Genomic DNA, 963571 nt, shown 5'->3' with positions numbered 1-963571 from the left:
GCTCATAAACTTTGCATCAGGAAAACAAGAGAGCAATAACTTTAAATTCTAAAATACGCAGCTGGAGAGCAGGAGAAGGTGCAATGACATAAAGGAAAAAGAATTCAGCCTTTAGATGATCCAAGGAGAAGACAAAGATACCACTTGTCAAAAGAAGCAACTCACACTTAGAAGTGACAAGCAAACTATATGAACCTCCAAGATAGAAAGATTAAGGTTTAATATAACATGGTCATTATAGATAAAGCATAAGCTCAGACTGGGTGAAAGGTAAAGAAGGCAATTAGGGATAAGCTTCAGTCATTTAATTTTTAAGGTACCAATAAATGTCCGTGTTTATACCACCAGATAAGCAAAATATACAACCTTTTTCTTCAGTCATTAGTCTTCTAGGTGGTGATGAAATGATGAGGACAACACAAACACCTAGTCCCCAGGCTGAGAAAATCCCCAATCCGGCCGGGAACCGAACCTGGGACCCCGGGACCCAGAGGCAGCAACACTAGCCACTAGGCCACGAGCTCCGGACATTCCCTTCTTGTGCTAACCTCTTCATCACAGAGTAGCACTTGCACCCTACCTCTTCCATTATTTGTTGCAAGTATTCCAATCTCGGTCTTTCCTTAGAGTTTTTACCCGATAAGACTCCCTCTAGTACCATGGAAGTTTTTCCCTTATGTCTTAACACTTGTCCTATCATCGTATCCCTTCTTCTTGCTAGTATTCTCCATATGCTCCTTTCTTCACCAGTTCCACAGAGAAGTTCTTCATTCCTAATCTTAACAGTTCACCTAATTTTCAACATTCTTATATAGGACAACTTTTCAAACACTTCAATTCTCTTCTGTTCTGGTTTTCTCAAAGTCCATGATTCACAATGCTGTGCTCAAATGGTCATTCTAAGAAATTCCTTTTCACCCCACCCAGTAAGTCTCCTCTGACATGGGGTTCTGGGAGACTTTTCCAAATTCTACGCCTTTTCCTAAATCTCACCCATCCTTTACCTTCACCCTTCTTCCTTCTCCTTCGACCCTTCTACCACAAGGGTTCATTGGCTCCAAAAGCTTGTGAATTTTAATACCTTCTGTATGTGTGTTCTTCTGTCACCACTTGTTAAGTAGATTTTTTATCTATCCAGTCATGTTATATTTTCACATGTTATATTTTCAGAGCATGCAGTTAGTTAGTTATGAGTTCCATACTTCAGCTAAACATTTCTTTCATCAAAATTATATGGAACAAGACAGTTTATAGGTGTACATGAAACTTGAGTAGTGTTAAAACTGATAAAGACATTTTTTAGCCCCACTCAAGTCACAACACTTACAAACTAGTTTCTTTCTTTATCTCTAGAAACAAGAAAGTCTAGGTTGGAAAATCTCTGTTATTTACAGGAAATGAAGTGTTTTGCCCTTTTGGGGCATCATCAGATTGGTCTATAGGTGAAGAATGACAATTGTCAAGCACGTGAAGATTAAAATGGGGAAATGTAGTTAATATATTAACACAAAAGAGGTAAAATTCCAGACTGAGCAGCCATCTCCACAATTAAGCATAACTGTGAACTTATGTAAAAATTGATGTGGAAAACCAACAATTGTCCATTAATGACCACACATAGCATTAACATAAAATTTTATAAGGGAGCATTGTCCTATCATCTTGGGATGAATAAAAGCATTACAGAACCTGGAATACAATGCCAATATTTTATCTTAATGCTATATGTGGTCATTAATGGATGACTGTTGGCTTTCCACATTAATTGTCACATAAGTTCACAGTTATGATTAATTGTAGAGATGGCTGCACAGCCTGGAACTTTGCCTCTTTTGGGTCTTCTATATTAAATCCATTTGTATTCCAATCTCTGCCTTTCCATAGAGTTTTTACCTGATAAGACTCCCTCTAGTAGCATGGAAGTTTTTCCCCGATGTCTTAACACGTGTCCTGTTATCCTATCCCTTCTTCTTGCTAGTATTCTCCATATGTTCCTTTCATCACCAGTTCTACAGAAAAGTTCTTCATTCCTAATCTCACCAGTTCACCTAATTTTCAACATTCTTGTATAGTACAACTTCTCAAACACTTCAATTCTCTTCTGTTCTGGTTTTCTCAAAGTTTGTGATTCGCAATGCTGTCCTCAAATGGACATTCTAAGAAATTCCTTCCTAAAATTAAGGACTCTATTTGATATTAGCAGACTTATTTTGGCAAGAAAGCCCTCTTTGGCTGTGCTAGTCTGCTTTTTTATGTCCTCTTTGCTTCGTCTATCATGCTATTTTGTTCCCAAGATAGAAGAATTCCTTAACCTTGCCTCTTTTGTGGTCACCAATTTTGATCTCTAGTTTATAGTTACATCATTTAACCTAATCATTAATTTTGTCTTTCTCAGTTTCCTCTTAATCCATATTCTGTACTCATTGGACTGTTCATTCCATTTTGACATTCACTGAGGATAGCAATGTCATCAGTGAATCTTATCGCTGATATCCTTCGGCCCTGAATTTTAATCCCATTTTTGAAACTTTCTTTTATTTTTATTTCTCTCATTGCTCCTTCAGTGTATAGTTTGAACAGTAGGGGTAAAAGACTGCAGCCATGTCTTACACCCTTTTCAATACAAGCACTTTGTTCTCAGTCATCCAATCTTATTGTTCCTTCTTGGTTCTTGTAAAACTGTGTGTTACCGATTTTTCCATATAGCTCATTCCTATTCTTCTCAGAATTTTGAACATCTCATCCCACTTTACATTGTCAGACTCTTTTTCCATGTCGACAAATCCTATAAGTCCTATAAGTGTATCTTGAATTTTCTTCAGTCTTCCTTCCATTATCAACTTATAATACCCCTTCCCCAAATTAATTGCAATAATGTACTAATTCTCTCTTGAACAAATGTGTACTGTACCAGGTGACTGTGCAAATAAAAAAAGGAAAAAAAGAGAATATTATAAATGTTTGTGATGTTAATTGCAGATTTTTCCTAACAAAAATCTTGAAGATTCTCTGAAAATAATAACAATAATAATAATTATTATTATTGTATCTCCAGCAATATAGATTTGCTGGAGGAAGAATTCTTCTTCTGAATCTCGGCGATGTCAATTCCGGGACTCCACAGTTGCGGCGATCGATGATTTAGTATTGATGGTTCTGCACAATCTCAAAGAAAAACAGGAGGGGAATGAAAATGGTAGCAGATCCTTAACTGTTGTTGTGAGAATAAATCCACGTATGGGCTACTGAATGTTACTTTTGAGAAAAGATGGCAATGTCGCTTGTCACTGGTTTTGATCTGTGTTATTCTAAACTCGATGCAGGCTCTTGAAATTATTTTCGCCACAGGATGTAAATCTTGCTGGTAAAACTTAAACATAGATAATGTCCAATGTGAAGTGTCAAGTTTTAAAAGAATGTATTACCTTTCCCAATTTTGTTGTCTTTGATGATGATTATATTCGCCGTTTATTCATCATGATGAGCTCTTTAGAATTACAATAGTTTTTAATCCTTCCATCCATAGATCCATAGAAACTCAACATTAAAGTCACAGTTCTGATTGCAATGGCAGACTAACCCTTTCATACAACAATATATACCTCTCGCTCCTCCCGCAAGGAAGATGACACACAACAACAACAACAAATTAGAATTTCAAGGCACGTTTTTCAAGTAAGTACCATTTTGAAATTAAAAAAAAAAAAAAAAAAAGACGTGCTAAGATATCTCAATAATTTTATTTTTATATGAAAGCCTGTACCTTAATCTACTTTTCTACATAATTTCCGTCAATATTGAGGCACTTGTCATAACGTTGTACCAGTTTTTGAATACCCTCCTCATAGAAGTCTGCCACCTAACTTGTTAACCACTGCATCACTACTGTTTTGACTTCATCACCGACTTGAAGACGCTGACCGCCCATGTGTTTCTTCAAGTGCAGGAACAGATGGTAGTCACTGGGTGCAAGATCGGGGCTGTACGGAGGATGATCTAGAGTTTCCCATCGAAAAAACATGATGAGATCTTTGGTCTGATTCACCACATGCAGACGACCATTGTCTTGCAGCAAAACGATGCCCTTGCTCAACTTCCGTGGACTGGTGCTTTCATTCTGGTGTGACGTAGGCCACCCACATTTCATCACCCGTAACAATTCGGCTTAAGAAATCATCACCATTGTCTTTGTATTGCACAAGAAAAGTCAATGCACTGTCTAAACGTTTGGTTTTGTGCACATCCGTCAATATTTTCGGTACCCAACGTGTGCACAATTTTTGGTAATTCAAGTGCTCAGTCACAATGCCACACAAAACACTACGAGAAACATTAGGAAAGTCATCCCGCAAGGAGGAAATTGTAAAGCGTCTGTTTTCTCTCACCTTATCATCCACTTCCTGCACCAAATTTTCATTAACAACCAAAGGACGCCCACTCCGTTGTTCATCATGCACATTTGTGCGGCCATTTTTAAATGCTTTCACCCACTTTCTTACCATTCCATCACTCATAATGTTTTCTCCGTAAACTGCACAGATCTCACAATGAATATCGATCGCTTTTAGGCCTTAAGCACTAAGAAATCTTATAACAGCCCTTACTTGACAGTTGGCGGGACTCAAGATTATTGGAGGCATCTTAAACACTCAGTACACAAAGTAAACAAGGAAGAATCAGACTGTAATGGCATTAGTGCGTAGATTAAGGTACAGGCCTTCATGTAAAAATAAAATTATTGAGATATCTTAGCACGTCTTTTTTTAATTTCAAAATGGCACTTACTCAAAAAACATGCCTCATACATCCAAGTCAGTTAACAAAGCCAGAGATACAATGTACAACAGTCTCTTTTTAGCACCGCTGCTGCCACTCGCAGCCACTATATCTTTGAGTGTTAATATTACCATCTTATTTTTTAACATATAAAACAATGTATACCTTTTTTAGTCTGTCCAGATCAGATGTAAAAAGAAACAATTATGCTTTACACTTCAAAACATATGTGAAGTAAACATTTGGCCATTACCAGCTTTTAACAAAAATAAAAAACATTTCCATCCCATTGACACTTTCACCACTTTTGCATGTGTCATACGACAGAGAATACAATGAAATATCAAATTCTCTCGACATGATACTAAAAAGTGCAACGTGAAAATTGCCTCTCTGGTGTCTTTATCTTTCCTTACTCCAAATAGGCTGTCATCTAACAGATCCTCAATTTTAACAAGAATGTAAAAAGACAGATTGCTACTTACCATAAAGAAGATGTGTTAAGTTGCAGACAGACATAATTAAAAGACACTTACATAAGATTACGGTCACAGCCTTCATCAGCAAAAGACACACACACACGCGATTCATACATGCAAGCAAGCATACCTCATGCAGACAACCACCAACTCCAGCATCTTGACTGGAATGCTGGAATTGGCGGTCATGTGTGCATGATGTGTGCTTACTTGTTTGTATGAATAATGAGTGTCTATCTTTTACCAATAGAGGCTGAAGCTTCCTGTAAGTGTCTTTTAACTGTGCCTGTCTGGAACTTAATATGCCTTATTTAAGGTAAGTAGCAATCTGTCTTTTCCTACATTGTTGATATTCCTACCTGGAGTTTCCATTGTTCGAGGTCCTCAAGTTTCTTTTCCATTCTTCTGTATATTATTCTGGTCAGCAGCTTCGATGCATGAGCTGTTAAACTGACTGTAAGATGGTTCTTTCACTTAACTGTCCTGTCTTTGGGAATGTACGAATGATATTTTTCTGAAAGTCTGATGGCATGTCTTAACTCATATAGATTCTACACACCAATTTGAATGACATTTGGTTGCCATTTTCCATAATGATTTTACAAATTCTGAAGGTCTGTTATCTACCCCTTCTTCCTTATTTGATCACTAATCTTCTACAGCTCTGTTAAACTCTGACTCTAATACTGGATCCTCTATGTCTTTCATATTCTTCCAGTATGAAGTCATCAGCACCAAAAAGATATTATTCAACACTCTCATCCAGGCTACTGAGCAACACTTCATTCCACAAAAGTGAAGCTTTTGACCAGTCAAAAGTGCTGTCGTGCAAGTTCCCAACCTCATACAGCACATAGAGGATGGATTCAAAACTGACAAATCACAGGAGTAGCTTTCATTGTCCCCACTGCTGCTTAAGACACAGTGAACCATCATATACAGTTACAGAATTTGTACTCATGAAGAACTCCGAGCTTACCAGACTGATGTCAACCTTGCTACAAAATTGCAGGTTTTTTGCTGATTTTTATCGTCAACAAAATAAATGGAAAATACAAAAAAAGGATTGCCCCCAAGGAAGCATGTTCCCATTATTGTTCAATAGTTACACTAATGAGCAACTCTCCATAACAACACAAGAAGTTTTATCTATGTAGACAACCTTGAACTAGCTTGCCAGAGTGCAACCTTCGAAGAGGTCGAACTCACCCTTGATAGAGCGTTGAAGGAACTTGGCACATATTAAAAGGCTAACCGCTGACAGCCAAACCCATCAAAATACCATCTTTTTGCTTCCCACCTCAGGAACAGAAGATTTCAAGGAAATTACATGTCTCCTGGAATGGAACCCTCTTGGAACATTCTTCCATTCCTAAATACCTAGGGGTTACACTGGATCACTCCCTTACTTTTAGAACACACTGCTCCAACATCAAGGACAAATCAATACCAGAAATAACACTCTGAGGAAACTAAAAGGTACAAAGTGGGGTGCCAAATCACAAGTCCTTAGAACCACAGCATTGGGCTCTGTGGTATGTTGCTCTAGGAAATGTATCCCCTGTGTGGTATAGGCTAACCCACACCAAGACAGTGGAACCTGGCTTCAACAGAGTTTGCAGTTTAATCATGAGATGCTCGAAACCTAATCCTGTTGAAAAGATATATTGTCTGCTGTCATTGTGCCTCTAAGTATTCATGGAGAAATCACTGCTGATCAAGAATCACCGAAGGTTGAGAATGTTGAAGCCCACTCACTGTTTGGCCGTCAAAAGTATCAACCTGAGCTGAAATAAATTAAAAGTTTCCTTCATGCATAAAAGCCTTTGGAAGTACTTCCAGCATGGATATATGTGTGAAGAGGAGGCAGACAGATTTAGGGCATCTGGAACCTCTTCCACCTAAGCTTACACAAAAAATGCCAACATTAGCCGAATACACGCTTTCTGAAACATTGAGCCACAAAACAGCAGTCACACACCATGGCTGGTTGACACAGCCACAAACTGTGGACATACTATGCAACAAATGACAGCTGTGCACTGAAGCAGGATACATCTTCCCCCCACTGTTACTAAGCATGCGACAAGTGCAAGCCAGTCTGAGCACTCACTTCACTTTGGGCAGCCAACAATTTTTATTAATAGTGAAAGTTTTGGGTGTCATGTGACAAGTGAGCTTATACTGCAGGCGTGTCTCTTCTTGAGACATGAATTAAGCAATGTGCAGTGATGTCTGGGATAAGCATTTTTGAAGCCATGAGCTGCTGAATGTTATGATGTGGTGTGTGGAAGCTCTCTCTCTGTGTTGACAATATTTATAGCAGGCGATAGATTCTTATCTCTTGCTGTGATAGAAATAATGCACAGAAATAAAGTGGTTCTGAAACAATGCGCTACAATGACATTCATATTCACACATCATGATTTCAATGAATACGAAATCCGAAATTTAATTGAATTAAGGCCACAGCACAAGGTCGAATAACAAATAGTTCACTGTGTAATGGCTACTGCAGCACCACAGCTGTGGTAGCACTAATCATGAAAACGTACGAATTATATCGACCCGGCAGTATTATAGGGCTCTGGCCTCAAAAGATGGATACTCTCTCTGTCGGCCATATTTCTTCTAGACAATGCCAACTTATTTAAAGCAGTTTAATCTTAAGCAACACATAAAGAAATATTATGGATTTCCCTTCAGTCCTCAAACCACATTCTCCCTGAAATAAGTGTTTTAAGGTTTAGGAATTTACAGCTTTCGTAACACGAGGTTGCAAAAATTAAAATATGTTTCATGTAAACAATACAAAAGTCTGATACTTAAAAACCATTCAAAAGCCAAGATTGCACAAAATATTTTTTTATTCAAGACAACTGGTTTCAACAGTTAGCTGTCACGTTCAGGTCTTAAAGATTTTTTTGTAACAAAACACGTTCATTTTACACTGAATCTTATGCACAAGGTGTCAAGTGGATAAAACTCAGCACATGTTTTGTTAGAAAAAAATGTTAAAGACCTGAACATGACACCTAAGACTGTTGAAACTGGTTGTCTTGAATAAAAAAAAAAATATTTTGCGCGATCTTGGCTTTGAATGGTTTTTAACAACTAGAACAGTTAGCTCTTCAGTACTCTCATAATGAGAAAATTCAAACAAAAGTTTGATTTCGATTAAATTCACACTGCATAATGGTCAGATACTAAAAATTTTTAATGCTAATGTCACCAAAATTTTAACATTGACCTTCCACATAATCTTGTTGAAATCCTTGTACATTAGAAAAAAAAGCAGACTTTCTCTGTGTTGAACAGGGCATTATTAACTATTCATAAATCTCATTTAAACAAATTACAATTTCATGAAAATGATAGTTGCTCCTCACCATACATTGAGTTGCAGACAGGCAGAACAAAAAAACTCTCAGACAAAGCTTTCGGCCAAACACCCCTTCATCAGAACAGACAAAACACACACACACACACACACACACACACACACACACGACCACCGTCTCTGGCTGGCAACGCCACACTTGGCAGCCAAAGACTGTGATCCTATGTGTGTGTATTGCATTTGTGCTAGTGTGTGTGTGTGTGTGTGTGTGTGTGTGTGTGTGTGTGTGTGTGTGTTGTCTATTCTGATGAATGCCTGTTTGGCCAAAACCTTCGTTTGACATTCTTTTTGTTGTGCCTATCTGCGACTCAGCATCTGCACTATAAGGTGAGTAGTAACTATTCTTTTCATAATATTGTTATTATTCCATCCTGTTTTTTCCATTGTTTGATTTAAATAAATTACTTAGACTCCTGTGTAGAAAAATGAATACGAATTTTATAAAGATGTTATATTACACAATTACTGTAGTCCACAAACATAATTTCTTTAAGAAGAGATATACAGGTATTTGTATTATCAGTTGTGTGAATGTTATTTTGGGCAATCTTCTCAATAAAACAGAAATTGCACTAATGCTAGATGTTGTGGAAGACCTGTATGACAGTCACAGTTCACAGACATTTTTTTAATGAAGGCCACCCAACAACAGGTATGCACTGTCCTGTGAAAGAGCCACAGGTATTTCAGGACGTGCATCATAGACATACCTGTGATAGAAAAATATGTGAGATAAAGTAGCAGTCTGTGATTTATCAACCGTCCCTATACCTAGCTGCGCATCAGCGAAAATGGAGGTACACTATATGATCAAAAGTATCCAGACATCCCCAAAAACATGTTTTCCATATTAGGTCGATTGTGCTGCCTTCTACTGTCAGGTACTCCATATCATTGATCTCAGTAGTTCTTAGACATCATGAGAGAGCAGAATGGGGCGCTCTGCGGAACTCATGGACTTTGAACATGGTCAGGTGGTGGGGTGTCACTTGTGTCATATGTCTGTACATGTTATTTCCACACTCCTAAACATACGGATCAGTTGGAATGAAAGTAAATCTAATCTAATCTTAGATCCACTGTTTCTGATGTGAAAATGTGAAGGGACAAATACGGCACAAAAGCGTAAAAGACTGACCTCGTTTGTTGACTGACAGAGACCGCCGACAGTTGAAGCTGGTTGTAATGTGTAATAGGCAGACACCTATCCAGACCATAACACAGGAATTCCAAACAGCATCAGGATTCACTGCAAGTACTATGACACTTAGGAAGGAGGTGAGAAAACTTGGATTTCATGGTCGAGTGGCTGCTCATAAGCCACACATCACGCGGGTAAATGCCAAACAATGCCTCGCTTGCTATAAGGAGCGTAAACATTGGACGACTTAAAAGTGGACAACCATTATGTGGAGTGACAAATCACTGTACACAATATGGTGATCCAATGGCAGGGTGTGGCTTTGGCAAATGCCCAGTGAACATCATCTGCCAGCACGCGTAGTGCCAACAGTAAAATTCGGAGATTGTGGTGTTATGGTATGGTCCTTATTGTTTTGCATGGCACTCTCACAGCACAGGCCTACATTGATGTTTTAAGCACCTTCTTGCTTCACACTGTTGAAGAGCAATTAGGGGATGGTGACTGCTTCTTTCAACACAATTGAGCACCTGTTCATAATGTATGGCCTGTGGCAGAGTGGTTACACGACAATAACATCCCTGTAATGGACTGGCCTGCACAGAGCCCTGAGCTGAATCCTATGGAACACCTTTGGGAAGTTTTGGAATGCCGATTTCGTGACAGGCCTCACTGACTGACATCGATACCTCTCCTCAGTGCAGCATTCCGTGAAGAATGGGCTTCCATTCCCCAAGAAGCCTTCCAGCTCCTGATTGAATGTATGCCTGCGAGAGTGGAAGCTGTCATCATGGTTAAGGGCGGACCAACACCATACTGAATTCCAGCATTACCAATGGAGGGCACCTAAAACTTTTAAGTCACTTTCAGTCAGGTGTCCGGATACTTTTCCTCACATAGTGTATGTTATTGTAGGTTTGATTTTAATTCTTTTCTTTCATTTGCAGCCAGGGTGTATTTGTCTCCAGCTAATTCAATGGACTAAAATATTGGGAGATATCTCAGTCATCCTCCAACAAATGATGAGGAAAAGCTGAGAGCCTTAAAGGAGCCTCGGACCCCATGGGGTACTTTCAAGTTTCCAGTCACTGGCATGAAGAACCTTTCTTTTCAGCAACATTGAGCTACCAGGCATTCATGACTTGTGTGTTCAAATGTCATGCTGGGAGCATTCTGCAGGGGAGCATTCTGCAAAACAGATGTTTTACTTGGAAAAATTATAGGGTGATAGTCGTCATCAAGAACTTGAGCCTTTGGTAGTACACTGCTTACTAACTGGAAGAAGGGTTTAAAGAGCTTTGATCACCCATCTTAATTGCACAAATGATCAAAAATATTTGTTGCTGTATATTGAATTCCTTTCTGAGCCACTGGGAGCTTTAATAATGGGTAATATAAAGGTCATTCTGCCCTCTAATGTTGTAGGTATGAATATTGCTATTCTTCTCATTCTGTCACAGATTATTATGATTAATTTCTTTAATGGATATATGTATTATGATGGTGCAGTTAAAATGCCCACCTCCTTGAAGAGAGATCTATATGACGACCAAGATTGAACGGACAGAATCGTTGACCTAATGTAACAAGAAGTGTGATTCATCCAAGCAGATGGCTCACTCCCCTTGATCCACAATCCAATCTTGATGATACTGTGCTCGCTGCAACAATAATTAAAGTGTCGTTGGTTTAACAGGGTAACACAAGTGTCATCTGCTGTGGAGCCCCATGTTCAACAATGTGCAGTGAATGGTGTTCCCCAAAACAGTTGTGCCTGCATCCCATTTGAAGTAATCAATAACAAGTTGACAAGTGCCAGCAGTCAACATTTGACTGACGAATGGAGGGGAGAATTCAACAGAACTATATCACAATGTGCCAGCAGGGTCAGCAGTAAGCAGGGTTGGCACTTGTGTAACAGTTCCATCAGATCCTTGTACCCAAAAGGTGTAGTAGCTTTGTAAAAAAAATGAGAAATTTGATAACCATTTTGCAAGGAACAGTGGTACCTGATCTTAAAACTTCCTGCATATTAGTTTAGCATTCAGTTTCACTGTTGGATTCTGGATAATTAAGTGCTGTGAGAAGGTGAGTGATCCTTTGCTATTCACAAATGGTACAAAAAATCTCCGTGGTGCATTGTGGACCACACTGTTCATCAAAATAACTTCGAGCAGACCTTTGGAGACAAAAATTTGAAAACAGTCTTGATCATTGTGTCTAAAGTTGTGAAGCCTACATGGCATGCATATGGGAAGAAAAATCAATCCGCGAAGTACAAGTATGTGCTATTTCCACGGTTGAGTAGGTGTAGGCCGAGGAGGAAAAACTGTTGCCAGCACCATTTGGTTGAATGTGCAGGTTATGCAAGAGAAATCATTTGAGATCTGAGTCAATGGGTGGCCAGTAGACGTGACAGCAGGCCAATGTTGTCATGCAACCAAATTTCCAACAGCCAAGTTATTAACGAGATAAAATACAGTGATGTAACTTAAGATGGATTTGTATTGGATGAGAGTTGAAGTTAGTGAAGAATAATTCCTTGATTGACAGGTGGACGGCAACAAAAGGAAAAGAAACAAGGGTTTGCCTGAGGCAACATTTCTTTAGGTCAACCTTTCCTTATTTCCTTATCCAACGAGTCATTTTGCATAATACTACATATTTCACAGTTTCAGAGGTGACTACAGTCAGAAGTTCTTAGATGGAGGTGGCGCAGTGGTTAGACACTGGACTTGCATTCGGGAGGACGACGGTTCAATCCCTCGTCCGGCCATCCTGATTTAGGTTTTCCGTGATTTCCCCAAATCATTCCAGGCAAATGCCGGGATGGTTCCTCTGAAAGGGCACGGCCGACTTCCTTCCCTAATCCGATGAGACCGATGACCATGCTGTCTGGTCTCCTTCCCCAACCAACCATCTTAGATGGAATCAACTGAAGATTAACTGTTGTAATCTAAGGAGAAACATAGTACTTCCTGCTGGTCAAAGGTGGGGGTCAGGACTTACGGGAAATATAGGGAGGATTGGTTTTGGTGTAGTGAACATTAGATTTGCAACATATCTGAAAATCAGTATTTACAGAAAAAGGGAACTCAAATTTTCATGAGTTATGCTGTTTATTCTGGAAGAATACTGCAAGGGCTAATAAAATCAACAAAGACTTATAGTCAGTTACTATCTGGAATTGTATCTAAGAGAGATACAATTTCTGGACTGCATAAATCACAGCTGATGACATTTTCTCAATGTGTGACTAATTGCCTTGTGCTGGATTTAATATTTTTAGAAGTATACCATTAGCCTCTCCCCCCCCCCCTTTTTCTTTAAAGCCACTGACAATGCAAAATCCAACTCCCAGAGAGAAAAATGCCACTCATATTCCTCCCTGTCAGTAGAATGGAAATGCCAGGCAATCCTGTCTTGTGTCACACAATAGCGATTGGAAGCCAGATCTTGGCTATAATTGGCTTTAAATTTCTTATAAGATTCAGCCAACATCTGAACTACACCTTCTGGCAACATTAAGAGGTGTCCCTGTTCTCGTACAGCTGCTATTGGCAGGCAGGAGTTCCACTTGGAAATCATCCTAATCATTTCCCATACTTTACTTGTGAGTATGAATTTGCTGCTGAATTTCAGGGACTCTCACAAAGACCTCTTAATATCCTCTTGAATTATTATCCTTGCCACCTGACAGTGCTTTCAGTGTGTGCCAATTACTTGACTCATGGGGCAGCAAGTGGTGATGTCTCTCCATAGTGTGCTGTATGCACTAAGAAGAGAAAGGGGCATGTCGGTTCAGCAATATGCTGTTTGAGGTTCTCGCCAAAAAAGGGGCCATGGGGCTGTAAGCAGACAAAGCACACCATGACGTCTTCATCATGACAGCCACTGCTTGTAATGTTTGGTTAAGGGCACAGGCGAGCGACCAGTGGAGTGTGTCCTTGGGGAACACTCCAGTAACATCATCTTTCCTGTAGAGGTGAGGGCTTCCAAGCATAAGTGCACCTGTATTTTTAAGATGAATCTCTCGGAGACATTGTCAGAAAGGTCTGGCTGGTACAAGCAGTCTCAGTTCCTCCAAATGGGCTGTTTATCTACTCACATTCCACTCAAGAATGGAAGCCATTTTAGCATTGTGGTTTTAACTTATTCCTTCCTTGTGCTATTATGATGAGGCACTGGTAGGGTGAGGAGGATGGAGTGGCTGTCTGGGTCTGACAATGAGGCATCTATGATGTGTCAATGTAACATCTACTGGCACCTGGGACAGCTTTTGATCTGAAACCTGTGCACCTAGCTACTTTTCCTTTCAAGCTTGAAGGAAAAAGAAGATGCTGAGAGGCCTTCTGTTTCCCCCTTCACCCATCCACAGCATTGCTCATCTTGTGTTGTGGCTATCTTGGGTGCTGCACATTACTCTGTTTACTTTGGCAGAAACAAGTGTCAATGGTAGGTACTCTTTCACTGCATGTAATATGCATCATAACATTTGACCAGGTGACAGGTTGCCTTTCTACATTTCCTACAAGTCACTTCACCTCTGCAGCTCAGTGTTATGTGACCAAATTGATGACATTTGTAACATCTCATAGGGTTAGATATGTAAGGTCTGACCCAAAGTTAGAGGAACCCTGCCCTGATGTGCTCAGGAAGTGGTGGAGAATTGAAAGTCACAAAGCAAGTGGAGATCCTCCATATCTCTCTATTATTTCTACATGTTCTTTGTACAACATCAAATATTCCCCGTGACACCCATTCTTGTTTCAGTTTCAAGATATTCATGTCCGTAATACCACAGCATGTGATCACACCTTTGATTGAGTTGAGGGAGTTGTGCATCTCAACAACTATTTCATATTTATATTCTTCCAATTTTTTAGACTTCCTTAGAAGTCCCACTTGCTTTGACTTGTTAGTTCCAACCACCAAGGAACATTTCATAATCTTTTAATAGATTTTAAGGTACTAGCATGTCACTCTCCTTACCCTTGATCACCAGAAACACATTCTGTTTTATGTCTTCTTGAGCTCCATTACTTAATACAACCAGATCGTCAGGAAGACTAATCTCCCACAGTTTTCTGAAGAGTGGGTGTAAATACTTCCAGAGCCCATTACATTGGGAGTGTTTTTGTGTAATTTATTTGCCATGATGTTTCCATGAGGGGCTAGGTATAAGAAGGTTCACCCAGATAGAGCCCCACTCACCCAAGTATGCTTTATACAACAGAGGTGTGACAGGTGACCCAGAGGTTGCCTGCTAATGACTCTTCTGCCTCAACAGCCAAGTAAGCATCTCTCTTATCAGGGAACAACACACCATGAGACAGATTTTTCATAGACTTTTTACCATCCTCGTGATCCGGGAAGTTAAGCCAAGATCACCATTCCTTATGATGCACAGTGTTTCACCATGGCATCACACAGTGGTCACTGAAGTATTCTCAGATCTTATAGTTACGGAAGACTGACAGCACTCACCAGTCCCCAACTCAGGAAATCCAGAATCACCAAACTATTAATATATTAACTAAGCTCCCTGAAATATCCACCATTTACCTTGACACAATGACTTTCCCATTTGCATAAGTCTAAATGCTTTTGTTAAATCTTGTAAGGATCTACTTTTCCCCATCTTCTCATTTAGTCATGCAAGCATGTTACACACAAAAGATTATACTGAATTTTCTGGTGATCCCTCTTTCCTGAAACCAAAGTGTAAGTATGAAAACAAATTTTATTTATTGTAGTGTATTAAAACTGTTTAAATGCAGCCTTCTCAAAAACTGTCAAAAACACTTGTAATAAAGATATGCCTACAGTTATCTACATTCTCTCTTTTTTCTCTTATGTTATTGTAATAACAAAGTAACAAGCACTGTCATCTCTCAAAAACTCAAATGTCCCTGAGACACATACTGTGCCAGTCAGTTTGTACAACATTTATAAAAGGTACACTCTTCATAAATTACTTGATATTACATCAGAGTCATGTATTCAAACTTCAAAGATTTAATAATTGATTTAAACTACTATCTGTTTGTGCCCAATACCTGCAACTGACATAATTGTTCTGGAACATCAGCTTCTGAGAATTCTGCATAGTTTCCCGTACCAATGAAATTTATGTTTAATTTATTAACTATTGACAAGGAGGCTGACACCATGTTACTATGACACACTTCCCAAAAGGCATCTTAAACAAACAGGTACACAGCAACTGTGTTTTGCATTCCTCTGTAAACTGTTTCACAGCACATGCATAACAGAACTAATTATGCTAACATGCAGCTTACAGAAGCACCCAAGGACCCACAACGAGACTTTTTAATAAAGGTCTCTCAGTTGACAAATGAGAACAAACATCTTACAAAACCTGGTTTAATATTTGGGAGCAATCGAACAAGTGCAATAATGTATTGTTTGCAACTTCAACTTTCATAGTCTATCCAATAACCACCACACACACACACACACACACACACACACACACACACACACACACACACAGACAGAGAGAGAGAGAGAGAGAGAGAGAGAGAGAGAGAGAGACTTGAACACTAGCTTCTACAACTATGGCTTTCTGAATAGTAGTAGTTTTTCTTCTTATTCTTTTCTGCGGTCTCTCTCTTGATTTGGGCTCCTGGATGACTTTCTTGCCAACTGTTGTAAAGCCCTGTTTCCTCCAAATCTTTCCTCTTTGCTGAATGAAGGAATCCGTTCTGAAAAATAATGCTAGCTTATAGTCATGTCATATTCTGCTCTAATATGATTTGCAGTTTATCTATATTACTAACCAGTATTTAGATCCATACAGAAGTACTGCCACATGTAGTACCTATAGCTCATGTCAAGCAAGTCACATTCACCATGCACCACCTAACCATGCCTGCACCTCTTTCACATTATGGCCTTACATGTTTATCTTCAAGCTTTCCTGTTTCAATTTACTCCTGAGTTACAGAGCTGGCTAACACTACCAGCACTCCGCATTAACAGTCAAAACATACAAAAGTCAACCACAATGGGAGGGGCATGTCAGTTCTCATAATCCTCATGTTTCCCTTTTTTCTATAGTTGCCAACAAGAAGATTTTATTTGGTCCTTGACAGTTAACACGTTCTTAACACAGTGATACTCATACTGTAACAGCTGTCTAAGTGACATGACTACACACTGGTTACCATGACTGACATGGTGTATGTGGCAACATCTCATGTGGCTCACTCAGTTGCCACCAGTACATTTTGCTCATGTTAAACAACACAACTGCAGCTTCTACTTCAGCACAGTATTTTTAAATTACAATGGTTTGTGAGTAGGTATGAAAGCAAATAGATTGATTGGCCACAATCTTCCAATTTCTGCAGACTGAGAGCTACACAGAAAATGTGATGTTGAGGAAGCATGCAGGAATGGTGGAGTGGAAAAATTCCATATTTGCCACAGCAACAGTCATTTTCACTGCACCCAAGCATAACTGATACAACCTAATTAACAAAAAAATGTAAGATGCCACACAATTTCCATTCCTTGTTGTATTTCTCAGGGCCATCTCCATGTGGTTTTAGTATGTAATTCAAGCAGTTGCAGTCTAAATGGTTGCACAGTTTTTCAATAGGACACGTCAATTAGAGAGCACTAGGTCAGATGGACAGCTCTACTGAAGGACAGTGGATGCTGGTTTCTTGAAGGAACTATCTATGTTTGGGAAATCACATAAAATATAAATTTATGTTGGCTGGATGGAGAGAAGAATTCACTATTTCCAAAGATGAGTCTAATGTCCTACCTATCACACCATCTCACTCAAGATGGTTGTATTTATAAACAGACTGAGATAATGAAACATAAAAAAAGGAGAGTTCTATTTCAGTCTGATCATGAGAAACTTGGATCTTATATCATTTCAATGTTTTTTTAATCTTCTTTTTTCTTAGGCAAGGCCATATTATACATCCCAGTGGTATTATCAAATGTAGTGCCTACAAACAGACCATTTCAGCTGGACTGACTATGTGGACCATTCACTACCACTGCACCCAATTATTCTACTCCCTACTCAGTTTGATGTACGTATATCCAGCAACTTAATAATGTGAATACCCATTCTGTTTCTTTCACTTCTTGAAAATATGTAACAGAATATAAAAGAAGTCATTTCTGCTGTTAGTACATCAGATCACAAGAGGCAAATTTAATCCTCTTTCATTCTTTGAAATCCAATATATAGTTTAGAAGAAAATACATAATTTTGAACATAAGATTTATCTGTTTTGAACATCAAACCAATTGCTGAAATTTGTCAAAACTGCCACTTCCATCTGATGGGCCTCTCTAAATTGATAAAGTTAAGAAAGTCTAATTACAAAATCCAATTAAAACACTGGATTACTTTAAAACTGATACTAATCATACCAGGCTGTACGTAGTTGGAGTGGCACAACTGGAAGAAAAAGGATGCGGATTATAAGGATGATTCACCAGTTAATTATGGTAACAGCCTGCTTTTGTTTCTGCCAGAAAGAAAAGATGAATATCTCAAATTGAATAAATTTATAATACAGGAAATTCAAGTAATAAGATTGTTGTATAATAGCTATCCACTGAAATATTAAGTTTCCAATTGCTGGTGCAAGGACTTTTTGACTTACCAAAGAGATTCTTTAGGAAATGCAAATAAGCAATTTCAAATCTTATTCGGTCCTCAGAAATTGTAAATCAACTTCATCTTCGAGTTTACACCATAGAAAAAGTCCACTGGTGTCAAGTCAGGCAAACAATGTAAGCCAAATGATAATCACTTCACATCCTGTCCAGTGACCATGAAGGAGCAGGATGGGCACTTTTGTAGCCACAGGTAAGGACATTTTCACATCCACAAGTGAGTCATAAGCTGGGAACCCATTGTGCTAGTACTACATACAGCTATGCACTTCAGGTGGAGCTTCCTTAAAGACCCTGTAGCACTTCAGTAAGAAATTGTGTGTGCATGTGCCTCGATATGGTTTCTTCCATGAAATTAGGAACACAATATCAAAATAATCCTTCAACGAGCATTCAGACTCCATTACCTATGTGTTCAATCTGTCTTAGCGAGAGCAGATTCTCAGCAGCCCAATAATGCAATATTTCTTACATTCACCTTTCTATTACTTGTTAAGACTGCTACATCAGTACAGAGATTTCTTTGAGGATGGAATGTATTATTCTAATGTTGTAACAGAACCAAGCAACAAAAATCCATGTGTGTTCTGCTGTTCTGTTGGATAATCTGCTGGTGAAGTCATGCGAGACATATGGAATCAGTTTTGCAAGCAAAATGTGAACAATGCTGAACTGACTTATCAAAGAGGCATTTGCACTTTATCTAATGCTTAACTGTGGTTTATGAGCATTAGCAGCCATAATGTCTTTCATTCATTCCATTTTTTGCACACTTGCCCCTCACCCTTTGCGTAACATTTCAGTGTCACTCTAACAAAAAAATTTTGCAGGTTCACTTGATTGTCACAATTGCTGGACACTATTTGATATTCATAATAGATAAATCTCAAGTTCTTAACATAATTTTTTCCAGAATTGCCCATTTGATTTAAGAGAGTATAACAAGATATGTTTTATGTACAACTTATGCATTCTCATCTTGTTCCTTCTATATTTTTTCTCAAAGAGTACAATATCTACTCCAATTTCTCATGACCTGTGAAAGAACTTTTTTTGTGCAACCTGTATTCCAGCATCACAGTGGTGCAACAATCCATTTCTTCCTTATCTGACTGGTGTATTTCCGTATTATAGTAAGAAAACGTGAACTTCAGCATAACGTATCAATCAAACTTTGATGTTTCAAAGTAATAAAACCTCATTCTTGGAACTGTAATTTCTCCAAAACTGCTTATCAGATTTGAAAGAGTGTAACACGATTGAAATTGTCTCTCTGAGATATATTATACTAGCAGCAGAAGTTACAACAACTCCATTTGAGAAAGTGATGTTGATTTGATATCTTTATAATTAAAATGGTTATGACAAGACACAACACATCATTTAGTGAGGATATTCTTACAATTAATCTGGGTGTACATTGAATTATGATACCTTAGATGATTCTCGAAGTATTTAAGGTGAACAGTTTAGCTGAAACACCCTGTAACCCTTTATATAAAATAAATGGTTGTTCACCATTATGATAAGAGTGTTTAGATTTGCGCAGACACTATGGAACAAAATTATTTCAGTTGGCCCATAAGACTTGAATAAATTTTATTGAATTTATACTGTTTTTCAAAGTGAGATATTTACTATTTTCAAGATTACCTTCTCAAAAAGATAACCTTTATAAACATTTTGTACTTTTTTTCAATTAATTATCTCTCTTCTTTCACAAAATGTTGTCACAAATTTTGTTAGATGTGTTTATAGTTTAAATGAAACATAATCTTACACAGAGGGGTGTAATGTGGAAAGAAACCAAGAAGAAACAATGAATAGAAACAACAATTCATTTGCAATGTACTTGTCACACTACTTTCCTCTGTAATTTATACACCTCAACATATCAATGGTTAAAAATAAAGTACATAGCTCTTGGTTACAAAGAGTCAATTAAAAATCCCACAAAACTGAAATGCTTACAATGTGAAGGGTGGGGATGTCGTGGCAGTGGGAGTTGTGGAATGCCCAATCATATTTTGCACTTTGTTCCCTGTTGCACCTAAGCCGACATATTCTGAAGAACGGACTGCAGCTAAACTTACTGAGGAAGTTACATCTAAAGATCAGATGTGGTAAATGGAGTGAAAAGGGCACAACTAGAATCTCAAATTTTTCCATACTCTGTCACAGCAACAAAAGCAGAATAACTCATGCTGACTCTTTAATTTCTTATAGAATTTACGGGAAAGTATTCATGGTTGTCTCAGCTTTCTATATGGAATTATATATAAATAATTTTCCAGATGCGGGGAAGGATGCATGACAAGTTTCATGCCTCAAAGTGAAGAAGTTTTGTCTTTATTTTTAATACACTGTCATTCTGACCAGTTTGTTTATACCTTAAAGTGACATGCTTAGGTGGTCCAATTCTGACCATACAAAGAAATTAATTATTTTATAACAGCTTACTTTATACATTTTTTGTCTGTCAGTTTAATAAAGCTGTTTGCATTTCTTTCTTTATGACCATACTTCATAATTTTTCAAACCGTCAATTAGACTGCATCATTCAATGCATTTCTTCTCAAAAGTCTGCAATGCTACTTTAATGGGCATCAAACCATTGTTTTCCTCAACAACAGAGTAATCTAGAACTGAATATCTTATATAATAATCTCAGACTAATGTCGGGGCTTATTTTACTCATTATAGTAGCAATCTTCGAAATATATTTTATAGTGTGCTTCTCTGATTTGCACTGGATAGTGGTCCCACAGTTTAAGAGAAGCAACCATATCAATGGCAGGGCTCCAAAGAAAAATACATTTTCTTTCTCTGAGGTAAGAACAGTTAGCACTTCATCAGTCTTCCATTATTCCCATCCACATTACTGATCTGTAGTGCAATGGGGATTGCAAGAAATACTATTTTTCCTGTATTTTTGGACTCATCCTATTTCTAAAAGCTCAGTACAATGTTAAAGAAGGTTAATAAATATTTATGTTACATGTATGTGTTGCAGACCAAATTGCAGAGTCCAATGATGAATGTTCATCCACAATCATCTATGGTACTCAAAAAGTGCTTTAAGAAGTTTTACTTAAGTACTGTTGAAATATAAGAAATAATTAACAAAAGGGAATTTTAGCACTGTGTAAGCATAATATAACATTTATAGCATCAGTTCACTTTTGGGAACATAATCATTCCTATTCAATAAACAAGATAAAACACTCCAAATATATGACATGTATTGATTTAATGCAAATGGTTGCACTTAATCATTTCAACTGTAATAAATTAGCATTTTTACTACATAAAAATATGTTTTCCGGTTCATAAATCTCAGACATTAAATATTTTTTCCAAAATGTTGTATAAGTGAAACCCACTATGCAGATTTGTGCACAAATACAATCTTGCTTTCTATATTTTGTCAAGGACATAAATAAACTCTAAAACAAAATAGAAGTCCATTTTTACACTAATACTTTGCAAAATACACACAATTTGTCACTGATAAAAAATAAAACTGCATCAAAATATACAATTTCACACGCAACAAGCTTAAGAATGAAGTTTTTTTGTCTTGCAAAAATAGTTTCATTCAGCTTCCCTGAAATTACTTTACTGTCTTATGTGTCTTTGTTTATAATTAAATCACTAATCTACAGTCAACAGAGCAAGAACTAATAGAGAAGGCAGACAAGTAACAATATGTATGTTTTATAAAAACAAGAACAGTACTTTCAATTAATAAAAGTATTTCAGTTAAATATTCATATTGCTTATCCTCTTTAGAGACTGTAACAATCTATTTCATATATGAATTGGTACATGAACCAGAAGTTCAGATCTTTTTGTAAATGTTTCACTGCACATCTCACATGTATATTCAACTTTCATATCTCCATCTTCATCACTATCAGACAACATACCCGCATTTGAGACAAGTTCAAAAATTGACTGCTTTGGTTCTTTTATATCATTTGTAGTTTTCAAATTGTTTCTAACAACTTTTTCACAACTGGCATCAGCCTTCGTTGCATTTGGAAACCTAGCTACTTCTAACTTTGCCATTTTCACATTGTGATAACTAACATTTTTTGTCCTTGGTCTCCCTTTCATTGACTCTGGAGTTTTGCTCACAGCAGAGTCACCAGCTGCCTTCAAACTGACAGCTTTAAGGGCTGCCAGTGTGCTGAGATTCACATTCTTAGTTCGTGGTCGCGGCCGGGCTTCACCCGCGGGTCGTGTACTCTTCAGAAAACCTCCAGAGACTGAGCTAGAAATTCCAGATTTTGCATTTGCACTATCAGTTTTTGTACTATTCACTCCACTGCATTTACCTTTGGACTTACTTAATCTTTTACTGGTGTCACTCTTCATATCACTGGTAACAATTGAATTGAAATTCTGCACAACTGAATCTAGATTATCAGCAACTGACTGAAGATTATTCGCAGTATGAGTCCCTACATCAGATGCTGTTGTACCAGAACCAGATTTTGGTTTAATTTTATACTTGCGTTTAATAATTTTATGTTTCACATCATCAGAATCATCTTCACTTTTGTCTACAGAATCCATTCTATCACTTCCAAATGAAAATAAATTGAACTCATGGACACTAAACTTACGTCTTCGTTTGTACTTTCTTGGACCAAGTTTTGGTAAACGGTGTTTTGCAGTGTTTTCATCACTATGTTTTATTAAATGTGCACATAAATCTTCAGAACAATCAAAGGATGCAGCACACACTTTGCAAACAAAATGAGGCCCACTGCTTGAGCTGGGCATCATTTCAGGACCAGAGTGATGAGATCGGATGTGTTCACGAAGAACAACCTAGAAGCAAAAATGTTTTAAAATTAATATATGCAATTTGAAAATAAACATTAATTGAGTTATAACAAGTATAATTTGGCAAGGACAACCAAATAATGCCTGTTATAAAACAGCTGCTGCAGAAAATGATCATCTAAACAAATGTGTTACAGTTATGGAGCTTGAGTTTTATAACACGGTGAAAGAATGCTTAATATGACTCCACTTTTACCTCCCACTAATGTAAAATCAGAATAATTGTAACTGGAAGGAAGATACAGAGATGGAATGTTAAATTACACATTATTTAGAAATAATGAGATGACTCATTGAAAGGCAGAAATGCTGTGTCACGACAGGTTCACAAACAAAAGGTATGGAGCTTAGCTGTGCTAGCTTTCAGAATGAAATTCCCTTCTCAAGCTGAAGGAGAAGCATGCACACATACGCACAAACATGCACAAACAAGCATACGCACAAACACGCCCATGTGTGCATGCACATGGACGCACACAAGCATGGACACGCGCACAACTAGCTGACACGTATTGGACGGGGGTAATGGGAAAGGGATGGTGTACACACTATCCCCCCCCCCCCCCCCAACCTGACCCTACACACACACACACACACACACACACACCTACCAGTCTCCCTTCATCCAGGTCTTTCCTGGCCCGTGGTGAGTATACTGGAGTCAATTGGAGGTGCAGGGTAGGGTAGGGTGGGGTGGAGGGAAGGGTTGAGGGGTGAGGGATAAAGAGAGGCAGGGAAGGGGTTGGGAAGGGGTTAAGCATCTAGCGACTTGTCAGGAAGTGGGGACCAATCTGTGGGCTAGTTAGGGGTGCAGGTAGAGGGGGCAGGTGGTAGACGGTTGAGCACATGATTTCACAGACTACGGTGTGAGATGGCAGCACACAACTAGCTGACACGTATTGGACGGGGGTAATGGGAAAGGGATGGTGTACACGCTATCCCCCCCCCCCCCCAACCTGCCCCTCCACACACACACACACACACACACACACACACACACACACACACTATTGGGTGGGCAGTCGGGGGGGGGGGGGGGGACAGCAAGTTACCTTATGTTTGGACCAGGAAAGTTACGGGAGCAAAGGATGTGTTGTAAGGATAGTTCCCATCTGCGCAGCTCAGAAAAGCTGGTAGTGGTATGGAGGATGTAGATGGTGCAGCCACTGAAAACTTGCATGTTGTGCCATTAGGTGGTCTGCCTTGTTTTTGGCAACAGTTTGACAGGCCATTCATTCTGGTGACAGCTGGTTGGTTGTCATACCAATGTTAAACACTATGCAGTGCTTGCAGCAGAGCTGGTATACAACAAGGCTACTTTCACAGGTGGCCTGGCCTCTGATGGGGAATGCTAAACCTGTGACAGGACTGGAGTAAGAGGTGCTAGGTAGGTAGGTAGGTAGGTAGGTAGGTAGATAGATTAGGTCCTGCATCTGGGTCTTCCACAGGAGTACGATCCCTGTGGCAAGGGATTGGGGGTGGCATTCGTACAGGGTGGACTACAATGTTGTGGAGGTTGTGTGGGTGGCGGAACATGACTTTGGGAGGGGATGGAAGGATCTTGGGTAGGATGTCCCTCATTTCAGGGCATGATGATAGATAATCAAAGCCCTGACAAAGGACATGGTTCAGTCGTTCCAGTCCCGGGTGGTATTGGGTGCGGCTCTCCACCATCCCCAAACCTTTACCTGCCATGACCCCACTCGTCATTGTAGATGCAACCTCCTTATAGACCAACATCCCTCATACCCATGGTCTTGCCGTGGCTGAACACTACCTCTCCTAACGCTCTGCAGATTCCAAACCCACCACTTCATTCTTTGTATATCTAACCAATTACATCCTAACCCATAACTACTTCACATTTGAAGGGAAGGTATACAACCAAATTTGTGGCACAGCCATGGGCCCCCACGTGGCACCCTCCTATGCCAACCTCATCATGGGCTACCTAGCGAAAAAATTCCTAGCTTCCCAAAACCCCAAACTCCTTGTCTGGTTCTGGTTTATTGGTGACATCTTTATAATCTGTACCCAAGTCCAGGACATCTTATCCTCATTCCTCCACAATCTCAAACCTTCTCTCCCATCCACTTCACCTGGTCCTCCTCAAGCCATCGTGTCACCTTCCTGGATGTCGATCTCCTCTCAGATGGGTCCATCTACACCTCAGTCCACATAAAACCCACCAATCTCCAACAGTACCTGCACTTTGACAGCTGCTACCTCTTTCACACCAAAAAATCTCTCCCATACACCCTGGCTACCCATGTCAGATGCATCTGCAGTGATGAGAACCCTCTCGTGCAGTATGCTCAAGGCCTCACAAAGGCCTTCACAGACAGGCAATACCCCCCAGTCCTAACACACAAACATATCTCTCTTACCATATCCCCCACACATGCCTGATCCTCATGTCCACACCAAGAACCAACTACAAAGAAGTGCCTCTCTTGTCACCCAATACCGCCCGGGACTGGAACAGCTGAATCACATCCTTCATCAGGGCTTTGATTATCTATCATCATGCCCTGAAATGAGTGACATCCTATCAAAATACTTCCATCCCCTCCCAAAGTGATGTTCCGCTGCCCACCCAACCTCCACAACATCCTAGTCCATCCCTGTATCACTCCCACCCACAATACCCTGCCACAGGTATCATACAATTGTGGAAGACCAAGATGCAAGACCTGCCTATCCACCCACCCAGTACCTCCTACTCCAGTCCCATCACAGGCTTATCCTACCCCGTCAGATGCCGGGCCACCTGTGAAAGCATCCATGTTATATACCAGCTCTGCTGCAACCACTGCATAGTGTTTAACATTGGTATGACAACCAACCATCTGTCAACAATAATGAATGGCCACTGCCAAACTGTTGCCAAAAACAAGGTGGGCCACCCAGTGGCACAACATGCAGCAGAGCACAAATGCGAGATTTCAATGGCTGCTTCTTCTTCACAACCCTTGCCATCTGGATCCTCCCCACCAGCTGTGCAGATGGGAACCATACTTACAGCACAACCTTCACTCCCATAACCTCCCCGGCCTAAACCTTAGGTAACTCGCTGCCCTCCCCCCCCCCCCCCCCCACTGGCCACCCAATAGTGTGTGTGTGTGTGTGTGTGTGTGTGTGTGTGTGTGTGTGTGTGTGGTGCATGCACACCATCCCTTTCCCATTACCCCCAGCCAATATGTGTCAGCTAGTTGTGTGCTGCCATCTCAGTCTGTGAAATCGCATCAGTGTCAGTTGCCTGCCACCTACCCCCTCTACCTGCATCCCCAGCTATCCCACAGATGGCTCCCCACTCTTCCACGAGTGCTAGACACTTCCCCCCAATCCCCTCCCTGTCTTCCACCTGCCTCCCTCCATCCCTCACCCCACCCCACCCCACCCCACCCCACCCCATCCCGGTACACTCGCTAGGGCCAGGAAAGAGCTGGCAATCAAATGAGCACAACGTAGGAGACAGACGTGTGTGTGTGTGTGTGTGTGTGTGTGTGTGTGTGTTTCTCCTTCAGCTTGAGAAAGGAATTTCATTCTGCAAGCTAGCACAGCAAAGATCTGTACCTTTTGTATGTGTATCTGTCTATGACTCAGTGCTTCTGCCTTTCGGTGAGTCATCTCTTTATTCCTAAATAATTCGTTATTCTCGACCAGAAATGTTAAATTACTTGACCCGAGTTTGTGAAGCAAGCACTTAACAGGTGCAACCTATGAATAATGCACAAAAAAATCTCCATAAAATAAAACACAATCTGAAGTGACTAAAAAAACACCTGCAAAACAAATTATGTCATTCTACTTGCAGAAGGGAAGCCTTTTCTTTTTAATCTTCCCCAATTTAACACACTATCTTTGCTGAGGAAGGAACTAAAAGCTAAGATAGTATACATACTTTTATACGTGTCTGTCAGTAATATCTACAGTTCTCCTGAAAGTAACTACTGAGCAGCAATTATGTCTTACACATTTAGAATTTACTTCTGCTACTTCATTTACACATATTTTCTCAATGGAGTTTTGAAAAAATGTAAGAAGCAATTGGACTGTGATTGGAAAGGCACATTCATAAAACCACAAAATAAAAATTATTTAATTTATCTAAAATAAAGGAATGAAATGTTACTCTGCACATTGAAAATCATTTAAGTGTATTCACTCAATGGAAGTTTATACATAATATGCAATACCTGTTAACTGTAAAACAATGGTTAGTCTGCTTCCAGATGAAACTCTGAATATCAAATGGTGTCATTCTTGAGAAGACAGAAGAGATTTTTTGGAGGGATATACTAATTGCAACAATAAACAGCTATTAACAAGTAAGAATACAAATCAATAAAGATCCAGAAGGAAAATTAAAAAAAAAATGGAGAAATGGGATATGTGGGAGATGGTAGTCCCTACAGGAAGAGGATGAGAAGAATAAGACGCATCAGGTACATATTGTATGACTCCTCTCCACAGTTGTAGCCACTAATGCACTACTGTGAAACTGAATGATGGAGATGGCTCAATCTCCAGTGGTATATCCTTTGCCTATCTCTACCTGGCAAGCGATTAGAGATGGTGACATGCATTTAACAATCACTAAATGCCGTGTCAGTGTCCTGGGTTGAATCACAAACTTCTCAGCAATGTGCCGAGGACTGAGGGGGAGATGTCCTATTTTTTCTTTCCTTTTCATACTCATTTTTAACACTTTACTATAAATGCACTCATCACAGTTATCTACATGAAACACATTTCACACTTCACTTAGAACTGAAAGCAATGTCACGGCACACCATACGCACTAGGACCTTGCTAAGAATGCACTGTAACAATTCTATCCCAACCCCAAAGTTCAGCACCAACAAGGGAAACTCCCCATTGCACCCCTATCAGTTTAGTGTCAAAATGGGCATGCAATTAATCCATGAAGTGAAACAGAGACAGCAAATGGTCCAAGTTAAAGATGTGCAACACTGAGCATATTACAAGGATGACGGTGTTGTGGTTGCGTGGTCACGATGTTGGACTGCAAAGTGGAAGATCCAGGTTAAAATCTCCGTTGTGTTTGTTTTCATTCACAATTCCATTAGTTTTACAGTCCATTAGCAAATTTTTGCTCTCCTTTACCCCTCTTTTCTTCAAAATTATATCATAAGCCATTATCCTTTGACTGAAATTTGCTGTATCTATATGCCTAATCCAATCTGCTCCACCATCTGGCCTCAAATGGGCTCCTGAGCGACCAACTGATCAGTGTCATCCTCAGTCAATGGCATCATCTGCATGCGGTATAGATGGGTGTAGGATCAGCCATCATTTTCTCAACTGCTGTCAAGTTTGCGGACTTTAGAGCCTTCTCATTCAAGAATGTCCTCAACTCGCATCACCAGGCTGAGTGGACCCTGGCCCAGTCCTCCCATAAAGGAAAAATCCTTGGACAACCAGAAATTGAACCGCACATGGCTGTCAGGAACGTTGACCACTCACCTAAGGATGCGGACTCTAGTCCAATTACAGCACCTTTATTCAACCACCAACCAATGGATCAACACCTTTAACACAAACAGTAGTGGCTATTTGTATGAAGCCATCAAAGTACTACAATTTACTGCAAAAGATAATTCACTTCTTGCTGTTTGGTCTTCAGCTTGAGAACTGGTTTGATTCAGCTCTTCTATCTTTAGCAAGTCTCCTTGTGTCTAAATAACTACTGCAATCAAGGCAGATCTCTTGCTACAATTTTTACCACTCCAACATTTCCCTCCATAACAATTTTGTATTGACTACACAATTTCTTTTTAGTCTAGTTTCAGAACCTTTATTTTTACTTAGCTACCTAGGTTTCGAGATACAAGCCCATTTTTGCATACTAGGGAATGGGCTTATCACCCAAAACACTGGTCGTACAGTAATAATAAAGTTTGTGGAACGAGGCCAAAAAAGTGTTTCATTTAGTTAACACAACAAACCGTGCTTCACCAAGAGCACACAGTTGTATCAGTTAAAATGGTTAACTATTTATTGCTGTCTCAGAATGTATACCACCAACCTATGCCTTCAGGTCAAGCTATGACCAATTCCTTTTACCCCAATTTGATTCTGTACCTCTTCATTAGTTATCTGACCTACCCATCTAATCTCCATAACTTTTCTGTGACATCATTTTCAGAAATATTCTCTTTCTATCTGTAATGAGTATAGTATGCCGTTCACTTCAATATCAGGCCACATTCCCATCAAGCACTTACAGAAAATACATCTTAACATTTGCACTTATATTAGATACTAAAAATTTTCCCTTTTTCAAATTTGTTCTTGTTACTGAAAGAGGGCATTTTACGTTAATTTTTACTTCGGCCAAGGTCAGTTATTCTGCTGACCCAAACATCAGAGCCATTCTACTACCTTTAGTGCCACATTTCTTCTATCAGTATCACCAAATTTAACTAGACTACATCCCTTTACCTTCATTTTAACTATGTATCTGTTCATATAATAACCTCTTTTCAAAACACAATTCATTTCATCAGCTGTTCGTCCAACTCCTTTGCAAAGTCATCGGCAAACCTTAGAGTTGTTATTTCTTCCTTTTCCAAATTTCTCCCAGGTTTCCTTCAATGTTTTCTCATTGTATAGACTGAATAACAGGGAGGATAGGATACACCCCATTTTGGATTTTCAGGCTTTCTCAGATGTCATATTGGAAATACAATTCTTTTGTTTGCCACCAGATAACATTATGGAGGGTCCTGCAACAGTTCAACATTTTCAGGTAGTCAAAGAGGTTACTGCTACAAGATGCGACAGGTGATAACTATGTGGCAGCATCAAATTTTTTGAAGCCATGAGCATGAATCAAGCACGTGTGGAAAAACATTTAATGTTGCATGAAAATAGTACTCATAGTGCCACCTGCTGAGGGCCAAAGAGAGATCATATTCATGTATGACGTGGGCCACGTCTGTGCTGCTGGAAATCGCTGTGGCTGCAAGTTAAATTAAAACTCTGATTTTGTGCTGCACCAGACCCACAAAGCACATTACAGAGTTTTAATTCAGCTTTTAGCCACAGCAATGCTTAGCAATAAAGGCATTGTCCAATGTGGAGGTGCCAAAGAGCCCTCTTTGCCTCCTGGCAGGAGCTGCTACAAGCGCTATTTTCATCCAACTGAAAGAACTTTTCAAAGCATGCAAGATTCCTGCCTGTGGCCCTAATAAATGTGGATGCTACCACACAAATATCAAAATATCAGCAGTCACATCTTGCAGTAATAACTTCTGTAACCACTATATGATCTTGAACAACTGTTTTGATGAAATACTGTGGGACTTAATGCAATGTTAACTGATAACCTGAGAAATGTATTTACATGATAAATCATGTTTTATTCCCTCCTCAACTACTGCCTTCTTTACACATCCCTCAAGTTTTCTAACTGCGGTCTGGTTACTGTACAAGTTGTAGATTTTCATTTGCTCCCTTTATTTTAACCATGATAACTCAAGAATTTCAAAGAGTGGATTTCAGTCAACATTATCAACATTTTTTTTTAAATCAATTCCATAAACGAAAGTCTGACTTTTTAAATGTAACTTCTAAGTCAGTATTACACTGCATCTTCTTATGTTTTCTCCAGAACCAAATAATCTTCTCATAGGTTGGCTTCTATTAATTGCTCCAATCTTCTATAGATAAAACATGTTATTATTTTGCGACTATAATTTATTAAACTGGCACACTTGTCAGTTCCTACCTTATATTATGTTATATTCTTCTGGAAGTCTGAGGGGGTGTAAAGTGTCTCGTATATCCTACAAACCAGATGAAACAGTTTTGTTATGGATGGTTCACCACAGACTTTAATAATACCGAGGGAATCTCATCTACTGCAGCTGCCTTGTTTCAAATTATTTCTTTCAGTATCCTTTCAAATTCTTCCAACAATATCGCCTCCCCCATCTCCTCTTCTTCCATTTCCTCTTCCTTTTTCATAATACTGTCTTAAAGTTTCTTTGCCTTATATAGCCCTTCTATATACTCCTCCCACATTTCATCCCTCCATTCTTTGCATAGCCTTGGCTTTCAATCTGAGCTTTAGATGTTCATACAACTGCTTTTCTTTCCTCCAAAGGTTTAATTTTCCCCCTACCCATGGCATCCACAGTTCCCAGTCATGAATGCTTCTGTGGCTCTGCATTCCCTCACTTACCAATTTTTATTTGCAATTTTCCTCTTTCCATTAACCTCATTTTTTTATGTCTGTATTCTCTATTGCCCAATTCATTCCCTGCATTTTTTTATATTTTCTCATTTCATCAGTTAAATTAAATATATTTTTATTCAAATGAAGGTTTCTACTGGGCTCTGTCTTTTTGCTTATTTGTTCCTCCGCTGCCTTCAGTATTCCTTCTATCAAAGCAACCCATTCATTTTCTTTTATATTTCTTTCTACCAACTCAAAACAGCTGTCACTAAATGCTCCCCCTTGTGATTCTCAGTAACCTATGGCTCTTTTATCCATGTCAACACCTCCTTAATTTTTTACATTTCTGCGATTTATTTAATTTTAATCTACAGTTCATAAATAAATAATTATGAACAGTCTACATCTGCTCCTCAAAATGTTTTGCAGTAATGAAACCTCTATCTTACCATTATGTAATCTATCTGTAACATGCCAGTATCTCCACATCTATTCCATGTATACAACTAGCATTGCTACAATCAGTCCATGTTTTCCTTCTACTTTCCCTTCTCTTCCTTTCCCTATTATCGAATTAAATTTTTAATTCCCTTGTCATATTGAATAACTTCTATTACCTCATCACACATTTTTTTTTTCAATCTCTTCATCATCTGTGGAGCTAGTGGGCATATATACTTATATTGCGGTAGTGGGGTCTTGGCATGGTTAGACAAAAGTAAGTCCAATTTCTACAAGTTAATGGGAGACACTCGCATCCACTGCCTGAAGGTTATTTAAATTTGTGCATGATAACCTCAAATGAAAAAATTTCAAGGTTAAAGTATTCTAAACGGACTTACACCCTTTTGATCAAATAAATTTAGAAATGCTGCCTCTAACAAAACTTGGTTCTTTCCAGTTTTTGTATGTTTTAGCCCCAAGAAGAGCAATATATTTTCTAAACGTTGTTGTTGTTGTTGTTCTTGTTGTGGTCTTCAGTCCAGAGACTGGTTTGATGCAGCTCTCCATGCTACTCTATCCTGTGCAAGCTTCTTCATCTCCCAGTACCTACTGCGACCTACATCCTTCTGAATCTGCTTAGTGTATTCATCTCTTGGTCTCCCTCTACGATTTTTACCCTCCACACTGCCCTCCAATAATAAACTGGTGATCCCTTGATGCCTCAGAACATGTCCTACCAACCGATCCCTTCTTCTGGTCAGGTTGTGCCACAAACTTCTCTTCTCCCCAATCCTATTCAATACTTCCTCATTAGTTATGTGATCTACCCATCTAATCTTCAGCATTCTTCTGTAGCACCACATTTTGAAAGCTTCTATTCTCTTCTGGTCCACACTGTTTATCATCCATGTTTCACTTCCATACAAGGCTATACTCCATACAAATACTTTCAGAAAAAGACTTCCTGACAGTTAAATCTATACTCGATGTTAACAAATTTCTCTTCTTCAGAAACGCTTTCCTTGTCTTGTCATTGTCAGTCTACATTTTATATCCTCTCTACTTTGACCATCATCAGTTATTTTACTCCCCAAATAGCAAAACTCGTCTACTAATTTAAGTGTCTCATTTCCTAATCTAATTCCCTCAGCATCGCCTGATTTAATTCAATTACATTCCATTATGCTCATTTTGCTTTTGTTTATGTCCGTCTTATATCCTCCTTTCTAGACTCTGTCCATTCCGTTCAACTGTCGTCGGCAAACCTCAAAGTTTCTATTTCTTTTCCATGGATTTTAATTCCCACTCCAAATTTTTCTTTTGTTTCTTTTACTGCTTGCTCAATATAGAGATTGAATAACATTGGGGATAGGCTACAGCCCTTTCTCACTCCCTTCCCAACCACTGCTTCCCTTTAAAGCCCCTCAACTCTTATAATTGCCACCTGGTTTCTGTAAAAATTGTAAATAGCCTTTCGCTCCCTGTATTTGACCCCTGCCACCTTCAGAATGTGGGAGAGAGTTATTCCAGTTGACAGTGTCAATAGCTTTCTCTATGTCTACAAATGCTAGAAATGTAGGTTTGCCTTTCCTTAATCTATCTTCTAAGATAAGTCATAGGGTCAGTATTGCCTCTCATGTTCCAACATTTCTACGGAATCCAAACTGATCTTCCCTGAGGTCAGCTTTTAGCAGTTTTTCCATTCGTCTGTAAAGAATGTAAATGTTTCTGAATATATCTTCCATAAATAATAAAAAATCAATGGAAAATCTAAAATGGAATGTAACAATATTATGAAAAGGGCAATTGCTACTCAGCAACTACCCTTTTCATAATACTGATAAATAATATTACTACTACTACTACTACTACTACTAATAATAATAATAATAATAGTCTTCATCTTATAATGTGTAACTCTTCTGCGTTTCATCAATAAGCAACTGAATTTTGTTTTGATATTGATTAGTCTTCTTTGCCTCTCTATGGCTAAAACTCTATATCTCACAGACAATTATGCAGATTTCTAATCCATCAGCATTATACTTAAGACAATGGTCAATGCAAAGTTTCTCTTAGGTTGTGTTACAGGGCAAATAGTAAATACAAGTCTAAACAACATAATAAGTTGTATCCTTCTTCACCAACAACTTTTATTAAAATCAGACCTTCAAAAACACTTACCCTGACAGTAATAGGGGCACACAGAGATTATTATGATCCTCAACCATGTTGTAAAAAGCAGTTTTCATTTTAACCAATCACTCGAAGAAACGAAAGAAGTAAAAAGTGACAAATAAAATCCTGTGACTGACAGAGGATTGAACCTGTGGTTCTCTGGAACTGTAGTCTGGCACTTAATCACTGATAATTAAGAATTTCTAAGCAACTTTGCTACACAATGAAATACATTTCCTTAACAATCTCAACAACTAAACTTGATTTTTCTTGTGTGGTTCCCCCCCCCCCCCTCCCCCTTCCACGTCAAGTTCCGTAGGACCAAACTGAGGAGCAAATCTCCAAGGTCATGGAATGTGTCAGTACATAAAATGAAAACATGAAAGTAATTATCATAAACTACAGGCTCCGCCTTGTCGATTTCGCCACGTCCCTCTCTCCATTGTCATGCTCTTCAGTTCTTCATACGATTTTATCCCCATATCTTCTTTGATGTTATTAAAATATGTTGCTCTTGGCCTGCCTCTTGGTTTTTCCCTAAGACTTTTCCTTCAAATATATTCTTTAGGAACTGGTTGTGTCTCATTATGTGCCCTATCTTTTTTGATTTTCTTCTTTCTATATAATTTAGCAGCATTCTGTTCTCATTCACTTCGCTTAACACCTGTTCATTACTTTTTCTATCTACCTAACTTGTTTTCATCATTCTTCTCCATATCCATATTTCCATTGCTTCTAGTCTCTTTTTCTCTGCCTTTCCCAGAGTCCACACTTCACATCCGTATGTTAAGACACTCCAGACAAAAGTTTTGGCAAACTTTTTCCTACTTTCTAGGCTTATATGATTGTCTGTTAGTAAATTCCTTTTATTTTGGAAAGCTTGCTTTGCCAAGGCTATTCTTCTCTTTATATCTGTGGTACATTTATTGTCATCAGTGATTGTGCTCCCCAAATAACAGAAGTTCTCAACCTGCTCTAGAACATCATCTTCTAGTTTAATATTAACTTTACCATTTTCTTTTGTCTTCCCTACTACCATAGTTTTTGTTTTCTTCTTATTTATTTTTGAATTAAATTCTCTTAGGATTTTGGCAAATTTTAGCAACATAAACTCAATTTCCTTTACTGAGTCTGCAAGTAATAACATATCATCTGCAAAAAGGATACAGTGTATTTGTTCCCCATTAATTTTAATTCCTTTGGTTATTCTTTTCAATTTTTCAATGGCTTTTTCAACAAATAAGTTGAACAAATATGGTGATAATGGGCATCCTTGCCTTACTCCCCTCCTTATTTTTGCTTTCTTCTTCACACCATTCACTTTATCTCTGCTTCTTGCCTTTTATACAGGTTCCAGATTAATCTTCTGTCCTCCTATAAAGGTCAAGTAGGTTTCCCTTTTAACTCCAATTCGTCTTTCTAATACCATCCTCAGAGCTAGTATTGCCTCTCTAGTTCCTTTTCCGGATCTGAAACCAAATTGGTCTTCTCCTAGGTTTGCCTCAATTTTCTTTTTTATTTGATTTTTTTAAATTACGTTTAACATTATTTTGGAAGGGTAGGATAGTAAGGAGATAGTTCTATAGTTCTCACAGTCCAGCGCATTTCCTTTTTTTGGGATTATTACTATTTCGCTGTAAAGCAAATCTGTAGGTGATTCTTTTCCATCTTCATAGTTACTCTTTAATAAGTTTATATAATTACTCTTTTGTTGATTCTTCAATTTCTTTCATACTTCTGCTGGGATGTTGTCTGTGCCTGTTGCTTTGCCATTACTTAGATCATTAAAGGCACTGTTGAATTCCTCTTTAGATACAGGTGGCCCCTTTAATGTTGATATCCACACTGCTCTCTTCTTCCAGAATTTCCCCCTCATTAGCAATATCTTCTCCTTCATATAGTTCCTCAATAAACTCTTTCCATCTTTCGCATACATCCTCTAATTCAAAAAGTAGGTCACCGTGTCTATTATTGACCATATTTGTTTTTGTTCTTGGCTTTATCTGCATTGATTTAATTTTAGAGTAGGCTCTATCAATTTGACCTCCACTTAGATCTTGTTGAATTTCCTTATATTTGTCGTGCATCCACTTTTCTTTTTCAAATCTACATTTCTGTGTAATTGCATTTTTTACTCTTTTGTACTTATCGAAATCTTTTTTCGTCGGCCTGTTTCGTTCTTCAGTAAGGTCTAGTATTTCCTTGGTGATCCATGGTTTCCTCGGTTCTAGTTTCCTTAATCCTACTAGTTCTTTAGCAGCTACTTCTGCAGTCTCTGTGAATCCTTCCCATCCTTTCCTGTTACCTATCAGGTTGTTGGTCAATTCTTTTATGTCTGCAGCTACTTGCTTTTCATTAAGTTTTTATACAAACCATCTGTGTTGGTTGGTTCTTTTACATTTCTTAAATCTGCTACTATAGTCTGTTATCACTAGAACATGGGTCACTGTCTATATCATATCCAGGGTATGAGTGGCTAGACTTTATTTGATTCATAAATTTCTTCTTGACTAGGATATAATCTATCTGATACCTTTTGCCATCTGCTGGACTTTTCCATGTATGTCTTTTTCTCTAGGGCATTTCAAAACATGTGTTGGTGACTATCACCTCATACTGTTCAAAGAAATCTAGCAACCTTTCTCCTCTGGCATTCATTTTTCCTAGCTTGAACTTGCCATTCCATAATCCTTTTTTATCTTCACCAATCGATGCACTGAAATCACCAATTATGATAAGATTGTCCTTTTCTTTAACCAGTTTCATTAAGTCATCAATTTGCTCATATACTACTACTACTTCCTCATCCTTGCTATTTGTTGTTGGTAAGTAAACTGCAATTATACACAAATTCATCATTATTCTATCACTGCAGTAGTGTGTGTTCAACACGTTGTTCTTCCATTTTCCTCTCAAAATTATAGCGATGCCATTTCTTCCTGTTCAAGCACTACCACTGTGAATAAAAGTAATAACAGAGAAAAATAGAATGTTTATGAACCCGAAAAAAGTCAATCCATGAGTTTAAGTAAATGCAATCAACAATACAACAAGAATCAGCTTACTTTTTCAAGGAACTCCTCGACAGAATAGAAGGAGTGACCCATGAGGAAACTCTTCAGTTTAGATTTGATGATGATGATGTTTGGTTTGTGGAGTGCTCAACTGCGCGGTTATCAGTGCCTGTACAAATTCCCAACCTTTGCTCAGTCCAATTTCAACACATTCATGAATGATAATGAAATGATGAGGACAACACAAACACCCAGTCATCTCGAGGCAGGTGAAAATCCCTGACCCCACCAGAAATTGAACCCGGGACCCAGTGCTCGGGAATCGAGAACGCGACCGTGAGACCACAAGCTGTGGTCAGTTTAGATTTAAAAGCGCGTGGATTACTGTTAAGATTTTTGAATTCGAGTGATAGCTTATTGAAAATGGATGCACCAGTATACTGCACACCTTTCTGCACACGAGTTAAGGAAGTCTGATCCAAAAGCAGGTTTGATTTCTGCCGAGTATTAACTGAATGAAAGCTGCTTATTCTCGGGAATAAGCTAATATTATTAACCAGAAATTACAGTAAGGAATATATTTATTGAGAGGCCAATGTCAAAATACCCAGACTCGTGAACAGGGGGTGACAAGAAGTTTGTGAACTCACACCACTTATTGCCCGAACCGCCCATTTCTGAGCCAAAAATATCCTTTTAGAATGGAAACAGTTCCCCAAAATATAATACCATGCAACATAAGCAAATGAAAATACTAATTTCCATGTCGAACGATCGCTCAATTCAGATACCATTTGAATAGTAAAAATGGCACCACAGAGTCTTTGAACAAGATCCTGAACATGGACTTTACACGACAGTTTACTATCTATCTGAACACCTAGAAATTTGAACTGGTCAGTTTCACTAATCATATGCCCATTCTGTGAAATTAAAACGTCAGGTTTTGTTCAATTGTGTGTTAGAAACTGTAAAAACTGAGTCTTACTGTGATTTAGCATTAGTTCATTTTCTATAATCCATGAGCTTAGGTCATGGAGCCAATGTTGCACACAACATGCTTTACTACCAAGCTAGTATCATCAGTCAAACAGAAATATTTTAGAGCTACCCATAATACTAGAGGGCATATCATATAAATGGAGTGTTCAAAAAGTCTCTCCACAGTGCCATATGATTGTTAGCTATGCATGCCATATGATAGTTTGCCTGCCTGGGTTACTCCCCTTCAAGTGGATATTCTGTACCCATTCATAGGAGAACTTGTGTTAAGTTAAATACTGAACAGTTATTTTCAACAAGATGGTGCCACCGCGCATACAGCTCGTGTTTCAATTTCACTGCTTGCTGATGTTTTTGGTGATTGCATAATTTCACAGGGACTTTGGCCTCCATGATTGCCTGATCTACCACCACCTGACTTTTTCTTCTAGGGTGCAGTGAAAGAAACTGTCTATAAAAACCGTCCAAAATCCATCGATGAATTGTAAACTGCAATATCCACATTCACTGCTTCTGTTACAGAAGAAATGTTACGGCTTGTGTCGGGAAACATGATTAGATGCATTGAATTGCGTATTCAACAACAGGGGGGGGACACTTTCAACATTTAATGTGAAAATTTGTAAGTAAAAACGAATATTCAATAAATTAATAACTTGTATTACACCGAGTTTCATTTCGGTACACTCACTGGGGCATATGGCACTGCGGAGAGACTTTTTGAGCACCCCGTATAAATAAGGAACAGGAGTGGCGCCAGCACTGATCCCTAGGGCACCCCCCACTTGACCGTACCCCACTCAGGCCCCATATCACAGCCTTTCTCTTTTGCTGTCTGTTGCTAAAGTAAAGGGTGAACCAATTGTGAGCTACTCCTCATACTCCGTAATGGTCCAACTTCTGGAGCAATATTTTGTGATCAACACAATCAAATGCCCCAGTTAAATCAAAAAATATGCCTAGCATTCGAAACCTTTTGTTTAACCCATCCAGTATCTCACAGAGAAAATAGAATATAGAATTTTCAGTTGTTAAGCGACTTCTAAAGCCGAACTGTACATTTGATAGCAAAACGTGTGATATAAAATGATCAATTATCCTTACATACACAGCCTTTTCAATACCTTTAGCAAACACTGATGGCATAGAAATTGGACTAAAATTGTCTACATTATCCCTTTCTCCATTTTTATAAAGCAGCTTTACTACTGAGTTCAGGAAACTGACCATTCCTAAAGGAAAAATTACAAATATTGCTAAATACAGGGCTAACAGCGCAGCACAGTACTTTAATATTCTGCAAGGCACTCCATCATAACCATGAGAGTCCTTCATCTTCAGTGATTTAATAACTGACTCAATCTCTCCCTCGTCTGTGTCACAGAGGAGTATTTCAGAGATCAATCTCAGAAAGGCATTTGCCAAGAGAGTTATAGGATTCCCTGTAGAAGCTAAATTTTTATTTAATTCACAAACAATGCTCACAAAATGATTATTAAATACTGTAAATATATCTGATTTATCAGTAACAGAAATATTTTTACTACGAACTGACTTTATATCGTCGACCTTGTACTGCTGCCCAGTCACTTCCTTCACAAGTGACCATATGGTTTTGATTTTATCCTATGAATTAGCTATTCTATTTACATACCACATACTCTTTGCCTTCCTAATAACATTTTGAAGCACCTTACAATACTGTTTGTAATGGACTACTGCAGCTCAATTGTGACTACTTCTAACATAATCATCACGATTTCCTTCCAGCGAGCCGGGTAGGAACTTTGTGAACGATATGCCTCCATTGGTTTCTGTCCTAGTATAGCTTTTCCCTCTCCACTACATCCAATGTTACTCCTCTCCTTTTGAGATCTTCCTTAACCTGGTCTGTCCATCTCTTTCTAGGCAGCCCAATTGTTCTTCTTCCTGGTACCTCCATCTCCAAATACTGGCATGGAGTTCGAGTCGGTTGCATTTGCTTCACATGACCGAACCAGTTCAATCTCAAAGCACTCATCCTCTCCTCTGTAGTCAATGTCACCTGCAGGTCTCTCCTTATATAATCATTCCTGACTCTGTCTCTCCTAGTTTTTTGTAGAGCGGACCTAAGGAACTTCATTTCACATGCTTGTATTAGACTCTCTTCTCTCTTATTTATGACACAGGCCTCTACTTCTAACATTTTGATATAATTCCCACTTTGTTCTATATCAGGGCTTAACAACTGGCCGGTTTTGAGCGCGAGTACTCGCGTCTGCTCAGGCACGTGCTCGCGAGCAGGTGCAAGGTCGCGGAGTAGGGACGGAGGGGAGGGAGGGGAAATGCGCGCACACGTATGAATAGGACCACACAGCGTGCCTATTGAATTCGCGCCAACTGTGTAACGTTAAAAGTACTACGATCAGCTCTAACAGTCACTTCGCTGGTTAAGAATCAGGTCAAGTCGCCGTTGTGTAACCCCCAGTGGGAGGAATTGTATCTGTTTACAGAAAAAGATGGTATTGCAAAATGTTTAGTATGTCACAAAACACTGAATTCTTTTAGGAAATTTAATTTGCAGCGACATTATATGTCGTACCACACGAAAGACTACAGAAATGGAAAATGTGATGGACCAGATCCTGCATAGGAAGTTATTAAACTTAAAAGGAAGCTATCCGAAGAAGATCTGGATGACGAAGAAAAATCAACTGAGGCAGCTCTCAGAGTGAGCTACAAAATTGCTTTGTTTTTAGCAAAATCCCTGCGTCCCTTCACTGATGGCGATTTAATAAAAGATGTTTGGTAGTTGCAGCGGAACATTTGTGCCCATCTCAAGTTGAACAGTTTCGGATTGTGCCATTATCTGACATGACCGTTATGCGTTGCATACAGGACATGGCAGACGACGTCCAGAGCCAGCTTGCAAATATCTATAAAGATTTTATGGCGTATTCTCTAGCTCTGGACGAAAGTGTTGATATCACTGGAACAGTGCAGATTGCCATACTTATTAGAGGTGTTAATAGAGATCTTCAGGTGAGGAAGGGGCTCCTCGATGTAGTAGCCATGAAGAAGACTACAACCGGAGGTGATATTTTAAGTAGTGTTGAAGAAAGTGTTGAAAATATAGGATTGTCGTGGAATTCTTTAGTTTCAGTGTCTACAGACGGTGCACCAGCGATGACAGGGAAAAAATTAGGTTTCGTCTCTCTGTTGAAGGAGAAAATGCAAAAACTGACTGTGCCGAATGAAATAAGGGGCGTTCACTGTGTGATCCACCAGGAAAACTTATGTGCAAAGAGTATCACCCTAAAAAATGTGATGAGTGTTGTTGTTCGTACAACCAATTATATAAGGAAGCATGGGCTACAACACAGACAATTTAAAAGCTTTCTTGAGGATGTAGAAAGCCAGTATGGTAGCCTGCCTTATTACAGCGAGGTCCGCTAGCTTAGTCGTGGCGAATTATTAATTCGAATTTTTGCCTATTAGATGTTCATGGAAATAAATAACATGTGTGTTCCTGAATTGAAAGAGCCTTCATGGAAATGTGGTCTCGCGTTCTTAGCAGATTTAACTAGCCATCTGAATGCTTTGAACATTTCACTACAAGGTAAATATCTGCTAATTACTCATTTCATAGATCGAATACGAGCTTTTAAAATGAAATTGACACTTTGGGTGAGTCAGCTGGAAACAGGAAATCTAGCTCATTTTCCTAAATTATCATCCATGCAAGATGTTCACAAAGACTGTGAATGTTATTCACATAGTTTAGTTGTCCTTAAGGAAGAATTTGATCAATGCTTTCAAGATCTGACAGCACTAGACAGTGATTCTGAGCTGTTCTCATCTCCATATTCAGCGAATATTGAAGAGATTCGTCCTGAGCTGCAACTAGAAATTATTGACCTGCAGTGTGACAGAGAATACAGAGACAAATTTCAGAACAAGAAAAACATTTTGGAATTTTACAGACACTTCCCTCAGGATAGATTTCCTCATTTGCACAAACTGGCGGCTACAATAATATCAATGTTTGGTTCCATGTATGTTTGTGAATAACTGTTCTCTGCAATGAAATGTAACAAGACGTGCCTGAGAAACCCATTGCCTGATCGAAATTTAAACTGCACACTGCGCCTACAATCCACAAGAACAATTACTCCGAACATAGACGCAATTGTAAAGGGCAAAAAGTACAAGATAACAGAGAATCCCACAATTCAGTGACACCTTTTATTGTGTAACAGTCCACAAATTAATACGAATGTAGAGGCATACACTAAGCTAATAAAATTATGTGGCACGTGTACATTCTCCTTTATTTGTTTCATTTGTCACAGTAATAATTCGTGAGTGATATCCCTGCAGGTGGCCGCGGATTTACATTGGCTGGCGGCAGCTGTTGTGTGCCCCACGTGACTCTCCCCACTCTCCGCTCTGGTCCGGTAGTGGGGGTAGTGTGCTCGCGCTGCTCCGTGCTCACGCCTTGCTGCTCACAGCTTGCTCCGCGAGCACGTATGTTGTGAAGCCCTGTTCTATATGATATCCTTATCCCACTAGTCAGGCAACCGGGCTGCCTATTACTGCTAGTACCCCGTTTAGAACGTTCTAATGGAAAGCAACTCCCAAAGAGCATGAGAAATGTGTTAAGGAAAGCATTATATTTATCATCTACGTTATCGGCACTATAAACATCCTGCCAATCTTCCTTGACAAGGTTTAGAAAACTCTCTATTGCTGTTGGATTAACTTTCCTGCATAGTTTGTAATTACATGTGATATTTGTTTGAGTACAAAAGTCTTTTAGTGTTAAAATTTGTGCATCATGGTCTGAAAGGCCATATTAAACAGAAAGCCCATCTAGTAATGAAGAACGAATAAAATTATTGTCTATGTCTGTGCTACCGTTCCCCTGCACCCTAGTTGGAAAAAAAAACACAGTCTTCATCAGATCATATGAATTTAGGAGATCTACCAACATCCTTTTTCTTGCACCACCATACTCAAAATTTATATTGAAGTCACCACATGTAACTAATTTCTGGTACTTCATACAAAGTGAATCTAGAGCCCTCTCTAGCTTGAGCAGAAATGCTGTAAGTCAAAGTTAGGGGACCTATAAACAACAACAATTAGAAGTTTAGTTTCACTAAATAAAATTGCCTCTGCACGACATTCAAATATCTGTTTAGTGCAGTGCCGTAATACGTCTATGGACTCAAATGGAATACTGCTTTTTACATACATAGCCACTCCCCCACCCTGCAAGGAACTCCTTGAAAAACAGCCAGCTAATCTGTATCCTGGTAAAGGAAGCCTCTGAATTGTCAAATTATTTAAGTGGTACTCCGACATACCAATAATTTCAGTCAACATCTATAAGCACTTCACTAACTTTATCTCTAATACCTCTTATATTTTGATGAAATACGCTAATTCCTTCTCTACTTGGAAACATGATACCCTCTGAAGCTGAGCCCTTAGTTAGAGGGACTTCCTTTAAGCAGGTATACCTATCAGTTGACTTCAATCTAAAAGAGGTGCAGCTCTAACACCAACTACTACAGGAATTTTTCCATGAGTGATTTCACCACCACCCACTCATTGTCACCTATAAACTTAGCTTGCCTCCCCTTCCCACACCTATTGAGGTGCAGGCCATGTCTAGTGAAACCTGATCTGCTGATAGTCACAACTGGCACCACTGAAATGAGATCCATGCCCTCTGCCATCAGAGCCCTCTTCATCCCCATGTTAACATGCCTAACAGCCACATTAAGATGAGGCTGATCATGACGCTGAAACAATTGCACGAAATGCCCATTAGTGCCACCAGTTTGAGTAGCTATGTTTACCAGGTCACCACCAGCATCATATTCCCCGTCCCTATCAAGACTGTTCCCTGCTCCACCCACTATAACTACCTGATGCTCATTTGTACAATTCCTACTTAACTCCTTATGCTTTCAGTCACCTGAGCCAACCCTGCACTAGGCTTCACAATACTGGTGACCTGGTACTCACTCCCCAACATTTCTTGCAACTGCTGGTCCACACCTCTGCCGTGGGAACTGCCTAACAGCAGAACCTTCTTCTTTCTGTTAGACTTTGCAACTGACCTAGGCCTCCTAACTGCTGAGGACTGCTGCATTTTCCCTACATCCACAGCTACAAGAGGCTCCTCTCCACTCAACTCTGACAGTTGGTCAAATCTATTGCATATACGCAAAGTATAACTGTCTGAATACCTCCTCCTCCTAGCTGCCTTTTGGCCAACTGCCAGTTCACATTCCCCACCACCCTTCACCCTCCCCACCCCAACTAGTGCCTCCTTTGTGAATTGTAACTACACCTGAAGGGCACAGGTCTTATGCTCCTGCTCCTGTATCAACTTATTTCTACTACAGATTAAGCATTTCCAGGAGAGGATCTCACTAGAATGCCCACTGGCTTCCCCACTGCATTCCCCCCAATAAAAATCAATGAAAATACTTTGAACAAATCCCACACCGTAATCCACTACTCACAAACCTATGACAAGCCCACACTTCTCACTCATGGTAAAATTTTAGAGTTACTAAAAAGAAAATTATATGTCTACGTTACCTAAGATCAGTTACACCAGTATAACTATTTATAGAACTAACAATAGTGGTCTCGAAATTCTCTGTCTACTAAGAAAGCAACTACTTGTATTAATACTACTACACTACAGCTAATATCAATACCAACAAAACTTCACAAAATTATTAGCTAAAACCAAAAATTCAAGCAGCCACTGGAACACTCAACAAAGTAAAACACTGAATGAAAATTTTACTGAAACATTTCACTTGAAACAATAAGAAATGTCAGCTGAAAACTAAAGCACGAGATTTACTAAATGACTTCAACACACCGATATGCTACACCATAAGTTCAAAAACCATTATGTATGTCTCAATCAAATCAAAACATGCTATCTGAATCCTTAACCAAATCTGCAAAGCACAATTTGTTCCTTAGTATCTGCTTACCAAATAAAGCAGATCTCTGTCTCTTAAACATAAGGTCCTACTCCCATGCACAGTCAGTGATCCTCATTCACAATGTGACAAAATGATATCATAATTCTGTGCAGAGTGAATGCAGAGTTGGTAAGATGGCATATGAAACTAACTATTATGATCTTGTTCTCAAATAAATATTCTTGCAAACTTGTTCTTAAATTCTGATTAGTAGGTCATTAAAAATCTGAGATAATCTCACCATCTTCTGTCTGTCATGTATATTGTTGGTATATTGGGCAGAGAGATAATGCCACTTCATTTCATTTTGGTTAATAGTATCAAACCAATTTTCAGTGACAAAAGCAGTACCATTATGTACAATTCAAGTTATGAAATTTCTGTTTGCTTCCATCACCACCACCACCACCATCATCAATGTATTAATTTACACAAACTGAGTGCTACATTACCAAACTGAAGGCACAGTGATAGATGGGTGTCATCAGTGTTGCAAACTGATACCTACCTAACTTATTAACACTGCCATTATCTTATACAAGGAAAAGCTTTCCGGAAATCTAGAAATACGGAATCAACTTGAGATCCCGACAATAGCGGCCATTACTTCGTGTGAATAAAGAGCTAGCTGCGTTGCACAAGAACGATGTTTTCTGAAACCATGCTGATTGCGTATCAATAGATTGTTCCCTTCGAGGTGATTCGTAATGTTTGAATACAGTATATGCTCCAAAACCCTACTGCAAACTGACGTCAATGATACAGGTCTGTAGTTCGATGGATTATTCCTACTACCCTTCTTAAACACTGGTGCGACCCGCGCAATTTTCCAATGTGCAGGTACAGATCTATCAGTCAGCGAGCAGTTGTATATGATTGCTAAGTAGGGAGCTATTGTATCAGCGTAATCTGAAAGGAACATAATCGGTATGCAATCTGGAACTGAAGACTTGCCTGCATCAAGCGATTTGAGTTGCTTCACAACCCCTAAGGTATATACTTCTAAGAAACTCATGCTACCGGCTGTTCGTGTTTTAAATTCTGGAATATTTCATTCGTCTTCCCTGGCGAAGGAATTTCGGAAAACTGCATTCAATAACTCCGCTTTAGCGGCACAGTCGTCGGTAACAATACCATCGGCACTGCGCAGCGAAGGTATTGACTGATCTTGCCGCTTGTGTACTTTACATACGACCAGAATTTCTTCGGATTTTCTACCAAATTTCGAGACAATGTTTCTTTGTGGAACCTATTAAAGGCATCTGGCATTGAAGTCCGTGCCAAATTTCGCGCGTCTGTAAATTTTAGCCAATCTTCGGGAATTCGCGTTCTTCTGAACTTCGCATGCTTTTCCGTTGCCTAAGGATTTGAGTAGTGACTGGAGATCCTGCTGGATTACTGGGAAGTAGGTGGAAGTATATGACAGCTGACAGAGTCCTACCACCAGGTAATCCTTGCGGTTCAAAACAACAGTGGTGAAACCTTTGTCTGCAGGTAGGATTACAAGGTCGGTATCAGTTTTTAGATGGTAGACTGCAGTACTTTCTGCGGATGTAAGGTTAGTTTGCATTTTGAGGGATTTGGGGAATGATGGTGAGGCAAGGTTCGATGTTAAGAAACTCTGGAAAGTTAACGGGGGGCGGGGGGCGGGGGGCGGGGGGGGGGGGGTTGGAGGCAGTGGGAGTGGATCATAGTTGGATAGAGGAGTGAACTGAGTTAGGCAAGGTTCAATATTGGTCTTTGGTTGAGTCCGACTGGTTGGGTTTGTGGTGAAAAAGTGTTTCCACGGTAGGGACTGGGAGAAGGAGAAGAGGTCTTCAACAAGTACTGCATGATTGAATTTGGGAGTGAGGCAAAAGGTGAGGCCTTTGGAAAGGACTGATACTTCTGTGGGACTAAGGCTTCTGGAGGAAAGGTTCATGACTGCGTTGCGGGTCTGTTTAGGTTCTGGGTTCTGTGTGGTGGTGGGAGGGAGTTTGGAGGGTGGGGTAAGTGTAGTAGGTCTGTGAGACAGGGTTTGTCAGCTATGAGGGGACGTGGGGGAGGTTTGGAGGTTGTTGTAAAGGTGGTGGACAGTGGCACACTGAGGTAGGAATAGGAAGTGAGCAGGATGGAGAGCTTTTTGAGGTGGCATTGTGCACGTTACTCAAGTTCCTGAGTTTCAGTATGTGTTATGGGTTCCAGAAATTTGGGGTTACATAGCAGGAGAATTTTGCGGATGGAGAGAAGGACTGCAAGGAGGATCGGGTGTGGTTGATATGGTTTTGTAGGACTATGGTGGTGAGGGCTAAGGATTGGCGGAATCTGAACAGGTGGAGGTAATTGTGGAAGGAGGGGTGGCAACCAGAGATTTAGAAGCTAAGCTGCAACCACTGTGCTGCATTCTATGTAGTCATGACAACCAACAAGCTATCCGTCCCCATGAATGGCCACCGACAAACTGTGGTCAATAAACAAGTGGACCACCCTGTTGCTGAACATGCTGCCAAACATGATATCCCTCATCCCAATGACTGCTTCACAGCCTGTGACCTACGGATCCTTCCCACCAACACCAGCTTTTCTTAATTGCGCAGGTGGGAACTTTCCCTGCAATATATCCTATGTTCCCATTACCATCCTGGTCTCAACCTTCATTAGCCACTGTCCTCACCCATCCAGCTCCTTCCCTGTTCCCATTCCAGCACTACACAGCTGTCATTTCACCGCCACACCCAGTCTTTTTAATTTCTCTCCTTTCCGCTACCTTCTCCCCCCCCCCCCCCCCTCCCCACACACACACACATTCTCTCCAGAGCCCTCTGTCTAAACTGCAGCACTTCACTGTCCGCCACCCCCACCATACTATCCCTCCCTCTCCCTCTCCCCGCCCCAGCCTCCACCTTACCCCCACCTAGTCGCCGCTCCCATCATGAACTGGTGCTGCTGCTCACAGTGTGTGCAAGTTGCATTTGCATTTGCGCGCGCGCTCGCAAATGCAAACACGCGCGCGTGTGTGTGTGTGTGTGTGTGTGTGTGTGTGTGTGTTGCTGACAAAGGCCTTAATGGCCAAAAGCTATAATTGTGTGAATCTTTTTGTTGTGCCTATCGCGACTCAGCATCTCTGCTATATGGTGAGTAGCAACTTTCCTTCTCTAATATTGTTACATTCCATCCTGGATTTTCCATTGTTCAACATAAATGTCTGATATTCTGAGCTTGAAATTATTCTAAATGGCTAGCCATCAAAGAGTTGATTTTTAAATGGGAGTCAAATGCTCTGTGATTTAAGAAATTCAATGTACATTCTCGCACATAGTTCAACTTGTGTAAAAGAAAATTTACTTAGACAGTAATGCTTTTCAAACCACCATTCACAATATTTTTCCACAACCTGTCAGAAACACGTTTGTTTGAGCAGTTGCCAGAGAGTTCCAGATAACAGGCACCACTGCACTTGCGCAGCTACGGTGATGCAGGAAGCCTGTATGTTCTTGCATGTAAAACATTAAAAGATCTTAAATTACGCCATAAAAGAAAAAACAACATCAGAGGACACTTCAAGACCATTGGAATTTCGTGAGCCATACTAAAATGTGCGCATTTAAAGTGCATACTTAAAGTGCACATTATTATGTCCAGATTACCAATGAAGTAGGCCTCAACCTGATATTAAGCTTTTCACCGTGGTTTTCGGAATGTAAATTTTCTTGGAGTACCAGTACTGTATTAATTCATGTTTGTTTCTTCATTATGGCATAATGCCATACATACTAGAAGATGAAAATGTGCACTTGAAATGCAGTGGAACAGTTGAAACTAGCCAAAAGTGTGGAATTAAACACTCCGTTTCAAATACATTGACTGCCTCAGTGGAAAAGATTAATAAAAGGCAAATTTCTTTAGTAAACCAACAAAAATAACTTCATTGATCTGCAAGGCGATTAATGCTCGACTGTCAGAAAGGTGGAAATAAAATAAAATCTGAAACTAATAACATATTATAGCTTTCCATAATTACATGAATGTATTTTAATTCACTTGATAGCTCCTGGCCACAGAAATCTGTTTTGTTCTCATTTGATATGAGAAGAGGAAACAGCAAAATCATTAAATGTAAATACGGGTCATCTGGAGAATACACACTTCCCCACTATAACTCAGACTGCTTTGCACGTCAGCCCTGGATCTATGATATTTCTAAACCGGGCAACACTAGATAGTGCCCTCCCCCTTCCCCCCTTGAGATAGGATGTCAAAAATACTTTAAAAAATTGAATTTTCAAAAATATGTTCATTTTGTAACGCACATCTTTCTGAAGAGTCTGATAAATAAAACGTGTTCAAGGAAATGTAAGACATGTTATTTGGTCTTAAGTGTGCCAAAGTGTAGTGCCACGCCTCTTCACGGGATTATTTGTATTTGGGAGAACAAGAACTCTTCAGGTAATTTGCACTCTTTATTGCCTTGCTGTTCTGTGTGACATAAAGTTAAATATAGGATACGTTTAACCAATAAAGACAAGCAAGACAGTACACATTTCTTCAATCCTTAGCTCCTATCATTTTTTTTTCTCTCTACAGCTTTAAATGGCATGCTTTCCTTTCGGTGAAAGAATCTATTACTCATCACAGTTCGTCAAGCATTTTGCTACATGAAAAATTGAGATGTCGTCTAACATTGCAAAAGCTGTTAAAACAAATAGTATCCAAGACTGGTGTGGTTTCTCAATCTGATTGTGTCTATTTTGTCACTGTCTGCTACATAAAACAAAATATGTCTTCCTAATATTGCAGCAATTGTAACACACACCAAATAAATGAGACTGTTTTGGCACAAATGGTCATTTTTATAACACAACAGAATGTAATTCACATAGACCAACATAAAATGCCTCCTAGGCCTGCTACAAGCAAAAAGCTTTATCTTAGGAAATAGTTCCACATTTCATTCATATGCTCCAGTTTCTCGAACATATGATAAAAAGCAGTATTATGAAGTTTTTACATAAATTTGGAATCGTCATATTCTTCCATAACTTGTGTGATGTCTCCGTTTCTTCTTCTTCCCTGTTCTAACAAACAATCTTGTCATCACTAATTCTGGAATTATTGCTGCCATTGTCAAAACTTATTCGCCCGTTAACTTCACTAACACTACCAGAATCATCAGTTTAATTATACCATGACTATTCTCTGGTTAGTTCGTACAACACGTTTTCCGCACTACTTCCAGAATAGAACTTAATCGGCTGCTAGCCAGGTACTGTACAATTGGCCCTTACTAGCGCAGCGATCTGGCCAAAAATTTTCTGTCAAAATTTTATTTTCTTAGATACACCAAGAAGATAATACATAATCTTTCTTACCTATTATTTCTGTTAGTTGTTTATATACACTCTGGTAGTCTGAATCTGTGGATTTCACTAGTAATTATAACAATGCTGATCATTCACATACCCAATCAACCACATAATCAGACAGCGACTGGCGTTCACTCATTCGGCTTTACTCCACTCAGCTTGTATAGCACCATCCCCTATTGCCTGCAGGAAAGTTTATTTCTAGATGTGACGAGGGTCCCCCTGACAGAGACATCACATACACTATGCATGCATTCAAAAATCAACTTATGATTCATTCAGAAATCAACTTAGTGTGTTCAAAAATCAACAGTCAACAGGGATGTGTTAAAAAATCAACAGGGATGTGTTCAAAAATCAACAGGGATGTGTTCAAAAATCAACAGGGATGTGTTCAGAAACCAACAGGGATGTGTTCAAAAACCAACAGGGATGTGTTTCAAAATCATATGTGTGAGTAATCGATAAACGAACGTGCGCTGGATGCTAGGCGCTTCGTGAAACAAGGTTTGTTCTCTTCAAGAATAGGAAATTGGTGACCCCCACCCCCACCCCCACCCCCCCGAAATTGTCACCCGGGCCAGATACATTGGTTTACCCCCCACTCCTAGATCTGGGCCTGCTGCACATGCGTGAATCTGGCAGCTTGGGTGCGGCAGTAAAAATTTTCCTAGTTGCATCTAACTGCTTGCTGCGACTGCTTACACAGCCAACAGCCACATTTCTATAGCCAATAGTGGGAGAAGATACTACTCGTACGTGACTCAACTGCACGTATAAACAGTTGTGACATTATGTTCATTGGAGGCAATTTGTCATTATGAAGCATAGCATAGTCTTCCTAAGGTCTTTGACACATTTTGCTGTTGGCAGACACTTGTATGAGCACTTTGTTGCTGTATATGGCACACTTCCTTTGCAATTTAAGCTGTATTTTCGTTGTTTCTTTTTTCTCTCTCTTTCATGTTTTATTGCTGCAATATTACTCTGCAGTTGCGGGATACAGTAATATCCCTTGTTAGAGTATCAGTTCTTACCAGTCAAAATCACAAAAATTCAACTGAAAACTAAAAGAATGAAAAATTCCCATAATTCTAAAAAATTCCCAGGCTTTTCCTGGTTTTCTCCCAGATGAAAAAAATTCCCAGGTTTTTCCCAGTTGTCCCAGGTCGTATACACCCAGCTAGTGAGGTAACATTACATTCTTCTTCACTTTCTTAGCCACTAAACTCAATGTCAAACTCAGGATCATTATAGCTATCCTTTTTTGAAAGCATTGCCTAAACAACAATACAGATGTCTGAAAGCATGTGTTTTGTTGTCAAGTATCCAAAGCTGCACACACTAAACACAATATCTAGTGGCAACCACATCAATCAAAACACAACAGCCAAGCTACAAATGTAGTACCAGATGCTCTCTGGTGACTGAACACATAAGAACCAGCACTGAAACGGATATAAGTGGGGTTTTATTTTTTCAAGGGTCTGTTCTGAAGTTGCCCAAATATACTCAGAATTTTAAGTTTATGTCAAAATAATAAAAATGAGATAAGTCAGGGTTTTAAGTTAAGGGATTCAGAGTGCCAATCACTGACATAGGGCCATTTATCAACTAGCTGTTTCAGACTACCTTATACAGCAGAGTCTGCTGAAATGTTGTGGTAAACACAAGTTTGCTTGCCCTTAATTTATTAAGACGGTAGTACACCATTAAACTGATCAATCTTTGATGACTTGGATACAACATAGCAGTCAGCATTGACGTGTGAAGTTTTGCATTTACCACAAGCAGTGTTCAGAAAGCATGCAAACAGATTTTAAGCTTTTACAGTTTCATGAATATGGCCAACCTTCCTCGCTTCCCTCCCATCAATGACTCAAAAGCCAAATATATCTCTTTGTATTCAGGTAAATCACTTCCTTTACCAATTTCAGTAGTAACTTAAATGACCAAGCAGCATATCAGGCCCTCCCACACATCTACTCTTCTAGTGTACATCAAAGTATATATAACACAGCCTACAGGTAAACAACTGAGTAGATTTTCATAATAAAATGACTCAAGAATCCATCTTCGTGATGTCTCTATAACTTTTCAATCACCTGGAAATAAGAGCACTCAAATTATGATAATTAAGCCTTACCCTTTGATTAAACGCTCGTGGACAAATTGGACATGCATAAGGCTTTTCTCCAGTGTGTATCCTTTCATGCTTCCTGAGAGTTCCCCCATCCGCAAAAGCTTTCCAACAGTACCTACATCCATATGGACGTTCTCCAGTGTGTATTCTGGCATGAATTTGCTGACTACTACGAGAACCAAAAGTTTTTCCACACTGTAAACAAGCAAACTGACGTCCTGAACTGTCTCGGTTATGGCTGTGACGATGATTGATGAGTGCACGACCATCTGGAAATTCTTCACCACATTCTTCACAAGCAACTGCTTTATCACGGTGTGACACCATATGCCTAAAACAAATATGAAATGTAAGCTTACACACATCACTAAGCTGCAAATGGCATTAACATATTTCAGCACATTAAACTATTTCATACACAGTGCCTATACACATTGTTTGTCTGCAAGAAACTGGAAATGAAGAACGTCATAAAGTAAATCAACACTGTCTCGACAATAGCAACTTTACACACTGAAACGGGAAATCACAATTACAAACAACTGTTCTTGAGTTATGTTACGAGTGAATGAAACTTACAGCAAAACATAAATAATGTATTAAAATCAGTAAATTTTTATCACTGACAAAAGGGGAAAAAAAGGTTTTAGATCAATATTTTTCTAGTCAATAACATAAGATGAGAAGAGGAAAAAATGGAATATTGCAGAAAGTTGGAAAATTGCTACATATTTTATGAAGGAATCAGTCACTTTAATGAAATATCATGTTCACATGAGAGGAATGCAAGCACGTGGTTCAGCGACAAGCTCTTTCCACTTGCCCACAGTTTGCGTGTGTGATGTAGTGGAACATGTTGCTATAAAGCATAGCAACATATCACTTCCCTTTTACTACACCGATGTAAGATGTACGCATGAAAAATTTAACTTTCATTAGCAGTGCCATAAAGAGCATCTACTGTGCCCAGGTTTGTTAGAATTCATGGGTAGATATGAGAAACAAAATGTGGGCACACTGCAGAAAGCGATGACGGATGTGTAATTTGGACTGGTCAATGACGGGTCACTTCCACTTTGAAGGCATATTTTGGGAGTGCGAAGGCCTCCAAAGAAGAATGTTGTTATATAGACCCTATGCTGTTCTCTCTCAAGTTAAATACAAACTTATGGTTTTGGTCAAGCACTGAAGCATCATGTATGAACATGTTGTCTGAAAAGCTTTGTTAATCAGCAATTGTGAGTTGATAACTTATTTGAATACAGAAGAATTACAGAAACGGTGTTTTGTGATTTCGTAGTGAGTTGTTTAAATGTGGAAGCTCTTTTATAGGTTTCTCTCCATTGCAATTGGAAAAGAAGTCAGTGGTCAAATACTTGGCATTGCATAATAACATCAAGAGTAAATGACATGATGAGCGGGAAATTCAGAAAAGAAGGCAACTGTTATTACAATGAAAGAGTAAAAGCTTGGCATCTTGCAATATATTGATCACTTAAAATCAATCCACAACAAGAAAAACACCTCATGTGTTGTCCTAAGAGAAGGGTACAGATGAGACGAAGTAAAATAAGAGAGCTATAACAAGAAATTAAAATTATAATTTTACAAAAAATGGGAAGATGTACAACATTGTCTAGGGTGATTGAAGTAAAAAAGCTACCAAGAACTGTATTGAAAATATAAACATTGTAACAGTACAAATGACAGCAACATTATTCAAACTAAAAGGACTGTGACTGTAATTAAACCCAAACAGTTTAGATTGGCATGATCTTTAACAAAAGGAATACCAGCTGGCCATAGCAACAAGGTCAACAATGACTTTATTCACATACTGGAGTACATTCTCGGCACGTAAATCACAAGACGACAAGCAGACTACAGAGATTTTTGAAACGCAGTTTCAATAACAAAGTGTGCTGTAACGGCATCCGATGGCAACACTCCATTGCTTTGCACTTAGCAGCATTAAAGCTGAATACGAAGTGGCTACACAGCCCAAGACTGCACAACTCACATGACAGCAAGCGACAGGGTGCTACAGCAGCTGGTTCGGCAGATTATGTGAACTGTACAGTGTACCAAGTCCAGAATTTGTGTATATTTATTTAATACGAAATAACTGACTGTGAATGACATTGACTAATACTGGGTGTAAATATGTTGATAGACAATGGAGGTTTTTAGTGTGATATAAGCTTTAAGTTGGATGGTAATTTAGATTACATGCATATCGCTACCAGAAGTATGGATAGTACAGCTGCAAAATAATAAACAATTAGATGATTTAACCACAAAAATAGGTAAAATTTCCAAATTAGAGGCAACTTTAGCCAAATTATCTAAGGAGTTTGAAACAAAAATAGTCGAGCATGATGATATAATTAGACAAGAAGTGAAAATACAGTTTAAAAATGTAAATGATAAGATGATGACAGAGAAATCACCTTCGAGCAATTATGAAACTATATGCAATCCAGTCTCAGAGATTCAAGATAGGGTAGAAAACTTATTGAAATTGCTAGCAATCCAAATACTTTAACTGATTTAGAGTAGCTTCTAGAAGAAATGGTAGTGCAAAAAGTACATGAAAAAGGAGATAACAACAGTGAGTTACAGAAAGTATGGAAAGAATTAGATGATGCTAAACAGGTACTTAGAAGCAAAACAGCTACTTCTAACAAAGGGATTATTGATAAGAATATTTTCTCAATCTATACCTCAGAAATGGGATGAAGGGAAAAAAAATTGCACTAGGGCATTTACTAGCTGATGCAGTGGAATGGGGAACAGCTCATTCAGAAGAATTTAAATGTTCAGAAGATTTTCAGGAAAAATATGAGAACATGTTGGTCCACTAGTTTGCAAGAAAAATCGACACTATAGTTATCAGATCTTAAGAACTATAATAGTCCATGGGGTACTTTAAGAAGTATATCACATCACATCTGACTAAGTCTAAGTGTTTAGATAACCCACCAGATGTAAAACATTTGGTTCAGGTACTGGTAAGGAGACTACTTTATTTCGCACATAAAGAGATATTATACATCTGGTGGACCACTGTAGAAAAATTATTGACATTTGTAGAAGGTTTGGATACCCTGAATGAAGAATGAAGCGATTTTAATCATGCAAAAAAATTGGAATACACAAAATGGATATACAGAAAATGAGGCACAACTCTACACATATAAATTTTCCTGGAAAAAAGAGAGTAGATAGGAGACCAAATAAAGATCACAATAGAATGAGAAATAATAGCGAAAGAAATATTCACTGGTTTCTGTAACCAGTGACCCAAGCACCACTGACAATGAGGTAAAGCAGAATGTATCCTATGACAAGCAAAGTACAGATACAAATAATTATTCAATAATAGTTTTGGAAAATGGGCAGCATCCTGGGATGTGAGCCAAGATCCAGGATGAAACAAAACTACTGTTGACCCATACACTGAAAAATTAATTGCATTCTCTCATACAATACCTACAAGAGAATGGCTATTACAAGAAGATAACACAGAAGAGGAAGAGCAATTAAAACCAATAATCAACAGAATAGTATAAATGTAGGTGTTTATATACACTCAGGAAGCGAAGCAAAATTTCATTAATTTCACAAGAATACCTGCACACTCTTAAAAATAAGAACAAATGAGCCACATTATCGACGACAGGAGTATATATCATAGGAACAGTGGGTAGTACAGGAAAGCAAATTAAAGAGGAAATTCGGCTGCCATTAGAGGTATGTGATGCTGAATTTACGCAGATTCTGTTAGTAGTACCCAATATGAACCTACAGATATTGTTAGGCCTAGATTGGTTATTAAAATATAAAGTAAAACTTGATTTGATGATGAAGTGTTATACTGGACCAACGAAGGCTCTAATCACATTACTCTGTTTAAAATAAATAAGTTATTAACTAATAAGAATTTATTATGTTGCCACTGCTCAGTTAGTGAATGAAAAAGAAGTAACAGAAAATCTGGAAAGGTATCAGGAAAAAATAAAGATTAAATCTCAAGAATCTAATGTATTAACTACAGAGTAACAACACAATTAATTTGTATATGAGGGTGTACAACCTTCTACTTGTAGTAAAGAAACAGTGGAAGGAGTGTGATTAATGTTAGATGCACAGACTTTAAATAAACATTTACAGAGAGAAAGAGACAGACCTGTACCTGTTGATGATATGTTAATGAAATCTGAAGAAGGAAGGTATTTTAGTTCAGTTGATTTGACTGATGGGTACTGGCAGATTAAATTACACAAATATTCATTAAAATATACTATGTTCCCTTTCAATCGAAAGTTTTATCCATTTAAAATATTACCCTTTTCATTAAATACACCAGTATCAGTGTTCCCACGAGCACAAGATGATGCAATAGGCAATGAATTGCTGCAAGAATTAATAATTTATGAAGACGATATATTAATAGTATCCAGGACGTGGGAAGAACATTGTGTATTATTGCATAAAATTCTAGAAAAGTTTCAGGTAAAGGGTATCACAATTACATTAGCAAAATTGCATTTAGGAAGGGAAGAACTAAGATTTCTAGAACACTTAGTAAGAACGAAGGGAATAGGACCAGATCTCAAAAGAACAGAGGTCATCACAATCTGTCCGGAACAACAAAATGTAAAACAATTATGCTCTTTTCTATGATTAGCTGGATTCTACTGTCACTATATACAAGGCCAATCCATGAACAATCCCGGATTATTGTCATTACTGAAACAAATAACAAAATGCATATGGGATGAAGGAGCACCCAAATCATTCCCTGATATTAAGCAGGCATTGGTAAATGCATCAATTTTGCAACATCTGGTAATGCAGGAAGTCTTTAAGTTAGCAACTGATGCTTCTGAATATAGTATTTCGAGTGAACTGTTTCATGGTGGATGAAATCCTGAGTTAGAAGATCATAGAACAATAGTATTTGCTAGCAGAAGTCTTGATACACATAAACTAAATTATACAGTGACAGAAAAGGAATTATCAGCTAAATGGAGTATAAAAAAGTTTGATATGCTCATTTGGGGGTCCAAGATCAGAATCTATTTGGATGACCAAGTGTTATCTTTCCTTACTGAAAGCAAGTTATTGCAAAACAGATCAGTAAGATGGGAATTATTCCTACAGGAATACCAAATAGAAATTAAATACATAAAGGGTTCAGAAAATACAGAACGAGATGCATTATCATGACTATCTTTAGGTATGAATGACATAATAAGAACTACAGGACAATGAATAATATTCAGTATTAACTTCTTGACAATAAATTATATGAATGATGAGGTAAGAAGGTTAGCATTAAGAATGGATCAAGATAAATGAACAGATATATATTTTAGGGAAAAGCTACAAAAATGCGAAAAAATGATGATGATGATGATAGAAGATAAATCTATTTGAACGATAAAGGAAAAGCATAGCAAAAGCTGAAATGCTGAACTCCTTTTCAAATGTTCCTTTACAAGGGAATACCCATGACAATTGCCCAGTTTAATCCTCGTACCACTGAAAAGATGAATGAAACAAGTATTAAGGTCAGAGTTAGTGGGAAACAGCTGAAATTGTTAAAATTGAACAAAGCTCCCGGACCTGATGGAATCCCTGTCAGCTTCTATATTGGATCTGCAGCCAAGTTAGCTGCTCTTCTAACTATAATCTGAATAGACCCCTGGAACAAAAAACCATGCCCAGTTCTTGGAAAAAAGACACAGGTCACAACCATCTACAAGAAGGGTAGCTGGTGTGATCCACAAAATTATTGTCCAATATCCTTGACATCGATTTGTCGTAGAATCTTAGAACATATTCTGAGCTCAAACATAATGAGGTTTCTGGAACAGAATGACCTCCTTAACGCCGACCAGTATGGATTTCGAAAACATAAATAATGTAAAACACAACTCAACTCACACTTTTCTCACATGGTATGCAGAAAGCTTTGGATCAAGGCAATCAGATAGAGGTTGTATTTCTTGATTTCTGAAAAGCATTTAACACTGTGCTACACCTATACTATTGTCAAAAGCAAGATCATATGAGGTATCAAGTGAAATTTGTGACTGGATTGAGGACTTTTTGTTAGCGAGGATGCAACAAGTTATCTTGGATGGAGACTCACTGTCAGATGTAAAAGTAAATTTGGTTATGCCTCAGGGAAGTATATTAGAACGTGTGCTGTTCATGTTATATATTAATGATCTTGCACACAATATTAATAGTAAAATTAGGCTTTCTGCTGATGATGCAATTATCTATAATGAAGTACGATCTGCAAAAAGCTGCATAAATATTCAATCAGATCTTGATAAGATTTCAAAGTGGTGCACAGAGGTTAGCAATTTGCTTTCAATGTTGAGAAATGTGAAACTGTGCACTTCACAAAACGAAACAATGTAATATTCTATGACTGTAACATCAATGAGTCACTATTGGAATTGGTGAACTCAAACAAATGCCGGGGTGTAACACTTTGTAAGGATATGAAATGGAATGATCAAAGTGGGTAAAGCAGGTGGTAGACTTCAGTTTATTGGCAGAATACTAAGGAAGTGCAACCAATCTACAAAGGAGATTGCTTACAAATCACTCGTGCGATCAGTTCTAGAATATTGCTCATGTATATAGGACCCATACCAGATAGGACTAACGGGGGATATTGAACGTATACAGAGAAGGGCAGCACGAATGGGCACAGGTTTGTTAATCCATGGGTGAGTGTCACATAGATAATGAAGAGAGCTCCATTGGCAGACTATTGAAGACAGATGTAAACTATCCTGGGAAAGTATGTTAGCAAAGTTTAACCAGTTTTAAATGATGACTCTAGGAATATACTACAATCCCCTACGTATTGCTCACATAGAGGTCATGAGGGCAATATTACAATAATTACTGCATGCACAGAGGCATTCAAACAATCATTCTTCCCATACTTCATACTTAAATGGAACAGTAAGAAAACCTAATAACTGGTACAATGGGATGTACCCTCTGCCATGCATGCACCTCATGGTGGTTTACAGATTATTGATGTAAACGTATATATCTTTGTCCGAGTGGAATTTTGGTTAATATATGCATAAAATTATATCCTATAAAGAAGGCAACCATGGACATTGAAATAAACTTCTTGCAAGAATATTTTATATATATAGGAAAACCAAAAACATTATTGACTGACAATAGATCATAGTTTACGAGTTCCAGTTCTAAAGAATTTTTAGCTTGGGAAGGAGTTAAACATGTATGTATATCGAAATACCACCTTCAATTGAACCCTTGTGAGAGGATTATGATGAAAACTGGTCGTTTATTTAGAACACATTGCTCATACAAACATACAACTTGGGTTCAGATGGTTCCGGAGTTCCAAGTAATATTGAACAAACTACCTGATATGTCAACAGGATTGTCCCCTGTCAAAGTATTATATAAGTACTTTTTCAGAGAACCTCTGCTAAAGTTATTTAAATGGCCATCATTATGAAATATAGATTCTGAGGAAGTTAATAAGATAGTAAATGATAATTTGAATAGGCAGGCAGAAATAAGAGAACACAAATACAATGAAAGCGCACAAATACCATCATTTAATATACTGATTTTTTAGTACTAATAAATGAGTATCGTCAGAGTTCAAATATAAAGAAACAGATGAGGAAGTTTTTCCAAAATATGCTGGACCTTTCAAGATAACAGGGATATCAAAAAATGGTTCAAATGGCTCTGAGCACTATGGGACTCAACTGCTGTGGTCATAAGTCCCCTAGAACTTAGAACTACTTAAACCTAACTAACCTAAGGACAGCACACAACACCCAGCCATCACGAGGCAGAGAAAATCCCTGACCCCGCCGGGAATCGAACCCGGGAACCCGGGCGTGGGAAGCGAGAACGCTACCGCACGACCACGAGATGCGGGCCAGGGATATCACATTCCAAAGCAGTTCTATGACTGATCCCAAAACAGGACGTGAAAAAGGACATAACACTGATACAATAAAAATGGTTAAGTCTGCAGGATAGCCTGTCCTCTTTGCAGATAGGCACAGTGACGACTGCCAGGCTCCAAGTCAATTACTTTATTTTCTTTCCACCTTAGTTTCCTATGACGCAATTTCTTCCTCTTTAACTATTCTGTTGTCTTTTAACTTTCTCCTATTATCTTAAAGAATTTTTGCCAACATGAGGGTTATTTTTAAAAAGTTACAGATATACCTGTATTTCGAGTATGTAAGTATAGCATAATCTTCGTAAGTCACTGCAGGGAGGTAAAGATTCACTTTAATAACTGAAGAAAATACTAGAGTACAATCAAATTAGGTGTTTATTTCTACAATCTTTATATAAATGATCTAAATACTTTTATAAATTTTGTACATGGGATTTCATACTTTTTCCTTCCACATAAACAATAGGTTGGATTTTATATATGTTTTATAGGGAAGTTTAACTACTGGAATGAGTAACATATTTTTCTAAGTACAGTAGCATACATCATACATTGGGTATATATAGAATGGCCAAGTACCCAGATGGTTGTTAAGATCCACAAAGGTGACTTGACAAAGACATTAGGACAAATGACAACAACTAAATGACGAATAACGTGTGGCTACCAGATCTCTACTGGCTATCCATAGGGGTCGGTTAGGATCAGTTTTTGGGATCTGCGATGGTGGAACTGTGATAATCTGTTCTGTAGGGAATGATCACCATCTTCTCCTTCCAGCATAACAGTCCGCTGAATTACAGGCCCATACCACTAATGACAATCTGCAGTAGGGTTTTGGAGCATATACTGCGTTTGAACATTAAGAATTATCACGAAGAAAATGATTTATTGACACACAGCCAGTACACTTTCAGAAAATATTGTTCTTGTGAAACACAACTAGCTCTTTATACACATGAAGTAACGAGTGCTATCGACAGAGGCCGTTAAACTGATTCCATATTTTTAGATTTCCAGGTGGCTTTCGATACTGTTCCTCACCTTCTAACTAAACTGCGTGCCTATGGAATATCGCCTCATTTGTGCAACTGGATTCGTAATTTCCTGTCAGAAAGGTCACAGTTCGTTAGTAATAGATGGATAGTCATCGAGTAAAATAGAAATAATATTTGGCATTCCCCAAGGAAGTGCTATAGGCCCTCTATCGTTCCTGCTCTATATTAAGGACATAGGAGACAATCTGAGTAGCCCTCTTAGATTGTTTGCAGATGGTGCTGTCATTGACCATCTTGTAAAGCCATCAAATGATAAAAACAAATTGTAAAATGATTGAGATAAGATATATGTATAGTGCAAAAAGTGGCAGTTGACCCTGAACAAAGAAAAGTGTGAAGTTACTCACATGAGTACTAAAAAAAAACAAAAAAGTCCGCTAAATTTCGATTAAGCGATAAGTCACACAAATCTGAAGGCTGTAAATTCAACTAAATACTTAGGGATTACAATTACAAATAACCTAAATTGGAACAATCACATAGATAATGTTGTAGGTAGAGCAAACCAAAGACTGTGATTCATTGGCAGAATACTTAGAAGGTGCAAAATGCCTACTAAAGAGACTGCTTACACCATGCTTGTCTGCCCTACTCTGGAGTACTGCTGTGCGGTGTCGGATTCGCATTAGGTGGGACTGTCGGATGACATCAAAAAAGTTCAAAGGGTAGCTCATTTTGTATTATCGTGAAATGGAGGAGATAGTGCCACAGAGATGATAGGTAAATTGGAGTGGCAATCATTAAAATAAAGGCGTTTTTCATTGTGACGGGATCTTCTCATGAAATTTCAATCACCAGTTTTATCCTCCGATTGCGAAAACATTCTGTATGTGCCCACTAACATACGGAGAAATGATCATCACAATAAAATAAAAGAAATCAGGGCTTGCACAGAAAACTGTAATTGCTCATTTTTCCCATGCACTGTTCGAGAGTGGAACAGTAGAGAGACAGCTTGAAGGTGGTTCACTGGACCCTCTGTCAGGCACTTTATAGTGAGTAGCAGAGTAATTACACAGATGTACATGTAGACAGTCAAGAACCTTAGTAGCAGGGAAACCTTCGGTGGGGGGTGGAAGGGGAATCTGTCTTTGGTGTCTATCATCCTTTTTTCTCAATCTTAACAAACTTATTCATATACTTTCTTTCCTTTCTTCTCCATCAGGAGTACCAGTCCTATCCTCTCTCTTTTCATATGCATTTGTTACAATCACAGTAACCCTTCTCTTATCCACACCATATCAGTGACATCATCTAAATGAATGGGGGAAGGGGGTGGGGGGGAGGGGGGGGGGGGCAGGCTGTAGGACAGGAGGAGGTACAGTTAAGAAATTACAAACTGACATACTAATATATGCAAAGTTATTCAGAGACACTTACATAACACATAAATAATAACAAGTTGAGAAACAGCAGTGATAAAAGAAAAGAAGGAAGTAAGAACCCATGGGTAAGATCACTATGCTGACGAGAAATTTTCATACTAGAAATGGTAAAAACCATAAGGTCAGAGACAAGGCACATGATTATAAGCATGAAGGTGGAGTGTATCCACATTTGTAGAGAGGTAGGAGGATAAGAGGGTAGTTTTACCTAGGAAAAAGGGAACCTATACCAGGCGTCAGATGAATCCAAACAAGAAAGGACCTGAACCAATTTGGTAGGAATGAGAAGGTAGGTTTACCTACGAAAGGGGGAACCTATACCTAAGGTCAGGTGGATCCAATGAAGTAAGGACCTGATCTGTTTACACACACACACACACACACACACACACACACACACAATGAAGGAACACTTACCTTGCGACAGCAATAAAGCTTGTTCTATTGTATTTTTCCACAGACTTAGATGACAATGCAGTGCATATAAAAATACAAAACTAAGAAAGTAAACTAAATGAAAATAGGGAAATAGTCTTCAAAATAGTTAAAGCATGTGGTCTTACTGGGGCTAGATTGATTCTTTAGACTTTCCCTTCTTAAATACATGTTGCACAAGAACAATTCTGAGATTTGTAAATGTAAAAAGATAAGGGAAAATTTAGCATCTCATGGTAACTGAACAAACCTTGTTATTAAAATAATGATCATAAGCAAGTATAGTGTGAAAGTGAAACAGAAACTTCCTCGTTTAATTTAGTTTAATTTTACGATCTTTCTGAAATACAAAGACAGAAATCTGTACATTATCAGAAATCAAATGGGTTGACTAATGTAAGAAAATTGATAACAATTGTATGCATCAGTTTGATGCTAAAAGGAATGCACTGAATTTAGGTCACATGAGATCTCAATATAAAAGTTAAATTAATATATAGATTGCTTATAAGATAAGTCAAACTGTCTCTAGTTGTGTAAGTTATTCCACATAACATCTTGCATCTTAGTGGGGGAATCTGTAGTGGTACATGATGCTGTAAGGCATAGCAACATGTCTCACTTTCCTTTCACTGGACCGATGAAAGATGTACATGTGAAAATGTGACTTTAATTAGTGGTAGCATAAATAGAAACTATTGTGCTCCAGTTTGTTGGAACTTAGGGCAGATATGAGAAAGAAAAATGCGGGCACAGTGCAGAAAGTGACAAAGGATGTGTCATTTGGACTGACCAGTGAGGGTTCACTTGCACTTTGCAGGTGTGCTTTGGGGGTGCAGTGAGCTCCAAAGAAGAAAGGGGCCCGATAACAAAGGTCAAGCACTAAAGAGAAGTGAATGCCGTTATACAGACACTTTGCTAAACTACCTCAAGTTAAGTACGAAATTACGGTTGTGGTCAAGCACAGAAGCATCATGTATGAACATGTTGCCTGAAAAGCTTTGTTAATTATCAGTTGCTTTGAGTCGATAACTTATTTGCATATAGAAGAATTACAGAAATCATGTTTTGTAATTTCATAGTGAGTTGTTTAAATGTGGCAGCTCTTTTATAGCCCTTGCCCCTCTGCAATCAGAAAAGAAGTCAGCGGTCAAATATGTGGTACCGTGTAGAAGGACCATAACATCAAAAGAAACAAGACAATAACTAGGAAATTTGGAAAAGAAAGTAACTGTTATTACAGGGAAAGAGTAAAGACTTGGCATCTCGCAATATATTGATCACTTGAAATCAAAGCACAACAAGAAAAACACCACAGAGTGTGTGTGTGTGGTGTGTGTGTGTGTGTGTGTGTGTGTGTGTGTGTGAGAGAGAGAGAGAGAGAGAGAGAGAGAGAGAGAGAGAGAGAGAGAGAGAGATGTTAATGCTGAAATTCACTATCATGTGTACGCACCACCACAAAAGTTATCTCTTGGAGGTACTGAAGTATTAAGGCATGATCCACTTGTGGTCCAAATTGAGCTATATCAGGGAGTTGGGAGGAAGTGGGTGGATGTTGAAAGAAGCTGACAGAATATGTGTTGCACACAACTCACTCGTTCAGTTAAGGACCAATAGTTCAAATGGCTCTGAGCACTATGGGACTTAACGTCTGAGGTCATCAGTCCCCTAGAACTTAGAACTACTTAAACCTAAGTAACCTAAGGACATCACACACATCCATGTCCAAGGCAGGATTCGAACCTGCAACCGTAGCGGTCGCACGGTTCCAGACTGTAACGCCTAGAACCGCTCGGCTACCCCGGCCGGCAGTTAAGGACAAAATTTTTACATGACCAAGTAGTGAATTACAAAATTTGCCCGGAAAGGGAGTAAATAATTTCACGGCTGTTTGCGACATGCCTAGCACAGAATATGGAATATATCAAAATTGTCTACTGCAATACGTCTCTATAAACAACATTCTGAGACTTCTTGTTCTGTGTATATATGGAGATATTTCTGGCTCTTGATAAATGTGAGCAGCCAATGCAGAGGTGTCTGTGTGAAAACGTGGTGTGCTCAGATGAATACCTGCCACTCTTATCGTTTGTCTTTGGCTCTTATCTACAGTGATCAATGCCACTTTCGAAGGGCACTGCAAGCTTTTGAACTGTAAAGATAAGTTCATTGGAATAATAGCAATCCACGATATCAACACCATCTCACGTTTGGCTCTGCAGATGATGATGGTGGTAAACAAGATATGCCTTCACAGCTCTACAATGCATAACCTGGTGCCAGTGCACAATCCTGATACATCCCTGTTACTCTTCAGTATGACTAGCATACCAACCTTCAATTCCAACTTGTGGGATGGCACCCCCAACAGCTCTAATAAGCATAAAAACTCTACTACATGGTATGTATTAGTGTCATCTCTTATCATCACTGTATCAGTTGATGCTTCGGCATGAAGGAGTAATAAACACACTAACTTGATGCAGAATGAAAAGAAGCAATTTATAGTTTGGTGCAGTGAAAATTTGACAATATTAGAACACGCAACAATGTTATCTTTCCTCAAGTGTGCCTGTTACCTGTGGATACGACTGCATATCAAAAAGCAAATCCAGCCTCACTAAAAGCCTGTCATGATCTACATCTAAAGTCTGTCTGTCATACAGCATTTAAATGACACTATTGTGAGTCTTCAAGCATCTCAGAAGCTATAAAATATGTTCAGTGGCTAAAACGCAAAGAGCTTGAATGGTAGTATTAATTAAACACTTTGAGTATTGTATAAGCATTACATTGAATTATAATATGTAAGGCATATCAAACAATACAAGCATTTCCACAAATATGGTAAAGTTCAGAAGTGAAAGTGTAAATAGTTTTTGTAAGAGTAATTATTGTTCCACATTTCGTTTTATATTCCTAAAATCAATAAATATCTTGTACTACACACTTTTAAAAGTGGCCTTTGTGTTAATTTAGCGTATAAGCTAATTCCATTCCAAATTTCTTCCAAATCTGTCCAGCCATAACATACTCACACTCAAACTTTCGCATTTATTATATGGAATTAAAACCACTTGGTCTGACTCCACAACAGTCAGTCATTTGATTCCTGCGCTTTACTCTATCAGAGGGAAAATAAAGCATCCACATATTTTTAACTTTGGTACTTTCCTTTTTCATCGAGATTCACACACATTTCCAAAAAAATATCGGGTTCATCACACAGGAGATTATCAGATTAATTAAGATCTACATACAAAATTCTTCACAGCTAGAAATTCCAGTTTTGAAGTACCTAAACAATATACATGACAATATGCGAATATACCCAGCCACAAACAACAAAATCGTAATGAAATAGTTTCAAAACTATGCTAATTGTGAAAAAATAAACATACCAAACACTGTGGTAATTTCACATAATTCCCCAATTCAGTTACAGTTGCCACCTATTTCTGTAAAATGACAGTATGGCTTTGTCCACAACGTTATAAATGGTATTCAAGTAACTTCATCATTAAGCGTCAATGTTTTTAAAGCCCTGCAACCTTTTAAACACATTAAAATTCAATCCAATCTGGAAAAAACACTACCCTACTATTGTTCTGAGAGAGCTTTGATGCCACTTTCCTGTACCCGAAAATTTCCTTCTTCCCACGCAAAAACTGTGTGACCACATTCACTCAGCAACAGCAACAAAAGAAAAACATTTAGGTTTTCTTAGGAGAGTGTGAAAGCCGGCGTTATTTGAATATCACCAGCCACTTTCTTGGCTGGCATTAATTGTCAAACCCTTGCCCAGAGCAAAGTTCCAAATTAATGGAAAATGGCACAGGTGACTGGATCACTGGTTTGCTGCAGAATTCTTTAACAAATTCTCAGTTTGAACGGAAATAAATTTCCTTGAGGCAGAAAATCTTCTGTCCACCGATCAGCACAGATTTAGAAAACACTGTTCATATGAAACTCAGATTGCCCTTTTCTTGCACAATATCCTGAGAACCATGAATGAAAGGCTACAGGCAGATTCCATACTCCTAGATTTCTGGAAAGAGTTTGACACAGTGTGCCACTGTAAAAGATAAAAGCATACTGTATAGGTTCCCAGATATGTGAGTGAACCGAAGACTTCGTAAGTAAAACAACCTAGTACACTGTCCTTGATGATGAGCGTTCATCAGAGATAGGGGTATCATCAGGAGTGCCCCGGGGATGTTTGATAGGACTGCTCTTACTCTCTGTATACACAAATGATATGATGGACAGGGTGATCAGCAATCTGTAGCTGTTTGCTGATGACACTGTGGTGTATAGGAAGGTGTCATCGCTGGTTGCATGTAGCAAGATGGAAGATGAATAAAACAAAATTTCTAGTTGGTGTGATAAATGGCAAATGTGTAGGAAAAATAATACCCCAGTGTTCGAATACAGAATTGGACGTGTGCTGCTTGACACACTCACGTAAATCAAATATCCAAGCATAATGTTGCAAAGCAAAATGAAGTTTAACAGGCACGTAAGGAGGAGAGTAGCAGGGAAGGCGAATGGTTGATTTTGATTCATTGGGAGAATTTTAGGAAAGTGTGATTCACTTGTAGTGGAGACTGCTTATAGTGCATCCCATTCTCGAGTACAGTACTGCTAGAGTGTTTGGAATCCCCGCCAAGTCGGGTTACAGGAAGACACTGAAGTAATTCAGAGGCAGGCTGCTAGATTTGTTACAGGTTGATTCAATCAGCATGTGAGTATTGTGAAGGTACTCCATGAACTCAAATGGAAATCTCTGGAGGGAAAGCAATGTTCTTTTCACAAAACACCACTGAGAAAGTTTAGAGAACTGGCATTTGAAGTTGACTACAGAACAGTTCTACTGATGCCAAAGTGCATTTTGCATAACAACTTTCTGAAGAGACCTCATATACCATGCACGGAAAAACCAGTGCCGAGGCAACTGTGGTGCACCACAGGCCATAGATGGCGGTGGCAAACAACGACCTCGGAGATGTGTATGGGCAAATAGACGTGCCACTGTTGAGAAACTGACCACCTAGATGAACCAAGTAGTTACCAACAGTGTCTCCTCAATGATTGTTCAGCGAACATTGCTGCATATGAGTGTCTGCAGCAGTCACCTGGTTCAGCCAGCTATGCTAACTGCTGTCCATCGGTGACAAAGGCTGGAATTTGTATGCCAGTACCGCAATTGGAAATCCACAGAGTGGCAACTGGTGGCCTTTCAAGATGAATCTAGTTTTATGCTCCAATAGATAGAAAGTAAATACATGCAACAATCATCAGAAGAGTCCGGGCTGGAGGAGGGAGCTTTATGGCCTAGGGATCTCATATTTCTGGGAAGTGCAATGGATCAACACAAGCATTCATCTATCCTTGGGTACCTTGTCCACCCTTATATACAGTCTGTTTTCCTCAGCATGGTTATATCTACCAGCAGGACAATGTAAAGTGGCACACAGTTCACAGTGTACATGCATGGTTTGAAGAGCAGGATATGCTTACTGTAATCCCCTGGTCCTCAAACTCCCCGGATTTAATCCCAATTGAGAATCTTTGGAACCACCTCAATCAGGCCGTTCGTGCCATGGTTCCTCAACCAGAAATCTAGTACAGCTGGCTATGGTACTGGAGTCGACATGACTCCACATCACTATCAGTACCTTCCAGAACATCACTGACTCCTCCTGCACGTCTTGTAGCGGTCTTCACTGCAAAAGGTGGTTATTCAGGCTTTCGATAGGTAGTCATATTAATGTACTTGGACTATGTAATAAGCACTACAACTATGCTGATGAACACACGAATCAGAGAAGGCTGTTAAATTCGATAGGGCATTGTCATGTCATCTTGGCAAACTGAATAATCTGGCAAGACATTGGTCCTGTAGGCAGATGCATATTGGTTGTATGAATGACATAAAAAACAGCACGTGTGAAACATGAAAGGTCTCTACTTTTGATCGTTGCCAGAATAATGGGATTCAGAAACATGGTAGACTAGCTCTGAAAGTGTGAGGCACTAGACTTTGCATAGTACATTATTTCAATGGACTGCAGTGAGCACTTTTAGTTTTGATAAAATCATGATACGGCTGTTGCAGTCCACATCAAATGGGCAATGGAAGTCACAGTCAACTAATTCATACTGTCACATCAAATGTCATATATGAGTACCTGTGTTAACTGTGCCTGATAATTTCAAAGAGATTTGTGTGGGTACAAGGGCACTGAAGCAGTTGTTAATACATGTAAATAGTTGATTGTTTACATGATAATTTAATTGGATAGATAAAAAATCTACTCACCAAGCTGCATCAAAAATTCAACCCTTCTGCCTGAAGAAGGAGCCACGGGCTTCGAAAGCTTGCCTAATTACAACCCTCTTTTATGTGTGTTCTGCCACTGCTTGGTGAGCAGATTTTTTTAATCTACATAATAAAATTATTTTGTCAAAAGTGATTGTGTTGATCGCTTACATGCCATGAAAGAGGCTCCCAGTTGTGTTTGCCATATTTCCCAGGCAAACAAATCAGAGACCTGTTGCCAGATGGTTCCCACCTACAGGTACTCTGCTGGAGGTCTGTTATGCACTGCACCATTACATCTATACCAAACTGCCTCGGTAGTCTTCAATGAAACCTATGGTGCACACAAGGGTACTAGCCTGCCCCTCCTCCCTCCTGCTCCCAAGGTCACCCGACATCAATCTTTTTGAGCACTTCTGGGCATCTGAGAACGCAGTCTATAGGAATGCATACACCTTAGATCTTGCTTCAGCAAATGTTCTTGAGTTGTAGAGATTTGCAGAGCAGTCAAGTACGTTGTAAACTGGTTTCATTCTTTTTACCCTTCCCAGAAGATGTCGAGACACATAGAGTGCCGTCCACATTGACAAGTGATTTGTAAATAAGCATTTGCCGACGGCGACGAAAGCAACGTTTACGCATCATTGTAAGAAGCAGTGCCTCAGTGGCTATTCATTCAAACCGAGTGAATGCGCTAGCCAGAACAGTGTGATATTTATAGCATCAGTCAGAAGGACCACTCGCCTTCACCCACAAGTGAACGCTACAATCAGAATTTATCTTAAAACGTCTACGACAAGACAAAGACAAACTCTGGTGTGGAAAAAGGTAGGAACCCTCACTAGCAATGATAATCTCAGAAACAGGTATTGTACGGTAAGCTAAGATCTCCCAAGTTGGATGGCTAACTGTAGCTTTCGTTGCCTGTAACAATGCAGGTAGACCAGGTTTGGAATCCTTTGAAACTAGGTAGATCTTAGCTTACCGTACAATACCTGTTTCTGAGATTATTATTGCGAGTGAGGGTTCCTACCTTTTTCCGCACGGGAGTTTGTCTTTGTCTTGTCGTAGACGTTGTAAGATAAATTCTGATTGTAGCGTTCACTTATGGGTGAAGGCGAGTGGTCCTTCTTCTTTGGAAGATTGTCGCATTGTGGGTGATTGTACTTTATATAATCATTGAAAGTAGTAGTTCTCAACAAACGGCCCTTTTAAGGGCCACAAATACTACACATTGATCTTGCCAAAAGTCGAGAAGTGATTCTTCTTAGTGTTGTAGCTTCTTGGGGCACTCTGGGATGCTCTCTGGGTTTCTCTGGGATGCTCAATAGATGTCGAGCACAGTCTGTGATTGGCTGACGTGTTTTTGGCGCGCGATTCAAATTGGACTGAGCAACAAGCTACCTAGTATTACTAGGAGCGTGTTGCTGGAAAATTCACTTCCGGTGCGATAGCGGGAGCTGATAAAGAGTCCACATCCGCTGCGTGCGCCAGGACTGATGCTATAAATAGCACACTGTTCTGTCTAGCGCATTCACTCGGTTTGAGTGAATAGCCACTGAGGCACTGCTTCTTACAATGATGCGTAAACATTGCTTTCGTCGCCGTCGGCGAATGCTTATTTACAAATCTCTTGTCAATGTGGACGGCACTCTAGGTGTCTCAACATCTTCTGGGAAGGGTAAAAAGAATAAACGAGAGGAGTTGGTAAAACTACTCAGTTTGTTCTTATTCATGGACCTACTTTATTTTGTGGTGTGAGGTTAAATTTTTCTTTAATGAAAGTTTCTTCTTCCTCTAGTTTGGGTAACGGGTGGCTAACTGTAGCTTTCGTTGCTTGTAACAATGCAGGTAGAGCAGGTTTAAAATCCTTTGAAACTAGGGAGATCTTAGCTTACCGTACAATAACTGTTTCTGAGATTATCATTGCTACATCTACATCTACATCTAAATCTATACTCCGCGAGCCACCTTACGGTGTGTGGCGGAGGGTACTTATTGTACCACTATCTGATCCCCCCTTCCCTGTTCCATTCATGAATTGTGCGTGGGAAGAACGACTGCTTGTAAGTCTCCGTATTTGCTCTAATTTCTCGGATCTTTTCGTTGTGATCATTACGCGAGATATATGTGGGCGGTAGTAATATGTTGCCCATCTCTTCCCGGAATGTGCTCTCTTGTAATTTCGATAATAAACCTCTCCGTATTGCGTAACGCCTTTCTTGAAGTGTCCGCCACTGGAGCTTGTTCAGCATCTCCGTAACGCTCTCGCGCTGACTAAATGTCCCCATGACAAATCACGCTGCTTTTCGCTGGATCATGTCTATCTCTTCTATTAATCCAACCTGGTAAGGGTCCCATACTGATGAGCAATACTCAAGAATCGGACGAACAAGCGTTTTCTAAGCTACTTCTTTCGTCGATGAGTCACATTTTCTTAGAATTCTTCCTATGAATCTCAACCTGGCGCCTGCTTTTCCCACTATTTGTTTTATGTGATCATTCCACTTCAGATCGCTCCAGATAGTAACTCCTAAGTATTTTACGGTCGTTACCGCTTCCAATGATTTACCACCTATGGCATAATCGTACTGGAATGGATTTCTGCCCCTATGTATGCGCATTATATTACATTTATCTACGTTTAGGGAAAGCTGCCAGCTGTCGCACCATGCATTAATCCTCTGCAGGTCTTCCTGGAGTACGTACGAGTCTTCTGATGTTGCTACTTTCTTGTAGACAACCGTGTCATCTGCAAATAGCCTCACGGAGCTACCGATGTTGTCAACTAAGTCATTTATGTATATTGTAAACAATAAAGGTCCTATCACGCTTCCTTGCGGTACTCCCGAAATTACCTCTACATCTGCAGATTTTGAACCGTTAAGAATGACATGTTGTGTTCTTTCTTCTAGGAAATCCTGAATCCAATCACAAACCTGGTCCGATATTCCGTAAGCTCGTATTTTTTTCACTAAACGTAAGTGCGGAACCGTATCAAATGCCTTCCTGAAGTCCAGGAATACGGCATCAATCTGCTCGCCAGTGTCTACGGCACTGTGAATTTCTTGGGCAAATAGGGCGAGCTGAGTTTCACATGATCTCTGTTTGCGGAATCCATGTTGGTTATGATGAAGGAGATTTGTATTATCTAAGAACGTCATAATACGAGAACACAAAACATGTTCCATTATTCTACAACAGATTGACGTAAGCGAAATAGGCCTATAATTATTCGCATCTGATTTATGACCCTTCTTGAAAATGGGAACGACCTGCGCTTTCTTCCAGTCGCTAGGTACTTTACGTTCTTCCAGCGATCTACGATAAATTGCTGATAGAAAGGGGGCAAGTTCTTTAGCATAATCACTGTAGAATCTTAAGGGTATCTCGTCTGGTCCGGATGCTTTTCCGCTACTAAGTGATAGCAGTTGTTTTTCAATTCCGATATCGTTTATTTCAATATTTTCCATTTTGGCGTCCATGCGACGGCTGAAGTCAGGGACCGTGTTACGATTTTCCGCAGTGAAACAGTTTCGGAACACTGAATTCAGTATTTCTGCCTTTCTTCGGTCGTCCTCTGTTTCGGTGCCATCGTGGTCAACGAGTGACTGAATAGGGGATTTAGATCCGCTTACCGATTTTACATATGACCAAAACTTTTTAGGGTTCTTGTTTAGATTGTTTGCCAATGTTTTATGTTCGAATTCGTTGAATGCTTCTCTCATTGCTCTCTTTACGCTCTTTTTCGCTTCGTTCAGCTTTTCCTTATCAGCTATGATTCGACTACTCTTAAACCTATGATGAAGCTTTCTTTGTTTCCGTAGTACCTTTCGTACCTGATTGTTATACCACAGTGGATCTTTCCCCTCGCTTTGGACCTTAGTCGGTACGAACTTATCTAAGGCGTACTGGACGATGTTTCTGAATTTTTTCCATTTTTGTTCCACATCCTCTTCCTCAGAAATGAACGTTTGATGGTGGTCACTCAGATATTCTGCGATTTGTGCCCTATCACTCTTGTTAAGCAAATATATTTTCCTTCCTTTCTTGGCATTTCTTATTACACTTGTAGTCATTGATGCAACCACTGACTTATGATCACTGATACCCTCTTCTACATTCACGGAGTCGAAAAGTTCCGGTCTATTTGTTGCTATGAGGTCTAAAACGTTAGCTTCACGAGTTGGTTCTCTAACTATCTGCTCGAAGTAATTCTCGGACAAGGCAGTCAGGATAATGTCACAAGAGTCTCTGTCCCTGGCTCCAGTTCTGATTGTGTGACTATCCCATTCTATACCTGGTAGATTGAAGTCTCCCCCTATTACAATAGTATGATCACGAAACTTCTTCACGACGTTCTGCAGGTTCTCTCTGAGGCGCTCAACTACTACGGTTGCTGATGCAGGTGGTCTATAGAAGCATCCGACTATCATATCTGACCCACCTTTGATACTTAGCTTAACCCAGATTATTTCACATTCGCATTCGCTAATAACTTCACTGGATATTATTGAATTCTTTACTGCTATAAATACTCCTCCACCATTGGCGTTTATCCTATCCTTGCAGTATATATTCCATTCTGTGTCTAGAATTTCGTTACTGTTCACTTCCGGTTTTAACCAACTTTCCGTTCCTAATACTATATGCGCACTATTTCCTTCAATAAGAGATACTAATTCAGGAACCTTGCCCTGGATACTCCTGCAGTTTACCAATATTACGTTAACTTTTCCTGTTTTTGGTCTCTGAGGACGGACGTTCTTTATCAACGATGATAATGTCCTCTCTGGTAAGCCGTCAGGTATTTTATCGTTTCGCCCAAGGGGGGGTCCCTCTAACCTAAAAAACCCCCGTGTGCACGCCACACGTACTCTGCTACCCTAGTAGCTGCTTCCGGTGTGTAGTGCACGCCTGACCTGTCTAGGGGGGCCCTACAGTTCTCCACCCAATAACGGAGGTCGATGAATTTGCAACCATTATAGTCGCAGAGTCGTCTGAGCCTCTGGTTTAGACCCTCCACACGGCTCCAAACCAGAGGACCGCGATCGACTCTGGGCACTATGCTGCAGATATTAAGCTCAGCTTGCACTCCGCGTGCGATGCTGGTTGTCTTCACCAAATCAGCCAGCCGCCGGAAGGAACCAAGGATGGCCTCAGAACCCAAGCGGCAGGCGTCATTCGTTCCGACATGTGCTACTATCTGCAGCCGGTCACACCCAGTGCGTTCAATAGCTGCCGGAAGGGCCTCCTCCACATTACGGACGAGGCCCCCCGGCAAGCACACCGAGTGCACACTGGCATTCTTCCCCGACCTACCCGCTATTTTCCTGAGGGGCTCCATAACCCGCCTAACGTTGGAGCTCCCTATAACTAATAGGCCCGCCCTCTGTGACTGTCGGGACCTTGCCGGAGAATCGGCCACTGGCCCAACAGGCGAGGCATCCTGTGGTGGCTCGGAAACGATGTCATCACCACTAGGAAGCACCCCGTACCTGTTGGAAAGGGGTAAGGCAGCTGCCACGCGGCCAGATCCCACCTTCGCCTTTCGGCCAGGCACGCGCGAGCCCACCACTGTCCGCCATTCACCCTGGAGTGATGGCTGACCGGTAAGATGCTCACTGCTGGAAGACGCAGCGACATCAGGGGCTCCATGTGATTCCAAGGCCACCGAAGTAGGCATAGGTCTCACCACAGTTGCCCCAACGCCACTACGAGCCGACGCCTGCGCCTCGAGCTCGATGAGCCTAACAGACAAAGCCTCCACCTGCCCCCGAAGAGTGGCCAATTCTCCTTGCGTCCGCTCACAACAACCACAGTCCCTACACATGACTATGTTTACCCTACCCTATACGGTGACAAATTCCCAAGATAATCTTCTGATGAGCTACTCTGATAATCAAGAAACACTCACTGAAATACGAGACGCGAAAACTACGCTAGGTTTTCCCAGAAAAACTATTTAAAAGCTAAGGGCAGCAAATAAATACAAAAACGCTTTATACAAACACTACTCGCTGCTGCTGGTGCTCTCGCTCTGGCTGTCACAAGACAACTGCTGATTCAAGTGACTAGTGGCTAACGGCCGCGAAACAAACAAAAGACGGTTTTAGGGCGCTTTCTGTTCTAAACGATCAAGAAAACACTAAGAAATCTAACACGAAAACTACGTAAAGTTTTATCAAGAACTGTTAGTTACTATGCAGAGCAGATAAACACAAATAGAATCCCTTCCTTAGTGGAAGGTCGTAAACAAAATGCAAAATAAACGCTTTATACAAACAGTACTCGCTGCTGCTGGTGCTCTCGCTCTGGCTGTCACAAGACTGGGTTCCTACCTTTTTCCGCACGGGAGTTTGTCTTGTCTTGTCGTAGACGTTGTAAGATAAATTCTGATTGTAGCGTTCTACTACTCAATTTGTTCTTATTAATGGACCTACTTTATTTTGTGGTGCAAGGTTAAATTTTTCTTTAATGAAAGTATCTTCTTCCTCTAGTTTGGGTAACGGGTGGCTAACTGTTGCTTTCGTTGCTAGTAACAATGCAGGTAGATCAGGTTTGGAATCCTTTGAAACTAGGTAGATCTTAGCTTACCGTACTATACCTGTTTCTGAGATTATCATTGCTAGTGAGGGTTCCTACCTTTTTCCGCACGGGAGTTTGTCTTTGTCTTGTCGTAGACGTTGTAAGATAAATTCTGATTGTAGCGTTCACTTATGGGTGAAGGGAGTGGTCCTTCTTCTTTGGAAGATTGTCGCATTGTGGGTGATTGTACTTTATATAATCATTGAAAGTAGTAGTTCTCAACAAACGGCCCTTTTAAGGGCCACAAATACTACACATTGATCTTGCCAAAAGCAGAGAAGCGATTCTTCTTAGCGTTGTAGCTCCCTGGGGCACTCTGGGATGCTCTCTGGGTTTCACTGGGATGCTCAATAGATGTCGAGCACAATCTGTGATTGGCTGACGTGTTTTTGGCGCGCGATTCAAATTGGTCTGAGCAAAACGTAAACATTACTTTCGCCGCCGTCGGCGAATGCTTATTTACAAATCACTTGTCAATGTGGACGGCACTCTAGGTGTCTCGACATCTTCTGGGAAGGGTAAAAAGAATGAAGCTAGAGGAGTTGGTATAACTACTCAGTTTGTTCTTATTCATGGACCTACTTTATTTTGTGGTGCGAGGTTAAATATTTTCTTTAATGAAAGTTTCTTCTTCCTCTAGTTTGGGTAACGGATGGCTAACTGTAGCTTACGTTGCTTGTAACAATGCAGGTAGACCAGGTTTAGAATCCTTTGAAACTAGGGAAATATTAGCTTACCGTACTATACCTGTTTCTGAGATTATCATTGCTAGTGAGGGTTCCTACCTTTTTCCGCACGGGAGTTTGTCTTTGTCTTGTCGTAGATGTTGTAAGATAAATTCTGATTGTAGCGTTCACTTATGGGTGAAGGCGAGTGGTCCTTCTTCTTTGGAAGATTGTCGCATTGTGGGTGGTTGTACCTTATATAATCTTTGAGAGTAGTAGTTCTCAACAAACGGCTCTTTTAAGGGCCATAAATACTACACATTGATCTTGCCAAAAGCCGAGAAGTGATTCTTCTTGGTGTTGTAGCTCTCTGGGGCACTCTGGGATGCTCTCTGGGCACTCTGCGTAAACGTTGCTTTAGTCGCCGTCGGCGAATGCTTATTTACAAATCACTTGTCAATGTGGACGGCACTCTAGGTGTCTCGACATCTTCTGGGAAGGGTAAAAAGAATGAAACGGTAAGTGAGGTCTCCTTCTCAGGGTAGACTTGTTGTTGAGCCTCAATAGATGTCGAGCACAGTCTGTGATTGGCTGACATGTTTTTGGGGAGCAATTCAAATTGGTCTGAGCAACACGCTACCTAGTATTACTAGGAGCGTGTTGCTGGAAAATTCACTTCCGGTGCGATAGCGGGAGCTGATAAGAGTCCACATCCAATGCGTGCGCCAGGACTGATACTATAAATAGCACACTGTTCTGTCTAGCGCATTCACTCGGTTTGAGTGAATAGCCACTGAGGCGAAGGGGAAAAAGAACGAAACGAGAGGAGTTGGTAAAACTACTCAATTTGTTCTTATTAATGGACCTGGTGCGAGGTTAAATTTTTCTTTAATGAAAGTATCTTCTTCCTCTAGTCTGGGTAACGGGTGGCTAACTGTAGCTTTCGTTGGTTGTAACAATGCAGGTAGAGCAGGTTTGGAATCCTTTGAACTAGAGTTGGTAAAACTACTCAGTTTGTTCGTATTCATGGACCTACTTTATTTTGTGGTGCAAGGTTAAACTTTTCTTTAATGAAAGTTTCTTCTTCCTCTAGTTTGGGTAACGGATGGCTAACTGTAGCTTTCGTTGCTTGTAACAGTGCAGGTAGACCAGGTTTGGAATCCTTTGAAACTAGGGAAATCTTAGCTTACCGTACTATACCTGTTTCTGAGATTATCATTGCTAGTGAGGGTTCGTACCTTTTTCCGCACGGGAGTTTATCTTTGTCTTGTCGTAGACGTTGTAAGATAAATTCTGATTGTAGCGTTCACTTATGGGTGAAGGCAAGTGATCCTTCTTCTTTGGAAGATTGTCGCATTGTGGGTGATTGTACTTTATATAATCACTGAAAGTAGTAGTTCTCAACAAACGGCCCTTTTAAGGGCCGCAAATACTACACATTGGTCTTGCCAAAAGCCGAGAAGCGATTTTTCTTAGTGTTGTAGCTCCCTGGGGCACTCTGGGATGCTCTCTGGGTTTCTCTGGGATGGTCAATAGATGTCGAGCACAGTCTGTGATTGGCTGATCTGTTTTTGGCGCGCGATTCAAATTGGTCTGAGCAGATCATAGTACTAATAACAGATTCAGGGAAAGAACTAATGCAAATATCTGAAGCTGTAAATAAAGCATCAGAGAAAATACATTTAAAAATAAACAGCAATAAAATGATAATTAAGCTTATGAAGAAATATAAAATTTAAATGATAAGACTCATCAATGAGATAGGAAGTAAAAATTTCACTATACAAGCAGATTCATTCATACAAATTCACATATGGGGAAAGGAAGATTACAGGCCTCTTCCTTGTTAGAGTGAAATGAATCCACCCCTATTTCTAACTTCGTGATGGGCCTGGAAATTTGGAACTGGGCTCATGGGCGATGTTACATTGTAAAAGTATGGTGTCATGGTCTATGCTACCTGCTCGGGCGTTACTTTCGGAACTCCACAGCCCCAGACAGTCTTTTCCCAGATATCTTCCTGATCAGTTCTCATACTACAGCAGCAGAAGTTGACTGATTAATGGACTTCAGAAACTCATGCCATGATCGCTTCTTACTCTCCTTCACAGCCTGCCAGGTTTTTGCTCTTGCTATATGAAAGGCTCCCAGGTTATCTGCTGATTGACTGTGCTTCAAATTTCGCAGTGTTGTCCACCTGTCCTGTCCTACACAACAGAACTGATTGTTCCGCCAAAGAACAGGTTGCCTCCTGCTGATGGCCTAAGGATTTTGGTACAGTTTCATCAGCGGCACAATGGATCAGATTAGTCACGTGGGCCACACAATCTCGGATGCTGTCTCAATGCTTAAGTATGGCCAAGTGGTTGCATAGTGTCCAACAGTCTGCCTTGAAGAGCATGCGCTTGGGTGGTTCCCCATCTGGCTCTGTCCCTTTTATAAGACAGAAATAGGAAAGTGGTTGCTTGAGTGGAGGTCATCTACCACTTCCCACTGGACACAATCTAGGAGATCAGGACAGCAAACTGTCAGATCAATGGCAGAGAATGACCCTGTTACAGTGCAAAAATATGTCATTGTCCCTGTATTGAGAAGGCACATGGTTTGAGAGCTTAATATATTTTAATCACACAACCCCTTAGACAGGTGGAGTTGCAGCCCCAACTGTGACAATGTTGTCATGTGTATCACAATCTTTTCCAACATCAGGCATTCTGTACATATTGTTTCGCGATTGTGCTGGCGTTAGCGCAAGATCATTAGTGCCATGGAGTGTGAATACCCTTAACAGTGAAATGTAGTCCTATTATTCCACATAGCCCTTGCAGAAAGATAACTGATTCTGTTAATGCACAAGAGCCAACACTCCACTTTCTATGCCAATTATGGCAGTATAGATGCTTTGAAATGGAGGAAAAGAGCAAGTTGAGTTTTGCAAGATCCATGTTTGTGAAATTCATAACATTGATACAATTGTGCTACCTTAACAAAATGTAGACTGGAGTTCTACATTGTGGCAATAAAGTATGGAAGATTTGTCGCACATTCTTACAGCATATAGTACCAGACAAAATTAGAAAAAAATTCTACACTCACACACACACACACACACACACACACACACACAAGCGCATAGAGAGACAAACTTTTCTTGAGTTATGGGCCACTTTACATGTGTCAAGAAGGAACAGTACTTACTGTCATGGGCTATTTTGTTTTTGCACTTAATCCTCTGACTATGATGCTGCTGTCAAATGTAAAATTTACCACTGACTCCTGGCATTCTATACATATTGTTTTGAGATTTTGCTGGTTTTAGCACAAGATCAGCAGTGTCATGGAAAATGGAAAATAACATTAACTGTGAAATGTAGTCCTATTATTCCACACTTACCTTGCAGGAAGACAACAAATTCTGTAAATGCATGAGGCAGCACTCTATTTTATATGCCACATCCAGCAGTATCAGACAAAAATGTTTAATGAGCAATGGACTGGTCACATATGTCTGGCAGCATAGCTACCCTGCCCACATGACCATAAATCCCTTGGATTTATGGTTTTGTACACATTCAAAAGCATTGGAATATTATACTCCCATTGACAACTCGGACATCTTATAGGAACTCGTTTCCCACACAGATGACCAAATCCAAGGGCAGCCAGATGTATCCACATAAGTTCGTCATTCTCTGAGAAGCAGATATGAAGGATGTGTAAGAATGATTGGTAACCACTTTGCACACCCCTTTTAGTGTCACCTGACACATGGCTATCATAGGACAGAATAGTTAATCTCTAGTTTATATCCACTGTTTTACTTGTGATTAAAAATATAGATTGTACTGTTTTCCTACATTATTTATCATTCAAATTATGGAGGATGTAAGGTGCAAGTGTTACCCTGGGATGATGTGGTTGGCAAAAGAAAGGTGTTAATGGCAGGCACCATCAAACCAGTCAGGAGACTGTTGGAGGGTTGGGGGGGTGGGAGGGTGGAAAGTCACAATAATTTACAAATATTGGATTTTATACTTGGTGTTGCTTGTAAAATGATTGTTGCATTGAATCGAATGGTTGGATACATGGAAGTCTCTGGTGACCATAGTCCAGCCATGTTACATAAATCATATAATAAAAGAATTTTTTAATGTCCTGTATAAGTTGTTGTCGTTGTGGTCTTCAGTCCTGAGACTGGTTTGATGCAGCTCTCCATGCTACTCTATCCTGTGCAAGCTTCATCATCTCCCAGTACCTACTGCGACCTACATCCTTCTGAATCTGCTTAGTGTATTCATCTCTTGGTCTCCCTCTACGATTTTTACCCTCCACACTGCCCTCCAATAATAAACTGGTGATCCCTTGATGCCTCAGAACATGTCCTACCAACCGATCCCTTCTTCTGGTCAGGTTGTGCCACAAACTTCTCTTCTCCCCAATCCTATTCAATACTTCCTCATTAGTTATGTGATCTACCCATCTAATCTTCAGCATTCTTCTGTAGCACCACATTTCGAAAGCTTCTATTCTCTTCTTGTCCAAACTATTTATTGTCCATGTTTCACTTCCATACATGGCTACACTCCATACAAATACTTTCAGAAATGACTTCCTGACACTTAAATCTGTACTCGATATTAACAAATTTCTGTTCTTCAGAAATGCTTTCCTTGCCATTGCCAGTCTACATTTTATATCCTCTCTACTTCGACCATCATCAGTTATTTTGCTCCCCAAATAGCAAAACTCCTTCACTACTTTAAGTGTCTCATTTCCTAATCTAATTCCCTCAGCATCACCCAACTTAATCCGACTACATTCCATTATCCTCGTTTTGCTTTTGTTGATGTTCATCTTATATCCACCTTTCAAGACACTGTCCATTCCGTTCTACTGCTCTTCCAAGTCCTTTCCTGTCTCTGACAGAATTACAATGTCATCGGCGAACCTCAAAGTTTTTATTTCTTCTCCATGGATTTTGATACCTACTCCGAAATTTTCTTTTGTTTCCTTTACTGCTTGCTCAATATACAGATTGAATAACATCGGGGAGAGGCTACAACCCTGTCTCACTCCCTTCCCAACCACTGCTTCCATTTCATGCCCCTCGAGTCTTATAACTGCAATCTGGTTTCTGTACAAATTGTAAATAGCCTTTCGCTCCCTGTATTTTACCCCTGACACCTTTAGAATTTGAAAGAGAGTATTCCAGTCAACATTGTCAAAAGCTTTCTCTAAGTCTACAAATGCTATAAATGTAGGTTTGCCTTTCCTTATTCTTTCTTCTAAGATAAGTCATAAGGTCAGTATTGCCTCACGCGTTCCAGTATTTCTACCGAATCCAAACTGATCTTCCCTAAGGTCGGCTTCTACTAGTTTTTCCATTCGTCTGTAAAGAATTCGTGTTAGTATTTTGCAGCTGTGGCTTATTAAACTGATTGTTCGGTAATTTTCACATCTGTCAACACCTGCTTTCTTTGGGATTGGAATTATTGTATTCTTCCTGAAGTCTGAACGTATTTCGCCTGTCTCATATGTCTTGCTTACCAGATGGTAGAGTTTTGTCAGGACTGGCTCTCACAAGGTTGTCAGTAGTTCCAATGGAATGTTGTCTACTCCGGGGGCCTTGTTTCAACTCAAGTCTTTCAGTGCTCTGTCAAACTCTTCACGCAGTATCGTATCTCCCATTTCATCTTCATCTACATCCTCTTCCATTTCCATAATATTGTCTCCAAGTACATCGCCCTTGTATAGACCCTCTATATACTCCTTCCACCTTTCTGCTTTCCCTTCTTTGCTTAGAACTGGGTTTCCATCTGAGCTCTTGATGTTCATACAAGTGGTTCTCTTATCTCCAAAGGTCTCTTTAATTTTCCTGTAGGCAGTATCTATCTTACCCCTGGTGAGATAAGCCTCTACATCCTTACATTTGTCCTCTAGCCATCCCTGCTTAGCCATTTTGCACTTCCTATCAATCTCATTTTTGAGACGTTTGTATTCCTTTTTGCCTGCTTCATTTACTGCATTTTTATATTTTCTCCTTTCATCAATTAAATTCAATATATCTTCTGCTACCCAAGGATTTCTACTAGCCCTCATCTTTTTACCTACTTGATCCTCTGCTGCCTTCACTACTTCATCCCTCAAAGCTACCCATTCTTCTTCTACTGTATTTCTTTCCCCCAGTCCTGTCAATTGTTCCCTTATACTCTCCCTGAAACTCTGTACAACCTCTGGTTTAGTTAGTTTATCCAGGTCCCATCTCTTTAAATTCCCACCTTTTTGCAGTTTCTTCAGTTTTAATCTACAGGTCATAACCAATAGATTGTGGTCAGAGTCCACATCTGCACCTGGAAATGTGTTACAATTTAAAACCTGGTTCCTAAATCTCTGTCTAACCATTATATAATCTATCTGATACCTTTTAGTATCTCCAGGGTTCTTCCATGTATACAACCTTCTTTCATGATTCTTAAACCAAGTGTTAGCTATGATTAAGTTGTGTTCTGCACAAAATTCTACCAGGCGGCTTCCTCTTTCATTTCTTAGCCCCAATCCATATTCACCTACTATGTTTCCTTCTCTCCCTTTTCCTACACTCGAATTCCAGTCACCCACGACTATTAAATTTCTGTCTCCCTTAACTATCTGAATAATTTCTTTTATTTCATCATACATTTCTTCAATTTCTTCGTCATCTGCAGAGATAGTTGGCATATAAACTTGTACTACTGTAGTAGGTGTGGGCTTCGTATCTATCTTGGCCACAATAATGCGTTCACTATGCTGTTTGTAGTAGCTTACCCGCATTCCTATTTTCCTATTCATTATTAAACCTACTCCTGCATTACCCCTATTTGATTTTGTGTTTATAATCCTGTAGTCACCTGACCAGAAGTCTAGTTCCTCCTGCCACCGAACTTCACTAATTCCCACTATATCTAACTTTAACCTACCCATTTCCCTTTTTAAATTTTCTAACCTACCTGCCCGAATAAGTGATCTGACATTCCACGCTCCGATCCGTAGAACGCCAGTTTTCTTTCTCCTGATAACGACATCCTCTTGAGTAGTCCCCGCCCGGAGATCCGAATGGGGGACTATTTTACCTCCGGACTATTTTACCCAAGAGGACGCCATCATTTAATCATACAGTAAAGCTGCATGCCCCCGGGAAAAATTACGGCCGTAGTTTCCCCTTGCTTTCAGCCGTTCGCAGTACCCGCACAGCAAGACCGTTTTGGTTATTGTTACAAGGCCAGATCAGTCAATCATCCAGACTGTTGCCCCTGCAACTACTGAAAAGGCTGCTGCCCCTCTTCAGGAACCACACGTTTGTCTGGCCTCTCAACAGATACCCCTCCGTTGTGGTTGCACCTACGGTACGGCTATCTGTATCGCTGAGGCATGCAAGCCTCCCCTCCAACGGCAAGGTCCATGATTCATGGTATAAGTATCAACGCTCAATGACCTCATCCATATTGCCTGTGTTTCTGAACTTGTCAACAACTACAAAAATTCATTCACTCAAGCAGTATACAGGAAAGCTTAGTTGCTTATTAGAAAGTATGACTTTCATTATATGTTAGAGTCAACAAGATAAAATATGATGATTTTTGTATCATGGATTTTGAGTGTGTGAAACAGTTATCTGTGTTTCGGCAACATGTCGGGCAAAAGGCATCAAAAACAGAAAGAGTTACTTATCATTTCTTAAAGCAATGATGATTTCTCACACACATATTTGGATCAATACATGCTCATGACTTGAAGAGAGCTTATTTAATACTGAATCTCAATAAAGAACATTTTTCAATCCTAGAAATATCTCTTACACTGCAAGCAGTTGACCAGGGAGCAACTTTACATCAAATTCATTGTTTAAAAGGAATTAAAAACAACATAAAAGTGATGGTAATAACGTAGCTAATATCGTATACAAACATGTAGAGAAGTCCCATATAGAGACCATCTCACTATTTGCTAGACCTTACCTGTCACCTCTCAACACGTCAGAAAGTAAATCATGTAACTGACAGTGTTTTCAAATACCAAAAAATATCACATAAATAAATACAAACTAACACTAATTGTACAAATTTTAATATTAATTTAATATTAATAAGTTCCCTTCAGAATATATTATATATCACATTTGAAAACTAGCCTCAATGTCTTCATGACAATACATAAGCTTTACAAATGGTATCCAGAATATTATGAAACCATGAAAACCACCAAGCTGACATTAATGGGGAACTGTTCAAAGGTGAAATTTAAGGTGGAACTCTCCAAGCAATTTAATATTAAAGCAGGGGGTCAAAAAGTGTGAGGCACTGTCCCCAGTTATCTTCAACTGTGTTTTGGAGAAAATTATCTTTGAATGGGAAAAAGAACTGGATAAGATAGCGATGCTCAATCATGTACGCATTACAGGATCCAGAAGTGGTATCAATATCAACTACATTGCATTTTTGGCTATCTTAGAATCCTGTCTACGAACACTTAATACAGCTGCAAATCAAACACATGAAAATAGTTAGCAGAAAAAGCTTAACTCCAAAATTTCTTCACAGGTGTGAGAGGACAAAAGGACATATGGCAAACATCAAAGCAGCTCTTCATCAGCTGCAGGCAGCACATGTTAAATGATAGAAAGAGATGAAAGCCTTAAATACCCTGGGCCCCTCATACAACTGAAAATTAGCAAAGGAGAAGCATACAATACACGCAATTCAAAGAAACATGCTTTATAGAGAAAAGCCATTTCATGGCGAGCTAAATTAAGACACTACAACATATCGAGTAAAACACTGTGTCTATATGTTGATGAACATCTCCAAATGACAGGACGTCAAATCTAAGACAGGCTGAGAAATTCAGGAGAAGTATCGTCTACAAGATAATGGGTCTAAAGATCCCATGGACAGACAGTGTGACAGTGTACATTATAAGGAAATGAAGAACTGTAGCCAAAAAATACAATTAAAAAAAAGACTAAAATTTTACAGACAGCTATTTAAGATGGATTGGCACAGGCTGATTTTTAAGATACTTAACAGCAGAACAGAATCTTCCGACAAATTAAGACCAGAAAAACTATAGGTTAGTGATCGGCAGCTTTAAAGACTTCCTCAGTGAACAGACACTAAATGGGATGGAGACAGAAAAGAAAACAGGCTCCCACAGAAAGAATGCAAATATTTTGGCTAGCAAAGAAGGCTACCAGAAATGTGTAATTGTAATGTAACATGGTCTTTAATGTCTGCTAATTAAAATATGAACTACAACTACATTAGTGTAAGATATGATTACTCTGTTAACACTGCAGTCTTATTTCTTCTGATTTCACAAAAGTATTAATAAGTTAGTTCTGAAAAAGGTTTCTGAAACAACTAATTGTTATTGTGTTGTGGGATGTACATCACATTCATCAATCATTCCCTTCATGTAAATAAAAGATGAAACTGGTCCACCCATGTTAGATCCAAATTATATATGACCTAATACCAATTAGAAAGTAACAAATTCTAGTGCCCTCTGACCTACCTTTTCAGACGAGATCGGCTGTGGAAACGTTTTGAACACTTCTGACAAGCAAAGCTTCTCTCTGCAGAGTGAACCCACGAATGTTTCTGCAGTGATCGTCTGTCCCTGCACGTTTTTCCACAAAGGGTGCAGGCATTTGGAGGAATAGTTCTAGCATGCCTACGCTTTACATGGGTTGCTACAGATGCAGAATCTGCAAAGCATTCTCCACAAAGCATGCACCGATGTGGTTGGTAACGACCATGAGTTTCCATATGTGTCAACATGTCAGTACGACTATTGAAGTTCTGACCACATTCTTCACAATGATGGAATCCTTCATCATAGCTCTGTTCATCTTTGATATGAAGTCTGGAAAATAATAATAAAAAACAATACTATGGAGAGTAATAACAATAAGAATTCTTAGTTCACTCACTGTCACATATCATTTTATTAAGACCAGGATAAAGAAAACAGGACCTGTAAATATTTTACCGTTAGTGTGCGCAGAAACTAGGAAACACAAAGCAAAATGAACCAAGGCAATAGACGAAAAAGAAAAAAATAGATCTAGGTTATAAAAAAATGTTTAATTGTGCTAGCTTCATTCTAGGAAAAAAGAAAGGAAGAATAGATTTTAAAGTTGTGTCAACAAGGTCATTAGATGAAAACTGAAATTATGTCTAGGAGAAGTTCATGCTGATTCATCATTTTTTAAACATATATTTACTGTCTGAAAAAAAAATCACAAAATAACTGTAACTATTAATCATATTTTAGTTGCTCAAAACAATTAACTTCAGCTGTATTAATATATCAAAAGCTGTACATACCAGTATATTGTGGCATGTGATGCTAAAATTAAAGTTAAATAACAGGCTTAGAAAATTATACAAATGGTATGGAAGAAGTTGAGAGTGATCAAAGGAAATTTAGAATAGAGCAGTTTTTTTAACTAAAGTTAATATCTGTAGGAGGTTCGAAGAAAGAAAGTATAAAGAATATAAATGCCTTGTCAGAAAAGGAGAAAGAAAAATATTAGTGCAAAATTAAGAAATTCTGGGAGAGTGGGGGGGGGGGGGGGGGGGGGAGCCAATCAGCAACTTAACAGTTCTTAGCAGTCAATAGAAAGCCAAATTAATAAACATAAGCTTGGGAACTCATTATATTTTAACAACTTACACAACCAGAAGCAGATATTTTTGCATTTCAAATTACACACTACAAGAAAAAAAGTGACTAAGTGAAACATATTATACCACTGACTGGAAATCAGTCACCTTCAAGTATGGTGATATATTCAGAGAGCAAACAACAGGAATGTAAAGGGTGGGTTTTAAGCTAACAATGAGTGTCCGCAGGAAACTTCTTGGATAAAGACAATAAAAATAATACACTTAGCTTAAAAACAATGCAACAGATACCAGAATAGCAACAATGTTTTTTGCTAGCTATAGAATTTGATGATGGTGACAACAATAATGATGATGATGATGATGATGATGATGATGATGATTTCCACTAACACTACAGAAAGAAATTACTTTTAAAAAGAATAACTCATTGTAGTGATTTTCGAAAATAAGGAAATCTCATATCAACTTAGATTAAGTGAAATTTGAACCAGTCTCCTCCAGACACAAAGTCTACTGTGTCATCTAGCAAGTTGTGTGTAAGAAGGGAACACTGTTAGATAAAATTGTAATGTAAGGCAGCCACATGTAACGAATGGGCAGGAAACTAATAACGAAGTACGTTAAATAAAGATATTAGGCAGTCAGAAAAAAATACATTTGTTACTAATACTAAAATAAAGATGGGAAGGCAGAACATTAGGATTTAACATGAAGGGGTCATTGCAGGCAGAGCATAAGTTCAAGTTAAGAAAGATTGGTAAGGAAATTGTTCACGCACTTTTCAAAGACGCATTCCAGCATTTACCTTAAATTATTTAGGAAACTCACTAAAATGAAAATCTGGGCAGCTGAACAAGGATCTGAACTGCCATTTTCCTAATAAGTCCAGTGTTTGTTACTGCACACTCTGTACAATCTTATACAGGACAATTATAAAGTCCATGAAACGGTAAAAGCATATTATGGTGTTGGCGGCTGTTACATTGCACGCAGCATTGTTGGTAACAACTTTGACAATGAATGACAAAATATGCCAAATCCTGAGTCTACTGGAGGTAGCGGATCAAAATGCTTGTCCACAATCTTCTATGGTTCGAACATAAAATTTGCTGGCATTTTGGTCCACTAGGTTAGAGTTTAACCACACTGTTGCAATTTTTGGCAAAATCGAAAATACAAGTAGGTTATTGCAATGATGAACAGGCACCTTGGGCTATAGTACACATTGACCTATAATGGCAATCTTATTTTCATGCTGATGATTGTTGACTTTGTCAATTCACAAGCAAACTGCCACATTCCAACCTAATCTAGGCCTCCATCTGCATTAGAGGTTAGTCTGTCAGCATATCTAATTTTCTTCCATTGAAATTAGACATTACCTGTAATGGTGCCAGTGGCAGGAGGACAAACTCTAGTGTCAACAACTTTGTGACGTCACATACCCCCCTTGCTAGCTACACAATTACAGATAATGAGGTCTGTTTTAAATTTGACAACATATTTATGCAATCATTTCTGATACATGAATGAACAGCTCTTGGCAGTCTTATGTGTCATATCAACATGTACTTTAAAATTCTACATATGTACATTCTTTTTTCCCTTTTCTACATATCATAAATTCAGTATCAAATTTGATTAGTATTCATCAATGTATATATGAAGAGTAAATTCAAAGACTTGTATTTATACAGCTGTTTTCGCATTTAAAAAAAAAAAATTCACCTCATTTTATGATTTTGATAGTTTATATGCAACACTGTGCACGACCAACTAAGTTCTCCACCCGGCATAACAATAAAATTAAATTGGAGATCATAATGCCATGCAGCAATAGTTTCAGATCCATTTTTTGTTCTTAGCGCTCTATATCTCACATAGGTGTGCATTCACTATTTCAGCACCTTAGGCTTCACACATATGGATGACGTTTTTTAAATACGGACCATGATAAGTCTGAATGGCACGAATTAACATTTCACATACTTAGAAGAAGCAGTTGTACTGCCTTTGATTATGACAGTATTATATACATCTTAATGCCTACAGAGTAGGCTGATGGCAAACAGGGCTGATCATTTACCTTTACATATACTGGGGTTTGCATTCCTTAGAAACCATATTAGATGCACCAAGTACAGCAAGAACATTTCTTTAACAACGGTATCAGTTAGTAACTGTAACAGACAAATCTCTAGTTGATTCCTCATCAATTAGAAAATGCCATACTGAGTAGAATTTTCAACCAATATTACCAATGCTGTGACATATTCCTACAGAAATTGTTTACTACACAGTCCAGTTACATTAATGTAACCACTGCCTATGTGCAATAACCACACACAGATGACAGGTGGCAGCACCTGCATTGAAGGGTGTATAAAGCACGTCGGGGGAACATGGAACACAGTGCAGTCATTATTATGATGCAGGAGAGGAGCATCTGACATCCAAAAGGGCATGATCCCTGGCTTACAGGCCAAGGGTGGAAGCATTTTTGAAATGGCTAAGTTTGTAAACTGTTTGTGTGCAGCTGTGACTTAAATATACTGTACATGGCAAAATGTCACTCTCTAAAACGGGTGCTGAGGCAACTGTGGTGCACCACAGGTCACAAATAACAGAGCTGAATGACAGCTATGGAGATGTGTAAGGGTGAATAGACATGCAACTTTTGAACAACAGACCACCCAGATGAGCCCAAGGGCTGCCAACAGTGTTTCCTCATCGAGCGTTCAGCAAACACTGGGCCTCTGCAGCAGGCACCTGATTCATGCACTCATGCTGCGTGCTGTTCATTGGCGGCAAAGGCTGGAATTTGCATACCATTACCACAACCGGATGTCGCCTGAATGGTGGCAGGTGGCTTTTTCAGATGAATCATTTTTTATACGCCATCAGGCCGATAAACATTGGCATACACAGTGTGAAATGTCTGAAAGCAAACACCCTGCAACAACTGTCGAAAGAACCCAGGCCAGAGGGCATTTCCTGGGTGACCCTGTTATTCTGGAAGGCACAATGGATCAACACAAGAATGCGTCTATCATTGTGGACCATGCCCACCCATACACACTGTTTCTTTTTCCTCGGCATGATGGCATCTAGCAGCTGGACAATACAATGTGTCACACAGTTTGCAGTGGACACGCATGGTTCAAATAACACTAGGATGAGTTTATTTTACTCTCCTGGGCACCAAACTCCACAGATTTAACCCCAATCGAGCATCTGTGGGACCATCTTTATCAGCCTCTTCATGCCACGGATCCGCAACTGAGAAACCTAGCGCAACTGAGAACAGTACTGGAATCGGCATGGCTCCAAATCCCTGTCGATTCCTTCCAGAACCTCGCTGACACTCCTCTTGCACGTCTCACAGCGGTCCACCCCGAAAGAGGTGGTTATTTGGGCTTCTGACAGATGGTAACATTAATATGACTGGATTGTGTATATCTATATATTAGCCTGAACAGGAAATATATCCTCCCATTAATGCAATAACCTTCCAACCAGGTACCCTGTGTCCTCTACAGGAATTGACTAAATTATCTATTTCTATTAGTTTTTATGTTGCTGGACATTCCATACAGATAAGATGTAGCAACCATTCATTTTTCAAAAATATAAAGTTTTTTGTGCTCCATTGCAGTGTTAGTTGAAGTTTTGAACATTCTGCATTGAGACCCTAACAGGAAGTCCTAATGCTCTATGATTTAGGTATAGTATATATGGTTTGTATAAATTATTTTGGAAAATATGTTGGTTACACTCTCAGGAAGGTGGGAATTTATCTCTCTTCTTGTGCTTTCGGTTAACAACAGTTTGGATGTTGCCACAACAAAATATCTAAATAAAATTGCATTTTACATTCAACGGGTCTTGAACTGTTCTGCATATTTCCATACACAATAAATAACACTTACACTCAAGGAAAATGTAGAAAAAGCATACACCATCTATGAGTGCATAGTTTATCCTCACTCCCCTCCCTCATAAAAAGCACGGGAGAACACAGTGACATACCTTATTTGAACAAGAAGATACTTTTCACCTAACACTTTTAGTGCAATACATATCCTGTCCTAAGAAGCTTAAAACTGAAGACCATTCATAAGTTTTATTAGAATAGACCTTACCCAGATTAATCTATGCATAAGCATATTTAATTGCAAACCATTGCTAAATATATTCCTGTAAAGTAACCCAATATAAAAATTACATAAAATGTTACTACTTGAAAACTTAATCAACAATCAAGTTAAGTATTAGCAGTCACTGGTTACGACAGAGGAGCTACTTCTATAGTATTATTATCATCATCTTTCTTTCTTTCTTTCTTTTCTCAGACGTTATGTCTGGTCAAAAATGGAAAGTGACACGGACCTTGATCAAGCGTGACTTCCTTTTAACTGTACGGTATATGTTACATTGCATTTAGGAACTTTGGGGTAATTGAACATGTATCAATAATTACATATTTCGAATATAATAGAGGGAAACATTCCACGTGGGAAAAATATATCTAAAAACAAAGATGATGTGACTTACCAAACGAAAGTGCTGGCAGGTCGATAGACACACAAACATATACACAAAATTCAAGCTTTTGCAACCAACGGTTGCTTCGTCAGGAAAGAGGGAAGGAGAGGGAAAGACGAAAGGATGTGGGTTTTAAGGGAGAGGGTAAGGAGTCATTCCAATCCCGGGAGCGGAAAGACTTACCTTAGGGGGGAAAAAGGACAGGTATACACTCGCGCACACACACGCACGCACACACACACACACACACACACACACACACACAAGCACATATTTGTAAAGGCTTTGTAAAGGCTCTGTAGAGCTGTAGAGCTGCTGCCGTACCCATCCATCTGCTTGACACAATTTGAAACGAGACTCATTCGACGAGGCAACATGTTTCCAGTCATCAACAGTCTAATGTCAGTGTTGACTGGCCCAGGCGAGGCGTAAAGCTTTGGTTGGTTGGTTGGTTGGTTGGTTGGTTGGTTTGTTTAAAAGAGGGGAGGGAGGGACCAAACTGCTAGGTCATTGCTCCCTCATTCAGATCAAAATAATTCCACAAGGGTAGGAGTAAAATAATCGAGACAAACAAAACACAGCTGGAAGAAAGAAGAAAACCACAAGAATGACAGAAGGGCAACAAACTCTAAAATGGACAAAATCGGACAAGGAAACCACAGAGAGATGCAAGAAACATGTAGAAGAGATCAAAACAAGAGAGCAGATTACCACTGCTGGCTGACCATGAGAATAAAAATAAGCCAGCCAATCTGCAACACATTAAAACCTCCACCTAAAAGCACTAAGGTGGAGGACACAGAGGGACAAATGACATGTGCTAAAACTTGATAAAATGATAAAACCCACCCTCACGCATAAAACATAAAACTAAAGCTGCTGTTGAGGCACTGTCGCCCAACACCAAAGGCAGGGTGCTGGGAAAGTTAAAAGTCCGTCCCAGAGCAGCAGAAAGTGGGCAGTCCAGCAAGAGGGGGACGACCGTCATTTATGAGCCACAGCGACACCGAGGTGGGTCCTTGCGACGTAGGAGGTAACCACGCGTTAGCCACATATGGCCAATGTGGAGCCGGCAGAGGATAACAGATTCCTTGTGGGAGGACCGCATGGAAGACTTCCACACATTCATTGTCTTCTTAATGACACACAGTTTGTTGTGCACACTGTTATGCCATTCTGTCTCCCAAAGCCAAAAAACCCTACGGCATAAGACATAAGGCAGATCAGTTTCGGAGATGTCCATCTACAGAAGCAGTTTCTGCGTACCCTGTTTGGCCAGCCTAGCGGCAAGTTTGTTGCCTGGGATTCCAATGTGTGCTGGGGTCCACAGAAACACCACTGAACGACGAGACCATTCCAGGGCATTAATGGACTCCTGAATGGACATTACCAAAGGATGGCGAACGTAGCACTGGTCGATAGCTTGTAGGCTGCTCAAGGAGTCAGTACACAGGAGAAATGACTCGCCAGGGCATGAGTGGACGCACTCAAGAGCACAAGATATGTGGAAACACACTGCAGCCATCTGGCAAGGAGTGCTGTTCAATAAGTCCTCCATGAACATAGGCAAAGCCTACGTGACCATCAGTCATCGATCCATCGGTGTAAACCACTTCATGGCCCTGGTACATGTCGAGAATCGAGAGGAAGTGATAGCAGAGAGCCACAGGGTTAAGGGAGTCCTTAGGGCCATGCAAAAGGTCCAGAAGAATCTGTGGCCTAGGTGTACACCATGGAGAGATGGTTATGGGAAGGACTCTAGTTCCAACAGAAGGGATCAGACGCAAACTGCAATCGTAAGCCCTGACCTGGGCCGCTATTGTGGGAGATGGACCACCGTGGTTGGTAAAAGGAGACGGTAATTCGGATGCGCAGGAGAACTACGAACGTGTGCAATGTAACTGGCAAGCAGTTGTGCACAGCTAACCTTCAATGGAGGGACTCCGTCCTCCACCAGTACACTGGTCACCTGACTCGTTCTAAAAGCTCCCGTCGCTAGAAAAATACCAGTGGTGCACTGGGTCGAGTAAACACAACACTGAGGGTGCAGCCGAACCGTAAACCAGACTCCCATAGTCAAGGCAGATTTGAACAAGGGCTCTGTAGAGCTGCTCCAGCAGCGTAGAGCAATCTGCACCCCAGTTGGTGTTGCTCAACCATCAAAGGGCATTGAGGTCCTGCCAGCACTTCCACTTAAGCTGACAAAGGTGAGATAGCCAAGTCAATCAGGCATCGAAAACCAGTCCTAAGAATCGATATGTCTGCACTAAAGTGAGTGGATTGTCATTAAGGTAAAGTTATGGTTCTGGATGAACGGTGTGACGCTGACAGAAATGCCTGACACATGACTTTGCAGCTGAAAACTGGAAGCCGTGGGCTAGAGCCCACGATTGCGCCTTGTGAATGGCTCCCTGTAGGTGCCGCTCAGCAACACCAGTACTGGAGGAGCAGTACGAAATGCACAAGTCATCCACATACAGAGAAGGTGAGACCGATGGCACTACAGCTGCTGCTAGACCATTAATAGCCACTAAAAATAGAGACACACTCAATATGGAGCCCTGCAGAACACTATTCTCCTGAATACGGGGAGGCACCGACTTGGACACGGAAAGTACAGAGCGACAAGAAGTTCTGGATAAAAATCGGGAGCAGGCCCCGGAGACCCCACTCAAACAATGTGGCAAGGATATGACATCGCCAGGTAATGTTGCATGCTTTATGTAAGTAAAGAAAGACGGCAACCAGATGTTGATGCCTGGAAAAGGCTGTTCGGATGGCAGGCTTGAGGAACACAAGATTATCAATGGTAGGGCAATCTAACATGGGGCCAGTAGGCCACATGACTCCAGGACCCAACCCAGCTGCCGACATTCCAGCAGCTTACAAAGAAAGTTAGTGAGGCTGATGGGCCGGTAGCTATCCACGTCAAGCGGGTTTTGACCAGGTTTGTGCACTGGAAAGATGGTGCTCTCCCGCGATCGTGATGGAAAGGCACCATCGCACCAGGTCCGGTTGAAGATAACGAGTAGGTGTTGCTTGTAGTCAGATGAGAGATGTTTAATCTCTGACTGTGGATCCAATCTGGCCCAGGAGCTGTGTCGGGGAAATGTGCAAGGGCTCTGAGGAGCTCCCACTCTGTAAATGGGGTGTTATAGGGTTAACTGTGGTGCGTAGTGAATGAGAGGACTTTCCTTTCCATCTGCCATTTGAGGGTGTGAAAGGCTGGGGGGAATACTCCAACACAGAGGTTCGAGCATAGTGCTCAGCAAAGTGATCGGCAGTCGTGCTTGCATCAGTAGATAACAGGTCATTGATGTTAATGCCAGGGACACCTGTTGGGGTCAGGTAGCCAAAAAGACGTCTGATCTTCATCCACACTTGGGAAGGTGACGTATGGCACCCAATGGTCACACGTACCTCTCCCAACACTCCTGTTTCTGTCATTTCATAAGCTGGCGAACGGGGGCACAGAGCCGCTTACAGGCTATTAGGTGCTCTAGGGAAGGGTGCCGCTTATGTCGCTGTAGAGCTTGCCCAAGCTCTTTAATTGCCTCAGTGAGTTCCAGCGACCACCAAGGGACAGTCTTTCACAGGGGGCACCCTAAAGAACGATGGATCGTATTTTCCGCCGCAAAAACGATCATTGCAGTGACCTGCTCAAAGACAACATTGGTGGCACCATGTGGGGGAGATTCAGCGGTGACAACAGCACAGTAACTATGAGGTGTTGTAGAACTCATACAATCAACATCATTGAACTGCACAGCAAGTGCAACAGATGCCTGTGTTTATTATGCGACAGATGAACTGCAATCGGTTGAAGCCTTTGCTCATCTCACACAAAATAAAAATTAAAAAAAAAAAAAAAAAAAAAAAAAATCAACAAGCACCAAATCCTAGGGGATGAAAATATTAACTATGTGACATACTAGTCCATTAACGACATCTAGTCGATTAATCAAAACATAGTCAAATTAGACATTACTGCTACAGCTCAGTCTGTCAGCATAACTTTTTCCATTCACGTAATAATTATGAAAATCAGTAACCAACCTTGAACCTCACATTAGACAAATCAGTAAAAGTTATTCTGGAGCTCTCCATACAGAAACTAAATGTAATCAACTTGTATTTTCTGTCAGAAGTCATTAGTTTCTGTGTCTCCCATTGGCTACTGCATATCATCACCAAATTTGTTATGACTAATGTCAAAGAAATGCCAACACCAGCACTCTATACAAGATCCACTGACACAGTAAGTGCACTTTAGCCTCATGCCCCATGGAACATTTAAAAAAATTAGTACACACAAATAGCCAACAACAACATAATAAATCATACAGTTTTGAAAGACAAACTCTCACTTTTTCCCCCCCTTTTTTCCAGCCTTCATAAGACTGCGTACATTTAACCAGTTGTCCAGTTCTTTCATACCCATCTCAGCATGTCGCAAGTGAGAGTTAGAACAGTTGCTGTGATGTGGTGTTGCAATTCTTCAAGATTCTGAGGTAGAGTTGGAACATAAATGCTACCCTCAACGAAACCCCACACAAAAAGATCGCAAGGCATCAAGTCCGGCAACTGTGGTATCCACTAGAGCAGTGCCCAGTCAGCGACCACAACACAGCTTGTCCAGCAATGTGACACACTGTTGGCTGATGGATATTCAATTCTGCACTAGGTCGGTAGGGACTTTGGGCGATTTCACAACATTGCTTCCCTCACACTGTCCAGCCCCTCCAGCCGCAGCACTCCCAACCATTCCAAACACTTTGCATTGCATGAATCACTTGAAGTTCTTCTACCACTTCACTATGCTGTTGTAAACTGGTGGTGTCTTGTGAAACTTGCTATAGAAAACTCTTTGCACATGAACTACTGACTGATAATGGACAAATTCTAACATCAAAATGTTTCCTCTGCCCAATTCTCTGCCCTTTCAAGCGTCTTTGGTTGACACCACATTCAACAAAAACTTGAAAGTGTGTATTTTACGTGTAGTACCATATGTTCATTGTGGTTAGCCATTTTAAACTATTTCAAGGACTTATTACAATGCATAATGTTCATTTGACAGGTCTTGGCTTGTAAAATGGGGAATTTGTACTGACACACAGCCATACAATTTTCTGGCCTTGAATTTACAGTGACAAATGGTCAAACATGTAGCTGTAATACAGGTAAATATATTTAAAAACAAACAAAAATTTTTTAAAGAAAACATTGTATTTTGAGACCTACCTTTGATGCCTCCTGAGCAAATCCTGACGCTGAAATTTCAATCCACATACATCACAACGGAATTCACTATACCTCTCCACAAAGGCACTAGAGGCTTCATATTTTCCAGGATGTTTTGCTTTGGAATGGTCACGGAGAAGATTTACATCCCAAAACATTTCACCACAGGTGTTACATTCAAAAGGACTATCGCCAGCGTGGATCCTCACATGAGAGCCAAGCGCCTTCTCTCGAGCAAAACCAACACCACAATGTTGGCACACATAAGGCCTCGTTTCATCAACAACAGGCCAGCGTGGTGCAGGTGGATCTTGATCTTCATTTTCTGATTGTTGTGTGGAATCTAACGAATACGAGGAAACATTCTGCTTTAACAATTTCACATCCTCTTCCACATAACTGTGAGCAGAAATGTTCACACTATTCTCATTAGCATATTTTCTTCTACCAGAATAGCTGTTGTAATTTCGTTGTTTTAAGCCTTTGCCACTTAGCGTGCGTCCTCTATTCCCTCTATTTACATGATTATTTTTCCTCTTTCTCATCTGATTCTTTTTCCGGCGACTCCTAGCTGTACCTTCATTTTGAGAATAACTCATTCTACCAACCCACTCACTTTCATTATCTACCTCAATCTCAACTTCCTCTTCATGGACATCATCTTCCTCTTCATCCTCATCATCCTCCTCCTCTTCATCCACTTCTTCTTCTTCACCTTCATCATCATCTTCTTCTTCTGCTTCCTCTTCCTCTTCATCAGTTAGCACATCCCTGCCAGGTGCATATGCATGTATTTTCATGTGATTTATAAGATCACACTTGCGACGATATCTAGCGCCACACATATTGCAGCCATGAGGCCTATCAGTCTGATGAGCCACCATATGGTTCATTAGATTGGCCTTCTTTCGAAAACGGCGGCTACAAAAATCACAAGGATATGGCCTAGCAGCTAAGTATGAGTCCTGATCCTGGGGTAGAGGAATTTCAACATCTTCTGTCTCGTATTTCAAAGTGTAGGAGAATTTCACCTCGTCAACATTATCGCTGTAAATAAGCATACAACAATTTCAACATTAACCTTGGTTAAAAATTTTCAAAATAGTTGGTTCTAAGGTAAAATAAATACTCAATTAAGTCTTTACCTCTCCTCAGTTGGGACAACAACATCGCCCCATGTTTCACAAACAACTTCTTCTTCCTGAATATCAAGAAATCCCTGATCTGGAAATTCATACTGAACAACTTCGATATCTGGCTGCGTCACAACATTGATGTTTGGTTCAGGAACACTATTCTGAGAAAATGTGGCACCATTGTTCTGAGTGTAAAGCAAACAATCACTTGGTATGCCACAAATTACTTCTCCTTCACAGCTTCCAGGCACAGTAGCTTCCATGCCTTCTCTCCAAGCTCTATGTGCTGCTGGTATTCCAGATAGCTCACCCACAGGATCAGTCATCATCTGTTTGCAGAGCACAGCAATGACTTGGCTGTTACCACATAAAATTAAACATTTCAATTGTAAGAATTTCTTTAATTCATTCACATGCGCTACAATAACAAAAACTACAAATATAACAAAGACTATAACAGTTTACACTGTGACTTAGTTTTGAACGCACTCAGCTAAGCAATCAAAGAAATAACAGTAAGAAATGTACAGCAATGGTTCAGTTTAGTGAAGTTAGTTGCCACACACACACACACACACACACACACACACACACACACACACACAAATAGTCTGCCAATGGGGTGAGCCATAAACATAATCATCATCTCCAGCACTGACAGTTATATAGGGTGTAAAACAACTGACTTTTTCATCTCAAATAACTTTTGAGCTTATGAAATATAGTATGAACAGAGAATGAAAAAATCTTGTACTCACTATGCTGTCGCAAGTGAAAACACACATAAAACATACAGAAACATGTAAACTTCTGGAACTGGTGGCTCCTTCTTCTGGCAGAAACGTTAAATGGAAAGGAAGACTGACAAATAAAAAGGGCTGGCAAGTTTTTCCTTCATGCCTCTAGCTTTCACTTCAACCGTTCTGCCAGAAGAAGGTGCACTTATGAAAGAGGTATGTCATCTCTTCCCACTTAAAAGAGTAGTGAGCATGGGGCTACGAAGAAAATAACAACACGTATTGGCAACTTCATTAATCACGGATATACGAACATTACTTTATCACTTTAGCTGTCATGGAGACAAGGTGTTGGTTACACTTTACTGGAAATAATACACAAATGTTAACTGTTGTCCAGTTTATTGATGACTGCTCAAAAATTTGCAGATGCAATTTCACAGTCACTGTGTTACCGTAGAGCTCTAGGCTAAAAATGTACAATCTGAATACAATGGAACAGACATCAATCTTGGAGAAGAAATTCCTTGTGAAGGATAAATGGCTTTTTTAAGATCCCTGTGTGCACATATTTTTGGAACTGATGAAACCAGACCACAGAATTGATTCAACATCCTCCCTTTCAACGTCAGGTGCCAGTCACGATATGCGTAACACAGTTTTTGACATCACTTGCCGTCTCACAGCAGCAAACACAAGTATAAGCTTGCCTCCTCACTTTCTGGTTTTCTGGCATGTGAAGTATGATCTTACCATCCCCAGCAGTTTCCTAAGCGAAAGTTCCAACTGATATTGCACATTGCCATGTGTTGATTCATAAACATCATCATCATCATCATCATCATCATCATCATCATTTAGGACTGATTATGCCTTTCAGCGTTCAGTCTGGAGCAAAGCCCCCCTTATACAGTTCCTCCACGATCCCCTATTCAGTGCTAGCATTGGTGCCTCTTCTGATGTTAAACCTATTACTTCAAAATCATTCTTAACCGAATCCAGGTACCTTCTCCTCGGTCTGCCCCGACTCCTCCTACCCTCTACTGCTGAATCCATGAGTCTCTTGGGTAACCTTGCTTCTCCCATGCGTGTAACATGACCCCACCATCTAAGCCTGTTCGCCCTGACTGCTACATCTATAGAGTTCATTCCCAGTTTTTCTTTGATTTCCGAATTGTGGACACCCTCCTGCCATTGTTCCCATCTACAAGTACCTGCAATCATCCTAGCTACTTTCATATCCGTAACCTCAGCCTTGTTGATAAGGTAACCTGAATCCACCCAGCTTTCGCTCCCATACAACAAAGTTGGTCGAAAGATTGAACGGTGCACAGATAACTTAGTCTTGGTACTGACTTCCTTCTTGCAGAAGAGAGTAGATTGTAGCTCAGCGCTCACTGCATTAGCTTTGCTACACCTCGCTTCCAGTTCTTTCGCTATGTTGCCATCCTGTGAGAATATGCATCCTAAGTACTTGAAACTGTCCACCTGTTCTAACTTTGTTCCTCCTATTTGGCACTCAATCCATTTATATTTCATTCCCATTGACATTACTTTCGTTTTGGAGATGCTAATCTTCATACCACAGTCCTTACATTTCTGATCTAGCTCTGAAATATTACTTTGCAAACTTTCAATCGAATCTGCCATCACAACTAAGTCATCCGCATATGCAAGACTGTTTATTTTGTGTTCACATATCTTAATCTCACCCAGCCAGTCTATTGTTTTCAACATATGATCCATAAATAATATGAACAACAGTGGAGACATGTTGCAGCCTTGTCTTACCCCTGAAACTACTCTGAACCATGAACTCAATTTACCGTCAACTCTAACTGCTGCCTGACTATCCATGTAAAGACCTTTAATTGCTTGCAAAAGTTTGCCTCCTATTCCATAATCTTGTAGAACAGACAATAACTTCCTCCTAGGAACCCGGTCATATGCCTTTTCTAGATCTATAAAGCATAGATACGATACCCTGTTCCACTCATAGCACTTCTCCATTATTTGCCGTAAGCTAAAGATCTGGTCCTGACAACCTCTAAGAGGCCTAAACCCACACTGATTTTCATCCAATTGGTCCTCAACTAATACTCGCACTTTCCTTTCAACAATACCTGAGAAGATTTTACCCACAACGCTGATTAAAGAGATACCTCTGTAGTTGTTACAATCTTTTCTGTTTCCATGTTTAAAGATTGGTGTGATTACTGCTTTTGCCCAGTCTGATGGAACCTGTCCCGACTCCCAGGCCATTTCAATTATCCTGAGTAGCCATTTAAGACCTGACATTCCACTGTATTTGATGAGTTCCGACTTAATTTCATCCACCCCAGCCGCTTTATTGTTCTGCAATCTATTGACCATTTTTTCCACTTCCTCAAATGTGATCCTATTTCCATCATCATTCCTATCCCATTCTACCTCGACATCTGAAACATTACTGATCGCATTTTCACCTACATTGAGCAACTCTTCAAAATATTCCCTCCGTCTGCCCATGGTATCCACAGGATTCACCAGCAGTTTTCCTGACCTGTCCAAAATACTTGTCATTTCCTTCTTACCTCCCTTTCGAAGACTGCTAATTACACTCCAGAATGGTTTTCCAGCAGCTTGACCCATAGTCTCCAACCTGTTTCCAAAGTCTTCCCACGATTTCTTCTTGGATGCTGCAATTATCTGTTTGGCTTTGTTTCTTTCTTCAACATAACTTTCTCTGTCTACCTGGGTTCTGGTATGTAGCCATTTTTGATACGCCTTCTTTTTCCTTTTACAGGCTGCCTTGACTGTTTCATTCCACCAAGCTGTTTGCTTCATTCTACTTTTACACACTACTGTTCCAAGACATTCTTTAGTCACTTCTAGTACTGTGTCCCTGTACCTTGTCCATTCCTTTTCCAATGACTGTAATTGACTACATTCAACTAACTGGTACCTTTCTGAGATTGCTGTTATGTACTTGTGCCTGATTTCCTTATCCTGAAGTTTCTCCACTCTTATCCTCCTACATATGGACCTGACCTCCTGACATTATCTGAAAAGTCGTATAATTTAATTTTTGGAGACAAACATACTCACAAAAGTATGTTTTTTTTATGATTTTTTACTCCAAGGAACCACGTAATTGTTTGTTTCCTGTAACATTAACTTTCAATAGTATTTCTTTGCCAAGAACTTACTTGTACAACTTTTCCAATAATGTTACTTTTGTGTCAATAACAAAGAATACATCCTTGCAGCAGCTTTTGTTGATGAACAATAACGTTCTTCAAATACCGAAAAGCTTCCCCCACCCTCCTACTTCCTCCACTTACTTTTGCTGAAGGTAGTAAAGTATGGCAGTTGCTTTGTCTTTGAGTCTAATAGAGTTCAGATTTGTGCATCTGAATGAACACTGGGCTTAAACAAACATTTTAAGAAATATTTTCAAAACAACTAAGCACGTAAACTTTTGGCCAGCAAGCCTTTTCTGAAATAGACAACGCACACGCATGCAGACATGCATGCACACGCACACGCACACACAAATGCAGCTACACGCATGACTACTGTGTCTGACTGCCGACGACAGCCAGACACAGTTGACATGTGTGCGTGAGCTGTTTGCGTGAATGTGTGTGTGTGTATACTGTCTATTTCAGAAAAAGGCCTTGAGGCTGAAATCTTACATGATTAGTAGTGTTTTTGTTCTGCCTGTGTGCAACTCAATACCTCCACTATAGGGTGAGTAGTAATCTATCCTTTTCATAATATTGTCATTATTCCATCCTGGATTTTCCAATGTTTAAGAAATATTTTCTAAGGATGTTATCAGTTGAATGCTAAAGTTATGATTATATTAGACACAACTGTGGAATTTCTTGACAGGGTTTTCCAGTAACATCAGCACTTTAAAAAAAGGAATAAATGGGCATAAAAATTATTCAAAAAACAAAATGCATGTACAGAACTAACAATGATGTCGAACAGCAGACATTTTACACTCTTAACGTTTGGCAATATAAGCATTATGAACTTCAGTCTTTGGCGATGAGTACTTATGTAGACAACAGGTTATAAAGTTGGGTCATTTTTTTCTGAAACATTCTGTAGTAGATAATATTTACTGACATCTGATAAATCTGGCAACAAATGTGCACATTCCAAAACAATGACACTATCAAGATTAAATTGTACATCTAGAAATTAATTATTTTTGCAAGTGTACTGTACAGATAGTTTTTAGTGAATGATATGCAATATTGTGTGAACCCTTTCACAGATGACAGGTCTTTATGAGGGACATTCTTGCCACCCACCCACCCCCAACCACCCCCCTCCCCACCCCCACCCCTGCATTCCATTGACAACTGATACTTGAAATGTAGGGGGTATAGTAAACAAAATACTTTTATGTAAGTTTTGTAAAAGTGCTTTTGAACTCCATCTATATTACCCCTCATCAAGATCAGCCTGACTAAATTAGTAGATTCACTGCACACCTGCTGCCCCATCCCAACAAACATCTCCCTCTTTTTGTTATGTAATTTATGGATAGTTAGCAATTAACATTAAATTTGTAACTTTATCTGCATTTATTTATAGTGACATTAACAGAAAGATTTTCTCCCTTGCAAATCAGGTTAAGTAATCACACTGAAAACTAAACACTACAATTACAATATTTTGTCTCCTTATATTTTCACAATTATTTTTGGAAATTGGTGAGAAGTTCAACATTGGCCACAAGTCACTGGCTCTCACAATCTGATTTTAGCCAGTTTGTCCCCACAGCCCTTTCCTAACTTTTCCATGAGCAATGAAGGAAATAAGAAGTGATGTAACTGAAGCAGGTGCTCAGGCAGCAGTAGATATTCTTCTATATGTCACGTCTCTGTGTGTGACTGTAGCAGCTTGGGAATTGGGGAAATAAACAAGGCTCATTGCTTGTGTAGGATTTGCTGTAGAGATAGGAAGACAGTGGAACAGGAGGAGAAGATTGCTGCCCTTAAGGCGGAACTAGATAAAGCGAAACAAGATCTGTAAAGGTTAAGGGGGGAGAAGGGAAAAAGAGAGGTTTTAGAAGAAATAGGAATAGGACATCCTCAGACAGTGTGGTTGTGAATGTGGAAAACAGGTTTGATCTGTTGTCACAGTTGGAAACTGGTGAGTCACAAATAGATGTACGATTAGACAGAACACAACAAACTTTCAAAAAGTGTTTAAAAGTAAGTAGTCAGAAAAAGCTGTGAAGAAGAAGGAAGTTTTGGTTTTAGGTAGTTCACATGGTACAGGTCAACTGTTGTAGGATGAACTAGGGTCAGGTTACAAGGTCACAAGCTTTTTTAAACCTAGTGCAAGTCTGGATAAGGCAATAGAGGATGTAGGTTCACTTTGTAAAGACTTCACAAAGGAAGACACTATGGTAGAAGTGGGTGGGTGGGTGGGTGGGTGGGGGGGGGGGGGAGGAGGGGGAAGGGGAGGGATCAGCATAGATAGGAACCCTAATTATTCAATTGAGAGTGACCTGGTAAAGATAGCTTCAGCGACAAGACATACTGGTATTGGGCTTGTGTCTGTTCTGAGGCGCCATGACTGGACTCATTTAAACTCTTCTGTTAGAAGAGTTAATTTAGAGGTGGAACAGCTGCTTGGATCAGATACAGGGTCTCATATCGGTGTGGTTCATGTTGACTATCAGCAAGTGGGACTATACTAGGCATGGCCTTCACCTCAACAGGAAAGGGAAGGGAAAACTGTCTGGGATAATAGCAAATAACTTAAGGGGGGCACTGTCACAAGTGGTAAAGTACCAGTGGTTACAAGAGACAGAGCAGCAGTTCTTTTTACGGCAGGGAGGGCAGAAACAAAAGATGATCAGAGACAAGCTGAAAATGACATTCGCATTGATAAAACAGGCAAATTTTAATGTACACAATTCATAGAGACAGCCTCTGATTGAAACTAAAGATACCCAAAAATTGGCAGGAAAATTAGGTTCATCCAGTTGTATTCCATCAGAATATCCGAGGACTAAGGGATAAGCTTAATGAGTTGCTTATTTGTGTTGAAGAATTAGAGTTGAGCAAACCAGTTGATATAATCTGCCTCTCTGAACGTCATATGATCACTGGTACAGATATATTAAATGTTACAGAATTCAAGTTAGCTTCTTATTTCTGTAGAGAAAATATGGAGAAAGGAGGAGTTGCCATATTTGTAGGAAACTGCTTTGATTTCAAGAATATTGATATTAATAAATTTTGCTCAGAGCAGAACCTAGAAGCTTGTGCAACAGAAGTAGTATTTCATAATAAGTCCTTTATAATAGTAGGTATTTTAACCTCTTCATAAAAAATATGGAAGCTCTGCTGTCCCATCTCAAAGTAAAAAACAAGGAAATAGTGGTTGTTGGGGATTTTAATGTGGATTTATTGAAAAGCTCTGTCAGTGAACAATTATTGAAGTCAGTAACACTATCATTCAATTCAGTTCCTACTGTGAACTTTGCTACTAGGATATGTAAATGCTCTGAAACTGCTATTGATAATATCTTTGTAGACAAATCTAGGGAAAAAAGTCATATCACGAAACCAATAGTAAATGGACTATCTGATCATGACATGCAGCATCTTATGTTAAATGTTGAAACTTGTCAGGCCAAAAAAATCTATTAAATCTGAGTGCAGGAGGGTAACAAATAAGTCAAAAATTGAGAAATTCAGGAAATTGCTCACAGACACGGACTGGATAGATGTTTACAATATGTCTGACTCAAATGGAAAATACAAAGCACTCATTAATAAAATTGCCTCCACTTTTGAAAATTGTTTTCCCCTAAAGGTAACTCAAATCACACTGAAGTCAAAAAATAAACTGTGGATTACACAAGGAATAACGATATCATGTAGGACAAAAAGGAGATTGTATATACTATCTAGGAACAGCTCCGATGTTAGAATTGTAATAATGTATTACAAAGAATACTGCAAAACATTGAAGCTTGATATTCAGAAATCGAAGCAGCTTTATTATGAGAAAAAGATAATTAAATAAGGTAACAAAATAAAAACTGTATGGGATATTGTGAAGACAGAGACAGGTGGGGCCAAAAAGGAAGGGAAACAGATAGTTCTAAAAATAAATGAGACTATGTTAACAAGTACACGTAATGTTGCAAACCTCTTAAACAAGTACTTCATTTCTGTTACTGGCAGCTGGGGTTATCAGGGTCGGTGAACTGAGCAATGGAGTACCTGAAACCAGTCTTTAAAAATAACTTCAGTAAAATGGAAATGACACTCGTGACTCCCAAAGAAGTAGCATCCATCATAACATCCTTAAAATCTAAGTATTCCAGTGGGTATGATAACAGATCAACAAAGTTAATCAAAGAGTGCTCATGTGAGTTGAGTTCTATCTTAAGTTATTTGTGTAATCAATCTCTTATCAGTGGAATTTTTCCAGACTGGCTAAAATATGGTGAAGTTAAGCCTCTTTACAAGAAGAGGGATAAACAGATACCATCAAATTATCAACCAATTTCACTTTTGATGGCTTTCTCAAAAATATTTGAAAAGGTTGTGTTCAAGCGTCTCCTTAAGCATCTGACTGCAAATAATATATCATCCAAGTCACAGTTTCGATTTCTGAAGGGTTCTGGTATAGAGAAAGCTATTTATACTTATAGTGAGAATGTACTTAATTCATTAGATAATAAATTAGAGGCTACTGGCATTTTCTGTGACCTGTCAAAAGCCTTTGACTGTCTGAACCAAAGCATTTTCTTATGTAAATTAGAATATTATGGTGTCACCGGTAATGCTGTGAAATAGTTTGAGTCTTATCTATCTAACAGGAAACAAAGGGTGTCATTGTGAAATACCTGTGCAGTAAGCAGTCAGTCTTCATCTGACTGGGAATTAATTACATGTGGTGTTCCTCAAGGTTCCATCTTGTGTCTGTTGCTTTTTCTTGTGTACATTAATGACCTCTCATTTGTGACATTGTAAGATGCTAAGTCTGTTTTGTTTGCAGATGATACAAACATTGCAATAAGCAGCAGGGCAAGTACAGGTTTAGAAATAGCTGCTAATCAAATTTTCACTGACATTAATAAGTGGTTTAAAGTTAATTCACTGTCATTAAACTTTGAAAAGACCCACTATATGCAGTTCTGAACCTGTAAGAAATTTCCTTCCAGCATGAATATAACACATGAAAACAGGCAGATCGAAGAGGCTGAAAGTGTTAAATTTCTGGTATTACAACATCATCATCATCATCATCATCATCATCATCATCATCATTTAGGACTGATTATGCCTTTCAGCATTCAGTCTGGAGCATAGCCCCCCTTATACAGTTCCTCCACGATCCCCTATTCAGTGCTAACATTGGTGCCTCTTCTGATGTTAAACCTATTACTTCAAAATCATTCTTAACCGAATCCAGGTACCTTCTCCTCGGTCTGCCCCGACTCCTCCTACCCTCTACTGCTGAATCCATGAGTCTCTTGGGTAACCTTGCTTCTCCCATGCGTGTAACATGACCCCACCATCTAAGCCTGTTCGCCCTGACTGCTACATCTATAGAGTTCATTCCCAGTTTTTCTTTGATTTCCGAATTGTGGACACCCTCCTGCCATTGTTCCCATCTACAAGTACCTGCAATCATCCTAGCTACTTTCATATCCGTAACCTCAGCCTTGTTGATAAGGTAACCTGAATCCACCCAGCTTTCGCTCCCATACAACAAAGTTGGTCGAAAGATTGAACGGTGCACAGATAACTTAGTCTTGGTACTGACTTCCTTCTTGCAGAAGAGAGTAGATTGTAGCTCAGCGCTCACTGCATTAGCTTTGCTACACCTCGCTTCCAGTTCTTTCGCTATGTTGCCATCCTGTGAGAATATGCATCCTAAGTACTTGAAACTGTCCACCTGTTCTAACTTTGTTCCTCCTATTTGGCACTCAATCCATTTATATTTCATTCCCATTGACATTACTTTCGTTTTGGAGATGCTAATCTTCATACCACAGTCCTTACATTTCTGATCTAGCTCTGAAATATTACTTTGCAAACTTTCAATCGAATCTGCCATCACAACTAAGTCATCCGCATATGCAAGACTGTTTATTTTGTGTTCACATATCTTAATCTCACCCAGCCAGTCTATTGTTTTCAACATATGATCCATAAATAATATGAACAACAGTGGAGACATGTTGCAGCCTTGTCTTACCCCTGAAACTACTCTGAACCATGAACTCAATTTACCGTCAACTCTAACTGCTGCCTGACTATCCATGTAAAGACCTTTAATTGCTTGCAAAAGTTTGCCTCCTATTCCATAATCTTGTAGAACAGACAATAACTTCCTCCTAGGAACCCGGTCATATGCCTTTTCTAGATCTATAAAGCATAGATACGATACCCTGTTCCACTCATAGCACTTCTCCATTATTTGCCGTAAGCTAAAGATCTGGTCCTGACAACCTCTAAGAGGCCTAAACCCACACTGATTTTCATCCAATTGGTCCTCAACTAATACTCGCACTTTCCTTTCAACAATACCTGAGAAGATTTTACCCACAACGCTGATTAAAGAGATACCTCTGTAGTTGTTACAATCTTTTCTGTTTCCATGTTTAAAGATTGGTGTGATTACTGCTTTTGCCCAGTCTGATGGAACCTGTCCCGACTCCCAGGCCATTTCAATTATCCTGAGTAGCCATTTAAGACCTGACATTCCACTGTATTTGATGAGTTCCGACTTAATTTCATCCACCCCAGCCGCTTTATTGTTCTGCAATCTATTGACCATTTTTTCCACTTCCTCAAATGTGATCCTATTTCCATCATCATTCCTATCCCATTCTACCTCGACATCTGAAACATTACTGATCGCATTTTCACCTACATTGAGCAACTCTTCAAAATATTCCCTCCGTCTGCCCATGGTATCCACAGGATTCACCAGCAGTTTTCCTGACCTGTCCAAAATACTTGTCATTTCCTTCTTACCTCCCTTTCGAAGACTGCTAATTACACTCCAGAATGGTTTTCCAGCAGCTTGACCCATAGTCTCCAACCTGTTTCCAAAGTCTTCCCACGATTTCTTCTTGGATGCTGCAATTATCTGTTTGGCTTTGTTTCTTTCTTCAACATAACTTTCTCTGTCTACCTGGGTTCTGGTATGTAGCCATTTTTGATACGCCTTCTTTTTCCTTTTACAGGCTGCCTTGACTGTTTCATTCCACCAAGCTGTTTGCTTCATTCTACTTTTACACACTACTGTTCCAAGACATTCTTTAGTCACTTCTAGTACTGTGTCCCTGTACCTTGTCCATTCCTTTTCCAATGACTGTAATTGACTACATTCAACTAACTGGTACCTTTCTGAGATTGCTGTTATGTACTTGTGCCTGATTTCCTTATCCTGAAGTTTCTCCACTCTTATCCTCCTACATATGGACCTGACCTCCTGCACTTTCGGCCTCACAATCCCAATTTCACTGCAGATTAAATAATGATCAGTGTCATCAAAGAATCCCCTGAATACACGTGTGTCCCTCACAGCCTTCCTGAATTCCTGATCTGTTATTATATAGTCAATGACAGATCTGGTTCCCCTGCCTTCCCAAGTATACCGGTGAATGTTCTTATGTTTAAAAAAGGAGTTTGTGATTACTAAGCCCATACTGGCACAGAAATCCAAGAGTTGTTTCCCGTTCCTGTTGGCCTCCATATCCTCTCCAAATTTACCCATAACCTTTTCATACCCTTCTGTTCGATTTACAACTCGATAAAAAATTCAGTTGGAAAAGGTATACCACAGAATTGCTTAAGCAAACAAGTCTGTATTTGCTGTGAGAATGATGTCAGATGTAGGATATATAAATATAAAAAAACTTGCATACTTTGCTTACTTTCATTCTATTATGTCATTCTGGATCATATTCTGGGGAAACTCATCAAACTGAACAAAAGTTTTTAGGGTGCAAAAGTGTGCGATAAGAATCATTTGTGGTGTAAATTCAAGAACATCTTGTAGAAACCTGTTCGAATAACTTTGTATTCTAACCACTGCTTCTCAGTACATTTATTCCTTAATGAAATTTGTTGCAATTAATACATCTCTATTTACAACCAATAGCTCAGTACATAATATCAGTACTAGGAATAAGAACAATCTACGTAAACACCTAAACTCAGGTACCTTGGTCCAAAAAGGGGTACAATACTCAGGAACACACATTTTCAATAAATTGCCAGCAACCATTAAAAACTTGGTTTGAGATAAAGCATAGTTTAAACAGAGTTTGAAAGACTTTTTGATAGGCAACTCCTTCTACTCCACAGATGAATATCTTAACAGAGATTGTTAAGCCAGCTTAAGCAAAAATATCTCTTAGATTTCAGTTTTGAGAACACTTGGTCACAACAGTCAAGATTAGGTATTTTATTTATGATAAATTTATTAATAGTGCATAACAGTGTTTCATTCTGACAGTGTGTTAATTCTGTAAATATTAGCTGTTCCAGTTTACTGCATTGTATTAACCTGTTTCGACTATCTCCTGACAAATGATCATGGCAGTAAGTACTCTATTCAAATGTTTTACATTTTTATTTTATACTTTCTGACATTTTCCACACCCACGAGAATCATCTAATTTTTTGAGTCTATGGAATGAAAACTGAATCTAATCTAATTTGGAAGAAGACAAATTGAGCATTTGCAAAAGTTACAGAGAAAATTTTATATTCACGATTGTATTTTAAATGTTACTACATAATTATAGTTTCTTTTTGTTACATAACAGTCATTTCATAGTTGGTTCTATCATCCTTAATCTGCACTAAACGAATAGCGGCAAAACACGATGGTGCAATCATTGTACAGGACATCAAAAAAATGGTTCAAATGGCTCTGAGCACTATGGGACTTAACATCTATGGTCATCAGTCCCCTAGAACTTAGAACTACTTAAACCTAACTAATCTAAGGACATCACACAACACCCAGTCATCACGAGGCAGAGAAAATCCCTGACCCTGCCAGGAATCAAACCCGGGAACCCGGGCGCGGGAAGCGAGAACGCTACCGCACAACCACGAGCTGCGGATGTACAGGACATCGGCTCACTGAGTGTCTGCTGCTGCTTCGTCTGCCTAAGGCTTCACTTATAGATTTATAATTTTTCTTTAAAGTGGTTCCCTAATAACCTCACAGACCAACCAAGGAAAACATCTGTAGCACTATGGCAATAGATCTCGCAACCCAGGTTATCCATATGACACACAGAATCACCATACAGCCATACTATTTTATACATATTGCACAAAAACAATGCTGGAGATCCGGCAACTGGAGAAAATGTCAGCTACAAAATTAGCAATATGCCACCACTCAAAATTTCTCTGATGTGCACAGCTAAAGTGGTACAACACAGAAAATTTACACTCTCTGATAATTGTAAGTAAGAAACTTTTTTTAATTACTTTAAGATTTTTGCAGTTCTGAGAAAAGGCAATGAGATAATGACTGGTAGGTGTAAAACTTGGTGGGCAACACTGCTTATTTCAGCAGTGTTTCTAAGTTAATAATCTGATCCTTTCGACACACACACACAGAGAGAGAGTGAGAACTGAAGACACTTGGGAGATGCCTGGATGACATCTGACAAAAAGGAGTACCATTCAATTAATTGGAACAGTGTGTAAATGTCAAATTTCTTATGATATATTCATTTGACCATTTTAGTGACAAAGCAAGGAAAAAATTTTACTTTGCATGTGGTACCTGCTTTGACATATTGCTAAGCTGAAGAAAAGAGATTGTTACACACTTGGCTATAAAAAGACTGATGCACAAAGTCTACAACTCCCACCATCTTACATCAGTGAAAGATCTTGCTGAGAACCAGAGAAAATCCTCGTCCTATGTAAAATCGCTAAGTGGGTCGAAGGCTTCTATTCAGCCAATTGTCACCAGCCTACTGAGGCAACAAAAGGAAGTGAAATAGAAATTAAAGTTCATGTTCAAAAATTACTCGCACAGGCAAATGTCGTGAAGGCTCTTAAATTTCACATTTAAATGTGACAAGTTGGTTGAGGATTGGCAAATCCAATGAATCTAAACCTGAAACATGATTGCCATCATGAACTGATGAGTAGTGTAGCCCATGATGTGCGTTTGTCATTGCAATAACCTTCTCGTATATCTTATTTCCAATTTTGCTGAAATTTCTGACAACATAACCTAACATAACAAAGTACCAACTAACTTAATTAACGAATCATAGGAAATTACAAATGAGCATTCTGATAGGCTACTGACAACCAACTATGATCCTTCACATTTACTTCCCACTGCACCAACATTTACTAACAGAAGCATGCAACAGAAAGCCAGGTAGGCCTACACCAGGAGATCACTTTTACCAAAAATATAGGGAACTGGCATTTGCAGTTGAATGCAGAACAATTCTACTGCCACCAATGTACATTTTACGCAAAGATTACAAAAACGAGACAGGAGAAATTAGGGCTACAGAGGCATATATCACTCACTTTTCCCTTGCTCCATTTGTGAGGGAACAGGAAAGGAAATGACCACTGGTGGCACAAGCTATCCTCTCTGCTATACACTTTGTGGCGTCTTGTTGTGTGTTACATAGACGTAGATGTATGAAAGTATAATATGTGTATTTAACTTGAAAATTTAATAAATGACACTGACATCACACGAATATGTTGACATCAAGGTGATAAGCAGTACATTATCTACTTCGGAATAAGAATTTTTTTCAGCCCGGTCCTTACTCCTTACCCACATTTCTCAAACTAAGTAAAGCAGGTACAGACAACTTCACGCTATGAAGTAACACTGTTTGAGTTTCAATTAACCAATATTCATCTTATTTAAACCTACCATGAAATGCCCCACATGTGGCATGGGTGCTATGGAATACACAGATGGAAATTATGGTGCAGAAGCATCAATCATTCCACATTGCCTGTCACTCCATCAGCAGGAGAAGAGTAAGCTGAAACATCCATATATTTTATTAATTGCAAAAACTTTAATTAATTAATTAATTAACAACATATGCAACAATTAAATTAGAGCAATTAAAATCAGTTATGTCAATAATGTTTCCCACTAGCATAGTCATCACAAATGCCAATAGGTGTTTCTTGTTCATACTTCTAGTCTTTAGCTGACTTATGATGATGATGGGTTTTGCCATATATTTGGCCATTAGTGCTCTTACTAACAGATGATATGATGAGTGAGATTAAAAAATCAAATTAAGATCAAAATAAGATTAGTTTAAATTTTGTATCTGAAACTTTAATGTTGTTTCCAGAAACTCATGCATCTGCACACTAAGACAAAACTTTAGCATCTTTTGAAAAATAAATAAAATTAAACAAATGAAGAGCAACATATTTTTAAATTAGTAAAGTGGAATAATAAGCTGTTGTCCACTCAGTCAAAGTTAATGAATGCAGAGAGTGGTCATAATGAACTACTCTCCCTATCTGAAAAAAATTCAGGAAGGTGCACTGTCTGGTACAAATCTTTCAATGCTACCACACATATCTCATAGTTAGTTAAAAAGACTGCATGTCCTCGAATCAGAAGTATGGCTACTGTGAGTTTCACATTCTGACAACATCAGGGGCATTAGAGATGGAGTGCTAGCTCAGCAAGATGAGCACTGGTGAGGAAGCAGCTATGCTCTTTTTGTTGCAACCATCCTAGCACTCCACTTATAGAAAACATATTATGAGCCAATATAAACTCCATCTTCCTCAGATATGACAGTATTACTTTATTTTTATCAATGTACTTTATTTTAACCAATGCCCCATTCTGTTTGGTGACGGCCTCTCCCTAGTTAGAAAACAATCAATACACTGGCTGTCAAGCACACATGTATGACTGAACCTGAGAACTTGATAGCCAGTGTATTGCTTACCACTGATCAAGACATATTGCTTTAGTGCTGGAAACATATGTTCATTGTTTTACATATTTTGACTTTGATCAAGTATTCTTTGGATGTAAAGATATGAATGACATGTGATGTTGTGACTGTAATTTTTCTTCCGTGATGATGGTCAATGACCAAAACAGGTCATAACAAATAAGTATTACAAGACAGCATTGTATCATGCATTTTCCCAAGTCTCTATATGCTGTCGCTCGGAGGGGGGGGGGGGGGGGGGGGGGCATGTTCTTCATAACACAACAGTAAGGCATGGCTTTAAGTGGGCCACAATCTTCAATGGAAGACTAGCTGCTGTGGAGATGGCTAAGGTTTCAACAGAGTTCACGAAGCCCAAGAAAGCTTTACATCTTTATCTTGTTTATGCAAGAAGAAGAGTGTGTCCTGGACAAACTTTTCTACTACGTACATTTTTTAAATGGTCTGAAAAACATTCTGCAAATTGTAACAGATAAAGAAAGTCAATCAGCACACCCAATTCAATGGCTGAGTTTAAGAGGATCGCATAAATCTCAGCAACAAAAACACTAACTTTTGTGTCATCATAGTGTTTGCTTGAACGCCAATGATGTTCAGGTGACTGATTAGAACAGTTAAAAGGGGCCAAACAAGGCGATCATCGGTAACTTCTTCCTTTAATAATACTAGCCAACAGTGAGAATGTAACTGGGATGGAATAAATGTTTGTTAACTATATATCAATCACACTGATAACGAAAACGAAAACATATACTTGATTTAGCTCTCCTCCCAAGGGGAATGCATTTAATTATAATTATATTTTATTAGCATTTTTTGTCAATCCCTTCCCATATAGGCTGCGAAATCCCAAGAATGATAGACAGTGAGATGAAGTTTCAGGCAACAACAGCTGTGTGTATTTTGTCGCTATTTTTAGCCAGGGCTCATAGCAACAAGGGGATGGAAAATAGGGAGGAGTGGAGCAATTATGCCATATACACTCCTGGAAATGGAAAAAAGAACACATTGACACCGGTGTGTCAGACCCACCATACTTGCTCCGGACACTGCGAGAGGGCTGTACAAGCAATGATCACACGCACGGCACAGCGGACACACCAGGAACCGCGGTGTTGGCCGTCGAATGGCACTAGCTGCGCAGCATTTGTGCACCGCCGCCGTCAGTGTCAGCCAGTTTGCCGTGGCATACGGAGCTCCATCGCAGTCTTTAACACTGGTAGCATGCCGCGACAGCATGGACGTGAACCGTATGTGCAGTTGACGGACTTTGAGCGAGGGCGTATAGTGGGCATGCGGGAGGCCGGGTGGACGTACCGCCAAATTGCTCAACACGTGGGGCGTGAGGTCTCCACAGTACATCGATGTTGTCGCCAGTGGTCGGCGGAAGGTGCACGTGCCCGTCGACCTGGGACCTGACCGCAGCGACGCACGGATGCACGCCAAGACCGTAGGATCTTACGCAGTGCCGTAGGGGACCGCACCGCCACTTCCCAGCAAATTAGGGACACTGTTGCTCCTGGGGTATCGGCGAGGACCATTCGCAACCGTCTCCATGAAGCTGGGCTACGGTCCCGCACACCGTTAGGCCGTCTTCCGCTCACGCCCCAACATCGTGCAGCCCGCCTCCAGTGGTGTCGCGACAGGTGTGAATGGAGGGACGAATGGAGACGTGTCGTCTTCAGCGATGAGAGTCGCTTCTGCCTTGATACCAATGATGGTCGTATGTGTGTTTGGCGCCGTGCAGGTGAGCGCCACAATCAGGACTGCATACGACCGAGGCACACAGGGCCAACACCCGGCATCATGGTGTGGGGAGCGATCTCCTACAGTGGCCGTACACCACTGGTGATCGTCGAGGGGACACTGAATAGTGCACGGTACATCCAAACCGTCATCGAACCCATCGTTCTACTATTCCTAGACCGGCAAGGGAACTTGCTGTTCCAACAGGACAATGCACGTCCGCATGTATCCCGTGCCACCCAACGTGCTCTAGAAGGTGTAAGTCAACTACCCTGGCCAGCAAGATCTCCGGATCTGTCCCCCATTGAGCATGTTTGGGACTGGATGAAGCGTCGTCTCACGCGGTCTGCACGTCCAGCACAAACGCTGGTCCAACTGAGGCGCCAGGTGGAAATGGCATGGTAAGCCGTTCCACAGGACTACATCCAGCATCTCTACGATCGTCTCCATGGGAGAATAGCAGCCTGCATTGCTGCGAAAGGTGGATATACACTGTACTAGTGCCGACATTGTGCATGCTCTGTTGCCTGTGTCTATGTGCCTGTGGTTCTGTCAGTGTGATCATGTGATGTATCTGACCCCAGGAATGTGTCAATAAAGTTTCCCCTTCCTGGGACAATGAATTCACGGTGTTATTATTTCAATTTCCAGGAGTGTATTAGGAGGGCGTACAGACTGTACTTTGGCAGTGAAATCTGGGACCAGGACAAGCCCTGGGCTCCCCATGTCTGTTGCATGTCTTGCGTCTCGAGTCTTCATTAGACCAGGGCCTCGCAGAGACAGATTGCTTATTCCTGTCTCGCCTTATTGTGATGGTGCTGTGAGGGCAGTAGTGAAACTAGTGCTGCACCATCACCGTCAAAACAGTGTTCTTTCAGAAATACCAATTTCGTTTGTAATGATGAGTGTACAGAGGTTCACAAAATAACACAGTGAGAAGTTAATGACCTAGTAAAAAATCTGGAAGTACCGAAAGGTAATGCTAAACTGTTGGCATCGAGACTACAACAGTGGATGAAGACAGTAAATGTGACTGTGTTCCGTACCTACCATATGCCACTCCTTCCATTTTTTGAAAGTGAAAATAACTTGGTATTTTGTAGTGATGTACAGACTAATGGCACCTATGGGCACTGACTATAAAAGTATACAGTGGAGGTTGTTCATTGACTCCTCCAAACTAAGTCTGAAGTGTGTGCTACTGCACAATGGCAAAATGTTATCATCGATTCCAACTAGGTATGCACCTTATTGTGAAAGAAACATATGATAAACTGAAACAATTGTTATTGTGATTGAACTATGAGAAGTTTAAATGGCAGACTTCCAGGGACCTGAAAATCATAGGCATATTACTTGGGCTCCAACACAGCTATACCAAATCCTGTTGTTTCTTGTGCCTCTGGGATAGCCGCACTAAAGCAGCTCATTATAAGGAGAAAGACTGGCTTAGAGTCAATCACTTGAACCAGGATCTCACTATTTTATGTGTGAAGCACTCGTTGAATCCTAGAACACATTTCCCGCTGCTCTTCATATAAAATTAGGCCTAATGAAAAACTTCGTTAAATCCAAGGACAAAATGGGGAAGCATTTCTCTATTTGCATGAGAAATTTCCAAGTCTTTGTGAGGAGAAAATAAAAGAGGGGATTTTCATGGGTTCCTACATATGGAAACTGTACAAAGATGAGCTTTTCAACACAATCATGGCAAGTGATGAAAACTTAGCTTGTGAAGCCTTTGTTAATAAACTTTCTAAGAAACAAGATGGGAGAAAACTATCTTGTGGCAAATCATCTGCACTGCTACAACAGACTGGGGTGCAACATGTCCTTTAAGTTAGATTTCCTACAGTCCCACTTGGACTTCTTTCTGATAAACACAGAGAACACTTCCACCAGCAAATTTCAGACGTGGAAATGAGATTCAAGGGAAAGTGGAATCCATCAATGTTAGCCTATTACTGCTGGACACTAACTTGAGAATCATCTGCAGAAAGCTACAAATGCCAGACAAAACAGTTGTGCCTTGAGTGACCTTCCTCCAAGGGATAACACCAAGATAAATTTATGCATAAGCCTACAGATGCAATTACGTGAAGTTAATAAACTTCAAAACAAGAACTGATCTTGCATTTTCATTAACATTTTCATTATCATCACACCAAAAAACACAAAGATTAGCTGTTGTCATGCCAGTTACAGTAAAAAAGTAAAATTCTGTTGGCTAATATAATCATAGTCTACAGGATTCCATTAGGAGGAAATAGTGGACAGCCGATTTCATATTTTGTGGTATCATCTGATGCAAAGATGAAGAAGTAAAATGAAGGAAAAATAACCATCAAAAGTAATGAGATACAGCGAGGTCTGGGAGATGGTACCAGACGATAATACTCTGAGTTCCCCCCTCCCCCTTTCCATTTTCCAGGACTTATCACGCTACTGCTACTGCTGCTGTTGTTGTCATCATCTTCTTCTTCTTTAATTCAAAGACTGATTTGATGCAGCCTCCATGCTAGTCTATCCTGTGCAAGTCTCTTCATCTCTGCATAAAGACTGCAACCTGCATCCATTTGAGGCTCAATACTGCAGCCAAGTCTTAGTCTCCCTGTACAATTTTTACCACCAACAATTCCCTCCATTACCAAACTGATGATTCCTTGATGTCTTGGCATATGTCCTATTCAACTGATCCATTCTTTTACTGAAATTGTGTTCAATTTCTTTTCTCCCCAGTTCGTTTCAGTACCTCCTCCTCAATTATTCAATCCAGCCACCTAATTTTCATTATTCTTTTGTATCAACACATTTCAAAAGCTTCTATCATATTCTTGTCTGAACAAAAGCTTCTATTATCTTCTTGTCTGAAATGTTTATTGTCCATGGTTCACTTCCATACAAGGCTATACTCCACACAACCTCTAGAAAAGCCTTCCCTCACTTAAATTTATATCTGATATAAACAAATTTCTCATTTTCAAAAACATTTTTCCTGCTATAGCCAATCCACATTTTGTATCCTTCCTGCTTTGACCATCATTAGTTATTTGCTGCCCAAATAGCAAACCCCATCTGTTATTTTTAGTGTCTTATTCCCTAACCTAATTCCCTCAATATGGCCTGATTTAATCCATGTATACAGTATTAAACTTGTTCAGGTATAGGATTATTTTAGTTCCATGGCACGACACCATTCATGTTACTTAAAATTTGATGGGAAATTTGTTTATGTGATCAGTTCATGAAATTTATCAAATTTGTGTTGTGCAATTTCATAGTTTAACTCGTGCATTTTCTGATTCTGCAACATAGTGGTCAGGTACAGATAACTGCCATGAACTTGGAAGAAATCAGGCCCACATCTCGTCTGGCCATCCAATTTCTGATTACATCCATAAAAAGTAGTAAAATACAAGAAGTTGGGTGAGGTTCACCATATTATAACAGCCAGAGGGTGAAAGGAGCCTACCTTGTGGTGGAAGATCAGCTTCCACATGCGACTGGCGGCCCCCACCCCCAAAAATCCAGTCACGGTCGAATGGAAGTAGAAGGCTCAAGTCACAGACCCCCAGAATGTGTGAAGCCTTTGAAATCACTGACCTTTGAAGATTCAGCATAGATGAGTTTTGAATGACAAATTCTCTAAGAACTACATCACCAGAACTGCATAGCATGGTTTTCTCAATGGAAAACTGGAAGCCATGGATCAAGGCTTCCGATTTCTCTTTCCTTACAGCATCCAGTAACTGGTATTCAAGATGTAGTCTATAGTTGGTATTTAGCAATACAGATGGTTGAAGAACTGTGTGAATATAAAAGTCAGTGGCCTACATGGATGGTGAGATCATAGACCCGACAGCTTCTGTGAAACTGTTCACTGAAAACAGTCTCTTGTGTATGGAGGGTACTCTAGGATGCAAATGCAAAAACAACTGGAGACAGAGAATATCGCTGATAAAGATACGAAAGCAGCCTCTGAAATACCATTCATACAGCATAGTAAGGACATAATAATGATATGAGATGTCACACGTCTTTCTTAAATTAAAGAAGAGAGTAATAAGGTATTGGCAAGATGGAAGATTTTAATGGATTCTAAGAGAATTAAGTGGTCAGTTATGGACCAGGTCTCCATAAATTTGGACTGTGTTTTGGACAGAAATACACAGATCATGCAGTATTAGCTGGAGGCAGCTTTAACTTACCGAGTATAGACTGTAATGTCACTGAATTCACTACAGGTGATATGGACAGTCAGTCTTGTATTTTTGAACACGTTTTCTGAAAATTGCCTTGAAGAACTAGTTAAGAGAACCAACACGAAGTGGAAATACTTTCTTCCTTGTAACTACAAATAGACCTGAGCTTATCGACAGTGTCAGTATAGAGAGAAGGACTAGTGACCACAACATGATAGTAATGATGATTATTAATGTTAATAAATCCATTGAGAAGGCTATGAGAGTATTTGTGCTAGAAAAGACAGATAAGCTGTTGTTAGCATCCCATTTAAGACAATGAATCGGTATCATTTAGTTGCAATATGATGAAAATAGAGAATTTACGGGCAAAGTTTAAACTGATTGTAAATCACACTTTGGGGATCTGTATGTCTAGTAAGTGGATTAAAGATGGAAAAGAACCTCTGTGGTTTAATGATCAAATTTGGAAAATGCTAAGGAAGCAGAGACTGTTGCACTTTCAATTCAAAAAAGGACATGCAAATGTGGACACACAAAAATTAGTAGAAATCCTTGTGTCCGAAAGACGATCAATGTGCAAAGCACATAACAACTTCCATAGTGAAAGATCTTGCTGAGCACCTAAGAAAACTCTAGTCACACATAAAATCACTAAGCAGGTCATAGGTTTCTATCCAGTTACTCGTCTACCATTCTGAGGTGGCAATACAAAACAGCAAAAGGAAAGCTGAAGTTTTAAATTTCACATTTAAGAAATCATTCTCACAGGAGAGTCATACAAACATTCCGTCGTTTGACTGCAACACAGGCTCCTGCTTGGTGGACGTACAAACAGGCATCCATGGCATAGAGAAGCAACTGAAAGAATTGACAGCATACAAGTCACCAGGTCCAGATGGAATCCTGTTACAGAAAGACTCTGCAGCATTAGCCCATCACTTAGCTTGCATTTATCACAAATCTCTCACAAACCCTAAAGTCCCAAGTGACTGGAAAAAAACACAGGTGACTCCTGCATATAAAAAAGGTAAAACAACAGACCCACTTAATTACAGAACAGTATTCTTAACAGAAAAGCTTCTGTCCACAAATCGGCATTGATTTAGAAACCATTACACGCGTGAAACTTGGCTAGTCCTTTCTCTTATGTTATCCTACAAACCAAGGATGGAGGGCAACAGGCATATTCCATAATCCTATATTTCCAGAAAGTGTTTGACACAGTGTCCCACAGCAGACTGTTGACAAAGCACAGAGCATAAGTATTAGATTTCCAGATGTATGAGCGTCTCGAAGACTTTTTAAGTAGTGGAATCCACTACATTGTCCTCTGTGGCGATTGTTCATCAGAGACAAGGGTATCATCAGGAGTGTCCCATGGAAGTATGATAGGACTATTCTTTTTCTCTTCATACATAAATGATCTAATGGACATGGTGAGCAATTATTTACAACTGTTTGCTGATGACACTATGATGAACAAGGTGGTGTCATCATTTCTAATTGCTATGATGAATGGCAGCTTGCTCTAAATGTAGAAAAATGTAAGTTAATGTGCATGAGTAGGGAAAAAACAATCCTGTAACGTTTGAATACAGCATTCGAAGTGTGCTGGCTAACATAGTCACGTCAATCAAATATCTAGGTATAATGTCGCAAAACAATATGGTACGGAATGACCAGATTAGGCTGGTAGTATGGAAGGTGAATGGGTGACTTCATTTTATTTAGAGAATTTTGGAATAGTGTAGCTCATTTATAAAGCAGACTGAGTACAGAATGCTAGTGTGATCCACTCTCGAATATTGCTCACGTGTTTGGATCCCAACCAGATTATATTAAAGGAGGAAATCGAAGCAATTCAGAGGCATACTACTACATTTGTTACCAGCAGGTTCAATCATCATGCAAGTACCACAGAGATGCTTCGTGGAATCAAATGGAAATCTCTAGAGAGAGAAGACGATACTCGTTTTGTGACGCACTATTGCAGAAAATTAGAGAACTGGCATTTGAGGCTGACTGCAGACCGATTCTACTGCAGCCAATGTACATTTTATGCAAGGACCACAAAGATAAGAGAAATTAGGGCTCACACGGAGACTTGTAGATAGTCATTTTTCCCTACTACTAGTGGCGCATGATACCCTCTGCCACACACGGTATAGGGGTTTGCAGAGTATGGATGTAGATGTAGACAAAAGATGTCTTATCTCAAGAGAGCAACCCATCCACCAATGCACCATTCACTCAACTAACTTTCACAGAACACTCGTACAGCTGATGGACCACATATGCATTTTTACCCAGTTTCAAGACTGGGACAATTGAGCTTTACTTAAATTATGTAAGGAAATCATCCTCACATTAGATACGATAAAACACTACACAAATGTGGTGTCGGTAATCAAAGAATATACCTTGTAACATTTAACTGAGGTTTCTGTCAAGTGCCCATCCCCTTCTCATGTAGAAGAAGCGGAGCACTGAGGAATTTCCAGTCACTAAAAGGATCATTACATGGTTCCAAACATTGTGTAAAGAAGGGCAGGTTGTTATCCCCATGGCAGATTTTGTGTGGACAGGAGATGGTTTCATAGCTGTGAGACGCAGGCGATTGAGTGAAGTGTACTGCAAAGTGTTCTACAATAACAGTTGGGTCAGTATGAACACTGCCATGTAAAAGGATAACAGGAATACACTAATTAGCCAATACCTGTGAAGAAGGAGCATGGATCTCTATGGTACAGACATAACTTTCTCAACATTTCTTCTTGTGTTTTATGAGATAGTGCACCCACACATTATACCTTGCACCCACACATTATACCTTTTAAAAGGTAATGTTTTTAATTGGCAGGTACCACCTACGTTGTTCAAATGCAACTTGTGATCTTTGGTTGCCTTGGTGATTTATTGTGTCCATTATCAATGAAGGAAGATGAGGGTTTCATATCCTGTCGATTCCAAGGTCATTAGAGACAGACCACAGGAGCAGAATGTGTCAAGGATGGAGAAGGAAATCTGCCACACCTTTCCTAAGAAAACATCCCATATTCATCTGGAGCTCTTTAGGGAGATTGTGGAAAACCTAAATCTGGATGACTGGACACGTATTTGAACCATCATCCTCCTGAATGTGAGTCCAGTGTGCCAACCACTACACCTCTCATTCGGCCTGTGTCCATTATGGGACTGGTTTCCAATGAAGTATTCCCAAGGAACTGGGATCACTAACTGTGCTGCTTTTAATACTGTAGTAATTGTATCCTGTGTTATGTTATCCACATTCTCCAGTGAAGTAGCATCAGATGGAAGCAAGGTAATCAGCTTTCTTAAGGACCCATTGTGACGGGCGTTCATTCTGGTAATGGCATGGGAGAGACATGCCAATCAGTAAAAGATCACTTTTGCAGTGGTTTCCATGTAGCTCAGCTGGATTGAATGTAGGAGGCGGGAGTTACAGATCGTGAGATTTACGGCACATTAAAATAAGCTGGAGAACTGAGTTCATTTGTTTCATTATACTGCCTAGGTCAGATAATCTAACAATGGTTCACAATTGGCTGTGGGTGTTGAAATCACCTGGGAGAAGGAAAGGCAGAGGTAGCTGGTGGATCAGGTTAACCATCTCTTGATATGTCACCTGCCTACCTTGAGAGAGATAGACAACATACAGAGGGTGCTATTCCCTTCACAAACAGATATATTCAGATCTTCAGGACCCGACACTGAGGGAAATGTGAATGTCTTCACACCAGGGGTTTAGTCACAGTGTTAGCAAAATTTGTTGTAAATTGAAATGAATGCAGTCATTCGAATTTTTCTTTATTTCTGTACATTTCTTTCCTCCTCTAAAATGGGATACTTTGAAATGGGATACTTTGAAAACCAAGGGGAATGTTGCTCTCCACAACTTATACGAGGGTTATTCACAACCGATACAAAAAAGTTACATGTTTGCACCTGTTACTGTTCTTCAAGGTAGTCACCAGTATTGTATAGAATCCATTGCCAGTGATGTGGAAGGCTTAGCATACTGTTAGCAGAGCCTGTTCCGTTGATGGTGCAAATGGAGTAGTCTAAAGTTATGGTTATTCTCGTGTACGACTATGATGGTGTTATCCTAATGCATTATGTTCCTCCATGGCAGACCGTCAATGCACAGTATTAATGTTTGTTTTTAGAGCATCACCTGCGACCAGCTTTGCGAAAGAAGCGGCTACAATTTCTGCGCAACCCACTCTTCATTTTGCAAGACAAAGTGCAGGCACATAGAGTGCGAGCTGTGGCTGCTCTGTTCGGTCGATGGGACTCTGAAGTACTGTACCATCCACCATACTCAACGTACTTAAGTGACTTAAGTCCTTGGGACTTTGATTTGATCCCAAAGATGAAGGAACCACTTCGTGGAATTTGCTTCAGAACTGTTCCACAGATTCTACAGGTAGTAGATTCGCACCATCAACAGAACAGACTCTGCTAACGGTATATTATTACGCCTTCCACATCGTTGGCAACGGGTTCTACACAACACTGGTGACTACTTTGAAGGACAGTAACATGTGCAAACACATAACTCTTTAGTATCGGTTGTGAATAAATAGTTGCCACTATTTAAGTTCCAACACACGTACACGTTAGTGGTGGGATGCATGGAGTGTTCTGCTGCAGTAGCCATCCACGTCCACAGATGAGTCCATTTGTGCAGTGTGAAGACATATGCCCATGATGCAAATACTTAAAAGGGAGGGAGTGCAACTTTACATTACCTTTACCTTTTCAGATAGTATGTCCCTCTTGAAAGCCAAAATACAAGCATCAGTATACACTCTGATTCCTTTTGGCCCAAACTGACTATGATATTGCAGGGCCTGTGTTGTTACAAATAAGATTACAATGTTCCTTTGGACTTGTAAGGATGTCTGAAGGAACATCATATCACTCTTCTTAACAACACAGTCACTACAATATCATATTTATCCATGGATACTAGGCAGAAAATTTCAATTAAAATATCCTCCATTGTAAGGGAATTATGTAAAGTGTGTACAAGATCAGATTGTGAGACAAGAACAACGACATACTGAAGTTTGGGTCTGGCCATCGGTTGTGCATGCCGAAGTGGTTAATGTGATCACCTACGTAAAGTGGAAAATCTAGGTTGAAGTCCCGGTCTGACACAAATTTTCACTGTCGTCATTGCCTTATACAGCTGATGGTTGTTCACATTTGCAACTGTGAATACATTTCATGTACAAATTGAATATGGTGGACAAGAACGACACTTTGTTGTTCCAGGTTTTAATGCAGTTCTCTCGTCTGTAAAGTCAAGTTGTGATGGAAAATAAACACACTGGATTATGTTGAGACATTTGTGGATCAGGATGGAGATGACACTGTGTTTTTCACAGGAGAGCACTGCCTGCGATTGAGTCAGTGATCACTGTTTTAATCAGGAATGAGCACCATCATACACTCCTGGAAATTGAAATAAGAACACCGTGAATTCATTGTCCCAGGAAGGGGAAACTATATTGACACATTCCTGGGGTCAGATACATCACATGATCACACTGACAGAACCACAGGCACATAGACACAGACAACAGAGCATGCACAATGTCGGCACTAGTACAGTGTATATCCACCTTTCGCAGCAATGCAGGCTGCTATTCCCCCATGGAGACGATCGTAGAGATGCTGGATGTAGTCCTGTGGAACGGCTTGCCATGCCATTTCCACCTGGCGCCTCAGTTGGACCAGCGTTTGTGCTGGACGTGCAGACCGCGTGAGACGACACTTCATCCAGTCCCAAACATGCTCAATGGGGGACAGATCCGGAGATCTTGCTGGCCAGGGTAGTTGACTTACACCTTCTAGAGCACGTTGGGTGGCACGGGATACATGCGGACATGCATTGTCCTGTTGGAACAGCAAGTTCCCTTGCCGGTCTAGGAATGGTAGAACGATGGGTTCGATGACGGTTTGGATGTACCGTGCACTATTCAGTGTCCCCTCGACGATCACCAGTGGTGTACGGCCAGTGTAGGAGATCGCTCCCCACACCATGATGCCGGGTGTTGGCCCTGTGTGCCTCGGTCGTATGCAGTCCTGATTGTGGCGCTCACCTGCACGGCGCCAAACACGCATACGACCATCATTGGCACCAAGGCAGAAGCGACTCTCATCGCTGAAGACGACACGTCTCCATTCGTCCCTCCATTCACGCCTGTCGCGACACCACTGGAGGCGGGCTGCACGATGTTGGGGCGCGAGCGGAAGGCGGCCTAACGGTGTGCGGGACCATAGCCCAGCTTCATGGAGACGGTTGCGAATGGTCCTCGCCGATACCCCAGGAGCAACAGTGTCCCTAATTTGCTGGGAAGTGGCGGTGCGGTCCCCTACGGCACTCCGTAGGATCCTACGGTCTTGGCGTGCATCCGTGCGTCGTTGCGGTCCGGTCCCACGTCGATGGGCACGTGCACCTTCCGCCGACCACTGGCGACAACATCGATGTACTGTGGAGACCTCACGCCCCACGTGTTGAGCAATTCGGCGGTACGTCCACCCGGCCTCCCGCATGCCCACTATACGCCCTCGCTCAAAGTCTGTCAACTGCACATACGGTTCACGTCCACGCTGTCGCGGCATGCTACCAGTGTTAAAGACTGCGATGGAGCTCCGTATGCCACGGCAAACTGGCTGACACTGACGGCGGCGGTGCACAAATGCTGCGCAGCTAGCGCCATTCGCCGGCCAACACCGCGGTTCCTGGTGTGTCCGCTGTGCCGTGCGTGTGATCATTGCTTGTACAGCCCTCTCGCAGTGTCCGGAGCAAGTATGGTGGGTCTGACACACCGGTGTCAATGTGTTCTTTTTTCCATTTCCAGGAGTGTATTTTGTTAATAGTTACTTCCCCAAACTTTACTAAAAAATGCTGAAGAAAAAATTACAGTTTTGTGTCCAAACAGAATTCAGCATCAGTTCAGGTACAGACTAGGTACTTAGGGGGATATTTCTTACCATTTCTTTCAAATCTACTTTTCTCGCATGGTCTGGCCATGGAAGAGAAAGTCTGTGTGTCATACATTCCTGCATTGATACACTCTGTTCTGTCTGGTGAGAATATTTTGGTCTTACAGTTACCAGTGTGAGAAAGTCTGGTCCTTTTCACTGCAGATCATCTGCAATGGTACCACCCTCTCCGTTCAGAGATTTTACCATGTGGGGCACCTAGCCACAGAAACAGCTGTGTGGCATGGTAACTGTTTAACTGTTGCCCAAGAGTCCTTGTGCCCCTGACTCTGCAGGCATATTCTCCTTGGCATGTATGGGGAGTTTCCAGCTCTGGCACTAACAGTGCACTTCCTGAGCTGCCAGGGGGCTGCAACTGTATGGATATATGACAATCCCCCTCCCCTTCCCCCACAAAAGATTGGCTGTCATGTTCGATTTTGTGAACAACAGCTGATTCAGACAGAACTGCACAGTGGGTGGAATGTGAACACACTGGGGAAGTTTCCCAACATTACTGAAAAATTTAGAGGTAGGGAGGTCTAATCCAGAGAGGGGAACAATCATGGGGTAACTGAAGTGAACAAAGAAAATAAAATCTGGAAAAAGTAAAGTTGGCAACCAAATCTATACCACAGATTGGTCACGGGAAAAGAAACAGTCAGAGACTAGGATTGCAGCACTGGAATCAGGAAAAATGGTTAGCTGCTTTAACATTGTAGAAATATCTTAATGACTGCTATATTGTTTTTTACTATAAATTGTTTCAACTTTGTTGCTCATTAGCAGTTGAGTAATGATAGTGGGCAACACAGATTTTGTTGGTGACATAACTTTGAAGCCATAGTGCACACTGAAAATATTCTATCATATGGTTCGACGTGACTCACTAACTTTGGTGTAGATGTCACTGCTACAGATTGTCCCAAAAGCCCTTTTGCTAGTTTGATCCACGCATGGCGTTCTTCTACAGTAAGGAAGTTCATGCAGGCCCAGAGATGGTGCACCCATAGACTAGTTGGAACTAAACAATCAATCTGTAAAATGTAGTAGAAAGAAAGCTGTCTGGACCCCAACCCTTCCACAGAGGCAATTTAAGACGTCTAATACTTCCAGAGTTCTTATTTTAGGACTCCGCTATTATGGTAACCATGTTATCCTTACATCAAAAATGAGACCTAGAAACTACACTGAAATATTAAAATGATAAACTGTGGTAATAAAATATAGTTTTCGTGCTGTAAAATTAAGACAGACACAACTGCAATGGACAGACATAATTTTATCTGTAGACAATGAAAAACCTGTTTCTGAAGTGCCTCCTTTGATTGTGATTGCGAGACTGCGAAAGGGGCAGTGTCACAAAATCTTCTGCAATCAGAGAACATTTCACTGGGCTCTTCCCTGCATGAACAAGCCTCTACCCCCACAACTCAAAGGCCACAAAGTTCCCTACAGATAGTTCGGACTGCGTAAATCACAATATCCTTTTAAGTAAATTAGAATTTTATGGTGTAACAGGAAATGCTGCAAAATGGTTCATATCTTAGATCTCTGGCAGGAAACAAAGGGTATTATTAGGAAAAAGACATGCATTAAGCTATCAGGCATCATCCAACTGGGAACTAATTACATGTGGGGTCTCACAAGGTTCCATCTTAGGGCCTTTACTTTTTCTTGTGTATATCAATGACCTTTCATCAGTAAATTTACCAGATGCCAAGTTTGTTTTGTATGCCAATGATACAATTTTTGCAATAAATATCAAATCAAGTACAGTATTAAAAAGATCAGCTAATAAAATATTTGTGGACATTAATCACTGGTTCCTAGCCAATTCTTTGTCACTAAACTTTGAAAAAACACACTACATGCAGTTCAGAACTTGTAAGGGGTGTCCCACGAGTATATGCCTAACATACGATGACAAGCAGATAGAAGAAGTGGACAGTGTTAAATTCTTGGGTACAGCTTGATGATAAATTCAACTGGCAGGAGCACAACACAGAACTGCTGAAGCGTCTTAACAAATTTCTATTTGCAATGTGAATTGTGTCAGACATAGGGAATATAAAAATGAAAAAGCTGGCAAACTATGCTTACTTTCACTCCATAATGTCATATGGAATTTTTTGGCGGGTTGTTCACCAAGCCAAGCTAAAGTTTTTTGGGCACAAAAGCGTGCAATAAGAGTTATATGTGGTGTAAACTCAAGAGCACCCAGCAGAGGCCTATTTAGGGAACTAGGGATACTATCTACTGCTTTCCAATATATTTATCCCTTGATGAAATTTGTCATTAAAAATAGATCACTTTTTCAAACCAAAAGCTCAATTCATGGAATCAATACTAGAAATAAGAATAATCTTCACAAGGATTTAAAGTCACTTATTCTTGTACAAAAAGGTGTGCATTATTCAGGAACACACCTTTTCAATAACTTGCCAGCAGCATAAAAAGCTTAAACAACCAATGAAATTAAGTTTAAGAGAAGCCTAAAGGATTTACTGGTGACCAATTCCTTGTACTCCATTGATGAATTTCTCAGTAGAACCAACTGGTGTGTGTGTGTGTGTGTGTGTGTGTGTGTGTAAGTACAATAAAACTCCTGCATCATTTCAGTGCAGTTCAAAATGGTTCACATGGCTCTGAGCACTATGGGACTTAACATCTGAGGTCATCAGTCCCATAGAACTTAGAACTACTTAAACCTAACTAACCTAAGGACATCACAAACATCCATGCCGGAGTGAGGATTCGAACCTGTGACCGCAGCAGTCGCACCTAGAACCACTCGGCCATCGCGGCCGGCTTCAGTGAGGTAATGTGTTCATTGTAAATAGGTATTGTAGTAGTTCTATTAAATGTTTATTACTGTATAAATAATTTTTTTTAAATTTTAAATTCAGTGCATTAATGCGATTTTAGTAAATGAGTGTTTGTAAAATGATTCTGTCATATAGTGTTGATTAAAAAAAATGATGGTCATTCCACTTAGAACCTGTGGAAGGTACATCAGCTTATTTGTTTCAATTGTAAATATTTGTCATGTATTATTGTTTTTCTGACATGTTTTATGTCCTGGAGGACCTCCTCACTATGGATCAATTAGAATGAAAGTAAATCTAATCTAATCCAAAAAAAACTGTAACCTGACACCCCCACCTGTCACTGATTACAGTGACATTTGTTGTTCTATCAGGTAGCAGGTCTTTGGTATGGAAGCTTCAGTGGTGTGGTGGATCATATCTTGAATGTAATCCATCCCATTTTTGACATTGTTACTATATTCAAACCATGCTGGGTTAAACATACAATGCACTGTTTGTTAGTTATATGTTGTATAGATCATTTGAACAATTCTTTTATCAAAATAATATGGAATTAATCAGTTTATAGGACATGTATAAATGATTAGTGATTAATGTGGACATTATTTTTTAGTCATACTCATGCAAGTACACTTAAAATCATGCAAGTACACTTAAAAACAAAATTGATAATTTTTAAATAGAAATTTGTCCATGGAATAGAAGTAGTAGTCCAGGAGAAATGATTTTAGGTCGGATTTAAAACTTGCTTTGCTGCCTATCAGACGTTTTACATTATTGGGCACATTGTCAAAAACTCTTGTTGATGCATGCTGAACTCATTTGAGTCACCAACAGCTTTAACAATGGGTAATAAAGCTCGTTTTCCCCTCTAGTGTTGTAGGTATGGACATCACTGTTCTTCTCAAATTGTGACGGATTATTTATTATGAATTTCATTAGCAAACATATATGCTGTGCATTTACAAAGTTTAGATCCTTGAAGAAGTATCTACTCATACAAGACATCTGTGAGTGAATACCAGATATTCTTATGGCTTGCTTTTGTGCAATTAATACTTCCTTACTAAGTGGTGAGATAACCCACAAAATTATTGCGTAACACATTATTGAGTGGGAATATGCAAAGCATGTCAGGTAAATTCGCTTGTTTCCAAGAGTAGACATTATACAAAGGGCAAAATTAGGTGAACTTAATTGTTTGAGAAGCTTAGTAATACATACACTCAAAAATTTACAGCACTCTGCCTTATTTCTTGACTTCCGGTTTACATGCTACATCAATTGTTGGTATGACCATTTCTTGTACAGAACTGAATATAGAATGTTTATCAAAATTTAAAGAGAGTCCATTTTCAGAGAGTCCCAGCAAAATTATTCCTTAAGACATTACCACATGGAAATATGCATATTAAAAATCTCTCCTGATGCTTTCTCTTCATTGCCATTTGTTTTAACACAATTATTGTCGGTAAAAATTACCAATTCTGCTTCTAGAATGTAGTGTGGTAGCTCATTCACATATATAAGGAGTAGGAGCATACCCCAAATAAAACCCTGTGACTCTCCCTTTATGGTTTCTCCTCAGTCATTAAAATTCTCTGCCCTTAAAACACTGTTTGGATTATTCAGCAGAACTTTTTGCATTCTGTTCATTAAGTACAGTCCAAAACAGTTGTGAGTAAAGCTATCAATTCCACAAAACTTAAGGTTTTCTAAAAGTGTACCCCACATGATTTCCACAATCAAAGGCTTTGAAAAGATCACCAAAACTGCCAACTGGCAATGTTTTATTATTTAAGATTTGTAATATTTTGTGAGTGAATGTAAAAATAGCACTCTCAGTTGAGCAACTCTAATGGAATCTTGATTGTTACACATGCTAAGTAAATTGTTTCTGCTTAAATGAGAGTCTCTATGAACCCGGTGCCCATGGAGTCATTACAGCCCAGGTAAACAATGCAGAAAAGTTTGTTAAAGAACACACAAACAAAAGACTCCTTCCTGGAACAAGTTTTTACAAGAACCATTTGTGGTAAAGTTTTTATTATCATTTGATCACCACAAGCCCTTAATTGGACAGATGGCCAAGCCCTTAATTAGAGAGATGGCCCCAATAAATGACAAAGTTAAAGTCTACTATGTTCACTTTGGAGTTGAAAAATTAGAACACAGAGTAATGGTGACAGCCAATATCAAAGTCCACTGCAGTCTTCAGTCTAGAGGCCACATCTGGATGATGCCTCAGGTAATCAACAATGGTTCCATGTTGAGGCCGCAACTGGCGGTAGCACAGTGTTGGAGATTCTAATGATTTCCTTCACCAGAGCTCTGATTGACAAAACACTACTGTGGGCAGTATCTGACCCAGAGGACTCGAAAGAATGAAATGGTCTGGCACAGCACAACGCAGGTTGTTTTTTCCACTATGACTGGGATGGCCCGACTTTCAGGGATTGCAATCAAAATGCTCTCATCTTGCAGGCATTGGAGTTCTTTAGCTTACCCAGTCTGCAAAAAGAACATTGCACACTTTCAAGAAGCTCAGCAAAGAACTCCAAAGCCTGCAAGATGAGGGCATTTTGATTGCAGTCCCTGAGAGTCAGTGGGCCATCCCAGTCATAATGGAAAAAACAACCTGCGTTGTGCTGTGCCAGACCATTTCATTCTTTCCAGTCCTCTGGGCCAGATGCTGCCCACAGTACTGTTCAGTCAATCATAGCTCTAGTTAAGGAAATCATTAGGATCTCCAACACTTTGCTACCACCAGTTGCGGCCACAACATGGAGCCATTGTTGATTACCTGAGGCATCACCAGGATGTGGCCTCTAGACTGAAGACTGCAGTGGAACAACAGCTGACAGCTGGGCCGAGGCTGTGGAATGCTGGTCGTCCCCATTGCGTTGGCCTGCTGTCAGAGTTGTGTGGTACACCTGGTGCAGGTAGTGGATGAAGTAAGAGAGTAGAGGGCTTCACATATACCTGGCAACTATAATCTGCCCCACCCAGTTGTGTTTTGCTTTGTTTGGCGGTTCAATCTGTTCTGGACAGTTCTATTGTCTCATGGCAAAATTTGATATCAAAATTGTTACAATATTACTTCAGGATGGGCAAGACTTTGGGCAGTTATATGGAAAGAATACAAACAAGGAATGCATGGAACAAAGTTTGCAAGATCGAAGGTTTTGAACAAATGTGTGACATAGACAGAGATGATTGCTGGAAACATGAATCATTATTTTTTACATTAAATACATAATTTTTCTTATAATCAGTAGCACATTAAGTATTAGATAATTGCCATTTTACAGAGCCCTCGGCTGTCATAAAATAAATAATCATCATTTCTTGTACCCTATTGGCAGAAATTTCCCCTTGTGTGCATTTACTTCATGTTATACTTTCAGGTCCATTTGCAGACTGGTGATAATAGAACACTCTTTCAGCAACTGCTAATTGGTGTCCAGAGAATGGTCATAGAAGGTGTTAATGCTGCCCAATTTTTTTAAAATTTTAACTATTTTTTCCACTCACTTTAATGTAATTGCCAACATTTGTACAGCTGGATACTTCAAGTGAAGGATGAGTAGCAGCATTAAATGGAACTCTTCATTCATGCATGGAGATCACCAAATGCTCATAAACTCATCCAAAAATAATTAAAACTTATCTCCATCGTCCCTAAATTCCTCAAAAAGAACAAAAAATTCACCTACTTTATCACTTCCTATATCGAATCCATGGATCCAATGTACCCTCCTCCACCCTCTTCTTCTTCTTCTTCTTCTTCTTCTTCTTCTTCTACACTACTACTGTTCTGCAAACGCTGTACTACACAAACCACACTAATAACTGGTCATGCTCCATTTGCAGTCTGAGGGAAATTGAAGATAGACAAGCCATGGACAGACAGCACAGTGAGATATAGATCTCGTATCAGTACAGCAAGAATGTCAGATTGTCATCAGCTGGGTTGATGTGTTGTAAGACATAGATGGTCGGATACTATTAGCAGAGTCATGGAATTCCAAACCCGAGGTGTTGAAAAGGTCTAAACTGAGAATGTTTGTGGCTCCCATTGTAGCAAACACATGGATGCGTGCAGTGAAGGCAGTTGCCTAGAACTGGATCCGAGCATAAAACTGGCTGTCAACTCAAAGAAACAACCTGGCTGGTGCAGTGTAGTGCTGGCGTATTTACTCTGGCTGCGCCAGGATACAGCCGGATCAATTTGTGGCCATATAACCCCACAGAAGCAATCAGGTCCACATAGCCAGTGACCTATGTTGGCACTCACACTGCCACCTATCAGCCCAGAACATGTGTGAGGTCCTCTGGCTGTCATCTGCATGTATGCCCCCAGGGCTTTGCTGGGTTGGTCACTCGTGATGCCAGTATGAGAGGGGCTCCTAGCAGAGTGTACATATCAAAATTATTTGAATACATTATTTTTTCAAATATTTTTTTTAAAAGATGTAAGTAAGAAATCAGACAATAACTATTTGACTCTTTTTTATCACCTTTCTTATGACACAGTTAAAAAAATAGCATATTTCAATCTACTTGGAGAGAAAAAAAAAAAACAAAAAAAACATACTGTGCCTGAGATGTGTTATATAATCACTAAGGACATTACATATTAAGTAACAATAACTTTTCAGAATTCTGTTTGATACTCCATCAACAACATATGAGCTTTTGTTTTTTAGATTTTTAACAAATTTATTAATTTCAGCAAAGGACACTGGTGATACTTCTAGTTACTTAAAGTTTTGTGGAATGATATTTTTAATATATTCTCTTGCTTCTGGAAGTAAACTATTTAATTCTATTTTTGCTGTTACATTTAGAAAGTGACTGTAAAAAATACTCTCAACTTGTGAATTATCAGTCACAACATTGTCATTTAGTTTTAGTATAATGTTACCTTGTACACTGACTGGCTGTCCTGTCTCCCATATTACAATATTCCGCAGATGCCTAGTTTTTATCTTATTGTTTGTGTTATTAATTTCTGTTAGGAAATTTGTACTTCTTGACATTTTAATTACCTTCCTTAAAATATTACCATATTTTTTGTAGTATGCATTTAATGTCGAGTCTTGACTTATTCTGGCCTTTATATAAATTTCTCTCTTCTCCGTAAGTGAGCTTTTAATGCCTGCAGTTATCCACAGTTTACTTGTATTTTAATGAATCTTCTAGATAATTTTTTAGAAAAGCAACTTTCAGATACTGAGACTAATTTTCTATGGAATAAGTTGAAATTGACATTAGCATCTCTTTCTATATATACCTGATCCTATACCACCTCTACTGTTTTAACTTACTCTTAATATGTTCTATTATGTTATTATTAACTAGTCTAATTGTTTTATGTGAACCTGCCTACAGTAGTGAGGCATTATATTGTTTATTTCCATTAATCATTCATCATGATCACTTACTCTATTAACAATGGGGTACACATTAGTTGTTTCAGCCTAAGCACTGTTAATAAAAATATTATCAGTGAGTGTAAGTCCTATCCAAGTTAGAAAATTGAGTACGGAAATTTGACTGAAATGTCAAATTACTGATTCTAGTTTTTTTCCTGATCATATCCTTTAGGAAATCTACATGAAAATCTCCACTTGCTATTGTTTCTTTTTGTCTGACAGGCAGCACAATAATGCATCTAGGTTTCTTATAAATTGCTGGCAGTTTTCTAGAGGGGTTATGCAGACTTTTACAATGACCAGAGAAGTATTCTGCAGTAACAACTCACAAGCACATGCTCGTAGGATGTGATCTACACAAAACTATTTGTTTCAATTTTTTTTATTTTATGTACAACTTTCATAAATCTTGCAATTCATCCTTTTTCCATGTTAACTCTACGCAAAAATTATGCTAATCTATAACACTTGATATTTGACTTTTCCATCCCTGTAGTTAACTGGTGTTCCAAGGCACACAAATCATCTGTACTTCAGAATTATCTATGACTTCAAGGTGAACAAGAAACTCACCAACCTTCTTTTGCAGCCACTTAAGTTTTTGATGAAAGAAATAAATTTTTCTCGAAACTGTTATGTGTGTTATGAACATGTACAGTTCTAATTTCTTTCAATATTGTCTGTCTAACCTAAAAGATGTACCGTCTCTGACTCCAGTCCCCCTCTGAATCTAATAATCACAGGGCTTTTGTCCTGTGTGCTCGTAACCCCCTTACACTTACTGCAAGATGCTCAGCTAATCTTTCCTTCCCCTCCTATTCAGATGAAGGCCACGATTCACGTATCCCCATCTCCCAACTGTGACAACAAGCACTGCACGGATGTGAGACTTTGTTTCACTCCAAAGCAATCCACTCAGATCTTCAAGAGCTGGCCATGGCACTACAAAACCTCCACAAACTCTTCATGATTGTATGCTGTTGCTGCTCCTATTTCTTCCAGGTAACCTTTAATACTATATTCTACGTTGTTAGCCCAGCTGTTTCCTGCTCCTCCTACTGTACGTATCAGATCCTCTCCATCAAGATCTCTGTATAAGGCTCTGCATCCATTTCAGCTGCTTCTTTCATAACCTTGGGAAAGTGTGTCCAGATTGAGAAGTGGTAAGTACAGTGAAGATAGGTGTCCATCAATATCTGCAAGAGCGGGTGAACAAAATGAAAGGTCAATGGTTGGAAGGTGGGCAGAAACAAACCCTCTAGCTCAGCTGAAACAGGTTCAACATCTGTTCAAATAACAGGCATCTTCTGATAAAATATGAGGTTCTCAAGAACTCATCCCTTTGGTAGGTAGAGGTGGAACCCCAAAGCACATTGTGTGCATCATAACACCCCTACAAGGAAATATCTCTGAAGGAGTTGCTTGATTAGAGCTGTGAGAGCATCTTCTTTAAGTGACCAATTAGCTATGCCTAAGCTGTGCATACAATTTTCAGCAATGTATGCAAGCTACTGTCTGCAAGTTTAAGGTGAGTGAGACGGGTGATGCGTGGTGTATATAAGATGTTACCCAAAAGTTCGCAGAATGTATGTTTAACTTCCGAAGTCTAGCCATTACAATGGAACACCACCAGGTGGTACCTCCCACATCCTTTGAGAGCCAGTACCAAGGGCAGCTTTGTGCTAGATGGTTACATTTTACTCATTGTGTGCATTTTCCCATTGGAACCTGTTGCACAAAAATGATGCCGCTGTTCCGAATACAGTACTGGAAGATTGTAGGTGGTTATATGCAATGTCATAGGGGGCATGTCAGACGATTTTATCTGACAAACTGCACACCCAAGGGATTACCTCAAAGTGTGTGCCATGAATTGTCAGCGACAAGCAGAAACAGCATTGCATGCAAGTCTGCTGAGAATTTCAAGGAAGGCTTGACAGAGAACCAGATTTTCTTCTTACATTTATTACCAGTGATGAAAGCTGGGTTTACGGGTATGATCGTAAAACTAAGTAACAATGGAACAACCCATCATCACCCCATCACAAGGAAGCCAGCAAGTGAAGACTAATGTGAAATACATGTTCATATGTTTCTTCAAAAGGGAAGGAATTGCCAATATGGAGCTTGAACCTCTTTGTTAGTCTGGCATTTCTACCATGATGTCATGAGGGAAAATGTCAGAAGAAATCACTTAGAAAAATGGCGCACAGGCAATTGGTTCCTCCATTATGATAATGCATTGATAACCCAGGAGTTTCTGGCAAAAAAACAAAATGACAGTTGAAACTTCCTGGCAAATTAAAACTGTGTGCCCGACCGAGACTCGAACTCGGGACCTTTGCCTTTCGCGGGCAAGTGCTCTACCAACTGAGCTACCGAAGCACGACTCACGACCGGTACTCACAGCTTTACTTCTGCCAGTACCTCGTCTCCTACCTTCCAAACTTTACAGAAGCTCTCCTGCGAACCTTGCAGAACTAGCACTCCTGAAACAAAGGATATTGCGGAGACATGGCTTAGCCACAGCCTGGGGGATGTTTTCAGAATGAGATTTTCACTCTGCAGCGGAGTGTGCGCTGATATGAAACTTCCTGGCAGATTAAAACTGTGTGCCCGACCGAGACTCGAACTCGGGACCTTTGCCTTTCGCGGGCAAGTGCTCTACCAACTGAGCTACCGAAGCACGACTCACGACCGGTACTCAGTTGGTAGAGCACTTGCCCGCGAAAGGCAAAGGTCCCGAGTTCGAGTCTCGGTCGGGCACACAGTTTTAATCTGCCAGGAAGTTTCATATCAGCGCACACTCCGCTGCAGAGTGAAAATCTCATTCTGGAAACATCCCCCAGGCTGTGGCTAAGCCATGTCTCCGCAATATCCTTTCTTTCAGGAGTGCTAGTTCTGCAAGGTTCGCAGGAGAGCTTCTGTAAAGTTTGGAAGGTAGGAGACGAGGTACTGGCAGAAGTAAAGCTGTGAGTACCGGTCGTGAGTCGTGCTTCGGTAGCTCAGTTGGTAGAGCACTTGCCCGCGAAAGGCAAAGGTCCCGAGTTCGAGTCTCGGTCGGGCACACAGTTTTAATCTGCCAGGAAGTTTCATATCAGCGCACACTCCGCTGCAGAGTGAAAATCTCATTCTGGAAACATCCCCCAGGCTGTGGTTAAGCCATGTCTCCACAATATCCTTTCTTTCAGGAGTGCTAGTTCTGCAAGGTTCGCAGGAGAGCTTCTGTAAAGTTTGGAAGGTAGGAGACGAGGTACTGGCAGAAGTAAAGCTGTGAGTACCGGTCGTGAGTCGTGCTTCGGTAGCTCAGTTGGTAGAGCACTTGCCCGCGAAAGGCAAAGGTCCCGAGTTCGAGTCTCGGTCGGGCACACAGTTTTAATCTGCCAGGAAGTTTCATATCAGCGCACACTCCGCTGCAGAGTGAAAATCTCATTCTGGAAACATCCCCCAGGCTGTGGCTAAGCCATGTCTCCGCAATATCCTTTCTTTCAGGAGTGCTAGTTCTGCAAGGTTCGCAGGAGAGCTTCTGTAAAGTTTGGAAGGTAGGAGACGAGGTACTGGCAGAAGTAAAGCTGTGAGTACCGGTCGTGAGTCGTGCTTCGGTAGCTCAGTTGGTAGAGCACTTGCCCGCGAAAGGCAAAGGTCCCGAGTTCGAGTCTCGGTCGGGCACACAGTTTTAATCTGCCAGGAAGTTTCATATCAGCGCACACTCCGCTGCAGAGTGAAAATCTCATTCTGGAAACATCCCCCAGGCTGTGGCTAAGCCATGTCTCCGCAATATCCTTTGTTTCAGGAGTGCTAGTTCTGCAAGGTTCGCAGGAGAGCTTCTGTAAAGTTTGGAAGGTAGGAGACGAGGTACTGGCAGAAGTAAAGCTGTGAGTACCGGTCGTGAGTCGTGCTTCGGTAGCTCAGTTGGTAGAGCACTTGCCCGCGAAAGGCAAAGGTCCCGAGTTCGAGTCTCGGTCGGGCACACAGTTTTAATCTGCCAGGAAGTTTCATATCAGCGCACACTCCGCTGCAGAGTGAAAATCTCATTCTGGAAACATCCCCCAGGCTGTGGCTAAGCCATGTCTCCGCAATATCCTTTCTTTCAGGAGTGCTAGTTCTGCAAGGTTCGCAGGAGAGCTTCTGTAAAGTTTGGAAGGTAGGAGACGAGGTACTGGCAGAAGTAAAGCTGTGAGTACCAGTCGTGAGTCGTGCTTCGGTAGCTCAGTTGGTAGAGCACTTGCCCGCGAAAGGCAAAGGTCCCGAGTTCGAGTCTCGGTCGGGCACACAGTTTTAATCTGCCAGGAAGTTTCATATCAGCGCACACTCCGCTGCAGAGTGAAAATCTCATTCTGGAAACATCCCCCAGGCTGTGGCTAAGCCATGTCTCCGCAATATCCTTTGTTTCAGGAGTGCTAGTTCTGCAAGGTTCGCAGGAGAGCTTCTGTAAAGTTTGGAAGGTAGGAGACGAGGTACTGGCAGAAGTAAAGCTGTGAGTACCGGTCGTGAGTCGTGCTTCGGTAGCTCAGTTGGTAGAGCACTTGCCCGCGAAAGGCAAAGGTCCCGAGTTCGAGTCTCGGTCGGGCACACAGTTTTAATCTGCCAGGAAGTTTCATATCAGCGCACACTCCGCTGCAGAGTGAAAATCTCATTCTGGAAACATCCCCCAGGCTGTGGCTAAGCCATGTCTCCGCAATATCCTTTGTTTCAGGAGTGCTATTTCTGCAAGGTTCGCAGGAGAGCTTCTGTAAAGTTTGGAAGGTAGGAGACGAGGTACTGGCAGAAGTAAAGCTGTGAGTACAGGTCGTGAGTCGTGCTTCGGTAGCTCAGTTGGTAGAGCACTTGCCCGCGAAAGGCAAAGGTCCCGAGTTCGAGTCTCGGTCGGGCACACAGTTTTAATCTGCCAGGAAGTTTCATATCAGCGCACACTCCGCTGCAGAGTGAAAATCTCATTCTGAAAATGACAGTTATTTCTCATCCATCGTACTCAGCCGACTTGGCACCAAGAAACTTTTTTCTGTTCCCCAGAATGAAACTCAAGTTAAAAGGCTGAAGATTTCATACCATTGGGGAGATTCCAGCAGAATGGCAAGTGATAGTAAACTGCACCACAAAAAAATGAGTTCCAAGCAGTTTTCAGTTCATGGAAAAACTGCTGGGAGCAGTGTATACACCCCCAATATGATTACTTTTAAGGTAATTGTTGTGAACAGGAGCTAAGTAAATTGTAATTTTATTTATCTGTGTACTATGTGAACTTCTGGGTAGCCTCTCACATTATTTGTTATGATAATGTCACAACTCCTTCAGATCTGTCACAGATAAGGTTAGTGGTTTCTTCTGTGGCAAATGTTTGAATTTCTTCATGTAAGTTCTAAAACCATTTACATTTCATTGTAGTATGGGGCCCATTAATCAAAGTGAGTTGTCTTCTCCCCTGTTGTTCTTTTTTGGTGATGTGCTCCTGAGAGGCAGAGTGAGACAAGGGATAGGTGATATTTGGGCTTGAAGGTCTTTTAGCAAAGCCATTATAAAGCACAATACATTCATCTTTATCATTTGAATTTAAAAAAGTTTCTGATCAGCTGTTTTTTTTTTTCCAATCCTCTTTTAAGTTGCTGCAGCCCTTGTTCTATGTTCTTGTTGAAATGTCATAAGTACAGAGATGCTCACTTTATTTTGATAACACAGACAGCAAAAACAGTGAATTCCATATGTTTAAAGTTTGAGATGTGTACCACTGCACAGGAAGTGGCACACTTGACAACTAGTGCTGCTGAAAATCCCCATCTTGAAGGAACACTGCTGCGTTATCTTTCCATCAGCACAAAAACAACAGTCTCTGTTCTAAGATGGAAATGGTTCTGAACAATTGAAGTATATTCACAGAATGTAGAATGCCACAACAGCCTTGTGTGCTGTTTGGCCATATCTCCTGCAAGTATCAAACCATTGTTTATGACCATACTATAATGCACTTTCGCTATTTAAAGTATCCGGTATTTGCAATATATAGCCATAATTTCAGATAAATGCATCCACCCAAAATATGTATGGCCAATATAGCAGATTTAAATATTAAAATAAAGTCTCTTGTTTTCTCTGAAATGTCGCCCTCCCCACCCCAAGGTAAGATAAGTGAAACATCTATTTTCCCTCTTTCTGTATCTACAGCATCTACAAGCATGTTGCATCATTTCCCAGTCTCTGTATGGATAACCATACAGTTTTAACTATAACATTGAAAACATGTTACATAGTTATTTTTGTTTTGTTTTGCAGGTACATGTCTCAGTAGACACGGAAATCCCTGCACCACAGTACCATAGCACACCACTAGAGGGACCAAAAAAGAGCAAATCCCAATGATAAACTTGAGCATCATGTCATAATTAGTTTTTTGTATTTGACAGGAACAACTCTACATAAATTCATGCCAAGCTGGTGGAGGCATATGCCAAAAATGCACCATAATATTACACAGTGGTCAAGTGGCACAGATGTTTCCCTTATGATCAAACAAGTCTGAATGACGAAGACCAAAGTAGCAGACAATCTCTGTGTAGAACCAGAAAATGTAAGATAAGTGGAAGCTCTGTGCTTTGAGGACTGGTATAGCACAATCTAGGTAATGGTGGGAAAAGTGAAAACGAGTCACAGAACAATTTGCAACATCTCACGCATTTGGAACATCACAAAAGCCACCATTCACTGTAAGCCATGACTGGTTACACTCACTCAAAAAGTGTACCAAACTGGGACAGCCATAGAAATGTTACAGATACATCAGGCCAATCCAGATGACTTCTTTAGATGCTTATTCATCATGGATGAGTGCTGTGTGTACCACAATGATTTGAGACAAAAAATGAAAACAATCAGCAGAAATATGTGGATTCACCATTATCAACAAAGGTGAAGACCCAATAGTCACTGTGAAATGTGTTGCTGAAGGTTTTTGGGACTGGTAAGGTGTGATACTAACAGATTATTCTCATAAGGGTCAAAGCATTACAGAACACTGCCGAAATCTCCTGACAAGGACATTGGAAGTTGTCAGGATTATGAATTGTGGGAAGTGGACCAAGCGGTGTTTTTGCTCCTAAACGGAGCAGCTCATGCTGCACAGGACACAGACCCACATGCTGCTTCTTTGGGCTATCACATTTTACCCCATCCACTGCACTCTCCCGGCATGGGATCCAATAACTACCCTGTTTTTCCTTGGATGAAGAAAGCATTAAATGGCAGGCATTTACAGAATGATGACAAGGTGATTTTCAAGTGAGATAATTCCATGAAAAGCCAAATGAAGACTTCTACAGCCAATGTCTCTTCTCAAGTCACCTTTCCCTGAGAAAAAACATGCTGTACTGGAGGTTTATTGAGCAAAAAAGGACTAACATCATTACCAAGCTTCATGGCCAGACCTTGGATTTTCTTATACCTTGTTAAGTCCACTTGTTACTGCCTGCAGACCGTCATGTATGTAAAGGAGTGTCAATTTCTAAGTGTAGCATCTTCTCAACATATGAAAAGACATTCGAACAAACTACACCCTAGTATTTAAACAAACTTTTATACTAGCAGAAGATGTGAGTGATACATAGAGGGATTGTAGTATACTCCCACAGTCATAATACAAAGCTGTTTCTTGAAACTCGACGGGTTAACTAAGCCGCAAAGTCAGTACTGAACCTGACAGGGGTACTATCAGGCCCTGGAGCATTATTCAGTTTTAAAAGTTTCAGCTGTTTCTTAACACCATTGACACTAATATTTATTTCACTCGACTTTTCAAAAGTGCAAGGATTAAATTGAGACAATTCTCCTGTGTTTTCGTTTGTAAAGGAAAGTTTGAAAACAGAGCTAAGCATTTCAGACTTTTCTTTGCTACTCTCAATTGCAGTTCCTGTCTCATTTGCTAGGGACTAGACAGTAATTTTGATGCCACTAACAGCCTTGACATATGGCCAAAATTTCTTTAGATTTTGTGAAATATCATTTCACAATATTCTGCTATGGTAGTCATTGAAGGCATCATGCATTGCTCTCTCGACAGGCAACAATGTTTCATTCAGAATCTTTCTATCTATAGTCTTATGCTTTCGTTTACACCTATTATGCAGTAGTCTCTGTTTCTTTAGACATTATTTTACAGTGACTGTATGCCACAGACGATCCCTCGCATTATGGACTATTCTACTGGGTATCACCCAGTGTATGGTCAACTAACCTTTTAAACTTGGGCCATAGTTTCTCTACATGCTCCTGCTCTGTGATGAAAGTTTCAAGTTCCTCATTCAGACATAAAACTACTGCAGCTCCTGCAACAAGATCTAAGATTGTTGCAGAATGTCACAGGGCTCTGGTGAAGCTAGAGGGAAGCAATAGTGTAAACCAAGTGTGGGTCCCTGGCCACTCAGGGATCGGTGGCAATGAACAAGACGACAGATTGGCCAGGATGGGGGCACAGGCTCCATTCATTGGACCGGAACCTGTCCTGATGATAACGAAGTCTATGATCAAACTAGAACTCCAGAACTGGCTTAGTAGACAGCACATAGAATACTGGATCAAGGTCTACAAACAAAAACATGGTAAGGTAATGATGCCAAAGGATGTGTTTTAAAAGAAGCTCTATAACCCTGGGCTTGAATAGGAAAGAGATTAAACTCATGGTGGACTGATGACCAGCCATGGTAATTTCAAAAACACACCTACAAACAATGAGTATAACAGAAGAAGACCATAAATGTAGGATCTGTGATGAGAGTGAAGAAACTCCATCACACCTAATCTTCGAATGCATGGCATTAGAGAGCAAGAGACACAGAAATTTCGTGACAACTAGACCTGAAGAAATTGTGTCTAACAAAGAAATGGTAAAGGGACTCCTTGCACCATTTAAGGGCTTTGGTTGGCTTTACTAGATATACAGGGAGCAATACTGTACAATGAACTCAGTTTCAGTGCAGGCAGTGGCAGGTTAGACCAAAGCTGTTTTAGCTTCTCTGCCAAAATCAAATCAACGATTGGGGAACTTGCATACAAGTAAAATGAGGTTCTCTCTGAATTCTTGGCTACATCAGGAGACAAGCCTGGTGGGAGATTGAAGGATGAAATTGCCATTTTTTGCCCTCCCCCTGATACTGAGCCACGCCCAATTTCTTCAATTTCTATCTTGGTAGATTTGAGTTTCTTGTCTATTGTGACAAATACATCACCTCCCTTTCATATTAGCTTATTTTTTTGATATATGCTAAAATTTTCCGCAAAAATCTCACTGCTATAAATTTCAGGTTTCAACCAGCTTTCAGTACCTAGTATTATGTGAGCTTCAGTGCTTCCCAAGATCACTTCGAACTCAGCCACTTTCTTGTCAATGCTTCAGCAGTTAACCACTTGGATTTTAATACTGTCACCTGTGGGAGGCATTTCTTTTGAGATTAGACTGATACTTCTCGCTTTCTTACAGCTACCATTATCTGGATTGAATGAAGAGTTACATAATCTAAAAAACTTTTGTGTGCATCCCACACACAGTCATCTACCTGGGCAGCAGCCTCTCATGTGTAATGCACACCATACAGTTATCAACCCTATGCTGCCAGTCCAGGAAGCCAAGCCTAGCCTAACCTGTCAGAGAAACTTTAAAGTCACTGATTCAGTCCTTCTGTTTGACTCAGAACCAAGGGGAGACAATCAGTTCTGGGGCCAATGCTGTGCACAAGGGTGTTCTTCTCTGCCAGTCAGTCACTGGAATGATTCAAGTATGACCTCTGTGACCAGATGACAGGCATCATTCATTCCAACGTGTGTCATGATTTGCAGTTGGTTGCAGCCTGTTCCCTCAATGGCTGCTGGAATAACCCCTTCAATAAGCTGAACGTGCCCCCAGACACACACACTGGGTGCACCAGGTGTCCTTTCCTATCCCCTGCTGCCATTCCTCCAAGGGGTAACATCGTTCTCCGTACATTTGAATTGCCAATGATTAATAGACCCCTAATTCGTACCCTTTTGTATTTGCTTCCTCTTGACACTGGACTAAACAGGTTTCCCCAAAATAGGTAAAGGTAGTCCCACTGGCTCAGTTTCAGTTTCAGTGAAAGACTGCACCTTGAACTTATTGGTTAGAGGAATCGGTATAACACCCTGTGTCCTCCCTGGCCCCCATCCATCCTGTACAGGATGCGTAGCTCTACCATTGAAACGCCACTCACAGTCAAGTGCCAAGTAATGACAGGCCCATACTTTCTGTAACGGAGACAGGATCCACAGGAGATGGTAATACTTGAGGTACCTCTGGTACCAGTACCACAGGTACGTGCCTCTCAAGAGCTCTTCCAACAAACCAATCTGCAGTAGCTGCCAATCGTTAGACAATTTCCAGCTGCTTACGAATGTCAATCAACTCATTTCATATCTGACAACAGCATCCACAGTAGAGGACAATATTAGAATAATTACAGCACACACAGAGACATTCAAACTATCATTATTCCTGCACTCCTTACTTGAATGGATTGGGAAGAAGTTCTAATAACTGGTACAATGGGACATACCCTCTGTCATACAATTCACAGTAGTTTGCAGAGTGTACATGTAGATTAGTCTAGATGTCTGGCCTCTTTAGTTTCCCTGTCTGGATGAGTGTTGATGCCTACCAGGGGTAAACTTATGCAACTGGATGATTGGAATTTTTTATTTAAATTTTCTGTTTCCTATCCTCAAACAGCCACGAAACTAGTCAATCTAACCACAACCCGATATATCTAGGGAAGTGTGCTATGACTGGGATGCAGCAGGTTCACCAAAGATTGCCTGTCAATGACTGTTTTGCCCATCCACCCTGTCAGTTTTTATAGTGTTTGTACAATCATTGCAATCTGGATGATTGTGCTAAGATTCCTGCTCTCTGCAAAACAAGAAGCTCTACTATTAAGTCTAATTGAGATTGCTGATAGCATGCCTAGATCAAACAATTATGGAGCACTGAGGATGCCAACCACCTCCAAAGCCTGGGACCCTGGAATACTCCAAATCAGAACTCAACAACTGAAGACCAATTTTCCCAACGTGCTTCGTACTTGCAACAATCCGGAGACACATGTGACTTACAGAATGTTACAGAAGTCTACAGGTAGCCCATCATGTCTAAGAGTAATTTTAAATTTGTCTTTAAAAATATTTTGAATGGCTGATTTATTTGCCACAGAAGGATTGTCACCTCAGTAGAAGTTTTTTGTTTCCCGAACTACTAACACTGAATCTACCTACCATCCCCACCCCCTGTGCACACTATGTGTGTGGGTAATTAGGAGTTTGAGGGAGGAATCACATGATAGCTGCTCGCCACTACTCCGGATTGGTGGTGCAGGGTGCGAATTCTCTCAGCTAGGTGGAGTGTGTTTCCTTCCTCACTCCTACGTGGACACAGGTCCAATATTTTTCAACGATGATCACCTCTCGGTCCTGCCAAGACTGGACGGAGGCCTAGAAGATTGTCCTGGACATGAATAATTATACCCCATAAGGATATGAACCTGTATTGAGAAATGGATACAGTATTAGAGGGAAAAGTGGGGTGATGGTTCCAAACTAAGTAAAACATACACACATCAAAAAAAGTTTTGCATTACCTCGGTTCCGAGAGTTCTGGAACCTGTACAGAAAATTGGAATAGAGATCTGCATAAACATCATTTCCACCCTTTTTATTGCTCATGAAAGCCGCACAATGATTGTTGTATCACCATGACCTTCAGTGATGGCGGTCCAGATTGCTGTACACACTGGTACCTCTAATACTCAGTAGCACATCCTCTTGCATTGACGCACGCCTGTATTCGTCATGGCGTACTATCCACAAGTTCATCAAGGCATTGTTGGTCCAGACTGTCCCACTCCTTAACGGCAATTCGGCGTAGATCCCTCAGAGTAGTTGGTGGATCACGTCGTGTATAAATAGCCCTTTTCAATCTATCCCAGACATGCCCATCTGTACCGCGCTGCATGGTGTCGTGGTTACAAAGATGGACCTCGCCATGGACGTTGGGAGTGAAGTTGCGCATCATGCAGCCTATTGCACACAGTCTGAGTCATAACACGTCCTGTGGCTGCACAAAAAGCGTTATTCAACATGGTGGTGATGCTGTCAGGGTTCCTCCAAGCCATAGCCAGTAGGTAGCGGTCATCCACTGCAGTAGTAGCCCTTGGGCAGCCTGAAAGAAGCCTGTCATCGACAGGTCCTGTTTCTCTGTATCTCCTCCATGTCCGAACAACATTGTTTTGGTTCACTCCAAGACGCCTGGACACATCCGTTGTTGAGAGGCCTTCCTGGCACAAAGTAACAATGCAGACACAATTGAACAGTGGTATTGTCCATCTAGGCACGGTTGTACTACAGATGACACGAGCTGTGTACCTCCTTCCTGGTGGAATGAATGGAACTGATCTGCTGTTGGAACCCCTCCATCTAATAGGCCCTGCTCATCGGTCATTTACATCTTTGGGCAGGTTTAGTGACATCTCTGAACAATCAATGGGGCTGTGTCTGTGATACAATATCCACAGTCAATGTCTATCTTCAGGAGTTCTGGGAACTGGGGTGATGCAAAACTTTTTTTTGTGTGTGTATAATGGAAGCAAGATACAAGTGAGCTTGGATGAGGAAATAAAGTACAAGGTGAAGTGTAAAGATGGGATGGGAGCTTGAGGGTGGAACTGACAGGGAACGGAGATACATGTCCAGAACCTAGACTAGAGGAGATTAAGATCAGGGGCTCAGTAAATAGCAGATGTACTGGAGGGATAGTTTCCACCTGCAGGCCAGAATAACCGATTTTGGGTGAGGAGGGGGACATGACAATTCAGAGGAAGTCAACGTTGTGATGAGCAATCCCTTCCATTACTGGCTGGTATGGTTGTCTGCTGATCCTAGTTGGGCAGTGGCCATGTACAAGTAGCTGTGGAGTGGTTACAATTAAGTTGGTAGATGAAACAACTGCTTTCATAGCACCTGCCTATGGTGAAGTAGGATGTGTCAGTAACAGCTCTGAAATGATCTCATACTTGTGACCTGCACATACATATGACCCATAGGGCATGCGGTTAGAACAAGGAGTATCATAGGGATGGACAAGTAAATTCCTTAGGGTGTTTGGATAGGAAACTGCGAATTTGAGGGTACAAAGAACACTGAGGGCGACATTATTCATTAAAAATATAAAGAGAAACAGTTGAAGAGTGTGACTCAGTTCTTCCAGTCCTGGGCAATAATGTGTCATGAAATTTAGTTCCTTTAAAAAACAGCGTGAACTATAAATTTGTGGTATTTAATCATTTCTTTTTATTCATTTCAAAACTGGACATTTGTGTCAGTGAGGAAATGTTGTAACATATGTAGACAGTACTGAAATGAAATATAATAAATGAAAATGGAAATTTTATATGCAACAATGAAAATAACACTAAAAATAATATTAATAACAATAGCAATAATAATGATACGTATAGCATTAGAACATTTTTCCTTATCTTCAGGCCCCAAACACAATATCCAACTATTTACCCCCCCCCCCCCCCAGACAAAATTATTACTTGGAAGTACCAAACATTAAAAGATGTGTAAGTATCATTTTAAATTGTGTGGCTGTCAACCTCGCTTCAGACTGCAAGCCTTCAGTGTTGATCTATTTTGACTTGTTTCAGTTAGCCATTCCAACAATTATCAGAGGCTTAAATAAAATATTTTCATGATGGCAGTAATTAAATACAGTAAAATTTCTTTTTGTTTTATTTACATTTGTGTTAGTGACTAACACTGACTGAAGCTTTAAATATGAACAAATGCCCAATCCATCAAGTGGCAAGCATCCTAGAACAACAAACATTATGTTTAACACAGTGTACCTTAAGCAGCCAACCAAATTACAATGCATCAGTGAAAAGACGCAAAAACACAAGTTCATCTTGGTGATTTTTTAATGTGGCATCATGGGTCATAAGCATATATTACTCAAGTGCCAGATTTAAAAATTAGAGTCTAGTGAACAATGCAAGCCATCAGTATATTCTTTGAAGTGTGACACGATATATCACGTACTTAGGTCAGCAGTGTTTTTTGTTTGTATGCTCGAGTTGTAGATATTGATTACGTGCTTTTTCACAGTATGTGGTTTAGTTCTTCTGGATTGTGGCTTACATCATGCTGTTTATTAGATCTTTATCGGTCTAGTGAAGACTGAACCATTGAGGATGATGTTTGTTTTGCTAATACTTTTGTGTTGTTAGTGATATCATCCATAAGTTGTTTCCTAAGATTTGTACCTCTGCCATGTTAACAACATCACTGGTCCATCAGCGCACTATCAGGTGGTCTACTAATGGTTGTGAAAAAATTCTATCATTATAAAAACCTTGTGGGCATGGATACAATCAAATCCAAACTATCAACAAAGGATATCTACTTCCTTTGTAGACATACTCATCTGCACTAATTTCTTCATGTACCCACACCTGTCCATGTATTGATCTGCGGGCAAACTTTTGCAGATTATGTTGTGGAAAACATTGGCTTTATTTCACAAGAAATGGCACAGGCAAAGATCATTATTGAAAAATGGGAATGACTGATGATATCTGAATCTACCAGGTGAAGCATATCTGGGTAAAGAACATCCTGAATTTGTGTTGTATTTGTATGTCTTTACTCACCCCATAAACCATGACTTGCTTCACAGTTTGTACAAACTAACAAGGGAAGATGCCCCCCCCCCTTCCCCCCAGTCTGAATACTCTAAAAGAAGATTCTATTAATGGAAGAATTTTGCAAACCTGGAGCTCATGTCCCAGAGATTACATGAAAGCCACCACACACACTTTCTTGACTATGGCCTAATTCGTTTATGCCCCAAAATGTTGGTTGTAGTAACAAAGGTCTAGGTTCAGTTGAAAAGTGACAATTTGGTCGTCAGTTGACTAAGTCAATGAACGTTACAGAGAAATAAAGGTGGTGGTGATAAAATAACAGCAGTGCAACCTAACATTTATGTTTGCGGCATATCAAAAAATGCAAGGTGGGGACCAAAACATAACATACACCACCATGCAAATGTGTGAGCAAGCCATATCAAAGCTAAATAAAACATACATTAAAACGAATAAAAATATTATATTTTTAACCATAAATATCATAACATTCAAATAAGTCTGCACAGGAGTGTCACACAGTTAGTTTGTTCCTTAGTTGACAAACCATGCATAAGAGTTTTTTCCTCGCCAATGCACACAGGAAGAGTTGTAATGTCTCAGTATTTGAGAAACACTTCTGGCAAGTTACACTGCTACCACTTAGGAGTGAAATTCGATGAGGCATTGCAATGGAGTAAAATAAATATCACAAATTAGTCCCTGAATACAGATTCCATATACTTAAATCTTCACACAATGGGCTATCCATTAAACTGAAATATTAAAATAAATAAACATTCCAGCATTACTCCTTAATTTTAATTAATACAGTCGTACAAATGTCATGTTCCCTGACATTACCTATAAAGGAAAAAAAGTTTCAAAGTCACTATTTTTATTTCGTATTCATAATTTCTTCAAACGTTAATATTTTGATCCAATACAGAAGAATAAGACTCAAGATCATACACATATTCTATAGGCCTTAGCACCTAAACTAAGACAAAAAATTTAAGTTACCAGAATACTACACGGGAAATTTAACAACCAAGAGCTTGCGAATTAATACGTATGGGAAAAGAAAGAAAACATTAAATTAGGTTGCAGTATCTGTTCATGAATACAGATCATCTCTTAACACAAGCACAGTGGATTCCAATTTACGCTTCAAAACGGTGATTATTTATGAAAAATACAATAACTGACAAATCTGTGGATTTGTGGGTTAAAAAACACAAATCTACTTTACCATGAGGCAACGTGGCCCTCTATCAATCAATAAAAAACATGTACAACTACCGGAGAAACGAAACAATTTGAGGTTATATTATCGTCAACAAAGTACAATAAACACTAGAAAGCTTTGATGACACACTTGAAACAAAGCCGCAATAACCCGAGTACGTTAATATGAATCGATAGGATCAACTTACAGCTCTAGAACTTCGACAACACTTATATGTTGTATGTCTGCGTTATTATCACTACAGTAGTACGTAGTTGTCGACCGCAATAATTTTGAATTAGGATGAAGATCACTTGCCTGCATTAAGTTTTCTCCATTTCCTTGCCGCTTTTGGTGTCTCCCACCTGTGTGCGGCATCTAGAAATATTTTGATTCAAAATACACAAACCTAACCAAATTTTCCCAATAATAGAAACTTTCGACTGTTTACAGATACATCGTTCAAGTTTTGGTGTCTTCAATGGTTGGTGCTACTGAGTCACAGATTCTACAATGAACAGAAGGAAAGTTTCAAAATAACAATCTTGAGAGCGTGTTACACATCGCTACTTCAATTTGACGCTCTCAAAATTTTCTGCTATTAAGTTGGAGTACGTAAAATGAAAATATTGAGGTTAAAGTATCGCCAGTCAAGTCTGTTGCCTTTTCCAATCTTCTAAGCTTAGATATGTCACTGTTCAGTGTTAAGACTTCAGTTTCATGTGTTTAAAAAACTGCATAAAAATTAAGATCGAAAAATAACTCAGAAATATGTTAGAGGGTATGATAAAGTATGAGCGTATGTATATTAGTTTTTATCCTTGATTCTCCTGGCGAATATCTGTGAAAATAGCTCAACTGCGTGCAATGCATAGACTCGCAAAAAAATATTATAACTCCTGTGTGTGCGATACACACGTTTCCTCCGTTGTACAGACCAATGTCAACTTTCAGCGTTATCTCGGATTACATACTGCAGTACAAGACAGGCTAGAAGGATCAGGAATATTCAATGTCATTATTTGACATTAAACGGCAAATTTTAAGTATTGCAGTGGCATGTTGGCCACAGTGAGCAGAGATCTTTTCGTAAAAAAAACGCGGTAAAGAAATTTGCACCAAAGATCACATGGCCTACCTGTTTGTAGACAACGTCCATGAGATCGACGAAAGACTATAATGTCGATAGGTGAGCTATGTGTAAGTAAGTCCTATTGAAGGACTTACATATTTCTGCATTGGAATCTATTAACGAGGCAAATGATTGTTTCAGCAATAATATAGATGAAGATTTAAGATCCTAGCATTTATTTCTATGTGCAGTACGAGTAAAATGAACCAAATTGTATCTTAAAACATGGAAACAATTCTACATCTTCTACATTGCAAAAAGCTTTGTTGACCATGGAAAATTCGAATACTGGAACTATACCATAGATATGATCTGGTAAACTACTTGTAAGAAGAATGAGATTTCACTCTGCAGCGGAGTGTGCGCTTCCTGGCAGATTAAAACAGTGTGCCGGGCCGAGACTCGAACTCGGGACCTTTGCCTTTCGTGGGCAAGTGCTCTAATAACTGAGCTACCCAACCACGACTCACGCCGCGTCCTCACAGCTTTACTTCTGCCAGTACCTCGTCTCCTACCTTCCAAACTTTACAGAAGCTCTCCTGCGAAGCTTGCAGAACTACCGCTCCTGAAAGAAAGGATAATGCGGAGAGATGGCTTAGCCATAGCCTGGGGGACGTTTCCAGAATGAGATTTTCACTCTGCAGCGGAGTGTGCGCTGATATGAAACTTCCTGGCAGATTAAAGCTGTGTGCCGGACCGAGACTCGAACTCGGGACCTTGGCCTTTCGCAGGCAAGTGCTCTACCAACTGAGCTAATCAAGCACGACTCATGGCCCGTCCTCACAGCTTTACTTCTGCCAGTACCTCGTCTCCTACCTTCTAAACTTTACAGAAGCTCTCCTGCGAACCTTGCAGAACTAGCACTCCTGAAAGAAAGGATGATGCGGAGACATGGCTTAGCCACAACCTAGGGGACGTTTCCAGAATGCGATTTTCACTCTGCAGCGGAGTGTGCGCTGATATTAAACCTCCTGACAGATTAAAAATGTGAGACAGACCGAGACTCGAACTCGGGACCTTTGCCTTTACTTTTAAGTAGATCAGGAAGTAGAGCACTCCAAAATGAAACCAACGAAAACAATGTATCACAATACCAGTTTGACTAATTTCCCTAATAACTATAGGTTATACGGGAATTCTTATATTGTATTTATCCACATGAACTATCCGCTCTTATTTAACAAATAACATTTATTTGTATTCGCATAAGACCAAAAAGAAATGACAGGAAACAACTATAACAATGCCAAGTGCGGTAGTAAAATCAGCGACGCGCTTGCTCACTCATTGTAGGGAAGTGGCTTAGTGATGTCGCCACATCAGACCCACTTACTATGTTTGAAACAGGGTTTCTCCAGTATATGGGGAACTTGCACTATTGTGGGAGAGTAAGGAGAGCACTACAACGGTGAACGCGGTCTTACAGTGCTTTTTCATTTTCGAATTATGACTTCCACTTGCAATTACCCTCTGGGGTACAGGGTATGGCGAAAGGAGCTGTGACGTTTTTCCAGGTGACAGTGCAAGAACACACTCTGGTCTCCAGGTCTGACAGGGTTCGTAGGCTGTATGCTCCTAACTCTGGTCATGAGTTGGTGTACAAATTGTGTACATATCTCGTGGACAACAGGCTGTGCAGATACTGGCGTGATTAATTCTACCAGAGCCCTCAGCTTCTCACTGTAGACCAACTGTGTGGGAGAGTATTGTATGGTATACCACAATTTCTCCTAAGTGATATTAAAAGGTAGTCTGTGGATAAAGAAAGAATAGTGCTTTTTTGAGTGCGATTTGTGAAATCTATCTGTTTTAGAAGGAAACCAGGGAACTCTCTTTCTTGTAGTTACAGAAAGTATTTTCATTCACAACGAAGCTTCTGGAACTCTGTTAAATGATCATGTTATATCTCAGCTGACAAATGAAAAAACTGATCTTCATGTTTCTTACTTCTATATTCGTATGTTTTGCCGCTGTGATCTCTTCGAAACAGGATGTAATTTTGTAACCTCCTGGTCTGCTGGCCAATAATAATGTCATTAATTGCTCATAGTCATATTAATCATTTTTAATTTATGATCCTTTCTCGTCTCCATGTTACACAAGTGAATTATTTTGTGTTTTGAGAATTTTTCAGGAACTGAATGAGAGGAGTTGGAAGCAGCTTGTTCGGTACCATAAGGAAACTACTTGTGTCCCTTCATTAACAGTTCTCTATTTGAAACTAGAAATCCCCCTAAGATTTGTTTGCTGATCATCCATCACTGAACAATAATGCCAGCCTACACACTTTCTAGCTTGGTAAATCGCAGATACAATAATTTTAAACAATGGTGAACCTAAGTTTCGATGCCCTCCTCTTTCACTGTTGTTCTTAATCTGAGTAGGAATGGGGACCATACTTTGGACCCTAATGATGAGCTGCACATTAAGACAGTTTTGAGCATGCAGTGAAATCATTCTACCATTCCATTGCTGGCTGGGTGGATGCGGAGATGGTTGCAGCCACGCAGCTATGCAGCTATGCATGGCTGACTTTCAGATTGGCTCCAGCAATCTGTAGTTATGTCTTACAGAACGCCAACCTGATTTCACGAGTGCGCTCATGAACTAGCTCAGCTGATCTGTCATGTATTGCGACGATTTCTGGCCATCTGGTAAAACAATAAATGGCTGTGAGGAAATAATCTTGGTCACAGTGTTTGTTATCAGCCCTACAATGTACACATGTATGTGCAAAAAGCTTGATAGTGTTGTCAGGAAGTGAGCAATAGGTAATTTTAAGTCACCTCAGTGTTCGTCTCAAAACTAATGTTTATCTACTGTTTATGTATAGTGTCCACATACCTATTATTCAGTGCTTTCAATCTCTTCTATTGCACTTCCAGTGAACAAAATGTCTCCTTGCTAATTAATTCCTAAAATTACACTTCATACAGTTTACGAATTTACAAAAAAGGCTCCTGGGATTACATTTTGTCTAATGGCAAAGTCAGAGCCTTGGCTGTCAACTAATCTCGCGACATATTCCTTTGCTCCTCATTTCATCATGGATTTCTTTGCAAATGGACTGCATATTTCTAGAATTGCATCGTTTTCGAGAGATTCAATCTATGGTTGATGTACAGTGAGGTGACAAAAGTCATGGGATATGTGCATTGGTAGAGCTGTCAATTGTAATCAGGTGATCCATGTGAAAAGGTGTCTGACATGATTGTGCCTGCATGCCGGGAATTAACAGACTTTGAACACAGAATGGCAGTTGGAGCTAGACACGTGGGAGCGTGGGACATTCAATTATGGAAATCGTTAGGGAATCAATATTTCGAGATCCACAGTGTCAAGAGTGTGCCGAGAATGTCAAATTTCAGGCATTACCTCTCACCACGGACATTTCAATGACAGACAGAAAGAAAGCAAATTTTAAGAGAGGTCAGAACTGAGACAAACCTTCAGTTTGAGAAAGAAATCAAAAAACATAATTCCAGCTTATTACATCAGCATAAACAGCCATTGGTTAAGAATTTTCAACTGTCAGCAGATATTTTAACTCCACCCAATTTTAACTCAGTCAATGTGAAATGTCAGCTATCTTTATTGCATCAAAATATTCGAGGACTGATAAATAAAGTTAATGAATTAACTATCTGCATAGATGAATTAGAGTCTTCAAACCCAGCTGACATAATCTGCCTCTCTGAACATCATGTGACCACTGGTATAGAACTTTTAAGTGTTACAGGGTTTAGGTTAGCATCTCATTTTTGTGGATCAGAAATGGAGAAAGGAGGAGTTGCCACATTCATCAGGAACTGTCATAAAGTTAAGAACATAGATATTCATAAATTTTGCCTAGAACAGCATATGGAAGCATGTGCAACAGAATTAGATTTTCACAAAAAAGCTTTCGTAATATTAAGTGTATATCGAGCACCTGCAGGTAACTTTAATCTGTTTGTAAACCACCTTGAAGCTGCACTGGCCCATTTAACAACCAAAAACAAAGAAATAGTGGTTGCTGGTGATTTCAATGTAGATTTCCTTAAAGACTCTCCCAATAAGAACTTATTTGAGTTAGTAACCCTATCATTCAACTTAATTCCCACAGTAAAGTTCCCCACTAGGATAGCCACTTGCTCGCAAACAACCATTGATAATATCTTTATAGAAAAGTCCAATGAACAAAATTATATTACAAAACCAGTAGTCAATGGCCTCTCAGACAATGACATGCAGTTCCTTCTGTTAAATGTTAATACTGAACAGGATATAAAATCTGTTAAATCTGAGCTTAAGAGGGTAATCAGTAAGCCAAAAATTGATTATTTTAGGACACTCCTCAGAGACATTCACTGGACTGATGTTTACAGTGCTCATGGCATGAATGAAAAATATAACATTTTTGCTAATAAAGTGCTTACCTTATTCGAACACTGCTTTCCCCCAAAACTTACCAAGGTTAGAGCAAAGTCTACAAAGAAGCCATGGATTACTCGAGGAATAGGGGTATCTTGTAAAACAAAAAGAAAACTGTATCTGTCAATCCGAAACATTTCCAATGTTGATGCTATAGCACATTATAAGAAATACTGCAAAATATTAAAGACTGTAATACGGATGTCAAAGCAAATATATTACAAGGAAAAGATAGTCATATCAGATAACAAAATAAAGACAATATGGGATATAGTGAAGGAGGAGACCGGTAGAACCAGACATGAAGAGGAACAAATAGCATTAAGAGTAAATGATACATTGGTGACAGATGTGTATAGTGTTGCAGAACTTTTTAACAAACATTTTATAACTGTTACTGAAAAGATGGGGTTGTCAGGTTCAGTAGATGCTGCTATGGATTACCTTTGACCAGAAATTTCAAGTAACTTCCATAATGTGAATTTGAGCCTCACTACCTCAACAGAAATAATGTCAATCATAAAATCTTTAAAATCAAAAACATCTAGTGGGTATGATGAAATATCAACAAAGTTAATTAAAGAATCTGATTCTGAGCTAAGTAACATATTAAGCTATCTGTGTAACCAGTCGTTTATCAGTGGAATATTTCCTGAATGGCTGAAATATGCTGAAGTTAAGCCACTGTTTAAGAAGGGAGATAAAGAAATAGCATCAAATTTCTGTCCAATTTCACTGTTGCCAGCATTCTCAAAAATTTTCGAAAAAGTAATGTACAGTCGTCTTTATAACCATCTTATCTCAAATAACATACTGTCAAAGTCACAGTTTGGATTTCTAAAAGGTTCTGATATTGAGAAGGCTATCTACACTTACAGTGAAAATGTGCTTAATTCATTAGACAATAAATTGCAGCCAACTGGTATATTTTGTGATCTGTCAAAGGCATTTGACTGTGTAAATCACAATATCCTTTTAAGTAAACTAGAATATTATAGTGTAGCAGGAAATGCTGCAAAATGGTTCAAATCTTAGATCTCTGGCAGGAAACAAAGGGTGTTATTAGGAAAGAGACATGTATCAAGCTATCAGGCATCATCCAACTGGAAACTAATTACATGTGGGGTCCCACAAGGTTCCATTTTGGGGCCCTTACTTTTTCTTGTGTATATCAATGACCTTTCATCAGTAACATTACCAGAGGCCAAGTTTGTTTTGTTTGCCGATGATACAAACATTGCAATAAATAGCAAATCAAGTGTAGTCTTAGAAAGATCAGCCAATAAAATATTTGTGGACATTAATCACTGGTTCCTAGCCAATTCTTTGTCACTAAACTTTGAAAAAAACACACTACATGCAGTTCAGAACTTGTAAGGGGTGTCCCAAGAGTATATGTCTAACATACGATGACAAGAAGATAGAAGAAGTGGACAGTGTTAAATTCTTGGGATTACAGCTTGATAATAAATTCAACTGGTAGGAGCACACCACAGAACTGCTGAAGCGTCTTAACAAATCTCTGTTTGCAATGCGAATTTTGTCAGACATAGGGGATATAAAAATGAAAAAGCTGGCAAACTATGCTTACTTTCACTCCATATAAGAATTATATGTGGTGTGAACTCAAGAACATCCTGCAGAAGCCTGTTTAGGGAACTAGGGATACTAACTACAGCTTCCCAATATATTTATTCCTTAATGAAATTTGCCATTAAAAATATATCACTTTTTCAAACCAACAGCTCAATTCATGGAATCAATACTAGAAATAAGAATAATCTTCACAAGGATTTAAAGTCACTTAGTCTTGTACAAAAAGGTGTGCATTATTCAGGAAGACACATTTTCAATAACTTGCCAGCAGCCATAAAAAGCTTAACAACCAATGAAATTCAGTTTAAGAGAAGCCTAAAGGATTTATTGGTGGCCAACTCCTTCTACTCCATTGATGAATTTCTTAGTAAAACCAACTGATTTGCATATAAGTACAACGTAACTTCTGCACAATTTCAGTGCAGTAATGTGTTCACTGAAAATTTGTGTGTGTGTGTGTGTGTGTGTGTGTGTGTGTAAGTATAATCTAACTTCTGCACCATTCCAGTGCAGTAATGTGTTCATTGTAAATAAGCATTACAGTAGTTGTATTACATGTTTATTACCTTATAAATAAATAAAAAACTTTTTTATTTTAAATTCAGTGCATTAGTATTTGTAAAATGACTCTTAGTGTTCATTAAAAAATGACGATCATTCCACTTGGGACCTGTGGAATGGTACATTAGCTTATTTGTTTTAGTTGTAAATATTTGTCATGTATTGTTGTTTTTCTGACATGTTCCACATCCTGGAGGACCTCCTCACTACGGATCAATTGGAATGAAAGTAAATCTAATCTAATCTAAACTTATCGACCGAGAGGAGTGGCATTAATGTAGAGTTGTAAGTGCTAACAAAGAAGCAACACTGCATGAAAAAACCACATAAATCAATGTGGGACGTACGACGAACGTATCCGGTAGGACAGTGCAGCGAAATTTGACGTTAATGGACTCTGGCAGCAGAGGACTGCAGCACCTCCCCCGTGCTCGTGACAATATTGGTTGGACCCTAGGGGACTGGAAAATTGTGTTCTGTTTAGCTGCATCTTGATTTCAATTCGTTAGGGTTAATAGTAGGTTTCGAGTGTGGATTAGACCTCACAAAGCTATGAACCCACGTTGTCAATAAGGCAGTGTGCAGGCTGGTGATGGCTACATATTGGTGTGGGCTGTGTTTACATGAAATAGGCTGGGTCCTCTGTACCAACTGCACCGATTATTGGGTGGAAATGGTTATGTTCAGCCACCTGTTAACCATTTTCAGCCATTCATGGACTTCATGTTACCAAACAATGATGGCAACGTACGTCACCGAGCCGCAGCTGTTCACAACTAGTAAGAAAAACGTTCTGCACAATTAGAGAAATTGATTGGGCCACCCAGACTGGCCGAGATGGGACATAATCAAGACGTCAATTCATGCCCAAATCCTGTACCGGCTACACTTTCGCAATTATGGACGGCTGTAGAGGCAGCAGGGCTCAGTATTTCTGCAGGGGACTGCCAACAACTTGTGCAGGCCATGCCACGTCGAGTTGATACACTATGTCTGGCAAAAGGAGGTCTGACACGACATTAGGAGGTATCCCCTGACTTTTATCTCCTGAATGTATCTTAACTTCTCTCTAATTATGTTGTCAAGTATTTGTTAGAACAGAAAGTTGGCTGTCCTGACTTCTGGTCGGCGTTAAATACGTGGTGTGCTGTGATTCGATGATTGTTTATCGTGTTGATATGCTCTGTGGTCTGGCACTGGTGACTGTTATTCCTGTTAAAGTGTCATGGATAAGGAGTAACAGATTATTACTCTTGTAAGACGTCACTGTTTCGTCGCATCGTGTCTACCATCGCTGAAGATCATTTTATAGCGGATGATGTGAATATACCACAGTTTTTGAGCAGTAATCGGACATGAATTTCGTAAACAATTTCTATTTGCACCTTTGGGAACATATAAATGGACTGTGTCAGACAGAATTAATGTTGTGTTTGGTGTCCATGGTAGTAATTTCAAACTCATAAAGTTACAACTGTAGCGTGATAAACTTGCTAGCTGGAGTATGTTTAAGGACTGTTGGATGGCATTAAATCACCGTCACCATTTTCGCATTACATGTTCTGCGGTACAACCTTCTGTGCATATGTATGATTCTCAAGAAAGATAACGTCATAATTCAATGAATAGTACCACCATATGTCAGAACTAAGCCTGTTCTGTGAATTTGAAGTTATAGTAGAAATGTAAAATGTCCGGTGTGAAGTATCGAGGTGATTGATACAACTGAAGGTCTATTGCTAACTCTAGTCGGCTGTACATTTTTGGAAAGCGTTTTATGCCCTTACTGGAGACAGAATAACAATAACATGTATTCCTTATCTTTCAACCGAACAAGAGCTTGTTTAATCGATGTAACACAGAATCACAAATGAAAAAGTAGTGGGCCAACACAGAAAAACTCAATGTTGAGTTCCAAGATAACATGAGCCAAATACAGAATGTTTATTACAGAATTATGAATGAATTGATGAGTTCCTAGCAAATACAGTAAGACTGCGATAATCCGGTAGACCCAACAGTCCAGCGCGCATCAGAGATTTACCCGTATTTTTAATTTGGAGCAATTGCCAATGCAGTCAGACGCCTTCGACAACTATCGCAACCGTTCGGGGCAGTCAGTAACAATTGTCTGCCTCACTGAGTGATTATTCTCGCCAAGATTAGCCAGTTTCATTGTTAGCTTTATGCTAGGATCAACGATTCTTATTTCACTAGACCCAAATTTACATGACAGTACTTACATTTGTATCTGTGCTGTGTGGTTTTGTTTAATATTAATTTAATAAAGTCATTGTACTGTATCAATATTTAGCTCCTTGTATGGCTGTCAAATACACTACACCACAGTAAAAAGTTCTAATTTACATACCATGAATATGTTATGCTTTTGTAGCAAAACTGCACCTAAAATGGCAGTACGCAAACATATGATGCTGACAATCCAATAAAAAACAGAGCATCGTATGAAAATTGGAAAAAGGTGAAAACCAAAACAATATTATGAGTGAATTTAATATCACATCTTCAACTATACTAAAAAGCGAAAACAACAGATAGAAAAATTGATGTCACAACCTACTTCAGTTAAAAGTCTAGCTCTCTCCTGTTACTTGTTTTTGTATGTTGAATCTATAGGTTTTGGTTATATCCCATTTTTAAACCAAGTTTTTAAAAATGATCTTGATAATCTGGCTTATCTGCTAATCTGGCATTGACAGATCATTGTGCATGCTGGATTATCAGGTTCCTACAGTTTCATGTTGTTCTTAAATGTGGGGGGCTAACTCTGTTCTTTCACAAACCTCGTTGGTGTCGCTTTCAATACATAATTTGTTGATTTCACCATAAAATTGACTTGAAAATTCAATGACTTTCTGTATGTATGGCGCCTGACACTGCTTATAAATCCTATGAAGGTGGCTGATGTTAAGTATGTACTGTAAAGATTCTGTGTCATGATGGAAAATTTGGATGGCTGTGCCATCTGGCCATGAATGGCCAGTGGAGCTGCATGTGCTGGCCTGCAGGTCACTGTCGATATGCAGAAACATGGAGCATGGCCAACGAGCATGAATCATGTGCGATGCTACGCGGTAAGTTGAGCTTTCACACATCATTCCCGTAACCCTCTGCTTACATAGTCGAGGCATAGCGTTCATACTCCTTCCACCAGATGGAACCAGCAACCTATGCTGTGCCAGTGGGCTATGCTACAGTCATCTGCCATCAGTTGGCTTTGCACTCTTTTGGTGGTGGCAGTTCAGTTTTTCGTCTTTAAAAACGATGTACAAGTATGGTTCAGACCCTTACTCTCATAGAAAATATCATACTTTCCTGTCATAAGTATTAGTTGCAATTTGGTTGGTGTGATTCAGCTTGTAAATATGTAATAGTATGCTTCATTCTCAAATGTTAATGCTACATGGCTTCCACATATAAGTCGGCGTGCTTGACAGTTCTGAGGTGTCTGATTATCTTACTACCACCGTTTGCTCCTTCCATATTTGTGTGATGAAATTTATAAGCGTAGTCCTTGAATCTACCTCTTCTTCTCCTTCAGAGCCTGTGTACAAGTATCCAACATCAGGAGGACGAATGTGCATCTCTTGATTTTTCGGTTTTCATCCAGAATGTATGTATGTGTGCTTCTCACTAGCCGTCCTAGCATTCCCATCTCACTCCTGCTGAGTATACCTGACTGGAGCAACTTCCTTGTGTTCTCACTAGTAACCATCCTGACTCATTTGCTATTGAGCAGACTCAGCTGGAGCCACTGAAGTGCTCCTCAGTCCTGGCATTCCTTTCTCAGTCCCACTTCTATTACTCCTTACCTGCTGTTTGGGTTAAAGTAGAAGTAATTTTGCCTTGGGATCCCTCATGGCTTACACTCCACAGCGAGCCCTGTGGCCCTGTCCTCTGACATCAGCAGTGGTGTGCAGTGACAGGACTCATAGCAGCTTTGGACAACCTTCTTGATCACCAACTTCATGACTGCATGAAGGGGACCTCTCCTTGGTCTGGTATTTGCTTGTTTAAACAAAGATGAATTGTTACTATACTACCCCCTGCAGTTTTTTAAACATAGCTCATGCAAAGTTAAACTTAGGACAAGGGGGCTTGTTCCCAGCCTGGTATTTGCACGTTTAAACGAAGATAAGTTGTTATGATCCTACTCCCTGCTGTTACTCCCTACTCCCTACTGTTTTAAACGTAGAACATGTGGAGTGCAACTTAGGACAAAGTGTATGGCTACAGCAATAGCCTCTACTTTGCATGAGGTAATTGAATTAATGTATGCATTTGACATCTCTGTGCATGGAACTGTCACTGGTGCGCCTCCAGGTCGCGTTAGAGGAACTGGAGTTAGAAGCAGTATGCAGGAATTCTATAAGTAACTATACACCTCTGAGTGAAAGTCTTTCGCTCCTGGTGTGATGTTAAAGACATAAAGTGGAAAAAAGCAAACTTAGAGTTAGGAGATGCAGTGGATATACATCTCAGACGGAAAACATGTCAGCAGACAGGCTTGGATCTGCTGACAAAACTCTGATGTCATGGAGGCCATCCCAGTATTCAGGGTCTTGGATTTCATACCTAGTATTCCAGCTCAGGCACCTTGTATTGTCATATTTAATTCTGATGTCATATCAAAATGTATTTGGTTCTTAATAGTTCAAATACCTTATTCTCCCCCCCCCCCCATGAACCATGGACCTTGCCGTTGGTGGGGAGGCTTGCGTGCCTCAGCGATACAGATAGCCGTACCGTAGGTACAACCACAACGGAGGGGTATCTGTTGAGAGGCCAGACAAACGTGTGGTTCCTGAACAGGGGCAGCAGCCTTTTCAGCAGTTGCAAGGGCAACAGTCTACATCTACATCTACATCTACATCCATACTCCGCAAGCCACCTGACGGTGTGTGGCGGAGGGTACCTTCAGTACCTCTACCGGTTCTCCCTTCTATTCCAGTCTCGTATTGTTCGTGGAAAGAAGGATTGTCGGTATCCCTCTGTGTGGGCTCTAATCTCTCTGATTTTATCCTCATGGTCTCTTCGCGAGATATACGTAGGAGGGAGCAATATACTGCTTGACTCTTCGGTGAAGGTATGTTCTCGAAACTTTGACAAAAGCCCGTACCGAGCTACTGAGCGTCTCTCCTGCAGTGTCTTCCACTGGAGTTTATCTATCATCTCCGTAACGCTTTCGCGATTACTAAATGATCCTGTAACGAAGCGCGCTGCTCTCCGTTGGATCTTCTCTATGTCTTGTATCAACCCTATCTGGTACGGATCCCACACTGCTGAGCAGTATTCAAGCAGTGGGCGAACAAGCGTACTGTAACCTACTTCCTTTGTTTTCGGATTGCATTTCCTTAGGATTCTTCCAATGAATCTCAGTCTGGCATCTGCTTTACCGACAATCAACATTATATGATCATTCCATTTTAAATCACTCCTAATGCGTACTCCCAGATAATTTATGGTATTAACTGCTTCCAGTTGCTGACCTGCTATTTTGTAGCTAAATGATAAAGGATCTATCTTTCTGTGTATTCGCAGCACATTACACTTGTCTACATTGAGATTCAGTTGCCATTCCCTGCACCATGCGTCAATTCGCTGCAGATCCTCCTGCATTTCAGTACAATTTTCCATTGTTACAACCTCTCGATACACCACAGCATCATCTGCAAAAAGCCTCAGTGAACCTCCGATGTCATCCACCAGGTCATTTATGTATATTGCGAACAGCAACGGTCCTATGACACTCCCCTGCGGCACACCTGAAATTACTCTTACTTCGGAAGACTTCTCTCCATTGAGAATAACATGCTGCGTCCTGTTATCTAGGAACTCCTCAATCCAATCACACAATTGGTCTGATAGTCCATATGCTCTTACTTTGTTCAATAAACGACTGTGGGGAACTGTATCGAACGCCTTGCGGAAGTCAAGAAACACGGCATCTACCTGTGAACCCGTGTCTATGGCCCTCTGAGTCTCGTGGACGAATAGCGCGAGCTGGGTTTCACATGACCGTCTTTTTCGAAACCCATGCTGATTCCTACAGAGTAGATTTCTAGTCTCCAGAAAAGTCATTATACTCGAACACAATACGTGTTCCAAAATTCTACAACTGATCGACGTTAGAGATATAGGTCTATAGTTCTGCACATCTGTTCGACGTCCCTTCTTGAAAACGGGGATGACCTGTGCCCTTTTCCAATCCATTGGAACGCTACGCTCTTCTAGAGACCTACGGTACACCGCTGCAAGAAGGGGGGCAAGTTCCTTCGCGTACTCTGTGTAAAATTGAACTGGTATCCCATCAGGTCCAGAGGCCTTTCCTCTTTTGAGCGATTTTAATTGTTTCTCTATCCCTCTGTCGTCTATTTCGATATCTACCATTTTGTCATCTGTGCGACAATCTAGAGAAGGAACTACAGTGCAATCTTCCTCTGTGAAACAACTTTGGAAAAAGACATTTAGTATCTCGGCCTTTAGTCTGTCATCCTCTGTTTCAGTGCCATTTTGGTCACAGAGTGTCTGGACATTTTGTTTTGATCCACCTACCGGTTTGACATAAGACCAAAATTTCTTAGGATTTTCTGCCAAGTCAGTACATAGAATTTTACTTTCGAATTCATTGAACGCCTCTCGCATAGCTCTCTTCACACTACATTTCGCTTCGCGTAATTTTTGTTTGTCTGCAAGGCTTTGGCTATGTTTTATGTTTGCTGTGAAGTTCCCTTTGCTTCTGCAGCAGTTTTCTAACTCGGTTGTTGAACCACGGTGGCTCTTTTCCATCTCTTACGATCTTGCTTGGCACATACTCATCTAACGCATATTGTACGATGGTTTTGAACTTTGTCCACTGATCCTCAACACTATCAGTACTTGAGACAAAACTTTTGTGTTGAGCCAACAGGTACTCTGAAATCTGCTTTTTGTCACTTTTTCTAAACAGAAAAATCTTCCTACCCTTTTTAATATTCCTATTTACGGCTGAAATCATCGATGCCGTAACCGCTTTATGATCACTGATTCCCTGTTCTGCGTTAACTTTTTCAAATAGTTCGGGTCTGTTTGTCACCAGAAGGTCTAATATGTTATTGCCACGAGTCGGTTCTCTGTTTAACTGCTCAAGGTAGTCTGGATGATTGACTGATCTGGCCTTGTAACAATAACCAAAACGGCCTTGCTGTGCTGGTACTGCGAACGGCTGAAAGCAAGGGGAAACTATGGCCGTAATTTTTCCCGAGGGCATGCAGCTTTACTGTATGATTAAATGATGATGGTGTCCTCTTGGGTAAAATATTCCAGAGGTAAAATAGTCCCGCATTCGGATCTCCGGGCGGGGACTACTCAAGAGGATGTCATTATCAGGAGAAAGAAAACTGGCGTTCTACTAATCGGAGCGTGGAATGTCAGATCCCTTAGTCGGGCAGGTAGGTTAGAAAATTTAAAAAGGGAAATGGATAGGTTAAAGTTAGATATAGTGGGAATTAGTGAAGTTTGGTGGCAGGAGGAACAAGACTTCTGGTCAGGCGAATACAGGGTTATAAATACAAAGTCAAATAGGGGTAATGCAGGAGTAGGTTTAATAATGAATAGGAAAATAGGAATGCGGGTAAGCTACTTTAAACAGCATAGTAAACGCATTATTGTGGCCAAGATAGACACAAAGCCCACACCTACTACAGTAGTACAAGCTTATATGCCAACTAGCTCTGCAGATGACGAAGAAATTGAAGAAATGTATGAGGAAATAAAAGAAATTATTCAGATAGTGAAGGGAGACGAAAATTTAATAGTCATGGGTGACTGGAATTCGAGTGTAGGAAAAGGGAGAGAAGGAAACGTAGTAGGTGAATATGGATTGGGGCTAAGAAATGAAAGAGGAAGCCGCCTGGTAGAATTTTGCGCAGAGCACAACTTAATCGTAGCTAACACTTGGTTTAAGAATCATGAAAGACGGTTGTACGCATGGAAGAACCCTGGAGATACTAAAAGGTATCAGATAGATTATATAATGGTTAGACAGAGATTTAGGAACCAGGTTTTAAATTGTAAGACATTTCCAGGTGCAGATGTGGACTCTGACCACAATCTATTGGTTATGACCTGTAGATTAAAACTGAAGAAACTGCAAAAAGGTGGGAATTTAAAGAGATGGGTTCTGGATAAACTGAAAGAACCAGAGGTTGTACAGAGTTTCAGGGAGAGCATAAGGGAACAATTGACAGGAATGGAGGAAAGAAATACAGTAGAAGAAGAATGGGTATCTTTGAGGGATGAAGTAGTGAAAGCAGGTAAAAAGACAAGGGCTAGTAGAAATCCTTGGGTAACAGAAGAAATATTGAATTTAATTGATGAAAGGAGAAAATATAAAAATGCAGTAAATGAAGCAGGGAAAAAGGAATACAAACGTCTCAAAAATGATATCGACAGGAAGTGCAAAATGGCTAAGCAGGGATGGCTAGAGGACAAATGTAAGGATGTAGAGGCTTATCTCACGAGGGGTAAGATAGATACTGCCTACAGGAAAATTAAAGAGACCTTTGGAGATAAGAGAACCACTTGTATGAACATCAAGAGCTCAGATGGAAACCCAGTTGTAAGCAAAGAAGGGAAAGCAGAAAGGTGGAAGGAGTATATAGAGGGTCTATACAAGGGCGATGTACTTGAGGACAATATTATGGAAATGGAAGAGGATGTAGATCAAGATGAAATGGGAGATACGATAATGCGTGAAGAGTTTGACAGAGCACTGAAAGACCTGAGTCGAAACAAGGCCCCCCGGAGTAGACGACATTCCATTGGAACTACTGACGGCCTTGGGAGAGCCAGTCCTGACAAAACTCTACCATCTGGTGAGCAAGATGTATGAAACAGGCGAAATACCCTCAGACTTCAAGAAGAATATAATAATTCCAATCCCAAAGAAAGCAGGTGCTGACAGATGTGAAAATTACCGAACAATCAGTTTAATAAGCCACAGCTGCAAAATACTAACACGAATTCTTTACAGACGAATGGAAAAACTAGTAGAAGCCGACCTCGGGGAAGATCAGTTTGGATTACATAGAAATACTGGCCCCCCATGAACCATGGACCTTGCCGTTGGTGGGGAGGCTTGCGTGCCTCAGCGATACAGATGGCTGTTGAGAGGCCAGACAAACATGTGGTTCCTGAAGAGGGGCAGCAGCCTTTTCAGTAGTTGCAGGGGCAACAGTCTGGATGATTGACTGATCTGGCCTTGTAACATTAACCAAAACGGCCTTGCTGTGCTGGTACTGCGAACGGCTGAAAGCAAGGGGAAACTACGGCCGTAATTTTTCCCGAGGACATGCAGCTCTACTGTATGATTAAATGATGATGACGTCCTCTTGGGTAAAATATTCCGGAGGTAAAATAGTCCCCCATTCGGATCTCCGGGCGGGGACTACTCAGGAGGACGTCGTTATCAGGAGAAAGAAAACTGGTGTTCTACGGATCGGAGCGTGGAATGTCAGATCCCTTAATCGGGCAGGTAGGTTAGAAAATTTAAAAAGGGAAATGGATAGGTTAAAGTTAGATATAGTGGGAATTAGTGAAGTTCGGTGGCAGGAGGAACAAGACTTTTGGTCAGGTGATTACAGGGTTATAAATACAAAATCAAATAGGGGTAATGCAGGAGTAGGTTTAATAATGAATAAAAAAATAGGAGTGCGGGTTAGCTACTACAAACAGCATAGTGAACGCATTATTGTGGCCAAGATAGACACAAAGCCCATGCCTACTACAGTAGTACAAGTTTATATGCCAACTACCTCTGCAGATGATGAAGAAATAGATGAAATGTATGACGAGATAAAAGAAATTATTCAGGTAGTGAAGGGAGACGAAAATTTAATAGTCATGGGTGACTGGAATTCGTCAGTAGGAAAAGGGAGAGAAGGAAACATAGTAGGTGAATATGGATTGGGGGGAAGGAATGAAAGAGGAAGCCGCCTTGTAGAATTTTGCACAGAGCATAACTTAATCATAGCCAACACTTGGTTCAAGAATCATAAAAGAAGGTTGTATACCTGGAAGAATCCTGGAGATACTAAAAGGTATCAGATAGATTATATAATGGTAAGACAGAGATTTAGGAACCAGGTTTTAAATTGTAAGACATTTCCTGGGGCAGATGTGGATTCTGACCACAATCTATTGGTTATGAACTGCAGATTGAAACTGAAGAAACTGCAAAAAGGTGGGAATTTAAGGAGATGGGACCTGGATAAACTGAAAGAACCAGAGGTCGTAGAGAGTTTCAGGGAGAGCATAAGGGAACAATTGACAGGAATGGGGGAAAGAAATACAGTAGAAGAAGTATGGGTAGCTCTGAGGGATGAAGTAGTGAAGGCAGCAGAGGATCAAGTAGGTAAAAAGACGAGGGCTAATAGAAATCCTTGGGTAACAGAAGAAATATTGAATTTAATTGATGAAAGGAGAAAATATAAAAATGCAGTAAATGAAGCAGGCAAAAAGGAATACAAACGTCTCAAAAATGATATCGACAGGAAGTGCAAAATGGCTAAGCAGGGATGGCTAGAGGACAAATGTAAGGATGTAGAGGCTTATCTCACGAGGGGTAAGATAGATACTGCCTACAGGAAAATTAAAGAGACCTTTGGAGATAAGAGAACCACTTGTATGAACATCAAGAGCTCAGATGGAAACCCAGTTGTAAGCAAAGAAGGGAAAGCAGAAAGGTGGAAGGAGTATATAAAGGGTCTATACAAGGGCGATGTACTTCAGGACAATATTATGGAAATGGAAGAGGATGTAGATCAAGATGAAATGGGAGATACGATAATGCGTGAAGAGTTTGACAGAGCACTGAAAGACCTGAGTCGAAACAAGGCCCCCCGGAGTAGACGACATTCCATTGGAACTACTGACGGCCTTGGGAGAGCCAGTCCTGACAAAACTCTACCATCTGGTGAGCAAGATGTATGAAACAGGCGAAATACCCTCAGACTTCAAGAAGAATATAATAATTCCAATCCCAAAGAAAGCAGGTGCTGACAGATGTGAAAATTACCGAACAATCAGTTTAATAAGCCACAGCTGCAAAATACTAACACGAATTCTTTACAGACGAATGGAAAAACTAGTAGAAGCCGACCTCGGGGAAGATCAGTTTGGATTACATAGAAATACTGGCCCCCCATGAACCATGGACCTTGCCGTTGGTGGGGAGGCTTGCGTGCCTCAGCGATACAGATGGCTGTTGAGAGGCCAGACAAACATGTGGTTCCTGAAGAGGGGCAGCAGCCTTTTCAGTAGTTGCAGGGGCAACAGACTGGATGATTGACTGATCTGGCCTTGTAACATTAACCAAAATGGCCTTGCTGTGCTGGTACTGCGAACGGCTGAAAGCAAGGGGAAACTACGGCCGTAATTTTTCCCGAGGACATGCAGCTCTACTGTATGATTAAATGATGATGACGTCCTCTTGGGTAAAATATTCCGGAGGTAAAATAGTCCCCCATTCGGATCTCCGGGCGGGGACTACTCAGGAGGACGTCGTTATCAGGAGAAAGAAAACTGGTGTTCTACGGATCGGAGCGTGGAATGTCAGATCCCTTAATCGGGCAGGTAGGTTAGAAAATTTAAAAAGGGAAATGGTTAGGTTAAAGTTAGATATAGTGGGAATTAGTGAAGTTCGGTGGCAGGAGGAACAAGACTTTTGGTCAGGTGATTACAGGGTTATAAATACAAAATCAAATAGGGGTAATGCAGGAGTAGGTTTAATAATGAATAAAAAAATAGGAGTGCGGGTTAGCTACTACAAACAGCATAGTGAACGCATTATTGTGGCCAAGATAGACACAAAGCCCATGCCTACTACAGTAGTACAAGTTTATATGCCAACTACCTCTGCAGATGATGAAGAAATAGATGAAATGTATGACGAGATAAAAGAAATTATTCAGGTAGTGAAGGGAGACGAAAATTTAATAGTCATGGGTGACTGGAATTCGTCAGTAGGAAAAGGGAGAGAAGGAAACATAGTAGGTGAATATGGATTGGGGGGAAGGAATGAAAGAGGAAGCCGCCTTGTAGAATTTTGCACAGAGCATAACTTAATCATAGCCAACACTTGGTTCAAGAATCATAAAAGAAGGTTGTATACCTGGAAGAATCCTGGAGATACTAAAAGGTATCAGATAGATTATATAATGGTAAGACAGAGATTTAGGAACCAGGTTTTAAATTGTAAGACATTTCCTGGGGCAGATGTGGATTCTGACCACAATCTATTGGTTATGAACTGCAGATTGAAACTGAAGAAACTGCAAAAAGGTGGGAATTTAAGGAGATGGGACCTGGATAAACTGAAAGAACCAGAGGTCGTAGAGAGTTTCAGGGAGAGCATAAGGGAACAATTGACAGGAATGGGGGAAAGAAATACAGTAGAAGAAGTATGGGTAGCTCTGAGGGATGAAGTAGTGAAGGCAGCAGAGGATCAAGTAGGTAAAAAGACGAGGGCTAATAGAAATCCTTGGGTAACAGAAGAAATATTGAATTTAATTGATGAAAGGAGAAAATATAAAAATGCAGTAAATGAAGCAGGCAAAAAGGAATACAAACGTCTCAAAAATGATATCGACAGGAAGTGCAAAATGGCTAAGCAGGGATGGCTAGAGGACAAATGTAAGGATGTAGAGGCTTGTCTCACTAGGGGTAAGATAGATACTGCCTACAGGAAAATTAAAGAGACCTTTGGAGAGAAGAGAACCACTTGTATGAATATCAAGAGCTCAGATGGCAACCCAGTTCTAAGCAAAGAAGGGAAGGCAGAAAGGTGGAAGGAGTATATAGAGGGTTTATACAAGGGCGATGTACTTGAGGACAATATTATGGAAATGGAAGAGGATGTAGATGAAGACGAAATGGGAGATAAGATACTGCGTGAAGAGTTTGACAGAGCACTGAAAGACCTGAGTCGAAACAAGGCCCCGGGAGTAGACAACATTCCATTTGAACTACTGATGGCCTCGGGAGAGTCAGTCATGGAAAAACTCTACCATCTGGTGAGCACGATGTATGAGACAGGCGAAATACCCTCAGACTTCAAGAAGAATATAATAATTCCAATCCCAAAGAAAGCAGGTGTTGACAGATGTGAAAATTACCGAACGATCAGTTTAATAAGTCACAGCTGCAAAATACTAACGCGAATTCTTTACAGACGAATGGAAAAACTGGTAGAAGCCGACCTCGGGGAAGATCAGTTTGGATTCCGTAGAAATGTGGAACACGTGAGGCAATACTGACCTTACGACTTATCTTAGAAGAAAGATTAAGAAAAGGCAAACGTACGTTTCTAGCATTTGTAGACTTAGAGAAAGCTTTTGACAATGTTAACTGGAATACTCTCTTTCAAATTCTGAAGGTGGCAGGGGTAAAATACAGGGAGCGAAAGGCTATTTACAGTTTGTATAGAAACCAGATGGCAGTTATAAGAGTCGAGGGGCATGAAAGGGAAGCAGTGGTTGGGAAAGGAGTGAGACAGGGTTGTAGCCTATCCCCGATGTTATTCAATCTGTATATTGAGCAAGCAGTAAAGGAAACAAAAGAAAAATTCGGAGTAGGTATTAAAATTCATGGAGAAAAAGTAAAAACTTTGAGGTTCGCCGATGACATTGTAATTCTGTCAGAGACAGCAAAGGACTTGGAAGAGCAGTTGAACGGAATGGACAGTGTCTTGAAAGGAGGATATAAGATGAACATCAACAAAAGCAAAACGAGGATAATGGAATGTAGTCAAATTAAGTCGGGTGATGCTGAGGGAATTAGATTAGGAAATGAGACACTTAAAGTAGTAAAGGAGTTCTGCTATTTAGGGAGTAAAATAACCGATGATGGTCGAAGTAGAGAGGATATAAAATGTAGACTGGCAATGGCAAGGAAAGCGTTTCTCAAGAAGAGGAATTTGTTAACATCGAGTATAGATTTAAGTCTCAGAAAGTCGTTTCTGAAAGTATTTGTATGGAGTGTAGCCATGTATGGAAGTGAAACATGGACGATAACTAGTTTGGACAAGAAGAGAATAGAAGCTTTCGAAATGTGGTGCTACAGAAGAATGCTGAAGATAAGGTGGGTAGATCACGTAACTAATGAGGAGGTATTGAGTAGGATTGGGGAGAAGAGAAGTTTGTGGCACAACTTGACTAGAAAAAGGGATCGGTTGGTAGGACATGTTTTGAGGCATCAAGGGATCACAAATTTAGCATTGGAGGGCAGTGTGGAGGGTAAAAATCGTAGAGGGAGACCAAGAGATGAATACACTAAGCAGATTCAGAAGGATGTAGGTTGCAGTAGATACTGGGAGATGAAGAAGCTTGCACAGGATAGAGTAGCATGGAGAGCTGCATCAAACCAGTCTCAGGACTGAAGACCACAACAACAGAAATACTGGAACACGTGAGGCAATACTGACCTTACGACTTATCTTAGAAGAAAGATTAAGGAAAGGCAAACCTACGTTTCTAGAATTTGTAGACTTAGAGAAAGCTTTTGACAATGTTGACTGGAACACTCTCTTTCAAATTCTGAAGGTGGCAGGGGTAAAATACAATGAGCGAAAGGCTATTTACAATTTGTACAGAAACCAGGTGGCAGTTATAAGAGTCGAGGGACATGAAAGGGAAGCAGTGGTTGGGAAGGGAGTAAGACAAGGTTGTAGCCTATCCCCGATGTTATTCAATCTGTATATTGAACAAGCAGTAAAGGAAACATAAGAAAGATTCGGAGTAGGTATTAAGGTCCATGGAGAAGAAATAAAAACTTTGAGGTTCGCCGATGACATTGTAATTCTGTCAGAGACAGCAAAGGAGTTGGAAGAGCAGTTGAATGGAATGGATGGTGTCTTGAAGGGAGGATATAAGATGAACATCAACAAAAGCAAAACGAGGATAATGGAATGTAGTCGAATTAAGTCGGGTGATGTTGAGGGTATTAGATTAGGAAATGAGACACTTAAAGTAATAAAGGAGTTTTGCTATTTGGGGAGCAAAATAACTGATGATGGTCGAAGTAGAGAGGATATAAAATGTAGACTGGCAAAGGCAAGGAAAGCGTTTCTGAAGAAGAGGAATTTGGTAACATCGAGTATAGATTTAAGTGTCAGGAAGTCATTTCTGAAAGTATTTGTATGGAGTGTAGCCATGTATGGAAGTGAAACATGGACGGTAAATAGTTTGGACAAGAAGAGAATAGAAGCTTTCGAAATGTGGTGCTACAGAAGAATGCTGAAGATTAGATGGGTAAATCACATAACTAATGAGGAGGTATTGAATAGGATTGGGGAGAAGAGAAGTTTGTGGCACAACTTTACCAGAAGAAGGGATTGGTTGGTAGGACATGTTCTGAGGCATCAAGGGATCACCAATTTAGTATTGGAGGGCAGCATGGAGGGTAAAAATCGTAGGGGGAGGCCAAGAGATGAATACACTAAGCAGATTCAGAAGGATGTTGGTTGCAGTAAGTACTGGGAGATGAAGAAGCTTGCACAGGATAGAGTAGCATGGAGAGCTGCATCAAACCAGTCTCAGGACTGAAGACCACAACAGCAACAACAACCTTATTAGCTAGTGAAACCACATAAATATTGCTACTGATGCTTGTAAAACTGATTTACAGACAATCCAGATAGCTAATTAACAATAAATACGCCTTCCACAAACATACATTTAAACAAACAACTTACTATGTCTGAAGGTTTCTTTCCATTTCTTTGTGAAACACTACAAATGCTTGACAACACAAAAATAAATTCTACTTACTAATCAATTTGATTCAACCCACAGTACGTTTTAGGTCGCAGCCATATTTGCAATCTGTTTCATTATAAAATATTAAATATCGCACCAGTATGCGTAAAAATCCACTTTGTAAATGTAGCAGAGGACAAGTAATTTAGTACGCTTATGTAGTGCAATTCAGAATGCTGTTTCACTGTTTCAATTAATCTTTCATCAATTATTGTAAATTTTAACAAAAGAAATAACAAAATGATTTATAACAAATCTGTACAATAATAACAAACAACCGATATCAATCACAAAAACCATAACGAAACGAAATATGAAGATCTGTACATGACCACATATCACAAACAAATGAGGCCAGGGGTCATGTGAGTAACAATGGACAAACAACGTCAGCTGCCAACACTTTCTTCCTGAGATACCTTGACAGTGCTATGATGTGATATGACATGACGGGGCAACCAGTGTGGGTGCTCCCATTTTAAATGCATATTTTGGTGGAACATAAAATGATGTGACAGACAGTGTGAATTGGCCTTAATGGTGCTCTTCATTAGATCTTTCTCCGAAAATTTGAAAACTGCAGTTTCGTTAACTACCTCAGCTGTATTAATATTTCTGTGCTATTTGGCACCAAAATTTTCTATAATTTTTAAATATAAAATACAGCGCTCTCGTTTAAAGCGTTTTCGACAGAAAATGAAAGTGAGATGAATAGGTGCATGATAAGTGAGGTTTGTTTCCCACTCCACTTACTGCTCTATCAAATACTTTGAAGCACTCTATGTTAAACAGTTTCACTCTAGTCCTCATTTGCCAGAAATGGGCAAAAATCGGAAGTCTCTGGTCAAATAGTATCCATATTTGCTACCACGCTTGCTCACAAACATTTAAGATCTCGTAATTCCGTAGCAAAAAGATCCATTGCTAAAGTGAACTAGCTGTGTAGGCTTCAGCTGTATGAACCAAGCGCATTGTTGACATTTAACCTATATGACAACTGTTAGGTCGAAATGATTTCTTTATGATGCTGTTGTTGTTGTGGTCTTCAGTCCAGAGACTGGTTTGATGCAGCTCTCCATGCTCCTCTATCCTGTGCAAGGCTCTTCATCTCCGAATAACTACTGCAACCTACATCCTTCTGAATCTGCTTATTGTATTCATCTCTTGGTCTTCCTCTACGATTTTTACTCTCCATGCTTCCCCCCAATACTAAATTAGTAATACCTTGATGCGTCAGGACATGTCCTACCAAACGATCCCTTCTTCTAGTCAAGTTGTGTCAAAAATTCCTCTTCTCCCCAATTCTATTCAGTGCCTCCTCATTTGTTACGTGATCCACCGATCTAATCTTCATCATTCTTCTGTAGCACCACTTTTCGAAAGCTTCTGTTCTCTTCTTTTCCAAACTATTTACCGTCCATGTTTCACTTCCATACATGGCTACACTCCATACAAATACTTTCAGAAAAGATCTCCTGACACTTAAATCTATACTCGATGTTAACAAATTTCTCTTCTTCAGAAACAGTTTCCTTGCCATTGCCAGTCTACACTTAATATCCTCTCTACTTCGGCCATCATCAGTTATTTTGCTCCCCGAATAGCACAACTCATTTACTACTTTAAGTGTCTCATTTCCTAATCTAATTCCCTCAGCATCACCATTATCTTCGTTCTGCTTTCGTTGATGTTCATCTTATATCCCTCTTTCAAGACACTGCCCATTCGGTTCAGCTGCTCTCCAGGCCCTTTGCTGTCTCTGACAGAACTATAATGTCTTTGGCAAACCTCAAAGTTTTTATTTCTTCGCCATGGCTTTTAATTCCTACTCCAAATAGTCTGTAATTGTTTTCCCAATTCGTTTGTAAAGAATTCGTTTTAGTATTTTGCAACCATGAGTTATTCAACTGATAGTTCGGTAATTTTCACACCTGTCAACGCCTGTTTTCTTTGGGATTGGAATTATTATATTTTTCTTGAAGTCTGAGGGTATTTCGCTTATCTCATACATCTTGCTCACCAGATGGAAGAGTTTTATCGTGGCTGTCTCTTCCATGGCTATCAGTAGTTGTAACGTAATGTTGTCTACTCCTGGGACCTTGCTTCGACATAGATCTTTCAATGCTCTCTGAAATTCTTCACACAGTATCAGATCTCCCATTTCACCTTCATCCACATCCACTTCCATTTCCATAATATTGCCCTCAAGTACATCGCCCTTACATAGACCCTCTATATACTCCTTCCATCTTTCCGCTCTCTCTTCCTTGCTGATGCCACTTCAACGAAATGAGACTCTGACAACACGAGCATTTACAGTTTCAGGCTGAGGGAAAGGCTTCTTCTCACAGGCAAAAGACAGGAACACATATGGTAGGAGAACCCATGTACTTTTCGTGGTTAATTCTTAAAGTGTCATTTTTGGACAGTTTTAATTCCCCTGTGTGGTTGGTAGGGGCCTATCTCGCCGTGGCCTCAGTACGGCCCTGCATTTACTCTGTACAATGTTATGGATATGAGCAAAAATGTAGCAGAATATGAGCAATATAAGTACAATACAGTTCAGAGAGTGCAATACACACAAGATGTTGTAATTAAGAACACACTGGGATGAAACTAGCTTTTAGATTTTAACATATACTAAAGCGCTATATTTCTACCCAATAATAGCCACATAGTCGAAATTGTAATACTGGGTCTTAGAAATAAATAATTTTACAGCCGAAAGGTGACCACAATGTCATTTTCAAAATTTTACATTATTGTGAACTCCAACTATGAAAAGTTAATGTTAGTTTTTGACTGAGATTTCTCGATGTTGCAGAAACCTTTCAGTTTCCAGGTATGTGCTTTACTGCTAGATTACAGGGCCCACCTATAAATAATAAATGAAAAATATTGTCATCTAAATAGCGTATTTCGTGTTAAAAATATGGATTATCACGCCATATTTCCACAAATTCGGACCACTTGGAGTGCTACTGTCGTCCTCTGTTCCATGTCATAACACAGGCCTTGCACAGGTTATATTTTGTTGTTCCGTGGCTATAGCTTGCTAGAAGGCGTACAAAATGACGGCCTTCCATAAATATCGGCAAATTACCGTCAGTAAATTGCCTTCTATGCGAAAAAAATGATAAACGTGCCAGAACATATGTAGTGATACATAACCGGTATTATTCAGGTTGCTTCATGGAAGCAAAATTAGGTAAACATTTGTGTGACTGTGGAACTGACAAGGGAATGGTCCAGTCCAACATGCCGAATCCTACACAGAAATTTTACATACAGGAAGAATACACCGAAAGAAATGCAATGTCCAAGATTCAGCAGCTAAGGCACTCTGCAGGTAGTTAAGAAAGACGTTGAAGTTCGTCATTTTGCCGCATGAAGAACTGCTTGCAACGCTGGTTTGTACAACCCTTCCTGCCTATTGTGCAAAGTATGCTGACAAGCAGACATAGCTGTGAAAACAAAACGTAGTGCTGCGTAGCGCGAAGTCTAAAGTGCACACAGCCGAGTTTTAAGTACTTAAACCGTACCATAAATGTTCCAAATTATTAAATTTTTGAATAACTTACAGTTCATATCGACAGCTAAACTATTGCAAATGTAACTGATACGTAAGTGACCAGCAGAAGAAAGAAATTTAAGGCAATGAGTATATGGCGTTACACTACAGAGGACATGCATTGGTAGGGACTTTTAATTTATTCATATGAAACATTTAATAAAAACTCCTGTAGCACAGTTCTTACGAATAATTTTTAATAGTTTATATTCTACCAACATAGAAATATTTACGTGCTTATTCCCTGTAGTCACCACCAAAGAGTGAAGAGTCTATCCGAATACGAAAAAAAAGGATAAAGAATAAATTAACGCATTCAGGCACTTCACAGTAATTTCTAGTTCTATTGAGACTGATGTGGTTACTGTTCCGCTGATAAACTGAAATGACAAAGAGCTATTGGAATTATATTGTCCAACAATTTTCTCAGAAATGCTTTACACTGTCGAAAAATTCCTTTGTCGAGAGCCTAAGCCGCACTATCAGGTGGAATCCAAACTGTATTAATAGTAGTTTTATCGTTCTCCTAAAGGCTGGGGTGTCATTATGTCCAAGCCAAGAGCTCAACAAAAGCAATGAATTATTTTCTGCAACCAGTGAGAAGATGTTTCAGATGTACTACGGAAAATTATTCTCTTTATTTTTCCAGGTTTTTCTACATTGATTGCAAGATTTTCGCAACTGAAGAGCTCTTTTCTTTTAAAAAAAATTTTTGGCCCTATTTGCCATTGCTGTGGAAATAGTAATCCATTGATACTTATCACTGGAATTGTTGTACACAGATGTGCCAGAGTGTTTATCGACTAAACAAGTGATTCTGCTTTTTTTTACGCCTGAAATGATAAAGTGAGGTTTGCATGCTGTTCTTGCACTAAACCTGATTTGTTGACGCCATACACAGCATTTTAGGGGATAAGAAGAAGCTTCATCTTCATGTCACCTACGATTTTTTCTACAGTAGTACCTATTAAAGGTATCTCCTCTATTATATGAATGCATGGTATGTGTTCTTTCCCATATGTCTGAAAGAACAAACACTACATGGAATCCACAGATGTGATACATATTATGTACATAGAAAGTGGAGGGGGTGTAAAGTAAAGGAAAGGGAAGGAACTGATGATATCAGCACCAACGAGACTTCATGCGGAATCAATGGCGATGAGTGAAAGTGTGTGCGGGATTGGGAATCGAACCTTGGATCTCCCACTTAGTGAGCAGTTGCATTAACCACTGTGTCCCCCCGGACGCAATGGTTACTGTGAATGCATGCACTATCTCAGCACACTCCGCAACTGACTCACATTCCCATTTAGCGCCATATATCCACAGTCCCTGTCCATATCCTCCATGCTTGCTAATTTTTAGATTCCTGCACAAGGTTATATGTAAATGTGCATATGTACAACCGTGGACTGATTGACCACTGTGGTGAATCAATTATATGAATGCATAATGTCTGTTATTTTCGACACCGCACATTAATTAAATTGATTCACCTCGATGGGCAACAAATCTACAACCTTCACTGCAGATATACATTTATCTCTGACCTTCTGTGGGAATTTAAAAATTAGCAAGCGTGAAGAACATGTACAGGGACTGCAGATAGGTGATGCTAGGTGGGAATGAGAGTCAGGCGGGTAACGTGTCAAGATGATCTGTGCACTTGCAATACACATTGTGTATGGGTGGCACAATGGTTAACAGAGTTGTCCCTAGTAAGCAGATGATCCCAGATTTGATTCTCAGTCCGGCTCGTATTTTCACTCATTGCCGCTGATTCCGCATAAAACCCGAATGCAGCAGATACCATCAGTTCCTTTCCTTTCTCCCCCCCCCCCCCCCCATCATCAATTTACATAAATCTCCCATGCATCAGCTGATGAAAACTTCGTAATTTTGCTACTTCTCTTACCATATAATTTCCTGATTCCATTTAACCAGGCCAGAGTAGCCTGGATATCAATAATGTTCATCTCATTTGAATTCAAAGGAAACAGTCTTGTAAATCTCCCGCAATAATGGTCCATTGACTCTCATAAGCATTTTCAAATCTTTCTGTTAAGGTTCGTTACTGTTAAGGTTCGTGTAAGTAGCTGCCAGACAACTTGACGCGCAGACGCAGAGCTGAAATCGCGTATAAGCAGCGCCTCTTCCGGCTTTGGCTACTTGGAGTGTGGCCGTTTTGTGTATAAGCACTAAGCAGTGAGAACAAGCAGCCAGAATCTACCCGGAAAAATTTTTCTGGTCCTGCCACGGTGCGAGATTCGCGGACGCTTATAGCTGCCTGAGCTAGAGTGGTATACACTTCATGTGATTTGTGTCTTGCTTGTGGCGCGTTTTTCAATCTTTTCGAAGCTATTACAGGTCCTGCGTTCGGCCATTTCGCGTTTACACTTCAGTGTTAATAGTAAGGAAAGCATATCAGATGTTTATCCACTGCTATACGTGGGAATCTAATCAGAAATGGGACGAGAAGTGTTTAAGGAATGAAAAGACAAAGATTTCTATGTCGTCGCAGCTGCGCATGCGCACTAGAGCTTTTTTCCCCCAACAGTTTGGCAGTTGCTTAAATGAACCTTTAAACTCTGGATCCTGCTAAAAAAAATGCCATTAGCAAGCATATACGAAGAAAATTAATCCACTCTTATGTTCATTGTTAACACTGGGCAACACTTCAAAGGCAACTGCTAATTATTATGGATATTAAATGAGTTGCAAATTCTAGTAAATAGTAACTGCGAAAATTGTGTCATAGAAACTATCAACGGAAGTTGAAATTTACTTTCGCTTTGTGCCGTTTTCCAATATATGTGCCATCAACCAACGCTATGTGCCAGTGCCGTTGAGCATATACTGCCTGCCAGAACTGAGGTAGAGGTGTACATATATCCAGCCCTTGTCGAGCTAAGAATTTAGCAATTTTCGACATTTTTAAGAAAGTACTTGTAGTGTTTCTTAGCAGCCTAACTTTTGACCTTGTGTTTCCTTCGATGTATTCCTCCAGTAAAAATTTCAGGGCAGATTTCGACATGTTGGACGTTCCCTTGTTAGTGCAATGTTTGTGAAGGATGCTTATGAAATGTGAAGTGCTGTTCTGGAATTAATTGTGAAATATTAACATCAATATGACGTAAGTGAAGCCAGACAGTTCGCCGCAATGATGAAAAGTTTGGTTCACCATGTGGACATATCACAGAAAGTGTAGATGAAGCCGAAGAAATTCTTATACACTCTTTTTTCAATACGAAGAATATCGGGGTTTCGTTAATGAATAAATACGATGTTCTAAATGCAGAAATGTGGAAAGAAAATGTCAGTGCTGCAGGTAACAGTTCAGGAAGTTTATTGATAAAAAATATGCCACTGGAATCTCGTTACTATCACATACTGGTAGAAATAAAAATCACGTTAGCACACTATATGACAAAACAGAATATAACACGGAAATGCAAACAGTACTATATACCGAAGGGCCAAAGAAAATGGTATAGTCATGCATATTCAAATACAAATGGTTCAAATGGCTCTGAGCACTATGTGACTTAAATTCTGAGGTCATCAGCCCCCTAGAACGTAGAACTACTTAAACCTAACTAACCTAAGGACATCACACACATCCATGCCCAAGGCAGGATTCGAACCTGCGACCGTAGCGGTCGCGCGGTTCCAGACTGTAGCGCCTAGAACCGCTCGGCCACTACGGCCGGCATATTCACATACAGAGATATGTAAACAGGCAGAATACTTCACTGCGGTTGGCAACGCGTATATAAGACGACAAGTGTTTGGCACAGTTGTTAGATCGGTTACTGCTGCTACAATGGCTGGTTATCAAGATTTAATTGAGTTTGAACGGGATGTTATGGGTGGTGCACGAGTGATGGGACACAGCATCTCCGAGGTAACGTTGAAGTGGAGATTTTCCTGTATGACCATTTCAGTAGTGTACTGTGAATATCAGGAATCCGGTAAAACATCAAATCTCCAACATCGCGGTGGACGGAAAAAGATCCTGCAAGAACGGAACCAATGGCTACCTGAAGAGACAGTTCGCCGCAATGATGAAAAGTTTGGTTCACCATGTGGACATATCACAGAAAGTGTAGATGAAGCCGAAGAAATTCTTATACACTCTTTTTTCAATACGAAGAATATCGGGGTTTCGTTAATGAATAAATACGATGTTCTAAATGCAGAAATGTGGAAAGAAAATGTCAGTGCTGCAGGTAACAGTTCAGGAAGTTTATTGATAAAAAATATGCCACTGGAATCTCGTTACTATCACATACTGGTAGAAATAACAGTTGCGTAACAGAAGTGCAACCCTTCCGCAAATTGCTGCAGATTTCAGTGCTGGGCCATCAAAAAGTGTCAGCGTGCAAACCATTTAATGAAACATCATCAATATGGGCTTTCGGAGCCTTGATGACTGTCCGACACAAAGCTTTATGCCTCACCTGTGCCTGTCAGCACAACAGGACTGTTGATGCTACTTCTACTACTATGACTGGAAACATGTTGCCTGGTTGGACGAGTCTTGTTTCAAATTGTATCGAACAGATGGACGTGTATGGGTATGGAGACAACCTCATGAATCCATGAACCCTGCATGTCAGCAGGGAGCTGTTCAAGCTAGTGAAGGCTCTGTAATGGCGTGGAGTGTGTGCAGTTGGAGTGATATGGGACCCCTGATACATCAAGATATGACAGTAACATGACACGTATGTAAGTATCCTGTCTGATCACCTGGATCCATTCATGTCCATTGTGAATTCAGGCGGACTTGGGCAATTCCAGCTGGCAGTGTGACATCCAGCACGTCCAGAATTGATACAGAGTGGTCCCACGAACATTCTTCAGAGTTTAAACACTTCTGCTGGCCACCAAACTCCACAGACATGAACATTATTGGGCATATCTGGGATGCCTTGCAACGTGCTTTTCAGAAGAGATCTCCACCACCTTGTACTGTTACGAATTTATGGTCACTGCTGCAGGATTCATGGTGTCAGTTCCTTCCAGCACTACTTTAGACATTAGTCAAGCCCATGCCACGTCATGTTGCGTCACTTCTGCGTGCTTGCAGGTGTGTGTGTCTAACAGGATACCAGACATGTCGGTAGCTAGTTTGTCACCATGACTGGTTGACACACACACACACACACACACACACACACACACACACACACACACACGCATGTACACATGGATAAAATTTCTAAAATTGTTGCCACACAGTGAGCAGGAAACCTTTAAAATGACACTCATTCACTCACTGCCAACTTACATGTGTAGACCCACCCAATCACTCTACCTCACACGCCTTAATGCAATGTAGAAGACCGAAAGGTGCTTTACATGGAATTAAAACAGAAGTAAACCACAGAAGAGCTTAGAGAAATACACATTGAAATGTTACTGACTGACCACTTATGAAAAAAAAAAAAAAAAAAAAAAAAAAAAAAAAAAAAAAAAAAAAAACAGGGGCGAGCCAATTATCCTCGTAACTCATTAAGAACACCTCCCTATAACTTTAGGAAACAAGTTTGACACATCACAAAACCGAAAAACTCTAACTACATTCGTTTCAGTGTCACCTAAAATAGAGGGAAGATTGCCAGCAAATCTGAAGCAGCTGCTCTCTGGTCTGACAATAAAACACAGTCCAGTGAAATGTAGCGCCCAGTGATCTATAGGCCATAAGCACCGCACGTTGGAGGGCCCTCTCACTGTAGCAAGAAGCCATGCATCATAAGCATGTGGTCTATGTGAAGACAAAGGAGGACCTCATCTAGTCTTTATGGCTGAAAGGAAGTATGCCATGGACCCATAGTGGGCTTTACTAGACACAGCTTATTATCAGTCCTTTCCAGCCACTCGTCTTCCCCAGGTCCTCTGTCACCGTAAGCTGAAGGCATGCTTCAGCAACCTTCCTGGCAGTGGAACATTGTGTGTTACAGGGAATGGGGGTTTCGACTTGACTACCCAGATTGCGAGGATGGTAGAAACTACTATTAAAAAAAAAAAAAAAAAAAAAAAAAAGCCCTCAGTCTCAAGATGTGCTGCACACAGAAAAAGTAGGCCACAGTCAAACAAGAGTCCTCTTTGTAGCCAGTCCTCCTGATTCTGGACTTGTGCACAGTGATGACACCTACACTAACAAAACACAAGTTGAAAGAGGGGAGTTTTGAGAAGTGTTCACCCTTCTGTATCCAAAGGGGCTTAGAGGAAATCTGTGGCTCTTAAGAGTCAGCCAAGAGCTTGTGCAATTGGGCATTGCTGGTGGAAACTTCTGATTCCCAGCAAGCAGTTAACCTCCAAAAAGCTACATGTCTTGGGGAGTATGCAATAGAGACAGAACTACATGACACCTTGAACTACAAGAAAGGTGTTGTGACTTGCAGGGATCTCGTTGACATTACCAGAGAAGAATTGAAAAATGAATGGGCTCAAGAAGGTATAAATATAATGAAAAGAGTGGATGGCAATCTAGTGAATTCGGACTCTTTATAATTTCTTTCAACAACATGAAACTTCCAGAGCACGTCAAGGCAGGTTTCCTTCGCCTCAGCATGCAGTCTTTAAGTGCAAGACTTTGGGGACACTACTGTCAGATTTAAGGGAGAAGCCACTTGTGGCAGATGTGGAAAGACTGCCCATGAAGGAGTTGGTTGTTCATCTCCTGTGAAGTGTGTAAACTGCTCTGGGGAACACCCTGTCTGGAGTAGGGATTACAGTGTCTTTCTTGAAGGAAGGAAGATACGAGTGATCATAACCACAAAGCATATCTTGCCTGGTGACACTAAAATGATCTGTAATCCCTTTCAGCCTCCTATGTTTGCTACCTTCTTTGTGTCTGTTCTTAAACAGCCAATCCCGAAAACTGATGTTGCTACATGAATGGAGATTGCCAGTATCTGCTGCACTCACTTTGAAGCCCATGCCTTCACCCAGAACATCAGACAAGGCCGTGGCCTAAAAGAGGTACAGAGTCTATTATAACACAGTTTACAAGAGTTGTTCTTGCAGTACTGTACAAAGGTGATAATGTAACTGGCATCATCTTGGATCTGTCAAGAGCTTTTGACACTGCTGACCACATAATCCTACTGCATAAACTAGAAATGTTAGGTGTAAGATGTATGGGATTGGTTATTAATCCCTTTAATATAATGCAGAACATGGTGAATAACATACTCACTATTAAAATATCATGTGTGACATGCACAGTAACCAACAAAATAGCCAGGGCTAGAAGTTGAGGCTGCAATAATATCCATATTTGCATTGGTGATGACACAATATCAATTAATGTTGCCACATCAGCTGCCCCCTTTTTTTGAAGAGCTGAAGTCCATGTCATGCTGAAGCAATGATTTGAAATGACACATACCTCACTTTCTTCTTCCCTCGCTGAGGAAGTTTTGTTTTTGGAGTGTTGACTGGCTGTGATGTGGCTGGCTGCATGGTCAGAACACATATGGACCCTTTCTTGGAGACTTGCATTAGCAGCATACGAAGAGTGTAGTGACAATGCCAGTTTTTCTATTGCCTGCTGTCACTTCCGCATATGATCTTATGCAGACCAAGCAAGCAGCTAACCATTGGCAAGAATGCTTGATCTGCTGAATTTGGTGAGCATCTTAATGAGGCGCCCTCATCATGAAACCAGGAGCATCTTTTACCTGTGGCAACATGCACTTCACTATCCTAACAGTGTATGCACGAACTAGTATGGTATTGGGAGGAAGTGGCTTCTGCAGAGCTCTGAGGCATTTGTTGTTTGTCTGGTGCCTGTGAATACAGTGACTGGAGTGCCGAGAGTGAGGAGTGCTCCATACGGGCTTCAGGTGTTCAAATAGTATGATGTCCTGCTTGCTGTTCTTGTAGATGATGAATATGTTTCTTCTCTCAGAATTGCCCTAACAGACCCAGAGTAGGGGAGTAAGAGAGCAGGCCAGATGAAATCATCTTTCAGCCACATGAATTGACTGCTTTGTATGTCCTTATTGATGTCATGCCTAGATGAATTAAGTGGGCTGTGACATCACATGTTTGAACTCGTTTGTTGTATGAAATTTTTAGAAACCTCTGATGATGGTGACACTAGTGACACAGGTGTAATGAGTTTGACGGGCACTCGTAGCTGCTTCCTGTGTGCCATCTGTGAGGGTCAACAGTGAATATCTTCTTTAATTGCCATGCATAACCCCAGCAGTGCCAACAGCACTGCATCAATTCACAATGACTCAGAACAACTTAAAGCCGCCTTTAAAGCACATTGCTTTCATTCTACCATCTTGCTGCTAGTAGGAAGATACCTGGTAGTGTGAATGTGTGTGGCGACACACTGCTGGAGCAGTTCTTCAAACAACTGCCCTTCAAACTGTCATATCCCGTCAGTTGTACTCATTTGTGGTATGCCAAACCTTGCAAACTAAGACTGCACTAACGTTAAGGCCACTAATTCAGCAGAGATGTCAGAAATGTGTACCACTTCTGAGCAACTTGTCAAATGGACAACAATTGTTAAAAGGCAGTAATATCCACCAGTGCTACCATGTCTATATGAATGTGGGTGAATCTTGCTATTGGTGTGAGAAAGCACTCAACTCGTGTGAACACGTGCCTAACCACTTTGCTGCATTTCAACTCCTGCATGTTCGTGCCCAGGCACAACAGTCTCTCTGCATGCCTGGCCAAACTGCTTTTGTAGCTACCAGCCTGGCAGAGGCTCTGATAGCAGGATGAGCAAGGTTGTGGTAGGCATAAAACATTTTACACCATCAGATTTCAAGGATGAACAGCTGCCATCTTCCTCAAGTCATGTGCAGTACTAGCTGGAAGTAACTTTAACCTACTGAGTGGAGATTGGGACATCTATGGATTCATTGCAGGTGGTACAGACAGACAGTCTTGTGAAGTACTTTTGAACAAGTTTTCTGGAAACTGTCTTGAGCCGATAGTGAGGCAATCTGCATGCAATGGAAATATCTTGTAGCTACACACAGGCCAGACTTTATTAGTAATGTCAGTTTAGACATGGGGATTAGTGATCATGATGTCATCATAGTAACTGTCATTACAAAAGTTAATGAATCAGTCAAGAAGGCTAGGAGCGTGTTTCTGCTAAAGAAATCATCGCACTTAGACAGTGAATTCACATCACTTAGTTCCAGTAAGAAGGGCATGGAGGAATTTTGGGCAAAGTTTAAATAGATTGTAAATCATGGCCTGGAGAACTACATGCCTAGTAAGTGGATTAATAGTCCAGTAGGGTTAAACCTAAAAATCAGACAAATCAGAAATAATTGCTACAAAAGGTTTTAATGTTTTAATGGCTTCATTTGTAGCCCAATATGACAATCCTAAGTTTTCCCCCTCTGTGGAGTTGTGGAAAAATGGTGGGGGGCAAAAATATACCCAAAAAAGGGGTATTTTTTCGGTTTTGTGATTATGACTCACAATATCGAAAACATAATGGAATTAAAAATTGTAGGGCATGAAATTCTGCATTTAATGAGACCATCCGCATATTTTTTAGACCACCCGTTTCCATGCTACTGCTATTCAAAATTGGACCAATTTTACACGTTCATGAAAAATTTTCATTTTAACTTCTGTTTTTTGGTAATATCGTTGAAACTAACCCATTTATCAGTAAAGTGGTTCATACAAATAATATAGAGGAATAAATTCAGCGTTTGATGAGACCAAAAGTGAAGTGGACCACCTGTTTCTGTACGGCTAAGTTTGTAATTTCATTGCTATGCATGTAAGGTACTTCACATTTACAAATCTAGGTCTCTAGATCAGTTTTATGCAGAGAACTCAAAAACAACATTATCATGAGTAAAGATTGAAAAAAAAAATTAAGAAACTGTTCAAAGTCAGGGGTAAATTCCGTAACAAGAAATTTAAGGTCAACTTTGGCCATCCCTTATTAAATGGCAAAGCCTTTTTGCACCTTGTTATTCTGCCTTTGTGTATATGTTCTGTCTGGCCAGCCAGTGTAATAATGACAAAAGTGTATCTTCTGTAATTCCTAAGGTAATTGTTCAGAAAGTTACCTTCAAAAACTCAGAACCCTACATTTGACCAAATTTTGAGGCAAATATATTTATATAAGTCACCTCTGATTTTAATTTAAAATGCACCATTTGGAAGAGCAGCTTTTGCTTTACTAGAATATTGTGCATAATGTGAGTGTGCAGTTACCAGGTGGCAGCATCCTGCATCCGCCCACTAGGCGACACAGTTTATCGCTCTCTAGTGGTTCCTGGCACCACCTGTGGACAAAAGGGTAGGTGTGACCCAGGTAAGAGGTTTTTCTGGCCGGGTCTCGCTGGTACCCACCTTTCTTCCAGGGTGGATGCAGTTATTTACCCATAGAGAACGACACACCATGTGGCAATAAGTGCCAGTGTTTCGCTCGACTCACTACCTCAGAGCAACAAGTTGATGCGAGGGATGCTAGAGTTCAGTGTGACAATGCAGACCTTCAGAAATTTATTGTGTGGTTTCAATCTCATCATCCTTTTCCTGTTCCTAAATTTGTTATGTCCATCAGCACAGGAAATGTCGGGTATGACTCAATGAACTGTCACAGAGCCCTTGAAATGGGCAATCCTCAATGCTCACCCTAGTTGGTCAAACCTTTGACAACGTCAAGTTTGTCTGAAAGAAAAGAGTGATGAGTATACAGGAATTTAAATCTAAGGTGACCATATTCTACTGAATAGCACTTCTCAAGAAATCTGACAAACAGCTTAAAGAATTCTTCCAATATGAGCAGACACCCTATCCTCTCTCTCTGTTCGATGCATCTGGAATGAGGAAGACCCCCAAGTCAGTGTTATATGACTTGTTCACACCACTGAATGATGTAAGCCTGGAAGAAGCAGCATTTGTCATCGATGGTGGATTCCTTCTCCACTGGGTTGCATGGAAGAATGGTGAAACATTCCAGTTAATGCTAACCAAATATGTTGAACATTTAAAAAGACACTACAGTGGACAGGTGTGACAGGTGTGGTGTTCAATGGCTACCCAGATGACCTGCCCACCAAGAGCATCAAATATGCTGAGTGCCTCCACCGAAGCAAAAGACACGCTACTCCTGAGGTCATCTTTAGCAAGTTAACAATGGTGACTATGACTCAGGAGCACTTCCTTTCCAATGACAGAAATAAAGCACCTCTCATTAGCTTGCTTATTTCAAGGCTTGAAGATGAAGGCTTCTCAGTAAAGCAAGCTAATGAAGATGCAGACCACTTAATTGTTGCCACAGCACTTGAGGTACCACAGGAACATGAGAAGGTTGTGGTTGTTGGTGAGGATACGGACCTTCTCATCATGCTCAATGTCGTAGTCACACCATCAGCAAATATATATTTCTTGAAACCTGGAAGAGGAAAGCCCTCATCAAATGTATTTGGCGCCAGCAATTTCAAACTGGCAAAGAACATCAGAAGGCCACTCATATCTCTCCATGCCATAAGTGGATGTGGCACAACTTAAGCACTCTTTGGTCAGGGCAGGAAGAAGGTGGTCAATCTACTGGTCAAATATAAATGTCTTCTGGAAGATATCAAACCTTTCTTAGAGCATGACACTCAAGCTGGAGCTATTGTCGAAGCTGGCCTCCGATTTTAACAACCCTCTATGGAGGTATAGCAGGAGACACTTTAGACAAATTGTGATTCGACCTGTTTTTCAAAGCTATTGTGAAATCCAGATTCACCCTAGTATCGCTTCCACCAATGTCAGAAGCAGCTCGCCAGCATTGCTTGGGGACCTACTTACAATTAAAAATGTGGATAAGACACCAGATGGATCCACTCCATTAATTTGTGTCAACTGCTAGGGGAACTCATGCACTAACTCCCTACAACCAGATGAAACTGACGAACCAGAAGTTGACGAAGATCTGGACTGTATATATGAGGTGACAAAAATTACTGACTTTGAGGAGCCGAGTGATGGGGGGTCGGACTCGGAAATTACAGTCTTTGAGGAGCCGAGTGGTGCAATGACAGTCAAACGTCGACATATGAGAAATTTGTGTACATACCTACATTTACCCTTTTCACCTCATACATTTATGTAAATTTTGTAATTACGAAATATAATAACCACTACTTAATTTCAAGGAGTGTCACTCTCTTCATGCCTCCTTCATATCAGTTGAATGGGTATCACTATACTATATCAAGGGTTAAGAATGGAGACCACGTATCTGACAAAAGATAAATTGTACAGGGGAGCTAAAAAACATAACTTTTTAATAAAAATTATGATTGTTTGATTTTTTTTATTTTGAGCATAATCATTTATTACTTTAAGGTTGTGCATTGTCTTTCTTTGCATCATTTTATTATAACATACACTTTTTTCACTTACAAATTTTTTTGAGCCAGAACTTCTTCTGATATCTGTCAGATATGAGGTCTCAGTTCTTAACCCTCGATATATGAAAAGCTTTTCAATGTTATTTTTCAAATTTTACAAAATTTTAATATTTTATTCTATTACTATATTAAATAAGTACAAGACAATGGGTTGCTATAGTTCTGTGTTTAAAAGAGTTTACCTAAAAATTACTGAAGAACTCCATTTGAAATTGTCTTCATTGATGATGAGAAATGGTCCAACGTTAATGAGGAGCTGTACACAAATGGGTGGGCCAATAAATTCACTTTTGGTTTCATCGAATACAGAATTTATTTCTCCATATCTTTTTTATGAACACATTATTGATAGGTGGGTTAGTTTCAATGATATTACCAAAAAACAGAGGTTAAAATGAAAATTTTTCATGAACATGTAAAATTGGTCCAATTTTGAAGAGCACTAGTATGGAAACAGGCGGTCCAAGAAATGTGTGGCTGGTCTCATTCAATGCAGAATTTCATGCCCTACAATTTTTAATTCCACTATGTTTTCAATATTGTGAGTCATTTACGAGATATAACCACAAAACAGAAAAAATATCCCTTTTTCGGGTACATTTTTGCCCTCCCACCACTTTTCCACAACTCCGCCATGGGGGAAAACCTAGGATACTCATACCAGGACACAAACGAAGGCATTAAAACAATAAAACCTTTTGTAGAAATTATTTCCGATTTGAATGCTAATTCTGCTGGACTATAAGGACAGCAGAATTTGGAAAATGCTGAGGAAGCAAAGGCTGTCACACTCTTGTTGCAAAAGAGAACACGCAAATGACAACAGGTAAAGGTTGGTAGAGATACATGTGTCTATGAAAAGATCAGGCTGAGAACCTAAGAAAATTCTGGGCCTATGTAAAATCACTATGTGGGTTTAAGGCTTCCACCCAGTCACTCCAATGTGGCAGCTAAAAATAGTAAAAGAAAAGCCAAAATTTTAAATTTCACATTTAAGAACTTGTTTGTGCAGTAGGATCACACAAACATGCCACCATTTGACCATCAAATAGACTGCCTTACAGATGACATAGTAATAAATGCCCTCGCATAGAAAATGAATAAGTTGCCAGGTCTGGATGGAATACCAGTTCAGTTTTACAAAGAGTACTCTACAGCATTGGCCCCTTACTTATCTTGCAAATCTCTAGCCCAGCACAAGTGACTGGAAGTGATAAGAAGGAATGGACCTACATGGTTACAGACCAGTATCCCTAACATTGGTTTGCTGCTGTGTCCTTGAACATATTCACAGTTAAAATATAATAAATTTTCTTGAACTGAGAAGCTAATTTCCATTAACCAGCATATTTTTTGAAAGTATCACTCATGTGAAACTCAGCTTTCCATTTTCTAACATGATATACTTCAAGCTATGGATGAAGAGGAACAGGAAGTCCCATATTTCTGGATTTCCAGAAATGATTTGTCACAGTTCCCACTGCAGATTGTTAACAAAGGTACGAGTATGTGGAATAGCATCCCTGGTATGTGAGAGGCTTGAAGTCTCCTTAAGTAATGGAACCCAGTATGTTATCCGCGATGGTGAGTGTTCGTCAGAGACAAGGGTATCAGGAGTGTTCCAGGGAAGTGCGACTGAACTGCTATTATTTTCTAAATATATAAATTATCTGGCAGATAGGTTGGCAACAATCTGGAATTGTTTGCTGCTGCTGCTGCTGCTGTTGTGCTGTGGTGAAGATGGTGTTGAAGATGAATGACTGCATGATGATACAGGATGACCTAGACAAAATTTGTAGTTGGCATGATGAATGGCAGCTAGTTCTAAATGTAGAAAAATGTAAGTTAATGTGGATGAGTAGGAAAAACAAATTTGTAATGTTTGGATACAGTATTAGTAGTGTCCTGCTCAGCACAGTCGTGTCATTTAGAAATCTGAGTGTAATGTTGCAAAGTGATATAAAATGGAATCAGCATTTGAGGATTATGTTAGGGATGGTGAATGGTCAACTTCGGTTTATTGGAAGAATTTTGGGAGAGTGTGTTTCATCTGCGAAGAAGACTGCACATAGGATGTTATTTCGACCTTTTCTTGAGTACTGCTCAAGTGTTTTGGATCTGTACCAGGTCTCATTAAAGGAAGACATCCACAATTCCAAGGTGGGCTGCTAGATTTGTTACCAGTAGGTTCAAACAACATGCAAATATTATGGAGACACTTCAGGAATTCAAATGAGGATCCTTGAAGGGAAGGCAATGTTCCTATCAATGAAAACCATTGAGTAAATTTAGAGAACTGGCATTTGAAGCTGACTGGAGAGCAATTCTACTGTCACCAACATCACATGAAGACCACAAACGTAACAAGAAATTAGGGCTCATATGGAGGCATATAGACAGTCATTTTTGCCTCATTTTATTTATGAGTGGAACAGTTAAGGAAATGATCAGTAGTGGTGCAGGGTACCCTCCACTTCAAACTGTATGTGGCTTGCAAAGTATGTATGTAGATGTAAATGTAGATATCGCACCAAATTCCCTGTTGTGTGCCATGAAGTGGCACATTCTCAAGTTTTAAAGCTGTAGACTCGCAATTTTTGAAGCCACATTGAAGAAAAGCATGATCTTCCTGTTTCCTGTCCATTTCATCCAAATTAATGGCATTCAAACTAGCACAAGTGGAGGAAAGACTGTCCACTACATCATAGTCTTTGTGTGACATATGTTTTACACTGGCTGTAAATTGCACTATGAACTCAACCTGTCTGCATTGGCAGGTGAGTTGAGATCTGTCACTTGTTGAAAAATCGTCAGTGATTTGTGTTCTGTGAATATCGTGAAGTACTGACTTCTGATGGACGATCTGAAATGCTTGACAACCAGGTATATGGGTATATGGCGAATAGTTCTCTGTCAATTACATTCCAATTCTGTTTCTGCTTGGACAGATTTTCCAAGAAGAACACAAGTGATTACCATCTGCTTGTCACATATTGCGCCAAAGCAGTGCTGACTGCCGCCTGGCTAGCATCTGCCATCTGTGTTATGGGAGCACCTAAAGTAGTGTGAGCCAGTAAGGTACCTTTAGACAGTGCCATTTTTAAATCATGAAAGGTTGCTTCAGCGTCTGTTGTCCATGGTTCTTTTCCACTGCCGGATGAGTTTTTTCCGTTTAGCAATTTGCTGAGTGGTTCTTGCACCATAGCCAAATGCAGCCTACAGTAGTTCAGCATTCCTATGAACCTGCATAATCCTTTGAACTTAGGAGAGAACAGCATCTGCTAAATAGCCTCCACCCTCTTGCCCTCTTGGAGAGGGGGTGAGGGGGGGGGGGAGTGTGGATGCTTCATTTTGAGACCACATACCTTAAGCAAATCACATTCTTTTTTGCAATAAAGCAATAAATGTGTCTCTGTTAATTAGAATGTTGTACTCTTCGAAAAGTTGAAATAGCATTCACAAGTCTTCTGTAATGGTGTTCAATAAGTAATGCAACACTTTCTTTTCTGAAAGCAGGTTAGTTTTATTCATGATTCCAAAACACCATCTTACGCCCCACTCTTTCAGTTACAAAATCCTATTTTTCAATACAATCTCCATTCAATGTGATGGCCTTACACTACCTTACTGGGAAGCCCTTTATGCCTGCATGATACTACTTTACTGGTTGATGTTAGACCCAATGTCTTGCTACATGAATGATCTGCCCTCATCCACTTATTGCCCTTCGCAGAGTGCACCGTTCTTTGGGCCAAACAGATGGAAGTCAGAAGATGTAAGGTCTGGGCTGTAGGGTGGATGAGGAAGAACAGTACAATAAGTTTGGTGAGTTCCTCTTGGGTGTGCAGACTTGTGTGAGGCCTTTTGTTGTCATGTATAAGGAGAAGTTTCTTTCCATGTTTGAGGTGACAAACACACTGAAGACATTTCTTCAATTTCCTGAGGGTAGCACAATACACTTCAGAGTTTATCATTGCACCATGAGGGAGGACATGAAACAGAATAACCCCTTTGAAATCCCAGATGACTGTCACCATGAATTTATCAGCTGAGGGAGTGCTTTGACATTTTTCTTCGGAGAAGAGGTGGTGTCACCTCAGCCCATGGATTACCATTTTGTTTCGTTATCTGTGACAATATCTGAGAAAAAATTGTCATGATCAGCCTTGCACCATGCAGGCAATTCTGCACAAATGGTCTTTCATTGCTCTGTATGGTCTTCTGGTAGGCTGTGAGGAACCCAGCAGGTACACACCTTTGAGTACCCCAAATGATGGATGAGTGTATCAGCACTACCAACAGAGGCATCCAGTTGAGCAGTGAGGTGTTTGATTGTGATCCATCAATCGTCTTGAACGAGAATGTCCACATGCTCCAGTATTGCAGGTGTCACAGCTGTGTGAAGCCGGCCAATTTTGTTCGCTGCTAGGTCTCTGCAGACATTTGGCAAGTGCCTGTAAATACCTGTGATGCCCTGGTTTCCCACCAAAAGAAACTCAGTGACAGCTCTCTGCTTGGAACACATCTTCATTACAGACATCATTTTGAAGACTACACATAACACTGTGACCTACTGGAACTTTACGAAACTATAGTGACTGAAGCAGGAATATATCATGATGTCCTGCAACAAATTCTGCGTTTTTTTCAACTGAAACTGGCCGAAAAAAAAGTGTTGTATCACTTATTGAATGGCTCTTATGTATGTTGCTGCCTTGTCTCGGAGAACACTAAAATGTTGACCACATAACTGAAAATAAATGATAGATCTCTAAGCACATTGCACATCAAGTGTTGCCACCTTTGTGCTGCATTTCTGAAAATGAAAGCCACAGATGTAAACTCAAACAAACTCAAAGTGACAAACTGTCTTATGCCTGCCTGCCATGGCCATTGGAATTTATGAAAATGTCTTTGCACTATCAGAGTCACTGAAGAAATGGGTACCTGCCACATTACTGTTGAAATCTGCTACATTAGGTACAGGATATCTATCGGTAACAGGGCAGACATTTAAAGCCCTGTAATCTCTGCGGAACCCCCAAGATCCACCCTTTTTTCATACTACATGTAGCTCTCATGTGCAAGAGCAGCTTGATCTAATTATGGCACTTTCTATCAGCATCTTGTCGAAGTCTGCTTGTGCAGCAAGAAGCTTATCTGGAGGCAGTTGGTGAAGATACATAACAAGAGGTTGTCCTGGCCTAGTCCAAATTTGATTCTCTGTAGAATGACAATGTTCCTTTGTCCACCACAACAGGGTCATTGAGCAAGGGAAATTCCTGCAGTAACTCTTGAAAACGGCTGTCATCAAATGCTGGTGTGATCTTAATGGTCTGCACACTCAAATTCCTATTTTGTTGCTCATGCAGACCATTTTTGCAGCACCGATGTTGCAACTCCTGCATAACACTTTCCAGTTCCTTAGTGGAAGCAGACAACTTTGATCAAATGGACATGTTTTCCTTGTATAGTTCTTTGGCTTCTGGTGAATGGTATGTGTTCCTCCAATGTGAGAGCTCCTTTGCATAATATTCAGGTAAGGCATGTTTGAATATACAGGATACCAAGTTCTTCTCGCATAATGTACACATTGAATCAGGTGCAGTAACAAGTCTTGTTGAAGTGACACAGTTTCTGTAAGATGCCCGGAGATCTTCATGCAATGCAGAATGACCCCATAAAATATAATCTGACATGCTTGGAAGACAAACGAGAAGAGGATACCACAGAAGTTGTGTGCTCTGAATGGCAGTTTGTACAATCTGGTATTAGCTAATACTGTTCAAGGAAATTAGTGTCAATAATAGGACCACCCATGTTGACCCCCACAAAAGTCCACATAAGGCAGAATCCATCATTCAATTGCAAACCAACTTCTTCGCCACATATATGAATTTGTCATGTTGCCACTGTCAGTAGGGCCTGTGAAGTTTCGGCAGGGCACTCATTCATGCCCTTAAAGTACACCTAATTTTGCACCTGGTGCTGATGAAGAATTGTTCTTCTGACTGCAGATCTTGCATGAAAGGTGAAACAAATGTTGGCAGATGAGGATCTATTAATTGTTGGCAATTCAACTGTATGACGAATGATGGTACCCCTTAGGGAAATGGCAGCAAGGGACAGGAAAGTGCAGATGTGTCATTGCTCATCCACTTGACTGTGAGTGGCATGTAAATGGTAGATTTAGGCATCCTGTTCAGGACAGACAGAGAACAGGAAGGATTCAGTGTGTTGTTCTGATCACCGTATCCAACATGTTTGAGGTGTTGCCTATCACTGAAACTGAAGCTGAGCCAGTGGGACTCACTTCTCCTGTTTTGGCGAAACCTGTTTTGTCCAGTGTCAAGAAGAGGCAAATGCAAAGGGTAGCGGTCTAATGATCACTGGCAGTTCAAACATAACAGCTAATGATGGCACCCCTTACAGAAATGGCAGCAACGGACAGGGAAGGACCCCAGATGCATTCAGTGTGTATGTCTGTGGCCTCATTCAACATGTTCAAGAGGCTATTCCAGCAACCATTTAGGGAACAGGGTACAACCAACTCAGATTGTGGGGCACATTGGAACAAATGGTACCTGTCATCTGGGCTCCCAGGTCATACGTGGGTCATTCCAGTGACTGGCAGAGAAGGTTGAGCATATCTGCCTTGCATGGAGTTTCAACAAAGCTCACAACTTGCAGTATTGTCCCCAGAGCTGATCGTGACCCTATGGTTATGAGCCAAGTGGGGGACTGAACCAGAGGCTTCAAATGTTCTGTGACAAGCTAGGCTGTGACTTCCTGGACTTGCCCCTAAATGGGTCAACTTGCAACACATGTTAAAAGTTGCTACTCAGGTAGCTGACTGTGTGTGGGGCACACTCAAGTGCTTTCTTAGATTAGGCAACTCTCCAACCAATCCAGATAATGATAGCTGTAGGAAACCCAGATGTATCAGTGTAAGACCAAACAAAATGCTTCTCATAAGTGAGAATGTTAAAAATACAAATGGTTAACTGCTGAAGCATGTGCAACAAAGTGCCAGTGTTTGAAGTCCCCCTGAAAAGCAGTGAAGCTCACATAATACTAGGTACAGAAAGCTGATTGAAACCTGAAATTGATAGCAGTGAGCTTTTTGGGGAAAATTTAAGTGTATATTGAAAGGACAGGCTAATGGGAAGTGGAGGCAGTATTTGTCGCAGTAGACAAGAAACTCAAATCCACCAAGATAGAGATCGAAGCTGCATGTGAGATTGTTTGGGCAAGACTCATCATGGTGGGTATGAAAAGATAATTGGATCTTCTATCACCCACCAGACTCATCTCCTGATGTAACTGAAAACTACAATTTATTTGTACGTAAGTTCCCCAGTCATAATGTAATTGTAGTAACACTGTTCATGTTACGTCGCACTTCACTTAGCATAGACCGGGACTGTGTCCTAGGCCTGCCCGATGTTGACTGACTGCGCTCCGCCTGTGCTGCCGGAGTTGTTGTTCTTGTTCTTGTTGTTACGCCGGCAGAGGGCGCATCCGAATTCTCGCGTGCCCTCTGGTGGACGGGACTCTACTTGCGGCAACTACCGTCCATGACGCGCCGTGCCAATGTGCGCCTCCCGCGATCTTTCTGGTGGCTACTACACTCCTCCTCCTTCGGGGGGTGAAGCCACTGTGATCCACTGCGTCGGAAGGTGGAGCGTCGGGCAGGAGCGATGACCTCCACATACATGGGATGGCCGGAGTCGAGGGAATCTGCCAACCCTCGAGCCGGAACCTTCGAATACGGCTGGAAGTGACCCACACGAAGAGGCCCCCGTCGTCCCTCAACCGGAGCCCGGGACAGAACGGGCGACAAGCTGTCGAACTCTGGATCCTGTTCCACCTCAGGAGGGGCAAGACCCAGTGGCGGGGACGAAGGGGAAGGGACGACCACAGGGGAACTAGCCCCCTGCGAAACCGGGCCGGCGAGGGGGGCCGGCTCTCGCTGGGGCAGCTCGAATGACGGCGATGCCGGTGCTGGAGCCACTGGAGGCTGCCAAGGCTGAGAACCATCACAGTGCGGCAGAGTCACAGCGGGGAGAGGAGGTAACGTCCCCTGTGAAACCAATACCGGTGCCGGCAATGGGGAAGCCGGTGTCCGAGAGGTCGGAGGGTGGGTGCCCGAACGTGGACGTAGCTGATTTTGGTGACGACGTACCACCCGATCCCCCACCTGCAAGGTATAGAGCCGGCGGCCATGGCGGTGCAGGACCACCGCCGGTATCCAACGTGGATTGCGACCAAACCCACGGGCCCAGACTGACATACCCAGTGGAAAGCCAGGTACTCCGTTTTGGGAAGACTGGCGAGGACCAGGCTGGAGGAGGTGCAGCAGAGTCCTAGGTTGATGCCCATGGAGGAGCTCTGCAGGGCTGCGGTCTCCCATTGGTGTGGTCCGGTATGCCGTCAAGAAAAACGTCAATGCTTCCTCTGCAGGAAATTCGTGCACATACTTTTTCATCTGCATCTTAAAGGTGCGCACCATGCGCTCAGCTTCCCCATTCGATTGTGGATGAAAGGGGGGAGAGCAAACGTGCCGAATACCGAAGCGCCTACAAAAATCCTGGAAGGTCTGCGAAAGAAACTGCGGTCCATTGTCTGAGACCAGGGTGATTGGCAGACCTTCCACAGAAAAGATTTTTGCTAGTGCCTGGATTGCAACTTCTGAAGTGGTTGAGGAGCAGCGAACCACATATGGGAATCGGGAATAAGCATCAATGACAATGAGCCAAAAGCCATTGAGAAACGGCCCCGCAAAATCGATGTGAACACGTTCCCACGCCTGGGTTGCCGGCGGCCATGAAGAGAACGCTGCCCTGGGAGATGCTTGTTGGCTCGCACACTGGGAACAGGCGGCCACCAAGTGCTCAATTTCTCTGTCAATACCGGGCCAGTACACATGTCTGCGAGCCAAGGTTTTAGTACGGGAAACACCCCAGTGCCCCGCATGGAATAACTTGAGGACCTCCCGTCGTAAACTTGCAGGAACAACCACGCGAGGAGCTGTATCATCGGTAGCCAGAAGGAGAACTCCTTCCAAGACCGAGACGCGGTCTCGTAGAAGAAAATAATTACGAAGAGGGTCCGAGGCCCGGCCCGGAGGGCGGGACGACCACCCCTGCTGAATGAGGCGAACTACTTGCCGGAGAACCGGGTCAGCCGCCGTTTCCCTGGCGACTCGAGAACTAGTGATCGGGAAGCCATCAACAGCTTGGCGGGACGCCACATCCAAATGAAAACACATAATCTCCTCTCGATCAAATGTAGGGTCCGGGCCCACTGGAAGACGGGAAAGAGCGTCGTCGTTGGCATGCTGGCCTGTAGGGCGAAAACGAATGTCATAATGGTACTTAGAGAGGAACAAGGCCCAGCGCTGTAGTCTGTGGGCCGCCCTATCCGGAATCTGAGAGGCGGGGCCAAATAACGATATTAACGGCTTATGGTCAGTGATTAACTGAAACTTCGTGCCATACAAGAAAGGGTGAAACTTGGTAACAGCGTAGACAATGGCCAAAGCCTCTTTTTCCACCTGGGAGTAATGGGCCTGCGCGGGACTAAGCGTTTTCGACGCAAACGCCAGTGGTTGCTCGGAACCATCTGCGTTGCGATGGGCCAGGACCGCCCCCACCCCATACTGTGAAGCATCCGTAGCCAGGACCAACAGCTTATGGGGATCAAAAGTAGCCAAACAAGGGGCTGACGTGAGGAGGCCCTTCAACGAGGTGAACGCTCGCTCGCATGCAGGCGACCAATCAAAAGGAACACCCTTGTGCAGAAGGCAGTACAGGGGGTGGGCTATAGTGGAAGCCCTGGGAATGAACTGGTGGTAATAGGCTATCTTGCCTAAAAAAGCTTGTAACTCCTTCAGCGATGTGGGCCGAGGAAGGTTGACGATACCTTGGACCAAACTTCCTAGTGGCTGGATGCCATGCCGAGAGATGGTGTAGCCCACATACTCAATGGACGGTTGGAAGAAGGTTGACTTCTGCAGGTTGCAACGCAAGCCCACAGACCTGAATTTGAGAAAGAGGGTGCAAAGATTGTGCAAGTGGTCCGTCGTGCTGCGGTCCGTGACAATTATGTCATCCAGGTAATTAATACAATGAGGGATTGTCGACGTGACATGCTCAAGATAACGCTGGAATATCGCCGGGGCACTGGATATTCCAAAAGCCAACCGCTGGTATTGGTAAAGGCCAAATGGGGTGTTGACGACTGCCAGCCGTTTGGAGTCCTCATCAAGTGGTATCTGATGATAAGCCTCTGACAGATCGATTTTCGAAAAATAGTGGCCTCCCGCCACGGCGGAGAACAATTCATCAGCACGAGGCAAAGGATAGGTGTCCACCACCAATTGGGAATTAATGGTGGCCTTAAAATCGCCACAAAGACGTAATTTTCCCGAGGGCTTCTTGACAATAACGAGGGGCGAAGCCCACTCACTGGAAGAAATGGGAAGAACGACCCCTAGGGCTGTCAGCCGGTCTAGCTCTTCCTTTACCTGAGGGCGGAGAGCCAAGGGGATCTGCCTCGCGCGTAGAAAACGCCTTCAACGTTAAGTGAGCTTCAAAATCGGAAACACGCCCCAGGCCCTCCTCAAAAATATCTGGAAAGTCTGAGATCAAAGATTTCAATGAGTGATAGGGAACGTCTTCGGAGACCAACTGTATGGTGTCAGCGATAGAAAAACCGAAAGCTTGAAAGGCATCCAGGCCAAAAAGGTTATCGGAGCTCGCATCACTGACAACAATAAAAGTAATAGGCCGAGTGACTGATTTGTAAGTCACGTCGGTAGTGAATTGACCCAGTAGGGGAATGAACTGTTTACCATAACCGCGTAGACGCCGGTAAACGGGCGCCAACGGGGGCGATCCAAGGTCGGAATACGTTTGTGCATTCAACAACGAAACTGCCGCGCCCGTATCGACTTGCAGTTGTAACCGGCGCGACCGAACTGACACCTCGATAAAGAGTTTGTGTGCCGATGCGTTGGGAGCCTGGCCCGATGAAACTTCCTGAATGTCAACGTCCACGTCCTCTGTACTTGCTTCCTCCGATTCTTTTGAGGCTGAGCGGCAAACTTTAGCAATGTGACCGTTTTTATTACATTTGCGACAAACGGCCCAACGCTGGGGGCACTTCGACCGATCGTGATGTATATAGCACAACGCACAGGACGGCAACAGGGGCCGGCGGCCGGAATTCTGTTTACGCGCTGCGCGGGAACGGCCGGATTGTACCGCTCGCACGTCGTCCACCCCGGACACAGTGGACGCGGCCGCGCCGCCCTGAACCTCCGCAACGTCGCACCACGCTTCCAGCTGTTGACCTGCTGCGTGAGAGACTTCATACGATTGAGCAATGGACAGGACTTCTTTGAGGGAAGGGTCTTCTAACTGCAGGGCCCGTTGCCGGACCTCCCTATCAGGGGCCGAATGAACAATGACGTCGCGTACCATAACATGGGCATACGACTCCCGCGACTGCTCCGTGACAAAATGACACTTGCGACTAAGACCGTGCAGGGTTGCGGCCCACGCCCGGTAAGACTGATGGGTCTGTTTCTTGCATTGATAGAACTCGACCCTAGCCGCCACAACATGCGTGCGGCGGCGATAATATGAAGACAGCAATGAACACAATGCGTCAAAAGACAAGGACGAGGGTTCCTGCAACGGCGCTAGCTGCCGCAAAACTTGATACAGCGAGGGAGATATCCAAGACAAGAAGAGAGCACGACATACCTCCGCATCGGCAACATGAAACGCCTGGAAATGCTGCCGAAGGCGATGTTCATATGCGTCCCAATCCTCCGCCGTCTCGTCATACGGGGGAAAGGGAGGAGGGAACGGCGCCGGAGCAGACGGCGTGGAGAGCAACGCCGGAAGCACTTGTTTCATGGTGGCCATGAGCTCCGTCTACTGCACAACCAAAACCCGCACCAAATCCTCCATGCCGTGGAGAAACTGCGAAACCGGAACAACGACGCAACACGCGGAAGAACGACCCTACTCGTCGCGGCGATAATATGAAGACAGCAATGAACACAATGCGTCAAAAGACAAGGACGAGGGTTCCTGCAACGGCGCTAGCTGCCGCAAAACTTGATACAGCGAGGGAGATATCCAAGACAAGAAGAGAGCACGACATACCTCCGCATCGGCAACATGAAACGCCTGGAAATGCTGCCGAAGGCGATGTTCATATGCGTCCCAATCCTCCGCCGTCTCGTCATACGGGGGAAAGGGAGGAGGGAATGGCGCCGGAGCAGACGGCGTGGAGAGCAACGCCGGAAGCACTTGTTTCATGGTGGCCATGAGCTCCGTCTACTGCGCAACCAAAACCCGCACCAAATCCTCCATGCCGTGGAGAAACTGCGAAACCGGAACAACGACGCAACACGCGAAAGAACGACCCTACTCGTCGCCAATTGTGTAGTAACACTGTTCACATCACGTCGCACTTCACTTAGCGTAGACCGGGACTGTGTCCTAGGCCTGCCCGATGTTGACTGACTGCGCTCCGCCTGTGCTGCCGGAGTTGTTGTTCTTGTTCTTGTTGTTACGCCGGCAGAGGGCGCATCCGAATTCTCGCGTGCCCTCTGGTGGACGGGACTCTACTTGCGGCAACTACCGTCCATGACGCGCCGTGCCAATGTGCGCCTCCCGCGATCTTTCTGGTGGCTACTACACTCCTCCTCCTTCGGGGGGTGAAGCCACTGTGATCCACTGCGTCGGAAGGTGGAGCGTCGGGCAGGAGCGATGACCTCCACATACATGGGATGGCCGGAGTCGAGGGAATCTGCCAACCCTCGAGCCGGAACCTTCGAATACGGCTGGAAGTGACCCACACGAAGAGGCCCCCGTCGTCCCTCAACCGGAGCCCGGGACAGAACGGGCGACAAGCTGTCGAACTCTGGATCCTGTTCCACCTCAGGAGGGGCAAGACCCAGTGGCGGGGACGAAGGGGAAGGGACGACCACAGGGGAACTAGCCCCCTGCGAAACCGGGCCGGCGAGGGGGGCCGGCTCTCGCTGGGGCAGCTCGAATGACGGCGATGCCGGTGCTGGAGCCACTGGAGGCTGCCAAGGCTGAGAACCATCACAGTGCGGCAGAGTCACAGCGGGGAGAGGAGGTAACGTCCCCTGTGAAACCAATACCGGTGCCGGCAATGGGGAAGCCGGTGTCCGAGAGGTCGGAGGGTGGGTGCCCGAACGTGGACGTAGCTGATTTTGGTGACGACGTACCACCCGATCCCCCACCTGCAAGGTATAGAGCCGGCGGCCATGGCGGTGCAGGACCACCGCCGGTATCCAACGTGGATTGCGACCAAACCCACGGGCCCAGACTGACATACCCAGTGGAAAGCCAGGTACTCCGTTTTGGGAAGACTGGCGAGGACCAGGCTGGAGGAGGTGCAGCAGAGTCCTAGGTTGATGCCCATGGAGGAGCTCTGCAGGGCTGCGGTCTCCCATTGGTGTGGTCCGGTATGCCGTCAAGAAAAACGTCAATGCTTCCTCTGCAGGAAATTCGTGCACATACTTTTTCATCTGCATCTTAAAGGTGCGCACCATGCGCTCAGCTTCCCCATTCGATTGTGGATGGAAGGGGGGAGAGCAAACGTGCCGAATACCGAAGCGCCTACAAAAATCCTGGAAGGTCTGCGAAAGAAACTGCGGTCCATTGTCTGAGACCAGGGTGATTGGCAGACCTTCCACAGAAAAGATTTTTGCTAGTGCCTGGATTGCAACTTCTGAAGTGGTTGAGGAGCAGCGAACCACATATGGGAATCGGGAATAAGCATCAATGACAATGAGCCAAAAGCCATTGAGAAACGGCCCCGCAAAATCGATGTGAACACGTTCCCACGCCTGGGTTGCCGGCGGCCATGAAGAGAACGCTGCCCTGGGAGATGCTTGTTGGCTCGCACACTGGGAACAGGCGGCCACCAAGTGCTCAATTTCTCTGTCAATACCGGGCCAGTACACATGTCTGCGAGCCAAGGTTTTAGTACGGGAAACACCCCAGTGCCCCGCATGGAATAACTTGAGGACCTCCCGTCGTAAACTTGCAGGAACAACCACGCGAGGAGCTGTATCATCGGTAGCCAGAAGGAGAACTCCTTCCAAGACCGAGACGCGGTCTCGTAGAAGAAAATAATTACGAAGAGGGTCCGAGGCCCGGCCCGGAGGGCGGGACGACCACCCCTGCTGAATGAGGCGAACTACTTGCCGGAGAACCGGGTCAGCCGCCGTTTCCCTGGCGACTCGAGAACTAGTGATCGGGAAGCCATCAACAGCTTGGCGGGACGCCACATCCAAATGAAAACACATAATCTCCTCTCGATCAAATGTAGGGTCCGGGCCCACTGGAAGACGGGAAAGAGCGTCGTCGTTGGCATGCTGGCCTGTAGGGCGAAAACGAATGTCATAATGGTACTTAGAGAGGAACAAGGCCCAGCGCTGTAGTCTGTGGGCCGCCCTATCCGGAATCTGAGAGGCGGGGCCAAATAACGATATTAACGGCTTATGGTCAGTGATTAACTGAAACTTCGTGCCATACAAGAAAGGGTGAAACTTGGTAACAGCGTAGACAATGGCCAAAGCCTCTTTTTCCACCTGGGAGTAATGGGCCTGCGCGGGACTAAGCGTTTTCGACGCAAACGCCAGTGGTTGCTCGGAACCATCTGCGTTGCGATGGGCCAGGACCGCCCCCACCCCATACTGTGAAGCATCCGTAGCCAGGACCAACAGCTTATGGGGATCAAAAGTAGCCAAACAAGGGGCTGACGTGAGGAGGCCCTTCAACGAGGTGAACGCTCGCTCGCATGCAGGCGACCAATCAAAAGGAACACCCTTGTGCAGAAGGCAGTACAGGGGGTGGGCTATAGTGGAAGCCCTGGGAATGAACTGGTGGTAATAGGCTATCTTGCCTAAAAAAGCTTGTAACTCCTTCAGCGATGTGGGCCGAGGAAGGTTGACGATACCTTGGACCAAACTTCCTAGTGGCTGGATGCCATGCCGAGAGATGGTGTAGCCCACATACTCAATGGACGGTTGGAAGAAGGTTGACTTCTGCAGGTTGCAACGCAAGCCCACAGACCTGAATTTGAGAAAGAGGGTGCAAAGATTGTGCAAGTGGTCCGTCGTGCTGCGGTCCGTGACAATTATGTCATCCAGGTAATTAATACAATGAGGGATTGTCGACGTGACATGCTCAAGATAACGCTGGAATATCGCCGGGGCACTGGATATTCCAAAAGCCAACCGCTGGTATTGGTAAAGGCCAAATGGGGTGTTGACGACTGCCAGCCGTTTGGAGTCCTCATCAAGTGGTATCTGATGATAAGCCTCTGACAGATCGATTTTCGAAAAATAGTGGCCTCCCGCCACGGCGGAGAACAATTCATCAGCACGAGGCAAAGGATAGGTGTCCACCACCAATTGGGAATTAATGGTGGCCTTAAAATCGCCACAAAGACGTAATTTTCCCGAGGGCTTCTTGACAATAACGAGGGGCGAAGCCCACTCACTGGAAGAAATGGGAAGAACGACCCCTAGGGCTGTCAGCCGGTCTAGCTCTTCCTTTACCTGAGGGCGGAGAGCCAAGGGGATCTGCCTCGCGCGTAGAAAACGCCTTCAACGTTAAGTGAGCTTCAAAATCGGAAACACGCCCCAGGCCCTCCTCAAAAATATCTGGAAAGTCTGAGATCAAAGATTTCAATGAGTGATAGGGAACGTCTTCGGAGACCAACTGTATGGTGTCAGCGATAGAAAAACCGAAAGCTTGAAAGGCATCCAGGCCAAAAAGGTTATCGGAGCTCGCATCACTGACAACAATAAAAGTAATAGGCCGAGTGACTGATTTGTAAGTCACGTCGGTAGTGAATTGACCCAGTAGGGGAATGAACTGTTTACCATAACCGCGTAGACGCCGGTAAACGGGCGCCAACGGGGGCGATCCAAGGTCGGAATACGTTTGTGCATTCAACAACGAAACTGCCGCGCCCGTATCGACTTGCAGTTGTAACCGGCGCGACCGAACTGACACCTCGATAAAGAGTTTGTGTGCCGATGCGTTGGGAGCCTGGCCCGATGAAACTTCCTGAATGTCAACGTCCACGTCCTCTGTACTTGCTTCCTCCGATTCTTTTGAGGCTGAGCGGCAAACTTTAGCAATGTGACCGTTTTTATTACATTTGCGACAAACGGCCCAACGCTGGGGGCACTTCGACCGATCGTGATGTATATAGCACAACGCACAGGACGGCAACAGGGGCCGGCGGCCGGAATTCTGTTTACGCGCTGCGCGGGAACGGCCGGATTGTACCGCTCGCACGTTGTCCACCCCGGACACAGTGGACGCGGCCGCGCCGCCCTGAACCTCCGCAACGTCGCACCACGCTTCCAGCTGTTGACCTGCTGCGTGAGAGACTTCATACGATTGAGCAATGGACAGGACTTCTTTGAGGGAAGGGTCTTCTAACTGCAGGGCCCGTTGCCGGACCTCCCTATCAGGGGCCGAATGAACAATGACGTCGCGTACCATAACATGGGCATACGACTCCCGCGACTGCTCCGTGACAAAATGACACTTGCGACTAAGACCGTGCAGGGTTGCGGCCCACGCCCGGTAAGACTGATGGGTCTGTTTCTTGCATTGATAGAACTCGACCCTAGCCGCCACAACATGCGTGCGGCGGCGATAATATGAAGACAGCAATGAACACAATGCGTCAAAAGACAAGGACGAGGGTTCCTGCAACGGCGCTAGCTGCCGCAAAACTTGATACAGCGAGGGAGATATCCAAGACAAGAAGAGAGCACGACATACCTCCGCATCGGCAACATGAAACGCCTGGAAATGCTGCCGAAGGCGATGTTCATATGCGTCCCAATCCTCCGCCGTCTCGTCATACGGGGGAAAGGGAGGAGGGAACGGCGCCGGAGCAGACGGCGTGGAGAGCAACGCCGGAAGCACTTGTTTCATGGTGGCCATGAGCTCCGTCTACTGCACAACCAAAACCCGCACCAAATCCTCCATGCCGTGGAGAAACTGCGAAACCGGAACAACGACGCAACACGCGGAAGAACGACCCTACTCGTCGCGGCGATAATATGAAGACAGCAATGAACACAATGCGTCAAAAGACAAGGACGAGGGTTCCTGCAACGGCGCTAGCTGCCGCAAAACTTGATACAGCGAGGGAGATATCCAAGACAAGAAGAGAGCACGACATACCTCCGCATCGGCAACATGAAACGCCTGGAAATGCTGCCGAAGGCGATGTTCATATGCGTCCCAATCCTCCGCCGTCTCGTCATACGGGGGAAAGGGAGGAGGGAATGGCGCCGGAGCAGACGGCGTGGAGAGCAACGCCGGAAGCACTTGTTTCATGGTGGCCATGAGCTCCGTCTACTGCGCAACCAAAACCCGCACCAAATCCTCCATGCCGTGGAGAAACTGCGAAACCGGAACAACGACGCAACACGCGAAAGAACGACCCTACTCGTCGCCAATTGTGTAGTAACACTGTTCACATCACGTCGCACTTCACTTAGCGTAGACCGGGACTGTGTCCTAGGCCTGCCCGATGTTGACTGACTGCGCTCCGCCTGTGCTGCCGGAGTTGTTGTTCTTGTTCTTGTTGTTACGCCGGCAGAGGGCGCATCCGAATTCTCGCGTGCCCTCTGGTGGACGGGACTCTACTTGCGGCAACTACCGTCCATGACGCGCCGTGCCAATGTGCGCCTCCCGCGATCTTTCTGGTGGCTACTACAGTAATCATTGGTGGAGACTTTAATCATACAACAATGAAATGGCGAAATTACAGTTTTGTTAGTGGTGGGTGTGATAAGATATCTTGTGAAACACTAAATGCTTTCTCTGAAAACTACCTAGAACAGATTGTAAGGAACCCCACTTATGCTGGAAATATATTGGATCTAATTTAAACACATAGACCTGACCTCTTTGAGGATGTCCACATCAAGACTGGTATCAGTAACCATGGCATTTTGTGGCAACAGTGATTACCAGAATACAAAGGACATCTAAAAAAGCAGAAAGCTATACATGTTCAGTAAACTAGATAAAAAATTGGTAATGTCATATCTCAATGAGCAACTTGAAACTTTTAGCACATGGCTGGAGCATGTAGAGAAGCTATGGCTCAAGTTGAAAAGAATTGTTGACCAAGCACTGTATGGATATGAACTCAGTAGAAAAGTCCATAATGGGAGGGAACCTCCGTGGTATACAATAAATTAAAGAAACTTCTAAAGAAATAGTGATTACTGCATAATAGGTGTAAAACAAAGCATATGGCTATACATAGAGAGATGCTGAATGAAATGTGTTTGGCCGCCAAGAGAGCAATGCTTGATTCCTTCAATGACTACCACAGCAGAATATTGTCAAATGATATCTCGCAGAACCTAAAGAAATTCTGGTCAAATGTAAGGGCTGTTTCTGGCACCAACATTAGTATCCAGTGCCTAGCGAATGATACAGGAACTGAAACTGAGAGTAGCAAAGCAAAAGCTGAAACACTTAACTCTATTTTCAAATGTTGCTTTACAAAGATAAACCTAGGAGAATTGCCTCAATGTAATCCTTGTGCCACTGAAAACATGAATGAAATACGTATTAGTGGCGGTGGTGTTGAGAAACAGCTGAAATAATTAAAACTGAACAAAGTTCCAGGACCTGACTGAATCCCTATCAGATTCTTCTATACTGAATTAGCAGCTTAGTTAGCCACTCTTCTAACTATAATCTACTGTAGGTCCCTCAAATAAAAAACTGTGACCAATTCTTGGAAAAAAGCACAGATCACACCTGTCTACAAGAAGAGTAGTATAAGTGTTCCACAAAGTACCACCCAATATCCTTGACACTGATTTGTTCTAAAATCTTAGAACACATTCTGAGCTCAAACATAATGAAGTATCTTGAACAGAATGACCTCCTCAATGCCAACCAGCATGGATTCCATAAATATCGATCAAGTTAAAACTGATTTGCACTTTTCTCACATGACATAGTGAAAGTTTGGGATCAAGGCAGTCAGGTAGACACAATATTTCTTGATTTCCAAAAAGCATTTGACTCAGTTCCACACATATGTTTATTGCCAAAAGTATGACCACATGGGGTTCCAAGTGAAATTTGTGACTGAACTGACAACTTTATGGTAGGGAGGACACAGCATGTTATCTTGGATTGAGAGTCATAGTCAGATGTAGAAGTAACTTTAGTTGTGCCCCTGGAAAGTGTGTTGGGACACTTGCTGTTTTTGTGTTGTATATTAATGACATTGCAGACAATACTAATAGTAACCTCACATTTTATGCAGATGATGCAGTTATCAACGATGAAGTACTGTCCGAAAGAAGCTGCATAAATATTCAGTCAGTCTTAGGTATGATCTCAAAGTGGTGCAAAGACTGGCAACTTACTTTAAATGTTCAGAAATGTAAAATTGTGCCCTACACAAAATGAAAACAAAAACATAGTATCCTATTACTTTAACATCAGTGAGTCACTGTTGAAATCAGCCAACTCATACAGATATGTGGGTGAAACACTTTGGAGGGATATGAAATGGAATGATCACACAGGTTCAGTTGTTGGTAAAACATGTAGTGGATTTTAGTTTATTGGTAGAGTATGGGGGAACTGTTATCAGTCCACAAAGGATACAGCTTACAAATCACTCATGTGACCAGTTCAGGAATACTGCTCAAGTGTGTGGAGAGCCATACCAAATAGGACTAATAGGGGATTTAAATGTATACAGAGGACAGTGTGAATGGTCACAGGCTTGTTTGATCTGTGGGAGAATGTCATGGAGATACTGAAGGAACTAAACTGGCAGACTCTTGAAGATAGGTGTAAACTATCTGGAGAAAATCTCTTTACAGAGTTTCAAGAACTGGCTTTAAATGATGACTCTAGGAATATACTACAACACTCTATGGTATATATTGCTCACATAGGGATCAAGAGGATAATATTAGAACAATTACTGCATACATGGAGGCATTCAGATAACATTCTTCTTGTGCTCCATACATGAGTGGAACAGGAAGAAACCCTAATAACTGCTACAATAGGAAGTGCCCTCTACCATGCACTTCACAGTGGTTTGCAGAGTATGGCATATGCATAGATGCAGATATAGACTACATCATTTGCACAATTCCTGTTATGGTTGTGATTCTCTCGAGCACGTGCACCCTGTAGCACTCATCATCAAAGTTTAGATACTGACATGGCCTTGTACATTGTCTAGCTGCATTTCCAAAACACTTATGGTACCAACAAAATTTGAATGTATCACTCTTATTAGGGCTACTTCTGAAACTACATATTTTTTTGAAGTGCAGCTGCCCTTCGTGTTTCTCCATCTGTGACGGAGCCTTGCTAAATCTTTGGTGAGACACCTCAAAGAGGACGCTATGTTCACCAGCTGCTGCTGTGAAAAGGCTATGAACATTCCATCACATGCGACATCAGTGTGTGCGCGGACATGCAGATGCCCAGGCAGCTGACCAGTACCTTGTTAACTGACACACACATACACATGCACGTGATGCACGCACGCGCATTCGCATACACACACACACAAGCATACGCATGCACACACACACAGACAACACACACACAGACACACACTTTCATCACTTAATGCAGTCGCATCTGCTTTACATGCTAAATCAGTCAGTGGCAGTTCAGAAAAATTAGAAATAATTAGCACTGGCCAGCGACCTATGTAGCAAGAAGATACATAAAGACTGTTCAGATTACTGTTCTATGCCAGATAATATACATAGCAACTGCAAGATTTGTGACTGGAAGTCATCTGCACACATTCTGCTCACTATAGTTATGTGCAAGAGTGAGTCTGTTGCAGAATACAGTGCTACAATAAAGCCTCTTTCAGTACAGTATAGCATTGGTCTTAAGGTGCATGGTCAATCTGTCCAATGACATGTAAGTACACTATCACCGTAAACTTGTCTGAATCATCATTAGTACCATATTACCTAAAGATAGCTTCCACTTGTGTGAACCACAGCTTCAGTTTGGTGGGTCAGAATGCAGGAAGTTTTACACTGGTGATTCTCAGTCAGCAACTAACAAAATGCTGATTATTTTTAATTACAGGAAAAGAAGGAGGAACAATGTTGGTGAAAGCTCTTCTTGTCTCACTGCTGTGTTTTCACCAGGTGTGTCCATTGATCATTCCCTGGTTCGTAATAAAATGCACTCAGAAACGGAATGTAACATCATGAAAACCATTGAACCCTGAGTCACCACCATGGAGTTGGTTATTCCTTCCCCCTAATATAACACACAGCATGATGAGTAATACAAAACACAAATTTATTGCATTCAAGTATACATGCTCACTACTGCAATATCATTAAGTGTCATATGCATAATAGACAACAACATAACACCTGAGTCTGCAATAATTTTCACACTCGTGCTGATGATGATATGATCCCTATTTATATTGTCACAGAGATATGGCAAACAAGTGGTCTGAGTCTTATCTAGAAAAATGGAGTGCACTGAGTTGAAATTTCATATTCTTGAAGACGATTACTAGTAAAACACATATCTGGCTCAAATTATATTAAATAGGAGTATCCCAGGGGAGTGTATTGGGCCTTATCCTCTTCCTGATCTATTAATGGTGTCCTACAGGGTGTCAAAAATGGAGCAAAAATACTGTCTGTGAACACAGATCACAGATGAAACACCAACACAACTGACAAAAAAAAGGCAATGATGCTCTCAAAGATGTCCATAAATAGAAACTGGACAATAAAGTAACACTAAATGTAAATAAAACAAACTGTATGAACTTCTGACTGAATAAAAAACACAATTGTGCTAGACTAAAGGTCTATAATACTGTATTAGAATGTGTAAATTAGACCAAATTCCTGGGGATGAATGTAGACTGTAATTTGAAATAGACAGAACACATGAAGGTTTTGGCAAATAGAGTATATATAGCTTGTTATGCCCTTGAAAGACCTGAGTCGAAACAAGGCACCTGGAGCAGACAACATTCCATTAGAACTACTGACAGCCTTGGGAGAGCCAGTCCTGACAAAACTCTACCATCTGGTGAGCAAGATGTATGAGACAGGCGAAATACCCTCAGACTTGAAGAAGAATATAATAATTCCAATCCCAAAGAAAGCAGGTGTTGACAGATGTGAAAATTACTGAACTATCAATTTAATAAGTCACAGCTGCAAAATACTAACGTGAATTCTTTACAGACGAATGGAAAAACTGATAGAAGCTGACCTCGGGGAAGATCAGTTTGGATTCCATAGAAATGTTGGAACATGTGAGGCAATACTGACCCTATGACTTATCTTAGAAGAAAGATTAAGGAAAGGCAAACCTACATTTCTAGCATTTGTAGACTTAGAGAAAGCTTTTGACAATGTTGATTGGAATACTCTCTTTCAAATTCTGAAGGTGGCAGGGGTAAAATACAGGGAGCGAAAGGCTATTTACAATTTGTACAGAAAGCAGATGGCAGTTATAAGAGTCGAGGGGTATGAAAGGGAAGCAGTGGTTGGGAAGGGAGTGAGACAGGGTTGTAGCCTATCCCCGATGTTATTCAATCTGTATATTGAGCAAGCAATAAAGGAAACAAAAGAAAAGTTTGGAGTAGGAATTAAAATCCATGGAGAAGAAATAAAAACTTTGAGGTTCGCCGATGACATTGTAATTCTGTCAGAGATAGAAAAGGACTTTGAAGAGCAGTTGAATGGAATGGACAGTGTCTTGAAAGGAGGGTATAAGATGAACATCAACAAAAGCAAAACGAGGATAATGGAATGTAGTCTAATTAAGTTGGGTGATGCTGAGGGAATTAGATTAGGAAATGAGACACTTAAAGTAGTAAAGGAGTTTTGCTATTTGGGGAGCCAAATAACTGATGATGGTCGAAGTAGAGAGGATATAAAATGTAGACTGGCAATGGCAAGGAAAGCATTTCTGAAGAAGAAAAATTTGTTTACATCGAGTGTAGATTTAAGTGTCAGGAAGTCGTTTCTGAAAGTATTTGTATGGAGTGTAGCCATGTATGGAAGTGAAACGTTGACAATAAATAGTTTAGACAAGAAGAGAATAGAAGCTTTAGAAATGTGGTGCTACAGAAGAATGCTGAAGATTAGATGGGTAGATCACATAACTAATGAGGAGGTATTGAATAGAATTGGGGAGAAGAGGAGCTTGTGGCACAACTTGACTAGAAGAAGGGATCGGTTGGTAGGACATGTTCTGAGACATCGAGGGATCACCAATTTAGTATTGGAGAGCAGCGTGGAGGGTAAAAATCGTAGAGGGAGACCAAGAGATGAATACACTAAGCAGATTCAGAAGGATGTAGGTTGCAGTAGGTACTGGGAGATGAAGAAGCTTGCACAGGATAGAGTAGCATGGAGAGCTGCATCAAACCAGTCTCAGGACTGAAGACCACAACAACAACAACAACAACATGTCCTTCGAATCCTTGCTCCAGTTGTTAACATTTCATGCCTCAAAGTGGCCTATTTTGAAAGTGTAGGGGAGAGTTTTGTACCTTGGTACATTTTTCAGACTTTCACCTCTAGCCACTCTATAACATGAGTTTAATATATTTTCTTATTCCAATTTCTTCATTGTTTGTGTGCTGCAATCTTTTTCTGAAATTACAAAAATAACTTTGGAAAATTAAGGATTCTCTAAATGTAGAACATGTTTCAAGGTACAGCATTGTCATCTACCTACAAGTTAATATTTGATTGAAATTTAGAAATGCTGAAATAAAAAACAAATCTGGTTAATACTGTAATTGATATCATAATCTATGTGTTACATTTTCATTCTACAACACACGAATACTAGTAAATGAAATCAAATTAAGCAGAATATTATCAAAAGACATTATGACATAGAAGTTATTGGAAACTAACACAAATTTTGTTTTTCAAACAGGTAAAATTGTTAAGACATTAAATAAATCAGTTCATTTGCAAATATCACATATCCAAACATAAAATACCTTCCTGTTTTTTCAAGCTACAAGATGGAACTCAATCAATGAAGAATGGCTTAACTGTCCTTGGGTTATATAAATAGTTCTAAACAGATATAACATTTTACTCGCCACAAAATTCCGTACCTGAAGAATTAACAGTATATTCCAAATAGCTTTAATTTATTATACAGCTCATAAATTGTAGAACTCAAAATATTTCACATATACTGTGAAAATCACAGCCTCTCATCTAACAACAAAAACTGTAGAAAATGGTGAAAACTGCTTATGGTGGCCTCTAATGTGCATTTCTTCATGTGATTCTAAAATCAGTCACTAGACTGAAGAACCAAAAAAAAAAAAAAAAAAATATCACGTTTTCGTAAGTACACTATCCTGTAGATACAAACCTCTTCCCTTCATTCAGTCTTCAGTTATGTTGGGGAATAAGTGTTTGAAACGTACAGACTGTGTTCAAGGTACTGAAAAGGTCTTTGTGAACAGTGACAAACAGCATCAGTAGGCCCTATTGTATCGAGTTAACTAAAATGCTAGCTATTCTGACTGTCTCGTGTAAATACATATTTCATAATACAATGTATGTTTTTTTTAAAAAATTCACCCCTATACCATGAACAGCTTAATACACAAGCACTGAACTACAAATGAATCATTATGTACATCTAAACAGAAAAAACACAAAAAATATATTATACTCTGGACTAAAACTGCTGCAGGAAATTAAATATGTAAATGACACGAGCACCTTGAACCAAAGGCTTAACAAACATTCAGTTATTATACTGTAAATGAGTATTTACAATAGCTCTCAACAGCCAAATAATTATCTTTAAATTGTAATATATAACATTATTTCCATAAATACATATTATGTAACAGTAAATGACATAACTGAAAAAGCTATAGGACAAAATATAAGAACTACAAAAAATATACGATATTATATATGTTATTTAATAAGAAAGAGTGTATCAACCACTCATGACATCCATACAATGTACATTGTACCACAGATGAATGAATGAATGAATCGGTCAATCAATCAACCAATCTTGATATAATCAGTAGTCTTTCTAGTGGTGGCACTGATGGAGCCATATGTTTTGTGCTGTTGTCAGATCCTTGTGATCCTGTAGTATTCAAATGGAGTTATTTCTGTCAACGCACCATATTTATTGGGTAGGTCTGCACGTTCATTGTGTGAGTAGCCCCTGCAATAAATTTGTATCTCATGGTTATGATAGCGCCTTATACAAAGGATGCAGATAAAGTCACCATGATCTTGTCTCCATGACATATGATCATCATCCAATAAAGGATCATCATCCTCGACTTCATATGTGAGGTCTACCTAACAACATAGAATTTAGTATGGGTCAAGTTAGCATTATAATAATTTTTTCCTGATGTACTGGCCTTCTGAAACTTCCTGGCAGATTAAAACCGTGTGCTGTACCGAGACTCAAACTCAGGACCTTTGCCTATCACAGGCAAGATCTCTACCATCTGAGCTACCCAAGCACATCTCACATCTCATCCTCACATCTACACTTCCACCAGTACCTTGTCTCCTACCTTCCCAACTTCACAGAAGGTCCCGAGTTCGAGTCTTGGTCTGCCACACAGTTTTAATCTGACAGGAAGTTTCATATCAGTGCACACTCTGCTGCAGAGTGAAAATTTCATTCTGCTGGCCTTCTGTACAAAATCTGTACTATAATTGAGATGATGTAAGAAGATCCCTGGCAGCTTGCAGCACTGTTGTCAGCTTTCAACTATGAAGAACTAATGGCTGCAGGTGAAAACAGTAGTCATCACAGAGCTGTGACAACACTGAGGTGTTGCCATAGAGATGTTTACAAAATCAGGTTATGCTTTTGGTTAAGATAGTCCCACGAAGCTGCCACACCCAGCCATTTGCAGATATCAGGGATCAACTTACACTGACTCAACTATAGATTGCCTAGACTGTAGATTATAGGTGACATCTTGCATTATACCATGCACCAACATTATCATGGGTGTCCGAGGTGTGTATGTGTGCCGGCTGACATGTTTCTTCAATTATGACAGTTATCAGTCTGATGTAACTATTTTGAGTTTTGTCAAGTTGAAACTCGAACAAAGCATCCATTGTTGCTTCAGCCTTTGTTCATGTATTACAAAGAATGGCTTGAAATCTCTAGCATCTTGGTTTGCTGTATTTTATCCAAATGTCACAACAGGCAGTTTCATATCCCAGTCTCTGTGGTTCATCTCAACATACATCAAGCACATATCTGCTAACATTTTATTAAAAACTATCAGTAACGCCATTTGCCTGTGGGTGGAAGGCAGTTATCATCCTGTGGGTGATACTGAATCATGAAATTACTTCTGATACCAGTCCTGATCAAAACTAATTTGCACAATCATAGATCACTCTCATGCACCATGTCTCAAAATTATATCTTTTATAAGCAATCTGAAAGTTTTTGGAGCTTTGGCAGTCAGTAAAACCACTTTTGCCAGCATATTAGTAACACTGTAGGTGCCCACTATTATCTAATTGTCGACATATGAGACCTCTCAGAGTGGTCATTTTGAACCATTGAAATTGAGCAACTGTTATCAGAATTGGTACCAAATGTCCTGGGGTTAATTGAAATGCATACTGCCATTGTTGGCATTCCCTGGAGTGGCTTACATAATGTTTGACAGATCAGTAGACATCTGACCAATGATACCTGCATGTAAACAACTGACTAACTAATTCTGATCCTCTGAATGGTGTTGAAAAATCCCGGATAACTTAATGTTGGAGCATCATGAAAACACTTCTCTATGGTAGGCTGTAAATGACCTGAGATGACAGGAAACCCTTTGCCTCCTGTTAGGTAGTAATTTCATTTACTCAATGTTTAATCTGATAATATGGATTCTCTTATGACAGCTTCTTTCTTCTCTAAGGATTCCATGGTCCTCAGCAGATCTTTCCTTTGTTCAGCTGCAGTGTTGTTAGTATAGCGAGGATTAGGAGATTACCAGCCCTGTAAAATTCCCCCAATGCATTCTACGAAAGATAGTCAGCATCAGTGTTTGAATCCATTTTTTGTGTTACTATGTCATATTTCTGAAGTTTCAATCCCATCTTGCCAGTCATCCTGATGGATCCTTCAGTGTTGTCACCCAGCGTGAGGAATGGTCATCATTCACAACAGTGAATGGTCTGTAGTATATAAGTATAGTGTACAAGTACACACAAGGTACTCCTTGTTAGTAGTAAAATAATTTTTCTCAGACTTGAATGGAGCTCTTTAGACATTCAGAATCTCCTTGGATTTGCCTATAACTGCCTCTAAACTATATCCAGTAGCATCTGTGTGAAATTTCATCTCGAGATTCTCATCAAAAGTGCCAGAACTGTGACATCTTATGGATACAGAAAGGTTTTTCTTGCTCCTCTTTCCAAGAAAATTTGGCTTCTCTTTTACCTTACAACTGAAACCCACTGTGAAGTATATTTAGCCTATCAGAAGCATGTTCTGAGAGAGCCTATCACATTAAGTGAGAAGGAATCGGAAATCTGTGATGGCCCTAACTTTTTCTAGATCATGGCAGATTCTGTTTTGTTAACTAGATGCTCCAAGGTTCTTATTTCTTTGGCAGCTAAGAGACACAGTCTCAGTTCATGTGAAGGTCAGTGTTGTAGACACATGACAGCATAATTGTCACGTGGCTTAATTGTTCTTCATTTGTCTTTGAGGAAACAATAATATCACACAGGTGGCAAAGACATGTTATCCATTTAAGATGTGAAAGAGGTTTCCCAGCATGTGTTCAAAGGTGGCTGGAGCACTGTGTAGATCAAAAGGCACAACTGAAGTCTTAGAGAACATCAAGTGTTATGAAACCAGTCTTTTTCTGTCAGTTTCATCTGTCTCCATCTGCCAGTAGCCTATCTGCATATCCATGGTTGAGAAACACTTCATTCTCTTCAAACACTCAAAGATGTTATCAATTTATGACAATATGTAGAGCCTATACATACATTTTAGTTATTTTGCTAAGCTGTCAGTAATAGAAATAGAGCTACCATGTTCCCTCTTTCTTTTTTACAAGGACCAGAGGAGAATACCAAGGACTCTCTGGCAGCTGAATGATATTATCTCACAGCATATTCTCCACTTACTTCAGAATTATCTGTCACTGACACATGCTGGAATGATCTCCAGCGTTGATATGGTGTTTCACATTGGTTGTTTGGTTTACCTTGCATCTACTCCATACTTGAATGTGCACAGAAATTGACATAGAAGTTTTTCCTTGGTCAGTCCATGGCCTATTGGGGCCTATATAGTAAATTCTTCTGCTAAGATGTTGATGACAGCAGTGCAGTATGATGTTTCATCAATGATGCTGAGATGATCTTACGGGGTTGATTTGGGATGAGCTGCAGCTGATGATGGCAGTTGGTGAGCCAGAGCTCTTCTTGCCCACTTGTGATAACTATGATCATTGCCATGATAGAGATTTGTTTTGTGAGACTCAGTACCATATTGCACTCGATTAGATATTCACAACTCAACTGAACATTCAGGAAGTTACCTAGACTGTCTCATTCTATGCTTCTCACCAAAACTATGAAATACTGTATCAAAAGATTGAAAATTTGAGGAGAATATTACCAAACCAACTGAAAACAGAACAAAACATGGTCATGCATAATCTTTTTAATTTATGTATAAAACACAAGCGTTTTACATAGGGTACAATTATCATATCTGATCAGATGACTTACTTAGTAACACTTTCGGAAATAGGTATGAAAATTTTATAGAGCGCAGGATATAAACATCAAAACGCTCACAATAATGTCCTTTCATGCTCCTAAACTCTTATTAGATTGGATTAGAATCAGTTTTCATTCTACAGACCCAGAAATGAGATGATTCTCATGGGCGTGGAACATGTCAGAAAGTATAACATAAAAATGTAGAACATTTGAGTATAATACTCAGTTCCCTGATTGTTTGTCAAGAGATTGTCAAGATATGTGAATACATTACAGTAAACTACAGCTGCTAATATTTTCAGAGTTAATACACTGTCAGAATGAAACATAGTTATGCAGTTTTAATTAATTTATCATACACACAATACCTAATCTTGACTTGCGGCCAAGCGCTGTCAAAGCTGAAATCTAACAGACATTTTTACTTAAGCTAGTCTAACAGTCCCTCTCAAGACATTCACCTGGAGAGTAGAAGGAATTGCCTACCAAAAAGTCTTTGAAACTCTGCTTAAACTGTGCTATCTTTGAAACCAAGTTTTAATGGTTGCTGGCAATTTGTTGAAAATGTGTATTCCTGAATAGTGGACCCCTTTTTGAACCAAGGTAAGTGATTATAGGTCTTTATGGAGATTGATCTTATTCCTCATATTGATACTATGAATTGAGCTATTGGTTGGAAACAGAGACATATTAACCGCAAAAAATTTCATTAAGGAATAGATATACTGTGAAGCAGTGATTAGAATACAAAGATCCTCGAACAGGTTTCTACATCATCATCATCATCATCATCATCATTTAAGACTGATTATGCCTTTCAGCGTTCAGTCTGGAGCATAGCCCCCCTTATACAGTTCCTCCATGATCCCCTATTCAGTGCTAACATTGGTGCCTCTTCTGATGTTAAACCTATTACTTCAAAATCATTCTTAACCAAATCCAGGTACCTTCTCCTCGGTCTGCCCCAACTCCTCCTACTCTCTACTGCTGAATCCATGAGTCTCTTGGGTAACCTTGCTTCTCCCATGCGTGTAACATGACCCCACCATCTAAGCCTGTTCGCCCTGACTGCTACATCTATAGAGTTCATTCTCAGTTTTTCTTTGATTTCCTCATTGTGGACACCCTCCTGCCATTGTTCCCATCTACTAGTACCTGCAATCATCCTAGCTACTTTCATATCCGTAACCTCAACCTTGTTGATAAGGTAACCTGAATCCACACAGCTTTCGCTCCCATACAACAAAGTTGGTCGAAAGATTGAACGGTGCACAGATAACTTAGTCTTGGTACTGACTTCCTTCTTGCAGAAGAGAGTAGATCGTAGCTGAGCGCTCACTGCATTAGCTTTGCTACACCTCGCTTCCAGTTCTTTCACTATGTTGCCATCCTGTGAGGATATGCATCCTAAGTACTTGAAACCGTCCACCTGTTCGAACTTTGTTCCTCCTATTTGACACTCAATCCGTTTATATTTCTTTCCCACTGCCGTTACTTTCGTTTTGGAGATGCTAATCTTCATACCATAGTCCTTACATTTCTGATCTAGCTTTGAAATATTACTTTGCAAACTTTCAATCGAATCTGCCATCACAACTAAGTCATCCACATATGCAAGACTGCTTATTTTGTGTTCACATATCTTAATCTCGCCCAGCCAGTCTATTGTTTTCAACATATGATCCATAAATAATATGAACAACAGTGGAGACAGGTTGCAGCCTTGTCTTACCCCTGAAACTACTCTGAACCATGAACTCAATTTACCGTCAACTCTAACTGCTGCCTGACTATCCATGTAAAGACCTTTAATTGCTTGCAAAAGTTTGCCTCCTATTCCATAATCTTGTAGAACAGACAATAACTTCCTCCTAGGAACCTGGTCATATGCCTTTTCTAGATCTATAAAGCATAGATACAATTCCCTGTTCCACTCATAACACTTCTCCATTATTTGCCGTAAGCTAAAGATCTGGTCCTGACAACCTCTAAGAGGCCTAAACCCACACTGATTTTCATCCAATTGGTCCTCAACTAATACTCGCACTTTCCTTTCAACAATACCTGAGAAGATTTTACCCACAACGCTGATTAAAGAGATACCTCTGTAGTTGTTACAATCTTTTCTGTTTCCATGTTTAAAGATTGGTGTGATTACTGCCTTTGTCCAGTCTGATGGAACCTGTCCCGACTCCCAGGCCATTTCAATTATCCTGTGTAACCATTTAAGACCTGACATTCCACTGTATTTGATGAGTTCCGACTTAATTTCATCCACCCCAGCCGCTTTATTGCACTGCAATCTATTGACCATTTTTTCCACTTCCTCAAATGTGATCCTAATTCCATCATCATTCCTATCCCATTCTACCTCGAAATCTGAAACATTACTGATCGCATTTTCACCTACATTGAGCAACTCTTCAAAATATTCCCTCCATCTGCCCAAGGCATCCACAGGATTCACCAGCAGTTTTGCTGACCTGTCCAAAATACTTGTCATTTCCTTCTTCCACATGATTTTCTTTAATTTACACCACAAATGAGTCGTACTACATGCTTTTGTACACTAAAAACTTTTGCTTGGTTTGAAGAATTACCCCAGAATACGATCCTCTGTGACATAATAGAATGAAAGTATTCAAGTTTTTTTTATATTTATATCTCCAATATCTGACATCATTCACACTGCAAATACAGACTTGTTTAAGCACTTCAGCAATTCTGTGGTATGCCCCCTTCCCAAATGAATTTGAGTTGTAATCTCAGAAATTTGACACTGTCAAATGTAATTAATTCCCAGTCAGATGAAGACAGACTTCTTACTCCACAAGTATTTTGCAACGGCATCCTTTGTTTCCTGTTAATTAGGTAAGACTCGAATCATTTTGCAGCACTGCCAATGACATCATAATATTCTAATTTACATAGTAGAAAGGCTTTTGACAGATCACAGAAAATGCCAGTAGCCTCCAATTTGTTATCTAAAGAATTAAGTATATTCTCACTGTATGTGTAAATAGACTTCTCAATACTAGAACCTCTAAGGAAACCAAACTGTGACTTGGACAATATACTACTTTCAGTCAGATGCTTAACAAGATGCTTGAACACAACCTTTTCAAATATCTTTGAAAAAGCCAGCAAAAGTGAAATTGGTTGACAGTTTGACAGTATCTCTTTACCCCCATTCTTGCAAAAAGGCTCAATTTCAGCATATTTTAGCGAGTCTGCAAATGTTCTGCTGATAAGAGATTGAGTACACAGATCACTTAAGACAGAAATCAACTAACATAAACAATCTTTGATTAACTTCATTGAGACATTATCATAACAATTACAATAGACTGATTTTAAGGATTCTACGATTTAAGCTACTACATTGGGAGAAATGAGTGTCATTTCCATTTGCTGAAGTTATTTGTAGAGACTGGTCTCAGATATTCCAGCTGCCAGAAACAGAAACAAAGAACTTGTTTAAGAGGTTTGCAACACTACATTCACTTGTTACTAAAATCTCATTTATTTTTTAGTGCTGTCTGTTCCGCTTCCTTTCTGACCCCACCTGTCTCTGTCTTCACTATATTCCATATAGATTTTATTGAGGCCCAGTATAATTATCTTTTTCTCATAATGAAGCTGCTTAGATTTCTGAATTACTTGCTTCAGTATTTTTCAGTACTCTTTGTAATACATACAATGCTAACATCAGAACTGTTCTTAGGTAGTAGACACAGTTTCCTTTTTGTCCCACATGATATCTTTATTCCTTATACAATCCATGATTTGTTTTTAGATTACTGTTTCATTTAAGTTACCCTTAGGGGAAAACAATTTTCAAATGAGGAAATAACTCTATTAATGAATGCTTTGTTCTTTCCGTCTGAGTCAGAAGTATTGTAAACATCTCTCCAGTTCATGTCTTTGAGCAATCTCCTAAAATTTTCAGTTTTTGACTGATTTGTTACTCTCCTGTATGCAGGTTTAACAGATTTTATATCCTGACAAGTTTCAACATTTAACATGCTGCATCTCATGATCAGATGGCCCATTTACTGTTGGTTTTGTGATATGACTTTTTTTACCTTGATTTTTCTACAAAGATGTTATCATCAGCAGTCTCAGAGCATTTATGTACCCTAGTTGCAAAGTTCAGAGCAGGAATTAAATTTAATGACAGTGTTACCCATTGCAATAATTATACACTGACAGAGCTTTTCAATGTTGTTGTTGTTGTGGTCTTCAGTCCTGAGACTGGTTTGATGCAGCTCTCCATGCTACTCTATCCTCTGCAAGCTTCTTCATCTCCCTGTACCTACTGCAGCCTACATCCTTCTGAATCTGCTTAGTGTATTCATCTCTTGGTCTTCCTCTACGATTTTTACCCTCCACGCTGCCCTCCAATACTAAGTTGGTGATCCCTCGATGTCTCAGAACATGTCCTACCAACCTATCCCTTCTTCTAGTCAAGTTGTGCCACAAGCTCCTCTTCTCCCCAATTCTATTCAATACCTCCTCATTAGTTATGTGATCTACCCATCTAATCTTCAGCATTCTTCTGTAGCACCACATTTCGAAAGCTTCTATTCTCTTCTTGTCTAAACTATTTATTGTCAACGTTTCACTTCTATACATGGCTACACTCCATACAAATACCTTCAGAAACGACTTCCTGACACTTAAATCTACACTCGACGTAAACAAATTTTTCTTCTTCAGAAACGCTTTCCTTGCCATTGCCAGTCTACATTTTATATCCTCTCTACTTCGACCATCATCAGTTATTTTGCTCCCCAAATAGCAAAATTCCTTTACTACTTTAAGTGTCTCATTTCCTAATCTAATTCCCTCAGCATCACCCGACTTAATTCGACTACATTCCATTATCCTTGTTTTGCTTTTGTTGATGTTCATCTTATACCCTCCTTTCAAGACACTGTCCATTCCGTTCAACTGCTCTTACAAGTCCTTTGCTGTCTCTGACAGAATTACAATGTCATCGGCGAACCTCAAAGTTTTTATTTCTCCTCCATGGATCTTAATACCTACTCCAAATTTTTCTTTTGTTTCCTGTACTGCTTGCTCAATATACAGATTGAATAACATCAGGGAGAGGCTACAATCCTGTCTCACTCCTTTCCCAACCGCTGCTTCCCTTTCATGCCCCTCAACTCTTATAACTGCCATCTGGTTTCTGTACAAATTACCCCTGCCGCCTTTAGAATTTGAAAGAGAGTATTCCAGTCAACATTGTCAAAAGCTTTCTGTAAGTCTACAAATGCTAGAAACATAGGTTTGCCTTTCCTTAATCTTTCTTCTAAGATAAGTCGTAAGGTCAGTATAGCCTCTGAGTTCCAACATTTCTATGAAATCCAAACTGATCTTCCCTGAGGTCAGCTTCTACCAGTTTTTCCATTCATCTGTAAAGAATTCGCGTTAGTATTTTGCAGCTGTGACTTATTAAACTGATAGTTCAGTAATTTTCACATCTGTCAACACCTGCTTTCTTTGGGATTGGAATTATTGTATTCTTCCTGAAGTCTGAAGGTATTTCGCCTGTCTCATATGTCTTGCTTACCAGATGGCAGAGTTTATGTTGTCTACTCCCGGGGCCTTGTTTCGACTCAGGTCTTTCAGTGCTCTGTACTCTTCATGCAGCATCGTATCTCCCATTTCATCTTCATCTACATCCTCTTCCATTTCCATAATATTTTCCTCAAGTACATCGCCCTTGTGTAGACCCTCTATACACTCCTTCCACCTTTCTGCTTTCCCTTCTTTGCTTAGAACTGGGTTTCCATCTGAGCTCTTGATATTCATACAAGTGGCTCTCTTTTCTCCAAATGTCTCTTTAATTTTCCTGTAGGCAGTATCTATCTTACCCCTAGTGAGATAAGCCTCTACATCCTTATACTTGTCCTCTAGCCATCCCTGCTTAGCCATTTTGCACTTCCTTTCGATCTCATTTTTTACACGTTTGTATTCCTTTTTGTCTGCTTCAGTTACTGCATTTTTATATTTTCTCCTTTCATCAATTAAATTCAATATTTCTTCTGTTACCCAAGGATTACTACTAGCCCTTGTCTTTTTACCTACTTGATCCTCTGCTGCCTTCACTACTTCATCCCTCAGAGCTACCTATTCTTCTTCTACTGTATTTCTTTCCTCCATTCCTGTCAATTGTTCCCTTATGCTCTCCCTGAAACTCTGTACAACCTCTGGTTTAGTCAGTTTATCCAGGTCCCATCTCCTTAAATTCCCATCTTTTTGCAGTTTCTTCAGTTTTAATCTACAGATCAAAACCAATAGATTGTGGTCAGAGTCCACATCTGCCCCTGGAAATGTCTTACAATTTAAAACCTGGTTCCTAAATCTCTGTCTTACAATTATATAATCTATCTGATACCTTTTAGTATCTCCAGGATTCTTCCAATTATACAACCTTCTTTTATGATTCTTGAACCAAGTGTTAGCTATGATTAAGTTATGCTCTGTGCAAAATTCTACCAGACGGCTTCCTCTTTCATTTCTTATCCCCAATCCATATTCACTTACTATGTTTCCTTCTCTCCCTTTTCCTACTCTCGAATTCCAGTCACCCATGACTATTAAATTTTCATTTCCCTTCACTACCTCAATAATTTCTTTTATTTCATCATACATTTCATCAATTTCTTCATCATCTGCTGATCTAGTTGGCATATAAACTTGTACTACTGTAGTAGGCATGGGCTTTGTATCTATCATGGCCACAATAATGCGTTCACTATGCTGTTTGTAGTAGCTTACCTGCACTCCTATTTTTTTATTCATTATTAAACCTACTCCAGCATTACCCCTGTTTGATTTTATATTTGTAATCCTGTATTCACCTGACCAAAAGTCTTGTTCCTCCTGCCACCAAACTTCACTAATTCCCACTATATCTAAGTTTAACCTATCCATTTCCCTTTTTAAATTTTCTAACCTTCCCTGTCTGATTAAGGGATCCAACATTCCACGCTCCGATCCGTAGAACGCCAGTTTCCTTTCTCCTGATAACGCCGTCCTCCTGAGTAGTACCCGCCCGGAGATCCAAATGTGGGACTATTTTACCTCTGGAATATTTTACCCAAGAGGACGCCATCATCATTTAGCCATACAGTAAAGCTGCATGTCCTCGGGAAAAATTATGGCTGTAGTTTCCCCTTGCCTTCAGCCGTTCGCAGTACCAGCACAGCAAGACCAAGTTGGTTAGTGTTACAAGGCCAGATCAGTCAATCATCTAGACTGTTGCCCCTGCAACAACTGAAAAGGCTGCTGCCCCTCTTCAGGAACCACATGTTTGTCTGGCCTCTCAGCAGATACCCCTCTGTTGTGGTTGCACCTACGGTACGGCCATCTGTATCGCTAAGGCATGCAAGCCTCCCCACCAACAGCAAGGTCCATGGTTCATGGGGAGGGGGGGGGGGGGGGGGGGGGGGGGGGGAGAGTTTTTCAATAAATCCACATTAAAATCACCAACAACCACTATTTCCTTGTTTTTTACTGATATCAGACAACAGAGCTTCCATATGTTTTATGAAGATGTTTAAGTTTCCTGCAGGTGCTCTACATATACTTACTACTATAAAGAACTTATTGTGAAATACTATTGCGGATGCACAGGCTTTTAAGTGCTGCTCTGAGCAAAATTTATAAATATCAATATTCTTGAAATTAAAACAGTTCCTGACAAATGTTGCAACTCCTCCTTTTTTTCTACAGAAGTAAAAAGCTAACTTAAACCATGTAAGATTTAACATATCTATACGAGTGGTCACATGATGTTCAGAGGGGCAGATTATATCAACTGGTTTTCTCTACGTTAATTCTTCAACACAAATAAGCAACTCATTAAGCTTAAGCTCACTCCTCAATAACTAATTTTGTGCCTTGGCTGGATTACAACTGGACAGACTTAATTTTTCTGTCAATTTCTGAACATCTCCAGCTGCAATTAGGGGCTGTTTGCATTAATTGTGTATATTAAAATTTGCTTTCTGGCTGGCTGTTTTATCAATGTGGTGTAATGAACAACACAAGGGTACGACAATCTGTCTTTTACTGGCATCTATGGGGCCAGAGATGTTGAACTATCACAGCCAAAGAGCTTCCTGTGCTACAGCAGAGGGACACAGATGTCCTGAAAGATGTAGTTCATGAATTCAGTTCCATGCTGTTTTATAACAGTAGAAAGGGGATGGGACTTTTAAATCGTGGGTAAGGGAAGGGTTATGATGGTAGGATAAGTGAGTCTTCAGTGGTAAAAAAAGGCCAAGAGCAGCTGTTGTTGTGTAAAATTATTAGAGCAGCTTCATTAATCTGGAGACCTAATCTTCCACTTGTGATGCCTGTAAGAATTCTCATCCAAGGATATCATCAGGTTTGTATTTGACTAAAGCGACATGTTCTAAAGATTTTTTATGTTATTGACAGGTATTTCCACAACACAGGTTCCTTACAGATGGGCATAATTTCCATTTGCAACATCCAGCACAATGGCTTTTGGATTTCTGAACATGATCTTCTTCAGCAGGCTCCAATAAGCTGGCAATGTCACAAAATTGACTTATGCATGGATAAGTTGATATTGATGATGACAATAGAAGCAAATTCCCAACAGCTTTTCAACCTATGTCCACAGAGGATTTTCTTCTGTAGTGACCCCACCTGCAAAAGTTTTCTCTTTATAAAGGGAAGGGAATGACTCAAGCACATGGCAGAGTAACCTCTATCAAGAAATGGCAATGGGCTTTGTCAAGCAGATTGACTGTAGTTAGTTGCAGTTGCATGGTGTGCATAGAATTGCCCTTCCATTTGATTTCTTGCAGGATAATAGTTGTGAATCACTCTTCTTCATTCTTTACAGTAGCACATGTCCTTGGTTTCTGCTCAGTGGTTGAATCAGAGAGGGAGCTAGTTGCATCTGAATCATCAAGAAGTTTTCATGCTGTCTGATGGTTGTAGCGTAAATCTAGGGTTTCTGATTCCATTCCTCAATGTTTGTGTGGTCTATGGAGTTTGACACTAATGACAGATGAGCTACTTCTTCAATTGATATTATTACTTCTTCCTGGCTGGGTTGGGTTGTGATGTACCTACTTCTGGCCATGTGGGTTAGCTATAAACAAATATCATAAACATTTGTATCTCTTCTCTCACTATTTGTCATATTAGGGATGTGAGGTCATGATGGTCTTCTATGACTGCCATTGGTGCAAAATTCAAAAACCTTTTGGTGTACTCTTTTTTGGTGCATTCCCTTGATATGCTGATTCCATTTATTGAAGTTCAGCATTGTGGTGACGTCCTTTGAAAGGTGTTGTTGCTAGACACCCCTGTCATGCCCTTCATTACATGTGAAACTTTGTTAAGTTCCATTATATTCTGGTTCACTTGTTGTATTTAATGACACAGTTGAATCCTTGCAGCTATTTTGTCGGATTCTGGCTACTGGCTCCCAATAATACTACTGCCTCTGCCTCACGAGTTCTTTTGTATCCATTTGCACCTTAACAATGGAGTCTGTAAGTGGTCATCAGACTTGTTTGCTCAAGAGCTTGTATGAACATATGGGGTAGCATCTTGGGCCACCTATGTATCAATCTTGTTATTAATTAGTAACCTACATAAATTAGTATGTTGTGAGCCTCCACATACTAGCTATACTGTTCATTAAAAGTCAGGAAGCACCATTTGGAACAGTTCATCTCAATTGTCATCTCCTTTATATTGCTAACAACTTCATCAGTCTGTCACTTGTGACACTTTAGTAGCCGGGTGAAGTGTTGTTGACCTTACAACTCACGGAATTGTATTACAATGCCTATAATTAATTTAATGTCCCTTGCTATGAATAAGTACTGCATCTGAAGATGACTGTCTCTACAATACACATTCATGAATCTGTGCTACTTACATGGCAAAATTTATACCATAGCAGCAGATTAGTGTGAGTTGTGCACACTAATGAGATGTCAGTACTGGAAGGCAAAAAATAAAACATTCCCCTCTCGGATACTCTAACCTCACAGTGGCCATGCTTACTCCTCTGATCCTGTGGTAAGTGGCCACTGGCCAACTTTACATAGGTCTCTGCCGAATGCACCTACATAAATTATACACAAGTACATTTTAAAATTTTACTATTTCTGTAACTATTTTTGTTTGTTACTGAGCATGAAAACTACACTCTTAAGAAGTGCTTATCATTAGCTGATTTTTGGATTATGCTGTTAGTTGCTAGATGCATATTATTATAAAATACATCTGAGAACCACTGCCACATTAATACTTCATTTAGTCCTCATGTCACTTGTGGGCCACAGTGTGATGACCACTGCTGTAAGAGAACCATACTTTTTGTACGTAGACTCTTGGCAGTAAAGGATATGGCTTTCCATAACTTCACTGGACCCATGACACTGTCGATGTCCAAGACACCCATCATCTTCAATGAACTACATCATGTAGAATTCAAGATCAATACATGTTACAGGAGCAGGTTAGTAAAAGAGAGCTAACACTGCTGAAAGTGCACGTCATAGCAAGAACAAACTCAATTTATGGAACATAGTACTTTACAGAGCAACATGTAAAACACAGGTTGTGCATAGCACTGAATACATTGAATAGACAACAGTAACACAGCATAAAGGATAGCCCAAGCAATCTTTTGCAATTACTTAAATAATACTGTTTTCTTGGCAGCTCACCAGAGTGCCCCAGGGGATTGACCCAGATGGCTTCTATAAGCGGGCCATTAAAATTGCTACACTAAGAATAAATGCAGATAATAAATGGGTATTCATTGGACAAATACAGGACTATTACAAATGATTGAAGCGATTTCATAAATTCACCGTAGCTCCATTCATTGACATATAGTCACGGCACACTACAGATACGTAGAAAAACTCATAAAGTTTTGTTCGGCTGAAGCCGCATTTCAAGTTTCTGCTGTCAGAGCGCTCGAGAGCGCAGTGAGACAAAATGGTGACAGGAGCCGAGAAAGCGTATGTCGTGCTTGAAATGCACTCACATCAGTCAGTCTTAACAGTGCAACGACACTTCAGGACGAAGTTCAACAAAGATCCACCAACTGCTAACTACATTCGGCGATGGTATGCGCAGTTTAAAGCTTCTGAATGCCTCTGTAAGTGGAAATCAACGGGTCGACCTGCAGTGAGCGAAGAAACGGTTGAACACATGCGGGCAAGTTTCATGCATAGCCCGCACAAAATTGGCTCATGCCAGAACTGGAGACCAACAGCGCTGACTTCATCTTTCAACAGGATGGTGCTCCACCGCACTTCCATCATGATGTTCGGCATTTCTTAAACAGGAGATTGGAAAACCGATGGATCGGTCGTGGTGGAGATCATGATCAGCAATTCATGTCATGGCCTCCACGCTCTCCCGACTTAACCCCATGCGATTTCTTTCTGTGGGGTTATGTGAAAGATTCAGTGTTTAAACCTCCTCTACCAAGAAACGTGCCAGAACTGCGAGCTCGCATCAACGATGCTTTCGAACTCATTGATGGGGACATGCTGCACCGAGTGTGGGAGGAACTTCATTATCGGCTTGATGTCTGCCGAATCACTAAAGGGGCACATATCGAACATTTGTGAATGCCTAAAAAAACTTTTTGAGTTTTTGTATGTGTGTGCAAAGCATTGTGAAAATATCTCAAATATTAAAGTTATTGTAGAGCTGTGAATTCGCTTCAATCATTTGTAATAACCCTGTATATTATATTAAAAGTGACGTGATTACATTTTCACACAATTTGGGTGCATAGATCCTGAGAAATCAGTACCCATAACAACCACCTCTGACCATAATAATGACCTTGATATGCCTGGGCATTGAGTCAAACAGAGCTTGGATGGCGTGTACAGGTACAACTGCCCATGCAGCTTCAACATGATACCACAGTTCAGCAAGAGTAGTGACTGGCGTATTGTGATGAGCCAGTTCCTCAGCCACCATTGACCAGACGTTTTCAATTGGTGAGAGATCTGGAGAATGTGCTGGTCAGGTCAGCAGTCGAACATTTTCAGTATCCAGAAAGGCTCATACAGGACCTGCAACATGTGGTTGTGCATTATCCTGCTGAAATGTAGGGCTTCGCAGAAATCGAATTAAGGGTAGAGCCACGGGTCGTAAAACATCTGAAATGTAACGTCCACTGTTCAAAGTGCCGTCAATGCAAACAAGAGGTGACCGAGACGTGTAACCAATGGCACCCCATACCATCACACCGGGTGATACGCCAGTATGATGATGACAAATACATGCTTCCAATGTGCGTTCACCGCAATGTCGCCAAACCGGATGCGACCATCATGATGCTGTAAGCAGAACCTGGATTCATCCGAAAAAATGACGTTTTGCCATTTGTGCACCCAGGTTCGTCGTTGAGTACACCATCGCAGGCACTCCTGTCTGTGATGCAGCATCAAGGGTAACTGCAGCCATGGTCTCCAAGCTGATAGTCCATGCTGCTGCAAAAATATCATCAAACTGTTCGTGCAGATGATTGTTGTCTTGCAAACATCCCCATCTGTTGACTCAGGGATCGAGACGTAGCTGTACAATCTGTTACAGCCATGCGGATAAGATGCCTGTCATCTTGACTGTTAGTGAGTGATACGAGGCTGTAGGGATCAAGCATGGCATTCCATATTACCCTCCTGAACCCACTGATTCCATATTCTGCTAACAGTCATTGGATCTCGACCAAGAGCAGCAATGTCGCGATATGATAAACCGCTATCACGATAGGCGAAGTCAGAAATGTGATGGTACGCATTTCTCCTCCTTACATGAGGCATCACAACAACGTTTCACCAGGCAACGCCAGTCAACTGCTGTTTGTGTATGAAAAATCGTTGGAAACTTTCCTCATGTCAACATGTTGTAGGTGTCGCCACTGGCACCAACCTTGTGTGAATGCTCTGAAAAGCTAATCATTTGCATATCACAGCATCTTCTTCCTGTCAGTTAAATTTCACGTCTGTAGCACATCATCTTCATGGTGTAGCAATTTTAATTGCCAGTAGTGTATATGGATGCATGATCTCTGAAACCGCGTGCGCCGTGAGTGAAGGTACATCAGTCCTTCCTTCTACGGGATGGGATAACCACATATGTACATAAAAACACTAGGCACAGAAAAATTGCATAGTACAGAAAAATTGCACTGTTACTGAAAAAAAGCATTGGTACTGAAAAAGCACTGGTACCAAAAAAGTACTGGTACTGTGAAAAAAAAAAAAAAGCACTGATCTCGCAAGGCACTGAGATTATGAGTCACTGAAGACACTAATGACTGTGCTGACACTCATTTCATCGCCTGATGACAGTGACTGTTGCAGCGTATGGTGGCTAGTAGGGGCGGAAGTGATGAGGGGATGATTTGGCATGATATCCCCCCCCACTCATGAGAGGCCACAGAGCAGGACTGGGGACAGTGTCTCCATAACAACATCCTGTTGAGGTCTGCGGTATTGCAAATGATGGCTGCACAGGACCCAGCAACAGAGGCAGTGGTGGCTGCTGTGTCAGGTGGAGCAGGGGCTGCACTGGAGATGGCAGTTGAGCAGTGGGGGCTGAAGCAGGAACCCCAGACAGTGATCTGCCAGGCAGCAACCCCCCACTGCGGTGCAAACCTGATCATCTGTGAAACAGAACAGGCATCGGCAATGGTGGGGGCAGGGGAGATGGTGGGCCCTCCAAAACAGGCCCCACAGTGTGCAGCCGGAACTGGTCAAAGTGACAGGACATCTGCCTGCCAGGAGTATGGATGATGCACAGGCTCTGGCCTGCAGCGCTTGATGACAGCAGAAACCCAGGTCAGCCAGCAGTCGAAACCATGAGCCCAAACATGCGCATCTGACCATCACCACCCTCTTGTAGCCCCAAGTCAATTGATTAATTCTGAAGTAAATTCATAATTTGGACATCTGGTCACATTTTCACAGCACTTAGCACACTGAGACAGTGACACACCACAGAGAGAGGTGGCAATGGTAGAATTTGTATCAATAGTTTTCATAATAATCATCTTTTGTTCTACTTCTTTGTTGTAAGTTGTAGGCTCATAGTCTATTCTGAAATGCAACTTTTTATGTAGGTCTAGTGGGTGCTTGGCTACATTTTGTTAAATAATAATATGAAAATTGGTGAACTTTCTGTTATTGAGTAGATATATTTTCAGTCATTTCACTTCACAATACAAATTAACATCAACCACCATGTTAATACACAAAGATTTATCTCTAACAACATGTGGCAGAGAAAATACTATCATATATCAATTTATTTGTGGAAAATCATCTTTGAAACATTCATTTAAAAAATAAAGTACAAATAATTTTTATCACTGCTTATAATCATCATTGTAATTACATAAAGTGTTTAATATATATGCTGACATTTATACAGTCATTTCATATGATCCAAGATTGGTTAGTACATTTATCTCATTATAACCTATTTTATTGCAGCATCCAGCCAGAACTGTCATGGAGCTGGTGATGCCAGCAGACACGGCATCAGATGAAGCAGGTGAAGGAGGGCTGGCATCCATGTAGCAGCTCTGCTGGTTTCTAGACCCTCACTGGACTGAAACAGTACAAACTCAAAAAAATGGTCCAAAGCAGCTTCAGGGGACCTGCCAGATACGTACTTCTGCATCTGAGTTTTAAACACCCGAACTATGTGTTTGGCCTCATCATTAGATTGAGGATGAAACAGGGGACCAGTGAGATGGCGAACCTGGCAAGAAGGTGCAAATTCTCAAGAAACAAATTGGGGGCCATTATCGGTAACCACGGTTTACGGAAGTCCCTCCTGTACAATAATCTTAGACAGGGTTGAACTGCCACAGTTGGTGGATGGACAATGCGCCATGTAGGGAAACTTGAAATGGGCATCCAACCCAATGAGCCAATACTGATTTTTGGAAGGTCCCAGCAAAATCAACATGTAGACACTCCCACTGACACTGCGGCATCGGCCAGGGGGAAAATAATGCCTGTGGTGCTGCCTATAGCTGAACACAATGAGTACAAGCAGTTATGAGTCATGCAATGCCCCATCTACGATGACAAATACACATGCCGGTGGGTGCGAGAGGTATCCCAATGACAGACATGCAGAAGCCACAGCACATTACAGTGTAAAAGAAGTGGGAATCACAACCCAAGGTGCAGCATACTCCATAGCTAGCAAAAGAACCCCATCAAACACAGAAAGGTGGGATAGAGGGAGAAGTAATTACACAAGAGATCCGAGACATGGCTCGAGGGTTTTTTCGGCCAACTGTGCTGCACAAAAGAGAGTATAACGATACAGCCTTCCCCAAGAATCATAAGAAATGTCTGGTACTGCCCTTTTTTTTATATGCATCTGGTTAGTTATCGGACGAGTCAGTGCTTCCTAGGGACTTGTATGTGTGCCTTTATATATAGCATTCTGTCAAATTTGCGAAAACACTTGATATTCATTGTGAAAGCATATAGAATGTTCTGGAAGGACGTATATTACCATGATTGTCAGGGGATTGTTGTCGTTAACAAAATTATGTACAGGTGCTGAGTTAGATGTTTAATCAAGAAATTGAAGTGTTAAATATCTGGCGGCAAACATTAAGAGGCTGTGGAAATGTTGGCATAAGTGGTTGGCACCTCTAATTACCATAATTGTAGTTGATTCATGGGTTGACACAGAGAACATCATTATCTTGAGAAACGGCTCAAAAGTTATTACCAAGCGATGTATTTTCATTTGTTATCTATTTTTATGTCCTCCTCTGTAATTAATATCCTTTGTAATTACATTTCTAATTAACTCTACAATTGTTTACATCACACAACTTTCCTATTTTCAGAATTTGAGGCCTTATTTGTAAATTTTACATAAGTAGTCAGATAAAACACGATATTTGTACTGTCACTGAATGTTAGTAACCAAATCCAAACTGTAATTAATTACAAGAGACATTATTGTAATTAATGTTCAGATTGATTTTCATATTTAAAACTAGTGATGATAATATAAAAATAATGTCAATTAATATTGTATTTTAAATCTTATTCAGCTGTAACATCAGTTTCCTTACATTTTGTAAATTTTATTTGTAACATCAAAATTGTACAAAATTAATAATGGGTTATTTTGAAATTTATTGTTAAAATTCTATATAAAGCAAAGCAGGATGGTGTGAGAGTTAGCTGTTGAGTTGTTGTTTTGTCAATCAGTCAAAGAGATCTGTGAAGTATGTCAGTCGGTGTTTTGTTAACATGACAAGTATGCAGTTCCGATGTCAATAAATTTTGTGAAGCTGGAAGCTTATATCTTTTCATCAAATGAACTCCAGGCAATAGAAAGTTAAGTTAAATGTAACGATGCTAGAGGAACATTATAAGAGGACTGTACTAAATACAGGATCTGCAACAATGGCCAATGCTATCATGGCACTAGTGATGGGAAAACCATTGATCACATTCTGTTTCTCAGTATCTAAATACAAACAAAGCAATATGTTCTAATTGAATGCTGGGTCCAGCCCGATTGGAAGGCAAGATAAGGCATCAATGTTGGTGTGTTGTGTCATCAGCCAGTAGTGGATCTGATAATTATAACAAGAGAGACAGACAGCCCACCACTACAAACGAAGCAGCCAATTTTCAGCACAGAAACCAAAGTGCTGAAAAGAGCAACCAACAGTTTGTGAGTCATGATTAAATGGAACTTAGAATCATACTAGAAGATGCGAAATTTCATGAGGGCAAACACAGTCACTAAAGTGTCCTTTTCAATCTGAAAATACCACTGTGGAGCAAGAGTTAAAGTCTTAAAAGTATAAGCAATTTGCTGTTCAGACCTTTCTGTGTATTTGTATGCCAACACCATGCCAAGACTGTGCTGAGAGGCATTTGTAGCCAACACGACATGCTGACCCAGCTGAAAAGCAGCCAGACATGGGGCAGAGTGAAGTTAAGATTTAAGCAAAGTGAATGCTTGGACACAAGCTGGATACAAGAAAAAAGGCAAATTTTTATGCAAAAGCATGCGCAGGGGCTGAGAAACTGTGGATGTGCCTGGCAAAAACTTATGGTAGCACACAAATTTACCTAGAAACGACTGCAGTTCCTTAATGGAGGTCAGCTGCAGCAAAGCCAAAATTGCATCAACAGCGTGATGCAATGGCTTGACCACTGTGCGAGAAACCTCAAAACCTAGATACTTATTTGAAGGCTGAAAAAATGAGATTTGACAAGATTGCACTTGAAACCTGCAGACTGCAAAACAGAAAACAATGATTAGAGATTTCTGATGTGATCTTTGGTGGAAGAACATGAAACAATGATATTGTCAAGGTAATTGATGAAGATGGGCACAGAGGCTGTCAGTTGTTCTGAAAGTGCTGAAAAACAGTGGGCATGCTATCAACACCAAAAGGCAAACATTGGTATTGGTACAGGTCGAAAGGTGTATTGACAATGAGAAGGTGACTAGTGGCCTCATCCAAGGGGAGCAGGAGATATGCTTCTGACAAATCAATCTTAAAAAAGTAGTGGCTGCCTGGTAATTTTGCAAGCAACTCATCATGGCAGGGCATACGATATGTATCTATTATGGACTGTGTGTTAATCGTGATACTGAAGTCACCACAAAGGCGAAGCTTACCCATCAGTTCTTATCAATAGTTCAATCAATGGAAGAGATAGGCCAAATGACACTGAGCAAAGTCAAACAGTGTAATTCGACCTTGACAGAGTTGCAAAACATGACAGGCACTTGCCTAGTCCAGAAAAAAAGAGAGTGGGTGGAGTCTTTCATAGTAATGTGGGCCCAAAAACTGGTAGCACAACCTAGCCCAGGGGAGAACAGAGATGAAAACTCAGAGTAGAGAGACTCCAGTTGATGATTCAGAACTTACTCTGACACTAAATTTACATCAGCAATGAAAAAACTGAGAGACAGGAGCAGAGAACTAACCTAGGATTGGAATCTGCTGTTTATTGTAGCTAACCAACTTCCATGAAACCTGTGTGAAGGGAGGGAAGCTCAAGTCCATGTACATTTGTATGTTTACTAAAGTCACTACAGCTCTTGTGTCCACTTGCCTTTTTTGACAGTTCATTAAACACATGCAAATCAATAAACAATTTGTTCAGGGAGACAGTCAATGTAGAGATACAGTTTATGTCAATTATTACTACTGTGTCCACCCTGTCTGAAGAGGAGTTACACACCAATGCAATGTGGGCTTTCGTTTGACACTTGTTGCAAACCGCCCAACACGTAGAGCGTACAACATGCTTGTGTTGGATGAAGTGGTACGGTCAAGATGGAAGGGGGCCTTGTGGCCACTGCTGTGACTCAGTGTGTTGCTGCTGTGGTCATAACCGAAGTTGCCCCAAGCAACACTGAGTCAAAAGCTGTCTGCTGCAGTGGCTTCCTTGCCATCCTGAACACTTGCAGCGTGCCTAACAGTGGTTGACTGAGCAACTTCCGATGCTTTCCCCAAGCAGCAATCTGATCACCTGTGGTCTGTGACACTTCAAAGGACTGTGCTATATTGAGCACATCTGTAAGCACTGGATTCTCACACTGAAGTGGTTTTTTGCAGACTTCCCTATCCATGGCTAGATGAATAATAATATCACGCAACGTGTGATCAGTATAGGATTTGTGATGGGTACCAGTGACAAATTTATAACAATGGCTCAACTCTTGTAATTCTGCAGCCCAGACTTTGTACGATTGGTTTGACCATTTCTGACAATGGTAAAATTCCACATGCATTGCAATGACATGTGTTCTGTTCCAGTAATAGTTTGAGAGAAAAGCTTCTCTCAACCTATTACATTACATCAAATGATAAGCTTGCTGGTTCTTGTAAAGGTACAAGTTGGTGCAACAACTGATAAATGCACAGTAAAAGCTAGGAAAGAAAGAAAGCCCTACACAGGTTTGCATCGATCACACAAGAAACCTGGAAATATTGGCATAGCCATGTCTCATAGGAGTCCCAATCTTCAGCCAATTCATCATATGCCAGAAAGGGCAACTGTTGCACTGACGAGAGATTAACCTGGCGTGAATGTTCAGATAACATTTGACTGAGAGTGGTCATGTGAGCTGCTGTTGTTCCACTGCTGTTGTTCCATGAAAGCTCGTTGCTGGGCAATGAGAAGTTGGAGTGTTTCTCCCCTCAAGATGTTTTTCAGGTGACTTAGCACTGACACTAACACATGGAGAAAATGTAACCCTCACTTGTCACCAAGTTTGTTATAGCAAGAACAAACATGATTTACGGAGAAAGCAGTATTACAGCATAATGAATAGGCCAAGGACTCATTTGCGATCACTTGAATAATACTGTTTCCTTGGTGGCTCACCAGAGCGTGCCAGGGGGCCAACCCAGTTGACCTCTATAAGCAGGCCTGTGAACTGTATGGACATGTGACTTGTGAAATGGAAAGCATCATGAGTGAAGGTACATCAGTGCATTTATCAAGTGCACATAAAACTACTCACAAATCGGAAGCAACTGCTTCAGCTTATAGTATTCCTATTTATACATATATAGAATGTTCTAGCAAATACCACTATTCCATACACACAGGGAAAAAACATAAATTAGTTACAAACTATGGCATGCACACACTTTATTCAACAAGTAAATGTCACTACTGTTATTCTAATTTAGGTTATGATATGTTCAATATACCTGCAATTATTAGCGATGATGTAGGGCAGATGAATAGTGAAATTCTGTACGACTCACTGAAATGTCAGAACATTGATGCTGTTCATCATCTCCTGAATGTCTGTTTTCAGCTCAGCAGTGGTTTTGGGGTTATTGCTGTACACATTCTCTTTAATACAGCCCCACAAAAAGGAGTTGCATGTGTTCAGATTTTAAGAATGGCGGCCAATCGAGGTCCACGCCAGTGGGTTCTGAGTACCCCAGATCCAGAATGCAGTCCCAAAAATGCTCCTCCAGGACATCAAACACTCTTCTGTTTCGATGGGGTCGACCTCCATCTTGCATGAACCACATCTTGTCGAAATCAGGGTGACTTTGGGTAACGGGAATGAAATCATCTTCCAGAACCTTCACGTGCTGTTCGGTAGTCACCGTACCATCAAGGAATATTGCACTGTTTATTCCGTGACTGGACATTGCACACCACATAGTCACCCATTGAGGGTGAAGAACTTCTTAACCATGAAAGGCAGTTTCTCAGTCCCCCAAATGTGCCAATTTTGCTTATTGATGAACCCATCCAAATAAAAGTGGGCTTTGTCGCTAAACCAAACCAGACAGTACATATTAATTTCCATCATGCCTCACGGCCAACAGTGCAGTTTGAATGTCCTAACGCAAACCGTTCAGAAGTTATATTGACTTTATTTCAAATAGTTCAATAATTGTATGTAAATCCCTTATGCCATAATGTTAAGTGGTAAAATATTGCAAGTGGCAGGAATTAAATCAGTGGTGAATATATTGACAGATAACAGCTATAACTGCTATATAACCATGCACAATGCTCAACATACTGCAATATGAAGAGATATTTGAATTTATTTCACTGAATTAGATAAAAGAGGCATTGTTGTTGTTGTGGTCTTCAGTCCTGAGACTGGTTTGATGCAGCTCTCCATGCTACTCTATCCTGTGCAAGCTTCTTCATCTCCCAGTACCTACTGCACCTACATCCTTCTGAATCTGCTTAGTGTATTCATCTCTTGGTCTCCATATACAATTTTTACCCTCCACACTGCCCTCCAAAACTAAATTGGAAAAAAATGGAAATGTTGTGTGGCTAGGGCCTCCCATCAGGTAGACCGTTCGCCTGGTACAGGTCTTTCGATTTGACGGCACTTCGGCGACCTGCATGTTGATGGGGATGAAATGATGATGATTAGGACAACACAACACCCAGTCCCTGAGCGGAGAAAAACTCCGACCCAGCCGGGAATCGAACCCGGGCCCTTAGGATTGACAGTCTGTCACGCTGACCACTCAGCTACTGGGGCGGACACTAAATTGGTGATCCTTTTATGCCTTAGAACATGTCCTACCAACCGATTCCCTTCTTCTAGTCAAGCTGTGCCACAAACTCCTCTTCTCCCAATTCTATTCAATACCTCCTCATTAGTTATGTGATCTACCCATCTAATCTTCAGCATTCTTTTGTAGCATCACATTCCTAAAGCTTCTATTCTCTTCTTGTCCAAACTATTTATTGTCCATGTTTCACTTCCATAAATGGCTACACTCCATACAAATACTTTCAGAAATGACTTCCTGACACTTACATCTAGACTCAATGTTAACAAATTTCTCTTCTTCAGAAACAGTTTCCTTGCCATTGCCAGTCTACATTTTATATCCTCTCTACTTCAACCATCATCAGTTATTTTGCTCCCCAAATAGCAAAACTCCTTCACTACTTTAAGTGTCTCATTTCCTAATCTAATTCCCTCAGCATCACCCGACTTAATCCGACTACATTCCATTATCCTCATTCTGCATTTGTTAATGTTCATCTTATGTGCTTCTTTCAAGACACTGTCCATTCTGTTCAACTGCTCTTCCAAGTCCTTTGCTGTCTCTGACAGAATTACAGTGTCATCGGTGAACCTCAAAGTTTTTATTTCTTCTCCATGGATTTTAATACCTACTACAAATTTTTCTTTTGGTTCCTTTACTGCTTGCTCAATATACAGATTTAATAACATCAGGGATAGGCTACAACCCTGTCTCACTCCCTTCCCAACCACTGCTTCCATTTCATGCCCCTCGACTCTTATAACTGCAATCTGGTTTCTGTACAAATTGTAAATAGCCTTTCGCTCCCTGTATTTTACCCCTGTCACCTTCAGAATTTGAAAGAGAGTATTCCAGTCAACATTGTCAAAAGCTTTCTCTAAGTCTACAAATGTTAGAAATGAAGGTTTGCCTTTCCTTAATCTATCTTCTAATATAAGTGTAGGGTCAGTATTGCCTCACGTGTTCCAATATTTCAACGGAATCCAAACTGATCTTCCCTGAGGTCAGCTTCTACCAGTTTTTCCATTTGTCTATAAAGAATTCGTGTTAGTATTTTGCAGCTGTGACTTATTAAACTGATAGTTCGGTAATTTTCACATCTGTCAACACCTGCTTTCTTTGGGATTGGAATTATTATATTCTTCGTGAAGTCTGAGAGTATTTTGCCTGTCTCATACATCTTGCTCACCAGATGGTAGAGTTTTGTCAGGACTGGCTCTCTCAAGGCTGTCAGTAGTTCTAATGGAATGTTGTCTACTCCTGGGGCCTTGTTTCGACTTAGGTCTTTCAGTGCTCTGTCAGACTCTTCATGCAGTATCATATCTCCCATTTCATCTCCATCTACATTCTCTTCCATTTCTATAATTTTGTCCTCAAGAACATCGCCCTTGTATAGACCCTCGATATACTCCTTCCACCTTTCTGCTTTCTCTTCTTTGCTTAGAATTGGGTTTCCAACTGAGCTCTTGATATTCATAGAAGTGATTCTCTTTTCTTCAAAGGTATCTTTAATTTTCCTGTAGGCAGTATCTATCTTACCCCTAGTGAGATAAACCTCTGCATCCTTACATTTGTCCTCTAGCCATCCCTGCTTAGTCATTTGGCACTTCCTGTTGATCTCAGTTTTGAAACGTTTGTATTCCTTTTTGCCTGCTTCATTTACTGCATTTTTGTATTTTTTCCTTTCATCAATTAAATCCAATATTTCTTCTGTTACCCAAGGATTTCTACTAGCCCTCGTCTTTTTACCTACTTGATCCTCTGCTGCTTTCACTACTTCATCCCTCAAAGATACCCATTCTTCTTCTACTGTATTTCTTTCCCCCATTCCTGTCAATTGTTCCCTTAAGGTCTCCCTGAAACTCTGTACAACCTCTGGTTCTTTCAGTGCATCCAGGTCCCATCTCCTTAAATTCCCACCTTTTTGCAGTTTCTTCAGTTTTAATCTACAGTTCATAACCAATAGATTGTGGTCAGAGTCCACATCTGCACCTGGAAATGTCTTACAATTTAAAACCTGGTTCCTAAATCTCTGTCTTACAATTATATAATCTATCTGATACCTTCTAGTATCTCCAGGCTTCTTCCATGTATACAACCTTCTTTCATGATTCCTGAACCAAGTGTTAGCTATGATTAAGTTATGCTCTGTGCAAAATTCTACCAGGCGGTTTCCTCTTTCATTTCTTACCCCCAATCCATATTCACCTACTACGTTTTCTTCTCTTCCTTTTCCTACCATCGAATTCCAGTCACCCATGACTATTAAATTTTCATCTCCCTTCACTAACTGAATAATTTCTTTTATCTCACCATACATTTCATCGAGGCGTAACACACTCTATTTCAGCAAGATTTTAAAGTCTTTGTTCATCATTGCTCATTTACAAAATCATTTGTGATTAATTATAGAGATTGAAGGTTACACTTTGAATGTTACATTGTCATGTAGAGGGGAGAGAAAGGATAGCTTATCTTTGACATGCTTTTCAGCAAAGTTCTGAAACACCAATATGTCACTTGCTACTTGTTAAAATGAATATATGGGGATTTCGTGTAAGAGATAACATTAGACACAAAGTTCCCAAGATCAACTCCCAGTCCAGTACACACTTTTAATTTGCCCAGAAGTTTCAGATCAGTGCACAATCTGCTGCAGTGTGAAAATTCATTGTGGAAACAACAACTCAGGCAATGGCTAAATCACGATTCTGCAATATTCTTTCTTTGAGAAGTGCTAATCTCACAAGGAATGCAGTAGAACTTCTGTGAACTTTGAAAGATAGGAGACAAGGTACTGGTGGAAGAAAAGGTATAATGGTGGGCCATGAGTTGCGCTTGGATAGCTCGATCGGTAGAACACTTGCTTGTGAAAGACAAAGGCTCCAAGCTCGAATTCCAGTCTGGCACAAAGTTTTAATGTGCCAAGAAGTTTCACATCAGAGGCAAATTGAAAACATTCCAAGATACAGATTAGTAAAAGAGGCCCATCCACAGAATAAACTCCCCAAAAATCAGTGATAAATTACCTTCTTTGACTTGGATTGTATCTTTAGAAATACGTCATAATTAGGAAATACATTCTATCACATAACTTCCAAAGTACAGCCTTCTACTAGAAATAAGATGTTTTAGCTTATGTGCTATGTAAGTTTATTTTAGTGAGGCGGATGAAATGTAAAATACAGTTTTTCACCGATAACAGGCCACTATATGTGCTATACCTATTATTTGATTTAATTATCATGGAATCTATCTTAGATATGAAAAGATGTTACAATTCTCATTTGAAACCTAGAGCACCAGTGACAATAAAATATTTTTATGAAATTTCACCACATTGCATTGCAACTAAAGCTCCTCTCTCCTCTCTACATGTGCTATTACCTTAGCTGTTACACTCCCCCCCTCCTCCTCGCTGTTTTTCATCTTCACTTCTTCACATCAAGAGCTGTGGCCTCACCCATTACATTCATTACATTTAATGTTGATTTCAGTTTTATAATTTAATTAACACATATATGTTATGGAATTAACCATTCAATTTCATCCATTGCAGCAAAAATTAAGGAACTTTTGGTAGCATAATTCTAGAATTGTATAGAAAATTAAAAACCTTCAGCACCTTCATCAAGAACAGATTTTTAAAATTCTAATAATTTTTTTTTAAGTTAACAGAATGATTCATTTAGAAATCAGTGGAGTTGTGATCATGCATATATAAATTTTGCATGAACCAATGTTAGTGCTTTTTAAACATGTTTTCCAATACAACTTACTACAAGTATATTATGCAATGCCTAAAAGCTGTTTCCTGAATTCCCATAGTAAGAGGCTTCAAGTGCCAAAAGGAAATGCATACATGTCTGAAGATGGAGAACATTTGTAGGCACAGGCAGCAACTCTCTTGGTATTCTGTTTTTTGAATGATGCCAGTATAATTCGGCCCTCTACAGCAAAAAGGAACTTTTTGTTTCTGGTTGCAGTATTCAAATATTCATAATCCATTCTAGATAACACCAAGTATACATTGGAACTGAGAAGGCCTATTTCAGTCTATTGCAACTTCAGTGCCCACCAATGGGCAGCCGTGTAGCCAGAGCACAGGGTGGAAAGAGCGGGCAAATAGCTGAAGTACAGACAGTCAGGTACCTGGGCCCCAGCCTTTGCGGCTGCAGTGCACCAGTGGAGTGAACAAGAACAGGAGTGGACAAGTGGCTCACACGTGCACAGAGCATGTGCAAAAGGGCTGCCTAGTGGCTAGTCAACACTAACCATGTCTTTCCTAGGTTGAGCTAAGGTGCACCCAAGGCAGCACTGAAACAGTCTGGAGTATTTTTTGGTCCTTTGACTGGCTACAAAATTCTCTTAAAAATTAAATAAATTTTTACTTTATAACACTGCAGGAACTTCAAATATAATGTGGTATCGGAATATGTATACATTTTCTTACTTTACTGTGTTCAAGGGTATGGTATACATTTCTGGAACAATACAGCTTATGTTTCAGAGTTAAAAAAATCTAGCAAAAACAAAAATCAAGAATACACACAAAATAAAAGCCTCAGATGTGTATTTTTGAGCAAATTTCAATTATATTTGTAATATTTATTTATATACAAAGACTACTCATATTTATTAAGAAATACTGAACAATTAATGCTAGCTTTTTTGTGTATGCAAGAATCCTGATACTGTGCAAGTATCTTCATCTCTGCATAACTAATGCAACCTATGACTGCCTTTCTTCAGTCTGTGTTCTAAGACCAGTTGACTGGCTTGCGTTTTTGTACACTTCTCTGTAACCCAGACAGATATCTCCCAGGTTGGTATCTACCATCTTTCCACTCTTCTGTAGTAATCTGTGTCAGTATTTTTCAACCATGACATATTAAAGTGATTAGTCAGTAATATTACTACCTGTCAGCATCTTCGTTCTTTGAATTTTGAGTTATTACACTGTTCTTGAATTTGGAGATTATTTCACCTGTCTCATGTATCATGGATGCAAGGTGATCATGTTTTGTCTGATGATAATATTTGTAGGGGAATGTTGTGTACTCCAGGGATCTTATTTAGAGATACACTATGTGATCAGAACTATCTGGATACCTGACTGAAAATGATTTACATGTTCGTGGCGCCCTCCATCAGTAATGCTGGAATTCAGTATGGTGTTAGCCCACCCTTAGCCTTGATGACAGCTTCCACTCTCACAGACATACGTTTAATCAGTTGCTGGAAGGTTTCTTGGGGAATGGCAGCCCATTCTTCACGGAGTGCTGCACTGAGGAGAAGTGTTGATGTCAGTCGATGAGGCCTGGCATGAAGTTGGCATTCCAAAACATTCCCAAAGGTGTTCTATAGGATTCAGGTCAGGACTCTGTGCAGGCCAGTCCAATACAGGGATGTTATTGTCGTGTAACCACTCCACCACAGGCAGTGCATCATGAACAGGTGTTCGATCATATCGAAAGATGCAATTGCCATCTCCAAATTGCTCTTCAACAGTGAGAAGCAAGAAGGTGCTTAAAATATCAGTATAGGCCTGTGCTGTGATAGTGCTCTGCAAAACAACAAGGGGTGCAAGCCCCCTCCATGAAAAACATGACCACATCATAACACCACTGCCTCCAAATTTTGCTGTTGGCACTACACACACTGGCAGCTGACAGTCACCGGGCATTCACCATGCCCACACCCTGCCATCGGATCGCCACATTGAGTACTGTGATTCATCACTTCACACAATGTTTTTCCACTGTTCAATCATCTAATGTTTACGCTCCTTACACCAAGCGAGGCATTGTTTGTCATTTACCGGCATGCTGTGAGGCTTATGAGCAGCCGCCTGAACAAATCCAAGTTTTCTCACCTCCCACCTATCTGTCATGGTACTTGCAATGGATCCTGATGCAGTTTGGAATTCCTGTGTGATGGTCTGGATAGATGTCTGCCTATTACACATTACGACCCTCTTCAACTGTCGGCGGTCTCTATTAGTCAACAGACGAGGTCGGTCTGTATGCTTTTGTGCTGTACGTGTCCCTTCACGTTTCCACTTCACTATCACATCAGAAACAGTGGACCCAGGGAGCTCACATGCATATCATCACTGTCTCTGACCACCAGGGTTGGACTACGAGTAACAGCACATGATGGGAGAAGCAGTCTGGATTGTAGGGGTAAGGAAGAGATTGAGACGTGGAGAGGGGAGGATAGCAGGAAAGGGGTGGGGGCAGAAAGTGCTGCCTGTGGGAGCATACAGAGGGTGTGGGGATAGGGTAGGCAAATTAGGGACAGTTGGGAGGTTAGACGAGGGGTGAGGGGAGACAGCAGGGCTGGGAAGGGAATGGAAAAGGAGAAAAGTAGGGAGACTGTCACTGCATTGGTGGAATGGAAGACTGTGTAGTGCAGGAGTGGGAGCAGACAGATGATAGTTGGGTGAAGGACAGTGACTAATAAAGTTTGAGGCCAGAGGTGTTATGGGAACATAAGGTATATTGCACGGAGAGTTCCCATCAGCACAGTTCAGAAAAGCTGGTGTTGGTGGGAAGGATCCAGATAGTACAGGCTGTAAAGCAGTCACTGAAGTGAAGAGTTTTGTGTTGGGCATTGTGCTCAGCAACTAGGTGGTCCAGCTGTCTCTTGGCCACAGTTTGTCGGTGACCATTCATGTGGACAGACAACATATTGATTGTAATGCTCACATAGAATGCAGCACAGTGGCTGCAGCTTAGCTCGTAGCTCACATGACTGATTTCACATGTAGCCCTGCCTTTGATGGGATAAGTGATGCTTATGACTGAGCTGGAGTAGGCAGAGATGGGAGGATGTAAAGGACAGGTCTTGCATCTATGTCTATTACAGGGATATTGTCCATGAGGAATGGGGTTGGGAGCAGGAGTGGAGCAGGGATGGACGAGGATGTCGCGTAGGTTCAGTGAGTCGTGGAATATCACTGTAAGAGGGATGGGAAGGATAGTGGATAGGATATTCCTCATTTCAGGACATGGTGAGAGGTAGTCTAAATGCTGATGGAGAATGTGATGTTGCTCCTGGATGACACCGAGCCATGAGGGAAATGCTCCTTTGTGGTCGAACGGTGAGACTTTGGGTGGTGGGGGGTGACTAGACAGACAAAGCACAGGAGACCTGTTTCCATACAAGGTTATAAGGGTACTTACAGTCTGTGAAGGCCTCAGTGAGACATTAGATATATTTGGAGAGGAACTGCTAATTACTACAGATGCAATGGCCACTACAGATGCTAGACTGTAGGGAAGGGACTTCTTGGTTTGGAATGGATGGTAGCTGTTAAGTGGAGATATTGCTGGTGGTTGGTAGGTTTGATATGGAAGGAGGTACTGGTATAGCTATCTTTGAAGTGGAGGTCAAAATTGAGGAAGGAGGTCTGTTGGGTCGAGCAGGACTAGGTGAACTGAATGGGGGAGAAAGTGTTGAGATTCTGGAGGAATGTGGATAAGGTGTCCTCACCTGCGATCCATATCACGAAGGTGTCATCAATGAATCTGAACCAGGTGAGGAGTGTGGGATTCTGGTTGGTTAGGAAACATTCCTGTAGATGGCCAATGAATAGGTTGGCATAGGATGGCGCCATGTGGGTTCCCATTGCTGTACCACAGATCTGTTTGTAGGTAATATCTTCGAAGCTGAAATTATTGGGGGTAAGGAAATAATTGCTCATGGTGACCAGGAAGGACATTGGAAGTTTGGAATTCATTGGGTGTTGAAAAACTTGTATTCAATAGCGATCGGCAAGGCCTTGGGCATTAGTGATGTCAGTGCAAAGAGAAGTAGCATTAATACTGATGAGCAGGGCACCAAGTGGTAAATGAACACAAACTGCGGAGAGTCAGTGGAAGATATGGTTCGTGTCTTTTATATATTGTCATAGATTGCAGGTAATAGGTAGAAGGTGTTGGTGCATGAGAGCAGAGATTCTCTCTCTGAGGGCACAGTAATCAGCCACAATGGGGCATCCTGGGTTGTTGGGTATATGGACATTAGGGAATGTGTGGAAGGTAGGTGTGCAGGGAGCTTAGAGGTGAGGGGGGAGAGAGAGAGAGACTAACGGAAGAGGTTATCGGATGGACCTATGGATATCAGGAGAGACTGGAGATTCTGTTGGATTTCTGGAATGAGATGTCTGTGGCAGGATTTGTAGGTGGACAAATCTGACAGCTGGTGGAATCCTTTCACCACATAATCCCTGCAGTTCACAACCACAGAGGTGGAGCCTTTATTAGCAGGTAGTATTATATGATTAGGATCAGTTTTCAGGTTATTTGTGGTTCTTCCTGTGGATGCAAGGTTAGCTTGCATGTTGAGGAATTTGGGGAATGATGTTGAGCAAAGTCTGAGATTAAGAAATTATGGGATGTTAAGAAGGGGTGATTGGGGCTGTGAGGGTGGATCACGGTTAGAAGGAGGAACTAACCTACTCAGGCAGGGTTCAACATTGGTCTAGGGTTGAGTCTGATTGATAGAGTTGCTGGTGAAAAAATGTTTCCACTGTAGGGACTGGGAGAAGGAGAAAAGGCCTTTAGTAAGTCCAATATGGTTGAATTTGGGGTGCGGGGTAAAAAGTAAGATCTTTGGAAAGGACTGATACTTATGTGGGACTAAGGCTTTTGGAGGAAAAGTTCATGACTGTGATTCAGGTCTGATTAGGTTCTAGATTCTGTATGGTGATGGGAGGGAGTTTCTGAGGATGTGGTAAATGTAGTAGGTCTGTCTGTGAGGCAGGGTTCATCACCTATGAGGGATGTGGGGAAGATTTGGAGGTTGTTGTGGAGGTGGTGGATAATGGTAGTCCAAGGCAGGCATAGCAGGTTAACAGATTGGAGAGTTTTTTAATGTGGCATTGCCTATGCTGCTCTAGTTCTTGGAGGCAAGAGTTTCAGTGTGAGAGATGGAATACAGGAATTTGCGATAGCAGAGCAGAATAATTTTGCATATGGAGAGGAGATATTGCTAATAGGTTTGGATGTGATTTACATAGTTTTGCAGGACTGGGTTGAGGGGTAAGGACTGGCAGAAACTGAACAGGTGGAGGTCGCTGTGGAAGGAATGTTGGCAACTGAAAATGAGTAGTTTGATGGTAAGGCCATTTGGAGGGTTGGGTTGGGGGTGGGGTGGGGGGTGTTGGGGGAGGGACGGGCATCATGTGAGCCAGGCAATGATGCAGGAACACCATGTGGGACTGGGTTCTGGTTATGGATAAGGAAATGTTACTGTACTGGCTCAGAAGGAAGGAAAAAGCATATGTGATAAAATGCATAAAATGCATAAAAATGTGCAAATTGTGTAGAAATACATGTGAAAAAGCTTACAAAAATACATCTTGCTTGTTTTTGGTGAACTTTTTGCACATAATTCTATGTAATTTTTGTGTGTATACACGTTTTATCCTCCACCACAGACTCTTGCGCCTTCCATCTGAGTCAATGTAGTAAAGTTTCCTTATCCCTAGCCAGAACCTAGTCCCACATACTGTTCTTAGAGTGTTGCCTACATCATGGAATCCCCCCTCCCCCAAATGGCCTTACCTTCAAATTATCCGTTTCCAGCTGCAACCCCTATTCCACAATGACCCCCATCTGCTCAGATTACACCAGTACTGCAAAACTGCATAAATCAGGCCCAAACCTCATTGCAATACCTCCTCTCCGTATGTAAAATTATCCTGCTCCGCTATCCCAAATTCCTGTATTCCATCTCCTACATAGAAACTCTTTCCCTCCAGGAACAGGAGCAGCATGGACAACACCACTTTAAAAAAGTCTCCAACCTCTTCACCTCCTACACCCACCTTGGACTACTGTTATCCACCACCTTCACAACAGCCACCAAACCTCCCCCACATACCCTCATAGGTGTCAACCCTACCTCACAGACAGACCTACTACATTTACCACACCCTCAGAAACTCCCACCCACTACCATACAGAATCTAGAACCTACACAGACCCAAAACACAGTCATAAAAGTTTCCTCCAAAAGCCTTAGTCCCACAGAAGTATTGGTTCTTTCCTAAGGCCTTACCTCTTGCCCGACTCCCAAATTCAATCATTCTGGACTTATTAAAGACCTTCTTTCCTTAGCCCAGTCCGTACAGTAGAAACACTTTCCCCACCAACCATACCAATCAGACTCAACTCAAAAACAGTGTTGAACCCTGCCTGACTCAGTTCACTTCTTCATCCAACTGAGATCCACCCCCCCACTGCCCCAAATCACCACTCTCCCCCCTCTCAACATTCCACAATTTCTTAACCTCAAACTTTACCTCACCATCATTCCCCAAATTCTTCAACATGAAGGTCAACTTTACATCCCCAGAAAGAACCACAATGCACCACCTAAAAACTGACCCTGATCATATAATCTTACCTGCTGACAAAGATTCCACCACTATGGTTGTGAACTACAGGAATTACCTGGTCAAAGGACTCCACCATCTATCATATTCATCCACCTACAAACTCTGCCACAGTGACTGCATTCCAGAAATCCAACAGGATCGCCAGTCTCTCCTCAAATTCTTAGGCTCATCCGAGAATCTCAATGACCCAAGGAACCTATGCAGTATCCTTGTTCATCCCTATTCCACCCTTGCTCCTGACCCCTTGCCTCATGGCTTACATCCTTGTAATAGACCTAGATGCAAGATTTGTCCCATACATCCTCCCATCATCACCTACTCCAGTCCTGTCATGAGCATCACCTATCCCATTAAATGCAGGGCTACCTGTGGAGTCAGTCAAGTGAGCTACAGGTTAGGCTGCAACCACTGTGCTGCATTCTATGTGAGCATGACAATCAATATGTTGTCTGTCCACATGAATGACCACCGACAAACTGTGGCCAAGAGACAGCTGGACCACCTATTTTCTGAGCACACTGCCCAACACAACATTCTTCACTTCAGTGACTGGTTTACAGCCTGTGCTACCTGGATCCTTCCCGCTAACACCAGCTTTTCAGAACTGTGCAGATGGGAACTCTCCCTCCAGTATACCCTATCCCCATAACATCTCTGGCCTCAAACTTCGCTAGTCACTGTATTTCACCTTGCAGATAGACAGCAAGCTAAACGGAAGGGGCTGCTCACTAAATTCTGAAATACGATCTTCACTGAGGATGTAGAGCACATATTATTACCACCAACTTGCAAATCACGCAACGATCACCATACAAAGATAAGAGAAATTAGAGCTCACACTGAGGCGTTCAGCCAGTCGCTTTTCCCTCGCACGATCCACGAGTGGAACAGAGAGGGGGAAATATGACTATGGTGCGAGTTATACCCTCTGCCACACCCTGCTTGGTGGCTAGAGGAGTATGTATGTAGATGTAGCTAATCCCTGCTTGCTCCCACTCTAGCAACATAAAGCCCTCTGTGTCAGTAATAACCCAGAGTCTCCCTACATTTCTCCTTTTCCGCTCCCGCCCTCCCTCTTTCCCTCCCCCCACCACCCGCTGCCCACCGTCTAAATTCCCAACCCCACCTAATTGCCCTACAATATCGCTACAACCCTCTGTATGCTCCTAAAGGCAGCACTTTTCATCCCCCATCCCTTCCCTGCTATCACTTCCTCTCCCTGCCTCAGTCTCCTCTTTATCCACACCACCCAGATTGTTTCTCCCATCATGTGCCATTGCTTACAGTCTGGCCTCAACAGCCAGAGACAGCAGTCATATGTGTGCGAGTTGTGCTTATGTAAATATGTGTGTGTTGTCTACTTTAAAAGAAGGCCTTTCGGCCAAAAGCTCACTTGTTTAGCAGTCTTTTTGTTGTGCATATCTGCAACTCAACATCTCAATTATATGGTGAGTAGCCTTCTATATATTACTAACAATTTCTACATTCCCTTCTTGATTAGTACTGACTTCTCATTTGAGTTCTTGATATCTGTACAAATGTTCTGCTTTTCTTCAAAACTGTCTTTGATTTTCTCTACGTGATGCCTACCTTTCGTATAGTCATTTGTGCTTCTGCAGCTCTGATTTTCTTCTCTGGTCATACCTACTTGCAATTTCCACTTTTTCCAATCTCATTTTTGTATATCTACATCCCCTTTTGCCAGATTCATTTGCCGCATTTTTAAATTGTCTGATTTTTGTGGATTCAGTTCAATATACTGTATGTTATACAAGGTTTTCTATTGAGAATGCATTCTTGCCTGTTGATACTCTGATGTTTTAGCTATTTCATCTCACAAATCTGCCCATTAGTTTTACTATTGTATTATTTTCCACTATTTCAGTCAATCATTGCCTAATACATGATCTGAAGCTGCCCTAAACAGGTTGTTTTTTTTTTCAATCATTCAGGTATCGGCTCCTTTTTTCAACTATCTGCTTTTTCTTTATTTTTATTTTGCAGTTCATCACCAATACATTATGGTCAGAGCCCACATCTAACAACGAAAATCTTTTACAGTTTAAAATCTGGCTTCAAAATCTCTCTCCTACTATTTTGCATCTCTCTGAAGCCTTTCATTTTCTCCAGGTCTCTCCTACTTATGCAAGCTTCTTTCATTGTTCTTGAACTACGTATTTGCAATGATTAAATTGTACTGTGTACAAAATTCTACCAGCATATTCCCTGTTCATTTCTTTCCTTAAGTTTACAGCCTCCGATAGTTCCCCCTTGTCTTTTTTCTCCACTGTCAAATGCCAGTCCCATATCACAATTAAATATTCATCATTGTTAATAATCTGAAGAATTTCTTTCATCTCATCATATGTTATCTGAATGTCTTCATCATCTGCAGAATTATCAGGCATATAAATTTGTACAGTTGCTGTGGAAGTTGCCTTTATGTATATCATGGCTATGATAACGCATTTACTATGCTGTTCATTGTAGCCTACCTGCATTTACATCTTGTTATTCATTATCAGATATTCCCCTGCATTTCTCCAGTTTCGTTTTATGTTGATAGCCCAGTATTCAGCCAACTGACATAATTATGCGGAAAAAAGAATTTCTGCACAAATCAAGTGAAATGCAGGGTGTCATAGAGTGAAACAACATATCACACCACAAAGTTTAAGTCAGTCTGCCTAAAATTCAGAAATTTGAACCTTAACTGTAAATTTATCAGCCCAATGATATGTTCACAAAAGTCTTCCAGTAATGAGCTCAATAAATTATACTTTTATAATTTGTTACCTATTCCTGTTATGTACATCATTTTGTCAGCTAAAACAGAAAATCTAACAGCAGCAGTTACTACATCAATTTAAATATTCTGCAAATTTTAGTAACTCATAGAACAATATTTGTCATTGTTGATGGGAGGCTTCAAATGGATATTTGATTCAAGATTTCCTTCCTTCATTGGTACGTTACCAAAAATTTTATAAATTTCCAGTATAGGAGGGATCATAGATATTTATTTATGAAATAACAATGTCAGTCTATGGTATAATATTCAATTTATTGCACTATCTATTTTGACCTGCAGATATTATCAAGGAATTTTGAATCATCTTAATGTGTGAACTAAAACTGGAGGATCAATGACTCAAATACACTGCCAGAAAAAAATTAGTACATCCCGTTAGAAGTTTCCAGTTCATTCGAGATTTATTGTTGCAACAGTGCATATGGGGTACATGAAATGATCACATTTACATATAAATAGCACATGTGGTTCTGAGGTACCAGGTATTGACCCATGCTGAAACACCCATATTAGAAGGTAGTGTGTCCTCCATGGACAGCAACACAGGTGCTGAGACTGGCACCCAATCAATCACAAACATACCAGTCACTTCTTGTCCGATCATATCCCAGATGTGCTCAATTGGAGACAAGTCTCGAGATCTTGCTGTCCAGGAAAATTGCCACACATATTGCAGAGCACATTGAGTTTCACAGGCAGTGTGTGGGCAGGCATTATCCTGTTGGAGCAACACATCACCTCCCAATGCGAGAAGAGCAAAAGAATGGGTCTAACAACATGGTGCACATGCCAAATGCAGGTAAGTGTTTCCTCCAGAAACACCAAAGATGACTGAGAGTTGTAGTTTATTGCACCCCAGACTATAAGACACGGGGTCTTGGATGAATGTACTCTATGAGACAGTGCTCATTGGGATTACGTCGTACATGCACGCAACCATCACTTGCATGCAGGAAGAATCTGCTTTCATCACTGAAGACCCACAGCACATCTTCTGTGTGATCCTCTGACAGCACCAGTCAAGCCATGCATGTCGATGCTGTGGCATGAGTGGAGGATGAGCTAGAGGTGTGCATGATCATAGTCCCATTGTTAATAACTGGTTTGCAACAGTTCATGTTGACATGTCTGTGGTTATAAACCCTTTAATTTGTGCTGCCAAAGCTACAGGATCTGCTACTGATGCCCTTACAATATGACAGTTCTGGCAGGCATCTATGCTGCATGGATGTTTAGAACCTCATCTACAGGTGTGAGACTGTTCACGAGACCACTGATACCAGCATCATTGCACAACTGATGAAGCATGTCCAAGACTTGTGAAATTGTCTGAAAGGACCATCCCACCACTCAGAAGGCCATAATTTGACCCCTTTCATACTCACTCTGTTGGCTGTAGGAAGCACGAGTGCATCTCAGTGACCTGCTTGATTCGCACAATTGCAAAATGCTGAGACTTCTGACTGTGAGCTGTCCCTATTGAAGGATAGACACTGATCACATTCTGGTAGCTATGCCACTATGCTACTATTGGTGGACAATGTTGAAACCATTATCAGTACATCTGCTAACTGTCAGGTAGCATATGCCGCCATTAGATCAAAATAGATGTTGTCTTTCCAGGTTTACAAATTTTTTTCTGGTGTTGTATTTATGAACAACACACATATCTGCAACATGTGCTGAGCAACTTTAAAACTGCTTGACAATGACAAAATAGTATCGCAGTGGCCTCTAAGCTGTCAGTTCGTTAGGGCCCCTGATGATGGCAACATAGTCACTTGCTGAAATATTATGTCCATTGGACACTGACATCTGTCCAGTCAAACACGAATTATTTTGTCATGACTTATGTTGGGAGAAAGTGAAAAATCAAATCACTTGATAATCTCCTTAGGTTACAACTGATAGTGGAATAAATTGAATCTCAAACTCATTTGAGAAATACAATGTGACTGTGGCACTAAATACAGCCAAAATTTTGAAAATAAAATATTGTTGACATGGTTTTGCCCTTATTTTCTTCTATGATGCTATGAAAAGTTCTGTTTTTCAACAAAGTATATATGGAACTGTTTAGCTTCTGCTGTTGCTGTCATGAGAAGGAAGAAACTTCTTGAATTAACAGCAACACTTGAGAACAAAATTTACTTTTGTACTGCACTTGCAGCATGTTACACAAAACTGCTCACCAGCTAAGCATTCCCCTTGAGGTGCACTGGTCTTGCTGCTTCATCATCATTTTGAAGTACTTATTTTCATATTTTAAGAAATATATGAAAATTCTGGCTATATTCCAAAAGAGTGCAAGTGCCCCTTCTTGCTCTCCACTTAGGTCCCTTGGCTTAAGTAAAGTCCTTGTACTTTGAATCTCTACTTTTCAGGTATCCATACACAATTATGATGTGGTTACAGTATGTAACACAAATATTTCCATATGGTAAGTGTAGTGCACATGTAATTATCTAAATATTATGAAAATATTGCAGATTGACATGATGCATAATAAACTGTGACAAAATAAAGAGTTAGTATTAGTAAGTCTTAACAACTGTAATGACTGCAAAACATTGCCTTTATAAGAGCATTTCTGTTCTACTTGGCAGGAACAGAAAAGCTGTTTGTTGACTCATGCTCATCAAAGGCATTGGCAGAGATTGTGAAGAACTTAGCATCACTTAGTTAATTATCAGTTGTAATGATAAACTGAATGGAATATCATCAGATTTCATTTATAATATTGTACAAAATGTTAACTTCATAATTTTAACCCAAAACTCTTGTAATAATACAGAGGACAACTGTAAGGCAAATAACAAAATGCTACTATAATTGACAATAATACCTTAAAATTTTAAAAAGCTTTAATATCCAAGCATGAACACATGCAGATTAAAATAATTCCTAAAATGAATTATTTTTCACAGAATGAAAGATATATAACTGGCTTTCTGGTTAAATAAATCTTTATTACTTTGAACAGAACTCTTGATCTTTGTTTTTGATGTATTAGTGGATAACAGTATTGTCTTCTGAAAGTATATTTGCACCAACATTCTACCAGTAGTTTTGTTTCATAGATGTGTATATCACAGTCTTTTCTACAGTTTTTGATATGCAAACATTGCTATGTTTTAATCTTACCTACCAGTAGATATTTTGTATGCTGCAAATAATGAAAATGAAAACAGGGGAACATTTTTAATATCATATTTAAGAAACTTCAAAGCTTTCATTAAACAAATGAGAATACTGTACATGCTCATCAGCTTCGAAAATAATCTACTGTAAATAAACTACAAATTAATGTTTCAAAATGTATGTTAGAGCTTCCTGATTATAAATGAGCACACACTTTCTGTTGCTGTTAGTGAAATTAGCATGTTTGGATAAACCATATTGTTGTGGATTTTCACCATGACCAAGATGAGCGCCATGCAGCCAGTCTTAGAGAGCAGCACAAGAAGCAGTCTGTCCATAGGCGATAATATCATCACCATGGGGGTCAGATATAGGTGCGGTAGTATTTTGATGGGCAGCTCAACAAAGTTTGGACACTAGTACTGCTATGTGAAATGATGCCAGCTAAAGTCAGAAAGTACTAGTCATTACACATTAACTTTACATTCAGTACAGTAAGTTATTGCTATTGGAGCACAATTTTTGTGCCAATGTATTTGGCCCCTAGAAGGAATGGGACCAATATGCCAGTGCTTAATAGACCTATTGGATAATCTAACACTGTCAATGGGACACTCTTAATAGGAGTAGAGTTTATGGGGGAGAGTGAGCTGATGGGGTTTAATTGGCCCAGTAGGAATATAGGTGGATACTGCTTGAGCCAAAGTATCTTCAAGGAAGGGTGCAGTGAATAGTGTGTCATCAGGGGTTTGCAGTTTATTGTGTGATTTTTGATATGTATATAAATGAAGTCCCAGGAGCCATTTCAGTTGGCATGAGAAGAATCTTGAAAGAATTTTTTGAGGGGATGGGGGAGGTGTTGTGCTTTGGGCATTATGTTGTCTTGGGTCTGGTGCAGGGAATTGGGAGACGGATGGGGAGGTGATCACTTTCAGTTTGATTAGGGACATAAAAAGTGATGCATCTAACAAGATTAAGTGGGACAAGGGTGACAATGAGGGGGGGGGGGGGGGGTAGAATTTAGGTAGGATATACTGGAGTAATGGAACTGGTCTATTGGAGTAAGGGAGCCTGATCATCTAGTAGGGTGTTAATAAACTGACAGGACTGAACAGATGAGGCAGTAGTGGCTATTGATGTTAAGATCGACAGCAATCCAATAGTGGAGTAGGTCTGGTACAAAACAGCAGTAGATGTTGGCACAGGTTGCAGTTAGATTCTTCAAGTACCAGTAAATGGTAAGGATTAGGTGCCCTGAGAGATAATTGAATAAAGGTTGAGTAAGAAGAATATCCCTGAGGTGTCCAGTTGCTACCCATGAATGTCTGTGGGGTTTAGGATGACATATTGATTGTGTAATGTAGTTGTAGGAACGTTTCATTAAGGATAAATGCTTGGATGTCATGTTCAGACTGGATGTGGATGAAATGGTTTTTGCTGGAGTTGACAGACAAATATTATGGAATAGAATATTGTGCTGTCTTCATATCATGGTCTGTTAGGTGATGAAGTAGGGCTGGAAAAAGGTTTTAAACTATATTTTTGATGTAGTTGAAAAGGAAGCGGCTTTGGTTTTGGGATTAGATGATTTGGACATTAATATGGAACTGTTAAGGTTCTTGTTGGAGGATATGTGCAGGTTCAAAGGGTTAGTAGTTCTCGATACAAGTGGCAATAGAATGGGTAATGTGTTTAGCAGTTATGGTGGTACAGAAGGAGTTGTTGGGATGAAGGGTTGTGCCAGTGGGACAGATGGGGAAAATAAGTTTAAGTTTCGTGGTTGGTGGCTTTGCTTTATATTTATGGAAGTGTGTGGATTGAGACTGGTTACAGATTTTGTGGTGGGTGGGAGTATAAGTTTTTTTATGCAGACAGTTTGGTTTTCAATGGGGACAGGGCTGGGGCTTTCTGACATTTCGCTTCAATGGTCGTTGCACTGCAGCATTTTATGACATCTGTAGGCGATTGGATGGGATTTGGATAGTTCTGACACCAGTGGTTGGCAACTCGTGGACCAAAGAATGCGAAACCATTTCACGAGGCCTACAGGAATGTTACCGTTTCGGTCATTATATAGAGTACAAAACTTGCAGAGATCTGATGTATTTCGTGCAAGGAAAAAATAATTCAAAACAGTTAGCTAGAAGCAGGGTCCAATAGTCGAGATGCGATCTGTACATTTTGATGTTAACTGTTACGTCGCATTTTCATTTCAGAACTGCCTTGTAGCTGCTGCTAAACCACCTTCCTGCTTGTGATACGCTTGACGTGAATAGCTCTACGGCAGTCACCTTTCGCCGAGGCCTTGTTAAAAATAATCTTTAACACCTGAGCAAGTGACGCGAAAACAGTTTACACATTTAACAAAAAAAATTCTACAGCCAGTGCAGATTATTTATCTCAAAACATCTCTGAATACTGTGTTGCCTTAGAATATCAGTTTTGCCTTGGCTTTCTCAGGGGTGGGCCTTCTATACGTCGTCGCTTGTCATGCAGCACACCGTGTTAGACGCGTAGGATCGTGACAACTTCCACAGTACCGCACTGCAACAATGTGGATCGTGGATGGAAGACGAAGACGAGAGGGCTGAAAAACAGCGCACTGCGCAGACAATAAAGACAACGATAAAAACAGAACCAGTAGCGTACGAAATTAAGAACTGAGAACTGAACGCAATAGCATAGCTGAAGCCTAAAGTGTTCCACAACTGGAATGGTGCGAAATTTTTACCCTGGGCGTTGGGATTTGTGGAATGAAACAAGACATTTTAGCAATATCTCATTATGTAGTAACTCAGAAACACGAAATTTGTATTCGAACAAAACATGAGCTACGAAAGAGAAAGTGCAGTTTTTTGTAGTAATTTGAAAAAATATATCTTTCTTATACCAAAGAAGTTCATCGATTGCTTCTGATGTTAGGAGTTCGCCAGTAGATAGCGCCAAGTTCAAGCTGTTAGCTGAGTTTGGCATGTAAAGAATGGCGTCTGGTTGTTTGTTTTATGTGATGTTTTAGTTTGTGTGGGCGGCTTGTTGACGTTGAGGCGTCAGTTCTTAGCAATAATAATAATAATGAAATGGCTTGACGATCACTGTGTTTCGAACTAATAGGAAAAGTTTTTAATACGCCCTCCCTTACGAGTGCCCTATATATTTTATGGTGATTGCCTGTTACGTATTTTACCAGCGATAGCTATGTCCCAGCAGTCTGAAGCTAAAAAACATGTTTGCGTTCTTTGTAATACAAAGCTCGATACAAAGGAAGAGCTGCAGGAACATTTTCGGTAAAGTTCGTCGATGTTAAACGTTTGCTAACAAATTATAAATTTGTGCTATCAATTTTTTTTCTTTCCAGGAAACACGCAAATAAAGAAATTGATAACAGAGGCCGTCCTTGTAAGCAGCTACAACCAGCTGCAAAGACAACAAAACAGCCAGTTCCAAATCGTGCCAGCGCGACAAAGCCATCTGGAAAATCAGATGAAATAATTTGTGATGTGTGTGGGCAAGAATTCGAAAATGTCACCATTGCCATTCAGCATAAGTTCCGGAAACATCCTGAAAGTGCAGCTAAGCACTTCTGTCCATATTGTGGCATGCAGTTTCCTCTTAAAATAAACCGTGACAAACATCTTTCCGACCATCCAGATAAGAAGCCTGAGAAGATGTTTCCGTGTGAAGATTGTGGCGTTGTTTTCTACAATGAAGAAGCTCAGTCCTACCACGTGAAGTCGACGCACAAGAGGTACGTTTACGTTCATGTTTGCTGTACAATAATATCAATATGAAACTGTTCGCAATTTTTGTGAGTGCGATGGTTAAACAGGGATGCCCCCAACAGGTGTCTTAAGAAGTGTTTGTTTAGGAAGAGTGAGTGTTAGGGCCACTGAATTGACATTACACTTAGTATTGCAAACAATGTTTTGTTTTAGTTTAAAATTTGTGTATAGTTTGGTAGTTTCGCTATGCAGCAAATGGTTGCTTGTATCTGTACATGTATGCCTTACAAGTGGCTGAGTCATACTTGACATACATTCCACTTATGACATAGGCCTCAGTATGTTTATACCCCTGTTAGACATGAAGTATGATGATTTTTAACTGTTCACTTGCTCAGTGTATTGTAACATTTTGTCATCTTTTCTGTGAAGTTACTGTAGCAACGTCAACCAATACAGTGGAGTTTGGTTATCTGCAGAAATCTCATTCCACAAGCACTAAGTGGCTATATGGGGTCAAATTAATGTAGCCAAGCCAAATTTTGGCTTCGTCTCATGATGTGATAATGTGACATGTGACATAGTATTTACACAAAGAGAAAGGGAACAGAAAACTTAATATTTCTTTTGCGCCTTCATGAGATTTTGTAATGTGGGCTACACTGACAGACTGATTTGTAGTGTAGACCAAGGTGTAGGCCAACATTGGAAATTAACAATCTGGTTATTGGTTGGTGGAGCCCGTGAATGTGAACGTATGAAATCCTAAATGTCATTGCACACTGATCTGTAATGTGGCGCACAGTGTAATAATAATAATAATAAAAGCTTTATTCGACATCGAATGGTACACTGCGCATGTACAAAGAAACAGTAATGATTAAAGTTATTTGCACACTACACAAGACACATTCCTCTGAATATGTCGTTAATTTACAACAAAATTACAATAAGATGTTTACTGATTTCTATTCACATAATTTCACAAAGCATTTGTTGTTCTTCATATAAGTATGGTAGTCTTCTAATGTGTAGAAAGGGTGTTTTACTAAAATTTTCTTAAGCTGATGTTTCAGTTTAATTGTAGGAAGAGCCATGACTGCACTAGGCAGTGTATTAGCTAATTTTATACATGCGTACTGAGGCCCCATTTCGTAAAGTGCTGTTCTGTGGCTGCCAATGTAAAGTCTTTCTTTATTTCTAGTATTGTACTGGTGGAAATGTGAATAAGTTTTTGGGTGCAGTCTTTTCACAAGCAATATGGCTTTTAGAATGTATGTGTTTATAACAGTTAACACCTCTGTTTTTGGAAACAAGTTGCGACAAGATTCCCTATATTTTGCTCCACAGATTATTCTTACACCCCTTTTTTGAAGAATGAATAGCTTATCTAGATTAGATTTGGTTGTTGCCCCCCCCCCAAATTTCAATACCATAGTTCAAGTGAGAGGAGAAAAGAGCATGGTATGCAGTCTATAGGACTATGGTGTCTCTACAGCACTTGCTAATAGTACTGATTGCAAATATATTTTTTGACAACTTAGTTGCTAGGGAGTCAATATGTGTGTCCCATTTCAGGTTGCTTGGGATTGTTACGCCAAGGAATTTTACACTAGACTCTTTCTTTACCTATTTGTTGTCCATGTATAATTTAATTTCATTATTCAAACTACTTTTGTTAAACTCCATCAAACATGTTTTACTGGTGCTTACATTTAAGTGGCTTTCATTAAAAACACTGAACAATTTCTTTTGTCACATTATTACACTCGGCCTCTAGTCCATTACATGATTCCTTTTTACATACAATGGACGTGTCATCGGCATACAGAACAATTTTGGAATTTATAGTACAGTATTTAATATCATTTACATAGATCAAGAACAGAAGGGGGCCCAACACCGAGCCCTGGGGCATGCCATATTTTATGCAAGTGATCTCTGATTTGTAAACACCACTTTCCGTTTTAAGTAGAACAAACTGTTTTCTATTGCTCATATAACACTTTATTAGGTCATAAGCAGCACCTCTAATGCCCATGTTCCATAGTCTCTAATGCCCATGGTATTTAGGTTGAAAGGCGATAGGCCTACTTTGGTTTTGAATTAGTGAAGTGGTATTAAATAGTTAAGGTAATGCCCCAAGGTTTCAGACAGCACAAAGCCTGCCATGTAGGGCCTCCTAAGTGAACCTTGTAGTCGTGTTGCTGTTTCTGGTGGATTCTTATATACATATGTAGACCTACAGCAAAATTCCAATCTTTAACAATCTCAATACTGTTTTGATTGGTATGACCTACAGAGATGAAGCAGAAAATGCAAGCTTCTGCAGTTGCTGAGAATTTACAAATGTTAACTCTTGCTCCAGAAATTGGGTTGATTGAACATTATGCTTTTGTATTTTCAGTTTCAACCGGAGTAGTCAAAAGGTTATAGGCCCTGAAAGCTTATCCAGCAAGCCTGTGCGTGTCTCAGCAGTGCCTGGAAAGAGGAAGGGGAGGATGATAAATTTAGGTGTAACTGAAATGCATTAAGTGGATATTTATATTTAAGACAATTGATTAACAAATAAAACTTTTTGCAAAGTTACATTTGGCGTTGATAAGAACATCTTCTTAGTTGTTAGGCCATGTCATATTCCTCGTAAAACTAATCAATGCCTGACATTTTGAGCCCTCTACTGGGTTGCTCTTCAGGACTTCAAATGTCCCAGGATGACTGAGAACCATTGAAAGAGAGCATTTTGTTTACTTATAAATGATTATTTTATCACACTTTCTCAGAGTAGTGGAGTTGTTAGGTAAAAGTCTTCAGACTGCTATTAGTGGACCATTACCACTGTATAAATACTGAGTGCAGATACTGAAGGAGTGAGGAAATCCAAAATTGTGTTGAATTGCCTCTGTTGTTTCCTTGTAATTGTTTATGTTCCTTGCTCGGTGTTGCTGAGTGTCTGTTTCACTTCTGTGATACTTGATAGTCTCAAAGACAGAATGTTTTAGCTGTTATATCTACTAAAATTGTACTTATTCTTCTATATTTCGAGTGCTTTATGCAGTTCCCTTTCATAAATATTACTTTCTCTGGCTAGCACAAGTATATTCATAAAATCCATAACCTGGTCACATTCTACTTGGTGCTCTGCTATCGCTGGTTTTACATTTTTTCCTAGACGTGTGGTATTCATGCTCTTTAATGCATCTGTTATTAGCCTTCCAGTTTCGCTGATATAGGGCCTATATATGGACCTACTGCACCACTATCCATGCCACTTTATATACTTCCACACTGAGTGTGGTTGTGGTAAAGTATCTCTTGGCAAAACTGGAAGACTATTGCAAGAGTTTGTTAAAGAGCACAAACACCACGCGTGTCTAAGACAAAATGTAAAATCAATAGTAGCAGAACACCAAGGATAATGTGCCCACATTATCAGTTTTAAGAACATACACATGGTAGTCAGAAGAAGTAACACTTATAGAAGGAAAATCTGTGAAGCAGTCAAAATATTGAAGACCAAGTACAGTTTCAATAGAGATTATGTCTGCCTGCAGGCTTCTGTCTCTGTGGCTGCCATCTGTTATGGAAGTAAACTCCCAGCCATGACAAGATTCCCAGGAAACAACCAAATGGAACAGTAATAATAATAATAATAATAATAATCCCCTCTCTTTCACTATCTGCTCCCTGTATTTACACAATGATGATGGCCCCGCCAAGATAACTCATAAATCTGAGAATTGCTTTTTATTTAAAATAGTACATTAAAAGCACAAGGCTACAAGGAACAGCCAACTACATTTATTTTTTTAAATAGCAACCAAATCATATTGCCAACAATGCATACCAGTACCAGCTGTGGTCGCACTTTAAAAGTTGCAAAAACTGCTTTTGTTTACTACAATCTGTTTCTCTAAATCTCAACACACTCCCTTTAACAAAACAATAGTTGCTATCTCACAAAACATATGCAACCATGTACCTGAAAATACACATGCTAAACAAACAACAGATTTCAACTAAACATCAACTTTTTTCAGCATTTTGAAAGAGATACTTTGATGAAGTCTAGTTAGAATGTCACCAAGTTGTTTTGAGCCAGACAGTATTGTATGTTGAACCAGCCATTATTGAGTTCATCACTGATGAAATGATACTTCGTGTCACTGTGTTTGCTGTTGTACATTTACCCTGAATTTGTCATTGCTGTTGCACTGTAGCCATCTACGCAAAGTGTCATGTTCATGTTTTTATACAGAAATTCTTCTAGGCACTATTCTTTAAAACATTCAGCCTTTGGCAACACAGAACAGCAGATAGGCCTATGTATTCTGCTTCAATAGTACATGGTGCAACCACACACTGTTCCTCACTGCACCAAGTGATTGGAACATTAGTGTCCAAAAATATATATCCTGTAATGCTTTTTCTATCTTTCTTGTCACCTATGAAATCTGTATCACTGTAGGCCACTATTTCTTGTTATTGTTTTTCTGATGAGTGGAATATTCCACTCCTGTTGTTGAATTCATGTATCTTAAAGTTCTCTTCAGATATTGGGTGTTTGTGTGGTTTGGATTACTCATTGATCTGGGTTCATAGTTCACTGCATAAGCGAGATCCAATCTTGTTTTTCTTTTCAAATACAATAAACTGCCTATCACTTCACAATATGGAAAGTATGTCTTTGCAGCATTGACTGCTTTAGTTTCTCCTTGAGATGAAATTGGAGTTGTTACAGGTTTTGAATTTTCTGGTCTGTGCCTTTTCACCACTTCTTTAGCATATTTTACTTGATTAATATAGATACCTTTTTTTTAGTTCTTGTCATAGACACATTGTTGCTTCTTCATCATTTGTAATGTCAGCATTTTCCTTCAGCTCTTGCAAGAGATTTTCCATTTGGCAGATTTCTCCCAACAAAATCCCATCGTTTGCATGTACAGCAAGATACACTTTCTTCTCAGTACCTGATTTGTAAAGACATTGGTCAGATATCAGTTGAACGAGTATTTTTTCAGTCCACCATCAGTAAACGCTGTTTTGACCTCAGATGTTGTAATTATCAATTTTTCCTGTGCAGAAAGTGCAACTAGGAATCCCAGGAAATTATTTTGTATAGCAGTATGAAAAAAGCTTTAAAATCCAGTGTTTTTGATCCTGTTGACACCCTCTTGCAACTAGTGTAGCTTTGTACTTTCCATTATCCTTTTTCTCAAAAATCCATTTTCTGGCTTCAGTTGCCTGAGACTACAGTCGTGTGTGTGAGTTGCGTTTGTGTGTGTGTGTGTGTGTGTGTGTGTGTGTGTGTGTGTGTGTGTGTGTGTGTTTTGTTGACAAAGGCCATTGGCCAAAAGCTGCAAGTGTGAAAATCTTTTGTTGTGCCTATCTGCGATTCAGTATATGGTGAGTAGCAACTTGCCTTCTCATAATATTGTTACTGATTTCTAATTTCTTTTAATCTGTTATTTCTTCTTGTAGGCCACAGCATTCAATGTAACCCATATTTATTCTTTATTTTTCTTCATTTTACCTTCTTCTGATTGAAGTTTTGCTTTTAGGTTTTCCAACATTTGCTCTTTCATGCTAGTAGAATCTCAAGCACTTCCAAAATGTTTATATTTATCACGCAGCTTCATTGTTGTTCTTGTGATAAATGCTGTTTCATCAGTGTTCTGGCGCAGGTGGTTCAATCTGAAAGCTAGGGTTTACGCTTTAGCAATATTGGGTATCATATATGTAATTCTGTCATGTTCAAAGTTGTAGAACTCTCCAAGTAATAGCATCTTCTGTTGGCCTGTATTCTTTGGATATATCTGTGTAAGTGTTTAGACATTTCATAGATAAGGACGTATTTTTTAACTTTTATGTGTACGGTTCTCAAAACATAATATTTTGCAAGCATCTCTCTTTGTTCCCACTCATTGTTTTTGCCCCCCTGGGTTTCTTAATATTGTTGGTAATAAAATAACTGAGGCCCTTTGCCATGAACATCAGATTTATTTCCATATCCCATAACGGAAAGCTTTCACCATAATTTAATTTCAACATGTTGTTTAATGTTACATCTGCCAATGAAGTCATCTTTCGACATATGATACACAGAAAGAAGCACTGTCTTTTTACACTTTTTTTTACTTTCCCAGATTTCCCACACTACTGGGCCACAACCTGCCAAGTTCACTTGTAAATCTGGGAATCGTCTTTTATTTAAAATAATACATTTTAAAGCAACCAGCTCATATAGCCAACAATGCATACCAGTACCAACTGTGACCACACATTTACAGGGACATGTTGCTTTTGTTTACTACGATCTTCTTTCTCTAACTCTCAATAGGCCCACCAGTAGCAGCCTGAAGATTTTTCTTAGTAACTCCTCTTGTCCAAAAAAGCATGAGGAAAAAACCTATTATAAATGAATGAAACTCTGTCTTTTGGCAGTGTTTAGCCATTCAGGGACACCAGGGGAATCCTGAAGAACTTGCTTGCTGACCTTGCTGTAAATATTCAGAAATGTAAAATTATGCACTTCACAAAAAGGAAACCTTGTAGTATCCCATGATTATAATATCAGTGAGTCACAGTTGGAATTGGCCAACTCATACAAATACCTGGATGTCACACTTAGTAGGGATACGAGATGGAATGATGATCACATGGCCTCAGTTGTGGGTAAAGCAGGTAGTAGCCTGTGGTTTATTGGTACAATACTGGGAAAGTGCAATCAGTCTACAAAGGAGATTGGTTGCAAATCACTCATGTGACTGGTTCTAGAATATTGCTACAGTGTGTGGACCCATATGAAATAGGACTGACGGGATATTGAATGTATACAGAGAAGGCAACATGAATGGTCACAGAATTGTTTGATCCATGGGAACGTGTCGGAGTTACTGTAGGAATGAATTGGCAGACTGTTGAAGATAGATGTAAACTGTCCGAAGAAAGTCTGTTAACAAAGTCTCAACAACATGCTTTAAATGATGACTAGGGATATAGTACAGTTCCCTTTGTATTGCTCATATAAGGATTGTGAGGATAAGTTCAGAATAACCACTGCATGCTCAGAAGCATTCAGGCAATCATTCTTCTTGCACTCCATACGTGAATGGAATGGGAAGAAAGTAGATGTAGAAGATACCATTGAGCACAGAAGTACTTTGATTTGCTTATGCAAAATCCACTTTTTAAAATGATTGTTTGCAAATGTTTGTCAGTGATACTTTGTAGTTTTTTTATAAACATTATGCATAAGGTCTCCAAAACAAATAACTGCAAATGTTTGTCAGTGATACTTTGTAGTTTTTTTATAAACATTATGCATAAGGTCTCCAAAACAAATAACTCTTCCCGTACAAGGAAATCTGGTTTTTCTAATAAAAATACAGATAAAGAAAGAAAATCAGAGGTGATAATACACTCCTGGAAATTGAAATAAGAACACCGTGAATTCATTGTCCCAGGAAGGGGAAACTTTATTGACACATTCCTGGGGTCAGATACATCACATGATCACACTGACAGAACCACAGGCACATAGACACAGGCAACAGAGCATGCACAATGTCGGCACTAGTACAGTGTATATCCACCTTTCGCAGCAATGCAGGCTGCTATTCTCCCATGGAGACGATCGTAGAGATGCTGGATGTAGTCCTGTGGAACGGCTTGCCATGCCATTTCCACCTGGCGCCTCAGTTGGACCAGCGTTCGTGCTGGACGTGCAGACCGCGTGAGACGACGCTTCATCCAGTCCCAAACGTGCTCAATGGGGGACAGATCCGGTGATCTTGCTGGCCAGGGTAGTTGACTTACACCTTCTAGAGCACGTTGGGTGGCATGGGATACATGCGGACGTGCATTGTCCTGTTGGAACAGCAAGTTCCCTTGCCGGTCTAGGAATGGTAGAACGATGGGTTCGATGACGGTTTGGATGTACCGTACACTATTCAGTGTCCCCTCGACGATCACCAGTGGTGTACGGCCAGTGTAGGAGATCGCTCCCCACACCATGATGCCGGGTGTTGGCCCTGTGTGCCTCGGTCGTATGCAGTCCTGATTGTGGCGCTCACCTGCACGGCGCCAAACGCGCATACGACCATCATTGGCACCAAGGCAGAAGCGACTCTCATCGCTGAAGACGACACGTCTCCATTCGTCCCTCCATTCACGCCTGTCGCGACACCACTGGAGGCGGGCTACACGATGTTGGGGCGTGAGCGGAAGACGGCTTAACGGTGTGCGGGACCGTAGCCCAGCTTCATGGAGACGGTTGCGAATGGTCCTCGCCGATACCCCAGGAGCAACAGTGTCCCTAATTTGCTGGGAAGTGGCGGTGCGGTCCCCTACGGCACTGCGTAGGATCCTACGGTCTTGGCGTGCATCCGTGCGTCGCTGCGGTCCGGTCCCAGGTCGACGGGCACGTGTACCTTCCGCTGTCCACTGGCGACAACATCGATGTACTGTGGAGACCTCACGCCCCACGTGTTGAGCAATTCGGCGGTACGTCCACCCGGCCTCCCGCATGCCCACTATACGCCCTCGCTCAAAGTCCGTCAACTGCACATACGGTTCATGTCCACGCTGTCGCGGCATGCTACCAGTGTTAAAGACTGCGATGGAGCTCCGTATGCCATGGCAAACTGGCTGACACTGACGGCGGCGGTGCACAAATGCTGCGCAGGTAGTGCCATTCGACGGCCAACACCGCGGTTCCTGGTGTGTCCGCTGTGCCGTGCGTGTGATTATTGCTTGTACAGCCCTCTCGCAGTGTCCGGAGCAAGTATGGTGGGTCTGACACACCGGTGTCAATGTGTTCTTTTTTCCATTTCCAGGAGTGTATTTGGCAGTATGAGGTCAAAATCTGCGAAACTTTGGGATTAACTGAAGCATTCACTTCTGCTTCGCAAACTCGCAGCCAAACTGTCACCATCAGACTTTACCTAGACCTCTGGCTATGCTATGGCTCAGTTCGTCACCACAACCTACGTTCTAAAAAATAATATAGATATAAAACACTGTTATTACTGTTCTGTTCTCTCTCTCTTTGTGCTCATATGGCATCACACTCCCAGTTTTCATTACATCACAGTACAAAGCCAACATGCAGTATTCGTAGGTTCAGTCAGCCTGCCATGGAAATGCCGTATTGTAAATTTCTGGCATTTTAGAGGAGAAATGCCAAGATATGACAAACTGGAGTTCATCCTTTGTACAATTGCCATTTGATTATCAGTACATGAAGTCTCTGAAGAGAGCAACAAAGAAGCAGATTCTTTTGTAAAACTCATTCCATCATGTTTGAAACAACTTTTGGCCTGGGAAAAATCCACATTTTGTGAATTTTTAAACTTTGCTACCCTTACTTCACCAAAAGCTGTTAAGCCTTCTTTAGTGACATGATTTAATGTTGCAAAATGACTGCATTATCTTTTGCAAGGGATAAAATGTAGTGTAAAAGCAATTATGGTGTACCACAGCTTTTGTATTGAGTATTGCTTTTGGTGTTTGTTGATGTGATGAATGATGGGAAGTGAACACAAAAAATTGAGAGTTGGTTGCCGGTAGCCAATCAGAATGCTCGTTTGTATTTTCCTATGATTGGGAAATAAAGTTATTTTATACTTTGTTGCATTAGATTAGAATTTAACCACTTCTTTGGAATTTTAAGTGGAATTTGAAATGAGACATACAAGTTGACTATTTTAGTGATGAACATATGTCATGGGATACACTACACGTCAATCTATGATGGCAATCTGACATTCGTGTTGAAATTCGTTGGCTTCGCCAAAGCACAACCAAATTGTGACACTCCAACATAACATAGGCCTCAGGCTTTGCTACCGACCAGCCTGTCAGTGTGCCCTGTTTTCTCCCATTCACATTTGTTGGGTTCACCAGCTGGCAACCAAATGGTCATATTTCCACATGACCTCAGGCTACACTACAAGTCAGTGTGTCAGCACATCTAGTATTTTTCCCCATCTCCATGTCAAAAACAAATCAATTCACATAGTCTGCTGAGAGAAATCGTTAGATTCAGTGATTCTCATTTGCTACTGTGTACTATCATCTGATTGTCCATGATGAGTTGAAACAAATTGCTAATGTAATTGTGTAGGCTTCCACGGCCAGAGTCAGTCGACAAAAGAGTTTTCTGGGTATGGTTTTTTACTCCAGCAGCCGTAGTTTTATACTTTATGATACGGTGCCATACCCAGAAAACATTTATGTGAAATTGCTAATAGTAGCACATAACTTGGTATTTTGGTACACTCTAAGTGCACTTTAGCCAAATCTAGTGACTAAATGATGGGAGCAGACCACTGAAACTGCTTGAGCAGTCTTTTTTTTTTCATGAAGATGGAATTTATTCAGCGACTTGGGTGCTTTTATTGAGTTACTGAGACAGCCCCAGGGGCAGAGTCAACATGGAGGTCTGTCTGTCTTACAAAAAATAAATTCTGATTAGACACTCATGTGCTACAATATTCTTGATAACAGATTGACTATTCAGAATGAGATTTTCACTCTGCAATGTAGTGTGCGCTGATATGAAACTTCCTGGCAGATTAAAACTGTGTGCCCGACCGAGACTCAAACTCGGGACCTTTCCTTTCGCGGGCAAGTGCTCTACCAATTGAGCTACCGAAGCACGACTCACGCCGGGTCCTCACAGCTTTACTTCTGCCAGTATCTCGTCTCCTACCTTCCAAACTTTACAGAAGCTCTCCTGCGAACCTTGCAGAACTAGCACTCCTGAAAGAAAGGATACTGCGGAGACATGGCTTAGCCACAGCCTGGGGGATGTTTCCAGAATGAGATTTTCACTCTGCAGTGGAGTGTGCGCTGATATGAAACTTCCTGGCAGATTAAAACTGTGTGTGAACTCGGGTAAAGCTGTGAGGACTGGGCGTGAGTCGTGCTTCGGTAGCTCAGATGGTAGAGCACTTGCCCGCGAAAGGCAAAGGTCCCAAGTTCGAGTCTCGGTCGGGCACACAGTTTTAATCTGCCAGGAAGTTTCATATCAGCGCACACTCCGCTGCAGAGTGAAAATCTTATTCTGGAAACATCCCCCAGGCTGTGGCTAAGCCATGTCTCCGCAGTATCCCTTCTTCCAGGAGTGCTAGTTCTGCAAGGTTCGCAGGAGAGCTTCTGTAAAGTTTGGAAGGTAGGAGACGAGATACTGGCAGAAGTAAAGCTGTGAGGACCGGGCGTGAATCGTGCTTTGGTAGCTCAGATGGTAAAGCACTTGCCCGCGAAAGGCAAAGGTTCCGAGTTCCAGTCTTGGTCGGGCACTCAGTTTTAATCTGCCAGGAAGTTTCATATCAGCGCACACTCCGCTGCAGAGTGAAAATCTCATTCTGGAAACATCCCCCACGCTGTGGCTAAGCCATGTCTCCGCAGTATCCTTTCTTTCAGGAGTGCTAGTTCTGCAAGGTTTGCAGGAGAGCTTCTGTAAAGTTTGGAAGGTAGGAGACGAGATACTGGCAGAAGTAAAGCTCTGAGGACCGGGCGTGAGTCGTGCTTCGGTAGCTCATATGGTAGAGCACTTGCCCGCGAAAGGCAAAGGTCCCAAGTTTGAGTCTCGGTCGGGCACACAGTTTTAATCTGCCAGGAAGTTTCAACTTGACTATTGTCATAACCCAACATAGGTTGTAACATACTTCAGAAGCTCGTGCTCAGATCAGAGGTGAAGCGGGATTTTCGGTCATTTGTTTCTTGGTACGCAAGTGGCTGCATACAGTAGTGAAACAGCACTGGGATGTAGCTGAGTTTTTTCAGGTCTCTGTGGCTGGAAACAATAGAGAGTGACTCAGATGTTAGGCTAAAGATGTAGATATGGAGATGATAGGAGAAATGAAACTCTGGGTTGGGCATACTGGTCTGCTTTTTACTGCTTCTTCATATGTTAGCAAGGGACATGCAGAAGAGCACAGGCACTGGTCTTATTAGAACTTAGATGAGGCTTATTAGTTTCTGCTGTTAATTACCAGAACAAATGGCTATCCTCACCTATAACTTAGTTAAGAACTGGGTATACACAGTGATGTATGGTACTACAAACCATGAACTGTGGAGGTGCCGGATTCTTTTGTCCTAATTTAACCCTTTAGTTTCAAGTACTCATCACAATGTAGTTGACTTGCAGAGATGTAGACAGATGTACGATGGATGCCAATAACCCTAGTCCAGAGGTAGTTATGGATACGCTTTGCAGGTCCTCCTTAGTGCACGAAGTTAACTGAGTCTGACTGCACACTTACGTAGCATCTGCTGTAGGCTCATTCTTCTGAGGCTGGAACTCTGCTGATCACTGGAGTCTTGAACTCTCAAACTCTGCCTTGTTCAATCATTATATATTATATTTGGGGCTGTTTACTTATAAATAATATGTAATTGCATTGCTTTTTACGTCCAGTTTGCAGTCTGCGCTTGTGAGATCAGCCATTTCTCAATGTATATGACCTCATAATGGACTTTTTGTTCAAATGTGTGTGAAATCTTATGGGACTTAACTGGTAAGGTCATCAGTCCCTAAGTTTATACACTACTTAACCTAAATTATCCTAAGGACAAACACACACAGCCATGCCCGAGGGAGGACTCGAACCTCCGCCGGGATCAGCCACACAGTTCCATAATGGACTGATGAAAACAGCTTGCACTGTGCACATCTACCTAAGCTACAATATTTACAGCTAACAAGCTAACATTAGCCCAGAGTGGATCGGGGTCCTTTGGTTTGGAGCCGAGTGGAGGGTCTCAGCCAGAGGCTTCGTCTTGGCTGCAGATTTCTAGACTTGCGCTATTGGGTGGGGAATTGTAGGGTGCCCCTAGATAGGTCAGGGGTGCACTACACAAAGGAAGTGGCTACTCGGGTAGCAGAGTACTTGTGGCGTGCACATGGCGGATTTTAGGTTAGGCAGTAGTGCGAGGTGTCCTGATGAACACTCACCAGTCGACGTGGAGGCAGGGAAATCAGGACACGCACAGTATAAAGACACTTCAGCTATCAAGATATTAGCAGTAAATTTTCACAGTGTTCGGAATAAAGTTCCTGAATTTACTGCCCTCCAGGAAGCGTGTGGCGCACAAATTATTCTCGAGACAGAGAACTGGCTGGATCCTGAGATAGGAAGTTATGAAATATTTAGTGAGGGTTGGTACGTGTATCAGAAAGAAAAAATTAGATACAGTAGGAGGTGGTGTCTTCATTGCAGTTGACAAAAATATTGTGTCTACTGAGGTCGAAGTAGTGTGTGATTGTGAAGTTATCTGCACACGTTTAACAGGGCTAGGGGAAATAAAGTTAATTGTGAGGTGTTATTACCGGCCACCAGGTTCCACCGTGACAGTTCTGGAGTCATTCTAAGGGAGTCTACATTCTGTATTGCAGAAGTACCCAGATCATGCTATTTTAGTCGGAGGCGACTTCAACCTACATAGTATAGATGGGATGTCTATGGATTCATTACAGGTGGTGCAGACAAGTCGTTGTGTGAATTACTTTTGAACACATTATCCGAAAACTGTCTTGAGAAGCCAAATCGACAGCCAACGCGTAATGGAAATATTTTAGATCTGGTAGCCACGAACAGACCAGACCTCATCGACTGTGTCAATGTAGTGACAGGGATTAGTGATCATGACGTTGTCATTACTATGGTTACGAAAGTTAAAAAGTCGGTCAAGAAGGCTAGGAGAGTATTCTTACTAGAAAGAGCAGATAAGCAGTTGTTGGCATCGCACTTAGTAAATGAATCGACTTCATTTACTTCTGGTACGATGGACATGGAAGAATTATGGGCAAATTTTAAACGCATTGTAAATCATGCATTGGACAAGTATGTGCCGAAAAAGTGGGTTACGGACAGAAAAGACCCACCGTGGTTCAACAGCGCAATTCGGAGAATGCTCAGGAAGCAAAGGCAGTTGCACTCACGGCACAAGAAAGATCGGGAGAATGAGGACAGGCAAAAGTTAGTAGAGATTCGTGCTGCTGTAAAAAGAGCGGTGCGCGAAGCATTCAACCACTACCACCATCATACCTTAGCAAAAGATCTTGCTGAAAACCCAAAGAAATTCTTGTCTTACGTAAAATCAGTAAGCGGGTCGAAGGCTTCCATCCAGTCACTCACTGATCAGTCTGGCCTGGCAGTGGAAGACAGCAAAACGAAAGCTGAAATTTTAAATTTAGCATTTGAGAAATCTTTTACGCAGGAGGATCGTACAAACATACCGCCGTTCGAGTCTCGTACAGATTCCCATATGGAGGACATACTGATAGACATCCCTGGGGTTGTGAAGCAGCTGAATGGGTTGAAAATAAATAAATCACCAGGTCCTGACAGGATTCCAATTTGGTTTTACAGAGAGTACTCTACTGCATTGGCTCCTTACTTAGCGTGCATTTATCACGAATCTCTTGTCCAATGTAAAGTCCTGAGTGACTGGAAAAAAGTGCTGGTGACGCCTGTATATAAGAAGGGTAGAAGGACGGATCCTCAAAATTACAGACCAATATCCTTAACATCGGTTTGTTGCGGGATTCTCGAACATATTCTCTTTTGTGGCAGCATTCGTAGCGACAAACACTTCGCTGTAGAAACGGCTTACGAAATCACCGCCACACTTTTAATAGCGGGCCGACCGGTCCGCTGGAACAGTGAACAGAAAGATGAAAACCCAAACACTCTGATTAAATAAAAGTCGGTACTTATCTTTATTAACGAAGATACAGAAACACAGTAATGAACTCCGTGTCTACAGAAATCTGTCTAGTTCGAGTCGGAGCGGCTAGGTCAGCGTCGGCTGACGACAAACAACAACTCTGCTGCGATGAACACACAACTGACTAGCAAGTACACAAATCGGTGGCGAGTATACAACTGAGCGGCAAATACAGAACTGTGCTAGCGCTCACGACTCCAGCGCTTAAGAAGCCAGAAGCCAGCGGTGGCGCGCGCAGACTTGCGGCGATTTCCTGTATCGCTGGTGCTGCTTATGCGGACGGCGTCCGGACTTTGATGCTGCCAACCTTTTGGCAGCGGGCTCGGTTGGCATTACTGGCTAGGATATAACATTCTCAGTTCGAATATAATGAATTTCCTTGAGACTGAGAAGTTGCTGTCCATGCATCAGCACGGCTTTAGAAAGCTTCGCTCCTGCGAAACGCAACTTGCCCTTTTGTCACATGATATCTTGCGAACCATGGATGAAGCATATCAGACGGATGCCATATTCCTTGACTTCCGGAAAGCGTTTGACTCGGTGTCCCACTGCAGACTCCTAACTAAGGTACGAGCATATGGGATTGGTTCCCAAATATGTGAGTGGCTCGAAGACTTCTTAAGTAATAGAACCCAGTACGTTGTTCTCAATGGTGAGTGTTCATCGGAGGTGAGGGTATCATCTGGAGTGCCCCAGGGAAGTGTGGTGGGTCTGCTGTTGTTTTCTATCTACATAAATGATCTTTTGGATAGAGTGGATAGCAATGTGCGGCTGTTTGCTGATGATGCTGTGACATACGGGAAGGTGTTGTCGTTGATTGACTGTAGGAGGATACAAGATGACTTGGACGGGATTTGTGATTTGTGTAAAGAATGGCAACTAACTCTAAATATAGATAAATGTAAATTAATGCAGATGAATAGGAAAAAGAATCCTGTAATGTTTGAATACTCCATTAGAAGTGTAGTGCTTGACACAGTCACATCGATTAAATATTTGGGCGTAACATTGCAGAGCGATATGAAGTGGGACAAGCACGTAATGGCAGTTGTGGGGAAGGCAGATAGTCGTCTTCGCTTCATTGGTAGAATTTTGGGAAGATGTGGTTCATCTGTAAAGGAGACTGCTTATAAAACACTAATATGACCTATTCTTGAGTACTGCTCGAGTGTTTGGGATCCCTATCAGGTCGGATTGAGGGAGGACATAGAAGCAATTCAGAGGCGGGCTGCTAGATTTGTTACTGGTAGGTTTGATCATCACGTGAGTGTTACGGAAATGCTTCAGAAACTCGGGTGGGAGTCTCTGGAGTAAAGGAGGTGTTCTTTTCATGAATCGCTACTGAGGAACCAGCATTTGAGGCTGACTGCAGTACAATTTTACTGCCAACAACTTACATTTTGCTGAAAGACCACAACGATAAGATAAGAGAGATTAGGGCTCGTACAGAGGCATATAGGCAGTCATTTTTCCCTCATTCTGTTTGGAAGTGGAACAGGGAGAGAAGATGCTAGTTGTGGTACGAGGTACCCTCCGCAACGCACCGTATGGTGGATTGCGGAGTATGTATGTAGATGTATATTTGGATGATTTTTCTTTCTGGCAACCCCATGATTCAGTCATTACATGTCCCTAATTGGGGGAAGATTCACCCTTGAATCTTAGACGTTAATTTTACACTTCTTTCTTATACAAGTTACATTGGAGTGTACATATAGATAAATAAATAAATAAATACATGGGTTTCTCTTTTTTATGTGTAAATATACATAAGTAAATTTTTCCACTGAAAACGTTAACACATCCATGGAACACAAACTTGTATCACATCATCTTTATTCTTCTTTATTATTCTGTGATCTCATGTATCCAGTGACAAAGCATTGGGATTATGGGTAATTTCACTTAGGGGGTGAACTTCTTTAGAGATTTTTCCATGGGATGGATCACAGTTCACACAGTCATGTTCACAACACCTCTTTTCTTTCCCTTTCTGCACTGAATGCTGCTCTTCTTTCCACTTTCCACAGTGGATGCTGTATCTGACGTGTATAAGCATCACTCTTGTGGTTATGAGGATTGAGGTGGTCACTAACAAACAAACCGAAACATATGTTTTTCAGTTGGCGCTCTCAGTTACATCTACTTTTTTGTGTAATTCTAAGTTTTTTTCTAATTCATACATCTGAACTCCCAACTTTTACATTTCTTTCTGGTACCTTCCTTCTTTGCCCTCTCCTCCTGATTTCTAATAGAGGCAAAAGCGACCGGAGTTCACACAGTCTCTCTCACCTGTACCTTCTGAATTCCTAAGCCTGACACCCTCTTTAATCAGTTTTAAGATATGATTTAACCTATTCTTTCTCATTTATGTTTTAGGACATATCAATTTGAATTTATCACAATCTCCCATGTCTAAAATTTGATAGACTACTTTAATGTGTTCGCGTGCAGTGTTATGAACTTTTTACTCATTAATTTGAGTACTGTATTTGGTCTAAAAGTCCTTACAATACAGAAAGTTCCTCTCTGTGGCTTTTTTAACTTGTTTGACCGCCCTTTTATCATACTTAAGTCACGTAATAATACCTTGTCTCCTGCCTTGAATTCTTGGGGGTTTTACATGCAATTATAATACTCCTTATTATTCTCTTTACATTCCTTATTAAAACTCCTTGCCATCTGATCCATCTGGCGCTACCCTTCCTTTAGTTCCCTTATGTGGTGATCGTAATTCTATTGTGCTGTGGCTGGATCCTGCTGTAGGATCACGAGTATGTTCCATTTTCTCCCGAAAAAAACTAAAATGACATGAAACCAATTAATGAATGTGTTGTGGTGTTATATACAAAAGTGACAAAATGAGTATTCCGTAATGCCAAATTATTCTTTGTACTAAGACTTGTGCTATTGTGTCAACATCATGTTGTGCTACAGGCTGTGCTACAAAAATTTCATGAGGACATTGTTAAACCTTAGGATGCATCTGTATCCTTTTTCTTATACTTTAAGTGATCTGACTATGTCAATATCGTAATGAGTGAATGACTGATCAGGTATTTCGGTCAGCAGTAAGGGCATATTCTCCTTATTCTGTGTAATCATGTTCTTCTGGCAACTCTCGCAACTTTCCACTCGTACCTGTGCATTATCTATACCTTATAATACGATTGTGTGTGCGGCTGATTCCTTAGTGTCCACCAATTGGCAAATCATGAAATTGCTTCAGACTGGCTCACTTCTCCACTTCACTAATCACTGGTTGCTGGTCATCTTGTTGTTCTTCACTGACTTCTTCCATGTTCCTAACGACTGCAGCTGGGTCTTCTGGTATCCGTGACAATCCATCTGTTCCTGTGTTTTGTGATCCCTCTTTCTATATTTTCATAGAGTCGTATTCTACCAGTTTTATCTTGAATTTCATTCATCTTGATGGTGGATCAGTTGTATGTGCCAACCATTTCAAGGGTTTGTAGTCAGTACATTCAATGAATTGTCTTCTGTAGATCATATTATATTCTTTCCCGGTGCAGTTCAGCAAAAGCTGCTGGCAAACCCTGTCTTAATTCTACTTTTTCCAGTATGGCATTGAAAATGCTTGCTAGCTTTCATTGTAATTATGAGCTGCTTCGTAAAATCGGGATACTGTAAGATAAGGGAGCTAACAATTTTTTCTTTTAATTCCTGGGTAGCTGCATCCTGCTGAGTCAACTACTCATAATTTGCTCCTTTTTTTCAGTAATTCATGTAATGTTTCGCTGTCTGACTGAAGTCCATGATAATGATGATAAAATGACATGATTCCTAACAAGCTCTGGAATCGCTTTGTGGTGCTGGGTCTTGGATATTCTTTTATCATGATCATCTTTTATGGTATGGGTTTTAATCCTTCTGTCATAATTATATGCCCAAAGTAAGTTACTGCTTGCTGCAGTCTCGTAATTCTTTGGTAGGAGACTGTGACTTATTCTCGACTTCTTCTTCGTGCCTCACTCCTGCTGTGCGCTAAAAAGCACTGCTCTACCTGTACCTTATATACCTTAAAAGCTCAAGCCGATTCATCCTAAGATGGAGCTTGCTGGTTAGAGAAAATTCTGTCTTCCATACTCTAAGGCTGCACCTACATTGCATCCGGAAGTTATCCGGTCCGGTGAAGGGCGATAAACGCGCCCCGGCATCATCCGACGTGAATGCCTACACGCGGTCCGAGCCGATCCAGCATCTGCACGCACCTGTCGCACATGGGCAGGAAGAGATTACACTGACCGTCAACCAAATGCACTGTCATTCATGAGTTTCCGCACTGGACTCAGTTACATACTACAGGTCAGCAGTTGCAGTTGTTGAGAAGCTATCACGAATGATTTGGATGATGATTTTTTTGTGTTGGCTGCTGCTAGACAAGAACAACTAGGAAAAGGACTTGGGTTCATCATTTTAATGAGGACGGATCTGCAGGGGAATTTTTTGCAACTTGTCAGTCACTGTGAAATTTTCCAGTAAAGTTCAAAGAACTTCAATGTTTATAGAAACGTTTGACTATATACTTGAAGGCATAAGAGATGATATAATGGCCATTCCAACTTCAGGGAATGTATAACTTGCTATCACAGTCAGGTAAATCAACGTTAAAAACAGCTGATAGCTTTTGTCATTTTGAGTGGCATAACTAGTCAAATAATATTAGAATATTATAAACAAATTTTGGCATCAGTTACAATAAAATATATTTATTAACATAAGCATATATTTATTAACATTTTTCAAAGTAATATTAGGTAATATTAGCAAATAAGCAACTGTTAACAAGTATTTATCTTTGATCTGAAAATCACAATGAAACAATTGTTTGGTTTAAGACTTACAAATATCAACGTTGAATGTGATGAGGAAAATTGTGGAAAATAAACGTCTAATGTATACATTAAAACATATTAACAGTACGTTAGGGACAGCCCGTTAAAGTGAACTGCCATCAGGTTTTTGGGCAGGAGGACACATTTGAACTACGCTCACAAAGAAAGACAAATCTTGGGCATAATTAAATGCAGTTGGTGATGGGTAAGGTGATGGTTGCAACGATGGTAAAGGACATCCAGTGTGTGTCTGTATAAAACTTGACGATCTCTCATCATATTTGAAGTTGTGAGCTTCTAAGGCTTTGGTGATGTCCCTCCAAGATTTTTGTACGCAGTCTCATTTTCTCCAGTTGATCCAGTTGCTTGACTGATGGCAATAAACTCAGGAAGAAGGAGTAGTCGTCATCATCCTGATATTTATGTTTTCGAGAAACGTGTTGCTCAAATATGTCAATCTTTCTTTTCTCAATGTCCAGTGCCTGTGAATCATAATCATAATTTTTTTAGATGACGTTTTGGTCTGCTTCTGTCTGCTTTCACAGAAGAAGACATAGAAGCAGACACCTCTTGTTCTTCTGAAGAGAGACACATTTCACCGTCATTTGTACTTTTCACACTTGCTGTGGTGGGACTTCGATCACATGGAGAATGCTCATTCTCTTTCTCTGTGGCAGGCAAGTTTCCTGAGCTGGGACCAGAGGTTATAATGTCTTTCAAAAACAGTATGATTTTTAAATAGGGCCATTTATCGGATGCAGTAGCTTCCTGACCGCTCTTGGAGCCAAGTTGTGTTTTCCATTTTATTTTTTTATTTTATTTTTTTCCCCTAAAAGTGTCTCCTAAGTTCTGCCATGCTGTCCGAGCCTGTTGACCTGAAAAAGGAAACATAAATCTCACAAAATCAGAACAGAAGGCGTACTCCGTTCTTGGAACAAATGTTTCAGATATTTAGCAACAGAGATATCTTTTTGGTCCTCGTGTCTAACATTTTGACTGAGTAATTATACAGTAGACAAGTATGTGTTGGCTGTTGTGGATGAGATATTGAGGAATTTCTGTGGGTGACATCTACTCGTTCTTGATCCGAAAATTTTTTAAGAAATAGCGATAGGATTCCACAAGCAGTGGAATTTTGTTCATGCAGTTGGATGCATTGCTGGCAGGCATATCCAAATTAAATGTCCAAAACAAAGTGGAACTACATTTTTTAAATACAAAAAGTTTATGTCAATAGTTTTACAAGATATGTTTACAATAGAAGGAAACATTCCATGAAGGAAAAATATATTTAAAAACAAAGATGATGTGACTTACCAAATGAAAGTGCTGGCAGGTCGACAGACACACAAACAAACACAAACATACACACAAAATCCAAGCTTTCGCAACCAACGGTTGCCTCGTCAGGAAAGAGGGAAGGAGAAGGAAAGACAAAAGGATATGGGTTTTAAGGGAGAGGGTAAGGAGTCATTCCAATCCCGGGAGCGGAAAGACTTACCTTAGGGGGAAAAAAGGACAGGTATACACTCGCACACACACACATATCCATCCACACATACACAGACACAAGCAGACACTTCTGCTTGTGTCTGTGTATGTGTGGATGGATATGTGTGTGTGTGCGAGTGTATACCTGTCCTTTTTTCCCCCTAAGGTAAGTCTTTCCGCTCCCGGGATTGGAATGACTCCTTACCCTCTCCCTTAAAACCCATATCCTTTTGTCTTTCCTTCTCCTTCCCTCTTTCCTGACGAGGCAACCGTTGGTTGCGAAAGCTTGGATTTTGTGTGTATGTTTGTGTTTGTTTGTGTGTCTGTCGACCTGCCAGCACTTTCATTTGGTAAGTCACATCATCTTTGTTTTTAAATATGTTTTACAAGATATGGCGGACTACCATTGTCTATTCATTTTTATAGATATGGGAGGTTATGGAAAACAGAGTGATGGAGGAACTTCTACTTCGTCTGCATTCTTGGAGAACTGTCATGCTACGCTACCGCAACCTTTACTTGTCAAAGGAATTACTACAGATATGCCGTTTGTGTTGCTTGGACATGATGCATATCCTTTGAAAACTTATCTAATGAAATCTTATTCCAAATGACATCTCTCACATGAAGAAAAAGTTTTCAGTTACAGGCTATCGAGGGCTAGAAGATGTGTGGAGTGTGATTTTGGTATCATGACTTTCAAGTGGCGTTCACTGGGAAAATATATTGAAACAGAACCTGGCAAAGCGGAGAAGATAGTGAAATATATATGCTTACTGCATAACATAATTATTGACCTTGAAGGTGGTGACTTCTTCAACAATGCAAATTTAGAGTAAGTGCATCACCACGTCAAGCAAGTGATTCATCAAGAACGTTCAATAGACTGTCACAACAGGCTCAAATTATCAGAAACAAATTCAAGTCATACTTCAGTGGGATTGGCGCTGTTCCACAGCAAAACAAATACATCGAATAATGTTTTAGCAATTAAAAACTTATTTCTTTTTAACAGTTTGATAAAACGATATCTGTTAAAACTGATATAATTGAAATTGGTACTGTTTTGTCATAACATCAGTGATTTGAAAGCAAGCATTAAAACTGTTGTTGTTGTGGTCTTCAGTCCTGAGACTGGTTTGATGCAGCTCTCCATGCTACTCTATCCTGTGCAAGCTTCATCATCTCCCAGTACCTACTGCAACCTACATCCTTCTGAATCTGCTTAGTGTATTCATCTCTTGGTCTCCCCCTACGATTTTTACCCTCGACGCTGCCCTCCAATACTAAATTGGTGATCCCTTGATGCCTCAGAACATGTCCTACCAACCGATCCCTTCTTCTGGTCAAATTGTGCCACAAACTTCTCTTCTCCCCAATCCTATTCAATACTTCCTCATTAGTTATGTGATCTACCCATCTAATTTTCAGCATTCTTCTGTAGCACCACATTTCGAAAGCTTCTATTCTCTTCTTGTCCAAACTATTTACCGTCCATGTTTCACTTCCATACATGGCTACACTCCATACAAATACTTTCAGAAATGACTTCCTGACACTTAAATCAATACTCGATGTTAACAAATTTCTCTTCTTCAGAAACGCTTTCCTTGCCATTGCCAGTCTACATTTTGTATCCTCTCTACTTCGACCATTATCAGTTATTTTGCTCCCCAAATAGCAAAACTCCTTTACTACTTTAAGTGTCTCATTTCCTAATCTAATACCCTCAACATCACCCGACTTAATTCGACTACATTCCATTATCCTCGTTTTGCTTTTGTTGATGTTCATCTTATATCCTCCCTTCAAGACACCATCCATTCTGTTCAACTGCTCTTTCAAGTCCTTTGCTGTGTCTAACAGAATTACAATGTCATCGGCGAACCTCAAAGTTTTTATATCTTCTCCATGGATTTTAATACCTACTACGAATTTTTCTTTTGTTTCCTTTACTGCTTGCTCAATGTATAGATTGAATAACATCGGGGAGAGGCTACAACCCTCTCTTACTCCCTTCCCAACCACTGCTTCCCTTTCATGTCCCTCGACTCTTATAACTGCCATCTGGTTTCTGTACAAATTGTAAATAGCCTTTCGCTCCCTGTATTTTACCCCTGCCGCCTTTAGAATTTGAGAGTATTCCAGTCAACATTGTCAAAAGCTTTCTCTAGGTCTACAAATGCTAAAAATGTAGGTTTGCCTTTCCTTAATCTTTCTTCTAAGATAAGTCGTAAGGTCAGTATTGCCTCACGTGTTCCAGTATTTCTACGGAATCCAAACTGATCTTCCCCGAGGTCAGCTTCTACTAGTTTTTCCATTCGTCTGTAAAGAATTCGTGTTAGTATTTTGCAGCTGTGGCTTATTAAACTGATTGTTCGGTAATTTTCACATCTGTCAACACCTGCTTTCTTTGGGATTGGAATTATTATATTCTTCTTGAAGTCTGAGGGTATTTCGCATGTTTCATACATCTTGCTCACCGGATGGTAGAGTTTTGTCAGGACTGGCTCTCCCAAGGCCGTCAGTAGTTCCAATGGAATGTTGTCTACTCCGGGGGTCTTGTTTCGACTCAGGTCTTTCAGTGCTCTGTCAAACTCTTCACGCAGTATCGTATCTCCCATTTCATCTTCATCTACATCCTCTTCCATTTCCATAATATTGTCCTCAAGTACATCGCCCTTGTATAGACCCTCTATATACTTCTTCCACCTTTCTGCTTTCCCTTCTTTGCTTAGAACTGGGATTCCATCTGAGCCCTTGATATTCATACAAGTGGTTCTCTTCTCTCCAAAGATCTCTCTAATTTTCCTGTAGGCAGTATCTATCCTACCCCTAGTGAGATAAACCTCTGCATCCTTACATTTGTCCTCTAGCCACCCCTCCTTAGCCATTTTGCACTTCCTGTTGATCTCAGTTTTGAGACGTTTGTATTCCTTTTTGCCTGATTCATTTACTGCATTTTTATATTTTCTCCTTTCATCAATTAAATTCAATATTTCTTCTGTTACCCAAGGATTTCTACTAGCCCTCGTCTTTTTACCTACTTGATCCTCTGCTGCCTTCACTACTTCATCCCTCAAAGCTACCCATTCTTCCTCTACTGTATTTCTTTCCCCCGTTCCTGTCAATTGTGCCCTTATGCTCTCCCTGAAACTCTGTACAACCTCTGGTTCTTTCAGTTTATCCAGAACCCACCTCCTTGAATTCCCACCTTTTTGCAGTTTCTTCAGTTTTTATCTACAGTCCATAACCAGTAGATTGTGGTCAGAGTCCACATCTGCCCCTGGAAATGTCTTACAATTTAAAACCTGGTTCCTAAATCTCTGTCTTACCATTATATAATCTATCTGATACCTTTTAGTATCTCCAGGGTTCTTCCATGTATACAACCTTCTATCATGATTCTTAAGCCAAGTGTTAGCTATGATTAAGTTGTGCTCTGTGCAAATTTCTACCAGGCGGCTTCCTCTTTCATTTCTTAGCCCCAATCTATATTCACCTACTATGTTTCCTTCTCTCCCTTTTCCTACACTCGAATTCCAGTCACCCACGACTATTAAATTTTCATCTCCCTTAACTATCTGAATAATTTCTTTTATTTCATCATACATTTCTTCAATTTCATCATCATCTGCAGAGCTAGTTGGCATATAAACTTGTACTACTGTAGTAGGTGTGGGCTTCGTATCTATCTTGGCCACAATAATGCATTCACTATGCTGTTTGTAGTAGCTTACCCGCATTCCTATTTTCCTATTCATTATTAAACCTACTCCTGCATTACCCCTATTTGACTTTGTGTGTATAACCCTGTAGTCACCTGACCAGAAGTCTTGTTCCTCCCGCCACCGAACTTCACTAATTCCCACTATATCCAACTTTAACCTATCCATTTCCCTTTTTAAATTTTCTAACCTACCTGCCCAATTAAGGGATCTGACATTCCATGCTCCAATCCGTAGAACGCCAGTTTTCTTTCTCCTGATAACGACATCCTCTTGAGTAGTCCCCGCCTGGAGATCCGAATGGGGGCTATTTTACCTCCGGAATATTTTACCCAAGAGGACGCCATCATCATTTAATCGTACAGTAAAGCTGCATGCCCTCGGGAAAAATTACGGCCGTAGTTTCCCCTTGCTTTCAGCCGTTCGCAGTACCAGCACAGCAAGGCCATTTTGGTTATTGTTAGAAGGCCAGATCAGTCAATCATCCAGACTGTTGCCCTTGCAACTGCTGAAAAGGCTGCTGCCCCTCTTCAGGAACCACATGTTTGTCTGGCCTCTCAACAGATACCCCTCCGTTGTGGTTGTACCTACGGTACGGCTACCTGTATCGCTGAGGCACACAAGCCTCCCCACCAACGGCAAGGTCCATGGTTCATGGGGGGGGGGGGGGGGGGCATTAAAACTATTGCAACATAATTTTGATATTTACCTTTTACTGATAGTTGCTCCCCAATAGATTCCCACCGCTCTCGCTTAATATCCCATTTATGGTAGTCTTTAATCCGCTGGTCCCACAAGTAAGGCTCATTCCTCACGAGCTGAATTAGAAATTACTTGTCGATCAGTTTGCTCATGGTGCACCGCTGGACTGGAAACAAACATGTTTGGTTGGCCAATCCGGCAGTCCTGCGCCGGACGATGTCGTACTGCACCTCTCTCTCCAATGTAGGCACGTGCATTAGCCACCTAACGCCGGCGTCGGACTGGATTGGAACAGACGACTTCCAGATGCAATGTAGGAGCAGCCTAAGGCACCTTACCTCTTAGTAAGGAACTCAGCCAGGAATCAAAGCCTGGACTTCACAACTGACACAAGGTTTATATGTAATGAACTGACGTGGATTATGACATACATACTTCAGAAACTCAAATTCATATCACAGATGAAGCAGGATTTTTGGTTGTGTGTCTCTTGGTCTGCAAGTAACTGCGTACAGGAGTGAAACAACGACTGTAAGCTCATCTATCTGAGGCAGCTGCCACTGGACCTCTTGAACTTTGCCGATCTCTGCCTTGCTTGGAATTTGAGGCCTTCAACATACGACATTTGGGGCTGTTTGCTTATAGATGATACATGACTGCATCACTTTTTACCTCTGATTCACAATCAGTTCATGTGAAATCAGTGATTTCTCAAAGTGTATGTCCTCTGAATGAACTGACGAAAGCAGCCTGCACTGTGCTACTCTACCTAAGTTACAAGACCTACAACTAATTTTTGTACTTGGATGATTTGCTTCTTTTTTCTAGCAACCTTTCATTAGTTGGTCACTACACTATTCTGTTTATAACAAGTTGCTCAGAGTTTCCCTGGAGTCAAAAGTGGCTAATTTCTAGGTTTTAATTCCGAAACAAAAACATACTACTACTCATCAATAGACAATCTGCAGTGACACACAAACAGGCAGCAAGAAATGTTCATAACAAGCCTTCATACAGATATATTTCTTGAAGTTTTAGAGACATCCAGCAAACTCTTACCCAGGGATGTGGTGATTTCAATTGTAACTCACCAGCCATGTGCGTAGCACACCCAAAATGTCTGTCTCTGTGGAATATTCTCTGTTCAGGATAAAACTTTGATATCCCCCCCCCCCCCACCCTTTCTCTCTTTCTTCCATCCATAGTGCCATCACAAAGCAGTATTTCACTCTTGTTTTGTGCCCACATTCGTAGTATTTGTCAGCAATGCTATACTGCATCTGTAAGTTTCAAAACCCAGTGCACAATGAAATTTCATGAGTTATGTCTTTCCTGTTTCTTCTGTAAGGACTAAAAAGGTAGAGGGGATAGTAACAGCTCACCTAAAGGAATATAACATTGGGACTTAAAAGATCAAAGTTTGTTACGCCTATGGAGATATTGCAATAGGGTTACCTTATTTCCAATGAGTAGAATTTGACGCAAAGGGCTAATTTGCTTAAACATGCCAAAAGTCATTCAAAAAAGTAAAAAATTTCACATATGTACCACTGTACATATTTTTTCAAAATATTTGACAGTGGTCGTCTTTAAGATATTCATGTAAGAAATGTGGCTAAAACATGGCAGTGCGTCTCTTTACTCATGGTTCAAAATTCTTTTCATAGGGGATAATAATTTCTTCTTCTTAGTGAGTTCAGTGTCCTTCCTAACATGTTTATGAATGAATGAATGCTGTAGCAGACACTATATGGCACTGATATTTACAGCATATCTGTGCACAAGTGATATCTGTTAATTCCTGCTCCAAAGTTTTGTTGTCATAGTGGGCAGAGGAAGACAATAGTGGATCGTAGGTTATTGGGAATATATTATTTGATGAGATAAATAACATTAAAGTTTTTGTACGAATTATGTGCATTGTCATGGTCATTGTTGACAGAAAGAAGTCTTTTGGAAGGATAGCAAGCAAAGGGTGCTTAATCTGCAGGAGGCTGCAATATGTGTTTTTTTTTATGTTTTGAGTATGCAGAAATAGTTTCTTTTATTGAAATGACATGCATATTCATTTGGAATGGTTAAAGGGAGTTGCCAGGCAGGTAGGTTTTGCTGCTTACCTGTGATCTTGACAAAGACTATAAGAAATCTGTGCAGCTGGTAGGATGGAGGGAAAGCCTTTCGCTGAAATTGTGGCCCCAGGGATGCTCCAGCTTAAGAACCCACACATGTGATGATGTTTGATCTCTGTTGACCTATACACAATATTGTCCATGTCTTTTAACCCTTTCTCATATTACACTAGATTTAAGGCAACCTTTCAAAGGTACTTTATGCATTTAATGTAGATGGGTGGAGGGTAGAGTTTGAGTCCCTGGGAGCCCCAAATACAACTGTCCCTGCACTTGACACAATTCCCTGCCCCTTTTCCTTGTTATTATTTTATCAGTATTTTAGTTATGTGTCTCCTTTTTTAATCCAATTTCATGAAAGTGACATCTTACAGGCATTAACTAAAGAATTATCACATCAAACAGACTGCGTAGTTAAGAGGAGGAGGAGAAGGAGGAGGAGGAGATTGGTGTTTAACGTCCCGTCGACCATGAGGTCATTAGAGATGGAACACGAGCTCGGATTAGGGAAGGAAATCGGCTGTGGCGTTTTTCAGGAACCATCCTGGCATTTGCCTGAAGTGATTTAGGGAAATCACAGAAAACCTACATCAGGATGGCCGGACACGGGTTTGAACCATCGTCCTCCCCGAATGTGAGTCCAGTGTGTTAACCACTGCACCACCTCAGTTGGTTGCATAGTTAATTGCATAGTTAAAAGAATTGAAGGAAAACAGTGGTTAAGAAGGAAGTGAGACAAAGTTGTAGCCTATCCCACATGTATTTAAACTGTACATTAACCAAGCATTGAGAAATCTGGAAAAGGAATTAAAGTTCAAGCAGAAGAAATGCAAGTCGTCAAGAAATAAAAATCATTAAGAAATAAAAACTTTGAATTTTGCCAGTGACATTGTAATTCTGTCAGAAGCATCGGAATACTGGGAAGATAGCAGTGGATACCTACCAAAGTAAAACAGAAAGGGTAGTGAAATGTAGTTGAATGAAATCAGGTGATGATAAGCGAATTCGATTAGGAAATGATACACTAAAAGTAGTGGATGAGTTTTGCTGATTGAGCAGCAAAATAGCTGACATTGTCCAAAGTAGAGGGATTATAAAGTGCAGGTTGGCAATAGCAATAAAAGAAATTTTGTGAAAAGAAATTTGTTAGCATACAATTTGAATTTTAGTTTTAGGAAATCTTTTTTGAAGGGATTTATTTGGACTATAACTTTGCTCAGCTCTGCTGTATGGTATGTAGCAATCTATCCATTTCATAAAATTGCCATTATTCCGTCCTTGATTTTCCATTATTTCTTTCTTGTCATTTCTGAATATGTCTCAGGTGAAAGAAAGTCTATTATTGTTCTGCGAACAAGCTATTCTTAATTGTGAATCAAAGTTAACTTCTGTCATATCTATTACAGTTTTTTTTGACAGTCCCTACATATGAGGCCAGGTATAATCAGTTTACCTGATGTCCTGGTCTATTATAGGTAAGATGTTAGTTTATTCTTTTTAAGAAATTCAACTGTCTCAAGTTTGGTTGTGAAATGACATGTAGCGTTTACTGAACCTAGAAATCAAAATGTGAGTAGGATTCCAATAGCATATTGTACTAACTATTTCAATGTTTTTGTTGAGCAGCTCATCCATTTTCAGTGAAAAGGCCACATTACAGTGAAGCTCTAGTGACTTCCATGAAATCCTAGCATTGAGTCAGTTTAATTTACTGATGGTGTATCTTAGAGCCACGTTACCCACTAATGCAATTATTTGTCTGTAATATGTAGAATCTATCCAATCTTTATGTTCAGCCAGGATAGTTAAAGCAGAACTACCTGTAGGTTTGGATCATCAGCATATATCTAAATGCAACCACATCAAAGGAACCACAACCTCTGTTATCACTGAGAATCTTCTGATTGTAACAACACAGCTATATGAAAGTTGGTCTCAGCACCAGTGTCAGGTTTCGGTAAAACTAAGATCATAATATTCCATCACAGGTTCCCACAAATCTGTGATCAACTCATGATTCTGATTCAGTCAGATGAGTCGGAATACTAATACAGATCCCAGGAACCATTACCAGGGATATAGGTGCCAGTTCCCTCATAGACCCCAGCCTGATCCTCAGACTGTGGTATTGGTTTTGGCCAGACTAGACAAGTGAAGGACAGCCTTGGAATGAAGCCCAACAAAATCACTGCATCAGTGTCAGTAGCATCTTCTCATAGAACTGTGCACAAATTCAAATAGAAACCTTGTAAAGCAATGGCATTTGACAATAGGAACCTGAACTTTTCTATCGCATAGTGCAAATGTTCTCAGTGTGTAACAATAAAGATAATTTTGCTGATTACCTGCCGCAGCACTGTTTGTTGTAGTCATATGCTTTGATGAAATATGCATCACATCTATTAACTAAGCCTATTACTCAGAAATGTGATGATTAGACAGATTTATTGTCATTGCACAGATTAACAATACATGCGATGTTTACAAGTTGGCTCTGAAGATAGAATTGCTCTTTGCAATGGTTGCCAGTATTCAGAAGTAGTGCTAACTAAATCTTATTTCCTAATAATGGAGGGACATTTTGAACATGTTTCACACACTATCATATCACTGTGATACACTGTACTCAACCTCCATCATATGCAAAATTTGTGTCTGCAACTGAACACACACTCCCAATTTACACCAAAATTAGTATTGTATCCATTGCCCTCAGCATGCGGAATTATTTCTATTTAGAGGGCTATGGATGCTAGAAGGTAAGCTGTCACTGAAACCAATGAAGCTATCTTTCATCTCAACCTCGTTGTGGATCACTCGGACCCAGCTTTCCACCCTACCCCACCCCACCCCACCCCCTATGACCTAATTTGCAAGTTCTTCAGAAAGCTTAGGAAGGTCTTTTTCTGCAAAAATTGTATATTATTATTGTAAACCAAGTGATTTATCACAAAAAACACTTATAACTAGAGAGTTGAGTTTAGTGTTTACAAAGTTCCACAGTTTTTTGGGTTCTGTGGTACAAACCTAACATCTGTGTAATCTCAACATATGTTAATGGTAGTTTATGCTGAGCTCTCATCCTTACATCCTCAAACCTATTTGCACATTATTTATGGAGAGGTTTCACAAGCTTTGCATCCCTTTGCTTGTACCTTTTCTCTCTATCTGCTGTCTCTTTGCCCCTTCTTTTTTCTGTATCTGTCTATTCCTATTTCCTTTTACGTTTATGTAGTCTTTAATTTGTGAGTTTATTTGTATATTATACGAGGGCTATCCACAAAGTACATTACATTTTGGAGTTAAAAATAAATAAAGTATTGGAAATTTTTTTTATTATATACAGATGAAAGCCACACTTAAATACTACTTTTCTACATAGTTGCCATTTAAATTAAGGCACTTATCATAGCAATGGACGAGCTTCGAAATTCCTTTGTCGTAATATTTGGCCGCCTGTGCCTTCAACCATGTGGTTACCTCTTCTTGAAGCTGTGCATCGTCATCAAAACGCTGCATAGCCAACCTCTTCTTCATTGCTGGGAATAAGTGGAAGTCGCACGGTGCCAGGTCGGGACTGTACGGCGGATGAGGAAACAAATCCCACTTAAAAGATTCGAGAACTTCACGAGTGTCATTTGCCGTGTGGGCCCGGGCGTTGTCATGAATCAGCAAGATCTTTGAGCCCAACTTTCCCCTGCGCTTGTTTTGTATTGCTCTTCTGAGGTTGTGCAGAGTTTGGCAATACCTTTGAGAGTTTATTGTAGTGCCTCTTTCCAGGAAATCCACAAAAATCACACCTTTTCTGTCCCAGAAGACAGTCATTACATGGTTGAAGGCACAGGCGGCCGAATTTTAATACAAAGGAATTTCCAGGCTCGTCTATCGCTACGATAAGTGCCTTAAATGGCAACTATGTAGAAAAGTAGTATTTAAGTATGGCTTTCATCTATATATAATAAAAAAAATTTCCAATACTTTATTTATTTTTAATTCCAAAACGTAATGTACTTTGTGGATAGCCCTCGTTATTACCTGTGTTGTGTGAATTTCTAATGTGCCTGGAATTTGAACCTCAGTTACTTCATTTCAATAGTGTTTTACATGGCAATGTCTTTCATGGTGCTATTGGTGTGGTAAATGGAAACTAATTTTTATTTGTTAATGGGCATATTAAATCAAATTGAGGTGAAAAAGAAATTTGTGTCATACCATGAGTAAAAAATGGGGTCGGTTGAAAGGACATGTGCTGAGACATCAAAGGGTAGTCGATATGGTAATGGACAGAAGTGTGAGGAGTAAATATTGTAGGAGGAGATCTAGGCATGCAAGCAGTAAGCAGATTCAGATGAATGTAGGTTGCAGTAGTTATTCAGAGATGTTGAGATGTGCACAGAATAGACCAGCATGGAGAGCTGCTTCAAACGAGACTTAAGACTGAATATTTCCTTCTCCGTGGATGGAAGCAGGATTGACTGGGGAAGATTGGAAAAAGATGGCAGGCTGATCCTAGTATGGGATTCATCTGTTGTGAGATAGAGAGGAGGCTAAGAGAAAAGAGAGAGTGTCAGAGAAAGAGTAGGGGATCAAACATAGTACTTTTGCACATACTTTGCCAGCTTCAGTTCAGAGATGATAGAGGGTCTGAGTGAAGTCAAGATGTATTAAAAATAAAGAGAAAGTGAAAGTGGAATGAATAATGCAATTAAGACGTAGTAGAAAAAGGAGGAACGAGATGGGGGGGGGGGGGGCATTAAAAAAGAGAAAAGAGGAAAAAAATGAAAATAAGTAATTTAATAAGTAATGAAATTCTAACACCCAAGAAAGAGAATTTGTTAACAGAGACTAATATCCCCTCCCCTCTCCCTCCCCCCTCCCCCTCTCTCCTCTCCACCCATCGCACCCCACCCCATCGCATCCCACCCCACCACATCCCCAATCTCTGGTCCCTCTCCTGGATACAAGCACTGGCCAGTCATTCTGTCTCCTTCTCGTAGGGAAATTCTCTTTATGAGGTGGAATGCCATTCTAGAAGATAAATCAATGCAATATATTACAACTTTGTTTGAGACTAGAACTGAGTCTGAATGTTTTCGTTTTGTAGCAGGTGTTGCGCTAAATGAACTGTCACATTATTCTTTATAGATCAAGTCAAAAACATCAATCTAATTATCTCCAAGTGTAGATTATGTGTTGGAATAATACCAAATGTATATGAAAAAGCATGGCATTTGTGCTTCACATATGGTACCACTCCATCAGCTTACTGTATAATTTTATCATGTTCTCTGTGAGATGCACGAGTATTTTACAGATGAAAAGAAGTCTGATGTTAATACTGTAAGATAAGGGAACGATATTTCAGATATTAATTCTTTGTGTGTCACTAACAACGATCTTGTCAAGATGTGTTACTGGAAAGTGTTAGGGATAAAGTGAACCTTATTAGAAAATTAGTTCATTTGTATTTAATGATAATTATTATTGTGATTTGTTTTCTCTATGTTCCCAGAATTGTAGCTTTCTTTCAACCAGTGGCTACTCCTCCTCCAAGTAAGAAGATAAAACTTAATAATGCAGGAGAAGCACAGTCTGTCTACTATTGTCATTTATGTGGATTTGAATATATTATGAAGTTCAATTTACAAAAACATTTAGAACGCCAACATTCAGAGGCAGAGAGGAATAGTGTGCCTGAGTAAGTAGTTAAACCAATAATTGAAAGAATAAGTATTACTAACTTTAGTCGGTTAAAACGAATGTGGCATTTTCTGTTTTGTTTCAGAGATTTAATAAAATGCACCACGTGTGATGCATTATTTTATTGCAAGAAAGCATATGACAATCACAATATGTATCATAAACCAGGTGATCTCTATGTGACTAGTGAAGAACAGAGGTAAGAACAACAGGGATGGAATAGGTAACACATTTAGCCCCATTGGATGGCAAATAATTAGTGCAGTGTCATGTATGATTGAATCTAGTTCTTTATAAAATGCATCAACGTAGTGTTATCTCAGGAAACTGGCACAAGATCCTGAGATAAATGTGAGTAGTACCTTTTCGACAAGCGCCATAATTTTCTGGTATGCGTAAGTGGAAGATCTAAATTGTAAATAGGTGCCATCAGTGTGCCCCAAAATGCTTAGCTGAATCCATGTTGGTTGAATGTAGTGACTACTATGTAGTTTTAAGTTCTTCTACCAATTTCTGACTTTCCTTACTCCACAAAGGACACATTATCGTGGACAGAAGTGTGAAAGTTCTTTTCGAACTGGCTTTTGCAATGATACTCAGTAATCGAAATAAAATGAGTCTCAGTGAACCCATTATATTCCAGAAGTAACCCTCTCCCAACACCACCACCACCACCACGGCCACCACCACCACTCAAAACCAGCACGGTGTCTTGTTGATAAACAAGCAAGAGTTTCTCGGCCGGCTGCGGTGGCCGAGCTTCTAGGCACTTCAGTCCGTAACCACAAGGCTGCTACGGTCGCAGATTCGAATGCTGCCTTGGGCTTGGGTGTGTGTAATGTCCTTAGGTTAGTTAGGTTTAAGTAGTTGTGCTTAGAGCCATTTGAACCTAGAATTTCTCAGGCCCCATTTCCTTGTGTGGTATATCATATGCTGTGATCAAACCTTTGTTTCAAAGGATTGGTACTGCCAAAGTCACTTTTGCATTTTTATGTATGTCAGGCACTGAACATATCTCTGCTGCATGTGATACATATTGGTAGCTGTTGCATTTTTATTTAATGTTAACCGTTCTGGTTGTTCCATTTATTTGGATAATTGTTGCCAGGAATCACTGTTAATACTTGCAAGGTTTGAACATTTTCAGTGACTGATAAAAACATTTTTCCCTGTTCCCTTATCTTCCAGTCTCTCTCTCTCTCTCTCTCTCTCTCTCTCTCTCTCTCTCTCTCTCACACACACACACACACACACACACACACACACAAAACCACCACCACAACAACTGATTGTAGTATAGTTACTAGACCCAGATTAGGTTGAAAGGTGATAATGTTGTTGAGAGTTGGTGAAGCCCATGAATTTGAATACAGAGTAAAGGTTGTGGCCGTGTGCAGTGATCTGTATTGTATGTTTGTGCCTTATGCAATCCAACAAATATTTTGTTGCATATTATGTACATTATAAAATTTGGATTATGCAAAACAGTAGTTATTTCTTTTTATTCACCCAGACATGTTTCAGCACCTATGTGTCATCTTCTGTTGGTCAGATTTATTTCTGTACAGTGTAGTACAAATTTTATAGTTGTTTATGTATTGTAGGCATAAAAGTAAAGTGTGCTTTTTGTTTGGTTTGTCTCAATTGCTTTCCTGAAAATTAAGTTGCTAGTGACAATGCATTTTTACAGATTGGTTTTTGCACCCTTTTTTTCGTTTTCACAGCTTGCCATTAGCAAAGTAGTCATGAAGAAAATTCATTCATTTTTTAAATATTTTTTCATAGGTAGTGGTTACATATGTTACTGTACTTTCATTTTCTACATCTACACATATATTCTCTGCAAACTACTGTATGATGCATGGTGGAGTCATTTTCTTTGCTGTTGTAATCACAAGTAGAGTGAGGGAAAAACTACTGTCTGTATACCTCTGAACAAATCCTAATCTCTGTAATCTTATCTTCCTGATAATGTACTTTGGTGGCTGAAGAATCGTTCTGCAGTCAGTGTCAAATGGCAGTTCTCTAAATTTTCTCAGTAGTGCTTCTCGAAAAGAATGTTGTCTTCCCTCCAGTCATTCCTGTCTCAGTTACCACAGCATCTCAGTAATACTTGCTTATTGTTCAGACCTACTGGTAACAAATGTAGCAGCGCACCTCTGAATTGCTTCAATGTCTTTATTTAATATGACTTGGTACGGAATCCAAACAATCGAACAATACTCAACAATGGCTTGCATTAGTGTCCTATACGCGGTTTGCTTTATATTGAAGTACCATCAGGAAAAAGCTGCAGACTGCTACATACTTTACCCACCAAATCATTTCTGTATGTAGAAAAATAACAGGGATCCTATCATAGTTCCCTGGGCACTCCTGATGATATCCTTATCTCTGATGAACACTCACTGTCAAGAACAACGTTTTGGGTTCTATTAGTTAAGAAGTACTTGAGCGACTAACATAGGGAACCTAAAAGCATATGGAATGCTCATTTTCTGCCCTGTTTTGTATCATATATTGCACATCAACTACAAAAAATGCAAGGGTCCACTCTGTAACTTTTACCTTTCTATGGACATCCTTAACCAAAAACACTTCAAGAGAAGAGCACAAACTAGCCATAAATGGTAACAGATCAGTTAAATATATTAATTATTGCCGTCTTCGTCATTTCAGCCAGCTAGGGATGACACCAATTCAACTGCTTCTTTTTCCGAGCTTTAATTGCCACCTATTGTTCCTTCATTCATTTCTGGTGATGATCTTTTATCTCTTGGGTCCGTGCCTTCCCAGTCTTCAGCTCCAGCTTTCCCCAGAACCCTCTATGTGTTTTTAGATGCTTCTTAAGTGGATTATGTCCATGGGTAGCTTTAGCAGAAATTTCCAGTTCTCAAAGATCTATTTCAACTTCTGGAAATCATGTCCATTTGGTTTTCTTATATTGAAATTGGTTTAGTGTCCTTTAAGGTTTCCTTCCAAGTCTCATTCATGTCATGTGGCTATGAAAGGCAATTCTCCTTTTCTGAGATGTCATGTAATCTTCTCCATGTACAGCTTGTGATTCTGTTGCCTTCAGTAGTTGTTTTCGTTGATGGGATCCAGAATTTTTTTCAATATTTTTCTTTGGCCTTGTTCATTGTAGGAGTCCCTGTTGCACATAGAGCCTCCAGTCAAATAACAATGCTCTGTGCTCATCCTTTCAATATTGCAGCCTGGTTGTATCTAGTAGTTAGTATTTGGTGCTGCTCATGATATTCCTTGTATGCTTTATAGTATTATCGCTATTATTAATGCCTGATTAATAATATCAAATTTCATAACATACTACAAGTTCCTTTTAAATGACACATTTTGGAAAACAGGTTACAGACTGTGAGTCGTGTGGATCAGGACTTTGATATTCGACGGGTTCAGTCAACTGCGGAAAAATTCATCCCTACTTACAGGAGGCCTAAGTCATCTCAGATGCCAAAGAAGGTAAATATCAGGCATTCAATTAACTTAACTTTCAGTGTTAGCTATGACTTTATGAGCAAATGCTCACTTGTTTATTAGTTTAGTGTACGAAGATTATTATGGTAGCTCATTTTTTTAAAACAGGTTCAATGTTATCTTGGAAATATTGTGAACATATTCTGAAAGAAACTATTTGTAAGTTATTCAAAAAGCACGCTAAGTTTCACTTTATATCGGAAGTGGCCATTGACTGCCTCCTGTTACGAAGATTTAGATGAAACTTTGAAATTCAGGTGCATGCATTATGTTGAACTAAATGATACTGCATGAATTTTTTTTAGTGTTTTAAATCATCTCATTAGATGTTGTTATATCCTATTTTTCCACTCATTACTCAATTTCCTGATTTCTGTAATTTTTATTGCGTGTAGTCAGATACAAAATAACCCTTAGAAAGTTTAACATTTTTAGCAACATGGAAAATGTATGGATATTAATTTATCTTTCTTTCTGCCTGGTGTTCTAAGTTTACAGATGTGCATGAATGCCCTTACAAAGCCTTGCAAGGTATAGCTTTGTAGAACAAAACAAAATTAATCCCTGTTTTGAAGTTTGCGGTGGTACGGTGCTCTTGCTGAAAATCCATTCTGTTTGCATCCATTCATGTAGTTATGTGTGTCATATAATGTCATGTGGAATGCGCATTGTTAGTTTACTACTAATAATGTTTCAGTAGCACACACTCAAAAGGTGCAGCTATACTTACTTTCATTTATACTTGTTTTCAACAATTTTTTTTCCAAAAATTCTTTACAGGAGATCAAAAATTTTATAACTCCTGAATAACAAAATAGCTTACTTTCAGTGGTACATTTAAGGGTGACTACAATTTATGGCTTTGTTTTCACTGACTAAAAAGACAGTCTTTACTTAAACCATTCTCCCTCTGATACTACGAGGAGAGATTTGGTCCTCAATAGTGATGATGATGGTGAAGAATTGTTTTCACCTTACAACAAATATATCAAAGTTTAAGTCTGTGTAATGATATTAATTGTGTAAGCAACCTATTTCGATAAAAATAACCTTTGCATTCATACATCTGTAGATTTTTCTTAGATCCGTATGTAGAAATACAGCATCATGTGCTCACACATGTTCCAGCATAAAATTCTTAACACAGGCACAATGAAGAACACTATATGTAATAACCAATAGAGATTTCTGCAAATGCTTCTTTAAAATAGTGATAGAGAGAGTGAGAGAACAGGCATTTGAAGCTGACTGCCACATGATTCTACTGTTGCCAACATGCATTGTGCATAAGGACCACGAAGATAAGGTACAAGAAATTAGGGCTCGTATGGAGGCATATAGATGGTTGTTATTCCCTTGCTCTACTTGTGAGTGGAACAGGAATGGAAATGACTAGTAGTTGTACTGGGTGCCATGCACTGTACGGCGGCTAGCAGAATATCTAAGTAGATGTAGATGCAGATACAGATGCCAAAAGAATTTTAACCAATCTTTTGGCATCTGTTATTATTGACTGCATTAGAGCCTGAATGAGAGCAAGTCATTCCACTGCAGTACTGCTACAGCCTGGGACACTCTTACTTTCAATATGTCTTTGTAAAACAGTGTAGTGTTTGTTCCTATAAACCCTCTTTTGTGCACCAGCAAGCACCATGCTATCTGCTACCACTGTGCAGCAACACTAATCAGTCACTGTTGGAGGACTGTCTATTCTTTGTGTTTTGCTTTCTATGATGACGCATATCATTGTGGCAAATATCACGCTAGACTCACTCTTCCCACAGCATATACTCCTTTGAATACCTGTTTCACATCTCTGTTGATAGTTACAGAAACATAAAATATTGTAAGGAAAAAATGTAAACTCTGATGAGCATGATACAGTATGTGTTTGTTTACTACGGAAATGTTTGCAGTACATCCAGTAAGCTCTTTCCGATATTGAAAATCCATAGTTTGAGGAAGGAACATGAAATCCAGCCTAATTTGAAACAGCAATAAATATACCACTATTTCAGAAGGCGGAAAAAAAAAAAATCCACAGACACGGCAAGTCTTATGTCTTTACCAAGATGTTTGAATCTGCTGCTACTGTTACAATGTAGTACTTTATAAAAAACAAACAATATTCCAACCTCACAACATCAGTTACACAAAAAAAGCATCCACTACTGGTGGCCATGGTTTCTTGACAAAAGCTGAGGTTTAATAGATCTCGTGCAATGAGCATTAGACACATTCCTTCATCAGCCAAAAGTATTTGAATGTTAGACCAGACATGGGCAACCTTTGGTGGCTCGCGGGCTGGATCCACATACATATTTCAGCTTGCAGGCCACATTGTCACATGATGTGACAGCAATGCTTCAAACATGTAAAGACAAAAGTAATGGGTCTGTGATGTTAATGTTTTCGGGATAACAGACCGATATGAATGACACTCCTTTCCAAACAAGCCATGCCAACAAATTATATTTCGAAAATAGCATTGTTATATGTAAGTTTATATTCACCCAGTCTTCATGTTTTCATTTATTTGCACATTGTAAACAATGTGTCATTATCTATTACTTTTCGCAAAAGCTGCCTTAAAATTTCCATTGGAAAATTGTGCAATACTGTTAGTAAAGAAACTATGCTCATGATATGTAAATAAATGAAATTATGTGAAGATGGAATGCCAGGCATCTTGAAATGTCGTTACGGAGAAATAAATTCCTATAAAAGTAACTGGTTACAGGTAATTCATTATAAATTACTCACAATTTCAACAGCTGCAGTGTTCTAATATGTCGACAACAGACGTAAACACATAAACAGAATGGCGATTTGCGAAATTGATAATAATTATCCTCACATGCTCAGTACGTGTTGGTAATATTGAGAATATTTTGGATGGCATTGGTACTGTTCCTCGATATTTCTAGTGTTAATAATACTCGCCCCACACACAATCATTATATTGACAATAGTATTGAACATGTGATGGTCTCTGACTTCTATGTGAAATTTGTATCATTACTAAATGGTACACACAAATTGTATGTTGTTTACACTGCATGTAAAAGGCCAAAACTGCTCACACCAATGACAGAAGAGGTTTTACAGACTGTACAGTCAATAAGAAGACAGTACTCATGTGACACGATAGCAGTGCCTGTAATGCACAAGTTCGAAAATATCTGTGACATGCAAGTTTGCAAATAAATATATTTGGACTCACCCCTAACCTTTTCAAGAGAACATGAATATCATCATGCATTGTATACCTAAAAACAAAGATGATGTGACTTACCAAATGAAAGTGCTGGCAGGTCGACAGACACACAAACGAACACAAACATACACACAAAATTCAAGCTTTCGCAACAAACTGTTGCCTCATCAGGAAAGAGGGAAGGAGAGGGAAAGACGAAAGGATGTGGGTTTTAAGGGAGAGGGTAAGGAGTCATTCCAGTCCCGGGAGCGGAAAGACTTACCTTAGGGGGAAAAAAGGACGGGTATACACTCGCACACACACACATATCCATCCACACATATACAGACACAAGCAGACATATTTAAATATAAACTCGAACTCCCTGGATGGGGCCTCGTGGCCAACAATGCCATACGATCATTTCATTTCCAGTGGTTTATTGATTATTGATTATCCAACAGCAGATTAATGTGAGCTCCGAGTTCGAATTTTTAACACCAGATTGTTGATATCTGGTTTTGTGTCACTGATAATGAGTCGTAAGGTAATTTCCAGGTTGTCGTCTGTTAACCTTGTACGTTTGTTGCATTTAATTGTTTTCATAAGAGAAAAAAGTTACACCTGTATGTGCTTACAAAAAGACAAATTTTCCATTTTGCAAATGATCTCAGCTGCAGATATTTCTCTGCAATCAAGTAAGTTTTATAAAATTCAACCAGGTTTACTTCGTCAAATTTAGAGTTTAAAGACAAATCTTCGTGAAGTTCAAAAAATTCCATTTGAAGATTTTTCAGGGCCTTTTCTACATCACAAGTCATTGGGTTAGCAAATATAGCGAACGTGCTGTCTGTAGTCCTGAAATCAGAAAACCTTGTGATAAATTGTGCCAGTAAGGATTTCAGCTCATCAGCATAAGTAACATAATCAACATTTTCATGAGTTGTATACTGTAGGAAAGTGGTAACAGTTTCCAGCTCTCATCTGCATTTCCCACAAGTGCATCTTTGTCTGAAAAGCTTTCAGATGGCTGCATAATTTGCGAATTAACTGCCCTTGTTTCTGGAGTTTGTAATTTAAGTCATTTAAGTGCGCTGTGATGTCAAACAGAAATGCTAAATCACAAATCCATTGGGGATCATTTATTTCAGCCAATGGTTTCCCTTGGATAGCCATAAAATCTGCTATGTCTTGTTGAAGATCATAAAAACATTTTAGTATTTTGCCCATACTCAGCTTTCTTACTGTGCAATGGTAAGCTAAATTTTCACGTTCAGAGCATAGGTTGTCCAAATACTGTTTGAACTGGTGGTGATTTTAGTGTGTGGGACTTAAAAATTGATGCTTGTGTTAACCACGTCCTTGAAATGTTTCATTTTAATTGACTTAGCACACTAATTTTGTTGAGGAATAGTGCAGTGAAGAATTGTCAAACTTTCTTCGTCAATATACTTCACTAGATTTTTCATTTAATGTGTCGATAAAATCTTTCATGGACTAACCATCGCATGTGCTCTGTCAGAACAAACTCCAGCGAGTTGAGTCCGTTGCAGGCTGAACGTTTCGATGATTTTTTTCAACTTCGCAAAAAATAGCTTCACCACTAATGGTTCCTTTTATTGGCTGTAATGCTAATAATCCTTCTATTATTTTGAAGTCCCTATCTACGCCATGAACAAAAATCGCTAATTGAGCTGGGTCTGACAAATTAGTCCTCTCGTCCAAAACAGTGGAAAATGGTTTGAATGTGGCAGCATGATTACACAAACTTTTTTTTTAATGTCACCAGCCACCATCTCAGTCCGTCGAACAACTGTTCCTCGTGACAAACTTATTTGTTCAAACACTTTTTTTTATCAGGACGTAGTACATCTGCAATGTCCAAGATGCACTCCTTCACGAATTCACCTTCAGAAAAGGGCTTTACTGACTTTCCAAAGTTTTTGCTTACTATAGAAGTAGCTTTAACCAAATTGTGCTTGTCCAATTTTGAAATTAGTAACTTAATTTTGTCTTCTCACAGTTGTGCATTAAGCTGTTGTTGAGCAGTACATTTTGTAGAAAAGTGCCTTTTCTTGTTATATTCTTTCACCACAGATAATGGTTCGCTTCACAACAAGCAAACAGGTTTATTATTGTACATCGTGAAGAAGTAACCCTCAGTCCATTTCTCCTGGAATTGACTACATCCAGCATCTAATTTGCTTCCCTTTAACACCAGACATTTTGTGAATAAACTCAATTCACTGAGACACTTGCACAAAATTAAGAAACAGAACTTCGCACGCAAAGTGACAACAGAGAGCTACCGTATTTACTCGAATCTAAGCCGCACTCGAATCTAAGCCGCACCTGAAAAATGAGACTCAAAATCAAGGAAAAAAAAATTTCCCGAATCTAAGTCGCATCTGAAATTTGAGACTCAAAAATCAAGGGGAGAGAGAAAAGTTTTAGGCTGCATCTCCAAATTGAAACAAAGTTGGTCCATTGTAATGGAAGACACAATTTAGGTCGAATGAATGACGATACATCTACAGTAGTTTGGTTCGAGTCGTAACCTTAGCAGTTAAGCTTTACCAGGTAGCCATTGCTATGCGTCAGGCGCTCCGTCCGTATTTATACGGGTACCCTTCCTTTTTCACGTGCTTCGTATGGTTTGAATTGATTGCTTATTTTTCTTTGACCTGAAAAGCACCGTTTTGTTTGTTGTAGGTGTTTACGTTAATCTAAGCTGAAAATGCATTACTGTACTGTGTCATGCGTTGTTTGTCGCATTCTGATAGTGCGTGTTTACGGCCTGTCGCCGCTCGTGGCATGGCTTGCTTTAGTGCGCACTACCGCCGCTTACAATTTAAAAAATAAAAGAGAGAGGTATCGTCTCATTAGCGAAACAATGGCAAGATACTGCTATTTGTTGTTACTTACACTGCTGCTTTCTTTGATAATGATCAACAAGAACCAAATAATATACTGCGTATGATAGAAGATGTTCTGAACGAGATTTTAGCTAATTTTTTCTCTGTTTGAAAATCTTTGCAGGCGCCTCTTTAGTACATTACATTCTGCACAGAAATTAGAATCATCTTAGATTTAAAGATCTAGTCAATTGCTGTGCTTCAGTTCTGACTGTATCAGTATTAGGCATAAGAATAATACGAATATAAACATGACATGATATGTATATTCTTCCGCGTTTGCTGTTGTCTCACTCTAGTTTCATAGTTTATTAGGCAGACAGGATTTAAATGAGATGGCAGCAAACACGAAACAATACATGGCAAAATGTTTATATTCTTATTATTCTTATGGTGAAGAGAATACTGCATGTGATTCACAATCATAGAAGTTCCTATTAGCAACCATCTCCTCTCACAGGTAGGAAAAAATTCAGAACGTAGAGTTGGCCATATTGACAAACACCCCAAACAGTCTTGCCAGTCGGATTTTCGTAGTATATTGAAATGCTGCTACATTCGAAAATAAACAATACGGAATTTGTATTTACTTCGTTGGAAAATGTATGAAAGTGCAGTGGTCGAAACTCGGGGCGGAGAAAAAAAGCTCGTCTTCCACCTTTTTTAAAAAATTTATTTACTGACGCAGAGGATTTGGTGCCAGTATTTATCTTTGTGCCTACAAAGCATGCCTGTGTAGCGCTACATATATTCGACGGCAGAAGTTAGCTGTGGCGGCACCCACCAACATTTTTCAGAACTTCCGCTTGCTTTGCACTCGATTCTAAGCCGCAGGTGGTTTTTTGAATTACAAAAACCGGAAAAAAAGTGCGGCTTAGATTCGAGTAAATACGGTAGTTTGTTCAGCAGCACCTGCTGCCACTGTTGAAGTCGGCCCATTTTGCAGGCAGTCTGTAATTTTAGTGGCATTGTTGCCTACTATAAGTATTTACTCTCTATCAAAGTGTAGCACATATGTAGGTCGTAAATAACATGCGCACTTGACTGCTGTGGTGCAGCAGCAATTGGAGGCATCTCTGTACTGTGCTACACATGCAAGGTGCTAATGAGGTATCAGCCACTTCCACAGTGACAGCTGACGTAGTAACAGTCAGTCGCTGAGGCCAGCTCTTGCCTCTGTGGTGTCTCTTGCCTTGCAAACACTGGCCATCTGCCACGGCTTGAACTGTGTCACCAGGCTGCGTTCTGTCTGACGAAGTCCTTACTCAAGACTTCCACTGGTTTGCATCATGAGCTGGAAACCTGTGCCTAACCTAGCCATGCATTGGCAGGAATACCTGAAAATGCATTGCGGGCGGAGTACAGTGTGAGAGTGCCTTGTTCTCTCCCGCGGGTATTGTCCAGAGGCCGGATTGAAATTAATCGCAGACCGGATCTGGCCCTTGGGCCTCAGGTTGCCCACCTGTGTTTTAGATGTACAAGACTCTTTAAAAATCTTGAGACATATGAAGCTAGAGATGCTGCTCACAAATGATTTAGGAACCACCAGAAAATAGCAGACAGTTTCTTAAAATCAGGATCTCTAAGGATCCTGTGGCCAAGATAGACACGAAGCCCACGCCTGCTACAGTAGTACAAGTTTATATGCCAACTAGCTCTGCAGATGATGAAGAAATTGATGAAATGTATGATGAGATACAAGAAATTATTCAGGTAGTGAAGGGAGACGAAATTTTAATGGTCATGGGTGACTCGAATTCGAGAGAAGGACAAGGGAGAGAAGAAAACATAGTAGGTGAATATGGATTAGGGGTAAGAAATGAAAAAGGAAGCCGTCTGGTAGAATTTTGCACAGAGTATAACTTAATCATAGCTAACACTGGGTTCAAGAATCATAAAAGAAGGTTGTATACATGGAAGAATCCTGGAGATACTAGAAGGTATCAGATAGATTATATAATGGTAAGACAGAGATTTAGGAACCAGGTTTTAAATTATAAGACATTTCCAGGGGCAGATGTGGACTCTGACCACAATCTATTGGTTATGAACTGTAGATTGAAACTGAAGAAACTGCAAAAAGGTGGGAATTTAAGGAGATGGGACCTGGATAGGTGAAAATACCAGAGGTTGCAGAGAGTTTCAGGGAGAGCATTAGGGAATGATTGACAAGAACAGGGGAAAGAAATACAGTACAAGAAGAATGGGTAGTTCTGAGGGATGAAGTAGTGAAGACAGCAGAGGATCCAGTAGGTAAAAAGACGAGGGCTAGTAGATATCCTTGGGTAACAGAAGAAATATCGAATTTAATTGATGAAAGGAGAAAATATAAACATGCAGTAAATGAAACAGGCAAAAAGGAATACAAAAGTCTCAAAACTGAGATCAACAGGAAGTGCAAAATGGCTAAGCAGGGATGGCTGGAGGACAAATGTAAGGATGCAGAGGTTTATCTCACTAGGGGTAAGATAGATACTGCCTACAGGAAAATTAGAGAGATCTTTGGAGAGAAGAGAACCACTTGTATGAATATCAAGAGCTCAGATGGAAACCCAGTTCTAAGCAAAGAAGGGAAAGCAGAAAGGTGGAAGGAGTATATAGAGGGTCTGTACAAGGGCGATGTACTTGAGGACAGTATTATGGAAATGGAAGAGGATGTAGATGAAGATGAAATGGGAGATACGATACTCTGTGAAGAGTTTGACAGAGCACTGAAAGACCTGAGTCGAAACAAGACCCTGGGAGTAGACAACATTCCATTAGAACTACGACGGCCTTGGGAGAGCCAGTCCTGACAAAACTCTACCATCTGGTGAGCAAGATGTATGAGACAGGCAAAATACCCTCAGACTTCACGAAGAATATAATAATTCCAATCCCAAAGAAAGCAGGTGTTGACAGATGTGAAAATTACCGAACTATCAGTTTAATAAGTCACAGCTGCAAAATACTAACACGAATTCTTTACAGACGAATGTAAAAACTGGTAGAAGCCAACCTCGGGGAAGATCAGTTTGGATTCCGTAGAAATATTGGAACACGTGAGCCAATACAGACCCTACACTTATATTAGAAGATAGATTAAGGAAAGGCAAACCTTCGTTTCTAGCATTTGTAGACTAAGAGAAAGCTTTTGACAATGTTGACTGGAATAATCTCTTTCAAATTCTGAGGGTGGCAGGGGTAAAATACAGGGAGCGAAAGGCTATTTACAATTTGTACAGAAACCGAATGGCAGTAATAAGAGTCGAGGGGCATGACAGGGAAGCAGTGGTTGGGAAGGGAGTGAGACAGGGTTGTAGCCTCTCCCCGATGTTATTCAATCTGTATATTGAACAAGCAGTAAAGGAAACAAAAGAAAAATTCTGAGTCGGTATTGAAATCCATGGAGAAGAAATAAAAACTTTGAGATTTGCCGATGACATTGTAATTCTGTCAGAGACAGCAAAGGACTTGGAAGAGCAGTTGAACGGAATGGACTGTGTCTTGAAAGAAGTATATAAGATGAACGCTAACAAAAGCAAAATGAGGATAATGGAATGTAGTCGAATTGAGTCGGGTGATGCTGAGGGAATTAGATTAGGAAATGAGACACTTTAAGTATTAAAGGAGTTTTGCTATTTGGGGAGCAAAATAACTGATGATGATTGAAGTAGAGAAGATATAAAATGTAGACTGGCAATGCCAAGGAAAGCATTTTGGAAGAAGAGAAATTTGTTAACATCGAGTATAGATTTTAAGTGTCAGGAAATTGTTTCTGAAAGTATTTGTATGGAGTGTAGCCACGTATGGAAGTGAAACGTGGTCAATAAATAGTTTAGACAAGAAGAGAATAGAAGCTTTCGAAATGTGGTGCTACAGAAGAATGCTTAAGATTAGATGGGTAGATCACATAACAGATGAAAAGGTATTGAATAGAATTGGGGAGAAGAGGAGCTTGTGGCATAACTTGACTAGAAGAAGGGACCGGTTGGTAGGACATGTTCTGAGACATCAAGGGATCACATATTTAGCATTGGAGGGCAGCGTGGAGGGTAAAAATCATAGAGGGAGACCAAGAGATGAATACACTAAGCAGATTCAGAAGGATGTAGGTTGCAGTAGGCACTGGGAGGTGAAGAAGCTTGCACAAGATAGGGTAGCATGGAGAGCTGCATCAAACCAGTCTCAGGACTGAAGACAACAACAACAACAACAACAACAACAAGGAAGCTACATTCTTGAACTCAAATACACTCAGTACAATATGTGGTTTCCCGCAGTGCTGTGTTCTTGGTCCTGTCCTCTTTACACTGTTCATAATCAGCTAGATTTCCACAGCACATCCCCAAAACTAGTTCTCTATAATTTGCAGTCAGTACAGATAAATTGACAAGAGACGATGAGGTCATACTACAAGAAATAGCCTAGGAAAATAATTCTCGTACACAATTTTGATTTGAGACAAGCAGTTTACTGATTAAAACAAAAATTGGTGGAAATAACAATTGTATGGTGCAGAAAACCAACTTTTTGAACTGAATGTCAGTGATACACTTGACTTGAACTTGCATATAGAGTTGTTTCTGAAAAAGCTTTGTAAAATAGATTTGTTACTGTAATCAGTAAGAGATACAACTGATGAAGACATGGTCCGATTTTATGGGGAAATAGTTCTTAAACGCACACCATTTCTAAATTACAGCAGTAAGCACTAAGTATAGGCACACATTAGGTTCTTTTTTTACATTTATAAGCAGGACATCATTTTGTCACATGACAGTAGCCTATCACATGACAGTGAGATCCATTAAACTGCAAGCATGTGTCTACTAACTGCATAGTGCACAACCATAACTGGTCCTATCAATTATAAACTTAGGCTTCTGTGGCCATTGTCACAGTCAATAAACCGAAGGTCCATAAAGAGACCTCTCCTTTATTACCGTTTGTGAGTACCATTAGTTCACCGATGTACAGTCCAGCAATGAAATGGCTCCAAATCACTGACTTTTGGTGAGCCACACACATTTGTATGTTAAGGACTCCACCCATTTTGTAGAACTTTTAAAAGAAAAGTGTATATCAGCCACAAACTTGATGGTTAGCTTTGATGTGATGATAATATTCACAAATGTGGCAGTACAAGACACCATGAGCATTTTAGAGGAATGCATGACACCCTATATCTGTGAGCTACTGTGCAACTGTTAAAAAACCACCTATTTCAGGAGGAAAGGGCAGTTCTATGAATGGACAGGTGGTGTAGCTACAGGCTCCCTTCGCTCGCCTATTGCAGCAGACATCTTCATGGAAGCATTTGAGGAAACAGCTCTCCAGTCCGCACCATTATGCCCAAAATGTTGGCTCCAACATGTTAATGACGCCATTATCTGGCCAAATGGAGAGGAAGAGCTACGAAATTTGCACCAACACCTCACCAGCAGCACACAGAATCCAATTCATTATGGAGATAGAAAAGATTGGGGTGCTGCCATTCCTTGACATGTTTACAAGTTTACAGAAAGTCTGATGGTAAAATGGGTCATAGAGTATATAGGAAGCCAGCGAGTACTGACACGTATCTACAGGCCTTCTCTCATCATCACCCTTCACAGAAGAAATCCACTCTTCACACTTTAACCAAGAGAGCTCATAGGATCAGCGATAAGGAACATCTGAAGGGTGAACTACAAAACTAAAGTCCATTTTTGGTGCCAGTGGTTATGGGGTGGAAATAATAGATAAAACTATGGCAACAAAGAATGAAAGGAGAGTAGAAGAAGCACAAAACATTGCTCTATTACCATATGTTCAAGGTGTCACTGAACGGGTGGGCAAAATTCTCCATTGAGCGGGCATCAAGCCGATTTTCTGAAGCAGCAACAGAATAAAAGATGTTCTTTGCGCAATGAAAGATGCAGTTGACAAACTACATGCTGCTGAAGTTTATGAAATCAGGTGTGAATGTGGATTAGTGTATGTAGGTGAGGCCGGGCAACCCATCAGCACCCAGATATCTGAACACGAAAGATATATCCGACGAAAACAGCACACCAAGTCAGCGGCAGCAGAACACCAGGATGAGTGAGGCAAACAGATTGATTTTGGTGAAGCTCGTGTACTAGTGAAACAGAGCACTACACCAATATTATCATGGTGCCGGGCGCATCCGATAACCAAGCTGCTGCTGCTGCTGCTTGTGTGTATGCTGCACAGTACCCTCAAAGGCACCATCCTGATGAGAGTACGTTTTGCCATCTGGAGCAACACCTTCAGGAATCCGGTAATCTTCATCCACACGTAGTGGACAGAGGTCGTCCCAGGACTAGACACATTGCTTCCACATCATCACACGTTAATTCAACACCAACGGCCAGAAGATTGCATTTGATGAGTACAGCTTTGTGAATGGCTTTTGCACCAAGTAGAAAATATCGAACATTTTATAAATAATGTGATATCGACTGACAAATCTAGCCTAACTCATGAAGGAACACGTATTATGTTCGAGTATAATGAGGAACACGTATTATGTTCGAGTATAATGACTTTTCTGGAGACTAGAAATCTACTCTGTAGGAATCAGCATGGGTTTCGAAAAAGACGGTCTTGTGAAACCCAGCTCGCGCTATTTGTCCACGAGACTCGGAGGGCCATAGACACGGGTTCACAGGTAGATGCCGTGTTTCTAGACTTCCGCAAGGCGTTCGATACAGTTCCCCACAGTCGTTTAATGAACAAAGTAAGAGCATATGGACTGCCAGACCAATTGTGTGATTGGATTGAAGAGTTCCTAGATTACAGAATGCAGCATGTCATTCTCAATGGAGAGAAGTCTTCCGAAGTAAGAGTGATGTCAGGTGTGCTGCAGGGGAGTGTCATAGGACCATTGCTATTCGCAATATACATAAATGACCTTGTGGATGACATCGGAAGTTCGCTGAGGCTTTTTGCAGATGATGCTGTGATGTATCGAGTGGTTGTAACAATGGAAAATTGTACTGAAATGCAGGAGGATCTGCAGCGAATTGACGCATGGTGTAGGGAATGCCAATTGAATCTCAATGTAGACAAGTATAATGTGCTGCAAATACATAGAAAGATAGATCCCTTATCATTTAGCTACAAAATAGCAGGTCAGCAACTGGAAGCAGTTAATTCCATAAATTATCTGGGAGTACGCATTAGTCGTGATTTAAGATGGAATGATCATATAAAGTTGACCGTCGGTAAAGCAGATGCCAGACTGAGATTCATTGGAAGAATTCTAAGGAAATACAATCCGAAAACAAAGGAAGTAGGTTACAGTACACTTGTTCGCCCACTGCTTGAATACTGCTCAGCAGTGTGGGATCCGTACCAGATAGGGTTGATAAAAGAGATAGAGAAGATCCAACGGAGAGCAGCGCGCTTCGTTACAGGATCATTCAGTAATCGCGAAAGCGTTACGGAGATGATAGATAAACTCCAGTGGAAGACTCTGCAGGAGAGACGCTCGGTAACTCGGTACAGGCTTTTGTTAAACTTTCGAGAACATACTTTCACCGAAGAGTCAAGCAGTATATTGCTCCCTCCTATGTATATCTCGCAAAGAGACCATGAGGATAAAATCAGAGAGATTAGAGCCCACACAGAAGCATACCGACAATCCTTCTTTCCACGAACAATACGAGACTGGAATAGAAGGGAGAACCGGTAGAGGTACTCAGGGTACCCTCCGCTACACACCATCAGGTGGCTTGCGGAGAATGGATGTAGATGTAGATGTAGATGTAGATGTAGAAGGTATTTTCAGCCTCTGCAGCAGTCATTATTGGTCGGAACACTACCCACATGTCACCCATGGCTGTGGCTTTCAGGCATGCTTTGACATAAATGTGTGGGCCTGAATAGTGGGAGGGGTGCTTTTGCACCCTTTCCTATTGCTGGATAAGTTGAATGCACCCCTGTATTGTACATTGCTTTGCAATATTCTGCTTGACATATTAGAAAACATTCCACTTTGTTTGATGACAGCTGTGGTTACAGCATGATGGTGCACTATCACAGTTTTTGACTGAATGTGTGTAGCTATTTGAATGAAGTGTGAGTCTGTGTATCTGTTTCTGTGGCAGTACCTTGTGTCATTGAGCTAATGGGACAGCTCCAGCATAGTACAGAGTTTATGCTACCTGTTCTTGGTTGTGCTGCACAGAGTTACAACATTGCCAGAGCTTTGTTTGTAAAATAACATTTCTATTACACCTATTGGTGGGATTAGGTTTGGCTAGATACACTTCTCATCTACATCTACATCATGCTCCACAAGCCACTAATGGTGTGTGGCGGAGGGTACTTTCGGCACCACTATCTGATCCCTCCAACCCTGTTCCACTCGCGAATACTGTGTGGGAAGAATGATTGTCGGTAAGCCTCTGTATTGGGTCTAATTTCTTGAATTTTTTTCCTCGTGGTCAATACACGAGATGTATGTGGGGGGAAGTAATATGTTGTCTGATTCCTCCTGAAAGCGCTGTCCCGAAATTTCAGTAGTAAATCTTTCTGTGATGCACAGTGTTTCTCTTGTAACGTCTGCCAGTGGAGTCTGTTTAGCATCTCTGTTACGCTCTCTCGCCAGCTAAACGATCCCGTGACGAAACACGCCGCTCTTCATTGGATCTTTTCTCTCTCTCTTCTATCAGTCCCACCTGATAGGGATCACAGATAGATAAACAATACTCATGAATTGGGCAAACAAGCACTTTATAAGCCACTTCCTTCGTGGGTGGGTTGCATTTCCTTAAGATTATTCCGATGAATCTGAGTCTTGTATCTGCTTTTCCCACTGTCTGTTTTTTACGTTTATTCCACTTAAGGTCGCTCTGGATAGTTACGCCTACATATTTTACGGCCGACACTGTCTCTAGCTGTTTCTCATCAATAGTGTAGCTGTACAGTGGCAGATTTCTTTTCCTATGCATGCGCAGTATGTTACATTTATTTACGTTCAGGGTCAACTGCCAGAGTATGCACCATTCATCAATTCTCTGCAGGTTGTTCTGCACATTCTTACTCTGGTGTTGCTACTTTGGTATAAACAACTGCATCATCTGCGAATAGCCTTAAAGAGCATCTGATACTTTCTACTAAATCATTTGTATGTATTATGAACAGCAACGGCCCTATCACTCTTCCCTGTGGTACTCCGAATATTACCTTTACAACTGTCAATTTAGTTCCTTTTGTCTTGAATTTGGATGAGGAACGCATGCCGAACGCAAAGTGCACCATTATTTCTCACCCTCTGTATATATAAATTATCTTGTTTCACAGAAATGTCAGTAGCCTTCTGTATAACAAATGTTATTTATTACTACCAATGCAAAATTATGTGAAAACAAAGTAAAGTCCATAGGAATCAATATCTACAATCACCTAGCTACAAGAAATCAGTCATACCAAAAATTTGAAATGAAAGACGAAATAAAACAGATTTTACCATTGTATAAATTCTACACTGTTAAACAATTTATAGTAATGAAGCTCTAATGTGTTAAATAAACATTTTTTTACAATGAAATGAACACCCTTAGCTGCTTACAGGCATTGACATACGTCAACGGGGACAGATGAAAATGTGTGCCCCGACCAGGACTCGAACCCGGGATCTCCTGCTTACAAGGCAGACGCTCTATCCATCTGAGCACCGAGGACACAGAGGACAGCGCGACTCAGGGATTTATCTCTGGCACGCCTCCCATGAAATCCACATTCTCAACGTATTGTCCTGCACTACATTCGTAGTGCCCCCGCTCATTATACTCATTACTCGCGGCGCGTTGCCGATTCCCGTAAGAGTTCGGGCACTGTTTGTGCATTCGCACAGAAGAAGAAGATGGTCAAGTGGCCGGTGAGCCTTAACTATATATATACTAAGATGGTATCTGTTCTTTCAGACATGTTCGAAACACGTTACCACTCAGCTAACCATGCGGAAACACAATACCAGTAAAATGACAGACATAACACAGTGGTTAATAACAGACAATAATGAACATAGTAAACCAACATTTTATTGGTTGTCACCTATAGTGTTGGTTTACACAAATCTTCCCTGCCTTATACACTTCTTTCAAGAGGCCTACTTTTCTCTGAGTTTATTTCTAAAATCAGTAAAGGTATTTTAATTCTGTCTTGCGATTTCAAGGAAATGCATATTTTTGTCACCAAATGTTTTTCGTTTTATTGAAATAAAATAGCAACAGTTATCTTAATGAAAAACCTATATCTTTTGGCTTGCTTTCTCCATCTAAGTACAGTTCATTACAAAAGATGTTGATGTTAGTACTTAAGATTTTTGCTCACACATTTAGAAATACAGATGTACCTACATTTTTTTTGTCAATTTATGTTTTTACTCACCTTTGAGATCACAAAATTTGTCAGGGAAAAATGCTTAAACTTGTCTGGAAATCGGGGAAATATCAGGGAAAGGCCAGTCTTTTGCTATGGTTAATCCATTTATTATTCGGAAAGGTGTCGGTGCAATCGCAGGCCCTGTGAAATCCTGCTCTTGCTTACATAATGGGACTTTGCTTCTGGAGACCAACGGTGATTTTCAAGCCAAACAGCTGCTTACAGCTTCACTCCTCCATGGCTATTCTGTTCGTGTCAAGGCCTGTCAAATGCTGAATTCTTCATGTGGAGTTATTTAGACATGGCTGCTTGATGGTCTGACCAAGAAAGAAATCCAAATTACCCCTCTGATCAGGCATCAATGCAGTCCATTGGGTAATGAAGAAAGTTGATGCACCTTATTGCTTACATGCACTTTTTTTTTGAAGTTTGTTGGACTAGTGCTTCCAATGAAGATCAGAGCAGACTACAGCGTCATCACGGTCTTGCCATACATTTCAAACCCAATGCTTTGCTACCCGTGTCTGTGTTACAACCACACTTGCGCATCGTGTTACTTGTTCTGTGTTACTTGTGGTAGGGATGCACTCCAGGGCGATCGCCCGCCTCTTGTCTCCCTGCTTTATCAGTTGTAATGGCATGTGCTGCCTCATCATTTGAATGTCCCTTGTATCTCGATGAGTGAGCCATCTAGGAGATCTGGGTGAAGGAAAAAGTACTTTAATGTGTTGTCCGCAAGTTGTTGGATAATTGCAAGCCTTGCATTTCACCATACAGTAGTTGCTACATTCTTGCTATGCCTCACTCCACGAACGTCGTGGCACTCAGACTTGTAACCTCCAATTCAGCACTTCATTTGTAAAATCGTCTAGTATCACGGTAGCATCCTCATCTCCTCATACAGCTGCGCAACAAGCCACCAAATCTTTGTCCCCGGTGACAAAATCACCTGCTGCACAACTGGCAGGCTGGGAAGGACAAAAGGAATATTCCCGCGAGGACTCTTTACGTCCCCTTCAGCCAACAACCATCTGAGACTTTGTCTGCCAACCATAAATACTCTATGAAATCAAATAAAGGCAAACAGTCTTCTTCTTCTCCGGCTAGGAGATCCTCTTCAGTAGTGTTGCCGCATGATACCCGCACCTGGCTAACCTTCATTTCGCCGGTGCAAAGCACCTACAGTTTTTCTGCCCTGAAATGCACAGGCCAACCCAGGGACAATACCAAAGCCTCTGTAGATATCATGGAACAAGGGTCTCCAGCCTCTGTGCCCTGTGGCGTTGGGTCTTCGAAGGCTGCCAATCTGTGGCCACTGAGGTGACTAACCTATATTTGTTCCCTTCCCCCCATTCTCCATTACGACTCTTCTCCAATGGAATGTGTGCAGCGTTAGATCAAACAAGGAGGAATTCCGGCTGCTCTTGGAATCACAATGTCTGATTATTTTCCACCTTCAAGATACAAAATTGCATTTCGGTCTGGTCCGCTTTGACCTTCTCCCTGAGAACGGCATTCCATCTCATGGGGATGACATCCATAGCCAAACCACCTGACTGAACACCTGGCTGCAAGCTGTTGCAGTCTACATTTTCCTTCCTCGCTTCACCATTTTTCTTTGTAACGGCTACATGCTCCTGTCTTCACTGTCACCAGGGCAGATTTCCTCCAGCTTATTTGTCAACTCCCATACCACTTTCTGCTTTTTGGTGATTTTAACATGCACGTCATCTTTGGGGCTCTTCAGAAAGTGTCAGAGAGGTGCTATCTAGGCTGAACATCTCAGTCAACTCAACCTCATCTGCCCTAACACTGGAGCACCCATATTCTTTCCAGAATCTACGCACACATATTCCCATTTGGACTTCTCATCCTGCACTGCCCCGCTTACCTGTTCTCTCTGACATGTGCCCAAGTGACCATTTCCCGTGCGCTATCCGTTTGATGACTCCTACCCCATCTGAGTGTAAACCAAATTGGCGGCTTTTTAAGGCTAATTGGAGGCTTTATTGCTCCCTGGCGACTTGTACTGAGTAGTGTATTTTTCTTACTTGTCACTTCTTCTTCCGTGTGTTTTTGCTTTTAGGAAGCTTTAATTGTCGAGTGCTATTAATAGTTCCATAGATTTCGTGTTTGTTTTGAATACAGTCAGAGTCCCTTTAGTCAACCATAGTGCCAATAGTGCTAGTGTTTGTTTTCAATACAGTCCAGAGACAGGTAGTGCTATTTTCATTGTTTTCTACAAGAAGTGGCTAGCAACCACAGTTTATTGACTAAACAGCCACCTTTAGTGAATTAGCAGTCTAGTTAAAGGTTGATTAACTCTCTTCAGTAAATTGATTCCCTAGGATGGATAGGATGTGTGACTGCTGTGTACGGACGCAGGAGGAGCTGGCCACTGTTCGCGAACAGCTGAGCGTGTTGATGGCCGTGGTCAGCCGTCTTCAGGCTGCTGCCTCGGAGTGTAGCGGCAGTGGGGAGTCTGGTGCGTCGCAAGGTACACCCCAGGTGTTACATGCTTCACCCACTGTCCCTGCTGTCGAGACATCTTCGCGGGTACCGGGCGCGGTTGGGCCACCCTCTACCCAAGGGGAGTGGCGGGTTCGGCGGCGTTCGCGGCGCACGAGGCGGAGGGTCAATGTGGAGGCTGGCCGTGTGGCATCGCCCGCTCTGCCTGTGAGTGGACATGTGTCTGCTCCTTCAGCAAGGTCCGAGCAGGCACACGGGGGGAGGGATTTATTAGTTATTGGGAGCTCCAACATTAGGCGGGTGATGGGGCCTCTTAGGGAAATAGCGGGAAGGTCGGGGAAGAAGGCCAGTGTTCACTCTGTCTGCTTGCCGGGGGGTCTCATCCGAGATGTGGAGGAGGCCCTACCGGCAGCGATAGAGAGCACTGGTTGCACCCGACTGCAAATTGTTGCTCATGTCGGCACCAATGACTCCTGCCGTCTGGGTTCAGAGGTCATCCTCAGTTCGTACAGGCGGTTGGCGGAATTGGTGAAGGCGGAAAGCCTCGCTCGCGGGGTGGAATCAGAGCTAACTATTTGTAGTATCGTTCCCAGAACCGATCGCGGTCCTCTGGTTTGGAGCCGAGTGGAAGGCTTAAACCAGAGGCTCAGACGATTCTACGGAGATCTGGGGTGCAAATTTCTCGGCCTTCGCTATCAGGTGGAGAAATGTAGGGTCCCCCTGAATAGGTCAGGCGTGCACTACACGCCGGAAGCGGCTGCAAGGGTAGCGGAGTACGTGTGGAGTGCACATGGGGGTTTTTTAGGTTAGAGAATTCCCTCCCTAGGCCCGACAAGACGCCTCCTGAGACGCGGCAAGGTAGGAGTAGGCAAAATGCAACAGGGAATAACAGTATTAATGTGCTGATAGTAAACTGCAGGAGCGTCTATAGAAAGGTCCCAGAACTGCTCTCATTAATAAACGGTCACAACGCCCATATAATACTAGGGACAGAGAGTTGGCTGAAACCAGACGTAAACAGTAAGGAAATCCTAAACTCAGATTGGAATGTATACCGCAGAGACAGGCTGGACAGTGAAGGGGGAGGCGTGTTTATAGCGATAAGAAGTGCAATAGTAGTATCGAAGGAAATTGACGGAGATCCAAAATGTGAAATGATTTGGGTGAAGGTCACGGTTAAAGCAGGCTCAGACATGGTAATAGGATGTCTCTATAGGCCCCCTGGCTCAGCAGCTGTTGTGGCTGAGCACCTGAAGGATAATTTGGAAAATATTTCGAGTAGATTTCCCCACCATGTTATAGTTCTGGGTGGAGATTTTAATTTGCCGGATATAGACTGGGAGACTCAAACGTTCATAATGGGTGGCAGGGACAAAGAATCCAGGAAATTTTTTAAATTGCTTTATCTGAAAACTACCTTGAGCAGTTAAACAGAGAACCGACTCGTGGCGATAACATATTAGACCTTCTGGTGACAAACAGACCCGAACTATTTGAAAAAGTTAACGCAGAACAGGGAATCAGCGATCATAAAGCGGTTACGGCATCGATGATTTCAGACATAAATAGAAATATTAAAAAGGGTAGGAAGATTTTTCTGTTCAGAAAAAGTGACAAAAAGCAGATTTCAGAGTACCTGTTGGCTCAACACAAAAGTTTTGTCTCAAGTACAGATAGTGTTGAGGATCAGTGGACAAATTTCAAAACCATCATACATTATGTGTTAGATGAGTATGTGCCAAGCAAGATCGTAAGAGATGGAAAAGAGCCACCGTGGTACAACAACCGAGTTAGAAAACTACTGCGGAAGCAAAGGGAACTTCACAGCAAACATAAACATAGCCAAAGCCTTGCAGACAAACAAAAATTACGCGAAGCGAAATGTAGTGTGAGGAGGGCTATGCAAGAGGCGTTCAATGAATTCGAAAGTAAAGTTCTATGTACTGACTTGGCAGAAAATCCTAAGAAATTTTGGTCTTATGTCAAAGCGGTAGGTGGATCAAAACAAAATGTCCAGACACTCTGTGACCAAAATGGTACTGAAACAGAGGATGACAGACTAAAGGCCGAAATACTAAATGTCTTTTTCCAAAGTTGTTTCACAAAGGAAGACTGCACTGTAGTTCCTTCTCTAGATTGTCGCACAGATGACAAAATTGTAGATATCGAAATAGACGACAGAGGGATAGAGAAACAATTAAAATCGCTCAAAAGAGGAAAGGCCTCTGGACCTGATGGGATACCAGTTCGATTTTACACAGAGTACGTGAAGGAACTTGCCCTCCTTCTTGCAGCGGTGTACCGTAGGTCTCTAGAAGAGTGTAGCGTTCCAAAGGATTGGAAAAGGGCACAGGTCATCCCCGTCTTTAAGAAGGGATGTCGAACAGATGTGCAGAACTATAGACCTATATCTCTAATGTCGATCAGTTGCAGAATTTTGGAACACGTATTGTGTTCGAGTATAATGACTTTTCTGGAGACTAAAAATCTACTCTGTAGGAATCAGCATGGGTTTCGAAAAAGACGGTCATGTGAAACCCAGCTCGCGCTATTCGTCCACGAGACTCAGAGGGCCATAGACACGGGTTCACTGGTAGATGCCGTGTTTCTTGACTTCCGCAAGGCGTTCGATACAGTTCCCCACAGTCGTGTAATGAACAAAGTAAGAGCATATGGACTATCAGACCAATTGTGTGATTGGATTGAGGAGTTCCTAGATAACAGGACGCAACATGTCATTCTCAATGGAGAGAAGTCTTCAGAAGTAAGAGTGATTTCAGGTGTGCCGCAGGGGAGTGTCATAGGACCATTGCTATTCACAATATACATAAATGACCTGGTGGATGACATCGGAAGTTCACTGAGGCTTTTTGCAGATGATGCTGTGGTGTATCGAGAGGTTGTAACAATGGAAAATTGTACTGAAATGCAGGAGGATCTGCAGTGAATTGACGCATGGTGCAGGGAATGGCAATTGAATCTCAATATAGACAAGTGTAATGTGCTGCGAATACACAGAAAGATAGATCCTTTATCATTTAGCTACAAAATAGCAGGTCAGCAACTGGAAGCAGTTAATACCATAAATTATCTGGGAGTACGCATTAGGAGTGATTTAAAATGGAATGATCATATAATGTTGATCGTCGGTAAAGCAGATGCCAGACTGAGATTCATTGGAAGAATCCTAAGGAAATGCAATCCGAAAACAAAGGAAGTAGGTTACAGTACGCTTGTTCGCCCACTGCTTGAATACTGCTCAGCAGTGTGGGATCCGTACCAGATAGGGTTGATAGAAGAGATAGAGAAGATCAAACGGAGAGCAGCGTGCTTTGTTACAGGATCATTTAGTAATCGCGAAAGCGTTACAGAGATGATAGATAAACTCCAGTGGAAGACTCTGCAGGAGAGACGCTCAGTAGCTCGGTATGGGCTTTTGTCAAAGTTTCGAGAACATACCTTCACCGAAGAGTCAAGCAGTATATTGCTCCCTCCTACGTATATCTCGTGAAGAGACCATGAGGATAAAATCAGAGAGATTAGAGCCCACACAGAAGCATACCGACAATCCTTCTTTCCACGAACAATACGAGACTGGAATAGAAGGGAGAACCGATAGAGGTACTCAAGGTACCCTCCGCCACACACGGTCTGGTGGCTTGCGGAGTATGGATGTAGATGTAGATGTACTGATCATTTCCCCAGTTGTGATGACGAGGAAAAGTACCTAACAAACATTATCCTTACTGCTGCAGAATGTTCCATACCTCCCACTTCATCTTTACCATACTGTGTCCTTGTCTCCTGGTGGACTGAGGCACGCCACAATGCAATTCACACATTGGAAACATGCTCTCTGCATTTTCAACTGTCATTATACGAAGTGAACTGTATTTGATGTAAACAGTTGTGTGCTAGTGTCGTCACATTCTTTGGCACTGCAAAAAAGCTAGCTGGTTTTCATTTACTAGTTCTTTTAACAGTTTCACTCCCTCTTCTGTCATGTGGGACAACCACTGTCAGCTTTCTGAGCCAAGGTCCAGACTCTTAATTTCCAGCCTGATTGTAGAAGGTGATGTCATTGTGGACCCTTGGCTATCTCCAATGCTTTGGGCTGCTATTTTGTTGAGATTTTGAGCTCCACAATCACCCTGCCTTCCTCCTTTGGAAATGAGTGGAGGAGGCTTTGCTGATGCCCTTCGCCTCTCAGAATCATGAATGCTACAATGCCGTCTTTACTATGTTTTACTATGAGAGAGCTAGACCACGTTCTCATTTCATCCCAATTGTCCAGCATCTCCGGCTTCTTTTTTGTTGAGGATTTTGTCATCTATTGCAGTTTTCAATTGACTTCTCTCCTGAGCGGTGTCTTCAGCGATGTCTTAGTCATCTTTACGCATGGAGCATCAACAGTGGCTTTTGCTTTTCCACGGACAAAACTGTTTGTATGAATTTTTGGCAGCGCATCGGGTCTCTTCCACTTTCTTAACATCTTGGGCCTGTTACTCTTCCGTTCACGAAGCTATGAAATTCATGAAGCTCATGCTTGATAGAAAACTTCCTTGGTCCTCCCACATGTCTTACTTGGTCCACGCTGGATCTGGTCCCTCAGTGTCCTATGTATACTAAGTGGTACTTTCTGGGGAACAGATCGGACTACCCTCCTCCATTTGTACCAGTCCCTTGTCTGCTCAAAACTAGACTATGGGTGTTTTATTTTTTCATCTACATTTCTGCTCATATTACGCTGTATTAACACAATCCACCATCGCAGCCATAGGCATCTTTTACACTAACCCGGTTGAGAGTCTGCAGATGCTGTTGAACTATCAGTTACATTGGCATGATGTTCTTCTCAGCGGATACACATGCCGTTTGTCTGCGATGCACCCATCCTTTGCCCTCTTTCTTGATGACTCTCTTGAACCACCGATATGGGCCACGCCCTTCTTCTCTGTTGCCACCTGGAGTTTGCTTTTGTCTGCTGCTCCTGCCATGTTCCTAATGGGTGTGAACCCTTCACTGCCTTGGCTTCGTTCGGTGGTCCGTATTCGTCATGACTTCATTCACTTCTCAAGGAAACTATCCTGGATTCAGTTTCTTGGCCTTCACTTGCACTTTAGCGATAACATCTTCATGTACGCTGATTGTGAGACTGATATTGGTGTTGGGTGTGCCTTTGTCATTGGCACCAACAAATTTCTGTATAGGCTTCCAGAACACTACTCAATATTTACAACAGAGCTCTGTACCCTTTATCTGGCCATCCGGGACATCCAGCAACACAGGCTTTTTAATTGTGTCATATCCTCCGAGTCTCTGTGCTCTTCAGAGCCTCTGTCTGCCGTGCATAGTCTATCCCACAGTGCAATGTGTCCAAGCTTCCACTTTCTCACTGTTGAGGAATCCACTGTGATGTTCATGTGGTTTCCCAGTCATGTCAGTGTGATGGAAAATGAGGCTGCTGATGCTGCTGTCAAGGCTGCAGTCCTTCTACATCTGCCTGCTCGCTCTTCCATTTCTTCAGATGCTCTCTGTGTTGCCGTCCGTTTGGCTTCACCACTGGTCTTCCTTTCATGGGAACAAGCTCAGGGAAGTTAAATCTCTCCCAGCAGCTTGGCCAACCTCCTGTCAACATCTAGCCACAAGGAGATCATTTTAACTAGGTTGTGTATTGGGCACTGTCTTTTTAGCCATTGCCATTTGTTAAGTGGTGATCCCACGCCACTTTGTGCTCGTTGTCGTCAACCTTTGATGGTTTGCCATTTGCTGACTGAATGCCCTTTTTTAACCACTTATGTTCTAGTGTATGTTTGCCGTCCGAATTATTGGCCGTTTTAGTAAACTATGTGTGGGCTGTCGGCTGCATTTTACTTTTTATCCATTGTAGCAATATGGCGAAGGACATTTAATCTGGTTTCAGACTTCCACTGTCCCTGTGGCATGTTTTGTGGACCTTTCTCCAAGAGGAAGTGCTTGGTTTTAACTCTCTTTCCTTCTGTCAATTGGGCTTAACTTCTTTTTCTTATTAGTATTCTAAGGTTATGACGTGGGCACTTATGACCTCAGTTGCTATAGACCCCTAAAAAAAATGCAGGATTTGGGAGGAAAAGGAAAGGGGTATATACTGAAATTGTAACTGAGAAGTTCCTCACAACTTGGATACAAGATTATGGTGTCTTGAGAAGTAGATAGGTCAGTCGCTGAGCTGATACAATTGGAAAGGTTATCAGGAAAATGAAACATAGGTAAAATGAGGACAGGGTGGGGAAAAGAGTGCCAAAAGAGATAAAGGGGAACCATAGTAAGAACAAATGGAAAGAGCAGAGAGATGTGACAAGGAAGTGTTAATAAGAAAAAAATTCAGGAGTTTGTGTATCACATACACCATGTAGAGTATATTCTGAAGTCCAAGTTGTGGAGGGAGCATAAAGACAATTCAAATAGTGAATCAAGTAGTTCATGTAACTGCTGTTACATTGCAGACTGTGTTCAGTAAGGCCGTTGTGCAGTATTTGCTTGCATCTTTTCATTGGGAAAGAAGCTTAGGTTGAATGTAGCAGTTGTCAGTATTTAATTATACTTTCAGAACTGAAGTTGTACCACGAGAGAAAACAATGTGGTGCAATTCGTGTAATATTTTGGGAATGTTGCATAGTTGTGTGGAATATATGCTCTTTCCCCTTGCACCAATCCTTTTACAGGATTGAAGATTCAGATGTTTGCAGTCATCTGCGAATAGTCATTCTAACTGAAATAAATGTAAGACATTGCATGTAATTCGTTGAAGGTTACAGATTGAATTCAGTACCTCCTCTTTTGCAAAAGTAGCAGATTGCCCTCAAGTATGCCATGAATTAAATATAAAAGGTGTGTGTTCATTCACAAGTGTGAGGCAAATTTTCAGGAAGAACAAAGAAAGCTTGGATTTTATTATACTTTGGGAAAGTTTGTGTTGAAACCATCTTATGTAGATGACATTCTTGCGAAGTGTTGGTGTTGTTTCTCTGTGAAGTATTTTATTGTCTCAAGACTTCTGATGACTTACCCAGTTTTTCTGAAAATTCATTTATATAAATATTATGTAAATGTGGATTCATATATGAAAGACTTCCTTACATGATATGTTACATTTTTGCTGCAAGAATGGGAAGCTAGTGGAACATAAAACTGAGATAATTTAATTTTGCTGAATGCTATTTATAAATATTTTATGTAACAAGTAAGGGAATTTCTCAAGCTAAAATTAAATACTCACTTTCAGAAATTGAAGATGAGTGTTAACAACAAAGTGATCAAAGAAGAACCAAGTGAGGACCTATCATCTAGTTCGAGTTGTGATTCAAGTGATTCAGAGAGCAACGTACCACTTAGTCAGCGATTGAGTAAAACAAAGAAAGTAAACTCAGTGAAAAAAGTGTGACAAAGTGAAAGGGACAGAAGGTAGAGATTGAATTACAGCTCACAGTTTTTTACTGGTGCATTTTTTATTCAATGGGTGTAATTGCTTAAAAAGAATGATTGATTAGGCATATAAATATGTAATATATCCCATTTGTGTGTTTATGTCACGTGTTCAGTTTGTATTATTGAAACACACTATATGTTTTAAAATATAGGCAACATATAATTACTCCTGAATAATGAAAAATAGATATTTTAACTGTTAATGATTTAAAATAGAAAACAAAATACTTTATAATTGTACTTGCTCATTATTGATTGAAAATATGTGTATGGAGGGGATGCTTAATAGAATCTAGCATAAATGTGATGGGTCCTCAGCAAAGAATGATTATACATCACATGTTGATGTCTTTGTTGAAAATGTAACTTTTGTTTTATGTTTTTATAAGTGGCTATAGATGGACAGACAAAAGGTATAATATCTGGTACCAGTGGTATCAAGTGACCTCTCACATATCACAGCCATTGTGCAACTGGTTTAACCAAATAGCCCTTAATCTCTTATTATTTAAAATTATTTTATCCAAAGCACATATTCAAGAGTGTGCCTTTTATCATTTTAAATGTAATCAAATCATAGTATAATTAATTGTTCATGTAGAAATGTAGTCTCCTGATGGTCATCCTGTCAAAGAGACGTCAAGCCAAAAATGGTAGTAATCTGTTTTATTGAGAGTTCTCATGAGTAGAACACAAATAATATATAATGGTAAAGACTTCATATTGTATGTCTATGCAGTGTTTGTGTAATGCACAAATAAAATGTGATCTTCGTGATGCCTGTATTGTATGTTTATATATACAGCAGGAGTGTCAGTAATTTTAGAAATTGTATCTGCTAATTCAAATGTAACTTAGTTGTTCCTTTATTTCCTTTCCCATTTTACATATGCTATACAGTTCCGAGTCCCACTGGCACTGTTCTCCATATTGTTTATCCTGAAACTAAAAGTGCTTGTTGATCTTCAACGTTATAACTGCAGTATTTAAGGAATTGTAAAATTATGAGGAATCAGAGTGGGCGCCAGTGCTTACCTTTAGGAGGCGAAATTCCAGTTTTTAGACACATTTAAAAGTAGAAACAAGTAACTATTTGTAGCTTTGGGAACTGTCAGTTCCTTCCTCAAGAAGGAAAACAGGAAAAGATTTGGGAGACCCACCAGTTATGAGGGCTAGGGGAAATGAATCTGAAGAGGGAGGTGTAAGAGATAGGTCAAAGATAGTACATTGGTAAGCACTGCACCAGATTTAATCTAAAGATGATAGGAGTGCTGATTAAGAAGTAAAAATGTATGAGGAGGAACAGAAATTTGACATGAAATGAATAGTGCAGTTAAGAACTGAAAGGAAGCAGTAGAGGAAAACCGGAGAGACACTGAAGGAAAAGGTGATAAAAAATGCAAGTACTTTGATGAAACTGTTAAGGATACCATAAAAAATATGAAATGGAAAAGAAAGGTAAATTAAAAAAATAAAGTGGAAAAGTTGGGGACATGTTGTTATAAAGATACAAAAATATTAAACACTACAGGGAAATTGATTAAAGATGATGAGGGAAGGTGACAGATTTTTTTTTCTTTTTTTTAATTATTGAGGAAGCCTGCAAGTGCACTGTGCTACCATTATAGTCATTTAGGATAAAATATTTCTTCTCCTTTTTTACCTTTACTTAGGTCAGAAAGTGAAATGTCCTTTTCATTGTCGAAAGTATTTGACGTATCTGTTTCTAGCCTCAAGGTTCCTCTATTTATAGAACTGCAAATTTTTATTTGGGCTTTCATGGTATAGTCCGCCCTCGTGGTCTCGCGGTAGCGTTCTCGCTTCCCGAGCACGGGGTCCTGGGTTCGATTCCCGGCGGGGTCAGGGATTTTTCCTGCCTCGAGATGACTGGGTGTTGTTGTGTCGTCTTCATCATCATCATCATCATTCATCCCCATTACGGTCGGAGGAAGGCAACGGCAAACCACCTCCATTAGGACTTGCCTAGTAAGGCGGTGCGGGTCTCCCGCATCGTTCCCCTACGCTCTGTAAAGAAGCATGGGACTTCATTTCATTTTTTCATGGTATATGAATGTAATTTAAAAATATTAACTCAGCATTTCGACTAATCATAGGCAACCTGGGAAATTGTTTTAACTTTACACAAGTTCTAAAGTAATCACAAGACGAAAGAGTTTTTAAATGGGCTCGGTAAGTGCTGAAATAATGTTTGACAATTTTTTGTGGAAATCATGTACCTGTACATCCTCATTTTCTTTAGAGTATGTGTAAGTTTTTTCAGTTTAAAGTCTTAAATGATCATAATTTATCTCTCAGTATTGTGAGGAGGATAGATTGCTACTCACCACATAGTGGAGAAGTTGAATCGCAGACAGGCACAACAAAAACACAGTCAAACAAGCGAGCTTTCAGCTGGCATGGCCTTCATAAAAGTTAGACACCCCTCACACACACATACGAGAAATGCAGCTCACACTCTCTGCAACTCATAATATTGTCATTATTCCATCCTAAATTTTCCATTGTTTAATTTATGTCTCATTTCCAAGAAGTCTCTTGAGTTGGGAAAAACTCATCTGTGCTTTCTCATCGTCTCTTTTTTTCTTCATTTCATGTTTAATTCTGAGTTTTTACATTCGTCTTGAATTGAAGTCTGAATGTAACTGATAGGTGCTTGTTTAACTCTGATTGCGTAGGCTGACCAGTGGTTTGCGATTTGCAGACTACCAAGAAAAAGCACTCTGTAACCCTGTATTCTTTAAAGTTCATGTAAGGAAATTATTTACAACTTGCAACAATCTTTTCCAGCATTCCAGAATGAAAATTTCACTTTGCAGAGGAATGTGCACTGATACAAAACTTCCTGGCAGATTGAAACTGTGCGCTGGACCGAGACTCGAACTCGGGACCTTTGACTTTCGCAGGTAAGTGCTGTACCGGTAGAGCACTTTCCCATGAAAGGCAAAGTTCTTGAGTTAGAGTCTCAGTCCGGCACACAGTTTTAATCTGATAGGAAGTTTTGTTTCCAGCATTGTCTGAAAGGTACTGAGCCTTCTATATTAAGGGACTGATAACCTTGTAGTTTAGTCCCTTTAATCTACAAAACAAACCAATCAATCTCCTGTACCACTTGATGAGACAGGTTAGAGCTTCCATTTCATAGGATGAATTGTGTTAATATCTTATTTAGTTGTCAACTTTAGCAATTTATGGGTGCAAGTACTTTGGTCCATCTCCAAATGTATTCATACATTTGCTTTTTCCGTTTTCTTGTGTAGTTGGTTTCTTGTGATTTATTAGCAGCAATCATAGCCTCTCCTTTGTTTTTAATACCGGAAGATCAGTGTTGTGTTATGCGCTTTCATAGTGACACTATAGTGTCTCTGAATTGAATATACATGATTCACACTCTTGTCCTCCTTTCGTGTGACTTGCACTTGGGCTTTTCATAGTACTGCAAGTGTTTCCTTTTAAGTATATGTTGTCAATTTATTGTTACTTGAATTTTAATTAAAACTACACTCACTTCTGAAGTGGGAAGGGGAGTTACATAGTGTTCAAGACTAACAGCATAGGTATTGTGTTTAGTCATTGTGCTTATGGATTGTAGCATTTTGCCACTTGCATCATTTGAAGTGATGATATCTGTTGCTGGAACAATAAATAAAATATTTTTCATCAATTTTTTTAGTAACAATTGCTCTAGAATTTTAGAGGAAAGTTGCATTGGAATGAAACCAACTGGAAAAAGACTTTCCATAATAGGTTTCATCTACATCCATATTCTGCAAACCTCTATGAAGTGCATGACAGAAGGTAATTCCAATTGTACCACTTAATAGGGCTTCTTCCAATTCCATTCACTTATCTTCAAAATAGCAAAAAATGCAATAATTCATGTAATTGTTTCAGGGAAAATTTGACACATATAAGTTTTGTGTGCTGGTGATTACTTTTAGAATTAAAAGGAAAAAAAAAATATTCACTGCAAGCTCCTGATTATACAGGTAAACGTGGACCCTGAGGCTGTACAGGCACACAGAATGTACAGATAACTCAAAATAACCATTTGAAATGGGAACTGGGAAGAGGGGTTAAGTCAGTGGAGCTAATTTTGAGATAAAACTGTTTATATTAATGTTTATGTACAATGTTAGCTTGTAATGCTTTTTAATCTTTATAGACTATGGAATGACTGAGCATAAAATTTGGTGGATTTGACCCATTCTTTGCCGGCCGCGGTGGTCTAGCGGTTCTAGGCGCGCAGTCCGGACCCGCGCGACTGCTACGGTCGCAGGTTCGAATCCTGCCTCGGGCATGGATGTGTGTGATGTCCTTAGGTTAGTTAGGTTTAAGTAGTTCTAAGTTCTAGGGGACTGGTGACCACAGATGTTAAGTCCCATAGTGCTCAGAGCCATTTGAACCTTTTTTTTTTTTTTTACCCATTCTTTCAATGAATGAGACACATTAATGGTTTATTACACTATGTATGTATGAAAGAACTTTAGATACAATTTAAACATATTTTAGATAGCATATAAGAAAAATAAATGTTTTCAAGGAAAGAGTAATATATTTCTTTCAATTTATTTGGTGGACTTAGCACTCCCTTCCAATGAATAAGACAAATAATAATTAATTACACTATTTGTGGACAAATCAATACCATAGGCACTTTTTAAACATAATTATATATAGTATACAGGGTGTTACTAAAAGGTACGGCCAAACTTTCAGGAAACATTCCTCACACACAAAGAAAGAAAATATGTTATGTGGACATGTGTCCGGAAACGCTTGCTTTCCATGTTAGAGCTCATTTTATTACTTCTCTTCAAATCACATTAATCATGGAATGGAAACACAGCAACAGAACGTACCAGCATGACTTCAAACACTTTGTTACAGGAAATGTTCAAAATGTCCTCCGTTAGCGAGGATACATGCATCCACCCTCCGTTGCATGGAATCCCTGATACGCTGATGCAGCCCTGGAGAATGGCGTATTGTATCGCAGCTGTCCACAATACGAGCACGAAGAGTCTCTACATTTGGTACCGGGGTTGCGTAGACAAGAGCTTTCAAATGCCCCCATAAATAAAAGTCAAGAGGGTTGAGGTCAGGAGAGCGCGGAGGCCATGGAATTGGTCCGCCTCTACCAATCCATCGGTCACCAAATCTGTTGTTGAGAAGCGTACGAACACTTTGACTGAAATGTGCAGGAGCTTCATCATGCATGAACCACATGTTGTGTCGTACTTGTAAAGGCACATGTTCTAGCAGCACAGGTAGAGTATCCCGTATGAAATCATGATAACGTGCTCCATTGAGCGTAGGTGGAACAACATCGGGCCCAATCAAGACATCACCAACAATGCCTGCACAAACGTTCACAAAAAATCTGTGTTGATGACGTGATTGCACAATTGCGTGCGGATTCTCGTCAGCCCACACATGTTGATTGTGAAAATTTACAATTTGAACACATAGGAATGAAGCCCCATATGTAAAGAGAACATTTGCACTGAAATGAGGATTGACACATTGTTGGATGAACCATTCGCAGAAGTGTACCCGTGAAGGCCAGTCAGCTGCTGATAGTGCCTGCACACGCTGTACATGGTACGGAAACAACTGGTTCTCCCGGAGCACTCTCCATACAGTGACGTGGTCAACGTTACCTTGTACAGCAGCAACCTCTCTGACGCTGACATTAGGGTTATCATCAACTGCACGAAGAATTGCCTCGTCCATTGCAGGTGTCCTCGTCGTTCTAGGTCTTCCCCAGTCGCGAGTCATAGGCTGGAATGTTCCGTGCTCCATAACACGCTGATCAATTGCTTCGAACGTCTTCCTGTCGGGACACCTTCGTTCTGGAAATCTGTCTCGATACAAACGTACCATGCCACGGCTATTGCCCCATGCTAATCCATATATCAAATGGGCATCTGCCAATTCTGCATTTGTAAACATTGCACTGACTGCAAAACCACGTTCGTGATGAACACTAACCTGTTGATGCTACGTACTGATGTGCTTGATGCTAGTACTGTAGAGCAATGAGTCGCATGTCAACACAAGCACCGAAGTCAACATTACCTTCCTTCAATTGGGCCAACTGGCGGTGAATCGAGGAAGTACAGTACTTACTGACGAAACTAAAATGAGCTCTAACATGGAAATTATGCGTTTCGGGACACATGTCCACGTAACATCTTTTCTTTATTTGTGTGTGAGGAATGTTTCCTGAAAGGTTGGCCGTACCTTTTTGTAACACCCTGTATTTAAATACTAAAGTTCCAATAAACACTGCAATATTTTACTCAGTGTCATCTGAGGTTGTGGGCATTCCAAAATACCAACATAAAAATCATAAACTTCCTGTGGGATATACTTCATTACTTTTGTAATATCTTCAAGCTTCTTTGCATTAATTGGTACACATTCATGTGAATACACTGGTGGCATAGACGAGTATTTTGGTTTTCTGGCAAGTGAAGTAGAAATATGTGTTTACAAAGTTCAATGTATTCTAGTGTTATCACTGATCCTGCAGTTGCTGAGTTGTACTCAAAGGATAAAAATGAGGCAATGCTGAAGCAGAATTTTCTGTCCTGAGGTACACGTACAGGAACACTTTCTAAAGACAGGAAATATTCTGCTAAAAGTGTATCATTTGATAAAGGTGAAGGATTTGTAACCTATTTCAAGTGGCATCAAAATTATGCATGACAAATACCTCATTTATAAGCACAGGATCTGCCTCCTTTTTTTTACAGAATGATTCATCCTGGGTTGCAGAGGCCATACTACCACTAATTCGATTTCAGAAAAACTGTGACTTACCCTTCTTTTTCCAATTCTTGATTCATGTATACAGAAAACTGCTATTTACAAAACATGCTACATGTCAGATTTAAAAACCTACAGAGTTACATACCCATTACTTGTCTGAAACAGATGACCTATTTGCAAAATTACTCTTATACACACCATATTGTGCTTCTGTTCAATTTGAGGAAATAATCATCCATTTCTTCAGTTTCCATTCTTCATTCACTTTTTTCCTGACCACAGTTGTTATTTTCAGAGGATCAAAAGATCACTGTGGTCAAACAAATTTTGTCCTACCTATTTCAATAAGAGATCAGTGCCTCTATGTATGACAAAACATGAGTCACATGCATAATAGTGTATACTGAAGTAAAATATCCGTTCTGATTGTTACATAATACTCCAGAATCCAATATTTATTTCCTTTCAAAATTGTGAAACACTGCACAAATAATCTGCAAATTGGATTATTTGCATGCAGATAAGTGGAGTTTGCTGTACCTAATTTTAAAAATAAAAACAAACATCTAACATTCTTGAGCATTGCTTGTACCATCATAGTGTGTTGTGTCGGTAGGAGTGCTGAAATATATGGTATTGAATATGAGAATATGACAAAGCTGTTCATATAGGGTAAATTTGTGGGGATTATAATGTCTACTGAGTATGCTACATGACCTAATGGCACATATACTGGGCAAACATGGTTGTACATTTATGTAAAAAGTGACAGAAGGGACCAGACAAGTAGTGTATGAACTAATGCAGTGTTGCCATTTTGGAATTACATCTTCTCCAGTGCTGAAAAGACACTTCTGTGCTGCAATTAGGGCATTCATCCTTTTTTTGTGTCCACTGCCTCATCTCTGCTTCCTTAGCGTCATATAATGGTTAATGTATGTTGCAAATGTGTTGATGTCGTCTTCTCCCATTTATCTCAGATATAAGCAGTCACCTGCTAAATAATATAATGGAGCTTATTAATTTTCAAGCTGATTAATTGAAACGAAGCTTATTGTGGAACCGAACAATAATATCAATACTTACATTTTACAGACCTGTTGTGGAATAAAATTAACAGCACATAATTTAATCCATGAATTTTGTGAAGCCCTTTTCATGATTCTCTTCACTTTCTGTTACTAAACACAGTGCCTTCTCTAATCTCAGCTCCCCTCCAAAACTGCAAATAACACAGCCAATTAATGAAGTAGGCTAGTTAGCTACAGATCTTTTTGTGCCGGCATATACCAGAAGTTGACATCAACACACATTCTTGCACATGATGGAGTGTGTGTCAAATTTCATTTAACTCATCCACAAGTGATATGACTTTTCCCTAGAGCAATAGACATTATGACTAAGGAATGTATTTCAGTTCCACTGTGGCAAAATGCTTCCTTTTTCTCTGACACATGTGAACTTCACATATTCTGTCATATTAATTATACACATTTTTCTAGTGCTGTATCTTCTGCTATAGTTGGTATTTATGAGCCATTAAAAGGAATGGTTTGAACTCCGCACGAATATAATGTACCCACCATCAATGCAAACTGCATTGAGAAGCTAATCCAGAGAGCATTGATGCCACCTGCTAACATACACTACATTTACCATTGTTGGCTCTCAAACATTGAGTATAGACACTGAAAATATCTGTGCTACATTGGGAATTGTACTTCTTTTATCATGGCTCATACATTCCATTTGTGCATTAAGTCTGGTACCTTTACATGACAGACAAGGAGGCCAACATGCCTGTCAATCCGATATGCTGAATTGGTTCAACAAAATCTCAAATTGTCAACGAGTATCTTATGTCTCCAGTCATGGTCGTCATTAGATGCAACAACAATTTTGGAGTCCTTGGAAATGATATATTTTGAATAGATTCATTACGGGAATTATCTGTCTTCCTTTAGCCATTACCAAATGGTGTGCAGCACTCAGAGAAATGGCTACAATCTAATAGCTGCATAATTGTTAAATGCAACTCCCCCTGTCCGATTTCTACTAAAAAAGCATGTTGCTCCATGAAAATATACCACTAGTCAAGGCTTGGAAGAATCTTTTAACTGGTACACCAATTTAGTCTACATCTGGGATGTTACATTACAGGTGTCTACAGCTATAAACACCTAGCCATAAAAAAAATCACCAATCTGACAATGCATTTGATACCTTTGTGTTATCATTGTTAGTTTCAGTTGTGGGTTTGATATGTTCACAAACAACATCCAGCTCATATAGATGTCCATAGATCTTACACCCAATGTAATCCACTGAACTTTTTTGTAGCCCCAGATGTGGAACTATGACTCCATTGAATTGATCTCTCAAGAAAGAGTTGAAGAAATATGAGATGCAAAGATAAGCACTTGAATCAGGGGTGTAATTTAATGTGCCAAGAACGAAATGCACATAAATTGGAGAACAGTTTTAGTAACAAAATAAAATGTCCATTATGTAACCATTCAGGGCTTCACAAGAAAAACTTTCTTGATCAGCTGTCAGCCAAATGTGTTGATTATGTCAGAAGAGGGGGAATTTGAATTTTTCCAAGAATTTAGTGACTGGAAGCAGCAGACTGACAGGAAGGTATCGCATTATGCTCCAAAATGTGGAACATATTATTATACTTCAGAAGTTACATGGCATTTTTTTGTGTGTTGTTATGGAGGACATTATGTATCTGGAAATAAGGGCACGTGTAACATGAAAATTCAAGGTACTAACAAAACAGATGGTGCCTGTCATGTCATCATTGAAGTAACTGAGGTTGGAGATGGTAGCTACAAAATCATATACGTGGCTTGACAGAAGCAGAAAGAAACATACTGGCTATTGACATCACAAACACCATTCCACACAAGGGTACGAAACAATGGATACATTGTCTGGTTTAAAGTTTGAGCAAATTACCCTCATGACAAAAAAAAAAAAAAAAAAAAAAAGGGGGGGGGGGGGAATTATGTAGCATTGGATAATACAATAATTTATGTTCTATTACCAGATGACATTTATGGCAACGACACCAGTGTAGAAGCTTGGGTTAATATCAGTGCTAGCAATAATTCCTGTGTGTTATTCTACAAGCAACAAGGTGTAAGAGGCCAAAGACATCCACTCCTGACAAAGGAAGACTTTGATATTATTATGAATAGTGTTCTGGATGAAAACGTGGAAAAGTGTGTTAGTGACAGTATTTGCATCAACAGAACTAGTGTTTATGGTTTTGAGTTCATTACAAATCTTGAACTTTCTGTCATAAACCAAACAATGGAAACTCCAGGTAAGGATATCAATAATGTAGTAAAAGACAGATTACTATTTACAGTAAAGAAGACACGCCAAGTTGCAGACAGGCAAAACGAAAAGACACTTACATAAAGCTTTTGGCCACAGCATAACGGAGAAAAACACATACCATTCACACTTATGAGCAAGCACACGTCGCGCACACATGACCACCAACTCCAGAATCTTGGGCCGGAATACAATGATAGTTGTGTATGGGTGGGGAGAGAGACAAATGTTGTCTGGTGACGAAAAAATAAAAAAAAATCCAGAGGAGTGGGGAAAGGCGGGCAGATTAGTTGCAGAGGGCTGCAAATAAACAGGGTGGGAGATGAGAATGGGGAAGAGATGATGGAGAGATGGGATGGAAACTGTTGTGTGGAGGGTGTGGGGACAGTATGTTACCTTAGTTTAAGGACGGGATTATTACGGAGTGGAGAATGTGTTGTAAAGATAACTCCTATCTGCACGGTTCAGAAAAACTGGTGGTGGAGGGAAGGATCCAGATGGCTTAGGTAGTACAGCAGGCATTTGAATCAAGCGTGTTATGTTCAGCTGTATGTTGTACCACAGGATCGTCTACTTTGCTCTTGGCCACCCTTTGGTGGTGACCATTCATCCTGGTAGACAGCAAGTTGGTAGTCATACCAATATAAAAAGCAGTGGAATGACTGCAGCAGAGCTGGTAAATGACATTGGTGCTTCACAAGTAGCCCAGCCCCTGATAGATTAGGATAAACCTATAACAGGATTGGAATAGGAAGCGCTCGGTCGGTAGATTGGGCAGGTTTTGCACCTGGGTCTTCCACAGGGACATGATCCTTGTGGCAAGGGACTGAGTTTGGGAGTGGCATAGGGATGGACTATGTTGTGGAAGTTGGGTGGGTGACAGAACACCACTTTAGGAGGGGTGGTAAGTATCTCAGGTAGGATACTTCCCACCCCTCTTAAATTGGTGGGAAGTATCTCGGTTAGGATGTACCTCATTTCAGGGCATAATGATAGGTAATCAAAGCTCTGGAAAAAGGATATGGGTCAGTTGAGCCAGTCTGGGGTGGTTCTGGGTTATGAAAGGAACATTCCTTTGTGGCTGGTTCTTGGGTGTGGTAGGAGGACTGAGGATGTGAGGGAAAATAGCACGGGAGATGTGTGTCTGTGCGGGCCTTGGTGAGACCATCAGCATACTGAGCAAGGGAATTTTTGTCACTGCAGCTACGCCGTCCCCGGGTGGCCAGGCTCAATGGGAGGTGTTTTTTGGAGTGAAAAGGATGACAGCTGTCAAAATGCAGGTACTGTTGATAATTGGTTGGTTTAATGAGGACAGAGGTGCGGATGGAGCCATTAGAGAGGAGGAGGTCAACATCTAGGAAGGTGGCACACTGGGTTGAGGAGGACCACGTGAAGTGGATGGGAGGAAATATGTCAAGATTGCGAAGGAACAAAGATAGTGTGCCAGGGCCAAGACACCCTACCTGCTGTCCACCAGGATGAATGGCCACTGCCAAACTGTGGCCGAGAATGAAGTACACCACCCTGTGGCACAACATGCAGTTGAACATAACACACTTGATTTCAGTGCCTGCTGCACTACCCCAAGATATCTGGATCCTTCCCTCTACCACCAACTTTTACTGCACAAATGGGAGTTATCTCTGCAATACATTCTCTGCTGCCATAATTATCCCAGCCTCAACCTAAGGTAACATATGGTCATAACACCCTCCATCCAACAGTTTTCATCATCTCTTCCCCATTCCTATCTCCCATCCTGTTTATTTGCAACCCTCTGCCAACTCATCTGCCCATCTTTCCCAGCTCCTCTTAATTTTTGCTCCTTTTTTCCCCACCTCCCTTCCCCAGAACTTCCTGATGCTGTGTGCTGTGACTGTTGGTAGTCTAGTCCCTGCACATCCCAACAGACAGCATTTGTCTCTCTCCCCACCCATTCACAACTATCCCTTCTCCTTCCCCGCCCCCTCCAGATTGCTGCTTGGTGTGTGTGTGTGTGTGTGTGTGTGTGTGTGTGTGTGTGTGTGTGTGTCACCCTTTTACTGATGAAGACTCTGGCCGAAAGTTCTATGTAAGTGTCTTTTAATTGGTTCAAATGGCTCTGAGCACTATGGGACTTAACATCTGAGGTCATCAGTCCCCTAGAACTTAGAATTACTTAAACCTAACTAACCTAAGGACATCACACACAGCCATGCCCGAGGCAGGTTTCAAACCTGCGACCATAGCGGTCGCGCGGTTCCAAACTGAAGCGCCTAGAACCGCTCGGCCACCAGTGTCTTTTAATTGTGTGTCTGCAACTTGATGCGTCTTCTTTACTGTAAGTGCAATCTGTCTTTTCCTACAATGTTCAAATTCTCATGTCATAAGTTTTTCCTTGTACATTCATATTTTCAAACAGGTATTAAGAGGTGCTATAAATGTTTTTTTGAAAAAATAAGGACTGAAATAGTAAAATAAGTCCTGAGATGTTTTATGCCAGATTTAACTGAATCATTTTACAATATAGCCATCCCTTTCAAGAGAAGTATATATTATTTACATTTGTCACAAATTAATTCTGTTTTGAAGTTTTTTAGCGACTATAATTAACTTCATAAAGTGTTAGGAAATTAGTGATTTTTGCCACAGATTTTTCTGTTGCCTTAACAAAAGTCTCATGCTGTGTTTTTGCTCAATTTGTTTAGGAAATTGGCAATTTTTAAACTCATCAGATCAAACAATTGTCAGCAAGCTGCGATAAAAGTTATTTTTTTCTGTCCTGTAGAACACTGCACCATCCACAATGCGGCCACACAGTGAATGCTGTTCTCAAACACAAGATGAGTTAAATGATGATCATAAACAGCTGGAAATTGCTCTGACTACTGTCAAATTATTGGCAGGTGTTGTGAATCACTGTGTTGGAAGCGCTTCTGAGTCATGTACCAAAGGTATCTGAAGTACTATTCTCTCTTGTGGATACAGTCTCCTCTGCAGAAAGTAGGGGATCTGTCATTACTTTGCCCACTAGACTGCGAATTGCAGTCCTGTATGGGCTAGAAGGGGAACAAGGGAGGGCTCAGGATGTTATACCAATCCCCTAACCAACAAGTTCGAGGTGCTATCTCTCACTGAACTTAAAACTGAGCCAGTGGGACTCATTTTGGCCAGTTTGGGAAAACTTGCTTTGTCCCATGTCAAGCGAAGGCAAACGTAGAAGGATAGAGGTGTATTAATTGTCTGCAGTTCAAACGTATGGTGAATAACATACCCCTTAGGGAAATGGCAACAAGGGACAGGAAGGAACACCAGGTGCACTTCGTATGTATGTGTGGGGACCTCATTCAGTACATTGAGTAGGCTATTTTGGCAGCCATTGAGAGAATGGGATGCAGACAGCTGCAGGTTATGGGATTCATTGGAACAAATTTCGCCTGTCGTCTGGGCTCTTGAGGTCATACTTGGACCATTGCAGCGACTGATAGTGAAGGTCGAGAAGATGAGACTTGCGCATGGAGTTTCAACAAAGCTCACAATTTACAGCATTGTCCCCAGAACTGGTAGCGACCCCCTGGTTCCGAGTTGACTGGGAGGACTAAATCAGGGACTTCGAAGGTTCTGTGACAAGCTAGGGTGTGATGTCCTGGACTTGTGCCATAGGATTCAGAACTGTAAGCTTTCCCTAAATGTATCAGGTATACACTACACATCAGAGACTGCTACCCAGGTAGCAGACTGTGTGTGGGGTGCACGAAAGGTGCTTTTAGATTAGGTGACTCTCCATCCAGTCTGGATAACGACAGCTGTAGGAGACCCAGCAGTATCAGATGGTTATAAGTAAAGTGCTGCTGCTCACAAAGGTCCAGTGTGGCTGTGATTATCATATGGCAGTGAAATTTGGTAGATATGCTTTTGCATTAATGCGGAACTGATTTACACTTGAAAAAAGTAGTTCCAGGTTTGGCCACCAGGTGCCAGCCTTACACTGTACAGCATCTTGTCATCATCTCCAGTGCTCATATTGAACAAATGGTGTAAGCGATAGTTAATATAAAAACAATATTATGCATTTCTCACTTCTTTGACCTTTTCAACCCATGCCTGTTCCTAATCCATTACACATGGAAACATTTCTGTACATCTTTCTTGCATTCACAACAGCATATTTGCACCTGGTGACCAAAATTGGAACCAATTTTGTTCCAGCATAAATTGATTCTGCATTAACACATTATAATATCTTTCAAGTTTGCTTGCCATATAATAATTACAACCCACACTGGTCCTCTGTGGTGACTAACTGCACTTTAACTGTAACTATCTGATACAAGTGTAAGATCTAAAAGAATGCCCCCACCCCGGACAAGAGAATTAAAAGTTCACTGCTGAAGCATTTGCAGTGAAGTGTCAAGCTGTCACAGTATTAGGTACAAAAAGCTGGTTGAAACCAGAAATTGATAGCAATGAGACTTTTGGGGAAAATTAAGTGTGTATCAAAAGGATAGGCTAATTGAAAAAAGTGGTGTATTTGTTGCAGTAGACAAACTCAAATACACCGAAACAGAAATTGAAGGTGCATGTGAGATTGTTTGGGCTAGTCATTATCAGTGGTGGGCATAAAAAGGTGAATGGATCATTATATCGACCACCAGACTCATCCCTTGATGTAACCGAAAACTTTAGAGAAAACCTCAGTTTGCTTGTACTGTAACCATCACTGGAGACTTTAATCATTCATCAGTCAGTTGGCGAATTTATAGTTTTGTTTGTGGTGGGTGTGACAAGACATCCTGTGAAACATTACTAAATGCCTTCTCTGAAAACTATCTAGTACAGATAGTTCGGAACCCCACTCATAATGGGAATATGTTAGACCTAATGGTAACAAACAGAAATGACCTTGTTGAGGATGTCCAAATCGAAACTGGTATTAGTGACCATGATGAAGTTGTGGCAACTAGATTACCAAAGTACAAAGGACAACTACAAGAAGTAGAGTAGAAAGACAACATATGTTCAGTAAACTAGATAAAAAAATCAGTAGTATCATATCTCAATGAAGAAGCTTTTAGCACAGGGCAGGAGCAGTAGAGGAACTTTGGCTTAAATTTAAAAGAATAGTTGACGTTGTGCTGTATAGATATGTACCAGCAGAAGAGTCCATATTGGGAAGGACCGTTCATGGTATATAGTCACTGTGAAGAAACTACTAAAGAAACAGAGACTACCACATAATAGGTGTAAGAGAAATCATAGGGCTGTAGATAGACAGATGCTGAATGAAACACATTTGGCTGTAAAAAAGAGAGCAGCGCTTGTAGCCTTCAGTGACTACCATTGCAGAATTTTGCCAAATTATCTTTCACAAAAAAAACAAAAGAAATTCTGGTCGTATGTAAAGGTTGTTAGTGCCACCAAAATTAGTGTCCAGTCACTCACGTATGAGACAGGAACTGAAATTTAGGCTAGCAAAGCAAAAGTTGATATGCTTAACTCTGTTTTCAAATTTATCTTTACACAGGCAAACTCAGAAGAATTGTCTCAACTTAATTGTCATACCATTGACATGATGAGTAAAGTAAGTGTTAGTTTCCGTGGTATTGAGAAATGGCTGAAATAGTTAAAATTGAACAGAGCTTTGGGACCCAATGGAATACCTAGCAGAATCTATACTGAATTTGTGGCCAAGTTAGCTCCTGTTCTAACTATAATCTATTGTAGATCCCTTGAACATAAAACTGTACCCAGTAGTTGAAAAGAAGCACAGGTCACATCTGTTTACAGAAAGAGTAGTAGAAGTGATCCACAAAACTACCGTCCAGTATCCCTGACATCGATTTGTTGTAGATTCCTAAAGCGTATTCTGAGCTCAAGCATAATGAGATATCTCTAACAGAATGAACTTCTCCATGCCAAAACCATCATGGATTCCAGAAACAGTCATCATGCAAAACCCATCTTGCACTTTTTCCATATGATATAATGAATGTTTTGGATCAAGGCAATCAGATTGATGCAGTATTTCTTGATTTTCTAAAAATATTTGAATTAGTTTCACATCTACATTTATTGTCAAAAATATGATCATTAAGGTGTTAAGCAAAATTTGTGATTGGAATGATAAATTTTTGTAGGGAGGATACAGTATGTTATCTCAGCTGGAGAGTCATTTACAGATGTAGAAATAACTTTGGGCGTGCCCCATGGAGGTGTGCTGGGACGCTTGCTGTTCATGTTTTAAATTAATGATCTTGCAGATAACATCAATAGTGACATTATAAATTTTGCAGTTGATGCAGATATCTCTAATGAAGTACTGTCCGTAAGAAGCTACATAATGTTCAATCAGATCTTGGCACAATTTCAAAGGGATACCAAGATTGGCAGCTTGCTGTAAATGTTCAGAAACATAAAACTGTGCATTTCACAAAACTAAAAATTGTGAAGAGATTGAAAAAATCAGCCAACCAGTTGCAAAACAAAGGTTTATTAGCCATTGACCTAGGTTTAAATAGTTCTAAAAATATCTTCTTTAGAAGGAGTGGGCCTTGTTACATCACATGATGGTACATTAGATTAGCTGAAGCTGAGCGGCTTGTCATATATAAAGTTTGGCAAAAACAAAAATTATTCCAAGCCATGACTTTAGATATCAGGCAGATTATGTTTGGCGTACTTCAGAATGAATGCTCACTGATAAATTCCTACTGGTAGAGGCTCTTGTCCAGATTAAATTATAACAGGAGTCACAGGAAAAAATATTTACGTAAGTTAAATGTACATCATGCCAGAGACAAAGGCCAACTTTCTTGTTTTTGTCAAACTTTATATTTGTCAAAAGCTACTTGGCTTCAGCTACTCTAATGTATCATCATGTGATTTAACAAGGCCCACTCCTTCTGAAGAAGATTTTTTAAAAATACCAAAACCTAGATCAAGGGCTAATAAACATTTGTTTTGCAACTGGTTGGCTGATTTTTTCAACATCTTCATATTTACACTGTTGCTGATTCACAGCCATGTTTAGGACTTTCCAAAAATTGTGATATCCTATGACTATAATATCAATCAGTTACAGTTGGAAATGGCCACCTCCTTTTTCCGACGAGGATGGTAGTACGATGACATCACCATCCGCCAATCGGGTATCGCCAACGGCCACCAATCCTCACAACACCCGTCTAACTCCTCGGCATCCGTTGGAGAGCATCGAGAGAGCACTACCAAGGAACATAAAATCAGTTCAGTTATAAAAGTCAGTTTTATTAAGGTTGTATATTCGTGTTTGATACTAAATTTTTGGGCAGGAGAAAAGCCTTTTTAGTTTCCAAAGAAGGTTATCTGTTGTAAAATTAAGTGGTGTCCTGGCTACACCTAATAAAGCAAATTTTATTATCACGTGAGTGTTGATCAGTGTATATAACAGATAATGTCAGCGATAAGTAGAAGTTAATTGAAATGTGCTAAGCAGGCAGCTGAAACTTGCAATATGAAAATCTTTTAATGTTTCTTATAAGTATATAGAAGCTAAACCTTTATTCAGGAGGATAAAAACTGGATTGTAAAGAAATGGCTTTGCAGGGCATTACAAAAACTGTATTAATTTCTTTATAGAAGCTGGGAAATAATCTGTAATATTGATTACTGAGATTACTGAGATGTTCTGTTCATTGTGTAAAATGTGCAACAATGTGACAATATAATAACGAAAATTTGAAAATGACAACAATAACCAAAATGATGGATGATGTCTGGTACACACACACACACACACACACACACACACACACACACACACACACACACAAGGTGGATGGTTGTACAGATACAGGAAAGGGTTGGAACAATTGAAAGGGAGTAACAAGTGAGACACACACACACACACACACAAGGTGGATGGTTGTAGAGATACAGGAAAGGGTTGGAACAATTGAAAGGGAGTAACAAGTGAGAGCATTGCATCCATGTGGCAAAGTTGAGTGAGTGGCACTTGTTCCCCATCACTCACTATCCACACGGTACAGCATCACTCACTCTCAGCAGGCGAGCACTTACCGAGCGACCATTCCAAGGATATAACAAAACATGGCATTTAGTTACGTCATAATGCAGTATGAGGCCTATGGAAGAGTACTGAGCCTGCGCACACTACAACTTTGTGGACTATGAACATATGTGTGGCAATGCGAGCTACACAGGCAAGTGTGTCATTTGGAGAGGTAGTGTCATTCATCTATGGGAATCAAGCTGCGTGAAGTGTATTCATCCTCTCTCTCACACACACTGCAGCCAAGGGAACGATATGCGGAAAGGGCATATGCTTCTAGTGCTCTAGAAGAAATACAGAGCAAGGAGAAGGAGAGACGTCTGACTTGCAGTGACAGTAGCAAATGTGGATGAATTCTGGCAATGATAAAACATATCACATGAAAATAGACACACTGAAGATTCTGAATAATGTACATCTGTGGGGAAAATAAAAATTTACATTTTTAAGAAGTATCCACTATTCAAAAAATACAGTACACACAGAGACTTATTAATATTTTTAAGCAATTTGTAAATCCACATTTAGAGTGAAATGCACAACTTAGTGGGCAATTGACAAGTTCTAAATTTGTTTATATCATTGTATTGTATTACTAGTTCTCAATGTCATAGTGCTGGCTTGTCAGACCTTCTAAGATGCCTGAAGCCAAATTTACAAACAAATCTGTGAAACTGTCAAGGGTACTTTCACAGCACAAGTTTGCAGGGCAGTTAGAGAACTTCCTGTCCTCCCAATACCTTACACCTCTTACCTGGTTTAGATTAATCGTGGATTCCTTACAATCTGAATCCCAGAGACAACATCAGTATGTACTCCCAAATTCAGCTTGTTTATTCATACAGTAGGATCTCCATTTTCACAGACGTCACTCATACCATGTCAAAAGTATCTTCCTTGACACAACATGTGCAGTGTGAAGCAGGATTTGTCCAAAGACACTCCTAACCTCATCATACAATACAATACAATATATAATCATTACAGGCAGACATTATCTTGACCAGCTTGCCCTGATGCCAACAAATTGTCACCACAGTGAATCAGTCATCTCTGAGAACTCACAATACCACCCATGTCACAAAAACAATCAATCATATCTTTTGCAAGGGCTTCAACTCTCAAACCACCATTAACTGAGACATGGGATATTGTATCTTCTTCTCCCAAACTGGTGTACTGTCACCAGCCCTCCATAATATTCTAGTCCATCACCATGCTACTCTTGCTCCTAATTCTGCACCCTACTTACTATTCCCATACTGATGACCAAGTTGCATGAACTGTCACTTACACCCACTCATCTTATTTCTTTCCATCAATACCTGATTGCCTGAACAGTCACTTATAAACTCATAATTTAGTATTTGTTTGGCCATGGAAATATGTTTCTAATTCCTCCTTCTGTAACTTTATGACATTTCAGAGCTGTTTAAAATCAAGCATACTGTTACATGTTGTAATTGACATTTTACTTTCTGGATAATGTTGAACATCTTTCATGGATGTTTTATGAGACTGCAAGCCAATTCGAATCTTTTAGAAATCCATGTTACCACTGGAGTATTGTAATCAAGCTGATCAATGTATCAATAATAAGAAACACCATTACAAATAAAACAGTTTTTGCATCAGTCACTCATTTATTTTGTCCCTATGCATAGCAAAGGTTTACACCATCATCCTCAGGTGGAGAATTGTTTATTGACATAGCTGATGTACAAGGTGCATTCAAGTTCTAAGGCCTCCGATTTTTTTTCTAATTAACTACTCACCCGAAATCGATGAAACTGGCGTTACTTCTCGACGTAATCGCCTTGCAGACGTACACATTTTTCACAACGCTGACGTCATGATTCCATGGCAGCGGCGAAGGCTTCTCTAGGAGTCTGTTTTGACCACTGGAAAATTACTGAGGCAATAGCAGCACGGCTGGTGAATGTGTGGCCACGGAGAGTGTCTTTCATTGTTGGAAAAAGCCAAAAGTCACTAGGAGCCAGGTCAGGTGAGTAGGGAGCATGAGGAATCACTTCAAAGTTGTTATCACGAAGAAACTGTTGCGTAACGTTAGCTCGATGTGCGGGTGCGTTGTCTTGGTGAAACAGCACACGTGCAGCCCTTCCCAGACATTTTTGTTGCAGTGCAGGAAGGAATTTGTTCTTCAAAACATTTTCGTAGGATGCACCTGTTACCGTAGTGCCCTTTGGAACGCAATGGGTAAGGATTACGCCCTCGCTGTCCCAGAACATGGACACCATCATTTTTTCAGCACTGGCGGTTACTCGAAATTTTTTTGGTGGCGGTGAATCTGTGTGCTTCCATTGAGCTGACTGGCGCTTTGTTTCTGGATTGAAAAATGGCATCCACGTCTCATCCATTGTCACAACCGACAAAAAGAAGGTCCCATTCATGCTGTCGTTGCGCGTCAACATTGCTTGGCAACATGCCACATGGGCAGCCATGTGGTCGTCCGTCAGCATTCGTGGCACCCACCTGGATGACACTTTTCGCATTTTCAGGTCGTCATGCAGGATTGTGTGCACAGAACCCACAGAAATGCCAACTCTGGAGGCGATCTGTTCAACAGTCATTCGGCGATCCCCCAAAACAATTCTCTCCACTTTCTCAATCATGTCGTCAGACCGGCTTGTGCGAGCACGAGGTTGTTTCAGTTTGTTGTCACACGATGTTCTGCCTTCATTAAACTGTCGCACCCACGAACTCACTTTCGACACATCCATAACGCCATCACCACATGTCTCCTTCAACTGTCGATGAATTTCAATTGGTTTCACACCATTCAAATTCAGAAAACGAATGATTGCACGCTGTTCATGTAAGGAAAACGTTGCCATTTTAAGTATTTAAAACAGTTCTCATTCTTGCCGCTGGCGGTAAAATTCCATCTGCTGTATGGTGCTGCCATCTCTGGGACGTATTGACAATGAATGCGGCCGCATTTTAAAACAATGTGCATGTTTCTATCTCTTTCCAGTCCGGAGAAAAAAAATCGGAGGCCTTACAACTTGAATGCACCTCGTACATGAATAGTACAGATGCATTTATACAGCAGCAGACCAAGGAAATGTAAGTTACGTTGCATCTTTTGAGGGGTTAGTCATAAACTGCTGCCTATTGTATATTCTTTCCACTGTACCATATGTTTACACTGGCACAAGATGCAACATAACCTACATTTCCCTTCATTTTCTGCAATGAAAAGGCATCTGTACTCTTCACTAACACCAACTATGTGGATAAACAGTTCTCCAGTTTTATGCAGCAAACAGCCAAAGTTGCAAAATTCAGATCTTTTTATTTAACTAATGAGTGGTTTTGGGTGTCAGAACCCATTGTCAGATCACCCCCCCCCCCCCCCCCCCAAAAAAAAAAAAAGAAGAAGAAGCATGATAGCACACAACCCATGTTAATACTGTACATACTTGTGTCCAAGTTGAGGTTTTCAGGCATTGTCCTGACCATGGCCGCTGAGAAAGGTGACTCAGACGCAAATAAGTATAATATTAACATGGTTTACATGCTATCATGGAATACACCACTTTTTTTGTTTTTATTATTTGAGAATGATTTCTGTTACCTAATGATATTACTGGTAACCGAGCATGCTGGAAATCCAAAAAACAATTCTGGACCTGAAGATGAGGTGTGAACCTTTGAAATGCCTAATGATAAATTAAATAAATTACTGATGCAGAAAACCGTTTTATTTGTATTTATAAACAGTCACAGTCCTCATACTGCCATACTTTGTGGCCAACATATTCAGGAAACACTACTGGTTTGTCATAGGTACACCAGTTCACAAGCATTGTCCTTTTCGTAAGAAAATTATATGCAGTACAGATATGAATTTCAAAAATAACTGCACCATTCCTTTGCTCATTTTTATTTTATTAGAAAAACTGTTAATACATGTTAATTTTGTACACCATTGAATTAAGTTTTGATTTTACTTGACCAACAAGTTAAAAAAACTGTTGGACTTTTAGTTATAATAGAAACGCTAAAAAATTGCCAAAATATAACATACATTAACAAATTATGTTCTAATGTCCATTTTCATTTACAGAAATATTCACACATATATGGTTCAGGTAGCGGTTAAAAGTATCACAAAAATACTGATTACTCACATTTCCTTAGCAGAAAAGAGTAATGTAATATAAACAGTTATGATTAAGTCATCATATTTTCCTTAATGAGCTAATGTTATTATGTATTAATGGTAACCTAAAGAGCATTTGTCTGTATTTCAGGAGGTATACAAAACCCTGCTTCAGCAAGTCTGCAATTATGGGGAACCATGTAACATATACTCAATATGAGCTTTTATTTACATAATAGTATAACAAATCCCTTTTTTGCAAAATACTTTATACAGGACACCAAAGGCACTTCTGTTTAGTCATGTAGTTAAAGAATAATGAAGGAGGAAGGTTTTAATCATCACATAAAGTTTCAAGTGAGGCTGTTCTTAGTTCATGCCACATCTTTCCAACTGTGGAAGGCCTGATGATTCATTTAGGAGCAATATTCATGAAGTCTGATGCGACCAAAATTTCCAATATAAGTCCCATATGAAGTTTACAACAGCACAGTCACTTGTTATATTTTGCTTTTAGATGGGTATTATGAAAATGAAATTAGTTACCTCCATTGTCTAACATCTAAAATGTCTGTTGGTTATTTTGACCACAAAATTTTCCTTCTGTTGTTACCTTCAGCTATTACTCAGAGTTGACTGTGAAAAGTTGTAAGGATTATGGCAAAAATGGAAAGGGGTAGACTGCTGTGGAAAGTGACTGGCGCAGAATTTAGCTGTATTTCACGACCATTGATAGGCTGAACAGGGCGATAATTGATTCCCAGTGGATTCAGATCAACTCCTCGCACTCGGTGAAATGCTTCCATCTGAAACAAATTGCATTAATGGGCATATGTATACAGTTAGTTTAATACCTACATGAAATAAACATCTCCTCTCATCCTGCATGGTAGATAAATGCACTTGTTCATTTCAATGATCAAGCACTTCAAAATGAATGCATGAGAGCATTTTTCATACAAAAATATGTAAACTGGCAGTAGTATTGTGTTATCACTGATGGCATAGAAAAGTTAACCATTTACATTAGCAACCTCTCCATTTCACACAACTGGTATTTATTTATCCGTCAGTAGACAATAAAAATTGTATGGATGATGTCAGCACGTAAATGTACACAACAAAGACATATACATACATAAATGTACACAAGTTCTGACACATAAATAGATACATACATTATTTGCTTTACTATGTCACATTCTTCTACAGCATTTAAATATTCTACAGAATATGTTGTAAAAAGCCTCTTAATCATAGATATTTACATATCATTTTAGCTAATCCATGACAGTATAAAACATTTTTCTGACAGATACTTTTAAGGGTATTTCTAAAGGCATGTATTTCATTTTGGTCTTTGATCACTTGTGGAAGTTTGTTGTGTAATTTTATTCCTTTTTGGGTTTTTGTTTTAGGTTTCTTCCTGATAAGTAACTTGGACTGGATCTGTTTTTATATTCTTGTATAGACCTGTTTATTGAATACTGGTTAGTGTCTTTCTTTGTGTAGGTCACTGTTTGTAAAATGTATTTATATGGAAGAGTCAAAGTTCTCAAAGATTTAAACAGCTTAGTGAAGTGAATTCTCTTGCTACTTCTTGTTATAATTCATACAGCCATTTTTGTAGCTTAAAGTTTGTTTTACAATCTACTCCTTTGTTCCTCCATCAGGTTATGCCATAATATGCCATAATTAATTACAGAATGGACATATGCAAAATGTGTTGTTCTAGTGTATATTCACTCTCTGAGGACTGTAATACGCTCAGTCCACTTTAACTGTGAGCCAACATGCATCACTAGAAATTCTGTTTTTGGTACACATTCTGTGAGCTCATCTTTCACCTTTAGAGAGTTTCTGGTGGATTCTGCTCATGTAGAAAGTAACACTGCTGTTTTTTTTCCCTCATGCTGGATTAATTTGTTCTTTTCTGTCCATCCACATACATGCATTAGGGTTTCTTCAACTTTGTCGTTTCACTCTGGTGAAAATAACTGATGAATAGTATTAGGCCCAGCATGCTTTCTTGAGGGCCTCTAATATTCTAGGTTATAAGGGTGATACATTGTATAATTGAATTTTGTTTGAGAGACACCACCCATTGCATTCTGTTTTTCATATATGAATGAAATTGCTTATTTGCACTTATTCAGTCAGCTCAAGTGACTGAAAAGCTGGCAATGTTACTTACAGCAGATGTCTCAGATGTTTTGTGAAAAATATGGTTTTAATGTGAATATGAATGTCTTAATATTTGGACAACTACTGTGATCCTCATTAAAATTATTAAAATGGAAAACAGTATAGTGATCCCTGTTGTGGACCTTGAACCTTGGATATTATGACTAATAGTAAAAAGTTAACATATTTCTCCCTCTTTACTTAGACCTCTCTGTTGTTGGACAAAGCAGTCTCCAATTTCAAAAGTGTCATATTTATTCTATGTCTGATGTGTTCCTGAGAATTTACTGTTAGCTTTTCATTAAACCATTTTGTCTGTTTGCTTATGAAAATATGTTACAGATGTTGTGCAAATAAAATACTCAAAACTTAGCCTATATTGTTCATTACAAAGATGCCCATCATATAACTAATAGTATGTAAAATTTACTTTTGCTGCTACTGCAGCACTGAATTGTTTTGGTAAAACTTCTGCAAAATTCTGAATAACTAAAGGCAAAATTTGTTTCCAGTCTTCCATTGAAATGATAAATAATTGGTGCTATACCCACAGAGATAGAAATGCTAGCCAGTAAATACCTTCTGGAGGTATAGCTCACAGTGCTGCTGATAAAACACGAAAATGGACTCCAGAACTGCAAGATTTCAGAACAGTAGACTGTTTCTTCAGGCAGAGAAGAGCAGTTAGTTACGACTTGATGGACACTTGTCATTATCTGAACTGTCACCACATTTACATCCATATTCTGCAAGACACCTATGGTGTGTGGCGGAGGATACTTTGTTTATCAGTGTCAATTCCCCACTTTCCTGTTCACATATGGTTCACAGGCAAAATGATTGTTGGTAAGCCTCCATGTGGGCTTGAATCTCTCTATCTTGGTGGTCTTTTCATGAGATATACGTAGGAGGAAGGAATATCCTGGTTGACTCTTCTCGGAACGTATGCTCTCAGAACTTTTAACGATAGACAATACCATAATGCAGAATGCCTCTCTTGCAGTGTCTGTCACTGGGGTTGACTGAACATCTCCATGCCACTTTTGCACTTATGAAATGAACCTGTAATGAAACATACTGCTGATCTTATGATGATCTCTATTTCCTCTATTTGGTCTACCTGATATGGATCTCATACTGATGAACAATATTCAAGTATTGGTTGAATGAATGTCTTGTAATAAACTTCCTTTGTTGATGGACTACATTTCCTAGGGTTTCTTCAAATGAATCTCAGTGTGGCATCTGCCTTACTTGCAGTTAATTTTATGATGTCATTCCAGTTCCACTTCAAATCATTGTTGTTCTGCTGTATAATTATAGAATAAATGTCTTTCTGTCTGTGTATTTGCAGTTTGTTACATTTGTTTATGTTTCCACTCCCTGGCCCAAGCGTCAGTCCTCTGCATGTCTTCCCTTACTTAGCCACAATTTTCTAGTGTCGTGACTTCTCTGCATACAACAGCATCATCCACAAATGCCACGTGGAACTTACGATGTTATACTATATCATTTATACATGTTGTGAAAAGTAATGGTCCTATAACACTCCTCTTGGGCAGACCTGAAGTTACTTTTACATTTGATGACTTCTCCCCTTTCAGAATGACATGCTGTGTTCTGTTTGTTAGAAATTCTTCGATTCAATCACACAATTGTCTGATATTCCATAAACTTGTATTTTGTTCATTAGGTGACAGTGTGGAACTGTACTGAATGTGTTCCACAAGTCAAGGAACATGGCATCTACTTAGGTGCCTGTATCTACTGCTTTCTGGATCTCTGTTAACCAATGCATTATATTTGGATCCCCCACCCCCCTCTCTCTCTTTCTGAAGCCTTTCTTCACCTTTGTATCCCTTCCTTTTATGTCCCTCTTAGCCTGGATTTTGACTGAGCTGGCCCTTGGTGTCTAACCTCTCCCAAACAATTCCTTGCTTACCCCCACACCCCCCTACCCTCCTTAATGATGATACTGGTGTTCTGAAAGCTAGAAATACTGTGATCTATTTTTATGTGTTTCAATATTCAGTGCTGGAAATCAACATTCCTAATGTTAATTACTAGTTAACTTTTGTCTTTTTGAATTTAACAATTTTGTGAGTTGAATTTTCTTCTTCATGAATAACTGTGCTTAATTTGTGGTTGATTGATCTGGCATGAAACTGTCAGCCTATCACCACCATCATCATCATCATAATCATCATCATCACCACCACCACCATCACCCTCTTGTGAGTATTCTACAGCTCACACTACTTCTTGCTTCCTGTATTCCATTTCCTCTGATCATGCCAGTCTCCTTCTTATAGTCCTCTGTCATCCATCCCATCCTGAAAAAACTCAACGTCAGCTATTTGTAGGTCTCCCACACTTCCTTCTTTCACTGGGGTCCACTGTCACACTTTCTTGTCCATCCTTTCTTGACATTCATATCATTTTTGATGCTTCATCTTCATGTTGTCTATTATTGATTTGTTGATAACTATAGTCTCTCTTATGTTAGTATTTGGTACACAGTACAGCTTGGAGATGTCATATCTTTACCTCAACAAGTCCATTTGGCACTTTTTATTGCTTATGTTTCTGCTCCGCGTGTAGTGACGTTTTCAACAACTGAACAATATCACTTGCTTGAACTGAAGGTCCTCTTGCCCTGCCCTATTGTATTATTTATGTTATCTTCACTTCTAAATTTACATTGACATTCATGCTTCACAAGACAACTGGATAGTGCATGCTGAAGGGAACCTTGTACCACTACTAATCATTTCCTTTCCTGTTCCACTCACAATCAGAGCAATGGAAAAATGACTGTCCATGTGCCTCTTCTCATCTTATCCTTGTGGTCATTATGCAAAATGTACATTGGCAGCAGCAGAACTGATCTGCAGTCGGCTTCAAATTCTGTTTATCTAAATTTTGTCCAACGGTATTTTCCAAAATTAACATTGTTTTCCCTCCAGGTACCCTCATCCGAGTTCATAAAGCATGTCCATAACACTCATGTGTTGATCGAACCTACAGGTAAAAAGTCTAGCAACCTACCTCTAAACTGCTTTACTTAATCTGACCTGATGGCGATCCCAAACAGGTGAGCAGTACCGAACAATTGGTTGCATGAGTGTGCAGTACACAGTGTCCTTTACATATGAAACGAATTGTCCTAAAACTCTCCCAATAAACTGAAGTCAACAATTTGCCTTCCCTACTATTGTCCTTTGTGCTCCTTCCATTTTATACTGCTTTGCAGTGTTATGCCTATTTATTTAATTGATATGACAGTGTCAAGCAGTGCACTGGTAGTGCTGCAGTCAAACATTATGAGGTTGTTTCCCCTACTCACCTGCATTAACTTACTTTTGCTACATTTAGATGTAGCTGTCATTCATCACACCAACTAGAAATTTTGTCTTAAGTTACCTTGTATGTTTCTACAGTCACTCAATGTCGTCACCTTCCTGTACACCACAGCATCATCAGCAAACAGCCACATATGGCTGCTCATCCTGTCCATCAGATTATTTATATATATCTAAAAACAAAGATGATGAGACTTACCAAACAAAAGCGCTGGCAGGTCGATAGACACACAAACAAACACAATCATACACACAAAATTCTAGCTTTCGCAACCAATGTCTGCTTCGTCAGGAAAGAGGGAAGGAGAGGGAAAGACGAAAGGATGTGGGTTTTAAGGGAGAGGGTAAGGAGTCATTCCAATCCCGGGAGCGGAAAGACTTACCTTAGGGGGGAAAAAAGGACGGGTATACACTCGCACACACACACATATCCATCCACACATATACAGACACAAGCAGACATTTTGTTTGAGAGACCTCCACCCATTGCATTCTGTTTTTCATATATGAATGAAATTGATTATTTGCACTTATTCAGTCAGTTCAAGTGACTGAAAAGCTGGCAATGTTACTGCTTGTGTCTGCTCGTGTCTGTATATATGTGGATGGATATGTGTGTGTGTGCGAGTGTATACCCGTCCTTTTTTCCCCCTAAGGTAAGTCTTTCCGCTCCCGGGATTGGAATGACTCCTTACCCTCTTCCTTAAAACCCACATCCTTTCGTCTTCCCCTCTCCTTCCCTCTTTCCTGACGAAGCAGCCGTTGGTTGCGAAAGCTAGAATTTTGTGTGTATGTTTGTGTGTCTATCGATCTGCCAGCGCTTTTGTTTGGTAAGTCTCATCATCTTTGTTTTTAGATATATTTTTCCTATGTGGAATGTTTCCCTCTATTATATTCAGATTATTTATATATACAGAGGAAAAGTATGGGCCTATCACACTTCCTTGTGGCACTCTCGATGATACCCTTGTCTCTGATGAACACTTACTGTCAATGAGACAGTACTAGGTTCTACAGCAAAAGATGTCTTTGAGGCACTCACATATCAGGGAACCTATTCTGTATGCTTGTACCTTCATTAACCCTTTAACTGCACTGGAAGTGTTAATGCGCGCACCTTTCTATCTGTCCCTGTGTGCTCTGAATGTGTTTCTGTACGCCACCAGTCCTTCTACCTGGTACTCTGAACGTGTCTACATTTAGACACTTCCAGAGTACCAGGTAGAAGGACTGGTGGTGTGCGTAAACACATGCAGAGCACACAGGGACAGGTACAAAGGCGTGCACGTTAATGCTTCCAGAGCAGTTAAAGGATTAACAGGATTAACAGTCTGCAGTGAGGCACCATGTTAAACACTTTCCAGCAACCTAGGAATAAGAGGTCTGTCTGTTGCCGTTCATCCATGGTTTGCAGGATATCTTGTTACAAAAAGACGAGATGAGTTTCACACAAGTGATGCTGTCTAAATACATGCTGATTTGTGAACAGAACATTTCCATTTCAAGAAAATTTATTATATTCAAACTGTGAATATGCTCAAGAATTCTGTGGCAATGCTGTGTTAAGGATATTGGTTTGTAATTTTGCAGTTCTGTTCTTTTAGCCTTCTTATGTACAGGAGTCATCTGCAATTTTTTCCAGTCACTTGGGACTCTGTGCTGGGTGAGTGATTCATGGTAAATACCAGCTAAGTAATGGGCTGATGCAGTAGAGGACTCTCTGAAAAACCGAATTTGGATTCCATCTGGACCTGACAACTTATTTGTTTTCAACTCTCTCAGTTGCTTCTCTATGTCTGGGATGCGTATTTCTATGTCCTCCATATGTTGGTCTGTGATATGACCAGACAACAGTATATTTGTACAGTCCTTCTGCATGAATCATTTCTTAAATGTGAAATTTACAACTTCAGCTGTCCTTTGCTGTCTTCTATTGTCACACCAGACCAGTCAACAATTGACTGTATAGGAGCCATTGGCCCTCTTAGTGATTTTATGGAGGACCAGAATTTTCTAGGGTTCTCAGCAAGATCTTTTGCTATGGTAAGAAGGCAATTGCTGTATTGTTTAAGCATTAATCTTTTCACAGATGCATGAATTTCTGTAGCAACACTGTTGATAAGTTTGGACCTGTTTGTAGCTACAGGGCTTAAATATTTCCATTGTATGTGGGCTGCTGAAAAAGTTGTCCAAGACAGTTTTCGTAAAACTGTATTCAGCAGTATTTCACAAGATTGGCATCCATAGCACCTGCAGTGAATCCACAGACATCCTAGTCTATACTCAGTAGGTCAACTTTTCCTCCAGTTATTATTGCATGATACAGGTATTTCCATGCTATTGACCATGGACTTCCTTTGAGTGATTTGAAAACTGTGATAGCGGAACTGGGCAGATGGTAAAAACATACAGTAATTAACTTGAGTTCATCTAGACCTCTTGCACATGTCCAGGTAACTTCACAATCAAGACTAAGTTTCAACCTCAATACACACAATATTTTTGTCAACTGCAATGAATAGTTGTCCTCCTACGGCTTCTAATCTATATTCCTGATATACATTCCATGCCTCACTAAATATTTTAGAGCTTTCCACTTCAGGCTTTGCCTAGTTCTCAGTTCTGGAACAATTTGAGCATGACAACCTTCACTTTTTCCATTTGATGATATTGTAATTCCCAAATCCTTAAATGACTTACGTCCCCTGGGCTCACTGGTTCCAGTCTTCATATACACTCCTACAAATTGAAATAAGAACACCGTGAATTCATTGTCCCAGGAAGGGGAAACTTTATTGACACATTCCTGGGGTCAGATACATCACATGATCACACTGACAGAACCACAGGCACATAGACACAGGCAACAGAGCATGCACAATGTCGGCACTAGTACAGTGTATATCCACCTTTCGCAGCAATGCAGGCTGCTATTCTCCCATGGAGACAATCGTAGAGATGCTGGATGTAGTCCTGTGGAATGGCTTGCCATGCCATTTCCACCTGGCGCCTCAGTTGGACCAGCGTTCGTGCTGGAAGTGCAGACCGCGTGAGACGACGCTTCATCCAGTCCCAAACATGCTCAATGGGGGACAGATCTGGAGATCTTGCTGGCCAGGGTAGTTGACTTACACCTTCTAGAGCATGTTGGGTGCCACGGGATACATGCGGACGTGCATTGTCCTGTTGGAACAGCAAGTTCCCTTGCCGGTCTAGGAATGGTAGAACGATGGGTTCGATGACGGTTTGGATGTACTGTGCACTATTCAGTGTCCCCTCGACGATCACCAGTGGTGTACAGCCAGTGTAGGAGATCGCTCCCCACACCATGATGCCGGGTGTTGGCCCTGTGTGCCTCGATCGTATGCAGTCCTGATTGTGGTGCTCACCTGCACGGCGCCAAACATGCATACGACCATCATTGGCACCAAGGCAGAAGCGACTCTCATCGCTGAAGACGACACGTCTCCATTCATCCCTCCATTCACGCCTGTCGCGACACCACTGGAGGCGGGCTGCACGATGTTGGGGCGGGAGCGGAAGACGGCCTAACGGTGTGCGGGACCGTAGCCCAGCTTCATGGAGACGGTTGCGAATGGTCCTCGCCGATACCCCATGAGCACACAGTGTCCCTAATTTGCTGGGAAGTGGCGGTGCGGTTCCCTACGGCACTGCGTAGGATCCTACGGTCTTGGCATGCATCCGTGCGTCGCTGCGGTCCGGTCCCAGGTCGACGGGCACGTGCACCTTCCGCCGACCACTGGCGACAACATTGATGTACTGTGGAGACCTCACGCCCCACGTGTTGAGCAATTCGGTGGTACGTCCACCCGGCCTCCCGCATGCCCACTATACGCCCTCGCTCAAAGTCCGTCAACTGCACATACGGTTCACGTCCACGCTGTCGCGGCATGCTACCAGTGTTAAAGACTGCGATGGAGCTCCGTATGCCACGGCAAACTGGCTGACACTGACGGCGGCGGTGCACAAATGCTGCGCAGCTAGCGCCATTCGACGGCCAACACCGCGGTTCCTGGTGTGTCCGCTGTGCCGTGCGTGTGATCATTGCTTGTACAGCCCTCTCGCAGTGTCCGGAGCAAGTATGGTGGGTCTGACACACCGGTGTCAATGTGTTCTTTTTTCCATTTCCAGGAGTGTATTTGGTTATTGTCAAGCTAACTGTGTGGTCCCATTTTTCTTTCAACTCCTGGAGCATGTACTCAGTGTCATTCTAGTCTCTTCCAATGATGACTCATTCATTAGCAAAGAAAAAAGTGTACAAAGTTTTGTCCCCTACAGAGACTCCACCATGCTTTCACATTTTCTCTTCTAGGCTTTGTAACTGCTTCCTCCACAAAAATTTTAAAGAGCATCCTTGGCATTGCCCTTTTGTAACATGAAACTCTGATGACACTGAATTTCCTACACTGACAGCACTCACACAGTTTACATATACCTGTTTAACTGCTTTGAGGTAAGGATTTGACATACCACTATTCTTCACACTTGTCCACAGATTGTTTTGCAGTATTGTATTGCAGACCTTCTGCACATTCACAGAGACTAAATTGGTCTCTGGCATATCAGATTCTGTAAAGTGAATATTCCATCAATACATGAGTGTCCTGGTCTAAAACCATTCTCTTCTTCAGATATTATAGCCTCCATCTGTATTCTTTCTTTCAAAATTTTCCCATTTAGTCGTGATAGCATCACATTTAGGCTCCAGTAATTTCTACCATCCTGCTCAATCTTATAGAATGAAGTAATTACAGACTTTTCTCATTCCTTGGGTACCTAGTACCCTTCCAAATACTACTAGCAGTTCTTCTCAAAGGTGTTAGATGCAATTCAGGTTGGAGTTTTGAGCATAATATTACAGAAATACATTTGATTTTCTTTGTATGATGATGTCAGGGTCCTTTGTGGACAGGGTTTAAGGGATACACTTAGCCACTTGAGTGCCATAGCATCTGCTCTCTGGAGAATGTCTCTCCACTGATCCACAAACCAATAATCACACTACACCCCCCTAAGCAACGTGTATTAGTGTCTCACAGATCTTGCTGTTAACTGCTTTTCAGGGTGCAGGGTGCTGCATCAAGAAACTTAAGGAGTTAATACAATGAAACAGCATTTTCAGAATGGGAAATAATCACTATAGGTGTGCCACAGGGATCGATATTAGGTCCAATCTTGTTCTTGTCAGATACTTAAAGAATCATGCATTGTATATTCAAGCAGAAATAATTTTCTTTGCTGCTGATGCAAGCATTATTATCAAGCCTAATGACACTTGAAAATGTAAATAATTGCTTGAAAATTAGCAGGTTCTCTGAAAATGGCCTGTTTCTGAGAAAAGACGGCAGAGGCAGTTCAGTACTGCATGAGATCAGCACATCATTATAAATAATACATGAGGATAATTCAGTAGAGGAAACAAAATATTCTAAATTCGTAAGTGTTTATATACACTCCTGGAAATGGAAAAAAGAACACATTGACACCGGTGTGTCAGACCCACCATACTTGCTCCGGACACTGCGAGAGGGCTGTACAAGCAATGATCACACGCACGGCACAGCGGACACACCAGGAACCGCGGTGTTGGCCGTCGAATGGCGCTAGCTGCGCAGCATTTGTGCACCGCCGCCGTCAGTGTCAGCCAGTTTGCCGTGGCATACAGAGCTCCATCACAGTCTTTAACACAGGTAGCATGCTGCGACAGCGTAGACGTGAACCGTATATGCAGTTGACGGACTTTGAGCGAGGGCGTATAGTGGGCATGCGGGAGGACGGGTGGACGTACCGCCGAATTGCTCAACACGTGGGGCGTGAGGTCTCCACAGTACATCGATGTTGTCGCCAGTGGTCGGCGGAAGGTGCACGTGCCCGTCAACCTGGGACCGGACCACAACGACGCACGGATGCACGCCAAGACCGTAGGATCCTACGCAGTGCTGTAGGGGACCGCACCGCCACTTCCCAGCAAATTAGGGACACTGTTGCTCCTGGGGTATCGGCGAGGACCATTCGCAACCGTCTCCATGAAGCTGGGCTACGGTCCCGCACACCGTTAGGCCGTCTCCCGCTCACGCCCCAACATCGTGCAGCCTGCCTCCAGTGGTGTCGCGACAGGTGTGAATGGAGGGATGAATGGAGACGTGTCGTCTTCAGCGATGAGAGTCGCTTCTGCCTTGGTGCCAATGATGGTCGTATGCGTGTTTGGCTCCGTGCAGGTGAGCGCCACAATCAGGACTGCATACGACCGAGGCACACAGGGCCAACACCCGGCATCATGGTGCGGGGAGCGATCTCCTACACTGGCCGTACACCACTGGTGATCGTCGAGGGGACACTGAATAGTGCACGGTACATCCAAACCGTCATCGAACCCATCGTTCTACCATTCCTAGACCGGCAAGGGAACTTGCTGTTCCAACAGGACAATGCACGTCCACATGTATCCCGTGGCACCCAACGTGCTCTAGAAGGTGTAAGTCAACTACCCTGGCCAGCAAGATCTCCGGATCTGTCCCCCATTGAGCATGTTTGGGACTGGATGAAGCGTCGTCTCACGCGGTCTGCACTTCCAGCACGAACGCTGGTCCAACTGAGGCACCAGGTGGAAATGGCATGGCAAGCCGTTCCACAGGACTACATCCAGCATCTCTACGATCGTCTCCATGGGAGAATAGCAGCCGGCATTGCTGCGAAAGGTGGATATACACTGTACTAGTGCCGACATTGTGCATGCTCTGTTGCCTGTGTCTATGTGCCTGTGGTTCTGTCAGTGTGATCATGTGATGTATCTGACCCCAGGAATGTGTCAATAAAGTTTCCCCTTCCTGGGACAATGAATTCACGGTGTTCTTATTTCAATTTCCAGGAGTGTACATAAAATAACCTAAGCTGGAAGTCACTGTTACAGATTGTCATAAATGTCTCTGCAACTTTTGTGTTATACATAATACCAGATTGTGTTTGTTGTGCAGGAGCACAGAATGAGGGTAATATGTGGTGCCCACCATGGAACTTCTGGTAGATAGGTCTTTTAAAGAGTTGAGCATACTGAGAATGGCCTCACAGTCAATTCACTCCCTAATATAAGTTCGTTGTGAACAACTATCACTCACAGTCTGAAAACAACATTCATAACTATAATACTAAAAGAGAAATTATTACACTACCCTTCGCTTAGTTTTAGGGTGCCACAGAGAGTGAGGTATTCAACCATGAAAACCACTGACCACCTACACAGTGACGTAAAGAATTTAATGGATGATAAAACTAACTCCAAACACAAACTTAAACTATATCCACTTGCCAAATGCTTCTACTATATAGAAGAATCTTAATACTTAGCAGTTTTTCATTTTATTTATTTATTTTTAAGTGGGAGAGAGAATTATAGGCATGGCAATGTTTGTTCCTTTGATCAGATTACAGGATATAAAATCTTTCCAATACTCAGATCTATGGTTTAAGAGAAAAATCAAGTTACTGAGAACCGTCCTATCACATTTCCGTGGATCTCTTCATCACTGATCTTTCTACCTGAGCCACAGCAGAAGTCCTCTGCAACAACTGTCCAGGATTTCTGAAGATTAGTTTGCGTAGTATGCCACATAGATTTAGTGAATTTCTTAAGCCTACCAGAGGAGTATTTGGTACCTGTGCTTCTCTGATACTTTTGCACTTCACTGTAGTTCACACCTAAAACAGCATTCCTACAGAATGCTCAAACTTGTGGGTTTCAACAATCATAACTCATCTGAACTCATTCAGTTGTTTCTATTGAATAATTGTGGCAGAAGACATGTTCTTAATCTTGACACTTAGAGGGGTTGCACAAAAATATGAAAACACTGCAAGAAATGCCTGCTTGAACATAAATGCAGATGCTACCCAAGCCTGCATATGGTGTCATCATATTTGACCACGAATGGCATCTGTGCACTGCAATCAATACGTTTCAAATGTCAGTCATGGTGTCAATGTAGTTGTGAGTGCATTATGTTGGAGCTAAATGAATTTGAACATGGACATATTGTTGATGCTTGTATGGAGAGTGCCTCCATAATCAAGGCAGCTGAAGTATGTGGTGCTTCAAGAGGCACCATATCACAGATTTATGCTGCATACACTGAAAGCAATATATAATTATCCGCAAAGTCACAATGTATACAAAAGTGTTTGTTGAGTTATCATGACAGAGGGGCATTGATGAGGACATTGATGAAAACATTGCACCTGTGAACCCTGTGAGCACCAAAACAACACAAAGGGAGGTCCATAACATGGGAATTGTGGGGTGAGCTGGAATTCCAAAACCACTTGTCAGTGATGCAAACACCTGTAACAAGAGGACAGTGTGCTGAAGCAATACAACGTGGACTTTGAAGCAATGGAAGAAAGTCATTTGGTTGGAGAAGTCTTGTTGCAAACTGTTCCAACAGCTGCCTGAGTTTACATCCCAAGAATGAAACATGGTGCGGGTATGTTTACGATTTGGGCTGCTGTATCATGGCATTCCATTGTGCCCCTGCTTACTCTGCAAGGTCATGTTACTGCGAAGGATTATGTGACCATTTTGGTTGATTGAGTCAGTCCCTTGGCACAATATTTGTTCCCCAACGGTGATGCTAAGTTCCGAGGTGACAAGGCCTCTGTTCACACAGCTCGCATCATCAAGGGCTGGTTTTGTAAGCACAATGATGAATTGCTGCATCTCCCCTGACCACATCACCCACCAGTCTTTGTGGTCTGCTTTGGAGAGAAGGGTGCTTGAATGCTATCAGCCTCCATTACAATTACCTGAACTTGCCATCATATTGCAGGAAGAATGGTATAATATTCACTTGAAAACCATACAGAACCAGTATTTATCCATTCGAGATGACTGGAAGCTTTTTGAATGCAAACAGTTTTCCTAAACCATATTAGGTCTGCTAAAGTGTTGTGTTTTTGGTGTTTCCATATTTTTGTACATCCCTGATAACCATCAGGTGCATAGCCTGGCATCACACAGAAGTTAATCATTGCTGGAGACTTTTATCCACATAACATATACCAAGTTTTACACAAATCTTTTTTTTTTTTCAGAGGTTAAAAAGAGAAAATAAAAATATAGCTCAGTACTAATGAAATAACAAAATGAAGAGCCAATCGCAGCATACTGGACAGGATATCACAATTTTTAAGCATTTTCTCTGCTAAGCCCTTTCTTCTATATATTCCCGTATGTGGGCCATTATTTCAATAATTTTCAGTGACAAAAAATAACCTTACATACAATGAAAGTTTGAGTCAAAACTATACATGAACTGGTAATTATTTCCCACTTCCTGTGATACTGTATCGAGCTCAAAAAAAAAACTTCAAATTCGTGAAATATTGGGTACATAAACTAAGCAAACTACATCTATACTCCACAAACCGCTGTGAAATGTTTTCACAGTGTATGTCCCGTTGTACCAGATATTAGGATTTTTCCATTTTTATTTACGTGTGGAGCATGGGAAGAATGATTGTTTAGATGCCTCCATTTGTGTTGTAGTTAATCTAATTTATGATATGAATATAATAGAGGGAAACATTCCAAGTGGGAAAAATATATCTAAAAACAAAGATGATGTGACTTACCAAACAAAAGCGCTGGCACGTCGATAGACACACAAACATACACACAAAATTCTAGCTTTCGCAACCAACGGTTGCTTCGTCAGGAAAGAGGGAAGGAGAGGGAAAGACGAAAGGATGTGGGTTTTAAGGGAGAGGGTAAGGAGTCATTCCAATCCCGGGAGCAGGAAGACTTACCTTAGGGGGAAAAAGGACGGGTACCCTCTCCTTCCCTCTTTCCTGACGAAGCAACCGTTGGTTGCGAAAGCTAGAATTTTGTGTGTATGTTTGTTTGTTTGTGTGTCTATCGACGTGCCAGTGCTTTCGTTTGGTAAGTCACATCATCTTTGTTTTTAGATATAGTTAATCTAATTTTGTTCTCATGATCCTTATATAGATCTTCAAGAGTATGACAGTTTAGTTTTTTCAGCATATCTGTGACAGTTTCATGTGGGTCAGACAAACCTGTCATCATTCATGCTGCCCTTTTCCATATATGTTCAAAATCGTCTATTAATCCTATCTGGTACAGGTCCCACACACTTGAGGAATGTTCTTGGATGGAATGTGCGAGTGCTTTGTAAGCAATCTCCTTTGTAGACTGATTGCATTTTCCCAGTGTTCTTCCAATAAACCAAAGTCTGCAAGTTGCTTTACCAATAACTAAACCTAAATGATCGTTCAATTTAACATCCTCACAAAGTATTTTTCCCATATATCTGTATGAGTTGACCAACATCCTCACAAAGTATTATTCCCATATATCTGTATTAGTTGACCGATTCTAAGTGTGACTCATTGATAGTGTAGTCGTAGGATAGTACATTTTTTGTTTTCTGAATATTTAAAGTTAGTTGCCAATTTTTGCACCACTTTGAACTCTTGTCAAGGTCTGACTGAATATTTATGCAGCTTCTTCAGACATTTCAAGTTAGCTACAACGTAAGATTGAATCTACATCTGTACTTCACAAGCCACCCTATAGTTCTGTCTTCACGGTGTTTTTGTGAGATATCTGTAAGAGGAAGCAATACATATTGATTGACTTGGAACATACATGTCTAAGATATATTGTAAAATATTCTTAAACTTTGTTCATCTATACTCAAGATTTTCAGTCTTACAGATAAAGGTTTCATGTTGACCTCCAAGGTAATCTCAAATCTGTTCAGTGTCACATTCCCTAAGCAGAAATGATGCCATAATGGCCCGATAACTGAAATCAGAATGTAACTTATTGAACCTGTGGAGTGCATGTGCATGTTACACATATTCCATTACCCTAGTAGCCAATAATTGACACCTGACCTGTTAAGAAGGACTGTACAACTGTCCACACTTTAGCAGAGGCTAGTAAAGCCACACCCGTCATCATCATGGGATCATCTAAACCTCTAGTTTAATTCTTTCATCATGATTCCTAGCCAGAGGACCACAATCAGTTCTGGGAACAATGCTGCAAAACACTAGCTTGGCTTCCACCCCACACATATGGCTAGCTGTCATTATCAAGGAAGCCAGTTACTTCTACAAACTGAGGACGGCCTCTGAACCCAGGTGGCAGGCATTATTCATGTCAACACGACCTATAATTTGCATGTTGGTGCATCCAGTGCACTCAACTGCTGCTGTCAGAGCCTCCTCCACATCTTGGATGAGATGTGATGGCAAGCAAATTAGTAGACACTGGCCTTGCTTCCTGACCTGCTTGCTATTTCCCTAAGTCACTTCATCACCTGCCTAATGCTGGAGCTCTGAAGGACCAGCAAACCCAGCTTCTGCACTTGTCCAGACATTTCAGGAAGATCACCTCCAGGCCCATCAAATGGACTTTCAGCCAACTTGTTTTTAATGCGTAAGGGGACAGCTGCATGAACAGTGCCCATTTTCGTCTTCTGCTCAGAGTTTTCGACACAGGCACTGCCTACTATTAACATTCAGTGAATGTGGACTGGCCATTTTGAACAATTGGAAGGCACTGTGCTGTCAATGGATCCTAGGAAATGCTGTAGGTACCAGATATGCCAAAGTTTTTGTCTCAGGTGCTTCAGTACCAGTATAGCATGTGTACAAGTATGAAATGCAGATTTCAGACAACAGATGTCACACCAATATATTTTGGGCTATACAGATTTGATACTGCATCATGTTGTTGTGGCATCAACAAGTGTCAGACACACATGAGTGATAAATTGGAAAAGTGTGTGCAAAGTGTTGTGTTGTTGTGTTCAATGTGTCAAAATTTATACCAAACAAAGAGCATTTGTGGACAGCATTAATTTTTTGTTTTCATTTGAAGAAAACTGCTGCTGAATAATACTTATGGTGAACATGCTTCATCACAAGATATGTGTGAACTATTGATTCGGCATTTCAAAAATGGTGACTTCAATGTTGTAGACAAGAAACGTGGAAAACCGCCAGAAAAATATGAAGATGAGGAATTGGAAACATTAGTGAACAAAGATGATTTGCAAACATAAAAGCAACTCACTGAGCAATTGGGCACAAGCCAACAAGCTGTTTGCAATCAGCTATGAGAGTCTGGAAAGATTCAGAAGACTGGTAGATGGGTACCACATGAATTAAATGATAGGCAAATGGAAAAGTGCAAAAACACATGACATTTTGCTTGCTCAGTACAAAAGGAAGTCATTTTAGCATTGTATAGTTACAGGGGAACAAAAGTTGATTTATATTGAGAATCCCAAGCAGAAAAAATCATGGATAGACCCAGGCACACCATCCACATTAACTGCAAGACTGAATTGCTTTGACAGAATACAATGCCCTGTGTTTGGTGGGACCAGAGAGGTGTGGTCCATTATGGGCAGTTAAAATCTGGGGAAATGGTTAATACTAAATGTTACCAAAAACAATTGACTGATTTGAGCATTTACTGCTTGAAAAAAGGCCACAATACTGAAAGAGGCAGCACAAATTCATTTTTCTTCACGACAATGCTCCTTCACATATGGCAAAACAGGTTCGCAGCTTGTTGGAAGTATTTGGCTGGGAAGTTCTACACCATGTAGCTTACCCGGCAGACTTGGGTCCTTCTGATTACCATTTGTTTGCATTGATGGGTCACATAATTGCTGAGCAGCACTTTGGTTCATACAAAGATGTGAAAAAATGGTTTGCAGCAAAAGGGGATAATTTTTACTGGCATGGTTTTCACAAATTGACTGAAAGATGGAATAAAAGTACAACAAATGATAAAGCATACTTTGAATAAAGCATTGTTTATCATTCTTTACAATTTAACAAGTTTTTTACAGACAAAAAAATTTCACATTTCATACTTGTACACCTGGTAGCCCGCAGCAGCGGCCTGGAGTCTGTCAACCATGAGAAATGCAGCTTCCAACTGTTTCTGTAGATACAGGATTTAAATTTTGATTGGTCCTGGGATTTTTTTCTGGCATTTAACAATGGCTTTCACCCCTGAAAATATGTTGTTTATGTGAAAATATCAAGTTATGCAGTGGTCTGAATTTCCCAATAAATTCTAGCTTGTTATTTAAATGGATCTTGAGAAAATACAAGAATTTCATTCATCACATTTTATTTTTATGCAAGCCTTTTACAAATTTATAAATGAACATCGAAATTTTACAGTTATTTACACCAGTGGGTCTCAGCAGGTCAACAGTGCGAACTGCTCAGTAGTTTGTCAAAATATTGTCTTTAATGTTCAACTTTTACATGAATTGTACTCTTTGACACAGAGTTCTGTGCAATCCCATATGCAAAGGAGCAGTCTGTGGACTACGTTTTTCATCTCTGATTCCATAAGTGTGCTACAGACCATTCAGGTAGTGTGCAAAACAGACAAAATGGTACAAAATATACTTAATATAGGAAGGTAGTATATTCTGGTGGATAATACCTTTTTTTCAGTTTACGTACATAATGAACTGCTCCGGCTTCACACCAGTAGCACTTAAGGGAGAATTAGATGATGAACTGTTATGAACATTATAGATCTAGCACAATCACCTGGCGGAGAATGCGTGGAACTAAGAGAATTAGCAGATGCATTATCTGCATGTGGTAATAGGCTCCAGTTCTAACCTCCCCTGAATCTGGACATGTGCATTAGTGACACGGAAGGTGTTACTCAGAGTATTCTTTCTCCTTGTTATTATTTATGGTGTACCTACTATTACAATTGACATTTGTGGCCAGCAGCTGGCTTCAGGTTTTAATATTGGAGATTTCTGTACATTTTCCAGTGAGAAAATTGTCATAACACAGTAATTAAAAAAAGCAGTATTTTTTGCCAGTCAAATTTCTTTTATGCAAGTGTGAAAAGCATTCTTTTTACTGACTGCTTTGTATTCTGGAAATGGAATGCACCAAACAAGTGTCAAGAATCCTAATCCAGACACATACCAAGTAAAGCTGTATGTACAATGCTTACAATCTGCTGTATCATAATAAGGTATGTTAGCAGTCATTTATTTCAGAGTAAATATGCATATTACTTTATATGTGTGATTTTCAGTTTGTATAAATAGTGCCTTAATTCACAAAAATTCTAATTTGTTTTGACTACATCTTTTGCTTTATTTCTGCATGCTTGGATGGAGAAACTGGCTACAGTTGGTGAGAGAATGTATACGCAAAATGGTTAAACAAATGATTTAACTCCTACTTCTGATGAGGTGAAATTGTCTTCTACATTAGGGTCTACTATGTCACTTGAACAATTCCATCCTGTATCATCGGCAGCAGTTTGTCACCCAGAACCCCAGGTGAGGGGCAACGTCCCATGACCTGGAATTCTGTAAAACTTTTCCAAACTCTCCCCATTCCCAATCTTCACCTGTCCTTTACCATCATCCCTCTTCCTTTCCCCTCAACCCTTCTGCCAGAAAAAGGAGACACTTGCTCTGAAAGCTTGCACATTTCTTTAACCTTTATGTGTGTTTTCTCCTGCCGCTGCTTCATCAGTAGGTTTTTTTGTCTATTCAATTTTATTATTTCAATGGTATATTGACAAGAAATTAGAAATTCTAGTTCCAGTTCCATGTGTTATTGCTATTGTATTGTGTAGTAGGTCGACATGAAAGTGCCTGCAGTTCCAAACGTGTATGCTTGGGGTGCTACTGGAGAGATGTAGCTGCGTCATGAAACAGGGGCTTAAATATCTAAGCTGTATGATTCGTCAGGCCTAGTAGAAATTTTGTTTACAGCCAGTGCACAGAGATACGATAAAAATTCAGAGAACAGTGTTAGGTAACTGAACATCATTACTTTCATATAATTTAAATGATTTAAGCAGTCCATACTAGGAAAGTTGTCAGGAGGCAGGAATGTTATGTGTTTGATATTTAATTGGCATTTGGAATGACATCTCATGTCAATCATAGGTGCTGCAAGCTACCTCACCACCCAGTCCGCCTGGCTGCAGCAATAGCTGAGCATGAGCTGTGGTTAGTTGCCAGCAGCCTGACTGCAGTGCCAGTACAGAACTGGTAAGAAGTGCCCTCTGCCATGAAAAATTGTTAAGAAGCACTCTCATGCACAAAATTGGTAAGAAATCAATTTGCATGAAATATTTAGAAATTATATATACAAAACATACTTGTAAGTGCACCTATAAATGAAAACCATATCAAAATATGTACAGTAGTTCCTGAGATTGGCTAGATCATACAGACAGAACTGTGCCAATGGACTTCAATTATACGAAAGGAGATACATATGTCAACAGTCCATTGTCTCATAAAGACTATTTCTGATGACAGTCTCTGTTTGTCTCACGAACTGCATATATTCATAATCAACAAAGATGGTAATAGTGGTGTAGCTGAGTGCCCTAAAACAACACCATCATTTCATAGTACTGAAGATCATGCAGCAGGACCATACACTTAACAGCTGCATTTTGTTCAGTGCAAGACACAAGTTGAGGACAGCTTGACTTTCACTGTAGCTATTTATCTCAGATGTATTAAAATGTTTTGAAGTACTGTTGTATAGTACATGTTGATGTTTTACTGCTTTATGATGGATCATAACTAACTTATGTAATACTGCCATGATAGGAGATGGCTGTAACAGTAATATGAATAAAAACTGAATAAAAATTGTAATTTGTTTTGCCATTAGACAAAATGCCAGTGTTCACTTCTATCTTTCATTTCTCAGGTTTTCTTTCTTTCTTTCTTTCTTCTTCTTCTTCTTCTTCTTCTTCTTCTACTTCTTCTCCTTTTTAAGGACAACTCCAAATTCCTTGCAATTCAATGGTAAAGCAATGTTACAAAAAGACGACATCTATTATGGGAGTGTGAGATAATGTATTGTCCACTCACATCTTTTCCTACAGTTCTCCTCTCATCTTTGTTATGCATATGCTTCACCATTTTCAACCGATGTGGTCACACACAGATTCTGTGTCAGCATGTAGTGACAATAATAACTAATTACTATTTCACCTCTGAATGCTCTCACCACTACTCACACATTGCTCCTGTCAGAATTTTATGTGCATGTGTGCTGACAACTTGTGCATGATCAAATATCCTCACGTCACAAAACCATCCAATTGCCATCAGCCAGTTTCTTCTGCCCTTTTGACTCCCCAAACTCATGCATTGTTATCCAGTTCCCTTACAACCACAAAGTACTTACACTCTTCCATTTCTCACGTCATTTCCTTGTTTCCTTAGCACCATCCCTATGGATCCCTGTTCCATTTATCTGCACCAGCTCAGAAAAGTATCACTTTCCCTGGCCAAAACCTATTCACCCATTCTGTTCCTTAAATGCTGCCTAAGCCATGAATCCCACCCACCCCCCCCTTTCACACACACACACACGCACACACACACACACACACACACACACACACACTAGTCTAACCACAAAAATTGCCTTTTCTGTATCATATCCCTCCTTTGACAACAACCTTCACCTTTTCAGATTGTGTCAGCCCATATCCCTTACAAACCTGCTACTGTAGAAACACATCTCCATGGCACAGGCATCCTAGAACTACATCTGCTTCCTCCACACAAGATATTGTTACTGTGCAGTCCTTACTATATACACCACATGTCCAAAATTGAAATTCTTGCACTCCAGCACCTGGAAGAACACTTCAGAAAACATCGCCATAAATTGTTCAAATTGTTGACATCCTACTCCCACCCTGATGTATGAGTATCCATCAACACCTATCCTACCCACAGTGGACTCCCCGTCAAACTCTCATAACACCCAGACCCAGCCTAGCTGACCTTTCCAATTTATTACATCCTCCAGAACTCCCTCCTAATGCTCCACAAAGTCTAGAACCCAAACAAACCCAAAACACTTGTAAGTAGGCTGCTTAGGTTTTTTTATTGGTAACGCCACATAGCGCTCTATATGAAAATCACTGACTGTGCTGTGTGCAGTCTGAGGCTGGTCGGCATTGTTGCAATAATTGCTATTGTAGTGTTGGGCAGTTGGCTGTTAACAGTGTGTAGCGTTGCGCAGTTGGAGGTGAGCCGCCAGCAGTGGTGGATGTGGGGAAGTGAGATGGCACATTTTTGAGAGCGGATGATCTGGACATGTGTCCATCAGAAACAGTACATTTGTAAGACTGGATATCATGAACTGATATATATACACTCCTGGAAATGGAAAAAAGAACACATTGACACCGGTGTGTCAGACCCACCATACTTGCTCCGGACACTGCGAGGGGGCTGTACAAGCAATGATCACACGCACGGAACAGCGGACACACCAGGAACCGCGGTGTTGGCCGTCGAATGGCGCTAGCTGCGCAGCATTTGTGCACCGCCGCCGTCAGTGTCAGCCAGTCTGCCGTGGCATACCGAGCTCCATCGCAGTCTTTAACACTGGTAGCATGCCGCAACAGCATGGACGTGAACCGTATGTGCAGTTGACGGACTTTGAGTGAGGGCGTATAGTGGGCATGCGGGAGGCCGGGTGGACGTACCACCGAATTGCTCAACACGTGGGGCGTGAGGTCTCCACAGTACATCGATGTTGTCGCCAGTGGTCGGCGGAAGGTGCACGTGCCCGTCGACCTGGGACCGGACCACAGTGATGCACGGATGCACGCCAAGACCGTAGGATCCTACGCAGTGCCGTAGGGGACCGCACCGCCACTTCCCAGCAAATTAGGGACACTGTTGCTCCTGGGGTATCGGCGAGGACCATTCGCAACCGTCTCCATGAAGCTGGGCTACGGTCCCGCACACCGTTAGGCCGTCTTCCGCTCACGCCCCAACATCATGCAGCCCGCCTCCAGTGGTGTCGCGACAGGCATGAATGGAGGGACGAATGGAGACGTGTCGTCTTCAGCGATGAGAGTCGCTTCTGCCTTGGTGCCAATGATGGTCGTATGCGTGTTTGGCGCCGTGCAGGTGAGCACCACAATCAGGACTGCATACGACCGAGGCACACTGGGCCAACACCCGGCATCATGGTGTGGGGAGCGATCTCCTACACTGGCCGTACACCACTGGTGATCGTCGAGGGGACGCTGAATAGTGCACGGTACATCCAAACTGTCATCGAACCCATCGTTCTACCATTCCTAGACCGGCAAGGGAACTTGCTGTTCCAACAGGACAATGCACGTCCGCATGTATCCCGTGCCACCCAACGTGCTCTAGAAGGTGTAAGTCAACTACCCTGGTCAGCAAGATCTCTGGATCTGTCCCCCATTGAGCATGTTTGGGACTGGATGAAGCATCGTCTCACGCGGTCTGCACGTCCAGCACGAACGCTGGTCCAACTGAGGCGCCAGGTGGAAATGGCATGGCAAGCCGTTCCACAGGACTACATCCAGCATCTCTACGATCGTCTCCGTGGGAGAATAGCAGCCTGCATTGCTGCGAAAGGTGGATATACACTGTACTAGTGCCGACATTGTGCATGCTCTGTTGCCTGTGTCTATGTGCCTGTGGTTCTGTCAGTGTGATCATGTGATGTATCTGACCCCAGGAATGTGTCAATATAGTTTCCCCTTCCTGGGACAATGAATTCACGGTGTTCTTATTTCAATTTCCAGGAGTGTATATTATGACTTTTGAACACTATTAAGGTAAATACATTGTTTGTTCTATATCAAAATCTTTCATTTGCTAACTATGCCTATCAATAGTTAGTGCCTTCAGTAGTTCGAATCTTTTATTTAGCTGGCAGTAGTGGCGCACGCTGTATTGCAGTAGCTTGAGTAACGAAGATTTTTGTGAGGTAAGTGATTTGTGAAAGGTATAGGTTAATGTTAGTCAGGGCCATTCTTTTGTAGGGATTATAGAAAGTCAGATTGTGTTGCGCTAAAAAATATTGTGTGTCAGTTTAAGCACAGTCATGTATAATTTTTCTAAGGGTACGCTTCATATGTCGACCCTTAGCCGAGGACACCTCACTGGAATCTTCTGATTTTTTTGTTGTAGTTTGTGTAATTAGTGTAGCTATTGTTTATTGCTAGCATGTAATTGTAGAGAGAATCTCCTTTGTAGTTGCAGTCTTTCATTGTTGTACAGTAAAACAGTTGTGGCATACATGTAGATTTGCACCAAGTATTTCGCAGCTGCGCTTGCAATTAACTAGATATTATTTTCAGTGCTATGTTAATGTGTTCTCTTGTTTTTGCTCTTCAAATTGTGCTTTTCTGTGTTATCATGTGAAATATTGTGACAATAATGGCGTGTGAAAAATGTAACACTAGGCTCCAAAGTAAATTGAGAAATAATAGTGACGACGAGCGTAGCTTATCAGCACTACTGTGTAATGAATTAACAGACATTCAAAGTAGTAATTCGGTAATTGTGCATAGGGAAATGGAGCGGGCGGCAAATACTGGTGTAGACAATGAAACAAGTAGTGAACAGGGAAGCATTATCGATCAATCGGTCGGCAACAGCTCGCCTCAGGAATCCAAAATGACAGAACACAATATTGCAAATACTGTAGGTTTTGGATCCACACTGTTTTCTCAAATGAGTCAAGACACATTTTCTGCTTGTCAAAATGTGAATGTTGCCGGTGAAAATGCACTACCAAAAAGCATAGAGAAACAGATTCCAGACACTAATACATTATTATTGCAATTAATGCAACAAATGGAACAAAATCAGAGACAAACACAGCAAAAGCTTCAAAAGTTAGACACACTGGAACAAAATCAGAGACAAACATAGCAAATGCTTCAAAAGTTAGACACAACGCTTGAACAAACACGTGAAGATTTAACTACTGAGTTACATAACATTGAATCGAAATGTCAAAAAGTCTGTAAGGACGTAAAAACACAAATTTGTGAGCATTTTCAACCTATTTTTTCGTGGGATGAAAATGCATTACAGAATCACGAAGCAGCCATAAAAGAACTGCAAACTATTGTTCATGAAAATCATGAGACCTTGCAAGCTAAAACTGACTCAGTTGCATCTACTGATTCGGTTACGCAACTTGCAAAAACTCAGGAAAACTTAAAGGACACAGTAGATACTCTGAAAATTGGTGCAGAAAGATACATGGAGGAAATTAGTTCATTATCAGAGAAAGTAGTCGAACTTTCGGATCAGCTAAATAATTTATCTACGAAGGTAGATGATAATCTGAATGACACAAAACCAGTAGTCTTTAATGATACAGAAGAGTGCGAACAAAGTAGCAAATTCAAACAAAATCAGAATCAAATTAATACGCAACACCAAAGAGAAATCCGGGAAGTACAAGATCATTTGACGCAGGTAATACAAGAATTACATATTTCAGAGGACACTCGCGCTCCAGTACGGGAAGAGAGACATAGAAATACGGAACAGCCACAAAATAGTAACACGGGATACTTCGGAAATTATGAAAGAAAGTGGCAAGGTACACAGAATTTTGAGATGGAACCACCGAAACGAAGTAACAATGACCGACATGCGACTCGCCGACATGATGATTTTGACTATAAGCTGTTTATTACTACACGTAAATTCAAAACATTTCAGAATTCCGGCAACGATATTCATCCACAAGCGTGGCTTCATCAATTCTCTCATTGTTTTCCTCCCAACTGGTCATTAGAGCACAGGTTAGAATTTATGTGTGGCTACTTAGAGAATGAACCAGCTGTAAGAATGTGATCGGTCATTCACGATTGCCACAGTGAAGGAGAATTTTATCATGCCTTCCTCTCAGCATATTGGTCTCAAGCTACACAAGACCGAGTAAAACATAGCATCATAATGGTGAAACATTTCGAACAATCTGAATTTTCCAGTCTTGTGAAATATTTTGAAGACATGTTGCACAAGAATCAGTACCTGTCAAACCCATACAGCCCCTCAGAACTCATCCGCATTTGCTTAATCAAATTACCTGAACATTTACGACATATTATTTTGGCAGGACGTTGCAAAGACGACATTGAAGCTTTTCAGGGACTCTTACAAGAATTAGAAATTGACACTGACAATCGTGGAATGCGAAAACAGGAACACAACAATTACAGGTCACATCCGTCCCAATTCCGTGATGAAAGAAATAATAACTGGACACGACAAGGATATTCTCACAACACAAATCATGACCAAAACAGACACCACCCGTATGACAACCGTTGGCAGAGTAGTAATAATTACAGGGAAAGATCACCTCTCCGCGGTAGTGACTATCACAGAGACAATCAGAGAAACAGACAATATGGGAACCAATATAGTTATTAACAAGGGAGACAGAATAACTTTAGATGCAACGGTCCAGCACGCAGTTACAATTCAGGGAGAAATTCTCCACCACGTGACCGACAAGAAAGAAACTATGGAATCTACCGACATGACGACAGACGATGTGATCTTAACGACAGACCTGAATTGCATCACAACTGGTGGGATTCAAACAGGGCAGGGCCCTCTCGACAAGGTGAATTTGTAGAAGTTAGGTCTCCAAATCCCAATAACGACGCGTGCCAACAAAGACACAATAGGCAATGATTCATACCGCTGGCAGCCACAAAATGTACTTATGAAACTGAAGACGCATCTGCCGTAGCTAGTAATTACGTAAAAATGGAAGACATTAGGGACATCTTACTCCAGGAACACGACGTAAAACATAACAACATTGCATATCCTGTGATTCACATTACAGTAAATGACGTAAAATTTACGGCAGTACTTGACTCTGGCAGTCCCATTTCAGTAATTAGTGAAACAGCCTTTAGCAAATGCAACAAATCGAATGATTGCCCCACACTTCCATTACGTAAGATTAAATTACAAGGTGCAATCATTGGAAAAAGTGTAGATGTACGCCAACAAACCAACTTAGAATTCTTTTGTCAAAGCCAAAGCTTCTCTATGAACTTTCTTATTGTTCCATTATTGTCGACAGAAATTATATTGGAAGTAGACATTTTGAATGAATACAAAGCAATCTTAAACTTTCACAGTGCTGAAATAGGTTTAGAGAAAGAAGGTAAGTCAATAGCTTTGAAATTTGAAGATTGGATCTCAAACCATGACGAAGAAATTAATCGGCTTTACCTCCTGTTAGACAACAGTTCCGAATTTTCGATGGAACTTGACACTAACAATCACTCTGCAAGTACTGACAGGGATGATATCGATGGCGCATTTGATACTAATGAGTTAATTCAGAATAAAATTCAAACAATTGAGAATTGTAATGGCACTGATAGGCAAGACCTTTTTGAGATTTTACAAGCACATTCCACAGTTTTTACTCACAAAACAGGAACAATCAAGGGATTTCAATACCAATTTCGTGTTCATGAGCATACTAAATTTTGTGTTAGACCATACGTAATTCCGGCACATTATAGGGACCGTGTTAGAACAGAAATACAATCTATGCTTGATGAGGGCATTATTGAGCCTGCAGTAAGCTCATACAACAATCCATTACTTGTTGTTGAGAAGAAAAATGGATCGATCAGGCTTGTCTTAGATTCGAGACAAATCAATACTATCATCATTCCTGAAACAGACAGGCTGCAAACGTTGGAAGAACTTCTTCAAAATTTTAATGGTGTAAAAGTGTTGTCTTCTATTGATCTCAAATTCAGCTTTTATCAGATCGAACTTCATCCAGAATGTAGAAAATACACAGCTTTCCTTTGTTTTGGCGTTTGTTATCAGTTTCGGAAACTTCCTTTTGGTTTGAACATTTCTTCGGCAGCATTCATTCATGGGCTAAATTCCATATTACCTGAGTTCTTAAAACGTCACATCACCTTATATGTGGACGATATTCTGATATCAGAAGCCTCATGGGAACAACATAATCACATCCTCAACAGCATGTTACATATTTTTGCAGAATCTGGAATTACAGTTAACTTGGAAAACTCCGAATTCGGTAGGACAAAGGTGAAGATTTTTGACATATTATTTCTTCTGAAGGCATTCAACCGGATCCTGAAAAGTTAGAAGCAATCAGAGCCATTCCAGTTCCATCCACAAAAAAAAACAAGTCCACCGTTTTCTAGGTCTCGTAAATTTTTACCGTCGTTTTCTGAATATGAAAATTCTAGTTACACCAAAACTTTGTTCTCTCACTGGAAAAAATACTATTTGGAACTGGGACGAACAAGCACAGTTGGAATTCAATTCTTTGAAAGAATCGCTACTTAACGCGCCAATACTAGCTCATCCAGATCTGTCACAAGATTTGTGCCTTAGCACGGATTCTTCTAGTCGGTCTTGGTGCCCATTTATTTCAAGAAGCCACAGAAAATGACACTACTGTTCAGAAAACCATTGATTTTGCTACCCGAGTGCTAACAAAATCTGAAAAAAATTATTCCGTTACTGAATTAGAAGCTTTAGCTATCATTTGGGCATTTAACAAATTCTGTTTCTTTCTTTCTGGTAAGCACATAAAAGTATCTACATCTACATCCATACTCCGCAAGCCACCTGACGGTGTGTGGCGGAGGGTCTTTGAGTACCTCTATCGGTTCTCCCTTCTGTTCCAGTCTCGTATTGTTCGTGGAAAGAAGGATTGTCGGTATGCCTCTGTGTGGGCTCTAATCTCTCTGATTTTATACTCATGGTCTCTTCGCGAGATATACGTAGGAGGGAGCAATATACTGCTTGACTCTTCAGTGAAGGTATGTTCTCGAAACTTTGACAAAAGCCCGTACCGAGCTACTGAGCGTCTCTCCTGCAGAGTCTTCCACTGGAGTTTATCTATCATCTCCGTAACGCTTTCGCGATTACTAAATGATCCTGTAACGAAGCGCGCTGCTCTCCGTTGGATCTTCTCTATGTCTTGTATCAACCCTATCCGGTACGGATCCCACACCGCTGAGCAGTATTCAAGCAGTGGGCGAACAAGCGTACTGTAACCTACTTCCTTTGTTTTCGGATTGCACCTCCCTAGGATTCTTCCAATGAATCTCAGTCTGGCAACTGCTTTACCGACAATCAACATTATATGATCATTCCATTTTAAATCACTCCTAATGTGTACTCCCAGATAATTTATGGAATTAACTGCTTCCAGTTGCTGACCTGCTATTTTGTAGCTAAATGTAGCATCACTGTGTATACAGTGATCATCGTGAATTACTATTTCTTATGTCTTCAAAATTAAATCATGACAGGTTAAAACGTTGGGCATTGTTTCTGCAAGAATTCCACTTCACAATAGTCTACATTCCCAACAAGGAGAACATTGTTGCAGATGCACTGGCACGCGCACCGGCTGGGCTTGAGAAAAGTAACACAGAAGGCAACCTCGAGAAAAATTTCATTATTCTTTACATTCAGAAAGTCGCCTTTGAAAACTTCATCACCACATCTTTAACAGACATTGCTCATGAACAAGATAAAGATCCGATTTGGAAAGACATCAAAAGTAAATGGCATGAAAAGACACACACTCAGATTCGGCATTATTATCTGGTTAGAAACAACATACTCTTCAAATGCTGCACTGTTGATGACAAGCTATGGGTACTTTGCATTCCAGATGATTTTGTTAATAAGCTCATTTGGTACATTCATTTCAGCTACGCACATTTTGGTCCACTAAAATGTTATCATATTCTTCGAACGACTTGTTATTTTAACAATATGGAAAAGAGAATTCGAAGAGTCTAGTCTATTTGTAAACTTTGTCAAAAGGTGAAACCATCTACTATCTCACATCGTGCTCCATTGTTTTCTATCATTCCTTCTAAATTAAAAGAATTTGCTGCTGTTGATCTCTTGGGACCCCTTGTCAGAACATCGAATGGATTTTCATTCGTTGTAGTTGCTGTTGAACTTACTTCAAAATTTGTTTCTTTCACTCCGTTACGTAAAGCCACTGGACGGTCTGTATCCAACGCCTTTGTTAAAAACTTCTTACATAAACTTGGCCACGTTGCTAAAGTCATTTCAGATAACGGACCACAATTCAGATCTGCTGTTTGGTCAATTCAGATCTGCTGTTTGGTCACGCATGCTTCGGAATCATAAAATCAAACCTGTTTTTATTTCATTGTACTCACCACATTGTAACCCGTCTGAACGGATTATGAAAGAAATCAATAAGCTTAGCAGACTTTATTGTCACAGAAAGCATCAGCATTGGGACAGATATTTACACTTATTTCAAAATGTGCTGAATGAAATGCCTCATGACTCCACTGCTTTATCACCTACTCTTGTACTGAAGAATGAAGGACCACCGAACAGAATCAGAGAGCTTGTACCTTTCCCGAATACACGTAAACTTCGACACAAAGACATAATTGATTTGGCTATTAAAAATATAAAATCTGCAGCAGACGAAAGGAGAAAACTACATGGTAAAGCAAATGCAAAGAAACTATGTATTGGTCAGAAAGTTCTCATTAAAGCTCATTCATTATCACATAAGAAGAAACACTTGGGTCACAAATTCTTTCTAGCTTACAATGGACCTTACAGAATCAGACGTATACCACATGATAATTGCGTTGAAGTTGAAACTCTGCGTACTAGGAAGAGTAAAGGTTTACACCACTTTTCACATGTAAAACCATTTACTGAAAGATAATCTGCTTATTAACTTTGTCTTTTCCATAAAACGTTTCACTTCACATTTCTAGTATGCTTTGTCAGACTTAAGAAACTGTTACCATGCAACAATGTTTGAAGTTAAATATCCAGTCAAGAACCAAGAGAACTTATTTAAACAGAAATTACGAATGCATTGTTATAGTGAACAGACGACACAGTGTTCTTATTTGTACGTTCTTGCTTGTTAGTTGCATGATTACATAACGACTATCAGGCTTACATACTTAGAACATATACTGCTAATGAGATTTTAATTCAACATTTTGGTTTACTTGAAAAGATACTCTTTATTTGAAGTACATTCGGTGGGATTAAAGATGACTTAGCATTTTGTTTCTTTGATAGCTACATGATTATATCACAACGCTACTAATATGTGACACAATTTACATTGTTGCTTTTGCGGTGTGTCTGTTTTATATCTGCACAGTTTTTCTGAATTCTTCTGGAAAGTAAAACATGTTTTAATAGTAACTTTTGTGGTATAGCTACAATGAGACAGCCTTTTCCGCAGCACAACAATACATTACATTATAGTACTTTCTTGATCACGGTAAGGTACATAATAACTACGATATCTATACGCAAAGAATTTCACTTTCGTTTATGATGAGGTAAGTACATTGACTTCAGCAGAACTTTGCTTACAGAGGACGATAACTACGACACTCCCACAGAATTATCTTACAGCAAGATGCACATTTAGCGCTACAGGACATGCATTTGAGTGATTAATTTTGTACTTGAACCATTTATTTTTCAAGATTTTTGAATTACAAAGAAAGTTTTCCGTAATACATTTCATTCCATTGCTGTAATCTGTAATACCTGAGGGTATAATTACATTAATCCTCAATGGGTACACGCTTACTTTGTGTACCATGTGTTTGGCAAGCACAAGGAGCCGTAGCTAATATGGTATTTGCTTATACAATGTTACACAATGGTACCATGTTTCTCCAACGCATAATTACACAGCTATCTGATCATTTAACTGAGAGAGACAAACATTTTTTTTTACTATGTCAGTGACACATGTTTACATAATTACACAGTTGGATAACTTCACACTTATGAAATTGTATTTTGTCTGTACTTTGCGAACTGTTCATATATTTTTCGGAACCAGTGTGATACTATGAGAGCTTTGAATGATGTATTTGGTATGGGAACATGATTTTTAAAGTACATTTGAGGTAGATGACACTATTGAAATGAGCAGAGAATTCTTTTTAGGTTTTGAAATTATTGCAGAAAGCTACGACGTTTTTGAGATTTGGCTGAGTTTTTATGATGTTATTATTATGATGACAATGTGTATTATGCTGTTGAGGTGTGTTTATGATCAATAAGCTGATGCTATACGAGGAATTTGATTATGCTATGTATTTATTATGATGAAATATTGCAGAAGTGTCGACGAATATGTATATGTGTAATAAGGTAAGGAATAATGATTAGTGGTTAGGGACTCTGGTTTGTGAAAAAGGATGTTGGAAACCAAGAATCGTACTTTAAGAGTTATGAAATGTGTGTAAATGCATGAATGTATTACAATGCCGCCGAAAATTTTTGGACACTGTTATATTTATAGGATTTTGTTTCTACACATTTGTAACGCAAATTCTCGACCTGTGAAATTTTTATATGAGACTGTCACTGTAGCGGAAACTGCTATCGTAAATATTTCGGTAATAAAGTTAAGTGACCTTCACGTAATGCATTGTGGACGCCCAGCTGTGCCACTTGCCTGGAGAAAAAGCCATTAGGTAGGGGGGGGGGGGGGGGGGCATCGCAAATACAACACGCTCATTACTTGGAAACATATTTTGTGCTACTTAACTGAAATGCTTATAAACTGATGGGAAATATTCTTACATCTGCATACCTGATTATGACAAGTGTCTTTCTAAGAGAATTGAGAGAATTTCTACTAACTTATGAAATGCCACATGACTATTGAATGATATTTTTATGCTTTGTACATAGTTGCTTATTTCATTTGATATCCGTTTTCCAGCTGTGTTGCAGCATTGGTTTTTTAAAATAAAATTAAATGCATTTGCTAATGTGTACACTTTCTGTCAACAGATCTATTAAATAATAATTTTATGATCCACATTCTTTGAAAAAGGAGCACTTGGAATGGAAAGAACAATAAGAAGGGATTAATAACAGTAACTGCATACATAATTTTCTTTTCAACTACTTGGTAATTTTTTTGGTAGAGTAAGTTATCGTGATGCATCACTCTAGTGTTAAGTTCTGACGTAGGTACTAGACATGGCCATCTTTAAAGTAATATTTTTTCTGCTTGAACTTTGTCATGTATAGATATAAGTTATTGCATTTGCTGCTGCTGTTTGCCAGGCATAGTGCTACTAAATTTCACTTTGTATTACTCTGTTAAGCCAGTTTTACTACTGATTTATTTTTCTTGTTGCTGCACACTGCCTTATATTAGTTGAAATATTGCATTTGCTTTGCTAATTTAGATATGCTGCTGCTTCCTTTGCCAATTTGAATTTTTTGTCATTGCTGTTTGTGTTAATATGTAATGCGTTGCTGCATGCCTCGTCCCTTAGTTTAGCATCTGAGCTCAGTAGATTTAAGTTAGCTTAAGATGGGGTAGGCTATATGAGACAACAAGTTGTGATGAATTGGAAGAAATGCATTGAGAAGCTATAAGAAAATGGTTTGGCCAAAAAAGTATTTTGAAAGAGGATATGAACAAAAAATTAGGGTTTAGGGACAACAGGTTTAGGTAGGATTTTCTTGGAAATAAATGATGAGGTAAGATAATGGAAAATAAATACTCAGGTAAGAAGTATGTGAACACATAAATACAGAAAGCAAGCTTGGATTGAATTTTTAAAGTGGAAACAAATGTTGAAATAAGACAAAAGATCTATGGAATGAAGTTTTGGGCTGGACTGCAGTACCAAATTTTACACTGAAAACAAACCCTGCCCTTTCCTCTTGTGTTATTCTGCTATGTGTTTGTGTACCCTTGTGTATTTGTGTTCTTTCTGTCTTTATGTGTTTAGCTGATAAGAGTTATGTTGTAGAATTTTCTAATAATATGTGATTTTCTATGTAAAGATGTTAGACATTTATTCTGTTCTGTTTTAATGCACTTGTGTGAAAATTAATGTTTCAAAAACTATTTTCATTATTTTATATATTTACTTATGTCATAATTCTTGTAACACTGATGTACATGTTTATTTCTATTCTTTTGTAAAGCCTGTTTTACTACAAATGTTATCTGTATTGTTATGTTCTTTAATGATGTATTTTGTACCTATGTTATTTATTCTTATGTTATAAAATTGTAATTGACACCAGTTCATCACATTAATTAACTTGTAACATATCTAAAAAGAAAGATGATGAGACTTACCAAACAAAAGCGCTGGCAGGTCGATAGACACACAAACAAACACAAACATACACACAAAATTCTAGCTTTCGCAACCAACGGTTGCCTCGTCAGGAAAGAAGGAAGGAGAGGGAAAGACAAAAGGATTTGGGTTTTAAGGGAGAGGGTAAGGAGTCATTCCAATCCCAGGAGCGGAAAGACTTACCTTAGGGGGAAAAAAGGACAGGTATACACTCGCACACACACACATATCCATCCGCATATACACAGACACAAGCAGACATTTGTAAAGGCAAAGAGTTAACTTGTAAGTTACATTTCACTGCACACGTTTCTGTTGGTCATAGTATATGGACAATATGTGAGAAGTAGGGACTGTTAGTGTTTGCACGTGTGTTGATAATTCAGCAAGGGACTGGTTCTAAGGACATTTCAAAAAAAATTTTTGTGTGTGCACAAGTGGTGGTTTATGGACTTGCTATATTATCCGCAAGACTCTTCGATGGTGATTGTGCACCTGCACAGTCGCAACAGATGGCTGCTGGCCGTCTCTACAAGGACTGAAGTGGGTCTGCATCTTTGATGGCCCACCAATACCATTATTTCTACAAGGACTGCAGTGGGTCTGCACCTCTGGTGGCCCACCGATACCATAATCTCTACTAGGACTACAGTGGGTCTGCTCTGTGATGACCTACCTACCAATATTCTTCAAAACTTTGACTGACTCTGCTGTAGGTTTGCTCTGTTGTGGCTCATTACCTGTCTGCATGTCAAGAGTCAGCACTGTCTTTCCGTTGGAAGGACAACACTACTTCTTCAAGACTGCATGGAAATCCACTACTTCTGTGTGCATTTTCTTTTACTGCTCAGACTTTGAGAAAAAAAAAACTGCAATTTTACTATGATGGATGATCAGGACTGTCTTTATGGACTGTGAGAAAATTTTAGCTTTTGAACAACATTGTATCAATAAGTGTGTGCATTCGATTTCTTTGTTATTGTAATTATAAATTTTTTTTTCAAATCTGTATTGGCCAGTGCCCAAAACAATTTGTAAAATTTTTTGTGGGGAGCATGGGGGCTATGTATGTGGGCTGTTTAGTTTTTTTATTGGTAACGCCACGTAGCGCTCTATATGAAAATCACTGACTGTGCTGTATGTAGTCTGAGGCTGGTCGGCATTGTTGCAATAATCGCTGTTGTAGTGTTGGGCAGTTGGCTGTTAACAGCGTGTAGCGTTGCGCAGTTGGAGGTGAGCCGCCAGCAGTGGTGGATGTGGGGAAGTGAGATGGCGCATTTTTGAGATCGGATGATCTGGACGTGTGTCCATCAGAAACAGTACATTTGTAAGAGACTGGATATCATGAACTGAGATATATATATATATATATAATGACTTTTGAACACTATTAAGGTAAATACATTGTTTATAATAGAGGGAAACATTCCACATGGGAAAAATATATCTAAAAAGAAAGATGATGAGACTTACCAAACAAAAGCGCTGGCAGGTCGATATACACACAAAATTCTAGCTTTCACAACCAATGGTTGCCTCGTCAGGAAAGAGGGAAGGAGAGGGAAAGACAAAAGGATTTGGGTTTTAAGGGAGAGGGTAAGGAGTCATTCCAATCCCGGGAGTGGAAAGACTTACCTTAGGGGGAAAAAAGGACAGGTATACACTCGCACACACACACATATCCATCCGCATATACACAGACACAAGCAGACATTTGTAAAAGCAAAGAGTTTGGGCAGAGATGTCAGTCGGGGCGGACTGACTGACATCTCTGACCAAACTCTGCAGTGGAGTGTGCACTGATATGAAACTTCCTGGCAGATTAAAACTGTGTGCTGGACCAAGACTTGAACTCAGGACCTTTGTCTTTCACGGGCAAGTGCTCTAGTTCTGCTAGGTCTGCAGAAGAGCTTCTGTGATGCTTGGAAGGTTGGAGACAAGGTACTGGCAGAAGTAATGCTGTGAGGTCGGGGCATGAGTCGTGCTTGGCTAGTTAGATGGTAGAGCACTTGCCTGCAAAAGGCAAAGGTCCCGAGGTCAAGTCTCGGTCCAGCACACAGTTTTAATCTGCCAGGAAGTTTCATATTTGTGGGAAGTATGATTGCTTGAATGCTTCTGTGCATGCTGTAATTATTCTAATATTACCTCATGATCCCTATGTGAGCAATACATAGGGGGTTGTAGTATATTCTTACAGTTATCATTTAAAGCTGGTTCTTGAAACTTTGTTAGTAGAATTTCTTGAGATAGTTTATGTCCATCTTCAAAAGTCTGCTAGTCCAGTTTCTTCAGTATCTCTGTGACATTCTCCCATGGATCCAACAAGCCTATGACCATTCATGCTGCTCCTCTCTATATATGTTTAGTATCCCTGTTAGTCTTATTTGGTATGGGTCCCACTCACTTGAACAATATTCTAGAACTAGTCACATGAGTAATTTATAAGCGATCTCCTTTGTTGACTGACTGCACTTCCTCAGTATCCTACCAATAAACAAAAGTCTACCAACTGCTTCAACCATGATTGAGCCTATGCGATCATTCCCCTTAATATCCCTAAAAAGTTTTATAACTTTATTACTAGATCTGCATCATGATTACATACATCTGAGTAATTTATAATTTTTCTTCTATATAAAGAAAAACGTTTACAGTATATATAAAAGATAAAGCAGGATTATTTTGTCCATTCACTTTGGTCACTAACTGAAGAATTTTCCAATGGAGTATAATGGGTACTCTTTCAGGTTCTGTGCAGGGAATGGCCCTGGTGGCAGAGATTTCACTTCTCAGGACAATGAGTTGAACATTTTTAAAGCAACCAGTGGAAAATTATGTTGCATTCCAGCCGGTCAACAGCTTGGTGTATCAATGTTCCTATTGTTGTGGGTGTCATGATCATGTATGTTTGCCTCATGCTGACAACCCCTTGGTGTTCTTTTGCACTGATGAGGCATAAAAACACATGCTGCCTGAAGACTGTTATTATTCCTAACTGGATGAATATAGGCTTGCAGTGCTCCAGTCTTTTACTTAATGCAATGATTCTGATTGCTTTCTTTTGTAGCATCAATACATCCTTGCAACCTGCAGAATGTCCCCATGACAGTAGGTAATAATTTATGTGGCTATGAAATAGTGCATAATAAATTTCCTTTAATTTACATCTATGGTCACAAACTTTTTGTTCACAGATTACTGATTTCGGTCTCTAATGACTATCTTCAGACCTGTGTTTTATAAAAACAGTGTCCTAATGTACTGCAGCCATTTGTGTTTTTATAAAACACAGATCTGAAGATGGTCATTATAGACCGAAACCGGTAATCTGTGAAGAAAAAGTTTGTGAACATAGATGTAAATTAAAGGAAATTTATTCTGTATATGGGTCACTGTTTCATTCGGGACAATGTTGCAGCTTGTGAAACTAGTGCATAATACTCTGTTACACGGTATGGGTCAGTTAATACACCTTTTAGTCTCCTCAGGAGGTATACTACATGGGAAAACTTGGAGCTCACATACAGTGTGCTCTCATTCATTGATAGTTTGCTGTCACTGATGAATCCCTGCAGTTTGACAGCATCCATATTATCATGGCATCCAACATTGCTAAGTCTGTACCAGATGATGTGTTTTGTCTTCATTCATTTTAATTTTATTGTCAATGAACCATCCCCTGATGTTTTCAAAGAGCACATTTGTTTCTTGCAGAGCTTGTGCAGCAGTTTCACTTTCACAAAAAAGAGTGATGTCATCAACAAACTGTAAAATATGGTTGTCACATCCCAGATTATAGACGTAAATAAGGAACAGGAGAGGTCCTGTGACAGATCCCTGGGGTACACCATGCTCTAGTTTTTTCCTTGGGATATTGCTTTATAAACTGACACTATCTGATTTTGTTTTTCAAGACAGGATTTAACAGCAGCCAGCACAACACCTAGGATATCATAACACTTTAATTAAGTAAGCAGTATTTTGTACAGAATGCAGTCAAATGTCTTGCTGAGGTCATAGAGTGTCAGTGCCACAATTTTTCCTGAGTTCAAACCCTTGTCTTATCTTCCTAATCAAGTCCATCTGCTGTAACCACTGACTTTCTCCTGCAAAAACCATGCTGTGTGTCCTGAAAGAGTTTATTGTCTTTGATGTAATTTTGTGGCTGTTGTTTAATCACGAACTCCATAACATTAGCTAGGGATGGGGATTATGGAAAATGGTCTGAAACTGGTTACTTCACACAGGTCACCTTTTTTGTAGATTTACACCCAGATATTTGTATGTGTTGGCCGATTACAACAATGAATAACTGATATTATAGTAGTAGCAAATTAAGTCTGTTCATTTTGTGAAGTGCACAGTTTACATTTTTGAACATTTAAAGCAAGTTGCCAATCTCTGCACCACTTTGTAAACTTATTAAGACCTGACTGAACATTTATGCAGCTTCTTTCAGACAGTGCTTTATTATACATAACTGCATCTTCTGCAAAAAGTCTGAGGTTACTATTAGTATTGTCTGCAAAGGTCATTAATGTACAGCATAGACAAAAAGCGCCTCAACACACTTCCCTTGGGCACATATGATGTTACTTCTACATCTGACGATGACTCTCCATCAAAGGTAACATACTGTGTCGTCCCTACCAAAAAGGTCCTCAATCCAGTCACAAATTTCACTTATTACCCCATATAACTGTACTTTTGACAATAATTTTAGGTATGGTATTGAGTCAAATGCTCTATGTAAATTAAGAAATACATTATCTACCTGACTGCTTTGATCCAAAGCTTTCAGTATGTCATGTGAGAAAAGTGCAAGCTGGGTTTCACATGATTGATGTTTCCGAAATCCATGTTGGTTGGCATGGAGCAGACCATTCTGTTTGAGATACCTCATTATGTTTGAGCTCATAATATGTTCTCTACAACAAATCGATGTCATGGATACTGGATGATAGTTTTGTGGATCACTGCTACTACTCTTCTTGTAGACAGATTTGACCCATGCTTTTTTCCAAGAAATGGGCATGGTTTTATGTCCAAGGGATCTACAATAGATTAGTGTTAGAAGAGGGGCAAACTCAACTGCAAATTCAGTATAGAATCTGATAGGAGTACCATTGGGCCTCGGATCTTTATTCAATTTTAATGGTTTCAGCTGTTTCTCAACACCACTGATACTAATACTTATTTCATTCATGTTTACAATGGTATCAGGATTAAATTGAAGCAATTCTTCTGGATTTTCCTTTGTAAAGGAACATTTGAAACTGGAGTTGAGCATTTCAGTTTTTGCTTTGCTAACATCAATTTCTGTTCCTGTCTTATGCCTCACTAACTTAGGTGCCACTAACGACCTATACATACAACCAGAATATCTTTGGATTTGTGGGAGATAATTTCACAATATTCTGCCACAGTAGTCACTGTAGGCTTCACGCATTGCTCTCTTGACAGTCAAATACATCAGTTCTAAGAAACTGGTTTCAGGGTGAAAAATCTAGATGATACATATGATGAAACAGATCATAACTGAAAACAGGTCACAACTGTCCTGTTGTAGAGCATGTCCTGCCAATATACAACCTCTGTCTATGCCCATTCATCCTAGCTGATAACTTGGTGGTAGTCATACCAATGTAGAAGATTGAACAATGTTCACGTAACAGCTGGTACACAATGTATTGTCTCACAGGTGGCTCTCCCTCTGATAGCATATGCTTTGCTAGTTACAGGGCTGGTGTGGGTTGTGGCAGGAAGATGCATAGGGCAAGTCTAACAGCAGGGATGGTCTCAGGGGTAAAAGATGTGGGGTAGGGAAATGGGTGCAAGAGGAGCATAAGAGTCTGACCAAAATATTGTGGAGATTTTTTTTTTTTTTTTTTTTTTTTATTTTTTTTTTTTTTTTTTTTTTTTTTTTTTTGGCAGGGGGCTGGCAGGCAAAAAGCTATTTTAGGTGTGGTGGTCAAGGTGTCAAACATAATGGACCTCATTTCAGTGCGTGATTTTAAGAAGTCATATATTTGTCAACATAGCTAATTAATGCATTCAAGACCAGGATAGTGCTGAGTGACAAGAGGTGTACTCCTAAGTACAAGTACCATGACAATGGTATCATCAATGTATTTAAACTAAGACAGGAGATGAAGGATTATGGATTCCTGTAAAGCCTCCTCCAAGTAACCTCTGATAAAGTTGGCATAGAAAGGAGCCATCCTGATTCCCATGGCTGTGCTCCTGATCTGTTTGTGTCTCTGCTCCTGAAAGGAAAAGGTAGTTATTTGTAAGTATAAAGTTGATTAAGGTGAGTAGGGAGGAAATCATAGGTTTGGAATCAGGTGGGCACTGGTTGTAATGTTCAGCAGCAGCTAGATCATGTATGAGGAGGCATCAATGGCAACAAGCAAAGTGTGGTGTGATAGTGGTTGAGAACAAAAGTATCCTCTGCTATGCACTCTACAATGGTTTGCAGAGTATAGACGTAGTTGTGCAGTGCTCTCAATTTTTCATCTAAGGCATTCTTTCCCCCTGAATTATCTTTGTTATCCAATGGTCTCACTTTCATCCTAAACCTGTTTTGTTGAAGGACCTACAGGTAGTAACACTTCGCAACCCAATCCAAAACTCTTTCCAACAGCAGATCCGACAATGAACCTTGCCTTGAACAGTTCTGACCATGATCCTAGCTTGATCTACCACCACTACCTCAAAATCACCCCTTACAGGTTTTCCAAAAATTCCCAACATTTTGCATTGCTTTACAAGCTTTTCTCAGGTCCCTAAAACATGAACCTAACATGTTCTGCAAGACTCTAGACTCTTCATTCCCTAAAAACTGATGACTCCATCATTACCCTCCCAATGGACAAGAGATCTCCAACTGTGGTACTTTATCAAAAGGAGTATGCAACTGCGGGTCTTTGCCAGGTGTCCAACACTTCTACACACAGGATCTGCCATGAAGATCCCATCTGTGTGATACAAACTCACTTACAGTTCATCCTTAAAACCTCAGGTCCCTCACAAGGACTGATAGCTCAATCCATAAAACTTCTTACCCCACCTGAGCCAGACACTCCCACCTTTTGCTTTTTTCTTAAGATACACAAGCCCAATCACCCTGGCTATCCTGTAGTTACTCACTTCAGGGCACCCACTGAACTTATAGCTGCCTTAGGTGATCAACACCTGCAAACTATAGTATAAAGATGACGCCCACCATTTCCTTGATCATCTGAAATCTGTGCTCATCCCATTCTGACACCAAACTTGCTTGTCATTATTGATGTCTCCTCCCTCTATTCAAACATCCCCCATGTACGCGGTCTGCCTGCTGCTGAACATTACCTCAACCAATGCCCATCTCATTCCAAACCTATTATGTGCTTCCTTCTCACTTTAATCAACTTTATACTTACAAATAAATACTTTACCTTTGAGGAGCAGACATACAAACAGAAGAGGGGCATGTGACCTTGGGAACCAGGATGGCTCCTACCTATGCCAACCATTCCATGGGTCTCTTGGAGGGGGCTTTCCTAAGACCCATAAGCCTTCAGGTCCTGGTCTGGTTTAGATACAATGATGACACAGTGAGGCAGACCTGTAAAGAAGTCTTTAATCTCTAAATACATTTACCCAATTAAGTTTTACATGATTCTATTCTGAATCCCATGCCACTTTCCTTGATGCTGACCTCATCCACACTGAGTGTCAGCTACATACTTCTGTTCACATAAACCTACAAACAGCCAACAGTACTTACATTCTGACAGTTGCCACCCTTTCCATGTCAAATGTTCCCTTCCATACAGCCTTGGTATTTGAGGCAAATGGATTTGTTCAGATGCTGACTCTTTACTGCAATAGATGCTGACTCTTTACTGCAATAAACCACAATTATCACCTCAATCTTCACTGGACATAATTACTTCTCCGGCCTAGTTAAGAAGGGTCATCACATCCAATCCTGATACTGGTGATCACTCCAAAATATAACTTGGGAGTACAGCTCTTGTCACTCAGTACTATCCTGGTCTCAAATGTATTAATCAGCTTCATCAACAAGGCTATGACTACCCTCTTGCACTCATTCCCATACCCCATGGCTCCTACCCCTGTGACTGTCCCTGCTGCTAGACTTGCCCTCGGCACCCTCTTACCACAACATATGGGCATAGATGGAGGATGTATACTGGCAACACACAATATCCAGTTCCGCAGCATACTCTACAACATGACAGATGTGACCTGTTCCATCACACATGCTGTCTGGCTTCTTCCCCCTGACATCAGTTTCTCAGAACTCCACAGATTGGAACTGGCGTTACAACATGTCCTTGGTCCTCACCACCCACATTGCTTTAATTTATGCTAATTTCTTTGACCTCAGCATTCCTTCTTAGTCACCATCATTTTCTTCACTTCCTTTTAGTTTTATGACCTACCCTATTCTCCCCCCCCCCCCTCCCTCTACCATGTGTAATGCATTTAGCTTCCCACTCATAGTAACCTTTGCACAATGTTTTGTCAGCGATCTCCATGTTGCTTATTACCCTATCTTCTATCATTAAGGTCTCAGTCTTTCAAATTTCAGCCAGTGCAGTCCCCAATAATCAGTCTTCCCTTCTCATTGCTTCCAGTAAATCTCCTCTGACCTTATGGTTCTGGGTGACTTTTGTGTAACTCACCTGGTTTCATAACCTCACTAGTCCTTTCTCTTCATCCCTCTTCCTTCCCCTTAACCCTTCTGCTGGAAGAAGGAGTCACTGGCTCCAAAAGCTTGCACATTTCCTTAACTTTTATATATTTGTTTTCTCCTGCCACTGCTCAGTGAGTACATTTTTTACACACATAATAATATTATATTTCTGGAAATTGATTATTCTCATTGACTGAGTAGTTACGTAGATGTAGTTGCTGAACAGATATTCTTATGCCTGTTTTCCATTAAGTTGCAAGCAGAAATTATTGTACACATTACCTGTTGTTTGGTGACCGGGATAGTATTTGGAAATACTGTCCACACAACTGATTCATTGCATCCTGGTGTTGTCAGAGAACCATGGTATCGGTAAAAAGTGTAGGTGTCTTTTGGAAGTAATCCCTGCAGGTTTATGGGATTTGCAAGCTTTTGACTAGCTCCTGGTGAAACAGAAACTTTTCTGACTGCATCTCCAATAACCTCCATTACATGACTTCCTATGTCTGACACCTGGAAAAGAGATTTTTCTCATTCATTCTCAAGTTCTCAAGCTTCAAATACTGCTCTAATCTTAAAAAAATTGCACTTCAATTACTTTAGAAATTTTACTGTTAAACATATATACAAGTTACTTCAATGAAAGTTTGTCAGATGAGCAGTTCATATGTTAAAGTTACTACTAAAACACTGAAGAGGCAATATTCTGAAAGTTTAAAACAATCATGCTTTCCTATCAGGTGTTTTGTGAAAGAGGTTGCTCACACTCAGCTGACCAGATGGTAAAAAATAATGAATATAACATGAAAAAAGGCATGCAAGATGGAGTATTCAGAAAAATTGTAGACTTCATATAAATCAAGTTTAACATGTTTCTGGTTTTGAAGTTACAAACCTTACACAAAACAGTGATAAAAAAGGTAATAACTTACATACAGCTTGCTCAACAGTCAAGTTTACAGTAATCCTTTAAAAAATTACCAAGAAATTCTATCAGATTTTCTACATGAAAATGTGCTGATATTTGCTTTCTTTTTCCACTCAATAAAATGTTTGGTAGTCAAACTGAAGTTTAATATCATCAAGGAGTATGCCCATTCCTTCTGCTACAAAACTGAAAATTTAACTCCATTCTTCAAATAGAACAAAACTGCCCTGAGAAGGACTGCAGGCCACTGTGAAGTACATACCAGTGGTTACTCCTCTCAATTGAAATGCATATTAGGATACCTTCCTGTTCCATTCCTTATGAAATACTGCTTAAATGCCTCTATGTGAACTGTAATTAGTAGGATGTTGTCTCTTTGGTCCCTATGGGAGCCATACATAGGGCACTGTAGTGTATTCCTGGATCCCTCATTTAATACTTGTTCTTGGAATTTTGTAACTAGGCTTTTGTGGGATAGTTGACATCTACCATCAAGCATTTGCCAGTTTGGGTTTTTCAGCATTTCTGTGATGATTTCCCACTGGTCAGATAAATCTGTGACTATTCATGCTGTGCTTCTTTGTATAAGTTCAATATCCCCTGTCAATACTATTTGGTGTGGGTCTGACACACTTGAGTAATATTCTAGGAGTGATTGCACAAATGTTTTGTAAGCGATGTCCTTTGTAGAATGACTGTATTTTTCCAATATCCTACCAAAACACCAAAGTCTAAAGTCTGCTTTATCTACGGATGATTCTATATGATCATCCCATTCCATATCCTCACAAACTGTTACGTTCACGTATGTCGGGGGCAGCCAAGATTTTGGCTCACGGGTCATGCCCAGGCTCAAGTACCTAGGCACTCAGCCTAGCTGGCATGTTTTTCCTACTGCCAGGCCATGCTGTCTGAGTGTGAGGAGGGGGAAGAGGGGGAAATCTGTGAACACACCACATTTAAACTGCAATACAGTTGTTTTATATTTCACATTTCTTAACAACATAGATCACAAACAAAACAAATTTTCAGTATTAATTGATTATTTTTGATGTGCTGAAGACATAATTCGGTACAAACTGTCAGCATATGGACAGATGCAGAAAATTTCAGCGTTTGGCACTCAAGTTGCTGCGTAATTGTGACTTATTTAGTTTCATAATGGAAAGAAGGTCTTTCACACATACAGTATACGTCCTTTACAAGCAGTATTGCTTGAATACAGAGACAGGCTGATAGATAGATAGAGACAGGGGGGGGGGGGGAGAGAGAGAGAGAGAGAGAGAGAGAGAGAGAGAGAGAGAGAGAGAGAGAGAGAGAGAGAGAGAGATCCAATGAAGAGTGGTGCATCTCGTCATGGGATCTTTTGGCTGCTGCAAGAGCATTACAGAAATGATCAACAAACTCCAGAGGCAGGCACTACAAGAAAGGCATTGTGCATCACAGATGGGTTTACTACTGCAGTTTTATGTGAGCACTTTCTGGGAAGAGTCAGAGAACATATTATTTCCTCCCACATTCATCTCACAAAATGACCGTGATGAAAACATTTGAGAAATTAGAGCTAAGACAGAGGCTCACCAACATATATTCTTCCCACATGCCATTTGCAAGTGGAGCAGGAGGGGGAGGGGGAGTGGTAACAGAAGTACCCTCTGCCACACACTGTTAGGTGGGTTGTGCAGTATAATGCAGATGTAGATGTAGACTTGAAAGATAAGTTGAACATGTCTGCTGTTGCTTTGTTTCCCATAATTTTAGTGTCTGTGAGATCCACAAGTGTCTGGACACTAACTTTGGTGCCACAACCAGACTTTTACATTCAATCAGAATTTCTTTGAGTTGCATGACAGAGATATCATTAAGATTCTGCTCCAGTTATCATTGAAAGTTTCACACATTAGCCTTGTGATACTCTCTGTTTATACTTCTATGCTTCATTTTATGCCTTTTGCGCAGTAGTTACAATTTCTTTAGAAGTTTATTTCAGAGATTGTATAACATGGAGGGTTCCTCTCATCATGAACTGGTTAAATATCTATCCAGTACTTGGTTAATTATTCTTGTAAACTTGAGTCACCATTCCTTTACATGTTTATCCCCAGAGCTTAAAGTACTGAATTCCTTCTTGAGATTGAAACCACACCACATATCTATCTTTCTATTTGTTTTACTTCCCCTTTGTATTCTGTTAGTCATAACTGCTACAACTGGCTGGTGGTCGCTAATACCAGTTTCAATGTGAACATCCTTAAAGAGGTCAGGTCTGTTGTCATTAACATTAATATTTTTTAAAGCAAGAATGGGCTTCCACACTATCCATTCTAGGTAATTTTCAGGGAGAGCATTTATCACTGTTACACAAGATGTCTTGCCGCACTGCTCCCCCCCCCCCCCCCCCCACTCCCCCCATTTAATAAAATATTTATTGATGGATAGTTAAAAGTGTTATCTAACAATGATAGAATGACTGGGGAACACAGCGAGCTGAGGTTTTCTGTAAAGTTTTCAGTTACATGTTGGCGTGACTCTGGTGGTTGAAATGGCCCAGTTACACAAGTTTGTGCTCCCCATTGATATTGAGTCTTGTCCAAATGATCTCACCCACAGCTTCTATTTCTGTCTTAGTAGATTTGAATTTTTTGTCTACTGTGACGAATACATTTCTTTCCACCAGAGTCAAAACTAGGGGGCCATGGTCAGTTCTGGGGACAATGCTGCACACTATAGCTTCATTGGAACTCAGTAAGCTAGACTGGTTTTCTCAACCTTCTCTGCCAGCTGTTGGAATGAACCAATTACAGTCCCAGAGTTCAAATGACAGGTGTCGTTTTTTCCAGCATGCATCACGATCTGTAGTTAGCTGTACCCTGTTCCCTCCATGGTTGCTGACACCGTCTTATCACCATGATAAATCAGGCCCTGAGGCACACACAAGAGTGCACAGGGTGATCCTATCCTTTGCTGCTGGCCACAGTGGCCAAGCGGTTCTAGGCGCTACAGTCTGGAACCGCGTGACCGCTACGGTCACAGGTTCGAATCCTGCCTCGGGCATGGATGTGTGTGATGATGTCCTTAGGTTAGTTAGGTTCTCTAATACCATGTAGGGATACCATAGAAATACTGTGTGGAGGACCAGAAGTTACCTTTGCAACAGAATGTAGTGTCTCAGGAATGGAGAAGATGGGAATAACCCTGTCAGCAACAGGCAAAAGAGAGACAACAAGGTTTCCAAATGGGTCACATGATTGTAATTTTATCATTAAAGTTCACATTCTGTTTTTCTAACATTTAAAGCATTCTTCTTTTGTGCTGGTTTGTTTTTCTTTGTGCTGTTTTCTTTATTCTGTTCTTATCACATGAAAGAGCAATCTCTGAATCTGAAAGAGTGAAATTAAGATTGGTTTTGAATGTTTGTATAAGTTCTCTCATTAACTTCAAGCTTGGTGGTCACAGTATTTATATCTTGATAAGGCCAGTCAACACATTGTCCAATTACCTAGCTCTTAGTTGACCCTCCCTTCTGGTGGAATACAATCTGCCTTTTGTTATTTGTTTGAGCAGCCTGTCATCTGCCACGCTCTCCAAATGTTCTAAATGTTGCATACTTTGAGTTCTGATGAGTTTCAGTATGACTTCCTTTTGTTCAAGCTGTTGTATTTCATGGTTGTACCTTACTCTTCAGCCCCCAACTTGCCACACACACCCATAAATTTTTCACAGGAGTTTTCTTTCATATTCCTTATGTTGCTCATATCTGCTTCTGTCATTGTCCACTTTTCTGACCCATATGTAACAACTGGTCATACAGGGAAATAATATAGTCTTAACTTGGTTGCTCTTGTAATTTGAGAATTATTAAATACCTTTAAGTTTACATAACAGGCTTTATTTTCTGTTAGTATCCTTTCTCTAACACAGTGTTTTTCAACCTTTTTGAGCACGCAACCTCTTTCCAAGTAAAAATATTCTGGCGACTCCCAGAACCATAATAAAAGTATGTCAGCGATTTCAAAGACAATGTATTTAATTTTCTTTCTATTGATACTATACTGATTGAAAAATCAAATGTAATGTGAAAAGAGGTGCTCTGCTGGCAGAGATATAATTATATTCTTTGCCGCAGTACAAGCATGGGGGTGAGAAGGGGTCAGTGGGGGCATAGCCGCACATTTTCGGTCACTACAATCAGTTGTCGGAGTACGCTAGCAAGTATGGATGGTATTATTGCCTTTGCACTTTGCTCTCAGCGAGCATAAAATGGACAAGTTTCTTAAAAGATCTGTGCAGCCCTCCATGCGTGGTACAAGTGGCTGTGGCAGAAGCGAATCAAAATCGAAAAAAAAAAAAAAAAAAAAAATTAGACTTTACGATGACAGTTATCTTGCAACTGCTTTGTCCTGTGACAGTGACCCCCCAGGCAGTCGCGACCCACAGATTGAAAAACACTGCTCTAACACATTGTCTCATATTATTATCACTGGTGAAAAGGACACCAAGGTAATGGAAACAGCTGACAGCTTTTAAAAATTAGAGAACTTCAGCTCATATGGTTTGTTTCTGAAATGGGCATCTGCATGTACTTCTTCTTTTTCTGCTTCCATTCTGTACATTTCTTTGAAGTTGTTTATATCTTTTACCATGATTGCAAACTCATCTGCATATGCACATATCTGACTGGATTTCATCATTGTTCTCCCTATCTTGTCTATTTTTTGTACCAGACTATGCAGTGCTAAGTTAAACAGGACTGAAGGGAGACCATCACCTTTTATACATTTATGAAATTATAATCTTCCTACACAGCAGACAAAAATATTTGACCACACATACAGTATGAGAATCAAAAAGAATTTCTGCTACCCACATATCAATTGAAATTATATGCACAGATTGTAAAGTATGTGGAAGGACAATATATAATAAATTAATGGGCAAAAACAATTTAATATGAAGCCAGAGATTCTAAATACAAGACCACAGTAAATGCTGTGGGGAAAGTGCTACTATTCACTAGAAGAATTCATGGAGGATGAAATAATAATTTGAGTATAATTTCGACATTAATTTCAGTTGTATGTTTATGGTGAAGTTTTACAACAACAACTTTGATGTGTCTCCTATCCGAATCAAATGATTTAGATCATACACATTATGAGACTAATAAACTAAAACCTGCAATTTAAAAAAATCATTTTTCATATGGAGTTCAGGTAAAATAACAGATTAAATACATCTGTGTGTGCTGTAAATAGTTTAATCATATGTTCACAACCTCTGCAGGAGTGATTTGTAGAGGGTTGTAGTATATTAGTTGATTCTTCATTTAATACCAGTTCTTGAATCCTTGTACATAGGCCTTCGCAGGGCAACTGTTGTGTATCTTCAAAGACCAGTTAATTCTGGAATTTCTGTGACACACTCCTGTGTGTCAATCCAACCTGTGACTATTTGTTCTGCCATTCTCTGTGTATGTTCATGTTAGTCCTACTTGCCATATCTCCCATATACTTGAGCACTCCATTTTATATTCCTACAGATCAATACATGGCAAATAACTGCTATTAAATTATGGTCTTGGTAGTAATAGTGTTGTTTGTATCATTATCCTTATAAACTTGAAGTGATAATGCAATATTCCATGCTTCAAATGAATTCTCCATTAACTCCTAATTGAGACAAAAAATATGTACCTAAATACAAAACTAGCTTTTCTTTTGAAAAGAGCAAGAAATTAAGCAGTTGGATTGACTGCTTATTCATATCTGTTTAAACTGCAAATTTAAAATTTTTAAATTATGCCCTACAAAAAAAGCACTTACTGAATTAATCACAGAAGAAGAGGAAGGTATAACTGGAATAAATTCTCAGATGAAGAATCAAGCCTCGAGAAGCAATACTATGGTGGAACAAACCAATTAGTGTGAATGCTGAATAAGTTTAAGCAAAATGCTTACCGTATTTACTCTAATCTAAGCCGCACTTTTTTTCCGGTTTTTGTAATCCAAAAAACCGCCTGCGGCTTAGAATCGAGTGCAAAGCAAGCTGAAGTTCTGAAAAATGTTGATAGGTACCGCCACAACTAACTTCTGCCGTCGAATATATGTAGCGCTACACAGGCATCCTTTGTAGACACAAAGATAAATACTGGCGCCAAAACCTCTGCGTCAATAAATAAAATTAAAAAAAAAAAAAAAAAAAAAATTGGAAGACGAGCTTTTTTTCTCCGCCTGAGTTTCGACCACTGCATTTTCATACATTATCCAACGAAGTAAATACAAATTCCGTATTGTTCATCTTCGAATTTCAATGTACTACGAAAATCCAACTGGTAATACTGGGATTTTTGTCAATATGGCCAACTCTACGTTCTGAATTTTTTCCTACCTGTGAGAAGAGATGGTTGCTAATAGGAACCTGATGAAATGTGAATCACATGCAGTATTCTCTTCACCATAAGAATAATACGAATATAAACATTTTGCCATGTATTCTTTCGTGTTTGCTTCTATCTCATTTAAATCCTGTCTGCCAAATGAACTACGAAACTAGAGTGAAACAACAGCAAACGCGGCAGAATATACGTATCGTGTCATGTTTATATTCGTATTACTCTTATGCCTAATAGTGATATAGTCAGAAATGAAGCACGGCAACTGACTAGATTTTTAAATCTAAGATGACTAATTTCTGTGCAGAATTTGATGTACTAAAGAAGCGGCCGCAAAGATTTTCAAACAGAGAAAAATTTTCGCCAAACTCTCATTCAGAACATGTTCTATCATACGCAGTCTATTATTTGGTTCTTGTTGATCATTATCAAAGAAAGCAGCAGTGTAAGTAACAACAAATAGCAGTCTCTTGCCATTGTTTCGCTAATGAGACGATTCCTCTCTTTTTTTAATTGTAGGCGGCGGTAGCGCGCACAAAAGCAAGCCATGCCGCGAGCAGCGACAGGCCGTAAATACACACTATCAGAATGCGACAAACAAAGCATGACACAGTATAGTAATGCATTTTCAGCTTGGAGTGACTGACGTAAACACCTATAACATAGAAAACGGCACTTATCAGATCAAAGCAAAATAAGCAATCGATTCAAACCAAACGAAGCACGTGAAAAAGGAAGGTATCCGTATAAATATGGATGGAGCGCCTGACGTATAGCAATGGCTACCTGGTAAAGCTTAACTGCTAAGCTTTCGACTCGAACCAAACTACTGTAGCTGTATCGTCATTCATTCGACCTAAATTGTGTCTCATATTACAATGGACCAACTTTGTTTCGATTTGGAGGTGCGGCCTAAAACTTCTCTCTCCCCTTGAATTTCGAGTCTCAAATTTCAGGCGCGGCTTAGATTTGGGAATTTTTTTTCCCTTTATTTCGAGTCTCATTTTTCAGGTGCGGCTTAGATTCGAGTGCGGCTTACATTCGAGTAAATATGGTACTCCCCCACATGACACTGCCTTACTGAAGACATCTTTACTGTCAAGTGGGAGGCTTTGAATGCTTCAACGAAGCTGAGTGCTGGCAACAGCACAGTTACCTGCAGGGCCATACAAGCCTGACAGAGGAGCCAGACAAAAGGTGTCCCACATCATTGGACAGGGAGGTCTCAAAAGGCGTAGAGAAGGACTTCATAGGGAAGTGAATCCTAAAAAAAATCCACCCTCCAGGGCAGAGGATGAGGATGGGCCAGTAACACCACACCATAAAACTGTCATATTATGGAACTACAGGAGCCATGGATAATGGATGGGATGTACAGAACACGACTTTGACAAAGGCAAAGGACAAAAGATTTGGCAGTAGTAACTTGGCCTAAGAGCAATGTTGAAAGCCGTGAAAATGAAAGACGTAGTTGAAGAGATCATGAAGTTTAAGTACAATATTGTGGCTTTACAAGAAATGGGATTTAAAGTCAAGGACAGATATATACCTCAGTATTCTCTGCTGTATAGTGGAGCAGAAAGAAGAGTTCAATATGAAACAGGGTTTACAATAACAAAAGGGATTAGGAGAAGTCTTTTGGAATTTGAACCAATAAGCAAAAGACTCAGAATACTGAGAATAAAAGGGCAGTTCAGGAATATAACAATAATAACAGCATTTGTACCAACAGAAAAAGCAGAAGAAAGAATAAAATAACAGTTTTGTAAAGTCCTTGAAAGTACATGTGACAAAATATAAAACTATGACCTATGGATAGTTTTGGGGGACTTTAATGCAAAGGTTAGGTGAAATGAATGTGGAAGAGTATTAGGGAGATACACTTTACATGAAGAAAGTAACGAGAATGAAGATATGCTATGCCAGTTTGCTGCTAGAAATAATTCATTTATCGAGAATACCTGCTTTCTACACAGCAGAATTCATCTTGGAACATGGGAGTCTAGTGTAGGTGGAGTAGTCAAGCAAATAGACCACATATTATCAAAAGCACAAAATGCCTCATCAGTCATGAATGTATGGAGCTGCAGAGGTCCAAAATGTGATTCAGAGCACTATTTGGTAAAAGCTGCAGTGAGAGAGAAGTTAGATTTAATACATGAAACTGGAATGTAAAAAAATGCAAACTGGAATACAAAAAATTGAATGATTTTGAAACTTTATAAACATATTAAATAAAAATTAAAGATGCTCTGACAGTGTTGAGGAAACAATAGGAAAACAAGGTAAGTGGGGAAAGGTAGCAGAAGAAACAATTGGAATAAAGAGAAAGAAAAGAAATTAATGGTTGATGACAAATATACCCTGGCTATAATAAAACATAAAAATGCAGCAAGACTGAGAATGATGAAGAGAGAGACAAGAAGAAATATGGATTTATGTAAAGAATTAAGGTCTAATGCTCATAGCATATGTAAGAAAAAGAAAAAAGATAGGTTGGATGCATATTTCAAGAGGTAGTAAAACTACAGCTATAGAAAGAAACAAGAAAATTTTATTGTGTAGTTGTTGTAGGAAAGTTCTTGTAGAATGTAAATACTTTTTGATTAAAGGAGACCACTCACTGAAAAGCAGAAGTGTTGAGTTGTTGACAGGCACATACTAAAAAAAGAACACTTGCTAACTTTCAGAGTAATCCTTTGATGAGCTAGAGTAAAATTCATACACACAGCTCACAATACAAAACACACACACACACACACACACACACACACACACACACACACACACACACACACACACACACACACACACCTATGTCCTACATGGTGCCAGCTGAACTAACAATGCCAGTGGTATTTTTTGGCAGGTGAGGGTGGGTAGAGGGAGAGGGAGGCAGGAGGCAGGAAGAGGGAATGATTGGGGGTGGGTGGCTAGCAGGTCAGAAGGAGGTGGCCAATTTGCCAACTAGGAATGTAGGAGGAGTGGGAGGCAGGTATATAGGCTGCCACAATTACAGTGGGTGGTGGGAAGAAGCACACGCTGAAGGCAACATAGGACATGGATTTGGAGGGGATGACTGAACTCTCACCTGAGTCCATCTCATTCCTCATCCCCCCCCCCTCCCCCCCCCACACACACATGCCTTCTAAATGCTCCCCAAAATCCACAAACTCAACAATCCTGGATGCCCAACTATATCCGGCTATTGTGCTTCCACTGAAAGAATTGCCATTCTTGTTGACCAACATCTCCAATCACTTGATCACTTGCACAAAACCTAGCCTCCCAGATCAAATATATTACCCACTTCCTTCACTGACTTTCCACCACCCCTAACCCGTTTACCTCTTGGATCCCTACTCATCACTTTGATGCCAACCTCCTATACACCAACATCCCTCATGCCCCTGGCCAGCATCCTTCAGACGCCAAATCTGCCACCTCATTTCTTATATACCTTACCAACTACATCCTAACCCACAACTATTTTTTCTTTGAAGGGAAGGTTTACAAACAAATACATGGAACAGCAGCCTTAGGCAACCTCCAATGCTAGTCTGCTGTTTATGGGCTACCTACAGGAAACCTTCTCAGCGTCCCAAAAGTCCCAACCACTAGTCTGTTTTCGGTTCATTGATGATATTTTCAAGCTCTGGATTCAGGGCCAAGGCACCCTATCCTCGCCGCTTCACAACCTCAACACTTTTCTTCCACCCACTTCACCTGGTCCTCCTCTACCTAATCTGCCACCTTTCTGGACATTGATCTCCACCTCTCTGATGGCTCCATGCACAGCTCTGTCCACATTAAACACACTAACCACCAACAGTACCTGCATTTCTACAGTTGTCATCCTTTCCATACCAAAAAATCCTTCCTATACAGTCTAGTCACCCATGGATGAGGTATCTGCAGTGACAAGAACTCCTTTTTCCAGTATGCTGGAGGTCTCACAAAGGCCTTTATAGACAGGCATTAGCAACTAATGTCATTATTTTCTTTGGATCACTAGTCAGATATCACTGTGTTAGCTTTAGGTCATCAAATGTTATGCATCAGAGTGTACCAATGTTAAGTACCAATTTATAACATACTACAAATGTAGTCCACAAACAGATTTCCTGTGCTATATCCTCAGACACCCTCAATCCTCTCACCATCCCCACAAATCAGCTACAAAGGAGTGCCATGTCGTCACTCAATATCACTTTGGCCTGGAACAACATTGCCGGGGTTTTAATTTTCTCTCATCCTGCCCTGAAATGAGGGACACCCTACCCAAGATCCTTCCCATCCCAACCTACACAATGTCCTCATCCATCCTAAGATAGTCCCACTCCAAACCCCAAGCCACAGGGATCAAATCTTTGTGGCCGACCAAGGTGGAAGACCTACCCAATGCACCCACCCAGGACCTCCTATTCCAGTACTGTCGTTGGCTTGTCCTATACCATCAGCGGCCGGGTCACCTGTGGAAGCAACCATGCCTTACACTAACTCTGCACAGCCTTTTATGTTGGCATGACTACAACCAGCTGTCCACCAAAAGGAATAGCCACTGCCAAATTGTCAAGAATAAAATTGACCACCAGGTAGTACAACATCCAGAACTCATCAAATGATAACTCCAAAAGCCAGCAAGTTTTCTTTCTTTTGTGTGTGCCTATTGAGAAACCAGTGCTTCTGTTTTTTGGTGAGTGATCTCCTTTAATCAAAAAGTATTATCATATAATTGGAAAGATGAGAAAAAATTTTCAACTAACATGAAACTCGTGTAAAAATAGAACTGGTGAGATAAACAGAGATGAACAAAAAACATTGCTGAAATGGGCAGAATATTTTGAAGGTATAAGGGCAGTCAATTGAAAATGAGACAAGTGGAAAAAAGTAAGTAAAATGTTCTTTATTTCAAAATCACCTTAACTGTTAATACATACATCCTTGTGTGAGACAATTTGGTCAGTGTCTTAAAGGAAAAATGTTTGCAGTTGCCTATGGAATCAAGACTGTCTTTCTTTAGGGCTCTATAATCATGGAAATCACATGGGGAGAGATTGGCTCTGTATGGAGGATGTGTAAGAGCTTAATAGTGAAACATCTGCAGCATACTCTAAACATCATGCGAGAACACCAACATGTTGCCAAAGTTGTTATGAATATGCTGCAAATGCGAATGCACTGTTGCTTAGGTACTCTCTGTAGCCCAATTTGAAGTAGTTTCCCAACCTGATGAAACACAAGTGTCTTGTATCAAACTGTTCATCTCAGCTTCCTCTACACTACCGTCATATATTGTGAACAATAGCAATGTTTGAATAACACAGAAAATAAGTAACAAAGTACTATTACATACGTTTTATCTCTGAAATCATTCGCAATAGGGCATATGTCCAAATGAAGTTTTTTGTTCAGAATCACTTATATTTGCGGAGCGAACTGCCTCCAGCCAGAACACATACAGTATATATACAGCTACAGAACAGTCCAGTACAATGATGCTTGGTATTTGTGGATACTTCTAGAATGTACTCGAACTGAATATAGAAATTAAAATTGTGCAGCCCAGGTGAGTTTTGAACTCATGAACCTCCATGCAACAGATTAGTATTATAGCCACTACACCACGGTGCTTCTCAGCTTCTTCTGCGACAGTATTATCATCCCTCAAAGCCTGTGCATTTCCTCCTGACTCACCCTGTATGAACTGAAAAACATCCATGTACCTGACGAAGATGAGGTAGTGCAAGAGCTTATGAAATTTGTTGGTCACCCTGTAATACATGAAATTCATGCACTAATAAATAATATGCGGGAAAGTATTCATGTTGTCCCCTTCGAAGTAACCCCTTGAGATACAATAAACTTGTGCCAATGCTTCTTCCAATCCTCGAAGCAGCACTTCTCATAAGCACATTTTGGTACAGCCTTGAGTACTTCCAGAGATGCAGTTTTTATTTCCTCAATCATTGAAAGTCTTCATCCTTTCATAGGTCTCTTCAGTTTTGGGAACAGGAAAAAGTTGCAGGAGGCCAAATCTGGTGAATACGGTGGCTGAGACATGATTGTCATGTTGTTTTTGGCCAAAAAATCCCTCACAAGCAACGACGAATGAGCAGGTGCTTTGTCATGATGCAAAAGCAACGAATTGTTTTTCCACAATTCCAGATGTTTTTTGCTAATTGCTTCTTGGAAACAGTGTATAACATCAAGGTAAGACCCTTATTGACTGTATGACCTTGAGGCAAAAATTCATGATGCACTATACCATGGTAATTCAAAAAAACAGTGAGCAAAAGTTTGATATTTTGATCAAACTTGGCATTCTTTTTTTGGTCTTGGCTCTCCAGGATGCTTCCATTGGGACAATTGGGCCTTGGTTTCAACATTATTACCATAAACCCATGTTTCATCATCAGTTCTGACCCTTTTGAGCATATCAGGATCATCATTGACATAATTCAAGAGCTCCTGCGCGATGCTCATGCATTGGTTCTTCTGATCCAAATTGAGAAGTTTTGGAACAAACTTCGCTGAATATGTCTCGTGCCAAAAATTTTCAAAAAATTGCATGACACAAGCTGACCAATATGCCAACATACTCAGCAACTTCTCTTGTGGTAACTTTATGATTTTGCAAAACAGTTTTCTTCACAGCTTTGACATTATTATCTGTTATTTGTGTGCTGGGGATTCCAGAACAAGGTTTGTCATTGGCATCTTCTCACCCATCATGGAAGAGCTTGTACCACTTGTAAACACTTTTTTTTTACTTATAGTAGACTCACCATATGCCATTGTCAACATTTCAAGTGTTTTAGAGTACTCGATTCCATTTTTCACACAAAACTTGATGCACATTCTTTGCTCGATAATCGAATGTACATTGCCCACGCAATTTGAAAAGCCACCTTACTTTTTGACCAGACCTCTTAAAGGCAAAAAAGTAAAAGTGAACAACAAATGTGCAAGAACTTTAACTTTACACATGGAATCATTTACGTGGTGTACAAACAGGATTAGCCCTAAAATGGGAAGACTTGAGGCACACCTTGTGATGCTGTACTCTATTTAGGATACAAATTCACTGTATTTGAAGACAGAGCTACTCTTTGTTTTCTCTTCTGCATGTATGATTAAGCCATTTCAGAGCATTGCACTCAGTCCCATATTTATCTAATCTGTAGAAAGCATGACATAGTCACAGAGTCAAAGGCAATTATAAGACTGCAGAATATATCTGCAACTGTACGCACTGTGTTCAGAGTGTTTTTTCCTAATTAAAATACAAAGTGCACATGTATACATGGTCCAGATACATTAATGTGACCACTTGCCTATGTTCAACATCAATGTGCTATAACTACTCACAGATGACAGCACTAGCAGTGGACTGTATATAAAGCATGTTGAGGGGAGGCAGAAAGCAATGCAATCAGTGTCATAATGTGGAAATGGATCAATTTACCTGACATACAAAAGGACATCATAAATGGCTTTTGGGCCAAGGATGGAAGCATTTCCAAAATGACTTAGTTTGTAAACTGTTCACATGCTGCCGTGGTTAAAGTACACCGTGCTTGGCAAAATGGCACTATCCAAAACTGGCATTGAGGCATGGTGCATCATGGGCCATAGATTATAGGGGTGAATGATGGCTGTGGAGATGTGTATGGGCGAATAGAAATGCAGCTATTGAGCAACTGACGTCCCAGGTGAACCAAGGGGCTACCAACATTGTCTCCTCAATGAACGTTCAGCAAACATTGCTGTTTGTGGGCCTACACAGCAGACACCTAGTTCATGTACCCATGTTGCTGTTGTTTATTGATGATGAAGGCTGGAACTTGCACATCAGTACTGCAACTGGATGCCTACTCTGTGGCGACAGGTAGCATTTTCAGATGAATCACATTTTATGCTCCATCAGACAGATGGCTGTTGGCAGGTACGGTGGGAAATGTCTGACAGCAAATATCCTGCATCAATTATTGGAAGCACCCAGCCTGGAGGTCATCCACTCGGCCATCATTCTGGAATGTACAATGGATCAACCAAGCATGCCTCTAAACTTGGGGATCATGTCTACCTTACATGCAGTTCAGTTTTCACTGGCGAGATGGCACCTACCAGCAGGGCACTACAACTTATCACACAGCTCGCAGTGTACATGCGTGGTTTGAAGAGCACCAGAATAGTTTACCATACTCACCTGCCCACTAAGCTCCCCAGATTTAAGACCGATGGAGAATCTATGAGACCACCTCAATCGGGTTGTTTGCACCATGGACACTCAATTAAGAAATCTAGAGCTGGCCACCTCACTGAAGTCAACAAGGCTTCACATCTCTGTTGGTACCTCCCAGAATCTCAATGACTCTTCCTGCATATCCTGCAGTATTCCACAGTGCAAAAGGTGGTTATTCAGGTTTTTGACAGATGGTCACATTAATGTGGCTGGACAATGTAATATCATTTTTACAACAAAATTTTGACTTTGGATTGTAACTACTTTCTGTAACACATTCAACAGGACTAGAGGAATAGAAATAAGACACTAGTTTTCCATGTCCTTGAGAGGTCTAACATCGGCATACTTCAACACATCAGGAAAGCATATCTACTCAAAAGATTGGCTGAGTAATTGAGTTAGTGTACGTGCTGTTATGTGGTACACTGCTTTAATCACTTTAGTTTAGTGCCCACATGCAATGGTAATATTTTAGACCTTGTAGTTACAAACAGGCCTTTACCTTATTGACAATGTCAGTATTGAGACAGGGGTTAGTGATCATGGTGTCATCATAACCATGATGGTTACTTAAGTTAATAAATCAGTCAGGAAGGCTAGGAGAATGTTTTTGTTAGAAAGAGCAGATAAACAGTTGTCACTGTCCCACTTAGAGAATGAGTGGGCATCATTTAGTTCCAGTATGATGGAAGGAGAGAAATTATGGGAAATATTTAAATGAATTGTAAATCACACTCTACAGAAGTATAGGTACGCCCACCCCCTCCCCCCCCCTCATCTTGGCCACACCTTTGCCTTTGCCAGTGCTCTGGTCACTGGGTGCTGTCCATCTGCCAATGTTACAGCTTCCTCTTCTGCCTGCATTAGCAGCTCTGCTTGATAAGCCCACAACTTTCAGCCTCTGGCAGTGGCTCCAGTTCCCCTCCTACCAGCAGACATTCCCCTTGCCAGTTTGACCAGTCTGATGTGTCCCGTGCAGCCTCCACCTTCCACACTGCAGCTGTCCACATTTGCCCAAGGAATTAATGACACTCTGCTCCAACCCCCTCCACCCGCCGAGCAGGCAGAGTTGTAGTGACCAAATTAGATTCCAAATCCGCAATTTGGGCACAGTTGTATGGTGTGCCACAGAAGTTGGAAGAAACATGCACCAGCAGAGGCCACCTCTCTTGGATGTGCATGCTGTCTCTCCGCAATGCACTCTACTAGCTGTCTGATGGCTTAAAGAGTTGGGCCCTGCCAAACTCACTGTCAAGTCACGTTTACATTTGGCCTGCACTTAGTGATCTAGTAGTGTAGCCACTGCATGGCAAGTGTCTTCTTTACAAGTTATTCTAAATGTAATTAAGTGTTGTGTCTGTTATTATATGTGTGTTCTTGAGGTCAGAACACTAAAAACTTTGATATTTATTTAGACTCTTCTTAAGGAATGGCAGGTTTTGCAAGTATGAAGCAAATACACTGTTATGGTAAAGTTTTGTTACAGATGATGATAAATGAAATGTTTTTAGCCAATGCAATTAGTTTACTGAACACAAAGCACACAGGAATAGTTGAACTCACATGAAAGAGGACAGCGACCACAGCAACACCATTCCTGTCTTTGAGCGCCTCCTGCAAACTGGCATAGCGCTCATTCCGGTGTACCAGATGTAATTCCAGGGGCCACCTGCAATAGTAACATTAACTGTCAATGTGTGCAATTGCCTATGATCTGTGAGAGTCAGTCAGGAGTTTGTATTACTCAAACAAAACCTGGCCTGTTTCCTGAACAAGTAGCCAAATAAATTTCCAAAACAAGATTTGAACCACTAGCATATCTGTGAATGTGTATAGACATAGATTCAAGGAAACCAGGAAATCAATGAATAATCCTTAAAAAAGAATTAATTAAGAATAGCTTAAATAATAAAACAATAAATAATAAAACAATAACCAAAATAAAAGCTCTGCCGAAAAGTGCACATCTCTGGAATCAGAATCTGCTGCTGTGTAACTGTATTGTGCCATGCTATACATTTCATCAGTCTAGGATTCTACTGATATGCTATACATATAGTGTTCAAGACTTTGTTGCACAAACCTGACCTGCTCTTTAATGGGAGCCATTTTGAGGTTACTCAGTATGTGAGAAGGATTTCTGTGATGACGCAGTGTGAAGTATCAGTGCTAGCAGAATAGAAACGTGGGGAAACACAAGTCCAAAAACAACACATTGGACTCACCAAAATGAACCGATAATACAATCTCCAAAAGAACAACAGACTCAACCCCAACTGCGGATCATCACAAATATAAAATTAGTAATAATAATAGAGAAGACCAGACTCTTCACAGTGAGAGATAACAATAAAACATTTGTATGATGTCAAGATGTTCGTTGACTGTACCAAGTCCATCTGCAAGAGATCAGCCAGCTAGAAGAGGCATCTGGCCATGGCTGCCAGCGTGGAAGCTCTGCATACTTCCAAGCGGTGCGTCGAACTGCCTGTTGCCGGCAGTGCGCCACCCTATAAATCCCATTTGGCAGATGTATTTGCCAGAACTGTTCTCACTCACATGCCTGGCATATCAAAGTAGTTCCTGGGCTAACTGTGACCTTTGGTGAAGCTGTTCTGCAGGCTCTGTGAACGGGTAACAGTCCCTGGCAGCCACTGGTGGAGGCCTGGTGTTGTGTTGTATTGTGGCTGGCAGTAAATATTTGTGATGACAATGCAGACGATGTAGGTTTTCCTGGTGAATATACACCCTGTGATATAGGCATCCTGTGTTGGTTGGATGTGAAGTTGGATGCCGGTGCAGTAGGCGCAGGCGCTACAATGTATGAAGGGGCAGCCACAGCACAGTGCAAATTACTAATGGTCCAAAACATGCTAAATTGGGTTCATATGAGCAGATACTGCACACCACTTCATTTGACTATTCGTACCTCCTATAGGAAAGTGTACACAACATAGACGTTGTGTGCTTGTGCATTGACATCTTGAAGGACAAACCCATCAGTGAAATGTTGACAGGTTTTAGGATACTCCACAGATACTGCAGATCCTGACCTATGTGCTGAACATGTGCAACTGTATGCCTAAGACAGGCATTGGTACTTGGACTCCCCCACACTGTTGTATGACAATCATCAGAAGTCAGACAAACTGTACACTCATTGGTAAAGTGAACATGAGACCACTTATCCAGGTTCAGTTCACAGTGTTTCCTCACTTACCTTCTTTTCTGCGATGTTGTATTTTTGGGCATATGGACATGCTAAATGCCAAGCTGACCTAAATGACCTCCTGGAGATGGTCACATATTATCTGGGTCAAAAAGGCCTTCCAGTTGCCTCTAAATAGACAGTGCACAGTTTGTTGCATTATCCTCAGGGTATGAGCCATAATTTAAGGAAAGTCATTATGTTCTAATGGTCTAAGCTTGCAACAGCCTTCAAGGCATGTTGACAGACTGAATTAACAGTGTGCACCACCCACCACACACTCACTGTCCCACCCCTTTTCCATCCCCACACACACACTACCTTGCTGGGTATGCTTATGAGCACCAGTTCTGTTACACAAATGCAGAAGAAGGAATTAGCTATGGCCTTGTTTACGGCACCACCTAAGAATTCACTTGATTTACTGGTGGTATTGATGATGCCTGGTAATCTTCATGAAAGTGCTGAGGAGTTCTAATGGGAGGAGCAAACATACCGCTTTCCTGAAATGGTGTGCTCAGCCTCCCAATGGAAGTGCAGCTGCTCCAGCAAGTAGATCCCAGGCAGTCCGCCAGATGCCACAGCTACGGGACATGGGTTGCCCAGTCGTACCTCCACTGCAACAGAGTGTAGCACACACTGTAATTCATTGTGTTCTGTAGGCCCGGCAAGAAGGAGGACCTTTGAGGATGGAGACACAAGTTGAGGTGTACATAATGAAAGACAAGGAAACCACAGAAAGTTAAACAGAATTCTGTATTAACAGTTAACTATCAGTATACTGCATAGTGCTATTCATGCTTATGCCAACTAAATTTAATAAAGCAAGTTAAAAAGAAAGCTACTACTTTTTTAAAAAAACCTGGTGCCTCTTCAGTTATGCTAGATATCTGCTCTGTATCTGCTACTGGCAGCCTAATATTTAGTTGTGACTCGTGGCTAAATGTAGGAATGGTGACTGCATGAAATAGTTATTTGTGTTATATTACTTCCAGCCACATTTTTACTTCTTTTCTGTTTTACCTAACATAATGCTATCTGTTTCTAGCATGTTCTGCTTATCTTCACATAGATGATGATCACTTGTCTTAATTAATCTAAATTAACTCATGAATACCACAGCTAGAAATTTATGCCATGTCATAGTGCTGGAATGGCTGCTGGGGTATGTGGAAGAAGGGTACAGGGGCGGGCTGCAAGAACTCGAAGTCCAGTGGAGTCTGCTGTAGTTATTCTTTTGATGTGGAGCTCAGTAATACATCTGCTGCTGTGTGTATGCATACAGGTAGTTTTGCATCAGTTGCTGAGGTGCAATACCCTTGTGATACAGTTTTAACATGTTGATAGTTTGATTTCATCCCTGATCCTCCTTCCCACCCCATTTCATACAACAGCCTCTCCATCAGCAGAACAGTAAACAAAATTGTAAAGTATAATATTTTTGAGTTAATCCAGATTACTTGAGATATTTAATTGTTAATTAACATATACATCTGTACATATACAGTCCTGAAGATAAGCAGAGCATGGTCTAAATGTGTAGTATCATGATAATTAAACATAAAATAAATATAAAACCTAAGTGGTAGCAGTATAACACAAATAATTAGCTTAATTTTATAAGGCTTGGAATGGTCAAGAAAGCAGAACAATAGTCTTAATTTTCAGTGTAAACTTTATTTGTCTGTAAAATGATATTTAAGTTTCAATGGTTTGTTTGATTGTACAATATATGATGTGTGACACTTTGTAACAATATTTTGTGATCTAAAGATGATTGATAATACAATCTAAACTGGTCATATTATTTTATAAGCTCGCAATCTAGAGAAACAAAGTTCACACAGTGGCACTAAGAAAATACTTACCTGCATTTGTGAGTACCAAGTTATATTCACAATACATTACTATGTGTCATACAAGTTTACAGAGAACACTGCTACTTGTCATATAGTTAAAATAACATTTCTACTCCAAATCTAAATATTATGATAATTTTTAGAAAGAGTGGCTAACATTTGTTTCTCCACTTTCTTTGGAACTGGTGGGGATACCCAATTTCTTGCTGCATGATATATGTGAACTTGATGAATATCTTTGTACTATAGAACATAACTCTAGTCTGAACTTAACAAGGTGACAAAATCTACATGAAAATTGTTTTTGTGTCTTGTATTATGATTGTCTACAGAGTACTTCAGCTGAAACTGATATTTTTTTTGTCATCCTCAAAAACTATCAAGGAGTAACTGTATTGTGAAGTAAGTCTAAGGATTCCAAGATCCTTGAAAAAAATTCTGCAACATGTAACGCTATCTACTTTACACAATATGTTTGCTGCTTGCCTCTACTAAATAATCACTTTATTTAATTTATATGCACCGATACAGAAGATACTTCCATGATACAATGGGATGTGAAAATTATGTACATATAGATCAGTACTTTTGTCTTTGGGTGAAAACAGTGAAGAATGCTTCTAAGGGCTAGATAGTAACTCATCAGCAACAAGTTCTACTGACTGTATGCATGTGTCTGTCCCTGCAGGGCATCAGATTAGACATGTTCAGATGGTCTGCAAATAAGATCTATGGTTCCTGGGAATCTGAAACACTTTGTGAGGAGAGATGAAAAGTAACTTCATCATGATACCTGGAAATGTAGCACAGTATCCAGCCATTCAATACATCCTGAAAGCATCCTATGCATTTGATAATTATATAAGAGCTTTGTTTCTCTGCCTTTTGGTTGTGGAGGTTCTTGAACCAGGTGCCTGCAGAGTGTCGTCCTATGCAGGTCGGTGGCACCTCGTGTGGTGTGTCTGCTTCATCACTCAGGCACTGCACAACCCTGACTAAAGGCTGCAGTACACTTGCAGTACACTGGCCAGGCAGTGTCAAAAACACATGTGGCAACATTTAGAAGTTCCCGCCTGATGGTGCGGGTTGATAAGTGCAAGTACATAAGTACAGCTACCTGATAGTTGAGAGAATGTGGCCTCTTTAAAGTGAATTTTTTTTGTGGGGTGGGGTTTCTCTATGAGAAAATCTGCTGACACATGCATGAGATATTGCGCTGATGAGTTCCAGACTTAGTTTGGTTAACCAACATAAAAAGTCACTTTAAACTGAGCAGATGAAGATTCATTGTATAAATTTGGACCGAGAAATGAAATGGAGAATTTGCTGTTTCACTGAATCAATCATCACTTTAATTAAATTTTTTAAAAGAAGTTAATGATAAGTAAGAGGCTCTTAGGAATTAAAAGCTGCCAAATTCTTCTTTCTGACGTACTGTAGAATCATAATAAAATATAAAAAATCAGGTCCATACTTTTCCAAATATCATACTCCATTTGCTAAAGGTTTGGTCAAGCAGGGAATGGGCACTCCACCTTGGTTTCTATGATGTGGCACCATCTCCACCAAACAAGCGGTGGGAGCCAGCACTTAACCATTCTTGCCCATGGCACGTACTGACAAGTTGTGATTTGCTACACAGAATGTGATGGCCAAATGTGAGAAATGTCAGAAGAAACCAAAGTATTTGGTGCATGCAAAAGTATTTTTGAACCATACAGCATGTCAAAGAAACAGCAACATGGAAGTAAAATAGGCACATTTCTTAATAGAACAGGTAGTAATTTATACTATATAACTATAAATAAATGCATTCTTGTATAACATATACTCCCAAATACTGTTCTGTAAAACATATACATAACAATTTGTGTTCATGATCGGGCTTGATGCAGTTGTTCTATGCTCTACTGCAAACTACACCCATTTCAACTTGTTTGGTGTATTTTCCCTAGGCCTTTCTCTACAGTTTTAACCCCCCCCCCCCATACACACACACACACTTCCCTTTACTATCACACTGACAATTTCTGGATGCCTCAGGAAGTGTCCCATCAAACAACCCCTCCTCTTAGTCAAGTTGTGCCATAAATTTCTTTTCTACTCAATTCTATTCAGTGTGTCCTCATTAGTTGCACAGTCTATCTGTGTAATCATCAGCATTTTTCTGTAGCACCCTATTTCAAAAGCTCTTATTTTTTCTGAAATATTTGTCCACATTTCTCTTGTGTGCAATCTACACTCCTCACAAATATCTTCAGAAAGGCTTCCTAACACTTAAATCTATGTTTGATGCTAATTAATTTATTTTTTTCTTCAGAAATTCTTTCCTTACTAAAGCCATCCTCTTTACTTCAGCCACCATCAATTATTTTGAGGCCCAAATAATAAAAAAAAAGAAAAAAAAATTTACTGCTTTCAGAGTCTTATTTCCTAATCTGATTCCCTCTGTATCAACTGGTTTAATTTGACTGCATTCCACAACACTTGTTTTACTTTCTCTGATGGTCATCTTATAACCTCTTTTTAAGATACTACCAGTTCCATTCAACTTTCTTCCAAGTCCTTTTCTGTCTCTGACAGAACTGCCATGTCATTGGCAAACTTCAAAGTTTTTATTTCTTCTCCCTGAACTTTAATTCTGTCTACAAAGTTTTCTTTGGTTTCCTTTACTGCTTGCTCAATGCACAAACTGAATAACACAGAGGATAGGCTATAGCCATGTCACACTCACTTTTCTATTGCTGCTTCCCATTCATGTGCTTTGACCCTTGTAACTACCAACTACTGTCTATACCACCTGTACACAACCTTTTGCTCCCTGTATTTTACCTCCACTAATTTCAGAATTTCAAAGAGCATATTCCAGTCAACATTGTCAAAAGCTTTCTCTAAGTGTACAAATGTTATAGACAAAGATTTATTTTTCTTCATCCTATCTTCTATGATGAGTCATAGTGTCAGTATTGCCTTCTGTGTTTCCATTTCTCTGAAACCTAATTTGATCTTCCCCGAGATCTACCTGTTTTTTCCATCCTTCTGTAAAAAAATTCTGTCAGCATGTTGTAAGTATGAATTAATGAACTAATATTTCAGTAATATCCACATCTGTCTTTCTTTGGAATTTGAATTATTACATACTTCCTGAAGTTTGAAGGAATGTTGCCTGTCTCATATATCTTGCACATCAGTTGGAATAGTTTTGTTGTGGCTACTCTTACAAGGTTCTCAGTATTTCTGAAGGAATGTTGTCTACTCTGGCAGTCTTGCTTTTTAGGTCTTTCAGTGGTCTGTTAGATTCTTCTCACAGTATCATACCTCCGATTTCATCTCCCTCTACCTTCTCTTCCTTTTCTGTTACATTGCATTCAAGTTTGTTGTCCAGAGCACTCAGCCACACCAGGCGTGCTGCTAGGACCTTGTGAAATACTCGAGCGTGCACTGAGCAGATTGTGATTGGGCGGAACTCAGTGGGGGATGCTGATGCAAACTTCTTGGAAATCAGGTTCTCGCATGAAGGAGATGGGAAGGAAGGGCTCTGGGTAGGAGGAAAAGGCTTAGAAATTTCTCCAGGACCTCCTTTGTCAGACAGCAAAGCTGGATGCCAGTAAGGATGTCTGGACCTGCAGCAAAACCTCTGTGTGGCAATGAAGCAGCGACCTCTTTGGCAGTAATTGGCACCCACAGTATCTAAAAGTCTAATGGCTCCAAGTGTGATAAGAGCTTATCATTACTGAGGCCAGGGGTGGAGGTCAGCCTCTTAGTGAAGAAAATAGCACAGAAGTCCACCAGATTCAGGATGTCTGATGCTGCTGCAACAGCATCCTGTCAATGTGGCTGCACACACACCAGGTGCGGATCTGGTGGAAGGCTTCCTGGCAGTGTGTGTACTCCCATCTCCTTCACCTAAGCTTCTGTGCGGGAGGGCCTGTGTCTAGCTGCTTCTTAGGTGATGGATGTGACAGCTTTTTCTTCACCTGCTCCTCCTTGCTGCTGACAGCATCCAGGGCATCTGGGACAATGCTTAAGATGACTTGGGGTGATGTTCATAGCCCCAACGTCACAAGGGCGTCAAGAGCCACAAACTTTGGAGGTGAGGTAGGAAGCCCAGCAAGGTGCTCCCAGAAGCGGGTGTCAACCAGAGACAAAGATGGTGGTGTGTCCCCTTCTTCTACAAGCTGGATTGGACTGTTCTCCGATGGGGCCGAGACTATTCATGATTGCTGCTCCTCGGTGAGGGCTGCAGTGATGGCTGCAACCTGCTCTGTACGGGCAGCCTTGCACTGCTGACTCTCGATTGGGTTGAACAAATGATGTGGGAAGAGTGGTGCCAGGTCCCGGTTCACCTCAGCTTGCATGAGTGACAGAGCCACCTCCTCCCTCCATCATGTCCTCCTCCTGTCCATGTTGGTCTCTGTGTTTGTCACTCCTGGGTGTTGATGGTGACGGTGAACACCAAGCCCAGTTTTCATAGTGAAGGTGCAGTGGCTTTCGGAGAATTTGTGCTAATGCCCATCTGCACTACCAGCAGAGTCAGTTGGTGGGGTAGGTGCCAGCTTGAGCAGGGTGGCCACTTTAGCAGAAGGCCCACATCCATTGACTGCTTTACTTGTTGCACCACTCTGAAAGGGAACAGCGCAAGAAGGAGTTGGTAACAGTCCCTGAGCTCCCACCGCTGTCCTTCCACTCAGCTTGCCAGAACTGAAAAGTATTAGGTAATTTTTGGCAGGCTCACGAGAATGTGGGAAGACTGCCTGAGAGTGAGAAGCTAAGTGGGCTAGACCCTTGTATTACGCATCACTCCCCTAGTAGCTACAACCTAAGAAAGGGCTTCACAGCAGTTCCTTGGTAATGGACAGACTGTACTTCTCGAGATGGAAAGTCCACCCATAACCAATACGTCGCTGTGGGCTACTTAACCCTTTCAGACTGCACATGCACAATTTTATGGGCACGTTATTTGGTAGTTTACAGTGACACGGTTAAAGCATGACCGCTCAGACCTGGCCCACACAATAGTGCAAGTTTCAGAGAGTGTGCTACAGTCCATTTTAGTTAGTGTTTCGTCCGCAGAGCTGTGCTGTGTGGTAGTTCGTTTCAAGTTTTCTGACAATGGTGGCCTTGAGATGACGCCACGGAGGGAGGTATTGTTTATTTTTGTTATGTTTTACTAGCTTTCGGAGCGCATAAAAATTTAGAAATATAGTTGAATGATGAATGAAACAAATGCAGTGCATAAAGATTGTTTGTTCAACACTATTTTCACATTAGATCCTTCGATAATCAATGTAACGCAATTGTGTGTGTTAGGCTTTTACTCTATTTTTTTTTTACCGATTTCAGCCATTGAGGTTAATAGTGTCCCTCTTTCTAGATACGCTGACAGATGCAGAAACTGAATACTTTCTCGCCTAGTCAGATGTGGAGGACATTAGCAGTGATGATGACATTCTTGATAAACCATGGATGCCATCACCGAAGAAGAAAATTGCTGAAAGTACACCTGATGACTCTGAGGAACAGCCCCTACTTCAGAACCAGCAGGTAGAACATCTAAGTGAAAGATAAGAGCGAATGCAAAATGAGCAGGTACCACAGTGTGCACATCTGAATCTAGTGACAGCGAGAAAACATTTGTGGGGCAAACGTCCTTTTTCTTCGCAAGGTCCTCCAATATCTGATATTTTCCATGAATCGCCAATGACTCCTATGAAATACTTTCAAACAAACTTTCCTGACGAATTTTTTGTGGCTGCATCCACATACACAAACATATATCATTTATCTAAAACAGGGCACGTTTTGGGAGTTACAGCAGAGGAAGTAAAAAAATGTTTTTGGAGTACTCGTTCTAATGGGCAATACTAAATACCTATGCGTGAGAATGTATTGGCAATGTAAATATCACCTTCCTTTAATAGCAGACAGTATCACAAGAGATAGTTTTTTTCTGTACGAAAGTCGTTGCATGTTGTTGATACAAATAGCTTTCCAGAAGGGTACATGAAGAATGCTCTATGGAAAGTTCAACTTACAATACACTTCATGAAGAATGCCTATGTCAAATTGCCTCGTCCAGTGTAGGCCATTACTCTATCGATGAGCAGATGATACCTTTTACTGGTCATCGTTCCTCTAAGCAATATCTACCAAACAAACCACACCCAAGAGGTTTAAAAAGTTTTGTTTTAGCAACGAGCAAGGGATTAGTCTTAGAGTTTGAGATTTACCAGAGAAAATCAACACCTCTGCCTGAAAGCAACTATGACCTGGGGCCTAGTATTGTGCTTCGACTGATTCAAACACTAGAGAGAGATTGTTATCTGTTCTTTGACAGATATTTAACAACCATTCTGCTGTTTGGAGCCCTGTGGGAAAATGAAATGTATGGAACAGGAACAATCTTGGTAATAGAATTAGAGATGTGCATCTCACTGAAGAGAAAAAAAATTGAAAAGAGGTGACATGGAAGAACTCTGCTGGGATGACAACAATGCTGTCATCACTCCATGGAAAGACACAAAAGCAGTGGCACTGGTTTCAAACTTTTTGGATGCAATCCAGTTACAAATGTAGAACAGTGGATCAAAAAGGAAACAGCGTATGTCAATGGTCCTTGTCCCTCAGTTGTTACAAAGTATAATATGAACATGGGAGGAGCTTACAGTTGCGATCAGATGATGGAGGTCTACAGAACATTTATAAAAACAAGGAAATGGGCTCTGAAACTCATAATTCATCTAATGACCTTGCTTGCATCAATTCCTGGACAGAATACAAGGAAGCTTGTCAGGTTGCTGGAGTACCTGCAAAGGATAAACTATATTTTTTTAGTTTCAGAATAGCTCTTCGAGAATCATTTTTGTTTTCTGCTAAACTAAGGCATTCCACAGAAAACCCTGAAGAAGATGCAGCACAGGTGTCTGAGAAAAAGTACAAGCCTGCTGATCAGCCTTGTTTGGACAGAAGGCTCGATGAATACGCACACTGGCCCATAGTTGATGACGTGTCTAATGCAAGATATAGAAATGCAGATTGTACAAAGGCAAACAAGGACATGGTGTACCAAATGTAGTATGTATTTGTGCCTTTCAAAAAATTCAAACTGTTTTGTAACATTCCATACACCGAAGTGATAACTCTGTAGCATGTAAATATTAATTTACAATTTCTTTTGTAGCAAGTGGGAGTTTCCTCTTGAAAGAAAATGATGTCTAAAAATTTGAAAATGTATTTTGATTCTACAAATTAATTTCCAGTTTATGTTGATTATTATTGTGATGTTTTTGAGGAAATACACTTTTTCTGTAATTGAAATTTGAGTTACTTATTTCTGACAAATTATTACAGATTATGCCTAACACGCACATTTGTGTGGGTCCAAACTTTTGGGAAAAAGATTGAACTATAGACATTCTACTGGATTTTCCTGTATTCGCTAACATTTTTAGGCAAGGCATTCAAAATTCATTCATTTTCTACACATAGTTTTCTCTCAGGTCTGAAAGGGTTAAGAGAGCCACATTTACATTTACATGATATAAATACTCCTTCTCTTTTTCCAAATAGAGTTCAAATGAAGGCAATAGTTAATCGTCATTGGAACTACCACCTGTATTTATTGAACAATACCTGGCACCAACCAGCTGGATAGCTGTGCCCTGTTTTATACCACACGCGACTATGGCCATTAACAGCGTGTTCTGTTCACGCTGGCATTTTGCTCTCTGAAACTTCCTGGCATAGTAAAACTTCGTCACGGACCAGCAATCGAACCTGGGACCTTCGCCTTCTGTGTAAAAGTGTTTTACTGACTGAACTCTCTCTCTCTCTCTCTCTCTCTCTCTCGCCACACGCACACAGATTATCGAGCGTGGCACAATAGATGTCTCACTTGGTCCTTCATTTTTGGGCCATTTAGTTCCGTAGCCCATAACTACAGTTCCAATGCTCTGCAGAATGTTATTGATAAATTATTTTGGAACAGAAAATGGCTCAGAGTACTATGGGACTTAACATCTGAGGTCATCAGTCCCCTAGAACTTAGAACTGCTTAAACCTAACTAACCTAAGGACATCACACACATCCATGCCCGAAACAGGATTCGAACCTGCGACCGTAGCGGTGGCGCGGTTCCAGACTGAAGCGCCTAGAACCGCTCGGCCACTCCGGCCAGCTATTTGGGAACAGATAAGCCGACACACCAACTATTGAAGCGTGACTTCTGACACGCCATCAAAGCCTTACTATGCCTTGCCACTCACTTATATTGTTACTCTCCGCGAGGAAGTGGATATGGTGCTGCCGGAGACGACCAGGCGCAACAACGTGCCTTACTTCCGCCGGTCCCTCGTTTACTACCTTCCAAACTTCACAGACGTTTTCCTGCACATCTAGGGGATTGGCACTGTTGCAAGCTTGCAAGAGAGGAAACTGTGGAGTCATTGTTGTACAGTGGAACCTGTTGTATAGTTTACAGAATGTATTTTCAGTCTGCAGTGGAGTGTGCGCCGATTTGAGACTTCTTGTCAGATTAAAGCCGGATCGGGCCTCGAACAAGGGAGATACACGCGGAAGTAATGATGTGATTCGGGGTGGGGGGTGGGGGGGTGAACGTTCATGAGTTGTGCTCAATTGGTAGAACACTTGCCCGCGAAAGGCAAAGGTTCCAGAACCCAGTCCCGTTCCGATATACAGTTTTAACCCGCCTGAAAATTTCAGGTCAACGCAAACCTAGCCGCCGAGTCAAAATTCGTTCTGGAAATATCCTCCCGCCTGTGGATACGCCATTTCTCCACAATATCTTTTCTTCCAGCTGTGCTAGTCCCGTAAGCTACGCTTCAGAAGATGAGATGCTAGTTAAACTACAGCTGTGAGGGCGGGTCATGACTCGTGTTTGGACAGCTCAATCGGCAGAGAAAGGCTGAGAAAGGGAAGGGTCCCAGATTCGAGTACCGGTTCGGCACACAGTTTTAACCTGCCAGGAAGTTTCAAATCAGCGGACCTCCGTTGTAGAGAGGAAATTTATTCTGTACCCCTCTCTCCATTTGACTGAACTTTTACGTGTATTTTTCATCAACACATAAGCACCAGTTTGTGTCTTTTGCACAACACAATTCCTACTCCTTTAACTGTTTCCACTTCGGAGATTGACATCATATTCCTGAAAGCAGAATAGATAATAAAAAGGACCACAAGAAAAGAATGTCATCCATAGCACATACAGAGACTCAAATAGCAAAGACTACAGATCCCATACCGCTTGCATACAGGAACGCCTCAGTCTTGCAGTTTTCGCGCAGATGCTGTTCACAGACGTGTGGCGGGATGTCTACTTCACAATAGTTAAGGAGCGTACTTCGGAACTCTGCATTGCGTTTTACATACCAAAGGCTCGGCACTACGCAGAACATTAAGGGGAGCTCGTACGTAGTGAGTCACTGTAATGTATGTGGCAGAGGACACTTTCTACAGAACCGCACATTAAAGTCTGTTCCTCATGCATGCACAGATGGAGCGAGGAGAGAATAACGACTGATATTAAGCCTCTGTGCGAGTTAGCATTTGCTAGGCATGGGAAAACCCGACACCGGTATCTTAGTTCTGAATAACCGATATTTTTCGGTATTCGTTCGATCTAAGTTATAACAGGTTTTTTTACTGCATACGGAAAAAAAGCGAAATATGAATTAGCAATGGCAGTGGGTGGTAAAATTTTTTATTTTTAAATAAACTTTTTTAAAAAACGAATAATTTTTATTCATAAAATTTCCATTGCTTTGAGATATTGCGCTATTATAGAAAATGGGAAAAGGGATCAGTGCTGTTTTAATGTCAACGCCGACAGAAACGATTAACAAACGCAACGCATAAGAATTGGTACAGCAGTGGTGAGACAATAATGTGCATGTTGCCATGTGGCATGGCCTATTGGATGGCAGTCACGTACGTGTAGTGTGCGAGACTCACCCTGTCTGGTCTATATGGTAGTTTCTCGCGGTTGTCGTACATTAAAGAGCTAGGGATCTTCACTGTAGCCTCACAATATATATATTCACTTACGAAATTTGCTATTAACAATCCGAACAAATTCAAAAGCAATAGCAGTGTACATGGCTACAACACTAGGAGGAAGGATGACCCTCACTACTCAAGGTTAAATCTAACTTTGGTTCAGAAGGGGGTAAATTATGCTGCCACAAAAGTCTTTGGTCACTTACCTAAGAACATCAAAAGTCTGACAGACAGCCATATAGATTTTAAAAGGAAATTAAAAGAATTTCTTAATGGCAACTTCTTCTACTCATTAGATGAATTTTTGGATATAGTAAATGGGTAATTTCCCCAACCCCCACAAAAATATTAAAAATATTAAGTGTCATGTAATATTTTGTGTAATGTAATATCTTGTATAAACAACTTTTATTAACCTGACACGTTCCACATCATTACGAAGTGTCGTATTCATAATCTATGGAACAAGTACTAATCTAATCTAATATTCGTTGTATTGCAGAAAGGCAGCATCCCTGGTCTGCAAGTATTTTAGGAAGTGCAGTGTCAATGAAGTACAATACTCGATTTACTTTAAAAGATTACGAACAGGAGGAGCCACAACAATGACATAAGAAGAAAACTTAAAACTTAAGAATTCATTCATAGTTTCCGATAAAAATAGAAAGTAGACGATCTGTTGCCTGTGTCTACATAGCATGTCTTTATCCACTTGTATCACTTGAAAACGGACAAATTAACACAAAAAATAGAGTTCTCCAACCTCAGTTTTCAACCTTTAGCACTGACTATTCGTAGCCGGTCGGGGTGGCCGAGCGGTTATAGGCGCTACAGTCTGGAACCGCGCGACCACTACGGTCGCAGGTTCGAATCCTGCCTCGGGTATGGATGTGTGTGATGTCCTTAGGTTAGTTAGGTTTAAGTAGAGTTCGGGGAATATGTGTGCATCCGCACAGAAGAAGACGGTCATGGCCGGTGTTACCAGAACTATATACTTACATGGATATTGTGTCTGTTCTTTCGGACAAGTCCGAAAGAACAGACACCATATCCATATAAATGTAAGTACTTAGAAACGCGGTATGATTCGCAAGGGTTAATAGAAATAGCCACACACACACACACACACACACACACACACACACACACACATGTGTTAGCTTTCTGCTTCAAGCATCCAGCTGTGCACTTGAGAATATTTCGTGTATATCATCGATAGTGTAGAAAGTGCATAGGCATGAGGACTGAAGCAGGGAATAGCGTATGTACATACTTTCCTATGCGAATAATGTAATTGCAGCAGACGATGAAGAGGATATATCTTACATGCTTAGGAAGTAGTTGGTGTAGCGTAAAAAGTGGGGTTTTAAAACTAATTTTGAGAAGACGGAATATCTATGTTGCGGAGAAGACAGAAGTAATCTAGACATTTACGGACATCTTATTAAAGCGTGTAAAGAGTTTAAGTATCTAGGTAGTATCCTAGGATGGAAGATGTGAATAAATGTAACAACCGCGCATACATAGGGCAAAAAATCCATTAGTGTACAACTACACTATTGATGAAAAACTACTGAAAACAGAATCTACCGTAAAATATCTAGGAGTAACTATCCAGAACGTCATTAAATGGAATGACTACATGAAACAAACAGTTGGAAAAACAGATGTCAGACTGAGATTCATAGGAAGAATCTTCAGGAAACGTAACTCATCAAGAAAGTGGCTTATAAGGCGCTTGGTCGACCAATTCTTGAGTACTGTTCGTCCGTATACGATCCTTACCAGGTAGGACTGCTAGAAGAGATAGAAAAGATGCAACGAAGAGCGGTGCATTTCGTCACGGTATCGCTTATTCGGCACGAAAGCATTACAGGGAAGTCCAGTGGGGCACGTTACAAGAAAGGCGAAGTACATCACGGAGAGGTTTGCTATTGATGTTTTGAGAGAATACATTTCGGGAAGAGCAGGACGCTAAATTACTTCTTCTCACACATATCTCGCGAAATAACCATGACGAGAAATTAGAGCTAATACAGAGGCCTACCGACACTTAATTCTTCCCACGCCCCAATCGCGAGTAGAACAGGGTAGGATCCGTTAGCGGTGCCAGAAGTAGCCTCCGCTGTACACCGTTAGGTGGCTTGCGGAACATGATGTAGATATCAACAATTCGCGTATCTTCATCTCTAAAGGATTTCTAGAACCTTGTTTGATAGTTTTAGCGAAGCGAAAGAATTCATTTGATAGATTCGTTTTATTGTTTTTCCAAATCTTTTTCATTCATTTCTTTGCTTGTCATGGGCCCCTTGTGCTCGGGGGCCCCGGGCATCGCTCCAGGAACACAGTATACGTACACTCTGCTGTTATCGCTTGATAGTTTCCTAATTTAGGAGGCGATTGCCGGCCGGAGTGGCCGAGCGGTTCTAGGCGCTTCAGTCTGGAACCGTGCGACCGCTGCGGTCGCAGGTTCGAATCCTGCCTCGGGCATGGATGTGTGTGATGTCCTTAGGTTGGTTAGGTTTAAGTAGTTCTAAGTTCTAGGGGACTGATGACCCCAGAAGTTAAGTCCCATAGTGCTCAGAGCCATTTGAACCATTCTAGGAGGCGATTGTTGTCCGCATAACCTCTAAGAGTAAACAACAAATAGCCTCGAGACGAAGATCTCAACAATAAAGGCGTTCCTGAACGACCCAAGCCATTGCTCAGCATCAGTCTGAGACGTGCCGACTGACAAGCAACATGAATGCATCTTCACCCAGTCAGAAAAGTCTCAAGGAACCCGTGAAATGCAGGAAGAGTGCAGAGCAAAGATATCAGCCAGAAGCTAAGTTATCAACGACCGGCTAGTTTTGCCAATCCGTAGCACCTACACACAGACGTAAAATCGAGTGCACTTTTCTACGACGGTGTAACGTACTACAAACTCACTGGCATATGAGTATATGTGAACTGAATATGGAAATCTGAGATACTGCAGTTATACTCAATGAAATGTAACAAACACAGTCATCCAGGGAGTTTACCGCAGATCTTCTGAAGCAGTTTGTGTTGGAAAAGCCTGAATTTTATAAATATTTTAAGTACATGGAAAAATCAGAACACTACAACTTACTAATTCTTCTCTGAGGTTGTCGTTCCAAGTACACTCCTGCATTCGCTCGTGCAGATAATGTTCGACAAGTCGATTGTACCTCTATGGCGTCTTGAAATACACATCTTCCATGCACATAACATGAAAAATAATAAATTTTTGTACAGGAAATTTTAACCAATTATACGTAGGCTATTCGGAAAGTAAGTTCCGATCAGTCGCGGAATGAAAACCACTGTGAAATTTAAAAACGTTTTATTTGCAATAGTGTAACTGGCCCGGGTTCGATTTCCGGCTGAGTCGTTGGGTGTTGTCCTAATCATCATCATTTCATCCCCCTCGTCGCGCAGGTCGCCGAAGTGGCGTCAACTCGAAAGACCTGCACCAGGCGAACGGTCTACCCGACGGGAGGCCCTAGCCACACGACATTTCTTTTTAATTTGCAATAGTTAGCTACGTGTCACAGTTACTTCTCTCCATAGGCACCGCTCCGACATGGACATTTGTCATAGCGTTGGGCTGCGTAACATCAGGCGAAATCTCTCACCAGGCCCTCATACGTTCCGGGAGACACTCTTTTCTGGGCATCTTTAAGTGCTTATTGTGCGCTCGGAATTGAAAAGAACGATCGCCTCAGATTATCACAGTGTTTTCCATTTCGCGATCGACCGGAACTTACTTCCCGAATGCCCCTCTTGGACGTATTTCATATCGGGTGGTTATTATTGAAGTGCAGCTACTCATTGAGTTCCTGCGTGGGCTGTTATTTTCGTATAAGAAGAGAAACTTCGTAGGTATGCCAATGCGTTAATGTGGGAACGATTTACGCTCAAAGAAATAGTTCCATTTGTGGTCACCAGGTGCTGATCTGGCGCTGTACACTATCTGTATAACATCTAGACTGTCATTTGAAAGCCATAACGTGAGTGAACAGTATGTCTATCGAGCATAGAGATTGTGTGCTGTTGGTGATACTGTTTTATGTGAACGACTGTCATTTGACGAGCCATAACATGAATGAACAGTATGGCTATCGAGCACAGAGATTGTGCGCTGTTGGTGATACTGTTTTATGTGAACGGCAGCAGTTACAGAGTACACTGAGAGAGTATTGCCCACTGAAAGGTCTGAGGAGAGGCCAGATCTCATTAAATGGTTTAAAGAGACAATAATGACATTCGAAAACATGGGTGAGCTTGGTGTGGTACCCGGAAGAGGAAGGTGGAAGTTGTGGATGAAGTTGCTGTTGCTGCAACTGACCATGCAGCACGCCGCCTAGTGTTAAGTAGTGCTCATGCAATATCACGAGAATTATCCATCCCGTCGTCAACAGTAAGGAAAGTTTTGCAGTCTGTTTCACACTGGTACCCGTAGAAGATCGAAACGGTGGAGTAACTCAAACCTCATGAACGGTGACAACGTTCTGAATTTGCTCTCGGTTTCTATCACTGATCGAATTTGATGACATGGGGTTGGGCAATTTTCTGTGAAGTGACGTGGCCCATTTTATACTACAGGGTGCAGTGAATACACAGAACTGCCGAATTTGCGGTACTGCTAAACCGCATGTTGTGCACCTTTATTGCCAGTCCATTCTTCTTTGAAGAGAATACACCCAGAGAGCCTGCCAGGTATACCGCGACGTCTGCACGTTATCGAAACCTCCTTGTACAGCACGCAATTCCTACTTTGGAAGATCGCAACAGTGTGAAAACCACTGTTTTCATGCAAGTAGGGGCAACACCTCATGTCACTCTCTCAGTGAAAGATATGCATGATGCAACCTTCCATGAAAGTGTTATCTCCAGAGATTTTTTAGATGCATAGCTTGCAAGATCACCTGATCTGAAACCATGTGATTTTCGGCTTTGGAGATATCTAAAAGAACGCGTTTACCAGGGACGTGTTCGGTCTCTACCTGATCTGAAGGCCAGTATACAGATTCCACCGGAAATGCTGCGAGCAACTGTCGATCACGTCGTTTTACGGATGCAGCGTCTCGTCGACGTCTGCGATTCTCATACTGGAAAAATTGTGTACGCAGCACTTATAATAAAATCAACATTATGCCTTTCTCACTTGTTTCACCCTTTCTGCCCACTTTCTGTTCCTAATCTATTACATACGGAAACATATTTATATAGCTTTTCTGTATTCACAGCATCAGATTTGCACACGCTGCCCAAAAATGGAGCTAATTTTTTTTTCTAACATAAAAAAGGTTCTGCATTAGCGCCTTAGAATCTCTACCAAGTTTCGCTGCCATACGAGAATTATAGTCCATACTAGACATTTGCCATACGATAATCACAGCACACACTGGACCCCTGTGAGCAACTATAATTATAAGCAAACATTAAATTTTTTGTCAGAAAACCAATTTGCCGTTTAAATCATAGGCGTCATAAAATTTTAGTTTGGACATTAACGAAATTGAATGCGATTTCGAACATTTGTGTCTGATGACGTATAATTAATTGAGATGGGCAGCTTTATCGTCTTTAAGCCGGTGCAGTTAGTAACGCCAAACCCAGTACAGTGCTACCATATGTACTTGGCTTCTCAAGTCCCTACTTCACGGCACAAGTTTTTAAATACCGTGCTACAACCTCAGCATTCAGTGCCTGAAATATTTATAGATGATGTCAGCTATGTCAGAATACAGAAGTGTCTCTTAATTAGTCTCGAAAGCGCTTTTAAGGACTAAATTTAAACTGTAACTTGATTTTTTTCACGCTTTTACATATGCTATCCATGACCGATATTTCGACATAGCTTGGCCACAGTATTTGCTCACCATTGCGCCCGTTCTGTCTACAATTAAATGTAGTTCAGTCCTAATTCTACTTGATCTTTGACCTGGGTAAAGGTGGTAAACGACAAGCATAGCTTTATCTCTTAAGGATTTCGAGAACAAACTTTGTTTATTTCAGTATGGCGAAAACTTCAGGTTACTGATCGATTTTACTAATTTTCCCTTCCAATTTTAATATTATTATTTTTTCTTTTCATTCCTTCACACCCCAGCACAGTTACGTCCCTGACCTGAATACAACATAAGGTGGACAACACAACACAACAGTGGAATCCGGATGTATATGCGGGCAAGGGAAAAAGATATCCCAGATTTCCCAGTTAAAAATACACTTTTTCCATGTAAGATATGCTATAGCCCAGGAGAAAGTACATTTTTTCCATGTTAAGGAAGAATATACTTTCCATCGGAGCTGTAAAACTTATCAAACCTTTGGATGGTAAAGGTTTTATATGCCAGCATAGAACTTCCCGGCACTTTAGGAAACGAAATACGACAGCAAAACAACACGGTTTGGAAAGAGTTTTGACAGGCGGCAACATTTATACTGCATATTTTCATATTACGAAATTATAAACAGTAAGTCCACCAAGTATAGCATTGTAGATTCCGAAGCATTGAAATCGAGATTGCGATGCGCTTTTGCCAGCGAATCATAGTTTAAGTCACGTGTACTCGCGAGTCAATTACAGCAGATAGGACACATGATGTAGTTAGCCAATAGCAACACCACTGTTAAGTGGCTCGATCTCCCAAAAAGGAAAAGTTAATGGTTTAAATTAATATGCATTCAGTACAGCTATGAGAAAAGCTAATCTATTACATATAATACTGGTCGTCAAAAATTTTTTTGCTGTTTTTCCCGAGGATCTGGTTAGGCGGGATCCTAACAGCGCTGCTTAAATTGCAGCAGCTCAACATTTGTGAAATATTCTGGCTGAATATTTGTTCCGTAAGCACTTCGACTCTTCCATAGAAAAGTCTGCTGAATAACTCACCTCGCGCTTTTTTTGAAGGATAACTATAGTTCTTGCCATTTTATTGTATAACTTGTAATCTATGAAAGAACTAAAATAAGTATGAAAAACTAACCTTGAAGCTTGGTCTTTTTTAGTGTGTGTTATCCTTTAAGACACACCAAACACAAATGTGCCAGTAAAATTTTGAGTAATGGCAGAAATGACTGGTCTTCTGGGCTCAAAAATTTTCTAAGTAGCTGGTCCTCGAAGTTTTATTTCGAATGAGAGTCAAACGCTCCGTGATTTAAGAAATTCATCGTACGTACTCACAAGTAACATAATTTATCTTGCGTAAAAGGAAATTTACGTTGAAAGTAACACTACTCTAACCACTATTAGCAATATTTTCCCGCGACCTGTTAGAAATGTAAACAACTGTGACGTCACGCTCATCGAAAGCAGTTTGTTGTAACGAAGTATTGCATCGTCTTCGTCCTAAAGTCTTTGAAATATTTTGCTATAGGCTGACGCTTGTGTGCGCACTGTGCTTGTTGTTCCAAATGGTGTATTTCTTGGCAGCTAAAGTTTTATTATGGTGTTATTATCTCGTAACGGGCTAAAGTAACATTCTTTGTTAGAGTATCAGTTCTTAGCAGTGAAAATTACAAAAATTTAATTGAAAAATGAAACAACGAAAAATTCCCGTAATTCTAAAAAATTCGTTGTTTTTTCCCAGATTTTTTCCGGATGAAAAAATTCCCGTGTTTTTGCCGGATTACCCAGTTGGTCGGGGCTTATACACACTGTGTTACAGATGTTAATGTTATAAGCCAACGAAATCACGGGTATCGTTATATTAACTGCGAGCTGACCACTGCCATCACAGTAAAGCTGAATGCAAACTGGAATCAAAATAACTCTTTGTGATTCGTGCTCGTGTGGGAACAATTAATAATTAGTCACCAGCACCAGTAATTTTATACATTTGGCTCACACGATAGGGCTGTTGTCTTACTGGTCATCAGCAACATTCCTCCTAGTTCAACCAGGCACTGGGCCGAGCGGGGTAGCCGTGCGGTCTGGGCGCCTTGTCACGGTCCGCGCGGCTTCCCCCGTCAGAGGTTCGAGTCCTCCTTCGCGCATGGGTGTGTGTGTTGTCCTTAGCGTAAGTTAGTTTCAGTTAGATTAAGTAGTTCGTAAGCTTAGGGACTGATGACCTCAGCAGTTTGGTCGCATAAGACCTTACGACGAATTTCCAAAATTTCAACCAGGTATTGTACAAACGAGTTACTGGACGTATCAAACTGTAAAACTCCGTCGGGTGAGAAAGTGACATCCTTGACACATTCCGGTCGATATCAGTTCCATTGCTTTCGGCAAACTAGTCGTTCGAGAAAAATAAAGAAACAGGTGGCTTTTATGATGAATGTAGGTAAACGGTTAAATAAATTTCGTAAACTGATGGTAGCAAATTGAACTTATTCGGCATTCGATTCTTTGTAAACTTTGTGTGTATAACACATAATTCTCCAAAACATAATTAAAGGTATTATGAGACCCAGTACTGATGTGTAACTTCTCATTCATCTGGGTGTTTAGCTCTGGTAGAAAGCTATCGTACGAAGCTCAGCCAGGCACATGTTTTAGGAAGACAAAATCTGAGTGACTATCGACTTCCATTAACGTTGTACCTACACGGTAGCCAGAAGTCCCCGTAGCCCTGCAGCTCTTGCTTAGTGTCAAATGTTACACTACTGGCCATTAAAATTGCTACACCAAGAAGAAATGCAGATGATAAACGGGTATTCACTGGACAAATATATTATACTAGAACTGAAATGTGATTACATTTTCACGCAATTTGGGTGCATAGATCCTGAGAAATCAGTACCCAGAACAACCACCTCTGGCCATAATAACAGCCTTGATACGCCTGGGCATTGAGTCAAACAGAGCTTGGATGACGTGTACAGGTACAGCTGCCCATGCAGCTTCAACACGATACCACACTTCATCAAGAGTAGTGACTGGCGTATTGTGACGAGCCAGTTGCTCGGCCACCATTGACCAGACGTTTTCAGTTGGTGAGAGATCTGGAGAATGTGCTGGCCAGGGCAGCAGTCTAACATTTTCTGTATCCAGAAAGGCCCGTACAGGACCTGCAACATGCGGTCGTGCATTATCCTGCTGAAATGTAGGGTTTCGCAGGGATCGAATGAAGGGTAGATCAAAAATGGTTCAAATGGCTCTGAGCACTATGGGACTCAACTGCTGTGGTCATAAGTCCCCTAGAACTTAGAACTACCTAAACCGAACTATCCTAAGGACATCACACACATCCATGCCCGAGGCAGGATTCGAACCTGCGACCGTACGGTCGTGCGGTTCCACACTGTAGCGCCTTTAACCGCTCGGCCACTTCGAATGAAGGGTAGAGCCACGGGTCGTAACACATCTGAAATGTAACGTCCACTGTTCAAAGAGCCGTCAATGCGAACAAGAGGTGTCCGAGACGTGTAAACAATGGCACCCCATACCATCACGCCGGGTGATACGCCAGTATCCGATGACGAATACACGCTTCCAATGTGCGTTGACCGCGATGTCGCCAAACACGGATGCGACCATAATGATGCTGTAAACAGAACCTCGATTCATCCGAAGAAATGATGTTTTGCCATTCGTGCACCCGGCTTCGTCGTTGAGTACACCACCGCAGGTGCTCCTGTCTGTGATGCAGCGTTAAGGGTAACCGCAGCCGGTCTCCGAGCTGATAGTCCATGCTGCTGCAAACGTCGTCGAACTGTTCGTGTAGATGGTTGTTTGTCTTGCAAACGTCCCCATCTGTTGACTCAGGGATCTAGACGTGGCTGCAGCCGGCCAGTGGCCGAGCGGTTCTACGCGCTAAAGTCTGGAACCGCGCGACCGCTACGGTCGCAGGTTCGAATCCTGCGTCGGGCATGGGTGTATGTGATGTCCTTAGGTTAGTTAGGTTTAAGTAGTTCTAAGTTCTAGGGGACTGATGACCACAGCAGTTAAGTCCCATAGTGCTCAGAGCCATTTGAACCATTTGAACGTGGCTGCACGATCCGCTACAGCCATGCGGATAAGAAGCCTGTCATCTCGACTGCTAGTGATACGAGGCCGTTGGGATACAGCACGGCGTTCCGTATTACCCTCCTGAACCCACCGATTCCATATTCTGCTAACAGTCATTGGATTTCGACCAACGAGAGCAGCAATGTCGCGATACGATAAACCGCAATCACGATAGGCTACAATCCGGCCTTTATAAAAGTCGGAAACGTGATGGTATGCATTTCTCCTCCTTACACGAGGCATCACAACAACGTTTCAATAGGCAACGCCGGTCAACTGCTGTTTGTGTTTGAGAAATCGGTTGGAAACTTTCCTCATGTCAGCACGTTGTAGGTGTCACCACCGGCGCCAACCTTGTGTGAATGCTCTGAAAAGCTAATCATTTGCATATCACAGCATCTTCTTCCTGTCGGTTAAATTTCGCGCCTGTAGCACGTCATCTTCGTGGTGTAGCAATTTTAATGGCCAGTAGTGTATTATGCGTATTGGTAGCTAGGTTACTTTTTATCACTTTGTTGGAATCAATTCGTGTTTACGTGATTTCGCAGTCGCAGTCGAGTTTTAAACTGTAGCCATGGCAGTGTGAGTACTCATAGTTACACTATTCAGGAGCGGTTAGTGACAAAGTGTGTAGGTGCCACGAACGACAACGCACAGGGCAGACAATGCGACAGATTATGGGTGCATTCCTGGAAAGATTTATTAAGTCTCCACCGCGAAAGGCAACGTTCCTGGATTGGGAAAGACGTGCTTTTGCCGTTAGCTGTGTTAAAGACAGACCGTGGAGAGTTAGGAAGAGTATACAAAAAGAAAGATGTGCCAGAGTCTCTGCTTCGATTGAACAATCTATTATGTAGTTTCTCTTCAGGCTTTCCCGGCGAGATCTTGACATGAGGATTAATCGGGTCTACTGCCGGATGTTTGTGTCGCTCTGGCACAATATTTCGGCCACGTAACTCGTTGCCTTCTTCAGGTGCTACCTGAGACTGCCGTATTGGAGGATCTTGTCCAGTATTATGAAATTGACAAGCAAAAGTACTTCGGAACTCGGATATCGAGGACAATGATATTAGATCACATGAAAAAGACCTTAATATCAGATAAAATTAAAACAATTGCAGCCCTCGGTCGCGAAAATCAAATCTTTTTGACCTAGGTTTTGGTCACTTCTAACTACTTGTAACGGTCGCTGACAACGCAGCCACGTTTAAAGCTTAAATCAGATCTTTTCAATCGACTTCCGTAAACGAGTTGTCGTACACAGACCGGAATGAGCGCATTTCAGCACGCCGTGCTTCGTTAACTCACTAAGGTTATCTTTTCAGACGAAAGTGCCTTTTATCCCCGCTCACGCGCTGGAAATGTTGTAGTTTGGACCAAATAGAATCCCCACCACACAGTCGAGTCAGAAAGGAACCCGCTTCACGTAATGACTGGCAGCGATGACATCACGACATCTATTTGGATTATACTTTTTTGAAGCAACTGTAAACGGCGCAAATTATTTATACATGTTACAAACATGGTTTAATACCTCGCCTCGCGGGGTAGCCCTGCGCTCTGAGGCGCCTGTCACGGTTCGCGCGGCTGCCCCCGCCGGAGGTTTGAGTCCTCCCTCGGGAATGGGTGTGTGTGTTGTCTTTAGCATAAGTAGTTTAAGCTAGATTTAGTAGTTGTACTCTTACGAACAAATGACCTCAGCAGTATGGTCCCATAGAATTTACCACATTTTTCAAATTTTTAATACCTCACCTTGTGGAAAGGGCCACACAGAACGCAGCGGGAAGGAGCGCCTCCTCACTACGCTCTTTCAGTGTGCGAGTTTCTAAATGAACACTTTCCAGGACGGTGGATAAGCTGTGACACATCAGTAACGCCAGCTCGCTTGAAGTGGCCACCAGGAAGTGCTGATCTCTCCGCGCCAGACAGTTCGTTATGGGGAGTCATTAAGGTTCAAAATGGTTCAAATGGCTCTGAGCACTATGGGACTTAACATCTGTGGTCATCGGTCCCCTAGAACTTAGAACTACTTAAACCTAACTAACCTAAGGACATCACACACATCCATGCCCGAGGCAGGATTCGAACCTGCGACCGTAGCGGTCACGCGGTTCCAAACTGAAGCGCCTAGAACCGCACGGCCACACCGGCCGGCAGTCATTAAGGAGCACGTATCTACACGTCGTTATACTACAACCGAAGAACTGAAGAATTGAGCAATGCTGTCGAGGATGCATTTCGAACTATAACACCGGACATCCTCAAAAATATGTCAAGAAGTACAAGGAGGCGTGTGGAAATTTGTTTACAGCATCATGGGGAACAAACCGATATACTGGACACTTAACACGTTGGTAATTACTTGTGCTAAAACAAACCAATTAGCATTCGATACTAGGGGGTACGGGAACTTCTAGCCCACTCTGTACTTCAGACTTGCGATAACAGTTCATATATCGTCATGTACGTTCTAAGGTTATAGTTTCACTTCACAAATGCCAGTTGTTTCGTTAACGGTGGTAGGCTACCGTTTGAATACTACTGTAGCACGGTAAATAAACCACTAGAGGTTTCCCGAGAAATGTATCTTTAAGAGTTACAGGCCTTTGTTGATAGTTAACAATACGTATTGGCCATATGGTGCATATACTGTTACCGTTTTCCCGCCGTAGCGTAGTCAACGACCATTCTCACGGCTCCAGCTAAGCCCCGCTCCACCTTCATCAATGAACCACTACGCTCCATTTGCCTGTAAATGGACGGAGCGGTGCTGCCGAAAAGCTGCCCCACTCGCACACTGTGTATAGTGCGCTTTGCACTTGGTGCCTCTCCTCGTGGTTTATCATAAAATCAGCCAAAAGAAATAAAGTATAGAAGATCTGTTAGTTCTATAATGCAAACTTCACCAACATCAAATTTTCGAAGACAGATCGGTGACTCTGTACTCGGTCGTCACATCAATCTGATGACAGAAGCAAGACATTCTAATTAAATTCACGCCAGTTGTCTTGTCGTTTTACAAGTTCTTCCGTGTCAAATATCTGTAGGCCACTTGATGAAATAATCGTTGTATTACAAATCCTTAGTTAAAATATAACCTCTTAATATCCATTTTTCAATGTCATACAAATCACATGCTGTAAAAGTCAAACTGTTAAAGTCGTTATTTCCAAAATCACCGCTGTTTTGAAGTCTCATGTTTCATTTTAAAACTTTATCTTTATTCTGATGTATTCGTCTTCCTGGAAGTGATCGTATAAGGTTCCACGTTATCTGCTCTACAAAATTTCAATGCATTTGAAATAGAAACTTCAAGATAGACTTTTTGCCGGTCCAAAAGGGCTATTTCGATCTCTGTTGAAGAAAATATTGAAAAGGTCACTTTGTAAAGTGGGGAATAAGAAATATTAATGATTCAAGTACAAGTAATATGATATCAAGGTATTACAGTTTGCTATTCTTCTTGGCTTTTAGCATTTTATAAAGAATTAAGTAGAAAAACGAAATATATGTTTTAGAAAAGAATACAATACAACTCGTGAAACACTTCCAAAAACAGGGTTTCTTACACAACAGGATGAAAGGTTGCCTAGAAGAACTTGCTGATTTCAAGATCTGTGCAAATTTTTCGTTCTCATTATAATAAAGTGTTGAATAATATGCTTTTAGTAAAGTGTCGACAGCGACAGACGGACCACACCAAGTGAATGAAACTGTTAAGGATTAAGTTAAGTTTGTGTTTCTATCAGTCAATAGATAACAATGAATTTAGCAGCATCCATATGACATAGGCCTACAATTGAGAAAAGAGTGTTATGATCTCTCCATCGACAAAAGGATCTGGAATAGTTACCCATTCAGATCTCCGGGAGGGAACTGCCAAGGGGGAACTGACCATGAGAAAACATTGAATGACTAACGAAAGAAAGACGTTCTATGTGGCATGCCAGAAGTCTGAACGTGGTAGGGATGGTAGAAAATCTGAAAAGGAAAATGCAAAGGCTCAATCTAGATATACTGGGGGTCAGTGAAGTAAAATGGAAAGAAGACAAGGATTTCTGGTCAGATGAGTAGAGGGTAACGTCAACAGCAGCAGCAGAAAATTGTATAACCGAAGTAGCATTCGTTATGAATACGAAGGTAGGGCAAAGAGCGTGTTACTGCGAACAGTTCAGTGATAGGGTTGTTGTTATTAGAACCGACAGCCAAGCAACACTGACAATGATAATTCAGACGTACATGCCGATGTCGCAAGCTGAAGATAAGGAGACAGCGAAAGTATATGAGGATATTGAACGGATAATTGAGTACGTACTGGGAGACGAAAATCTAATAGTCATGGGGGATTAGAATGCAGTTGTAGGGGAAGGAATAAAAGAAAGGGTTACGGGAGAATATGGACGGTAGAGAGAAAAGAAAGACGGAGTCCTTAAATAAATTTCAGATAGTAATAGCAATTACACTGTTCAAGAATGTCAAGAGGAGTAAGTATACATGGCAGTAAAATAACCAATGAAGGACGGAGCAAGGGGGTCATCAAAAGCTCACTAGCACTTGCAAAAAGGATGTTCCCGGCCAAGAGAAATCTACTATTATCAAAAATACGCTTTAATTAGAGGAAGAAGTTTTTGAGAATGTACGTTTGGAGCACAGTATTGTGTGGCAGTGAAACATGGACTGTGGGAAAACCGGAATGGAAGAGAATCGAAGCATTTGAGATGTGGTGCCACAGACGAATATTGAAAATTATGTGGAGTGTTTAGATAAGGAATGAGGAGGTTCTGCACAGAATCGGAGGAGAAAGGAATCTGCGGAAAACACTGACAAAAAGAAGGGACAGTATGATAGGACATCTGTTAAGACATCAGAGAATGACTTCCATGGTACTAGAGGACAAAAACTGTAGAGGAAGACAGAGATTGGAGCGCTTTGCCTGAGTCTTTCCATCTCGGAAAACTTGTCTCGACTAGCATTCAAGATGAAATAATAGTATTTAACAACGCAAAATTGTGAACTGTTGAACCAGACATCGAGTGAACCGTACACAATCGTTTTCAATTTATAATAACAAAATCCAAAGTGTTCATTGTAAATTTGAGTCTGAGCGGACGTCTGAAAAGTAATCGTATTTTCACATCTTCATTTAACACCAGGAATTTGGCTTTTGCGTGACAACTGCTAGAGCCGATTCAATACAAGATGGCGACAGACCTAAAGGCAAGAGCTGAGTACCATTAATTACTGAAATGTTGACTTAGATCGCGAAAATGATGAACTACTAAATTCCAGAGGTGGATTCTGCAATTAGTGTCACTCTTAAGCTCACAGTGAGCCATTGTTGAAAGTCTGATCTACTGTGCGCCGGAAGTTTAACTATAATTTTCCTCCTAGCTGATTAACAGAACTAGACTTTCCAGCTCTTATCTAACACACGTCGCTATAACCTATGTTCACAGAATAAGTAGACTTTCATGCTTGTAATTACGGTTGCTTCATCTGCAAGCTAGGAACTATCTAGTCTCCACAGAACGTCACTTCAGAGTTTAATATAAACGCAAGGTAAGGCACTACAAATGTGAAATGCTGGTACATTAACAACGGGTGTAACCATCAGACTGTTGAATGCGAGCATGTAAAGGTGCATGTGTTACGTTCTACAGGTGTTGGATGTCAGTTTGTAGGTTGGAGTTCCATGCCTGTTGCACGTGGTCGGCAAATACAAGGCCGGTTAATGCTGTTTGTGGATGACGCTGGAGTTGTCCACTTGAGTTGTCGTCCGATGATGTCCCATATGTGCTCGATTGGAGACAGATCTGGTGATCGAGCAGGCCAAGGCAACGTGTCAACACTGTGTAGCATGTTGGGTTACTGCAGCGGTATGGGGGCGAGCGTTATCCTACTGGTAAATATCCCCTGGAATGCTGTTCTTCAATGGCAGCACAACAGGTCGAATCACAAGACTGACGTACAACTTTGCAGTTAGGGTGCGTGGAATAACTACAGGAGTGCTCCTGCTGTCATACGAAACTGCACCCCAGACCATAACTCCAGGTGTAGGTCCAGTGTGTCTAGAAAGCAGACAGGCTGGTTGCACGTTTTGAAAAGGAGAAATACGTTTGCATCGACCATAATTGATGTGGTAGGAAATCCTTTGTGAAAGTGTTCGTTAGGAAGTGTAGCTTCATTTGAAAGAGAAACGTGAACACACACTCTAGAAAAGGATAGACGCTTCTGAAACATAGTGTTACAGAAGAACGCTGAAGATCAGATGACTAGATTGGTAAACTAATGAAGAGGTACTGAATAAAATTGGGGGAGGGGGGACAAGAGCTTAATGACGAAACTTGACTGAAAGAAAGGATAATTTGATAGGACACTTCTTCACGCATCAAAGATAATGAATTTGGTGAAGTGAATCGTAGAAAGCTGAAAAAGAAGAAAATCGAAGCATACGAGGTGTGGTTCTACCAGAAGGATGCTCAAAATAAGAGATAAGAAATGCGGAGGTTCTGAGAGGAAAAGAATATTTGGAAAACTAACTAGAAGAAGGGACTATACGATATCGTGTGTAAATACACATTAGGGAATAACCATCATATTTGAGGAAGCTGTAGAGAGCAAAAACTGTAAGGGATTGCAGAGATGGGAAAATGTCTAACAAACAGTTCAGGATGCTGGATGTGAATGCTACTCTGAGATAAAGAGGGTGGCAGAAGAAAGACAATCATGGCGGACTACATCTAAGCAATCAGAAGATAGAAAAATATTGACTATATCAGGTTGCCTGTAATTTTAACAAACCTTCTTCACTAAAAAGAATGCCATTGTTGGCATCAGCACAAGCAGGTCGCACTAAAACCACTCAATGTTTCTGTGGTATCGGCCGCCATCCGGTCGGCCACACTTTAAAACAAGCGCGCCGCCAGCGACTCCGTGTTTCTTACAGCCGCCGCCGAAGCATGATGGCGCTACCACGAACGTTCACGCCGCTGCCAATGATGTGCAATCATCCCCTCTACGGTGCTATCTTGGCGGGTCTACTTAAGTTCAAACATCGACGCACAAAGCTCTCTTTTTGTGTATTTGCCATTTCATAACATTTACAGACTTTCGTAGAGATCTGGGCTCGTCATCTACGGAATAGTCATTGTATTGCAGACTGTCTGTACCCATATATATTTCAATATTCAAATCTACTGTTAGCAACTGATTCCGCAACTACAGCAAACAAGTTATCTGTTACTTTTACTGTTTGATATTAGATGTAGAATGAATTCTTTGTCCATGAACCGCATCTGTTCCTCATTCCTGCATCCATTAAAGAACCACAAAGCGTGCAAAGGAAGTTACAACGATTTCCAGTCAAGAGACCGAACATCGATCAGCGTCAGCTTCCATTAATGTTGCAAATTCCGGAGCAGCAGTTAAGACGAAGTACTGCGTCTGGTTGATGTAATATTGCTCTTGCCATTGTAAAAGTGGTGGCGTATTTTTTATTTTATTTATTTATTTTATCTTGACGTCTCCGACATACGCTATCTGATCAAAAGTATCCGTACAACCTCCAGTAATGCGGAATCGATGACTAGATGTCATGAGAAGTATAAAAGGAGGCGGGGAGTGTCGTGTTGTCAGTAGAAGAGCAGACACGATCAGGAGAGCTCAGGAACTTCGAACATGGACTGGTCATTGCATGCCACCAAAGTAACTGATCCATCGGAGACATTTCAACCCTTCTACAGCTTCATTTAATTTCCTTATTGTGAGAGTAATGAAGGGAGATCTGTTTTAATTGTTAAAAACCATTCAATAGCCAAGTTCGCACAAAATATTATTTTATTCAAGACAACCGGTTACTTGTACGCCATTTTTTACCTCTGCCAAGGCACAAGTTGTACCTTGTTCGTCATTTATAGTGGCTTTCCACTGTTTAGTACGTTTCCAGCGTATACAAACATGTGTTCTATTGTGTACCGTATTTGTATCATATGACATGGCCTTTTGAACAAGGTGCTGTGTGTTTTTAAATATTTTAGCGATGAAAAATTTTTATAATGTGCTGAGGTTTATTCTCTTGACATCTTGTACATGGAGTCAGCGTAAAATGAACATATTTCAAGACCAAAAAAGTTTAAGACCTGAAGATGACAACCAAGAATGTTGAAACCGTCAGTGTTGAATAAAAAGCACTTTGTGCGATCCTGACTTTTGAATGGTTTTTAACCTTCTACAGCTGTCCACATTGGCAGTGTGTGATACGATTGTGAAGTTGAAACGCGAAGCAACAACCACAGCTAAACCAAGACTAGCCAGACCTCGTGTAGTGACTGAGAGGGACCGGCGAGAGATGCGGAAGGTGGTTCTAAAACATCGCACAAAACGTGTTGATGGAACCACTCGTGAGTGCCAAAGTGCAACCAGCAGTCCAGCTAGCACAATGAAAATGCATAGGGAATTAAAAAGAGTGAGGTATAATGGTCAAGCGGCTGCTCATAAGATACAGATATCTGTAGACAGTGCTCAGTGAAGCTTGAGATGGTGTGAAGAGGGACGCCGGTGGACAGTGGATGACTGAAAACGAATGATCTGGAATGGTAAACCATGCTGCACATCGTGGAAGTTCCAGGGAAGGATTTGAGTTCGTCGAATGACTGCCGACCGGTGTGGCCGTGCGGTTCTAGGCGCTTCAGTCTGGAACCACGTGACCGCTACGGTCGCAGGTTCGAATCCTGCCTCGGGCATGGATGTGTGTGATGTCCTTAGGTTAGTTAGGTTTAAGCAGTTCTAAGTTCTAGGGGACTGATGACCACAGATGTTAAGTCCCATAGTGCTCAGAGCCATTGTCGAATGACTCTAGAACGTTCTCTCTTTCCAAGCATTTATCCTGACTTGTGAGGTTTGCTAGTTAATCGGATGTGGCATGTTAATGTTAAGGGGCGGCTGGATACCCTTCCTGTCGCCACCCTGTACCCCCCAGGAAGGAATTGGTGTTCCCCAACTGTCTGCATCTAGTGTAATCCATGGAAAAGCGCGAATGTGTTCAGATATCTGCAAGCCGTGTAGCTGAGGCAGAACGTGAGGACCAGCCCAGTATTCACCTAGCAGGATGTGGAAAACTGCCTAAAAACCACATCCAGGCTGGCCAACACACTGGCCCTCCTGGCGTGCCTACCCGAGTCCAGGAAGCAGCGCTTTAGCGCTCTCGGCTACTCTGGCAGGTGAATGACTCTACAATGTTACCTGCCATCACATGTAGAGGCAAAATTGAATTGCGGAGTAGGTCGTGTTACGGTGTGGGGGAGGTTTTCGTGGTTACAGTGTGGTCTCCTTAGTGCGTTTATGAAAACGCTAAATGCGTAAGGATAGGAACGTTTTGGAGACGATGACTGTTCGTTCCAGCATGACAATGTATCCAGTCATAAAGAATCATTTGTGTGCCAACAGTTTGTGGATAATAACATTCCTGAAATGTTACTGGATATAGATGCTGTATTTTAGGCATCAAACACTGTTTTTTTTCTTAACTTTTTTAAATTTTTTTTTACACCCAGACATGTTTCGACACCTTCGTGTCACCATCAGTGGGTTTTGTTTATTGACAAACTGTAAAGAAACATATTTTAGGCTATAACTGCAAAAAGTGAACGCATTTTAGGCTGTAACTGTATATGTACACGTTTTACAGTTTTTTTTTGTAAACAAAATCCACTGATGATGACATGGAGGTGCCGAAACATGTTTGGCTAACAAGGGAAAAAAACAATGTTTCGAGTAAAAGGCGGAACCTATGCCCAATAGTTTTAACTGCAGACATGGACAAAATACAAGAGCCACAAATCTAAAAGATGAATATTCCTGAACTGGACTGGCTTATCTGGAGGTCTGACCTCAACCAAATGGAACACCATTGGGATGAGTTAGAGCGTAGACTTCGCTCCAGACCCCAGTATCCAACATCACTACCTATTCTGGTTTCGGATTTTGAAGAACAATGGACTGCCATTCCTCTACAGACCTCCAGACACCTCACCGAAAGTGTCCCCAGCAGAGAGTTCAACTGTCATAAAAGCTAAGGGTGGACACATCCCATACTGATGTCCACCCATAGGTACCTGAATACTTCTGATCAGATTGTGTATGCCTTGTCTTCATACGAACGAATTCCTCTCGACCTTCTCGCTGTATCTAACCATCTATGTTTATTTTACACATTTTGGCTGGTAATTTGTTTTATGATTTTTTGTCTCCATTCTACATAAACCAAAAATAGAAGTGCTTCTTTTTATTCAAGACACTCGATAGCATGATTATAAAGCTGTACTTAATCTTTATTTTAACAACTGACTTCAACCAGTTATAATATTATCTTTCGCTCGTCTGTGCCAAACGCGTAACTTTCTTCTTCTTCTTCTGCATTTATCTGCTACCTACACGGCGTCGGCATGGCTTTGTTGGACGGCATTATTATGTTAGAGGGGACCGGATGCCCCTCCTGTCCTTACCCTTCACTGTCCTTGATGGAATTTGTGTACCCTTACTGTCTGCATGTGGTGTTTTCTCACGTTAAAGTGTGTGAACGTTTTCTAAACATTTTCGAATCGTGTACTTGAGGGGCGATGTGGGAACCAGCCCGGTATTCACCTAACGGGATGTGGGAAACAGTCAAAAACCCACATCCAGGCTGGCCGGCACACCGGGCCTCCAAGTTAACTCGCCGCGTGGATTCTATACGAGGCCGGCAAGCCTGTCTGAATGCCAGAAGCATGCTAGCAAGCTCGGTTATCCGCGTTGATCGTACCAGGAGAATATGCAAGTGCAACATTTATTTGCAGTATTGTTCCAATAAATAACTTTACGTGATGAATCAAGGAATGTACTACAAACCCCTGCGAATCGCTTCCATAGGTATTGTGAAGACAAGATTAGACTGTGCAGAGGCAAATGTTGTTATTTAAGGTAGCAACATGCCTCATTTCCTTCTATTATGCCGATGAATGATGTCCGTGGAAGAAATTGATTTTAGTTAGCAGTATGAAAAGGAATGCCTACTGTGTTTGGGTTTCTTTTTGAATTTATGCGCGGATGTGAAGGAAGAAACGTGAACACAGCCCATCAACAAGACGCGACGACAGGTGAGTGTCTTCACTTGCTCTGGAGAAGTCATTTACACGTTACTGTCACAGCTTGGGGATGCTATGGACGGGAACCGCGCTGCTGCTACGGTCGCAGGTTCGAATCCTGCCTCGGGCATGGTTGTTTGTGACGTCCTTAGGTTTAAGTAGTTCTAAGTCTAGGGGACTGATGACCTCAGAAGTTGAGTCCCATAGTGCTCAGAGCCATTTGAACCATTTTTTGGATGCTATGGAATCCAGACAAGAAGAGCTTCGTACGACAATGGTCTGACGACTGAACAAGTGAAGCATATTATAAAATTTGTTGCTCACTTACTTATCTCTCTCTATATCTCGATCTGTCACGTTCAGAGTTGTCCTGCGTTATATTGAGATTGTAAAGAAGAGTTCTGTTTATTTGATGTTATGAAAGTTTAAGAGAAACGTTAAAACACTGAAGAATGATCGGAAACGTGGTTACGTAATTTCATTGCTAGTCATTAGAGAATACCAATTCCCCTCGATTCGCTGCAGTTGGAGCTAAGTCCGATAGAATAACTGATAGAACTGCACTGCAGGGCCGAGCTGAGTGGCCGAGCGGTTCTAGGCGCTACAGTCTGGAACCGCGCGACCGCTACGGTCGCAGGTTCGAATCCTGCCTCGGGCATGGATGTGTGTGATGTCCTTAGGTTAGTTAGGTTTAAGTAGTTCTAACTTCTAGGGGACTGATGACCTCAGATGTTAAGTCCCATAGTGCTCAGAGCCATTTGAACCTTTTTTTGCACTGCAGGAGCACAACAAGAAACGACGAAAAGGCGACCGTAAGAAGATATTCGAGGTAAGTGACTTTTCTGCTTTAGTCAAGGTAATATATCGCTTCATAGAATGGGTATCATAATTAATGCTACCTACAGCCCGAACGAGACGATACCATTCCTACTAATTCCAGATCGCACAGACGCGTTTAAACTATCTTTCTTCCCGCGCTCCATACGTGACTAGAATGAGAAGTATCCCATGCCACGCGCTTCACAGTGGTTTCAAGAGTATAGATGTAGATATAGATATAGTCGTATCACGTCCGAATTCCTTTCACTATTGCTGAAGAAAAGTTACTATGGAGAGCTAAGCAATTACGTTAGGTTCTCGCTGTGCATCAGAATGTAGCATGCGTCAGCTTCTAATTAAAACCACTCCCTCGGGTACACACGTGTCACTCGAGCTCTGTGCATTCTATCCCGGAAGTCCTCCGCGTATTTCGTATTCCAGTCTTACGTAGTGCCGTCTTTGTTACGAAAGCAGACGGCGTAGTTTGCGTATCGTTTTCCCTCGCAGACTAATTCCTTTAGTTTGTCGTAGTATACTTAGTGTCTGTGCCGGGATTACAAATTGTAGTTGATGATTTTACATCAGTTTCTGGTCGATTGTCTTACTTCTGCAAACTACGTAAGGGATATTCAAATAGTAATAGACGTCTCGTTTGGCCAAGGAACCAAATGGAATCAACTTTTAAAAAATAACGCCGTACGGCTCCATTCGCTGTGTTCACATAGCCGCAGATAGATGTAATTTGGGTGCTCATTAGCGTATAAATATGAAGTATTTGAAAAAGACTCATCCGAGCTCACAAGACTATGTATTCTATGCGAATGGAGAGAGAAACTCGGTGCCAAATTTAACTTAAGAGTAGAAACTAAAACTTTACTTGGCACCAATTGTAAGTTGCCGGTCCATGTGGTTGCCGATAGAGGGGTCTCTCTTGTGCAGTTAATTCCCTCATTTACAGGAAGCATGTACCTGGACATGCCGAAGAACCGGCTTTTTCCACAGATCCGAGCACATGCTGAAAATTGCCTTTTCCAAAAGGACGGAGCACTACTGTGCTGTGAGGGTGGGCGTGGGGGAAAGAGGCGTTTTTAGGGTTCCGTACCTCAGCCGGTAAAACTTTTTGGCTTAAGAGCCAATATTGATATTACAGGACGACATCTCGGATCGCATGGCGGGAAAAGCGGGGGGGAGGGGGTGGGGGGGGTAAAGTGGCCACTCAGAGAGAAATTCAATAGTCACCAAACCACGGTTACTGATAGAAGCTTACCACTTACACATTTTGAATCTACATATTAAAAGGTATTACACCCAATATTTTTAAGTGAAAAAGAAAATGATATATTGGAACTACATGCACTTTTCTGAAGTCTTACATAGTGATCAATTTTCCGTACCTAAGCAGGTCCTGTGACCAGTACCATCGCAACATGATTGCATTTTTGTGTTTCTGATTTTCTAGGCGTCTTGACGCCCTGGAACAAATATCTGAGAGAATATCAAGCGGCTACTGCAGACCGTTTACAACCGGAGTTTTGCATTAGACCAACAGAGACGGTTTTGAAAAATACAACTTAATTCAAAACTGACGGAATAGCGAATGATAACTTTGTATATAGAAAGGTTCAGACGTCAGTTTTGTCTCTTATACAATATTATGCGTGCTTTTTTGGAAGTAACTGACTCTTATTGGGGTGAACATCTTGGCCACTTTACTTGACAAGTTGTATGGGAATTTTTCCATATAGGATGCCATGTCGGCATTAGTGGGACACAGAAGAAACTATCAAGCTGAAATAAACAAGGAACTACATCTGTAGGCTAAAAGATCTAGTTTAAACATTTTTACTGTAAAAAAGTTTTAGTCCTCATAGAATTGGGGCAACAAAAGAATAATATAAATGAGGTATCTTACATCAGACGACTCTAAAACAATAAAGCTTTTACTAAAAAAAAAAAAACGGAACAAACTTCCTTTGTCAGTCTCACTGACCATGAAGGCGATGTATGTTAGAACTATAGGCCAGTACTCGGCAGGCAGCAGCGCTGTTTAGGGCAAAAAATATGCAGTGGTCATTCTCCCGTCATGGTCACTTCACCACACCTCAGTCCACCGATCTTACTATTTATTGGTAACCTACATAAATTAACATGTTACGAGGGCCGTTCAGAAAGTAACCTCCGGTTGATTTAGAAAAATACACCAAGTTAAATAAAAATATTTTAATATATACATCTTACAACTACATCTTTGCACTATTTTTCTACATAGTCTCCATAGCGATTGAGGCACTTATCGTATCTCTTCACAAGCTTTGAAATTCCTTCTGCATAAAAATCACCCGCTTGTGCCTGGAGCCAGCCTGTGACCGCATCTTTGAGCTCTTCGTCGTCATCAAACCGCTGTGACCCGAGCCATTTCTTCAAATGCATGAAGAGGTGATAATCACTTGGCGCCAGGTCTGGGCTGTAAGGTGGATGGTTGATAACGTCCCACTTGAAGGACTCAAGAAGGGCCGTTGTTCTGCGAGCAGAGTGAGGACGGGCGTTATCGTGCAAAAAAACGATACCGGAAGTCGGCATACCACGGCGTTTGTTCTGTATAGCCCGTCGTAACTTTTTTATTGTTTCACAGTACACGTCTTGATTAATGGTCGTACCACGTTCCATGAATTCAACCAACAACACCCCTTTGGCATCCCAAAACACCGTTGCCATCAGTTTTTTGGCAGAAAAATCTTGCGAGGCTTTTCTTGGTTTGGTAGGCGAATTTGAATGTGCCCACATCTTTGATTGTTCTTTTGTCTCAGGGTTCACGTACTTAATCCAGGTTTCGTCACCGGTCACGATTCTGCTTAACAATGGTTCTCCTTCGTCCTCATAACGTGACAGAAAGTCTAATGCAGAGGCCATTCTTTGAGTTTTGTGGTGGTCGGTAAGAATTTTGGGCACCCATCGTGCACAGAACTTACGGTAACCCAATCTTGCTGTCACTATCTCGTACAAGAGAGTCTTAGAAATCTGTGGAAAACAAGTAGACAACTCCGACATTGAGAAACGTCGATTTTCACGAACTTTTGCATCAACTGTCTGAACGAGTTCGTCAGTCACCAATGATGGTCTACCACTCCTCTCTTCATCATGAACGTTTTCTCGTCCACTTTTAAATAAACGTACCCATTCACGGACAACTCCTTCACTCGTAACTCTTGGTCCGTACACGGCACAAAGCTCACGATGAATAGCTGCTGCAGAATATCCTTTGGCTGTAAAAAACCTTATGACAGCACGCACTTCACATTTGGCGGGGTTTTCTATTGCAGCACACATTTCAAACTGCCACAAAAACTAAACTAGCGCAGGTACGACGTTCACTCGACCACGGCTTGATGCCGACTGACCTGTTGAGTGCGTGAACGCACAGATGGCGTCGCTACTTCCCCCACAACCCGCACTGTGACCGATCGGAGGTTACTTTCTGAACCGCCCTCGTATATTAATTAATAACAGTAACTGCAATATGGGATACGATCACAAATGTTTAATAAATGTTCTGAATGTCATTTTTCTATTACTAATTTCATTGTATTACAGCAGCCTTAATTTGGTCGCACATTACTTGTTACAAACACGTACCACGTTTGAAGATGACCGTCTCTATAATGCGCATTCACGAATCCGTGCTACTTTCGTCTGACATTCCTACCATAGCACGTGATCAGTGCTGTTTGCGCATGCTCGTGACTGGAAAACAAACAATAAAATATTCTCCCTCTCACTTTTCCTTATTTATTTGGCCTTTCGAGTAGCAAATTCATTTAGCCATCAATCACACATAGTTACGGTGTACATACAACTCAATAAAAGAATACAGAAATCCATATTTACAAGTAAAGAAAGCTCAATCCGTCACAGCTGTGTCCACTATATTTTCGCAACAATTAGATTAAAAGGTAGTTAAAATTGTGTTGAGTTACAGTTCACACAATTCCTGAAATACAGGGTGGCGCAGGGAAACGGGAAATTTCGAAATAACGTCATTTCCACGAATAAATTCATAAAACTAGTAATTTATTAACGAAAGTGAATGTATTCAGTATCCCATTATTCAGTATGTCTTTACAATCAAAATGTCCAAAAGTGTTTCTTTACTTTTTAAAGATGACATCGGAAAGATGTGCTTCCATTCGGCGTTCACACTCTTAACAGCCTGTTATGAAAACTCTGGAATGCGCGGTGTAGCAAATCTTGGGGAATGGCAGTGATTTCGTTTTCAATGTTCTCCTTCAGTTCATGGATTGTTGCAGGACGTGTATGGTACACCTTGCCTTTAAGATATCCCCACAGGAAGAAGTCGCACACACTAAGATCAGGGGATCTCGCAGGCCATGCAATGTCACCCTTACGTGAAATAATGCGTCTTCCAAACAATTGACGAATTGCTGCCATCGATTGTCGAGCAGTGTGTGACGTGGCTCCGTCCTGCTGAAACCACATGTTTTCGACGTTAAGATTAAGCTCGTACAGTCTCGGTGTAAAGAATGTTTGAAGCATTTCAACATATCGAGCGGATGTTACTGTCACTGCACTACCATCCTCACGTTCAAAAAAATAAGGGCCGATAACACCATGACATGATACAGCACACCATATTGTGACCTTGGCGCTATGTAGTGGTCGCTGGTGAAATTCACAAGGATTGTCCTGGCCCAATAACGAAAATTCTGTTTGTTCACGAATCCGTTCAGGTGGAAACGGGCTTCGTCTGATATCCATAAGTTACCAAGGAAATTCGCGTCCTCGTTGATTTTAGCCAATATCTGGCTACTAAACTCCATACGTGACCTTGGGTCTCGTTCATGTAAGTGTTGCACAATCTGCAACTTATAGGGTTGTTGTTGTTGTTGTCTTCAGTCCTGAGACTGGTTTGATGCAGCTCTCCATGCTACTCTATCCTGTGCAAGCTTCTTCATCTCCCAGTATCTACTGCAACCTACATCCTTCTGAATCTGCTTAGTGTATTCATCTCTTGGTCTCCCCCTACAATTTTTACCCTCCACACTGCCTTCCAATACTAAATTGGTGATCCCTTGATGCCTCAGAACATGTCCTGCCAACCGATCCCTTCTTCTGGTGAAATTGTGCCACAAACTTCTCTTCTCCCCAATCCTATTCAATACTTCCTCATTAGTTATGTGATCTACCCATCTAATCTTCAGCATTCTTCTGTAGCACCACATTTCAAAAGCTTCTATTCTCTTCTTGTCCAAACTATTTACCGTCCATGTTTCACTTCTATACATGGCTACACTCCATACAAATACTTTCAGAAATGACTTCCTGACACTTAAATCTATACTCGATGTTAACAAATTTCTCTTCTTCAGAAACGCTTTCCTTGCCATTGCCAGTCTACATTTTATGTCCTCTCTACTTCGACCATCATCAGTTATTTTGCTCCCCAAATAGCAAAACTCCTTTACTACTTTAAGTGTCTCATTTCCTAATCTAATACCCTCAGCATCACCCGACTTAATTCGACTACATTCCATTATCCTCGTTTTGCTTTTGTTGATGTTCATCTTATATCCTCCCTTCAAGACACCATCCATTCCATTCAACTGCTCTTCCAAGTCCTTTGCTGTCTCTGACAGAATTACAATGTCATCGGCGAACCTCAAAGTTTTTATTTCTTCTCCATGGATTTTAATACCTACTCCAAATTTTTCTTTTGTTTCCTTTCCTGCTTGCTCAATATACAGATTGAATAACATTGGGGAGAGGTTGCAACCCTGTCTCACTCCCTTCCCAACCGCTGCTTCCCTCTCATGCCCCTCGACTCTTATAACTGCCATCTGGTTTCTGTACAAATTGTAAATAGCCTTTCGCTCCCTGTATTTTACCCCTGCCACCTTTAGAATTTGAAAGAGAGTATTCCAGTCAACATTGTCAAAAGCTTTCTCTAAGTCTACAAATGCTAGAAACGTAGGTTTGTCTTTCCTTAATCTTTCTTCTAAGATAAGTCGTAAGGTCAGTTTTGCCTCACGTGTTCCAGTATTTCTACGGAATCCAAACTGATCTTCCCCGAGGTTAGCTTCTACTAGTTTTTCCATTCGTCTGTAAAGAATTCGTGTTAGTATTTTGCAGCTGTGGCTTATTAAACTGATTGTTCGGTAATTTTCACATCTGCCAACACCTGCTTTCTTTGGGATTGGAATGATTATATTCTTCTTGAAGTCTGAGGGTATTTCGCCTGTTTCATACATCTTGCTCACCAGATGGTAGAGTTTTGTCAGGACTGGCTCTCCCAAGGCCGTCAGTAGTTCTACTGGAATGTTGTCTACTCCGGGGGCCTTGTTTCGACTCAGGTCTTTCAGTGCTCTGTCAAACTCTTCACGCAGTATCGTATCTCCCATTTCATCTTCATCTACATCCTCTTCCATTTCCATAATATTGTCCTCAAGTACATCGCCCTTGTATAGACCCTCTATATACTGCTTCCACCTTTCTGCTTTCCCTTCTTTGCTTAGAACTGGGTTTCCATCTGAGCTCTTGATGTTCATACAAGTGGTTCTCTTATCTCCAAAGGTCTCTTTAATTTTCCTGTAGGCAGTATCTATCTTACCCCTAGTGAGATAAGCCTCTACATCCTTACATTTGTCCTCTAGCCATCCCTGCTTAGCCATTCTGCACTTCCTGTCGATCTCATTTTTGAGACGTTTGTATTCCTTTTGCCTGCTTCATTTACTGCATTTTTATATTTTCTCCTTTCATCAATTAAATTCAATATTTCTTCTGTTACCCAAGGATTTCTACTAGCCCTCGTCTTTTTACCTACTTGATCCTCTGCTGCCTTCACTACTTCATCCCTCAAAGCTACCCATTCTTCTTCTACTGTATTTCTTTCCCCCATTCCTGTCAATTGTTCCCTTATGCTCTCCCTGAAACTCTCTACAACCTCTGGTTCTTTCAGTTTATCCAGGTCCCATCTCCTTAAATTCCCACCTTTTTGCAGTTTCTTCAGTTTTAATCTACAGGTCATAACCAACAGATTGTGGTCAGAGTCCACATCTGCCCCTGGAAATGTCTTACAATTTAAAACCTGGTTCCTAAATCTCTGTCTTACCATTATATAATCTATCTGATACCTTTTAGTATCTCCAGGGTTCTTCCATGTATACAACCTTCTATCATGATTCTTAAACCAAGTGTTAGCTATGATTAAGTTGTGCTCTGTGCAAAATTCTACCAGGCGGCTTCCTCTTTCATCTCTTAGCCCCAATCCAAATTCAGCTACTACGTTTCCTTCTCTCCCTTTTCCTACACTCGAATTCCAGTCACCCATGACTATTAAATTTTCGTCTCCATTCACTATCTGAATAATTTCTTTTATTTCATCATACATTTCTTCAATTTCTTCGTCATCTGTAGAGCTAGTTGGCATATAAACTTGTACTACTGTAGTAGGTGTGGGCTTCGTATCTATCTTGGCCACAATAATGCGTTCACTATGCTGTTTGTAGTAGCTTACCCGCATTCCTATTTTCCTATTCATTATTAAACCTACTCCTGCATTACCCCTATTTGACTTTGTGTTTATAACCTTGTAGTCACCTGACCAGAAGTCTTGTTCCTCCTGCCACCGAACTTCACTAATTCCCACTATATCTAACTTTAACCTATCCATTTCCCTTTTTAAATTTTCTAACCTACCTGCCCGATTAAGGGATCTGACATTCCACGCTCCGATCCGTAGAACGCCAATTTTCTTTCTCCTGATAACGACATCCTCTTGAGTAGTCCCCGCCCGGAGATCCGAATGGGGGACTATTTTACCTCCGGAATATTTTACCCAAGAAGACGCCATCATCATTTAATCATACAGTAAAGCTGCATGCCCTCGGGAAAAATTACGGCCGTAGTTTCCCCTTGCTTTCAGCCGTTCGCAGCACCAGCACAGCAAGGCCGTTTTGGTTATTGTTACAAGGCCAGATCAGTCAATCATCCAGACTGTTGCCCCTGCAACTACTGAAAAGGCTGCTGCCCCTCTTCAGGAACCACACGATTGTCTGGCCTCTCAACAGATACCCCTCCGTTGTGGTTGTACCTACGGTACGGCTATCTGTATCGCTGAGGCACGCAAGCCTCCCCACCAACGGCAAGGTCCATGGTTCATGGGGGGGGGGGGGGGGGAACTTATAGGGATGGAAGTCTAATTCGTGCAGTATTCTTTGTAAGCTTCGTCGCTTAATCCCTAGCGAAGATGCATGCTGTCGAACGGAGCGGCGAGGACTTCTCTCGATTGCAACTCTAGCAGTTGCAATGTTCTCCGGGGTACGTACCGTTGGAATGCCACCTGGAGGTTTCTTTTACAAGGCAGATCCTGTTTCTTCAAAATTAAGCACCCACGTTGTAATCGCATGCGCAGATGTGACACGTCCATGACGTCCAAGCTGGTAATGCTGTCGAAATGTTCTCTGCGCGGCAGTCGCACTATCACCATTTTTGTGAAACGCTCTCACAGCTACTGCACGTTCCGCACCAGTCCAATTCTCCATGATTACTAAATGGCAATGCGTTCACATCAATTGTGCAAAGTTTCGAACATCTGCCGGCGCTACAGTGCTGCCAACTGTAACGTTCAAAATTTCCCGTTCCCCTGCGCCGCCTGTATCTTCAGAAAGAAGACAGGGAAATAGAATATGGACACTACTAAAACATGCAGATTGTGCCCAGTCCTCTTAAGGAACTTAACAATCATTTTATAAAGGCGAATGTCTTTGGTAAACAAAAGAGAAGTAGCCGATTGGCGAAGGCGGTATCGTATACTCAGCAATGTCTTAAGAATGTCCAGCCGTTCGCAATGAAATTTGGGACACATAAAGAAGATGTGGCTGACATCAGCTTCCTATTCAGGATCACACTCACATGCCGGCGAAGCGTAAACTTTGATCCGATATAGACGCCGAAGAAAAGAGGCGTGACTGAGGCGGAGTCGTATTATAGTAGAAACCGTGGATAAGTCCAAATGTATCCTCATGAACCACTGCTGTGAAGGAATCCGAGGTTTGAGCACTGCTTAAAATACCCGCCTTTCGTTTGCTAGGAAACGTTCTAAATCTCTTGCCATTGTTGGTTTGTGTGATCCTTGACCTCATATAAGTAGTCTAAGATAATTTCAGATCCAGGACAGTGCCTTTAGATGTCGCTTGCTTGGATAAAGCATCAACTTACTCATTATATAGGATACCTACATGGGAAGCCGCCCCCAATAAATGGATTGTCCATTTCATCTGTGTGCTGCGAATATATTCCGAAACCACATCCAAGATATAGCGGTTAGTTGTTTTGTTCTATCTCCGGTGCCGAATATTTTGAAGGACGCTTTCAGAGTTAGACACGATTAATATATTGGGGAAGGAAGTAGAACAGACAAACTTAAGAGTGTTCAGAAGCGCCACTGTCTACAACGTAATACAGAAGCGGCTGGGGGCAGTTTGAAGGTTTTTCGAATCTGAATCTGAGGGCAGAGAAGTGCACATTCAGTATACTCTTGCTGCGGAATTTGGGATCCACCGTGATATACACAGAGGAAACCACTGAGCTGTAAAGAGATGACTGAATCCACTATTGACAGTTTATATTAAAATAATAAGCCGGAATACGACAGCTGAGTGTATGAAGATAGTAGTCAAAAAGAGGGAAATGTGATCAACATCGTACAGAACGTATGAGAGGTGACCAGGTGTCAAAGCTGGTACAAACCGCCGGAGCTTTATTCCTTCTGTAGGAGGCAGTCCATAATCCGTAAATGCGTTCTCTATTTGGGTAGACAGAACTGCCCATAACGGTCATGCCTTGAATGTAGAATATATCCGATAACATTTGGCGTCTAATGTTCAAGAGCATCTCCCCTGCTTCCATTAGAAGAGCCTTGGTGGGCATCGATCACAAGGCTCCAAGAGTGGTACGAATGGCTCTGTATTGAAGAGTATCTAGTTTGGTGAGATAAACCTTTAGCGTATGCCTCTCACTTCTATTAAATCCGCAGTGCCCGCGCTACATATCGCTCTGTCTCTGACGTATGTGAGAAACTGTACTTAGCTCACGGCCGAATTCACCAACGTCAATTAAAATTAAGCACTTTTTAAAATATTACTGTCTCTATGAGATTTTTGTTTGTTAGTGAGCAAAAAAATATATTCTTAAGAATCTGTTAACCCTGTTGTTTTTGTGTTCTTCAGTCCGAAGACTGGTTTGATGCAGCTCTCCATGCTACTCTATCCTGTGCAAGCCTCTTCATCTCCCAGTACCTACTGCAACGTACATCCTTCTGAGTCTGTTTAGTATATTCATTTCTTGGTCTCCCTCTTCGATTTTTACCCTCCGCGCTGCCCTCCAATACTAAATTGGTGATCCCTTGATGCCTCAGAATATGTCCCACCAACCGATCTCTTCTTCTAGTCAAGTTGTGCCACAAATTTTTCTTCTCCTCAATTCTATTCAATACCTCCTCATTAGTTATGTGATCTACCCATCTAATCTTCAGCATTCTTCTGTAGCACCACATTTCGTTAGTTAACGTTTTTGGATTCGGGCCGCTGTTTGACGACCCCTGTCTTATACGATCACTTGGTCGTCTGTCTGTCCGTCAAGACCCCTTCTTGTCAGGAACAGATAGATGTATTAAGCTGAAATTTAAGTCGCACACTAAAGTCTACGACCCCTTGGCGACGTGAAAAACTTAAGCTTCTAGGACAATGTAATCAAAAGATACGGCCGTTTATGTCACATATTTTGTTACCCGGAAGCTGATTCATCAAAACCCATGGGGCACTTCCCATTGCCCCATGAAACTTATTTGAAGTAGCGAGGTTTCGGAGTACAAGTAAAGAAAAACACACTAGCAGAGAAACCAGGCGTTGCCGAGTTATTTATTCACAGCTGTGTGTCCACGACCGTAGCACGGGCTGGTGCTTGATGTTTATGACGTCATATCACCTGAACTATGTGCCACACAATGATACAATACTGTAGTTATATTCAGCGACATATGTAAGCATTGTCTGCGAAACTTACTGCGACAGAGTTTAGGTGGAAAATGGAAATGAGCGTTTGGCGTCATTGGCCGGGAGGCCCCTCGCGGGGCAGGTCCGGCCGCCGTGGCGCAGGTCTTATTACATTCGGCGCCACATTGGACGACCTGCACGCCGGATGGGGATGAAATGATGATGAACACAACACAACACCCAGTCCCTGAGCGGAGAAAATCTCCGACCCAGCCGGGAATCGAACCCGGGCCCGGAGGACGGCAACCCGTCACGCTGACCACTCAGCTACTGGGGCGGACAGAGTTTAGGTGTAAAGGATTGATACATTTAAACTTCATGCATGATGCGGCAGTTTTTCACGCGTCTCATTGTTTATGACATCATATCTTCTGGACTATGTGTCGCATAATTTCGTAATTTTGCACTTCATTCAGTGGTATATGCGCATGCGGTTTGTAAAATGTGACGCGAATACGATTAGTAGTAAAGAAGTAATAAATTATAACATCATGCCTCGTGCAGTACTTGCACTACATGAACAACGGAAAAGCAGTAAGCGATAAACTTTTTCCTTTCATCATTTTGTAGGGGTTGTTAGCGAGATGGCCGAGTGGTTCTAGGCGCTACAGTCTGGCACCGCGCGACCGCTACGGTCGCAGGTTCGAATCCTGCCTCGGGCATGGATGTGTGTGATGTCCTCAGCAGTTGAGTCCCATAGTGCTCAGAGCCATTTGTTAGCGAGAATGTTTTTTAAAAAGGATTGAAATTATGTGCAAAGTTTGTTGCAAGTCGCTCTCATTCTCAAACACTGGATGACTAAAGTCTGAATTCACGCATCGTTGGCTACGCTTCTTTTTCACCCTCGCCCCCACCCCTTTGACAGGTAGCCATTGCCGCGTGACATTATACGGGTACTAGGTTTGGTTGAAAAGAGGGAAACACACACACACACACATTTTTACAATATACACTCCTGGAAATGGAAAAAAGAACACATTGACACCGGTGTGTCAGACCCACCATACTTGCTCCGGACACTGCGAGAGGGCTGTACAAGCAATGAACACACGCACGGCACAGCGGACACACCAGGAACCGCGGTGTTGGCCGTCGAATGGCGCTAGCTGCGCAGCATTTGTGCACCGCCGCCGTCAGTGTCAGCCAGTTTGCCGTGGCATACGGAGCTCCATCGCAGTCTTTAACACTGGTAGCATGCCGCGACAGCGTGGACGTGAACCGTATGTGCAGTTGACGGACTTTGAGCGAGGGCGTATAGTGGGCATGCGGGAGACCGGGTGGACATACCGCCGAATTGCTCAACACGTGGGGCGTGAGGTCTCCACAGTACATCGATGTTGTCGCCAGTGGTCGGCGGAAGGTGCACGTGCCCGTCGACCTGGGACCGGACCGCAGCGACGCACGGATGCACGCCAAGACCGTAGGATCCTACGCAGTGCCGTAGGGGACCGCACCGCCACTTCCCAGCAAATTAGGGACACTGTTGCTCCTGGGGTATCGGCGAGGACCATTCGCAACCGTCTCCATGAAGCTGGGCTACGGTCCCGCACACCGTTAGGCCGTCTTCCGGTCACGCCCCAACATCGTGTAGCCCGCCTCCAGTGGTGTCGCGACAGGCGTGAGTGGAGGGACGAATGGAGACGTGTCGTCTTCAGCGATGAGAGTCGCTTCTGCCTTGGTGCCAATGATGGTCGTATGCGTGTTTGGCGCCGTGCAGGTGAGCGCCACAATCAGGACTGCATACGACCGAGGCACACAGGGCCAACACCCGGCATCATGGTGTGGGGAGCGATCTCCTACACTGGCCGTACACCACTGGTGATCGTCGAGGGGACACTGAATAGTGCACAGTACATCCAAAGCGTCATCGAACCCATCGTTCTACCATTCCTAGACCGGCAAGGGAACTTGCTGTTCCAACAGGACAATGCACGTCCGCATGTATCCCGTGCCACCCAACGTGCTCTAGAAGGTGTAAGTCAACTACCCTGGCCAGCAAGATCTCCGGATCTGTCCCCCATTGAGCATGTTTGGGACTGGATGAAGCGTCGTCTCACGCGGTCTGCACGTCCAGCACGAACGCTGGTCCAACTGAGGCGCCAGGTGGAAATGGCATGGCAAGCCGTTCCACAGGATTACATCCAGCATCTCTACGATCGTCTCCATGGGAGAATAGCAGCCTGCATTGCTGCGAAAGGTGGATATACACTGTACTAGTGCCGACATTGTGCATGCTCTGTTGCCTGTGTCTATGAGCCTGTGGTTCTGTCAGTGTGATCATGTGATGTATCTGACCCCAGGAATGTGTCAATAAAGTTTCCCCTTCCTGGGACAATGAATTCACGGTGTTCTTATTTCAATTTCCAGGAGTGTATATGGATTTATATTAAAAATATGTAGTCTATATCTGTCCAGAACTTTATTAGAATATCGTAAAAAATTTGAATTAATCGGTTAAGAACTTTTCGAGATTTTTACTAGAAACGTTTCCTCGAAAATTTCTTCACAATTTGCTTCAGATTTTTACACGATACTACGAGGGGCATTCAAGTTCTAAGGCCTCCGATTTTTTTTCTAATTAACTACTCACCCGAAATCGATGAAACTGTCGTTACTTCTCGACGTAACGCCCTGCAGACGTACACATTTTTTTACAAGGCTGACGCCATGATTCCATGGCTGCGGCGAAGGCTTCTTTAGGAGTCTGTTTTGACCACTGGAAAATCGCTGAGGCAATAGCAGCATGGCTGGTGAATGTGCGGCCACGGAGAGTGTCTTTCATTGTTGGAAAAAGCCAAAAGTCACTAGAGCCAGGTCAGGTAAGTAGGGAGCATGAGGAATCACTTCAAAGTTGTTATCACGAAGAAACTGTTGCGTAACGTTAGCTCGATGTGCGGGTGCGTTGTCTTGGTGAAACAGCACACGCATAGACCTTCCCGGACGTTTTTGTTGCAGTGTAGGAAGGAATTTGTTCTTCAAAACATTTTCGTAGGTTTCCCCTGTTACCGTAGTGCCCTTTGGAACGCAATGGGTAAGGATTACGCCCTCGCTGTCCCAGAATATGGACACCATCATTTTTTCAGCACTGGCGGTTACCCAAAATTTTTATGATGGCGGTGAATCTGTGTGCTTCCATTGAGCTGACTGGCGCTTTGTTTCTGGATTGAAAAACGGCATCCACGTCTCATCCATTGTCACAACCGACGAAAAGAAAGTCCCATTCATGCTGTTGTTGCGCGTCAACATTGCTTGGCAACATGCCACACGGCCAGCCGTGTGGTCATCCGTCAGCATTCGTGGCACCCACCTGGATGACACTTTTCGCATTATCAGGTCGTCATGCAGGATTGTGTGCACAGAACCCACAGAAATGCCAACTCTGGAGGCGATCTGTTCAACAGTCATTCGGCGATCCCCCAAAACAATTCTCTCCACTTTCTCGATCATGTCGTCAGACCGGTTTGTGCGAGCCCGAGGTTGTTTCGGTTTGTTGTCACACAATGTTCTGCCTTCATTAAACTGTCGCACCCATGAACGCACTTTCGACACATCCATAACTCCATCACCACATGTCTCCTTCAACTGTCGATGAATGTCAATTGGTTTCACACCACGCAAATTCAGAAAACGAATGATTGCACGCTGTTCAAGTAAGGAAAACGTCGCCATTTTAAGTATTTAAAACAGTTCTCATTCTCGCCGCTGGCGGTAAAATTCCATCTGCCATACGGTGCTGCCATCTCTGGGACGTATTGACAATGAACGCGGCCTCATTTTAAAACAATGCGCATGTTTCTATCTCTTTCCAGTCCAGAGAAAAAAAATCGGAGGCCTTAGAACTTGAATGCACCTCGTGTAATAAACGTTCGGAAGGGCATAGGCTGCATATGTTTAATATACTTATACACTACATAAAGGGGAAATGTTAGCAATAGTTTCGAAAAGTAGTAGACCTGTTTACTTCAAATTTTTACACGGTTTCTAATAATCATTTGAACAGACATAGGCTATATATTTTAAATATATATAATATATAAGTACACATATATCATATATGCCAACATGAGCAACGGAGAAGTAAATATCCTCGGAGTAGTGAAGCAACTTAAATCACTTAATAAAAGCAAGTCTTCTGTTCCAGACTGTATACCAATTAGGTTCCTTTCGGAGTATGCTGATGCATTAGCTCTTTACTTAACAATTATATACAACCGTTAGCTCGACGAAAGATCCGTACCCAAAGACTGGAAAGTTGCACAGGTCACACCGATATTCAAGAGAGGTAGTAGGAGTAATCCACTAAACTACAGGCCCACATCGTTAACGTCGATATGCAGCAGAATTTTAGAACATATAGCGTGTTCGAACATTATGAATTACCTCGAAGAAAACGGTCTATTGACACACAGTCAACATGGCTTTAGGAAACATCGTTCCTGTGAAACACAACTAGCTCTTTATTCACATGAAGTGTTGAGTGCTATTGACAAGGGATTTCAGATCCATTCCGTATTTCTGGATTTCCGGAAGGCTTTTGACACTGTACCACACAAGCGGCTAGTAGTGAAATTGCGTGCTTATGGAATATCGTCTCAGTTATGTGGCTGGATTTGTGATTTCCTGCCAGAGAGGTCACAGTTCGTAGTAATTGACGGAAAGTCATCGAGTAAAACAGAAGTGATTTCTGGCGTTCCCCAAGGTAGTGTTATAGGCCCTTTGCTGTTCCTTATTTATATAAACGATTTGGGAGACAATCTGAGCAGCTGTCTTCGGTTGTTTGCAGATGACACTGTCGTTTATCGACTAATAAAGTCATCAGAAGATAAAAACGATCTAGAAAAGATATCTGAATGGAGTGAAAAGTGGCCGTTGACCCTAAATAACGAAAAGTATAAGGTCATCCACATGAGAGCTAAAAGGAACTCTTTAAACTTCGGTAACACAATAAATCGGTCTAATCTAAAAGCCGTAAATTGAACTAAATACCTAGGTATTACAATTACAAGCAACTTAAATTGGAAGGAACACATAGAAAATGTTGTGGGGAAGGCTAACACCAAAGACTGCGTTTTATTCGCAGGACACTTAGAAAATGTAACAGACCTACCAAGGAGACTGCCTACACTACGTTTGTCCGTCCTCTTTTAGAATGCTGCTGCGCGTTGTGGGATCCTTACCAGATAGGACTGACGGAGTACATTGAAAAAGTTCAAAGAAAGGCAGCACGTTTTGTATTCTAGCGAAATATGGGAGAGAGTGTCACAGAAATGATACAGGATTTGGGCTGGAAATCATTAAAAGAAAGACGTTTTTCGTTGCGACGAAATCTTCTCACAAAATTCCAATACCAACTTTCTCCTCCGAATGTGAAAATATTTTGTTGACACCGATCTACATAGGGAGGAAGGATCACCACCATAAAATTAGGGAAATCAGAGCTAGTACGGTAAGATATACGTGTTCATTCTTTCCGCGCGCTATACGAGATTGGAATAATAGAGAATTGTGAAGGTGGTTCGATGAACCCTCTGCCACGCACTTGATTGTGATTTGCAGAGTATCCACGTAGACTTAGATGTAGAACAGGGTAAGGTTGTCAGCAAAGTTCCTGAAAAGTTCTTGATAGATTTATTTCAAATATTTGCATGATGCTCTAGTAAACTTTTCGACAGACTGCCAGTAGTCGGGCGTGCTGTCAACACGACCTCTTGCTCTTCACGTACTCCGTGGGTATGCAGATTAGAATGATGCTTAACCTACCACCTAGACCACGTAAAATGATACATTACCCCCAAGAAGCTATTTGGCCACTTGAAAAATGAGCTGCCGCGCATATCGGAAAACGTTATTTGATAAGTTCCTGAACTCTTCAGGGGTCTCGCCTATTGCTTATGGTTTGAGGACCTGGGCATTTCACTTTAATAGTTTACTTTAAAGGTTGCTGAATCACACAGTTTGATCAGGTAAAATAATATTTATTCAAACAGTGTTTAAAAATTACTCAAGATATATAAGCGTCTTGGTTGTCAAACAATTTAAGAATGAAATTACATAATAACATTCGAACAATGACAAGAAAATGAATGGTTGCTAGCTAGGGTCACCAAACAGCATGATGCTGGACCATTACGGCTGAGATGGTGCCCGGACACATAAAGGACACGAATTACTCTTTGAACCGTGATGGCAAAACCACAGAATTACTCAAAAGATGGTATGAATTTGAACACAGCACACACCTGATCAATGAATAAAGGAAGAATTATAAAGGAACATCACTAGGTAGGTGAGCTCCAGAGCTAGCTCGATAGCGAAACAACCATGAGTGGTTACGAGAAAAATTCCCTTTGAAGCAAAGATTAGATTGGAGAAAAACTTGCATACCAGTGCGTGAAGCGCTTAGTTAGAAAGACTAAAAAATAAAAAAAAAGCCAGGAATAAATTTCTCTTCCCTATAAATATAGCGATCTCCGAAGACGGCAGTGCGCACTGCAAATGAGGTGCTGCCATTGAGGTGCCTCCCGACAAGTCAGGGTGCGCGGCTGCGGTCGTTGCTAACTAACTCTTGTTGGGCTGAGGCGGTGTAATGTGAATGCGAATTGCGAGTCTCATCATTCACCTCATAAGTTCAAAGTGAAACTTCGAAGACTTGCCAGAGGGTCGAAGTCACGAAAAAACACATACGGGCGCAGATTCCCGATCACCCTCATCAAGTAGCAGGTCGGAACAGAATACCTTTACTAGTCCAAATACGACACACCAATGGTTCTCAGTTTTTGGTAGCCTTTCTCCAGACTTCGCAAAGCATCTTTTCTGGCCAATCCCAGAAAGGGCCTAAGTGCTCTTTTAGTCAGAAATCTGGAAGTCCGTTCTCTAGCTCCCACCATAAAGTTAAAATGTATACGGCAACGGGAGACGTGTGTCGCCCCGTTCTCTCGCCATTTGTCAGTCGGAAATTCTGGAAATTTTATTGGGCTTCGCGCGCCATTCCCACGGGGAGGACAAAGTTTGGAAATTTGTAAACACACGAGTGACTATATATTTTGCTTGAGGAAACGTGTCTGGAGAACACACACAGCAGCATAACGAGAAGTGGACAACTGAGGACTCCACCCGAAGTTTACTAATATGGCAGAGTTCTCACTCCTTCGACCAATGGTTTCCTATTCGCTATTCTGTCCCTACACTCATTGTTCGGGGAAGTTTAGCCAGGTGGATAATCCCAGCAAAGGCTCGTGAGACCTTGCACTCTAGATTCCCAGCAGCTCTTCCAGAATGTGCGAAAGCTCCACCTGTTTTCGCTCCAGCGAAAATGAGTTCCCCTGGCCAAGACCAGATGTATTTCGTGGAAGAAACTACTGAAGAATGAAAAGTTACTGGGTTGGGTTACCTACATTGCTACACAATATCCCGTAGCCACTCATGTAAACAACACGCAATACAGGTGGAAAGTCGGCAAATAAAACTAAACCCGAAAGTAAATGAACCAAAAGAGTCTCATATGCAAATTTAGTATACAAATAGGATAAAATGTGAGGAGAAAGGCTTGAAACAGGCCGCCACCTCACATGCCTTAAGCTGTATATATTTTTAATGTATATTATACAAAAATGTATATATAATATATAAAGGGGAACCGTTTCTACCAAAAATCTTGAAAAGATCTAAACCGATTTACTTAAAATTTTTACACGATACTCCAATAAACATTTGGATAGGCATAGGATATATATTTTTGTAATGTATTCAGTATATAAATAAAAACATACCACATAAAGGGGATACTTTTTTGGCAAAAACCTCGAAAAGTTCTTAACTAATTTCTGAAGGACATAGTATACATATTTTTAATATATATATATCTCGAACCTCGGTCGGACAACATATTTTTCAGACTTCATTTTAACATAGCCTGCATCTCTCAACGATGTAAGCAGTCACCAAGGGAGCACGTGGTTCGGATTCCACGTTAAACAGAAGGTCTCCTCTCCCCTGTTGGATAACTGAGGTAGGTTAGGGACGCGCAAGTCGCAGAACTGGCGTCCAATAGGAAGACTTCCGCAAGACCATTGAGCCACACGATATTATTATACACATAATTAAGTTTGTACGGAACCCTCAGCCCACGAGTTCCACTGGCACTTGCCCAGCTTTTCTTTTCTCTCTCTTTTCTTTAATACTACGAGTTGGACCCACAGTCAGGTTACCGTGAATATGAACTAGAATGTTTATTTCAACATTCTCGATGACCAAGGGCTGCCGCCTCAACATCTTCATGATGAGTATATAGTGTTCACATGCGTACCTTTCAGGTTGGATGAACAATCAGGCACACTATCGCACCACGAATCGCTTGTTGAATCACACATTCTTAGTCCCACAGAAAATATATGGAACTATTTGGAACTGCGGGTGAAGTGTAGCAGTCAACATCCTCGCAGTTTGGTAACTCTACGGGTACCAGTCATCAATGAGTGACTTCATCTGAATGTGGCTTCATCATAATCATCCAGTTCGATCACTTGATGATGTGGTCTCTGAGTCGGCTTGCAACCTAAGATACCAGCAGGTTCTTCCATTTCTGCCGATATTGAGCTTCTCGTTGGCTTTCAGTCCGAATGTCCTTAAGTCTCTCCCTAAAAGTACTAGGATGAAGAATATTGTTGATATCATTCAGATTGTAATAGCTGACGTTTTTATAATAATTAAAATTGGTAGAATTAATGCAGTTTCAACGCCGAAGATTAAAAAATTAGGAAAAATTGAAGAGAGAAGGGTATTCATGCAGATCTTTTGGATCAAATCCACATACAAATTTTTCATCTGTCCGGTGCTCTTTCCCTTGTTCTTTTTTAGTAAACTGGTCTCCAGCCTAGAACTTCTTTTGACCGCCTGCCGTCTTTTCTTAGAACAATGAGATCAGTCCACTGCCGTTTTAGGGTGTTCGCTCTTTCCATTATCTCACTGATTTTTGTTGTGTGTTTGTTTTTGTTTTTTGTTTTGTTTGTGTTAAGTTTCTATGGGACCAAACTGCTGAGGTCATCGGTTCTTACGCTTACACACTATTTAATCTAAATTAAAATAACTTACGCTAAAGACAACACACACACCCATGCCCGAGGGAGGACTCGAATCTCCGAGGAGGAGGGGCCGCGCGAACCGTCGCAAGGCGCCCCAGACCGCGCGGCTACACAACGCGGCTCTCCGTTTGATATCAACTGATTTCTTTCTGTCTTTCTTTATGTAGTTCAGCATCAATATTTCCATTCCTCTTTGGGTCACTGTTAGTTCTCTAACAATGAATTCATTTAATATCCATGTTTCACAGCCATCAGTTGTTACTGGCAGTATAGAATAGTCAAAAACTGTGTTCTACAGCTCAGCCGACATTTTAGACTTCATAGTTGGAGAGTATCTTTCATAAACTTGCCACCCTAATATAATACGTAGAAACATTTCTGTTTTTAGTTCTCCTTTCATATTTACAAGTTGACCCAGATAGACATATTCTGTGAGCCCTTGCAGTTGCATACTTCTAAATCTACATTTACATCTACACAGAATTCCGTAAGCCAGCATACTGTGCGTGGGAGGAGGGCATCTTGTACCATTGATAGACATTTCCTTTTCTGTTCCACTCGCAAATACGGCGAGGCAAAAACGACTGTCTAAAAGCTACAGTACGAGCCCTAATTTCTTGCATTTTATCTTCATAGTCTTTCCACGAAATGTTCGTTGGTAGCATTAGAATTGTTCTGCAATCGGCCTCAAATGCCGGTCCCCTAAATTTGAGCAATAGTGCCTTGCGGAATGAGCATCGCCTTCCCTCAGAGATTCTCATTTGAGTACATGAAGCATCTCCGTAATACTTGTGTGCTGACCGATACTGCCGTAACAAATCTAGCACCACGCCTCTGAAATGCTTCGATGTCTCCTTTTAATCTGATGTGGTGGCTATCCCAAAAACTCGAAGAGACTCCAGAATGGGTCGTACTAGCGCTCTATACGTCTCCTTTATGGATGAGCTACATTTTCCCAAAATTCTTCCAATAAAACGGAGTGGAGCGTTCGCCTTGACTGTTGCCAACCTGGCGTGCTGATTCCATTTCATACCGCTTTGAAACGTTACTGCTAGATGTTTAATCGAAGAGACTGTGTCAAGCTGCACCCCACTAATGCCGTATTCGAAGGTTACAGGTTGTTTCTCCTACAAATCCACATTGACTGACATTTTTCTCGATTTAGAGCAAGCTGCCATTCATTACACCAAGCAGAAATGTTGTCTAAGGCATCCTGCATATTTATGCAGCCACTCAACGACGACACCTTCCGCTACACCACAGCATCCTCAGCAAACAGCTGTAAATTGTTGCTCACCCTGCCCGTCAGATCATTTATATGAATACAGAAAAAAGTGGTCCTGTCACACTCTCCTGGAACACTCCTAACGATATCTTCGACTCAGACGAACACTCGTCGTCGAGGACAACGTACTGGGTTCTATTACTTAAAAAGTCTCCGAGCCACTCACATATCTGGGAACCCAAACTATAAGCTCGGACCTTCGTCAGCAGTCTGCAGTGAGACACCGAGTCAAATGCTTGACGGAAATCTAGAAATGTGGAGTCTGCCTATTCAACTCCAACCACGGATTGAAGGTTATCAAGTAAGCGATGTTTTCCAAATCCGTGCTGATTTGCGAATAGAAGCTTTTCTGTTTCAAGGAAATTTGTTATATTCGAACTCAGAATGTATTCTAGAATTCTGCAGCAAACTGATATCAAGGATATCGGTCTGTAATTATGCGAGACAGTTCTTTTACCTTTTTTATATACAGGAGTCACCTGCGCTTTTTTCGAGTCACTTGGGACGTCTCGCTGAGCGAGAGATTCGTTATAAGTGCAGGCTAAGAAAGGGGCCAATGCTTTGTAAAGCCGAACAGGAATTCCTTGTGAACCCGCTGAATTATTCGTTTTCAACTCTTTCAGTTGCTTCTCTACGCCAGGGACGCCATGGAACAGATACCATCGGTGACCAGGCAGCGCTCTAGTATGAAATGATAATTAAAACAAGACCCTACACTGCCGACAGGCGTTGATATACATCAACGGGGACAGTTGAAAATGTGTGCCCAACCGGGACTCGAACACGGGATCTCCTACTTACATGGCAGACGCTCTATCCATCTGAGCCACCGAGGACAGAGAGAAGAGGGCGACTGCAGGGACTTATCCTTTGCACGCTCCCCGTGAGACCAACATTCCCAACTTAATGTCCACACACTCCATTCGTAGTGCCCCTGCCCATTACACTCATTACTCGCGGCAGACAATCTTACCGAGTCCCGTAAGAGTTCGGGCAATACGTGTGCATCTGCACAGTAGAAAAAGGCCAATGTCCGAAAGAACAGATAGCATCTTCATATAGTTAAGGCTAACCGGCCATTGACCTTCTTCCGTACGGACGCACACGTCGGCAGCCTAGGGTCTTGATTTAATTATCATTTCATTTTATTTCTATATCGTCCATACGGGAGCCTGTGCGGCGATCGAACGACGGCATGTTTGTACGATCCTCCTGCGTGAATGATTTCTCAGACGTGAAATTTAAAACTTCAGGTTTCTTATTGCTGTCATCTAGTGCCGTCCGAGGTTGGTCGACGACTGACTGAACAGAAGCGTTCGACCCACTTAGTGATTTTACGTACGACCACAATTTTCTCGTGACTTCCAACAGATAAATTTCTCTCCGGTATCCATTCATTCATCATGACCTTGGTTTTATCGTAGTTCATTTTTAGACCAACTTCAGAATGTACTAACGCAAGTTCGCTAGCCTATATCTGAAGTTTTCCTACATTATTTGCAAATAGAACAGTATCATCATATGTGGCATACCTTAAGAAATTCGTAGACCTTCTGCCTGCCTGAACGGAGCCCAATATACAGCTCAGAGAGGTGCTACACGGTATTGGCGCGACGTCTCCTCGGGATGGCTAAATTTTTTGTCAGGGGTGCTTATGTGGTTGATGGATGCCTTACTCAGTCTCCATCTCGTTTTGGAGAGTATCTCGTACCGATTTGTTCTGTGGGGGTGACATACGCATCTGTAGCCAGCTTTAGAGGAGCACTTAACAGGAACAGGGCGTGATTTATGACCGGAAGGAGGCGCTGTGCGTTTTGAGGTGGCTGCAGTCTATTCCCGGCCATGGTATCTACGGCCGCGCTTTCTTCTCTGTCCGTCTCATGGACGGGCGGCAACAAAGAGTCTGCTCCAGGTGGTCCACAAATAACACGGCCTCTCCGTTACTGCCGAGTTCTTCACGGCTACCAGAAGCTAGTTTGGGATTCAGCACAGTCACTACTTTTACAGGAGACTAATCTTCCGGAAGAAGAAAACCAAATTTCGTATTCCGTTTTTCGCTATCGCGTTTAGATGTTGTGATGATACAGTGATTAGTACCCCGTGCCATAAAGCGATCTCCGCCACGCAACATACGAATTTTAAGCAGTCGTAAGTTAAATGATCTTGAAGTGAAAAGATTTTGTGTATTGTGTTTTGTAAAATGCTACTGTAAGATGTTTGTTCTGTTTTCTATTTCATGGTTCGAGCTTGAGGCGTCACAGTAGCAGAAGGACCAGTCTTCCCGTCGCCAAGCTGCCCTCTTTGGTGGTCAACACTGGCGTTAAAACGACGGCCGGTTTCCAAAGACGGTCTCCCGAAGCGACTCGCAGGACTTACGTCAGTAATTGAAACAAATGAAATAATCTGTACATATGAGTTATTAATGTTTAATACGTGCCAATATTACTGCAGTGTAACGAACACAGTCTAATATATACAGTCATGACACTGTCTGGTATGAACGTTGTTATCATCTTCTGGTGTTGCATTTCTTCTTGTTATGTCCGCGCTTGCTACGAAAGTAGGACAAGGAATTTCACCTTATGCAAGACACCTTTTTTGTGTGCATAAGGCGGAATTCCTCGTCCTAAAATTGCTATCGTTTGTTTGACACCTGGAGCGACACTAGCGCTTCAGGCAGTGAGAAAGCAGACGGTCACATGCAACGTGAGAATAACGCTTGTTTTTAATTACTTTCTACTTAATTAATGAAATAGTTGTTATATTTTTGTGTTCCATGCGTTAATAAATAGCTAAGAGAAATGAATTGTCGTGAAACACATTCAAAAACACCCAAATCCCACTGATTCATTGACATAAGCTACAAGTATTCTTGAACTCTTCTCCAATATGTGTATATTTACAGCTGATTCCGCTGAAAGCAAGATAATATAAACACATATTTCATGCATGAGAAGCTGCCTGGATCTCCGCCCCCACCCGCTTTTACAAGGCCCTCCAAATCCTTGAACACCATACGCTCCGCCTTCCTTCGCCACACGGCTCCTGTATGAACTGATCCCCTTCCCCCACCTCCTCCTGTTCCTCCAACATCTCCGCATCCTTTACATTGTCCGCAGGCTTGATCCCCCCCACCCTCCGCATCCTCCTTCCTCTCCACACCCCACCCGTTGCTGCGCCTCTATTGCTGTATCCCTCCCTTTCTCCACCTCCACACCCTCCATCTCCTTCGTCAGGGCAATTTCCAGCGCCTGCCCCTCCCGGATGATCTTCGCCGTGACATCTACCCTTCCTTCCAACTATAACCTGGCCTTGCCCCCCCCCTCCCCAGGGCCCCCTTTTTCCTCTCCACTCCTTCTCCCAGAGCGGATTTTCCTCCTCCTCCCCTGAGACCCTGTACCCCATACTTGCCTCTTTCCTTCCCACATCCCTCCCTACCTGGCCCTCTTCAGCGCGCCCCCCACCCGCCTCCCCCCTCTCTTCCCCTCCATCCCTCCCTCCCTTCTGCCGGTCTCCCTCATCTCCTTGCGCCTGGCAGATCCTCCGTTTTGATCATCGTCAGTGTGCCACGTCAGTGTTGTGTTTAGTGCTGTTTCTCCTGAGCGTCAAGAGGTGTGATTGAGGTTCGCCGTCAGTGTTTGTTATGTGCTACGCCATCCGTCGATACTTTATATGCTCCAGTCATACTGTGCTTTGTGTTCTTTTAATTGTCGCAGTGTGTGGCTTTTTGTGTGCGCTACTTTTAAACAGTTTTTTATCTCCATTTTACAGTCGCCCCTTTTTTTGTCTATTGCCTTACATGATGTTCCCCTTTTTTATATCTAAGTTCACCATATTCTCTCCTTTCTATATTTTTCACTGTCTTCTATTGTTAGTTCTATGTCTTTCGGCTGAAGAGCAGCGCATATGCTGCTGCCAGCCCGCCCCGATGGGAAATTGAAATACAATAAAGAAGAAGAAGAAGAAGAAAAAAGAAAGCATGAGAAGCGTATATTTCTGTTGTTGTATGTTGTTACCATAGACACTTTCCTTGACACGTAAAATATTTTCATGGAGTCCAATGACTCGCTCTTTCTTACACATCGCTCGACTTTCTAATACACGAATATTTTAGTAAATGTAATTATTTTTGCTTCAAAAGCGAATGTATAGAAGTTTCTTGGCGTCTGTGGCTCAGATTTAGCAACAACTCTGGAATTAATTTCTTCTGTGTTGTGAAACAGTTTTATTGCTTCTAACGCTTTACTTATCACGTCTTTGAGGTTTGCCCTCAAGCTACAGTTGTTGTGGCTTATTTGATACGTTAAATAATGTAAGTATTACGTTCCACATAGTTTTCCTACGTTCCACATTCACTGATACGGCGGTAAGTGTAGCGAACAAAACTCTGCATTGTTGGATAGACCTACGAGGTCTTTCTGTAAAAGGTCAGGATTTTTGGTGTTTACTAGCAGGTTATTGTTTAGTAGTTCCTCTCCATTTGTGTGTGGAATAACATATGCAGAAATTATGCAGAACGGACAAAATAAGCCTGAAAAGCTTCCAGGAAACCCAGGGCTCATTCACTGCAACAAATTAGTAAACAACAACTAATTACAAATTAAACAAGTGAACAGTGTAAATTATCGTATACATGTGCTGTTTTCAATGTATTTCTCTATTGTAACAACACCTGCAAATAAAAAAAAATATTTATTGATTACTGATTGAAAATTTACCGGACCTTAAGTTCGTGGCCTGACAACTGCTGCAAGGGAAAAAAGACATATACGCTCACTGGATAGCTGACCTGTTCTTATTTGCCAATTCTGAGAACTGCCACAAGTAAAATAAACATTTCTGTTGACTGTCACAACACCACGACATTCAATTTCCTCCGTTATTGTGGACAACGAGGTATCAGGCGTTCGCCAAACAGTCAGGAATTTCATATCTCAAACTACCGTACCGTGCTTTAACACAGGAGGGGTGTTCGGTAACTAATGCAAGACTTTTTTTCTGAAAACAGGTTTCTTTACAGGATTCCTAATTCCTCAGTCTTTTGGCTAAAAATCCCTATTTTTCAACATTATCTCCGTTCAATGAGACGCCCTTACACCATCTTACATGGTATCATTCTAGTGGTCGACGTCAGAGTCAGCCTTTTGCTGCATCGGTTACCTAGTCCCCCGTTGCTCTTTATGGTCTTTGGTTAGACCACAAGATGCTCAGCGAGCACACATCTTTGGGCACCCCAGCTGGTGGACGAGTGTTTCAGCACTACCAACAGATCCAGTTGTGCAACGAGGTGTTTTATTATTATCCGTTGATCAAGTCGAATAACAGTGTCCTCACGGTGCAAAATTGCAGGAGTCACAGCTGTGTGGATCAGGTCGGCACGCAGGTAATTGGATAGCTTTGTGCGACCTTGTTGCGATGATGACAGACGCCTCGCCCAACGACTTACCGTGCTTTTGTTGATTACTTGGTCTCCATAGACAGTTTTCAAGCGCCTATGAGCATCTGAAATGGTCTAGTTTTTCGCCGAAAGAAAATCAGTGACAGCTCTCTGCCTGGAACACATCTCCGTTTCAGTCGCCATTTTGAAGACTATTTTTAGCGCCGCCACCTATCAGAACCTCATAAAATTATAGGGCTGAAGCGGGAATATTCCACGATGTGCCACAAAAAATTCCGCACTTTTTTCAATCAAAATTGGCAGAGAAAAAAAAAGTTACATTACTTATAAAACACCCCTCGTACATCCTCTAGCTCACTGCCTGATCTTTCGTCATTTACTTTTTTTCATTCTTTGTAGAAATTCGTTCGGAACGGATGGAATTTCTCTCGGTATCGGTAAGAACTGCCGTTTCTTGCGCTATATTACACTTACGCTCTACAATATATTGCGCAATATACACTGATGAACGAAAACATTATGATCACTTATTTAAAAGCGTCTTGGTCCACTTCTGGAACGGAGTTCAGCAGTGAACCTGCGTACCATGGATTCGAGAAGTACTTCATAGGTTTCCAGAGGTTTGTGGCACCAGAAGCCTACGCACAGGTCACACACTTCCCGTAATTTACGGTTTGTGTGGCGGAACTGGCGTCCTATAGTGTTCGACATGGGTTTCATCGGATACAGATAAGCTGACTTCAACCTGAGTTCGCTATCATGTTCCTCAAACCAGTGCACCACGATTCTGGCCTAGGGCAGTTATCCTGCTGGAAGTTGCCATCGCTGTTGACGAAGACATCAAGCTTAATGGGTTACAGGTGGTCCCTAATAATGTTCATGTAGCCCACAACTACCTTGGTGCCTTCAGTTACTACAGCAGGTCACACGGAAGCCCTGGTGAATGCCCCCATACCACGATATTGCTCCCACCGGCCTGCGTCCGTGGCACGCTGCATGTTTCGAGCAGCCGTTCGCCTTGATGACAGCGTGTCTGGACACGACCATCGACCTGGTTTAACAATAAAAGGGATTCATCCGACCAGTCGACACAATTCCATTGATCCACTGTCCTATCTCGATGATATGGTGCACAATGTAGCCACAATTGACGATGTTTTTGGGTCAACATGTGGACAGGCAAGGGTCCCCTGCTGCGGAACACCACGTTCGACATCGTATGCTGAACGGTGTCCTCCAAAACCCTTGTGCCTGCGCCAGCATCGTACTCTGTTGTCAAGTCTGTCACAAGTCGCCACATGTCCTGCTTTGAGAGAGCCGGCGAACCTGCCATCCCAACGTTCTGTGATAGGAACGGACGTCCAGTTTCTTGTCGGCTACTCGTGGTTTCAGCATTCTTCAAGCATTTTCCACAGATGCTCACGACAGTAGCACGCGAACAGACGACCAGCTTCGCCGTTTCCGAGGACCTCGCTCGCAGGCGCTGGGTCACAACAATCTGGCTTTTGTCACAGTCGCGCAAGTGGGGGACCCGAATTTGCGCTACTTATCGTCGCTGGAATGACTTCCCATTCGTCCCTGCTCCGCTCATATACTAGACATCTCTTACCACGTCACGTGGGTCAATATTTTTGTACAATACTTAATATTTAGCAATAAATGTTGAGCCTATGAGGTTATCTTTAGAGCACATGTGACGCTAATAATGATTGTAGACTAACTTTACTGTGGACAGATTGTTCTAATTATTGAATGTTTTCTTCAGGCTATTGTCAGCAGCTGACGGCGCACATGCGATAATTTGTAGCGGGGGCCTAGACCTGGGGTATGGAGCATTTTTAATAACTTGGAAGACGAATGGCGACTAGTAAATACACTACTGGCCATTAAAATTGCTACACCAAGAAAAAAGCAGATGATAAACGGGTATTCATTCGCCAAATATATTATACTAGAACTCACATATGGTTACATTTTCATGCAATTTGGGTGCGTAGATCCTGAGAAATCAGTACCAAGAACAACCACTTCTGCCGTAGTAACGGCCTTGATACGCCTGGGCATTGAGCCAAACAGAGCTTGGATGGCGTGTACAGGTACAGCTGCCCATGCAGCTTCAACACAATATCACAGTTCATCAAGACTAGCGTATTGTGACGAGCCAGTTGCTCGGCCACCATTGACTAGACGTTTTCAATTGGTGAGAGATCTGGAGAATGTGCTGCCCACGGAGGCAGTCGAACATTTTCTGTATCCAGAAAGGCCCGTACAGGACCTGCAACATGCGGTCGTGCATTATGCTGCTGAAATGTAGGGTTTTGCAGGGATCGAATGAAATCGAATGAAGGGTAGAGCCACGGGTCGTAACACATCTGAAATGTAACGTCCACTGTTCAAAGTGTCGTCAATGAGAACAAGAGTTAACAAGAGTAACCAATGACACCCCATACCATCACGCCGGGTGATAGGCCAGTATGGCGATGACGACGAATACACGCTTCCAACGTGCGTTCACCACAATGTCGCCAAACATGGATGCGACCGTCATGATGCTGTAAACAGAACCTGGATTCATGCGGAAAAATGACGTTTTGCCATTCGTGCATCCAGGTTCGTCGTTGAGTACACCATCGCAGGCGCTCCTGTCTGTGATGCAGCGTCAAGGGTAACCGCAGCCATGGTCTCCGAGCTGATAGTCCATGCTGCTGCAAACGTTGTCGAACTGTTCGTGCATATGGTTGTTGTCTTGCAAACGTCCCCAACTGTTGACTCAGGGATCGAGACATGGCTGCACGAGCCGTTACAACCACGCGGATAAGATGCCTGTTATCTCGACTGCTAGTGATACGAGGCCGTTGGGATCCGGCACGCTCAGTAGCTCGGTACGGGCTTTTGTCAAAGTTTCGAGAACATACCTTCACCGAAGAGTCAAGCAGTATATTGCTCCCTCCTACGTATATCTCGCGAAGAGACCATGAGGATAAAATCAGAGAGATTAGAGCCCACACAGAGGCATACCGACAATCCTTCTTTCCACGAACAATACGAGACTGGAATAGAAGGGAGAACCGATGGAGGTACTCAAGGTACCCTCCGCCACACACCGTCAGGTGGCTTGCGGAGTATGGATGTAGATGAGTAGATGTAGATCCTCCCGAACCCACCGATTCCATATTCTGCTAATAGTCATTGGATCTCGACCAATGTGAGCAGCAATGTCGCGATACGATAAACCGGAATCGCGATAGGCTACAATCCGACCTTTATCAAAGTCGGAAACGTGATGGTACGCATTTCTCCTCCTAACACGAGGCATCACAATAACGTTTCACCAGGCAACGCCGGTCAACTGCTGTTTGTGTATGAGAAATCCGTTGGAAACTCTCCTCATGTCAGCACGTTGTAGGTGTCGCCATCGGCGCCAACCTTGTGTGAATGCTCTGAAAAGCTATTCATTTGCATATCACAGCATCTTCTTCCTGTCGGTTAAATTTCGAGTCTGTAGCACATCATCTTCGTGGTGTTGCAGTTGTAATGGCCAGTAGTGTATGTTGTGATCGCACATGATGGTCCCAGGAGCAGCAATATGTTACTTATATTTGTAGCCAGCATCATTGAAATCCCACAAACACCTATGCAAAGCATAGATATCCGAAAAGCGAACATTATTCTCCGTTCCCCACTTCATGTTCCAGTTTGTCTACACTCTACGAACACACATAACCTCAAAACTCATACAACTAGTGTCGCCAAAGTTGGAACACGCCGAAACTGTTTAGTTTCACCGACATTGTGTACCTTGTACTGTTAATCCTGGTTAGTTTTTTCTTATATCTATGATCATGTAGATACTGGGAACCTCAGCTTTAACCATTTGTTCCTGAGTCTTTGTGTATTAGGAAATGTGACACACAAAACTGTATACTTTATTCAGGAATTACGAATGATATATACTGTTGGCACCATTGCTTCAATTGTATTTCAAAGGATTTTGTCACTGGTTACATTTTATTAAGTTGTCATGCCATTACCTTCTTTTGTACAAATATTGCTTATGAATTTACTGTAATCGCAATAATTATGGTAACTTTTTATCTTAAAATTATCTTTGTGTTTCATGGCTCATATTGACAGAACATCTTTGTGGTGTTATCTTTGAGGTTGCGAGTACTTTGGTTATTCGTGATATATCCAGGTTACATATGTCCAGTTTCCTATTACATGCAAGACGAAGCTTGCTAAAGTGGGAAAATTATTGTTCTCCTGTGTTATTATTGACAGCTAATGCAATTTTATGGTTCTACATGACTGACATGTAATTTGTACTGGTCAGTTTCTCGTAAAAAGTACTTTGTATTTTCATGTCTTTATGATGTTTTGTACACTGAGATTTTGTTGTCAATTTTGTATTTTGTCGTTGATCAGTACCACATGATGGCCGTTGATTGAAACCAGTAGTGAATAAACAAGCTGCTCTACTGCAGCAGAATGACATGTCTTCTAAGTATACTTCTTAATTCACACATAGCGCAAATCAATCGTGTTTTACGGAATGAAAAGCCTTGTATTACTGCAGGGTACATTCGTTAAAATTAAGAATGTAATGGAGCTCTCAGGTGCTCAATGTTTATTGCGAAACACTGAGTACTGCGCAATTATTCTCACTGTTTGACAGCTATATTGATTGTTTTCGCATTATATTGAAGGAGACAGCAGAGCATTAAAAGACTGATGCTCACGCTATATATTGCGCAATATAAAAATTAAACTGTGTAAGGGTAGTATTGCGCAATAGTCGGCAATTCCTGCCAAGACCGAGAGAAATTCAATTCGCTCCGAACGAAGTGACACAAGGAACTGAAAAAGCAAATGACATAACATCAAACAGTGTGGTGGAGGATGTACACTGTCAGCCAGGGCATTATGACCTCCTACCTAATAGTCTGCATGTTGACCTTTGGCACGGATAACAGCAGCGACGCATCATGACAGGGAAGCAGTGAGGCCTTGGTAGGTCGATGGAGGGAGTTGGCAGCACAACTGCACACACAAGTCACCTAATTCCCATAAATTTCGGGGAGGGCGCAATGAACCTTGACGCCGCGTTCAATCACATGCCAGATGTGTTCGGTCGGGCTCAGATTTGCCGAGTTTGGGGGCCAGCACATCACTGGAACACGTCACTGCGTTTCTTGGATCACTCCTTCACACTCCTAGCCCTGTGACGTAGCACATTATCGTGTTGAAAAACGTCACTGCCGTCGGGGAACATGTTCGCCATGAAGGGATGCACGTGTTCTGAAACCAGTGTACGACACACCTTGGCCGTCATGGTGCCGTGCACAAGCTCCACTGGATCCATGGATGCCCACATTGGTGTTCCCCATAATGGAGCCGCCGTCAGCTTATCGCAGTCCTGCAGTACAGGTGTCAAGGAGGTGTTCCGCTGGAAGACAATGGATTCGAACCCTCCCATCGGCATGATGAAGAAGGTATCAGGATGCATCAGACCATGCAACACTTTGCCACTGTGCCAACATCCAGTGCCGGTGGCTGCGTGCCCATTTCAGTCGTAGTTGCCTATGTCGTGATGTTAACATTGGCACACGCAAGGGTCGTTTGCTACAGAGGCCCGTCGTTAGGAGTGTTCGGCGCACTGTGTGTTCAGATACGCATGTACTTTTCCCAGCGTTAAAGGCTGATATTAGTTCCACCACAATTCGCCCCTGTTCTGTTTTACCAGTTTGCTGAGCCTACGACGTCTGACAGCTGTAACAAGGGGTGGCCGCCCAATCCCACAACCTCTGGACGTGGTTTCACTTTGGTTTCGATCCATGTTTAAGACACTCAACTCAGTACTCCTAGAAGACCCGACAAGTCGTGCAGTTTCCGAAATGCTCGAGCCAAGTCTCCGGGCCATCACAATTTTCCTTCAGTCAAACTCGGATAAACCGTGCGCCTATCCCATTCTACACAAGAACAGCAAATTCACTACTACTACAGGCACCGTGCGTGTGTCTGACTGGAAGTCATTCCTCGCCAGGTGACGCTGCTATCGCCTTGACTGGTTTATATCGATAGTAGATAGTAGATACAGGCTCCCAGGTAGATGCTATTTTTCTTGACTTCCGGAAGGCGTTCGATACAGTTCCGCACTGTCGCCTGACAAACAAAGTAAGAGCCTACGGAATATCAGACCAGCTGTGTGGCTGGATTGAAGAGTTTTTAGCAAACAGAACACAGCATGTTGTTATCAACGGAGAGACGTCTACAGACGTTCAAGTAACCTCTGGCGTGCCACAGGGGAGTGTTATGGGACCACTGCTTTTCACAATATATATAAATGACCTAGTAGATAGTGTCGGAAGTTCCATGTGGCTTTTCGCGGATGATGCTGTAGTATACAGAGAAGTTGCAGCATTAGAAAATTGTAGCGAAATGCAGGAAGATCTGCAGCGGATAGGCACTTGGTGCAGGGAGTGGCAACTGACCCTTAACATAGACAAATGTAATGTATTGCGAATACATAGAAAGAAGGATCCTTTATTGTATGATTATATGATAGCGGAACAAACACTGGTAGCAGTTACTTCTGTAAAATATCTGGGAGTATGCGTGCGGAACGATTTGAAGTGGAATGATCATATAAAATTAATTGTTGGTAAGGCGGGTACCAGGTTGAGATTCACTGGAAGAGTCCTTAGAAAATGTAGTCCATCAACAAAGGAGGTGGCTTACAAAACACTCGTTCGACCTATACTTGAGTATTGCTCATCAGTGTGGGATCCACACCAGATCGGGTTGACGGAGGAGATAGAGAAGATCCAAAGAAGATCGGCGCGTTTCGTCACAGGGTTATTTGGTAACCGTGATAGCGTTACGGAGATGTTTAACAAACTCAGGTGGCAGACTCTGCAAGAGAGGCGCTCTGCATCGCGGTGTAGCTTGCTCGCTAGGTTTCGAGAGGGTGCGTTTCTGGATGAGGTATCGAATATATTGCTTCCCCCTACTTATACCTCCCGAGGAGATCACGAATGTAAAATTAGAGAGATTAGAGCGCGCACAGAGGCTTTCAGACAGTCGTTCTTCCCGCGAACCATACGCGACTGGAACAGGAAAGGGAGGTAATGACAGTGGCACGTAAAGTGCCCTCCGCCACACACCGTTGGGTGGCTTGCGGAGTATAAATGTAGATGTAGAGTAGATGTAGGCCTGTGGTCATAATGTTCCGGCTGATCAGTGTCTATTACAGCACCTTGTGGTACTTTTCGAAATGAAATACATGACTGTAAAGCTAGATACTTGGTTGTCCACAACAGCAGAGGAAACTGAAGAACGTAGGGTCACGGCAGTTAGCAGAAATGTTTTACTTATAGGAGTTTTCAGAAGTGGCAAATAAGACCAGGTTAACAGTCCAGTGAGCATACACTTTTTTTCCTTGTAATAGTTATCACATCACAAACATACGACCGTGTAAGCTTTCAATCAATCAATAATTGTCTTATTTCGTTCGCAACAGTTGTCCAGTAGAGAAATACATAAAAATAACGCATGTACAAGATAAATTACACAGTTCATTTGTTTGATTTGTTAATTAGGTCTTATTTTGGTTTAGGGATGTATGCTGCAGAGAATGGGCCTTTGGTCCACTGAAATGTTTCTAGAAAGCCCTTCAACTTATTTCGTCCGTTCTGCATGAAATATGCTAGGGTTTGCAGTGCAAGCAACTCAATCGTTAAACATACGAGTTATACATCAACAAAAGCTGATTTATTCGCTACGAAGACAGAATTCTAGCTGAAGCTTTCTGGGCATAAATACTGGACAACAATATTGTGCCGCTCTTGGTTCAATAATGGTTCAAATGGCTCTGAGCACTATGGGACTTAACATCTATGGTCATCAGTCCCCTAGAACTTAGAACTACTTAAACCTAACTAACCTAAGGACATCAAACAACACCCAGTCATCACGAGGCAGAGAAAATCCCTGACCCTGCCGGTAATCGAACTCGAGAAGTGCCGCTCTTGGTTTCGCACTTTCGCGCAATATATCGACGCAGTATTATTGCGCAATAAAGAATTACCGTGTGACGGCCGCTTTACATTCCACTGACGCATATAAGAAGTCACGTGGTACAAAGAGCAAAATAATATTTTCTTCCCGTAAGCTTTGGAACATCGCAGAGGCGCAAGGCGCAGTGGAGGACAGGCAGCCGGCTGATACAGTGAATACCGCGACCAGAGCGCACGGCGCAAGGGGCAGGCGATCTCACAGACTCGGCGAGCTGTCCTGCTATGATAGTCCGTTGTGTGTGGCGCGAAAGGGCTTCAGTGAAACTCAGTGACGAACGATCCTTCTGCAAGAAGCAGGTACTAAAGATAATTACGTACATGGAAAATCATTCGCAGCATAGTAAAAAAAATACGAACAAATTTCGAATGAGTCCGCAACAATACGACTGCGTAGTGCATAAGAAAAACCAGACATTCAAGGACGGACTCGGCGCACTCGTTAGAGAAACTGGTGTTTGCGCTCGATACAATTCGCCGGATGTGCAAGATAGTAACTTACGTTATGTACATCGAATTGCACGTGATGTAGATTTCAGTGATTTCAAGGGAACCAGTGGCTGGTTGCATACCTTGGCTACAGAATTGGAAGACGTAAGATAACGAAATTTCAAACAAAGCGTCAACTTGACAATGCACAGCTGAGTGCGGAATCAGCCAGAAAATTTGTAGATAAGATAAGCAAACTTTGTAGGTAGGCTGTTTAAGATTTTACGTTGGTAACGCCGCGTAACGTTCTGTATGAAAATCACTGACTGTGCTGTGTGCAGTCTGTGGCTGTCAGTATTGTTGGAATATTCGCTATTGTAGTGTTGGGCAGTTGGATGTGAACAGCGCGTAGCGTTGCGCAGTTGGAGGTGAGCCGCCATTAGTGGTGGATGTGGGGAGAGAGATGGCAGAATTTTAAGAGCGGACGATCTGGAGGTGTGTCTGCCAGAAAGAGTACATTTGTAATACTGGATATCATGAAGTGATGTATATATAATGACTTTTTAGCATTATTAAGGTAAATACATTGTTTGTTCTCTATCAAAATCTTTCATTTGCTGACTATGCCCATCACTAGTTAGTGCCTTCAGTAGTTAGAATCCTTTATTTAAAAATGGCTCTGAACACTATGGGACTCAACTGCTGTGGTCATAAGTCCCCTAGAACTTAGAACTACTTAAACCTAACTAACCTAAGGACAGCATACAACACCCAGCCATCACGAGGCAGAGAAAATCCCTGACCCCGCCGGGAATCGAACCCGGGCATGGGAAGCGAGAACGCTACCGCACGACCACGAGATGCGGGCAATCCTTTATTTAGCTGGCAGTAGTAGTGCTCGCTGTATTGCAGTAGTTCAAGTAACGAAGATTTTTGTGAGGTAAGTGATTCATGTTAGGTATAAGTTATTGTAAGTCAGGGCCATTCTTTTGTAGGGATTATTTAAAGTCAGACTGCGTTGCGCTAAAAATATTGTGTGTCAGTTTAGTGTTGACCAGAAATAGTAAAGAGAGAAATGTCTGAGAACGTTCAGTTTTGCTGAGCTCTTTGAAAATAAAATAACGTAAGAGGTTTATCAGCACTGTAATTCATTAATTTTTCAAAGGGGATGTTTCAACTTATCCCATCGTTCAGTAAGAAATTTGTTTTTAACTCCCAACTGTCGACATTTGAAGAGGAAATACATATGAAAGGAACCTTGGAAATTAGATATACGATAAGAGTCGTATCAAGATCAACTAACATCAATAACTTAGCGCATTCGTATGCAAGCATGTCAAACATTAATCGGGATGGTAAACTGGCTGGAAAGTTATCTACTGCGCTGCGAGGAGTTGGAGGTACTCTGCCCCTTCGGATTCTTTCTTGTGTGCGCGATCTTTCAAGGGCAGTAGGGAATATTTACGTCATAGCAAGCAAGAGTTAGGAAATGGGCCTAAGCTGTAGCGTGAGCATTGCTATTTTTGATCAAAATAACTTGCTTTTGCTTGATCCTGGTCTATGTATAAAAATCATACTTTTTTAGTGTTAACTATCCCTCTTGAAACGTGTGTGACATTGCAGTTATTATCACCTGGATCCACTGGACGAATTCAGCCTCTGGATGTTTTTTTTTCTGTGCTTGTAAAACATATTATCGGCCTGTCAGCAGCTATAGCTTAAAGGATAGCCGGTTTCACAATATGCTCCACGACAGAATGCTTCGCATTCAGTTGCATGCCATCACATTCCATCAGTGGCGGATACATAAGTGGGGTGCGCGGGGCACGCGCGTCCCCCTTGCGGGGCCGCCCTCATTGCCACCCACGCCGCCCCCGCCAGTCAGCCCGCACGCTATTCGTTCGTTTCTTTCGTCAGTCGACTCGACTGAATCAAGTTATCGAGTAGTTGAGCTTTCCTATGTAGCACGCGCGTCCGCGTCATCGTATTTTACACATTTCTGTCTGGAACATATATAGCTAACACATACCGTACCTACGAGAAAAGTCGAGCTCATTCTGGTGATCTGGCACATAAATTGAATCAGTGTTTAACTGAACTACCGTTCTTTGAAGAAGAATCACTCTTTGTGATTAAACAGAGATTAATGGGAGAGATTCTTCAATACAAGCAAACGAGCATAAACGCCCTTAATGATTGTGATTCTGTTATGCAAGCGCTGTCTGTTTGTCCTAGATCTGACTATCCTACTTTGCACACGCTGTACAAAATACCTGTATCAAATGGTTCAAATGGCTCTGAGCACTATGGGACTTAACTTCTGAGGTCATCAGTCCCCTAGAACTTAGAACTACTTAAAGCTAACTAACCTAAGGACATCACACACATCCATGTCCGAGGCAGGATTCGAACCTGCGACCGTAGCGGTCGCCCGGTTCCAGACTGTAGCGCCTAGAACCGCTCGGCCCTACCTGTATCTATTGCTACAGTGGAAAGAAGTTTTTCGACAGTGCGGCGTACAAAGACATGACTGAGGTCAGCAATGAAGGGGGATCGACTTAATGGCTTAGCTCTGTTGAACACTCAACCTGACATTGGTCGTCCTATTGACGATGCAATTAACCAATTTTCCAGGAAGAATAGGCGCATAGAATTCATCATCTAAGGAAGAAAACCACAATTATAACCTTTTTATATGGTAAGATGGCATTGTCTTGTATATGTGTATAATCAGCTTAAATAAAACTTTCTTAAACTTGGAATGTGCCTCGACCATTTTTTATTACGGTAAAAGTAAAGGTAGCTCAAGATATCTTCGGCGTCCCCTGCTTAAGGTTTTTCTGTATCCGCCACTGCATTCCATCAATTCATATTCCTTAAGAGTGGATACCAAGGATTTCGCCTTCGGTATTGATGGTGCGAACCATTGTGATCACAGTGGTGCGCCTTTTTTCATCGGTGTTCGTGGTGCAAGTTAATAGTTTGTTCCAAACATTCTTCGAATATGGACGATGTTCACTTTATGAAGAGTAAACGACATTGAATATTGATCTCTGCATCTAGTGTACACTAATTTTTTGTCACCATCCTGATGAACATTGTGAGTCATTTTTTTGCTGTGATAATTGTTAACACATCACTTTCAAATGAGCCTTACTAAAGACTGAAATTGTAGCCTCGCACTCAAGGGGTTCCTTGTCAAATTGTCAATTGTCAGATCGCTAATCCGCGGGGGAGGGTGGGGGGTGGGCGGGGGGGGGGGCAGGCTGGCTGGGTGGCCTGTGGCCCGTACGGACCAACGCACGTGTCACGGGCCGTCTCTGTCATGTACAAATGTGTCGTCTCCCTCGCAGTGATTGACAGAGGGCTGTACTCACCGCTGTGGCCGTTGTTGACAGCGCTGGCCGGGCTGGTGGTGGCGTAGCCGAAGAAGACGAGCGGCGGGTGGTTGACCACGGTGGCGCTCGCCGAGTCCAGCTCCACCGGCGACTGCTCGCTGCCCGTCTTACACAGGCCTCCCCAGTACTCCGGCCCTGGTAAACAAACATAAACAGTCTTATCGAGAGAAACACTCATTCATAAAACTGCTCTTTCGTTCGTGACTTTATCGTAGCACTTATTAGTAAAATTACGAGTTGCGACACCGTCGCATCTAAGGTTCTTGAGTTATCCAGGAGTTATTTTTTTTTTAATTACAAATCCAGACACGGATCAAAAATGTTTATCAGTCATGTTATGTATTATTACAATCAACAGTGACCATATTCAGACCTAAAAATAAGCATACAGAGGTAGCGTGACGCAAAATGTTTCCGAATTACACAAAATACAGAACCAGAAATCACTGTACGCAAATATACAACATTTGCACACCTTAGTAAATGCAGTGCAATACACAGTTCTCGTCATTGCGTATACACAGGCCAGGCGAGAAGCCATCGTACCCCTGTCACCTCCGTTTAATATCAAATGTTATTATGCATGTTGATTACTTCTTATCAGTTTGTTGGAATCAACTCTTGGAATTCATGTTTGCGTGCTATCGCAGTCTCGGTCGAGTTTTAATTCGTAGCCATGGCAGAGTGGTCATAGTTACTCTATACACGAGCATTTAGTTAGAGCCGGCCGCTGTGGCCGAGCGGTTCTAGGCACTTCAGTCCGGAACCGCGCTGCTGCTACGGTCGCAGGCTCGAATCCTGCCTCGGGCATGGCTGTGTTTGATGTCCTTAGGTTAAAAAAAATGGTTCAAATGGCTCTGAGCACTATGGGACTTAACATCGATGGTCATCAGTCCCCTAGAACTTAGAACTACTTAAACCTAACTAACCTAAGGACATCACACAACACCCAGTCATCACGCCTTAGGTTAGTGAGGTTTAAATAGTTCTAAGTCTAGGGGACTGATGACCTCAGATGTTAAGTCCCATAGTGCTTAGAGCCATTTGAGCCATTTTTGAACTTAGTGAGAAGTGTGTGGATGCTCGAACAACAACACACAGCGCAGACGATGAGACAGATTATGGGTGCACTCCAGGAACGATTTAATAAGGCACCACGGCGAAAGGCTACAGTTTTGGATTGGAAAAGAAGTGTTTTTGCTTTTAGCAGCGTTAAAGACAGACCGCGAAGTGGAATTAAGGAGACACAAGAAGAACGTTGTGCCAGAGTCTCTGCTTCCATTGAATATCCACCTACGACACCGGCAAGTGAAAGTACCTCGGGACTCGATATACCTAGGGCAATAGTACGAGATCACATAAAAAAGACATTAATGTCAGACCTTTCGAACCAGATTTGGGAACGAGTTGTCGGACACAGACCAGAATGAGCCCGTGTTACCATGCCGTGCTTCGTTAACTCAATTTCCAAATGGAGTAAACAGAGCCAGGGTTATGTTTTCAGACGAATGTGCCATTTATGGCCGCCACGTGCTGGAAATATTGCCGTTTGGACCAAAGAGAATCCTCAACACACAGTCGAATTAGAAAGGAACCCGCCTCGCGTAATGATTGGCAGCGGTGACATCACGACGTCTGCTTAGACCGCACTTTTTGAAGGGAGTTTGAATGGCACAAATTATTTACACATGCTACAAACGTGATTTAAAACCTCAGCTTGAGGAAAGGGGCCTCTAAGAACGCATACGATTGCAGCACGAAGGAGCGCTTCCTCACTACTCTCTTGCAGTGTGCGAGTTTCTAAATGGAAACTTTCCACGACGGAGGATAGGTCATGGCTCATCAGCAACACCAGCTCCCCAGAAATTCTCATCAAGAAGTCCTGGCCTCACCACACACATCACACCTGACAACTCGTCATAAGACGCATGTATCTGCACATCGTTGCGCTACAACGGAAGAATTGTGTAATGCTATTAAGGATGCATTTCTCATTATAACACCGGATACGCTAAAAATATGTAAAGAATAACGTGGAGACGTATGGAAATGTGTTTACTGCATGAACGGGAACATACTGATACACTGGATATTTAATACGTAAGTAAGTACTTGTGTTAAAACAAATCAAATCAGCCGCGCGGGGTATCCGCGCGGTCAAAGGCGCCTTGTGACGGTTCCTGCGGCTCACCCCGTCGGAGGTTCGAGTCCACTCTCGAGCATGGGTGTGTGTGTTGTCCATAGTATAAGTTAGTTTAAGTTAGATTACGTAGGGACCGATGATCTCAGCGGTTTGGCCCCATTAGACCTTACACAAATTTCCAAACCAAATCAATTAGCCTTCGATACTAGTGGGTACGGGAACTTCTCGCCAACCCTGTAGGTGATAGTCACATTGATTAGCCACACATGTTAGTTTAAGTTAGATTACGCAGTGTGTAGGCTTAGGGACCGATGATCTCAGCAGTTTGGCCCCATTAGACCTTACACAAATTTCCAAACCAAATCAATTAGCCTTCGATACTAGTGGGTACGGGAACTTCTCGCCAACCCTGTAGGTGATAGTCACATTGATTAGCCACACATGTTAGTTTAAGTTAGATTACGCAGTGTGTAGGCTTAGGGACCGATGATCTCAGCAGTTTGGCCCCATTAGACCTTACACAAATTTCCAAACCAAATCAATTAGCCTTCGATACTAGTGGGTACGGGAACTTCTCGCCAACCCTGCAGATGATAGTTACATTGATTAGCCACACAAGCTTCGTCACAAAATTACACATTTTGAGTAACATGGACATCTTTACGTCATACAAAAAAATGGCTCAAATGGCTCTGAGCACTATGGGACTTAACTTCTAAGGTCATCAGTCCCCTAGAACTTAGAACTAATTAAACCTAACTAAGCTAAGGACATCACACTCATCCATACCCGAGGCAGGATTCGAACCAGCGGTCGCGCGGTTCCAGACTGTAGCACCTAGAACCGCTCGGCCACCCCGGCCGGCTACGTCATACATGTTGATGCATTAAGGAAACGAAGTACACTGCCGTGCAGCGACGAGTGACGTGCCTGCATTCTGGCACGTGCTGGACGTCAGTTCACGTAACTTCTACAGAAATATTTATTTATTAAATGTACAAAATCTTTTTCGCAGAATTTGGCGCAAATAGATCTCAAAACACAGGTGACTGTACTTATATACACTGACGGAAAAAATCGCAACACCAAGAAGGAGTTGTCAGACATACATGAAAAGTTAGTAGGCGTATTTCTACATCTGAAAGATGACGTTTACTCATATTTCGCGCCAGTGGAGTAAGGGTGGCGCTAGTAGCGCCACTATGAGGATTCAAATCAGGTTTTTGCCTCTGCACTTGAGGATTTGGAACTGCGTCAGGTCTGTGTCTTTTAGCCGTTCTCCTTCTTCGCTGTCCGTCTTTGTCCCTTCACCACAGGTGTTCCTGTTTCTATGCGTTTGGGCGCTGATGACCACGCTGTTTAGCGCCCGAAAACCTCAAACCACACACACACACACAAATCAGGTTTGCTATAAATACGTGCTGTAACGGTCCTGAGCGTTAGTTACCTTTGAGATTGCACGTGGTGAGCTGATGTTAGTCAAGAATGCCTTTAAGCTGAGAAAGACACCGTTATCAACGCCTCACTGAGTTTGAACGAGGTCGTGTTATGGGGTTACGAGAAGCTGGATGTTCCTTCTGTGATACTGCAGAAAGAGTGGCAGGAATGTAGCCACCGTGTACGATTGCCGCAGCGATGGTCACGAGAATGTGCGATCGCAAGGCGCGTGGTATTAGCCGAACAGTCTAAGGCGCTGCAGTCATGGACTGTGCGGCTGATCCCGGCGGAGGTTCGAGTTCTCCCTCGGGCATGGGTGTGTGTGTTTGTCCTTAGGATAATTTAGGTTTAGTGTGTAAGCTTAGGGACTGGTGACCCTAGCAGTTAAGTCCCATAATATTTCACACACATTTGAACTTTTTTTTTGCGATCGCAAGAAGACCGGGCACCGGACGGTCACGTGGCACTACCGAGAAGGGACGACCATTGTATTCGGCGTATGGCTATGGCGCATCCTATAGCTTCTGCAGCAGCAATATGCGCACTACAGTGACACAACAGACGCCATGTACCGTGCTTTCCACTGTCTCCAACCCACCGGTATTTGTGACTTCAGTGGTGTCAAGCGAGAGCTCATTGGAGGTCACGGTAGAGGTCTGGTGTGTTTTCTGATGAAAGGTTCGTCTTCCTCGGTGCCAGTGATGATGGCTGTTTCTTGGTTAGCAGGAGGCCAGATGAGGGCTTTCAATCAACCTGTCTGCGTGCTAGACATACTGTACCTACACCTGAAGTCATGGTTTCGGGTGAGATTTCGTGAGACAGCAGGAACTCTCTCGTGGCTATCTCGTGTAACCTCACTGTAAATCTATACGCCAACCTGTTGTGCTGCCATTCATGAACATCATTCCAGGGGGTAGTTTCCAACAGACTAACGACCGCGTACATGCCGCTGTTGTAACCCAGCATTCTCTACAGAATGTCGACTTGTTGCCTTGGCCGGCTCGATCACCAGATCTGCCTCCAGTCGAGCACATATTGGGCACAGTCGGATGACAATTCCAGCTTCATGCGTAAACAGCATTAACCGCCCCTGTATTGACCAACAGATGTGACAGGCATGGAACTCAACCCCACAAACAGACATCCAGCACCTATACAATACAATGCGGTTATAAAGTACCAGCATTTCATATTTACAAGGGCTATCGCGCTTACACTAACCTATGATCTTGCAATGTTAATCACTTAAATATGTTACCTAGACAAACGTATTCCCGAAATTTCAATACTCTACATTAACTAATAAATTATAACGAGGAAGAAGGCTTTATAAAAATAAGGCTAACTATGCTACAAAATTATTCAGCATCATTGTACGATGCAATAGCTCATTAAAACAAATCTGCAGGTCGCTAATAAAGCAAAATAAAAAACATTCTTCCTTATAAGCACACGCAAGTGCCCACGCAATCTATTCGCCGTTATTGGTGTGCCGCATACCTGTTGTTTGAAATGGTTCAAATGGCTCTAAGCACTATGGGACTTAACATCTGAGGTCATCAGTCCCCTAGATTTAGAACTACTTAAACCTAAGTAACCTAATGACATCACACACATCCATCCCCGAGGCAGGATTCAAACCTGCTACCGTAGCAGCCGCGTGGTTCCGGACTGAAGCGCCTAGAACCGCTTGGCCACCGCGGTCGGCCCTGTTGTTTGATGATTCTATTGTAAAATGGTACTACATATTTTTTTAAACATAGTTATTATTATAAGTTTAATAAATCCTTTTTCATTACAGTTTGTTTTACTGATTATCTGGGACAAACAGCGCTGATTATGTTCAGTGACATCTGTTGATCTCTTTGCAGGTGGCTGTGGGCAGGTCTTTCGAATCACATTTAATAGATTGATTCTGTGGGAGCGGTGTATGCACTTGAGGAAAAATATCATTCTGCTTTATTAACGAGCTGCAGATTTTACTTTTATTGTAGACTGCATTGTACAATGATGCTGAGTAAATTTGTAATATAGTGCGAATTTAATAAACCTTCCTTCCTCTTTACATTTTATTAGATAATACACTCCTGGAAATGGAAAAAAGAACACATTGACACCGGTGTGTCAGACCCACCATACTTGCTCCGGACACTGCGAGAGGGCTGTACAAGCAATGATCACACGCACGGCACAGCGGACACACCAGGAACCGCGGTGTTGGCCGTCGAATGGCACTAGCTGCGCAGCATTTGTGCACCGCCGCCGTCAGTGTCAGCCAGTTTGCCGTGGCATACGGAGCTCCATCGCAGTCTTTAACACTGGTAGCATGCCGCGACAGCGTGGACGTGAACCGTATGTGCAGTTGACGGACTTTGAGCGAGGGCGTATAGTGGGCATGCGGGAGGCCGGGTGGACGTACCGCCGAATTGCTCAACACGTGGGGCGTGAGGTCTCCACAGTACATCGATGTTGTCGCCAGTGGTCGGCGGAAGGTGCACGTGCCCGTCGACCTGGGACCGGACCGCAGCGACGCACGGATGCACGCCAAGACCGTAGGATCCTACGCAGTGCCGTAGGGGACCGCACCGCCACTTCCCAGCAAATTAGGGACACTGTTGCTCCTGGGGTATCGGCGAGGACCATTCGCAACCGTATCCATGAAGCTGGGCTACGGTCCCGCACACCGTTAGGCCGTCTTCCGCTCACGCCCCAACATCGTGCAGCTCGCCTCCAGTGGTGTCGCGACAGGCGTGAATGGAGGGACGAATGGAAACGTGTCGTCTTCAGCGATGAGAGTCGCTTCTGCCTTGGTGCCAATGATGGTCGTATGCGTGTTTGGCGCCGTGCAGGTGAGCGCCACAATCAGGACTGCATACGACCGAGGCACACAGGGCCAACAAAAAAATGGTTCAAATGGCTCTGAGCACTATGGGACTCAACTGCTGTGGTCATAAGTCCCCTAGAACTTAGAACTACTTAAACCTAACTAACCTAAGGACAGCACACAACACCCAGCCATCACGAGGCAGAGAAAATCCATGACCCCGCCGGGAATCGAACCCGGGAACCCGGGCGTGGGAAGCGAGAACGCTACCGCACGACCACGAGATGCGGGCACAGGGCCAACACCCGGCATCATGGTGTGGGGAGCGATCTCCTACACTGGCCGTACACCACTGGTGATCGTCGAGGGGACACTGAATAGTGCACGGTACATCCAAACCGTCATCGAACCCATCGTTCTACCATTCCTAGACCGGCAAGGGAACTTGCTGTTCCAACAGGACAATGCACGTCCGCATGTATCCCGTGCCACCCAACGTGCTCTAGAAGGTGTAAGTCAACTACCCTGGTCAGCAAGATCTCCGGATCTGTCCCCCATTGAGCATGTTTGGGACTGGATGAAGCGTCGTCTCACGCAGTCTGCACGTCCAGCACGAACGCTGGTCCAACTGAGGCGCCAGGTGGAAATGGCATGGCAAGCCGTTCCACAGGACTACATCCAGCATCTCTACGATCGTCTCCATGGGAGAATAGCAGCCTGCATTGCTGCGAAAGGTGGATATACACTGTACTAGTGCCGACATTGTGCATGCTCTGTTGCCTGTGTCTATGTGCCTGTGGTTCTGTCAGTGTGATCATGTGATGTATCTGACCCCAGGAATGTGTCAATAAAGTTTCCCCTTCCTGGGACAATGAATTCACGGTGTTCTTATTTCAATTTCCAGGAGTGTATATACACACAGTCATCTGAGACTAGAGATCTATTTGCGCAAAATTCTGCGGGAACATTTTGTACATTTAATTACGATGAATATTTTAATTGAAGTTATGTGAACTAACGTGCAACAGTGACATCTAGCATGCCACAAAGCAGGCACATAACTAGCCATTGCACTTCAGTATACTTCGCTACCTTAAAGTGTCAACATGTGTGGTGTAATGATGTCCGTGGCACTCAAAACTTGTAATTTTGGGACGAATACGGATAATTAATGTGACTGTACCTTCTTTACACGCAATGATACGAACTGTGTAGTATACTACGTTTACTCAGGTATGGAAATGTTGTCATATTTGATTACAGTGATCACTGACTCTGGAAACATTTTACTTCAAACTTCTTCTTAGGTTTGAAGATGGTCATTGTTGAGTGAAACTAAATCTTTGTCAAAATACAGAGTGTTTAATTTCTGTGAATGAGTATAAAGCCAAGTGCAGCTATATAGTGTGTATATTTGTGTACATACCTTAATAATGTACGTTACAAGAAGTGATCTGATATGGATGCCACAAAGCAGTGCACTGTAAGTATCTAAAACATAAAAACTTTCGGGTTCGTGAATGTTTCGTCACCGATTACTAAATTTCCGTCATTCCCGCCAGCAGCACCAGCACTGCACAGTGTTCTTGTAGCACTTCCATCTGATGATGAGCCTGCAGTGGCTCGAAAACATCTCATGGTTGAATAAATCGACAAAAGCGATTGGTCGCGTATTTATTAGCAGATAAATTGCCAATTTAAATCACAGTTGCAGTTCGTCATCCACAATGGATATACTGAAAAAAAACTGCTTTATGTTTTCGTATATTTTGGCGTTTACAAACGTTTATAATGTGCTAGACATCTTGTGCAAGAGGTTCAGCGTAAAATGAATGTTTTACAACAAAAATATGTTGAAGGTATGTAAATCTACAGATCCACTTCCAGTTTTTATAATACCAAAGTAAAACTTTTATATCAAATGTTACATCTTAACTTATGAGACATATTCCACGTAAATGCACTTTCTTACAGACCTGAAGATGACAGCATTGACTGTTGAAACCGGCCGTCTTAAATAAAGAAATTTTTATACGATCTTGGCTTTTGAATGATTTTTAACAATTAAAACAGATCGCCCTTGAGTACTCTGAAAACGCCAAGACTTTATTTTATGACTGTGAAATGCACTATATTACATTACAATACGATGTAATGCAGAATACACAAAAACAAAACTGATACACTACTCCGTAGTGTAATCACCATCTTTCTCAATGACCGCCTGACAAGCATTCAGGTAGACGTTCTGTGGTTCTCCTGTACAGTTGTTACGGTTTCGAATTGAAGAAGTCTGTTAGCCAGTAGCTAAGAGAAAGTTCATAATGGAACGATTGTCCATAAATCTTGTTGAAGAGATACTGGAAAAGATGATAGCAGAAGGGGTTAATTCTGGTGAACGTGGAAGGTGAAGAAGTGGTTCCCAGTCCGTATACGCAGGTGCATTATCGTGGAGTAGCAACACAAATTCACAGGTGTTTTGTTTTCAATAGCAACAGCGAGTTCTGTTAGCTATCAGTATAGGGTAGCAGCCGTTACCTTTCCAGTTCATGGAAGCAATTCATAATAAATAATGTCATTTTAGTTTCACCAAAGCGTGATTTTTTGAAACACCCTAGCATTACGAGTACTATGATTAGGATGCCTCTTTGCTTACTCACATCTATTCTGAAGTTACTGCACGTAATTTCATAACACACGTAAACAAAAAATGTTATTGATTACTTTTTATTATGGCTCAAGGTTTTTGGCCACTGAATCCGTAGCTGACCCTACTTGATATACACTCCTGGAAATTGAAATAAGAACACCGTGAATTCATTGTCCCAGGAAGGGGAAACTTTATTAACACATTCCTGGGGTCAGATACATCACATGATCACACTGACAGAACCACAGGCACATAGACACAGGCAACAGAGCATGCACAATATCGGCACTAGTACAGTGTATATCCACCTTTCGCAGCAATGCAGGCTGCTATTCTCCCATGGAGACGATCGTAGAGATGTTGGATGTAGTCTTGTGGAACGGCTTGCCATGCCATTTCCACCTGGCGCCTCAGTTGGACCAGCGTTCGTGCTGGACGTGCAGACCGCGTGAGACGACGCTTCATCCAGTCCCAAACATGCTCAATGGGGGACAGATCCGGAGATCTTGCTGGCCAGGGTAGTTGACTTACACCTTCTAGAGCACGTTGGGTGGCACGGGATACATGCGGACGTGCATTGTCCTGTTGGAACAGCAAGTTCCCTTGCCGGTCTAGGAATGGTAGAACGATGGGTTCGATGACGGTTTGGATGTACCGTGCACTATTCAGTGTCTCCTCGACGATCACCAGTGGTGTACGGCCAGTGTAGGAGATCGCTCCCCACACCATGACGCCGGGTGTTGGCCCTGTGTGCCTCGGTCGTAAGCAGTCCTGATTGTGGCGCTCACCTGCACGGCGCCAAACACGCATACGACCATCATTGGCACCAAGGCAGAAGCGACTCTCATCGCTGAAGACGACACGTCTCCATTCGTCCCTCCATTCACGCCCTTCGCGACACCACTGGAGGTGGGCTGCACGATGTTGGGGCGTGAGCGGAAGACGGCCCAACGGTGTGCGGGACCGTAGCCCAGCTTCATGGAGACGGTTGCGAATGGTTCTCGCCGATACCCCAGGAGCAACAGTGTCCCTAATTTGCTGGGAAGTGGCGGTGCGGTCCCCTACGGCACTGCGTAGGATCCTACGGTCTTGGCGTGCATCCGTGCGTCGCTGCGGTCCGGTCCCAGGTCGACGGGCACGTGCACCTTCCGCCGACCACTGGCGACAACATCGATGTACTGTGGAGACCTCACGCCCCACGTGTTGAGCAATTCGGCGGTACGTCCACCCGGCCTCCCGCATGCCCACTATACGCCCTCGCTCAAAGTCCGCCAACTGCACATACGGTTCACGTCCACGCTGTCGCGGCATGCTACCAGTGTTAAAGACTGCGATGGAGCTCCGTATGCCACGGCAAACTGGCTGACACTGACGGCGGCGGTGCACAAATGCTGCGCAGCTAGCGCCATTCGACGGCCAACACCGCGGTTCCTGGTGTGTCCGCTGTGCCGTGCGTGTGATCATTGCTTGTACAGCCCTCTCGCAGTGTCCGGAGCAAGTATGGTGGGTCTGACACACCGGTGTCAATGTGTTCTTTTTTCCATTTCCAGGAGTGTATTTTACAATGTGACTTCATTAATATTAGAAGCTAAACACAAGCAACCGGGATGAAAAGTAATTTTTCAGTACGCTCAAAGATTTTATCTAAATAAAAACAATAAAATTCGTCTTTATTCCATAGTAACTATCTTAAATTTCCTTGCTCTCTTCTCAATAAATATTCTGCTGTATCCTAACTGATCGAAAATATCTGGACACTTGTTAGGTGTGTGCACCTTTCGCTTTTATGACGGTTTGAACTCTATTGAGGAAACTTTTAGTGAGCTGCCTGAATGTCTGAAGGCAGGGCAGTCCATTCTTCCTCAGCAGCCGAAAGCAGAGAATGTGGTGATGATGGACGTTGGGGTCTGGAACGAAAGTGTGCTTTGGGCTCAAGTCGAGACTGTGGGCAAGTCAGTTCATTTCTTGAACGCTTACGTCTACACATTGCCTCAGGTATGCTGCTTTATGACAGAGAGCATTGTCGTGCTGATAACAAACATTCATAGTGTCCAAGCTGTTCCCAGGGCTTTCAGCGTTTTCTTAACCGCGATAGGGGGACCACACCCTAACCACTTAATGTGGCCTGTAAACAGCATTTGACCGGTTAGTCGCTTTATCTTCGATTAGATGAATATTTTTTTATATTTGCGATTAACTATGATATGTACTATTCATTATCATTTTTTTTATACTTGTTGCCACTCACCTGTGCATGAATTGGTTTTCTAAGTAACTTCTTTCGTATGAACAATGAATAGACACTACTTGTACGTACAACAAGCACATGATACTCATTTCTTTAATGCATTACTTACATACATACTGCTGTTTACATGTGCATGTTTGACATTTCGTGTCCTCTTACGGTATGAGTTCTAGTTAGTTTTTTCCTTTACCTGGTATACACTTGTATCCTGCACGTTAGTGTGACTTGGTTTATACACTGACGGAAAAGTCACAACACTAAAAAATAATTAATGTAGAGTAATGCAGTTTCGGGAATACATTTGTCTAGGTAAAATATTTAAGTAATTAACACTGCAATATCGCAAGTTAAAGTAAGCGCGAGATAAGCCATTGCAAATGTGAAATGCTGGTACACTGCTGTAGTGCATTGATATCCCATACATGCTCCGTTGGAGACAGATCTGGTGATTGACGTAGCCAAGGCAACATGTCGACACTCCGTAGAGCATGTTGGGTTACAACAGCGGTATGTGGGCTAGCGTTATACTGTTGGAAAACACCCCCTGGAACACCATGAATGGCTGCACAACAGGTCGAATCACATGGTTGACGGACAGATTTGCAGACAGGGTGCGTGGGATAACCACGAGAGTTCTCCTACTGTAATACGAAATCGCACTCCGGACCGTAACTCTTGGTGTAGGTCCAACATGTCGAGCACGCAGGCAGGTTAGTTGTAGGGCCTCAACTGGTCTCCTTCTAACCAACACATAGCCATCACTGGCACCGACAAAGAACCAGCTTTCACCAGAAAACACAACAGATCTCCACTCTTCCTTCTAATGAACTCTCGCTTGACTCTACTGAAGTTGTAAGTGGCGGTTGTTTGGGGTAAGTGGAACGCACGCTACAGGGCATGTGGCTCGAAGACTCCTGTTGCAGATGCAGTACGGTGCGCTAGAGCAATACGCCGAACAAAAAATGGTTCAAATGGCTCTGAGCACTATGGGACTTAACATCTGAGGTCATCAGTCCCCTAGAACATAGAACTACTTAAACCTAACTAACCTAAGGACATCACACACATCTATGCCCGAGGCAGGATTCGAACCTGCGACCGTAGCAGTCGCGCGGTTCCGGACTGAAGCGCCTAGAACCACTCGGCCACAGCGGCCGGCTATACGCCGAACACGCTGGTCTTCCCTTTCTTTTACGTCGCACAGCTCCTTGACGTTGCGATTTTTTCTCTGTCAGTGTATTTGGGCGTTTCTATTGGTAGTTGATTGATTGGAATTGGTCTTACATGGCAGAGTTTTTATTAAATTAGCAAGTAACGTTATATGTAGAGATAATGGTTTTTGTTTAAATTCTGCGTGTTAATTCTGCTCTCTCCATTATCAGAAGAAGAGGGCTAGAGTTAATATTACGTCAGCTGTTGATTTTTAATTTCACTATTGGTAGCTTCTGACGCTGGGCATCTTTGGTTCGCGATGACGTTAGTGTGTACAGAATGTGCGAGTGTTATCTTTCTGGAGTGTCTCCCGAAACTGTTTTAAATTCCCTTGCACAGCGCTTATTTGTTGCAGTTATGCCTGGTAAATGGCAGTTATGCCTGGTAAATGGCAGGGTGTTTTTCTGCCGACATGTCGGCGGTTACCGACGTCTCCCAGCTGCATTCCTTAAACTTATTTGAGTACTCTGACACCTAAGTTATTTCTAAAAGCTGTTTCTATGTAGAAAGCCAACTGCTTTGCCGCAGTGGTAACACCGGTTTCTGTCAGATCACCGAAGTTAAGCGCTGCCTGGCTGGGATAGCACTTGGTTGGGTGACGATTCGGTCTGCCTTAGCGCCGTTGGCAGGCTGGCTGCACCTTGCCCTTGTGGGGCAAACTGAGGAGCTACTTGATGGAGAAGTAGCGGCTCCCGTCTCGTAAACTGACACTGCCGGGAGAGCGACAGGCTGACCACATGCCCCTCCATATCCGCATCCAGTGACCCTCATGGGCTGAGGATGCCACAGCGGCCGTCGGTACCGTTGGGCTTCCATGGCCTGTTCTGGAGGAGTTTAGTTTAGTTTTATTTCTAAATACACTCCTGGAAATTGAAATAAGAACACCGTGAATTCATTGTCCCAGGAAGGGGAAACTTTAATGACACATTCCTGGGGTCAGATGCATCACATGATCACACTGACAGAACCACAGGCACATAGACACAGGCAACAGAGCATGCACAATGTCGGCACTAGTACAGTGTATATCCACCTTTCGCAGCAATGCAGGCTGCTATTCTCCCATGGAGACGATCGTAGAGATGCTGGATGTAGTCCTGTGGAACGGCTTGCCATGCCATTTCCACCTGGCGCCTCAGTTGGACCAGCGTTCGTGCTGGACGTGCAGACCGCGTGAGACGACGCTTCATCCAGTCCCAAACATGCTCAATGGGGGACAGATCCGGAGATCTTGCTGGCCAGGGTAGTTGACTTACACCTTCTAGAGCACGTTGGGTGGCACGGGATACATGCGGACGTGCATTGTCCTGTTGGAACAGCAAGTTCCCTTGCCGGTCTAGGAATGGTAGAACGATGGGTTCGATGACGGTTTGGATGTACCGTGCACTATTCAGTGTCCCCTCGACGATCACCAGTGGTGTACGGCCAGTGTTGGAGATCGCTCCCCACACCATGATGCCGGGTGTTGGCCCTGTGTGCCTCGGTCGTATGCAGTCCTGATTGTGGCGCTCACCTGCACGGCGCCAAACACGCATACGACCATCATTGGCACCAAGGCCGAAGCGACTCTCATCGCTGAAGACGACACGTCTCCATTCGTCCCTCCATTCACGCCTGTCGCGACACCACTGGAGGTGGGCTGTACGATGTTGGGGCGTGAGCGGAAGACGGCCTAACGGTGTGCGGGACCGTAGCCCAGCTTCATGGAGACGGTTGCGAATGGTCCTCGCCGATACTCCAGGAGCAACAGTGTCCCTAATTTGCTGGGAAGTGGCGGTGCGGTCCCCTACGGCACTGCGTAGGATCCTACTGTCTTGGCGTGCATCCGTGCGTCGCTGCGGTCCGGTCCCAGGTCGACGGGCACGTGCACCTTCCGCCGACCACTGGCGACAACATCGATGTACTGTGGAGACCTCACGCCCCACGTGTTGAGCAATTCGGCGGTACGTCCACCCGGCCTCCCGCATGTCCACTATACGCCCTCGCTCAAAGTCCGTCAACTGCACATACGGTTCACGTCCACGCTGTCGCGGCATGCTACCAGTGTTAAAGACTGCGATGGAGCTCCGTATGCCACGGCAAACTGGCTGACACTGACGGCGGCGGTGCACAAATGCTGCGCAGCTAGCGTCATTCGACGGCCAACACCGCGGTTCCTGGTGTGTCCGCTGTGCCGTGCGTGTGATCATTGCTTGTACAGCCCTCTCGCAGTGTCCGGAGCAAGTATGGTGGGTCTGACACACCGGTGTCAATGTGTTCTTTTTTCCATTTCCAGGAGTGTAGTATTTAAAACTAAGTAGTGTAGGGCTTCGGTATCATCATGGGCGGTAACAGTTCATCAGAGCTGCCCCCCACAAAACCTTCACTGAGGTGGCAAAAGTCATGGGGTACCTCCTAATATAGTGTCGGACCTCCTTTTGCCCGGCGTAGTCCAGCAACTGGACATGCCAGAGACTCAACTAGTCGTTGGAAGTCCCCTGCAGAAATACTGAGCCATGCTGCTGCCTCTATAGCCATCCACAATTGCGAAACTGCAGGTTTGTGTGCAAGTACTGACGTCTAGATTATGTCCCATAAATGTTCGATGGGATTCATGTCATGCGACATGGGTGGTCAAATCATTCACTCGAATTGTCCAGAATTTTCTTCAAACCAATCGTGAACAGTTGTGGCCTGGTGACATGGCGCATTATTGTCCGTAAACATCCTATTGTTGCTTGGGAACATGAAATCCATGAATGGCTGGAAATAGCCTCCAGGTAGCCGAACATAACCATTTCCAGTCAAAGACCTGTTTAGTTGGACCCACACCATTATAGAGCCACCATCAGCTTGCACAGTGCCTTGTTGACAACTTGGGTCCATGTCTTCGTGGGGTCTGCGACACACTCGAACCCTACCATCAGCTCTTACCGACTGAAATCGGGAGTCATCTGATCAGGCCACGGTTTTCCAGTCGCCTGGAGGCCAACCGATAGGGTCACGAGCCCTGGAGAGGCGATGCAAGCGATGTCGTCCTGTTAGCAAAGGCACTCTCGTTGGTCGGCTGCTGCCGTAGCTCATTAACACCAGATTTCTCCGCACTGTTCTGTCGAATGTCCAACATTGATTTCTGCGGTTATTTCACGCAGCGTTGCTTGTATGTTAGCACTGACAACTCTAAGCAAACGCCGCTGCTCTCGGTCTTTAAGTGAAGGCCGTCGGACACTGCGTTGTCCGAGGTGAGAGGTAACGCCTGAAATTTGGTATTCTCGGCACACTATTGTCACTGTGGATCTCGGAAGATTGAATTACCTAACTATTTCCCAAATAGAATGTTCCATGCGTCTCTTCTAACTACTATTTCGCGTTGACAATCTGTCAACTCGCGTCGCGCGGTCATTCTCACCTCATGAAACTTTTCACATGAATGAGCTGAGTACAAAGGACAGTTCCGCAACTGCACTACTGTTTTATACGTAGTGTACGCGATACCACCGCCGTCTGTATATGTGCATACAGGTATCTCACGACTTCTGTCAAGTCAGTATAGTCTCAACTACGAATAGTGTTAGCGGCTTTAGATATAATTTCTAAAATGGAAACTAAAAGCGAGTTATTGAATCAAGTTTTGACAGCTGATTGATTAATAATAATTTCGTGTGTCTCAAACGCTCGGTGCAAGTCTTTCAATACCAGTTAAAATACCTCGATTCGTATCGATTCAGCTACTCCCATCAACTACCATACCGGAAACACGTGGAGCAGTCATAAAGTTTTCAACATATTCTAAAAAAATCAAGCTGTCACCATGAAAATTAGTGACAGTGTTAATATTGCTCTGTATATTCACTCCTCAACGTGACACACTTTTTCCAACGATGAATAACTTGGCGAAGAAGGCTTTAGTTGTGGAATTAACTCGTAATTCTAGAAATGCCTCTCAAGCACTGGTTTCGTCACCCGTGGAAAAATGGTGAAGTCACTGGGAACCGTGCAGAGAGAATATGGGAGTGAGGCGAAATCTGGTAGTCCACAGCAACAGCCTCTGTGAACGTGTCCTTTGCAGAATGAGCAGGGGTGTTGTCAAGTGTAGCGTAACGACTATATGTGGGCGTATTGTTATGAGCTTGAGCCGCGAATTGCAGCGCAGCTGACAGCAGACGAGCGTAGGATGTTGTCACTGTAATAATTCAACAAGGCCAGCGCAGTGTGCGACGCAGGTCAGCTTAATGAAACAGCAAACGCAACGGTAGCGCACAGACTCGTGCAGCAAGAGGCAAGGCAGATTTTCAAACTGACAGTTGCAGTGGTGTTTAAGGATATTTTACTGGCAGTGGCAAATACGCACAACAGACGTGCCTTTGCCAGCAGCACTGCCGTTTCCTGCCCCGTGCACACCAGCCGTTGTCAGCCACCGCGGCTCAGTGTGGTGGGCATCCGCCACCGTAACGCCATCGGATGGCGCCAAAGAGTCCACAGCTGTGTCGAGTTCGCACACCGCTGGCGCAGGGACCGTGCAGCCAGTTTACGTAACTATGATCCGTTCATCGTAAGAATAAACCTGATGTAAACAAACACAAATGTGATGATTGGTCAGAAGCCGTAGCACACGTGCCCGCATCTCGTGGTCGTGCGGTAGCGTTCTCGCTTCCCACGCCCGGGTTCCCGGGTTCGATTCCCGGCGGGCTCAGGGATTTTCTCTGCCTCGTGATGGCTGGGTGTTGTGTGATATCCTTAGGTTAGTTAGTTTTAAGTAGTTCTAAGTTCTAGGGGACTGATGACCTAAGATGTTAAGTCCCATAGTGCTCAGAGCCATTTTTGAACCGTAGCACACGTACACTGGTGTTGTTACTCTCTTGGAAGCAGGTCCTACTTATGTATTAGATATCTTATTATTAAGTTACGTTAAATGGAACTTTAAGATATTTAAATGTATTAACAGCCATGGATCTTTTTCGTAATCACGCTTTAGCTACGTAGTTTTTATTTCAAAAATCCTGTACAGTCACAGCCTCTGCAGCATTGTGCTTCGATTGTCGCGCTGTTAATGCGCAGTATGAAAATGGCTGAGGCTGCTTTCTGTTCCGTAGTGAAACACGTGCGTGGAACACGGTTAAAAAGCGCCGAGAAACAGGTTGTTCTTAGCGTTTTTCAAAAATTTACGGAAATACTCGGCTTTGAAGTTTTCCAATGTGTATTCATTGCAGTTAACAAACGAGCTTGACGTTGAACTGTAGCGCATTCGGTAGCGTAATGGAATATAAAATAAGAGATGTTATTCGTACGTTAGTTCAAATCCCACCGCTATTAGATTTTTCCTCATTCAAACTGAAATACCTACATCTCGTAATTATAAAACTCATCATCATTTTTTTTATGAATAATGTACGTCTTCTTGTTTCTAATTACATATCGGACGCGAAATTCCTGTTACTATTTAAAATACAAATGCTTAATTATCGATGTTTTATGAAAGACTGTTCATAAAAGTTGTTAAATTAAGAAAACATAACAATTCAATTTTTAAAGCAAAATGAAAAGCCAAATCCTCTTTATTTGGACCATGTCCATCGTATTATACCACAGAGGTAGAAACATGAAAAACAATCATTTTCACAGCATCGAGCACATAATACAAATGTTGCATTTTTACATTTGCTACTATACCGTTACAATATGAATGGAGCCAAGTTGCGGGATTTGGCCCGAGAAGTAACAAGACAGTGAAGCTGCCAGACGTACTGGAACTAACACGCAGCTTTTTCACACGTCACTACCGAACGCCGGCGCTATATAGAACGGCTCGTTATCAAAGTAGCAGGCGACAGTTCCAGAATTGAAATGTATTTTTCGGATTCGGATAAGGAAGGAGCTAAACGATTACCAAACGACTAACCGTAAGTAATATCTTCAGTGACTTCAATATTTAACTATGTGGTGAACTCCTTCAATACTCTCTTAGGCTACGCATAGCTTATGCAGAAAAATTACCCTGTGGTTAAGTCAGGAATTTACATCATCCTTGTTTTTAATTAGAGTAGTACGTTAGCTAAAAACGATAACGTCCTACGATTTTCGTCTAGTCGTCTAAGGAGCATATTGTGGGAGATTTGCAGTGTATTATTTCATTCTTCCGGCCGCTGTGGCCCAGCGGTTCTAGGCGCTTCAGTTCGGAACCGCGCTGCTGCTACGGTCGCAGGTTCGAATCCTGCCTCGGGCATGGATGTGGTGGGCTTATGGGCGCTCAACATCGAGGTCATCAGCGCCCTGACACACATTAAAAGGAACGAATATGGACAGACCTAAGAAAACTAAAGCACACACTCAAAGAAAGCAGGAAAAGAAGGAAAATGCTACATAAGAAAGTAAAACCTTAGGAAAGGGGAAACATAGCAACAAGAATGTCACAGGAAATTGTTATTGGCTGGCCACTTACATAAAATATGGGCGAGCTTGTCACACAGTGAGCAAATTAAAATCCTCTCCCTAAAACCTTTGTAAAAATATTTGACAGGGCACAGAACTTTAAAACTTTAGCCACATTCGTCCGAGTGTTGCCTAAAAGAGATGGCAGGTCCGCTGGCAAGTCAACCGCGACCCGCTGGTCAGAAAATAAAACGCAATCCAATAAAACGTGGCGCACAGTGACCTGGACGCCGCAAGCATGTGATGTCCTTAGGTTAGTTAGGTTTAAGTAGTTCTAAGTCTAGGGGACTGATGACCTCAGGTGTTAAGTCCCATAGTGCTTAAAGCCATTTGAACCATTTCTTATTTCATTCTGCTTAAAACTTAAAAAGATATTCGAAGCTGTATTGCCCCTCTGCTCGTCTCTTTTTGCGTGTGAACTGTAGCTGGCCACGTCACTGCAGGCTAGCTGTACCAGCTGACCGGCCAGTGCTGTCCAAGTTAAGTATGCCGGTAAAGCTGTTGTCCCGTATTATCGCTAAGTCGGTGTGCGCGTAACGCACAGCACAAAACGTACCCTTAGTATCGTACTTGAAAGTACGCTACACAGCTTGGCTGCAGTACCACGTCAAACGGAAATCCAATGAGGTTCCAGTAAACGCGGAAGAATGCCTATTGCAATGTTTACATCAGGTTTATTCTTATGATGAACGGATTATAGTTGCAGTGTAGTCCAGTGACAGCAATGCGGGGTGTGGAGGCGGTCAGCCCAGAGGAATTCAGTGGCCAGCCAGCCATAAACACAATGTATCAAGCGTCAATAAAAGAACTTGTTACATCTGCAACTGCCTTTCTCTGGAGCCTCTGGGGCTTCCACCTCGCCTCCATCGACTGCTCGCACAATCGTGCCTCACAGCTGCCCCACCCTGCTCCAAGGACGGATCTGTCCTATCTAAACACTGTGTTCATTGTTGCCATAAATTTCCAACATCTCAGCATCGATTATTGCAGCGTTGTTCCCGGAATACTGGACGATTCTCCGCTTCATCAGTAGGTTGCACCATTTTGTTCAGGATCGTCCAGCAGCGTGATATGTACCAGGATTTTCAGTGTGTACTAAGGCTACAGTTGAACGAACGAATAGTTACAGGGACTGGGCATACTTATGGACACAGCGCAGTAAATGCATGCTTGAACGTAAATGCAGATGATAGCCAAGCCTGCAGGTTGCACTGTTGTACAGGGTGTCCGAAAAGACTTTCCCTGATTACATAAATTGATAACTCAGGCTAGAAGTAAGATAAAAATATGAAACTTGTGTCGAATTGTTTACAACTATCAAAGTTTTTTTTCTGTTTTAGGTTCGTAGTACGAAAGGAGTGGATGAGGTGCAGTGCCCAAGAAGCCATATTAACCAATCAGGAGAAGGCACAGTGTCTCCTGTGGTACCATGAGACACGATCACCAACCACAGTGCAGAGACACTTCCAGACAACATTTTGAAGGAATCCACTTGATGTCAAGAGCATTAACAGGATCGGTTGCTGACCTTCCGAGGTCTGGTCGACCAGAACCTCAGCAGACAGGGTGGAAGCTGTAAGGCAGTCTTTTCTGCGAAGTCTGAAGAAATCGGTGCGCAGGGCCTCACGTGAATTTCAGATGCCAAAAAGCTCTCTCCATGACATTTTACACAAACGTTTATTGTTTCGTGCATACAAAGCGCAAATCGTTCAGGCTTGTTGCCAAATGACAGTAAACGTCGATATGACTTTGCGGTCGAAATGCTATCACGCATTGAGGACGATGATGGTTAGACGAATTGCCTTTTCCGACGAAGCGACCTTTTTTGTCAGTGGAGTAGTGAATCGCCATAATGCGCGCATTTGGGGCTCACAACCCCTGGCGAGGTCATAGAGTGCACCAGAAGCAGTCCAAAGGTGAATGTTTGGTGCGCGCTATAGCACGATCAAATTATCGGGTCATTCTTCTTCGCTGAGGCTACCATCACATCTGCAGTGTATCTGGACATGTTGCAACTGTGTGCTGTTCCTCAGCTGCTTCAGTATCACCCCGATGTCTTGTTTCAGCAAGACGGTGCACCGCCTCATTGGGGTTTGGACGTCCGTGCCTATCTCGATATGACCTTTCCTGGGCGATGGATTGGTCGTGATGGGCCAACGGTTTGGCCTCGACGCTCTCCTGACGTAACCCCATTAGACTTCTTTTTATCGGGTTATGTTAAGGACGAGGTTTACCGAACACGTGTACCAGACCTTGAAACCGTGCGGCAACGGATAACCACAGTCGTTGAATCGATCCCTCCAGTGATGTTGGCTAATTTGTGGACGGAAATTGAATATCGCCTAGATGTGCTACGTGCTACCAAGGGTGCTCATGTGGAAGTTTACTAATGTTTGAAAAAAAATTATAAGTTATAAACAATTAGACACCAGTTTCACATTTGTATCTTACTTCTAGCCTTAGTTATCAATTTATGTAATCAGGGAAAGACTTTTCGGATATGCTGTATTTGACCACTGACGGCACCTGTGCAATGTCCTCAATATACTGAAGGCGTCAGTCGTGGTCAGAACAGTGTTGTGTTTAATTGTGAGCGCACTATATCGGAACTAAGTGAATTCGAAATTGGTCAAATAATTGGTGGTCGTTTGGAGGGTGCTTACGCAACCAAGTGAGTCGACGAGTTTGGCGTTTCATGAGCCACCATATCGAAGATCTATACGGCATACACAGAAAGCGGAAGAACATCATCCGCTATGTCGCAAAGAGGGTGAAAGTTCGTATTGAGTGTACGTGACGGACGGCCATTGAAGAGGATTGTGACGAAAAATAAGGGGACGACAGATGGAAAAGTCACACTGCAGGACTAAATGTCGCATTCACGAACCCTGTCTACACCAAAACAACATAAAGGGAGCCCCACAAACAGGAAATTGCGGGGCGATCTGGAATTCCAAAAGCACTCATCAGTGATACAACTACTCATATACCGAGCGAGGTGGCGCAGTGGTTAGCACACTGGAATCGCATTCGGGAGGACGTCGGTTCAACCCCGCGTCCGGCCATCCTGATTTAGGTTTTCCGTGATTTCCCTACATCGCTCCAGGCAAATGCCTGGATGGTTCCTTTGAAAGGGCACGGCCGACTTCCTTCTCCGTCCTTCCCTAATCCGATGAGACCGATGAACTCGCTGTTTGGTCTCTTCCCCCAAACAATCGAATCCAATCCAACTACTCATAACAGGAAAACGTGGTGCCGAATCCTTAAAACCTGGGCTATGGAGCAAGGGAAGGAAATCATCTGGTCGCATGAGTCTTCATGCACTCTGTTTCCAACTCTTACCGAATTTACGTTGGAAGGCTGAACTTGGTGCGCGTTCGGGGATGATTCTATTGGCACAAGGTTACTCTGCAAAGTCGCGTCACTGGTTCAAATGGCTCTGAGCACTATGGGACTCAACATCTTAGGTCATAAGTCCCCTAGAACTTAGAAGTACTTAAACCTAACTAACCTAAGGACATCTCACACATCCATGCCCGAGGCAGGATTCGAACCTGCGACCGTAGCAGTCCCGGGAGTCGCGTCACTGTCAAGTATTATGTGATCATTTTGGCTCATGAGATCCATCCCATGGTGCAATTTTTGTTCCCCAATAGCGATGCCGTATTCCAAGACGACAGGGACCCTGATCACACAGCTCGCTTTGTCCAGGAGTGGTTTTGTGAGTAGAAAGATAAGTGACGCATCTATCTTGGGCACCACAGTCACCAGGTCTCAATCTTATTGAGTCCTTGTGGTCTACTTTGGACAAAAGTGTGCGTGATCGCTTTCCACCTCCATCAATGCCAAGATTCCCGGATGCTGTTTCGAATGCCAACGGTTTTCCTACACCGTATTAGGTATGGTAAGGCGTTGTGTTTTTGGTGTTTCTACTTTTTTTGTGATATCGTCCAAACATCGTGGTGCCACACCAAAATCGGCAACGTGCATCGATACCACAGACATTAGCGATGCATCGCTGCAATCCGCCATCGCACGGAGGTCGACTACATCGCTGCAATCCGCCATCGCACGGAGGTCGATATAGGGCCTAGCACTGACCCACTCTGCCTCAGTATGTGACCTCCGATGAAGAGCAGTCAACGTCCTATAGTTAGAACACCAGTTACAGCTGTAAATGTACTATACATTCTTGTGGCAATGGACTGTAGAAAGTTAAGTACATCTTTTTATCATTCTTGTAATAGAGTGAACTAATATTTCAAATGTTGTAGTTCCGATCAGCCATATCCCAGAGGAATCAAAGAACCTGTAGCTAATATCGGACGACTGTAGTTTCGTCAGGTCACAACATTTTTTCCACCCCCTGTACTTAAATTTCTCTGTTGACGTTATAACCTATGGCGAACCCTCGTTTTGTTAGAATGCACGTCTTCATTACAAAACTTGACACGAATCGATCTTAAGGTATCAAGGGCACGAAATGCAATGAGTCTCGCATTAGGAGCCCATTGCTAGAAGCGTGACTCATCGTGCAACCGGATAGTTAAATGAGGAAGTGCCTGGCGCCGTCTCGGCGACCGGAACCCGCTCCGCCCTGCAGTAAACCAAGGCGACGCGGGGCGGGTACAGATTTTGCTGACGCGACAGTCACGCCCTAATGTAGATTCGGCGCGAAGGTTCGCTTTCGCACCATTCCTGTCGCTCGCACAGTTTACGACCTGCCGATACGCGAGCATAGCAAGCGGAAGGCGACCGCTCCCTGCATTGACAATGGGTGTTGCTCGCTTCCCGTATGCACACACCGCACCCGTCTGTGAATGCTCAGCGTCTAAGTGAAGGTTACCTCACGACAGAGGGGGCAAAGTCTGTTACGTGTTGTCCGTTGAGTATGCGGTGCTTCTGTGATGATGTTACAAACTTTCAGGGGTGATGGAGAAGAGTAAATGCATCAATTTGAGTTAAGGGAACCTGGTCCGGAAACAAGTTGAAAGTTAAAAAGCGAAACTCGTTCTGATACCTCTGTCGGTGGAATACATGTACACTGTGGAGACAAAAAGTCGCACGATAGCGATATGCACATACAAAGATGGCGTTGGCATCGCGTACATTAGTAGTGCATTGGCGGAGCTGTTATTTGTATTTCAGTGATTCATATAAAAAATTGTCGACGTGATTATGGCCTCTCGACGGGAATTAACAGATTTTCTTCCTTCTTTCGGGCCAGCAATATAATACACACTGAAGCGCCAAAGAAACTGATACAGGCATACGTATTCAAAAATAGTTCAAATGGCTCTGAGCACTATGGGACTTAACATCTGAGGTCATCAGTCCCCTAGAACTTAGAACTACTTAAACCTAACTAACCTAAGGACATCACACACATCCATGCCCGAGGCAGGATTCGAACCTGCGACCGTAGCAGTCACGCGGTTCTGGAGTGAAGAGCCTAGAACCGCTCGGCTATCCCGGCCGGCCATGCGTATTCAAATACAGAGATATGTAAACAGGCATAATACGGCGCTGCGATCCGCAACACCTATAGAAGACAAGTGCCTGGCACAGTTATTAGATAGGTTACTGCTACCTATAATGGTAGGTTATCAAGATTTAAGTAATTTTGAAAGTGGTGTTATGGTCGCCGGGCGAGCGATGGGACACAGCAACTCCAAGATAGCAATGAAGTGGGGATTTTCCCGTACGACCATTTCACGAGTGTACCATGAATATCAGGAATCCGGTAAAACATCAAATCTCCGACATCGCTGCGGCCGGATAAACATCCTGAAAGAACCGGGCCAACGACGACTGAAGAGAATCGTTCAACGTGACAGAAGTGCAATCCTTTCGCAAACTACTGCAGATTTCAATGCCGGGCCATCAACGAGTGGCAGCGTGCAAACTATCATTGATATGGGCTTTCCGAGCCGAAAGCCCGCTCGTGTACCCCTGATGACTGCACGACACAAAGCTTTACGACTCGCGTGGGCCTGTCAACACCGACATTGGACTGTTGAGCCTGGAAACATGTTGACCGGTCCGATGAGTCTCGTTTCAAATTATATCGACCGGATGGAGGTATGCAGTTACGGAGACAACCTCATGAATCCATGGGACTTTTCAAGCAGGTGGAGGCTCTGTAATGGTGTGGGGCGTACGCAGTTTGAGTGATATGAGACCCCTGATACGACTCTGACAGATGGCACGTACGTAAGAATCCTGTCTGATCACCTGCATCCATTCATGTCCATTGTGATTTCCCAAGGACTTGGGCAATTCCAGCAGAACAATGCGACACCCCACACGTCCAGAATTGCTACGTAGTGATGCCAGGAACTGAGGTTAAACACTTTCGCTGGCCACCAAACTCCCCAGATATGAACATTAGTGAGCACATATGGGATGCCTAGCAACGTGCTGAAGATATCTCCAACCCGCTGTATTCTTACGGATTTATGGACAGCCCTGTAGGATTCTCGGTGTCAGTTTCCGCCAGCACTACTTCAGACATCAGTCGAGTATATGCCACGTTGTGCTGAGACACTTCTGCGTGCTCGCGTGGGCCCTACACGATACCAGGCAGATGTACCAGTTTCTTTGGCTCTTCAGTGTATAACTGATAAAGACATGATTATTAGGACAGATGCACCAAAATAGCTGCTTATAATAACTAATCTATATTCACGACGGGCTGTTTCGGCATTTATCGCCGTCTAGACTGTGTAAGTAGGCTGTTTAGGTTATATTGGTAACGCCACGTAGCGCTCTGTATGCAAATCACTGGCTGTGCTGTGTGCAGTCAGTGGCTGGTTGGCATTGTTGTAATACTCGCCATTGTAGTGTTGGGCAGCTGGATGTTAACAGCGCTTAGCGTTGCGCAGTTGGAGGTGAGCCGCCAGCAGAGGTGGATGTGGGGAAGTGAGATGGCGGATGTTTGAGAGCGGATGATCTGGACGTGTGTCCATCAGAAACAGTACATTTGTAAGAATGGATGTCATGAACTGCTATATATATTATGACTTTTGAACACTATTAAGGTAAATACATTGTTTGTTCTCTATCGAAATCTTTCATTTGCTAACTATGCCTATCAGTAATTAGTGCCTTCAGTAGTTTGAATCTTTCATTTAGCTGGCAGTAGTCGCGCTCGCTGTATTGCAGTAGTTCGAGTAACGAAGATTTTTGTGAGGCAAGTGATTTGTGAAAGGTATAGGTTAATGTTAGTCAGGGCCATTATTTTGTAGGGATTATTGAAAGTCAGATTGCGTTGTGCTAAAAATATTGTGTGTCAGTTTAAGCACAGTCATGTATAACTGTTCTAAGGAGACGTTTCAACTGATGTGACGTGCTAGTTACGTCTTTAGTGGACTGTCTTATAACTGTCACTGTTTCAATAAGATGGTAAATGACGTAAATATATTGAGAATAAATGTTAATTACGGTGTGACGACATCGTAAGAGTGGAACTGCCAAACTACTGACACACTGCAATTAACATTTAATTTCAATACACAGGGTGCCTCACGAAAGACGGCCAGGAGGGGTCCACGGGTCGCGCGGCAAGGCCACCGACCTCCGCCACAGCAACCGCCTGCCTCCGTCGCCCGTCTCTCGGACAATAACTTGCGCGCGCTTCCCCTGAGTTAAACTAAGCTTATCTTTATTTACGATAGGTGCTCATAATCGTGTTACTCTGTGGTATGGGCAGCCTGACATCTCCTGAACACTTTAGCAAACACTTCACGAATTCCGGCTGCCGAAATCTGGGAAATGACTAGCCGAACCCTGTCTTCCAACTCTTGGAGTGTTTGGGGTTGGTTGCATACATCTTGTGTTTTAACGTTTCCCAAAGTTAAAAATTACACGGATTTAGATCTGGAGAACGAGGAGGCCAGTCAACTATCCTGCCATAAAAAAATATTTCGTATTGTTGTCATAGAAGCATTGACGATGTGTTGTCTTGCATGAAATAATCGTACATCATTTCTTTAGGTGTTAGTTCTTAAAAAAAAGAGGATGCTGTATATTGCTTACAAAGCTATCAGATCCTGTTCTTTCCTGGAAAAAGATTGGTCCAATAATTCGTATTGCACTAATTGCTTGCTTTCACGTCATGTAGAGGTTTTTGTAATTCATGAGGATTTTCGGAGCTCCGACCTCAACTATTGCGAGAATTTACGTACCCTTACAAATGCAACCATGCTTCATCAGAAATAGAATCAACTTCCCCATCATGCACGGATTGTAACAGCCAGTTGCAATAACGACGTCGAGCAACAGTATTTGAGTTCCTCAGCCGATGCGCTACGGTTATTTTGTATGGTATCAATTTCAGTTTGTGCACAGCTCTGTGAGCAGACGTTCTTGACACGCCAGCTTGAAGCGCCAAACGGCGCAGAGATTTTCTCTGGATCGTTTGCAAGGCTACCGCTTTCTCGTCTAATTTATTTTTGGTTGAAACACTAGGTTCTCTAGGCCTTCGTTTGTGTAACACAGATCCAGTCTCTTGAAATTTATATGAAGATAGTAACTGTTCCCGAAAGAACAGATACCATTGATGACCGTGCAGCTTCTCTAGAATAAATGATAATTAATCGAAACCCTCAGCTGCTGACAGGTGTTGTTGATATATCTGAATGGGGACAGCTGAAAATGTGTGCCCCGACCGGGACATGAACCCGGGATCTCCTGCTTACATGCAGACGCTCTATCCATCTGAGCCACCGAGGACACAGATGAATAGCGCGACTGCAGGGACTTACCCTTGCACGCTTCCCAGTCGGGGCACACATTTTCAGCTGTCCCCATTGAGGTATATCAACAACACCTGTCGGCAGCTGAGGGTTTCGATTAATTATCATGTACTCTTGAAATTTCTTCACTAATCTGCGTGTCGTCGAATCATTGGAAACACACCGGGAAATTTTTGTACTAATTCAAGCCGACATTCCACACACGATTCTGTTTTTGCACAGTTCAACAAAAGAAACACTCGCTATCATTAGTGTATACTATTCAGAATAGAAAATCGATAGGAAACTCAAAACAAAACACCCAAACACTCGGTCGCACATTGTAGAAGACACGTTCTGTCTGAGGTCCGGGCACAGCGACATACCGGCAGGGAAAGCCCCGGACTCGACGCAGTTGTAATAATGACATCTAGCAAAAACATTTGAAGCGATTAAAGTTGACAAAAAAGCTCAAAAGAAAACACCAGTACACTCAGTCGCACAATGTAGGGGTGCCGCACAAGATATTGGTGCCCGAGAACTACACCTAGCGACAACCGGCAGACGCAGCGGCAACAGCCGGCAAACGCGCCGCGCGAACCGCGGACCCCTCCCGGGTGTCTTTCGTAACACACCCTGTATTTACGTAATTGACCATCTTATCAAAACAGTGACAGTTACAAGACAATCCACTACGTCACATCAGTCCAGACGTACATGACAATGGCGATGAATGTCGAAACAGTTCGTGTGGATAAAGATTAGTTGTTGTGAGCAATTATTTAAGTGCATCCATTCTATTAATCATGTCGGTATCAGTAATCAATAGACTTTGAACGTGGAATGGTAGTTGTAGCTAAACGCATGGAACATTCCATTTCTGATGGTTCAAATGGCTCTGAGCACTATGGGACTTAACTTCTGAGGTCATCAGTCCCCTAGAACTTAGAACTACTTAAATCTAACTAATCTAAGGACATCACACACATCCATTCCGGAGGCAGGATTCGAACCTGCGACCGTAGCGGTCGCGCGGTTCCAGACTGTAGAGCCTAGAACCGCTTGGCCACTCTGGCCGGCATTCCATTTCTGAAATAGCGAGGAAATTCAATATTCCGAGATCGTGCTGAGAATACCAAATTTCAGGCATTATTTCTCACCAAGGACAACGCAGTGGCCGACGGCCTTTGCTTAACGACCGGGTGCAGCGGCGTTTTTGTAGTGTTATCAGCGCTAACAGACAAGTAACACTGCGGAAACAACCACAAAAATCAATGTGGGACGTACGACGAACGTATCCGCTACGACAGTGCGGCGAATTTGGCGTTAATGGGTATGGCAATAGACGAGCACCATGAGTGGCTTTGCTAAGAGCACATCAACTGCAGCGCCTCTCCTGGGCTCGTGACCATATCGGTTGGACCCTAGGCGACTGGAAAACCGTTGCTTGGTCAGATGAGCCCCGATTTCAGTTGGTAAGAGCTGATGGTGGGGTGCGAGTGTGGCGCAGACCTCACAAAACATGGACCGAAGTTGTCAACAAGGCACTGTGCAAGCTGGCGATGGCTCCATAATGGTGTAGGCTACGTTTATATGGTACGGATTAGGTTATCTGGCCCATCTGAAGCGATCATTTATTGGAAATGGTTATGTTCGGCTACTTGGAGAGCATCTGCAGCCATTCATGGACTTCATGTTCCCAAACGACGATGGAAGTTTTATGGATGCCAATGCGCCAAGTCACCGGGCCACAATTGTTCGCGATTGGTTTGAAGAACATTCTGGACAATTCGAACGAATGATTTGGCCATCCGGATCGTCGGACATGAATCACATCGAAAATTTGTGAGACATAATCGACAGTTTAGTTCGTGCACAAAATCCTGCACCGCCAACCCTTTCGCAATTATGGATCACTGTAGAACTAGCTTGGCTCATCTCTCTGCAGAAGGCTTCCAATGACGTTTTGAGTTCATGGCACGTCGAGTTGTTGTACTATACCTTACGAAAGGACATCCGATACGATATTAAGGGGTATCCCATTACTTCTGTCACCGCAGTGTACCAGTACTGTTATTGCTAGGATTGTAGGGTAGGCAATCTCGACAGGCAGTTAGGTGCAGAGGTCGAGATAATAACTTCGCTAAACTAATGCAGATGGCTTAATGTGTACTGACATGAGCAGTCCTGGTGTACAATGTCTGTATTGTAGTTGACTGCAGTCTGTTTCTACAAGCTGAAGCACTAACGTCGATCACCCCTAATGAAATGGATTGTACCGGAGAAGAAACATGCAGACATGATTTTCGTGTTTGTCCAGGCAAATGGGGGCAGTAGAGAAGCGGAAATGTTGTGTAGAACGAAATATCCATATAGAAGACATCCGGTTCACAATGTTTCTAAAACTGTTCCAACGATGAAGTGAAATACGACAAACGGTACCACAGTACAACGACCGAGGAGAACGACGAACTAGACGGACTCCCGACATAGAAGGTACAGTACTTGCTCGAATGGATGAGGATCAGTTGCACTTGACATGAATGTTTCACAGTGCTATTTGGCGAATACTGCGGTAAATGCAGCTGTACCTCTAGCAATCACAGAAAGTGCATGTTTTTACTTCTGCCGACTTTGGACCTTGTGCCGTGTTTTGCCAACGTTCCTCGCAGCGCTTTACAGTTGGTCCTCATTTTTCTGCATATTCCTTTTTCGTGGATGAAGCCTGTTTCACCAGAGACGAAATGGTAAATAGTCGCAATAGTCATGTTTGGGCCGATGGGAATTCCCACACTGCAGCTGTGAAGAGCCATCAACACAAATTATCAGTCAACGTGTGGGCATGTATAGTCACCGATTACGTACTAGGGCCGTTCCTTTATAGTTAATGATTACATACTAAAGCCGTTTCTGCTTCCTTTCTGCTTAAATACACCAGTGTACACAGTGTTTATCAGGGACATACTACCCAAATTCCTGGAACATATTCTACCTGTTATTCGTCAATGGATGTGTTCCCAACATGATAACTATCACCCGACTCTATACCGACGTTCTTTAACAGCTGAATAAGACATTCCCTGAAAATTGATAAGCAGAGGAGACCTTGTTTCGTGGTCAGTACGTTCACCTGATCTCACCCCACTTAATTTCTTCTTGTAGGGCCATGGGAAAAATATTATGTACGAGGCGTCTGTCGAGGCTGAAGAGGATTTCCTGGAAAGTGTTCTCGCTGCCTGCGACACTCTACAGACGACACCGGGGATATTAAAATGGGTATGACAGTACATCGTGCGACCATGTCATGCCTGCATTGACTCTGGGGGACGCCATTGCGAATCACGGTTGTAAATACAGCAGCTTGTGAAACCTGTGCAGGTAAATCTAAGATTTTCGGTCTGTCTTTAGAAGTTATGTGCGCCGTTACTAGTCCATCAACAGCGGAAATTATCTGAGGGTATTGGGGGTATTCAGTGAGAAGTCTGTAAATCATGACCAGGTTTCGAAAGTTGTGGCTCCTTAATCTGAATGCTGCACGAAGCTAAGCCGGAATTTAAACAAGTTTTCGCTTATACCTTTCTATTCGGTCGTTTCCGCACTACGGTCCTTTATCTCAAATTGATCAATTCATCCTTATCCATCATCCCTGGAAGTTTGTAACATAATTACGGAATCATCGTGTCTGGAATACTGTCACACTAACACCCGTTTATCCGTTTACACCACCGGAATGTACGCGAATGTTCAGGTCTCTGTGTCGCTAAAGACCTTGGAAAGTTTCGGAATGCCGTCATAACTGATTTAGTGTAATAGTCTTTCACATCAAGAGAAGCAAATGGACTTCACAAGTCATCATCATCATATGCATCAGGGTTAGGCCAGTTCCGGTGTGAACTCATATTACTCCTAATACATTTTCCTTGAGCGTCTCTGACTTCATCGACCTACTGCTTTGTATCGACTAGCTTTTTTTGTTTTGTTTACTTTGGCAGGCCAGTGCTACGCTTTGTCGGCCGTTGGACACGGTGCACGGCTATATATAAAGAGGGCACCACATATCAAGCCAGTCTCCAGCTTGGCGACACACAGATGGTGCACATGACAGGGACCACATTATGCTTGCGCCATAAGCCATACCCATCCACCACAGTTATGCTCTGATGACACAGGAGGCGCCGATAACCAGTTCATCATGGAATGTTAAGTAAAAATGGCAAAATGAGAACTGCCCTGTGTAGCGTTGTGTTCCTTTTACATACTTTATGTTCAGAAAACGTACGAAAACGAATAATTCAGACAGTTTTGTGAGAGCAGAGTCACCAGTGATAACGGATCTTCAGACAATGAGATTTGTATACGACGACCTAGCATGTGTGAATGAAAGTTGATACTATAAGTTTAACATTGGTAGCTGTTGCTAGTGAATGGCCCAGTGGTCGAGAGTATGCATAGTGTTAAAGAGCAGGGAATGACCTTTAAGAATAGTGTTCGAGTAATGGAAAGCATGTGGAACAGTCGAGTAAATGACTTTGAAAACAAGCTGAAATCAGAGACAGAAAGATTCAAACGAAAGTGTAAGATTTAATGGGGAATTTATGGACAATATCGATAGCATAGATCGCAAGTTTGGAGCAGAATTTCCAAACTGGAAGAAAAGCTTGAATGTAATCTTGAAAATAGCACTGATTAAGTTTTAACCAATGTAGTTATGAGTCAATTAGAAACCCTTGAACCAGGTGCAGTTAAATAAATAAACGGTAACGATGGCGGAGGCTAATGTAGCACAAAAAATTAACTGTATGGAGATAAAGTTGTTAAATCTGGCGCAAGGAAGAGTAGTAAACTGTGTTCCTATGATACCTTTTGTTAGCAATCAAGGAATGAAAAATTTCAATATTTTTGGTAACTAATATCCTATAGTTTCCTCCATAGTTGTAAAGATAGGTTACTAAATCGGACTAATGATGAAGATAAAATTAGATTTGTGAAACATTTGTTAGACAGTGAAGCTTTATTATGGGGAATCGGAATAGTGGCAATTTTATAAGCTAAGAGGATTCTGAAGAGAGATTTCTGCACAGGTATTGGTAGAAGCAAAGCAACGTAGGATCTAAAAACAGTTTTTGAATAGTTCACCATGCAGACAAGTTAGACAAAGCATGAGAGTGTCCTGTATAGAAAAATTCAAAAATTAACGTACATTACTAACTATTTCTAGATAAAAGAGAAGGCTATCTGATAATATTCAATGGGATTTAATTAATCCACCAAATGAAGACAAAGATAACTTCCTAGAAAACATAGAAAGGATGGATAGTGCTGTATGTTTTAAGAATGGCAGGCAGAACTGGCAAAGGGAAAAGCATGGGGACAGAAATATAAATGTGCGTGGCAATACAGGATTCAGGAGGAATAAAGAAAACTATAACAGGCACAGGCCATGGCATGGCAAGCATGGAAGAGAGATTTGAGGAATCAGAAAAAACAGATTCCAAGAGACAGGGTGGGAAACAGTAAGTTCAATGAACAAAGGCAACAAGGAGATAGAAACAGAGCGTCAAATACAGGAAACCAGTAGGTATCCCACTGGATGACCACATTGGGGTGAATAAGGCCGAGATTGGAACATGGGCAAGGTCAGGCAGCAGTTAAAAATCAGCCAAGACTTGTGGTAATGTTATTTATGGACAGACGTTTGGGAAAAGAGTAATTTTAGCAAGATTTTTATATCAATAAAAGCAGAAAGCAAAACAGGCGGGAAGTAATAAGCTCATGGTAGATGATACTGTTAGTGTCTTTAAGTGGGTAGAAAGTAGTGTGTATATCAGCCTGGCACCATTGAAAGGAAGTGATGAGGATAAATGTTTGCAGCAGACAGATAAGTGTGAATGAATGTGAGAAAGTAAATGAGGAAATGAGTGTGGTGCAATTTTGAGGAGATCAGAATTCCATGGTTTCAGAAGTAAAAAATATTACTTACGATAATGTTTCTGATATTTGTATTGATGTTGTTGATGATTTTATTTATGCTAACAATGAAGTGAATGTTAATCAAGCTGGTAATGATTCAGAAAATGATGTAGCCGTCTCTTTGATAATGTAGAAAGTGTCAATGAGGCTGAAGTCTTTCTAGTCATAAAATCAGATGCAACAGTTGGGAAAAATGAAGATGATACAGTGAAACCAAGCGAGGTTAAGTCCACGCATAAGTGATTTAATAGAAAACGGGAGAGAATATACAGTACATGAACTTGGTGATGAAAGTTTTAAGGGTATGGTGACTTAGATGTAGTAATTAATAAATTGCAGCAAGAACATGAGAATATAGATGGGAACAGCTGGTTTAATAAACATAGAAATATCGACAGCCATGTGGACTAGGAAAAGTTTACTTACCTGTGCCAGAATACATGTGTAAATTACTGAGACGCCAATAAATTAAGTTTGCAAGGCAACATAAGACAGAATATTTCTGGTATAATTACTTATAACAAAATTTTTGCGGATGATTTGGAAATAGAGCCTCTTGTGGTGGCAAGTAATGAAGCTATCAAGTAGTCAGTTGCTAACAAAGATAATTTTGAAGAAATTAAGATGAATCTGTTGGAGGAAGAGAAACTTGAGGAGAGAATTAGAACTAGAATACAACCAGTGATTAACGTAAAACTAGCTGATTTTGAAGCAGAGGTTTTACTGGATACACGGAGTCAGGTTTGTGATGTGTCAGAAATGTTTATAGATCACGTAAGAGCACACATTCAGTTAGTCGGGGTGCCAATTACTTGGGTGAAGATAAATGGGACAATAATTAAGCTAAGCAAGCCAGTAAGAAGGCAGGTATTTCTAACATCGGAATAGATTATGTTAGCTTTGGTCAACAACGTTAAGAAATCCCAGATCCGAGTCCGAATTTTTTGTTAGGTATGGAACAGATGACAGAAGTAATTGTCATGATTAACGGCAGCAGGCAACTGTTTGAATTTAAAGTACATGATAACAGTTTTACAGCTCTATTTAACAAGGTTTTGCTAGGAAAAGAAATTGTGGCTTCAGTCCAACGGTGCCATTGGTCTGCTGGCGACTATGGGCTGTGGAACTGGCATGAATTATAACCAAAAAGCGGTTTGTGCAATTAATGATAGAATTAAAAGGATTGTGGGAATAACTGACACACAGAGGGAGCAATTATCTGAATTGCTGGAAAGGCTCCAGAGAAGGTCTACAGTTTTGAAGATATATAAGAAATGAGTGTGTGATGAAGTGCCTGAGAGTATAAAAATTATGACTGCCAGTTTTTAATTGTTTTTGTATGTTCGTCTGAATTTTAGTTTTATTAAGTGATGCTGATTTGCAGCATTTGGGAAAGTTTACTAAAGAATTGTTTTTTGGGGGGGGGGGGCACCTTCTCTTGTTTTCATAATTTTAAAGATGGTTTTTATTCGTTTATTCTGAAATTATGTAAAAGGTGCTGTTTAATGGGAACTGAAAGAATAATATGGTTTCTTTGTGATGACAGATGACATATGGGAGATCGTATTTAGTCACGTTGGTAGACCTGGCTATATTAATGATTATATTGTGTTTGTTAGGAAGTGTTCATTTATGTTACAGCATACTTCTTTATTGGGGTCAGGATATAAACTGAATAAATTAGATACTTCAGCATTTTCATCATTCTTGAGATCAAAGGCTAGACTAAGGCATTCAACTGAGCATTCAGTTTGATGAATTTAATTTTTTTATAATATCTGTACAGTTTTCTAAATTTTGTATTACAATAGTGCAACTGAACTTGGTAGTTTATTTTTGACGTTATGCTGAAGTGACTAAAATGGATGAATGTGATGAGTAAGTGAGCAGCAGACTCGATGCTAATTTGGAATCATTTGTGTGTCCAGAAAACTCAAGCTATCCTGGACGAGAGCACTGAAGGAATCAGAGGAGGTTCAGCTCTGGTGCTGTGCGACAAGGAAACAGAATGCAGTATGGTGTGACAGTACAGTCAAGAACTTAAGAACATGTTAAGTGAAATCAGTGAGAGTGGTTCCACGAAATATCTAAAGTGAATTGTGATTTTTTGTTATGACTGGAATATGTGCTCCTCTGAAGAATCTTTCGCTATCACTGCTTAAACCAGAAGTTTTTCTGAAAAAAAATTGTTTGAGACGGAATCTCTGTTTTTATTATAGATCCATGAATGGAGATATATAGAAAATATAATTTTTTCGGTATTCTCAAGAATTAATCTATGTTTTTAGTAAAAACTGCGGTTAGGTACCGTTTTAATCTCTAAGAGTTATTAAATGTTTGATTTTTTGAACTGTAAACCCTAAGAATACCACAGAGATTATTGACATGGAGTTACCACTAACCAAGTGGACAGATACGTTTCATGAACACTATGAAAGTAGTTATAAACTGGAAACCTACTATTAATTTTTACTTTGTAGGCTTTTAGTTCAGTGTTTTCAGCATGTTATTAGCATTATCACTATTTTAATATCATAAGGTCATTCGGTTTTCTCTATGAACACGACCCATAATTTTATTTTATCCGTCGTTTCATCACTACTTATAGCCACTTGTTTAAACCTTTTGCTGCTCATTTTATTCATATGAAAATTTTGGGGGTATTGTGACAGTAGACGTCATAACCTACGTTAATATATAATAATATACCTCAGCATAAGGTCTGAGGTATATTTGACATTGTATACTGTGTAGTGAACACACACACTGTTAGCTGGTTTATGTGGCGTCAGGCAAGGGATGCAGGCAATGAGGGCGACATCTGTTGTATAAAGTTTTACCTGTGTGCTAAATAAATGTGCTCAGTGTAAATGGAACTTTTGATTCAGCCAATCACAACTATTATTCAATTATTTAACAGTTCTTATATTTTTAAAACTGTACGAGAACATCATAATGGGATCTCCCAAGTATAGCTTGAACGTGTAGCTTGAACGTTTAGTGCAAGCCAGTTGACCACTGTCTATCAATTTTTATAGTGTTATTCACCTACAATAAGAGGGTGTTCTCTATCTCCATCCATCCCAGACTCTTGTTCTCGTTTACTATTCTTAAATTTTTCATCGCAGACCTATTAGGTATCTGAGGTCGTTGAAGTGATTGATTGTAACTGATACTTTATGCTTCTAGACAATGACATTAAATCATCCAGTTTTATAGTAAACGAAACAAAAGAACAATGTTTTACTTACCATCTAAGCCTTTGTATCCCCAGTTAGCACCTGCAACAAGAAAAATAATCTTATCAGAGGCAGTAAAATATGAATATAGTGTGTACGAGACAATATACTTAAATACATAAATGATGTGACGCCAAAATATCCTCTCTCTTATTTTCTACATAGCTTACACTAATAATGAGGCACAACTGATTAAGCTGATATCTTGCGCAAAGATAACTGACAGTAAATGGTAGAGTTATATATACACAGAGGAAAATTATTTGTAAAAGCTGCGAGTTCGATAAATTAAAACGAATGCCCAAACGAGCTATGGGCGCAACGTGAAATATTTGAAAAATACTAGTTGAGTAATAACTTTGCTACCCACCATTGTTCTAGCACTTATTTTTTCATGTTTGTGTATTTTCCAAAGCGCCACTTTGCTAGCACTGTTTCTTCTCGTGTTGCCAAGAAGTTGAGCACACAGACCCAAACTGAGTTGATCTTCTGATATTCATAGGGCAGTATAATCTCCAAATGTCTCTTCGTTTTGTGTAGCTAACGGACAGGAAACAATAGAATTTAATTGCAAAGCATTTGCGTGGAGAGTTCTACATGTTTTCACTACAGGCAATTCGCTTCTTTGCTACAAATGGTGAACGAAAATGGCAGTAGGCAGTCTGCCCAGTATTCGACAAAGTTAGAGTTTAACAGAGCGATCTAAGCTATCAAGTGTGTTTAAATTTATTATTTTGTCTATTTTATGCATTGAAATCAGTTTACTGAGAGTGTATAGAAACTTAAGTTTGTATAGCGAGTAAGATGGCAGTTCTTCAGCGTGTCACGGTGTTATGTTATTTCTTCAACTGTACTGTAAATTGATAATTTAGCATCTTCAGGAAGTTCACCACAGTCTTCAGGATATATTATGTTAAGACACGGCTTGAGGCTACGTTATTTGAGAACTGCGATGTCTAATAATGTAAATTATGCGCACAGCTTTATCACCGATACCTGGAAAAATAATGCCGTGTTGTCTATACTTGTTTTGAATACTCCTTATCCACATCTTCTTTTTGATATGATAAATCATACTGAAATGTTAGAATAATTGTTCGCTGTGAGAAAACTGAGACCTACCATACAACAAGGCGCTAAACAACTGAACTACCAAAGCACTGTTATTGCCAGACTTTGAAGGCAAATTCTATCACATTAAAAATTTCGGACGCGTTATTGGTTTCTTATTTACATCACTACACTATTGTGCACACACAAAGGGCTAGTTTAACGCCAATGTGACACAAGGCAATGTCTGGGGCACCAAGCTGAGAGGGGTGCCAGAGGCACGTACTTGCAAATCACAATTAGCACCAAAAACCGACACCAGTGAATGTCATGTCAGTTGTGTGAGAAAATGTCGGCCGGCCGGTGTGGCCGTGCGGTTCAGGCGCTTCAGTCTGGAACCGCGTGACCGCTCCGGTCGCAGGTTCGAATCCCGCCTCGGGCATGGATGTGTGTGATGTCCTTAGGTTAGTTAGGTTTAAGTAGTTCTACGTTCTAGGGGACTGATGACCACAGATGTTAAGTCCCATAGTGCTCAGAGCCATTTGAACCATTAGAGAAGCCCGCAGCTCGTGGTCGTGCGGTAGCGTTCTCGCTTCCCGCGCCCGGGTTCCCGGGTTCGATTCCCGGCGGGGTCAGGGATTTTCTCTGCCTCGTGATGGCTGGGTGTTGTGTGATGTCCTTAGGTTAGTTAGGTTTAAGTAGTTCTAAGTTCTAGGGGACTGATGACCATAGATGTTAAGTCCCATAGTGCTCAGAGCCATTTGAACCATTTGAGAAAATGTCCTCGAACCAGCCACACAACAAACAATCGTGCGGCTAACAACCACTCGTGTACTGAAACTGCGGTTTTGTGAACTATAATGCGAACTATGCCTATACCGATACGATGGTTACTACAGGCGAAATTATCCGCAGGTACTTTCCACATATTGGGGATGGTGTAATCCAAAGACATCCACGGGCCAGTGTCTGGACACCTGCGGGCCGTAGTTTGGCCAGTCCTGGTCTACAGATCTGTAGATCCTACCTATGATACCAAACAGAAAGCAATAGAATACATAGGCATAAACCTATTTTACCATATACCTACGGGAATGTCTTACAGATAGCATCAGTTTTCCTGTCCTGATTAAATTATCTCTTCTTAGTAAATATTCAAAAAAGGAGCCTTCTTAAATAAAAATAGTTGTAATAAACGTGTAAATGCATATTCCCATACAAGTTGCTTACTCTTACAAGATGGTACATGTTATTACATGTAGCAGCTTTGATTCAACTGGCTCTTTCACTATTACATTTAGCTTGCATTTGGTCTGCGGGCGACGCAATTACTGGCTCCCTGAAAAAGTGCCAAATTGCGTTTCCAAAAGTGTCAGGTTCGATCGCCAGCTAGTTCCGGTATTTTTATGGTATTTATCACTTCTTTCTTCAGTAGTAATATTTATTATTGTGAAAATGCTGAGCTTCAACATAATTCGCAGTCCATGATAAACTGAAGATCTACTATAACTGGTTGGGTAAGAAACTTTGTCATATCACCTCCAATGCGTCCATCCTAGTGAAGGATTGTGGCGTTCACACCAATCTTCGGGCTGATGACAGCTTCACCTTTTATGATATTTGGATGACGCAACTACCTTAACTGAACAACCGCCACATGTGATCCAGTTGTTGTCAGGTCGTCCAGAAGTGATTAGCCATCCTCTGAAAAGTCCTCAATTGTTTGTTGGATATGTCCCAATCTCTGTCTTCTCGTGCGATTTTTACCGTCTACAGCTTATTACAGTACAATGGAGATTTTTCTACGATGTTCTAATACACATACCACTATCCAGCCCCTTCTTCTAGTTAGTTTTCCACATCTCCTTTCCTCGCCACTATTGACGAGAGAACCTTCTCATTTCCTATTTTATCAGGTTTTAAGCTCCCGCTATAACATCACATCCTATGCGCTTCGATCCTCTTGTTTTCCGGTGTTCCACAGCCCTTGATTAACTACCGTGCTCTGCTGTGCTCCCAACGTACATTCTCAGAAATTTATTTTTCAAATTAAGGCTAATATTTCATAATAGAAGATTTATTTTGACAATGAACGCTCTACTTCCTGAGCTAGTATGCTTTCTAGTTCCTCTTTGCTTCATCCGTCATGCGCTACTATGCTTCCTTCTATGAGGGGCGTTCAATAAGTAATGCAACACATTTTTCTGTGAAACTAGTTTGGTTTTATTCAGGATTGCAATATTGTGATAACGAGAGCTCTGTTTCCTGTGCTAGTGTGCTTTATAGGTCCTCTATGCTTCATCCGTCAAGCATTACTTTACTTCTTCCACGAGAGGCGTTCAAAAAGTGAGGCAACACATTCTTTTCTGAAACTAAATTGGTTTTATTCAGGATTGCAATACACCACATTATTCCGCATTCTTTTCGCTACAGCACCCTAAATTTCAACATACTCTCCGTTCCATGCGACGACTTTGCGCCACCTCACTTGGAGGGCCCGTATGTCCGCCTGGTACTCTCTAAAATGATCCACATCGGAGCCAACGTCTTGCTGCATCAATAACTTCCCCATCATCCACGTACTGTTTCCCGCGGAGTGCACCCTCTATTGGGACAAACGGATGGAAGTCAGGAGGTACGAGATCCGGGCTGTAGGGTGGATGAGGAAGAGCAGTCCAATGAAGTTTTGTGAGGTCTTCTGGTGAGCATAGACTTGTATGAGGCCTTGCATTGCGTATTTGTGCAGTCGATTACCCTGAAGTCGTTTCTTCAATACACTTCAGAGTTGATTGTTGCACAGTGAGGGAAGAAATCAAACAGAATAATCCCTTTAGAGTTCCAGAGGATCATTACCATGACTTTACCGGATGAAGATGCGGCTTTGAACTTTTTCTTCGGAGGTGAGGTGGTGTGGTGCCACTCTGTGGATTGTTTCTGGTTCAAAGTGTTGAACGCATGTTCCGTTGCTGTGACAATGCTCGACAAAAATTGTCACGATCAGCTTCGTAACGCGCAAGCAGGGGGGATGGTGCTTTGTTGCTCTTTCTGGTGTTTTGTTAGGTGTCGAGGAAACCAGCGGGCACACACCTCTGAGTACTCCACATGGTGGCCGAGTGTGTCAGCACTACCAACAGAGACGTCATGTTGAGCACGGAAGTTTCTGATTGTAATCTGTTGATCACCTCTAATGGGAGCTTCTGCACAGGGCAACATTGCACAAGTCAGAGCTGTGTGCGGCCGACCGGTACGTGGGAAGTCGGACAGGTCTGCGCTACCTTGTTGCGATGATGACAAACGTCTCGCCCATTGACTCACCGTGCTTTTGTTCACTGCCAGGTCTCCGTAGACATTCTGCAAGCGACTATGAATATCTGCGATGCTTCGGTTTTCTGCCAAAAGAAACTCAATGGCAGCTCTCTGTTTGGAAGGCACCTCCGTTACAGCCCTGCGTAGCCGGCCGATGTGGCCGAGGCGCTTGAGTCTGGAACCGCGCGACCGCTACGGCCGCAGGTTCGAATCCTGCCTCGGGCATGGATGTGTGTAATGTCCTTAGGTTAGTTAGGTTTAAGTACTTCTAAGTTCTAGGGGACTGATGACCTCAGATGTTAAGTCCCATAGTACTCAGAGCCATTTTTTGAACAACCCTGCGTATAGTGTCCCCGCCTATCGGAACTTCATGAAACTATACGAGTTGAAGCAGAAATATTACACGATATCCCACAACAAATTCCGAATATTTTCAACCGAAATTAGCCAAGAAAAAAATGTGGACCCCCTGCACCGGTATGTCGTCCACAACTCTGATTTTTAGTTTGTCGCTAGTCTCATTTCAGTTCTACTCGTGCTCAGTAAGAGCATGACACTGGTTGAAACATACTCCCCGTTGCACCCCCTACTTTTAGACACACACACACACACACACACACACACACACACACACACACACACTCTACAGCAGTGGCTGAGGAGTAGTACCAGCCATGTAGGCAACCAACCTAACGTGGCAGTTATGCGGGCTAGCCCCTCCGACTGAATTAGCAGAAGACGCACCAACTAAAAAACCGACTTCGCAGTTTTCTTCATACACACAGTCTTACTGCCCAATGCAATTTAAAATTATGTACAAATTTGACTGCAATATCTTGGCAATATAATTTATACTCGCTTATCTCATAAATTTTTTTTATAGAGATTGCTGAGGAAATGTTCCATCCAGATGGCTGCGTTGAAATACCGTGACGTTACGTTGAGTGCCACTCACATCATCTTCGCCAGAAGACGCCAAACTTCCACGCAGTTACCCGAATGGACCGAGAGAAGATTTCGTCATCGACATACACCGGGAAGTGTACATTCATGTATACATAGCTGTTGACCGCTATTCTGGACGTAGCTCTTCCTAATTAAGTTATCCGTGTTGTAAATTTTCTTTCTACCTCGGCCTCAACCTAATTTCTATTTTCAAATCTTAAATCAGCAGTTACTGCTGTAAGAGAAATTTCACAGAAAATTATTACGCCATGAATGTTCTATTAATGGTGTTACACTTAATTTTTCACCTGAAGTTTCTCTTATGTACTTGACGGAGATGCTCCTACATACGAAGTGTGGCTACAAAGGGACGAGACCGACACTGTCACAGAGTAAGCTGTGAAGTGTGAAGTCTTCTCAGTCAAATGAGGCATCTCTGGTGTATGCAGACAAATCACTGTGGCCTTGGCCTTAGTTTGTGTAAGAACTGTTATTTTGTTTTACCGTAGAGATGATAACTGTAATAATAGAGCAATGAACTGTTGTGAAGTTTCACACAAGACCTGGAAAAACCACTACTGAAACCTATCTTTTAGTAATGAAGTATTTGGCGAAGACTGCTTATGTCGCACGCGACGTTTTGAGCGTTTCGAGCCTTTCCAAGATGGCTGAGAAGACGTTGAAGTTGACTCAATCCCGGGATGCAGTTGAACATCAAAAACGGATGAACATGTCGAAAAAGTAGGTAATATGATTCGACCTGACCGCCGGTTGAGGGTTCGAACGATTACTGAAACTACAGGAATTGAAAAAAAAAAAACAGGTAAGCGAAATTTTTATACAATCAATTTAGCACGGGGAAAGAGTGTGCGAAACTGGTACCAGAAACTTTTACTATCGAATAAAAAACCATTAAAAAGTATACTAATTTCTTGGAAAGAGTGATAACATGTGACGAATCTTGGTTTTTCACTTATGATCCAGAAACTAAGCGCCAATCCATATACTGGAAGGGCCCAACTTCGCTGAAAGTAAAAAAAGTTCGAACGAGCAAAGCAAAACTGGAAGCGATGACGATCTTTTTTTACGGTATTCATGGAATTTTGAATCTGTACTGGATTCCTGAAAGTCAAACTATTAATCAATATTGCTACCTTGAGGTTCTTGCTCAATTCCGTCAGAAAATAAGGAAAAAGCGATCCAAACTGTGGAAGAACAAGTCTTGGGTTCTGCATCAGGACAGCACACCGGCTCATACCGCAGTGTCTGTTAAGATGTTTCTAGTGGAGTACAGCATAGGCCCTACCAGTTTTAAACCTACCACCTTACTCGCCTCACCCAGCGGCATGTGACTTGTATCCATTCCCGAAGGTCAAATCTGCATTAAAAGGAATAAGATTTAAGTCCGTTCAAGCAGTGAAAGGAAAAGCGTCACGCGTCACGAAGATGGTTTAATAAGAAATTCCTGAGAAAAATATATTTAAAACTGGGTTTCTTCTGATTTTCTTGGGGTAGATTGAAAGCACTAACACCTCACGTTCAGCCTACGCTACGCTACTACGCTCATGAGCAACCATTACAGAGATAGGTGCTGTGTTGGCAGGCTAGACCAGCCGTCACTACGTTAAAAAGAACTTTTCAGCTTGTTACGTGACAGCGGAGTTCATCAGAACTCGTGCTGGCCGTCGAGTGAGAGATGAACAAGACGTGCGACGTCAGCGTGTTTCATCGCTGCCAGGTCGTGGGACACTCCGTCTCCCAAGTTCGTGCATGCCCTGGGCTTTCCACTTGTCTCTATGGCAACGATGTACCGTACAGTACGTTTACACTGTTACTTCGCTGTTCGACCCGACGATGATGAAACTTGCCCACCGACAAGGGGAATGCCTTACACACAGACAAGCGATTCAGCTCATATTTCGCAGGTCGGTTGTGTATAACCTAACACAAAAGACTAAGATATTTTTGCTCATCGCTTCCCCGTTTTTGGGAAAACCGCTCCAAAAGTCCACGTTGCGAATCGACTTAAGATTGACAAGTTCGGTAGATGATTGAACACTGAGACTTTTCATCATAATATATAGGGTCCGCAAACGCATATTTTCCTGAAAATTGATGGAAGAATTTTTTCGCCTGTCGCTTACGTACCCGTTATGTAAACTGTGCAATGAAAGCGCCACTGGCGTGGCGAACATGGCTGTGAAGCAGAGAACCTGTGTTCGATTCCCAAGTGCATACTTTTCTTTCCGTTTCGAAACTGGGAAGAATAGGACGGTTAATATATGACGTTTGCACTTATTGTTTGGAGTCGTTAATACCACATTTGTACGTGTACTATGACTGATATGACAATAGTACTATGGTACATACACATGCATATTTTTGGGCACCTTAATAAAGCGATAATTCTACTTTTCTGAAAAAAGGCACTAGGTGCCTGAAACTGGTAATGAAATAAAATTATTTTTCTTCAGCTGGCTGCTGATTTGTTTCAAAAGAGGCAAGTAAATCTATAAGGTATAGTAGCAAGGTAGGTAAATAAATTACTCATACGACTTGGATTAGTAAAGAATTAAAATTTTACGCCTCTTTACATGAAAAAAATACCGAGCAAGAGTGCTTCGAAGACCAGCATTCGACACTCTTTATCGGATAAGGGAGAAATAAAAATGGTTCAAATGGCTCTGAGCACTATGGGACTTAACATCTGAGCTCATCAGTCCCCTAGAACTCAGAACTACTTAAAACTAACTAACCTAAGGACATCACACACATCCATGCCCGAGGCAGGATTCGAACCTGCGACCGTAGCGGTCGCGCGGTTCTAGACTGTAGCGCCTAGAACCGCTCGGCCACCCCGGCCAGCTAAGGGAGAAAAAACGAACCCTTGTCGCAGTTGGTAGTATACATAAAATAACGCATTCGTACATGGCGCAGTATTCTATCTCAGCATTTTGACAAATGTTGCCGAAAGTTCTGTGTTCTTTACGAACAAATGATTCATTTGGTCCTTGGGTATAGAAGAGGTCAATCGTTTAACCGACTTGTTAAAAAATATTTACGTCACTTGCTCCAAATCCGGTAAATTGATAAATTAAGCTCACAAAACATATCTTGAGAACATTTTAAAACCATTCGTTGCTGATAACAAGTTTTGTCTGATATCGGGTTCCTGGGGTGGATAAACTAATACTTTTATGCATGATAACACATTTATAGATGGTGAGGACTGACTCATCTGCACGGTAGAACTAATACCGCTAAACTGCACATCGGTGTGCCAGCAATGTGATGTTTATTTTTATCGACAAGTTAAAAACTTTATTGCGAGGCTTCAAAATTGTAATCTGCTATTGTAAATCCTGCGCGGATTTCGGAAACGCGTGGATGCAATATCGATTCACAGCACAATTCATGATCAACTTTCAGCATCGATTTTTCAGGCTGTGTTATCGTATGCGTGGTATGCATCAAAATTAATTCCCGAAAAATAGATATTTTTAAATGTAAACGAATCTTACAAAGCATCGACGGAACAGCGCGAAGATTATATTCATCAGATGTTCTTGGTGCCGTGAGCCGCGCGGGAGTAGCCGAGTGGTCTGAAGCGCTGCAGTTGTGTACTGTGCGGCTGGTCCCGGCGGAGGTTTGAGTCCTCCCTCGGGCATGGGCGTGTGTGTGTTTGTCCTTAGGATAATTTAGGTTAAGTAGTGTGTAAGCTAAGGGACTGAGGACCTTAGCAGGTAAGTCCCATAAGATTTCACTTACATTTGAGCATTCTTGGTGCCGCGAGGATATTTGTTCGCCGGCCGCGGTGGTCTAGCGGTTCTAGCGCTGCAGTCCGGAACCGTGGGACTGCTACGGTCGCAGGTTCGAATCCTGCCTCGGGCATGGGTGTGTGTGATGTCCTTAGGTTAGTTAGGTTTAAGTAGTTCTAAGTTCTAGGGGACTTATGACCTAAGATGTTGAGTCCCATAGTGCTCAGAGCCATTTGAACCATTTTTGATATTTGTTCGAATGTTTGTATGACAAGTACATTTACAAGATTACTCTGCAAGTCAGAATTAAGATTCAGAATATAATTCAGTCGTCAATTGCACAGATATTTTTATTTCCTTTACTGCTTTCGGCAAATTAAATTATCAACTTTAGAAGCTTAGTACTTGTTTAACAGATGAAATATCTTCTTCACAGAAGCAAAATACCATTTCACGTCCAAAAAGTCAAGATGACAAGTACATAGATGTGATTCGATTACTGTAAATTGTCAGTCTGTCAGTCTGAGTTTACAATAATCACATAAAATACGTACACTTTTCGACACATCACGGCATTATGCTTCTGTGAAGAAGATACTGACGTCTGATAAACCAGTACTAAGTTTCTGAAGACAAAAAATTATTTTGTTGAAGCAAGCAAAGCGAAATAAAAATATCTGTGCAACTGACGACTGAATTATATTTTGAAATATATACTACAGTTGCTGAAAAATAGCAGCTATAAACAAAATAATCAGAATTAAGTGCCTGGGAGGGTGTTCATCGTGCCACTTTCAAGCTACTTCTGTACCGTTCCAGACTTTCTATTATTTTACTGTGAAGATAATTCGTCCCTATGTAGGTGGGCGCCAAAAAAATATTTTCGCAACCGGAGTTGGTGATTGAAATTTCTTGAGGATATCTTGCCGCAACGAAACACGCCTTTGTTTTAAAGATTGCCAACCCAATTCAGTATCATATCGGTGGCACTCTCTCCCGCATTTCGCGAAAATACAAAACGAGCTGCCCTCCTTTGGAATTTTTCAATGTTGTTGTTGCGGTCTTCAGTCCAGAGACTGGTTTGATTGCAGCTCTCCATGCTACTCTATCCTGTGTAAGCTTCTTCATCTCCGAGTAACTACTGCAATCTACATCCTTCTTAGTGTATTCATCCATTGGTCTTCTTCTACGGCTCCACGCTTCCCTCCAATACTAAACTGACGATCACTTGGTGCTTCATAACGTGTCCTGCCAACCGATCCCTTCTTCTAGTCAAGTTGTGCCATAAATTCCTCTTCTCCCCAGTACTATTCTCAGTAGTGACGTGATTTACGCATCTAATCTTTAGCATTCTTCTGTAGCACCACATTTCGAAAGCTTCTATTCTCTTCTTGTTTAAACTGTTTATCGTCTATGTTTCAGTTCCATACAAGGCTACACTCCACACGAATACTTTCAGAAAAGACTTCCTGATACTTAAAACTATACTCGATGTTAACAGATTTCTCTTCTTCAGAAACGTTTTCCTTTCCACTGCCAGTCTCCAGTGTTGCTTACTTCGAGCATCATCTGTTATTTTGCTTTCCAAATAGCAAAACTCATCTACTACTTTAAGTATCTCGTTTCTTAATCTACTTCCCTCAGCATCACCTGATTCAATTCGACTACATTCCATTATCCTCGTTTTGCTTTTGTTGATGTTCATCTAATATCGTCCTTTGAAGACACTGTCCATTCCTTTCAACTGCTCTTCCAAGTCCTTTGCTGCCTCTGACAGAATTAAAATGTTGTCGGCAAACCTCAAAGTTTTATTTCATCTCCATGGATTTTAATTCCTACTCCGAATTTTTCTTTTGTTTCCCTTACTGCTAGTTCAATATACAGATTGAATAACATCGAAGGTAGGCTTCTACCCTGCCTCACTCCCTTCTCAACCACTGTTACCCATTCGTGTCCCTCGACCCTTATAACTGCCACCTGGTTTCTGTACAAATTGTAAATAGCCTTTCGCTCCCTGCATTTGACCCCTACCACCTTCAGAATCTGAAAGAGAGTGAGTAGAGAGTATCCTCTGACAATCCTGTCCGATGCGGAACCCACGGCGCACAGCAATACTCCAGAAGAGTGCGGACATGCGTAGTGTAGACAATCTCTTTAGTAGAGATGTTGCATTTTCTAAGTGTTCTGCCAATAAATCGCAGACTTTGGTTCCCTTACCCCCACAACATTATATATGTGATCGTTGCAATGTAAACCGCGCGACTGCTACGATCGCAGGTTTTAATCCTGCCTCGGGCATTGATGTGTGTGATGTCCTTAGGTTAGTTAGGTTTAAGTAGTTCTAAGTTCTAGGGGACTGATGACCACAGCTGTTAAGTCCCATAGTGCTCAGAGCCATTTGAATTTTTTCAATGTAAATTGTTTGTAATTGTTATCTCTAGCTATTTAGCAGAACTGACAACCTTTGGATCTGTGTGCACCACATACTCCAATAACCTCACACGTGGAGCGCTGACACACACTACACCTCCATGGTCTACATAGTGTCCATCTAGAGAAAAAACATTCTGTTCACACATGATGACACGTTTATTCTTTCACCTTTAAAAATGAAACCCTATAGACAGAACAATTTTTCATGACCGGATGTTTCAGCTGCCGAGAATTCTTCCGGGTTGTATGGCCGTGGTCCATGGAACTCTTCTATCCCTGACGTTTCGTCCTGAGCTATGTTGGACATCTTCGGAGGTGTTCCTGGTTGTGCTGAGTCTTGCAGCACAACCAGGAGCACCTCCGAAGATGTCCAACGTAGCTTTGGACGAAACGCCAGGGATAGAAGAGTTCCATGAACCACGGCCATACAACCCTGAAGAATACTCGGCAGCTGAAACATCCGGTCATGAAATCCTTCATTGTATAATTTCTATAGCTCTTTGCTAGCCTTGATGGGTGACAATCAAATGGGTCCTGCTATGAAAAGAAATAGAACCCTAGACGATCACTCCTGGCTCTCGGGCTGTACGTCGGGCAACAGACAGGTTGGTATTCCACCGCTGTCCGGGGCATCTACAGACACTTCGCTGGTCATCGGGGCTGAATTCGACGCGGACTTATTACTGAAGACAGTTCTACTTTACTCAGTGAGATTCCAGACCGAAGACATTTCTGTAGACGCTCAGTCAGTGGTTTGATACCAATCTCACAGTCGCCCGCCATACGGCCCAACAGCTAGAGTGATTGTCTGAGATACCATTTGTTTTCATAGTACAACCCCTTTGTTTGTAATCCGCGGCAACGTTACATCATAGTGGTACGTCGACTGCATTGTACGCCCCGTTTTGTGATATTTCTTTGCAAGCCGTTCTGGGCTTCCATTTCAGGAAGGTTTCACGGCGACAGTTTCTAGTGCTTGTCTTTGTGCTTGCCGAACCTACCTTGGCCGCCAAGGTCGCTGTATCTCTCCTCAATAGAGAACGTTTGGAGCATTATGGGCTGGGCCCTCCTACCATCTCCGGATTTTGGCGAGGTAACGCACTAATTGAATTTGGCACGATATCGCTTAGGAAGCCAGCCGGCCGGAGTGGCCGTGCGGTTCTAGGCGCTACGGTCTGGAACCGAGCGGCCGCTACGGTCGCAAGTTCGAATGCTGCTTCGGGCATGGATGTGTGTCATGTCCTTAGGTCAGTTAGGTTTAATTAGTTCTAAGTTCTAGGCGACTGATGACCTCAGAAGCTAAGTCGCATACTGCACAGAGCCATTTGAACCATTACGAAGCCATCTAAGAGGTCTATCAATCAATGCCAAGCGGAATAACGAACGGCTTCATAAGGGCCAGAGGTCAAGCAATGCGTTATAGACTTGCTCAATTTGTGAAGCTCTTTCTCTTAAATATATCATCCAGTATTCTGAAACTATAATTATTTGTGTTTCTGTACATGTACATCACATCTACCGATTTCCGTTCGCTTTCGGATAACTCCTTCGCGATGTGTAGGTTTTTTGTCTTACAACGTAATATCACTGAAATTGCTAGTTAGTAACACGTTTATTCACGTTATCAATGGAACACTTAATGCGTGAACTTCGCTTCTTATTCCTTGGCATAAATATTTTAAACCATTTCCGCTCGATATTGTGTCCCACCTGCCGTAATTTGCGCGCAATCCACTTTGTCTTCTTTAACATTTTGCCTCCACGTTCCGTCACCTTGGTATTCTCACTCCTGTCTCCTTTTCAGCGCCAATAATTCCATGTCGTTAACAGCAAGCCATCACATCTACCTGCAAAAACATTTTCCGCGTTCACTTTCCGTGCTCGTCCCTCTTTAAACACGCATGTGGCTGTATCTGGTTACCTGACCAGTTATTTCCCACTGCGGTCGGGATTGCGGCTCGACTTGCGAGTAATGACCTGGCTGATCAACACAAAGACTGAGACTGATTTCCTTCTATAATCTTTATTACTCCATTTCATTGTTTACATGATCTCTTTCAAACTGCTCCACTCCTACTTGAATGCACTTTTTATAGCGTCTGTGCCAGTCCTATACATGATGCAGACCATTCTTCGTCAGGTTCTCGATAATCGCTCAGTTTTCTTGAACACTGCTTTAGTTCTCTCAAATCGAATGCCCTGAAGCTTTGCCTTTAGTGATGGGAATAAAAAGAATTACAGGGTGCAAGATCGGGGCTATAATGTGGATGCGGAACACAGTTAATTTTGAATAGAGCCAGAAGCTGCATGACTTGATCTGTGACATGACGCCCACATCGTCATGATGAAGTCGCCACCTAGTCCGAGAAAGTTCTGGTCGTTTCCTTGCAATGTGTTTCCTCACTTTAGCCAATACTGACGTGTGGTATGCTACTGTAATAGCGGTTTGAGGGAGAACCACGTGCTGGTAAATCATTCAGTGTCAGTCATAAAATGTGATTAATGTGATTACCTTCACTTTCCCTGCAAACGGAACAATTTTCACCATTTTTGGTGTTGGAGAAGCTGGCAATTTCCACGCTGCTCTGGTTCATGATGATGCAGGCAAGACTCATCGCAGGTGGTAATCGATTCCAGAAACGCCTCCCCTCCACCAGCAAAGAGACGCAGCGCCTCACGGCTTGTCTCCAACCGCACAGCCTTTTGTTCGAGTGTCAACAGTCGTGGCACCTAACGGGCACAGACACGGATCCTATCGGATGATCATCCACAGTCTTAAAGACACTGCAATGTGAAATTCGCCGGCCGGAGTGGCCGAGCGGTTCTAGGCGCTTTAGTCTGGAAACGCGCGACCGCTACGGTCACAGGTTCGAATCCTGCCTCGGGCATGGATGTGTGTGATGTCCTTAGGTTAGTTAGGTTTAAGTAGTTCTAAGTTATAGGGGACTGATGACCTCAGATGTTAAGTCCCATAGTGCTCAGAGCCAGCCATGTGAAATTCTCAACACATCACCGAGTTAACGTAATGTTATCCGCCGGTCCTCATGGATAGTCACAGCAGCTGTGTTGATGTTGACTTCAGTGACAGCACAAGCCGAAACACCGAGCTCACCTTGCTTAACACAGACAAGTGGCCTTCTTTAAAGTCCTCGAACTATCTAACCACTGTTGCACGACGTAGTCCATCTTTACCGTACGCTTGCTACAGCTCTTCGCAAGTTTCAGTGGCTATATGGAATAAATAAACACAGAAATTTAATGCGTCATACTGCTCCTCTCGTGTGACCTCCATCGTCTGGTAAGCGAAGTGCAAGGAACGTCTATACCAAAATACCGATACGAGAGTATTGCCGCCTATGTACATTATGCATAAAAATATTCCAGGTGCGAGTACGGCTGGCGCATTGAGGGTTCGTATAACCTTAATTATGTATACAGACAGTTCATCCATTCCGGAAATCGAGAAGCTGTACTACTTCTGCCTGTTATCGACATTGATACTGGCAAGACATCGGTCCCAGGGATTCTGAGATTTTAGAGACTGTTTTAATTTCAATACTATAAATGTGACATAAAGTCATACAGGAGGCAGCCGACGATATTTATAATAATTAGCTATTTTCCATTCAGGCTGACTGGGCCGCAATGGGAAAAATGAAACAACAGGCAAGGAATGACTTTATTGCTCCTATGATGGGTTTCGGAATTTATCCACCATCAGATATCCAGGAGCTACTATTGCACGTAGATATGGCGTTCTAAGTTTTATGTGAAACAAACATTCTAAGACTAGTGCAGCAATCGTTTCTGGACGTCTGATGATGGAAAAAATCCGAAACGCATCATGAGAGCAATAAAGTCATTCCTTACCTGCTGTTTGACTTTTACCATTGCTTCGTCAATGAAGAACTACAGATTGTTTTAATTTCAAGTTTAAGATTGGATAACAAATGAAATATTTTTTTCATGTCATATACGAGGGTAATCACAAAATTAAGGTCTCCTATTTTTTTATAAGTACATAGACCTGTTTATTTCTACAATGGTTTACATAAGTTTACAGCTTTAACATTTAGCTTATTTTCGGCATAATCCTCATTTCTGACGATGCATTTTTGTAGACGCTGTGGCAGTTTTTGTATGCCCAAGTCATACCAGCTCCCCGCCATGCTGTTCAGAAAGTTATGAACCGCTCCTTTCACCTCGTCGTCGGAGCTGAATCGCTGGGACCACAATTAACGCTGACAGGTACTGTGAGACTCTGAAAAAACTGAGACGGGCAATTCAGAACCGGAGAAGAGGAATGTTGAGCAAGGGTGTACACATTCTCCACGACAACGCTCGCCCACACATCGCTCGGCAAACCGTTGTTCTCCTGCAACAGTTTCAGTGAAACATAATCAAGCAACCACCCTATAGTCCTGACTTGGCGCCCAGTGACTATCACCTGTTCCCTCGGTTAAAAGAACATATGGCCGGAAAGCGATTTAGCTCCGACGATGAGGTGAAAGAAGTGGCTCAAATGGCTCTGAGCACTATGGGACTTAACTTCTGAGGTCATCAGTCCCCCAGAACTCAGAACTACTTAAACCTAACTAACCTAACGACATCACACACATCCATGCCCGAGGCAGGATTCGAACCTGCGACCATAGAGGTCACGCGGTTCCAGACTGTAGAGCCTAGAACCGCTCGGCCACCCCGGCCGGCAAAGAAGAGGTTCATAACTTTCTGAACAACATGGCGGCGAGCTGGGATAACAGGGACATACAAAAACTGCCACAGCGTCTAAAAAAATGCATCGACAGAAATGGTGAGTATGTCGAAAAATAGGCAAACGTTCAAGCTGTAAACTGATGTAAACCATTACAGAAATAAACAGGTTTACGTACTTATAAAAAAAAGTAGGAGATCTTACTTTTGGGATCACCCTCGTAATTAGAAATTAAATATTTTCGGATTGTTTCTTTAACCTTGCACTGTGAAACCTTGCTTCTTCCCAAATTTCATGACTCTAGGACAGTGGAAAGTACATTACAGTCGTAGCTTTTGGTGAGTGAGTTTGTGTATATTAAAATATGTGACATAAATGGCTGTATTTTTTGTTTGCATTAACTTACAAGGTTCAGTGTTTTACACCGCCAAGGGACCAAAGACCTCAGTATGTAACATAAATTTCAACGTGGTACGTCTTCCTGTTCCTGGAAAAAAGTGTTTTTAACAGTGGGACAGACAGATAGGCGGACGGACGGACAACAAAGTGATCCTATGAGGATTCCGTCTTCACCGAATCCACAAAACCTGCTCTTCTCAAATATTTATGATACTGATAAACTATCACGGGCGGACGTACAAAAAGTGATCCTATAAGTACTCCGCTTCCATCGAAAGGAGCACGGAACCCAAAAAAACCTGCTCTTTTCAAATATTCATGGGACAGATAAGCTATCACGGAAACTACAGGAAAAATCAGTCTTAGTCTTTGTTGGCCAGCCCCGTCCATATTGCAGCGATGATAGCTGCCAAACTAACCACCAGCGGCACACGCAAGGCGTAGTCAGAGGGGGCAGCGCCTAGCTAGTATGCAACACCGTTGGCCAGAGGGAACGCGACCTCTGCCTGGGCTGTTGCAGCACCAGCTGGCTATCAGTGGATTAAAATACAGCGGTGAGTGCACGTCTGGCACGGCTCCCGCTATACTCTGCACATGCTGGAAGTCGCTACTGCGTACCTACCACTCTTCTCTCCCAACTGTTCACCTCGCTACAGTGCACTAGCTGACTGCTGGGACAATGACGCAACGAATAAAGATCTTAAAACAGAGTAACGTCTGTGTTACATCTACATCCACATCTACATGGATACTCTGCAAATCACATTTAAGTGCCTTGCAGAGGGCTCATCGAACCACCTCCACAATTCTCTATTATTCCAATCTCGTATAGCAATTTCCTTACGAGCTCTGATATTCCTTATTCTATCGTGGTGATCGTTTCTCCCTATGTAGGTCGGCGTCAACAAAATTTTTTCGCATTCGGAGGAGAAAGTTGGTGATTGGAATTTCGTGAGAAGATTCCGTCGCAACGAAAAACGCCTTTCTTTTAATGATTTCCAGCCCAAATCCTGCATCATTTCTGTGACACTCTCTCTCATATTTCGCGATAATACAAAACGTGCTGCCTTTCTTTGAACTTTTTCGATGTACTCCGTCAGTCCTATCTGGTAAGGATCCCACACCGCACAGCAGTATTCTAAAAGAGGACGGACAAGCGTAGTGTAGGCAGTCTCCTTAGCAGGTCTGTTACATTTTCTAAGTGTCCTGCCAATAAAACGCAGCCTTTGGTTAGCCTTCCCCACAACATTTTTTATGTGTTCCTTCCAATTTAAGTTGTTCGTAATTGTAATACCTAGGTATATAGCTGAATTTACGGCATTTAGATTAGACTGATTTATCGTGTAACCGAAGTTTAACGGGTTCCTTTTAGCACTCATGTGGATGACCTCACACTTTTCGTTATTTAGGGTCAACTGCCACTTTTCGTAGCATTCAGATATCTTTCCTAAATCGTTTTGCAGTTAGTTTTGATCTTCTGATTACTTTATTAGTGATATAAATATGCTAAAACCTGTATTATTTTATTATCAGTGGTTTTTTCCCACAATTACAGATTCCGAACTGCGCTCTATACACTCTGAGGTGACGAAAGTCATGGGGCAGCGATTACACGCAATCTGATGGCGATAGTATCGCGTACACTAGGTATATCAGGGCAGTGCATTGGCGGAGCTGTCATTAGTACTCAGGCGATTTATGTGAAAGGATGTCTGACGTGATTATGGTCTCACGACAGGCACTGGAATGGTAGTTGGAGATGCACGCAAGAGACATTCTACTTTGGAAATCGATAGGGAATTCATATCATGAGATCCACAACGTCAAGAGCGTACCGAGAACACCAAACTTCAGACATACAACGCAATGGCCAACGGCCTTCACAGCGGCGTTTGCGTACAGTTTCAGCGTTAAAAGACAAACAACACTGTGTGAAATAACCGCAGAAATCAATGTGGAACGTACGACGGACGTACCAATTAGGACAGCGGGGCGTAGTTTGGCGTTAATGGGCTATGGCAGCAGACAGTCTAAGCGAGTGCCACTGCTAACAGCACGACATCACCTTCAGCGCCTCTCCTGGGCTGGTGACAATATGGACTGAACCCTAGACAAATGGAAAACCTTGGCCTGATCAGATGAGTCACGATTTCAGTCGCTAAGAGCTGACGGTAGGGCTCGAGTGTGACGCAGACCCCCACGAAGCTGTGGACCCAAGTTGTCAAAAATGCACTGTGGAAGCTGGTGGTGGCTCCACAATTGTAAGAATTGTGTGGCCGAGCGGTTCTAGGCGCTACAGTCTGGAACCGCGCGACCACTACGGTCGCAGGTTCGAATCCTGCCACGGGCTGGATGTGTGTGATGTCCTTAGGTTAGTTAGGTTTAAGTAGTTCTAAGTTCTAGGGGACTGATGACCTCAGAAGTTAAGTCCCATAGCGCTTAGAGCCATTTGAACCATTTGGACCAAACAACGGTAGAATTTTCATGGATGATAATGCACCATGTCAGCGGACCACAGTTGTTCTCAAACTTGTTCGAAAAACATTCTGGACAGTTCAGTGACTGATATGGCCGTCCAGATCGCGCGCTACGGATCTCATCGAACATTTACGGGACATAATCGAGAGATCAGTTCGTGTACAAAATCCTGCACCGGCATTTTCGCGATTGTGAACAGCTATAGTGGTAGTGTGGCTCAATATTTTTACACAATATTTCTGCAGGGGGTTTTCAACGACTTGTTGAGTCCATGTCACGGCGAGTTGCTTTCCTGCGCCAGGCTAAAGGAGGTTCGACATAGTATTAATAGGTATCCCACGGCTTTTTCACCTCAGTGTATTCTGTGGCGTAAAGAGCATCGTAGTCGTTACACAGAGGTGCATGAGTGAGATACAAAAGATTATGTCACTGTAAAAACTCCATTACAGTTCACATTAAGTAGTATGACAATATATGTGCCTTTCTGTAACGACTGTGATACCCCTCACACCGCAACATTAATCTATATAGAACACAAGCGAAACCAGGAATCACATAATAATCCACCGATTGTCATCAGAACTGTAAGTTTTAATCACTTAATTCACAAACGATTAATGTTTCAAATTCAAACGTACTTGTGACTCTTAGGCCACAGAGAGAACGTTCTAGATGAACACAAGCCCTGAAAATGTGTATAACGGGAACCGAGAGCACTTATTTAATAACGACGTCGTTTTAAATTTTATGTGGTTGCAGTTATTTCACAAAAATCTACAGTTCAATTTAGAAAAATATACGTAAAGTTGAAATTACATCATCTATACATAAAAGTATCAGATGGCCATGCATATTCTAAAACTGATTTAACGGAAAGAAGTGTCTCACCGATCGTGTGTGTGTGTGTGTGTGTGTGTGTGTGTGTGTGTGTGTGTGTGTGTGTGTGTGTGTGCGTGCGTGCGTGCGTGCTTGAGACAGTAAATGTACTTTCCACTACTAAATAAGCTTCAAGGTATGTGAAGTCAGGAGATTCATTTATGTACAGTTGATGTTATTTGTGCTTACTCTGCATGTTTCGGAATTACTAATATGTACAGTTCACGTGGCAGTGGTCACAGAGGCAAAAATTAAGAGACGCCACTTAAAATTTTATACAGGATGTGAACCGCAGTCAGAATAATTAAAACAAAAAAATAATTCTGACAGCAGAGAGGAGGCATACCTATAAGTCCAGCTATGCCCTGTCTTGTGTGACTGGAAAGCTCAGCATACCGCTAACCTGAGACTCTCTGAAACGTTCTGCTAAAAAATACTTTGCTTTACTAACATAAACTCAAAGACCCTGCGTGACGTAATTACACTCTTGCTCACTCATATATAATCTCTTACCCAATCTTTCTCATAATTCCACTACATCAAAGTTAAACACACATACAGTTACTCAAATCTCATATACGACTAGCTTAGCGCCCACTGCTACGCTCGCGTAGACGTATCGCTCGTGGTGATTTTTTGTTTTTGTTTCCATTCAATCGAATTTTTATATTGTTCAGAAATTGCAACACTTTCTAAGTTTTTCGTGCTAATCAAGGCCATATGTACATATTCCAAATGTACTTCTGACCAAAAAGTGATTCTGGTAGCTGGAGTCCAAAGTTGTTGTTAATCAAGTCTTTTGCATGCTTGCCGAGATATTTCCATAGCAACTTTCATCTCCTGCCAAATATTTCTTTATATCTAACCGAGAAGCGCAAAACCAGCTATAAATTTAGCTATAAATTTGTTTAGAGTAACGAAGCATTTTCTTAAAAATCTTCGTCCCTTACTGCTCTCCCTTACACGCTGAATTTTCAGAACACTGAAGCAAGTTTTCTTTATTCCTAACCGAGAAGTCAAATACCAGTTGTCCTAGATGTACCCTTAAATTCCCTTAATAGTTCTTTAGTAATTATTTGTTTTTTTAAAAAATCTTTCACCCACTTAGTTGTTTGGGCTGTACAATGATGAGTCAGTGAATCAGTGTGACACTGTTTCGCCCCCTTACGCATTGAATTTCTAAGAAAAGCGAAACGCGTATTTTTTCATCTCTAACCGAGAAGCCAAACACCAATTTTCAAACATTTAGCTTTAAATCTGCTGTCGCAGTGAAATATTTTCATAAAAGTTTCACTCTCTATTTCACCCCCTGAGTGGTTGAATATCCAAAAACTGTGATAAGTGTACGTTTCATTTCTAAAAGAGAAGCCAAATACAAATTTTCATAGAGTTAGCTTCAAAAATGCTTGCACAATGAAATACTTCCATAAAAATTTTCGTACCCCGTTTCACCCCCAAAGAGGCTGAAGATCCAAAAACAGTGGAACACTTATTTTTTTATTTCTGTCTGAAAAGCCAGATTAAATTTTTCACAGATTTGGCTTTAAAAATGCTTTCATAATAACACATTTTCATAAAAAATCTCATTTTCTATTTTACCCACTTAGGGGTTCACTTTCCTAATAAACTGATACACGTTATTTTTTATTTGTATCCGGGAAGTCAAATACCAATGTTCATAGATGTAGCTTTAAAATACTTTAGTAGCGTTTTAATAATGATAAATTTTCAAAAACGCTTCCACCCACTGTCTCGCCACCTTAGGTTAAATTTCCAAAAATGCTGAAACACCTATTTCTTTATTTCTGGCCGAGAATAGCGACATTTTTCAAAAATACCGTTCACCCCCATTTCACCCCATTAGGGTTGGAATTTCGAAATATCTCTCCTTAAACGACGCCTACAATATAAGTCAGTCAGTCAAGAAATTGCCTTTTATATACACAGATTCAGATTATAAGACACATGTAACATAAGACAAATAGTAAAGATTAGAAAATTGTTCAAACTATTTATGTAGTGAATATGATTCATTTTAAGAAAGTAAACGTTAACATTACGATTTCATATTACCCATTAATCTTAAAATTTTCGCAAGCTGTCTATGCCTATCAAACTGTATCTATACTGAAGTCGTATGTATATTAACTACGAGAGAGTCCTTATTGCTTTACATGCAATTAAACGTACTGTATGTCAAGTGCTGATAACGTGAAGTTATTTCTGTTGGTTTGAAACGTAAAAGAGCTTGGATTTGATCATTTAATTTCTGAATATTCAGCATTGTTCTAATACATTTTAAATTATTAACTGCACTGAAAAGTGGAAGTTGCGTATTATTATGTTATCGAACGCGTGTCATGCTGTTATTGTTTTTTAAGCGCAAGACAAATGTGAAGAAGTTTTACGTTCGAATTGAAGCGCAGGGGCATACTTTTGCCTTGCTGACTTTCGAGACATACAGCACGATACTTTTAGTCAGCGGTAGTGCATGAGGCATATAATGTCATCACATCGTACAGACGTCTCATGTCCCGCTGTAGACACAGAAGGTTCGTAATTTCTGTATATACACACAATGAAGCGCCAAAGAAAGAAACTGGTATAAGCACGTCTATTCAAATACAGAGATATGTAAACATGCAAAAGACGGCGCTGCGGTCGGCAACGCCTCTATAAGACGAGTGTCTGTCGCAGTTGCTAGATCGGTTACGGCTGCTACAATGGCTGGTTATCAAGATTTAAGTGAGGCTGAACGTGGTGTATAGTCGGCGCACGAACGATGGTACAATCTCCGAGGTAGCGATGAAGCGGGGATTTTCCCGTACGATCATTTCACGAGTGTACTGCTAATATTGGGAATGCGGTAAAACATCAAATCTCCGACATCGCTGCGGCCGGAAGAAGATCCTGCAAGAACATGACCAATGACGACTGAAGAGAATCGTTCATCGTGACAAAAATGGAACCCTTCCGGAAATTGTTACAGATTTCAGTGCTGGGCCATCAAAAAGTGTCAGCGTGCGAACCATTCAACGAAACATCATCGATATGTGCTTTCGGAGCCGAAGGCCCACTCGTGTATCCTTGATGACAGCACGACACAAAGCTTTTCGCCTCGTCTGGGCCCCTCAACACCAACATTGGACTGTTGATGACTGGAAACATGTTGCCTGGGACTGTTGAAGTCGGTGGAGTCTCTGTAATAGTGTGGGGCGTGTGCAGCTGTAGTGATATGGGACCCCTGATACGTCTAGATACGAATCTGAGAGGTGACACGTACGTAAGCATCCTGTCTGATCACTTGCATCCATTCATGTCCATTGTGCATTCCGACCGGACTTGAACAATTTCAGCAGGACAATGCGACACCCCACAAGTCCAGAATTGCTGAAGTGGCTCCAGGAACACTCTTCTGAGTTTAAACACTTCCGCTAGTCACAAATCTCTCCAGACATGAACATTATTGAGCATATCTGGGATGCTTTGCAACTTGCTGTTCAGAACAGATCTCCACTCCTTTGTACTCTTACGGATTTATGGACAGCCCTGCAGGATTCATGGTGTCACTTCCCTCCAGCACTACTCCAGACGTTAATCGAGTCCATGTGTGGTTTTGTGTGTGTGTGTGTGTGTGTGTGTGTGTGTGTGTGTGTCAATTGAAGGCTGAGTTTTCGACGGTTTAATTTTATGAAAAGGATATGGGTTGTATTATCACAACCAAGACCGCGACGTGGATAGTGTAACAGAGAACGTTGCGTTGTAGTTCAGCGCATAGGTGTGGTTCACAGTTGAATGTCCTAGCGCTTGAATGACTCGCTATAAATATGACATGATACAAAGAGGGGGAGTGGGCTTGTCGCAGTTTCTAGATTTTCTGAAAGCATTTGACACGGTGCCCCATTGCAGGCTGTTAACAAAGGTACGAGGATATAGAGGAAGTTCAGATACATGTGAGCGGAACGAAGACTTCTTAAGTAACAGGTCCCAGTATGTTGTTCTCGACGGCGAATGTTCATCAGAGACAAGGGTATCGTCAGGAGTACCCCAGGGAAATGTGACAGGACCGCTATTGTTCTCTACATACGTAAATGATTTGGTGGACATGGTGGGCAGCAATCTGCGGTTGTTTGCTGATGATGCAGTGGTGAACGGTAAGGTGTCGACGTGACTGTAGGAAGATACAAGGCGAATTAGAAAAAGTTTCTAATTGGTGTGACGAATGGCAGCTAACTCTAAATGTGGAAAAATGTACGTTACCATGGATGGGAAGGATGAACAAACCTGTAATGTTCGAACACAGTATTAGTGTGTCCTATTTGAAATAGTCAAGTCGTTTAAATACACTACTGGCCATTAAAATTGCTACACCAAGAAGAAATGCAGGTGATAAACGGAATAGAACAAACACTTCTGGCCGTAATAACGGCCTTGATACGCCTGAGCATTGAGTCAAACAGAGCTTCGATGGCGTGTAAGGGTACAGCTGCCCATGCAGCTTCAACACGATACCACAGTTCATCAAGAGTAGTGACTGGCGTATTGTGACGAGCCAGTTGCTCGGCCGCCATTGACCGGACGTTTACAGTTGATGAGAGATCTGGAGAATGTGCTGGCCAGGGCAGCAGTCGAACTATTTCTGTATCCAGAAAGGTCCGTACAGGACCTGCAACATGCGGTCGTGCATTATCCTGCTGAAATGTAGGGTTTCGCAGGGATCGAATGAGGGGTACAGCCACGGGTCGTAACACATCTGAAATGTAGCGTCCACTGTTCAAAGTGCCATCAATGCGAACAAGAGGTGACCGAGACGTGTAACCAATGGCACCCCATACCATCACGCCGGGCGATACGCCACTATGGCAATAACATATACACGCTTTCAATGTGCGTTCACCGCGAGTCGCCAAACATGGATGCGACCATCACGATGCTGTAAACATAACCTGGATTCATCCGAAAAAATGACGTTTTGTCATTAGTGTACCCAGGTTCATCGTTGAGTACACCATCGCAGGCGCTCCTGTCTGTGATGCAGCGACAATGGTAACCGCACCCATGGTCTCCGAGCTGATAGTCCATGCTGCTGCAAACTTCGCCGAACTGTTCGTGCAGATGGTTGTTGTCTTGCAAACGTCCCCATCTGTTGACTCAGAAATCGAGACGTGTTGCTGCACGATCCGTTAGAGCCATGCGGATAAGATGCCTGTCATCTCGACTGCTAGTGATACGAGGCCGTTGGGATCCAGCACGGCGTTTCGTATTACCCTCCTGATTCTACCGATTCCATATTCTGCAAACAGTCATTGGATCTCGACCAACGCGAGCAGCAGTGTCGCGATACGATAGACCGCAATCGCGATAGGTTACAATCCGACCTTTATCAAAGTAGGAAACGTGATGGTACACACTTCTCCTCCTTACACGAGGCATCACAACAACGTTTCACAAGGCAACGCCGGTCAACTGCTGTTTGTGTATGAGAAATCGGTTGGAAACTTTCCTCATGTCAGCACGTTGTAGGTGTCGCCACCCGCGCCAACCTTGTGTGAATGCTCTGAAAAGCTAATCATTCGCATATCACAGCATCTTCTTCCTGTCGGTTAAATTTCGCGTCTGTAGCACGTCATCTTCGTGGTGTTGCAATTTTAATGGCCAGTAGTTTATTTGGGCGTGACGTTGCAAAGCGATAGGAAATGGAACGAGCATGTGAGAACTGTGGTAGGAAGGGCGAATGTTCGACTTCGGTTTATTGGGATAATTTTAGGAAACTGTAGTTCACGTGTAAAGGACAACGCATGTAGGACGCTGGTGCGACCTGTTTTTAAGTACTACAAGAGTATTTGGGATTTGTATCAAGTCGGATTGTAGGAAGACATCAAAGCAATTCAGAGGCAGGCTGCTGGAGCTCGAACAACACGTAAGTGTTAAGGAGATGCTTCGGAAACTCAAATGAAAGTTCTTATAGAGGAACACTACTGAGAAAATTTAGTTACTCGGCAACTGAAGCTGACTGCTTAACTCTTCTACTGCCGCCAACATACATCGCGCGTAAGGCTTAGAAGATAAGATACGAGAAATTTGGGCTCATACGGAGCCATATAGACACTCGTTTCTTCTTCGTTCGATTTGCGAGTGGAACGGGGGAGGGTGCATGGCACCCTCCGCCACGGACCGTACGGTGGCTTGCGGAATGTCTATGTAGATGTGGAAGTAGATGTATCATATTTAACACCGAAACTGTGATTAGAGGACTTAGCAGCTGCATATTATAAGGCTCTTGGAAACAATAAAACAAACGAATTCGCAAGAAAATGCGAACTACTACACACTGTTCCCGAATATTTAGCCGTCCTGTAGATGTTTCGTAACACTGCTTGTAGTATACACAGAGAAACATCTACGATTTACATCTCTACAAGCATTTTCTTTCTTTGAGGCATTGATAATCTATTTTGACAACGGCAAATAACCACGATCGCCTCATAAAACTAGTGCCAGCCTGTTTTCATAGCCTTACTGACCGTTTGACGATGTAATCGCTTCCTAATCCTAATAGAGAAGTTATGGCGTAAAGATACAGTATATTGAAGTGGGGCTTTCCTGTAGTTCTTACTGTGTTTTGACTGCCATGTCTTGGAAACTTACTTCACCCTCAACGATTTCAAAAACGCATATTGTGGCTGCACAGATCTCTGCGGAGTACAAATATGTATTGTATGTTAACCGGGGGCCTAGAAACGACGGAGAGGCTCCGTCCCCGCCGCAGCCGCAGTGGTCCACAACCCCACGACGGCTACCGCAGTCCACTTCACCCTTTCGCCGCCCCACACCGAACCGAGGGTTATTGTGCGGTTCGGCCCCCGGTGGAGCCCCCACTCCCACCCGCCTCCCCCAGGGAACGTCTCACACCAGACGAGTGTAACCCCTATGTTCGCGTGCTAGAGTAAAATGGTGGTGTACGCGTACGTTGAGAACTCGTTTGCGCAGCAATGGTTCAAATGGCTCTGAGCACTATGGGAGTTAACTTCTGAGGTCATCAGTCCCTTAGAACTTAGAACTACTTAAACCTAAATAAGGACATCACACACATCCATGCCCGAGGCAGGGTTCAAACCTGTGACCGTAGCGGTCGCCCTGCTCCAGACTGTAGCGCCTAGAACCGCTCGGCCATTCCGGCCGGCCTGCGCAGCAATTGCCGACATAGTGTAGCTGTGGTGGAATAAGGGGAACAAGCCCGCATTCGCCGTGGCAGATGGAAAACCGCCTAAAAACCATCCAAAGACTGGCCGGCTCACCGGACCTCGACACAAGTCCGCCGGGCGCATTCGTGCCGGGGACTAGGTGCTCCTTCCCACTCCGGAAAGCCGTGCGTTAGACGGCACGGCCAACCACGCGGGCCAGTACAAATATGACGAAGGTCGTTATTTCATGAGCCCATTGCGATTGACTGAGTGAAAATACAGTGTCAGTAGTTAAGGTAGCAACGTAAAGCGCATTTGCCCCATTATAACTGACAGCGATCTTGACTAAACACTTGCTCCTATTGACTTCAAGAGCTTAGGGCAAATTTTTCTCCGTGTACGTTTTGGTGATACAATATTCGAATTGTCATTTTATAGATTTGAGTTTCACGTATTTAAACAAAAATGGAATACTGTTAAACAGCAGCATAAATGTGTATCGAAAATAATATTATACCACAAGCTAATCGACAACAGCATCCACAAGAGACTTATTCGTAAAACTCAGATACACTCCTAAGTCCTGGGAGCTAACTCACTAGCAAAAGGCCCCTTCTAGAGGAAGACAAATTAAAATTAAAACACTTGAACTACGGAACGGTTGTAGCGCATACTGACTGAAAAGTGAAACTGTGACTAACAGTACGTCAGCACACGAGAGGTTTCAGGTGGTTTTCGACGTTCAGCTGTCGTAACAATGAGCTTCTCCTCACGTTGCAGTGATAATTTCATCAGTATTAGTTTCTTTCCTTCGTAATTTAACCATTTTGCGTTCATAAGGTAAGGTCATATTTTATTAACTTCACAAGCAGGCACAACTTAATGAAAATCATCTGCTTGGCTGTTAACCTATGAAGCAAACGAAGAAAATGATAATTCGGGTTTTCATTTCTCATGGGTGCAGGTAAAAATCACCGAAATCACAGCCAGGTCCAGTAGAATTGTATACTAAGAACGTAAATCTGCAGTAGCTATTAAACGCGTCATATCATGGAGATGGCGAGCATTTTCCAAGACTAACTAATTCGTTCTCTTCGTGTAACCACTCAAAGTCTCCGCTACAGTTTCTCCTGTTTTTGTTTTATAGCACTGTTAGGGTGCACGGTGATATTATTTTTTCATTTTCTGTAAAGCGTGTTGTAGATGGTATGAACAAGACGTGACATGCGAGCGCCCGCAGAATTGCACGCACGGTAGCCTACACAATAGGGGCGACGTAATTCTGCAGTCGCGAATGTTCCGAGTGTTATCCGGAAACTAAAGAAGCGAGTCTAATGAAAATGCAAAAAGGGCTATTTTTTCCACAGTAAGTGGCATTGTAGTTGCTTCTATTATCTGCGCGCAGTGGTACAATTCACCTGAACACAGCTGTGATACTGTGGTGCTTGACAAGTTAGTTCCATGTGGTTAACAGAATCCAAATGTCGACAAGTGTTACTTCTGAAATAGTACACACAATGGGACTTGTTGCAGAACCTTAAGACATATTCTGAGTCCTAACGTAACGAGATATAGTGAGAAGAATTACGGCCTCTAGGCAGCCAACATGAATTCCAAAAACATCGGTCTTGTGAAGCCCAACTTGCACTTTTCTCAAATGACGTCTTGAATGCTATGGAACAAGGCAGTCAGGTTGATACAGTATTTCTTGACAACCGAAAAGTATTTGACACGGTATTACACCGACGTGTATTAATGTAGCATCAAATCGGTTAGCAAACGAAATATGTAATTGGAATGAGGAATCCACGGTAGGGAGGAACAGACTTATCTTTGATGGAGAGTCATCGACAGAAGTAACGTTAGTGGGCCACAGAAAAGTACGTTGGGACCCTTACTGTTAATGTTATATGTTAATTACCTTGCGGGCAGTATATCTCCGAATCCAAGACGAGGTTTTTACCCAAAATTTCGTGCCCAGAAGTAGGGGGTCGTTTTGCATTCACGGCGTATGATGTAGAGTTTTTCTTTTCTTTACCCAGTAGAATCTCGAGCTTCCATTAACCAGTAAGTCTGTTCTCAGCGATGCCTATCGCTTTAACCGTGGACGTACGCATGCGCTCTGAGCACTGTTGTTCGATAGCAGGAAGTGTTTGTTGCGCCAATTTCTTTTATCAGTTGTTACTTGACTTTGGAAATCTCACTTCTAAACTGTGTAGCAAAGTGTGTAATATATCGTGGATTGGAACAACGTGATTCATCATTGAATTTTTGAACGTGATGCAGAGGTTACTGTGACCTAAATTACAAAGTCAAGCTTGTTCGGGGTGCAGAAGCAACAAACAAAATGGCTCTGAGCACTATGGGACTTAACACCTGAGGTCATCAGTCCCCTAGAACTTAAACCTAACTAACCTAAGGACATCTCACACATCCATGCCCGAGGCAGGATTCGAACCTGCGACCGTAGCGGTCGCGCGGTTCCAGACTGCAGCGCCTAGAACCGCTCGGCCACCCTGGCCGGCAGCAACAAACAATTGCGCGGTTTCGAAGAAGTGTGGAACTACAGAAGCCAAGGTTCTGAGGTGGCAAAAGGACAAAGGTCGTTTGAAAAAGGCGGACTAGGTAACCTTTCAGTGGCGCACAGAGTGGACGTTCTAAAATATCGAAATGTAAGTAGTGGCATTCGTGTACGAGAATCGCAAAAAAAAGTATGGCAGTTTCTCAATGCTAAACGAAATAAAGCTCGTGAATTAGCACAGGAATACGGCGTCCAATTTCAAGCCAGCTCTGAGTCGCGTACAAGGATGATGCGACGAGCGGGCTGGCACTACGAAGTCGAACATCCCCTACTTAGCGTCTTCAAGCATCATATGTGGAGAAGTTGGTCGAGTATCAGCGACACGTTATAAGATAGAGTAAGGAACTAGCTTACCCCTTAGGGCAACTCGGAAACGCTTTCGAGATTTCTGTTTACTTCGACATCCCATGCAGTACAACAGTTGAATATAAAGCCGCCAAAAGTGTATTGGTTTGCAATAAGGGAGAAATCGCGAATCATTGATGTTCTGTATGTTTGACGATGGAACAAAGATGCGACCCTACATCATCCACAATCGTAAAACTATACCAAAGTAAAAGTTGCCGCCTGGTGTCATTTCTTTGCAACGGAAAAGTATGGATGACCATTGAGTTGATTATAGATTGGCGCTGTACATCTAGAGCAAGAGGCCAGGAATTCTTCTAAAGAATAGTGGGATATTGATCCTTAATGCTGTCAGGGGCCATCTGACATCAGCAGTGAAGGCAAAAATCCTGAAATTAAACACAGGTCTTGTCGACATTCCAGGAGGCATGAATTCACAACTATAAGTGTTAGATGTGGTCTGGATAAGCCATTTAAAGACTTCATGCAATTGGTTACTTTAAGACGGTCAACCGCTGACCCCTACCCAGAAGCTGATGAAGTCTTCAGTATCTCCAATTGCAGAATGGATACGTCCTGCTTGTACAGGCATATCCAGTGCATCAGCTGTGAATGGCTTTAAGAAGTGCTGTGTAATAAATGCGTTAGATTTGGGTGAAGACGATCTGTTCTTGGAAGGAATGCAAGATAACCATGACAGTAGCAGTGGCACTGCAGATTCTGTGGACCATTCTAATGGAGAGAACTAAGTGCCATCTGTATTTGACCTCGCATTCGGGAGGACGACGGTTCAATCCCGCGTCCGGCCATCCTGATTTAGGTTTTCCGTGATTTCCCTAAATCGCTCCAGGCAAATGCCGGGATGGTTCCTTTGAAAGGGCACGGCCGACTTCCTTCCCCATCCTTCCCTAATCCGATGAGACCGATGACCTCGCTGTCTGGTCTCCTTCCCCAAACAACCCAACCCTGCATTTGACCAAGGGAGTTCTTTATCTGATTTTATTTTCTGTGTGCCGTAGTTTTATTGTCTCCTTCGTTATCTGTAGCAATGTAACCATTTGCAAGTTTTCAAAATAAACTTATTATGTGTGTACACGTTTTTCTTGCATTCGGAGTCCTCTTGGATTCGGAGGTATGCGGCAATACTAACCACAGACTTTTTATAGATGATGCCGTTATTTATAATGAAGTACTGTTTGAAAAAAAAAGCACAAATATTCAGCAAGATCTTGATTAGGTTTCAAAGTGGCGTAAAGATTGGCAACTAATTTTACCATTTAGGAATGTAAAATTGTGCATTTTACAAAACGGAAAAATGTAATGTCCCTATGACTACAATGACTCACAATTGTAATCGCAAAACTCACACTAATATCTGGGTGTAACTGTAAGAATATGAAATGCAACGAGCACGTAGGCTGTCACAGGTAAAGCAGGTAGTTGATTCGGTTCATTGGTTGGATACTGGGAAAATACAAAGGAGATTGTTTACAAAACATTCGTGAGACCTATCATGGAATACTGATCAAGTGCGAGGAACTAGTTCTATATACGGCCAGCTGAATATACTGAACGCATATAAGGAAAGATTGTACGAATGACCAAATGTTTTTTTGACCCATGGGAGAGCGATATGGACATACTGGACTGGCAGACGCTTGTAGACAGAAATAAACAACCCGTGCAAACCTCCTTACGATGTTTAAGGAACCAGCTTCAGATGAGGCACCTAGATATACACTACAACCACATAATATCGCTCCCGTAGGGACCGCGTAGGCAACATTAGGTTAATTACGACGTACACGGAGACGTTTATACAATCGTTTCTCTCGCGTTCAACACGTGACGATCAATAAAGCCGCACACCCAACATGAAGTAAATATAAATATGTAATTTCAGCCTACAGAATCATAGCTGTTATTTTCTGATAGAAAATAGGACATACAATTTTTACTTTGAGGATTGATGTCTTAGTCGTGATGTTACGAAATAACAATAGGGCTATTCAAAAGAAATGGTGAGGAATGCTGTCGAGGGAATTTGATTTTTCGTGTCATTTTTTTTACTATTAGACCTGTGTTAATATATAAAGCAGAAAAAAAATTGTACACCTGGAAAAACGGTGTCGATTTTGCTCCGGTGACGGTATATGCCACCTGGGAGATGTAGTGATAATGGTTTCAACGCCAAGAGTTAGCGTGGTGGTGTATTTTTACCAGAGCGGCATCTGCCTCTACATTTTAATAGGAAATGCTCACCGCCAGAAATCTCAGTGTGGTGCAAACGTGTGAAGCAAGTACGCAACAACGTCACGGGGACGCACTCGCGCTTGCTACAACCAACATGGCGAGTCTGAGAGAGGTCAAATTGTTGCCTTCCGAGTGGCTGGATGGTCTTTTCGGAGAATTGCCACATACGTTGGACGTGTTGCGTCAGTTGTGCAACGATGTTGGCATCAGTGTTCACGTGAACATTCTCACACCCGTTGACGAGGCTCTGGACATCCACGCAACACAGACGCCCGCTAGGATCGTCGCATCGTAAGGGCATCTGTGGAAGTGTCCGCCCCGATAGCTGAGTGGTCAGCGTGACGGATTGCCGTCCTACGCGCCCGGGTTCGATTCCCGGCTGGGTCGGGGAATTTTCTCCGCTCAGGGACTGGGTGTTGTGTTGTCTTCATCATCATTTCATCCACAACCGGCGCGCAGGTCGCCCAATGTGGCGTCGAATGTAATAAGACCTGCACCACGGCGGACGGACCTGCCCCGCAAGGGGCCTCCCGGCCAATGACGCCAAACGATCATTTCCATTTCCATCTGTGTAAGTTCGTATAGTTACCACAGCACAGTTAAGAGGGCTTGTGAGCCCAGATGTGTCAACACGAACTGCTGCGAATCGGCTGTTTGCAGTGGGACTACAGGAACGCACACCTCTAGCCCGCCTTCCACTCACGCCACAGCATCGATGTGCACGGCTCGACTGAAGCCACCAGGGGATGACCAAGATGAAATGACGCATTGTGGTCTTCAGCGATGAAAGCAGATCCAGCACACAGGTGACAGTCGTTTGTGCTACGATGTAGGCTGGTGAGCGCTGTCTTGTAGAGTGCATTCGTCCAAGACAGAGTGACCTCATCCCAGGCTTTATCGTCTCTCGTGTGATAAGCTACAACTGTGGAGGGGATACTAACCAGCCCTCGGTACGTGGAGAATGTTGTTACATTCGGTTTTTTTTGTCGTTCTTGCAACCGGAAGGTGATCTACTGTTCCAGAAGGATAATGCTCGCCCACACGCTGCCAGTGAAACTCAACCTTAACGTGCTCTGCAAGACGTGCAGTAACCTCTATGGCCTGTATGGTCTCTGAACTTCTCTTCAGCCGAGCAGATATGGAATATAAGAAGTGATTCATTCGGGTTGTCAACCAGCAGCTCTTACAGGTCGAGCAGGTGGCATAACGTATCGCAGGACAGAATTCGACATTTGTACGATCGACTGGATGCCAGAATCAGCGCCTGCATCACCACCCGTGGAGTCTACACCACGGGTGTCTCAGCATGGGTCGATTTCGATACCTCAGAATCGCTTTTTCTGTTGACCTGTAAATGTCATTTCATATATCCCACATGCACTGTTGCAACAATAAATCTTGACTGGATTGGAAACATCTAACAGGGAGTACTAATTTTTTCCGGCAGTGTATTTAACAAGAGAAGGCGTTGAAAGTCGAATCCACTCAGCGAGTTACATTCTAATGCATTTAGAGGGCAAACTGTAACGTTGCTTTTGTGGTCCTTGGTCCAGAGAGTGGTTTGGTGCAACTCTCTATGCTAGTGTATCTTGTGCAGTCCGCATTATTACTGCAACCTACATCCATTTGAATCTGCTCACTGTAGTCAATCCTTGGTCTCCCTCTTCATTTTTTACCTCTTCGTACTTTCCTCCATTATCCAATTAACTATTCCTTGACGCCACAGCATGTGCTTCATTAACCTATACGTTCTTTTGATCAAGTTGTGTCTTGAAGCATTTTTCTCTGCAGTTCCATTCAATACCTCTTCATTAGTTACTCGATCTACCCACTTACGCTGAGTAAGTCGTGGGATAACGATACGCTCATATACAGATGGCGGTAGTATAGCGTAAACAAGGTAGAAAATGGCAATGCATTGGCGGAGCTGTCATTTGTACTCAGGTTACTCACGTGAAAATTTCGGCGCGATTATGGTGGCACGACTGGAATTAACAGATTCAACGCGCAATGGTAGTTGGAGCTTCACATAGTTAGGAAATTCATAGTTAGGGAATTCAATATTCTGCGATTCACGGTGTCAAGAGCGCGCCGAAAATACCATATTTCAGGGATTACCTCTCATCACGGACAACGTATATGCCGGCGGCTACACTTAGCAGCGATGTTGACGTAGAGTTGTCAGTGCTAACAGAAAAGCAACAATGCGTGAAATAACAGCAGAAATCAATGTGGGACGTACGGAGAACGTATCCGTTAGGACAGTGCGGCGAAATCTGGCGTTAATGGTTATGCCAGCAGACGACAGACGCGAGTGGCTTTGCTAACAGCCACTGCCTGCAGCGCTTTTGCTGGGCTCGTGACGTTATCAATTGGACCCTATACGACTGTAAAAGCGTGAGATTGTTAGATGAGTCCAGATTTCAGTTGGTAAGATTTGATGTTAGGGTTCGGCTATGGCGCACACCCCGGAAGCCATACGCACAAGTTGTCAACAAGACTTGTGCAAGATGATGGTGGATTCGTAATTGTGTGGGTTGTGTTTAGAGGGAATGAACTGAGTCCTATGGTCCAATTGAACCGATCATTGACGGGAAATGGTTATGTTTGGCTACCTGGAGACCATTTGCTGCCATTCATGGACTCCAAACACCAACGGAATTTTCATATATGACACTGCACCATGTCACCGGGCCACAATTGTTCGCGGTTGGTTTGAAGAATATCCTGGATAATTAGAGCGAATGATTTGACCACCCAGACCCCCGACATAAATCTCACCGAATATTTATGAGACATAACCGAGAGGTCAGTTCGCTCACAAAATCCTGCACCGACAACACTTTCGAAATTGTGGACGGCTCTAGAGGCAGCATGGCTCAATATTTCTGTAAAGGACTTGCAACGCCTTGTTCAGCCTATCCCATTTCGAGTTGCTGCACTATGCCGGGCATAAGGATATCCGACGTGATATCAGTAGATATCCCATGACTGTTGTAACTTCATTGTAATCTTCAGCACTCTTCTGTAATGCCACATTTCAAAAGCTCGTATTCTCCTCTTGCCTATACTACTTACCGTCCACATTTCACTTCCACATGTGACCGCGCCATATACAACTACTTGCACAAGATTTTTTTTTGTGTCTGGGAGGATCCACAGCCTCTATATTTTACAAAGAAAACATTGTCAATTGTAGCCTGCACTGCAAAGTAGCCGGCCGCTGTGGCCGAACGGTTCTATGCGCGTCAGTCGGGAACCACGCTGCTGCTACGGTCGCAGGTTCGAATCCTGACTCGGGCATGGATGTGTGTGATGTCTTTAGGTTAGTTTGGTTTAAATAGTTCTAAGTCTATGGGACTGATGACATCACATGTTAAGTCCCATAGTGCTTAGAGCCATTTCAACCATTTGAACTGCAAAGTAAACGTTCTTTATTTAAATCGTGCGATTAGCTAATTTCAACCGTAAGCCATTTTAAAGAACATGTTTGATCTCACGTGTTATATATTGTAACTCTCAGATTCTTTTACTTTACACATACAAAACCAGACATCATATTCGATAGTTACATTAAGCGTGAATCAACAACAAAAACGTTACGCCACCACATATCATTTATTGGTAACTATACTGTACTCTATTGTAATGATGGAATATGACGTCTAATTTTGTACTTGTAAAAGAAAAGAATCTGATAATTACAATACGTAATACGTAACATCATACATGCGCTTGAAAATACCTTATGGCCGAAATTAGATAATCGCGCGATTTAAATAAAGAATGTTTGCATTACAGCCTACAATTGACCATGTTTCCTTATAAACTTTCAGAGGACACAGCATGTATAACAATATTAAGTTTGCTGTCCAGTGACGCCTTTGGCAGACCAATTTCCTGTATGAACGCTGACTCCTGTCTGTTTGTCGAAACAAAACTTGTGACTGCTATTCAACGGTATTAGTTGACTGCTCTTACAACAGAACAACAAGCTCAAAATGGGACAATGGGAAATTAATTAGGATGCGAAAAAGTTTCATGGTTAAAGATGTCTAGATTGTTGTACTAGAGTCCTCTGGCAATTGGGCCAAAGGATCGATAACTTAGTTGAATGATATCAGTTTGAAGCACTTAATGTTATTCTTAGAATTGAGCCAAGCTTTTTTTAATATTGCGTATTAGTACATAGTTTCGGCTGTGTAGCCACTGTCAAACGTTTGCAAAATAAGGCAAAAGTGAGTTTGAGCTTCCATATCGTTCGTTGTACTGGTTGCTATAAATTTTAATCACCACCTGATTATTACATCTGTTTATAGAGAACTAATGAAGGGAATGATTTGTGATTCGCGACAGTGCTCACTTTATTAGTGTTTATTTTATTTTATCAGCCAACCGCGCTCTGCTTCTAAAATTGTGTGATCTGCTGTCTGTAACTCAAATATGCGTGTTAACGGATTTTACTCTGAAAGTTCTCTTTTTATTCTTTCAGTGTTTCTATTACGCTTTGTATTTTACTTCTCTTATGTCTGATATGTATTACAGACACTTGAGAATGCCTACACAGCGGAAACTATGTAATAGTAAACAATATAAAATAAAATAATGTTTTAATCCAAATGACAACAGCTAGTGCAGCATGTTAATATCATTTAAGAATTATAATAGGGCTGCGGACACCATTGCAACTAAAAATTGTAGTTTAAGGTTCAATCGAAGCTGCTATAAAATTCCACTGTAGCCGTTCAACATTCTCCTGATAATTCATTTATTCTGTTGGAATTAAGACGTTGGCTCACTGGTGAAATAAACCGATCATGATAATAGCCTGTAGACGAACGTCGCCAATAAATCAACATTCACACGGGAACAAGGGACGCACATCTTTACTAAGTAGGCCCAATATATCAAAGAAACACCGACAACCAACTCCTGTTTATTGCAACTGTCGGTTTCTACTGTGTGCATAATCCGTATAAACGAAGTGCGATTCATTCGTAATCTCTTATAGGTCTCAGGATTAAGTTATTCAATGACAAGCCATATTTTACGACGCGGATGGTCAGATAATCCTGTGCCTCTGAGATGTCGACCTTCCGACACAATTCAAGCCTTAACATCGAATTAAAGTAATGTTTCACAATTTCATTACACAAAAAGTAAGAAAATGGAATAATAATAGTAAGTAATATATCTAACATTTTTTATTTAAAACAACATTTTAACTTTCGACTAATTTAATGCTGCCCTCTTCCCACATTGCGCTAATTTTTCGCACAAACGAACGTGCGCGCGCACACACATAACACGCACACACACACACACACACACACACACACACACACACACACACACACTCCAGCGCGCGATCACGCGCTTCCGCAACACAACAATGTGTCAAAGTACAGTGTCCCATTTATTAGCTTTTATAGTATCAAGTGTAAGCGTTGTAGAGTGTTGGCTCAAGGACACAATTAAAGAGTAATTCAACAATTTCAGATAAGCGTATGCGGGAGAAGTGCTTCGTTGTCTTCCCGCTTGCTGCGCCACATACGCAAAATGACAACTACCGAGCCTACAGCGTTTTGTGTTCTTCTAAGAGCCAACGGCCTTGCCGCAGTGGTAACGCCGGTTCCCGTCGGAGCACCGAAGTTAGGCGCTGTCGTGCTGGGTTAGCACTTGGACGGGTGACGAACCGGTTTGCCGAGTGCTGTTGGCAAGCGAGATACTTAAATTTTGATAGTCATGGTAGTTCTTCCCCATCAGCGTTGATGGTCCCAACTTTTCGCGGGTGTCATGTCACGTTCTTAGTTTCCTTTCTGTTGAGTCGCAGGCCATATCGCACGAATCGATCGTTTCACAGTTGTGTTTGGTGCTGGAGATCAGATTTCTTCTCCGTAGCTAATATGACATCATCAGCATAAAGAAGTGTCCATGACAATGGCATATGCAGATCTGATATGACAGTGTCCACCACAAGAATAAACAACAGTAGTGATAAGGTCGAGCAGTGGTGGACTCCTACTGTGATGCAAAAGTCATTTGACGCTCCTACAGCAGCTTGGACATAGCTCCTCGGTTCTACATACGTAAGCCGTAGCCAGCTGACAAGGTACTCGGGAACGTCATGGTCTCGAAGCACTAACCGGATTAGTTGATATAGTACCAGACCAAAAGCCTTTTTGGGGTTTAGAAAAGCAAGGTGCAGTGACTTGTTCTTTTCACAGCATTTTTCAACCAGCAGACGTGCAGCATGGATTGCGTCAGATGTGCCACAATTTTTCACAAATACGTCTTGGCTCCTTGTCATTTGAGCTATCTCGTGAATTATTTTGTGGAGAAAGTACTCAAAGATCTTCATCTCATAACTCAGTAAGCTGATTGGGCGGTAATTAGAACATTCAGTAGAGCTTCCTTTCTTTTTAAAGATTGGTATAGTGATGCTCCGCTGCCAGTCTGTTGGTATTCTACCTTCTCAGATGATCTGGTAGAAAAGATCTGTTAGCCAACCCGCTGCATTCCACTATTCAGAACACTGAACTCTATTGGTATCGGAGCCAGTGTCTTTCCCTCTCTTCAACTCCTTCAGATCGGCCTCGACGTTGGTAGTGTTAATTTTTTGGACTTCGACTGCTGACATGGTTCGCACTGGTGGATGGGGAAATGCTTTCTTCGAAATTCTCTCAAAGTTGTTCCACGAGCGTTCCCTTGCTTTCTTCAGGGCGACCAGCAGCTCACACGTTTCGTCGTTGATGGTGTAAACGACGCAATAGGTGAGATGCTGGTCGAACAACAATTGATGTCCCCTGCGATCGGTGGATTAAGGATCATCTGAAGTTAAAGATATACCAGACTGCCATTCGTCCTCTCTACAACACCAAGTGTTGGCGAAACACAGAGGAGGCAAAACGACTATTAGGGGGGTCGTAGGGACTAAGATGCTTAGATGGACAGGTAGTAGCATCACTCGATTGCAATCACGTTTCGAATGGCAGTATCAGGAAACGTTTCGGAGCCGCACGATCCAGAAGAAAATGCCCTCTGCGACGGTTTGCACATGTGCTGCGAACAGAGGAGGATGCCATTGCAAAGGCAGCATACACAGTGGAAGTCAGAGGAAAGAGATCTGAGGGACGACCAAGATGGCGATGGGCCGACACTCTGCAACAGGAACTGACGGCTCTAAATTTTCATCCAGACACGGCCCACTATCGAACGAAATGGAGACAGTGAATCCACCCTATCACCAAGCGGGACAAACGCTAAAGAAAAAGAAAAAGTAGTTTACACCTGCATCCACACTGGTTACAGTTGGTACACGCTTCAAATAGTATACGTTATAGCTTTGCAAGTGTAGTGGTGAAGTGAGAATATGACTTTCTTAATGGTGTGGTATTCAGTAACGAGGCAACTTTTCATGTAAGTGGGAAGGTAAATGTATATAATATCCGTATCTAGGCGTCAAAACGTCCCCTCGAACTTGTACGGTGTCAAAATTCCATAAAATTAAAAGTTTTCTGCGCTGTGTCCCGACGTCAAGTATACGAACCATTTTTTTTTTAACTTCCTGGCAGATTAAAACTGTTTGCCGGACCGAGACTCGAACTTAGGACCTTTGCCTTTCCTGGTCAAGTGGTCTACCATCTGAGCTACCCAAGCGCGACTCACGCCCCGCCGTCACAGCTTTACTTCTGCCAGTACCTCGCCTTCTACCTTCCAAACTTTACAGAAGCTCTCCTGCGAACCTTGCAGAACTATCACTCCTGAAAGAAAGGATATTGCGGAGACATGGCTTAGCCACAGCCTGGGGGATGTTTCCAGAATGAGATTTTCACTCTGCAGCGGAATGTGCGCTGATATGAAACTTCCGGGCAGATTAAAACTGTGTGCCGGACCGAGACTCGAACTAGGTCATAATGTTCAGTACAACAGAACGCTTTTCCACTGGCATCCACGCCACTTGACCTCACACCACGCGATCTTCTTCCTTTGTGGCTTTATAAAAGATTGTGTATTCGTTTCGCCACAACCTATTGATTTGTCAGAGTTGTGAGATGATATAAAGAGGCTATTGTTTGCATTACTCCGCACTTCTTAACCAAAGTGTGTAAAGAATTTGATTTTAGGTTGAATGGGTGCCATATAACTAAAGGTGCTCATACTGACCATTTGTCACAAAGCTACCTTCAATAGCCGGCCGAAGTGGCCTTTCGGTTCTAGGCGCTACAGTCTGGAACCGCGAGACCGCTACGGTCGCAGGTTCGAATCCTGCCTCGGGCATGGATGTGTGTGATGTCCTTAGGTTAGTTAGGTTTAACTAGTTCTAGGTTCTAGGGGACTAATGACCTCAGAAGTTGAGTCCCATTGTGCTCGGAGCATAAAAAAAGAGCCTCTACCTTCAATATGATGTATGATTGTTGTGAATAGTCTAAATTAAACTGTTGTGCACTGCTTAGCAATTACTAAGGAACAACCGACAATTGCTGCGAAACACCTGACCAATGTTAGTAAAAGGAAATGTAGAGGGCGGGACGTGTTAATTGCAGCAAAGCCTGTGCACGAACACTTTGTGTGTATTCAGCATTTCATGTTTGTTCGCAGACTGGTAGAGATGAACCAAAACCGGCTGACAGCAGTAATTTCTGCCGTCTTTGAAGCCGACTGTCATTTGCATTCGTCCCCGGCCACTGACGGGTAGGATCTTTTTGCGACCACTGTTCTTGGCCCGCGTTACAGACCTAAGAGTGGTACACCATTCCTTGTAGATAAGTCAGACAATCCGCGTTGATACATCAACAAATCGGGCGATTTCATACACGGTATGTTTATGGGGACGTCCAACGCGCTGGCCCCTTTCTGCCGATCTGTGTCATCTCCACGTCGACTCACCTTACTGCCCCGATTCCATAATGTAACAGCATTTCACATTTGCAATGTCTTATCTCGCACGTACAATAATCTCCTTCCCTCGCAATGTTAATCACTTATATATGTTACCCAGACAAATGTATTCCCGAAATTTCAAAACTCTACATAATTTTTATCTTATTTATTTATTTTTTACTTTTTTGGCGTTGCAATTTTTTTCCCTCAGTGTGTATTAAAATCCTTGATTCGACAAATCCAGAATCCTCTAGAATGGAGGTTGCATTTTCCAATTTTATATTTTTTGCATTATCAATGTCCTTGGTTTCAGGTTCTAATAGATCGATGAGAAGATAGACTTAACCTAACTTTTCTTTTGTTCACATTTCAGGAACCTCAAATGTTGTGCTGTTCACTCGACACAGCATATATATTCCACCGCAGTTTTCATCTGCACTTGCCATTCATAGGCTTCTTTTTCTCTGTTTTCCTACTTCGGCACTTATCGTATTCTTTACAGTAATATGATCGGATACTTTTTATCTAATACTTTACGGTCAGGGGATCACATCTCAAATTTTTCTTCACATAATCTTCAGAAGAGACATTCAGTACTAATTCTCTTTGTAATTGTCAATATATTTCAGCGTACTTTCTGTGGAGTCAACAGATAATAATGCACATAAATCATCTTAAAGCATAACCTCAACGTACTACACAACGAAACACACATGGGTCTCCGTTGCCTGCCGTCTACTAAACAGCGCAAGAGATTCCCACATAGTCCTGGAAGCAATGCACAATTGCCCATGGTCTGCGTTTCGAGGAAATAACGCATGAACAATGCACACATAAACAAATACAGAAATGCATATTTACAAGAATAAAAAGCTTAACTGTTACAGGTTTGTACATAATGTTTTAAAAATTGAATTGAATTGAACTGGAAAATAATTAAAAGTGCCTTGACTTACAATTCACACCAATTCTGAAATATCTTCATCAGCAAGACATATTTATAATTTACGCACACCATTAAAACCTATTGACTGTGACCAGTACTCTTGATGAAGTTAACTATCACTTTATATAGACGAACATCTTTAGTACACAAAAGAGAAGAAGCTGATTGAGGAAGATGGTAGCCCATACTCAGCAATGTTTTCAGAAAGATCAACCGTTCACGGTCAAATTTGGGGTACATAAATAAGATGTGGTTGACGTCAGCTTCCGACCCTGGATCACACTCACATGCTGGTGAACTGTAAACGTTGATACGATGTAGATGTTGTGGGAAAGAGGCATGATTGAAGCGGAGTCTTATGATGGTAGAAATCGTGGATCGGTCCAGATGTGTCCTCATGAACCACGGCTGTGAAGGAATCCGAGGTTGTAGCACTGCGTAATAACCGCCTTTTGTCTGTTGAGAAACGTTCCACATTTCCTGCCATTGTTGTCTTGCGTGATCCTTGACTTCACGCAAGTAGTTTGTATAAGGAAGGTGCAGATCCAGGACGGTGCCTAAGGTTGCCGCTTGTTTGGCTAATGCATCAACTTAATCATTATAGAGGATACCAGAGTGGGAAGGTACCCACAACAAATGGATCGTCCGGCCCGTGCGTGTGCTGCGAATATATTCAGATATAACATCCAAGATATAACTGTTGGTTGTTTTGTTCCATCGACTGTACTGAATGTTTTTAAGAACACTTTGCGAGTCAGATACTATCAATATCTTGGGGAAGTAAGTGCTAGAGACAAACTTAAGTGCTTCCAAAACTGCCACTGTCTCCGCCGTAAAAATAGAAGTGCTCGTAGGCAGTTTGAAGGTTTTGCGGATCTGGATCTGAGGGCAGAAAAAAGCGCATCCTGTACACTCTTCTTGCGGAATTTTGGAGCCATCGGTATATACACAGAGAAAACCCGGCCATTGTGCTTGAACGAGACGATTGAAGCCAACGTTGACATTAGTAATGTCCAGCCAGGTCGTACTTAAATAATGGACTGGGATCTGGGAGCAGAGCGTTTGAAGATCTAAAAAACAGGTAGATGCGCTGAACGTCTTACAGAATGTATGACAGGTGACCAAGTGTCAAAGCTGGCACAAACGGCTGGCACTTTATTCCTTCTGTGGGATGCAATCCACAGTCGATAAATGCAGTCTCTACTTTGATAGACACGGAAATGTCCAAATTGCCATGCCTTGAATGTAGAATTTGTCCGATAACATTTGGCGCCTAATGCTCAAGGGCATCTCCCCTGCTTCTATTAAAAGGGCGTTGGTGGGCGTCGATCGCATGGCTCCAAGACAGGTACGAATGGCTCTATATTGAAGAGTATCTAATTTGGAGAGATGAATCTTTGACGCAGTGTGGTAGAATTGACAGCCATAGTCTAATCGAGATCGAATTATCCCTCGGTACATGGTGAGTAAAACACTCTGGTGCGCTCCCCACCAGACACGAGTGAGTGATCTGATTACATTTAATCCTTCTTCACACTTGGTAACGGTGGATCGGATGTGGGGCGCCCAGCTTAACCGAGAGTCAAAAATCATCCCCAGAAATCGAACGTGAGATTTTATTTGGAAGGTGTACTTGCCACAGGTAATGTGATCTTCAGTGCGAGCTGTCGTCGACTTGGAGAAGGGAACGACTGCTGATTTCTCAGCCGAGATCTCCAGCCCATTGATAGAGAGCCACTCATCGATGTGTGTGATGGTTACGGTTAATGCCGTTTTGGCCTGAAGATATGAAGCAGCAGTAGAATAAACACACATATAATCAGCATACTCTAGGATTTTTGTGGGGTGAGGAGGGGAGTAATTATGCGTTCTAGGTCGTGCGTATATAGAGTATACAGGAGAGGAATTAAAATTACACCTTGCGGCAAGCCCTGGGAGACATAAAAAGGTACCTTTGAAACGGACGTAGATCGTTCTTTGAGTAATCAGGGTACTGATACCGTAGATCATCCGTGAAGGAATTCCGAATCCTGCCAGCTTGTCCAAGAGTATCCGTATTTGTACGTGATCATATGCACCCTTAACGTCAAGAAAAGCTGCCACTACTGTCTCTTTCGTTTGAAAGGCTGACGTGATACCCATTTTAAGCAAAAACAGGTTATCCATGGTCCCTTTGCCTTTTCTGAAGCCGTATCGACTCCGAGGCAACAAATTACTTTTTTCAAGCCACCATTCTAGTCTTCTTTTTACCATTCGTTCCAGTGTTTTTGCAACACACGACGACAAGGCTATAGGTCTATAATTAGTACCGACATTTGGATCTTTACCACTTTTGAGAATTGGAATTATTACTTGCGTCTTCCATGTTGATATGAGGTCTGTCTTCATCCAATACTGATTAAAAATGTTCAAGAGAAAGTCTTTCGCTTCTATAGGCAGGTGTGCAAGCATAGAGTAGTGTATATGATCAATGCCAGGGCAACTGTCGCTCGATACTTTAATAGCTTCGTTGAGTTCTTCTTTAGAGAAAGGACGAAGGAGAACATGATAGCGGTCTTCTTCAGCAGGGAACCGATGGTTTAAAAATGGCACCGTTGGAGGATCGATTGTATCTATGAATTCCTCTAACCAGGCCGTGGTAGCAGGAGGGGAGGAAGACAGTCTTCTTGTTCTAAAAGCTTTTATTTTATGCCAGATGCTTGCCACACTGGTTTCATTATTTAGGGACAGGCAAAATTGTTTCCAACTGTCCTTCTTGGTTTTCTTCAGGAATTTGTTAACTCGCGCATTCACTTTTTGCACAGTCAAGAAGTTGTCCAATGAAGGATTCTGACGATAGGTTTTCATGGCGAGTCGTCGCTTCGCAACTTCCCGAGAGCATTCAGAATTCCACCAAGGAGGAGAACGGTGCTTCATTACTGTAAACTCTTTTTTCTTAGGGATGCTGATGCCAGCTGCGACGTTCATAGCATTGAGTAAAACTGGGTTGGCATCTTCGTCCCGTAAGTCACGTCCCGTATTTGCGAGTGCCCGCCGAACCCTTTCCTTATAAGAGGCCCAATTGGCTTCCTTGATTTTCCACGTACTATTAGTGTTGTGACTTGGCAAGACAGCCAAGCCACTATGATTGGTAGCCGAAAGGCACGCGTTAAGCTCACGCAGGCTGGCGTGAGGTCTGGAACAGTTATATGAGTTGAGTCTAGTAAAAAAGGCACGGTGCTTCTGGAATACTTAACTTTAATCCGTAATTGGTGAACATCGGTCTGACGGTACATGCATCACAAGATAAATAGTAAATGATAATGGCGCCTTGTTAGGTCGTAGCAAATGACGTAGCTGAAGGCTATGCTAACTATCGTCACGGCAAATGAGAGCGTAATTTGTCAGTGAACCATCGCTAGCAAAGTCGGCTGTACAACTGGGGCGAGTGCTAGGAAGTCTCTCTAGACCTGCCGTGTGGCGGCGCTCGGTCTGCAATCACTGATAGTGGCGACACGCGGGTCCGTTGTATACTAGCGGACCGCGGCCGATTTAAAGACTACCACCTAGCAAGTGTGATGTCTGGCGGTGACACCACAACTAGAGTAACAGATGTGCGTAGTATCGACGTTGATGTTAATGTGAAACTCTATTGGGAGATGATCGGATCCCATTGAATCCTTTTTAACGCACCAATTAGATATTTCAGTAAAGCAGGGGGTGCAAAGAGTTACATCAACTGTGGAGGGTCTACGGAGAGGTGAAGTTATCATAGTAGGAGAGCCATCGTTGAGTATCACTAGGTTATTATCTTCGATAAAGCTTATCAAGGTCCTGCCGTTCCTGTCATTCACGTCTCCTCCCCACGCTACATGGTGGGCATTCACGTCTCCGGCTACGATAAAGGGAGGACAAAGCTGACATTAATTGTCTCCAGTCATCTTCCACGATACTGTGGTGGGGAGCGTTATACAACGAGACAACTGTAAAGGTTTTGTGGGCAGTTCGTATCTCCACAGCAACTAATTCAAGGTTGGTGACAGGTACGTGTAACGGGTGTGGTCGATGCGGCAGCGAAGTTTTTACCAGCTACGCCGCCCCACCCATCGAGACGGTCTTCCCTTACTATAGAATAATTTTGAAAGCGAACAGTTCGTTCGAATTTGAACCAAGTTTCACATAACAGAACGATATCAGGCTGACTTACGAACAGTTCTCGTTGCAAGCTTTCTCTATTATAATTAGCCGATCTCGCATTCCACTGCAATATTTTTAAAGCCGCCATAATTTAGGGAGAGAGAGATTGAAATATGCCCGTAACGAGGTGCCGGATATCGGAATTGTTCATAGCACTTTTTTGTCTCATGTTTTGCATGACAATATCAATCACATTTATTTATCTATAAGTTCATCATGACCTTGAGGCTGTCGTTGATTCGGCGCTTGCGGGGTTGCTAATCTGTGAGCAGCAGGCTGGTATGGATTTTGGCTGATAGGAGTGAATGAATGTCGCATGGGATATAACAGGTTGCGGTACTGAGACCACTCACGAACGTTACTTTGGTTATTTATTTGCGCCTGCCGCCGGGGAGGCCGGTAAGCGACGTGTGTCTGCTGGGGTACAGTTGCACACTGACAAGGAAACCTCCCCATCGCACCCCCCTCAGATTTAGTTATAAGTTGGCACAGTGGGTAGGCCTTGAAAAACTGAACACAGATCAATCGAGAAAGCAGGAAGAAGTTGTGCGGAACTATGAAAAAAATTAGTAAAATATACAAACTGAGTAGTCCACGCGATGATAGGCAACATCAAGGGCAATGAGTGTCATGGAGCACCGTGGTCCCGTGGTTAGCGTGAGTAGCTGCGGAACGAGAGGTCCTTGGTGAAGTCTTCCCTCGACTGAAAATTTTACTTTCTTTATTTTCGCAAAGTTATGATCTGTCCGTTCGTTCATTGACGTCTCTGTTCACTGTGATAAGTTTAGTGTCTGTGTTTTGCGACCGCACCGCAAAACAGTGCGATTAGTAGACGAAAGGACGTGCCTCTCCAATGAGAACCGAAAACATTTGATCGCAAGGTCATAAGTCAACCGATTCCTCCACAGGAAAACACATCTGATATATTCTATACGACACTGGCGACGGCATGTGCGTCACATGACAGGAATATGTAGTCGACCCACCTAACTTGAACACTTAGCGAATGGGTAAAAAGATTCTTCTACCTTGCCCGATTTAGGTTTTCTTGTGGATGTGATAATCACTTCCAAAAAAGTTCAAAATGGCTCTGAGCACTATGGGACTTAACAGCTGTGGTCATCAGTCCCCTAGAACTTAGAACTACTTAAACTTAACTAACCTAAGGACATCACACACATCCATGCCCGAGGCAGGATTCGAACCTGCGACCGCAGCAGTCACGCGGCTCCGGACTGAGTGCCTAGAACCGCTAGACCACCGCGGCCGGCTCCAAAAAAGTGATGAAAACATAAGAGTTTGTCACATAAACTGAAAATAAAAAATTAAACTTTTCACTCAAGGGAAGACTTGAACCTAGGACCTTTCGTTCCGTATCTGCTCTCGCTAACCACGGGACCACGGCGTTCCTTGACTCCTATTGTCATTGATGTTACCTATCATCCCATGGACTACTCAGTTTGTATATTTTAATAATTTTTTTCATAGTTCCACACAACTTCTTCCTGTTTTCTCGATTGATCTGTGTTCAGTTTTTCAAGGCCTATCCACTGTGCCAACTTATAACTAAATCTGAGGGGGGTACGATGGGGAGGTTCCCTTGTGAGTTGCGTCCCCACTTCCGCGTTGTTGACTCTGCTGCTTGCGGCGGGCAGCGGCGGGAAGAGTTGTGGGTTTTGAAAGTCCGGAGAGCTCAAATTTGTTGGAGCAGGAATGATCGGAGCTGGCAAGTGATGTTGTTGAACCCCAGTGACGGATGCATTAGGTTGGCATACGAGCAATAGACAGCGCATCCATGAAGTCAATGTTGTTGAACGTAGCTAATTCTTGAGCTCGTCGCCGTATATGGTATCGGGCAGGAACGGTCCGTGGATGCGTGTTGTCCCCCGCAATGAGCGCAAATAGTGATAGGTGAGACATAGGATTCAACATTATGTGGACCACTACATTTAATACATCTCATCTGAGATCGACATTGTTTGCTGATGTGTCCGTAACGAAGACAATTAAAGCACTGCCTGACAGTTGGTACATAAAGGTCGACGGGACATCTTGTTCCGTGAATAGACACGGCCTCCGGTAAGGTTTGAGAGTCGAAGTTTAACAAACAGGTCTGCAATTGAACGATTTGGTCTTTACCATATCTCTTCGTAAACCTCCGAACGCCTACAACAGGGAAGGGAGATTGTACGACTTCCAAAATCTCCGCTTCTTCAAGGTTGGTGTCTACTTTCCATTGTGTTGACGCACCTTTTAACATTGCAAGCGGGGATCTCTTATTGTTACTGTGTGATTGTGTATCATAGTTAGTTGCGTAATATGGGCGCCGAAAAGCTTGCAACTTTGTGAGCGAGGCATACCATTGAGAAATATGCACGACAGGATGTATCATCACCACAACGTGAGAAAAATTGCAGTCGAGAATTGTAGAGGAATTGTAGAGGACACCAGTGTAGGAAGTAACTGAAGCTGCCAATAATTTAGACTAAATGATAATACTGTGTAATGAGATTCATTCAGTACGAGCAATAAGTACATATGATACAAACTGTATGTCTAAGGCAGATTAAAACATTTCTGGTAACCCTACTTAGGTGTCATTCAGAACTAAAAATAGCAGCGTCCACTATACACAACCAATAATCTGGAAATTTTTCAAAATATATTTATTTCTTCATTTCTGCACATCGTCTGCGCAAGAAGAGTACTCAAACGGAGTACACTGCAAGGACACCGCTATTCTCCCTGGCTTGAAAGCCGTCCATTAAAAGTTCCCTTTCAAGTTAATCATTCGTACGTGAAATGTGAATTGCTAAACTATTGCAACGATATCACGTACCCGTTTTCTCGATTGCTAATTATGTTTGTCAGTCTGACGTTTAACTTTTTATGTTCACATATCAGCTGGACCGTTAGTGTACTCCCGCAGCCAATACCAACGAACTGTGTACTCAAATTGGAACAGTCAGACAGGTAATATCTTTCTGTAGTTGTTTACCGCATTACATATTTGCAGCTTGAACGATGTAACTGACAGATTCGCCGTAGTTCATCAGAAACAAAATCGGTCATCAGCAGCGATAGTTGTCAATAGAGGTGTATGAACATGTGGGTATGAGCAGTAAAATTAGGGGTAAAAGCCTGCGTCGATGCGGACATACGTGGATAAATTTTCAGATATCTGTAACAATAATTACTTCACGGTTGATAGTTAAAGGGCAGCGGCAGTATTTCTCTTTTTGCCTATTTGCATTACATGTGATTGAAATAATAACAATTATTGTTTTAAGTGACTGTTTTCTGGACGAAGTGCCACCATATTGGCTTCAGTGCGAAGTGTTTTGAAGAGGATGCTCGTTTTCCTGGTTGTCCTCAACTTTTACACCTGCGTCCCGTTTCCGTCGTACCAACATCTAGATTTCATTTGAGTCATTTCCGTTTCGTTTGCAGTAATACAGGTAGCTAAGGTAATTACCATAAGCTGCTACAAAGCAACATGGAGGCTATTCTAAGACACTCTACCCATTGGAATCTTTATTTCATGGTCTGACTGCTGTATGTGCATCGCAAGCAGTATAATAAAGGTTTGTGCAAAAAGGACTGCCGGCCGCGGTGGTCTAGCGGTTCTGGCGCTGCAGTCCGTAACCGCGGGACTGCTACGGTCGCAGGTTCGAATCCTGCCTCGGGCATGGGTGTGTGTGATGTCCTTAGGTTAGTTAGGTTTAAGTAGTTCTAAGTTCTAGGGGACTTATGACCTAAGATGTTGAGTCCCATAGTGCTCAGAGCCATTTGAACCATTTGAACCAAAAAGGACTGAATCTATCATACACTCCTGGAAATGGAAAAAAGAACACATTGACACCGGTGTGTCAGACCCACCATACTTGCTCCGGACACTGCGAGAGGGCTGTACAAGCAATGATCACACGCACGGCACAGCGGACACACCAGGAACCGCGGTGTTGGCCGTCGAATGGCGCTAGCTGCGCAGCATTTGTGCACCGCCGCCGTCAGTGTCAGCCAGTTTGCCGTGGCATACGGAGCTCCATCGCAGTCTTTAACACTGGTAGCATGCCGCGACAGCGTGGACGTGAACCGTATGTGCAGTTGACGGACTTTGAGCGAGGGCGTATAGTGGGCATGCGGGAGGCCGGGTGGACGTACCGCCGAATTGCTCAACACGTGGGGCGTGAGGTCTCCACAGTACATCGATGTTGTCGCCAGTGGTCGGCGGAAGGTGCACGTGCCCGTCGACCTGGGACCGGACCGCAGCGACGCACGGATGCACGCCAAGACCGTAGGATCCTACGCAGTGCCGTAGGGGATCGCACCGCCACTTCCCAGCAAATTAGGGACACTGTTGCTCCTGGGGTATCGGCGAGGACCATTCGCAACCGTCTCCATGAAGCTGGGCTACGGTCCCGCACACCGTTAGGCCGTCTTCCGCTCACGCCCCAACATCGTGCAGCCCGCCTCCAGTGGTGTCGCGACAGGCGTGAATGGAGGGACGAATGGAGACGTGTCGTCTTCAGCGATGAGAGTCGCTTCTGCCTTGGTGCCAATGATGGTCGTATGCGTGTTTGGCGCCGTGCAGGTGAGCGCCACAATCAGGACTGCATACGACCGAGGCACACAGGGCCAACACCCGGCATCATGGTGTGGGGAGCGATCTCCTACACTGGCCGTACACCACTGGTGATCGTCGAGGGGACACTGAATAGTGCACGGTACATCCAAACCATCATCAAACCCATCGTTCTACCATTCCTAGACCGGCAAGGGAACTTGCTGTTCCAACAGGACAATGCACGTCCGCATGTATCCCGTGCCACCCAACGTGCTCTAGAAGGTGTAAGTCAACCACCCTGGCCAGCAAGATCTCCGGATCTGTCCCCCATTGAGCATGTTTGGGATTGGATGAAGCGTCGTCTCACGCGGTCTGCACGTCCAGCACGAACGCTTGTCCAACTGAGGCGCCAGGTGGAAATGGCATGGCAAGCCGTTCCACAGGACTACATCCAGCATCTCTACGATCGTCTCCATGTGAGAATAGCAGCCTGCATTGCTGCGAAAGGTGGATATACACTGTACTAGTGCCGACATTGTGCATGCTATGTTGCCTGTGTCTATGTGCCTGTGGTTCTGTCAGTGTGATCATGTGATGTATCTGACCCCAGGAATGTGTCAATAAAGTTTCCCCTTCCTGGGACAATGAATTCACGGTGTTCTTATTTCAATTTCCAGGAGTGTAGTTTCTCTTAAGTACATCGACCAAAAAAAGTTAAGCATATAATTGGTTCTCGTATCTTGAAATGAAATAGATGTCTTATTCTGTATTTTTTGATAGTACAGAATATAACGTAAAGGAAAATTACACTATATGTTCTCTTTGAACCGATTATGAAATGATAAAGAAACATTACTTGAAAAAATAAAAAAGTTGCAGTATCCCACACAACATAAAAAAACATAAAATGGTGTAGAATGTCAAATCAAAGATCTGTCAGCTGTCTAGTTTCCACCATTATTTTATTTGGCAACCAGTTTCAGCGTTTCACTACGCCGTCTTCATGCCCCTGACCGACGTGTAGAAACAATCTACCTCGGTTGTGATCAAAACAGGGGCCAGCAATACTGATATTAGTAGATTTTTGCTATAGTGATTACTTCAGCCATTATTGAGGTGATAGTTGAAGTGCTGCTAAAATGTTCCACAGAACGTTACACAAAATTCATTTCAATAATTAGCACATACTGTTGTAACTTGCGAAATGTGTCAAGAATATGACGGCCTATGTTGTATTTAAATATGGTCATGACCTGTCGCCACTTCCTTAGTCTGTAGAATGTAAAATATGCAATCGAACTTTAGCAGACTAACAAAATTCAAGCCTGGTGCAAGCCTACCGCCAGAGCTCTGGCGTTACGTAACAGGTTAGTCATACAGTGTAGGCTTTTTACTTTACGAAAAATGGGCCGTGGTCCAAGACATGGTTCTGTTTCTTACGTTTCGTCTTGGTTACGAAGATTCAGAAAGCTGCGTGAAACTTAAACTGGATCATCAAGTCCAACTGTGCACAAGTCGTGGCCGTAGTATACAGTAAACGGTGCCAACTCTTCTTCACTACAAGCTGCATTACACACTATGGGGCGAGTGAGATATCTTATGATCCTTTTAGATGGCCCATATTTTACGGTAATATTTGGCCCCAATAACGTTGCCGTCAACATCGCAGCAATGCGACTGCAGTACACAGCAATTTTGCAATTTTGCTGGTGTTGCAGATAGTTGCCGACGTATTTTCGAGATGTTGGCGGTATTGACCACCCAGGGTGAAGAATATTTCGTATTGCAGCGTAATATCTATCTCTGTTCTTGTCTGTGAAAGCTACCCTCTTGCCCTCAGCTTTGTTTCCTACTTCTCTCACCGGCAGCGTTGCAATCACGAGTCTGAGCGAAAGCGTTTCGCTTTTGTTCGAAAGTTTAAACGCGTACATATAGCCACATTTTGTCTCGAATGGTTATATCTGCGTTCTTTACTATGTATATGCGTTTATCACATTAGTATTTCATTTCAGTTTTGTTGTAGATGGGATCTGTATATATACCATAACTTGTAAATCTTGAAAGTGCACCTTATGTATAAACAAAAGTAGCTGGTTAATAGGTGGATACCACCTAAAATTAAATAAATAAACACAATAAAAGTGTAGCCATATGTTGTTGTGAGTTTGTTGTGCATAGTAAAATGCGATTGATCTACGACTAGAGCCATGGAGCGTCGAAATTAATGCATGCAAAGATCACAATCTGAAAAAAAAACAGTTAGCAATCTGTTGACGATGAGCTTGAAATCACACTTGATGAAGCATATAAAAAATTTCGAAGTCTTCGAACCCGTGCCAAATGCGAAGTAAAAAAGTGGCATAGGGAGTATGAAACCGCAGGTGGCTGTCCATCAACACGGTTTGCAATTGTATTCTTATTTCAAACCTCCATTAATGAAACATTTTAGTCCTTCTACGAAAGCATTGCGTACTTATGGTACCATGAGGCTTGCTGTTGAATACCGAGCTTTTAAGAGGCACATTAAACTTCTGTACGAATCATCAGTAGTTAAAAGCCGAAGGATGATTGCCAGTCGAGTTGTACCCGTTATACACACTCGTATATTTGTATCGGTTTTATAAATTCTCAGACAAATTGCTTGTACGAGATCGAAATAGTGTTCCGACAGTCGTAAAATTCTGGAACAGGTGTGTATTCAGCATTAGTTAACTGGTTAAATTTTCTCCAGCGTTCGTATTACTTAAAAAATAACGGATTCGCTAAGCTCGATTTCTCTTCTCGTTTCTCACTTTACTCCTTGTGTTACGTGAAAGTAATAGAAGCCGTATTCACTTGCTCTAGCGTTCATCCATTTTGTGTCAACAGTGTGGAACCTTGTAAACAATTATGATCCGGAAATTTATTGCCGTAGCATTGCCAGGCAATAGTGGCTGGTGATGTTATACATCAGGCTCGAATTCGAGTGGCCGCAATGTTGCCAGACAGTTTCGGGATATATTGTCGGCTACGTGGAATTTTTATGGCCCTTTAAACAGTGGTCTGGTTACATCACGCCTGGGCCATTGCGCAGATTCGTGTAAACAGTTTGGCTTGTTGAGCTTGTTTATGTTTGATACTCCTTTCTGACGTTTTTAAGAGATTTCCTCCATTTAACTGTTAATTGTTCATTTATTTCACACAGTCATGATTTCGGTTTTGTAGCCATTCTGAAGTGTATGTTGAAATACTGGGGTACGTCTGACCTGTCTGTGACATGACATCGTCCGAAAAACATATCTGATCTTATAGGCTAGTTGTCGTTTTACAGGATACATGTACGTATCCAAGATACGTAATACTGCTGACATTAGGCGTAATAAGAAGCCATTAACATACAGTATGGCGTATTTAATAGCAAATATATTCCTGGGACTTGCATTCATCAGTTCAGTTGATGAACAGAAGTGATGAATGCAGCTCACAGGAATATATTTGCCGTTAAATACGACTTACTTTAAGTTAGTGGTTGCTCATGGCGAATTACGTCAGAAATATTATGTATCTCGGATACGTACTCATATCGTGTAATACAACATCTGGTCTATAAGACCAGAAATATGTTTTTCCGACGATGACATGTCACAGACAGGTCAGACGTATTTCAATATTTCAACATATACTTCGGAATGGCTACAAAACCGAAATCATGATTGTTTACAACAAATGAACAATTACCAGTCAAATGGCGGAAATGTTTTCACAAATCTTCTATATGACAGTGGTTCCCCACGAAGGAGAGATCTTTTCTGAGTGTTCAATGCCTCAGACGATGCGTACATCAATAGGAGATGAAATGTTCGTTAGGCACACTATCAGGTCTTGGACGAAGGCCTAATTCCCCTAAAATAAAAATCACCAATGGTTAAACCGGTTTAGAAAATTTTAACATAAACAGATGCGAATAAAAGGTTTACCGGTGCGGTTAAGGGACTTGCAGATCATTTAGCATTTCTAGTATCCGCGTAGCCTTTTACCGGTGACTTTTTGGCGAAGTCGAAACTAACCATGCCGGCTGTCTGAACAGTCGGACGGATCAACGCGTGGTGCAGCGAGGCTTGGCGTGCCGCTTTGTTCGCCACAGGTTCGTAGCCGTGCAATCCGTAGTAGGAACGTGAACGTGTTAACAGGCAATTTCCCTCGCGTGGAAGCGGAGCTCAATTGAACCCCCGTCCCTCCTGCCGCCACAGCGGCAGCCGCGGCAGCGGCGACTGCGCGCGATGAGATGATGGGGCAATCTGGCGGGCCGCCGGCTGCCTGCCGTGCAGTGATACGTCGTGACTCACGGCTGCGTCTCCTAGCAACCGTGACACTGTGCCACGGCGGCCAGGGCCGTTTTACGCCTAGATCAGGTACGAGACGTATTCCAAAAGTAAGGTCCCGTGGACAGTATTTAACTGATGGTAGGCTAGAATAAAGTTTCACACATGCAGCCCTGTCTACCGACTCTTTAAGAAACTACTCCAATATTGGTTTGATTCGTTAGTCGTTTGCCAGTCGGTGAAAGTAGATCGCAGTGGCCGAGACAATCGTAGATCCCTCCTGTTGTGAAGAGCGCGGCGTGAGTACGTTTTTGCCGGCCAAAGGATTTTCAGCTGCTGAATTCCATCTTGACCTAGGTGCCGTTCAAGTTCACACAAGCCAAAAACGCTTAAGCATCTACATCTACATCTACATGGATACTCCGCAAATCACATTTAGGTGCCTGGCAGAGGATTCATAGAACCACCTTCACAATTCTCTGTTATTCCGATCTCGCATAGCGCGCGGAAAGAATGAACACCTATATCTTTCCCCTATTTTATCGTTGTGATCGTTCCGCCCTATGTAGGTTTGAGTCAACAAAATATTTTCACATTCGGAGGAGAAAGTTGGTGATTGGAATTTCGTGAGAATATTCCGTCGCAACGAAAAACGCCTTTCTTTTAATGATTTCCAGCCCAAATCCTGTATCATTTCTGTGACACGCTCTCCCACATTTCGCGATAGTACAAAACGTGCTGCCTTTCTTTGAACTTTTTCGATGTACTCCGTCAGTCCTACCTGGGTAGGATCCCACACCGCGCAGCAGTATTCTAAAAGAGGACGGACAGGTGTGTGTGCAGTCCCCTTAGCAGGTCTGTTACATTTTCTAAGTGTCCTGCCAATAAAACGCAGCCTTTGGTTAGCCTTCTCCATAACATTTTCTATGTGTTCTTTCCAATTAAAGTTGTTCGTAATTGTAATACCTAGGTATTTAGTTGAATTTACGGCTTTTAGATTAGACTGATTTCTCGTGTAACCGAAGTTTAACGATTTCCTTTTAGCACTCATGTGGATGACCTCACACTTTTCGTTATTTAGGGTCAACTGCCACTTTTCGCACCATTCAGATATTTTTTCTAAATCGTTTTGCAGTTTTTTTATCTTCTGATGACTTTATTAGTCGATAAACGACAGCGTCATCTGCAAACAACCGAAGACAGCTGCTCAGATTGTCTCCCAAATCGTTTATATACACTCCTGGAAATGGAAAAAAGAACACATTGACACCGGTGTGTCAGACCCACCATACTTGCTCCGGACACTGCGAGAGGGCTGTACAAGCAATGATCACATGCACGGCACAGCGGACACACCAGGAACCGCGGTGTTGGCCGTCGAATGGCGCTAGCTGCGCAGCATTTGTGCACCGCCGCCGTCAGTGTCAGCCAGTTTGCCGTAGCATACGGAGCTCCATCGCAATCTTTAACACTGGTAGCATGCCGCGACAGCGTGGACGTGAACCGTATGTGCAGTTGACGGACTTTGAGCGAGGGCGTATAGTGGGCATGCGGGAGGCCGGGTGGACGTACCGCCGAATTGCTCAACACGTGGGGCGTGAGGTCTCCACAGTACATCGATGTTGTGGCCAGTGGTCGGCGGAAGGTGCACGTGCCCGTCGACCTGGGACCGGACCGCAGCGACGCACGGATGCACGCCAAGACCGTAGGATCCTACGCAGTGCCGTAGGGGACCGCACTGCCACTTCCCAGCACATTAGGGACACTGTTGCTGCTGGGGTATCGGCGAGGACCATTCGCAACCGTCTCCATGAAGCTGGGCTACGGTCCTGCACACCGTTAGGCCGTCTTCCGCTCACGCCCCAACATCGTGCAGCCCGCCTCCAGTGGTGTCGCGACAGGCGTGAATGGAGGGACGAATGGAGACGTGTCGTCTTCAGCGATGAGAGTCGCTTCTGCCTTGGTGCCAATGATGGTCGTATCCGTGTTTGGCGCCGTGCAGGTGAGCGCCACAATCAGGACTGCATACGACCGAGGCACACAGGGCCAACACCCGGCATCATGGTGTGGGGAGCGATCTCCTACACTGGCCGTACACCACTGGTCATCGTCGAGGGGACACTGAATAGTGCACGGTACATCCAAGCCGTCATCGAACCCATCGTTCTACCACTCCTAGACCGGCAAGGGAACTTGCTGTTCCAACAGGACAATGCACGTCCGCATGTATCCCGTGCCACCCAACGTGCTCTAGAAGGTGTCAGTCAACTACCCTGGCCAGCAAGATCTCCGGATCTGTCCCCCATTGAGCATGTTTGGGACTGGATGAAGCGTCGTCTCACGCGGTCTGCACGTCCAGCACGAACGCTGGTTCAACTGAGGCGCCAGGTGGATATGGCATGGCAAGCCGTTCCACAGGACTACATCCAGCATCTCTACGATCGTCTCCATGGGAGAATAGCAGCCTGCATTGCTGCGAAAGGTGGATATACACTGTACTAGTGCCGACATTGTGCATGCTCTGTTGCCTGTGTCTATGTGCCTGTGGTTCTGTCAGTGTGATCATGTGATGTATCTGACCCCAGGAATGTGTCAATAAAGTTTCCCCTTCCTGGGACAATGAATTCACGGTGTTCTTATTTCAATTTCCAGGAGTGTAGATAAGGAACAGCAAAGGGCCTATGACACTACTTTGGGGAACGCCTGAAATCACTTCTGTTTTAATCGATGACTTTCCTTCAGTTACTACGAACTGTGACCTCTCTGACAGGAAACCGCAAATCCAGTCACATAACTGAGACGATATTCCATAAGCACGCAATTTTACTACGAGCCGCTTGTGTGGTACAGTGTCAAAAGCCATTCGGAAATCCAGGAATACGGAATCGATCTGAAATACCTTGTCAATAGCACACAGCACTTCATGTGAATAAAGAGCTAGTTGTGTTCTCGAATTGAAAAATAATGCCACCGTTTTCTGGTACTGGTACGAAAAGGGCGTCCTTCTCATTGATTTTATGGACCGTGCCCGTCAACAATTACGGTTGACGTATACTGTGAAACTCTAACAAACTGACATGCGATCCAAAATCGAAGCCGCGGGAAACTGGCGTCTGGCATAATCTTCCTTCATGACAACGCACAACCTCACAGCGAACTTTTTGAATATCTTCCGTGCAGTAACGACCGGGCAGCAACCAACTGTTTCCTCTTCTCGCATTTGAGAAAGTAGCTGGGTAGACAGCGATTTGAAAACGAAGATGAACACGAGATTGGCGTAACCAACTGGTCCAATTCCCAGGCGGCAGACTTCTATGCAGAGGGCTTCAACAAGCTGGTGCAGCGTTACAGAAAGTATATATATGTGAACGGCGATTAAGTAGAAAAGTAAAGCAGATATGCAGTAAAATATCACTGTCAATAAAAATCTTTTCTCCTGAGCTTACTTTTTTATTACCAACGGACGTTAGTTTTGGAATACGCCCCGTAAATCCTGGCATTTTAGGCGCCGAGAGGAAAGAGGGCGCCCAGTGATCTCTATCGTCTCTCGTATTTTCTGCGGCGTTGGTCGCACAAAAATGGAGAAGGATGGAAGCATATTCCTCAATTAATATATGTGGATTTCTGTCCAAACTTACAAACCTTGAAGAAGATGAAATTGGACAGCAAACTAAAAACCTTCAAACGCTATTTGGAAATGCACATAGAAAAGGAATGGCTGGTTCAAATGACTGTGACTTAACATCTGGAAGGTGCGAGATCCGGGCTGTAGGGCGGATGAGGTCAGATTTGAGCGAGCTTTTTGCGATGATGTCAAACGCCTCGGCCCAACGACTCGCCGTGCTTTTGTTTACTGCCAGATCTCCGTAGATATTCTTCAAGCACTTATGAATATATCTGCAAGCTCTGATTTTCCGTCGAAAGAAAATGACAGCTATCCGCCATCTGAAGGCTACGTATAGCGCCGCGGGAACTTCATGAAACTATAGGGGCTGAAGCGGGAGTATTCCCCGAAGTCTCACAACAAATTCCGCATTTTTTTTCAACCGAAGCTGGCCGAGAAAGCAATGTGTTGCATTACTTATTGATCGTCCCTCTATCACTCAACAGCGGTATACGAGGTGTCCAAAAAATGTATCACATATTCCGACAGAGGACAGTATTGGTCAAAACTAGACAAAGAGTTCCTGTAATGATATATCCGGAAACCAATACCTGCTGAGATATGGGCCAGTCTCTCCTCTCATTACCCATCCGTCTTTCAACGTAGGCACTACTACATATGGTTATCAACATCATGACACATTCTTCAAACCTCTTTCAAATAAACCTGGCTCCATTCGGACTGTCTCACACTCATTGATCACAGGCTTCAGTAACGTCTGCACACTGTCTGGGAAAGGGCTTGCACCAACGCCTACAAATATGTCCACAGCCAGAAGTCCAACAGATGGAAGTACATGCTGCCGCACCTCCTTAATCTATCCACCGCCCTTAAAATTTGCGTTGAGGCACAGCTGTAGAAAATGGGATGGTGCCCCGTCGTGGGTGCCATATAGTCGTTGTCTTTCTGCAAGGGTAACGTTCTCCAGAAGCAAGGGTCATTCATAATTCATCGCGCAACTTACTATAACAGTAAGACGGTCTATATCACCGAATATCACAAACTACTCGTTACAAGCAAAAGAGGCCACATATAAACAACTATTGATTTCTAGACATATAAATATCGGAACTTTTCTTCTAGTTTTGAATAGGAATAAGTGTCACTTGTTTTAATCATCCTGTATAATTTGGCAGCGTTTACGTCAATGCAGTGATAATCCTTGTGATTGGAGGGAGCGATGCAAACAACTCGGGCGTAATCGAAGGCGAGGTAAAGTAACTGAGTTTCTTTTTTAAGACATCAGTTTTCCGGTTGGACTGATATCGCCCGCCACGAATTGCTGCGCCAACCTTTTCATCTCAGATTAGCACTTGCAACCTACGTCCTCAGTTATTTGTTTGCTGTATTCCAGTCCCTGTCTTCCTCTACAGTTTTTTCGTTCTACAGCTCCTTCTAATACCTTTGAAGTTAATCTTAAGAGATGTCCCTCTTAACAGATGTCCTAACATCCTCTTCCTTGTTCTTTTCAGTGTTTTCCATATATTCCTTTCCTCGCCGATTCTGTGGAGAACCTTCTCATTCCATATCTTATCAAGTCCATTTAATTTTCAACATTCTTCAGTAGCGCCACGTCTCAAATGCTTCGATTCTTTTCTGTTCCGGTTTTCCCACAGTCCACGTCCACGTCTCACTACCAAACAATGCTGTGCTACAAAAGTACAGTCTCAGAAATTCCTTCCTCAACTTTCGGCTAATGTTTGATACTAGAAGTCTTCTCTTGGCCATAAATGCCATTTGTCAATGCTGGTCTGCTTTTTATGTTCTGCTTGCTCCGTCCATCATGGATTATCTTGTTGCTTAGATAGCAGAATCCCTTAACTTTGTCTACTTTGTGATTCCCAATTCTGATGTCAAGTTTCCCGTTCCTCTAATTTCTGCTACTTCCCATTGCTTTCATCTTCTTAGATTTACTCTAGTCTTTATGCTACTTAGTAGACTGTTCATTCCTTTCAACACATCCTGTAATTCTGCTTCACATTCATGAGGACAGCAATGTTATCAGCGAATCTCGTCACTTATAACCTTTCATCCTAAATTTTAATCCCAAACTAGAACCTACTTTTATTTGCTTCATTGCTTCTTCTATGTGCAGATTGAATGGCAGGGGCGGAAGACGACATCCGTGTCTTACACCCTTTTTAATCCGAGTACTTCGTTCTTTGTCCTCCAGTCTTACGGTTCCCTCTCGGTTCTTGTACATATAGTATATTGCCCACCTTTGCCAATAGCTTACTTCCATTTTTTCTCAGAATTTCGCACATCTTGCACCATTTGACATTGTCAGTCGCTTTTTCCAGGTCTACAAAGCCTATGAACGTGTCTTGATTTTTCTTCAGTCTTGTTTCCATTATCAACCGCAACGCCAGAACTGCCTCTGTGGTGGCTATACCTTTCCTGAAGCCAAACGGATCGTCATCTAACCGAATTCAGTCGCATCTTCATTTTATTGTCGTGGATAAGCGATGCACAATTAGCTTGGAAAGTTGCTGACAAGAATAATGTACAGAAGAATTTAAAACAAAGTTGATGATCCGTTATATGACGATGACTTGGCTTTACGAAAAAGGAGCGAGGTCGTGCAGTCGTTAGCACACTGGACTCGCATTCGGGAGAACGACGGTTCAAATGCCTGTACGGAGATCCCGATTTAGGTTTTCCGTAATTTCCAAAATCGCTCCAGGAAGATCCCGGGATTATTCCTTCGAAAAGGGCACGGCCGATTTCCTTCTGCATCCCTTGTTGGTTCGAGCTTCTGCCCCGTCGCCAATGAGCGCGCTATCGTCGTGACGTTAAATTCTAATTCTCCTACTTTTATGAAAAATAAAGGCACCAATGATGCAGTTCTGACATTGTGCTTAAGAAATAGGGGAATACTTAAGAAAAATCAAAACAATTTTATGGAATCTGTCGAGATAGAAAAACCGTTCGAAAATGAAGAAAGATAGTAGAAACTCCCAGAAATGTAGGTACATATAAGCTAAGGGAAATAGTGGTAATATGTAACATCTACGTAAACTGAAACGGAACAAGCGTAGTGGAAGATCGAGACAGAATTGATCGGATTAAAGAGAGAGCACGGTGTGTATGTAATCTTTCTCCCCTGCTGTTCAGAGAAGAAACGACGATGGTAACACAATAACGGTTCGGATGTTGGTTACGATTCAAAGCGAATGGATTTCAAACACACACACATATGGAAAATTGAGAAAAAATTTTTGAATATCAACTTTACTGGCATTGTTATGTTGTATAGTGGAAATGTGACTGTCAGGCAATAGATGGAATTTCTGAGGTTATATTTTGATACTCGTTTAATGTCAGTTTGAGCAGTTACATATCTAGTATCTCAAAATCACTACATTACAGGCTGATCGGCTGTTTCAAAAATTTATGACTCAATTACTGGGTCCGTGAAATGTAATGAATTCTACCGAGCGCAGTGTATTGATTGACAGTAAACCAAAGAAAGATGCAAGTTTTTAGAAGGAACCAAAATGAGATTAGTGACGAATTTAACATCAAAATTGGTGATCACGAAGTAGACGAAGTTAAGAAATTCAGCTATCTAGGAAGAAAATAACCTATGACGGACAAAGCAAGGAGGACATAAAAAGCAGACTAACACAGGCAAACAAAGAATTCCTCTTCAAAAGAAGTCTACTGGTACCAAGGATAGGCCTTAAAGTGAGAGATAAATTTCTGAAATGTACGTTTGGAGCACAGCACTGTATGAGAATCGAAGCGTTTGAGATGTCGAGTTACAGAAGGATGTTGAAACTTAGGTGGCCTGATAAGACAAGTAATAAAGGGATTATCTACTGAATCGCCATATAAAGGACTATGGGAGAATCACAGACTAGAAGAAAGGTTAGCATAAAAGGACATACGAAGTAGAGGGAGAACTAGAGGCATAAACTGTAGGCAAGGGCAGAGATTGAAACACACGCAGCTAATAATTAAGCACGTTGGGTGAAATCTGACATTACGTTTCTCGGATGCCGTTATTGACTGGTAAATTTTTAAAAGAGCATAGGTCAGTAATTTATTGATTTTGCGTTTGGTATTGCTTCAGATTCTAGATACGTAAGTGCTCAAACTGACATTTAACGTATATCAAAATACACTCCTGGAAATTGAAATAAGAACACCGTGAATTCATTGTCCCAGGAAGGGGAAACTTTATTGACACATTCCTGGGGTCAGATACATCACATGATCACACTGACAGAACCACAGGCACATAGACACAGGCAACAGAGCATGCACAATGTCGGCACTAGTACAGTGTATATCCACCTTTCGCAGCAATGCAGGCTGCTATTCTCCCATGGAGACGATCGTAGAGATGCTGGATGTAGTCCTGTGGAACGGCTTGCCATGCCATATCCACCTGGCGCCTCAGTTGGACCAGCGTTCGTGCTGGACGTGCAGACCGCGTGAGACGACGCTTCATCCAGTCCCAAACATGCTCAATGGGGGACAGATCCGGAGATCTTGCTGGCCAGGGTAGTTGACTTACACCTTCTAGAGCACGTTGGGTGGCACGGGATACATGCGGACGTGCATTGTCCTGTTGGAACAGCAAGTTCCCTTTCCGGTCTAGGAATGGTAGAACGATGGGTTCGATGACGGTTTGGATGTACCGTGCACTATTCAGTGTCCCCTCGACGATGACCAGTGGTGTACGGCCAGTGTAGGAGATCGCTCCCCAAACCATGATGCCGGGTGTTGGCCCTGTGTGCCTCGGTCGTATGCAGTCCTGATTGTGGCGCTCACCTGCACGGCGCCAAACACGCATACGACCATCATTGGCACCAAGGCAGAAGCGACTCTCATCGCTGAAGACGACACGTCTCCATTCGTCCCTCCATTCACGCCTGTCGCGACACCACTGGAGGCGGGCTGCACGATGTTGGGGCGTGAGCGGAAGACGGCCTAACGGTGTGCGGGACCGTAGCCCAGCTTCATGGAGACGGTTGCGAATGGTCCTCGCCGATACCCCAGGAGCAACAGTGTCCCTAATTTGCTGGGAAGTGGCGGTGCGGTCCCCTACGGCACTGCGTAGGATCCTACGGTCTTGGCGTGCATCCGTGCGTCGCTGCGGTCCGGTCCCAGGTCGACGGGCACGTGCACCTTCCGCCGACCACTGGCGACAACATCGATGTACTGTGGAGACCTCACGCCCCACGTGTTGAGCAATTCGGCGGTACGTCCACCCGGCCTCCCGCATGCCCACTATACGCCCTCGCTCAAAGTCCGTCAACTGCACATACGGTTCACGTCCACGCTGTCGCGGCATGCTACCAGTGTTAAAGACTGCGATGGAGCTCCGTATGCCACGGTAAACTGGCTGACACTGACGGCGGCGGTGCACAAATGCTGCGCAGCTAGCGCCATTCGACGGCCAACACCGCGGTTCCTGGTGTGTCCGCTGTGCCGTGCGTGTGATCATTGCTTGTACAGCCCTCTCGCAGTGTCCGGAGCAAGTATGGTGGGTCTGACACACCGGTGTCAATGTGTTCTTTTTTCCATTTCCAGGAGTGTATAACCTTAGAAATTCCATCTCTTGCGAGACAGTCACATGTGCACCATGAAGAGGACACTGCCAGGCACAGGGTGAAGTTGTGTCACCGCCGCATCAAACAAAATTCTAGTGTATATATATATATATATATATATATATATATATATATATATATATATCAATTTGTTCCATATATACATACATCCTGGATCTTTAGTGTATAGGTATACAGGGTGGTCCATTGATAGTGACCGGACCAACTATCTCACGAAATAAGCATCAAACGAAAAAACTAGAAAGAACGAAACTCGTCCAGCTCGAAGGGGGAAATCAGATGGCGCTATGGCTGGCGCGCTAGATGGCGCTGCTATAGGTGAAACAGATATCAACTGAGGTTTTTTTTTAACTAGGAACCCCCATTTTTATTACATATTCGTGTAGTACGTAAAGAAATATGAATATTTTAGTTGGATCACTCTTTTCGCTCTGTGATAGATGCCGCTGTAATAGTCACAAACGTATAAGTACGTGGTATCATGTAACCTTCCGTCAGTGCGGACGGCATTTGCTTCGTCATACATTACCCGTGTTAAAATGGACCGTTTACCAATTGCGGAAAAGGTCGATATCATGTTGATGTATAGCTATAGTGATCGAAATGCCCAACGGACGTGTGCTATGTATGCTGCTCGGTATATTGGACGACATCATCCAAGTGTCCGAACCGTTCGCCGGATAGTTAAGTTATTTAAGGAAACAGGAAGTGTTCAGCCACATGTGAAATGTGAAACGTCAACCACGACCTGCAACAAATGATGATGCCCAAGTAGGTGTTCTAGCTGGTGTCGCGGCTAATCCGCACATCAGTAGCACACAAATTGCGCGAGAATCGGGAAAATCAAAAACGTCGGTGTTGAGAATGCTACATCAACATCGATTGCACCCGTACCATATTTCTATGCACCAGGAATTGCATGGCGACGACTTTGAACGTCGTGTACAGTTCTGCCACTGGGCACAAGAGAAATTACAGATTTTTTGCACGCGTTCTATTCAGCGACGAAGCGTCATTCACCAACAGCGGTAACGTAAACCGGCATAATATGCATTACTGGGCAACGGAAAATCCACGATGGCTGCGACAAGTGGAACATCAGCGACCTTGGCGGTTAATGTATGGTGCGGCTTTATGGGAGGCACGTTCACCGGATCTGACGTCCCCGGATTTCTTTCCGTGGGGAAGTTGAAGGATATTTGCTATCGTGATCAGCCGACAACGCCTGACAACATGCGTCAGCGCATTGTCAGTGCATGTGCAAATATTACGGAAGACGAACTACTCGCTGTTGTGAGGAATGTCGTTACGATTATTGCCAAATGCATTGAGGTTGACGAATATCATTTTGAGCATTTATTGCATTAATGTGGTATTTACAGGTAATCACGCTGTAACGGCATGCGTTCTCAGAAATGATAAGTTCACAAAGGTACATGTATCACATTGGAACAACCGAAATAAAATGTTCAAACGTACGTACGTTCTGTATTTTAGTTTAAAAAACCTACCTGTTACCAACTGTTCGTCTAAAATTGTGAGCCATATGTTTGTGACTATTACAGGGCCATCTATCACAAAGCGAAAAAGTGATCCACCTAAAACATTCATATTTCTTTACGTACGACACGAATATGTAATAAAAAATGGGGGTTCCTATTTTAAAACAAACGCAGTTGACATCCGTTTGACCTATGGCATCGCCATCTAGCGGGCCAACCACAGTGCCATCTGGTTTCCCCCTTCAAGCTAGACGAGTTTCGTTCTTTGTAGTTTTTTCGTTTGACTCTTATTTCGTGAGATATTTGGCCCGGTCACGATCAATGGACCACCCTGTATATGTGGTGATTCACGAATATATGCAAATTCGCAAAATCGTATGAGGTTAAAGTAAAGCACGATTTCCGTTTATTTGGTTGTTATTGATCTGATGAATCTAATAAAACATGACTCAGACGTGTATCTGCAGTAGTTTTCCAGAACATCCAGAGAAGCAAAGACTTAATTTCGTAAAAATTTTAATTTATTAACTACTTGGCCCAATGTGTTTTTAAAATTACAGACAACTGCAGAAAGTTTTCAACTGAAGTTGTAGAGAATTTAATTTTGGAAAAATGATGGTAATAAACTTAGCTGGAACTGTATGAATGTGGCAGATAATCTGCTTTTGTTAATGCCACAGCACACGTGAATTCGTGTTAAACCGGAAAAACAAAGCTCAGTGTTACGGAAGTTGTACAGTGTATATCCAATTTTACAATACATTCACAATAAATGTTCAAAAATGTCTCCACCGAGTTCAATGCATTTAGCTGCACGTGTATGCAGTCTTTGTTGCTCGTTTCAGTTTCACAGGATTGTTCTTAATTTCGTCTATTGCACTCATAATTACTTAACTCATTGCTAATTTAGATAAAAATCAACTACATTATGTCTACTTTTCACTCTTTGGAATTATACTCAACACATGGTTCACTCTTTGGCACATGTTGGCAAATTGTATAATTATTTCAGTATAGAAGTTCTGGATGACATCATCTTTGGTACAAATTGTATAAATCGCCTTAGGTTACGCATTTCTTGTCATTTCCAGACACATATCGATTGTCCTGCCTGTTTAAAATAGTGCTGACTACATAAAATTTTGAGAAAGTCCATGTCTTTTCTGCATGTGGGTTGTTTCTCCTCGATTTAGCTGATACAATGGCCGCATAACAACACAGAAAATGCCAGAATATATCTAGTTTCTCTATATCATCATCAGCCTATATGTTTAAACTACAAAATCACAGGTAACTCAATTTTGTCAAAAAATGGACATGTGGGGTTCCTCAGTATTCCCATTCATATGACGCTGCAGATAAAATTACTCACACGTGGATCCTTAATAGGTTGAAGGACGCCAAATAAAAGAATATAATACGATTTTTGCGGATGACAGAGCACAGATTCTGTCTAAAACAAGCGTGAGATCAAACCGACTGTTATATTTACGATTAGGACGCTACCGTGTAACTAGACTGTCGCTGACTGCTAACAACGGCCATTCCAGGATGTCGTCCTGGCACTCTGATAATACGCCTAATTCCTAAGCAGACGCAGCCACGGGCCAAGGCGTGCTGTGTTAGCAAACCCGTCCTGCATTATGCATCAAGTCCTCTTAACAGTGGCGCGTGGCAGTCGTTTGACTCTATTATAAAGCGCTTGCTTCTCCACAACACTCATCCAATACGAAACAGGCTCTGTCGACAGTGTAGCACATTAAACATTCATATTACTGTCTCATGGCAGTGGACAGTGACCAATTCGGTAATTTCTCCAAGGTTATTCACCACTTCATTCTCTGAATAACACTACTCGGTCCATCTGCACCTACCCTGCATCTACATTTACATGAGTTCTGTGCAGTTCACATTTAAATGCACGACGGGGGGTTCTTCGAACCACTTCAGATTATTTCTCTACCGTTCCACTCTCTAACAGCGCGTGGGAAATATGAACACTTAAATCTTTTTGTTTGATTTTGACAGGGAAGCTAAAACAGTTTTGGTCTGTCTAACCCGCCACTGCCCGCACCGAAACGGAGTTTATTGTGTGGTATCTCCCCCTGTATACCTAGTAAAGCCAACCAGTTCCCTTAAATAGTGCAAGGAGTCCCTTTACCAGTTTTTTGTTAGACACAATTTCTTCAGGTCTAGTTGTCCCGAAGATTCTGTATCTTTTGCTCTCCAATGCCATGCATTCGAAGATTAGGTGTGAAGCAGTTTCTTCACTCTCTTCACAGATCCTACATTTAGGGTCTCCTTCCGTTTTACCCATTGTGTGTAGGTGTTTTTTGAAATTCCCATGGCCGGTCATCAGTCCAGTCATGAGTTTAATCTCTTTCCTGTTCAATCGCAGGATTACACAGCTTCTTTTAAAACATGGCTTAGGCATCATTACCTTACCATTTTTTTGTTTATGGACCTTGGTCCAATATTATACGTGCTGTTTCCTAAGCCAGTTCCATAGTTCTAGTGTGATCATAGTCTCGGAAATTGTCAGGACAGGTTCCGGTCCTATAAATGGAGTCGTTGCCCCCATCCTGGCCAGTCAGTCGGCTTGTTCACTACCACAGATCCCTGAGTGGCCAGGGACCCACATTAGGTTTACCATATTGCTTCCTCCTACGCTCTACATTAATATCCACTATTATGTGCCCGAATACTTTTGATTACATAGTGTAAGTCATATTAGGGCTCGTAAGGCAGTCATATTACCGTCGCTCCATTTTCTAGTGAAACTGGGAGATGAATAGTGGGCAATGGTACCCTTCGCCATGCGCAGTGCGATGTATGTATGTAGATGTTAATGTAATTGTTTCAGTCGTTTGTGTGGCTGCCGATCCTGGCAACACGTATCGCACGGGTACAGAATGTCTGTGTTGTACCGGGTGATCAAAAAGTCAGTATAAATTTGAAAACTTAATAAACCACGGAATAATGTAGATAGAAAGGTACAAATTAACACACATGCTTGGAATGACATGGGGTTTTATTAGAACAAAAAAAATACACAAGATCACAAAATATCCGACAGATGGCGCTGGACAGCAAAACGTCAGTGACTGCGCGTGACAATCCTGTATAAAAGGAGCTGTAATGAGAGAGAGAATCATCCCTCTCCTCCCCCTCCCTCCTTCTGAGCGGCTTTCCCCTCCTACTCCCCCTCCATCTCTTGTGCCTCCTTTCAGTGTCTCTGCACTCCCTCCTGCCCTGTCTTCCCTTTTCCTCTCCCGCCCCACGTGTCTCCTGCCTCTTCGTGAACCCACGGTTGCCCCTCCTCTCTTCATCCCGCCGCTTCCCCAGCTGCCCCATGCTCTCCCCTCCTTTTCCATCCTCTCTGACCTTTCCCTCGGCAGGTCCCACCTGGTAGTTTTATTCTTCGTCGTGTGTGCTCCAATTGGGTTTTAAGTGTGTTGTTTCGGAGTGTTTTTAATACTGTGGCCAACTTTTAACCTGTGCATGCGCATTCAGTGTCTTCTCTGTGTTTTAAGAATCGCCAACTGTGTTTTTTAACTTTCTGGAGACTTTTTTAACTGTCCCCCATGAACGTCTACATGTCAGTGTATTTTTACCTCCATTTTCTCCCCTTACTCTGTTTTATGTTCCCCTTTTTTATCTCCTTATGTATGTATCATTTTATTTTTGTTTTAGTTGTCGTGTCACTCGGCTGAAAAGCGGCGGATTGTGCCGCTGACAGCCCTCCCCTGCCCATATGGGGCAGGGAAATGAAATCACAATAAAGAAAAAAAAGAGAGAGAGAGAGAGAGAATCAGATGCACCAGCAGTCACAGCATGTTGACGTTACCTGAAAAGGGGCTTTTAGTGAAGTTGTATTATCAGAATAGGGAATGTGCTAGTTCAGTGTTACGATCCTATCGCCACAGGAAGGGGATTCGAACGGGTAAATGCAGCTGTGGCGAGAATGACTTCGAAGTTCGAAGCCACGGGTTGTTTAGATGATAGACCCCGTAGTGACCGACCGAGCACAAGGCGTAATGCTGCTGAGACAGTTCAGGAAGAAATGGAGACTGTAGCGGGTTCGTCTATGCGGGGAAGTCGGCGTTCGTGCAGTCGCACGTCGCACCGGCATTCCATACACTACTGTTTGGTTGGCACTTAGGCGTACCCTCCGATACTATCCGTACAAAATCCATCGGCATCATGAACTGTTACCTGGCGATTTAGTGAAGCGGAGGGCATTTGCGTTGCGGGCGTTTCAAAAGATGGCAGAAGATGACGATTGGTTGAGTAAAGTGTTGTGGACCGACGAAACTCATTTCACGCTCCGAGGGTCTGTCAACGCCCACAACTGCAGAAGTTGGGCTACCGAAAATCCTAGAACTGTCGTGGAAACTCCATAGCACGACGAGAAAGTCACGGTATGGGTTGGATTTACCACATCTACCGTTATCGGGCCTTTTTTCTTCGAGAAACTACGTGATTCTGGTTTTGTAACTGCTACCGTGAGAGGTACGCTGATATGTTACAGAATCGCATCATTCCCAGCCTGGCTTGTAAACACCTGCTGGAACGTACGATGTTTATGCAGGATGGCGCTCCACCCCATATTGCTAGACGCGTGAAAGATCTCTTGCGCGGGTCGTTTGGTTATGATGGTGTGCTCAGCCGCCACTTTCGTCATGCTTGGCCTCTCAGGTCCCCAGACCTCAGTCCGTGCGATTATTGGCTTTGGGGTTACCTGAAGTCGCAAGTGTATCGTGATCGACCGACATCTCTAGGGATGCTGAAAGACAACATCCGACGCCAATGCCTCGCCATAACTCCGGACATGCTTTACAGTGCTGTTCACAACATTATTCCTCGACTACAGCTATTGTTGAGGAATGATGGTGGACATATTGAGCATTTCCTGTAAAGAACGTCATCTTCGCTTTGTCTTACTTTGTTATGCTAATTATTGTTATTCTGATCAGATGAAGCGCCATCTGTCGGACATTTTTTGAACTTTTGTATTTTTCAGGTTTTAATAAAACCCCATGTCATTCCAAGCATGGGTGTCAATTTGTAACTTTCTATCTACATTATTCCGTGATTTATTCAGTTTTCAAATTTATACTGACTTTTTGATCACCCAGTACTTAAGGTTACAAAGGATGCCTTTTATCATTTTAACAGAAGTGAAACACAGTTTAATGAAAGATTCTTCTGACGAAACTGTCTACACGGTCCAGTAACATTAATGTGACTATTGCCTATTTTCGACGTCGACGTGTAATAAACACTCACAGACGTTAGGCGGCAGCACTAGCAGTGGAGGCTAAAGCGTGTTAGGGGAGCGGGCGTGGGGACGCGGAAGAACAGTGCAGTCGTGGTCGTAATGCCGAAACAGCGTGACTCACCTGACGTTCAGAAGAGGCATGACCTTTAGATTTCGGGCCAAGGGTGGAAGCACTTCCGAAACGGCTAAGTCTGTTAACCGTTCGGGTGCCACTGTAGTTGAGGCATACCATACATGGTAAAATGGCGCTATCAAGAACAGGCAACAGCAGTGCACCATGGACCACAGATGACGGGGGTGAACTACACCTGTGGAAATGTGTACGGGCGAATAGACGTGCAACTGTTGAACAACTGACCGCCAGATGAACCAAGGGGTTACGAAGAGTGTTTCCTCAACGACTATTCAGCGAACGTTGCTGCGTATGTGCCTCCGTAGCAGACGCCTGACCCATGGCACCCACGGCTGCTGTTCATCGGCGACGAAGGCTGCAATATGCACGTCAATACAGCAGCTCGAAGTCCACTGTGTGGCGACAGGTGCCTTTGCAGATAAATCGAACGTACACGTTGGAATTTACGGCGTGAAACGTCTGAATGATTTCATGGCATTACCTACGTGATCTCGTCATTCTGAAGGCACAATGGGACCATGTTCATCCCTAAATGCAGTTTTTCCTCAGCACGATGCCATTTACCAGCAGGACAATGCAACACGTCACGCCGCTACGCGCTTGGTTCGCAGAGCTCCAGGATGAGTTTACTGTACTCCCCTGGGGAACAAACTCCCCGAATTTAAAATCAGTCGAGAATCTGTGACACCATCTCGACTGGGTTGCATCGCGCCATGGAAACCTAGCGCAGCTGGCCGCGGCGCTGGTGTGGTCATGACTCCACATCCCTGCCGGTACCTCACCAGAATCACTTTGACTCTCTTCTTGCACGTCTCGCAGCAGTCCGAGCTGAGAAAGGTGGTTATTCAGACTTTTGACAGGAATGGTCACATTAATATGACTGAAGAGTGTATGATTCAACCAAGTCCCAAATTACCCCGAGCAACTTGAAAATTTAATTTACATGTCTTCCTTGTGAACGGAAATAGCACACAGTTCAAGTGCAACAATGTAAATGTGCGGTTAATATAATCTTTTCAGACCTCCACTAACGTAATTGAAGTTCAGTTTCCACCGTCGTCATGCTTCTGACAGTCGATATTTATGATGTGACTTTCTTTTGACAACAGAGCCCGAACGATGTATGGTGAACGAGATGTAGGAACGTAAGGTAAAGTCTGTCTGTACGTTTGTCGGGCTGTTGGCCTGACTACAGGAATCATGCAGCCTTTCTTCGCCGTGGCACTATAAGGTGCAGGGTCGCAGGCCGATCACCACGGCCGCCTCTTACTCCCTGATCAGATCCCCAGGTATTTACCTTGTAGCAGGCTAAGTGCGCGTGCAGTCATCCTGGAGGGACTGGAACGAGGACAAAACCTCTCCCCTATCTGAGACTCAACCCCAGGATCTGCAGGACCAGAGCATAGTGCTCTACCCACTAGAACACCGCGACAACAGGAAAGAGAGGCCCAATAAATAAGCATTTATGAGTAAAAACAGAATACCCAATCCCACTTCTGTTTTATTGATAGGTTGCCGGTTCGGTACTTTGACCATTATCAGACAGCTTCTGAAAAACCCATTACCGTAACGCAGCCACTGAACGGAATATTAACACCTAATACGTATGGTTGCAAGATGCCACTGAACACCAGAATGAGATTTTCACTCTGCAGCGGAGTGTGCGCTGATATGAAACTTCCCAGCAGATTAAAACTGTGTGCCGGACCGAGACTCGAACTCGGGACCTTTGCCTTTCGCGGGCAAGTTCTCTACCATCTGAGCTACCCAAGCACACCTCACGCCCCGTCCTCACAGCTGTACTTCTGCCAGTACCTCGTCTCCTACTTTACTAACTTTACAGAAGCTCTCCTGCGAAGCTTGCAGAACTAGCACTCCTGAAATGTGCTCGACTGGAGACAGATCTGGTTCAAAATGGTTCAAATGGCTCTGAGCACTATGGGACTTAACATCTGAGGTCATCAGTCCCCTAGACTTAGAACTACTTAAACCTAACTAACCCAAGGCATCAGACACATCTATGCCCGAGGCAGGATCCGAACCTGCGACCGTAGCAGCACAGATCTGGTGATCGAGCATGCCAAAGCAAAATGGCGAAACTCTGTAGAGCATATTGTGTTGCAACAGCGGCATGTGGCAGAGGGGTGTCCTGTTGGAAAACAGCCCCTGGAATGCTGCTCAAGGACGGAAGCACAACAGGTCGAAACACCACATTGAAGCAGAAGTTTGCAGTCAGGGTGCGTGGGGTAACCACGAGGCTTGTCTTGCTGTCTTACGTCAGACCGTAACTCCCGGGTAGGCCCAGTGAATCCAGCATAGGGACAGGTTGGTTGCAGGCCATCATCTGGTCTCCATGTAACCAACACACGGCAATCACTGGCATCGAGGCAGACCAGGTTTCACCAGGAAACACAACAGACCGTCACCCTGCCCTCCAGTGAGCTCTCGCTTGACATCACTAAAGTCTCAAATGGCGGTGCTTTTGGGTCAGTGGAATGCACGGTAGAGGGCGTCTGCTTCGGGGCTGTCCTTGATGTAAACGATTTGTAACAGGTCGTTGTGTCACTGTGGTGCCAACTGCAGAAGATCAAATTGCTGCTGCAGAAGCATTACTACGTGCCAGAGCCATACGAAGAACGCGATGCCCTTCCCTTTCGGTAGTGCCACGTGGTCGTCCAGAGGTCGGTCTTCTTGCGACTGTACATTCTCGTGACCATTGCAGCCAGCAATCATGTACAGTAGCTACATTCCTGCCACGTCTTTCTGCAGTATCGCATATGGAGCATCCAGCTTCTATTACATGACCTCATTCAAACTCAGAGAAGTGTTAATACTGGCGTCTTTATCACATTAATGGCAATCTTGACTGACCAACTCACACGTCCAATCTCAAAAGTAACTAACGCTCACGACCGTCACCTGTGCGGCTGGTCCCGGCGGAGGTTCGAGTCCTCCCTCAGGCATGGGTGTGTGTGTTTGTCCTTAGGATATTTTAGGTTAAGTAGTATGTAAGTTTAGGGACTGATGACCTTAGCAGTTAAGTCCCATAAGATTTCACACACATTTGAACATTTTGAAAGACCGTCAAAGCGTCTATTTAAAGCAAATCTGATTTACAACCTCACAATGGCGCGAAATATGAACAGACATCTCTTTCTGATGTAGAAACACGTCTACCAACTTTCGTTTATGTCCCACAACTCCGTCTTGTTGTTGCGATTACTTTTTCCGTCATTATATTTTGTATTAGTCGTTAGTATAGCGGGAAACTCCGTCTTGAAAGATGGACCAGGCATCAGAATCTTTTATCATGAAAACTTTACTCAGAGGACCCTATGCCTATAAACTGAGAAAACGAAGATACAGTAGAAAATATCTTAATAGAGCATATGTGAACTACCTCCGTTTTATTGAAGACAGTGTACTGTTTGGCTGCAGAAGAAATAAAATTTCAACTGAGAAAACGGAGTAAGCATTCGTCTCAATGGAGCTTATCTGAACTACCTCCATTTTACTGATGGCAATGTACTGTTTGCCTGCAGTGCAGATAAAAATTAACAACGGATGGAATAACATGGAGGCATGAAAAGCACATAAAAATGCCGTATATCTGCAAATAGATAATTTAAACAAGATACCAAGAACCACTACAGATATCCTACTGAAAAGAGACGAAACAGTTTCGATAGGCAGAAAGAAAACACTCAGTTGCAAAAGCACAATAATGTAGCACTTTGAAAGATGGTCTGAATCTCCATTATGATAAGACTAATATAATGTAGAATAAACACGTCGAAAAAAGTAGTATAAATTACAACGAAGTCACAGAATCAAATGACAAGATTTTTCTGCATCTGTAACTGCTAAAGACAACGACTAGAGGGACAGTCAAATAAATAACTGGAAGAGTAAAAGATTACCTGGAGTAATTCCGGAAAATTAAATAGCATATGAAATGTCTTTACTTACGCACTTTTTTACGACTTACCGATTTCGTTCAAGTGCTGAACTTTTCCATACTTCAGTGTTGCGGGCCCATTTCAAGTCTTCAGCAACTTGTAATGCGAAAACCATTCGTCCAAAAGGCATGATTATGGTTAAAGCATACCGTGCATGGCAAAATGGCGCTATTAAAAAGCGCCGCCGAGGCAACAGTGGTGCATGAAGGGCCGTAGATGACAGGGGTGAAAGACGGCTGCGCAGATCTGTACGGGCGAACAGACTTGCAACTACTGAGAAACTGACCGCCCATATGAAACGAAGAGCTACCAACATTGTATCTTCAACGGCTAGTCAGCGAACATTGCTGCGTTTGGGCCTCACAACAGACGCTTGCTTCATGCGCCCGTGATGAATGCTGTTCATTGGCAAAGAAGGCTGGAATACCAAAACCCCAACTGGATGTCCACTGAGTGGCGAAAGATGGCCTTTTCAGATGAATCACCTTTTATTTTCCATCAGACAGATGGGCGGCGGCATGTAGGCGTGAAACTTTTGAAGGCAAACACTCTGCAACAGTCATCGGAGGATTACGGTCTGGGGGATGTTTCGTAGGATTCCCTGGGTGATCTCGTCGTTCTGGAAGGCGGAATGGATCGAAACAATTATGCTTCTGTCCTTGGGGACAATGTCAACCCCTCGTGCAGTTTGTTTTTGCTTGCACGATAACGTCTACAGCAGGACAAAGCAACGTGTCATACAGCTCACAGTGTACATGCGTTGTTCAAGAACGCCAGCATGAGTTTACCCAACTCCCCTGGCCAACAAACCCTCCACATTGAAACCTAATCGAGAATCTGTGCGCTGTGGCCGAGCGGTTCTAGGCGCTTCAGTCCAGAACCGCGTTGCTGCTACGATCGTAGGTTCGAATCCTGCCTCGGACATGGATGTGTGTGGTGTCCTTAGGTTAGTCAGGTTTAAGTAGTTCTAAGTCTAGGGGACTGATTACCTCAGATGTTTAGTCCCATAGTGCTCAGAGCCATTTGAACGATTTGAGAATCTGTGGGGCCATCTCGATCGCGCTGTTCGCGCCATGAATCCTCAACCGAGGAACATAGCGCAGCTGGCCAGGGCATTGGAGTCGGCTTGGCTCCACATCCCTGTCGATACCTTCCAGATCCTCACTGATTCTCCTCATGCACATATCGCAGCGGTCCGTGTTGCAGAATGCGGTTATTCAGGCTTTTGGCAGATGGTAACATTAATGTGGCTGGACAGCGTACTAGGAGAGCTGGGAAACAAACACGTGGATCTGTGCACCGACTGCTGGCCGCTGTGGCCGAGTAGTTCTGGGCGCTTCAGTCCGGAACCGCGCTGCTGCTACGGTCGCAGGTTCGAATCCTGCCTCGCGCATGGATGTGTGTGATGTCCTTAGGTTTGCTAGGTTGAAGTAGTTCTAAGGTTAGAGGACTGATGACCTCAGATGTTAAGTCCCATAGTACTTAGTGCCATTTGAGCCATTTTTGTGAACCGGCTGCCGCGAAAGTTTTGCTTAAGACCACAACAGGAAAGGAATGGACGTGAGTGTGACGCTTAGCAAGCGAAAATGAGTGATAGAAGGTCCAAGGAATTACTTTTCTGCATTCCGAGAAAAAAGAAAAGTCCGAAACGACGACCTGATCGAAGGTGGAGAGATGGCTTTAGAAAGAAATGGAGGGGCAGCATGGCTGGGTATTCCTCAACCTTGTAATGCATGGAAACGCCTAGAGGAGAGCTTTACCCGGCAGTGGATGTTACATGGTTGAGAATGAGTGTACAATGACGTCATCGTCAACATGACTCTGCACTATCCTCACAAGGAAAATAGAAATCGCATCACAGCTTTCCGTCATATTTTGATAACTCCCCAATTCGAATCAGGGAATAGAATACTCCCTTCCTATTCAGATACCACATTTCTGTTTAAAGGAGAAATCATGAGAATCATTTAAATTTTACCTTTCTTCCCGATTACGCTTAGGCTTTTGAATCTTGTGCAATGACAGGCGGGGTGAACAAGCAGCTCTTTCTAACATGTTGCCAGAGAGCATGAGGATTGACTCAGTATCCTCAATCTCCAATTTGAGTAATACACTTGAGCTTCTGTCGCCAGCAACATTATTAGGGGAGAATGACTCGCTACTAAGTCTCTCTTTCAAATTTCAAAAGGAGTGTCCAGAGATGGGCCGAACGTTGAGACATGTTGGGAGGCGAGTCAAGCAGTAAGGAGCAGTTCTGCCTGCTTGGCGTCTGCAGACAGGGAGATTGGCACCGCCTGTGGCGCTAACATTCCCCCCTCCCACCAAACGCCGAGCTCATCTTCGCTTCCTCTGATCGTCCAATATCCGCTCCAGTCTCCCGGTGAGTATACTTTTCCGATCTCGGAGAACCATTCCTGAAAGCTACATAAATTCCAACAACGTCTCTGAAGCAAATACCGCTGAAATAGAGTCGTCTTTGAACCTTAACAGAATCTTGTGTTGTATATACAGGGAAGCACAAAGAACTCTCTGGACCGAAATGCAGCAAGCTTGTGGAGGATATGCTTCTTGTTAGCAGTTACCATAGGTCTGCTGTAACAGCAACCACTTGTTAACATCGAGAATTTTAAACATGCTGATCTTCAATTCAAATGAAGAAAATTTATTTAACAGCATACTTAAATCAAACGGCATATCAACAGCAATAATACAAAAACATCAGGACGATCAACGATAATGAATTATGTGTATTAGTCCCGAAATATTACCTTTGCATTCTCAAGCTATATCAAGAACGAGTCTTTACTCTCCGATACTCGGAAAGCTCGCCAAATGGTGGTTCGTGTGCTGAGAGGCGTCAAACAAACCAGTATGAAATACTTGTCATCGTATTTCTAGAAAACTATTAAGTGAAAACATTTGATCTTTGCACATCTTACAGTCTGATATCTTCACTCGATAAAGAACTGAATTCTTTTCGTTATTTATCATACTGCTGTATGCCAACATTGTATAGGACAGTAAAAGGGGTAAAAGTTTCAAAGTCCCAGAGCGAAACTATTTCGCTACATTGCGGCAATATCGACACGAGGCGGCCGCAATGAAAACATTTCGCCACCGAGACTGGGTCAGGGTAAAAATCAACATGGGCGTTTCTGGTGAGCCAGGGAGCAGACTTCAGTACAACGTAGAGGGTCAGAGCAGCCAAACAGGGTCATCTCACCTACGTTATGTGACGAAAGAAAGGCTAAAGCGAATTCAACCAACGGTACCAAGAGCTTTTACGAACCAGTTTTATATCATAACAAACTCGTTAAGCAAGCATGACAGAAGGGAAACTGCTATTACCTTCATAATAGCAAGTCCTATGCGGTCATGGCGGATGACGTCGGGTAAACATTAGTTACTACTCGCTCCATAAGTACCCTAGAAGTTTAGCTGGTAAGGCAGTCGGTCACACAGACCGACGGCGTACATAACGTCCGCACTCGATTCCCTGATTGCAGCGAAGTGATGACTGGCACAAGTGTGTTTTAGATTTCCTGCGTGCTACGGACAACAGCCACTATTGGTAGAGATGGCTGCCTCGCCATAGTCACCAATTGCAGAGTTCAGCACCGCAGTCTGCCTCTATTGCAGATGGGAGAACCTGGAGGTCTTTCCATCTCACCATGACCAGGACACCAGCGTTCCTGACATTCCGGCAGACTGAATAGGGCCTGCCAATGTCGCCGAACTTCGCGGCTACATGGCTGTCCTCATCACCGTACGACAGATGATGAAGAAGGGCGACGAGCAGGAGGCGACAGAGCATCTCCCAGATCGGCGTGTACAAGTTCAATAAACCGTCGTGTCGCGGTTCAGCCGGAGCCGAAGCCACCACAAGCGGCGAACCGCCAGTGCAGCAGCCGGCTGGGACGATGAGTGCGGCGTCAGCTGCCTTGAGTGGGCTGAAGGCCGCTTACGACGCGACTGGCACTATCTTGTCTAGTTTTCTATGACATATTTAGTTTCTTCTACAGTCTTAATGAAAACTGTTACATCTTCATCGAAGGCTAAAAATTTAACGATTTTTCACTCATAAATTCTAATATTTATACATTATCATTATTATTATTAATAGCAATTCTTTTATTACTGCAATTAATTTTTCATCAGTACCATTATGAGAAAAAGCGTTAGTTATGTATGACCCTTGTTTCAATCCACATTTATTACTATTATTATTATTTTCTTATTATTTTTATTGTTATTTATTCAAAATGGCTCTGAGCACTATGGGACTTAACATCTATGGTCATCAGTCCCCTAGAGCTTAGAACTACTTAAACCTAACCAACCTAAGGACAGCACACAACATCCAGTCATCACGAGGCAGAGAAAATCCCTGACCCCGCCGGGAATCGAACCCGGGAACCCGGGCGCGGGAAGCGAGAACGCTACCGCACGACCACGAGCTGCGGACTGTTATTTATTTATATTATTTGAGTAATCTAGGTGTAAAAGCTCTTGTAAACGTAAAAAACCTCTTCTGATGTATGAAAGGGCTTGAAGGCAAAAACCTGATCAGATTAAATAAGCTGCTGCAGAACTTCTAATTTTTGGAAAGATTATGCAGCGCAGATGTAGTTTTTCTGTATGCAAGATGTTTGGCAATACGTATATCCATCACACAATAGATGGATGAACTCGTTTATTGTTTAGTCAGCAACACAAAACTCAACCAAATACCCTGTATCAGGTAATTTACGACGAGGTGGTCTTATATGCAGCGCAATTTTTTTTTTTTTTTGTTCGAACTTTATTGCATCTCAGAGTGTAACGGCAAAGTCGGTTTCATTTTAACAAATCTCGTGGTGGACAATGGCCGAAACTAACAATTTCAAAATATTTTGGTTCTGACTGAATATTGTAATAAAAGTAAAGTCTCATGTAACACTTAACGGCGTAAGAGCTTACGCATTTCTCTTTCTGGAAGAAGAGAACAACAGATACAAAAGACAAATTAAAAGAATTCTATGTGCCTCCCACATTTATCTTTATCCTCGACGTGTTTGGATGGCTACACATTCATCTTCCGGTGGATCACTGGTTTACGTCAGAGTTTATTTTACTGAGAATGAAACATAGCCCAAGAAGGCTGTAATATTTTTATTATCTGTGCAATTAGCCAATTTCAACCGTGGTCATTTTCAAGCATATTTTTTAAGCTTCACGCTTTATTTCACATATTATTACAACGAAGCGTGGGGCTTGAAGTATCTGTTTGAAAATTACTTAAGGCTGAAATTGGCTTCTTGCACAAATAATAAACAGATTCCAGCGTACTTGGGCCATGTTTTCATTGTCAGAACTCAGTGAGTCTGTTGACCCCCAGAAAAATAAAAATAATTATTTTACAGGATACAGCCACAACATGTGATATTCGGTGGTTCCCTTTTGCTGTCACATCTTCAAAATGAAGTGAAAGGTAGATAACTGGCTACACCCACCAAAAAAGTAAATCACTGTTCCAACTGAATGTGCCGTAGTAAGCCCTCGAAATGCGTCTTGGACGAAAGTAAAAGTGACTGACACACATAATTGTTTACATTTGTCTTTTACATCACAAAAAATGATCCTCGACACCCGGTGCATATGCACCGAAAACAACGTGTCCGGCTGAAATCCCGCAGGAGTTTCATTGAAACTACTGAAGAGCTCGCCACCAAGCCCGCCGCAAGGCGGCTATCTCTTTGGGAAGAAATGGTGCCACATTCCACAACGGAACTACTTGAGGAGGGATCTGCAGGATTTCAACTACCTTTTACAACTTGGAGGTCATTAAACCGGCTGCGCACTGGAGTAACTGGTTGCAAATCAAACCTATTTAAATGGGGTTACAGTGATGGCGACAGGTGTGAATGCGGAGCAATACAGGACTTGGACAACCTACTGATCTGCCCAGATATGTCTATAACATGCACTAAAGATGATATTTTGAAAGTCAATGACAAAGCAATCTACGTTGCTAATTACTGGGAAGGGAAGATATAATTGGTGCATCCGGACACGGAAGAAGAAGAAGAAGAAGAAAATCACAAAAAATCGCAGTTTCCTAATCGCAGTCCAACACGAACAAAATAAGGTTATAGCAGCGGTATTGTTCGTTGGAACAGTGTGATAGCTCATGGCAGGAACTCACAGCTCGATGTAGGTCACGGGGCAAAGTACTCCACGCGGGCACCTTTTCATGCAGCCTAATGACGACACAATAGGAGGCATCGGGTAGGGCAACCGCCGCATCCAGCACATCGCCAGCCGCTGACACGCGCTGAATGCACGTGGGACTCAGCACAACGCACTCGACCAAAATGAAATTGTTATTTATAGTCACCTATCCCACGATTAAATTACTAAAATGTTGCTCTATAGTGGCTGACACGTGAGTGCATGCAATTCCTTGCGACGCATATTAATTGCATTTAACATAGCCTCCAAAAAGAGAGGAGGCACAGTGAAATAAGCTCAAAATATAAAATTACTTTATCCACTGAATCTAGATAAAGCTGTAACTGGCAACCGCTGTCCACCAACAATAGCACATATGTTACATACGTGTTTGCGGACAGACTTTTTTAAACTTATAAATCCTGCGAATACAACTACTTCGAAGCTACGTATTTATTTATATGGGGACGATCTTGTAGTTCCCGTTCAAATCTCTTCTCCTTGGTCTACATCTACATCTACATCCATACTCCGCAAGCCACCTGACGGTGTGTGGCGGAGGGTACCCTGAGTACCTCTATCGGTTCTCCCTTCTATTCCAGTCTCGTATTGTTCGTGAAAGAAGGATTGTGGGTATGCTGGTGTGTGGGCTCTGATCTCTCTGATTTTATCCTCATGGTCTCTTCGCGAGATATACGTAGGAGGGAGCAATATACTGCTTGACTCTTCGGTGAAGGTATGTTCTCGAAACTTTAACAAAAGCCCGTACCGAGCTACTGAGCGTCTCTCCTGCAGAGTCTTCCACTGGAGTTTAGCTATCATCTCCGTAACGCTTTCGACGAAGCGCGCTGCTCTCCGTTGGATCTTCTCTATCTCTTCTATCAGCCCTATCTGGTACGGATCCCACACTGTTGAGCAGTATTCAAGCAGTGGGCGAACAAGCGTACTGTAACCTACTTCCTTTGTTTTCGGATTGCATTTCCTTAGGATTCTTCCAATGAATCTCAGTCTGGCATCTGCTTTACCGACGATCAACTTTATATGATCATTCCATTTTAAATCACTCCTAATGCGTACTCCCAGATAATTTATGGAATTAACTGCTTCCAGTTGCTGACCTGCTATTTTGTAACTAAATGACAAGGGAACTATCTTTCTATGTATTCGCAGCACATTACACTTGTCTACATTGAGATTCTATTGCCATTCCCTGCACCATGCGTCAATTCGCTGCAGATCCTCATGCATTTCAGTACAATTATCCATTGTTACAAACTCTCGATACACCACAGCATCATCTGCAAAAAGCCTCAGTCATCTTCCGATGTCATCCACAAGGTCATTTATGTATATTGTGAATAGCAACGGTCCTATGACACTCCCCTGCGGCACACCTGAAATTACTCTTACTTCGGAAGACATCTCTCCATTGAAAATGACATGCTGCGTTCTGTTATCTAGGAACTCTTCAATCCAATCACACAATTGGTCTGATAGTCCATTAGTCCATATGCTCTTACTTCGTTCATTAAACGACTGTGGGGAACTGTATCGAACGCCTTGCGGAAGTCGAGAAACACGGCATCTACCTGTGAACCCGTCTCTACGGATCTCTGAATCTCGTGGACGAATAGCGCGAGCTGGGTTTCACACGACCGTCTTTTTCGAGACCCATGCTGATTCCTACAGAGTAGATTTCTAGTCTCCAGAAAAGTCATTATACTCGAACATAATACGTGTTCCAAAATTCTACAACTGATCGACGTTAGAGATATAGGTGTATAGTTCTGCACGTTTGTTCGACGTCCCTTCTTGAAAACGGGGATGACCTGTGCCCTTTTCCAATCGTTTGGAACACTAGACTCTTCTAGAGACCTACGGTACACCGCTGCAAGAAGGGGGGGCAAGTTCCTTCGCGTACTCTGTGTAAAATCGAACTGGTATCCCATCAGGTCCAGCGGCCTTTCCTCTTTTGAGCGATTTTAATTGTTTCTCTATCCCTCTGTCGTCTATTTCGATATCTACCATTTTGTCATCTGTGCGACAATCTAGAGAAGGAACTACAGCGCAGTCTTCCTCTGTGAAACAGCTTTGGAAAAAGACATTTATTATTTTGGCCTTTAGTCTGTCATCCTCTGTTTCAGTACCATTTTTGTCACAGAGTGTCTGGACATTTTGTTTTGATCCACCTACCGCTTTGACATAAGACCAAAATTGCTTAGGATTTTCTGCCAAGTGAGTACATAGAACTTTACTTTCGAATTCATTGAACGCCTCTCACATAGCCCTCCTCACACTACATTTGGTTTCTCGTAATTTTTGTTTGCCTGCAAGGCTTTGGCTATGTTTATGTTTGCTGTGAAGTTCCCTTTGCTTCCGCAGCAGTTTCCTAACTCGGTTGTTGTACCACGGTGGCTCTTTTCCATCTCTTACGATCTTGCTTGGCACATACTCATCTAACGCATATTGTACGATGGTTTTGAAGTTTGTCCACTGATCCTCAACACTATCTGTACTTGAGACAAAACTTTTGTGTTGAGCCGTCAGGTACTCTGTAATCTGCTTTTTGTCACTTTTGCTAAACAGAAAAATCTTCCTACCTTTTTTAATATTTCTATTTAAGGCTGAAATCATCGATGCAGTAACCGCTTTATGATCGCTGATTCCCTGTTCTGCGTTAATTGTTTCAAATAGTTCGGGTCTGTTTGTCACCAGAAGGTCTAATATGTTATCGCCACGAGTCGGTTCTCTGTTTAACTGCTCAAGGTAGTTTTCAGATAAAGCATTTAAAACAATTTCACTGGATTCTTTGTCCCTGCCACCCGTTATGAACGTTTGAGTCTCCCAGTCTATATCCGGCAAATTAAAATCTCCACCCAGTACTATTAGATGGTGGGGAAATCTACTCGAAATATTATCCAAATTATCCTTCAGGTGCTCAGCCATAACAGCTGCTGAGCCAGGAGGCCTATAGAGACATCCAATTACCATGTCTGAGCCTGCTTTAAGCGTGACCTACACCCAAATTGTTTCACATTTCGGATCTCCGTCAATTTCCTTCGATACTATTGCACTTCTTATCGCTATAAACACGCCTCCCCCTTCACTGTCCAGCCTGTCTCTGCGGTATAGATTCCAATCTGAGTTTGGAATTTCATTACTGTTTACGTCTGGTTTCAGCCAACGTTCTGTCCCTAGTACGACACTCCTGGAAATTGAAATAAGAACACCGTGAATTCATTGTCCCAGGAAGGGGAAACTTTATTGACACATTCCAGGGGTGAGATACATCACATGACCACACTGACAGAACCACAGGCACATAGACACAGGCAACAGAGCATGCACAATGTCGGCACTAGTACAGTGTATATCCACCTTTCGCAGCAATGCAGGCTGCTATTCTCCCATGGAGACGATCGTAGAGATGCTGGATGTAGTCCTGTGGAACGGCTTGCCATGCCATTTCCACCTGGCGCCTCAGTTGGACCAGCGTTCGTGCTGGACGTGCAGACCGCGTGAGACGACGCTTTATCCAGTCCCAAACATGCTCAATGGGGGACAGATCCGGAGATCTTGCTGGCCAGGGTAGTTGACTTACACCTTCTAGAGCACGTTGGGTGGCACGGGATACATGCGGACGTGCATTGTCCTGTTGGAACAGCAAGTTCCCTTGCCGGTCTAGGAATGGTAGAACGATGGGTTCGATGACGGTTTGGATGTACCGTGCACTATTCAGTGTCCCCTCGACGATCACCAGTGGTGTACGGCCAGTGTAGGAGATCGCTCCCCACACCATGATGCCGGGTGTTGGCCCTGTGTGCCTCGGTCGTATGCAGTCCTGATTGTGGCGCTCACCTGCACGGCGCCAAACACGCATACGACCATCATTGGCACCAAGGCAGAAGCGACTCTCATCGCTGAAGACGACACGTCTCCATTCGTCCCTCCATTCACGCCTGTCGCGACACCACTGGAGGCGGGCTGCACGATGTTGGGGCGTGAGCGGAAGACGGCCTAACGGTGTGCGGGACCGTAGCCCAGCTTCATGGAGACGGTTGCGAATGGTCCTCGCCGATACCCCAGGAGCAACAGTGTCCCTAATTTGCTGGGAAGTGGCGGTGCGGTCTCCTACGGCACTGCGTAGGATCCTACGGTCTTGGCGTGCATCCGTGCGTCGCTGCGGTCCGGTCCCAGGTCGACGGGCACGTGCACCTTCCGCCGACCACTGGCGACAACATCGATGTACTGTGGAGACCTCACGCCCCACGTGTTGAGCAATTCGGCGGTACGTCCACCCGGCCTCCCGCATGCCCACTATACGCCCTCGCTCAAAGTCCGTCAACTGCACATACGGTTCACGTCCACGCTGTCGCGGCATGCTACCAGTGTTAAAGACTGCGATGGAGCTCCGTATGCCACGGCAAACTGGCTGACACTGACGGCGGCGGTGCACAAATGCTGCGCAGCTAGCGCCATTCGACGGCCAACACCGCGGTTCCTGGTGTGTCCGCTGTGCCGTGCGTGTGATCATTGCTTGTACAGCCCTCTCGCAGTGTCCGGAGCAAGTATGGTGGGTCTGACACACCGGTGTCAATGTGTTCTTTTTCCCATTTCCAGGAGTGTATATGGGCGTTGTGACCGTTTATTAATGAGAGCAGTTCTGGGACCTTTCTATAGACGCTCCTGCAGTTTACTACTAGCACATTAATATTGTTATTCCCTGTTGCATTTTGCCTACTCCTACCTTGCCGCGTCTCAGGAGGCGTCTTGTCTGGCCTAGGGAGGGAATTCTCTAACCTAAAAAACCCACATGTGCATCCCACACGTACTCCGCTACCCTTGTAGCCGCTTCCTGCGTGTAGTGCACGCCTGACCTATTCAGGAGACCCTACATTTCTCCACCCGATAGCGGAGGTTGAGAAATTTGCACCCCAGATCTCCGCAGAATCGTCTGAGCCTTTGGTTTAGCCTTCCACTCGGCTCCAAACCAGAGGACCGCGATCGGTTCTGGGAACGATACTAGAAATAGTTAGCTCTGATTCCACCCCGCGTGCGAGGCTTTCCGCCTTCACCAATTCCGCCAATCGCCTGTACGAACTGAGGATTACCTCTGAACACAGACGGCAGGAGTCATTGGTGCCGACATGAGCAGCAATTTGCAGTCGTGTGCACCCAGTGCTCTCTATCGCCGCCGGTAGGGCCTCCTCCACATCTCGGATGAGACCCCCCCCGGCAAGCAGACAGAGTGAACACTGGCCTTCTTCCCCGACCTTTCCGCTATTTCCCTAAGGGGCTCCATCACCCGCCTAACGTTGGAGCTCCCAGTAACTAATAAACCCCTCCCCCCGTGTGCCTGCTCGGACCTTGCTGAAGGAGCAGCGACATGTCCACTCACAGGCAGAGCGGGCGATGCCACACGGCCAGCCTCCACACTGACTCTCCGCCTCGTGCGCCGTGTCCTAGGAATGTACATGGAAGTTGCAAAAATACAAGTTCGAATTGCATCAGCGTTCATTTATTGCCTTTCTAACTTTACTATCCGTCGTTGACACAGAATTCGTTACATCTTGTAATTTAGGAACTTCATATTTTAAGCTCAAACAGGTTTTATTTTCACCTCCACACGAGCTCAGCACAAGATCGTTTACAACGAGCTCTCAATTAGTACTTCTCACACAGAGCTCAAATTAGAACTTCACTTTCGCTCACACGCGCCTGATATTGTTGGCGCCAGACAAAGAAAAAGAATACTAATGAGTGACTTAATGTAACGTTAATTATTATAATGAACACTCTTCAATTTCATGTTTTACAAACAAACAAAAATCATTGACTTTTTACAGATATTCATTTGAGTAACCGTAACTGTAGTATGAGATTTAACAGCCAGGAAGCTCAGTTACCACTGAATTCTATACCAGATTCATACAGGAGTTAGCGATACACCTTTCAATTGACCTATGCAATACCTGAAAGTACTGTCGGCCTATATATTCATTATTGGCACACATGTTAAAGAAATAACGCTGGTATATGATAGTTCCAATCAGTGGCAGTTGTTTTGTGCAATTTCGATGCTCAGGCTGTCTATAATGTATCTGATAATGTACCAATACAAGTTTACATTATTTCATTGATTAGTTTGGAAGCGTACTTGGACTTCTACTAAAGCGAGAACAAAAACACGGTGAGCCACATGATAAAGATAATTATTTTGAAGCTCTACGTACTGCTCCTGTTGTGTAATTATGCGTTAGAATAATACTGTAAACAATTAACGGCACTTTCCACTATTATATTTACCTATTGCTGGGACTATATGTCACAAATGTCATACTTGTCACTCAGAAATTCATTACAATACTTGTAAAAGTACTAGATAAATGTTTGATGTTCCAATATAGACTAGTCCATTTTCTTTGAAGAAAAATGCCTTTAAATCTGCACACAATATAAATGAATTTCGTTAACTGTGAGTGAATTACAGTGGTCCAAGTCTTGTACATAAGTCACAGTACACTGTTATGAACATCCTGCATACGCCGACAGAACAGTTACACCGCACGTCCGGACAACCTTTCGAATACTACCCGAAACACTTATATTACCCTGCATAAAAGGTGAAGGTACCTTTTTTAACTATTGGATAACTAGTATATTCCAAAGTAGTCATTCAAAGAAGGATGCACTCCAAAGTAGTTATTCAAATAAGGATGGAATCCGAAAGAAATTGCGCTGACGTCTGTTCTGATTCAATGGAAAATATTTCTAACATTTCGTGACATAAAACATGCAATACTGAGGGGAAACATACCATAATTAAATGCACAAATGATATACCAGGTAACTGGTACTTGGAGACTTAAAAACGATCTGCAACATTGCGCACGCATAGCAGTAGCCGAAGAAAAACACAAGGCTCGTTAAAATGTGGCGTGCTGAGCTCTCAGCCAATCAAGGACATCATCATTGGCTCTCTATGGAAGACTATTGACACGAGAACACCGAGACCCGGTCCTGGGTTTACACCACTATAGGAGTTTTCCTGTCATTCCCTCATTTTACAAGGTAATAACAACAATGGAACGTGGACGTTGGACAGTTCTTTCAATGATATTCGTCCCCAGCCACATAGGACTTTGTCAAAGTTTTTTGAATCAGCAAGTCACAGTATTATGTGCATACTGAGCTGACTGCATGATTTCTCATCCCACTGAACCTACCTCATTTCATAGACTGATACACTACTAACAGGCGTATTAACGCCCATAAAACAGGGTATGCAGCTACCTGGAAGATGAACGATTGCTTTTCAGGAAGACAAAACAGCTCTCTCTCCTATGGGGTTACCACAGCTGTCGCTTCATCCCATATATCTGTCGCCATCGGTTTCTGTTTCCCCATGCTTACTCGTCTTCTTCTTTTTCTCTTTTTGCCTCCTTTAACCCGAGTAACAAGGCAACCTTCGAAGTTTCTCTTCTTCTTCTTACCTTAGGATGGCATACCAAGATCTTCTGCCATTTGTCATCTGTCATTCTGATTGTACGTCAGTCTGGTGATTCGATTGTTGTGCTTCATTCATAAACCGTATTCTAGATGCTGTTTTCCAATAGGATAATGCTCACCCACATACCGCTGTTGTAACCCAACATGCCCTACATATTACCTTGGCCTGCTCTATCACAAGATCTGTCTCCAATCGCACGCATATGGGACATAATCGATGTCATCGTCCCTGTATTGACCGACCAAGTACAACAGGCATGGAAATCCATCCCACAAACTGACACCTATACAACGCAATGCATCCACGTCTGCATGCGTGTACTTAACAAGTCTGGCGGTTACAGCGGTTATTAATGTACCACCAATTCACAGTTGCAACTGCCTATCTAACGCTCACATTAACCTGTCATCTTGCAATGTTAATCACTTAAATATGTTGCTGGAAAAATGCATCCTAAAATTTCATTACTCATTAATTATATTTTGGTGTTGCGATTTTTTTTCCGTTAGTGTGTATTTTAAACAATATCGCTTGCATTAGAGAACTTTCACCTTATATCTTTTCAAGCGCGCTTCCCCTTAGGACTTTAGTCTCTTCAGCGAGACTGTGCCATACGCCTTCACGAGATCTACGAATACTAAATGACTACTCAGAGTACTTTTCAGTCTCTTTGTCATTAGCCGCCTTAAAATAAAACTGTTGTAATTTCAAGATATTCCCTTTCGGAATCCACTTCGCTCTTCAACGTCCATCAATATCCCCTCTATCCTGTCTTTAAGACCCGAACCCGCAACCTGTCAATAGAGATTGGAATACTGACTCCATGAGAATTCCCGCATACCTTCTTACTACCTTTCTTAGAAATTGGACTCAGATGTGCTAAATTCCATTCCTTGGGCATTTCTTCTTCATCTAAGATGCATACTTTAAACAACTTACTCAAACATTCCCATAACACATGAATATGCCATAAATCTGTACTGAAAAAGAAACGGGCGACAGACATTATATGGAACTATTGAATTGCGCTATGGGAGGAAGCAGGAAGTGGAGGGCACAGTAAGCCTCTAAAGATCGATAGACCCATTTACATTCGACAGGAAATCAAGACGATAATACCAGCAGTCTATGGAACCCGAGTTGGAAATACAGAACTTCTGACAATCAATATTCTCTTATTTATTTATTCATTTATGCATTTATTTCATCCGGCAATACTAGCGCTTGCAGGTCTCTCATACATCTAACCAGACACACTTAGTGATTTAACGTTAGAGTATCTATAATAAATGAGCAATATACAGGGTGTTCCAGGAGCAGTGGCCAATGTTCAGGAATATGACAGGAACGGCCATGCGAAGCTAAAATGTCTGATAAACATGGGCTCTACAGTGCATACTTTAATAGCTACGGGCGCTTCTTCATCTTTGATACTGTGAAGAGAAACTCTTTTCCTGCTAACTCTTTGCTTCCCGTATTCTGAGACGCGGTAGTGTGGACAAAACAAGAAAATATATCCAGTAAACAAGGGCTCTAAAAATGCATACCTTAAGAGCTGTAAGCACATATTCATCTTCGCTTTTGTGAAACACATCTCTTCTACTCAACAAATGCTCATACCTTTTAAGGATTGCATTTTAGAACTGAAACATGGAAATAAAGAGCTTGCAGTAGAAGAGATTTGTTTCACAGTATCGAAAATGAAGAAGTGCTCGTAGCTGTTAAGTTATGCATTTTAGAGGCTATGTTTACTGGATTTTTTGCGTCGAATTGTGGTTCTTGGCATTACTAAATATTGACCACTCCTTCTGGGATACCTTGTATAATGATAATAACAGTGGTAATAATAATGTTGTGCGTTGAGACGTAAAAGCAAATTGAAATCTGTAGATAGACAATGACGAAGTCCTTAGATAACATCACTTATTCGCACCAAAGGTCTATGAAGCCGACGGAATATTCACCGTACCCTTGCTACCTTTAGAAGACAGATGGCTAATATTCCTTGACGAAGAGCTGGCGCGTGAGAATGTCAGCAGTGACGAAGTCAATGCCACGCCCTCGAAGCGTCGCCCAGTGGCACGTCCCAGATTAGAGCCCTGTGCCCAGAGTTGGACGGCGCTCAAGGCGCGTTAAAGTCGGCCCTAACCGCGTCACGTCACGGCTATCTATAATCCCCGAGTGCAAACTCCGCCCGGTAAGTAACAGATCCACTGTTGTTGATGTTAGTCCTGCCAATGAGTGTTGCTCTAGAACGGACGCGGCTGACAGTACTACAAAGCGCCGGCCCTGGGACTCGTCACTCTTGGAAAAGTGAAAGGCGAGGTCGAGATGAACGTGTTGTCGTCAGTCTTCTGACAGGATTTACGTGGTCAGCCATGATTTGCTTTCCTATGCCAATCTCTTAACACATTGGCTGCCGGACCTGAATCACCCAAGGTTATGTACCAGGCCAAGGCATTCTTCAGCTGTGTACGGTTGTTAGACACATGGCCTGTGAAGTTATATTCGTCAATATCATTCCTACTAGGCCAAGTGTATAGGAATTATGCACAACCTTTGATAACAAATCAAGACTCGTTTCAGCATTTCAGACGAAAGACATTTATTTTTTGGAAGAATAGAGCATGAATAAAAATGCTGAATATTCATTACTTCAACACGCCTGGTTTAGAAATTCACAGCAGATGTAACAACGCATTTCGATAAATTAAAAGGCTGCATGCTTTACTTTACAAGTGTGAATAATAAAGTAACATTCCGGGCACTTAAACTTTTCATTCCAACTACCCTCACAGTTTGTAAAGACTTATTTTGTTTTCTTTATGGCTTCAGCTCGACCAAATTTTTGAGATTATCTTCGGTAATATGAAGTACATCTGTTTCTCTTGCAGCCAGTTTCTCCCAAGACATTTTCCCTGGTACATCTTTCGGGTTTCCAATGTTTATCAATGTAAGTGCAACTTTCTCTCGCAGTTCAGTTACGTGTACATTTTTTTCAATAAGTTTCTTGCAGATAGTGTGAGCATTGACAATTTGTGAGGTGTTCGAATGAAAACTTGCAGTACCACTTCACTACTTTTCGTAAAGTTGAGGCACAAGATGCCATTTGATCCACACGTAAGGATTTTGAGGTATCATATATTCCGAAATTGTGGATGGCTTTTTGTTGCTTCTTTTCTTAAGGTGGTTGCTACCTCTTTAGTGGTCAGAAAGAAGGTCTACCTCGTCCTTCCATTTTCCAACAATGACATTTATGTCTTTCTTCATGCATAACATTTCACTTTTCTTGACCTTTCCTTTCACGTCGTTGGTCTGCACTTCCTGCTATTTCTCGATGTTCCAATGAGGCGAGATGAATGTTCTTTGAACTTACACGCTAAGACGCTTGTGTAGTAACTGTTGATGTTAATTGCGCCCGATATTCTACAATGGACCCATCAACTCCATTCGCACAGTGAAAACATTTCATGATCTGTGGGAACAATTTCCTTTCCAGCATACACTTTCACATGCCAGGTACATCCACCCGGAACACACAGCTTGAACAGCTTGAGACCCTACTTATGACGTTATTGAAAGAAATTTCCGCCATTTGACTGCTAATTGTTCATTTATATTACACAATCATGATTACGACTTAATAGACATTCTCAAGTGCATGTTAAAATTTTGGAAATTTGTGGCAAGGCGCTTCAGTCGGCACGGCTACACCGCGCGGCTGCATGTTGAAATGTTAAAATATGTCTGATCCGTGTGTGAAATGTCATCGTCGAAAAAACATATTTCTGGTCTTATAGACCGCTTGTCTTATTACAGGATATGAGTATATATCGAAGGTACAGGGTGAAATTATTGAACTATGAAAAAAGTAAATTAGTTACAAACTACGGCGTGAACACACTTTGCTCAACATATATAGATCACTACAGATATTCGGATTTAGGTTATGACATGTTAGATATGCCCGCCATCATTGTCGATGATGTGGTGCAGACGAATAGCGAAATTCTGCATGACCCGCAGAAGTGTCGAAACATCGATGCAGTCGACGACCTCCTGAATGGCTGCTTTCAGTTCAGCGGGTGGTTTTGGGGTTATTGCTGTACACCTTGTCTTTAATATAGCCCCACAAAAAGGAGCCGCATGTGTTCAGATCCGGAGAGTATGGTGGCCAATCGAGGCCCATGGCAGTGGCCTCTGGGTACCCCAAACTACTCCTCAAGGACATCGCTCTCCTGCTCCGATGGAGTCGAAGTCCGTCTTTCATGAGCCACACTTTGTCGACATCAGGGTCACTTTGGATAATGTGGATGAAATCATCTTCCAAAACCTTCACGTACCGTTCGGTCACCGATAGATCAGGTGTGCACAGGAAGCAGCTACATGGGTAGCACAGTACTTGTGGCGTTCACGTGTTTTTTTTTAGATTAGGTTCCTTCCCAAGGGAAACAAACCGTTGGCCTGAAAAATTACCAGTTCGTGTCACTGATGTGGGTGTGCCAACTGTAAAAATTGTTCGTTCGCCTAAGCATGTCATCCCAAAGGATTTAAATATGCTTAATCTCATGCCAGTAAATTGTCGAAGTGTCTGTAGCAAGATCCCCGAGTTACTCTCCGAAATAAACAGTAGCTATTCAAATATTGTATTAGGTACCGAATGCTGGTTGAAACCAGACATAAATAGCAGCGAAATTATGAACTCGGATTGGACAATGTTTAGGAAGGATGGGGCAAATGCTACGGGAGGTGGTGTGTTCATTGCAGTTTAAATCTGTTTAAACGCAGTTGAGATCGGTACTGGGTCGGACTGTGAAACAGTCTGGATAAAGCTGTCAATCAGACAAGGATTGACCATTGTATTATGATGTTTTTATAGACCACCAGCATCCGAAACAAACGTCGCAGAACGTTTCAGGTAAATTCTTCAGTACGTAGAAAGTAAATATCCAAATTATCCGTTAGTTACAGGTGGAGACTTTAATCTGGCATCCATTGACCGGGAAAATTACACGTTTATCACAGGGGGCAGCAGCAAAGATTCGTGTGAAATTATTTTAGGAGCGCTCTCAACATACAACCTTGAGCAATTGGTTAGAAAACCAACTCGAGATGGGAACATATGAGATATCTTGGCGACAAACAGACATGATCATTTTGAGGAAGTTAATCTATAAGAAGGTATTAGCGACCATAACGTCATTGTGGTTATGTCAGTGGAAGTAACCAAAGCAAATAAAAGTGTCATTAATGAATATCTTCATAGTCGGCTCCAAGCATTCACCGAAAGTCACAAAGATATTGAGCATCTTTGATCGGAATTTAAAGGTACTGTCCACCATGTGCTAGAGAAGTATGTACCTAGCAAAAATATAAGAGAGGGAAAGGTTCCACCTTGGTACAACAAACATATTAGGAAGTTGCTGAGAAAGCAGAGAGTTTTGGACAGTCATTTTAAACGTATTCACTGCCCCGTTGACAAACAGAAATCATGCGAAACGAAAGCAGCTGTCAGAAGAACAATGAGAGATTCTTTTAACGAATTTGAAAGCAATATTTTATCTGCAGATTCTAAAAATAACCACAAAAAATTTTGGTCGTACGTAAAATCTATGAACGCCACAAATAATTCAATACCTTCTCTTGCTGACAGTACGGGTAATGTAACTCATGATGGTAAACAGAAGGCCGAAATTCTAAACCTAGCTTTCAAAAACTTGTTTACGGTAGAGGACTGCAGCACCATTCCCCCTTTCAATTATCGAACAAACGAAGGGATTGCTGATATAGTGTTTAGTGTATCTGGGATTGTAAAACAGTTAAGATCCTTAGACGCCAAGAAGGTATCTGGCCCAGACGGTATCCCCGTAAGACTTTATGTTGACTATGCTACAAATATAGCATCATTCTTATCCATCATCTTTCAGAGATAATTGGAACAGCGGAAAGTTCCACGGGACTGGAAGAAGGCCCAGGTCATAGCAGTCTATAAAAAGAGTAGAAAATCGGATGCAAATAATTACCGGCCAATTTCATTGACATCGATTTGTTGTAGAATCATGGAACATATTTTGTGTTCAAACATAATGACCTTCCTAAACTCTGAGAAGCTCATCTGCAGATACCAGCACCGTTTTAGGAGACAGCGGTCATGGGAGGCACAGCTGGCCCTCTTTATGCATGATATACAACAGGCTCTAGATATCGGCTCCCAGGTTGATGCCATATTTCTCGACTTTCGAAAGGCGTTCGACTCTGTTCCGCACTGTCGCTTGCTCCAAAAAGTGCGCGCTTACGGTCTATCCGATGCCATATGCGGTTGGATAAAAGTTTTTTAACAGACAGGGAGTAGTATGTCGTCCTGAACGGGGTGACTTCAACAGAAACAAGCGTAACTTCAGGTGTGCCCAAGGGCAGCGTAATAGGTCCGCTGCTTAAACGATCTGGTTGATGGTATTAACAGCGGCATTAAACTGTTTGCCGATGATGCTGTAGTCTACAGGTTCAAATGGCTCTGAGCACTATGGGACTTAACATCTGAGGTCATCAGTCCCCTATGACTTAGAACTACTTCAATCTACATAACCTAAGGGCAGCACACACGTCCATGCCCGAGGCAGGATTCGAAACTGCGACCGTAGTGGTCGCGCGGTTCCAGACTGAAGCGCCTAGAACCGCTCGGTCACAATGGCCGGTGTAGTCTACAGGAAAGTAGCATCACACGAAAGTTGTGAATAAATCGATGAGGATTTGCAGAAAATAAATGCGTGGTGTAATGACTGGCAGTTATCTCTCAATATTAGTAAGTGTAACCTACTGCGTATAACAAGTCGAAAATCCCCATTAATGTACGAGTACAAAATAAATGCCCAGTCTTTGGAAGCGGTAACATCCGTCAAGCATCTGGGCGTGACTATTCGAAATGATCTCAAATGGAATGATCAGATTACACAACTAACGGGTAAGGCAAACTCTAGATTGAGGTTTATTAGTAGAATCCTGAAGTGGTGCTGTCCTTCAACAAAGGAAATAGTTTACAATACGTTAGTTCGTCCAGTCTTATTGTTCGTCTGTATGAGACCCTTACCAGTTGGGCCTGATTCAAGAGATTGAGTAGTTCCAAAGAAGAGCGGCAAGATTCGTGACTGGTACATTTAGCCATCGCGAGAGCTCTACAAATCTCATAGAAAGTTTGAAGTGGGACACACTTGCAGACAGAGGGCGCACTTAACGGAAGGGGCTGCTCACTAAATTCCTAAATTCGATCTTCACCTAGGATTTAGAGCACATATTATTACCACCAACTTTCAAATCGCGCAATGATCGACATTCAAAGATAAGGGAAATTAGAGGTAATACTGAGGCGGTCAGACAGTCGTTTTCCCTCGTACAAGACGGCCGGGCTGGCGCGACACCTGTACTCATACGTCCATCATGTAGCCAAACGGTGCGGTGACCGCTCGCGATAAGGGGGAAATCAGGGTTCGAGTCCCGGTCTGCCACAATTTTCACTGTCGCTAACCTATTCAGCAGCAACTGCGAATACATTTAATGTTGTTCAATATAGCGTCGTTGTGCCGGCCTTCCACTGCATCCACCGAATCCATACGCGGGGTGGATGTCGGCCAACTCATCAGGAATCCTACCCATACTGCTGCGTACCATCGTTAACGTACAACTAACACTGCCGGAAACAAAACGATATAGAACTGAGCAGTACTCAATATAAGCTTCTGTGCGAAGAATCAAGTCGACATTACCTGAGAGGAACGAGTTTGATTTCAAACAAGACACACAGCATATACCGTCGACATTTTCACTGTTTGGCAGATACTGCCAATGCAGCACATATACGATGGTAAATGTGGATAAATAATCAAAAGAAACGCAAACATTCTGTAACGAATCCCTTCTACCGAAAGTTTCTGACAATATCGCTGCACAACCTCCGAAATTTTGTCCGCGTACTTCGAATGCACAATGTATAAACGTTCAGGGAACATAGAAATATAGTATTTACCATCCCAACAGTGCCTCCGCTCTTTTGGGTTGGAATGAAAAACAAGCTGCACTTACCAGTATATTAACGCTTCCTGAAATCACTTCTGGGCGATACTAGAATGTTGCTGCCTGGGACTCTTGTTCTTGTACAACTAAGCGTGTGCTCCGTATGTAATAATATCGAATTCGTCCGCCAGTTAACGTAAATTCTTACTTCCCTCGTAGTACGTTTTCGAAACTGTTAGATTTTGATAGTCCCTCGTAAACGATATGAGCCAGAAGACGTCGTAAACAAACCTGCAAGAGGAGAAGAGCTGACTCAGTCCCGTTCGGATCACATCCACCATATAACCACAGTGATGAAAACTGCTTTAAAGTAGCCAGTTGATCGCAGAATTAGAGTCACAGGATGTTTTGGGACCCATTTGTCATTCATTACGCGTTTCGGGCTCTACCCACCTTGACATGATAAGCAGGAAATGTGCTGCGGCTCTTGCTTTCGGCAATGGGCCTATTCAGTTTCCGCTAGTGCCTATGACAGATAATTCCTGATTTTCACAACTCATACCTGAATACTAATTTTTAAACACAGTTAAAGACGGTATTGACATTAAAGATATTTTGTTTTTGTTACGGTGCAAAATGTTACCAAATAATGAAAGTAAATCGTCGACGTGATCGGCCGCATACAATTTTTGATACGTCTTTTTCAAATGGCCAAGGATGTCCTTCGTTCAAATTTATGAAATCGATACCATACCGTAAACCCGGTAACAAATGCTCTCTCTCATCATGATGCACAGCCAGAGGATAAATAAAACAGTGTCTTACAGTATTTATGCTCCTAAACAACAAATGTTTTCAAGGACAGTTTACAACATGTGACCTGGGTTGTAATTTATAATGAACCAAACACTAGCATTACTTTCCAGCCTGCCCTCGTAATATATTTCATGATAAATTCATGTCATTATTTGAAAGTAGCTTTCTGCATAAGCTAATCAGAAAGGTAATTAAACAACCATGTAAAAAGCATGAATCACTAGAGGAATTTTAGTATGTTGTGAAAGGAAAAGGGAAATGTATCTGTTGGCTAGCACAAGTAGAGATCCTGCAGTAATATTCTGCAATATTTATTATTTGTTAGACGAACCGGCTTTCGGTTGTTAAGCCATCATCAGGTACAAAGGCAAGTATGTGTTGCAGTGAAATTTTGTAGGATCAAAGATTTTAAACTAGTGAATGTTCAGAGTATCTCCATTTCCAGAGACGAAAACTGTTAATGTTAGGATAGGAATAAAGCAAGTGAGGTTATTTTATTGAAAATGCGATGTGAGATTATTTAACTGAGATAAAATATGTGACATATTAACTAATGAACTGTATACACAGAAGAATAGAATTGGACAATGAACTTTGATGACATATTCCAAGGATGTGGCTGAACAAAATAATCTTGTCATTAACAGATCATAAATTACAGAAAGATGAGATATAATACTGATATTAACCAGGGGACAGATGCAGCTGCGATTATACACAGTAAAGATTTTTTTTTTTTTACACAACAAGGAAACTATAGTAACTGAAATAAAGGAAATGGAGCTTGTGAGTAAGAGGGGTAATGTACAACACGGTCTGTATGGGATTATGAGTAGTATTTGTAATTGGAAGGGGTGAGTAAGGGAACTGTATTTGATCATTCAGTACTAGGCTTGAGTTGATGGACATGTGTTCATTAATTACCATAATTTCAAGGCAGTTTGATGTGACGTAAAACTTCATGTTCCACCTTGTAACTATGGCCCTTTTAAAGCAGGTGATCTGCAAAAGTAGTCTCCTTTACTAATCTTCCGACTTCCGTGGTGTTCCATCAAGCGTATATACACTGAAGCGCCAAAGAAACTGGTATAGGCATGCGTATTGAAACACAGAGATATGTACACAGGCAGAAGTGTCTGGCGCAGTTGTTAGATCGGTTACTGCTGCTGCAATGGCAGGTTATCAAGATTTAAGTGAGTTTGAACGTAGTGTTGTAGTCGGGGCGCGAGCGATGAGACACAGAATATCCGAGGTATGAAGTGGGAATTTTCCCTTACGGCCATTTCACTAGAGTACCGTCAATATCAGGAATCCGGTAAAACATAAAGTCTCCGACACTGGTGCGGCCGGAAAAAGATCCTGCAAGAACGGGACCAAAGACGACTGAAGAGAACCGTTCAGTCTGACAGAAATACAACCCTTCCGCAAATTGCTGCAGGTTCCAATTCTGGGCCATCAACAAGTGTCAGAGTGTGAATCATTCAACAAAAAATTATCGACATGGGGTCAAAAATGGCTCTGAGCAATATGGGATTTAACGTCTGTGGTCATCAGTCCCCTAGAACTTAGAACTACTTAAACCTAACTAACCTAAGGACATCACACACATCCATGCCCGAGGCAGGATTCGAACCTGCGACCGTAGCGGTCTGGGGGTTCCAGACTGAAGCGCCTAGAACCGCACGGCCACACCGGCCGGCTATCGACATCGGCTTTCGGAGCCGTAGGCTCACTCGTGTACTCTTGATGACTGCATAACCCGAAGCTTTACGCCTCGCCTGAGCCCGTCAACATCGACATTGGACAGTTGATGACTAGAAACATGTTGCGTGGTCAAACGAGTCTCGTTTCAAATTGTATCGAGCGGATGACGTGTACGGTTTTGGAGACAACCTCATGAATCCAGGGACCCTCCATGCCAGCAGGGGACTATTCAAGCTGGTGGAGGCTCTGTAATGGTGAGGGACTTGTGCAGTTGGAGTGATATGGGACGCCTGATACGTCTAGATTCTACTCTGACAGCTGACACGTACGCACGCATCTTGTATGATCACCTGCATCCATTCATGTCCATTGTGCATTCCGACAGACTTGGTCAACTCCAGCAGGACAATGCGACACCCCACACGTCCAGAATTGCTACAGCGTGGCTCCAGGAACACTCTACTGAGTTTAAACACTTCCGCTGGCCACCAACTCCCCATTATTGTGCATATCTGGGAAGCCTTGCAACGTGCTGTTCAGAAGATATCTCCACCACCACGTACTCTTACGGATTTATGGACAGCCCTGCAGGACTGATGGTGTCATTTCCCTCCAGCACTACTTCAGACATTATTCGAGTCCATGTCACGTCACGTCGTGTTGCGGCGCTTCTGCGTGCTCGCAGGGGCCTTACACGATATTAGGCAGGTGCACCAGTTTCTTTGGCTCTTCAGTGTATATTTTCCGACCAGACTGACCTACACAGAATTTGTCACAGTTACAAGTAATTTTATATATTCCACTGGTTTCCAAAGCTGGAGTGCCGTCTTCCCCATTGGGTAAAAGTGTCCAACAATGTTGTGCACATAAAATGATGTTTTTACATTCCTTGGTTTAAGCTTCTGGTTACATCCCGTGAGTCCTTTCCTAAGTATGGAATTGTGCACCACTTATTGCATTCTTGAGGTGGTGGGTTACGAGCAAGGTAAAAAAGAGAGTACACCTGTTGTTTCTGCCTTTTGTGCATGATGGAATCCACTAAGGTAGGAGAATTGTCTGATGGCATTTCATTCCGCTTGGAAGTTGCACTACTTTAAGATCTTTGATCCAACAGAATTGCACTGCACAATATACTTAATTTAGTACCTGATGATGGCGTAACAGCCGAAAACCGGTTCATGTGACAAATACTAAATACTGTAAAATGTTACGCCAGTGTTGTGTATGTTTCATTCATAATGAACAAAGTATTCTACCAGGAACGAACGGAACAGTCAATCAGTGCAAGGTCCTGCAGTAGTTGCACCTACAAAAACAACTAAAAATCACTAAGAAAAGTTCTCAAAAATCAAGAAGCATGCACATTATGTCAGAATCCGCTAACAGACTTAAAACAGCATGGAATGTAGTGAAACGAGTGAGAGTACAATCAAGTACAGAACGGGATAACATCACCATTGAATTAAACGCAAGGGCTATAAATGATGAGTCACAGGTAGTAGGAAGCTAATGTGTTTAACAATAATTTCTTAAATATAGTAGAAAATATAGGGATAAACAGTTCAAGAGAAAAATCAAAGCAGTAGATGGAAAAAGCAACTCATAAAATTCAATGAAATGAATATATTACCAACTTCTGAAATTAAGAACATTATATATTCTTTCAAAAATAAAAGCTCATCTGCATTTGATGGCGTTTCCAACGGAGTTCTAAAAGTTTGTTCCCATATAACAATCAATATTTTACCTGAAACATGTAATGCTTCATTAGCTCAAGGCATTTTTCCAGAGATATTGAAATATGCCATTGTCAAACCCCTCATAAGAAAGGTGACAGGAGAGACGTCAATAACTACCGATCTGTTTCAGTGGTGACAATTTTACCAAAATTTTTGTGAAAGTGATATTTTCCGGAAGAGTATCCCATCTGGACAATAGTGACGTCCTCAGTATATCATAGTCTGGATTTAAGAAGAGTTGCTCTACTGAGAATGCTATTTACATGTTCAATCACCAAATTATACAAGCATTAAATAACACAGCAGCGCTGGAAATCTCATTATTTTCCAAGGAAAACAGAGGTTTTATGAGATTGACGGCATAGCCAATCAATGGATAACGTCGTATATAATCAGAAGAATTCAGAAAGTTGTATTTAGTAATTCAACCACTGTAATCAGGGGAGATTATTCTGACTGGAGAAAAATCATGCACGAGAATCCCCAAGATTCACTCTTAGGTTGCTATTCTTCCTCATATATGTAAAGGATCTTCCGTCTAATGCATAAAAAGCATAATTACTTCTTTTTGCGGATGACACTGGTATTGTAATCATTCCAACCATACATCAGCAGCAAAATAAATGGTAAACAATGTTCTTAAAAGTATCATCGGCTGGAATTCTGCGAATGGTCTCTACAATCGATTTCAAAAAGGCACAATATATGTCCAGTCCTGCAGATCTAGAGGCACTACACCAATTATAAGTGTAGCACATGGTGAGTAAATAATAAATACGGTGGAATCTTAAAAATTTTTAGATGTCCATATTGCTGAAAATTTAAACTGGAAAGGACATTTTGAAACACCTAAAACAACTTAATTCAGTTACATTTTCACTTAGAATTACCGGAAAACTTTGGGACAGGCAAATCAGTAAGATGATATATTTTGCATATTTTCATTCAATAACATAATATAGAATAATGTTATGCGTTAACTCTTCTTTAAGAAAGAAAGTCTTCATTGCTTAAAAACTTGCTGTAAGAATGACATGTGGTGCTCACCCACGATCATCTTCTAAACATCTGTTTAATGCGTTAGGCATTTTGTACACTGCTTCAGTATATTTATTCCTTCATGAGTTGCGCTGGAAATAATCCACTGGAGTTCACAAGGTTCAAATGGTTCAAATGGCTCTGAGCACTATGGGACTCAAAATCTAAGGTCATAAGTCCCCTAGAACTTAGAACTACTTAAACCTAACTAACCTAAGGACATCACACACACCCATGCCCGAGGCATGATTCGAACCTGCGACCGTAGCAGTCCCACGGTTCCGGACTGCAGCGCCAGAACCGCTAGACCACCGCGGCCGGCCTGGAGTTCACAAGAAATAATTACAATTCCAGAGAAAAACTGACATTCATTACGCACATTATGGTTGCCTTTAGCACAAAAAGGGGTGCACAATGTTGCAACCAACATTTTTGATCACTTGCCCAGTAATATAAAATGCCTGGCAGACATCAAAGTAAAAATCTGAAAGCCAGCTGAAACTGTGTCCGATTCTACTCCATACAAGAATTTTTATTATTGTAATGAGAATGTGGTGGTGGGTAAGGAATTACTGTATGTTAAAAAAAATTCTTGTAAGTGATCAGTATGAAGCCATATTTACAAAATAACGTGTGATATGAAACGATTCGTTTCACATCGCTACGATTAATCGTGAAAATGATCCATGGTAAATGACTACCGCCATGAAATTCTATGTCTCGACGGCTTGTCGCAAACGGTAAGCATCCGAAGATAGTGGAGGTTTATCAAGAGAATCATCTTTGGTTCTCAAAAATTAAAAAATATACAGCTAAATTAAAAGTATTCAAATTAGCTTGATGGTTACACACGTGGGAGATGTCCCAAATCAGATGAAAATACCAAGGAAATTGAGAATATGATATAGTAAGATCGCCGATTAAAGGCGTATGAAGTATCTGACGTCACACGCACATAAAAGGAAATCGTACAGTACTTTTTACTGGAGGAATTTTTTTTGAAAATGAACAACGTGTATGTTGAATGCTGACCAAACGTTTACGCGAAAAATGGAATCTCAGCAACGTTTGGAGCGTTTTAAAAAGAATCCAATTGATTTTGTGAGCCGATTAGCTATTGAAGATGAGCGGTGTTCTTACCACTAACACTAATGTCAGTAGTCAAAGAGCGGGGTGAAAGATATTACCGGTAGTATACTCTGAATGCAAAACAGGTTCTTCTTGGAACCTCTTGCTTGATTAAAACTGTTTAACGCACCGGTACTAGAAGCTGGGATTGTGTCTTTACCGACCAATATGTCTTTTTCCTAATTTACGTAGAAAACTCGTCCACACACGCTTAATCGTTTTATCGGTCAGTGTTCGCCTACCCGTCGATTTCCTCTTACACAGATACCCTAAGGCTATACTGTACATAAAATGAATGAATGAATGAAGCATTTTTGTGAAACTTTGTTCTGCAGTGTCGTTGGAATGTTGTGACAGATTGACGAGAAAGAAATTGAAGCTCAGCACAATCTTGTGCAGTGCCTCTTTATTAAAAAAAAAAAACGTTTTTGATCATTAGTATGAAGCTTGTATGGAGTGTACTCTTGTGTGGCGGCGAAACGTGAGCTACAAGCAGTTCAGACAAGAAGAGAATAGCAACGTTTGAAATGTGCTGTTACATAAGTGTGTTGACGATTAGATGGATATGTGTAGTAACTAATGAGGAGGAACTGAGTCGAAATGGGGAGAAAAGAAAATAAAGCAAAGACAAATCCTGGGGCATCAAGAAATCGTCAATTTGGGAAGCGGGCGTGAGGATGGTGGTGTTGGGGGGGGGGGGGTCTTGAATACAGTAAACAGATCCAAACGTTCGTGGGTTGCAGTAGTAATGCAGAAATGAAGAGTCCCGCACGGGGTACAGTAGCAGGGATAGCTGTATAAAATCAGTCTTCGCAATGAAGATTTCACCGACAACATGTATTGACTCAAGTTATTATTCGTAATTTCATACCAACTTTATGTTTAAGCTTGAATCTACACTCAAGCTGCCGAATGTAACGAAAATATGCTCGGGCCAAGCAGTAAACTGGCCCTCAAAGCTCACAGTCATCAGCTACAGTTTTTGTTGCCCTGAGTGCGGAACTACCTTCACATCCGGTCGGTAACCAGTCAGCGATTTACATCATCAATCACTTCCGTTTGTTTCGGGTGTCGATTATGCAGATGCCGTCAGAGAAAAGCAAACCAGGAAGTAAATTGTCGGAAACGTAAAATAACAATTTGAGACATAAAACAAAAATGAGGATAATCAATTATTATGATAATGATGACCTTCTAGATATTTTGATTGGTTATATTGAAAATACTTCGTCGGCACAGTGCCAAAAATGGTGTTTCGGAAACCAGCTTTATTGAAGTAAAAGCTTCTTTAATTTATGTTGTAACAAAAATTTTCATTTTTAAAAATTAATTAAATATGGTGGAGTATCCACAATGAGATTTTCACTCTGCAGCGGAGTGTGCGCTAATATGAAACTTCCTGGCAGATTAAAACTATGTGGCGAACCGAAACTCGAACTTGGGATCTTTGCCTTTCGGGGGCAAGTGATCTACGAACTGAGCTACCCAAGCACGACTCACGCCCCCTCCTCACAGCTTTACTTCTACCAGTATTTCGCCTCCTACCTTCCAAACTTTACAGAAGCTCTCCTACGAACCTTGCAGAACTAGCACCCCTGAAAGAAAGGATATTGCGGAGACATGGCTTAGCCACAGCCTGGGGGATGTTTCCAGAATGAGATTTTCACTCTGCAGGAGAGCTTCTGTAAAGTTTGGAAGGTAGGAGGCGAAATACTGCCAGAAGTAAAGCTGTGAGGACAGGGCTTGAATTGTGCTTGGGTAGCTCAGTTGGTAGAGCACTTGTCCGCGAAATGCAAAGGTCCCGAGTTCGAGTCTCGGTCTGGCACACTGTTTTAATCTGCCAGGAAGTTTCATGGTGGAGTAATTTGCAAAATTTCAAGTTATTACAAAAGTTGACTACATAGTTTTCAAGAACGTGAAATACATTTCAACTTTTATATGAAATATTTTTTACATATCATGGTTTCTATGATATTCCCCCTAAACTTAATATGCCCAATTACGATTCGGGATGTATCTTACACATTAAATGCGGAATTGGGCCAAGCCGAAAAAGCAGGTATTGGAGTAGTTTTACCCTTCCACATACCCGCCAAGATTGATCAAGATCGTTTATTTACACCCGGGAAGGTTCCCTTGTTAGTGAAAGTCCTAGCAGAGGACGTAAAACTGTCTGAAAATCGCCGTTACGGTTACAGAGTGTCGACGCGCGAGCGGGAACAGAAATCAGTGAAGCTGCACGTATTTAGGAGTATGGAGGAAGGGGGGAGGGGCGGGCTTAAATTTCCCCAAAAGCTGAGGAGTGTTCCGCGTTGCCCGTCTCATTTCTTTGGCTCTGGTACAGAAACCTCAGCCGGCAAGAGGCGTCCGTGCGTGTCGTCCGCCGGCGACTGTTACGCAGTGTGGCGGGCGTCCTGCCAGGCAGTGCCACGTGCTGCCGGTCGCCGGTGACTTACAGAGACGCGCCGAGCCGGGGAAACAGGGAAAGCAGAGGCGTGGTCGTGGTCGTGGTCGATGGTCCGCCGCTCCTGACGAGGCTGGCGAAAGCGGCCGCGGCGGTCGCTGCAGCGTGTGCGACCCCCGCAAGTACGAACGCAGGCTGCCGCACGACCTGACCGACAAACTGCTGTAGTTCGGAGCCCACGTTAAAACGCACACTTCCTGATCAAAAGAACCCAGACGCCTACTAGTGGACAATAGTATGCTGTGTGCCCACCCTTCGCCTTTATGCCGGCTTGAGCTCCTCTGGGGGCTCTTTCAATGAGGTGTCTGAATGCCTGCGGAGGAATGGCAGTCCATTCTTCCTCAAGATCCGGAACCAGAGAAGACAGTGATGTTGGACGCTGGGGAATGGATCGAAGTCGGCGTTGTAACTCACCCCAAAGGCATTCCACTGGGTTCAAGTAGGGACTCTGGAGAGGCCGCTCCATTTCGGGAATGTTATTGAGCCGGCCGTGTGGACGAGCGGTTCTAGGCACTTCAGACTGGAACCGCGCGACCGTTACGGTCGCAGGTTCGAATCCTGCTCAGAGCCATTTGAACCATTTGAGCCTATGTTATTGACCACAAACTACTGCCTCACGCATGCTACTTTCTCACCGGATGCACTGTCGTGCTGATACCATCGTCTCTACACTTCTCAACGCTGTAAAATGTATTCATATTACTTTAGAGTGTTGTCACTCGCAATAAGGAGACCTCACGGTTACCACAAAAAACACTCTTATCCCATAACACCATCTCCTATATACTTCACTGTTGCCCCTACACACGACAGCAGGCAACGTTCCCCAGCAATTAGACAAATTCAAACCTTTTCATCGGATTCCCACAGAATATAGTGTGATTCACCACTCCAGATCACTTGCTTCCAGTCATCCATTGTCCAGTGGAATCGTTGCTTAGACCACTACAAGTCTCGATCAGCACGGGCTATAGAAATGTGTGGCTTATGAGGGGCTGCTCGAGCATTGTACCCCATTTTGAAACTCCTTACGCGCACTCCTAATTCGATCGGTGGTCTCTGGATAGCACCATTGATTAGTAATAAAACGTCTTCGGTCCCGGGTTCGAACCCCGCCGTCGCTTAGATTTTGAATAAAAAATCATCAGCCCACGGCGGTCGAAGACTTCCGGTGTAAGGAGTCACCCTTCATTCAGCCAACGGCCTTGTAAAAAGAGGGCGAAGGAACAGACAGAAGTTTAGGGCACTCTATTGCCCTTGGGGCAGGAAACTGCCCGTAAATGCGGAAGAATCAGCAATGATGAACGGCATGAGGATGCAAAAGGTAATGTAAACCATTGCATTAAAGACACATAATGCGTATCCACAGGCAATATGGCCTGTAATTGAGTGTCATGATGATCTCTCCATTGGCGAAAGATTCCGGAGAAGTCCTACTTGGGATCTCTTTTAGGGGACTGCCAAGGGGGAGGTGACCATGAGGAAAAGGTTGAACAGCCAACGTAAAGATAACGTTCTGCGAGTCGGGGGTGGAGTGTCAGAAGTTTGAACGTAGGGAAGCTAGAAAATCGGAAAAAGAAAAAGCAAACGCTGCACTTGGATATACTGGGGATCAATGAAGTGAAATGAAAAGAAGATATGGATTTATGGTCAGATGAGTACACCGTAATATCAACAGCGGCAGAAAATGGTATAACGGGAGTATGATTCGTTATGAATAGGTACTTAGGGCACAGAGTGAGTTACTGTGAACAGTTCAGTGATAGTGTGGTTCTTATCAGTATCGACAACAAGCCAACACCGACAAAGATATTTCAGGTATACAAGCCGACGTCGCAATCCGAAGACGAAGAGATAGAGAAAGTATATGAAGTTATTTAGCGGATAATTCAGTATGTTAAGTGAAATGAAAATCTAATAGCCACGTGTAATTGGAATGCGGTAGTAGGGAAAGGAGGAGAAGAAACTTTTGCGGGAGAATATGGGCTTGGTACCCAGATTGAGAGAAGACAAAGATTATTTTATTTCTGCAATAAATTATAGCTAGTAATAGAGAATACTCTGGTCAAGAATCACAAGAGGAAGAGGTGCACTTGGAAAATGCCGGGAAATACGGGAAGATTTCAGTTAGATTACATTATGGTCAGGCAGTGATTCCGAAATCAGATACTGGATCGAAAAGGGTACCAAGTAGCAGATATAGACTCAGATCACAATTTAGTAGTGATGAAGATTAGGCTGAAGTTTAAGACACTATTCAGGAAGAATGAGTGCGCAAAGAAGTCGGATACGAAAGTACTAAGAAATGAGGAGGTACCCTTAAAGTTGGGGCTATAGATACTGCGATAAGGAATATCTCAGTAGGTAGGTCACGTGAAGAGGAATGGGGAAGGAATGAGCATATTTAAAAAGTGCAAGTTGGAAAGAAAACCGTCGACACAAAGAAAGTTAATATAAGAAATACTTCAGTTAGGTAACATAAGATATATTTCAGTTGATCGATGTAAGAAGGAAGTACAAAAACGTTCAAGGAAATTCTGGAATACAGAAATACAAGTTACTTAGGAATTAAATAAACAGTAAGTGCAGGGAAGCTAAGGTGAATGGCTGCAAACAAAATTTGAAGAAGTCGAAAACGAAATGATTGTCGGAAGCACTGGCGCAGCATATAGGAAAGTCAAAATAACCTCCGCTGGAACTAAAAGCAAGGATGATGATGGGAATTCCACTGTTAAATGCAGAGGAGAGAGCGGATAGGTGGAAAGAACTGAGTGAAGGCCTCTATGATGGCAGAACTTGTCTGATGATATGATAGAAGAATTAACAAGAGTCGACACAGAAGAGATAGAGGAGTTGGTATTAAAATCAGAATTTAAAAGAGCTCTGGAAGACTTAAAATTAAAAAAGGCAGAAGGGATACGTAACATTCCAGCAGCATTTCTAAAATCATTGGGGAGGTGGAAACAAGACGACTACTCACGTTGGTGTGTAGAATGTATGAGACTGGTGATACATATCCTTTGACTTGCGGAAAAATATCATCCACACAATCCTGAAGATTGCAAGAGCCGACAAGTGCGAGAATTATCTCTCAATCAGCTTGACAGCTCATGCATCCAAGTTGCTTACAAGAATAACATAAAGAATGGAAAAGAAAACTGAGGATGTGATAGATGACGATCACCTTGGGTTTAGGTAGGTAAAGGCACCAGTGAGGTAATTCTGACATCGCGGTTGATAATGGAAGGAACACTAAAGAAAAATCAACACACACTCATTCGAAATTCTGAGAAAAATAAGGGTCAGCTATGGGGTAAGACCGGTAATATACAATATGTACATGAATCAAAAGGGAACAATAAAACTGGAAGACCAAGTACGAAGTGCACACATTAAAATGGGATGCAGTTTTTCGCTCCTACTGTTCAATCTATACATCGAAGAACGGGAATAAAGAAGGGTTCAAGAGCGGTATTAACATTCAAGTGAAAGGATATCAATGATACGATTCGCTCATGAAATTGCTATCCTGAGCGAATATGAAGAAGGATAACAGGGTCTGCCGGCCGGAGTGGCCGCGCGGTTAAAGGCGCTACAGTCTGGAACCGCACGACCGCTACGGTCGCAGGTTCGAATCCTGCCTCGGGCATGGATGTGTGGGATGTCCTTAGGTTAGTTAGGTTTAAGTAGTTCTAGGTTCTAGGGGACTTATGACCACAGCAGTTGAGTCCCATAGTGCTCAGAGCCGATAACAGGGTCTGCGCGGGATTAGCCGAGCGGTCTCAGGCGCTGGAGTCATGGACTGTGCGGCTGGTCCCGGCGGAGGTTCGAGGCCTCCCTCGGGCATGGGTGTGCGTCTTTGTCCTTAGGATAATTTACGTTAAGTAGTGTGTAAGCATAGGGACTTTTAGCAGTTAAGTCCCATAAGATTTCACGCTCATTTGAACATTTTTTTGATAACAGGGTCTGCTGAGAGGAATGAACTGTCTAACGAGTACAAAATATTGACTGAGAGTAAATCGAAGAAAGACGAAAGTTGTGCGATGTAACAGGAATGAGAACTGTGAGAAAATAAACATCAGCATTGGTGATCACGAAGTAGATGAAGTTAAGGAATTCAGTTACCTAGGCAGGAAACTAACTCATGACGGACGCAGCAAGGAGGATATAAAAAGAAGACTAGAACTGTCATAAATGGCATTCCTGGCCAATACTAGTCTACTACTATCAAACATAGAACTTAATTCGAGCAATAAATTTCTGCCAGTGTAAGTTTGGAATACAGCATCACATAACAGTGAAACATGAACTGGAGGAGACCCGAAGAATTTGTGATGTGGTGCTACAGAATAATGTTGAAATTAGGTCGACTGATAAGGTAGGAAATGAGGAGGTTCTCGGGAGAATTGATGAGGAAAGGAATATGTGGAAAACACTGGCAAGAAGAAGTGACAGGATGGTAGGACATCTCTTAAGACATCAGGGAATAACTGCCATGGTGCTAGAGGGAGCTATACAAGGTAGAAATTGTACAGGACAACAGAGATTCGAATACATCCAGCAAATAATTGAGGACGTAGGTTGCTACTTCGAGATGAAGACTTCGGCACAGGAGAGGAATTCTTGGTGGGCCGAATCAAAGCAATCAGAAGACTGATGGAAGAAAAAGAAAATATTGCAAAACACCCGCACACTCCTTGTGCTAGCTGGACTCCTGGCAGCTCTTTGGAACTCACGCTGACTGGATACGAGTTTTTACATTCACCCTCCGCAATCCTCGACAGCCGCTGTCCGTCAGTACATGAGGTATGCCTGGCCTTGGTTCCTTGGCGTTTCCACTTCACAGTCTAATCACCAACAAAGTACTTGACGGCTCAACACAAAAGTTTTGTCTCAAGTACAGATAGTGTTGAGGATCAGTGGACAAAGTTCAGAACCATCGTTCAGTATGCATTAGATGAGTATGTGCCAAGCAAGATCGTAAGAGATGGATGGAAAAGAGCCACCGTGGTACAACAACCTAGTTAGGAAACTGCTGCGGAAGCAAAGGGAACATCACAGCAAACATAAACATAGCCAAAGACTTGCAGACAAACAAAAATTACGCGAAGCGAAATGTAGTGTGAGGAGGGCTATGCGAGAGGCGTTCAATGAATTCGAAAGTAAAGTTCTATGTACTCACTTGGCAGAAAATCCTACGAAATTTTGGTCTTATGTCAAAGCGGTAGGTGGATCAAAACAAAATGTCCAGACACTCTGTGACCAAAATGGTACTGAAACAGAGGATGACAGACTAAAGGCCGAAATACTAAATGTCTTTTTCCGAAGCTGTTTCACAGAGGAAGACTGCACTATAGTTTCTTCTCTAGACTGTCGAACGAATGACAAAATGGTAAATATCGAAATAGACGACAGAGGGATCGAGAAACAATTAAAATCGCTCAAAAGAGGAAAGGCCGCTGGACCTTACGGGATACCAGTTCGATTTTACACAGAGTACGCAAAGGAACTTGCCCCCTTCTTGCAGCGGTGTACCGTATCTCTCTAGAAGAGCGTAACGTTCCAAGGGATTGGAAAAGGGCACAGGTCATCCTCCTTTTCAAGAAGGGACGACGAACAGACGTGCAGAACTATAGACCTATATCTCTAACGTCGATCAGTTGTAGAATTTTGGAACACGTATTATGTTCGCGTATAATGACTTTTCTGGAGACTAGAAGTCATGGACTGTGCGGCTGGTCCCGGCGGAGGTTCGAGTCCTCCTTCGGGCATGGGTGTGTGTGTTTGTCCTTAGGATAATTTAGGTTAAGTAGTGTGTAAGCTTAGGGACTGATGATCTTAGCAGTTAAGTCCCATAAGATTTCACACACATTTCAACACATTTTTTTGTTTTGGAGACTAGAAATTTACTCTGTAGGAATCAGCATGGGTTTCGAAAAAGACGATCGTGTGAAACCCAGCTCACGCTATTCGTCCACGAGACTCAGAGGGCCATAGACACGGGTTCCCAGGTAGATGCCGTGTTTGTTGACTTCCGCAAGGCGTTCGATACAGTTCCCCACAGTCGTTTAATGAACAAAGTAAGAGCATATGGACTATCAGACCAATTGTGTGATTGGATTGAAGAGTTCCTAGACAACAGAACGCAACATGTCATTCTCAATGGAGAGAATCTTCCGAAGTAAGAGTGATTTCAGGTGTGCCGCAGGGGAGTGTCGTAGGACCGTTGCCATTCACAATATACATAAATGACCTTGTGGATAACATCGGAAGTTCACTGAGGCTTTTTGCGGATGATGCTGTAGTATATCGAGAGGTTGTAACAATGGAAAATTCAACTGAAATGCAGGAGGATCTGCAACGATATGACGCATGGTGCAGGGAATGGAAATTGAATCTCAATGTAGACAAGTGTAATATGCTGCGAATACAGAGAAAGAAAGATCCTTTATCATTTAGCTACAATATAGCAGGTCAGCAACTGGAAGCAGTTAATTCCATAAATTATCTGGGAATAGGCATTAGGAGTGATTTAAAATGGAATGATCAAAAAAAATGGTTCAAATGGCTCTGAGCACTATGGGACTCAACTGCTGCGGTCATTAGTCCCCTAGAACTTAGAACTAGTTAAAGCTAACTAACCTAAGGACATCACAAACATCCATGCCCGAGGCAGGATTCGAACCTGCGACCGTAGCGGTCTTGCGGTTCCAGACTGCAGCGCCTTTAACCGCACGGCCACATCGGCCGGCTTGGAATGATCATATTAAGCCGACCGTCAGTAAAGCAGATGCCAGACTGAGAGTCATTGGAGTAATCCTAAGGAAATGCTATCCGAAAACAAAGGAAGTAGGTTACAATACACTTGTTCGCCCATTGCTTGAATATTGCTCAGCAGTGTGGGATGCGTACCAGATAGGGTTGATAGAAGAGATAGAGGAGATCCAAAGAAGAGCAGCGCGCTTCGTTACAGGTTCATTTAGTAATCGCGAAAGAGTTACTGAGATGATAGATAAACTCCAGTGGAAGACTTTGCAGGATAGACGCTCAGTAGCTCGGTACGGGCTTTTGTTGAATTTTTGAGAACATACCTTCACCGAGGAGTCAAGCAGTATATTGCTCCCTCCTACGTATATCTCGCGAAGAGACCATGAGGATAAAATCAGAGAGATTAGAGCCCACACAGAGGCATACCGACAATCTTTCTTTCCACGAACTTTTTTTTTTTTTTTTTTTGGTCACAGTCTACCGACTGGTTTGATGCGGCCCGCCACGAATTCCTTTCCTGTGCTAACCTCTTCATCTCAGAGTAGCACTTGCAACCTACGTCCTCAATTATTTGCTTGACGTATTCCAATCTCTGCTGTCCTCTACAGTTTTTGCCCTCTACAGCTCCCTCTAGTACCATGGAAGTCATTCCCTCATGTCTTAGCAGATGTCCTATCATCCTGTCCCTTCTCCTTATCAGTGTTTTCCACATATTCTTTTCCTCTCCGATTCTGCGTGGAACCTCCTCATTCCTTACCTTATCAGTCCACCTAATTTTCCACATTCGTCTATAGCACCACATCTCAAATGCTTCGATTCTCTTCTGTTCCGGTTTTCCCACAGTTCATGTTTCACTACCATACAATGCTGTACTCCAGACAGTTCCCCACAGTCGTTTAATGAACAAAGTAAGAGCATATGGACTATCAGACCAATTGTGTGATTGGATTGAAGAGTTCCTAGATAACAGAACGCAGCATGTCATTCTCAATGGAGAGAATCTTGTTGATTGTGCGATAATTCTCGCACTTGTCAGCTCTTGCAATCTTCGGAATTGTGTGGATGATGCTTTTCCGAAAGTCAGATGGTATATCGCCAGACTCATACATTCTACACACCAACGTGAATAGTCGTTTTGTTGCCACTTCCCCCAATGATTTTAGAAATTCTGATGTTATCTATCCCTTCTGCCTTATTTGACCGTAAGTCCTCCAAAGCTCTTTTAAATTCCGATTCTAATACTGGATCCCCTATCTCTTCTAAATCGACTCCTATTTCTTCTTCTATCACATCAGACAAATCTTCACCCTCATAGAGGCTTTCAATGTATTCTTTCCACCTATCTGCTCTCTCCCCTGCATTTAACAGTGGAATTCCCGTTGCACTCTTAATGTTACCACCGTTGCTTTTAATGTCCCCATAGGTTGTTTTGACTTTCCTGTATGCTGAGTCTGTCCTTCCGACAATCATATCTTTTTCGATGTCTTCACATTTTTCCTGCAGCCATTTCGTCTTAGCTTCCCTGCACTTCCTATTTATTTCATTCCTCAGCGACTTGTATTTCTGTATTCCTGATTTTCCCGGAACATGTTTGTACTTCCTCCTTTCATCAATCAACTGAAGTATTTCTTCTGTTACCCATGGTTTCTTCGCAGCTACCTTCTTTGTACCTATGTTTTCCTTCCAAACTTCTGTGATGGCCCTTTTTAGAGATGTCCATTCCTCTTCAACTGTACTGCCTACTGCGCTATTCCTTATTGCTGTATCTATAGCGTTAGAGAACTTCAAACGCATCTCGTCATTCCTTAGTACTTCTGTATCCCACTTCTTTGCGTATTGATTCTTCCTGACTAATGTCTTGAACTTCAGCCTACTCTTCATCACTACTATATTGTGATCTGAGTCTATATCTGCTCCTGGGTACGCCTTACAATCCAGTATCTGATTTCGGAATCTCTGTCTGACCATGATGTAATCTAATTGAAATCTTCCCGTACCTCCCGGCCTTTTCCAAGTATACCTCCTCCTCTTGTGATTCTTACAGGGTATTCGCTATTACTAGCTGAAACTTGTTACAGAACTCAATTAGTCTTTCTCCTCTTTCACTCCTTGTCCCAAGCCCATATTCTCCTGTAACCTTTTCTTCTACTCCTTCCCCTACAACTGCATTCCAGTCGCCCATGACTATAAGATTTTCGTCCCCCTTTACATACTGCATTGCCCTTTCAATATCCTCACACACTTTCTCTATCTGTTCATCTTCAGCTTGCGACGTCGGCATATATACCTGAACTATCGTTGTCGGTGTTGGTCTGCTGTCGCTTCTGATTAGAACAACCCGGTCACTGAACTGTTCACAGTAACACACCCTCTGCCCTACCTTCCTATTCATAACGAATCCTACACCTGTTATACCATTTTCTGCTGTTGTTGATATTTCCGGATACTCATCTGACCAGAAACCCTTGTCTTCCTTCCACTTCACTTCACTGACCCCTACTATATCTAGATTGAGCCTTTGCATTTCCATTTTCAGATTTTCTAGTTTCCCTACCACGTTCAAGCTTCTGACATTCCACGCCCCGACTCGTAGAACGTTATCCTTTCGTAGATTATTCAATCTTTTTCTCACGGTAACCTCCCCCTTGGCAGTCCCCTCCCGGAGATCCGAATGGGGGACTATTCCGGAATTTTTTGCCAATGGAGAGTTCATCATGACACTTCTCGAATTACAGGCCACATGTCCTGTAGATACACGTTACGCCTCTTTAATGCAGTGGTTTCCATTGTCTTCTGCATCCTCATGTCGTTGATCATTGCTGATTCTTCCGCCTTTAGGGGCAATTTCCCACCTCTAGGACAAGAGAGTGCCCTGAACCTCTATCCGCTCCTCCGCCCTCTTTGACAAGGCCGTTGGCAGAATGAGGCTGACTTCTTACGGCGGAAGTCTTCGGCCGCCAATGCTGATTATTTATCGAAATTTAGGCAGTGGCGGGGATCGAACCCGGGACCGAAGACGTTTTGATTATGAATCAAAGACGCTACCCCTAGACCACGGGTACTGTCCACGAACAATAGGAGACAGGAATAGAAGGGAGAACTAATAGAGGTAATCAAAGTACCCTCCACCACACACCGTCAGGTGGCTTGCGGATTATGGAGGTAGATGTAGATGAAGAGTCGACTTGGGCAGCTTCAGAAGTGGTTGAAATGTTCCTGATGGATTTGTTATTCTGGTGAAATCCATTGTCTAGTCAGTGAGCTCTCCCGACTGACCCATTCTACTGTTACAGTTTTTCTGCTGACAACAGAATGCTACTCGCCTCCTTTTACACTGGCGAGAACACGTCTGTACCGCAATATATAGGGCTGTCCGGATACTTTTGATGAGCCGATATGCACCCTCCTCTGTAACTAGCTGGGTAAATCAGTTCTACGGCAAGAAGGCAACGGCATCTTATTTCCAACAGGACACTGCGTAGTAAAATACTGGGGTGTTCAAACTATCCAACTGGTTGATGACACGATTACCTAACAGTAGCGATACGTCATTCACAGAACATGTTAGTCTATTAACAAATATTTTTAATCTAATCTGCCATTAGTGGCTTATGCGCTTGAGATATCTATAAGTTTCCGTGTGCGTTTGTTTCACTACAGCTTTGCAAGGCCTGGAGCAATTTCAGCCTAACGTCGTATACATGTGACTTGATATCGGAGAAAGTTACAATGGGATTGAACACTCCCAGCACACCTATTTTTTGGAGTGGGAGGAGAGAAACTGATGATATGTCAGAACACCTCTGAAACGCAGCAATTTGAAGCAATTTTTATACGTAAGCCTTCATCACAAAATATTAGATACGCTCTTAAAAGAGCGCAGTACGTGATGTAGAACTGGACCAAGTGGTCATACGGCCCTACGCTGCTGATGTAAATCATGATAGTGGTGTGCACGTGTCAGGCTATTACATGGAATCAGGCAGTAACATGGGTCGACATGGAGACATGAAATAGTGGAAGAAAGGAGCCCGAATGGCTCGTGTATCAACTGTCTATATGGAATGATGTACAAGTCACAATCACGTAACATGGTCTAAGAACAGAGGTCATAAAAAGATTCTAACTAGCAAGGACCGGAGGCGACTGATAGGCATTATCAATCAGAGTTAGTTACAAACCCACGGGAATTGTTGCTTTTAGCAGACGTAGGTCCATCTCAAACACTTTTTCAGGCAATTTTGCGGCAGGTACTGCGTTCAGTGGACGTTACGGGTCGGTAACATTGATATTGAAGTTTGATTCTTGCGCATGAAATAGATTTATTCGTCAGCTACCGAGCGAGGTGGCGCAGTGGTAGGACACTGGACTCGCATTCGGGAGGACGACGGTTCAATCCCGCGTCCGGCCATCCTGATTTAGGTTTTCCGTGATTTCCCTAAATCGCTCCAGACAAATGCTGGGATGGTTCCTTTGAAAGGGCACGGCCGACTTCCTTCCCCATCCTTCCCTAATCCGATGAGACCGATGACCTCGCTGTTTGGTCTCTTCCCCCAAACAACCCAACTACTCGTCAGCTTTATGATGAAATGCTTGTTCAAAAAATGTTCAAATGTGTGTGAAATTTTATGGGACTTAACTGCTACGGTCATCAGTCCCTAAGCTTACATACTACTTAACCTAAATTATCCTAAGGACAAACACACACGCCCATGCCCGAGGGAGGACTCGAACCTCCGCCGGGACCAGCCGCACAGTACATGACTGCAGCGCGTGACCGCTCGGCTAATACCGCGCGGCTGCTTGTCATTTCGTTACTCGTCATAATTATTACGATATTTCAAAATTACGGTATGTAAGTTACTGCGAAAAAGTCGAATAGTCTGCAATGAAACACAGAGGTCACTATGAATTAGTGCTTGGGGAACTTTAGGCCATGTGTTGAACTATTCTTTGAACTTCGGATTCTACATTCTTGAGAAAATGGCTTGTATATAGCGCACTGCACTAGACTTCTCGGTTGGGGATCCATGGCGCGAAAAGCCCGATCGAGCTAATCCCACAGATTCTTGATTGAGTCTGGTGAGCGGGGGGCTACGGTAAGCTCATTCTGGTGTTCTTAGAATCAAACACGTACAGTGCGAGCTGTGTGGCATGTTGCATTGTCTTACTGGTAGATGCCAAAGCGCTGAGTAAAAACAAACTGTTGTCGGGTGGACATGGTCTCTAAGGATAGAAGCGTGCTTGTGTTGGTCCATCATGCCATCGATAATAGCGAGATCGCCCATCGAAGGACTTCCGCAAGGCGTTCGATACAGTTCCCCATAGTCGTTTAATGAACAAAGTAAGAGCATATGGACTATCAGACCAATTGTGTGATTGGATTGAAGAGTTCCTAGATAACAGAACGCAGCATGTCATTCTCAATGGAAAGAAGTCTCCCGAAGTAAGAGTGATTTCAGGTGTGCCGCAGGGGAGTGTCGTAGGACCGTTGCTATTCACAATATACATAAATGACCTTGTGGATGACATCGGAAGTTCACTGAGGCTTTTTGCGGATGATGCTGTGGTATATCAAGAGGTTGTAACAATGGAAAATTGTACTGAAATGCAGGAGGATCTGCAGCGAATTGAGGTATGGTGCAGGGAATGGCAATTGAATCTCAATGTAGACAAGTGTAATGTGCTGAGAATACATAGAAAGAAAGATCCCATATCATTTAGCTACAATATAGCAGGTCAGCAACTGGAAACAGTTAATTCCACAAATTATCTGGGAGTACGCATTATCAGTGATTTAAAATGGAATGATCATATAAAGTTGATCTTCGGTAAAGCAGATGCCAGACTGAGATTCACTGGAAGAATCCTAAGGAAATGCAATCCGAAAACAAAGGAAGTAGCTTACAGTACGCTTGTTCGCCCACTGCTTGAATACTGCTCAGCAGAGTGGGATCCGTACCAGATAGGGTTGATAGAAGAGATAGAGAAGATCCAACGGAGAGCAGCGCGCTTCGTTACAGGATCATTTAGTAATCGCGGAAGTGTTACGGAGATGATAGATAAACTCCAGTGGAAGACTCTACAGGAGAGACGCTCAGTAGCTCGGTACGGGCTTTTGTTGAAGTTTCGAGAACATTCCTTCACCGAGGAGTCAAGCAGGATATTGCTCCATCCTACGTATATCTCGCAAGGGGCCATCAGGATAAAATCAGAGAGATTAGAGCCCACACAGAGACATACCGACAATCCTTCTTTCCACGAACAATACGAGACTGGAATAGAAGGGACAACCGATAGAGGTACTCAAGGTACCCTCCGCCACACACCGTCAGGTGGCTTGCGGAGTATGGATGTAGAATGTGGAAAACATTCCCCGGACCATAACGCTCCCTCCTCCAGACTGAATCCTTCCTACGATTGTTGCAGGGCCATACACGCTAACAGCTATCTCTCCGTTGGAGCATAAAACGTGATTCATCTGAAAAGGCCGCTCTTCGCCATTTAGTGGATGTCCAGTTGCGGTACTGGCGTGCAGATTCCAGCCTCCGTCGCTGATGAACAGCAATAAGCTTGGGTGCATAGATGAACAGCTGTCAGTTTGGGTGAATGAACCAGGCGCCTGCCGCAGAGGCCCATACGCAGCAACGTCTTTGAAGAGACATTGGACATTGTTGGTAGCCCCTTGGCTCATCTGGGCGGTCAGTTGCTCGTCACTTGCAGGTCTGTTCTCCTGTACGCATCTGCACAGCTGTCGTTCACCTCTGCCGTCTATGGCCTGTGCTGAAAGTTATAAGCGAAAGTCGTTCTGATACCACTGACTGTGGAATATGTTTCGGGACTGTTACTGCTAACATTGTTCGACAGGAAACTTTCAGAGGAGATAGTACGGACGAAAACATAAAAATGTCTACTAAAAATTGTCTCTAAAATTCCAACGTGCATACCTAGAGAGCTATAAGAACTAAGCATACTTGACATGTGGAATAATCGGATCTACTTGTCTTGTGACAGCGAGAGCGAGAGCACCAGCAGCAGCACAGTACTGTTTGTATAAAGCGTTTATTTTGCATTTTGTTTACGACCTTCCACTAAGGAAGGGATTCTATTTGTGTTTATCTGCTCTGCATAGTAACTAACAGTTCTTGATAAAACTTTACGTAGTTTTCGTGTTAGATTTCTTAGTGTTTTCTTGATCGTTTAGAACAGAAAGCGCCCTAAAACCGTCTTTTGTTTGTTTCGCGGCCGTTAGCCACTAGTCACTTGAATCAGCAGTTGTCTTGTGACAGCGAGAGCGAGAGCACCAGCAGCAGCACAGTACTGTTTGTATAAAGCGTTTTTGTACTTATTTGCTGCGCTTAGCTTTTAAATAGTTTTTCTGGGAAAACCTAGCGTAGTTTTCGCGTCTCGTATTTCAGTGAGTGTTTCTTGATTATCAGAGTAGCTCATCAGAAGATTATCTTGGGAATTTGTCACCGTATAGGGTAGGGTAAACATAGTCATGTGTAGGGACTGTGGTTGTTGTGAGCGGACGCAAGGAGAATTGGCCACTCTTCGGGGGCAGGTGGAGGCTTTGTCTGTTAGGCTCATCGAGCTCGAGGCGCAGGCGTCGGCTCGTAGTGGCGTTGGGGCAGCTGTGGTGAGACCTATGCCTACTTCGGTGGCCTTGGAATCACATGGAACCCCTGATGTCGCTGCGTCTTCCGGCAGTGAGCATCTTACCGGTCAGCCATCACTCCAGGGTGAATGGCGGACAGTGGTGGGCTCTCGCGTGCCTGGCCGAAAGGCGAAGGTGGGATCTGGCCGCGTGGCAGCTGCCTTACCCCTTTCCAACAGGTACGGGGTGCTTCCTAGTGGTGATGACATCGTTTCCGAGCCACCACAGGATGCCTCGCCTGTTGGGCCAGTGGCCGATTCTCCGGCAAGGTCCCGACAGTCACAGAGGGCGGGCCTATTAGTTATAGGGAGCTCCAACGTTAGGCGGGTTATGGAGCCCCTCAGGAAAATAGCGGGTAGGTCGGGGAAGAATGCCAGTGTGCACTCGGTGTGCTTGCCGGGGGGTCTCGTCCGTAATGTGGAGGAGGCCCTTCCGGCAGCTATTGAACGCACTGGGTGTGACCGGCTGCAGATAGTAGCACTTGTCGGAACGAATGACGCCTGCCGCTTGGGTTCTGAGGCCATCCTTGGTTCCTTCCGGCGGCTGGCTGATTTGGTGAAGACAACCAGCATCGCACGCGGAGTGCAAGCTAAGCTTAATATCTGCAGCATAGTGCCCAGAGTCGATCGCGGTCCTCTGGTTTGGAGCCGTGTGGAGGGTCTAAACCAGAGGCTCAGACGACTCTGCGACTATAATGGTTGCAAATTCATCGACCTCCGTTATTGGGTGGAGAACTGTAGGGCCCCCCTAGACAGGTCAGGCGTGCACTACACACCGGAAGCAGCTACTAGGGTAGCAGAGTACGTGTGGCGTGCACACGGGGGTTTTTTAGGTTAGAGGGACCCCCCCTTGGGCGAAACGATAAAATACCTGACGGCTTACCAGAGAGGACATTATCATCGTTGATAAAGAACGTCCGTCCTCAGAGACCAAAAACAGGAAAAGTTAACGTAATATTGGTAAACTGCAGGAGTATCCAGGGCAAGGTTCCTGAATTAGTATCTCTTATTGAAGGAAATAGTGCGCATATAGTATTAGGAACGGAAAGTTGGTTAAAACCGGAAGTGAACAGTAACGAAATCCTAGACACAGAATGGAATATATACCGCAAGGATAGGATAAACGCCAATGGTGGAGGAGTATTTATAGCAGTAAAGAATTCAATAATATCCAGTGAAGTTATTAGCGAATGCGAATGTGAAATAATCTGGGTTAAGCTAAGTATCAAAGGTGGGTCAGATATGATAGTCGGATGCTTCTATAGACCACCTGCATCAGCAACCGTAGTAGTTGAGCGCCTCAGAGAGAACCTGCAGAACGTCGTGAAGAAGTTTCGTGATCATACTATTGTAATAGGGGGAGACTTCAATCTACCAGGTATAGAATGGGATAGTCACACAATCAGAACTGGAGCCAGGGACAGAGACTCTTGTGACATTATCCTGACTGCCTTGTCCGAGAATTACTTCGAGCAGATAGTTAGAGAACCAACTCGTGAAGCTAACGTTTTAGACCTCATAGCAACAAATAGACCGGAACTTTTCGACTCCGTGAATGTAGAAGAGGGTATCAGTGATCATAAGTCAGTGGTTGCATCAATGACTACAAGTGTAATAAGAAATGCCAAGAAAGGAAGGAAAATATATTTGCTTAACAAGAGTGATAGGGCACAAATCGCAGAATATCTGAGTGACCACCATCAAACGTTCATTTCTGAGGAAGAGGATGTGGAACAAAAATGGAAAAAATTCAGAAACATCGTCCAGTACGCCTTAGATAAGTTCGTACCAACTAAGGTCCAAAGCGAGGGGAAAGATCCACCGTGGTATAACAATCATGTACGAAAGGTTCTACGGAAACAAAGAAAGCTTCATCATAGGTTTAAGAGTAGTCGAATCATAGCTGATAAGGAAAAGCTGAACGAAGCGAAAAAGAGCGTAAAGAGAGCAATGAGAGAAGCATTCAACGAATTCGAACATAAAACATTGGCAAACAATCTAAACAAGAACCCTAAAAAGTTTTGGTCATATGTAAAATCGGTAAGCGGATCTAAATCCCCTATTCAGTCACTCGTTGACCACGATGGCACTGAAACAGAGGACGACCGAAGAAAGGCAGAAATACTGAATTCAGTGTTCCGAAACTGTTTCACTGCGGAAAATCGTAACACGGTGCCTGACTTCAGCCGTCGCACGGACGCCAAAATGGAAAATATTGAAATAAACGATATCGGAATTGAAAAAACAACTGCTATCACTTAGTAGCGGAAAAGCATCCGGACCAGACGAGATACCCTTAAGATTCTACAGTGATTATGCTAAAGAACTTGCCCCCTTTCTATCAGCAATTTATCGTAGATCGCTGGAAGAACGTAAAGTACCTAGCGACTGGAAGAAAGCGCAGGTCGTTCCCATTTTCAAGAAGGGTCATAAATCAGATGCGAATAATTATAGGCCTATTTCGCTTACGTCAATCTGTTGTAGAATAATGGAACATGTTTTGTGTTCTCGTATTATGACGTTCTTAGATAATACAAATCTCCTTCATCATAACCAACATGGATTCCGCAAACAGAGATCATGTGAAACTCAGCTCGCCCTATTTGCCCAAGAAATTCACAGTGCCGTAGACACTGGCGAGCAGATTGATGCCGTATTCCTGGACTTCAGGAAGGCATTTGATACGGTTCCGCACTTACGTTTAATGAAAAAAATACGAGCTTACGGAATATCGGACCAGGTTTGTGATTGGATTCAGGATTTCCTAGAAGAAAGAACTCAACATGTCATTCTTAACGGTTCAAAATCTGCAGATGTAGAGGTAATTTCGGGAGTACCGCAAGGAAGCGTGATAGGACCTTTATTGTTTACAATATACATAAATGACTTAGTTGACAACATCGGTAGCTCTGTGAGGCTATTTGCAGATGACACGGTTGTCTACAAGAAAGTAGCAACATCAGAAGACTCGTACGTACTCCAGGAAGACCTGCAGAGGATTAATGCATGGTGCGACAGCTGGCAGCTTTCCCTAAACGTAGATAAATGTAATATAATGCGCATACATAGGGGCAGAAATCCATTCCAGTACGATTATGCCATAGGTGGTAAATCATTGGAAGCGGTAACGACCGTAAAATGCTTAGGAGTTACTATCCGGAGCGATCTGAAGTGGAATGATCACATAAAACAAATAGTGGGAAAAGCAGGCGCCAGGTTGAGATTCATAGGAAGAATTCTAAGAAAATGTGACTCATCGACGAAAGAAGTAGCTTACAAAACGCTTGTTCGTCCGATTCTTGAGTATTGCTCATCAGTATGGGACCCTTACCAGGTTGGATTAATAGAAGAGATAGACATGATCCAGCGAAAAGCAGCGCGATTCGTCATGGGGACATTTAGTCAGCGCGAGAGCGTTACGGAGATGCTGAACAAGCTCCAGTGGCGGACACTTCAAGAAAGGCGTTACGCAATACGGAGAGGTTTATTATCGAAATTACGAGAGAGCACATTCCGGGAAGAGATGGGCAACATATTACTACCGCCCACATATATCTCGCGTAATGATCACAACGAAAAGATCCGAGAAATTAGAGCAAATACGGAGACTTACAAGCAGTCGTTCTTCCCACGCACAATTCGTGAATGGAACAGGGAAGGGGGGATCAGATAGTGGTACAATAAGTACCCTCCGCCACACACCGTAAGGTGGCTCGCGGAGTATAGATGTAGATGTAGATGTAGATGTACTGCCGGATGTTTGTGTCGCTCTGGCACAATATTTCGGCGATGTAACTCGTTGCCTTCTCTGGGCATAAATACTGGAAAAGATCCTCGAATACGGCAGTCTCAGGTAGCACCTGAAGAAGGCAACGAATTACGTGGCTGAAATATTGTGCCAGAGCGACACAAACATCCGGCAGTAGACCCGATTATTCCACATGTCAAGATCTCGCCGGGAAAGCCTGAAGAGTTACACTAACCATACTTGTTCATCTGTGCCACTGTGGAACACATGTCTTCTATTGAAGTGCCCATAGACATCCATTTGCAGCACCTATTCACTGGACATTTTTTCTTGTTTTGTTCCGCATCATATTACCTGCTCCAAAAATTTGGGAATCGACGAGCTTGCAGTAGAAGACATACGTTTCACAGTATCGAAGGTGCACAGTATCGAAGATGAACAAGAGCAGGTCCTCATAAGGTAAACATATTTGAGCCCATGTTACTCGACATATTTTTCTTGTTTTGGTACATATTACTACCTGTGAAAGTCGCCTACGCTATAATCTTAGCAAAACATTGACCATTCTTCATCATCGCTGAAAGTTTGTAACACCAGCGCGAAATCACCCTGTATATTTCACACGAATGAAGACACAAAACTTGCGGTAAATTTTAACCTACGCCTAGGACAACAAAGATTTCATCTTGAAAGGAAACGTTAGATTGTTCAAGAGTATATCTTTTACATGCTTGCAAATACAATACTGGGATCGATTTTAATATTATGTTTAGGATCCAAGTTTGCACTTATTTATTGCAAATGTTTAATGTGCCTTCCAGCCGACGGATAACTTTCCGCTATGCGGCATTGTAATTCATACAAAGGTGTTGGAAAGAGATGGATACTTTCGCAAAATACGTCCTGAAAAAGCCACATACTTTAAGATCAGGTGAGCTTGGATCTCAATGATGCTAAGTGAGATTCGTTAGCCCCGTACCACAGCGGGCCAGACTTTCAAAATCTTCTCCAATACGGCCAGAAATGGGTATAAACGGTCTACAAATACTTATTGGTTTTCCATTTCTGTATCTACTTATTCGCTCCTGATTCCCAAGTACTGCGTCTTCAACAACACTACTTGTACTACAGATAACCTGATGGACACTGCTGTTTGCAAGGCTCAGAAGCAGTGATCTACCATAGGGATCCTAACACACACTCAAAAGTAATGGTCTGCAACATACCACGATAAGAGGACGTGCAGAACAGTGGAACCATAATAAGTGATTTAAATGGCAGAGAGGTGGCGTGCACGTAGGCCCAACAACGCCCTCTTTTTTGTGAACAGAGACGTCAATGTTACGAAACGCTCAATCGGTGACGAGCCGTCATACAAAGTGCAAACTTGCCACAGGGTGGAAAATCGACATGGGAGTGCGTTCGATCGGAACAGAACAGTGGTTTCCGGGAGGCGTGTCTGTCGTTCCGTGACATTGCTAATCGTACAGGGCGCGCTACTTGTGTGTGGAACCAGTGACAGAGGAGGGCTGCACACAGCACTGGCAGAGTACTGGACGACACAATGCGACCTCAGAGCGAGATTATCACCATCTTGTCCGCTTGGTCGTAACGGGCAGAACATCTCCGTCCACAGTGTTGGCGCGACGTTGGAGCACTGCAATGAGTGTGCACATGTCTGCGCCACTGTCTTCTGCGGGCTGGACAGGTTGCACGCATGCCACTGCGTGGCTTCCACTGATCAGTACCCACCAACGCTGTAGGCTGCAATGGGCACGTGAACGCCGACAATGGCGTACTGAGTGGCAGAATGTGTTTTCGGACGAGTCCCGCTTCAACTTGTCCTACAGCGATGGCGGCATCCGTGTTAGACGCCACTGTGGTGAACACAATCGGGCACACTGTATTGTTGAGCGGCATGCGGATGAATGCCAATCTCGCCTCCTATGTCTTGATGGTAAACTGACCAGCTATTGCCACATTAGGGAGGTTCTTACAGACCGAGGCACTGCCCCTCCTGCGGGCCGTTCCACAGGGCATATTTCAGCAGGATAACGCACGACTGCATGTGCGAGGAATGTGTAAACCTTTCTTCAAAGAACGACGGGTACCACTGCTTCCCTGGCGTGCCCGCTCGTCTGACATGTCGCCCATCGAATATGCCTGGGATATGGTCGGTCGGCAACTTGTTCGTTCGGGTCCTCCTGCAGCCACAAAGCTTTATGGACGCGCCTACAAACCGCGTGGCAGAGTATTCCCCCAGCATATTCAGGCGCTGTTTTGAGTCAACGCCACGACGTCTAGCGGCTCTGATTGCAACACTTGGTGACACTACTCCATACTGAATTTCCACAGAGTACATTGCTAATCATTTACCGAGCGGGGTAGCGCAGTGGTTAGCGTACCAGACTGGCATAGCGGAAGACAATGATTCAAACCCCTCGTCTGGCCATCATGGTTTTCCGTGTTTTATCTAAATCGCTTAAGACAACTGCCGGGATGGTCCCGTCGAAAGGGCACGGCTGCTTTCCGTCTCTTCCCTAATCCGAGCTTGTGCTCCACCTCTAATGACCTAGTTGTCGACGGGACGTTAAAAACTCTCTCTTCCCTCCTCCTCCTCCTCCTCCTCCTCCTCTTGCAAATCATCTGTGTAGTGTTATGTCCCAAACCGGTGGAATAAATTTCACTCTAATCACGTCTCTCGATCCTGGTGTTTCACTTTTTCCAAACAGTGGTGTATTTATCTATATGATCGTCATGTCGTCAAAATAAATTGGTGTCATAAATCTGTTCTTGTGGAAGGCTCTGAACAAGGAAGGCGGATAACATGGACAGGGAAAGACATTATATCTGAGATTTTTTGTGGGTTTGGTATTAAAACCACTTCGATAGCGGAGGTCTCAAGGGTTGGAGCGCTTCCTCTGATAAGGTCGAGAGAGGGAACTGCTGTGACCCCCTCAACGGAAAAAGGCATAGGCCTCCAGTAATACAGGAAGGTCACGGGCAACTTATGAGATGGTGACAACATAAAAGGCCTTCTGCCTTCTGCGAATAATCACCTCATCAGCCAGGGAATATATATATATATATATATATATATATATATATATATATATATATATATGGGGCAGTCAAATGAACAACAAGACAGGTGGAAAAAATAAACTCTTATTACATCAAAAGTACTCGCCATAACTGTTAACAAGTTTATCCCAAGCCATGACGGTCAATGCCTTAATAGAAAAATGTTTGTGGCTGGCTACGAAATCATGACTGTACCCAGGCGTGCAATTCTTTGTTCGAAGCAAACTGAGGGCCACGAATATCTTTCTTCAAGGCTCCAAAAATATGCAAAAGGCATGGGGAGATAGAACTGTCTGAAGCTGTATAAGGCCTTTCCAGCGAAATTTTTGCAGCTTAGTAGGTCTCTCCTCATGCGATATCCATATTTTTGGAGTCCTCAAGGAAGACACTGGATGCAGTCAATTTTCTTCAAACGAAGAGGTGCATGCCTCGGAACAACCATAGTTTCGTAGGCAACAGCAAGCATTTTTCTGTAAACGCAGTGACCGTTGTGTCTCACAGTGGGACAAATGTCTTCTAAAGTTATGGCGAATTCTTTGTCAATAATAAACAGTTTACTTACTTCCCCCCCCCCCTCTACTTCGTCTTCATTTGACTGCTCCTAATACTACTCAAGTTTTGACATTTTTAATCGATAAAGTCATACGAAAAGGTTCTATTTCCCAACAACCAAAGCTTGAGGACATTCCTTGGCATTATTAGTTGCCAGGGTTACGAATCTACAGGAATACAACAGCTCACAGAAAAGGGAATAGTTTAATCTCAGTCTATCAAAAGAAAGTGCGAGATGATAACGCCACCGCAAAAACTCGAAGACTTGAAATGCACGTATTCCTCTTGGCGTATTTTTATTTCTAAGCCGATCTGCTGTCAACGTTTCAGTTTTCTTTCCGCTTCCTACGAAGTTCCCAGATCGTCCTCCGTCACATTAACTACTTAATTGCCCATGCGTTCTCTGCATTCAAGCGTACTCAAGACATTTCCTTGTTTACTAACAACTGCCTTTGTAATTAAGAAGCTGAAAAGTACGTAAGCAGCTGAATAAGTACGTATGTCCTTCGTTTGAATCTGGCATTTCCTATTCGATTATGAGATACCCGTGTCAGTACGAACTTACAGCTGAAAATAATATGTTTACACATTATCTTCACCTCCATTCCTTCAGAGAAGCTGCCTGCATATAAAATCCACATTTTATGTGATTGGTGTAGTAACAACTACTATCTATAACTAACTGTTAGTAACTTGCAAGTCCATTCCGCATAATCCATACGCATTAGGTCGTTCCAACGGTACATTGTAAATGCATCAGTCAGCAAATGCACAAGCCCACGCCGCGCGGAGTGATTGCGCGGTTCGAGGCGCCATGTCACGGATTGCGAGGCCCCTCCCGCCAGAGGTTCGAGTCCTCCCTCCGTCATTGGTGTGTGTGTTGTTCTCAGCATAAGTTAGTTTAAGTATTGTGTAAGTCTTTAGTCCCTTCGGAATTCACACACATTTGAACACAGCCCACTGCCGTTTAGCATAAGCCTTAATTACTATATGCTCACCCACGGCAGGTGATACGCTAGAGTTCACAAATTGTGAATTTTACGTGATCTGAACGATGATCTGTAGGCTCTGTCAGAAGGACAACTTTGGAACATAAGTATTTGGATTAATAAATATATTTTAATTTCCATTTTTTTAAGAAACATAACCAAAAATATTTTCAAATTTTCTTACTTACTGCGATATTTGTAGTTTGATTCTGTTATCCAGCTGAGTCGTATTGCAAAGGGTATTTTTAACGTTAAATGAAAACACATCCAGAGATGGAGCTCTCTCTCTAATCGTTCTCACTCATGAAGCTCTTGGAAGTGGAAAGTCATTCCAGAAGAACCAGATCTGTCAGTAATGCAGTGCCTTACACTTTTCTCACGGACGAAGGACGCATTCAGTTTATCGAATAGTTGACACATGTCATGAACCTAATCGTTCTGAGTGACAGTGGAGCCGCAGCACACCTCCAATCTCACAAAACCAGTGTTATGGGTCACTGAATTCGCGAGAAGGTGTAGCAGCAGCACACTGCGTACTATGTCTTCTTTATATTCGACACGGTTATGGTTTGTTACCAAGTACGTCCCTCACACAAAATTTGTTGGTGGGTCCAACAGGTTGCTTTCCTAGGGAAAAAGCGACAATTATCTCCATCTCTTAGCTAAATACATAAACGATTCTTTTGTCCCTGTAATATCGAACCAGGCGAGAGTCGCTTTCCATCAGACACCGGAAAATGGCCCTAATTAATTCAGCAGGTTGCGTATAAATGGTAAACTTAATTGCATTCTTGACCAAAGGCGTATTTTATCGTAATTGGGATGTAGTTCATGTTTTCTCGAACTACATTGGCTGATAAAGGTTTTTGTGATTCACGGTTACTAGGAGGTTTACCGTGTAAGCCAAATGTAGGCACTGTCTGTGTAGCATGCAGCTAGAGCACAATGGAACTTGGCTTTACAAATCCCCGTGACTAGTTCGCAAAATGGAGTGATTTCCAAACAGTTTGTAGCTTGCGTTTTCTAGCTGACTGACCCCAACAAACAGAACATTGGAGACGAAAGAGACCAATTTTCTGTTCAGAAACGTTTTCGGTGGAGCAGAAAGTAATGAAACCCTTATCTACTAAGTGCAAGCGCTGTTAACGAACGGGCGATGGTTGGACAGACAGCTGATAAATGACCTCAACGTGGCTACAAAAACGTCCCTTATCAAATTCTTATGGGCCCCGGCGGCGATGCTAGTGCAACAGTAGCAGCAGTCTACCGACTGAGAAGTCTTAGAAACATGCAGTTGAAACTTAGATTTAAAAAAAAAACTGGAGTGGTGTTCGACTCCTGAGACTTGTCGTTAGTAGGGTCTGCTCTTACCGAGTGAGCTACCTAGGAACGTCTGAAGACTCTTCAGTTCCGCCAATACCTCCCTCTTTATTTTCCCAGCTGGACAGAAGCCTTCCGGCATACCTTAGTGAACTAGCTTTTTTATTTACGGAGGCTTAATTCACAAACAAAACCCCCAGTTTCTACTCTTTCTTTTCGTTCTGCAGCCTTTGACGGGCCAATACTTTCTAAAGTTCCTATTCTGTACATATTGCACTGGTCACCCTGATGATCTGATAAATATTCAGTGAAATACAGTGTACAGTATTGCGCTAAAAATAGTTGTGTGACAGTGACTAGTATCACAGAAAGTCGAAAGTAATGTCAAAGATTATTATAAACCTCCCCTTTTATGTGTTCTGTTCATTCTGTTTGAGCTGCTGCGCCCGAGAGAGAGAGCATCTCTGTACTAGTGTATCTGACTAAACGATTAAATTATCGTCTTGTTGAAGCTTTATGAATCACGTAAGGGTGTACGATTAATATATCAACTGTTAATTTCAAGTTGTCATCCTTTCCTTTACCTTCAGTTCCCTTCTGTGATATGAAATTGAATAACAAGAATTTTTCTAGGTTTGTCAAGCGCTGCTGTTAAAGCAGTGTTGGTTAGCGGCCTTCAGCCGCCATTATGCCAAAGCAACTTAATTTCAAATATTACAGGCTTCACCCGATAAATAAAGAAGCACTATTTATGTTATTTAAGAGGGAAAGCTACACCGATCGTTTTTTGACAGAGTGTTAACTGAAATAGTTTCTTTGATGATAATACGTAATGCTCCAAATGGTTAGTCTTGCTACGAAATAAATATGTAAAATAATCTCTAAACGAACCTATACGATAAACTAATGGATCAATGAACCATTTGAAAGCATAAATTTGTATCGTCAGTAAAAGGTTAGCATATGCTCACTATAAACTTCTTTAGTTACGTAGGTGTGTTGTACTGGTGGCTTCTCCCGTAGCGCGAAATTTTATGCCGGGTAAAGCATAGTGCTTATTACGCGCTGCGATTAATAGTATTGGGCACGCGACTTACTTGCAAATAGCGCACATATTAACAGCTTAGAATAATTTTCTTTGCCTGCGTAAGGAATGATTATTATTCTTGGTTGTTGCCAACTGCCCGTTGCTACGAATACTTTCTAGCATAACTTGAGGCAATCAATATTGTCACGCCGAGCAGTGGCTCCATGCATGAAATCGAATAACTCGCAGAATCGACTATTTGTCTACATCTACATCTACATCCATACTCCGCAAGCCACCTGACGGTGTGTGGCGGAGGGTACCTTGAGTACCTCTATCGGTTCTCCCTACTATTCCAGTCTCGTATTGTTCGTGGAAAGAAGGATTGTCGGTATGCCTCTGTGTGGGCTCTAATCTCTCTGATTTTATCCTCATGGTCTCTTCGCGAGATATACGTAGGAGGGAGCAATATACTGCTTGACTCTTCGGTGAAGGTATGTTCTCGAAACTTCGACAAAAGCCCGTACCGAGCTACTGAGCGCCTCTCCTGTAGAGTCTTCCACTGGAGTTTATCTATCATCTCCGTAATGCTTTCGCGATTACTAAATGATCCCGTAACGAAGCGCGCTGCTCTCCGTTGGATCTTCTCTATATCTTCTATCAATCCTATCTGGTACGGATCCCACACTGCTGAGCAGTATTCAAGCAGTGGGCGAACAAGCGTACTGTAACCTACTTCCTTTGTTTTCGGATTGCATTTCCTTAGGATTCTTCCAATGAATCTCAGTCTGGCATCTGCTTTACCGACGATCAACATTATATGATCATTCCATTTTAAATCACTCCTAATGCGTACTCCCAGATAATTTATGGTATTAACTGCTTCCAGTTGCTGACCTGCTATTTTGTAGCTAAATGATAAAGGGTCTATCTTTCTGTGTATTCGCAGCACATTACACTTGTCTACATTGAGATTCAATTTCCATTCCCTGCACCATGCGTCAATTCGCTGCACATCCTCCTGCATTTCAGTACAATTTTCCATTGTTACAACCTCTCGATACACCACAGCATCATCTGCAAAAAGCCTCAGTGAACTTCCGATGTCATCCACCAGGTCATTTATGTATATTGTGAATAGCAACGGTCCTATGACACTCCCCTGCGGCACACCTGAAATCACTCTTACTTCAGAAGACTTCTCTCCATTGAGAATGACATGCTGCGTCCTGTTATCTAGGAACTCCTCAATCCAATCACACAATTGGTCTGATAGTCCATATGCTCTTACTTTGTTCATTAAACGACTGTGGGGAACTGTATAGAACGCCTTGCGGAAGTCAAGAAACACGGCATCTACCTGGGAACCCGTGTCTATGGCCCTCTGAGTCTCATGGACGAATAGCGCAAGCTGGGTTTCACATGACCGCCTTTTTCGAAACCCATGCTGATTCCTACAGAGTAGATTTCTAGTCTCCAGAAAAGTCATTATACTCGAACACAATACATGTTCCAAAATTCTACAACTGATGGACGTTAGAGATATAGGTCTATAGTTCTGCACATCTGTTCGACGTCCCTTCTTGAAAACGGGGATGACCTGTGCCCTTTTGCAATCCTTTGGAACGCTACGCTCTTCTAGAGAGATACGGTACACCGCTGCAAGAAGGGGGGCAACTTCCTTCGCGTACTCTGTGTAAAACTGAACTGATATCCCATCAGGTCCAGAGGCCTTTCCTCTTTTGAGCGATTTTAATTGTTTCTCTGTCCCTCTGTCGTCTATTTCGATATCTACCAATTTTGTCATCTGTGCGACAATCTAGAGAAGGAACTACAGTGCAATCTTCCTCTGTGAAACAACTTTGGAAAAAGACATTTAGTATTTCGGCCTTTAGTCTGTCACCCTCTGTTTCAGTACCATTTTGGTCACAGAGTGTCTGGACATTTTGTTTTGATCCACCTACCGCTTTGACATAAGACCAAAATTTCTTAGGATTTTCTGCCAAGTCAGTACATAGAACTTTACTTTCGAATTCATTGAACGCCTCTCGCATAGCCCTCCTCACACTACATTTCGCTTCGCGTTATTTTTGTTTGTCTGCAAGGCTTTGGCTATGTTTATGTTTGCTGTGAAGTTCCCTTTGCTTCCGCAGCAGTTTTCTAACTCGGTTGTTGTACCACGGTGGCTCTTTTCCATCTCTTACGATCTTGATTGGCACATACTCATCTAACGCATAATGTACGACGGTTTTGAACTTTGTCCACTGATCCTCAACACTATCTGTACTTGAGACAAAACTTTTGTGTTGAGCCAACAGGTACTTTGAAATCTGCTTTTTGTCACTTTTTCTAAACAGAAAAATCTTTTTCAAATAGTTCGGGTCTGTTTGTCACCAGAAGGTCTAATACGTTATCGCCACGAGTCGGTTCTCTGTTTAACTGCTCAAGGTATTTTCAGATAAAGCACTTAAAACAATTTCACTGGATTCTTTGTCCCTGTCACCCGTTATGAACGTTTGAGTCTCCCAGTCTATATCCGGCAAATTAAAATCTCCACCCAGAACTATAACATGGTGGGGAAATCTACTCTAAATATTTTCCAAATTATCCTTCAGGTGCTCAGCCACAACAGCTGCTGAGCCAGGGGGCCTATAGAGACATCCAATTACCATGTCTGAGCCTGCTTCCCTGCTTACAATGTCTTCGTCAATAAGCAGAAGCGGGAAGCGTCCAGTACAATTTGGCGCTCAGCGTGGGGCCAGATTGAAAGTGTTTCCACTACGTATTTGTACGTAGATATTCGATTATTAATATTTATTATTTTTATGTACTTAGTTAAATAGCATATCATTGCTAATTTGAATAGATTATCTGTTTCATGTATGTTAATTATCCATTGAGAATTCCTGAGTAATCATCTGGCTGAATTAAAGAGACACTGACTGGAGCTGACTTTTAAGCCCCTTACCATAGTCGCCATGTAACGTAGTCCCTTCACGCGTAATATAATTCCTTAACTAGGAGATGCAGAAATCAGAGAAAACTGAACCAACTGCAGAGTATTATTTAAGGGATCAGTAGTGATCTTATGTTAGTGTAAATTTTCCGCAAGGAGTGCTGCATTGAGTGTCACGTTGCGATAAAAAATTTACAAAACCAGGGAAATAAACAAGTTTGCCCTCCCCTCCCTATAAAACTCAATAAACTGGACTTCAATCGGAGAGTAAAAAGGGAACGATCGATTGAGAAGCGATCTACTGACGAGCAGTGGAGTGGCGCTGTGATCTCATGAGTTTTACGAGGGCAGTTCAATAAGTAATGTAACACATTTTTTTATGAAACAGGGGTTGTTTTATTCAGTATTGAAATACACCAGGTTATTCCCCAATCTTTTAGCTACACAACACTATTTTTCACCGTAATCTCCATTCAATGCTACGGCCTTACACCACCTTGAAATGAGGGCCTGTATGCATGCACGGTACCATTCCACTGGTCGATGTCGGAGCCAACGTCGTACTGCATCAATAACTTCTTCATCATCCGCGTAGTGTCTCCCACGGATTGCGTCCTTCATTGGGCCAAACATATGGAAATCCGACGGTGCGAGATCGGGGCTGTAGGGTGCATGAGGAAGAACAGTCCACTGAAGTTTTGTGAGCTCCTCTCGGGTGCGAAGACTTGGGTGAGGTCTTGCGTTGTCATGAAGAAGGAGAAGTTCGTTCAGATTTTTGTGCCTACGAACACGCTGAAGTCGTTTCTTCAATTTCTGAAGAGTAGCACAATACACTTCAGAGTTGATCGTTTGACCAAGGGGAAGGACATCGAACAGAATAACCCCTTCAGCGTCCCAGAAGACTGTAACCATGACTTTACCGGCTGAGGGTATGGCTTTAAACTTTTTCTTGGTAGGGGAGTGGGTGTGGTGCCACTCCATTGATTGTCGTTTTGTTTCAGGTTCGAAGTGATGATCCCATGTTTCATCGCCTGTAACAATCTTTGACAAGAAATTGTCACCCTCAGCCACATGACGAGCAAGCAATTCCGCACAGATGGTTCTCCTTTGCTCTTTATGGTGTTCGGTTAGACAACGAGGGACCCAGCGGGAACAAACCTTTGAATATCCCAACTGGTGAACAGTTGTGACAGCACTACCAACAGAGATGTCAAGTTGAGCACTGAGTTGTTTGATGGTGATCCGTCGATCATCTCGAACGAGTGTGTTCGCACGCTCCGCCATTGCAGGAGTCACAGCTGTGCACGGCCGGCCCGCACGCGGGAGATCAGACAGTCTTGCTTGACCTTGCGGCGATGATGACACACGCTTTGCCCAACGACTCACCGTGCTTTTGTCCACTGCCAGATCACCGTAGACATTCTGCAAGCGCCTATGAATATCTGAGATGCCCTGGTTTTCCGCCAAAAGAAACTCGATCACTGCCCGTTGTTTGCAACGCACATCCGTTACAGACGCCATTTTAACAGCTCCGTACAGCGCTGCCACCTGTCGGGAGTCAATGAAACTATACGAGACAAAGTGGGAATGTTTGAAAATATTCCACAAGAAATTTCCGGTTTTTTCAACCAAAATTGGCCGAGAAAAAAAATGTGTTGCATTACTTATTGAACTGCCCTCGTACAAATCTATCTTTGATTCCATGTGGGAAAGCATAATGATAGTTGATTGCTGACAAGACAGAAATGCGACATCGGCAAGGGGACTGAACGACAGGAACGCAGAGTAACAGAGTCCACCGCCATGACAACGCCCTCACTTTCTGCTTCTTTACAGTTTTAAATAGCCTTTGTTTTTGCTATAAGTTCTTTGGACTTATTAGTTTCTACGCGCCATCTTCGTTCCCTTAAATGTTTACAAAATGTGACGGTGTATGTTGATATATCACGTGGGAGAAATTAATCTGACCACTGGAGGTGTTTTCTTTTAGTTATTCTACTTTCACATTTACATTTTCGTTTATCCTTTACCCCTGCACTGAACTATGAACCACGTTCTGAAATAGTACTTTGTTTTTCTCTACTAGACATTGCCACAGGTTACTTCAAAGTCGTAACACAACGCATACAGGCCATGTTAATACTCACACATCCGCCGGATGATGGAAGTTTAGAACTAGAAAATTCGCTGTGGAACGCTTTTGACTGGTAACAGTCAATTTGTTGCTTTCATTCGATATCAATAACAGTCACGGTAAATCCTAACCAAAAATGTTTGCTTTTAAAGGAAAAAGAAGATCTCTTTATATTCGAAGGGCACAGAGCAACAATTCCACAGAGGCAACACATTTGAATGAGACCGCTCACATTACTTCAGAACCAGCAAAGCCCTACAGTTATTAAGTACAAGCAAGAAAAAAAGAGTTATGGATGTACTCGAGGAAAAGGAAATGTACACTCATGATAAAAGAGATCAGGACAATGTGTTAAACAAGCAGACAGAATTACGTTGTATAAGGTTTTTACACAATATCAACCGAGCATTTGGGGAATGGAGCGCTTTAAGTGCAACAAATAATTGCTTATGTCTTACGTGTATGTTATTATAGTGCAGCTTAAACTCCAACAAGACGTGTGAAACACTTTTAAATTTCAGTGCCTGAAACTATTTTTAAAATTTTGATTACAATTTATTAGAAAGACTTACTGTATGAAGTGACGTCCGCTTGAACGTATTTGTGTGTGTAAGGCAAAAAGACATATATGATAATAATGTTAAATTAGCCAACAGAAATATGTAGTAATTATGCAATATTTCCCGGCATATACCGATCAGTTTCATCAGCCGGGCAGTGGTGAGATTGTCTGTATACTTCTGAGTAGCTATTCATTGTAGACTAGACAGTATCAAATCAACCCGTGGAGAGCAATGTTACGCGCAATAGATCATTCGTCTTTGCATGTATTTAGCAGTGTTATTCGAATGTTTATGAGTATGCAACGTTGTTCTTGTTCGAGTCTACTGCACCAGCAGCTATACATTTAAATGACAGACGTACATAGTGTACACCCAAACAGACTGACTGTGTAAAATTACGAATACCTCAATATGCATCTGAAAACGTCACATCGCCGAAATCTGCTGATCGTGTGAAGTAAATGACTGTCAAGCGCTTAACACAGCCCAGGGGAATATAGGAATACACTTGTAATAAATCTGTGGCTTCTGCTCCCGATATCAAAAAACAGTGTTCATTTTGTCAGCGACCAAATCCAGGAAATAAAACCACGACATCACAACTGTATTTCACGGTCGTCAAAACACGTTCAAGTAAATGCCGTTCATGGAACTTCCGCCCGGTCCACAAACGTTCTTCTGCACACTATTTCATGTACCGTGGCACACAACTTCATAAAACTTCTTTCTACTCCTCCATAATTCAATGGCAGAGTTGTTTACATCACGAAAAAACGACGTCATGCATTTACGCTCGCAATGTAGAGACCGCTGGTGCCACAAAAAACGAGTCCTATTAGCTCTCGTGCGTTATTCCTACACTGACATCTGTGGAGAATCAGGGACTCAAATCCAGTGCAATTAAACGGCAAGGATGTCCGACGATTGGTTCGTATCATGGAGTCTGGTGCTCCGTGTCACTCGACTTTCTTATTTAAGTAACTAACCGTAACAGATTCAGCACGACATTCGCTATGTAGTCAAATAAAAAACCTGGAGGAAATTCTCACGCGCAATTCTGTAAAGTGAACCAATATCAGGTGTTTGGTTACGGCAGAGCGTAGATTACATTTTAGGCACAATCAGCTGTCGGCAAGCACTGCGTCGAATTTAATCATGCTTTGAAATACGAGCCCAGTATTTCGGTGCCGACCTCAAATTTCCGGGGCAGCGTAATTAATGAGTATTGAAATAAAAATGTAGAAACTTAATACACTCCAATAAAGATTTCAATTTAACCAAGGCTTGGGCTGTGGCACTCAATTTATGATGATTTCGTAGGCCATTTCATCGACGGAGCTGTAAAGCGCTCAGAGAATGAGCGTTTTGCGGAACAATAGCGTGGATTCTAAAAACAAATGAGCATCAAAGGGGACAGCGGGTGCTATAAATAGCGGGGTGGCCCCAACAGTACTTCACACTCTGATTGGAGTCCACGCGGTTCGCAGGTGGGTCGGTCGTGGAACTATTGTGCATAACTATCGAATTAACTACTCGGTTATACATCGGAAAGCAGACCATTAAACAGTCAGGCCGAGAGAACCAGAGAGATTACATGGCTAATTGGTCGATAATGCTAGTAATGAATACTATTCCCGCTTTCGCCTAATCCTGCGCGAGGGTGTAGTGACATCACGTGGTAGGCCGTTTGGCGAACTGTCTCCATGACACTCTGCCTTGGGCATGGAATATCGCTCTCATGAGCACTTGAATTCCACATGTACACTAACTGCTGTTTTGGGGAGTGAGAGCTGCTATTTCTGCGTCGAACGGAAGAGTCTGTACGTCACATAGCTGGTACGCCATCAGGCTTCGAACTGACCGTCAGTTTAGCATACAAGCGTAGGTTGAGCAAGACGTGCTATAACAGGGAGCTTGATTGCAGTCAGACCATGCGAGCCAAAATCGTGGGACATTTCGAGTTCGTGAATGCAAGTTCCATTGTGTCAAATGTAAACTTTGAGAATGCAGCACCTAGTTGAACTCCAGTGCCGTTCAGTGATTCAACTCTCGTACTATACACTTATATTGCCCGCCCGGTTGGCCGTGAGGTCTAACGCACGGCTTTCCGGGCGGGAAGGAGCGCCTGGTCCCCGGCACGAATTCGCCCGGCGGACTTGTGTCCAGGTCCGGTGAACTGGCCAGTCTGTGGATGGTTTTTAGGCGGTTTTCCATCTGCCTCGGCGAATGCGGGCTGGTTCCCCTTATTCCGCCTCAGTTACACTATGCCGGCGATTGCTGCGCAAACAAGTTCTCCACGTACGCGTACACCACCATTACTCTACCACGCAAACATAGGGGTTACACTCGTCTGATGTGAGACCTTCCCTGGGGAGTGTCCACCGGGGGCCGAACCGCACAATAACCCTGGGTTCGGTGTGGGGCGGTGGAGGGGTGAAGTGGACTGCGGTAGTCGTCATGGGGTTGTGGACCACTGCGGCTGCGGCAGGGACGGAGCCTCTCCGTCGTTTCTAGGTCTCCGGTTAACATACAATGCAATACACTTATATTCGTAGCACCCTCGCCAAAGAAAGCAAAATGGAACTGAAAGTAATAGTGAACTTGGACTGTAACATGAAATACACACACTACTGGGCGAGACAGCAACAGATTCCACGCCACCGTTAGTTTGCCAACAGGGAGCTCACGAGAAAAGAAAATGTTACTATAATGACCAGGCGAAACTACAATAGTCTGGCAATAACGGATGGTTCTTTGACTGTTCTGGGAAATGGTTCATCTGAATTACAGCTTATGAAATATTAGTTCACATTATTACATGAATGAATAAAAGCTTTACTTCACTGATACAATCCTTGGCCATGGAAGTGATAGATAATTTACTACTGTCATTGGCTATGAAAGCACCACTTTCTGCATAATTCACAAACTCTTCTCTTGAAATCCAATGTTTAACATTTACAAAAGTACACATGAATCTGAGACTTGACGATGTTGACTGCTTCCATGTTCAACGCTGCGAGGGTGCTGCGCTGCTGAGGGAGCAATTACGGTGAACAGGGCAACAGAAGGTCACATGAATACTAACAAAATAAATTAATACCCTCTGCAAACTACGATCCATCTGTTACCGAAGAGAACATTGCACATTTGTTACTGGAATGTGATAAACACAGTCATACAAGAAGAAAAATTATACTGTACAGTGTTCTAAATATTGTGTTACAGTAACTCTTAGCTACATGAATTGGTGCATTGCAATATGTATTTGCCATTTCATTCATAAATGTAAAATTTTACGACTTTTTCTAGTGTATCATTAAGTATACTACCGTATTTATACATTCAAGTTTTATATTAAACGCTATGTTTTTTATTGAATGATACCACCAGAATAATGTAACTTTTACATCAAATATCTCACATTTTTTCTTTAGTTATCAGTCTCCTGCCTGCTTTTATATAGCCTGCCATTAATTCCTCTCCTGTGCCAACCTTTTCATCTCAGCATAGCACTTGCAACCTAGCTCCTCAATTATTTTCAGGTGTATTCCACTCTGTGTCTTCCTCTACAGTTTTATCCTTTTTGTTTGTTTACCTTCGCATAATTTGATTTCATGTAATAAATTGTGTTTTGCATTTTGTGGTTACGACCAACAAATGTCCTGTTTGTATTATCAAGCCACATAATTATCTGGTCAAATTGGTTTTGCCTGCAATCAAAAATACAAGGAAACAGAAGTCAGTACCTCACTTCGGGGAAACCTGCCGCCAGCAGAGTCTGTTGGCGTGAAAAACATCTGTTTAACAGTCACCGTCGACCATTACGTGCTGTAACGTAGGGTTGATGGCATAACCGCTCCGTAGAGTCCGCCCAGAATACCATGGCCCGCAGATGTATAGTCACCAGGGCACGCAATGGGGGAGCGGTAGTAGTGGGGGTTAAGGGCAGGCACCATAGGGGAAATGCCGAGAGCTGGAGGGGAAGTCCCGTTCTAAACTGAAGCCCACACTCGCATTTTCTGTCAATATTAAGTGGAGCATCTCCACACCCTCATGTGCATGATGACTATCCAAAACGATCTGTCACCTCTGCTTTGGTTAGCATTTAAAAAGAATTCTGCTGAAAATTTAGGAATTTATTTTCGCTTGGCTTGTTAACCATTTGTAACTTTCAGATGAGCGTCGTGAGCGGAGAATTTGGGGTAAAAACTACACATCTCTCTTGTAGCCATGTTAAAATTTACTTCTTTTGCCAAAACACAGTGCAGTTTACACAGTGTCACCTCACATCTTGTGCAGATGCAACTGCGAGAGAATTCTGAAACATTGATTTATTAAATTTATTAAATGAGGAACTGAGGAAATGTAAGGTCAGCAGCTTACGTAAAAGCACATCCTCAGTAAAAAAATAAACGTGTAATGTCTCAACTTACGTTGTTCCAAAATGCACAGCATTTCTCGTTTCACCAGCTATCGATAATCGCTAGAAGTTACATTATTTCATCGAAAAAGTCTGTATTAGTGGAATAACAAACAAGGTAGTTAATGAAGTTCTGCATAATAACCATATGGCAAAATACTCACTTCTTTGTATGCTGTCATTTGCCAAAATCTCATTTCGATTTCTCAAATCATTTATGAAATATAAGGATTGTTGTGGATATTTCACTCTACCTTTATCGTTGCCATAGTACGATCACATTGAGTGTGCTACATCAGACTAATTTCATCGAGATTGGTGACAGACAGATACCTACACGCAAGTCAAAAAAAATTTCGATGTGGTAGCTAACTTTCATACGCAGCAACTTACTATACAATGTGCATCAAATGCAAAATAGTAGCGACTCTTGTTTTTCATTCCAAACTTTTTCGAATTTCGCGCAGTATATTACTTACATGCGAATATCACAATAACTATGACCATCAATGAAATGATGGGCACATCGTTATGAACCTGACATACAAAGCTAGAAGTAACGCAAGAATGAAATTTTTTACCAAATATTTCCTATATTGCAGGGCGTGCGCCTCGACTGTGTCACCGTCGACCGGCCGAAATGTGGCATTGCACTTTCGAACAAACGAATGAACTCGGCCAGCGCTTTGGATGAAAGCTGGTCACTGCACTTTGGCCACCGTATCCTGAGCGGACTCCACTGTAGTGTGCGGAGGCAAGCGTCCCACACAATCCCAGTGCACATGGATCAGCATCGGTTCGTAAACGGCGCCAATGGGCGCTCAAGGAATGAAGAGACGTCGCCTGGGCTGAAGTGTCGCGGCACACATTGGTACACGCCGACTGCAGGGTACGGCTACATCGTGAACCACTAGAGGTGATGCAATCCGCTTGCCAAACGATGCCATTCGCAGTTTATACGTGATGAAATGGTGTCTTTCCCTTGGTTTTTTTTACCGAAGAACGGTGCAGGAACCTGCTGTCCGTTCGTTCACATAAGGCAAGGCGCTCTACACAGAGGCGAGATCTTGCGAGATCTTGGCTCTTGCTCCAGCGGATGAGTAGCAGCGGTTACCGCTTGGAGAAGCGTTATGCGGCAGCAGATGTAATCTCGAATGTGGAACACGGCGCACAGTAGACCAAAGCTGAACGTATTGGAAACAGCGGAGTCGTGAATGAAAAAGCAGTTGAAATATAATTTGCAATAAAAATTTAAATGTTCTAGTGACCAAATCGTGATATGGAAACCTAACGAGAAATGTCAGAAATACTGATAAAACGTGTCAATAACAAGGAGAAAATAACTTGAAGAAAAAAATGCCACGAAATAAACGTAACTATAAAGTAAATCAGCGTGCTAATCATTGGTCACCATATCCAGCAATCAAATAACTGCTACGCAAAACTCAGAAACGAAAACGCAATGTAAACATATGAAATCAGCGCATCACAGATTTCTACAATTTTCTTCTCGAATTCTTTGTTTTTGTTTCCGAAAAACAACCAACGTTGGGAACCGGCTATGGACACAGTTCTTCCACCGCTGTTTAAATAGTTGTTAATGAAGTCGCCTTCAGAAATTGGTATCAAAATCGACAGTTATTACAAGAGAAATATTATAGCCGATTATTGGACATAAGGTCCACCTGTTACGCAAAATAATGATTTTTCATAAGATCCAAACATATTTCTTCTTCTCGAATTCTTTGTTTTTATTTCCGAAAAACAACCAACGTTGGGAACCGGCTATTGACACAGTTCTTCCACCGCTGTTTAAATAGTTGTTAATGAAGTCGCCTTCAGAAATTGGTATCAAAATCGACAGTTATTACAAGAGAAATATTATAGCCGATTATTGGACATAAGGTCCACCTGTTACGCAAAATAATGATTTTTCATAAGATCCAAACATATTTCAGCACCCCTGTGCCTCATCAATCGACTTTCTTCATTCAAATCTATGAAGTTGGAACGTATTTTTAATGATAAATAATACACGAAAATGACGCCTAAGCCCAGTTTTTGTTTGTTTTTGTCATTAAGTGAGCGATATCTGTGTCACTGCCTGTCTCCCGCTGCAACTGGCGACGTTTGAATTCAAACGTGTTTGAATCTTGCTGCAGCACGCGCAACACAGAGCGATAGCCACGTACGTGTCTTCTTGGCAAAGTTGTGGAGCGGACGCGACGGCAGCTATGAATTACTTAACATCCGATTTTAAGAAAACTATTCGGTGAAAAAGTTTGATTCTTCCGCAACCTATAGCTTGATATCCTTAAATGATAAAGCTCAGAATTTATTTTCGTTATTCGTCATAGTTACTGTACTGCACGAAATTGAGTACATGGCTGCAGGAAATTTTTAAGAATTTGAAGAGGTAAAATCACATTGTGTAGACTTTCCATATAGTTCATTTAAGGCCATACATTATTGCGTATGAAATGTAACCAATATATCTAAATTGTGAAACTTAGAGATATCTAAATTGTATTTAAAGTTGAGACCGGAATGAAATCTCTTTTCATTCTTGAGATATTGGTTGTTATATCCGCGGACGGTCCCTCGCGTCGCTTCCGAACCTTTCCTGCGCTTCGGGAATCAAGTGGTCGTAAAAATCGTCGTATCTCATAAAATGTTCAAGATATCGAAACAACGATTTTTGGAAATGACAGTACGCAGAAAGGACTATTTTATCATATGATTAACACTCGATACGTTTTTGTGAACGAGTGAGCAGAGCGGAAACAAGACTCCCTATAACTTACACCATGAGGTTTTGTCCAAATTTTCGTAGGCAAACAAAGGGAGAGAAACAGCTAAACAGGGTATCAAAGTGACCAGCATGAGGTCTAGTTTGAGATGAAAATATTTAACTGCTTGAAAGTAATCAGGGTAATGAACGAAAACTTAATTAATAAGCTGAGGAAAAATTAAAATATTTCACGAAAAGCTGCTTTAAATGAAGTGTCAAAAATGTCATCTGTTTAAGACCTAGCTATTTTGCACATAAAAAGATACATTGGTGCGGTATTTAAATATCGAAAAGGCTTCCTTCGAATCAAGTACGTCAGGAAGGCAAATGAGGACTCAGTAAGATCATGCTTTCTGAATGAAATTTGAAATTAAAAATCTGAAGAAATCACTCAAATATTTTATAAAATTATTTCAGTCGCTCACGTACGACACGGCCTAAGACTTGCACTTGGCGGCCGAACTTCCCGCCTGGGAACTCCCGGCCAGTGACGCCATACGCTCATTTCCATTTTTTCTTCTATAGTTAGTTTATGGTATAAGCTGTGGCTCTTTAAATTGGGTGGTGGCTGTAAGACATTAGGTGATCAGCAAAGTAAGACATTAGGTGATCAGCAAATGTGCTATGGGAACAGTTACTTTTTAGAGTTCTAAGGTGTTCTGAATATCTTGTTTTATAGTTCGTGTCTGTTTGTCCTTTGTATTCTGTCTGACAAGTGTTGCATGTAAGCTCACAGAAGAACACAACATATAGACACACAGACAATGACCACATACGAGACACAACAGAGCTTCAATCCACACACAAAACAAGATGGCAATCCTCACCTACAATAATAAAATACTTCACAGAATACGCAACGTATTAAAGAAACAGGGGCTTCAAATAGTCCAGTCAAATAGTAGATATACCTTGCAAAAGGTGGGGTAGAAGAGTTTATTTTTTCAACTCGTTCATATGGTTGGAAAGATTAGAAAACCGAGTTTTGCCAACAAAATTTCGCTTGGGAAAACTTTCTGCAGTCAAAAAACTTCGAAAATTTCGGCCTTTTTTCATTTTTTTCAAAATATCTCAGTTTCATTTGCTCCTATCGCTTTAATGTCTATTTTCTTTTTTAAAGAGCACAAAATTCTCTACAAATTTGATTCTTGCCATTTTTTTCTACTTCCAATATCTAAGGCGCTACAGCGCCTCAAAAAATACAAATTTTTCAAATTTTGAGATAGTGGCAAGATACCTTATTTTTGAACACTATTTTTTCAGTTTCTGTTTGTGTAGTATAAATACATTATACATCATATTATAAGTTGGAATTTACCACCTCACTTTCAGGTATTCAATTTCTCTGTATGCAACATGAGGATTGCTCGGCACCCAACTACTGTGATTCCTACATCACTACCTGAAGTTCACTATGGGCCACCTCAGCCCTGGTATTTGTAAAACTATAAATATAAAAATACATCATTAAGAGACATAAACACACACACACACACACACACACACACTAACACACACACACACTAACACACACACACACACACACACACACACACACACACAAAATAAATTCTCAGGAAACTGAACTATTATTAGCTGCAATAGGCAACCTAATTAGGTAGGTAATTATTCTTGTGTATAAAAGCCACACAGTTGACATTAAAAATAAGTAGCTTTATTACAATTAAAATGCATCGTCAGTTACTAAAAAATGTTGACAGTTCTGGGTGTGTAATACTTGTAATATTGCACTTAAGCGCACTTGAGACAGATATGAGCATCACTTCCAACGTTTTGATGGACTAGGTTCCTCAGTGTCACCAGAAATACCTTGAGATACGGATTCAGGGTCTGTACATAGAGTTGATCCCAGATTGACCTCTTCTTTAAACAGCGAGTCAGCCTCAGCAAGTTCGTTGGTTTCGTCAGCGGTTTCCTCAACGTCCTCCATAACATCTTCTTCACTGTCTTCATATAAAAATTTTGGCACGTTTTCACAGTTGACCCCAATACATTTCTTGCAAATTGAAGAACATTTCAAACCCACTTTTCTGCAAGAGCACGCTCCGCCACAGTTCAGCTTGCATGAGCATGAAACAATGTGAAGAAGTGCTTCAGGTGCTGGATCTTGGCTCATTATAACGGGTATTCTCAGGAGGTTCCCAGTTTCCCATCCAACTTTGGACTTGTTGGTAAGTCCGCAACGAATGATGTGCAGCATCTTGTGTATGTGGCAACCGTGCAAGATTCAGTTTGCTTTTTGTGGCAGACTTGGCGAATAGCTGGTACCGCAAATGTTCTAGTGGGTGGGAACTGTTGACACCTCCACTATACAATGCGATAGTAAGCTCCTGCAGTTATTATTTCTTCACGGGTAGCATGTGGTGTATTGAACGTGCAAAGCGCTGAGGTTAGGTGTTCATTTTTCGCAACAATATTGCAGCACTTAATTTTTCCTTGACCAAAAAAAGCAGATGTTGTATCACAGCCGCTAAAGGCGCGAGTGAACAGAATATATTAACTGTCAAACTTGTAAGATGCAGTGGAAAACCACTTGTCTTCTGCATTTCCTCTTCCTGGCTCTAAGAAAAAGTTTTCAATGCCTTGCCCCAAACCGGTCATGAGCACAAGCAGGTCAACATCATCTCCTACAATGGCAACACTTCCAAGATCTTTGGTTCTTGAAATGGCAGATGTTACAATTATAACGTCAGCATCTTCTTGTGCCTGGTGCACTTCAATGCTACACTCCAGAAATTCCATTTTAAGAAGTGTGATCAAACGCATCTTGTCTCGTTCGTTGTACAAGAACTTGTCCTGAGGGACTTGGTTCACCATCTCTGATTCAACCACAACGTCAACCGAAGAATGTTGTTTGGACCTACGAATCCTCTCAGCACTCTTTGTGCTACATTTGTCTCCCTCACATGGATACCCATCAAATACAATAGCAAATTGAGATCCAAAATGACGTTGCAGGTAAGAAACATAGCTTTGAGCTATTGACTTGAAGCAAACATTTCGAGTCCGTGTCACTTTGTGGATAAGGTACCCTCCATCAATGACAAAAAGTTTACTCGGTCCACCTGACTTTACGTCTTCCACTGGAACGAAGGCATTGTAGAATGAAGATTTTGTTCCTTTTCGCATGCCTTTTTCTGAGAATAGGGACATTGGATAAGGAGCAAGTTCATATTTCAGAAAGGCTTTTAACTCTTCTTCACTTTGTTTCATTAAACAAATCCTTTGGAAAAGAGTTAAAGGATCAACAGGAGTAATTTTAGTGCTCCCAGCTTTTACAGAATTGAACGCAGAAAGGAGAGTCACAACTTTATCTTTTCTACGAAACTTTACATCGTGGAAATTGTAACCAACTATTCTTTGCTCGAAATTTGAAAAATTGGTATTTTTTGACGCGCTGTAGCGCCTGAGATACTGGGAGTAGAAAAAAATGGTAAGAATCAAATTTGTAGAGAATTTTGTGCTCTTTAAAAAAAATAGACGTCAAAGCGATAGGAGCAAATGAAACTGAGATATTTTGAAAAAACTGAAAAAAGTCCGAAGTTTTCGAAGTTTTTTGACTGCAGAAAGTTTTCCCAAGAGAAATTTTGTTGGCAAAACTCGGTTTTCTAACCTTTCCAACAATATGAACGAGTTAAAAAAATAAAATCTTCTACCCCACCTTTTGCAGGGTACAGGCTTTTTTTCTGACAGTTTCACTGGACTAAAATAGGTTACAGGGCAGACAACACAACACAGCAAAAGCTAAGAACACAGGAAAGACCCACAGATAAATGCAACACATCACGCATAAGTGGACTCATATGCAAGACTTGAAATAGAGGAAATGGATTCGCGAATAATGTAAAGGAGCGACTTATCGCGCGTTAATTTACTGACTGAAATTAAAACCACAGACTATAAAAATTTTATTAAGCATTTTCGGGTGAGTCCTGGAGTGTACAACAACCTATTAATATCGATACGACATAATATAGAAAAGCAAAACACGATAATGAGAGAGGAGTCGCAGTCGACGAGAGGATATGAGCAACTCTGAGATGTCTGGCGATAGGCAGGTAATTCTAATGCTTGAATTTTGGAGATATAATATCAGTAAAAACAATTAGGAAAATCGTTACGGAAACGTGTGAATCACTTATATCTGCCCTGCAAGTATATATTCAGGCATTTAATGCAAAACCTTTGTTTTACATTTTATGAGAATTTGGTGAGAATTATTTGGATTTTGCAGACCTCAAACCAGTCATTGTATATACAGCGAGATCAGCAACAGTCCGAAAAGGTTATAAGGGTGTTGCAGGGTAGGCTGTGCTGGGAAACAACTGTTAACAAAAAAATTTGATACGTTGAGTCGTTTCCGAGTTAATTAGCTCTGAAGTTATCCAATCAGGCCCGTGCGCGAGTAAATTCAAGCGGCACACCGGAGATGCTGTCGCCGAACGTAACCTTCCTTCGGTTTCCTAAAACCGAGCAAGAGAGCGATACCAAAATTTGACATTCAGGATCGATCCCCGGCAAAAGACTGAACTGATTGTATCTGGTGGGTCACTTGAATTTGTCAGCACAAAGGCCTGATTGGCTAATTTCAATGCTAATTAACTCGGAAACGATGCAACGCATCGAATTTTTTTTACAACAATTATTTCGCAGCACAACCTACCCTGCAACACCTTTACAAGCTTTTCAGACTGTTTATCACCACCCTGTACATGACCTACGTTTCGAAGTACAATTGTTTCTTTTCCACACCGCTGTGTAATGCATCAAGAAAATTCTATGTTTTAAATTAATAAAGAAAGCAATGCCATAATGAATTCTCCATTGATTGTCCTACAGTGGCATTGGCCTATTAAAACTGTTTTGTGATAAAAGACTACTTGAAAAATTGAATGTCAGGTATGATACGCACAAAGACGAACTGGAAGCATAAACAGTTCACGCTAACGCCGTGTAGCGGTTTCATGAAGGTCTGTCAATAGGCTATTTTAGAGGGAAACCGACAATACTCGACTTCAGACGCTCAGTGCACATTAAAATTTCTGAGAATACTTTTGGGGCCATTAGTACTGCCCGTCAGTATTTCTGGTACAGACAACACATCAATTCGCGCGCTCAGACGGTCAACATCTTGCCGTTGACAATATTATTGAAATTGTGAGGGCTTCTTTAGACGGTTCCGGGCCCCGATCACCCTCGCTGGTCGGCATTGACCTAAAGCATACTGTAGGCAAGGCACCGCCCCATCGCTTACTAATACACGGTTTCGTGAAGCTTCACGGTCATGAATAACTATGTGCCCCGCGGTCGTGAAAGAGCTTTTGTATTTCCCCACTGCGAGTCCATGTAACAACGCTTTCCTATATATACGTACGACAGGATATTGCAGTGCTCGTGTTATTCTGATTACGGTGCAAAGTTCCTTTGGATATGCTTGCATGTAATCAGAATAACACAGGCACTGCAATATCGTTTTTATCTGCCGATACCGGGCAAGCGATTTTCAAGTACAACGTTATTACCTCTACGGGAATATACGGGTGGCGCACGAAATGTGTTACCATTTTGTATTTGAATATAAACTTTATTGTCAATACAATCTGAAAGGAACATATACTACAATGAAGAGCCGTCCATGGAGATTTGTCCTAACTCAGCACTAGCTCAATATATCCATCATTTCGTTTCCTAACTTCCTTCAAACGAACACTGAAGTTAGTGATTACCCTACGGCACATGTCTTCCGTAATTTCGCTGCAAGCTTGAAGAAGAAGTCTTCTGAGCTCCATTAAATCACGTGGACATTTCGGGAAAAATTTTCCTTTAGGTACCCCCAAAGAAAAAAGTCACATGGATTGAGGTCTGGACTATTGGGGGGCCAATTTTGTCCGTCATTGAAGCGACCTGGAAACCTGAGTAAAATGATCCGCATGTCGAAATGCTCGTGTAAAAACTCCAACACAGTGTTTGCAGTATGTGGCCTTGCTCCACCTTGCATGAACCACTGCGTGTTGAAGGGCAAGGCAGTAGCAAGAAGCTGTGGAATGAAGCCACTGCGAAGCATGCTCAAATAACGCTCGCTGTTCACAGTTTCTTCAAAGAAAAAGGGATCAATAAGTCAGTGACTGGAAATTGCTGCCCACGTTGTAATCCTCGGAGCATAATGCTGTCGTTCATGAAGCACTTGTGGGTTTTCAGTGGCCCAAAAGCGTACATTTTGTTTGTTGAGCACACCGTCTAAATGAAAATGCGCCTCGTCTGAAAACCAAACGTTGTTGAGAGTTTCTTCCCTGATCAAACAGTAGTCTCTGCTGCTTGTGTTCTTCAGTGTTCTTCTGTGCACAGCTCATCTTGTATGGGTACATATGGAGGTCACTTTTAATAATGCATTGAACGGAGCGTCTAGCTATTCCCAGTTGCACTGCTGCCTTTCTACACGATTTCCCGGGACTTCTCTGTACAGCAACTCGTACCGCTTCAATATTCTCCGGCGAACAAACAGGCTTAGGTCGAGGTCACTTTGCTTCCAATACTGTTCCTTCCTGTACAAATTTATTGTACAACCTGTGGATGGTCTTCTTGCAAGGGACCCATCGTGTGTTAAACTGTTATCGAAAACGCCTCTGAGTCACAACAAGGCTTTTCGTTTCATCAAAAAATAACACAATTGTCAATCGCTGCTGTGTCGTCAGTCTTCCATTGTCAGCCATTGCTGCTTACTAGTCTCCTAACGGCAGTATCGTGAATTACACGTCATTTCGAAACTTATTTGTTTTTCCAAGCTCTGCTGATACTGCTGTAGAGATCCCAGCGGGATATCTAATGTGCGTCGTAAATTGTGAAAGAAACAATTGGTAACAGATTTCGTGCGCCACCCTGTACTTAATGGGTGTACGAATACAGGTCGTAAATGCAAGGTTGACGACGTATGGATGTTTGAGTCTGGTGGCAAGTCGTGCAGGAATAGCCAAATGGTAGCACCACGGTAACTCAGCGTGTTCGGTCAGAGGGATAGCTGTCATATGTAACAAAAAACTGAGTGAACGGATGAACGACGAACTGGAGCAAGTGTCGTGGGACGTACGCCCCGAACAAATACAGCGACAAAAAATGAACCAAATGAGATAAAAAAAGAAAGTGGTAAGGTGACCGCTCGCGATTAGCGGGAAATCCGGGTTCGAGTCCCGGTCCGGCACAAATTTTCATTGTCGTCATTACATTTGTAACGTCCCACCGGTTACTGAGTAGTTAAAAAAATTGTTTAAATACCTGTGAATATCTTGCCTTCGGTGTCCCTTGACGACTGCATACATGAGCTAAAATATGCTTGTTCAATAAATACAGGATACCATAATGGATTTCGCTACAGTGATGTAGGCCACAACTGAAGTAAAGTAAGTACGTAGATTTATTCACTTCAAAACCTGTATCTTATGAGCTGATGATCAATCTTCGATGTAATAAGCCTCGTTGTTATTACTACAGCTGACCGATGGTAGCACATACTACACTGGAGATATTAAATAGTTCAGATGCAGTAATCTGATAGAAACGCGTGTGTGAGGTTCATTGCATTGTTCGACACTAATACTCAACAAAGTACGAATATAAAGTCACATATCATTCTGTCTTTTGCGATATTAAATCAAACTGTTTAACACTCCGAAATAATCCGTCACTGCACTGTTCAAATATGCTTGTTTTAGACAATGTCTAACACACGAGTTGCTCTATTGTAAATCCAAACCTGAATCATGCACCAAGAACTTATCTCAACTGTCTGCACAGATCTGTTCTCTAGTGGGTCCAACACTCATCTCCCTAACAATACTCGAGGTCGAGTATTTGTACTCTTCCTACAACGTACTACTGGTTATAATAATGCAAAACATACACTCCTGGAAATTGAAATAAGAACACCGTGAATTCATTGTCCCAGGAAGGGGAAACTTTATTGACACATTCCTGGGGTCAGATACATCACATGATCACACTGACAGAACCACAGGCACATAGACACAGGCAACAGAGCATACACAATGTCGGCACTAGTACAGTGTATATCCACCTTTCGCAGCAATGCAGGCTGCTATTCTCCCATGGAGACGATCGTAGAGATGCTGGATGTAGTCCTGTGGAACGGCTTGCCATGCCATTTCCACCTGGCGCCTCAGTTGGACCAGCGTTCGTGCTGGACGTGCAGACCGCGTGAGACGACGCTTCATCCAGTCCCAAACATGCTCAATGGGGGACAGATCCGGAGATCTTGCTGGCCAGGGTAGTTGACTTACACCTTCTAGAGCACGTTGGGTGGCACGGGACACATGCGGACGTGCATTGTCCTGTTGGAACAGCAAGTTCCCTTGCCGGTCTAGGAATGGTAGAACGATGGGTTCGATGACGGTTTGGATGTACCGTGCACTATTCAGTGTCCCCTCGACGATCGCCAGTGGTGTACGGCCAGTGTAGGAGATCGCTCCCCACACCATGATGCCGGGTGTTGGCCCTGTGTGCCTCGGTCGTATGCAATCCTGATTGTGGCGCTCACCTGCACGGCGCCAAACACGCATACGACCATCATTGGCACCAAGGCAGAAGCGACTCTCATCGCTGAAGACGACACGTCTCCATTCGTCCCTCCATTCACGCCTGTCGCGACACCACTGGAGGCGGGCTGCACGATGTTGGGGCGTGAGCGGAAGACGGCCTAACGGTGTGCGGGACCGTAGCCCAGCTTCATGGAGACGGTTGCGAATGGTCCTCGCCGATACCCCAGGAGCAACAGTGTCCCTAATTTGCTGGGAAGTGGCGGTGCGGTCCCCTACAGCACTGCGTAGGATCCTACGGTCTTGGCGTGCATCCGTGCGTCGCTGCGGTCCGGTCCCAGGTCGACGGGCACGTGCACCTTCCGCCGACCACTGGCGACAACATCGATGTACTGTGGAGACCTCACGCCCCACGTGTTGAGCAATTCGGCGGTACGTCCACCCGGCCTCCCGCATGCCCACTATACGCCCTCGCTCAAAGTCCGTCAACTGCACATACGGTTCACGTCCACGCTGGCTGACACTGACGGCGGCGGTGCACAAATGCTGCGCAGCTAGCGCCATTCGACGGCCAACACCGCGGTTCCTGGTGTGTCCGCTGTGCCGTGCGTGTGATCATTGCTTGTACAGCCCTCTCGCAGTGTCCGGAGCAAGTATGGTGGGTCTGACACACCGGTGTCAATGTGTTCTTTTTTCCATTTTTAGGAGTGTAATTTATAATGTGAAATAGTTTAACAACATTATCAAACACTCTATAATATTCCCTACTTTGCTAGAATAAGTTTAAGACATTTTATAAATAAATAAAAATCACATTAATATTGAAATTTCAGAAATAAGCATTCTAACAATGCTAAATGATCAATTATCTATATTTTGTTAATTAGGCTCGAGATTTAATTGCTACCATTTACAGATGATGAGAACGAAATATATTATTCTTTTATCTAAGCATTTTCCATATATTAATTTCCTGAATCTGATTTTGACTGCTTGTGTGCAAAGGGTATTGTAACTATTATTGTTTGGTATTGCTGTCATTCTTCTAAAAGCCTTTTTCCTGTTATCGAAAATTAATTAAATTTAATTATAGCTAGTGATATAAGAGTATTGATCTAGTAATATATAATGCAGTGGTAGTAACCATAAGCTTGGAATGTTACACATTCTACAACTGATGGTTGTCCTAGTTCACAATTACGAATTCATTTAATCTACACGCATACCTATTGTCAATAAGAAAAAGAAGAGGGCTGTTGCACTTTTTCAGAGCCCAGATTCAATTGAACGTGAGTGTATAGTTGCGTGCAATAATTTCGTTCCCTGGCAGTAGCTATTCTGGCAATAGCTGTTAGCACACATGTGCCCATGGACGCGTGGTTGGAAGTGTTTGCAGCGTTCGCTGCCAGAAACAGAGTGCCAGATTCTCCTGTAGTCAAACGTTTGTCACTCACAGATGGCTTGCTGTCACCGTACGTGACAAACGCACTGACAGATGAAAATTAGTAACTTCTAAAATTCGCCAAGGTAACAAAGGCAGTCACACAGTAGACATCCAAAGCCCCTGTAATACTTACGTAATGTGCTACCAGCTCTTACGTGTTTATGTTGCTCAAAATCATCTACGGAGCGCCAAAAGCCGAACATACAAACATGACCTCTTCAGTATGTCTCTTGAGTCTAGAAAGGGAAATTAATTGAACAACAAGATACAAAATAAATGTATACAATATTCTGTAAAATATAAACTTTCATGGCTGAAATTTATTAAAATACTCCGGAGTATTACGCCATCGCCAGATGAATTTCTTGCTGATACCCAACATTCCGTCCCCATCTGCGGAGAACATCTTCAAGAAGGGTTCGGTGCACACCCTGCAGGAATTTTCAGGACAGAGTGTAGATGGGAAGACACGTACATTGCTACTAACATTACAACAGTCGAAAAAAAAGGGCTACTGTAGAACGGGAGAAACAGACAAATCAATTGTTGTGGAGCATGCTTTGTAGCTAGGAGATAACTGAATTCATAAGACTCAGGTTAAAAGTTGTCTGTTACATTTGCCACTTTCCATATACTCTGGTTATTACGTGTCGACTATTCGTGTGCAACTTTCGCTGTTATCTCTGACTCCAATCATCGTACTCGTATGTCTGCTGTGGTATCAGCTAAGCTAGTTTTCCGACCGCATGTTGCAGGTCCTGTACGGGCCATTCTGGATACAGAAAATGTTCTACTGCTGCCCTAGCCAGCACATTCTCCAGATCTCTCGCCAACTGAAAACGTCTGTTCAATGGTGGTCGAGCAACTGGCTCGTTGCAATACGCCAGTCACTACTCTTGATGAACTGTGGTATCGTGTTGAAGCTGCATGGGCAGCTGTACCTGTACATACCACTCAAGGTCTGTTTGACTCAATGCCCAGGCGTATAAAGGCCGTTATTACGGCCAGAGGTGGTTGTTCTGGGTACTGATTTCTCAGGATCTATGCATCCAAATTGCGTGAAAATGTAATCACATGTTAGTTCTAGTATAATATATTTGTCCAATGAATACCCGTTTATCATCTGCATTTCTTCTTAGTGTAGCAATTTTAATGGCCAGTAGTGTAGTTTATGGGATAATCAGCGATAATGAATGTGACAGAATTTAATCCGCCCGGATAGCCATGCATGTTAATGCACCCCTTCCTGGACGTGGAGGTGCGCCAGCCCTGGGTCGAATCCTCCTGGTGGACTGACGACGAGTGTCGGTATGCCAGCTAGCCTGGATGTGGTCTTTAGGCGGTTTCCCACATCGCATTAGGTGAATGACGGGCTGGTACCCAAGTCCCACCACAGTTGGACGATTCGCAAACATTTGGAAAACTTTCGTCCAGCTCGCTCTGGTCCTCCATGAGAGCCATAGTACTGAAGACATTGGCGCTCATGTTGATTCCGTGTTCCTTGATTTCAAGAAGGCATTTGACACTGTCCCACACTGCCTTTTATGAAAAGATACGAATGGCTAATTTATTTTTAACATCCATTTTGTGAAGCAAAGGCACTGCATACACTCTAAGGAAGAAAAAAGATCGGCACACCATGAAGGAATTAACGGAATGGGATGGAAATTGGTAAATATGATGTACATGGACAGACAAACAAATGATTACCATTTTTCAGAAAAATTAGATGATTTATTCAAGAGAAAGAGCTTGACAAATTGGTGGAGTCAATAACGCGTTGGTCCACCTGTGGTCCTCATATGAGCAGTTACTCGGCTTAGTAATGATTGAGAGAGTAGTTATATGTTCTCCTGAGGGTTATCCTTCTGTCCAGTTGGCACATTAGATCGTCAAAATCCGAAGACTGTTGGAAGGCCCCGTCCATGGTGACTGGATGGCTGGCAGAGGATAAAACCGGTCGTCGGATAAAGGCTACACAACTAGAAAAGATGGTTTGAAATACAGGGTGGCTATAACTGAACATTCGCTACTTGAGCCAGTGTAGAAAGGAAACTGTTTACCATATGGATACCAAACTTATAGGAATGATGTTCAGATTGTGCACTGCAGGATTGGGGTTGTTAGTAGTGTAAATGTCATGACTTACCGTTAGGTGCCGGTTTTAGTATGACGACGTAGAGCTGAAATACAAGAATCAGTGTCCTATAAACTAGCAGATGGTCTGCAAGAGGTGAGCAGGGCTTTACTTATAAAACTGTTTTACCGAAACAACATCAATAGTGTTGCTGCTCTTCTCGAATATCGACACATCAAAGGAATACGGAGAGGTCTTCTTTCGCCTCTGAGTTGAAGAATATTGTTCGGAAGTTTGAATAAACTGGCGATTTAGAAATGACTCCTGGGAGACGCCGACGCTCAACTGATCCACAAATTGTTGAGTAAGTTACTGCTGCCATGGGTGAGAATACTGGATGCAATGTGCAATTTTCAAACAATGCACGAGCCATGGTCCACCTTTCGAAAAGTACTGCGAACAATTGTGAAACGGTATCCGAACAACACATTACTCACCGACTTTTGCCATGTGACGCAGACATTCGAGTCTGTGCTTACGTTTCTTGAAAGGGTTGCGGTGGCCGATGTGGCTTCGGTACATTTTGTGGACTGATGAAGCACACTTTACGCTCGTTGGGGCAGTGTTGTTGTTGTTCTGGTGGTGTTCAGTCCGAAGAATGGTTTGATGCAGCTCTCCATGCTATTCTATCCTGTGAAAGCCTCTTCATCTCCGAGTAACTACTGTAACCAACATCTTTCTCAATCTGCTTACTGTGTTGGTTCAAATGGCTCTGAGCACTATGGGACTTAACATCGGTGGTCATCAGTCCCCTAGAACTTAGAACTACTTAAACCTAACTAACCTAAGGACATCACCCACATCCGTGCCCGAGGCAGGATTCGAACCTGCGACCGCTTACTGTATTCACCTCTTGGTCTCCCACTACGATTTTTACCCCCACACTACCCTCTAGTACTAAATTGGTGTTGACTACTTCCTCATTAATCTATCCATATAATCTTCAGCATTCTTCTGTAGCACTACATTTCAAAAGCTTCTATTCTCTTCTTGTCTAAACTGTTTATAGTTCTTGGTTCACTTCCATACATGACTAGACTCCAGGCAAATATTTTCGGAAAAGACTTCCTGACATTTCAATCTATATCTGATGATAACACATTTCTCTACTTCAGAAATGTTTTTCTTGACACTGTCAGTCTACATTTTATATTTCGGCCATCATCAGTTATTTTGCTGGCCAAATAGCAAAACTCATCTACTACCTTAAATGTCTCGTTTCTAATCTAATACCGTCAGCATCGCCTAACTTCATTCGACTACATTCCATTACCCTTGTTTTACTTTTGTTGCTATCTTTCAAGACCTTGTCCATATCGTTCAACTGCTCTTCCAAGTCCTTTGCTGTCTCAGAGAGAGAGTTACAACGTCACCGGAAAAGCTAAAAGTTTTTATTTCTTATTCCTATGCTTTAATTCCTACTCCAAATTTATCTTTTGTTTCCTTTACTGCTTGCTCAGTGTAAGATTGAATAACATCGGGGATAGGCTACAATCGTGTCTCTCTCCATTCTCAATCACTTGGCTCTTGTAACTGCCATGTCGTTTCTGTGCAAGTTGTAAATATGTCTTCGTTTCCTGTATTTTATCCCTGCCACCTTTAGAACTTAAAAGAAAGTATTTCGGTCAGGACAGTATTGCTTCGCATCTTCTACACTTCTCCGGACTCCAAACTGATCTTCCCCGAGGTCTGCTTCTATCAGCTTTTCCTGCCTTCTGTAAAGACTTCGTGTTGGTATTTTGCAAGCATGATTTATTAAACTAATAGTTCGGTAATATTCACACCTGTCAGCAGCTGCTTTCTTTGGAACTGGAATTATTACATTTTTTTATATTCCCAAGACTATCAGTAGTTCTAACGGAATGTCGTCTGCTCTCAGGGCCTTGTTTTGAATTAGGTCTTTCAGTGAACTGTCAAATTCTTCTCGGATTACACATCTCCCATCTCATCTTGGCCGCGCGGAGTAGCCGCGCGGTCTAGGCGTCATGCCACGGTTCGCGCGGTTGCCCCCGTCGGAGGTTCGAGTCCTCTCTCGGGCATGGGTGTGTTGTCCTTAGCGTAAGTTAGTTTAAGTAATGTGTAAGCCTAGGGACCGATGGCTTCAGCAGTTTGGTCCCATAGGAACTTACACAAATTTCCAAATTTCCATCTCACTTTCATCTAGGTCCTCTTACATTTCTATAATACTGCTCTCAAGTTCACTTCTCTAGTATAGACCTTCTATGTACACCTTCCACCTTTCAGCTTTCCCATGTTTGCTTAGGACTGGTTTTTCATCTGACCTCTTGATATCCTTGCAGGTGGTTCTCTTTCCTCCAAAGACCTCTTCAATTTTCCTGTAGGCTGTATCTATCTTTCCCCTTGTGATTTGTGCATCTAAATCCTTACATTTGTCCTCCAGCCATTTCTGTTTAGCAATTTTATACTTCCTCTCAATCTCAATTTTTTGACATTTGTATTCCCTTCTGCATGCTTCAACTACTGATTTTATATTTTCTCCTTTCATCAATTAAATTCAATATCTCTTGTGTCACTCAAGATTTTATACTAGGACTCGCCTTTTTACCTATTTGATCCTGTGCTGCCTTCACTATCTCATCTCGCAAAGCTACCTATTTTTCTTCTCTGTATTTCTTTCCCATGTTCCTGTGAGTCGTCCCCTTATGCTTCTTCTGAAATCCTTACCAATCTCTGGTTCTTTCGGTTTATCCAGACTCATCTCCTTAATTTCTTACCATTTTGCAATTTCATCACATTCAGTCCACAGTTCATAACTAATGAATCGTGGTCAGAGTCAACATCTGTTCCTGGATATATGTCTCAATTTGAAATCCGGTCCCAAAATCCCTGTCTTAACCATTATGTAATCAATCTGAAACCTTCCAGTGTCTCCAGATCTCTTCCACCTATACAGCCTTCTTTCACGTTTCTATGATTAAATTATGTTCTTGCAAAATTCTACGGGACTGCTACCTCTTTCATTCCTTTCCCCAAGTCCATATTCACCTACTATTTTCCGTCTTCTTCCTTTCCATATAGTCAAATTCCAGTCCCCACCACTACCAAATTTTCACCTCCCTTAACTATCTGAATAATTTATTTTACCTCAGCATTCATTTCTTCAGTCTCTTCATCATCTGCGGGGCAAGTTTGTATATAGACTTGTACTACTGAAGTCGGTGTGGGCTTCGTGTCTACAATAATGCGTTCACTAAGCTGTTCATAGTGGCTTATCCGCGTTCCAATTTTTTATTCATTATTAAACCTACTCCTGCATTACTCCTATATGATTTTGTATTTATAACCCTGTATTCACCTGACCAGAAGTCCTGACCCTCCTGCCACCGAGTTCCGCTAATTCCCACTATATCTAACTTTAACCTATCCATTTCCCTTTTTCAAATGTTCTAGCTTCTACCCGATTAAGGCATCTGACATTTCACGCTGAGATCCTTAGAATGCCAGTTACGTTTCTCCTGGTAACGACGTCCTCCTGAGTAGTCCCCGCCGCGAAATCCGAATGGGGGACAATTTTACATCCAGAATATTTTACCCTAGAGGATGTCATCGTCATTTACCCATAAAGTAGAGATGTATGCCCTCAATGAAAATTAGGACTGTAGTTTCCCCTTGCCGTTCGTAGTAGCAGCACAGCAAGACCGTTTGGGTTGATGTTACAGGCCAGACCAGTCCAGACTATTGCCCCAGCAATTGGGGCCGTTAACACTCACAGCTGTCTCATTTGGGGATCGCCATTGCCAACGAACCTTCAAGAAGGTCTCCTGCAAATGAAAGCTACGCTGTGTGGTGTGGCTTCGCGACACAGTTCACGATTTTTCTTTGAGGAACTCTGACCCCAGTGACCAAGGACATGCAGAGTGAACGGCACACGATACTGTGATGTGGTTCTCAAACATGAGATATGTGCTCTACGGGAAAGAAGAGATTTGGTCTCAACTGTTATGCACTGTGGAGCTTCGCCTCACATTGCTCGTGAGGTGACTCGGGCCGGCCGCTGTAGCTAAGCGTTTCTATGCGCTTCCGTCCGGAACCGCGCTGCTGCTACGGTCACAGATTCGAATCCTGCCTCGGGCATGGATGTGTGTAATGTCCTTAGGTTAGTTAGGTTTGAGTAGTTCTAAGTTTAGGGGACTGATGACCTCAGATGTTAAGTCCCATAGTGCTTTTAGCCATTTGAACCATTTGGTCACTCGGGTACTCCGTAACACATTTGGAGAAAACAGAATCATTTTGCGATCGTTCCAAACTGCATAACCACCAAGATCACAAGATGTGTCTGTCAATGTTTTATTCGTTATTCCTCTTACAAATGGTTCCACAAAGTTTCATTGTCCTACGATCACTCGTTTTCCGTGGGGACCCTCTCAAGTAAGAGAAGTTTCATTATAACCATTCTGTATACTGAAAGTGATGGAAATTTTTAGTGCTGCCACGTTAGCTGAACTTCGAAGATACTTCGCCACTTGCAAGAAAGAGACTCTGGATAGTCGAAATGTTAAGTTTCCGAAGCTCAAAGAAATTTTCTTTAAATTATTGTTACTAAGTACGCCAATGTAACTGCAAAGTAAATTAATATGTATACATAAAATGGAACTCTGCAACTTGTCTAACAATGTCAACAGGAACACGTTATAACGCTGCACCATAAAGTTTGCGCGTTTACTGCATAAACGTTCTACTGTTTACTCCGACCCCGGCCCACTCCTAAATATTGTACAGATGATTGTTTTAGCGGCGCAAAGCATACTGCGTATAAAAAATATGCCTTCTCGGAAACGTTTTAGGACTGTTTTTTAACGTAAGTGCTACAGGGCCACCAAATGTCGACAACAGCACTCATATTCCTCACCAGATAATAAGGACAGAGAATAAGTACTTTATACTCTTCGTAAAACCCGCAGAGCGTAAGAACCGATTTCTCTCTTAGTTTTCTTATGTTTCCTGTCAGTCAAGGGAGACTACGCCAAGCGATGTCCACCCTGGGTAAATCAAAGACTTTCTGTGGAGCTGGTTATTACAGGAACGCGCGGCATAAGTAGAAAGATAGAAAGATCGACTACAGCCGAATGCCTTGTCAGTGGGCGTCGTTATTTTATTGTTACGATAACGAAATGAAAGGATTCATTTGTAATCCTAAGCTGTTGTTAGCAGATACTGTTGAATTGCTGTCGGGAAGCTGTTCAGTTGCTGTACCACTGTACTTCGGATTACAATATAATGCTATTGGAAGTGCATTTGAAACTTTACTGAGTAAAAGTGATTATTTACCTAGTGAAAGTACATAAAAACAATTGAAACGAAAAATACATCTGTTTTGAGATACAGGGTCACAGTCCTTTTTTAAATTACATATATTTTGGATACATATTAGATAAAACTTTATGAGACGTGGCAGTCGTATTCTGTACTGATAAAACTCTCGTCTTGACCATTAAATTTCAGGTTACGCCATTTTCAAAGGAACTAACTGCTGTTGATGCCAAATACTGCGTCTAACTTAAACCAATTGAGCATAAGTGCAAACTTTGAGTTTGTGATTATGCTTAATAATATTAAGCTAGACGTGATACTTGGCAAAACAGGATACCGTTCCTTTGAAAGTGGCGTAATGCCGAAATGCGTAATGATGAAAGGTATAAAATAAATATTTGTGGTCAAGAAGGGAGTTTTATTATAACTACATATGAGGCGCTCAGAAATCTACAAACACGCAATACAACGCCCTGAAGACATTTTAAAGGAACAAATGGATTTAAAATATAAACCTTACACACAAAATTTTATTTAACGAATACACACAAACAACTACCCACAGAGAGATCGGTTACAAAGATTATACATGCAACTAAAAATGATATCAACACATCACATCAACTGTAACCATATAGAATCTTTGGTCAGCTGTCACAAGTCTCTCAAATCTAGCGTCAATACGTCAAAATATAAAGAATTATGAGAAAGGACGATTAACAACAGAAGAAAACCACAAAAAAAGCTTGTAACGTAAGAGTCCTAAACCTCCACCAAGCTTTAACAGAATATAGAGTGACGGAGACCACTCATGATATATGGACGTAAGTACTAATATTATATTAGCAGATACGATAATTAACATTATGATAGAATAAAATAAAAATATTATGTATCTTCCGAAGCCGAAGTGGGTCCATCACAATAAAACGTTGAACTCCTATAGCAGCAATTTGGATCTGATTAGATAGTGTCTCTAGGGAAAAATAAATGTCTACACAAACAGTAATTCATTACCGTATTTTACGGACTCTGAGACGCTACAGACTATCAGACATACCTTAATTTTTAAGAAATCTTTTAAAAAATAACATTTTTACCATTTTTATCATGAGATTGCAAAGCGAGACTAATAAACATTCTTAGTTTACAAAACCGAACTGACCTTTAAAATCCCTGAGAATCGTCACCTGAACTTTCTTCTTCTTCTTCTTCTTCTTCTTCTTCTTCTTTCCCTTCGTCGTCATTGTTGTCCTCTTCATACATAAGATGGTCTTCACTGCCATCGAGAGCGTTACTTACGCCGCACATCTTGCAGTATTTAACAATAATGTGTTCTCTCACTCTAGATGGCGACTGTTTTAGCCAGTGGCACACTTCTTTGATTTAGGTCATTATAAAGCTCCCTTCGGCGTGAATTGATGTCGGGTTTCATCTATCGTCCATTTGTTCCATTCCTCACTCATATACTCTTTAAATGGTTTATTTACCGTTACATCAAGAGGTTGCAGTTGTGAAGTAAGTCCTCCCGGAATAGCAGCAGGCTCTGTTATTTCCCTGTCTCAATTACTCTTCCACAGAATTTTTCAAATGACTACTAAACTGATATAGCACAAGAAGAGAACTCTTCTTCAATAAAGCACCTTTCCTTCTCCCTCACACTCTGTTCATCCATAATTTCATACCAGCCTCGTCCATTCAGCCCTTCTCATGTACGTGAACAACACCACCTGGCGGTATTTCACAAGGTTTTCGCAATGTTTCATGCTTGAAAATCATCATTGGATTAAGATCAGCACAGTCAATACAACATGAAATGACAACAGTGTAGTTTATTTTTTCATGTCCATTTGTTTTTATAGTTACAGTTTTAGCAGCTTCCACTGGAACATTTCTGTTCCTCGGCGCATCAAATGTCAGAAGAGTGCCGTCCATATTCGCTATTTGGCTTAATTCCACCTGGTTTTGTTTCGATGCTGATTAGTAAAGCGATGGAAAGATAATATTTTCTGTGCAAACTCTTGTGGCATTTTCTGAGATATTTTGGTTTTGGCTCGGAAAAATAATATTTTCTGTGCATACTCTTGTGGCATTTTCTGAGATATTTTGCTTTTGACTTGGAAAGATAATATTTTCTCTGCATACTCTTGTGGCATTTAATGAGATATTTTGATTTTGGTTCGCATGCTAAGTCCATGACGCTTCATAAACCTGTAGCACCAACCAAATCCACACTTTAGGTCTGTTAGGTTCCACTGTAGCAAAAGCTTAAAAAATGGTTCAAATGGGTCTGAGCACCATGGGACCTAACTGCTGAGGTCACCAGTTCCCTACACATAGAACTACTTAAACTTAACTAACCTAAGGACATCACACATATCGATGCCCGAGGCAGGATTCGAACCTGCGACTGTAGCGGTCTCGTGGTTCCAGACTGTAGCGCCTAGAACCGCTTGGCCACCACGGCTGGCAGCAAAAGCTTACGAGCATGTATCTGAATAATTTTCGTATTAGGTCCAGTGCCATTTTGACGGCACCATTTCAATACATCATCTTCTAGTTTTGGTCATTTTGCCTTCAGTCCTCTTATTTGCAGATTTAGTCTTCATTTTTTTCACTTCTTCTTTACTAGTCAGCCAGCCGCGAATGATTTTTCCTGTTGGTAGAGGGCCGAAATGCCTCTCAGCTACTCTGTTTCCTCGTTCTTCAGCATGTGCTATTACTTTCAATTTATACCCCGTATCACATGAATACCTTTTATTTTTCTCCATTACGAAACTAACTACTGACAAAAATAGTAGTCACTGATAACACAAATCACTTTCTGTTCAAGTTCACTGGCACCGTAGACTGCAATGACACATCATGGGCTAGACAGTGTTCTAGGTTTGTGATGGTAAGGCAGGTGAGAGATAGTGTTAGCAAGCTTGTTAATCATCGCAGCTCATGTTCGTTGCATCGGTACACTATTCTGCCAGTTGAATCTAATGTTACCTGATAGAGATAGGATACCCGCTGCATCGAATACATGGCCATTTTTAAGACTGGTGGGAATTTTAAATCAAACACTAGACTTTTTATGTTAATTTCTATCACAGGACGCACGTGAGTTTTGGAGCCAATTTTTCGAAGAAAAAAATGCGTCTTATAGTTCGTAAAATGCGGTATAACGTACATTCAATTTCAAAAGTTGCAAAGTCCTAATACGTCCACAATGAATAAGAATTATTTACTAATGTTTATAGGAGAAGAATTAGAAAAAAAATACGGCAATGAGACAGGCAGTCCCGGTCGACAAGCAATTTGGATTAAGTCTACTATTTTTGGACACAGGTCGGTAATTTCAGTGTTTAAAACTTTGCGTATTAATATCTATGAACACCATTAGCAGAGCATTTTTTAAAATGTCTGTCTAAAATTGCATCGTAAGGTGAAAATCAGAGGCGAGCTGAACATCGTTGGGAATACCGAAAATGCGTCTCGGGCGGAGTACAATGTGAATACCTCGCTCTCTCTCCCACGAATTTGGGAATTACAATTTTTTAAAAACATAGTTAAAATTTTGTATAGTTTTTTTGTATTTTTCAAAATAATTTTAATTATACTTAACATTATCTTGTTGTTTCAGTTCCGTAGACTCAGTATACGTAAGTTGTAACTCACTGAAAATTTGATCAATTTACTCCAAGTGGTTTATGAAAAATACTGTCGAAAATGTACATTTCAGAAACAGCTGTTGAAGTCTGAAATACCTTAAAACTTATTCAATATATGTTTTATTTTTACTTTTAGCCCCAGAAGCACAATGCAACATACTGTGTATCATACTTTTCATCATTTTCTAAGGATCGCATTTTTCTCTCCCGTCTGGTCTCCTTGCTGACCATTTTTGCTGCATACTTTGCTCTATGTATGCGAACCTGATCCATCAGTTGTCTGGCACAGTTTACTACGAGACTAGCTGCCATACACTACAGCACAACGATGCCATCATTAAAAGTAATAATAGTATCACAGACCCCACATTTTAGTATCTTCCTCCGATCAAAAGTTTTTTTTTCGGTATGCGAGCCCATATGAGAGTGTTGAAAGACTCCTTTGGATTCTGTGTCTCCCCATGTAGACAATTCAGGCATCTATGTGCCACGTCTCTGTAAATGGCCTTCATCACTTCCATGAATGCCACTGGTAAGGAATGTATCTGGCTATCTAAAGTGTGTGAGCAATGTGCTGTGCGATACCTACTACGAATCTGGTCCAACACAGCAAAGTTGATGTAATGGCTTGTCAGGTGCTGACAGTTTCTGGAAGAGGGTAGCCTGTACTGCTTGCCTCATTCTGAATAAATCATAAACGTTATTCCTAACGGCAGTCTCGTATTATTTTTATACTGCGACTATAATTTTGTCTGCCAGTCTTGTTGTTCTATCATCGGAAAGTTTCTTGTTTCTCAAACTTTGTTTCAACTTACTCAATCTGGTGCCAATCCTCATCTAGACATGATGAAAACGTTCCAGTTTTGTGATAGTCTTATCACTACAACGCCGAGCTGCTCTTACAATGCTGTGTGCTTTTGAGTCTCCATCATCTAAAAACTTATCGTACCTAACTGTCATTTTATTCGTGGATCTACTGAAAATTTCAGTAGCTGCAGAGGCCTCCATTTCAGCACTTGTTCTCTCGTAGTTCCTATCATAGATATCTTCTGCCTGGTTCCTTCAATTGCATTTACATTGGTGATTACCTTACTGCTATCCACACTGGCCACCCTAGCAACAGAAGTTTTCGATCTTCTACGTACAACATGGGTTTATATTATGAAAGGCAACAGTATTGTTTTCGACACTGGTACCAACAGAAACAACACGATGTCGCCTTTGTAATACTGCAATACTCATCCTTCCATAATTAAAAAAGTTACCCAATTTATTTAATATTGAAGTGATGCATGTATAATTTTTAACATTTCAAACAGGTGCAGGCGGTATTTTTTTAAAAAAATAAAATACTTCTCCTGAGGGCTTATACTCGTAGGCGATATGTATACCATTTTATTAAGAATACTCTTAATTGTACTTTGAGATGACAGAAGTCATGGGATACCTCGTAATATCTCATCGAGTCTCATTTTGCCGGAGTAGTGTAGTAACTCGGCGTAGCATGGACTCAACAGGTCGTCGGAAGTCCACTGCAAAAATATTGCCTCGACATCCGTCCATAAATGCAAAAGTGTTGCCGGTCCACGATTCCGTGCACGCCTGTCCTCTCGACTATGTCCCATAAATATTTGATGGAATTCATGTTGGGAGATCTGGTGGCCAAATAATACGTTCAAATTGTTCAGAATGTTCTGAAAACCAGTCGTGAACAACTGTGATCCGATGACACGACACACTGTCATCCATAAAAATTCCATCGTTGTTTGGGAACATGAAGTCCATGAATGGCTACAAATGGTCTCGAAGTAGCCGAACGTAACCATATCCTAAACATTTTTGGAAGGTGATTATCAACAGCCGTCAAGAATGGTATAAAATGCTTGTTTGACCATTATCTGCTTTTATTTTAAACACAAATATCGATCGGTTTCATACACAGTCATCTTCAAGGATTAGGATCAAAACATTTTAAACCACAATATCACATCTGTCATTACTTAAGTAATAGCCACATCTCATGTGCAGAGCATGTCATGAATTCCAGTATAGAACACGGGACTTTTAAAAGCAAAAATACTAATAACAAGGATATACAAAGCAGTACTGAAGAGAAGAGTAATGGCAGGTGTGATGCTGTGGTTTAAAATGTTTGAACCCTAATCTGAGAAGATGGTCTGTGACTGAAACCGGTCGATATCTGGGTTTAAAATAAAAGCAGCTGGTGGTCAGACACGCATTTTATACATAACCATTTCCAGTCAAGGATTTATTGAGTTGGACCAGACGACCCCGTCCGTTCCATGTAAACACAGCCCACACCATTACTCGTATGGAGCGACCACTAACTTGCACAGTACCTTGTTGACAACTTGAGTCCATGGTTTCGTGCTGTCTGCGCCACACTCGAACCCTACCATCAGTTCTTCCCAACTGAAAACTGGACTCAGCAGGCCAAGGTTTTCCAGTCGTCTACGGTCCAACCGACATAGTCACGAGTCCAGGATATGCGCTGCAGACGATGTGAGCAAAAGCACTCGCGTTGGTCCCCTGCTGCTATAGCCCATTAACGCCAAATTTCGCCGTACTAGCATAACGGATACGTTCGTCGTACGCTCCACATTGATATATGCTGTTATATAACGCAGTTTTGCTGGTGTGTTACCACTGACAACTCTACGCATCTGCCGCTGCTCTCGGTCGTTAAGTGCACGCCGTCGGCCACTGCGTTGTCCGGGGTGAGAGGTAATGACGGAAATTTGGTATTCCCCGCACACTCTTGACAATGTGAGTAGCGGACTATTGAATTCTCTAACGATTTCCGAAACTGAATGTCCCTGACGTCTAGCTCCGTCTACAGTCTCACGTTCAGAGTCTGTTAATTCCCGTCGCTCGGCCATAATCACGTCGGAAACCTTTTCACAAGAATGACCTGAGTACAAATGACAGCTTCGTCAATGCACAGCCCTTCTGTACGCAATACTACCACCATCTGTATACGTTCATATCGCTATCACACAACTTCTGTCACGTCATGTCTCACGCCTCTAGCTCCAACTACCAATCCGGATTCAGAGTCTGTTAATTCCCGTCGTGCGGTCATAATCACGTCGGAAACCTTTTCACGTGAGCACCTAAGTACAAATAATAGCTCCGCCAATGCACTGTCCTTCTATACCTTGTGTACGCAATATTACCATACGCGCATATCGGTATCCCAAGACTCCGTCACATCAGTCTAAAACTCGCACCTGAAACTTCGTAAATAGGAGTTCGCAGGAGAGAACTTTTTTATTTCGTTGCACAATACTGCAAGTAACCCACTAAGCCAGCGATGTGAGCGATTGCAAGGCATATTCTCCCTGCGGGCAGCCGTGTGCGAGCAGCGAAGGTGCAGCTTATGCTTATCCTAAAAGTTGACCGGTTTCATCATTTTATAGTACCGTGCCGGCAATGCGCGAGCAGCGAGGTTGAAGCATTAAACATATCTTGATCTTATTGCGGGTACACTGGTCTGCCGGCCGGTGTGGCCGAGCGGTTCTAGGCGCTACAGTCTGGAACCGCGCGACCGCTACGGTCGCAGGTTCGAATCCTGCCTCGGGCGTGGATGTATGTGCTGTCCTAGATTAGTTAGGTTTAAGTAGTTCTAAGTTCTAGGGGACTGATGACCTCAGAAGTTAAGTCCCATAGTGCTCCGAGCCATTTGAACACTGGTCTGCACAGCCTCTGAATCCCTTTATCGGTGCCCTTGCAATTTCCACAGACATAAGCGTGCGTGCGCATCCGTGAGGGAAGACGCAGACGTTGCGTGATCGTTTCCGTGCCGTCGGCAGCTGCGTGGGCAGCGGCTGCACAATTAGCCGCCGCACAACGAGGTGGACCGGGCTAGGGCTAGCGTAATTAGAGAGGACAGCGCAAGACAGGCCCGGCGCCCACGCCGCCGGGGCAGGTCGCAGTGGCCGTCGCTGTCGGCTCCGGTCCTCACTGGCTGCTCCCTAAGCAAGGTAAGGCGCTTCCAGAGGTGTTCGCTAAGAGACGCTCACACGTTCAATACACTGAAGTGCCAAAGAAACTGGTATACACGCGTATTCAAAAATGTAAACAGGCGGAATACGGCGATGCGGTCGGCAACGCCTATATAAGAGAACAAGTGTCTGGCGCAGTTGTTACATCGGTTACTGCTGCTACAGTGGCAGGTTATCAAGGTTTAAGTGAGTTTGAACGTGATGTTGTAGTCAGCGCACGAGCAACGGGACACAGCATCTCCGAGGTAGTGATGAAGTGGGGGTTTCCCCGACTGACCATTTCACCGGTGTACCGTGAATATCAGAAATCCGATAAAACATCGAATCTCCGCCGCTGTGGCCGCAAAAAGATACTGCAAGAACGGGACCAACGACGACTGAAGACAACCTTTCAGCGTGACAGAAGCGCAACTCTTCAGCAAATTGCGGCAGATTTCTATGCTGGGCCATCAATAAGTGTCAGCGTGTGAACCATTCAACGAAAAATCATCGATATGGGCTTTCGGCGCCGAAAGCCCACTCGTGTACCCTTGATGATTGCACGACACAAAGCTTTACGCCACGCCTGGGCCCGTCAACCCCGACGTTGGACGGTTGATGAATGGAAACACGTTGCCAGGTCGGACAAGTCTTGTTTCAAGTGGTGTCGAGCGGATGGACATGAATCCATGGACCCGGCAGCTCAGCAGGGGACTGTTTAAGCTGATAGAGGGTCTGTAATGGTGTGGGGCGTGTGCAGTTGGAGTGATATGGGGCCCATGATATGTCTAGATACTACTCTGACAGGTGACACGTACGTACGCACCCTGTCTGGTCTGATCATCTTGTCCATTGTGCATTCCGACGGACTTGGGCGATTCCAGCAGTACAATGCGACACCCCACTTGTCCAGAATTGTTACAGAATGGCTCCAGAAACACTCTTCTGAGTTTAAACACCTCCGCTGGCCCGCAGACTCCCCAGACATGAACATTATTGAGCATATCTAGGACGCCTGCCAACAAGCAGTTCAGAAGAGATCTCCACCTCCTCGTACTCCTACGGATTTATGGACAGCCCTGCAGGATTTATGGTGTCAGTTCCCTCCGGCACTATGTGAACATTAGTCGAGTCCATAACAAGCCGTGTTGCGGCATTTCTGTGTGCTCGCGGGATCCCTACACGATATTAGGCAGATTCACCAGTTTCTTTGGCTCTTCAGTGTATTATTGACACAATACACAGAGGTGAGAAAAGTCATGGGATGGCGACTTGACGGAGTTGACATTTGCAATGAGATGATTCATGTGATAGTGATTCACGTGATAACGTTTACGACATGATTATGGCAGCACGACGGGATTTAACAGACTTTGAGCTCTGATTGGTAGTTCGAACTAGAAGCATGGGACATTCCATTTCGAAACTGTCAGGGAATTACATGTTCCGAGATCCACAGTATCAAGCGTGTGCCGAGAATACCACATTCCAGCCATTACCTCTCACCACGGAAATTATTAGCGATTGCCTCGAAAATGTTACATGCCATCAGGTGTAGTGCTACGGTGAGGCATGGAGGAGGTGGTGCACGATATGCAGGTATTTTTCGTGGTGAGGATGCAGTACGCTTGTTGCGCTTACGAAAAAGCGATATGTGGAAGGATACTTGATGTGTGCGAAAAGTAATTCAATTCTTTTAACCAATATTTTTATTGTAGATATCGTTACAAACGTTTAATATTCTTCGAGGTGGTTGCCTTGGGCATCTACAGACTTTTTCCAGCAGCTCTGCCACACACGATGCGTGTTCTGGAAGGCTTCAACGGGGACCTCCACAAGGGCCGTCGTTGCGGCGCCTTGGACGGCTTCAGTTGACCCAAAAAAGGATTCCTTTAAGGGCGGTTTTGATCCTCGGGAAGAGAAAGAAGTCGGCTAGAGCCATTAGGGCCTGTAGGTGGGTTGCGGCAGCGGTGCCAAGTTGGTACTCACGGATGTCCAGTGCAGTGTCATTGAAGAATGGTCGTGGTGCATCTCCCAGGTGGCGTCGATCTCGTTTCTGACTTGGATGTCGCTTTTTCGCAGTTTTTCCAGCACAACAACGTAGTAGCAGCTTTCACTGTTTGGCCTTGAAGAACAGAGTCTCACCTTTGGCATCGAAAAAGACAATCAACGTCGTTTTCACTTTACACTTGCTCAGTCTTGCTTTTTTCGGTTTTGGGGTCCTTAGGTGTGCACCTTTGACGACCTTCTGGGTCGTACCCGAGACACCAGGTTTCATCCCCAGTAACGACAAAGTCCAAGAATGAAGGTTCAGTTCCCACGCGTTCGAGAAGTTCAGTTGCGGCAGTTACTCGGTGATTCTTCTGCTTATCCGTCAAATGTTTGGGAACCATGTCCAATTCATCCGCCACCAGTTCGTTTACTATTGTTTTGGGAACGTTGAGAGATTCTGCAATCATATGGACACTCAACCGACGGTCAGAATCGTGTACACGGGCCAAACTGTCGTCGGTTGCTCTTGTTGACGGCTGTCCAGCGCGGAGTTCGACGAACACCTCTTCCTGGCCTTCCTTAAACGCATTTAACCACGGAAAAACTTGCGAGTGCGATACAACACTGTCACCGTAAGCTTGGAAACTCAATTGGTGGGTCTCCGCAAGAGACTTTTTTAAGTTTCGAACAAAAGTTTATCGCATAACATTGCTCGAGTGACTAATCCACCACGTTTCGTGACACAGCCATCAAACAGGTGTGCGTGGAGACATCTATCCTGTCGCCCCAATTGCTCGGAATAGACTGGCGAAGGCGTCGGTTTGAAGCTGAGAGTACACCCTACTCCCCCACCATACCCAACCGGTAGGAGCGCTCTACGGCCACTTTAAGTACTAACAAAAAAGAAATTGCGTTACTTTCCGGACATATCATTTTTAAAGCATTTACAGCATTGTGTACGGGGTGTAGTAGAGGAATAGTTCAGAGATGATGAGTGTTTTTATCAGCATAACAGTGCACCCTGCCATAAAGCAGCTTCTGTGAGGTAATGGCTTGTGGACAATAACTTTCCTGAAATGGATTGGACTGCCCAAAGAACCAACCTGGATCCAGCGGAACATATTTGGGGTGAGTCAGAACGTCGACTTCGCTTCAGACCTCAGCATCCAACATCACTACAATCTTTGGTTTCGGCCCTTGAGGGAGAAAGGGCTGCCATTCCTTCATGGGATTAGAAGTGTTCCCAGCAGAATTCAAGCTGTTATAAAAGAGAACGGTGGACACATCTCATATTAACGTCAAGTAGTATTCATCGATATACTTATGATCAGACAGTGGACCGTTACATCTCTCGCTTTGTTTTGTTAAGAAATTTTTTCGTTAAATTATAATTGCCTTTCTACCAATTGTGCTTGTTTAATTTACTAAGTGCTTATGTGACACTCTGTCCATGATGGTGATAAAATCTAAGGAATAAGTGCTATAGGAAAATAATGATAAAACATCGCAAAAAAACTGGACACGTAACAGTTTTATGAAGATCATTTTTCAAGAAAGGATTCTAGAGAAAAAATATCATCTTTGGAGGAAGACAAAAAAAGACACTAGGACTACTACATCAACTGATATTATTACAAACAATCGCCACAAAAGCAACAGACAGAGAAGAATAGTAAAGTAAATGGGCAAATTATTGGAAGACTGTAATAATTGCCTCAATGATAAGGGGTACAGTCGGTCAGGAAAACTGAGAACGGCGGGGAGAGCGGTGTACTGACCTCACTCCCCCCTCCATATCCGTATCCAGTAACAACCATTGTCTGAGGATGATACGGCGCTCGGTCAGTGCCTTGGGTCTTTCGAGACCTGTTCGGACGGAGTTTAGTTTAGGTATAGGTGCTGTACACTGGAACGGTATTACAGTACATCTCGCGTACAATTCCAGTACAGAGATAATCAGAAATTTGAAGAAGCAGGAGATAATATGCGAATAATTTAAACAGGCGCAGAACTTGGTGGATAATCAAAAAATTTAAGTCTTACAAGAAGAAATGGCGCTACAAACAGTCGCACTGCATGGGCAAGGTTATTGAACTCTTATGTTATAGAGGCGTCTCGGTCGTGATGAAAGATGTCAGAAAACGAATAATGCTGTAAGGGGAATCAAACTCACTGCTGAGACCAGGCGAAAAGGGTTTTGATGCTGAAAACAATAAGGATATCGTAGAACTGGTAGTGCAATGTCACTCGTCTACATCTACGTCTACCATTTGTTCCGCAAAATAATGTATAGCCCACGCAAGAGACTACTTCATTAGTTTAAACATAAAATATTTGAAAACAAGGAAATACAATGTATTATTATTGTTTGGCCTTTTCTTGACATATTTTCTGTGGTTTTCCCTGCACGGTATATATTCCTGTTTTGTCTTCATTATAAATTAGGTGGGGCGGAAAATTATATTTAGATTACAAAGTTTCAAAGTTGCTGAACATAAGTTCCATGTATGCTTTATTGTACCACATTATCTTCTCGATACTAACTGTCTCCGGTTGCCACAAACTTAGATTACGACGAGCGATGAATGAGCGAGCCCAGTCATCCCTTACCATTTGGATTTCTTTATTAAACGAGTGATTTTGCGCCTTTTCTTTCGACAGAAAAAAATGGTTCAAAAGGCTCTGAGTACTATGGGACTTATCTTCTGAGGTCATCAGTCCCCTAGAACTTAGAACTACTTAAAGCTAACTAACCTAAGAACATCACACCCATCCATGCCCGAGGCAGGATTCTAACCTGCGACTGTAGCGGTCGCGCGCTTCCAGACTGTAGCACCTAGAACCGCTCGGCCACTCCATCCGGCTCTTTCGGCAGACTGATATGCTAAATGTGGGAAGTGTTTAAACGTATGGTCACATAACAAAGACTACAGACTGACTCTGTGCTCCGCCAATGCAGTTTCTTCTGTCACAAAAAACACTCTCGTTGAACGCCCCAATGGTGCCACTCCAAAGCCTGCATTAAGTCTTTTACGTAATGTGGGTACATTATATCCATGCCTTTTAGCTGCATTTTTAATGTGTAAGTTCCATTTTGTATTAGCCTCGTAGCCTCTTCTAGCATTTTTCTCTCGAAATTTCTTAACATGAAACTGAACTACTCTTATTAATACTGAATCAGTCGACAAACATTTTGGGGCAAAGGTATGTTCATACGAGGTATTGGTAATTCTTTGGGATTTTGTTATAGCAGACAGATACCCATCAGTTACATGCTAAATACTTACATCTATAGTTTAAAAAAACTCACTCATATCCCGAGAAAGCTTCAAAGTGCACTAGCTCAACACAACTGACTTTTCCGCGATAAAAGCTCTTAACTGAAGATGCCACACTACATCCACCCACGAGTAGGAAAGACACTAGACTCATATCTTCGCCCTAATATATGTACTTTCCTACTGGCTGTACTGACCAGTTACGAGCCTAGTAGCGCTTCTCTGAATTTGTTGCCTGCCGTGCCTACTCGAGAAAGATTTCAAACATTGGAGCAATACCCGAGACTCGGTCAAATTAGCGTGTAGTAAGCGATTTCGTTAACAGTTGCAAAGCACTTTTCCAGAACCCTTCCAACAGACCTAATTATCCAGCAGTCTTTCCTGTTCTGGTTGCATAGGTTCAGCATATCTTCTATTGCTTCTAACAATAACGCTAAATGCTTAAAGAAGATTAGAGGTTCATCGTTCTACATCTACAGGGCTACTCTGCAAATGACACTTAAGTGCCTGGCGGAGGGCTCATGGAACCATCTTCACAATAATTCTCTGTTACTCCACTTTCGAAAACCGTGCAGAAAAAAACGAATACGTATATCTTCCCGTCCGAGCTCTGATTTCCCTTATTTTATTACGATGATAATTTATCTCTATGAAGGTCGGCGTCAACAATATATTTTCACTTTCGGACGAGAAAGTAGGTAATTGAAATTTCGTAAGAAGATAGCCCCGCAGCAAGAAACGCCATTGTTTTAATGGTGTCCACCCTAAATCCTGGATTATGTCCGTGACAGCCTCTCCCCTATTTGTCAATAATACAAAACGTGCTGCCTCTCTTTGAACTTTCTCGGTGTGCTCCGCTAATTACATCTGGTAACGATCTCATACGGCGCAGCAGTACTCCAAAAGACGACGGATGAGCGTAGCGTAGGCAGTCTCGTTAATAGATAAGTTGCATCTTCTAAATGTTCTGCCAATACAACATAGTCGTTGGTTCGCCATCCCCCGACTTTTTCTATCTGTTCTTTCCAGTTTAAATTATTCGTAAATGTAATGCCTAGATATTAAGCTGAATTTACAGCCTTTCGGTTTGATTGATTTATCGTGTAACCGAAGTTTAACGGATTCATTCTAAGACTCATGTTCACGCTTTTTATCATTTAGGGTCAATTGCCAATTTTCAGTCCATACAGACCTCTTATCTAAACCGTTCTGAAATTTTTTTTATCTTCTGATGACTTTGTTACAGGATAAACGACAGCATCATTTGCAAACAACCTAAGACGGCTGCTCAAGTTGTCTACTAACTTGTTTATCTAGATAAGGAACAGCAGAGGGCTTATAACACTACCTTGGGGAAGGCCAGAAATCACTTCTGTTTTACTTTCCGTCAATTACTACGAATCTGACAGGAAATCACAAATCCAGTCACGTAACTGAGGCTATATTCCATAAGCATGCAATTTGATTGCAAGTCGCTTGTGAGGTACAGTGCCAAAAGCCTTCTGGAAATGTAGAAATACGGAATCAATTTGAAATCTCTGGTCAATAGCACTCAACACTTCGTGTGAGTAAAGAGCTAGTTGCGTTTCACAAGAACGATGCTTTCTAAATTCGTGTTGAATATTTGTCAATAGACCGTTCTCTTCGAGGTACTTCATAACGTTTGAACATAATATATGTTCCAAAGTCATGCTGCACATCGACGTTAATTACATGGCTCTGTAATGTAGTGGAATACTGCTATTGCATATCTCGAATGTTGGCGTAACCTGTGCAGCTTTCCACTCTTTGGGCACGGCTCTTTCGTCGCGCAAACAGTTGTATATGATTTTAAGTATGCAGTTACTGCATCAGCATACTGTGAACGGAAACCAATTGGTATACAGCCCGGAGGAATTTCGGAATGCTTTTTTTTAGTAACTCTGCTTTAGCAGCCCTGTCATCGATAGCATTTCCATTGCTATCGTGCAGAGAAGGCATTGAGTGTGTCTTGTCACTAGCATGCGTCACATACGACCAGAATCTCTTTGGATTTTCTGCCAGTTTCGAGATAAAGTTTCTTTGTGGAAACTATGATAAGCTTCTCGATTGATGTCCGCGCTAAATTTCGAACTTCTGTAAAAGATCGTCAATAGTGGAGATTTTGCGTTCGTTAAAATTTGGCATGCGTTTTTCATTGTTTCTACAACAGTGTTCTGACCTGTTTTGTGCACCAAGGGGGATCAGTTCAGTTGTTTGTTAATTTATTTGGTATAAATCTCTGAATTGGTATCGATACTATTTCTCTGAATTCAAGCCACCTCTGGTCTACACTTATATCGTTAATTTGGAAGAAGTGGAGATTGTCTCTCAGGAAGGCGTCAAGTGATTTTTTATCTGCTGTTTTGAGTAGATATATTTTTCGTCCAGTTTTAGTAGGTTTGGGAGTTGGAATGTTCAGTCTCGCTACGACAACCCTGTGTTCACTATTCCCTGTATCCGTTTTGATGCCCGTTATTAGCTCAGGATTATTTGTTGTTAAAAGGTCAAGTGTGCTTTGACAACCGTTTACTTTTCGAGTGTGCTCATGGACTCATTGCGCGAAATAATTTTCAGAGAATGCGTTTAGCACAATTGCGGATGATGTTTTACGCGCACCTCCGGGTTTAAACATGTATTTTCGGCACGATATCGAGGGTAAATTGAAGTCACCACCAACTACAACTGTAAGAGTCGGATATGTGTTTGAAATTAAGACTCAAGATTTCTTTGAAGCTCTCAGCAACTGTATCAAGTGAGTTGGGAGGCCGGTAAAAGGATCCAATTATTATTTTATTGCGGTGTTCAAGAATGACCCCTACTCATACCAACTCATAGGAACTATCTACTTCAATTTCGCTACAAGATAAGCAACTTCTGACAGCAACAAAGACACTACCGCCAACTGTATTTAGCCTATCCTTTCCGAACACGGTTAGTTCCTTCGTAGAAAAAGAAGTACTCGGATACTATGGGGTTAAATTTTTTGCTATGGACATTATTTTGCATTTATCCATCGATACTGAAATAATTATACACAAAATAGTCTGAGGAACTTTCCCAGCATTCGCCAGTACTGAGTTGGGCAAACTGAGCAGACCGAATGAGGGTACGAACCCTCCTTTCCATTGCACCGTCGGGAAGGTCACAGATGGGACACACAGAAATCAAAATCGACGTGCAGTGAATTCGTATCGAAGAAAACTTTTCACGGAATACCCCCGACGTATGCAATGTCATATCACGCCTCAGAGTTATTTCACAAAATATCAATTCTAAAACACTTGTACCATCGTTAGCCACATGTGGTAGAAATTTCATTACCAGTGCGTCAAGGAGGATACAGTGATAGAGAATAACACAAGAGTGAGTGAGTGTGCTGTTGTCGAGCGGGAAGTGATTCACCGGCGAGAAGGCTGCGTAGTGACCATGTGGCGAGCTGTCCTCGGCACATGTGCGATAGAGTAGCTTTGCTTTATGTCAGTGGTGGCAGTTTATTGAGATATAAAACGAGTGAGAGGCTGAAAAAGCTGCAGCCGCACATCAGTCAGAAAGAGCGGTGCAGGCCGCTCCCAGCAGCCGCAGAGCCCTCCAGGGAAATGCGCGCCTGCCTGCCCGCCTTCTCTCACACTGCACCAGTCACACGGAGCCGTACCAGCTGGTTTCAGCTGCCGTTTCTAAATGCCTCCCACCAACGTCGTACGAATTTCAGAGTTATATATTTTTGCCGTCTCCCTTGCGGCTGGATGATCACGAGTTAATATTTCGCTCCTTTCATAAACAGGGTGATTCAGCTGCCCCTACCGATGTTGTTTATGCAACTCGCAATTCTGTATTTGACTTCAAAACTAACGCATGAAATTCTCATATTCATTCCCTCGCTACGCGCAAACTAAAAGTCTTACAGAAAATATGAACAGGACCTTTTTGTAGGAAATTTAATGCAGTGAAAGTTTGTACTGGGATATGTTTTCTCTGGATATAATGGTTTTGGAGTTACTCAAGAAAAACGTACAAAAGAGACCTTCCAACGCACCTCCAGCCCCACACTCACCCCTCATCAGTCAGGATTTCTAGTATGTTGCTCGCGGCGCTCCCTACCAATGCACAAAAATTTCCGACTCCACGAACCATTTCCGATACTCGACCTTTTTTTGGACTCTATTGATTGGACTATTATGCCACCAGCATTATTAATTTAAACGTATCATTCGGGGTAATGATCGAAAAACACTTTTACAATGAAATAATAAGCAACCAGCTGCATAAAAGAAATTTAATTTCTTTACCAGTTTCGGTCACCTAGTGCCCTTCTTCAGAAGGCTGCACAGGAAGATACACCACAAATAAGTAGGAGTCAGATAAGCATATTAAAATTAGGGATGAAAAGCTTAAAAATATTTTAAAAATGAAAGGATAAATGTGGTACGTCCTTATGCCTATCGCTTTATTTTCGAGTGTCAATAATAAAGTTCGTACAGCACAATTCCATGGCCCTAAAAATATATATGCAGAAGCAATAAGTAATACTATACTGAATCTATTAGCACAATAAAAGCTCTTAGACGCCTACCTGTAGTTCACAGTGTCTGCCTGAAATTAGTACAAAGAAGCGAAATAAAAAAGTGCAGACATCTTGCCAGAACACGAGCCAATCAGCCAATGACATGCATATCTTGAAGCTGGTCTGGGTGAAAGTACTATAACATAATAAAACAAAGTAACTATAGTTGTCATAAGAGATAAGCAAAATTATAAGTGGATATAAGCAGTGTAGTAAATGATATAAAAAAACCTAATGATAAATCAAATAAGTTAATATCGGCGACAAGTGGCGCTACGGAGGGGGAATTTTGGAACTAATCTCCAAACAGCTGTAGTGAGGTCAGTAGCACGCTTGTGAGGAACCTATCAACAAAAACAAAGTGCGAAGTGCATCATGGGCTGGAACTTCTGACTGTAGACTATTCTCAGTCATTAGCTAATATTATCAGGAAGTGACTGTATAGGGAAAGAAGCGCGGGCAGAATTATATAACAACGAAACAACTAGCACTGGAATATATCCAGGTACGTTTCGTGAAAGAATTGTATCTAACGGCTTTAATATCATACGTCGGTATCGGTATAAGGATGTCAATAGCGCAGCAGCAGAAAATATGCCCACGAAAATAGCGCGCGAGCTGCATCAAGGTGCGAGAATCAATAACTGCAGTACAGGGAAAAGCAATTCCTGGTCAGTAGCAAAAAAGAAGCTTAACTGTAGCAGAAAGGACACGTAGGCAGATGTGTATATTTCTGATACAGTGAATATCTAGTTCAGAAATGCATACAAAGTCCTAAATACGTTTCTTGAAGTGAATATAACTACCCACATTCATTTACGATGCATGAAATAAGCAAAATAGGTTTGACTAGCTGACCGTGAATGAATAAAAATGTTTATGAGCTGTAAACATTCCTAGTAGCTGTAAAGTATCTGCAGCTTTAAGAATAGATAGTCTAAAGGGCCACAAGTATCTCGTCTCCAACCTTCCAAACTTCACAGAAGCTCTCCTGTAGATCTTGCAGAACTAGCGCTCGTGAAGGATGTGCCAAGAAGTTTCATCTCAGTGCACACTCCGCTGCCGAGTGAAAATTTCATTCTGGAATCACCTTTGTTGATCAATGGCACATGACCTAGCTGAACAGCACCTCGGTCATGTGAACAACTGCAAAATCGGATCGATTCTTGAATCACCTCAAGACGCCCAATTCTTCCGCCGCGGGATTCGTATGCAGCCCAAAACACGAGAGAAAGTAGTGCAGTGGCCCGCGATGGTCAGTACTTTGAATCGTATATTTTTTGAAAGTTTTTCACAATAAAGCTTCGTACTTCGAGAAAAAACGGAGGAAGCAAAGTCGTAGACCTAATATCATAAATAAAAGCGAAAACTAATACAAATAAAAGTACACGATAACGCAAATAAAAAAGTTCCAGTAAACATGAGTCCCCAAACGATCCGTTTTCGAGATAATTTTGACTGAGTGAGTAGGAACCGCCGCTGACATCAGTATGAAGCACTGACCTAATTAGTAGAAATGTTTTTGAAACGTAAATTTTTCGATTAAGTCCCCATCTAACCTTGCTCAAATTTCACCCACAGCCCGTGATTGAAGAGTGTGGTACATCCACGTTGGAGCACGTGTATATTTTGCTGCTGTTCATCTAACGCGCCAATATGGTCCAAAATGGATAGGCTGAGCAAGGCCCCCGAGATCACCTGACTTCAGTCCTCAGATTTTTCTGTCCGGAACCATCTCAAAAGCTACAGGCCATATTTTTGTTTTCACTTGTGCTACGAAAGTTTGCTCAATATTGAAATACTCTTAATAGGCAGTAGCGGAATTCACGATTGTTGAGTATTGCTCATAAGTCTTGGACGCTGGTAGGATTAACACAGAATATCGAGAAGATCAAAAGAAGGGCAGCACATTTCGTCACAGATTCGTTTAATTATCTCGAAAGCATTACAGAGGTGACTCCAGTAAAAGACGCTACTGAAGAGGAAGCGCGCAATGTATTCGTTTACTGTTAATGCAGGAATAGTAAAGCAGCATATTGCTCAGTCATGAATCTAACGAAGTAACAATGAGTTTAAAATTAAATAAATCAGAGAATTTTGCCATACCAGCATTCATTCTTCAAACTCTCCATTCGCTAACGGCACAGTGAAAGGAGTGTGACGGAGAAATTATAGTTTTGTCCTAAGTAGGATGCAATTACTTTCTCAATCGGATCTCCGACGCATCCAGAGACAGGGGGTGTAATGACGTACCGATAAGTGGGCTCATCATACTACAAAATTCTTTGATTATTTGACTTGTTTTTGTAGTCACTGAAATAACATCACATATCTTCTCAACTCGTGAAGTTTCATTGCGTTTCCTCCTACCCTTCTGGATGCTCCACATTTTGTGTCAGATAGTGTACTTTAATTTTTTGAAAGATATAACCGCCATTTGACTGTACAACAGGTATTATTCCACAATCTAGATTTCGCCCTTAGGTCATTTTCTAGTGTTATAGTTATCAAACATCATTATAATTAAGTAGACACGAATCATAACGAAAATACGTAGCTTCGGTTATACAAACCAATTTTGTCAAACGTAGACGCGAGAACATTTGTGTAATAGTCTAATTTACTGGCAATTAGCATAACTTATTCACTTGTGACGGTTGTGGAATAAAATAGGTAACCAAATCACAGGTTGAAACTTCTGTGTCTAAGCAGTGGCTGCACAAGGTAACAAAATTACAACCTGTGATTTGGTTACCTATTTTATTCCACGACCATATGAAGTGAATACGTAATGCTAATGGCCAGTAAATTAGCCTATTACACAAATGTTCTCGCATTTACTATTGACGAAATTAGTTTATATAACCGAAGATACATATTTTCACGCTGTTTATGTAACTGATGATACATATTTTGACGTTAACTCGTCTCCTACTTAACTCTAATGAATTTTGATACCTGTAACACTTGAAAATGCCCTAAGGCCGAAATCTACATTTAGAAATAAAACCTGTAGTACAGTCAAAAGGGGGTTATACTGTGTGTGATTTTTATATCTTTTGCGAACAGAAACCAGACTGTCGCCGTGTTTCTTAATTGTCTGTCTACTATTTTACCTGTCTGCTTCCTGTGTATTTTATTAGCATCGCCCACCCTTTGTTTTTATGTTTTAACTTTCCACAATTTTCCGCCGTTTTACAATTTACGTCAACGTATTATCGATTGCTTTTATTGTTTCTTATCTTCTTATGTTTTAAAAATTCTGTAGGGTGAAGGGCAGCGTACTAATCTGCTGCCAGCCCGCCCACTTCGGGGGGAATCGAAATTCAATAAAGGAAAAAAAAAAGTGGTTATATCTTTCAAAAAGATTTATATGACTGTGGCTCCACACCAAAGTAAAGTCATTAGTGTATTTTAAGGTTGCTATTGTTTCATTGATTTACGACCAATACCAAAAGTGAGTAGTAATGGGTCTTTCCGCGTACTGATGCGCAATACGTTACACTGGTTTACATCGAAGATCAACAGTTACTTCACCAGTCGTCGATCTTCTTCAGGTCTTCCTGTGCCTCATCACAGTCTTCCGGAGTTGCAACCTACCTAAAGACATCGGCGTCATCCGCGAGCAACGCCACACAACTGCGGGCGTTATCCAGCAAATCGTTAATACGTATCGCGATCACTAACGACCCGTAACAGCTTCTGGAGCTGCTATTACAGATGAAGAACTCGTCGCGTTAAGAACTATGTGCTGAGTTTTGTTTGCTAGGAAGTCCTGAATCTAGTCACGAAGTTGATCTGCGTCCAATACTCGGCAAGGTCGTATATCGTTTGCAGTCGGAGCAATACTTTCCGGAAGTAAAACAACACGGCATCAACCTTGTCACCACTGTCTACGACGCTCTGGATCTCATGGACTTACAGATCGGCCTGAATGTTTTACCCGAATGTGTCTAGTCCTGGCTGCTCTAATTATGAGGCCTAACATTATGAAACATCGTAGTCAATGCCTTACTGTGAGTGGGGTCGCTGAGTTATTCATTGACTCGAAGAGGGACTCCATCACCGAAAGTCTGCGTAGTAGGATGTCAACCACGGTGCCTTACCTGAAACAACAAGAAACAAAAATTAGGTGTAGTCTGGATGAATAAAATCTAAGCTTTCTCCACTACAGTTATCTAGCAGTGAATTATATATTACTTTTCAACCGAACTGGACGACAATCCAATATTAACTCGCTTTCTTGTCTGGTGTGTTAAGTCCCATAGTGGTCAGAGCCATTTGAACCATTTTTTTGTCTGGTATATGGTGGAGGGCACTATGTTTCCCACTATCTTTTCCCTATGAGTTAGATATCTGAAACTTTCAATATATGTCGGGACTCGAGTACAATGTGATACTAACCAGCTTTCGTTTATGGTGTGTGGGGGAGGGTACTGCTGTTTCCCCCTTTTCCTTTCCACATGCGAATGATTCGTGGTAAGAGCGGTTGTTGATAAGTCCCCGTGTGATCTCGATTCTCTCTAATCTTTACCTTCGAGGTCGTTTCGTGAGATGACCGCAAAGTGAATCATGTACTGGCTGACTCAGGCGAAGAGAAACTGAAATAATCCCCTGAAATTTACCACATGTCTCTGTTATAATCTCATCAAAATGTTTGAAATCGATCGAAGAAATTGATAAACACAAGAGTAAAAATCAGAAAATAATTGCTTAAATAAAAAACATTTCAGTATAACACGTTTTCGAAACCGACTAAAAAGTATAAAATGATTTCTCTTAGCCGCATACAGATTCCTAACGCCATACAGACACTCCTGGAAATTTGTGCTTGCGAATTTTTAACAGCTATGAAAATACTTGCAGAATTTAAAAGGAAAAGCGAGGGTCACATGCAATGCGCAACTAATTTATGAATAGTTACACTGTTTACTATTACCTACTGCATGAGCCCCACGTTTATCATTTTAAATTCTTTCCATAGCCCAAATTTTCAAGACTATCTGTATTGTGTTAAGAGTCTGTATTGGGCCAGAAGAAATTATTTTTCTGCTTAGTCCGTTTTAAAAACACGTTATATTAAAAAAATTATTTAAATAATTTAATTGCGTCAGTTTGGACTACAGTGTTGACCGGGTACCTGACAGACTCCGAATGGGCGCAGTCTTCCAGGATTAGTCACTGGAAACCAGTGCTTGGAATAAGAATCTGGGACACAATTGTAGAACATGAACGACCTATACAGATTCAGACAATGCATGGTGGTTTAGTGATAAACTGCAAGCCTGCAAATCGAAAGGTTGCGGGACCGAATCCTGCTCTTGTCATGGACTATTTCAGTCTGCCTTTAACCTAGCATTCACTTCTCAACGACGTGGAGATTCGGCACAAATGAGACATGGCTCAGATTCCTCGTTGAACTGAAGGCTCTCTTTCCCCGGTAGTATTACTAGGAAATGCTGGAGTCGCCGAAGTGGTGTCCGCTTGACAGACTTGGATCAGGCCGCTGAGTCACATGGAATTGTTATTATAACAGCAATCATACCATGGAAATAATGGATTCCAAGCAGTATCCATCGTTCAACGCACTTCTGAAATTCAACAGCAAAATAGCAAAGCTCATTAATATTCGCCAACGAATTTTCTAGATTTCTTTGGACTACTGATTCCATTCTAACCTGACCTGCTAATCCTCTCCCTGGTTGTCCAATGGGAAGTAACATGTGGAAAAAAGAGTGGGTTTTCCACGTAATGTCCTTCTAATAAGTCGAAGTAAATGGTACGACTGCAACATTATAGAAGATTAGGACATATGGTTCAATAATACTAAATGTATACTTGGTATTTTTGTGTACGGATATGGCTAAATATTGAAGATATTCCATGTCTCATCATATGGAACTATACAGTTTGGTTGTGATAACGAACTATATGGGGAGGAAGGCGGGAGGTCGGTGGTCAAGATGGTACACAAAACACGAAACTTACTAAGGAAAGAAAATTCGACTTTTTGCTTAACAGTGAACACTAAGAACTGGATACAGGAAGTAGAGAAATGGATCCATAGTAAGAAATTAGTAACGCAGCAAATATAAACCAATCGTACTGAGGTGACCACTTTTCTCCAGTTTTAGAGCGATAAATTATAATTTTTAACAGGCATCAAATTCAAATTCAAATCCCTGTCCACCCATCCCGATTTAGGTTTCCTTTTGTTTCCCAAACTCGCTCAGAGCAAATGCCAATGCCCTTACCTGTCCTTGTTCTATGCCATTTTATGCTTCGCCTCATTAAATGTAAATAAAATAACCGGAAACATAGTTTTCTGCTAGCCACTGTTAGCGGAATCAGCATTACGCTGCTACACCTCGGTCACAGTCTTTCGGTCGCCTGCTATGAACCTTTACACATTCCATGCAACATTACTCAGAATGCGGAAACGAAGGGTGCTAATCCTAAAACGCTTTCCAAAGGAAGGATGGAAGCTAGGAACGGCGATTATGCTCTTAGCGTCTCCTCGACGAGGTCACTGGAGATGGAGCACATATTCGGACTGGGGAAGTAAATCACCTTTCTCCTTCAGTGGAAATATCCCAGTATTTGTCTTAACCGATTTAAGGGGGGGACGTTCGTGAAACTGATGATGTCAATTTTCAGTTTATTTTTTATTTATTAGTAGAACTCATGGACAATAATCTCCCAAAGTTTCAAAGATGAAATCGGATCCGAAGAGCCTGAAAACTAATCAAATGTCTGTCGTGATCTTCCTGCCACGCCCACTTTTTGAAGTAACACTTCAATACTAGCTCAGAAAGCAATGATTCTGTGCACTGCTTTCACGCAAACTTGCAAGGGATATATCTAGAAGGCTTTCATATAGACACTTTGATTCTGTAGGTCATCTGTGACTTTGTCCCGTACCTTGAAAGCAGTAACACACCATCTGCTTTTTTCATGAAGAGGCAATTCTTGTTTTGCCACAGTTTCATATCCTACAGTTTGCAGAATTGCAACTTATGATGCAATTCTTGTAGTTAATGATGAGAACGTAGGGATGATGAAGGTATTAGAGAAAATGGGCTTTAAAATAGGAAATTTCACTGCAGGCATCTTGAGAAAAATAGATTCACAGCTGCTCTCTACAGCTGAAAAGTCAGTTGAAGTCCTGATGAAGGAAAGAGGGCAGGAAACAGGAAACCAGAAGAGACTCCTTGAAGAGCAATATGAACCTGAGTACAAATCTACGGCCTCCTGAAGAAGTGACATAAGAAAAAAACGTTGTGTTTCCTACAAATTATGTTTTTAAAGTTTAAACACCTTTTCCTCAAATCTATGAAGGCTAGAACTATCAAATTTTGCACTCTTATTTCTATAAACCCAATAAATGTCGTCGCAGGAGCACATTTTGAAATTCTGAGTGCAAGCTGAGATATGGGTCAAAGTGTTTGGAGTTTTGCGTTAATTTTATATCATACTTAATAATTGAAAATTATTAAAATTCTAAAATTCAAAAAACCTCATGAGAGAAGCTTACTATATGTGAAGAGATTAAACAGAGATAATTTTGTAGAAATGTTTATAATCCAAGGTACTTAACAGTAAATGTGTAAGTATTGTGTGAGGCATGGTACGAAATTTCATTACCATATCTTCAAAATTAAGGAATTGGTGTATCTTTTAAATCACTTGTGTTTTTCATGAACTTTCCTGCTTAAGGAGCTCACGGAAAAACTAACCCTCCCAAGGGACACAGCCTTACCCAAGGCATCTTCACTGTTCAGCGCTGAGCGGGAGGGTTTGCGTGTTCCGACGACGCCAGCGGCTGTGCCGGCGGTAACACAGCTGCCAGCAGTGTCATCCGAGTCGTCTCGACACAGGAGACACTGTGTGTCCAACAGCATAGAAAACGGCAAAGAAATGTACTGATCGACAAACCATAGTAGACATTATATATAGTGAGCCAAAGGAAATTGGGTTTATAATAACCGGGAAACCAGAACGTGCAGACTTAGAATAAGAGTGAAATTTTAGAACACATCAACAGTAAATGCACACGTACCTACAGAGGTCCAGAGGATGAAATTACAATTCAGATCCTTATGTGGTAAAATCAATCTCGAGAGAGAAATTATGGTTGATAAATAGCAATCGAACAGAAAAGATAATGAACTGAAATACACTTAAAACTCCTGATGAAATAAAAAAGTACTAATTAACACTAAGTAGGACATGAAGAGCCACCAACATGAGTAGGTGGAAGACGGAGCAGGATTGAAAAAGCCATTAAGGATTCTGCAGAAGAAATCATAGGCATCAAAGGAAGCAGAAGAATCGAGGAATGCTTTGATGGAGATTGCTAGTGAGCAACAAAGGAAAACAATAGGGCGTGAATGATATTATTACAAAGAGAACCCATAAATGATGTGAGTCAGTATAGGAAATTAAGGAGAAGAACTAACAGACACTGTAAGAGAAACGAAAGAGAATGGATTAAGAAGAAATTTCAAGAACTAGATGGGCTTAAGAAACAGAATGATATAAGAAAACTTTATCATGCTGTGTGAAAAATAAGGAGAAGATTGCAACAAAAAATAGAGGCATGCTCGACTAAAGATGTGAAACTGATACAGGAGGATGAATATCCTGTGGGCAGACGGTCAGAATATTTCAAAGACACACTAAATGAAAGCCTAGAAGAAGAATATTCAGCCTCACAGGAACAAATAGGAGAGCTGGAAATAGGCAAAGATGCAAGAAAGGTTTCTCTGGCTGTCCACGACATGAAAAAGAATCGAACAGGCACTAATGAAGGTATAACCTCTCAGTTAACAAAAAACAGCGGAGATGCTGAGAATTAAAATCATGCCAGATAACTGAAAAACTAGAATAATAATCCCAATTTATAATATAGGAGTTGGAACAGAATGTAAAAACTACATTGGTTTGATATTACTAAGGGTGATTTATACTCTTTAAGATTCTCACAAGTATACTAAATGTATGGATACAAAAGTGCACAGAAGGCATACTTCAGGATCAGATGAAGGAACAACTTATCAAACATTTACGGTCAGACAAACGATGGAAAAGTTCTATGAACATAATATAGGTGTGCACTTGCTTTTCACTGATTTCAAGCAAACCTTTGACAGCACATATGGGCAGGAAGAATACAGAATGCTGAGACATGTTGGTAAATGATCTAAAGTAATAAATCTCATTAGAATGACTGAACAAGTGAAAGCTTTGTCTTTAACAAAGAAGTGAAGCAAGGTGGCAATCTCTCTAATATCTTAGTCAATATATCCCTGGACACATAGTAAATTTGCTTTATACATAAAGCAGAATGTTTGCATGTATATGTGTATATATGAGATCTCATCCAAACCCCCTGGAATGGTTCAACCAAAGTTGGCTATGTGCAGGTGAGTATCAGCACTGTGGGGTTTATAGCCTCCGAGCTCAATACGAGCAGAGAAACAAGCAAAATCCGATTTTTTTCCAGTTATTGGAGTGTATACTGCCTTGCATGACTGGCACATTGTCTAGAAACAATATCGGCCCGCAAAAACAACCTGCTTTCCAAGGCAGCCTACATGTCAGAGACATTAAACGGTTTTCTCGGCTCCAACATGTAGACTGCTTTACATGACAGGCAGGTTCTGTTGGAGTAGTATGGGCCTTCTATCGACCTGATTTGGGTGGCAGCCTGTATGTCAGGCGCAAACAAAAGATTTTCAAGCCCCTGATGTGTAGCCTGTCCTGTGTGATAGGCATGTTGTGGGAGTAATTTTGGCCTGCTTTATTGAACTGTGTTGCAGGGGCTGCATATGTCTACGAGTAGGGCTGGAGCAGGCTGAGATGGATAGAGGAGGGGATGGAAAGAGCGAGTGGGAGCAGAAAATGGACAGAGAGAGGGAGAGCGTGGGAGAAGCCTGAGGCAGATGGAAGGTGTAGAGGTGTAGTGGGTGGGTGGATAAAGAAGAGAGGGAGGTGGAGATGGCAAGAAAGAGGTGCAGGAGGATATGTCAGAAGAAGGAGGGTGGAAGATATGGTCAGAGAAAGGGGTGGAAGAAATGGCCAAAGAGAGGGGGAGGAGGAGATGAAGAGTCAGGGAGAGTGTGAGGAGGAGGTGTGTTCAGTATATATGACAAACACACATAGGAGTGAAGTCATAGGGAAAAGGCTAGTTCATTCAATAAAAGAGACACTACATTACGAAAACTAGCCAGATATGTGCATACACTGACGAGAATAGTAGGAACAAATGCCTACACTTAAAAGAAGCATACCTGTCAATGGAGACAGAAGCATTAAATATCAGCCTCATAGTAAATGACAGTAAAACAAAATATATGGTTATGTCACAGTCTAAGGCCAGAGGAACTCCTGAAGTTCTAAATATAAAGGAAATGTTTCAGAGGACTGTCCTCTTTTAGTTATACGAAACCCTTAATATCAAATGATAACAATATTGAAAAGGCTATAGAGAAAGTTTAGAAGCAGAGAACGGAGCTGACTTTGCAAATCTATAAATCTTGAGAAACACACTTATTACAAAAAGAACGAAATTCTTAGTATGTAACTCCCTAGTTCTCCGAGTTGTCAGAGGTGCGAACGCTGACAGAAAATACAAAAACGTTTTAACGCAAAATCTGTAGTTAACGAACTATGAGCATTAATACAAGTAAGAGATATAGTAACATTTGTCAAATCACAAGGAATACTATGGTTAGGACATGCGTACAGAATGGTGGAAGGTAAAATACAAAAGACAATAATGAAAGGTGTGATCCATTCATCTTGACGATAAGAAGGATTTAGAAAAAGTGGACTGATAATGTACAAGAGGATCTCGCCAGTTTGGGAGCCTGGGGTGGGAAAGAGCTTCAATAAACCAAAAAGCATGGAGGAAAATAGTCGAAGAAGCCAAGAATAAAATGGTTCAAATGGCTCTGAGCACTATGGGACTTAACATCTGAGGTCATCAGTTCCCTAGAACTTAGAACTACTTAAATCTAACTAACCTAAGGACATCACACACATCCATGCCCGAGGCAGGATTCGAACCTGCGACCGTAGCAGTCGCGCGGTTCCGGACAGAAGCGCCTAGAACCGCTCGGCCACCAAGGCTGGCGCCAAGAATCACCATGACCCTTAGCGCTACGGAAAAAGAAGAAGAGGAAGAAGAAGGATGGTCAGACGGCGCTCTGAACTGTCGTATTCCCAAATATGAACCCAGTGTGCTGACCACTTCGCCACCTCGTGGGGTATTGATGTAACAAATGTGTCGGGCAAGAACAGTACCAAAAGGGGGGTTCCTATGGAATATGCGAGAAGGAAACACATTGACTTGGAAACTGTAGCTGTAAAGGTAGCGTCAGTGTTGATGAAGTAAACAGGTCCTTTACGAAACATGTAACGGATATCCGTTACTTCTTTTTGGTACTATTGTCCAGTTTTACATATCCAGTCACGAGAAACGAGCTGCTTGTAAATTGACACTGGTCTGCAAAACTTAAGAACGAAAGTAATTTTCAAATGATGTGCCACTGTGAAGTAATATGCCCCGATGAATCTTGGACCATATATAGAAAGAACTGCTACAGTATAGAAGAGAAGGTAGCTGTAAGAAATACACACTAGGACAAACAGAAATGAGACTTTCATTCAGAGACAATATGTTCAGTTCAGTCATAGTGATTTAAATGGTTCCCTGGACCATACTAAAGACGATATATGGTTCTTCACAGCAGGGCGTGTGATCACCATGGACAGCAATATAAGCTCTGCAACGTGCTCCCATGCTGGTAAGCAGTTCTTGTGGCAGGGATCTCCATTGCTCCATCAACACATCAACAATGCTGATAACTGCTGGATGGTGTTGGTGCATTTAGACGTGCAGTAATCTCCAAGAGTTCGATGGGATTTAAGTCGGGGGGAACAGGCAGGTCAGTCCAGTCACCGAACATCCTCTCGCTCCAAGATCCCCCCCCCCCCCCCCCCGACCTTCACTGTTCGATGCAATTGTGCATTTTCATCCCTAAAAATGACGTCAGGGCAGAACGCACCCCTGAAAGAAGCACATGGGGAAGGTGCAGTCTCTCAATTAAATTGACCGGTGAGTGTACCGTGTTCAAAGATTTGCATGGGCGTGCTGACATCCAAATCTTTGTATACGGTAGACTCACTGTTCAATGTTATTGTGACATTGTACTTCTTCCTTATGTGAGTCTTTTCATTGGTGCACTCGCCCCTGACCTCATTTTGATGAATGAAGCAGAAAGCATCGGAAGCTCTTTAAGATTGTTCGCAGATGATGCGGTTGTCTATAAGAAAATAGCAACACGTCAGAAGATAGTACGGATTGCAGTATGACCTACAGAGGATTGATGCATAGTGCAGGCTCTGGCAGTTGACCCTGGAAGTAAATAAATATAATATATTGGGCACTACTGTACAACTACACTATTGATGACATTTTGCTGGAAGCAGTATCTACCGCAAAATATGTACGAATAACGATCTAGAGTGACATTGAGTGTAACGAATAATAGGACAAGCAGATGCCGAATGAGATTCATGGGAAGAATCTTAAAGAAATGTAACTCATCCACGAAACAAGTGACTAACAAGGAGCTTGTTCGACAGATTCCTGATTATTGTTCATCAAATTGGGACCCGCACCAGGCGGGACCGATAGAAGAGGTAGAGAAGATCCAAAGAAGAGCGGTGCCTTTCATCACAGGATCGTTTGGTCGGCGCGAGAGCGTTACAGAGATGTTCAACAGACTTTAGGGGCAGGCGTTACAAGAGAGACGTTGGGCACCACAGAGAGGTTTACTATTAAAATTTCGAGAGAGTAGTTCTGGGAAGAATCAGATAATATAATACTTTCTACCACATACATCTCGCGAAATGACCACGACGAGGAAATTAAGAGAAATTAGACCTAATAGAGAGGCCTACCGACAACCTTTCTTCCTCCACGCCATTCACAAGTGGAACTCGGAAGGGGCGGCCAGTTAAAGGTATCAGACGTACTCTGCGCCACACATCGTCAAGTGGCTTGCGGAGAATTGATCTAGAAAAAGATGTAGACAATGCACGACCACATCTACTGCGCTGCTGGAGGAGCTCTTGGACGAGAGTATATTCGGACTCACCTGCCCTTTCCCCCGACTTAAATCCCGCCGACTAAGTGTGAGATGCATTGGAGAGACATATTGCAGCACGTCCACATGCACCAACGACCATCCAGCAATTGCAACCGCCTTGGAGGAGGAACGGAATGCCCTACCACAAGAACTTCTTACCAACCTTACAGCAAGCAAGGGAGCACGTCGCAAAGCATGCATTGCTTGCTGTCCGTGGTGCTCACACACTCTTTTAACAACCATGTCCCGCCTTTGGTAGTGTCCAGGGATCCCACCATAAATCGCGGTGACATGTCTTTGAATAAAAGTGTCATTTCCGTTCGTTTCATTGTATATTTCTTTCAGTTACCCTCTATATTAAACTGTAGCAGTTGTTTGTACGTATGGTCCAAGCTTCATCGAGCTACAGTACTTGGCAGTGACATCTTGCAATATTTCTGGCTTTACAGCCATCATATTCAGGTACAAGAACCTCTTCTTAGAGCAGTTGAGAAGGCAGAAGTGTCAAGATCGTTCAAATGGCTCTAAGTACTATGGAACGTAACATCTGAAGTCATCAGTCTTAGCCGGCCGCGGTGGTCTAGCGGTTCTGGCGCTGCAGTCCGGAACCGCGGGACTGCTACGGTCGCAGGTTCGAATCCTGCCTCGGGCATGGGTGTGTGTGATGTCCTTAGGTTAGTTAGGTTTAAGTAGTTCTAAGTTCTAGGGGACTTATGACCTAAGATGTTGAGTCCCATAGTGCTCAGAGCCATTTGAACCATTTGAACCATCATCAGTCTCATAGACTTGGAACTACTTAAACATAATTAACCTAAGGACATCACACACATCCATGCCCGAAGCAGGATTCGAACCTGCAACCGCAGCAGCCACGTGCTTCTGGACTGAAGCGCCTAGAACCGCTCGACCACAACGGCCGGCAAGTGTCAAGATGACGTAATTTAGTGTGAGGCACCGATGACAGATGGTTTGTTAGGTACGAATATCTTCAGAAAGACTGCCTAAATTGTGGTCCTTCTCCGCAATTGACTGCTGCGTTCGTTATTAATATAACACAACCTAAACAGCGTATTCACTTGAATTTAAATTAAAGCATCTGTCAATAGCGTACTACCATTCCATTACTTCGCATGTACAAATAACCAGCACAATAATAAGCAACTGCTAAACGAAAAGACAGACGAAGCACTTCGGAGATCTTCGGACAGCGCGTAAATTGGATAGCGGACGAAGCGGTTCGGCTGTAATATCAGAGCTGGTTCGGCAGTGTCGGAGGACAGACACGTTATCTGCCGCGGTCAGTGCTAGTTAAGATTTCCTTAGTAATCCATGGCTTGTAAAAAACAGAGCTGGTTGGAGAGCGTCGGAGAAAAGACATGTTGTCTACCGTGGTTGCTGTCAGGTTAAGACGTTATTAGCAATGTTATATGAAAGTGTAATTGCGAACAATATGATTGTAACTGCAGAAATACCTAGTACATCAATTTTTTTAAGAATAGAAATTATCTATGACTCTAAAGTGGAATGCAGTTGTGCAATTTCTCGTGTTCTGCCAATAAAAAGCGAGTGGCATCCCATATAAACAAACTTATTGGAAATTTAATCATTTTTAACATAACAGTTCTTCGCTAAGAGTTTTTTAGAGCCTCAAGATAACGGATTCACGACCTAAGTGCTGTTTCCTGCGCGGGGGACAACAACTATAGAAATCTGCAGGTTGGTGAACATTTATTAGAACTTATTCATTCCACTCAGGGCGGTGGGAGCAAATAGGCACCTCGCGTGTACTCCAGTCTTAGTACAAATGAGATCAGTGGCACGTCATCTGTGGTAACACAGATGAGGTATGAAGGAGAGAAATTGTCGGGGGAAGGGGTTTATCATATGCACATACATATCTCCCTCTCTTTTGTCCGTAAGTGTTGCACACCAGTGCATTTTATCCTGCCCACAACAATAATACTGATGTGGTCGGCACTGTCTTCCATGACTGTTCAGAAAGTCGTGCTTTGGTACCTGAATTAGATGCCGTATCGCTTTCAAGTTTCACTGCGCTTTGTGAGAAGAATTCCTGTATAGCGTCTCAATTTCTCAGCCAGTTGCTATTACACCAACGCCTGTCTTAACTTTATGACCGACAGGTAATGGACACTTTTCCCCCGTCACCGCGCATAACTGAGTTGTTCTGCCTGTCCATCCCGTTCAGTACTGAATCACTATTCCGGCAGTCTCCTTCTATGTGTCACTTGCGTATTGTTTGTCGCTCCAAGGTTTAAATTATCAGATCTGAAGAAAACATTGAGCAACTGCACAAGGACGTAGGGTTGTAAATTGGGAAGTTATCTGACGACCGTCTGACGTGGCAGTATGAAGTTACTATAATCCTTACGCAACAAGAAGATCCTAACTAGAAATGAGTGCTGTCAAGATAAGCTAAAGGAGCTTGTTACCACTGTCATCGCGAAAAGGGAGCACTGTGAGTTTTTCTCATTCATTTGCGTAACATGAGGGAAACGAACTCTAAGAGCTACATCAGACCATGACTAGGCACCAAGAACGTGCAGTACGAGAAGTGTATAAATTAACAATTTGACCAACAACAAAGGAAAGCGGAATATCAGAGGACCAGTGCCTTCGCAAACGCAGTTCGTATGAGCGAGTCCCCGAAATATTTTCCACAAATATTTAACATACAGTGTGTTGTACCTACTAGAGTAATAAATTATTTGGTGGGTGGGCAAGCCAAGATATAGGCGTAAGATGTTTTCATTGATATATACATGTTTCGTACTTACTGAAAAAAAATAATGAGTGCACAGAAACTGCTAGACAGAAAGACGTCAATGTCTACAATGTGCAAAAAAATAAGCGCCATACCAGTTATTAGATGGAGAACACTTGGGCACAACGTGTTGCTTTTAGGAGTCCAAACGATACAGAAAAGTGGCCTGGATTTTGCAAAAATATGCAATTGTCCTTGTGTGTAACAATCGGCATGTGGCTCAACGCTTCATATGAAGGGCTTATTTCAATAGTGGTACAAGTCCACTTTTGTTCATTCTGAGATACGGAGTCCTAAAGTTAAATGAGCGCTGAAAAATCTGCAGTTGAGATACGAGACATATTCAAGCATATGGCTTCTTGCTAGAGATGAACCTTTCTTTCTGTTTGTTTGGACCATTCATGTCAGAAGCGTTAATAGACAGAAACGTGGAGGTAATGGACTCGTACCACTATTGAAATAAGCCCTTCATATATTTCCACTTACTTCTAACTGGAAATCGTTGCAGTAAATATAGTTCGGTTCTCTCAAAATGATATTTATTTAAGATTACTGGTCCCTGAACAATAATTTCTCACCTTCAATAACTTTTCCAAAGACAATTATAACGAAATAGCATGCGCTGGGTTACCAACGTTCATGGCCTGTGGCAGTTGGAAGAGAATTATGGCACCATGCGAGTACACACGGCCTGTAGCGCAATATGGCCTACGACATTCCAAATCAATACCTCCTAAGACCACATCCATATAACTGAAGGTTGGTAAATTAAGTTATGCCATATGACTACAGCTTCCATTTACTGTAATTAATAAGTGCCACGCTTAAGTCCCAAATGTATAAGCTGACGTCGTTGTTTTCAAGAACAGTCAAGTATAAAAATAAGGACTCATCTTAGTAAAGTAGATGGCGTATGTATCTGCTCGTGTTCGACAGTCCACGCTACTAATGTGTTCCAAGAAGCCGTACGCGAAAATGTGATTTTTTAAAAGGTCATATCTCTGGTTCTGATAATTACAGAGATAAGGATGGCCCTAGCCCTATCGACCATTCATACATCTGTGGAAGCTATCCAACCGTATCGGGCCAAAATGTAAACATTGCACACTTCCTCCAGCCCAGGTAAATTGAGCAAATCGGTTGGTTCTTTTGCCTTAGGTATGGATTAGGATGTACCTTAGGCAGCTTGTAAAAGTATAATTTGTTCATGGGCGGTTGCTAAGAAAACCCCGAAAGACCATGATTTTTGCGTATGAGAAGTACAAGTTGTGGGGACTTCTTTAATTTTTATTCATGGCAGATCATCCGTATTTTTAACATATGTTGTTAAGACGATATGCTCGGGGAACATTGAAACTTTTTTCGATATCATTAGCCATTACCGAGAGTCAGAGGCCAGATTTACTATACTTATGCAGAAAACTGCAAAAACCGGTTTTTAGCTGTTTCTGCGCGGACCACAATTATCTACACAATTAACCATAACAAATGGATCATATTGTAACAGTGCATTCGTTCGACATTTATCTAGAAACACCATTTTCTTGTTTTCGAAAATTTTTATCCTTTATCAAAAAAATGGTTCAAATGGCTCTGAGCACTACGGGACTTAACATCTGAGGTCATCAGTCCCCTAGAACTTAGAACTACTTAAACCTAACTAACCTAAGGACATCACACACACCCATGCCCGAGGTATCCGTTATCAACATACAACCGAAAAACCATGATTTTTGGGCACGGAAAGCATTAATTGCAGGGATGGCCATTTCTATAATTTCTTTTATCCAGTATGAATAGGCACATGGGACTAGAGAGTCCGTCATCCACGAATACTTAAAGACCGTGTGTGGTGAGGAGGTCATGCCTTGTCAGATGGTCGGTGGAAGAGGTAGAGATTCAATTACTCGGCCTGCAGCCACGGACGGTCGGTGTGGCCGAGTGGTTCTAGGCGCTTCAGTCTGTAACCGCGCGACCGCTACGGTCGCAGGTTCGAATCCTACCTCGGGCATGGATATGTGTGATGTCCTTAGGTTAGTTAGGTTTAAGCAATTCTTAGTTCTAGTGGACTGATGACCTCAGATGTTAAGTCCCATAGTGCTCAGCGCCATTTGAACCATTTTTTGCAGCCCCGATATTGCCCCATCGGACTTTCACCTGTTGAAAGTCACACTCCCGGGACATCACTTCCAAATCAATGCTGAGGTGCAAAAGACCGTGCGACAGTTCATTGCGTCGCAGGACGCGGAATTGTACGTGTGGTTTATTAAAAAAATAACTACACGCTACGACAAACGTCTCAACGTCGGTGGCGACTACGTCGCAAAATATTGCAACTGTATAATTCACGATGACATGGTGTATTTGTTTTCGGCAATAAAATTTCCGTCCGAAAAACATGACGAAACTTACTTTTCGGGAAGTCTCTCGTATTTACAACATATACAAAATAAATAGATGTTTCAAATTTTTATTGCTCTTCAGAGTAGTCACGGCATTTGCTGATGGTGTTGTGGTGTATGGGTAGGTGCTGTGGTTGACTGACAGTGGGATACAAGCTTAGACAGAATTTCTACTTGGTGTAATCGTAATGAATGTCAACTTGTTCTAGACGAAGGAGGGAGGACGACGCTCCTTTTGCGAGGCAGTATTGCGGAAATTTAATGATCTGGCATTTGAGGCCGACTGTAGTTGGATTCTGCCAACGTACATTTCGCGTAAGCCCCACAAAGTTAAGATGAGCGAAATTAGTGGTTGTGCGAAGGCTTGTAGACAGTCGTTTTTCCCTCGCTCTACTTGCGAGTAGAACAGGAGATTCCTCTGCTGACTAGTAGTGGTACGTGGTATCACCCGCCATGCACTGTAAGGTGGCTTACGGAGTATGTAGGCAGACGTCGAAGGACACAGAGATGCCTCGTACTCATGTTAGAATGCGTTATGAGCACCTGATAGAGTTTCAAAGCGACCTCTTTGTACGTCTCCATCTGGCTTTTTAACAATGCAATGTCCGAATTTGCGGGGGATTCGGATGTAACGTTGGCTCGATGCTGGACTGCCTGGGAACATGAGGGCGTGTTCCGGCCGACCACGTCTGACCACCACACAGGAGTATCGCCATACTGTGCACCAAGCGCATCGCAGCTCCCTCACATCTGCGCGTGCCATCCGAAAACAGGTAACGGACTCGCTGCAAGATTCTGCGTCATCCCGCACCATTGGTCGGAAAGTAGCAAATGCTTGGATAGGTAATAACCGTCCCAGGCGTGGATTGCCGTCAACGCCAAGTGCTTCCGGTGAAGTTTCGCCGTGACTGGGAATCATGGAAAGCTGATGAAAGGCATCGCCTTGTCTCAATGATGAATCGTGGTTCTGTACAATCCAGGATGAACGTCGTCTACATCTACATCTACATCTACATCCATACTCCACAAGCCACCTGACGGTGTGTGGCGGAGGGTACCTTGAGTACCTCTATCGGTTCTCCCTTCTCTTCCAGTCTCGTATCGTTCGTGGAAAGAAGGATTGTCGGTATCCCTCTGTGTGGGCTCTAATCTCTCTGATTTTATCCTCATGGTCTCTTCGCGAGATATACGTAGCAGGGAGCAATATACTGCTTGACTCTTCGGTGAAGGTATGTTCTCGAAACTTTAACAAAAGCCCGTACCGAGCTACTGAGCGTCTCTCCTGCAGAGTCTTCCACTGGAGTTTATCTATCATCTCCGTAACGCTTTCGCGATTACTAAATGATCCTGTAACGAAGCGCGCTGCTCTCCGTTGGATCTTCTCTATATCTTCTATCAACCCTATCTGGTACGGATCCCACACTGCTGAGCAGTATTCAAGCAGTGGGCGAACAAGCGTACTGTAACTTACTTCCTTTGTTTTCGGATTGCATTTCCTTAGGATTCTTCCAATGAATCTGAGTCTGGCATCTGCTTTACCGACGATCAACATTATATGATCATTTCATTTTAAATCACTCCTAATGCGTACTCCCAGATAATTTATGGTATTAACTGCTTCCAGTTGCTGACCTGCTATTTGTAGCTAAATGATAAAGGATCTATCTTTCTGTGTATTCGCAGCACATTACACTTGTCCACATTGAAATTCAATTGCCATTCCCTCCACCATGCGTCAATTCGCTGCAGATCCTCCTGCATTTCAGTACAATTTTCCATTGTTACAACCTCTCGATACACCACAGCATCATCTGCAAAAAGCCTCAGTGAACTTCCGATGTCATCCACCAGGTCATTTATGTATATTGTGAATAGCAACGGTCCTATGACACTCCCCTACGGCACACCTGAAATCACTCTTACTTCGGAAGACCTCTCTCCATTGAGAATGACATGCTGCGTCCTGTTATCTAGGAACTCCTCAATCCAATCACACAATTGGTCTGATAGTCCATATGCTCTTACTTTGTTCATTAAACGACTGTGGGGAACTGTATCGAACGCCTTGCGGAAGTCAAGAAACACGGCATCTACCTGGGAACCCGTGTCTATGGCCCTCTGAGTCTCGTGGACGAATAGCGCGAGCTGGGTTTCATATGACCGTCTTTTTCGAAACCCATGCTGATTCCTACAGAGTAGATTTCTAGTCTCCAGAAAAGTCATTATACTCGAACACAATACGTGTTCCAAAATTCTATAACTGATCGACGTTAGAGATATAGGTCTATAGTTCTGCACATCTGTTCGACGTCCCTTCTTGAAAACGGGGATGACCTGTGCCCTTTTCCAATCCTTTGGAACGCTACGCTCTTCTAGAGACCTACGGTACACCGCTGCAAGAAGGGGGGCAAGTTCCTTCGCTTACTCTGTGTAAAATCGAACTGGTATCGCATCAGGTCCAGAGGCCTTTCCTCTTTTGAGCGATTTTAATTGTTTCTCTATCCCTCTGTCGTTTATTTCGATATCTACCATTTTGTCATCTGTGCGACAATCTAGAGAAGGAACTACAGTGCAGTCTTCCTCTGTGAAACAACTTTGGAAAAAGACATTTAGTATTTCGGCCTTTACTCTGTCATCCTCTGTTTCAGTACCATTTTGGTCACAGAGTGTCTGGACATTTTGTTTTGATCCACCTACCGCTTTGACATAAGACCAAAATTTTTTAGGATTTTCTGCCAAGTCAGTACATAGAACTTTACTTTCGAAGGCGAGGTTGGCGGCGACATGCGGAGGGGCCATATTATTTCAATGTTTTGGAGGCGCAGACCGCTGTTATTCTTGGCTTCATTATGTGGAGATCCATTGGGTATGATTTCAGGTCACGATTGGTTGTGATTGAGCGATCTCTTACGGCCAACGGTACGCCACGGACACCCTACGCCCTCATGTGTTAACTCTCATACGTCACCCAACAATATCTTGGTTTCATTATTCAACAGGACAACGCTTCCCACACAACACATGTGTCTCTATGTACTATATGCGTAATGTCGAGGTACTCTTTGCTAGCAAGATCGCGAGAGCTATCCTCAATAGTTGGTTGTCAGCTCGGTACCAGTGCAAGTATCCAGGACATCAAGGATCAGTTATGACAGTCGTGGGCCTGCATGCCTCAGGAGAAGATACAACGAGTAACACCCTAGCCATGCCTCCAGGCGAAAGAAGATGCAACATAATACTGGTAAGTGGGCTCGTTCTGCCAAGTTTTTGTTAACTACACTCGATTTTGCAATCATTGAAATAACATCTCGTGCCCTCTACATCCGTGAAGTTTCATTTCTTTTCGTCCTCCCCTTCCGGGCGCTTCACCGTTTTTGCCAGCCAGGGAATATAAACGTAGTAATGCGGCCAAACCGCGCGGCGCTTCTGACTCTGTCGGCCACACAGCAGTGACACAGACATTGGCCGAATAATGTGTGGAAGCAAACTACATAAACATATTATTTAATAGCTAGAACACCTCGATGGCTTCTGTCAGCATAGGAAAACACACAGAGAATTTTCCATTGGAAGAGGAGTAAGGCAGGGTGATCCTATGTACCAGAAACAATTTATAACATCCCTTGAGATTGATATGTTCAAAATTAGTAAGCCTTAAGATATATCTGTCCGAAACACATACTTTGTACACCAAGTGGGTAACTGAAGATCAAATAATATTGAACACCAACTGTCTACACGAATATGTTTGTATGTTAGATTTAATTTTATCCAAGGAGAACTCAAACCCCTTTGGAACGTTACGCCTAGATATTTAATACAAGTGACTGTGACAAACTGCGCCCTAATGATGCTGTCTTCCAACGTTACAGAACTGTCTTTCCGCATTAACTTAAATTTTTCTACATTTAGAGCCAGCTGCCTTTGATCATGTTGTTGTTGTTGTTGTGGCCTTCAGTCCAGAGACTGGTTTGATGTAGCTCTCTATGCTACTCTATCCTGTGCAAGCTTCTTCATCTCCCAGTACCTACTGCAACCTACATCCTTCTGAATCTGTTAAATGTATTCATTTCTTGGTCTCCCTCTACGATTTTTACCCTCCACGCTGCCGTCCAATACTAAATTGTTGATCCCTTGATGCCTCAGAATATGCCCTACCAGCCGATCCCTTCTTCTAGTCAAGTTGTGCCACAAATTTCTCTTCTCTCCATTTCTATTCAACACCTCCTCATTAGTTATGTGACCTACCCACCTAATCTTTAACATTCTTCTGTAGCACCACATTTCGAAAACTTCTATTCTCTTCTTGTCTAAACTATTTATCTTCCACGTTTCACATCCATACAATACATGGCTACACTCCATACAAACACTTTCAGAAACGACTTCCTGACACTTAAATCTATACTCGATGTTAACAAATTTCTCTTCTTCAGAAACGCTTTACTTGCCATTGCCAGTCTACATTTTATATCCTCTCTACTTCGACCATCATCAGTTATTTTTCTCCCCAAATAGCAAAACTCATTTACTACTTCAAGCGACTCATTTCCAAATCTAATTCCCGCGGCATCATCCGATTTAATTCGACTACATTCCATTATTCTCGTTTTGCTTTTGTTGATGTTCATCTTATATCCTCCTTTCAAGACACTGTCCATTCCGTTCACCTAATCTTCCAGGTCCTTTGCTGTCTCTGACAGAATTACAATGTCATCGGCGAACCTCAAAGTTTTTATTTCTTCTCCATGGATTTTAATACCTATTCCGAATTTTTCTTTTGTTTCCTTCACTGCTTGCTCAATACACAGATTGAATAACATCTGGGATAGGCTACAACCCTGTCTTACTCCCTTCCCAACCACTGCTTCCCTTTCATGTCCCTCGACTCTTATAACTGCCATCTAGTTTCTGTACAAATTGTAAATAGCCTTTCGCTCCCTGTATTTTACCCCTGCCACCTTTAGAATTTGAAAGAGAGTATTCCAGTCAACATTGTCAAAAGCTTTCTCTAAGTCTACAAATGCTAGAAACGTAAGTTTGCTCTTCCTTAATCTATCTTCTAAGATAAGTCGTAGGGTCAGTATTGCCACACGTGTTCCAATATTTCTGCGGGATCCAAACTGATCTTCCCCGAGGTTGGCTTCTACCAGTTTTTCCATTCGTCTGTAAAGAATTCGCGTTAGTATTTTGCAGCTGTGACTTATTAAACTGATAGTTCGGTAATTTTCACATGTGTCAACACCTACTTTCTTTGGTATTGGAATTATTATATTCTTCTTAAAGTCTGAGGGTATTTCGCCTGTCTCATACATCTTGCTCACCAGATGGTAGAGTTTTGTCACGACTGGCTCTCCTAAGGCTGTCAGTAGTTCTAATGGAATGTTGTCTACTCCCGGGGCCTTGTTTCGACTTAGGTCTTTCAGTGCTCTGTCACACTCTTCGCGCAGTATCATGACTTCCATTTCATCTTCATCTACATTCTCTTCCATTTCTGTAATATTGTCCTCAAGAACATCGCCTTGTGTAGACCCTCTATATACTCCTTCCACCTTTCTGCTTTCCCTTCTTTGCTTAGAACTGGGTTTCGATCTGAGCTCTTGATATTTATGCAATTGGTTCTCTTTTCTCCAAAGGTCTCATTAATTTTCCTGTAGGCAGTATCTATCTTACCCCTAGTGAGATAAACCTCTGCATCCCTACATTTGTCCTCTAGCCATCCCTGCTTAGCCATTTTGTATTCCTTTTTGCCTGCTTCATTTACTGCATTTTTATATTTTCTCCTTTCATCAATTAAATTCGATATTTCTTCTGTTACCCAAGGATTTCTACTAGCCCTCGTCTTTTTACCTACTTGATCCTCTGTTACCTTCACTACTTCATCCCTCACAGCTACCCATTCTTCTTCTACTGTATTTCTTTCCCCCTTTCGTGTCAATTGTTCCCGTATGCTCTCCGTGAAACTCTGTACAACCTCTGGTTCTTTCAGTTTATCCAGGTCCCATCTCCTCAAATTCCCACCTTTTTGCAGTTTCTTCATCTACAGTTCATAACCAATAGATTGTGGTCGGAGCCCACATCTGCCCCTGGAAATGTCTTACAATTTCAAACCTGGTTACTGAATCTCTGTCTTACCATTATATAATCTATCTGAGACCTTCCTGTACCTCCAAGCTTCTTCAATGTACACAACCTTGTTTTATGATTCTTGAACCAAGTGTTAGCTATGGTTAAGATAAGCTCTGTGCAAAATTCTACCAGGCGGCTTTCTCTTTCATTCCTTAATCCCATTCCATATTCACCTACTACGTTTCCTTCTTTTCCTTTTCCTACTATAGAGTTCCAGTCAACCATGACTATTACATTTTCGTCTCGCTACACTATCTAAATAATTTATTTTATCTCATCATACATTTCACTAATCTCGTCATCTGCAGCGCTAGTTGTCATATAAACTTGTACTACTGTGGTAGGCGTGGGCTTCGTATCTATCATGGCCACAATAATGCGTTCATTATGCTGTTTGCAGTAGCTTACCCGCATTCCTATTTTCCTATTCATTATTAAACCTACTCCTGCATTACCACTATTTGATTTTGTATTTATAACCCTGTATTCACCTGACCAGAAGTCTTGTTCCTCCTGCCACCGAACTTCACTTATTCCCACTATATCTAACTTCAACCTGTCCATTTCCCTTTTTAAATTTTCTAACCTACCTACCCGTTTAATGGATCTGACATTCCACGCTCCGATCCGTAGAACGCCAGTTTCCTTTCTTCTGAGTAGTCCCCGCCTGGAGATCCGAATGGGGGACTATTTTACCTCCGGAATATTTTACCCAAGAGGACGCCATCATCATTTAACCATACAGTAAAGCTGCATGCCCGCGGGAAAAATTACGGCTGTAGTTTCCCCTTGCTTTCAGCCGTTCGCAGTACCAGCGTAGCAAGGCCGTTGTGGTTAGTGTTACAAGGACAGATCAGACAATCATCCAGACTGTTGCCCCTGCAACTAATGAAAAGGCTTCTGCCCCTCTTCAGGAACCACACGTTTGTCTGGTCTCTCAACAGATACCCCTCCGTTGTGGTTGCACCTACGGCACGGCTATCTGTATCAAATGGTTCAAATGGCTCTGAGCACTATGGGACTCAACATCTTAGGTCATAAGTCCCCTAGAACTTAGAACTACTTAAACCTAACTAACCTAAGGACATCACACACACCCATGCCCGAGGCAGGATTCGAACCTGCGACCGTAGCAGTCTCGCGGTTCCGGACTGCAGCGCCAGAACCGCACGGCCACCGCGGCCGGCGGCTATCTGTATCGCTGAAGCACGCTAGCCTCCCCAACAACGGCAAGGCCCATCGTTCATGGGGGGGAGGGGGAGGGGACCTTTGATCATACCAACTATGAGATTTGTCTACGTCATCTTGTATATTTCTACAGTCATTCAATGAAGACACCTTCTCGTACACTACAACGTCACAAGCAAACATCCGTAAATTGCTGCTCACCCTTTTTGTCAGATAATTTATATACATAGAGATTAAAAACGGTTGTATCACAATTTACTGGGGCACTCCTGACGATACCCTTGTCTCTGATGAATACTCACCGTCGAGGACCACATACTGGGTTCCGTTAGCGAGCGAGGTGGTCCCGTTACCGTGCGAGGTGGCTCAGTGGTTGTCACACTGGACTCGCATTCGGCAGGATGACTGTTCAAACCCACGTCTGGCCATCCAGAACAGGTTTTCCGTGATTTCCCTAAATCGCTCCACGCAAATACCGGGTTAGTTCCTTTCAAAGGCCACGGTCGATTTCCTCCCCTGTTTTTGACGCAATCCGAGCTTGTGCTCCGCCTTTAACAACCTCGACATCGACGGCTCGTTAAACCATTCTTCCTTCCTGGGTTCTATTACTTAAAAAGTTTTCGAGCCACTCAAATATATCTGAGAATCCAAACCGTACGCTCGAATCTTCGACAACCGTGCAGTGCTTTCCGAAAGTCTAGGAATATGGAGTCTGCCTGTTGCCCTCGATCCATGGTTTGTAGAATATCGTGTGAGACATGATAAGCTGTGTTTCACACGAGCGATGCTTCCTAAATACGAGCTGATTAATGGACAGAAGCTTTTTTGTGTCAAGAAAATTTATTGTGTGCGAAATGAGATAGTGTTCAAGAAGTCTGCTAGAAACCGATGTTAAGTATAGTTCTCTGTAATTATGTGAGTCACTTCTTTTACGCCGCGCGGTGTAGCAGCGCGATTTGAGGCGCCTTGCCACGGTTCACGGGGCTACCCCCGTTGGAGGTTCGAGTCCTCCCTCGGGCATGGGTGTGTGTGTTGTCCTTAGCGTAAGTTTGTTTAAGCTAGATTAAGCCTAGTGACCGATGATCTCGGCAGTTTGGTCCCATTGGAACTAAAAAAAAGGGATCTTTTACCTATCTTATACACAGAAGTGACCTGCACTTTTTTCCATTCACTAGGGACTTTTCGCTGAGCGAGAGATTCGCCGTAAATACAGGCTAAGTACGGGGCCAATACCGCAGAGTACTCTCCGTAAATCCGCCACAGATTCCAAATTCTATGTCCTCCATGAGGGAGTCGGAATGACAGTCAAATGACGGTTCGTTAATACGATCCTCGACTGAAGAGGCTACGACTTGTAAAGGGTATATATATATATATATATATATATATATATATATATATATATATATATATATATATATATCCTAGCTGCCGACTAGCACCTTCAGATGCCCTGGGTTCAACAGTATAAACAAGCAGCCATAAGAGAACTGCCGAGCGGCATCAACGCCTCAGTGTAGGAAAACATTACCACTGTTTACAAGCTACCGATTCGCTATTGTTTACCATTCATCTGTCAGAGTACCACAGGCAAAAGCCAAACGCACCGCCACCCCTCCAAGGCAATCTTTACTTCGAATTGTCTAATGGCACCACACAATGTGACATCAGTAGCAATCTGACAGCCAAAATAAGACTTTATACAGGGGAAGACTATCACCAGAAGCCAGTATTTAGTCGCCCTCAAGAGTATCGCTGCAAAGTCGGTTGAAACATCGGCATTTTTCATGTTTTTGTGTTTCATAATGACACGAACTGATACACAAAATTATTCATTCAAGACGAAAGCGTTAACTTCCGAACAGAACTCTTAAATTCGCTCAATGATGCTGGTATTCTCTCGCAATAAGAGTTTCTAAACAAAATCACACACGCGGAAATGTTTATTGGAAAAAGGCAAGTCAGTATTCGTACCACTAAGTCCATTCACTTCAACTAGTTTATCATTCAGCATTAAAAGATTCCAATTTTCGGTAAGATTAGAATACAGTAGGGCTATAAATAAAACAAATACATTTCAGTGTTCCGCTCAAAGAGACAAGTATACATAGCGAGTTCGTGTCTTGGGCAACCACAAAACTTATTTTTCTCTGTAGCCGTAAGCAAAACACAAATAGAGCTTACAAGAATGTACTTTGAACAAGTTAGATGCCATTCCAATAAGATAATTAATTGCATAATTTTAGCAGTACAGAAAACAAATCATAAAAAAAAGAAACGTGTCCTTTTCAGCTAGTCTCTTACATTCATTATTACATTTACTTTATCTCTGCAGACTTCTCATGCTAAAGTATCGAACTGCATCTTGGTGGCGGATATTTTCCGCTGAGGCTTACGGAAGTTTCAGGAAACGACAGAAAGGACACACTTATTCGACGTGTCACAGAGTATGAAGACTAACAGCACAACTGAAAAACGGTCGAATCTTCTACTCACTGTTACGAGGGTAATCCCAAAATTAGTATCCTATTTTTTAATAAGTACATAGACATGTTTATTTCTACAATGGTTTACGTCAGTTTACAGCTTGAACATTTAGCTATTTTTCGACATAACCACCATTTGTGTCGATGCATTTTTGTACACGCTGTGGCAGTTTTTGTATGCCCATGTCATACCAGCTCGCCACCATGCTGTTCAGAAAGTTATGAACCTCTTCTTTCACCTCGTCGTCGGAGCTGAAACGCTTTCCGACCAAATGTTCTTTTAACCTAGGGAACAGGTGATAATCACTGGGCGCCAAGTCAGAACTATAGGGTGGGTGGATGATTATGTTCCACTGAAACTGTTGCAGGAGAGCAACGGTTTGCCGAGCGATGTGTGGGCGAGCGTTATCATGGAGAATGTGTACACCCTTACTCAACATTCCTCTTCTCCGGTTCTGAATTGCCCGTTTGAGTTTTTTCAGAGTCTCACAGTATCTGTCAGCGTTAATTGTGGTCCTAGTGGGCATAAAGTGGACCAACAATACCCCTTTGCGATCCCAAAAAACAGTTGTTATGACTTTACCGGCAGACTGTGTTTGTTTGTATTGTGTTGGCAGAAGAGCCAACACCGTGTTGTTAGAGGAGGCCGAAATGCACGCTTTTAAGCTCACGCAGGCTGGCGTGAGTTCTGGAAAATGACAATGTAATTAATATAGCCAATAAGGTACGTTGCTGCTGGAATACTTAACTTTAATCCATAATTGGTGTACATCGCTCTTGACTGAACAGGTTTTACAGTCTCAATATTAACTGGTAATGGCGCCTTGCTAGGTCGTAGAAAATGACGTAGCTGAAGGCTATGCTAACTATCGTCTCGGCAAATGAGAGCGTAGTTGTCAGTGTAGCTTCGCTAGCAAGTCTGCTGTACAACTGGGGCGAGTGCTAGGACGTCTCTCTAGACCTGCCGTGTGGCGGCGCTCGGTCTGCAATCTCTGACAGTGGCGACACGCGGGTCCGACGTATACTAACAGACCGCGGCCGATTTAAAGGCTACCACCTAGCAAGTGTGGTGCCTGGCGGTGACACCACAGTTTGAATTCCCGCGGTTTTGGCAAAGAAGGATGCCGCCACTGGCGTGACTGTTGCTTGGTCTCAGGTGTAAAGTGATATGCCCAGGTTTCGTCACCCGTGACAACTGAGTCCTGAAAGTTGTCCTGTTCGGCTGCAAGGCGGTGAAGAAATGCGCTGGAAGCATCAACTCGTTGCCGCATGTGATCCTCAGCATGCGTGGCACCCATCTTGCGCACACCTTCCGGTAGTTCAATGTTTCCGTTAACATTCTGTGAACGGTGCATCGGGAAACCTCAGGAACCAACGTGCAGAGATCATCCAGGGTGATCCGCCGATCTTCACGCATGCTTTGCTCAACCTTTAGCACTGTCTCCTCAGAAATTGACGGTCTCCCGCTCCTTTGTTCGTCGTGAATCTCGGTCCGACCAGCTGCAAACACTCTACACCACTTACGAACATTTTTGACATCCATGCACGACTCACCATACGCTTCCGTCAATTGGCGATGGATTACAATCGGCGCAGTGCCCTTTGCGTTCAAAAACCGAATATCTGCGCGCACTTCGCACTTGGCGCTAACATCCAACGGGAGCTCCATTCTCAACGGCTGCCAAACCAAGACTGAGCGCCTCAGCGTGGCGTGCGCATATTTACACACAGCGCGTGAAGCACTCTTCATAACAGTGTGACCAACTGCCACACAGAGTTCCGTAATTATAAAAAAAATAGGAGACCTTACTTTTGGGATTACCTCTTACAACTTAAAACAAGAGTGGAAGCAAATTTTGCATGAAATCAGCGTGTATGAACCACGACGGGCGGTTCAGAAAAAGTCATTGTGAAGTAAGTCCCATCACACCGTACGACACACGGAATAGCGATATGTGTGTCTACTACATCATCTGAGATTTTATGTTAACCGTATTGCATAGGCAACTAAATTGAACGAGTCAGCTTCGGAATATCGTAATTCCACGTACGTACGGGAACTAGCTAACTACACTCCTGGAAATGGAAAAAAGAACACATTGACACCGGTGTGTCAGACCCACCATACTTGCTCCGGACACTGCGAGAGGGCTGTACAAGCAACGATCACACGCACGGCACAGCGGACACACCAGGAACCGCGGTGTTGGCCGTCGAATGGCGCTAGCTGCGCAGCATTTGTGCACCGCCGCCGTCAGTGTCAGCCAGTTTGCCGTGGCATACGGAGCTCCATCGCAGTCTTTAACACTGGTAGCATGCCGCGACAGCGTGGACGTGAACCGTATGTGCCGTTGACGGACTTTGAGCGAGGGCGTATAGTGGGCATGCGGGAGGCCGGGTGGACGTACCGCCGAATTGCTCAACACGTGGGGCGTGAGGTCTCCACAGTACATCGATGTTGTCGCCAGTGGTCGGCGGAAGGTGCACGTGCCCGTCGACCTGGGACCGGACCGCAGCGACGCACTGATGCACGCCAAGACCGTAGGATCCTACGCAGTGCCGTAGGGGACCGCACCGCCACTTCCCAGCAAATTAGGGACACTGTTGCTCCTGGGGTATCGGCGAGGACCATTCGCAACCGTCTCCATGAAGCTGGGCTACGGTCCCGCACACCGTTAGGCCGTCTTCCGCTCACGCCCCAACATCGCGCAGCCCGCCTCCAGTGGTGTCGCGACAGGCGTGAATGGAGGGACGAATGGAGACGTGTCGTCTTCAGCGATGAGAGTCGCTTCTGCCTTGGTGCCAATGATGGTCGTATGCGTGTTTGGCGCCGTGCAGGTGAGCGCCACAATCAGGACTGCATACGACCGAGGCACACAGGGCCAACACCCGGCATCATGGTGTGGGGAGCGATCTCCTACACTGGCTGTACACCACTGGTGATCGTCGAGGGGACACTGAATAGTGCACGGTACATCCAAACCGTCATCGAACCCATCGTTCTACCATTCCTAGACCGGCAAGGGAACTTGCTGTTCCAACAGGACAATGCACGTCCGCATGTATCCCGTGCCACCCAACGTGCTCTACAAGGTGTAAGTCAACTACCCTGGCCAGCAAGATCTCCGGATCTGTCCCCCATTGAGCATGTTTGGGACTGGATGAAGCGTCGTCTCACGCGGTCTGCACGTCCAGCACGAACGCTGGTCCAACTGAGGCGCCAGATGGAAATGGCATGGCAAGCCGTTCCACAGGACTACATCCAGCATCTCTACGATCGTCTCCATGGGAGAATAGCAGCCTGCATTGCTGCGAAAGGTGGATATACACTGTACTAGTGCCGACATTGTGCATGCTCTGTTGCCTGTGTCTATGTGCCTGTGGTTCTGTCAGTGTGATCATGTGATGTATCTGACCCCAGGAATGTGTCAATAAAGTTTCCCCTTCCTGGGACAATGAATTCACGGTGTTCTTATTTCAATTTCCAGGAGTGTAACTCCGTCCGAACAGGTCCCGGAAGGACCAGAGGTATCGACCGACCGCTGCCTCATCCTCAGCGGATACGCGTTACTGGTTGCGGATATGAAGGGACATGCAGCCAGCATACCGCCCTCCCGGCCGTTGTCAGGTTTCGTGGACTCAGCCGCTACTTCTGAATCAAGTAGCTCCTCAATTGACCTCAGAAGTGTGAGCGCAGCCCGCTCGCCAACAGCGATCGGAGATACGGACGGTCACCCATCCAATGCTAGACAAGCCCGACAGCGCTTAACTTCGTTGATCTGAAGGGAACCGGCATTACCACTGCGCCATGGTCGTTGGCACGTACGGAAAAGAGACTACTAACTTTAATGAACATGTTTTCCTCGAAATCGTCTGTAGTGGCTCCTCGAACTCATGTTGGTTTTCCTGAAACATCCACTTTGTGTCAAACTGTGGAACCTGAACAATAGTCTGCATGTAAACTGAGTCTTGAATTATTGTCTGGCGGAAAAAATTACGTTCTAGAATGCCGTTCCTAAAGTGATGGAGTTGCTTCTCAGCATACATGGAGATGGCAGAGGAGATTTATAGAGATCTTGTTATGCAGAATGAAAAAGCGAGAAGTAAACTTTATCGGAAAAATTCGGGGTACGAGAGCGCCGGAAGGAGGTGATATGCGATATGATTTCTGGTGAACTGTCACGAAAAACGGTATCAGTGATACGCAGAGTTATCTTGAAGCTCCGGAAAGTATCCCCGTCGTGTTTTATCTGTAACGTCGGCAGAAGCGCTTAGCTCTCTTTCGTCTGTCTTCTGGATAAAATTAACCGATATCATTCTCCGAATATCGACGTTGAACCACGCCCATGTTGAAATTTTTATGGCAGCCAATAATAGCACGACCTGAAACCAAGTGGCCGGATGAGATGAAATGCTTTATCGGATATTTATCACATCGCACACCGCCACCGAGGCTATAAAGGGATCAAATATATCACAAATATCGCAGCAACCATAGCCGTTGCCCTCTTTTTCGATGAACGTCATGTCGGCCGGAGTGGCCGAGCGGTTCTAGGCGCTACAGTCTGGAACCACGCGACCGCTACGGTCGCAGGTTCGAATCCTGCCTCGGGCATGGATAGTGTGATGTCCTTAGGTTAGTTAGGTTTAAGTAGTTCTAAGCTCTAGGGGATTGATGACTTCAGAAGTTAAGTCCCATAGTGCTCAGAGCCATTTGAACCATTTTGATTTTTGAATGTGTCATTTTTAAACTGTACTGAAGAGAGACTAAATAATCTCGAACGTTTAGCACACAGTGTACTCCATAATAGATGTAAAACGATATATTGAGCTATACGTGGAGACATTCTGAACGAAACGCGTTTGGCCGCCAAGAGGCCAATGCGTGAAGCGTTTAACGCGCACCATGTCAGAATATTATTCAAAGATCTCTCACAAAACCCAGAAAATATGGCCGTATGTGAAGGCTTTTATAGCCATCAAAGTTAGTGCATCATGGAAGAGACGGGAATTGAAACTGAGTGTAGCAAAGCAAAAGCAAGAATGCTGAACTCAGTTTTCAAATGTTGTTTCACAAAGAAAAATCCAGGAGTATTGTCGCAAATTAATTGTCGCACTGCTGCAAAGATGAGTGAAATACAACGTAGATAGTGACTGAAAAACAGCTGAAGTCTTTAAAACTAAACAAAGCTGCAGGCCCCCATGTAAACTGCAAGAACCCACCACTCGTACCTCCAGCAATGTCTCAATTTAGCCGGTGATTCCGTAGATAGTGGTATAAGGGGCGGACAGTATAACTGGTCACGCATCCCCACTCGAGTTTTGCAATAATTACGCCATACCTACGCTGAACTAACTTAGTGAGCCGCCACGTAGGAATCCTTCCTATCGGTTATATATAGATGCTCTCGTTGTTTTATGTCCCCTTGCAGAGTGGCAGTAGAGCCGATGGATTCTGAAAGCACAATACTACTATATTTCACTTAATGAAGCAGGAAGAAGTTTTTTGTGCTAACAAATTTTACACGGGACGCCACTAGGGTGCGTTTATTTAAGAAACACCTGAAAATGAAGTTGTTCATACTGGTTACAAGCTAACGATACGAGACCATGGTCGATTGCGTGACTATATCGAAAGGAATCCTATCAATGATTGCCGAGTAAGGCACCCAGCCTGTAACTTGAGCGAACAATCCGTATAGTTCGTATAAAATCGTACATTTTCATTTATGCCAAAGTTATTCATTTGTTTATTAATACCAACGTTTCCTGGGATTGTAAAATTACTGAAAGATAGTATTACTGACCCATAGACTCCTCTTAAAGCTTGAGTGGCAAAAGGCAATTTTTGTTAGTAAATACTTATTAATAACAACTACTTTGATTCTGCCAGAATAAATGTGATTTTCCCACGTATCTTTTTGTTGACGTCATGAGCGATTTTTGCATCGACACCTCATTCCTGTGGCTCTGTAAGCGATACATAGCTAACCACCTCTGTTAGCCAGCGTGGGAACCGCTCACTTCTTACTCCGTACGTACTGAAGCGCTCATACATTCACTTCACGTATGTGAAATACCAAAACTGTAAATAAAGTTCAACAGGCTCTTATCTGCAAATAAGGGGTACCTTACGAATACTGTCAGATTCTATACGGAATTTGCGGCTGCATTAGCTCATCTTTTAACCGTTATATACCGTACATATCTCGAAAAAAAGAAAAAACCATGCTCAGTGGTTCGAAGAAAGCACATGTCACACCCGCCAGCAAGAAAGGTAGCAGAAGCGACCCCTAAAACGATCGACCAGTATTGTTGGCATCGATTTGTTGTATAATCTTAGAACATATTTTGAGCTTAAATGTAATGAGGTATTTGAAGATATCACAACCATCACAGATTCAGAAAACATCGACAATGTAGAGCTTAACTCGCACATTTCTCAATAAAGTTCTGAAAGCTATGGATCAAGGCAGTCAGTAGACGCAAATGCAATGTTTCTTGACTTTTGAAAACTTATGTCACAGTGTCACACCTACGCTAACTGGAGTGAGGATTTCTTACTGGAAGGATGCAGCATATGGAGAGTAGATTAGAGCTGTAAAAGAAAATTCAAGTTTTCCCCAGGGAAGTGTGTTGAAACCTCTGTTATTCATGGTACATAATAATGACATTCCACGTAGTATTAATAGTAACCTCAGACTTCTCGCAGATGATACAACTATCTATAATGAAGTACTGTCTAAAGAAAGCTCCCAAATATTCAGTCAGATCTCGGTAAGGTTTCAAAGTGTTGCAAAGATTGGCAACTTGTTTTAATTGCTCAGAAATGTAAAACTGTGCACTTCACAAAACGGAAAAACTTAGTATGCTACGATTACAAAACAAATAGTCACAACTGGAATCGATTAATTAAAACAAATAACTGGTTACAAAAGTTTGTGTGCATATGAAATGGAAAAAATGGTTCAAATGGCTCTGAGCACTATGGGACTTAACTTCTGAGGTCATCAGTCCCCTAGAACTTAGAACTACTTAAACCTAACTAACCTAAGGACACCACATACATCCATGCCCGAGGCAGGATTCGAACCTGCGACCGTAGCGGTCACGCGGTTCCAGACTGTAGAGCCTAGAACCGTTCGGCCACTCCGGCCGGCTATGAAATGGAACGATGACATTCGCTCAGTCGTGGGCAAAGGTTATGGCAAACTTCGGATCATTGTTAGAATATCAGGGAAATGCAATCAGTTTAAAAAGCAGGTGCTTAAAAACACTCGTGTGACCCATAACAGCATATTGGTCAAGTGTGAAGGACCCGTACCAAATAGAACCCACAGCGGAGTACGAATGGTCACAGGTTTCCTCGATTCATGGGAGGGAGTCATGGTGACGCTGAAAATTCTGAAAGGGCAGACGCCTGAAAATGGAAGCAAAGCATCTCGTCACAGCCTACTTTCAAAGCTTCAACAACCACTTAAAGTGATGAACTCATTTCGACCTCCTTATTGTTCCCGCAGAAATTGCGAAGACAAGATTAGACTATCTACAACGCACACAGAGACGTTTAAGCAGTCATTCACCCGCGCTCCATACATGAATAGAACATGAAGAAACCCTAATAACTCGTAAAATGGGAAGTACTCTATGCCATGCACTTCACAGTGTTATGCAGAGAACGGATACAGAGGTAGCTGCAGATAGCACGCACCAGTTTTTACTCTACAATTTATATCTATTCTCTTCAAGATTAACGCAAAATATAGCTTACAAACAGTTAAAAATGATTCGTGTAAGAGTTGTAGCATCAGTTGTAGCACCGTCTCGTCCGCGCCAGTACTCTGACGAAAGTTGAAGTGGCTTCACTTGGTGTTACGTGCTGGTCGAGTTCACAGATGTCAGAAAACTGCCCTGACGGGGACACTAGTATGCTATATTGTTAACGGTACCTTCAGGGTGCAAAGAAGTGAATAAAAACGTAAAACAGTTTGTTCAGCATTTGTTATGTCTATAACTAATCATTGATTACACGTATTATAACACTCCTTGTCCACGCCGCCATTTTCTTGAGACTAAGACAATCAGTAAACGCAATAAGGGAAAGCAACACAGAAATTAGATAGGGACAAGGAATATTACAACTGTACACACTATCCTCGACAGAAACAAGCCACCAATTTCTACTCCCAAATTATCTTGTTTCTTCAATGTTTCCTAAATTGTCGTACAACTACTTTTGGTTTATATCTGTACCATCTGAAAAGAATGTTCTCTTCCTCAATGTGGATAATTTAAATATTTCCTATGTACAAACCACGGCAAACAAAACCGCGCCGCGCGGGGCAGCCGTGCGGTCTTCGGGCGTCTTGTCACGGTTCGCGCGGCTGCCCCGTCGGAGGTTCGAGTCCTCCCTCGGGCATGGGTGTGTGTGTTGTCCTCAGCGTAACTTAGTTTAAGTTAGATTAAATGGTGCGTAAGCCTAGGGACCGATGACCTCAGCAGTTTGGTCCCACAGTCCTTACCACAGATTTCCAAATTTCAAACAAAACCGCAAAATCGCTAGTACAGAACCGTACAGGAGACTCTACTGACAACTTTTCACTTTTCAATAAGACTATATCTCCGATATCAGTCATGTAAGAGACGATTCGCACAGCTTAATTTCTGAATTGTTGCAGCTTCACTAAACGTTCTGTTTACTATGTACGGAGACCCAGGCACATTGTACATCAAATTTTAGTTTACGATGTTTTCCAAACTGTTATGCACGTCGCTGTGAACGATTTACCTCCTCCTTAAGTAGATGAGCTAGTAGTTTCATTCCTTCTGTCCACATGTAACGGCAAGAGAATTATTTCTTAGATCCGTATCTCACAATCACCCTGTCATTTCCTGTTTCTTTCAGGTTCTTCATGTCGTCCACCACAGACCTTAAACAGGCTCATCCCTTCATTACTATCATTATTAATGGCAAGATTCAGTTTCTTCACGCTGTAAAGAAAGAGCATGTGTGATTTCGCTTTCTGTCATCAACAAAACTTATCCTATTATGACAGTTATATTTTCAAATGCAGAAAAATATTGTGCAAAATCCAAAATATCTGATACACCTGATTACTTATTGGATTATAAAACACGCAACACAGCTACAAAAACATAATTGTTTCAGTCTCTCATGAAAACACTTGTTAGATAAGGCTACGTTAAATTTCCATGAAGTTGTTTCTCCTCATTATATCCATGGGGAGCCTGCTTATTTGACATTACTGATCGTGTTGCCGAATATGATGGTTTCTGAATCTTGGTCTGGATGTGCTGATTTATGGATTTTGCTCTATCATTTTCGTGTCGCTCGTGGACAGCTAAATGCAAGCTCTGAGAACTCCCCCCCCCCCCCCGTTCCCCCCACCATGTTCCAGTTGGTTGTATCATTTAAATATACGAGTAATGCAGTATATTTGAGCGTGGGGGAAAATATTCTGGTAATTTGGATTTAACTGCCCACCAGTGGTATGAAAATGACGCAGGCAAAATCCATAAATCGGCAGACCAAGATTTAGAAACCGTCATCTTCGACAACACAATCGGCCCTGACAAATAAACAAGCTTGGATGTGAAAATTTGGATGGGAATTTTACTGCCGGTAATAAATTCCAAAAATCGCAATAATGTTCCATGGGAAGAAACATAGATAATGTATATGAGAAAAAAAATTAGCTTAGAACTTCGCGAAAATCTGTCCGCATCTCTACAGCACAATTCTTCCCAGCGACGTAGAACTGCGCAAAGATGTCGCATAGGACACTTTGGAACAGTTGCAGGGTGTTTTCTCATATTTCTGGACGAGGGCTAAAACGTGTTCCTGGGATCCCGCGTGGAAACAAGTCAAACCGCTCTCTTTATTCGAGAGCTGGGCGACGTGTAGCTGTCATATTTCAGTAAGCCTACTACGTCACATTTCTGAGTGCCTATGCTGTGTAGCCCCCCCCCCTCCCCACCCCCCTCCGCCGATGAATCACACACCTTGCCGTTGGTGGGGAGGCTTGCGTGCTGTAGCCATAGGTGCAACCACAACGGAGGGGTATCCGTTGAGAGGCCAGACAAACTTGTGGTTCCTGAAAAGAGGCTGCAGCCTTTTCAGTAGTTGCAGGGGCAACAGTCTGGATGACTGACTGATATGGCCTAGTAAATGGGTAAATGGCTCTGAGCACTATGCGACTTAACTTCTGAGGTCATCAGTCGCCTAGAACTTAGAACTAATTAAACCTAACTAACCTAAGGACATCACACACATCCATGCCCGAGGCAGGATTCGAACCTCCGACCGTAGCGGTCGCTCGGTTCCAGACTGTAGCGCCTAGAACCGCACGGCCACTCCGGCCGGCATTGGCCTAGTAACACTAACCAAAACGGCCTGGACGTGCTGGTACTGCGAACGGCTGAAAGCAAGGGAAAACTACAGCCATAATTTTTCCCGAGGGCATGCACCTTTACTGTAAGGTTAAATGATGATGGCGTCCTCTTGGGTAAAATATTACAAAGGTAAAATAGTCTCCCATTCGGATCTCCGGGCGGGGACTACTCAAGAGGACGTCGTTATCAGGAGAAAGAAAACTGGCGTTCTACGGATCGGAGTGTGGGATGTCAGATCCCTTAATGGGGCAGGTAGGTTAGAAAATTTAAAAAGGGAAATGGATAGGTTAAAGTAAGATATAGTGGGAATTAGTGAAGTTCGTGGCAGGAGGAACAATACAGGGTTATAAATACAAAATCAAATAGGGGTAATGCAGGAGTAGGTTTAATAATGAATAAAAAAATAGGAATGCGGGTAAGTTATTACAAACAGCATAGAGAACGCATTACTGTGGCCAAGAAAGATACTAAGCCCACGCCTACTTCAGTAGTACAAGTTCATATGCCAACTAGCTCGGCAGATGACGAAGAGATTGATGAAATGTATGATGAGATAAAAGAAATTATTCAGATAGTAAAGGGAGACGAAAATTTAATACTCATGGGTGACTGGAACTCGATAGTAGGAAAAGGAAAAGAAGGAAACGTAGTAGGTGAATATGGAATGGGAGTAAGGAATGAAAGAGGAAGCCTCCTGGTAGAATTTTGCACAGAGCATAACTTAATCATAGCTAACACTTGGTTCAAGAATCATGAAAGGAGGTTATATACATGGAAGAAGCCTGGAGATACTAGAAGGTTTCAGATAGATTATATAATGGTAAGACAGAGATTTAGGAACCAGGTTTAAAATTGTAAGACATTTCCAAGGACATATGTGGACTCTGACCACAATTTATTGGTTATGAACTGCAGATTAAAACTGAAGAAACTGCGAAAAGGTGGGAATTTGAGGAGATGGGACCTGGATAAACTGAAAGAACCAGAGGCTGTGCAGAGTTTCACGGAGAGCATACGGGAACAATTGACACGAACGGGGGAAAGAAATACAGTAGAAGAAGAATGGGTAGTTTTGAGGGATGAAGTAGTGAAGGTAGCAGAGGATCGAGAAGGTATAAAGACGAGGGTTAGTAGAAATCCTTGGGTAACAGAAGAGGTATTGAATTTAATTGATGAAAGTAGAAAATATAAAAATGCAATAAATGAAGCAGGCAAAAAGGAATACAAACGTCTCAAAAATGAGATCGACAGGAAGTGCAAAATGGCTAAGCAGGGATGGCTAGAGGACAAATGTAAGGATGTAGAGGCACATATCACTAGGGGTAAGATAGATACTGACTACAGGAAAATTAAAGAGAGCTTTGGAGAAAAGAGAACCACTTTCATGAATATCAAGAGTTCAGATGGGAACACAGTTCTAAGCAAATCAGGATAAGCAGAAAGGTGGAAGGAGTATATAAGGGGCCTATACAAGGGCTACGTTCTTGAGGACAATATTATGGAAATGGAAGAGGATGTAGATTAAGATGAAATGGGAGATATGATACTGTGTGAAGAGTTTGACAGAGCACTGAAAGATCTAAGTCGAAACAAGGCCCCGGGAGTAGACAACTTCCCATCAGAACTACTGACAGTCTTGGGAGAGCCAGTCCTGACAAAACTCTACCATCTGGTGAGCAAGATGTATGAGACAGGCGAAATACCCTCAGACTTCAAGAAGAATATAATAATTACAATCTCAAAGAAAGCAGGTGTTCACAGATTTGAAAATTACCGAACTATCAGTTTAATAAGTTACTGCTGCAAAATACTCACGCGAATTCTTTACGGACGAATGGAAAAACTGGTAGAAACCAACCTCGGGGAAGATCAGTTTGGATTCCGTAAAAATATTGGAACACGTGAGGCAATACTGACCCTACGACTTATCTTAGAAGACAGATTAAGGAAGAGCAAACTTACGTTTCTAGCATTTGTAGACTTAGAGAAAGCTTCTGACAATGTTGACTGGAATACTCGCTTTCAAATTCTGAAGGTGGCGGGGGTAAAATACAGGGAGCGATAGGCTATTTACAATTTGTACAGAAACCAGAAGGCAGTTGTACGAGTCGAGGGACATGAAAGGGAAGCAGTGGTTGGGAATGGAGTGAGACATGGTTGTAGCCTGTCCCCGACGTTATTCAGTCTGTATATTCAGCAAGCAGTAAAGGAAACAAAAGAAAAATTTGGAGTAGGAATTAAAATCCATGGAGAAGAAAGAAAATCTTTGAGGTTCGCCGATGACATTGTAATTCTGTCAGAGACAGCACAGGCCTGGAAGAGCAGCTGAACGGAATGGATAGTGTCTTGAATGCAGGATACAAGATGAACATCAACAAAAGCAAAACGAGAATAATGGAATGTAGTCGAATTAAGCCGAGCAATGATGAGCGAATTAGATTAGGAATGAGACGCTTAAAGTAGAAAAGGAGTTTTCCTATTTGGGGAGCAGAATAACTGAGGATGGTCGAAGTAGAGGGGATATAAAATGTAGACTAGCAATGGCAAGAAAAGCGTTTCTGAAGAAGAGAAATTTGTTAAAATCGAGTATAGATTTAAGTGTCGGGAAGTCGTTTCTGAAAGTATTTGTATGGAGTGTAGCCATGTATGGAAGTGAAACATGGACGATAAATAATTTGGGCAAGAAGAGAATAGAAGCTTTCGAAATGTGGTGCTACAGAAGAATGCTGAAGATTAGATGGGTAGATCACATAACTAATGAGGAGATATTGACTAGAATTGGGAAGACGAGAAATTTGTGGCAGAACTTGACTAGAAGAAGGGATCGGTTGGTAGGACGTTGTGAGGCAACAAGGGTTCACCAATTTAGTATTGGAGGGCAGCGTGGAGGGTAAAAATCGTAGAGGGAGACGAAGAGATGAATACACTAAGCAGATTCAGAAGGATGTAGATTGCAGTAGGTACTGGGAGATGAAGAAGCTTGCACAGGATAGAGAAGCATGGAGAGCTGCATCAAACCAGTCTCTGGAGTGAAGACCGCAACAACAACATGAAGAGATAGGAATTTTGAGCCCGGCATTTCGTGAAAACGACGATGTAGCGCTATCAACACCTGTAATCTCATTTTTTTTAGATTTGTATGCGGATGAAAGTAGAAGCATTAGTGCCGAGAATGAATGAAGCTTAACAAGAATATATATATATATATATATATATATATATATATATATATATATATATATATATATATATATATATAACTGAATATCTGACAGTCTTTTTGAAGATGTGGTGTCAAATTCGACTATCTCGTGAGACGCTGTGGCTCATCCGTACCTGATTGCGAGGCTATGTACAAGTACTTTGTACAGTCTTGAAATCAGTTTGTGTTGAATGAAAATCGAAATAAATTGAGGGACACAGGTGTGTGGAGAAAATAGCATTGTTAATGGAATAAATTAAACAAAAGCTGAAAATCTTATAGGAATAATCGTCCCACAATTGGCTCCTTGGGAAGAAAAAAAGGAAAAAATGGAAAGAGCACGACTTCAAGTCTCGTACATTTATATTGGACTCCTCTCCACACAATGTAGTCTTACCACTTTCAAGGAGATTCATCCTCCTTTCTGCTCCTAACAGATTTCTTTCGCAACTGAAATCCGTTTTCTGTTATTTTCTTCAACTTTAAAGTATTTCTTTGTTTTTCTCTCCAAATCAAATCCTAATCATTATGCATATCTTGATGATTTTTTGTGTCCTGTGTTTAACTATATCAAAGAAACTGGACAGTTCTTTCAGTAGAGTCCGATTTATTTTGCTTCTTTAATTTGCTTTCCGCTAGTCTCAATGCAGTTTTGAATTCAGTCGTGAAACCAGTACCTACAAGTACCGCACGGAATCTGGCTACAATATCTTCCACATGTAACACCTGGCAGTTAACTGAAGATCGTTGGCTTGTCTCTTGTGGAGATAAGACACAACCCGTAAATTGTAAGAGCGAAGCTATCAGAAGGTTTGTCAAAAAACGAATGCAGTTAAAAAGACAGCTTAATCTTTGACCGATGTGCTGGAGTATTGTCGCCTTGAAAAGAAATCAGCTGTCGTGTCCCAAATTTCTGATAGGTAAATCTGATTTTCCCCTTTGAGTTGGAGAAGTCATTGGTCCTCTCATAAACCAATGACTGTTTTAAATCACCACACAATTCAATATTCCGCCCATGGTGAAGCTAGTAACCACCGTTATCTTCTTGAAACATAAAGAGTGCTACTTAAATCTTTTCCTCGGATATTTTCACCAATATGATCTAGCTATGAAAGTGATACAAAGCTGTGTCTGTCGAGTGGTTCAAGGATTATTCTAGCTGGAAATCTCACACGAACCGACCTTCCGGCACTTGTTACCATGCCACAGAAAGATGTCAGTGGACAATCAAGCATTTCACCTGAGTAGGAACCGTCGTTGAGGCGTAAGTAAATCCACAAAGTTCTGGAGCTATGGGAACATAGTACATCGACATGGACAAGCTTAATAAAGCACTGGAGAGTCATCCTCGAAGCGGTAGTCCACTGCCAGCGTACGAGAAAGCCTATACTGAAAGTCTGCTACACATCCTTTAATTCTGCCACACGTCTCTTGATGTTAAATATTCAGCTAATATGAGGGGCTCAAACTTTTTGTTTCTATATGAGATCCGCAGAACCAAGTTACGATTTGTGTACCAGAAAATTCACTGGAAAACTTTTCCAGGGTGTTCTGCCTCTGTATAAATATACAAAGTTGACTGTATGTATGTATGCCCATGACCTCCGGTCAAAGCCTGGATGGATTTTAACCAATTTGGGACACAAACAGCGAACTTCACGAGTGTCAACACTGTGGCATTTATAATTTCCTAGCTTCTGTAGAAGCAGAGATACTGACCAAAACGGTGTTTTTTTTTCAGCCCCTGTCATATAGTCTGCCCTGTATGATATATTTTGGAGTAGTATTGACATGACTTATCGACCTGCTTTGCAGAACAGCCTACATGTCAACGATAAAGAGAGATGGGGAATAAGGAGGCTGTCAGAGTGAGAGGGAAGGACTGGAAGGTCAGAGGGAGGGGGGAGTAGGGGACAGAGAGAGAGGGGGGGGAGAGTTAGCTGACAGACAGAGGGGGAGGTGAAGGTGGGCAGAGAGACGGTAGAGAAGTACATAGATAGAGAGAGGGAGAGGAGATAATATGGACAAAGAGAGCAGTGAGAGAAGATGGACAGAGAGGAGGAGGAGTGTTGTGCAGGTGCTATGCACGCCGATGGGTATGGCTAAGCAGAGAAACGTGGGGAGGAGGTGACAGAGGGAGGGGGAGAAGGATATAGAGGGAGAGAGAGAGAAGGAGGATATGGAGAAAAGAGAGGAGGAATTGGAGATGGACAGAAACGAGCAAAAAGAGTGTGGAGGAGGAGGAGATGACATAGAGAATGGACCAGATGAGATGGACAGAGAGAATGGTAAAGAGGAGCCAGACAGAGATAGAGGTGACGAGAATATAGAAAGGTGGATGTAGAAGTAATCAGAGAGAGAGGGCAGAGAAGGTGGACAAAGGGAGGGGGCAGGAGGAAATGATGAGACAGAGTGAGGAAGAGGAAATGGAAGTGGGAGGGATGAGGTAGGGGGGGGGGATGAGGTGGTCAGAGAGACAGGGGGGAGCAATAAGTGGGCATAAACATAGTATCAGCCTGCTTCACAGACCTGCTCTGCAGGTGCCACAAGGACAGATGAGTACGGGTTGGGTGTTGTGTTGTCCTAATCATCATCATTTCATCCCCATCGACGCGCAAGTCGCCGAAGTGGCGTCAAATCGAAAGACTTACACCAGGCGAACGGTCTACCCGACGGGAGGCCCTCGTCACACGACATTTCATTTCATTACTTTACTGAAGGTATCACATCGTATTATCGTAGCAATGATTTACTACGTTATTACACTCCTGGAAATTGAAATAAGAACACCGTGAATTCATTGTCCCAGGAAGGGGAAACTTTATTGACACATTCCTGGGGTCAGATACATCACATGATCACACTGACAGAACCACAGGCACATAGACACAGGCAACAGAGCATGCACAATGTCGGCACTAGTACAGTGTATATCCACCTTTCGCAGCAATGCAGGCTGCTATTCTCCCATGGAGACGATCGTAGAGATGCTGGATGTAGTCCTGTGGAACGGCTTGCCATGCCATTTCCACCTGGCGCCTCAGTTGGACCAGCGTTCGTGCTGGACGTGCAGACCGCGTGAGACGACGCTTCATCCAGTCCCAAACATGCTCAATGGGGGACAGATCCGGAGACCTTGCTGGCCAGGGTAGTTGACTTACACCTTCTAGAGCACGTTGGGTGGCACGGGATACATGCGGACGTGCATTGTCCTGTTGGAACAGCAAGTTCCCTTGCCGGTCTAGGAATGGTAGAACGATGGGTTCGATGACGGTTTGGATGTACCGTGCACTATTCAGTGTCCCCTCGACGATCACCAGTGGTGTACGGCCAGTGTAGGAGATCGCTCCCCACACCATGATGCCGGGTGTTGGCCCTGTGTGCCTCGGTCGTATGCAGTCCTGATTGTGGCGCTCACCTGCACGGCGCCAAACACGCATACGACCATCACTGGCACCAAGGCAGAAGCGACTCTCATCGCTGAAGACGACACGTCTCCATTCGTCCCTCCATTCACGCCTGTCGCGACACCACTGGAGGCGGGCTCCACGATGTTGGGGCTTGAGCGGAAGACGGCCTAACGGTGTGCGGGACCGTAGCCCAGCTTCATGGAGACGGTTGCGAATGGTCCTCGCCGATACCCCAGGAGCAACAGTGTCCCTAATTTGCTGGGAAGTGGCGGTGCGGTCCCCTACGGCACTGCGTAGGATCCTACGGTCTTGGCGTGCATCCGTGCGTCGCTGCGGTCCGGTCCCAGGTCGACGGGCACGTGCACCTTCCGCCGACCACTAGCGACAACATCGATGTACTGTGGAGACCTCACGCCCCACGTGTTGAGCAATTCGGCGGTACGTCCACCCGGCCTCCCGCATGCCCACTATACGCCCTCGCTCAAAGTCCGTCAACTGCACATACGGTTCACGTCCACGCTGTCGCGGCATGCTACCAGTGTTAAAGACTGCGATGGAGCTCCGTATGCCACGGCAAACTGGCTGACACTGACGGCGGCGGTGCACAAACGCTGCGCAGCTAGCGCCATTCGACGGCCAACACCGCGGTTCCTGGTGTGTCCGCTGTGCCGTGCGTGTGATCATTGCTTGTACAGCCCTCTCGCAGTGTCCGGAGCAAGTATGGTGGGTCTGACACACCGGTGTCAATGTGTTCTTTTTTCCATTTCCAGGAGTGTATTTATCCTAAGTTTGGGCTGCATGACTCACTTCCAACATTTGAGTGTACGAAAACATTTGCCACTCTTCGCCAACCATGGCAGCGTGTGGTTTTCAATTCGTTCACCTGCCCATGAATTGCAACTTCTAGGTAGCATCGGTCAATGTTTACTTGATAAGGTTTAGGGTTTTTGAATCTAACCCTTGTTCTTCAAGGATATCAAAACGTGCTTGTGAGTCAACTGAGTCGTATGCCTTTTTAAATTTAAAAAATTTATTGGGCTGTTTTTGACTGCTTTGTATTTTAGCACGGTCTTAGATTGAAAATTTGTTATATATTGTAATTAAATATTAAATACTATATATTTGGCGTGGCAGAGATAGCATTCAGAAATAGAATAACGTGGTGGTACAGCTTCTGACTGTAGAAGCATTTCGCATGTATTACCTCGTAAAGTCACGCAGACTTCGGGGCTTTGTTTTCCAGCTATAGCTTTATTTGGAGAGACTAATTGTAGATTGTACCTTCTTATACGTTCTCTTTCTTAACTCATTGCGTACAACTATTAGCCACCAAGAACATAATCAGTCAAAAAGAATCGGCGGCACAACATACACAGAGAGACGGAGACGGTACAGCATCCACTGTGCACTTCATGTTCCTTTCTTTTGCGTGGGAATCAACCGTCTGTCTTTCCGAATGCATGGTTCAAATAAACACGTAAACGTTCCGTAGCTCTCTATCCTTCTTTTCGTTAGCGTTTGCCCCGTCCTGGCACGGGCTCCGTTGTAATCGAGTTTTGGCAAGTTTATTTTTATTTAACTTTGTGGCCGGATGCTTTTCCTGTAACCGGCGTCTTCAATATATGAGGGAAGTCGTGCATGCCATCTGTCTATAAATTGTATTAACTTTTTCCTATGAAATATGGTGTTTTATCTGTTTGTGTATCGTATTTTCTGAGGCGGAGAGTGAAGATCAGCCCAGCATTTGTCGAAACGAGCATAGGAAACCGCCTAAAAAGCGCACTCAGGCTGATTGGTACACCCGTCGCGGGTCTGGAATGAAAACCGAGAGAGATTATGTAGTGGTTAAGACAGAGGACTTCTATTCGATAGGAGGCAGGTAAATACTAAAGTCCGTTAATTCTAATTTAGGTTATACCTGATTGATCTAAATCATTTTAGGCAAATGCTGAGACAATTCATTCGACAAAGCCTCCTTGTTCGATTGTCATCACCGTCTGAGCTAGCGCTCTCTCTCTCTGTTGACCTAGACATCGACGGCACGGTATTCTTCAACCTCCGGGAAAGCTAAAGCACGAGTAATTGAGTGGTAATTTAGCTTCATCGTGTGAGGAATCAGTGTTAGGAATTACGCCAACGAGCTAGTTCCCAATTCAATTGGAAATCGTGAATTTAGCACCAATTATGCTTGACTCATTGAAGAAACTGATTCTTTTAAACTCGGTAGTTTTTAAATTTTTCGCTTTACCTACGTTTCCACGCGACAAAGAATTTTTAACAAAACTGATTGAGTGCAAAATTCGAATGCAGTGATTCATTGCAGTACTGTAGAAATCAAACTTGTCAGTGAAGAATACTACAGAATCATAAAAAAAATTGGTAAAGAGTGACCAGGACTCACACTCTGAAGGTTCCGTACAAACTTAATACGTATATAGATAGTTCATGTATCCCAGGATCAAAATTTGCGACGATTTTTGCCTGTGACTGATATCGATACTGGAAAGATATCTGTCCCGGGAATTCGACAACTTTCGGGAATGTTTTAATTTTAAATTCCAATTTCTCGTGTAATTTGGCATTTGCTATTGTGGTTTTTCACTATTTTATTAATTCTGGAATTATATTAACATGCCATGCTAACTAGCAACACCACTTACTTAGAATTTATTAAAATCTGTTACTGAATAATGTTTGAGTTAGCTGAATCAAAGTTTAAAAATCAGTACGCGTAATTTTTTGTGACCTTATGCCCTCAGATATAATTTAATATTTTAAATTATAATAATACATGTGATGTTATTATTATAGAAAATGACTAATGGAGACTGATGGCTGTTACTTCAAGCTACAGGCAATTTCGAAATTTAGTCCAGGGACTTAAATTCACATCACAACTAGTAATAGATATTATACTATGAAACTTGAATAAATATAATTACTTAAGAACCAACTTTGAAACAGAGTTATAAGTGATGACTGAAGAAAGAACGAATAATACCGCATTGTAAATCAAAGTTGGAAAAAACATGGTCGATAATCGAGTTAGCTTTTTTATTTGCCATTGTTCATGACTCAAAGTCCAACGGAAAGTACCCTATATGTTTTGATGACTGAATTTGCAGTATCAAAATGTGTGGCATGAATGGCCGTATCATTTGATTGTATTAACTTGAAAGCTTAAAATTATTACATCGGTTGGGGGCTATAGACCTTAGTATGAAACATAAATTTGAACCTGGTAAGTCTACTCGTTCCTGAGAAGAAGGGGTTTTAACAGAGGGAAAGACAGTCAGATAACAAACGACAAGAAATATTTTTTCACGTGATAAATTACAACTTACCAATTTGAGGATTTTTTTTCCTTTACTTGTATTGTGAACTTTGCTTCTTGCCAAATTTCATGACTCTAAAACAACGGAAAGTGCCTAAAGGTTTTCATGAGTCAGTTTGCGAGAATCAAAATAAGTGCATTTTTCACACCGCCAAGGAACCTAAGACTTTAGTATGTGACACAAATCTGAACTTGATACGTCTACCCGTTCCCGAGAAAAGGGGACTTAACTGTTGGACAGATGGGCAGGCAGATGGACAACAATGTCATCCTACAAGGGTTCCGCTTTTACTGACTGAGTTACGGAACCCTAAAAAATATTTCCTGTCGAGCATAAAAAGAAACTAGTAGAATCACTAACACTACCCACAGTTGATTATTGTGATCCTTTTCTCCAAGGAAGGTATGAGAGCTCACGCCGACTGCCACTGACGATGGATGCTTGTGCGCGATACATTTGTGATGTTCCCTATTCCGGTCAGAGCACTTCTGCCTAAGAACAGTTAACATGGTTACGTGGCGATAGGCGTGAACACTATCATACGCTGTGTTTGGTGTTTCGTCTTCTCAGTCATTCGACTCCCTCGTACTTACCTTCCACTCTTTACTTTCTGAACAGCACAGCAGAAATATTCGTTCTCAACAAAGTAAATTTCTTTCTGAGCTGTCTTCTCAAAATCATATTCTGTATCAGTAACTATTCTCAAAATCATTTTCTGTATCAGGAACCCGACTTTCAAACTATCTTCAAAATATCGGAGTAATTAAATTCCTTTCAAACCTTAAAAGACAGCTAACGTTTCACCTTCTATAACAATAGCTATCTCTTGCATACACTTATCTGCAGCTAACTCTCAGCAACGCTCCTTCCCCCTTCACACCTCCCTACCCCTGTCTTTAAAGTCCTCTATTGAGATTCTATTTTTTCTTAGCCTCCATAGTCTTCTCCTCTTTCATCACCCTTCTGATTCCGATAATACATAGCAGGGCTTAAGATGTGTTACGCGAATCAATATTTTTCTCAGTGCTCTTTATTACAAAGTACTATTTGTTATTATTATTTATGTCAGACATTATTATTATCGTCGTCGTCGTCGTCGCCGTTGTTGTTAATGCCAATTATTATGATTATGAATGTTTTATAATATTTTTGTATGTGATGTTCCTGGTCCTACAGTAAGAGAGGGCCTTAAGGCCCTAATCTGTTCAGGCTAAATAAACATTCCATGCATATTATAAAAATGGATGTGTGTGTGTGTGTGATGTTCTACATCTCCTGCTAAACTACTGGTCCGATTTCAACCAAACTTTGTACACACGTCCCTTGTTGTCAGGCAACAATCGCTGTGGGGTAAGAAACACCTACCTGTCGGAATTCAGGAGATGAGATGTCATAAACAATGTGTTGCATGAAAAACTGTCGGATCATACATGACGTTGAGTTCTGTGCTGCTAACTACATTCACAACAAATTTCGCAGGCAATATCGACATGTGGCGTTAAACGCACTTACAAAAGTATATCAAGGCAACAAAGGTGGTTCATAAACGCTCAAATCAGTCAAAAACTGCCTCATTGTGCATGACGTTTAAATTTATTACTTGTTTGCTACTAACTCCATTCGCAACATATCCCATCACAGTATCCGCGTATGCCACTGAATGAACCTGCACAAATACATTATTGTATGGCTCATAGCTCAAGAGATATAACGTCACAAACACTGAGATACGCGAAAAAATGCCGCAGCATGCATGAAGTTTTAATAAATTTATTCTTTACTGCAAGACACTCCCACAGTCGAGTCAACTTAAGGAAATCCCTAACACCTGGCAGCGGTTTAGACAGCTTTCAACTGTGAAGCGGAAACAGCTATAGCCGGAAACAACGCCGTCTATAGAGCAGTGAAAAGGCGTTGCCAGAGACACGTTTACAAAATCGTATAGCAGACACGTGAAGCAGCTGCGCCTAGCGTACTGAAACTGTACGGAATCATACTTCTTAATTTAGATATTGTACATAGACATTATTTATTTACACGTCATGTTCCGTAGGACCAAATTGAGGAGCAAATCTCCAACGTCGTGGAACGTGTCAGTACATGAAATCACAACATAAAAGTAATAACAGATAAAAACAAATGTTCATGAACCCGAAAAAAGTCAGTTCATAAGTTTAAGTAAACGCAACCAACAACACAATAAGAATCAGCTAAATTTTTCAAGGAACTCCTCGACAGAATAGAAGGAGCGACCCATGAGGAAACTCTTCAGTTTCGATTTGACAGCGCGTGGATTACTGCTACGATTTTTGAATTCGAGTGGTAGCTTATTGAAAATGGATGCAGTAGCATACTGCATACCTTTTTGCGCATGAGTTAAGGAAGTCAGATCCAAATGCAGGTTTGATTTCTGCCTAGTATCAACCGAGTGAAAGCTGCTTATTGTACGTACATTACACATATCTCTCTGTACAACTGTTTCATAATTTCAAAGGTGTTTTCACGAATACACGGAAATGAAATCATTTCGATACTTCAGTAGAAACACAGTCCTTTTTTTGTTTTCGTTTCTAATAAGAAAATGGCAAAATAAATATCTAGGCAATGCCGGGTTGGTCAGCTACTAAATAAATGAATAAACAGAAGGAAAGCATTTCTATGCGTGTGAATATTACAGTAAATTTATCGCGTGTGACAGAATTTCTGAAGCAGTAAGGAAACATCTGGTACCTTTCTCCGCTGCCTTGAAATTTCTTCGCCTCCGAGCGTTACACATGCTCCTAAAACGAAATTAGCGGGAGGGCTCAGAGGTCGGACAACATCGCGTTTCCGGTTTCTTCCGCTGGGGTCTGGTTAGCCCCAGCACTCACGACGTCTGCTAATCAACCATGCGCGTCTATTCAAGTAGTTCTGACGTGCAGCGCCTACTGCAAAGAGTTTAGTATCCACCTACTAGCTATCTTTACGCATCACGACTTGACCATTTATGACAACAGAATCGGTATTTTCATGTTTCATTTACTTAATCAGTCAGTTCATATTATAAAAGTAAGTGAACAAGGTCCGCGAGGCTAAAACTCAGAAACGAGTCCCGGTTCGATCAAGGGAGTTATTTGGTGTGGTAGGCTTCTTATTCTATTCTTAGCGTGGGCTTAGTAATTTGGTAACAGCTGTATTGTACATGATTGTAACTCTGGTTTCCTAACCTTGAGATGCGCTATTGATACTCTAAGGAGATTTTTGACAAAGAGTTCCATTTATCACCATGTCAACACCAGCAGATGAGGTCAATGAACGCTTTACGAAATCACATCTTTGGCCACAAATACAAATACTGTGACTAACAAAAAATATAAGAATTGAACTATCGAAAGACGAAGCGACAGCATATTTTGCTCAACAGCTTTTACAGACAGGCGAAGGCACATACCCTACTCACCAGACGAACGACCTCATTAAACTCAACACTGATTTCTGCAACACAGCCACTGCTGAAAACGAACTCATCGGCCTAATGTATCCGAACATTGTTCACAACTATACCAATCCGGGCTCGCTATTTGAAAGGGCAATTATGACAACTAAAAATAATATTGTCGATGGTATCAACTTTAATATTCAAAAGAAAATTTCCGATGAAGAGAGAATATACGAATCGATCGACATGACGGTAAACGCTGAAGAAAGTGTGAACTTCCCTACAGAATTTCTAAACTCTTTGCAAGTACCAGAAATGCCATTACACTGCCCTCGACTCAAAATTGAATCTCCGATCATGCTACTCAGAAATCTCAATTCAGCAAAAGTCTGTAATGGAACGAGGATGATCGTCAAACAGCAATCGAATAACGTCATCGAAGCCAAACTTGTGACCGCAGAGTACAAAGCACACTACTACTTATCCCCAAAATACCGCTGATCTCTACTGAACTGCCATTCCAATTTAAAATACTGCAATTTCCAATCAAATTAGTCTGCAGGTTTACATTTAACAAAGCGGAAGGACAAACTGTAAAATATTGCGGCAGCAACCTCAAAGACTCTTGCTTCTCTCATGGTCAGCTATACGTAACTTGCTCTCGAATAGGAAATTCGAAAAATTTATACAAATATACCACGGATAACAAAATGAAAATGTTTTTTAAACAAGTATTGTAAATAGTTAGAATATGTTTTCGACAAAATTTTTTTAAGTCTTATACCTTAACAAGTATTGTAAATGGTTAGAATACATTTTCAACATTTTTTTTACCTCTGATACTTTATAGTTAATCCTTTTACTACAACTATCACAAAATCTTATATCACCTCCCTGAGCGAAGCCGGATACCCCAGCTACTTTATAATACTCAGTCGCCCGCGCTTCCTACTTATTGTATGTACCACGCATGATATTCCACTTAATGAAGAAGCGTCACTATTTGCATTGCGTATCTCACTTCGCTGTAAGTTCAGATCCACTCTTTTTCTGTCTCTATAGTGGTGCTGCTAAAAATCCGTGATATTTAGGTGCTCTGCAAAGGAGTATCTGACACGAATCCAGATGAAATATCTTTGACTCGACGTTCCTTCCAGACAGGTTTGTAGCAACGTCAATCTCAGACGTCAGATAACACTCAGGCGTATCGCATATTGACGGCAGCAGCGATCTACCTTCATTTCTACATGAAACGCTGCTGATAATCGCGACTTGAGGGTAAATTCGTGAAGTGCGGCATAGAGTTAATGAACATTTCTTTGGGAACACGCATACAGTTGGCGCGTGGGCGTTTAAATTTTCCCAGTTTTACCGCCAATCGACTCTTTTATGTATAAATATACACTCATGTTCAGAAAAAAGCAGAACACCTTGAACGACTAGAGATAGGACGTTCATATTCAGAGGACACATATATTACCATGTTCTGAAAAAAAAAAAAAATGAATAGCATTTGAATATGTCGGCAAGCGGATTCAAGGTCAACAACCGATATCTCGGCGCAAACCACACCGGTAAACTGTGCCTGCGGCTCTCGTTCTCGCTATAAACCGAAGGTAATGGATCAGTGTGTCTTGACAGGAAGTGCAGGATGCCTCGCAGATGTATGCGCGAACTGTACCGTCGAATCAATGAGTTTGAAAGTGGGCGTATAACTGGCATGAGACAATGTGATGCATCAACCCGGGAAAATATGGTTCAAATGGCTCTGAGCTCTATGGGACTCAACATCTTAGGTCATAAGTCCCCTAGACCTTAGAACTACTTAAACCTAACTAACCTAAGGACATCACACACACCCACGCCCGAGGCAGGATTCGAACCTGCGACCGTAGCAGTCCCGCGGTTCCGGACTGCAGCGCCAGAACCGCACGTCCACCGCGGCCGGCGCAACCCGGGAAACTGCTGCTCGTGTAGGAAGAAGTGTTCCGGCAGGGGAACGAGTGTGTGCAGAATGGTTCACGGAAAGCCGTAGAACACGACGAGATGGGACAGGTCGCACCATCCAGACCACCCCCCGAGAAGATCAGTATCTAATCCGAATGGCATTACAGGACAAATCTGCGTGCTCCTCGGCTCTGGCGCAACGGTGGAACATTGTAACACATCCTACACTATCACGGGTGACAGCCCGTCACCGTTTATTACGGCATGTGTTACGTGTGCATCTTCCACTTCTCAGCCTACCTTTGACGAATGTGTAGAAACATGCAAGAAGACAATGTTTTATGGAAGGACGCCACTGGGGACAGGAATAGCATGAGATAGTGTTTTCGGACGAATACAGGTTTGTTGAAACTGATGGCCGCATTTTGGTTCGCCGCAGACAAGGGGAGCGTCATCACAGTGACAGCATTCGCACAAGACATACACTTATGGTATGGTGTGCTATTTGGTGCAACCACAAATCACAATTGGCACTGTGACCAGCGTGACCGCCGGCCGGGGTGGCTGAGCGGTTCTAGGCGCTACAGTCTGGAACCGCGCGACCGCTACGGTCGCAGGTTCGAATCCTGCCTCGGGCATGGATGTATGTGATGTCCTTAGGTTAGTTAGGTTTCATTAGTTCTAAGTTCTAGGCGACTGATGACCTCAGAAGTTAAGTCGCATAGTGCTCAGAGCCATTTGAACCATTCGAACCAGCGTGACCTACGTGCGTTACGTGCTGCAACTGGTAACCATACCCTTTCTGCACAACACCCCAGACGCCATTTTTCTTCAATACAATGCACAACCACATGTTGTTGCACGAACAAGTGCCTTCTTGATGTTACAGAACGTCGGCCTTTTGCCCTGACCCGCCAGGTCACCAGACTTGTCACCAATCGGAAGTGTGTGGGATGTGGTGAAATGATGGGTGGAGTGCAGTGACCCAGTGCCGATCAGAACAGGTGAACTTTGGAACCAGGCGAAAGCAGCATGGATGGCTATACCACAGGACGCCATTCGCGCCTTATGCACGTTGATGCCACGACGCATGGAAGTTATCAGGACCCATGGCGCACCCTGTGCCTACTAGGCATCAGGAAACATGCTGAAGCCAGGTGACTGAAGTGCTAATCATTTCTGCAAAACATACTACTGTACATGTCCTATGAATGTGAAACTTCTGTCTCTGGTTGTTCAAGGTGCTCCGTTTTTTCTGAGTGTATATGTTATTCAACAACAGGGAGGTTATCCTGCCCATCTAGATAATGACTGCTGTATTGTAGATGCCAATTGAAAGGAACGTATACAGGATCCATCTGCACACAGGATGCGAAGACAAGTAATTAGGTAGACGATCATCTTTAAAACTGATACAGGATAGACTTTAAAATTGTCCCTGGAAAATGATTCTTGTTATCGGTTTCTAAGTTATGTCGGGTCAGGTATTCATAATAGGTGCAGTTAAAGTAGCGGCGTTTGTCGTCGGTGTTAATGGCATTATGTCCATATTTTCTCAGTGTGTATTTATACTAGCGGTATGCCAAGAAGTATGCACTATCTGGTCACAAGTATCCGGAACTCCTATGTACTGTGGAATTCACCACTACTGTATGTGACGAGAAGCGGACCTGACAGTATGAAAACAGGCGGGAAGTATTTTGCTGTCAGTAGAGAAGCAGTAACAGCAAATGATCATTCAGGAGAGCTCAGTGACTTCGAACGCGACTAGACACTGGATGTCACTTGAGTAACAAATCCGTCAGGGACATTTCAACGCTTCTAAATGTGCCCGAGCTCTACTGCTGATGATACGATTGTGAAGTGGAAACGCGAACAACAACAGTTCAACCAAGATCAGGTAGACCACATGTACTGACGATCAGGCACTGTCCGACATTGCGCAGGGTGGTTGCAAAGAATCGCACGAAACCAGCGGAAGGGAGAACCCACGAGTTTTACAGTGCTGTCAGCAGTCCAGTTAGCACAATGATTGTGCTTATGGAGTTAAAAGTAGGGGTATTATGATCGAGCAACCCGACAAATCCACGCATTTCAGTAGTAGTCGCTAAGCGATGTTTGAAGTGGTGTAGAGGCGGACGCCATTGGACGGTGAATGACTGGAAACGAGTGATCTGATATGATGAATCACGCTATACCCTGTGACAGTCCGACGGAAGGGTTTGGGTTGAGCGAATGCCTAGAGAACAATACCTGCCATCATGTATGGTGGTAACAATGGAGTGCAGAGGAAGCGGTGTTACGGCATGTTGGTGTTTCTCCTTGTTAAGGTGTGGTCCCATTAATGTGCGTAAGGAAACGATAAATGTGAAAGGATACAATCATATTTTCCACCATGTGTACAGTAGAGAAACAGTTTGTAGGCAATGACTGTATCAACAATGCACCGAGTCGTAAGGTATCATCTGCGATGCAATGCTTTGTGGACAACAACATTCCTGAAATGGACCAGCCTCTTCAGAGTCCAAACTGAGCCCAGTGGAATACCTTAGGGTTGAGTCAGAACGTCGACTTCCCTCCCGATCCAACATCACTACCTTCCCTGCTTTAGTGTCTTGAGGAGATATGGGTTACCATTCCTCCACAGACATACAAACACCTTACTAAAAATGTCCCCAGCATGGTTTAAACTTTCATAGAGGCGAAGGGTGGACACACTCCACTTAAATTTCAGTTAATAGGTACCCAGATGCTTTTGATCACAGAGTTTACATTTATATTCACGCATCAACAGTGGACTATGTCTATATTTACAGTTAAACTTCAACAATTCACATTTAACAGTAAGCACAAATTACTGTGCGGACAGTATATCTTGGTAGCCGCCAGCGACCGTAAACACACGAGAACTTTGACTGCCCAAGGGGAGAGGAGCGGTGTGGGGGAAAACGCCTCGCCACCCTCTCGAAGGGCTGCCATACTACGTCCATGTTATGTGCTTCCACGAAAGCAGGCCTGACATAGCGGTCATACGGATCGCGCTTTCCTTTTGTTGCGGTAAGAGACGCATTCGAATCGCTTTACGCACCGGCATTGGTCTCTTCGTTCATTTCAAAATAAGAAAAGAAAACAAGCAATCCACAACCCAAAACAAACTTGAGTACGCAGAGCATTTGGTAGTGGCTACAGCGCTATTGTTTGCTGCGTTTGGCAGTGGTAGTTCAGGCTTGACCTCTACCGGTGTCTTACACAATCATAGTTCAAAACACTCGCCACTTGAAACTGCCACGATATAGCGTCCGCATAATATAAACTGCTGCGACGTGACTGAAAATGTAGTGATAATAATATCCTGCGGTTACTATATCTCGACATGTTCCACTCTAAGGAACTGCTTTTCTTTTACAAACGGAGTTTCTTTATTTTTTTTATAAAATTCGTTCAGCAGCCAACTGCAGGCACATGCACGTCAACCAAAGTAAATGTATGACACTGGGTTTTGTTAACTCAATTAGTTGACAGATAACTCTGTGTTGTTAAGAGTCTCTGAACAACAGGTTCAGTTTTTAACATTGTACCATGTACCGACACAGTTAATTGTAGTCAGTACTATATGTTGTTGACGCGATAGTTAATCCTTCAGTAGGATGTTAAGACAAACTACTCGAAGCCGAAGTGTGAATCGTCTTAAAGTAAGCTATTGCCACCACCAGCGCCAAAGTTGGTGTTACCATCTAAGTGCTTTACTAGTCACGGTCATGGTACGGTCTACGTACTGTTGTATGGGGAACTGGAATGTGTCGATTCCAGAATATTCACGCGTACAAAGTATTAAACAAGAACAAAGAAGAGTTAAGCAACAGAAAAAATGTGGGAGCTATTTTGGGATGAACCCAGATCCTTTGCGTTATTAATCTGTTTATTCATCAACTGAGATATAGAACAAAACTGTGGACTCTGTCACAAACAGCTCTTCTCCGAATATTATCCTTGATATGCTCACATACTGCGTATGTTTTATTTAACATCGCAGTGGTTTAGCCCTGTAGTAACTACGCCAGAAGAAAAAACTGTACCGATCTCAGTACAAGTTTCATGGAGTCCTTGACGTAGTATGTCGACGGCGTTAGACCGTTAGGTCTAGGCCTTACAGAAGTGAGCGTAAATGGAAGACGGGAAGAAATGAGCGAAAGCGGGTCGCATTAATAACAGCAATTTGCTCGTGGGGTACACAAAACCACAGCAGAGACGCAGCGGTTGATTCGGCACGTTCAGTGATGCGCGAAGACGAGGAACTTCGGCACCGTCTCAGCAGCGAAGAAGAGTGGACTCTGTCGGTGGAGAAGTCGTAGCGAGAACACGCGCGTTCTTCACTTCAACGTAGTCTGTTACACGAAGGACTGCATAGTCATCCTTGGGTTTTGTTCATACTCCACAAATTTAAATGTAAGCATTAGATCAAACATTATTATATTATGACGCTGGCGTGTTTGATTATATTGTTTATTACAATAGGCTTGTTTCGGCGTGATTGCCACATTCAGATTACCTGTGAAAAATACATGGTTTGGTACAGTATTCCAAATTTTTAACTAGATAATTTAACTTATTATAGAATTATGGTTCGTTATGTATATCAGGTGTTCTTGATACTCATATGGTATCAATGTCTCATCTTCTGTCACACTATTTTATAAGTTTGCTCCTTTGTTGCTGTTGGAGCTATAGTAAACATTAAATTTTTGTTGAAATTTTGTCACGTAACTGTCGAATTATGTAAGTTTATTTCATAATCATCTTTCGTGATAGCTATGTTGACACTCTGATCAACGATGTTGCATGGTTAAATTTAGTTTGCTTTTGGTATTCTCTAAGTAATATCTTTGTTCACATCAGCTATATTAAATTGCTTTTATGACTTGTTTTTATATGGTTCTACGATCACATGTAATATAATTCTATTGTTTTGTATGGAATTGGTTATGACAGATAATCTTAGGGTGTGCGAAATGTATAATAATTTCCCAGTGTTATTTACATAAATTCATTCTTTCTAGTGGGTACTTTTAATTTCTTGGTAAAATGATCTCTGATACATTTGTAGATTTTTTTTTCTGCTCACCCCTAGTTTGAAAGGATAATTACGATAAAATTTTCGATGTAGCTTTTACGTTTCGAATCGATCTGTTCAATTCGAATTTCTTGAGCGTAATTTTGTTAAGTGTGAATATATTTCGATTTCGTCAAGAATAATAATTCAACAAATTCAAAAATAACTCCTCCAACAAAAATGTAACATGTACTGTAAGTAGCTCCAACAGCATCAAAGGAGCAAACTTATAAAATAGTCTGACAGCAACTGAGACATCGATGTAATATCTATATTAGGACCACTTGATGAACGTAGCAAACCATAAGTATATAATAGATTAAATAATCTACATAAAAATTTGAAATGGTACTGAATCGAAGTAAGTACTTTTCACAGACAACCTGAAGGCGACAATCACACCAAAATGGGCCTATTGTAATAAAGAACACAATCAAACACAGCAGCGTCTTTGGTCTCACAACAGAATATAATTATATTCTTATATGACATATACGACGGAGCGAGGCCAGATAAATACAGATTAAATTAGAAATCTGCAAAGTTGTTAACTTAGCATATTTTGTATTTTTCTATTGTCCTGTCGCCGGCCGAAGTGCCCGTGCGGTTAAAGGCGCTGCAGTCTGGAACCGCAAGACCGCTACGGTCGCAGGTTCGAATCCTGCCTCGGGCATGGATGTTTGTGATGTCCTTAGGTTAGTTAGGTTTAACTAGTTCTAAGTTCTAGGGGACTAATGACCTCAGCAGTTGAGTCCCATAGTGCTCAGAGCCATTTGAACCATTTTTTATTGTCCTGTCTTTCCTTCATTCTCATCACACATAAACCAATTTCTACAGCTGCATGTAGGTTAGTACTGAGATTAGCTAACACAAGCTTGGCACAATGTTAACCATTACTGATACTGTGATTGGAGGGAAGGGGGGGAGAAGGAGGAGTGAGTTGGAAGAAATTTTCATCACCAGTATTTCTCCCGCAAAGGAAGGAGAGGAGGTAGTTTTCAGTTCTCCTCATCATGATGTGCGAAAATACCCCAAACCTCGCCACAATGTATTTCGGAACCAGGGCACGTTTACTCTTATTGGTGTTTGCTGTATCTCTACGATTTTTATCTGACACTATTTACGAAGTTTCAGCAGCATGGAGTAATTTCAGGACAGCAGCTTGTGTTAATCAGAACAACGGAAAAACAGCCAAAGTTGCAATTTCCGCTTTTATTTACTTGATGACTAGTCTCGGGCTGGGACCCATTTTCAAATCGTCCTACAGGTCAGAAAACCAAAGTTACAATCATGTGCAGTACAGCTGTTACCAAATTATTAAGTGCACGTCAAGATTACAGGACGTATCGTTTTAAGAAATATGTACCAGACAGTCAAAATGGTATTTCCCAAAATACAAGAACAATGTCAAGGTAACAAGCATTACGTATAACAAAGCGTAAATGAGCGGTTACAGAGCATACAGACAACTGGGAGTCTACTCTTCCTCCCTTCCCAAGGTTTCATTACGGCAGCGGGACATGAGCCCCGATAAAAATTAATCAACAAGTAATGAAAGTGAAGTCTGTACATCTGCTGTTTTTCCTTTGTACTGACTTATCATTATAACCAGGCGGCTTGTAGCCGCGCTATTCAGTTCGAAGACTGGTTTGATGCAGCTCTCCACGATAGTGTATTTTCTGAAAGTCTTTTCTTCTCTGCATAATTACTACACTCTACAACCAGTTAAAACCTGCTTACTTTAGCCAGCCATGGTTTCCCTCCGTAATTTTCACCACCACACAACCCTCCATTACCAAATGGACGATTAATTGATGACTCAGTATGTGTTCCATCAACCTATCGCTTCTTTTACTCAGTTAGCACCATAAGTTAACTTTTTGCCAATTGCATTTAGTACAATAGTTATTCGAGCTACCCACCTACTCTTCAGGATTATTCTGTAGCAACAAATTTGGAAAGCTGCTATTCTCTTCTGTTCTGAAGTGAGTATCGTTCACGTTTCCCTTCCGCAGAAGGCTGCACTCAAAACAAATACTTCCAAAAAGGACTTTATAATAGTACCTAAATTTACATCCGATTTTAGTTACAGGGTCCAGTAACATTAATGTGAACACCTGTGAAAAACCTGAACAACCACTTTTTTGGGGGGGCGGGGCGAGGGGGGGGGGGGGGAGCGGACATGCAGGAAGAAAGTCAGTGAGGTTCTAGAAGGTACCCACACGGATGTAGAGACATGCCGACTCCAGGGCAGTGACCAGCAGCGATGGGTTTCTCGACTGAGGATCCATGGCGAGAACAGACCAATCGAGGTGGTCCCACAGATTCTCGGCTGGGTTTAAATCCATGGTGGCCAGGGTGGTATGGTAAACTCCTCCTAGTGCTCTTCTAAGCACGCACGTTCACTGCGAGCTGTGCGACACGTCGTACTGTCCTGCTGGTCAATTCCATCGTGCCGTGGAAGAAACAAACTGCATCTACGGGTGGACATGGGCCCCCAAGGATAGATGCATACTTGTGTTGATGCACTGTGCCTTCCAGAAAGACGATCTCACCTAGGCAATACCACGAAGACATTCTCCAGACCATAACGCTCCCTCCTCCAGTCTGCACCCTCCCGAAGATTGTTGTTGTACACACCAGCGGCCAACTGTCCGATGACGGGTAAAATGATTGATCAGAAAAGGCCACCTGTCGCCACTCAGTGGAAGTCCAGTTGCGATATTGAGGTACAAATTCCGTCCATCGCCTCCGATGAGCAGCAGTCAGCATGGACTCATGAACTAGGCGCCTGTAGTGGAGTCCTATATACAGCGATGTTAGCTGAACGGTCGTCGAGAAGACATTGTTGGTAGCCCCTTGGATCACCTGGACCGTCAGCTGCTCAACAGCTTAGCCCCTTGGATCACCTGGACCGTCAGCTGCTCAACAGCTTAGCCCCTTGGATCACCTGGACCGTCAGCTGCTCAACAGCTTAGCCCCTTGGATCACCTGGACCGTCAGCTGCTCAACAGCTTAGCCCCTTGGATCACCTGGACCATCAGCTGCTCAACAGCTTAGCCTCTTGGATCACCTGGACCGTCAGCTGCTCAACAGCTTAGCCCCTTGGATCACCTGGACCGTCAGCTGCTCAACAGCTTAGCCCCTTGGATCACCTGGGCCGTCAGCTGCTCAACAGCTTCACGTCTATTCTGCCGTACACATCTCCGCACCTGTAGTTTACCCCAGTCATCTATGGCCTTTGGTGCACCACAGTTGCTTTGGCGCCGATTTCGGATAGTGCAATTTTTCGGCGCATAGTGTACTTCAACAACGGTGGCACGCGATCAGTTTACAGTCTTAGTCGTTTCGGAAATGCTTCCACCGTTGGCCCGAAAGCCAATGACCATCGCCTTCTGGTCGTCAGATAAAACGCTCCGTTACCGCATAATGGCAACGACTGCACTGTTGTCGGCGTGCTCCCGACACGGTTTATATACTATCCACTGATAGTGCTGCCACCTGCCGTCTGTGAACAGCTATTGAACACGTTGATGTCGAAAACAGGCGGTCACATTAATGTGACTGGACTGTGTATATCCTCTGTACTTCGCCCTCCTCAGCCATTTGTTGATCAAATAACAAAACTGATTTCTACTTCAGGGTCTCATTTCTTAACAGAACTACCGCAGTATCGCGTTATTTAATTCGAACACATTCTATTATCCTTGTTTTACTTTTGTTGATATTCGTCTTACAACATCTTTTCAAGACAATATCCGTGCCACTGGACACATCTTCCAAGTTTTTTACCGTCTCTGATAGAGTTACATTGTCACGGGCACCTTAAAGTTTTAATTTCTTCTCCTGGACTCTAATTTCCTCCATCCGGTTTCAAAGGCTGGTGAAAGGAAAACCTTCGATCTGATGACTGCTTTACTTCGTTTTATCTACATATATGCATGTATAAGAGCAGCAATTTGCTCTGAAGTATAATAATAATTTCCTGTGACTTAATCGCTGGGTGCAAGTCTTTCAATTGGACGCCACATCGGCAACTTACGTGTCTCTATCTACTCTAGGTAACCAACCACGAAAAGGAAAACTACAGTTTAACGTGAAATCCGAACCACATATCATGCCTGACGACTCCTCGCATCGTTGAGAGTTACAATATAGGGCTACAATATAGGGATAGTAATAATTTCAGTAGTCCGACCGGGATCCGATTCAGCGACCTCTCAGTTTCCAAGCAGGCTCCGTATCTCAAGACTATATTTTTTCTTTTACTTTTCATAGCACCCCTTCTAGCCCGTCTTTTCGTTCTGAAATTATGTCTTACTGGCGAGCTTCCACACTACTTTTTTTCTAAAAGATTCCGGCATGTACAGTCAGTACTTTTCCTCTCAGTCGTCGGTGCTTTCCAATACCATCGTCATAAAATACTGTTGCCTATGAACTGAACTAAGTCTTAACATGGCTTCAAGGTTTCTCGTTAGTTTGGAAGCGCTGCTCTCCTGACACCTTCTTCCGTTCGGCAAAAAGACGGAAGTCACTCGGCATTAGGTCAGGACTGTATGGCGGGCGCTCGAAAATGTCCCGTCGAAATTAACCAAGGAGCCGTTGGGTTACACCAACACTGTACGTACGGGCGTTGTCATGGACCAGAACAAATCCAGAAATCAGCATACTTCTTTTTTTGTTTTGAACGGCTCCTCGCTCATTCTCCGACGACTTTCTGCTGCTCGATTTCCTTAAGCTTGCAGGAAACGAATAACAGGTCTTATCTCCGGTCACAATTCATTGGCGGCAACGTTTTATAAACAAGGTATTGGAAAGTGTGTCCACAGGTACGACAACTGCCTCAGTCGTTACGGTGATTACTTTGAAAAGTAGCAAAAGACTGCTGGCGCCACCGAACCTACGTCACAGAAACCAGTAAGCATCTAAAGAGCTGCGGAAACACTGAGGCTTTGCCATAGAAACTTATACACAGCTAAGTTTTTTAATTGGTTGTGGTAGACGCGCGAAGAAGCCAAGCCAAGTCCACCTTAACTGCCAAAGCTGTTCTTTCACCGTACGGGTTGTACGCGAAGGACTTGTGCTTACGCAGCCAGAGATCTCTAGCGACTAACCACGCATGTCCACCCCAAATGTTTCATGTTAACATGGTCCGACCGGGATTCGATCCCGCGACCTCTCGGTTTCCAGGTGTGCGCTTTATACCTAAACGCAAAAGTGTAACGTACTGCATGCAAGTTTTTCGCGCCAATTAGTAAACCGTGGCTCGTATAAACGATGTATCTTTAATTTCTGCCTCTGATATTCGCAAAGTACTGCTCGGAGCTCATCAGCTGATGTATAATTTTTGTTTTCTGATAATTTGATCTCCTGGAATGTTCTTTAAATTTGCGAGGTCTGCTAATACTAAAAATTAGAGGGGGAGGGGGAGGAGTAATATTAGCATCGTCAACTTCCCCGTCAACTTCTTTCACGACTTCGTCAGTTTCTATGACTGTTCATTAAAGCCCTTCTAATTTTTAAGAATTAATTTACTGTCATTTTTTATTGTGCTATAACTGGAATTAGAAGTACATAAGACGTAGCTAAGCAATTAAGTACATATCATGAGGATCGGGAGAAAAATCGAAAGAGAAACAAAATTTAGTGCAAATTCTGTGTGTGTGTGTGTGTTTGTCACCGGCGTACACAGAGGCGTAAACAATATTTATAAAAGAAATATGTACCCTAAAAATTTAGAACGGTTTTTGGATGATTAAATAAATACTGAATTGCGATCGAATCACGCAGTATCGTAGGAAACAATCCCGCAATTTCCTGGACCGTGTTCCTTGGCATGTTCACAAATTCTAACAAACTTACTCCTGCGAGAGAGAGAGAGAGAGAGACAGAGAGAGAGCGCATTTACCCTTACGTAACATCGGATATTACAGAAAATACTTCTATTAAATTAATAAGGCAGTACCAGGAACATTTACAAAACGTGAAGGTGAATAACATGAACAAGTGAATAACACGAACCAGCTACACGTTACTTCGTAACACGGTACCTCCATCCATGACACTACGCCGAATGTGTGTAACATGCGACCATGTCTTTTATGTTACAATCTCCTGAAGGCTGTAATCGCTGAAAAGTTGCATTTAATCATCACTAGCTTTTTTGATGAAACTTCAGTGTACTCTTGCCTTTGAAAGGCATACTGTCTTAAGGCAAAAGTAAGCAAATAAGAAAAATCTTTAATCACTTATATGACGTTTCCTCTCGTTTTGTTACAACAAATCATAGCAATCACGACGCCTTTTAGCGAAACACTTAATGTGCTGGTGCTTGGAAACTTTCTTACTTAATTGTATAAAACCGCAGCCGGTCTTGGCCTCACTCAGTCCAGCCTTCCTGACCGCTCCATCTTCATTTCCCAGATACAGTTATCTGCATGTCTCCCATGGTATTAACCTACCATCTCGTTCTCGGCCGTCCTAATGGTCTCGTTCCTTTGGCTTTTCCATCCGCCACTACCTTTATTACCGTATTCTCTCCTCTCCTCTTCACATGTCCATACCTCCTGAGTCTTTTAGTTTTCACACTCGCTTCGATTCAGGTTATGTGTATAATTGTCTGAGTTCTCTGTTTTTCCTTATTCCCCATTGGTCATTGTCTTTCATTTGTCCATACATTTCCCTCAGTACTTTATTTTAAAAGTGATAAAAGTTTTTTTTGTGTATACCTCCTAGACGTTTTGTCCGACTTTATTTCTCATTACGATCTCTTGCTCTACAAGGTTTTGTTGGTTGATGTTGACACCGAGGCAAACTAATGTGTCTGTCTTCTATATTCTAAGGTTCCTGACTATTGGAAAGTGTGGTTCTAACTGAGCTCTTCTTCCTGTTACCATGAACTTCGTTTCATTTTCATTTATACTTAGACCTATTTTCTTAGCTTCTTCCATGAGTATAGTTCCCATTTTATCCAGGTCTTACATGCTCTTTCCTATCACCACAATATCAGCTGCGAAAACCAGAACATTTATCTTTTTGCCTGCATAGTCTTGTATTGCTCTACTCAGGGTGTTGCTGAGTGCCAAATTGAACAGGGTTGGCGATATAATATCTACTTGCCTCACTCCTGTTTTTACCTCAAACGTTTCTGAGAAGCCGGCCGGAGTGGCCGTGCGGTTCTAGGCGCTACAATCTGGAGCCGAGCGACCGCTACGGTCGCAGGTTCGAATCCTGCCTCGGGCATGGATGTGTGTGATGTCCTTAGGTTAGTTAGGTTTAATTAGTTCTAAGTTCTAGGCGACTAATGACCTCAGAAGTTAAGTCGCGTAGTGCTCAGAGCCATTTGAATCAACCGTTTCTGAGAACTCCGCCTGTACTTTCACTCTACACTTTGATTCCACCACACACATTTTAGTTAGCTTTATAAGCTTGTCCAGTATCCCACACTCTGCCATTATCCACCACATCTCGTCTCTCAGTACATTGTCATATGCTTTGTTGAAGTGTATAAACATGCAGAAGGTATCCTGACTGTGCTCCCAGTTCTTGTCTAGTATTTGTTTTAGAGTGAATATTTGGTCCGTTGTTGACTTACCCTGTCTGAACCCCGCTTTCTTCAGTATATGGGTTGAGCCTGTTCAGTATAATTCTTGATGTTATTTTATAGCACGTGCATAGCAGAGATATCCCTCTATAGTTCTGAGTCAACAGTTTGTCTCTCTTCTTGTATATAGGACATATAGCAGCAGTTTTCAATTCCTCCGGCGTTACTTCTTTCCTCCCCAGCTCTTCCTTCAGTTCGGCTAACCATCCACATCTCCTGCCTCCTCCTTCTTTGATGACCTGTGCTGATATTACGTCTATGCCTCTGGCCTTCCCATTTTTCAGTCTTTTTATTGCCTCCTTCACCTCTCTCAGGGTTGGTTCTTCGACTAACGGTTGTACGTTCTGGATGTTTTCTGTCCTGTTTTCGTTGTCGTAGGTGTCTACCGGCTTGTTCAGCAGTTTTTTAAGCATCTATGCCAGTTCCCTAGATTCTCTTCATTTGTAGTGATCAATTTCCGATTCCCATCCTCCACTATCACAGGCTTGTGTATTGTGTGTGTATTGTGTATTGAACCGGGGACCTAGAAACGACGGAGAGGCACCGTCCCGCGTCCCGCCGTAGTGCTCAGTGGTTCACAACCCCACAACAGGCCGCAGCAGTTCACCCACTTCACCGCCGCCCCACACCGAACCCAGGGTTATTGTGAGGTTCGGCCCCCAGAGGACCTCCCCCGAGAACGTCTCATACCAGACGAGTGTAACCCCAAATGTTTGCAAGGTAGAGTAACTATAGGGTACACGTACGTGAAGACAATGTTTGCGCAGCAATCGTCGACGTAATGCAACTGAGGCGGAATAACGGGAACCTGTCCGCATTCGTCGAGGCAGGCGGAAAACCACCTTAAAAACCATCCACAGGCTGTCCAGCACACCGCACCTCGACACTAATTCGCCGGGCGGTTTCGTGCCCGGGACCAGCACGCCTTCCCACTCGGGAAGCAGCGCGTTAGACCGCGGGGCTAGTCGGGCGGACTATCACTGTCTTACCTTTGCATTTCTTCCTATAGCTTCTTGTTGTCCTGTAAAACTGTTAACTATTGTTCTGGCTATAGTTCTCCTCTGCCTTCTCTATCTATTTATGAATGATCTTGTCTCTCGCCTGATCGTTTTCTTAATTTTTCTCGAGGCTGTGTGCTGTATTTTATTTGGTTGTCATACTTGTTATTGCTCATCATTGCCTGTCTAGCTGTCTTCCTGGCCTAAACTGCTTTTCTATATGTTTCACTGAACCATGGTTTGCGTTTGATATTGCTGTTATTGTTATATCCTGACAGTTCCTGTGCTGTCTCCTTCATAACAGTTGTAATCTTGTTCCATTTTGTATTGCCATCTCCGCATTTCCCCCTATTACTTTCGTTCATTAATGCTGTGAATCTATTTCTGAGCTTAATCTTAAACCGTTTATTCACCTCCTCTTCTTTTAACCTAGCTTGGAAACAATGTACATTATAATATAAATGCCACTAAACATAGACTTCAGCTAAAAACGGCGAAATCCAGTAATGATGTCTCTCAAGTTCTCATTGTGATGCAGAGAACGTTCTTGCCTCTTATTGGTTAAGTATTTCATTGCACGTTGCCGAAATATTGCAGAATATACACCGAAGAGAAAAACACGGCCACTTGCTTAATTGCTTGTTTGCCCGTTTTTGGAACGAAATACATCTCTGATTCTGCGTATCAGGAATTCGACAGTTTCTTGGTGGGTTTGTGGAGGTATCTGGCATTAGATGTCTACGCACAAGTCAAGTAATTAGCATAAATAACGTGCCGCTGATTTGCGTACGGGGTGATGCCTCCCAGTAGCGACCCAGATGGGTTCCATAGGATTTACAGCAGGCGAATTTAGTCGCCGAGACATCAACGTGAGTTCACTACAATGCTCCTCAAATCACGGTTCTGGCTCCGAAACACGGACAATTCCACTGCTGAAAGATGTCATCGCCATCGGGGAAGACTTCAAGTACGAAGGGATGCAGTCGGATTGCAGCTGTCAGCGTGTCTTCTATTACTATCACAGGTCCCATGCAAGCGCAGGAGAATGTCTCCCACAGCACAATAGTACTCACACCAGCGTGCGTCCGTGGCGCACTCTACGTTTCGAGCCACCGTTCACTTCAATGGCGGCGTTTGTGGAGACGACCGTCGAACTAGTGTAACAAAAATGTGATTCCCACGAAGAAACGACCGGTTCCACTGATTGATGGTCGAATTCCGATGGTCCCGTGCCCACTGCAATCGTGACTGATGATGTCATTAGTTCGACACGTGAACACGTAGGGGTGGTCTGCTGGGGAGCTCCATGTTCAACAACGTACAATGAATGGTTTGCTCCGAAACACTTGTGCGTGCACCAGCACTGCACTCTTTCGGAAGAGATGACATAGATCACCATCTATCCTACTTTACAGACCAGACAGGCCTCCGAACTCTACGTTCTGTGAAGAGTCGTTGGCATCCAACCATTCAGCGCCTGTCCTTCTACCTACCTATATTTCCGTAGATGCTCTCGACAGTAACACGTGAACCTTCGACCGGCTTCGCAGTCTTTGAGATACTCGATCACAGGCTCTGCATAATAATAATCTGCCCTTTGTCAAAGTCGCTTATCTCAATGCATTTGCCCATTTGCAGCCCATATCTTCGCTAGTGTGATTCCCAGTCCGTGTCTGCTCCAATTACAGGGTATTTAAAAATGACCGGTATAGTTGAAACGGCAATAAAAACTAAACGAGCAGCGATAGAAATACACCGTTTGTTGCAATATGCTTGGGACAACAGTACATTTTCAGGCGGACAAACTTTCGAAATTACAGTAGTTACAATTTTCAACAACAGATGGCGCTGCAAGTGATGTGAAAGATATAGAAGACAATGCAGTCTGTGGGTGCGCCATTCTGTACGTCGTCTTTCTGCTGTAAGCGTGTGCTGTTCACAACGTGCAAGTGTGCTGTGGACAACATGGTTTATTTCTTAGAACAGAGGATTTTTCTGGTGTTGGAATTCCACCGCCTAGAACACAGTGTTGTTGCAACAAGACGAAGTTTTCAACGGAGGTTTAATGTAACCAAAGGACCGAAAATCGATACAATAAAGGATCTGTTTGAAAAATTTCAACGGACTGGGAACGTGACGGATGAACGTGCTGGAAAGGTAGGGCGACCGCGTACGGCAACCACAGAGGGCAACGCGCAGCTAGTGCAGCAGGTGATCCGACAGCGGCCTCGGGTTTCCGTTCGCCGTGTTGCAGCTGCGGTCCAAATGGCGCCAACGTCCACGTATCGTGTCATGCGCCAGAGTTTACACCTCTATCAATACAAAAATTCAAACGCGGCAACCCCTCAGCGCCGCTACCATTGCTGCACGAGAGACATTCGCTAACGATATAGTGCACAGGATTGATGACGGCGATATGCATGTGGGCAGCATTTGGTTTACTGACGAAGCTTATTTTTACCTGGACGGCTTCGTCAATAAACAGAACTGGCGCATATCGGGAACCGAAAAGCCCCATGTTGCAGTCCCCTCGTCCCTGCATCCTCAAAAAGTACTGTTCTGGGCCGACATTTCTTCCAAAGGAATCATTGGCCCATTTTTCAGATCCGAAACGATTACTGCATCACGCTATCTGGACAGTCTTCGTGAATTTGTGGCGGTACAAACTGCCTTAGATGACACTGCGAACACCTCGTGGTTTATGCAAGATGGTGCCCGGCTACATCGCACAGCCGACGTCTTTAATTTCCTGAATGAATATTTTGATGATCGTGTGATTGCTTTGGGCTATCCGAAACATACAGGAGGCGGCGTGGATTGGCCTCCCTATTCGCCAGACATGAACCCCTGTGACTTCTTTCTGTGTGGACACTTGAAAGACCAGGTGTACCGCCAGAATCCAGAAACAATTGAACAGCTGAAGCAGTACATCTCATCTGCATGTGAAGCCATTCCGCCAGACACGTTGTCAAAGGTTTCGGGTAATTTCATTCAGAGACTACGCCATATTATTGCTACGCATGGTGGACACGTGAAAAATATCGTACTATAGAGTTTCCCAGACCGCAGCGCCATCTGTTGTTGACAATTGTAACTACTATAATTTCGAAAGTTTGTCTGCCTGAAAATGTACTGTTGTCCCAAGCATATTGCAACAAACGGTGTATTTCTATCGCTGCTCGTTTAGTTTGTATTGCCGTTTCAAATATACCGGTCATTTTTGAAACACCCTGTACATACTTCAGTTACGTGTCACGTCCCCGCAACGCCACCAGGTGGCATCTATCGTCGCGGTGAGTAGTGATCATAATGTTTTGGCTTATCGATATATTTCGTGTTTCGAGTTCGGCACTGCTTCCTCAATGTGAAATAACATACCTAATGTCACAACACTCGTAACGCTCCACGCTTCTACATCTGCATCTACATCTACGTGATTACTCTGCTGTTCACAATAAAGTTCCTAGCAGAGGGTTCAATGAAGCACCTTCAAACTCTCTCTCTACCGTTCCACACTCGAACGGCGCGCGCGGGAAAAAACGAGAACTTAATTTTTCTGTGCGAGCCCTGATCCCTCTTACTTTATCGTGATGATCATTTCTCCCTATGTAGGTGGGTGGCACGGAATGTTTTTGCAATCGGAGGAGAAAACTGGAGACTGAAATTTCATGAGAATATCCCATCGGAATGAAAAACGCCTTCGTTTTAATGATTGCCACTCTAATTCACGGAGCATGTCTGTGGCACTAACTCCCCTATTTCGCGGTAATACAAAACGAGCCACCCTTCTTTGAACTTTTTCGATGTCATCCGTCACTCCCACCTGATACGGATCCCACACCGCACAGCAATTCTTCAGAATAGGGTGGACAAACGTTGTGTAAGCAGTCTCTTTAATAGACCTGTTGCATCTTCTACGTGTTTTGCCAATGAATCGCAGTCTTTGGTTTGCTCTACCGATAACATTATCTATGTGATCGTTCCAATTTAGGTTATTTGTAATTGTAATCCCTAAGTATTTACTTGAATTTACAGAAATAGAGATTTGTGTGACTTATCGCGTAATCGAAATTTAGCGGATTTCTTTTAGAACTCATGTGAATAACTTCACACTTTTCTTTATTCAGTTTCAACTGCCACTTTTCGCACCATGCAGATATCTTATCTAAATAATTTTGCAATTCGTTTTGGTCATCTGACGAATTTACAAGACGGTAAATGACAGCATCATCTCCAAAAGATCTATTAGGGCTACTCAGATTATCTCCTATGTCGTTAACATAGAGCAGCAACAATAGATGGGCTTAACACTTCCTTGGGGAACGCCAGATATTATTTCTGTTTTACTCGATGACTTTCCGTCTATTACTACGAACTGTGACCTTTCTGGTAGGAAATCACAAATCCAGTCGCACAATGAGACGATATTCCATAGGCAAGCAGTTTGGTTAGAAGAGGCTTGTGAGGAACGGTGTCGAAAGCCTTCTGGAAATCTAAAAATATAGAATCAATTTGACACACCCTGTCGATAGCACTCATTACTTCATGAATATAAAGAGCTAGTTGTGTTTCACAAGAACGATGTTTTCTGAATCCGTGCTATGTGTCAATAAATCGTTTCCTTAGAGGTCATTCATAATGTTCGAACACAGTATATGTTCCAAAACGCTACTGCAAATCAACGTTAGTGAACTGGGTCTTTAATCCAGCGGATTACTCCTACTTCCCTTTTTGGGTATTGGTGTGACTTGAGCAATTTTCCAGATTTTAGGTACGGAACTTTGTATGAGCGAGCGGTTGTAAATAATTGCTAAATATGAAGCTATTGTATCAGCATACTCTGAAAGGAACCTGACTGATATACAATCTGGACCGGAGGCATTGCCTTAATTGAGTGATTTAAGCTGCTGTGCTACACCGACAATATCTACTTGTATGTCTCTCATCTCGGCAGTTGTTCTTGATTGGAATCAGGAATATTTACTCCGTTTTCTTTGGTGAAGGAGTTTCGGAAAACCGAGTTTAATAACTCTGCTTTAGTGGCACTGTCATCAGTGACTTCACCGTTGTTATCGCGCAGTGAAGGTATTGATTGCGTCTTGCTACTGGTGTGCGTTATGTGTGACCAGAATCTCTTTGGGTTTTCTGCCAGATTCCGAGAGAGTTTAGTTGTGGAAATTATTAAAAATCATCTCGCATTGAAGTACGCGCTATATTTCGAACTTCTGAGAAACACTAAAAATCTTGGGGATTTTGAGTTCTTTTAAAATTGGCATGCTTTTTCCATTGCTTCTGCACCTTTTAGGTCCCGTTCGAGGACGTCTAGGTTCGCAAGCGTGACACGGCGATCGCTCTAATCTGGATCGTGAATCTATCCACTGCTAGGTTGAAATTGTAGCACGCCACGACGAGGCTTGGTACGACTTCCCAGCATCGCTGAAGCCCCTCAAGACTCACGTCTCACATGTGAAGGATGTAGCTAGAAATGTTCTGTTGTCAGACTAATCAGCTATGAAGGAGAGGGGGAGGGGGACAGACCTAACTGGCATTCCTTTCCTGCAGGCAGAGGTGCGGTAGTGACGAGTTGTTCCGCTAGGTTCTGAATCAGCTGACCATAAGTCATCCTCGGGGAAGCGCATTTAGATGTGAGGTACTTACGATCATTGTTGTACGTTTTCGATTTGGTATTTTTTGATATGACAGAAAACGCACTAATATCAAGATTTTGTCAGAATTCGTGAAGAAATGTGGTTTTGCGGGTGTGATAGCGAAAGGAAACTACAGTGGAGTCAGTGGAAGATTAGAACCAACGTGAAAACAAGGCCTTTCGAGATGTTTGCTATTGTAGCACGAGTAAGAAGTGAAAGCTTGAAATGGTGTCAAGTGGAGATACATATTCGCGATAACTGATTGTTTTTACTGCGTTCTGTTATCGCATTTATCTTTAATAATCATTAGCGGTTTCCTTCAAATTCATATTAACTGTAATTGCAGAGCAGCCCGTCAGTTCTGTATGCTGTGTGCGACTCCTGTAAGTCACTAAATGTACTTATATTACTAAGTCTTCTCAGAGCTGCAGAAGAAGCATACAGACGATTGGTGTAGATTTTTTAAACCATCCCGGTTTCATCGAAAGCACGCGTAACGCACGTCTATCAGGGAGGTGAACAGCACTCATAACATGTAAAAAAGTTAGTACGAAGGAAAATTTTATTTGGCTTAGAGTGCGTCAGTCACGAATAAAAAGAAGTCTTTTTTAAAAAAAGATGCGAGTGGACAGAAAATTATAATAATTTAAATAATCAGTCCACAATGACGATGGCAATGCAGCAGATTTATCTACTTCGTAATGTTATCGGTAGGCGGCCCTTTGTACTGCCCAACTGTCTCGGCACGGAGTAGCTACAGAGTGGCATAACCCTGCAAACGGCAGAGGACGAAATTGAAACCGACCAAGTGAAGATTGACGAACATCAAATTATGCAACCCTCCACAAAGACCCCTTTAGAAATAGCTCTCAAATCATACAACAATGAAGCCCCCTGCCCGCATAACATCTGCTAACCCATGATTAATTTCTTTCTCTCAAAGAACAAACATGTACTGATAAACATCCTGACAAGGTGTAGAAGAATAAAACTAAGACTCGGGAAATTAGAGCAATAGCACCGTGCCAATTTTAAAGAGATAGTGAGTGGAGCTGTGGACGCTAGAAAATGGCTGTCCACATGTGTCATCCCGAGATTAAAAAATGTGATTTAAAAGCATGCCGATGGTCGTAGACGTACCACCACACTGCAAGAGTATCGATATCTAGCCCTAGTGACGAAAAGAAGCAGACATCTCAGTGCTAGGCAGATCGCTGCAAACCGTACAACCGTTATCGGTACACGTGTCTCTACAGAACCCTTTTCGCGGCGATTAAATCAGGCTGGTTTGTATGCTCGGAAACCTGTTAAATGCGTCCCACTTCAACCACGCAATCATCAAGAAAGATTCCACTGGTATAGGTAGCATGCTGGTTAGAGTCAGCAACAGCATTCCAGAGAGATGTTCTCCGACGAGTCGCTTCACTGTGGCAAGTGATTTTGCCCACCAGTTTGTGTGGAGAAAGAGGAGAATACGTTACGGACCACAGAATGTTCATGAACGTCAGTGTATGGACTAGGCATGGTGTGGGCAGACATTATGCATAGTGGCCGAACACCGCTGCATATCTTTGCGCAAGGTACTGTTACAGCACAGAGGTATTGAAGGGAGATTATTCTGGATCATGTCAGTCCGTTTAGGGGTGCTGTAGGTCCCGGCTTTCTAGTTATAGACGACAATGTCCGCCCACACAGGACCGTTGAGGTGTCGGACGCACTGGAAAGTGAAGAAATCGAACGTATGGTATGCCCTGCTTACTTCTCTGACCTAAAACCTATAGCGCATGCATGGGATGCTCTTGGTAGACGCGCAAGAAATGAAAACCTGCTTAAGGGAGGAGTGGGACAATATCCTCCAAGGACTCTTCATCAGTTTGGTATCCAGCACGAATAACAGGTGCAAAATGTGTATTAGTGCCCGAGGAGCGTATATTCCCAACTGAGAGTTCGACATCGACCTTTTGTGTTCGGCGTCTGACCTGTGTCAAACAAGAACGTTATTTATGTCTCTTCTTCCACTTTCCCATGTAGTGAAATCTGTACTGTTTTTCATTCTAAATATACCATTTCACTTTAGTATGTACTTTGTTTATGTCGTCCATCATTGTGTGATTATTCCTGCACAACAGTCTCTGTTTTCCTTAGCAAATGTCAAGCAGTGTAACTGAATTAACGACTCGCCCTGGCTTCACATGCTCCAATTAAAATTACTTTGTGACTGACAGATTGCAGTGACGAGGAGCAGTGCTGCCGGCGTGCAACCAGTCAAGCTTCACAAAGCGCTGCACAGACCTACAAAAGAGACAACGCAGCGAACACGTGGCGCTCGAGAATTAACTATGCTTGGTTGGCAGTTGGCCCCAACTACTCGTTCGAACACCAATCACAATGTGATTTAAATCGGAATATTGAACCATCTATGGCTGGATGACTTGTTAATAATACCGTATGTAGTGATATACACAAACCTTCCTCCTGAATGTGTAATATAAAAAGGGAATGGTTGTTACCAAAAATCTCTAGAAGCTCTTGCCCCATTTGCTTCAAATTTCTACACGATCCCCTAACGAACATTTGGGAGGGCATAGGCCATGTATTTTTACCATACACAATACATAGAAAATTGTTTTCGAACATCTCGAAACGTAGTTTACTGTTTTACTTCGAAGTTATTGGCCGATTTACTTCAAATTTCTACATTCAGATGAAACAATGAGGAAATTAATGAAAAATTAAATGCCTAACAAATTATATATATCGTGGTAATCTGTAATTCCTATCGTGAGAATAAATTTCAGTAGCAATATTTTGGAGATAATAGCAACAGACGTCGTGGGATGAGCGAAAGCTCGAGAATTTGACAGAAATATGATTGCAAACTATTATTTATTGATTAGTTGTTGTTGTTATGTATGACATATATCCTAGAAGATATCTTAGTCAGTGTTCACAGTTATTTTTATTATTAAAATCGACAGTGCCATACAGAGACAGGTCGTGGATATAGTACCAACAAAAGTCATTGTATACCGCTCCGATCAACATGTCGAAAAGAATCCGAGATTTCCCGAATTGTGACGTGGCGTTGTTCGAACGGTTTGAGTCGTGCTCAAACACAGCCTACTCGAAACAGTGAAAAATTATCCAAAAACACAATGAGATACTTATGGAAAAATGCAACAACAGATGACACAACGAACCATCTTTCCGTACAGGTGAAGTATTCATTCGTCGCATTCCGGTGACACCCAGCGATGCAAATACGCTATTCGATTGAAAGTGATTGCAGTTTTCCATACGCCTTGCATTCGCTATGAGTATCAACAAGGCACAGGGCTAATCACTTTTTTGTGGCAGATATTAAACGTCACCGGCAACGCCGGGTACTGCAGCTAATTACCCATGAAATACCGACATAAAAACACTGCTGGGACTTTAATTTGCAGTATCTATTGATTTAGCTCTTGTTAGACACAACTGCCGGACACTCAAACTTTAATATGAGAACAGATGCGTCAATTTTCGCCTTGTGAGGCAACTTCCCAGTCATCTGGTGTGACCGCAGGGAACTGGTAAACGTAACATGCAGCGAGTGACGGACGCGAGTTACGCCGGCTTAAATAAGCTGAATAAATGGCAAATACGAGGGTGGAAAGCGCGGGAATTACACGCTCGCAACCTGCTGTAAGCACAGCGCAGACCACAGTTGCTGACTACTGGGCAACTGCGTACTGATGTCCACCGACGAGTTTCATACCGCAGCTATAGAGCGTGTTTAAAAATTCATGTAACACACTTCTAGAGGTGATAGAGGGGAATTAGTAGATCAATTTTTGCACAGGAACCCATGGCCGGAAATGTCATCCAAGCGTCAAAGTTATAGGCACTGGCATCAAATGGTTCAAATGGCTCTGAGCACTATGGGACTTAAAATCTGAGGTCACCAGTTCCCTAGACTTAGAACTACTTAAACTTAACTAACCTAAGGACATCACACATATCGATGCCCGAGGCAGGATTCGAACCTGCGACCGTAGCAGCAGTGCGGTTCCGGACTGAAGCGCCTAGAACCGCTCGGCCACAACGGCCGGCGCATCGGCATCTATAAATGTATGTATATACAGGATGATTCCGTGGTGATGTTACAAACTTTCAGGGATGATGCAGAAAGATAAATGTATCGATTTGATGTAAAAGTCCCTCTACCGGAAACGAATGAGTTATGAGTAAAAACCGTTCTGATACCTCTGACAGTGGAATACATGTACCAGTACTGTTGTTGCTAAGATTGTAGGGTAGGCAACTTCCAGAGGTGATACTATGGCCCAAACCAAAAAAAGTCTAGCAAACATGCGCTCTAAAATGCATACCTTAAGAGCTGCGAGCATTTGTTTAATAGAGGAGATGTGATGATGATGATGATGATGATGATGATGATGTCTGGTTTGTGGAGCCCTCAACTGCGCTGTCATCAGCGCCCGTACAAAGTCCCAATTTTCTCACAGTCTAATTTTTTCACGTTCCAATCTAACCACTGTCACGAATGATGATGATGATGATAATGAAATGACGAGGACAACACAAACACCCAGTCCCCGGGCAGAGAATATCCCCAACCCGGCTGGCAATCGAACCCGGGACCCCGTGATCCAGAGGCAGCAACGCTAGCCACTAGACCATGAGCTGCGAACTACTAGAGGAGATGTGTTCCCCACTAGCAAAGATGAGCAAGTGCTCTTATCTCCTCAGGTATGCATTTTAGAGACCATGTTTCTTTTCTTGGTCCACACTACCACCTCCGAAAGCTGCATCCCTACATTCTTAGTAACAGCAGTTCCGGTACACCTATTAAAGTGTCGCAGCTATCAGAATGATTACGACTGCAATTGTCGACTCTTTCGTTTCCGAACCACGGATCCTTACCTCACATTGATACATTTACCCGATTGAATTTTCTCATTTTGAGAGTACTGAAGGAGCGATCTGTTTTACTTGCTAAGAAAGATTGAACAGCCTAGATCACATAAAACATTCATTTATTTAAGGCAACCAACTTCGACAGACTTCACTTCTAAAAATCGTTTTGTTATGAAACGTGTTCATTTTACGTTGAACCTGAGGCCAAGTTATCAAGTGGATAGAAATCAGCACATCATAAAAGGTTTGTTATAACTAAAATACTTAAAAACTTGTGCAAAAGACCATGTCCATATATATAAGATGCTTGTTGCGTCACAAAAACACAGAACACAGTAGCACCTCTGTTCATATAAGCTGGACATAGTCTACAGTCTGGAGCTCCCAAACTGGAGGCCACATGACATACTACATTTTGTCATGCACTCTTCATCGGTAACAACAGTTTGCGTAGGTCGCAAGGCAGAACAAAAAGATTCATTTGTTATTGTAGTCAAGTTGTTACTCGGCGATTAGAATCATATTACGGAGGATAAAAACTATTTATAATGAAGTTGCCCCTCGAGGACGGAAGAGGCGCAAGTTTAATCCTTGAAAGCTGTTATGACGATGTTTTATTTTTTATGTCCAATCACCAGCGTTTATTGTTTTTCATTCACTGCAGTCTATTTCAAAGCACAGGAGACTCATGTTCAACCACATAGCATGGTAATCGATACCAAAGATGAATGGTAAGTTAAATTCAGGAGGCGATTACCGACAGGAACAGGAACAAAACTGTTCTCGTCTACATATGTTCGGGAATGGACAGCACTTAATACAGGTACATTACACTACACTTTACGTAGTGATAAGTTATTACTTAATTACTTCATGCAAATTTTCCAACGTAAATAATTTGGATGCACATTATGCTCTGTGTTGCACGCTACGCGATATAGTTTAAGACGTTGCTCAATGGTCTGTTTTTCACTCGAGGTACAAGCCAAGGTGATTTTCATCTATGATCAAGCACGTGGAAATTGTCGAGAGGCCGTATGGATTAATAGAGCCACCTACTGCCTTTGCACCGATTTTTCGACGTGTGTGTGAGTATAGGTCTGACTAGACATATGCTGTGTAAGCACATGTTAGATGATAGTTACAGTATTTGACGACAAACAATTGGAACATGGCACATCCTTGGAGGTAATGTCAGAGAATGTGCAGTTACAAAGCGCAACTGGGCTACTTCCACTATCTTGAATTTTTAAAAATTTCCCTCCAGCACCGTATATATTTTTTTGTTTTCCGCCAGTGTTCTGTTGCAGTCTTTAACTTCCTTCCACCGCCATGTGGATTTTTCGCGACTGTAGCGCTGACTAGTGATGGCAGCTTCAACTCTACACCAGAAGGAACATTGCTGTACAACTTAATGTGTAATGTAATTTATTATCAGTAGTGCAAAAAACCGCCCATATCCAGACCTATGTTGATATGGAGGTTGACCCTTTCTGTATCAGGAATCATGCTGGCAGCGCCTGTCTCATTTTGTTCATCAGTATATTGGTATGTTTGGGTTTTGTGTGAACGACTCGGTATTTTATTTGGACTTACAAGCAGATTTACAACTTGTTTGTTAGTCCGTCTGCAAAGATAAAGCAATACCAATTGTGTAGCCGTGGGTAGAGCTACGGACAGACTGCAATACACTAGCTGTAGTTTTCTCTCCTGTGTGAGACAGCGTTGATGTTGACGAGATTTCATACTGACATTGACTTTGGTCACTGTTCCAAACATTTCCATTCTCCTCACCCAGCTCTGTCATAAATATGTTCACTTCCTCCACAAACTGTTGTGCCTTCCGGTTCTACTACTATCGTTTTCAACGTCCTTACATGGGGCAAATGTAGTAAAATGCCTGGATATAATGCTATATTCAGCCTTAAGATTGGCAATAAAAAAAATCGAGTATTTGAAATTGTTCAAGGCAAACATTTCAGACGCGTCTAGTGCCCTCATTTTCAGTTTTCAATAGTGAACTGTGGAGTCATAATAATATTACATGATGTTTGTAATTGCGACAGTCTGTTTCCTCTGAAACGAGCTCCTGCTCGCCTTTTGCTAGAGGCACAATTTAGCATTAATCCGCAATTTAAGTTACTTTTAATGCACTTATATGGCCTCATTAATTCGCCATGGGAAATGAAGCCACGATTGTAATAGTCTTCATAAATCCTTTCTAGTACGCTGTCATCAATATCTTCTAACACACTAGGCCTCGACTGTTTGGGTGAAGATAGTTTGTTGTCGATTTGACTGGAAGCAGTAATGCAAACACAAATCAAAAGGTCGGGTTTCCACCAATGAAAAGAAATAATAAAAACACCAATAAATAACTTCTAACATCCCTCTGTTTAATACTTAACAGCATATCAGAATTTAAGCCACATCTTCAGGTATATAAGAAATAAAGTTTTCTCCTTCAGCAGTAAACAAAAACACCCTGAAGTATTTCACTTGCAACAATGACTGAAACGTCGGTAGTTTTACATATTGACAATGCGGTCACAAGCCCAGAAAAAATTTATTGGCTGTGACAATGGCCGCGGAAGCCTACATTTATATTTAACTCGAGCACTTGGGAGTGCAGCTACAACATGCCACAGTTTGATGGCGCTAGAAGACAAATGCGGAGTTTTACATGGAAATTACATAGACCACTGTCGTTTTATGATCGAGTGTTGGTCTAAGCATGACTCCTTGCGGTTCCGAGCGTTCGAGATCAAACTTGCGCCTTGTATCAACGGGTGGACGACTTAGCTGGCGGACTAGAAATTTTGTTTACTTGGTTGAGTTACGAATAAAAATCAGAGAACAACAATAGGTAGCTGAATACCATAAATTAAACTATTTAAGCAGCACGCGCCACTTGACGGCGCACTGCAGCTCCTACAGGAGTGAGCTGCCCGACCGCAACCCGCAATGCGAGCGGCTGCAGAAGCCATTCTTTGTCGGCGGGGTCGTCATGCCAGTCTTCCGCGAGGACGAAAATCCCTTCGGTAGATCCTGAGAGCAGCGTTCGTATAGAGACAGGAAGAAAACAGCGGGGGACTATAACTCATCGTAGTTCAGCCACTCTGCGTCAAATATTTAAAAATCATGTACACGAATCTTCCTCGTCAGTGTATCTATATTGCAAGAAAAAAAAAAGTAGTACACCTCTAAACAAGACGTCGATTTTCAGCTGATGACGGCATGTGCCACCTGGTGGACAGTAGATGTACTGACAACTGTTTCAACGTAGTCCGCCGACAGTTAGTGTAGGGGCATGGGTACCAGAGCGCCATCTGTTCTACCCTTTAATAGGGAATGCTCACAGCCAGAAGGCTCAGTGTAGTGCAAACGTGTGAAGCAAACATCCAACCATGCTGCGAGAGGCACCACATGCTTCCTACAGACAAATGAGCGATTTTGAAAGGAGCCAAATTGTGACCTTCCTAGTGAGGCGATGGTTATTTTGGAGAATTGCCACACAAATTGGGCATTCCGCGTCAGTTTTGCAACGATACTGGTATCAGTGGTTAAGTGAATGTTCTCACACCCGTTGACGAGGTTCTGGACGTCTAGTATCACAGACGCCCGTCAGGATCGTCCTATTGTAAGGGCAGCAGTGGTAGATTGTACGGCTACCACAGCACAGGTAACAGGAATTGTGAGCCCAGACGTGTCAATACGAACTGTTGCGAACTGGTTATTAGCATTGGGTTGGTTGGTTGGTTTGGGGAAGGAGACCAGACAGCGTGGTCATCGGTCTCATCGGATTAGGAAAGGACTGGGAAGGAAGTCGGCCGTGCCCTTTCAGAGGAACCATTCCGGCATTTGCCTGGAGTGATTTAGGGAAATCACGGAAAACCTAAATCAGGATGGCCGGACCCGGGATTGAAACGTCGTCCTCCCGAATGCGAGTCCAGTGTCTAACCACTGCGCCAACCCGCTCGGTATATTAGCATTGGGACTACGGGCCCTTGCACCTCTAGCCCGTCTTCCATTCAAGCCACGGCATCGACGTGCACGGCTCGGCTGGTGCAGTCAGAAGAACACTCGAAAGATGGAATGATGCACAGTGGTCTTCAGTCATTAAAGCAGATTATACTTGCACGGAGGTGACGGTCGTTTGCGCGAACGGCGTAGACCTCTTGAGCGCTCTCTCGGAGAGTGCATTCATCCAAGACACAGGGGCTCCTTCCCATTCCTTATGGTTTGAGGTGCGATATGCTACAACTGTCGATCACCCTTGGTGTTTCTGGAGGGAACGCTGACCAGCGTTTGGTACATGCAGAATGTTGTTAGACCTGTTCTTTTGCAGTTATAACAGCAGGAAGGCGATGTGTTGTTCCAATACACTGCCCTTGAAAACAACGTGCTCTGCAAGATGTGCAGCAACTTCTCTGGGCAGCACGATCTCTCGACTTGTCACCAATCGAGCACTATATGATATGATGAGACGAGAAGTGACTCGTGCGACTCATAAACCAACAGCTCTTACAGAAGTACGTAAACGGGTCAAGCAGGCGTGGCATAACGTGTCTCAGGACAGTATTCGCCATCTACTGGATTCCAGAGTCAGTGGCTGCATTGCCGCCCGTGAAGGCTACATCACGTACTAACATGGATGTTTGAGCATCGTTCTGTATCAACATCGACATCTACATAGATACTCCGCAAGCCACCGTAAGGTGCATCGCGGAGGGTACCCTGCACCAATACTTGTCATTTCCCCTCCTGTCCCATCCGAAATACAGCGAGGGAAAAACGACTATCTGTACTACTCAGTATGAGCCCTAATTTTTCGTATCTTATCTTCGTGGTCCTTAGGCGCGATGTATGTTGGCGGCAGCAGAATCGTTCGGCAGTCGGTTCTCTAAATTTTCTCGACAGTGTTTCTCGAAAAGAACGCCGTCTGCCCTCCAGGGATTCACATTTGAGTTCCCGAAGCATCTCCGTAACACTTACGTTTTGTTCGAACCTACCGGTAACAAATCTAGCAGCCCTCCTCCTATGTCTTCCTTCCATCCGATCTGGTGCGGATCCCAAAAAGTCGAGCAGTACTAAAGAATAGGTCGCACCAGCGTCGTATATGCGATCTCCTTTACAGATGAACTTTCCTAAAATTCTCCAAATAAACCGAAGTTGACCGTTTGCCTTCCCTACCACAGTTCTCACATGCTCGTTCCACCTCATATCGCTTTACTGCGTCACCGTCAAATCTACATCTGCATCTACATGGATACTCTGCAAATCACATTTAAGTGCCTGGCAGAGTGTTCATCGAACCACCTTCACAATTCTCTATTATTCCAATCTCGCATAGCGCGCGGAAGAAACGAACACCTATATCTTTCCGTACGAGCTCTGATTCCCCATATTTTATCGCGGTGATCGTTTCTCCCTATGTAGGTCGGTGTCAACAATATATTTTCGCATTTGGAGGAGAAAGTTGGTGATTGGAATTTCGTGAGAAGATTACGTAGCAACGAAAAACGCCTTTCTTTTAATTATGTCCAGCCCAAATCCTGTATCATTTCTGTGACACTCTCTCGTATATTTCGCGATAATACAAAACGTGTTGCCCTTCTTTGAACTTTTTGGATGTACACCGTCAGTCCTATCTGGTAAGGATCCCACACAGCACAGCAGTATTCTAAAAGAGGACGGACAAACGTAGTGTAGGCAGTCTCCTTAGTAGATCTGTTGCATTTTCCAAGGTCCTGCCAACATAACGCAGTCTTTGGTTAGCCCTCTCCACAACATTTTCTATGTGTTCCTTCCAATTGAAGTTGTTGGTAATTGTAATACCAAGGTATTTAGTTGAATTTCACGGCTTTTAGTTTAGACTGATTTATCGTGTAACCGAAGTTTAACGAATTCCTTTTAGCACACATGTGGATGACCTCACACTTTTCGTTATTTAGGGTCAACTGCCAATTTTCGCACCATTCAGATATCTTTTCTAAATCGTTTTGCAATTTGTTTTGTTCTTCTGATGACTTTATTAGTTGGTTTATATAGATAAGGAACAGCAAAGGACCTGTAACACTACGTTGGGGAACGCCAGAAATCACTTCTGTTTTATTCGATGACTTTCCGTCAGTTACTACGAACTGCGACCTCTCTGGTATGAAATCACAAATCGAGTCACATAACTGAGACGATATTCCATAAGCACGCAATTTCACTACAAGCCGCTTGTGTGGTACAGCGTCAAAAGCCTTCCGGAAATCCATAAATACGGAATTGATCTGAAATCCCTTGTCAACTATTTAAACAACTTGACTGTGCCAAGCTGGACACTAGTAATACTGTGTCACAACATTACGGTTTGTTGTTCCAACTTATCGGCATTAATTACATTTTTCCGATTTAGGGCTAGCTGCCATTTATCATACCAAATGGAAATTTTGTCTACGCCGTCTTGTATCTTCCTCCATTCACTCAACTTCGACATCTTACCGTACACCACAGCATCATCAGCAAACAACCGCAGACTGCTGCCCACACTGTCCGCCAAATCATTTAGAGCAGGGCTTCCCAACCTTTTCAGCTGACGGACCCCTTCTTCAGTCGAAAATCCATGGCGGACCCCTCGTCAGTCAAGAGCACAGTAACTTTAAATTTCAGAGCGAAACCCATGGGAACTGAAAACTTCTTAATGCACGTGTCATGTTCCCAATTCGTCTCACATGCAAGAAACAATATCATTAACACACGGCTTTATGAGATTTTCTGCAATGGTATGAGCTTTGCCTGTTTTTGCCACTCGATAACTAACCAAGAAAGAAGCTTTTAATGAATTTTTATTAATTGTTTTTGCATGAGTTTTCATGCAATGCTGAGAAGCAGCTAGTTCAGCACTCTTCCTTTTGAAAAAAAACGATGTATTTAGCCTGGAAATCCGGGTGAGTACCTTCAAAATGACGGTGCAATTTAACTGGAACCATTGAACTGTTAGGAAGGACTCGCGCACAAATTACACACCGAGCTTTACCCTTCTTTGCCTCCATAAAGCCTATTTCTAAATAGCTTTCGTTGTACTTACGCTTCTTAGTTATTCCACTTCCACAGGATATTGCAACCAATGGAGTACTTGCAGCGTTGTCACATAATAATTCCGACAAAGCTCGCTCCGCGCACGCGTAAAAGGTTTCAGCGCATCTAGCGCCGTGAACTGGCGCACAAACGCCCCCCGTATTGTTGCGAAACAGTCGATCAGAGTAGCCGCATTCTCCGGCACTAAACTGTGTATTCGTTCTCACTTACGAACCGCAAAGGCTGCTTGGGAATACGACCGTAAGTACTTGTTTTACACACAAAAAATGATGAATTTCATTTTCACATTTTTATTCAAATATTTTACTCATTATTTTACACGATTTGGTGAAATGTGGCCGCGGACCTCCTAGAAAGAGCCAGCGTTTCGATGCCACAACGTAGATGTACGCTCTCGTAAGTTGGCACTACGAGAGAAGACTAACTACGTCAACCACAGCGCCCTCTGGCCGACGCTGTGGGCTAGCTTGCTATTGAAACTTTGATTAGACATGGACTACGGCTTCACACCCACGTGCTCCTCCTAGCCAAAGTTATGTATGCATTTGTTATTTAGTTGTGTTTTTGACTCCAGTAAAGTGTTAAAATCACATACAGTACCGAAGAGCTTCACCCCTCCTGCTCCTACTCGCTTCCTTCACTCTCGGCCTATATTACAGAAGCAGTTTACAGGAGGAGACCCACGCACCGCCTGTCCAGGGAGGATACAAAATCTGGTAGCTCAGAACCGCTTGTACTATTGATCTGCAATTGTAATCATTTCATGTACACCATATACTCTGTTGCACCAGTGAATATTGAGTGAACTGAAACCCTCTAAAAGGGCATACTAACTTTTTCCGGCAGTGTGTCAGAGAAAACGTTATCAAAATTTCTGCAGTAGTTCTTGAAGGAGCCTCTGCATACAGAAAAGTAAAGGCAACGGGGTCTGTAATTCAAGGTAGTTCAGCCAATCTGCATCAAAGATTTATAGATTACTGGCTGAGAAACCTGGCATATCCTGCGTATTCATTTTGTCAATATTCTATTACAAACTGAAAAAATTGAACAGTGTTGATAGTGTAAAAAATTTCATTTCCATGTATTCGAGAAAACGTCTTTCAAATTATGAAAACAGTCTTTCAAATGTATAAGTACAGCTGCCTCACGTGTCTGCAACACGATTTTTTAAACGTCTCTTTGGCACCGATTCCTTCATAGGTCTACAGACGGCCATTGTTTTCGCCTTGCAAGATCACAGGTTAATGTAAGCGCGAGATACGCCGTTGCAAATATGAAATGCTGATACATTAACAACCGGTGTGACTGCCAGAATGTTGAATGCAAGCATGCAGGCCGGCCGGAGTGACCGAGCGGTTTTGGGCGCTACAATCTGGAACCGCGCTACCGCTACGGTCGCAGGTTGGAATCCTGCCTCGGGCATGAATGTGTGTGATGTCCTTAGGTTAGTTAGGTTTAAGTAGTTCTAGGGGACTGATGACCTCAGCAGTTAAGTCCCATAGTGCTCAGAGCCATTTGAACCAAGCATGCAGACATGCATGCATTGTGTTGCACAGATGCCGGATGTCAGCTTGAGGAATGAAGTTAAATGCCTGTTGCACTTGATCGGTCAGTGAAGGGACCGTTAATACTATTTGGGGAGCAGCTGTCGACCTATGGTGTCCCGTATGTGCTCGACTGGAGACAGACCTGGTGATCGAGCATGCCAAGACAAGTCGACACTGTGTAGAGCATATGGATTATAACAACGGTATGTGGCCGATCGTTACCCTGTTGGAAAAGCCGCCTGGAATGCTGTTCATGACAGACAGATCAACACGTCGAATCACCAGACTGACGAAAAAATTTGCGGTCAGAGTGCGTGGGATAAGCAAGAGAGTGCTCCTGCTGTCAGACGAAATCGCAACCCAGACCTAGCTAGCACGCGGACTGGTGGAATACAGGTCCTCAACTAGACAACACAATGCCATCAAACGCAGCGAAGTAGAACGAACTATCATAAGTAAACACAAGACCTCCACGCTGCCCTTTGATGAGCTCACGCTAGACATCAATGATGTCGCAGATGCTGGTGGTTTCGGGTCTATGGAATGCGGGCTAGAGGAAGTCAGCTCAGCACTGTCCTTGAAGTTACCAATTTGTTACAGTTCATTATGTCACTGCAGTGTCAACTGCTGCTCAAATTCCTGCTGCAGATGCAGTTCGATGCGACAGGGCCATACACCGAACACAGCGGTCTTCTCTCTCGGCAGTTCCACGTGGCCGTCCAGAGCCCGGCCATCTTGCCATCGTACATTCCCGTGACCACCGCTGCCAGCAGTCATGTATAGTGGCTGCATTCCTACCAAGTCTTTCTGTAACACCACAGAAGGAACATCCAACTTCTCGTAGCCCTATTACGTGGCCTTGTTCAAACTCGGTGAGGTGTTGATAATGGCATCTTTATCACCTTAAAGGCATTCTTGACTAACATCAGCTCAGCACGTCCAATATCAAAGGTAACTAACACTCACGACCGTTACAACGTTTATTTAAAGCAAACCTACAAGCGTTTCTTATGCGACTGGCGTGAAGCTTGTATAGACATGGTCTTTCAGATGTAGAAACGTGCCTACCAACTTTCGTTTGTCGCAAACTCCTTCTTGGTGTTGCAACTTTTTTCCGTTAGTGTGTTTTGCTGTCCAAATAGCAATACTCATATATTATTTTTAGTAATCTAATTCCCATAGCTTCATCTGATTTAATTCGACTACATTCGATAACTCCTGTTTTACTTTTGTTGACTTCATCTTATGACCTGTTTTTAATGAGCTATCTACTCTGTTCAAGTGCTTTTCCAACTCCTTTTCCGTCTCTGACAGACTAACAGTGTCATCGGTGAACCTTAAAATTTTTATTTCTTCTACCTGAACTTTAAATCCCTTTCCACATTTCTCCTTGCCTTCCCTTACTGCTTGCTGAATGTACTCGTATAATATGGGTAACGCCAGTGATAGACTACAACCCTATTACATTCCTTATCAGCTACTGTTCGCAGTTTATGTCCTTCGACTCTTGTAACTGGAGACCGATCTCTTCGTTCAGACTCCTGTAACTGCGCTCTTTGGTGTCTCGCGACTTAGTCCATGCTTCCACTTCGTCTGACCGTTTTTGAATTGGGACGGATTTTTTTCTCTCTTGCAAGATCGAGTAGTATCTTTTCATTTATGTGCAATGATTGTAATGCTGAATTTGAGGTAATATGTGTTTTATTGATTTTTTTACATATACAAATTCTAAAATGAGGCATATATGTGAACGAATGTTACGTTATCTATAAATGTACGTTTCATTCTGTGTAAAGATGACGTAAATTTTTTGTAATACTGATGTAAAAGAAGTTCTATGGCCTAGTAGGGTAAAAGTTATCCCTGTAACTAAAAAAGAAACGAAGAGGGAGACGGCTGAAGATATCGAGAGAGGGGGGGGGGCGAGTTTTGATGGAGAAGTGGAAGTATGTTTTCGGTAACTACGGGGATAGTAAATTTTTTTCGAGTTGAAAGAAGACCCACAAGATTATCAAGAAAGGAATAGAACATCGAGACATCAGAAGTGCAATATGATTACAACAAACTCAGATAGGAAGAGCAAATTCACGTTTTTGGAAACGGCAACAGCGTGGCATGTGTTCCAGAACATAATAATACGCAGCCTCCAGTAGTCCAGTGCAGTCAATAATTTAAAACATACTGGAACAGTGCTGAATATTCAGAATTTAATGATCAATGTCAAACTCTTTTACGTTTCAAAACGGTAGGAATAAAATCACGTTATTAGCACTTGACATACCGTACGTGTAACTGTGTACATAACAATAAGGAGTCTCTCGCAGTTAATAGACGTACGAATTCAGTATACATACTGTTTGATACGCATAGATCGCTTGCGAAAATTGTAAGATTAATGGGCAATATGTTTAACAACTTTAATTCGTATAATTGATGTTAGTATGGGTAATATGTTTATCAACTGAAATTCGTAATGTTGACGTTCAGCTTCTCTGCAAGAATTTAAAAATAGATGGCATTCGATACACAAATAGTTTAAACGATATTGTAATCCTTTACTATATGCCTCGATTATAATTGTATTTTAATTTTCAGTGAGTGTACGTGTGTTTGCGTTAGATACAGTGCATTATGAGAAAGATTGTGTAAGAGACCGTATTCGAGTGAGCAAGAGTATAATTACGTCATGCATGGTGTTCGTGTTTATGTTAGTAAAGCAAAGTATTTTATTCTCTCAAAGTCACTTAATCTATTTTTGCTTCTACAGCCATTTTCATATGATCTGTACATAGTGCTAACCCAGAAATATACATGTTAAGCACAAATTACATCAACTGTGCATAAATGTATCTGCTGAACTCACATATCCTGAACCTTATTTTCAATAAAAAGTACATTTCCGAACTCAAGCACACACACACACACACACACACACATATATTGGTGACACACTCCTTACTGTTAAATCAGTTTCAGAATATGTGTGGCCAGCTGATAAATTTACGTACAGATTATGTAATCCCAACTTTACGTATATTTTTCTAAGTTCACTGTGCGTACTGATTATTTGAAATGAGTACAGATGTCGAAATACTTTGTGTTAGAAATATACATCTAACAACTGCAACCAAATAAAATTTAAAAAGGCGTCAGGTATTAAATATATATTCTTGGTTCACTGTTATACATATAATCAGGGCTTGTATTCATTTGGAAGGGTCTTTCTGTGACCTAAGAGTTATTGTTTTAATTTGAAACATTAATCTACTGTTTGTATTTTGTGGAATACGACATAATTGTCATGTCGGAGAAAGAAGTGATTAGAATTAACGGTTCTGATGACAATCGTGGTTTCTTCTTGCGATCAAAGGTTTCGACTGTGATCTATACCCACCTTCAGATTAACGTTGCGCCGTGAGGGGTATCGGAGTCGTTACAGAGAGGCGCATACATTGTCGTACTACTTAATGTGAGTTTTTACAGTGACATATCTTTTATATTTCACTCATGCACCTCTTTGTAATGACTACGATGATTTTTTACGTCGCAGTATACACTGAGGTGACTAAAGCCGTGGGCTACCTCCTAACATAGTGTCGGACCTTGTTTCGCTCTGTGCATTGAGGCAACTCGACGTGACATAGACTCAACACGTCGTCGGAAACCCCATACAGAAATACTGTGCAGAAATATTGAGCCACGCTACCTCTGTAACCGTCCACAATTGCAAAAATTTTGCTGGTGCACAAAATTTTGTGCCGGCCGGAGTGGCCGAGCGGTTCTAGGCGCTACAGTCTGGAACCGCGCGACCGCTACGGTCGCAGGTTCGAATGCTGCCTCGGGCATGGATGTGTGTGATGTCCTTAGGTTAGTTAGGTTTAAGTAGTTCTAAGTTCTAAGGGACTGATGACCTCAGCTGTTAAGTCCCGTAGTGCTCAGAGCCATTTGAACAATTTTTGAACAGAATTTTGTGCACGAACTGACCTCTCGATTATGTCCCATAAATGTTCGATGCGATTCATGTTGCCAGCCACTGTGGCCGAGCTGTTTTAGGCGCTTAAGTCCGGAACCGCGCTGCTGCTACGGTCGCAGGTTCGAATCCTGCCTCGGGCATGGATGCGTGTGATCTCTTTAGGTTAGTTAGGTTTAAGAAGTACTAGGGGACTGATGACCTCAGATGTTAAGTCCCATCGTGCTCAGAGCCATTTGAACCATTTGAATCGACTCATGTCGGGCGAACTAGATGGCCAAATCATTCGCTGAATTGTTGAATGTTTTCCAAACCAGTTTGCGAACATTGTCATCCCTGAAAACTCCACCGCTGTTAGTGAACACGAAGTCTATGAATGGCTGCAAATGGTCTCCAAGTAGCCGAACGTAAACATTTGCAACCAATAATCGGTTCAATTGGGCCAGAGGATCAAATCCATTTCATATAACCACAGCCCTCACCATTATGAAGCCACCACCAGCTTCCACAGTGCCCTTTTAATAACTATGATCCTTAGCTTCGTGGGGGTCTACACCACACTCAAGACCTACCATCACCTCTTAGCGACTAAAATCGTGACTCATCTGATCAGGCCACGGTTCTCCAGTTGTCTAGGGTCCAATTCATATTGTCAGCAACCCAGAAGACGCGTTGAAGGCGATGTCACGCTGTTAACAAAGGCACTCGTTCAAATGGTTCAAATGGCTCTGAGCACTATGGGACTTAACATCTATGGTCATCAGTCCCCTAGAACTTAGAACTACTTAAACCAAACTAACCTAAGGACATCACACAACACCCAGTCATCACGAGGTAGAGAAAATCTCTGACCCCGCCGGGAATCGAACCCGGGAACCCAGGCGTGGGAAGCGAGAACGCTACCGCACGACCACGAGCTGCGGACAAAAGGCACTCGTGTCGACCGTCTGCGGTCGTAAGCCATTAACGCCAAATTTCAAAAAAATGGTTCAAATGGCTCTGAGCACTGTGGGACTTAACTTCTGAGGTCATCAGTCCCCTAGAACTTAGAACTACTTAAGCCTAACTAACCTAAGGACATCACACACACCCATGCCCGAGGCAGGATTCGAACCTGCGACCGTAGCGGTCGCGCGGTTCCAGTCTGTAGCGCCTAGAACCGCTCGGCTACGCCAAATTTCACCCCATTGCCCTAACAGATATGTTCGTCATACGTCCCGCATTGATTTGAGCGGTTATTTCACGTAGTGTTGCTTGTCTTTCAACGCTAACAACTCTACGCCAACGCCGCTGCTCTCGGTCGTAAAGTGAAGGCCTTCACCCATTGCGCTCTATGTGGTGAGAAGTAATGCCTGAAATTTGGTATTCTCGACACGCTCTTGACACTGTGGATCTCAGAATATCGAATTCCCGAACGATTTCCGAAGTGGAATGTCCCTTGCAGTATCGAGGGTGGTCCATTTGGTCCATTGATCGTGACCAGGCCAAATATCTCACGAAATAAGCGTCAAACGAAACAAGTACAAAGACGAAACTTGTCTAGCCTGAAGGGGGAAACCAGATGGCGCTATGATTGGCTCTGCCATAGGTCAAACGGATATCAACTGCGTTTTTTTTAAATAGGAACCCCCATTTTTATGTAGTACTTAAGGAAATATGAATGTTTTAGTTGGACCACTTTTTTCGCTTTGTGACAGATGGCGCTGTAATAGTCACAAACATATAACTCACAATTTTAGACGTACAGGTGGGTTTTTTAAATTAAAATACAGAACGTAGGTACGTTTGAACATTTTATTTCGGTTGTTCCAACCTTTGTGAACTTCTCATTTCTGAGAACGCATGATGTTACAGCGTCATTACCTGTAAATATCACATTAATGCAATAAATGCTCAAAATGATGTCCGTCAACCTCAATGCATTTGGCGATACGTGTAACGACATTCCTCTCAACAGCGAGGAGTTCGCCTTCCGTAATGTTCGCACATGCATTGACAATTCACTGACACATGTTGACAGGCGTTGTCGCCGGCCGGAGTGGCCGTGCGGTTCTAGGCGCTACAGTTTGGAACCGAGCGAGCGCTACGGTCGCAGGTTCGAATCCTGCCTCGGGCATGGATGTGTGTGATGTCTTTAGATTAGTTAGGTTTAATTAGTTCAAAGTTCTAGGCGACTGATGACCTCAGAAGTTAAGTCGCATAGTGCTCAGAGCCATTTGAACCATTTGAAACAAGCGTCGTCGATGGATCACGATAGCAAATATCCTTCAACTTTCCCCACAGAAAGAAATCCGGACACGTCAGATCCGATGTGCGTGCGGGCCATGGTATGATGCTTCGATGACCAATCCTCCTGTCATGAAATATGCTATTCAATACTGCTTCAACCGCACGCGAGCTATGTGCCGGACATCCATCATGTTGGAAGTACATCGCCATTCTGTCATGCAGCGAAACATCTTGTAGTAACATCGGTAGAACACTACGTACGAAATCAGCATACATTACATCATTTAGATTGCCATCGATAAAATGGGAGCCAATTATTCTTCCTCCCATAATGCCGCACCATACATTAACCCGCCAAGGTCGCTGATGTTCCACTTGTCGTGGATTTTCCGTTGCCCAATAGTGCATATTATGCCGGTTTACGTTACCGCTGTTGGTGAATGACGCTTCGTCGCTAAATAGACCGCGTGTAAAAAATCTGTGCTCAGTGGCAGAACTGTACACGACCTTCAGAGTCGCCGCCATGCAATTCCTGGTACGTGGAAATATGGTACGGGTGCAATCGATGTTGATGTAGCTTTCTCAACACTGACGTTTTTGAGATTCCCGATTCTCACGAGATTTGTCTGCTACTGATGTGCGAATTAGCTGCGACAGCAGCTAAAGCACCTACTTGGGCATCATCATTTGTTGCAGGTCGTGGTTGACGTTTCACATGTGGCTGAACACTTCCTGTTTCCATAAATTACGTAACTATTCGGCGAACGGTCCGGACACTTGGATGGTGTCGTCCAGGATACCAAACAGCATACATAGCACACGCCCGTTGGGCATTTTGATCACAATAGCTATACATCAACACGATATCGACCTTTTCCGCAATTGGTAAACAGTCCATTTTAACACGGGTAATGTATCACGAAGCAAATACCATCCGCTCTGGCGGAATGTTACGCGATACCACGTACTTATACGTTTGTGACTATTATAGCGCCATCTATCACAAAGCGAAAAAAGTGGTCCAACTAAAACATTCATATTTCTTTACGAACTAAACGAATATGTAATAAAAATGGGGGTTTCTATTTTTAAAAAAAACGCAGTTGATATCCGTTTGACCTATGGCAACGCCATCTAGCGGGCCAGCCATAGCGCCATCCGGTTTCCCCCTTCAAGCTAGACGAGTTTCGTTCTTTGTAGTTTTTTCGTTTGATGCTTATTTCGTGAGATATTTCGCCCGGTCACTATCAAAGGACCACATTGTATATGTAGATGCCGATGTAGAGGTGACTGATGCTGAAACACCCATATTACTACGTGACGTAGCCTTCATGAGCGGCAATACTGACACTGACTCCGGCATCCAGTCGAACGTGCAGACGGTGAATACTGTCCTAGGATGGTTATGCCACGCTTGCTTGACCTGTTTACGTACTTCTGTAAGAGCTGTTGGTTGATGAGTCACTAATCGTCCCATCATACCATACACGTGCTCGATTGGAGACAAGTCCAGAGATCGTGCTGCCCAGAGAAGTTCCTGCACATCTTATAGAGCACGTTGTGTTTCACTGGCAGTGTGTGGACTAGTATAATACTGTGGGAACAACAGATCACCTTCCTGTTGCTATAACGGCAAAAGAACGGGTCTACCAACATTCTGCATGTACCGAACGCTGGTTAGCGTTTCCTCCAGAAACACCAAAGATGAACGACATACACTCCTGGAAATTGAAATAAGAACACCGTGAATTCATTGTCCCAGGAAGGGGAAACTTTATTGACACATTCCTGGGGTCAGATACATCACATGATCACACTGACAGAACCACAGGCACATAGACACAGGCAACAGAGCATGCACAATGTCGGCACTAGTACAGTGTATATCCACCTTTCGCAGCAATGCAGGCTGCTATTCTCCCATGGAGACGATCGTAGAGATGCTGGATGTAGTCCTGTGGAACGGCTTGCCATGCCATTTCCACTTGGCGCCTCAGTTGGACCAGCGTTCGTGCTGGGCGTGCAGACCGCGTGAGACGACGCTTCATCCAGTCCCAAACATGCTCAATGGGGGACAGATCCGGAGATCTTGCTGGCCAGGGTAGTTGACTTACACCTTCTAGAGCACGTTGGGTGGCACGGCATACATGCGGACGTGCATTGTCCTGTTGGAACAGCAAGTTCCCTTGCCGGTCTAGGAATGGTAGAACGATGGGTTCGATGACGGTTTGGATGTACCGTGCACTATTCAGTGTCCCCTCGACGATCACCAGTGATGTACGGCCAATGTAGGAGATCGCTCCCCACACCATGATGCCGGGTGTCGCCCCTGTGTGCCTCGGTCGTATGCAGTCCTGATTGTGGCGCTCACCTGCACGGCGCCAAACACGCATACGACCATCATTGGCACCAAGGCAGAAGCGACTCTCATCGCTGAAGACGACACGTCTCCATTCGTCCCTCCATTCACACCTGTCGTGACACCACTGGAGGCGGGCTGCACGATGTTGGGGCGTGAGCGGAAGACGGCCTAACGGTGTGCGGGACCGTAGCCCAGCTTCATGGAGACGGTTGCGAATGGTCTTCGCCGATACCCCAGGAGCAACAGTGTCCCTAATTTGCTGGGAAGTGGCGGTGCGGTCCCCTACGGCACTGCGTAGGATCCTACGGTCTTGGCGTGAATCCGTGCGTCGCTGCGGTCCGGTCCCAGGTCGACGGGCACGTGCACCTTCCGCCGACCACTGGCGACAACATCGATGTACTGTGGAGACCTCACGCCCCACGTGTTGAGCAATTCGGCGGTACGTCCACCCGGCCTCCCGCATGCCCACTATACGCCCTCGCTCAAAGTCCGTCAACTGCACATACGGTTCACGTCCACGCTGTCGCGGCATGCTACCAGTGTTAAAGACTGCGATGGAGCTCCGTATGCCACGGCAAACTGGCTGACACTGACGGCGGCGGTGCACAAATGCTGTGCAGCTAGCGCCATTCGACGGCCAACACCGCGGTTCCTGGTGTGTCCGCTGTGCCGTGCGTGTGATCATTGCTTGTACAGCCTTCTCGCAGTGTCCGGAGCAAGTATGGTGGGTCTGACACACCGGTGTCAATGTGTTCTTTTTTCCATTTCCAGGAGTGTATATCGAGGTATGTCGATATTTTATGGAAAAAGTATCGATATACAGACATTTTACTTCGAGCCCTACACCGTAGTTAAGTGGTCAGCACCGCTGATTGCCATTTGGAGGACCCAAATTCGATTCGCGGTAGTGCCAGGGATTTTTCCTTGATGGAGGACCGGTGCATGGTGTACTCAGCCTCGTGGTGCGAACTGAGGAGCTACTTGACCGAGTAGTAGCGGTTCCAGGTCACGAAATCCTACAACGGCCAACGGAGCGGTGTGCTGCCTCCACACCCCTCCGTACCGCATCCAACGACGCCATTAACGGATGATGACACGGCGGTCGGCCGGTGCTCATGTGTCCGCCAGAGCCTGGGGACGACGTTTACGTTTACTAATTAGTTATCACTGGATTTGTAATTGCACTGTTTTCAATAATTCAACTATGACAAACTGCAGTACGAGAAGGTACATACCGCGGATTACAAACAGGGATTGTTTCAGTTGGATAATGATGAGGAATAATCTGAAGTTTTATTCTTCGTATATTGCTTCTGAACTTTCTTAATTACAGCTTATGTTCGTAGTGGACCAGTCGACAAAAAGAGGGAAATTTGCCACTACTATCTTGGCACAGTGCATTTCCATCTCCTTTTGCACGTAAATGTCAATGGTCTTGTCTTTCATCTCTCGTACACATTTCATCATTTATGTGAAATATCTTGTACAGAGCTTGTAATTTTCTTTGCTAGATGAGTGTTGTTAAAAACGGCGGATCGTTTCGTAAAGAAAAAGAAGTAGGTTGTTTAGTATCGAGGCATTTATAAAACAAGGTACGATTGTCAAACACTCAACGAAATGCTCATTTCTTTGTGTTCTGCCGCTTGTCTTAACTGTCACAGGCTGCCTACAAGTTCATCCGTGGGAACAAAAATGAATGAAGGTTCAGATGGCTCTGAGCGCTATGGGCCTGAACATCTGAGGTCATCAGTCCCCTAGAACTACTTAAACCTAACTAACCTAAGAACATCACACACATCCATGCCCGAGGCAGGATTCGAACCTGCGAACGTAGCGGTCGCGCGTTTCCAGACTGTAGTGCTTAGAACCGCTCGCCCACACCGGCCGGCAATGAATGAAGGAAAACTGAGTTTAACATCCCGTCGACATCGAGGTCATTAGAGAGGGAGCACAAGCTCGGATTGTGTCAAAGATGGGGAAGGAAATCGGCCGTGGTGTTTCAAATGAACCATCCCGGTATTTGCTTGGAGCGATTTAGAGAAAACATGGAAAGCCTAACTCGGAATGGCCGGATGCGGATTTGAACTGCCATCGTCCCTTGTGCGAGTCTAGTGTGCTAACCACTGCGCCACCCGACATAACAACGCAGTACTGTGGAGAAGGTTGTGTGGTCACGCTGTTGACGTGCGAAGCGGCAGATCCGTGTTCAGATCTCCCTCGTACACTTTTTTTTTCACAAAATTATGAAGTTCCGTCCGGTCATTGACGTGTCTGTTCTCCTTCTGTAGTCTTGGCAATTGTCGTACTATAAAATGGTTACAGAACTGAGTCATGTAAGAATACATTACCGTCCCAAGTAAGCGTGATTAATTGTGAGAGCAGGCGAGATGCCGTATAAACCATTCACACAAATAAAAACAACAAATAAATTGGTGTGAACTATGTTACAACAAAGGAATTCAAGAGTCAAAACTTCCAATACGGAACTCAAGAGCCATAATGTGTGGTACTTGTATAGAACAAGTAGGAGGTGCGTATTTCTGGAGGTCCATTCCTTACACCTCGTTGTTGCAAACGGACGTTACACCACAGCACAGACACAAATCTGAATACAGTGATTAGACACGTCAATGAGCTGGCGGACAGTTCGTAATTTCGTGACAAAAAAAAAAAAATGGGGCACGAGGGAGATTTGAATACAGTCACCTCATAACCACGATGCCGGGGGTATTTGTATTTGCTAGATGTGGTACAGCTTCGGGTCGAACCGTTCAGTGTTTCGATTTTGCTTCTTTTTTCAAAGTTCAGTACATCATCTTGCTGTTTTCATGCTAGATCCGTGTTCAGTTTCTGACGGGCTATCCACTATCTTACCACTAAATCTGAGTGGGGAGCGATGGGGAGTTCCCTTGTCAGATATTCGTCTGATAAACACAGCGCACAAGCATGAAAAAATACGCTGGACGTCCCAGACAGACGGTGTACTCAACACTGAACGAAGCGCTCTGCTTTGAAACGGGCTTCGAGTCACGGGAACAACTGCCCCTCCGCGTTGACTACGTGACTTACGTTACGTTAGCGGAAAAATAAGAACTGCACTACGCTCTGTAACCGAAGGACGACGATTAGAGCAGGTCTGTAAACGAACAACTCGACTTGCACTGAAATAGAAACGAATCGGTGGCTGCGCGACGGAAAGTAACTGTGGAAGGAAATACTTACGAAGCGCTGGTGCCAGAAGCGCAAGTGGAAGAAAGCGACAGGAGACAGTCGCGGGTAGACGCCGCCGACGAATAACTTAATGGCCATTCCACCGCTCCATGTAGAACGGAACAAGCGAAGTGAAAACACTGCTTCCGCATCAGCGGCCGGCGTGCAGCAGAAATTGTCTTTCACATTACGGCGCGCTGTTCCTGTTCCAATTTCCGTCCGTGTTTAGCCCGTGCCACATGTTTATCTCTTGCTCGCATTACGCGAGAGTTTCTTGATGCCTGGGTGAGTACGGCTCCCAGCTGGCACCGTGCTACGTTTCTTTTAGCCTCTCTTGGCTGGCTGAGCGCTACCTGACGCACGAGCGTCTGACAACTGGCAGTGGTCTTACGACAGAGTCTACTTCAAAGTTCAAGTTCGACAAGCATGTTTACACTAATGTTCGGGACAACGTCGTATGTTAACAGCCTTGCCTTCCACCATGCTCAACTGGTCTCCAACGATCGTTCTTTTGATGAGACGTTGCACGCTAAGATATCACACCCCATCCAGTCCCATCACTTGACGAGATATAGAGATACATCGCTCTTAGAATCACTACGTTTTATATACCAGGTGTACAGGTATGAAATGAGCGTTAAAATACTAATGTGTCGATAGGGAACATTTTTTGTGAACGAGCCTTAATTTTTTTTTGGTGGTTGCTATGACATCTGTCAAAGATATTTAGTATACACCAAGTCATGGAACAAACAACATCATATGTTTTCATCGTGTTAACAATGTCGAATTTTGTACCAGAAAGTGATGATTTGCGGGAAGCATTAATTTTTTGTTTTCATTTTAAAAAAAGTGCTGCAGAGTCGCATCGAATGCTTGTCGAAGCATATGGTGATAATGCTCTATCAGAAGCAACATGCAAGGGATGGTTTCAACGGTTCAGAAATAATGATTTTTATGTAAGAAATGAAAAACGTGGAAGACCACCAAAAAAGTTCGAAGACGCCGAATTGCAAGCAATATTGGATGAAGATGAGTCAGAATCAAATGGCAGCAATGCTAAATGTTGCACAACAAACAATTTCTGACCCTTTGAAAGCTATGGGAAAGATCCAAAAGTGTGGAAAATGGGTGCCACATGAATTGAATGAAAGACAGATGGAAAACCGAAAAACCATTTGTCAAATTTTGCTTCAAAGACATGAAAGAAAATCAATTTTGCATCGAATTGTTACTGGCGATGAAAAATGGATTTATTTTAAGAATCCTAAACGGGAAAAATCATGGGTTAATCGGGGACAACCATCATCATCGACTGCGAAACCAGATCGATTCGGCAAGAAGACAATGCTCTGTGTTTGGTGGGATCAGAAAGGTATGGTGTATCGTGAGCTTCTAAAACCCGGTGAAGCTGTGAATACTAATCGCTACAGACAACAAATGATCAATTTGAACTATGCATTGATCGAAAAAAGACCAGAATGGGCCAGAAGACATGGCAAAGTAATTTTTTTACACGAGAATGCACCTGCACCCAAAGCAAAATTTGTTCAGGATACAATCAAAACACTTGGCTGGGAGCTGCTACCCCATCCGCCGTATTCACCAGACTTGGCCCCTTCCGACTACCATTTGTTTTCATCAATAGGACACGCATTGGGTGAGGAAGACTTCGATTCCTACGAAGAAGCCGAAATTGGGTGTCTGATTGGTTTGCTTCAAAAGACGAACATTTCTGTTGGCGTGGTGTCCACAAATTTCCAGAAAGGTGGTCAAAATGTATAGAAAGCAATGGTCAGTACTTTGAATAAAATGTTTTTACTTTTCAATTCAAAATTAGTGTTTCATTTTCACAAAAAAACGCTAATTTCATACCGGTACACCTGGTACATGTGTTTCATACTCAAAAGCAAAAACTGGCATAGGTGGATGTATACCCCAGTACGAGGAAAAGTAACGCCTCCGAGTTTTTTATGCGAAAACTCTTACGTCTCTTCAAATAAAACAATCTACGTTAAAATTCTACATCTTAACTCTTCATTGCTACATATTTATTTCTCAACATAGTCACCCTGGCGGCGAACACATTTCTCCCAACGAGAGACTAGTTTGTTGATACCGTCACAGTAGAATGTTTGACTTTGGTGACGGAGTCATAACCTCACCTCTTCTTGCACCGCTTCATCACTATAAAAATGAAATCCTCGAAGGTGAAGTTTTTGAAACTGTTGAAAAATGAATATGCCCCAGTCGGAACTGTATGGAGGATGATCAATGACAGTGACCCAAGTTGGCGGATTGTCGCATACGATCTGTCACGCTAAAGGAGAGGTTGCTCCGTTTGTGGGCGAACGTTTCCTGTGGTTAGAAATTCGATTGAAACGCGCTGTTCCTCACGCACTGACCGCCAGTTGGACGCTACAATTTGGAGCCCTCTAGCAGCAGAGAGTTGCAACTTGCGTCAGCGGAGCGAGATAGACAACTGAGTAAAATGCGTGACTTGTAATACCTCAACCGAGACTGAGGACAGAATAAAATCCTCATTACTTTGGGTCCCCTATCATACCTATCATGCTAAGGCAATATTTTATTTCTTGTCAAGATGGGCCGTGCTTTGCGCGTGAGGACAACAGAAGAACTACGTGGAGATAGTTTGTCTAGCTTTTCCCTTAGGTCTGAATTGGTATGAGAGAGTAATAGTACGAAAACTATTTGTTCTTTGTGGCCGCGCGGGATTAGCCGTGCGGTCTAAGGCGCTGCAGTCATGGACTGTGCGGCTGGTCCCCGCGGAGGTTCGAGTCCTCCTCGGGCATGGGTGAGTGTGTTTGTCCTTAGGATAATTTAGGTTAAGTAGTGTGTAAGCTTAGGGACTGATGACCTTAGCAGTTAAGTCCCATAAGATTTCACACACATTTTTTTATTTGTCCTTTGTGTTTTGACCAGGGTGAATGTCAATGCTACAGGTCTAACAATGACAACAGCATGTGTAGCACTGTAGTAGCCATTACAATTGTAGCGAATGTCATGTTGCACTGTGGAAAGTGTTTGTATAAAACTATGTGGTTGACCGATACCACATCTATCGCGGGAGCTACCAACCACTCCTCAGATAAGGTCTGTTCGAATACAGAGTGAAGAGAGGAAAATGTAGACGCGTGCTGCTTTTGCACAGTCGATATGAATTCACAGCCGTAAAGTACTATTATTAAAAAGGAACATTTTAATAATGTATTTTCCCGTAAAACTTAAACCTTCGCTACTTGCGTGTGTCACATCTATGTTTGTACTTACGATGGTATAAAACATGCAGCATACAGTCATCAAGCAGCAGACTATTATGACCATCTACATAATAGGCGGTATATCCACCTATGGCATGAATAACAGCGGCGACGCGTCATGGCGTTGAAGCAGTGAAGCCTTGGTAGGTAACACCGTGAATAACATCCAACATATCACACAAAAACTTTGAAACTGTACTTTCCAGAACGTGATATAGGACTAATTATTAGAAAGCGTAATCGACAGATGTCAAATATCAAAGTGTCACTTCAAGTTTTACTTGAACCAGAACTGCATCTTTAATGTTAGAGTCGGATTTTTTAACAGACCTCGAATCGCATCTCTATAAGTAGTGGCTGACTTGAAATCTTTTTTGCTGGCCGTAGTGGCCGAGCGGTTCTAGGCGCTACAGTCTGGAACCGCGCGACCACTACGGTCGCAGGTTCGAATCCTGCGTCGGGCATGGATGTGTGTGATGTCCTTAGGTTAGTTAGGTTTAAGTAGTTCTAAGTTCTAGGGGACCGATTACCTCAGAAGTTAAGTCCCATAGTGCTCAGAGCCATTTGAACCATTTTTTTGAAATATGTTTTGTTTAATTTATTTAACATTGTGAGGGTATACGTCAGTTATCCTTCAATGACAATCCTCCAGTTTACGTGTGAAAGACAAACATAAAATTTAGTGTAAGATATTCTGCATACCTAAACCTCTGAAAGTGGGAACACATAGGTACACCACATTTGAAAACCACTTCATGTAACAGAATCACTGCCCTATTGCCATAAAAACGACGCCAGTATGCAGTAATGTCCACCTACCACAACTCGAAGAGATCCACTACAGTAACTTTAAGCAAAAGATAAGCCATCCTTGTCATCCGAAAAAATTATTTTTCCATGTTATTGTTGTGTACATAGTTCCGCGTAGTCAGCGCGTTGACAACTTTCCCACTAGAGCGGGCCCCGCTAAGCACAACAGCGCAGGCGCAGCGCTCGTCCGTCACCGCACTACGAGATGGCGCTGCCATAGATACAGACCGAATTCTGCTTCCGCCGATCCGCGTATTAATATGTAACGCAGCCAATGAGATTGCTGCTAACGTAGAACCTTTTCTTCTCGCGGATCACACTCGCGCAGTGATACCTAAACGCTCGAGCTATTATAACGAGTATACAGACCTCCGATTAGTCAGTCTGCATTAGTCTGTATTTTCTGTACCAGTCTGCATTAGTCTGTACCAGTCTATAGTCAAGTTTCAGCCTGCGCCTAATAAGATTATCATACTCCTGTACATTTCCACGAACATAAATGTATAGACATTTTGTCAAGTATCAGAGATATGTGAGAATAAGATTAACGTACCAAGACCAAAGGAACTTTAGATTGTCAATTGTAAATAGCATCCAGAACCAAGTTAAGTTATTTTTATGCTCGTTATTATTTTAATAAATGTGTGTGAAAATTAATCAAGTTCTGTTTAAAGTTGGTCACCGTCAATCTGCTACTCTAAGCGTGCAAGTGGCATTTCTATCGTCTGACTTAACGGCAGAAGATAACGCCACGATAAGACCATGAGACATATTGCTGACACTCGCCTACTTCGTTAGAGCGACAAGTCAAATAATCTGATGGTATGTGTACCGAAGGTCTTACAGTACACACACCACAGTTATAATCCACACCTAAAACTTCTGATGAATATTTTGCCCACTTGTGGTTTCCAATAAACCTACGATTTCATAGATTCCGCCCGTATCCCGATTATGACATTTTTTTTATGCTGTGGATGCGCAAACTCCGCCTTTAACTAATCTTACCAGTTTCTCACAGTTCATGTTTCGTGTCGTGAGGGGCATTATGACCGAAAAAAAACTGATTTTAATTTCATCGGTTGTCGTCCGAAATGTGTACGTTCGGACGATGAGGTCGGCTCCGTTATGAGCGCGCCTGTGGTGGCGTACTGATTTGAAACGATCTGCCGCTTTCGGCCGATGTCGGCGGAATCCACTGATATATGTGCCACTGTGACCACAGCCTAAGACGGAATAGCTCAGGAAATAAACTACTCGAATTGTACTTAATCCCTGATTATTTCACTTATATGTGCTTCTTTGCAACTTAATACTGACTCAGGGACGATTCGAGAAGCCGGTCAAGGGCGGGAGTGGGGTGTAGCTAATGGGGGGGAGGGGGTTTGGGAGAATGGAACATCGCTTAACAAAAGGAGAGTTGGGGTCCTCCACCGACAAATTGGTAAAATTTGGTGTTGCTTAAAGTAATTTTTTGTAACTGTTTTGGAGTTTAGGGTAAAAAATATGTATTAATAATTAATAAAACTTCCATTTTAAGTTAAATCATATTTATTGGTTTAGATAGTAAGCTATTACCGTTCTTATTCCTTTGTTAAAATGTGTTTGAAATACCCGTGATATAGGACTAATTATTAGAAAGAGTAATCGACAGATGTCAAATATCAAAGTGTCACTTCAAGTTTTACTTGAACCAGAACTGCATCTTTACTGTGGCATGGATGTGTGTGATGTCTTTAGGTTAGTTAGGTTTAAGTAGTTCTAAGTTCTAGGGGACTGATGACCTAAGATGTTAAGTCCCATAGCGCTCAGAGCCATTTGAACCACTTTCCTCCTTCTCTGTGTTGTGGCTGTGTCCTCTTGTAATCTTTTGTGGTTCCTGGCTGAATGAGGAGAGGGTGGGATGATAGCTTGTTGGCCGGTTTCCTCTCACTACACCACAAAATGCACACGAGGTTAAAAAAAACACTTTATTACAGGAACCAATTTCATTAACTTCAGTGTTGTCCAAACTGAAGTTCTATGATTAACAGAAATCCAAAAACATGTACTAAGTCTAGAATGTTGTCCGTGTCCATATAGCAACTATATACACTACTGGCCATTAAAATTGCTACACCAAGAATAAATGCAGGTCATAGACGGGTATTCAGTGGACAAATATATTATACTAGAACTGACATTTGATTAAATTTTCACACAATTAGCGTGCATAGATCCTGGAAATCAGTACCCAGAACAACCACCTCTGGCAATAAAAACGGCCTTGATACGCCAGGGCATTGAGTCAATCAGAGCTAGGATGGCGAGTACAGGTACAGCTGCCCATGCAGCTTCAACACGATACCACAGTTCATCAAGAGTACTGAATGGCGTATTGTGACGAGCCAGTTGCTCGGTCACCATTGACCAGACATTTTCAATTGGTGAGAGATCTGGAGCATGTGCTGGCCAGGGCAGCAGTCGAACATTTTCTGTATCCAGAAACGCCCGTACAGGACCTGCAACACGCGGTCGTGCATTATCTTGCTGAAATGTAGGGTTTCGCAGGGATCGAATGAAGGGTAGAGCCACGGGTCGTAATACATCTGAAATGTAACGTCCACTGTTCAAAGTGCCGTCAATACGAACAACAGGTGACCGAGACGTGTAACCAATGGCACCCCATACCATGACGCCGGGTGATGCGTCAGTATGGCGATGACGAATACACGATTCGATTGTGCGATCACTGCGATGTCGCCAACCACGGATGTGACCATCATGATGCTGTAAACTGAACCTGGTTTCATCCGAAAAAATGACGTTTTGCCATTCGTACACCCACGTTCTTCGTTGAGTACACCATCGCAGGAGCTCCTGTCTGAGATGCAGCGTCAAGTGTAACCGCAGCCACGGTCTCCGAGCTGATAGTCCATGCTGCTGCAAACGTCGTCGAATTGTTCGTTGTTGTCATGCAAACGTCCTCATCTGTTGACTCAAGAATCGAGACGTGGCTGCACGATCCGTTACAGCCATGCGGATAAGATGCCTGTCATCTCGGCTGCTAGTGATACGAGGCCGTTGCGATCCAGCACGGCGTTCCGTATTACCCTACTGAACCCACCGATTCCATATTCTGCTAACAGTCATTGGATCTCGACCAAGGCGAGCAGCAATGTCGCGATACGATAAACCGCAATCGCGATAGGCTACAATCCGACCTTTATCAAAATGCATGTTATTAAAACAGAATTCTTATAACCACAAGAATAAAACAAGATTTAATATATACACATGTGCTACCGTCTGTCCCCATAGCAGTGTCACTTTTTTCCCTATAGCGCGTTTAAAATTACTTAATAGCTGACGTCTGTCACCTGCCGCTGCAGTGTTGCTACATGGACTACGGCGACATGCAAACACGGCGGATCACTTTCACAAGCGCTGCTCCTCACGTAATGCGGAGCGATGCAGGCTACTGCCGCCAGGTATGGCGAGAACGCGAGTTGCTCTGTCCACAGCTGATTTTTAAAGAGCAATGGATGAACTGCGGCAGGCAATCTAACCACAATCTCCTGATGTGCAATGTATCTGAGAAAACGGCGGTCAGCAACCAGCAGTGAACTGTTTATCACGCTCGCTTTGTTCACGGAGATTAAAGTTGAACCAGTACGTGGAAACTCGAGACAGAAAAAATTCAGTTTCAGCGCGAAAAGCGAATTGTAAAATCTCGCTTTTGGTAAGCGAGCAGACGCGATACCCAGCGATAAGCAGTCCTGGCTGTAACTTATTTACATGTTATAGGCGTCACAGTCAGATTCCGAACGAAAAAATAATGATAGGAAGAATAATAAGAGCAAATGAAAAAGTTAATACGATGCCGAAACTGATGCGATAATATACTAAACATAAAAAAAATTATTTACATCCGACAGGATTAGGGCCCCCGATGTTATGCAGTTCAAACTGTACCTTTACCACAACGCTATGGACGTCTTTCATAACACGTTTTATATTTGTGCATCTATAGATCTTTGAGGTTTGCCGATGACATTGTAATTCTGTCAGAGACAGCAAAGGACTTGGAAGAGCAGTTGAATGGAATGGACAGTGACTTGAAAGGAGGATATAAGATGAACATCAACAAAAGCAAAACGAGGATAATGGAATGTAGTCGAATTAAGTCGGGTGATGATGCGGGAATTAGATTAGGAAATGAACACTTAAAGTAGGAAAGGAGTTTTGCTATTTGAGGAGCAAAATAACTGATGATGGTCAAAGTAGAGAGGATATAAAATGTAGACTGGCAATGGCAAGGAAAGCGTTTCTGAAGAAGAAAAATTTGTTAACATCGAGTATTGATTTAAGTGTCAGGAAGTCGTTTCTGAAAGTTTGCATGGAGTGTAGCCACGTATGGAAGTGGAACATGGACGATAAATAGTTTGGACTAGAAGAAAATAGAAGCTTTCGAAATGTGGTGCTACAGAAGAATGCTGAAGATTAGATGGGTAGATCACATAAGTAATGAGGAGGTATTGAATAGAATTGGGGAGAAGAGGAGTATGTGGTTCAAATGGCTCTGAGCACTATGGGACTCAACATCTGAGGTCATCAGTCCCCTAGAACTTAGAACTACTTAAACCTAACTAACCTAAGGACATCACACTCATCCATGCCCGAGGCAGGATTCGAACCTGCGACCGTAGCAGCCACGCGGTTCCGGACTGAAGTGCCTAGAACCGCACGGCCACCGCGGCCGGCGAGTTTGTGGCACAACTCGACTAGAAGAAGGGATCGGTTGGTAGGACATGTTCTGAGGCATCAAGGGATGGCTCTGAGCACTATGGGACTCAACTGCTGTGGTCATAAGTCCCCTAGAACTTAGAACTACTTAAACCTATCTAACCTAAGGACATCACACACATCCATGCCCGAGGCAGGATTCGAACCTGCGACCGTAGCGGTCGTGCGGTTCCAGACTGTAGCGCCTTTAACCGCTCGGCCACACCGGCCGGCCATCAAGGGATCACCAATTTAGTACTGGAGGGCAGCATGGAGAGTAAAAATCGTAGAGGGAGACCAGGGGATGAATACACTAAGCAGATTCAGATGGACGTAGGCTGCAGTAGGTACTGGGAGATGAAGAGGCTTGCACAGGATAGAGTAGCATGGAGAGCTGCATCAAACGAGTCTCAGGACTGAAGACCTCAACAACAACAACAAGAGATCTAGTTGCAACGATCATTTGCTGCCTTCCAGAAGTTCGGTTTCACGCCTTGTCATATGGAATTTACCTACTGTAAGCCGATCTTTGTTATGATAATAATTGAATATGTGAAGCCGAATCGTGTCTTGAGCAGAAGAGTCCAATAGTCTTTGGCTAGTAGTGTGTACGAAATGTGCGTTATTTCGTTACTGCCGTTTTGTGTGTTTTTCTCATGTGTGTTGAAATGCGAAATAAAAGGGTTGGACCCACGATTCAGGTTCCAAACACAACATGAAAATAAAAAGCCAGACAAGGAATTGGAAGTGAACTGATCGTTTGTTGTGGTAGTTTGGCAATGGTAAACAGTTCGGGCGTGACGTTGAGCACTCTGACTACTCTTCGTGACTATGACGTCATATTTTCAACTGCTGCCGGCAGCAGCGTTCGCACAGTTGCACTGTAGCTGCTCGATGAACTTATCTTGGGTATACTTTACACACACACACAATATCTCGCCCCACGCCCCTTGCCCATCGCATCACGTTGGTCACTCATCGTCACGATCACGGTTTCCAGCGCAGTGGCAAATTATGGTTACGCTTCGATTTAAAAAAATAAATAAATAAATAAATCCATTTGACGTGTCGCAAATCAGTTCCAGTACGTTCCTTCCGAAGTGAAGCCCTGTTTACAGCAACACTGTTGTCTGGAACATTTACAACTAGACGCCAAGGTCGTGGAGATTGCACTAGCATCCATAACAAATTCATTCCTCCAATAACGTACATTTCCGCTAGGTTACACACACACACACACGCACACACACACACACACACACACACACACACACACACACACACACACATAGTACTTAGGTACACTTGGTTTCACAGTAAACAAACACTGAACGTAAGTATAAGAGGGTGAAGATGCTACATATCACACTTTGCAACATCGCTATCTTTGACGTGAGATGCATTAATTTATTCATAATGGATATACTAATGAATTTCGCATTAAATTATCAAGCAATGGAAATGCTTCATCTCCCACTAGAAAATACAGCCTTATTTCCACTTATTTAATCTGGCACTTGTAATTCAGCTACTCCGAGCATACGTCAGTTGTTGTAAATCGATAGTTCGCGCCGACTGTTGCCGTAAACTCGACGGAAAAATAATTCTTATAATTATAAAATGAAGAGCCGAACTTTAATGGTTCAATTATGGTTATGCGTTTGTCATTTATTGCATCACAACAATATAGAAAATTCCACGTAATTCCGAAGTCGGTATAAGTTCCTCTTTACGTTTCTCGATTCGGTTACGGAAGGTTAGGCGGTTGCATATGTTTCTATCTTTCATACATTACATAATTCGCGAAACTGTTCTCTCACTCATTCTGTAGCTATACAAATACTTTCGTAGAAATCACCGGGTGCCAAAAATCACCGGGTGCCAAATACCTGGTAAAATTCCTCTGTTGCAGGTTCGTCGGTCAAAACTGGGTGGATAAATTTAAGCAGTTATCACAGAGATGTATTTAGAAGATAAATCAGTAAAAACGATTCTGCAGCACGTATTTACAGCCATGCAGATATGAAAAACAAAAGCAGTTTTTAATGAGGTTCATTACGAACAGGTCAATACCTAGTAATGTTTCTCGCTACTTTACAAAATGATACGACAAACTAAGCACCTTTCCACACAGGAGGCCGTGTATCCAGATGCGTCCTTTCACACGAGTGCTGCTGAGCTTCAGCTCAGTGAATACGCCGTGTAGCTCGTCAAGTGAATCGCCGCTCCTCGCTTTACACAGAATGAAACGTAAGCCTTCAGAAGGCAGGCGGTTAGGCGCTTGCCCCACAGTAGTAAGCGCGCATTGTGCAGTAAGCCGCTGTATTGTTTTGTGCCTACTGACCGCTGGTATCGTTATTGTCGAACAGTGGTTCGCAAACCTTCTGATACCATTACCCCTGAGTGCAGTCAGATATTAGCTAGTACCACCACTACACCCCTTCTCCCGACCGTCATCATTAGCGCTTAACTAAACATTAGAATGAAAATCAGTTTTCTCTTAACATTTCTGTTTTTCCAGTCTACATTTACATCTACATGATTACTCTGCAGTTAACAATTAAGTGCTTGGCAGAGCGTTCATCGATTCACCTTTAACGTAGTTCTCTACCGTTCCACTCTCGAACAGCAAACGGGAAAAACGGACAATGAAATCTTTTCGTGCGAGCTCTGATTTCTCTTACTTTCTTATCATGATCATTTCTCCCTATCTAGTGGGCGACAAAAAATATTTTGACACTCTGAGGAGGAAACTGGTGACTGAAATTTCATGAGAAGGTCTTGGCGCAGGGAAAAACGCCTTTGTTGTAATGACTGCCACCCCAATTCGTGTGTCATATCCGTGGCACTCTGTCTCCTATTTCGCGAGAATACAAAACAAACTGCCCTACTTTGAACTTTTTCTATGTCCTCTGTCAATCCTATCTGAAGCGGATCCCACACTGTAAAACAACACTCCAGATGATGGCGGACAGGCATAGTATAAGCAGTCTTTTTACTAGACTTGTTACATTTTACAAGTGCTCTGCCAATATACAGGGTGTTACAAAAAGGTACGGCCAAACTTTCAGAAAATATTCCTCACACACAAAGAAAGAAAGTATGTTATGTGGACATGTGTCCGGAAACGCTTACTTTCCATGTTAGAGCTCATTTTATTACTTCTCTTCAAATCACATTAATCATAGAATGGAAACACACAGCAACAGAACGTACCAGCGTGACTTCAAACACTTTGTTACAGGAAATGTTCAAAATGTCCTCCGTTAATGAGGATTCATGCGTCCACCCTCCGTCGCATGGGATCCCTGATGGCGCTGATGCAGCCCTGGAGAATGGCGTATTGTATCACAGCCGTCCACAATACGAGCACGAAGGGTCTCTACATTTGGTACCGGGGTTGCGTAGACAAGAGCTTGCAAATGCCCCCATAAATGAAAGTCAAGAGGGTTGAGGTCAGGAGAGCGTGGAGGCCATGGAATTGGTCCGCCTCTACCAATCCATCGGTCACCGAATCTATTGTTGAGAAGCGAACGAACACTTCGACTGAAATGTGCAGGAGCTCCATCGTGCATGAACCACATGTTGTGTCGTACTTGTAAAGGCACATGTTCTAGCAGCACAGGTAGAGTATCCCGTATGAAATCATGATAACGTGCTCCATTGAGCGTAGGTGGAAGAACATGGGGGCCAATCAAGACATCACCAACAATCCCTGCCCAAACGTTCACAGAAAATCTGTGTTGATGACGTGATTGCACAACTGCGTGCGGATTCGCGTCAGCCCACACATGTTGATTGTGAAAATTTACAATTTGATCACGTTGGAATGAAGCCTCATCCGTAAAGAGAACATTTGCACTGAAATGAGGATTGACACGTTGTTGGATGAACCATTCGCAGAAGTGTACCCGTGGAGGCCAATCAGCTGCTGATAGTGCCTGCACACGCTGTACATGGTACGGAAACAACTAGTTCTCCCTTAGCACTCTCCATACAGTGACGTGGTCAAGTTTCCTTGTACAACAGCAACTTCTCTGACGCTGATATTAGGGTTATCGTCAACTGCACGAAGAATTGCCTCGTCCATTGCAGGTGTCCTCGTCGTTCTAGGTCTTCCCCAGTCGCGAGTCATAGGCTGGAATGTTCCGTGCTCCCTAAGACGCCGATCAATTGCTTCGAACGTCTTCCTGTCGGGACACCTTCGTTCTGGAAATTTGTCTCGATACAAACGTACCGCGCCACGGCTATTGCCCCGTGCTAATCTATACATCAAATGGGCATCTGCCAACTCTGCATTTGTAAACATTGCACTGACTGCAAAACCACGTTCGTGATGAACACTAACCTGTTGATGCTACGTACTAACGTGCTTGATGCTAGTACTGTAGAGCAATGAGTCGCATGTCAACACAAGCACCGAAGTCAACATTACCTTCCTTCAATTGGGCCAACTGGCGGTGAATCGAGGAAGTACAGTACATACTGACGAAACTAAAATGGGCTCTAACATGGAAATTAAGCATTTCCGGACACATGTCCACATAACATCTTTTCTTTATTTGTGTGTGAGGAATGTTTCCTGAAAGTTTGGCCGTACCTTTCTGTAACACCCTGTATAACAGTATTTAGTTTGCTTTCCTCACAACATTATCTACGTGATCGTTACAATTTCAGTTATTCGTAATTGTATTCTCTATGTATTTAGTTGAGTTTACAACCTTTAGGTTTGTGAGATTTATCGTGTAACTGAAATTTGGCGGATTCTTTTTGGTCCTCGTGTGGATAACTTCACACTTTTCGTCATTTAGAGTCAACTGCCATTTTTTGCGCCATACAGATATCCCATCTAGATCATTTTGCAACTCGTTTTGATCATCTTATGGCTTTAAATGACGGTAAATGACAGTATCATCTGCAAACAATCTAATAGTACTGCTCAGATTGTCTCCTAAATCGTTTAGGTGAATCGGAAATAATAGAGGGCCTATAACACTTCCTTGGGGAACGCCAGATATTATTTCTGTTTCACTCGAGGACTTTCCGTCAATTATTGCGAAGTATAAATGATATATAATTTTTGTAGATGTTTTATTAAACCACGAACTAAAGAGTCAATCAGACTTTTGGTACTTCTTATTTATAACAACCCTTACGGTTTTATTGAACGATGAAGCAATTCTCAACGCATCGCATATGTTACATACAATCTATTCGTAGAAAACCAAGCTCACTATTCACAGTGGAGGTACACATTTGTTACAAAATTTGCTTCCTCTGCACCACCCCACTCCATAGCATCACTTGCTGTACCCACACCCTGCACAGCCAAGTTAAAAACCAAGTAAAAATGGGTACACTATTCTTGCTTGATTGCTGGATTCCTTACATCTTTACATCTGAACTGCCAGAAATTGCAAGATTTCAGTCTGCCAATGCTTTATGTCTGTTGTGTTTATAGATTCGTTTTACAAGCTCTCACCTCTACCACACAATGTCACGCGTTAATACTAGTATTTGAAAAAAAAAACGTAATTATTAGTTACTTAAGTCATCAGTATTAAAGTCTTACAAAATAGTGATAGTAGCAATGGTCTCTTAAAAATAGCTTAGTTTCGTGGTTAAAACACAAAAGAACCCTTTTGTTTTACCCCTGAGAAAATCTCATTTCACCTCAACTGGTAATTATCCATAGGTTGGGAACGACTGTTGTAGAGTGTAGTGAAGGTGTTCTGCATGCGTCTGACGTTGGAGAAAACACTGCGGAAGTTCAAAGGTGCCATAAAGTGGTATGGTCTCAACAATTACACTGTTACATATTGGACTATGCAAACTCATTTAAAAAATCTGAAATTTGTAATGAAATGTAGAGATTATAAATATGATAAATTTTTAACGTCTTGACCCCATATGGAAGAAAGGGATAGGTATGCACTTGTAATAATGTTAAATAATCTTTAACAAGGTATTTATACATCAATAACCCGTACATTCCACTGCAGTTCTTTTCGTGCTAAGTGATGACAACAATTACAAATTTGGCCATTAAATTGGAGAACACAGACATTCCCGTTCTCCAATACTACTGACGAAGTAGTCTGCTAGACCATTTAGAATAGTTTCCACAGCATGCGACCATCTGACTGTAACCTATACAGTTTCTATATCTTCAAAACCATCGCGCTGCACTGTATCTTCAGCTTCTACTCTGCCACAAACGCGAAAAACTGGTGGAGAAGGCCGCAAGATGTCTTCTGTTAACACGACGGAGACACTGAAGAGTTGGTGAAAAATCCATTCCTTTTGGATAATAATCCAAATGTATATTCAGCATGACGTCTTGCTCTATACAGGCTATAATTAACCCAATCGCATCAAATGACGAGCTGTATTCGCAGAGGAGAAAGAAGGGCATGGTAGTGTACGAAGTGAGGTGTTGCTCTATATTGAGAAGACTGTTTCGGTGTCTTCCATACCCAAGAATCATGCTTGCTGATGTGTAAAACAATCGAAGTAGTTTATACAAGGTGTTCGGAAATTCCCGTCACAAACGTGTAGGACTTGTACAAGGATTTCGAATAGGAACCCATGTCCGGAAACGTACTGTTTCCTTTCTGCGATAGTTTCAGTTCGGATGTGTAACGCGTCCACGTTTGCTGACGGAAAGAGAAAATTCTCAGGATTGCTTGTCCTGGTAGGCAATAGAGTAGACAGGATGACGTGTACTACTTATAATGGGGTCTTACGCAGAGTTTAATTCGCGAGACTCCTGTAGAGACAGAGGAAGATTTAATAGGTTTGATGAAGATAAAATCATATATGAAGATAAAATATTAAATGAAAAACTTGAAAGTGAATCAGTTAATTTCTTCAGATGTTTCGATAATATACTTAAATAAAAATAGTAAAACATAGAAATAAGCACAACTGTAAAATCAATATAAGTAATTCATAAGCCAAATTGTTAAGATAAATAACCTCTGTACAAAAGCATATCATAATCTGTGGAAGACCTATAATGTTATCTCTGTGAACTACATATAAGAAGATCTTTGTAACTGTTTTGTTTATATAAGATATTTTCGATGTGTAAAGTGTACAAGTTGTGTAAGATGTTAAGTGTGTGTGAGACTCTACACAAATGGACCATTAGGAAACTGTAAGTACAAATTGTTCTCAAACTTTAGCCACTAACCTCACAGAAAGAATTGATACCCAACTAAAAATCGCGTTTCTTATGTATTACAGTAAAAGTCAACAAAATGAAGCAGACTCACACACACTGACAACATCAAAAGAAATGGATTAACACACATAAAAAAACGCACTTGAAAATGAGAATTATTTCTCGAAACGCGTCGTGCGAATAATAAAATAAAGAAAAAATCGTGACTGGTAGCAGATTATTTATTTATAAACAAACCTATTATATCTACAGTCGCAGGCTTTCAAAAACCATTTATAATGGATCTAATCAGAGGAAGATTTGCTAGACACCAGGTGAGATGGAGAATGTGTACCAGAACATGTTTCGTAGGTAACAACGTTGGCGGTCACCACATGGAGCCGTTGTAATGTGTTAGTAGTTCTGTTCATACAGTATGCTCGGTTCTTTTTTGTTTTGGAGTAATGAAACCACATAATGTTTAAATGTTAATACAGTAAAACTTGCTCAAATCGGCACGTTTATAATTCAGAAATCTGCCCAAACCGTACAAGTATTTCAGTCCCGATGCATTCAGTGCACTTTTATAAGCTGATTTTTTGTATAAAGTGGAACTACTTCATAATTCATTGTACAATGTGGAAAAGAGCTTATACTGTACTACTGCATTACAGTTCAATAGTTATTCGCGACTCTAGAAGGACGTTACTCATAACACCTCTGTTAAGCGGCGCAAAACCAAGAAAATGATGTCTAGCGAAGCACGGCACTGCTGGTGTGGACCTAAAACCGCGCCGCTCTGTGTAACGACGAATAAGTTACGCTCAGTGTCGGTACAGTACATCAAAGCCTGCCCGGTTAGCCGTGCGGGAAGGGGTGGGTTCCACTGGGGGCCGAACCGCTCAATAACCCTGGGTTCGGTGTGGGAAGGCGGTGGGGTGAGTGGACTGCTGTAGCCTGTTGTGGGATTGTGAACCACTGAGGGCTACGGCGCGGATGAAGCCATTCCGTCGTTTCTAGGTCCCCAGTTCCATAGAATACAATACATCAAAGGAAACGGTTCGTTCGTCAGCGCTCTGTTTGTCGGCTTTCTCGTTTTACTCATTATTGACGCACGCCCGCGCATAAAGGATCATTGTTGAGCATCTACCAATACTCTGCTGCAATGTGCGCAGTAAAGGAGTTGGGTATTGTTCCGTTAAACAATGGTTTTACCCGGCAAAGTCATTATTTTCTGCCAGTTTCAGTTGACTAGAGAGATTAGACATTAAGAGATACAGTAACATAACGTCGAACAAAGATGAAAAGAAGAGCGAAGTAGACAGGAAATGAAGAAATTAACGAAATAGTGTGGGAATGGTCCGTATGTGCGCGGGCAAAAAACTTACCTTTATCCGGACCCATGTTGCAGACTAAGGCTCTGAGAGCTGCTAAGGAGCTTGGAATTACGGAGTTTAAGGCATCCACAGGATGGTGACAGTTTCAAAGCTAGGCCCAACATCGTGTGGAAAGAAGTGTGGGGAAGCTAAGGATGTGCAGGAAAGTGTAGCAACAGAATGGAAGACAACGCTGTCCAACTTAATTGTGAATTATGACCCGAAAGACGTGTTCAGTGCCGATGAACTGTTTTATCGCGCGCTGCCTTCGAAATCGCTAGCAATTCGAGGTGAAAAGGGCACAGGTGGAAAATTGTCCAAGGAAAGACTCACCGTATTTCTGTGTGGAAACATGTTATGTGAAATGGAGCAGCCACTGGTGATTGGAAAGGCGGCAAAATCGCGTTGTTTCAAAATCATAGACTTCAGTAAACTTACAGTCACATTGCGAAGCAATAAAAAGGCGTGGATGGTGAGCGGTGTTATGGAAGAATGGCTGGGCTCTTTCAGTGCCAAAATGAAAAAAAGGAAATCGCCAAGTTCTCCTTTTCCTAGACAATGCAACCAGCCACCCGAAAGTAACGTTATCAAACGTGAAATTGGCTTGGTTTCCTACAGGTTCACACAACCCATGGACCAGGGGGTTATTTACACGTTCAAGTGTCATTATATGCGATTACTGATGCAATCTGTTATTCTTAATGTTGAACAAGCCGAAAGTGCGTTTGCTCTAGCACGGTCAGTTTCTGTCAAGGAAATGAAACCCTAAACAACAAAGCTTCAACAAAGCGGGGTTTGGGGTTCAAGAACGCGACGCTTCTGTGCCCATCGAAGTTCAAGAAAATGCAGCAGCGATAGCTGAATTAAGGAAAATGCGAAACATTTCATGTAGCGCACATGATTAAATCCGAAGTGATAACTTTCTGTCAGTTCACTCCACTTTCACTTCAGCAACAGATTTAATAGCAATCCGGAACACAGAGAATGATGAAGAAAAAACAAAGGAAGAAGAAGGGGAGCAAAATGATGTCCCTAGAAAAATTAATACGCCTGAAGAAGCCAGTGCATGCGTAAACGATGTTATGCTATTTGCAGCACACACAAATTCTCCCAACTTGTTGGGCTAATGTGTGATGAAAAAAATTGCCCAGAAAAAAAATTGAACAGGAAATTAAAACAAATTTCCCTCCTTGATATGTGGCGTAAAGCAAAGAAACATGGGAATAATATGTACGTACATACAATAATATCCGAATTTAAAGTTCGAGTGAAAATATAGAAATTCCGTGTTATTTATCAATTAGTGTAATAGTCCAGTGTTCTATTGTCCAATATACAGTAAATGAACACCTACTGTGCTGGAGTGAAGGTAAAGGTAAATACAATATATGCGTAATTAAAAATTTTTATTTTACTTTTGTGCATGATACCTGACAAATTTTACGTAGCCCAATGAGTTTTGTGTAAACCAGAAATTTGTCCAATTTGGAAAATTATTTTTGTCCCAGGCAATTCCGTTTTGAGGAAGCTTTACTGTACAAACAAATTTTCAAAAAATGGTTCAAATGGCTCTGAGCACTATGGGACTTAACTGCTGAGGCCATCAGTCCCCTAGACTTAGAACTACTTAAACCTAACTAACCTAAGGACATAACACACATCCATGCCCGAGGCAGGATTCGAACCTGCGACCGTAGCGGTCGTGCGGTTCCAGACTGTAGCGCCTAGAACCGCTCGGCCACACCGGCCGGCCAAACAAATGTGCTTAAGTGATAAATAGATGTTTCGTTATGTTTCCTTCCGAATTGTTACCTACAACTGAACTGCGTCACGTCTAATTCAATTCCTCAAGCAGAAGCGGATAAGTTAAACATCCGACCAATGTCGCAATGTCTGTAAGAACGTTGGTTGTCGTCAGATAGAGCCGTTGCTGTAATGCATCAATAGTGTTCTGTACGTACTGTGTACTCGGTTATTTTTTGTTTTGGATTTAGAGCGTATAATTATAATAAAGAACAACATGTTATTTCATATATTTAATAACATAAAATACCTGTAGTGCACTGTACAAAACATAGATTTACAGGTTCAGAAGCTGAACATCACTTTTTCGTGTTTTAGCTTAGCACTGTTGGATTCTGAAACTGAGCAGTTGTTTGCTAGAATTCCCAATTTTGTATGTAGGAACCCGTTAAGGTTTCGTTGTAAGTCTATTTAATTAGCCTGTTTTTACATTTGTTGAGAGCACTGAATAATCTTTCTGCCTCAATATTTGAGGATGAAATTGCTAGTGAAAGTTAAATGACCACCTCGAGGTTTCGTAAACGTGCTTTCGTAAATGTTATGGCCATGATAATGTTTCAGGCTTCGTAACTTAATTCCAAAACATTTAAGATGGCTTTTTTTTTTTAAATTTCTTCCTCACCTTCAACCCCAAACTTCTTGGCCTCGATGAGAGCTTGACGTCTCCATTCACTGTCTGCTTTTTGCTTGTTGTTTTTTGTCACCAGAAAATAAAAATAAACGCGTCTATCACAGACTTTCTCCAGATTCCATGCCACTTGCTGGACTCGCATTTGGGAGAACGACGGTTCAGTCCCAGGTCCGGCCATCCAGAGTTAGGTTTTCCGTGATTTCCCTAAATCGCTCCAGGCAAATGCTGGGATGGTTCCTTTGAAAGGCCACGGCCGACTTCCTTTCCCATCCTTCCCTAATCGGATGAGACCGATGACCTCGCAGTTTGGTCTCTTCCCCAAAACAAGTCAAAATCCCGTGCCACTTGGGGACAGACGCAAGACAAACACGAAAACATTTTCCCTCTCGGGTCCCGACACCACGAGCGGCACATCTTCACTTCAGAAGTCCTGGTGTAATCGTTCAACTTTTCGTGCGCTTACTGTAAGTATAATAAGAGTAAGTTCTGATGACGCCCTAACAACGGCAATATTATAAGTAATACAGCGAGCTAAAATTAGACGGATTACGTTGAACAGGAGTCCGAGGGAATCCTTTGCTATAATTAATAGGATTACCACCCTAAGTTCGATTTTACCCCAATTTTCCCTAAATTCCTGTCAAAATAACATAGCTCTAAATCACTTACAATCTAAGACGTTTCGACCTAAAAAAAGAATGAAATCCCTAAAATTGGAAACACTGATTCCGGATACCACATTCGGAACTTGGGTTCTGTGCTAGAGAGGCGATTATCGCTGAAACAAACGGTTTTCTGTTATATGGCTGTTTTTCAACACCCGTTTAACTGTACTATCAAAACCGCTCAAAATAACCGATTTCTGAAGTAACGGATTTTCGGCTTTTTTATTCCTTTTATTTCCTGTAATAATCTTAGAAATCGAATAGAGATTGAAAATTTTTTTCTTCCCATTTTCTGGATACATAATATCAAAACATTAAATTAAATAGGCAAATAAAAAAAAATCTTAGTCCGTTCAACGTTTGCTGCTTTTCTCGTAAAGATGTAATTGAATGTTACAAAAAATCACCAGTTTCTCCTACTGATTATAATTCATTGCACATTTCTCAAAAGTAATGTTGTAACCGGGGATAATACCACTATTTGAATATTACGAATTGTCAGTGCGAAAAAGGGGGAAAACTGAGGTTGAAGTACTCTATTTTTCGTGTTAATTTCTCTGTACCAAGGACTAGAAAAAGATAAAGGCATGTTATGTAGACAAAGGCAGCACATCAGCTTCTTTCTATTTTTATTTTAAACTATGAATGAACGGTATTGCGTTTTGTCCTTATATTATGTCGTAAGTTTGTTGTAGCTGCTCCCATTTTCAGTCTTTTAAAGCAAATGGGATACTGTACTGGTACATCATTGATATCGCACTTCGTAAAATACTTGCAGACTAAAGATGGTACCATTCCGTAATACAACTGACGTCCGCCGACGACAATGAGAAGCCGGCCGAAGTGGCCTAGTGGCTCTAGGCGCTTCAGTCTGGAACCGCGCGACCGCTACGATCGCAGGTTCGAATCCTGCCTCGGGCATGGATGTGTGTGATGTCCTTAGGTTAGTTAGGTTTAAGTAGTTCTAAGTTATAGGGTACTGATGACCTCAGATGTTAAGTCCCGTAGTGCTAGGAGCCATTTAAACCAAAATTTCTATTTTAGTACTGGTAGACAGTTACACAGTAATTTTGGGTAAATTTCGATCATGCCAGGAGGAAATCAGGCGTTGTTAAGAAGTAAAAACAAACAGTGTTAATTGAGTATTGCAGATTTACTTTGAAATATCAATATACTAGTTTAGATCTGGCATCGGTCAACTTAGATCACTGTCGGCGAAGCTCTCTTTACAGCCAGTGCAATTAAAGCATTATCACAAGCCTGAGAGCTTTCAAGAGGGTGGAACGACAATCGAAATGCTGACTAGAGATAAAAGTGTTACATTTCGTACAAATTAATAAAAGTAGGTGGAGCAGAAGCCATTTAAAACAAAAAGTCTAAGTAGTACAAAGATACCCCTACTGGAAAAAAATTATCCTGATTGACTGTATTAAAACAGCACTCATCGCCATTCCCATTTTCTTTAAAAACGTCGTACTCTAAAGCAATGCAAATTTTACGAATAAGAATTACTCGTTCTTTAAAAAAACATTTATTTAAAAACGAAGAATTTTAGCACGCAGCTGAGGCTAATTAATATTCCGGTTTTACTACCTGGTTATTCGAAAAAAAAGAAGAAGACCTGCGAGGCCAAATAAATACCGAAAAATACCGGCTATTCAGAACTAAAATACCGGTATCTGTTTTAACCGGTCGGTTTTGCCCGTCCCCACTCTGTGCGCCGCAGACCGACTGCAGGAAGAGGCTCATTCCATGCTGATGCACGGCCTCCAGAGTGTTTGTGCGCCTACGGCCAGCACCTACAGTGTGCGCTACGAGGGGCACGAGTAGCTGCCCCAGATTACTGTGCCCCATTATACGACTCTTGCCTGCGTTGCGGTGCCCTGCTCCCCGTTATACTCCCGTCGCAACTCTGCTGCACATCCTGAATTAAGATAATCAGTGTGGTCGTTATCCAGGCGAGAAGCTGTCAAAGAGCTGTTAGGGTGAAGAAAGAGGAAGGCGGCGGTACCTGCGGCGGGGTGGGCGCAGCAGAGCACGGCGAGGGCGAAGACGACGGCGACGCCGGGTGCGGAGCGAGCGGCCGTGCGGCGCGGCGAGGGCTTGCGCAGCGGAGGGGCGTCCATGGTTGCGCGCGGGCCGCTGTTGACTGCTGGCGGGTGACTGGCGGCGGCTGCTGCCTGCCCGCCGCCTGGGGAAGCCGCGGCGGCCACCAGCGCCGCGGGATGCTGCGCCCAGCGCAGCGGCTAAAGATAACAGGCGCGCGCCCCGCCTTGGCTTCGAGCACCGGCCGCTCCTCTCTGCTGCTCACCTCGTAACCCCCATAGATCGTTCTACCCACAAAATCCCTCCCCTTTCCAGACTGAACACTGGTCGACAAAAATGAATCTTTTTTACGGTTACAAGAACAACGTACCAGGTGCTCCAATTGGCGTTCGAAGGCTTTGTACGAGGGTTGCTCAGAAAGTAATGCACCGCATTGTTTTCCTTAGCCGAAAACAATGCCGCCAAAGAAACGTTACGTACGTATTATTTGAAGTCTCCTGAGTGAGCGCGCCAAGTTCCCGTCACTTCCGACAGATAGCGCACGTGCAGGACAGTTTGAAAATACCGTGTGTAGGTGCTGTAAGTTACACTACTGGCCATTAAAATTGCTACACCAAGAAGAAATGCAGATGATAAACGGGTATTCATTGGACAAATATACTAGAACTGACATGTGATTACATTTTCACGCAATTTGGGTGCATAGAGCCTGAGATATCAGTCCCCAGAACAACCACCTCTGGCCGTAATAACGACCTTGATGTGCCTGGGCATTGAGTCAAACAGAGCTTGGATGGCGTGTACAGGTACAGCTGCCCATGCAGCTACAACACGATACCACAGTTCATCAAGAGCAGTGAGTGGCGTATTGTGACGAGCCAGTTGCTCGGCCACCATTGACCAGACGTTTTCGATTGTTGAGAGATCTGGAGAATGTATTGGCCAGGGCAGCATTCGAACATTTTCTCTATCGAGAAAGGGCCGTACAGGACCTGCAACATGCGGTCGTGCATTATCCTGCTGAAATGTAGGGTTTCGTAGGGATCGAATGAAGGGCAGAGCCACGGGTCGTAACACATCTGAAATGTAACGTCCAGTGTTCAAAGTGCCGTCAATGCGAACAAGAGGTGACCGAGACGTGTAACCAATGGCACCCCATACATCACGTCGGGTGATACGCCAGTATGGCGATGACGAATGTACGCTTCCAGTGTGCGTTCACCGCGATGTCACAAACACGGATGCGACCATAATGATGCTATAAACTGAACCTGGATTCGTCCGAAAAAATGACGTTTTGTCATTCGTGCACCCAGGTCCGACGTTGAGTATACCATCGCAGGCGCTCCTGTCTGTGATGCAGCGTCGAGGGTAACCGCAGCCACGGTCTCCGAGCTGATAGTCCATGCTGTTGCAAACGTCGTCGAACTGTTCGTGCAGATGGTTGTTGTCTTGCAAACGCCCCCACCTGTTGACTCAGGAATCGAGACGTCGCTGCACGATCCGTTACAGCCATACGGATACGATGCCTGTCATCTCGACTGCTAGTGATGCGAGGCCGTTGGGATCCAGCACGTCGTTCCGTATTACCCTCCTGAACCCACCGATTCCATGTTCTGCCGACAGTCACTGGATCTCGACCAATGCGAACAGCAATGTCGCGATACGATAAATCGCAATCGCGATAGGCTACAATCCGACCTTTACCAAAGTCGGAAACGTGATGGTACGCATTTCTCCTCCTTACAGAGGCATCACAACAACGTTTCACCAGGCAACGCCGGTCAACTGCTGTTTGTCTATGAGAAATCGGTTGGAAACTTCCTCATGTCAGCACGTTGTAGGTGTCGCCATCGGCGCCAACCTTGTGTGAATGCTCTGAAAAGCTAATCATTTGCATATCACAGCATCTTCTTCTTGTCGGTTAAATTTCGCGTCTGTAGCACGTCATCTTCGTGGTGTAGCAATTTTAATGGCCAGTAGTGTACTATTTAACGTCTCCTGAGTGAGTGCGACAAGTTCCCGTCAGTTCTGACAGAAAGCGCAGCTACAGGACAGTTTGAAAATGGCGTGTGTAGGTGATGTAAGTTACAAGCAACGTTCAGTCACTGAATTTCTCACTGCAGAGAGAGAAACTATGGGGAATATTCACAAATGCTTGTGCGAAGTGTATGGAGCATCTGCTGTCGACAGACGTACAGTTAGTCGCTGGGAACGGAGGGTGAGGTCATCAGAAGGCGGTTCGGCGGAGCTCCACGATTTGCAGCGGTCGGGGAGACCATATACGGCTGTCACACCTGACATGTTGCAGCGAGCTGATGTTGTCATTCGTAAGGACAGACGCATCACTCGTGAATTCAAAAGTGCTCAGTAATCCAGCTGGCACAATGAGTGTGCGTAGTGACTTAACAATGTGGGATACAATGGTCGAGCAACTCCCCACAAGCCACACACAGTGCTAAGCGACACTCGAGATGATGTAAAGAGTGATGCTACTGGACAGTCAATGATTGGAAAAGAGTAGTTTGGAGTAATGAATCACGCTATGCTCTAGGGCAATTCGATGTAAGGGTTTGTGTTTGGCAAATGCCATTATTTGTAGTGCCAACAATGAATTATGGACAAGATGGTACGGTACGCAGGTGTTTTTCGTGGGTAGGGTGCGATTCCACCATTACACTGAAGAAAACACTAAATACTGATGATGTGAATACATTTTACTGCATTGTGTAATGCGTAGATTAGAGGAACAGTTCGGAGCGATGAGTATTCGTATCAGCATGACAATAAGAGACGTCGATGATGCAGTGGTTTGTGGACAACAAATGTTACTGAAATGTACTGGTCTGCCCAGAGTCCCCATCTGAACTGAGTGGAAAATGTTTGGGATGATTTAGAAAGTAGACAACGCTCGACATCCCAGCATCCAACTTGAATACCTTCGGTTGTTTGAGGTAGAATGGGCTGCCATCTCCACAGATATTCTGACACATCACTAAAAGTGTCCCCAACAGAGTTGAAACGTAAAGCTGAAGATTGGACACATCCATATTAATGTCGACTAATAGCTGTGATCGGGTAGTGTATAGGATACACTTCGCAAAATGAAACGCAGTCGCAACAATACTTCCAAATGCAAAGAAAAAAAATCTGTCAATACACAAAAAAATCAAAGAAATGAATTACACAAGAGTAAAGCAAAACAGGAGAATCATATCTAAAAATATTTTCTTCATGATTTCCTGGGATACTTTGGCTCAGGGATGTCGCTTCGTACGGACCAGCAATAGTCGGCCAACATTTAAATACTCCATTTTCTTGACAAGCTTTTCCGTTCGAGAAATGTCCTGTTGGATGTGTTCGTCACTATTGATGCCATTCAAGAAATGTAGTTTAAGTCACATGTTACATTCCCTCCAGATAATCATTCAAGAAAAGTAATTTAAGGAACACGTTATTCCATTAAGTTGATATGATCTCTGTAGTTCATGTACAATATCACGAAATTTCTCTGCCCCAGAAGCTTGCCCTTCAGTTATGATTGCAAATAGAGGCAACGCTTTCCTTCACCGCGGCACTAGGATGGAGATGGTGGCGATTCCATCGCCCCAGCCAGCTTTTACCACTGGGAATGCTCCCTGGCGCTCATGTGATAGCAGACTGAGGGGACGCGGGACTATCTTGAGAAGGATACCCCCGCTTCTATGTAGGACTAAACCCGGTACTTCGTGGGCCGTAGTTTAGCACTCTACCAGCTAGACCAGTACGGACACTCTCTGCCCTGTAGTTGCCTAAACAGTTCTTGCACACAATTGTGAAATCCAGTTATCCCATTCCGCGAGGCTGCTACGGTCGCAGGTTCGAATCCTGCCTCGGGCATGGGTGTTTGTGCTGTCCTTAGGTTTAAGTAGTTCTAAGTTCTAGGGGACTTATGACCTAAGATGTTGAGTCCCATAGTGCTCAGAGCCATTTGAACCAGTTATCCCATTCATTCACCATTCAATGTCCGCCCCCGGTAGCTGAATGGGCTGGCACGGTAGCTCAGCGTGTTCGGTCAGAGAGCTGGTTGGCCTCTGTAATAAAAAAAAACGAGAAGAAGGATCAACAACGAACTGGAACGGATGTCGTGTGACGTCCGCAACGACCAAACACAACTATCAACAACGAACAAAATGAAAAAAAAAAATCGTCAGCGTGACCGATTGTCAATCCTCTGGGCCCGGGTTCGATTCTCGCCTGGGTCGGGCAATTTTCTCCACCCAGGGACTGGGTGTTGTGCTGTCCTCGTCATCATCCTTTCATCCTCATAGACTGCAGGTCGCCGAAGTGGCGTCAAATTGAAAGACCGGCACCTGGCCAAGGGGGGCACCTAGCCATACGAATAAATAAAAAAACACCAATCAGTAAATCAAGGAAATGTTCATCCGACATTAATTCCCCACTTTACGGTCTGCAACAGCTCCTGCCTCTATTTTTGCCTCACTGATCCTTGGAAGCTTATCTCGTAAGCATGAGATTCCAGGTAGAGTTCTCTACATTGCATTCACAAAGGTTTTGACACGATCCATTTTAATGTGCAGTGGAGGTAGGTACACAATTTTCCGACCAACAAAATGAGTGTTCACTACATTGTTCTGTCCAAATATAGAGCATGCCGATCAGGGCATTTTTCCCGTAATAGTGATTGTTTCCGTCTCAGATGTCCCGCTTGCACAGAGAGCAGCAATTCTTTGTCTACGAGAGCTGCATGTTGAGAAGAATTGCAAGTACCTTCAGTACCTCACTAATAAGCCTTTTCTTTTTCTTACATTGGACAGGTGTGAGAAGCAGTTTGAAGTTCTCTGCGTGTTCGTCAGATGAAGTAATTGAGAAACCGCCGGCCGCGGTGGCCGTGCGGTTCTAGGCGCTCCAGTCCGGAGCCGCGCTGCTGCTACGGTCGCAGGTTCGAATCCTGCCTCGGGCATGGGTGTGTGTGATGTCCTTAGGTTAGTTAGGTTTAAGTAGTTCTAAGTTCTAGCGGACTAATGACCACAGCAGTTGAGTCCCATAGAGCTCAAAGCTATTTGAACCATTTGAATTGAGAAACCGGAACACATGGATCATTTTCTTATTGCGGAAAAGTACGGTACTGCTGTAAGACTAACTTTTCTGGTATCTTGCACTGAAATCATAACCAAAAGTCTTCGCAACGGACTCGATATCATTGCCAAAAAGATTGAAATCTCCCGTGAAATACTTATAAAAAACGGATAAGTGGGAGTAGAATTCGCGCTCAGAGGATTCCGTACAAAATCATGTATATAGATAACAATAGTAATAATTTCGTGTAGCCGAATAGCCTGGTACAGGTGTTTCTATTGGACGTCACTTCGGCGACTTGCGTGTCCCTAACCTACCCCAGTTATCCAACCCTTATTTCTGTCCTCTCCTCACATCTTTGAGAGTTAATGTCTGGAATAACACGAAGACCGACAAATCCGTGGACCGACCGAGATTCGATTCCGCGACCTACGCATAAATTCCACAATTCCAGAACTCAAAACAGAACAATTTTTCTCTTGAAAAAAAGTTTCAGAACAAGGAGAAAAAATAAAAACAAAAACTATCCATTATCTTTACGATTAAAGGACAAGGTACAACATATTTGCAAATAAAGCACGATAACGTGGAAGTCTCTGCCACTTCTAACCGGCGAAAAACACGGGCGTGAGGATCGTTGTCACATCCGACTACATAGTGGCCGTTCTCTGCCTCGTGATGACTGGGTGTTGTGTGACGTCCTTAGGTTAGTTAGGTTTAAGTGGTTCTAAGTTCTAGGGGACTGATGACCATAGATGTTAAGTCCCATAGTGCTCAGAGCCATTTGAACCATTTGAACCATAGTGGCCGTAGAGTCCGAGGGGTCATACCATCGAATAGTCTTCGTCCGAGGGAAACGGAAAAGTCGGACTGAGAAGAAGTGCAACCGACAAAGCAGCTTCTGCTGATCGAGTAAGGAAAGCCAAGTGTCGGCGAATTCAGTGCCAGTGTTTCCGTCTGCAAGAGACAAGCCTGTGTAGTAATGCATCAGGTCGGCGAAGTGTGTCGCAAAAACGTCGGATCGAGCGAGGTGGCGCAGTGGTTAGCACACTGGACTCGCATTTGGAAGGACGACCATTCAACCCGGCGTCCGGCCATCCTGGTTTAGGTTTTCCGTGATTTCCCTAAATCGCTCCAGACAAATGCCGGGATAGTTCTTTTGAAAGGGCACAGCCGACTTCCTTCCCCGTCCTAACCTAATCCGATGAGACCGATGACCTCGCTGTCTGGTCTCCTTCCCCAAACAACCCAACCCAACCCAAAGATCAGTCAGGATCAGATTATGAATGATCCTATACTACGAAGAGGTGACTTCCATCTGGTGGACAGGAAGACGAACGTGAAACTACATTGTTTCCCAGGATATAAGTGGCGCGGCGATTTCAACAAAGGAGAGGCATTATTGTACACCTCAACGGGAGAGCAAAGATCTGGCAGTAAGGTGTGTCATTGATAAAACGACAGCTTCCAAAAAACTTTTTATGGTATAAAATTCTCGTTAGTGCTAACCTCTTCATCTCAGAGTAGCACTTGCAACCTACGTCCTCAATTATTTGCTTGACGTATTCCAATCTCTGTCTTCCTCTACAGTTTTTGCCCTCTACGGCTCCCTCTAGTACCACGGAAGTCATTCCCTCATGTCTTAACAGATGTCCTATCATCCTCTCCCTTCTCCTTGTCAGTGTTTTCCACATATTCCTTTCCTCTCCGATTCTGCGTAGAACCTCCTCATTACTTACCTTATCAGTCCACCTAATTTTCAACATTTGTCTATAGCACCACATCTCAAATGCTTCGATTCTCTTTTGTTCCGGTTTTCCCACAGTTCATGTTCCACTAACATACAATTCTGTACTCCAGACGTACATCCTCAGAAATCTCTTCCTCAAATTAAGGCTGGTATTTGATATTAGTAGACTTCTCTTGGCCAGAAATGCCTTTTTTGCCATAGCGAGTCTGCTTTTGATGCCCTCCTTGCTCCGTCCGTCATTGGTTATTTTGCTGCCTAGGTAGCAGAATTCGTTAACTTCATTGACTTCGTGACCATCAATCCTGATGTTAAGTTTCTCGCTGTTCTCATTTCTACCACTTCTCATTACCTTCGTCTTTCTCCGATTTACTCTCAAACCATAATGTGTACTCATTAGACTGTTCATTACGTTCAGCAGATCATTTAATTCTTCTTCACTTTCACTCAGGATAGCAATGTCAACAGCGAATCGTATCATTGATATCCTTTCACCTTGTATTTTAATTCCACTCCTGAACCTTTCTTTTATTTCTATCATTGCTTCCTCGATGTACATATTGAAGAGTAGGGGCGAAAGGCTACAGCCTTGTCTTACACCCTTCTTAATACGAGCACTTCGTTCTTGATCGTCCACTCTTATTATTCCCTCTTGGTTGTTGTACATATTGTATATGACCCGTCTCTCCCTATAGCTTACCCCTACTTTTTTCAGAATCTCGAACAGCTTGCACCATTTTATATTGTCGAACGCTTTTTCCAGGTCGACAAATCCTATGAAAGTGTCTTGATTTTTTTCTTTAGCCTTGCTTCCATTATTAGCCGTAACGTCAGAATTGCCTCTCTCGTCCCTTTACTTTTTCTAAAGCCAAACTGATCGTCACCTAGCGCATTCTCAATTTTCTTTTCCATTCTTCTGTATATTATTCTTGTAAGCAGCTTCGATGAATGAGCTGTTAAGCTGATTGTGCGATAATTCTCGCACTTGTCAGCTCTTGCCGTCTTCGGAATTGTGTGGATGATGCTTTTCCGAAAGTCAGATGGTATGTCGCCAGACTCATATATTCTACACACCAACGTGAATAGTCGTTTTGTTGCCACTTCCCCCAATGATTTTAGAAATTCTGATGGAATGTCATCTATCCCTTCTGCCTTATTTGACCGTAAGTCCTCCAAAGCTCTTTTAAATTCCGATTCTAATACTGGATCCCCTATCTCTTCTAAATCGACTCCTGTTTCTTCTTCTATCACATCAGACAAATCTTCACCCTCATAGATGCTTTCAATGTATTCTTTCCACCTATTTGCTCTCTCCTCTGCATTTAACAGTGGAATTCCCGTTGCACTCTTAAAATTCTCGTACATGCCGCAATTTAGAATTGATCCGGCCACCATCTGCAGTGGGAGTCAGACTGACCTGTGGAAGACATATAAATAAGTGAGATGTAATTGAATGAATACCTCGAGAACATGTTAAGGCGTTACGACATATAAACAACACTGAAGCCTTTACTTTGATATCGGGAAGTCCCAACCCTCCAAGCGGATGGTGCCTTGCCACTACTTCATACCGGAATCGAAAAATATGACTTTCGCGTAGGAAGTAACCGGATAATTGCTTCAATTTGCACGCCGTCATCGCGGGGAGCGGGAATACCTGTGCAAATTAATACATTTTACTGAAAATGTGGGAATCTAGCATCCGTCACTAGAGATGGGAAAAGTCGTTCATCCTTGGGAACTAGTTCGCTGGTAATCACTCTTTTTTGGGAACCGTTCATTTTTACTCGTTCACCGTTCATTGTGCTTGGTATGTGGTTCTTATGAAACATTCAAAATTAGTAGCATAGGTGACTGAAGATGGTAGGCGCCAAGAGTGGGCAGTTGGCTCCCCCCTGGAGAACTGAGTTTTTATTCATAACAGAATTCTCACACGTAATTTTCGTGATTCTGCAAAACACCTCGTTTAGCCAACTGTATGTAGCGTTATGTGGCTGATCGCAGTGAAATAATATAAGGTGGTGCACGAAAAACCGGCTCGCCAATTACGCACGATTTGTTGCCCGCTACGACCAGAATAGATAAACATGTAATAATTAGGCAGTGAAAAAATAACAAATAAGCTAATGCAAACAACTTCGAAACAATAGATGACGATTGGGAAGCAACAATGAGCAGTCTAGTACTCGGGGCCGATTTTTCGTGCGCCACCTTGTACCACTGAAATAATATTCTGGGAGTTATCATATTCTCTTTACAAAATGTGACACCATACACTCGATTACGGAGCACGGGCTAGATTCGGTTGTAAGTCGGTCTGCCTTCCATAACAATGAACATGCTTTTACCCTGGATCAAAAGAAGATGGAAAATGGCCACGCGTGTGTGCAGTGCCGACGTCCTTTGCATGTGTAATAACAAAAAATCTTGCCTTTTTACAAGTATTTCTTCTGCTCTTTATCGAAATAGTGAAGTAAGCTGATACGCTGTTTTGTTACCTGAGAAGATGTATGTATTACATAGCACGTAATTTTTATGTAATTTACGTAATTATAAAATATATTTTAGTTACCGGTCATGGACGCTGAATAGAATACGGAAAGAACGAGAAGTTCAGAGTTCAAAAAAGGTTGAAACAGATCTACAGTGGAAGTGCGAAGCGAACGAAACGAACAACAACAACTCGATACTGAACTAACTAGAAGCAGTCGGCAGTCACCAGTGAAGTCGGAGTAGATACTCCGTGCGAATTGGTATGGGTGGAGGTTATACTTAACAGCCGAACTAAGTTAATAATTGGTTCCTTCTACCGACCCCCAGACTCCGATGATACAGTTGCTGAACAGTTCAGAGAGTCTCGTAACAAATAAATACCCCACTCATGCGGTTATAGTTGGTGGGGACTTCAACCTTCTCTCGATATTTTGGCAAAAATACTTGTTCAAAACCGGTGGTAGGCAGAAAACATCTTCCGAAATTGTCGTAAATGCTTTCTCCGAAAATTATTTCGAGCAGTTAGTCCACGAACCCACGTGAATTGTAAATGGTTGCGAAAACACACTTGACCTCTTAGCCACAAACAATCCAGAGCTAATAGAGAGCATCATGACTGATACAGGGATTAGTGATCACAAGGTCGTTGTAGCTAGGCTCAATACCGTTTCTTCCAAATCCACCAGAAACAAACGCAAAACAATTTTATTTAAAAAAGCGGATAATGTGTCACTAGAAGCCTTCCTAAGAGACAATCTCCATTCCTTCCCAACTGACTATGCAAATGTAGACGAGATGTGGCTCAAATTCAAAGATATAGTAGCAACAGCAATTGAGAGATTCATACCTCATAAATTGGTAAGAGATGGAACTGATCCCCGATGGTACACAAAACAGGTCCGAATACTGTTGCAGAGGCAACGGAAAAAGCATGCGAAGTTCAGAAGAATGTGAAATCCCGAAGATTGGCTAAAATTTACAGACGCGCGAAATTTGGCACGGACTTCAATGCAAGATGCCTTTAATAGGTTCCACAACGAAATTTTGTCTCTAAATTTGGTAGAAAATCCGAAGAAATTCTGGTCGCATGTAAAGTACACAAGCGGAAAGACGCAGTCAATACCTTCGCTGCGCAGTGCCGATGGTACTGTTACCGACGACTGTGCCGCTAAAGCGGAGTTATTGAACGCAGTTTTCAGAAATTCCTTCACCAGGGAAGACGAATGGAATATTCCAGAATTTGAAACACGAACAGCTGCTAGCATGAGTTTCTTAGAAGTAGGTACCTTAGGGGTTTCGAAGCAACTCAAATCGCTTGATACTGGCAAGTCTTCAGGTCCAGATTGTATACCGATTAGGTTCCTTTCAGATTACGCTGATACATTAGCTCCCTACTTAGCAATCATATACACTCCTGGAAATGGAAAAAAGAACACATTGACACCGGTGTGTCAGACCCACCATACTTGCTCCGGACACTGCGAGAGGGCTGTACAAGCAATGATCACACGCACGGCACAGCGGACACACCAGGAACCGCGGTGTTGGCCGTCGAATGGCGCTAGCTGCGCAGCATTTGTGCACCGCCGCCGTCAGTGTCAGCCAGTTTGCCGTGGCATACGGAGCTCCATCGCAGTCTTTAACACTGGTAGCATGCCGCGACAGCGTGGACGTGAACCGTATGTGCAGTTGACGGAGTTTGAGCGAGGGCGTATAGTGGGCATGCGGGAGGCCGGGTGGACGTACCGCCGAATTGCTCAACACGTGGGGCGTGAGGTCTCCACAGTACATCGATGTTGTCGCCAGTGGTCGGCGGAAGGTGCACGTGCCCGTCGACCTGGGACCGGACCGCAGCGACGCACGGATGCACGCCAAGACCGTAGGATCCTACTTAGTGTCGTAGGGGACCGCACCGCCACTTCCCAGTAAATTAGGGACACTGTTGCTCCTGGGGTATCGGCGAGGACCATTCACAACCGTCTCCATGAAGCTGGGCTACGGTCCCGCACACCGTTAGGCCGTCTTCCGCTCACGCCCCAACATCGTGCAGCCCGCCTCCAGTGGTGTCGCGACAGGCGTGAATGGAGGGACGAATGGAGACGTGTCGTCTTCAGCGATGAGAGTCGCTTCTGCCTTGGTGCCAATGATGGTCGTATGCGTGTTTGGCGCCGTGCAGGTGAGCGCCACAATCAGGACTGCATACGACCGAGGCACACAGGGCCAACACCCGGCATCATGGTGTGGGGAGCGATCTCCTACACTGGCCGTACACCACTGGTGATCGTCGAGGGGACACTGAATAGTGCACGGTACATCCAAACCGTCATCGAACCCATCGTTCTACCATTCCTAGACCGGCAAGGGAACTTGCTGTTCCAACAGGACAATGCACGTCCGCATGTATCCCGTGCCACCCAACGTGCTCTAGAAGGTGTAAGTCAACTACCCTGGCCAGCAAGATCTCCGGATCTGTCCCCCATTGAGCATGTTTGGGACTGGATGAAGCGTCGTCTCACGCGGTCTGCACGTCCAGCACGAACGCTGGTCCAACTGAGGCGCCAGGTGGAAATGGCATGGCAAGCCGTTCCACAGGACTACATCCAGCATCTCTACGATCGTCTCCATGGGAGAATAGCAGCCTGCATTGCTGCGAAAGGTGGATATACACTGTACTAGTGCCGACATTGTGCATGCTCTGTTGCCTGTGTCTATGTGCCTGTGGTTCTGTCAGTGTGATCATGTGATGCATCTGACCCCAGGAATGTGTCAATAAAGTTTCCCTTTCCTGGGACAATGAATTCACGGTGTTCTTATTTCAATTTCCAGGAGTGTACAACCGCTCGCTCACCGATAGATCTGTACCTACAGATTGGAAAATTGCGCAGGTCGCACCAGTGTTTAAGAAGGGTAGTAGGAGTAATCCATCGAACTACAGACCTATATCATTGACGTCGGTTTGCAGTGGGGTTTTGGAGCATATACTGTATTCAAACACTATGGATCACCTCGAAGAGAACGATCTACTGATACGTAATCAGCATGGTTTCAGAAAACATCGTTCTTGTGCAACGCAGCTAGCTCTTTATTCGCACGAAGTAATGGCCGCTATCGACAGGGGATCGCAAGTTCGTTCCGTATTTCTAGATTTCCGGAAAGCTTTTGACACCGTTCCTCACAAGCGACTTCTAATCAAGCTGCGGGCCTGCGGGGTATCGTCTCAGTTGTGCGACTGGATTCGTGATTTCCTGTCAGGAAGGTCGCAGTTCGTAGTAATAGACGGCAAATCATCGAGTAAAACTGAAGTGATATCAGGTGTTCCCCAGGGAAGCGTCCTGGGACCTCTGCTGTTCCTAATCTATGTAAATGACCTGGGTGACAATCTGAGCAGTTCTCTTAGGTTGTTCGCAGATGATGCTGTAATTTACCGTCTAGTAAGTTCATCCGAAGACCAGTATCAGTTGCAAAGCGATTTAGAAAAGATTTCTGTATGGTGTGGCAGGTGGCAATTGACGCTAAATAACGAAAAGTGTGAGTTGATCCTCATGAGTTCCAAAATAAATCCGTTGGAATTCGATTACTCGATAAATAGTACAATTCTCAAGGCTGTCAATTCAACTAAGTACCTGGGTGTTAAACTTCAGTTGGAAAGACCCCATAGATAATATTGTGGGGAAGGCGAGCCAAAGGTTGCATTTCATTGGCAGGACACTTAGAAGATCCAACAAGTCCACTAAAGAGACAGCTTACACTACACTCGTTCGTCCTCTGTTAGAATATTGCTGCGCGGTGTGGGATCCTTACCAGGTGGGATTGACGGAGGACATCGAATGGGTCCAAAAAAGGGCAGCTCGTTTTTTATTATCACGTAATAGGGGAGAGAGTGTGGCAGATATGATACGCGAGTTGGGATGGAAGTCATTAAAGCAAAGACGTTTTTCGTCGCGGCGAGATCTAAAATGGTTCAAATGGCTCTGAGCACTATGGGACTTAACAGCTGTGGTCATCAGTCCCCTAGAACTTAGAACTACTTAAACCTAACTAACCTAAGGACATCACACACATCCATGCCCGAGGCAGGATTCGAACCTGCGACCGTAGCAGTCGCGCGGTTCCGGACTGCGCGCCTAGAACCGCGAGACCACCGCGGCCGGCTGGCGAGATCTATTTACGAAATTTCAGTCACCAACTTTCTCTTCCGAATGCGAAAATATTTTGTTGAGCCCAACCTACATAGGTAGGAATGATCATCAAAATAAAATAAGAGAAATCAGAGCTCGAACAGAAATGTTGAGGTGTTCGTTTTTCCCGCGCGCTGTTCGGAACTGGAATGGTAGAGAGATAGTATGATTGTGGTTCGATGAACCCTCTGCCAAGCACTTAAATGTGCAGAGTAATCATGTAGATGTAGATGTGGATGTAGACGACTGGCCGCGCGACGGACGACGCCGGCCGAGCAAGACCCAGACCGGGACAGGCTGAAACGAGACCGGCCGACGTGCCGTTCGGGAACGAGACCAACCGTTTTCCGTTCCCGGGAACTATAAGTAGAAAGCCGCAACCGAAGTGGACTGTAACAGACTGTTCCTTAGAATTCGTTCCTCGCTCGTTCCGTTCATCTTGGTGAACCGTTCCTTTGGACCCGTCAGTTCGCGAACGACCCATCTATATCCGTCACCTCTCATCAGTTGACTGCAGTCATTTTCATCGGACAGTGATGCACGATAAATCCCAAACGATTTATGGTAGCAACCACCGTTGCTCATGGAATAACGACTTGATAAAACAGGGAGCATTTCCGTTCATTGATACAGAGAGTAAACAAAAGGAATCCAGTATGTCATTGACCAAGGCAATGGCATCGGTATAACGTAGCAATACTATAACATCATCCGCATACGCTCGCTCCGAGCAGGCTACCCCCAATATCTTCCAGTGACTAAATTGAGCAGTAATATGGCGAATCAGAGGTCCTAGGGACAATACAGAAAGCGACTTGAAGAAGAGGCTGTCCTGCGGTAAGCCCCATCGAATTGTTGTCTGGATAGTAAATCACCCATTCACCATGTCAGACGCTTGAATACCAGTAAAAAGATTGGATAATACCTGGCACGCAGTATGATTGAAACTGGTCGCCTCGAACACCTGCATCAAAAAACTGTGCCTGACCCAGTCAAATACCTTATTAAAATCAATAAAAAGTAAGGCTCTAGGAACAGAAGTAGCTGCAGCCACCGGGGCGACGTTCCGGCATTCGACTACACAAGTCAGGATCGTGAGCTCAGTCACACAGCTTTGATGAGTTGTAATAATTTTCTCAAGCAATATCGACAAACGGCCCGCGCAACAGTTTTTTAATCGACATTAAGGAGTGTGATCGGGAGGAATTAATCAATGTCTGGACGCCCGATTGTCTTCGGGATTAGAAAGATGTTATTAGCCATCTCGTTTACCAGCGACGTAATAGTATCACCTATAAGAGGCCAAAAACATACATAAAATTCATTAGGAATAAAGTCGGGTCCCGGCGATTTTTGCGATGGTGAACCAACAATAAGGCGATGAACAGGGTGTCCATGAAGTCCCTTTACAACTTCAAAATTTTATTATAACGGCAGTTGTTGAAATATTTTAACAAAATTTCTTTTATTGTAATAACTGTTCACTAAAGTTTTTATATATACTAAAATTTTGTCTTTCAGATACTCTGTTGATGGAAGTAACTGAACCTCTATAAAATGGCAGCTCCTCAAGAGAAGGCACAATGTGTGTTCTGGTTTATTGAGACAAAATCGGATGTTCAGACTCACGAAACTTCAGAGCGAAGTATGGAAGAGATCCACCATCGCGCCCTTCAATCCGCGCATGGCACAAAAAATTTATGGAGACAGGGACGATGTTGGATAAAGGGAGGAGCGGGCGACAAGAACATCCGAGGCAAACATCGATCACGTGTTAAACGTCTTCACTCGTTCACCTACGAAGTCCATCCGCACTGCTGCCAGACAGTTGCAACTACCACGTTTAACTGTGCATAAGGTCCTCCACAAGAACTTACGGTTGTACGCTTACAAAGTGCAACTGTTGTAGACACTTGATCCCAAATGACAAGCCAAAACGGACAGAGTTTGCACTCAACATGCTGGAACACCTTTCGGAGGATGAAGCATTCCTCAAGCGAGTTTGTTTCAGTGACGATGCAACTTTTTACGTTTCTGGGACATTAAACAGACACGATGTGAGAATCTGGGGACCTGAACACCCCCATGAGACTAGGGAGCTTCACCGGGATAGTCCAAAAGTGAATGTGTGGTGTGGAATCATGTGCAGCCGAATAATTGGTCCAGTTTTCTTCAACGAGTCAACAATTACCGCAAATGTTTACCTCAACCTTCTGACGGGATATGTAGTACCACAATTGATTGACTTACAATCAACTATCATTTTCCAGCAAGAAGGTGCACCACCACATTGGGGAATGCTTATTCGTCGGTTCCTCAATGAAACATTTCCAGGCAGATGGATTGGGAGGGATGGGCCAATTCCTTGGTCAACGCGTTCGCCAGATATCACTCCTTGGACTTTTTTTGGTAATGGGGGTATGTAAAAGACATCGTGTATCAAACATAGATACGGGGCATTGCTGACTTGAAGCAAAGATTTCGTAAAGCCACTGCCGGCATTGATGACGCTACGCTACAGCAAACATGGCAAGAAATTGAGTACCGTCTTGATGTGCTTCGTGCAACTAAAGACGCCCAAACAGAGGTCTATTAAACACTGTCAAAAAAACTTTTATAAACACTGATTACAAGAAAATAAATGTTGTTTAAATATTTCAACAACTGCCGTTGTAATAAAATTTTGAAGTTGTAAAGGGACTTTATGGACACCCTGTATATCAACTCGAGTGAAGTCACCTGCAAATTCGTTAATCAATGCAGGAGTGACCCCGCAATCCAGGAGAGGAGTAAATGCATCAGGGAAAAATCTTATCAGTAGCACGGGCGTCATAAATGTCGGTAAAGTAATTATAGGTCGCCCTGGAAATGACACGTTGGGAGGTCAGTACGTGAGTGAGGGGCGCGGTACATCCTGTTTTCCGAAGCACCCGCAACCGGATAACATGATATAAAAAGTAAACTCCACCCGAACAGGCCATGAAGGCCAACGGTACCGACCGGCCACCGTGTCATCCTCAGCCCACAGGCGTCACTGGATGCGGCTATGGAGGGCATGTGGCCAGCACGCCGCTCTCCCGACCGTATGTCAGTTTCCGCGACCGGAACCGCTACTTCTCAATCAAGTAGCTCCTCAGTTTGCCTCACAAGGGCTGAGTGCACCCCACTTGCCAATAGCGCTCGGCTGACCGCATGGTCATCCATCCAAGTTCTAATCAATTGTTCAAAATGACAGTCACAATCGCATTATTTATTTTGCCGCCAACCGGTTTCAACCCGCGATGGGGTGATCTTCAGAGCAGTTTACACCATTTGGTCGCTCGCTGGAGTCGTCACCCTGCCTGTGCACGGTTGGTAACTATCAGGCTGGGTGACGACTCCAGCGAGCGACCCAATGGTGTAAACTGCTCTGAAGATCACCCCATCGCGGGTTGAAACCGGTCGGCGGCAAATTAATTAATGCGATTGCGACTTTCATTTTGAATAATTGATTATAAGTAAATTAATCGCTGTTTATTTCCATACAACTATGTTGTCTAAAACTTCATCCAAGTTCTAGTCCAGCCCAACAGCGCTTAACTTCGGTGTTATGACGGATGATGTGACAACGTCATTCATCCTGTGGGAATGAGCGGGATACTGATCGCACCCTGAGTGCTTACATTTGTTGCCTCTTTACTTGAAGAAGCTTCGTTTTATCATGGCGAACCTCCTTAATCCGTAAGGGAGCTTGTCTGGCATCTCCATAAAGTTGTCTGAGACGGAGTAATAAAATTCCTGGGTCTGCCGGAGATCGAATCAATGCCGTAACGCATTAACGCTTTACGGTTCAGGAGTTTTGCATGCCTTCTCCATCATTCCATAACAGTGCAAGCTACGGGTCCAAATTTCGCGAACGATAATCTGGAGGAAAGGGTCCTTTAACAGAGATGTCCTCAACATTCAGGGGACGCGATACAGTATTGCTGGTTGCGGCATATCATTTACGGTTACAGCTACGGTACAGTGATCAGTGAAACAAGTGGGTATCACGTATACCGTTAACACCTGTCCACATAATGAATCAGAAAAATAAAAACGATCGCGTCCGTTGCTGGAAGTAGCTGTAAAATGTATATACATGACGAGAGTGGGACACTGACATATCCTTGCATTGCGTATTTGCGAAGAGCACACTAATTCATCTAGTTCTTTCGTTTAAAACTTTAAAAACTAGGGGTCTGATCCACAGGACGCAAAAAATTCAATTCTCGGCCTAACAGAAGTTTCTGGGGAGTCTTAGGAAATAAATAAACCATATCCTCTTTCTAAAATGTGCTCGATCTGTGGAAAGGCCAGATCCTGAAGAGGCATAAAGAAAAGAATTAAAGGTCACAAACGTTCAGCATATCTCTCGGCCGTTATCAAGACCGCTAGACCACCAGGCCCGACGTAGCTATACAGAGGTATTTTTTTAAAATGAAAACACCGCCATTTGACTCTACTGTTATTTATCTAATTGCAACCCAGGTTTAGGCCTTTTTTGCCATTGTCAAGTGACTGCAGTTATGTCATTAACATAAAAGGCCGAATCCTGGGTCGTAATTAAATAAATAACAATACAGTCAAATGGCGGTGTGTCCATTTAAAAAAAATGTACGACTGTTGTTCAGCAACATCAAAAACTGTTTATATACAGGTAGATCATCTGAAGGTTTTGGTGAGTGAACTTGCGATTATCAAAATTTGTGACATACCTGTGTATAGTCGTGTCTCTTGATTGCATTGACTTAGAATCTTAATTCCTTACACCGCCAAAGGATAGTAGATCTTTTTTAATCCATCTTCTGACTGATTTGATGCGGCCATCAACGAATATCTTTCCTGTGCTAACCTTTTCACCTGAAAGTAGCACTTGCAGCCTACATCCTAAATTATTTGCTGGATGTATTGCAATATCTGTCTTCCGCTATAGTTTTTACCCTCTACAGCTCCCTCTAATACAATGGAAGTTATTCCCTAATGTCTTAACACATGTGCTATCATCATGTTCCCTCTCCTTATCAGTGTCTTTTTTTTCCTTTATTGATTTTCAATTGCCCCCGAAGGGGGCGGGCTGGCAGCAGCTTAGTACGCTGCTCTACAGCCTACAGACTTTTTTAAAAACGGAAGAAGAAAAGACACAAGAAAAACAGGCGATAAAACGGTGACTTACAGTGTAAAATGGCGGAAAAATGCGGAAAGTTAAAACAGAAAGCAAAAGGGGTTGGCAATGTTAATAAAATACACAGGAATCAAACAAGTAACATAGTAGGCGCACAATTAAAAAACATGGCGACAGTCTGGTTTCTGTTCGCAAGAGATAAAAAATCACGCCCAGCGACAATATGATGGCCGTTCGCAACACTTCCCAAAAGACACAACACGGAACATTCACTGTAAAAACACTCATTGTAAAACACTGCACGAAAACAGCGGCACAAAGATGACACTCCCGAGACAAAGGCAGATGGGGGGGGGGAAGGGCGGGACCTGGAAGAGGGGGAAAAACAAGGAGGGAGGAGAGGAAAAAACGAAAAGTGGGGGAACCAAGAAGGGAGAGGACTCATAAGGGGGCAGAGGGGCAGGGCAGACGCGAGAGGGAATGAGAAGAGGCAGAGGAGGGAGATGCAAAAGGACTTAGGGGAGAGAAGGGGGCAGAGAGAGGGGATGTGGGGAAAAAAGAGGATGGAAGGGGGGGAGGGAGCCCGGGAAAAGGACAGAGGAAAGGAGGGGGAGTGAGGATCAGAGTTTATAGGAGGGATAAATGGAGGGAGAGAGGGCATCATCCGGGAGGGGGAATTGATGGAGGACACCTTGGGAAAGGATCTGGAGGGACTTACAGAATTTGGTGGAGGCAGATATCCAGGCAGGACAGGCATAACAGAGGATGGGACGGATTAAGGATTTGTAGGTGTGGAGGATGGTAGAGGGGTGCAACCCCCACGTCCGGCCAGAGACTTGTCAGTGTTTTTTTTTCCTGTATTGTTATTTTTAAACCTGTTTACAGGCAGGCCTGCAGCAGCATACTACGCCGCTCTTTGGCCTCAGAGAAACACAAAAGGATGTGAGAGAAAAGTAAGGTGGACATATAAACGGAGACAAACACTTTTTAAAATACATGGAGCCATTCACGGGCGTAGAGTCCAAGATAAAATTTGTTCAGACACTTGGACACATACATAGACGAAAATTGTCACACGTGAACGTAGGTGCACAGAACGAATAACACTGAACCACTTAAGCACAAAACGACGGCACACACAGAACACGAGGCGTTGATCTCCGTTGCGTGAATGTCCACTAACCGTGTACGAGTCCGGGGACCTGTCAAGAGAGGAGAGGGGAGAGCAGATGCCAAAGGCAGGGGAGAGAGGAGGAAGGGTGAGGGGAAGCCCGGGGGAAGAGGGGTGGGGGGAGGGGACAGGGGAAAAGGAAAGAGAAGGGAGGGAGGGAGGGTGCCTAAGGGAAAGGACACAGGAAGTGGGGGCAGGGAGGATCAAAGTTGATAGGAGGGGTAGATGGAGGGGAGGAGGACATCATCAGGGAGGGGGAGCTGGCGGAAGCCACCTTGGTAGAGGGTAAGGAGGGTGGAGAGATGGAGACCAGGTAGGACGTGGGAATACAGGCGTGGCAGCGGGCGTGGGTGGGAGAGGATGGGTGAGACAAGCGGGTGAGGAGGATCGAGTTTGCGAGAGGTGTATAGGATCCATATCCTTTCAAGGAAAAGGAGGTGGGGGAAGGGGATGAGATTGTACAGGATCCATGTGGGGGAGGGGAGACAGATACGATAGGCGAGGCGGAGAGCATGGCGTTCAAGGATTTGGAGGGATTTATAAAAGGTAGGGGGGGAGGAGATCCAGCCTGGATGGGCGTAACAAAGGATAGGGCGGATGAGGGATTTCTCGTAGGTGTGGAGGATGGTGGAGGGGTCCAGACCCCACGTACGGCCGGAAAGGAGCTTGAGGAGACGGAGTCAGGAGTGTGCCTTGGCTTGGATTGTCCGGAGATGGGGAGTCCAGGAGAGGCGACGGTCGAGGGTGACGTCAAGGTACTTAAGGGTGGGAGTGAGGGCGATAGGACGGCCATAGATGGTGAGATAGAAATCAAGGAGGCGGAAGGAAGGGGTGGTTTTGTCTACAACGATCGCCTGGGTTTTGGAGGGATTGACCTTGAGCAACCACTGGTTGCACCAAGCGGTGAACCGGTCAAGATGGGATTGGAGAAGGTGTTGGGAGCGCTGCAGGATGGGGGCAAGGGCAAGGAAGGCGGTGTCATTGGCAAACTGGAGAAGTTGGACGGGGGGTGACGGCGGCGGCATGTCCGCCGTATACAAAAGGTACAGAAGGGGGGAGAGGACGGAGCCTTGGGGCACACCGGTGGAGGGGAAAAAGGTGTAGGAATCTGTGTTATGGATGGTGACATAGGAAGGACGACGGGAGAGAAAGGAACCGATCAGACGGACGTAGTTAATGGGAAGGGCGAAGGTTTGGAGCTTGAAGAGGACACCGGAATGCCATACGCGGTCATAAGCGCGTTCAAGGTCAAGGGAGAGGAAGATTGCGGAGCGACGGGAATTTAGCTGGTCGGAAAGGAGATGAGTGAGGTGAAGGAGAAGATCGTCGGAAGAGAAGGACGGCCGAAAGCCAAACTGGGTAACGGGAAGGAGGCGGTGCTGGTGGAGATGCTGGTGGATGAGTCGGGTGAGGATAGATTCCAGGACCTTGCTGAAGACCGAGGTAAGGCTGATGGGACGGTAGGAGGAGACGGCGGATGGCGGTTTGCCAGGTTTAAGGAACATGAGGATACGGGAGGTTTTCCACAGGTTGCGGTAGTAACCAGTAGACAGGACTACATTGTAGAGCCTGGCCAGGGTGGAGAGAAAAGAGACAGGAGCTTCACGAAGGTGACGGTAGGTGACACGATCGTGACCAGGAGCGGTGTTGCGTTTTGTGCAGAGTGTAGCAATGAGATCCTGTGTAGTGATAGGAGTATTGAGTTCCGTGTGTGCAATGTTGTCCAAGTACTGGAAACCAGGAGCGAGGGGAGGGACAGAGGTGTCAGTTCGATCGTGGATATCCGGGAAGAGGGAGTAATCAAACTGGTGATCATCGGGGATGGAAAACACATCGGACAGGTAGGAGGCAAAGTGATTGGCCTTACTAAGGGCGTCAGGGAAGGGGTGATCATCATGGAGAAGAGGATAGTAGGGGGAGGGCTTAGTTCCGGGAAGGCGACGGAAGGCTGACCAGAACTTGGACGAGTTGATAGGTAGGGTAGCATTTAAACGGGTGCATGTCTGTCGCCAGTCCCGGCGTTTCTGAGCCACGAGCAAATTACGAATGTGTCGCTGGAGCTGCCGGTGGCGTCGTAGGGTGTCCGGGTCATGCGTGCGGAGGAAGGCACGGTAGAGACGGCGGGATTCACGGAGGAGGAGGACGGCCTGTGGGGGTAAGGTAGGACGGTGGTGGTGGATGGCGACAGTAGGGACGTGGGCCTCCACGGCCTCAGACAAGGTCTGCTGGAGAAAGGAGGCAGCATGGGTGACATCATCGGGATGGTGGTAGGTGAGAGGGTGGCTACCGACCTGGGTGGAGAGGGTATCCCAGTAGGCATTCCAGTTGGCACGGGAATAGTCATGGACGTACTTAGGGGGAGGGTCATTATGAGGGTCGGGGCGGGGGCGACGACCGTCTGAAACGGTGAGGAGGACAGGGAGATGGTCGCTATGAATAGGCTCCAGGACATCCACCGTAATGCGACCAAGGAGGTTGGGGGAGGAGAGAATAACATCGGGAGTGGAGTTGGATTCGGGACAGGTGTGCTGGGGGATAGGGATGAGGTCGCCTTGAAGGGACGAGAGGAACCGATGCCACCGCCGTAACTAGGCAGCGGAACGACTATGGATGTTGAGGTCGGCGGCGATCACGTAGGAGGAGAAGGTACAGTCGATGTGGGAGAGGAAGTCGAAAGGAATAGGGGCGTTGGGGCGGACATAGATGGTGGCGCAGGTAATGGTAAGGCCAGGGAAGAAGAGACTAAGGATCAGGTGTTCGGTGGGGTCGGGAAGGAGAGGTTGGAGCCGAACGGGGATCTGGCGGTGGTGACCAATGGCAACTCCGCCACGCGCAATTGGGAGGGGATTATCGGAGCGATGGAGGAGATAGGGTGAGGTGTGGATATAGTAGTGGGGTTGGAGGAAGGTTTCATTGAGGAGGAAGGCATCCATGCGGTGGGTAGCAAGGGTGTGCAGGAAGAGGTTCTTGTTGGCGGGAAGGGAGCAGATGTTGTTGAAAAGGATACGGTGCTGTCGCGCCATGATAGGGATGTAGACGAGGGTGTCAAGACAGGAGAAGGTGAAATGGGCATGGTTGTTGGAGTAGGTGGCGTACATCTTAAGGTGGAAAATGGAATGGGCGGCGAGGGAGATCTGTTGGAGGGTGTGGGGGCGCTGAAAGGGATGAACATTTTGAAGGACGATGGTGAGGAACCTGATGATGTCCTCAGCAGTGGGGATGGGACGAAGGGAATTGCCAGGAGGGGTGGGGGCGTCCAGAGGACGGACAAGTACGGTGAGTTCAGGAGTGGTCAGAGGGGGTCGGGCTTTACACTTTTGGGAGTAGTTGGGATGGGGGAGATTGCAGGTATTACAGGAGGGAGGGGATTCAAGGTTAGGGCACTGCCAGAGGAAGTGCGCTTGCCGACAATGCGGGCAGGTGGGGGCCTCGCGGCACTCAGCTGTTGGGTGTGCATTATAGCGCAGACACCTCTGGCAGTGCAGGGACTGAGGAGGGGAATAGGAAGGGTCGACCTTGTACCGCTGGTTGAAGAAGAGGGCACCCTCCTTCAGGAGACGGTCAATGGAGGGGGCGTCCTCGGAGAAAACCCGCATAAGGCAGGTGGGGCCAGCCGATTGAAAATGCGGTGGACCGCCCGCACCTCCAGCGTGGGATGTGCCTTGAGCTCCGCCAACACCTCCTCCTCCGTGATCGACGAACTGAGCCGAGTGATCACGGCGGTGAGGGTCGTCGGGCAATGCGGGGGTTGGGGTTGGCGGGTAGGAGGTGGGGCAGGAGCAGGGGTGAGGGAGGCATTGGGGCCAAAACGGGTGATGGGGAGGCAGGAGAGCATGTCAGTATGGACAGTTGGGCTGGGGGAGGAGATGAGAACAGAATCCCGTCTGGGAGTAAGGAGAGGAATGGGGGCACCAGGGAAGTGTTGGCGGAGGAGGAGGCAGAGATTCCGGGCCTCGAGAAAGGAAGGATCGGGATGGGACAGGACGTATTTGTATAAACAGGGGGGGGGGGGGAGGAGGAGGAGGAGGGAGCAAGGCCAGGTAGGGAGACATCCATGGCACCCTGGGGGGGGGGGGATGGAGGTCGGGGCGGGGCCTTTTTGGGAGTGGAGGAGGTAGGGATGATACTAGGGCGTTTAATGGCGGCAGAAGGGCGGGTGGTGATATGAGGGACGGGAGCTATAGGGAGGTGGTGGGATGGGGCAGGTCCCGGTGTGGACGCAGCAGTCGGCTCCGGAGATGGTGGCGGTGACGGTGAAGGCGAAGGCGAAGGCGATGGTGACGGTGACGGTGGCGGTGGCGGCGGTGATGGTGAAGGCGACGGGGAGAGCTGGGCATGGACAGTGGCCCGACGGGCCACCATCCTAGCCGGAGCTGCAGTGACAGGCTGGGGGCGGGGGGGAAAGGATCAGAACGAGAGGAGCGGGACGAAGAAGCTGGAAAGGGGGCGACAAAGAGCGAGGGCGAAGGGACAGTGAGGAGAGGTGGGATGGATGGAGGGAGGTGGGACTGTGCACACCATTTTATAGTGGTGGAGGCGGCGGAAGGGGAGGTATAGACGATGGCGGTGGTGGTAGTGGTGGCGGTGGTGGTGGGGGCGGACATGACGACAGGGAGAAAAAACGCACAGGACGAAAAGGAAAGGACACAAACTGGGGACAGACGAAGACGGAGGAAGACGAAGACGGACGAAGACCAGGGTCGGACGGCGACAGCGACGGCGACGGCGGGTGGCAGGAACGCCGCAGCTGCTGCTGCTGCTGCCGCGGACGGGGCCGGGGCTGCTGCTGCTGCTGCTGCTGGCTGGACCGCTGCTGCTGCTGCTGCTGCTGCTGCCACAGGAGGAGGACTGGCTGGCTGGCTGGCTGGCTGCTGCCGGCGGGACCGCTGCTGCAGGCCGGGACCGGGACCGAAAACCAAGACTGGGACTACTGCTGCTGCTGCTAGTCTGCTTTTTCTCTCCTCCTTGTTCCTTCCGTCACTGGTGATTTTTGCTACCTATGTAGCACAATTCCTTAGCTTCACCTACTTCGTGATCACTAATTCTGACGTTAAGTTTCTCAGTAATCTCATTTCTGCTATTTCTCATTACTTTCGTCTTTCTTCGTTTTACTCTCAATCTATATTCTGTACTTGTTGTGTACATAGATCCGCGTAGTCAATGCGAACACAACTTTCCCCCTAAGCACAACAGCACAGGCGCAACGCTCGTCCGTCTCCGCACTACGAGATGGCGCTGTCATAGAGACGGACCAAATTCTGCTTCCGCCGATCCGCGTATTAATATGTCACGCAGCCAATGAGATTGCTGCTAACGTAGAACCTTTTCTCCTCGCGGATCACACTCACGCAGTGATACCTGAACGCGCGAGGTATTATAACGAGTGTACAGACCTCTGATTGGTCAGTCTGCATTTGTCTGCACCAGTCTGCATTAGTCTGTAGTTAAGTTTCAGTCTGCACCTAATGAGATTATCATATTCCTGTACATAGCCATGAAGATAAATGAATAGACACTTTGTCAGGTATCAGAGATATGTGAGAATAAGATTAACGTACCAAGACCCAAGGAACTTCAGATGGTCAATTGTAAACAGCATCCAGAATCAAGTTACGTAATGTCTATGATTTTTATTATTTTAATAAATATGTGTGAAAATTCATCAAGTTCTGTTTAAAGTTAGTCACCGTCAATCTGCTACTCTAAGCGTACAAGTGGCATTTCTATCGTCTGACCTAACGGCAGAAGATAAACACGCCACGATAAGATCACGAGACATATTGCTGACACTCGCCTACTTCGTTAGAGCGACAAGTCAAATAATCTGATGGTGTGTGTACCGAAGGTCTTACAGTACGCACACCACAGTACTCATTCCGTTCATTCCTGTAAATCTCTTTCGCTTTCAGTGATGATAACAATGCCATCAACAAATTATCATTGACATCCTTTCACCTTGAGTTTTAATCCCGTTCTTGAATCTTTTCCGTTTATTTCCGTCATTGCTTCTTCGATGTATATATTGAACAGTAATGGCGAATGGCTGCATCCCTCTCTTAAACCCTTTCTAATCCGAGCATTTTGTTCTCTGTCCCTCACTCTTGTTGTTTCCTCTTGGTTCTTCGTCATACTATACATCACCCGTCTTTCGAAAGCATTTTCCACGTCGACAAACTCTGGTGTCTTGACCTTTCTTCTGCCTGGCTTCCATTGCGGACCGCAACATCAGAATTGCCTCTCTGGTGCTTTTACTTTTCCTATAGCCAAACTGATCGTCATCTAACAAATCATCAATTTTCTTTTCCATTCTTCTGCATATTATTCTTATCAGCAACAAGAATTCCTGAAATTTTAAGCTGACTGTGCAATAATTATCGCACTTGTCAACTCTTGCAATTTTCAGAACTGTGTGGATGATGTTTCTCCGAAAGTTTGATGGTATATCGCGAGTCTCATACATTCCACACACTAGTGTGAATAGGCGTTGTGTTGCTAATTCCACAATGACTTTAGAAATTCCGATGGATATTATCTGTCCCTTCTGCTTTACTTGATCCTAGATCTTCCACAGCTCTTTTCAATTCTGGTTCTAATACTGGATCCCCTATCTTCTCCCAGTTAACTCCTGTTTCTTCTTCTATCACGTCATCAGAGAAGTCATCCACTACATAGAGGCCTTCAGTGTTCTCTTTCTGCCTAACCGCTTTCTCCTCTGCATTTAACAGCAGAATTCCCATTATGCTCTTCATGTCACCGCCCTTGCTTTTACTTTCACCTAAGGATGTGTTGACTTTTCTGCATGCTGAGTCAGTCCTTCCGACAATCATTTCTTTTTCGATTTCTTCACATTTTTCAAGCAGCTGTTTCTCCCACGCTTCCTACTTGTTTCATACCTAAGTGACTTGTATTTTTGTATTCTTTAATTTCCCTTCTTTCCTCGATCAACTGAAGTATTTCATCTGTTACCCATGGTTTCATCACAATTGGCTTCCTTACAAGGGAGCTCCAAAACGCAACCCCCTCATATTTAGTGGTAAGGTGGCCCAGTGGATATCCCGTCAAAATCTGAACACAGATCAAGCATGAAAAAAATAAGGTAGTGTTCTGAACTGTGGAAAGAAAGCAAAATATAAACAATGAACGGTCCAAGAACAAGAAGCGCAATAAAAAGCCAACTTGAAACAGCGACGTCTTTGTGGATCAGTGGTCATGGTGAAGCGGGCGACTCATGTTCAAAACTCCCTCGTGCCACTTTTTTTCCCCACAACATCATGAACTAATCGTCTGGTCATTGAAATGTTTGTTCTCTTTCTGTAGTCTTGGCAATTGTCATACCGTACATTGGTCATAGAATATGAGTCATGTGGTAAGAATACGTTAGCGTCGCAAGTACTCGAATGAATAGTGAGAGCGGGCGAGATATACATAGACGTCTCACAGAAATGAAAACAACAAATAAACGGGAGTGAACTGTGTTACAACGAAGGAATTCAAGAGTCAAAACGTCCAAAACGGAACGCAACTGCAAAAACGTTCAAAACACATGTTTTGACAGAGCACGGAGAAACTGTGTGACTTTGAAACTGTTACTTTCATTTGTTGCAGGTTATGTGACAAGCTATAATGCTATCGTCACGTTCACATTGATACGAACACCTAAATCGGGCAAGGAGGCATATCTTGCTCTTTTACCAGGTGTACAAATTAGGTGCATCGCGTCATGTAAATGCATTACAGAATCACGAAGCAGCCATAAAAGATCTGCAAACTATTGTTCATGAAAATCACGATACCTTGCAAGCTAAAATTGACTCAGTTGCATCTACCGATTCGGTTACGCAACTTGCAAAAACTCAGGAAAACTTAAAGGACACAGTAGAAACGATTTCAACACAAATGGACACTGAAACTTGGTTCAGAAAAACACACTGAGGAAATAAGTTCACATTAAACACGTACTGTCACTAATGCTTTGTATGACTCACCAGACGTATTTAGCGGTGAAGGATTCAGATGAGATGCCGCCTTTTCATCAAAGGTTTGCGGTTCCCGTTCAAAAGCCACTTCCTTTCGGCTGTTAATAAATTAGTTGTTCAGAATTAACTGTCATTATAGGTCCCTTCCTGACACCTCGTTTTTGGAAACGGACGCCACACCACGACACAGACACAGATTTGAATAAAGTGAATAGCGGTAAGATAAAAGAATTGGCACCCGGGAGGTCTGAACACGGCTCGCCTACTTGGTGGTCCAACACCGTGGCCACTTTGATCACGACGCAGTCGCTGTCTCAGTTTGCTCTATATTGTACTTCTTTCCCTTGGCCCGTTCACTGTTTCTATTTTGCTTTTTTTCTCACGTTCCAGTAGAACTTCTTCCTGTTTTCATGTTTGACTTGTGTTCAGCTTTTTAAGGGCTATCCACTGGGCCCTCTTACCACTAAATCTGGTGTGCTGGGGAGTTTCCCTTTTAGTATTTTTGTACCCTACCTCTTTGAGCACTGATTCTTCCTGATTAGTCTCTTGAACTTCAGCCTACACTTCATCACCACTAAATTGTGAACTGAGTCATTGTATGCCTCTGGGTACGCCTTACAATCCAATGTCTGATTTCGGAATCTCTGCCTGACCATGATGTAATATAACTGAAAACTTCCAGCATCTCCCGGATTTTTGCAAGTGCACTTCCTCTTCTTGTGATTCTAGAACGGAGTATTCGCTATTACTAGCTGAAATTTATTGCAGAACACTGTCTTTCTCATTCCTACCATCCATAACCCATTCTCCTATAATCCTTTCTTCTACTCCTTCCCCTACAACTGCATTTCAAACTCCATGACTAATGGATTTTCATCTACTTGTAGGTACTAAATTACTTGTTCAGTATCCTCATATATTTTCTCTGTTTCTTCATCTTCTGCTTATAACGTTAGCACGCACAAGTATACCTGAACTATTGTTGTTAGTTGGTTTACTGTCAGTTCTGATCAGAACGATCTTGTCACTGAACTGTTCACAGTAAATCACTCTCTGCCCTACCTCCCAGTTCATAACGAATCCTACACCTGTTATACCATTTTCTGCTGCTGTTTATATTACCCTACACTCATCAGACCAAAAATCTTTGTCTTCTTTCGATTCCCTTTCACTGACCTTATTATTTGACACAAATTTAAACTTGATACCTATACCAATTCATGAGAAAAAAGGGGTCTTAACAGATGGCAGACAGACAGACGAACAACAAACGGTAAAAAAAATATTTCTTTTGTGATATAATTACAAATTAACAATATTCGGACTTTTTTTCCTTTATTTGTACTGTGAAACCTTGCTTCTTATCAAATTTCACGCTTCTAGGTCAATGCGAAGTACCCTATAGGTTTTCATGAGTGAATCTGTATGAAAATATGACATATATGGCTGTATCTCTTAACTGCAGTGAATTAGAAGCTTAAATTATTTGCACTGCCAAGGAACTGTAGGCCTTACAAGAGTACTGTCCAATCCAACATGTCGAATCCTGGTCTGACTTTTTTTTATACAGAAAGAATGCTCTGAAAGAAACATGTCAAAATTTTAGCTGCTAAGGCACGCAGCAAGTTTTTTTTCTAAAAAATGTTGATGTCTGCAGAATTCCTAGCTCGCAAGATGGCTGGAGCGATGTACAGGGTGGTTATAATTAAAGTTAAACCTTCAAAACGCTGTAAAAATAACACCACTGGCCAGAATGACGTCAAATTGCAACGGAATGTTATCGGAGAAGGGGGAAAACGTATGGTAGAAGTTCCTCCTTCGCGTCTGCTACTGTCTCAGTGCAGGATCGCGCTCTGCTTGTAAAGCTGTATCACAAGAGTGATGACTGTGCGCACGTCGCTCTGCAGAAGTTCCGGACACTGAAGGGTTTGAAAAAAAAGGCGTTGGTCCGATGACAGCCGTGGGTAAGAAGAAAATAATTCGGGAATTCGAAAAGACAGGTTCATTTGGTGTGTAACCTGTTAGAGTGAGGAAACGAATTGATTCGACGTCAGTGGAAGCAGTGGCCACAGCAATGCAGGAGACGAGTGGTTGTGTGCAAACGTGTAGTGCATGGAGAATTGCCCGAACATTGGACATACCTGCGAGCACAGTGCGTAAAATCCTACGAAACATCGTTCTTTGGTATCCATTCAAAATTACCCATGTGCACGAGTTGCTTCCTGTTAACCTGCCAGCAAGAGCGACCTTTTATTTAGAATTTCTTGCTCGCATGGAAGTGGACAATGATTGGCCGTGGAAGATTTTGTGGACAGACGAAGCATACTTCCATCTGACAGGATATGTCAATGCACACAGTTGTCGAATATGGGCATCAGAAAATCCACACACAAATCAACTAGTACCACTTCATCCTGAAAAGGTCACTGTGTGGTGTGGGTTTACGGTATCATTTATCATAGGGTCATATTTTTTTCGAAGAGACAAGTTCTTTCGGTCCTGTTACCTGTACCGTCACTGGTAAACGCTATGATGTCTTTTAGTGCAACCATGTCACTCCAACAGCGTGGATGTGTGGATGGGATCAGCTTTCTGCAAGGTGGCGAACCTCCGCACACTGCAAATCCATTTAAGCAGCTGAAGCGATATTTCTGACATGCTAGAATTATCAGCCTGGCCGTCCCGTTGACCTGATCTTAGTCCGTGTGACATCTGGCTGTGAGGCTATCTGAAAGATGTGTTCAGTGTTCCGATTGCAAACTTAGCTGCACTGAAGGCACGCATTGCGAAACACATTCTGAACGTGACCTCGGAAACACTTCGATCAGTTGTAGAACATGCTGTTTCTCGATTTCAGGTTGTTGCAGAAAACGGTGGATAGCATACTGAACTTGTTTTTCCCCAGTCACATGGAAATTAATAATCCTTTTTGATTTTGAGTGATGCTTTTTATGCGGTTTATGGCCTTAGGACAATTAAAAACGGATGTGATTAACGCTTTTTGACCTCAGGACAATTAAAAACCGATGTGATGGATGCTTGTTATGCAATTTTTGTTCTCATGACAATTAAAAACCAATTTTTCCCGTCCGATGTGTTATGACATTGCCGTGGTGGATGGACTTACGTGACTAACAGTATCACACCTGTGCACCTATGCAAACTGAGTAGTACAGTTTGTTTAACGTCAGACGTACACCTTAGGCATTGCTGTATGATTCATTTGTCATTTGTAGTCGACCACTATTAAATTATGATGCTTACACCGCTATCTTTTGCTACATTTTATGACTATTTATTTTTCTTCTGCCATACATTTTCCCCCTTCTCCGATAATATTACGTTGCAATTTGACGCCATTCTGCCCAGTGATGTTATTCCTACAGCGGTTTGAAAGTTTAACTTTAATTATAATCACCCTCTACATCCCTGCCGTAGCTGTAGCAGACGGCGCATGCGCAATGCGCTGGCCGCATGGGTAAACTGATAACGCGGCACAATGTGACTGTAATTTCTAAAGCGAATTTCATTGTCCGTTGATAGAAATCACTTACTTCTTTCTAAGAGCCATATATGTGTTATTTATTGGTTAATATCTTGAACATTCATTCCAGTGATGTCGATATTTCGTTATAAGTTGTGGTAACATTAGAAGAAACATGAAATAACTGGGACAATTCCGTGAATTGTGATTCGAATGATGATTGTTGTACTAATTAAAGGCCAGAACAAAAATAGAATACTTTCAAAGTCCAAAGGAAACATGTACAGTAGTAGCTTTCAGTGACAAAGAAAAGACTGTAATTTTTTGGTTAAATAAAGGAGAGATAAAACGCTTAAACTTAAGTAGTGTGCACAACCGGTTAAACAGATTCAGGAAATTATACGGAAAAGAAGTCGCAAAGTTAAGAAGTTCACCTCAAATAAACCTATAGAGGAAATGTCATTCATAGAGAAATTCGTAGCTGATTTGAAGACAAAGTTTGTTGTTATTCCCTAAAAGCTTTGTATAAAGCCAAACAGTCAGGTTTTGTGCAAAGCACACTTTATCTTTTAGAGCGAAAAAAAGTCAGAGTCGCTTGTGCCGTCTGTGAGTGCTATGAAACATTCGTATATAACAACGCCAGTGGTAAGTAACAGTGGATTACTGTATCCGCAACTTTATCTCTGTCTTCAGGAACATCAAGGCAATTTAGGACCGAAAATTTTTATAAAATGGGAGAGAACAGTTTGAAACGTCCCCTTAGAACAATTATACACGACTGTGCTTAAACTGACACACAATATTTTTAGCGCAACGCAATCTGACTTTCAAAAATCTCTACAAAAGAGTGGCCCTGACTAACATTAACCTATACCTTTCACAAATCACTTACCTCACAAAAATCTTCATTACTCGAACTACTGCAATACAGCGAGCGCCACTACTGCCAGCTAAATAAAAGATTCAAACTATGGAAGGTACTAACTACTGATAGGCATAGTTAGAAAATGAAAGATTTTGATAGAGAGCAAACAATGTATTTACCTTAATAATATATATAGCAGTTCATGACATCCATTCTGTACTCAAAAATCCGCCATCTCATTTCCCACATCCACCACTGCTGGCGGCTCACCTCCAACTGCGCAACGCTACGCGCTGTTCACATTCAGCTGCCGCTGCCCAACACTACAATGGCAGACAACAATGCAAACTAGCCACAGACTGCACACAGCACAGCCAGTGATTTTCATACAGAGCGCTACGTAACGTTGCCAATAAGAAAACATAAACAGCCTACTTACATAAAGAAAACATAAACAGCCTACTTACAAGTTTTTATTATTACATCCAAAACGTCTTCTTACGATTTGCAGAGTATATTTCATTGCTATTGTTGGACTCTGGGCCTAGGAATACCGACACTCCTGTCTTTAGGGGAATGACGAAAAGACTGTTAATATAATTCGGATTCCACTTGGAACTAATAGTGTGATTCAGCCTCTCGATAAAAAAAAATTTCAACACTGTAAAGCAATTTCCAGAAAATTGTATGACAATATAGCTTCTGATACCTGTTTGTCATTTCAAGTTGATCAGAGGAACAGTATTAAATTTCAGCTACTTCTGCATTGTCTTTGTCAGTTGCATTTTTGAGCCACCTGTCTTCTGACTGGTTTGATGCGGTGATGCGGCCCGCCACGATTTCCTTTCCTGTGCCTACCTCTTCATCTCACAGCAGCACTTGCAACCTGCGCCCTCAATTATTTCATGGATGCATTCCAGTCTCTGTCTTCTTCTAAAGCAGTGCCATGCAAGTCATTCCCTGGCGTCTTAACATATGTCCTATTATCCTGTCCCTCCTTCTTGTCAGTGTATGCCTGGTACGCAGCACAGTATGTAGAACAACGGTCACGACCATTTCTTACCCTATTCCAGTTTTGTCTAACTTAAACTAGTAATTACTATGAAGCCCTGAACGCATTAATTTTTCTTTTATCAGGCGTGTCTGGCTTCGTCATATAATAGACACTTCGCACTTTTGTGACGACTACAGGGAATCAACAAGGGACATTTCCAGTGTCAGCAAAATGTAAATGATTCTAAAATGATCTTAAGACCTGTGATACAGGAATTGCTACAAATATTTGATGTCAACAAATGGAAGTCCCGATTGATCGAAGTCGTCCGTAATATAACATACACTGCCTTGATTTTCATTCCTCTACAACTCACTTGTGTAACAATTACCTCTCCAACAGTTTAGCTGCCGATATGAACTACACGTTATCAGAAACTTAATGAAGTGAGACATTTTTGATATTGGTCAATTGCTTAAAATTCATACGTGTGCACTTTGGACTTCACGCTACGCGACGCTACGACCTCTTGTAGCAGCTGCATCTGCTTATTCGCCAATTCGAGCGCTAGGCAGGGAAAGCTGTGCAAACTACTGTTAAAAGCGGTTCCCTGTACGGCAAAAATGAGTAACCCTAACATTTTTAAACATATACTTTGAGTGCGCCTTAGCAGCTAATATTTTAACTGTGAATGTATTTCGCTGTATTTTGTATGAAAAAATTCCGGGTAGATTTCGACATGTCGGCTCGGACTGTTCCCTTGTTAGTGTTTGATATGAATTTCAACTTGATACTTCTACCCGTACCTGAGAAAAAGGGATCTTTACGGACGGACAGATAAGCGTCAGACGGAGGACAACAAAGCGATACTATTAGGGTTCCGTTTTTACCAATCGAGCAAAAATTTTCGGATTTTTTTCTTTAATTGTACTGTGAAACCTTGCTTCTTATCAAATTTCATGAATTTAGGCCAACGGAAAGTACCTTATAGGTTTTGAAGCGTGAGTTAGCGAATATCGAAATATTTGCCGTGTCGTCCTAACCGCCGTCTGCTTCACGTCTGCTGTGCAGCGAGCTACCTTAATTTAAGTATTAACTGTATTTTTCTTACTTGTCACTTCTTCTTCCGTGTGTTTTTGCTTTTAGGAAGCTTTAATCGTCGAGTGCTATTAATAGTGTTCCATAGATTTCGTGTTTGTTTTGAATACAGTCAGAGAGAGTCACTTTAGTCAACCATAGTGCCAGTAGTGCTAGTGTTTGTTTTCAATACAGTCCAGAGACAGGTAGTGCTATTTTCATTGTTCTCTACAAGAAGTGGCTAGCAACCACAGTTTAGTCAATAAACAGCCGCCTTTAGTGAATTAGCAGTCTAGTTAAAAGTTGATTAACTCTCTTCAGTAAATTGATTCCTTAGGATGGATAGAATGTGTGACTGCTGTGTACGGACGCAGGAGGAGCTGGCCACTGTTCGCGAACAGCTGAGCGTGTTGATGGCCGCGGTCAGCCGTCTTCAGGCTGCTGCCTCGGAGTGTAGCGGCAGTGGGGAGTCTGGTGCGTCGCAAGGTACACCCCAGGTGTTACTTGCTTCACCCACTGTCCCTGCTGTCGAGACACCTTAGCGGGTAACGGGCGCGGTTGGGCCACCCTCCCCCCAAGGGGAGTGGCGGGTTCAGCGGCGTTCGCGGCGCACGAGGCGGAGGGTAAATGTGGAGGCTGGCCGTGTGGCATCGCCCGCTCTGCCTGTGAATGGACATGTGGCTGCTCCTTCAGCAAGGTCCGAGCAGGCACACGGGGGGAGAGCTTTATTAGTTATTGGGAGCTCCAACGTTAGGCGGGTGATGGAGCCCCTTAGGGAAATAGCGGAAGAAGGCCAGTGTTCACTCTGCTTACCGGGGGGTCTCATCCGAGATGTGTAGGAGGCCCTACCGGCGGCGATAGAGAGCACTGGGTGCACCCGACTGCAAATTGTTGCTCATGCTGGCACCGATGACTCCTGCCGTCTGGGTTCAGAGGTCATCCTCAGTTCGTACAGGCGGTTGGCGGAAGTGGTGAAGGCGGAAAGCCTAGCTCGCGTGGTGGAATCAGAGCTAACTGTTTGTAGTATCGTTCCCAGAACCGATCGCGGTCCTCTGGTTTGGAGCCGAGTGGAAGGCTTAAACCAGAGACGATTTTGCGGAGATCTGGGGTGCAAATTTCTCGACCTCCGCTATAGGGTGGAGAAATGTAGGGTCCCCCCGAATAGGTCAGGCGTGCACTACACGCCGGAAGCGGCTACAAGGGTAGCGGAGTACGTGTGGAGTAAATGTTCAGGCAATTTGATTAAGCTAAGGCAGATGAGTGCTGAGGGGCTGTATGGGTTTGAAAGATACTGATTCTTATGCAACATGTCTTCAAAATATTTGACAACACTGGAAAATTGAGATTGTCCGAAATGTTTCACCATTATGATGCTATGTTTTACTCAGTCTTGAGTAGCTTGAGACCAATATGCTGAGAGGAAGGCATGATAAAATTCTCCTTCACTGTGACAATTGTGAATGACCGATCGCATTCTTACAGCTGGTTCATTCTCTAGTAGCCACACATAAATTCTAATCTGTGCTCCAATGACCAGTTGGGAGGAAAACAATGATAGAATTGATGAAGCCATGCTTGTGGATGAATATCGTTGCCGGAATTCTTAAATGTTTTGAATTTACGTGTAGTAATAAACAGGTTATAGACAAAGTCATCCTGACGGCGAATCGCATATCGGTCATTGTTACGTCGTGTCGGCAGTTCCATCTCAAAATTCGTTGCACCTTGCCAATTTCTTTCATAATTTCCGAAATGCCTTGCGTTATTATTTTGTGGCTTTTCGTGTTTCTATGTCCCTCTTCCCGTATTGGAGCGCGAGTGTCCTCTGAAATACGTAATTCTTGTATTATCTGCGCCAACTGATCTTGTACGTCCCGGATTTCTCTTTTGTGTTGCGTATTATTCGATTTTGTTTAAATTTCTTATTTTCTTCATACTCTTCTGTGTCAGTGAAGGCTACGGGTCTTGTGTCATTCAGATCATCATCTACCTTTGTAGATAAGTTAGTGAACTGATCCGAAAGTTCTGCTATTTTCTCCGATAGTGAACTGATTTCCTCATTGTGTTTTTCTGAACCAAGTTTCAGAGTGTCCATTTGTGTTGAAATCGTATCTACTGTGTCCTTTAAGTTTTCCTGAGTTTTTGCAAGTTGCGTAACCAAATCGGTAGATGCAACTGAGTCAATTGTAGCTTGCAAGGTGTTGTGATTTTCATGAGCCGGCCGTTGGTGGCCGAGCGGTTCTAAGCGCTTCAGTCTGGAACCGCGCGACCGCTACTGTCGCAGGTTCGAATCCTGCCTCGGGCATGGATGTGTGTGATGTCCTTAGGTTAGTTAGGTTTAAGTAGTTCTCAGTTCTAGGGGATTGATGACCTGAGATGTTAAGTCCCATAGTGCTCAGAGCCATTTGAACCATTTTGATTTTCATGAACAATAGTTTGCAGTTCTTTTATGGCTGCTTCGTGATTCTGTAATGCATTTTCATGACGTGAAAAAATTGATTGAAAATGCTGAAAAATTTGAGTTTTTACGTGATTATAGACTTTTTGACATTTACATTCGATTCTAAGTAACTCTGCAGTTAAATATTCACGTGTTTGTTCAAGTGTTTGTGCCATTGAGTCTAACTTTTGATGCTGTTACTATGTTTGTCTCTGATTTTGTTCCATTGTGTCTAAGTGTTGCTGTGTTTGTCTCTGATTTTGTTTCATTTGTGGCATTAATTGCAATAATAATGTTTTAGTGCCTGGAACCTGTTCCTCTAGGCTTTTCGGCTGTGCATTTGCATCGGCAACATTCACATTTTGACAGGCAGAAAATGCTTCCCTGTTCACTAATTGTTTCACTGTCTACACCATTATTTGCCGCCCGCTTCATTTCCCTAAGCACAATTACCAAATTACTACTTTGCATGTCTGTTAATTCATTACACGGTGGTGCTGATAAGCTACAATCGTCGTCACTATCATTTCTCAATTTACTTTGGAGCCTAGTGTTACGTTTTTCACACGCCATAATTATCACGTATTTCACACGATAACAAGAAAAGCACAATTTGAAGAGCAAAAACAAGAAAACACATTAGCATAGCATTGAAAATAATATCTCGTTAATTGCAAGCGCAGCTGCGAAATACTTGGTGCAAACCTACATGCATGCCACATCTGTTTTACTGTACAACGATGAAAAACTACAACTACAAAGGAAATTCTATAATTACCCACTAGTAACAAACAATAGCTACACTAATTACACAAACTACAAGAAAAAAATCAGTAGATTCCAGTGATATATACTCGGCTAAGGGTCGACATATGAAACCTCCCCTTAGAAAAATTAAAGAATTACTGTGCTGATAAACCTCTTACGTAATTTGATTTTCAAACAGCTGGGCAGAACTGAACGTACTCAGACATTAATCTCCTTACTTATTCTGATCATCACTAATCTGACACACAATATTTTTAGCGCAACGCAATCTGACTTTCAATAATCCCTACAAAAGAATGGCCCTGACAGACAATAACCTATACCTTTCATGAATCACTTACCTCACAAAAATCTTCGTTACTCGAAGTACTGCAATACAGCGAACGCCAATACTACCAGCTAAATAAAAGATTCTAACTACTGAAGGCACTAACTACTGATATGCATAGTTAGCAAATGACAGATTTTGATAGAGAACAAACAATGTATTTACCTTAATAATATTCATCATATATATATATATATCAGTTCATGATATACAGTATTACAAATTTACTCTTTCTGATGGACACACGTCCAGATCGTCCGCTCTCAAAATTCTGCCATCTCTCTCCCCACATCCACCACTGCTGGCGGCTCACCTCCAACTGCTCAACACTATGTGCTGTTCACATCCAACTGCCCAGCACTACAGTAGCAAATATTCCAACAATGCAAACCAGCCATAGACTTCACACAGCACAGTCAGTGGCGTTACCAAGATAAAAACCTAAACAGCCTACTTACAGGGTAATCAAACATTGATTTCATTATCGAATTCAGCACCCACGACTCACCAGTCTTTGTTTTGGTCGGTGTAACATAGCATGAAGGTGCGGTACGTGAAGCAAAAGTTTATTAAACGAATCGTGATTTACCATAAGCAACGGAATTCGTTCCGCAACGAATTTCTTACTTTGTAGCGTAGCGTGCATTGTTTTGAAATTACTCGGCAGATTAAACCTGTGTGCTGGACCAGGACTCGAACCCGACATCTTGCCTTTCGTTTCCCCCTCTCCCCTTCAGGTCCAACACACTGCTCTATAAAGTCTTGTAGATGCTGAAAAGGTTCTGTCAAATTTTGCCGTAACTGCAAGGAATACCATACACATCCGCTTCACGCAAACCAGGATCATCCTCAACTGTTGCTAAAGTACCCTAATCTTAGACAGCGATCGATACACACATTTGACATCATATTTCCGCAAAATACGACCAGTCCTGTTGGAAATGCTCCCTGCGTAAAGGAAAAAGACCGTAGACTTAGGTGCCATCTCATTGTTATCGTCACCCGGTTCACGGTTGGCCAATAGCGTAACGCACGTTTGATCTGTCCTTCAGTATAACCTACCTAACGAAAGGTGACTTCAAGATGGGTTAACTCAGCTGACAAACTTTCACGGTCTGATATGGCGTGAGCCCTACGAACCACGGTACGAAGTGGCCCTTCTCGCTGAGCCGGATGGTGAGAATTATCAGCCTACAGATATAAGTCAATGTGAATTGCCTTCCTATAAACGGCGTGTCCCAACGTTCCATCCTGACCAACACATCATGGAATGGTAGGCAGCCATCCTTTCTTACCTCCATCGCGAAACGAATATTCGGGTGGGTTGAATTCAAGTGCTCTAAAAAGCCGTTTAAATTCTCATCTCCGTGAGGCTAAACAACAAAAGTATCGTCTGCAGATGAGCAAAAGCGCCCGTCATTCGGCGAAGTTTCAACGTTTCTGTGGATCAGAGTGTAATAGTAAATCTCGGCGTTTTGTGATCAATCTCACAGAGAAAGCTTTTGTTGATGCTGCTTCGTTCCTGATAGGGAGAGGTTTAAATTTTGCACTAACGCCCAAGTGTCTACCATTCGTTGATTTTATTAGCTATCTCGAACAGGATGTTTATAAACTATCTCCTGACGCTGCCGAAGAGGGTAGGAGACAAGCATGTTTTTTGTTGACTGGGCCACATTCACCTAAGTGTAAAACATGGAATAACAGCACTAAAAGGGCTGCCAGCAAAATAGCGCAAAATAAGCAACAGAATAATTTAATTTTGAAATGAATATCTCTAGAAAGTAAAGCTTTGTCAATCACCACAAAGATGAAGATATACAACATTATTATCTGCCCCATAGTACTATACGGTTCAGAAAGATGGACGCTTACAAAGAATGAAAGAGAAAAACTGAATGTTTTCGAAAAAAAAGTAATGAGAAAAATCTGGGGACCTGTGTTGGAGAATGGCGTATGGAGAATTCGAAAGAACAGTGAAATTTATCAGTTAATGACGCAACCCACTATCATCCAGAAATTAAAAAGTAGGAGACTGCAATGGGCTGGACATGTGACCAGAATGAAAAACAACAGAATCACCAAGTAGGCATTTGAAGGAACTCTCCAGGCAACAAGACCATTGGGCGGACCTCGTACAAGGTGGAAAGATGACATAGAGAAGGACATCGCAGCATTAGGAATTTCCGCAAGGTGGAGAGAGGCTGAGAGAGAAAGAAGGCGGTGAAAGCAGATCGTTGATGTAGCGCGTGGTCTACAGGGCCTGTTATCGCTGAGAAGAGAGAAGAGAGAGAGAATTATTTACATTTTAACTATAACCAACGTATTCAAAAATGTTAACCTGGTGAACACGTTTCTCTCACATTAAGCTTTATGCTCTTGTTAAGTGTCCCTCCAGGCGAATGCTTGGACTTTAGTTTTGTGTGCATATATTTCAAAATCAAAATTTTTTCGTTATTAAATGCACCTCATGGATTTCGTAGTCCGATTCTGTTACCATAACTTGTGAATCTAAAGTACGATACAAAGACTTACTTCTGGATGTCTTAGTGTCATTCAGCTCAATAACTTTAAGGGCATTTCTTTAGCATTTTGCAGACACTGCTCAAATTATATCTGAACAGATTTATAAGTGGTTCACAGTCAACACTTTGACTCTTAATCTCACAAAGACTCATATTACGCAGTTTCAAACGAACTATAATAACCTGTTAGTGTTATTGGACAGTTTTTTCAAAACCAGTCCATAACGTAATCAATAACCCACTATTTAAAATAGACTACCAAATCAATTCAAATTAAAAGCGATGCATAAAAGTATGCGTGTAATTGAAACTCCAGTCTTCATTTCATTTCTATGCGGTGGTGAAAGGCACGTGTAACTTTTCTGTGAGTTGAGGCCACTGGCTGAATGTGAGAACGCGACGGCAAAAGGTGTTGAATAGTAAAAGGGTCGTAAAAACCTCTGTAAGGTATGCACTGGGCGATGGTCACTGTTTCGGATGGTGCCCGGCATCCGGTGGCGGCCGCAGTAGGGCTGGCGCCTCGCTTGTAACCTTCAGCTACCACTGCAGCAATTCTCTGCACATGAGTTTTACAATGATAGTAAGCGTGAGTAGCATTTCTTTTGAACCCTTGCTTTTCTGAATTAATCACGCACTTGGTCAGTTAAACTCAACACGTGCTTAGGCAAGAGAGCTGGTACTCCTATGTACTTTTGTGATCTCTATTTTAATCTTTTAGCTGGTTCAGCAGTCATTGGCAATTTTAATGGACATAGCTAAGCGTACGTCATTATTATAATTTCCTTTCCAATTTCACTCACTTGTGCCAAGGTACTATCGTGTATGTTTAATAATCCATAGGAACCAATTACTTGTGTTAGCTATTCATTGTTTGGAGGCAAGTCCATTCATTTTAGCAATGAACAGGACATTATTGTGGCCTTTAGTTTCATTCCATAGTTAGACATAGCCCGTTCTTATTATGCCTATTTGAGTTATGGTCACGGATGCCCATACCTGGGGGCAAGTGCGGGCCGCGATCCACACCTCAGCTCTCAAGAAACGGGAAAAGCAGCTCTGTAGGTCACCGATAGCATCAAATTGGTATAATTAAATCCAGTGCTTTTTTTCTAAAAAAAAGTTTAAGGGTACTCTGACATGGGATATAATGCTGCGCAAATTAGTTATAACTGCAGCATGGGATACCGCCCGTCTGCTTTCAACCATGACGTCATCAACAAGTCGAACTACAAAAAAAAAAAAACGTATCGGACTCTTCAGTTGACTTTACGGCACAAATGAAGCAGACAATACCGAGAAACACAACCATACAAGAGAAAGTGGTATCGAACACCTCAGTTTACATCACCTCAAATGAAGCATGCGATTTGAGCGTACGCATATCCGTTTAGCACTACCATCGCCCACTATTAGCGGGCGAAGGCACTGCAACTTGTCGAACTGGCTGCCAGCGATTCAGTTGTCGAGAATGGTTGCCGCAGCTTCGAAATGCTTGAAACAGTCAATGACATCGATTTTCCCACCAAAAATTGCACTGGTATCGTTCGTACTGCAATTACCAACACGAAAAAATGAAATAAAAATTTTACGTCCGTGAAATAAATCTATGGCACTCTTCCAAGTTCTAAACATCGTAAAAAAATTACTTTGTCAACGGAAAAGTTTAGGGGTACACATCCCCCAGCGTTCCCCCAGAAAAACAGCATTGCTTAAAGCTCAACTGTAGTCTCACATTAGCAGCAGAAGTAATCATTAACGGTTATACAATGAATTAAACACACAATGTGAAATACCTAGGGATACATTTGGATAATAAATTAAAATGGAATCAACACATGGACAAGCTAATCGGGAAGTTCAATTCTACTTGTGCCGTTAGAAGTACCTCACACTGTGTAGATATGAAGGGCTTATTTCAATAGTGGTAGAAGTCGATTTTTGTTCATTCTTAGATACAGAGTCCTAAAGTTAAATGAGCGCTGAAAAATCAGCAGTTGAGATACCAGAAATATTCAAGCATATGGCTTCTTGCTAGAGATGAACCTTTCTTTGTGTTTGTTTGGACCATTGATTTCAGAAGCATTATAGGCAGAAAAGTGGAGGTAATTGACTTGTACCACTATTGAAATAAGCCCTTCATATAAAAACAAGAGCGCTGCTTTTAACTGTATTTTTTTGATATATTGTTGTCTTATGGTGGGTTGGTTGGTTGGTTGATTTAGGGAGAGGGCACCAAACAGCGCCGGCCGGGATGGCCGTGCAGTTCTAGGCGCTACAGTCTGGAACCGCGCGACCGCTACGGTCGCAGGTTCGAATCTTGCCTCGGGCATGGATGTGTGTGATGCCCTTAGGTTAGTTAGGTTTAAGTAGTTCTAAGTTCTAGGAGACTGATGACCTCAGAAGTTAAGTCCCATAGTGCTCAGAGCCATTTTGACCAAACAGCAAGGCCATCGGTCCCATTGGATTAGGGAAGGATGGGGAATGAAGTAGGCCGTGTCCCTTCAAAGGAACTATCCCGGCATTTGCCTGAAGCGATTTAGGGAAATCACCGAAAACCTAAATCAGTATGGCCGGACGAGGGTTTGAACCGTCGTCCTCCCGAATGCGAGTCCAGTGTTGTAACTTGTCTTATGGAATTAATTATCTTCTAGGGCTATGTACCTTACGTAAATACAGTGCTTATTCGACAGAAACAGGCAATAAGAATACTGTCTTAAGTACGTAACTGTGCATCGTGCAGAAGTCTTTTTAAGAATCTCAGAATTGTGACACTCACTTCCCAATACGTTCACTCCTTCACTGTTTTTGTTGCCGAGAGCAAAAAACCATTTGCGGCCGAACAATGATTTACACTGTCATAATACATGACACAAAATTAATTTTCATGTAGCATTCACCCCTTCGCCTAGGTTTCAGAATAGTATTATGTATACTGCTAGGAAATGATTCAAATGTCTTCCGCCTAACATAAAGTAAGAAATTTGGAATCCCAACTAGTTGAAAAGGAAATTAAAAACACACTTCAGCAGCCAATACTTGTACAAATCATCTAGCAATGTATGTTCAGGCGCTGAAAAGTTCTGTTAGCTACATTGCATACAGCAGTCTTCATTGCAAAGCTGCATGACAAGCATTAATGTAAATAGTACCTCAGCAGTTGCAGATACTTTCTCTGATGAATACCATTGTTATCAAGTAAATATTAAGCAATAAATAACAGACAAACAGTATCAGTATGATGTAACTCCAGAGGCAGCAGCACTTTTGCAAAGTGGCAACTTTCCTTCTAATCTACGCGATTAAATTTACCTGACATAGATGTGAATAGCATTAAGCAGTACAGTGATAGTTTATTGTCAATACAGTATTACTGACTAAGTTCCTATGACCTCCTTGCCAATTATTAATATATATCTTGATTCGATCCTCATCCCAGAGGGCTGTCTTGCTTGATAGAATCTACAGAACAAAATGAACAATGATCGAGCAGATGACAGCAAATCCAGTGCCTTAATCATTGCACCTCCTTGTTAGGTCGCAGCAATAATACCACTGCGTTTTTCAGCAATAGTGTAGTTGATAAGAAGTTGTGATTTCCAGTTCAAAAAACTGCATTCCGTAGTTCCTGAGATATTCTGGAACTGCGTATACAATGTGGTCAGAAACAATCTGAAAGCTTGTAAGGGTGTTGGCTGGGAAGTTGTGCTGAGAAATTATTGTTAAGAAAGAAATTCTATACGTTCTGCCGTTTCCGTGTTAATTAGCAGGTTAGTCAATCATGCCGTTGCGCGCGCAAATTCAAGCGCTAGAGACGGTCTCGCCAAACGTGTTCGTCCTTTGCGTTCCATATGCTGTGCAAGAGAGCAATACAAAAACTGGATATGGGCAGCAGTGACACCCTTAAAAACTTTTCAGACTGTTCTGAACACGTATTGTGTTCGAGTATAATGACTTTTCTGGAGACTAGAAATCTACTCTGTAGGAATCAGCATGGGTTTCGAAAAAGACGGTCATGTGAAACCCAGCTCGCGCTATTCGTCCACGAGACTCAGAGGGCCATAGACACGGGTTCACAGGTAGATGCCGTGTTTCTTGACTTCCGCAAGGCGTTCGATACAGTTCCCCACAGTCGTTCAATGAACAAAGTAAGAGCATATGGACTATCAGACCAACTGTGTGATCGGATTGACGAGTTCCTAGATAACAGAACGCAGCATGTCATTCTCAATGGAGAGAAGTCTTCCGAAGTAAGAGTGATTTCAGGTGTGCCGCATGGGAGTGTCATAGGACCGTTGCTATTCACAATATACATAAATGACCTGGTGGATGACATCGGAAGTTCACTGAGGCTTTTTGCAGATGATGCTGTGGTGTATCTAAAGGTTGTAACAATGGAAAATTGTACTGAAATGCAGGAGGATCTGCAGCGAATTGACGCATGGTGCAGGGAATGGCAATTGAATCTCAATGTAGACAAGTGTAATGTGCTGCGAATACATAGAAAGATAGATCCTTTATCATTTAGCTACAAAATAGCAGGTCAGCAACTGGAAGCAGTTAATACCATAAATTATCTGGGAGTACGCATTAGGAGTGATTTAAAATGGAATGATCATATAATGTTGATCGTCGGTAAAGCAGATGCCAGACTGAGATTCATTGGAAGCACGCTTGTTCGCCCACTGCTTGAATACTGCTCAGCAGTGTGGGATCCGTACCAGATAGGGTTGATAGAAGAGATAGAGAAGTTCCAACGGAGAGCAGCGCGCTTCGTTACAGGATCATTTAGTAATCGCGAAAGCGTTACGGAGATGATAGATAAACTTCAGTGGAAGACTCTGCAGGAGAGACGCTCAGTAGCTCGGTACGGGCTTTTGTCAAAGTTTCGAGAACATACCTTCACCGAAGAGTCAAGCAGTATATTGCTCCCTCCTACGTATATCTCGCGAAGAGACCACGAGGATAAAATCAGAGATTAGAGCCCACACAGAGGCATACCGGCAATCCTTCTTTCTACGAACAATACGAGACTGGAATAGAAGGGAGAACAGATAGAGGTACTCAGGGTACCCTCCGCCACACACCGTCAGGTGGCTTGCGGAGTATGGATGTAGATGTAGATGTAGATGTAGACCACCCAGTAAATTAGAAAATTGCACAGCGCCATCGAGAAATGTTTGTTCGTTTATGCAATACATAAAAATTTCTGTTCGAATGAATATACCACGGATTCAGTTTAAATAACGATTAAATTGCGATTTATGTTCAGAAGAATACTATTTCTGTTTTTGATGCCTCGAGTACGCAGCTTCTTTAAGTTCGTCGCAGTGGCTGGTCAGGGCACGGGCCTGCATTAACAGTGAATCGTTATTTCTCGGTCCACAGTAAGGTCAGTTGCAAGTGTTTGTCTAGCGTTAGGTATGATCGCACGTGGCTGTTGTGTTCTTGCGGGTAGAGCGCCGGGTCCCGGCATCGGACGTCCCGGGTTCAATCCCGCATAGGGACGGGATTTTACCTCGTTCGAGTCCTTCTGGAAAGGCCTCAGGTCTACTCAGCCTGCAACCAAACGGAGTACCGTGGATGTTTCTCGGGAATAAAAGGTGACTGGGCGGTGGGCTCGCCACCCTCCCCCTGCTTGTGTCGCGGCGAAGAACAGTTCATCTGCATTCAGGCCGGTCACGGGCTGTGCGTTACGGGCAAGACTTCACTTACGGGCGCATTCGTGTGTGACCCAGAGGAATCGCAATTTATCTGAAACGGCTATTTTAAGTAGAGCTTAAACAAAGTTGCTCTGCTAAAGCAACTAATGATGCAAGGCGACTGTGAACAGCTACTCGCAGCTGTACTTCCTGTGCACTTTGCCAGAACTAACAGTCTGTACCTATTTAGCTAGCACTCAGATAGAGAGTCCGTGATACCACTATCGCCTTCTGAGAGACGTTACACTGTATTTACCCTGTGTAACTTGAGTTTCTTCCTGTGTACAGTATGTTCAGGTCACTTACGGGAATGGAGTCTGGTGACGTCCTCGATAACCGCCGATACGCTGTGCTAGGAAACAAGGAAATATGAAACCTCGGTACACAGTGCATACACGGAAAGATCACACACACACACACACACACACACACACACACACACACACACTCGCTCGAACACTAGCGGGCTAGCGCCACCACACAGATTGTAAGTAGGCTGTTTAGGTTTTTATGTTGGTAACGCCACGTAGAGCTCTGTATGAAAATCGCTGATTGCGCTGTGTGCAGTCTATGGCTGGTTGGATTTATTATTGGAATATTCGCTATTGTATGGATGGGTAATTGGATGTGAACAGCGCGTAGCGTTGGGCAGTTGGAGGTGAGCCGCCAGCAGTGGTGGATGTGGAGAGAGAGATGCCAGAGTTTTGAGCGGACGATCTGGACGTGTGTCCCTCAGAAAAAGGAAATTTGTTTAATTGGATGTCACAAAATTATATATATATTATGACTGTTGAACGCTATTAAGGTAAATACATTGTTCTCTATCAAAATCTTTCATTTGCTAACTGTGCCTATCAGTAGTTAGTGCCTTCAGTAGTTAGAATCTTTTAATTAGCTGGCAGTGTTCGCGCTCGCGGTATTGCAGTAGTTCGAGTAACGAAGATTTTTGTGAGGTAAGTGATTCATGAAAGGTGTAGTTTATTGTTAGTCGGGGCCATTCTTTTGTAAGGATTATTGAAAGTCAGATTACGTTGCGCTAAAAATATTGTGTGTCAGTTTAGTGATGATCAGAATAAGTAAAGAGAAAACTGTTTGAGTACGTTCAGTTTTGCTCAGCTGTTTGAAAAACAAATAAAGTAGAAGTTTACCAGCACAGTCATTCTTAATTTTTCTAAGGGGACGTTTCAAGCTAAAGACGGCTGACGTCAGAAAATTCCGATAGCAAACTTTAATGACCAACGGGTGAGATAGCATTAACTCTGTCTCTCCGTTTTTTGTCAAGGGAGAGAGCAAAGGGTTCCAAACAGAATTTAAGCAAAATCCTCCATCTCTGTTAATAAGATCACTTGCTAATTTAAACTCAGCTGCTTTCTTAATAACACCATCCCATTAGCTACAAGTGCATTCCAGAATCTACGTGTCGTTATAGTCCATAGTATCATCGACGCCAAGGCAATGTCCCGCAATAGCAGATTTGGTCAGCATGTCCCAACGTACCTTCAGCCTTCCTGCTGACCAACATATCGAGGAAGGTATATTTGGATGCACTGAACGTAGATGTTCTGAAAAGCCGTTTAAATTCTCAACTCCCTGAGGCACGTTTCTCGAAGTCTTCCATAAGCAACTCCATCTGTCTGTTCACAATACTGGACATTGAATAAAAAGTGGGAATCAGCACATGTCGAAATAGGTTCGTTAATTTAACACCAAATTTAATTTCAATTAACCTTATCGAACTAAAATATCAGTCATTCAAACGAAATCCCTCTAGTTGAAGAAAGAAATGCGCCGACCTACTAGTACGTTCAACAGACTAGCAAGGTGCTTTCCTACATCTATTCGGGAGCACTAATTTTACTGACAACAGACCTAAGACGAATGTCTTATTTGTGGCTCTTCGGAAGGCCGTATAATCTAGGGGCGACATGGTAACAATATTTAAGAATCAACTCTCCTGCGACTAGGAACTTTTCTTCAAGAATTTAGTAGTCTTTCTCTCAACATTTTTGTCGGTCTACCACTGATCCTGCAATACGCTGAACCATTTAGTAAACATTACATATTTTGAACGTAATCCTGCTTATCCTACTCATCTGTAGCATTGCTTCTATTCATGGGCAAAATAACAATATCAGGATGCACTCTGACTGAACGTAAAGCAGCCCTCTCAATTGGTGTTATATTACTCTTGGGTGAACATGCCCCAGTCATCATGCGACACGCTTCTCTCCTAACCTCCTCGACGGCATCAGGAAGTAGTATAAAAACAGCATGTTCGACAGAACTTATAAAATCAACCCCTTGGTAAATGCTTGGGCGTCGGCGTAAACCCTTCCCCAGCACGAATAAAGCTCCGCTGCCAAAAGCATTGCGGGCCGAGGTGACCGAGCGGTTCTAGGCGCTACAGTCTGGAACCGCGCGACTGCTACGGTCGCAGTTTCGAATCCTGCCTCGGGCATGGATGTGTGTGATGTCCTTAGGTTAGTTAGGTTTAAGTAGTTCTGAGTTCTAGGGGACTGATGACCTCAGCAGTTAAGTCCCATAGTACTCAGAGCCATTTTTTGAGCCAAAAGCATTCTCCGAGAGATTAATCAGAGAACGTCGAGATACACTATTAGAAAACGAGCCATGAAAACAGCCAAACTCCGCCGAATGTCGGGCAGTTTTTCAGACATGTAAACGATGCTTTCGTTGTTTGGCCTCATGGAGGTGAGAATTTAAAAGGCGTTTTAAAACATCTGAATGCAGTCCACCCGCATATTCAGTTCACCAACGAGGTCCAATAAAATGGCAGCCTTCCCTTCCTTGATGTGATGGTCAGGAGGAAGGTTGATGGAACTTTGGAATGTGCCGTATTTAGGAAGCTGACTTGTATCTACAGGCTGATAATCATCTCAGCGTGAGGGGTACTACGTACCTTCGTTCACAGGACGAGCGTCATCTCAGACCTTGAGTAAGCCCGAAGTAAGAGGTGGCACCACAGGCTACGTACTTTTTGCCTTACGCAGGAAATATTTCCAAATGGACTTGTATTGTTTGGCGCGAGTATGATGTGAAATGTGTTCTCCGACTACCATCTAATATTAGTGTCCTTTTACGATCCGTAAAGGATGATCTTGGTTTCCGTAAGGCCGAAGTCTGTCATATTCCTTGCAGTCGTGGCAAGTCATACACCGAGAGTGACAAAAGTCATGGGATATTTCCTAAAATCGTGTCGGACTTCCTTCTGGCCGGCGTAGTGCACCAACTAGAGGAGTCATGGACTCAACCAATCGTTGGAAATCCCTGCAAAGATACTGAGGTATACTCCCTCTATAGCTGTCCATAACTGCGAAAGAGTTGCCGGTACAGGATTTTCTTCACGAACTGACCTCTCGATTATGTGTCAGTAGGATACATGTCGGGTGATCTGGGTGGCCAAATAATTCACTCGACTTGTGCAGAATGTTCTCTAAACCAGTCGCGAACAATTATGGTCCGGTGACATGGCGCATTGTCATCCATAAAAATTCCATGAGTGGTTGCAAATGATCACCAAGTAGCCGAACATAACCATTTCCACTCAGTGATCGGTTCAGTTGACAAGAGGACCCAGCCCATTCCGTGGAGACACAACCCACACCATTATGGAGCCACAACCAGCTTGTACAGTGCCTTGTTAACAACCTGGATCCATGACTTCGAGGGTCTTCGCAATACTCGAACCCTACCATCGGCTCTTACCAACTGAAATCGGGATTCACCCGACCAGGCCACGGTTTTCCAGTCCGCTAAGGTCCAACCGATATGGCCACGTGCCCAGGAGAGCCGCTGCAGGTGACGTCATGATGTTAGCAAAGGCACTCGCGTCGATAGTCTGCTGCCGTAGCCATTAACACCAAATTTCGCCGCACTGTCCTAATGGATGCGGTCGTCATACGTCTCACATTTCTTGTGATTGTTTCACGCAGTGCTGCTTGTCTGTTAACACTAACAACTCCTCAAGCGCCACTGCTCTCGGTCATTAAGTGAAACCGTCCGCCATTGCGTTGTCCATGGTGAGAGGTGCAGCTCCTCCTGCTTTTTTTAGTTTTCGTGGGTGCTGAATTTTAGTTCATTAAGTTGGCGGGTGACGATGTCTTCGATCTCCAGGGTCGTGTTCGGTTTATTTTTATTTCAAACTGGGATCACATGTCACAAACATCATTAAAATCTCTTGAAACAGTAACAGTGTGCGTGACGTAGCTTGACATCGTCGTAAATTGTTTTTTCACAAGCCCTGTTGATAAGCAAGCTCAGTCTAATTCGATGAACATACACAATTTGATTTTAATTAGAATTAATTTCAATTGAAAATAAATATCTTTATACCTTATATTCATCGTAATTAAGTTTTCACGTCAGATTACACGATGAAAGTCAGAGAGGTTGCTGCTATGTAGTCGGTGAAATTCTTCAAATAAATGACAGTCAGCCGATTGCTCTGTGCTACGAACGGAAGTTAACTTTTTCATGAAAATTGTTTAACTGCTGTTGAATTGAGACTGACTTCAAAATTATAGTAAGTGCAATCTAGTATTTTTAAACCAATCAGCTTCAGATGTAAAATCGTAACACTTCAATAATTGCACATATTAAAATTAATAAATAACGAAGCTGACCAGAGATTACTTTTGATTGTGTTTTATTCGTAACTCGTACGAAACGAAACTTTCACAAAAAAGTTTTCAACAACCAACATAAATGTAACCGAAATTCTAACTGAGAGAGGGCTAACAGAACAAAAGAAGAAGGAATTGCGATGGTGCTGTTAACGAAGCATTTGAAGTTAAATTAGCAAGTGATCTCATAAAAAAGAGATGGTCGGTTTTGCTTTATTTCTGCTTGGAATCCTCCAGTTCCCCTTGTTAAAAAACTGAGGGACAAGGTTCAATCACCCGTAGTTTATTAGTGTTCACTATAGATAACTTCTGACGTCGGCTCTTTAATTGTGTGGTGACGCTAGAGTTAACAGTGTGTGTGTGTGTGTGTGTGTGTGAGAGAGAGAGAGAGAGAGAGAGAGAGAGAGAGTATGAGTATGTATGCGTGTGTGTGTGTGTGTGGGGGGGGGGGGGGGAGGATGGGGTGTATTTGTGTGTGCGTGTTGCCTTTGCGAATATGCTCTGCATAACAAGATTTTAAATTTCCTTGCGCGTCGCTCCCTTGCTTCATCTGTGCATTCTAATGACAGGATGTGCCTCTGTGGAAATATCAGCGGTTGTCCAAGACGTCACTCGGCGGCGATCCCGTAAGTTATTTGTTTATTTATACTACTACTTGTAACAAAATGCCAACCGGAAATGAGTACAAAAAGTGAATGGTTTACCTATAGTCAGATTAATGTTAACTCCATCGACTACACCTTTGTAGTGAGGTTAACTAATTTTATTTCCAAAGGCCTAATAGTGATGAATGATTACATATGAGACCAAGCAACGCAGCCGAGAAAACTAAAATACAGATGTGCATTAAGACTCTGCCAAAAGATTGCCGGCCGGTGTGACCGTGCGGTTCTAGGCGCTTCAGTCTGGAACCGCGGGACCGCTACGGTCGCAGGTTAGAATCCTGCCTCGGGCATGTATGTGTGTGATGTCCTTCGGTTAGTTAGGTTTAAGTATGTCTAAGTTCTAGGGGACTGATGACCTCAGATGTTAAGTCCCATAGTGCTCAGAGACATTTGAGCCAACTTCTTATTAAAATCCTACTGGACGCAAAAGGTTTCATCACAAATATTTGGCCGCCAGGGAGAGACAATTGCTAACCCTGTTCACCAAAGTTCTGAAAGATGTTCTAGGTCAAATCTTAAGATACCATGGAGTGCCCGGGGAATGAGAGCATATGACAACTGATGGTGGCCTTAAGCTCAGCGGCCCACTTTTTACTCGTAGCTACTGTAGGTTCGAGCGTCGGATTTCTGCTCTCTCTTCCTTTCACTCCCATAATCGCCCGCCCCAATAGCTGAGTGGTCGCGTGACGGATTGCCGTCCTACGGGACCGGGTTCGATTCCCGGCTGGGTCGGGGATTTCCTCCTCTCAGGGACTGGGTGTTATGCTGTCTTCATCATCATTTCATCCCCATCCGGCGCCGGCGCGCAAGTCGCCCAGTGTGGCGTCGAATGTAATAAGAGCTGCACCAAGGCGGCCGGACCTGCCCCGCAAGGGGCCTCCCGGCCAATGACACCAAACGCTCATTTCCATTTCCACCACCATAATCGACGAAAACACCAAAAAACATACACTACACTGCGCAACTACTCACCAGTCATCAACATCATGCAAATGACGTTTCGTAGCATCTCGGAAGAAGACATCGCAGATTACAAGGGACCTTACGCAGGACGGGAATGAGACCCTCCTACTTCATGTATCTTAGTTGACGAGTATCAAATTGTCTTACATTGCCACCGCCTCGTGCATTAAAGGATTTTAAAAAGAGTGTTATCTGCATCGATTAATACCAGGGTGTTAGGCAGGACCTTTTCCAGGATTCGTACTAGTGCGAAAAGCAAGTCATGCATCGGTTAACGTATTCTACATGCCGTGAAGACGATTACTTTTTTGGCCACACGAGACTTTCCCCGTGGTCAATTACTGTTGTCTCGGAAAATTATTTTATCCTTTCTCTCTTATTTTAATATCTAACATAATTAAGCACTAGAACGAGTAACCAGATATATGGCGCCGGATCTTTCTGGACCAGGGCAGCGAGCATTACTGTACAGGGAATATGGAAATTTCTGCATCTTCATAGGTTAACTTGTAAATTTTTATGTTATGAAAAATACACAATCGTTGCGACTGAAGTTTCTTAAGCGCTGTCTAAACAAATTGTAACGAAGCATACAGTTCTGCTTCGAATGTACTCTATTTATTTCGTAAGTACTACATGGTGTCACCACAACAACAACAACAACATGGTACGCGTATGTCAGACTCATGTTCAATGTCTGTCGACGTCTCCACAATGCACGGCGACCTTCGTACCAGTGTTATCGATTTACTCTCTTACCCTATTCAATTACTGAACGCAGTAAAATTCCGTTTAAGTGTTAATTTACGCACCGGAGCCTCTCCCATTTTACTCGCATGGCACCTACGCGAGATCTGCAATTGTGACAGCAGAATGGTTGCACATCCTTTCCGAAATATAGGTTCTCTCAGTCTAGCTGCATGCCTGACCAATTGCTTTCTCTCTAAATTTTGTTTCATTTCGGAAATATGAGGTCATAGGGCTAGTGGGACGCCATATACAAAGGGTGGTCAGAAACAGTCTGAAAAGCTTGTAAGAGTGTTACTGGGTAGGTTGTGCTGAGAAATTATAGTTGAGAAAAAAATACGATACTCTGCTCCGTTTCCTAGTTAACTAGCATTGAAGTTACACAATCAGGCCGTTGCGTGCGCTAGTTCAAGCGGCCCGCTAGGGACGGTGTCGCCAAATGTGTTCTTCGTTTGTCTTCCTAAAACCGAACAAGAAAATGATACAAAAGTGGCCATAGGACAACAGTAGGGATCGAATCATGCCAAAGGCTGAGCAGCCTCGTGCCCTATCATCTACGCAGTGACAACAACTGACACTAACAGTATCTGGCGCACGCAACGCCTTATTGAATAGCTTCTGTGCTAATTAACTCGGAAGCGGTGCGACATATAGAATGTTTTTCTCGGCAATTATTTCTCAGCACAACCTATCCCGCAACACCCTTACAAGCTTTTCAAAGAGGGCGTTTGTTTGAATTTGAGACAACTGAATATCTCGAACATGACGCATCAAACGAAAAAAAATGTTCTAGATGAAAAGTTAATATTAATAAAGCGGATATCTGTATGTGTTACAACAGGCCACCTCTTGAGCACCCCTCCTGCGTGGGCGGAGTCAACTTTGCATTTTCAAATCTAAACCCCAATTTTATTGCATATTCGGATTCTACGTCAAAAAGTACGCACGGTTCACTAAAAACTTTGTCCCCCATTCGTGGTTGATGGCGCTGTAATAGATAAATATCAGGTGTGCCTGTTTTGCTATTAAGAACCGACACATTTTATTCCACATTTTATTTATGAGGTAAATGTAAATCTTTGTGTTCCATCTATTGATTTTTTTATGTTTAAAATTTATTTTAGTGTCGTAAATTTAATTGTATGGACCAGTATGGTTACGCACTTCACTGTCTCATAAGAAACTACGTTTAGTGTGACGACTAGGCGCGTGTGATACTCTTCTGTTCCCATCGGGGTGCTTGATCTTTGTGAGTCCCCTTGCCTCTCACCATTGGAGTGCTTGATTTCGATGAGTATCCATGGCAGGTACGCCGGACACTATTTCTTCAAGGACGTTTTAGTTTATTACAATGCTGCCGGTAGCAGCATAGCGACCAGGGCAAGAGTTATGGGGGTTCCTTCAACAAAGAAAATTCAACAAAGAAAATTTAGTTCGTCCAGTCTTATTGTTAGAGTATTGTTCGTCTGTATGGGACCCTTACCAGTTGGGTCTGATTCAAGAGATTGAGAAGGTCCAAAGAAGAACGACAAGATTCGTGAGTGGTGCATTTAGCCATCGCAAGAACGTTACAAATCTCATAGAAAGTATGAAGTGGGATACACTTGCAGATAGACGACGCGCTAAACGGAAGGGGCTGCTCTCTACATTCCAAAACCCGATCTTCGCCGAGGATGTAGAGCATATATTATTACCACCAACTTTCATATTGCGCAATGATTACCTGTCAAAGATAAGGGAAATTAGAGTTCATACTGAGGCTTTCAGACAGTCGTTTTTCCCTCGCACGATCCGCGAGTGGAACAGTGACGGGGGGGGGGGGGGGGGGGGGAAGAATATGACTTTGGCGCCAATAGTACCCTCCGCCACACACCGCTTGGTGGCTAGCGGAGTATATATGTAGATGTATGTAGATGCAGACACACACCAAAATCAGCCACCCGGATGGCGGGGTTCGAGGACAGTAACTGAAATCAAGTGTTCCGATGGTTTGGGACGCACCACAGACACCCGGGGAACATAAAACTACTTCAAAATACAAGTAGCTTACTTGCAGAAATGTCCATGTATAGCCATATTATTTATACTGCACAACCACATTCGTAACACTCAAGTAATGTTTGAACATCAGTATCAACCATAAGAACACAATGGTTTACACTTACATCGTAAATGAAATGTAGATGCATCGGTTCATAATTGCAAAACCAGGTACATTTGATATTTATCATTACAGTGTCATCTACCACGAATGGAAAACAATGGTTTGAATAAAAGTTACGTATTTTTTGGCGTATTATCCGAGAATGCAATAAAAATAGTTTGGATTACCGTTTGAAAATACAAAGTTGACTCCGGCACGCAGGAGGGGTGGTTAGGGGGTGGGCAGTTGTAGCACAGACAGATGTCATTTTCATTGATATTAACTTTTCACCTATAAAACTTTCTTCGTTTTATGCGTCATCTTCGACATATTTAGTTGTCTCAAGCTGAAACAAACATATAGGGCGCGTTCTAAGTCCAAAGTCAAGGGGTCCTTTAGTATTTTTCAGCCCTGGGACTACGAGATTTCACCAAACTAGAATCGTGTAGTAACCAGGTGTGCACCATACTACATACACCATCGAATCAATAGGCGGATATTCAAGAAGAAAACCTTATGAATGGATGTCTCTGAGCGGAGGAAGATAGTTTAGAAGCGGATCAGGAACTTCAATATTGCCCAGGCTACCGCCACTCACCTCCCATGAAACATAGACCTTGCCGTTGGTGGGGAGGCTTGCGTGCCTCAGCGATACAGATAGCCATACCGTAGGAGCAACCACAACGGAGGGGTATCTGTTGAGAGGCCACACAAACGTGTGGTTCCTGCAGAGTGGCAGCAGCCTTTTCCGTAGTTGCAGGGACAACAGTCTGGCTGATTGGCTGATCTGGTCTTGTAACACTAAACAAAACGGCCTTGCTGTGCTGGTACTGCGAACGGCTGAAAGCAAGGGGAAACTACAGCCGTATTTTTTCCCGAGGGCATGCAGCTTTACTGTATGGTTAAATGATGATGGCGTCCTCTTGGGTAAAATATTCCGGAGGTAAAATAGTCCCCCATTCGGATCTCCGGGCGGGGACTACTCAGGAGGACGTTGTTATCAGGAGAAAGAAAACTGGCGTTCTACGGATCGGAGCGTGGAATGTTAGATCCCTTAATCGGGCAGGTGGGTTAGAAAATTTAAAAAGGAAATAGATAGATTAAAGTTAGATATAGTGGGAATTAGTAAAGTTCGGTGGCAGGAGGAACAAGACTTCTGGTCAGGTGAATACAGGGTTAGAAATACAAAATAAAATAGGTTTACTAATGAATAGAAAAATAGGAATGCGGGTAAGCTACTACAAACAGCATAGAGATCGCATTATTGTGGCCAAGATAGATACGAAGCCCACGCCTACCACAGTAGTACAAGTTTACATGCCAACTAGCTCTGTAGATGACGAAGAGATTGATGAAATGTATGATGAGATAAAAGAAATTATTCAGATAGTGAAGGGAGGCGAAAATTTAATAGTTATGGGTGACTGGAATTCGAGAGTAGGAAAAGGGAGAGAAGTAAACGTAGTAGGTGAATATGGATTGGGGGTAAGAAATGAAAGAGGAAGCCGCCTGGTAGAATTTTGCACAGAACATAGCTTAATCATAGCTAACACTTGGTTCAAGAAAGATGAAAGAAGGTTGTATACATGGAAGAAGCCAGGAGATACTAGTAGGTATCAGATAGATTATATAATGGTAAGACAGAGATTTAGGAACCAGGTTTTAAATTATAAGACATATCCAGGGAAGATGTCGTCTCTGACTTTGACTATCAATCTATCTAGAGAGTAAGTAAACAATAACCTGATATGACGATTTTACCCAAAAGAGATTTTGGAATTTACCGTTTGGACTTACTATATTTTCAGCAGCATTCATTCGTAGCTTAAACGAAATTTTACCTGTTTATCTTCGTGACAATATTACTTCATATGTTGACGACATTCTTATTGCTAAACATTCTTGGAGTGAGCACAACAAAATTTTGGATTCATTATTACGTATTTTTGCAAGAGTTGGCATTACGGTGAACTTAGAAAAATCTGAATTTGGTCGTTCTCAGGTGAAATTTCTCGGTCACATTATTTCTACAGAAGGTATTCTTCCTGATCCAGAAAAACTTTACGCTAATCGTAATTATGCTGTTCCTACCACAAAACGTGATGTTCGTAGTTTCCTTGGTGTCTGTAATTTTCTTAGACGCTTTGTTAGATTGGACGATTTGGCCACACCTCGTTTATGTGAACTATCTGGAAAGAAATCTAATTGGTGTTGGGATGAGGAAGCTCAGTCAGAATTTGAACAACTCCGTGATGCTTTAGTTGCTGCTCCACTTCTTTCACACCCGGATTTTTTTAAAGATTTTTGTTTGGCGACGGACTCATCATACAAAGGCCTAGGTGCACATTTATTTCAAGAGACAGAAGAAAACTGCGTTGTAGTACAAAGGACTATTGCATTTGGAAGTCGTGTTCTTTCTAAATCAGAAAAGAATTATTCGATTACGGAACTTGAAGCTTTGGCGGTTGTTTGGGCTTTTACAAAATTTCGGACATTTTTGTTTGGCAGACATACTAAGGTTTACACCGATCATCGAGCTCTGGAATTTCTTATGTCGACAAAATTAACTCATGGCAGATTGTCACGATGGGCGTTGTACCTACAGGAATTTGATTTTAGTATTGTTTACATACAGGGTTCTTCAAATATTGTTGCTGATGCTTTATCACGTGCACCTATGGGTTTGAAACAAAGTGCTGAAGAGGACTGCAAGGAAAACAATTCTTGTTTGATGTATATTCAAGGTGTTGCGTTTGAGAACTTTATTTCGTCTTCGCTCCAGGACATCGCTAAGGAGCAAAATAAGGATCCAATCTGGAAGGACATTAAGGAGAAGTGGAGGAGAAAGGAAAGCGTAGCGATTAGACAGCATTATTTAGTTCGCAATGACCTTCTTTTTAAACGAAAATCGGTCGACAACTCTGTTTGGTTAGTTTGTATTCCTGATGAGTGAGTTAATAAGCTGATTTGGTATACGCATTTCAGTTATGCACACTTTGGTCCCAGAAAATGCTTTCATAAATTACGAGAAAATTGCTACTTCAATAATATGGAAAAACGTATTCGATTTGTTCTTGCCAAATGCAAATTATGTCAAAAAGCTAAGCCGCCAACAATTTCTCACAGAGCACCGTTGTTTCCTATCATTCCAGCGAAATTAAAGGAGATGGCTGCAGTCGATTTGTTCGGTCCAGTGGTTCGTTCTATTAATGGTTTTGCGTACATTTTCGTAGCAGTGGAACTGACATCAAAATATGTGTGTTTTACACCGTTACGCAAAGCAACAGCTCGTTCAGTATCTAATGCTTTCATTAACCATTTTCTTAAAGAAGTGGGTCATGTTGATAAGGTTATATCAGATAATGGATCACAGTTTCGTTCTAAAATTTGGCTTCGTACTCTACAGTGTCGTAAAATTAAACCGATTTTCATTTCACTTTTTCACCCCCAATCTAACGCTTCAGAGAGATGGATGAAGGAAATCAATAAATTGTGTCGTCTTTATTGTCATCAGAATCACAGAACGTGGGATCAGTATCTTCATATTTTTCAAAACATTCTGAATGAACTCCCTAATGATTCAACTTCTTTACCACCTTTACTGATATTAAAAAACAAAGCACCGACAAATCGCATATCTGAAATCGTTCCTTTTCCGCCTACACGGAAACTGCGGCATTCTGAAGTTGTGAACATGGCTCTGCAAAATATTGCATCTGCGGCTGCTAGAAGAGTGAAATCAGCAAAGCGTCCTGGTCGTTTAAAAATCTTGTCAGTTGGTCAGAAGGTGTTAATTAAGTCTCACCGTCTGTCTCACAAAGGAAAGGGCTTGTGTCGCAAATTTTTTCTGCTTTATAACGGTCCATATAGAATTCGTAAAATTATTCATGATAACACTGTCGAAATAGAAACTCTGAAATCACGACGCTCTAAGGGAATACATCATATATCTAACGTAAAAATTTTTGTGGAATGACATACTTGTGAGAAACTAACAGCTACATGTAAACACGCAGAGAGTACAAGGATACCGCGCTGTGTTTTGGCGGCAACACATACTCAAAGCAACAGTCAAGTCTGCGCGCCGCACAGGGCAGTAGTTGACCGCAAACAATTGCTTTCTACGTCACGCGCCTACAGCTGATCGAGCGCTCAGTGCGAATGCACTGACAGCCATAAACAAATACACAGTCTAATTTCTCCGACTAAATTCAGTATAAAGCTATAGTGACTTGATGAATTCTGTTATTAACATTCAGTATTTTTCAGGATACGGTTCTATAAAATATTTAAGAACTTCAGGTAAATTCTGTGCGTGTCCGACGTTAAGACGACTTGCTATCGAGAAATTTTCAAGAAGAATGTAATTTCCAAGAAGAAACTAATAAACTAAAAAAAAAGGTAACTGTTAATTGAGTTCATTTTCAGGTAACATATTTCCACTTAGGTACGTACTTTAGACGTAATTTGCTGCTCGCGATTACGTGATTCATACTTTGTGCTAAATTTCATGTTCTATGAATTTACTTGTGAAGCGACGTGCTTGCGTACGTTAACTGATTTTGACAATGATTATTAATGAACTGAGTTGTAACTTGTGTATATTATGCATCGCTTGGCTGCTATGCTTTTTCACTGATGTCATATTTTTTAATTATGTGCCTGCTGTGCTTATTTATTTAAATTATAATTGTCACCTGATTAATTGTGCTGACTGTGGTTATGTACGTAGGTTACACTTTGTCATTTATCTGCTTGCGCCTTCATGTTTACTTATTAAGATTACATATGAACATTTATTTGCTTATGCTGATATGATGCTAATGACCTGTTTATTACGTAAGATATATGTTTACTGCTATGCGTATGGATTGCATATTTATACACTTCTGTTTGTCGTCACAACTACTCTTTAATTTAGTATATAGAAATGCTGATATACTGTGTATAAGCATAGAGTTTAGGTCACGCTATTGTATTAATTACAGATTGTTCGCTTGGCAGAGCCTCGTTGTAAGAATTGTGCTGCATCCACTTGTTGACATTCTGTTCACTACTGGTATATTTACTCGCTATTGCTTGTTTTGCTTACGCTCAGTGCTTTATATTTTAACATAAGAAAATGAACTGCAGTAATTCGACGAGCGACTTTAGTACAAGAAACGTCATAGAAGTCACATGAGCTGGAGGTTTTATGGAAGCTGTATAAATTTATGCTAATAGGAAGGAAGCTAACGTCATGACATACCAAAACTAGGTTTAGACCATTGACAGTTATTACACTGCATTTTTTTGTGAGCAACTGAAATAGGAAGTGACACTTGACACAAGAAATACTCCACATGTTTGCTTCTGTTTGCCATAATTCTTGAAGTGGTGTACACACTGTGAAATATTATGATCATTCACACTCCGTAATCGTACTTAATTACTGAGAGTTATTCGAACTAAGTCTGTTAGAGGTCATGTATGCATTTCTTTTGTTTACAATTCATAATGAGTAGAAGATTTTGGTCAGATGGATTACACAGAGGTTGTGTGTTGACAATGTGTCTTCGGATTGTATGGGATGATGAGGTTTGCATTAGGATTTTATCTGTACTTGTTCGAGGAGACTGACTAGAGGAAAGAGTTGTTATGGAAGTGAAATGATATTGGCGATAAGGTTTATATGTGTCGACGTATTGAAGAGGTATTATTGAGGTATTGAGATTGTGTGAAGTTGATGATTGTTGGAGTTTTGGTGGATAAGAGGTAAAGTGAGTGAGGTGCATATTTTTTTTTGTTGGTCTATATGGAACAAGGAGGATGAAGATAGCAGACTAGAACACTAAAGTGGAAGGAAGATTGTCTACACACACTTTGTTAAATCACTAAGCAGTATGTACTTTTTTTTTGGGAGAGAGGAAGTGTTTGCATATCTTGGCTCACTGACAGTTGTTCAGCAACCGTACATTTTGATCTGGCTTGGCAAACATTGGTCTTGACATGATGACTATGACGTTGACTTAACTATTATTGACTGTTATACATTGCTGCCACTACCACTTGATACACATGATGAACATCAAATTTTGACAGAATTGCAATTATACAGTTAACACTATTCAATTACACAGTAGTACTTAATGTGGATGAAAGATGAGTGAGTGTGTTTTGTGTGTTGTCCTTTCCTAATCCTACCCACCTATCTCCTAGATATTATTTTATTTGTTTGTAGTGGCTTGCACTGACACCCATAAATATTATAGGTTTACTGATGTTTGTGATAGTTAATATGACAATTATCTGACATCATTTGTGTGTTTATTAGAATTTGTATGTTTAGTGTACGAGCATTGTAAAAGCATTTGTATGTGTATTCAAACTATTGTTCATGCTTGAACTGTCTGAGTAGTGATGGTGAATATTATGAACTGTTACCTGCACTTTTCAACATGATGTGTGACACTTAGAAATGTTTAATTTCTGCTGATGAACTGTGTGATCAGTGATAGTAAATATTATGGACTGTTACTTGTACTTTTTCTACATGATTGGTGCCACTAGGACATGTTTAATTTCTGCTGATGAACAGTGTGATCAGTGATAGTGAATATTATGGACTGTTACTTGTACTTTTTCTACATGATTGGTGCCAATAGGACATGTTTACTTTCTGCTTATAAACTCTGCTGAACAGTGTGATTAGTGATAGTGAATATTATGGACTGCTGTCTGCACCTACTCAACATTGCTGGGTGCCACTGATGGACTGCTTCTACTGAAATGATGTCACCTGTTGGAGTCTGCACCTGCTCATCATTGCTGGGTGCAACTGATGGAACTGCTTTTATTGAAATGATGTCACTTGTTGCTCTCTGCACCTGCTCAACATTACTGGGTGCACAGATGGAGCTACTTCTATGGAAATGATGTCACTTGTCGGTGTCTGCACCTACTCAACATTGCTGGGTGCCACTGATGGACTGCTTCTACTGAAATGATGTCACCTGTTGGAGTCTGCACCTGTTCCACATTGCTGGGTTATACTTGTGCTTTGGTTTCGTTGTTTTTATAGTTGCTGGGGACTTAATTAATTAACTGTGTTAACGAAAATTTTGTTTCATTGTTTGTTGTTATTCTATGCAGTCAGATTGCGTAATAATACTAGTCAGGGCCAGCCGTTTACGACACAGCGTAATCGGATATACAGCTACTAAAAATATTTGCATAAATATTTTAATTAAGCCCCCATGCAACTACTGATAGCCTTGGGAGAGCCAGGCCTAACAAAACTCTACCATCTGGTGAGCAAGATGTATGAGACAGGCGAAATACCGTCAGACTTCAAGAAGAATATAATAATTCCAATCCCAAAGAAAGCAGGTGTTGACAGATGTGAAAATTACCGAACTATCAGTTTAATAAGCCATGGCTGCAAAATACTAACACGAATTCTTTACAGACGAATGGAAAAACTGGTAGAAGCTGATCTCGGGGAAGATCAGTTTGGATTCCGTAGAGATATTGGAACACGTGAGGCAATACTGACCCTACAACGTATCTTAGTCCAGCATTTGTAGACTTAGAGAAAGCTTTTGACAATGTTGACTGGAATACTCTGTACAGAAACCAGATGCCAGTTATAAGAGTCGAGGGGCACGAAAGGGAAGCAGTGGTAGGGAAGGGAGTGAGACAGGGTTGTAACCTACTCCGCTGTTATTCAATCTGTATATTGAGCAAGCAGTAAAGGAAATAAAAGAAAAAATCGGAGTTGGAATTAAAATCCATGGAGAAGATATACAAACTTTGAGTTTCGCCGATGACATTGTAATTCTGTCAGGCACAGCAAAGGACCTGGAAGAGCAGCTGAACGGAATGGACGGTGTCTGGAAAGAAGGATATAAGATGAACATCAACAAAAGGAAAACGAGAATAATGGAATGTAGACGAATTAAATCGGGTGACGCTACGGGAATTAGATTAGGAAATGAGACGCTTAAAGTAGTAAATGAGTTTTGCTATTTGGGGAGCAAAATAACTGATGATGGTCGAAGTAGAGAGGATATAAAATGTAGAATGGCAGTGGCAAGGAAAACGTTTCTGAACAAGAGAAATTTATTAACATCGAGTATAGATTTAAGTGTCAGGAAGTCGTTTCTGAAAGTATTTGTATGGAGTGTAGCCATGTATGGAAGTGAAACATGGACGATAAATAGTTTGGACAAGAAGAGAATAGAAGCTTTCGAAATGTGGTGCTACAGAAGAATGCTGAAGATTAGATGGGTAGATCACGTAACTAATGAGGAGGTATTGAATAGAATTGGGGAGAAGAGGAGTTTGTGCCATTACTTGACTAGAAGAAGGGATCCGTTGGTAGGGCATATTCTGAGGTATCAAGGGATCACCAATTTAGTATTGGGGGGCAGCGTGGAGGGTAAAAATCGTAGAGGAAGACCAAGAGATGAATACACTAAACAGATTCAGAAGGACGTGGTTGCAGTAGGTACTGGGGGATGAAGAAGCTTGTACAGGATAGAGTAGCATGGAGAGCTGCATCAAATCAGTCTGACTGACGACCACAACAAACTCACGCGGAGCTGATGACTGGATGTGCATACAAACTCAGCACAATACCTATGCGTTGCCGCGACTCGAGGAGTCTTCAACGTCCCCTAGAATCGCCGGGAAGTGTCTAACAAAAGGTGTACTATATATCTTCTCTCCTAGGAGTCGACAGGTTAAAATCGTCGGTTTACTTCACGTTGTAGACATAATGATTTTCAAACTGCAATTTAACATGCTCATTCGATAGTGCGGTCCCAAATTATTGTAGTGCGATATCCGTTTGACATATATTTATTATCAGAGACAGCAAAACGCGAAGAATAGCTAGTACTCCAGCAGTGAATGAGTAGCGCTGCTGCATGGCAGTAGCGGACAGGGCGGCATAGTTGCTGCTGGAGTACTGGCTATTCTTCGTGTTTTGCTGTCCCTGTTATTACATATCGATAAAACTAATATCACACTAGAGTAATCTGGGAACATCCTATCGAACGACCTACTTTAAAAATCTTTTTTTTTTGTAACAGGAAACAAACGCACTCATTCCGTTGACTTCAGGCCTCGCACAAAAGACGTTTTGAGCAGTATTTGTTTGGACTGACTCCGTCCGCATACTACAAAAATAATATTGTAAATATCTGCTGAAACACTAGAGAAAACGTAAATGGTGACTCCTACAAGAGACTCCTTGCTCGTATGTGTGGGTTTGTCCAATCTCTACATACACTACTGTTTGGAGAAAGTGAAACACCAAGACCTAGGTGGTTCAAATGGCTCTGAGCACTATGGGACTCAACTTCTGAGGTCATCAGTCCCCTATAACTTAGAACTACTTAAGCCTAACTAACCTAAGGACATCACACACATCCATGCCCGAGGCAGGATTCGAACCTACGACCGTAGCTGTCGCGCGATTCCAGACTGTAGCGCCTAGAACCGCTCGGCCACCCCGGCCGGCTGAAGACCTAGGGATCACAACGATATTTATCCCACCGATTAGGGACATGACACTTCATATACGATTAGATTTACAGACCTGTAAATGCACAGCGACTGTGAAAATTCAGTTCGGAGTAGTGCCATCACATGCTTCAATTAGAGCCGCTAGACTTCTCGGCATGGAATCAAAGAGCGCATGAATGTGCTGCTTGGGAATACTCTCCCACGCCGTTTGTAGGTGCGACCACAAAACATCGACTGTTGCTGCAGGAGGACCTGAACGAACAAGTTTCCGACCGACAATATTCCAGACATGATCGATGGGCTACATGTCAGATGAATGCAGTGGTACCCCTCGTTCCTCGAAGAAGGCTTTCACATCCCTCGGCAAATGCGGCCGGGCGTTGTCCTGTTGAAATATGGCATGTGGTGGAGGGACAATGCCTGTAAAACCTCCCTGATGTAGCTATACCTGTTCAAATTGTTCTCAGGGCGCAGGAGTCGAGATCGTGTGTTAAAGGCAATGGCGCCCCAAACTGTCATATTTTACATTTGTCCACTATGCCGCACGACAGTGCAATCTCCCGATATCGTTCACCATTGCGCCATCGAATGGTTCAAATGGTTCAAATAGCTCTCAGCACTATGGGACTCAACATCTGAGGTTATCAGTCCCCTAGAACTCAGAACTACTTAAACCTAACTAACCTAAGGACACCACACACATGCCATCGAATGCGTATGCGTTTATCACAGTAGGACAAGCTGAAGCGGCACTCGTCCGAAAACACTACATTCTGCCATTCAGTACGTCAGTATCGACGTTCACTTGCCCATTGCAGTCTGCAGTGTTGGTGGGTTCTGCTCAGTCAAAAATGTTCAAATGTGTGTGAAATCTTATGGGACTTAACTGCTAAGGTCATCAGTCCCTAAGCTTACACACTACTTAACCTAAATTATCCTAAGGACAAACACACACACCCATGCCCGAGGGAGGACTCGAACCTCCGCCGGGACCAGCCAGACAGTCCAGACTGCAGCGCCTAGACCGCACGGCTAATCCCGCGTGGCTCTGCTCAGTCGAAGCCGATGCAATGGCAGTCCAGTCCACAAAATATGGCGTCCAACCGTCGACGCAGACGTGTCCACAAGCTTTGCAGTGCTCCAACATCGCGCCAACACTGTGGACGGAGATGTTCTGTCCGTTAGGCCAAGAGCCCAAGATGGCGGTCATCTCTCGCTGTGGTCACACTGTGTCGCTCAACACCCTTTCGGCACTGCGTACGGCCCTCGTCTCTCCATTGAATCCAAATACGCCTCACTGTTGAAGCAGCGTGCCCTATGTGAGCTGCAATGTCTCGAAACGACAGACTCACATCCCGGAGACTTAACATTCTGCCCCGTTCGAATGCACTCACATGCCGATATTCCACCCTGTGATGTCGGCTTGGCATAATAGCACTTGATTACACGTTTCCGCTTCGTATTACGGATCCGCATCAACTGAGCGTTGCGTAACACTGATCTGTCCGGCCACACAAAAGAGGGCTCTGTTGGGCCTACATGCACACCACCTCTCTGTCATTTAAATCACTTAGTATGGTTCCTCTGCTCTACACGTACTCTTATCGTGGCGTATTGTAGACTGTTGTTTCGGCGTGCTTCACTTTTTATAAACAGTAGTGGGTAAAAATTTCCTGATTGACTGACTTGTCGTCGCCCAGCCCAAACCGCTAAGGACAGAGACTTGATATTCGCTTAGCGTGTTGACCTTATAATAGAGGATGAAAGGTTTTTTGAAATTCTGTCGCTATTAAGGCAGTTTTGAAGCTGGAAGTATGAAAATTGGTACTTGTTTTCTCGGTCAGAAATAAAGAGATATATTTATAAGTATTTCCGGAAATTTAACCACTCTGGAGTCAAATAGTGGGTGAAAGTTTCTTTTGAAAATAAATTGTTATTAAAGAACTATTAAAACATATTTAAGCTACACCTATGAAAACTGGTATTTGACTACTCGGTTACAAATAAAAAGACTGTTTCAGTTTTTTTTTAAAACTCAACTCCTAAGAGGAAGAAGACATTTTTTAAAAAAAATTTTTTATGAAAGCATTTCTAAACCAATCTAGGAAAATTTTATTTGGCTTCCTGGTTAGAAATTAAAAAAAAAAAAGTGTGCCTCTATGTTTTTGGAAACTTAATCTCTAAGACGGTGAAGTAGAGGATGAAATCTTGTAAGAAAGCGTTTTAAACCCAAATCCATGAAAATTTGATTTTGGTTTCCTCATTAGAAATGAAAAATTGCATGTTTCACTATCTTTGAAAACTCAGCCTCCAAGGGCGTGAAATAGGACCTGATAGAATCACTAACTTATCATCGTACATCCCAAATCGCTAATGGTAGAAAGCTGAAATTTAGGGAGGATGTTGATCTTATGCTGTAGGCATAGTTTCTTAGCCGTTCTTCAAAATTTCATCCCTAAGGGCGTTGAAATAGGAAATGAAAGAGCTTTTGAAAAAATTTCGCTTTTAAAGCAATTTTGAAGCTAGCGAAAATTAGTTTTTTGTTCCTCAGTAAGAAATAAAAAATTACGTGCCTCAACATTTTTTGAAATTCAACCATTAAGAGTGCAAAATAATGAATAAAAGTTTATTTTGAAAATAAATCATTGTTATAGTACAACATTTTTAAAGCGACGTCTATGAAAATTGGTATTCGACTTCTCGGTTGGAAATACAAAATTCGTGTTTTAGTGTTTTTAGAAATTCAGCTCCAATTTTTATGAAAGTATTTCATGAATGCATTTTTAAAGCTAAATCTAAGAAAATTGTATTTTGCTTCTCGGTTAGAAATAAAAAAATAGATATTCAGTGGTTTTGGAAACTCAGCAACTAAGGGGATAAAGTAGCGAAAGAAAGATTTTATGGAATTACTTCGTTATATTGAAGCACATTTAAGCTGTATCTACGAAAATTGGTATTTGGCTTTAAAAAAATATGTTTTGGCATGAAAGTTTTTATGAAATATCACCATAGAAACTCAAAAGGCAGAATCGCTTTTTGGTCAGAATTACATTCGGAAAATACCATGCTTCTACGGCCTTAATTAACTGAAACATGTAGATGAGGTTGCAATTTGTGAACAACATAAAACTTCGATTACAGGACAACAACAAACAAATCTATGCAGACCAGTGCACGCAAGAGAAGCGGACGCTAAACTAGTAAACATTGTTTGACACACCACAATTAAATCGTCTTTAAGACAGTGATACTTGAGAAATTTATCAGATGATCTTCGCAGCTATTGCTCTCGTTGATCAGATATTATTCTGCACGACTTGCGTCCATATGTATTTTTTTTAATCAGTTGTCATAAACACCCTGTGTTGCACTTCGACATACACTCAGTCGCAAAAGTATTCGGACAGTGGGAAGTTTCACAATGAGTACTCGAGAAGTACTGACTATGAAACCCAAACATATTTATTAGCAATATATATGCGTAACAACATTAATTACAAAAGAATTATTGTATTATTTCGTTTCCAAAACATAAATAACAGAAAAATTAACAACAAAAACGAAACATCCTGCACACCCTGCTGCTACAAAAGTATTGGGACACTGTCCAATAAATTTTCATAAGTTGTACGACGAAAATGTCAATACCTTGTGGGTCCACCTTTCATTTTCAATTCCTCCTCCAATCTACTAGGCATACTTTCCACGAGTTTTGTCGTGAAATCGTGGCCTATATTTGCCCATTCTTGGCGCAGTTTCTCTTTCAAGGTCTCCTTCGTATAGATGTTGTCCACGCGGAGGGTCCGTTTCAATTTATCTCACAAACGTTCGATTGAGTTAAGGTCTAGTGATTGGGGAGGGGGGGTGCAATACTTTGGGGCAGTTGAAGAGCAACCACATTTGTACAATATGCGCGGTATGCTTGGGATCATTATCCTGATTAAAATGAAAGTTGTTCGCAATACCTAGATGTCCTCGCAGTATAATCAAATACGCTTCCTTGTTCATCGTATCATCAATGAACACTAAATCACCCACACCATTGCGGGACATGCATCCCCACACCATGATGCTCCCACCTCCAAACTTTACTGTTGGTTTGAGGTTCCTAGGATTCAGCTCTTCATTGGTCTTTCGCCACACGTTTGCCTTTCCGTCGCTTTGCCATAATGTAAATTTAAATTCGTCATAAAATATAACCCGATTCCACCAAACCTGATCGTATTTGGCGTATTCCCTCGCAAACTGCATACGTTTCTTCTGGTTCACTACATTTATGAATGGCTTTCGCCGTGCCACTTGACCATGGTACTGCGATCGTCGTAGCACTCTCCGCACGGTTTCGGGATGAACTTTTGTACCAAGGTCTCCCTCCACCTCACTTGCAATTCGTGTGGCAAATATTTTCGGATTCTGTTGTACCTTCCGCACAATCACACGTTCATCTCTCTGTGAAAATGTCCGTGGCCGTCTTGTACTGCAACGGAATTCCAATCGGTCTTCTTTCTCGAACCGTTTAATAATGTCGTGAACTGTACTTTTCTTCATTTTCACTATTGCGGCAATTTCCCCTTCGCGTGATGATAAACGACAAGTTGCCTTTGCTCGAACGTAGAACACTTCCCTCTGCGTCCCATGGTCGACCTGCACAGGCTCGCGATACGTGTTTACTAATCATCGCTATCGTCTCGCGGAAATGTCGGACACACTGCAGTCGCTTCACCCTCTGTGCGTCTCGGAATAAACTATTCTCTCACGTTGTTCGCCTTTGTCCGAATACTTTTGTTGCACCTTCCCATGCCGTTTTCAGGAAATATTACGTAACAGACACATGTCCAACAACAATTCTTCGTATTTGACACGTGTTTCACGTTGCGACATCGTACCCACAGTCCCAAACACATTACAAAGTGCAATTTCTGTATTTGTTCATGCCGCAAACTGCAAAATTATGCGCCGTTACGTGCTGTCCGAGTACTTTTGCGACTTTGTGTACATTCAATACCATATATGTTTCCTTCTTATTATCAACGGAACTGTTGCGGCAGCGTACACGCGCTGTCTGCGGTCAAACGGCACGCCGCTGCCGAGACTGTAGAGAGTGCTGCCTGATCCGCACAGCTCGCCAGCAAGCATGGCACAGTTTTTCTCGCGGGAAGCGGCACCGGCGTCTGTTACGCGCCGTCATCGCGAGAAATCTCAATCGGTCACAGTGCAGGAGCTGTCAGTAATTATGCTTATATAGGTTGCCATAGTCCGTAAATCTCGGACAGTTTCTACAGACTGACGCCAGCAAGAGTATAATGTTTTGCTTCAGCTTGGAAATTCATGATTTTGTTGCTGAACGAACGTTCTCCGCTGCGCAGTCTCCATTGACCACGCAGCGGAGAAGAAACGAAGATGAGGAGTTTGCCAGATTGGTCGTTTGGGAAATGCAAAAGGACCTGCTTAGCCAGACTTCACACCTTCTGACTTTTATCTGTGGGGAATTTTAAAACAAGACCCCTGTAAGGGAATAGCGGCGACTGCTGAAAATATGAAATGCCTTGTAACACGGGCCGTTACTACAGTAAGTTCAGGTGAAACTGAACTGTCAGTATTATGTGAAATCGCTTCACAGCTTGTATAAAAGTTCAAGGACAACATTTTGGGCGCTTAATATGACAGTTTTAATAATAAATACACGAATCGTGCTCTAGCCACATGTTAGCTCGATATACGTTAAAGGGCAGACGTGTTTCTGATCTCTTCTGCAGACTTTGGAAGATTGATTTGCGGCGATGTTATCTTGTTACGATTTGATACAGTCCCACACATATTACGTCGTTAAAGTTCTCTTTGAAGAGTCATTCCAGTACTACAAAGAAGTATGTAGTTCCACTGAAAAAATCGGTGTCAAAATTCTGCAGCCAAAAACGTTAAACATTAGTTGGGTACATTCGCCACATTCTTCTCTATAACTTACCGGAAAACTGTTATGTCGATAACGCAGTCATAAGAGACGGAATATGAGCAATGATTACGGAAGAATGGTGAAGGAAATCGGCCGTCTCCTTTCAAAGTAACCATCCCGGTATTTGCCTGAAGCGATTTAGGGAACTCAAGGAAAACCTAAATCAGGATAGCAGGACGCAGGTTTGAACCATTGTCCTCCTAAATGCAGGTCCAATGTGCTAACCATTGCGCCACCTCAACGGCTCTTCGATATATTCACTCATTATACAGGGTGTTTCACAATTCATCTTACACATTTCTAGAGATTGTAGAGGGGACTTGGTCGATCCAGTTTTATACAGGAACCCATGTTTGGAAATGTCATCCAATGATGCTACAGAACGTCAAAGTTATATGTGGCGGCGCCTGTAAATGTATGTATATACAAGATAATTCAGTGATGATGTTACAGTTTTAAAGGATAATCGAGACGGATAAATGTATCAATTTCGGGTAAGGGCCCCTGGTTCTGAAACAAACAAGTCGAAATTTAGAAGCGAAAATCGTTCTGATACTCTGACAGTGAAATAAATGTACCGGTACTGTTATTGCTAAGAATATAGGGCATACAACTTTCAGATGTGGTAGTATGGATCAAGACAAGAAAAAATGTCTACTAAACATGGGTTCCAAAAAGTATACCTTAATAGCTACGAGCACTTGTTCATCTTCGCTAGTGTGACATACATCTCCTTTATTGAACAAGTGCTCATAACTCCTTTTGCACGCGTTTTAGAGCTGACGTTTACTACACATTTTTGTTATTTTGGGCCATACTACGACCTCTGAAAGTTGCATGTCCTACAATCGCAGCAACGACTGTACGAGTACATGTATTTCACTGTCAGAGGTATCAGCACGGTTTTCGCTTGTAACTTTCAGTTCGATCGTTTCGGATACAGGGACTCTCACCTCAAATTGATAGGTTTATCCTTCTCCATAATACTTGAAAGTTTGTAACAACATCATGGAATCACCTTGTAGATACATACATCATAGGCGCCGGCGCATGTAACTTTGACGCTCTATAGCGTCGTTGGATGATTTTTCCAGACATGGGTTCCTAAGTAAAACTTGATCTACTAAGTTCCCTCTACACCCTCGAGAAGTGTGTAACATGAATTGTGAAACACCCTGTATACAGGGTGAGGCAGCTGCCTGTGGACACAGTCCCTTTGACTGTTCAGAGATGTCACTAAACCCGCCCAAAGATGTAAACAACCATGCATGAGCAGCGCCTATTAGATGGAGAGGGTCCGACAGCCGATCAGTTCCAGTTATTCCACCAGGAAGGAGGTACACGGCTCGTGTTGTCTGTAGTTCAACCATGTCTTGACGGTTCGATCGCGTCCGCATTGTCACTCTGTCCCAGGAAGAGCTCTCAACAAGGGAAGTGTCCAGGCGTCTCGGAGTGAACCATCCACCGTACTCCCCGGTCTTAAGTCCATGTGACTTTGATTTGATTCCGAAGATGAAGGAACCACTTCGTGGCATTCGCTTCAGATCTGTTCCAGAGATTCGACAGGCAGTAGACCGCTCCATTCAAATCATCAAGAGAACAGGCTCTGCTAACGGTATACTTCATCCTCCACATCGCTGGCAACGGGGTCTACACAACGCTGGCGACTACTTTGAAGGGCAGTAACAGGTGCAAACATGTAACTCTTTTGTATCGGTTGTGAATAAATAGTTACCACTATTTAAGTTCCAACCCTCGTATTTATGAGCTTTAAGGAACATTGTTGAGAACACATAATACGATGGGCCGGCCGGTGTGGCCGTGCGGTTCTAAGCGCGTCAGTTTGGAACCGCGTGACCGCTACGGTCGCAGGTTCGAATCCTGCCTCGGGCATGGATGTGTGTGATGTTCTTAGGTTAGTTAGGTTTAAGTTGTTCTAAGTTCTAGGGGACTGATGACCTCAGTAGTTAAGTCCCATAGTGCTCAGAGCCATTTGAACCATTTGAACATAATAAGATTTTCGTTCATTTAGAAAGCAGGCCCTTGGGCCACAAGCAGTCCTATGGAGACTCAGTAATGATTTATTTCGTGTTACACCTCACATTCGAAAACCTAGTCTGCATAAATTTTGGAAACAATTGTCTATCAGATTTACAGTTGGTATAGTGTCTGTATTCGACAGAGTCTGTATAGTTGGGTGCAAATGTCCTTCAGACATGCATCCCACTATAAGGGACAGTGTTGTACACATAAGCTGCATTAACTGTATTTGCCTGTAAGCAGCTGCGCGGGATTAGCCGAGCGGTCTTAGGCGCTGCAGTCGTGGACTCTGCGGCTGGTCCCGGCGGAGGTTCGAGTCCTCCCTCGGGCATGGGTGTGTGTGTTTGTCCTTAGGATAATTTAGGTTAAGTAGTGTGTAAGCTTAGGGACTGATGAGCTTAGCAGTTAAGTCCCATAAGATTTCACACACATTTGAACACTTTTTTGCCTGTAAGCAAGGCAACAGACAAGAAACACATTGTCTCTTCCCATGCGGAAATCACACGAACGGTGCGTAAGCACTATGGGACGAAAAAACTATGATATATGGAAGTTTGGATCAGTCTGGGAGCGCGCGCGGATAGCCGAAGCTGTTATGGCGAACGATCGCGATAAGCGGGAAACGCGGGTTGGAGTCCTGTTCCGGCGAATACATTTCATAATCTAAAACGCAAAGGTATAACAGACAATGGCTGCGAGTGGGCATGTGGGGAATGTTGAAAATCCGTGCCGGAACGGGATTCGAATCCACGTCTCATGTTCAGAAGGCAGATGCTCTGGCCATTAAGCAATTCAGACCCAGACACACGGCCGATGCAGCCGTGCGGTTCTAGGCGCTTCAGTCCAGAACCGCGCTGCTGCTACGGTCGCAGGTTCGAATTCTGCCGCGGGCATGGATGTGTGTGATTATGGTGAGGACGCCCAATGATATTTTCAGTATACTTGCTTACCAAGCTCGAACTCTTACAGGAGTCGGCAAAATGCCGCGAGTAATGAGGATAACGGGCAAGGAGCACTGCATTAGTAGCCGGCCTGGGTGGCCGAGCGGTTCTAGGTGCTTCAGTCTGGAACCGCGCGACCGCTACGGTCGCAGGTTCGAATCCTGCCTCGGGAATGGATGTGAGTGATGTCCTTAGGTTAGTTAGGTTTAAGTAGTTCTACGTTCTAAGGGACTGATGGCCTTAGAAGTTAAGTCCCATAGTGCTCAGAGCCATTTTTGAACTGCATTAGTAGTGTGTGGGTAAGTTGAGAACTTAGGTCTGACAGGAGGCGTGCCAGGGTAGGCCGAGCAGTTACCATAGTGATCAGACCATCTGCCTAGTAATCAAGAGACCCCGGCTCGAATCCCGGTCAAACACAAATTTTCAACTTCCCACATTAATTTAAATCAATTCCCACTCGCAGCCAGTGTCTGAAATTCCTTTGTGTCTTAATTCATACCGGTTGCTGGATCAAAAATGATGTCTGTTCTTTAGTACATGTCCTAAAGGACAGACACCACATACATATTTAATAAACTATCAGATTTCTTTATTCTATAGTTTTCGAAGTTTCATCGTTCTATTAAAAAGTGTGGTAGTCAACATGCACAGAGGAATTGAATTCATACAGCTACGTTGTAGAATGAAGCGTCACCTTTTTCCCTGATGACGTAGGCGTACTGGTGATCATCTTAATCAGTAGAAGATACCAGTCAAACTGTGATCAACCACGTGACATCACTGTAGTATGGATGGCGAACGGCCAGGACGAGCCCAACTAGCCAAGATCTCACTAACGTTCGATAGAGTATAATAGCGTACAGGGCTTCTAACTTTCTGAGCCTATTACACATGCTCCTCTTTGAGGCTGACAGGTAATAATGTGACTCACTCCAAAGGTATTGTAGCATTCACTCAATGAAATGAATTGATCGTGTGACGTTATTGGTCAGAAGACTCCATCTGGGTTAATTCGGCTGCCTAGTGCTTCCTATTTGACGCCCTTTCGGCGACTTGCGCATCTTTGTGATGAACATGAGATGGTATGGTTAGAAAAACACAAACAAACAGTCCTCAAGTGAAGACAATTTCCGACCAGATCGGAAATCGTACACGGGACACCGCGATCTAGATGAAGCAACACTAAACACTTGTTTTTTCGTCATTGTTCTCGGCATTTGGTCTGGGTGGACGTCAAATGACACCCCTTCAGGCTCATCATTGAGTACTTACTCAGTTTTTTATTACAGAGGATAGACAGCGCTCTGACCTAACACTCCGAGCTGCAGACATTCAGGTAGTGAAGACTAGACAAAAGTGAAGAATTTGCGTCGTGCTGATACGTCCTTAATACATGCACAGAAAGACGAGCGTTTTTCTGTAGTTTCCAATTTTAGTAGATGTGGAAAGATATTATTATTTTGTGCAGAGGTTCGTTGCATTAGTTCAGTCTTTTAAGGCAGTGTAGTACTCCTATGCACATACTATTATAAACTCCTAATCATTCGTATGTAGGAGCTTTGGTAATAAAGGTAAGACACTAGTTAAATTACTAAGTAAGCATTCGTCACGGCAGTGTATGACTGTTCTCCTGCCTGGAAATGTGCCCTTACGGTGCGACGTGTTCTCCTAGAATCTATGAAAAACAGTGACAGTGGAGGAGCGGTCTACCGTAGGCGTGAACTGTCGCCTTGTGAAAGCATTCTGGATGAAACATCTCGTTTCTGGTCCCAGGTGAGATACTGAATTAGTGTAGTCAATGGATTGCTATTGCTTCGAATCTTCGTCTGTCCTGACGTAGTTCATCAGTGGTTTGCATAAACGTTGTCGAAATTACGCCTTAAATAATGTATGGTTGATTTTCTTCCCCATGGTCGAACCTAGCTTGTTCTCAGGATCCAATGACCTCTTAGTAGGCGGCTCTTTTAACGTCCTCTTCTTGCCACCTTTCGACAGAGCAGGATCTGTACATCGATCTTTATGGTTGTTCCTCCCCTGCAGCACAGGGTCAACAACGTTTCAGCTGCAATGAATGGCCAAAAGACATGGGAAGACAATGGATTTGATGTCGGTCGTTAGCTGTTGAATCCTATGCGGCGCATTTGTCTCCGTACAGTAATGGTGGAAATGGTTTCCTGACGCTTCGTATTCAAATCGGTGGCGATCTGGCTAAAGGGCACTACGCAGTCATCAAACGATCGACAGACCGATAACTTGGGCCAGGGTAGGCGCTTTGGCTAACCGATCGACCAACGTTTCTTTCCGGACGTTCGGTTGGGTACGACAATTCGACAGCCGATCTCTCCTACCGCCGCCGTAATCGCCCTTCACCAAACAAACTGCGCCGTGAATAGAGCTGTCGTGCCGACCGTTTGACTAAATAATCGTCTTCAGGTTGAAGCTCCTTTGTCCGTGTTTGCTAACAAACATATTTGTTTTTGGAGAAGTGTCTGCTTTGAGTAAAACACAATTTTTATTTTTATTCCCTAGAAATGTTTCGCTGAAGTTTCAGCATCGTCAATGGGTTTTTGTTGTCTTCCTATTACCAAATGGTGTGAATTTTTTGGATTTTACGTAATTTAATGCAGTTAGTCATTTTTGCTGGTTTCCTCATTATCTTCACTGTGAAGGCCTGCGCTAAGTAAATTTCCGTGTCACTGTTTACAAACAACTAGTTTGTCGGTCGGTTAGCACGCGTGTAGGGCCCTTAACAACAGACCATAGAATGGCCCTTAGGGCTCCGCAGGGACGACATGACATATTTTCGTCCGACACTTGTGGTCGTCCTGCGTTCTCAGCATATTTAAAGGTTTCGTACCTATTCGTACCGACAGACACTATTGTTTTCGATCAATAAAAATTTTTTACACTCTGCTCTCAAAAAATATGTGTACAAATGGATAAGAGTGAGACAAGTCATTATTGAAAACCAATAGTAACTCAAAAATTCAGTTTCACATATATATTCTATTACATTCGAGACACGCTCACTCTTTATCCGTTGGTAACATAGCTACTAAATGGAACATAATTTAACATGAACAGGAATTAAAACACAGAGTTGAGGAGAGTTGGGTCAAAATCAACAAGGATTTATACTGAGACCGTATTTCCTTCGCGTCGCCGTGTACTCTCAACATTTGTGCAGCCTTAAAGCGAGCAGGACTTGCAGGCGACATTTCTCCGACTAATCCTAATGTAGTGTTAAGCAACACTGGTCTTACAATCGTGTGATAGCTTTTAGATTTACACTTCCACTTCCTTGGCGAAAGCAGTAGCAGATGTCTTCCACTTTCTCCTTCCGAGCCAGCGAGAACCGTTTCCCCTACTAAGGCTTATCAGAAATAAAAAGAACACCGAGCACCGGACGTGCATTCAGAGGGCACAGGTTGCTTGCTTCTTTTGTATGATGTTTGACTAATGTTAAATGAACGACTCACGAGATTTCTGGGCATAGGGTTTCATGGCCAGATTCCGTTTTAATATGTAGCCACCGTGATGAAGTATGAAGGCTAAACGAATAGTAGCTGGAAAATCTCGAGAAGGGTCGCACACGTAGAAATATCTTATTGAAAACAAACACTAGATGCTATTAAGATTCACCAGATGATTCATAACGCGTGCATAATAGACAGTGTGTGTGTGTGTGTGTGTGTGTGTGTGTGTGTGTGTGTGTGTGTGTATGAGAGAGAGAGAGAGAGATATTGTTCAACGATCATTACTGATGGACTAGCGTTCCAAAAAATCTCCTAGTCTTAAACAGTTTTAATCTTTCGATGGAGTGTGGTAACGACTATACAGGGTGATTCAAAAAGAATACCACAACTTTAAAAATGTGTATTTAATGAAAGAAACATAATATAACCTTCTGTTATACATCATTACAAAGAGTATTTAAAAAGGTTTTTTTTTCACTCAAAAACAAGTTCAGAGATGTTCAATATGGCCCCTCCAGACACTCGAGCAATATCAACCCGATACTCCAACTCGTTCCACACTCTCTGTAGCATATCAGGCGTAACAGTTTGGATAGCTGCTGTTATTTCTCGTTTCAAATCATCAATGGTGGCTGGGAGAGGTGGCTGAAACACCATATCCTTAACATACCCCCATAAGAAAAAATCGCAGGGGGTAAGATCAGGGCTTCTTGGAGGCCAGTGATGAAGTGCTCTGTCACGGCCTGCCCATTCTCTGTAAACTGTTTATACCAACGTTTAATACACCACCTATCAGGAGGTTTAACACCATACTTCGTTCGAAATGCACGCTGAACAACTGTCGTCGATTCACTTCTGCCGTACTCAATAACACAAAAAGCTTTCTGTTGAGCGGTCGCCATCTTAGCATCAACTGATGCTGACGCCTAGTCAACAGCGCCTCAAGCGAACAAATGTACAACTAAATGAAACTTTATAGCTCCCTTAATTCGCCGACAGATAGTGCTTAGCTCTGCCTTTTGTCGTTGCAGAGTTTTAAATTCCTAAAGTTGTGGTATTCTTTTTGAATCACCCTGTATAACAAAACTGCTAATGTGTCTATCGTGACGGCCACACTTACACTGGCATTCTGCCACTTGCTGGCCACTTTACAATAACAGATAATGTGTCCTACATTGTACTTACCGTACCTAACGACGCAGGCTTAAGGAAAGTACATACGCTTCATGATAATTCTTACTATCGTTATGACATCGTTACATAATATGCACAATTGACGCAAAATGTGTGAATCCGAATTTCACAAAAAACGTTTATCCAGTATCTCCAAAACAATATTTGTTTCCGTATTGCCTATTACAGTGCTGGAGTTATAAAGTGTTAAGTGGAGGAAATTCAGACTGATACAAGTAGTACCAGATTAATGAGTGAAATGGATTAACGGTGCCCGAAAACAATATTAATGACATCCATAAAATGACACCGAAATATATGTTAGCAGATATAAGTAAAATAAAAAAACTGTTTTTTTCTTAAGACGTAATCTTCTATGAAAGACTGGCGATCTGCGCAGTGTATTCTGTTCTACTTTTTACCTCTGCTTAGATAATGAATTAGAGTTTTTCAATTGGAAATATTTTCAAACTTTTAACTGCGAAGTCATAAGTCGAAGTTGACGAAATACTTTTACGGCCGGTTGCCGAACAGGCACCATCAAACATATCTGAAATAAGCTTTGTAGGAAATTTAAAAGTAATTGTTCTTACACAAGCTGCGACATCGCCGCGAAAAAATAGAGACCCGTTTATGTAATAACATGTATAAGTTTTTAAATATGTAATAAGTTTCTTAAGCTGTATACACTTTGCGAGTGTATTTATGTTTTTCCCATTTTTGCTGCATATCTGATGATTGTCATTAAAGACCGAAACCGGTAATCTGTTAACAAAACGTTTGTACCCATAGACGAAAATTAAAGGAAACTTACTTGTTCTTAGTTGTATTTTCTTCTCAGAGGGAAACTTACCTCTTTTTTCTGCTGCTATAGTCACCTCGAATGTAGCCGCCGTAGAAGTTACTACTTGTTGACCGTGTTCCCTAATGAAGGAAATTCATGTTTCGATGGGGTGTGATGAACTGTTTGTCAAATGAATAGACAGGCAGTGTAATGTACATTACGTTATTTATATTAACAGAAAACCTAGCAGTATTAACAAAACTGTTTCAATATGAAGAGCGATAAAAATGTTCTCGTCCTCTCTTCATAAAGACACGTCACAGACTTCTCTCTTTTCGCCGACTTAAAAAAAGTGACAATCACGTTTCTTTCATGTAGCAGCATCTCTGCTGCAGCGCATCACTTCCTTTTTTATCTTAAATATACCTCTTTGGAAACATATAGCAAGTACCATTACACCTCTCCCCTGCTGCGGACTGTGGATTCATATTCATAGAACTAAGTACGAAATTTATACAAATTTATACGTTTTACGTTTTTTGCCCAGAGGGCAAAGTGCAGTAGTCTGCTTTCATGGCCGAAGGGTCAGAAACTTTTATTTTGGCCAATCAACTATTGGCATATTTGTCTGTTATTCTTTAACATATTATTTGGCTAGTGTTCTTCAGCTATGTGGGAACCTCGTTTCTATCAAATTCTTTAAATGTCATACTTCACCAAAAATTTTCTTACTCTGCATTAAAATTGCAAGTAAATCAATTACTTTACATATATATGGAAAATATTACAAATTTTGTTTTACATCATGTAGTACTTTTTCACATTCAATTAAATATTTGTCTTTCTTCATTTACATGCGTGACATCTGTGTGTCTCTCCTTTAGTTTGCAACAAAAATATGTGTTTTCTATGTGCTTTGTTTTTCTTTGTCTTTGAGTCATTAGCGTGAGCTGGCTCCATTGTTTGAAATTCCTTGCGGCTATTGTTTTCCGCACCACGCAGAGCATTATTCACGCGCGTGTGAATAGTTCGTAGTGTCCACGCGGGGTAACTATTTATGCCTGTCTGCGGATGTAATAAACTACGAAGGTCTCCACTACATCGTGCGACCAAAGGACCCTGCTACGTCTGGGTGAAATCTTCGTCGACATTCTGGTGAGTGTTCACCTTTCCATTAGCACACACGTGCCATTATTCCGCTTATTCGTCTCGACACTGTAGATTCGTTTAACTTTCTGTATTGCAGATGATGAATCACTTGGCGATTACGAACTTGAATCGTCGCACAGCATTATTGTTTAACCACTAGGTGGCAACTCTACATATCTGAGGTACGTTGTACAACTTATGTAGCACTCTTTCACACGTATTTGGATTGTCTGTTATGTCTGACATGGCTTAAGATTGGTTTTCACAGGGTTATGAAATATACATGAAGAGAAAGCTTTTGACATTATTGACTGGAAAACTCTCTTTCAAATTATGAAGGTGGCAGGGGTAAAACACAGGGAGCGAAAGGCTATTTACAATTTGTACAGAAGCCAGATGGCAGATATAAGAGTCGAGGGGCACGAAAGGGAAGCAGTGGTTGAGAAAGAAGTGAGACAGAGTAGTAGCCTATCTCCGATGTTATTCAATCTGTATATTTAGCAAGCAGTAAAAGAAACAAAAGAAAAATTTGAAGTAAAAATTAAAATCCATGGGGAACAAATAAAAATTTCGAGGTTCGCCGATGACATTATAATTCTGTCAGAGACATCAAAGGACCTGGAAGAGCAGTTGAACGGACTGGGCAGTGTCTTGAAAGGAAGATATAAGATAAACGTCAACATAAGTAAAACGAGGATAATGGAATGTAGTCAATTAAATCAGTTGATTTTGAGAGAATTAGATTAGGAAATGACACTTTAAGTAGTTGATGAGTTTTGCTATTTGGGGAGCAAAATAACTGATGATGGTTGAAGTAGAGAGGATATAAAATGTAGACTGAAAATGGAAACGAAAGCGTTTCTGAAGAAGAGAAATTTGTTAACATCGAGTATAGATTGAAGTGTCAGGAAGTCTTTTCTGAAAGTATTTGCATTGAGTGTAACCATGTATGGAAGTGAAACATGGACGATAAATGGTTTGGACAAGAAGAGAATAGGAGCTTTCGAAATGTGTTGCTACAGAAGAATGCTGAAGATTTGACGGGTAGATCATGTAACTAAGGAGAAGATACTGAATAGAATTGGGGAGAAGAGGAACTTGTGGCACAACTTGACTAGAAGAAGGGATCGGTTGGTAGGACACATTCTGATGCATCAAGGGATCATCAATTTAGTATTGGAGGGAAGCGCGGAGGGTAAAAATCGTAGAGAGAGGCCAAGGCATGAACACATTAAACAGACTCAGAAGGATGTAGGTTGTAGTACTTGCTCGAAGATGAAGAATCTTACACAGGATAGAGTAGCATGGACAGCTGCATCAAACCAGTCTCTGGATTGAAGACCACAACAACAACAACAACAACAACATTACTATATTTACAATGACATGAAAGAAATAAAAGTCATGGAAGCACAGTTCAAGAAAATATTATCTATATTCTAATTCGAGGTTCCTCGTAATTAATTTATGCTGACACCTTTATTTTTAACTCCAAGAATATTTTCTGCTTTTAATTTCTTTCAGTGAGTGAAGAATTTACCTCTCAAATTCTTCAGGTCTCCCGTAAAAACCTGAAAACTGGTATTATGATCAACACAATCAAGAGCAGTTTCTCGACTACACACGAGGAAAGGGAAAGTGTAGGAATTTCATCGAGAAACTTCTGTTTGAAGTAAACATCACGGATCTTCTTGTACTAGTAATTGCTTCCACAAAACTTTACACTATTTGCTACGAGGACAAGTGAAATACTGGTTGTAAATCCATGTTCTGCTCACAGCATAGTGTTTCTTATATTCTCATCTACGACTCAAAATCCTTTGTTCATTATTTATATTTTTCACTCAGCTAATCACTATTGAAACCGTATTTTTATGCAACAAACCGATATATATTTCCATATGTCTTCATTGCATTATATGTTCAGGTTCACTGGTAATTCCGTATTTGAATATATTGTTCATTTTTTATACAACGCTTGTTTTTATCGTTCTTTGTATAACGTGAGCAAGAATGTTCACTCATCCTCAGATGTGGCTTGCACGACCATGTATGTATTTCATTGGACATAGCACTCAAAGGTTTACATATCCGCATAACATGTAGGCTAAGTTAATGTGAGATCAACTGTACTCGTTATTACTGTTCAGCTGGCCGAACTACATCCATGTTTAGCTCTTTCAACAAACTGAATATAAAATTAATGTACCTACGTATCCTCCTTTTCTTAAATTCACACGCAACCACAATTATAAATAACTCATAAACTAATATGAGGGGTGGGGGGAGGGGGCTTTCCTTTGGTACCTTCCAGCTCCAATTCAATTTTTCTGCCAAGTGGGTCATGCTACTTTGCACCATTCCCTACAAAATTCTTTTTATTTCCAACTTCTTAATTATGCATAACTGCCGTTACGTCAGTGAGTGTGTTCATTCACACATACGCACACATAGAGTACAACTCTGTAAATTAATATTTTTGCTCATAATGTTTCGTCTTCACACCTCTCAGAGTATATATTTATCAATAGTTCATACTTCCTTAAACGCCCTTTGACAATGATTTGCCAGCTGCAGTATTTTGTGTAAATATCGTTTATTTACCGTGATGAACCTTATCTTGAGCGTTGTAGTTTCTAGCTATGCATAGTTTTTGCCATTTTAGTCACGTATACCTAATTTCATTTTCTTCTTAATTTTTTTCACTTCAATGTAGAGGTAGTTTCCAATACAATAGTGTAAAGTATTGTATAATTTTCATAGCTTAATCGGTTGTAGTTTTATATAAATAGTGTAGTTATTTCTTGTTGTAAATAGCTGTAGATAGTGTAATATAATCACTTAATTTTAGTACAGTGATTATATTCATTAGCCTGTTCCTCTTCATAGTGTACCCGTTAACTTCGTTTTATTTATTACTTTAGTATAATCGTAACCTTTCTGTAAACAGCTCTTTCCTTGGGTGTGACAATAATTCTTTCTGTGTAAATATTTTCTTTTGCATATAGCTTTTTACTCTGATGGATCTTTTCTTGTACATGGTCTTACATCTACGTACAGTCGTATGTATGAAGTTGGCTTTGAAGTTTGTCACATAATGACGTGGCAAATTTGATATGTCATTAGATAAAATATTTCATACCACAAAGATATGAGTAGAAAATACGAAGTGTGCAGTAATAATACTCGTTATACATGTTTATTCATATGGTTAATACATTGGCTAGCGATACCAGTTATCAAGTGTACCCTTCGTTCTTACAGCTAGTTGTACACTTAACATAGAAAATCAGCTACTTCTCTTGTTCGAATTTCCTGTAATTTGATCTTACATGGATGTCAGTGTTTACTTAATGCGATTTATTCATAGTATTTCCTTTGCGCAATTAAGTCTTATTTTGTCGTATTCACTAGACGCGCTGCGAATACGGCCACTGCAGACTACGACAAAACTGGGAAGAGGAGAGGGGGAAATGTTTACTATCCGTAACTCGTTATTCGTCAATAAACGTGTGTGTTCTTGTCACTAATCATTATCAGTGTTTCAGTGTTCTCCTAGTTCTCTTCTCATAGCGTTTCCCTCAGTGCACTATAAACAGTTGAGGGTGGCGACGGCTAGAATCGCCTGTGGTTGTATCAAAAGTACGATATGACAGATTTCATAATAGATTTGACTGAATCTTCTGTCAGTGCTCCCTCAGGAGTTGCTTGAAAACAAATGTTGAACAAATGAGGAGAAAACGAGACATTTTAAATATCTACATACATACAAGGAAATGGATGAGAGGGATGGGCAGTAGAGAAAGAATCAGAAGACTCAAAAGAGCGTCTACAGAGTGTCCCAGTCCTTAAGGGTAATAACTGTACAAACGATAGAGGATCCAGAACTGCGTATTTTGAGCTAAGGAGCGGCGATTCGATTTCTTAAACGATCAGTGTTTGTGTTTATGTTTCATAACAAACAACTGTCCACCACACTGACATTGATGGCTGTATCTTATATTAATAATACACAAGTCTTTGATGTTTCCTCGGTGGAGTTTACCAGTGGTTACAGTTCATGGTTGGTTGACGAATTACTTGTTTCAGGAACTTAGAGACAAGCATTTAACGCATGGTACAGAGGCTCTAGTGACCAGAAAGTCGAACGAATGTCCAGAAAAACGTTTCGTAAAAAGCGTCATCCTGATTGGAAGAAATTCAACATCGTGGATTGGGACTGGACCTTCAAGCCACAAAAAATGACTAAGTTTCTCGACAGAGAACTTCTCGCACAGTGCAATTTGAGACGATGGTTCTACATCACATTGATGAAGATACACTTACAAGTACCTGATGAGATGCACATTCCGAATAACACAGCATGGACATTGTTGGTGGAGCAGCAGTTGTGCCCCTGTCATAAACAACATGCGAAAGCAATGGAATCAAATGATTTTGAACGAACAGTTTAGTTCTGTCAATGGATTTTGTTCTAATGTATGCATTGAGAATTGTAGTTGTCCCTTGTATGTTGTAGCTGTAAGGTGTAAAACATTCATTTCCAAACATTTGTTCCATATTTCTGATCAGTCAGATCATGATCCTCTATCAGCGTTCAGTTTTGACGAAAAGTTTATAGACAGCCTGTATAAGAAAATATCGCTAGGAATAAACAACGCCGGCCGCTGTGGCCGAGCGTTTCTAGACGCTTCAGTCTGGAACTGCGCAGCTGTTACGGTCGCAGGTTCGAATCCTGCCTCGGGCCTGGATGTGTGTGATGTCCTTAGGTTAATGGGGTTTAAGTAGTTCTAAGTCTAGGGCACTGATGATCTCAGGGTTTAAGTCCCATAGTGCTTAGAGCCATTTGAACCATTTTTTTTGAATGTACAACCCTGCAGTGGTTTGAGTAGAATGTTTGTGGGCATATGAACACTTATGAGTAATATTGCTGAGCTGATTAATAAAGATACTAGAAAGAGGAACTACTTGGATAACTGTGGATGAAATACAGACACAAAAAGGATGGAAAATGAGTTGTAGTAAAAAATTTACCAAAGCAAAGAGTGATTCATCACAGATTTAGATGAAACTAAAGATTTATTAACAAACTGCTGAACCAAGCCAAAATGAATGGAAGAAGTGTTATGTGAGGAGTTTTCAATGAATTCGAAAAGAAACTTTTGCCTATCGATCTGACAGGGAACCTAAGAAATTTTATTCTTTGCTTAAAGTTAGTAATGTAAGCACTTTCGCAGTGTTCATACTAGCATCCAGATGAAGGATTGTGCAGGGAAAATCGAAATACTGAATTTGGTAGTCCTCAAAGTGTTTGACCGCGGAAAACCACAACACGATTTCTCCTTTCATTCATTTCAGAATGGCAGACACAGTGATAAGTGATTGTGAAGTACAAACTCAGCCGAAATCCCTCAATAGAGGAATAGCAACTGAACTCGATGGAATATCTGTATGGTTCTATATTGATTAGCCAAGTTCCCTTTCTAGCAGCAGTTCATCGTAGGTCATCAGAGCAAGGAAGTGTTCGAAGCTATGGAAAAAGATGCTTATTCCGAGTTTCAAGAAGGGTCATCACACAGATGCCCATAGCAATTGACCTATATTGCGGCAACCTCCTGTAGAATTATGGACTACCTTTTATGACGTTTGTTCCTGTTTGGAGATTGAAAATCTTATCTGTAGCAATAACCTTGAATAATATGAACATACGTGTCGTGAAACTCAACTTATTCTGTTCGTCAGTGAAATCCAAAAAGCAATAGAAAACTATGCGCAGATCATGCCGTGGTTCTGGAAGCAGTTTGATACGGTTTACCAGTGTTGACCAGTGAACAGAATACGAGATTACAAAATATTGGCCCACTTCGTCATAGGATGCATGAAGTAATCGTTGTAAGTGAAAATATGAGGCCATGCCGAAAAGTAATGCCTCTGATTTTTTAATGTGAAAACTCTTAAAGCTTTTTAAATAAAACAAACCTTATTAAGAATATACATCTTTTTTCTTATGTCTCCTTACTTGCAGCTCTCTGGCACTAGAGGGCTCTTAATCGTAGCATGTTACGTGGTGGTGTTTAGTGTAACTACCTTGGTACGTGAGAAACAATGTTCTGTAATCGAGTTTCGAATTCGAAGAGTTCATCCTCACATGGAGCAACCTCTCGTTCAGTATGACAATGCCAAACCGCACACGAGCCTTCTGATATTTGTTACAATCTGATGCATTCATTTCAAGCTCATCCATCATCTTCAATACAGTCCTGAGTTGGCCCCATCCGATTTTCATCTGTTTCCTAAACTGAAGGAACACCTTAAATGACTTAACTTTGATAGTGATGAAGCAGTGTGAGGAGAGGTAAGGTTGTGGCTCTGTCAAAAAATGTTCAAATGTGTGTGAAATCTTATGGGACTTAACTGCTAAGGTCATCAGTCCCTAAGCAGACACACTGATTAACCTAAATTATCCTGAGGACAAACACACACACACACACACACACACACACACACACACACATACACACACACAAACACACACCCATGCCCGAGGGAGGACTCGAGCCTCCGCTGGGACCAGCCTCATGGCTCTGTCAACAAAGTCAAACATTGTAGAGCGACGGTGTCAAGAAACTGGTCTCTCGTTGGGAGAATTGTGTTTTTCGCCAGGGTGACTATATTGAGAAATAAATATGTAGACCTAAAGAATAAAAATGTAGAAAGTTAATATCGTTTGTTTTATTTACAAAGCTTTAAGAGTTTTCACGTTAAAAATGCATTGCGATTACTTTTCAGCATGCTCTCGGAACTTCAGGTTATCTCATGGTAGTGTCTAGGGTCATCATCACTATTCATTATACGCATTGCCAGAAAAAAAAATTAGTGCAGCTGGAAAGACGAAGTCGATTTTGACACAAGGACGATATATGCCACCTGGGAGATAGTAGATGTACTGATAGTGGTTTCAACGCTGTCCAGACAGCTTGGTGGCATAGGTGCCAAGGCACCATCTGTGTTTGTCCTTTACAGGGAATGGCCACAGTCTGACGCTTCAGTATGGTGCATACATGTGAAGCAAGCAGGATACCATGCCACAGAGACGCACTCATGCTTCCTACAGCCAATACAGCGAGTTTGAAAGAGGTCAGATAGTGGGCTTCCGAGTGGCAGGATGGTCCTTTGGAAGAATTGCCAAACAAGATCGACGTGCTGTGTCAGTTTTGCAACGATGCTGGTAACAGTGCACACTCTCACACCTGTAGATGAGGTTCCGGACATCCATACGGCACAGATGGCTTTGAAAATTGTCGTATTGTAAGGACAAAAGTGGCAGATAGTAGCAAGTCAGTACGAACTGTTGCAAACTAGCTATTAGCAATGGGACTATAGGCACGCACTCACTTTACAGCACCGATGTACACAGCTCGATATGCCGACAGGAGATCATTTGGATGTGGAAAGGCACGCTCTGGTCTTCAGTGGTGAAAGCAGTTTCTGCATGCATGCAAGTGATGGTCATTTGCGCATACAACGTAGACCTATTGCGCACTGTCTCATAGAGTGCATTCATCCAAGAGACACTGGTGCCATCTGAAGCCTTATGGGCAATGATGGGACAAGAAGTGACTTGTGCAACTCATCAACCAACAACTCTTACAGAACTACATGAATGGATCGAGCAGGCGTGGCATAACATATCCCTGTACAGCATTCGTAATCTGTATGATCAGATAGATGCCAGAGTCAGCGCCTGCATTGTCATCCGTGGAGGCTACACCATATACAACTATGGGTTCTGAGCATGGGTCGATACCTGGTACTACAGAACTGGTTGTGCTATTGATTTGTAAATGTAATAATTTCATGTACTCCATACGCTCTATTGCAACAATAAATCTTGAGTGAATTGGAAACCTCTAAATGAGAGTACTAATTTTTTTTCCAGCGGTGTATATATGAGGGTTGAATGAAAAGTAATGCTTCCACCTTCGTTAATTGTGTTTGGATGGGAATATTTTAATAAATCAAACGCATAAATAATCCTTAGAATGTGATCTTTAATGACCAATATTCACTTTTCCACATAATCACCAGCCAGTTGGGTACATGTCTGCCAACGATGAAGAAGTTTTCTGAAGCTGTCACAGAAGAAGTCGACACACTGTTTCAGCAACCACATTCTCACAGTTCTCTTAACGTCTTCGTCAGAAGCATAATGATATCCCCACAGGTCGTCTTTCATTATCGGGAACAGATGGAAGTCAGATGGTGCTGAATCTGGATTGTATTGAGGATGCTGTACAGTGATGAGATTCAGTCTCTGAAGTTCTGCTGTGATGGCACATGAAGTGTGTTTGGTTTGGTATTGTCATGCTGCAGGGAAACATTTCCCTTTTCCTTTCGGACCCTTGTTAGCCGTCGTTTCAGAGTTCGCAACGTTGTGATATAAAGCTCTGAATTTATTGTTGTTCCACGATCAAGGAAATCAACATGGATAACACTATCTGCGTTCCAGAACACTGTGGCCAAGAGTTTTTCAGCTTAGGGGTGCGTCTTGAATTTATTTTTTTGGGGCGAGTCTTTGTGTCGATATTCCATAGACTGATGTTTCGTCTCTGGGTCGTAATGGTGTACCCATGTTTCGTCTACTGTCACAAATGAATGGAGAAAGGCATCACCTTCATTCTCGTAACGCGAGAGGAGTTCCTGTCAAATTTCAAATCTGTGCGCTTTTATTTCAGGAGTCAGCATCCAGGGTACCCATCGTGCACAGATCTTCCGATAGCCAAGCAAAGCAATAATGTGACCCACACGTTCTTGTGAAATGCCGATTGTGCTTGCAGTTTCTCTCTGAGTGATACGACGATCGTTCTGAATCGATCTGTCAACATTTTGCTCGTGAAACTCGGTGGTTGCTGTCACAGAACGTCCAACTCTTTATTTGTCACGCAGGTCAAATGTTCCCGTCTCAACATCTTTAAATCTACTCGCCCAATGACGCACAGTACTCACATCAACACAATCATCATAAACTGCTTTCATTCTCTGATGAATCTCCTTTGGGGTGACACCTTCTGCTGTCAAGAATTCAATGCCTGCACGTTGCTTAAGCCGCATTGACCGACCGTCTGCGCAAGGTTCTATACTTTACACTGTAACAACACAACCGTTCAATGCCAAGGCTTATGTCAACTGGAGCTGTAGAGAAGAGGCTACGGATCAAGCCAGTACTTGCCGCAAACCAATGCTGCCAACTGTTGAAGAGTTACGAAGGTGGAGGCATTACGTTTCAGTCAACCCTCGTAAATTCTCTGGTGGATCACATCACAAACTCCGTGGTGTGCTTTATTGAGCTATGATGGTGTAGATACAGAAGAGACGCAAGTCCGAAAATTGCAGCAAAATGCAAGAAGGCGTGCAGACGATCCTCACATGGTGCAAGAAAGGTCAGACGACACTTAAAATGAAAAAAGCAGGTAACTTATTATGCATAAATAGCAAGAGACGTCCATTATTATTCAATACCATCATTAAGGATAAGCCACTGGAAACAGTAACAACAATATTACACAGGGTTTCCCAGAAATGCAGCAAAACTTTTGGAAAGGTTTCTAACGTGTGGAGTGCTCTAGGTTTGTGTAATCTACCCCACAACTTAGAGCGCAAGGAGTGCTCTGAAAAGGAAAATATTAAGCCTGTAAACCCAGGCCATGCTGGGTAGGGAAATGCCAGACACGCCCACTGTTAGACATCAGAAGAAGAGCTGTTGTCTATGTACCTAAAATATGTCTCTATTTTAGGACAACGGACAGTCTGTTCCATGAATATAGAAAGGAGCCGAGTGAGAGAATGTGGGAGCTGTTATAGGGTAGTGAGTAGAGGGATTTTTTGCCAATCCTGTAGGAAATATTTTCACCGGGGGGGGGGGGGGGGACGCAATGGGGAGAATGTTGGGAGTGTAGAAGAGGCTCTCTCCTGGGACTGCAGAGTATGCAGTAGGAACAGGAGGAAGCAAGGAAGGAACTCATAAGGATCAAGGGAGATATGGAGGAGGAGGGTGGTTGGGAACTGGCAGCTGGTAGGAGGATAGGAAGAAAGATAACGTGATCTGACAGTTTTATCATCAACACCAAAAACAGGTATCTACCACTGCCAGAGTTAAGTGGAGAAGAGCCTCAGCTAGAATGAGGAGCAGGAAATTTGCAGCACACTTCAACCGAGGCCAAGAAGCCTAGGAATGTACAAAGTGCTGGAAGAAGGAAGTGCTGCTGCTAGGTAATACCCATGGGCGAGGCGTAGGCCCTCAGTTACAGGAAAGTTTAGGGGCGGAGTACCAGGCCACCAGTATCTTCAAGCCAAATCCAGGGCTGTCATGTGATAGAGGACCTAGGGTATTTATGTAAGGACTTTACAAGAGGACCATGTAGTGATAGTGTGTGGGGCGGGAAACAGTTTGGATAGGGATGAGTCATATGACGTAGGTGGTGACCTGGACAAAATAGCTTCCCTGACTCACGGCACCAACGTACACTTTGTTGAGCTGTTCCAGTATCATGATGGACCACACCTTGATGGAGCTGTGAGGCGAATCAATGTGGGATTAGGGATGGCTCTGAGGACTACCAAATTTGCTTATGTTTCTCTGGCGCCCGTCGGGACTTTCAACAGATGGGATTTCACTAGGTATGGCCTACACCTAAACAGGGCTGAGAAGGGAAGATTGGTACATCTGATTCATGAAAGTATAGGGGGTGGATCTCGGGCCACACATGATCAAATACCTGTTGTCATAGGTAGGAAAAGTAGGTCTTTTTTAGGATAAATCCAGACAACAGGTTCTCCTTATTGAAGAGTGTCTCCAGCAGTTTAAAAAATACTGAAACAATCACTCACAAGACAGATTTTAACACTTCAAATATCACACATACCAGATGTCACAAAGAAAAACAAACCATTGAAAAGAGTAACATGGGACATTTCACAGACTTAACAGTCCTCCATCAAAACATGCAATCAATAAAAAATAAAATACAACTATTAGAAGTTGAGCTCCAATCTTTGAACTGCACAGTAGTTTGTATTACTGAGCACTGGTGTAGAGACACAGAAATACAACATGTAGTATTATCATTATATGAAAGGGCAAACTGTTATTGCAGAGCTAATTCAAGGGGTGGAGGATCATGCATTTATATCAGAAAAGGAACACAGTTCAAATGAAGACATGACCTCAGTACAGTAAGTGAAGACAAACACTTTGAAATATCAGCTATTGAATTAACAGGGCTTGATATCACCAAGAAATTAATCATTTTGTGTGTTTATAGACCTCCCAGTGGTAGTGTGGACACTTTTTCAATAAGTTAACACAAGTCCTAGATAAAGTCTCAAGTACAAAGGTCAACACAATTCTTTGTGGGGACATTAACACCAACACTAATATCATAAATGAATCCAGCAGCATCTTCGTAAACATGCTTCAAAGTTTTGGAGTGTCCCTATTGGTCAATAGTGCAACAAGGGTTACTACAATGACTGCATCAGTAATTGACCATGTGGCCACAAATATGGATAGGGAAATATGTGATGTAGCTGTAAAAGATCTCAGACTGTCAGACCATCTCTGTCAAATAACAACAGTAAAATCAGACATTGAATCATTCCCTATACTACAAGCCTACAAACGGCATCTATCAGAAATCAAAATAAAAGATTTTTCAAAAGAACTAGAAAAACAAAGCTGGGATGAAGGGTATAAGGAAGCCAATGTGAATATGAAATTCTCTAAATTCTCCACATTGTTTAAATTGAACTTTGAAAAGGCATTTCCAAAAGTATGAATGTTTGTATCAACATCTCACAAAACAGATGGAAAACATCAGGTATTAAGAAGTCCTTCCAAACACTTAAACAGCTCAGTTCCATGAAAAAGATTCACAATGATCCAGAATCCTTAAATTTCTATCATAGATACAACAAAAAGATATGTAGGAAGGTGCTGATTGCTGCAAAAAAGTCATTTAATGACAAAATAATATATAATGCAGAGAATAAAAGCAAAGCTCTCAGGGATGTTTTAAAAAAGGAAACGGGGAGAGGCAAACAAACGCAGAATAACATACTGCTAAGGGAAGGGGATAAGGTAATAAATGATCCACAACACTTAGCAAACTATGTAAACGAGCATTTTTCAAGTATGGCAGAGAAGTTACAGCAAAAATTCCCTAAAACAAATATAACAGCTGTAAATAATGTTGCACTAAATATAATGCTGTTACTTCCAACCACAGAGAATGAAGCCAATAAAATTGTTCAAAAACTAAAAAATAAAAAGTCAGTAGGCTTAGATGAAGTACCAATGTGTGTGCTGAAACAATGCATAGGGATTATACAAGGCCCCTTAATCAATATAATAAATGAATCCTTCAGATCAGGGACATTTACAGAGCAGTTAAAACAGGCAAGAGTTATACCTTTGCTTAAGAAAGGCCCTGCAGAAGAGATAGAAAATTACCGGCCCATCTCCTGCTGTCAGCATTCTCAAAAATAATAGAAGCATTTATGAATTACCCGAATAAAAACAATATTTTAAGCGAATCACAGTTTGGTTGGTAAAAATATGGAGTCAGCCATAGTAGAATTCACAAAGTCGTACTTGATGCTCTTGATAAAGATGAGTGTGTCACAGGTATATTTTTCGATCTTTCTGAGGCGTTTGATACAGTCGACCACGAGATTCTATTAAATAAATTAGAAGCATTAGGAATAAGAGAGGTAGCTAATGACTGGTTTCGATCATACCTAGCAGATAGGGTACAAAGAGTAGAGATAACACATACTTCAAATGGATCTAAACATTTAGTAAAACACTTATCAGAACCAAAATACCTAAATATCGGGGTTCTGCAAGGTAACATATTAGGACCAATACTATTCCTGATATACATCAATGACTGTCCCAGTGAAAAAATTCTCTTTGCTGATGACAGCAAATATTATAGTCACTGAGAAAACAAGAGAACCCCTTGCCGAGAAAGCAAATGAAACTCTCAAGGAAGTTTATAATTGGTCAATAAGCAATAAAGTGACATTGAACATAAAGAAAACTAATGCTATGAATTTCAGTTTGAAGAGGAAAAACGACAATGTTAAATTAAATGTAGATGGCACCACTATAGAATGTGTAACAAATGCAAAATTTCTAGAAAAGAATATTGATTCTCAGTTGAACTGGTGTGGACACACAAAGGTACTTGCAAACAGAATGTCATCAGCATGTTATACCCTAGAATCCTATCATCAGTGTGTAACATGCAGTGTCTTTTAGTTACATATTATTCATATGTACACTCAATTCTTAGCTATGGCATTCTTTTTTGGGGAACAAACACACAAAATATGAACACAATTTTCAAACTCCAGAAAAGAGCCATAAGAATAATAACCAAAAATACTAGTCGAGCTCATTGTAAAGATCTGTTCAAAACTGGGGATATTAACTGCTCCATGTGAATACATTTACCAGTCAGTTGTACCCATCAAAAATAGCGTTGGTAATTACTGCACAAACAGCTCTGTCCATGACCATGCAACAAGAGATAGACTCAACTTACATTTACCAAGAACAAATAAACATAAAACTCAAAACAGAATTTTCTACCAAGGAATAAAACTGTACCATAAATTACCAAAAGAGAGTAAAGAAATTGCAAAAATACACTTATTTAGAAAGGCAGCTAAAAAGTACCTAGTATGCAATACATTTTATACATTGAAGGATTACTTAGATAAAACAGAGTAGGGGTTTGTTAAAAATGTTATACAAATAAATAATAATAATAATAATAATAATAATGATTATAAAACATCCAACATTCCACACAACACCTTCATTTTATGTTTCTTCCTTCTTTTTCCTTTCTAGAAATACTGACCCCCAAGCTATGCAGAACACAATACTAACACCTCTTCCTCTTTCTGAGCTCAACATCTCGCTTATTATGGAGGGATGCTGACTCAGCTTTTCAGGATAGCAAATGAGAAGCTGCGGTACAGAATGTGGCCCAGAGAATACCAGTGTGTAGGTGTGTGTGTGTGTGTGTGTGTGTGTGTGTGTGTGTGTGTGTGTGTGTGTGTGTTATGAAACAATGTGAAGTGTTATGAAACAATGTGTGTATAGTGTGTGCAGTGACTGATAGTGAGTTATTTGTAAAAAAAAAAAAGTATTGTATACCAGGAGTAAATCTAATGACTGTCTCTAACTAGAAGTCTGTAAATATATGAGTATACGAATTAGCTTATTTTAAATTGGTCTAAACTTGTAAATACTTTGACATGTCCTATATCCTTGTAAATGGATGAATAAAGCTTACTACTACTACTACTACTACTAAATGTGATATTTCAAAAAGTCTTAAGACAAAGCTCTGCAGTAGAAAGCCACTACATTTAAATCGTGTATCTTAAATGGTGATTACACAGACGACACGCACATATAGTAGACACAGCCGACGACTCCTACATTGGATATAGATAATGTGATTCTACGTACAATACCTTCTGAAGAACACAGTTTTAAGACTGTTGAAACTATGCTCAAGGTTTAATAAAGCTGTAGTTTGCAACTGGTTGGCTGTTATTCCCAATCCATTGACGCTCTTGCACGCACAGTTGCTGAAGCGCAGCCATACTCAAAATCTAAATATTTATCTTCCTAGACCCCAAAGGTGAGTTGCTCAATTGCTTTTTCCAAAAATCTGTGTATTATTTCTTCGAGTAACTCTATGCCCTTCCCAGGTCCTGGCAATTACCATAACATCATCTACATAGATGTATGAGGAGCTTTAGCTCTAAATGTGGACACAAAGCCTGGTTCAGAGTCCCTGTAAACTCAATTATTGACACATTCAGACTGAATGGTACAACGGTATATTGATACAATCAACCTTCAAAGAGAAAAGCTGTTAAGGGTCTAGACCTCGAATATAATTGAACTTGCTAAGACCCAGCGACCAGGTCCACACAACATATATACACTGAGGTGACAATAGTTATGGGGTACCTCCTAATGTGTCGGAGCTCCTTTTGCGCTGTGTAGTCGTGAAAAGTCCCCTGCAGAAATATTGAGCCATGCTGCCTCTATAGCCGTCCGTAATACCGAAAGTGTTGCCACTGCAGGATTTTGTGCACGAAATGACCTCCCAGTTATGTCCCATAATGTTTGATGTCGGGGGATCAGGGTGGGCAAACCATTCGGGATTGAAATGTCCGGAATGTACTTCAAACCAATAGCGAACTATTGTGGACTGGTGACATGGCGCATTGTCATCCATAAAAATTCCGGCGTTTTTTGGGAACATGACGACCAAGTAGCCGAAAATCCAAAGGACCCAGCCCATTCCATGAAAACCCAGCCCACACCAATATGGAGCCACCACCACCTCGCACAATGCCTTGTTGATAACTTGGACCCATGACTTTGTGGGGTCTACGCCACACTGGAACCCTACCAATAGCTCTTACCAACTAAAATAACACTCATCTGACCAGGCCACGGTTTTACAGTCGTCTAGGATCCAACCGATATGGCCATGAGCCCAGGAGAGGTGCAGCAGGTGATGCCATGCAGTTAGCAATGGCACTCACTTCGGTCTTCTGCCGCCACAGCGATTAACGCCAATTTTAGTCACACTGCCATACCAGATAGTTCGCCGTTCGTCTCACATTGTGTCTGCGGTTGTTTCACACAGTGTTTCTTGTCTGTTAGTACTGACAACTCTACGCAAACGCCGCTGCTCCCTGTCGTTAAGTGAAGCACGTCGGCCACTGCGTTGTCTTTGGCGAGAGGTAATACCTGAAATTTGGTATTCTCGGCACAAACTTGACTCTGTGGATCTCGGAATATTGAATTCCCTTATGATTTCCGAAATTAAATGCCCCACGCATCTAACTTCAACTACCTTTCCGCGTGCAAAGACTGTTAATTCCCGTCGTGCGGCCATAATCACGCCGGAAACTTTATCACATGAATCATGTGAGTACAAATGACAGCTCCACCAATGCACTTCCCATTTACACCTTGTGTAAGCGATACTTCCGCCACTTGTTTATGTGCGTATCGCTATGGTTCAAATGGCGCTGAGCACTATGGGACTTAACGTCTGAGGACATCAGTCCCCTAGACTTAGAAGTACTTAAGCCTAACTAACCTAAGGACATCACACACATCCATGCTCGAGGCAGGATTTGGATCTGCGACCATAGCGCGGTTCCGGACTGAAGCGCCTAGAACAGCTCGGCCACATCGGCCGGCGCATGTCGCTATCCCATGACTTTTGTCACCTCATTGTATTTCACTCCTTCTAGTTTTACCAAAATTTCATGCATAGGAATCGGCCTATACATTTCTACTACTATAACGAGGATCAGTCGCACATGGCACAGGGTTTTTTCACCACTAAGAGACGATTGTTGAATGGACTACCACAGAGTTCAATTACTCCTTGTACTAACATCTTACTATCTACTTCCTTGCTAGCGTATTCTTTCAGTACTGTGGGTAAGGCGTAAGGCTCCACAAGGGGAGGTTCTGTCTCTTTAATTTTTAATTGACACTCATAACCTTAGATAGTTCCGTGTTTGTCTCAGAACAATTCCCTGTATCGCATAAGCGTGTCCTGTAATTTATCCTTATCTGGCTTCCTAAGAGTTCATTACTTGGAAACTTCTGTATTATTTCCTAGTCACGTTCGTCATCTTCAGTCTCAGTGATCTAGTTCTCCCAACAGTCACTCATTCACAGGTGTCTGAAAAAAATCAACGACTGGTTTTTCCTTGTTTTCTCATCCGTCTCACATTCAACGAACGAAGTTTCAGTTACATAGCCTGGAATTGGTAGAATCAACTTCTTACTGGCAAAATCCAAAACTGCCCTGTACTTTTCTAGCCAACCCAGTCTGAGTAACACTGGTGGGTTTAGGTAAGGAACTATTAAGAAATTTTGATCGTACCTCATTGGTTCAAATGGTTCAAGTGGCTCTGAGCACTATGCGACTTAATTTCTGAGGTCATCAGTCGCCCCTAAACCTAACTAACCTAAGGACATCACACACATCCATGCCCGAGGCAGGATTCGAACCGGCGATCGTAGCGGTTACGCGGTTCGAGACTGAAGCGCCTAGAACCGCACGGCCACACCGGCCGGCTCATTGGTTCAGTTAGAATGGGTAACAATACCTCCTCCCTTATAGGCTTTCCCTGAACGCCAGTAATTCCAACCACATGTGCAGCCTTTATATGGTACCAGCGGTGAAACATGGCGTTGTTTATTTATAGCTGTGCATCCACGTCCTCTCTACGCAGCGTCTGACCTTATGCTTAATGTTTATGACGTCAGTACTGCTTAACAATCTGTCGTACAACGACATACGTTCTTAGACCATTCAGCGGCATATGTGGATGTTGTTGTTTTTGTTGTGGTCTTCAGTCCTGAGACTGGTTTGATGCAGCTCACCATGCCACTCTATCCTGTGCAAGCTTCTTCATCTCCCAGTACTTAACTGCAACCTACATCCTTCTGAATCTGCTTAGTGTATTCATCTCTTGGTCTCCCTCTACGATTTTTACCCTCCACCCTGCCCTCCAATGCTAAATTTGTGATCCCTTGATGCCTCAAAACATGTCCTACCAAACGGTCCCTTCTTCTTGTCAAGTTGCTCCACAAACTCCTCTTCTCGCCAATTCTATTCAGTACCTCCTCATTAGTTATGTGATCTACCCATCTAATCTTCAGCATTCTTCTGTAGAACCACATTTCGAAAGCTTCTATTCTCTTGTTGTCCAAACTATTTATCGTCCATGTTTCACTTCCATACATGGCTACACTCCATATAAATACTTTCAGAAACGACTTCCTGACACTTAAATCTATACTCGATGTAAACAAATTTCTCCTCTTCAGAAACGCTTTCCTTGCCATTGCCAGTCAACATTTTATATCCTCTCTACTTCGACCATCATCAGTTATTTTGCTCCCAAAATAGCAATACTATGTGCAAAAAGTGTTGCGAACTGGGTTAGTAGTAACGCAGTAATAAATTTAAACGCCACGCAGATACGGCAGTTTTTCACGGATCTCACTTTTTACGCCGTCATATCTCCTGCATTATGTGTCGTGTAATGATATCAGTTTGCACTTACATTCAGTGGTGTATGTTCATACTCATTTTAATGATTCACAAACACAGTCAGTAGTAAAGAAGTAATGAATTATCGCCATATTACATGTGGTACTTCTACTGCATGAACAGCGGAAAAATAGTAAGCGATAAAAATTTTTCCTTTCATCATTTTGTAACGAATGTCGACGAGAAAACATTTCGTAAAGGTTTGAAATTATGTGTGAAGTTTGTTGCCAATTCGGTAAGTGCTCTCATTCTCATACTGGATCAATAAAGTCTGGGAATTCACGCTTCTTTTTCACTTCACCCCCATCACTTGGAGAGGTAGGCGTCACTTACCCCCACAGCGATTGTCACCTAACAGTAAGATGACCTGTGTTCTGTTTCCTAGAAATCGATCAAGCGGCTTAGGAGGAAATACGGAACACACAAGCACACACACACACACATCCATTTTTGTAGTATGTATGGACGTCATATACTTCCATTTAATCTCTAGTTTCTCGAAAAACTCCTTACTTACCACACTAGTACCACTGAACTAATCTAGAATCACATTCATAGTGTATCCCTTCACTTTTCCTAGTGTTATTGTCTTCGTGCTTTCATTCTCTAGGCAAAATTTTCCTTCTTCTAATAATTCCTCTCTTAATTGTTGTTTTCGGCCTAAGGTCTGGATTCCTAACCTCTTGGCCCTATGATTCATAGTTCTTGGTCGCGCGGAAATGCCCCTCCCGTAAGACTTTCTTCGTTTTCCGCGTGTGCAATTATTGCCGTCATGATTTGCTGCCGATTGTTGGACGGACTACAAGGATGCTGAAATTGATAGTTATAATTAGTCTGGTTTCTCGTTCCTCGATTACTAAATTTGGTTCTTTTAGTTTCACAAAACTATTAAATGCCTTTATTTTTGAATTTCCCCAGTTATCTCAAAACCCATTCCGATTTCGCCTGGCCCACCCTTCTTCTTCAGCCCCAAGGAGAGTGTCTAACTGTCCTAAATAATGTAGGAGTTCATTGAGTTGCGTATATCCCTTCGCGAATAACTTGCATTGAGCGGAGATAGGTAGGTGACTAGTTAGTACACAAACATCTGTTTTTTATCCACCAGTTTATCAAGGAATTTCACTTTCTCTAAATGCCACTTGAAATTGCGTTTACATCCTCCCCATTTTCTCCCGTAGCGTTTAGGATCTGAATGTCCCAAGGCAAGTTTCTCCTTGTCCGCAGCATTACAATACTCCTCTTCAAATAACCTGCAGAATTCTTTCCAGCCAATAAAATGCTTCATATGCACGATTCCTCACTCTTGTGCACCATCCTCCAACTTGCCCATGGCGAACTCTATCTTTTTATGGTCACTCCATGAAGAAGTTAAACCCCTCTCCTTTCAAATGCCTTCAAGAAAAGGACCGGATGTACTCCATTCCCTGGTTTAAATGACGGGGTCTTTTTATAACGCCACGCCCCACACCAAATCTCCATTCCTCCAACAAGTCTTTGACTGAAATCGAGTACTTTGTTTTTTCTTCCTTTTGAGGACCTTAAATCTAAAAATGTGTATAAGGTTCTTCTTGACAATTGAGGGAAACTTACAGAGAGGTGAGGATGTTTGAATACAACTGACTATTGTTGGTTTCCTAAACAACTGATACCACTGTTATGTGCAGTAACTTTCGATGGCTACCTCAAGTGTTTCAGAGTGATGTATTTATTTCTAAGTCCGAAACCTGTTATAAACATTATGGTTTGAATACACGATGTCAGACTGATCGATCTCTTCCTATTAAAATGCGCTGTTTTTCCTTTTAAAAAATGTGCATCGTGGTCATTGACATGATGACGTGATTCGCAAAGTGATCGCCGCTTAACTACCATATGATTGCCACATGACTGACCAGGGAGGAGAATAAGGTCTGTGTGTTGAGTAGTTCATAGTCCGTCTTTGGCGAAGAACATTGTGAGATAACAGCGATTTTACCATGAATAAACTTAATAAAAAAGAGTGTGGGCCCATTGTAAGAGGTCCAAGCAGATGTAATTTCGATGTATTTCTCATGCGCTGCCTGCGATATGCAAGGTCTCTGACCAGAGAGCAGTGTTGACTGCAGTAGGAACTGTGTAGCTGTAGCAGTATGTTGTTGCTAGTCTGGAGTCTGCTCTGGTCTGGTATGGTGTATCGTGTTGGCTGGCCCGGTCGCGGTGCAGCGATGTCGGAGCCTGAGTATTATTGTATAAGGTAAAAAAGCAGCCTCGCGCATATGTAGTAATGTTATCTCAAGTCGCATGTAAATGTTTTAAAATTCTCGTAATAATAATTTTCCTTATAAAAAGTAACTTTTAACGACCATTCATTTCAATTTAAAGGATTTACTAATTTCTCCCATCCATGATCATCCCAATTATTGCAACAGAAAAATCAGTTGCTTCCTTTCATAAATGAGAGATATATCGGCCAGCATTGCACAGAGCTGTGCCGGAAAAATTTATTGGAAGAGCAGATATATCCGGGGACTTCATTGAGGTAAGAATTTTTCCTTTTTTTATTCAGAATGATCTTTCAGGGCCGTGACGCAGCACTGCTGTCGTCCAATATTTACCAGGTTAAATTCACAGTGAATTATTGAAAAGTCATAAGTGAGCGACAATTTAATTGAGAGGTTAGTTACATTGTTTTATTACCAGGTTACTGAATTTATTTTTTTATCGGGATGTTATACTGAATGTGAACGACATAATTATAATTTTTACTGTTGAGAGGTTTAGGAATTTTTTTGTTGTGAGGTTACGTTAAATGTGAATGAATTTTGAGCTTCGATTAAATCAGAAAGAATTTTGTGTGGAGGTTAAATGTGAATGAATTTCTGTAGGGAGGTTACAAATGAGAAAGAATTTTGGGGGGAGGTTACACTAAATTAGAATCTTATTCATATTATTTATTTTTGTGGGGAGGTTACACTTGGCGACAACCGGCCAGGATCGTATTTCTTTGTGAATCTCTGAGAAGTAGTCATATATCTGTTCTTATTTACTTAAATGTAGTTTGCATCTGGTGCAACGCATTTACTAATTTGTCACTCTTTCCTTCACAGATCATCGGCAATTTATTGCTCTTTGTTGTAATTGTGTTTGTTCCATTTTTGCTTCGTCTTTGTTTCATTTTGTGCTTTATTTTGATTTGTGAAAAATGCAGCGAAAAACTGTTAACAGTACATCGCGATGTGCAATGAGTGAAATAGTCGACTCGAATAATTTGACCGATAATACTTGCGACACTCAGTGTAATAATGATAATCCTCCATTTACAGACAATTAGTGCGTACCGATCACTAATATTGATTTTGATCCTAATGATGAGCAAACAAATGCAATTATGTCCAGAGTAAATGTAACAATTGATGACGCGGCATGTTCCGTTACAATGAACGCTGTCCAGTTTGACACGCCTAATTTGCAAAATTTACGTAGTGAACAGATAATTGTTTCTAACGAAGGTGTACAATATTCACAAAACACGTCAAGTTTATTTGATTCCGGTGTAGTGACCAACAGTGCACATTCAATTGGCAAACCTTTTCAAGAATTACAGAATGACCAAATGGTTACAGAAAACGTGACAGATGCAGATACATCATCACACAGCACTGAGAATAGAGTAGGTAATGTTGGCATGGATCAAGTTATGGCATTATTGCTGCAAATTAATGAATCATACAAACAACTTAATGAAAAACAGGACAAACTTAATGAATCGTACAAACAACTCAATGAAAAATATGACAGGTCGATCAAACAATTTAATGAAAGTTTCAAACAGTCGAATGAAAAACACGACAACCTTAATGAACAGAACAAACAACTTAGTGAACAGATTACACCCGTTGCCGTGCAACGACATGATACTAAAGAACAATTACGTGAAGAAATTAAGGCTTGTGCTAGGAACAGTAGTGATGAAATTAGATCTGTTGTACAAGAAATATGTAGTACGCATGCAGACACCACGAAATTACTTAGAGATGAAATAAGTGCAGTCGCTAAACAATGTTCTGAAATCACAACACAGTTACGCGACGAGTTTAAATTAATGTCAGCAGAACTTCCACGCACTACGGATGTGAAAGTCGATAAGAAATTTGAACAACAGATCAGCCAAATAGACGAACGTTTTAAAGTGACAGAAATGAAAAATGTTTCAGCCTTTAACACATCACAGCATACGCCACTTTCCGAACATTTGTCACACTCACACAGCCAGTGTAACTTAGGTAATTTACAGAGATTACGTGACTTAGAACCCGAACAGACACAGACAAATAGATTCTCATTCAATCCTGAACCTGTTCACACATTCAGAGACGATAACGTTGATTATAAGATATTTTTATCCGTAAAAAATCTAAGGTATTTATAAATGACAGAACACAAATACATCGTTTGGACTGGATACAACAATTTGCTTTTGTATTTTTATCAGGTTGGCCTGTAATGCAGAAACTAGAATTGGCCTGGATACAACAATTTGTTTTTGAATTTTCACCGGTATTGCCTGTAACACAGAAACCAAAATTTATTTGCAGCGCGTAATTGACCCCAGGGGATTCATTACACTTCGATGAATATGTGCCGTAGCGTGCACAGGGCCCCGAGCCGTAGTAGTGCTATTTCATCTTTAGTTTTCTGCACTGCTGCCTTCTCTTCTACTATCCTTTATATCTATCAAAACAGCTCTTCAACTATCGATCTGTCTAGGATTAAGGATGAGTAAACAAAACCTGATACGACAAGTTTTACCGAAAGTGACAGTTTTCTTTAGACACTCCCGAAATGACGACTACCGGCGTAATTTTAATAACAGACAAAATTGTAATCATCAGTATGTACAACATTTTGAGCAATCGTCAAAATTATCAGCAACCACATTTTGGTAACAATAGAGGCTTTTCTCTACAACAGCAACAAAACCAGCCGGTTAGCATACCTAACCAACAATGTAATGTGCAAGGTCAACCAAGCTTTAATGTTTCGCCGCCTACACGTATAGCGTCCGCTCCGCCAAATAGTAACGCACAACAACAAAGAAATAACTATGTACAGAAAACACACCATTTCAACTCATATCGCAATGCACCGTATAGTAATGACTATCATGACAGACGTAAAAGTAATGAGCACAATTTTCAGCGTACGTTTAATAACAGTCGGTCTTACCAGCAGCAGAATCATCCGCAACAACAAATTATCATGAATGAACCAGACAGTAGATATCATCCAGAACGTAATACGTCAGGACGAAATAACAGAACAGTACAAATAGTTGAAATGTCACAGCATCCTCCCGAAAATAACAGCACGTCAGAAAGAATTTGACTAGATACAGTACAGGTTGCATCTTCCAGCAACGTAAGCAATACTTTTGACACAGAGAATCTTCTTCACGAGAATGTTATTAGTTTTGACGACATCCGATACACACTTTTGCATTAAAGACAGTATCACAACGTATGTCGACGACATTCTTATTGCAGAAGCTAACTGGTCTGAACACAATTTGATTCTTGAAAAACTGTTGCAAACTTTTCGTGCACAAGGACTCACAGTTAATCTTAGCAAATCGCACTTTGGCAAAACTTGGACATGTAATTTCAGCAGAAGGCATTGCGCCTGACCCGGAAAAATTTCAAGCTTTACGTGACATTACTGTTCCTACGACGAAGAAACAATTACACAGCTTTCTGGGATTAATGAACTTTTTGCGTAAATTTATTCATTACTCTGTTTTAGACACCCCTAGATTATGTCAATTGACAGGTAAAAACACTATTTGGTCCTGGGATAGCCAAGCGCAGTCTGAATTTGTCAATCTGAAACAAGCTTTGTTGAATGCACCACTTTTATCACATCCAGATCTTACTAGAAATTTTTCCATTGCCACCGAGAGTTCTAACACAGCTTTAGGCGTACACATTTTTCAGGAAATTGTAAAAGACGGTAATACAGTAATTAAAAATATCGCCTTTGCAAGTCGCATTCTGTCACCTGCTGAACGCAATTATTCTGTTACAGAACTTGAAACATTATGTGTTGTATGGGCATTTACGAGATTTAGGCATTTTCTTTATGGAAGACATACGACCGTTTACACAGATCATAGAGCGATACAGTTTTTACTTTCAGCAAAATTTACACATGACAGGTTAAGCAGATGGAAACTTTATTTACAGGAATTTAGTTTTACAATTGTTCACATTCCCGGTACGCAAAATATTGTAGCAGATGCACTATCCCGTTCTCTCAGCAACAATCAGCAAGACATCGCAACCAACTTCTGCCAAGCAAATTCTAGCGTCATGTATATTCAACAAGTTGCATTCGAAAATTTTATTTCGGCATCATTACGAGACATAGCACAAGAGCAGAGTAAAGACAACGTATGGAAAGAAATTAAACACCTTTGGCAAGATAGGAATAATGTTACCATTAGAAACCATTACACTGTATGCAACAATATTTTGTTTCGCCGCTCTCACCTTGACAGCAACAATTGGTTACTATGTATTCCTGGCGAGCTTTTTAACAAATTAATTTGGTATACTCATTTAAGTTACGCACATTATGGAGCCAGAAAATGTTTTCTTATACTGATACAGAACTGTTATTTTGCCATCATGGAGAAACGTATTCGACGAGTTTTAGCGTCATGTAAAATCTGCCAGAAAGCTAAGTCAGACACGACTTCACGTATTCCTCCGTTACATCCCATTGTACCTCTTAAATTGAGACACGTGGCCGCTGTAGGCATTTTTGGTCCGATTCCTAGAACTAATAGAGGTTTTTGTTACATCTTTGTCGCTGTTGAACTCACTTCGAAATTTGTTACCTTCACTCCGTTACGCAAAGCTACTGCTAAATCTGTTTCGAATGCATTTATAAAACATTTTTTATTCCATGTAGGGCATGTATTGAAAGTAATTTTCTACAATAGATCACAGTTTCGATCTACTATATGGACACGTATGTTACGAACAAGAAACATTTCTCCGATTTATATATACAAGTATCACGCTTCTTCGAACCCTTGTGAACGACTAATGAAAGAAATTGGTAAACTATGTAGAATATACTGCTATAAAAAACATATTGATTGGAACACACACATACTGTCATTCCAGGATGTAATTAACTCGATACCAAATGAACCTACTATGCTATCTCCGACTGTTATACTGAAAAATGTTGAACCACCTAACAAAATTAAAGAATTAGTATCCTTTCCTACATCTCGTCGACTACGACACCATGAAATAATTGACATTGCGCTGAACAACATCAAACGTGCCGCAGAGCGCCGGAGAAGACAGCAAAAACAGGTTTGTACACGCCGTGACTTTCACATTGGACAGAAGATATTAGTACGCACACATTATTTATCCAACAGAGGAAAGAGTAAATGCAGTAAATTTGAGCTTCTATATGCAGGTCCATACAGAATTCGCAGCATTCCTCTCCCCAATGTAGTACACGTCGAAACTCTGAGAACCAGAAAAAGTAAAGGCAATCATCATGTCTCCAATATTAAACCCTTTATTGAATGAACATACTTTATGATTTATCACACTGTAATGCCATTTTCTGATTTTTATATGACCAAGGATGCAATAATATTTATGTGACTACTTACTGATGATTATCATATTTTTTTCTTGGCAAGTGCCCGGCAAGGTAAGGTTAGCAGGTCGCTTTTCTTGTCGTTACACATCAGACTGTGCACATTTTTCCAGATAAACTTACATATTTTATGACCAATTATGCAATTCTATCTAGTGACATATTAATTTTATCAAATTCTTTCTCCATTAAAGTCTTCAACTCTCGCCTCTATCAACTACACAACATACAAGCTGAACACAAAGTCATTTCTTGTCATTATATATCAGACCATGCACATTTTCCATTTTTCGTGTATGTATGATTGTTTTCCTGTTTTGTTTGTATGCACTACGAAATCTTTAAGATATAACAAACACCATTTGACTTTGACATTTTGCCTTATGATATCTCAACATCGTGACTATTTTACATATTTTTTTTTTTTTTTTGCTACTACATTATGAGACTGTGTGTACATTTTTGCACCTGAACACTGTCTATGTTTTTGACATAATACGTTTTCTGTCATGTTATGCTGTATGCTTAATTATATCACTAGAAACAAGTTTTTATTTAATGGGTATACGATTTAAATGCAAGATATTAATCCTTATTCATCATTTTCAGAAAGCAATAACGTGTAAAAGAAATAAATTAAACAAACCACAGTGGATTACTATGAAGTGGAAATTTCACCTTCGGAATGAACGAAATAAAATGCAATACCTCGTCATGAAGAGTAAATGGATCAGAATTAACAAGCATTAACAAGAATATACTATACACATCGTATGATAGCAGTCTTAACTAATTTTTTCTTTCAGAATACGAGGCGATTGATGCTGGCTGTCAGACAGAACTATACGTCTTAGTTTTTGTGATGAAATATGCTAGAAATAAGAAACTCTATACTATGAATAGTTGTATGAAGTAAATGGAAATATGAATAATGAATAATGAAGTGTCTATTTTTTGCAGATGATAATAAATGATGATGAACAGTTATATGAAGAATATGGTAATATGAACAATTAAGTTTTTCTTTGCAGGTGATGATAGTGATGAATTTTATATGGCCACTTAACGCACCACTTTTAAATTTTTCTTTGCAGATGAGAATAATTACGAAGTTTATATATTTACTGTTAGTTAAGAAATGCTATGTAGTTATTTAAGTATTTGTTGCAGTTTGTTTTGACAGTATGTCTTATATCACATGGTATAATGACTGAATGTTTTGGAAAGGACAGCTAGAGTACATACATATTGAGTACACGTTTCATTACCTGTTAATTCGAAGTTCACTACTTTTCAGCATAATATGCGGTTCTTCTTTCAGCTCAATAATCCATTTTGTATTTTTTCTAGGAGAAGCTATTCATGAAAGTAATGTGCTATAAGCAGTTAGTTATTAAACCTGTTCTAGTACTTGCATTTTTGTTACCCATTTGTGTGTGTCATTCATGAATGTGATCACATATACTCTACTTGTTTCATAACCTTGCTACAGCTGACTCATGACGAATGGCATTACTAATCCTTATTTGCAGCAATAGGTCAAAAGCAAATATTTTCATGCCCCGGCAATTAATTATCGATCCCAACGCAATGCATTGCTGGCACAAAAAAATGTATTACCAGTCCCAAATAATGCTACTAGTTTAAGAGATATTTATAGTACTAAATATAATGCAGATTTGTCAGATGTATTGAATCCATTATATCTATGCATTATTGGAACACAGACCTTGAGTAATAGTTACAGTGTGTTACATTTTAAATATGTCTTATGTCACTTGAATGATGAGTTCTGAGTAATACTGAATGATGTTTTCTAACCATAGACCTTGAGTAATAGTTGCAGTGTGTTACATTTTAAATATGTCCTATGTCACTTGAATGATGAGTTCTGAGTAATACTGAATGATGTTTTGTAATAATGCATAAATGCTATGCCAATAATTTCTGTAAATAATATTTTTCTTATACTTTATAAATGCTATGCCAATAATTAATTCTCATTTTGAATGATGACTTCTGAATAATACTGAATAATGTTTTATAAAACTATATGAATACTTTGTAACTGGCCAATGAATGCCACTGTTTCTTATATTTTAAATTTTTCTTGTGTCACTTACATGATATCATATATGAATACCAGTAGCTTGATGCTACACTCATTAACTCTTGTTTTGAATGATGACTTCTGAACAATGCATAAAAATGGTTTGTAACTGGCCAATGAGTGCCAATGATTAATATAACTAGATAAATTATGTTAATGCTATGCCATTAATTAACTCCTGTTTTGAATGATGACTTCTGAACAACGCATAAAAATGGTTTGTAACTGGCCAATGAGTGCCAATGATTACTATAATTAGATGAATTATGTAAATGGTATGCCATTAAATAACTCTTGCTTTGAATGATCACTTCTGAATAATGCATAAAAATGGTTTGTAACTGGCCAATGAGTGCCAGTATTTAGTGTAATCAGATGACTTATGAATAATGTTCTGTAATACTCCATACATAGCACAGAAATGTTTAGTAACTAGGCAATGAGTGCCAACAATTACTCAAATCGGTTGATAGACTAGTGTAATTCTCTATGATGACTAGCATAAGACTTAATGTCCTTCACCTTCTGACCTAATTACCAGACATTACTGCAATATCCGTTTGTCCTGTCTATCCTTATGATCATGGAGCACCATATTTGGTTTTTGCACTAATTCTACGTTGGTGAAAGAGTGTGGTGTTGACATATCATGCTGCCCACCACCTTGAACGATGGAGATGTTATTATGGTCCCACTGTTTGGTGTACCTAATGTACTACCAAAATGATAATATTGAATATTAATACGACATTTCAGTGTCTTGGCTACACTGATTAATACTTCAGGGAAGAGAACTTCAGATTGTCTCACTTGGTGTTGTGCTTCTGTAGAAAGATATGGACTTTCAGTGCAGCTACGTGCAACCTACTGTGCTACAACCATGATTCAATCCTTCCCTTTCCTTTCCTAATTCTTGCAAAATGGTAGAGACATATACAATGCGTGTGCACTTTATGTCATTTATTAATATGTTTTGTACTCATTGCATATCCTAGTTCTTGTAAAATGGTAAAAAAAATATATACAGTGCGTGTGCACTTTATGTCTTTTGTTAATGTGTTTTGTACTCATTGCATATACATTTTGTCATTGCTTGATATGTTCTGTACTCAGTGCATGTGCACTCTATGTCATTTCATGTTCTGCACTTATATATATATGTATATACTCTGTGACTGTAAACTTAGTTAATAAAGTAGATTTTAGAAAAATTTGTTGCTCATGGAAAGTCCAATTGACTCACCATCGCTGCCAAATTTTTGCCCCCCCAGTGGAGGGTTATGTAAGAGGTCCGAGCAGATGTAATTTTGATGTATTGCTCATGTGCTGCCTGCGATATGCAAGGTCTCTGACCAGAGAGCAGTGTTGACTGCAGTAGGAACTGTGTAGCTGTAGCAGTATGTTGTTGCTAGTCTGGAGTCTGCTCTGGTCTGGTATGGTGTATCGTGTTGGCTGGCCCGGTCGCAGTGCAGCGATGTCGGAGCCTGAGTATTATTGTATAAGGTAAAAAAGCAGCCTCGCGCATATGTAGTAATGTTATCTCAAGTCGCATGTAAATGTTTTAAAACTCTCGTAATAATAATTTTCCTTATAAAAAGTAACTTTTAACGACCATTCATTTCAATTTAAAGGATTTACTAATTTCTCCCATCCATGATCATCCCAATTATTGCAACAGAAAAATCAGTTGCTTCCTTTCATAAATGAGAGATATATCGGCCAGCATTGCACAGAGCTGTGCCGGAAAAATTTATTGTAAGAGCAGATATATCTGGGGACTTCACTGAGGTAAGAATTTTTCCTTTTTTTATTCAGAATGATCTTTCAGGGCCATGACGCAGCACTGCTGTCGTCCAAAATTTACCAGGTTAAATTCACAGTGAATTATTGAAAAGTCATAAGTGAGCGACAATTTAATTGAGAGGTTAGTTACATTGTTTTATTACCAGGTTACTGAATTTATTTTTTTATCGGGATGTTATACTGAATGTGAACGACATAATTATAATTTTTACTGTTGAGAGGTTTAGGAATTTTTCTGTTGTGAGGTTACGCTAAATGTGAATGAATTTTGAGCTTCGATTAAATCAGAAAGAATTTTGTGTGGAGGTTAAATGTGAATGAATTTCTGTAGGGAGGTTACAAATGAGAAAGAATTTTGTGGGGAGGTTACACTAAATTAGAATCTTATTCATATTATTTTTTTTATTTTTGTGGGGAGGTTACACCATGTACAGAAGAACAACGGAATTATGAAGCAGGTGATGGATAGGTTTCGTGACCAGTTCGGTAAGGAGCCACCTACTAATCGGCTTTGATATTGTGAATGAAGAAAGCTTTTCACCTGGGAGATGTTTTGGAGGCCCCCACTCTGGTCGTCCATCAGTTCAAAGGGAACCATCTACTGATGCTAGTGTGTCAGTGATGCGTTCCTCCTGCCAGTCGACCAGAAAGCGCGTTACACAAATAGGAATTAAAAGGAGCGCAATACAACTCCTCACGCAAATGGAGACTGCAACTGTTGAAACAGATAAGTAGGAGGACATGGTGGCGTATCAAGCTGTGCAGAGACAATGGTCGTGTATGTATAGACATTTTGGACAATTAACTGTAACTGTGATAAAAGTTACAATGAAACGATTGCACATGTAAAGAAACGTTCTGGCCGCCATGTAATATCTCCCTTTCATATCAGCACACACTCTGCTACAGAGTGAAAATCTCATTCTGGAATATCTCCCTTTCTTCTCGTTAAACACTAATTCCTGCAGTCTGATTTCTGTACAAGCTATACATAACCTTTCACTCCAGTGTTTTACCCCCGCTGCCCACAGCGTTTCAAGGAGTGTATTCCAGCCAACATCTTCAACAGCTTTCTCTAAGTCTACAAATTCTATTAACGTACGTTTGTGCATTTTAACCTACCTTCTAACATAAGCTGTAAGGTAAGTATCGTCTTGCTCGTTCCTGCATTTCTCTGTAACCTAAACTTATCTTCCTCGGGCAAGAGCTTCCTCGAGCAAGGTTTCTACCAGTCTTTTGCTGTAAAAAATTGTAGCAAATATTAAGCAGCCATGACTTCTTTACACTCTTTTTGAAGCCTGAGGATATATCACTTGCCTCGTATACTTACACACCATGTGGAATAGTTTTGTCCTGGTACGTTTGCCGAAAGATCACAATGATTCTCAGGGAATGTCGTCTACTCCACAGCCCTTGTTTCGACCAAGCTCTTTAACTAATCTGTAAAATTCTCCTCGCAATATCATATCTCCCAACTCTTCGCATACATGCTCTTCTGTTTCCATGATATTGTCTTCAAGCTCGTTCCCTTTACATAAGCTTGGTACATATACCTGTCATCTTTCAGCCTTCACTTCATTGCTTAGTACTGGCTTGACATCTGAGCTTTTGATCTTCATTCAGCTGGCCCTCTTTTTTCTAAAGGGTTCGTACATTTTCCTTTAGGCGGTATCTACATTGTCTTTCCGATATGCATGTGTGCTTCTCCAGCTTTGGTTTTGCCCTCTAGCTATTTCTGCTTTAGCCACTTTCCACTTTCTGTCGCCGGCCGTTGTCGCCGAGCGGTTCTAGGCGCTTCAGTTTGGAACCTCTCGACCGCTACGGTCGCAGGTTCGAATCCTGCCTCGGGCATGGATGTGTGTGATGTCCTTAGGTTAGTTAGGTTTAAGTAGTTCTAAGTTCTAGGGGACTGATGACCTCAGATGTTAAGTCCCATAGTGCTCAGTTATCTACCTTCAGAATTTCATCTCTTAAAGCTCTCTGTTGTTTTCTGTTGTATTTCTTTGTCCTGCTTGACTTGTCGTTGCCTAATGCTTCCTTTGAAACTCTCAGCAACCCCTATTCTTTCAGTTTATCCATTCCCATGTCCCAAAAATTCTACCTTTTTGCCATTTCCTCAGATTTCATCTGGAGTTCATAACCAATAACTTAGGGTAGAATCCATATCTGCTGCAGGAAATGATTTACTGTTTAAAATCTGGTTCCAAAATATCTGTCTTACGATTAGGTAATCTAAATCATCCAGATGGGTTACACGTATACAACATTATATGATCATTCTTACACCATGTGTTAGCAATCGTTAAATTGCGCCCTGTGCAGAATTCTACCAGGTTGCCTCCCCTCTAATTCATTTCCTCCAGTCTGTCTTCTCCTACTCTTCTTCCTACGATGCCACGGCGTAGGTGCAAGTTCTTAAGTTGGCACTACGACAGACACCGACGACACAGCTGGCGCTATGGAGCTCTATAAGCTACGCTGCAGATTCAGCCCATTTGATTCCTTGTTTCTACTTCAGGGTGCCATTACTGACTTTATTACCTCAATGATAGTTTGTCCTACTACTAGTGGCTATTAACGTTGATGCCTATCCAGTCGCACCTACTGCCTCTTCACTGTAAAGTTACGTATGTCATTGACTAACAATTAAATGTACTTTCACGTAAAAAGCTGTACCGAGAATCTTACTTCACCCGCTCCTGCTCACTTCTTACATTCGGCGCCGGCCGCGGTGGTCTAGCGGTTCAGGCGCTCACAAGGGGAGGCCGCCAATTGTGAAATTCAGATTCGATTCATACTGAGCATAATAAAAGCTCATGGCCAGAGGTGTATTGTGACAAAGCACCAAGATGCACTTCTCAGCCGTTGTCGAGAAAATCGACAGTTAAAAGAAACCGTTGCGGTGAAATACTCTCTACGATTAGTAATTTTCTACAGCGTCGTGGTGCATCGGTAAGCGCTCGGGTTCGTTTTTATTAGTATTTGTTTTTTGTAATATATATATATATATATATATATATATATATATATATATAAAATTCCCGGCAATCAGTTGCAACAATTATGCATATAATAAGTTGTTGAAAGTCGTTTGTCGTGGAAAAACTGGCAACTTCGAACATCATTATGTTTTCCGCAAACAAAGTTGTATTTCACAAATGTTATTAATTGTCTTCATAAGGTTAACCACGTATAGTTAACGGAAGACGTAGAAACTATATTCCGAAACGAATACGTATAGAGTAAGTCAAATTAGAGTAGAGACTCCACGAACAAAAACTTGCTGTGGCAGGTATGAAATATAAACTCCGTTACTCGCTCGTTACACTTGAAGGACAGATGTTGAATGGGCCGAAACGAGCCGCCGCATAACAGCGTAGTTGCCTGCTAACTTCGAAAGAAGGTAGATGCGGTCCCTAGCGCAACTTATAACATCGTCGAAAATCAGTGCGGACGGGACAGCTTTGGTACACCCTGTTAAACAAACGGAAATAGGAAATATGGAGGCGGTACAATTGGAGAGCGATCCGCTTTCACCAACATGCATAAGCAATTCATTAATAGTTTATATATATATAAAATTAAAAAAATTGCTTGGCGCGAGATTCGATCTGGCGACCTTCGGATTACGAACTCCAGCGCTTACCGCTGCGCCACGACGCTGTAGAACATCACTAATCGTAGAGAGTATTTCACGGCAACGGTTTCTTTTAACTGTCGATTTTCTCGACAACGGCTGAGAAGTGCATCTTGGTGCTTTGCCACATTACGCCTCTGGCCATGAGCTTTTATTATGCGCAGTATGAATCGAAACTGAATTTCACAATTGGCGGCCTCCCCTTGTCAGTCCGGAACCGCGCGACTGCTACGGTCGCAGGTTCGAATCCTGCCTCGGGCGTGGATGTGTGTGATGTCCTTAGGTTAGTTAGGTTTAAGTAGTTCTAAATTCTAGGGGACTGATGACCACAGATGTTAAGTCCCATAGTGTTCAGAACCATTTCTTACATTCAGCCTACCCATTCAGTTTACAGGAGCAGGCCCACGTGCCACCTTCCAGGCGGGATACAAAACTTCCTTCTCTTTCGAACTCCAGAATCGCTCAAGTTAAATTATTGTCTCCGTTAACTGTCTGAATCATTTATTTTATCTTTCACAAGACTACAGTACAGGTGCTCCGGCTATGGTGGTTCCACAGCAAATCGCCCCGGTATACGAACTAGGAACCGAGAAAAGTGTGAAAGGAGCGCCGGCGCTGGTGCGAGATCGATGAGCGAAGGGTCGCGGGAGCCCTCCTCGGCTGCCTCTCAAGACGTCTGGAGGGCCCATCAGACGGGCGGACGCTCGAGTGGGGATGATGCCATCAGCCACTTACAGACAAGAGCGCGCGGCCCGGCTCAGAACACTGCTAGCCCCTCCAGCGGTGCAGCGCCGACCGATGTTCAAAGAGCTTAATACCCGTATTTCTATTCTCTTTCTCTTTCACTGAATTCCAAGCCGCATAACTCGTTTGGCACCCCATCATTCCCATCTCTTTCTAGGTCTTCCAATACTTCGAATCACAGCCATAACGTCGTAAGCTTTTTGTGAACATTCTGCTACTCCCTGCCCTATTTAAGTGTTCCATTAATTACGATCTGTCATTTTTATCATTAACATTAAAAACTTGATTCACCACTTGATACTGCGAGGACAGTTACTGTGTTGTTATAACTGTATAACGTTATAATATGTTTTTAATCTTACGGTATATTGATAATTTTTACTTATGGACCATCTGACAGCAACTGAATAAAACACAACTTTAGTGCCATACGCGTTTCGCCTTTATTTTATACAAGGCATCATCAGTAGCCTGGAATATGTACATATGTTTGCTATTTAATTTACATTTTTGTCATTGTACCTATAGGTTATAAACAGTTCTGGTGGTTGGTATTTCCTATTAAGTAGTAATGTTTTGAACTGTACTTACAGGTTGCGTGGACAATTTCTTACATATTACGCTCCTGTTGCAGTTTTTGTGTTGTTCTTCTTCTTATGAATGTCAATTTGCGGTTTTTCCCCCACATTCCACAGCACTATGAACTGAACGCTTGTTTCAATACAATGTTTTGGTTTCTGTTGCCGACTATCAAATGTTTTTGTCAAAGATCCAATGTTATTGCCAAACTTTCGAGTGTAATTATTGAAGTATCTGTGATCTGCTCGTGTATGCATTTGTGTGTGCGTTTGTGGATATTTGTGTGTGTGTGTGTGTGTGTGTGTGTGTGTGTGTGTGTTTAGGTGTGATATAATTTTATACAATTGTTTCGTGCTGTGTGTGTGTGTGTGTGTGTGTGTGTGTGTGTGTGTGTGTGTGTGTGTGTGTATTTTGGTGTGATACATTTTTTTGGGCTATGTGTGTGTTTTTTTATTTTTTTACTTTTTTTTGTGGTGTGTGTGTGTGTGTGTGTGTGTGTGTCCAGAAGGTGAAGAGGGAAGAGTTTTTTTGTTTTATCTTATCATTTCCTTTATTACGTGTAGTAGGGAGCCTGTGCTGATGTGTGTTTGTTCATTTATCACATGTTTGTTTTCTGCTATGGCTTTCTGGATGTGGAAGTTTTCTTGTGTTTGTATAAGATGTTTGTCATGGTTGCTTATTCTCATTATTTTCATTTCTTGTTCCATGTTTGTAGGATGAGGGTATCGTGTTTTAAAGGTTCTGCAAATGTGGAATGGTTTGTTTCATACTTGGTTTATAATACATGGTTTATAATCTGTTTAGGGTATTCGCGTTCTTCAACCATGTGTGTGGTAACTTCCATTCCAATTAATCTAAGGCCTTTTCTAAATCTGTAAGTCCCATGTTAGCGGCTAGATCTAACTCCTTTCTCTTTCTAGTTAGTTGTTTAATAGCAAGAACATTATCAACAAACGAGTGCAACTTTTTCACATGTGTTTATTAGGGCACTTTCTTGTCTGTTTGGTCGTTACAAATTTTGCATTTGATGTTAAACTAACTTCCCCAAGAGCTAGGCACCTGAAACTTTCAACATAGCTCAGAACTGGATGACAATGCAATATTAACTCGCTTTGTCGTCTGTTGTACGGCGGAGAGTACTATGTTTCCCACTATCGTTTGTCGAAGATTTAGAGACTTGAAAGTTTCAACATAGTTCAGAACTCAATGGCAATGCAATATTAACCCACTTTCGTGCCTGGAGTGTGGTGAAAGCTACTTTGTGTACCTCTCCTATTACCCATTTTCCAGTTCCATTTGCAAATGTTTGGCGGTAAGAACAGTTGCTGGTTAAGCCCCATGTGAGCTCGATTCTCTCTAATTTTTTTTTTTTTTTACCTTCGAGGTCTTTTCGTGAGATAATCGTAGGAGGGAGCAATGTATTGGTTGACTCAGGTGAAGAGAACCAGAAATAATCCTGAAAAAAATGGCTCTGAGCACTATGGTACTTAACATCTGAGGTCATCAGTCCCCTAGAACTTAGAACTACTTAAACCTAACTAACCTAAGGATATCACACACATCCATGCCCGAGGCAGGATTCGAACCTGCGACCGTAGTGGTCACGCGGTTCCAGACTGAAGCGCCTAAAACCGCACGGCCACACCGGCTGGCAATAATCCTGAAATTTACTCCATGTATCTAATGTAATATTATCAAAATATTTGAAATCGACTGAAAAATTTGACACATACAGGGCTAAAAAGCAGAAAATAATTAATTCAATAAAAATATTCTTGAATATAAATTCTTCCCAATACTTGGTACACCTATATCATTCGCTATATTCTGCCTTTTTGAGAGTCTTGTTCGATACCAGTAAACAGCATATTAGTTACCCTTCTTAAAAGAGCACACTGGTCACTTTGGAGCGCTGCAGACTGTTTAGACCTGGTACCAGTCGGTCATGTGAACATCCACCGCTGATGTAAGTAATGCCAGTGAAGTGATGTGTGCGCGCCAGTAGGTTGCATGAAATCAGTGCAGTAAAATACAGTGTGGTTTTCATCAACCCTTCTCTTGTTGAGCCAGTATTTACCGTATGAGTAGCCAACTTTATGAGAATGATGTTCATACTGTGCACTGCCACATTTGCGTTGTTATTAGTGTTAGTGTCATGACTTGTCTTTAGGCGCCTGTACTGATACGGTGACGCAATACTGAAACGAAAGCATCAGTGTAGAATACAGTTACATGTAGTCAGCATTGACCTGGACAAGGTGGGCACGGCTTTACTCGTAAAGCTGTAGCTGTGTCTCAACAGCTGTGTCTGAACATTCCGTTGTCGACCGTTATTTCGGGCAGCAGTAGAGCAATGTCGTGCGGTTCCAGACTGTAGTGGATGCAGATGACCAACACACTTAGCAACGTCAGTCTCGAACCGCGCGACCGCTACGGTCGCAGGTTCGAATCCTGCCACGGGCATGGATGTGTGTGATGTCCTTAGGTTAGTTAAGTTTAAGTAGTTCTAAGTTCTAGGGGACTGATGACCTCAGATGTTAAGTCCCATAGTGCTCAGACCCATTTGAACTTAGCAACGATTGTAACTTAGCCGGCCGAAGTGGCCGTGCGGTTAAAGGCGCTGCAGTCTGGAACCGCAAGACCGCTACGGTCGCAGGTTCGAATCCTGCCTCGGGCATGGATGTTTGTGATGTCCTTAGGTTAGTTAGGTTTAACTAGTTCTAAGTTCTAGGGGACTAATGACCTCAGCAGTTGAGTCCCATAGTGCTCAGAGCCATTTGAGCCATTTTTGATTGTAACTTGGAACGTAAACATGTTACGCAATTAACAAATGTTACTCTGTCTTGTTACAACTAAAATGTGTTTCTTTTGATGATTTATTCGTTCGTTCTCTTGCGCGTTTGCTTACAAATTTCATTGTTCTACTATCACTCGCTTTTCTTGGGGGCCCTCTCAAGTACCGAAAGTTTAAATATAATTATCCTGATATCGACATGGAAACTTGACAGAACACCAGACAGGTTAATATCGTGTTTCGATGTGCTCATGACCACACCGTGAATGAAGGTGACGGATTCGTTGGTGAATCAACGTGGAGTGTCCAACATGTCCACTAGGAATAGTGTACCACTCATAGTCATGTAACAGGATCTTAGTACGGTGCTCGTAAAAACATACCATCCGTCAGCAACCGGAGACGAGCGTCATGCCTTGTCAATAACAATCGGTTCCCAATTCGACAAGAATTGCTGCTGCCAGTGAATGCAGATCCATTCTACATATACATCTACATAGATACTCTGCAGAGCACATTTAAGTGCCTTTCAGAGGGTTTGTCGAACCACCTTCACAATAATTTTCTATTGCTCCACTCCCGCACAGCGCGAGGAAAAACGAACGTCTATATCTTACTCTGCGATCTCTGATTTCCATTATTTTATTATTATGATCGTTCCTCCATATGTAGATCGGCGTCAACAAAATGTTTTCGCATTCGGAGGAGAAAGTTGTGGATTGAAATTTCGTGAGAAGATTCTGCCGCGATGAGAAACGCCTTTGTGTTAATGGTGTCCATCCCAGATACTGTATCATGACCGTGACACTCTCTCCCCTATTTCGCGATAATACAAAACGTAGTGTAGGCAGTCTCATTAGCAGATCTGTCACATTTTTAAGTGTTTTGTCCATAAAACTCAGCCTTTGGTTCGCTTTGCCCCACAACATTTTCTACGCGTTCTTTCCAGTTTAAATTGTTCGTAATTGTAATTCCTAGGTATTTAGTTGAATTTGCGGTCTTTAGATTAGACTGGTTTATTGTGTAACCGCAGTTTAACGGGTTCCTCTTAGCGCTCATGTGGATGACCTCACACTTTTCATTATTTAGGGTTAAATACCAATATTCGCACCATTCAGATATCAGATATCTTTTCTAAATCATTTTGCAGTTTGTTTTGATCTTCGGATGAGTTTACAAGACGATAAACGACAGCATCATCTGCAAACAACCTAAGACGGCTGCTCAGATTGTCTCCTAAATCGTTTGTATAGATAACGAACAGCAGAGGGCCTGTAAGCCTTCTTTGGGGAACGCCATAAATCAATTCTGTTTTACTCGATGACTATCCGTCAGTCACTACGAACTGTGACTTCTCTGACACAAAATCACGAATGCTATCCAGTTTCCGAGCGAACATTTAAAAAGACTGGTACAGTCGTGGACAGAACTCGCGAGATCCCCGCCTTTACATCATATGAGTCTCTAGTGTACTCTGTAGGAAACAAAAAATAAAGTACCAACTGGACCGAATTTAAGAATTAACAAAAAGCTATTTTCAAGCAAAAACAACTTAAGTAATATGTCCATTTTCTTCAGCCGTGGAAGGTGGAGGGAAAATAATCATCTACAAGCATCATACCCAATAATAACAACGTCCTTCGTGATATGCGGTTTCTTGTATGGAACGATGTGGAGCTCGTAAACGGATTTACCAACTGAATTAGAACTTGTTTTTCCTACAACTTTTAAGCTCTTCATGACTGGCTCATGCTTTACTACCTCCCTGTCATTGTAGTTTCAGTGAATGGAGACAGCAACACGACTTGAGATGCTGCAGTTCAGACGTACTTGACGTTTCTTACGCAACTGAATGAGATACTGCATACATCACACGTAATGTAGTAGTTAGATGACGAGCAGCAAATTATCGACAGTAGCTGGTAATTCAGGTTGTGGCGAAACAAGCGCTGCATCATGTGACAGATACAGAAGTGAGCGAGTGTGCCGGGACTTACCCCAGTTCACTGCTAGTAGCGCCACGTCACCATACGCGTCTGCGCGTAACACACAAGTATTGCACCATAATTAGGAATGAAATAAAAAGTTAAAGTTGCTTTTTCAAACTTTGTCAACTTAAGCTTTAGTGTAATAATGTTTAAACTGTCAAGTATCAGATTGATCAGGTCAATATTTTACCTAAATACATCGTTTTAAGAAAAAAAGTAAGTGGCGCTAAATAAAAAAGCTAGGAAGCCAGAAATTGGTCATAATGTGCAGATGTATGTCAGAATTAACTGGTACAAGTCTCAACGTGATTAAAGCAATATTTTGGTCAGAAACAATGTTTTTAAGAAAAATTGAAGGCGCTAAATATTAGACTTAGAAATGTGAAAATTTGTATGACGCTTCAATTCAACATAAAAATAATAACTACGTGACCCCATTAACCCTTAACTACTCTAGTGAAATGCTCATGCACTAATATTCTAATGTGGTCTCGGAGTACCCCAATAAGAAAAACGAAACTGTAAGTTAAGGAATTTTTATTTTGAATTGCACTTTTATCACTGAATATTATAAACATTTTTACATATTTGAGATATGATTACAAACAATTTTGGCACACTGAAATACTGTGTGTTGGGGCAAACATGTTTTGAGCATTTTTCACACACTATTTTGGTTTTCTTGTCCACATTTCTTGCGCACATGTAGCATCTTGCTTTCCTCATGGGTTCTGACTCTGAAGTTGTTGAGGTAAGAGGAGTACCACCAAGTTTAACAACAACATCTCTCAGTTCACGAGAAAGAGGTCGGACATCTCGACGTTGTATATGGGGCTTTACTAAATCCATTCCAAGCTTTTGTAGCAATTCTCTTCTTTTTAAATCATTTGTTTCATCAAGTTGTTTGGTACACTGAAGCAAGACAGCAGCATTGACTCCTACTATGTTTAGAATGGCATAAAATACAGACATTGGCCATCTGCGTGTTCGCCGTGATAACTAATAGTTGGCGCACATTTGGTCCAGTGCGTCCACTCCTCCTTTTGTGGCATTGTAATCAATGATCATTTCAGGTTTTTTCTGTTGAGTACTAATTTTCTGATCGTGATGCATAGATGAAAGCAACACAACAGCTCGACCTTTCCGAGGAACATAAGAACAAATTGTCTTTCCTTCGTTATGCCCAAATAATACAGATTCTATTGGGCGCTTTCTGTTTGGTTTGAATTCTTCTGGGATCTGCGGTTTATTTTGCTTTACAGTGCCTAAGACAATCAACTTTTTGGCTTCTTGTTGATCACAGAGTTCAAGTGACATGAACCAATTGTCTACTGTCACATGTCTATTGCTTCCCTCAATTGGTGTTATTAATGTCAAAACATCCTGTATTGGGATTGATGATGTACGTTTATTTGTCCCTTTCCCTGTGTAAACAAATACATTGCATAAATAGAATGTTCATGAGTCACAAAGGCACATGACTTTGAGGCCGTATTTGGCTGGCTTCCTGGGCATATACATGCGAAATTTGCACCTACCACGAAAGGGTACTAACATTTCATCGATTGTCACGTACGTTCCTGGAGTATAATACTTTTGACATTTGTCTATAAAGAGTTCCCACACATCTCTAATAGCTGCAAGTCTGTCATCAGCCTTCCTAGCATCTCTTGTAGCAGCACAATCGAATCGCAAACATGACAAAATGAATAAAAATCCCTGAACGCTCATAGTGGCTCGAAACACATCACGACCAGTTCCATCATGAGCAAAACGTCCAACAACATTTTCGTGACTGGATTTCATTACTCCAGATAAATAAAGCAGACCCAGAAATGCTTTCAGTTCTATTATATCTAGTGGCTTTATGAACGCTGGTGTAGGAGCTCTGTATTTGTTTGACATGTCATGTAACTTGACATTTGTATTGGTGAGTATTAGTTGCAATAAATCTTCACTAATGAACAGTTCCCAAGCAGATAATATGTCAGTCGAATCAATCGTTTTTGCTTCACGTTTACCACCTGGAAGTTGACTAACTATATTGTGAGCACGGGTACGAGTTGTAGGAGGAGCTTCTTTTGACCACTCGTAGCACTGCTTTTTTCCACAAAAATATTTGTCAGCGGAAGGTCTAATACACGCCTCTTCATCTGATTCTTCATTACTACTTTCTGTTGTAGCTTCAGAGGTGGAATCATGATCACTTAGTATAAATTCATCCTCATCTGCTGTGGTTTCCTCATCAGATTGCAAAAAAGGCAGGATCATTCACTATTCTTTCCAATTCGTCATCTGGTAATGACTTCGATGATGCCATTCTGAAAAATACTGCATTCATACTCACATAACCTTAACAATTAACGTTATCATGGAAAGTGTTCTGTTTTCGAAGTACTCTAAGGTTTCAGTCGCGTAAAACACTAATTGAGATAGTCAAAAACAACTTACGTTAATACTCTGGTGGGGTATTCTGAGACCTCTTTTTCTGTATCTCACACAATAATACTGGAAACACCGCATTCAACACTCCGCGTTAAAAGGCAGCACTTCACTGATGAAGATTACCAAGAACACAGGTTCCATCTGTTGTTCCGTTCACGTACTATGTATTGTATTCTATCGTCTGGGGTTCTCCGGGACCCCACTAGAGCAGTTAAGGTTTAAGCTACCTCTAATAATTTTCGAGTAATTTACTGAAAACTAAATTAGAACAAAAATGTTCTTATTTGTAGTAGATTAAGGATCAGTTATATTGATGCTAAAATGTATTGGTTACAGCACGTGATGAAATCTTTTAAATAATACAGCTATAACAAGTTTTAGGACCTTGATGTTAATAACAACCAATACAAAGTCTCTTAAAGTTGTAGTTCAGAAGTCATGTTCTACTGTCACTTCAGTTCTAAAAATTCTAGAAGGCAAAGTTTTACTGCAGGCAACCTAAAACTTTTTCTGTGATTTTCACCAGCTTACCTACATGTATGAATAAATTGCGAAGGTTCTAAATTAATGCATAACATTGGTATAAAATATTGTGTGTCCGAGAAAGCAGCCGTTTAGAGACTGCTACCGTTGGCATAGGGCTGATGACAACAGGTGCTCACTTTGCCGTCCGCTGCGCCACATATCATCCATCCCGAGAGGCTGCGCACCCAGCCAGCGTCATTCGAGATCGGATTCCGGTGCCGCGTGGTTGTCACTGCACGGCGCTGTGTTTTCAACCTCAGCTACACTTTGCGCGCATACCGCAGCTCGCGGTACGCCTGCTTTCGGAAGGTAACTTGTTGTACCTTCATTAGGGCGCACATAGGATTACTAGGCGAGACTCCTCTGGAATAGCCAGAGGAGGTAGGGACATGGCCAGCACAGGACAATTTGAGGCACCAGGGCCTCCTCCCCAGGCCGAACAGGCGGACATCCCCCTGGGCGGGGTTCGTCCTCGCGCCTCCAGGCCAGATTCGCTCAGCAGGGCACGTTCCGTTTCCGCGGATAGGGCTCGGTCTGAGTCTGTGAACCTCCACCAACCACGCCCAACCGCCGACTCGACGGGGCGAGACCGAACGCCATCGTCGCGTGCGCGTCGCCGCAACACGGCGCGCCCTGCCGGTGCAGCTCACCACGCCGACTCGGCGCGGGATTCCTCCCACGCGCGGCACCAACAGAACGACTTCTGCGAGCAGGGACGACAAGATGGCCTCCAAGCACGGGGAAGAGCTAGCGCGCCACAACATTACAGACACTGATGCGGCACACAAATCTGACAGCGACGCTTCCCACGCGGACGACGCCAACGCCGGATTCTCCAGTGACGCGAACATGGACTACGACGACGGCCAGGAAACATTCCAGCGTGCCAAGAAAACTCTAAAGAGGAAAAATTCAACCGAATCCGGCGCGCCGACCAAGTTCAACGTACAAACGGCGAACAGATTCGACGTGCTAAATGACACTACCACCAACATGGATGTCACCACCAACGTTACCGCGGGTCCCCCACCCCAACCATCGACTTCCACCGCACCGGCAGAGCGAGCGGTCCCTAAAAGATCACGCATTCCGCCAATAACCATACAATACGCAGGGCTTTACCTCACGCTCAACAAGGCCCTCAAACAATACATGTAAGGCCCCATTAAGCCACCCACAAAGGCAAGACAATCAAGTACCACTTCGACTCCCTCAAGGACCTCAGAACGGCACTTGAGTTCTTCAACCACCACCGAATCGACAATTTAACCCACCAATTCCAGGCCGACGGGCAACTGAAGGTCGTCATAAAAGGCCTCCTGCATACAGTCAAAGAACTGGATCTCCAAGAAGACCTGCAACGACAGAATTTCCCGACTTCCACTGTGCATCAATATAAGAAGCGGGATGAATCCACCAAGGAGCTCCGACCAATGGATGTCTATTGCGTAACGCTGGACAAGAACCCAAAAAATGAAGCGATACACCACATGAAATACGTGCTTGACACAAAAGTCACCGTTGAAACCAACAAGAGTAAGGTAGGACCCCCGCAATGCAAAAGGTGCCAGGGGTTCTTCCATACCGCCAGTTACTGTAACATGCCGACGCACTGTGTCAGATGTGGCGGCGATCATAGGGCTTTTCAATGCCACCTACCCAAAGGTGGAACCCTCTACTGCTTGAATTGCAACAAGGACGGCCACCCCGCCTCTTTCAGAGGCTGTGAAGAGTACCAGAAGGCAATCGACGCTTATACCAAGCAGCGACCGCAACGGCAGGCGCTGGCTCCACGGCCTACAACTTGACCAATGGCGATGCCCACACAGGCCGAGGCTAGCTGCATGGGACGACTTAACTGGGCGACTCTCCCCCCACAAACCAACAACACGTCCGCCAACACTGACACCACCACTGGTCTATACTCTGTCCTCAGTTTCATCCATCAACTTAAATCAACTTGGGACAAGATCCAGGCGTCAAACATCTTGCAGAAAATTACAACTATCATTCACAACTTCACACAAGCACTGGACTTAGTGTACAAACTTACAACCGTCATTGGAGGAGTGATGACCATCATCAGTTCCTTCAATGGACCGTAGGCCTCCCAAGAAGCAGAACCTCCGATTTGGCAATTTCAACGCCAATGGAATTGCCAACAAACGGGAACTTTTAAACGAATTCATCGAAGAGCAGAAGATCGATGTCCTTTTCGTCACCGAAATGCACCTACAGTGCAATGAAAATCTCAAACTCCGCAACATAATATGCCACAGAACAGACAGAATCAACAGACGGAGAGGAGGCACCGCCATCTATATATGCCACCGCATTACCCGTCATCCTGAACTCACGCCACCACTGCACTCACTAGAGGCCACGATCGTCCAGGCAAGATCGCCTTAGTCGCCGTATACCTAAGCCCCAGAGCCGAATACGATGAAAGAGACCTCACACAGATCTTTGACACCCACGAACGGATCCTCTTATGTGGCGACCTCAGTGCAAAGCATGAAGCGTGGAACTGCCGAAGAACTAATCCACGAGGTGACAGATTCCATGAAGCTGAAGGCCACCTTCATGCAGCGATAACAGCACCAGAAGACATTACCTACATACCGCTCAACCGCAACCACTGGCCCGACATCTTTGACATATGTATCACAAAGAATTTGGATCCCAACCTGAACCAGCAAGTCCTCAACGTCCTCACACCCGACCACTTACCGGTAATAGGCCACATCGGTGGTGCAATGGAACCCCCTCGACCATGGCAAACCATCAATGTTGACTGGGAACAATACCAACAGTGCCTGAACAATAATGTCATGTCCACAGCGGCGCCCACCACAGAGCAACAAATTGACATCGCTGTTACCATACTCGCAGACCAGATACGAACAGCCTACAAACTAGCATCCACCACAGCTATGTTCCTAGAGGACAGTACAACACACTCCCACCGCTAATACAGGACCTCAAGTACCTGAAGAGCCAGGCACACCTCAGATGGATCTGTACCAGAGACCCGCAAGAAACGAGAACAGTAAATAGGCTCACCAGGGAGATTCACAGATGAGCCAAAGAGTGGAAGGCAGAAGTCTGGGAGGATCGGATGTCGGCACTTCGCCTGTGCCTGCGGGATAACTGGGAACTCATCAAGAACCTGAGGGCCCCAAAACAGCGCAAACCTGCCCTCAAAGATGACAACAATATGATCTTTGATGACCTTAGGCAGGCTGAACTATTTGCCTCCACGTACAAAATTCAAAACAGAGTGGAGCTTGAGGGCAGTCCAGTAGACAGATCCACACCACCATTGAGCGGATAAGGTCCCACCCTGTTGACGACGTCGCGGATTGAGCAACCACCACTGAGGTCCGCACGATACTGCGACTCAACACCAACTCTGCACCTGGACCAGATAAGGGTGATAAGGCGTCAAATGAACAACTCAAACACCTGCCGTGCAAGCCACTTGTCCTGCTCACCCATATTATTAACGCCTGCCTCCTCCGCAGTTACTTCCCTGACGTGTGGAAAGTGTGCAAAATCGTTCCCATAGCGAAGAAGGGCAAGGACCTCGCCAAACCAGAAAATCACTGTCCCGTAAGTTTGCTGCCCACCATGTCTAATGTGTTGGAACGGGTCTTGCTTCCGAGCATCCGGCAACCATTACTCAACAACCATGTCATACGCAGGGAGCAGTTCGCATATCAGGAAACCCTGTCAGTAGAACTGGAGCTCCTCCAGATAACAGAATTCGTTACAAAGACCATAAACCTCTCCCGATTCACGGCTGTAGTCCTATTGGATGTCGAAAAGGCCTATGACAAGGTATGGTGGGACAATCTCCTCGTCAAACTATATGATGATACGGATCTCCCCCACTGCTATCTAAAACTCATAGATAATTACCTCACAAACAGAAGATTTTTTGTCGCCATCAACGGGAAACAATCTGGAATAAGACTCCTCAATGAGGGCATCCCGCAAGGGTCCGTCATCTCCCCTACACTGTTCACCGTGTACGTCAATGAACTGCTGACAACCCCTGACACCGTTCTGGCCCAGTTTGCCGATGACACGCCCTTACTGGCCAGCAACAGACGATTGGACACCGCGCAACAAGAACAAGTCGACCTCACTGAAACATGTGCGCGATTAAACCACATAACAATCAATGCGACGAAAACTGAGGCCATCCTTCTTACGCGACGTCGTTCTGAACTCCCTGACAGCGAGTCCTATGGCGACCTACGGTCCGCTATATAGAGGCTACCCTCGATAGCAAAATGCTCTTCAAGGCGCACGTTGCCGACAAGAAACTAAAAACCACAAAGGCTGCCCACGCCCTCTACCCCCTCTTGGCCAGCAAAGACATGCTGCCAGCATCGAAGCTCCAGATTTACGAGACCATCCTCCTGCCGGCCATGTTATATGGTTGCTCTTCCTGGGGCATCACCTGTAGCACCAATCTCCAAATGCTCCAAACGCTACAAAATAGGTGCCTGAAACTGATCCTCAATGCCCCTCCGTGGACGAGCACTGCCCGGATTCACAGGGGGCTGGACGCGTCGCACCTACACGAACTTATCAAGGACGCAACGACCGCCCTGGTGAACAAGGTGAACAGGCTTCGACCGCACCTCAGCCTGTTAGACGACATTGCCACCTATGAACCCGCACCCTGGAATAAAGTCAGGGTACCGCTGACGATCGTTCGCCACTAAGCAGCCCGGTTATGACTCTTCAAGAATACGATTTGGATGGCCACTTCACGAGCGACTGGTCGCGGTCTCTCTGAACGCGTCAACAATGTGTAGTTCTCGTATAGGCTGATGCACATGTATGTTTCGTCGCCACCTCGCATGGACGTTTCACGACCATCAGGATCGACCACGTGCTTCTCGGTCCAGTACAATTTTGCACATCCTGATTAGGTACCAGCAAGTCGGTTGAACTGACATAGGCCATTCCCCGACGAAGACCACTTATGAGGCCCCAAAGGACCAAATATGTGCCCACAGGGACCTCTAACGAGTCCACCCTGGTGCCGCTATTTCTAAATAAATAGTGTCCCCAACTATGTAAAGTCACCTGCACACATGAGGGACCAATCGCCACAGGCGATAGTGCCCTTGCCACCACCTCCACCACACACACACAATAAAAAAAAAAGCACCCAGCGTCAGTCAAACGCCGGAGTGCGCGCTGCCTCGGATGACGTCAGAGACAGGCTGTTATAAAACTCTCATTTTCAGTAATAATAGAAAGTAAACTCGCGAGGACTGTACACCGACCTGGATCGCTTAGATCTGGCAAAAGTAAGTTAGTGTGCCGCCCGTAACGTTAACAAATCCGCGTGTCAAGTAGTGACAATTATTTTTCACTTTTGTGGCGAGCATTTATTCTGATTATCAGTAGTGAGGGCGAAAGACAATTTAGTAGGAACTTACCGTAGATGTCGCCTCAGAGTTGCTCATAGTGCTGTTTAGGATAGACATTTTCTGTCAGTATGAACATAATGAATATTACAATGCTGTGCATGTGAAACTTTCCTAAATATGTGTATCAATTAGAACTCGAAATCTTCATTTATAATCATAGTCCTCATCCCGATGAGCAAATAGAGAATAGGAACATTTCTTTCAGTGGGCTGGACAAGAATGTGGACTTGCAGACTGAGAACTATGGTCAGTATGTTCTCCATCACTTTCTGGCTGACCACAGAAATAGTTGCCAGGCTCTCGTAAAAGACGGCGAACAATATTTACAGCAATTCCAGTTTCCTCGTGTGAGTAATGGTTATTATTATGAGGATCAACCCGCCGGCCCACAAGGTTTCTGTCATTTTGATCACACCAGAGTGAGGAGACGAACGTTTGTTGGCTTGCTTAGGTGCCGATACCCATAACTTCTGAGAAGGATGACACAAAACGTATAAGCATATTTCTATATCGGTATTAACATGGTTTTATGTCTGTATGCGAACTATGTTGTGTCTAAAGGTAGGCCTCGTAGTTGTACTAAGGTACAGATAAATTTTTCCTATTGTTCCTAATTGTCTAACATTTAACTAATACGAAAGCCGCTAACCAGCAGGGCCGTATCAACAGCGCTTATTCGTTGGCAGGACAGACAAGTGGGATCCTACTTTATACCCTCTGTTGTAAGTAGCGATCACAGAACCCAATCAGTTGCAAACCGAGCGCGTGACAGTTTCCGGCTCTGTCAGGCGATATGACGGTGACAACTGTTCGGTGTGGCGGATCACTGGTAACTTCCTCGAAAGTGAAGGTTCCATTCTGACTGTCGTCTCCAACAACCCAATACTTACGGTAGACGTAGCAACTAAAACATTAATTGGAACGAAAGACAAATATAAGCTAGCTGTGGTGTGACTGATGACAAGATCTTTTATAGACATATTGTTAACACAGTAACCTACCAGCCATCGTGGGTCGAGGTGGAAACAACAGTTGTAGCGATACGCAGAGGAAAATAAATAATTAAATCGAGGTTTGTAGTGGTTATTGGTTTTACTGATAGGGCGGCTGGAGAGACCAAGTATTAAAGAAGCGAATTTTCTAATTTCTGAAGTCAGAGTGGGAAATTTAAGCTGGCTGCCTGTTTATAATACCCATACTTGAATGTTGTTATTGTGGTTTTAGTCCTGAGACTGGTTTGATGCAGCTCTCCATGTTACTCTATCCTGTGCAAGCTTCTTCATCTCCCAGTACCTACTGCAGCCTACGTCCTTCTGAATCTGCTTAGTGTATTCATCTCATGGTCTCCCTCTACGATTTTTGCCCTCCACGCTGCCCTCCAATACTAAATTGGCTATCCCTCGATGTCTCAGAACATGTCCTACCAACCGATCCCTTCTTCTAGTCAAGTTGTGCCACACGCTCCTCTTCTCCCCAATTCTATTCAGTACCTCCTCATTAGTTATGTGATCTACCCATCTAATCTTAGCATTCTTCTGTAGAACCACATTTCGAAAGCTTCTATTCTCTTCTTGTCTAAACTATTTATCGTCCACATTTCACTTCCATACATGGCTACACTCCATACAAATACTTTCAGAAACGACTTCCTGACATTTAAATCTATACTCGATGTTAACAAATTTTTCTTCTTCAGAAACGCTCTCCCCAAATAGCAAAACTCCTTTACTACTTTAAGTGTCTCATTTCCTAATCTAATTCCCTAAGCATCACCCGACTTAATTCGGCTACATTCCATTATCCTCGTTTTGCTTTTGTTGATGTTCATGTTATACCCTCCTTTCAAGACACTGTCCATTCCGTTCAACTGCTCTTCCAAGTCCTTTGCTGTCTCTGACAGAATTACAATGTCATCGGCGAACCTCAAAGTTTTTATTTCTTCTCCATGGATTTTAATACCTACTCCGAATTTTTCTTTTGTTTCCTTTACTGCTTGCTCAATATACAGATTGAATAACATCGGGGAGAGGCTACAACCCTGTCTCACTCCCTTCCCAACCATTGCTTCGCTTTCATACCCCTCGACTCTTATAACTGCCATCTGGTTTCTGTACAAATTGTAAATAGCCTTTCGCTCCCTGTATTTTACCCCCGCCACCTTCAGAATTTGAAAGAGAGTATTCCAATCAACATTGTCAAAAGCTTTCTCTAAGTCTACAAATGCTAGAAACGTAGGTTTGCCTTTCCTCAATCTAACTTCTAAGATAAGTCGTAGGGTCAGTATTGCCTTACGTGTTCCAACATTTCTACGGATTCCAAACTAATCCTCCCCGAGGTCGGCTTCTATCAGTTTTTCCATTTGTCTGTAAAGAATTCGCGTTAGTATTTTGCAGCTGTGACTTATTAAACTGATAGGTCGGTAATTTTCACATCTGTCAACATCTGCTTTCTTTGGGATTGGAATTATTATATTCTTCTTGAAGTCTGAGGGAATTTCGCCTGTCTCATACATCTTGCTCACCAGATGGTAGAGTTTTGTCAGGACTGGCTGTCCCAAGGCTGTCAGTAGTTCTAATGGAATGTTGTCTACTCCGGGGGCCTTGTTTCGACTCAGATCTTTCAGTGCTCTGTCAAACTCTTCACGCAGTATCATATCTCCCATTTCATCTTCATCTACATCCTCTTCCATTTCCATAATATTGTCCTCAAGTACATTGGCCTTGTATAGACCCTCTATAAACTCCTTCCACCTTTCTGCTTTCCCTTCTTTGCTTAGAACTGGGTTTCCATCAAAGCTCTTGATATTCATGCAAGTGGTTCTCCTTTCTCCAAAGGTCTCTTTAATTTTTATGTAGGCAGTATCTATCATACCCCTCGTGAGATAAGCCTCTACATCCTTACATTTCTCCTCTAGCCATCCCTGCTTAGCCATTTTGCACTTCCTGTCGATCACATTTTTGAGAGTTTGTATTCCTTTTTGCCTTCTTCACTTACTGCATATTTATATTTTCTCCTTTCATCAATTAAATTCAATATTTCTTTTGTTACCCAAGGGTTTCTACTAGCCCTCGTCTTTTTATCTATTCGATCCTGTGCTGCCTTCACTATTTCATCCCTCAAAGCTAGCCATTCTTCTTCCACTGTATTTCTTTCCCCCATTCCTGTCAATTGTTCCCTTATGCTCTCCCTGAAACTCTGTACAACGTTTGGTTCTTTCAGTTTATCCAGGTCCCATCTTCTTCAATTCCCACCTTTTTGCACTTTCTTCAGTTTTAACCTACAGTTCATAACCAATAGATTGTGGTCAGAGTCCACCCACAACTAAAAATGTTAACAATAAAACGTGGACCTTTACAGCAGCACCTAGTTGATCCAAGGTCAGCGTTTATTTTTTAAATTAGTAATGATAATGATACGATAGCATATTCTAAATCTACATCTATACTCCACAAGCCACGTTGTAGTGTGTGGCAGAGGGTGCTGTGTGCACTCCTGTCACTTCCACCCTTTCCTCTTACAGTCGGGAACAGTTCGCTGGAAAAGCGACTGCCGATAAGCCTCTGTGCGGGCTCGAATCTCTCCAGTTTTATCTTCTGGGTCTTTTTTGAGATATACGTAGGAGGAAGCAATACGTTTGTTAAATCTTCCATGAACGTACGCTATCTGAACTTTAACAGTAAACCACACCCTCATACAAAACGCTTCTCTTGCATCGTCTACCACTGAAGTTCGTTGATCATCTCTGTGGCGCTTTAATGCTTACGAAATGAAACTGTAATGAAACGCGCTGCTCTTCTTTGGATCTTCTCTATTTCTTCTATCAGGTCTATCTGGTGCTGATCTCATACTGACGAGCAGTATTCAAATACTGATGGTACTCGTGTTTTGTAAGCTACTTCCTTTGTTGGTGGACTATATTTCCCGAGGATTCTTCCAGTGAATTTTTGTCTGACATCTGCCGTACTCGCGATTGATTTTATGTGGCCCTTGCATTTCAGATCGCTTCATGTGAATACTGCCAGATATTTTATGGAAGCAGTTGCCCCCAATTATTATTCTCCATTTTTTGTAATCGTACAATAAAGGCTCTTTCTGCCTATGTATTCGCAACACGTCGCGTTTGTTTATATTGAGGGCAAATTGCCACCCCCTGCACCAGGCGTCTATCCTCTACAGGTCTTCCTGCATTTCGCTACAATTTTCCACCGTCACGACTTCTCTGTATACAACAGCATCATCCGCGAAAATCCTCATGGAACTTTCGACGTAATCTACTAGATGATGTATATATACTGTGGAAAGTAATGGTCCTATAACACTCTCATGAGGAATTTACTGTCACATCTGAAGACTTCTCCGTTTACAGTGACATGTTGTTATTTGTTGCCTAGAAATTCTTCAGTCCAGTGATAGAGTTGGTCTGATATTCCGTACACTCGTATCTGTCCATTAGGCGGCAGTGTGGAATGGTATCGAATGGCTTCCGGAAGTCAAGGACCACACCATCTACCTGAGTACCTGTATCTAGTGGCTTCTAGGTGTCGTGGACGAACAGAGCAAGCTGTGTTCCATACGATCGTCACTTTCGGAAACTATGTTTGTTCCTACAGAGGAGATTTTTCGGCCTCCAGAAAAGTTATGATACGCGAACATAAAACATGTTCCAAAATTCTAAAACACGCCAACATAAGAGATATATAGTTTTGTGCGTGTGTCCAACGACTCTTCTTGAAAACGGGAATGACTTGCGCTTTTTTTTTTTCAACCGTTGGGTACACTTCGCTTCTCCAAAGACCTACGGTACCCTGCTGCTAGAAGAGGAGCAAGTTCTTTTACATAACCTGTGTAGAATCATACAGTATCCCGTCAGGTCCATACACCTTCCCTCTTCTGAGCTATTTCAGCTGTTTTTCCATCCCACGGTCACTTACTTCGATATCAACCATTTTTTGGTTTGTGCCACGATTGAAAGTAGGCTCTACGGTGCGATCTTCCTCTGTGAAATAGTTTTGGAAGAAAGAATTTCGGTGTTTTCTGTGTCGTCTTCTGTTTCAATACCATTTTGGTTGCAGAGAGTGCGAGCAGATTGCTTTGATGTTATACTAGCACATATGATTATTTGAACTGACAGCACAAAGCACCGAGATTTGCTGGAAAGATAAGCTTACTTATTAACTCTGGCTAACAGACATAAAATTGCTCAACCAATACGAATTACGATGGTCCGTGTCCTGTCCTTATCGTGTTTTTGTTGCATTTCTGTATACTGTTTGTTTTCTTTTTGTCATAAAGTATAGAAACATACGTATTTTTAATAATATTGAAGAGTCGCAAACACTGCGAAGAAATTATTGTGGTCATTCATGCTCTTGTTCCAAAACACTGAACGAATCTGAATAGTAAGAAACAAAACGTAGAACTGTGAGGCACCAAACGAACTTCTGGAAGCCATCTGCTCGCAAATGGATAGTGATGGTTTCGCTTACAGTTCTTCAGTAATGGCACGACAGGTAAATTTCGTGCGTAGGTAAAATACAGGCTTTTCATTTGCTGCCTTTGTCTTGATCTCATCTAAACCGACTTCAGAACAGTTGGCTGCGACAGACATGTTCAAATGGGACTCCGAACAACAGTTGGGTTTTTAGACTTAACGACTGAGGATAATGACTCGAAAAATCGAAAGTCGGCTGTTGAATGTGCATGTCAATTTAAAGTACGCTTAAGCCGCAAGAAAATGTAACGACTGTTACATAGGAGGCCTACCTAAACAACTCTCATACTTTTAATTTGTGGTATAGGTTCTCATAGTGGTTTACAGCCTTTTGCTTAGTTACTGAAACGGGAGCAAAACTCAGTGGGAAGCTCGTGCAGCTACTTTGCACTCGCCAGGCGTTCACCATCCATAAAATTATTTTGAGGGGGTAGTGCTCATTGAAAATTTTAAAAAATAGATTTTTTTGCTTGAAATGTTCTCTGGAATATCTGCTTTACTGTAGTGTTGATCCCCAGCTCGCCAGAAACTCCGTTATCTAGTTACAAGGCGACTTGTGAAAAAGTGTGTCCCGAAAACCGTTCACAGTGGGGAAAAATAGTCGACATCACGGTCACTATGACAGCATGTAATTTCAACAACCGCATAACACGCATTATGGGAAGTATTTACGTATTCGAACGTGAGACCGAACCAGCCCGTTACAACTTATGCAGAAAAAAAAAGACGAAAAGCGTATCGAGAGAGCAAAGCAGCGGATCACAGAAGCTGCCAAAGACGCCCACAGGATCTGGAAGGATTGCTGTGGGTCCAGGAACTACTGACTAGAGGTATGTTTAACTTAACTACAAAAAACTGTAACTCAAAGCTTCAAAAGTGTCTTTCTCGAAAACGTAATTCTCAGATCCGTGGGAAACATAACTTGAGAACGTACATACTATTTTGATCGGAATTTGATGGCAGAATTCTAAATTGAATTCTCTATCAGCGTACGTAGCCGTTTTGAGATATCGTCAAAAACCTAGTTTCGGAGCACGTTTTTGTCTCGTTTTTGTGGCCGAAGAAAGGAATTTGTTTCAACGTGTCACCATTTTGTTACAATTAAATTTTTTTCAATTATTGTATGTATTCTGATAGAAAATATATTCAAATGACCTACACAAAATTATTTTGTTACATTTCCAACAGGAGGACTTCGGGAATTTCAGCGGATGACCAATGTTCCGGCTGCAAGGGGTCCTTCCATCTGGTGCCTGGTGTACCGGTTGCAGGGAGCGTCCGCTGCGGCCACAAAGCTGATTTCTTAAAGATAGAAGCGTAACTAATAAAACGATATCAGATTTATCATCAATTTGTATTTTACTTGAAAAATTACGGATATCAGCTATTTTTCATGCGTTCGAAGAGAGTTACCCATTTAAGGCTGGCCTGCCATAAGTTCCAGTATGTGGAACCGTCGGAGGCACTCAGTAAGTTTTTATACGGAGACTAGCGCACATGAGAAGTGACAACAGTGCAGGAGTTGTTCGGCATCCCTGTTATCTCCCACTTACTTCCGGGTGTGCGCTGAGCTAAACATCTATGTTCACTCGATACTTTGTTGTCATCTGTCATCTAAGTGAAATATTCTGAACTACTCTAATTTAAGATGTGCTGCTGAGTAAACAAAAATGATTGTTTGAGCACAGGATGGATGATGGGGTGTAAACTCTACATCTACATCTATGTGATTACTCTGCTATTCACAATAAAGTGCCTGGCAGAGGGTTCAATGAACTACCTTCATGTTGTCTCTCTACCGTTCCACTCTCGATCGGCGCGCGGGAAAAACGAGCACTTAAATTTTTCTGTGCGAGCCCTGATTTCTCTTATTTTATCGTGATTATCATGTCTCCCTGCGTAGGTGGTTGCCAACAGAATGTTTTCTCAATCGTAGGAGAAAACTGGAGATTGAAATTTAATGAGAGGGTCCCTTTGTTTTAATAATTGCCACTCCAGTTCACGTATCATGTCTGTGACATTATCTCCCCTATTTCGCGATAATACAGAATGGCTCTGAGCACTATGGGACTTAACATCAGAGGGCATCAGTCCCCTAGAACTTAGAATTACTTAAACCTAACTAACCTAAGGACATGACACACATCCATGCCCGAGGCAGGATTCGAACCTGCGACCGTAGCGGTCGAGTGGTTCCAGACTGAAGCGCCTAGAACCGCTCTGCCACACCGGCCGGCTATCACTGAACTGTTGACAGTAACACACTGTCTACACTACTTTCCTTTTTATAACGTATCCTACTCCCGTTATACTATTTTCTGATGCTGTCGATATTACCCTGTACTCATCTGATCACTATTATATCTAGCTTCAACTTTTGCATTTCCCTTTTCAGATTTTGAAGCTTCCCTGCCATGTCCAAGCTTCTGAAATTCCACACTCCGATTCGTAGAGCGTTATCCTTTCGTTGGTTATATATCACATATGTCGAAAGTGCGTAGAATATTATTGCTTCCTGACATTTAGGTTAGTTGCTGTTACAGTTACTTTCTCTGTATAAAGACAGACATTTGCATTTTTCTAATTCAATGTATGGTAGCCATCACGGCGACAAATACGACTGATTCTACTGAAACCAGCTAGCACAAATGTGGAGATGGCCTGTAATGAACGAAAACGGTCAAGACCTCTTGAAGTGTTTCATAACTGTGAGTGAAACAAACAATTTACTTTCTTTTTTCTTTCATTACAACAGGCATTGGTCGTAAGCTAGTTATGACAAGTACATATCGCATTTATGGTAGGTCTTAATCATACTGGTAAATTATATACTCCAAAGATTCTCAATCTATAATCTGCATGAACAATTGTCTCGTGAGCTACTTTGCCATCCCTGTGTCGAAATTTTATAACACTTGCGTTAGCAGTTATTACGTTCTCACACCCTCTCACATTCAACATCTCCAAGTATACTACTTATGATAAAATAGAGTACAATACCCATTACATCATTTTCAGTCAGCCTCTGATCTTCACAACTCCATTCATAGTATTCAATCCCAGAGCCCCTGTCTCCTTTTCCATCAAAGACGCACTGTGCCTCTTTCACTTTTTCCATCGAAATTCACCCATCTATGACTAGTATTGTGCTAGCCGAAACGAGAGAAACAGTCAACGCCGTAGGCATTCGCTGTGATATGCAGCGAATACATGGGAGGCAGCCGTTGGCTTTATCGGGCCCGTGCCCGCTGTGTTGGGGGCGGATCCTGGAGCACGAAGGTGCAGTCGCGGAAATATTTTTGCGCTAGATAACATTAGTGGCGTGCCAGAATGTAACATTGTGACTATATTTCCATTAGGCATATTATTTCAACACGGAAGAACTACAGTACAACGGGAGACATTTAACATGCTTCGTAGCGCCGTTTACCATCAAACACAGAAGATGATAACATTTCCTCTACCAGCTTCCACATCCTGTACAGTGTGGCCAGTTTATAAAGATACCAGACGCAGGGATCTTAGGGTGGTCATGTCTACTGCCGCCTAACGAATTGGTGCTGTCTTAGCCACTGCAGAGGTTGCCCAGCGGCATGGTGTTCTTAACAAGAATTATATTCCTCGAATGCTTCTGAAGTGGCATGATTTAGAAATAAAATTTATATTCACAGATTGATTCAGGCTATGTTTCTCTGGCTTTTGTATATGTTTAAGCCAATGTGTGACCGCACCATATCATATAATTCGGTAACAGCATGGTACATGAGAGTCAGAATTGCCTAATGATTTAGTCGGTAGTTTTTAATCTATTGTTATTGGTTTCGGATACTGTCACTTTACAAACTTTAATTTGTTGTAAATAATGAATTATTAGTTCAATAGACTAGGGCTGCAAACCACGTGCCAGTGCAGATAACGATCTTATCACAAGATCACTTCCGGTGTCATGCTACACCTGAGAAAATTAGGCTTGTTGTTCCCAAGGTCAGCCCTTAACACCCTCCTGCCGGGAGCCCCCACCCTGCTCACACACTTGAGGTATTTGTATGCTATGGTAGTTTGGTTAACATTATATTTCGATGTATCTTAGGATGGAGATGCAGGTATTCCTCCTCCCCTCCCCTTTCTCTCTATACCAATAGGAATCAAGCTCCCCTCCCCCTCCTCCTCTTCCTTTTCTTACCACAGCAGTATGTGGGCACCGTCATTCTTCTTCCGTGCACTGCAGTGAATGGCTCATCGTGAAGCATCACCAGAGATCAGCCATTGCTCCCAAGCAGAAGAAAAAGAATAAGATGAAATGTAAATACATTTACAATTTTAGGTAACTTTTTGCAATTTTACCGCTTTTCCAGATACCTACATCTCCATCGTATGATACATGTAAATACAGGGTGTTACAAAAAGGTACGGCCAAACTTTCAGGAAACATTCCTCACACGCAAATAAAGAAAAGATGTTATGTGGACATGTGTCCGGAAACGCTTAATTTCCATGTTAGAGCTCATTTTAGTTTCGTCAGTATGTGCTGTACTTCTTCGATTCACCACCAGTTGGCCCAATTGAAGGAAGGTAATGTTGACTTCGGTGCTTGTGTTGACATGCGACTCATTGCTCTCGAGTACTAGCATCAAGCACATTAGTACGTAGCATCAACAGGTTAGTGTTCATCACGAACGTGGTTTTGCAGTCAGTGCAATGTTTACAAATGCGGAGTTGGCAGACGCCCATTTTATGTATGGATTAGCATGTGGCAATAGCCGTGGCGCGGTATGTTTGTATCGAGACAGATTTCCATAACGAAAGAGTCCCAACAGGAAGACGTTCGAAGCAATTGATCGGCGTCTTAGGGAGCACGGAACATTCCAGCCTATGACTCGCGACTGGGGAAGATCTAGAACGACGAGGACACCTGCAATGGACGAGACAATTCTTCGTGCAGTTGACGATAACCCTAATGTCAGCGTCAGATAAGTTGCTGCTGTACAAGGTAAGGTTGACCACGTCACTGTATGGAGAGTGCTACGGGAGAACCAGTTGTTTCCGTACCATGTACAGCGTGTGCAGGCACTATCAGCAGCTGATTGGCCTCCACGGGTACACTTCTGCGAATGGTTCATCCAACAATGTGTCAATCTTCATTTCAGTGCAAATGTTCTCTTTACGCATGAGGCTTCATTCCAGCGTGATCAAATTGTAAATTTTCACAATCAACATGTGTGGGCTGACGAGAATCCTCGCGTAATTGTGCAATCACGTCATCAACACAGATTTTCTGTGAACGTTTGGACAGGCATTGTTGGTGATGTCTTGATTGGGCCCCATGTTCTTCCACCTACGCTCAATGGAGCACGTTATCATGATTTCAAAAGGGGTACTCTACCTGTGCTGCTAGTACATGTGCCTTTACAAGTACGACACAACATGTGGTTCATGCACAATGGAGCTCCTGCACATTTCAGTCGAAGTGTTCGTACGCTTCTCAACAACAGATTCGGTGACCGATGGATTGGTAAAGGCGGACCAATTCCGTGGCCTCCACGCTCTCCTGACCTCAACCCTCTTGACTTTCATTTATGGGAGCATTTGAAAGCTCTTGCCTACGCAACCCCGGTACCAAATGTAGAGACTCTTCGTGCTCGTATTGTTGACGGCTGTGATACAATACGCCATTCTCCATGGCTGCATCAGCGCATCAGGGATTCCATGCGACGGAGGGTGGATGCATGTATCTTCGCTAACGGAGGACATTTTGAACATTTCCTGTAACAAAGTGTTGAAGTCACGCTGGTACGTTCTGTCGCTGTGTGTTTCCATTCTATGATTAATGTGATTTGAAGAGAAGTAATAAAATGAGCTCTAACATGGAAAGTAAGCGTTTCCGGACACATGACCACATAACATATTTTCTTTCTTTGTGTGTGAGGAATGTTTCCTGAAAGTTTGGCCGTACCTTTTTGTAACACCCAGTATAATAGGTCAGGTGTCCACTACACACAGGACGCCTCCTGTGTGTAGTGGACACCTGACCTATTATATTTACATGTATCTACACGAGAAGCAAGGGCAGTGCGGCATGGACTGGACGGTTTTTTAGGTTAGACAGTCTCGGGAAAAATCAAAATGGTTCAAATGGCTCTGAGCACTATGGGACTTAACATCTGAGGTCATCAGTCCCCTAGAACATAGAACTACTTAAACCTAACTAACCTAAGGACATCACACACATCCATGCCCAAGGCAGGATTCGAACCTGCGACCGTAGCAGTCGCTCGGTTCCGGACTGAAGCGCCTAGAACCGCTCGGTCACCACGGCCGGTAAAGATAAAAAAGGACTCCAGTCTCAAAGGGTACAGGGCAAAGAAAGGACAAGAATCGACCAAGCAACAGTCAGTATTATAGTTGTAAATTGTCGTAGCTGTGATGGAAAAGTACCGGAGCTTCAACCCCGGCCGGAAGCACTGAAGCTGAAATCGTTATAGGAACAGAAAGCTGGCTAAAGCCAGAGATAAATTCTACCGAAATTTTTACAGAGGCGTAAACCGTGTTCAGAAAGGATAGACTAAATAAAGTAGGTGGTGGTGTGTTTGTGTCTGTTGGTAGTAGTTTATCTTGTAGTGAAGTTGAAATAGATAGTTCCTGCGAATTACTATTGGTAGAGTGCTATACTCAACAGCCGTACCAAAATAATAATTGGCCCCCCGACTCAGATGATATAACAGCTGAACGGTTCAAAGAAAACTTGAATCTCATTACAAATAAGTACCCCACTCGTACAGTAATAACTGGTGGAGACTTCAATCTACCCTCGACTTGTTGGCGAAAATACATGTTCAAAGCCGGTGGTAGACAGAAAACATCTTCCGAAATTGTACTAAATGCTTTCTCTGAGAATTACTTTGAACAATTAGTTCATGAGCCCACACGAATTGTAAATGGTTGCGAAAACACACTTGACCTCTTAGCCACAAATAATTCTGATCTAATAGAGAGCGCCATGACGGATACAGGGATTAGTGAACACAAGGTCATTGTAGCGAGGCTCAAAACCATATCAACCACAACCACTAAAAATAAACGCAAAATATATCTATTTAAAACAGCAGATAAAAATTCGATTGATGCCTTCCTAAGAGAGGGTCTCCATTCCGTCCAAGCTAATTATGTAAGTGTATACCAGATATGGCTCAAATTCAAAGATACAGTATCGACAGCAGTAGATAGATTCATACCGCATAACTTAATAAGAGACGGGACTGATCCACCATGGTACACAAAACACGTCAGAACACTGTTGCAGAAGCAACGAAAAAAGGATGCCAATTTCAGAAGAACGCAACATCCTCAAGACTGGCTAAGTTTCACGGAAGCTCGAAATTTAGTGAGGACGTCAATGCGAGTTGCTTTTAATAGTTTCCACAATGAAACATTGTCTCAAAATATGGTAGAAAATCCAAAGAGATTCTGGTCGTATGTAAAGTACACCAGTGGCAAAAAACCGTCAATACCGCCACTTCGTGATAGCGATGGAAATGTAACCGATGATGGTGCCACTAAAGAGGAGTTACTAAATACAATTTTCCGTAATTCCTTCACAAAAGAAGATGAAGTAAATATTCCAGAATTCGAAACCAGAACAGCTGTTAGCATGAGTGACATAAAAGTAGATATCTTAGGTGTTGCGAAACAACTCAAATCACTTAAGAAAGGCAAGTCTTCCGTCCCAGATGGTATACCAATCAAGCTCCTTTCGGAGTATGCAGACACAATAGCGCCTTTGTTAGCAATCATATACAACCACTCGCTTGACGAAAGATTTGTTCCTAAAGACTGGAAAGCGGCACAGGTCACACCAATTTTCAAGACAGGAAATAGGAGTAATCCATTGAATTACAGACCCATATCACTGACCTCAATTTGCTGTAGGATTTTGGAGCAAATACTGCACTCGAACATTATGAATCACCTTGAAGAAAATGACTTATTGATACATAACCAACACGGATTCAGAAAATATCGTTCTTGTGCAACACTTTATCCCCATGAAGTAATGAGTGCAGTCGACAAGGGATCTCAGATCGATTCCATATTCCTAGATTTCCAGAAGGCTTTTGATACCGTTCCTCACAAGCGACTATTAATCAAATTGCGTGCATATGGAGTATCGTCTCAGTTGTGTGACTGGGTTCGTGATTTCCTCTCAGAGAGGTCACAGTTCGTAGTGATAGACGGTAAATCATCGAGTAGAACAAAAGTGATATCTGGCGTTTCGCAAGGTAGTGTCATAGGCCCTCGGCTATTCCTGATTTACATAAATGATCTAGGTGATACTCTGGGCAGCCCCCTTAGATTGTTTGCAGATGACGCTGTAATTTTCCGTCTAGTAAAATCATCAGACGATCAATTCCAATTATAAAATGATCTAGAGAGAATTTCTGTATGGAGCGAAACGTGGCAATTGGAACGAAACAAAGAAAAGTGCGAGGTCATCCACATGGGTACTAAAAGAAATCCGATAAACTTTGGGTATACAATAAATCGCACAAATCTAAGGGCTGCCAATTCGACTAAATACCTAAGAATTGCAATTACGAGCAACTTAAATTGGAAAGACCACATAGATAATATTGTGGGGAAGGCGAAGCAAAGACTGCGCTTTGTTGGCAGGACACTTAGAAGATGCGACAAACCCACTAAAGAGACAGCCTACATTACACTTGTCCGTCCTCTGCTGGAATATTGCTGCGCGGTGGGGGATACTTAGCAGGTAGGATTGACGGAGGACATCGAAAAAGTGCAAAGAAGGGCAGCTCGTTTCGTGTTATCGCGCAATAGGGGTGAGAGTGTCAGTGATGTGATACGCGAGTTGAGGTGGCAGTCACTGAAACAAAGGCGGCTTTCTTTGCGGCGAGATCTATTTACGAAATTTCAATCACCAACTTTCTCTTCCGAAAGCGAAAATATTTTGTTGACACCCACCTACGTAGGGAGAAATGATCACATAAGAGAAATCAGAGCTCGAACGGAAAGATTTAGGTGTTCCTTTTTCCCACGCGCCACTCGAGAGTGGAATGGTAGAGAAGTATAAAAATAGTTAGATGTACCCTCTGCCAGGCACTTAAGCGTAAATTGCAGAGAAACGATGTAGATGTAAATAATGTTAACCAAACTGTCATAGCATATTTTTAACCTTTTATGCCATATCCCAGGTTAAATCATTGATGCAGTGCATTATTTAACAACGAATACACTCTGGCAGAGGCTTTAAAATGGTAAACAAATACCACCGAGCGATATTTAAACAAATTATATTGATATTCCACATTAAACAGTTTCCGCGATGCATTCTTAACAACAAATATGCTCTTGCTGCGATTTTAAATGTTAAGCAAATAACACAACTCTACATTTAAAAAGTAAACACTTGATTCGTACCAAATCTACATCACCCCTACATTTCTTGTATGTGACATAATAGAGTATTTGTTAAAACAGATGGATTGTTCTGTTGATAGAAACACTGCAATATAATGATCTCAGGGTGTTTTTTGTAAGCACTACATGGCATCGTCACAACCCAATGTTCCAAATGCACGCACACTTAAATACAAGACACTTGAAAGTTTAACAATTTCCACAACGCATTATTTAACAACAAATACGCTCTTTCCAAGTGTCAAATATACTTTATCCCTACATTAGCAGTGTGTGACACCACTATAAGACCGCCCCTAGGAAGGACGTAGCCAAAGGGAGGGAGGGGGAGAGTACAGGGGGTCCAGACCACACTATCACATAAATGAAATTACATGCAACCCATTTGCTGTGTAGTGGAATTGATAGGTACTTTGATTTTCAATCATATGATAAAAATGGGATACGCACTATCAGTAGTAAATCTATAGATTTAAACTCTCGATATGTCTATAGCAGTTTCAGCTATCGACCATCCCTACTTTAGCCAAGAAAAACTACTCTATATTGTTGACCTTACTTTAGCTCAGTTGTTGCTTAGTTAATGTGAGTGCTGCCATTTATTGTTTTTGTGCCGTGTACTGTTGTGATAGTTTGTAATTACGGACAAGTTTGAAACAAGAACGAAGACAAAAACTGATTTTGTTTCGTCCATTACCGTTATGGTAAATTAAAAATTTGTATGCACTACTATAATAGCGTAATTACCTATCTATAGTAGTTTAATGTTAATACTGGAATCGTTATTTGAAGACATTGGGGTTGCAATATTTCAGTATTTCACAAGGCAGTGAAGCAGTAAACATAATTAAAAAATAACATTAAATTAAAATCAGTGCATAAAAAATACACTTGGATTTGCCTTTGTCGCTTGAAAAACGTGCTTATTGTTGTACTTCTTTAAGAAATTTGCTCAGCATTCTATTGTCAGTATCCTAAATGGCAAAATGACATTGCCAAATAAAGAAAAATGTAATCTGGGTATATATATATATATATATACAGGGTCCGGCATAAAAAACTCCCCGATTACAAAGTAACGTGCAGCGGACAGTAGAAGGAGCAGAGTGGTGGGGGGCGCGTCGTTAAGTAGCTGCCTACGTGCCGTTTTCAGTGTACGCCATGGCGTGGTCTGGTGAACATCGTGCCTTCGTAGTGGAAGATTTTATTCAAAATGGCGAATCGCCTATTAATACTCAACGTGCTTTTCGCGTTCGCTTTGCGCTCGGACGACGGGACCCTGTTCCCGATAAGAAAACAATTTATTCTTGGGTTGCTAACTTTCGTGAGACAGGTTCCGCATTAAAAAGGAAACCACCTGGACGACCACGGACTGCAACAGGCCCCGGAAATGTTGATGCAGTTAGAGCTTCAGTTCAACAATCTCCTCGACGATCCGCTAAAAAGCATGCGGCAGCATTACGGATATCTGATCGAAGTGTGAGAAGAATCTTGCATCGAGATCTTAAAATGCATCCTTACAAACTTGTAACTACGCAGGAACTGAGTGAACGAGACTGTGGTGTCCGTGTAAGTTTGTGCCAAGACCTTCTTCGGAACATTCGTCCCAACGATATTGTGATTTTTTCTGATGAAGCACACTTTCACCTTGCCGGAACAGTGAACAGCCAAAATTGCAGGTACTGGTGTGAACACAATCCCCAAGAACTTCATCAACGACCACTTCATAGCCCTAAAGTAACAGTATGGTGTGCTGTTTACAATTCCGGAGTGGTCGGTCCTTACTTTTTCGAAGAAAATGACAGGAATTTAACCGTCAACAGTGAACGCTATTGTGCCATGCTCCGCGACTTTCTCCAACCGCAACTAAGGGAGCTTTTTGGTGAAATAGAGAACGTGTGGTTCCAGCAAGATGGTGCTACAGCCCACACAGCGCGGCAGTCACTGGCATTGGTGAAGGAAATGTTTCCTGGACATGTGATCTCGTTGCGTGGAGACATTGGCTGGCCCCCACGATCGCCGGACTTAACGCCCTGTGATTTCTTTCTTTGGGGCTATTTAAAAGCAAAAGTTTATGAACAACGTCCACAATCTTTACGAGCCCTGAAAGAAGCAATTACACAAGAGGTTGAAGCTATTCCACCTGAAATGACTCAAAGAGTAATGAATAACTTCAGGGAAAGACTCAATCAGTGTGTCGACAGTGCAGGAAGCCATTTAAGGGATGTTTTATTTAAAAAGTAAGACCATAAGAGTATTTTCTAAAATGGCATAATATGTACTTTTATTTAGTATAAATAAAATTGTTCTACCTTATTTGGTTTTGTTTTTATTAGCTTTCCTTAAAGGGGAGGTTTTTCTGCCGGACCTTGTATATACCTAAAAACAAAGATGATGTGACTTACCAAATGAAAGTGCTGGCAGGTCGACAGACACACAAACGAACACAAACA

The 963571-nt window shown here is 42.1% G+C and overlaps 3 protein-coding genes across 5 annotated transcripts; 1 reads left to right on the top strand and 2 right to left on the bottom strand.

The window, feature by feature from the left end:
• Positions 1–15867: 15867 nt before the first annotated feature.
• Positions 15868–152042, bottom strand: LOC126170009 (zinc finger protein 16). Of its 3 annotated transcripts, XM_049920691.1 has the most exons (8): positions 151876–152042; positions 113352–113466; positions 98698–99045; positions 97553–98599; positions 86646–86996; positions 52654–52981; positions 23101–23308; positions 15868–16524 (listed from the first exon to the last, which is right to left on the bottom strand). In XM_049920691.1, exons 2-8 carry the CDS (start codon positions 113366–113368, stop codon positions 16409–16411), a joined length of 2415 nt encoding a protein of 804 aa, XP_049776648.1. In that variant the 5' UTR covers positions 113369–113466; positions 151876–152042; the 3' UTR covers positions 15868–16408. The 3 variants fall into 3 exon arrangements, with proteins under 3 accessions (XP_049776648.1, XP_049776646.1, XP_049776647.1); XM_049920689.1 differs by lacking the exon at positions 15868–16524 and having other exon boundaries at positions 20166–23308; XM_049920690.1 differs by lacking the exon at positions 15868–16524 and having other exon boundaries at positions 20166–23308; positions 98698–99017.
• Positions 152043–260323: 108281 nt separating this feature from the next.
• Positions 260324–325170, top strand: LOC126169992 (PR domain zinc finger protein 5-like). The gene is made up of 6 exons (XM_049920688.1): positions 260324–260688; positions 260760–261149; positions 294281–294466; positions 294554–294667; positions 297834–297948; positions 324185–325170. The coding sequence occupies exons 1-6, from the start codon at positions 260600–260602 to the stop codon at positions 324341–324343; spliced, it is 1053 nt and encodes a 350-aa protein (XP_049776645.1). The 5' UTR covers positions 260324–260599; the 3' UTR covers positions 324344–325170.
• Positions 325171–346478: 21308 nt separating this feature from the next.
• Positions 346479–941068, bottom strand: LOC126166389 (putative carbonic anhydrase 3). The gene is made up of 8 exons (XM_049920402.1): positions 941006–941068; positions 818091–818325; positions 518171–518200; positions 481272–481427; positions 409281–409401; positions 407140–407245; positions 390289–390519; positions 346479–347491 (listed from the first exon to the last, which is right to left on the bottom strand). Exons 1-8 carry the CDS (start codon positions 941066–941068, stop codon positions 347312–347314), a joined length of 1122 nt encoding a protein of 373 aa, XP_049776359.1. The 3' UTR covers positions 346479–347311.
• Positions 941069–963571: the final 22503 nt, after the last annotated feature.

The sequence above is a fragment of the Schistocerca cancellata genome, chromosome 1, assembly GCF_023864275.1.
Source record: "Schistocerca cancellata isolate TAMUIC-IGC-003103 chromosome 1, iqSchCanc2.1, whole genome shotgun sequence".
NCBI classification, from domain to species: domain Eukaryota; kingdom Metazoa; phylum Arthropoda; class Insecta; order Orthoptera; family Acrididae; genus Schistocerca; species Schistocerca cancellata.
Note: the sequence above shows the minus strand (reverse complement) of the source record. Positions and strands in the feature narration are given on the sequence as shown.

Coding starts and splice junctions, on each gene's coding strand:
- LOC126166389 (XM_049920402.1), bottom strand. CDS start 941,068: ATGAAGGTACAACAAGTTACCTTCCGAAAGCAGGCGTACCGCGAGCTG. Junction 481,428..518,170: donor GGGATACAAAGGCTTAGATG/GTAAGTAAAACA, acceptor TTTGTTTACCAG/GGCCGGAGTACTGGGGAGGC. Junction 409,402..481,271: donor TGTCAACAACGGCCACAGCG/GTGAGTACAGCC, acceptor ACTCTGTTGCAG/TGGAGGTACGACTGGGCAAC.
- LOC126170009 (XM_049920689.1), bottom strand. Junction 98,600..98,697: donor GTTGTCCCAACTGAGGAGAG/GTAAAGACTTAA, acceptor GCTTATTTACAG/CGATAATGTTGACGAGGTGA. Junction 52,982..86,645: donor AGCCGATCTCGTCTGAAAAG/GTAGGTCAGAGG, acceptor TATTTGTTTTAG/GCATATGGTGTCACACCGTG.
- LOC126169992 (XM_049920688.1), top strand. CDS start 260,600: ATGTCCCAGCAGTCTGAAGCTAAAAAACATGTTTGCGTTCTTTGTAAT. Junction 294,467..294,553: donor GAGAGGAATAGTGTGCCTGA/GTAAGTAGTTAA, acceptor GTTTTGTTTCAG/AGATTTAATAAAATGCACCA. Junction 294,668..297,833: donor GTGACTAGTGAAGAACAGAG/GTAAGAACAACA, acceptor TTTGGAAAACAG/GTTACAGACTGTGAGTCGTG.